Source organism: Hemitrygon akajei, chromosome 7 (assembly GCF_048418815.1).
Source record: "Hemitrygon akajei chromosome 7, sHemAka1.3, whole genome shotgun sequence".
In the NCBI taxonomy this organism is placed as follows: Eukaryota; Metazoa; Chordata; class Chondrichthyes; order Myliobatiformes; family Dasyatidae; genus Hemitrygon; species Hemitrygon akajei.
In genome coordinates this window covers 46,821,510-47,974,942 of record NC_133130.1, presented here as the reverse complement: position 1 = coordinate 47,974,942, position 1,153,433 = coordinate 46,821,510, and the positions used below count along the sequence as shown (strand labels likewise).

The 1,153,433-nt window shown below is 40.2% G+C and overlaps 11 protein-coding genes and 4 long non-coding RNA genes across 47 annotated transcripts; 5 read left to right on the top strand and 10 right to left on the bottom strand.

Annotated features, from left to right (window-relative positions):
• Positions 1-160,744: 160,744 nt before the first annotated feature.
• On the bottom strand, positions 160,745-171,304 carry LOC140729989 (uncharacterized). Its single transcript, XR_012099460.1, has 2 exons — positions 171,176-171,304; positions 160,745-161,015 (listed from the first exon to the last, which is right to left on the bottom strand). It is a non-coding gene; the product is annotated as an uncharacterized lncRNA (long non-coding RNA).
• A 138,718-nt stretch (positions 171,305-310,022) lies between these two features.
• LOC140730425 (calcium/manganese antiporter SLC30A10-like) lies at positions 310,023-338,757 on the bottom strand. The gene is made up of 4 exons (XM_073050803.1): positions 338,418-338,757; positions 337,706-337,780; positions 331,528-331,767; positions 310,023-317,016 (listed from the first exon to the last, which is right to left on the bottom strand). Exons 1-4 carry the CDS (start codon positions 338,725-338,727, stop codon positions 316,523-316,525), a joined length of 1,119 nt encoding a protein of 372 aa, XP_072906904.1. The 5' UTR covers positions 338,728-338,757; the 3' UTR covers positions 310,023-316,522.
• Positions 338,758-351,189: 12,432 nt separating this feature from the next.
• eprs1 (glutamyl-prolyl-tRNA synthetase 1) lies at positions 351,190-406,246 on the bottom strand. Of its 2 annotated transcripts, XM_073050796.1 has the most exons (33): positions 406,095-406,246; positions 402,578-402,662; positions 398,975-399,074; positions 393,263-393,419; positions 392,648-392,787; positions 389,703-389,797; positions 386,187-386,313; positions 385,370-385,562; positions 383,916-384,087; positions 378,186-378,419; positions 377,927-378,011; positions 377,731-377,790; positions 377,381-377,401; positions 376,242-376,352; positions 375,656-375,792; positions 375,361-375,568; positions 374,017-374,129; positions 373,218-373,332; positions 370,140-370,508; positions 369,075-369,305; positions 367,879-368,129; positions 365,785-365,836; positions 364,373-364,582; positions 363,966-364,038; positions 362,947-363,026; positions 359,964-360,065; positions 359,199-359,354; positions 358,392-358,589; positions 357,037-357,210; positions 354,690-354,850; positions 352,816-352,894; positions 352,358-352,422; positions 351,190-351,555 (listed from the first exon to the last, which is right to left on the bottom strand). In XM_073050796.1, the coding sequence occupies exons 1-33, from the start codon at positions 406,135-406,137 to the stop codon at positions 351,405-351,407; spliced, it is 4,548 nt and encodes a 1,515-aa protein (XP_072906897.1). In that variant the 5' UTR covers positions 406,138-406,246; the 3' UTR covers positions 351,190-351,404. The 2 variants fall into 2 exon arrangements, with proteins under 2 accessions (XP_072906897.1, XP_072906898.1); XM_073050797.1 differs by lacking the exon at positions 377,381-377,401 and having other exon boundaries at positions 406,095-406,245.
• Positions 406,247-406,255: 9 nt separating this feature from the next.
• LOC140730423 (uncharacterized) lies at positions 406,256-432,224 on the top strand. Of its 6 annotated transcripts, XR_012099597.1 has the most exons (4): positions 406,274-406,385; positions 424,547-424,619; positions 427,334-427,579; positions 431,222-432,224. XR_012099597.1 is itself a non-coding variant. In XM_073050800.1 (3 exons), exons 1-3 carry the CDS (start codon positions 427,079-427,081, stop codon positions 431,378-431,380), a joined length of 747 nt encoding a protein of 248 aa, XP_072906901.1. In that variant the 5' UTR covers positions 426,438-427,078; the 3' UTR covers positions 431,381-432,224. The 6 variants fall into 6 exon arrangements, 3 of the variants coding, with proteins under 3 accessions (XP_072906901.1, XP_072906902.1, XP_072906899.1); XR_012099598.1 differs by lacking the exon at positions 424,547-424,619 and having other exon boundaries at positions 406,256-406,385; XM_073050800.1 differs by lacking the exons at positions 406,274-406,385; positions 424,547-424,619 and adding an exon at positions 430,837-430,923 and having other exon boundaries at positions 426,438-427,579.
• On the bottom strand, positions 416,266-449,193 carry bpnt1 (bisphosphate nucleotidase 1). Its single transcript, XM_073050802.1, has 8 exons — positions 448,980-449,193; positions 439,164-439,268; positions 438,658-438,765; positions 437,396-437,444; positions 436,775-436,866; positions 435,857-436,054; positions 423,005-423,110; positions 416,266-419,666 (listed from the first exon to the last, which is right to left on the bottom strand). Exons 1-8 carry the CDS (start codon positions 449,097-449,099, stop codon positions 419,518-419,520), a joined length of 927 nt encoding a protein of 308 aa, XP_072906903.1. The 5' UTR covers positions 449,100-449,193; the 3' UTR covers positions 416,266-419,517.
• A 1,215-nt stretch (positions 449,194-450,408) lies between these two features.
• Positions 450,409-554,224, top strand: iars2 (isoleucyl-tRNA synthetase 2, mitochondrial). Its single transcript, XM_073050795.1, has 23 exons — positions 450,409-450,716; positions 451,489-451,608; positions 452,021-452,180; positions 454,209-454,357; positions 454,438-454,487; positions 454,565-454,674; positions 455,647-455,737; positions 456,340-456,455; positions 456,806-456,975; positions 460,360-460,450; positions 462,470-462,621; positions 469,712-469,872; positions 481,688-481,790; positions 499,639-499,732; positions 521,443-521,551; positions 524,543-524,645; positions 539,736-539,861; positions 545,843-545,974; positions 547,642-547,748; positions 549,809-549,954; positions 550,085-550,275; positions 551,184-551,328; positions 553,137-554,224. The coding sequence occupies exons 1-23, from the start codon at positions 450,498-450,500 to the stop codon at positions 553,286-553,288; spliced, it is 2,997 nt and encodes a 998-aa protein (XP_072906896.1). The 5' UTR covers positions 450,409-450,497; the 3' UTR covers positions 553,289-554,224.
• LOC140729988 (uncharacterized) lies at positions 477,560-480,453 on the bottom strand. Its single transcript, XR_012099459.1, has 2 exons — positions 480,190-480,453; positions 477,560-478,055 (listed from the first exon to the last, which is right to left on the bottom strand). It is a non-coding gene; the product is annotated as an uncharacterized lncRNA (long non-coding RNA).
• A 408-nt stretch (positions 554,225-554,632) lies between the features above and the next one.
• Positions 554,633-643,325, bottom strand: rab3gap2 (RAB3 GTPase activating protein subunit 2 (non-catalytic)). 2 transcript variants are annotated; one of them, XM_073050794.1, is made up of 35 exons: positions 643,126-643,325; positions 621,881-621,945; positions 619,954-620,077; positions 618,641-618,722; positions 617,235-617,282; positions 612,969-613,044; positions 610,763-610,864; positions 608,552-608,651; positions 606,008-606,106; positions 604,936-605,084; positions 604,392-604,471; positions 603,386-603,475; positions 593,672-593,811; positions 592,835-593,051; positions 590,566-590,709; positions 589,927-590,009; positions 588,932-588,996; positions 588,765-588,855; positions 584,548-584,675; positions 584,057-584,270; positions 582,277-582,374; positions 579,492-579,597; positions 578,564-578,724; positions 575,526-575,733; positions 571,625-571,798; positions 571,286-571,392; positions 569,125-569,191; positions 565,453-565,523; positions 563,182-563,217; positions 560,905-560,979; positions 560,249-560,467; positions 559,835-559,924; positions 559,109-559,318; positions 555,769-555,927; positions 554,633-555,484 (listed from the first exon to the last, which is right to left on the bottom strand). In XM_073050794.1, the coding sequence occupies exons 1-35, from the start codon at positions 643,220-643,222 to the stop codon at positions 555,335-555,337; spliced, it is 4,125 nt and encodes a 1,374-aa protein (XP_072906895.1). In that variant the 5' UTR covers positions 643,223-643,325; the 3' UTR covers positions 554,633-555,334. The 2 variants fall into 2 exon arrangements, with proteins under 2 accessions (XP_072906895.1, XP_072906894.1); XM_073050793.1 differs by lacking the exons at positions 621,881-621,945; positions 643,126-643,325 and having other exon boundaries at positions 619,958-620,077.
• A 2,131-nt stretch (positions 643,326-645,456) lies between these two features.
• LOC140730418 (uncharacterized) lies at positions 645,457-741,839 on the bottom strand. The gene is made up of 3 exons (XR_012099595.1): positions 741,694-741,839; positions 671,513-671,598; positions 645,457-645,944 (listed from the first exon to the last, which is right to left on the bottom strand). It is a non-coding gene; the product is annotated as an uncharacterized lncRNA (long non-coding RNA).
• A 59-nt stretch (positions 741,840-741,898) lies between these two features.
• Positions 741,899-921,966, top strand: mark1 (MAP/microtubule affinity-regulating kinase 1). Of its 15 annotated transcripts, none has more exons than XM_073050777.1 (19): positions 741,902-742,322; positions 743,365-743,568; positions 744,382-744,435; positions 765,846-765,872; positions 872,995-873,043; positions 880,652-880,717; positions 883,855-883,925; positions 890,472-890,528; positions 890,670-890,906; positions 896,643-896,762; positions 896,908-897,007; positions 897,291-897,403; positions 900,251-900,425; positions 902,551-902,732; positions 903,811-903,941; positions 907,626-907,802; positions 909,181-909,441; positions 916,695-916,739; positions 920,279-921,966. In XM_073050777.1, the coding sequence occupies exons 1-19, from the start codon at positions 742,272-742,274 to the stop codon at positions 920,631-920,633; spliced, it is 2,475 nt and encodes an 824-aa protein (XP_072906878.1). In that variant the 5' UTR covers positions 741,902-742,271; the 3' UTR covers positions 920,634-921,966. The 15 variants fall into 15 exon arrangements, with proteins under 15 accessions (XP_072906883.1, XP_072906878.1, XP_072906881.1 ...); XM_073050780.1 differs by having other exon boundaries at positions 741,903-742,322; positions 907,656-907,802; XM_073050781.1 differs by having other exon boundaries at positions 741,904-742,322; positions 903,844-903,941.
• Positions 921,967-924,310: 2,344 nt separating this feature from the next.
• mrpl57 (mitochondrial ribosomal protein L57) lies at positions 924,311-928,612 on the top strand. Of its 2 annotated transcripts, none has more exons than XM_073050773.1 (3): positions 924,311-924,380; positions 926,599-926,684; positions 928,066-928,612. In XM_073050773.1, the coding sequence occupies exon 3, from the start codon at positions 928,082-928,084 to the stop codon at positions 928,391-928,393; it is 312 nt and encodes a 103-aa protein (XP_072906874.1). In that variant the 5' UTR covers positions 924,311-924,380; positions 926,599-926,684; positions 928,066-928,081; the 3' UTR covers positions 928,394-928,612. The 2 variants fall into 2 exon arrangements, with proteins under 2 accessions (XP_072906874.1, XP_072906875.1); XM_073050774.1 differs by lacking the exon at positions 924,311-924,380 and adding an exon at positions 924,413-924,617.
• A 139-nt stretch (positions 928,613-928,751) lies between these two features.
• Positions 928,752-956,435, bottom strand: LOC140730414 (creatine kinase M-type-like). Of its 3 annotated transcripts, none has more exons than XM_073050770.1 (9): positions 956,270-956,435; positions 955,901-955,947; positions 953,284-953,476; positions 952,706-952,860; positions 945,209-945,341; positions 936,933-937,104; positions 932,114-932,237; positions 930,318-930,507; positions 928,752-929,134 (listed from the first exon to the last, which is right to left on the bottom strand). In XM_073050770.1, the coding sequence occupies exons 1-9, from the start codon at positions 956,283-956,285 to the stop codon at positions 928,956-928,958; spliced, it is 1,209 nt and encodes a 402-aa protein (XP_072906871.1). In that variant the 5' UTR covers positions 956,286-956,435; the 3' UTR covers positions 928,752-928,955. The 3 variants fall into 3 exon arrangements, with proteins under 3 accessions (XP_072906871.1, XP_072906872.1, XP_072906873.1); XM_073050771.1 differs by having other exon boundaries at positions 955,829-955,947; positions 956,270-956,369; XM_073050772.1 differs by lacking the exons at positions 955,901-955,947; positions 956,270-956,435 and adding an exon at positions 955,760-955,778.
• A 450-nt stretch (positions 956,436-956,885) lies between these two features.
• On the top strand, positions 956,886-961,226 carry LOC140730416 (uncharacterized). Its single transcript, XR_012099594.1, has 2 exons — positions 956,886-957,127; positions 961,024-961,226. It is a non-coding gene; the product is annotated as an uncharacterized lncRNA (long non-coding RNA).
• Positions 959,785-1,002,113, bottom strand: LOC140730413 (TNF receptor-associated factor 5-like). 4 transcript variants are annotated; one of them, XM_073050768.1, is made up of 12 exons: positions 1,001,921-1,002,113; positions 988,190-988,442; positions 985,981-986,038; positions 980,158-980,259; positions 979,048-979,209; positions 977,218-977,295; positions 974,457-974,531; positions 974,281-974,373; positions 972,418-972,462; positions 972,169-972,309; positions 961,835-962,003; positions 959,785-960,541 (listed from the first exon to the last, which is right to left on the bottom strand). In XM_073050768.1, exons 1-12 carry the CDS (start codon positions 1,001,934-1,001,936, stop codon positions 959,961-959,963), a joined length of 1,773 nt encoding a protein of 590 aa, XP_072906869.1. In that variant the 5' UTR covers positions 1,001,937-1,002,113; the 3' UTR covers positions 959,785-959,960. The 4 variants fall into 4 exon arrangements, with proteins under 4 accessions (XP_072906869.1, XP_072906870.1, XP_072906866.1 ...); XM_073050769.1 differs by lacking the exon at positions 1,001,921-1,002,113 and adding an exon at positions 1,001,675-1,001,887; XM_073050765.1 differs by lacking the exon at positions 1,001,921-1,002,113 and adding an exon at positions 1,000,733-1,000,881.
• Positions 1,002,114-1,013,602: 11,489 nt separating this feature from the next.
• On the bottom strand, positions 1,013,603-1,084,685 carry LOC140730411 (REST corepressor 3-like). 6 transcript variants are annotated; one of them, XM_073050759.1, is made up of 12 exons: positions 1,084,441-1,084,684; positions 1,084,222-1,084,278; positions 1,078,263-1,078,340; positions 1,071,940-1,071,992; positions 1,067,256-1,067,417; positions 1,066,019-1,066,143; positions 1,058,897-1,058,975; positions 1,051,957-1,052,175; positions 1,042,516-1,042,593; positions 1,031,406-1,031,463; positions 1,029,487-1,029,728; positions 1,013,603-1,015,669 (listed from the first exon to the last, which is right to left on the bottom strand). In XM_073050759.1, exons 1-12 carry the CDS (start codon positions 1,084,568-1,084,570, stop codon positions 1,015,352-1,015,354), a joined length of 1,599 nt encoding a protein of 532 aa, XP_072906860.1. In that variant the 5' UTR covers positions 1,084,571-1,084,684; the 3' UTR covers positions 1,013,603-1,015,351. The 6 variants fall into 6 exon arrangements, with proteins under 6 accessions (XP_072906860.1, XP_072906862.1, XP_072906861.1 ...); XM_073050761.1 differs by having other exon boundaries at positions 1,052,011-1,052,175; XM_073050760.1 differs by having other exon boundaries at positions 1,084,444-1,084,684.
• Between the last annotated feature and the right edge of the window lie 68,748 nt (positions 1,084,686-1,153,433).

Genomic DNA, 1,153,433 nt, shown 5'->3' with positions numbered 1-1,153,433 from the left:
TAGGAGCAGAAATAGACCATTTGCCCCATCAAGTCTGCTCTGCCATTTCATCATGGTAGATCCACCTTTCCTTTCAAATGAGCCTTTAGGCAATTCTACAAAAGGTCTCCCAAGTCCCTTGGTGCCTCAGTGTTTGTCTTTTCTCTCCATTTATAAAGTAGTCAGTCCTTTTATTTCTTCCACCAAAGTGCATGAGGATGCATTCTTGACACTGACTTCCATCTGCCATTTCTTTGCCCATGCCCCTAACCTCTTTAAGTCCTTCTGTAGCCTTTCTATTTCCTCAAAACTACTTGTCCCTCCACCATTCTTCATATATCTGCTAACTTTGTAACAAAGTCATCAATTCCATCATCCAAATCATTGATCTAATGTAAAAGTAATTGGTCCCAGCACAGATCACTGTGGAGCACCACTAGTCATGGGCAGCCAGCCAAAAAGGCTCACTTTATTCCAACTCCTTGCCTCCTGCCAATCAACCATTGCTTTATATGCTAGAATCTTTCCTTTAATACCATGGGCTTGTAGTTTGTTTAGCAGCCTCATGTGTGGCACCTAGAGAAAGGCCTTCTGAAAATCCAAGTACTCAATATCAATTTTCCTTTGTCTATCATGCTTGTTGTTTCTTCAAGGAATTCTAACACCCTTGTCAGGCAAGATTTTCCCTTGAGGAAACCATGCTTACTATGACCTAGTTTATCATGTGTCTCCAAGCACCCTGAAGCCTGATCGTTAATAATCAACTCCAACAGCTTCCCAACCACTGAGATCAGACTAACTGGCCTATAGTTTCCTTTCTTCTGCCTCTCTCCCTCTTGAAGCGTGCAGTGACATTTGCAATTTTCCAGTCTTCTGGAACCATTCCAGAATTTAGTAATTCTTGAAAGATCATTACTAATGCCTCCATGATCTCTTCGGCCACCTCTTTCAGAAGCCTAGTGTGTACACCATCTGGTCCAGGTGACCTATCTACCTTCAGACCTTTCAGTTTCCCAAGAATCTTCTCTCTAGTATTGGAACTTCACACACTTCATGACCCCTGATACCTGGAACGTCCACCATACTGCTAGTGTCTTCTACAGTGAAGACTGATGCAAAATACTTAGTTTGTCCACCATTTCCTTGTCTCCCATTACTCTCCAGCATTGTTTTCCAATGGTCTGATATCCACTCAGATGTCCACGTGTGGCCAAGTGGTTATGGCATCAGTCTAGTAATCTGAAGGTCGCTAGTTCGAGCCTTAGCTAAGGCAGTGTGTTGTGTCCTTGAGCAAGGCACTTAACCACAAATTGCTCTGCGACGACACCGGTGCCAAGCTGTATGGGTCCTAATGCACCTCCCTTGGACAACATTGGTGGCATGGAGAGGGGAGACTTGCAGCATGGGCAACTGCAGGTCTTCCATACAACCCTGCCTAGGCCTCAGTCATCATCGAAAATCGATGGACAGCGGAAGAGAGAGAAGATATTGTGCCTCTGTAATTCCCTTGCTCCACTGATACGTCTTCTCACATTTCAGGGTGAATTTGATCATATTATGATCACTTGACCCTCAGGGTTCTTTTGCCTTAAGCACTCTAATCAATTACAGTTCATTACACAACACCCAATCCAGAATAGCAAGGAAACTACTTCTGACTTTGCACACCTATCTAATTTGATTTGCACACCTATCTTATTTGGTTATTACTGCTACATTTCAAGTCAAGTCAAGTCAAGTCAAATTTAAAGGTGAAGATGAAAAAAATTCCAAATTGAAATGTCTGAAATTTACATAGATAGAATAAAACAGTGGGAAGTTAATCCATGTCAACATAGTAGCAGATTTGGGAGAGTGGTCATTCCACCTGTCCCAGCAGCATTCCAATAATCACACCCAGCTTCCACTGTACTCCATCGAGACAGGGGAAGTGAAACTAAAATACTTTCAGCTGGTCTCTAAAAAGCCATCTCATAGGCACCCTAGAAATTCCCCCTCCTGTAACCCAGCACCAACCTGATTTTCCCAATCTACCTGCATATTGAAGTTCCCCATGATTATTGTAACATTGCCCTTTTGGCATGTATTTTATATCTTCCATTGTAATTTGTTGACCACATCCTTACTTCTGTTTGGGAGTTGTATACTACGCCCATCAGCGTCTTTTAGCCCTTGCAGTTCCTTAGCTCTATCCACAGTAACCCTATCTACACTATGTCACCTCTTTCTAATGACTTAGAACATAGAACATAGAACATTACAGCACAGAAACAGGCCTTTTGGCCCTTCTTGGCTGTGCTGAACCACTTTTCTGCCTAGTCCCACTGACCTGCACCTGGACCATATCCCTCCATACACCTCTCATCCATGTACCTGTCCAAGTTTTTCTTAAATGTTAGAAGTGAGCCCGCATTTACCACTTCAACTGGCAGCTCATTCCACACTCCCACCACTATCTGTGTGAAGAAGCCCCCCCTAATGTTCCCTTTAAACTTTTCCCCCTTCACCCTTAACTCATGTCCTCTGGTTTTTTTTTCTCCCCTAGCCTCAGTGTAAAAAGCCTGCTTGAATTCACTCTATCTATACCCATCATAATTTTATATACCTCTGTCAAATCTCCCCTCACTTTTCTAAGCTCCAGGGAATAAAGTCCTAACCTATTCAACCTTTCTCTGTAACTCAGTTTCTCAAGTCCCGGCAACATCCTTGTAAACCTTCTCTGCACTCTTTCAGCCTTATTAATACCCTTCTTGTAATTCGGTGACAAAAACTGCAAACAATACTCCAAATTTGACCTCATTTTTTAAATGCCTTATACAACCTCACCATAACAGTCCAACTCTTATACTCAATACTTTGATTTATAAAGGCCAATGTACCAAAAGCTCTCTTTACGACCCTATCTACCTATGATGCCACTTTTAGGGAATTTTGTATTTGTATTCCCAGATCCCTCTGTTCTACTGCACTCCTTCTACCATTTACCTTGTATGTTCTACCTTGGTTTTTCCAAAGTACAATACCTCACACTTGTCTGTATTAAACTCCATCTGTCATTTTTCAGCCCATTTTTCCAGCTGGTCAAAATCCCTCTGCAAGCTTTGAAAACCTTCCTCACTGTCCACGACACCTCCAATCTTTGTATCATCAGCAAATTTGCTGATCCAATTTACCACATTATCATTCAGATCATTGATATAGATGACAAATAACAATGGACCCAGCACTGATCCCTGTGGTACACCACTAGTCACAGGCCTCCACTCAGAGAAGCAATCGTCCACTACCACTCTCTGACTTGTCCCATTGAGCCAATTTACTACCTCACCATGTATACCTAGCGACTGAATCTTCCTGACTAACCTCCCATGCAGGACCTTGTCAAAGGCCTTACTGAAGTCCACGTAGACAACATCCACTGCCTTCCCTGCATCCACTTTCCTGGTAACCTCCTCGAAAAACTCTAATAGATTTGTTAAACATGACCTACCACGCACAAAGCCAATGTTAACTCTCCCTAATAAGTCCCTGTTTATCCAAATACTTGTAGATCCTATCTCTTAGTACTCCTTCCAATAATTTACCTACTACCAATGTCAAACTTACTGGCCTATAATTTTCCGGATTACTTTTAGAGCCTTTTTTAAACAACGGAACAACACGAGCTATCCTCCAATCCTCTGGCACCTCACCCATAGATACCGACATTTTAAATATATCTGTCAGGGCCCCTGCAATTTCAACACTAGTCTCCTTCAAGGTCTGAGGGAATACCCTGTCAGGTCCTGGGGATTTATCTCCTCTGATTTGCCTCAAGATAGCAAGTACCTCCTCCTCTTCAATTTGTATAGGTTCCATGACCTCACTACTTGTTTGCCTTATTTCCATTGACTCCATGCCAGTTTCCTTAGTAAGTACAGACACAAAAAAAACATGTAAGATCTCCCCCATTTCTTTTGGTTCCATACATAGCCGACCACTCTAATCTTCAAGAGGACCAATTTTATCCCTTACCATCTTTTTGCTCTTAATATACCTGTAGAAGCTCTTTGGATTATCCTTCACCTTGACTGCCAAAGCAACCTTATGTCTTCTGTTAGCAAGGGAAACTATGACTTGATTTCATTTATCACCTACAGAGCAACACTGCCCCCTCTGCCTTCCTGCCTATCCTTTCAATACAATCTGTATCCTTGGATGTTAAGCTCCCAGTTATAATCATTCAGCCATGATTCAGTGATGCCTAAAACATCATACCTGCTGATCTGCAACTGTGCTGCAAGCTCATCTACCTTATTCTGTATACTGCACACATTCGAATACAACATCTTCAGTCTTGTATTCACCCTTTTCAATTTTGTCCACCTTTTACATTGCAACATATCCTATTGACTGCAATTTTGCCCCATCAACAGCCTCTCCTCGCTACACATTGCTCTGTTTCTAAACTAGCTATCACATCTTCAGCACTATTATCCACCTTTCTGTCGATATTTGTTGTATTGAAATACAGGCAGCTCAGGACACTAGTCGCACCATGGTCAACCTTTTGATTCCTGACCTTGTCTGAAGTCTTATCAACATCTGCCTCCACAACCTCTCCACTAATTGTTCTGGCACTCTGGTTCCCATCCCCTGCATTTCTGGTGTAAACCCCACCATGCAGCATTAACAAACCTTTCCCCTTAGATATTAAGATGCAAACCATTTCTTCTGTATAGGTCCCACCTTCCCTGAAAGAGAGACCAATGATCCAAATACCTTATGCCTCCCTCCTACACCAACTCCTTAGCCACGCATTAAACTGCATAATTTTTTCTAGTTCTGGCCTCTATTAAGTGTTTGGAATTGTTTTAGGTTTGGTTGGGAAAAATTAATTAAGAACATTGAGAGAAGATAAGCAGATTTTTTTTATGAACAGCTCCAATAGCAGAAGTGTGGCATCTGCTGGTTTAGTGTGCATTTGCAGTCCCAACTACAATTGAAATAGTTTCCCTTGCCACAGAATGCTCTACCACAACTTTTGAACTGATGAGGAACAAGTTTGGCCTTGCACAACATCATAGCCAAATAGAAACCTGCTGGAGTGAGATTGTCAATCTGACATCCAGGCACATCAGGGCATAAGGAAGGAAACATTGGCCGTTGAATAAAGCTTTGTAAAAGGTGTGTGATAACTCAGTTCTGTGCCAGTCTGCTTTGCCAAGTATCTGGGCAATCCATTGGATGAGGAACAAAAGCAGCCTTATTTTGGAGTTCTATTCTTAGCACTATTTATTTCTTTCCCTCAAAGCATAAATTCCATCATGAAGCAGAGCCATGAGAAAAGAAAAGAACCGACCTACAGTAAGAACCTTGCCCTCACTTCCATTTGCTTAAATTCCCTTAAAGTAACAGGCCGAATTTTAAATAAAGAGTTTTTTTCAGTCGGTAATAATCCTTCGTGAAAAAGTTAACAGGCATCCTGTGTAAAGCTTCGATGTATGTAAATCCTTTTTGTATTTTTGTAGGTATGTTTTGTGAATTAAATCTAAATACTTTCAAAATTTACTTAATGTGGAATGCTGAGCATTGAAGGTAATAAATTTATATGTATCACATTCAAAACCCAGCATGAATCTGACACCAGAAATTCAAGATAACTCAATATAACAGATCACCAATGGTCTTGACGACAGCACCAGAGAATCTGAGAGGAGAAGAGTGTAAAATTTTTGTAAGGGAACTGATCTGAGGATTGATTTAGCATATGTATACCTTACGGCTATGTTATTAAATCTAAGCATGAAATGCAAATACTTAACACTGTGGGATAGTAAAACATGGAATTAGTTAAACCACCATAGAATAGATGGAAGTGATTATTAAGATACGAGTATAGAAATTTGATCACTTGAAATGGACGTGCAAGTTCCCAGTACCGAGAGCATAAATTTCATGCCAGATTGTGTTCCTCCTTGGGCAAATGGACAGAGACTGAGAAGTAAAGGCTTTTGAAAATATTTAATTTGGAGGATCATAAATAACTATCACCTCTCCCAGCCTATGATATGATTTGTGATACACTCTCCCAACAACTCATTGTGTTAACATATGGAAGAACTCTAACCATGTTGTTCAAAGGCCTTGTTTTTGATGTATAGTTTAATTGCTATGTCTGTGCACAGAAGTGGTGTACCAATGATATGGGTAGCCAGGGAGGTCATCGCATGGCTTCGGGGCTGAAAAGAACAGTCACAGCTGAGAGGAGAGGGAGGAGGAGATATGTGCAGAATGCTGCTCAGGAGCACTTCCTCAATTCTTAATAGAGAAGTAATTTATCTCTTCACCATAGTGACTATCAAATCACTTCAACTAAAAGCCAAACCTCAGACCACGTCATAAATACCAATGTTCTTAATTTTTCCACCACAGCATCAGTCCAGGCTCCAGGATGTGAGTTCAGAAATCTCTCTCGGTTTTCCACCGACAGCAATAAGATGGTGATGACTGTTAGTTTCATGCTGTCACCCCTTTCAGGACTGTGCCACGTGACTAGCTGCTGTCCAGGCTGCAGCAGTGTTTTGCAGGTTCTGGAAGTTGTCAGTGAGTAACTCTCGAATAAACTACCCACACCTACACTCCTCATGTGTTATGTGAATAAATCTGCGCATTCTGCAACACCCTCTAATGGAGGGTAAGAACTCACCAAGCACTTTTTTTTAAAATTCAAGATGACCCACGTTTTCTATGCCAAGAGTGTCAGACCAAAACAAAATAAGATTAATTTATCCATGAGAGATTGGTCTGTTTCTCTCGACACTGATCCTGTCTTCTCCGTTCACTATTTCTGGAGGCTTCTGTTTTGCAACAGATTACAGGCTGGTCACTAGGTGATAAAAAACAACAACTATTCTCTTCAAAATTAGCTCATTTACTCCATTCAATACTTTTGCATTAGAACTGGCCTACAGTAAAAGCTGTGGCACCATAAAAAACCACCATTGTGCAGACGTCAAGTCACCGCTCCTATTGTCTGTATCTTTCAAGGGAAGCTGTTCAACACAGAGCCGGAGAGGAAAGATCAGGAGTTAATCAGTAAACAGAATGGGCAGCATTTGCAGCTGCTGTCTCATAGCTCCAGTAACCGGGGTTCAACCCCGACCTCTCTGTGGTATTTGACCACAAGTACTTCTCCCAAGTGCACTGCTTCCCACCCACAGGAGATACATTCCAGGTTGCTGTGGGAGCAAGGTAAGAGATAGCCAGAGCCCTGACAGACATTTTTGTTCCATTATTCAAGTAATTTACACATTTGGTAAATTAACCCAAGTGTGTAGATCAGTGGGAGAATATAGAGAAGTGAGGAGAATGAAATCAGATTAGCATAGATGAGTGCTTGATAGTTAGCATGGACTTGGTGGGTCAAAAGGCATGCATTAATCTTGTACGTTTCCATCTTTCTCTACGTCTCTGATAAATTGAATCCAGCCCTTTCCTAACAGTTTTCATGATCTGTTTCAGGCAAATTTTCTGCCCATTTCAAATATGATCCTCATTGCAGAAGGGATATAGTCAAGTGAATGAAGGAGTTCCCTGAACAGATGTTGCTGGTTGCATTCTGAGAATACACCAGAGGGTCATACACAGAAGGGAAACGAAGCCTGTTAGTTCATAAATATATGAACAAGGCTTCATCATGAGAAAAGGAAACACATAGCAGATATAGGTAGCTGTGTTCGGGGGAGTCTCTTCAGGAATAGGAGGGCAAAATGGGGCCATGAAATATCTTTGGCCAAGTAAGATTAAGAAGGTTCCAAAAACGTTCTGCAAGTATATCTGGAGCAAAAGGGGAGCCAGGGGTAAAAGCCCTAAATGAATACTTTCACATCTGTATTCACTAAGAACGTGGAAGATATTCAATCTAGGGAGGGGTACATGGATCATCTGGAGCCAGTTAGTATTAAGGGGGAAAAGGTGTTAGATGTCATGGAATGCATAATGGTTGATAAATGCCCAGGGCCAAAGGAGATGCATTCCAGGTTGCTGTGGGAGCAAGGTAAGAGATAGCTGGAGCACTGACAGACATTTTTGTTCCGTTATTCAAGAAGGGAACCAGGGATAATCCTGGAAACTATAGTCCAGTGAGTCTCACATCAGTGGTAGGGAAGTTACTGGAGAGATTTCTTAGGGATTTAGAAAACCATGGTCTATTTAAGGAAAGCCAACAAGGCCTTATGCGAGGCGAGTCATGTCTTACTAATTTGATTGAGTTTTCTGACAAGGTGATGAGCGTAGAGCTGTGGACGCTGTCTACAAGAATTTTAGTAAAGTATTTGACAAGATGTCTCATGGGAGGCTCATCCAGAAGATTAAGGTGCATGGATACATGGTGAATTGGCCATTTGGACTCTAAACTGGCTTTCCCTGAGAAGTTAGAGAGTAGTGTTGGAAGGGCCTTATTCTAGCTGGATGTCTGTGATTGTTGGTGTTGTGCAGGGCTCTGTACTGGGACCTCTGCTGTTTGTGATACAGATAAATGATTGGGTGAAAAGGTAAACAACACACACAAAATGCTGGTGGATGAAGGGTCTCGGCCCAAAACGTTGACAGTGCTTCTCCTTATAGATGCTGCCTGGCCTGCTGTGTTCCACCAGCATTTTGTGTGTGTTGTTTGAATTTCCAGCATCTGCAGATTTCCTCGTGTTTGGGGTGAAAAGGTAGGTGGGTGAGTTAGTGAGTTTGCAAATGATACAAAGATTGGTGGTGTTGGGGATAGCAAAGAATAGCGTGAGATATAGATCAGCTGCAGATGTGGGAAGAGAAATGAAAGATGGAGTTTAACCCAGCCAAATATGAAGTGCTGCACCTTGGTAGGTCAAAGGCAAAGAGACAGCGCATTGTTAAAGGCAAGGTCCTTAACTGTGCTGATGAGCAGAGGAATCTTGAGGTCCAAGTTCATAGCTTCCTGAAAGTGGCTGCACAGATTAATAGGGTGTTTAAGAAGGCGCATTGTATGCTTGCCTTTTTTAGTTGAGCCACTGAGTTCAAAAGTCAGGACATTACGTTGCAGATTTATAAAACTCCAGTTAGGCCACATCTAGAGTACCTGAAGACATTACTGGTCGCCCCATTATAGGAAAGATTTTAAAGCCTTGGAGTGGTGCAGAGGATCAGAGGGTGCCTGGATTGGGGGGCATGTGCTACAATGAAAGGTCAGACAAAGTTAGGTTGCTTTCTCTGGAGCAGCAGAGTCTGAGGAGAGATCTGAAAGAGGTTTATACATTATGAGAGGCTTAGATAAGGTGGACAGACAGTATCGTTTTCCTCGGGTTGAAATGTCTAATACCAGAGGTCATGCATTCAAGGTGAGAGGGATTAATTTTAAAGGAGATGAAAGGGGTAGGTTTTTTTTACACAGAAAGTGGCGGTGCCTGGAATGTTCTGCACAGGGACGTGGAAGAGGCAGATACATTAGGAACCTTCAAGAGATATTTAGACAAGCACCTAATCTGTGCAAATGGGTTTAATGTAGATGGGCAAAAAGGTCAGCAAGGACATGGAGGAATAGACCTACTTCTGTGCTGTAAAACTCCATACCAATTAGGAACAGAAGTGACTTGGCCCCTCAAGCCTGCTCACCAGTCCATGATTGTGATTGAAGCGATTGTACCCTCAACTCCGCATTCCCACCTACCCCTGGTAACCTTTCATTCCCTTATCCACCTTTACCTGCTTTGAAAATATTCAAAGATTCCATGTCCAGCAATGTTTGAGGAAGAGTTTCACATTCGCATTACCCCCTGAGAGCACATATTACCCGTTTCTAAACACTGACTGCAAATTCAACTTTTCCACAAAAGGAAATATCCACTACACATCCCTGAGCCATCAGTATCATACATTGTCTCAATCCAGCCGGCTCTCGCTCTTCTAACCTGTCCAACCTTCCTGCAGAGTAGAATCCAGGCTCAGTAGAGGTGAAGACTGGGGCCTCTTTTTTTTTATTGGCTGAAACATTTTTCTTCCACTTTCACCTTAAAAATAGAATGGATAGGCAGCATTGTGAACTACTCCTTGAACCTGCTAAAAGTTCCTACTGCACTGGAGTCATTGAGGGACATGGTCATTATATTTCACCAGGGTCCAGATGAGAGGTATTTTAAAGATGGTATTAACAGCCATACCTTGTCACCATCACAAAGCGGTGTTAAATAACAGAGTGGACATTCAGCCTGATCTCAAGATACAGGAAGTTTAGTCACATACATGTGGGTAAACATTTTACAGGCTTTTCCATTTTCTTACAAGTTTATACAGAAAATACAGCTACATACTCTGAAAGAGGGTTGATGCCAAGGGGAGATGGAACAACCAACCTTGGGTATATTTATCACTGGGATTGTCCATGCCACTACTGCTTCAGAGGGTAAGAGATTTTTCAAATGGTCGGTTGCTTTTCGCTGATTTCACATGTGAAAGTGTTGAGTTTTTTTTACCCCATTTCCTGCATCCTTTATCCTGTATCCTGTCCTGCCCTAAAGATCAAACTTCACTCAAATGACCTTTCTGTACTAACCTGGCTACTCTTTGTATCCAAGCTCAGTGAATTCTTTCAGTCTCTGTTCGGATGAACTGACTTGTCATCCTTCATCGCTGAAGTCGACGTGCCATGAGTTAACAAAGGAAAAGATTATTCTTCTGAACCATTGGCGTAAAACTTCCTGGCAACAGCGAGCCACCCTTCCTGCCAGTATCTCACATACCTGGAACAAATATTTCAGAGGCATCCACTGAAGGAGCCAGGCTCCAAGCTTCAGCAAAGCCCCTGAGTACAGAGACCTTCCAAAGAACAGGACCAAGCGCAGTCCAAAAATGCTATGAGAGACAGGATGAACCAGTGGTTAACAAACTGAACATGTCTAAAACTTAGAAACATCAGAAATAGGAGCAGAGCTGGTTTTCCAGCCTCGTTCACCTGTTCCACCGTGCTGTAGGACAAAGGCTAACGTTTTCCCTCATCATCACTTCCCTGTTTTAACCCTGTATCCTTTGATTCTAGATTCTAGAAACCTATCAATCATTCGAATACTTAAAAATTACAAAATGTATTCACACTATTAAAATAAATTATGATATTGATATTTGGAAAATTAAAAAAGAAATCAATTAATCATCTTTAACTAGATTAATTTGAAAACTGTAAATTACCTGAAATGTATCCCCCACAGCCATTGAAATGAATGGGCTTGCTGTTTCGGTGCCAATTCTAACCTGGCACAGGGTCAGTAGGCAGATTCCACAGCATAATTGCTGGAGAATTGCAAGAAGTTGGCATTGTGCCGTTGGACTCCATGAGGATGGAAATGCCACAGAGATCTGCCAGCATTCCTTAGGAAAATCCAGGCTTAACTCTATTTCCTTTGCCAGAGCGTTGCCCCCAAGTACACAGACAGAAAGCAGCAAAACAAATAGAGGATGCTGGGTGCACTCAGCAGATCAAACAGCAAAGCAGATCTTCACCCTGAAATGCTAACTTAAGTTCTGCTTGCACAGATTTCACCTGACATCCCGAGTGCTTCTACCACGTTCTCATTTCATTTCAGATTTGCAGCACCTGCAGCTTTATGACTTTCAAAGCAAATATAGGGACTGGTACAGATCAGTTTGTTGAAGAGGGAAGACAAAGATGCTTTTGGCATTCCTGTTAGAAATTATCAAGGAATGAAAAGTGAAGGTTACCATGTCCACTCAGAAACCAGAAATGATTTGAGGTGAAGAAGAAGGAGGAGGAGCATGATGAGAAGGGTCCAGGTGGGGAGAGAGAATGAGGAAGGAGCTCTACCAGAAACAATACAGGAGAACATCACCGTTGTGATTTTCTGAACCTATAGTGTAAAATTTGCCATAAATACTGTTCTTGATGATCCACCAATCCTAGTCAAAATGAATAAGATGCTTATGAACCTCAAACATAGTTCAAGGAGATAAAGAGATTAGCCTTATTTTTCACATGTACATCAAAACATTGAAACATACAGTGAAATGCATCATTTGCATCAAAGCAAATCAACAAGAATTGTGCTAGGCATCTCGTAAGTATCGCCATATTTCTGGTGCCAGCATAGCATGCCCAGAACTCACTAATTGTAAATGTAGGTCCTTGGAATGTGGGAGAAAACCAGAGGAGCCAGAGGAAATCCACTTGGTCATGGAAGAAGGTACAAATTTCTTAACGGCAGTGTCAGGAATTGAACCCGGATCAGTGATCTTTAGTGCTGTAAAGTGATGTGTCAGTGGCGACGCTACCATGCGTGCCCCAGGGAATCATAACACAACTCAGAGGAAGTCATTTCTAGTCAGCAAATTATTGTAAAAATACATTTGGAGTGCTATAAAAACTCCAAAAAGACACGTATCACTTGCATAGAGCAGAGAAAGGGTTAATTTAATGAATGCTGAATTATAATAAGAAAGATTAAGCTTGTTTTCACTATTGAATATTTTGAGAAATGAAAACTTCAAATGTAGCTGCAGGATCCAAAGATAAAGAAAATTCCAGATGTTAGAGATGTGGAGGAATTTGTTTTTCTGCAACATTTGCTTCTTTTTGATAAGAGGTCAGATGATTATCTGAGACCAGACCAAACTAAAAGACCATAAGGATAGATTTAGGCAGTGGATCTAAAGACACATAAATATGAGAAATAATAGTAGGAGGGGAATATACTGTCCCTCATCTGTTCTCTGCCAATCAAAATGTTCTGCACCAAGCCTGCCAAAATTCCTCAGAATGTAACATTTCTGGGACAATATGCACATTAGTGTGCAGAGAACATTTACAAAGTGTGCAGAGGAGATTTACAAGGATGTTGCCTGAATTGGTGAACATGCCTTATGAGAATAGGTTGAGTGAACTTGGCCTTTTCTCTTTGGAGAGACAGAGGATGAGAGGTGACCTGATAGAGGTGTATAAGATGATGAGAGGCATTGATCATGTGGATAGTCAGAGGCTTTTTCCCAGGGCTGAAATGGCTAGCACAAGAGGGCACAGTTTTAAGATGCTTGGAAGAAGGTACAGAGGAGATGTCAGGGTAGGTTTTTCACGCAGAGAGTGGTGGGTGTCCTGAAATGCGCTGCTGGCAACGGTGGTGGTGGTGGATACAATAGCGTCTTTTAAGAGACTCCTGGATAGATACATGGAGCTTAGAAAAATAGAGGGCTGTGGGTAACCCAAGGTAATTTTTAAAGTAAGTACATGTTTGGCACAGCATTGTGGGCCCAAGGAGTCTGTATTGTGCTGTAGGTTTTCTATTTTTTTCTATTTTTTTTAACATAAATGTATTGTCAGCGTGACAGACATTGGTCAGGATACACATTTCCTGTTGACATTTTTGGACATGTTACCACATAATTTTTTTCTATTTTTCTATTAATCAGTCCATTGAAAAAAATTTGATGGAAGTTAGCTGTCAGATTTTACCTAGTTTAAATCAACCTGCCCAGGAATGTTAAAAGAATTAGGGGTCGTGACACTTGTGAAAAAAAAGGAAAATATTACATATGCCGGACAACTAAAAGCTTGACAGGTGAGAAAACACCAGTTAAGAGGACTTGTTTGTGATCATGAATCCTTCCCCATGATAAGGAGTTATTCATATATGCAAACATCCGTAATATATTCCAGTTCAGATGTTGCATTACCATCAGTTTCTTGTTTGATGGTATGACAGTGAGGTTGTAATTGGTGCATTGGATTGAGTCCTACAGCCTATTCTTTTCCTGCCACTGTACTATTAATAAATGTTGAGAGAGGCTTTGGAATTCTAAACAAGATACCATTGTTCTGGTCAGTTTGGTAAGCATCTAGTAACTGTTTCCAATGCACTAATAAAGATGCTGGTAAGAAATGAGAGTTGAACCTGACCTCACAGATATGCCACAATGCAATGCATGCTTGGTGTGCTGAACTATTTTATGAGCTTATATCGCAATAAGAAATAAATAGAGGCAACAATAAAAGTGCATGGGAAGTGCGTACGGGAAACAGGAATACAAATATTTGAAGAGTGGACTGCAAAAATAGTGATAAGAAAATCCAGTGTTTGTTGGAACTATAGCTGACTTTTATCAACATTGTAACACACTTGGATATATTTGTTGTTAGAGACGTTCCTGTGCTCAATAGCACCACTTTTCAAAGTTCCTCTATGTTACCAGATTTAGGATACAGGACACAGAGATCACAGCTGAGCCTAATAATAAGGCCTTTAACCCATCCCATAGCACAACCACCTCTCAGTTCTTTTTTTAGATATCAGTGCAAAACATATCTTAAAAATCATTGTACAGTTTGTGTGAAATCATCTCAATATCAGTTTATCATTCCAATTTTTCTCCACGAGTAAAATCCAATGCAGCAAAACTTTATAGAAGCTCTAGGATTAACCTGAGGGTGGGAACAAGAGGAATAGAGAAAGAGGAAGCAGTACCTAGAACCACATTTTGGCCAGACATTCGTGTGAAACTCATCAGCCTGTTATTCCAGTCCACAGCGGGTACCATCCAACTGTCCTTTTCATCATTGTAGTCAGCAACAATCTCAGAATATAAGGCCTTGGCAAATTGACGATCCAAGCCACATTTACGTATGCAGCTCTGACTAAAGCTCCCTTGAGCACTCTGACACTGCTTTGCTTCCAAATGTCTTCATCTGCCATGGTGCCCCTACACGGTGCTCTCAAGACACCTGACAAGAGGTTAACGACTCAGGTGAGGTGCAGGTGGACCATCTTAAGTAGCTTTAGACCAATAGAGTTCAATTTTGCAACATCTCACTTGGGGTGCTGCCTGTCTGACTGAACATTGGCAAGCCTGGCTGAAATTGGAGAGTAAATCCCATTTGATTGAAGCCACAACCTCTTAGGGGTAACGTTCAATACATTGATTGATGTGTGGTTGCTGAGTTTCTAGGACACCCACCAAGACCCTCTGACGAAACAAGGGACTGCAACCATTGGAAATTTTAGCAACAAGCAACCTGCTGGAGGAACTCAGCAGGTCAAGCAGCGTCTGTGAGAAGAAAGGTTCTGGAACCATGGTGGCAGCGGCTTGAGATTGCAATGCAACACAGGGGCATGGAGGAGGGATGAGATTCTTAACCCTAAGCTGCCAAAAGGAGTCGCAAGATCACAAGAACACAAGACAAAGGAGCAGAAGTAGGCCATTCGGCCCATCGAGTTTGCTCCGCCACTCCACCATGAGCTAAACTATTCTCCCGTCTAGTTCCAATTTCCGGCTTTTTCCCCATATCCCTTGATACCCTGACTAATTAGATACCTGTCAATCTCCTCCTTAAAAACCCTCAATGATTGGGCCTCCACAGCTGTATGTGGCAACGAATTCCATAAATCCACAACCCTCTGGCTAAAAAAATTTCTCCTCATCTCTGTTTTAAATGGGCACCCTCTAATTCTAAGACTGTGACCTCTTGTCCTGGACTCACCCACCAAGGGAAACAGCCTTTCCACATCTACTCTGTCCAACCCTTTCAACATTCGACATGTTTCTATGAGATCCCCTCTCATTCTTCTATACTCTAATGAATACAATCCAAGAGCCGACAAACGGTCCTCATATGTTCCCTGCATTCCAGGAATCATCCTCGTGAATCTTCTCTGAACTTTCTCCAACATCAGCACATCCTTTCTAAGATAGGGGGCTCAATCAGCACATGATAGTTGGAAAGAATGGGTTCTAGCTCCATGAGTCCCTTTCAAAGACAGAGAAAACTCCCTGAATTGTCACATGTGTTCTTTGGCAGCTCTGCCAATACACCAAGCATGCAGTCTTCGACTTTAGGTTGCCGTTTTAATACCCTTATCAATTTCATCTGCAGCCCTGCTCAGGTACAACCTACCTCTCCAGAGCAGAGAGTTTTTCCCATCAATTACTATCAGCTGTCTGAATCCACTATCCTACCAGTCACTGAATTATACATATCAATGCATCAATGCATCTATTTGAGCTGGTATCAGATTGACTGATGAGATATATACTGTGTAATCTTATTTTTGTTTGGTTGCCAATAGATTGAGTTGTTGGTGAGGGAAATAAAGAGGATTAGGTGGCTTCCAGTGAAAGAAGAGAGGGATGCAGATAGCCCAAGTAAGAAAAATAGGCAAACATCACATGGAGCTGTTAAATCACTTGAGTACCAACACTGAGCACCCTACAAACCCTAGCACTAGCACCAATAATTCTTCCCCACATTCTCCTCACCGATAACTGCTGTTGGCACTCTGCAGTCTTGCATACACGTTCAGGTGCAGGAGGATTTCATGTCCAATTATTTACTTACTGTTCATTACACCGCTGGCATTTAGGACAACAATGAAGTTCTTCTATCCTTGTTTTCTCTATTGTGTCGCAGGTATAGTTCAGGGTCCTCAGTCACACACAGATGTAGAAGGATTCCTCGTTGCTCTTTCTGTAACAATTTTTTGACCAGCCAGGTTTGTTAAACCTGGTGGACTGGTGGACCACTTTTAGTCTGGCCTCTACCTTTGAAATGCTTGGCATGGGCGACCCTATCAAAAGACAAAGCAGAAGGCCCTGACACCAGCCAACATAGCCCTCTGTGTCACTGAGGTACACAAGCCTCCAAACCACATAAATGTTGTGGTCCTCTTAGAGGTTCATGGACAATGTTGTATCCAAAGGATAGCACCATTCACAGTGTTGATTTCACTCAGTACCACTCCCACAAATTGCAGTGATGACCAAATAATCAGCACTAGTAGGGAGATACCTTACTTAGATGTTTGGGAGCACTACAGTTGTGTCAATCAATCTCTGACGACAGGCTACTGCAACCAGAGTCCAGATTTTAAAGGATTTTGTTTAATGTTTTAGAGCAATGCGTTCAATAAAAAGATTGAGAATTCACATTCTTTCTGACACAACTCATCTAGTCTTACTCTAAATTGGGATTTCATCTGAATAGTCAATCAGGATACCACCTACCTGCAAGTTAACCTTCATTTGCTCTTTTTTTATTAGTTGCGCATGAGACTACTGACTTGATTCTATAGCCATGGTTTGAGTATGCTTGTAAAATCCATATCAGAGAATGCAGGCTCTGATGTTGAAGACTATTAATGGTTCATATTCATCCCCACTCCTTCACCAGTGACAGGGGATCTAGAATCACCCAGATGCATGTTTTGTAATGAAATCCCTATGCCACTTGACTGGATTTTATCCAGGTCTCTCTGCCAGACTATTACCATTCTCATTGGAAATGCATATCTCTAAATTACTTCTAAAGTATCCTTGGTGAATAGGCAAAAAAGAGATCTAGTACAGTGGATGTTCATGAGATTTTTGCTCAGTACGTATAGTATGTGGGATGTTAGATGTGGGAATCCTGGGAATCTTCCAGTCTCCCAGATGGCTACATCTGCAACAGGTGCACCGAGATGCAGCTCCTGAGAGGCCGTGTTAGGGATCTGGAGCTGCAACTTGATGACCTACAGCTTATCAGTGGAGGTGAGAAGGAGATAGATAGGAGCTATAGGGAGTTAGTCATCCCAAGGGTGCAGGAGTTAGACAAGTGGGTGACTGTCAGGGAAGGAAAGGGAAAAGCTCAGGTAGTACAGAGCAGCCCTGTGGCCAACCCCCTTAGTAATCGTTACCTTGTTTAGGATGCTGTTGGGGGGGGCGGGTGGCCTGATAGTGGACGACCACAGTGATCAGGTCTCTGGCACTGAGCCTGGCTCCATGGTGCAAAAGGGAGAGAAGAAGATGAGGAATGCAGTAGTCATAGGGGATTCCATAGTGAGGAGAACAGACAGGAGGCTCTGTCAGCCTGATAGAGATACCTACATGGTGTGTTGCCTCCCAGGTGCCAGGGTACAGGATGTGGTGCAGAGTATTCAGAAGGGAGAGGGTGAACAGCCAGAAGTCTTTGTAATGTTGGTACCAATGACATAGGTAGAAAAAGGGAGGAGGTTCTGAAGAGAGAATTCAGGGAGTTGGGTAGGAAGCTGAAAAGCAGGACCTCCAGGGTAGTCATCTCAGAATTGGTGCTTGTGCCATGTGCTAACGAGTGCAAGAATAGCACGATCAGGCATATTAATGCGTGGCTGAGAGACTGGTGTAGAGGACAGGGCTTCGGGTTCCTGGATCATTGGAGCCTCTTCTGGGGGCGGTATGGCATGTACAAAAAGGATGGGTTACACCTGAACCCAAAGGGATCCAATATCCTAGCGGGCAGGATTACAAAAGCTATTAGGGAGGGCTTAAACTAATTTGGCAGGGGGATGGGAACTGGAGAGTGATAGGGCTGAGGAAGGGGAAAACAGAAATAAATCAAAGATAGCGTGCAACAGAGGTGATAGAAAGGAGAGACAGGAGATGAGGCATGATCACAACCAGTGGGATGATTTACAACAGAAAGCAATAATTACTGAAAGTGTTATATTTGAATGCACGCAGCATAAGATATAAAATGGACGATCGGGAAATTCAGCTACAGATTGGCAAGTATGATGATGCGGCCAGCTCTGAAACTTGGCTAAAGGATGGCTGCCATTGAGAGCTGAATGTCTGAGGATATACGGTGTATCAGAAAGATAAGTTAGTAGGCAGAGGAGATGGTGTGGCCGTGTGTATAAGAAATAATATTAAATCATTAGAAGGGGATGACATAGGATCGGAAGGTGCAGAGTCTCTATGGGTTGAGCTAAGAAATGGCAAGGGTAAAAGGACCCTAATGGCAGTTGTATACAGGCCTCCAAACAGCAGCCGGGATGTGGATTACAAATTACAGCAGGAGATAGAAAAGCATGTTAAGAAAGGCAATGTCATGATAATCGTTGGGGATTTCAACATGAAAGTGGATTGGGAAAACCAGGCCAGTACTGGACCTCAAGAGAGAGAACTTGTAAAATGTCTAAGAGATGGCTTTTTAGAACAGCTTGTTGTTGAGCCCACCAGGGGATCGGCTGTGCTGGATTGGGTGGTGTGCAATGATCCGGAGGTGATGAAAGCTTAAGGTTAAGGAACCCTTAGGGAACAGTGATCACAATATGATCAAGTTCACTTTGAAATTTGAGGAGAAACTAAGTTTCAATGTGCTGGTATTTCAGTGGAATAAAGGAAATTACAATGGCATGAGAGGGAAAATGGCCAAAGTTGATTGGAAAGAGGCACTAGCAGGAAGGACAGCAGAGCAGCAATGGCTGGAGTTTCTGCGAAAAATGAGGGAAGTGCATTCCAAATAAGAAGTTTTCAAATGGAAGAAGGACACTACCATAGCTGACAAGTGAAGTCAAAGTAAAAGCAAAAGAGAGGGCATACAAGGAAGCCAAAGCTAGTGGGAAGATAGAGGATTGGGAAGCTTTTAAAAACTTTCAGAAGGAAACTAAAAAGGTCATTAGGAAGGAAAAGATGAATTATGAAAGGAAGCTGGTGACTAATATCAAAGAAGATACTAAAAGCCTTTTTAAGTATATAAATTGTAAAAGAGAGTTAAGGGTAGATATAGGACCAATACAAAATGATACTAGAGATATTATAATGAGAGATACAGAGATGGAAGAGGAACTGAATGCATATTTTGCATTAGTCTTCACAGTGGAAGACATCTGCAGTATCCCGGACATTCAAGCGTGTCGGGGGAAGTGAAGTAGGTGCAGTGAAAATTACGACTGAGAAGATGCTCAGGAAGTTTAATGGTCTGAGGGTAGATAAATCTCCTGGACCTGATGGAATGCATCCTTGGGTTCTGAAGGAAGTAGATGGAGAGATTGCGGAGGCATTAACAATGATCTTTCAAGAATCGATAGATTCTTGCATTGTACCGGATAACTGGAAAATTGCAAATGTTACTCCACTATTTAAGAAGGGTGGGAGACAGCAGAAAGGAAACTATAGACCTGTTAGCCTGACATCAGCGGATGGGAAGTTGTTGGAATCGATTATTAGGGATGAGATTACGGAGTACCTGGACGCACATGACAAGATAGGCCAAAGCCAGCATGGTTTCCTGAAAGGAAAATCCTGCCTGCCTAACCTACTGCAATTTTTTGAGGAAATTACGAGCAGGGTAAACAAAAGAGATGCAGTAGATATGCTGTATTTGGTTTTCAGAAGGCCTTTGACAAGGTGCCACACATGAGGCTGCTTAGCAAGATAAGAGCCCATGGAATTACAGGGAAGTTACTAGCGTAGGTGGAGCATTGGCTGATCAGCAGAAAACAGAGAGTGAGAACAAAGGGATCCTATTCTGGCTGGCTGCCGGTTATCAGCCGAGTTCCACAAGGGTCAATGTTGGGACCACTGCTTTTTACGACATATGTCAATGATTTGGACTATGGGCAATGGATTTGTGGCTAAATTTGCAGATAATACAAAGATAGGTGAAGGAGCAGGTAGTGATACTTCAGAGAGCCTGCAGAGAGACTTAGATAATTTAGGGGAATGGGCAAAGAAGTGGCAAGTGAAATACAATGTTGGAAAGTGTATGATCATGCACTTCGGTGGAAGAAAAAAATGGACAGACTATTATTTAGATGGGGAGAGAATTCAAAATGCAGAGATGCAAAGGGACTTGGGAGTCCTTGTGCAGGATTCCCTAAAGGTTAACCTCCAGGTTGAGTCATATTTATGCAGATAATCCTAAACTAGTCAGTGGATGAGGCAGTATTTAATGCTTTGCAGAAGGTTTTCATTCTTTTATCTTAGGTGGCAGGAATACACCTCTACCAAATGAGGTACGAGGCAATCCTTCCCTCCACTAGCATGCAGGTCACCCTTGGGCAACGTGTAGCACCTGCTTAGAACCCCGATCAGGGTCACGTGAAGCCATGGGAGGAGGTGGTAGATGGTCGTATGAGCAGCTGGTGCATATCACAAGTCCTGGTTATGCAACCATTGATGCCAGGCAGACAACCTCTGAAGAGTATTGATAATGGCTGGGGTCACCCATCTTGTAAAGACACTGCCCAGAGGAAAGCAAAGGCGAATCACTTCTGTAGAAAAATTTGCCAAGAAGAAACATGGTCATGAGACCATGATCTCATGACATGACATGGCAGATAATGATGATGACGATCTTTTATCTATTATCTATTTATCTTTTATCTATTTAAAAAAAACAGGAGAATGCAAAATGAAAGCTATCAAAGCAAAATGCAAGATATTATGAGGTGGGTAGATACAAAGGAGGGAATAGAATTAGCTCTGGGAGAGTTTGAAACAATAGAAGTTTAGGTACAATATCTACTGATATCTACTATAAGCCTACAGACTCTCACAGCTACCTGGATTATTCCTCTTCCCACCCTGTCTCTTGCAAAAATGCTATCCCCTTCTCACAATTCCTCCGTCTCCACCGCATCTGCTCTCAAGATGAGGCTTTTCATTCCAGGACGAAGGAGATGTCTTCCTTTTAAAAACAAAGGGGCTTCCCTTCTTCCACCATCAACTCTGCTCTCAAACGCGTCTCTCCCATTTCCCGCACATCTGCCCTCACCCCATCCGCCCGCCACCCCACTCAGGATAGGGTTCCCCTTGTGCTCACCTACCACCCCACCAGCCTCCAGGTCCAACGTATAATTCTCCGTAACTTCCGCCACCTCCAACAGGATCCCACTACAAAGCACATCTTTCCCTCCCCCCCTTTCTGCTTTCCGCAGGGATCACTCCCTACGCAGCTCCCTTGTCCACTCTTCCCCCCCCATCCCTTCCCACTGATTTCCCTCCTGGCACTTATCCTTGTAAACGGAACAAGTGCTACACCTGCCCTTACACTTCCTCCCTCACCACCATTCAAGGCCCCAGACAGTCCTTCCAGGTGAGGCGTCACTTCACCTGTGAGTCGGCTGGTGTGATATACTGCGTCCGGTGCTCCCAGTGTGGCCTTTTATATATTGGTGAGACCTGACGCAGACTGGGAGACTGTTTCGCTGAACACCTACCCTCGGTCCACCAGAGAAAGCAGGATCTCCCAGAGGCCACACATTTTAATTCCACGTCCCATTCCCATTCTGATATATCTATCCATGGCCTCCTCTACTGTCAAAATGAATCCACACTCAGGTTGAAGGAACAACACCTTATATACTGGCTGGGTAGCCTCCAACCTGATGGCATGAACATTGACTTGTGTAACTTCCGTTAATGCCCCTCCTCCCCGTCTTACCCCATCCCTGACATATTTAGTGGTTTGTTTTTTTCTCTCTCTCTCTCTGCCCATCACTCTGCCTGTTCTCTATCTCCCTCTGGTGCACCCCTCCCCCTTTCTTTCTCCCGAAGCCTCCCGTTCCATGATCCTTTCCCTTCTCCAGCTTTGTATCACTTTCGCCAATCACCTTTCCAGCTCTTAGCTTCACCCCACCCCCTCCAGTCTTCTCCTATCATTTCCCATTTTCCCCTCCCCCCACTACTTTCAAATCTCTTAATATCTTTCTCTTCAGTTAGTCCTGACGAAGGGTCTCGGCCAGAAACCTCGACAGTGCTTCTCCCTATAGCTGCTGCCTGGCCTGCTGTGTTCCACCAGCATTTTGTGTGTGTTGTTTAGGTACAATGTCAAGGTTATATAAAGAACTAAATAAAAACAAACTGAATTTTGGAAAATTACTTTGAAGTATTAGTCTATATTATTTTATAATGCTCTTATCAGACAAAACATAGAACATTGTGTAAAATACTGATCACCACAATTTAAATGATATTTCAAGTTACTGTTCTCCAGTTTAAACTTGAAGCTTTTGATTCAATATTAGTGTTGCTATGAGAACATTTGAGAGCATTGTGTGTTTTCATGAAAGTTTGTATTGAAATGACAAAAAAGTGTTCCTTTATGAAAATTTGTTCTGAAATGACAAGATTGGAACCATTTAAATAACAAATCCCACATAAAATGTGATTATGCACATGCTTTGAAGCATCTTGCCATTTCCCATTGAAGTTTCACCCTTCCGGATATGGGACCTAACACATCCTGTCATGATTCACACTGAAGAGGATGTGATTACATGTTTTTTTTTGCTCATGATAACGGCATTAAAATAACCAATCCCTATTTACTGCTTACCAGCTGAAAGTGGAGCAAAAAATTGCCTTACAATTTTCATTATTGACTCACAGTTCAATACTGAATAGATCACATTGGCAGTAGAAAGCTATGCATGATCAAAAATATCCATCCAAAGTATCGTGTTTGTGATTAAATTCCTCCTGACATTTTTATTTATAAGAACTTCAGTGCCAACAGTCCTCAGCGCAGATTAATGCTCCTGTTAATTGATAAATGCACTTCATAGGTCCCACAATTTGTGAGTATAATGCTGTCACTGATCCCTAGGACTTGCGTCTGCCGTCTGCCATGAGGATTATTCTACGCACTGTATTCCACTGGATTGATTCCCCTGGGTTGATTTGTTGTGACAGACTGTCTACTTTAGTGCTCGTGGAGCTGGGTCAGTAGGATACAGTGAAGTTGAAGAGCCAGTGAACCTGACGTAGATTGAGGTGGCAGGTCTGTTGTATGGATAGAAGATTCTGGTGGTCAGTCCAGATCAGGAGAGGCTCAGTGTTTCACATTGTTAATGACTCCATTCCTCTGAAGCCCACTTAAAGGCAAGTAGATTCCCGTCTCCTGGTTCACTGTGTAGAGTGAAACTTGTGCAAGAAGGCGGCACAAGGGTGTGTCTTCCCATCCGGTCCTGACTGGGGGAGGGTCCCCCAGTGCCCATGTCAGATGTGGCCCCTTCTACCACAAAAGGTCCAGAGGGTTCGGATGGCAGAGACTAGGACTGGTGGTGTGAGTATCTCTTAAGCTCCTCAGAAGTGTGGCCCACAGCAACAGACCAGGATTTCCGTGAGGTAGATGACTTGGTGAGAGAAGTGAGAGAATGGTGATTTGTCTGTAGCTTCTGATGAAATGGCAGTAGAAGCTGAAGACCAAGAAGCTGTTTGAGGGAGCACAGTCGGGGTAATTCAACAATGGTGCATGCTTTCCCTGGGTCTATGGTTATACCTTGGGTAGAAGGGACATAACCCAGGAAGGAAATGACTGGCATTTCTCCAACTTGCAGTGCAGTTGGTTTCCGAGGAGACTGGAAGGTCTGAAAGGACATGACAGACGTGTTGTTGGAGGTCCTTGGGTCAGAGGTAGATGAACACATACCTGTGTAGCATTTCTCGGAGATCTCGTTACTGAAGGCTTATAAAACGGCTGGACTGTTGGAAAATCTGAAAGGTATCACCAAGTATTTGTAGTGGACAGTTAGTGTTACGAACACCATCTTCTACTGTTTCCCCTGGCAGATGCAGATCAGATTGCACATACTCCATTGATCCAGGTTGGTGAAGATCTAGGCCCTGCAGAGTGTTTTAAATGTGTTACCCAGCAAGAAGAGAGACCAGCAGTTCTTAATGGAGAGTTCACGGTAGTCAATGCAAAGACAAAGACCCCCATCTGGGGCCTGACTGGAGGCTGCGATGGTCAAATAAAGCTGTGCTGAGCTGCTTCAGTGATGTAGTCATTCATTGGATATGTCTCAAGAGGGTACAGGGAGAACAGAAGTCCTCAGGGAGGCCTAGCACCTGGGTGGAGGTTATGTCCAGCAGGAGGTCAATTGTGCAGTTGTGTGGTCTGAAGACAGTGGCTAAGTTCTGGTATTCGTGTGGGGGTTGGGTGAAGCCAAGGATTTCCTCCATCTCCACGGTTTTACGGGGTGCAGTCGAATGCGGTTGGAGGCAGGTGGTTCAATAGGTGGGTCCTCAACTCAGCAGTGAACCGGATGACCAGGTGAAGTGACGGTCTTCAGTGGAGAGCCAAGGGTAATCCAAGATGAGAAGAGTGTTGGAAAGAGTGTTGGACAAGTCAAATCAGGTGGAATTGGATGAACTCGTGGTGTTCTCAGATGCTCATGTGCATGCTCTGACCATCCCAGACCCCAAGGGATGCCCATCAATGGCCATGATACAGAAGCAGTGAGATATAGGCCTGGTAGGGAGTCCAAGATGAACACACAGAGTCTGGTCTAGAAGGTTGCCTACTGCATTGGAATCTACTTCGTGTGTGTGAAGTTGTCAGGGTGTGGAAGAGGACAGAGAGTGAGTTAGGCTATGGTGCTGGAGTAAGGAACCAGGGGCATCTTATCAGATAGAAGGCCCCTCATCTCTACCTGGTGGTGTTGATTTCCAAGACGCAGGGGGCATTTGATATACCAGTAATCGGTCAAGTGCACAAGTTATTACTCCACTGACGCTCGTGCTCTTTGGAGATGGTGGGGAAGGGGGTGTTAAGGGAGCTCTCCCTAACTGCAAGGCATATGGGTGTTAATAATGAGGGCCTTGCAGCATATCAAGAGAGAGATGATGAAGGTGATTTGGGCTCAATCCATAGAATACAGAGATGGCTGGAGCTTTGAAGGCCAGGAGCAAATGGCTGAGACTGGCTGGTTCAATGGGTAAGCAGGAGCTGTTGATGAGAGCCAGGTTGAAATAGGCTGTAAGTGATGCATTAGAAATAGGCAGCAAGTAACTCGTATTAGCTGGATGGAGACTGGGAGGAGCCTGCATGTGCAGGCCTGACATCACGGGTCTGTGTGTTCATGCAAGAGTAGCCAACAGCAACATAATGTTGTCTTGACCAAAGACATAAGCAACTCAAAGGAAGCATTGCACCTAATTTTAGGATGGGATTAAGTTTCAAGTTTAATAAGTAACTGGACATAATAGACTTATTCCAAGCAATCAATCAGAAGCACATAGCTTTGGGAAATAAAACCAATCAAGGCACCTGTGTTGAATGCTTTACTGCACACCATAAAGGTAATATTATGGCAGGGACAAAAATGGGCCAATTATTCAACAATGCACAATGGAGAAATGGAAGGAGCATGGCTTTCCTTGTTAAAAATAAGTAGAATTCCAGCTGAACTTGGTGTCCCAAAAGCTTGAAAAGCATCATCAATGAAATGCACAAGTTCTAATTGGATGAACACACACAAAATGCTAGAGGAATTCATGCAAGAATAGCCAACAGCAACATCAGAGAAATTCTAACTGGATGAAGGGTTGCACATTCACTCAATGCAATCAACTAGCCCATGCAATATCAGTAAGACCTGAAAGCACATCTATAGCACATTAGATGTGCTCTTTACCTCAAGTAAGCTGCTAAATAGAGTTCTAAAACAGAGGTGAAAAACTTTCCAAGTAAGAGGGAATGCGTGAAATCACTATTAATTCAAATTACATTCTGTGATGGCTTAATATTCCTTAGAATGACAATGTGGTGGCTACGAACGGGAAGTCAACTCATCTTTAATCAGATGTGATGAAAAGCACAGAAAAAAGTTGAAAGTTAATAAAAGATAGTTCTAGTAGATATGAAAAATTACAAGTAGGTATAAAGACACTAAAGTTAGAACTTGTAAAACAAAATCTAGTAGGGTCTAATGTAGAACAGAGCGACTACATCGAATGATATTTAAATTGCACAGAACAGTAAGTGGATCACCAGCTGTTCTTAGCTTAGGTATTCATCTGATTTACTTCCAATGATTTTCTACATCCATGAAACCCTGAAAGCTGAAACTTCAATCAGCAGGGAGAAATAATCAAAGGAACCATAGCTTTCCCTGACCTGAGACTTTAACACACACTTCTCCAGCATACGTAAAATAATGAATATAAGGTGATGACATGGAAAATAGAAATTCTGCCAGCAAACAAAGGAGCTGGTAAAAGAAGTAAGATACAGCCACAATCATTTGCTGCCTTATGTATCTAAAACACAGAATAACTGCATTTCAAGAGAAGTTTGAAGATGTCAGGTAAAAGTACCCTTTACTTGTAGAACATGGGATTAGTTTGCACTTTCTTATGAGTAGTAAAGTCTCTGAATAATGGCATCCAGCATCGTCTGGATAGGGAGACTGATGCACCATCAATAACTCACTCTGAGACGTAAAGGCGAGGTATCGGCTTTTATTGACTGGAAGAAGGAACAAGCAGTGATTGACCACCATATTACATCCCGGAGACAGAGAGGCCGGGCTCAGACCTCCATCACCTTTATACAGGGGTATGTGGGAGGAGCCACAGGAGCAGTCAGCAGGGGGCGTGTCCCGACAGGTATATGTAGTTCACCACAGAGACACACTTTAATGGAGACCCGCTGACATTAAAGATCTCATTGGCGTTTCCAGCAATCCATACAAGCTATCACAAGTGCAGCAATCCCAGGCGATGGACGTGCTCAATAATGCTGAGGAGGGTGTTGAATAGTGCACAGTAGCGGGATTGTTGTGCATACTTGGGCTTCAACAAAGGCCTTTCTGTACTTATCCCTGAGGGAAACCATACACCTGACTAATGGCCAAACAGACATCATAGTTGCAGGGACCATAACTTTCAATTTTATGAAAACCTAGCACGTACATTTGATTTCCTGATTCTGTTATCTCCCTCTGGTGAAATGCCAATGCCCAAAAGCTTTGTTAACTCTCCCCATCTGTTCGGTCTTTTGTCAACCCATCATTCAGACATGTTTGTTCAGTTTTAGCCTCAATATTAATCATTTCAGAGAGTTAAAACTGGGGAAATTAAGCCCGAGTTGAGTTTATTGACATCCTTAAACTTGTCAGATTTAACTATTAAAATTGATGAAAGCATTGGGGGAAATTGTATTTAGTCTCTGCTCTATGTCCATCTTTCGATGTAAGAGCTCTCTCGGCTAACATCCTCCATTAGCCACAATGTCACTGAAGTACCACTGGTGAGTGAAGGCTGATTATCCTTCAGGATTTTTATAGTGCTTTCTGAAGTTACTGTTCCAATTGCCTATAAATCCATCACTTGACACTCGTGCTCAAATCGAGAATAATGAACTAAAGAATTACAGAACTTGCAAAAACAATTCCCTGAATTTCAAGATGATTAGGAGACAATTATGCAGACAGCAAATACTTTCAGAAAGTAAGCGATAGAAGAAATTAATATTAATTAATTAATGTCCAAGGTCTAAATTTGCACAAGTTTGAGGATCCCTCTTTACAGTTTTTATAAACTGAGCAGTTATCATACTTATATTTTATGAACAGAGGTAGTGAAATTAACTGAATAGTTGTTTCAAGAAATCATATAATCTCACTGGATGGCATGTTTGTCTGTGAAACAGTGTCTTGATAATTGATTTTTGCTAAAGTTCATTTCTACAGCTAAAACAGAATCTAAATATTTAACTCAAGTTGTAATCTAGATGCATATCATGAAGAAAGTGCTTTGGCAGACACACATGCAGTAAACAATCCTAGGATTTAAATGCTCATGGTTTTCAGAATAATTTTGAAATGTATAGTTTGCAATGTTCTCAATTATGGTTTAAACTAGGCTGTGCGTCATCGACATCAGTCAGTATTTCTAAAGTGATTTCAAAGCTGCTTCATCTTACTGTGGTATTTACCATGTAAACAAAAGAATACCAAGGGGAACGCTTTTGTAGAAATATATTTTCACCATTATTTAACCCTGCACAAGATTAATTACTCGCAACCTTTGCATAATGTTTTAAATTATGAGTGTACAGACACAAAACTGTTCACTCAAGTCAATGTCAAGATAGCATTTCAACAAGATTCTATTATTTCTACTTCAGCTACTCCCTAGCTGCTCACATTTTAAAACAAGTATGATGTTTGAGATTTCATTACACAGCTGGTTGCTAGTATGCCAGTGTTCTGACATCATTGATCTTCGACTGTACAATGGACAAATATAGAAACAATTGCAACCTTTTCAGTAGTAATGCAATATTTAATGCTATTAAATATAATAAAGACCATCCATCTACCGAAATGCTTTCAGGAATGCCTTTAGTTGAATGTAGTTAGTGAGAAGGTAGTTGGGAAAAAAAAAATGACTTCAAGTATTTAATACACAAACTCAACCTTCATCAGCACCTTCACTTGATGTAGATGGTAATTGTGTGAGGTCTAATGGATAGAAAGGCTTTTAATATTCTTTCATTGATGTGCCATTTAAAAAACTTTCCAGGAATACTCTGGCTTCTGCCAGCCAGTGGTGTGGTGGCATCCGGACTGGACTTCGAGCTGAGTGGTCCTGGGTACAAATTCAGCTGGCACCTTGCATGCTTTCCATCCGACTGGGTTGAGAGTTAATAAGGCACGTAAGGCTTACATAACATAAAAATGTTGTAATTGTCATGGAGAATCAAAGGCAGTTGGACTTCTTTTCTCAAGAAAGGAGTTTAAGATTGTGAGAGGATTTTGCAGGGTACATACAGAAAGTCCTAGACAAGTTTCAACCTATAAAAGAATTTGACCTAGTAGGGCCAATGAAAAATTCTGGAGAAACTTCTTAAACCCGAGAGTGGTTGGAGCATGGAATCTGTTGCCATGAGACAAAGATAATAGATGAACGCAAGTGGAAGTAGATGAGGGATGAGAATAAAAGATATGTTGATACAGTTAGATGATGTGAGGGAGAGCACTCAGTAAATTACTCACTCACGTGCATTCACTCACACACAAACATTGCCTTGTCATTCTGCTGTCGTTGCGGTGAGTACATTATTCAATGTCTTCTCCAGTGTATTCTCATCATTAACCCAGTGTTTTCATAGAAACATAGAAAATAGGTGCAGGAGTAGGCCATTCGGCCCTTCGAGCCTGCACCGCCATTCAGTATGATCATGGCTGATCATCCAACTCAGAACCCTGTACCTGCTTTCTCTCTATACCCCCTGATCCCTTTAGCTACAAGGGCCATATCTAACTTCCTCTTAAATATAGCCAATGAACTGGCCTCAACTGTTTCCTGTGGCAGAGAATTCCACAGATTCACCACTCTCTGTGTGAAGAAGTTTTTCCTCATCTCGGTCCTAAAAGGCTTCCCCTTTATCCTTAAATTGTGACCCCTCGTTCTGGACTTCCCCAACATCGGAAACAATCTTCCTGCATCTAGCCTGTCCAATCCCTTTAGAATTTTATACGTTTCAATAAGATCCCCCCTCAATCTTCTAAATTGCAGTGAGTATAAGCCTAGTCGATCCAGTCTTTCTTCATATGAAAGTCCTGCCATCCCAGGATTGCCTCTACATTGCTACATACATTCATACATACATACATACAGAATTGGACACTTAATTGGAAGTGTATGATTGTGTTAAGCACTTTGCTGCTTCATACTGTTGTTTCCCAGCAGTCACATGGCCTCCACTGGGTCCTAAACTGAGCGGATGCACTCAGGTTGCTTTTATTGTGCCTTTCCTGCCGTACACAGAGAGGTGGGGATGTGTAAATGTGCATATATTGTTTGTTTACTGTATTTAAGTTAGATACTTCTGCTTAATTTGTAATATGATTGTAACTACATTGTGGAGTGCATCATGTTCTAATTCATGTGTAGTCTTAAGCTAACTTTGTTGGTAATTTAAAATGGTACGTCCTAGTGCCTAATGAAAAAGGAGCACGTCACCCCCAGTTTCAGAAGGGATAGAGGCTCCCAGGAGTTTACACTGGTCAAGAATAAGTTCGAAGTTATTATTGTGCTTTCTTGTAGATATTATTTTGTAGATATTGGCATTTTTCTTTTCACTAATTTTTGTAATTTTGATTTATGTAACACCTGTGTAGTGCTTGTCTTATCTCGTGTGCCTGGTCACCACACGCTTTATGAGAAAAATCAACTTACGTAGTTCTACACCAGATGCTAGTGGGCCATCAGAAGCTCTAGGTACCCAAAGGAGGCAGATATAAGTGAAAACCAGATTCCTTTTTAGAGATTCATTAGAATAACCTTTATTACTCCAATTTCACTAACTAATTAGATCTAGTATTAGTCCCTACTTAAAAATTTTCATTTTTATTTATCCATAATTAGTTAGGAAACTTATTGAATTCCTATCTCCAAGTATTATGGTTAACCTCAGTTTCAGTTTCAGGTCAGTAGGTCTACAAATTCAAATTCAACCCCCCCAAAAAAAAATATACACACAGATTAACTCCTTTCTCAACGAATTCTTCAACATCACAACTTTTAAACAAAGTAAATCTCATTCAGTGATTTATCAAAGTCCTTGCAAAAATAATCAGTTCTTTCAGAAAATTAAATTCAGGTCCTCCGAATAAGAAATAATTTCATACCTCCAACTGTATTAAATCCTGTACATCCTGAAGCATTCCATTCCTGCACTGGGTCTTCAATCTTGGGTGGCTCACCATCTTGGTTCTTGGTTCAATAGATGAAATGGTGTATCATCACGAAAAGTCAATTCACAATACGTACTCAAAAAAAACCTGATCTGTATACAACAGGATTACAGTTCATAAGTTCTTATGCGCATTGTATTTTCTATTTCATAATAATTTGATATCACACTATTGTTTCCAAACATTTCTCAGTTACAACACTACTGAACATATTTCACACACAGATTACACACTCGGAACAGTAAAAGAGCTTTAACTCACCAAATCCCTTAGTATGATTGAACAGAACTAATTCCTGGTTACACAGTCGAGATCTTGGACACTACTCTCTGCCAATATCATCTCATTATAGCTAGTGCTCATTATAGCCACAGCTTCAATAAATCTTATATCGATATTATCTCTCCTCCAGAGGTTTCACCTTGAGGATTTTCAGTAAGTAGGGTAAAGATACTAACTACAAATTCCACTTTTAACAGTTTTTATCTTTCGTTAGTTTATATTTTGCTGCATTTCTGTCACTTGTCCATGCCTGTAGATAGATGGATAGATAGATACTTTATTCATCCCCATGGGGAAATTCAACATTTTTTCCAATGTCCCATACACTTGTTGTAGCAAAACTAATTACATACAATACTTAACTCAGTAAAAATATGATATGCATCTAAATCACTCTCTCCAAAAGCATTAATAATAGCTTTTAAAAAGTTCTTAAGTAGTTTACTTAAATACATTAAATACAATCAACCCCGGCACTTAACATATCTTAATCCTGGTGGTTGAATTGTAAAGCCTAATGGCATTGGGGAGTATTGACCTCTTCATCCTGTCTGAGGAGCATTGCATCGATAGCCACACCTCTTCTCACACAGTTTTTTTTTCAAGTTCTCTTTTTTTAATTTAGTAAATCTCATTTTCATGCCTCCACAGGAGAAGCTTTCTAACTTTACATCTTTGAGTTTAATTAACCTGGTGATGCACCATCAATAACTCACTCTGAGACGTAAGAAGCGAGGTATCGGCTTTTATTGACTGGAAGAATGAACAACACTACATCCTGGGGAATGAGGCTGGGCAACAGGCCTCAGTCGCCTTTATACAGGGGTCTGTGGGAGGAGCCATAGGAGCAGTCAGCAGGGGTCTGTGGGAGGAGCCACAGGAGCAGTCCAGACAGGTATATGTAGTTCACCACACCTGGGTTTACATTCATCTAATGAACACTCTTGCACTAAGAAACTCCAGCCATTTTTTTTGGTCATCACTCACAGATCTAACAGATGAAGCAGTGAGAGGAGACTCATGTCAGTATAAATCCTGTACCAGGCCAATGAATCAAGTGATACTTAAGGATAGAAATCATATTATGAATAATTTTACTCTGATATCAAGAATTTGATTAACATTTTGTTTTATTCTGTCTGGTATTTCTTTTACATCTTTTTCAAACATTCAACTTCTGAATATTTCATAACAACATTCTCTTGGTCCACTCATTTCTGCTAAGGAGTTCCATAACAGCAACTTCGTGGGAACTGAGAGCATAGATCAATCAAAGACCAGCCATGTTAGAAGCAAGAGAAAAGAAAAGTATATTCCAATGAAGAACTTAGTCTGTGAATAAACTTCTACCCTTTGGGAGTTTTTCCAGTTTTGTAATGCTGACAAATATTATCCAAATACCAGGTAAAAATTTGCCTTATTGTTCATTTCAAAATGCCAGATAAACACATTGTGCCAATTTCCTCAGACTGCTCGGTGTGTACTGATGCTATTTTAGCCCTGATGACTTTCAGCCTTCGTCAGCATTTCTTGAGACAAGTATTAGAGCATGTATAATACCTGTTAAAGGATGCTCAACAGCACCAGTCATTGCTGGGAGAAAGAAACGGCTCATCTTTTGAGGGATTGACAAGACAATTTATGGTTTGAGGAAAACTGAGATGTATGTTCCTTACTGGGGAGTATTTCTTCAGATTCCATGGTCCTATTGTGAACTGATCGTGATTGTGAACTGAAGACGAGTTAGTCCACGTCCACTGTCTATAAGGTAACCAGTACAAACTGGAAGTCCTTGTGAGCTGACACAGAGATCAACATGTCTACCAGATGAGTGACAGGTCTTTGGTTTCTGACTTCCAGTACATGAGATTTAGATCCAAAGATGGATCTAAATTAATTTATTCAAGCTTTATGCTGTTCCATTGAATAAGTGTGAGATTCAATGGTTTATGCTCAAGTCAGAAGGTTAATCTGATACAGAAAGAGACCATTCAATCCATCAGATCCATGATCAGTCACTGTAGTGTTACGTACCCTGTAACTGGGTCACTTACCAGCAAAGATAGGGAGGTCCGTTGAAGTCTGATGGTACTATTTTTAACAGTATTTATTGATAAAAATACACAAAAATAATATCTATGCAAACATACAGATAATATACGTCGTCAATACTAAATCTAAAAGTGCAGGTATAATAATAATCAATAAGAAATAGCTCTATTGTTGTCTAGGGGATAATGTATTGTCTGATGGAAATATAAAAGTCACTTTAGTTCATTCAGGCTGCAGCTTTTTGGTTGGAGTCAAGAGAGACAGATTTTTGAACTTGTCAGCGTTTCCTTTTTATGATGTCGATCCTTTGAAATTTCGTTGGTGGTGATCTCTTCTTCAGCTAAGCCATCTTCCGTGGTAAGGCCCCAATCCCAGGCAACGGGAAAAGACACATGTGGGCCCTCCACTGGCTGTCGCTATTAAACGCTGTCACGGGATTTCTAGCGTTTCTCCTGGTGCGTCTGAAGGGTTTGTTCCCCAGACCCTCTTTTATCCTTACTCACGGGGTCTCAGATGTCTATCAGGTTGGGATGAGGCCATCCCTCAACCAGCCCCCTCAGAGTTGTTCCCTGAGGGCTTCACTGAATAGTACAGTACTCAATACACAAGTCTGTCTCCAAGAGACAATGGCCATTATCCGTGGCTTTGTCTCGCTGAGGGCAGGACACACATTCCAAGCCCATGAGGATTCTCTCTCATTTCCTGGGTCTCCAGACCTGAATTAATAGCGATCTGGCGATTCTCAAAAAGGAGGGGGCTACTTTGTACCCTTCGGCCCCTCAGAGTTGTGGCACAGTCGTAACAGTAGCAATCTAGTAAGTCCCATTCCACTGCTCTATCATTGTAGCCCTGATCTTTCCTTCACAACTCAATCCTCATTGATCTTCTCCCCCAGCAGTAGTTCTTTCTCACAAACTCCTGTATCTCTTGCTCAAAACTTTAAATTAATATTCTCAAGTACTTGAATTATCAATTAATTGGAACAGCTTTAATTTGCACATCATAACTAATCCTGTCATAATATTTTTCCCCTTTCTCAAAACTCTCCTCATTTTCCTTTGCTCAAAGGAAAACAGTTGCAGCTTCTACAAAATTCTAAAATCCTTTAAACTTTTGGTAAAGTTCTGTGCCATTTCAAATCAGCTTAAGGGCCAACATGAATATGAAATATGAAAGCAAGCGATATGGGTTACACCATTCTATCCTCCTTGGTTCAGTGCCTTCCCACTCACACTTCTAATGTTCTCGATCTCCTCACTAACTTTCAATTCTCTGGACCTGACCACCTCATTTTCACCCTGGAGGTCCAGTTCCTATATACTTCTATCACCTATCAAGAAGGACTTAAAGCTCTCTACTTCTTTTTCAATAAAAGAACCAACCAGTTCCTCTCCAGCACTAGCCTCCTCTGTCTGGCAGACCTGGTCCACACCCTCAACAATTTCTCCTTTGGCTCCTCCCACTTTCTCTAGACTTGAGGGGTAGCCCTTGACACCCACATGGGCCCCAGCTATGCCTGCCTTTTCACTGGCTTCATGGAGCAGTCCATGTTCCAAGCTTCCCCAGTAAAGCTCCCCAACTCTTCCTTCGCTACATTGAAGGCTGCATCGCTGCTGCTTCACGCACCCATGCCGAGCTCGTCAATTTCATCAACTTTGCCTCTAACTTCCACCCTGCCCTTAAATTCACTGGGTTCATTTCTGACATCTCTCTCTCCTCTCTCAATGTCTCTGTCTCCATCTCTGGAGACAAGTTGTTGTCTGACCTAGCTTAAAAACCTACCAATTCCCATGGTTATCTTGACTATACCTCTTCCCACCCTGTCTCCTGTAAAATTGCCATTCCCTTTTCTCAGCTCCTTTGCGTCCACCACATCTGTTCCTAGGATAAGGCTTTCCTTTCCAGGGTATCAGATATGTTCTCTTTCTTCAAAGAACAGGGTTTCCCTTCCTCCATCACTGATGCTGCCCTCACCCACACATCCTCTCTTTCTCAGACATCTACACTCACCCCATCTTCCTGCTGTCTTATCAGTGGTAAAGTTCCTCTTGTCCCCATGAGCTTTCACATACCACACAGCATTCTCCACCTTCTCCAAAGGGATCCTACCACCAAACACATCTTTACTTCCCCCCCACCCCCACTCTCCATTTTCAGTAGGGATTCCCTGGACTATTCATCCCTCTCCACAAATCTCCCTCCCAGCATTTATCCCAGCAAGTGGCCAAAGTGCTACACTTGACTATTCACCTCCTCCCTCACCTCCATTCAAAGGTTCATTTAATATCAGAGAATGTTTACAGTATGTAACCTGAAACTCGTACTTTTCACAGCCATCTACAAAACAAGAGCCCCATAGGATGAATGCTAGAAATGTTGAAGCCCCTCACACCCCCATTTTCACAAGAGCATTGAACCCCACCAACACCATTCATGCCAACAGAAGCACTGAGCTCCCCCATCCACCCCCATGAAAGCAACAGCAAAAGCCCCCCCCCCCCAAAGAGACCGTGATCTCGAGTCCATCAAAACTACAGTCCACCAGCCAGCACATGGTTATCTCAGACAGGCTCTCTCTCTCCATTGAGGGAGAGAGGGGTTGCTCCTGTAACAACAAGAGCGAGACCAGCCACACACTGTTCCGATGTTACAGCCTTCCACATCACTTCTCCAACAACAACAACCCCCCCCCCCCCATGTCTTGAGGACCAACAGGCTCTCACTTCCAATAAATAGAGGGGGGGGATATCACTCGAGTAGAGGGGCATCCCTCTGACAGCAACTGGCAATTAGCAAACACACCGCTTGCTGACTCAGTATTCCAGCCTCGATGTTTAAGTCTCCCACAACATTTCATTCGGCGAAGTTGACGAGGAACTGGGTCATCCAAGGGGCTGTTCCTTGATCTCTGACCTCCCAGTCCTGAGAGCACATGTCTTTCAGGCTGTTCCCAAAGTTAACAAAGTACTAGGCCGCACAGTTGATCAGAAAACCCACTGCTTGCGAAGAACCATAGTTTGCACTACAGATCACAGAACCCTAACCACCTTGAAAAGGAAAGAAAGACATAAGAAAAGAAACATAAGCTGTTTCATGGAGGAACTGGAAGAAGTTGCCTGGGCCTACAAAATCCACTGGCACCGTATTTCCTCGCTCCTCCCACAATGAGGAGGCCCAAACAGTCCTTCCAGGTGAGGCAACACTTCACCTGAATATCTGCTGGGGTCATGTATTGTATCCAGTGCTTCCAATAGGGCCTCCACTATATCGGTGAGACCAGTTGTAAATTGGAGGTCCGCTTAATTAAGCCCCACCACTCTATCCGCCAAAAGTGGAAATTGCTGGTGGCACAATATTTTAAATCTAATTCCCATCCCTATTCTGAAATGTTGGTCCATGACGTTCTCTTGTGCTATGATGAGGCCTCCCTCAGGGTGGAGGAGCGATACCTCATATTCTGTTTCAGTATCCTCCAACCTGATGGTATGAATATCGATTTCTCCTTCCGGTAAAAAGTTTTTACTGGGATCTCCTCTTCTTCTTTTCCCCACGCTGGCTTCTTACCTCTTCTCACCTGCCTATTACCTCCCCCTAGTGTCACTCCTCCTTCTCTTTCTCCTATGGTCCACTCTCCTCTCCCATCAAATTTCTTCTTCTCCAGCTCTTTATGTTTCCCAGCCACATTGCTTCACCTATCTCCTTTTAGATATCCTTCTTCCCCTGCCACACCTTTTCTTTTCTGGTATCTGTCCCCTTCCTTTCCAGTTTTGAAGAAGGGCCTTGGTCCAAAACTTCAACTGTTTGTTTATTTCCATAGATGTTGCCTGACCTGCTGAGTTCCTCCTGCATTTTGTGTGTGTGTTGATATGGGTGTGGTGAACTACATATACCTGTCTGGACACGCCCCCTGCTGACTGCCCCTGTGGCTCCTCCCACAGACCCCGGTATAAAGGCGATTGAGGCCTGAGCCCGGCCCTCATTCTCCAGGATGTAGTATGGTGGTCAACTACTGCTTGTTCTTTCTTCCAGTCAATAAAAGCCGATATCTCGCCTTTACGTCTCAGAGAGAGTTATTGATGGTGCATCAATGGGTGATGTCAATCTCCTGGAACATATTTTATTATTTGTTAATTTATTTTGTGGTCATTTTACTTTATGTTTTGTGTGTGTGATATATGCACTGTGGTCTGGATGAATGTTGTTTCATTTGCATATGGTTGAATGACAATAAACTTGAATTTTAGATCCCTTGTTTGAAAAGGCACCATCGCAAAATCAGGTGGAAAACAAGTTTAACATGCAGGAGAAGAGAGCTGGCAAGATTGTTTATCAGGATTCATATTCGCAGCTTGTTCTTTGCATCTCACATATATACATTACTCAAAACACATTTGTTAAATTCAATGCACCATTTTGAATATTACCAGATCACTTCTTCCCAGGTCAATTCCTTCTGGAGGAGCCTACCTAGATAAAGTGAGTCACTTGTTGGCAAGTCTTTGGTTTTCAAGTGGCACCAAATTCTATCATGAAGGAGATCTATCGTCCAAAACGACCTTTCAGCTGGATGCAAAACTATAACTTTAGGGCATAATTTCAACCCTGTTTTGGGCCTCTCACATGTAGTCACCTCACCCATGCCCATGGCAGCACTGAAAGAGACCATCCTACTGGAGTAATGTTCCTTACTCATCCCTCACTTGGCGGACATTCTTTAGATTAAATCTCTGGTAAACCTCCTCATTCAAAGTTCAAAGTACATTTATTATCGAAGTATATATTAGGTATATAACCCTGAAATTAATCTTCCCATCAACCATTCAGAGAAAAACATCAGACCACCCCCTTGTGTGGAGTATGTCGCCCTCAATCGTGTTGTTCACTAACACCACCTTCTTCCACGTATGAATTCCAAACGAATGCATGAAATGCCTGAGTGATGAAAAAAGAAATGATCTTCAAAATAAGATCAAGTTACAAAACACAAAATATGCTAATACAGTAAGAAGGATCTGAAACATTGAAAGGGCAACAAAAGATAAGCTGTGAACACAGTAGTTTCAAAGAGGCAGCCAATTATTAACTATAGCTAACAATACACAAACACCACCACTTGAAATTTATCCAGTCTACAAATTCCTCCCCGCTTTCCTCTATTCCTCAATCTGACCTTTTAGCTCTTCTTACCTGCTATTACTTTCCCCTGGGTCCCCTCCTCCTTCCCTTTCTCTTATTGTCCACTCTTCTCACATATCAGATTCCTTCCTCTCCAGCCCTTGACCTTTTCCAACAACCTGGCTTCACCTATCACCTTCCAGCTAGCCTCCTTCCCCTCCCCCAACTTTTTATTTTGGCATCTTCCCCCTTCCTTCTCAGTCCTGAAGAAGGGTCTGAGAAGTGGACTATCTATTTACTTCTATAGATGCTGCCTGATCTGCTGAGTTCCTCCAGCTTTGTGTAATGCTTTGGATTTCCAGCATCTGCAGACTGTCTCGTATTTATGACTTGAACAGAATCAGAATCAGGCTTATTATCACTGGCATGTGACATGAAATTTGTTAACTTAACAGCAGCAGTTCAATGCAATACATCATAATCATTACCAGGTACGTACATACAAATAGACATGAACATCCAATGGCTTGAACACATACATACAGGAATAAGGGCAGGACTTAGCCTCTCAGCCCTTCACAGCTGTTCCACTGCTGAGTAAAATAATGGCTGATTCAACAGTAATTCAGCTCCCCATTTCTATTGACGCATGGTAACCTTTAACCCACTTGCTTATCAAGAGTTTGCCTTAAAATTGTTCAAAAATCTTGCTTCAACTAACTTTTGAGAAAACGAGTTCCAATTATTCACCATTATTGGAGAGAAAAAAATTGGCAAATCTCGCTCTCATATTCAAACAATTACCTCTATTCTAGATTCATCTACAAAAGAAAACATCCTTTCCACATCCTCCCTGTCAAGCCCTTCCTGTTCAATCCAGTTCCCTCTTACTATTCTAAACTCCAGCAAATATAAGCAGAACCTGTACAACATATCCCCACAAGACAGCCTGTCTATTCCAGATTTTAGCCTAGTAAAACTTTTCTGTACTGTTTCATACATATTTTTATCCATGCTAACTTTAAACTCACAGCTGCATAACCATCAGACATCTGAAATGGTATGAGATGATACAAGAAGCTGATGCAACTGGAGCAACCCACTGTATCAAAAGGCCTGTCGGCTGGAGATTGGGAACATTTTAAAACACGGCAGAGGTGGTTCAAGGATTTGCAAAAGGAAAGCAACGTGGGGGTAGACTGGCAAGAAACATAAAAGTGGATTGTAGACCTTTTTTCAAAGAGTGGTTGCAAGACACGCCTTCAAATAGTTTGTGTGCAACGTTTCTAGGGTTCTATGTATCATCAGGGCAAATTGTGAGAACTGGGCTATCTACAGAATTACACAGCTCACATTATAGTTTAAATGTGATATGGTAACTCTGAAGTGGAAATATTTATCTTTAAAGCTTAGATGACAAACTTTTATTCTGTTGTCCACGAGAAGTGTGCACCAAATCCCTCAAACAACTGTCAAAGCTGAAATTTTCACTCAATAAATGGGGAAGGGAATAAAGTCACATACTTGAGGTAAGGATTGAGCCTTTGAAGTTGGTACGAATCACGTAATCCACAGAATCCAGGTCAGATCCTGACCCGGATCTGGGCCGTACCTTCCAAATATCCGGACCTGACTTGCACTACCTTACTTTCCCTTTTCTATTTTCTAATTATGATTTATAATTTAAATTTTTATTATATTTACTTCGATTTGTACTTCAGGGAGTGTAAAGCACAGAATCAAATATCGCTGTGATAATTGTATGCTCTAGTATCAATTGTTTGGTGACAATAAAGTAAAGTATTCATTACTGACAGTGGGTGCCCCAAAAGAGATCCTGTTCCATTTTCCAGACTTCTAAACATCACCTAGATTGATGGAAATCTAGCAAAAAAATGTAAAAATGGAACAATGAACACAATTCCAATTAAAAACCATAGGACATCCTCTTTTGGCTAAAGAATTGTTATTTAGATTATATTTTATATTGAACAATAAAATATTTCAAGAATAAGGGGGAAAACTTGTTACTTGTTACTTGTTAATTGAATCAGCCTTGATTCAATTTCTTCTAATTTATTTTTATTTGAATATTTACATAAATATTTATATAGCAGACTTAAAAGTTCATAGATATAAACAACATCAAATTGAGAGCCAATGGTGATATTGGGAATGATGACAAAAATACTTAATTAGAGGGAACTTGTCAGGAGGGAAATTTGGCTCAGATGACACTCAAGATGGTGGCATGATGCAGCAACTTGCAGCAGCCACTCCGGAGCTGATATCTGTATTTGTTAAGCAGGGTGCCATGCTCAATCCTAATCTGATGAAAAACGGACGTGGGAGCACGGAGGAACATCTGGAAATCCCCAGGAAGGCCCTCTTCGTTGCTGCTGCTGCTGTGAGGTCCAGGTCTCTGTTGAGAAGAACAGGCCCCCAGTCCTCGGGGTCGCGTTGCCGGTGGCTGTTGGCGGGGGCGTCTTAATGCGCTCGGCAGAGGAAGGTGCTTGGAGAAGCTGTGCCAGAGGGGATGGTCGGAGGCTCGGAGGTTTGACGGACTCGGAGTCTGCAGCGGTCGGAGCGCTTTCACTGTCTGCTGCGTCTGCGAGGCTGGGTTCAGCGGTGCCATGGAAGTCCATAGCGGGGGTATTCCCCTCTGCCGCCGGCATGGAATGATGAGTCTATTGGGACCCTGAGGACTTGTGGAAACTGTGTGGTGGTTTCTTTCGAGCTTATAGTCTTTTAACATCTCTGGACTATTTTTACTGTGTCCATGGTCTGTTTTTTTTAATCAATTATGCTATTGTTTGCACTGTTGTAACTATGTGGTTTTGTGCAGGTCTTGTAGCTTTAGTTTTTGGTCTTGTTTTGTCTGGTGGCTTTGGAGCTCCTTTTCGGGAAACACGCTAAGATGGGAGTGCGATATTAATACGCAGCAGCCTCTCTGGACTCTGGATTGGGGATTGCCAAACGTTATGTGGATTTTCTGGTGTAGTCTGTTTTGTCATATGCTTTTGTGATATAATTCTGGAGGAACTTTGTCTCATTTTTTAACTGCCTTGCATTTGTGGTTTCTAAATGACAATAAACTGAATCTGAATCTGAATCACAGAACACAAAGCTGAATGTATAGCTGCAAATAGTGGAGCAATGTGTTGGGGAGTTGGGAAGAGATGATTCCACAAGAGGCCAGATTCAGTGAAGTGAGAGTTTAGATAAATTTGTAGGTCTCAGTCCTTTCGGGTTAAGGATAACTTGCTTCAAATCCAATTCTAACCAATGAGTTCAACATGGAACATGCGGATTCGACCACACAAGACACCTGATGGAATAGGCAGGAGAGTACTTTGTGAGGAACTACACACCTTCCACCATTTACTTTGGGCTTTTGTGTATTCCAGCCACATGGACCGGGGATCCCTGCAGCAACTTGAGTGCTTCTTTGCTACTTTGAGCTGTCATAGGTCAGAGATTCCCAGGAATCAGTGCAGGCATCCCATATTTTCAAGGAAGTTTGGAGCAAACCCTTGAGCCTTTTTCCCTCTAAACTCTGAGTGTAACTCAGTTTAGAGTGCAGTGTCTGTTTTAGGGAAACGACTTCTCGGCATCCTTCTTGTCAATTCCCTTCAGAATTGTAATATATTTAAATAAGATCACATCTTATTCTTCTAAGCACAAATGAGTAAAGGTCTACTCAATCTTTGTACATCCAAAAATCACTTCATCCCAAGGGAATCATGCTATTGAATGTTCTCTGCATGACCTCCTTAAATATGGAAACCAAAACTGTATGAAGTACTCCAGGTGCAATTTCACCAATGCCCTGTAAAATTTATCCAATGCTTTGAGAACCTTGCTGTGAATAGAAGTGCATCCCTATCCTTCAATGACATGGAGTTCCTGAACTAAGCGACCTTTATTGCTTGGAATGGGGTTTCAATACACAGTATTCTGTCTCAGAATCAACAACTGAATCATTTCTGATACTGACATTGAAGTAGTTAACTCGGGAGGGTTCATTCACTGGAATAGAATTATAGTATTTAAAAAGGCATTTGGAGTGGTGCTTGGATAGGAAAGGTAAATGTCGGCAAATGGTATAAACATTGATAGGCTTCGTGGACACCATGGATCATCATCGCATTCTCCTTCACACCTGTGTACTGGAAGGGACATTAAACAATCTTGAATGGATGAGTTGGGATGAAAAGGCTCACTTCTGTGCTGTAAAATTCTCTGATGCCATGATTCAATACGGAGCTGAAGTAAGATATAAACCCTAACCATGGAGGAAGAAAGCTGAGAGGTGATCGGCTTGGGGCTGTAAAGAATGCCACAGTTTTGAGCAGACTTGTAGCAAGGATATAGTTAGCCATTGAGGTGATCAGCATGAGGCCCACATTAAATCCAAGATATGAGAGAAGATCAAGTGTAGTCAAGTGGAACACAGGATTCTGATTCATACTGCTCCTGCATTAATACTTAAGAAAGAGCCATGAATCTAGTACTTGGATAATATATAGGTACCCTAAGTAATCTGGTGGCTAGCACATTTTCTATGCTTCAAAATGCACTGGTCACCAGATTATGCTCCACTTATGTCTTATGAGATCTCTATCAGCAAGTCTAATTGTTCAACATCAGGTTAGTTCATGACACAACTTGGTAGTGGCAAACTCTCAGACTTAAGATATTTCGACTGCTTAATAGAATGACCCGTACCACCACTCCCAAGTTAATGACTAATGCACAGCACAAACTACTATCAGAGAGATGTGGCAGACTTGTGGAAGAGGAAACTGCATAAATATGAGAAATATGGGTCAAATGATAGTTTATGGAGACATATTTCAACTGTTTATCAGCATGCTAGTTAGTCCCGAGTGTTTGTGGAGGGGTATACCTGACATCCATCACTAAAATAATGCAAGCTACAGGACACTACCAGTTACCAGAACAAATCTTGTTTTAAAAGTGTAGCCTTAAATCTGTTTGGTTAGTACAAGTCCGTCACAAATCATTTAACTTGTGACTGATGAATAATGTACATGACATAGTAATGGTTGTAAACATTTCATATATTCATAATTACACTATGCAGTCAACTATATCTTGACTTGTATATTTTTATATTTGTTAAGTATGACCTGCTAATTGTGTATGCTTTTCTACCAGCATGCACTAGAAATGATTGATGAGGGGTTGTTACTATAATCTCAACACTCCAGGAACACTTGATTTGCCTGTCAGCAGAAGATCACATGCCAACTAAATGACTACAACATAACAAAGTTTGTCTTATATAACTTTGCCCTTCCACTGTAAACTGCTACCATGCTCATTGTTGGTTTGATTGAAGATAGGTTTTTGTTTGATTGAAGGATATTCAGAACATTGATGGAGCATATATTTACTTTATGAACAGGCATTTTAAATTAACATCAATTTGCTTTTGTGACAGAGAAGCATGGATAGTGAAAGCTTGAAACAGCAACACTCAATCGAAATTATGTATACGAACCTTCCACAGTAGAGTGTCTGCTAAGCTTGTGGAGTTAGTAACATCCCTGACTTGTTTTTAGATGTTAAATTTTTTTAAATTTGCATGTTAAAAAACCAAGTTTAAAATTTAATTATAATTCTGTCAACATTTATTATGCAGAAGTTACTACGTCAAAACACTCAAGGCTATTGCACATCTCTTTGCCTGATCTCTTGTTAGCAGCCATTTCTCTCCCTCACAAGAGGTCTGAAGAATATGAAGCAGTTGAAAATTCATCTCGTGCATTCAAAGCTCTTGGTGATAGAAGATAATAAAGTCATAGATTCATAGAACAGTACAGCACAGAAATAAGTCCTTCATCCCATCTAGTTCTTGCCAAATTATTATTCTGCCTATTCCCATTAACCCATCAAGCTGCACTAGACCATAGCCCTCCATACGCACACCGCCTCCCGTCCATGTTGTTGAAATCAAAGCCTCACCCACCATTTCTGCGGGCAGCTCGTTCCACACTCTCACTACTCTTTGAGTGAAGAAGTCCCTTCTCGTGTTCTTAAAAATTTCACCTAAAGATCTCATGGAGTAAGTGGATATGTAAATAAACAAATGGAAGGAAAGGAAGCTGTTGATTGCTGGAGCCTTCTAAGTAAACTATTTAACCGAGGGATGTTTCCTACATATTTATGTAATTACATCACTTTTACTAACTTGATACAAACTTCAAAGTTCAGTAACTCGGAGATTCATTTACTTGTGGCCATATTCAGCAAATCTAAAGAATAGTGACTATTACAGGACTGTTAAAACCACAGTGTATTCTTGTGTGTAATTGAAGAATTAGTTAAGCCAATCACATCGATCATGTCTCTAGTGCTGTCTATATGGAGTTTGCATGATTTTTCTGCGATTACATTGATTTCCACTGGCTACACTATGGTTTTCTCTCATGTCCCAAGATATGAGAGTCAGAAGGTTAATTGGCACTATTGAACAATGACCAATGTATCTCATGAAAAAAGAAGTGTCAGGTGAGGAACATATCTTTTTTAAAATTTGGTAGGTATTGAGTTTGAAAGCTGAAAATTATTCATCAATTGCACTCCATTCCAATGCAATGAATTTCAACATCCAGAGAAGCATCACAAAACTCCTAAATGCCCAAGGACATAGAATGAACCTTAGTACAAATAAAGAAGCCTGTTAGCTTATCCAACTCATTGCTCAGCAAATTACTTTCCCCAAAATACTTCTAATTGTCTTTTCAAATGAAACTGTCCCATATACTTTTTAGAATGAAGCAGTTCCTAATATCAGACTTGAACTTGCCTTTCACCAGTTTGCACCTATTCCCCTGGACTCAGTATTAACCCTGAAACAGTGATCAGAATTAATTGTTCCATTACATTTAGCTTTTTTCCCCTGAACACAACATGAGGTTATTAAATCTGTTCTTAAATCTTTCCTAACGTAGGAAAACATTTTAACCAAATCACAACTCATTTTGGGTAGTGCAGCAATGGGCTGGATTGGCACCAAGGAAGTTTGGGACATCATGAAGTTCCACAAGGCACTATAGAAATATACCTATTTCTTTTGGCTCCTGTAATGCCTATTGTTTCATAAAGAGTTTTACGACGTGTCGAGACCAGTTCAGGGAGTTGTACAGAAAATAAAGTAGGCCCAGGTTTTCTGTGATAACTGCAAACTGACTCTTTGGTTATTGAACAATAGAACAAAGCTAGTCTGTCACTATTTATGCTTGACTCATTTTATTACTTGTTACCCATACTTTCCTGTTCCATTTAACAGCCGGAAGGTCCCAAATGTTTTTGCCGCTCTATGGAAGCAAACTAATGAGGCTCACACACTCTCCAATCTCTCACCACACACTCTGTTCCCTATTTTTGTCAACAGGAGGTCATTCAGTTTAAATAGGGAGAATTGACCAATGGATTTGATTCATGATTTTCTTTGCCGTGAACAAAGCATTTTAACCTAACCAGCAACCACTGATTTAAAGGTGAAGAAAACTTTAGGAGACAGCACTGTGAAGTACTTTAATGATCATTGGTTGTGCCCTTCATTTGAGCAGCCTGCCAACACTCTGTCAATCTATATTAGCTACATCTGCCAGATAGCTGAGGCCATCTGGTGTCAGTACAACCATAGATTTCCTCATTCATTTTTTAAAAAATAGCCTGTCATTACAATTGATTTGCTTTCAGTCATATTATGAGTCATTTTACTTTTATTCCATCAGCTTTTCTAAAGTGACTGAGTGGTTGCACACTGGCTTTAGGGACAGATCTGGGAGTGCTGGCGTAACCAGCGAAGCAGTTCAACGCAGACCTTGGGGTGAGGGGAGGGGGCGTAATGTCAGAAGTGTCATCTCTCGGATCAGCTCTTAGACTGAGTCCATTGCCTAGAAACCGAACCAACTCATGCAATGCTTTGTCAGCTACACTGTTCAAACTTAATAAGAAAATAAAGCAGAATTAAAAATTGGAAGCTTCATGTGAGCTGCTCAGTTTACAATTTCCCCTCTAAGTTATCTCTTAGGCTCTCATGTTAGCATGCTAACATGTATGGTATCCAGCTTCCACAGAAATATGTATTCTGTTGTTTATAGAACACGAGGGAAGAGGGCCTTCACGTCATCTCTAGGGCTTGCTTGAGTAGAAACTAAGGGAGACCCAGCTGATCTACTCACAGTCCAACATTACATAGCACTATCTTACTTAGTTATTATGTTACTTTCCCCCAAGCCTTACGTACCTCTAGCTATCTCTAGTCCTTTGCCCAAAGCCCTGACCACCCATCTGCTATTCATACTCCGACAAGTTCCCAGTTACCGATCTGCCAGTGTAGCCTTATTCTCCACAAATCCCCATTACCACCTGAATGGTGCCATCCTCCAATACCAACCTCAGTCCAACAGCCAACAGCCACACCACTTCACCTCTCCATCTACCCACTGCATCCTTCTGGAACCCCTAGCCATCAATCCTTGCCCAAGACATTGCCCATTAACCTGAGTTCTGGATGCATTTTCAGACCTCCAAGCCTGCCCACAATTCCAAGGTCAAACTCGCTGCCACTCCTCTGACCCTGTGCAGCCTAAACTGACTTGATTTTGTCCGCATACTCCACAGCGGCACCTCTTTCATTATGGAATGGCTTTCAATGTGCTTTTGACTCATATGATACCAGCATCTGGCACGAAAACAAACTCAGCCAGCAGTCTGTCATTATACCTGCTCAAGCACCAACCAATTTCATCTGTTCTTGAGAAGAGGTAGATATATAAGATCCCATAGCATTAGCACAATTGATAATGTCCTAGAGCCCAGACTAACATTTACAACAGATTATCTGATCATTAGTTACAGTGTGACATGAGAATTAATTGAAATGATTCCCATCGCTGTAACAACAAATTTAAAATGCATTAGGATCATGTCAAGTCATGAAAAGTACTACATAATACAAGTTATTTCATTCCTTTGCTGAAAACATTGATTTTTTTTGTTGAAGGATGGTTCCATGATTGGTTAATTGGGCATTTTTCATTTTTCAGGATTGAAGAAGGTTTGACAACTGTAAAGGAAAATGCAGTCAGTTTTCTTTCTCTTCATATCTCAAAATATACGCTCTGGGTTCCGCTTAGTAAAGATGACATCCCCCAAAGTAACACCTAACATCGCCAATATGACAAACTGAATAAACAGTCCTACTACTGAAAATGCTTGAGGAAAAATGAATATAATGAATGTTCAGGAGTTGATTGTTTCACTTAGAAATACTTTAATTTTTATAGGCAAATAAAAAATGAAAAGTTACATAGCATTTCCTTGTCTAAGTATGACAATAAAGCTAGTGACTAGCATGATATTCAGTTACTGATATGGTCCAGTTTTATTATACAATTTGGAAATGCCAGGAAGTAATTACTGCCACTGTGTGTAGATTATAATTGATTGATTGAGTTTGTGGTTGCATAACTACTGTTCAGTGCTGCTTATCTGTAATTGCACAGTAATCAAAACCACACTTTGCTATTAACTTCCAGTACGATGTCATACAAACTTTACTAAAACTTAAAAATGACTGCATCTCAACTCTCTTCACTCAGAGCATTACTCATTCATTGTCATTTCGCATTCTTGTAAAAGAAACTGTGAAGAAACTATATAAAAATGTGCGAGGAGTGAAATTCTGCTTTGACAGAAATCATGAAGGGATCTGTTTTTCTACATAATTTTCCACTAATTAAATTGCACACTTGGAAAGCACATGGTTCCACGTTACACATTCTTGTATAGGTAATGAAGGAAAACATTTTCTCAGTTTTCACTGAAAGCTAGATTTAGCAGCTTTGGCAAAACAATGGAGCAATTTTTACCCTAACTGTTAAACTCTTTACTAGAGATATTAGGGATTTCTGAGGCATTATTAGAAGGCAATAGATGCATTATTCATCAAGTTCTCTTTATGCTAGTTGATTTCAATATGACCATTTCCCTTACACATTTTTTCAGCCTACACATTTCTTAACTTGTTTGCACTAACAAAGAATAATTTATAGATCTGGATAAAACTGGCTTCATGTCATCTATCTTTACAAAAATTGGATTTAACAGAATCAGACATACAAAGCTATAGCTGCTGGATTCAAACTGAACATATAAATGTAGCTTGATAGATAATACACCAATTGATCATTAATGCCTCTCTAATCCGTAATATTTAAAATAAACTGTTGAATCGTTGGGATAAAACTGCTCTTCTATTTTGGCAAAACTGCTCAAGTCCACCATTTTAATGAAAATACTTTCCTTCATCACAAATAGCATGGAAGAAACTCTGATGCAGTCTATTCAGATTTTAGTTTCTCACCACCTTATTTGAGAGAAAATGGCCAATTTTCAATCAAGAGTTCTTTTGGCGAAGAATGAAAACATACAGTACACAAAATGGAATCTGTGCAATTACAGAGTCTGTTTATAAATTTGGATTGAATGGAAAAATTTGGTCCTCACAGTTGATTACCAGAATTTGTGTTGCCTGAAGGCACTAATGTAGAAGCCTGCAGTTTAGCGCTGTGTGTTTTTTAAAACAATATTGAAGTGTAATGAGATAGTTTTGCACTTCAATGTTGTTAAAAAAAGGAAGAACTACAGGAATTCCTTCTTTCTATTGGCTTTGTCCTAAAAAGCGATTATTCTCACCAAGCAAAGGTTATCTGTATTTTGTTACTAAGAAAGTCGCACAATGTTGTCATTAAAGTGCAAGAGGGTGGGGAGGGAATGGATTAGGCCTTTAGCCTGTTGCGTAACACCTCAGTTGATTTTGAGGCTGTCAACAGAACAGATGTTATGCATTTCGATAGTCAAGTATGCACCAGCCAGTCCACCTCTCACAAGGGTGAACTTGGGAACTCAGCAACAATCCTGATGAGGCTCTTGGCTGGAAGGTGGGGGAGCGAGGTCAGAGCCCGATCGGGCCATGGCATGGGATCGTAAGGTGATGGCTTGTGCTAGATGGCAGCAGTTTGGGACATTGAAGATCATTTCAGGGTATGAAAGACCCTAGGATATTGACAGGAAAATCAGAAAATACTGGAAAAACTCAACTAGTCCGGTTACATCTGTACAGTGAGAACCAAAGTTATTGTTCAAGTTGATGGAAATACTTCTGTCAAGGTAGCCAGAATGAAAATTGGCTCAGAAAATTTGAAATGTACACTAAAAATATCCACTACTGAAACTGTTACTGCCCTAATCATTGCAAAAAAGATAGCTATAAAGCATAGCTTTCATTAAAATGTTTTCTTCCTGAAGCACTTTAGACAAAGCTGGTCAATCATAGGCACTCACTAAATTAGGGGCACATCTAAAATATCAGCCAATGTATCAAGCCCCAACAGTTCAGTGAAGACAGATACGTGAATGGATGTTGGGGAACATTGTGTAAAGAAGGAGGGCTGTATAGGGCAGGGTAGTCTTTGGCATTCTTACAAAGAGACCACGGGAAAAGGAATATCAACCTTTGGTAGAAGGAATAAAGGTTTTCTAACTGGGGACAAAACTCAGAAATCAGAAGTGCAAAGGACTTCAGAGTCCTTGTGCAGGATTCCCTAAATGTTAACTTGCAGGCTGAGTCGGTTATAAGGAAGGCAAGTGCAATGTTAGCATTCATTTTCAAGGGACTAGAATTTAAGAGCAAGTATGTAATACAGAGGCTTTATAAGGCATCAGTCAGACTGTACTTGGAGTACTGTGAGCAGGTTTGGGCTCCTCATCTAAGAAAAGGTGTGCTGGCATTGGAGAGGGTTCAGACAATGTTTACAAGAATGTTTCCAGGAATGAAAGGGTATGAGGAGCATTTGAAGGCACTGAGCCTGTACTCAGTGGAGTTAGGAGAATAAGGGGAGATCTCATTGAAAGCTATTGAATATTGAAAGTCCTAGATAGAGTGGATGTGGAGAAGATGTTTCCAATAGAAAGGAAGTCCAGGACCAGAGGGCACAGCTCAGAATAAAGAGATCCCTTTAGTACAGAGATGAAGAGGAATTTCTTTAGTCACTTTTTAGAGTTTACTTATGGTGGTGAATCTTTGAAATTCATTGTCACAGGTGGCTGTGGAGAGTAAGTCACTGGGTATATTTAAAGCAGAGGTTGCATTGGCTCTTGATTAGTAAGGGTATCAAAGATTATGGGGAGGAGTCAGGAGAATAGGGTTGAAAGGGATAATTACAACCATTGTTGGTAGAATCTCAGGTGGTGATGAGAGGGCGTACAGGAATGAGATATGCCAACCAGTGGGGTGGTGCCGCAGCAACAACCTGGCACTCGACGTCAGCAAGACAAAAGAGCTGATTGTGGACTTTAGGAAGGATAAGACAAAGGAACACATACCAATCCTCATAGAGGGATCAGAAGTGGAGAGAGTGAGCAGTTTCAAGTTCCTGGGTGTCAAGATCCCTGAGGATCTAACCGGGTCCAAACACATCAATGTAGTTATAAAGAAGGCAATACTTCATGAGAAGTTTGAAGAGATTTGGCATGTCAACAAATATACTCAGATGTACCGTGGAGAGCATTCTGACAGGCTGCATCACTGTCCTGGTATGGGGGGGGGGAGGGGCTACTACACAGGACTGAAAGAAGTTGCAGAAGGTTGTAAATCTAGTCAGCTCCATCTTGGGTACTAGCCTACAAAGTACTCAAGACCTCATTAGGGAGCGATGTCTCAGAAAGGCAGCGTCCATTATTAAGGACCTCCAGCACCCAGAGCATGCTCTTTTCTCGTTGTTACCATCGGGTAGGAGGTCCAGAAGCCTGAAGGTACATACTCAGCAATTCAGAAACAGCTTCTTCCCCTCTGCCATCCAATTCCTAAATGGACATTGAATCCTTGGACACTACCTCACTTTTTTAATATAGTGTTTCTGTTTTTTGCACATTTTTTATCTATTCAATATACGTACACTGTAATTGACTTATTTATTATTATTATTATTACTATTATTTTTTTCTCTTCTATATTACGTATTGCATTGAGCTGTTTCTGCTAAGTTAACAAATCTCATGTCACATGCCAGTGATAATAAACCTGATTCTGATAAATCAGGCATAATGGAATAGCAGGGTACACTTGATGGGTCAAACGGCCTAATTATGCTCCTATGTCTTACAGTCTTATGGTGTGTTGGAAAATAAACTTTGCTCAAGAATTCACATTGCTTTTCAGCTTTCCTAATGCCCATGCAAATCAATATTTTTCAGATCCCTGCATTTGCCCCTGGTAAGTCGATGAATTGGTCACAAACTACATCTAATTGAAGGCCTTTGGCACCTTAATGTGGTTATATTTCAAAGAAGATTTAAACTTTTTAATGGAGAACAAGGGAAAATCTTTTGATAACTGTAAAGGTCAATGGCTAGGACAGTAACAGTTCCATAATAGACATTCTCAGTCTAACTTTCATTGATAACACTGGACAACAAATTTTTTCATGTGTTGCTTCCTCAACTTTTTTTTTGTTTATATTAGGCCACTTGAAGCTAAACACAAATATAAGTTCAGACTACTTGTATCATGTAGGAATTTGGATAAACACAAAATTAACTTTTATTTATTGAAAATAATTCATTTAATTGGATAACGTTGCTGACACTTTGCAAAAGCTCAACTGAGCTAAAAATGCCTTTCTTTTTATTCGGTGTCCGAGGCTTCTCTCTTGAGTGGCCAACAATGATTAGCCAACGATGATGGATTCCAGTTGCTGTGATACTGTTTCTCCATGACCACAATATCTTGGTAAAACCCTTCACCATGCTCGTCACTGACGGTGCCAAGATTTGTAGGGAAGAAGTCAAATTGGAATGCCAAAAATGAATCTTTAGTAACATGTTGCACTTCATGGTTTTGTATGCTTGAAGCATGTTGTCAACAAGCTGTATGGAGTTCAGTGTTCTGTAGTTGCCAAGAAAATTTTCCACAACATCTCTGCATGCCTTCCATGCCATTTTCCCTGGTCCCATTAGAAGCTCTTCAAATTGCCTGTCATTGATGACCTGTTTGATTTGTGGACGAACAAAAATGTTCCTTAATCTTGGCAATCTTCCTTAATAAAGTTACTCTGACTTAAATTATGAATTGAAATAACAAATACAGGCAATTTTTTTAATGGTGCAAGATAGGGAAATTTCATGATTAGCAGCCCAAAATCCATAATATACACCCAGAAGTATTCAGGAAGCCAAATCTTTGTTTTCCAGTGTAATTTAGGTAATAGGAATATACTTACCTTTAACAGAATTAGAGCTTGGAAATATCACTCCCCCAGTATCACCAAATTTACATGGGCTGCTGTCATTCATGAATAAACAAGTGATTTGCTGATACGCAAGATGTTGCCATGCAACTTAACAAGTCTGCAGATATTGTACAATTATGTGCTGCAGTCTGCAGGAAGCCTGATGCATTCAGATTCAGCATGCTCTATTTCATTTATTGAAATTAAACAAAAACTTCTGCTTAAAGGGCAGCACATCCTAATGTACTGGAAGACAAGCCATTTAATTTGCTCCATATACAATATTTACTTAACTCTGTAACTATTTACATCTCACTGACAGGAACGGGGGTGGATTATCCTATTTGCTCCCTAAACATATTGGTCCATAATTTCCTAATAAATTCTTGTCCTTGAGGAACTGCCACAATCCTCTTCCTGATTGTCAGGAAACTAAAGACTTCTTCTTCATCATATGTTCAGAAGGGTCGCTAAACCTCCTGAGAGGAGCTCACCAGTAGTTTCTCAACTGCATTCTGGAACTGGGTCCTTTGTAGAGTCCGGCAAGGAGAAACACCTTTCTACAGTTCCCCAGTGACTAAGCAGGGAATTCTTCTTATTAAACCTGAGGAGGTTTGCTAGCGCTTTCAAGTGTTTTAATACATTAGCTTTTATTCTTCTTTTCAATAGTTTATTTACTGTTATGATAATTTTTTTGTTAGACAGTGACTGTTGTTGATGCTGGTGGGTGTTTTAACCAACCACTCCTGTGCATAGGTCTCAATCAGGAGCCCTCATTTAATACTGTTTGACTGAAAAGCCCCAGGCTACTCAGAGCCTCATTAACAACATAGGAAGTGACTTCATTCAGGTAGCTCCCACGAGACAACCTACTCCAGATAAGTGGGAACATAGCAAGGAAAAGAATAGCAAATATCATCTGCCAGCTGTTACCAGAAATTCCAAGCCAATACTTTGTAAAGTAAATGGCATTTGACATTCTAGCATTTTCGAATAATTCTTTTTTAATATCATTTTGTTGTTGGCTGCATTACTTTGTAAAGTAAATGGCATTTGACATTCTAGCATTTTCAAATAATTATTTTTCAATATCATTTTGTTGTTGGCTGCATATAGCTGCTTATCTTTAAAGGTAAGCAATTAGTAGATGTGAATAGAGAGAAATGTTTCAAACACACTGGTGACTGTAGTTCTGGACAGAAAACAGTCAGTACGGTTGTCATTTACAATACAGCAGATACAATGGACATTGAGATGAATGGTCAATGAAAGTATTGCTGCCTGGTTTTGGTTAAGTAGTGTCAGGTTGGCTGAGTGTGACAGAGCCATAGAGCTATAGTACCAAAACAGGACCTTCAGCCCACCACATGCATGCCCACCTTTTTGTCATCTATGCTGATCCCAATTGCCCACTTCTACCCGTTGCTCATTCACGTGCCTTTCTAAATGATTCTAGACGTGATGATAGTGTCTGATTTTGTCACCTCCTCCACAGCAAGTTCCAGAGATCAGCCAAACTATATTTAAAAAATCTTTCCTCTCAAATTACCTTTAAAATTCCTTCCTCGCACCTTAAATCTACCCATGTTTTTGATACCGTAAAATGGATAAAAGCTTCCATATTCCCTCATTATGTCTCTTATAATTAAATACCATGATCAGGTTACTCATCGCTCCAGGAAAAATAAACCTGTCTAATCTTTCCCTATTACAAAAGTCCTCCAATCCAAGCAACATCCTAGTCAATCCCGTCTGCATCACACCCAGTGAAACCATTTCTTTCCTGTAGTGTGGTGACAAATGCACGCAATACTCTGCGTCCTAGGTTTTAGATTCTATGCCCCAACATACGAAGGTGAGCCTGTTATATGCCTTTTTTACCACCCCAAATCTTGCCATTTTTAGAAAACAATAAACTTGAATCCCAAATTTCCTTTGATTGTCAGCATTCCTTAGAAACCTGCCATTTAGTGTACATGTCCTAACCCCATTAGACTGTCCAAAATATAGCTTCTTGCACTTGATGGGATTAAATTGCAAGTGCCAATGCTCTACCATTTTTCCTTCTGACAGAATCTCTCATGGAGGTCAATCCAGAAGATTAAGATGGATGGGATCTGCAGTGAACTGGCTGTTTGGATTCACATAGAAGGTGATGGTTGAAGTGATTTATTTGAGCTGGAGGTCTGTATTTAGTGGAGTTCTGCAGGGATCTGTGCTGGGACCTCTACTGTTGGTGATGGAAATAAATGAACTGGAGGAAAATGTAGATAAGTGGATTAGTAAATCTGCAGATTATACCATGATTGGTGGAGTTGTGGATAGTATGGAAGACTGGCAAATGTACAATGTAGATCATTTGTAGATATGGACTTAGAAACAACAAATGGAGTTTTACCCAGATTAAGTGTGAGCTGTTGTACCTCAGTAAGAAAAATGCAATGTCCTTAACAGCATTGCTGAGCAGGGAGATCTTGGGATCCAAGTTCATAGTTCCTTGAAAGTGACTACTCAGGTCGATAAGGTGGTTACAAAGGTTTATAGAATGCTTGCTTTTATTATTCAAGTCATTGAGTTCAAAAGTCAGGAAGTTATATTGCAACTTTATAAAACTCTGGTTAGGTCACATCTGGATGAAGTATCGCATACAGTTCTGGTCACCACACTATAGGAAGGATGTTGAGGCTTTAGAGAGGGTGAAGAAGAAGTTTAGCAGGATGCTGTCTGGTTTAAAGGGCATGCACTGTCATGAGAGGCTGGATAGATGAGTTGTTTCACTACAGTATCCGAAGCTGAGGGGAGATGTGATCATCTACAAGATTATGAGAGGCATAGATAGAGTAGACAGGGAGTATCTGTTTCCCAAGTTTGAGATGTCTAATACCAGAGGGTGTGCATTCAATGTGAGAGGGGGTAGGTTCAAAGGGGATGTGGAGGATAAGTTTTTTACTCAGAGAGTCATGGATGCTTAGTGGTAGAGGCAAATGCATTAGAGGCTTTTAAGAGATGTTTGGATAAGCGTGTGGATATAAGGAAGATGGAGGGATATGGACATTGTGTACTTAGAAGGGATTAGTGTCTGGGTGTTTTTGGTTCAGCACAACATTGAGAGCTGGATGGCCTACTCCTATGCTGTGCTCTTCTATGCTCTAAGTTCTACGTTCTATATCTCCTTATCACTATCCACAGTGCCACCAACTTACATAATACCTGCAAAGTTACCAATTAGATTTAAATCCAAATAACAAGGGTCCCGGCACTGATCCCTACAGTGTATTGCTGGTCACAGATTTCCACTCAGAAAAGCATACTTCCTCCACTGCCCTGTGCCTCCTAAGTTGGGATACAATTAGCCTGCTCACTTTGAATCGCATGTTCCTTACACGTCTGATCCAACCTACCATATGGGAGCTTTTCAAATGCCTTATTACAGCCTTATTACAAATGCCTTACAATGTCTACTACACTGCCTTCATCAGCCTCATTAGTTACATCCTCAGAACTTAATCAAATAAGTAAGGCAGGATTTCCCCTGCATAAAGCCACACTGACTATCCCTAGCAACACACACAAAATGCTGCAGGAACTCAGCAGATCGGGCAGCATCAATGGAAATGGTTTTGGACCAAGATGCTTCCTGAGGACTGAGAAGGAAGGGAGGAGGTGCCAGAATGAAAAGGTGGAGGGAAGGGAAAAAGGCTAGCAGGAAGGTGATAGGTGACACCAGCTGGGCTAGATAGTTAAGGGCTGGAGAAGAAGGAATCTGATAAGAGAAGATTCCTGATCTGCCCAAACTTTCCAAATGTACATATCTTACTCTTTAAGATCTTTTTAAACGATTTCCCTACTACTGTCCTAAAAATCACTGGCTTGTAGTTAACTGGTCTACCCTCACTCACGTTCTTGAGTTCTGTGGCTCATCGCTGGTCCCTAACAAAGATACAAATCACAGCAAAATTATAGTGCCAAGGAGTTCCCCAGTCCCTCTCCCCCCATCACCAACACTTTCACCATCTGCCCGATTTTGTTTCCTAAGATAATCAAGACCATAAGAAGACTATAAGACATACTGGCACAATTAAGTCATTTAGCCCATCAACTCTGCTCTACTCAATCATGGCTGATTTATTCCACCTCTCAACCTCATTCTCCTGCCTTCTCCCTGTAAGCTTTGACATCCTTACTATCAAGAAACTATTAAGCAAACACGAGGAAATTTGCAGATGCTGGAAATTCAAACAACACACACAAAATGCTGGTGGAATACAGCAGGCCAGGCAGCATCTATAGGGAGAAGCACTGACGACGTTTTGGGCCGAGACCCTTTGTCAGGACTAACTGAAAGGAAAGATACTTAAGAGATCTGAAAGTAGGAGGGGGAGGGGAAAATGTGAAATGATAGGAGAAGACTGGAGGGGGTGGGGTGAACCTGAGAGCTGGAAAGGTGATCAGCAAAAGGGATACAGAGCTGGAGAAGGGAAAGGATCATGGGACGGGAGGCCTAGGGAGAAAGAAAGAGGGAGGGGAGCACCAGAAGGAGATAGAGAACAGGCAGAGTGATGGGCAGAAAGAGAGAAAAGAAGGAGGGGGGAAAAACTAAATATGTCAGGGATGGGGTAAGAAGGGGAGAAGGGGCATTAATGGAAGTTAGAGAAGTCAAAGTTCATGCCATCAGGTTGGAGGCTACCCAGCCAATATATCAGGTGTTGTTCCTCCAACCTGAGTGTGGCTTCAGCTTGATAGTAGAGGAGGCCATGGATAAACATATCAGAGTGGGAATGGGACGTGGAATTAAAATGTGTGGCTACTGGGAGATCCTGTTTTCTCTGGCGGACAGAGCGTAGGTGTTCAGCGAAACGGTCTCCAGTCTGTGTCGGGTCTCACCAATATATAAAAGTCCACACTGGGAGCACCGGACGCAGTATACCACACCAGCCAACTCACAGGTGAAGTGTCACCTCACCTGGAAGGACTGTCTGGGGCCCTGAATGGTGGTGAGGGAGGAAGTGTAAGGGCAGGTGTAGCACTTGTTCCACTTTCAAGGATAAGTGCCAGGAGGGAGATCGGTGGGAAGGGATGGGAGGGACGAGTGGACAAGGGAGTCGCGTAGGGAGAGATCCCTGCGGAAAGCAGTAAGGGGGGAGAGGGAAAGATGTGCTTGGTGGTGGGATCCCGTTGGAGGTGGCAGAAGTTACGGAGAATTATACGTTGGACCTGGAGGCTGGTGGTGTGGTTGGTGAGGACAAGGGGAACCCTATCCCAAGTGAGGTGGTGGGCAAGAAACTATTAACTCTGCTTTAAGTATACCTAGTGACTTGACCTCCACAGCCATGTGGCAATGAGTTCACAGAAATTCCTCATCATCTTTGTTCTAAGGACGTGCCTTATATTCTGAGGGTGTGACCTGTGCTCCAAGACTCTTCCACTATTTGAAACATCCTCTCCATATCCAGACCTTCCAATATACAGTTGGTTTCAATGAGATTCCATCTCATTCTTCTAAACTCCAAAAAGTAGAGGCCCAGAGCCATCAAACTCTCAAGTACTTCCCACATCTCCAGTCCAACGTATTGTTGCAAAAACTTTCTTGACATACTTTGCATTTTGAGCTCCTTGCATTAAAACAATCCTAGTCAATAGTGGGAACGTTAAACCTTATATAACTTTATGAAACCTATTATAGCCTTACTGCTCTTTCACCTTTCTGTGATTTGTTACATTATCTTTTAAACAGATTCTGTTTTTACACCCAGTACTGTGGGAAACCTGTCCAGTCAGGGGTCCCACAAGGAAATCTTTCCCTGCACTGCTGTTCTATTCCCAGCCCCACATTATTAGTGAGTTATAAAAGTGAGAAGAAGAAGCAGCAAGCAATGGCAAAGGGAAGTAATTCTATTTTTCAAGGGTTGAACATCTCTGTTCACAATTTATTTTAATGGCTTATATTAAGGTGTAGACCTTGGAATCTAAATATTCCAAGAATTCTAAATATGCATTCAGCATCAAATTAATGCCTATTTGTAAAAACTATGGAACAAACCATAAAGCAACAAATCATAAGATGACATTCTATTAGCAAATGTGCAGAAAAACTGCAAGGATACGTAAAATAGACTTTATTGATGTTTCTGGCAAAGTCCTTGTTACATCTGAGTCTTTCTCTACGCTTCATCTTTTCTCAGTTGGCTTCTAAGCTTTGATGATGGTAAATGAGAGGTATTACATTTCCATAAGAGAAATAAGGAGAATCAAAATAGCTTGGAAATTAAATAGGGATCATTAAAAAAAAATCAGGAATGTCAGACTCAATCCCACAACTAAGCCAGCAACCTCTAAGTTTTCAAATGGCAGGGAATTGGAAGGCAATTCACTTCAAGAAGAGAATGGGTAATGATATCTTTTTCAAACGCTTGGGTGCCTCCAATTTAATTAACAATTTATTTATAAGATCTGAGGGTTGGCTATTGACTGAAAGTGTTTCAAACGGCTCCTGCCATTAAAATCACAAGGACCTGTGGGAAATCCATATATCCAGGGCTCTCATGTGAAAATCCTTTCTTACACTGCCACTCTTTTCACAGCTTCAAGTTACCTTTGTGCTATTAAAGTTAGAAGAGGTAGAATACAGGTACAATAAAGGAAAAGAGCAAAGTTAATGGAAGGAGGAATCAAAGAGAAAGCAGGAAACTTCAAGAAAATGGTTATATTTCTATTTTCTTTAACCAGGTCATGGGCTAAAGCCTTCACGTTCAAATGGAAGCAGTACAGAGTTAGGGAACTCCCTGGTTAAAGCAAAGCACTAATTTTAGCCTGGGCCAAGGTAAGAATACTTTTTCAAATTAATTAAACATGACTCATCTGATAGCATCTTCAAGCCATGGACAATCCACAGCTACTTATGCATTGATTCTTCAATCCTTTGAAGTCAATTAGACAAGTCAAATAATACATAGCAGATCAATTAATGTTTGTTTACCATCATCATCAAACATTAAACTCTGTTCAAGCTTAATCTATTTCTCAGAATCCTCTATAAGCTACTGTGTCCACACTTAAGATGGCACAGTAGCATGGTAGTACAACACTTTACAGTATAGGTGACCTGAGTTCAATTCCCGCCGCTGCCTGTAAAGAGTCTGTAGGTTCTCCCCATGACCATGTGGGTTTCCTCCAGGTGCTCCAGTTTCCTCCCACAGTCCAAAGACCAACCGGTTGATAGGTTAATTGGTCATTGTAAATTAGGCTAGGATTAAATCAGGGGATTCCTGGGCAGCATGCCTTGAAGGGCCAGAAGGGCCTATTCTGCACTGTATCGCAATAAATCAATAAATAAATAAACTTATATCTGATATATACTGTAGATATATATGAATATGCAAATACAAATTTGGTTATATTTATGACTGTCAATCTCCAAAATTATTCGTGCTTTCCTTCAGGCACAGTATTAACTGCAAGTGTCATCTAGCATAGTATCAACCTTTATCAATAAACTCAAGGACAAATAGGTAGATGTCCTTAATGATATCATACAAAGTCTTTATTATGTGCAATATGTCTTTCTCTGCTTTAATCCTTTTGCTCAGGTGCCTGATGTGATGTGTAATTTTATATGACCTAATGTTCTGTCTCTTTGAAGGAGGCTCGGGGGAGGTTACATCAGGGAATTCTTGGTTTCGGAAATGAGTAGTTAGCATGAGATCATGAACACTCAACCAGGTTCTGGTTCATGTTCAGAATTCTAATTATGGCTTTGAAAAAGTGACATAATCATGAGTAAAAACAGTGATTATCAATCATTAAAACACACAGAAATCTTTATGTAGTACCAAAAAATCAGAAGTAAGGTTTCAGTGCAAATTTGATACTTAGTTTATCAGATAAAAGAGTACATAATTTCTGCCTTGTATCACTACTTTACAAAAGGATAAAACTGATAATTATGAACTGTCCAAAATTTGAAGGTCATATTAGTCAAATCCTCTGTAGAAATGACAGTTTGATTTTAAGATGAATGTTACTGAAATATGCCTGGCTCAGAAGAATAAACAGCAACTTGTTTGTGATCCACCACAACTGGATGACTCTAACGTTGAATTTTGACTTTCAATACTGTATCAATTTTTTAGCCCTTTTCCAAGTTGTTATTTATTAGTAGGACTTCTTTTCCACGTACAGATGAACATTGAATCTCCAAGTATCTGGATAAATATGCTAGTTCATTGAGTGAAGGATAGGAAATAAACTGATTGTCAAAAGTATATGTTTGTTTAAACATGTCTATACACTGCAGATTTCGGGTGGTAGAGTGCAGCTACATCTTTACAAAAAGAGATGTAAGGTTTTCCTTTCCGCTCCTGTCATCGTGTGTCTATGAGAAGAGCATTTAGAACAGTATATTGTGAAGATAAGACTCTAATAGTACATGTAAGGTAAAGACCATAAGATATAGGAAAAGAATTAGGCCATTTGGCCCATCACATCTGCTCCACCATTTCATCATGGCTGATCCAATTTTCCTCCCAGCCCCAATCTCCTGCCCCTTCTCCCCATATCCCTTCAGGCCATAACCAATCAAGAATCTGTCAAAATCTGCCTCAAATATACATAAAGACTTGGCCGCCACAGCTGCCTATGACAAGGAATTCCACAGAATCACCACTCTCTGGCAAAAGAAATTCCTACTCATTTCTGTTCTCTGTTTTAGACTTTCCCACTATAGGAAACATCCTCTCCACATCCACTCTATCGAGGCCTTTCACCATTTGATAGGTTTCAATGAGGTCACTCCTCGTTCTTCTGAATTCTAGTGAATACAGGCCCAGAGCCATCAAATGCTCCTCATGTGACAAGACATTTAATCCTAGTATCATTTTATGAACTTCCTTTGAATCCTCTCAGTTTCAGCACATCCCTCCGAAGATAAGGGGCCCAAAACTGTGCACAGTACTCCAAGTGATGCCTCACCAGTGCTTCACAAAGTTTCAATATTACATCCTTGCTTTTATATTCTAGTCCTCTCGAAATGAAGGCTAACATTGTATTTGCCTTCCTCACACAGACTCAATTTGCAAATTAATCTTTAGGGATTCCTGCACAAGGACCCATGTGTCCCCTTGCACCTCAGTTTTTTTAAATTTTCGTTCCATTTAGAAAATGGTCAACACTTCCATTTCTTCCACCAAAGTGAATGACCATACACTTCCCAAAACTGCATTCCATCTGCTGTCTCTTTCTGTCTAAGTCCTTCTGCAGCCTCTCTACTACCTGTCCCTCCACCTATCTTCATATCATCTGCAATTTTTGCAACAAAGCCATGAATCCTATCATCCAAATCATTGACATATAATGTAACACAGACCCCTGTGGAACACCACTTGTCACTGGCAGCCAGCCAGAAAAGTCACCCTTTCTTCCCACTCTGCCTCCTGCCAATATCCATTGCTTTATCCATGCTAGAATCTTTCTTATAAAACCATGGGCTCATAACATGTTAAGCAGCCTCTTATGTGGCACCTTGTCAAAGGCCTTCTGAAAATCCTTGTACAAATAGCAAACGATTCTCCTTTGTCTATCCTACTAGTTATTCCTTCAAAGAATTCCAACAGATTTGACAGGCAAGATTTTCCCTTGAGGAAACCATGCTGACTATGGCCAATATTATCATGAACATTCAAGTACCCTGAGACCTCATCCTCAATAATCGACTCCAACATCTTCCACTGTGGTCAGACTATAACTGGCCTTTAGTTTCCTTTCTTCTGCCCCTCTCTCTTCTTGAAGAGTGGAGTGCCATATGCAATGTTCCTGTTTTCCATAACCATTCCAGAATTTAGTGATTCTTGAAAGATCATTACAAATGTCTCCACAATCTCTTCAGCCACCTCATTTAGAATTCTGGTGTGTACACCATCTGGTCAAGGTGACCTATCTTCCTTCAGCCACTTCAGCTTGCCAAGAACGTTCTCTCTAGTTATGGTAAGTTCACACACATCATGACCCCTGACACCTGGATCTGCCACCACACTGCTAGTGTCTTCTGCAGTGATGACTGGTGCAAAATACTCATTCAGTTCGTCTGCCATTTTGTTGTCAACATTACTACCTCTCCAGCATCGTTTTCCAGCGGTCCGATATCCACTCTTACCTCTCTTTTACACTTTATGTATCTGAAGAAACTTTTGGTATCCTCTTTAATATTATTGGCTAGCTTACTTTCACATTCCATCCTTACCTTCTTAATGACTTTTTAGCTGCCTTCTGTTGTTTTTTTAAAAGCTTTCAATTCTCTAACTTTCCAGCAATTTTTGCGCAATTATATGCCCTCTCTTAGGCTTTTATGTTGGCTTTGACTTCTTGTTAGCCACAGTTGTGTCATCTTTCCTTTAGGATACTTCTTCCTTACTGGGATGTATATATCCTGTGTCTTCCAAATTATTTCCGGATATTCCACCCATTGCTGCTCTGCCGTCATCCCTGCCAGTGTTCTTTTCCAATCAATTCTGACCAACTCCTCCCTCATGCCTCTGTAATTCCCTTTATGTAATTCCCTTGATGTAATACTGATACATCTGACTTTAGCTTCTCTTTCTCTAATTTATGATCACTTAGTATGATCACTTGCCCCTTAGGGTTATTTTACCTTAAGGTCTCTAATCAATTCTGGTTCATTGCACAACACCCAATCCAGACTAGCTGATTCTATAGTGGGTTCAACTACAAGTTGCTCTAAAAAACCATCTCATAGGTACTTTAGAAATTATCCCTCCTGTAATCCAGTACCAACCTGACATTCACAATCTTCCTGCATATTAAGGTCCCCCCACGATGATTGTAACATTGCCTTTTTGGCTTGCATTTTTTAACTCTGGTTGTAATTTGTAGGCCACGTCTTTATTACTGTTTGGGGGTCTGTATACAACACCCATCAGGGTCTTTTTACCCTTGCAGTTCCTTAGCTCTATCCACAATGATTCAACACCTTCTGACTCTATGTCACCTCTTTCTAATGAATTGATTTAATTTTTTACTAACAGAACAACACTGCCCCTTTGCCTTCCCACCTGTCTTTCCAATACAATGTGTATCTTTGGACATTAAGCTCTCAGCTATAACCTTTCAGCCATGATCAGTGACGCCTGCTGACCTGCAACTGTGCTGCGTGCATCTACCTTATTCCATATACTACGCACATTCAAATACAACATCTTCAGTCTTCTATTCATCCTTTTTGATTTTGTCCACCTTTTACTTTGTAACTCATCCTGTTATCTGCAATCTAGTCCTATCAACAGTCTCTCCTCACTGCACATTGCCGCTGTTTTTCAAACAGTACCTCATCTTCAGCAGGGTTATCCACCTTTCCTACGATACTTCTTGCATTGAAGTATCTGCAGCTCAGGACACTAGTTACATAGATAGATAGATAGATAGATAGATAGATAGATAGATAGATAGATAGATAGATAGATAGATAGATAGATAGATAGATACTTTATTCATCCCCATGGGGAAATTCAACTTTTTTCCAATGTCCCATACACTTGTTGTAGCAAAACTAATTACATACAATATTTAACTCAGTAAAAATATGATATGCATCTAAATCACTATCTCAAAAAGCATTAATAATAGCTTTTAAAAAGTTCTTAAGTCCTGGCGGTAGAATTGTAAAGCCTAATGGCATTGGGGAGTATTGACCTCTTCATCCTGTCTGAGGAGCATTGCATCGATAGTAACCTGTCGCTGAAACTGCTTCTCTGTCTCTGGATGGTGCTATGTAGAGGATGTTCAGAGTTATCCATAATTGACCGTAGCCTACTCAGCGCCCTTCACTCAGCTACCGATGCTAAACTCTCCAGTACTTTGCCCACGACAGAGCCCGCCTTCCTTACCAGCTTATTAAGACGTGAGGCGTCCCTCTTCTTAATGCTTCCTCCCCAACACGCCACCACAAAGAAGAGGGCGCTCTCCACAACTGACCTATAGAACATCTTCAGCATCTCACTACAGACATTGAATGACGCTCAACATACATCATGCTCAACCTTTTGATTCCTAACTTTTTCTGAGGTGCTACCAACATTTGCTTCCGCAACCTCTTCACTAACTTTTCTGGCACTCTGATTCCCTTCCCCCTGCTACTCCAGTTTAAACCCCACCTTGCAGCATTAACAACTTTTCCTGCTAGGATATTACCCCTTTACATCCCTTCTGTACATGTCCCACCCTTCCTGAAAGAGCCATAATGATCCAAAAATGATCCCTCCCTCCTACACCAACTCCTTAACCATGTATTAAACTGTATACTCTTTCTAGTTTGGGCCTCACTAGCATGTGGCACAGGTAGCAATCACTGGAGGTCCTGCCCTTTAACTTAGCACCTAACTCCCTATGCAGAACCTCGTCACTCATCCTACCCATGTCATTCGTACCACGACTTCAGGCTGTTCACCCTCCCAATTAAGAATGCTGAGGACTCGATCAGAGATATCATAGACCCTGCCTCCTGGGAAGCAATATTCCATCCGGGAATCTCATTCTTAGCCACAGAACCTCCTGTCCATACTCCTAACTAATCAATCCCCTATCACCAACTGTGTGACGTAAACTGCCACCCATAACCTATATCCACTCTAATCACAGATCCTACCCCAACTTTACTTATTACACTCACAGGTCGTGTCCCAAACCTAACTAACAATACCCCTCCACAATGGGGCTTGAGCTTACCTGGACCACTGCTGCAGAGACAGCTCTTTCCTCATATTCCCTCAATGGTTGAGCTGTGTGGGACTAGTATCTTTATGACTCAATTTTTAACAACCTCTGCTATTCAGAATTTGTACCTAACTTCCTAAACCACTGCACTTAGGGCCTCACACACATACCCAACCTACCACACGCAGTATACTTAGGAATTGGAGTTGCAGGTGAGATGCAGTATCTCAGCTGCGACATCTATGAGTTTGAATCAGGATGGACTACTGGGGAATTAGAATCAGAATCAGGTTTACTGTCAATGACATAAATTATGAAATGGCAGTAGTACAGGCCAGGTGTAGCAAATTATTATAATTACAATAATAAAAATAACTAAGTAGTGAAAAGAAAGAAGAGTAGCGAGTTTATATTCATGGGTACACTGTCTTGCTACTCCTTTTTTGTGCTCACTCCTAGGAATTTGAAGTTCTCCATCCTCTCAATCTCAGTACCATTCACATAGACAGGTGTATCTGCACTATCCTGCTTCCTGATATCAATGACTACATCTTGCAACACACACAAAATCCGAGGGAACTCAGCAAGTCAGGCAGCATCTACGGAAATGAATAAACTGTTGACATTTCTGGCTGAAACTCTTCTCTACTGACTATCTTTTGTTTGGCTGATATCGAGGGAAAGCTTGCTGTGATGAAACCACAGCTCTCTATCTCTTGTCTCTACTCTGACTCATTGCTTTATGAGATTCAGTCCACGACGGTGGTATCGTCAGTAAACGTGTAGTGAAGTTAGAGCAAAATCTGGCCACACAGTCATGAGGTAATAGGGAGTCGAGTAGGGGACTGAGGACATAGACTTGGGGGTGCCAATGCTGAGAATAATCATGTTAGAGGTTTTGTCTGTCCTTATTAATTTCATTCTGTTGTCAGGAAGGGAAAGGTCCAGCTGCAAAGAGAGGTGCTGAGTCCCAGGCCTAGGTGTTTGGAGATGAGTTTGCATGGAATTATATTCTTAAAAGTGGAGATGTAGTCAATCAACAATATTCTAGCACAGGGGCCTTCACTGTCCAGATGCTCCAGAGACGAGTGTAGGGCCAAGGAGATGGTGTTCTCCGTACAACAGTTCTGGTGCAGGACGAATTGCAGTGGGTCAAGGTAACTAACCTGAAAGTGTTTGATGGCACATTTAAAAAGCAATATTGTTTTTTCCTTCATTTTGCCGAATACATGGTTGAGAGAGAGTGTTGATGGCCCTGTGAAACTTTATAAGGGCAGAACTGGTATCAGATCAACATTGCACGCCAATTGATTGGCATCATGATTTAGTTATTGACAATAGGAAACAGATTTATATCCTTACTAATATGGTAGAATGCATGATTCATGCCATTAAATTGCATGCATGAAGAACAAATATTGTGACTACAGATTTTAACAAAATGTCAAAACTGGGTCCCAAAACTGATCTTAAAGGTGTTCCTTTTCAGTATTGTTTCTGCAAATGCATCCCATGAAATGCATTTCATTTCCGTCACTAACATTAATCCTTGTTCAGTGCAAAAGGGTGTTAGATCATGACTAAAGCAAATGCAAGTATGCAGCCAGCATTTCATTTCAACGTCTGTGGTAAACTTTCAATTGAATTCTGTTAATTCCTGTAGAAGACGATGCAAATGTTTGAATGTTGTCCGTTTATTTTCTTATACTAAGAATTGAGCTTATATGATTAATTATCCTTATTCAATATGTGTTGAATAACATTAAACCAAGGTGGTCTAGGATTAGTTGGTATATTGTGATTATTCATTTCAAAACAACGATGACATCACAGAAGTTCAAATTACTAATAATGAGCCTATTCCCATCACCTTTTATTTTTAGTTCTTGGGTTTTAATTGATTGGTGTTCTGCTTCACTAATCTGTGATATAATAGAATAAATTACTAATGAGAAAATCATTCATCCCAAGAGATGAAATTAAGCATATGTATTAACCTAACAACAACACACACAAAATGCTGGTGGAACACAGCAGACAAGGCAGCATCTATAGGGAGAAGCGCTGTCGACGTTTCGGGCCGAGAGGAGGGGTATTGTTAGTTAGTTAGTTCATCCTGATGAAGGGTCTCGGCCCGAAACGTTGACAGCGCTTCTCCCTATAGATGCTGCCTGGCCTGCTGTGTTCCACCAGCGTTATGTGTGTGTTGGTGTTTGAATTTCCAGCATCTGCAGATTTCCTCGTGTTTGATATGTATTAACCTATTAAGTTATGCTGATAAATTTATTCACTGGGGCTTCAAATCAATGCATTGACTCCTCTGCCTCATACTTATTTAATTCATATAGTTCACCAAAATGGTATAGCTCACTGTAGCTTTCATGTCTGTTTCCTACAGTTAATCAATACTTTCTTATTGACTTTCAGATCAATAAAGTGTGAGTATAAAAAGAGTTAGTATTAGTTTATTAGTATAGAAAGAGTTCAAAATGAGAAATTAGATCCAAGAATAATGCATTTGTACAGATTAAACAGGAAAATAAAGGTAAAGGAAGAGCATGAATAGAAAATAGAACTATATTAACTTAACAATTGAGCAAATGGAATGAAAGTACTTATTTTATTGTTTGGCCGATACATTATCTAGTTTTCTAATAGAAGTAGAAAATTTGTTCCAATTACAAAGTCGTGAATGGTGGAACTCAGCAGCTAAATGCCTCTGTTTTTTTCTGGTTTTATAACAATGCTGTGTCTCTTTGATGTTAAATGTGTTGTCATTCCATTGTTTTGGGGTGTCCATTCCTCCTTATCACAGTTGTCAACTTCAAACAAAATCACAATATAGTTTGGCAATTACTTTATTTTTGTGCCATTTAGATAATTGAGAATAAGACATAATTATGAAGAATTTATGAGTCTGCGTCAGATTTTCTAAAAGATGGTTAAATGTGATATTTTAACAGAAGTTAGAAGGCAAACAATGATTTGTTGTATGTGCTCAGCTATAACATACTTGCTGCAGTGAAATGATTGTAGTATTTCTGGGGCACTGACTGATGAAATGACACTTCAGTTTTCAATCTTAAACTAAAACAAAATTCCCACGGTTCTGCAGCATCAAATTGAACACTGAACTTTCATGAGTAGCTCGAATGCAGATGATGTATCAGTAATGATGACCCTTAAAAAGTGTGGGACCTGGAGTTCCGAACACTTTGCACCAGAATTGCAAGTGTGGTAATGTGAAGTGGATTATATCACAGAATTGGTACAATTTGGTTTCAAAACAGTATCTAACCTAATTCCCCAGCATTTCATGCTGAACCTGCATGTTAATATTCAGTGTATCATTTGCACAGTCATCAAGGTCTCTCTGTGAACACCAGCACCTCTCAATCACTCACTAGTTTAAAAAAAATACACTTTTCCATTTTTCTACCTAAGAGAATGACTTCACATTTTTCACATTCTTTTTGCATTCCCCCTCCCCCTCCTAATTTCAAATCTCTATCTTTCCTTTCAGTTAGTCCTGACAAAGGGTCTCGGCCCGAAACGTCTGTGGTGAACTACATATACCTGTCTGGACTGCTCCTGTGGCTCCTCCCACAGACCCCTGCTGACTGCTCCTGTGGCTCCTCCCACAGACCCCTGTATAAAGGTGATTGAGGCCTGATGCCCGGCCTCATTCTCCAGGATGTAGTGTTGTTCATTCTTCCAGTTAATAAAAGCCGATATCTCGCTTCTTACGTCTCAGAGTGAGTTACTGATGGTGCATCAACGTCGACAGCACTTCTCCCTATAGATGCTGCCTGACCTGCTGCGTTCCACCAGCATTTTGTGTGTGTTGCTCACATTTTTCACATACGAGTTACGAACGTCCGACTTGCGAACAACTCGTACTTACGAACCGACGAAGGGGAACGCTGTCCGCCATTTCAAGTCGGATTGCGACACTATCCGCCATTTTAAGTCAGATCATGACTCTGTCCGCCATTTTAAGTCAATGCCGTTAACACTGTTTTGAGTGTGTAACTTTGTATTTGGCTTAAATTTTTCTTAGCAAGATTCATCTGACCCTGCCCTCCCCTTTTCTGGTTGGCTGGTGGTGCAATGAGATCAGCGCCGGGCTCAAGAATGGAGGTTCCCGATTTCGATCCAGTGACAGATCACTGCCGATTGTGCTGTGTCGGGCCGGGTTGATGTCGAGCTCGCAACTTGACCTCGTAAAAAAAACACTGCCACCTCCAGTTTAAATTCCCATCCTGAATATTGTGGAGGATCAAATACCCAAACCTAGCGCAGCCCCCACTTGTCCCATTTAACCTGCCTCAGTGCGGAGAACTTTAGGACCTGGGGAATTCAGTGTGGTGGTCCTTAGGACCCAGCATAGCTCAGGAGCTGGCAAAGCTCGGGACCTGCCGCCTGCAATGTTTCTGTTCTGTTGATGGTAAGTGATTGTGATTAAAAATAAAGTGGAAATAATAAAGCGTTTGGAAAGAGGTGAAACGTCATTGGTCATTGGAAAAGTGTTAGGCTACAGTCGCTCAACGATCAGAACAATTTCAAAGGATAAAGGATAAAGTGAGAATAATGGAGCATGTGAAAGGCCCTGCCCTGATGAAAGCTACAATTATTACTAAGCAACGCAGTGGTTTAATTATTGGAATACATACATTTCTTAAGTGTTTTATATGCCTAGAAAGGTAAAATATATACTATATACTAAGACAAACGTTTGACTAACTGACGCTAAATAATACAGGATGTACTTTTTCCGACTTACGTACAAATCCGACTTAAAGACGGATTCAGGAACAGAACTCATTCGTAACCCGGGGACTGCCTATATGTTCCACCTGCTAAGCTATCCCTTCAATAATGGTTACATGACAAAGCAATTTGAAGTTACATAATAGCCAGTGACATTTTTTTCAGGATGGAAATGCCTAATATGAGAGGGCATTACTTTAAGGTGGTTGGAGGGAAGTATAAAAGGGAAAATAGAGGGAGCACAATGTGCCTGCCTTTCCCATAGTAACCCAATAATTCCTGCAATCATGCTTTTTGGACGGCAGGAAAGAGGAGAGATGGGTGGCCACTAAATATATTCTGTTCACCTACCATTAGAAGCTTATTTATTTATTTTTATTCGTTTACGGGATGTGGGCGTCGCCAGCTAAGCCAGCATTTATTGCCCATCCCTAGTTGCCCTTGAGAAGTGGTGATGAGCTGCCTTCTTCAACCACTGCAGTCCCTGAGGTGTAGGTACACCTACAGTGCTGTTAGGGAGGGAATTCCATGATTCTGACCCTGCAAAAATGAAGGAACAGTGATATGTTTCCAAGTCAGGATGGTGAGTTGTGGTGTTCCCAGGTATCTGCTGTTCTCACCCTTCTAGATGGTAGTGGTCGTGGGTCTGGGAGGTGCTGCCTTAGGAAATTTGGTGTGTTGTTGCAGTGCATCTTGTAGATAGTACACACTGCTGCAACTGTTTGTTGATGGTGGAGGGATTGGATGCTTGTGGAAGGGGTACCCATCAAGTGGGCTGCCTTGTACTGGATGGTGTCAAGCTTCTTGAGTGTTGATGGAGCTGCACTCATCCAGGTGAGTGGCGAGTATTCCATTACACTCCTGACCTGAGCCTTGTAGATGGTGGACAGGCTTTGGGGAGACAGGAGGTGAGTTACACACCACAGGATTCCTAGCCTTTGACCTGCTCTGGTAGCCATGGTGTTATTATGACTAGACCAGTTCAGTTTCCTGTCAATGGTAACCTCCAGGATGTTGATAGTAGGAGATTCAGTGACGGTGTTGCCACAGAATGGCATCATTATTAAGCATGTGAAACTGGCAGTGTTTTAGCAGGAAAGGGCTCTACTCTCCTCATTCTGCACAGCTCCTAACATAAAGGGTGGATTTAATAAGTAAAACTTGTGAATGAATCAAGTTCTAAGAGCTGTGATATCCATTCTCATCAGATCTATAATGTGAAAAAAACAAATCAATTCATTAAATTCCCAAAAACAAAGGTAGTAAATTTCAGTACACTTTTCTTGCTGCCACCTTTGCCTTTAATAAATTTCCATAGAAAAAGTATGGAGCATATCTGTCCTGAAATGTAGGTTTAACCTTATAAACATTTATAAGGTTCATTTTGTTAATATTCTTCCAATACAGAACATCTATGGAACATTACTTTGGCAAACTATTAGTCATCATTTTGGACATTGCCAAAGCCTCTGGCAGAATCTGAGTGTACATTTCTAAGTATCCTTCCACCAATATTCTATTCATAACAGCTAAGTTCCTCTAAGATCATTTGTAAGGGCTGCAGTTGACAAACTATTCCCTGCCTTGTTTTTCCATGAAGTCAGTATTTCCCCCCAAAATAGTCTGTTTTCTTTACTCCTGTCACTGTTGTCTTCACTCGTCATTCAACCATGTCAACTCATTTGCTGATTACTTCCGTTCTATATAAAATACATATAATCTCATTCATCCTACATTCCCACCCACAATGCATACACAAGCCAGTCTACTTGTAATGTAATGATTGATTATTACATCTTGAATTTCACCATACTCTTCACTGAGGCAGTAAAAGCTTTGATTTATTTCATCCGCTACAAAGAAGTGACAATTCTTCCCAATGTCGCATAAAATGGTGGTATAATGTGTGGCCAGTTCACTCCAATAGTTTACAACCCACCAAATAAAAATAAAATTACCACAATTAATTCATTTCTCAAATGTAACCAACTGTTAAAATTGCTGATCTCTAATATTTCATCATTTGGTAATTTTGAGCTGACTGTTGATCTTAAATGATCTCACATTATTTTCCCTCATTTTTTATAAACCTCAATTCCACCCACAATTGTAATACCGGTGCCAATAACTGCAGGAGCCCATTATCACTTCCCTTATGTTTTTGGACTGCACACAAAAGGAACGTATTGTTGAGAAACTGCATAACTTTTTTCTGTATGTCCCTCTCCCTCTCTGCAAAAATCATTCTCTCTCCCTATCTCCAGCAAAACCACTGTGCTCTCTAAATATTTGTATTACATAATGTTCCCCAATAAACTGTAACAGTCACAAATGTGATGATTCATCTTCAAATTGATCTGCTCAAATACTGTATATATCTGATCAAAGTGTAGAAAGAAGAGAAAATTGAATTATTATTGTCCAGCTGGAGCTGCATCAAGATCAAGATTTGTGACTTTGATTTTGTGTTTTCATTCTCTCTGTGATCAAATCTACCACACTAATTTGTATTCAGTTAATTTATTTACAGGAATACAGGCCACCTCATTCCAAAGATGGAAATCCAGTGGTTGTACTTAACTCATTCATAGTTTGACTTGTTCAGTAACAAATCACGAATGGTCCATAATCACACATTCATATTTTTGCATAGTAGGGGAATTAAGGATTAAGGGGAAAAGGCAGGTAGGTGGAGATGAGTCCATGGCCAGATCAAGCCATGATCTTATTCAATGGTGAAGCAGGCTCGACAGACCAGATGGCCTACTCCTGCTCCTAATTCTTATTAATGACCAATTAACCTGTCAACCAGTATGTCTTTGAACTATGGGAAGAAACCAGAGCACACTAGAGGAATCCTGCATGGTCACGGGGGGAACATGCAAACTCCTGACAGGAAACAGTGGGAATTGACCCCAGGTCACCTTTACAGTACAAGCAACCTGAGCAATTGACAGAGTCTCATCAGTCATTCAATTCTTTAATTATAGAACAGGACTGAGTCATGCCGTTTCATGATAAAGCCATTTAGAACAACAGTCTAGCCCTGTTCATGTGCCCTTTGCAGCCTGATTCCCCTCTGAAAACTGCCCCATCAGACTTCTACCTTACTACTCCACAACGTATTAACCATCCATTCAATGAGTAGTTCGATAGAGCACTACAGTAATATCAATGCAGTGGGTTGACCAGACTGATCCTGGAATGTTGTATTTCTGCTATGAAGGTGTAAAGGTACTCATACTGAAACTTACAAATTGTTGCAGTTTAGAAAAAGGAGTGAAGTTTCCCTCGATTAGGGTATATCGAGCTAGATGACACACGCTCTAAATAAGGGGACAGTCATTAAGGTATAGGGTATAAGAATATTACTTCAGCAAAAGGAAGGTAAATTATTGAAACTCTCACCGTTCAACCCCATGCACCTGCCCTCTCACCATATCTCTTGATGCCATGACCAATCAGGGATCTATCAACTTCTGCTTTGAATATACCCACGGACTTGGCCCCCACCGCAGTCTGTGGCAGAGCGTTCCACAGATTCACTGCACTTTGGCTGAAAAAAAATGCCTCCTTATTTCTGTTCTAAAAAGGTCGCCCTCTAGTTTTGGATACCCCCACCATCCTCTCCACATCCACTTTATCTAGTCCTTTCAACATTCAATAGGTTTCAATGAGATCCCCCCCCCCCGCCGCATTCTTCTAAATTCCAGTGATTACGGGCCCAAAGCCACCAAACCCTCCTCATACGTTAACCCCTTCATTCACGGAATCATCCTTGTGAGCCTCCTCTAGATTCTCTCCAATGACAATGCCTCCTTTCTGAGATAAGGGACTCAAAACTGTTGACAATACTCCAAGTGCAGCCTGACTAGTGACTTATAAAGCTTCAGCATTACCTCTTTATTCTTATATTCTATTCCCCTTGAAATAAATGCCAGTCATAAACTTACTAAATAACTTTAAAGGCATGCTGGACAAAAAAAACTATTTCTTCTATTTCTCATGTCATTACATATCATTACTGACTAGTTCTCTGGAAAATGATTCTCTATGCAGTCCCTTGGAGCTGCTCTCCACTATTCCATGCAGTCCATCATGGGAATTCAATCCTGGCATTTCAAGATATTGCATGTTCAAAATCAGTACATCACAAAACGCTATTGCTATATTTCACGTCTATGTTGTTTCTTCTCAAAAAGCATGCATGAATACATTTCTATAGATCTTTACAGAGATAATCAAACATGTCAAACACTATGTATCAGAACTGAGATCATCACTGGAGCTTCAGAGCACTTTATCTTGAAAATAGAACAAATCATTCTTCAAAAAGACATGTAATCTAATTTATCTTTATTTAATAAAGAGACAATCATTATGATTTCTGCTCTCTGTATTTATGATGTTTTCAGAGAATTCTGCCTGAACGTTCTCTGAAATTTGAATCCTTGTGCAACCCTGGATTTCAGTATGGCTCTCAGGGGGATTGTGGGATGTGTTTTACATTATTATAATAAATTCCAATTTTGCCAAAGTTCATGAAATGAAAACAGAAGTAATTTGAAAATTATATTTATGAAAATATCAAAGGCTTATAAGAATCTGGTATAAGAATCATTATTTCAAACAAAACACAGAATCTAGCTTGACAACTTCACTCTGCATACATACGTTCAAGTGCGCATTCAAAACGATGTCTTGAGACCAAGCTTTGCCGAGCTAAATTTACAGTTAGAGCTCAAGTTTGATTGATTTATGAGTTTCAGGATTAAGAATAAGCCCAGTTCAAACACTCCAACCTGCACACAAAAGAGAAGAAAACCTTCATTCCAAGAGTGAGGTCCTAAAGGCTTTAAGTCTGTCCAAGAGGTTCATCACTTTTGCTGGTCTCGTTGTTATTTAGTTCACATTGGCTTCACAGCTGAAAGTCGCAGTCTTCTCTAGTTGTATTTGCATTATGTGGCCATGGTTTCTTACTCAAGGCTAAGCACTGACATGTTCACATGGCTTTGGTTTTCTTAAGCAACTGCTTTGCAAGAATATTACTTGCAAACCTACAATAATAATGGACCACTTTTGTAATGCACAGTAATATAATCATTGTAGTATTTATAGAAATGAGTATTGGTTACATCAGTAATTATGAGCAACTGCTTCTTAAATAAAGATTTACATTACTTTTGTTTTTTATTAACTTTGGTTCACTTGTCATTGTTTATACACATTGGTGGAATGTAATTTAGAAAGTAGAGCTGTATACTCAGGAATTCTTCATACCATTTAAAGGCTGTAAATTGTTTCTTCTTTCTCCTCCATACACTGTAGAAAATGTTTGTTTCTTTCTTAGTATAGATTTTTTTTCTGTATTTGCTCATTTGCCAGATGTGGATGCCACTATCAAAGCTGACATTGATTCTCCTTCAACTGATGGGCAGCTTGGAGGTATATGTGCTTCTCATTCCTGAACTGTTTTACTGTGATGTCTAGCAGGACTAATTTAAAAATTCATTCATTATTTAGGAAACAACATATTATCCACTGTCTGCAAAGATTGCCCCATGTGTTCATCTTTATTTCATATCAAAGTTTGAAAATAGATGTCAATGAGCAGTTTCACCTGGTAGGTGAGATTAAGAACCGTACCTGGTTTCCTTTCAGGATTCCCAGCAGTGTTTACTCTCTGTGCAAACATCCAATCACTACAGCTTGATACTTCATATTTAATGCTTAATGATGTTCTAGATTATAACTATTACTCGGCATAATGTCTGTGATCAGATGTTGCTTGCATATAGTTGAGCACAACTCCATCAGCTTATAGGCTGTGGATTGATACAGAGAGTCAAAGAATACCCATGTTCATAAGAGTGCCACCTGTATCACCTTACCTTCCAAAGGTATAATAATGAAGATGTTGTCCCTTATAAACATAACTTGTTACAAGGAGGCATGCCAGATTACTTGATTGGGAAACATTTCCTGAGTTGTTTTGGATGGATCTCATAGCATGCCTTCTCTAGGAAAAAGCCATCTGTGTTCCAGATGTTATTTGCAGATGATACATTTTTATGACAGACAAGAATGTTCAGTGACATTGTACAATCCTGCTTGGAGATATTCAGCTGCAAGTGGAATGATAGTGATAGAGATGGACGTTAAAAAGCCTCAGGTGATTTATTTGATGCCCTGCCACAAGCTACTCCTCTTCAGCACCCCCAAAGAAAAACACATTACTAGTGCTTTGCAAGGAGCCAGTTACAGCCAAAAATAATGGACAAAATGGGCTACCCAGAAAATTCAACTTATGCAGGAAGCTAAAGACAGCATGGTACCACTGATAAAGAATACTGTCTCCTTTTAAGAATCTACTTGAGCTGATCAGGTCCCAACATCCATCTTGAATTTTTTTCTAATGTATCTTCTCAAGCTGCTCCACAGCCTTACCTGAAGGAATGAGATCCATCTAGGGCTTTTTAGCAATTTACTTACATACTTAAATGATATGTCACACACTACAAACTCAGTATTTTTCCCTTCCGAATAGAAAGTGTCCCTGGTACGGCAGCTGGATTCTGTTTCTATGCCAATGAAGTTGCTCGCTGCAAGAGGAGCCTCACAAAATCACATTTATTCTTCTTGGTTTCACCTTATGTAGATAAGTCCTCATTCCCTGTGGCCTAAGTTTGCAATCACATCCAAAACGAAGCCTGAGCATAGTCAGCAAGCGTGTTTTATTGTTTAATTGGTTAGCAGTGATTTAACAGATCATAACTTGATCTTGACTGGGTAAGCATTTGAGTGGACCTGACAGTGCTGCTGGACAGTCTCATCAGATGGTAAATGGATGTCAATAGTAAGCATGAGAAGTTGCAGATCATCCTTACTGTTAGTGTAGGAGAGCAAATAGCAGACAGTTTTTGGCTAGGCATAGTTGTCATGTTACTTGGATGCATGTAAATGCAATCTCTTTCAATTTGCTTTATTGTTACAAGAAGCTGTGGAAAATTTTTCCAGACTTCTTTATGAACTGGCTGCTAGTTTCTGTCCGTCTGTGTTTTGTTTCTCCACAGTGCAGGTTTTCAGTTGGATCAATTGTCCAAATGGTTGGATTAGGTTGGTGATCTTTCCCAGGTGTTCTGTTTGCATGCCAATAGGTCTGTTCTATATTGATTAGCAAGTTCAATGTTCCATATTGTGTAAATTACCAACCTCATTTAAACTGCCATGCAGAAAATTGTAACTGAGCTAAAGCTTCCCACAAGCAATTGCTATATACTTTGGCAGAAGCAGAAGAGATCCCTTAGCTGTTATCTTGGTTGCAAATACTTCATGTGGGTGGATGGTATTTGAACTGAAAATGTTAAAGGAATTTAAGATCCTCACAAGAAGAGTGGAAAGAAAAAGAATATCATTCACACAATACTGCTTTTATACTTAAATTTTGTTTCTAAAAATACCAAAGGTACTGGGAATTAGTTCATACTTAGCAGCCATTAGCTATTAATCTGGGACTGTTACATTATGCACTTGCAGATTATGTTATTTATGGAATAATTTATCGAAATTGACAAATAGCCATTCTCAATCTGGCCCCCTAAAGGGAAAGCATCCCTTTTGTATGTTCCATTCAAAAATAGAGTGTCAAAAGAGAAATGAAGCATGCGTTGGATAATACCTGGGGAAGCTCCTGCTAGTCTTGCTGTTTTTGTAAGTTAACCTTCACAGATGTAAGTATTTATGTTTAAAATTAAGGTATTCTTGCCAATATAATAAATTAAATAAATGGCTTTCATAACAATGTTGGGAAATAGCAAGTCTTGATATGAGGTATTTTAATCCCTGGCCTGTTTTGTGAATTAAGAATAAAAGACTTAACAGAAGAAATATGGTATTTGGTCTTGTTTTAAGAAGTACATGGGAATCCCGTAGGAGAGAGCAAACCTTGGCTATATTTTGTGTGGTAAAATTCCACTATAAAGCCATCCATGGCTGGAAATCCCATCACCTGCGAGCCCCATAGTTGGCAGTGCATAGGTTCCCTGCTGTACTGTTGTAAACACTGATCAGTGTAACAGATCCCTCCAGGTCATGCTGCCAAGAGTTAGTCTTTTGCTCTTTATTTAATTCCAATAGCCATAGCAAGAAATGGCACTCTTAAATTTAGCAGATCACTATAGAAAGAGCATGCACAGAAATAAGGGCTGCAATGTTTAATCTATCATTCCAAGTTATTTGCTTGTTTTTAATTAGTAATGATAATTTGCTGACATTTTCACAATGTTATGCCTTCATTATAATGATTTATCACTTCAGGCATGAAATACGGGAATAGGACAACCTCTTACAGGAAATATTGTCCTCTTGACAGATGGCTCTAGATCTACTAAAGAGATTGAGAACTTCCAAGCACAATCACTAACAGTATCAAAAAACATTTTAAAGATCATTAGAGAACAATGTGAAGATTGACATTTCATGTATGATTTCAGTTACCACTTGGAAAATGAGGGAATTGATAATTGCTATTAGGGCGGAGCATCAAGATCTGAAGGATGGAGCAGCCAGGGATAGGCACAGAAGGTCAAATGAACCAGATGGCCTACTACTATTCACATATCTTCCAGCTCTTGCCTTAATGCAACCTTTTGGCAGTTACTGAGTGTTCAGAAAATATTTTGCTATTAAATTACCATTACTGTTATTAACTATTATTGAGCAAAAATATTCCAGTACCAAAGGGAAGACAAAAACCTCATCTTTAGTTGGATTCTGTACTCTCATGTTCAACTTATAACATAGATGTGCTGTAAAAAGTTATACACGATTCATAAAGAGCAGGCAGGATATGCGTCCGTCTGCAACTCAAATTCAGCTATGAGCTAAGGGTGCAAAAACTGTATCCTTAAGCCAGAAAACCAGCAGTATTCGAATGTGCTTCCAATGACTCTATAGATAGTGTGAACGCTCGTAGTCTTTTTCCCAGGAAATGGGAAGCTAAAAACTTGAAGGTGTAAGTTTGAGGTAACGTGAAAAATTTAAAATAGGCCTGTGGGGCAACAAGGACATGTACAGAAGGAGTCTAAAGGGATATGGGCCAAATGCAGGCAAATGGAACCAGCTTGGTGGGCACCACGGATGGTATCATTGAGTTGGGTCAAAAAGCCCATTTCAATGCTTCATTACTCTATGATGTTACTCAGCGACAATGTAAAATATACAGTATATGTTAGAGAGCTAAAGAGATACGGCAGATGAACCATATGTGGAAACCTTATGAGCGGCATTGCTCCTTACAGGAAGAGGATGGACGAGGTGAGAGGGTGCGCTGAAGCAGAAGATCTCCTGATCCAACATCAGGCAGGCAGAACCCCAGCATGTTAAGTTCAGGATCTAGGCTGTGTACCACATCCTGCCTAGTCCAGCAAACCTTTTTGCTTGAGGCACTATCAAGTCCTCTCTGCCCTGGCAGGACCCTGGAACACAGCCTCAACAGTTTCCCAAAAGCCCTGGGAGAAGGCCACTACTACTGGTGCCACAAGCAGGTGCTAAAGGCAGTGACATAAAATACTTCCTTGGCCATTAACAACAGTAAGCATCTCTGCCAACATAGAAAGCCCATAGCCTTTGTCAAGGCTGAAGACCAACAACAACCTTGGCCTAAATCACCAGAAGGCTTGCTCACTACGGCATCTGACTGGCAACTAAAAGTTGATTTTTGCAAGCAATTAAAGCTCCCTGACTTCATCATATCATCATCATTGAGGCCTGAAACGGTTATTTTGTTTGAAACCTTGAAGCAGATGGTCATAGTAGAACTGGCAATGCCTTGGGAAGACTGGATTGAGAAGACATTTGAGCATCAGAAAACCAAATACCAGGAGCTGATAGAGCAGTGCCAGAGACGGGGGTGGAGGGCACATTGCTAGCCTATAGCGGTGGGGTGTAGAGGCTCACTCTGCAGAACTTACTCTCTCCTCGGCATGAGGGCTGCAAAGAAAAGAGCCATTAGGACCATCACAGAGCCTCCAGATGGCTATGGATCAAGAGATGTGACCCATGGACCAATGCTGCTGGGATGCAAGCCAGGATCTGATCATCCCTGGCTGCATCACCTGGGTAAGGGTACCTGATGTTAACAGACCCGAAACACCCAGTGACCCCGGTTACATCCTAGGATGCATCTCAGCCTCAAACATCTATCTGCACTCCTGTCAGCTTTACCAATTCTATCCCAATAGTTACATCTTAATCTGGCCGCAGTAGTAATGAAAATTGTGATTTATAAACTTGTCTCACTGAAGTTATAGCCTCAGAGGGGTTGTTCCAGCACCTCAGATTTGTGTCTCTTTGCAGGCAAGGGCTGATGCTCAACACAACCTTCTGATTCCCAAACTTTTGCCATTTAGCAATACATAATTGTTCAAAATGCGTGACTTTGAATTGGCTTTCACAGCTCCTTCAATGATATCCTTTGGCTGTAGTGATTAGCCTTGTCTATAGTGATTGAGTTTGTTAAAGTTGTTACATCCGGGGGTGGTACAGGGGTAAGGCCCCATTACCTATTATTGCCCCCAATGGTGTGCATCTTCAAATAGCTCTGACAATGAAGTCCAGCTCCTGGTTGTCATGTGTGGTTTAATTACTAAGCCCAGCTTCTTTGTTTTAGACATGATATAATGGGAGGGATTAAAGGGAAAGGGGTGGCATTACTAGTCAGGGAGAATGTCATGGCAGTACTCAGTAGGATAGACTGAAGAGCTCATCAAGTGAGGCTTTATAGGTAGAACTGAAGAATCAGACTACCCAACAGTCCGTGGGATTTAGAGGAGCAAATTAGTTGAGAAATCGCAGACTGGTGCACAAAACATAAGGTTGTAATAGCAGATTATTGCAGCTTTCCACATATTGACTGGGACTTCAATATTGCAAAAGGACTGGATGGAAAAGAGTTTGTCAAACGTGTTCAGAAAAGCTTCCTTAATTAGTACATGGAAGTTTCAACTCGCGAGAGTGCGATAGTAGGTCTGCTATTAGGGAATGAGACGGGCAGGTGGCAGACGTTTATGTAGGGAAATACTTTGCATCTAATGACCATAATACAATTAGTTTCCAAGTGATTATAGAAGAGTTTAGGTCTGGTCTTTGAATTGAGATTCTAAGTTGGAGTAAGGCTGATTTGATAGTATCAGAAAGGAACCGGAAAGTGTGATTGGGACAGACTGTTTTCTAGCAAAGATGAACATGGTAAATGGGAGGCCTTCTAAAGTGAAAATTTGAGAGTACGGAGTTTGTATGTTCCTGTCAAAAATAAATGTAACATTAACAGGATTATGAAACCTTGGTTTTTGAGAGATATTGAGGCTCTGGTTAAGAAAAAGAAGGAAGTTCTTGGCAGGTATAGGCAGACAATGACAAATGAGGTACTTGAGGAGTGTAAGAAATATAAGAGGACACTTAAGAAAGGAATCAGGAGGGCTAAAAGAAGATATGAGTTTGCTCTAGCAGACAAGGTGAAGGAGAATCCTTAGGGCTTCTAGTGATATATTAAGTTCAAAAGGATTGCAAGGGACAAAATTGGTCCTCTGGAAGATCAGAGTGGTCATGTAGGTGTGGTGCCAAAAGAGATATGGGAGATCTTAAATGGATTCTTTTTGCATCAGTGTTTACAGGGAGATGGTCACGGTGTCTACAGATGTGAAGAAATGCAGCAGCAAGGTCATGGACTTTACAGAAGAGTAGATGCTTGCTGTCTTGAGGCAGATTAGCTGGATAAATCCCCAGGGCCTGACTAGGTGTTCTCTTGAACCCTGTGGGAGGCTAGTGCAGAAACCGCAGAGACCCCAGCAGAGATATTTAAAATGTCCTTAGCAACAGACGAGATGCCAGAGGATTGAGGGATAGCAAATGATGTTCCGTTGTTCAAGGAAAGCTCTAGAAATAAGCCAGGAAATTATAAGTCGGTGAGCCCGACATCAGTAGAAGGCAAGTTATTGGCAGGTATTCTAAGGGACTGGATATATAAGTATTTGGATAAACAGCAACTGATTAGGGATAGTCAATATGGCTTTGTGTGTGGTATATGTCTAATTAATCTTATAGAGTTTTCCAAAGTTCAATGTAAATTTATTGTCAAAGTACATATATGTCACCATATACAACCCTAAGATTTATTTACTTGTGTGCAGACTCAGTAAATCCAAGAACCATAACAGAATCAATGATAGACTGCACACAACAGGATGGACAAAGAAGCCAATGTTCAAAAGGCAACACACTGTACAAAGAGAACATAATAAATAAATAAATAGACAGACAAATAAACAAGAAATAAATATTGAGAACATGAGGTGAAGAGTCCTCGAAAGTGAGTCATAGGTTGTGGGAACAGCTGTATCCACTACTTTTTGTGGCATTTTCTATTCAAGGGCATTGATGTCTCTATACCAGGCTGTGATGCAGCCAGTCAATATGCCCTCCACTGTACATCTATAGAAGTTTGTCGAAGTATTAGATCTCATGCCGAATCTTCGCAAACTTTTAAAGAAGTAGAGGCACTGCCGTGCTTTCATCATATTTGCACTTAAATGCTGGACCCAGGTTAGCCCTCTGAGATGATAACACTGAGGAATTTAAAATTGCTGAGCCTCTTCAACTCTGATCCTCTGATGGGGACGGGCTCATGGATCTCTGGTTTCCTCCTCGTGAAGGCAATACATCAGCTATTTGGTCTTGCTGACATTGAGTAAGAGGTTGTGGCTGTGGCACCACTCTCACAGATTTTCATTCTCCCTCCTATACATTGATTCATCACCAACTTTTATTTGGGCAACAGCAAAGAGGAGGAAGATCTGTGTCTAATGCTAGAATCCGATTGGATGTAGAGGAAATTATGGAGAACGATGTACTTACTGCATGTGAAGGTTGATGGGATGGAGGGTGAATAGATGGAGTACCCTCTCCAAGGTCTGCCTGAGGTGAAAGGGAGGGGGTGCAGATTAAAAAAACAAAAACAAGTGAGAATTGACTGAGCATCTTGTCAACCATGATACTGAACAAAGCCTTGGTTAAGAATAAAGGGATTCATTTTAAAAGCACTGATGTAGAATATCTTGAAACCAGAAGTGGAATGATGAAGACAGAGAAACTAGAAGTTATGGAGACCTTGCAGAATGCAGGATAGGATGAAATGTAGTTGAGTTAGCTGTGGGAGTGTATGGGTTGTATCAGAGTTTGATCAGTGAACGGTCCCCTGAGATGGAGTTAGAGATGTCAAAAAAGGGAATGGAAGAGATAAGGTTGAACCCAGTGAAAATGAGAATCAAGTGAAAACTGGTGGCAAAGGATTCGGAGGAGGTGAAATTAGAGCAGGTATAGCAAAAAAAAAATCAAGATAGTCATGTCACAGTTAGCAATAAACAGATCTTGAAAAGTTAAGAGGGCAGAGGGAGAGATCCAGGAGAGATGGATCAGGAATTCTGAAAATCAGAGAAAGATTCGACTGTCTGGGGTAAAGTATTTTAAACAAAGAAACAAAAAACATCATGCCAGAATTCGCTAAGTTGGAAATATAAAAGCCTCTAAGGACAGATCATTAAAGGTCAGCGAGGGAAAGATCACAAGAGATAGTAAAAACATACCAAGGGTTAAAACTTGAGGGGGTGATGGGATAAGAGCTAATTTATTTTTTCCCAGTCGTTGTTTTGTCATGGTTACAAACCAATAATGAACAGCTGATTCTATCATCCTTTAGTGTGGTAAAAATGTTTTTACTCCCCTTTGATCTGGCAGATTCAATTTATTACTGGTTGCTTTTATTAAAATGTTACAGCATATTATATTCAATTGCAATCTTCCTGCAAAATGCAATCCACGTGTCTCTTGTTGTAAAATCCCTGTCAAATACCAGCTACCCTTTGCATTAAAGGCATATGAATATTGTCAACATGTACAAGTTGTCCAAGTTTCATTTTCCTCAGAAATAGAGAACATGTATAAAAACTTGGAAATTAATTACAGGAGAAAATCAGATCTTCCCCAAACTGGTTACTTATGAATATGATTAGATCATTTTATGCAACACTGCACAAGCACAAGAGGCCTCCTTAAAGGGAGGGTAGAAGGTAGAATTGTCAGGGGCGATAGCTGACAGCCAGCTTGGGATGCCTTTCAGCACTTCCCATGTGCTGCTCTCTGAGTCACCCGGCCACAGGCTACAGCCACCCACTTACAATAAATGTTTGTCTCAAGATGATGTGGGTAGGATAAAATGCACACATAATAATACAGATGAAATGTAATAAAAAATGCAAAAGCCCAGATTTTTTTGGTTAGTGGTGAATGAGCAGTGCTCACCTTTCACTCTCTTTTTTTCCCCCACAAGCTCTGGGCTTTGGAATTGTTACTTGTGGCAATTAGAGAACCAAAGCTTTAGGTCATTCTCTCATGTGAGTCTGGAACCTTCTATAGCTGAACAACACAAGCAATGGTGAATTAACTTGACCAAAGGAGATCGAAGAATTCTTACTAAGACACAAAGAGTGAAATTTGACCTACACAAGGCATGAAAGGGCAACAGCGGGCATTATTTTCTATAAAGTAGTTGATACTTTAAGGTTGGTGGAATTGTGAATCATGTGAGAGGTTGTCATAGGTTACAACAGGACATTGACAGGATGCAGAGCTAAGCCTAAGAAGTGGCAGGTGGGGTTCAACCTGGAAAAGTTTGAAGTGAATCACTTTGGAAGGTCGAATATGAAGGCAGAATATAGGTTTAATTGCAAGATTCTTAGCAGTGTGGAGGAGCATAAGGTTCTTTGGATCCACGTCCATGGATCCCTCAAAGTTTCCACACAAGTTTCAAAGCCACAAGGTAATATTGCAACTCTACAAAATCCTTGTTAGACCACACTTAGAATATTGTATTGGCTCTGGTTATGGGAAGGATGTGGAAGCCTTAGAGAGGGTACAGAGGAAATCTACCTGGATACTGCCTGGATTAGGGAGCATGCCTTATGAGGACAGCTTGAGAGAACTAGGGCTATTCTCCCTGAAGTGAAGGACGATGAGAGGTGACAATAGAGGTATACAGACATCCCACCTCTCCCAGAAGTTCAGGAGTCTCCCGCATATTGATAGCAGCTCCCTGATGCCCACAAATTATATACAATATCTCGGAAATCAATTTTTTTGAGAGCAAGAGAGAGCGAGAGAGTGCACACGTCATGGCAGAGTGTTCCAAAAAAAGAAAATATAAAACGTACTTCACCCCAGACTACACTAAAGCGTACCCCTGCCTAATAGGGGTCAAAAATAATGACAGTGTTGCTCGCTGCACTGTTTGCAACAGTGACTTTTCTATTGCCCATGGTGGGTTAAATGACTGTTGAGGTGAGTTTAACAGGTGTCATTCATTCATTAGCATAGCTAACATTATTTAAACTAGCTGGCTAGCTGCTAAGGAGCTTCTCTATTGTAGACATCCCACCTCTCTCAGAAGTTCTGGGAGCCTCCCACAAATTGATGGTGCTACCTCCCTGAAATGAGTTTTTGCAGGGTGGGAGGTCTGGGTATACAAGATGGTAAGAGGTATAGACAGAGTGGATAGACAGAGACTTTCATACAGGACTAACACAAGGGGATATAATTTGAAGATCACTGGAGGAAAGAATAGGGGGAATGTCAGAGGCATGTTTTTACACAGAAAGTGGTAAGTGCGTGGAATGCGCTGCCAGGGCTAATGGTTGAGGCAGACTCATTACGGACATTTAAGAGGCTCAAGATGAAAGAAAAATGGAGGCCCATATAGGAGGGAATGATTAGATTGATCTTAGAGTAGGTTAAAAGGTCGGCTCAACATCATGGCTCAAAGGCCCTGTACTGTGCTGTTATGTTCTATGTTCTTTTCCCTGCCTGTTAATGTGCCTGTCTAAATGCCTCTTACACATTGCTATTGTAACAAAAGTGAGCTTCTCCTTTTTATTTATTTGTTTATGGGATGTGGGCATCGTCAGCTAAGCCAGCATTTATTGCCCATCCCCTAGTTGTCCTTGAGAAGGTAGTGATGAACTGTCTTCTTGAACTGGTGCAGTCTCTGAGGCGTAGGTACACCCACAGTGCTGTTGGGGAGGGAATTCCATGATTTTGACCCAGTGACAATGAAGGAACAGCGATATGTTTCCAAATCAAGATGATGAGGGACTTGGAGAGGGATTTCCAAGTTGTGGTGTTCCCAGGTATCTGCTGTTCTCATCCTTCTAGATGGAAGTGGTCATGGGTCTGGAAGGTGCTGCCATACGAACTTCGGTGTGTTGTTGCAGTGCATCTTGTAGATGGTGCATCTTGCACTGCTGCAACTATTCGTCGATGGTGTGTGGAGTATTATGTGGGAAAATATGGTGTTCATTTTGTAATGAATAGCAAGAGAATATTCATTAACTGGAGAGAAAATGCAAGAGGATTTGTGGGTTCTTGTGCACCAAGTACAGAAATCTAGCTTACTAGTGCAGTAGGTAACTGGTTAAACTAACAGAATGTTATTCCTTATTTCAGGGGGATTGAAGTATAAAAACAGAGAAGTCACTGCAACTATTGGAGACACTAATCAGTCCAAATCCCAAGTACCTTGAACAATTTTGGTTCCCTAACTTAACTAAAGATATTAATTCACTGCAGGAAGTTCAGGGAAGATCCAGGGTACAGTTAAACAAGTTGAAACTCTAAGAGTGAGAGGCATCTGATTGAAACATGTAAGAATGTTAACTGGACTTAATGCTAAGGGGCTACTTCCTAATTTGGAAGTGTCCAAACCAGGAGGACATGGTCTTAGGATAAGGAGGCATGCATTAAAGACTGAAATGAGAAAGATTTTCTTCTGTCCATGAGTTATAAGTCTTTGAATCACCAAACCAAAGCGGGCTGCAGAAATGCGGTCCTCGAGTATTCTGAGATAGACAGATTGACCAGTAAGGGAATCAAGCATTCTGGGGGAAAAGGCAAATGAACTCGAATGTCTGCTCAGCCATGATCCTATTAAATGATGGCGCAGGCTTGAAGGGCTGAATGGCCAGTGCCTGATCTACTTATATCATTGCATACTCTCATCTACATGATGAAAATAGAATCATGAGTACTTGTTTACTGCTCTGCAATCTTTTATTTAACATATAGAGAAGTAGACCTAGCTGTCTCCGAGCTGTGGAGCAGTGTTATGTGAATCTGTGGAGAATCTAATGGGCAAAGTGCATATATTTATGTCCAGGACTGACTTGATAGGGGGAATGCAAACAGAAGATGCTTTAGTGTGAATTCCTGAGGTTAAGCAAACATGTAGTGATGAAGACATCTGACAACAATTCTTATATCAAGAATTTGCTGGAGGAACCCTGAATCAGGACCCAAAATGTTTGCAATTCCTTTCCCCTTCCCCCCACTGATGCCGCTCGATCTGCTCCAAACTCCAGCAGCTCCGGTCTCTTGTGTCAGCACTTCTTAGATCTTCATCCTGAGCTGACCTTCATCTTTTTCAAATCCTGACCTTTGTCCAAAGAGGCTGTGTTACTCCTGCCCCATGTCTCCCATCTGTGCTGCTGTGCCATGATCTGGAGAGTGCAGCAGGACATCCCCAATGCCATTGCAGCTGACTGGTACAAATTGAAGGGCACCACAAGATAGACGGAGGTACCTAAAGTATATTTTAAGAATGTTCCTGTAGATGGGTGGCTTTACTTAAGCACACTGCTGAGCCGTACTGGTTGGTTTCCTCCCTGGGACTGTCAGCAATGTTTTCAGTGGGTTGCCATAGTCACCAAGTAGACAGACCTTAAGATACTGAGAAGTAAATAAATAGATTGGTGAGGGTGGATGAATCATGGCAGCTGGCAAGGAGGTTCATGCACTTAGGAAGAACAATCTCCTTATGGTTATAAACCACCTGGAGTGGAAGTCGCTGTGACTAATGGGCATTGCTGGGTGGTCTGGAAGTGCCTGGAGAATGGCAATCTATTACACCTTCCCTAAGCCAGCCAGAGCTGCCACCCTGGGCACATGCTCCCTCGCATCAATGGCATAGTTGATGTAATTTAAGCAAAGCGTAAGCCAACTGGCTGATGCATCAACGTGTGGCCAAACACGTATCTACACCTTCTTCTTCAGCTGCTCCTTGGCACTGAGGATAATTTGATTCCATTCCGATTCCATGGATTATAACATGGCTGGCAAGTCTAGAGCAGACTCTGTGGGGCAGTAAGTGCTAGGTAAGGCAGGATGGGGATGGTGGGTGAGCTGGTGCTCTTCTTCCCTTGTTCACATACCCTAATGCTCCTGGCAAGTGTATGGAGTTCTCAGTGCTCCTCCTCCATTTTGAGAGGTCATGGGAGGGTTCTCTGTAAGTCTGTGATACTTTTTCAGATTTTCAAGGAGTCTGTGGTAACCGCTTGCAGCAATGGGGCTTACAATACCCTTGGTTCCAAGAAGTAGTTAATGTTAGGCATGCAAGTGGCATCCCTGCTTATTAGGCCTTCTTAATGTAATTACGGCCTCAGTGCCAGAAATATTGGTCAGCTTGGAAGAGATGGTCTCCAGTGGATGGTCCAGGTGTGGGTCGATGGGACTCAGCAGAAAAACAGTTCAGTACACACTAGACAGACCATGTGGCTATTTTTGTGCTGTCTTGCCCTATGATTCTATGACAAGATTCAAGAAAAGAGACTGAGGCGCAGAAGGTGAGAGCAGTGATCTTACTTGTCAGAAAGTATATGCAGGGTTGGACCTCCCTGGTGACTCCTCCTCTCTTTTGATGCCGAAGTTAGGCGATTAGCATCTTGTTATTGTTGCTGAGGTTGTTGTAATTGTCCATAGTACTACATAGCACTGGTGGCTATATGACTGCTCTGAGTTGCTGAGTGCAGGCCCAAAGCTTTAAAAATGAATACAACATTTGTTAACACAGTACAAATTTTATAATGCTTTTCCCAGACCTTCCTACACAGAAAAACAACACTCCTTTGAAAAGTTCTTTCCATTCTCAAAAACTGCTGCCCAGAGCTAATTTCCTTTCAGCAGATTTAACATCCTCAATTGTGACAGAGTCACATTTGACAGCAATTAATATTTTAGATATAAAAATATATTTCTTTAGTGCTGAATAGCTCGGGTAGCAAGTTTTCGAAATACCTTTCTTCGAAATCTATGTCTTTTGATATCAGTAAAAGGTGTTGGAGTAAAAATTAGATAGTGAAGGATTGCTACTCACATCAGCATGCAACCAATGTGGAATGGAAGTCATATGAAGCTTTTGGAATGTCAGAGCTCATTACAAGTTAGGAACTGCAACATTTGTTTTACAAATCAACAATGGCTGGATTTCATATTATCATACTTCAAATACTTCAGGTTCATTGATCTTTATGATGGCAAAAGTTGTAACAGATGTGCCATTAATTATTGATTGCTTTGAGACGAATGATTCATATTCCATGTTAGCTGTGACTTCTTACCATTATTTTGTCTTATTTTTATGGGTCACCACTCGGGAAGACACCAATTTATCCGTTGGCAGCTTTTCAGTTTTAAATTAGCTGTTCCCCCAATTTTCTTGTAGCTATTGCTCTCACGCTAAAACTGAGACTGATAAATTCTGTAAAACAAGCAACAGATTGACTGAGTTCATAAATCCCAACGTCTTTGATACTAGCAAGTCCACCATTCAACCTTGAAACTCAGTATAAAGCACATTAAACTAACTTCAGTATCTGACTGTACCCTACCTTCATTTAACTGTTGTGAACAGTTATAGACATATTCCTAGATAAAGTTATGTCCAATTACCTTGTTACTAATATACAGTTATTTATTTTCATGTACTTTACATCTAAGCTCTGTGCTTTCCTTGGACCTGGTGCCAGTTTCTAGTTGACCATAAGGTTTTGTTGAGTTGCTGGGAACAAGAAGAATTAACAGGAAGATACACATACTCATATCTGTTTTTCTGGTACCTCCAACTCAGTTATCAGGGCATGTGAGCATAGCAGTGCCAGCAACTCATTTGGAGATTTCAGTAATGTTGGTATATGAAGCTTTATTGAATTGTTTTATGTTGCAATATTTGTTTGCAGTTCTCACAGGATATCAGAGTAAGTTCTGCAATTAAGGTTGCTATTATACACAAAAGAATACATTAAGCTACATTGGAAACAGAAAGATGCATGAGATGGTCATTTCTGGCGTAGATGTTGTGAAATCAGTAAATCTGTGATTCTAAGGATGAATCAGAATTTACAGATGTCTACGGAAGAAAAATTACTTCCACAAGAGACTTCAAGGAAGTCACAGGAGCCTTTTAAAAAGTATAACGTAAAGGACTATTTCATATGGTAAGAACAGTAAAATTTTCAGACTTTAATCTTTATTATTTGTCAATAAATCTCTGGTGAATTCCAATGAATCACATCTCCAGATATGCTTCATACAAGCCTGTTCTCTCATAATGCTCCAGAGTTGTTTCTTTAACATAATCAACTTCATAATTGAATTATGCATGGTATTTGGTACATTACTGGACTATGCTAGATTATTTGCTACAATTTATTCTTCTGTTGCTCTTAAGGATCTCCCTGGTGTTGTCTCTGAACGCTCACTGACTAGCATCTTGATTCCCACTTCAATTCCCTCTTAGCTGCTGTGTCTTTTGTTGTCACAAATTTATCTCCTCAGAGCCTCCATATCTGGATCATCTCCAAGCCTTTCATCTTGACTACATGTAGTTATTTGAATATTTTATTGATTTTTTTACCAACTTAACTACAATCTATAGTGAAGGTTGATGCATTTGCAATTTATTTTTAGTAAGGGAATATCCCAATTTTATCAACAAAAAGTTACTGAAGTACAACCAAGATTCTTTTTTTAAAAGATCCAAGCCATAAATATAAATATAGGGCAACTAAAATGACAGCCAATTTCTCCTGTTTTTTTTCCAGTTTTGAGATCTTGTGCAGGGAATTTGAATCTTAATCGCAAAACTGCCTCAAAATTGCTCATAATTAGACAGATTAAGAGAAGAATGAGAAAATGCCAAATGAAATACAATGTTGGAAAATGCATGGTCATGCACTTTGGTAGTAGAAATAAATGTGTGGACTATTTCTAAACGGGGAGAAAATCCAGCAACCTGAGCTGCAGGGGGACTTGGGAGTCCTTGTGCAGAACACCCTGAAGGTTAACTTGCAGGTAGAGTTGGTGGTGAGGAAGGCAAATGCCATGTTAGCATTCATTTCAAGAGGCCTAGAATACAAGAGCAAGGATGTGATGCTTAGGCTTTATAAGGCACTGGTGAGGCCTCGCCTTGAGTATTGTGAACAGCTTTGGACCCCTCATCTTAGAAAAGTTCTGCTGGCGTTGGAGAGGGTCCAGAGGAGGTTCACAAGGATGATTCCAGGAATGAAAGGGTTATCATGCGAGAAACGTTTGATGGCTCTGGGTCTGTACTCGCTGGAATTCAAAAGGATGAGGGGGGACCTCATTGAAACGTTTTGAATGTTGAAAGGCTTAGACAGAGTAGATGTGGAAAGGTTTTTCCCATGGAGGGAGAGTCTAGGGGAGTCTGTTGCCTTTCAAAACAGAGATGTGGAGAAATTTCTTTAGCCATTAGAATTTGTGGAATTTGTTGCGACATGCAGATATGGAGGCCAGGTCATTGGGTGTATTTAAGGCAGAGATTGATAGGTTCTTGATTGAACATGGCATCAAAGGTTACAGGGAGAAGGCCGGGAACTGGGGTTGAGGAGGAGATAGAGAAAAAGGATCGGCCATGATTGAATGGCGGAGCAGACTCGATGGACCAGATGGCCTAATTCTGCTCCTATGTCTTATGGTCAATAATTAATCCTAACTAACTGATTTCCTCACTTAAAATTTTTTTAAAAATGCAAATGAGATCTAAAATATAAACTGAAAATGCTGGAAGTGTTCAGGATGCATCCATGGGAAGAAAAATGGAGTTCAAATGTTTCACGTGGGAGACTCTTTGTCAGAACTGGAAAGGAAAAAAAAAGAAGCTCCTTTGCTCCAATGGTAAGACTTTTCATACAGATGTAGCTGAAATGCCTTCCTTCTTTCTGAACCATAGCTTTCCCTGTGCCTTTGTTAACAAAGCTTTTGACCACATCTGACCCAGTTCCCTTGCATTTGCTCTCAACGCCTCTCCTCCAGGACAGGACAAGAAGAGAGTTCCCTGGTCCTCACCCTCCACCACACCAGTCCCTGCATTCAACAGACATTCTCTGCAATTTCTGTCATTTTCAGAGACTTCTCCAGATTCCACTGAAGGGTTTCAACCTAAAACATTGACTGTACTCTTTTCCTAGATGCTACCTGGCCCGCTGAGTTCTTCCAGTATTTTGTATGTGTTGCTCAGATTTCCAGTGTCTGCAGATTTTCTCTTGTTTGAGACACTTCATCTCTGTTGATTGCCATCCCACTCCTCTTCTAACTTATCATTTTGTGGCCTCCTGTACTGTTACAAAGATGTCTAACGCAAGTTTGAGGAACAACACCTTATCTTCTGTTTCGCCACATTCCAGCTTGCTGGACCTAGTTTTAAATTACACAGTTTCTGGTAACTTGATTTCTCTGAATATATTGGTTATCCATCTATGATACTGGTTCAGCTTGCTTGTTTTTTTTAAATTTCTCTTTTATTTTACACCTTTTTAATGTTGGGAGTGGAGAACATGTCCAGTTTAGCCTGTTGAGCACGTCTTCCTGCTCTGCTTTTCACAACCTGGGCATTACAAATACCTACAGTACATCAGGATTCTGTTTGCCTACTATAGCTCAGCATTTAACACCATCATTTCTGCAGTCTTGATAAGCTACAGAATCTGGGTCTCTGTACCTTCCTCTGCAATTGGATCCTCAACTTTCTAACTGGAAGACCACAATCTGTACAGATTGGTAATAACATCTCCTCCTCGCTGACAATCAACACTGATGCACCTCAGGGATGTGTACCTAGCCCACTGCTCTACTGTCTCTATACCCATAATTGTGTGGCTAGGCATAGCTAAAATTCTATCTGTATATTTGCTGATGATACAACCATTGTTGGCAGAATCTCAGATGGAGACAAGAGGGCGTACGGGAGTGAGATATGCAAACTAGCGGAGTGGTGCCGCAGCAACAACCTGGCAGTAAGATGAAAGAGCTGATTGTGGAGTTCAGGAAGGGTAAGATGAAGGAGCACATACCAATCCTCAGCGGGATCAGAAGCGGTGAGAGTGAGTAATGTCAGGTTCCTGGTGTCAAGATCTCCGAGGGTCTAAACTGGTCCCAACATATTGATGCAGCTATAAGGAAGGCAAGACAGTGGCTATACTTCATTGGGAGTTTGAGGAGATTGGTTGGTCACCTAAAACACTCAAAAACTTCTGTAGATGTACCATGGAGAGCATTCCAACTGGCTGCATCACTGTCTGGTATGGGGGTGGGGAGTGTTGCTACTGCATAGGATCAAAAGTACTGAAAGTTGTAAAATGAGTCAGCTCCATCTTTGGTACAAGTCTTCATAGCATCTTCAAGGAGCGGAGTCTCAGAAAGGTGATGTCGGTCATTAAGGACTTCATCTCCCAGAACATGCCTTCTTTTTGTTGTTACTGTCAGGAAGGAGGTACAGAAGTCTGAAGGCATGCACTCGGAAATTCAGAAACAGGTTCTTCCTCTCTGCCATCAGATTCCTAAATGGACATTGAACCTATGAACACTACCTCACTTATATTATTTCTGTTTTTGTACTATTTTTAATTAAACTATTTCATACATATATATATTTATTTTAATTTATTTACTTTGTTTCTATATTTATCATTTATTGCATTGTACTGCTGCCACGTAGTTAACAAATTTCACGACATATGCCAGTGATATTAAACCTAATTCTGATTCTGATTCTGTCTTTAATCCATGAACCTCCTTCTATGTTCTCACTCTCTGACAGGTCTCATTCACTCATTGGACAGATAAATGTTTTCAGTTTATCCCCACTGTCAGGCTGTTTAACCCTCTCCGAGAGATCACTCTCCTCCAACTTCCCAGCATACTTCGTCTCCTTCCCAGGTCTGACAACCTGAAGGGTTAACTCGGTCTTAACTCTGTGTTAACTCCCTCACAGATGCCATCTGCCTTGCAGAAGATTTCTAGCATTTTCTGTTTTAATCTTAATTTCCCTACATGCTGATCAGGACAATTAATAGAATATTTCACAATAAAAAGAACATTGGCATGTATTCTAAACTAAAATTTTATTCTTAGTCACCAGCAATAAACACACACTCAGTGGCTGCTTTATTAGGTACAGGAAAAGGACCCCGTATGACCTTCTGGTGTTGTAATCCCTCCACTTCAATGTTCAACATTCAGAGATGCTCTCATCTGAGTTACTGTCACCTTCCTGACAGGCCATTTTCATCTGACCTCTCTCATTAACAAGGTGTTTTCACTTAGATCATCTTTCTTCCTCATTTGGTCTGAGCAACAACTGAACTTCTTGACCATGTCTGCATGCTGTTATGCATCGAGTTGCTTCCACATGACTGGTTGATGAGATATTTGCATTAATGAGCCAAGGTGCTGGTGTGTCAAGTGGCCACTGAGCGTGTGTGCTGCCAGGTGCTCTGACGCAGCTTCTGTAAAGTTCTGAAGCCAAATGCGAAGAAGTGGATACGGCAGTGGCTGCTGTGCATGCATTATCTGTCGACACATTTCTCTCCAGTTATCAGCAATCACACCGTCCAAAAACAACATTTTGCAGAAATAACAACAATGACAGAGAGTATAGGGTGGTTCAAGTTTTTCCTATTCAAAAGTCTGCATTTGTTTCAAAAGTTGTAATAATTTATCTTTGTATTCTGCACATGTGCACCAAGTCGAAGGGATTAATTTATCAATGAAAACTTTTCTTTGATGTATAAGATTTACTTCTTGTTAAGTTTCATACTGCCTTAAAACGACACTGAAGATGTTTAATTTGGAATTAATAGTTAGGCATAGCAAACTAATTTGTGGTCTATTGGGTCAGCCCAGATGCAACATTGTGCGGTCTCTGCTCAAGCATATCAAGGCTGATGTGCTTAGATCTACCTGTGACCATAAGCAGAGCAGTGAGAACTAAACAGACTCTCACTGGAAAAGAGAGCTTCTCACCCACCCAAGCCCTTTCCAGGGAATATTAATATTTTGCAATAAAAATGATTTGATTAAATTTATGTTTTTGCCTGTACATTTGATGACTTTTTAATCCTGTCATGGGCTGTAGTAGATGCTAAAAATGTATACACCCTCGGTGTTTGCTGTAAGTCAGTGCAAATATATGGGCTACACTTTGCAAGCTTATTCGATTGACATCCCACCTAAGGCAGCATTATTACCGTGTAAATGTCCCCACCCTCCAGAGCTGCAGTTGATGAACCATTACATATTTCAAACATCCTTCAATGGCTGTCTTATTTGCCTCCCTGGAAGCAATTATACATAAGGTGCTATTTGAAAATTTAAGGTACAAATTCTCCACCCATTTCTCACAGACACTGAGCAGCTTCAGTCAATGCACACTGGTGGCTTCTTAAAGAACGGCTCTAGAATTCTGCAACTTATTGTGCAGACAGGAAGAACAGAAATAGAATTTCTCCTGAAGGAACACCAGCTCACTGCCATTTGGCTCTGTTAAATTTTCTGCACTGCTTCAGTGGAAACACCATGTCATGTAACCAAGGCCCAGATTTCAAACTCACTCTTACCTTTTGCTGAGAGCGGGTGTGTGTTGTACAGCACTGGTCAGTAAATCTAACCAATCAGTTCTGAGTAATTTACAGGAGCAGCAGTTCAGACTAGCAACATAGAACATAGAAGGGTACAGGCTTTTTGGCCCACAATGTGCTGAACTTTTAACGTATGCTAAGATCACGCTTACACTTCTCCCCTATATAGCCCTCCATTTTTCTTTCATCCATGTTCCTAAGAGTCTTTTAAATGCCTGTAATGTATTTGCCACTATCACGACCCCTGGCAGTGCATTCCACGCAACTACAACTCATGGTGAAAAAACCTACCTCTAACATGCCCCACATACTTCCCTCCAATCACCTTAAAATTATGCCCTCTCATATTAGCCAGTTCTCCCCCCCCCCCCACAGGAAAAAGTCTCTAGGCATTTCCTCTACCTGTGCCTCTTATCATCTTGTACACATCTATCATGTCACCTCTCACCTTTCTTCGCTCCAAATAAATTTAAGCCATTTAAGACATGCCCTCTAGTCCAGGCAGCATCCTGGTAAATCCCCTCTGCACCCTCTCTAAAGATTCCACATCCTTCATACAATGAGATGGCCAGAAATGAACATAATATTCCCAACGTGATCTAACTAGAGTTTTTAAATCAGTCTCGACTAATGAAGGGCAACACTCCCATGGCTTTCTTAACCACCCAATGTATTGGTGGAAGTAACAGTGGATTGATGTAAAAGGTACCTGATGAATCTTCTGCAGAGGAAGTAATGAACACAACTACTGGACACCAGCACATTAGAGCTGTCTTTACCCTCGAATGCACCTTGTGCAGACTTCCATGGATAAACTCAGGTCAGTGCTGAAATTACAACTTTGACTTTTGAACATCTCTGATGCCCAAATGCTTTCTAAATCCCTAGTATTAAAAAATCAGGGAAGACCATCCCTGTGCACAGTGAAGTAAGTATTCTCTCCCGGTGAGAACGTGTGCTATTAATCTGAGCTTAATGTTAATTTGGCTCAGTATCAACTGTTAGTAAATGTAGATGCCTCAGTAATGCATTGTTTAGAATTTCTTAACTAGTTTAATCATTTTATGGAACAAGATGCTTCTCAAGTTCTTCTGAACAGCAGGTGTCTCCTTCCTGTCCAGATGGTTTTTTGACAGGCAGTTTATCTTTTCAACTTCAGCATATCAAATTGCACCACTGTTAATTCCTACAGGTGCCGGGAGGGCTATATTAATGCTGATAAGTATGTCAACACTTATCATATTTCAACATGGGCTCAGAAAAATAATATGGATGAAATGAGAAGCAAAATCTGTTCTGCTATTAATGATCTACTTCTGCAATGCCAGCAGGTGGAACATAAGATGAAGGTACTTTGTTCTGTATAAATGATGTATTTTTATGTTCACTGTCTTTCAAAAGCACTGCAGGCTATATTTAAAATATAACCCATCTTATTAGGTTGTGGTGTGGAAATGGTCGTTGGGAATGGATGGGAGCTGAATTAATGGGCTATATCATCCACAAAGTACTGCTGGAAATCAACCATTAAAAGTAGATAATGCTGCAAATGCTCAGCAGACTAAACAGCATCTGTAGCGAGAGAAAGGAATTGACTTCTCATCAGAACTGAGGGCAGTTTACATAAACTTGAAGCATTAACACTATTCTATCTCCATGGATGTTGATTGATCTTTGAGATCATTTTTATATGTTCTGTTTATATTTTAGCTTATAATATAGACTGTTCTTCCATTATAAGTCCACACCAGCAAGTGGCAATCTTCCAAAACTGAACAGATTGCGATTAACTATTAAAATCATCACTGAAATGTTCAACTATTTATTCTTGTTACATATCTATATTATCAACTGCATAGGATTCATTCCAGTATACATATACTTCTTTAAAAAGCATGGATAAAAGGACAGTTGCTCTCTCTGTAGTTAGTGTTGGTAGATAAAATAGCTGAAGGTAAATGACATCATTTGGACATCTGTTTCTGATGTAGATACAATTCAGCCATAGAGAGATGCAGCCCAAGGAAAGGTCTGTTAGATATCGAAGTATACACCAAACATCTAGAACCCAATTTCACTAATCTGACTTTTTCTCTCCTCATGAACCCTTCCAGATTCTCCCACTCAACTACACACTAGGAGCCAGTTAACCAACTAACCTGCATGGGAGATGGGAAGAAGCCAGAGCGTATGGAGAAAATCCACACAGTCACATGGAGAGCTGATTAACTCCACACAGTCAGCTCCAGGGTTTCGAATGGAGACCAGTTTGCTGGCATTGGGAGGCAGTGACTATTCTGTGGGTCATCAATTCCATATGATTCTGCATCCAAAAGCTTAAATGAATAACAGCTGCATTTGTGTCTTAATATTAATTTAATGGTGGTACTCTCACCTTTAAACCGGATGATTAGTTTTCAAGGTCATTCCAGACTCTGGTCTCTAATCCTAAGTGATACTGCATTGCCAGAATGTGGCACAATCAGGCCTGTACAACTCACATCAGAATATCCCAAAGTCATGAATAAATTCACTTCTTGCCATTACATTTTGAATCCAAAACCTCTGGAAAAATACTGAGGAATGTAACATGATCACAATTATTCATCCTGCAAAGAACAGAATGCAAAATGTAAAACAACAATTCTGATGCAATAATGGAGCGTGGTTACGAGATAAATATTTGGTCTGTTTATTAAAGTATAAAATATTATTTGTGTGAATATTCTATCCAAATTTAAATATACATGAAGTCATATTCATTCTTACATTTTCTCTGCAACTTTACTCAGTCCAAAGGATCAATTTGTGTTGTGCTTAATATCCTCTTCACTGGCCTTCAATGCTGCCATCTTCCTGAACAAATAAACTTTTTATACCCGAACACGTTAGTGAGTGCATTCAAGCATAGATTCAAACAAATTCCTAGATCCTTGGATGATACATAAGTTATTCCCAAATTACTTATCCTTGGTCAAATGGTGAATGCTTCATAAGGACTGCAAATCCTAATTCTATTCTTAATTACATGTTGACATGCCCTCAGTGGTTAACAGGGATGATGTGTGGTTTGTTATACTATTCAGCACATATAGTCTGCTCAGATCGTGCGGACGTCTTCCATGGAGGGTCATGCTCTTCCATGGATTACACTTCTCTTCTATGGTGATCATTCCCTCATCTCTCTGGGTTGTGCTTTCATTTAAGTTTAGTGGTGTGTACTTCTGATCAGAGTTGCATGGAATGCCGAATCCTTTTCTTGTTGGTGAAACTATATCCTTAGAAGTTTGGGTAAATTTGTTATGTCTGTTATTCCTCTTCTTCCTTCTGACCTAGGTAATGTTAATCTAAGTGCATTCGAGTATGAATAGTGCTTTCTAAAATTTATCATTTCAATTCTTACTTTTCTTTGTAAGTTTTCCAGATCGGTTTCAGACCAAGATAGAATAATATGGGTATGGCAAAAGTGTTTATTGCCTTTGTTATATTTTTACTATTGAGTTCTGTTTGGCAGATTTTCTTAGGCCTTGAAGTAAATTCTGTCAAAAGTTTTCCCTTTATTACAGTATGATCTATTTTCTTTGCCTAACTGAATTTTGCATTCACACATGACTCTGGAGAAATGGTTTCCATCAGGGAAGGCCCTCTTAACTTACATAAACTCTCTCTGTCTCGCTCTCTCTCACTCTCTCTGCCTTTAGGACTTTCTCAGAAGCTGACAGTGGAGACCCAACCAAGGAGATATGATATTGTTCACAAGTTCTGTTGGTCACCAAAGTGCAATATCTTCTCTCCTTGACTTCAGATTCAGATCCAGATTATTGTCATTGAGAAACCACAAACGCAATGCAGTTAAAAAATGAGACAATGTTCCTCCAGAATGATATCACAAAAGCAAATGACAAAACAGGCTACACCAGAAAATCCACATAACGTTTGGCAATCCCCAATCCAGTGTCCGGAGAGGCTGCTGCGTATTAATATCGCGCTACCGTCTTAGCACGTTCCCCGGAAAGGAGCTCCAAATACACCAGATAGACAAGACCAAAAACTAAAGCTACAAGACCTGCACGAAACCACATAGTTACAACATATAGTTACAACAGTGCAAACAATAGCATAATTGATTAAAAAAAACAGACCATGGGCACAGTAAAATAGTCCAAAGATGTTAAAGGACTATAAGTTCAAAAGAAATCACCACACAGTTTCCACAAGTCCCCAGGGTCCCGACAGACTTGCCATCCCACGCCGGCAGCAGAAGGGAATACCCCCGCTATGGACTTCCACGGCGCCGCCCGACTCAGCCTCGCAGACGCAGCACACATTGAAAGCAACCTGACTGCAGCGGACTCCGAGTCCGTCGAACCTCCGAACCGATGACCATCCCCTCTGGCACAGTTTCTCCGAGCACCATCCTCTGCCGAGCATATTAAGACACCCCCGCCAACGGCCATCGGCAACGCGACCCCGAGGACTGGGGGCCTGTTCTTCCCAGCAGAGTCCCGGACCTCACAGCAGCAGCAGCAACGAAGAAGGTCTTCCTGGAGATGTTCCCAATGTTCCTCTGTGCTCCCACGTCTGTTTTCAATCAATTATGATTGCGCACTGTGGTGAACTACATATATCTGTCTGGACACGCCCCCTGCTGACTGCTCCTGTGACCCCTCCCACTGACCATGGCTCCTCCCACAGACCCCGGTATAAAGGCGATTGAGGTCTGAGCCTGGCCCTCAGTCTCCAGGATGTAGTATGGTGGTCAACTACTGCTTGTTCTTTCTTCCAGTCAATAAAAGCCGATATCTCGCCTCACGTCTCAGAGAGTTATTGATGGTGTGTCACGCACGGCACCCCACTTCAGAAATAACAGATAATCAGCTCCGGAGAGGCCGCTGCAAGTTGCGTCATGCCGCCATCTTGGAAAAAAAAGTGAGGAAGGATCTTATTGTTCCAAATGCTTCCACAACAGAAAACAATCCTTTTATCTCACGACTCCTGTAATGGTCTCACCAGCTGTGTGTCAGTGAGAGGTCTGAAGTTGGAATGGGTGTGTGTATGTGTGTGTGTGTGTGTGTGTGTGTGTGTGTGTGTGTGTGTGTGTGTGTGTGTGTGTGTGTGTGTGTGTGTGTGTGTGTGTGTGGCCCTGCTGCCCCCATCGCTCTGTGCACAAATCAGCAAACACGCCACAGATAGTCAATTGTACTTTATTTTTAAGTCTCAGTGGACCATTGAAACAATATTGCAGGTAACAGATGTTGTGACCACTCTCTCAGAGCCTGCTCTCAATGGCCTCCAGTCCAGCCCGGGCCCGATCAGCAGCCAGACAGAACACCAGCACCCATCAATGGCCTGAACCCTCCCCCATCCAGTCCCACTGTGACAGCCACTGGTTGGCTGAGAGCTGATGTCATTGTTTTGGATGGGCAGTTCTGATTGGACTGGAACTCTGGAGGCAGCGGTGATTAGATGAAACATCAGTTCCTAGTGATTTGTGGGTGGGACAGTGGGAGAACGGAAGCATCAGCAGAGATTGGGGAAAATACTACAGATGTGACCTCAGTGTGAAGATGTGTTGTGGACACTCTTCCTTTAGGGGCCACACCTCAGTTCTTTCCCCCTCTCCCCCTGCTCCTGTGCTGGGGGAACTGAGAACACACTCCAGAACTCAACTCGGTGACACCCAAAGGCAACATAGAAGGAGGGACAAAGAGAGCCATCGCTCTCCACAACACCCAAGGTGGGTGGAGAACGCTGCATCACCTGATGAACGAAGGGAGCAACAAGCAAAGGAGCAGCTTACAAGGGAGCTGATCTTCACTCTAGGCATTCTCCACACACTGCTGGTGACTAAACAGATAGTCCACAGGGTGAGGAGGGAGGAGGGACCTGGCTGGGAAAAGTGTCTTGGACAGACTTGGTCAAACCGAGCAGTCTCCATGAACATCATGTGGTCAGAATTCCTGAATCTGATGGGTGTTCCATCTTAAAACAGTCAGAGCATCAGTCAGAAGCAGAAGGTCCAGGTTCACAGGCTGACTGTTCAGCTCCTGTTTGGGTCTGGTGTTAGCATTCCGGAATAACCCTCACTTTGATCAATTTGTCCCAGGAAGCGGAATCTGATCCCTCACGGGATCTGCCTTCCTCACCCTGAGGTCCAGTTGGACAATGTCCAGCATGTGTGGAGTACGTTGGTACGAAGAGATTCCCTACAGAAGGTAGGCTTGTCTTCAAACGTCAGGTAACTTGGCATTTTCCTGGAGTTCCTGAGCCACTCCGGCAGTAGTGAAACACAAGGGAGTATGAGGGCAGTCAGTGAGACCAGGAAAGGCTTAACCAGGACCACCATCTGCTGGAGCCTTCTGTAATTTCTTGGAAATCAGGCAACCCTGAGTTGGAAAAGGACCACAGACTGTGGAGCCTCCGCCCCATCCGCCCAAGGCCTGAGTAGGATGGTTAGAATGGTGATTGTCTGGGATGCAAGCAGCTCGCTCAGCCTGGTAACCCCTCCTGAGTCCAGAGGGGATCTGGACTGCCTCCGTGTGGATCATCCACTCATGAGGGTGGAGCTCAGAGCAGCTGAGGGAGCCAGCTGTTTGATTGTCCGAGCCAGCAGATGTAACCATAAATGTCACCCCATCACTCAGACACCAATCGGAAGCAGTGTGTTGCTGAAACAGAGGGACAGAAAGAAACAGAGTGGTCCAAGTCAATCTACAGATCCCAGACTCTGGACATACTGTCTGTCCGGAGACACACTGACCACCCGGCCCCGAGTCTGGAACTGGACAATGTCCACTGTACCCTTCACTCTCTGAGTCTGTGGAAATGCCCGGTGAACACATCCACGTTCAGTGGCCCAGAGCCCACTGGTCCTGAATAAGGTCCCCAACCAGGCGCTGAAGCATCGGAAGGGTCTGAGGGCTGGGCATCGGGACCCTGATTCATTCAGATGCTGCAACACAGGAGATCTGTGGACAAATTCCTGGATGGTTGGAGACCATGACATCACCTGCTGGGGTGTCCACCAGCAGAGGGACCCACGGGGCCAAACCATCCTACATTGTGAGGGGGTTGAGGGTCCTTACTCCCTCAGACCTGCTGGACCCAAGCACTGGACAGAGACACACCTAGTGTTTCCCCCTGGGACCACTGACAGTGGCATAAAGGGCCAATTGAGACCCCCCCCCCCACAGCCCAAGCCACCCACAACATGGGCGCCCCTGAGTCGGGTGGTGGCCCCAAAAGAGCTGGTGTCGACTGGAGGCCAAAGTCCCGGAGCTGGGTAAGTGCCACCAGAGAGCATAAAGTGTACACCGTGTGAGGACACACCAACAGTAGATGTTGGTGCTCGGGAGAACCAGCCTGATTCTGGCACCAGTGGGCAAAGACTCCTCCAAGCCAGACAAGGACCCCTTCCTCTCTTCTGGGAGGTCTCGGTATCAGTGTGTACTGGGGTTTACCCAAGGGTGGGGCTGGTTGGTGTGTGGCCTTAACCTGCTACTCCCTCTCTCCACCATTGGGTGAAGAGGATGTGCTGGAGTTTTTGGAAAGCATCAAGTGGATAAGTCACTGGAACGGATGGGATGTACCCCAGGCTATCATGGGAAGCGAGGGAGGAGATTGCTGAGCCTCTGGCAATGATCTTTGTATCATCAATGAGGATAGGAGAGGTTCGGGAGGATTGAAGGGTTGCGGATGTTTTCCCCTTATTCAAGAAAGGGAGTAGAGACAGCCCAGGAAGTTGTAGGCCAGTGAGTCTTACTTCAGTGGTTGGTAAGTTGACGGAGAAGATCCTGAGAGGCAGGATTTATGAACATTTGGAGAGGCAAAATATGAGAGGCAAAATATTCAGCATGGCTTTGTCAAAGGCAGGTCATGCATTATGAACCTGACTGAAATTTTTGAGGATGTGACTAAACACATTGATGAAGGTAGAGCCGTATATGTAGTGTATATGGATTTTAGCAAGGCATTTGATAAGGTACCCCATGCAAAACTTATTGAGAAAGTAAGGAAGCATGGGATCCAAGGGGAAATTGCTTTGTGGATCCAGAACTGGCTTGTCCACAGAAGGCAAAGAATGGTTGTAGACGGGTCATATTCGGCATGGAAGTCGGTCACCAGTGGAGTGCCTCAGGGATCTGTTCTGGGACCCCCTACTCGTCGTGATGTTTATAAATAACCTGGATGAGGAAGTGGAGGGATGAGTTAGTAAATTTGCTGATGACACAAAGGCTGAGGGTGTTGTGGAAAGTGTGGAGGGCTGTCAGAAGTTACAATGGGACATTGTTAGGATGCAAAACTGGGCTGAGAAGTGGCAGATGGAGTTCAACCCAGATAAGTGCATGATGGTTCATTTTGGTAGGTCAATTATGATGGCAGAATATAGCATTAATGGTAAGACTCCTGGCAGTGTGCAGGATCAGAGGGATCTTGGGGTCTGAGTCCATAGGACACTCAAATCTGCTATACAGGTTAACTCTGTGGATAAGAAGGTATATGGTGCATTGGCTTTCATCAATCGTGTGACTGAGTTTAAGAGCCGAGAGATAATGTTGCAGCTATATAGGACCCTGGTCAGACCCCACTTGGTGTACTGTGCTCAGTTCTGGTCGCCTCACTACAGGAAGGACATGGAAACCATAGAAAGGGTACAGAGGAGATTTACAAGGATGTCGCCTGGATTGGGGAGCATGCTTTACGAGAATAGGTTGAGTGAACTCAGCCTTTTCTCCTTGGAGCAACGGAAGATGAGAGGTGACCTGATAGAGGTACACGAGATAATGAGAGGTATTGATTGTGTGGATAGTCAGAGGCTTTTCCCCAGGGCTGGAATGGCTAGCACGAGAGGGCATAGTTTTAAGGTGCTTGGAAGTAGGTACAGAGGAGATGTAGGGTAAGTTTTTTACTCAGAGATTGGTGAGTGCACGGAACGGGCTGCCGGCGGCGATGGTGAAGGTGGAACCAATAGGGGTTTTTAAGAGACTCCTAGATGGCTACATGGAGCTTAGAAAAATAGAGGGCCATGGGTAAAGCCTAGGTAGCTCTAAGGTAGGGACATGTTTGGCACAGCTTTGTGGGCCAAAGGGCCTGTATTGTGCTGTAGGTTTTCTATGTTTCTATGTTTCTATAATCCTCACATTCTTAGCCCCACCAACCCTTTAGCTTCTGATTTGTTAAGTGGAAGGTCTATATCCACAGCTAATCTTTTAACAGATTTTTGGCCAAACAATCAAACCACTCATTCCCCTCAACACCTCTATGTGCTGGGACCCATAAGAAGAGGACATTTAAACCAATACTTTGAATATGAAATAACGTTTGAAGAGCTTCCAGCAGTAAATCAGACCTACTGCTAGAATGGCCTGTTATAAGACTCATCAAAACCGCAAAACAATTTGAACAAATTACAACTTTGCAGGGACAAATTTCCTTCATCGACTGTAAGCCCAAAATGAAGGTAACCACTTCTGTGGTATATACTGATAGATGGTTAGTAAGATGTGTGTTTATTGTTACCTGTAATTCAGCACAGAAACACCCACACCAACATTCCCTGTTAAAATATATTTTGATCCATCAGTAAAAATAGTTAACATATCGCAATAATTTTCCTTAACATATTGATGAACCAGCATTCCCTCAGGCACATCAGGATCCTTTAGACTTCATTAAATCATGTAATCTAAAATTAACTAAAGTAGTTGGAAAAAACCAAGGTGGGGTTACCGAGAAAGCTACAGTGGGAGAAGTTGCCTAATCCAGCAAATCCACATTCCTAGCGTGTTAAGAACCCAACCACCCAAAACTAAAAACACTCTTCTTGTGATGTTTCCAAGTCTTCCAACACACTTTTAACAGGGTGATCATTTCTCTGCCCCCTCAAATTAATCCAATATGTTAACAACAACTTCATCCTCCGCAACTGTAAGGGTAATTGTCCCCTTTCAACCAGTAAACTAAAACAGCTGACTTTACTGCACCACAACACAGACTTAAAGCCTGTGTTTGTATCATATCCAAACAGCTTACATTTGAAGATGAAGCTGATCCATAAGCCACACAGCCATAATCAAGTACAGATCTAATTAAACAAATATAAATGGTCGACAGAGATTTTTGTATAGAAGCCCAAGAATACCCATACAGACATCTAAGGATATTTAATGCCCCTTTACATTTGTCAAATATTTTAGTGATATGGTGCTTCCACATCAGTTTATTATCTTGCTGCAGTTTTGGAAATAATGGGCCATAATTTGGACAAAGGCGTCTACATCAGGATTCATTCAGATGGAAAATTGTTCAACCTGTCCAGACTCAAAGACTCACCAAATCAAGAGAGATAGGTGTCAGAGAGCTTCTGTATGCAGATGACTCAGCCCTGGTTGCTACTGATGTTAACATGATTCAAGAAATTGTCGACTGCTTCTCGTTTGCTGCCACTCTTTTTAGCCTAACAATCAATGTCTCCAAAACCGAACTTCTGTACCAGCCTCCTCTGTGTAGTCCAGTGAGACCCAACCACCAGTCATATCGGTCAATGGGGTAGCGCTGAACTGTTCTGACTCTTTCCCATACTTAGGAAGCGCTGTGACCAACACCAACTCATCAGATCTGGAAGTTGAGAGGAGAATTCAATCAGCTACAACAGTCTTTGGTGCTTTGCAGAAGCGACTTTGGTCGCGCCATGACATTAAAATGGCAACCAAGGTCAAAGTGTATAACACAGCTGTTTTACCATCTCTGCTTTATTCAACTGAAATGATGATATTGTATCGGAAGCACATCAAGAAATTGACCAAGACACAACTCAGGTATTTACGCCAAATATTATACATCAAGTGGCAAGAGAGGGTACCAGATGAGGAGATGCTCAAAAGTGCTGGGACAGTCAGCGCAGAATCACTCATCACAGCTTCTCAGCTGCGTTGAACTGGTCATGTCACAAGAATGAGCAATGATCATATACCCAAAGCTATTTTCTATGGTGAGCTACATGAAGGGAAGAGGAAGCATGGTGGTCAGAAGCTGCGCTACAAAGATGTGCTCAAGCACCATTTGAAGAACACTGACATGAATGTCAACACCTGGGAGAAAGATGCTTTGGACAGAAGAAGTTGGTGCTACGTTGTCAAGAAGTCAATCCCAACTATCAAGGAGAAAAGGCAGAAGAAATATGAAGCAGGTCATGAACGCAGACATTCGGTGCTAGACCACTCAAATCACAATGCAACCGATGTGGGAGACAGTGCTGATCCAATGCTGGTCTTGTGGCCCATAAACGTGCCTGCAGAGACTGAACTCTCAGCACAGTCAACATCGAAATCGATGGACAGCCGAAGAGAGAGAGAGAGATTATCCATCCATATGTCAAGAAATCTTAGCACTGACACTTCTTCAGAGTTTTGACCATATAATTTCTAATCAGTGCAGGTCTATTGATCCTCTTTGTAAAATACATAACTTGTGTTTTAGCTACTGAAAGTTTAAATCCCCCTCTATTTGCCCACTGTTTGACCTTATTAATCGCTAATTACAACCTATATATAGTTAAATTGAAATTTCTACCTTTAATCTATGAAGCTCCATCATCTGCATGCAGAGATTTACCCACCTCAATACCTATCTCAGAGAAAATATCATTAATCATAATATTATGCATTAAAGGGCTACAGATACTGCCTTGTGGGGTCCCATTTGCTATCTCATAGCAGCCCGAATATACCTTCCCCACTCTTACCTGCATTAACTATCCAAATAAAAAAAGTCAGAAAATATTATATAGCCTTTCTCTCACTCTTAAATTCCATAATTTAATCAAAAGACCTTCCCTCTATAACATATGCTTTTTCAATGTTAAAAAATACTGCTATGACAACTTCTTCATTTACCTGTGCTTTCCTAACATCATCTTCCAAGCATAAAACTGAATCCAATGTCATTCTATCCTTCTGAAATCCGCTCTGATAAAATGCTATATCACTTTTTTTTCCAAAATATAATTCAACCACTCTATTATCAAACATTCATAAGTTTACACAAATGGGATGATAACGATACTGGTTTATAACTAGGATCCGATGGGGGTTTCCCAGGTTTTAGAACAGGCGCCACTACTGCCATTTTCCATGAGGAGGGAAGATGGCCTAAACTCCAAATAAGATTCAAAACATTTAATATTATCTCGAGAGTTGTCAGCCATATGTTTAAGCATACAAGAACATATATCATTCTTTTGTAGCACTGTCTGACCTGTACGATTAATTGCTTTCTTAAACTCACACAAAGAAAACTCTACATTACTAATACTATCACTGCTACAGCTGGCTTCCAGCTCGTCAGGGTATTCCCTACAATGTTTAGCCTCTTCCTTTAAATTATCTTGATAATGAATTGCAGCAAATGACCGAGCCATTAACTTTGCCTTCTCTATTTCAGTAACAGTCGTATTACCTCCTTCAATCAATACAGGAATGTAATTAGCCCTTTGAATACCATTACCCCCCCCCCCCCCACTGATTTTCTTAATCATTCCCCAAATATCTCCAAGTTTAATATCCCTTAATTTAATACTACCACAACATGAGCTCCGGTAAACCTTTTTCGCAACCTTCACCACTTTCCTCAATACAGCTTCTGCTCTTCTATACTTTATAAGGTCACTTGGAAAGCAATACTTCTTAACTTTCCTAAAAACCTTATTTCGCTCCCTAATTGCCTCTTCACACCCCTCAGTGCAACACGGTACAACCGTTCTCCTATTAACGTCCTTTTTAATAGAAATCACTTCCACCGCAGTTTGATGAATAATGTGACATAACATTTCATTACGGAAATCCATATCATCCTCAACATCCAGCCCTGACAGACATTCATCACATAAAACCTTAAACTTCTCCCAATTTGCTTTACCAAAATTCCACTTCCTAAAAGCGGCCTCCTGTCCGCTATATAAATCCAAAGCCAAGCTTATAAACATAGGAAAATGATCACTCCCCAATGTTTCATCTCCCATGACATCCCACTCACTCACTCCAGCCAGAATGTTCAAAACTAAAATCTACAGCAGTTTCAGAACTACTATGAACATTGAATCTTATACCCCTCCCATCATTAAGACACACAAGATGGGAAATATCTAAAAATTCTTCTACAATTAAACCATTACCATCATTCCACGAACAACCCCAGAGTGAACTATGTGTGTTAAAATCATCACACCACATAACCCTTAGTGAGCAAGAGCTACATACACTTTCCAACAAATCAATCAACAGCTTTCCACAAGGGTTGTAAAAAATTACCACTTTACTACCATTACCTGTTGAATCAAATATTTCTCCTACTAGGGCCTCATACAGTTCACTTACATCCACAACTCTATGTCCTATCCCTTTTCTTTGTAATAACACACACAATAAATATAACTACATAGGAAAGCTTATATACTATCCATAGATTGATCCCAGATTTATAAAGTGACACAATGCTGTACATAAGGTGACTTTCGGGAAATAATAAAGTAGTGGTGGAGCTTGTGGGGCCTTACTACTTGGGGAAAATAATTATTTTTGAGTCTGGCCTTCCTGGCGTGGATGCTACATAGCTTGCCTTCTGAGGGGAGTGGGACAAGCAGTCTATAACAGGGTGGTGGGATCCTTCATGATGTCACTGGCCCTTTTCTGGCACCTTTCTCAATGTATGACATACAAACAAGCTGGATGAATTCAGCAGGTCAGGCAGCATCCGCTGAAAGGAGCAGTCAACGTTTCGGGCCGAGACCCTTCATCAGGACTAAAGAAGGAGGGGTCAGGGGCCCTATAAAGAAGGTGGGGAGAGGGTGAAAAACCAATCAGAGGAAAGATCAAGGGGTGGGGGAGGGAAAGCAGGGAGGGGATAGGCAGGAGAGGTGAAGAAGGAATCTAAGGGGAAAGCACTATGGGTAGTAGAGGAAGGCAGAATCACGAGAGAGGTGATAGGCAGCTAGAAGAGGAGACAGAGTGAAGGTGGGATGGGGGAAGGGAGAGGGAGTGAATTACTGGAAGTTGGAGAATTCGATGTTCATACCAAGGGGCTGGAGACTACCCAGATGGTATAGGAGATGTTGTTCCTCCAACCGAAGTTTGGCCTCATCATGGCAGTAGAGAAGGCCATGTATGGACATATCCGAATGGGAACGTGAAGGAGAGTTGAAGTGGGTGGCAACCGGGAGATCCTGTCTGTTGTGGCGGTCGGAGCGTAGGTGCTCGACGAAGCGGTCTCCCAATCTGCGTCAGGTCTCGCCGATGTAGAGGAGGCCACAACGGGAGCACTGGATGCAATAGATTACCCCAACAGACTCACAAGCGAAGTGTTGCCTCACCTGGAAGGACAGTTTGGGGCCCTGAATGGTGGTAAGAGAGGAGGTGTAGGGACAGGTGTAGCACTTACGTTTGCAGGGAAAGGTACCAGGTGGGAGATCTGTGGGGAGGGACGTGTGGACCAGGCAGTCGCGGAGGGAACGATCCCTGAGAAAAGCAGATAGGGGTAGAGAGGGAAAGATGTGCTTAGTGGTGGGGTCCTGTTGAAGGTGGCGGAAGTTGCAGAGGATAATATGCTGGATCTGGAGGCTGGTCATCTATTGCATCCGGTGCTCCTGGTGCGGCCTCCTCTACATCGGAGAGACCTGACGCAGATTGGGGGACCGCTTCGTCGAGCACCTACACTCCGTCCGCCACAACAGACAGGATCTCCTGGTTGCCACTCACTTCAACTCTCCTTCACATTCCCATTCGGATATGTCCATACATGGCCTCCTCTACTGCCATGATGAGGCCAAACTTCGGTTGGAGGAACAACACCTCATATACCGTCTGGGTAGTCTCCAGTCCCTTGGTATGAACATCGAATTCTCCAACTTCCGATAATTCACTCCCTCTCCCTTCCCCCATCCCACTTTCACTCTGTCTCCTCTTCTAGCTGCCTATCACCTCTCTCCTGACTCTGCCTTCTTCTACTACCCATGGTGCTTTCCCCTTAGATTCCTTCTTCACCTCTCCTGCCTATCCCCTCCCTGCTTTCCTTCCCCCACCCCTTGATCTTTCCTCTGATTGGTTTTTCACCTGGCACATTCCATCCTCCCCCCACCTTCTTTATAGGGCCCCTGCCCCCTCCTTCTTTAGTCCTGATGAAGGGTCTCGGCCCAAAACGTTGATTGCTCCTTTCAACGGATACTGCCCGACCTGCTGAGTTCATCCAGCTTGTTTGTACGTCCTGATTTGACCACAGCATCTGCAGAGTACTTTGTGTTTATTTCTCAACGTATGTCCTTGATGGTGGCTGGGTGGTGCCTGTGATGCATCAGGCAGTTTTGACTACCACTGTAGAGCCTTCCAGTCCATCACCGGGCAGTTTCCGTATCAAACAGTGAATCAGCTGGTTAGGATGCTCTCTACTGTGCATCTGTACAATGGCATGAGTGAAAATGCCATTTGCAGGGAGTTCTTGTGAACACTGACCCACTACTAAAGTCCTCTGGAAAACACAGTGATGTTGCCGATGACCTTCTGCAAACTCGGCCTTTCTCCCTGTTGACTCCTTGAATACATTCTCACAGAATCTTCCTGTGACCAATATCTGACACCTGGCAACCTGCCTCAGACACTCCCACTATCCCAGGGTGGGAATTGTAGCAAGGCAAGGAGTAGCATAATGCCTAGGTTAGATAGATGCTATGCAGTCTGCCTAAACAAGGAAGATCTTTGAAGAAAGGTCTTTGTAGAGCACATCAGGGGATGGAGCCATTTGGCATAATGGGAAACAATGAAGATGTAATTGAAAGATGCAAGACACACACCCCAACTAAAGCATAATATTTTACTAATGTCATAGTATTGTCAGTTGTTAGCTTGTAAATTCTATTGACACTTAGTACCTTGATTGTGAATGGTGATTACAAGTAAAAAGCTTGAACTTTCACAGTTTACCATATGATCAATATCCATAACTTCTCATCAATTCTGTATAAAATTGGCATTTGTCTGTTTTGACTTCAGAAAATTTTGGTGATGGGGCTACGCACAAGAAACTAAAGTGTGTTTGAGGAACAAGTGAGAGTTTTTAAGAGTCCAATTAATCAGTGATGACACCACTAAGCTTGGAAATGCTGTACCGCATCTGGTGATCGATTGCAAACTTTGTCCTTTCCATCGGCACTACCTCTAAAGAATGTCCCATTCCTGGGGACGTGCTGGGAACACTATTACTCTTGGGTGAAGGTACATATGAATCTGTCTCTCCTGTTCCAACAGGGGTTCCTTAAAGTTGTAATAGCTGGGGACAGTAGTGGAGATAAGCTCCTACTACTTGTGAAGTGCTCCCAATGGCATGCGTCTCAAAGAGTCTCTGACAACCAAGTTCACCTCCTGGCCTTCATTTGTGGTTTAGCCACTGAGCACAGCTGTGGCATGTGGCCAAGTGGTTAAGGCGTTGGACTAGCAATCTAAAGGTCGTGAGTTCAAGCCCCAGCCGAGGCAATGTGTTGTGTCCTTGAGCAAGGCACTTAACCACATATTGCTCCAGTCCACCCAGCTGAAAATGGGTACCAGCAAAATGCTAGGGGCTAACCTCGTGTCCTATCAAGGGGGGAAGTCTCAAACTCTCAGAGTACGAGATGCTCCATGGAAACCGGAATAAGCACCAGCCTGATGAGCCTAGATGGCTCAGGACAGACTTTAACTAACTAACACTAAGCACAGCGGTCCTGTTTCTACTGACAGGAGAAGGAGCAAAGGTGGGTTACTGGCACCTTAAAATGCTCACCAGCCGTAGTTGGCAGCTCATCTCGGAGAAGGATAACTCTGATTTTAATACTCCGCTGGCAACTCCTGCAACACCACTAGTGCCGAACTGTAGTAGTCTCTGCATTCCTTTGGATTCATCAGCTGTGTGGGGTGGGGAGTGGGGTGGGGGTGGTGCTCTTCATATCATCCTTACCTGTCTTGTCTATCACGTAGACAGCTGGGACACAACATCCATGGTAGACCCTGACCAAGGGAGGGTCTCACAAAAATGTTAAAAGAAAAACATTCTTGCAAGCAACCTGTCCTCATAGTAACTGGAATGGAAACAGAGTTCAGTTAGAATATCTGAAATTGATCAATGCATTCGATTGAGTGAATTACTGTTTATACTCCAATTGAAACTGATTTTCCTGAGCATCTAAGACTACACAACTTCACACTTATCAAAGGAGATCAATTGTCCCAGCTCCAGTAAATGTTTTTCATGCTGAAATCATTTATCTGCTTTCATTACTGTGTGAGATGATTTTCTCATCAATTTCCATGATCAATTTATCATTGTACCTGTAAATCAACGTTTGTTTCATAAATTCATTTCTACATAAAATATTTCCAGACACAAAAACATTGCATTTGCAAGAAATGGAACATAACTCCTGTATACAGTGCCAATAAAAGTGCAGGTTGTTATAGCTGAGGGTGCTAATGAGGACAAGCTCCCACTACCTATTAACGCTCCCAATGGTGTGCATCTCAACTAGCCTCTGACAAGTTCAGCTCCTGGCCTTTACTTGTGGCTCAGCCACTAAGTGCTGTGGAACTGATTTTACTGACAGGGAAAGGGGCAAAGGCAGGATTCTGATGCCTTAAAACCAGTCACTTTGGGAAGAAGGCTCATCAGCTGTGACTGGCTGCTCATCTAGGAGAAGGAAGTCACTGATCACAAACCTCCGCTGCCACGCAGCTGTACCCATTCGTGAGTACGGATTCGGGAGAAAACCCTGAGGAAAAATCCGGAGCTGGAGTTCCTGAGGTAGTCCCACATTGAGTTCAACACTAATTGGCAAATCCTGTGACGCTGCTATACTAAACTTTATTGGTCTCTGCCATTCTTTTGGGTTCATCAGCTACATGGAGGTGGAAACCTGCTGAATGGGCAGCAACTTCCTCTCCTTATTGTTTTGCCCTGGCTCGCGTATCAACTTCAACAGCTAGGTCACAACATCCACAGTCAACCTGGAGCAACTGAGGCGCCATGGGATGTAACTTCCATGATCCATTATAACCGCATGTCCAGTCAAAGAATTTACACACAGTCTTTTGCAGATCTATTATTTTAAGTAAAACATCAGAAGTAAAGCAATGGAAGTAAAATGAATGATGAATGTGACTGCAGGATCATTATATTTGTAAATGAGGAAAAACTAATCATTTTATCCAAATCAGCTCCTGAATGATAATCATATCTCTTAACGGGATTAGAAAAAAAATGGTAGCAACTGTTGTTCCCTCTCATCGTTTTTGATTTATTCATTCATCTTTGAAGAACAAAGAAAGGATCAGGACTTGACCAAACAGCTGACCCTTCAGTCTTTGCTGCTTCTCCACATGAAGGTAAACTCAGCTAGCAAAATAACCAGTCTGGAATCTTCCGTGATATCTACTGAAATGGTGCAAAATATCTCAACTGAAAATATTTTGCCTATTTCAACGTAGGCCAATTAACTTTGTTCTATTGTCTACACAGTTTGCCAGCACACATGAGACTGTCTTGTGAACGCATCTGTTTCCAAACTATACACCTTAGGACTTTGGATGGAGTATATTTTTTATGTCCAAAAACATGACACAAACATAACACTGTAGAGTTTTCTTGAAAGCTTTCATATATAACCATTAGAAGCTAAGCCTGACACCTTTTGACACCACTATAGTTGCCAATTTCTGCAGATGTCACTCGCTGTTCTCCATTTAGAGAGAAATGGTGACTATTTGATTCTGAAATTTCAAAATAACAGAAATATGAAGCGAATTTCAGCTTGACATTCAGAAAACCTTGTTTTTTTGGTTTTCAAATCAATGTCGAAGAGATAGCCAACATAAGAAACTAACTTGCCCCTATCGATTGCAAACACATACGTTTATTCACCTTCTCATCTTGTCTACCAATTTCTTCAGAAACACTTCTAATCATCACTGGAGTACAATCATTTTATAGATCTAACTACATTTTTTTCACAACTTCTGAACCATCAGTTCCTGCTCTTGGTCACCTTCCGGATTAACAGTATATTCCCAATGTTTTTATTATCCGAGTATTCAATATAGTCCTGTAATGGAAGGAGAGTACCCAGCTGAACTAACATGGAAGAAGCTGTTACCAAGCATCCTAGGGTTTTTGTCAGCTGAAGATCTTCCCATCCTGGGGGTCCAACTGCATAAATGTATGGGTACAGAGAATTTAGTAGATCCTAGGACAACCTCCCAGTTCGAAATTGCCTTAACTCAGAGACATAGCAAGAAAAGTGGGCAGGTGCACAACAGTGACTCTCCAAGTGCTGCAACACAGACACAATGCTGGAGGAACTCAGCAGGCCAGGCAGCATCAATGGAAAAGAGTAGACAGTCGACCCTTCATCAGTACTCTTGTCCATAGATGCTGCCTGGCCTGCTGAGTTCCTCCAGTATTTTGTGTGTGTGCTGCTTGGATTTCCAGCATCTGAAGATTTTCTCATCTCAGTTGTTTGTTTATATTCACTGTAGCCAAATGACATAGGTAACCCTCAACAGCAACTCCCACAGCCAACACAGAACAAGACTTTACCAGCACAAGCATAGGTTGGCCAGGATCGGTAAACTGTTGAGGTTTAGTCATCTGAAGCAAAAGCAGAGAGCAGTTACACGTACTTTGATGAACGTGACAGGTCACACAGTGGCACAGATATGAAGAAGAGGTACAGGTTGTCCACTTACGTCATTAAACGCAGCAACTTCCACTATTTCAATTATCCGAGACTATGAAGAAAGGCTTGCTGGAAGAAAGCAACCAAGCTGTGGAGAGCTCCAGTGTTGTACAACATGCTTGGGACAGGCCAGAACAAGCACCGATAATGGAAGTCCTCTGAACAAATTTGACCAATGGCAGGATTATGCTGCCTGGTTTGCCATTTGTCAAATCATTAACAGAAAATGTTGCAAACACTCACCAAGTCAAGCAGCACCTGTGGAAAGAGAAACTGAGTTAATATTTCAGGTCAAACAGCTTTCATTTTAGACATTAAAGTTCTGATGAAGGATCTTAAACCTGAGATGTTAGCTCTGTTTCTCTTTTCATAAAAACTGTCTGACTACACTACTGGTTGTTCCCAGCATTTTTTGATTTTATGTAAGGTTTTCAGAACCTACAATACTGTGCAAATGTATTAGGCCCTATAGCTATAAATATCTGCCTAGACATCTGCACAGTACAATGAGATTTCTTTGATTTCCAAGGATTTCAGTCCTGATATTCAAAACCTATTAAAAACAAAATGCAAGGTTAAAAACAATAAGATGACATTTAGAAGTCTTGAATAACTGAAGTCATCCCTCCAAACACAAAGAATTTATAACAGTAACAGCTTACTCTTACCTTCGATTCTTGCAACTATAATAAAGTCCATCCAAGTGAAATGCTTCACTGATCCTGCAGCAGGTTGAACCAGGCACAGGACTGTGAGGAGATACCCCAGCAAACAAAATACTGGGAACTTCCAATAAACTCACAGTTTACATTTGGAGCTTGGGGTCCAGTGGTGGGCTGCTGCCTGAAAAGCTGACAGAGGAGCTTGGTCAGCAGCACCTCTGCACTCACTTTGCAAAATCTGATCAACGTCTGACAGCCCCTTGTTTTCCCCTCCATGTTCATTGTCGGTCAATGTTGCTAGTCATTAGGCACTGAGTATCAGTGCAGAGCTATGATTAACGTGGGAACAGAAGCTGTCTCTTGAACAAACAGCAACTCTTTTACATTACAGTTCATTAATACAGAAGTTTTAGCTCATTAGACCATCAGAACATCACTTAAGCATAGAGTTTTGAACTTTGGTTGTGAACTGCTGGCATATGGTCCAATTTATTTGAGAACCATTAAAGTCAAATTTGAGTTGGATGAATCAAACCGCATTCTGACATGATAAAGAGTGGATGCTTCCAACGGAAGGGAAAGATTATAGGCCACAAATTAAATTCCAAACCATGAACTGGTTCAACATAAAATTAAAAATAATTTCTCCCAAAACTGAAATGCAATGACAGTGGCTTCCAAGCTGCTTCATATCACTCTGGAAATTCACTTTCAGGCATGAGGCAGACTGAGCCCATCACTCTCTGCATCAGGGACACAAAGAATAACATTATTCCTATGTAAAACTCCTTGTGAGGTATTTAAGGGAAACCTAAGCTTCCTTTCTCAGATCCCTTAAAGCCTTTACATTGATCTACTGTTTTCCCCAGTTATTCATCCAAGCCCTGAACCCTCAGCCCACTGACTCTCCCAGTCCTGCTCCTGAACGCAATCTCCACCTCCATTACCACATCACATATTCTGCTCCTCAGTCCTGCTGAGGGTCCCTCACCCTCACTACAATACCAGTGCAGATCCATCATGTGGTTCCTTCCTACATAATCAAAGATGCCCAGTAATTCAAAATTAAACTGCAGATACTAGAAATCAGAAACAAAAAGGGAAAAGAGCCCTGGAAATAATCAACAGGGCTGGTTCATTGCTGTGAAATATTCACTTGGTTTCTCCCCCCACAGCTGCTTCCTATCTCACTGTGTTTTCTTACTTTCTGATTTTATTCCAAAATTGCTTTGATCCGCTCCACTTCCACTTTTATTTCAAAATGCTGAACTCTGCTGCAGTCCGAGCATCACCCCATCCACTAAACCCACCCACAGAGCCAGCCCAGTAGGACCTTTCCCAACAGAGCCCCAAACCCTATCTCAGAAAATAATACCAAGTGGCACATTTTCACGCTTCGGACTTCTGAGACAATAAAGGTCATTGCTGGCCAAAGCCTGAAGTGATTGGGATTACCGTTACAAGGATAAATACGAAAGCTGGTACTGTTCTATTTCAGGAAAAGAAAGCTTAGAGGTGAGGGACCCAGACAAAGTAGATAATGAGAGACTGGTCCTTCTGTAGGATGTTTAAAAATCGGAGAATTAAGAATGATATAGCACAGCAGAGTTCCAGATATCAATCACTCTCTGCATTAAAAATATGTCCTCAAATCCTCTTCTTACCTTAAACCTATATCGTCCTGTTAATGATCCCTTTTTAAAGGGGAAAAAGACTCTGACCATCTCTCCTGTCTACGCTTCTAATTTTACATATCTCTATCAGGACAACCCTCAGCTTCCTTTATTCCAGGGAAAGCAAACCCAGCCTAACCAGTCTCTCCCCATAACTAAAGCCCTCCAATCTAGGCAACATCCTGGTGAATCTTGTTCCTACAGTGTGACAACCAGAAATGCATGCAATAATCCAAAGTACCATCTAATGGGTTTTATAAGGTTGTAACATTATGCCCAATTTTAATATTCTATGTTCCGACCTATAAAAGCAAGCTTAGAGTCATAGAGAAGTAAATGGTGGGAAAAAAAATTGTAGAGAAAGACTGGTAGGTAGAACTTGGGACTTGCTGTGAATCACACATGGTAGGTAGACTGACTTCTAACCAATATAGGAGCCCATGATTCTCTACCTGTTTACATTCTGGTGCTCAATGTCCAATGCTCTATCCATGAATGTACAGTAGAATTTTTAGGCAAAGAAACTCCCTTCTGAATCTCTTCTCTGGAAGGTATATTTTTCTCAGTCAAAAAGCTTAAAAAAGTTCACTTTGAAACCAATCACATTTTTTTAAGAAAAGGTTACAATTAGAGTCAACCTTAAACGAATATAAGATGTTAAATAGGGATTTCCAAGTTGAATAAAAGTGGATGACCTAGCAAAGAAGATAAAAGTCACAAAAAAAGGATCATGAAACATTCATACTTTCTCATTACTTATGGTTAAACTTCAAAGAAGATCCATCTGGAAAGGAAATGGAGCAAAATTAAGAGCTTGGGGACATAATTTACTGTACATGGGATAAGCAGAGTTACGAGCCATAATTTGAAATAATACAAGACTTCTTGAAAAAATTATGATTAGTTCCAGTATTCCTCAAATGAAAAAGGATCAAAATGATTATAGTTAAAGATGCCCATAACAGCAAATATTTGTTAGGATTTTTTGGCAAGCTGACACGTCCCTATTGCACTATTCTGGGGACTGTGTTTGAATTGTTGGAAAATAACAAACACTAGACAATATAACTCTTGATTTTTAACCAAATAATTAAGTACTACCATCACCAAGTGAGATCTTCCCATTTGTTAATGTTACGCCTGTGCCCCCTCCTTTTTGAGAATCGCAAGATCGCTATTAATTCAGGTTAGGAGACCCAGGAAATGAGAGAGAGACGTTTGGAATGTCCTGGCCCCTCAGCGATACAAAGCCAAGGGAAACGGCCATTGTCTCTTGGAGACGGTATTGTGTATTGAGTACTGTGCTTCGTGGAAGCCCTCAGGCAACGTGGGCTGGTTGGGGGATGGCATCATTCCACCCTAATTGACATCTGAGACCCCGTGAGTGGGGATAAAAGAGGGTCTGGGGAACGGCCCCTTTAGACACACCAGAAGAAACGCTAGAAATCTCGTAATAGCGTAATAGCGACAGCCGGGGGAAAGCCCACGTGCGTCCTTTTCCATTTGCCTCGGAATTGGTGGGCCTTACCACAGAAGAACGGCTTTAGCTAAAACAAAGGAGAAATCAGCCCCAACGACTCTCGAAGGATTGACATCATAAAAGGAATGGGCAAGTTTTAAACTCTCTCTCTTGACTCCAACCAAAGGCTGCAGCCTGCATGAACTTGAGTGACTTTTATATTTCCATCGGACAATACATTATCCCCTAGACAACGATAGAGCTATTTCTTATTATTATTATTCTTATTGATTTCTTATTAATTATCCGCGCTTTTAGATTTAGTATTGACGATGTATACTATCTGTATGTTTGCTTTGCTATTATTTTTGTGTATTTTTATCAATAAATACTGTTAAAAATAGTACCATCAGACTTCAACGGACCTCTCTATCTTTGCTGGTAAGTGACCCAGTTACAGGGTATGTAACAATTGGGGTTCTCGTCTCGGGATTTGACACCAAATTGGGAGGCCAGTGAATCGGGCTTGTAAGTCCAAACTTGGATCTGGTTACACGGGTAGCCAGATGGGAAACCAGCAAAATGGACGTGGGTGAATTTATAGAAAACCCGACTCTGGAGGCGCTAGAGGCGGCCACCAAATCGGACTTGATAAATTTGGTGAAGGGATTAAACCTCGCAGAGGTGAGGTTGTCAATGAAAAAGCGGGAGGTGCGAAGGGCAATAACTCAGTATTATATTGGGAAGAATGTGTTTGCAACTGAGGTATTGGAAAATATCCCTGAAAAGGTACCAGCCAATGGGATGGCTCAGTTAGAGTTGGAGAAATTAAGGTTGGAACATGAAATTAAATTAAAGCAGCTGGAAGCAACTGAAAAAGAGAGAGCAAGAGCCGAGAAGCAACGGGAGCATGAGCTCCAGCTAAAGGAGTTAGAGCAGGACCGGGCTGAGAAACAAAGGGAGCATGAAATTCAGTTAAAACAGCTGAAAGTAGCTGAAAAAGAGAGGGAGAGAGCTGAGAAAGAAAAGGAAAGAGTCGAGAAGGAGAGGGAGGCAGAGAAACAGAGGAAACATGACTTGGAGATGGAGAAGTTAAGGCAAGAGCGAAGAGATCAAGGTTCAGACCGAGAGGAGCGGTTTAATGTCAGTCGGGAGTTGAGGTTAGTACCTCCGTTCGAGGAGACGGATGTTGATAGTTATTTCTTGCTTTTTGCGAAGGTGGCAGTGAATTAGAAGTGGCCCAAAGAGCAGTGGGTGGCGCTGTTACAAAGTGTGTTAAAAGGGAAGGCACAACGAGCATATGCGGCGTTGTCCATGGAGGAGGGAGAAGCGGAGAATTATGCCGAAGTAAAGGAGGCCATTCTCCGGACTTACGAATTGGTACCTGAGGCGTATAGACAAAAGTTCAGAAATTTAAAGAAAGGGTGGAATCAGACGTATACCGAGTTTGCCTATGGGAAGGGTGTGCTCTTGGATCGTTGGTGTGCAGCAGAAATAGTGGAAGAGGATTTTTGGCGTCTCAGGGAGTTAATTCTGATTGAGGAATTTAAAGGTTGTGTTTCGGAGGATATCCGGATGTATTTGAATGAGAAGCCGAATAAGTCCATCTCCGAATTTGCTAGGTTCGCGGATGAATATGCCCTAACCCACAAGACAAAGTTTTCCTCGAATAAAAGTTACCAGAGAGACCGAGGGAGCGATAGAGAAAGCCCGCCAGCCGAGGCAGAGGTCCCGCCGGGAGCTAGTGGTAAGATTGGGGAGGAGAGGCAAGATGGCAGGAGAGTTCCCGGCTTGACCTGTTTTAATTGTGGAAAGGGGGATATATTGCATCTAGGTGCTTTGCTCCGAGGAAGGAGACAGGAAAAGGGAAAGCAGCAGCCCCTATCGGATGTGCCATGGTAATCAGTAAATCGACAAGAGAGCCCCAGGTAGACAGGGTACGAGAAGGGTCTGAGACTTGTATGTCAAACGGAACCGTGTCTGTGAGAGAGGGAGACCCACCAGTTCCCGTGCGAATCTGGAGAGACACGGGGGCAGAACTGTCATTAATTAGCAGTAAGGTACTGGATTTTGGTCGCAAGATGGGAATGGTAGCTGTGAAAGGAATAGGAAAAGGGACGGAAATGGTTCCCTTGCATAGGATCATTATGAATTGTGAGCTAGTCTCTGGACCAGTTGAAATGGGGGTGCGATCAGAATTCCTGAGAACTGACGCGGACGTCCTTCTTGGTAACGATTTAGCCGGTGGTAAGGTTTGGTCAGCAATGAAGCTGACGAGACAGCCGGTGGAGGCTCCACCCCTAGATTCCAAGATCTATCCCGCATGCGCGATTACTCGCAGCATGTCGAGAAAGGCAGCTGAGAACGAGAGCAGTTTAAATCCGGCCAGTATCGAGTTGGCCGAGACGTTTTTACCGACCCTGTACCATGAGGGTTTAGAGGGTGGTAAAACTAAGAGTAGTAAAGTGAAAGAGAGTAAGGGAGGGGAGGTAGACCTCTAAAGCGAGGAGAAAAGTTCTAGAGGCACGAAATAAAGATGAGAAACAGATAAAGCTGTTAAAAGGTCCAGGGTTGGACATGGATGATCTGTCTGGTTTGGCAGAACTGTTTGAAGAAGTGGAAAATTCTAAAGGTGTCCCCAATAATGAAATGAGGGCAGTCCTAGATGAAAAAGGTGCCCTTACCTTGAAGAAGTCTGCTGGGTTGGCAGATGAGGTTGTTTCAGCCCGCGGGGTTGAGTTTACTCCGGAAGGGAGTTGCCCAGAGAGTAGCAGGGAGGATCAGGGGAATTTAGAATTTGGACCAGGTATGGGTATTGAAAGCCTGGAAGAGGCAAATGTCCCATTTGAGTGTGTCCCAGATGTGGATGCACGTGGTACTGAACCTACTAATGGAGCTCAGAAAAAGTCTGAGTTATTTGATTCAGTTGAAAAGGAATGCAATCCTTGTGGGTCAGATGGACTTAGTTCAGTGAAAAAAGGGTTAACCTTGGTAATAGTGGGAAGTGAGAGTTCCCAGGTGTTTGTGCTCGAAGGTGTGGTAAAAGTTAATGCGGAGATCAAAGGTGGTGGGGTGAATATTATTATTGAAGGAAAAGGGAACTGTGTAGTTCTCAAATTGAATGAAGAAAATTTAAAGGCTGGACTGATATCAGAAGCAGCAACCAGGCTACAGGGACAATGGCTCGATACCACAAAGCCTGTGAATCAATTACAGGTTGAGTTGGAAGGTAAAGGGGCCCCACACGCTATTGTTATTCCAGAGTGTGGTGTAAAAAGGCAGAATTTGAAATGCTGTTTGAACAAAGAGTTTAAACTGAAAACTAATAGCCTCAAGGGTCCTGAAGAGAAAACTAGCAACTTGCGTAAAATTAAAGAATTGGGTGGAAATTCAGGAAATGGTCTAAGTCTGGAACACATTGTTGATAAAATAACTCCTATGAAAGGAGCGGACGAAAGCCTATTTCGCCAGGGTGCACAAGCTCCCCACGTGGGAATTAACCGGAAAAGAGGTGAGAGTTAATGGGAACGCCATTTTTAAATAGCAGAAGCTGGTTTTAAGGGATTTCGACAAAGCACGTGAATAATAAAGACAACCCCCATGGAAGCTTGCCTGTTAAGTTTGAAAGTAACATAAAGATTAGTATTTGCATCAACTTTTGTAGTATACATGTAAGCTAAGATCACAACTCTTTAGTTTTTGTTTGCTAAAGAAAATAAGAAATAAAAATAGGTGGTTATAAAATTGGAGTCTGATGCTACAAGACTTTAGTAAGGTACAAGATGTTGAGATATTAAAGGAAGTGACAATATAATAGATGCTGAATTGAATGTATAACCATATTACTCTGTAGAGAAAAAAAAACACTTTTGTATTGTGTTAGATTCTAAAATCCTGTAAGACTCTGTATTACTTCGTTTTTTTGCGATGGGGGTGTTACGCCTGTGCCCCCTCCTTTTTGAGAATCGCAAGATCGCTATTAAGTCAGGTCAGGAGACCCAGGAAATGAGAGAGAGACGTTTGGAATGTCCTGGCCCCTCAGCGATACAAAGCCAAGGGAAACGGCCATTGTCTCTTGGAGACGGAATTGTGTATTGAGTACTGTGCTTCGTGGAAGCCCTCAGGCAACGTGGGCTGGTTGGGGGATGGCATCATTCCACCCTAATTGACATCTGAGACCCCGTGAGTGGGGATAAAAGAGGGTCTGGGGAACGGCCCCTTTAGACACACCAGAAGAAACGCTAGAAATCTCGTAATAGCGTAATAGCGACAGCCGGGGGAAAGCCCACGTGCGTCCTTTTCCATTTGCCTCAGAATTGGTGGGCCTTACCACGGAAAAACGGCTTTAGCTAAAACAAAGGAGAAATCAGCCCCAACGACTCTCGAAGGATTGACATCATAAAAGGAATGGGCAAGTTTTAAACTCTCTCTCTTGACTCCAACCAAAGGCTGCAGCCTGCATGAACTTGAGTGACTTTTATATTTCCATCGGACAATACATTATCCCCTAGACAATGACAGAGCTATTTCTTATTGATTATTATTATACCCTCACTTTTAGATTTAGTATTGTTGACGTATATTATCTGTATGGTTGCATTGATAGTATTTTTGTGTATTTTTATCAATAAATACTGTTAAAAATAGTACCATCAGACTTCAACGGACCTCTCTATCTTTTCTGGTAAGTGACCCAGTTATGGGGTACGTAACACTAAATAGTCTGTTTGTTTCTGTTCTGGATCTAGGAACCCCCTCCTAATGACAGAACATCTAATAAATTATTACTCATTGCTTAATATCTTGATTGAGACTGGACATCTAAAATGCAATATTTTACAAATTGATTGCTGGTCATTTTCTTCAGTATTCCTTCTAAATTCTGGTAAGATAGCAGCATGCTCAGTCACAACAGCCTCTCAGGGTCCAGCAAATGGTGCAAATGTTTTTCTTGTGACTAAATTACTCATTGGTAATATAAAATACAATATCTGGTTCTTTGGTTCATTGGCAAGACCAACGGCAGAGAGCGGTGTGGACTCGATTGTTTTAGTGGACCAGGACTTCATGCCATGACATCGCCTGCTACAGTCAGCAGGAGAGGAGGTGCCAGAGGCGATGTGAGAGAGAACAGAGACATGGTGGGTGCACTGGAAATACCATCCATTTTGTACCCTCCCATCGGTGTTACCCAGCACGAGACAAGCTGTTTTGCCTTTATATACTAAATTAGCATGAGATGAGCAACTGCTAAATATTTGTTCTTGCAGAAATGTGGCTCCCGGACAATATCACATACACCATCGATCTCTCTTGTCCCTCATGTCCCTCAGGGACTTGTGCTAATATTGTTTTTTTGTTGCTGTATGTGAGATCGTAACTATGTGTGCTGAGTGTGGCTCTATGCACTGTTTTTTGCAACCTGTTCCTGGAGAAAAACTGTTTTGTTTAGCTATATAAATATATATTTGGTCTTATGGCCTTACAGGGTTGAATGGCAATTAAACCTGAAATTGAAGTTGAATTGATTCCACTCCACTTCCACACATTTTGGGGTAGGCGATGAGGCCGATGTAGATAGACAGACAGAAAAGTGGAGCAGCAAGTGCTTGACTGGAGCTGGAAAGTGGGCAGGTTGGGAGATGATGAGCTCCTTCTGCTCTTCACCCTCACAACACTCCCTCTCCTTGGATTGACTTCTGATACAGGTCATGTCTGCCTCCAGACAGATAGAATCTGAAGAGTAGCTTTCTGACCACTGGGAGGAGAAAGCTGAGGAGGACTCTGGTAATGATTTGTGCAGTCGCACACGGTAGGAAGTTATCGTTGTCGTTTTTGTCTCTTTCCTTGAAATAGGACACACTTGCGGTATTTCTGAGCTCTTCAGGAATGTCCTGCCCTTTCCCAGAAGTGGGAAACAAGGCTTCAAATTTATGACTGATAGTCCTCTCCTCCAAGTTTTCGAATTTCATCAGTGATGACATTTGGTCCAGATTTTCCAATTGGCTTTTTGTTAGCTTTTTTTGTTTCTTATCAGCCAGGGATGGGACAAATTGTCTGTGGAATGAAATTCAGATGTCAAGGATAAAATCACAGTTGAAGAGTGTTTCAACATCCTCCTTGCAATGCTGTCTGCAGTTCTGAACTTTTTAAGCTCATCTCAGTGGAGTGGGCCCTTTAATGTTTCGGCCTTGCATGGATTCGACCACACTGAAGGTCCACACACATTTTTGATAACAGGGAATTGCTGGACATCCTGTGATATTTCCATCCACCGTCTAATCTATTACGTGATTTCTGTAGAGCTGTTTTCCCTCAAGCTTCCAATCCAACCACACTTAAGTCTGCAGTTAATTATCTCCTGAATTTCCTGCTCATTCTTATCAAACTAAACCAGGTGCTTTTTGGCAATGAAGCACACAGTCTCTTCGAATACTATGCTTATGTTGGATTTTGAGGGCACTCTTTTGTTGTGTATTTTGAAGCTACATTGAAGCTATGGGTCCAAGAGCAAGGAATCACCTGATGTTTGGACAATTTAAACTCCGGGCCAGTTGGATTGAAAAGGCCAGATGTCAGGACCAGAGGTGAGGGTCAGGCCGGTTCTGCTCGCTGCTCAACACCGTTTACTGCACTCCGCTCTTCACTTCACTGAGGCTGTGGGCCTGCTCTGACTGCACCAGGCTCCACACGTTTACTCCACTATGTGATGCACTGAGGCTGAGGCTGTGGGCCTGCTCCAGGCTTCATGTCTGAGGACTCTCTTCCATTCTAACTGCCATTTCTTTATTTTTTTTTCTCTGCACAGTTTGTTCTTTTCTCCCTCTCTCTCTCTCTCTCTGCACATTTGGTGTTTCTTTAAATGATTTTTTTTTCAGTTTCTTGTTTTGTGGTTGCCTGTGAGGAGACAAATCTCAAGGTTGTATAATGTATACATACTTCAATAATAAATGTACTTTGAACTTTGAGCAGCCTGCAAGTTTCATGTTTCCAATGCCAATAGAGCTTGCCTTCAACTTACCGAACTTCCTACTCCGTACGTGATCACAGGGAGAATATATGACCTCTTTACAGACAGCAGTGGGAATTGAACTCTGACCGCTGTCACTAGGAAGCGGTACACTACCACACCACACTAGATTATCCCGTGGAAGTAGCTCTCTGTCACTGGTCACTATTCATTAAGGGCCTGTCTTCACTGCTCAGTTGTGCATAGATCATAAAATATTCTAGTCTCACCCAACTTGAGGGAAAACAACTTCATGCAGGCATATGTACACAGGTATTTAAATTTGATCACTTTTATTGAGAGAGGAATGGGCCATGGTAAAAGTAAATTTCTCTACACAAATGTGGATTCACAAGCACTTTTCATATTTTAATGACTTTATGGGATGTTGCTCCTGCACTCACAACCAACCAGCCCCTTCCAGCTTCATCCTTGTTTCCAACATAATGGCAAAAATATAATAATAGTAACTTCTGCAACCCAAACCCATAAATAGCCCCTATTTTATCAGGCATTGTCAAATCCAAACACAACTCCAAGTTCTATCAAGGTCAATAATTCTGCAAATTTGCTCATAATTGTGGCAGTCCCAGAGTTGTTTGCCACTCTTCCTTGGCAGTGCTGAATTCTAGTTCCCTTGGAGCTTAGCTGCAGTACAATAGTACAGTCCCAGATCCAAGGAAGGAAGATTCAATCCTGATATCAGGTGTGGTGTGAGGACTTTGTACTCTCAGTCCATTAATAAAAGGGTACTCTAGTTTTCTCCCACATTGCAATGACATGCTGGTGGATTAATTACTACTCTAAATTACCCTTTGCATAGGTTAATGGCAAAAAAGAATGAAAGGGGAGGTGATGAGTACATGAGAGAAAATATTGCAGGATGAAAGGGAAATGAGGAGAGGGAACATGGAATTAACGGAAATGCTTCCCTGGGAGCTGGCATTGCCCCAGTGGATTGTACTAGCTCCTTCTGTGCTGCTATAAGTATTGACCATAGGAAATTCAAGCAAAAAGTCAGTGTCTGTTAGATCTACTTTCACTTGATTGGAAAAAGAATGCTGCAAATGAAAAACTAAGCAATAGGATACATTTTAATGAAATGACTAAACAATAATTTCAATTGTTTTTAACTGTTCTTAATGATATTTTGTTTTTTTTTGTTTTTTAAAAAAAAATGTATTAGCTTTTCAAAACATTTTACAAAATTAAAAACCGCAAATCCCAATGAGGAGCATTAATACAGTGCAAGATTAAGCATACAATAACAATATGCTACAAAGGAAGAGAATTTAACAAAAAAGGACCTAAATTAAAGACAAGTGAGCTTAGTGTCCTCCCCAAACCCCACAACACAAGAAAAAAACAACAACAACTCCAGACCAACCACCACACAATATAAAGAGTATAAGTCCAGACAGTCAAACTCCCAGACTGTGAATACACTTAGCAACAGAGGATAATAATGCCCTCTACCAGAAAAAAAAGGGAGTTGAAAGCAAGGAACCGAAAAGAAGAGAAAAAAAAAGAAAAAAAAACCCTAGTCAGGAGGAAGGTTATGAAAGTACTCGATAAAAGGTCCCCAGACCTTATGGAACTTTAGATCCGAATTAAGAACTGAATAATGAATTTTTTCGAGGTCCAAGCAGGCCATAATGTCGTTAAGCCATTGCGCATGAGTGGGCGGGGCAACATCTTTCCATCTAAGGAGGATCAAGCGTCTCGCCAGGAGAGAGGCAAAGGATAGTATTCGGCATTTGGTCGGACCCAGACATAAATCTGTCTCGCCCCAAAAACCGAACAGAGTAATTAAGGGGTTAGGTTCTAGGTGCTGATTCAGAATACCCGATAATGTAGTGAAGACATCTTTCCAGAATTTCTCCAAGCTAGGACAGAACCAGTACATATGGATGAGAGAGGCCACGCCCCTCTTGCATTTATCACAGAGCGGACTAATGCCAGGGTAGAATCGAGATAGTTTAGATTTAGACATATGGGCTCTATGAACAATCTTAAACTGTAAAAGGCAATGGCAAGCACAAAGGGAGGTTGAGTTAACCGATTTGAGAACTGAGTCCCAGCTCTCCTCGGATAAGGAGATATTTAAATCCTGCTCCCAGGCCATTTTAATTTTATCCACAGGGGCCCGTCGTAAGGCTGCTAGTTTATCTCGAATAATTGATATTAAACCTTTACCTAGTGGATTAATGGAAAGAAATAGGTCCATAGCATTTTTCGCAGGCATTTCAGGAAAGTTAGGAATTAAAGGAGCAGTAAAGTGTCAGATTTGGAGATATCTGAAAAAGTGAGCGTTAGGCAGGTTGAACTTAACAGAGAGCTGCTGAAAAGAAGCGAAGCGATTATCAATGAAGAGATCTTCAAAATGTCTAATGCCCTTCCTGTACCAAACATTGAATGCTGAATCGTACGTAGTAGGTAAAAAAAGGTGATTATGTGCGACAGGGCTAGAAACAGAAAACCCCTGGAAACCATAGCATTTCCTGAACTGAGCCCATATACGCAATGTGTGTCTAACCAGAGGACTAGCTATTGATCTGGGCAGACTGCTAGGGAGTGCAGAGCCAAGAAGTGCAGATATAGATAATTCTTTAGTGGAGCTCAACTCCATTGCCACCCAGTTAGGGCACTCGGGTTGACCGTGGAAGAAAGACCAGAAGGCTGCACAACGTATATTAGCTGCCCAGTAATATAAGCGAAAGTTAGGTAAAGCCATGCCACCCTCTTTTTTAGATTTTTGGAGGTGGATTTTATTAATTCTAGAGCGCTTATTCTGCCACAGATATGACAAAATAATAGAGTCTAAGGAATCAAAAAAAGATTTAGGAATAAAAATTGGGATAGATTGAAATAAGTATAAAAATTTGGGAAGAACATACATTTTAACAACATTAATACGACCTACCAAGGACATAGATAGAGGTGACCATTGTACCAGACTCTGTTTTATAGCATATGAAAGATTGACAAAGTTTTCACGAAAGAGATCTTTAAACTTCCTTGTGACTGTAATTCCAAGATAAGTAAATTGATTATGGACTACTTTAAAAGGGAGATCACGAAATATTAGTTCTTGTGCTTCTTTATTAATTGGGAAAAGTTCACTGTTATGTAAGTTGAGTTTATAGCCAGAGATCTGGCTAAACTGGTCAAGAAGTGAAAACATTAGAGGTAAGGATGTAGACGGATTTGAGAGAAAGAGTAATAAGTCAATGATATTTTGTTTTAATGAATCATTTAAAAAATATCCTTTTGTTGTTTTTCCTGTTGTTAAATATCAGAGTCTTTCAAAAGTATTAAAATTCTTTGCTCAGCTTATTAGCCAGCGAAGGCCAGAAATATGACCTGGCTATTTCAAAAGCAAGTCCCACTTGGTGCATCATTTACATTATTGGACCCTTCATTTTATAAAGACTTGCCACTAAGAATCTGGGGACTATCATTCAGCAAGTTCAAGATGCTTGTTAGATACTTGTTAGGTAAGAGGCTCCTCTTACAGAATGGCGTCCTTTTAGAACGGAGATAAGGAGGTATTTCTTAAGCCAGAGAGTGATGAATCTGTGGAATCATTGTCACAGGCAGCTGTGGAGGCCAAGTCTTTATGTATATTTAAGACAAAGGTTGATAGATTCTTGATTGATCAGGGCATGAACGGATACGGAGAGAAGTAAGGAGATTGGGGCTGAGAGGAAAATTGGATCAGCCATGTTGAATTATTGGAGCAGACTTGATGGGCCAACTGGCCTAATCCTGCTCCTACATCTTATGGCCTTTTGGTCTTTTAGTGGTGTATTGCCTACTGAAAACTCTAGGTCAGTAGCTTGGGTTTGAATCTTTTGCAAGGCTGCTGTAAAATGTACAGTATACTCTCGGTAATAAGTATTAGTTACAGTAAGCATTACTGGGCTTTTACTGTGTTCTATATTATGATGATTCAGACAGCACAGCACCGACTGTGCCTTCATCCTAATAGCCTGACCTTTCCCAATAATGGGAGGTCATTCCTTATCATGCTCAAGTGTTCCTGCAGCATAGAGCACACGATGTACTGATGCTGAGAGGAACATGCAAAGGAAGAAAAGCAGATACTGAAAAAACAAGGAGTACAACAGCAAGGATGAAATAAAGTTTTGAGGACTGATTGTGAAAGAGAGAGGCTGGGTGGTCCTAAAGCCACTCAGGCAAAACAAGATTCACACTTCTGGTCCTTTACTGATATTCAAATCTCAAAGTTCAAATTTCTCACAGGCATTCACAGTAAAACAGAGAACTACACTCGGTGGCCACTTTATTAAGTACCTCCTATACCAAATAAAGTGGCCACTGAGTGTATGTTCATGATCTCCTGCTGCTGTAGCCCATCCACTTCAAGGTTTGACATGCTGTGCCTTCAGAGATGCTCTTCTGCACACCACTGTTGTAACATGTGCTTATCTGAATTACTGTCACCTTCCTGACAGCTTGAACCAGTTGGGCCATTTTTCTCTGACCTCTCTCATTAACAGGGCACTTTCACCCACAGGACTGCCTCTCACTGGATGTTATTTGCTACTCACACCAATCCCTATAAACTCAAGAAACTATTGTGCATGAAAATCCCAGGAGTTCGGCAGATTCTGTGATACTCAAACCACCCCATCTGGCACCAACAATATGGTCAAAATCACTTAGATTACACTTTTCCCCATTCTGATCTTTGGTTTAAACAACTAAACCTTTTGACTTTTTCTGCATGTCTTCATTCATTGAGTTGCTGCAACATGATTTGCGGATTAGATACAGGTTTGCCCCGCTATTTCCCCCGCTATTCGAAGGTAGAGCGTTCCTATGAAACGGTTCATAAGCCGGAATATCGTAAACTGAAGAAGCAATTGCCATTTATTTATATGGGAAAAATTCGTGAGCGTTCGCAGACCCAAAAGATAACCTACCAAATCATCCCAAATAACGCATAAAACCTAAAATAACAGTAACATATAGTAAAAGCAGGAATGATCTGATAAATACACAGCTTATATAAAGTAGGAATACTTTCCTGCAATTATTGCAGCACTGTCCACCACAGCGAAAATATCATGTAAGCGCTTTCAGCAGCACTCACGGCAAAAACACACTGCGTAAAGCGCTCCCGGCAGAAACACACGGCGCAAGCACTCCCGGCAGAAGCACTCTTTCCAGTAACCTTTAAGCTATGAAGCTACCGAATAACACATACAAATACACAGCCTGTATAAAGTAGAAATAATGTATGTACAGTGTAGTTTCACTTACCGGAATCAAGAAGAGAGCAAGAACACTGATGATGGTATGTTAGGCTGAGTCGTCGGAGATCGGGGTGGTGGGAGGTAGAAGAGACTGGGGTGTCATCTCATCATTGTCTGTTTCCATCAGGACAGGCAGGTCACCTTCTTCTTTGTCTGCCTGCCTCAATGTCGAAGGTTGAGTTTCGTCGTCTGCTGTGGCTGATGTGGAAGGCTTGAAAAACAACAGTATGCTTGACTGCTTAGCCTCACGCATCTTTCTATCATACAGTTCTTTGTAAGCACTCAAACCATCCTGCAAATATGTCCTAAACCTACATACCCTTTCAAAATTAAAGTCATACTTTTCTGCAATCATTGCAGCATTGTCAATCGCAGTGAAAATCTCACGCAATTGCTTCACGTTCAGTTGCTGGACGACTTCACTTTTGGGCCATTCGCTACTGCATTTGGCTTCAATTGTTATCCTTTCCTCTTCGTCAGCTCTTCATCTCTCAGTTCTTGGTCACAGGATGCCAAAACCTCTTCAATACCATCTTCGTCAACTTCCACAAACCCTTAGCCAAACTCATTATGTCCTTACTTTGTTAATCATGATTGAAGCTCTTAATTGTGTCTAGTTTTACACTAACTGTAACACCCTTACGCACTCTTTTAGGCTTTTCCAATACCTTAGAACTCATCTTGCTAATGGATGCACAAAATAAATCGACATAAAGCACAGATGCTCACAGGCACGTGTTTAAGCAACGCTGGCTAGAATGCAGTTCCGGGGGAAGAACTTGGCCGCTCGGCGCGCGCTGCCTTTTTTCATAACAGTGAAAACACCTTCTGCGAAAACAGGTAACTAATGTAGGTCTTTCGTATCAGCAAGTTGATGTAAAGCAAACGTTCGAAAAATGGGGAACACCTGTATTAACGAGCAGATGTATAGGTGTACTTAAAAAGTGGTAACTGAGTGCGCAGTAGAATCAAGAAAAATTACACACAAAGACCAATAAACAACCAATCTGTAAAAGAAGAAAAGCTGTGCAATAGTACTGAGATGAATTGTAGAGTCCTTGAAAGTGTTATATAAGTTGTGGAGTAAGTTCAGAGTTGGGTGAGTGAAGTTATCCACTCGTAGAAATTGTGAGGTAGTGTTCATGGGTTTATTGTCTGTTCTGAAATCTGATGACAAAGGGAAAGAGACTTTTCTTCACATATTGAGTGTATGTCAGGCTCCTGTACCTCCTCCCTGGTAGTGAGAAGTGGGCATGCCCTTGGTGATGGGTGTCTTTAATGATAGATACCGCCTTTTGGAGTCATCACCTTTGAAAGATGTCCTCGATGGTGGGAAAGCTAATAGCCATGATGTATCCAGCTGAGTTTACAATCCTTTGCATCTTTTTTTTATGATCCTGTGCACTGGCCCTGTGTACATCCCCATTGTCCATACAGCTTGAAGTGTATAGCTCAAGCTACATGTACAAAGACGCCTCAATTGAACAACAAGCCACTTTTTAAGGTTAGCAATGTTAGTCAAGTGCAGCCAATAAAAGCATTGGTGTAAAAACAAACCCTTCAGTGCATTATTCAAGTGTTGTGCTATTCTCTGCTCTTGGAAAACTACAGAATATAGCATATATTTTTGTACATAGTAATCTCAGTAATCTACAAAGTAAAATATGATTAGTTTGCAAATAACTTGATTGAATATGGACACATATCTATATTCTTAAAGTAAAAATATCAACAAGTTCTGATAAGAAATGCTTAAGAGCCATAATTTTGTTGAATGTGATAATAAAGAACTGTTGACTAACCTTGATTCAGAAAATACAAGGAAATTAAATTAAATTAAGTAAACATATCTAGAATTGTGAATAGCATTCTCAGTACTACAAGTAAAAAACCTTAACTATTCAAAGGCAGAATCAGCGGAGAAAGAAGTAGATTTAATATTTCTGGTTGACTAACTCCCAATAAAGCCATTGATTTGAGACATCAATTCCCTCTCCATGATTGCTGCCTGATTTGCTGAGTATTTCTAGCAAATTGTATTTTTTTATTTCAGACATTAAATTGGACCAGTGTTCAAAAAAGCAAAGCAGTTCTCCTTCCAATACAATAAGCATAAAATAAAATGAATGAATCTTCTGGCTTGTTCATTACTGCTCATGCATACACATGTAAAGATATACTTTCTCCAAACTTGTAGGAACAGGTTTTTAATTGCAATGTTACTGTAAAATCTTTATGTTTAGATGTCATTGCTAGACCACACCAGTCAATTTGCTCACCACACTGAAGTACATGCATCTGTACTTAGGCATAATACACACATCTGGAACTTTTATTTATGGTACACTGGAGCAGATGTTCCAGTTAGTCTGGATGACTAAAAGCAAAGAAGACAGCAAGTGACAGGTGACGATAGAGTGGGTTAACATGTGCATCTGGATATTTCCATCTGTTTAAGCATTAGCATTTTGAATGAAAGAGGTAACACTAAGAGTACCAGGAGTTAATGTTTAAATTTTAAGCATTAAATAATGGATATATGCACTTAACTTGAAATCACACACAAATGCAATTCTTCACAATTATTTTATACTTTCTGAACAAAGAAACCTAGAATCAATGTGAAAATGGAAGCTACTGTTAGCAAAATCTGTATCAGTGTGCATTTAGAATGTTTAATTCTAAAATTGAAATCCTACCTAGAACCATAGAATATTACAACACAGAAACAGGCCTTTTGACCTTTCTTAGCTGTGCTGAACCATTTTTCTGCCTAGTCCCACTGACCTGCACCTGGACCATATCCTTCCATACCCCTCTCATCCATGTATCTGTCCAAGTTTTTCTTAAATGTTAAAAGTGAGCCTATATTTACCACTTCATCTGATAGCTCATTCCACACTCCTACCACTCTCTGTGTGAAGAAGCCCCCCCCCCATGTTCCCTTTAAACTTTCCCCCCCTTCACCCTTAACCCATGTCCTCTGGTTTATTTCTCCCCTAGCCTCAGATGAAAAAGCCTGCTTGCATTCACTCTATCTATACCCATCATAATTTTATATACCTCTGTCAAATCTCCCCTCACTTTTCTAAGCTCCAGGGAATAAAGTCCTAACCTATTCAACCTATCTCTGTAACTCAGGTTCTCAAGTCCTGGCAACATCCTTGTAAACCTTCTCTGCACTCTTTCAGCCTTATTGATATCCTTCCTGTAATTTGTTGACCAAAACTGCACACAATACTCCAAATTCGGCCTCACCAATGCCTTATACAACAAATAGTCAATAGTCAATACTTATAGTTACATATCTGACAGCTATCCAGCTCCACTCATTTGATCTTGTTGAATATGTCCATTATTTATGCAAACAAGTGGTTATCTAATTCTTATTTATCAAATACTTTGCCCCTTTAAATCTGTTTTCTCTGTGCACACTGTTTGCCTACATACATCATGCATGGCTTCTTATATTCTAAGTTATGGAACTGTCCTTGATACAATGTTTGATGATATTAATCATCTGGGTGCTTAGTAAAATACTTGGCCATTATCTTGGTTTATAACGAATAATCATACAATCACAAACATAATGTCAAAATAACCTGCATAACAAGAACATTTTTCATGCAGCTGGTACTGCTGTTATATAATCCACAAATGATTAAATACACATGAAGAATGAAGTGTCAAATATTTATTTAAAATGTATGATAGGGTATCCCTGATGATTATTCCATAGAAGATTTCCCCAGGTGACCTAGACCTCCTTACTTCTTAGCAGGCTGCCACTAAAGGTAAATATGTACATCAGGAGTGAAGTGAAAATGAACAGAAGTTGGGCACACGGTGACTGAAGAGGTCTGAATGTTGCCTAATGAAAGAGGTTATTGGTTTTCAAAATACACCCATCATTTCTGTCAGAAAATAGCCGAACAAAAAATGTCTTTCAGAACTTTTTAATGTCAAAAATATCATTGAAGAGAATTATGCAAAGATATCAATTACCAAATATTCTTACAGGCTAAATAAAAAGATTATATCCTTTATTATTATCATTATTATTATAATGATTCTGAAAGAGCCAGGCAAAAATAGCATGTTGTTCTTTTTCATGCTGGCTGAAGTACACAGTAAATGAAAAGGTCAGCAAGTGTCCAACTTCTACAAAATGCATTCATTAACACTGATGTTGTTTATATTGGCTGTAAATTTAAATATTATAAGCTGAGTCACCACCAGAAGGTTTGCTTTACTCACTTAAAATTCAGATTTAGAAGAAGTCATCAAATGAATCATTTGTGAGGGCCAACACAAACATTACGAATTGAACAATGAATAACTGACAAATTAAAATTTTAATTAACTCATTTAAGTTTCACCATTATTTGTTTTAAATATATACTTATTTTTCAGCCGATAAGTAGACAGATTTGTGATAGAGTATTTTTTCATTATAGTTGGGAGTTATCAGCAAACATAGGTTTGAGAAGCAGAATTGTGCCAGGTTTGAAAGAACTTGCCACAGCATTTGTAGTCTAGTACTGCTCTCTTATGGAAAACTAGATATCATAACAACACCTAACTTAATTTATGTGTGTGAAGGTTTCTTCATCACAAAAGAGTTCAGTAGCTTTTAAATAAATACAAATGTTTTACTTTCATTTCTGGATTTTTCAGTAAAAATTAATTTACTCTTGTTTTTTTTCATTGAAATGGAAATGGTTCAAGAACTGCTAGTAAGGAGGAATTTCAAAGTTCAAAGTAGGATTTATTATCAGAGGCCATACATAACACCACATGCAACCCTGGCATTCTTCTTCTGTGGGCATACTATAGAACAGCAAAAGTAAACTAAATATCAGGAGCTATAAACTGTAAACAAACTGTGCAAAAGCAGATATAAATATATAGCAATAAATAATGAGCGTGAAATAACAATATAACAGGGTCTTTAAATAAGTCCTTAAATGAATGTAGCTATCCCCTTTTGTCCAAGAGCCTGATGGTTGAGCGGTAGTAACTCTTGAACCTGGTGGTGCGAGTCCTGAGGCACTTGTACCTTCTACCTGATGGCAGCTGCGAGAAAAGAAAACAGCCTGGGTGGTGAGGGTTTTTGATGATGGATGCTGCTTTTCTACAGCAATGTTTTATGTAGATGTTCTCAATGGTTGGGAGGGCTTTACCCTTGGTTAACTAGGCCAAATCTACTACTTTTTGTAGGATTCTCCACTCAAAGGCATTGGTGTTCCCATACCAAGCTGTAATACAGCCAGTCAGCACATGTTCTATCACATATCTATAGCAGTTTGCCAAGGTCTTTGATGACATGCCAACCCCCCGCAAACTCCTGAGGAAGTAGAGGTGCTGTTGTGCTTTCTTTGCAATAATATTTGTATTACGGGTTCAGGACAGGTCCTCTGAGATAGTGACAACCAGGAATTTAAAGTTACTGACCCTTTCCGCCTCTGATCCGCTGGTGATTACTGGGTTATGGACCTCTGGTTTCCCTCTCCTGAAATCCACAATTAGTTCCTTGGTCTTATTGACACTGAGTGAGAGGTTGTTGTTATTACAACACTCAGCCAAGTCTTCAATCTCCTTCCTGTATGCTGATTCATCACCCCCTTTGATACAGCCCACAACAGTGATGACGTCAGCAAACTTGTATATGGTGTTGGAGCTGTACTTAACCACACAGTCATAGGTGTAAAGCAAGTACAACAGGGGGCTAAGTACACATCCCTGTGGTTCTCCTGTGCTGATGGAGATTGTGGAGGAGATGTTTTTGCTAATCTGAACTGACTGGGTTCAACAAGTGAGGGAATCCAGGATCCAACTGCACAAGGGGATATTGAGGCCCAGGTCTTGGAGTTTACTGATTAGTTTTGAGGGGGATGATGGTGTTAAATGCCAAGCTGGAATTAATAAAGATCACCCTGTTGTATGCATCCACATCCTTGCTGACCAGATTTTCCAGGCTTGTGTGAAAAGCCAATGAGATAGTATCTGTTGTAGACCTGTTGCTTCAATAGGCAAATTGGAGTCTCCATTCAGACAGGAGTTGATAGCCTTCAACATCAGCCTCGCAAAACACTTCATCACTGTGAATGTAAGTGCCACTGAGTGATAGTCGTTGGGGCAGGTCACAACGATCTTCTTGGTACAATTGAAGTCTGCTTGAAGCAGGTGGGTACCACACACTGCCAAAGTGCGAAGTTGAAGATATCTGTGAACACACAAGGCAGTTGGTCAGCAAATGTCTTCAGTATTCAGCCAGATACTCCATCTGGACAAGATGCTTTCCTTGGATTCGTTCTCTTGAAGGCAGCCTGCACGTCATCTTCAGATACTGAGACCAAACAATCCTCAGGAGACATGGGGGTGGACAATGGTACCTCCCTGATCTGGTTGTCGAAATGAGCATAGAAAACATTGAGCTCATCTGGAAGTGAAGCTCTGTTGTCCTCTATGTCACAAGATTTAACTTTGTAGGAGGTTCTGGCATTCAAACCCTGCCACAGCTGTCAAGCATCCCTCATTGATTTCAGTCTAGTCCAAAATCTCCATTTCGCCTGAGAGATGGCTTTCTGGAGATTATACCTGCACCTCTTATAGCTTTCTTGATCTCCAGACTTGAATGCTTCTGATCTGGCTCTCAGCGGGTTCCAGATTTCATTGTCCATCTAGGGATTCTAATTGGGAAAAACCCTGAATGATTTTGTGGGGCCACACTCATCCACAGATGTCTTTGTAAAGTCTGTAATGACCCTGGTGTAGTCATTCAGGTCCTCAGATGAGTTCTGGAACATGGCCCAGTCCATTGACTCAAGACAATCCTCCTAACTGTTCCTCAGGCTCCTGCGACCACCTCTTGGTTGTCTTGATCTCTGAAGCCTTGATCTTTAAATTCTGTCTGTCTGCAGGTAGTAGGAGTATACAGCCAAATGATCTGACTTACCAGATAGCATTCTTATGCTATCTGGCCTTTTTATGACTCCAGCTCATCAGCAGTGTGGATGAAATTTAACTGCCCAGTACTGAGGGATAATTAATCAGCCATGATGGAATTGCAGAGCAGACTCAATGAGTCAAATAGTCTAATTCTGCTCCTATGTCTTATGGTCTTAGGCAATGACACCACAAGTCAATCATTTGTATCAAACATGAGCAATACTGATGGACTGATGATCTTGCAAGAATATTCATACATCCTCATAAGGTACTCATTACTGGAGGATTTTTCCATTTAATCTATATTATTCTGGAATTCAAAGTTCAAAGTTCTAATTAAATTTATTATCAAAGTACATGCATCTCACTATACATAACCCTATTTAATTTCTTACGTGTATACTCAATAAATCTGTAATAGAATAATCACCATAACAGCTTTATGTAAATGAGCTCAGTGGTGGAGAGGGCTTTATCCATAATGGATGGGCTGTATCCACTACATTTTGTAGGCTTTTCTGTTCAATAGCATTGGTGTTTCCATACCAGCCTCTGATTCAACCAGTCAGTATACCTTCCACTGTACATCTATAGATCTTCGTCAAAGTTTTAGATGTCAGGCCGAATCTTCACAAATGCCTAAGAAAGTAGAGGCACTGCCATGCTTTCTTCATAATTTCACTTATGTCCTGGGCCAATGACAGGTCTTCCAAAATAATAACACCAAGGAATTTAAAGATGCTCCACCTCTGATTCCCCGACAAGGACTAGCTCATGGATCTCCACTTTCCTTCTCCTGAAATCAATAGTCAGCTCCTTGGTCTTGCTGACATTGAGTAAGAGGTTATTGTTATGGCACCACTCAGCCAGATTTTCAATCTCCATTCAATATGCTGATTCATCATCACTTTTAATTCAGCCTATGACAGGGGTGTCAGTAAACTTGAATAGGGCATTGGAGCTGTCATAAATGTAAAGCAAGTAGAACAGGGGCAAAGCACACAGCCCCGTGATGCACCTGGACAGGTGGATCGGGAGCTCTCATACATGATCCGAACCGCAGTTCCTCAGCAGGACAGGCAGCATCTATGGAAAAGAGTGAACAGTCGAAAAGAGTGATAGGTGAAACTGGGAGAGGTTCCCCCCCCCCCCCCCGACACTATTCCCATTCCCATTTCCATCTCCTTACCTTCCCATCACCTCCCTCTGGAGCTCTTCCTCCTTTTGGATCATTTGGCTGTACTCCTGCTACCTGCATACAGACAGGGCCTAAAAAGCAAGGCTCCAGAGGTCAAGACAGCTAAGAGGTGGTCGTGAATTGAGTCAGCAGACTGTGCCAAGGTGAAGCATTCATCTGAAGATCTGAATGATTACACCAGAATTGTAACAGACTTTATTATAACAGCTGTAGATGACTGTGTCCCCACAAAATCTTTTAGGATTTACCTCAATCAGAAGCCCTGGATTAACCATGAAATTCGGAGTTTGCTGAGGACCACATCAGGGGCATTCAAGTTTAAAGATCAAGAATACTACAAGAGGTGTAGATATGATCTCTGGAAAGCCATCTCACTGGCAATGTAGAGATTCCAGACTAGACTGGAACCAACAAGGGATGCTCGACAGCTGAAGAAGGGTTTGAATGCCATAACCTTCTAGAGAGTTCTAATCTAGCGACCTTTGTGGACAGCAGACCTTCACTTCCGGGTGAGCTCAATGTCTTCTATACTTATTTTGACTACCAGTACAGGGAGGAACCGTCACACACTCCCTTGTCTCCTGACGATCCTTTGGTCTTAGTATCTGAAGATGTCGTGCGGGCTACCTTCAAGAGAGTGAATCCAAGGGAAGTGTCCGGTCTGGACAGAGTACCTGGCCGAGTACTGAAGACCTGTGCTGACCAACTGACTAGTGCGTTCATGGATATCTTCAGCCTCTCACACCGGCAGTGCATGGTACCCACCTGCTTCGAGCAGGCTGCAATCGTACTGGTGCTCAGGAAGAGCATGGTGACCTGTCTCAGTGACTATTGCCCAGCTGCACTTACATCCACAGTGATGAAGTGTTTTGAGAGGCTGTTGAGAAGCATATTGGCTCCTGTCTGAGTGGTGATTTTGATCCACTCCAATTCACTGCTGAAGCATCAGGTCCACAGCAGGTGCCATCTCATTGGCTCTTCACACAACACTGGAACAGCTGGAGAGCAAAGATGCATACATCAGGATCCACTTTATCCACTACAACTCAGCAATTAATACCATCATCCCCTCAAAACTAGTCAGTGAACTCCAAGACCTAACCCCAATACCCCCTTGTGCAATGAGATCCTGGATTTCCTCACTTGCAGACCCCAGTCAGTTCGGATTCACAAAAACATCCCCACCACAATCTCTGTCAGCACAGGTGCACTACAGGAATGTGTACATAGCCCCCCCCCCCACTCTACTCAGTTTACACACATGACTGTGTGGCTATGTACAGGTCCAACACCATACACAAGTTTGCTGATGATACCACTGTTGTGTGCCGTATCAAAGATGGTGATGAGTCAGCATACAGGAGGGAGACTGAAAATTTGGCTGAGTGGTGTAATAACTACCTTTCACTGAATGTCAGCTGGACCAAGGTTCTGATTGTACACTTGAGGAGAGGGAAACCAAAGGTCTCATCAGAGGATCAGAGGTGAAGAGGGTCAGTAATTTTAAATTCCTTGGAGTTACTATCTCAGAGGACCTGTCCTAGACACGTCATTGCAAAGAAAGCACAACAGTGCCTCTACTTCCTTAGGAGTCTGCAGAGATTCGGCACGTTATCAAAAACCTTGACAGACTTCTATAGATGAGTGGTGGGAAGTGTACTGACTGGCTGTAATATGGCCTGGTATGGGAGCACCAGTGCCTTTGAGCAGAACATCCTACACAAGGATTCAGCCCAGTACATTAAGGGTAAAACCCTCCCAACCTTTGAGCACATCTACATAAAACATTGTCGTAGAAAAGCAGCAACCACCCAGGCCATGCTCTTTTGCTCACTGCTGCCATCAGGTAGAAGATACAAATGCCTCAGGACTCACACCACCAGATTCAAGAACGGTTACTACCCCTCAACCATCAGACTCTTGAACAAGATGGGATAACTACATTCTATTTCTGGTGTTCCCAATCTGATGGTCTCACTTTAAGGACTCTTCATATTGTTATTTCATGCTCTCGTTATTTATTGTTATTTATTTATATTCATTTGCACGGTTTGTTGTTCATTGATCCTGTTTACAGTTACTGTTCTATAGATTTGCTAAGTAGACCTGCAGGGAAAAGACTCTCAGGGTTGTATGTCGAGACATGTATGTACTCGGATAATAAATTTTACTTTGTACCATGTACTTTGTAAGGTGTTGTTGCCAGTCCGAATTGACTGGGATCTGCAAGTGAAGAAATCGAGAATCCAATTGCACAAGGAGGTACTGAGACCAAGGACTTGGAGCTTAGAAACATAGAAACACAGAAAACCTACAGCACAACACAGGCCCTTCAGCCCACAATGCTGTGCCGAACATGTACTTACTTTAGAAATTACCTTGGGTTACCCATAGCCCTCTATTTATCTAAGCTCCATGTACCCATCCAGGAATCTCTTGAAAGACCCTATCATATCCACCTCCACCACCATCACCAGCAGCCCATTCCACGCTCTCACCACTCTCTGGGTAAAAATCTTACCCCTGACATCTTCTCTGGACTGATTTCCAAGCACCTTAAAACTGTGCCCTCTCATGTTAGCCATTTCAGCCCTGGGAAAAAGCCTCTGACTATCCACATGATCAATGCCTCTCATCATCTTATACACCTCTACCAGGTCACCTCTCATCCTTCGTCGCTCCAAGGAGAAAAGGCCGAGTTCACTCAACCTATTCTCGTAAGGCATGCTCACCAATTCAGGCAACGTCCTTGTAAATCTCTTCTGCACCCTTTCTATGGCTTCCACATCCTTCCTGTAGTGAGGTGACCAGAACTGAGCACAGTACACCAAGTGGGGTCTGACCAGGTGTAACATTGTAGCTTAACATTATCTCTCGGCTCTTAAACTCATTCCTACGGTTGATGAAAGCCAATGCACTATATGCCTTCTTAAACACAGAGTCAATTTGCACAGCAGCTTTGAGTGTCCTATGGACTCGGACCCCAAGATCCCTCTGATCCTCCACACTGCCAAGCATCTTACCATTAATACTATATTCTGCCATCATATTTGACCTACCAAAATGAACCACCTCACACTTCCCTGGGTTAAACTTCATCTGCCATTTCTCAGCCCAGTTTTGCATTCTATTGAAGTGCCGCTGTAACCTCTGACAGCCCTCCACACTACCCACAACACCCCCCAACCTTTGTGTCATCAGCAAATTTACTAACCCATCCCTCCACTTCCTCATCCAGGTCATTTATAAAAATCACAAAGAGAAAGGGTCCCAGAACAGATCCCTAAGGCGCTCCACTGGTGACTGACCTCCATGCAGAATATGACCCGCCTACAACCACTCTTTGCCTTGTGTGGGCAAGCCAGTTCTAGACCCACAAAGCAATGTCCCTTTGGATCCCATGCCTCCTTCCTTTCTCAATAAGCCTTGCATGGTGTACCTTATCAAATGCCTTGCTGAAATCCATATACACTACAACTACTACTCTGCCTTCATCAATGTGTTTAGTCACATGCTCAAAAAATTCAATCAGGCTCGTAAAGCATGACCTGCCTTGACAAAGCCATGCTGACTATTCCTAATCATATTATGCCTCTCCAAATGTTCATAAATCCTGCTTCTCAGGATCTTCTCCATCAACTTACCAATCACTGAAGTAAGACTCACTGGTCTATAATTTCCTGGGATATCTCTACTCCCTTTCTTGAATAATGGAACAACATCTGCAACCCTCCAATCCTCCAGAACCTCTCCCATCCCCATTGATGAAGCAAAGATCATCGCTAGAGACTCAGCAATCTCCTCCCTCACTTCCCTCAGTAGCCTGGGGTACATCTCATCTGGTCCCAGAGACTTATCCAATTTGATGCTTTCCAAAAGATCCAGCACATCTTCTTTCTTAATGTCTATATGTTCAAGCTTTTCATCCACTGAAGTCATCCCTACAATCACCAAGATCCTTTTCCATAGTGAATACTGAAGCAAAGTATTCATTAAATACCTCTGTTCTCTCCTCCAGTTCCATACAGCTTATTGATTAGTTTTGAGAGGATGATTGTATTAAATGCTCAGCATAGTTAATAAAGAGCATCCTGATGTATGCATCTTTGCTGTCCAGATGTTCCAGAACTGAGTGAAGACCCAATGAAATGGCATTTGCTGTGGACCTGTTGTACTGGTAGGCAAATTGGAATGGATCAAATTCGCTTCTCAGTCAGGAGTTGATCTGTCTCCTCACCAACCCCTCAAAGCACTTCATCACTATGGATGTAAGTGCTGCTGGACAATAGTCATTGAGGTAGGTTACCACTTTCTTCTTAGGCACCAGTATAATTGAAGCTAGTGGGTACTTCAGATTGCCAAAGGAAGAAGTTAAAGATATCAGTGAATGCTCCAGCCAGTTGATCAGCAGAGGTCTTTAGTACTTGGACAGGGACCCCGTCTGGGCCTAATGCTTTTCATGGATTCACCCACCTAAAGGCTTCTCATACGTTGGTTCAAACTAAAAGTAAGTTTCTATTTTATTTTTGCATGTGTGAAATAAATAACTCACTTCGCTGTTTTCTGCACCCTGGCATTATGTATGTGTTAATATCTATTACTTGAAGGTTTGGCAGCATCAGAACCGTTAGAAAGAACAGAGTTTTCAGTTTAGTTTTGTAGTCTGGAATAAGAATTACAGAGACTTACACACATAACACACGGGCTTCGGCGGAACCGGGCGAGGCGAGGAAGACCGGAGCTGCAGAGCTCACACAGCTAGTTGCTTGGTAAGTAGTCCTGCTTCCTTTTACACTTATAACTTTAAAAGTATTGTTAAATAGTGTGATAGTTAGCTGTATTGGGGCAAAGGGTTCTTGCATAACTAATACTAGTACATTAAATTAACTATATAGCATGGAGCAGGTGATGTGTTACTGCTGCGAGATGTGGGAACCGGTGGACCCCATTGAGGGACACGGCGACTACATTTGCAGCAAGTGTTTGTTGCTCGAGGAACTCCAGCTTCATATTGATGAGCTGCAGTCTGAGCTTCAGACACTGCGACGCATCAGGGAGGGGGAGAGTTACCTCGACTCTGTGTACCAGGAGATAGCCACACCTAATAGATTAACTAATGTAGATTGCAGTCAAGCACAGGATGGTGTGGCTATGAGTGAGGCAAGTAGGGGAATCCAGGAGGTAGGGCTGGAGGAGATGCAGGCCTTGCTCTTGTCCAACAGATTCAAGGCTTTAACTCCCTGTGAGGGCAGGAGTGGGGACTGTGGGGAGGATGAGCAACCTGCCCATAGCACCATGGAGTGGGGGGCCATTCCAGAGGGGGGAGTCAATAGAAATGTTGTAGTAATAGGGGACAGTATCGTCAGGGGGATAGATAGGGTTCTCTGCAACCGAGAGCGAGAGTCCCGAAGGCTATGTTGCCTGCCTGGTGCCAGAGTTAAGGACATCTCTTCTGGGCTGGAGAGAAACTTGCAGTGGGAGGGGGAGGATCCAGTTGTCTTAGTACACGTCGGTACTAATGACATAGATAGGACAAGGAAGAAGGTTCTGTTACATGAATATGAGCAGCTAGGGGTCAAATTAAAAAACAGAACCTCAAGGGTAATAATCTCTGGATTATTACCTGAGCCACGAGCAAATTTGGCTAGGTTAAATAAAATTAGGGAGTTAAACGCGTGGCTCAAAGACTGGTGTGGGAGAAGTGAGTTTTGCTTCTTGGGACACTGGCACCAGTACTGGGACAGGAGAGAACTGTTCCGGAGGGACGGGCTTCACCTGAACCGGGCTGGGGTTAGTGTCCTGGCGAATCATATAACTAGGGCTGCAGAGAGGTCTTTAAACTAACTAGTGGGGGGGAGGATTCTAGAGAGCAAATAATTAGAAAGACAATGGAGAAGGTAATGGATGTAGGTAAAAGTGGAGGAATAAAAAGACAGAGTGTGTCAGGAGGGGAAAGAATGTACGGAGATAAGCGTAAAGTTGTACAAAAGGAAAAGGTAGGAAATAGGTGTCAAACATATTTGAAAGTCCTTTATTTGAATGCACGTAGTATTAGGAATAAAATTGATGAGTTGACGGTACAAATAATTATGTATGGTTATGATATTGTGGCAATTACGGAAACATGGCTGCAGGGTGACCAGGACTGGGAATTAAACATACAAGGGTATTCGACAATTAGGAGAGACAGGCAAGAAGGAAAAGGAGGTGGGGTGGCTATGTTAATAAAGCAAGAAATCACTGCAATAAAGCAAAATGATATTGGCTCAAAGGATCAGGATAACGAAACAATTTGGGTAGAAATAAGAAATAGTAAAGGGAAAAAAGCAGTGGTGGGAGTAGTCTATAGGCCTCCAAACAGCTGTAACTCAGTTGGTCGGAGCATAAATCAGGAAATAGTTGGGGCTTGTAATAAGGGATTATGGGGGATTTTAACTTTCATATTGACTGGACTAATCAAGTCGGACACGGCAGCCTTGAAGAAGAGTTTATTGAGTGTATTCGGGATGGGTTCATTGAACAATACGTTACTGAGCCGACAAGGGGGCAAGCAGTCTTAGATCTGGTCCTGTGTAATGAGACAGGACTAATAAAAAATGTCCTAGTAAAGGATCCCCTTGGAATGAGTGACCATAACATGGTCAAATTCCATATTCAATTAGAGGATGAGAGGGTTGGATCTCAAACAAGCGTACTGAGCTTAAATAAAGAAGACTATGATGGTATGAGAGCGGAATTGCTTAAGATGGATTGGGAAAATAGATTAAAGGGTAGATCGGTACTTGATCAGTGGTGTATATTTAAGGAGTTATTTTACAACTATCAAGAAAAATATATTCCACTGAAGAAAAAAGGGTGTAAAAGAAAAAATAGTTATCCGTGGCTAAGTAAAGAAATAAAGCAAAGTATACAACTAAAAAGAAAATTATATAAGGTAGCTAAATCTAGTGGGAAGATTGAAGATCAAGAAGCTTTTAAAGATCAGCAGCAAATAACAAAAAGATTGATTAAGAAGGGGAAGATAGATTATGAAAGTAAATTGGCGAAAAACATAAAAGCAGATAGTAAGAGTTTTTATAGTTACATAAAAAGAAAAAGGGTGGCTAAAGTAAATGTTGGTCCCCTAGAAGATGAGACCGGGAAATTAATGGTAGGGGACATGGAGATGGCGGAAACGCTGAACAAATATTTTGTATCAGTTTTTACAGTAGAGGACACTCAAAATATCCCAACACTGGATAAACAGGGGGCTCTAGGGGGAGAGAAGCTAACTACGATTCAAATCACCAAGGAAATGGTACTTGATAAATTAATGGGACTGAAGGTGGATAAATCCCCTGGACCGGATGGCTTGCATCCTAGGGTCTTAAGGGAAGTGGCGGTCGGGATTGTGGATGCATTAGTGATAATTTTTCAAAACTCGCTGGACTCGGCAATGGTCCCGGCAGATTGGAAAAATGCTAATGTAACTCCTTTATTTAAAAAGGGCAATAGACAGAAGGCTGGGAATTATAGGCCAGTTAGCCTGACATGTGTGGTTGGCAAAATGTTGGAATCGATAATTAAGGAAACAGTAACAGGGCATTTGGATAAACATAGCTTAATAGGACAAAGTCAGCATGGCTTTACAAAAGGGAAGTCATGTTTGACAAATTTGTTGGAGTTCTTTGAGGACATAACATATAGGGTAGATAAAGGGGAACCAGTGGATGTGGTGTATTTGGACTTCCAAAAGGCATTTGACAAGGTGCCACACCAAAGATTATTAATTAAAGTAAAAAATCATGGGATTGGGGATAATATTCTGGCATGGGTGGAGGATTGGCTTTCTAACAGAAAACAGAGAGTTGGGATAAATGGTTTATTCTCAGACTGGCAGTTGGTGACTAGTGGTGTTCCCGCAGGGGTCGGTGTTGGGACCCCAACTCTTTACAATCTATATTAATGATTTGGAGAAAGGGACTAAGTGCAACGTATCGAAGTTTGCTGATGACACAAAGATGGGAGGGAGTGTAATGAGTGCGGAGGACATTGAAACCCTGCAGGGGGACATAGATAGGCTGAGTGATTGGGCAGACATTTGGCAGATGAAATATAATACTGACAAGTGTGAGGTCTTGCACTTTGGCAGGAAAAATAATAGAGCAAGTTATTATCTAAATGGAGAGAAACTGGAAAGTGCTTCTGTGCAAAGGGATCTGGGGGTCCTGGTGCAGGAAACACAAAAAGTTAGTATGCAAGTGCAGCAGGTGGTCAAGAAGGCCAATGGAATGCTGGCTTTTATTGCTAGGGGGATGGAGTATAAGAACAGGGAGGTCTTACTGCAGTTGTACCGGGTATTGGTGAGACCACACCTGGAGTACTGCGTGCAGTTCTGGTGTCCATATTTAAGAAAGGACATACTGGCTCTCGAGGCAGTGCAGAGAAAGTTCACTAGGTTAATTCCAGGGATGGGTGGGTTGATGTATGATGAGAGGTTGAGTAGATTGGGACTCTACTCATTGGAGTTCCGAAGAATGAGAGGCGATCTTATTGAAACATATAAGATTGTGAAGGGGCTTGATCGGGTGGATGCGGGGAGAATGTTCCCAATGATGGGTGAAACTAGGACTAGGGGGCATAATCTTAAAATAAGGGGATGCCGTTCCAGGACTGAGATGCGGAGAAATTTCTTCACTCAGAGGGTGGTGGGGCTGTGGAATTTACTGCCCCAGAGAGCTGTGGAAGCTACTACACTCAATAAATTCAAAACGGAGATAGACATTTTCCTGGATAAAAATGGCATTAGGGGATACGGTGAGCGAGCAGGTAAGTGGACATGAGGCTAAGTTTAGATCAGCCATGTGATCTCCTGGACCAGTTTTCGATAGCCTGGATGGGTCGGAGAGGAATTTTCCAGATTTTTTCTCCTCAATTGGCAACTCGGTTTTTTTTCCCCGGGTGATCACATGGGTTTGGACGGGATGAATAATAAAATAAAATGGGCGGCATGGTGCCCTGTTGGTTGGCACTGTTGCCTTGTGGGATTCGGTGAAAACTAGAGTTAAGATTGGATCAGCCAAGATCTTGTTGAATGGCGGAGCAGGCTTGAGGGGCCGATTGGCCTACTCCTGCTCCTAACTCTTATGTTCTATGTTCTTATAACCCTTGCACTTACAATATTCAACGAATCACACTCGAGTAGCTGAAATTATACAATATATGTTACCCATGCAACCGATTTGCTCAAATTTCACTTTATAAAGTAGCAACAAATCATAGCAGAGATGGCTGAGTCAGTGCCAATGAATAAAATAGAAAGTGGAAATGAAAACCACCAACCACAAGGTTGAAAACAACTAATGCAAACAGCTACTAATAAAAAATAACAAAAAGGGGAACCAATTAATCACTTCAGATCCACTTGGAAATGCTTTTATTTACCATCCTTCATTCATGTCTTCTTAACAGACTAGAACTTCTAGCATACTAGGAATATCAAAAATACGCAGACTTGTGACTGAATATACATTCATGACTGTGTGATGTCTTTAAATACTTCTAAATAGCAGGGTTCTCAAGTTGTCAGGAATGATGTGGTGAGCCTAGTTGGCAATCTACATCTCTCAAGATGAAACTTTGTGCAAAGTCTATGACCGGAGGGCACAGCCTCAAAATATAAGGGTGTCCCTTTAGAATGGAGATGAGGACAAATTTCTTTAGCCTGAGAGTGGTGAATCTGTGAAATTCAGTGCCACAGATGGTTTTGGAGACAAAGCCATAGGATATACTTCAATTAAAGGTTGATAAGTTATTGGTTAGTAAGGGCACAAGGGTTACGGAGAGAAGGCAGCAGAATGGGTTTGAGAGGAAAAGATACCAAGAATGCAAAGCTAATTTTTGACATACAGTACTGTATATACCCAATGGACCAAAACTGAGCTGACTGAGAACTGGCAGTTCCATATGCTGAGGTCCAAGCCAAACATCACTCAGTGAGTCCCTCTGCAGCTAGACTCATCAATTAACTGAGTGGCAAAGCACAAGCATAATGGAAGGTGGGGTGGGGGGGCAGCAGCACTTCAAATCTGGTTCCTCAGCTTTAGTCCAGGACTGGCTAGCATACAGACAGTGATCCTTTACATTGGAAAAGGTTTCTGGCTCTTTGTAAAAATGTGAAGTGCAGGAAAGGGAAATGAATAAGGAAAATGCTGGAAATACTGAGCAGATCAAGCAGCATCTGGGGAAAGTCTTAATAAGGTGCTTTAGTCACTTAACTTTATCATAAAGCTTTGAAACATTTGCTAGTAGTTGAAGATATCTCTGATAAACAAACTGCTGGAGGAGCTCAGCAGGCCAAGCAGCATCTATGGAAAAGAGTAAATATTCAACATCTCAGGCCAAGATCCTTCATCAGTCCTGATGAAGGGTCTCAGCCCGAAATGTCAACCATTTACTATTTTCTGTAGATGCACCCTAGCCTTCCGAGTTCCTCCAACATTTTGAGTGTGTTGCTTGGAGTTCCAGCATTTGCAGATTTTCTCTTGCTTCTAATTAGAATTGTTCAGAATCAGACATATGTCGTGAAATTTGTTAAATTTGCAGCAGAAGTACAATGCAATACATGATAAATACAGAAAAAAATCTGAACTACAATAAGTATGGATATGTATATTAAATAGTTAAGTTAAAATAAGCAGTCAAAAACGGAAATAACAAAAAAAGTAGTGAGGTAGTGTTCATGGGTTCAATGTCCCTTTAGAAATCGGATGGCAGAGAGGAAGAAGTTGTTCCTGATTCACTGAGTGTTTGCCTTCGGGCTTCTGTACCTCCTTCCTGATAACCATGAGAAGAGGGTCCCTTTATTAATAACTTGTATTTAATTACTTAAAGCTATCTGAATGATTTTTAACTGTTGCTTCAAAACAATTCATAGGCTTTGATAGAATGGAACTGATAAAGGCTACCAAAGCGGTCTGGGGCTTCAAGTTAGACCACCAGAGGACTAATAACTGTTCATGAAGCAAAAAGCAGAATGCTGGAAGAATTCAGTTTAAGCAGCATTATTGGAGGGAAAAGCTATAGTATAACTCATGGCCTCTTCCACTCATGTCTTCTTGGGTGCAAGGGCCAGATCAACCAACTCCTCACATGCAGAGTTGGGGAGTGGACACATGGAAAATGAGGTAGACATTCAGCCACCTACTGCACAGTCCAGCCCAAGAACTCCTCGAATGAAAACTCAGTTTCCATTTCACTAAGGTTTCAGCAACAAAACCTGAGATGATAGGTTTAATATTGTTTGTCCAAGTAATCTAGAGTAAAATCACAGTAGAGGGGTCAGAATTTGATCCAACTAGGTATCTTAGTCGGGCAAGGTATGAAGAGGGAGATGTATGAAAACGTTTAGATGTGGCATTATTTCACTATTCAGATGCTTTTGCCTTTTTAACACAAAATCACGAAAGTGGTGACCTGTGTCCAGCCTGTCACTGAGAAAATGTATTCAGCTGCAAGTGCAAGAACATAAGAAATATCAACTGGTGAAACCATATGAAACCTCATATTCACTGAGATCATGACTGAACTTTAACGTTACCTCCACCTTTCCTCCCTGTCCCCTGATCATCTGGTTCTCTTAATATGCAGAAGAATAATTCTGTCCCTGATTGCATTTGATGACGGAGCATTCATTGGATTAGAGAATTCCAGAGATTCAGATTCCTAGAATCACAGAATCTGTGCACCTTGTTCTCTTTGGACTCCCAGAAATAACTCTCAACTGGCTAGCTTCAGCAGCTGTGCTTTTTTGTCCTCCCCTTGTCACGAGCACAATTGCCACTGGTTTCACTTGCATTGGGGATGAGGAGTAGCAAACATATGAATAACACAGGTTGTACTGTTCCTGCTGAGAGATCTGAGTTAAAGAAACATTAATGCAGTAGTCGCAACAAGTACTTCTGATCAGCCCTTCTGGGTGCTGAGAAACCCAATGTCCTTGCTTGCCATGACCTCCTCTACCAGTAAGGGAAAACTCGGGGAGAAGCACCTTGACGGATTTTTGGGATTGCTCCCCTTACAGCAGCTGACGGAGAAATGTACTGAAGCAGATACACTTGATATGTAATTTAAAAATTAAATTAAACATTATTTCTGAAGTAAGGCAAAAATGTTTCACAGAAAGAAATAAACATGTAGGAAAAATGTTAAGGGTTGACCTTAACACCATTAGTTGGGAGGCTGCACAGATGGAATCAGAGGTGTCGCTCCTCCTACATGAGAGTGGTCTCATCACAACAGTAGCGGAGTCTCCAATCTGATGGCATGAACATTAATTTCTCTAACTGCCAGTAGTTTTTCATCTTTTGCCTTCCCCCTTCTTCCATTCCCCACATTGGTTCCCCTCTTACCTCTTATATTTTCCTCATCTACCTACCGCCTCCCCCAGTGCCCTTTCTCCTTCCCTGTCTCCCATGGTCCACTTTCCTATCGGATTTCTTCTTTTCAGCTTCTTACCTTTTCTACCTATCCCCTCCCAGCTTCTCACTTCACCACCCTCCACCACCCACCTACCTCCCCCCCTCACCTGGCTTCAACTATAACCTTCCACTCGCATTCTTTCCTCATCCCCAATCTTCTTATTATGGCTTCTTCCCCCTTCCTTTCCAGTCCCGATGAAGGTTTGCGGCCCAAAACATCAATTGTTTATTTCTTTCCATAGATGCTGCCTGACCTGCTAAGTTCCTCCAGCATTTTGTATGTGTTACCTTGGATTTCCAGCATCTGCAGTCTCTTGTGTTTATTAACCTCATTTTCAAACACTTGGAGGTTCTGTTCAATCCATTAGTTGTATAAAATTTGAAGAAATGGATTAAAATGTGGGTGTATCGCACAATCCACAGGTGTGGCACAGATGGTTGGCCAAATGAAGGAGGAGCAAAATACCTCAGAAAATTTCTAAAGTATAGGGTGCAATCACTTGGAAGATTTTACTAATAAACTTTGCAACAGTAAATCATCCATTGATATTCTTAGAAGAGATAATCTTAAAAATTCACATAAACATGACCTTACCATAGTGAATGGCATTCGTTCTAAAGCATAGTTATTAGTCCACTGGGACTGCAGCCTCCCATTTTATGGATTTCAAACCACTGCTAAAAGTCCTGTGGTCTGTTTGGAATTACTGCTGTGTTACCAGCATGGATGTTCTTCATATAGTATTTGGAAGAACTTCAATAAGTTGTTCAAAGGTGTTCCATAACCAACAGGGAGTCACTGGAGAAACTGCAGACCCCACTCTGAAAGAAATATGTCATCCATTTACTTTTTTGATTAAAGTAACTTTCCCATTTACCTGTTAACCCAAATAAAAGGCAAAAAAAAAACTGCAGATGCTGGAAATCTGTAATAAAAACAGAAAGTGCTTGGAACATTCAGCAAGTCAAGGAGCATCTGGAGAGAGGGAGCGATAGATAGAAAGAGAGAGAGAGACAGAGAGGCAGAAAAATTGAATTAACTATTCAGATCAGCTATCTTTCAACAAAACCGAATGATCATTAATAAAAGGCAATTGGCAGAAAATATTAAATTTATTTCTCTGACCACTGAGATGCTGTGTATCCCCAGCATTTTTACTGTAATTATGAACTCAGATCAATTGCAAATTTCTGTGTATAGCTCCAACAATTGATGAACACTCTATTAAGAGCAGAAGTGGTTTACGACAACATCCTGCCTAAATCCTGCTTTTGAAGCCTAGACATGCTGCATCGGTGCCACAGATCTGCTGAGTCTGCAGCCCACTAAAGATGCTGGTTCTGCAATAGTTCTACATCACATGCTGCTGGGAATCGACATAGGCTTTCAGAGGCTGTGTTTGGATTTTAAATAATTCCACTTTGAAAAGAATGATCCGATACAACAAAATGAAGAACAGGCGGTGCAGATATTAAATTGCTAATTAGCCATTGCTAATATTAAATATCATCAGATTGTTAACTTAAAAAGCTGCTTCCCATGCTAACGATCCTTGCCCTAGTGTTAGGGTACCTCCTGTCTGATGGTAGGAGGTCAAAGTGAGTATTAGATAGATGGGAGAGATTATTGACAATACTAAGGGTCCTGCATACAGAGTGCTCCTGATAAATATCTTGGATGGGTGGAGGAAAGACCCTGATGATCCTCTCAGTAGTGCTTGCAATCCTTTGGAGTGTCTTGCAATCAGATGCTTTGCAATTCCCGCACCAGATGATAATGCATCTTATCAGGACAGTCTCAATGGTGCTCCTGTAAAAATTGGTTAGAATTGGAAAGGGAGGAACTTGCTCGTGTCAATCTCCTCAGGAAGTGAAGAAGCTGCTGTGCTTTCTTGGCCATGGAGGTGGTGTTGAGGGACCAGATGAAATTGTCTGTCATGTGCACTCCAAGAAACTTGATGTTTTTAACTCTCTCATGAAGGAGCCTTTTGATTTGCAGTGAGGTGTGGTCAGCCTGAACCCTCCTAAAGTCCACAATCATCTCTTTAGTCTTGTCCACGTTGAGACTCAAGTTGTTATGTTTGCTCTGGACTGGAACACAAGACATGCTCAAAGTGGAATATATTGTTCCTTTAAAAAGCTTATCTGACAGGCAATTTGGGAAAAATGAATGTTGAAAAGTAGTAGAAACATGAATGGCCAGTTTACTTTCCTCCAGCTATTCTGTGCGCACTTTTTTTCTTTTCCTTTGCTTCCACCCTCTTACTCTTATCCTTTTGTTCTCGCTCTTCTTCCTTGTTACTTTTCATTGGTACAGCTGCAAACCCATTACATTTCTAACTTTATCTGCTTCACTGATTGAAATATAAGTGTAAGTGTCTTCGTCTCAATATTCCACCAGGACCTTTGATCCCAGCATGTGGCATTGTGCGCAAGTCATCCCAACAGCTGGCAACACTCTCAGACTGGCTTTGACAGCCAGTGATCCCTGAACCCCAGCTCACAAAGACATCTTTCTGCTTGCTGCTAAGCTACGTAAGTCAATGATAACAACTGAGGTAAGCTAAATATTTCAAGTAATGAAAATCTGTTAAGAAGCTAATCTCGTTTACTATGTATGCTACATAGTTGTTGTGGCATGTGTCATAAGACCATAAGTCATTCATTATACTTAGTACCTCCTGTACCTAATACAGTGGCCTCTGAGTGTATGTTCGTAGTCTTTTGCTGTTGTAGCCCAACCACTTCAAGGTTCAATATATTGTGCATTCCAAGATGATCTTCTGCACACCACTGTTGTAAGGCATTGTTATTTGAGTTACAGTCACCTTCCTTTATGGCACCAACAGCCACTCTACAGGCAAAGTCACTTGGATCACATTTCTTCCCAATTCTGACGTTTGGCCTGAATACCAACTGAACCTCATGACCATGTCTGCATGTTTTTATGCATTGAATTGTTGCCACACGATTGGCTGATAAGGAAGTTTCTTTAACAAATGAGGTGTACATGTGTCCTAATAAAGTAGCCACTGGGTGTAGGAGCAAAATTAGGCCATTTTCCCCATCAAGTCTGCTCTGCCAATCCATCATGGCTGATTTATTATCCCTCTCAACCCCATTCTCCTGTCAGCATTTGAACTATGCTCAGTCACATAGTCCTGAGCATAGAAAGAGCAGAGCAGTGAGCTAAACACACATCCATGAGGTGTGCCTGTGTTGGTTATCAGCAAGAAGGAGATGTTATTTCTGATTCATACTGACTAATGGTCTCCTGACAACACTGTTGTTGGCAGAATCACAAGTGTTAAAAAGAAAGCATACAGGAGCAAGATAGATCAGCTAATTGAATGGTTTCACAACAACCTTACACTTAGTGTTAGCAAGACCATGGAATTGATTGTGGACTTCAAGAAATAAAGTTAGAAGAACACACACCAGTCCTCATTAAGGGGTCAGTAATGGAAAGAGTGAGCAGTTTCAAGCTACTTGACCACCAACATCCCTGAGGATGTCCCTGGGCCCAACGCATCAATGCAATCATGGAGAAGACATGCCAGTGGATATACTTCATTAGAAGTTTGAGGAGCTTGGGTATATAACCAATGATCTGGGCAAATTTCTACAGATGTACCATGGACAGCAGTCTGAATAGTTGCATCACACCAGATTTGGAAGCTCCAATGAACAGGATCAAAAGAGGTTGCAGAGGGTTGCTGACTCAGCCAGACCCATCATGGGAACAGCCCTCTGCACCACTGAGGATATCCTCAAGAAGGCGGCATCCATCATTAAGGATCCTCACCATCCTTGGACATGCCCTCTTCTCATTATTATCATTGGAAAGGAGGATCAGAAGCATGAAGACCCACACTCAACGTTTTAAGAGCAGCTTCTACCCCCTCCACCATCAAATTTCACAGTAAATTTATTATCAAAGTACATATATGTGACCATATACAACCCTAGGTTTCATTTTCTTGTGGGCATTGACAGTAAATACAAGAAACACAATAGAATCAAAGAGAGACCATGCATAATCAATGTGTAGAATACAATAAAGTGTGTAAATAAAAAAAGAAATAAAGAAATAATAAATAAATACATGTTGTTGTTGTTCGTCCTTCGGAGTTGAAGACGACACGACTTCTGTTCGGTGGAGGGTTTGTGACTGTGGGTCCGGAGGTGACTGGTGAGGCCAATCCAGGCCCTGAAAGCTCGCCCACATGTGGGACACATGAGGGTAGGTGCTGCAGTGGAAGTGGAGGTAGCTCGAGCCTTGCGTGCGGCGCGTTTCCTCTGAGCCTCTGTGGTGCATCTGATTTCTGCTGCATACGCTCCTTTAGTGGCTCTGCTCCACCAGGTTGGGCGGTCCAGAGCAAGCGATTCCCAGCTACTGGGATTGATGTTGAGGTCTTTGAGGGACACTTTGAGGCAGTCTTTGAAACATTTCTTCTGCCCTCCAACTGAGCACTTGCCCTGGCTCAGCTCTCCATACAGCAGCTGTTTTGGTAGTCGACTGTCAGACATCCTGACGACATGGCCAGCCCATCTGGCTTGGGCTTTCTGTAGGAGGGTGTAGATGCTGTGGGTGCTAGCCCGCTCCAGGACCTCCATGTCTGGGACTTTGTCCTGCTATCGTACGTGGAGAAGTCTGCGGAGGCAGCTCAAGTGGAAGTGGTTGAGCTGTTAAGCGTGTCTGCTGTAGTCAGTCCAGGTCTCGCTGGCATAGAGGAGGGTGGTGAGAACCACTGCTCAGTAGACCTTCAGCTTGGTGGTAAGGCTGAGTCCTCTCTGCTCCCATACATATAAAAGCAATAAATACTGAGAAGATGAGATGAAGAGCACTTGAGAGTGAGTCCATAGGTTGTGAGAATAGGTCAGTGATGGGATGAGTGAAGTTATCCCCTCTGTTTCAAGAGTCTGATGGTTGAGGGGTAATAGCTATTCCTAAAACTGGTGGTGTGGGTCCTGAGGCTTCTGTATCTCCCTGGATGGTGGGAGTCCTTGATGATGGATGCTTCTGTCCTGCGACAGTGCTCTGGGTAGATGTGCTCAGTAGTGGGGAGGGCTTTACCCGTTTTAGACTGGGCCATATCTACGACTTTTTGTAAGCTCTTCCATTCAAGGAAATTGATGTTTCATACCAGGCCATGATGCAACCGGTTGATGTACTCTCCACTACATACCTGTGGAAGTTTGTCAAAGTTTTAGTGACATGCTGAATCTTTGCAAACTGCTAAGAAAGTAAAGGCACTGCCGTGCTTCCTTTGTAATGCCATTTATGTGCTAGAAGATTTCTAAATGCTCTAAATTTCTAAATACTTGTTATTCCTCTTTTGCACTATGTGTTTCTATATTTATTGTACCTTGTAGTAAGCTTTATGTCTTGCCACAAAACAAATTTCAACCAACAACAAATGGGTGCCATGGGACCATAGCAGTTAGAGCGACACATTTACAGCTCTGTGCGTTCTGGAACTTGGAGTTCAATTCCCTAATGAGTCTCTGTACATCCTCCCCGTGGAATGTATGTGTTTTCCCCAATTTCCTCTCACAGTCCAAAGCCTGACAGGGTAGGCTAATTACTTGTTATAAATTGTCCCGTGATTAGTTTAGGGCAAATCAGGGTTGTAAAAGGGCCTCCTCCACACTGTTTTGCTAAATAAATAAATAAATTCCATGACCTATTTCAGTGATAATAAATTTGATTTTGATTCTGATTCTGTGAGAGAATCCACATTAAAGTTAATGGAACTGAATTTCATAAGCAGGAAACAACACACATCTGCTTAACATACACAAACCACGAGGAACTCAGCAGGCCAGGCAGCATCAACGGAAAAAAGTACAGTCAACATTTTGGGCTGAAGCCCTTCAGCAGGACTGGAGAAAAAAAGCTGAGGAGTAGATTTAAAAGGTAAGGGGCAGGGAGAGAGAACCACCAGGTGATAGGTTAAATCTGGAGGGGGAGGGATGAAGTAAAGAGCTGGGAAGTTGATTGGTGAAAGAGACAGAAGACCATGGAAGTGAGAAAAAAGGGAAGGAGCATCAGAGGGAGGCGATGGACAGGCAAGGAGATGAGGTGAGAGAGCAAAAAGGGGAAGGGAAATATAGAAGGAGGGATGGGAAATGTAGAAGGGAGATGGGGGAGGGGGAGGGGAAAGAAGCATTACCAGAAGCTTGAGAAATCGACGTTCATGCCATCAGGTTGGAGGCTACCCAAACGGAATACAATATGTTGTTCCTCCAACCAAAGTGTGACCTCATCACAACAGTGGAGGAGGCCATGGATAGATGTATCGGAATGGGAATGGGAAGTGGAATTAAAATGGGTGGCCACTGGGAGATCCTGTTTGTTCTGGCAGATGGAGTGTAGATGCTCGGCATAGCAGTCTTTCAATCTACATCAGTCTCACCGACGTACAGGAGGCTACACCGGGGGCACCAAGCACCTTCAAACACACATCTGCTGTTATATTCTATGTTTACATCCAGTGATCAAAGGTGGTATCGTATCCTATGGAGTAGTATTACTAAACCTATTTTAAAATAGTGGTTTTATCTTAGCTGGAGAATTATATCATTTTTGACCATCATACTTGAGAAAGATTTCAAGGAACAATATAATCTGTAGATGCCAGAAATCTTCAGCCACACACATCGAATGTTGGATGAACTCAGCAAGCCTAGTGGCATCTATGGGAAAAAGCAACAGTTGACATTTTGGGCCAAGGCTCTTCATCAGGACTTCATTGGGAGCCCTGATGAAGGGTTTCAACCCGAAATGTCGACTGTTTACTCTTTTCCATAGATGCTGCCTGGCCTGCTGAGTTCATCCAGAACTTTATATGTGTTGCTAAAGATTTTAAGAGTTTGTTTATGGTACAGAAATGATTGTACTGAATGAGCTCAGATGATGAATGTAGTTTAATGATGCTCGGATTGCTCACTCAGAATAGTATTAAAGAATATTTGACAGATGGGTTTAAATCATAAAACAGAAAATGCTGAAAACAGTCAACAGGTCAAATAGCATCTGATGAAAGAGAAACAGAGTTAACATTTTAGGTCAAAGATCCTCCACCAGAATCTTATTTTTCAGATATCCAGCATCTATAGATTTTTTAATCTTTACGATCATAAGTAATTTGGATTGAATAAGGATTAACCATCTGCAATGCAAGAGGCTTGGTATCCAGAGTTCTAGCTGATTGTTGAAAGAGCCAGTGGCCAATATTTTTATTCGATGCAGCAGTTCACAGGTAGCAATGATCAGGAAGAAAAGTGGAGTAGGGTTGAGATCATTCATGTTCTTACTGAATGGTAGAGCACATGTGACCTACCCCCACTACATCCTTATGTTCTTCTTTGATATGACCTAAAATGCACATTCTAAGAACCAGATTCCCAAGAAACTTTATAAAAGACGTGATAAATTCTTAAATGTAAACATTTGAACATATTGCCAAAGAGCAGGAAAACAGAAATAATTAGTTATCTTTTTCAATCATTAGCACATTCACGCTAATTCAGATATAGATTTCCCATCCAATATTGTATATTTTGCACAATCAATAACAGATCTAATTATTGCCTTGATTAATATCTACCCTGTTGTGCACATATTTTGCTACTGAATTTATATTTGCAAAGTATTGTTTATGAATTAAGTGTCTTTTGTTAATTCCTTCAGAATGCACCTGCAGCTTCAATCTTAAAGTGCCAAACACAAAGTTTACCCTTCGCACAACTTAGAACTGGTCAGAGTGTGAATCAGGCACCTCTTTGGGCTGAATGCCTTAGCTTAATATTGGGTGTGTGAGGAGGAAGTGATTGGAAATGAGTGTTGTCCCTCTTAATTACAAATTGTTTTGTGAACTTTGAAGTATCTGCTTGCCAAATTATTGCATGAATGAGCGAATAATTTTCTTGACATCTCTTTGTTCCTTGTCTTAACTGAGATGTTAACACAAACATTATCCTTCAAACACACTGAACATCTGCTCAGTAATACCAGAGTCATTTACAAAGCTTTAATGAATACTTCTGAGCTCTAATTGGAGATTGGAAAGCTCGGGAAGACTCTCTGGAGGCTCATACCACATAATGGTTTGTTATCTGAGTGCAATCGCTTGTCGAACTTGGCAATGATGTACAGTTCCATAGATGTCAGATGATCTATGAAGAATGAGATCTCTTTGTGAGATCACTCAGTGAGTACTAGTAGTGATCTCTGATATGCTGCCAACATCTGGACAAGATGAAGCACTATTGCATTCAATCTGTGAGAACAAACAAAAATCAAACAAAAGTTCAATTCTGAATTCTGTGGCAGTAAAATACAGCTCCAAAGGTTATATTCAAGATAACATGTTCAAATAGGAAATTCTTGTACAAACAAGGGTTAAAAGAAGTAAATACATGAATTTCAGTTCTTATGCTGCAATGTAATAAACACCAGTGTCCCTCTTTGGGTTTGCAACCAGAAATTTGAAGTCGCTTGACACAGCACACAGAACTATCACTTCCACTACATGTAATTGCTAGATGACCTCATTTGCAGCTGTGTGGCTCTGTCCATCATCACCATATTTGTTTTTAATGTTTCAAATATGTGTTGGCTACAATCAAATGTAATGCTTTCAAAACAAGCATCTGTTTTGATGAAAACTATTGCTGCTTCAAAAGACTTACTGGTTTAATTTAAAATGCTCTTATTTTAAAGCATACCTTGGCATAACATTACAGTGCAGGAAAATAGTGTATTTTTAACAGACAGTTAAATTTTATAGCCCTTCATTTTAATCTTCCTAATGACACAGCTTAAGTATAGCATAGTAAAGCATTTCAATCATCACAGAACTCTGCAGTAAACAGTAAATGAAATCTACAGTATCCCAGTAAGGCAAAGATCAGAGTGATGAAATTCTGTTCTGGGTTTGACCGTGAGTCATGTCCCCAGTTAATTTTAGCTAGGAAAGTTGCAATCCTTGGTGAGAAAGAGCATACAGTAAATAGAAATGTTTGAGAAGCTTTTCCTTCATTATCTTCACTAGTTTGCCAGTTTTGTATTGATAACAATTAAAAATGCATCATTGAGCATGGTACTGGTGCAGAAGGCAAGAGGAAACCATAAGATCCTTATCCATATTCTATTTAACTGTATACTTGCAGGCACTTTTTTAACTGATCAAATTTCACCAACAGCAATATATTTAGACTGAGACCTAGACCAAGGCCTATATGGTACAGCAATTCTATTGCGTGCAAGACGTTTGGCATGGCTGACTGGGCCTTTCACACCTTCCTTTACAAACTGCACCGAAAGTAAGGCAGGTGTGCCTGGTCCTTTGTCGAGAAGGGTGAGCATTAGCAGAGGAAGATCTCATAGATGGTCGGCTGGAATTGAATGTGGGCTGAGTCCTTTGGAATTGAGAAGAGGGGAATGTATGGATTAAACAGTGGAAGCATTGAGAGTGACAGTAATCTAGGAGGAGCTGGGCAGGGAAAAAATGGTCAAAGAGATACAGTGGTGGGAGACCGAACCTGAAAGGATGTAGGTAACTATTTTAAAATTACTTGCCTGAGTTCAGTTTGGATCTGCTCAGGAAGGCCTCCTGTAAACTAGTCTGCAGCAAAGATTTGCTGTTAAAGGTTATTTGTCGTCAGAGCACGTAACAGCTGACGTATCTCAGAACAAAGTTTATTATTTTGTTCTAGCAACACTTTAAAGGTAGGTTGCATGAAGAACATTGTCAATAAGTGCACTTCTGAGATGGAAAACCCATCATCAGCTCTAATGCAATTGGTTATAAGTAGTTTCCAATGAAATTTCCACTCTGTCATGATCTGACCTAGAAACAATTGGGACCATATACCACTTGAGTGAATAATATCCATATCACCTGGCCTCCAGGTCCAGTCTCTGTTCTGTGGCAATGTGGCTGATGACAGTGGCAGAAGACTTCCATCATCTCAGTGTTCTGGGATGGCAAAGAGAGAAACAATCCTCCTCTTGTAGCCATTACTCAGTGATAGCTGAGAATGGGGTCAGGCTAGAATGCAATTCCCCACAATCTGACAGCAGCTGCTAGGAAGTCTTCTTCAATAAGATTAACAATTGATTGATAAATACTTTTTAGGGTTACCTCAAACAGTCTAACGGGTGGCGGGGGGGGGGGGGTCATCGCTTCCCCAGCTATAGGCTATCTCATTATAGAGCCTAATGGTCGAGGGTAAGAATGACCTCATATAGCACTCTATGGAGTGGCAGAGTTGTCTGGTGAGATGCCAGAAGAAGGAAGAGCCTGTGAAATGAAATGCTGATGAGGACCCAGTGTCTCTAGAACAGCAGTGAACATACAGTGGTACGTTACCTTATATATTGCTTTTACTGATCTTACTGTTCTGACTGCTACATCTGCAAGAAGTTCACCTGAATCCAATTGCTTATAGTCTTCATTTGGGAACTGGAGCTGGAGCTGGATAACATTCAGCTCATACTAGAAAATGAGGAGGTGATGGATAGGATCTACAGGGAGGTAGTCACCCTTAAGTTGCAGGAAGCAGGTAGCTGGGTGACTGTCAGGCAAGGGAAAGGGAATAGCCAGATAGTGCAGTGTATCTTTGTGGCCATTCCCCTCAATAACACTTTGGATACTGTTGGGGGGAGGGGGTAGGAAGGACAACCTACCAGGTGAAAGCCACAGTGACCAAATCTCCTTCGCTGAGTCTAGCTCTGTACATCAGCAGGGAAGAGGAGAAAAGGAGGCCTGTAGCATTAGGAGGCACAGACAGAATGGACAGCTAGAGAATTTCTCCCAGAGTGGAAATGGCTAACATGAGGGGAGGTAAATTTAACGTGATTGGAGGAAAGTCTGGGGGGTGGGGGGTGAGTCAGAGGTAAATTATATGCACAGAGAGTGATAGGTGTGTGGAATGCACTGCCAGAGGTAGCGGTAGAGACAGACACATTAGGAACACTTAAGATGCTTTGAGACAGGTAAATGGATGAAAGAAAAATGGAGGGCAATGTGGGAGGGAAAAGTTAGATTGAACTTAGAGCAGGTTAAAAGGTTGGCACAACACCGTGGGCCTAATGGCCTTTGCTAGGCTGTACTGTTCTGTGTTCTGTGTTTTATGTTAAGTGAGATAAAATCATTAACATGGTAGAAATTAAAATGACAACAGAATGCAACGTTAAAGCTTCAGAGAATGTACAGTAGAGATTCACAATAGAATGCATGATCATGTTGAAGTGGATTGTGATGTCGAGAGTCCATTTTATTGCACTAGGGAACTATTCAATAGTCTTAAAACAGTGGGGTAGAAGCATTTCTTAAGCCTGCTGCTGTGTGTTTTCAGGCTTTTGTATCCTGTGCCCGAGAGTAGGGGGAAGAGAGAATTCTGGGGTGAGTAAGATCTTTGATTAAGCTGGCTGCTTTCCTGAGGTAGCAAGAAGAGACAGGGTCCATGGAAGGGCAAATTTGAAATTTGAAATATGGGCAAGAGAGAGTTAAGACAATATGAAGTAATAAGAAAATATAAGGAATCCAATACCAGACTACATACTTAAGAAACACTACAGGATTCCCTTATGAGAAGCTGAATCATTCTAAATAAGATGTGTACTATTGCATTTTTCATTAAATGCCTTTTAAATCTAGATTTGTATTTACTTCTGTTTCAAAATATCTAAGCTATCCCATTTAGCAATCAAGGCTAGTTTAGAGAAACACACAAGTAAAAACAGATGTTAAGAACATGCAAAGTAAATAACATGGAAAGCAACACTAAACTATAACATCATCTGGGGGTACATTTCAAGCTGATTAAAGATAACACTGGAAGGAGCTTACAAAGCTGCATTGAAAGCAGTTTGCCTCAATGGAAACAGAATCCCAGAATTGGGCAGCTTGGAATGGAAAAATACTTGGTGGAGTCTGTGAAGGAATTACAAGTTTTAATTTACAAGAATCTCTTAGTGTCATGCCAGATAAAAGAACTCATTTCAAGCAGTTTGCAAACTACTTCAAAGGTTTAGGAATCTGAATCCACCTTCGATGGCTCCCCAGCCTTCTAGTAAGTTTAAACATAGAATACGATCAGACAGACCAGCAGGGGGCTATTCAGCCCATCATATTTGTGCCAATATTGCCAAAGAAAATGCAATTAATTCTGCATGCCTGCTCTTACCCCTTGAGCCGATAGAATCAGTTTGGCCTTCACTGACACTAATTTGTCATGGAATTCCAAGTTTCCTTTTATCACATCTTTAATTTATTGTTGTGCAAGCTTTAATCTATCTATACTTTTATTGCCTGATTGCTTTAAATACAGACTGCTAAGGCTCATCTGTGAGAAACAGAACCTCTTTGAACTAAGGAATTTTTAAAGCAATAAGTTCAAAGAAATGATATCTGCTTCTTCCATTGAATCCACCAACCTCATCCTGTTTCCACCTGAACCCTCCTAACACTTTTAAAGGATCCATCCATAGTTTATTGAAACTTTCCTGGACAATCTAGTTCACTTTTTCACCAATTCCTTTCCCTGAATCTGCACTGTCCAGGACACTAATATTCCTTTCAGGTGAAGCAGAATTTTCTTTCTTTTCCTTCAATTTTATGTACTTCTTTACAATGTGGTCTCCTCAACACTGAGTCAGCACTTCAAAGTTCAAGGTAAATTTATTATCAAAGTACATGAATAAATGTAGGCAACCGTCAATCCTGGGGATCATGGGTTTACACCTCTGGTGGACTGTGTCCTCTCCAGGTTGCAAGCCTAGACGGGAAGATTTGAAGAACTGGCTATTGCCCATGCAGTGGGTTCCCCCTCTCCATGCCACTGATGTAGTCCAAGGGAAGGGCAAGCACCGATACAGCTTGGCACCGGTGTCATTGCAGAGATTCCCAGAGTGAAGTTGTAAACAAAATCAAACAGCCTTAGGGACCCAGCTCCTGATTTCTTCCTTGGGGTTTACTCCCGAAGCTTTTCCCATGGGTGGGTATGGCCGCAAGGCTGCAGAGGTTCCAAATCAGAGTTTTCCATCCCGCCCGAAGCAACTGGTTTTGAAGCATCGGTTGTCTGCCTTTGCCCCTTCTCTTGTAAGTAGAAACAGTTCCACCAGGCCTAGTAGCTAATCCATACGTGAAGACCAAGAGTTGGACTTGGTTGTCAGAGGCTGTTAGAGTTGCATGCCATTTGGAGCACTTTATAGGTAGTGTGAGCTGATTCCCACTACCAGCCCCAGCTATGACAACCTTAGGATTCAAAGTATATAAAGTTCACCATATACAACCCTGAGATTCAGTATATCCAAGAACCATAATGGAATCAGTGAAAGACCACACCCAACAGCGAAGACAAACGATCCATGTGCAAAAGACAACAAACTGTGCAAGCACAAAAGAGAAAATAAAATAATAATAATAATAACTACTTAAGCAATAAGTATTGAGAACATGAGATGAAAAGTCCTTGAAAGTGAGTCCTTTGGCTGTGGGAACAGTTGAGTGAAGTTATCCCCACCGATTCAAGACTCTGATGGCTGAGGGGTAATGACTGTTCCTGAACCAGGTGATGTGGGTCTTGAGGCTCCTGTACCTTCTTCCTGATGGCTGCAGGAAGAAGAGAGCATGACCTGTGTGGAAGAGGTCATTGATGATGGATGCAGCTTTCCTGCGACAGCACTCGAGGTAGATGTGCTCAATGGAGAGGAGAATTTTACCTGTGATGGACTGGGCCATATCCACTATTTTTTGTAGGATTTTCCATTCAAGGGGAATTGGTGTTTCTATACCAGGCTGTGATGCAGCCAGTCAATACACTCTTCACTACACGTCTATAGAAATCTGTCAAAGTTTTAGATGTCATGCCGAATCCTCACAAACATCTAAGGAAGTAGAGGTACTGCCCTGCTTTCTTCATAATTTCACTTTGAATTGATCCTCTGAAATGATAACTCCAGGGAATTTAAAGTTGAGGACCCTCTCCACCTTTGATTCCCTGATGAGGACTGGCTCGTGAACCTCTGGTTTCCTTGTCCTGAAGTCAATAATCAACTCCTTGGTCTTGCTGACTTTGAGTGAGAGGTTGTATTTGTGGGTCCACTCTGCCAGATTTTCAATCTCCCTCCTATATGTTAATTCATCCCCACCTCTGATTCAGCCAATGACAGTGGTGCCATCAGCAAACTTAAATTTGCCATTGGAGCTGTTCTCAGCCTCACAGTCACAAGTATAACGCAAGTAGAGCAGAAAGCTAAATACACAGCTTTGTGGTGCATCTGTGCTAATAGAGATTGTGAAGAGATATTTTTGCTAATCGGAACTGACGGGGGTCTGCAAGTGTGGAAATCAAGGATCCAATTGCACAAGTAGGTATTGAGGCCAAGGTCTTGAAGCTTATTGATTAGTTTTGAGGCTATGACAGTATTGAATGCTGAGCTGTAATCAATAAAGAGCATGCTGATGTAAGCATCTTTGCTGTCCAGATGTTGCAGGGTTGAGTGAAATACTAATGAAATGACATCTGCTGTGGGTCTGTTGTGCCAGGTGACAAATTGAAGCAGATCCAAGTCACTTCACAGACAGGATTTGATGTTTCATCAACAACTTCTCAAAACATTTTATCACTGGATGTAAGTGCTAGTGAATGATAGTCATTGAGCAGTTTACCATGTTCTTCTTTGCCACCAGTGCCACTGAAGCCTGCTTGAAACAGGAGAGTATCTCAGATTGCCAAAGTGAGAGGTTAAATACATCGGTGATCACTCCAGCCAGTTGATAGCACAGGTCTTTAGTACTCAGCCAGGTACCCCATCTGGGCTGGATGCTTCCCATGGGTTCACCTTCCTGAAGAATGCTCTCACACCAGCCTTGGACATGGAAATCACAGGGTCCTTGGGACTGTGGGACTTCATGAAGGTTTTCACTGTACCTCACTAAGTGTAACAAGAATAATAAGTGAATTCCAATTCCAACCACTTCCAGTTCTAATGAAAGATTAGCAGCCTGAAAAGTCAACTGTTTCTCTCTCCACATGGTGCCTGACTTGTAGAGCTTCCATTTTATAGTAACATTGAATTGAATTGAAGGTTCCACCTTTTAGTAACATTCAAATCAATGTTGAGATAAGTGGATAATTAATCAAACAAAAAAACAAGAAATAAGAGTATGCACTTCCAAAAGTTATTGTAAAAGCACATCACTTCCAATTGCTGAGAATGCTATGTATAGTAGTAAAAGTCTAAAGAAATGGCAGTATCAGATGCTACAGTGTCCTAGAATTTCAAGAGACACAAACATATATTCCCTTTTGCAACCTTGGAAGGCAGTATAGCTGAGAAGTCCTTGACTTAGACCTCAATACTCAACAGTAAAAACTACAATGGTAGAGTATGAGGCAATATTATTTCATCACTTTCTTGAGCTTCAAATTTGTCCTGACACTTAGAGAACTTTGGAACCAGAATCACTCCATAGTCAGCCAAGAAACTTTGTTTCTTCATCAAGTACAATGGATGAAAATAGCTTAAAAGTAGAATAAGATGAAAAATTTTGAAAATATACTAGTATTGGATCAACACGTGAAACTGGAAACAAATGTACATAGATATTAGGATGATTACATTCACTTATATGTTGTATAAGGACTGAATTTCACCACGGGTTGCTCTGTCTTGATCTTGATGAAATATTGAAAGCTCCAGCTAGAGTGGGCATGGAAAAGATGTTTCATTCAGGGGGGAGAGTAAGACCAAAGGGCACAGTCTCAGAATACACGTACATCATTTTCTTCTCCTTTTTCTTGGCTTTTCTCTCTGGATCTTCAATCCTTACTTCTCTCCTGGTCCCAGATTCTTTCTCTCTCTTTAAACTGCTCTCTAATTTTCTTCTCCCTAGTTTGTCCATTTTGATCTTGGGAAGGTGCATTTAGTTCAATGGAGTTTTCTCTTTCTAGTCCTTCTGTTTCTCCCTTTGTGATCTGATCTCTCTTGGTTTCCTCATCCACAACATCATCTGACAAATCCTCTGTTTTTGTATCTCCATTTATTCCTTTCTTTATGGCCTTCCAGCTGGGCTTTGGTCTTTCCATCTACTTTCACAAGCAGCTTTCTGTCTCCCAATTGAAACTCACACAATAGCAGAGCAGTTTTGGGCCCCATATCTAACAGGGGGTCCAAAGGGCGTTTTACAAGAATGATCCCAGGAATGAAAGAGTTAATGTGTGAAGAGCGTTTGAAGGCTCTGGGCCTGTACTCACTGAGGTTTAGAAGAATGAGGGGGGATATCTTTGAAACCTACCAAATATTGGAAGGGATAGATAGAATCAATGTGCAGCGGATGTTTTCAATAGAGAGAGAATCTAGGACCAGAAGACATAGTCTCAGAATAGGACATCCCTTTAGAAAAGAGATGAGGAGGAATTTCTTTAGCCAGTGGGTTGTAAATCTGTGGAATTCATTGCCACAGACAGTTGTGGAGGCCAAGCCATTGGATATATTTAAATAGGTTCTTAATTAGTAAGAGTGTCAAAGGTTATAGGGAGAATGCTGGAGTTTGGGGTGAGAGGGAAAATAAATCGGCTATGATCAAAAGATGAAGCAGGCTTGATGGGCTAAACAGCCTAACCTTGGTCCTATGTCTTTTGTCTTATGGTTTCCAAGGAATGTAACATCATAGATAGATAATTTATTGATCCAAAGGAAATTACAGTGTCGCAGTAGCATTACAATTGCACAGATATACCAATATTTGAAGAGAAGGAGAATAGAATTAAAAAAATAAGCTACCTTAAGCTGACTAACAGTAGGGGGTCATCACTTCCCCAGCTACAGATTGACTCATTATAGAGCCTAAAGGCCAAGGGTAAGAATGACCTCATATAGTGCTCTTTGAAGAAGTGCAGTAGTCTCAGTCAAGTACAAAATTTAAAGTTCAAAGTAAATTTATTATCAAAGTGGGTATGTGGTAATTTTCTTGCAAGCATTTACAAGCAAAAAAGAAATACAACAGAATTTCATGAAAATCTATACATAATCAGGCAAAGACTGACAAACAACTAAAGAAGACAAACTACAAATTTTAAAAAAAAATAAGCCTGAGAACAAAAGTTGTAAGGAGTCCTTGAAAGTGGGCTTGTAGATTATAGAATCCAATCTGAGTAGTGGGTATTGGTGTTTCTATAGAAGGCCTCGACATATCCAGTTAAGATACTCTCCACTGTGCATGTACAGAAGGTTGTCAAAGATTTTGATGACACGCCAAATCTGCACAAACTTCTAAGAGAGTATAAGTGCTGTTGTGACCTTGTGATGGTACATATGCTGTTCCCAGGATAGATCCTCTGACATCCTCATAACATGGGAGACTACTCTGGGTCTTAGGGCTGTGAGGGAAAGCCAAACCACCCAGGAAAAACAAACTGGGAAAATGTGCAAACTCCACACAGTCAGCACAAGGATTGGGATCAAATGTGGGTTGCTGGCTCTGTGCCAAACAGTGCCATCACCATCTTGTTCATTATGTACCAACCCAAACATGATTGTTATACCTGTGGCTCCAAAGCACAACTGCTCTAGTGCAAGACAACGGCTATAATTCATCAGGAAATTGAGGAGGTTTGTCACCTAAAACACTCAAAAGCTTGTGCAGATGTACCATGGAGAGCATTCTGACTGGCTGCATCACCGTCTGGTATGTGTGTGTGTGTGGGGGGGGGGGGGGGGGGGAGGTGTTGCCACTGCACAGGATCAAAAGAACCCACAGAAGTTTGTAAAATTAGTCAGCTCCTATGGGAACTAGCCACTGCAGTATCCAAGACATCTTCAAGGAATAGTGCCCCAGAAAGGTGGCATCCATTATTTAGGAGCCCCATCACCCAGGACATGCTCTCTTCTCATTGTTACCATGAGGAAGGAGGTACAGAAGCCTGAAGGCACACACTCGGCAATTCAGGAACAGCTTCTTCCCCTCTGCTATCCTATTTCTAAATGGATAGTAATCCATGAATACTACCTCACACTTTTATTATTTCTGTTTTTGCACTATTAATTTTAATTTAACTATTTCACATACATACAGTATATACTTACTGGAGGCCAGCTCATTGGGTGTGCTTAGGTTCTTGATTAGTCAGGGTGAAAGGTTACAGGGATCAGACAGGAAAATGTGACTGAGAGGGAAAGGGGATCAGCCATGTTGAAATGATGGAGCAAACTCGCAGGAATAAATGGCCCAATTCTGCTTCTATATCTTATGATCTTAGAGTCTAAATACAGATGTACTATAAATACTTCCAACTAGCATTAGCCAGCCTGCTGCCATCAAACAGAGCATTAATGTTGCTTGAATATAGAGACTGTTCAAGTTTGCAGACAACACCAAGTTGTTATGTTGCCCAGATAGATAACAATATGACTGGATTAATCACTTACCATAATCCTCCTGTCCATTTTTGGGAGTAGGCTTCCCCAACCCCATCACATTCCCTGTAATTAAAACTAACACAACACATAAGGAAAAGTGTTATGTTTGTGGAAGCCGGGTGGCCACGAATGACACACATGAAAGACAGAGAGGTGAGGAACAAATGTGCAGCTGTTTATTTTACTTGTAAGTCGTCTACCCAGAATGCCCTCTCACATTACATTTGGCACATAACGCGCAGAGAAGCTTGACAGCAGCCCATAAGGGTCAAAATATACATGGATACATAACATATCCCTCCCCCCCATTTTAAAGGTTTCACTCCTTCCCACTCACAGACCTGCTGCTGAACTATTAACATTTAATCAAATTCTAAAAACAGCAAAAAAATCATGTATTTTCTAAACTAGGGCAAGAGGGTAGACTGCCTGTAGTCCCAATGGAAGTTCATTTCTCTATCCATTAATCTCCACTGAAATATATACTACTCCCCTCATTGGAACAACCTCACCATTGTAAGTCTTTAAAATCAATTTTGCCCCTTCTGAGGTGAGATAAGTCCATAAGACCATGAGATATAGGAGCAGATTGAGGCCATTTGACCCATCAAACCCACTCAGCCTTTTTCATCATGGATGATCCATTTTCCTCCCAGCCCCAGTCTCCTGTCTTCTTCCCATATCTCTTCATGCCCTGACAAATCAAGAATCTATTAACCTCTACTTTAAATATACTCAATGATTTGGCCTCCACAGCCACCTCTGCCAACAAAATCCACAAATTCACCACTATCTGGCTAAAGAACTTCTGCCTCATCTCCGTTCTAAATGGATGTCCCTCTGTCCTGAGGTCGTATCCTCTGGTCTTAGACTCCCTCACCATAGAAGCCATCCTCTCTGCATCCACTCTGTCGAGGCCTTTCAGCATTCAATAGGTGTCAATGTAATCCCCTCCTCATTCTTCTGTATTCCAGTGAGTACAAGCCCAAAGTATTCAAACGCTCCTCACATGATAAGCCTTTCAATTCTGGAATCATTTTCATGAACCTCCTCAGTATTCTCCATCTTGATAACATGTTTCTTTTTGTTTTTCAAAAAGTATTTTTTCTTTATTACAGTGTTTTTGATTGACTGTATCTTTTTGTTTTTACAGGCGTATTCAGTATGTTCTTTTTTTGCCACAGCATTTAATTCTTTTGCCAAATGCCCAGTTTTGCCACATTGTGACACTGATTGCCAAAAGATGTCTTATTCGTAAAATCAGTAGAAACTTTATGAACTTGGGAAGATACTTTTAATAGGTGTGCTTCTTTAGCTGTCATCTCCACAGATGAACTAATCTCAATTGCCTTCTGTATTGTTAGTCTGTTTTCCGTCAGCAAACATTTCTGAATTGCCTCACTATGCAGACCACGTATGAGTTTATCATGTAGCACGTCATTCAACAACTGCCCAAAATCAATGTTCAGACAATTACTTCATCACTGCCACAAACTGTGCCATAGACTAACCTTCCTCTTGATTCATTTTATGAAATCTAAACCTCTCAGCAATAATCAAAGATTCAGATGATTAGTGGTCCTTTAAAACTTTAAATACATCCTTGTAAAACTTAATGCCAGGCTTAGCAGGTTGCACTAGACTGCACAATAAATTAAACATTTTTGCACCTATGACAGTTGGGAAAACGAATGTCATCTGAAATTTGATTTGCCGTCTTTCAGTATGTGAACTCCATTGCTCTGTTGTTTCATCATACAGCCCCATACTTACAAACATTTTCACCATTTTCAATCACAATCACATTCCAGAAAAGTTAACTCATCCAGCTCTCCTTCCATCTCTTATTTGTTTGTGTCCCATACTCATTCTCACCCCTTGAATTCTTCACTACCACACTTCCTGCAGCCGTTTTCTTTTTGCTCACCCACATAGCACATTGACTTTTCTTGCCGAAGGGAATAAAGCAATAAATATTGTGTAAGGACTTGTCATCTCGTCGCCACTGGGAAGTCAGTGGCCGTGAATAGTACACACAAGAAATGGAAAGGTGAGGAACAAAAGAGAATACCAATCTCAGAATGCTGTTTATTGACTATAGCTCAGCATTCAACATCATTGATCCTACAGTCCTGAATGAAAAACTAAAGAACCTGGGCCTCTGTACCTCCCTCTGCAATTGGATCCTCGACTTCCTCATTGGAAGACCACAGTCTGTGTGAATTGCAAATGACATCTCCACCTTGCTGACAATCAACAGGCACACCACAGGGATGTGTGCTTAGCCCACTGCTCTCCTCTTTCTATAACCATGGCTATGTGACTAGGCATAGCTCAAATGCCACCTATAACGTTGCTGATGACACCACCTTTGTTGGCAGAATCTCAGATGGGGATAAGAGGGCGTACAGGAGTGAAATATACAGGCTGGTTTTGTGGTGTTGTATCAACAACCTTGCACTCAATGTTAAGGAAGAGCAATGAGCTGATTGTAGACTTCAGTAAGAGTAGAATGAGGGAACACAAACCAATCCTATTTCACTAGGAGTTTGAGGAGATTTGGTTTGTCACCTAAAACACTCAGAAACTTGTACAGATTTACCATGGAGAGCATTCTGACTGGCTGCACCACCGTCTAGTTTGGGGAGTGTGGAGAGTGAGCTACTGCACAAGATTGGAATAAGTTGCATAAAGTTGTAAAATTAGTCGGTCCATCATGGATACTAGCCAAGATATCTTCAAGAAGCGGCGTCTCTGGAAGGCAGCATCTATTATTAAAGACCCCCACTACCCAGGATATGCCCTCTTCTCATTATTACTGTCAGGAAGGAGGTAAAGAAGCCTAAAGGCACACACTCAGCAATTCAGGAACAGCTTCTTCCCCTCTGCCATCTGATTTCTAACCCATAAACACAATCTCACTACTTTATTTTTTTAATTTATTTATGTTTTATTATGTTTTTGCACTACTTATTTTAAATTAACAATTAATATACATATATATGCTTACTGTAATTCAGATTTATTTCTATAATTATCATGAATTGTTAAATCTTGCATAAAAACTTGCAAAGTTAACAAATTTCACAATATGTGTCATTGATATTAAACCTGATTCTGATTCCTAAATGTGCAGCTGTTTGTTTTGTTTGTAAGAATGCCCTGTCACATTACATAGAATATTGGAAGCCGTGACAGCAACCTGTAAGGGTCAAGATATACATGAATACATAACAGAAAGCTTAGTTAGGCCTCTTTAAACCAGTGAGTGGAAGTTAATAAGTATCCGCCAGTAATTGAGAAGAAAATACACAACAGGTTTGATAACACATGATACAAAACAGACAGACATTTCAGTGTTATCAAAACTCAGCACTCCCTTTTCTATTCTGTATCATGACAAATCTGCTGCGTACTTCAATCACTTTCTGCTTTTAATCTTAGTAAATGTTTACTCAGATTTGTTTAATTGTCATTCAACCATATACATGCATACAGCTGCATGAAACAGAGCTCCTCCAAGGCTTCTAAGGTGCAAAACACAGTACGTATAGCCACACACAGCACATAACATATAATACATATAGTTATATCAAATACAGTCACAAAAAACATAATGTTAGCCCATGTCCCTGAGTGACATGGCCTGAAGAATGATGGTGCTCCACCAGCAACTTGCTAGTGGGGTAGACGGTAGAGCTGCAGTATTTGGTGTTCTTAATACCCAGCACTGTCTTGCAATCATAAGATAGATAGAAAGGGCAAACAATAGCACCATTGGTTGGAACCGGAGAGGCCGTTGTGACCAAGTGCACCGCCATCTTACCAGAAGGGAGGAAGCTGGTTCACTGATTCTTTTCCCATGGCAGTATAGGTAGCCACCACTGCACAATGCGATGCCACTTCCAGTTTTGGTCTTTGTTGCTGCAAAATACTGCTAGCCGGTGTTCTCCCACGGTGTGGATTCTTGCGTTGTTTCGGGAGTGGTTCCACTTACTGCATTTTGAACCCCTGCTGTATTTCCAATGATATTGTCCGGCTTCTCATCAGTTCTCTTTGCACCATGTGGTCGAAACTTTCCTTTTCTTGAATTCTGCCTGGGACACTGAAATTTTCTAAAATCAAACATCAAAAGTGAGGGGGAGACAGGAAAAAAGAACAACACTCTTGCTAACTGGTGTCACAACTTCCTGTATCCTGAATGGTTATAGCAAGTGGTTCATAAAATAGCGTTCAAAGAATCGAGAAGAACAATCTGCAACCTGATTCATTACTGTATACTATTAAAGTAAGCAGTTTTCAGCCCAGAGCTAAACCAAGATTAGATAAAACTTAAAAACTGTATGAGCAAGGACTTGAATCGCCAAGGCAGAGGAGATTGTGAACCAAATCCTAGTAAATAGTATTAATATAGATAGTTATTTATGGCCAGCATGGATCTGGTGGGATGAAGGGCTTTTTATTTGATTGTATAACATTATTCACTGTGAAGGTTCTCAGTCATCCAGGTCATTGTATATCAAGCAGTAGTAAATCAAGGCAACTGGACTTGCGGTGTTGAATTGAATGCATTTCACCACTCATCTGAGGGGCTTCTTTAGAAATAATCCATGGGTAGTTCTCCAGTTTATAAACTCTGTGAGTTGTTTAAAAACATAGTGATCACATGAGGGTTGTTAAGAGTCATAGAGGCAATGAAAGGATCATTAGTCTTAACTTTGCATGAATGGAGGTGTGAACTGTTGTGGAGACACTGGAGTAGAGATGTTAGGACTGCATTGTAAGTAGATGATAGGTGGTGTCGTACCCCACACCCTCTATTCAGGGATGGGTTTTCCAGTTTGACAAAGATGGCTTCTTTAACCCCTGTGCCCACCAACATGACACCTAAAGACAAGGAGCGCAAGTATTTGAGAGAAGCCTTGAAAGCTTGTGGCTACCCAGACTGGGCCTTCATCAAGATGGCAACAAAAAACCAGCAGGGACACCAGCCCAGCAGACAGTAAAGCAGACGAAGAAACATAGTTATTCTGTATGTAACTGGAGTTTCAGAGAAACAGAGAAGGATTTTCAACAAACGCCAAAGAAATCAGTGCAGGGTCCCCCTGTGGCCATTCCCCTCAGCAACAGGTATACCCCTTTGGATACTGATGAGGGGGATTACCTATCTGGACAAGGCTGCAGCAGCCAGACCAATAGCACTGTGGTCAGCTCTGAGCATCAGACGGGAAGGGTGAAGTCAGGTGGAGCAACAGGGAACTCAATAGTTTGGGGGACAGATAGGAGATACTGCAGCACAAAAGAGATGCCAGAATAGTGTGTTGCCTCCCAGGTGCAAGGATCCAGGATGTATCTGAGTGTTTGCAGAAAATTCTTGAAGGGGAGGGTAAGCAGCCAGAATTTTGTATGTTTTTGCTTGGATTTCCAGCATCTACAGATTTTCTCTTGTTTGTGAGAGAGGTAGAGGCCCTGCACAGTAAGTTTAGGGAGTTAGGAAGGATACTGAAGAGCACGACCTCCGAGGTGGTAATCTCCAGATAACTCCCTGTGCCACAAGGTAGGGAAGGTCGGAACAAGAAGATGGTGCAAATGAATGAGTGGCTAAGGACCGCACTTGGATTACTGTGTTCAGTTCTGATCACCTCACTACAGGAAGGATGTGGATACTATAGAGAGAGGGCAGAGGAGATTTACAAGGATGTTGTCTGGATTGGAGAGTGTACCTTATGAGAATGGGTTGAATGAACTTGGCCTTTTCTCCTTGGAGCAACGGAGGACCTAATAGAGGTATATAAGATAAAGAGAGGCATGGATCATGTGGATAGCCAGAGGCTTTTTACCAGGGCTGAAATGGCTAACACAAGGGGGCATAGGTTTAAGGTGCTTGGAAGTAGGTATAGGGGGATGTCAGAGGTAGGCTTTTCACACACAGAGAGTGGTGGGTGCATGGAATGGGCTGCTGGCGACGGTGGTGGAGGTGGATACGATAGGGTCTTTTAAGAGACTCCTGGACAGGTACACGGAGCTCAGAAAAATAGAGGGCCATGTGGTAGGGAAATTCTTGGCTGTTTCTAGAGTAGGTTACATGGTCGACGCAGCATTGTAGGCCGAAGGGCCTGTAGTGCGCTGTAGATTTCTACATTTCTATGTTTCAAATCCCTGTGTTTTTTTAAACCTACAGACACACTCAGTCAGAAACTCACCACCCCAAGGATCCTGCACCCACAAATGAACAACAATACAGCATTGTATATCAGGACCAGAATCTGATTTATTATCACAGGCATGTGTTGTGAAATTTGTTAACTTAGCAGCAGCAGTTCAATGCAATACATAACATAGAAGAGAAAAAGTTGAAAAATAAATAAATAAACCAATTACAGTACAGTATATGTATACCCAGTAGGTTAAAAATCGTGCAAAAACAGAAATAATACATATTTTAAAAAGTGAGGCAGTGTTCATGGGTTCAACATCCATTTAGGAATCGGATGGCAGAGGGGAAGAAGCTGTTCCTGAATCACTGAGTGTGTGCCTTCGGGCTTCTGTACCTCCTACCTGATGGTAACAGTGAGATAAGAGCATGTCCTAGGTGCTGGGGGTCCTTAATAATGGACGCTGCCCTTCTGAGACACCGCTCCCTGAAGATGTCCTGGGTACTTTGTAGGCTAGTGCCCAAGATGGAGCCGACTGAATTTACCCTCTGCAGCTTCTTTCGGTCCTGTGCAGTACCCACCCCACCCCCCCATACCAGAGTGTGACGCAGCCTGTCAGAATACTCTCCACCATACACCATAGAAGCTTTTGGGTGTTTTTGTTGACATACCAAATCTCTTCAAACTCCTAATGAAGTATAGTCATTGTCTTGCCTTCTTTATAACTACATTGATAATGTTGGGACCAGGTTAGATCCTCAGAGAACTTGACACCCAGGAACTGCTCACTTTCTCCACTTCTGATCCCTCTATGAGGATTGGTATGTGTTGCTTCATCTTACCCTTCCTGAAATCCACAATCAGCTCTTTCGTCTTACTGACATTATAGATGCTATCCAATGAAATGAGAACTGTACAGATCTGTATATCAGTGAAACAAAAAACCACTTCACAAACAGATGGCCCAACATAGGAGGGCTAACAGCTCAGGTCAAGATTCTGCTGTATATCTACACCTAAACGACAAGGGACACTCCTTTGATGATAACAATTTGCACATTTTGGACAGGGAGGACAGGTAGTTTGAAAGAGGGGTTAAAGAAGCCATCTTTGTCAAACTGGAAAACCCTTCCCTGAACAGAGGGGGTGGGGTATAACACCACCTATCAGCTACTTACAATGCAGTCCTAACATCTCTACTCCCCCATCCCCACAATAGTTCACACCTCCATTCATGCAAAGATAAGACTAATGACTTTCTCATTACCTCTATGACTCTTAACAATCCTCATGAGATTGCTATTCCTTTAAACAACTCACAGAGTTTATAAACTAGAAAACTGCCCACCATAGATGAGAATGGAAGAAGTCTCTCAGATGAGTGGTGAACTGTCTTCTAGACAACATAGCAAGTCCAGTTGCCCTTATTTACTACTTGTTGATAATAGTTGATACAGGTTACTATCGATGCAATGCTCCTCAGACAGGATGAAGAGATCAATACTCCCCAATGCCATTCGGCTTTACAATTCAACTGCCAGGGGCAAGATATGTTAAAGTGCTGGGCTTAGGACTGAGCTTAAGTTACCATTCAATGTATTTTAGTAAACTATTTAAGAACTTTTTAAAAGCTATTTATTAATGTTTTTTGAGAGGGTGATTTTAGATGCATATCATATTTATACTGAGTTAAGTATTGTATGTAATTAGTTTTGCTACAATAAGTGTATGGGACACTGGAAAAAATGTTGAATTTCCCCATGGGAATGAATAAAGTATCTATCTATCTATCTATCTATCTATCTATCACTATTATATCATAAAAATAATGATGGTGATCATGGATCCAAATGCTGCAGGGACACCAAGTTATTAGAAGGTAGGTAAGACTGAGTGGCTTGATTTACTGTCCTTCCCCCACCTCTCATTCTTCACGTCCTCAGTCCATCTTGTGACTGAGGCAGGCTCCTTAGTAAGTGGGTACCTTCAATACTACTCTTTGCTGTCACAAAAGCATAGATTCCACAAAGTTCTTTCCTGGGATGATTTAATATTCCTGTATACCATCGTTATTTATCTTTATCTACATCCTTGAGGAGGCCAGCCCCGACTGGGAGCTCATCAGCAATAGCAACATAAATTTGAGTAGATTAGGGTCTCGGGATCCTGCAGAGAATGACTTGCCTTCTGACATCACAAAGTCTTTCCACCATCCATAAGGTACAGGTTGGGAGTTTACTGGAGGAATGCTAAACCAACAACGTTCAAGAAGCCAAACACTATCTAAGTCGATGTAGCTCAATTGATTGCCACCCCAAGTTTTCATTCCCTCCACACATGGCCTATTGGCAGTGTGTTCCATCTAAAAAGTGCCCTGCAGTTACTCATCAAGACATCACTCTTAAACCAGTTTTTCACTTCTATTTTGCTCTTTGATTTTGCAAACAATGACTGGTCTCACAGCTGCATTTCCTTCTGTTCAATAAATGAATTTCATTTATAATCTTGGTCCTTTCCTACCCTTCTTGATAGACTCAGGATACTCAGGACGTTATAGTTATCATCCAAATGCCAGCACCTGAATCCAAATCCATTCTTGGGTCTTAGCAAGGTAATTTTGGTGTGCAGATGGCAATGGAAAATGTGACTGTCATTGCATCTGATTTTCCAGTGCACAATCCAAGGATCAGAACTGTGATTCCAGTTTCCTATGTGGAGATGAATAGGAGAAGAGTCCATTCTTAGCACTTGCATTGGGAATCCAGTGAACTGTTTTCCATTTGAAGAGAAAGATTCACTGTTTCCATCCCCTTGAGCAAATGATAGATGCAATGCAATCTGGCAAGAATTCACAAGTCCCTTTCACTCAACTTGTTTTAACCATTGGACTTTGGATCAAAATCAGGAATCTTTTTAGCTTTTTCATTATATAATGCTTCTGAGATTTGCGATTTTCTAATTCATTTTTTTCAACCCACAGCAATTTTATTTGATTTAACCCTTGTTCTTGTTAATAACAGGGCACATGACTTAGGGGAGGGGCATTTTAAAATCATGACTAAATAATTTAAAACCAACCACACACCATGTTGGATTCTAACAGGCATCTCTAGGTCTGCCAGCAAGCTTGACTTTCCAGGCAGGACATCATACTGTTGGTGATTGAAATTTGGGGTCTTTTGAAATCACTACAATATGGTTGATTTAACAACAGTGAACAGCCTTAATGCTGTATTCAAGGTTGGTATTGTGAACAGTCCTTGCTAAAGAAATCCAATGCCAAAAAATAAACAAGATATAAGAATATGCAAAATGTTTTTTTCCATGTAGGCCAAAAGGAGGGCCATATAAACATATGAATTAGAAGAGGAGTAGGCCACTCTTTCCCCTCAAACCATTCAATACGATTGTACATAGCTGACCTGATTTTAAACTCAGTTCTGCATTCATGCTTTCCTGCTTTCACCACCCCCTCCCCCTTATCAAAATGCACTTAGCTTTAATTTCAAATTATTCCAAGAATTTGCTTCCACCAACCTTGAAGGAAGAGTTCCAAAGATTCATAACACTCTGAAAGAAAAGTAATTTCTTAAATAGGTGCCCACAAGGAAGAAGCAAGTAATAACTGTAAAGTGGAGAGAGGCAGACTGAAGGCTGGAAGGGTAAGGGATTTCCTGGGGTCAAGGTTGGCTGTCGTCTAAGAAAATCTTCCATCCTGGAAAAACTTCCCTTGTTCAAAGGAAAGGAAACCATTTGGGGTGGATAATAAAATATTACTAAAGCTAAGCAGACATTTAACATGTTGAGAAAGAATGTCCATTTGTAAGAGGATTCTGATCACGGGAAGAAAGCAAGTAAGAGTTGACCTCGGGAGCTGACAGGAAAGGGAAAAGTATCACCGAGATCCACGTCTGTGGGAATTCATCTGATCAATGAACAACAATGCTATTGGGAAGGGGGTGATTAGATAACTTCAGGCACAATTTACTGATTAATACCAAGAATATTCTAAATAACAATCAATATTGCAGGAGTGGTTAAATTTATTACTTGTTCTCAGCCAGTTTCTAGCAAATAACAGTAATCCCAATGAGCTGCTGTCAATTGTGGCTACAATCATCATTCTCCCTGACTTTACAAGAAGTAGTGTGTTTCAGAGAATGTGCAAGTGGCTCTAGAAGAGAACCTTGGCTGTATGTTTAAGGAATTAAATAGCTAAAGAATAAATGTGAAAACAAACATGAGCTTCAGAAGTCACACCAACATGGGTAGCTGTACTTTCCTATTTCATCAGTAGGAAAAAATATGCTACAAGCAAAAAATAATGTCACTCCCACTGCTGCCCTGCACAAGGAACAGTTCTTAAGGTTGAAAGATGCCAATTAAGAATGTTTTTTTTATAAGTCAGATGTTTTAAATTAATAAGAATGGAAGATTCCAGGTGAAGATTCTAAAGAAAGTGTTGAGAAATGCCAACATTTTTGTATCATGCTGGATTGAAGTGATTATAACCTTCCAGGGAGCATCCATGGAATGTCCTTGATGTGGTTAAAAAATAGTCAAGAGTGCCAGAATCTTCTCTTTGATTCTGCAGGATCAGCTGGCAACAGAATGCACATCAACTGCTTACATAGAACAAAAAGGCATGAACTCAAACCAACAAATGAAAAATATACGTACTTTACTTTATAAAATACAAAAGCCCAAATCTGTTTTCCAGTGCGGTCTGCCACCTAGCTCCATACAAAATTGGTATTTTATCAACATCAGATTATTTTTGATGGCATTCGTTGATACTAAAGTCACGGACAGTACTTCATTAAGCACAGTGGGAACTATTGTTCCCATTCTGCAGTGTTTGGGCAAGCCATTTCTATGAATAATTAATTCTGAAATGCTGTTAAAGTACCTGAATGTCTTAGGTTTTGGCAAAATCCTTATCTGTAAATAATAGTTTGAAGATAAATCAAATGCCCTCATTTATTTAAGTGATACGAGGGATGATTGATAAGTTCGTGGCCTAAGGTAGAAGGAGTCAATTTTAGAAAACCTAGCACCTTTATTTTTCCTACATTTACACACTGTCCAGTGGTCGTGGAGCATACGGATCCCTTCTTTGTAGGAGTTGATGTCTTGGACCTCCAGAAGTGGTCCACAGCAGGGGTGATTGATAAGTTTGTGTCCTAAGGTAAAAGGAGATGAGTTATTAACTTCAAACCTTCTGCATTTTCACTCAAAGATTTGAACTGCATGTGCATGTAACGAGAGCTGCGTAACTCATCTCCTTCTACCTTAGGCCATGAACTTATCAATCACCCCTGCTGTGGACCACCTGGAGGTCCAAGACGCTCTCATTACTTGCACGTGCAGTTCAACTATTTGAGAGATAATGTAGAAATTTTGAAGTTAATAACTCATCTCCTTCTACCTTAGGCCACGAACTTAACAATCATCCCTCGTATAACCTTTTCTCACTCATAGTCATTAACAATAATTATTAATTAGCAGTTTCTTCATTGGAAGAACTTTCATTTAAAACGTAGAACATAGAAAATTTCTCTCATTAATAGTAGCTTGAAAGCATAATTGCAATTCCAATATTTTAATATTCTAGGCCACAATAAATGTTTAAAGGCATGAATGGTTGACACTATAATGCAGCTGCTGCTGCCAAGTTTCTGAACAAAAGTTGCACAAGTCTTGGTTACTGCAGCTTGGAGCAGAGGTACATATGTAGCTGGGAACACTGAAAGGTGCATGCCGAACTGGGATTGTTGCCATTAGCAACCCAACCTGGCTTTCTGCTTAGCATTGCCACACCAGTCTGGAGGGATTCTCAGGTTGTGAGGAGAGCTTGGGGATGTGGAGTGTTGATGGAATAATATGGTGAGGTGCAGGCCAGGCAGAGAAGGTGAGAAGTATAAAGCATTTCAACGTGAGGTTTAGTTTCTCAAATGTAACAGAGAGCCCCCAAAACAGCAGAAATATTGCCACTTAAAAATCAATTTCAAAAGTATCAAACACCCTGGAAAGATGGCTCTTCACAGACAGTGACTCCAGAGATTCTAACAATTTCAAAAGATAGAAGGTAAAAGATTAGCTTTATATGTCACACGTATATCAAACATCCAGTGAAATGCATTGTTTGCATCAAATCAAATCAACAAGGGGCAGCCTGCAAGTGTTAACACACCTCCAGTGCCAATATTGTATGCTCACAACTTGTTAATTCTAACCAGATGTCTTTAGAATATGAGAGGAAATCAGAGCTCCTGGAGGAAACCTACATGGAGAGAACATACAAACGATTTACAGACAGCAGTGGAAATCAACCCCCGATCAGTGATCACTGGTGCTGTGGAGTGAAGAATTGCCACAGAGTGTCCACTGTGGTCATACTGTCATAAACTCTACCATTATTGGCACCAGTGAAGAGGCTTCCCTGCCAGGAAACACAAGGACTTACTGTACACAGTGAAAATATCAGATCAAGGATCCAGGAACAAATTCACGCAAACTTATTGAATTAGAAAATCCACCACACCGCAAGTGAAAAGCAGCAGCTCTACAGAGGCGTGAGGGCCAAGGGCAACAACAAGTCTGCAGAAAGATGATTGCCGTAAAGATTCAGAAAATCTAACAATTCACTGATAACTGAGACCTGTACAGATTCTTCAGCAAGGCCATTAGCCTCCAAGTATGAAGTAAACTTATCAAGGACAGAGGCAATCAGCAGCAGCTATTTAACAGAATACTTCAGAGAATTCCTCCACTGTGATTCTGACATTGATTCCTTTCCACAGCAATCTATCTTTGCCAGCCTTAGCCATATGACAGCTGAAGAACTGCAATGTCTCAGGAGAAGGTGATGTCCCTATTGAAATTCCAAAGCCTGGTGGAGAGGAATTGAAGTAACAAGGCTATATTTTATCTCTCACATCAAGGGAGAGGAGAATATTCCACTGGACCTCAAAGGCATCAAAATGATAGCCATCCTCAAGGAAGGAAACAGGAAAAATCTGACTATAATAATTATCTGCTGTCTGGTGCAGGGAAAGGTATTTTAAGATTTTCCAAAACCAACTCCAAAGCTCAAAGTTAAGAGGCCAAGTAGCTTCTCACTGAATTGTAGTGTGGATTCCCCCCATCTTAAGGCAGAGTAGAAAGCACCTTCATGATGCAAAATTCCAAGGAGGGTGCAGGTAATAGTATTAACCAATGCCTGCCTATTGTTGACATTGCAAAACCTCATATTGGGCTTAAACCTCAAGAACTATTGGCAACAGTGATTCATACTTTCCTGTGTGCTGTGGCAGATACCTCAAAGCACTGGAGATACACCACCAATACTGCTTATCTAATGGGCCAGAAACCTCATCATTGAAGCTTTGACAGCTTTCTTGGGCAGGCCATTTCAATTCCAAACCACATTCCTGCAACACAGTCTTTTTCAAGCTCATTCACACAAGCTGTTACCAGGTGGACATGATTGCAAACATAAAGGAGCTGGCTGTGGATTACAAGAGGAATGGAGACAGGCTAGCCCGTGTTAACATCAATGGATCTGGGGTTGAGAGGGTGAACAGCTTTAAGTTCCTCAGCATACACATCACCGAGGATCTACGTGGTCTGTGCACACCAGTTGTATGTTGAAAAGGGCACAACAGCGCCTCTTTTACCTCAGACAGTTGAGGAAGTTTGGTATGGGTCCCCAAATCCTGAGGACTTTCTACAGGGGCACAATTGAGAGCATCCTGATTGGCTGCATCACTACCTGGTATGGGAACCGTACTTCCCTCAATTGCAGGACTCTGCAGAGAGTGGTGCGGACAGCCCAGCGCATCTGTAGATGTGAACTTCCCACTATTCAGGACATTTACAAAGACAGGTGTGTAAAAAAAAGGCCCAAAGGATCATTGGGGACCCAAGTCACCCCAACAACAAACTGTTCCAGCTGCTACCATCTGGGAAACGGTACCGCAGCATAAAAGCCAGGACCAACGGGCTCAGGGACAGCTTCTTCCACCAGGCCATCAGACCATTTAATCCATTTAATACAATACAATTGTATTTCTAAACTATATTGACTGTCCTGTTGTACATACTATTTATTATAAATTACTATGATTGCACATTGCACATACAGATGGAGACGTAACGTAAAGATTTTTACTCCTCATGTATGTGAAGGATGTAGGTAATAAAGCCAATTCATTTCAATTTAGAGATGTTTTCAAAGCCAGGAAGTCTCATTAGAGGTGAATTGCATAATTTGCTTTGAAGAAGAGTTATTTAAAAAATCTAAATGTGGTTCTGAACATGAAAGCATAGGTCACTTCTAAATGAATATTTTGAAGTTATAACGTTGATGTTGCTGTATCACAAGTTGGAATTATGCATATTTACCTTAAATGGCTCTGAGTAAGTGCAAAATATGAACATATTGGGTATTTTTTGTCTTATAGTATTGCAGAGCATAGGTAAAGTTTTAAGTAAAGAGTGGGCACGGTTTCACAAACAGTGCTGTTAATCGTGGTAGAGATTGTACTCCCTATGGGTTGCAACTGTGATGTCATAGAGAAGCTTGTGTTGTACAAATGAAACTGAGTGAAATATTAGCTGGAGTCCAGCATTCACAATCAGGTAATGTGTGAAGGAAAGGACAAGGTGCCGGTCAATAGCTATCTGACACCAAAACCCCAATACCAAAGCAAGCAGATGAAGCAATCTCCCATCACACAGCCAAAGTGACAGCTCCAAAAGGAGAGTGAATCTCTGTTTTGTCTTTGTACATATTTTCCATTGGATTCCAATGCACCTTCTAGCATGTATGCTTTATGGTACGCAGTAGATTCCTGGTGTGAATACTTCTTCCATGTTTCCCGACCTTCCCCTACAAAGTTCCTGAAGAAATAGACAAGCAGCAACAGGGTTTGGTCAGGAGATACTGGGGTGTTTTGTTAAAAATCACACATAGAATGATCGCCTTACACTAGGGTTTGAGACAAAAGTTACAGATCTCTTCAGCTCCGCTCACACAGGGAAGGAGGTAGAAAAGGTAGCCAAAACAGTCTTCCTCATTCATCCTTGGCTGTTCAAATGCTTCTGGCAAAATATCTGCCAAGCAGTGGTCTAAAACGTAGATCAACTTCAGAATCCGCAGTCAATCTGTAGGACTTGGTTCTTCACTAATTTTTAATCGAAGATCTGGTTCAGTGAAGACTGTGCAATGCTCCAGATGACACTAGAAATATGGAATGTAATTACATCTGCAGAATCTCTTGGGTTTATGGAATGTAATTATCTTACATTAAAAGAATATATTGCCTATTTATCTTTAAAGTGCAAAGGATTGAGCTTAGATCTGGCAAAATATTTTTTAAAATACTCGGAATTACACGTGATGGGTCAACTCCAAGCATCTGCACATCAAGCAAGGCTGAATTTGCTGAGCTGGTAACCAGTAAATTCTAAAGCAGGAATTCTGTTTACACAAATAAACCAGGCTTCCACTATATTCCTGGAAATATTGTGACAGTTCCAAAAACAGATTTAAGTCTCAGAATCCCTCTCATTTCATATATTACTGTTGTTCTTATTGGATAAATGCAGTAAAGTCTCATTTATCCAGCTTTTATACTTCTATAATTCCCATTCATTGAGCAAACATTTCCAAGAATTTGATTTAGATCTGCTGTAGTTTATATTAATACAGTTTATTTATAAATCATTATTTAAAAGATGACATATAATTCATCAATTTATGCAGATATTAATGTGTGATGTGCAGTGATGATTTTGTTGAACAAATCTCCATTGCCCATGGATGCCAGATGACTGAGTGTGTATTGTACTTGGTTTGACCATGAATAAAATATTCCAACCAGTCTTAAATTTATTCATCCATTTCCTGATATACAGTATCCTCTCCAGAAAAGATTGAGAGCGAGTCAATAGAAGCCACAGCTATCCTTTTCTGCTCCACCGTCACCTCCACATCTCCCAAACCCCAACCCCACCCCCCAACTTCATCTGCCTCCTCTCTTTGCTTGCGGTTGAATGCAAGAAAACATAGAAAGGAAGTGGGAAAGGGAATAATCAACTGGGAATGACAGTGAATAATTCTGGCACAAAGCTGGAATCTAAGGATGCCTTGGGATCTGCATCAGGGCAGAATTCACATGGATAATATTAACACACAGGAAATAAAAAAAGTACAGTTCTCAATGTGTATTGAGGACAAAATGACAAAGATCAGCGTCAGCTCAAATGCGCAAGAAGAGCGATAATACTGGATAATTTAAACAATCCCAAGAAAGACACAAGCAAGAGTAATAATCCTGGTTGAAGTGCAGGATGCTTTTCATAAGGTATGCAGTATTGCTCCCTGGATCAGAATACAATGAGAAAACAATCATTGTTTGATTTACAGTTGGGAAATGAAGCAGAACAAATAACTGACGCAACAGCAGGAAAGAATGTGGAAAATTAATCCATGACATAGTTAGGCCTAATTCAAAAATAAGAAAAGACAATGAAGAATCAAAGATAATGGTCACTGCATGAGAAAAAGCCATATTCAGCAAAATAAGGTATTGTGTTCAGTGTTACCGGTTTTCAGAGCAGTTTAATGGGTCAGCTGAGGAAAATCTTTAAAACTGATGTAGACTAGGTAAAATATAAATACTTTCTAATTAATCATTTAGGTTCCATGAATCAATAAACATGTAAAACTAAACTAAATGTTACATAGCAAAATTTGGGTTTGCAAAACTTAAAATAAGCCATCAAGAATAAAGACAAAAGAAGAATGACAACAGAAAACAAGAACATTAGAGGAAAGGGGAAATCAGTTACATAAATATGTATTTTTGATGAGTCACGGATTGGCAGAATAGCCACGAGGGGTCAAATTACTGTTTCCATCATTGTTTCTGATCCTATTGCAGGAATCACTCATGGGTGAAGCAAGTAATTTAACTGGAAGATTAAGATATGTCAAAAGTAATGGACCAGATCATATTGATTTTAGTCAGCACATCTGGCTTTCTACTCTATGGCAGGACTCACCACCAGGTCCAGCTAAATTTCCTGAAGAGAAAAATACATCTCGTATCTGTTTATGGTAGATATCCATGATATGCAATGTTCATTTTTAAGGTAATTGAAGCTAATAGGTTTGGAATTCTTGTCAATAAATGTTAATATCTTTAATTTAGTCACATAGGGTAAAGGTGTTTTGAGATGCCTTTTTGTTTTTATTACTTAAATATACTTGAGTGTTGATAAAATACCTCTCATCAACAAAGACAGTTAAAGATTGCAGAAAAGGCATTTCAATGAAGTGAGTTAACAAAATGCCAGAAAAGTCTAGGGGCATGGCTGAGGTACACTTGCCACTCATGGACAGATATGTCATGGGAAGCACCAAGGCTACCCCTCCTCCAGGATATGAGGAGCAATACAGTTGCAAAAGCTTTGCATGGCCATGGGTTTGGTGAACACAATGAGACCAAGGCAAGGACCAGCTCATCAAAATCCTACCCATTAATTAGATACATACATTGCTTCTACAACCTATTGCAAAAAATGCAAATATCATTGCCCTAAAGATGTCATACTTCCAAATTGAAATTGATTTCTTCTCACAGGGTGACCATCACATCGGAGTAAGTTCACTCTGCTCTGCCTACATCTTCCCTGAGGTGGGAAGCACAGGACCTCAGCCGCAATCTCATCACAATGTATCCCTCAAATTTGCTGCACAAGTTGCTAGGATAGTTAAGAGGCTATATGGCATGTTATTCTTCATTAATCAGAGGATTGAATCCAAATGCCCCAAGGTAACGTTGCAGCTCGATAAACCTCTGGTTACACCACACTTGGAGCATTGTATTCTGTACTGGTTGTCTCAATGTCAATGTGGAAACTTTAGAAAGAATGCAGAGGAGATTTGCAAGGATGCTGTCTGGATTAGAGAGCATGTCTTATGTGAAAAGGTTGAGCCTGCTAGGGTTTTTCTCTTTAGAATGAAAGGGGATGAGAGTTCACGATGGAGGCGTAGATGGTAAGAGGTCTAGATAAGGTGGACAGCCAGTGCCGTTATCCCAGGTGGGCAATGGTTAATACAAGAGGGCTTATTTTGAAGGTGATTGGAGGAAAGCAGAGGGAAGATGTCAGAAGCAGGTTTTTTACAGAGTGTAGTAAGTGGATGGAACACACTGCTAGGGGTGGTGGCAGTGGCAGATACATTAGCAACACTTAAGAGACACTTAGAGAGGCATAAAGAAAAATAGGAACAAGAGAAAAATTGAGGTCTATGTGGAGGGAAGGAATAGAAAGACCTTGGAGTAGAAGTTAAAAGTTTGGCACATCATCCTGGGATGAAGGTCCAATACTATTGACCCAGCCAGTCACCCTCTACCATCACTCTTCTCCACCTTGCGGAATTAGTCCTCACCCTTAACAATTTCTCCTTTGGCTCCTCCCACTTCCTCCAAACTAAAGGTGTAGCCATGGGCACCCGCATGGGTCCTAGCCATGCCTGCTTTTTTGTCGGCCATGTGGAGCAATCTATGTTCCAACCCTACACCGGTATCTGTCTTCCTCTTTTCTTACATTATATTGACAACTGCATTGGCACTGCTTCCTGCACGCATGCTGAGCTCGTCAACTTCATTAACTTCACCTCCAACTTTCACCCCGCCCTCAAATTCACCTGGTCTATTTCCGACACCTCCCTTCCCTTTCTAGATCTTTCTGTTTCTAACTCTGGAGACAACCTATCCACCGACATCTACTACAAACCTACTAACTCCCACAGCTACCTAGACTATTCCTCCTCCCACCCTGTCTCCTGCAAAAATGCTATCCCCTTCTCACAATTCCTCCGTCTCCGCTGCACCTGCTCTCAGGATGAGGCCTTTCATTCTAGGACAAAGGAGATGTCTTCCTTTTTTAAAGAAAGGGGCTTCCCTTCATCCACTATCAACTCTGCCCTCCATCGCGTCTCCCATATTTCACATACCTCTGCCCTCACCCCATCCCCCTGCCAGCCCACCAGGGATAGAGTCCCCTTGGTCCTCATCTATCACCCTACCAGCCTACAGATCCAACGTATAATCCTCCGTAACTTCCGCCACCTCCTACGGGATCCCACCACCAGCCATATCTTCCCCTCCCCCCCCCCCACTCTCGGCTTTCCGCAGGGATCGCTCCCTACGCGATTCCCTTGTCCATTCATCCCCCCCATCCCTCCCCACCGACCTCCCTCCAGGCACTTATCCCTGCAAACGGAAGAAGTGCTACACCTGCCCCCACACTTCTTCCCTCACCACCATCCCAGGCCCCAGACAGTCCTTTCAGGTGAGGCACCACTTCACCTGCGAGTCAACTGGGGTGATATACTGTATCTGGTGCTCCTGATGTGGCCATTTATACATTGGGGAGACCCGCCGCAGACTGGGAGACCGTTTCGCCAAACACCGGCGCTCAGTCCTCCAGCAGTGGCGGGATCTCTCTGTAGCCACACACTTCAATTCCACAGACCACTCCCACTCCAATATGTCTGTCCATGGCCTCCTCTACCGTCAAGATGAGGCCACACGCAGGTCGATGGAGCAATACCTTATCTCCCGCCTAGGTAGCCTCCTACCTGCCTGCATGAACATTCAACTCACAGACCTCCGTTGATACCCCTGCCCCCCCCCCCTTACCCCATCTCTATCTATGATTTTAGACTGGTTCTCTTTCTCTCTCTTCCCCCCCCCCACTATAATCTCCCCCCAGCCCTACCTTTCTTTCTCTTTTATTTCCCATAATTCTCCAACTTCCCCCTAGCCCATTTCCCTCCAGCCTATTACTTCCCAGCTCTCTACTTCCTCCCTCCCCCCACTTCTTATCCCCCCTCGACCATCCCATGTTACTTCACTCCTGATGAAGGGTTTCGGCCTGAAACGTCGTCACTACCTCCTCCCATAGCTGCCGTCTGGCCTGCTAAGTTCTGCCAGCATTTTGTGTTTTTATTTATTGTCCAATGCTATTTTATGTTTTATGGTCTATGCTTTAGGTTATAAGCTATTCATACATTGATATTTGACTATTTGTTTTACTATTTGCCTGGTTGGTGAAGGACAAACCAGTGTTTAGCTCACCATCCCATGGTTTGCTCATTTCAGCTCTGAGCTGAGTCAGCAGCTGTGGTCCACAATTATCGACACTCACCTAAGCACTGAGCTGGTTTCATAACTGCATGATCATTTTTTGGGACTCTGCGGCTAATGCTCGTGTGTTATTTGTTTACTTTTTCATTGTTTGCACTTTACAATTTTGTGACGAAAACGTGCAAGAGTCATTTTATGCGCTTAACAAAAGCCACAGGCCTTTACTTCCTTTATGAACAAAACAAAAACAGTCATCATATACTGACGTCAGTACATCAGGCACCAACTCAATGACGGTGATTGTGACTTATGTAGGACAGTTTCTAGTGTGAACAATATGTGTTATCTGTCACCCATTACATTACTCTTCACAGACTCCCCACTCAAGGATTCACCGAAACCAGCATTGCGAGTCTGTCTGGAGCCCCCACAGCTCGAATCCTGTGTGCCCTGGTTGGAGAAATGGCAGGTGCCTCTGGTATGCCCAGGGGAGCGCTGTTTCATACATCATCTTGTTGTGATGCAGGGATATGACAGTGGAACCATCCAGGCCTTGGTGGGTTGGTTTAAAATGATCTAAAGAAATGCATTCAAATACTTCCTATCTACAATAAAAGCCTTTTTGTCTCATTCCAAAACACAAAATGGACGATTGTAAGGGAGCTTAAGGGGGTGTTGATGTGCATCATGATGAACAAATGAGGTAGAACGTAGGTCAACTGGAACCCAAGAGTGCTGTATGCCATGATGGGAGGTAAAAGAATGGAGTTTACTGAGGAGGGCAGAACGCTGCTGAGCTGCCCACCAGGTGGTTGTAGCATCAGGAATAAAATCTCCTGGCACCTGTAGCTGCTGTCGGTACACCAGCTCAGCTGGGGAGGACTGCAGGTCCTTTTTTAGAGTCATTCTGAACCCCAGCAGGAGATGATCATGCCAATATTCATCCGCCACAGAGGCCCTCAGAGCAGCCTTTGAGGACCAATGAAACCACTCACACAGGCAACTAGACTGCAGGTGATAGTTCATGGTGTGATGCAGTTCAGCACCAAGAATCTGGGCCATTGCAGCCAATGTGAAATGGGGACCACGGTCAGGAGGAACATCAGATGGGGTGCTAAGCCCAGTGACCAGGTGTTAATGACCACCCGAGCCGTCCTTAACACTAGAGGAATGACCTCTGGTCACCTGGTGGTAAGGAGATCTGTGAAATCGTGGGAGGGTGGAAGAGGACCAACCAGGCCAATATTGACATGGTCAGATTGTCGCTCAGGGTCGTCGAAAGATGCCAATGGTGCCTGAATGTGACGGTTAATTTTTGCCCACTGACTCAGAACACTGGCTGTACTCCAGTCTTGCACATCCTTCCTAAAGCTGCACCACACTAATTTTAAAGCAACCATTTCCGATGCAGCCTTCCGGCCCAAAAGCAAGGGGTTGTTGATGGAGTTAAAATCAGTACGCCTCCAGTTTGCTGATACCAGAGGACGAGGGTGACCAGTTCAGACACCACACAAGAAAGTAACTCCCATGTCCCCAAACTTAACGTCAGTCAACCGCAGGCCTGTAACTGCTGTTCTGTAAGCCTGGACCTCTGGGTTGGTAAATTGTTTAACTGCCATGCTGGCATAGTCAACCCTGATGTGTATGGCATCGAAGGCAGGCCACAAGAGGCAATCAGCCACAGCATTACTTTTCCCTTCTACTCTACGTTCTGTCTATCAGTTGTGAATTCTGAAATATAGGCTTGGTGACCAAGTGTTTGACACTTTGACCATCACATGCATAAGGGGTTTGTGGTCAGCAAACGCTATCAAGTGCCAGCCCTCCTATAGAAACTGAAAATGGCGGACAGCCCGGTGAAGCTCACAGTCAACAGCACTCACAGCGTAGTCTAAGGTGTCAGTAGTGATGGCTATAGGTGCATTGGGGAGCAGGTGCGCTGTTAATGCTCTGGTCACATCACTGACCACTCAAACATGTAACTAGGGGCACTGCCTTTATCAGCAGCAAGTTCAGCAGCTCCCAGAATGAAATGGTGATAAAAATTCACTCTGCCCAAAATCTCTTGCAGTGCTTTGGTACAATGGAGCAATGAAAAGTCTATAATAGTGGTGACTTTTGACAGCAGGGATGTTGCACCTTCTGCAGAGATGCAGTGGCCAAAACAGTTAATAGTAGACAATCCAAACTGGCATTGAACAGGTTAATAAATTAGCCCATCTTGGCTCAAGTGCTTGAAAAGTGTTTGGAGATGTGATTAATGTTCTGTTTTGGATGTGGTAGCAACATGTATGTCAAGATCAGAATCAGGTTTATTATCACTGGCACGTGTCGTGAAATTTGTTAACTTAGCAGCAGTTCAATGCAATACATAATAAAGAAAAATAATAAATAACTATATTAATTACAGTATACATATATTGAATAGACTAAAAATCATACAAAAAAACAGAAATAATATATATTTTAAAAAGTGAAGTAGTGTTCATGGGTTCAATGTCCATTTAGGAATTGGCTGGCAGTAGGGAAGAAGCTGTTCCTGAATCGCTGAATGTTGCCTTCAGGCTTCTGCACCTCCTTCCTGACAGTAACAATAAGAAGAGGGCATATCCTGGGTGCTGGAGGTCCTTAATAATGGATGCTGCCTTCCAGAGACACCACTTCTTGAATATGTCCTGGGTACTTTGTAGGCTAGTACCCAAGATGGAGCCAACTAAGTTTACAACTGTCTGCAGCTTCTTTCGGTCCTGTGCAGTAGCCCCCCCCCCTCCCCCCCCCCCATACCAGGCAGTGATGCAGCCTGTCAGAATGCTCAGCTAAACAAAAAGAAAATCAATAGAAAGTCTGTTTTGCAATTTTTCAGCCCAAACAGCATGCACAGAAAATTGAACAGGCCAAACGGGGTTATGACAGCAGTTTTGGGAATGTCAATGAGTACAGGCACCTGATGGTAACCACTGACTAAGTCGACTTTAGAAAGTATTATCTTTCCGGATAAACATGCCAAAAAGTCTTGAATGTGTGGGACCAGGTAATGATCCACTTGGTGACTTCATTAAGGCAGCAGGATTCGGCACACGGACAGCAATCACAATCGGGCTTTGGAGTCCTGTGGAGGGATGAAATCCAAGGGCTATTCCATCTGCGTACAATGTTAAACATGTCTATGTTATCAAACTCGGCCTTCGCGCTGAGCCCACTCCTTGCGCACAAGTGTGGACCAGTCAGCCAGTTGTGGAAGTGTGGTGCTCAACCCCATGTTTTGTGACTAGCAGAAAACGTGGGCTTGGAGAAGTTTAGAAATTCACCTAGCAGCGAATAAATTCGCATGCGGTGGTGCATGCACTGGACAAAGTGGATGTGAGAAACTTATTGGGGGTACAAGGTAATGACCCAAAGTCCTTTACATCCACAAGGCGGCAGTTCATAAGATCTGCTTACAAATGAAATCTGTACCAAGCAGAAGTCTAGCAACATTAGCCAAGACGAAGTCCTACATGTAACCTCATCCACTGAGTCAGAACATCAAGCGCATTTCCCTTAAGTTTGAATCCTGCTGCTTTTGGCAGCCTCCAGTGAGGGTCCATTGCTCTCTGCATTATACTCAATGGGTGATGCTGGCAGCGCACCCACTTGAGTGCCCATGTCACACAGGAAGAGTCACCCTGAAAGGGTATCTGTAATGAACAATAGATGACCCTGGCAGATGTATCCCATAGTATTCACAGACCTCTAATGTCCCAATGCACTGGCACTGTTGAAAGGTTGGCAATTCTTGGCGTTTATGCCAAAGTGTGTGCGGTAAAAACATAGACTCAGCTTTGCCGGGGTCAGAGCCATGGACGTGAGTCTGCTGGAGACTCTGCTGACAGGACTTAGGAGGCAGAGAAAGGAGGAGGAATGATGCACCTCTGTGTGGCTGAGTGTAGACTATTGGCCTTTTTAGCAAGCTGCCTATAGTACTTCATGAGTGTATTAGTATCAGGCATTTGTTGTATGAAGAGTTCTTTAAAATTAAACAAGGATGGTGATTGGGCAGGAGAGTTAGCCCGTGGTCCATTAGTTCTGAAGGTCTAGTGTCGCCAAGGCTGGGCAAGGAGAACAACAGTATGACACACTCAGCCTCAGACAGTCCATAAGTCTGTAATAAGTGAGTTGTCAGAGAGTAAGTGGCTCTTCTGTAGACTCACCACTCTGGCTGCAGTGGAACTACTTAGCGATGTTATGATGTACTAAAATTTAGTATTGTCTGTGGTGATTTCTTGCAGAGTGAACTGAGCTTCCATCTGTGCAAGCCATGTGGTTGCCTACTACTCCCCAAACTCAGGCAGCTTCAAAGCCACTGTGTTGGCTGACATGTCTTTGAGTAACTCTGGAATTGCCCAAGAGTGTCAGGGTCACCAATGTAGGGTTTTGTGAATAAAACATGCAAGAGCCGTTTTACGTGCTTAACAAAAGCCACAACTCTTCACTTCCATTATGAACAAACCAAAGATAGTCGCCTTACTCTGATGTTGCTATGTCAGATACCGTATCTTAAAGTGAACACAACAACTCAGTGATGGTGTTTGTGAATTATGTAGAATAGTTCCTATTAAGATATGGCACCCATGATATTACCCTGCAGCACGATTTGTTCTTTTTTTTGCACATTGGATGTTTGATGGTCTTTGATGTGTGGGTTTTTTTTTTAATAGGTTCAATTGTGTTTCTTTGTTTTGTGGCTGCCTGCAAGGAGATGAATCTCAAGGTTGTATATGGTATACTGTACGTACTTTGTTAATAAATGGACTTTGAGCTTTAAACTTTGACAACAGCAAAATGAATAAATGCCTGGTAATAATTATTTAGCTAAGAAACTATATAGTGTATGAAAAAAATAAAGTTGGTTAGAAGTTGTTCTGTCCGTTCCACAGCAAGACCTAACTGGATGTGGGCCAGGAAGATCCTAAAGCTAAAAGTCGCAGGATCTTTTACTCCCTCAGTTTCCTTCGTTTAGATTATGGATTCTAAACTTTTGTTTCTCTAGAAGATTCTGTAAGGTACCTCCGCTTCTTTTTAAGCATCACATTATTTGTCTTAATTTGGGTGAATTCATCTAACTAACTTGTCGGGGCGGATTGTAAATTATCCAAAGATGTAACATATATTTAGGGTGAAAGAAGTTATGTGTGTTCAGATTCTGGGCTGTTACGCTATTAAGACCTAGGTCATCCTTTGAGCTGGATGAGATCTGAGGGGAGTGATCAAAGTGTTAGTGCTTTCTTGACAGGCCCTAAGAAACATGAGCTGAGGGATTCTCATATTCTTGTTGGCGTAAATCCATACCACAAGACATAGATTGTCCCTGCATGTAATTGGCCATACTTAAAACAAATGGTTAGAATTTTTTTCTGTTAGCCCTTCATTAGAGAAATGAAGGCAGTTTTATTCTGGTTTGTGCTTTGAGGCAATCCAGGTAAATCTTATGATTGTCCCCAAACAATCAATGTGCAAGATTCAAAGATGTCAGTAAAGTGTGAATACAGGTCTTTACAACCGATAAAATGCATTTGAAAGACTTTTTTTAATTTCTGAACCTCACTGATGAAAAACATCAACTCTAGAATGTTTATGCACTGGAAATGAAAGTGGATCAAAATACAGATTTTTTTTAATGTGTAGACATCAAAATGTTATGTGAGGCTAGGAAAGGATTTTTATGGTTATAGAGATCAAATCAGATTTCCCACCTCCAAATGTATTATATAAACTAACATTTAATCTCCACATCTGGTTAGAAGAATGTGTTTGCTACATGCAGTTGATGATCTATTGTCTGCTTGCTGGAATGACATTTTTTTCCATTCGAAAATCTTCCTGTGATGAGGAAAAGACAATTCTTTTCCAGCAGTAGATATAGGAAAGAGGGCTTTCATTGTGTTAACTCATCGTTATCTATTCCATTTCTATCAGTTCACCAATGCCAACAATGGCAAGTAGCTCGGATGTGTTGGCAGTTCGTGACATATAAAACAAATAAGAATTAACTATGCACAAAGGTGATATAAGTACATCAGCATTTAAACAATCCATCAAAATAGAATTTTTACAATGTTAGCTGTTTTTTTGCATTGTGTGCAAGCACCACTGAATGCTTTTAAACAAAATATGAAACATGCTGGAAAATGGCTGGATTGGTACTTGGAATAACTGAGCAATTCTATAATAGTTTACTGGCATTTAGAGTGATTCAGTTTTGATATTAAAAAGATGCCAATTATTCCTGTAATTTGGCCAGTTCCATAGATTAAGGGAAATAAAAGTTGAATCTTGGCTGCTAATACATTTATGAATCACATACAGACTCAGAACAAAATAATTTACATTTAACAGAGAAGGCTCCCAAGGAAAAGTAAAACTTTCAAAAGTTGAAGACGTAGGACCTGGATGAGCTTCATAAACATAACTACAGCTCTAAATAAAATGCTTTCTGTTCTAAGATATGTAAATTATGGGGAAAGAGTGTTTGTCAACAGATTTTGATTTCATTGATTACAATATCAGCATAATGTGACACAGGACTGGGTAGTTAGGGACAGACTGATTCTATTAATTAAAACTGTAAAAGAAATGCTCACGTTTGAATTGAGCCAATGTTAATTTGTCCTCTTCACATGAAAATGAGAGGAAACTGAGATTTTAAACTAACATTTCCTCAGAACACCGCTTTCTTCTACTAATATAATGGTGATAATTTGCTGATAACAATACTTTGAAGTCCTTGGAATACAGCCAGGACATACTGGAATTATTCAACTGAGAATATCTGTTTTATATTACAAACGTATATTGAAACCATACATGTGAGCTTAAACCATCTTCTCTCTTCAAAGCATTTACAGTAGTATTGATTGATCGCAAGCCCTTTGTGCTGGCTCCATAATGTAAAGAGCAAAATAAATCTAAATGCTGTATACTTCAATTTGTACTTTAGTGTTATGTTTTCAATTCAAAATGCATTTGATATTTTCCATACAAATGGAACAAAATAAACACTCTGATAAAGGGTTCTGTCTAAAACATTAACCTGGTGTTCACTTTCAGAACCCAAATGATCAACTGTGTATTTCAGACTTGTTTTTATTTCATTCTTTGAGTAATGAGTCCTTATGTAAATCTGTTTTAGTTGTGGGCTAATTTATTTCAGCATTTTCTTTGATCAAACTTTCACTTTGGATACATGAAACCTTATTTAGATTAGATTAGTAATGTATGCATTATTATTAGATTATTTGACTTTTATACATTATTTGACTTTTAGCCCCACAGTTATATTTGATAATTGGTCAGTGGGAGTTCTACAGAGGCACAGAATTTATTGCAAGATGCCAGGGTGATTAAGCCAAGGCCCGACCTAGTTACTCAGGCAGACTACCTATCTTGAAATCGCACCTTGCTACTCAAGGAAGCTACTCAAATTGCTGATTGAATCATTTACGAATTTTCCCAACTTCTGAAAAGTTTGTTGATCATTTACTTCTTTGATGTTTGTTAGTACAACATAGATTACAACTAATTCATATGCACATTAATCACTTCCAGGCATATCTCAAATTCATGTTCAAATTTATTGTCAGTTAATCAGACTCATGTAAATGAAATAACGTTCCTCTGAATCAAGGAGCACAACGCAGTACATATGACTCACACACATAACACACTACACTTAAAGTAATAATGCCACCAGTAAATTAACAAATATTAAGATACATTTCAAGTCAAGTTTATTCATTTTATACATGAAAATGGCATATACAATCATATAATATATATAGCAGTGAGACAATACTTCCCCGAACCAGGGAGTAAAGCACAGTAGTACACATAATACACAACTTATGAAGGTAAGGAGAAAATTTACAGATGAATCACACATAAATAACAAACTAAAGTGCATAAATTAAATCCTGTAAGGTATGGAACAAGTTAACCAGTGACGCTTCGAATATGATGCAGCAGAGAGTTCAGAAGCCTAATGGCCTGAGGGAAGAAACTGTTTCCCATCCTGACTAGTCTTGTTTTTAAGTTTTGGAGTCTCCTGCCTGATAGTAGAGTGTCAAAGAGGATGCCGGATGGACGGGTGGGATCCTTATTAGCACTAAAGGCTCTGCATATACAGTGTTCCTGATAAATGTCCCCAGCAGATGGTAAGGAGACCCCATGTTCTCACAGTCTTTCGTAGGGACTTCCAGTCTGATGCTCAGCTGCTCCCATACTAGATGGAGTTGCAACTTGTCAGGATGTTTTCAATGGTCCTCTGTATCCTGTAAAATGCAGTTAAGGGAGTGGGGAGAATTGTTTGCCTCTAACTTCTTAGGAAGCAGAAGTGTTGGTGTGCATTCTTATTCAGGGTGGTAATATTAAGGGATCAGGCACAGTCATCTGTGCTGTGAACTCCTAGGAACTTGGTGTGACACAAGTTAAAAAGTAAACAGTATAATGCTACAGGTACTTCATATGTGATGAGACCTGGGTGGTGGCAGGGAAATCAGTAGTCTTACCACCTAGGAGATTAAGCTGTTTTCTTTCCATCCTAACAGTTCTTATCCTAATGCTACGGTACCTTCTACCTGATGGTAGGGGATCAAGGAGGTTGTTGGATGGATAGACAGATTATTGACAATGCTAAGGGCTCTGCGTGAGCACTGGTCCTGATAAATATCTCTGATGGATGGAAGAGAGACCCTGATGATCCTCTCAGCAGTTCTCACAATCCTTTGTAGGGCGTTGCAGTTAGACATCTTCCAATTCCCATACCAGACAGTGATGCCGTTGGTCAGGACAGTCTCAATGGTGTTCCTGTCGAAATTGGTTGCAACAGGGATGTGTATGGGGAAAGGAGCCTCATTCACCTCAGTCTCCTCGGGAAGTGGAGATGCCACTGTGCATTCTTGACCAAAGACGTGGTGTTGAGGGAGCAGGAGAGATAGATCATTATATGTCCTCCCAGAACCTTGGAGCCCCTAACTCTCCCCAAGGAAGAGCCGTGTATGTGCTTTGAGGAGTGGTCAGCCTGCACATTCCTGAAGTCCACAATCAGCTCTTTGGTCCTGCCTACACTGAGTGGTTGTGCTCACACCATTCCACCAGCTGCTCTACCTTCTCTTTGTACACTGTCTTGTTGTTGTTCATGAGGCCAATCAACTTGATGATTAGCTTTGAATAGGATCTAGCAATGCAATCATGCATCAGCAGTGTGAACAAGAGGGGGCTGAGCACACAGCTCTGGTGTGCACTGGTGCTCAGCATGATTGAGCTGGAGATGTTTTTGTCAACATGGACTGACTGTGGCCTTTCTGTCAAGAAGTCCAGGATCCAGTTACAGGGAGAGGTGTTAAGTCCCAGTGAACAAAGCAGCTGAGCAAGAGAACAAGACAGAGTGGAGTGCAGAGGCTATGGCATCATCAGTGGACCAATTTGAGCAATAAGCGAACTGGAAAGGGTCCAATGTAGCAGGGAGACAGGATTTAGTGTGATCCATAACCAGCCACTCAAAGCAAAATAATAAAATACTGAATAAATGCAAATCTTTATTCAATTCTCAAATTAGCTCAGTGTTACTTAGTTGGGGTTGGCTATATATTAGTATGAGGCACAAAGAGTTCTGCTAGCATCTTTGCTACCATCAAGGAGGAGGTACAGGAGCCTGAAGGTTCACACTCAATAAAAGCTTCTTGCCCTCTACCATCAGATTTCTGAATGGACATCAAACAATGCTCAATACTTTTTTTTGCTTTTTGCACTACTTATTTAATTTAACTTTTTAAGTGTATACACTTAAAAATCATACTGCATGTATGATTCTGGTTCTGCTGCACATCAGAAGACTGATTTTTTTTAACTCAAAAGTAAATATCACCCAGTTAATTGAAATGAATATTTTAGCTAATGTTCAATATCCATTATATAATAATTTGTGTTTTAATGATTCAAGCAGTATAATACTGCAGATTGGAATCTTAGATTATTAGAACCCATGAACATTAATAAATAAAGGTACAGTATACGACTAGTAAGTGAGCATGTTGTTGTTGAGTGCCATCGAGTCGTCAACTCATAGCGACCCTATGTGATGGTGTCCTTATGGATAGTGAAGTTGTCCATAGGGTTTTCATGGCAAGACAGGGAAGCAGATTGCCAGACCGTTCTTCCCACAAATGCTGCTTCTGCTGCTCAGGTTGGGACCCGGCCGGATTCAAACTCAGAACCATCTGCCTGTAAGTCCAGTGTTGATGTCACTACACCACTGGCCAACGGGAGTTTACAGGAGCATACAGAGTTTAAATCACCACCATCCCAGAAACTAAAGGCTTGTCGGTCCAAGCATTTATCTCAATCACTCTGAATGTAAATTTTTCTATAACATTATATGACCACAAGACAATGAGTAGAGTTAAGCCATTTGCCCATCAAATCTGCTCCACTATTTACGTTTGTAATCATTCTTTATCCCTCTCAACCCCATTCTCCTGTTTTCTCCACATTACTCTTACTAATCATTAAATAGTGCTAACAAATTCCAATAGATGGTCAGCAAGAAACAATGAGTCACAAGAGTCTAGAAAATCTATTATCCTTCTCATCCCACATCATATACTCCCTTTCTCAAGATCGTTCACTCAACGGTATCAGCTACCATTTAAGCTCACATGGAAATTCAGTTCCTGTGAGTCAAAGGAAATGAATGATAAGCAGTGAGTATAGCCACCATCTACACAGTAGGAATTTCCTTGCTTGTATAACAATGTCTATAGCTTCTTGCTTCCAGTGAGGAGTTAAGTTTCAAAGTTCAAAATAATATATTTTGAAAGTATGTATTTGTCACCATATACAACATTGAGATTCATTTTCTTAAAGGCATATACAATAATACAAAGAAACAAAATTGATAATAATAAAATATCGAGAACATGAGATGAAGAGTCCTTGTAAATGAGTCCACAGGTTGTGGGAACAGTTCAGTGTTGGGATGAATGAAGTTACCCCATCTGGTTTAAGAGCCTGATGGTTGAGGGGTAATAACTGTTCCTGGTGGTGTGGGTCCTAAGTCTCCTGTACCTGATGGCAGCAGCAAGAAGAGAACATGACCTGGATGGTGGGGGTCCCTGATGATGGATGCAGCTTTGCTGCCACGGTGCTTCATGTAGATGTGCTCAGTGGTGGGGAGGGCTTTAGCCATGATGGACTGGACCATATCCACTACATTTTGTAGGCTTTTCTATTCAAGGACATTGGTGCTTCCATACAAGGCCATGTTACAACTAGTCAATATACTCTCCACTGCCCATTGATAGAAGTTTGCCGAAGTTTTAGATGACATGCTAAATCTTTGCAAACTTCTAAAAAGTAGAGGCACTGCCAAGCTTTCTTTGTAATGTCAGTGACGTGCTGGACCCAGGACTGATACTCTGAAGTGATAACACCAAGGAATTTAAAGTTGCTTACCTTCTCCATTTTTGATTCTCTGATGAGGACTAGCTCACGGACCTTCTGCTACCTGCTCCTGTAGTCAACAATCAGCTCTTTTTAATTTCCTTCCTATATGCTGTTTCATCACCACCTCTGAATCAGCCAATGACAATGGTGTTGTCAACAAACTTAAATATGACATTGGAGCTGTGCTTAGCACTTTCCCACTCAGTCATCATAATCAAGTGAGTATAGCAGGGGGCGAAGCACACAGCCTTTAGGTGCGCTTGTGCTTTTGGAAATTGTGGAGGAGATACTGTTGCAAATCTGAACTGGCTGGGGTCTGCAAGAGACAAAATCGAAGTTCCAGATGGATAAGGTGGCACTGAGGCCAAAGTCTTGGAGCTCATTGATTATAGAAACATAGAAAAACCTACAGCACATTACAGGACCTTTGGCCCACAAAGCTGTGATGAACATGTCCTTACGTCAGAAATTACCTGGGGTTACCCATAGCCCTCTATTTTTCTAAGCTCAATGTACCTATCCAGGTGTCTCTTAAAAGACCCTATTGTATCCACCTTCACCACCATCGCCAGCAGCCCATTCCACGCATTCACCACTCTCTGAGTAAAAAACTTACCCCTGACATCTCCTCTGTACATACTTCCAAGCACCTTAAATCTATGTTCTCTTGTGCTAGCCATTTCAGCCCTGGGAAAAAGCCTCTGACTATCCACACGATCAATGCTTCTCATCATCTTATACACCTCTATCAGGTCACTTCTCAACCTCCATTGCTCCAATGAAAAAAGGCTGAGTTCACTCAAACTATTCCCATAAGGCATGCTCCCCAATCCAGACAACATCCTTGTAAATCTCTTCTGCACCCTTTCTATGGTTTCCACATCCTTCCTGTAGTGAGGCGACTAGAACTGAGCACAGTACTCCAAGTGGGGTCTGACCAGGGTCCTATATAGCTGCAACATTACCTCTCAGCTCCTAAATACAATCTCATGATTGATGAAGGCCAATGCACCGTATGTTTTGTTAACCACAGAGTCAACCTGCGCAGCAGCTTTGAGTGTCCTGTGGACTCGGACCCCAAGGTCCCTCTGATCCTCCACACTGCCAAAAGTCTTACCATTAATACTATATTCTGTCATCATATTTGACCTACCAAAATGAACCACCTCACACTTATCTGGGTTGAATACCATCTGTCACTTCTCAGCCCAGTTTTGTATCCTATCAATGTCCCGCTGTAATCTCTGACAGCCCTCCACACTATCCACAACACATCCAACCTTTGTGTCATCAGCAAACTTCCTAACCCATCCCTCCACTTCCTCATCCAGATCATTTATAAAAATCATGAAGAGTAAGTGTCCCAGAACAGACCCCTGAGTGACACCTCTGGTCACCGATCTCCATGAAGAATATGACCCGTCTACAACCACTCTTTGTCTTCTGTGGGCAAGCCAGTTCTGGATCCACAAATCAACATCCCCTTGGATCCCATGCCTCCTTACTTTCTCAATAAACCTTGCATGGGGTACCTCGTCAAATGCCTTGCTGAAATCCATCTACACAACATCTACTGCTCTACCTTCATCAATGTGTTTAGTCATATGCTCAAAAACTTCATTCAGGTTCATAAGGCATGACCTGCCTTTCACAAAGCCATGCTGACTATTCCTAATCATATTATGCCTCTCCAAATGTTCATAAATCCTGCCTCTCCATTAACTTACCAATCACAGAAGTAAGACTCACTGATCTATAATTTCCTGAGCTATCTCTACTCCCTTTCTTGAATAAGGGAACACATTCACAATCCTTCAATCCTCTGGAACCTCTCCCGTCCCTATTGATGATTCAAAGATCATTGCCAGAGGCTCAGCAATCTCTTCCCTCGCCTCCCACAGTAGCCTGGGGTACATCTCGTCTGGTTCTGGTGACTTATCCAACTTGATGTATTCAAAAAGCTCCAGCACATCCTCTTTCTTAATATACACATGCTCAAGTTTTCAGTCCACTGTAAGTCATCCCTACAATTGCCAAGATCCTTTTCTGTAGTGAATACTGAAGCAAAGTACTCATTAAGTACCTCTGCTATCTTGTCGGGTTCCATTCACACTTTTCCACTGTCACACTTGATTGGTCCTATTCTCTCACATCTTATCCTCGTGCTCTTCACATACTTGTAGAATGCCTTGGGGTTTTCCTTACTCCTGCTTGCCAAGACCTTCTCATGGCCCCTTCTGGCTCTCCTAATTTCATTCTTAAGCTCCTTCCTGCTAGTCTTACAATCTTCTAGATCTCTATCATTATGTAGTTTTTTGAACCTTTCATAAGCTCTTCTTTTCTTCTTGACTAGATTTACAACAGCCTTTGTACACCATGGTTCCAGTATCTTAACATCCTTTCCCTGTCTCATTGGAATGTACCTATGCAGAACTCCATGCAAATATCCCCTGAACATTTTTAACATTTCTTCCGTACATTTCCCTGAGAACATCTGTTCCCAATTTATGCTTCCAAGTTCCTGCCTGACAAGCGCCATATTTCCCCTTACTCCAATTAAACATTTTCCTAATTTTTCTGTTCCTATCCCTCTCCAATGCTATGGTAAAGGAGATAGAATTGTGATCACTGCCTCCAAAATGCTCTCCCACTGGGAGACCTGACACCTGACCAGGTTCATTTCCCAATACCAGATCAAGTACAGCCTCTCCTCTTGTAGGCTTACCTACATATTGTGTCAAGAAACTTTCTTGAACACACCTAACAAACTCCACCCCAACTAAACTCCTCGCTCTAGGAACATGCCAATCGATATTTGGGAAATTGAAATCTCCCACCACGACAACCCTGTTATTATTACACCTTTCCAGAATCTGTCTGTCATGATCCGGTCCGTGAAATCTGCTTTCCAGTTCACAGTCCGGTCTGTGGACTCTGGACTCCGGGTCTTCCAGCTGTCCCTTGTTTCAGTTGGGCTTAATCATAGGCACCTGATTCTCATCTTGGGGCTGGGAATATAAGTGGCCCTGGGATTGTGTCTGGTGGCTGGTTTGTCTTGTCAGTATCCCCTTCGATCAACCTGCTGGTGGAAGGCTAGAGCAGCCATTTGTGATCTCTAGGCCTGGTTGGAGCCTTGTCTCTAGTTGGAGCAGTCATCGTGGTATGGATTTGGTCGTTTCCGGGGCCCGCTGAGTGGCTGTCTGCCACTCCGAGCTAGATATGGATTCAGCTGTTTCCATTACCAGCCAAGGTTGCTGTCCACCCCGAAACTCAGAGCCACCCCAGATTGAGCTCCCTTCCTGTCCTCGCCTCCATGGGGTAAGTCGGGCTGTCCTTGCCACTACCCTGCGGTTGGATCTGTCCCTTCCCATCCTCACCTCTGTTGGGTAAGTCAGGCCATCTTTGCCGTTGCCCTGAGGCTGGGCTGTTCCCTTCCCCTCTCCATTTGAACCCCTGACAGTCTCCTCAGCAGTTTACCAGTCATCCTGGTCCCGCATCCTAGTAAGCATCCTGGCCCAGCGTCCCGGGAAGGGGCCTGGCCCTACGTCCTAGAAAGGGTCCCGGCCCTGTGTTCCAAGAAGAAGTACCTCATCCTGCCCAGGAAAGCCTCAAAGAATCCAAGCCTCGTTCAGTCCTGTAGCTACGTCACGTCTTCGCCTAGTTCTGGAGTCCGAGTCAAGACCCAGGTTCTGGGTCCTTGCCCAGTTTCTGGCTCGGTGTCCCTACCCTAACCTCCAAGAACCCTAGCCTCGTCATGTACTCACCTACTTCCAGGGTCCAAGCCCGAGTCAAGGCCCAGGTTCTAGGTCCTTGTCCAGTCTCTGTCTCAGAGTCCAAGCCCAGGCTCCTAGTTCCCAATCCCTTTTCCTGGTCCTGCTTTCCTAACCAAAGTCCTAGCCCAAGTCAGTGTTCCTGTTCCAGCTCCTAGTCTGTGTCCAGTCCCATCACTAACTCTAGTCCAGTCCAGTTCCCAGTACTTCAGTGCCTGTGTCTTGCATTTGATTCTCCCTTCAACGCCCCCATATGACACTGTCTCCCTATCTGTTCCTCGATCCCTATTACTATTGGGTGGTCTATAAAAAAATACCTAGTAGAGTTATTGACCCCTTCCTGTTCCTAACTTCCACCCACGGAGGCTCCATAGTCAATTCCTCCATGACTTCCACCTTTTGTGCAGTCATGACACTATCTCTGATCAACAGTCCCACGCCCCCACCTCTTTTGCCTCCCTCCCTGTCCTTTCTGAAACATCTGAAGCCTGGCACTCGAAGTAACTATTCCTGCCCCTGAGCCATCCAAGTCTCTGTAATTGCCACAATATCATAGCTCCAAGTACTGATCCACATTCTCTCATCTGCTTTGTTCATAATACTTCTTGCATTAAAATAGACACATCTCAAACCATCAGTCTGAGCCGTCCCTTCTCTATCACCTGCCTTTCCTCCCTCTCGCACTTTCTCCAAGCTTTCTCTATTTGTGAGCCAACCTCCTCTTCCTCCGTCTCTTCAGTTTGCTTCCCACCCCCTAGCATTCCTTGTTTATACTCTTCCCAATAGCCTTCGCGAACCTCCCCGCCAGGATATTGGTCCCCCTCAGATTGAAGTGCAACCTGTCCTTTTTGCACAGATCACACCTGCCCCAAAAGAGGTCCCAATGATCCGGAAATCTGAATCCCTGCCCCCTGCTCTAATCCCTCGGCTAAGTATTTATCTTCCGCCTCATTCTATTCCTATACTCACTGTTATGTGGCACAGGCAGTATACCCGAGATGACTACATTTGTGGTCCTGCTTCTCAACTTCCTTCCTAACTCCCTATAGTCTGTTTTCAGGACTTCCTCCCTTTTCCTGCCTATGTCGTTGCTACCAATATGTACCATGACCTCTGGCTGTTCTCCTTCCCACTTCAGGATATCGTGGACGCAATCAGAATCATCCTAGACCCTGGCACCTGGGAGGCAAACTACCATCCGTGCTTCTTTCCTGCATCCATAGAATCACCTGTCTGACCCCCTAACTATAGAGTCCCCTATCACTGCTGCCATCCTCTTCCCTTCCCTACCCTTCTGAGCCATAGGGCTAAACTCCGTGCCAGAGGCGCGGCCACTGTTGCTTCCCCCAGGTAGGTCACACCCCCCAACAGTACTCAAATAGGAGTACTTATTGTCAAGTGGTACAGCACAGGGGTGCTCTCTAGCCTCTGACTCCTGCCCCTCCATCTTTTAGTTTTGAGAGGATGATAATTTTGAATACTGAACTGTAGTCATTGAAGAGCATTCTGATGTACAGACCTTCACTGTCCAGATAGATGTTAAAGGGTTGAGTAAAGAGCCAATGAAATGGCCTGTTGTGACGATAGGCATATTGAAGTGAATCCAAGTTGTTCCTCAGGAGGAGTTGATATGCTTCATCACCAACATTTCAAAAACTTCATTGCAATGGGTGTAAGTGCTACTGGATGATAGTCATTGAGACAGGTTACTATGTTCTTCTGAGGCACCAGCATGATTGAATCCTGCTTGAAGCAGGTGAGTACTTCAGACTGCTGAAGTGAATGTTCTGTATGTATTTATTTCAAGTATTATTATTTAGTGCATATTGTGGAAAAAGTTATAAGCACACACACACACATATTTAACTAGGTTTCACAGTACTGTAAATTATGTCTTTCCATTTACCAAATAACACTTAATACTACTGGGTTAATTCAAAACGAAGTGCCCTTGTTTCTGTTTCATAAGCACCTTCCTATTTAAATCAATAAACGGTATCATGCAAAAACCTTAGGCACCCTGGCTATGTAATCTATGTGCCTAAAACTACTGTATACACATATTTCTTGAAATGTATAGCTTTTTTAGGTATTGTACTGTATTGCTGCAGCAAAAGAACAAATGCTAGTGATATTAAACTTGATTCTGATTCAGTCATGTTAAGTGATCAGTACAGAACCAAGCTTTCATCAGTTGTATACAACTACTTGGGAGCAACTGGAATACAAAATATTCTTGTATTTCAAAAGCTCAGTGAGTAATGTAACACCTGGTCAAGCATTGAGCTGCAAAGCATTGGCTGACCTATTGGGACAGAATTTCAGCTGCTAAAAGAGGCCAGGGAAGAATGCAGCAGTATTTTGTTGTCTGTATTCTTTGTATGTTTTCACCTGTCTAGAATACCTGGATGATTACTCTGTACTGTTACTGCTTAGTATTACACTGGACAACAAAGATTTTGCTTCCTGAATACCTTTAGGTGTATCTTATGTATTTTCAGCTACTGATCATGAAAATCACCATGAAATTCCCCTATCACGCACCATGTTTTAAAAATAAACTTATGTTTATTATTTCAATTCATAATTCAAGTCAATTAAAATGTTGCCTACAATGTAAGCTGGAAAGTTTCCTATCTTGTCCAGGCATTCTCAGACGGCACGGCTGCTGCATGGCCGGACAGGATTTAGTAATAATTATTGGGTTCAAGACTGTAAGGGTGGAATTTGCTATTACCAGGCACAAAAAATTCCTTGAAGAGTTTTGATATTTGAGACAGATACTTCCCAGAATAACTGATGACAAGATTAAGGAAAGCATTTTTGTTGGTCCACAAATCAAACAGGTCATCAATGACAGACAATTTCAAGAATTTCTAGTGGGACCGGCGAAAATCACATGGAAGGCATTCAAGGAAGTTGTTGAAATTTTTCTCGGCGTCTACAGAGCACCGAACTACATGCAGCTGGTTGAAAGCATGCTTCAAGCATATAAAACCATGATATGCAACATGTCACAGAAGATTCATTTTCTGTATTCCCATTTAGACTTCCTCCATGCAAATCTTGGTGCTGTTAATGACAAACATGGTGAAAGTTTTCACCAGGAGAATGTGGTCATGGAGAAAAGATACCCGGGCTACTGGAATCCATCAATGCTGGTGAATTATTGTTGGACACTTAAGTGAGAAGTCTCAGACACTGAGTACAAATGAAAAACATTAACAAACTATTTTTAACTTAGTTGTACTATTGCAAAGCATCAGCACCATTATGCAATTAAGTGCATTATATTCAATAAAAGTTAATTTGTTGTTTCTCCAAATTCCTACGTGATACAAGTAGTCTCAAATTATATTTGTGTTCATCTTCAAGCAGTCTATCATAAACAAAAAATTCTGAGGAAGCAACATTTTTGGAAAAAATTTGTTGTCAAATGAAATTATTACAGCAGCCACAGGACCCACACTACCAGGTTCAGAAGCAGCTATTACCCCTCAATCATCAGGCTTTTGAATCATTGGGGATAACTTTATTCTGAATATTTACATAAATATTGCTGTGTGGCCCTAATTGTTTACTGCTATTGCACAGTGACTTCAAGATGATACCAGTTGTAGATGTAACTATTAGGACAATATGTAACTTGTTCATGTTCCATAATCTTTCACTTTCCTCTTTTAATTCAGCGTATTTCTGGTGTTTTTCACTTACTGATTTCCGTATGTTATGTGTGTTTGGAATGGCTATATCTACTAAGAAAGTTGGTCTTGTTTATCCTGTAATAATATATCCAGACAGTTATTACGGATTGTCCTATCTATAATAGATTGGTCATCGTATAATATGTAGGGCTCTGACTAAATCTGGATCAGGGTTGTACTTTTAGTAAAGTATGGTGTTTTTATGAGTTTGTATTTTAAAGTAAGATTTTGGTGAATGATGTTTGCCACTTGATTGAGCCTGTGTAAGCAACCAGATTGAGTTAGACTGCTCCAGGATTCTGTAATGTGTTGGATTGTTCGTGGCTACTCTTGGCATTTTCTGTATTCATTGTCTTGAATTAGTTTGTTTTTTATTATTATGCATTTTTTTGTGTTAACCACTTGGTCTTGTATTGCCAAAGGGATACCCTCACCCCCACCTCCACTCCCATTTCTGGGCAGAGGTCTTCAACTCTGATCGAGGCATTCGACAATTCCTTGTTGACATCTAGTCTGTTCAGATCATGGGAATGTTGTCAGTGGAGGGTCATGCTCTTCCCTTGGTTAACTTTTTTTTCTATTGTGATAATTTCTTTATTTTTCTGGGTTGTGCTTTCATTTAAGTTTAGTGGTAGGTACTACTTATTAGACTTGCTTATGCTCGCGTGGAGAGCTGTATCTTTTTTTTGTTGAAGAAAATGTATACTTAGAAGTTTTATGCGATAGTTGTGTAAATTCTTTGCTGTTATTCCTCTTCCTCGTTTCCTAGGTAATGTTATTCCTAGGTAATGTGCATTCGAGTGTACATTGTGTTTTCTAACAGTTGTCATTTCAGTTCTTATTTTTCTCTGTATATTTTCCAGATTGGTTTCAAATCAGAATATTATGCCAAAAGAATATATTAATATGGGTATAGCAAAAGTGTTTATTGCCTTTGTTATATTTTTACTATTAAGTACTGTTTGGTAGATGTTTTTAAGTCTTGAAGTAAATTCTGTGGAAAGTTTTCCCTTTAGCGAACAGCGATCTATTTTCTTTGTTTGTTGATATCCCAAATATTCACGTTTCGTTTTCATCCATCAGCTGTATTGTGTCCTGCTGCTCTGCTTTGTATTCCATCAGATCTACTGCACCTTTCTTTATGTTTGATGTTCTGCACTTCTCTAGTTCAAAGTTCTTGTTTATTTCTTTCAAAAGTTGTTCTACTACTTGAATTAATTGCTTTACTTTTACTGATGGAAGTGCGTGTAATTTCAAATTATCCACGTAGAGAAGGTGGGTCAATGTATAACTTGTTTTGTTGTCTCTTATTTGATACCCTATTTTTATCCAGTTCAGTAAATTGGAGAGTGGTTTTAAAGCTAGACAAAACCGCAGTGGGTTTAGAGAGTCGCCTTGAAAAATGCCTTGATTTATTTTGCTAATGGTGGTTGTTCCTTTCTGATTGTTAATAGAAATAGTGATTATAATACACCAATGCTTCATCAGATATTGAAAGAATTTTGCAAGGATTGGGTGTAGTTTATATACATTGAAAACTTTGAATAAGCATGAGTGTGGGACAGAATCAAACGCGTCCAGATGAAGTCATGTAAGTTTTTTTATATCAAAAATTATGAATATTATCACTGACAGTAGAATGTCTAAGGGATGACTTTTTAGAACAGCTTGATGTTGAGCCCATTAGTGGATCGGCTGTGCTGGATTGAGTGTTGTGCAATGATCTGGAGGTGATAAGAGAGCTTAAGGTTAAGAAACCCACAGGGAACAGTGATCACAATATGATTGAGTTTACATTGAAATTTAAGAGGAAAAAAATAAAATCCAATGTGTCAGTATTTCAGTAGAATAAAGGACATTACAATGGCATGAGAGGGGAACTGGCCGAAGTTGACTGGAAAGGGGCATTTGCAGGAAGGACAGCAGAGCAGCAATAGCTGGAGTTTCTGCAAAAAATGAGGGAAGTGCAAGACAGATATATTCCAAATAAGAAGACATTTTAAAAAGTAAGAGGCACACTGCCGTAGCCGACAAGTGAAGTCAGAGCCAAAGTAAAAGCAAAAGAGAGGGCATGTAAAGAAGCCAGAGCTATTGGGAAAATAGAGGATTAGGAAGCTTTTAAAAACTTTCAGAAGGAAAAGATGAATAATGAAAGGAAGCTGGTGGCCAATATCAAAGAAGATACTAAAAGCTTCTTTAACTATATAAAGGGTAAAAGGGAGTCAAGGGTAGATATAGGACCAATAAAAAAAATGATACTGGAGATTTTGTTATTAGAGATGACAGAGGAACTGAATGCGCATTTTGCATCAGTCTTCACAGTGGAAGACATCTGCTGTATACTGGATGTTCAAGAATGTCAGGGAAGTGAAGTTTGTGCAGTGAAAATTATGACTGAGAAGGTGCTTAATGGTCTGAGGGTGAATAAATCTCCTGAATCTGATGGAATGCACCCTTGGGTTCTGAAGGAAGTAGATGGAGAGATTGCAGAGGCATTAGCAGTGATCTTTCAAGAATCAATAGATTCTGGCATTGTACCAGATGACTGGAAAATTGCAAATGTTACTCTGCTATTTAAGAAGGGTGGGAGACAGCAGAAAGGGAACTATAGACCTGTTAGCCTGACATCAGTGGTTGGGAAGTTGATAGAATCGATTGTTAGGGATGAGATTATGGAGTACCTGGAGGCACATGGCAAGATTGGCCAAAGACAGCATAGTTTCCTGAAAGGAAAATCCTGCCTGACAAACCTACTGCAATTCTTTGAGGAAATTACGAGCAGGGTAGACAAAGGAGATGCAGTAGATATGGTATACTTGGATTTTCAGAAGGTCTTTGACAAGGTGCCGCACATGAGGCTGCTTAGCAAGATAAGAGCCCATGGAATTACAGAGGAGTTACTAGCATGGATGGAGCATTGGCTGATCAGCAGAAAACAGAGTGGGAATAAAGGGATCCTACTCTGGCTGGCTGCCAGTTACCAGTGAAGTTCCACAGAGGTCGGTGTCGGGACCAATACTTTTAATGATATATATCAATGATTTGGACTATGGTATTAATGGATTTGTGGCTAAATTTGCCAATGGTACAAAACAGGTGGAGGAACGGGTAGTGTTGAGGAAACAGAGAGCCTACAGAGAGACTTAGATAGTTTAGGGAAATGGGCAGTGAAGTGGCAAATGAAATACAATGTTGGAAAGTGTATGGTCATGCACTTTGGTGGAAGAAATAAACAGGCAGAGTATTATTTAGATGGGGAGAGAATTCAAAATGCAGAGATGCAAAGGGACTTGGGAGTCCTTGTTCAAGATACCCTAAAGGTTAACCTCCAGGTTGAGTCAGTTGTGAAGAAAGCGAATGCAATGTTGGCATTCATTTCTCAAGGTATAGACTATAAGAGCAGGGATGTGATGTTGAGGCTCTATAAGGCACTCGTGAGACCACAAGTGGAGTATTGTGTGCAATTTTGGGCTCCTTATTTTAGAAAGGATATACTGACATTGGAGAGGGTTCAGAGAAGATTCACAAGAATGATTCCAGGAATGAAAGGGTTACTGTATGCGGAACATCTGGCAGCTCTTGGGCTGTATTCCCTGGAGTTCAGGAGAATGAGGGGGGATTTCATAGAAACATTCCTAATGTTAAAAGGCCTGAACGGATTAGATTTGGCAAAGTTATTTCCCATGGTAGGGGATTCTAGGACAAGAGGGCACTGCTTCAGGATTGAAGAACGTCCTTTTAGAACTGAGATACAGAGAAATTACTTTAGTCAGAGGGTGGTACATCTGGGAATTTGTTGCCATGAGCGGCTGTGGAGGCCAAGTCATTGGGTGCATTTAAGGCAGAGATAGATAAGGTTCTTGATTAGCCAGGGCATCAAAGGGTATGGGGTGAAAGCAGGGGAATGGGGATGACTGGGAGAATTGGATCAGCCCATGATTGAATGTCGGAGCAGACTCAAAGGGCCGAATGGCCTACTTCTGCTCCTATATCTTAGGGTCTTATGGTCAGTACTTTTCCAGTGTGGGTATTTTTTATAACTGCTTTCAGAATACCCATTGTAACTTCAGGTATTTACATTTCTTCAACTATGTGAGTGCATTCACTTTCCTTCCCAATCTAGCCTGTTTCTTAATTGGGTGTTACCCTGTTTGACCAGATATTAGATGGAAAGTTCATTTTCTCTGTATTTGTTGATAATTCTGTGCTAGCGGTGGTGACATTTTGGTGCATCAAATTGATTATTATTTTTATTATGTTTTTTCTTTCTTTTGTACTTGCAAAGTTTGTTGTCCTTTGCACCCTGGTTGTCTGCCTTGTTGGTTCGATTGTTCATTGATTCTATTATAATATATTGGATTCATAGAATATGCCCACAAGAAAATGAATCTCAGGGTTATATATGGCGACATGTGTGTACTTTTGATAATAAATCATTTTGTATTTTGAAAAGCAGGACTTTGAAGGCAGTCATTTTTGGATTAGGCCTCCAGCTGTGAGAAAATGGCGTAGCCTGGATGGGGGGAGAGGGGTATCTTGAGGCAGCAACTCCAGTAGGTAGCATGGTGGTGATCAATATTGGATTCAACAATGACTCATTTTCTCAGCCTGTATCAGAACCTGCCAGTTCCACTGTAACGTAGTTTACCTCAATACTAACTCTCTCCACAGACTGCATATTCCCACAGCCATTTCCACCATTCCCCTTTGATCTCTGTAAATTGGTAGGTTTCATTGAAAGTCCTTTTGACCACTGGTAGGGAGTCTCAGTTCAGATCTCTCGACTGGGTAGTAGGTATGTTCAGCATAGAAGTCACCTCAGAGGAAAAAGTGCAGCGGGGGGGGGGAAAGAAGAAAACAAGTTCCCTTGCACACAAAGTATCTGCTGCCTGGACAATTTAATCAGAATCAGGTTTATTATCCCTGACATATGATCCCCACAAGTGGCAAATACAGTTCTGAGCAATAGTCTTAGTCTCATATTATATAGCTAAGGTGCCCAAGACTATTGAACAAAAACTGCATTTGTCAGCATGGCCGGAGAGTGAGTTTGTAAATCCGGTGGGAGCAAAGGATGTTGGGAATGGCTAGGGCGGAGCTCCGTGGGAGGGGTGTGAGACGGGTGACAGAGAGGGGGGTGGGTGGCACAGGTGCAGACATATCCAGCCCTGAGACACCAGGCAAGACTATTTGATTCCAAGTAATTCATTTATTGATCATTACAAAATGTCTCTCTGGTGCTTCCCACTCCCTCCCCTCTCCCTTCCCCTTTTCCCAAACATGATTCCCCTCTCCCTGTCCGCTTCCCACTCTCAGTCCACAATAGAATCCCATATCAGAATCAGATGTATCATCACTCAAAAACATCATGAAATTCAGCTTCTTAGTAGCAGTATAGTGCATAACATAAAATTACTACAGCACTGTGCAAAAGTCTTAGGCACTCTAGCTATAGCTTAAGACTGTTGCACAGTACTGTATGTAGTGAAATATGTTGTTTTGTGATGGCAGGCGTAAAAATTACTATAAGCTTCAATTATAAATAGTGCAAAAAAAAGGGAATAGGGAGGTGTGTTCATGGATTCATTGTCCATTCAGAAATCAGATGGTGGAGGGAAGAAGTTATCCCTGAAACATTGAGTGTGTCTTCAGGCTCCTGCACCTCCATCCTGGTGGTAGTAATGGGAAGAGGACATCTCTTGGGTGTTAGGGTGCTTAATGATGGATGCTGGCTTCCTGAGGTACTACCTCATGAAGATGTCCTTGTTGGTGTTTTCATAATGTTAACTTCCTAGTCCCAGTAACAGTCTCCAAACATTCAGTTGAATTGTATCGTGCTGCTCTGTTCTGTATTCTACTAGCTCTAGTACACCTTTCTTTATGTTTAAAGTTCTGCACATCTAGTCCAAAGTTCATGTTTATATCTTTCAAAAATAATTCTATTATTTGAATTTATTGCTTTAGTTTTTAATTCATTGCTTTAAAATCATCCATGTATAGAAGATGTGTCAAGGTATAATTCATTTGATTGTTTCTGATTTGAAACACAATTTTTGTCCGATTCAGTAAATTAGAGCATGAGTTTAAAGCTAGACAAAACCACAGTGGGCTTAGAGAGTCACCCTGGAAAATGCCTCTGTTTATTTTGATAATGATGGTTCTTTATTGGTTGTTAGCAGATGGGGTAATTACAGTATGCCGATGCTTCATCAGTGGTTGAAGGAATTTGACAAGTACAAGGTGTAGTTTATACATATTGAGAATTTCTATTAACCGTGAGTGTGAGGCAGAATCAAATGCTTTTTGGTAGTCAATATATCGACATGAAAGATTCCTGCTTTCCCACTGAGCTGGGTTTAAAATTACAAAATCTATTATTGTTTGTGCTTCACATCTTTTCATACCCTTACTACATCCTTTTAGCTCTTCTGTAAGAATATTGTGGTTATCTAAGTCACAATTTTATGTATAACTTGTAAGCAAATAATAGGACAAAACTTTAATGGATTATTTGTGATATTTCTTTACCTTCTGTCAAAAATGTGGGCACATTTTCAGGATTTTCAAGAAAATTGTAGATATGTATTAATAGGTACAGATGAAGGCATGTAAATTTGTTATACCAATGATTATGAATATTATCACTGACAGTGTTCTTCCAGTGTGGGTACTTTTTATAACCACTTTCAGCATATCCATTGTAACTTCAGGTATTTGCATTTCTTCAATTGTGTGTGTGTTCTTTATCCTTCCTAATCCAGCTTGCTTCTTGATTATACGTCACCCTGTAAACCAGATATTAGAGCAAAAGTTCATTATCTCTGCTTGTTGGTAATGCTGTGTTAGGGTTGCTGACATTTTGGCACATTGAGTTTTGTTTCCATGTCCTGTACAAAGCTCTTTCATTGTTTCTGAACTGATCATTCTGTGCATATCGTGTATCTAATTAGTATAACTTTGTATGCACCAAGCTTTAGTTCTGGTGTATCAATACTATAATGCTTTTGTTAGGTTGATCGTATCTCGTATGGACCTTATATTTCCTTAGCTCTTCTCTTAACTTTCTGCTAGAGTTATCCATTTTATGTTCCATTGGGCAGGCTACTTCTGCTCTAATTTCCTTCTGTTGTTCAGACCTCTTCTGTCCATCCTAGTCACAGTATTGTATTTTAGTGCAAACACCGCTCCCTATAAACTCATGTTGTAGCTTTATAAAACTCTAGTAGGCCACATCTGCACTATTGCATACAGTTCTGGTCACACCATTATGAGAAGGCTTTGGAGAGGGTGCAGAGGTTTACCAGGATGCTGCCTGATTTAGAGGGTGTGTGCTATAATGAGAGGTTGGATAACCTTGGTTTGTTTTCTCTGGAGTGGCAGAGGCTGAGGGGAGATCTGAAAGAGTTTTATAAGAGGCCTAGGGTAGACAGAAAGCATCTTTTTGCTAGGGTTAAAACCAGAGGGTAAGCATTTAAGCAGAGATGGGATCATTTTGAAGGAGATGTGAGGGGCAAGTTTTTTACTCAGAGTGATGGGTGCCTGGAATGTGCTGCCTGGGGTGGTGGTAGAGGCAGAAGCATTAGCGACTTCTAAAAGACATTCAGATAGGCATGTCAATGTGAGAAAAATTAAGCAATTTGGACATTGTTGGCAGAAGAGATTAGCTGGCCAGTTGATGACTCATTTATTTGGTTTGGCACATCATTGTGGGTCGAAGAGCCTTGTTGCTGTGCTTCATTGCTCTACAGTCTAAACTTCTGTTACTTAGAGACACAAGAAATGGCAGATGCCAGAACAGACAATCTGCTGTAGGACCATCCAACTGTCATGGTCAGGGAAAGGGCTGATCACTGGAAAAGAGTCAGAGGAAGTGAAATAGGAAGTTCAGGGAAAGAGGAAGCATCAATGGGAAGGGGAAAGGTGAGAGGTGAAGGGCAAGAGTCAGGGGTAGGAGGGAAGATCAAAGAGGAAAAGGGGGGTAGGGAAAGTGGAAGGGGAAAGGATCATGAGTGATTACTGGGGAAGAGGAAGCATCAAGGGAAAGGGGAAGAGTGAGAGTTGGTGACTGGAGAAGGGGAAGAGTCAGAGGGTAGGAAGTGGAAGATTAGGTGAAGGGAGAAGGGTCGGGGGTTGTGACTGGGGACAGAGATGAGGGAGATTCACCACCCTGAGAGCTGTGAACTCTTGGAGAAAACCCTGAACCATCAGAGAATAATGTGTTTAGGCTGCTGGATAGAAGACCAAGGATAAAGATGAAGTGATGTAATAGCATTGAACAAATAATTATATAGTGGTGTTAAAACAGAAATTTTGTATCTTGGCGATTCACAACAACACAATATAATAAAACTGAATATTTCATTAACTTGTCTGACATTTCCAGAAAGCTGTTCACGTGTCCACAAAGCTCACAGTTGCCTCTTGCAGATTTGACAGGATGACGTTCATTGGAAGGTAACGAATAAGAGGGATCAATCCTCAAGCACAGTCTGCCGTCATTACCATTGTGACTACACTGGAATGCAGTCAGCAGCTTCACCACATGCCCGTTCACCTACATGTGCAAGGACCTATCAAATTTCAGTGGAGTAAAAACGATAAATGCAGGCAGTTCAGAATGAAACTTCCGGTGCCTTTGGTGTAAAGTTCATGGAAGTGGCCAATGCATTAATAATAAGGAATTTATTGCCACAGACAACAACTCAGCCCCTACAGTTGTACATAAATATAGCTTAAATAAGGCTCTTTTCCTTCGGAAGTGAGGGAATTGGCTGAACTAAGGAGCTAATTCCTGGACTAAAGTTGGAGATGTGGATTATTAGAAGAGAGCTAAGTCAACCTGTCTTGCTCTTTTACCTAGTCTTCAGTTCTGTCAATTACTTACTGCTCAGCATCTCACTGCTTGGAAGTTCATCCCTGGCTGGTAGCCCTAAATAATCCTATATAGTCACATCAGTATATTCTATTCTGCATCTGAAATCCAATGCATTCAAATGGAGAGACCTTCACAAGCAGTGTACAAAACACAAGCACAATTATATACTACATTTAATGTTGCCCAACAATGACCAACTTCTGATAACACAGTCCTATGAGAATAACTTAAAGAAGCATATTTGAAAGTTCTGTTTGCCAAATCAGGCTTGGCAGTACATTCTCAGGCTTAGTTACTTCCTAACCAGTCTCCAAGATGAGGAATAAGTCATTGTCATCAACTTCTGTGAAACTTTATCTCAGCAGAAATCAAAGTCTCCAAAAGGGGAAAAAAGGTTCATGTGACAAGTAGGAAAAATGTTATGCAACCCTTACTTTTTGATAATTACTCCAATAAATAGAGCTGGATATAACTTGATAAAAACCATAGGCAACAGCATGCACCAGAAGTAACTTTAGTATATTTTAAATATCAGCCACATCAAAAAACTAAACAGCATGAATTGGATTAAATTTACATTTTTAGGGGAAAATTTACATTTGGCACCATTTAGATTTTGACTTTGGGTTTGGCACCATAACAATCTCTTGGCAGTGGAGAAGGAGATAGGAGACTGTGAGTCTGCCTCCATCTTTTCAATTAATTATCTGACTTTTAAGAGTTTAAGCAATGCAAAGCTGAAGGAGCATTTCACGAAATTTCAGTTCAGAATGCATCGAAAACAATCTCAATGAAATTATCACAAGATATTTGTTTTGATTATGGAAACTACTTGTAAATCCAGAACTGTTAAGTAACACAGCCCCTTTAACTGTCATCAGTAAAAGCAGGCCTCCATTGTAATTTCCTTGGCTGGGATGAAACATATGGACCCAGGAGTGGAGGGCAGCAGAAGGGAACAATTTCCCAGGCAGCTGTGTTACCTAGCTCAATCTTAATTTAGTCTGGCAAGCACATCAGGCAAAAGGCACATTTTGGGTTCTGTCATTTCAGTTTGCCTGGGTGTGTCACAACAAATGATGTTCAGCTGAACAAGTTTTTTGTTCCATCATGTGGTTAAAACATTTTGGCATCTTTCCAGTCCACTGGGACACTAACAGCAGCTGCTCTTTTCTTGCATTTCCCACTCTGACCTTGACTTTTCTCTTTCAGTCCAGGGAGTGACTGTATTTCATGCCTCTACTGCAACCTATGGGACTGGGTGGTGTGGCAAAGCGGATTTGGGTGTTTCTTCTTCAGTAAAACAGCTGCTTCTTTTTCTGCTTCATGTCTCACAATACTTCAGAGTACTTTCATTTTTGAATTCTAGATTTTTGTGCATTATCAGAACAGATTTCAATTACTTGTCTTGCTGCTACTCTCTCTAGTAGCATGGAACCAGCTTTCACTGACACACCTCCTCACACTGATATTACTAAGTAGAAATGAGATGAGGTATGTTAAGTAATGGTAGCTTGATTGCAATTTACTAAAGATTCTGGGTAAAATTTGCCAGATGTTTACAAAAAAAATTGCTATTGCTAAAAATATATGCAAGCTTTCCTGAATGATAAGTCAGCCAGTAGGGAAGAAGCTGCACGGATCCCAGCAGATCATAAGACACTGGAGCATAATTGGGCCATTCGGTGGAGTCTGCTCCACCATTCCATCATGGCTGATTTATTATTGCTCTCAACCCTTTGCTCCTGCCTTCTCTCCGTAACCTTTGATACCCTGACTAATCAAGAACCTATGAACCTTCACTTTAAATATAACAGAAGACTTGGACTCCACAGCCATCTATGACAATGAATTCCACAGATTCACTACCCTCTGACTAAAGAAATTCCTCCTCACCCTTGTTCTAAATGGATGGTCCTCTATTCTGTGGCTGTGCCCTCTGGTCCTAGACTTCCCCACTATAGGAAAATCCTCTCTACATCCACTCTATCCAGGCCTTCAATATCCAATAAGTTTCAATGAAATCCCCCTCATTCTTCTAAACTCCAGTGAGTACAGGTCCAGAGTGATCAAATGGTCCTCATATATTAACTCTTTCATTCCCAGAATCATTCTTGTGAACATCCTCTGGACTCTCTCCAATGCCAGCACATCATTTCTATGTCAAGGAGTCCAAAACTGCTCACAATACTCCGTGTGGTCTGACCAATGCCTTGTAATCCATCAGTATTACATCCTTGCTCTTATGTTCAAGTCCTCTCAAAATGAATGCTAACATTGCATTTCCCTTTCTTACCACTGACTCAACCTGCAAGTTCACCTTTAGGGAACCTGTATGAGGACTTCCAAGTCCCTTTGCACTTCTAATCTTTGAATTTTCTCCCTGTACTCCTTCCACTCCAGATCAGGTTTTTTATCACTAGCTTACATTGTGAAATTTGTTCTGTGGCAACAGCACATTGCAATACATAATAATAAAAGAATTATAAATTACAATAAGAAATATATAGATATATATAATAAAATAGTAGAAATTAAATAGTAGCGCAAAAAGACAACAAAAAGTTGTTCACAGGCACATTGTCCATACAGAAATCTGATGGCAGACGGGAAGAAGCTGTTCCTGAAACATTTGAGTGTTTGTCTTTAGGCTCCTGTACCTCCTCCTTCATGGTAACATGTCCTGGATAATGGGCATCCTTAATAATTGTTGCCACATTTTTATGACGACGCCTTTTGAAGGTGTCCTCGATGCTGGGGAGGCTAATGCCTGTGACAGAGCTGGTTGAGTTTACAACTTTCTGCAGCTTTTTCCAACCCTGTGCGGTGGCCCCTCCACACCCAAGGGTTATACAACCAGTTAGGATGCACTCCATGGTACATCAGCAGAAACTTGCGAGAGTATTTGGTGACACACAAAGTCTTCTCAAACTCCTAATGAAATATAGCCACTGTTGTGCTTGCTATGTCATTGGATCAGTATGTTGGGGCCAGGATAGATCTTCAGGTATGTTGTCACTCAGGAACTTCAAACTGCTCACTCTTTCCACTGCTGATCCCTCAATGAGGACTGGTGTGTGTCCCCTCGACTTCCCTTTCCTGAAGTCCACATTAAATTCATTGGTCTTACTGATGTTGAATTCAAGGTTGTCGTTGCAACACCATTCAACCAGATAATTGAGAATTCATTCCTGAGACATATTCTCATTCGCTTCCACGTCACCATCTGAAATCCTACCAGTAATAGGTGTGTCATTGGCAAATTATAGATGCCATTTAAGCTGTGCCTAGTTACACAGTCGTGGGTGTAGAAAGAGTAGAGCAGTGGGTTAAGTATACACCCTTGAGATGCACTGATGTTGACTGTCAGTGAGGAGGAGATGCTATTTCTGATCCACACTGATTGTGGTCTCCCAGTGAGGAAGTCAAGGATCCAGTTGCAGAAGGTAAGTTTATATAGCCTGTTGATTAAAATTGAGGGTATGATGGTGCTGAACACTGACATGTATTCAATAAACCACAGCCTGATGTAGGTATTGCTATTGCCCAGGTGGTCCAGGGCTGAGTGAAGATCCAGTGAGATTGAACCCACTGTGGTCCTAGTGTGGCAATAGACAAATTGTAATGGGTCCAGGTCCTTGCTTAGGAAGAGTTGATTCTAGGTAAGAACAACCTCTCAAAACACTTCATCACAGTAGACGTGATAGTTCTGAGGCAGCTCACCCTGTTATCCTTGGGCACTGGTATAATTGTCACCCTTTTGAAGCAGGTGGGTACCTCTGACTGCAGCAGTGAGAGATTGAAGATGTCCTTCTACACTCCTGTCATTTGGTTGGCCCAGGTTTTCAGAGCCCTATCAGGTACACTATCAGGGCCTGATGCCTTGCAGGGTTTTCCCTCTTGCAAGATATTCTGACGTCAGCTTCTGCGACAGAGATCACGGGGTCATCAGATGCTGCAGAGATGCACATACTTGTAATTTTATTCTCATTTTCAAGGTGTGAATAAAAGATATTGAGTTAATCTTGGAGTGAAGCAACACAGCCATTCATGATGTTAAGTTTTACTTTGTAGGAGGTAATGACCTGTAAACCCTGCCAGAGCTGACGTGCATCCAATTCCATCTCTAGCCTCAAGCAGAACTGTTTATTCGCTCTTAAGATAGCCTTCCCTAGGCTGTACCTGGACTTCTTGTATAGTTCATGGTCACCAGTATTCATTGCCACAGATCTTGAATGCCACAGTGAATTTGTGGGTTGTTCCTTGCTGGTGTGCTACAAAATCACTGCACTTGGAGTTAGAGCCGTGCTGGTTAGAATGAATGATTCGGAGAGGAGAAGGTCAGGCCGAGGAGATCCGGTGCCAGTCCAACGAACTTGGGTGCAAGGGTGGTTCATTCTAAGTGCCAAGCCAATTTAGAGAGGTCAAGAACAGCTTCATCAGCAGCAAAATCGAGGCGCAAAGCGAATCACTGTGTGGTGTGTTCTCGGCCCAGAGTGATTTGCCACATTGGGGTCCAGGTCCAATTGCGAGCAACAGCATCCCAACCCAGATTGAGTCCTTAGATCCTAATCTAAGGCACATTCTATTGTTTGTACAATTTAAATGCTAGTCCAGGTAGACAGGAAACGTAGGATGTTGAGAATTGGGTGAGGTTGGATTGCTCTGGGCAAAGAGCTGATTTGGAGAGATGAAGAATGGTTTCTTCAGCAGTGAAATCTAGGCCTGGAGCAATTTGCTGCAGCAGAGCCCGAGTCCTAATGCGAGGTACAGCCTGGTGTTCGGATGATTTGAACACCAGCTCAGGCAGACTGGGGGCTCCTCTCTCTAAGACTGTCAGACTGCCCCTGGCTGCTGTTCTGCATGTCTGCGAACTTTGCAGCGATTTGTCCCACTAATATGATGAACTAAAAACCGTGGCTTTGAGCCTTCTCTGGGCTCCTCCAGGGACTGGGATCTAAAGACTCAATTTGGAAGCTGTTGTTCCTCGCTTCTATCGTTTACATGATTTGTGTTTTTTTCCTCTGTGCTTTGGGAGTCGTTCTTTACTTTTTTGATTGGGTTCTTTCGAGTTTCTTGCTTTGCAACTGCCTGTAAGCAAACAAATCTCAAGGTTGTATAATTTATACATTCTTTGATAATAGATGTAGTTTGAATATTTGAATCTCCTGGTTCATCCACAGCTTTTGGTTTGGGTATGTCCGATATGTTCTCAAAGCCACACACTCATCCACACAGGTCTTGATGAAGTAAGTGACAACTGTGGCGGATTAATTCAGATTCAAAGCTGAATCCTTGAATATTGTCCAGTCCACCACCTCAAAGCAATCCTGTAGGCACTCCTCAGTCTCCCTCGACCACACCTTCTTGGTACTCACCACTGGTGCTGCAGTCTTTAGTCTCTGCCTGTATGCAGGGAGAAGTACAGCCAGTGATCGGACTTTCCAAAGTGTGAGCGTCCAAGTCACAGTAAGCGTACATGGTAGTGAGATAACAGTGGTCAAGTGTGTTGGTGGTAGTTGTTCAGAGATCTCGTCAAGCTTGTCTAGTTGAAATACTGCCCCGTAATGATAGGGAAGGTATCCAGGTGCACTGTGCAAGGTGCTCAGCTCCTCCAGCGCCTGCCTGACCATGATCTGAGGTAGAGTGCACACTGGTACCTGGCAGAAAACCTACTCAGCAGATAAAATGGCTGAAACTTGACCACTAGATGTTCCAGGTCGGGTGGGCAATATTGAAACAGAACCACCACATCTGTCCACCATGATGAATTAATCAAAAATCATCTTTGCCTAAAATGGTGAAGTCATCGGGCTGCAGCAACGTGTCCAAAATGGTGGAGGTTAGACAGGTTTCTGTGAAGCAATATACACAGCAGTCCCTGATGTACCTCTAGTACAGCAATCTTGCTCTGAGGTCTCCAATTTTATTTTCCACAGACTACACATTCACCAGCAGGATTGTTGGGAGTGGGGGTCTAAAACCTCTGAATTTGAATTGTACCTGCATACCAGCACATCTTCCCTGCTTCCACTTTCTTAAAGGGGAACTGTACTTGCAACCCAAGTCTGCTGTCCATGGTCCTCTGATTTTGAGTATTAATAGATTTTTTTAATATGCCTTAAAAAGATGTGGCTTACTAATGTACCCATGATTGTGACAATGGATTTCAGCTGTAATAGTCCTAAAGAGGAACATTTGATTATTCCCATTGGAGCTGCACTACTAATCAGTACCATCCTAACTTCCCTGTGCTGTATTCCATCTGCTACCTCTTTGCTCATTCTCCCAATCTAAGTCCTTCTGCAGACTCCCTACTTCCTCAACACTAACTGCCCCTCCACCTATCTTCTTGTCTGCAAACTTGGCACAAAGCCATCAATTCTGTCATTCAAATCATTAACACATAAGGTGATAAGGAATGATCCCAGTACCAATCTCTGCAGAACACCATTAGCCACTGGCAGCCGACCAGAATAGGCATCAATTATTCCTACTCTTTGCCTCCTGCCAGTCTGCCAGTCTTCTAACCATACTAGTATATTTCCTGTAATACCATGGGCTCTCAACTTGTTCAGCAGCTTCATGTACAGCACCTTTTCAAAGGTTTTCTAAAAATCCAAGTAAACAATGTCCACTTACTCTCCTTTGTTTATCTTGCATGTTATTTCCTCAAAGAATTCCAACAGACTTGTCAGACAAAATTTCCCATTAAGGAAACCATGCTGACTTTGGCCTTTTATATCACATGCCTCCAAGTACATCGATATCTCATCCTTCATCACAGACTCTAATGTCTTCCCAACCACTGGGGTCAGGCTAATTATTCTATAATTTCTTTTCTGCCTCCCTCCAGTCTTAAAGAGTGGAGTGACACTTGCAATTTTCCAGACCTCTGATACCATTCCAGAATTTAAGAGCTGTAATTATGTTCAAAGTTCAAAGTAAATTATTTATCAAAGTACATATAATTCACCGTATACTGAGATTCTTTTTTTTTGCAAGTATACTCAATAAATCCATTATAGAATAATAACCATAACAGAATCAATGAAAGACCGCAACAACTAGGACTTTCAACCAATGTGCACACGACAACAAACTATACAAATACAATAAGAAAGAAATAATTATAATAAATAACTAAGTAATAACTATCAGGAATTTGAGATGAAGCATCCTTGAAAGTGAGTCCATAGGTTGTGAGAACATTTCAATGATGGGAAAAGTGAAGTTAAGTGGAGTTATTTCATTTGGTTCATAAGCTTGCTGGTTGAGGAGTGACAACTGTTCTGGAACCTGGTGGTGTGAAATCAGAAGCTCCATTACTTTCTTTCTGATGGCAGCAGCAAGAAGAGAGCATGTCCTGGGTGGTGGGGGACCCTGGTGATGGGTGCTGCTTTTCTGTAGTTAAGTTTTGTGTAGATTTGCTTGATGGTGGGGAGGGCTTTACCCATGATGATTGGACCATATCCATTACTCTTTGTAGGATTTTCCATTCAAAAGCATTGGTGTTTCCATATTGGACTCTGATGCTGCCTGTCAATATACTCCCACTGCACATCTATAGAAGTTTGTCGAAGTTTCAGATGTCATGCTGAAACTTCACAAACTCCTAAGGACATGGAGCGCAGCTGTCCTTTCTTCGCAGTTGCGCTTACATGCTGAGCCCAGAATAGGTCCTCAGAATTTAAAGTTGTTAACCTTCTCCACCTCCGATCCTCTGATGAGGACTGGGTCACAGACCTCTGATGTCCTACTCCTGAAGTCAATAATCAGCTCTTTGCTCTTGATGACATTGAGTAAGAGGCTCGTAGTTCAAAGTAACTTTATTATCAAAGAACATATATGTCATCATATACAACCCTGAAATTCATTTTCTTGTGTTCAAACTCAATAAATCTAAAGAATAATAACTATATTGTAATCAATGAAAGACCACCCAACTAGGGCATTCAACCAGAGTGCAGAAGACAACAAACTGTGCAAATGCAAAAATAAAAACAGTAATATAAATAAATAAGCAATAAATATTGAGAGCTTGAGATGAAGAGTCCTTGAAAGTGAGTCCAATATTTGTGGGAACTTTACAATGATGGGGCAAGTGAAGCTGAGAGAAATTGTTGTTGTGGCACCACTCAGCCAGGTTTTCAATCTCCTGATTCATCACCACCTTTATGCTGGCCTACAACAGTGGCCTACAACAAACTTGAATATGGCATTGGAGCTGTGCTTAGCCACACAGTCATAAGTGTATGCATCTTTGCTGTCCAGATGTTCCAGAACTGAGTGAAGAGCCAATGAGATGGCATCTGCTGTGGACCTGGTGTTCCGGTAGGCAACTTGAAGAGGATCCAATTTGCTTCTCAAGCAGTAGTTGATTTGTTTCATCATCAGCCTCTCAAAACGTAAGGACAGGCAGCAGCCACTTTGCCACAATTACCCTCAACACTCCTCAGCCTCCGAATGTACTCCTTGTACACTCATTGAAGGAACATATGAGTTCTGATGGAGGGTCTCGGCCCAAAACATTGATTGTTACTCTTTTTTATAGATGCTGCCTGACTTGCTGAGTTCTTCCGGCATTTTGACGTGTGTTGCTTTGGATTTCCAGCATCTGCAGATCTTCTCTTAATTGCCTTATACACTCATGACTGCCAGGACAGATTGTGCACTAAATCTATCTTCAAGAGTGGAGATGACATCACCATAGTGGGCCAAATCTCAAATAATGAAGAGTTAGAATACAGGAAGCAGATAGACAGCCTAGTAGTATGTTGTCATGGCAACACCCTTTTCCTGAAAGCCAGCAAAACAAAATAGCTGGTCATTAACTTCAGCAATAAGAGTGGTTCATTTGCTCCTATTTACATCAACAGTACTAAGGTTGAGAGGGTTGAAAGGTTAAAATTCCTAGGAATGTATATCAGCTATAGCTTGTCATGATCCAACAATGCGACTGCCATGACCAAGATAGTGCACTAGTGCCCTTACTTCCTCAAGAGGTTAAAGAAATTTGTTATGTTTCCCTTGACCCTTACTAATTTTTACTGATGCACCATTGAAATCATCCTATTCAGATACATCATAACATGGCACGCAACTACTCCGCCTGAGATGCACAAAGATACAGAGAATTGTGGACAGAGTTCGGCACATCAAAGAAACCAACTCTGTGGACCCTGTCTACGTTTATCGCTGCTTCGCTAAAGCAGCCAGCACAATCAAAGATCCCACCCACCCTGGATATTCTCTCGTTTCCATCCTCGCATCAGGTAGAAGATACAAATGCCTAAAAGCACGTACCAATAGACTCCAGGGCAGCTCGATTTCGCTGCTTTATATATGATATGAAGATTGGTGGAGTGGCAGGTAATGTTGAGGAAACGGGTAGGCTGCAGAAGGATTTAATGCTGGATCTGCCCTGGCAGTCATGAGTGTACAAGGCAATCAAGAGAAGATCTGCAGATGCTGGAAATCCAAAGCACACAAAATGCTGGAAGAACTCAGCAAGTCAGGCAGCATCTATAAAAAAGAGTAACAATCAATGTTTTGGGCCGAGACCCTCCATCAGAACTCATATGCTCCTTCAATGAGTGTACAAGGAGTACATTCGGGGGCTGAGGACCCAGCCTTGTGGGGCACCAGTGTTGTGGGTAATTGTGGCAAAGGGGCTGCCGCCTGTCCTTACTGTGATCCATTGGTTAGAAGGTCAAGAATCCAGTTGAAAACTGATGCGTTGAGTCCCAAGTCTAGGAGTTTGAAGATGAGTTTGCTTGGAATTATAGTACTGAAAGTACTGAAGGCAGAACTGTAGTCAATATAATAATGGTCTGACATGAGTTTCTTTACTATCCAAATAATCCAAAGAGGAGTGGAGGTCTAGGGAGATGGTGTCCACCATAGAAATTAAATTGTTGTGGGTCAAGGCTGTCTGGAAGGCTGGAGATGATGTGTGCCATGATGAGCTTCTTGAAGCACTTCATGATGGTGGATGTCAAAATCTGTGATCCCTTAAAAAACATAGAGTCCAGAAGCAGTGCTCAAACTTCTCTAAGTTTAAGTGGAGATTCTTCCCATTAAGCAGGTGCTAGGCCAAATTCTTGCAGAAATAATCAGCTGTTCATTTGAATGTAAAGGTTGTAAAGGGGAGAGTCCAGTGGATAATTAACATCATTTGAATCAAACTTATTTTAATTGTTTTTAAACATTTTTTTTTAATTTCGTAGTTAACTAAAGCAAAATTAATTGTTTGTAAGTTTTAGAGGGTCTCTAAATATCAATGAATGTTCAGGTATATTCCAATCATAAACAAGAGAAAATCTGCAGATACTGGAAATCCAAGCTTCACATACAAAATGCTAGAAGAACTCCACAGGCCAGGCAGTATCTATGGAAAAGACCCTTCATCAGGACTGGAAATAAAAGATGAGAATTCAGAGGTAGAAACGTTGACTGTACTCTTTTCCATAGATGCTGCCTGGCATGCTGAGTTCCTCCAACATTTTGTGTGTGTTGTTCAGAAATATTCCTATTCTTTGATTTCCTTGACAGCTGGCCAAGCTAGGTGCTTGCCCTTGCCAGATTTCACAGTACTTTTTCAGCTGTTTCATGCCAGGGCTCACAGGGCCCTCCCAGCATTGATAGGCAGAAGGCCCTGCTGCAACTTGGGACTTCATCAGTAAAGGTCGGTTCAGCTCTTGCAAGGAAATCTCTATCAGAAGATCCACAACGTTCAACTCCATGTCTTTTTCCCTTGCATCATTGACAAGTAATATTAAATATATCATGTAAACGCAAGTTGTCATTTCAACCTTTTCATAATTATGCAAAGATCAATCTGTGCTAAATAAAATAAGCAAGGCACATGTATGCATCCATGTGCTGTAAAATTAAACAACAATGATTCATATCACATGCCACCAAGTGTTCGCTTGATCTGCCTTCAAAGAGATTACGAAAGCACATATGTGGATAGTAGATATTTTTAGCTTAGATCAGAGAAGGATAATATTGTTATACTATTTTTATGATTAGATATTAGAATTATATAGACACACCCTGGGAAACAAGATGTGGAGATTGCTATGGTGTGACTAGTATCACAGTCACCTAGAGATGTTCTCAGTCAAGATATAAAACTTGTCACAGCATGCTGTTAGGAACATTAGAAAAAGCTTTAGACTGCATCTGGCTGCATTATATCTGACTGGGAATTGTTTTATGTTGATGCTGGAGATCAGAAATTGGAAGAGTTCCATTGCTTGGCAGTAGCAAACTGGTTATTGAACAAAACAGACTATTTCTGTTTGCCACTCTGGGGCATCCTACCCTTTGGGCATGTGGACAATAGTAGTAAGAACATCTATCCGTAACAATTTGGGTATCAGGAAAAGGCCAAAGCATCTCTGTTCAAGACCATAGAAATTCTTTCATATGAACATTTGGTAGGTGGTGCCGATATTAAACCTATAAATTAAAAGCATTGGAGGGGTGTGTAGTAATTGTTTTATTTTCCCTCAAATACCCTTGTTTTGAAAATTAGTATCTATGTTTAATAAGTTTGTCCTAAAGATTTTGACAGCATATTTGAGATTACTAACAGCATCAATTTTGGCAATAACTCGAAGAGCTTGTGTTTGTAAGTAGATCAATCAACAAAACCAATCTGCAGGTAATAGAGCATGAGATTTTGTTCCTAATGTGGTGATTAGGGTCAATACTTACATAGACACATTTGGATATATGCAAGTCTTCAGGGGTTGGATGTTTTCTTGAACAATGAGGTTCAATGTATACAGATCTTCTGGAGCCACTTGGAATGACATGCAAGCACTCGTTCTATTCCATGGAACTGGGAACAGACACTCAAAAAGATCTCAGGGAACCAGCCTCTTCTATACTTGTTGTTCTGATTTTGAATATACAGTTAAGTTTAGTAAGGCTCCAGTGTGCTGATAACAAAAGAAAAAGCTGCCTTTAAAAGATTGAGAAGGAAGAATAAATCAGCCATGATCAAATAGCAGAGCAGACTCAATGGACTGAATGGCCTAAATCTTCTCCTACTTCTGGCCCTATGGTCTCACGTGCATTGGACAGCCTCATGCATAATCAGAGCTGCCTTGTTTCAGCTTATGTCCAGATCAATTGGACACTGTCATTCTGATCATTGGTGATGAAGACTAAACAATATGCTTCTGCTCAATGTTGGTCTTGCTTAAGTGGGTCTAACTTCTGTACGTTTGAGTGTTTTTGCACTCTAGTTAATATTTTCAGTAATGGTAAGCTTGTGTTGTAATCTGACATAGAAGCAAAGCTTTCAGCCTGAAGTCAAAGTAAGCATCAGTGCTTTTTGCAATGCAAGTCAAAATGGCCACAACTGGTATTCCAGCTTCCTTTAGTGGCATATTCCAGTCATATAGAAAGGGTGGAGTGATTTTTCATCGCATGTGACATCTCAGCAGGGATGAAGAAGTTTATTTTGTCTTCATCTCTAGGTATACACATTGATGGAAACCTTACTTTCTTCGATGAAATGGTTGGTTATAGTGGATGAACTGTAGTTACATAACCCACCCCAGTCACATTATTCAACTTCACAAGAATAATATCAGCAATCAGTATCTAAGTAAAACTCTTGCAAAATCTGTCAGAAATGTGCGATGATTGTTGGACACTTGAGTATAATACAACTTTGGGGGAGATGCTGTGGGATCTCATGTTTGGTGGAATCCAAAACATGGAAACTTAAAGGAGGATACTTGGTGAAAAGAAACTGAATCTTAGTCAGGCATTTAATATTGCCCAGGCAATGAAGGCAGCAGTCAGGCAAGCTCTGTATTTGCAGTATCACCCAATGAAGGCCGAGTGTTAACAAGTTGGGGCCTAGCTCTGTGGTATGTTCAGGAAGAGGGAAGAACTGCCTGAAGGGTACATGTTATTGTTGTGGTAACACACAACATCTGGCTACTAAGTGCAGATGCAAAGAATCTGTTTTCCATAATTGTGTATCAAGGGACATCTGTCAACAGTTTGTTTGAATGCTTACCAGACCATAGCAAGTTCCAGCAACCAAGCAAAGCTAAGTCTATTGGGAAGAAGAGTAAATGATATTGTATGCATGAACAGAGTAAAGAATCTGGTGACTTAAATGAATGGTATAGACAGTTCAAGTGAAGTTAGAACTTTACTGAATCTTTCATGGTACTTATGCTACAATATCAAAAATGTGTGTGCAGAAATTGATATAGTATTAGCCAAATGGTACTGTGCTCAATCAATCCAGTGCCATTCCTTATCCTCACAGAGAGGAAAAGTTTAAGACGAAAGGATACCTGGGGTGGGTGTAAGAAGTTGTGTAAGTGAAGCAAAGTTCCTTCTTCTGATTGTTCTGGAATTGCAATCCTGTATAGATTAGATTTAATTATCAAAGGTGTGAACGAGGATCAATCAAGCACATGAGCTAACTGCCCATATATGCCCAGTTTAGATTTTACAAGAAATTGGTCAAACCATACTTGGAGTATTGTGAGCAGTTTGGACCTCTTATCTAAGAAAAGATATGCTGGCATTGGTGAAGGTCCAGAGAAGGTTCTCGAGAATGATCCTGGGATTGAAAGGGTTAATGTATGAGGAGCATTTGATGGCACTGATCATGTGCTCGCTGGAGTTTAGGAATCTTATTGAAACTATCTAATATTGAAAGGCCAATATAGAGTGGACATGGAGAGAATGTTTCCTATAGTGGGGGAGTCTAGGAGCAGAGGGCACAGCCTCAGAATAGAAGGACATCCCTTCAGAGCAGCGATGAGGAGGAATTTCTTTAGCTAGAGAGGCTGAATCTGTGGAATTCATTGTTACGCACAGTTGTGGATGCTAAGTCATTTGTTATATTTAAAGTGGAGTTTGACAGGTTCTTGATTATTAAGGGTGTCAAGGGTTACGGTGAGAAAGCATAGAATTGTGTTGAGAGGGATAATAAGTCAATCATGATGTAATACCAGAGCAGACCCAAGAGTACAAAGTACAAAGTAAATTTTTATTATTGAAGAACATATACATACAGTATGTTACCATATACAACCCTGAGATTCATTTTCTTGTGTGCATACTCAATAAATCAATAGAATATCCTGCAGGATATTCTGCAGTGATATCCAAGATATCCTGCAGTGGGAGGGAGAACAGCCAGAGGTCATTGTAAATATTGGTACCAATGACATAGGTAGGAAATGGGAAGTGGTCCAGATAAAAGACTTTAAGGAGTTAGGAAGGAAGTTGAGAAGCAGGACCACAAAGGTAGTAATCTCAGGATTACTGCCTGTGCCAAGCAAGTGAGTAGAGGAATTGAATGAGGTGGAGGATAAATGCGTGGCTGAGGGATTCAGGAGGCAGGGATTCAGATTTCTGGATCATTGGGACCTCTTCTGGGGCAGGTGTTACCCGTCCAAAAGGACGGGTCGCACTTGAATCCCAGGGGGACCAATATCCTGGCAGAGAGGTTTGCTAACACTACTAAAGAGAGTTTAAACTAGAATTGTTGGGGACTGGGGAAGAGGCAGTTGGCTCACAAACAGAGAAAGCTTGGAGACAGTGAGTGAGGGAGGATAGGCAGGTGAAAGAGAATGGACACATTTAGATGGACAGTTTGAGATGTGTCTATTTTAACGCAAGGAGTATAGTGAACAAAGCAGATGGGCTTAGAGCAGGCATGGGCAAACTATGGCCCGGGGGCCATATGCGGCCCGTTAAGCTTTTTAATCCGGCCCACAGAACTTGATGAAATTATATTAATAAACCTTGTTAACGTTTTTTTCCCCGCAATTCTGGCGTTTTCGCCACAACAAAACTAAATCCAGACTTTGATGCGCTGGCTAAAAAGGGAGACCAACAACACTGTTCCCACTGAAATTAAAAATAAGTTTCTTCGTTGTGTTATGTAAAAAATGCATTTGAAAATATTTTTTTCAATAAGCCTTACATGTTACATGTCATTTCTGTTAAGTGATGGACATGAGTAGTGCGTAGGTGCACGTACGTTCTCAAAATAAAAAATGCGCTCCAGATCAAATAACGCGCTCCGCATACTGGCGCGCTGTCACTGTTCTGTCCTTGTGCTGGTCGTTGTTGAGTTTTGGCACAGGGGACAATTGAATAAGAAGGAGCAGGACAAGTAGACCTGCATCTCCTACCGTTTTTGAAATAAAGACAGTCAGGAGGAGAGTGATGATGATAATATCTTGAAGGATAACAATTTTCAGTGCTTTAAAATAATAACTGTTACTATTTAAAAAAGCTGTATTTTATTCATTTAATTTTCAGTGTTTTAAAAGTCATTTCAATAAATAGCTAAATACCATGGGACTTCAAAGACAGGTATTTTGTTGTAATGCATTTGTTCATTTTCAATTGAAATTAAAGCACATGTTTTCTACATATCCCATGATATTTTATTTTCTCTTATGAGGTGTATTACCAAAACACTCCGTCCATCTGCTCCTGGTCCGGCCCCCCTGTCAAATTTTAGAACCCTTTGTGGCCCGTAAGTCAAAAAGTTTGCCCACCCCTGGCTTAGAGTGTGGACCACTACATGGAGCTATGATGTGGTGGCCATTACAGAGACTTGGATGGCTCAGGGAGAGGAATGGTTACTTCAAGTGCTGGGTTTTAGATGTTACAGAAAGGACAGGGAGGGAGGCAAACGAGGTGGGGGCGTGGCACTGTAGATCAGAGATAGTGTCATGGCTGCAGAAAAGGTGGATGTCATGGAGGGATTGTCTCAGGTGGTGTGAGCACCAAGACCCTTGTACCTTCTTCCTGATGGCAGCTGCAAGAAAAGAGCGTGCCCTGGCTGGTTAGGTCCCTGATGTTGGATGCTGCTTTCCTGCGACGGCATTTCATGTAGATGTGCTCCATTGTGTCCTTCCATGAACACCATACCTGATCAGTACTTTTCTTATAGTGGACACATGGACAGAGACTGTACAAGCTCTTGTAGCGATGTACTACATACAGAGCCAGAAACAACGACACACAGTCGGTAAGTCGTTTTGAGACTAGTTTATTCAAACTTCGCGGCGCTGGTTTTTAATCCCTAGTTCCTGCCCTCTCCGGGCAGAAATGACATCAGAGGTGCATTACCAAAGTCTCTCCCCGCGCGCGGGCTATTTGTGAGCTGGTTCGCCTGTACAGGACGTGGGTCGCCACACTCTAAAGATTTCTACAGGTCTTATGTTGATACACTTAAGTTCTTTTCACCTCCTTCAGCTTCGCACATTGTGCTCTTGGTGAGATCTTTGCAGGACGCCCACTCCTAGGAAGAGCAATAACAGTACTGAATTTCCTCCATTTGTACACAATTCCTCTTTGTAGAAGGCATTACCCTAGAGGTCCACATGTTTTTTTGAACCTAGACTGTAATTATTTAAATGGTGTACTGAGTATTGATGGGAAGAAGTACAATTGTTTGTGTGTTATTCATTTAGACAGATAGTGTTTGACTATTGTTGCAGGGGCATATCTATGGAAAATAGCACCTATGGCAAGCACTGAAATTGCACCCCTGTCCAAACACCTGACACCCATCTTTTAGATAACTTTACCATAATATCAGCTCAAAAATACAAGTCAAGCTCGTTAATCTTTTAATTAACTAATCATGGCACTACATGAAAATTTTAACTGCACCTTCCTTGCTTTCACTGATGCAAATTGGTCTATGATGTGATCAAAGTCAGTTTTTTCAGTTCTCTTTCTACACTCAGCAGAGCAAGATCACAGAGTCTGCCTTGACCCATGGAGGCTCTCAAATATGAAAGTATTAGTTTTATCTTGCTGAATGATCTCTCACAGCTGGCGATGGAAACTGCGATGGTTAGCATTATCTGAATAGCAATGCGAAGATTGGGGAAGACGCTCTCATCTCCATACTGAACAATAAATTCAAGAAGCTCTTCAGGTCTTGATATTTTCATGTTGACCCACCTTGATAGCAACATTTTGCAATCCAAAATTTCTTCATATAGCTACTGTCCATCAACATCAGAGCTGTACAATTCACTCAAATTTTTGCGCTTCTTTGGGTCACTGCTGTCGGCACCGTAACACAGTCCCTCGACATCGAGAAGGAACCCAAACTTGGTGTCAGTGTCATGCAAACGTGTGAACCTTTTGTCCATTTCTCTGTGAAGACGGTCAAGTGTTCCCTTCATGGCTCTTTCCATTTCCTCCTTAGCTGTTAACCCAGCGTCTCTCGTGTTCTCATCAGCCATTCATTTCTTTCGTCTCTGATGTCTTTCAACTTCAATATTCCATTCTTGACAGAGACTGACTCCTTCTTCGAGTGACTCACTAACCAACACTTCTCTTTCATCATGAAAATCATCTCAGAGGGCTTTCAAATCCAGGGCAGCATCATGGAAGTTCATGCTAGGATCCTACAGCCTCTTTTGAATACTGTCACCCACCAAGATGAGTGAGTGATTGTCGCAAAACACAAACACTGCCAGGTTGTTTTTCTCACTTAATCTTTGATGAACAGCACTTCTGTGTCCAGTCATCACAGCAGTGTTGTCATAGCACAGTGACCAACAATCTTGTAGCTCCATTTCATCCTTCTCTAGCTTTTTCAAGATGTCTTCACCCAAGCTCTCAGCATCCTTCTGGCTTATCTGAATAAAACCAAGGAAGGACTCTCTAACACGGACTGTTTTCCTCTCAAAATCAACTTCCACATACCTCACTACTTCTGACATCTGTTCACGGTGTGACTGATCAGGAGTCAAGTCGAACATGAGATCATAGTACTTGGCTTTACGAATGTTTCTCAGTAAACTCTGGCGAACCATGGATGCCATCATGTGGATGAATTTGTTCTGGACACGCGATGAAAGATAAGACGTGGATCCAGGATGACTTTCCAAATGAGTAAGGTGTTCTTTTATGACAGGGTCAAAGATGGTCAGTATTTTCAGTAAGCCAAGGAAATTTCCCATGCTGGAGTCATCGTCTAGCTGAAGTGACTCCCTATGTCCTCGCAAAGCCAAGTTCTGAGTCGTAAGGAATTTTATGCAATGAAGGATTTTCATCAGGATATCACGCCACTTCTGCTTTTCCTTCTCAATCTGTGACTGAAAACCTTCTCAATCCGTGTCAATAACTCCTCTGTTTCCAGCTAAATTTCTTTCCATTTCTTTCCACTGTGTGAAGCATTCCCGATGATTCTTGGCATTTTCTTGAACACTAATCCTTTCAGGTGCTTTCCACTGGTTGAATCCACTTTCCTGCTCCAATGAGGATTGATGGTCTGACCAGGAATAGAGAAGACAACAGATACAAAATGCAGACTTTTTAGAAGGGGAATAGACCAGCCATGCGCGAGTCACTTCCTCGCCACAACCATTTACCAATTTCGGCTTGAACCAAGTTTTGTTCATTGAGCGGTTATTTGTTGGTAGGAAAGGCCCCTCACTGTTCTGGAAATACTTCAAACCCAGCTTTATTATTTCTGTTCTCAATGCATCAGGCAGAATTGCTTTTCCAGTATCCTTGTCGAACTTCAGAAGTCTAATGTCATGCTGTTCAATCACTTCTGGAATGACAGTTTGAGGCTCTTTGACACCATCCAGTTCACTAGGTTCAGTGTCATCAGGTTCAATCTCATCAGGTAAAATCTCGTCAATGAACTCAACATCACCACCACCATCACCATTTTCCCCTCCTGCCATGTCCACATTCTCTGTGGCAGCCTCACTCTTAATCTCGTCATACTCGGATTTATCTGACCTGACTTCCTCCTCGGCTTGTGTCACATTTGTACTTGATCCACCTTCAGATTCTAACAAGCTTGTAGCAGGTGCAGGCAACTCCACGGAACATGCCGAACTACTTGTTCCGGGCCTTTCAAAGAAGGGCTTGAAGAACTTGCTCAATTTCTTGGCTTCCTCCGCCTCCAACTTCCGTCTCTTCCATCCTTCAGCTCCACTTTCCTTCTTCGTTTCATGATCTTCTTACACAATGCCCTGAAAATAGGCCATCCTAGTGCTTCTCACCCATGATAATCAAAGACAGTTCATACATCTGAAGAAAATTCTTTTTTCACTCTCCAAGGATGGCTTGTCGGACTTTAATAGAAACTGCTCAGTGGCATTCCGAGTAATTAATGCAGAAAACCAGGTAATTGCAAAGGGTTCACAAACTTTTTCCTTCAACTGTATATGCTGATTCATCACCACCTTTGATTCAGCCTACGATGGTGTTGTCATCAAGAAACTTGAAAAAGGCATTGGAGCTGTGCTTAGCCACACAATCATAAGTGTAAAGCAAGTAGAGCAGGGGACTAAGCACACAGCCTTGTAGTGTGCCTGTGCTGATGGAGATCACAGTGGAGATGTTGCCAATCCAAACTGACTGGGAGCTGGAAGTGAGGAAATCCAGGATCCAATTGCACATGGAGATATTGAGGCCAAGGTCTTGAAGCTTATTGAATAATTTTGACAAGATGATTGTATTGAATGCCAAGCTGTAGCCGATAAAGAACATCTGGAAGAATACATCTTTGCTTTCTAGAAGTTTCAGGTTTGAGTAAAGTGCCAATGAGGTGACATCTGCTGTGAACTTCCTGTGCCAGTAGGCAAATTGGAGTGGATCCAAGTCACTGCTCAGTCAGGAGCTAATATATTCCATCTCCAACCTCCCCAAGCACTTCAGTTCGTGATGGTTCTTCCACATTTTGATGGTCAAAGCAAGCTTAGAAGACATTGAGCTCATCTGGAAGGAAAGCCTTGCTGTCTCCTATGACATTTAATTTAACTTTATAGGAGGTGATAGTATTCAAGCCTTGCCACAACTGTGGAACATTCTTCGTTGATTCAAGTTTGGTCCAGAATTGCCACTTTGCCCAGAGATGGCTTCCCAGAGATTGTACCTGGACCTCTTGTAACTTTCTTGGTCACCAGACTTGAATGCCTTTGAGAACTAGCTCTCAGCAGATTTCAGATCTCATGGTTCATCCAGGGTTTCTGACTGGGGAAGACTCTGTATGATTTTGTGGGGATGCACTCATCTACAGCTGTTTTAATAAAGCCTGTTACAACATGGTGTATTCATCTGAATCCCTAGATGAGTCTTTGGACATGGCCCAGTCCACTGACTTGAAGCAATCCTGTATCCTCCGGTAACCACCTCCTCGTTGTTCTAATCTCAGGAGGTTTTCTCTTTAGCCTCTGCCTGCATGTAGGTTGGAGAAGGACAACCAAGTGATCAGATATCCTGGCCAGAGCAATCAAATGCTCCTCATACATTAACCCTTTCATTCCTGGGATCATTCTCATGAACCTCCTCTGGACCCTTTCTTTTCCTTGATAAGGATCCTTAAACTATTCATAATACTCCAAGTGCAGTCTGACCAATGCCTTATAAAGACTCAGCATTACATCCTTGCTTTTGTAATCTATTCCTATCAAAATGAATGTTAACATTTCATTTCCCTTTTTTTTTTTTTACCACCAACTCAACCTGAAAGTTAAACTTTAGGGAATCCTGCATGTGGACTCCCAGTTCCATCTGTACCTCTGACTTTTGAATTTTCACGCCATTTTGAAAATAGTCTATGCCTTTATTTCGTGTGCTGAGTGCATCACCATGCACATCCCTACATTATATTCCATCTGCCACCTCTTTGTCCATTCCCGCATTCTGTCTAAATCCTTCAGCAGACACCCTGCTTTCTCAACACTATCTGCTATTCCACCTATCTTCATATTGGCCACAACGCCATCAATTCCTTCATCCAAATCATTGACATACAAAGTGAAAAGAAGCAGTACCAATACCGATGCCTGTAGCACACCACTGGTCACTGGCAGCTAACCAGTAAAAGGCCCCCTTTATTCCCACTCTTGGCTTCCTGCCAGTCAGCCAATCTTCTATCCATGCTAGTACCTTTCCTGTAATTATTATCTTGTCAAGCAGCCCCATGCATGGCAATTTGTCAAAGGCCTTCTGAAAATCCAAATAAACATCTACTATTTCTCTTTTGACTATCTTGCTTGTTATTTCCTCAAAGAATTCCAACAGATATGTCAGAAAAGATTTCCGCTTTAGAAACCATGCTGATTTTAGCTTATTTTATCATCTGCCTCTAAGCACCCAGACACCTCATCCTTAACAATAGTCTCCAACATCTTTCCAACCACTGAAGTCAGGCTAACTGGCCTATAATTTCTGTTTTTCTGCCATCCTCCCTTCTTGAAAAGTGGAGTATCATTTGCATTTTTCCTGCCCTCTCATACCATTCCAGAATCTACTGATTCTTGAAAGATCATTACTAATACCTCCACAATTTCTTCAGCTACATCCTTCAGAACCCTGGGATATAGTCCATCTAGTCCTGTTGACTTAATTACCATCATGCTTTTCAGCTCCCAAGCACCTTCTCCTTAGTAAAAGCAACAATACTCAATTCTGCCCCCTAACACTATCTCATTTCTGCATTCTGCTATGGTCTTCCACAGTGAAGACTGATGCAAAATACGTATTAATTTCCTCCACCATTTCTTTGTCCCCCATCACTACTTCTACAGCATTATTTTTCAGCGGTCCAATATCCACTCTTGCTTCTCATTTACTCTTTATATATCTAAAAAAACTTTTTGTATCCTCTTTGATATTATTGGCTCCATATTTCATCTTTTCTCTCTTTAGGCCATTTTGGTTGCATTCAGTTGATTTTTGAAAGCTTTCTAATCCTCTACATTCCAACTAATCTTTACTATATTATATAGCCTCTCTTTTGCCTTTATGCTGTCTTTGACTTCTCTTGTTCACCACAGTTGCCTCATCCTCCCTTTAGAATACATCTTCATCTTTGGGGTGTATCTTTCTGCGCCTTCCGAATTTCCCCATGAACAGCTATTGCTGCTCTGCCATCATCCCTGCTATTGTCCCCTTCCAGTCAACTTTGGCCAGCTCCTTTCTCATGCCTATGTAATTCCTTTTTCTCCATGGTAATACTAATATATTTGTTTTTATCTTCTCCTTCTCAAACTGCAGGGTGAATTATGATCATTGCCTCTTGATGGTTTCTTTACCTTAAGCTTCCTAATCAAATCTGTGTCATTACATAATACCCAATCCAGAATGCCGTTCCTCTACTGGGCTCACTCACAAGCTGCTCTAAAAAGCCGTCTCATAGTCATTCTATAAATTCCCTTTCTTGGGATTTAATACCACCTGGATATTTTCCAATCTACCTACATATTGAAACCTCCCATGAGAATTGCAACATTTCCCTTTTTCTAACTCCCATTGTAATTTGTAGACCACATATTGACTACTGTTCAGAGGCCTGTATATAACACCCATCGTGGTCTTTTTACCCTTGCAGTTTCTTCACTTGCCCCTCAAGGATACTATATATTTCAATCCAATGTCACCTCTTTCCAAGGATTGGTTTTATTTTTTTTGTCAATAGAACCACCCCAACCTCTCTGCCTACCTCCCTGTCCTTTCAATACATTGTGTATCCTTGGATGTTAAGCTCCCAACTATGATCTTCTTTCAGCCACGACTCAGAGGTGCCCACAGGTTCATACCTGCCAATCTCTGTGTGCCACAACGTCATCTACCTTATTCTATATGCTTTATACTATGTGCTTTCAATTATAACACCTTCAGTCCTGTATTCATCACCCATTTTGATTTTGGCCCCCATTCTGACAATCCTAGTCCTGATGTTCCTGTACCACCTCCTTGATGGTAGTGGGTCAAAGAGATTATGGGGAGGGGTGGTAGGGATCCTCAACAATGCTTCAGACCCTTCATATACGACACACCTTGTGACATTTGTAAATTTCACAAATGGGGAGGGAGACCTGTGAGATCCCCTCAGCAGTTTTTGCTGTCCTCTCTAGAGTCTTGCAGCCTCCGTACCACACAATGGGGCAACCAGACAGGACACTCTCGATGGTGCTCCTGTAGAAAGTTGTTCAAATGGGGGCAGGGGCCTTGCACACCTCAATCTCCTCAAAAAGTGTAGTTGTGGCTGTGCCACCTTGACTAGTGAGGAGGTGTTGTTCACACCAAGGAACTTAGTGTTCTTCACTCCCTCCACAGATCCACTGATGTGCAATAGAGAGTGGTCAACCTGTGCTTTCCCAAAGTCCACAATGATCTCTTTTGTCTTGTCCACCACTTCACAAGCTTCTCTACCTCCTCTCTGCATACTGACTCGTCACTGTTGTCAATAAGGCCAACCACTGCAGTATCATCAGTGAACTTGATGATGCCGTTTGAGCTGGACCTGGCAGTGCAGTCGTGAGCCAGCAGCATTACGTACCCCGTAACGGGTTAGAAAGAACCAGCAGAAATGGACACACCTGGAGTCTGAGCCTTCCATTATAAACTCTATTTTATTAGTACCTACGTGATGCAGTGATATAAAACAAGATCAGGTAAACAGGTTAGCAGAGTATATGCATATATAAGTGAGTAAATAAAGTTCCCAAGCTTCTCCCAGCTCAGGTGATAAATGATACTGTCTTACGGTGGTATGTTAAGTAATCAGTTCAGTTCTGCAATTTGATTTAAGTAGAGTTGGAGAGAGAGAGATGTTTTGTCTTCCCAGTGCCAATGCCGTTGATCTTCCACGTTGTCCTCCTCGTCCTTAAACTTATCAAAGTCACTGACTTGCGACCACAAAAAGAGGAATGCCGGTTTCACATGGTACCACTATCAACCCAGGCAAGGGTTAAACACACTGATGGCTCCCCACCAGTCACCACTTTGTCCACACTGTGAGCAAAAACCCCACCCTTGTCATGGACACACAAAGCTCAACCAGTGTCTTCCTTGGTGTCTGGCGTGTCTAGTGTGTCTGATTATAAATCCAACTGACCTTGTGTGTGTATATATATCACAAGTGCAGAACACGAGCTGTCCATCCTATAGCTCCGCCTTTCAGTTTCCATGACAACTCAGACTTTCTCTCTCTCTATTGCTGAAATAGCACACGCTGTTCGCTCCCTCTCTCTCTTTTTAAAGGAACAGTCCACTTTAGAATAATCCTTCAGATCTCGTCACAAGCATGAACAACAGCAGACTGAACATGCAGCCCTTGGGGGCACCAGTGTGATGCAGCTTGAGATGTTGCTGCCATCTTGGGTTGTCTGGGGTCTTTCTGTCATGAAGTCCAAGATCCAGTTACAGAGAAAGGTGCTGAATCCCAACAAGGACAATTTACCCTCCAGCCTCTGAGGGTAAATTGCTAAGCAACCAGCTGAAGTTGATGAACAACAACTTGGCATTGTTTTCTAGATGGGATAGGACGGAGTGGAGGGCCAAGGCTATGGCATCATATCAGTGCACTGATTTGAGTGGTAGGCAGACTAGAAAGGATCTAACTCAGCTAGAAAGTGAGATTTTATAAGATCCATTACCAGCCACTCAAAGCACTTCATGATTGTTGAAGTCAGTGCCACTGCAGTAATTGTTTAGCTCGTTAACTTTGCTCTCTTGGGCACCAGATTGATGGTGGCTTCCTTGAAGTCTGCAGGAACAGAGGATTGTTGCAAAGTGATATTAAAGATGTCTGTTAAGATTTCTGTTAGCTGGGCCACGCAGTCCCTCAACACCTGACCAGGTATGTTATCTGGCCCTGCAGCTTTGCATGGATTTACCCTTGACCAAGGTCCTCTTCACCTCGGCTGTGACCAGAGAGGGTGCCTGTTCCTCTAGAGGAGAGGGGGGTTTCCTCGATGTCACATCGTTCAATATGTTAAATCATGCACAGAAGGCATTTGCCCTATCAGGAAGGGAGGTGTCACTACCATTGACGCACAGGGTGGGTTGTAATCTGTTATGGTTTATATACCTTGCCACAGTGTTACACACCCCTGGTGTCACAAAGGTGTCTGTGTGTGTACTCATGCACTCTGGTTTGACTCGCTTAGCTGGTGGTCTGTATGCAGTGATTCTCAAAATGGATATGCAGTGTGAGTATCCGAGATGAGGGCTCCACTTAAATTGGTCTAATATATTCCATTTTCTGGTAGCAACTTTGACAAGCTGGTAGAACTTTAGCAGGGATGTTTTTAAGTTGGCATGATTGAAGTCACAAGAAATAATGAAGACACCATCAGGGTGAGTGGCTTCGAGGTGTCATCGAACTCCTGCAGCACTTCCCCAGCAGTAACAGAGTGGGAGGAGGGATGTGAACAGCAATAATCACAATGTGAGTGAACTCTCTCAGTGAGTAGAATGGCCTGCACTTCACCATTAAAAACTTTATCTGCAGTGAGCAGTGGGTTGTTTTTATGGAGGCATTCACATACCAGATCTTATTTACAGACACACAGACCTTCTCCATGGGTCTTACTGGACGTCACAACTTTTCTGTCCTCCTGAAAGGACATTAGGTCTTCTAGCTGGATGGCTGAGTCTGGAGTGGTGTCCTGGACCATTTTCTACATTTCAGGAAATTCTCCTGCCTTTGTCTTTTAAACAGTTTCTCTCCCAGTCTAAGTCTTAAAACATTTCTGCAATTTATCTACAATATCACACTTTTATCACTTCTTGGTATTTGTACCCTATATAATATACACAGAGCATCTAACATTTACTGCAGCTTAATTCTATTAGATTCTGTCTTTGACCCACATCCACGTCCTTAACAGTCCAATAATGAAGGAGTCACTGACATCCTTTAGTGCTCCACATCGCACAAGCTAACCTATTCATGAACAGCGGCCGACTGTCACAGAAAGTACATTGAATAGGAAATCAAGGATGGAGATCTTGCATAACCAAATGTCTAATTTTGACCTCTATTAGCCTCTGTCCTGAATGTAGTATTTTAGCACTGGACTGGCTAAGGAATTTGATGGTATCATCTTTAATAAATTTCTAACAGATGTCGTGTGACATTGTTGATGGCAAGTGTGAAGTTATTTGTTACAAGGGGACTACCGATGTCTGGAAGAGAAAGAGCATGGAACAATTCCAATTACTAGCATTTCTACCTCGTGAAGAAAGTGTTATTTCAAAAGTTCTTCAAAAATAATTAGTTTTTTTTCTTGGCCCACATTTATGTGTATACAATCATTATTCAGCACATCTGCTATTACCATGTAGCTCACAAAAAAGGGAAGTACTCCTTGGGGGCAATGAAGATCAGAGCTGGAATGTGCCATGTGGAAACTATATGCTAATGTAGCTGAGTATAAGAAAATGTTTTAAAAGCAGCAAATTTAAGCATTTCAGACAGGAATGAGAGGATATTTGATATAAATAGCATGTGAGTAGTCTGATAATTATATCTTATAAGAGCCAATAATAGTACTTACAGGAAGAACATGCTACAAAAGACCATAAGGTATAGAGCAGTATTAGGCCATTTGGCCCATAGAGTCTGTTCACCATTTCATCATGGCTGATCCAATCTTCCTCTCAGCCCCGTCTCCTGCCTTCTCTCCATATCCCTACATGCCCTGACCAATCAAGAGTCTATCAACCACTGCCTTAAATATACATGAAGACTTGGTCTCCAAGGCTACTTGTGGCAAAGAATTCCACAGATTCACCACTCTCTGGCTCAAGAAATTCCTCATCTCAAGTCAAGTCAATTTTATTGTCATTTTGACCATAACTGCTGGTACAGTACATAGTAAAAATGAGACAACATTTTTCAGGACCATGGTGTTACATGACACAGTACAAAAACTAGACTGAACTTCGTAAAAAAACAACACAGAGAAAAAAAAACACAACTACTACACTAGACTACAGACCTACCCAGGACTGCATAAAGTGCACAAAACAGTGCAAGCATTACAATAAATAATAAACACGACAGTAGGGCAAGGTGTCAGTCCAAGCTCTGGGTATTGAGGAGTCTGATGACTTGGGGGAAGAAACTGTTACATAGTCTAGTCGTGAGAGCCCAAATGCTTTGGTGCCTTTTCCCAGATGGCAGGAGGGAGAAGAGTTTGTATGAGGGGTGCGTGGGGTCCTTCATAATGCTGTTTGCTTTGCAGATGCAGCATGTAATGTAAATGTCCGTGATAGTGGGAAGAGAGACCCCGATGATCTTCTCAGCTGACCTCACTATCCTCTGCAGGGTCTTGCGATCCAAGATGATGCAATTTCCGAACCAGGCAGTGATGCAGCTGCTCAGGATATTCTCAATATCCTGAGAGTAGAATGTAGAATGTGATGAGGATGGGGGGTGGGAGATGAACTTTCCTCAGCCTTCGCAGAAAGTAGAAACGCTGCTGGGCTTTCTTTGCCATGGAGCTGGTGTTGAGGGACCAGCTGAGATTCTCCACCAGGTGAACACCAAGAAATTTGGTGCTCTTAACAATCTCTACCGAGGAGCCGTCGATGTTCAGCGGGGAGTGGTCACTCCATTCTTAAAGGAAGCCTCTCTATTCTGAGGCTGCGTCCTCTTATCTTAGAATCTCCCACTATAGGGAACATCCTCTCCACATCCATTCTATCAAGGCCATTTAATTCATTCAATAGGTTTCAATTAGGTCATCCCTCATTCTTCTGAGTTCCAGTGAATACAGGCCCAGATCCATCAGACACTCTTCATTTGACAAGCCATTCAATCCTGGAATAATTTTTGTGAACCTCTCCTGAACCCTCTCCAGTTTCAGCACTTCATTTCTAAGATACAGGGCCCAAACCTGCTCACAATACTCCAAGTGAGGCCTCACCAGTGCTTTATAAAGTTTCAAAATTACATCTTTGCTTTTCTATTCTAGTCCTCTTGAAATGAATGCTAACATTCCATTTGCCTTCCTCATCACAGACCCAACCTGCAAATTAACCTTGACGGAATCCTGCACAAGGAGTCCCTTCTGAATTGTTTCCTGAAGTCCCAGCCATTGTTACACTGCCATCATCCCTGCCAGTGTTCTTTTCCAATCAGTTCTGGTCAGCTCCTCTCTCATGCCTCTGTAATTCCTTTCACTCCACTGTAATACTGATATATCTGACTTTAGCTTCTCCTACTCAAATTTCAGGGTGAATTCAATCATATTATGATCACTGGCCCCTTATGGTTCTTTTACCTTAAGCTCTCTAATCAATCTGGTTCATTGCACTACACCAAATCCAAAATAGCTGATTCACTAATGGTTTCAAACGTGAACTACTCTAAGAAGCCATCTTATAGGTACTCTAGAAAATCCCCCTCCTGTAATCCAACATCAGCCTAATTTTCCCAAACTAACTGCATATTGAAATTCCCATGACTATTATGACACTGCCTTTTTGGCACGTATTTTCTGTCTCCTGTTGTAATTTGTAGGCCACATCCTTACTACTGTTTGGGGGTCTGTACACAGCTCCCAGCAGGGTCTTTTTACCCTTACAGTTCCTTAGCTCTATCCACAATGATCCAACACTTTCCAACCTTATGTAAGGGAATTAAATTCAACAGCCTCTCACCCATTACAATGTTTACTAAACAAATTCAATAATAAGGGATATAGCCAATGACATATAGGACCTGTGGTTCCAGAAGCCAGGAAACCAAAGCTTCCTAAGAACCTAAAAGAGAAATGTATCTGAACTTATGGTTTGAAGAGGTGGGATCTATGTTTCTGTGCTGTGATGAGAGAGTAGCTTGTTTTGGGCAAGAAGATTTGTTGAATATTTTGATGAGCTCAAGACCCTGTTTTATATATATAAAACAAATAAACTATTACACCATTTACCAGCTCTAACTGAAACAAATAACTTGAGTGTTAGCATATCGAACACTCAGAAGTGCATGATACTGAATCCTATTTAGTCACAGTTAGATCATTAGGTGACTGATAATAGTAACTAAGGATATGGCTTCATTTTAGAAACTAGTATTTCCCTAATAAAGTAGACATATTTCTACTTTTTTTGTTTCCAGGCAGAAATCCTTACCTGGAATACTCCTGGATCTGAATTTTGGCCAGCCAATGGCACTGGTGTAATGGGTGATTCACATTATGTTTCAGGTAGATTCTCATCAACAACAATGTTTATGATTGTGAGAAATTGCCTTCCGGAGCAATGGAAGGATCGGTGATAGCTAACTAATTAGCATCTGACAGGTTAATTTGGAACTTGAGTTCCTCCAGCATGTTGTGTGTGTTGCTTGGATTTCTGGCATCTGCAGACTTTCGCTTGTATTTAATTTGGAACTTATCCAATTTGAATTGTCCATTGGGGCAGAGGCAGAAAGAGTCAGTTCTGCCAATGAACCCCAACAACACTAAATAGAAACAAGCTGAAAAAAAGTCTAGGTAAATTAGTAAATCTGAATTGAATTTGCTTCCATGCAGACAGGAAGAAACAAGAATTCTCTTGGACCTCCCTTGCGCAGGCCTATCTTTCTGCTCCTGGTTTACAAACCTGCAACCTTAGCTCTATAAAAGCTATTCATTTGCATGTGAAACCACGGCCCTGCCCATCAAGCAGTTCCTGTCAGGTTTAAACCTGAAAAACATGACGAAGAAGGCTTCTACTTCACAGTTGTGCTCATTTCCCGAATTAAAATTTTAGGCAAAGAGTGCTATAAACCCCACTTAAACAGGAGCTGGATAAAACAAGCCGAAGAAAAATACCACTCCAGGTGAAATGTTTTGACCTGAAAATGATGACTGTCAATTTCCCTCCACAGATGCTGCCTGACCTGTGGAGTTCTTCTGCCATCTTGTTGCTCCCATTTCCAGCATCAACAGTCCCTTGTGTCTCTAAGAAGAATACTTGAATTCAATTGCATGTTGACATTTAGTTGCAAATATAGGTACTCTATATGTCCAATGGAAAACTGCTATCTTGGATTGAGGATTAGGATCTCTTGAAATAAAAACATAATTTGAATCAAGCAGAAGTTCTAAAGCTTGACAACTAATAGCATGCAGCTTTTGGAATGACATCTGCTTATCTGGAACATAGAAGGAATGTTTTTCCTAAAAAAAATCTTTGGCAAATTAAGTAAACTTCAATGGTTAAACCACATTGCTCTTATGTTTTAGAAATATGTAGTCACACAGATGGCTAACGTCTTTAAACACGGCAATGTATGTGTGGGTTCTTATTCTAATTGTATGTGGTGCCAGAATAATGAATCACTGGGAGATAAGGAGATCACCAAAAGCAAACGCATCTTGTTTATTTTTTCCCTAACTCTACTAAACATGTGAACTTACAACAAAGTTACAATAATTGCCTTTTTAATAATCACATATTTAACCTGTCTACAGTTTTTCAGTATTTTATTTGACATTATTAAAATGATTTTTAGTCGGTATTATATCTACTTCTTGACTTGGAAAATGTATTAATTCAATAGAGTCTTGTACCGTTTCTTGCACTGTGTCCACTGAACTAGCTAGTGAAGGCACTAACAACTACATAACTCGTCGTCATTCTCTCGATGCTGTTGCAGGAAATAAGTGATAATCATGTTTACTTTTAATTCCATCTGTTTTCACAAGACATCTCTTTCTACTGCATACTTGAATTAACACTTAAGCATCCCATTTCTGAACATAGGCTTTGCTAAGTGATGTTAATACACAAACTCTATCAGTTTGTTTAAAGAACCTCCCCATGCCTTGAGTCACAATTCATCATTGCCCTGTCTGTTTCTTCCTCATTCTAGCACCGTGGCTCATTTGGTCAAATTGCCCTCGACCAAATACATTTACATAATTTGAAAAGCAAACATGAGGAAATCTACAGATGCTGGAAATTCAAACAACAACGCACACAAAATGCTGGTAGAACACAGCAGGCCAGGCAGCATCTATAGGGAGAAGCTTCGTCAGAAGTCCTGATGAAGGGTCTCAGCCCGAAACGTCGACAGCGCTTCTCCCTATAGATGCTGCCTGGCCTGCTGTGTTCTGCCAGCATTTTGTGCGCATTGTTGTTTACATAATTTGAAATAAGTGTTTATAAGAGAAACCATAATTTTATGTTCTAAATTAGCAGATGTTATACTAAAGCTCATAGTTGTACCTTGCATCCATCCTATGCAAGATTCCCCTGGTCACATGTACCATTTGCAGTGTCTTACTTTGAGGGTGAAGTGATCAGCTGCTTCACAGGAAAAAGACAAATTCAGAAAGTAACCCCACACAGAGAGCAGTGCTTTGGAGTGAAGAAAAACAGACTGTGTGCTCAGAGAAGCAAATTTGCCTTTGACAAACTATGAGGGGCAACATGAAAGTAAGGTAACTAGACAGCACCTGGCATTCATACATCAGGTCTAGAATCCCTATCCTGACATCTTGATGACTTCCAGAGTTGTACCATCAGCAAGCACCCTCTTCAGATTTTGAGTGCAAGCATCACCATGCACCACTCATGATGCTAGACTGGCATTTCAGGGATGGAACTGACCTCCAAGTCAGAGATGCTGCATTTTAAATGAGACAAAATTATCTTCTTCTGATTATAAAAGTTCCCACAACACTATATGAAAGAGTGCAGAAATACTTCTTCATTGTCATCGATAACATAAAGTACGCAAGCAACACCAACAGAAACAATTTACCAGTAATACATCACCGGCACAGCAACTTGGGCTCTCCTAGGTTTGCTAAAATGTTATTTAAAAGTTCAATGGTAGCATGCTGAATTTCTCAATCAGAAAATTCTCAGCTCAAGCTTTATTCCAAAGATCTGAGTATATAATCCAAATTAACACACCAGGGTATGTTTGGAACTGTCAAGGATAAGAAATATGGGACATCTTGATTTTTCTTTCTCAATTAGTTATGGATATATTAAAGCACTTCAGAAACCTCACTACTTTTTATTTCTATTTTTGCACTACGTATTTAATTTAGCTATCTAATATATTATATATATATATATATATATTTACTGAAATTCACGTTTTTTCTCTATTGTACTGCTACCGTGCCAACAAATTTCGTGGCATATGCCAGTAATATTAAATCTGATTCTTATTCTAATTTTGATTCAGAAAACAGTGTGATTCATTTTCAAAAGTCCGAACCAATACTTATCCCTTAATCCCTCAATAGATTTTCCAGTAATTATTTTGCTAGCTTACTGTTTTGTACAACTTGGTTGCCATGTCCCTCCACATGGCAAAGTTGGCAATACTGTCGTTCAGGAATGTTTCTTTGGTTTTGAAATATAAAGGAAGGTTACGGAAGACATTGCATATAAAAGAATCATATTTGTCTTTTTCTGAAATGAATGTAATGTGTTTTATTATATTAAAAGATGTAGACATAGAGTTGTGGAGCACAGAAACATGGAGTAATAAAATGAGTGCATTGTGCAGTAGTGAAACAGGCCCTTTAGCCTATCGTGTCTATGGTGATCATTGTACTCGTCTGTAGTATTCCTATTTATTCAGATTTAGCCCATTGTCTTTTTTCCCAGTGCCATTCACATGCTTGTCTAGATGCTTCCTAACTGAAATGAGATTATCTGCTTCCACTGCCTCTTCAGTCAGCATGTTTCAGATTTCAGCCATTACTTGTGTAAAAAATCAGTCGGCCTCAGATCCCCTCTAAACCTCCAACTTCTCACCATATACCTATGGCCTTTTGACATCCCCAACAAGAGTAAAAAGATCCTTATCACATACCCTATCTAAATCACTTATAATTTTGTTTACTTCCCTGGGGTTACCTTTCAGCCTCCTCTGGGGAAAACAAACTCAATCTATTCATTCTTCATACCAAAAAAGTTCTAATTAAGACAATATCCTAATGAATCACCCCTGTGACTCCTCCAGTGTATTCAAATCCTTCCTCTAATGAGGTGACCAGAAATGCAAACAATACTCCACACACAGCCTAACCAGTATAAGTACCATAAACAATTGTTGATGATGTTGGATCTGCATAATTATATTGTCCATTCAGCTGAAATGTGCTGAGTTTGGCTTGCTGAAAAAAACTTCCTCCCCTGCACTTGTCCTTGCCTGTATTAACATTGTATACAAGCAAGGGTCCAAGTGCTCCAGACTTTCTCATTCTGAAACGTGATGGCAACTAGGCCTCAGATGGTGTAGAGAACAGATCCTGCTTCTAGGAGCCTAGGCAGCTCTTGACAGATGGGTGGGGAAGAGTCAACACCTACTCACTTACAAATCACTCCAGCTGAATGCTGATGAAGGAGCAGCTTGATCGTTTTAGATAAGGCTTAGTATAAAACTAAAAAGGGAAAAAGAAAGTTTATAACATCAAACATCCAAAATATTCAATGCATAGGTTGGGAGGTTGCGTAAGATCATGTCTGAACTCACAACCTGAAAATAAGAGCCTTTATGTTCAGAGACATTTAAGATTATTAAAACTGCATTAAATATTTAAAGTTGATTAAATATAAATTTTATCAAACATATTAAAATGAATAAAGTAACGTAAAATAAGAAAAAAGATCATGAAAATCTCTTCCCAATTTACAGATCAGCAAACCAAATTTAGATGAATGTGATTCCAATCCTACACCAGGTCTGGCTAGCACAGGATCCCAGAAGAAGATAGACAGACTGATAGATAGATACAGTAGATAGATAGATGAATAAATGAGCAGCAGCAAGTGGCTGCATTAGGTGCATTAGGCTCCCTGGTGCATTAGGCACTTAGAGTGACCCCTTCTGTTTCATAACTGAATGGAATCATCTAATTACTTATCTTAAAATTCAACTCATTCAGCTTTTAATCTCTTCTCAAATGTTCCTGGTTTTGGGGATTTGTTGGAATTGAAACTCATATGAAGATCTAATCTCCTTGTCTGTAATCCAATGATCATTTTTGAAATAGCTGCCACTGCCATTGACACGCCATTTACTTGCATCAAAGGTGCTTTAGTGGCTTTTTGTTTATAAAGGAAAATATATGGGAGGTAAAATGACCAACAAAAAAGTCCATTACTAACGCAAACACGAGGAAATCCACAGATGCTGGAAATTCAAGCAACACACACAAAATGCTGGTGGAACGCAGCAGGCCAGGCAGCATCTATAGGAAGAAGTACAGTCGACATTTCAGGCTGAAACCCTTCATCAGGACTAACTGAAAGGAAAGATAGTAAGAGATATGAAAGTAGGAGGGGAACGGGGAAATCCGAAATGATAGGAGAAGACAGGAGGGGGTGGGGTGAAGCTAAGAGCTGGAAAGTTGTTTGGCAAAAGGGATACACAGCTGGAGAAGGGAAAGGATCATGGGACAGGAGGCCTAGGGCGAAAGAAAGGGGGAGGGAAGCAACAGAGGGAGATGGAGAACAGGCAAGGAGTGATTGTGAGAGGGGCAGATAGAGGGGAAAAAAGGAGAGAAAAAACAAAAAAGGGGGGACAGAGAGAGATAAATAAATAGATAGATAAGGGATTTGGTAAGAAGGGGAGGAGGGGCATTAACGGAAGTTAGAGAAGTCAATGTTCATGCCATCAGGTTGGAGGCTACCCAGCCGGTATATAAGGTGTTGTTCCTCCAACCTGAGTGTGGCTTCATCTTGACAGTAGAGGAGACCATGGATAGACATATCAGAATGGGAATGGGACGTGGAATTAAAATGTGTGGCCACTGGGAGATCCTGCTTTCTCTGGTGGACAGAGTGTAGGTGTTCAGCGAAATGGTCTCCCAGTCTGCGTCGGGTCTCACCAATATATAAAAGGCCACACCGGGAGCACCAGACGCAGTATACCACACCAGCCGTCTCACAGGTGAAGTGTCGCCTCACCTGGGAGGACTGTCTGGGGCCCTGAATGGTGGTGAGGGAGGAAGTGTAAGGGCAGGTGTAGCACTTGTTCCGCTTGCAAGGATAAGTGCCAGGAGGGAGATCGGTGGGAAGGGATGGGGGGGATGAATGGACAAGGGAGTCGTGTAGGGAGCAATCCCTGTGGAAAGCAGAAAGAGGGGGGGAGGGAAAGATGTGCTTGGTAGTGGGATCCCGTTGGAGGTGGCGGAAGTTACAGAGAATGAAACATTGGACCCGATGACTGGTGGGGTGGTAGGTGAGGCAAGGGGGGAACCTTATCCAAGTGGGGTGGTGGGCAGATGGGGTGAGGGCAGATGTGTGTGAAATGGGAGAGATGCATTTGAGAGCAGAGTTGATGGTGGAAGAAGGGAAGCCCCTTCCTTTAAAAACAGAAGACATCTCCATCCTGGAATGAAAAGCCTCATCCTGAGGGCAGATGCGGCAGAGATGGAGGAAATGCAAGAAGGAGATGGTATCTTTAGGTCCATTCCTAACCTTTTTTAACCTTTGGTCTAATACAACCCTTTTACTTTTGGTAATAATTAGTAACATGTTGAAAGTATGGACATTGTTCAATCCTTATGTTTTTGTACTTATTAAACTTAACTTCAATGTCAAAGCAGTAATAGTGATTGCCTTTTGTTGACAATAAACAGATAGACTGAACCTCAGTTGCCTGTTCTAAATAATTGGCAAAAATAATTATGTCAAATTGTACATGAATCAGTTCTGCCACTATATTCATCAATGTTTTCTATAAGTCTGACTATAAATAATGGTTAATGTGACACAGTTGTATTACTAAATGTTAAGCATCAAAAACCTCCTTTCCAAATATCTCATTGAAAATGTGTTGGCTTGTGCTGTCTTCAAGAGTGTATAATGTCAGTTTTAAGTACGTACACTCCAAGAAATATTCCACATCAACATATTTAACTTTTCAGATGTCACTTATCATTTTATCAGCTATGTGCTTAGTTGAAAATAATTCCTCTTTGCAGCATTGGACAATTGTTCCTATGGTGGTATACTAAATATTACCTATTAGCTTCTGTTATGATACTAATGCATTGAGTCATAGAATTCCATCTTGCCAATGAAGTGAATTCTTAAATTCACCCAAATTATAGAAAGAGCTGAAAGTATTGCCTTGAAATGGAAGAAGATTATGTTGATGGAAAAGTTAACACCAATTATTTGTACTCAGCCAATTATGCCATGTAAATCTCCATGAAGAAGCTGTTCATCTGCTATAGATAAGGCTTGGTAGACAACAAAAAGAATAAGTTTTAAAATTAACAAGATCTACATGGTTTAGTTATCCAATAAAATAATTACCAGAGTAACACACACAAAGTGGTTGACAAAGGAAGTCAGAGATTGCATAGCATTAGAAAAAAGGAAGTATGACAGAGCTAAGGTGAGTGGGAGGACAGATGATTGGGAAGTTTTTAAGGAACAACAGAACTTAACTAAAAAGGCAATAAGGGGAGAAAAAATGAGGTATGAACGCAAGCTAGCCAGGAATATAAAGGAAGATAGCAAAAGCTTTTTTAGGTATGTGAAGAGAAAGAAGATAGTTAAGAACAATGTTGGGCCCTTGAAGAATGAATTGGGTGAAATTGTTATGGGAAACAGAGAAATGGCAGAAATTTAATGAGTACATTAGATCTGTTTTCACTAAGGAAGACACAAGCAATCTCCCAGATGTATGGATGGGCCAAGGACATAGGGTAACAGAAGAAATGAAACAGATTGACATTAGGAAGGAAACGGTGATGAGAAGACTGATGGGACTGAAGGCTGACAAATCCCCAGGTCCGGATGGTCTGCATCCTAGGGTACTAAAGGAGGTGGCCCTGGAAATTGCGGATGCATTGGTAATCATTTTCCAATGTTCCTTAGATTCAGGATCAGTTCCTGAAGATTGGAGAATGGCTAATGTTATCCCACTTTTTAAGAAAGGAGGGAGGGAGAAAACAGAGAACTATCAACCTGTCAGCCTGACATCGGTGATGGGGAAGATGCTAGAGTCCATTATTAAAGATGAAATAGTGGCATATCTAGATAGCAGTGATAGGACTGTGCCGAGCCAGCATGGATTTACCAAGGGTAAATCATGCTTGACTAATCTGATGGAGTTTTTCGAGGATGTAACCAGGAAGTTAGACAGGGGAGATCCAGTGGATGTAGTGTACCTCGATTTTCAGAAGGCATTTGATAAGGTCCCACATAAGAGATTGGTGGGTAAAATCAAAGCTCAGGGCATCGGGGGGAAGACATTGACATGGATAGAAAACTGGTTGGCAGATAGAAAGCAAAGGGTAGCGGTGAATGGGTGTTTCTCGGAATGGCAGGTGGTGACTAGTGGGGTGCCACAGGGCTCTGTATTGGGACCACAGCTGTTTACAATTTACGTCAACGATTTAGATGAAGGCATTGAGAATAACATCAGCAAATTTGCTGATGATACTAAGCTGGGTGGCAGTGTGACATGTGATGAGGATGTTAGGAAAATTCAGAGTGACTTGGATAGGCTGGGTGAGTGGGCAGATACTTGGCAGATGACGTTTAATGTGAATAAGTGTGAGGTTATCCACTTTGGGAGTAAGAACAGGAAGGCAGATTATTATCTGAATGGTGTAGAGTTAGGTTAGGGAGAAATACAAAGAGATCTAGGAGTCCTTGTTCATCAGTCACTGAAGGTGAATGAGCAAGTGCAGCAGGCAGTGAAGAAGGCTAATGGAATGTTGGCCTTTATTACAAAGGGAATTGAGTACAAGAGCAAGGAAATCCTCTTGCATTTGTACAGAGCCCTGGTGAGACCACATCTGGAGTATTGTGTACAGTTTTGGTCTCCAGGGTTAAGGAAGGACATCCTGGCTGTAGAGGAAGTGCAGTGTAGATTCACGAGGTTAATTCCTGGGATGTCTGGGCTGTCTTACACAGAGAGGTTAGAGAGACTAGGCTTGTACACACTGGAATTAAGGAGATTGAGAGGGGATCTGATTGCAACATATAAGATTATTGAGGGATTGGACAAGATAGAGGCAGGAAATATGTTCCAGATGCTGGGAGAGTCCAGTACCAGAGGGCATGGTTTGAGAATAAGGGGTAGGTCATTTAGGACAGAGTTAAGGAAAAACGTCTTCTCCCAGAGAGTTGTGGGGGTCTGGAATGCACTGCCTCGGAAGGTAGTGGAGGCCAATTCTCTGGATGCTTTCAAGAAGGAGCTAGATAGGTATCTTATGGATAGGGGAATCAAGGGATATGGGGACAAGGCAAGAACCGGGTATTGATAGTAGATGATCAGCCATGATCTCAAAATGGTGGTGCAGGCTCGAAGGGCCGAATGGTCTACTTCTGCACCTATTGTCTATTGTCTAAAATGCTGGAGGACATTAGCAGGTCAAGCAGCATCTATGGAGTCCTGATGAAGGATCATGGCCTGAAACATTGATTGTATATCGATTTCCATAGATGCTGCCTAACCTGCTGAGTTCATCAATCATTTTGTGTATGTTACTCTGGATTTCCAGCATCTGCAGAATCTCTTCTATTTAAAATATTTGCCAGAAACATATTCAACTTGGGCCATACCTGATTTAGTAAAACACTACCAAAATACATAACTCAAATATTTACAATATCATAGATTTATACAATCATGGCAAAATTGCTTTCTACTCCTTATAGTTCCAAAGAGAAACAATAAGAAATATTACATTTAACTTTCAATTATCTATGACTGGAAATTTCAAATCTGTATCATTAAGTTACGTGAATAATTGCTGCTGTTCCTTGAAGATAAAGGGAAGAGCTTCATTCTGACAACAGCCCACATATATTCAGGTTGACATTGACAAAGTTACTTAGAATCTCCTTTAATTTCAACATTTGAAACTGCTCCCATTCAATACAGTGTCATTTATCAACAGCCTATTCCATAAGATTGAAAGGTACTACTATCTTGTGGATTGATGAAACATTTCATCTTTAAACAAGTGTGGCTAGACTGAGCTGATATTTGGTATTCTCTGCCACCATGTGGTTCATACAAGAAACGGCAGAATAAAATCAGTAAACGAAGCTGAAAAGAATTCAAAATTAAAACCAAAAATCAAAGTCACAAGTTTTTTTTTTCTGTAGGTTAAGTTGTTTTCAACAGAATCTTTTGCAATCGAGAAACCTCTGGAGCACATTCACAAGTAAGCAGTTTAGTTCCCACAGTTAACATCTGCTAGATGGCAATAAAATTGCAACGACAGAGGAAATAAAATGAGATTTTGGCTATAGCACTGACCTTTCACCTTTTCACCTACTTAAGCTGACACTGCAACTCCCAAAGAAAGATGATACAATTCATCTCTACAGGGCCACAAAATTCCTAATGCAATCTCCCAACTAACCACCACACCCCTTCCTCCCCTCAAACAAACCTCCACACACACACACTCACACATTTATTGCCATGAAAACCAAACAAGCTTTTTGCAGCCTAGTAGTTTATTCCACATGTTGATCTCCTTTATTTGCAGATACATCTTCCAAACTCGAATCACATGGCCGTTTTCCCAGGAAAGGAAAACCAAAAACTAGAAGGCACAAGCTTAAGATGAGAGGAGAAAGATTTAAAAGGGAACCAAGGGGTAACTTCTTCATGCAGAGCATGGTGTATGTATGGAATGAGAGGAAATGGTTGTAGTGAGGTACAATAATAATATTTAAAAGTCATTTGGATAAGTACATGGGTAGGAGGTGGTTAGAGGGAAATGGGCGTATTGCAGATGAATGGGGCTAGCTTGGTGGGCACCATGCTTAGCTTGGATAATCTGAGTTGAAGGGCTTATTTCCATGCTGTATTACTCTATGATTCTACTTGGCTTTTTATCTTTCAGATCCTCTACAGTTTAATGTAAGCAGATATGTCCTAGGTTATCCTTCTCAAAGAGGTTCTTTCAACCTTGAATGTCAGAGGAACTGAATGAATAGGAAGGGTCCTGATGAAGGGTCTCAGCCCGAAACGTTGACTGTTTTCTCTTTTCCATGAATGTTGCCTGGCCTGCTGAGTTCCTCCAGCATTTTGTGTATGTTGCTTTGGATTTCCAACATCTGCAGATTTCCTCTTGTCTGTGAGGCACTTAAAATTAGTTTGGTTTCTTGCCCATCCTGGAATCCCCAGGAAAGAACCAAAGCAACACACACAGAACACGAGAGGAACTCAACAGGTCAGGCAGCATCTGTGGAAATGAATAAACTGTTGATGTTTTGGGCCTAGACTCTTCCTCAGGACTGAGAAGGAAGGGGGAAGATGCCAGAATAAAAAGGTGAAGGGGGGGGGGGGGAGGCTAGCTAGAAGGTGATAAGTGAATACGTATACGATGCTGGAAGAACTCAGCAGGTCAGGCAGCATCCGTGAGAAAAGAGTAGCCAACGTTTCGGGCCGAGACCCTTCATCAGGAATGGGGGGGGGGGGGAAGAGAGGGCCGAAGCTCAGTAATAGAGATAGGGGAGGGGGAAGGGCTAGAGGCGCCAGGTGGAGAACCAATCAGAGGAAGGATAAAGGGGGGAGGGGATAAGCATGAAAAAACTGTAGAGATAAAGGAGCAGAAAGTTGAAAGGGGAGAGGGGCAGAGAGAGACCTAGGATAGGGTTAGGGCGAGGGGGAGGGTATTACCGGAAACTGGAGAATTCAATGTTCATACCACCAGGCTGGAGGCTACCCAGATGGTAGATGAGGTGTTGCTCCTCCAAACTGAGTTTGGCCTCATCATGGCAGTAGAGGAGGCCATGTATGGACATATCTAGATGGGAATGAGAGGCAGAGTTGAAGTGGGTGGCAACCAGGAGGTCCTGTCTGTTGTGACGGACGGAGCGTAGGTGCTCAACGAAGCGGTCCCCCAATCTGCGTCGGGTCTCGCCGATGTAGAGGAGGCCGCACCGGGAGCACCGGATGCAGTAGACAACTCCAGCAGACTCGCAAGTGAAGTGTTGCCTCACCTGCTAGGACTGTCTGGGGCCCGGAATGGTGGTAAGGGGGGAGGTGTGGGGACAGGTGTAGCATTTGCACTTACAGGGTTAATTGCCAGGTGGGAGTTCTGTGGGGAGGGACATGTGGACCAGGTAGTCGCGGAGGGAACTATCCCTGCGAAAAGCTGAGAGGCGTAGGAGGGAAAGATGTGCTGGGTGGTGGGGTCCTGTTGAAGGTGGCGGAAGTTGCGAAGGATAATGTGTTGGATCTGGAGGCTGGTGGGGCGGTAGGTGAGGACAAGGGGAACCCTGTCCCTGTTGTGGTGACGGGAGGATGGGTTAAGGGCTGAAGTGCGGGAGGTGGAGGAGATGTGGGTGAGGGCATCTTTGATGATGCCAGAAGGGAAACCACGATCCTGAAAGAAAGAGGACATTTGAGAAGTCCTGGAACGGAAACCTCATCCTGGGAGCAGATGCGGCGGAGACAGAGGAACTGGGAATAGGGAATGGCATTTTTGCATTGGGCAGGGTGGGAAGAGGTATAGTCAGGATAAGCTCCTTTATCTCTACAGTTCTTTCATGCTTATCTCCTCCCCCCTTTATCCTTCCTCTGATTGGTTCTCCACCTGGCGCCTCAAGCCCTTCCCCCTCCCCTATCTCTATTACTGGGCTTCGGCCCTCTCTTCCCCTCACATTCCTGATGAAGGGTCTCGGCCCGAAACGTTGGCTACTCTTGTCTCATGGATGCTGCCTGACCTGCTGAGTTCTTCCAGCATCGTATATGTATTCTTTGATCCACAGCATCTGCAGTTGTATTTTTGTGAGGTGTTAAGTGAAGCCAGTTGTGTGGGAAAGGTCAAGGGCTGGAGAAGAGAGTGGCCCATAGGAGAAAGGGAAGGGTGGGGGGACCCAGGGGGAAGTGATAGGTAGCTGAGAAGGTCAGAGTGGGGAATAGAGAAGAATAAATTGCAAATTTACTAAGTAGACAACAGTGAACATGTTCAGAGCTGATAGGTCTTTTGCATAACCGTTACCAGGTCCCCATGCCATGATTTTGACTGCTGTTTTTACTAGCCAGCCTAAGCAAGGCGTGGCTATAAGTTTCCCGTAAACCCATAAAAGTTTCAGGAAATTTATTTTTGATACAATTAAGATTTGCCTTTCCTTATGTAGTCAAGGTGGGCTGGTGTATTCCTCAGTTCTCATAAGGAACTCTCGGGCACCTAAGAGACCAGAAGGTCCTCCAGTCTAACTGTGGAATTGTTTTGTATTCCGATGTTGCCACAAGAACTGACAGAGGTCTGTTCCCTATTGGTTTCACAGCTGAAGGGGACTGGAAAGTATCTGGTAATAACTGAATGTGGCATAGCCCTTAAAATTCACACCAGTCTTGAATAGGTGTGCCTCAAGTTCAGTTTTCTTTCTTGAGTAGACAAATTTTCATGAATCTGAATGGGATTTAATCTGCCATTGCTCTGCCACTTCTGTATTTTCTTCAAATTATTCTGTAATTTCTGATTCCTTATCCAAGTCTATTCTCCCTCCTACAATGGTTTCATTTGCAAACCTGACCATGCTGATCATGTCTCTGAATCCAATCCACTTATGTAAACTAAAGAAACAGTACTGAGCCCCTAAGCATCCCACTCAGTACTTGCTCCATCCTGTAACTAGGTAAGAGAATTTCCATCGTGGGGAGTTCCCTAATCTCCAGCCCTAACTTTAGCAGAAGATTGGCAGTAACTCCAGAAGCTCCCTGGGGTTTTTGATGATCTTCCACTGAAGTTACGGAGAGAGTTTGAGAAAACTCTTGCAGATGTTCCAGCTATAATCCTCTCGTGAGCTCAGTGCTTCATTCCACCAGCCAACCCACCGTAACTCCACCTAAATCCCTTATATTTCTCTTTATAACTATTTTAACTCTGAATGCGTTTATACATAGACATGTCAGTTTGGACTTTGCTCTGTTACCCTATCCCAAATGGGACAGGTTATAGGCACAATCAAATGGGTAAATCAGATAGATAGACCTATAATCACCTTCCTATTCCAAACTACTTTCCTCCTGGTCTGGTGCTGACTAGACCCACCCTACTAGCCTAAAGTAGGCCAAGTAAAACCATCCTTTCCCTCCATCCAACAGGCATCAACATACAACCATCAAGTTCCTGAACAGGCATGGATGACTTCAATCACCATTACTGACGAAGGGTCTCAGCCCGAAACGTCGACAGTGCTTCTCCTTATAGTTGCTGCCTGGCCTGCTGTGTTCCACCAGCATTTTGTGTGTGTTGTACCATTACTCTAAGCTGATTTACTTACAAACTCACTTTCAAAGACTCTTTACAACTAATATTCTTGGTATATATTTATTAGTTGCATAGTTTGTCTTCCTTTGCACATTATCAGTCTTTGCTTATGTATAATTTTTCATTAATTCTATTGTATTTCCTTTTTTCTATAAATACCTGCAAGAAAATGGATCTCAAGATAGTATATGGCACATATATATATTCTGTATGTATTTGATAATAAATTTATATTGAACTTTAAATTTACTTTGGATCTCAATGTTCTGAAGGTAGATATGGCTTCTCGCAGGAACAATGCTGCTGTTCTTCAACATCTTCAGAAAGGAAGATGCCAAAGGACATCAGCATTGTTCTTCTTCATCATCTGAACCTCATCGTGCTGCTGCTGTAACATCCTTCATCTCTGCATCTTAGAGAAATAGCAACTTGCGGGATACAGTTGAATCTCAGTATGGCAGTCTACGCCAGCAGGAGCCCTTTTCAAATATAAAGTGAGGAAGTGGCCTTGGTAGTAACATCTCTCCAGTGAGGACAAAGCTGAGGCAAACCTCAGCCAGAAACAATCTGTCATTTTATTTTTGGTGAAGTTCCTTCAGCATTTGAAGTGTCACTAAAAATGTTCTCTTTAGGTTGGTCAGTTACCTCTTCTTTAACTTTTATGGATTTAAAGACTTTTATATACCAAAATAATTGCACCAATACCTGCTTCAGGTGAAGGACCAGGCATCCAAAGCCACCTGTTCCAAAATGGTTGTCACCAACCTTGATCAGATCAGGACATCCTAGCTCAGTTTAGGAGAAAGACATGTTTGAATTTCTCCAGCCCAAACCCACCTGCAGCACCAATAAGGTTTAATATTTTAATATTAATGGCAGAGTGAGTTCAGCATCATTATACAAAAGAAGTGCATTTCTCCAATAAAAAAGTTGCACTCTGAAGTAACAAGAACAAGGCTTAGTTCTTGAATTTCCTTAATAAAGATCAGATATAATTTTTTAAATCCATTCTTTTGTGAAACATTAAGATTAAATTGAGTACCATGTCATTATGGAGCAAGCATGGACTTCATTAAGCATAGATCCAACTTCACACAATATCTGCTTCTTGGTGATAATCCTTTGAGGCAAATAAATTCCAGTAGTCCCTTGTTCATGCAATAACCATTTTAAAAGGACTCAATCATCTGGCAGTGTGTCTTGCAAGATACTTTATTGGTTTTTTGAAAAAAGGAATGTGCAAAAATATAATCTACGACATGCTTAAAGCATTGCATCATTGTTTGCTTCTGCAGCTAAATCATTTTCTGAAACTCAGTGCACAATAACAGCTGGAGTGCCATGTGAGTTGATATTACTGTGACTACAGTGCCCCCTGCAGGACTGACAGCCCAATCAACACTGTGAACTGAATGTTCACAGAACGTGAAAACACATCCACATTTATCACAACATCCTAATGAAGTCTGCAGCCATCAAGCTGTTCGTGAAATACAGACATTACATTAAAGTAGAGAAGGCTGATAAAAAATTTATGCACTGAAAGCTCCCACGAACAACAATGTGATAATAGCCTTGTAAAACCATTCATGGACTCAAGTTCAAGATCAAGTTTACTGCCATAGGCATACTATATGCATGTATTTCGTGGCATGTAAGCAGTGTATACACGTCATGAAAGTTAGTATATTAAGCAGCAGCTGCATAGATTATGACAATTCAATGGTTCCACAATTTCAGAGAATGTATACAGTATACAACCTGAAACTCTTACTCTTCACAGACATCCACAAAACTGAAGAAAATCCCAAAGAATAAATTACAGGAAAATGTTAGAACCCCAAAGCACCCCTCCCACAGACAAGCAGCAGTAATGCATAAATCCTCCTCCTTCTCCCTCCCCTCACTTGTTCCAGCAGGAATTATCAGACCCCCCCCCCACTACCACCCACTAAACAAGAAATAGCAAAGCCCCCAATCTAGGTCCATCAAACACAAACATCCATAACCCAGCACCCCACCATTCCACAGGCTCTTTCTCACTGACGAGAGAGAGGGGTGTCACCCCAGCAAGAGGGGGGAACCAAAAGTTCACTGTTTCAGTGGTACAATCTGCAGCACCACAAACATAAGGTAATCTAAACTTAAGTTGACATAAATGCTACACAACTTACACGTGCGTATATGCATGAACTAAATGCAAAACAAATCATGGTTTTGAAGCGGAGTATCATCCAGTGCAGGGCCACGTTGTGCATTTAGACAAATATCTGCCCCAAGGTGCTTAAGTTGCTGCTTAGGACAGAAATATTAATCATGTTTACAGGGAGAATTCCCCAGCTCTTCTTTAATTTAGTGTGACTGGAATATTTGCATACATTTAACAGCAGACAAGGCCTCATTTTAACATGTTACCCTCAGTAGTGAATTGAACTCAGGTTGCAAACTCAGTGAGGTGGGACTTGAACTAGCAAATCTTAGTTCAGCTGCAGGAATATCACCTATCACAAAGTATGTCAAATGAAAACTTAGCTTAACTACCTAAAGATTGGAGCACGCTAGCAGTCCTCTTTATTATATCTTTCATAAATATTGCATTCCAGTAAAATTGCTTTTATTTGGATCAGCCTTTGCTCCACAGCTTCATGTTCATGCCGATCATTTCCCTACATCAGCAGAAATCCTTATATTTCCTATTTGTCCATGAAGGTAGAGGATACAGAGTAACTATTGTTAATTTAATTGATTCTGTAAAATGAAAGGGTTACTGTGTTGTGTGAAATTATGGAGCATATTCCATAGCTCTATAATGACATCTCATTTCACAGCAGGCACTTTTCTAGGTTTTACCACCTTTACCTTTATTTCTGTGTAATATTTCACAACATACACCACATGAAACACTCTATGACCCAGAGCTCATTTTCTGCAATGATGAAATTAGTTATAAAAACTCATGGGCATATTTCTTCCACTCTAGTTGCTGAATGGAAGAGCTACCAACATCCCCAGGTGCCCACCTGGCTGTTTCTAATTACACCAGTATCATTACGTGCACCATTGGCAGCCAACAGCTACACAGGGACGTTTGCCTGAAGCTTGCAAACTGCTGGTTCTGTTTCCGTTCTTGGATGGTTGTTTACACCTCAAACAGTGCCTCCAGCTTTTCCTTTTTTTGTTACCACATTCTGGGACCACCATTCAGGAAATGTTACTGAGTTAAATTGTAGTCAAAATGTTTCCTGCTCAAAAGCCTTCCAGGACACTTTTGATGTCCTGTTGCAGTTTATGCTGTACCTCCCCTGCTAATTGTGATGCACTAATATAAGTGAGTGTGCCAAGGTGACATTTCTAACTTACATGATCAGGAAATACCACTGAGGTTTTGCCCTATTGGCAATGAACCCTCCCCCTCCTCTATTCTTCTATCCCCTGCTCTGGCCCCTTGCCTCTTCTCACCTGCCTATCACTTTCTCCTGGGGCCCTTCCTCCTTCCCCTTCTCCTATAGTCCATTTTCATCTCTTATCGGATTCCTTCTTCTCCGGCCCTTTATCTTTCCTGGCTTCACTCATCACCTTCTAGCTATCCTCCTTCCCCTCCCCTCACCTTTTTATTCTGGTGTCTTCCTTTCCAGTCCTGAAGACGGTCCTCAGCCCGAAACGTTGACTGTTTGTTCATCTCCATGGTTGCTGCCTGACCTGCTGAGTTCCTCCACCGTTCTGTGTGTGTGTTGCTTCAGATTTCCAGCATCTGCAGACCTTCTTGTGTTTATAATTATACTTCCCATTCCACCAATGATCAGTAGCAAATAGGATGGCAACTATTTGAGGCCTAGTGAGACTTTACCACAGTTAACAGGAAGGTTTCTTAAATCAATATGTGGACTGTCCAACAAAAAAGGAGGGGTTGTACTGGACCTGGTGTTGGGTAATGAGCCTGGCCGGGTGACTGACCTTTCGGTGGGTGAGCAGTTAGAGAACAGTGATCACAACTCCTTAACTGTCAGGGTAGCTACAGATAAGGATAGATATGCTTCTTGCAGAAGAGTTTTAAATTGGAGTAGGGCAAATTATGAGGGCATTGGGCAGGAACTACCAAGTGTTAATTAGGAACACCTTTTCTCCAGCAAGTTCAAAAATCAATTGCACATAGTGTTTAAAGATCAATTGCACATAATGCAGGAAAGATGTGTTCCTATTAGAAGAAAGGATGGGGATGGAAAGATAGAAGAACCTTGGATGTCCAGAGAGGTGAAGAATTTAGTCAAGAAAAAAAAAGGAAAAGTATGTAAAGCTTCGGAAGTTAGGACCAATGGAGCACATGGAGTATAAAGAAGTCAGAAAAGAAGTAAAGAAGGGAATTAGGAAAGCCAGGAGGGGCCATGAAAAGTCCTTGGCAAGTAGAATCCTGAGGCATTCTATACGTACACCAAGAGCAAAAGGATAACGAGGGGGAGGGTGGGACCACTCAAGGATAAACGGTGGGGGGTGGGGGATCATTTGCTTAGATGCAGAGAATGTCAGTGAGATACATAATGAGTGCTTTGCTTCAGTATTTACTAAGGTAAAGGATATGGAGGACCAGGAGATCAGTGCTGAGTGTATAATAAGTTAGGGTGTTTAGAGGTCAAGGAGGCGGAAGTGTTGGGCCTCCTAATAATTATTAAAGTGTCCCCAGGGCCTGTTGAGATTTACACCAGGTTACTGAAGGATGCATGAAACAAGATTGTTGGCCAGTATTTTCGTGTCCTCTCTAGCCATGTCAGAGGTCCTGGAGGTCCAGCAAGGGGTTAATGTCGTACTTCTATTTAAGAAGGGAACTAGGGAAAATCCTGGGAACTAAAGACAGGTGAGTCTCACGACAGTTGTAAGGAAACTGCTGGAGAAAATTCTTAGGGATAAGATATATGAACGTTTGGAAACCCATAGCCTAATTAGGGAAAGCCAGTATGGTTTTGTGTGTGGCAGGTCGTGTCTTACCAACCTGATTGAGTTATTTGACAAGGTGGCGAGAGAGCTCGATGAGTGTAGGGCAGTGGATGATGTCTATTTGGATTTTAGTAAGGCTCTTGACAAAGTTCCTCATGGGAGGCTAATGCAGGAGATTACGATGTATGGGGTCTGTGGCAAATTGGCTGTTTGGATACCGAACTGGCTAGCACACAGAAGACAGAGGGAAGTGGTTGAAGGGACTTATTCGAGCTGGATGTCTGTAAATAGTGATGTTCCACAGGGATCTGTGCTGGAACCTCAGCTATTTGTGATGTGCACAAATGACCTGGATGAAAATGTAGATGGATGGGTTAGTAAGTTTGTAGATGATACCAAGATTGGTGGAGCTGTGGATAGTGTAGAAGACTGGCAAAGAATACAGCGCAGTATAGATCAGTTGCAGGTATGGGCTGAGAAATGGCAGATGGAGCTTAACCCAGATAAATGTAAAATGTTGCACCTCAGTAGGGCAAATGCAAGGAGACCTTGTCCTTAACAGTGTTGCTGAGCAGGGAGATCTTGGGATCTAAGTTCATAGCTCCTTGAAAGAGGCTACTCAGGTCGATAAGTGGTTAAGAAGGTTTATGGAGTGCTTGCTTTTATTGAGTTCAAAAGTCAAGAGGTTATGTTGCAACTTTATACAACTCTGGTGAGGCCTCATCTGGAGTATTGCATATAGTCTGGTCGCCCCACAATAAGAAGGGTGTTGAGGCTTTAGAGAGGGTTTAGAAGGGGTTTACCAGGATGCTCCCTGGTTTAAAGAGCATGTGCTATCATGAGAGGCTAGATAAACTTGGATTGTTTTCTCAGGAGTGGCAGGCGCTGAGGGGAGATCTGATAGAGGTTATGAGAGTCATAGAGTAAACAGAGATTATCTGATTTTCAGGGCTCATATGTCTAATACCAGAGGGCATGCATTGAAGGTGAGGAGGGGTAGGTTTTTAAGAGACATTTGGATAAGCACATGGATGTAAGGAAGATGGAGGGATATGGGCATTGTGTAGGTAAGGGGCATTAGTGTTTGGGTGTTCTTGATTTGCTTTTTAGCTGGTTGGGCACAACATCGTGGACTGAATGGCCTGTTCCTGAGCTCTACTGTTCTGTGTTCTATGTTTTATTCTTTAAAATTCTTAAGTCTTATATAGCTAGAGAGCTTAAGGCTTCTTTTGCACTGTTCCGTATTTGGCAGCACGGAAAGGAGAGCAAGTTTATAAGTCAGGCAGGAGCTACGGATGTTGGGAATGGTGAGGGTGGAGCACTGCTGGAAGGGTGGGGCACAGGTGGCAGAGAAGAAGTTCCAGGAATGGGGGTGGCACAGGCACAGATATAGTTAGCCCTGAGACACTAGGCAAGGTCATTTGATTTCAAACATCTGATCATTACAGAATGCTCTCTAGTGCATCGTGTCTCCTTCCCACTCCCTGCCCCTTTTCCCAACCATGAATCCCCTCTCCCTGCCCCCTTCCCACTCTCATTCCATCACAGAGACCCTTATCAGAATCAAGTTTATATGTGCCTAAGACTTCTGCACAGTACTATTCGCTTCAATATTCTCTGTTCTCTTCACTGTTACTGACCAATTTGTTTTATGTTCACAAGTTGCAATTAGTTGTTTTGAAAACTGTCTGTCTCCATAGATAAAAAAAAAGTTGATTTGTGTTCTAAAAGCCTGAAAAACTGACATTGATCATAAACTGATAGCATGGGTTGAGGAGAGAGCTGGGCTATGAAGGGTCAGTGACAAACATGAGAAGGAAATGATGGAATAATTTGCACAAAAACCAAACGTAGTGATTGTATAACGGGCCAATTCTCACTCTCCATTTGTCTACATATATTTCAACAGATTTCACTGTCTTCTTGACTAAGTTCAAGTTTCTCAACATCATGCTTAATGAACCAAATTATACCAAAGCAAGACTAAATGTTCTTTGATGTCGTCTGATTAACTAAGGGATCTCTGTAGTGAGCCTTGTAGATCAAGAACCTTTCAGCTCTGATTATCTGGTCCGGGCTAATGGGATATGGACAGTTACAACCTTTGATCAGAGAGGAGAAATAAATACTCATTAATACACACAAAATGCTGAGGGAACTCAGCAAGTCAGGCAGCATCTATGGAGGGGAATAAACAGTCAAAATGTCAGCCTGGAGACCCTTCGTCAGGAAGGATCTCAGACCAAAATATTGACTGTTTATTCCCCTCCATGGATGCTGCTTAACTTGCTGAGTTTCTCCAGCATTTTGTGTGTGTTTCTCCAGATTTCCAGCATCTACAGAATCTCTTGTTTTTCTGAAAGAAATACTCAACCAAATTACCACTTAGGCCCTAACTATTGCACGCTGTTGTAAGGTACAAACACAAGATTTTAATTGCTGCAATGCCTCTTAAGTCCATCCAAAACACCCATGTCCCTCAGTGGAATAGATTAGTGTAAACACTGCCTTGACACACACATGCATAATGGCGTTTAGATATGTTGTTGAACAGAATCCAGCATCCATGGAACTATCTCTAGGCAAGAGTCAACACCTTCAAGAAACAGCTTTCAGTACGCCAAAATACACTTATCTGGTGACTAAACTGCACAGCTGCAAGGAAGGATCTAAGACTGTAATTATTCAGAAAACCTTGAAAGGGCAAAGTAAACCAATGGTGTGTTATAGAACTAATAGAACTTTTCAACACATTGAGTCTGATATTAGCTGTATGCCTCGCATATATATGACTTTAGATATTCACATATTCAAACCCCTTGAGTTTGCGACTATAACCTAAATGCCAAAACATAGGAAAGGGAAAAGAGCGCTGAGCTTAGTTTAAATAAATGGGTAATAAAACCTTATTATTGATGATATTATATCAGGGAACCACAGTTAGTAGTTTCCTCAAACAAGACTGGATTTTTCAGATAGAACAAATATGTTTCAATTAAGGAAAACAGTTAGCTCCAGTCAGAAACATGCTGACAACAAAGAATTGCATTCCTCAAAGTAGATGGGGACAGCTGTTGTGAGAAACTTGCAGTAACTAAATCTCAGTTTCCTTGTAAAATGCTGCTGTTGATGCTAAGATTCTTCAGCCAAAAAATAAAATACCATTATAACTAAAGAGATTATGTATTGACAGGATAAACCATGTGATCAGAATTAGTTATTTACAACAGCAGCAGTATTTTCATTGTGGAAATGAGTGTGCTGGAAATATCCAACATCCAACTTAAATTCTTTTGCAAGCACCCTCCTACAGTTGTTCTTACTGTTCCTACCGAATTTGTAATCTGGAAAAAGGAGAGCAAGCAAAAGTTTTGACATAACAGTTGCTCCTAAATTACTCCTTCATTCCCCAAAACGTCAGGAGGATTCTGAGGCAATAAAATGGCTGGAACTGTAATAATAGTTTCGACTTATTTATGGGCTTACCTTTGTTACCAAGTCCCAAGCCAGAATCTTTAGCTGCTTGCCAAGATATCCATAATATTAAGGAAACTAGCCATATTAGAGTTAAGGTAAAGTATGAGCGAAGGGCAGTATTTCTATATCTGCAGAAAATGTCTTGTTTGTTTAGCTTCAACCAAGCTTCTTTGCCCCCAAATTGGAAATGATTATGTCCATGCTCAAATAAATGCAATATCTTCAAATGTGAGAATGGGTAATGTGTGTAATTCATATTGAATCTGCCCTTTAACCCTCATAGTGCAGAAGTTTACACAATGCTTCCTGCTTCTGTACTGCTTGAAAGCAGGAGGAGTAAACAAGCCTAAAGAGCTGTAAATAATTTGATTCATTCAATGTGTAAAACTGGAGCCTCTGTTTATGAACAGTGCCACACTGTCTGCAGCATCAGGAACCCATTAAGAACACACAAAAAAAACACAGGCAACTTGCAATTCTCTGGCATGTCTTGAGTGCAAGGAGGCATCTCTGAGGACATTCCATCGAGAAAGAAATCTCAGATGAGATGGGGAAGTGGGTAGGTTGAAGCTGGAGGGCTGAAGGCAGAGTTAAATTGAAAAGATTTATGTAGGCTTTTCAGAGCAAGGAAATTTGTGGCTACAATAGCGTTCTCCAGGGAACAGAAGTAAAATAGCGAATCATTCTACAACAGGATGCAGCAAAGCAAGGAGACAGATAAGTTACCACCAAATCGGGATTCCAAGCTCAGCTGACCGGGGTACAAAGTAATTCTTAGATGAGCATGACACTGAAGATGGGAAACTAATGTCCCCTCTAGCTGTGGCTCCTACAACCACTGTTCCATAAAAAGGATATGATCATTCAGGACAGAGAAGTTTATTTTCTCAGAAGACAATGAATCTTAAGAATTCTCATTACAAGAGGGTTGACAAAGCTCACTCATAGGTATATTCAAGTCAGTGATCAACAGATTTTCTAGAAATTAAAAGAATCAAGAGATATGAAGTTAATGCAAGAGGAGCTGAGGTAAAGAATCTACAATGGCCTTTTTGATTGGTGGACCATATACTAGAGATATATGGCCTATTCCTTATGTTCTTACAGATCCACGAACTATATACAATGGAAATATGGGACATTTTGTAAACCAGTAGTTGGAAGATTCAATACTGGATTCGTTCTAATTTATGATAAATAAGATAGATAGGTGTCAAATACAAGAGGGCCTAGGTGTAATGTGAGATGAAGGAGCTTTAAAAGCGAGCTGAGAGATGTGTCACCATCCCAACAAACCAACCAATAAAATTCTCCCTTATAATTTCAGAATAAAAATTCACCCTACAGACTGAGGACTTAATCCCATAACTTCTGTCAGTGCTGATGCAATAGCATAAATGATATAGTTCATGAGAGAATAATCATCTGCAATGACAACTCACCTTAGCCCTAAAGCAACCCAGCAAGAGCTAGCTCTGCAACAAATGAAAATCAGCAGAATATCAACCTGAAATGTGAAATCTATTTCTCTACTCAGAGACGCAGGCTGATCTGTTGAGGGTTTCCATCATTTTCTGTGTGTTTTTTAATACAGTTCGGTGGTACCTTGATGTTGGAAAGCCATTAAAGGGAAAGACAACACTGAAAAGGTAAAAGGTAATAAAGATCAATCAATGTAGCGTAGTAACCCAAGCAACATACCCAAAATGCTGGTGGAACACAGCAGGCCAGGCAGCATCGAAAGGAAGAAGTACAGTCAACGTTTCGGGCCGAGACCCTTCATCAGGACTCCTGACAAAGGGTTTCGGCCCGAAACGTGGACTGTACTTCTTCCTATAGATGCTGCCTGGCCTGCTGTGTTCCACCAGCATTTTGTGTGTGTTGCTTGAATTTCCAGCATGTGCACATTTCCTCGTGTGGTGCAGTAACCCACCAGGCCTGTTGATCCCAAATGGTGGCCCATTCAATTCAAGTTTAATTTACCCATACATGAATACCCATGAAAGCAGCAAACAAGACAGTGTTACTCTGGGGCCAAGGTGCAAACCACAGTACCAGCAGTCACACAACACATACAAGACAAGCCCATAAAGGTACATCCACGCAAAAAAAAATAGTCGTGATTGGAGCAATGAATGTCACAGAAACATGCTGTTGACCGGAATACAGCTCGTCTTCTGCCAATTGAAAACTGAGGAGCAGCACCATCTCGAGCCTGGACACCGCGCCATGCTGCGTACCAGCTCCAATGCCTCTCTGCTGGTGGCTGTAAGCAGGCGACACCACATCGTGAGGCCCAGTCCTCACTCAAACAAGATAGCAAGCGCACGTAAGATATCAGCAAGATGCAATCACACAAAATAAAAATGACATAGTCCAGACGCTGAGTCTGTGCATGCTGCAGAAATCTGCAGTCAACCACAATGCAGCTTGTCTTTAGCCGAGCGAACACGGGGGGGGTGGGGGGTAACACCAACTCCAGCCTGGATGCTGCACCACAACGCCCCCAATAGAACACACCAGCTCCGAAGCCTTACCTGAAGCAACTTCTAGCCACTATTCCCTCCATTATACAATGGCCAGTCCCTGGCATGAAAAAGGCATACTTGTGCTCCGAAAATGGATTGCCTGCTGAAGTAATGCAGTGTTATCACTCTTCTCTAGTTATATACCGCTAGCAACATGATCCGTGGGAAGATCAATTGTCTGGTATTCAGATCAATTCTGCCCAGAGGAAGACTGCAATACATCTGAGAGAAATGCTCCTCTAGTTACTGCTTGTTCTTTTCTAGAGAAATCAGCCTGGATTTTTTTTGAGAATAGTTGCTATTTTTTCTGTTTCCACTGCACTTTAAATAAACTGTTTTCTTAATATATTGATGTTGTTTGCGGCGCAGAAAGACTGTTGTGAGTCACTCATCTTGCCCTGCTTCTAAGTTATTGCAGTGTTGTCAATAAATACGCTGTTATTTTATATTAAATTGCAGCAACTATAAATGGAGCAGTAGAGCACTAAACTAACAATCCCTGAAAGGCCCCAAGGAGAATGTTGTTTCACATACATTATAATGAAGCAGGATAAGGACTACATGCAATTATGTAAGGAAACAGGAATTTGCACATAGCCTTAGTATGTGGCTATTTGCATGAAACGATGCTCTTGTGTATTCTGTGCAAAAGTGCCTTTCAGATAATCAGGTGCAAAGTGGCGATTGGAGAGGGGAGCTGGTAACTTTACAAACTTGACTTCCTGGCCACTCCACCCCCACTCCCAGTCCTCTCAAAACATTGGAAAATTGAGCCTCATGGCTTAAATATTACATGTGATATTCAGCAAAGTTATCCTTTATAGAAATTTTTCCGATATTAAAGAGACAAATAGGATAGGACACAATTTTAGAATCATTTGCCAGTATAAATAAATTCTTTTTTAAAATTTATTTTGAATCATGTGTGCGGCTCCTGTTACAAAGAAGGCTGAAGGACTGCAAATAATGATCAAATTTGCAGTGGCTACAAAATAATCGCATCTTAAAGACAGGTTTTCAAACCTAATGAATAGCAATCCGACTTTCAATCTTCATTCACTTCAATGGCAGCTCTTCATTTTAGCTCATTCTTGGTTGATTTGTTTTTAAATTCATCAGTATTCATGGGATATTGAATCATTTGCTAACACCATAGCTTAAGCAAGTTTTTTGTCCTCTCCTATCAGATTCCTTCTTCTTCAGCCCTTTACCATTTCCACCTATCACCTCTCCAAGTTTCTAATCTCATCCCCCATCTCCCAACCACCCACGTTCCCCCTCACTTGGTATCACCTATCCCCTGCAAACTAGCACTCCTTCCCCTCCCCCGGCTTCTTCCATCTTCCTTTCCAGTTCTAATGAAGAGTCTCAGGCTGAAACAATGACTCCATATTCATCTCCATATATGCTGCCTGATCTGCTGCATTCCTCCAGCATTTTATAGAACATAGAAAAGTACAGCAGCCCACAATATAGTACTGAACCAGCTAAAAAGCAAATCAAAAACAACCAAACATTAATCCCTCCTATTTACACCATGAATTTTATTTGAGGAAGCTAAAGGGTCAGTGAGAGTTCTGAAGAGCAAACCAAGCACTCTAATGGATTATTCCCCATTTTTCATAAAGTGGATCTCAATATGGAAGTGCTTTCAAACAAAACATAACTTCTGAATTATATTCAATTGCACTTTAGAGGCATATTGCTAGTTTGCAAAAGACCATAATTGTTAACAGAAACATCCATTTCATTCCTGGCTGTCAATATGTAAAATTTCAGCCTTATATTATAATTTTGCTTTATTAGTGGTAATATATCATTTGAAAGCACAGAAACTGCCACATTTTTTTAAAAGCTGGAAATATTTATACTTGCACTTTCAAAATGAGTAATCTCTCTTTCTGAATCCACCCATGTGTTGTTGATAAGGTCATACGTAAAATGTTGGTTAATAAGGAAATGGGAGAAATACAGTATATTGACATAATTGGCAATTGGTTGACTAAACAAAAAGCAATGAATGGGACTAAATGATTATCTCCCAGGTGATAGGCTATGATTGGTGGGGTACCACAGGGAGTAGTATCATGGAGTCCTGATGAAGGAGCTCAGCCTGAAATGTCAACTTTGTATTCCTCGCCATAGGTGCTGCCTGACCTGCCGTGTTCCTCCAGCAGCTTTTGTGTGTTACAGTGAGTAGTACGTGGGCCCAGCTATTAATGACTTATGAGAGAACAAATGTCATATCTCCAAGCGTGCTGATGATACAGAACTGGGCATGGTTATGTGTAGGAAACAGGACCCAAATGAGGATTCAAGGAAATATAAACATGTTATGTGAATGGGTAAAAACTTGGCACAAGAAATACAATCTGAAAAAAATATTTAAGGTCATCCAATCGTGTTATAAAAAGAGAAAAGTAAGATTTCTTTAATGGTGGTAAACTGGGAAATGCTGATGTTCAATCGAGCAGGATATGCTTGCAAGCTGATGTATTAAGCACTTAGGAAGGCAAAGTTTGTGACAAGAGGGTTTGAGTACAGGAAGAAAGATGTTATATCGCAAATGTATAAGTACTGCATAAACCCTGTAGTGTCTTAAAAATAGATATATACTTGCCGGAGAGTGAGTGCAGTGAAGATGCTCTATGTTTGCTGAAAAGAGATTGAGAAGGCTAGATTAGTATTCTCTGGTGTTGAAGAAAGTAAGTGGTTTGTTGAAATATATATAATGCTAATGGGTTAGGTGCAGACAATGTTTGGGAAGTCTAGAACTAGATGGCATGGTCTCAGAATGAGGGCTCAGCCATTTAGGACAGAGGTGAGGAGAAATTTCTTCTCTCAAAGGGTGGAAAACCTTGGAAATTCTTTACCCCTGAAACGTATAAAGGCTCAGTTGCTAAGCTTATTCAAGACAGAGATTGATATGTTAGTTTTATTGACTACTGTATATTACAGAATCGTGTAGACTAACAGAAAAAAGAATCAAATGGGAATTGATAAGTATGCATGAGGAAGGGCAAGTAGCAGAAGGTATTAGGGAGAGCAGAAATTGGACTGCTTTCCTAGGGATGGCATTGGTCCAAGTGGCTGAATAGTCTCCTGTGCCGCTATAAATTTAAAATAACATAGATATGGTGATAGAGGAAATCAAAGGATATGAGATGATGCAAGAAAGTAGTACTGAGGTAGATTTTGTTGAATGCTGGAGCAGATGTCCCTTGCCTGCTCCTATTTCTTATACTTTTAAGCTGCAATTCTTCTAGTGAATGCATTCCCACACGGCTGTTTGTAGGGGGTTCAAGCACTTAGGCCCAGTGGCAATGAAAGAACAGCAATCTATTTCCAAATCAGGATAGTGAACGCATTGCAAAGCAACCTTTAGCTTCTTGCCTCGTGAAACAGTATTGGGCCCAAATTTTACTGCTTTTCCTCTGTCCACCTCACTCAGAGCACATTTTTATGTGTCTTGCCCTTCAAAATTTAAAAAAAATCACTTTGATGCAATTTCTTTTCATTCAGTACAGTTCTCAAGCCCTCCCTGTCCTTTCCTCCAGTACTTTGTTTCTTGCTCATTTTGTTCTCAGTTTCAGTCTCATTGTCAGATCCCCTGCCTTTTATTTTGTTTTTGTCCTTATATTTGCTTCTCCCTCGCAATCTTTCCATTCTATCCCCTGCCGTCTATAAGTTCCAGAATAACCACATGGAATCCCACAATTAATTTTGCTCTCTGAAAAATCCACTGCTCGTGTAATGAATGCTAGTTAATTGGTTGTTATTCTCACTTTCTATTATAAGACTCTTCCTCCAACTGTCCTTCTACCCTTTCCTACTCTTGGGCTCCTGCACGTCAGCAGTGAACAACATCTGAACCGCAGTCGTGTGAGGCACTGTTGAATGGATCATTAGAAATGGGCCAAGATTCATTTGAAATCAACTGGTGCAAAGAAAAATTGTGAGGTCACAGCAGTGGCATGTATGTAAGAAGTCTTATTCACAATGTTACCATGCTGCATTCATGCTCCAGCAGATTTGAATTCCTGCCCGGTTCACCTTTGACTTTTATTCTTTTCCAGAACTGGATAATTAACTTAGCCCCACTCAAGCCTGATCTGGCCCTGCACCAAACTGTGTGCATTCTATGCTCTAATTACAGACATTCAGCAATACAGGGTCTCATAAATGATGGGTATTGTACTTAACAGAAACCTACTATTTGTCAGAAATGTAAGGAGCAACAACTAGTTGGTGATTGAATGTAAAGGCCTCAGGCCAAGGTATGCCAACCAACCACAGAAGCTTTATATATCAAGAGGCTCGAGACAAAGATTAGATTATCATTCTGCTGCCATGTGTTTTATATATATAAAATATTCATAGGTCTCTGCTTTGCTGTTCAGTCGAACTTCTGCATAATGTCATCACCTTCATTGGTAGCAACAGATTACTTTGCTTCATGGCTCCAAGTGGTGCACCGATTAAATTATAACCTTGAAATCAATTTGAACCTTTTCCACTATTTTACCCATTCTGAAGCACAACTGATTAAATAATAATTGTAGTAACTTTATTTATGTAGCATCTTTTATACATTAAAATGCAGGCTCAAAGATCGTTACATAGATTGTAAAGATAAATCAATATAGACATAAAAATACAAGACAAAATTAAAAAATCATAAGACGAACATTATATAGAATAAAATGTAATTGAATATACCAAATTATATAACTGTAATCAACATCAACAGGTATTAAGTAATCCTATAAGTAGGCCAAATTAAAATAGTAGATTTTTAGAAGTGTTTTAAAAAGTTCCACAGTACCAGCCTAGCGTAATTCAGTCAATAGAGTATTCCAGATGTTTGGTGCATAAGAGCAAAAGGCCACATCATTGGTTCTTACATTTGTATCTTTGAGAAGGTGTGATGTTAATACAATTTTATGATTTATAACATTTCATTTGGAAGAAATGAAGGTGTGCTCTGATTCCTTGACCTCTAAGTGGAAGTTGTCAGACTAGTCACACAAAATGAAGCAAAGTGTTGTGGATTCTGAAATAAAAAAAGAAAGCTCTGAAAATACTCAAGTATCTTCCGTGGGAATATTAACCAAAGTGGTCTGTCATAACAAAGGGTCTTCAAACAGATAAATATTATGTGGAGATTTGTGGCAAATATGAATATATGATATATATGTACAGTATTGAAATACATCTTATGGAAATGTTTGCTTGATGATGAACTTCAATAAAAAATAAATTACAAAAAAAAATCCTTTTTCTCTTCCTGCAGTGAAAATTGATCATGTAAAGATGGTGTGTTGGTGTACAGACCTGAATCTTACAACCTTATTATTCACCCTCCTTGGTGGGTTATCATTAAAGTAAGATTGATGTACCCTGAGAGTGAATACCATTGTGGAGTGCTAAATTTGAAATTCATCAAGCAAATAGAGTTCTCTGTCCTAAAAATAACACGGAAGATGTTGGAAAGTTAGCATCTGTTAGTTTCTCTAACTTTCAATAACTTCTCTCCCCTCCCTCCTCTTTTCCCCCCAGACTTTTACCACTTCCACCAATCCTGTCCCAGCTGCTTCATCCCCCCCCCCCCCCCCACTTCCACCCACCTTCCTCTCGCCTGATCGCACCTATCATCTGAAGCTTGTACTCCTTCCCCTCTCCCACCTTCTTATTCTGGCTTCTGCTCCCTGCCTTTCCAGACCTGGTGAAGGGTCTCAGCCCAAAACATTGATTGTTTATTCCCCTCCATAGATGCTGCCTGACCTGCTGAGTTCATTCAGCATTTTGTGTGTGTTACTCAAGGTTTTCAGTATCTGCAGAATTGTTTGTGTTTGTGAAAATAAAACAGTTAACATTTTAGGTCTGATAACCTTCCTGCTGCCTAACCTGTTGAATTTTTACAGTATATTTCCCAGTCTTTTTGTCATTCATTCATTAACCCTGTCCTGCTTCCTAGGTTTTGAAGCTAATGAGATTCCATCAATCCTTTTATTTAATTCATTAGGTGGGGAATGGCATCAGAGGTAATATCACTGTTTGGAAAGTACCTTACAGCTCCAGTAACCTGCATTTGATCCTGAAATCCAGTGTGCTCTTTCTAGAGTTTGCCCACTTTCTCCTCTGACTGTGTGAACTTCAGTTTCCTTCCACAGTCCAAGTTTATGTTGGATAGAAATTAATCAGCTACTGTAGGCTATCCCTACTGTGTGCAGATGGTAGAAATTTGGGGAGACTTGTTTGGGGGGAGAATGGGTTACAAGGAAATAAATAAGGGAATTAAATCGATGTGAAATCTTTGAGAGCTGACATAAACTCATTGGGTTGAATGGCTCAATTCAAATAATTGGGTTCAATTAAGCTGTTGCTTTCTCCATGGTGACAGATATAATAGTTATACTGGCGGACATGAAATATAGTCAGCGCAGGGAAATAGGTCCTTTGTCCCACTCATCCCAAGGTGTCTTCATAAGCTAGTCCTCACTTCTCTGCATTGGGCCTGTTTCCTCTAAAAGCTTTCAGTTTAAATGTTGTAACTTTATCTGCCTCTACTGTTTCCTCTGCAGTCCATACCATATATGATGTCATTATGACTTTTTGCTAACTCAATATAAATTCATAACTCAATGAAAATATTACTTTTCATTTATCAGCTTAAGTATGGATTTTGGCCAGATTCCACTCCAGGCTGCCTTGCCCAACTTAATTGATAAATACAAGCACATTGTTGCTACAAACCAGCAGCTGTGCTTCCAAATGGACCATTAGACATTAGACAAGTACAGTGTGTTACCTGCAAGTTTACTGATTTCCTGGATTTTGACTGCCTTGAATCATTACAGATGCTTTCTGCAAAGATTACTTTTACTAGTAATTAAACATTATTTTGAGGCAATTGTAACATGATTGACCAATGTGTATAAAGTAAAACTGAGGCATTCAACAAATTAACATGAACATGACAGGAATAGAGTCTGACAAGCACTGCAAAATAGAAAGGAATGAAGCATTAACATCTGAGAAACTGCAAATATTCGACATTTTACAAAACTGTTCACCTCTTTCACAACTTTCTGCTACTAATCACAAGCCAAGCTATTAACATATACCAAAACCTAGTATTTATTTTAACTTTTATTTTGCCAGCATCCCACTCAGAATCATTGACAAATAAATTTGATCGGACAGTAAAATTACATCAGCTGAAGGTGGGTGAGACATCAGATAACGTTTCATAATCAAATTGACGTTTGTCATTTTATCTTAGAAGGTACTAATAACTTAGTAAATTGGTTTATTAACATCACATGCACTAAGGTACAGTGAAAAACTTGTATATCATTCATATAGATCAAATGATTACAACTGTACATTGAGGTAGTACAAGATTAAACAATAACAGAGTGCAGAATAAAGTGTTGTGGTTATAGTCAACATGGCTTTGTGAAGGGAAGATCGTGCCTCATGAGCCTGATTGAGTTTTTTGAAGAGGTAACAAAAGAAATTGATGAGGGTAGGGCAGTAGATGTGGTCTACGTGGACTTTAGCAAAGCATTTGACAAGGTTCCTCATGAGGGACTCATCCAGAAAGTCATGAGTCATGGGATAAGTGGAACCTTGGCTGTTTGGATAAAACATTGGCTTAAAGGAAGAAAGCAGAGGGTAGTTGTGGAAGGAAAGTATTCTGCCTGGAGGTCGGTGACTAGTGGAGTGCCGCAGGGATCTATCCTGGGATCCCTGCTCTTTGTGATTCTTATAAATGACCTGGATGTAGAGGCGGAAGCATGAGTGAGTAAGTTTGTGGATGACACGAAGATTGGAGGAGTTGTAGATGGAGCTGTAGGTTGTCGAAGGTTACAAGAGGATATAGACAGGCTGCAGAGTTGGGCAGAAAAATGGCAAATGGAATTCAATCCGGACAAGTGTGAGGTGATGCATTTTGGAAGGACAAACCAGAAGACTGAGTACAGGATTAATGGTCAGTTATTTAATGTGGATGAAAAAAGGGACCTTGGGGTTCAAATCCATACATCCCTCAAGGTTGCTGCACAGGTTGATAGGGTAGTTAAGAAGGCCTATGGGATGCTAGGCTTCATTAACAGGGGGATTGAGTTCAAGAGTAGAGAGGTCATGTTGCAACTCTACAAATCTCCGGTGAGACCGCACTTAGAGTATTGTGTTCAGTTCTGGTCACCTCATTATAGGAAGGATGTGGAAGCTATGGAGAGGGTGCAGTGGAGATTTACCAGGATGTTGCCTGGTTTGGAGAACAAGTCATATGAAGCAAGGTTAGCAGAGCTGGGACTTTTCTCCTTGGAGAATAGAAGAATGAGTGGGGACTTGATAGAGGTCTACAAGATTATGAGAAGCATAGATAGGGTGGATAGTCAGTACCTGTTTCCCAGGGCACCAGTAGCAAACACCAGAGGGCATATGTACAAAATTAAGGGAGGGAAGTTTAGGGGAGACATCAGGGGTAAGTTTGTTTGTTTTTTTTTGTTTTTTTTTATAAACACAAAAGGTTGTGAGTGCCTGGAATGACTTGCCAGGGATGGTGGTGGAGGCTAAAACAGGGGTATTTAAGAGCCTCTTGGACAGGCACATGGATGAAAGAAAAATGGAGGGTTATGGGGTAGTGTGGGGTTAGTACTTTTTTTAAAGGATTATATGGGTCGGCACAACATGGAGGGCTGAAGGGCCTGTACTGTGCTGTAGTGTTCTATGGTTCTATGGCTACATAAAAGTGCATGTCAGAGCCACCAGGCTGTAAACATTGAGGCACAGTGTCTTGTTTCTCTTAGGAACCAAGATGATAGTGGTCATCTTAAAAAATGATGGGAACCTCAGATTGAAGCAAGGAGAGGTTAAAAATATCTGTAAATACTCCCGCCTGCTGGTCGGTGCAGGATCTAAAGGCATGGTCAGGGATACCATGGTGGCCAGGTACTTTCTGCAAACTCGTTCTCTGTGACCAATCTCACATCAGAATGGTGACTGGGGGCTTCCGGTGCATTGGAGGCCCTCAGAATGGATGATGAAATTCCATCTCCCTTCTATTCAAAGGTCAGTGATGTTGCCTGACTTCACTTTGTAGCCCAGAAAAGCATGCAAACAGCTGGTCTGGGACTCAGTTTTGGACTGGTGTTATCTTTTGGAACCGGTGATAGCTTTACATAGGTTGTATTTCAGTTTCCTGCATAGGTCAGGGTCACCTGACTTGAACACTTCTAGAATTCAGTAGGTAGTGGATCTCCCAGATCACACACATGGTTTCCAGTTTGGGAACACTCAGATTGTTGTCTTTGGTAAACAATCGTCAACACATTTGCTGATAAAGTCTGTGAGAATATACACTGGTGCATCTTTTTAGAAGTAGCACATATACACACAGCTAAGAGCATTCCACACTTCAATTATATCTGAGAGCAGAAATTATTAATGCCTATTCATTTAGGTGCCTCTAATTTGGAACTATATCTGAAAGAAATCACTATCAACAGTTTATGCATTCATGGATTCCTAATGCTTGATAAAATATTCAACAATCTTGAAAGATAGGGGCGAATTTCTGTTAATTTTAATAGGAAATTCTGACCAATGTGCATCCAAATTACTGCTATGTCTTTCCATTTGTTTTTGTTTCCCTTATTCCATCAACCCTTGTATAAGTTCTTATCAATGCATCACAGAATTGCAGCCAGGTCCTCGTTCCTTTCCTTAACTTTTCATGTAATTTAATATTTACTAACTCACTGTGATGTGGGGGAAATTAGAACAGGAATGGCCTCATAAGACTTTTAACATTTTTCTGACTTTCAATGAGGTCCGATATCAAGGATATAACTTCAAATGTAGATCTTTTTTCTCTTATGACCTAACACCTTGGATCATCAAAGAAGACATATGAACAATTAACCTGGTATCAATTGCTGTTCCCAAACTTCTACCCCTGCCTTAAATGGTTTTTTAACGAGGTTTAAGTCTCCACTGCTTAGTCCAGGACTCCAAACCCTTATAACCTCTCACAGACTTATTCATCAATCTTTATTAGTATTCATTAGGTTGTTTTTATTTGGTAGAATAACACTTGGACAGGCTACACGAAAAACTTAATGCTTAATTTGAATCTTTATGGAGCACACAGAGATGCAAAGCAGGCATGTGATGGGGAAAGTAGACAACCAATATGTAACAGCTTCAGAAAACAAAATTACAAAGTTTCAATTGTGATATATATAAAAAGTAAACAATATAACACTATTGATGCGTCATAAGTGGTAAGACCCTGGGTGGTAGTAGGGAGTTCAGTAATCTCTCGGCCTGATGTTTCCCACTCCAACAGTCCTTGTTCTCATGCTGCGGTAGCTCCAGCCTGATGGTAGGAGGTCAAAGAGATTATTGGACGGATGGGAGGGATCATTGACAATGCTAAGGACCTGCATATGCTGCACTCCTGATAAATATCTCTGATGGATGGAAGAGAGACCCTGATAATCCTCTCAGCAGTCCTCACAATCCTTTGTAGGGACTTGCAGTCAGATGCCTTGCAGACTATTTTGATGCTTTTGTCTTTTTTCCCCCCAAATGTAAATAAAAGCTAATTTTTTCCAAAACGCCCTGGATCCAGCTGGATTTTTGGGTTTACCCCGGTACAACTGTCCAGAGATTCTCACTCAATCAGTCACACAGACCTCTGCAGAGAGGCAGGATCTGTGTGACCAGCATCTGAATGAATATGGTGCCCTCTACAAAGACTCTTTGGCATCCATTAGCAGCCTCAGAAACAGTTAGCTGTTTAATAGTCAGACTGAAGAATCCTCACACTGCAGCTCAGGAAGAAAAAACCAGGCAATATTTTAAAAATGTACAAATTATTCCCCATAAAGTGAAAAATATTGCCATCCACATGGCATTCAGCATCTAAATGAGTAAAATATGATTGGTTAGATAGTCTAAGTCTGTGGGCACAAGTAACCATGTGTCGCACATTTTCAGACTACAGGTCTACAGACACCCTACAGAGCCCAGGATCATAAAGTTGGTGGCCAAGTAGCCAAGCAAGTTTGAGGTGTGCTCGTTAGGGAGGGCCACTTGGGCTTTTGAGGAACAGTACGGAATACTGAGAAGGAAGAACACAAGGTGATGGTGGTGTGGTGGGTAGGAGGTGTAGTATCAGGTTTGGGAGGTCAGCTTTGAGTGACAGTAGTTGAGGGGGTCGACATCAGGAGCAGGAAACTGGAACATGGTTATGATAGTCATGGGGGAGGTTGTAAGGATGTATAGAGACCTGGATTAGATGCACGTTTCGATAGGTTTGAGAGATGGGTTGTGGATGGATAAAAGGTTCAAAGGGAAAACCACAGGGCTTGGGGAAGGGGTGGGTGATGGGAATAACAAACTGAAATCTGGGGTCAGACTGGAGTTCAGAAGTGGGGGGAAAGGGACTGTGATTGGGTGGGTAGGGGTACTACTGTGGGGTATGAGTAATTTATCTCCCTGGCAAGTGCCAGAATCTGGCTATGTGTTGTCAAGGCCATACCCTCCTGGTAGTGGCCAGGAAGTTGGGATATTGTTCCCCCCAATTCAACAAGGCTTAGGTTTGCCCTTGAACTTCACTGCCATGCCAATGGATAATTAGTTCCCACCAAATTAGTTAATCTAGTGTTAGGTTTAATTTGGCAAACACTCCCCAGGTGCAGCCTTAGCAACTATCTGAACACACACACTACAAATTGAGGTCAGTTTTACCAAGAAATACTGGTGAACACTGATAGTACTGATATTTCCAAAATTTACGGTAGTCAACAAATAAAGAAAAGAAAATGTTAATTTAGTACTGATTGCCAGGATATTACTTTAACCCAAAATGCTTAGTCAATGAACTCCAGGCAAATTGCAGAAAATTGTCTACCAGAGTAAATTCCTTTCAATATCCGTAGTTTATTATATTCTTCATGCCATATGCAAGTGAGGAAATTCCTTGAGGTCATGCTCCCAACAAACTCATTAGCTGTAACCATGAGATGGGAATAACATTGAGCTATAGTAGCTGTTTTGCCAAACCTATTAGTTTTCTCGGTGATGAGAATGGAGCCTCACTTCATATGTTCCATTTGTTCATTGACATCTACTTCTAGCCACAATCCATGATTTCCTTCCCAAAAGAATTCATAGCCTTCCATTAGAGCACAGTTATAACACACTTGCAGGTCAATGCAAAATAATCACATATGTTCATCAATGCACAAGTGACCACTTTGCTCATTTGCCAGGATGGGAGTCTACCCTGAGCAGAGTTTCACATGAGGTACAGTTTGCACTCGCTGCAGTTTCTAACCACAGAAGGAACAGGAGAATATTTTATACTGTGAGTATCTATTTGATACATTGGACTGCTTGCAAAATTTACAAATGTATTTTTCTATCATTTTTAAAATATAGAATGGCTCTACTAAATTAATATGATTCTTCCAGAGAATGGTATAGTTGTGGGTGAGTCCAGATTGCTGTTCAAACGAATTGAGATCACTCCATTGGTTTAATAGGAATGGTCTCCTGTGCTATGTATCTTTAAGAACTATGGTTGAAGCATAATCACTGCTAATAATCAGCAGTACTTCAGTAAATAATCGTGATTCCATCAGGACACGAATAAGACAGAAATGTGACTTTTGCAGGTATAAAGCCCAGTTCAGGCTGCACAATAGCTCTCAATATATATTTACAAAAAGTAATGTGAAATTGTTCTGAGTTCCATTTAGTCTATCCTGTCCCTTAAATTAGTTTAATTGCTAATTTTCTACTTAGCTGGTAATACTTAACATCTGTTATTCATTTATAGAGCAAAACACAGCTGAGCATAATAATGCTTGGTATAGATTTCTTTAAGGAACCCATATCCCATTGAATGAGGATTTACACAGGCACTGTTGAAATGATTCTGCTATGCAGAACAAACCTCATTTTTGTCAGCTCTCTCATTTCCTTAAGACCCTGTCTTTTCTGCTGAAATGAAGTTCCAGGATGTCTGCAGACGCAGGTTTTGTTCCAAAGAAGCCATTATCCTTAGGTCAGCAGATGACCAATGTAGAAAATCAGTTCCTCATTTCAGAAGTTTGATTAAAAAACTACAAAGAAATCTAAACAGGTAGCAGTCCCTGAAGGACATAATTATAAAGTGATTGAAGTATACAATATACTTGTAATATGGAACTTGTTATATTTTGAGGAAGTGTACATCTATAATGTTACTCAAATATTAATGAAATATTAAATACACTACATCTCCTAAGACTGAAGAACTTTCTGTCTATATTTGTGTCTTTGTTTATAAATCATCTTGTGGTCTCAAACACAACAGTAGGCCTATCTGACAATTTTAGCACATGGAAAAAGACAATTGTAGTAAAAATGAGCTAAGAACTTCACCAGAAATTTTTAGTTTTATTTAGTGTTATTACATGCTTGACACAAAAATAAATTGAGAAAAATTATGGTCAGTCATGAATACAAAAAAATCCAGTCCTTAGGCAGGGTGTTCCACTATAACACAGGCAAATTTTGGGGGGTAATTTGTGTGCAGAAGTCCTTCTGGGGGCTTCCTTTTCATTTTCACCAATACCAGATTGTCTTCTGGAAACTGCATTTGTGTGCAATGAGTAGCAGGTAAAACATTTAAACTTTAAACCAGTTGCTAATTCTTCAATATGCTCTCCATAACTCCATTGAAAGTCAGAATGAGAGCTACTATTGTCTACTATTGTGGAAAGCTACCTGTCCTGGAAAAACATCTAAGGTCAAGATAGTACCATTATGATTGATAGAATTCCTGTACCAGTGTGGAAGAAAATGTAGATATCATATTTGTTCCAGTATTTGAGGAGTGGACTATTCATCCTACTCAATCCAAACATGTATCATGTTGCAAACACGAGGAAATCTGCAGATGCTGGAAATTCAAACAACAACACACACAAAATGCTGGTGGAACACAGCAGGCCAGGCAGCATCTCTAGGGAGAAACGCTGTCGACGTTTCGGGCCAAGACCCTTTGTCGGGACTAACCAAAAGGAAAGAGTGGCTGACAGGCAGGAGGCAGTGAGTGGGAATAAAAGAGGCCTTTCGGTTAGTCCTGACGAAGGGTCTCGGCCCGAAACGTCTACAGTGCTTCTCCCTATAGATGCTGCCTGGCCTGCTGTGTTCCACCAGCATTTTGTGTGTGTTGTTAAATGTATCATGTTACTATGTATGTTTGATTGGCAACTTTGCTGAGTTAAGAATCATTATTGCAATTTTTGCATATTTTTAAGAATTCCTCAATATGAAGCTGGAACTCTTCAGGTGAAGATTAATAAGCAGCTGTTATTTATTTGATCCACTTTATCCTGCAATTTGGTGTAGCAGATGTGACTGTTTATATTATATATACTCAGGTTGGAGGAACAACACCTTATATACCGGCTGGGTAGCCTCCAACCTGATGGCATGAACATTGATTTCTCTAACTTCCGTTAACACCCCTCCTCCCCTTCTTAGTTTTTTTGTTATTTTTCCCCCTCCCTTTTTTTTCTTTCTCTCTCTCTCTGCCCATCACTCTGCCTGTTCTCCATCTCCCTCTGGTGCTCCCCTCCCCCTTTCTTACTCCCTAGGCCTCCCGTCCCATGATCCTTTCCCTTCTCTAGCTCTGTATCCTTTTTGCCAATCACCTTTACAGCTCGTAGCTTCATCCCACCCCCTCCGGTCTTCTCCTATCAATTTGGCATTTTCCCCTCCCCCTCCTACTTTCAAATCTCTTAGTACCTTTCCTTTCAGTTAGTCCTGACAAAGGGTCTCGGCCTGAAACGTCGACAGTGCTTCTCCTTATAGATGCTGCCTGGCCTGCTGCGTTCCACCAGCATTTTGTGTGTGTTGCTTGTTTATATTTTTATATATTTTAAACTGCATATCTATAATATGTCATATACTATATTAATTTACCCTTCAACATTCAATAAATCAATATTTTGTTTTATAACCTAAATCCACTGCCTCTTCACAATTTAAAAAGTAGGGCAAAACACCACAATATCAAGCATTATGTTCATTCCCTGAGCTCACTTCAAATTACTGTATGCTTCATTTGTTTTTTTTCCAATGATAGATAGATAGATAGATAGATACTTTATTCATCCCCATGGGGAAATTCAGCATTTTTTCCAATGTCCCATACACTTATTGTAGCAAAACTAATTACATACAATACTTAACTCTTAACTCAGTAAAAATATGATATGCATCTAAAATCACCCTCTCAAAATGCATTAATAATAGCTTTTAAAAAGTTCTTAAGTAGTTTACTTAAATACATTGAGTCCTAACCCCGGCACTTTAACATATCTTACTCCTGGCGGTTGAATTGTAAAGCCGAATGGCATTGGGGAGTATTGATCTCTTCATCCTGTCTGAGGAGCATTGCATCGATAGTAACCTGTCGCTGAAACTGCTTCTCTGTCTCTGGATGGTGCTATGTAGAGGATGTTCAGGGTTTTCCATAATTGACCGTAGCCTACTCAGCGCCCTTCGCTCTGCTACCGATGTTATACTCTCCAGTACTTTGCCCACGACAGAGCCCGCCTTCCTTACCAGCTTATTAAGACGTGAGGTGTCCCTCTTCTTAATGCTGCCTCCCCAACACGCCACCACAAAGAAGAGGGCACTCTCCACAACTGACCTATAGAACATCTTCAGCATCTCACTACAAACATTGAATGACGCCAACCTTCTAAGGAAGTACATTCGACTCTGTGCCTTCCTGCACAAGGCATCTGTGTTGGAAGTCCAGTCTAGCTTCTCGTCTAACTGTACTCCCAGATACTTGTAGGTCTTAACCTGCTCCACACATTCTCCATTAATGATCACTGGCTCCATATGAGGCCTAGATCTCCTAAAGTCCACCACCATCTCCTTGGTCTTGGTGATATTGAGACGCAGGTAGTTTGAGTTGCACCATATCACAAGGACCTGTATCAGTTTCCTATACTCTTCCTCCTGTCCATTCCTGACATACCCCACTATGGCCGTGTCATCAGTGAACTTCTGCACATGGCAGGACTCCATGTCATGCACATGTCACTGATTGGGTGTAGATACTCTGCTAGAGTCTCTGATCAAGATATTTAAACCTGTGGACTGAACTAGTACATGGGATAAAATTGCAAAAACTCTATAGTTGTCACTATGAGTGCATTAGCCTGCCGATAAATATATGGAAATTTTGGACTATTGATCTGGAAGGAAGAGTTTGAATCCAACCTTTACAGCTGATGAATTTAATGTAACTAATTTTGGAATTGAAGGTCAGTATCAGTAACTGTGACCAGGAAATATGAGATTGCATTAAAACCCTGTTTCCCCAATAACCTGTAGAGAAGGAAATCTACCATCTTTACTCAGACTGGCCTGCATGTGACCCTAGGCACAAAAATGTGATTGACTTACATGCCTCTATAATGGTCTACGGGAAATAAAAGCAAGCCAGGCCAGAAATATTTACATCCAGTGAACAATTAAATGAACAAAAAGATTAAAACAACCATGGATCACCTTTAATGTCTGATTGCAATTGCAATGCTCAGATTGAGCTGAAGGGGTTCTCCTTCATTTGAAGATATCCTACCTAGGGTAATGTTGATTGTCAAGTGGTCAGCAGGCTCTGTATTCAGGTTAAGACAAGACGTACAAAAAAGCTGGATGAACTCAGCAGGTCAGGGAGCATCCGTTGAAAGGAGCAGTCAACGTTTCGGGTCGAGACCCTTTGTCAGGACTAAAGAAGGAGGGGGCAGGGGCCCTATAAAGAAGGTGGGGAGAGGGTGGAAAACCAATCAGAGGAAAGATCAAGGGTGGGGGAGGGGAAGCAGGGAGGGGATAGGCAGGAGAGGTGAAGAAGGAATCCAAGGGGAAACCACTATGGGTAGCTGAAGAAGGCAGAGTCATGAGAGGTGATAGGCAGCTAGAAGAGGAGACAGAATGAAGGTGAGATGGGGGAAGGGAGAGAGAGGGAATTACCGGAAGTTGGAGAATTCGATGTTCATACCAGGGGGCTGGAGACTACCCAGACGGTATATGAGATGTTGTTCCTCCAACCGAAGTTTGGCCTCATCATGGCAGTAGAGGAGGCCATGTATGGACATATCCGAATGGAAATGTGAAGGAGAGTTGAAGTGAGTGGCAACCGGGAGATCCTGTCTGTTGTGGCGGACGGAGCATAGGTGCTTGACGAAGCGGTCCCCCAATCTGCGTCAGGTCTCTCCGATGTAGAGGAGGCCACACCGGGAGCACCAGATGCAATAGATTACCCCAACAGACTCACAAGTGAAGTGTTGCCTCACCTGGAAGGAGTGTCTGGGGCCCTGAATGGCCCACGCTGCCAGTTGCAGCGGAGATGGAGGAACTGGGAATAGGGAATAGAATTTTTGCATTTGGCAGGGTGGGAAGAGGTATAATCAAGGTAGTTATGGGAGTCAGTGGGTTTATAGAAGATGTCTGTGGACAGTCTATCTCCAGAGATGCAGATCTGCTCCAAGGATGAGGCTTTCCGTTCCAGGACATCCCAAATATCCTCTTTCTTTATGAATCGTGGTTTCCCTTCTGCCGTCATCAATGATGCCCTCACCCGCATCTCCTCCATTTCCTGCACTTCAGCACTCACCCCATCCTCCCGTCACCACAACAGGGACTATGCTCCCCTTGTCCTCACCTATCACCCCACCAGCCTCCGGATCCAGCATATTATCCTCCGCAACTTCCGCCACCTTCAACAGGACCCCACCACTAAGGACATCTTTCCCTCTCTACCCCTCTCTGCTTTTTGCAGGGATCGTTCCCTCTGCGACTCCCTGGTCCGCACATCCCTCCCCACAGATCTCCCACTTGACACTTGACCCTGCAAGCATAAGTGCTACAACTGTCCCTACACCTCATCTCTTACCACCATTCAGGGCCCCAAACAGTCCTTCCAGGTGAGGCAACACTTCACTTGTGAGTCTGTTGGGGTAATCTATTGCACCCGGTGCTCCCAGTGCAGCCTCCTGTACATCGGCGAGACCTGACGCAGATTGGGGGACCGCTTCGTCGAACACCTACGCTCCGTCCGCCACAACAGACAGGATCTCCCGGTTGCCACTTACTTCAACTCTCCTTCACATTCCCATTCGGATATGTCCATACATGGCCTCCTCTACTGCCATGATGAGGCCAAACTTCGGTTGGAGGAGCAACACCTCATATACCGTCTGGGTAGTCTCCAGTCCCTTGGTATAAACATTGAATTCTCCAATTTCCAGTAATTCCCTCTCTCTCCCTTCCCCCATCTCACCTTCACTCTGTCTCCTCTTCTAGCTGCCTATCACCTCTCATGACTCTGCCTTCTTCTACTACCCATAGTGTTTTCCCCTTAGATTCCTTCTTCACCTCTCCTGTCTATCCCCTCCCTGCTTCCCCTCCCCCACCCCTTGATCTTTCCTCTGATTGTTTTTCTACCCTCCCCCCCCTTCTTTATAGGGCCCCTGCCCCCTCTTCTTTAGTCCTGACGAAGGGTCTCGACCCAAAACATTGACTGCTCCTTTCAACGGATGCTGCCCGACCTGCTGAGTTCATCCAGTTTTTTTGTACGTCTTGATTTGACCACAGCATCTGCAGAGTACTTTGTGTTCTGTATTCAGGTTGTTTTTCACATCAGCTACAGACCAGAGGATATTCTGAATCAGATTCAGGATTATTATCACAGTCTTATTTGACGTGAACTATGGTGCTTTGCACAGCGCCAAGGCACAAAATTACTACAGATTTTAATTTAAGTAGTTCATAAAAGGAATAATGAGATGGCATTCATGGACTGTTCAAATATCAGATGACAGAGATGTTCTTGAATCACTAAGTCTTCAGGTTCCTATACCTCCTCCTGGATGGTAATAACGAGAAGAGGATACTTCCCAGATGGTTAAGGTGCTTAATAATGGATAGCACCTTCATGAGGTATTGCCTCTTAAAGATGAACTCAATGGTGGGGGTAGCTGTGACTTTGGTGGAACTGACTGAGTCTGCAACCTTCTGCAGCCTTTTGCGATCTGTGCATTGGAACCTCCATACCTGACTGTAATGCAACCAATCAGAAAGCTCTCCACGCACTTCTATAGACATTTGTGAGATTCTTTGGTGACATTGTCAATTTCCTCAAACTCCTAATGAACTAGAATTTATGATCAGTAATCCAAATATCCCAGTGATATTGAATACTGTCATTGGAAACCGTAGAATACCTGTTCTGTATTTAATATTTCAGTGATATTTGAGCAATATTGTAAATATATTATTTGATTAAGCATTCTTTGTTGTTTAAATAATTCATTATATTTATATATACAAAGTACATGTATAGCATACATCATCACGCCACCACGTCATATGCATGCTCCTCACTAAAAGTAAAAACAAAGTTAGACTCCCTTGTTTTCCTTTCAATTAGTTTTTATGTTTTGAAGTTACAAAATATAACAATACCATAATTACACAATTGTTGTGCCACCTTGAATCTTTTTTGGTGAATGTCAGAAAACAGCAATTAGAAAGAGTATTAAAATCTATTAAAATGACTTAATACATCTAATATGTAATCATAAAATGTATATTAAAAATTAAAGATAAAGCTCATTAAACACTCAGAAAAACTAAAATTATTTTATTTACCTTTTCTAATATCTAACCGACTGGGTTGGAGATTCCCATTGAAATAAATGTGTTCACTATGCTAGGTCTCACTGGCATAGAATAATGCTGGGGAATCCCAGCACATCTAGATCCAAATGTTGGATTTTGTGTAAAATCATGCAGTGGGGAGGATTAAAAGATGTCCCGCCATCTATCATTCAGCATGCTTCTGACATTTTCTGGGTTCATGCATATACAGGGCTTACTTATCTAGGAGTAACGGGGTGATGGTGGTTCCCCTCAATTGTTGGTCACAGCTAGTTTGATTAGGCTCATCCTGCCTGTTGTTTATGTTTCCCACAATTATAAGCTACATTACAGGAAGGACATAGTAGCACAAAAAATGAAGTTATATATTCATAATGATTAACTGCAGATTTTTTTCCTTCTAAATATGTAGTAACCAGAAAAGAATTTCTAGTCAATAAAGGTCATGCTTGAATGTTCAACGTGCTCATTGGACCTTCCTGTGTGTGCTATAAACATGTTAACACCTGCAGAATAACTGCACACAGAGGAATGTTTTGTGAGTGGGTGATGCATTTGTATGTGAACTTTGCTGAACTGGAATTTTTACCATATGTTGTTATGGACCATTAATACCCTTGTACACATTAAGGATTTGGAGGCACTGACAGACCCTGCCAGAATATTAATCTAAACATATAGAGGATGAGATTCAGCAGAATTCCTGCCAACTTTAAGAAATAGTAAACATGCTATTTCCCACATTTTGCAGAGGTTGTTTAAATCCAAGTCTTCCCAGATATTTAATTCCTACAAAGAAGGGTGTAATGCTATTTCAAGCACCCTTGTGCTTCCCTACTGTGCAGGGACTTTCAAAGCAAAATAGCATTCTGCTGACTACTTTCTTGACAAGCACTTTCTTTCTTCTTTGGTCGTTTCTTCTTAACACACAACTAACTACTGATTCAATTTCTTCAAATAGAATTTAACATGACCCCTTCCATTTCTGAATAGTCTGTTCTCCTTTGATCACTTTCAGTTATTTTTCTACCTTTTTTTGCACAAGCAAATTCTCTGTACTCAGAGAGTTTATCTTTTGTAAGCCACAACACACAACTGTTCCATTCCTGGGGCTACATATTGGGAAAAGATAGGATTGTCAATTGGGACTTTGTATTGACTATTTAGGCTTTTTTCAACAAAACCTGTAAATAATCTGAAAGCTGGATTATTAGCTATGCTCTTTCTCTCTTCTTCCTCCTATTGCGCAGAAGATACAAAAAAATTGAAAATACATACCACTAGGTTCAAGGACAGCTGCTATCCCACTATTATAAAACATTGAATGGTTCCTAGTACAATAAGATGGACCCTTGACCTCACAGTCCACCTTGTTATTGCCTTGCACTTCATTGTTTCCCTATACTGCACTTTCTCTACAACTGTAACACCTGTTATTGTTTTCCTTTGTACTGCGTCAAATGATTATTGTAATGAAATTATCTGTATCTATGGCATCCATACTATACTTTGGCACATGTGACAATAATAAACCAAATTTATCAAATGTAATTAGCAGATCACGGATGTCCTAGCTGCAAAAATGTCCTCTGAACAAACGGGTAAATCAGTGAGTGGGTATTTTCCATGAAATCTATAACCAAGTTCAATAGACACTTCAAGTGGAGGAATTCAGATGGTCAGGCAGCATTTATATAGAAAATATAAGCATTTTAGATTGTGCCCTTTCATCTGGACTAGGACCTAGATGCAGCCTGACGTGCTGAATTCCTCCAGCATTTTGTGTGTTGCTCCAGATTCTAGCATCTGCATTCTCTTGCATCTCCAGTTTGCCAAGGACTTATCTGGAAGTTGCATTTAATAGGGATTAACTAGTCTCACATATCTGCACGTCGCCCTGGTCTCCCTGTTCATTGTTGGACAACGATATTTCTTCTATTCTTTAGGGACAACTATTCATTGCAGATGTGAGAAGAATACATGTTTAATCATTCTTTCATAGCGTGGAAGCAATTAGCCTTTTGCCTCTGACAATTGTGTCACATTGAATGCCCAGATAATTTTTTGGGTGAAAATATGATTTTACAACATAGAGGCATAGAACACTACAGCACGGAAAGCGGTCCTTTGCCCCATCTAGTTTATGTCAAGCCGTTAATCTGCCCATTGACCTGCACGTGGACATAGCCCTCCATACCCCTTCTATCCTAGTACCTATCCAAACTTCTCTCAACTGTTGAGATTGAACCCACACCCACTACTTGCACTGGCAGCTTGATTCACACTCTCACCACCCACTGAGTGAAAATGTTCCCCCTCATGTACCCCTTAAACATTTCTTTCACCCTTAATGCATGACCTTTAGTTGTAGTCTCATCCAAACTCAGTGAAAAAAGCCTGACATTTACCCTATCAATACCCCTCATAGTTTTGTATATTTCTATCAAATCTCTATTCAATCTTCTACGTGCTAGGGAATAAAACTCTAATCTAAACAACCTTTCCCTATAACTCAGGTGCCCAAGTTCTAGCAACATCCTTGTGAATGTACCCTGCTCTCATACTATCTTATTTACATCTTCCATGTGGGTAAGTGACCAAAACTGGACACAATGCTCCAAAAGTGGACACAGTACTCCAAAGTTGGTCACAATATTCTAAGCCACTGCAAGAGTAAAAAGACCCTTATGGGAGTTATAAATAGACCCCCAAACAGTAGTAAAGATGTGGTCTACAAATTACAATGGGAAATAAAAAATGCTTGTCAAAAAGGCAATGTTATGATAGTCATGGGGGATTTCAATACACAGGGAGACTGGAAAAATTGGGTTGGTGCTGGATTCCAAGGGGGGGGGGGGGGATTTCTAGAATGCCTATGAGATGGCTTTTTAGAGTAGCTTGTATTTGAGCCCAGTAGGGGATCAGCTACTCTGGATTGGATTTTGTGCAATGAACTGGAATTGATTAGAGAGCTTAAGGTAAAGGTACCCTTAGGGGACAGTGAATATAATATAATAGAATTCACCCTGCGATTTGAGAAAGGAGAATCTAAAATCAGATGTATCAGTATTACAGTGGAGTAAAGGGAATTACAGAGGCTTGAGAGAGGAGCTGGCCAGAACTGATTGCAAAAGGACACTGACAGGGATGACAGCATAGCAGCAATGGCTGGAACTTCTGGGAACAATTTGGAAGGTGCAGGATATATACATATGAAAGAGGAAGAAATATTCTGAAGCCAAGATGACACATCCCTGGCTGACAAGAGAAGTCAAGGCCATCAGAAAAGCCAAAGAGAAGGCATACAGTAGAGCAAAAATTAGTGGGAAGTTAGAGGATTGGGAAGCTTTTAAAATCCAATGGAAGGCATCTACAAAAGTCATAAAGAAGGAAAGGATGGAATATGAAGGTAAGCTAGCCAATAATATTAAAGAGCATACCAAAAGTTTCTTCAGATATATAAAGTCTAAAAAAGAGACGATAGTAGAATTTGGACTGCTGCAAAAGTGATGCTCGAGAGGTAGCAATGGGGGGACAAAGACATGGTGGATGCACGGAATAAGTATTTTGCATCAGTCTTCACTGTGGAAGACACTAGCAGTACACCGAAAGTTCCGAAATGTCAGGGGTCAGAAGTGTGTGAAGTTACCATTAGTAGGGAGAAGGTTCTTGGTAAACTGAAAGGTCTGAAGGTAGATACATCACCTGGACAAGATTGTGTACACCCCAGGATCCTGAAAGAGGTGGATGAAGAGATTGTGGAGGCATTAGAAATGATCTTTCAAGAATCCATTTATTCTGGCATGTTCAGGAGGAATGGAAAATTGTAAATGTCACTCCACTCTTCAAGAGGGAGAGAGGCAGAAGAAAGGAAATTATTGGCCAATTAGTCTGACCTCCGTGGTGGGATCATGCTGGAGTCAATTGTTGAGGATGTGATATATGTCAATGATTTGGATGACAGAATTGATAAAAAGGTAGATGGAAAATCAGGTAGACTTGGAGAGGGAAGGAGAACAGGAAAAGAAGTGGTTGATAGAATACAATGTCAGGAAGTGTATGGTCATGTACTTTGGTAGAAGAAATAAAAACATGGACTATTTCTATATGAAGAGATAATTCAAAAATATGAGGGGCAAAGGGACTTGTAAGTCCTCATACAGGATCCCCTAAAGGTTCAATTGCAGTTTGAATCACTGGTGAGAAAGGCAAATGCGATGTTAGTATTCGTTTTGAGAAGACCAGAATATAAAAGCAAGGATGTAATGTTGAGGCTTTATAAGGCACTGGTGAGGCCTCACGGAGTATTGTGAGCAGTTTTGGACCACTTATGCTTGAAAGGATGTGCTGACATTGGAGATGGTTCAAAGAAGCTTCACAAAAACGATTCCAGGATTGAAAGGCTAGTCCTATGAGGAGTGTTTGATGGCTGTGGGTCTCTACTCACTAATTCCGAAGAATGTTGAAAGGCCTCAAGAGAATGGATGTGGAGAGGATCCTGTGGTGTAGGATTCTAAGACTGGAGTAGGCAGCCTCTGAATAGAGGGGCAACCTTTTAGAACAGAGATGAGGAGGAATTTCTTTAGCCAGAGAGTAGTGAATCTGTGCATTTCATTGCCACAGGTGGTTGTGGAGGCCAAGCAATTGGGTATGTTTAAGGCAGTGGCTGATAGATTCCCGGTTAGTCAATGTATGAAGGGATACGGGGAGAAGACAGGAGATTAGGGCTAAGAGGGAAACTGGATCAGACATGATGAAATAGTGGAGTAGACTCGACGGGCTGAGTGGAAACTGATGGGCTGATTGGAGGATACTCCAATCCTCCGGCACCTCACCCTCGGGATTGGGGATCATAAAATGTATATTAAAAATTAAAGATAAAGCTCATCATTGGCCCTGGGGATTCATCCACCTTAATTTGCCTCAAGAAAGCAAACATCTTCTCTGTAATCTGTATAGGGTTCATGATATCGTTGCTGCTTTGTCTCACATCTATAGTCTCTGTGACCAGCTCCAGAGTAAATACAGATGAAAAAGTCCATTAAAGATCTCCCCTATCTCTTTCAGCTTCACGCATAGATTACCATCTGATCTTCCAGAGGACCGATTCTGTCCCTTGCTATGTTTTTGCTCTTAATGTATCTGTAAAAGCCATTTAGGATTCTCCTTCCCCTTTTTTGTTAGAGCAACCTCATGTCTTCTTTTAGCCCTCTTGATTTCTTTGTTGTGTTCTTTTTAATTTCTTATCCTCCTCAATGACTTCATTTGTTCCTACCTGCCTATACCTGCTATGCACTTCCTTCTTTTTCTTAACCAGGGCATCAATATCTCCCAAAAACCAAGGTTCCCTAAACCTGTTATCCCTGCCTTTTATTCTGACGGACATACAAACTCTGTACTCTCAAAATTTCACTTTTGGAGTCCTCCTACTTACCAAGTACACCCTTATCAGAAAACAGCCTGTCCCAATCCACGCTTACCAGATCCTTTCTGATAACATCAAAATTGGCCTTCCTCCAGTTTAGAATCTCAACCTGCTGACCAGACCTATCCTTTTCCATAATTACCTTGGCATTATGATCACTAAATGCAAGATGTTCCCAACACAAACTTGTCACCTCCCCTGTCTCATTCCCTAATAGGAGATCTATTATCACATTCTCTCCAGGTGGGACTTGTATGCATTGATTAAGGAAACTTTCTTGAATACATCTGGATCTATCACTGTGGACCTTGGCACCATGTTCCAGCCTGTATCTGACCTGTCCGTTTCAGCCCATATTGTCAGCACAGTTGCACCATATTGTCCAGTTCCCTTATATACCAAGCCTTCGGATTTACACTGCTTCCCATGGGATATGAGCAAGTATCACTTACGCTTTCCTCTGCTAATCAGAAACACTTGGCTAATGTGTTCAGGAAAAGTCACAATTGCCTTGAAAAGGTATTGATGGAGCTACAACAAGTTGGTATAATTTCATGGGTCGAAGTGGAAGAAAGAGTAAGCATTAAGTAGTGAGAGATTCAAATATATTTGAGGACATAAATTTGAAAACGAGATATTATACACGTGCTCTTAACATAAAGCATTTGAACTTAGTATGCAAGTACAGCAAACAATTTGGAAAGCGGGCAACATGTTAGTTTGATTCCAAGAAGACTTGCGTACAAGAGTAGAAACAATTTGTTCCAGTTAAGTGGGGATAGCAAGACTGCATTGAATATTTTTTGCAGGTTTGGTCTCTGTTTCTATGGGAGGATATTCTTATAATGGAGAATGTGCAGAAAAGGTTCACCAGACTGACTGATGGAACAGTGGAATTGTCATAGGAGGAGAGATGAAGCATAATAGTCTTGATGATAGTCTTGAGCTCAAAAGTATGAGGTAAGATCATACAAAATGTACAAAATTCTTACAGTAAATGTGGAATTGATTTTTCCCTTGACTAGATTTGAGTGCCATAGATTCTCAGTGTGCCACAGAAAAGGGCCATTCAGGACAGACATAAGAAACTTCATCATCCATAAGGTAATTACCTTCTTTCATTCACTGTCCTGGATGGGAGTTGAAGCTCATTTTCCAAGTATAATTTTAGATATTGTGGAAATCAGTGGATCTGGGGCCAATGCAGAAAAGTGTGTCTGAATTAAAATATTTTTCATGGCCTTATTAAATAGCAGAGTAGGTTCAATGAATAGTCTACTCCTGATTTGATTTGTTCTGTTCTGATGGAAAACAAAATAAAAACAAGAATGGCAAGACAGGAAAGCAAAAAACAAAGTTGCTACAATCAACCAAGGAATGTATCCGTAATAGATGAGAGCAAGAGTGACGTGCATGTCTATGCTCATAATCAGGAAAGAAGAATAAATACGGTTCCTTCGTAAACTCAGTGATGATCACGTTGAATCTGGAAATGATTTATTTGTGACAGGGGGCCTCAGTGGAAAAGATGGACAAAGAAAAAATTATAAAAGCTGCTAATGCTGGAAGTCTAAAAGGGAAAACAGAAAATTCTGAGGTCTGGTGACATCTGCAAAAAGAGAAACAAAATTCCCATTACAGGTTGGAAATAGGACTGGGAAGCAGATAAATTGCAGAGAAAATAAGCAGGAATAATGGATAGGGGAAGATCTTAACACCATAAGATATAGGAGCAGAATTAGGCCATTTGGCCCATCGTTTGGTCTGCCATTTCATTAAGGCTGATCTAATTTTCCTTTCAGCCCCAATTTCCTGCCTTCTCCCTGTATCCCTTCATGCCCTGACCAATCAAGAATCTATCAACCTCTACCTTAAATATACATAAAGACTTTGCCCCCACAGCTGCTTGTGGCAAAGAGTTGCACAAGTTCACCACTCTTGGCAAAAGAAATCCCTCCTCATCTCCGTTCTAAAAAGGCACCCCTCTATTCTGAGGCTATGTCCTTTGGTCTTAGACTCTCCCATCATAGAAAACATCCTCTCCACATCCACTCTATGAAGGCCTTTAACCAATCAGTAGGTTTCAATGAGTTCACCCCTCATTCTTCTGAACTCTAGTGAATATAGGTCCAGAGCCATCAGACACTCTTCATATGACAAGCCATTCAATCCTGGAATCATTTCCATGAACTTCCTTTGAACCCTCTCCAGTTTCAGCACATCCTATTGAAGATAAAGGGCCCAAAACAGCTCGAAGTACTCCAAGTGAGGCCTCACCAGTGCTTTGTAAGGCCTCAACATTACATCTTTTCTTTTAAATTCTAGTCCTCTTGAAATGAACACTAACGTTGCATTTGCCTTCCTCATCACAGACTCGACCTGCAAATTGACCTTCAGGGAATCCTGCACAAGGACTCCCAAGTCCCCTTGCACCTCAGTTTTTTTGTATTTTCTCTCCATTTAGAAAATAGTCAACCCTTTCATTTCTTCTACCAAAGTGCATGACCATACACATTCCAACACTGTGTTCCATCTGCCATTTCTTTGCCAATTCTCCTAATCTGTCCAAGTCCTTCTGTAGCCTCTCTACTTCCTCAGAACAACCTGCCCCTCCACTTACCTTTATATCATCTGCAAACATTTCAACAAAGCCATCAATTCTATCATCCAAATCATTGACATATAACACAGAACAAATCAGTCTCAACACAGACGGCTGCGGAACACCATTGGTCACTGGTAGCCTTCCAGAACAGGCTTCCCTTATTCCCATTCTTTGTTTCCTGCCAATCAGCCACTACCTTATCCATGCTAGATTCCTTCCTGCAATACCATGTACTCATAGCTTGTTAAGCAGCCTCATGTGTGCCACCTTGTCAAAGGCCTTCTATTACTAGAGATTGAGAAGAAATGGCGATGGACAAAGCAGTGTGAGGTGGCTTTCCAACAGGCAGAGGAAATAGTGACGTCACCTACTGTACTCACATGTTATGATCCACATCATCCTATGAAGCCTGCCTGTGATTCCTTGTCTTATGGTACATGTCCAGTCATGTCACAAGTTATGAGTGATGGAAGTGAAAATCCCATAGCTTTTATATCATGTTTCCTTATTGCTGCAGAGAAAATGTATACCCAGATTGGCAGAGAGGCCTTGAGTCTGGTGTGGGGTGTAATATGTTTCAACCACTACTTGTATGGGAGAGATTTTGCCCTCATTACTGAGTATCAACCACTGGTGTCCATTTTCAATCCCCAGAAGAGTGTTCCACAACAGCAGCTGCATGAATGCTGAGATGGGCTCTGTTTCTAGGAGGACACAATAACAGGATTGAGTCATGAGGACAACTAATCATGGAAATGCTGGTGGATTGTCCTGTTCACCCTTGGAAAAGTCAATACCTGAAAATTTTTACAAAAGAGGACACTCCTGTTGACGTATTCTCCCTAATGTAAGTGGAAAGTCTCCCCTTTACAGCGGAGATGATCCAAAGGGAAATCTGAAAAGACCCCACACTGTCTCGGGTCTATATGGTGATCCAAACTGGCTGGAATATGCTGCAGGAATTCCAGATTCCCCTATTTTTACCAATGCCAGTATGAACTTGCCCTTGAAAGGGATTACGTAATGTGGGATTGAGGGTTGTTGTACTATCCAAACTGAGAGTTAATGTGTTGATGGAGCTACGTGCCGGTCATCTAGATATGGTTGAAATGAAAGCATTGGCTCAAAGCTTTGTCTGGTGTTCTGTGACAGATCAGCAGATAGAGTAGCTTGCCTGGCACTGTTTGGGATGCCAACACATCCAGGAGATGCCAGAGCAGCACCTCTCCGTCCCTTGGAATTGCTTGCATTTGCCTTGGCAGAGGAGTCATGTGGATTCACGGTCACCAGTTTCATGGTAGTGGAGCCTGCAGCTACAATGTGGCCAGAAGTGTTCTCAACAGCCTCCACTACAGCCTCGCACACTGTTCACGCATTGAGAAGCCTCTTCTCAAGAATCAGTGTTCCTGATAACTTAGTCCGTGAAAATGGACCAAGTTCGTGATGGAACAGTTTTAGTCATTCCTGAAAATGAATGGAATAAGACATGTTTCATCTGCCCCACACCACCCAGCTACAAATGGCTTGGTGGAAAGGTTTGTCCAAGTCTAATGAATGCACTGTGAGCAAAGTCTGCAGAACACACTACACTGACACTGAATCAGAAGCTTGCCAATTTCCTCCTTGCATACCACAGTGCAAACACTTCACAACCAATAACCATCTCCCAGGTCCTAGGTCATCGCTTGCACTCTCGCTCAGATCTCCTCAAACCCAATCTCAGGAGGAGTATGCAGGACAAGTGGCTGAGACAAATTGTGGGCTCCTTAAACAAGGAGGTTTGATGCTTCACTCCTGGACAAGCAGCCCTGATAAGGGACTACAGAGGTGATCAAAAGTGGGTACTTGGAAAGATTAAGGACAGAACTGAGCCATACTCATACACAGTGGAGATTGCACATTGATCGGTTGAGGATGGCAGAGTCAGAAGAAAAAGTGTCCCGGGCTGTCAGAACCACTTCCTGCAGTCCAAGAGTCAACTCCTACAACCACCACAAAGGAAGCCACAGAACTTGAGATTGTTTCATTACCATTGCAGAATGACTCCCCTAGTCAGGAAACACATTACCACACAAGATTAAGAAGTCCTCCAGAGTGATTAAGTCTTTAGGCCTGAATAGGACAATTTAAAATTTACTGTGCTGTGGATGTCTATATTGTAGTTGTATTAAAAAGGAAATGAGAAACTAAATAGACAATTATCCAGGCTCGTGTTTTTCTTTTAATTAGTTTCTGGAGTTAAAAAACAACACTTTACACAGATACTGCTTTGTTTTTATTCATAAAATATAGAAGGCAGGTTCATCAATACATTGAACCATAAATAAGATCTCTTAATAATAAGAAATCATACAGAGTGAAGTAGAAAGATACTGGGAACTAGGTACACCAACACCTGTACAGAGACAGGCAAGATACAACTGCTACAACTAAAGTGAATGGACATAAATAGCTGGAACAACAAGAGCTTTAACAGCAGAGAAGTAATGCCAGAAAGCTAACGATTCCAGAGCCATTCTAGGTGTAATGAATACTATCCACCATCAGATGGCGATCTTCTCTATCCCACAGAATAAACGGAACTAACTTTTAAGTAACACAAGTACTACCGGTAGTTGAAAATATTTGGAATCAGATACAGTGGCAAAACAAATGACAACAAATGTTGTGAATCTTGCAAAAGCCATCAATGCCCATCAGATTGCTGCAGTCCTTCTGAGGCAGTGCTTTTTTCCGTAGGACTTGCACTCAACCACAGGGGATGAAATACAATGTTGGAAAATGCATGGTCTTGCACTTTGGCAGTAGAAATAAATGTGTGGAATATTTTCTAAATGGGAGGAAAATCCAGGAATCTGAGATGCAGAGGGACTTGGGAGTCCTTGTGCAGAACACCCTGAAGGTTAACTTGCAGGTTGAGTCGGTGGTGAGGAAGACAAATGCCATGTTAGCATTCGTTTCAAGAGATCTAGAATACAAGAGCAAAGCTATGTTGCTGAGGATTCACTTTGAGTATTGTGAACAGATTTGGGCCCCTCATCTTAGAAAAGATGTGCTGGCATTGGAGAAGATCCAGAGGAGGTTCACAAGGATGATTCCAGGAATGAAAGGGTTATCATATGAAAAATGTTTGATGGCTCTGGGTCTGTACTCACGGGAAATCAGAAGGATAAGGGGGGATCTCATTGAAACCTTTCGAATGTTGAAGGGTCTAGTCAGAGTAGATGTGGAAAGGACATTTCCCATCATGGGAGAGTCTAGGATAAGAGGACACAGCCTCAGAAGAGAGGGGCGCCCTTTCAAAACAGAGATGTGGAGAAATTTCTTCAGCCAAAGGATGGTGAATTTGTGGAATTTATTGCCACATGCAGCTATGGAGGCCCCGTCGTTGGATGTATTTAAGGCAGAGATTGATAGGTTCTTGATAAGGACGGGAACTGGGGTTGAGGAGCAGGAAAAAAAAGGAATCAGCCATGATTGAATGGAAGAGCAGACTCGATGGGCCAGATTGCCTAATTCTGCTCCTTTGTCTTCTGGTCTTATGGAATATATATTTTCAAGACACAACAGCACGAGATTTAGAAATACAACATTGCAAACATATACCAACTCATTAAAACAGCAGGCAATAATAAATACATTACATCTCAATAAAATCTTTATGACTTTCAAAAGAATAGACAAGATCATTATAGTTTGGGGGAAGATCTGCAAATCTTGAGTATGCCCATGCAAACCTCTAAAGTATATCTCATAATAACCTTACTGAACATTTTTAAGTGTGACTCTGTTCCCTTAAGCCTCAACATTCCACACCACAAGCCTCCAGAAGATGCTCTATATTTTCTGGCCAAGAAAAATCTCCAACCGTGCCCTACTCCTTCAGTGTCATCAAGAGGACATGGCCACAATTACCATGAGAAAACATTGGAGATAGATTGGACACATGATGAGAATAGAGGCCAACTCCACAATCATTAGACCCCTGAAGGATACATGAAATGCAGGAGACCAAAAACGACTTAGTGCCAAACCAGAGAGGCAGAAATGAAGTCCCTAAACCACACCTGAGGCACAATAGAGAAAATGGCTAAGGACAGACAGAGATGGAGGACCTTCATTGCTGCCGTAAATGCCAATGGCATGACAGTAAATAACTATGGAGGAGGGCAGAATTCCAGTATGGTCAGCAGTTCTGTAGGGATCTATTGCCCATCCACCCACTTACAGGTTTTTAAATCTACATACAGCAGTGTGGAAGTCAGAAACACTCGAGGTCAGATGTTGGTACATCTGATCACCCTTACTGCTGCCGGACTGTTTGAGTCCAGTGACAGTTCTGGGTCATACAGAGATAAAGAGCTGTATGCACTTTATACTTGGCCCCTGCCCCCTCCTTCTTCAGTCCTGACGAAGGGTCTCGGCACGAAACATTGACTGCTTGTTTCAACGGATGCTGCCCGACCTGCTGAGTTCATCCAGCTTGTTTATACGTGTTGATTATACTTGGCCTTTCTGCTCCTGGAAAAGGTGTTCCTCTTATATAGACATCCCTATCTTAGACAGCAAAACCTTGGTGGAGAAGACATGATAATTGTGCTCAGATTAATCTTGTTTGAGAAAGAAATTTCCCTTAAAGCTTCTTCAACACAGTTTATTTTATGAAACAATTGCTAAGAGAAAGGTTTTAATGGACACTGGATAAACATTTGATCAGTCTTTCATCAATGTAAACCTTTTAAAAGAACTGCCAACAGATTTTAACTACAGTAAATGCACTCAACACTGAAGCAATATTCCCACACTTTCCAATTACTTGGCCATACACTATGTGATTCATACATGACATTTATATAGAATGTCAGAGGGCTACAGCCATTCAAAACTTCAGCCATATACAATAACATTTCAATAAATCTTCATCCAATGGTTAGTAAATCCAAATAGTTCATCATTTGGCTCATATAGTGATGTGCATTGTGTTCCCCTTCCACACTTTGGTCTTGTGTCCTGCACTTCCTTTCAGCTCACCAGGGTCCTGGTTTACACACGCCAATTCATCAGGATACTGCTCTTTAAGCTTCAAGCCCAATACTAAATTTATTATAACATTGTAATGTCAAAAAATGGTTAATTGAAAATGTATTAGACTATTAATAGAATTTCATAATATATATTTCATAACATATCAAAATGTAACCCTCAGGCTCAGCCAGCCCGTGTTCATCTAGGGGAAGACAACTTCTAGCACTGAGAAATCTTGTTTGTGTGGATGCTGCATGATGTGTTGCTCATGTAATATGCTGTAGGGTTTCACTGATAATGTAATGGTTCCTCTGTAGCAGCAATGTTCAGGTTATGACTAGAGATAAAGGGGTTTGGAATGCTGTTGTTCTTTCGTGTGAGTCTGGAAGAGAGATTTTTGCGGCCTTTTGCCAGGGAGAAATGAGGAGAGAAGACACAAATGGAGAGAGTTGGTAGACTGCCAGATGAGGTGGAATTGGAGCAAAGGTCCGAAGGGCAGAGACGATCGGAGGTCGATGGTGGACAATTGACTTATCAGTGAACTCCAACATTGCGCAATAGACTGTTTGATAAGATTGGGCTGTTTTTCTTCTTCTTCATTTTCTTTACTAACCATTAGTGGAGAGGGGAGACTTGCAGCTTGGGCAACTGCTGGTCTTCCATTAAAAAAAAACCTTGCCCAGGCTTGCGCCCTGGAAACTTTCCAAGGCACAAATCCATGGTCTATGAAGACTAACGGAGGCCTACACTACACTAACCATATAGTCAAAGTAAGAATTATAAAGCTTAATTGTTTAATCGCATATTGTGTACTGTTCGTTATTTCATGGTACTGATTTGTAACACTGGACACACTGCACAGCATCCACCCAAACGAGGTTTCTTATGTTTGGCCAGGCCAGGGGCTATCACTCCCTACATTAGCCAAAGCGAGAGTTACAATTGTGGGGGCTACGTTCGGGATTGCTTCCATTGGATGCTGTATGATTACCCTGAGTAATGAACCAGTGGGACAGATATTTGTACTCTGGATGAACTGCTAATTCCACTGTTAAGTACTGTTGAAATTGCGATTGTGGGCGCAGCTCTTGTTTTAATGCAGACCAGCGCTGAGGTAGCGGTAGCTGGGGGTGGAGATTTCAAAGACACAGTTCTAATTTCTGAGTGAGGGGAAAGAGTGGTCTGATTTGGAATGTCTGATTAGTCCACGTCCCCCGGCGAAGAGTGAGAATTCTGAGTTAGTATCCGCCCTTACTTCTCTGGCGAATAAATGGAAAAATCAGATTCAGTCCCAGTTATGGCAGGCTCTGCCTATTCTCTGGAATTAATGCCCACACTTGAGGGGAACGAGGAGTATGAGACGTGGGCAGAGCGGACCTCTCAGTTGTTAGATGAGTGGCAGTGCTCTGATGATGAAAAGCGACAGAGGTTGGTTGAAAATTTGAATGGGTGGACTGCTGACATTGTGAGAACTGTCAGGCTGCAATCTCCTGTAGCGACAGCTGTCAATTATCTGTAAGCACTAGACAATGCTTTTGGCCCAACTGGAAGCCCAATGGTGCTCACGGAGGGCTTTCAGAACATGCGTCAGGAGAAGGGGGAGAAGCTTTCTGCTTACGGTTTTTCGGCTAGAGAGGAAGGTAAATTGCTTGTGGTGCAGAGGGGTCATCCAAGTGGCTGAGGTGGATCAGTTAAGAATGGACAAGATAGCCAGGGGCACCCAGTCACATGACCTGATTGCTTGGGGTCTCTAATAGTCCAGTCCTTGGTAGCAGTTCCCTGCGGTGAAGTGACCACAGATAGCCTGCCCCGGGGGAGCGGTAGAGGAGATTGTGGAAGAGTTGAGAATGGAGATATGTCGGCTGTTATCACCCCATATGATGGAGCTGATGGGGGAGGCAGATTCCCCAAGGGGACGAACAGTGCAGAGGGGCTGCTGGCAGCCGATGTCACGCCAGAAGGAGAGTGAGCCCCCGGGTACCTAAGCAGAGAGAGTCGTTGGGAAAAACTAGAGGAGACCCAGTAAGGGAACGGCCTGGTGTCTCTGGGGGAAACACTTTCCCAGCAATGTACCAAGGAACTCCCGAAAATGAAAGGCCCAATTCCTGAAGGCTCAGTGGGTCCATGCTCCAGTGTGTCACTACAAACAGAGGGCTCCGAGTTGCAGGTGGGCACGAGTGATAGATCGGGGGAGGCCTCGCCAGGTAGATCGGAAGTATCCTCAGTAGTGTCAGAACCTGAAGAGTTAGGTGATGGGGTGCGGCGGTCTCAGAGAATTAGGAGACCACCAGATAGGTTGGCCTACGTAGCACCAGGGGAACAGAGTGTAACCCCTACTGTGTTGGGGAGCTATGTCACTGCCTTTTACACCTGGATTGGGCTTTGTTTTGCAGGAAGGGTTGGCAAATTATCTCAAAGTCATGAGAACATGACTAAATTTGGTGGGGGAAGAGTGTAACATGCTGTAGGGTTTCACTGATAATGTAATGGCTTCCCTGTAGCAGCAATGTTTGGGTTATGACTAGAGATAACGGGGTTTGGAATGCTGTTGTTCTTTCTTGTGAATCTGGAAGAGAGATTTTTGCGGTCTTTTGCTGGGGTGAGATGAGGAGAGAAGACACAAATGGAGAGAGTTGGTAGACCGCTGGATGGGGTGGACTTGGAGCAAGGGTCCGAGGGCCAGTGACAATCGGAGGAGGTCGATGGTGGACAATCAGCTTATCTGTGAGCTCCAACATTGTGCAATAGACTGTTTCATAAGATTGGGCCGTTTTGTTTTCATTTTCTTTACTAACATATAGTCAAAGTAAAAATTATAAAGCTTAATCATTTAATCTGCGATAGCCGCTAGCCAAAACGAGAGTTACACCCGGTTACAAATCCGCACCACAAAATATCAGACAGTACACCATAGGCAATTAAATTATTGAACTTTATAAATCTTAATCTGGATAGAGGGTTAGTAAAGAAAATGAAAAGTAAAAGGGTCCATTTTAAGGAAAATGTATATTGTGCATTGTTGGAGCTCACTGTTTGTTCATTTGTTCCCGTAGCTGGCCCTCGGACCCTCACTCCTCGGTCCACTCCATCCGGTGGTCTTCCGACTCTCCATCTGCATCCTCTCTCTCCATCACTCCCCAACGAAAGACTGTGAAAAAATCGGCTTCCAGACTCACAAGCAAGAACAGCATTTCCTCATTGGCTAACCGCTGCATGCCAAAGCCCCGTTATCTCTAGCAATAAGCCAAGCATTGCTGCTACAGAGAAACCATTTCCTTAGCATTACATTGAAGCCATTACATTAGCCTTACTAGTGAAACCTTACAGCGCATATCATCCAATAGACCAGAAAATGCGAGTCTAGTAAGATCTCCAAGTGGGCTGGATTATTAGTTTTACTGAAGGTGGAGAAAGTTGGCCACTTGAAATTGTTCATTCATTACAAACTCCTGGGGGCTTCAATGCCATTTGGAAGGTCAACACTGTCTCAAGCTTATATTGACCAAAAATGAAGTGATATAGGAAAATGAAGACTGCCAAGTCAGGGAGGGAGTGGAATGGAGAATTAAATCATGAGTAACTATAAGGTCAGTATTACCCTTATTGCCCAAAATACTACTGTTATTCTCCAAAGCTGTTGTCCAACTGCAGTTGAAAAAGGGGATGAAAGGAGAATTAAGTATCTTTTCTTCCAAGGAGAAATAGGAGTCTAGAATTCCTGCCTGAAAAAGATGGAGGCAGAAACCCACACATGTCAAAGTCATCCAAAACAGGGAAATAATTATGCGGCACAATTATTTGACTAATGTTGAATGACATGCTAAAAAATTTGCTCCCTGTCCATCTTTGCAGGAAATAGAACTACCACTCCTCATTCCCATGTTCTTCTCTGTAACCCCTTCCCATCTTGCATTCACATAGGCATTGTTAAATTGTTTCGGCAAGAAGATTGTATCCAACAAACCCATTTGTTTTAGTTTTTATTGTATAAAGAACTCTACATACTGCAGCAGGTAGTTTTATTCTTCAAATGAGAGCAACATTTCGAATAAGTACACTACATTTGTAAATATTCATAAATTTCCAGTAGCACAAACTCATACAAGGCTCCACTGTATTTGAAAGTAATTTTACAGTAGCAAGCAATTAAGGCATATTGCTACCATTGGTAATTATAGACCACTTTCATTGAATACAGCACAGTATCATACATTATATATATATGCAAACAAATTGAGTTTTCAGTTTCAGCTTGAAGGAAAAAGAAGCTCCTCCTGGTCTCATCACATGCTAAAACAAGGTATTTGCTGCACACCAGGTCCATTCCAGGTGATAATGATCTATTTGTAATAGTGATAGGCTTCTAATTCCAGCATTAGACCCAATGTATTTTATCTAATATTTTTGGTAGGTTTACTGGCTCAATTTAAGAAATGAGTTACTTATTATAAGCATTTGATCCTCAATGCCATATGATTGATTACAATGATCATATCATCACTCATCTCTTGCTAACTCATCATTCTCTTGCACTTTGCTTGAAGCATGAAGTTGTTAAAAAGCAATGTGACACTTCCATATTTCAGAGATGGTTTGTGTGCTTCATACAACATTTCATTGCCCATTGCTAAATCTGGAAAGCCCCATACAACTGGAGAAGAACTGATTCTGCCAGCATCAAGGGGAGTTCTGAGTATGGTTTTGCATAAGTCAACAGACCAAATAATTAAAGCAATTCTGCTTAGCGGCAACTCTATTAAAAAACGAATAGACAAAATTTCTGAGAATATGCAAGACACATTATGCAACATATTTAGGACAACAGAATTTCTCTGCAGTTGAATGAGTCAGTTTTTCCAGGCAACAAATTTTTTCTTCTCAGTTATGTTTGCTTCATATAAGATGAAAGCATGGCTTAAAGGTTGCTTTTTTGCAAGGAGACTAGAAACAGTTAAAAAGGAGGAAATCAATATTTTGAATTGTTGAACAATTTTTCAAAAAGAACATTCTGCTCACCAACATTCTTGCTTGTGCCTCAGATGGAGAGCCATCAATGACACCACTGTGGGGCTGTTATTTCATTTGGAGAAAAAAAACAGTAGCTAACATATTTACCACTCACTGTGCAATTCACAGACAGCATCTTGTCACAAAAAGGAAACCCAAGTGAACAGCTGCAGAAATCATTAAATACTGTTATCATAGCAGTAAATAAGATCAGGTCTGATGCTCTCAGTTCTCAACTATTCGTGAGTTTTGTACTGAGAATCATGAAGAGATTGAACACTTGCTGTTGTACACAGAAGTCAGATGGCTTTCAAAAGGAAACTGCCTGAGTTGCTTTTATGCACTTGTTGAAACTGTGATAAAGTTCTTTGAAGACCCAAATGCTTCATTCAACAATCAACTCAAGAATATTAGGCATGACATTGCTTACTTGCCAGAAGTATTTGCAAAATTTAATGAAAATAATCTTCAATTGTAAGGAAATTATATGGATCTTACAAAAGTCAAATCAATCAACTCCACATTTCTGTCCAAGTTAACCCTATTTAAGTGCAATAGTTGGACTACTAATGTGTACTCTAAAATTTCTGTTGAAAACTGCTTTAACTGGATTTAAATTTTTAAAAATAATTTATTTCTACCTTTAAATAGATTTGAATAATTTTTCCTGTCCATAGCCCTGCCATTTCTTAAGCATTGAAACTGAGCTCACATTCTCCATTTATGCTAGCAGCTCCTTCCACACTCTCACAACCCTCCGAGTGAAGACGTTTCCCCCTCGGCTTAAACTTTTCACTGTTCACACCTAACCCATAAACTCTGGTTGTACTCCCACCCATTCTCAGTGCAAAGAGCCTGCTTGCTTTTAGCCTATCTATACCTCTCATAATTGTGTATACCTCTATCAACTCTCCCCTCAATCTTCTATGTTCAAGAACAAAGTCCAAATGTATTCAATCTTTCCTTATAACTCAGGTCTTCCAATCCTGGCAGCATTCTTGTAAATTTCTCTGTACTCTTTCAATGTTATTTACATCTTTCCTGTAGGTAGGTGACAACAACTGCACACTATACTCTAAATTAGGCCTCAACAATGTCTTATACAAATTCAACATAACATCCCATTTCCTATACTTAATACTTTGATTTATGAAAGCCAATATGCCAAAAACTTTCTTTACGACCCTATCTACCTGTGTCACCTCTTTCAATGAATTATGGACCTGTATTCCCAGATCCCTTTGATCCACTGCACTCCTCCGTGCTCTGCCATTCACCGTGTAACACCTACCCTGGCTGGTCATACCAAAATGAAACACCTCTCACTTATCTGCATTAAATTATATCTGCCATTTCTCAGCCTGTTTTTCCAGCTGGTCCAGATCCTGTTGCAAGCTCCGATCATCTTCCTTGCTGTCCACTTCACCTCTAATCTTGGTGTCATCCACAAATTTGCTGATCCAGTTAACCAGATAATCATCCAGATAATTGATATAGATGACAAACAACAGACCAGCACCATTCCCTGCATCACACCACTATCATAGGCCTACAGTCAGAGAGGCAACCATCTACTACCACTGTCTTCTCTGCCAAAGCCAATGTCTAATCCAATTTACTACACCATTTTGAATACCAAGCAAATGAACCTTTTTGACTTAGCTTCCATGTGGGACATTGTCTACATGGACTTTAGTGAGGCATTTGACAATGTCCAGTCATTGTAGACAATTTCCACTGCCTTGCCTTCATAAACTTTGCTGGAAGCTTCCTCAAAAACCTCTGAGATTGTTTAGACATGACCTACCACGCACAAAGCTATGCTGAGCTAATAAGGTCTGGGAATCACTCAACAAATTAAAATTTAAAGTTTATCTTGCATAAATAATATTCTAAATTTAGAGCTGTAGGGGTCATAACCTTGTTATAAGTGGGGCTATTAATAGGAAATAATCACATTGCCAAATAATCCATACCAAATTTCATGGTTATGCTAATTAATAGTTGCAGAAGTCAAATATTTCCTCTGTGATTACAGCTCATTTCTGAATAGGATAATGACCTAATGTTACTATTTACCAAAGTATCTTTTCCCTGAATATGCATAAATACATTTACAATATCCATGTTTGATCCAAACTCAGATTTAAATCATTGAAATGCCTTCACACATCCAAATTCCTTTAACTACATATTTTAAAATGATAAAGCAAGAATTCCTTTAAACTCATCAACCCAGTTGTACAAAAGTATAGTTCATACAAGTTACTGTCTCTCTGCAACAGGACATCAGCTCTTGTAACCCTGGTGTTTTAGACTACCTAATGTTTATGACCCTTCTGTGTGGAGACCCTTCTGCATTAGTGTATACTATTATATGGTGCAATGCTTTGTGACTGTGGCTTCAGGTACGCTAGACCGTGAGATTAACACTGTAAAGGCCTTAAAAACATTGACTACCCAGGAAGCCATTCTCTTCTTGCTCCAGTGAGGAAACCAGTATAATTCCACACTCACCTTAGTGTGCCAATCAACAATTATAGATTTCACGTGAGTATATTTCACTTTCCGAATGACAGCAAGAGCATCACATTATTATCTTCAAAACAAGAGGTTTAATTCCTAAAAGTTACAATAAAAATTTGGGTCTTTTTCTTCCTTGAATATGTCCAACTATATAACAGCCTATCAGATTTAGTATCTTACAATGATGGTTCATGCTAGCATTTTTAACAGCCAGTCAGTACCCGGAGAAAATGATGTAAGCACTCAGTGCTGAGTTCTCACTGGCTGCAAGTCTCATCAATCCTAACCTTTATTCAAGTTTTCTGAATAGGTATTAGTTTTGAAATAATACCACTTTGATAAAACTGTTTAAAAAGTTAATCCAGCACTCAAAAAATCTGCTTAAATGCTATTGGTTTAGTAAGATATTTTAGACTATATTCCATATTTAACAAGTATCTTACACTTTATGAAGCCATTATTACAACTGCAGTACTTCAAATATTCATTGAATTCACCTGCTCCACCAGGTATTTCAAATCTATTTTTGAAATTGCTTCCATAATAAACAATAGATTATCATTTATTTGACAAAATCATGTTTTTAATTTTCTGATCAATGAAATTAGCATTTGTTCTTCAAATCACAGTCTTAACTCAAACAAGTATAAACTAATATTACAAATGCAACCTGTTAAATAGAAGTTCCCAATATATTAGCTTAATTAAAAGATTTCGCAAATGTTTTGTTAAAATCAGTGTTTTTTAAAATCCAGGTTCTAATTTGACTCACAAAAGCTATTCACCCTTCCATCCAATTTATTCACCGATTTATCCTTGACACAAACATCATTAGTTCAATTGAAGCATGTACATTTTCCTCAGAGCAATAAAATCCAATTTTAAACTATTCTAACTTTCCAGCCTAATATAATTGAATGTTTTGTTCTTAGAAGGCAAAGAGAACCAAGACACTCAAGACTTGTTTTCAAGTAGAATCCCTCAACTACTTTCCTTATCCATTGTTTTATATGAATCATTAATCAATACTATATCATTTATATAGACAAAAATCCACGATCTTCAGTACTTACATAAGATATCCATAAATTAATACAACAAGATATGAAACAGAACATACCCCTGCTTCACCCCTCTTCTAATTAGAGTAGGTTTAGTAAACTCCAATCTGCTGTGGTCAAAGTACATGCCACCAACTAAACCAATAAATGGATCATTAATTATCTGACAACATTCATTTCTCACTTTATACTCAATGAAGTCAAAGGCATTGACCAAGTCTACAAAAAGCACAGTTAAATTCCCTTTTCCTTTAACATCAACTTACTTAATATCAGAATATTTTCATCCTATCCAGGAACCTCAGCTGAAACCACTTCTAGATGCTGAGTTAAAGAGACAGATCAGCCAACCTTTCATCTATTTAAGAAAAAAAAGTAAAATTTGACCAATTGTAATTGGTAACTAATTATTAATACTCTAGAGTTTTGCAATGCCATGCATATAAGAAAATGTCTGATTGACCTTAACCTAATCAAGCACTTCCCTCCATTCCATCTACTTTAAAAGGAAACTGAATCTAAATGTATGCATCAAGATTTATAACCCCAACTGATTCAAGCCTGTCAAGAGTATCTTTCTTAAAACAATCAAACAGTGCTTGTCAATAGCTTGCCTAAAACAAAGACTGAATTTATTCACATCTATCATTTATATACTCTCTACTAGAATTGCATTCATATAAATCTGCAATTAGCCATATGTACAAGGAAGAGGCCTCCAGAAACTAACATACTGGAGTTATTTTCTGTTTCTGGAAACATCTATCCCCTGTAACTCACCATAAATTGGCACTGCCATCCACATAGACCACCTCCTGTTGAACCATAACCAAATGTCAAGGATGTTTGAAAGCCGTCAGGAAGACTGATCTACAAAACACTTCTAAAATATCTACCTCACACAGAAGATCAGCAGCGTTAATTAGGAAAGCAAGTTTCTTGCAGAAACTAATTCTAGATGAATTCCAAGGAAGTTACATCCCAGAGCAATCTAGACTCTACAAGGATGTACTGACGGATAAGCACAATGGCCTATTCTCGTCAAAGATGACCTCTTCATTTATAGGTGAATGCATAATTTGACCTGTTCCCCTCACATTGACAACATTCCAGCACCACTAAAATTACTTCTCCATCAGAATAGGTGGAATTTTGATCTGTTATGAATACAGAGAATATAGCTGACATTCTACCTTTATTCTAGGAAATCAGTAGGTAATGATATGATTATACATCATGTTTACTCATATCACCCGGTTACAACCATAATCTAATAACTGAAATATATATTCAAATGAAAATTACAACACATAATTGTAATTCTTAAGATTGAGAACAATTCAGACAAAGGCATTTGAATTAGTAGCAAGTAGAAAAAAAATACCTGCTCAACAATTATGTTGAGCAGCAGTTAGTTTGATCACTCCAATAACTGTTGATTACACAACCTGGAAAATTTCTGAGCATTTTTTCTCAGTTTTCAAACCAGTTATCCATTGCAGTAAATCTGATGCAACTGCCTTGGCTGGACATTTCATTTCAACTAAAATCAGGTATAGCTAAAGATTTCATTCAGATTTAGTATGTAAAGATTGTAAGAGGTAATAACATAGCTTATCATCCTTCACAAATTTCACAGTCACTTAGTCCTAACATTAAAGGTATGTAAATAACTTCACTTTCCATTAACTCAGTTTTATCTGCAAGCTTATTTCCGACTGGAAGTTGAACCTTAGCTCAACAAACTTCAAACCTTACTAGTCTGTGCTCTTCTTTGGCACATTAATTTTTTTTTTTTTTTTTTTTTTAAATACCTACCCTAGATTCAACTTTAATTTGAAATTTGACTGTATTGTCAAATGAAATACACTCGCTACATTGAAGAACTCTGCAAATGTAGTAGTCCATTTGTGTCTTCCTTTTCTTCACTTACTTCTCCCTGTATTCCCAAATTGCGAGATGAAATACTGGAAGTTTCTTCAATGCTATTTTCCTCTACCCTATTTCTCCTGCGGCCATTACAGGAGGCTTCTGGAGGATTGTTACTCATCTCTATGTAACCCTGTACATCAACATCATAATGTTTTTGTGGAATGCAGCACAGATGATTCTCACATTCTGTTAACATACAGGGGAAGTTGCATATCAAGTCAGAATCGTTTACTCCTTCAGAAAATTCTACCTGAATGGTTACAGAGTGAACTCCTGCATTGTGGAAGATTTCACGGATTTGTAACCCTGCTGTTTTGTATGTAGAAGGATCCAGGCATTTCACATGAAGTGAAGCGATATTCTTCCCTCCAGCAAGTTCCCAGATATGGAGTTCGTGAATCCCGTATACTCCATCAACTTTGCGCAACTTCTCATCTGCAGAGCATAGGAAAGAGAACTGGAGATTTTAATCAATAAATAAAAATACTGTGTAATTTCAGTTTACCAGAGCTTAACATTTGACTGTCTTCCAGTAAACAAGATCAGTCTGACTATTCACTATATTGGTAGAAACCTGGATATTAAATAGAGAGAGAGAAACACACCAATTTAAATACTCAAACACCTCCACTGGGGGTGTTACCAAGTCTCAAACATTTTGCTTAAAAGACCATCTCAGTTAGAGAGGAGTAAAACTGATTAAGCATATTCAGCTGCGTCATTCTGAAGGGACAATATCAATTAAAACTAGAAACAGCTCAAACTGTTGTAAACCTCTGTAACTACGGTATACAGTGAGGAACAGCAAGAGAGAAACCTGAAACAAGTACAGTATGTAAGAGCTTCCTCAATGGATATGTATTATGAAAATATCATCTGTAACTGTGTGTAGATGCATGCTTTCAGCCGGTTATCAAAGTTTCATCATATACAAGAACCAAGATTTAAATCAGAACCTTTTCATACTTACTCTCTAGAAAAGAAATATCAAACAGTATTCACTTCAATTAAACCAATTTAAAACTACATCAATTATATTCTCCAGCCACATTTCACATGTTAACTGTACAACTTAAATGCAGAGGCACTGAATCTTTTTTGTAACCCATTAATCTCTTTTAGCAAAAGTATTGGTGTAATGTTCAGATCTATTAGCCAAGAATTAATTTGTTTTGCTCTCTTTTCTGCTTTTGTAGATTCAGACTCTTATTCAGCTCTAGTTCCACAACACTTCCCCAATGACAAAATGACAGTGATTGTCAATAGGCTTTTCTATCATAGATTTTTTTTTAAAGCCTACTGACAATGATGCAGATTTTTTCATAGTTCTACTTACAACCACTTCTATTTACATGCAAATATATTAATTCTAGTGGCATCTAAAGAGGAGCCCAAATAACCCAAGCAGAAGAGTAAAAATAGTGATCAGGCCTTCTTGATGGCAAACATTAAAAGAATCAATGGAACTTTAAGAATTTCAACCTCATTCCTTTGGGAATTCTGTTTAATACTTAAGCCTACACCAACATATTTTCATTAACAAGCAGCTGTTCCTCAGCCTTCACCCAATTTCTTAACATTCTAAGTTATTGACACAGTGAATCTTAAAATGCAGTTTTTTATGTGTGACTTTATCAAATATTTTCTGGAATTTGAATACACATCATATGGCTTCAGAATCTATTTGAGATATATTAAAATTTTGCATCACATGTACCCACTGTACAATGCATCGCATGTGACAACTTAGCCGTTGATTAGGAATAATGTAGGCTTTTTGATATATTTTAGTATTCATGTATAATACACTGAACCAGGGTTTCCTAATCCGGGTTCCGTGAGAGATTGCTAGGGGTTCTGTGAGGGATCAGGATGAAAATAAACATTGTTTTTTGAACTCATGCTCACCATGGTGGGCAGTGACCGAACAGCCCCGTTAGCAATCTCAGCCCAGTATGGCAGTGCGCAGTGTTTATTTGGTTGAGTCCATTCTCAATCTTTGACACAAAACAGGGGAAGCAGTTGATAATTGGTGAGCGCTATACTGCATGGAGGGTAGGACAGTAGGCTGATAATTGGTGAGTGCTGTATTACACAGAGGGGAGGACAGTAGGCTGATAATTGGTGAGTGCTACATTACACAGAGGGGAGGACAGTAGGCTGATAATTGGTTAGTGCTGTATTACACAGAGGGGAGGACAGTAGGCTGATAATTGGTGAGTGCTACATTACACAGAGGGGAAGACAGTAGGCTGATAATTGGTGAGTGCTGTATTACACAGAGGGGAAGACAGTAGGCTGATAATTGGTGAGTGCTGTATTACACAGAGGGGAGGACAGTAGGCTGATAATTGGTGAGTGCTACATTACACAGAGGGGAGGACAGTAGGCTGATAATTGGTGAGTGCTGTATTACACAGAGGGGAAGACAGTAGGCTGATAATTGGTGAGTGCTGTATTACACAGAGGGGAAGACAGTAGGCTGATAATTGGTGAGTGCTGTATTACACAGAGGGGAAGACAGTAGGCTGATAATTGGTGAGTGCTGTATTACACAGAGGGGAAGACAGTAGGCTGATAATTGGTGAGTGCTGTATTACACAGAGGGGAAGACAGTAGGCTGATAATTGGTGAGTGCTACATTACACAGAGGGGAAGACAGTAGGCTGATAATTGGTGAGTGCTGTATTACACAGAGGGGAAGACAGTAGGCTGATAATTGGTGAGTGCTGTATTACACAGAGGGGAGGACAGTAGGCTGATAATTGGTGAGTGCTGTATTACACAGAGGGGAAGACAGTAGGCTGATAATTGGTGAGTGCTGTATTACACAGAGGGGAAGACAGTAGGCTGATAATTGGTGAGTGCTACATTACACAGAGGGGAAGACAGTAGGCTGATAATTGGTGAGTGCTGTATTACACAGAGGGGAAGACAGTAGGCTGATAATTGGTGAGTGCTGTATTACACAGAGGGGAGGACAGTAGGCTGATAATTGGTGAGTGCTACATTACACAGAGGGGAGGACAGTAGGCTGATAATTGGTGAGTGCTACATTACACGGAGGGGAAGACAGTAGGCTGATAATTGGTGAGTGCTGTATTACACAGAGCGGAGGACAGTAGGCTGATAATTGGTGAGTGCTACATTACACAGAGGGGAGGTCAGTAGGCTGATAATTGGTGAGTGCTACATTACACAGAGGGGAGGACAGTAGGCAGATAACTGGTGAGTGCTACATTACACAGAGGGGAGGACAGTAGGCTGATAATTGGTGAGTGCTGTATTACACAGAGGGGAGGACAGTAAGCTGATAATTGGTGAGTGCTGTATTACACAGAGGGGAGGACAGTAGGCTGATAATTGGTGAGTGCTGTATTACACAGAGGGGAGGACAGTAGGCTGATAATTGGTGAGTGCTGTATTACACAGAGGGGAAGACAGTAGGCTGATAATTGGTGAGTGCTACATTACACGGAGGGGAAGACAGTAGGCTGATAATTGGTGAGTGCTACATTACACGGAGGGGAAGACAGTAGGCTGATAATTGGTGAGTGCTACATTACACGGAGGGGAAGACAGTAGGCTGATAATTGGTGAGTGCTACATTACACAGAGGGGAAGACAGTAGGCTGATAATTGGTGAGTGCTGTATTAAACAGAGGGGAGGACAGTAGGCTGATAATTGGTGAGTGATGTATTAAACAGAGGGGAGGACAGTAGGCTGATAATTGGTGAGTGATGTATTAAACAGAGGGGAGGACAGTAGGCTGATAATTGGTGAGTGCTGTATTACACAGAGGGGAAGACAATGGGCTGATAATTGGTGAGTGCTGTATTACAGAGGGGAGGACAGTAGGCTGATAATTGGTGAGTGCGGTATTACACAGAGGGGAGGACAGTAGGCTGATAATTGGTGAGTGCTGTATTACACAGAGGGGAGGACAGTAGGGTGATAATTGGTGAGTGCTGTATTACACAGAGGGGAGGACAGTAGGCTGATAATTGGTGAGTGCTGTATTACACAGAGGGGAGAACAGTAGGCTGATAATTGGTGAGTGCTGTATTACACAGAGGGGAGGACAGTAGGCTGATAATTGGTGAGTGCTGTATTACACAGAGGGGAGAACAGTAGGCTGATAATTGGTTAGTGCTGTATTAAACAGAGGGGAGGACAGTAGGCTGATAATTGGTGTGTGATGTATTAAACAGAGGGGAGGACAGTAGGCTGATAATTGGTGAGTGCTGTATTACACAGAGGGGAAGACAATGGGCTGATAATTGGTGAGTGCTGTATTACAGAGGGGAGGACAGTAGGCTGATAATTGGTGAGTGCGGTATTACACAGAGGGGAGGACAGTAGGCTGATAATTGGTGAGTGCTGTATTACACAGAGGGGAGGACAGTAGGGTGATAATTGGTGAGTGCTGTATTACACAGAGGGGAGGACAGTAGGCTGATAATTGGTGAGTGCTGTATTACACAGAGGGGAGAACAGTAGGCTGATAATTGGTGAGTGCTGTATTACACAGAGGGGAGGACAGTAGGCTGATAATTGGTGAGTGCTGTATTACACAGAGGGGAGAACAGTAGGCTGATAATTGGTTAGTGCTGTATTACACAGAGGGGAAGACAGTGGGCTGATAATTGGTGAGTGCTGTATTACACATAGGGGAGGACAGTAGGCTGATAATTGGTGAGTGCTACATTACACAGAGGGGAGGACAGTAGGCTGATAATTGGTTAGTGCTGTATTACACAGAGGGGAAGACAGTGGGCTGATAATTGGTGAGTGCTGTATTACAGAGGGGAGGACAGTAGGCTGATAATTGGTGAGTGCTGTATTACACAGAGGGGAAGACAGTAGGCTGATAATTGGTTAGTGCTGTATTACACAGAGGGGAGGACAGTAGGCTGATAATTGGTTAGTGCTACATTACACAGAGGGGAGGACAGTAGGCTGATAATTGGTGAGTGCTACATTACACAGAGGGGAGGACAGTAGGCTGATAATTGGTGAGTGCTACATTACACAGAGGGGAGGACAGTAGGCTGATAATTGGTTAGTGCTGTATTACACAGAGGGGAAGACAGTGGGCTGATAATTGGTGAGTGCTGTATTACACAGAGGGGAGGACAGTAGGCTGATAATTGGTGAGTGCTGTATTACACAGAGGGGAAGACAGTAGGCTGATAATTGGTGAGTGCTGTATTACACAGAGGGGAGGACAGTGGGCTGATAATTGGTGAATGCTGTATTACACAGAGGGGAGGACAGTGGGCTGATAATTGGTGAGTGCTGTATTACACATAGGGGAGGACAGTAGGCTAATAATTGGTGAGTGCTACATTACACAGAGGGGAGGACAGTAGGCTGATAATTGGTTAGTGCTGTATTACACAGAGGGGAAGACAGTGGGCTGATAATTGGTGAGTGCTGTATTACACAGAGGGGAGGACAGTAGGCTGATAATTGGTGAGTGCTGTATTACACAGAGGGGAGGACAGTAGGCTGATAATTGGTTAGTGCTGTATTACACAGAGGGGAAGACAGTGGGCTGATAATTGGTGAGTGCTGTATTACACATAGGGGAGGACAGTAGGCTGATAATTGGTGAGTGCTACATTACAGAGGGGAGGACAGTAGGCTGATAATTGGTGAGTGCTACATTACACGGAGGGGAAGACAGTAGGCTGATAATTGGTGAGTGCTGTATTACACAGAGGGGAGGACAGCAGGCTGATAATTGGTTAGTGCTACATTACACAGAGGGGAGGACAGTAGGCTGATAATTGGTGAGTGCTGTATTACACATAGGGGAGGACAGTAGGCTGATAATTGGTGAGTGCTACATTACACAGAGGGGAGGACAGTAGGCTGATAATTGGTGAGTGCTGTATTACACAGAGGGGAGGACAGTAGGCTGATAATTGGTTAGTGCTACATTACACAGAGGGGAGGACAGTAGGCTGATAATTGGTGAGTGCTGTATTACACATAGGGGAGGACAGTAGGCTGATAATTGGTGAGTGCTACATTACACAGAGGGGAGGACAGTAGGCTGATAATTGGTGAGTGCTACATTACACAGAGGGGAGGACAGTAGGCTGATAATTGGTTAGTGCTGTATTACACAGAGGGGAAGACAGTGGGCTGATAATTGGTGAATGCTGTATTACACAGAGGGGAGGACAGTAGGCTGATAATTGGTGAGTGCTACATTACACAGAGGGGAAGACAGTAGGCTGATAATTGGTGAGTGCTACATTACACAGAGGGGAGGACAGTAGGCTGATAATTGGTTAGTGCTGTATTACACAGAGGGGAAGACAGTGGGCTGATAATTGGTGAATGCTGTATTACACAGAGGGGAGGACAGTAGGCTGATAATTGGTGAGTGCTGTATTAAACAGAGGGGAGGACAGTAGGCTGATAATTGGTTAGTGCTGTATTACACAGAGGGGAGGACAGTAGGCTGATAATTGGTGAGTGCTACATTACACAGAGGGGAGGACAGTAGGCTGATAATTGGTGAGTGCTGTATTACACAGAGGGGAGGACAGTAGGCTGATAATTGGTGAGTGCTGTATTACACAGAGGGGAGGACAGTAGGCTGATAATTGGTGAGTGCTGTATTACACAGAGGGGAGGACAGCAGGCTGATAATTGGTGAGTGCTACATTACACAGAGGGGAGGACAGTAGGCTGATAATTGGTGAGTGCTACATTACACAGAGGGGAGGACAGTAGGCTGATAATTGGTGAGTGCTGTATTACACAGAGGGGAAGACAGTAGGCTGATAATTGGTTAGTGCTGTATTACACAGAGGGGAGGACAGTAGGCTGATAATTGGTGAGTGCTACATTACACAGAGGGGAGGACAGTAGGCTGATAATTGGTGAGTGCTGTATTACACAGAGGGGAGGACAGTAGGCTGATAATTGGTGAGTGCTGTATTACACAGAGGGGAGGACAGCAGGCTGATAATTGGTGAGTGCTACATTACACAGAGGGGAGGACAGTAGGCTGATAATTGGTGAGTGCTGTATTACACAGAGGGGAAGACAGTAGGCTGATAATTGGTTAGTGCTGTATTACACAGAGGGGAGGACAGTAGGCTGATAATTGGTGAGTGCTGTATTACACAGAGGGGAGGACAGTAGGCTGATAATTGGTGAGTGCTGTATTACACAGAGGGGAGGACAGTAGGCTGATAATTGGTGAGTGCTACATTACACAGAGGGGAGGTCATTAGACTGATAATTGGTGAGTGCTACATTACACAGAGGGGAGGACAGTAGGCTGATAATTGGTGAGTACTGTATTACACGGAGGGGAGGACAGTAGTCTGATAATTGGTGAGTGCTGTATTACACAGAGGGGAGGACAGTAGGCTGATAATTGGTGAGTGCTACATTACACGGAGGGGAGGACAGTAGTCTGATAATTGGTGAGTGCTGTATTACATAGAGGGGAGGACAGTAGAACACAAGAAATAGGAGCAGGAGTAGGCCATCTGGCCCATTGAGCCTGCCTCGCCATTCAATAAGATCTTGGCTGATCTGTCTGTAAACTCAGCTCCATCTACCTGCCTTTTCCCCATAACCTTTAATTCCCTTACTATGTAAAAACCTATCTAACTGTATCTTAAATATATTTAGTGAAGAAGCCTCAACTACTTCCCTGGGCAGAGAATTCCGCAGAGTCACCACACTCTGGAAAAACAGTTTCTCCTCATCTCCGTCCTAAATCTTTTCCCCTGAATCTTGAGGCAATGTCCCCTAGTTCTAGTCTCACCTACCAATGGAAACAACTTTTCTACTTCTATCTTACCTATCCCTTTCAAAATTTTATATGTTTCTATAAGATCCCCTGTCATTCTTCTGAATTCCAGAGAGTATAGTCCCAGGGGACTCAATCTCTCCTCATTGGTTAACCCCTTCATCTCTGGAATCAACCTGGTGAATCTCCTCTGCACTGCGTTCAAAGCCACTATATCCTTTCTCAAGTATGGAGACCAGAACTGTACACATACTCCAGGGGCGGCCTCACCAGTACCCTGTATAGCTGCAGCATGACCTCCCTGCTCTTGAATTCAACCCCTCTAGCAATGAAGGCCAACATTCCATTTGGCTTCTTAATAACCTGTTGTACTTGCAAGCCAACTTTTTGTGATTCCTGAACAAGCACTCCCAAGTCCCTCTGCACAACAGCATGCTGCAATCTTTCACCATTTACATAATAATCTGCTCTTCTATTATTCCTTCCAAGTGGATGATCTCACATTTACGAACATTGTATTCCATTTGCCAGACCATGGCCCACTCACTTAACCTATCTATATCCTTCTGCAGACTCTCCACATCCTTGGTATAATTTGCTTTTCCACTCAGTTTAGTGTCATCAGCAAATTTTGCTATGCCACACTCAGTCCCCTCTTCCAAATTATCAATGTAAATGATAAACAGCTGCAGGCCCAGCACCAACCCCTGCAGCACCCCACTCACCACTGACTGCCAACTGGGGAAACATCCATTTATACCAACTCTCTGCCTTCTATTGGTTAACCAATCCACTATCCATGCCAATACACTTCCTCCAACTCCATGCATCTGTATCTTATTTATAAGCCTCTTGTGTGGCACCTTATTGAACACCTTCTGGAAATCCAAGTATACAACATCCACCTGTTCCCCTCTATCCACTGCACCCATTATGTCCTAAAAGAACTCCTCAAAGACCTGCCCTTTCTGAATCCACACTGTGTCTGTCCATTGGAACCACTCCTTTCTCAATGTTTCGTTATTTCTTCCTTAATGACAGCTTCAAGCATTTTATTGGTAAGTGCTGTATTGTACGGAAGGGAGGACAGTAGGCTAATAATTGGTGAGTGCTGTATTGCGTGGAGGGGAGTACAGTAGGCTGATAATTGGTGAGTGCTGTAATGCACAAAGAGGAGAACACTAGACTGATAATTGGTGAGCACTGTATTGCATGGAGGGGAAGACAGTAGGCTGTTGTGGAGTGTGAAGTGTGTTTCACGAGCATTGAAAGGACTCACACAACTCGAGCTATGACGTCAGCCTCTCCCTCCCAAATTACATCCACCAACTTCCCCTTACACGCCGCTGACTGAGCTATGGAAGCGAACAAACTAACAGTGTAGTAGAAAATTGGAGGGAAGTTTTCATTCTAACGACAGTTCAGTGTGGCGATTTTTGAAGAGGAAGTGTGAGATAGAAGAGCAGGATTCTGGACCGAGGCCCGCGAACAATGATGAAGAATTACAATCTTCTGAGTCACCTCACTGTACTAGTGAAACAACGGGCAGCTAAAAAGTCCGTCTTATTTTTACAAAACCATAAAAGTTTATTTACACAACAAATACACAAAGTACAAACGTTAAGTCTTTACAAGACCGTGAATAAATTCAAATTAAAATATGATTACTACTGTCTATAAAACAGTCGAATCCCTGGGGGACCCAGTGCTCTCAGAAATCTCCCGCTGTACACATTGTGACCGCAAGCTCCCTCTCCAAAGACAGCCGGCCACAAATGCATCCTCGGAAGAGGGGCAGGCCTTTGGCCCTGGCAGAGGCCTCGACTTTCCGCTGCCTAGTCCCATGAATTGTCATCTTGGCCAGGCTCAGGAGCAAACCGACCAGGAGATCCTCTTCACGATCCACCAACTTCTGAACTGAGTGCCCGTATATGAGGATCGCAGGGCTAAAGTGTAACCAGAACCTGAGCACCAGCCCCTTTAGATACTCAAACAGGGGCAGCAACCTCTCACACTCCAGATAAGCGTGGTGCACTGACTCCTCCCAGCCACAGAATAGAGAGGTGGACGGGGTGACAGTGAACTTGTTTAAAGACCTATTGAATGGCACTGCCCTTTGTAACTCCTTCCAGCCAGGTCCCCAATGTACAGGGGAAGGACCTCTGCATAAACAGGTTTCCACCGGCGATCTCCTCCACTTGCAGATGATCAAACAGATCGCCAAGGTGAGTCTGGCCAGTAGACAAAGGCAAGGAAGTGAAAGATGTGCAGGAGCAGCCCATAGAAGAAACGTTTTGGAGCATCACAGAACGGCACGGTGGGCAGGCGGCTGACGTTATGTGGGACCCTCTCCCACGTGGTATCCCGCAACCCAGTTCCGACAAGCCCTTCTGGCCCATCACTTCCCTGAGCTCCACTGACCACCACTGTGACAGGATGAGGACCAGTCTCCCTCTCAGCTAGAGCACCGCCACGCACAGGTGCAGGAGACTAGACCCCATACCCTCAACAGCTTTGGCAAGGAGGCAGTTCTCTTAAAGCAGTGCGGCTGACGCTGTCCACTGGAAGCCGCGTGCCCTCCTGCAGGCAGCGTCCCTGGCGGAGAACGTGAGTCTCCAGCGCATGCAATCTCCGTAGGGTGGTTGCTATATAGGTAACTCTGTAGTGTCCTGAGGTGGAGAGCCGCCAGCTGGGTCCACACACACACCGGTGACTGACCGCCTTCCGTGATCAGAAGACTCAGGACCACAGCAGAGACCCACTGCCTCCTGTTGAGTCAGAAGAAGTCCAACAGCCTCTTCTGGATCCTGGAGACAAAAGCAGTGAGCGGGACTAAAGTAATCAGCCAGTACCATCTCTTTACAATGATGTTTTACATAGACTGGTGACCGAGTTGTCCTATTCCACTGTGCCTAGTCTGTGGCAATGGCTCCAGCAAAACTGAAAAGACACTGAACTACAAATCACAGCCATATGACCTGTAAAAATGCTGATTAATTTAAACAACAATTGGAATCTCAAAGCAAACAGATTAATGCTTTTAAAAATAAAGTCACAATCATTAAAAGGGTTCAGGGAGCAGGTTATTTAGTAGCTTTCAGACCAGTCCACTTAAGAATGTTTAAAAAACTGTATGAAACCTGGACAAAGAGCACACCAATCTCCTGCTACGTACAGAAATCCGGTGGCTTAGCAGAGGAAGAATTCTTAACAGGATGTTTGAGCTGAAAGGTGAATTGCAGGAGTATCTTGAGAAAATAGTAGGCCAGATTTTGCTAAGTGCTTTGAAGACAAAGAATGGCTGCAGAAACTAACCTACTTAATGGACATTTTTCATCGTATGAACCTGTTGAACAAGTCTTTGCAATGCGCTGGAGAAATGTTTTGTCTTCAAATAACAAGATTCTTGAATTTGAAAGGAAACAGAAACTTTGGTAAAATCATGCTGCAAAAGGAAATGTTAAAAAGTTTCCTCTGCTGCTTGGGCTTGAGAGTGAGGAAGGATATTAGAAAGCCTCAAGTCTTATTGAAACCCACCTGGAAGAACAGCAGAACAAAAGAGAAGAATATTTTTCATCCCTTTCAAAACAAGTGTATGACTGGGAGAGGGACCTTTTCCCTGAATCTTCTGCTCAGCCTGAGAACTTGACTTTGAGGGAAGAGGAAGAACTTTGCACTCAAGATGAGATTTACTGACCTGCCCCTGCACAAGTTCTTGATTTCTGTGAGAGAAGATTATCCTGCTAATCATAGGAAAGCAATAATCATTTTGTTGCAGTTTTCAACTTCCTACATGTGTGAACAAGTTTTTTCTTGTTTAACAAGCATCAAGAACAAGGGTAGAAATGGTCTCATTTCAGTTGATATTGAAATCCATATGTGCTTAGGTCAAGTTTGACCCAGAATTGGGTAATTTATTATGTTTGCCTTGTGAGTTTTTAAAATGTATGAAAAAGAAAGAGTAAGTTCAAGAAAGGCAAGCTAAGCTTAACTAAAAACACAAAATGCTGGCAGAACTCAGCAGGCCAGACAGCATCTATGGGAGGAGGTAGTGACGACGTTTCGGGCCGAAACCCTTCATCAGGAGTGAAGTAACATGGGATGGTCGAGGGGGGATAAGAAGTGGGGGGAGGGATGAAGTAGAGAGCTGGGAAGTGATAGGCTGGAGGGAAATGGGCTAGGGGGAAGGTGGAGAATTATGGGAAATAAAAGAGAAAGAGAGGTAGGGCTGAGGGGAGATTATAGTGAGGGGGGAAAAAGAGAGAGAAAGAGAACCAGACTAAAATAATAGATAGGGATGGGGGTAAGAGGGGGGCAGGGGTATCAACAGAGGTCTGTGAGTTGAATGTTCATGCAGGTCGATGGAGCAATACCTTATCTCCCGCCTAGGTAGCCTCCTACCTGCCGGCATGAACATTCAACTCACAGATCTCTGTTGATACCTCTGCCCCCCCTCCTTACCCCCATCCCTATCTATTATTTTAGTCTGGTTCTCTTTCTCTCTCTTTTCCCCCCTCACTATAATCTCCCCTCCCCAGCCCTACCTTTCTTTCTCTTTTATTTCCCATAATTGTCCACCTTCCCCCTAGCCCATTTCCCTCCAGCCTATCACTTCCCAGCTCTCTACTTTATCCCTCCCCCCACTTCTTATCCCCCCTCAACCATCCCATGTTACTTCACTCCTGATGAAGGGTTTCGGCCCGAAACGTCGTCACTACCTCCTCCCATAGATGCTGTCTGGCCTGCTGAGTTCTGCCAGCATTTTGTGTTTTTATTTATTTCCAGCATCTGCAGATTCACTGGTGTTGCCCCTAAGCTTAACTATGTTTTTTCCAAGAAAATTTGGCTAAAAATTCATCCTCTACTCAAAAGACCATTGACAATTATTTTTGGATTATTATATCTACAACTTATTGATCATGCTGATGTACTGAGAGCTTTAGAGATAATAATTTGTACACAGGCGTTCCCTGAGACTGAAAATTATTTCAAGGGTTCCTCCAGGGCAAAAAAGTTGAGAAAGGCTGCATTAAACCTTAATTATAAAAATATTTGAGTGAATATTAAAAATGATCTCTGAAGACTGATGGTATAGGAAATCCATATAGTTATGATGGTTGTCTGTAAGTAATTAAGTGGAAATGAAAATATCAGGTTTCCTCAAAAAGTATGCCTCAATGAAGGAGTTAATGTACTGCACCCGATATATTTATGAGCTAAATCATTGCATCAAATATTGCCTCATTTATATCTGATTGCAAAACTGTCACAGTTTAAGAAGATTCAATTTGCACTAGATGTGGACCTCACATCTGAAAATACTCACATCAAATAAGATAAATAACTCAACACCTTTAACAGAATGTGCCTCAAAAGCACTTAGTATGTTATTTCAATTACATAACATGCAAGAAAATCTATCTTTCACCTTAATATATGGTTGGAGACTCCACTAATCAGACAATTTTCCAAGGTCTACTGTTCATTGTGCTGCTGCTTTCAGTAATAAGCAAAATTTACCCACAGAGCTTCATCTACATAACTGTTTCAAAGTGAATACAATAGAATTCCAATGTCTCAATATTTGCATTGATATATTAATCAGGTTACTGCTCAGAACCATTCAAGCTGGTCCTCTCTCTGTGGGTTTACCATACCCATCTCATTATTCACGGCAACATCCTCAGGTACAGCCACAACATGCAACTATGCACCTAGACCAATCTCCATCATCTAACCAACATCCCAGTCAGGCCACTATCCAACAACAGAAAGGGAAGGCACAGGGAGAACCTGGTGGGTGAGGTTCAGAGTGGGGAGGAAGAGGATGTAGTCTGAGGAAAAGAGTATTTAAAGATAAAAACCAGAAACTTATCTCAAATGTTACAGTTTACCAATTGGCCATGATTCCTGCCTTCTTCTACACTTCTGAGACAAAAATAGACACTCAAAGCACCAAACAACACACACAAAATGCTGTTGGAACACAGCAGGCCAGGCAGCATCTATAAGGAGAAGCACTGTCGACGTTTCGGGCCGAGACCCTTCGTCAGGACCGAGTCCTGAAACGTCAACAGTGCTTCTCCTTATAGATGCTGCCTGGCCTGCTGTGTTCCACCAGCATTTTGCGTGTGTTGTTTGAATTTCCAGCACCTGCAGATTTCCTCATGTTTGCTCTCAAAGCACCAGAGAGGCATCACCAAGCAGCCTTTGCAAAGTCATCCAAATCCACTATGTTTCAATATCAGCGTCCTCTCTCAGGCCAACGATCTTGGTATTGAGATCTAATTACACTCAATCAACTGCACTGGCAGTCCATGTACATCACTAACATCACAGTCTGGAAACAAACATAATCCTGAGCTCCATCACAGCGATAGGTAGATAGAGACAGCAACTTAAGTTAGTTTTCCAAAGGCTCCTTGTAAAAGTGCAATGTCCTGATGACTTATGAGAAGATCTGCCTTAAAACTGCTCAAAATGCAGGTAGTACATTCAGTATGATGTTAAGAAACTTGCATCAATTAGTAGAATGTTTACAGAACACCAACACACACAATACATCATCTCCCAGTCTACCTGTACATCTGCCCCAACAAGCACCTCCTACCCCACCTACAGCAGAGTGTGGAGTATGAAACACGTCATCCTTGATCCTAAAAGGAAGGATATATACAGAGACAATATAATACTAATTGATCTAGTTGTTATGCTGGTCATGAATAACCAGACATATCCTGATTCTCTTAAATGTTTTCTGAACCAAAGGACATTACAGCAATTTGAAATCAACTAAAGCTATGCTCCTGTAATTCTGTACTTAATTGCAATATATCACAGCAACCATCCAAGGCTACATTAATTTCATGTGCACAGAACTAGAAGAAAGAAGTTGTGCCATGTGCATAATCTCATCTTCCTTTTCATTTAATCATAGCTAGAAACAGGAGAATCAAATAATTTTCAACCAATGTTGCAGTTTATTGAGAATATTATCATAACATCTTCTTGAATTAGCACAACCAATTTTAACCCCATAAATATTGTACAAAATATTCAATCATAGCATTTAAAAATGACTTCCGATAATATCTTTGTCAGGAAATTCTTTTCCAGTCCATGAGATATATTAACTAATCTTACATAGTAAGCAATATCTTACCTATATCACGTAGCTCGATCCCTCTGGGCACCATCTGGAGCAAAATTACAGCTGTTTCTTTTACAAGTGGTAAGACATATGATATAATGATTATGACCATAATGATTGTCAAGCTGGGATCGACGTAGCATTTCCAATTACAGGGTTCATCTTTATCAAGAGGAAGCACATAAAATATTGTGGCAGTGACTACCACCACAACAGATCCCAATGCATCACCCATTACCTGCAGAAAGATACCTGGAAAATAAATTTATGTATTAACTCTTATGAGCATAAAATAAATCAGCTTCCAATGCTAATCAGTGATTTCTGTACATCTATGATGACTAACATTCTTTAAAAATAGCCTGAAATGCTTTCACATAATTGTATTACAGAAGAAAAATTCAATTATATGACTATTAAATTCATTATACTTTGTTCCTCTAGTTCTCCAGATCATCAATTAATCGTCAAATTTCATTTAAATGCACTCAAATGCTTCAAGTGAAATATTTCATTTTATAATTTATTCATACATCATATTTTTAAATCAACATTTAAATCCATATTTAAACTGATATCCTCTAGTCTGATTGCACATCTTTGCTTGAAATTTAGTCTTTGCTTGAAGCATAGTACTGTGTAAAAGTCTTAGGCACATATATATATATAGCTAGGGTGCCCAAGACATTTACACAGTGCAGTAGTAATTTTATGTATTTAATGCTGCCACAAAAAAAAACAGATTTCATGACATATGTAAGTGATAATAAACCTGATTCTGATATGGTTCTCTATTGTGGACTATGAGTGTGAAATGGGCAGGGAGAGGAGAATCCTTGTTGGGAAAGGGGAAGGGAGTGTGGAGGGAGCAGGAATCAACAGAGAGACATTCTGTAATGATCGATAAACCAATTGTTTGGAATCAAATAACCTTATCTAGTGTCTCAGAGTTGGGTGTGTCTGCACCCGCACCCCCCCTCCTCCCGCCGCAGCACGCCTTCTCTGCCACCTGCCCCACACCCCTCTGGTGGCACTCCACCTTCGCCATTCCCAACATCCTTTACTCCCACCATGTTTACAAACTCACTCTCCGTTCCAAGTTGACAAATACAATGCTGTGCAAGTCTTTGCCACCCTAGCTTTCCACCTGTGCCTAAGACTTTTGCACAGTACTATAACCATGAATCCACATCCCACTGGAAAAAGAGCTCAGATACTGATGTTCAATGTTATACAGAATGTTCGATCCATTTCCATACTTATTGCTCTTCCCTGTGCTCTCACCTATCCCTATTTTAAAATTAACATCTCTGTGCTATCTGTGAGTTACTGGAATGAAGAATCAACTATTGCTTCAATCAATGTGAGTTCAACAGAGGGTTTTGGTTATGAGTTAAACTTCACAGCGGTCCCCAACCTGGGTTCCACAAATCCCTCAGTTAATGGTCGGGGTCCATGGCATTAAGAAGTTGGGAACCCCTAGCTTAAAAAATTGGAAATAGCTTTTAATTTTCTGGTGATTTAACTATGGCCATGCAGGTGGTTAAATTGACAGACTAGCAGCCGGAGTTCTGAAACATGTTTTCAAATCTCACCAGCATAGATGAATATGGGCCACCTGGATGTGATACTGGAGATTAACTATGCTTGTAAAATCACATTTCAGTGAGGGGCGAATGAATTATCGGGAGCTTGAAATATTTGCAGAAAATTCATTAACACTTAATGTCCATGTGGAATGGAAAATGGTATGTAATCCGTATGAAAGTACGATTATACACCAATACGCTCTGGTTGAAGCACGTTAAATCTTACAGTAAGTGCAATGATATAAAACACAAGCACAGCCAGTACTTACGAAAAACAGTTCAAAGTTTAGAAGGAAAAACTGTGATAATGGTTTTTTTTTGAAAGCTCAATAACCTTACTCTCACAGTAACAGCTAAGCAGAATGTGGTTCAGCTGCATTTTTGGATTCCTTTAGACATAGTTTTGTAATAGATGTGTAACTTTGAGTGCAAGCCGAGCATTACTTAACTCATTACAGATAATGCATTGTTACTTCATGGGGTGTGTATAGATATTCTGTGATGGCTTTTCACAAGGTTCCCCATAAGACATCAGTGTACCAAATGAAAGGACATGGGATTAGATAATGACCTGAATAGGAAGCTGGTAGGCAGACAAGAAACAAGAAAACAGGAATAAAGAGGCCTTAGTACACATGGAAGGCAGTGACAAGTGGGATGCAGCAGAAATCAGTGCTTGCATCTCAATTATTCACAACATACAGTGTGCATGAAAGATGTAACTGAGAAAAATTAGTGTAATATTACTGGTTTGCAAATCACATAAGCCTGTATGAGTTCGTGAAAAGTAGAGAAACTTCTGTGTGACTTGGACAGGTTGAGTGAGTGGGCAAATGCATGGCTGATAAACATGAAGTTATTCACATTGATGACAACATTTGGAAAGTGTTTTATTTTCAGATGATTTGGGGAAAGGGATGAAGCATCAAAAACTGGGTATACTGCACTTGTGTACCAGTACCGGAAAGTAAGCTTGCAGCTGCAGCAGACAGTTAAGAAGGCAAGTGGTATGTTGGCCTTCACTGCAAGCGAATTGGAGTACAGAAATGCTTGCTGCAATTGTACAGAGCCTTGGTAAGACCACACCCTGAGTATTAAGACCAGAGATGTAGGAGCAGAATAAGGCCATTTGGCCCATCAAGTCTGCTCCACCATTCCATCATGGCTGATTTAATATCCCTCTCAAACCCCTTCTCCTGCCTTCTCCCCATCACATTTGATGCCCTGACTAATCAAGATTCTATCAACTACCACTTCAAATATACTCAATGACTTGCCCTCCACTGCTGGACATGGCAATGAATTCCACAGATTCACCACCCTTTGGCTAAAGAAATTCCTCCTCATCTCTGTCCCTATATTCTAAGGCTGTGCTCTGGTGGGACTCACCCACTACAGGAAACATCCTCTCCACATCCACTCAATCTAGGCTTTTCAATATTCAATAGGTTTCAATGAAATGCCCTCTTAGAGGGTATATAATCGATATATAAAATTATGAAGGGTACAGATACAGTGGGCTGCTGGAAACCTTCCCCCATATCAGAGGTAGATAAAACAAGAGGACATAGATTTAGAGTAAGGGTGAAGACATGTACAGGAGATACAAGAGGGATCTTCTTCACCCAGAGGATGTTAAGTACCTGGAATGGACTGCCTGAAAGGGCTGTTAAAATTGGGTCACTGAGAACATTGGGTCACTAGTCTAGATGAACACCAAAATCACCAGGATGTAGAAGGCTATGGAGAAAGTGCTGGGAGATGGGACCAAACTAGAAGAGCGTCCATTAGTCAGCATGGACTTGTTGAGACAAATGCTGGTTGTCCAATTCTATGGCTCAATTCATTAACCCCACTTAAAACGAGGAAAAGAGAAAGGATTACTCTATTGGACCAATGATTTTTGATTAATCTTATGAAAATCATCAACATGAAAAATCAGTGCTATCTGGCCTGTTGAGTATTTCCAGCTTTTGCTGTCTCTGTATCAGATCTGCAACTTTTTCGGGGTTTTTTTGCTAAATTTGAGGCTTTTATTTCAATAGTGGTCATTTAAATAACTTCATTCCATCAAAGCCTAAAACTCCAGTTTAAACCATTTTTATAGTTATCATTGGCTTTCAACTCTAGTAGTTTTTAAACGGTGAAAGATGTCATGTTCCACATATCTAATATGGGTTGATCACACCTTCTCCAAAATGCATGGTGCCAGAAGTGTTCTTGATTTCAGATTTTTTCAGAATTTGGAATATTTGCATCTATATAATGAGATACCTTGGGGATGGGACCAAAGTCTAAACACAAAATCCATTTATATTACCTATACAGCTTATATCTATATAGCCTGAAGGTAGTTTTATATATTATTAATAATATCGGGCATGAAACAATAATGTGTACATTGAATCATCAGAAAGGTAAGCTATCACTACATCAGCCACCCAGGTGGACAGTCAGTGGCTTTTTGGCATCACCATCATTCCTGACTCTGAATTTATGTGCTACCGGTAAGTAGTCTTTGTCTTTCACTTGTTCACCACACACATGTACCGAATCAGCCATTCATTGACAAACTTATCAATGAATTTTTCTACTTCTTCATGACTAGCAGACACTTCGTCACCACAAATTTTTTTAAATGTAATGCCGCGCCTTTTCTTAAATTTCTGCAACCAGCCTGCTGAATGTTCATGATAATCTTCAGTTAACAGTTCATTGTGATAGATCTTTGCTTGTTTCATGATAAGCACTACATTAAGCGGTATTTGTTCACTCTGACGCTGACAAATCCACTCTTTCAATACACAATCGAGATCTTTAATTTTCATTTGATGCAGTGGTTTTCTATTTTTCATTAACTTCTGTTCATAACATGTATGAGGGCACTTCTCTGAACTGTCTGTATTGCTTAGAGATCACCTGGGAACCTTTCCAGCACCTTGTGGAATTTTCCATTTGTCATATGTCAGTCCTCAAAAAAACAATCCGATTTTGGAGGTTTCCTAATTTTGGAATTTCAGGTAAGGTTGGGACCTGAATTAAATATTTGAAAAATTACCTGAGAAATCAACAAATTGTTCATAATTCATTAAATGTCCAATAAAGATTGCAGTGGAAGGATTACCTGTAAAGTGGATATCTAAACATGAATGTAGATTCTTGTGTTTATTTAAACTGCGGATCGATAAACACTTGGAATAAAGAAACATAATGTCTTGTTAGACACACTTTGCGAATATGGGCTCAGTTTAGGAAATTTTATGGTTTTTATGGTTTTTCCCTTTCTAGTCCTATCTTACATAATCACCTTTTTTTACCTACTCTGTATGATTCAACATTCTATGATTGGTATAGGAAGGGCATTAGACATTTTGAAGATCTTTTTATCAATAATCGCTTTGCATCTTTTCAACAGCTCTCTGCTAAGTTCAATCTGCCTAATGCCCATTTTTTTTAGATATCTCCAAATTAGACACTTTATTAATCCTTTAATTCCTAACTTCCCTGAAATGCCCGAGAAAAATGTTATGGATTTATTTCTTTCTATTAATCCACTGGGTAAAGGTTTAATATCATTTATCCGTGATAAATTAGCACTCTTACGGTGTGCCCCTATGGATAAAATTAGAATGGCTTGGGAGCATGATTTAAATATCTCTTTATCTGATGAGATTTGGGACTCGATTCTCAAATTGGTTAATTCAACCTCTCTTTGTGCTCGCCATTGCCTTTTACAGTTTAAGATTGTTCATAGAGCCCATATGTCTAAATCTAAATTATCTCGATTTTACCCTAATATCAGTCCTCTTTGTGATAAATGCAAGAGGGGCGAGGCTTCTCTTATTCATATGTATTGGTCCTGTCCTGGCTTAGAGAAATTTTGGAAAGACGTTTTTATAACTTTATCCTGTATTCTGAATCACCACTTAGAACCTAACCCTTTAACTGCTCTGTTTGGTTTTTTGGGTGAGACAGATATACGTTTGAGTTCGACTAAGTGTCGAATATTATCTTTTGCTTCTCTCCTGGCTAAACGTTTAATCCTCCTTAGATGGAGAGATGTTGCCCCACCCACGCATGCTCAATGGCTTAATGATATTATGTCCTGTTTAGACCTTGAAAAAATTCATTATTCAATTCTTAATTTGGATATAAAGTTTCATAAGGTCTGGGGACCTTTTATTGAGTACTTTTCATAACCTTCCTCTTAATTAAGGTTTTTTTTCAGTCCCTTACTTTCAGCTCTTTTTTTGTTAGTAGGCATTATTATCTTCTGTTTTCAAGTGTATTTACAGTTTTGGGGGTTTGAATGTCCTGATTTATATTCTCTATATTGTGTTGTGGTTGGTCTGGAGTTTTCTTTTTGTTGTGGGGCTTGGGGAGGATATTTACTTTACATGACTTCAATTTGGGTGCTTTCTCAATTATCTTTTTTGTATTATATTATTATTGTATATTTATTTTTGCACTGTATTAATTTTTTTATTTTGGTTTGGGGTTTTTTTCTTATCTGTAGTGTTGTAGAAATGCATTAAAAAAATTTAAAAAAAGAAACATAATGATATATCATCACGGCGACTATGACAAGATAACTGTATTACCTCGGACATTTAAAGCCGCAGCATTTGTTGACCCTTTGTTCTCTATTTGTTCTCGCGTGCCATTTGCCAATCTACCTGCAATCAAAAAAAGATAAATCGATGAATGCATTCCATTTTAGGAAATGATGTGAAACTACGGATTGACCGCCATCACGTCAGTGGGCACTATACACACAAAATAAAACAAAAAGGCACGAACACCACAGTCATATTCTAACAACTCATTAAGAAATGCAAACCTTCTATTCGTTGCCGATATACAATATACAAATTGTGTTACAAACGCCGGGTATTAATTATTTTAATACTGTTACTAACCTCGGATTACTAGAGTTCTGTTTAAACTCGAATTTATGTTTAAAGTAACTTACTTTTTTATTAATTTCCTACTTCCCTTCTAATATTTGTATATTTGTAATTCTATTGTGATACTGTAATTTCCTTTGGGATCAATAAAGTATCTACCTTTCTATCTATCCTATACTGTGAATGATTGGTTCCACCCTAATGGACTTCATGTTGACAAAGCATGGCCAACACCGGGGCTAAGTCGAAGCCTAAGTGGACTGAAAATTCAAATATTACAGCCTTTGTTATTATAATTATTACACTAGTTAGGTTATGTTCCATTCGTATTAACAAACGCGGGCGTGAGGCGCAGTTTGTTTATTTGCTGGCTGTCTGGAGCACTCCTCCAGGCAGCCGCATTCACCTGTTTGAGTGCTTATCCTTCCTCTGAAGCAACTGTTTTGGAAGAGAATCAGACCGACGACGTTCACGGCCAGCCCGAGAGCCCCGACGACCAGCACCAAGCCGACATCCTCTATCCTGTGCGGATGGACGAGGCGGATGATCGCCTCGATGAAGACGGTGAAAGTCAATGCTGAGAGGAAGACGGCGTTGGCCAGAGCTCCCACCACCTCTGCCCGCACAAAGCCGTACGTGTTGCTGTGGCGCCTCCTGATTTTCGATACGTTGGCCGCGGTCAACCCGACGCCCAGGGAGATCATGTCAGACAACATGTTGAAGGAGTCCGAGACCAGAGCGATGGAATCGCCTATGTATCCTACCAAAAGCTCCACCACGAAGAAGCCGCTTGTTATCACCAGCATGAAAATCATGCGGCAGTTCTTGACCATGGTGGTGATGGTAAGTGGAGGCGAGAGGCTAATATGCCGTCTTTTGCAGCCCAAACGAGCTCAGATCTGTACGGTAAGTCCAGTGTAACTCAGTTATTGATGTGTTTGTATCAATTTAGGATTTTGCATTGTGTTACGTAAACCCCGTAACCAGGTAACTTACCAGCAAAGATAGATGGATCAGCTGAGTCGGATGCTACTATTTTCAAACGTTTTATTCAACAAGGGCACAAACGTATGGTTAATACAAAACATTCAAATCGTCAAAACTCAATCTAAAACACCGGTGTAACCATAATCAATCAGAAATAAGCTCTACAGTTGTCTAGGGGGGTAATACTGAGTCCAACGGAAGTCTTAAGAGTCACTCAGAAGTTTGCAGGCTTTTTCCTTTACAATTTAGAAAAGATGCACACTTGCCCGTCGTCTTGGCAGAGCAAATCCTTGGAATCAGGGGAGCAGACTTCCCCGTTGTTATTTTAAAAGCAGTCTTTCGTTGGTTTTAGCCACAGATTCAAAGTCGGAATCTAGCGCACGTAGCTTCCTTCAAAATGGCGTCCCGCTCCCACGGGAATCGATCTCGTGTCTGCTGGGTGCATCTGAGGGTCCTCCCCTCAGACCCGCCTTTATACTTCTTCACGGGATCGCAGGTATCAATCAAGTTGCAGGTAATGCGATCTTTCTCTTAACCAGCCCACTTTGCCCGAGGGCTTTTCACGTGGTTTCCATGAGACGATAATCGAAGTCACCGTTAGTCTGCTTCTTGAGAGAACGTGGTCTTTCGCACGTCTCTCTCTCTTTTGGGTCAGCTGACCCCCCCTTAACTAGAGTTCTTGCGATTTTCACAAAGGAGGGGGCCAACGGCATAACACCTCCCCCCATAATGGGTTTTAACCAGCGGTTAAAAACAGGTTGACACCGGATTTTTTTTTCTCTTTCTTTTTGAATCTACATACTACACAAGCTTTTCTCTTCACAGAGTACTACTGTTATACATTCAAGTCAGTATCTAAACAGGTAACAAGTACAGTGCCCCTTTTCTTTAATACCTTACCCTACCGTGCCATACATCGTATACTTAATTCAACACCTGGATAAACAATCCGCTAGCACATTATCACTCCCCTTTATGTGCTGGATCTTAATATCAAATTCTTGTAGCATCAGACTCCAGCTTAATAACCTTCTGTTTTTGTTTTTCATATTGTTCAAGAATACCAGCGGGTTGTGATCGGTATAGACCACTAGGGGTCTTTGCGCCGGACAAATGTACACTTCGAAATGTTGTATCGCTAACACAAGCGCTAACAATTCCTTTTCCACGGTAGAGTAATTCCTCTGGTGTCTATTGAACTTCCGAGAGAAATATGCTACCGGGTGCTCCACTCCATCCCCCGCTTGCTGCAATAGGACTGCTCCTGCCGCCTCATCGCTGGCGTCCGTGGCCAAGGAGAAGGGGGTTAACAGATCGGGCGCTTTTAACACCGGGTCATGGCACAGTACGGCTTTTAACTTTTCAAAGGCATTCTGACAAGAATGACCCCACTCAAATTTTTCCTCCTTCTGCAGTAATTTTGTAAGGGGGAGCGCAATGTCCGCAAAATTTTTACAGAATTTCCGATAGTATCCCACCATGCCCAGAAACCTCCTCAGGGCCCTTTTGTTGGAGGGTACCGGGACCTCGGAAATAGCCCGGACCTTCGCCTGCACAGGGGCCAACTGCCCGTCTCCCACCACATACCCCAGATAGGTGATCGTGGCATGACCAAACTCACTCTTGGCGAGGTTTACAGTAAGGTGGGCTGCCGACATTCGGGTAAACAAACTTTCTACAGCCCCCAGATGCTCCTCCCAGGTGTCATTCCAAACTACCACATCGTCAAGATAAGCCTTGGTGTGGGTTAACCCCTTTATCACAGCGTCTATCATCCGCTGAAATGTCCCTGGGGCATTTTTCATCCCAAACGGCATAACGTTGTACTCGTACAACCCAGACGGGGTGACAAAGGCTGAAATCTCTCGAGCCCGGTCCGTTAAAGGAACGCACCAGTACCCCTTTAGCAAGTCAATTTTTGTGATGTACCTTGCCTTCCCCAGTTGATCAATGCAATCATCCACCCGGGGAAGAGGGTAAGCATCGGTCTGGGTAACCGCGTTGACCTTCCGATAATCGGTACAGAATCGTATGGTCCCGTCCGGCTTTGGGACAACCACGCAGATGAGGATTCGCGGATTATCCCAGCAGCTAGCATATGTTCAATCTCCTTCTCTACCAGCTGGCTTTTCTCAGGATTCATCCGATAAGGGGCTTGTTTAATAGGTTGGGTTGAGGTAGCTATCACATCATGTTGTGTCCCATTACACCTTCGGGGAACATCTGGGCATAAGTCTGCATGCCGGTTAACGAGCTGTATTACCTGCTCCCGCTGTTCAGGCTTTAAGTGGCCAACTTTACCCGCAAGATTCGCCAATACGACAGAGTTCTCTAATCTGGTAGGGACTATACCTATCTTGTCGAACCGTTCTGGTTCCTCCTTACCGTCCCCCCCAACTTCATCGGCTTTCATAGCCGCGCCAACAACCGGGGGGGGGGGTGGGTTCGTGATACCCTTTTATCATGTTCACGTGAACTAACTGGGTCGGCTTTCGTCGGTCGGGGGTTTCGATCACGTAATTCAGCGAGTCTATTTTCTTACGCACTGTATATGGTCCTTGAAACCTCGCCCCCAGGGGGTGAGTAGCTACCGGGAATAGGACCAGGACCCGGTTGCCCACGTGAAACTCTCGTTCTCTCGCTCTCTGGTTATACCACTGACCCATTTTTTCCTGAGAGGCTTTAAGGTTTTCGTTTGCCAAGGCGCATACTTGACGCAGTCTTTCCCGGAATTTCAGCACATAGTCGACCACACTGACTTGGGCGGTCGGGTTAGACCATTTTTCTTTCAGTAGGGTTAGGGGTCCCCTGGGCCTGTGACCGAAAACCAGCTCGAACGGACTGAACCCCAGGGAGCACTGGACTGTATCCCTTACGGCAAATAACAAAAGGGGTAAAGCCTCATCCCAGTCTCGAACGTTCTCCTGGCAATAAGCTTTAAGCATGGTCTTTAGGGTAGCGTGGAACCTTTCCAACGCTCCCTGTGACTCCGGGTGGTACGCAGAGGCCATAATCTGCCTCACCCCGAGCTGGGTCATCATCTGCCGAAATGCGTTCGACGTGAATGTACTTCCCTGGTCTGATTGTATCTCCTTGGGTAGCCCCACGGTGGTAAAGAATTTGATAAGGGCCTTCACCACCGCAGAGGTCCTAATACTACCCAGAGGCACGGCCTCGGGAAATCGTGTAGCGGCACACATCAGGGTCATGATATACTGCCGCCCACTCGCAGTTTTAGGTAAGGGTCCCACAAAATCCACAATGACTCGGGAGAAAGGCTCCTCACATGCGGGAATAGGTCGGAGGGGGGCCTTAGGGATAACTTGATTCGGCTTACCCACCACCTGGCAGGTATGACATCTTTTACAATACTCAGTAACATCTTTCCTCAGATTGGGCCAATAGAATTCCCTCTGAACCCGCTCCACGGTCTTCTTTATTCCTAAATGCCCGCCTAAAGGTCCCTTATGGGCTAAGTCAAGAATGTCGTTCCGATATACTTTCGGGACTACTATCTGATGTAGCACCGCCCAGTCCTCATCGGCCTGCACCGCAGGGGGTCTCCACTTCCTCATCAACACCCCCTCCTGGAGATAATAACCCTCTGGCTCTGCCTCCAGTTCAGTCTCGGAGAGAACCGACTCTCTCAAGGCTACCAGCTCCTCGTCACCATTCTGTTCCCGTACAAACTCTCTTCTGGCTAAGGACCGGTCTACCTCCTCCCTATTTCCCACTCGTTCCTCCCTACTCTCCGTTTTCCCTTCCTCGGACTCTCGTTGGTACAGAGTCGGTAAAAAAGTTTCGGCCAAATCAAAACTGGCCAGATTCCACCCGCTCTCGGTCTCAGCAGCCCTTTTCGACATGCTGCGAGTGACCGCACATGCGGGATAGAATTTTTTTTCTGAGGGAGGGTCTTCAACTCTCACGGGCTGGGTGGTCAGCTTCACGGCGGCACCCATCTTCCCACCCGCTAGGTCGTTACCCAGAAGGACGTCCACTCCTTCTCCTGGCAATTCCGGCAGGACCCCCAGATCTACTGGTCCCGACACCAACTCACAATCTAGAAAGACCCTATGCAAAGGCACGACCTCGGTTCGGTTCCCGATACCTCTAAGGGCTACCTCCCCCGTGCGAGGGCCGAATTTTAACACATTACGGCTAATTAACGATAGTTCCGCCCCCGTGTCTCTCCAAATTCGTACGGGAATTGGGGGATCCCCTTCCTTCAAAGCCACGGTTCCTTCGGACCTAAATGTCTCCCGCCCCTCCTGTATTCCATCTGTCTGGGGCCTGCTTGTCGATTTTCGGATCGACGCAACACAGCCTATGGAAATAGCTGCTTTCCCTCGTTCCGACTCCTTCCTCGGAGCAGTGCATTTTTGATGCAATATGTCCCACCTTTCCACAATTAAAACAGTTGAAACCAGGAGATCTCCAGGTTTCCTGTCTGTTATCCTCACTTTTTGTGCTAGCTCCCGGTGGAGTTTCTCCCTTAGCCGGCGGACTGTCCCTACCATTCCGACGGTCTCTCGGGTAACTTTTTGGCGAGGAAAACTTTGTCTTGTGGGTTAGGGCATATTCATCTGCGAGCCTAGCCATCTCCGAGATGGACTGATTCGTCCTCTCATTTAAATACATTCGGATCTCTTCCGGAACGCAACTTTTAAATTCCTCAATCAAAACTAGCTCCCTGAGACGCCCATAGTTCTCGGCCACCTTTTCAGCTGTGCACCAACGGTCCAAGAGCACACCTTTCTCATGGGCTAGCTCGGTATACGTTTGATTCCACCCTCTTTTTAAATTTCGGAACCTTTGTCTATACGCCTCAGGTACTAACTCGTAACCTCGGAGAATGGCCTCCTTTACTTGATCATAATTCCCGTCCCTTTCTGTGGGCAGCGCGGCATATACCCGCTGTGCTTTTCCTCGTAACACACTTTGTAACAACGCCACCCATTGCTCTCTGGGCCACTGCTGATTCTCTGCCACCTTTTCAAAGAGCAAGAAATAACTATCAATATCCGTCTCCTCGAACGGGGGGACCAACCTCAACGCCCGACTAATATCAAACCCCTCCTCTCTCTCTCCCCCTTGAGTTCTTCGCTCTTGTTTTCGCCTGTCCAGCTCCAATTCATAGTTCCTTTGTTTCTCTCTCTCTTCTGCTTCTAGCTGCTTTAGTTTGAACACCTGCTCTCTTTCCCTCTCGGCTCTCTCGGCTTCTCTCTCGGCTTCTCTTTCCCTCTCGGCTCTCTCTCGGCTTCTCTTGCCCTCTCGGCTCTCTCGGCTTCTCTCTCGGCTCTCTCGGCTTCTCTCTCTGCAGCCTTCTGAGCTGCTTCTATTTCTAGCTGCTTTATTTTAAACTCATATTCCAGCCTTGCTTTCTCCAACTCTGCCTGATTTGTCCCACTCACTAATCTCCTTTCGGGAATATTTTCCAAATCCTCAGCTGTAAACACCTTCTTCCCAACGTAATGCTGTTGTATGACCCTTCGCACTTCCTGCTTTTTCATTGCTGGCTTCACCGCTGTGAGGTCTAAGGCCTGCGCCAAACTTACTAAGTCTGATTTTGTAGCTTTCCATAGCGCCCCTACCGTCGGGTTTCCCATAAATTCCTGCACATCCATCTTTGCTGGTTTCTCGTCTGACTACCTGCGTAACCAGATTTAAGTTTGGACTTACAGCCCGATTCACTGACCCTCCCGTTTGGTTTTAAATCCCGGACGAGCCCCCACTTGTTACGTAAACCCCGTAACCAGGTAACTTACCAGCAAAGATAGATGGATCAGCTGAGTCGGATGCTACTATTTTCAAACGTTTTATTCAACAAGGGCACAAATGTATGGTTAATACAAAACATTCAAATCGTCAAAACTCAATCTAAAACACCGGTGTAACCATAATCAATCAGAAATAAGCTCTACAGTTGTCTAGGGGGGTAATACTGAGTCCAACGGAAGTCTTAAGAGTCACTCAGAAGTTTGCAGGCTTTTTCCTTTACAATTTAGAAAAGATGCACACTTGCCCGTCGTCTTGGCAGAGCAAATCCTTGGAATCAGGGGAGCAGACTTCCCCGTTGTTATTTTAAAAGCAGTCTTTCGTTGGTTTTAGCCACAGATTCAAAGTCGGAATCTAGCGCACGTAGCTTCCTTCAAAATGGCGTCCCGCTCCCACGGGAATCGATCTCGTGTCTGCTGGGTGCATCTGAGGGTCCTCCCCTCAGACCCGCCTTTATACTTCTTCACGGGATCGCAGGTATCAATCAAGTTGCAGGTAATGCGATCTTTCTCTTAACCAGCCCACTTTGCCCGAGGGCTTTTCACGTGGTTTCCATGAGACGATAATCGAAGTCACCGTTAGTCTGCTTCTTGAGAGAACGTGGTCTTCCGCACGTCTCTCTTTTGGGTCAGCTGACCCCCCCTTAACTAGAGTTCTTGCGATTTTCACAAAGGAGGGGGCCAACGGCATAACAATTGTTACACCCTGCACAGATCCATCATGCGTTGGATGTCAAACCTGGTTGAAATTGAGAGGGGAGGGGTGGGAAGAAGGTGGGGAAATCTACCTGAAACAGCATTTCTCAAAACCAAAACACGCCTTTAAAAACTCGCCGTGTGGGCGTGGGTGTGTTTGTAATAGGAATGTTGTTTGTCCAGTGGTTGTTCCACTTTCGCTCCAAACCTTTTCCTTTGCAAGACATTTTTATAAGCTCTGCCGTAATATTAACTCACTTGCCTCAAAAATGAATTTTGTTTGATAATATTTGGTGATGAAATGTTTTGCTACATCGGTCGTGGTTGATCGTTACATTATTCCAAGGAAAGCAAATATTTCATCAACCAAATTTCGTGCAGATTCCCTGAATGAAATAACATGAGCTGGATTAACAACTATGGTCCAGTAACAGTATCGATCACTGGAAATTGCAGTGCGATGGTCGGAATATTAAATGGATTATTGACCTAACAAGACAAAGATCGATACAAAGGCAAACAGAGAATTCTAATGCACAGTATTTTAAGTGTAAAGTTAATTCTCTTCCTCTTTCCACAGATGCTGCCTGACCTGAGTGTTCCAAACTCCGAAACACCGGTTTACCCTTTTGAAATAATGATATCAGACACTTCCCTGGAATATCCAGACTGTATGGGGGGGGGGGGGGGGTGGTAGTATCCATTGAAGTTTAGCAGAATGAAAGGCAAATTGATTGAAACAGTTTAGATTATGAGCGCTGTTGGTAGAATAGAGATGTTTCTTCTTGTGCAACAATGTAGAACTATGGGTCACTGTTAAAACTTTATGGCGTCACCCTTCAAGACAAATGAATAAGGTGAAAATTTCCATTCCAGAGGGTCATGACTTTCAAACTCACTTCCTCAAAGGGCAGCGCAAGTAGTGTTGGAAGACTCTTCTAGTGGAAGATATTATGGATAAACAAGAGTTAAATGTTATGGAAATAGGTGGGGATATAGAGCTGAAGTTACAGCCAGATCAGTAATGTTGTTAATGTATGGTGGAACAGGTTTGAGGGGCTGAGCAGACTATGCTGGTCTCTAACATATTCTTATGTACACTAGAAATTCTGCAGATGCTGGAAATCCAGAACAACACATACAAAATGCTGGAGGAACTCAGCAGGTCAGGCAGCATCTATGGAAATGAATAATAAGTTGATGCTGTGGGCTGCAATTCTAATTCTACATATTCTCAAGTAGGTATGTGCCTTTCCCAATGTCAAAATCAGTGGCAGCAATTTTAAATAGGTTTGAATACTTTAACGATGGGTGCCATTGGCTTCCCTCCTGCGACTTCTGTGTTGCTTTGCTGCATTAGAAACTTGTGTGTGAATTTTATTTATCTGATGACAATATTTAAAGAAATATTGAATAGGAACAGAACAATGGAAGTAGGTTAAGAACAAAGAAATGGCAAAAAAAAACACAAGTCTACAATACAAACTTTGAAAAGTATCCAAAAACTTTTAAAAGTTAACCAGATTACTTAAATGATATTTTAATGTTAGAACTTAAAATATCTTACTGAGACCTAGAAGAGGAGCATCTGTGAATCACTTGAAAAGCTGCTAGCTTTCCTACTGTGAGGCCCAACAGTTGAATAAAAGGGAGGCAAGATTTAGCAGGTGGCAACTTTGAGAAGGGCAGCCTTGAGATGGAAGTACTGCTAAGGTCAAACCAGGCTTTGGTGAGGAAGGCAAGATATCTTTATTCTTTTCCTTCTTATTAATTCTGCTAGTTGGTAAAATGGGCCATGATGGTAGTGAGTGGGGTGGTATTCACCTCTTTATGAGATGTGGGAGATCAGAGAGTTGAAGTGTCCCTGTTGAAGATACAGTAAGTGTGCTCAACTAAAAACTCTTCTCAGACTGCATGAATCAGTTGAAGGAACATTCAGACTCATTGAGAAACAAACAGGAGGCAGTTAACATTATAGACAAGAGATTCAGGTCACACCAAAGGTTCAGTCAGATAAACGACTGCCAGGAGGACAGTGTTCTCCTGTGGCTGTTCCCTACTCAAGTATGCCACACTATTTTGGATACTGTTAGTGGGGTGGAGGTGGGGAGAGAAGAAGAGCCTCATTGGAGAAAATGACACCAGCTCTGTCGTACTGCAATGTCCCACACATGCAATAGTAATAGGGGCACAGATAATGAGGGACAGGGATAGGGAGACATTTAGTCAGGGGCACAAATAGGCATTTCAGTGGCACAAGCGAGTCTCCATGGTGGTATGTTCCTCACTGCTGCCAGCCCTACACGGGCACAGAATATTCTGAAAGGTAAGAGAGGTCTTTGTCCATATTGGCACCAAGGAGATAGGCAGGAAGATAGATGATGTCCTGCAAAGAAAACCTGGCATTTAAGCATAACGTTAAAAAGCAGGACGACTAGTGGGTGCAATCTCAGGATCATTTCCTGTTCTTCCATGTGCTAGTAAGGCAAGAAAATTGGAAGATAGTACAGTTAACTAAGTGTCTAAGCAGCTGGTACAGGAGGCAGAACCTCAGGAAGAACTCTCTTCCAAGGCAGGTGGAACCTATACAAGGAGAACAGTTGTACCCAACCTCGAGCGGCACCAATATCTTCAGAATCAGAATCATCATCACTGACTTGTATATTATGAATTGTTATGTTTTTTGGTAGCAGTACTGTTCAAAGACATTATAGTTATATACAAATAGTGCAACTAAAAACAAATTAACTGTTCAGCAATCTGATGACAGAGGGATGAACCTGTTCCTAAATTACTGAGAATGGGTCTTCAGGGTCCTGTACCTTACCCCCAATAACAGCAATGAAAAGAGGACAAGTCCCAGATAGCAAAGGTCCTTAGTGTTGATGTTGCCTTGAGTCCACTTAGGTTGCTAATGAGGGTTTAAAAAAGTTTGGCAAGGAAGCAGGAACTCAGCAATTGGAGGGATTAATGGGAAAGTAGGTCAAACAAGTCTGAAAGGAAGGACATGTAGGACCAAGTAAATGGGGCAATGGGCTTGTGTATTTATTTCAGTGCTAACAGTATTATGGTTAAGGCATATGAACACAGGGCCTGAATTAGTATATTGTTGGAGCTATTACAGAGACTTGGCTAAGGGCAGGAGTGGCAGATCAGCATTCAGGATTCAACCATTTCAGATGCAATACAGAGGGATGTAAAAGAGTTGGGCGAGTGGGTGACCAGGGATAACATTACAGCAGCAAAGACCTGGAGGTGTTGTGCTGTGAAGCAATATGGAAGCTCAAGATGCAATCACTATGATGGGGTTATACTGTAGGCCTCCCAGTAACCACTGTGAGACAGAGGAAGATATAATATGAAGGCAGGTTATGGAAATATGAAAAAGCAACAAGTTTGATGGGTGACGTTAACTCCCCCAAAACTGACTAGGACTCCCTTAGTGGTAGAGCCTTATATAGGGCAGAATTTGTTAGGTGCATCCAGGAGGGTTTCCTGACACATTACATGGGCAGTCCAACTAGGGAAAGGGGCATACAAGACCTCATATTGGGAAATGACCCTGGCCAGGTGATTGGAGCTTTGGTGGAAGGAAGCATATGGGAGTCTTAGAAATTTGAAAACAGACAGAGCCTTAAAGAACCACGAGAGAACAGAGCAGGGATTCAGAAGAGATTTCTAAATCCCTTCGATTTCTAAATGGACATTGAACCCATGAACACTACTATTTTATTTCTGGTTTTTTGCACTACTTATTTTAACCAATAGACATATAAACTTCATGAAACTCAGTTTTTTTCCTATATTTATCATGCATTTCATTGTACTGCTGCCATTAAGTTAACAAATTTCACAACATATGCCAATGATATTAAAACTGATTCTGAATAAAGTAACATGAAATGTTCTTAGCAAGTAGGATTAAAGAGAATCCCTCGCCATTTTATACATACACGAGGGCAAGTAGGGAGAGGGCAAGACCACTCAAGGATCAAGGAGTGAAATTATGCCTGGAGTCAGAGGAAGTAGGCAGATACTAAATTGTACATTGCTTCAACATTCAACAGGAAGGTCATCAACGATAATAAGATCAGGAAGGAGTATGCTGATATTCTATGGCATGCTGATATCATGGAATTGTGGCTCTTGTAGGCCAGTCTGGTGGATAAGTCCCCAAAATGGGATGGAATCTATCTCAGATTATTGAGAGGGCAAAAGAGAAGATTAGGAGGGCCTTGACGGAGACCTTGGTCCCCACTTTAGCCACAGACTAGATAAAATTCTGAACTGCACCCTAAAAGATTTGAACATGTCCTTCCTTATGTACAGTGACAGAAACTGCACACCCTATTCTAGACATTACCTCACCAAATTCTTAATATTCCTTTTCAATCCCTTTGGTTTCCTAATTGCACATTACACCTTTATGTTGAGAACTCTGTAATCAAACACATAATTAAAAAGATTCATATTTTAAAGTTTTGTTATTCTTCCAATAATGATCCTGACACTGTACTCAACCGGCCAACTTTTTTAAAAATCAATTAAAAATGTTTCCATTTGAAGATTTATTACATATTCCACAACCATACATTGTTTTGAAATGATCTCTAGGGTGGCATTTAAGACAAAGTTTCTCACTGTCTTGGTAAACCAATTAATTAATTTTCTATTGCTAATATTGTCCTTTCATCTGAATGATTGATTAAGATAACTGCAAGTCCCACTACTAATCCTTGTGATACCCATCTGTAACCACCAGCCAACCTAAAAATGACTTAGTCCTAGTCTTCTACTCTTTAACTTATTTCCCACTTAATTTATTATCCTAATTGATTTAACTCTTGCACGTTATCAAATACCACATCCACTAGTTGTATTTTTTTTCTACCCTGCAGGTTACACTCTTAGTTCTGATCGAGAAAGATGGTGAGGTGAAGTTTGATAACAATTTGCACATAGAGAGCGATGCCACATTGGCACATGTTCTTGAACATCGTCATATGGCTGAGAAATATTGGGGGCCAAAGACAGTCAGAAGTTCAGACAATAAAGTAATACAGAAGTGACAAGGACATGAAATCAGACTATTTTCAGGCTACATCTGAACTTAAGAGCATTCTCATTTAACTCAACAATGGTGGAGAATGGGTGTTGGTGTGAATATCATTGAGGAGCAGATAAAATAATTTATTTTTGTTCTCACAGAATGGGATTTTGCTGAGGCTTTATTTAGCTACATTTGAGGATACTTGAGAAAAGATGAGTACAAATTTGGAGCAAATAACAGATTCAATGACTGGTCAGAAGGATGGGAAATGAGAATGTCAATTGTCAAGTGTCTGAGTACTTTAGCATTGTTCCTTATTTGAGGGGAGAAATACCAACAGAAGATTTGATAAATATATGGATGGTAATCAAGGAGAAAGATCTGTTCACAATATCAATTTTCAATCAGGAGGGAAAATGGTTCATTTACATGATCACAAGGAGGTGAGTCACTTGCAACATTTTTAAAGATCTGAATATTGAAAACAAGTGGAAGGTAATAATGTCTTTTGTGTTAAGATTGCTACAAAAGATGTGTTGGCAACCTTTAGAAATGTTTATACATTTTAATTAGCTTTTTGGTAAGATATAGTTTGGAATTTTGCTTTTTATTGACCCACAAGTATTAAAACCAATAAATTATGCCATTCAAACCAAAAAAGAACAAAGAAATATATTCATTAAATGTTTATTAATGTTAAGTAGGGTACCTGTTCAAGATTTATTTTTGACATTTAATAGGCTCTAAGGGTTTTGTATTTGTTAATCATAGTTGATTTCTTATAACTAGGTAAAAATACACAAAAAGATGAAAGTAACTCATTCATTACTCTTATAAAAACATTTACAGACAAAGACATGATTTTTCCCCACAGTTCATATCTTCATTAGTAACTGCGACCAAAAAGTACATAATGTTGAGCAAGCTCCTTCCCACTGATGCATTTGGTTCCAGGTTTTAATTCACGAAGAGGTTTGAAAGGGATACACAGACTCTTGGCTCCCATGGATGGTGCTCCAGGTTCAATATCCTGATCCCTGAAGCATAGAAGTAAGAACATTATTGTTATTCAAAAATGGCATAGTTGCTTAAACTTGCATGTGAAAGAATAAATTACCGGTAGCTATTATTGTACACAATTGATATTTGTAAATAAAAAGTGGCAAAATATTTTAAAGAACGTGCAAAATGCAAGAACAATCTTGCATTAAGGACCCTCACCATCTGGGGGCATGCACTCTCTTGTTACGACCATCAGGAAGGAGGTACAGGAACCTGAAAACCCACAGTCATTTAAATACAGCTTCTTCCCCCTTATGAACACCACCTCATTATTTCTTTGTTTTTGTACTATTTATTAATTTTGTAATTTAGTTATTTTATGTTTCTTTCACTTTACTGCTGCCACAAATTTCACAACATAGTGATTATAAACCCAATTCTGATAGTATTTTACACAATGTCCAAAAGTACATAACAGCCACTGAAATACATTTAACAAGTTTATTCACTGTTGTATTAAATGATGGTATGACAGCCCAATTGATTGCAGCAATAAGTAGAAAGCACATTGTTCTTTTTGATAATATTAATTGAGATATTAGCTATGGCTCCTGTAGGATCAGTTCACTCTTTTCAAAATGTCACAAAATGTTTTCTCTTCACCCAGGGCAGTAGATAGCTTTAACAGTTGCTTAATATAAACCCACTTTTATATATTAAAAAAATGTATCCAAGAATCAATTCTAGATAATTTTTATGTTGAAATTTTAACCATGGTGCAAATACATTAGACAGCAACACTACATAAACATTTAACAACACATTGTTTGTAATTACCTAGTTGTTGTTTTCTTGATCCAATCTTCACAGTCTATGCTTCCACAAAAAGGAATCTGCACAATCTGAAATGTGAGACAGTAATGTAAAATTTTATTACTACAATCAGTGATAATCCTTCAAATGGAAAACTACTTCAGGTTTTGATAAAAACAAATACCAAGTTTCTTCTGAACTCTGCCATTAACCAACATGACAATTCAGTTTCTTTGTATTATATTTCACTCCACTTACACATTGGCTTGCAAATGCTAATGCCAAACTGTAGCGACAAAGCTAAAAGACTTGCATTTCAGAAGACTGTATGGAGACTCTGCTAATACAAGATCTGACAGAAAAAAAAGGCAGGGCTAGGAATTACTCGAGATTTGCTTGCATTCCAGTATAAACCCACATCAGGTACAAACCAACTGTACTAACTATCAGGAAAAGCAGGCAGTAATAAAGCGAGATCATACCTTTCCTGAATCTAACTCTTGCTGAAATTGTTCCATTGTGTCAGCCAAAACCATATGGTCCTTTAGATCCCGAGCAGCCCTTATAATAATACAAATGAAATACAAAATGGTCAGTAAAGATTACAAAATATACCTAAGTAGGCTTTTATCTCCTCAAGTCCACAGCACCTGTTATGCCTAGCTTATCCCACTTATGCATAGGATCTTAACTGTGAAGAAGCACAACAGCTTATGCATAGGATCTTAACTGTGAAGAAGCACAACAGCTTATAGTATAGTAAGAACTTTGGAAGTGATTCAGTGATCTCAGCCATTCAAAGTAACAGTAGAAATAATCAACAATACATGGACTTTTCCATGTATTGGAGAACACAGTATAGCACAATTTTATTAAAACAGGCAATGCCAATCAAATCTATGTCTCCCAATTCTTTAATTGAGTTAACACTGATTTTTCAGGTGCCTAGAGAAATAAAAAACAAGAAATTACAACTAAAAAGTTAGAAAGCCCAATCTTTTCTTTTGAAAAGTATTTTTATAATTTGTCAGCATTTGTTGTCTAGTCCCTATAGCTTGAGAAGGTGGTGTTGGGGTACTATGTTGAACAACTTAAAAGGTGTTCCCTCAATGCTAATGGGTTACAAACTTCAGGATTTAGACTCGGCTACGTTATGAAAGCCTTTCATGGAAGATACATTCCTTTAATGGCTGTGAATTCCCTAAATCCTGAACGTCTTTGACTCTCCACTGATTCCCACAGATTACTTCAGCAGCAGAGTTTTTAAACAGCTGAATGGGACATTTATTTATCCAGAATCCTCTCCAGATGGAAAGAACCAACCCTGGCTATTAAGGGGGCATTTAATATTTTACTATTAGGAGATGGCTTGGGTGGAGATGAGCTGGGTTTTTCATTCAAAAATGTCAGACTTCTAAAACTAAGGGAGAAACACTCCCAGGAATTGTCCAAGTTGAGATATTAACTGATGACTTCATTAGCATAACAGAAACCTTAAGTCTCATTGGGAGTTGATGACAGTGGGAAAGGGATACTTGATTGGTGGATTTTGACTGCAGATTTGCAAAACTACAACATTTTATTGCATTTCCAAGGTACATCTTGGAGAGGGATCACAAGGTAGTGATGTGCCCTTTCACGAGTTCCCATTGTCTTTCTTGGTGGTAGAGGTGATGTTCAAAATAGCATGGGCAATTAATCACTTTGGATTTTGTAGATTAGTATATACTGTGGCCACTGTGCAGCAGTGGTAATGGGGGAGTAGGGTCTGGAGGGCTGAGTGATCTTTCCTTGCTCTAAAGGTCTGTCCTCATGGCATTTAAAAAGCAAGGAATTATATTTTCCAAATCATGGATCATCTTACTTAGGCAGGAATCCGAAATGGTAATGCACTGTGCTCTACTCTTGTTTTACACCTTCTACAGATGTCTGAGAAAGAGCTTACCTTAATAAAAATGGCCCAATAGCTGGCAAGGTATCGCAAATAATTCACATTTGTACAATGTAATACTTATGGGACTACTACTTTTTGAGTTGCCGCGAGGCCAAGTGGTTAAGGCGTTCGTCTAGTTACCTGAAGGTTGCTAGTTCGAGCCTTGGCCGAGGCTTGTGTGTGTGTCCTTGAGCAAGGCACTTAACCACACATTGCTCTGCAACACCAGTGCCAAGCTGTACGGCCCCTCGCTTGGACAACATTGGTAGCGTGGAGAGGGGAGACTTGCAGCTTGGGCAACCGCCGGTCTTTCATAAAAAAAACCTTGCCCAGGCTTGCGTTCTGGAAACTTTCCAAGGTGCAAATCCATAGTTTATCAAGACTAACGGGGGCCTACTACAACTACTTTCTGCTCATTTGTACCTGTTATAAAGATTGGTTTGGATTTCCTCCAATAGATTCTTCAGCTTTTTCTCAGCAGCAGCCTCTGGAATTGTAAGTTTGTCAGCAGTGTCTCTTCTGACGGCTACAAATTGCTGTTTTTTCATATCTCGTGGTCCAACCTCTAGCCTGATGGGTACACCCTAAAATTAGAAAGGAGAACATCTTAGTACACCTCCCCTCTAAATATACTTCTTCTGAGCTACTCTTACTTCCTTAGAAAGTTGCACGTCATCTAAGCCTTTGATAAACTTCTACAGATGTGGGGTGGAGAGAATGTTGCCTTGTATCTCAGCCTAGTATTGAAACACCAATGCCCTTGATCACAAGATCCTTCAAAAAGTAGTGGATATAGCCCAGTCCTTCATGGGTAAAGCCCTCTTTACCTTTGAGAACTGGAGTGCTATAGCAGGAAAGCAGCATTTATCATCAATGACACCCACCATCCTGGCCATGATGATGTCAGGAAGGTGGTACAAGAGACTCAGGACTCATACCAGCTGGTTCAGTAAGCCATTATCCTCAGTCATCTGGCGCTTGAACCAGAGGGGATAACTTCACTTGTCCTATCACTGAACTGTTCGTCCAACCTATGGACTCACTTTCAAGGACTCTTCATATCATGTTCTCGATAATTATTTCTTATTAATTATTATATTTTGTATTTGCAGTTTGTCGTCTTTTATATACTAGTTGTTTCTCCATCCTGTTGGGTATGGTTTTACATTGATTATATTGTGTTTCTTGGATTTACTGTATATGCCTGCAGAAAAATGTATCAGGGTTGTATGTGGTGACATACATTTACTTTGATAATAAATTTACTTTGAACTTGTTGAAAATAGCACCATTTTATAGTACTGAAATACACAGATGTTGGGTTAGCTGTGCAATAGTTGCTTATGAAGCAATAAACTGGATAGAAGTATCAGGGGTGATAACTAAATGGAGAATGTCCATAGTGCTTGCAATGTGTTGATTAAACCATCATCGAATAAAAATAAAACTTTTGAGCTCTAATTGTATTTACTGGAACATAAAAGCAAAATGATTCAGATGCCCTAAATTTTAAACAAAAATGGAACTGCCGGAAACAAAGACAGTACCTATAGAGTTAAAATAAAGAGTCAGGATGATTAATATACTATGATGTATCATAGTATACTATGCATAATACACTATGAACTCTGTTTGGTGGAAATTTCCAATTCTGACTAGTTGCATTTGATAACATTCTTATTTTAGAATGGTTGAACTGGCCATTTAAATCCATTTTGCAAGAAGATTAAAGCAGCATAAAAGTTTATTGACTTATTTCACTAAATAGATTTACTAGTCACACTTTTTGAGGAAAGAGCTGACTATTCCTGCATGTAGCAAAGGTTTGAAGTTCAGATTAAAGAATGCATTCTCTTACAAGCACATGTGCAAGAGAACCATTAAGGAGATGAGAGAGAACAAATTATTACACCAGCCATCCTTCATAGGAACAACTTGATCACCAAACCCATCTTTTGATTAGCATAGCTTTACATTGCTTTGACTTCTTGCTATTTAACTGCCCAAGGCTAACTGGCTGACAAAAGACTGAGTGGCTATGTAATGTAAACTATTAAACTCAACACTATTTAAAAACAATTAACAGTAAAATAATTGAAAAACACTACAGTTAATTATTAAATTCTATCAATTCCAAATATGTATTCTAAAATCACTTCTTCCCCTCAGCCACTGTACCTTCACTGAAATTGATGGTGTCATGGCTCCAGCAGGCAGATTGAAAACTGTGGGATGTTGACATCTCTGATAGATTCCAAACACAATCCAACTTCATAGCACAACCAAAATGAGAGAGTAACGACTTTCACTCAGTTCTGGATTCTCCCACTTAGGCTTCACAGCCTATACAAGTGGTTCAATTTGCCATTCAGACTATTCCCCCAAAAAGTGTCCACAATTTATCCTACTGCAAAAACTTTTAGTTTACATAAAATTGTGTTCAGTTTCCAGTTTGACAATTGATTTTCATGTTTTATTTGCAACAGTTAACTTTTTTTTTTACACTGGAGTTTCTAGAATTACAGCAGCTTTGAAAAAGTTCTCTTTGACTTAAAAATGTCACGTCCTCAAAACCTATAATTTATAGAGCTGAATTCAGAGTGCACTTAAGAAACAAAGCCAAAAAGTCTTTGGCAACATATAAAAAATGCCAGAGGAAATCAGCAGGCCAGATAACATCAATGGAAAAGAATAAACAGTCAATGTTTCCGGCCAACACCCTTCATCAGGTGAATCTTTCTTGTATTCAAATTTAAACACATTTACTTACTTTCAACTCCCAATGGTTGAACTTCCAGCCAGGCGAATAATTATCCCTCAAGTCAGTTCGAGCACGGATTCCAGCATTAATCAGGAGATCAAGATAATGATTACACTTCTTTAATAATGACTCCCTGTCCTCTTCTGAAAGAGTATTTGTGATTCCACAAGGTATTATTATAATCTACAATCAAAAAATTAATAGTGAAATAAAATCGATGCATGCTCATTGATTTGTGAACTTTGTGCTCATTAAGTTAAAGATACTGGCATGGTGAAATGGGCTAGTTTCTCACCTAGTCTCGTAAAATAACAGCTTTAGACAGGAGAGAATGTTTCACCTATTATTTCTCACCTTCATAAATAGATCATTCTTTTTAAGTAACCGATTCTCAGCTAGGCTCATTAAGCCAAAAGTAGATTTTCCTTATAAAGACATGACTAACTTGCATTTATTCAGTGCAAGATAATAATTGTTTTGTTAATTGTAGGTAAAATGGAAATTCAGATAAATTTACATTTTGCTAAAGTAGATGTGAATATAATATCTATTAGTTACTACTAAAATTGATACCCTAACATTTCAGAAACTGTGGTACAATGGAAAACATCATCTTGCATGTTATCCATACAGATCATATCAGTGTATTGAGGTACAATAACAATGCAGAATAAAGTGTTACAATTACAGAAAAAGTGCAATGCAGGATGACAGTAAGCTGAAACATCATGTGAGACTTCTGAGCAGCCTGTTACTACCGATGACATATTATTTATGACAGTGCCAGTAGTAGTGTATGTTGTATATTTAACTATGTCATGTTGCCAAAAAGTACATATTTGTGCATCTACAGATTAGTTTTTTTTTTAAAAATCGGTTAATATTATTTTATGTGCTGTATATGATGTTTGTATGGTGTATTGCACCTTGGTAAACAAGGAAGATTGTACGTACAGTTGAATGACAATAAAGTTGAACAAGCTAGATTATGAAGTCAAGAATCCATCTACTGAATAGTCCCTTAGTATGATAACAGTGGGATAGAAACTGCCTTGAGCCTGGTAGTCTGTGCCTTCAGGTTTTTGCATCTTCTGCCCTTTCGGAGTAGGGAGCAAAGAGAATGCCCAGGATAGGCAGAGTCTTTGATTATGTTGGCTGGTTTACCAAAGCAATCAGAAGTGTAGACAAAACATAAAACAATATTCTGTGTGCATTTCTCTAGGAAATCTGCTGTCCTAATGTACATAAAATTTAAATGGTGATTATTGCATTAATAATTCTACAATTCCAGACACTCTCTTCCCACAAGTTCCTTATATAGTTCTGAAGTCTATTCCTCACCTAGCACATCACTAAGCACATACCTGCACACAAGCAACTCTCGGAGGCAGTATCAATCCTTGGTTATCACCGTGAACCATGGTCATGACCCCAATTGTCCGGGTTGTAATTCCCCAGGAGTTTTGATATGCAAATTGTTTCTCCCCAGGTTTCTTTGGATCCTCAAATACAATCTCAAACATCTTTGAAAAATTCTGTCCCAAGTGATGTGATGTAGCACCCTACAATTTTAAAGCCATACATTAATTTTTCAAGAGAAATTTAGTTCATACATACTATAGATAAGAATCAAACTATTTCATTCTGTACTCTTTTAGACCAACAGTGAAAAACTATATATAAAAAAGATATGACTGATCCAAAATCATAAAGAAACTTAACTACAGTATACTCTCAGTCATTCAGTATCCATGGTGATTAGCTGGTTGCTGGTTACATGAGGATTGCTTAAAGAGAAACATCACAGTACATCACGCACATTAGTATTCTATGCATAAATCGTTCAATAAGTTGCTAAATATGTATATGTCATCAGCTTACCTTAAATTACAATGTTACACACTGCAATTCCATTATTTTACAAAGTAGTAATAATATAAAATACAGCAAAAATCAAATGATTGATAGCACTTATCACATGGTGTCAAAACTTCATAGGATATTGCAGCTAACCAACTGACAAATGCACGATCCCTTTGTATAAAGATAAATAAACTAAAACTGTCTTTGCAACTTAATTTGCATAACACTTGATTAAAAAAAAAGAATGTTGCCAGTTGCCTGAGAATTCTGGATGCACAAATACTGGTTAGATTACCATACACACATACCTGGATGGCTCTTCCACTGGCTGATACAAAAGCTTCCACTGTAGTTGTGTAGTCACCACCTGCAAACTTCTCTTTTTCAGTTTTTCTTCCTTTCACTACAGGAATTGCAAGCAATTCCTCATACACTCGTGCATAGAGTTCCAGAATTTGCAAAACCTACACAAAAATATCGGTCAAAAATATAAAATCTTCAACAACCACCAGTTGATAATACAGGAATGCTCAGTAACTTGCAAATCAGTTAGCACTTGAAAAGAAAGAAAGGTTGTCTTTTCGGCTTTCACCCTTCTTATCTGGGAATGTCTTTTCAGTGACTATAAAGTTTCAAAAATGTTTACTATATTCCAGTGCATTATTTTTCCCAATTAACTAAGTGCAGAAATGCTAAAAGAAAAACAAAAAATAAATCTGGAGCAGGGAAATTAACAAGTTTAAATGACTACTAATTGCCAGTATGATGGACAATTGGCAAGTAGTCAATATTCAGATCCCTCCACTGGCACGCTGAAACTGAAATTTCAGTAGTAACTAAATTTGCTTTCTCTGAAACATCATGGACCAAGTAACATCCCAAAGCTTTAATACAGTAGATACTAATGTGTTACCACAAAGCCACTGTCCAGGTAATGAATCGTAGGACAACAATTTAATACCAATAAGTGCTCAACTGTTATAACAAAAATGTTTTCATATTCAACATGGGTGAAAGTTATTCAAAATAATGTTGCTTGGGAATTATGAACTCCAACCCTCTCAATGCTTTACCTCTTCTGCAGCCTCCTCACGAGTAGCAAAAGCTGTATGGCCTTCCTGCCATAAGAACTCACGAGTGCGAAGAAATGGCTGTGGGTGTTTAAATTCCCAGCGCTGTAGAGAAGGTGTAATCACACAATTAGCCGCTCTGATCAATAATCAAGTTTAGAAAAATCAAAGGCTATTGCAGAATATAGCAAAATACACTGAGAAAATAGAGAAGCAGAAGGCATCTTTAACATAAGTGCTAATGTATCGAGGTAGAGGAGTTGAAGATTGGAATGTAGGAGTAGGGACAAAGGCACTGGGGGCTTTGCCATCAAAGGTGGGAAATGAAAGAGCCAAGTCACAAATCAGAAAAATGAATATACATGGATGCCATAAAACTGGAGGTAACACAACAAAACTGCCATAAGGTTGCAAGAATTTGGATTCAACATATAAATTCATCATACAAAAGGTCATGAAGCAAATGACTGGATTTAGTTATCAGTAATTTGTTTTCCTAATATTCAGAAGTATTTACAAAGAAAGTAACAGATGCTGGGCCAAGTTTTGAAAACCCTCATTCCATCATTCAAATTTGACTGGGTTTGAGGAATTATTATACTTTATTTATACCTTCTTCTTTCAACATCTGACACACATTACAGGGGTCAGTCAGTCCCTCAAGCCTCTTTCACCATTCCATAAGATCATGGTTATTCTTGGCCTTAATGCTAACTTTTCTACATTCTCTCAAAATCCCTCATTCCCCTTGAAATTTAAATATCTGCTTTGAATATATTATCACTCTAGTCTTACAGCTCTCAGAGATGATGAACTTCAAGGTATTCTAATCCTCTTCCTCGTCATCTAAAATGGGAGTACATTATTCTGAAATTGTGTCCCCTACATCCAGATGCCTCTACTAAAGGAAACATGTGACCAAAATCTTAGTCAAAGAGGCAACAATTGCCTTAAAGGAGAATGGGTAAAGAGGTCATACAATCCACAGCTTAAGACAAGAAAAAAAGGATTGTCTACCATTTATGAATAACTAAATTTATAGATGATCAAAAATACATAACTGGAGTAGAGCTTAGAATTCTGTAAATGTGGCAGAGTAAAGGAACCTTCATTGACAATATTGATACGGGTATCCCTCGCTTTTTGAAAGTTCGCTTTACGCCACTTCGCTTTTACAAAAGACCTATATTAGTACCGGTTTTCGTGAACTGAAAGAAATCCGAAGAGGATTTCCGCTTTTACGAAAAAGGCAAAAAGCAAAAACAGCGTTCAGTGTTTGTTTTGCAGTGAGCCATTAGAGGCAGCGCACACCCTGAGCAAAGCATGGTGTTCCGTTATCTTATATTTAAGGAGACATCAGTCAGTCTTTTTAATAAACTGAAACAGACAGCACTGGACGATGGTGATGAAAGTGTTGCAAAAGTGGGATTTAAAGGTGGTCATGGGTGGCTTGATCGGTTTTTGAGGTGAGGGCAGCTTCATAGCTGAAAGGTTACTGGAGAGAGTGCTTCGGCTGATACAGAAGCTGCCGAAAGGTTCCCAGAAGAACTGAAGAAAATAATTACAGAAGGTGGTTATTCGTATAAGCATATGTTTAACTGTGACGAAACTGCAATTTACCGATTCTGGTAAGTGAAACTACACTGTACATCATACATTATTTCTACTTTATATAGGCTGTGTATTTATCTTATCATTCCTGCTTTTACTATATATTAGTGTTATTTTAGGTTTTATGTGTTATTTGGTATGATATGGTAGGTTATTTTTTGGGTCTGGGAACGCTCTAAAATTTTTCCTACATAAATTAATGGTGATTGCTTCTTCGCTTTACGCCATTTCAGTTTACAAAAGGTTTCAAAGGAACACTCTACTTTTGAATAGCGGGGGAAACCTGTAATTATTAGGAGAAATGTCAAAATCACTTTAAATAGGAACCAATGCAGTCAGACAACAGAAATCACATTTATGGTGACAGGAACGCATTAGAAAAGCCAAATTTTGAGATAGCAAAGAAATGTTGTTTCAGCAATAGGCAAGTTGATTCGGGGGCTGGAATGGAAATTAGTTTATTTTTGAGAGGTAACAAAATTAATTACTCTGCAGTTTTCCTACTTGGTGAAAGTAGATTATCTTTTGTTTTTTTCTTCCTTTTATAGGCAAGAAACGACTTTCTGAGTATATCAATGGTGCCACGCACAACTCCACTGGATTATCCAGCGAGTCTGAATGATTTTATGTATTTAATACTGATGAAGGACCATGCAAGGTAAGCAAATTCCTAAAATCAGTTAAGTGCTCTTAATGTGCCAACTTCAGCAAAAACTGAACACAAGGTACTAACTCAAAGATAAACATAAATTTTTTCCACTGAGGCTAGGGGAGAAAAAAATCTAGAGGACATGGGTTAAGGGTGAAAAGTTTAAAGGGAACATTGGGGGGGGGGCTTCTTCACAGAGAGTGGTGGGAGTGTCGAATGAGCTGCCAGATGAAGTGGTAAATGTGGGCTCACTTTTAACATTTAAGAAAAACTTGGGACAGATACATGGATGAGAGGTGTATGGAGGGATATGGTCCAGGTGCAGGACAGTGGGACTAGGCAGAAAAATGTTTCTGCATAGACAAGAAGGGCCAAAAGGCCTGTTTCTGTGCTGTAATGTTCTATAGTTCTATGAATAGCTAAAGCTTTAAAAAAAAAATCAGAATAGCTTTTAAACATTAGGAGTAAAAATAAGAAACCCTCAAATGATCTACACAGATGGGAGCATCATAGGCCCATATATTGTGTGGAGTAAGGAAGGAAACTTATCAAAAGGACATGTCAATAGTAGAGTCAAGTAAGATTAAACCAAGTTCCTAAAAGTGAAAATTGATAACAAGAAAAGCATTCTGAAGGGCCATAACAGCTTTGTGCAATCAAACTTGACATGAAATACAAACAGATTAATATATATTAATGCAGACAAACTTTGCCTTCAATACCTACCACTACGTTGCACCATTGATTGAGCTTGATTGGTAAATCACGATGTGATTGAACCCATTTGGCATAGGCTGGGTACATAACTAGCAAAGTGAACATGAGAAAATTTAGCTTGCATCATTGACATTATTAGTTTCTCTTCAGAGAATAATCACTTTCAAATATTTGCTATGTCAAACAGCCAAGATCCATCTATCTTCAAAATATCCTGTCTGACCAGATAATCCTTCCTAGCATTTTTTTTTAATTACTGATGTCACTATGGCAAGTATAAGAGGTTCTGTTCAAAGAATTAGAGCTCTTTATGAGAGCAAAAATAATTATAATGTACTATAGATGCACCAGAATTCTGAGTGGGTTTCATAAAGGCATTTAAAAAAAACATCATTTTCACTATTTTGGAGAATGCAATTAGAAGTAGAAGTTAGAGAACTTTACTAGAAGAAAAGGGAAGAAGTTGGCAGATATTATTTAATAATGTAACTAGCTTTCAGAGTGAGGGAATGTCCTATTTGACACAGTGCATTTATTTTTTTATAAAAATCATATCTGAAAAAAGGATACTTTAAAAAGGAATTCTAATTTAATTGGAAGGTCGGTCCAGAGCCAACAATATTCTGTAAAACTGAATTGTATCTGCAATCATCAGGAAACAGGTTGTGAATTCAATCACACTATTATATCCTGAGCTTTGAGTAAAGTCTGAAAAGAACTCCAAATCTGCCAATTCAGGTGAATGCTAGAGAACTTGGCATCATTTTCTGTAAGGTAAAGGATTCTACTAACGTACAGTTTAACACTTCATCGTCAACTGTTAAGATCAAAGTCAAAATAATAGGTCATTTATCTTTTTTGTGCGCTTAAGCTGGTTACTATATTTATCAACAGTTGCACAATTAGTTGTTAATCACCAAGATGCCTTGAGGGCATTACGATATACACTACTCATATTCATGACCTTCCTTGTTATCAAAGTATATTAAGCTAAAGGCTATAAAAGACTTGATTAAGTTATTTCATACCAGTTTCACTTGTTGGACGAACAGCAATTGGCTCTGCCAGCTCTGTTTTTCCTGATCTTGTCACCCAAGCTACCTAATTTTGAAATAAATTAATGATTACTTCAAGAAGCAAAACATTCTTTATCATCATGTGTTTTAAATGAACATATCAGTGACAGGTCAAGTGAATCAAAACCTAGACTGATATTACTGTCAACAGATTCAAGGCTGATATACAAGTCTTTATACCCTTAAATTAATTAATGACATGAAGTTCCGGGGGAAATTCAGTATTTACACAGGTATATCCAGATTCCAAATTTTAGCTCATGTCCAAATTATGGAATTTACACTAACTATATTATGGAATCACACATCTCTAAACACTACTAGAGTTCTGATGGACTTTCAAGTATATTTGTTCTTACCTCAGGGGCAAAGTCTGCGATGTGAGATTTCTCCTTCTCAAGGGCTGCCTGAGATACAAACATGGGAAAGTAGCAGTTTTCCACACCCAGTTTCTTAATCTCACGGTCAAAGAAATCTTTGATGGTTTCCCAGACAGCATATGACCATGGACGGAGAACATAGCAGCCACTAACATCATAATATTCGATCAATTCTGATTTTGTAATGACCTGAATACAGAAAGAGACCCTTTGAGAAGACAAAAAAAACTTCCTTTCAACAAATAAGACCATAAGATATAGGAGCAGAATTAGGCCATTTGGCCCATCAAGTCTGCTCCACCATTTAATCATGGCTGATTGATCCAATTTTCTTCTCAGCCCCAGTTCCTGCCTTCTCCCCATATCCCTTCACATCCTGACCAATCAAGAATCTATCATAAACTCTACCTTAAATATACATAAAATTTTGCTTCCAAAGCTGACCGTGGCAAAGAATTGCTGCACATAACGGCTGTTCACTCAAAAGGCAACAGTAATCTGGCAATACAGATGGTATTATTATTTTTCTAGTTCAAAGAAGTTTATATCCCATGCTTTATTATTATATTTTGATTCTTCATTTGTATGCAGGCTGGAGTTAGACTCTGTGGCAATAACATATTGATAACCAACATAAACATTATACCCATGATTTCTCCATTTATTTCTGGTTTACTGGTGTGTGTGAAATCAATGTTGTACAAGTTAAAACTAATTTCAATGTTTTTAGCTATTTAAACAACTTAGGATTTAAAAGTTTAAAGTTGGATTTAAATAACAGCTTAATTAAAAAATGAAACATCATTTTATTAAAAAACAAACTGAAATCTTCTATAAGGGAACTATAGTAAAAACATTTTTCTCTCTGCAATGATTAAACATTGTGTGCAGTAAAAAGACATTGACTACTATAGTTGAGTTATATTGTTAAAAATGTAACTTCACAACAGGTGATTTCAAAGAATCAAAAATAGACTAAGAAACATCATGGCAGTTGCTAACAGTGAGGACTATCATTCAGGTAGACCAAAAAGCAAATTTACCCAAATGAAATTACTGCTCAGAGGAATTCACTACTGCACATCTCAAAGCAGTTTTACTAATTATACTGAAAAGCCTTGAAATACTAGTTCACTCAACTTAAAATGAGTTTTTAAAAATAGTCCGGTTATGCTAGGTCAGAACAAAGTCTGAAGTTGAAATACCATTTAAAAGAATGATACCGAATGCAAGTAATTTTCCTTGCTCAGTGACGCCACTAAAAATGGCAAGCGACTGAAAAATGCAAATAAACATTTCCCAATTCTTTGAGAACTAGATGCAGGAATAAACATTGGATTCAGTTTAGAACATGTTACTGTGCTCAAAAAGAAAAGTTAACATAGACTTACTTGTGAATACCATTCTGCCAGATTCTCTTCCTTTTTCGCTTCTAGGCCCAATCTATAAAGAGGAACCAAGAAACAAATAATTAACAATTGACTAACTCCAACCTTCATGCTTTAAACTCTTGCAGATTCAAAATGGTGCTTTTTTAAAAAAAAAGGTTCTCATGCACATTTTTTAAAAAATGTTGCTAAAACTTCAAGGCTACAAGACAAAGCTAAATGCCACTAGTTACAAAGTCAGTTATGTGCCATGTAAACAGGTCCATCAAGCCACCTCATCTATACCAAACAGGATGCCTACATGAGCTGGCCCCCATTGTCTGCATTTGGCACATATACCTGTAATATCCAATATTTCTGTGTCAACATCTTTAAAGTGTTATAATTGTACCTGTCTCTACCACTTCCTCTGACAGCACATTCCACATTCACACCACCTTCTGCATGAAGTTCCCTTTTACATTTTCCCGTCTCATCGTAAGTCTGTACTCTCTAGTTTTAGAGTCACTTACCTTGGGGGGAAAAACTGCAACATTCACCTTACCCATACCCCTCATAATTTTGCTTAATCTGTAAGGTTACTCCTCAACTTCCTACACTGCAGGGGGAAAGAAATAGCTCTAGCTGATCCAGCCTCTCCTTATACTCAAGCCTTCCAATCCCAGTAGCATCCTTGTGAATCTTTTGTGCACACTTCCCAGTTGAATGAGTTCTTTCCTATAGCTAAATGACCAGAACTGACATCCTAACTCATGTACTCAGCATCCTGACTGAGGAAGGCAAGTATGACCAACACTTTTTCCATTATCCCATCTAACTTCTGTATATCGTCACTTTCAGGGAGCCATGTACTTATATCAACAGGTCTCCATTCTACAACACTCTCCAAGACCCTGTCATTTACTGTGCAAGTCCTAGATTAACTTTCCAAAATGCAGAAGTTCACATTTGTCTGTGTTAAATTCCATCTGCCATTCCTTGGCCTACTTTCCCAGTTGATCTAGATCTTGCTGCAAACTTAATTAATTTTCTAACTGTAAGATAGTCCACTATACCATCTGCAAAATTACTAACCACACTCAAGACACTCTCATCCATATTGTTAATATAGATGACAGTGTTTTTATATAAATATATGGACCAAATTAAATTATGGGAGATTTTTTCTGTGATCACAGGGATTTCAATAATGCACTGGGTTTGTGTGTAATAATGTCCTTTTTAGTTCTAAAACGTAGTCATAATCACAAAGTGCCATTTCTTCTATTTTTACAAATTCTACATAGCATCCTTGGGAGGCACTCAATTTTAGTTTGAGGAACAATGCAACATAGAAGGATGGTGTTGAACTGACTCTAACCGTGTCTACTCCTTTAATTATTTAGACAGTCGTATTCCATTTGGAGATTTCCGAGAGCTGTACAAATTCTTGGCAGCAATAAATATATAATCTCAATGTTACACAGTCTACAGAGAGTTTAGCACAGGACACATGAGGTAAAAAGGACACTGATGCACAGAAGGTGTTCTCAGATGCGAGTATGGTTGCACGAATTAATTAATTTAGCACATGGCCCATTCTACTCCCAACTTCCACTGACATCTGGTTGCAACATTTTTAGCAGATATCCCTCACTTTCACGAAGACCAAAAGAATGTCAAGTACAATATTTATGAAAGATTATAGCTATAGTAAATTATTTCAAATCTATCACAATATCTTAAGTTCCCAGTTCCTGCTGTTGTCCAAGCAATAGAGTGTAGTTTAAAGATACACACAGGTGTAGCCATGCAAGTATAATACTTTTGACATTATTTGGGCATTTAACAAGACTGACATCTAATAAAAGGAAAATATTTTAAAACCCACTCAAATATAAACTGATTGCAGGGCTGTACTCCTGACCATATTTGTACTCTGAGGGTGAAGGGGTGTCTGCGAGTTTGGGGTATTTTCAGATTGGAGCCAAATGGGAGCACGAATTATCTAATTTTGGTAACAGCTTCGACCCTGCTTCCAACTAAAGATCTGTCAAGCAAGTTTCTACTATTTGGAGCAGAATTTAAGTGAATTTGTCTTGAGTAATTTGTACTTACCGAGTCTGCTTCTTTGGCCCTTGACCTTCACCTGCACCTCCACTGTTTGATCCTTGCTCCTGCTCTTTTATGTTTTTCTTGTGTTCCTCTGATTTTTCAGATTTATTCTGTTTCTCAGATTTGTTTTGTTTTTCTTTTTTATTTTTGTTCCTCTCATCACCTCCAGCAGTTGGCTTATACTCCACTCCAGTTATGGCTTTATACTGGCTCTTCAAATCAAGGAGCAAGGCAACAGCAGCATCTATCATCTCCTGGAAAGTAAAATTACAAACAGAGAAAAACTTGTATGTAGAACCAAATTAGAAAATCACCAAATAGCAAAACAAGTAATAAATTTTCTGTTACAGTAACTACAATGTACTCTAAAGTTATGGCACTCAAAAGGGGAAATCATTCAGGAATGATTTAGCCTACCTAGGAAAATTGGGAGTTTGGCCTCAATATTGGGCAATCAATATTAGATACAAGGTAAAATTCTATGCAAGTTACTTGTTCAGTCGTTTTGACTGAGATTGTTACCAATTTATCAGTGCTTTGCTCCAATTCACTAGGAACCTGGCTGGTGAAGTATAGAGTCATAGAACACTGCGGCACAGAAATAGGCCCTTCTCATTGCTGCCATCAGAAAAAAGGCACAGGAGCCTCAGCACTCTCACAACCAGCTTCAAGAACAGTCATTACTCCTCAGCCAACAGGCTCTTGAACCAAAAGGGTTAATTTCACTCAACTTCACTTGCCCCATCATTGAAAAGTTCCCACAAATTATGGACATTTTCAAGGACTCTTCATCTCATGTTCTCAATATTTATTGCTTATTTACTTATTATTATTCCTTTCTTTTTGTATTTGCACAGTTTGTTGTCTTTTGCACAGTGGTTGAATGCCCAAGTTAGTGTGCTCTATCATTGATTTTATTATGGTTATTATTTAATTGTGGATTTATTGAGTTTGCACTCAAGAAAATGAATCTTAGGGTAGTATATGGCAACATATATGCACTTTGATAATAAAGTTACTTTGAAATAACATAATTTATATAACTTTCATAAATTCTTTCAGCCTAAATTATTCCAAATCTGTTTGAGCAGACAGGTAAGATGTAATCTTGAAAAAAAAATAGCCACCTTTCACTCCTTTATATAAACATGGCAAGGACACCATATGGATTCAATAACTGAAGAATTTCATGACATTACCTTAGATGCCTTCTCTGCTTTAAGTTTGCGTACAACTTCTCCTTGTTCAGCCACCTTGCTGTACAGTGCTTTTTCATCAAGTCCAGATGCTTCTATAGAGCAGTTCACAACTGGAGTTACTGCTTCTACCTTCGGAGCAGGTAGCTTCCCTGGTTTGTACTCCTCACCAGTCTTCTCTTTAAACTCTGCTTTTAAAGCTAGAAGCATTTTCACTGCTTCATCCACATGACTCTGAATCAAGAAGTAACAATTAAACAAAAACAAGCCAAGCCTGAGGCAAAATATTTAATTATTCAAGTATTTCAACATGCATTTCAGACTTCTCGATTATGAGAATAGCATGCTGAATGAAATAAGCAGAAATGTAGTTTGATCATGCTAGAAAATACCCACATCATCACTTATTATAAATCACCCTATTCTTACATCAATTAAGTTATTAACATTTTGGGATTTTATTAGCTCAAAATTTAGAAATTCAGTGAGCGTTTCATTTGAGATATCAACATAAGATTTAAGTAGAAACACGCACAACATGTTGGAGGAACCCAGCAGGCCAAGCAGCATCTACGGTAAAAGAGTCCTGTTTAAGGGTTTCGGCCCGAAACGGTGACAATCCTCTTTTCTGTAGATGCTGCCTGGCCTACTGAGCTCCTCCAGCATTTTGTGTGTGTTGCTCGGATTTCCAACATCTGCAAATTTTCTCAAACAAGTAGAAATTTGGTTTCATCTGAAATAACAGCAGAAAATGCTGGAAAACTCAAGAAGTTAGGTATCATCTATGGAAAGAGAAATGGTCAAGGTTTCAACTCACAGACACATAATCAGAACTGTTATTTTCTATTATTCTAGATTTCCAGCATCTACAGTGCATTTGACATTTTTCATCTGCTGTACTTACATTTATCTGTATTTTGGCATGATTAGAAACCAGTTAAGTAACAAAAGTTCACTCAAAACTAATTAAAAATCTGCATTCTTTTGTTACTGAAAAGTTAATTATGTTTCCATATGCTAATGTGGAGGAAAAGACACATCTTGGAAGATTTTAAGAGGGAAAAATACCTTGGGTGCTTTCTCTGCTTTGAGTTTTCGAACAATCTCGCCTTGTTGAAACACCTTGTCAAAAAGAATGCTGCTATTATTTGTGTCCACAGTCTTAGATTCAGAGAGAGAGCTATCAACTGATGCCGGTGGCTTTCCAGGCTTGTATTCAGTACCACTCCTTTTCTTATATTCAGCTTTCAAAGTTACTAGTCCTTTAACTGCTACATCCACCTCTTCTTTGGATGCTTTCTTTGCCTTCAGTCCACGCACCACCTCACCTTGTTGAGCTACTTTGTTGTAAAGTGCAATAAGGTCCACTGCATCATTTGTTGAAGCAGATGAAACGTCATGAGATGACTCATTTGTAGCTACAGACTCAGTTTTAACCTAAAATATTGAAAATGTTTAAAAATCAGTTAAACTGATCCTTTGATTTAATTACTTTACTATTTTTTGACATGTATTACCTGTTAAAAAGAAAACAAACTCAAAGGGCTCTCATGCAATGATTTTGATTTTTTCTTCTCATCATCTACTGGAAAATTAAACCGTACTTATAGTCTGCAATTGCGGCACATATGTATGTCAGTAAACATAATGGCCCAGTCAATTTTGAGCAATTAATGCCTTGCATGAAAACTATTCCCACTTAACTCTCACAATTCTCCCAAAGAGAACTTTCTAATAGACACAAACTGGTCTGAGGAAAACAGCATCACAGGGAATGATGACGGGGTGGGCAGAAGCTCACACACAACAACTGAAAATATTATCAGTGGCCTCGGCCACACCATCCGAGTTGGACAACTGTCAACACTTGACAGTTCACACTTCTGACATTCTGAAACAGTCAAAACACATTTATGGATTTTTTTAAAAATTTGATATTATTAAAAAAGTACATTTAAAGACAAGAACCAGAACTAAAATAAACTGAGACACAAGCTGCTGAACAAATAATCCATTATATTTTGGTGATTACGCTTTTTAATTTTCTAACCCTCACCAAACTCTGTAACTGAGTATAGCAAGAATAAATGCTGGTAAACATCTGTACATTCATATACACTTGCACAGAAATCCTAAATTTGATAGGACCAAGTGGAAAAATACCAATATTTCCAACAACTTCCCACACAATGTAGACTGGTATCTTGAAGATGAACTACCAACTTGGAAGGCAAGCAAACCAAAAGAAAATGGATTACAGAACAGTAACTGAGATACACAAAGTGGTTTTCATTATCTGAATTCCATACTTCTGACCATCTGTAACAGACAGAGGAAAGCATCAATAGCATACCCACCAATTCCTCCAAATTAATTATCAGGATGATGTGAGTATTCCTCTCTAGGCCAACATCTTGAGCATCAGTCAGCTCTAATGGACAGACAGTGCATAGTCTCCCAAGACAGATCTCCTTTAACAACCTCTGTCACAGCGAAAGATATGTAGCATTGAAAATGGAGTCTGGGATTGCTCGATGCATGACACAAAGTGGTGAATAGTATTAAGAACCTCAAACCAGTAGCAGGAAGCTCACAAAAACCTAGCATAAATGGTAAAAGGTGCACATTCCTCAATCTACCCACCTACCCATTATGCACTTCCTGCCACAATTGGCAGGGCTTCCTCAAACAGTTTAGAACCCACAGAGCTAGAGTGGGAACAGTGATCTTTAACCCTAAATAGTGGGCAAGACGGATGAGCTAATAGTGTTTAAAAACACTTCTGTTGAGAAACCTCAGAAGTAAGACATAATAAATGTACGCAAGTACAAAAATAGTCCTTCGTTGAAATGCCATTGCTTTGTCAACTTACCTCCACGGATTACAAAGGAAATAAAACCCACAGGTTTTTATATTTTCTGGATTTTACAACAAGCTATGAATAAACTACACCAATCACAACTGAATTTCAATTGATGTGCACTTCCATTCCTAAACGCCCTTGAAAATGGTAAAGAACTGCCTCTTGAACGACTGCAGTCCTTGAAGTGCAGATGTTGAAGGAACTTAAAGGATCTTGGTGAACAGTTGCAGTGCTTCCTGCAGATGGTGCAAACTGCTGCTACCATGCATTAGTGGTTGAATCAATGGTTGTGGATTTGGGTGCCTATGAAGTTGGTTGTAATGTCCTATATGGTATTCTTAAGTGTTGGTGAAGCTTCGCTGATCTAGACAATTAGAGAGTATTCCTTCACACTGCTGACTTAAGCCTTGTAAAGGTTTTGGGGGAGTTAGGAAGTAAGTTATTCACCTCAGGATTCCAAGCATCTGATCTCATCTTGTAGCCACATTGTGTATATGGCTACTCCAGTTTCTGGTTAATAGTAACCCCCAGAGTATTGTTAGTGAAAGACTCAGAATAATAACACTGGTTGGTATCAATGGGTGTTTCTGTCTTGTTAGAGACAGACACTTGTGTGGCATTAATATTACTTGCTATCTATCAACATATGCCTGCCCATGTTCTGGGTCTTGTTGCACTTAAATGTAAACTGCTTAAACAGGACTCCTTGATGCCATTCTTGATCAAATGCTGCCTTGATATCAACAGCAGTTACTCATGTTTCACCTCTGGAGTTCAGATGTTTTGCTCATGTTTGGACGACAGCTGTAACGAGGTCAGGAACGGAGTGACTGGCAGAATCCAAACTTGAATTTTTGTGAGCAGGTGAATCATAATCATATCAAGATTGTTAGACATTATAAGCATCTGTTCTATCATCCTGCTGATAATCAAGAATAGACTAATGGAATGGTAACTGGCCACATTGGATTTGTTTTGCTTATGAACAGGACATAAATGAGCAATTTTCCATGTTCAGTGTAAGTATTATAGCTGCATCAGAACAACCTAGGTGTAGCAAGTTCTGAAATACAAACCTTCCACCCTCTTACCAGAATGCCGTTGGGATCCATATCCTTTGCTGCAATCCTATGTGTTTCCTGATATCAGATGGAACAAATCAAATTGCCTAAAGACTAGCAACTATCAAAAGATTTCTATTGATTGATAAATTTCCCTATTAGAATATTGCTTGGGATTAAAAATAAAGTTACGAGTCTACATTTTTGAATAGCTTTTCTTACCACTTTAGCTACGTCAAGTTTGCTCTTCTCCTTGGAACCGGAGGTAGGCATTTCCTTGGTATGACCATCAGGAATGTAAATCAGAACACAAGGAGATTCTTTGCAACTGTATGGGCTATATCAAAAACAGAAAATCATATGACTGACATCAATCAAATTACAAACAGCTTTTTAATTTCTTTTATGATGTTATGGAGCTATTTAAATATGGAACCTATATTATGCAATGCAGCTTTCATATCTATGTTGCTCCAGAGTGTAGAAATCAAATTAATGCCACACACAGCTCTAAAAATATTGTTAAATATCATAATCAATTTCAATAAATGACTTACCGTATTTAGAAATGTTTATGCCATAAATGAAAAAAAAAGTGGTCGACCAGCACCACAAAGACAGCATAGTTAATGGTCAATACACTTATCACCATTAGGCTAAAATTTAACACATCTCTTACCATACGACCATTAAACCAGAAACATTAATCATTTATTTATTTATTTCGAGATACAACATGGAACAGGCCCTACCAGTTCAGCAATCCAACAGCCTAATCCTAGGACAATTTACAATGACCAATTAACCTATTAACCAGTTGGTTAATGCGGGAGGAAACTGGAACACTTAGAGGTAATCTATGCATTCACAAGGAGAGCATATAAACTCCTTCCAGATTACATCGGAATTGAACTCTGAACTTTGACATCCCAAGCTGTAACTGTGTTGCTCTAACCATTATGCTCATTCTTTAGTTAGATATTCTTCCTGTATAACAAGTCAAATTATCATAACTACTTACCTAACTGGTTCATACGGCAGATCACAGATAAAAAAGCCTCTTCTTTGTAGCTGAATGATATCTCCTTTCTTCAGATCTCTCAGACAGGGATCACCCAACATTAGTTCCTCTTTCTAAGGGAAAAAACCTCTTCAATTCCTTCATTCAAACAATTTCTAATGTTAAACTACAATACAAAGCCCCAAAATCTGAAACTGCCCAAAAAAGCTCACTCAAACAAGATGCTTCATCAATTATGCTTGGATAATTTGCACCTGAGCAGTCATGAGTACATTAAATTCATATGCATTACTCAAGATCAGACATAAGCTGCCTATTGCATCTGGGTGATTGATGCAATAACTCATTGTCAACTAAAGTTGACAAAGGAAATTTGCATACTGGGAACAATTTCCCAAAATGACAGAGTATCATTCAAAATGTATTGATTACAAGTAGAACAAATGAAAAGTAAAGCATCTGAATAAACAAGAAAATTAGTAACATATTTAAGGGAAATTCTGCATAAGATACTGTGCCATTGCTGCTAAAAGCTAATTTTCATAGCATTAACGGCCTCTATATGTACAGTTGAATAACACACTTGAACACGAATTGGAACTGTCACTTTCCATTCTGTCACTATTTATCTCCTGCAAAGTTTCACTATGATTGTTTGCCAACACTGAAGCGTGTGAAAGCGCAGAAAATAATTAAAGATTTATACTTCTTTCTATTTAATTTCTATGGTACCAATGAACAAGGCTAATTATTAGTTGGAAATCATATTCAAGATTATATAGTATTAATTGTGAAAAGAGCACAAATTCCATTAGGGATTAAAAATAAAATCATCAAAATTACAGAATCAGAGTTGTACGTTGCCCCACCATGTTCCTGCACACAATTATGCCTTTTTATACTGATCCCATTAATTCCATTCCTCTCCATGCCTTGTTAATTCAAGTACCTTTCCAGATGCTCCTTAAAGGTTGAAAATATACCTGACTCCACCACCTCCTCTGGTAGCTCACTCCAGATCCCCTTTGAACCTCCTCCCTCTCACCTTGAACTTTTGCCCTATACTTTAGAGCTATGTACTCTATTCATGCCTCACATAATTAAATTTACATCTAACATGTGAACCTCCCATGCTCCTAGTCTATTCAATCTCTCCTTATAACTCAAGCCCTTCCATTCTGAAAACATTCTTGTGAATCTTTCCTCAGCCCTTTCTTGCTTCATCATCTTTCCTGACAACAGAAAACAGGACACAATACTCCAAGTGCGCCCAAACATTTTGTAGTAAGCAACTAATATGACTAAAATTCTATCTAGCAACTAACATGCACTACAAATCATTACCTTGCTGTTTCGGTTAACATAATCCTTGAAATCTTCATCCTTGCTGATGACGGGTTTAGATATTAGATGATCATAGTAGATACATACTGTGGGAATCAATGGAGCTTGTGAAGTCTCAGCTAACCATGTAATCTTCGTTGTTTTCTTATAATCTTTGTTGTCTAGATTTAACTTTGCTTCAAGTGATTCAACTTTTCCCCTGGAATCTCTAAAATAAAATGTTTTATTAAATCTGATATATAAAGAACCAAATGTCATGTTCTTATGAATAAAGCAGCAAACTTGTGTCTCTTACCTGTTAATTTTAGTGATGTTAATGTTACCCCAATTGATGAAAGTAACCATTTCTCCCTCTGTGAACGTTTCTGCATCTGCTCCCTCAATTAATACCTTCGATCCATACCATACAGGTTTCAGCCCGATATCTGGGTTCTGACAGAAAGAGCAAGAATCAAAGATAAAAGTACAACTCAGTAAAGGGCTTTTTTAAAATTAAAAAAATCCAGTAAGTTTGTGATACCATTACTGGTGTAAGCCATTCAATCCAGATTTATCTCATTAATCACAGCCATTGTAATGAGGCTTGAAAGCATTTTCAGAATTTAATTTACCTCATTTAATAGCTTTTAAAAATCTCCAATGGAAGAGCCATTTTAAATCTTTTTAAAAATATTCAACTCGGAATGGGACATCTGAGGGGAGAAGCTTCCTCAGAAACATCTTTGAAGGCCTTACTATCACCCAGACCAGAGCACTGGAATGCACACCTGATGCACTAGCAAGGTAGGCTATCCACATCAGGTTATGTAAGACTCGGGAAATCTCTGTCAAGAGGATTTTTCTTACTTTATCTTTACCTATTTATTTTTAAGGTCTATTACCTTGGGGTGCTTGGCCACATCCTTCATTTCTTCCTTGGCCCCTGGAACACTCACAGGCACCACCTCATCCTGCAATAATGCTGTGTAACGAGGTGCTACTGGATCGATAACCTGAAAAACAGATGTACTCATTATATCTACCCAGCCCAAAATTATGTTTGGTCTTCAATTGCATGCAAGTTGCAAAATAAGAATACATGGAATTGTTTACCTTGATGCATAAAGAGAGCTTTTAAGAGTTTCTTGTTCCTTATACATTTAAAATGGTATTTCTAGGCAGCTAGTTACAGTGCATATGTGAATTTTAACTGCCCAAATCATTTATAAATAAAAATTGGCCTTAATATTATTTTGATTTTCAGTTAAGTGCAACAACATAAACAATCCCCAATATGAGCTAAAATAAAATAAAAAGCGATCCCTTTAGGTATGAAGACAGGAGAAAATGAATATTAAAAAGGCAGGAAGAATGAATCTGAAGTACAAGCAAATGGGTATATTAGCAAGACATTACCGTAGTTCAACACATCAAATTCAAATGGTTTAGATCAAGACTTTGGCCAAGTAACCAAAGTCACAGAATGGTGTTTCTGCACTTAGTCACACAAGGATTGTACATTAGACATTATCTGTTTCAAATTTGAGATATTTAATAAACCATATTGTACATGGTACAGTGTTTTTACTGTGTATGTGCAACAACAAAGTTTTGTTTTAAAGCTACAACTACTGTATATTGATTTTTTTTTCACTTTAAAATTACAAGAACTTGCAATGGTTAGCTAAACACAATAAATATGCCTCTTCCTAGAATTAGTTACCAGATTTGTGATGGAGAAATACAATTTAAAAATCAGGCTCCAGTCATGAAATAACACTTGAATTTTTGTAAAAATGCAAAATTTGTTTACATAAGATATAGCAAAAAATTACTTCCATTTTTATTATACACAATCCCATTTTTAATAACTATTTTGCTACCAAAACGTGCAGAAAACCATATCAGAAGAAAAAAAGTGATCACAATAGTTCAAAAAGTGGTCAAGCTTGCACTCACTTTGAACTTTAAAGCACTCTTGCCATGCTTTTCAAGCTGTGTAGTAAACCTAACACTAATTAGAGCAGAAAATAAGTAATACCTTGTTACAGTTAGTTTGCAGCTTGAAAGCAGAAAATGCAATGCACAGATTGTGTTTAATTCACAGTAAATTTGCACATTTTGGGTTACAGAATAGAGAATTTTTCTCTTTTCATAATCTTAGTCCAGCACGTAAGTAAACAATTGCACCAAAATTAAGATTTTTTATTACTTTTTCAGGCAACAGAGAAAACAGTTGTCATCGAGTAACCATTCAAAAGAACATTCCATTTTCCTCACAAAAGCTGTAAATTCACACAAAGCATACAGAACTTCTAACAAAAAGTATATGCAAAACCAAATGTTACTCAGCAAGGTGTAAAAGAAGCTTCCATCAAGTCATATATTTACCTTTTTGTTGAAGGACCAGATTTTGTCCCACTCCATATTTACAACAGATCTGGAGCCACCCTGCATCAGAAAATTTAACATGTTTAGATCTTTGTATAGGGAAACATTAGCACAAGTTTTTACTCTAAATCACTGGAAACAATGCAAATAGTAAAGTATCATGAATCTATGCAGGAAAGCACTCATTTCAACTCACTTGAGCAGCAATAAACTGTTTCAATCCTTCAACAGTCATTCCTCTCCGCAGGACCCCACGCACAGTTGGAAAGCGAGGATCATCCCTAAAATCAAATATAGAAATTTTGAATGAGAAATGGTATTCCAAGAATCCATTATAATAAAAAAACTGAGAACATTTCAAACAATTTAAAATAAAATACCATCAAAAAAGACATCTATAAATTATTATTGTTCAGCTTAAGCACTAGTTAAGCATAATTTTAACATAACCGTACCATCCATCTACCAATCCCTCGTTGACAAACCACGTAAGCTTCCTCTTGGACAGAACAGTGTTATTTAGGTTAAGACGGCTGTACTCCCATACGTAAGGCCTTCGAATTTCCAGAGCATCTATTATCCAGTAATATTGCTCATCCCGGTCATGATACTCAGTTGTCCTTAATGCATGTGTGACATCTTCAATGCTGTCTACTATTGGGCACGCAAAGTCATATGTTGGGTAGACTCTGCAAGAGGGGAAAAACGGAAATTCAAACATGACCATTGACCTGTAGCAATATTTCACTACACATCTCAATTAGTTACATCACTGTTAAAATGCAACATTTTTCAAGTATACAATTCTAACAATGACCTTTTGATCATTTACATTATCATGTCTACCAATCCAAAAGCTTCCAAACTGTTCACCAAATGTTCCTTAAGAAATACTTCCTAGTTATTTGTCTTACTGTTCAAGTTTATTTATTTAAAGATACAATGTAGAACAGGCCCTTGTGGTCCAACAAGTCACGATGCCCAGCAACCCACCTTTTTAACACTAGCCTACTCACAGGTAAACTTACAACGGCCAATTAACTTACAAACCAATACTTCTTTAGACTGTGGGAGACTGGAGTACCCGGAGGAAACTCACATGGTCACAGGGAGAACGTACTAACTCCTTACAAACAGTGCCAGAATTGAACTCCAGATTCTGATACTAAGCTGTAATAATGTCATGCTACCCACTACACTAACACATCTACAAGTGATTTCAGGGTTGTCAAATATTTATCTCTACAACATAATTTCAGAATAATGAGTTATATCTTATTATATTGCTTGTCTTTTCACCTTACCTTCAACAAAATTAACCATTCCTTTACAGCCCTCCACATCCCATTTTATGCCTTCCAGCATAGAAAAGAATAGATGCAAACTAATCAGGCCACAGTAAAAGTCCATCAACAATCTAGTTTCTACATATTACCCTGTTGTTTTTCAAATTACAAGTCAACTAACATCATTAATCTTCATGTGGACGGTGTGCTCTATTTCATTTCCATTTCTACTTACTGAATTAATTTTCCTGCCATAGTATCGCTAATTCAGCTAAATTTCTGATTAATCATAATAATCAAACAATAGGAGAACACAGAGGGTCCGAAAAGGGGTGAAAAAGAGGTTCACCAGGATGTTGCCAAGATTGGAATGCATTAGTTGTAAGGTGAGGCTGGACAAACATGGTTTTCACTGGAGCGTTGGAGTTGAGGGGTGACTTGATAGAAGTATAGAAAATTATGAGGGGCATAGAATGGCTAGACAGTTACATTCTTATTCCCAGGGTGGAAACGCCAAATACTGCATTACATAGGTTGAAAGGTGAGAGGGGAAGAGGTTGAAAAAGATGTGCAAGTCAAGGTCTTTGATTAAACAGCGTGATATGTGTCTGGAAAGTGTTCCGGGGAGATAGTAGAAGCAGATATGACAGCAACATTTAATTGGCATTTAGACAAGACACATGTACAGGCTGGGCATAGAGGGATATAGACATTGTCCAGGCAGATAGGATTAGTTAGATTGGCAATATGGCCTGTGCAGATCTGTTTCATGTTCATGATATTGACAGTGAGTGATTCAGTGACACTAATGCCACTGAATATAAATAGTAAATGGTCAGACTCCCTCTCGTTGGCCAAGATCACTGACTGACACAATGTTACTTGCCAGCTATCAAGCCAAGCCTGAATGCTACATTGGATTTGTTACATACAAGCATAGACTACTCCACTTCCCGAGGAGATGCAAAAAGTATGAGGTAATCTTATTGAAAATTACAACATTGAGGGAGCACCACAGTGCAGTTTATTTTATTTTTATTTATTGGCATAGATTAGGCCTTCCAGCCCATCGAGCCACACCGCCCAGCAAGCCCCCAATCACAGGACAACTGGTACATCTTTGGAATGTGGGAGGAAAGCAGAGCACCTAAAGGAAACCCAAGTAGTCACAGGGAGAATGTATTGAGATATTTCTAGTGGGGGAATTTTGAATAATGGGACATAGTTACAAGAGATGGCCATTTAAAACTAAGGTGCAGTGGAATTACTTCTCGCAGATGAATGGTGAATCTCTGAAATTCTCTATTCTAGAGGGCTGTGGAGGCTAGATCAACAGGGAATTGAGGGCTATTGGAACTGGCACAGGAAGATGAGGCCTGTGAAAGTGTAATATAGAAAGGTTCCATTTCCATGGGAAAAAAATCTTGGGTGAAATATTCTATAAAGAAAAAAGAAATGATAATGATGAGAATGAAAAAAGAAAGCAAATACAAATAACTATTTTGAAAAATTACATTATTAAAGCACCTCCAGGATTCTTTCACATAAAGAATGCCCTGCTAAAGTAGTATCATGGAAAGCAGTAGTTAGATTTCTGACTTCCGTTACAACTGCTTGACAGAATAAAGGGTGATTTTAAAAATAATTTTATTTAGAGATACCACACAACAACAGGCACTTCTAGCCCAACTAGACTGTGCCATCCAATTACACCACGTGACCAAGTAACCTACTAACCCATAGGTCTTTAGAATATGGAAGAAAACCTGAGCACCTATAGGAAACCCATGTGGTCACAGGGAAAATACACAAACTCTTTGCAGACAGCAGTAGAACTGAATCAGTAGTAGCATTACGCTAACTGCTATGTTACCACCATGAGGCCCTCTGCTGGTCACCGTTGGCCATGGATGTTGCATCCTAGTGTCTACATGATACACAAGCCAGTAATATGATATGGAGAGAAAGCTGCTGCCCATGTAGCAGGCTCCCTCTCTCCATGCAGTACATGAATCCAAAGAAATGACAGAGCCCAATACAGTTTGGCACTAGCAGTTGCAGGAGTTTAAGCTCAACATAGGACTGCCTCAAGGACTCCAGCTCCAGACTTTTTACTCAGGGTTTACTCCCAAAGCCTTCTCCATGAGTAGGGTGTAGCTGCAAGGCAGCAGCGGTTTGAGATCAGTTTTCTTGCTCCTAGATGAGCCGCCATTTATGGGTGATGAGTCCCACCTGCCAAAGCAACTGATTTTAAGGCGCCAGTAATTCACCTTTGCACCTTCTCCTGACAGTAGAAACAGTTTTGCCGGGCTTGATAGCTCAGCCACATGTGAAAGCCAGGAGCTGGACCTGGTTATAAGAGGATTATTTGAGATGCACGCAATTGAAAGCATTTAATAGGTAGTCAGAGCTTTTCCCCACTACCACCCAACTATAACAACCTTAAGGAACCATGCTGCCAAAATGCAGATGCATTCCTTCATCAGAATATCACCCTGGCAAATAACAAACCGATAATGCAGGGCCAGAATTTATCACAAAATGTTTAACAGCCATATTCACTGTGCATTGAAAGTTGTAGTAAGCTGCATAATAGAGTATCTGGGAACTAAACAAAATCAAGTAATAGTCTGTTGCTTTATTGCTTAGATTGAGTTATTATTCAATGCCAGTGCAGAATTTGAATCAAAGGTGAAAGCTTGAATAGCAAATTCAGTATCAAATCAGTCAGAATATTTTAAGAAAATGGAGAAGGGAATGAAAACATAGATTAAGTGACTGGTCAGCAAAAAAAATTAATGAGTGAGAAATTGCTGCTAGCTACACAAATGGACTTGTTTATTTTTATAGATCAGATGTCCACTTGCTAGCAACTGCTATCCCAGTCCAAAATCAAGGGGACCGGGCACATTAGATTTTATTGTGTGGCATATTGGAGAACCAGATAAAATCCAGAACAAACAGCTGAAAGAGAAAATGACAGTGAGCAAAGCCACACTCCTACATTTTGCCAAGTTACCCAACAACAATCCATCAGTTCCTGCAAAAGTCCCCTAGCAACCATTTTCTTAGAACACAAGAGTAGGGCTAGGAATTGGCCATCCAGCCCCATTTAGCAAGAAAATGACACATCCAATCTCAGCTTCAACTCCAGTTTTCTGCCCACTGTTCTCAATCTGTATCATCTAAAACCTCTTGAATTAATCAAGCTTAATTTTCACATAGCTTCACTCCCTTGAATCCCAAAAAAGTGCAAAACCACCAATATCCTACAGAGCTACAAGACTGTTCAACGTTTGTACTCTATCCCCTTTTGCAAGTAAGGCCAGTGCTCCATTTGCCTTTTTCATTACATGTACAACCTACTTTCAAGGACTCTATAAATCAGGTTCTCAGTATTTCTTTTTATTTGCACAGTTTAATTTCTTCTGTACATTGGCCGTTAGTCTTTGTAGTCTTCCATAAATTTTATTGTGTTATGATACCAGCCCCTCCTTTATGAGAATCGCAAGAGTCCTAGTGAAGGGGAGGGGTCAATGACCCAAGAGAGAGAGAGACATGCTGAATACCACGTACCACCGGGATGCAGAATAAGGCGACCTTGACTATTGTCTCATGAAGACCACATGTAAAGCCCTCGGGCAAAGTGGGCTGGTTGAGAGAGAGATTGACACCTGCGATCCCGTGAGGAAGTATAAAGGAGGGTCTGGGGGGGACGACCCCTTTAGACACACCAAGGAGACACGATAGCGATCCCGTCGTAGTGGGAAGCCATTTTGAAGGAAGCCACGTGCGTTGGATTCCGAATCGGGAGTCTGTGGCTGGAATCACGGAAAATCGCTTTTAACTAACAACAGGAAAGCCTGCTCCCCTGATTCCACGGCTTTGCTTCGTAAGGACCCGGGCAAGTGTTCCTTTTCTCACCAATCTCTCTCTCTCTCTCCAACACGGGAAACCCAGCGGTTCCCAAAAGGCTGAAGCCTGCCGACTTTTGAATGACTGTTATATTTCCATCGGACAATCGTTTAACCCCTAGACAACGATAGAGCTTATTTCTTATTGATTATTACTATACCTGCGCTTTAGATTGAGTATTGACGACGTATGTTATCTGAATGTTTGTATTAACCTTACTTTTGTGCCCCTTTATAAATAAAAACGTTTGAAAATGGTACCATCAGACTTCAGCGGACCTCTCTATCTTTGCTGGTAAGTGATCCAGTTACGGGATACGTAACAATTGTATTAATTTTTTCCTATAAATTTCTGCAAAAGAGTAAGTATATGGTAACATATACATTATTTTGGTAATAAATTACTTTAAATCAATGTACAAGTTAGATTCCTTAGAACAGCAGCCGCCTTTAGTCATTCTGTATTTAAATAATATTCTGTGTTTTACTTCTTCCTACAAAAGTATATTCCTTGAACATTGATCATTCAGTTAACACAACTATAATCCCTTTGGAGGCTTGGCATCCTCCTCACAAGTTATTTCCCAATGTCACTGTACCATCAGCAAATTTCTAACTTTAACACCAAAAGCACAAGATTGCTGAGTAATGAGCTAGAGTAATGAGCGTGTATGAAGCAGAATTTTATTAATTTATGTCTCTGTGGTGGATGGAATGGATACCAGAATGAGAATACTATGACTTAAGTATATTGTTTTTTTTCCAGGATGTGGTGTCCCTAGTCAGACTAGCATATTCTATACAGCATTGCCCATGAAAAAATGACACTGAGCCACCTATTGCGACCACAATATTAATTCTTTCAAAGTCTGGGACCAAAGTTGCTATATGATTTTTTTTATATAGATACAAGAATTAAGACAAAATGAATTTCCACATTCTGGTGTTTTCTATGCAAAACCTAAGTGTGGCTTATATACCGCACCTGTATTTGAGCCCTGTTCGAGGATGTGGCGCAGTTTTGCATCGGTAGATTGTGGGGTCCCTGAGGCAACCATTGTTGGAGGTCATGTCAATCTTTGCTCGTAAACAGCAGGTTTGTCCATATTCTGTTCCATTCTTCATCTCTTCCCACATTTGAATATTCTGTTCCACAGCTGCACAAATTAAGTAGGAAGCAATGCAAGAATCAAGATCTATTCGAGCTTAATTTAATGAACCCCTCACCAAATAAATGATAGTGAATTTTTCCCCCAATTATCACCATTGCCTAGAGATCCAGAGTGTTTTTTTATTTTGGTTGTGTCACATTAATGCAAGATAGTGCAATACAAAGCACAATAGCACATTTAGAATACCACATCTGCAGAGGACTGGTATTCTACTCCGAAGTTACATCACCAAGCATCACTTAGCAAGCACTTCTACTCAGCAAATGCATTTTGCTCTCCAAGATCTTGTGCTTCTGAAGTTATAATTAGGACATACACCATAGCTTCGCCCATTGGATCTCTTTCAAAAAATTCATCCAGATAGTCAGATCCCTACAATACTTACTTCTCCAGTTCTTACCTAATTGCCTATTACACACTACATGATTCAGCACCCACTATTTCATTAGATAGTTTGCTACAAATTATAACTGTGCATTGTGTTATGGCATTTTTCTTCATGCCACTTTTTTTGTCTCCATTCACTTTATGGTATGACTTATAAGGGCAATAGCCATTCATGGTTATCATCTTTGAGGAAGTCAAGCAGATTGACACAACACATTTTTCACTGCAGTCAAGTAGACTAGTAGGTCCCTTTGTCAAGGAGGGAGAATATATTTCAGCAAGAATCATTATTTTTAAAGTAAAGAACAAACAACCAAACAACACACACAAAATGCTGGTGGAACACAGCAGGCCAGGCAACATCTATAAGGAGAAGCACTGTCGACGTTTCGGACCGAGACCCTTCATCAGGACTAACTGAAAGGAAAGATAGTAAGAGATTTGAAAGTAGTGGGGGGAGAGGGAATTGCAAAATGATAGAAGACCGGAGGGGGTGGGATGAAGCTAAGAGCTGGAAAGGTGATTGGTGAAAGTGATACTGAGCTGGAGAAGGGAAAGGATCATGGGACGGGAGGCCTCAGGAGAAAGAAGTGGTGGGGGGGGGGGGGGGGGGAGAGCACCAGAGGGAGATGGAGAACAGGCAAACAACTAAATATGTCAGGGATGGGGTAAGAAGGGGAGGAGGCGTATTAACAGAAGTTAGAGAAGTCAATGTTCACGCCATCAGGTTGGAGGCTGCCTGGCCTGCTGTGTTCCACCAGCATTTTGTGTGTGTGTTGCTTGAATTCCAGCATCTGCAGATTTCCTCGTGTTTGCTCTTTAAAAAAACAACCAATAAGGATTTGATGATCCCCGGTTTGATAGCATGCAGAATACTTACAATTAGCTCTGTTTTTAGACTCAATTCTTTGCTCACGCTCTTGTTTCATTTGTTCTCCAGGAGTGTCATCTGCATAAGCTTTTCCATCTCTAATCATTTTCTCTGCATACTGCATTATAATGGCAAAATGGTCTGAGGTGTAGGTGAATCGGTCAGGTTTTATCTGTAGCATTGAAACATCTTCCAAGATAACCTAAAAAAACAAATTAATATACAAACAAATTAACTAGTCAAAATGCAAGGTAACAATCCTCATTTAATTCCACATTACAGGTTTCTATTAAAAACTCAATAATTCAAATGTCCAGAAACATTTGTTGAAGTAACTTGCTCCTAGTTTTAGATCTACATGATGCAAAATCACGATGGAACAAAGCAACATTGAAACGGATAAATTGAAGTACTTTAGGAACTCAAAATCTGTTTTGTATTCAATACTACTGTGTTCAGTGGAACACACGTACCTGTGGGTTCTTACTCTTGTGAGATCAAGAAAATGAAGCTACTGTAGTGAAAGAATTTATAATTTCAATATGATTTTCACAGATTTTTTTTTAGCTGTTATCCAGTTTACTTCAGATTTCAATTTGATGTGGGAATAAATGTAGCTCAGATAATGACAACCGTTGTGTTGGTTAAAAACCTAAGATTTGGCAACAGTACAGTCCTTAAGTACTGATTTTTTTTGCTTTAGATAAAACTATGCATTAATTAAAAGTATTTACTTCTATAATCAAATGACTATTTGAAATCAGGTGAATGGTGACTGGCTCTAACATTGCCAATATTTATTTAATAAATCCATTTTAGTAACAACCTTCTCGAAGTCTTCCTTCTCTTTTTCAGGATTGGTGTCATCAAATCTCATGATGAGCTTCCCTTTAAAGCTGACTTGATAATGCTGATTCAGGAGTGCAGCTTTCGCGTGACCGATATGTAAATAACTGCACTTGGCAAAGGAAATGAAAGTGTAACAATGAAAAAGCACATATCAGTAAAAGTAATGCTTACTTCAAACATCCTGTTTTTTTTTACAAATTCAAATTCAAAAACATTTTGCAGAATTAGAAGATAGCAATTACTGTCGGCCCTCCTTATCCGCGAGTTCCGCATGCGCAAATTCAACCAACTGCGAATCGAGAAAACCCAGAAGTGCTCTTCCAGCACTCATTTTTCCAGCATGTACAGACTTTTTTTCTTGTCATTATTACCTAAACATTGCAGTATACCAACTATTTACATAGCATTTACATTGTATTAGGTATATAAGTAATGTAGAGATGATTTAAAGTATACGGGAGGATGTGTGTAGGTTATCGTGGATCGGGATCGAAAAAAATCTTAAGTTCTCTTACTAAGTAAGTTGGAACAGGTACATCCGGTATTATTTAGCGTCAGTTAAATGTTTGTCTTAGTATATAGTATATATTTTACCTTTCTATGCATATAAAATGCTTAAGAACGTATGTTTCAGCGCCGGGCTCGGGAACAGAGGTTCCCGAGTTTGATCCAGTGACAGACCGCTCCCCAGTGCGCTCTCCATCCGTGCCTGGTTGATAGGGAGGATCAAAAACCCAAAACCCCAAAACCCAATAATGAAACCACTGTGTTGCTTAGTAATAATTGTAGCTTTCATCAGGGCACAGCCTTTCTCACTTCATCCTTTAAAATTGTTCCGATCATTGACCGATATAGCCTAACGCTTTTCCAATGACTGATGGCGTTTCACCTCTTTCCGATTGCTTTATTATTTCCACTTTATTTTCAACTGTGATCATGATTATTTTCGTGAACAGAAACACTGCGGATTCAGAGCTCTGCCGCTGGGTCCTAACGTCCACCGCATTGAGACAGGTTGAATAAGGGACTTGAGGGGGACGTCACGTGATGACGTAGGATTGAGACGTGGAAATCCAGCTCTCCCATAAAAAACTAGTAAAATAATGTTTAAGTGAAGAAAAGTTAGTAAATACTTTTTTAAAATTACTTATAAACTACTCAGGATTAAGATATGTCTCCTAAACAGAAGCAGAAGAAAACTACTACTTTGAAGACAACACAAGTTGGAAAAGAATCAAGGCCGGCAGCCATGAAAGAGCCTCGGGCTCAAGTGCAAATTATCTCCGGCGATACAGAACAGGAAACTGCAGCAACATCAACCGTTTCCAAAAAAAAGAGCAACAGGAATTGCGCACGTGTGAAGGAAGGGGCATGCGCAAACACGAGCAACCCAAACTACAAATCCCAGCTATGATCGGAACTGAAAGTGAAAGTGAATGAGGTGGAATCAGATTCTCTGGATAAATCAGACGAAGATGAAGAGACAAACAAAGAAGAGCAACAGGAAGAGGCTGGAGGTGATATTGGAGACATTAAAAAATCTTTGGTGCAAATAATGCATGAATTAAAAGCATTAAAGGTAATAAAAAAAGATATTAAAAATATGAAGATTATGTTTGATAAAATGATGAAAAGACAGGACAAAATGGACAAGAAAATTAAAAACTTGGAAGAAATAACGGGAGACACCATTGATAAGAGTGAATAAAATGGAAGATAGTATTTCTGCCTGGACATCAGAAAGAAAACGGTTGTTGGAAAAAGTGGATGTACTTGAAAATTTTAACAGATGAAATAATATTAAGATTGTTGGACTTAAAGAAAGTATACAGGGAGAGGATCCAATAATTTTTTTTCAAAAATGGATTCCGGAAATTTTGGAAATGGAAGAAGGAACCCAGTTAATTGAAATTGAAAGGGCTCACAGAGCCTTAAGATCAAGACCTCAAGTTGATCAAAACCCACGATCAATCTTGATAAAATGCTTAAGATATCAAGATAAAGAAAAGATCCTGAAGACGGCTGCCCAACGTGCCAGAAAGAGAAATGGGCCATTGATGATAGAAGGGAAAACAGTTCTTTTCTATCCTGATATAAGTTATGACCTTTTGAAGAGAAAGAAGGAATTTAACCCAGCGAAAAAAGTTTTATGGGAAAAGGGTTATAAATTTATATTGCGCCACCTGGCAACCCTGATAATTTTTTTGGATGACGTGAAAATATCTTTTTTCTGATTATCGGGATGCGGAAGAATTCGCACAAGAACTCCCAAATATTCGCTAACCACAGCCAAAGATTTAAAAGTGAAACGGATTAAAGATGAAGACAGGGACAGTGAATGGAGTTCATGGATGTTTAAGGACAGAAGAATATTTAAATATATTCTTAATTATATGATACAGAGGGAGAAAGGTAAAAATTTGAGAAATATTAATCAAGAATAGTGATATTATTTTTTCTTCTCTTATATATACTTTTTTATGTTACGGGGGAGCTGGGGGAACTTCGGATCGATTGCCACGGGATTCACGTGTGTAATCATGGTGATTACCATGACCCGTACAACGGAGGGGGGTAATGTTGTGTTTTTTCTTTATTCAGAACATTAGTAGGGGGGTATTTTGTTTTTTTCTCTTCATAATCTATTTTTCTTTAATCTTTCTTTCTTTGCCTGGACAAACGGGGGGGGGGGGGGGGGGAGACACATAGCAACACGGAGAATTTTTAAAAGATTCCCCAAGGTACTACGAAAGTTGAAAAGATAGGTATTACTATAGACTGGAGCAACCCTGTTAAAAATAATGACTAATTTACTGAATTTTTTAAGTTTTAATGTTAATGGGCTTAATGGACCAGTGAAAAGAAAAAGAATTTTAACATACATTAAGAAAATGAAAATAGATATAGCTTTTAGCTGCATTCCATTTGAAAATATTACTTATAATTTAAGAGATAAATGCGAAATATTTCTGAAAATTTGGCACCCTTATTTACAAAAGATAGGATTAAATATATAGGTGCTCCGAAGATAAAATTATTGGTTATTTGGGGAAATAAATAAATATATATATTAAAGCTATTATGAACTCCGTGGAGCATGTAGGGATCTTCCGATATCCAGGCATTCTTTCTTTCTTTTTTTTTCTCTTTTTTTCCTCTTTCTACAGGGATATGTTAGCGGGGAGGGGTTAAGGGGAGGGGGGGGAAGGGTTGATAATTTTTTTTCCTTCTGTAACCATTTGAAAATTTAATTTTAAAAAATTTTATTAAAAAAAAGGGACTTGAGCATCTACGTTTTTTGGTATCCGTGAGGGGTCCCAGAGCCAATCCCTTGCGGATAAGGAGGGCCAACTGTATTAAAATAAAAAATGACAACTACTAATATTTACAGTATTCAACTCCAATAACTAGAGTCCAATCCATCAATACAAACTGATTTAAAGCTATTAATGTACCAATAATTTACAGCAAGGATCTGTGATTCAGAACTCACCCACTGGCTTCAGGAGGAAACCTTACTACTACTTTCCCAACTTCAGCACCAGGCAGTTCGACAAATTTTCCACGATCCTGTTTCTTCTCATTGGCCTGCAAAAGTTTTGAAGCACAGAAGGATAAAACACAGGTGTTAGTTATATAGACTTCAACAGAGCATTTGCTAAAACCCTCATGATAGCTTAAGATGAAATTCACAGATCTTGGCTTTTAGGCCTTCACTGATTAACAACTGTTGACAAATCAGAAGAGAGAACAAATTCGGCATTTAACTCATGCCCAGCAGGAAAATGATGTAGTGGAGAAATCAGCTTTTCAATACTTAAAAGTTGCTGTTTAACTGTATTTGGGATTCCCAAAAACAAAAAAGGACTCTGGAAATCCAAAGCAACACACACAAATTGCTGGAGGAACTCAGCAGGGCAGACAGCATTTATGGAAAAGAGTAAACAGTCAACGAAGGGTCTCAGCCTGAAAAGTCGAGTATCTGGGATTGATCAGTTAGGAGACGGGCAGCTTTGACTGGTTGCAGTTAAAAAGCTACATTGTGATCACAGCTGAATTGATAATGCACTGGTGTCTGAGAATGAGTTTCTGTTTGCTAATGATCATTTAAGTTGTGGATGCAATGTAATTTGCATTATACTCAATAGCTTAAGGATATTCAAGTGCAAGTCTTTGAGTTGTACTGTAGCAATAGTAGTTAGCGTAATGTTATTACAGCACCAGCATTCAGGGTTCAATTCCCATCGCCGTCTATAAGGAGTTTGTAGTTTTCCCCATGACCATGTGGATTTCCTCAGGGTGCTCCAGTTTCCTTCTACATTCGAAGGACATACGTACTGATTATGGTTAATAAGTTGTGGATATACTATGCTGGCCCCAGAAGCACGACAACATTTGCAGGCTGCCTCTCAGCACATTCACTGACTGTTATGGAGTATCATTGACACAAATGCCGCATTCCACTGTATGTTTCAATGGGCATGTGACAAATAAATCTAATCTTTAGATATAGGTGATATACAATATTCATAGATGGTTACTTGTAATTTCCTTAAGACCATAAGACTTAGGAGCAGAATTATGCTGCTTGGCCCATCAACTCTGTTCCACCATTCAATCATGGCTGGTCCTTTTATCCCCTCCTCAGCCCCACTCCCCAGCCTTCTCCCCTTAATCTTTGATGCCATGTCCAATCAAGAACCTATCAAGCTCTAGCTTAAACACACCCAAAGACTTGGCCTCCACAGCTGCCTGTGGTAATACATTTCACAAATTCACCACCCGCTGACTGAAGAAATTTCTCTGCATCTCTATTTTAAATGGATGCCCCTCTATCCTGAGGTTCTGCCCTTTTGTTCTAGACTCTCCCACCATGGGAAACATCCTTTCCACATCTACTCTGCCTAAGCCTTTCAACATTCAAAAGGTTTCAATGAGATCGTCCCTCATTTTTCTAAATTCCAGTGAGTACTTGCTGAATTTCTTGTCGATTTAAGAGGGAACGTTTATGGGATCTACAATTCCATACAACTTGTAATTAATACAATGACTGTAAGTAAAGCAATATTTTGCCCTCAGTCTTTACCTTGAGCTGTCTACTCCACATATCCAAATCCAAAATCCTATTGCACTTAGCAGCAGTCAAGATAGTGTGACTTACAAGGCCCTTATGCATGATCAAAACAGCTTTTCATCCAGAAGACTGAAGTTCAAAGGGATTCAAGTGATACCACTGCTAATGGGTAACTGACTGCAGCTTTCAAATTATTAAAGAGCAACCAATAATTATTAAATAAACACATTAATTCCATTGATTATTTCAAGAATGAACTTAGGAAGGAACTAAACACATAGAATGAGAGCGATGTTAAACTTTCTTCTTAGTATGCAAACTGTTGTTAATTTAAAATCTCTCAATCTTTTTTAAACACTACAGGACTATCAGTCCAGTGTACGCAATCTCTTCCCACACAAGTCCACTATTCCAAGAATTAATCTGGTGAAAGCAGTCAAGTCCTTTTATGAAATACGATGCAATTAAAACTTAACTTAAAAATGTGGAATTCCTCAGACAGAAAAGCAGTAAATGATTTTGTTTTACGAGACAAATTTAGTTTAGAAATTGGCTGAGCAAGATGTCCAAAGGCTAATTCTTCAGTGGTTTAATTAATTCAAAAACACAGCAGCACCAAAAGGACAAGTACCAAATTAGCAAAATGACATCTGTGATTGGGTTCCCTTGCCCCTACATAACTCAGTGGCACCTAACCAAGATAGAAGCAGATTTCCCTTTAACATGCTCTTCAAGAGTCATTTATATGGAGATTTGGGACAACAATGTTGATTATTGAATTGTCTATTGTACACTGCAAAGGGCTTCTCATTCTACATTTTTGATATTGAGAATTCATCATGATTTGTTGCTTGTAAAAACATGCCATGTACAGGACAATGAACCATTATCATCATCACCCAACCACTCCCCAACAGCAGCACTAAGTAATGCCAGAACACACCATCTACAAAATACACTGGATTTTACCAAACAAGGCAATTCAAAATGAATTCAAATCTGCTTACATGCACATGGTAGCACCCTGCTACATCAATCACCATTCTGATTTGGAAATAAGTCAATGTTGTTTAATTTGTGTAGGGTCCACATTCTGGAACTTCCTATCCTAACACTACCACAGGATTATTCTTTATCAGAAGGTTGGTTCAGATCGAACCAAGGGATGGCCACTGAATAACCATATATTGTTGCATTTATTCAGCTAAATTGGCAATAATTAATCCTTAAGACAGAGCTGTATGATACTAGATATATCATAATTGTGACATCCATAGTGACAGATTTACAAAATTTTTATGTCAACTCTTATACGATGATACTGAACCATTAATCTATGAGGTTTTAGAAAACTGTATATTTACCGCATTATTCTGTGGTGTTACTACAGCCCATTTTTTATCCACAGACTGAAATGCTTTCTGGGAGCCAAGGAAATTATACCACCGTTTAACATGAGCTGGTGTCTTGTTCTGGCTTAGCAGTTTCTGATAAAGGTTACTGCCTGTTAATAAAAATATAGTCTTAATAATCCAATTATACAATTGACTATCATTTAAACAATTGCCATTGAGCAATTTATTCTCACAATGATTCTTCATTTACTTACTACTGTACAATTTACCAATGATAAAATATCTCTCAAACAACTTAAAAAATCATTCTTGCTAAATTAGCATCCTTTGAGAAACAGTACTTATTAATTTACTATCTGTATTCTAGAAATTCAATCACAGATTGAAAAAAATACAACATCAATATTTGATATTCAATATCATTGACCAAACCCCTTACCAGACTTGTAAACCACTTTCTCCACTTGTTTCTAGATTTAAGAAACCACAGGTCCAGGTCTGTTTAATGTCTCTTCCCCTTACAGGTATATTCAAGTGGATATTTATAGGCACACACAAATTTATATTTGCAATTTCAAAACAACACAAGTATAAATGCTGAATTTATGTAATTCTCTTGCTAACCTTTCAAGGCTGCCCATACACATAGATCAGCTATGGTCAACTGATGTCCAACCAGGTAGGTCCTGAGAGAGAGTGCTCTATCAAGATCTTGTATTGCAGCAGGAAACAATGCAGAGCTCACAAGTCTTGTGCTGCTGAACTCCAACCAGTGATCAACCTGCAAGCAAACAGATTATTGCTGGCATGAGTTTTTAAATTCACATTTATTATCAAAGAATGTATAAACTATATACCTTGAAATATGGCTGCTTAAAGGCAGCCACAAAGCAAGAAATTCAAATAAACCAATAAAAAAACACTGTACAGAGAAAGCGAGAGGGGGAAAATAAAACACATCATGCAAGCAGTAGAATCAAGCCAACAGCATTCCAAACTAGACTGAGTCCCAGATCCACTCCCGGAGCAGCTGGAGTTGGCCCAAAGCTAAGACTTAGTCCCCAGTTTTCACACCAGTGGGGCAGAAATGTACAGCAGCATATCTTCAATTTACAATGAAGTATCTGGATATGATCAAATTTTCTTAATAAAAATTATAAGATTAAAAAAAGTCTTACTTGTCACAAATGCCTCCTTGAAATCAATGAAATTTTCAAAGCAATTTAATCACAATGCATTGTTGGAATTTAGCTCAGTAAAATGTTTTTACATTTAACATGTCCACAATGTTTTCACAAAATTTATTGAGTGACATCAATGTGTGTGGGCCTATTTGTTTTAGCATTAGAAATTATAACACATGCAATGCCTGTTTCCACAAATATATTGTTCTAATTTTACAAAGAACACTTGCTGGTCACATCCCTCAACTTCACGGACCAAAGTCAATAACGAGGTCTGACATTTTGTGAGGACTTGGGCATCAATATTTATTGCCCCTCCCTCAAAGGCTTTGAGAAGGTGGGATAAGCTACCTTATCAAAGTGTCGTTCTTCTGGTGAGTGTTGAGAACTTCAAGATTTAGACCTAGTGATGATGATGATGATGACGACACCAATACACTTCCAAATCAGAAATCTGTAAAATTTCACTGAACTTGTGACAAAATTTTTTAAGTATAAAACTTACAGAGTGAAACTGCCAATTTTTTTTTAAACCTACTCTGCAACTCTACTAAATCCATTTTACAATGTTAAATTCCAAAGACTATACAATTATAGTTGGACAGTCTCTTCGGGCATCATTCTTATAAAACCATTATTTTCTTAAGCAGTACATCACTCCTAAAATCAAATGCCCAGAATTGCTTTCAGCTGTGTAATCAAACTAGGGCTTTATTTGAAGGGAATCACCAATAATGCCTTCTGTTTCCATGCTGACATTACCATGCCTAGTTTCTGCTCAAGGGCCTAGCATTGACCCTATCCTGTTCTCTTCTACCTGGTCGTTCTCAGCAAAACAAAACAAAACCAAAAAAAAAAAATCACATTCCATATGAAAGTGACAAGCTATACTGCCAAACAACCCCTGATTAACCCTAGCCTAATCACTGACCAATTAACCTACTAACCGGGATATCTTTGAACTGCAGGAGGAAACTGAAGCACCAGAGAAAACACATGCATTCCAAGGGGAAGGCGTACAGAGACTCCTTACAGAGAATGTCTCAATTGAATTCCGATGCCCTGAGCTGTAATAGCATCATTCTACCGTGGCTACCAAAGGTCTTGACACAAAATGTCAACTGCTCATTTACCTCCAATGATACTGCCTGACCTGCTGAATTCATCCAGCATTTCATGAATTTCTCCAGATTTCCAGCATCTACAGTATTCCGTACCTGCCTCACCACTCTCTTATCTTTGTATGTTCTTTAACGTGAAAAAACTATCAGTTCAGTACTCATTGCTGGACAAGCAAACTTCATCTGACTGGGAAGAGTGAAGTCTAAGTCATGTGGCAACTTCAATTCCATCCTCATTCCTGTCAGACAAATCACACAAACATGCACACTTGATGCCTTCTGACCTCAGTTCTATCATGAGAGCATGTCATTCCATCTCTGCAACATTGTCTGATTCTGCACAGTGCCAATTCATCAGTTGTGAAATACATATCCATGCCTTCCTAACTTCCTCAAGGTTTGATCATTTATTGATGACTTCCTCTTATGTTCTAATCCATATATGTCAAACTCAAGGCCCGCGGGCCAAATCCGGCCTGCGGTGGAATTACCTTTGGCCCGCGAGATAATATCTAATTACTATTAAAGCTGGCCCCAGTAATCGAAGCCCTACGGCATATGATATGGCTAATGCTGAGTTTACTCAGGTACCAGGTTTTTAGGGTTTTTAGTGTTTATTCGGCAGTCTTGCTCGGCAGTCTTCTTCATAAGAAACGGAATTTGTAAAGTGAAACACTTTGTAGTTATAGCAGAGACTGAGACACATGAGAGCAGGCTGAAAAAAGAGGCAACGAAAGCTGCGTTCGCACGCGTCCGACTGATCCGGCCCGCATGAAGCTGCATTTTGCTCAATCCGGCCCGTGACCTAAAATTAGTTTGACACCCCTGTTCTAATCTATAAGAATTTTGGATGATCCTATGACCTAACTTGCACAATTCCATTAACTCACTATAATTTTGCACTGTCGCACACAAAGTTCTGATACAGGTGTGGAAATTCTTATCCTCCACAATTTCATCCATGCCTCAGTAACGCTTTCAGCCTCAATCTGCCAAACAAACCTTTTCATCATTAATAAATGTATCTGTTCCAGTACCACTGGCAGATTTTCCTTTAACCTTCAAGTTCCCAAGCCCTGGCATTCCCTCTGAAAAACCTTCAGGTTCCTAAGCTTCTGGAATTCCAGGGCTTAGGAACTTGAAGGTTAAAGGAAAGTCTGCCAGTGGTGCTAGAACAGATACTTTATAAAACTCTAAAAGGCTGGAAGCCTCTCACAAACCAAATGTTAGTCACTTATCTTAACTAATTCACAAAATTTTTCACATTTCCAAGCGCAATATAAAATCCCCGACATCACAATATAGCTGTAGTGCAACTCTATCTACTTGCATTATAATCAACTGCATAAAAAGCTAGCATTCCATTAGATTCGATCTTTTTCTTCCACCTATGCATACCATTTTATTTACTTAGGAAGATGATCCTCAAGTCTTTAGAAATTTAGTCATTTGTGACGTTCACTATATGCATTCCATTTCATGACTTTTTTGTTCAAATTGGGAAAAATTCACATTGAAATCCATTAGACATATCTAGATGCATCTCAACTATTAATACACATCACATGCTTCAAATAACATTGCATATAGATCTTATCTGTCGTTTTGCCACTGACAAAAATGGTTGCCTGGCTTTCTATGCCATCAGCTAAGCAATTTATAAATAGTGAACAGCTGTAGCCCATACATAGATCTTTACAGCATACTACTACGAATATAGTAGTAGTCCAGTACTAATATCTGACTCACTGTGTCTGTGGCTTTGACAAACAGTTTTTAAGTTAATAATTTGCCTTGAGTTCCATTACACTCAACTTCAGCAAAATTAAGGACATTATCAGTTGCTTCTAATACTCATCTATAAGCACTTCAATCATTTTTTTCATTAAAATAAGTACTTTATTAAAGTCAATCAGGTTTAGCAAACGTGGCATCCTTATGATCAACTGAAAATTTAACAAAGAAGAACTATTTACTGATGTTAGTTTAACTACTAATTCTTTGACTCCCATCTGTCATTTCTTACAAACAGAATTTTTTTTTTTAAATACAGAGAACTTCAACAGGTTTTAATTTAGGGCTTCAAAGTTCACACTAAATTCCTGTAAAACCATGGTTGATAAAAACATCTGGTTTTGTATTTTAATAGACTAGTTAATTTTGTCAAATTCATGTTCCTTCAATTCATTGTTGATTTTCTGGAGGTCTGGGATGCCTTTCTCTATTGTAAATCATTCAAATTGTTTGCTATTTTCTTTAAATTTATCATGTTAGTGACACCTGCTTTTTGAAGCAAGTCTCATTGCACACTTTTTATACTTTAAATTATCATCCTTAGCTGTTTCTGATTCCTTCTAAATTCATGCTAATGTTTGAATTTATACATGGTTGTTCTCGACCACTGTTTTTGGGGCATTTAGAACTCCTGTCCTTTGGACAGCAAGAAAAGCAGCATCAGTAGAGAGGGGAAAAACAATTACCGGTAAATGTTTCAGACCAATAACCTTACATTAGCTTATATGAAAGGACCCACCCAAAATATTAAATCCATTCCACCCTCAAGTAACATCAAATGACTTGCTGAATCTCTCCAGCACTTTCAGTTTCAATTTCCAAAATCCATGGTATTTTGCTTTTACATTCACTTTCCCATAACAATTTAAGAAAGAAAGCAGAAAATTATAGTCTTAAACTGGCATCATTGCAATACATACTTTGCACACCTAACTTTCTAATTTAACATACCATCTCTACTGCAAGTTTATTACAATGCTAAGTAGCATAGCAAAATTATTTCCATCTGTCCCAACTGGCATAGGTTGTAGTAAACCAGAGAAGTGGACGTGGCAGTGAGGCCTTGCTTTCACAGTACATCTCATATGCTTTCCAGATTCACTGGCAACTGTAAATAAAATAGTCTCTTTCTGGGATTAATTACCAATTTATATGGGTAGGTTAATACCTTTAATGTAATAAAAATCAAAGCAAAGAATGCCTGAATACAATAGAAACCTGAAAAACCTGTTCTGTATTTCACCAGGTCAATCAAAACTTCAATCTAAAGAATATTTTTAAAAAGTGCAATGCTTGTAACTTTTCAAGACACAATGGCCAGAAAAAAATTAAATTAAGCCTGTGGAGAATACATATCCAATCATTTTTTCCTTAAATTAATGACACAAGAGGTACTGCAGATGCTGAAAATTTAGAGCAATACACACAGTGTGCTGGAGGTGCTCAGCTCACCAGGCAGCATCTATGCAAAAGAGTAAACAGTCAACGTTTCAGGCCAAGACCCTTGATCGGGACTGGAAAGAAAGAAGTCACCTTGTACTTCTTCCTCACCCCCCTCCACCCCACCACTTCTTACTCTGACTTCTCCTCTTATTTGGAAAGATCGGAAGAAGTGGGGACAATAACAAAGTTTAAAAGATGTTTGGATTGGTATATGGATAGGAAAGTTTAAAAGGATAAGGGCAAACAAAGGCAAATAAGATAACTTAATTAGGCCACGTGGTCAGCATGGATGAGTTGGGTTATCTTGTTCAGTTCCATGACTTTATGATACAAGCTTCTTAGCGGAGGGACCACGTAACTTAACAAGCGGAACACTAGCCAATAATAAACAGCAATAATGAAAGACTGGAAGATCACAGAAAATTTCTAAAATTTATTAACTAAAGTATTTAAAGAAAATGTGAAAAAACAAAAGTGAAAAATTTCCTTGCACCTCAAATGGGTAAATTATAAGATATATACTGCTTATGTGTTCATGTGAAAACACTGCCAACAATTATCCAAAAACATTACTTGCTACACTTTAAGAGAATGTCATCCCCAATCTAAATATTATTAATAAATTCACAAATGATTGAGAAAATGCTTTTTATGTGTGCAGTCCGCACTCAAAAGTCTTCCAGGTTGACAAAATGACCAGGGTGCTTTAATGCTGCTCTGATTGTATACAGATGACATCCATCCAAGGTGTCCAATTAATCATTGCGTTGCCAACCTAAAAGTCAACTTTTTACCTCAGCATGTTCCAGCAGATTGAAACCATAGAGCTTGCTGTCGGTAGCAACTCGAGCCAGATAGCGAACAATGGAAATCACATCATTAAAAGTGACATTTCTGTAATATTAAAAATAGAATACATCACAGTGGCAACACTAATTAATATTACTCAGCAACTGCTCTAAATAAAAATTTTTTAATATTTTATCTTTAAAAATATTTTCTTAAAGTATATGTGACCTCTGATTTGGGATCAATTGAGTATAACAGATTTCAAATGTTGGGACTGAATGAAAAGGTGATAGTGCAGAATGCCATATACTATGAATGGTACATGTAATATTTGTTGAGTCAAACACAGAATAGTATAGCACAAGTACAGGTCCTTCAGCCCACTAGTTATGCTGAACTAATTAAATGTCTATTAAAATAAACCCAGCTGCAAACACAATGTTCATATCCTTCCATTCCCTGCATATCCTTGTGTTTATCCAAGAGTCTCTAAAATACTTCTATCATATCTACCTTTAATGCCACCACCCCTTGTAGCACATCCCCATTCCCTGTGTAAAAAACAACTCGCCCTATATATCTTTCAACTTATCCCCTCTTACTTTAAATGCATGTCCTCTACAATTAGTCTTTGACCCTAGGATAAAAATACTGGCTGTCTACTCTACCTATGCCTCTCAGAATCTAATAAACCTCTATTGGCTCTACTCTCAGCTAAGTTTGTCCGACCTCTCCTTATAGCACATGCCCTCTAATCCAGGGAGCATTCTGGTAAGACTCTTCTGCACCCTCTCCAAAGCCTCTAAATCCTTACTATAACAGGACAAACAGTAATTGATGTAATACTCCGGACGCTGCCTTAGAAGGGTTTAATAAAACTGCAACATAACTTCCCGACTCTTGAAATTAATAACTCAACTACTTTTTTTAAACAATATTTTCATTGAATTTTACATATATTTCACATATACAAATAAACAATAATTAAACTAAATAGTGAAACATATCCTCATGTTTTTTACTATCAAAGAAAAAGAGATAGAACATTTCACATACTTCACATATTTAATAAAGAAATAAAATAAGAACACATCAGGAAAAAAACCATAGAAGTACTCAACAACACACAGCTATTTCAAAATGACTGTGCACCTTGATGTCCAAAAAACTCCAATAAATGTTTCCACACATTAAACAGGTTTTCACGCTGTTTAATGGAGCAGAAAACAAACTCCCGATCTTGAAATTTCAGAAACTGAATGAGAACTGCTCTGCTCTGGTTTGGTTTCAACTGTGCTAAAGTTCGGCAAACTCTTTCTAGGATGAAGGATCTGTCGGTGTCCAGCTCCAGCCAGTGCAGTAGCATGTTTTGTATGAATTCCAGCAGTGATCAGTTTCCTTCAGCGCCCTCCCGGAGGCCGAACAACTGCAATTTTTTCTTTGACTCCGATTCTCCAGGTCCTCAGTCTTGGATTCCAGGTAGGCAATTCATTTCATGGCACTGGTTAGTTTCAGCCTTGTTCTTTTCCATGTGCTCCTCTGCCGCCATTATTCAGTTTTCAGCCTCTACCATCCGTGCAGTATTAGAAGAAACATTTCGCTTCACCTCCGACATATTGTTTTCCAAGACAACGACAGAGCTGGCCATCTTACCCAGGCAGTCATCTATACAGTCCAGTTTGGATCCAAACTCAGAGCAAAGTAATTTTAATTCATCTAGCACCACCGTTAGCTCTGCCATGTTGCTAGAAACTTCCTCATCTTGCTTTGTCTTTTTTTTAATTAAATTTTAGAAATTACAAAGAATAAATGTGATATAAAATAGTAAGAAAAATAATATTAACCCCCCCTCCCCCCCTTAACTCTTATCTAAAGAAATAAAAAAAAAGGAAAGAAGAGAAAGATTGCCTGGATATCGGAGGATCCCCACATGCTCCATGCTCATCTTGCTTTGTCGATGAAATGTTGATTTTCAATTTTTTGGAGCCGCGTTTTCAGGTGAAGATATCACAGTCTTTGATTGTAGTCATTTTTGACATAGCCCGAGTTCAGTTGGTATTGGTAACTCAGGGTTTTAAAGTTGTTTAGTGCAAGGTTGTACTGAGCCTCCACGTTAAGCTGCCATCTTGGTTCATGGCTCCATATTGCCCCCAAAAACTCGACTACTTAAAACTTTTTTCAGAACCCCAAGATCCCTCTGCACATCAACACTTGAGGATTTTGCCATTAACAGTGTATTGTCTCTTTACATAGAATTTCTTAAAATGCAACACTTCACACCTGCCATTTCCCTGCCTATATCTGTGAGTAATCTATATCCTGCTGTATCCTTTTACTATCTTCTACACTATCCACACCACCATTTCCAAACTTACTAACCCATCCAACTGCATAATCAGAGGTCATTTATAGAAATCAAAAAATACGAATCCAAAATTTTAAATCTCTTATAGGAAGTTACAAACAAAAATGCTCAAGTTTGTCTTTTGCAACTTGGCTTGTCACACTTGAGAATCATATCCCATTAGTTTACATGTACCTCAAAGTGCACAGTATATACCAACAGATGTTGATATTCAGACTGAGAGTTACCAACTAGATACATTTCCAATACTTAATGCCCTCAAAATGCAAAATTTAAACAGGACAAAAACCAAGAAACACAGTAAATTAAAAACAAAAGAATCCAGTTTATTTTGAAGAGGACCAGTCAAGCATTCACTATCTTGTTTTTGAAAATAAAACTTCATTTCAGTCCTCAGTGCCTATGCTCTAACTTTATGTACTCAAACAAAAGATTATAATGAAATTATACAAACCAAACGATGATTGCTGAAGTACATAAAGGATCTTATCAATGCCTAACGATTCACTGCTTTATAGAAGCAATAGTGGAAGGAATACAAGAAGCAGATCAGTAGTTTGGATGGGTGAAAGAACAGTCAAGGATATAAATTTGAAAAGAATTTTTTGTAGGAGTTTAAGTACAGAATCAATGAGCTAAAATGTGTTTGGCACAGTTTAAAAGTAGTAGCTATGAGGGAAAGGAAGAGATTGGATTTATGGAATATGTATGCTGATTGAGATTACTATGAAAACAGTCTAGTGCTTGTCTGCACATCTGAAAAGGTGTGTCAATAAATAGAATAGAAAATGTTGTCATTTAACCATCAACAGCTCATTTGTACATACCACAATCCTATTACTACTACATGTGATTCAGCCACCAAGTTCCTATTTCACAGAAATGCTAATAATTCGGTGACAAGATAGCCAAAATGTTGCTTGCTCATAGAATATTTAAATAGAATTTCAAGCTGAAGTCAATACATAATAAAAATAATCCTGAGTGACGACTTAATAATTAAAACCATTAAAAATAAGCCATTGTTATATTCCTCCTAGCATTATTTTTAATTTCCAAGTAGCAGCAACAAAGGCTAAAGAATACATTTCCTTCATCTTTCTATACACATTAATATTTTATTAATTCAGCAAGAGGAAGACATTATCTATAATATTCAGAGGATGATTTATTGTTTTTAAAAAATCTTTGAAGTTGAAAGAGGGTGCAATAATTCCAAGTATCCACTTAAAACAATACTTACTCAGAAACTCGCAGAGTGTTCTCCTTACCCTCTTCAACCAAAACGTTGACATAATCTTTGGTGTGCTCAACAGTTAGCAATACACCTGCAAAAGGGAACAATTTCATTCCACAGATTTCTAGTTTGAAATCACAAATCCAATTTAAGTGAACAATGATTTTATAATATGTGAAATGGTCTCAATGTTCAGAATAATATCCCAGACAATAATATTTACAAAACACACCTAATCTTTGCAGTGCATAGCTACCAACAGTATGAACTGTCATTAAGAAAATTACAAAAACTCTAACATTAATAGTCCAGTCCTCAAAATCAATCCTCCTAGTAAATGTCAACAGTCATGATTCGAATGCTAAAGTTAAAGTTGCATCAAACATTTGCAATTACTAATTCTCACATCCCCTTACTTGTGAAGATACTTTTGGCACCATTTGGTTAGTTCCTTCCCTAAAACCTACTGCAATGAATTGTCAACTCCACCAGATTTGATTTTTTTCCTTTTAAATTTACAATTTTTTTTGCTGTACATAAAGCTTGCAGAGTTCAGAGTTGCTAAGGCGGTTTGGTTGAGCAAAGGCTTCAACAACAGTTTTGAAAGCAAATCTGCATTAACCTTGCAAAGTACTAATCAATTCTCACTTAAAACATGCTGGTTCTGTTGCTAACGAAGAAAGTGCTACATTACTGTATTCAATTTTAATACTTATCAAAAAGTGATGAGGAAAACTGATTTTCTGTTCTGGGAGGTTAAGAATAGCAAGAAAAATGGGGTTTGAAAGATTAACTTATTTAAGTTGTCCATCAAACAAAATACATAAAACATTAAATACAAGTTTATTTTCATTTCCAATTTCATTTTTTGAAAACCACATAATCAATAACTACTTCAGTAACCACCAGAGTTCTAATGGCTTGAATAATTGCTGCATTGCAGATTGGAAGATTGGATGCAAGGTGAAAAGCCATCCAAAGTAAAACAAGAGCAACTGACATTTTCACCCAATCATCAATGCTAAACAGCACCACCAGGTGTGTTGAATGGAGACTACATTTTTCTTGCACTTACCTTGCACCAACTTTTTACTGGATAGGAGCACATCAGAAGCACCCCACCTTGCAATCTTATCTGCACTGCAGCAATTCTACTCATCAGAACAGTAAGACTTGCTGCTCCCATAATCAATGCTCTTATCATTTTAAGATCAATTGTAACTGTAACACAGGTTTGAAAACATTTTCTTTACCTTATTGTTTAAGAGCCAATCTAACTAGATTATAGTTTGTATGCACAAGAGACAGTGGTGAGCATCCTGCTTTGGTATCCACCAGATAGAGAAGCTTTTGGCCAATACAGTTTTGCTTATTTTCCTTTCAGCAACGGAAATGCTATAACGCAGAGGGGATGGATATCGCTCACCAAACTTCAAAAAAATCCAACTATTAATCTTAAATTATAAAATTGCTCAAGGGTTTTAAGCACACCCAAACAAACCCAATTAGTGCACGCATGGTGTTTTAAATTACAGTGATTATGTAGTACAAGGTAAATGCCACATAAAATCGTTGGAGCAGCACAACAGTGCAGCTGTTGGTGTTGCTGCTATATGGTTCCAATGGCGTAGGTGCAATCTTCACCCTGGATGCTGGACAACAGTCTGTACATTTTCCCTTTCCCTCAGATCCCAAAGATATATTGGTAGGTAATTTAGCCACCATAAATTGACCCTAATGGGCAGGAGAATTGGGAGGGATGGGAGTTATTGACCATGTGAGGGATGCAGTTGATGTAACAGTCAGAGGAACAAAGAGCAAGGCACACAATGTTTTTTACTAAAATTATTATCAACTAAACTCTAAGTAACAAGACATATCAGATATGGACACAACCAGTTAAAAGAATCAACACTTAAAATATGTAAATATTGTAGCTCACTTTTAAAATCTGAGATCTCAATTTCACAGAAGGTTTAAAGATCTAACTATTGACATCATTAGCCCTCCTTAAATAATTACCACATATTTAACACTTCTCTTCTTTGGTGCATTAAACACAATGACAACCCAAGGTATCAGAAGTCAGTTTGAATCTCACTGGTCAATTTATTTGGCTTATCAACTATCATGGAGTTGTTTCAAGAACAGAGCTTCAATATTTCATATTTCCCGAATTATAAGATAACAAGAAATATGTGCCAGTATTCTTTCAAGAATCAAGTTTATCACGTGCACATCGAAGCATGCAATGAAATGCGTCCTTTACATTAACAACTGACACACCCAAAGGTGTGTTAGGATCAACCTGCAAGTGTCGCCACTCATTTAATATATCAATATATGATACTGTTACATATACTTATATTCTATTGTATAGCAAAGACTAATTGGATCATCCAAGACACTCTCCAATAAGTGTGCTTCAACTGAAATGTGATAAATCAGGCAAAAGTAGCCGATTTCAAGAGGACGGTAGTGATTGTGCTACAAAATACAAATTAATAAAACCTGTCAGCATTCTAATTCAAGATTGCATGGTAGTAATGAAAAATACATTAAGTAGACATATTGTTTGGTTAATTTCTTGACTCTCATAATATATCCCATAGTCCTAACTAAATAGAATCTACTTCGATACAAAAAAGTGAAGGTTCAGAAAGCCTTTATCATCCTCTACAGAGTATTTATTTGACCAGATTCAGGTTTAATGAAGTGTTTTTAAGTTTATGCTTTGGGGTACAGTACAAGATGCTAGGTTGCAACATTAACTGCAGGCAAATCAGAAACATCTGATTTGGCTGCAGATCCATCTGTCAAGGTATGCAAGAAAACCCTTGTCACTATCCTTCAGTAGTGCAGGACTTATTTGTCCGAAGTATCCTTTCTTCCCCTCCCTCTGCAGATGAAAACCACTGAACTAATTTTTCTCAATATACCACTATCATCTTGAAATGAAAAATATTAAATGGGCATGAACGTGTCAGCATCATAATAGTGTTTCAGAATAGAATTTATAATTATAAACAGCTCCTGTGCCATAAGTGTATTTTAAATCGCCAGAACCACACCCATTTATTGTCCAATTAAAATTGGTCAGCCGATCATGTCGCTGGTCCTTCAATTTCTCTCAAACGTAATTCACTCTCCAACTTAAATTTTATACCTACTGCAAAGAATCTAAAGACAGACAGGAAATTAAAACCTTAAAGGAATTTAAGTAGCTTTAAAATCATAACAAATGCAATATTTTAAAGAAAAAAATATTGATGTTACGCCTGCATCCCTTTTTTAACTTTGTATTTTAGGCAATTGTTAGAAAATAAATATTAAGGGGGAATAAACAGCTGGGTGATTCAGCTCCACGCTGTCCCATCCTACACACTCTGAAGTGCAGAGTCCCTCGTCCTGTCAAGTCTGCATGCCTGGAGGAACGCACATGATGCAATACCGTGTGCTGTGCAGGAGGCTCCGGCAGGTCTCTCGCTCTCAGCCCGCCCGCGGTCCGGCGCTTTACACTCACCTAACGGAGGGCTGGACACGTCCACGGATAGACTCAAAGCCATCTGCTGTGCCGTTGATCACCTCAGCGACAGCCGTCACCGCTCTCCGACTGCTTCACTCTGAAGTCGCTCCCGCGATGAAGTGAAACTGACGAGTTCCGGGCGCTACAGGGTCATTCTTCCCCCATGACTGCTTCTTCCGGAAACCTTTCCCTCAGACTCTGCCCAGTCATCGCTGGGGGTTAATTACCTTTGTCTGCAACATTTCATCTCATCTGAAACGACGAAATTAAAAGGCACACGGATTAACAGTGAGGAACTGCTTACAACGAACTTTTTGTATTTTTGATGTATAATTGTCATAACAATGTTTTGCAGTCTGCCACGTATTAGACAATTTCTACAAACTGAAAAGACCAGGCTGGGAGGTGGAGAGGATAGGGGAAGAGTTGGCATCGACTGAAATGTTGAAGTGTTATAATGTTTAAAGAGCACGTACTTTACAGAAGCACGTGAACAAGTAAACTTCTAAATTTGAAGCATAGACTCAGAGATGGGCCCTTTGGTCTGCCGCCACTTTGCCGAGCAGCATACTTAACTGTATTAATCCTACATAGATAGATAGATAGATAGATAGATACTTTATTCATCCCCATGGGGAAATTCAACATTTTTTCCAATGTCCCATACACTTGTTGTAGCAAAAACTCATTACATACAATACTTAACTCAGTAATAATATGATATGCATCTAAATCACTAACTCAAAAAGCATTAATAATAGCTTTAAAAAAAAAAGTTCTTAAGTCCTGGCAGTTGAATTGTAAAGCCTAATGGCATTGGGGAGTATTGACCTCTTCATCCTGTCTGAGGAGCATTGCATCGACAGTAACCTGTCGCTGAAACTGCTTCTCTGTCTCTGGAGCATGACTGATTTAGTTCCATTACCCTCCCTCTGTCTTGCACATTCAAGTACCTGATGCTTCTTAAATATTGTTACTGTTCTTGCCTTCACCCACCTTCTTTGATTCAAGATACCAACTACTCTTGTGTGAATATCTTTACTCCTCAGATCCCTATCAAACGTCCTCCCTCATCATAAACTAGACACCCTTACCATGAGAAACACACTTATTTATGTCTCATAAGTTTATATATCTCCATCGTGACGCCTCTCAGCACCCTTTGCTCCAAGGAAAACAGACCCAACCAATCCGTTCTCTCATAACTCAAGCTCTTTAATCACAAAGTGCACTGCAGATGCTGTGGTCAAATCAACATGTACAAACAAGCTGGATTAACTCAGCAGCTCGCGCAGCATCCGTTGAAACGAGCAGTCAACGTTTCAGCCCGACCTGCTGAGTTCATCCAGCTTGTTTGTACGTGTTAATTAATCCAGACAACATCTTTGTCCTGCTGAAGCGTTTCAGCCCGAAAAGTCTTTTCCAAAGATGCTGCCTGGCCTGCTGAGTTCCTCCATCATTTTGTGTGTGTTGCTTGGATTTCTAGCACCTGGAGATTTTCTCTTGTTTGCAACATCTTTGTTAAACTTTTCTGCACTTTCTCTTGCTTGGCACGGCACATAATGATGGCTCCTCTTGCTTAATCACATCTTTGCTGCAGTATAACGACCAGAACTGCATTTAAAGTTCAAAGTGAAATTTATTATCAAGAGTACAAACATGTCACCACATACAACCCTGAGATTCTTCTTCCTGCAGTCATACTTGGCAAATCTATAGAAAAATAACTAATCAGGATCAATGAACAACAAATTCTGCAAATGTAAATATAGATAAATTAGCAATAAATAACAAGAGCATGAAATAATGAGATGACGAGTCCTTAAAGTGAGACCTTCAGTTGTGGGAATGTCAGAAATAGAATGATCCTAGTTATCCCTTTTTGTTCAAGAGCCTGATGGTTGAGGGGTAATAACTGGTCTTGAACCTGCTGGTGTAAGTCCTGAGCCTTGTGTAACTTCTATCTGATGGCAGCTCTGAGAAAAGAGCATGGCTTGGCTGGCAGTCTCCCAGATATCCCTCATCTGACACCCAGAGCAGAAAACTGGCCCTGCAGTCATACCCGCTATTCTTAAATTAGAGGAAAAAAGAGAGATGAAAGTAACTTACCTCCTTATCTCGCCTAGGCCCCTCCTTGCCGAAGCCCCAATGTGCCAAAGCCCTACTACTCTGACTCACGCTACTCCGACAACTGCTCCACTAAGCAGTGTCTCCCTTTTAGCCCACAACCTTCTCAGCAGCCTTGCGCAATGATCAGCATCTGCGTCTGTGTATTTCTCCCAATCAAATCTCCTGCTGAAAGAAACTCCTGGCTTTTTAAATCTTCTCAGGCTTTGCGCAATGACGAGCCATCTGCGCAATTCTCCCAATCAAAGTAGCGAATGGTCAGAGCAAAGCATAATGTGTTGTAAGGCTGTTTCATCATATGATATTTGAGCATAATTGCTTGGAACACTTAATTACTTCCCTGAAAGTGGCTGCACAGGTGGATGAGCTGGTGAAGAAAGCATATGCCATGCTTAATTTCATGGATCAGGGCACAGAATATCAGAGTTGGGACACAATGTTACAACTTTGCAGAACACTGGTTAATCAGTTCTTGGAGTATAATGCATTTTCTAGTGCTCACATTATAGGAAGAATGTGATTGCAATAGAGAGGGTACAGAGGAGATTCTCCAGTTTGTTGCTTGGATTGAAGGACTAGTTATGGGGAGAGATTGGATAGGCTGGCTTAGAGTCATGGAGTCATAGAGAAGTACAGCACAGAAACAGGCCCTTTGGCCCATATAGTCCATGCCAAAACCATTTAGACCGCTTACTCCCATTGACCTTCACCAGGACCATACACTCGTGCTAGAAAGTTTGTGAACCCTGTAGAATTTTCTCTATTTCTGTATAAATATGACCTAAAATGTGATCAGATCTTCATGTAAGTCCTAAAACTAGATAAAGAGAATGCAATTAAATAAATAACACAAAAACATTATACTTGTTCATTTATTTATTGAGAAAATGATCCAATATTACTTGTATTTGTTGGGAAAAGTACGTGAACCTTTGCTTTCAGTAACTGGTGTGACCCCCTTGTACAGCAATAACTTCAATAAATATTTCTGGTAACTGTTGAACAGTCCTGCATATCGGTTTGGAGGAATTTTAGGTCGTGCCTCCTTATAAAACTGCTTCAACAGTGGGATGTTGGTGGGCTTCCTTGCATGAACAGCTTGCTTCAGGTCCTTATGCAAAATTTCTATAGGATTATGGTTAGGACTTTGACACTGTCTTTCAAAACACAAATTTTCTTCATTTTAAATCTTTCAGTTGTTTCACTTGTCTTTCAGATCATTGTCTTGTATTATCCAACTTCATTTAAGCTTCAGGTGACAAACTGCTACCCTGACATCCTCTTGTAAAATGTCTTGTTACAATTTTGAATTCATTGTCCCCTCAATGAGTACAAGCTGAGGCAGTAAAGCAGCCCCAAACCATGATGCTCCTTCCACCATGCTTCACAGTTGGGATGAGGTTTTGGTGTTGGTGTGCAGTGCCCCTTTTCCTCCAAACAGAACATTATGCATTTCTGCCAAGAAGTTCAACTTTTGTCTCATCTATCCACAGAACATTGTTCCAGAAGCATTGTAGAACATCCAGGTGGTCTTTTGCAAACTTGAGATTTGCAGCAATTTTTTTTAGGGGAGCAGTCGTTTCCTCTGTGCTGTCCTTCAATGAACACCATTCTTGTTTGGTGTTTTTCTTATAGTGGACACATGAACAGAGACTTTAGCAAGATTTAGAGATTTCTGCCAGTCTTTTGCTGTTACCCTTAGGTTCTTCACCTCCTTCAGCATTGCATGTTGTGCTCTTGGTGTACTCTTTGCAGGATGCCCACTCCTAGGGAGAGTAGCAACAGTACTGAGTTTCCTCCATTTGTAGACAACTTCCCTTACTGTGTACTGATGAACACTCAAGTCTTTAGAAATTATTTTGTAGCCTTTTCCAGCTTCATGTAGCTGTACAGTTCATCTAAGGTCCTCTGAAAGTTGTTTTGATCAAGGCATGGTGCACATAAACAGATCTTACTTGACAAGAGCAGGCCCTGTCAGTAACCTGACTTGTGTGTCCTTCTTTATAGGACAGGGCACCTCTGCAACCCATGCCTCCAATCTCATTTCATTGATTGGAACACCTGACTCCAAGTAGCTTTTGTAGAAGGCATTGCCCCAGAGGTTCACATACATTTTCCAACAAATTCTTTTAATATTGGATCATTTTTCTCATATAGTGATTTTTGTATTTTTTATTTAATTGGGTTCTCTTTATCCTGTTTTAGGACTTGCGTGAAGATCTGATCACATTTGGGGTCATATTTATGCAGAAACAGAAAATTCTACAGTGTTCACTAACTTTCTAGCACCACTGTACGTGCAAATTTATGTACTAAGACTTGGAAGAAAGTCAATGCCTCTGGTCACCCAGTGCAAAACAAACTATAGTCAATTCTTATTGGTTTATATATATCCAGTACCTGGAGACAGTGACACCAAGTCCTAGTACATAAATCCAAAATCTGTCTTTTTCCAAATACCAATTTATACATATCCATTTCTGAAGCCTTTTGTAGACATACAGCATCAGAGTTCTACAATACAGAATTGGACCCCTCACTCCATGCCAACTTTTTCCCTAGCAGCACCTGTCCTATTTATCTTGCCTATTTGTGTCTTTCTAAATGCTTCTTAAATATAATAATAGTAACCAATATATAATAATAACCTCCTCCCTAGCAGCATGTTCCAGTTATCAACCATACTCTTGTATATAAATCTTCCTAAAATCTCCTCTCACCTTAAACTATACCCTCTTGTTTCTGACACCCCTAACACAGCTAAAAACATTTTGATCAATTAGTGTAACTATGTCTCTCGTAAACATATATTTCTATCAGGTCACACTTCAGCCTCCTCTTTCAGTCCAAGGAAAGTAAACCTTTATAAATCAATGTATTGAGTACAGGAGATGAGAAGTTATGTTGATTTTGTATAAGATGTTGGTGAGGTCTAATTTGGAGTATTGCATACAGTTTTGGTCACCTACCTACTGGTAAGATGTAAACAAGAAAGAGTACAATGAAAATTTACAAGGAGTCTGAAGGGCCTGAGTAATGAGGAAAGATTGATTAGGTTCTGACTGTATTCTTTAGAATATAGAAGATTGAGAGGAGATTTGATAAAGCTATACAATATTATGAGGGGTGCAGATAGGGTAAATGTAAGCAGACTCCACTTAGAATGGATGGGACTACAACCCGAGGTTATGGGTTAAGGGTGAAAGGTGACAAGTTTAAGGGGAACTTGAGGGGAAACTCCTTCACTTAGAGAGTTGTGAGAGTGTGGAATGAGCTGTCAGCACAACAAGTGAATCTGAGCTTAATTTCAACTTTTCAAAGAAGTTTGGATATGTACATGGATAGTAGGGGTATGGAGAGCTACAATTGTGGTAGAAAGTTTGTAATCCTGTAGAATGTTCTCTATTTCTGCATATATATGACCTAAAATGTGATCAGATCTTCATATGTCCTAAAACTAGATAAAGAGAATAAAATTAAATAAATAACACAGGAACATTATACTTGTTCATATATTTATTGAGAAAAATGATTTAATATTACATGCATTTGTTGGGAAAAGCATGTGAACCTCTGGGGTAATGCTTCTACAAAGGCTGGAGTTATGTGGTCCAATCAGTGAGATGAGATTGGACGTGTGGGTTGTAGAGGTTCACAGCCCAATAAAAAAGACACACCATGTCAGGTTACTGACAGAGCCTGCTCTTCTCAAGAAAGGTCTGTTTATGTGTACCTTGCCTCAAACAAAACAACTTTCAGAGGAACTTTGGAAAAGGCTACAAAAGCATTTCTAAAGACCCGAGTGTTCATCAGTCCACAGGAAGAAAAGTTGTCTACAGATGGAGGAATCTCAGTACTGTTGTTACTCTCCCTAGGAGTGAACATCGTGCAAAGATCACACCAAGAACACAACATGCAATGCTGAAGTAGGTGAAAAAGAACCCAAGAGTAACAGCAAAAGACGTGCAGAAAATTCTAGAACTTGCTGAAGTCTCTGCTCATGCTATTCTCAAACTTAAAGGAACTTACTTGCTGTGACATTTTAGTTTGAGGTATTCTGTGTTGATACACATTTGGCGACTGATCAAAACCTCTCAAGGTGATTATATAAGGGGACCTGCGCCAGAACCTAGAAGACACTGTTGTGACTGCTTCTGGGCATGCAGACACTTGAGACAGTTTGCCTTCTCTCCAGGAAATAAAATATAAATAGCTATCACTGTGACACATGCATTTCTTTTTGCAGGAAAGACAAATTGCAGGCACAAAGAATTGGATTTCCATTATAATGCCATTGATGAAGAAGCAACAACAAAGCTCATCATTTTATAGAATGCTGCATGAATTGCACAGTTAATATGTGAGAATTACCAGTCTTGTCTGGTACTTCATTATAATCAGCTTTTCTGAGGGATTGTTTTTCAGAGGTGAAACACTGGTAGAATCAAAATCAATTGGAAAGGAAATGTTAAAATGTACTTACTCATCCCTTCATGGACAATAGGATATTTGAGGCTTATGAAACCCCATAATAGTCTCTTGAAATGAATGCAGACCTGAAAAGCCTCATGTGAAAATCTGATGTGTGTACATCTATGAAGGCAAGTCAACAGAAAATGTGATGTAGCAATGAAAAATCGTAATCAACAGTAGTAATTAAAAGCATATCATTGTCAAGTGAGAATATTGACTATGGTTACTTGAGGAAAGATCCACTGGCTTTGGAGACAGAGCAGAGGAGATTCTAGTCTGATTCTTGAGATGAGGGCAGATTGAGTCACCGGTGAGGAGAGATTGAGTTGTTTGGGACTATGCTCACTGAAATTCAAAAGAATAAGAGAGTATCTTATAGACACACACAAACAATTATGAAAGAGATTGATTAGAGGCAGGGAAGTTCTTTCCTCTGGTATCTGAGACTGGAACTTGGGGACGTAGCCTCAAGATTCAGGAATATAGATTTAGGACAGAGATGAGGAAAAATGCTTTTCTCAGAGAGCAGTGAATCTGGGGAATTCTCTGCCTAGGGAAGCAGTAAAGGCTACCTTATTAAATAGATTTAGGACACAGTTAAGATAGATTTTTGCATAGCAGGGGAATTAATAGTTATGACGAAAAGGCAGGTAGGTGAAGCTGAGTCCACAGCCAGATCGGCCATTATCTTATTGACTGGTAGAGCAGATTCAACAGACTTGATGGGCAACTCCTGCTTCTATTTTATATGTTCTTATATTCACTGGACATGAATATTTAAAAATGATGACATGTCAGCTTAGTGAATCTACACACAGGACTAACTGTTTGCATGCAATAGACAGAGCCAAGCAATTTCACAACCAACTGATCACATCAATGTTCTACACTTCATCCTACCTACCTTGAATTGTGAGGGATAATTGATTTGGACAAAAGTAGCAAAGGATTAGTAACTGAACCCTGCGAAGTAAAACCCAAAAATTTGAAAACTTGTGTAAATAAAGGAGACTCTGATGACTATATCAATGTAAGTTGTGCTAATGAATTTAAGGTAACCACTAATATATTTGTGAAGTATAATAGAAAGGTTTAAGTTTTTAGAAAATGATTCAGAAACTCAAAGTTATAAGAAAATTATCAAATTACATATATGTCACCATATGCAACCTTGAGATTCATTTTCTTGTGGCATTCACTGTAAATACAAAGAAACACAACATAATCAAATGTAAAACCACAAACAAGACAAACAACCAATGTGCAAATACAAAAAGAGAAACTTAACAAAATAATAATAATAAATAAATAAACAATGAATATTGAGAATGTAGGAGCCATGCATCTGCTCTCTATCTATTCTGTGTTGCATGTTTATGAAGTTAGTCAGTCACGTGGGTGGAAGCTGATAAAAGCAAAGGGAATAAGTTATGTATTCGTACTTTGTTCTGTGCAGTTTGGTTCTGGGGTATCATATCTTTTGTTGACCGCTTAGTTACATCACTTCAAGATTCTATGTTTTGCTAGTTGCTAATAAAGGGTCTTTATTAAATAGTCAACTTTGTGGACTATCATTACTAGAGTGCTTAGAGGGTGCATCATGCAAGGATAGCAACCTATGCTAGATCACCAGCAGCTGCAATTGGTTTGTTAGAATGGGCAACTACAAAGAACATCAGACAAAAGAGTCCTTGAAAGTGAGACCATAGGTTATGGGAACAGTTCAGTGTTTAAGTGAGTGAAGTTATCACCTCTGGTTCAAGAGCCTGATGGTTTAGGAATAATAACTGTTCTTGAGCCTGCTGGTTTGAGTGTTGAGGCTCCTGTACCTCCTTCATGATGGCAGCAGCAAGAGAGCATGGCCTAGATGGTGGGGATCATTGATGATGGATTCTGCTTTCCAGTGAGAGCTCCTAGTAAATGTACTCAGTGGTGGGAGGGTTTTTACCTGTGATTTTTGATTTTTAAAGGAACATTCACCTAATCTTATTGATATGGAAGAGTAAGGAAAAAGGAAAATAAAAGCTGAAAATTGAGCCACTTAAGAAAATGCTTTTAGTAGAATTATTGGCTTTCAGGGTGCTATGGAAGTTGCAGTAGCCTATGGCAGGCGTGGTCAAATGAAACTTATCTGCTTACTGCAGATAATGGGTTGACTGCGGCAGTGTGTGCTCAAGCCAGACAAGTGAAGCCTTCATAGGCTACATCCACACTAGACCGGATAATTTTGAAAACGCCGGTTTCGTGTAAAAACAATAGCCGGCCAGACTATGCGTTTAAAAAAATATCTCTGTCTACATTGAAACGGAGATTTCCGCGAATCTTCTCCTACTGCACATGCGCAGGACACATCTACCAAAAACAAGTGACGTTTGGTGTTGAATCTCGCTGTGAAAGACGGTGTGTGTTTGTTCAGTTACAGACTAGAAAAACTTAAATGACGGGCAGCTGTTGGCTCTCATGCAGGAAGATTTAAAAGTAAAAAAAACATACTGAAGTGTATGGAGGCAATCGACAGGGAGTTCACGGACTGTATGATCCGGCTGACGACGAACATTGAAAAACTGACTCTGTTGCATTAATAAAGCACCTTGTTAAATGTATAAAACATGTCTGCATCAGTATTATCTTGTATTTCCATACAATGTTACATTAGGCTGTTACACATCTATTGTCAGAGAAGTACTTGCATAAATAGGTAAACCACCTTCATACAAGCAAGGACAGAAAACAGGGCGAAGTGAGTACAGTATACTTATTTATTCAGTAAGCTATAGGTCAAAGTATGTGATGAGTATATTTCTAACTCTTCTGGCTTCAGTCTGGTTGCCGTCTGTTCTGAAATTGTTAGGTTGTGTTCAAGAAAACAATGAAATGGTGCGCTGCCGTCTGATAGTGTTTTCAGATTTCTCCGGTTACCACGTCCACACTGATCTGCCGAATCGGCGTTTTCAAAAATACCCACCCTAGAAAGCATTTTTGAAAAGCTCCAGTTTCAAGGGACGAAAACGACATTTTAGTGTGGATGGAGGGTAAAAACGAAGAGAAAAAGCTTCGGTTACGGATTTATCCGATGTAGTGTGGACGTTGCCATAGTGAGCCTTTTTCAGAAGGGTCTTCCTGAAACATATAAACTTTTTACACAAAAGGGGTGCCGGGGATACACAAGATGAGTATAATGGAAGGGTGTGAAACAGACTCAATAAATAGGGCTCTATTATCTTTACTATCTTCAAAATATCATCAGCTGTCCGCTTGAAGTTTTGATTGACTTTAACACCTCTTTTGTGCATGGCGATTAATCTTGCGAGTAAGGAATTCAAACTCGCAAGATCAATGATCAATATCCGTAACTGATAAGCCAATCCTGAATAGAGATAGCAGTTTTCTGTTCAGACTTCAGAACAGTATGGGTGACGGGGCTGGGCCATATCCACAACTTTTTGTAGGCTATTCCGTTTCCATACCAGGCTGTGATGCAACCAGCCACTGTGCTGTGCACCATACATCTATTGAAGTTTTCAAAGTTAGTCAAACTAGTAAAATAACAGCTGACATCCAACCAGGATTTATTGTAAGGCAATCTTTATTAGACCTAAAGAAATTCATCATCCTAGTTAAACAAAGGTAGGATATATAATTTTTCAAAATTGCATAAAATTATTCCATACATGTACATCCAAGTGTCTGGTTGAAGAAATATGAAACAAACAAGAAGCCACTATTCCATTATGGGACCATACAAAACGTAACAGTACATAAGGCAAATCAGTTCACTATTTCTGCTTGTTGATAGAACCTAGCCTTTCCTTTGAGTGACCACAATCTGAATGACCTAGAGAGCTATATTGGCTGGAGTCAGGACTTTATACTTTGGCTCTTGGTAGGGTCACCCACGCCAAACAGGTAAAAGGGTAGAACCCACACTAAGATTGGTCCACTGGTCCTCCAGGCTCAGGGGTTCAGTTCAGCATTAACAACCCTGACTGGTCAAACAAAACGTTATGGAAACAGTCATGAAGAATCCTTCTACATCTGTATGTGACAGTATTCCCGAGTCTCCAGCCGGAACTTGCGTAACTGACAGTAGCAAAAACTGAGCTATTGACATGATGAAGGCAGCCCTGAAACCGCCAGAGATGGAGGACCTTCATTGTTGTCCTAAACGCCAGCAGCGTAACGAGCAGTAGGTAGGTGATAAACGGTGAAAAAGGCTTTGTACGGATTTAGAACAATTGGCTGTTGAAAAATCAATGCCCCCACATAACAGTCAGATAGCAACTCTGAAATCAGTTTCCTTACAAAATGAAAAGAATAATTCCCAGACTGTACTATTTGCAAAAGTACAAAGTGGAGAATATTCTGTTTTTTTATATTATGGGATTAGGGCCATTTTAACAGAATCCGGAACACGGCTTGAATAATAGTCAAAATTCCTCAATGTTGCAAGGACTCCTGCTGTATTTGCATGCTTCACGTCTTTATGATATTGGAAAGAATTCCCATGAATGTCTGTCATTTTACCTAAAGAGCACAAAGGCATACAATAAAAAAGGAGGCAAAAAAAAGCTCAAATTTATTTTCTTTAAGAAATTAAATGTTGCAGGGATTTCAATGGCTTATACAGGCAATATGTTGATATTCAAATCTTTAATGGATGCAAAATCATAACAGTTGAGTTTTAAGTACTGCTTACAGTGTATACAACATTCCTTCTGGCTATTAAATTATACTTGCTTTTCAAAAATAGTCCCAAGGAAACGCCTTTGCAGAGTTGATTTTACACTGCCATTTATCGCACAGAAGTGGCATGAAAGGAAACTTAAAATGCTATTTTCTAGAGCCTTGGCATGGGTAAATTCTGAAGTGAAAACATCAATTACATCACTTAGTAGTGGAATTGAATCCACAGCAACAGTAGATAACTGCACCTGAAAAACTAGGATCATTTTGACTTTCCAACTACAACATTTCAATCAATTTGCACACATTCAAATGTTGAAACAGTGTTAAGAGAATTTATTTTTGAACTGCTTTCTTGTTCATATAGCATACCAGTTTCCTCAATAATACAAGGATGTTGAGACCATGACTTTGGAAAGAGTCACTTAGTATTAAATCAGGTTAATCAAATATGCCCAGAAATTATATGAAGTATTTTTACGTAAACATGGTTGAGAATAATAATACAAACTAAAGGTCAGATTTCTCAGTTTTCCCTTCTTATCAAAATGAAACGTTCAGATCTTCATACAAAATTAAGGAAATTATCTACACGTCATTTATTTTTTTTAAAAGGAAGTCACCTGATCTTATTGATACGGAAGAGTAAGGAAAAAGGAAAATAAAAGCTGAGAATTGAGCCTCTTAAGAAAATGTTTTTAGTAGAATTATTGGCTTTAGAGTGCTGTGGAAGTTGCAGTAAGACAACTTGTGTCCTGTGGCAGGCGTCGTCAAATGAAACTTATCTGCTTACTGATAATTAGGCTGGGTTGACTGCGGCAGTGTGTGTTCAAGCCAGACAAGTGAGGCCTTCATAGTGAGCCTTTTTCAGAAGGGTCTTCCTGAAACATATAAACTTTTTACACAAAAGGGGTGCCGGGGATATACAAGATGAGAATAATGGAAGGGTGTGAAACAGACTCAATAAATAGGGCTCTATTATCTTTACTATCTTCAAAATATCATCAGCTGTCCACTTGAAGTTTTGATTGACTTTAACACCTCTTTTGTGCATGGTGATTAATCTTGCGAGTAAGGAATTCAAAGTCGCAAGATCAATGATCAATATCCGTAACTGATAAGCCAATCCTGAATAGAGATAGCAGTTTTCTGTTCAGACTTCAGAACAGTATGGGTGACAGGGCTGGGCCATATCCACAACTTTCTGTAGGCTATTCTGTTTCCATACCAGGCTGTGATGCAACCAGCCACTGTGCTCTGCACCATACATCTATTGAAGTTTTCAAAGTTAGTCAAACTAGTAAAATAACAGCTGACATCCAACCAGGATTTATTGTAAGGCAATCTTTATTAGACCTAAAGAAATTCATCATCCTAGTTAAACAAAGGTAGGATATATAATTTTTCAAAATTGCATAAAATTATTCCATACATGTACATCCAAGTGTCTGTTTGAAGAAATATGAAACAAACAAGAAGCCACTATTCCATTATGGGACCATACAAAACGTAACAGTACATAAGGCAAATCGGTTCACTATTTCTGCTTGTTGATAGAACCTAGCCTTTCCTTTGAGGGACCACAATCTGAATGACCTAGAGAGCTATATTGGCTGGAGTCAGGACTTTATACTTTGGCTCTTGGTAGGGTCACCCACGCCAAACAGGTAAAAGAGTAGAACCCAGACTAAGAGTGGTCCACTGGTCATCCAGGCTCAGGGGTTCAGTTCAGCATTAACAACCCTGACTGGTCAAACAAAACTGTTATGGAAACAGTAATGAAGAATCCTTCTACATCTGTATGTGACAGTATTCCTGAGTCTCCAGCCGGAACTTGCGTAACTGACAGTAGCAAAAACAGAGCTATTGATATGATGAAGGCAGCCCTGAAACCGCCAGAGATGGAGGACCTTCATTGTTGTCCTAAACGCCAGCAGCGTAACGAGCAGTAGGTAGGTGATAAACGGTGAAAAAGGCTTTGTACAGATTTAGAACAATTGGCTGTTGAAAAATCAATGCCCCCACATAACAGTCAGATAGCAACTCTGAAATCAGTTTCCTTACAAAATGAAAAGAATAATTCCCAGACTGTACTATTTGCAAAAGTACAAAGTGGAGAATATTCTGTTTTTTTATATTATGGGATTAGGGCCATTTTAACAGAATCCGGAACACGGCTTGAATAATAGTCAAAATTCCTCAATGTTGCAAGGACTCCTGCTGTATTTGCATGCTTCACGTCTTTATGATATTGGAAAGAATTCCCATGAATGTCTGTCATTTTACCTAAAGAGCACAAAGGCATACAATAAAAAAGGAGGCAAAATAAAGCTCAAATTTATTTTCTTTAAGAAATTAAATGTTATATTGTAGTTTTTTTATTAACAAGTTGTCTTCGTTTTTCTTCTGTCATATATCTTTGAGATTCTTTTTCTAACTTTATAATATCTTTTTCCAATTGATCTATTTCTGCTGCGTATTCCTTTTTAATTTTAGATGTATAACTTATAATCTGACCCCTTAAATGTGCTTTCATCGCTTCCCATAATACAATTTTATCCTCAACTGAATGTAGATTTGTATCCAAAAAAAATTGGATTTATTTTTTCATAAAATCACAAAAATCTTGACGTTTTAATAGAGTTGAATTAAATCTCCATCTATAAATTGATTCCTCCTTATCCATCATTATCATTGTCATTATCAAGGGGGAATGATCTGACAATATTCTTGCTTTATATTCCACACTTTTCACTCTATCTTGAGTATTTTTGATAATTAAAAAAAATCAATCCTTGAGTAAGTTTTATGTCTGTTTGAATAAAATGAATAATCTCTTTCTCTTGGATTAATTCTTCTCCATATATCAATACACTTCAGACATATCGTACAGAGAAAGTAATTATGAGAACTAAACAGAAATGTTATGAATTAGGTGAAAGATCACATAAAATTCTTGCTTGGCAGTTGAAAACAGAACAGGTTTCTAAAACAATAAATGCAATTAGAACAAGTGTAAATAAGGTTACTTATAAGCCTTTAGAAATTAATGAAACTTTTAAAAAATTTTATACTGAACTATATCAATCAGAATCACAAAATAAGATTGCTGAGATAGATAAATTTTTATCACAAGTAACCCTTCCAAAATTAAATTTGGAAGAACAGAAAGGATTAGATATGCCTTTTACATTAAAAGAGGTTGAAGAAGCTTTAGGATCACTTCAGAGTAATAAATCCCCAGGAGAAGATGGTTTTCCTCCTGAGTTTTATAAAAAATTTAAAGATTTATTAATTCCTCCTTTTATGGAATTAATATACCAAGTGGAAAGAATGCATAAACTTCCACAATCTTTTTTAACAGCGATCATAACTGTATTGCCAAAAAAAGATAGAGACCCTTTAAAACCAACATCATATAGGCCTATTTCTTTGTTGAACACAGATTATAAAATAATAGCAAAAATTTTATCTAATAGAATATCTAAATATTTACCAAAATTAATACATATGGATCAAGAAATTAAATGTTGCAGGGATTTCAATGGCTTATACAGGCAATATGTTGATATTCAAATCTTTAATGGATGCAAAATCATAACAGTTGAGTTTTAAGTACTGCTTACAGTGTATACAACATTCCTTCTGGCTATTAAATTATACTTGCTTTTCAAAAATAGTCCCAAGGAAACGCCTTTGCAGAGTTGATTTTACACTGCCATTTATCGCACAGAAGTGGCATGAAAGGAAACTTAAAATGCTATTTTCTAGAGCCTTGGCATGGGTAAATTCTGAAGTGAAAACATCAATTACATCACTTAGTAGTGGAATTGAATCCACAGCAACAGTAGATAACTGCACCTGAAAAACTAGGATCATTTTGACTTTCCAACTACAACATTTCAATCAATTTGCACACATTCAAATGTTGAAACAGTGTTAAGAGAATTTATTTTTGAACTGCTTTCTTGTTCATATAGCATACCAGTTTCCTCAATAATACAAGGATGTTGAGACCATGACTTTGGAAAGAGTCACTTAGTATTAAATCAGGTTAATCAAATATGCCCAGAAATTATATGAAGTATTTTTACGTAAACATGGTTGAGAATAATAATACAAACTAAAGGTCAGATTTCTCAGTTTTCCCTTCTTATCAAAATGAAACGTTCAGATCTTCATACAAAATTAAGGAAATTATCTACACGTCATTTATTTTTTTTAAAAGGAAGTCACCTGATCTTATTGATACGGAAGAGTAAGGAAAAAGGAAAATAAAAGCTGAGAATTGAGCCTCTTAAGAAAATGTTTTTAGTAGAATTATTGGCTTTAGAGTGCTGTGGAAGTTGCAGTAAGACAACTTGTGTCCTGTGGCAGGCGTCGTCAAATGAAACTTATCTGCTTACTGATAATTAGGCTGGGTTGACTGCGGCAGTGTGTGTTCAAGCCAGACAAGTGAGGCCTTCATAGTGAGCCTTTTTCAGAAGGGTCTTCCTGAAACATATAAACTTTTTACACAAAAGGGGTGCCGGGGATATACAAGATGAGAATAATGGAAGGGTGTGAAACAGACTCAATAAATAGGGCTCTATTATCTTTACTATCTTCAAAATATCATCAGCTGTCCACTTGAAGTTTTGATTGACTTTAACACCTCTTTTGTGCATGGCGATTAATCTTGCGAGTAAGGAATTCAAACTCGCAAGATCAATGATCAATATCCGTAACTGATAAGCTAATCCTGAATAGAAATAACACACAAAATGCTGGTGGAACACAGCAGGCCAGGCAGCATCTATAAGGAGAAGCACTGTCGACATTTCGGGCTGAGACCCTTCGTCAGGACTCATGGAATTTCTATTCCTGAATAGAAATAGCAGTTTTCTGTTCAGATTTCAGAACAGTATGGGTGACAGGGGCTCTGCTGTTCTCCTTGTGCACAAGAAAAATAAAATGAATGCTTGAGTTGTAACAACGCATGTGTTCCGGGCCCAATTATTTAATTTTATATTGCTATCGGTGACGACAGTTACTTCAAAAGTGATACAATACAAAGTGTTAGTGTGACTGAGAATTACATCAGTAAAGAGAAGTCCAGAACAAGATTATAGAATAACATAATAATTTACATCATTGAGCTGAACTGCAAGTTAGAAATATTCATATACCCAGGAAGAGGAGTATTGGGGAGGGCTTGGCAGTGTTGCATCTGCAGAGTTTACTCCTTGTGTCAATTATGCAAGATCAGTGTTATGATGATTCATACACATGAAAGAGGAGATCCTGGTGAGATTCACCAAGGCTGTCCAGAACTGGTGGGAGGAAGAAGCAGTTTGCCATTATTTTGAAACAGTGCTAATTATATGGATTAAGAGAGTATTGTTTTCAACAATGCTAACTTGCAAGAAGGCAAAAGACCCACCAACCATGTTTGGAAGGACTTTTGGGTAGTTAGTGGGATGGAGAAAATCATTATAACTCACTTTAGGCTCAACAAACATTGACTTTTTTGGAAATTATCAAGAGATTTGGCAGAGTCATATTGTTTGCATTCACTCTAAAATAAATCAAAGATATTTGATTCTGAGATTGGTTCCAATGAACCAATTCATAGATCTACCTACCTGAAACAGCATGAAGGATAGCCTCAGGGGCACAAGTGTCCCATTTCTTACAGCCTGGACTTGCAAATATGTAAGCTGAAGCCTTTCCTTCTATAAGTTGTAAAACCTGCATGAATAAAGTAAATTATGGGTTAATAAAGGCACAATATAGAAATGTGAAAACAGATTTGTCAACCAAGTGCGGCAATGGAACTCAGAGATTCAGGAGGTATCCAATGGACATTTTAGGTACAACATGTTTAACACAGAACCTATCAACCTCAGCTTTAAATACAGCAAATGACTTGGTCTCCACAGCGGTCTGTAGCAATGAATTTCACAGATTCACCAGCCTCTGGCTAAAGAAACTCCTCCTTATTTCTGATCTAAAGGGACGTCCTTGTATTCCGAGAATGTGGCCTCTGATCCTAGACTCTCCCACTACCAAAAACATTCTCTCCATGTCCACTCTATGTAGGCCTTTCAATACTCGATAAGTTTCAATGAGACCCCCCTCCCACCAATTCTTTGAAACTCCAACGAGTACAGGCCCAGAGCCATTAAAACTCCTTGTAAGTTAACTCTTTCATTTCAAGATCGTTCTTGTGTACCTCCTCTGGCACCTCTCCAAAGCCAGCAAATGCTTTCTTAGATAAGCACCCAAAATTACTCACAATACTCCAGTGCAGTCTAACCAATGCTTTACAAAACCTCATCTTTGTTTTTATATTCTAGTCCTGTCGAAATGAATGTTAGCATTGCATTTGCCTTCCTTACCACTGACTAAACCTGCAAGTTAACCTTTATGAGCTGTGCATGAGGACCCCCAAGTCCCCTTGCACCTCTGATATTTGAATTTTCTCCCCTTTTTCAAAATGGTCAATACCTTTATTCCTTCTAGCAAAGTGCATTATCTACACTTCCCTACACTATATTCCATTCCCACTTCTCTGCCCATTCTCCTAATCTAAGTCCTACAGCAGACTCCCTGCTTCCTCAATACTACCTGCCCCTCCACCTATATTTGATCTTCTGCAAACCTGGCAACAAAGCCATCAATTCTGTTATCCAAATCATTAACACGTAATGAGAAAAGAAGCAGTCCATCTGATTATATAAAGCCGAGAACGGGCAATGAGGGTATCCGCAGCACAAGCTAACAACACGAGACAAGGTAGGATACAGGATTATAAACTAAGCTCAGTACAGAACAATCACAAAAATAGTGAGAAAAAGTGGGAATTTGTATCAAATACTAAACATTGAATAAGAATGCATCTTATTCAATACACAATTAATCTAGCAACCGTCAAAAGAGACATAAAGATGTATACATGTAGAAGGTGACCTATGATTGTAAATAATGTTAGCAAAAGGTGTTTGCAAAGAGGAAAACCAAGAGATCAGAATCAGGTTTATTATCCCCACCATGTGACGTGAAATTTGTTAACTTAGCAGCAGAGTTCAATGCAATACATAATATAGAAAAGTAAATACAAGATAAAATAATAATAATAATAATAATAATAATAATAATAATAATAATAAGTAAATCAATTACAGATGGTTTGTTGCCTCCCGGGTGCCAGGGTCAGGGATGTCTCTGATCGGGTGTATAGCATTCTGAAGTGGGAGGGTGAGTATTGAGAAATATACCTAACATAACCACTATATATACCTGAAACATAACCATTATATATACCTGAACTATAATCACTATGTATTAGCTATTTACTATACTATGTAATCACTTCTAGGTACCGAATATTAATATGTATTATTTTACTAGGCACATTTTGTTATGTGTTGTTTTCACTAGATACTTTGTACTCTCTTAGCTGCATATTATGGCACTTACAGTACACCTGCTTGTTTTGCAACACTATTAGCTGCGATGTATCCCATGTATTACACTCAGCCTTTGTTTAGTACGAGATAACGGTGGCGGACAGGATGCCGCGAGCAGGAATGTACTGTGAGGGAGGTTGTCTGAAAAACATAATCTTGGCCACGAATAAGGCCCCAATGCGAACGGGTGAAAAACAATGGTGACGTACCACGGGCTAGGCAAGAGCGATTAATTAATTCATATATAGATGATATGCAACTAAAAATTGATTGGGTATGCTAATAAAACCGAAATGTAACTGAGATAAGAAATTACTATAAAGAATGCTGTACACCGGAGCTCGGGGGGCTTTCGGTGACAAGTTCATTGATTGCCTCAGCCTTTGTTTGCAAATAAAGGTTTAATTTTCTTGAAGAATTGTCTGTGCCTCCAAGTCATTTCAAGTAACCACGACAAAATTGGCGACCGCGAGCAGGGTCGGAAAGAGACCCGCGGAAAAGATTCGGCGGGTTGAGGCCGCTTCCCGGTCTCTCGGGAGCCCTTACAGAGCTAACAGAATTACGGGTACACCCAGAAAAAGATAAGCGCTTTTTGCGATAATTTGGATTAAAATTCTGTTGGTTTTGGGGGTCTCGGGGACTCAGAAGTGTGTAGCAACTGCCGAAGGGTCTCTCCGATCCAAAGAATCTGGCAGAATTGAGGGTTTGACAGGAGGCTCAGAGGATTGATCGAGAACACTGCAGTGGGGGTAAGTACGAATAGGGCAACAAGAAATTGAGTGAAGAAAATTCCACGTGATGTTGGTAAATCCCTGTGGATACCACTTCGCACAGAGCAAAGGGCTGAACGGGCAGGGTAAGGAAAAATAGAATAGAATTAGAGTAGAAAATCCTCGTGGATACCGCCTTAAGAGATAAGGGTCTGAACAGACGAGGTGCAAAGAGCAAGTTCTGTGGGTACCGCTCTGAATAGAGGTCTGCACGGGCAGAACAGAATAGACTAGGCATAGAATTAGAGTAAATAATATTATCCAGTAAACAAACTGTGAATCTCTGAAATACCTTAAAAAGAGAGAATAACATGACAGGTGAAGGAACGGCAGTAGAGATTCTGAGCATAAAATTCCCGTTAATTAAATATGAGATCACAAAAACTTCAGAAAAATGGGAAAAAAGAACCAAAAACCTGGTCACAAAGTGGCCAAGAGAAGGAACGTTTGATGTAAGTATGTGCAAAGAAATGGAGGCACTAATTTAAAAATTACAAACCAAAAGATAAATCAAAGAAAAGAGGGCAAAAAAGAGAACGAAAAATGGAAGTGCTAAAACTCTTCAGAACGGAGGAAGGCTGAGGAGGACAGGTAGAATATTGATTACAAACGAGGAAGACACTAAGGTGCTGGAGAAACAGCCTGTTAGAGAGAGAGAGGAAGGTACAGTGAGAAGCTGGCTTCAGCTCCGTACCCGGATGCGAAAGAAACAGAAAAACCCCCTCCCTATAATGAGGAAGGAACCCCTAGGCAGTGCCCCCTGCTGACGGGAACAGTCATGCAGGGAGAAGTCCAAGTTTGGGATAATGAGGAAAAAAACAATACGAGAAGGAAAAAAGCGGTGATATAGAACGAGATAGAGGGAGAAAAGATAAAGATAGAACAGGAAAGAAGGGAGATGGAAAGAGAAGTGGAAAGGCTACAGCAGCTGAGAGAGAAGAGGGATTATGAGGAGTATCGGTTATACTGTAGAGACAGACAGACTAGAAGAACAGGAATCATCTAGACAGCAAGAATGGAGTGAGTTGAGAGGAAGTTGGAGGAAGGTAGGAGACGAGAGTTTGAAGGAAATACGAGAGAGGACGGAGAAGCAGATATTGGAGATGGAAGAGGGGACTAGAGTGGAGAAGGAGCAAGGAAGAAGGTATACCCCAGGGAGGTATGAGTGGCAGCCAGTAGTACTAGGGCCAGCAATAGATAAAGAACCAAGTGAGGAAGGAAGCTTGATTACATGGAACAGGGAGAAGGAGATGCTGCCACTGCTGGTAAAGGGATCAGGACAAGTACAGTATATCCCTTGGGGATCCCAGGACCTGGAAGGGCTGAAAAATACTCTGCCTAGTCTGCACGAGGGGGCAGGAAAGTGGATTAGAGCCTTTGAGGAGGAAACAACGGGACGATTGTTGGCTATGGGAGATTTGAAGGCACTGCTGATAAGATTGCCTGAAAACTTGGAACTTCCAAGTTGAAAGAACTGATGGAGATGGCTGGCTTACAGAATGTGGACAGTCCACAGACTGATGGGGCCAATTTTGATCCAGTGAGACAGAGGGTATGGCAGGCCCTCAGGAAGCTTTATCCACCCAGAGTAGACCCCAAAGCCTTAAAGAGGGAACTACTGGGAGACACTGAAAACCCAGCAGCCTATGTAGAAAACCAGTTGAAAAAGTGGAGACTGGAGACTGAGCAAGAGGTGGAAAATAACTTGTTTCTGAACTCACTGTTCCGACAGAGCATTTTGGATGCAATGCCTCCGCAGGTCAAGTCTAAATTGGAGGAAGTGGTTGGGCTGTCATCACTGACCCCACAAGCATTCAGTGATCACGTAGTCCACGCAGTGGAGAAATATCGGAGAGACAAACGAAAGCTGGCTGAGCAGCAAGAAGAGGTGCTGCGAAAGCTATTGCAAATGCAGCTCGAAGAACTGAAAAAGAAGGACAAAGACAAAAGCAAAAAGATGCTGCCAGCCATCACTAGTGTGAGTACAGCCATTACACCATTAGATGGAGGAACCGGTCATTCTGTCAGTCAAGGGCCAGAAAACCCCATGCCAATAATGAATGTCTCTGGCGGAACATTTCCGCAGATGCCCTATTGGGGACAGAGTAGAGTTAAGCAACAGCCCAGACAGAACTGGAACTCCCAAGGAGGGGGACAGAGGAGTTATGGGCAAAGAGGATTAGAGAGGAGACGGGGGAAAGAGAGGCAGAAAGATTGTGCTGGGGATGCAACCAGCCTGGACACACGAAGAAAGAAAGACTGCCCATTTAAACCATGGCCTGTCTCGTATCAGCAGGAGCCGATGGCAAGGGAGCCACAGTTTGGCCACATGCCGGCTCCTGGGGGTCCGAGCGGACCTGTAAACCCCTATGCAAGGTATTAGGGGTGCCCCGAGAACTCGAGTGGGAAGGGACATTACCCAATGATAACGAGGGAGGCAGAGGAGGAACCTATGGTTCAGGTTATGTTAGAAGGGCAACTGACACCAATGACGATAGATACTGGAGCTACGTACACTTGCGTACAGCCACAGTATGCCCTTCACCTTCCCATGTCAGGAAAGTTTATTAAGACGGTAGGGTTCTCGGGGAAAACACAGTTGACACAGTGCACGGCTCCAGTGCATTTGAAAATGGGAAATAAAGGAATTGTCTTACCAGTACTAGTATCTAAAGGAACTCTGATTAATTTGTTAGGCAGAGATGCTTTATTAAAACTGGAATTAAAATTAGAATGCACCAGAAATGGGTTAAGTGTGGAAAGAGTAGGGGCTCAATTGATAGTGCGAAAAGATAAAAGAGCCAATGTTTTTTGGATAGGGGACATAGAAGACCAGATCTGGGATACCTGGGAAAAGTGGAAACAGGGCGTGCAGGCCATATTACCTGAGGCTGTAGCGCCCAAATCTGAATTACATTGCACTGTAATTTTCGATGAGACTCAGAATAAGGAGGTAGAGAGGAGATGGAACATGAGGACAGATATTCGACAACACCTAAAAGGGGAAGCCATAGTAATTGGGAAGCAGGGGGCAGCCCTGCAAGTCAGGTGGAATACCTTCTTGAAAGAATGGTACAGGATACCGGAAGCTGTACCCCACGTAACCTTGCTGGAAAATGAGGGATACCAGTCTAAAGACCTAGGATCCCTGGTAAAGCAGGTAAGCACCGTAACGGTTTGGAGAAAGGTTATGCCTGAGGTATGGATATCTGGAGACAACAACTACATTAAGATAGGGGTAAACATAGATGTGACAGGAACTATGAAGGAAGTTGAAGTAACTCCTCAGCCACACATGCCATTGTTGGGGCAGGCAAGGGGTTGGCAGAAAAATAAAATATTGGACAAGTTGCCATCTATTCTGTGGTCGCAACATGACACGGACATGCGGAAAATAGAAACAGCCAGTCCGGTGGATGTAAGGTTAAAGAAAGGAGCAGTTCCACCTAGGAGACCACAATATCCCTTAAGACCGGAAGCAGAGGAAGGTATAGCGCCGACAATACAGGGACTGTTAGCGGCAGGAGTGCTTAAGAGAGTAAACAGCCCCTGCAATACTCCGCTGTTGCCTGTCCCAAAAGCGGACGGGTCTAAATGGAGACTGGTGCATGACTTACAAGCAGTGAATGAGGTAGTGGAGGATTTGGCAGCAGTGGTCCCGAATCCACACACACTGCTGACTAATATCCCGCCAGAAGCAAGCTACTTTTCAGTAATTGATTTGTGTTCGGCTTTCTTCAGCATTCCCCTAGCCGAACAGTGTCAGTATTTGTTTGCATTTACATACAGAGGCAACCAGTACACCTACACTAGAATGCCACAAGGATTTAAGCATTCACCACGTTTTTAATAAAGTATTGAAGGAAGATTTGGATGGCATTTCGCTGGAAAGTACACTGATACAGTATGTGGTTGATTTGTTGATTTGCTCTGAAAGTGAAGAGCAGTGTGAACGGGATACTGTGATACTTTTAGAGAAACTGGCGTATGGAGGACATAAAGTATCTAAGAAAAAGCTGCAATTTTGTAAGCAGCAGGTGGAATATTTAGGAAGGATGGTATCTGAAGGCGTAAAGGCAGTAGCGCTGAGTCAGATTGAGGCGATAACGAAGGCTCCAAAGCCCCAAACAGTAGGGCAGATGATGACGTTTTTGGGAATGACAGGATATAGCTCAGACTGGATAGGAGAATATGCTGAGATTGTGGCACCTTTGAGAAAGATAATGAAAGAAGCAGGACATACAAATTTGAAGGACGGCTTACAGTGGAATGGAGAGGTGGAGATAGCTTTCATTACTATTAAGCAGGAATTGCAGTCAGCACCAGCATTAGCTTTGCCTGACTACGAGAAGGTTTTTCATTTGTATGTATCCAACCGACAGGAGGGTTATGTCACAGCGGTTCTAACACAAGAGACAGGCACAGGAAAAGCAAAGCAGCCAGGAAAGCGTCTGGGTGTACATCAGTTATTATTGCACCCCAGGTAAGCCTAGAGCTGGAACCCATGATAGAGGACCTGGTTGAAATGCAAGGTAGGGCAACGTTGGCAGAACAGACAATGTGGAGGCGACGGGGGGCCAAGCAGAACTTAGAAGGCCTGTGGAGCACAGAGGATGGTTTGTGGGTAGCTCCTACTCCTTTGTTGACTATCCTAATTTCAGAAGCACATGGAGTGGACCTTTGTGCAAGGGGGGAAGTAATAAGGAAAATAAAAAAGGATGGATTCTGATCGCCTTACTTCGGTAGACTATATTTTAGCACAGTATGAGGTTTGTGCACAGAATAATGTTCGAAGGGGGATTGCAACCCCAATAGGTCACATACCTGTGCCTGAAGGACCATTTCGACATCTGGTGATCGACTACGTAGATATGATAAAGACGGTAAGAGGGAAAAGATACATTCTGGTGGTAATTGACAGGTTCAGCAGATGGGTCGAGGCAATACCCTCGAAGGATCAAGGGGCAGGAACAGTGGTAAAGTTCCTGACAAATGAAGTGATCCCAAGGTTTGGAATACCTTCGGAGATTAGCTCGGACAATGGTTCGGCCTTCATCCAAAGGGTGGTCAAATTGGTATTACAAGTACTGAGAATAAAACAAAGGTTTGGATGTGTGTACCACCCACAGTGACATGCCTGACACTGCATGAGATGCTCACTGGGAAGCTATCATACCTGTGATAGGGGTAAGCAAAAATGTTGAATGGATAAATTATATATACTACAATCAACAGAGGTTCATCAACTACACTGACGATGCGCTGGAGGCCTTAGGGCAACAGCTGGATGCAACTAGCAGGATGGCGTGGCAAAACAGACAGGTACTGGATTGGCTTTTGGCAGAAAAAGGGTGTGTGTGTGTGATGTTTGGAGATCAATGCTGCACTTTCATACCGAACAATACTAGCCCAGAAGGGTCTTTCACCAGAGCAATGAATAAATTAAAGGATCTGCGGAAGGAGGTCAAACAGAATGCAGGATTTGGGCATCAGTGGTTTGACTGGTTAGAAAGCAAACTAGGGGGATGGGGTGCTTGGCTGATTAAATTGGCAATGACTGCAGGCATTGTGCTGATAAGTTGTGCATTTATTCTGTGCTGTTTTTTTTCCATGTCTCAAGACTTTGATAATGCGTGCGACAGCAAAACAATTCCCGATGCTCCTGGAAATTGTTGAATCTGACCCTAGACAAGGAGAAAAGCCGATGATGTACTGTTACAGTCTGCACGATGCATCAAGCGGACTGGAAGGTGTTAATAATGTGGACACTAGTCTGTAAGGGTGTCTGAGTCTTTTTTCCTGTCTCAGCTACGGAGGGACAGGTTTTTGGCTCAACAGCCTAGGGTAACAGAGAGAGATCATTTTGAGCTCCGAGTATGGAAATTGTAGTTGACCCAAATTTGGGATTAAAATGCTGGACTTTATTTTGGCTTTGGTGCACGGCCTCTTGAGTGTTCTCTTTCTGTGTGAGACCCTGTGGGTCTCAAAGGGGGGATTATATTGAGAAATATACCTAACATAACCACTATATATACCTGAAACATAACCATTATATATACCTGAACTATAATCACTATGTATTAGCTATTTACTATACTATGTAATCACTTCTAGGTACCGAATATTAATATGTATTATTTTACTAGGCACATTTTGTTATGTGTTGTTTTCACTAGATACTTTGTACTCTCTTAGCTGCATATTATGGCACTTACAGTACACCTGTTTGTTTTGCAACACTATTAGCTGCGATGTATCCCATGTATTACACTCAGCCTTTGTTTAGTACGAGATAACGGTGGCGGACAGGATGCTGCGAGCAGGAATGTACTGTGAGGGAGGTTGTCTGAAAAACATAATCTTGGCCACGAATAAAGCCCCAATGTGAACGGGTGAAAAACAATGGTGACGTACCGCAGGCTAGGCAAGAGCGATTAATTAATTCATATATAGATGATATGCAACTAAAAATTGATTGGGTATGCTAATAAAACCGAAATGTAACTGAGATAAGAAATTACTATAAAGAATGCTGTACACCGGAGCTCGGGGGGCTTTCGGTGACAAGTTCATTGATTGCCTCAGCCTTTGTTTGCAAATAAAGGTTTAATTTTCTTGAAGAATTGTCTGTGCCTCCAAGTCATTTCAAGTAACCACGACATGAGCAGCCAGATGTCATGGTACACATCAGTACCAATGATGTAGGAAGAAAGAGTGAGGAGGTCCTGAAGATTGAGTATAGAGAGCTTGGTAGGAAGTTAAAAAGCAGGACCTCGAGGGTGGTAATCTCAGGATTGCTACCTCTGCCACGTGCCAGTGAGGGCAAGAATAGGATGCACTGGAGGATGAACACATGGCTGAGGAACTGGTGCAGGGGGCAGGGTTTCAGATTTCAGGATCATTGGGACCTCTTCTGGGGCAGGTGGGACCTGTACAAGAGAGACGGGTTACACCTGAACTACAAGGGGATCAATATCCTTGTAGGGAGGTTTGTTAGTGCTATTGGCTGGGGGGTTAAACTGGATTTGCATGGGGATGGGAACCAGAGTGCCAGAGCAGATAGTGGAGTGGGGGTGAAAATAAATGATGTTAAAGGTTCATGCAAAGTCACAAATAGAAGAGTTCTGTGTGGTGGTAATAATCTTCTGAGGTGTGTCTATTTCAATGCAAGGAGTATTGTGGGGAAGGCTGACGAGCTGAGGGTGTAGATTGACACGTGTAATTATGGCATTGTAGCCATTAGTGAAACTTGGCTACAGGAGGGGTAGGACTGGCAGCATAATGTTCCAGGTTTCCAATGTTTTAGACGTGATAGAGGCAGAGGGATGAAGGGTGGGGGGTGGCATTGCTAGTCAGGAAAAATGTTACAGCAGTGCTCAGGCAGGACAGATTAGAGGGCTTGTCTACCGAGGCCATATGGGTGGAGCTGAGAAACAGGAAAGGTATGACCACATTAATGGGGTTGTATTATAGACTACCCAATAGTCAACGAGAATTGGAGGAGCAAATCTGCAGAGAGATAGAAGACAACTGCAGGAAACATAAAGTTGTGATGGTAGGGAATTTTAATTTTCCACATATTGATTGGGACTCCCATACTGTTAAAGGTCTAGATGGGTTAGAGTTTGTAAAATGTGTTCAGGAAGTTTTCTAAATCAATATATAGAGGTACTGACTAGAGAGGATGCAATATTTGATCTCCTATTAGGAAATAAGTTAGGACAGGTGACGGAAGTGCGTTCAGGGGAACACTTTAGTTCCAGTGATCATAACACTATTAGTTTCAACTTGATCATGGATAAAGATAGATCTGGTCCTCGGGCTGAGGTTCTAAGCTGGAAAAGAAACAAATTTGAAGAAACAAGAAAGGATCTAAAAAGTGTGGATTGGGACAGGTTGTTCTCTGGCAAGGATGTGATTGGTAAGTGGGAGGCCTTCAAAGTAGAAATTTTGAGAGTGCAGAGTTTGTACATTCCTGTCAGGATTAAAGGCAAAGTGAATAAGGAACCTTGGTCCTCTAGAGATATTGAAACTCTGATAAAGAAGAAGAGTGAGATGTATGACATGTATAAAAAACAGAGAGCAAATAAGGTGCTTGAGGAGTATAAAAAGTGCAAAAAAATAATTAAGAAAGAAATCAGGAGGGCTAAAAGACATGAGGTTGAAGTCAAGGTGAGCTTCTACAGGTATATTAAAAGCAAAAGGATAGTAAGGGATAAAATTGGTCCTCTTGAAGATCAGAGTGGTCGCCTATGTATGGAACCAAAAGAAATGGGGGAGATCTTAAATGGGTTTTTTGCATTTGTATTTACTAAGGAAACTGGCACGGAGTCAATGGAAACAAGGCAAACAAGTAGTGAGGTCATGGAACCTATACAGATTGAAGAGGAGGAGGTGCTTGCTATCTTGAGGCAAATCAGAGCAGATAAATACGCAGGACCTGACAGGGTATTCCCTCGGACCTTGAGGGAGACTAGCGTTGAAATTGCAGGGGCCCTGGAAGATATATTTAAAATGTCGGTATCTATGGGTGAGGTGCCGGAGGATTGGAGAATAGCTCAAGTTGTTCCGTTGTTTAAAAAAGGCTCTAAAAGTGATCTGGGAAATTATAGGCTGGTAAATTTAATGTCCGGAGTAGGTAAATTATTGGAAGGAGTACTAAGAGATAGGATCTACAAGTATTGGATAGACAGGGAATTATTAGGGAGAGTCAACAAGGCTTTGTGTGTGGTAGGTCATGTTTAACAAATCTATTAAGAGTTTTTTGAGGTTACCAGGAAAGTGGATGAAGGGAAGGCAGTGGATGTCGTCTACATGGACTTCAGTAAGGCCTTTGACAAGGTCCCGCATGGGAGGTTAGTTAGGAAGATTCAGTCACTAGGTATACAAGGTGAGGTAGTAAATTGGATTAGACATTGGCTCAATAGAAGTCAGAGAGAGGTAGTGGAGGATTGCTTCTCTGAGTGGAGGCCTGTGACTAGTGGTGTGCCACAGGGATCAGTGCTGGGTCCATTATTATTTGTCATCTATATCAATGATCTGAATGATGTGGTAAATTGGATCAGCAAATTTGCTGATGATACGAAGACTGTAGGTGTCGTGGACAGTGAGGAAGGTTTTCAAAGCTTGCAGAGGGATTTGGACCAGCTGGAAAAATGGGCTGAAAAATGGCAGATGGTGAGGCCAAATTTGGAGTATTGTGTGCAGTTTTGGTCACTGAATTACAGGAAGGATATTAATAAGGTTGAAAGAGTGCAGAGAAGGTTTACAAGGATGTTGCCGGGACTTGAGAAACTGAGTTACAGAGAAAGGTTGAATAGGTTAGGACTTTATTCCCTGGAGCATAGAAAAATGAGGGGAGATTTAATAGAGGTATATAAAATTATGATGGGTATAGACAGAGTGAATGCAAGCAGGCTTTTTCCACTAATGCTAGGGGAGAAAAAAAACTGGAGGACATGGGTTAAAGATGAAGGGGGAGAAGTTTAAAGGGAACATTAGTGAGGGGTTTCTTCACACAGAGAGTGGTGGGAGTGTGGAATGAGCTGCCAGATGAAGTAGTAAATACCGGCTCACTTTTAACATTTAAGAATAACTTGGACAGGTACATGGATGAGAGGGGTATGGAGGGATATGGTCCTGGTACAGGTCAGTGGGACTAGGCAGAAAAATGGTTTGGCACAGCCAAGAAGGGCCAAAAGGCCTGTTTCTGTGCTGTAATGTTCGATGGTTCTATGGGAAGTAGCTGTTCCTGAATAGCTGAGGGTGTGCCTTCAGGCTTCAGTACCTCCCACCTGATGGTAACAGTGAGAAAAGGGCATGCCCTGGGTGCTGGAGGTCAATAATGGGCGCTGCCTTTGAGACACCGTTCCTTCAAGATGTACTGGGTACTTTGTAGTCTGGTACCCAAGATGGAGCCAACTAAATTTACAACCCTCTGCAGCTTCTTTCGGTCCTGGGCAATAGCCCCCACCCCATACCAGACGGTGATAGGATACCCTAAAAGGTTTGGTAAAAGGAAATGAAATGCTCTCTAACTTCCCCACAAAACTAAAGTTTTGCATCTTGGTGCCATCCTTATACATCTCTTCTGCAATCTTAAAGTCATTGAGTAATATAGCACTCCAAGGCCTTGAGAAAACATGAAGTTGGATACACAGAATCGAATATCAGAACACTAAAACAAGCTTTAAAATAGCTTTAAAAATAAATAAAGTTTTCAAAATCACCTCTTCAAATCCTATTCAGCACATACCTTGTTGCCTGCTCCTCCAACTCTTACTACTTCATCAACATTCATTGCACTAATACAGTCATTTACTAGCTTGTTGCTGTGGGAACGGGAGGTAGTAATAATATGTTTCCCTTCTGGTATTTCTTTCATCTCAATTCCAAAGACTCCAAGGTTCAAAACACCCCAAATCGTTCGACCAATCACAGCATTACCTCCAGCCTGAAGAAATATAAATGTCTATGAAATTTTTGACACAAATACATGCTCACAACTTTTACTGCAATATGGTACAACTTAAAAACTAGATTTTTCATAAAGTTGTTTCTCTTTTGAATTGCCTTTCATTTCTAAGAAAAAGTCAAATTTGATCCTGGAAAATTTTAAACTTAACAAATTGGGAGCCAATGATTTTTGTTGGACAAAAATGTCACTTGTAAGGATGCAATATTGCGAAGGGTATTCTGGTGATGCCATATCTCATCCTACATTTTGAGTTTCTACCGGTGAATAGAACCTGCTTCAAAACATTCCAAGGCTATTAATTTCTTTACATTAATTTCAATTCTTGAAATTTACAGTTTTTGAGCTAAGAGCCCTGATTGATTACATTTAAAAAAGCAATAAGTGCTCACAGTACACCGATCAGGCAGCAGCTAATAAATTATAACAAAGATTTGTATCATCTGAGAACCTTGGACTCCATCCACCCTATCACAGGCATTCCTTTTTACTCATCATCCCTTCGCCCTTTCTGCAAGTTACAATAACTTTTCCAGTTCTCATCAGGGGTCATTGTTCTGGAATAAAACTTTCTTTTCACAGATATTGCCTGACTTGTAAATGATTTCCAGACATTGATTTTACTTAAGAATTCCATAATCCAATTTTTCACAGATCTTTGCTGTTTCATTATCTATTTTTTGAAAATATAAATCATACCTGATAGTTGTAATATGGCTGATTGATCACGCCAGCTATTGCTTTACCTCCACAAGCAATTCCAATCAGGACAGTCACATGATCCAAGAAGCCTAAAGATAAAAATATTAAAAATACCCTAAGCATATAATTAGCCTCAGATCTAGCCACCAGATGAAAGGCAGAAACACCGTGTAATATTAGCCCAAACTCAGTCACTTTCCCTCTGGCTCAATATAGTTGATTTTCTTTTATGTTTAGAACAAAAATCTCCATACCTCGAAAATAAAACCTCAAACTGTGGTTAACACAATTTTTGAAAAACAGCTTTTGTTGGATGCAAGCAAGAAACATTGTGAACAGCAAAATTTCCAACCTGTTTGCATTCCCAATCTGGAAAACACTGGTATGCATGTTCAACAGTATAAGCAACATTGTGGGGCTTCTTAGCACCTAATATCAAATATTTCCTTCAGTGTATTGTCCGGAGAGTAATTTATCTAGAAGTTTATTGATTTGACCATCCACTTTACATCAGTAAAAGTCTCCCAACTTCTCTAAATGCTCTACTTTTCTCATCTTTTGGTTCAACAAATATAAAACATCTCTTTCAAATCTCTGATACTAAATTAAGCACCTTACCTTCTGTGAATTCCTTTGTACCATCAAGAGGATCGACCCAAACCACTATCTGAAATTTATTAGATTATATGTCATTTTCCTAAATGTATGATGCAGCCTAAAAATTTTGCTATTATAGTTGTATTTCCATTTTTAACATGTAATTGTTTCCTTCAATATTATCTTCAGTTATGTTTCAGAGTTACATGGAGTACTATATGCAGTTCTGGACACTAGACCTTAAGAAGGATGCAGTACCATGTATATTTAACAGAATGAAGTCTAGATCCCAATAGTTAAAGCTGGGATCACATTCCATTGAATTTAGATGACTGAGTAGTGATTCATTTTGGGTAACTGTTAGATGGAAACTATTTCTGCTACTTGGAAATTAATAGATTAAATGCAATTGCCTTAAGAAACTGAATTTAAGAATGCAGTTAGAGGCTTATCTGTATTCATCTGATAGCAATAGAGGCAGGGTATTTTCAACTACTTAATTCAGGTACTTATAGATTTTTGTCAATCAAAGTCTTTAAAAATTACAGGGAAAAGACAAGTGCATCAGTTACATAGTTGATCACCCATCTCACTGAACAGCAGAACAGGCTCAAGAAGCTTCTTTTCAGGTGTCCTATATTTTCTCTTGATGTAAAATAAGACTGTTGATCTCAGTTAGTCTTTGCTAGTTCCCAGAGCAATCACAGTAATATCATTCTCCTATAGCCCATTTCTTAACACATGTCTATTAGCACCCTTAATTTCCCACCAGTCACCCAAACTAAGAGTAATTTACAATCACCGATTAACCTAACACCCAATGAAAATTCAGAAAGGCGCAAATTCTACACAGATAGCACTGCACTACCCACGGTATCAATATAACATTGTTTTCTTTCAGCTAGACCATGCAATGGGAAAGGGATGAAAAGAAACAAGTAAAACCAGACAAATTCACTCTAAAACCAGAAATTCTAACATTGAAGTTGCTCATTAATCAAATTGCCAAACACAGAGGCAAAATTCCACAATTACTCTGCAGCTTTATGTGTGAGAAGAATGTATAAAATAGGACTGGAAATTGCCAGTTCCTGTAAATTCTTGCTCTGTCTTAGCACTTCGCTCAAACTAGGTTCACCAGTTATAGTTAGGAATTAAAAGAAAACCACAAAAGGAAAATTAAGCAACAAGTTTAAGTATGAAACCCAAGTAGTTCTTTGAAACTTAAGAAAATATTTTTCTTCATCTTGTAGATTAAGCATTCCTAATCCAATTAATCTCACATCTTCTTCCTTGAGATGACTGAACTGAGCTGGACAGGAGTACTTCAACACTTCCTCAGATTGACCACTTTCAATTAAATCTTCATCAATTTCTTGGGAAGGCAAATCCTAAAAACAAAAATGCTGCAATTATAAATGTCCTTACTTCCCCATCACCACATATTCTTTATAAAATGGTGCAGTGATTATGTTTCTTGAGGAGTAAATAATCCAGAGGCTTATTGGTCAAAATTTTCAACACAGTAATCGATTGTTCAAAATTTTCAACACAGTTTACAATAAAAACCTGTGTACAATACAATTCCACTACCAATCTTGTACGTAGATATGAATTGGGCGTTAACCTAAAAGAAATCAAGTGAATGAGGAATAATATACAAGCTGTTTTCTGATAAACAAAAATTCTCACAATATTGTTTCAAATATGGAACTGGAAACTCTGGAGATAGAAATTTACAGAACATTCACATGGAAATATAAATTTAATAGAGTGCTAACGCCCTTACCTCCTCCCCAATTATAGTTAGTTTGGGGAATTTACGTGCCAGTGATGAACAGATGCTTTGTTGCACCAGCAGGTCAGCTTTCGTTTGTAAGTCATTGGCTCCAGTCTACATATATTGTAAATATAAACAAAGTAAACTATTGATCCATGTTTGTTCTTCTTTGGAACAAAGACAAAGAATACCACAAAATATACTGTACACTATATTTTACACAGACTGAAATAACTGGATCACCCAGTTCCACGAGACTTGCTAATTAATATTCTAACACAGATGATATTGCTCTGCACACCACCAGTTTCTACAATTCTTATTTGCATTTGGCTCTACAAATAGAACAGCAGTTGTACATGTTCTGAAAATTTATGCCTGTCACGTAACTGAAAAGTTGAAATATCAGCTCAATTGTACAAACGTTTGTATGAAAAGATAAGAACATATGCAATTTCTAATTCAAGCAACAAATTTATATACACAGTCCTGATGCAATGTATGAAGAATTACAAAATTTTACATTTACATCACAAATGTGGCAATGGCATGCAGTGTTACACAGCAGTTAAGATCACAAGAAACTGAACTGAAAAGTATCTTAAAAATAATTAACAGTTGAGGCTTAGTTTAGTGAGTCTTCACTGAACTGTACCTTATACTACAGAATGGTGAGATACTCAACTTAGTTATTTATTGCTTTTAACATGGGCAAATTAAAACAATTGAAATCAATGTGTTAAATTATTAATTACTAGGCATCCTAAAAATCACCCTTGCACCCCAGAGTAACCTACAGGGCAAAGGCACCAATCTGTGCAACTTCTGCTTTAATAAGTCACACCAGCTAGAATTACACAGGTTTGGCACTTGGCTGGCTGCAACGTATCCATCAAAGTAACAGCTCTGATGTTAAAATATATTATCAACACAATGCAGAAAGGCTAGGTTTCTTGTGTTTAATTTTTTTATGTAGCACTGAATACCATTTTAATATTGAATACCATAGGGTGGCATAGGAGCATAGTGATTAGCACAACGCTTTACAGTACCAGTGACCCGGATTCAATTCCCACCGCTGTCTGTAGGAGCTTATACATTCTTCCTGTGACCATGTGTGGTTTCCTTCCACAGTCCAAAGATGTACCAGTTGGTAGGTTAATTGATCCTGTGATTAGGCTGTATCTCAATCTCAATAAATAAATACTGTAGACCATTGCTTTATTTCTGACACATAGCGGTAAATGGGTTTATTATTGTCACAGGTACTGAGGTGCAGTGAAAAGCTTATCTTATCAGGCATTACACGGTGCATTGAAACAGTACAAGGTAAAACAATAAAAGAATACGAAATAAAGGGTAAGAGCTACAGAGAAAATGCAAGACAGGCAGACAATATGGTGTAAAGTCACAGTGACGTAGACTAGGAAGTCGAGAGTCCATCTTATTTTACTAGTGATCCATTAAATAGTCTTTTATCAACAGGTTAGAAGCTGTTCTTGAGCCTTGTGGTAGGTGTTTTCAGGCTTTTGTATCTCCTGCACAATGGACAGATGAGAAGAGAGAATGTCAGCAGTGGGCAGGGGCTTTCAAAATGCTGGTTGCTTTACTGAGGCAGCAAGAAGTGTAGACAGAGCCCATGAAGAGGAGGCTGGTTTCCATGATGTACTGAGCTGTGTCCTGCAGTCACAGTGCATTTACACTCTTTTTTCATCATTTTACAACCAATGAAGTATATTTGAAGCATAGTTACTGTTCTAATGTGGAACATAGTAGCACACTTGCACAATGTACTAATGACCATATATAGGTAGTCCCCGAGTTACGAACGTCCGACTTACAGACAACTTGTACTTACGAACCGAGGAAGGAGAACGCCGTCCACCATTTTAAGTCAAGTCAACTTTTATTGTCATTTCGACCATAACTGCTGGTACAGTGCATAGTAAAAATGAGACGACATTTTTCAGGACCATGGGTGTTACATGACACAGTACAAAAAACTAGACTGAACTATGTAATAAAAAAAAACACAGAGAAAGCTACACTAGACTACAGACCTACACTGGACTGCATAAACTGCACAAAAACATTGCAGGTAGACCCATTGTCTCAGCTTGCTCCTGCCCCACCGAACACATTTCTGCATAGCTTGACACTGTTTTATTCCCCCCCCCCCGTTCAATCCCTTCCCACCTATGTTCGTGACACTTCTCACACTTTGAATTTTTTCAATGATTTTAAGTTTCCTGGCCCCCACCGCCTTATTTTCACCATGGACGTCCAGTCCCTATATACCTCCATCCCCCACCCGGACGGTCTCAAAGCTCTCCACTTCTTTTTGGATTCCAGACCTAACCAATTCCCCTCTACCACCACTCTCCTCCGTTTAGCAGAATTAGTTCTTACTCTCAATAATTTCTCCTTTGGCTCCTCCCACTTCCTCCAAACCAAGGGTGTAGCCATGGGCACCCGTATGGGTCCCAGCTATGCCTGCCTTTTTGTTGGCTTTGTGGAACAGTCCATGTTCCAAGCCTATATGGGTATCTGTCCCCTCTTCTCCTTCGCTACATCGACGACTACATTGGCGCTGCCTCCTGCACACATACTGAGCTCGTTGACTTCATTAACTTTGCCTACAACTTTCACCCTGCCCTCAAATTTACCTGGTCCATTTCCAACACCTCCCTCCCCTTTCTTGATCTTTCTGTCTCCATCTCTGGAGATGGCTTATCTACTGATATCTACTATAAGCCTACAGACTCTCACAGCTACCCGGACTATTCCTCTTCCCACCCTGCCTCTTGCAAAAATGCTATCCCCTTCTCACAATTCCTCCTTCTCTGCCGCATCAGGATGAGGCTTTTCATTCCAGGACAAAGGAGATGTCTTCCTTTTTTAAACAAATGGGCTTCCCTTCTTCCACCATCAACTCTGCTCTCAAACAGACAGTCAGACAGACATACTTTATTGATCCCGAGGGAAATTGGAAAAACGCATCTCTCCCATTTCCTGCACATCTGCCCTCACCCCATCCTCCCACCACCACACTCGGGATAGGGTTCCCCTTGTCCTCACCTACCACCCCACCCAGCCTCCGGGTCCAACGTATAATTCTCCGTAACTTCCGCCACCTCCAACGGGATCCCACTACCAAGCACATCTTTCCCTCCCCCCCTTCTGCTTTCCGCAGGGATCGCTCTCTACGTGACTCCCTTGTCCATTCGTCCCCCCCATCCCTTCCCACTGATCTCCCTCCTGGCACTTATCCTTGTAAGCGGAACCTGCCTTTACACTTCCTCCCTCACCACCATTCAGAGCCCCAGACAGTCCTTCCAGGTGAGGCCACACTTCACCTGTGAGTCGGCTGGTATGGTATACTGTGTCTGGTGCTCCCGGTGTGACCTTTTATATATTGGTGAGACCCGACGCAGACTGGGAGACCGTTTCACAGAACACCTACGCTCTGTCCACCAGAGAAAGCAGGATCTCCCAGTGGCCACACATTTTAATTCAACGTCCCATTCCCATTCTGATATGTCTATCCATGGCCTCATCTACTGTCAAGATGAAGCCACACTCAGGTTGGAGGAACAACACCTTATATACTGTCTGGGTAGCCTCCAATCTGATGGCATGAACATTGACCTCTAACTTCTGTTAATGCCCCTTCTTCCCTTCTTACCCCATCCCTGATTTATTTATTTTCCCCTCTCCCCTTTTTGTTCTCTCTCTGCCCATCACTCTGCCTGTTTTCCATCTCCCTCTGGTGCTCTCCTCCCCCTTTCTTTCTCCCTCGGCCTCCCGTCCCATGATCCGTTCCCTTCTCCAGCTCTGTATCCCTTTTGCCAATCACCTTTCCAGCTCTTAGCTTCACCCCAACCCCTCCAGTCTTTTCCTATCATTTCGCATTCCCCCCACCCCTCCTACTTTCAAATCTCTTACTATCCTTCTTTTCAGTTAATCCTGACGAAGGGTCTCGGCCCAAAACGTCGACAGTGCTTCTTCCTATAGATGCTGCCTGGCCTGTTGTGTTCCACCAGCATTTTATGTGTGTTGCTTGAATTTTCAGCATCTGCAGATTTCCTCGTGTTTGCAACAAAAAAGGCCCATTAGTCTTAAACATCAAATGTGCACTTGAACTTGTTTGTCACTCACGCACTGGACCGTCAGTCTGTGTGACAGCACACACCCATCTTCCAAATGTTGTTCGAAATTCATCTCAAACAAACAGGTCTCCCACGGGATTACTGGTCCTTCCTCCTTGAAGCCATTCATCTGCACAAAACACCTTGTGCAACAGGGACAGCATCCTCAGCTATCCTCTTGCCTTATCCAAGCTCCCACCAAAAAAACTCAACCCAGAGCTCTCCAGAACCTTCTCCCAATTCCACCATCCTGACTGGTTGACAGCACATTCGCAAGTTGAACAACAAAGCTTCAATCTCAACCGAAACAGGTTTAAAGCAGAACAGACTGCTCTTGTAGAACTGCTAAAATGAAATACCTACAGCAAAGCAGTAAAAACCCTAACCAGTGTCTTACATGAGCTTTTGGTGTCTATGAACTATATGTTAGTAAGACTTTATTGATGCCAGACCAAGCCACTGAAATGTAACTGATTGGAATTTGTGTACAGTTGTAAGAAAAAGTCTGTGAACCCTCTGCAATTACCTGGCTTTCTGCATTAATTACTCATAAAATATGGTCTGATCTTCACCTAAGTCACAATAATACACAAACATAATCTGCCTAAACTAATAACACACAAACAATTGTACTTCTCGTCAATACTGAGTACAACATTTAGACAATCAAAGTTTAGGTTCAAAAAAATAGGTGAACCTCTGGGGCAATGCCTTCTACAAAAGCTATTTGAAGTCAGGTGTTCCAATCAATGAGAGAGATGAGATTCAACGTGTGGGTTGTAGAGGTGCCCTACCCAATAGAAAAAGACACACATAGTCAGGTTACTGACAGAGCCTGCTCTTCTCAAGAAAGATCTGTTTGTGTGCAGCCTGACTCGATCAAAACAACTTTCAGAGGTCCTTAGAAAGATTATAGAGATGCATGAAGCTGGAAAAGGCTACAAGAGCATTTCTAAAGACTGGAGTGTTCATCAGTCCACAGTAAGAGGAATTGTCTACAAGTGGAGGAATCTCAGTACTTTTGCTACTCTCCCAAGGAGAGGGCATTCTGCAAAGATCACACCAAGATCACAACGTACAATGCTGAAGGAGATGAAAAAGAACCCAAGGGTATCAGCAAAAGGTCTACAGAAATTGCTAGAACTTGCTAAAGTCTATGTTCATGTGTTCACTATAAGAAAAACACTGAAAAAGAATGGTGCTCATGGAAGGACACCATGGAGGAACACATTGCTCTCCAAAAAAAACATTGCTGCACATCTCAAGTTTGCAAAAGACCACCTGGATGTTCCACAACACTTCTGGGACAATGTTCCGTGGACAGATGAGAGGGAAAAGGGCACTGCACACCAACACCAAAACCTCATCTTAACTGTGAAGCATGGTGGATGGAGCACCATGGTTTGGGGCTGCTTTGCTGCCTCAGGGCCTGGAAACTTGCTGTTGTTGAGGGAACAATAAATTCAAAATTGTATCAAGACAGTTTACAGGAGAATGACAGGTTCGCGGTCCATCACCTGAAGCTTAATAGAAGTAGGATGATGCAACAAGACAATGATCCGAAACACAAGAGTAAATCAACAACAGAATGATTTAAAAATAAGAAAATCTGTGTTTTGGAGTGGCCAAGTCATAGTCCAGATCTTAACCCAATGAGATGCTGTGACATGACCTGAAGAAGCCTGTTCATGTAAGGTATCCCGGAAATACTGATGAACTGAAACAATTTTGTTTGGAGGAATGGTCTAAAATTCCTCCTCGCTGTTGTACAAGTCTGATCAGCAGCTACAGGAAACGTTTGGTGGAGGTTATTGCTGCTCCATGAGGTTCTACCAGTTATTAAGTACAAGGGTTCACATACTTTTTCCAACCTAGACAGTGAATGATTAAACACTGTGTTTTTAGTTTAGGCGGATTGTGTTTGTCTATTATTGTGACTTAGATGAAGATCAGACTACATTTTATGAGTAACTAATGCAGAAAACCAGGTAATTGCAAAAGGTTCACAAACTTTTTCTTGCATCTGTACATACTAATGGTATTGCCATAAGTTTGAACTACTCAAGGTAATGCATGTGAAACCCATTTATCACTAAAAACTACATACTACTGCAATTGATGCAGAGCATGACAAGTTGCAAATCAAATATTTGTATATAATCAGAATAATAAAAGAGCACAACAAGTTTGGGCTATCAAATCAAAAAGTGATTCTGTTGATTAACAACCTGGAAATAATCTGCAACATCAGGCCACCCATGTTAGACTATTGTTTTTTGACTGCAGTTCTGCCTTTAATAATAACAGCAAGAAAACTCATCTCCGAACTCCTAGACCTGGAACTCAGACCCTCCCTTTGCAAGTGGATCCTTCACTTCCTGACCAACAGACTGAAATCAGTGATGATAGATGGCAACAACCTCCACCACAATTTTCTCAACACTGGTGCCCCATGTCCGCAGCCCTGTTACTTTACTTCCTATACACTCATAACTGTGTGATCATGTTCTGCTCTAACTCCACATACAGGAAGGAGGTAGAGAGCCTAGTGATGTGATATCATGAAAACAATGTTTCCCTCAATGTCAGCAAAACAAAAGAACTGGTCGATGACTTCAGGATGGGGTGAGAAAGGGAGGTGTTACGTACCCCGTAACTGGGTGTCTGACCAGCAGAGAAAGAAGAATCTGTTGGAGTCTGGTGGTACTATATTCAATAGTATTTATTAGTAAAATAAGCAAAACATACCAATAATGCAAATATACATATAACACAAGTTAGCAGTAATAAACCTAAAAGTGTGGGAATAATAATAAGCAATAATAAACAAGCTCTATCGATGTCTAGGGGTAAATGAATTGTCATAGAATATAAAGTTCAGTTCAGTTCATGAGTGCTGAGGTAGTTATGCTTGTTGAGTTGTAATCGTTGGAGAGAGAGAGAGAGAGAGAGAGAGAGAGTGAGAGATTAAGCAGTTGCAGTCAGCAAACCTTCCTGTTGCCTTTTAGATTCCGTTGCACCGTTGTTGTGGTGGTCATTCAGCTATGACCCCTCCGTCCTTCTGCTAGACCGTTCTTCTGTGGTGGACTCGTCATTCTGGCATGAGTGAACACACACACAAGTCCCCACCGGCCCTGCTGTAACACTGTGAGTTTTACTGACCGATCTCCTGGTTCGGTCTCCGAAGCCCCCACCTTTCTTGTGGGTTACAACACTCAATCAGTGTCTACTGGTGTGTCTGAAGGGTGTCTCTCCAGACCTGTCTTTTTATCCCTTCCAACGGGGTCTCAGCTATCCATCAATTCTGAATGCCTGTGTCCATCAAATCATGCCACTCCTACAGTCCACTGAGGAATGTTAACGAGCAAACTATTGTCCTTGCAGCGAAACAGTAAATAATTCAAAAGGAGTCACAATACAGTTAATCAGCAATCTCCCTCTCCCTCTTATCTGTCGCAGATGTTCTTTCCTGTTTTACATCTCTCTTTCTCATGGTCAGCATAGCAACAGTAATAGTTCGTGGTTCTCGGGGGGGGGGGGGTTAACTCTGTACCCCATTGTCCATCAGGTCTGTTCATCACTCACAACAGAGGGAAAATGCACATTCTCCTGTTCATATCAACACTGTTGACATCCAGAGGGTTGAGAGCTTTAAGTTCCTAGGAGTGAACGTCACCAACAGCCTGTCCTGATCCAAACATGTAGGTGCCATGGCCAGCACCTCTACTTCCTCAGGAGTTTAAAGAAATTTGGCACATCCCCTTTGACTCTCACCACATTTTAAATCCATGAACCATAGAACACAAACAAGCAGATGCTGGAAATCCAAGCAAGACACACAAAACACTGGAGGAACTCAGCAGGCCAGGCAGCATTTAGGAAAAGAGTACAGTTGACGTTTCAGGCCGAAACCCTTTGGCAGGACTGCATCATAGAACACATCCCATCCTGATACATCATGACACAGTATGGCAGCTGCTCTACCTGGGACCAAAAGAGACTGCAGAGTTGTGAACACAGCTCAGCACATCATGAAAACCAGCTCCTTCTCCATGGCCTCTACACTTCTTATTGCCTCCAATATAAAGATCACAAGACATAGGAGCAGAAATAGGCCATTTGCCCATTGAGTCTGCTCTGCCATAGCTGATCCTTTTTCCCCTCCTCAACCCCATTCCCTGACCTTCACCCCATAACCTTTGATGCCGTGTCCAATCAAGAACTTACCTATCTTTGCCTTAAATACACTCAATGACCTGGCCTCCACAGCTGCTTGTGGTAACAAATTCCAAAAATTCACCACCCTCTGGCTGAAGAAATTTCTCCATATCTCTGTTTTAAATGGACGCCCCTCTGTCCTGAGGTTGTGCCCTCTTGTACTAGACCCCACCATGGGAAACATCCTTTCTATGTCTACTTTGTCTATGCCTTTCAACATTTGAAAGGTTTCAATGAGATCTCCCCTCATCCTTCTAAATTCCAGCAAGTACAGGCCCAGAGCCATCAAACAATGTTCCTCATATGATAACCGTTTCATTCCTGGAAGCATCCTTGTGAACTGCCACTGGATCCTCTCCAATACCAGCACATCTTTTCTTAGATGAGGAGCCCAAAACTATTCACAATACTCAAGGTGAGGCCTCACCAGTGGCTTATAAAGCCTCAGTATCACATCTTGAAATGAATGCTACCTCTATGGGGTTCTGCACAAGCACTCCCAAGTCCCTCTGCATCTGAGATTTTTGGGTTTTCTCCCCGTTTAGAAAATAGTCTGCTCATTTACTTATTCGTATCATCTGCAAACTAGGCAACAAAGCCATCTAACGTATTCCATCGTCATTCTAAATCATTGATATAGAGCATAAAAAGAAATGGTCCCAACACTTACCCCTACAGAACACCAGGTGTCACTAGAAGCCAACCAGAAAAGGATCTTTCTATTCCCACTCGCTGCCTCCTACCAATCAACCAATGCTCCAACCATCTTAGTAACCATGTAATAAAGCAGCCAACCCGGACCACCCCCGATATCCTCTCTTCTTCTCCCTTGCACCAGGCAGAAGATACAGAAGTTTGAAAGCAGATACCAGCAGGCTCAAGGACAGCTTCCATCTCACTGCTATAAGACTGTTTAAAGTTTCCCTTCTACAATAAAATGGGTGTCTTTACCTCACAATCTATTTCCTTATGGCCTTAAACCATACTCTTAGCCAGCACTACACTTACTCTGTAACTGTAACCCTTTATTCCGCATTCTGTTACTGTTTTATCTTGTACTACCCGAATGCGCTGTAGTAAAGATCTATATGGACGGCATGCAAGTTTTTTTCACTGTGCCTCAGCACATGGGACAATAATAAACCATTTACAACGTTTATAATATTAACGTTAAAATGCCACAAAACATTTCAACTGGTACGAAGGAAGACTGCAGATGCGGGAATCTAGAACAAAACTGCGGAAGAACTCAATAGATCAAGCATCATCTGTACAAGTCGCAGTGTAATAGTTCAGATACGTATTGCTCAATTCTTCCGATGGATTTCTCAATCGGGGGCAGTTGTCCAAAACAGCAGCCAGCCACTGGATATTCTCCGCGATCAGCTCGGGATACCAGGGCAAAGTCTCCGAGCAGCGCTCGCTTCGGAGGCTCGGCCCGCCTCTGCCAAGCACTCACCTTTTCCACTATGTTCAGATCCCCTCTGGTCAGCACTCGGTGGATGATAGTCTGCGCCTTCTCGGCGATTGCGAAGGACGAAGCCAGCAGCCTCATTAAAAACGCCGGGTTCGTCGACATTGTCAACGAAAAGCAGAAAAGTGGGGCTCCTGGACTCGCCGAACAGTCACCTCCTGCTCGGGGAACTCCGGAGCACGCATGCGTTCCCAGCCTACTTACTTTGATCGACAGATTAGCTGCCACTGGTGATCTGCTGTACATTTAATGACTAAATCACCGCCCCCGGCAACTAAACTTGAAATCTGACAATGTACTTCAGCTGATCCAAATACCACAACTTGCTTTTTAATTGAAAATGACTGTGCGGAAGCTACGTGACTTCTAAATGAAAAAAAATTATAAATAAGTTTAAAGTTCTAAGTAAAAATTATTATTTAAGGTACACGTATATCGCCCGATAGGACCTTCTCCTGCGGCCGTACTCAGGCAATCTATAGAATAGTAACTATAACAGAATCAATTCAAGGTCAACTAAAGTGCGGAAGAAAACAAACTGCGCAAATACAAATACAAATAAATAGCAAAAAATAACGAGCGCAATAAATAGCAAGATAAAGAGTCCTTAAAGTGAGGTAATTGGTTGTGGGAACATCTCAGTGGATGGACAAGTGAAGATCATTTCAATCTATTGATAAGGACCCTCACAATTCAGAGCATGCCCTCTTCTCATTACTACCATCAGAGGTAAAGATGCCTGAAGATCCACGCTCAAGATTTTAGGAACAGCTTCTTTCCGCCCACCATCAGATTTCTGAACGGCCCATGAACCCATGAAAACTACGTTATTCTTCTTTTGCACTATTTACTTATTTTTGTAACATGGCAATTTTTATGTCTTGCACTACATCACTGCAGCAAGACAAATTTTATGGCATATGTCAGTGATATAAAACTTGATTCTAATAGGGATTCTATTTTATAAGGCATTGATGAAATTACATCTGGAGTATCGATATAAACAGCTATTTCTTATGTTGGATAAATTCAGAAATTCAGGAGGGCGGACGCCAATGCTTAAGATTCCAGAGCAATGCATTTTTAAGAGCACCGGGGATATCAATGGAAGATGGAACATATTCTGCAGCTGGGGCATTGCTCATTGCTATATTTACAAGTTCAGCAACACACGTAAAGCTGAAGGAATTCAGAAACAACAAAAAGCTGAAGGGTCAGGTAGAATCTATGGAGGGGAATGGACAAGTCTAACTTTTCGGGTCGATGGCCTTCATCTGAATTGTGCCTCCATTAACAAATTCAGTTTGCTTTGGAAGTATCTTTGCATAGTCCACTTTCTCTTGCTGAGATGTGAATGGCAAGTCCAAAGCTGTTACGGTTTTGAAATCCGAGTTTGAGCCTGCACGGCCGCCGTGGCGCAGTCGGTACTACCCAGAGTTCCCGGTAGCGGAAGGCAGGTGGAGTTACCCTGCTCGGGACCCTGGCTGACAGCCGGGCAGAACCATGTTCTCAATGCTGAGGTACCGCTGCAGCCACGCAATGCTGGCGGGCAAATTGCGGGCCGCTGCCGCCGCCCGGTGCAGGGTACGGGTCTCCAGCAGGAGTTTGCAGGAGGACCAGAGGCAGAACAAGTTCAGGGAGACGGTGCTGCTGCCTCGCACCGACTTCCCCATGAGACTGAGCGGGAGAGAGCTACCGGCGAAGGAGCTGCAGATCCAGCGGGTACTGTCGTGATGCAAAATGAAATAGTGACAGCACATTCCTCCTCCTGCTCTTCCACGCCTCTGTCTCCTTATTTTCTTATTTCCCGCACAGATCTACTGACAGTTACTACCTTGGTCCTTCCCATTTGTCTCCCTCCCTCCCTGCTCTGCTCTCTCCCTGCCCCTCCTCCGTCCAATCTGCTCGATCCCTTAGCAGATCTGTCAAGACAGCAGATCAAACTTTCTACATCTCATATGTGTTGGGCATGATGTTCAGGCTGGTCTCATACTTGCGGATGCTATTTCAGGGCTGGGTTGTCAAGGACAAGTAATAGGGGTTGAGGGTAGATGTGCTATACTGTCATACATTCAGGGGGAAATTGAGACATTGGTAACTTTGTTATCTGTAGATTTGAATCAAATTAGAGGCTGCTAAGATGTTTGAATACTGTGATGAATTGGCATATTTAATTGTAGAGGAGTACATGTAGGAGAAGTACTAATTGGGAAATAGAAAGAGGTATTTACAAGGGATAGGTTATTATTTTAAGGGCTTACCTTATATTTATGTGATATTTCAGTTTCTCTTGCCCTCTAACCCACATGAGATGAAGAAAGTATCTAATCTTGACACTTGTTTTCTATTATATGCTGCCTCTTTAGATGATTGCATGGTTTTAATCATTGTAGAAATCCTTCCCTTCATTTTGAACCATTCAGTTTTCAGTGTAGTAAGTTGACAAGAACCAATAAGGTATTGACATTTTAATGCATTTATTGAATTTTTACAGGAATGTGGGTTTTCAGAGCTATATGCTTGGCAAAGAAATAGAAAAGGAAAGGATTTTTGTGTCCATGATGGACCACCTTATGCTAATGGTGATCCTCATGTTGGTCATGCCTTAAATAAAGTAAGTTCCTGTTTTCTGAAGCTGCCTTTATATATTTTACACAATATTTTGAGCAAATGGATACTTTTAGTGACGCACAAGCTAGATTAAACTGAACTGAATATTCCTTAAATATAGTTGGGTGATTTGTGGCTTGGTGTTTTGTATTCTGTGTTTTTTGCTGTTTGCGCATTTTGTTCTTGTGCCTTTGATGTTTTTCTTTTTAAATGGGTTCCATCTTTTTTTCGTTGTTTTGTGGCTGTCTGTGGGAAGAGGAATATCAGGACTGTATACTGCACACATACTGGATAATAAATGTACTTTGAATCCTTATTGAGCTTGATAGTGTGAACTTTCAAGTAAACCATTTTGAAAACGAAGCAAAGCTGTTTCATTGAATTTTTGACCTGTTACTTTATTTCCCAAACTACAGATACTAAAGGATATCACTAATAGATTTCATATGATGAGAGGTTATAAAGTTCATTTTGTACCAGGATGGGATTGTCACGGGTTACCTATTGAGCTCAAAGCGTTGGCCGAATGTGGTGAACAAGTCAAAGCACTCTCTCCTATTGAGATCAGACAAAAAGGTAATTTGTTTAAAGATATGATAACTTTAAGTCACTGGAGACTTTTCTCCATGTTCCTTTGTGCCCTTGTGAGTTTGAAAGGAATTTCAGAACAGTGAATGTAAAAAGAGTGCAGGAACTGGGCCCTAGTGAGTTTGCTTCCAGCACTAATTTTTAAGCTCACCTAGGCTCTGGTTATTGTGGTTCTTTGAAATCCACTTAGGCACCAGTTCCCCCCACACTCTTTAAACCTGCCTGCCTCACTGAAACATTCATGTCATCTTTTAAACACATTGACTTAAAATCTGTTTAGGCATTAATAGGAGCTGCATCCAGTAGTCTGAGAAATTTGTCAGTCTCAGCTCCCCCAAAGCCCTGAACGTGTCAGATTACAGAGTTTCACTGTATAATGTAAAACTACCTTCTATCTGTATTTAGTTTGGAGATTTTTGAATTTGTTCCCTATAAATTTGTGACCATTCAAATCACTGCAAGTATGTTTGTTTAAAGGAAGTCATTGTTACTTTTGGCATGAAGTTCAAAGAATTTTTTTTTTTAAAACACAACTTTGATATGTATTGTTTAATGTTATTTTCCTTCTCAAGGCACAGATTCCTTTCTGTCATTGTTTAATTAGTGAGAGCAGGCTATTCTAATATTTTGTACTTGTGTGAAAGTTGACTGTTCATGTTGTCTGCGTAAGTCATCCTTTATGGCATTGAGAATCAGGACCACTGTTTTTCTCAAGGATGCACACAAATGTAGTTTCAGCGGTATTTTGATTCTGATTAGTAGTGTTCCTTAATTATTATTCTCTAAGGTTGATAAATAGCCTAGATTTGTGATGGACCCATTTTGCTGATTTGCATTACATAAATATTGTTGAACTGCAGGGAAGACCAAAAACAAATAAACCCTTTTTGAGCTTCCAGACGGGTAGAGGTATCAATTATAACCCAACGTTTTGATGAAAAACTCTGCCACCTTCATCAGGGATGATGATACAGGGAAGACCATTTGTATAAATCAATATGGTAGAATATGCCTGTTGTGCATTGCTGAAATGTGGAAGACATGCTTGGACTAGGAAGGAATATAATGTTCTTTCAGCCAACTTTTATGAGGGCAAACTGATAGCAGTTTCTTTTTGAAGGAAAAGCTCATGACTGACCTTCTACTTCAATATTATTTTGCATCCTTTTCCCTTATGTTGATTATTTAGATAATTAGAAATCGATACTTAAATTTTTATGTAATCTTTCACGGTATTTTTGAATAGAGAATTCAACAACTTCACCAACCTCTGAATGAAGTATAGCAGTTAGCACAACGGTGCAATTCTTTATAGTGCCAGCTGTAAGATTGGGGTTCGATACCTGCCGTTGTCAATAAGGAGTATGTATATTCTCCCCATGACCAAGTGGGTTTCCTCCAGGTGCTCCAGTTTCCTCCCATATCCAAAGATGGACAGTTAGGATTACTGAGTTGGGGCATGCTCTGTGGGTGCTGGAATCGTGATGATACTTATTGGCTGCCCAGCACAATCCTCACTGATTTTATTTGACGCATCAATGCATTTCTCTGTATGTTTTGATGTACATGTGTCAAATTTTTAAAGATAATTGCATATTATGCTCACTATAGCAAATAAGTTTTCCAGATGAAGGGACCAAAACTACACAATGTTCCAGGTGCATTTGTACCATGGCTGTATATAAGTTTCAGTAGGACTCTTGTACTCAAGTACTCCACCAACTAGTCATTTGTCATTATAATTATTTTTAGCATCGGAAAGTTAGATTTTAGTAACTTGTAAAGAAGACACCCCAATCCCTTTAAACTTCAACATTTTTCAGTCTCTCACCATTTTAGAAAATGCCCAGCTTTGCTTCCTTTTTTCCCCCCTGAAGTGAACAACATCATTGTGCACTTTTGAACCTGTACAGAGAAGTCCATGCTCTCTCCACCTTGCCTATATCACTGTTTGCACATGTTCTTGCATTTACTCCTTGCTCCTCAGAAAATCTTCATACAAATTTTATCTTGCAGCCAGAGAATTTGCAGAAAGAACAATTGAACGCCAACGTGCAGCATTCATCCGATGGGGTGTGATGGCAGATTGGGACAATTGTTATTACACTTTTGACAAGCAATATGAAGCCAAGCAATTAGAAGTTTTCCACCAAATGTTTGACAAGGTATTACTGTTCTTGGTTGTTTCAAATATTGCCCAATGTTTGATAAAATTCACAAGATTTATTTTGCTTCTTTTCTTAAGGGCTTTGTTTATCAAGACTATAAACCTGTATTCTGGTCACCTTCCACAAGGTTTGTAACTTATTTCTTTGGAATTCACTTTGAAATTGAAGTAATGAGTTAATGAAATTTGTCATTTATCTGTGCAGGACAGCTTTGGCAGAAGCTGAGCTTGAATACAATCAACAGCATGTTAGCCGATCGGTGTATGTCAAGTTTCCTCTCTTAAACACTCCTTCCAAATTGACTTCTGCAACAGGTACGAAATGTGTTAGAGGACTAAAGTTTTAATTTTAAACTTTGATTTAGGTTCAGCATGGTGGTGTGACTTTATGAAACACCACGGTGTTAACTCTTGATGGAGAAAAAAGTAGCTGGAAGGGAGGGTCACTGTTGCATAACAGCATTTGTAGGGTGTGTAATAAAATGTTCAGTGTTAACTAATGCAAGTAATATCAGGCTACCAATGATATATTGGTATTAGCATATTATAGGTAGCTTGTTTGTATTTGCTTTGAAGAACAGGAGCTTGTTAAATTACTGAACACAAGAACGTGGGCTTGATAAGTCATTGAGTAGCTGAAAATAATTGGCAAGCACATCTCCAAAGACCAACTAGTTATACAAATTTGATGGACGTACTTGGGAACCAGGTTTATTATCGCTGTCTTATATGATATGAAATTTGTTGTTTTGCAATAGCATAGTGCAAAGACATAAAGTACTATAAATTACAAAATAATACTGCAAAAATAGGAGTTATGAGATAGTATGTTCATAGACTGTTCAGCAATCTAATGGCAAAAAGAAGCTGATACTCACCACTTTATACTTTATTTAATAAATGTTTGAATAAGGAGGATGAGTAGTGGTTACCAGATTTTTAGAAAGTATACCTTCACTTTCTGTATGCAAGCTGAGTGCGAATCACCATCTCAAGTGTTCGCTTAATTTTCATAGATACTATTTGTTTTATTTACTAACATGGAAAGGTACAGAGATTCCTGTTTGTGCCTTCTTCCGCATTCAATATCTTCTTAAAAATTGCATTGTTTTGGGCACAGTACTGATTATGTATATTTTTCTGATACTAGATTATCAGCAGGAGGGGGAATAAAACCTACTCATTAGTATGCTGCATCCTATAACAAGAATTTCAGGTGATTTTTAAAATCACCTGCTGTTGATTTGCCTTTCACTGTTCAGGCTGAGCAGTTATTCTTTCTTTCAGAGAATGTATCCTCTGTTTCTGCACTGATATGGACAACCCAACCTTGGACCATACCAGCCAACCAGGCAGTTTGTTATATGCCAAATGCCCAGTAAGTCCCAATATTTATGAATCATCAGATGAATATGATAAACTTCCTTAAAATGGATGCAGCTAAGTCTTGCAGTGAAGTGGACAGTTGCCTTTATTTCTCTCATCCAGCCTGAAACCTTCTGTAATATATTTTGAATTTCTAACAACCTCATTTTCTAATAGAGATCAACAATTTGACTTTACAGTCTTTGTGGGCAAAGATCTAAAGGAGATGCAAAATCAAGAATAAAGTAAAATTTTAATAACTGAAATATTGACATGTACCACAGTAAAGATATTGCATTGATGTTGTTGTGTTCTCTTCTATAACCTTGAAAATAACATAATTGAGTTATTCAGATCACTACAGTTAAATATTTTATTCTAAATTGACTTTTATTAATAACCTTTTGTAAATCCTGTATCTAACCATTCAACATTCAACCTGCTGAATGCTTTCTCTGCTCTATTTTTGTTCTGTATTTCTAATTACAAGTTTATTAGAGCGATTGGAATAACTCTTATTTAGTTTTGTTAAATTTAAGATTTGGTTTATATTACAAAAGCTATATTGATTTGTAATATTTGCAATTAGAACTTTACTATTTTTTTGGTATGCAGGTACTCTCTAGTGAAGTGCTTAAACACAGAGGAGCTCTACCTTCTGGGTACAGAATGTATAGACTCTGTGGCAGCTACTCTGGGAACACAGTTTGAAATTGTTCAGATGGTCAAAGGTAAAAGATTTTAAAGTAATTATTCCTGTATTTCTTTGTCACTAAAGATTGTACTACTTCCGTAATATATGCGTTAAAATTGTTCCATGTCCCTTTCATTTCTTTCCCTATTCCTGGTCTGCAGGTGGGAATGCTGCATTTATAAATTCAGTGATCTTACAAATGTAAACTTGGGTAGAAAATTTTAAGTATATGAGATTTTCCCTTTCTTGGCTAAGCAGAGGCGAATTGAACTGTCCGTATTGTTATTTAATGCGACACTAATTAAGTTGCCGGAATAGTTTCATATTAGGATATATGTGAGAGGTATCTAACATTTTCTTGTAATCCTATAATTTTTCCAAATTTAGGTTCTGATTTAGCGGATGGAGTATGTAGCCACCCCACAATTCCAGGAAGACAGTCTCGACTTTTGCCTGCTAACCATGTGACAATGCAGAAAGGCACAGGATTGGTTCATACAGCTCCAGCTCATGGAATGGAAGATTATAGTGTGGCTTCGCAACATGAACTCTCTGTTGTAGGTTACAGATAAAATACATTCACTATTAAAAGAGCCAATAATGTTGGCACAGCCATAACAGTATTACTCAAATGCCTTCTTCAGTGATCTATTTCAATATTTAGTCAATGAAGACAGGATTGTGAGAAATGTGATTCTGCTCCAAGATTGAGGGTTGGGAAAAGGGTGCTATTGGCACAATAATGGGGAGAGAAAGGATGTGCATTTCTTTCACACTTTTCAAAACCATGGGTTGTTCTCAAGTGCTTACAACTAGCAGTATTCCTTTAATATGCTAAAACATGATGTCACTTTGCTTATGACAATGTCCCATAATCATGCTGTATGGGTCAGATTATTTTCTTTATTCAGTGCTGTTCAATGTAGTGTAATTGAACTTTTTATGTCCCATTAATAGGGCAGATAGGGCTTCAGTTAAATGTCTCTGGAAGATGGTAGTTCCAATAATCCAGTTCTGGTGTGGAGTCTCACACAAGCCCTTTGTGCTCAAACCATTGCTTGTTTCATTTTTGGTTCAGTTAAGACCATATGACATAGAAGCAGAATTAGGCCATTTGGCCCATCGAGTTGCTCTTCCATTCATTCATGGCTGATCTCTTTTTTTCCCTCAGCTCAGCCCCACTCTCCAGCCTTTTCCCCGTAACTTTTGATGCCGTGTCCAAATCAAAAATCAGGCTCTGCTTAAAGTACACCCAAAGACCTGGTCTTCACAGCTGTCTGTGGTAATAAATTCCACAAGTTCACCACCCTCTGGCTAAAGAAATTTCTCCGCATCTCTGTTTTAAATGGATGCCCCCTCTATCCTGAGGCTATGTCCTCTTGTCCTAGACTCTCCCACCATGGAAAATATCCTTTCCACATCTACCATGTCTAGGCCTTTCAACATTCGAAAGGTTTCAATGATCCCTCCTCATCCTTCTAAATTCCAGTGAGTTCAGAACCAGAGCTATCAAATGTTCCTTGTAAGATAACCCTTTCATTCCTGGAATCGTCCTTGTGAATCTCCTCTGAAATCTCTCCAAAGCCAGTGCATCTTTTCTTAGATGACAAGCCCAGAACTGTTTACAATACTCAGGGTGAGGCCTCACCAGTGCCTAAAGCCTGCAATTGTACTAGAGACCCCTTGAAAAGAATGCTAACATTGCATCTGCCTTCCTCACCACCGACTCTATCTGCAAGATTGTTCTGCACAAGGACTCTCAAGTCTCTTTGCATCTCAGATTTTTGGATTTTCTCCCCATTTAGAAAATATTCTGCACATTTATTTCTGCTACCAAAATGCATGACTTTGCATTTTCCAAGCATTGTATTTCATTTGCTATTTTCTTGCCCATTCTCCTATACAGCATAAAAAGAAGTGGTCCCAACACCAACTGCTGGGGAACACCACTAGTCACTGGCAGCCAGCAGAAAAGGATCATTTTATTCCCACTTGCTGTCTCCTACGAAACAGCCAATGCTCTAACTATGCTAGTAACTTTCCTGTAATACCATGGGCTCTTAACTTGGTAAGCGGCCTTGTGTGGCACCTTGTCAAAGGCCTTCTGAAAGTCCAAATATACAACATCTACTGCGTCCTCTTTATTCTACTTGTTATCTCCTCAAAATATTCCCACAGGTTCGTTTGGCGAGATTTTCCCTTAAGGAAACCACGCTGACTTTGTCATATCTTGTCCTGTGTCACCAAGTACTCCATAACCTCATCCTGAACAGTTGACTCCAACATCTTTCCAGCCACTGAGGTCAGGCTAACTGGTCTATAATTTCCTTTCTGCTGACTTTCTCCTTTCTTAAAGAGTGGAGTCACATTTGCAATTTTCCAGTCCTCTGGTGCCATGCCCAAGTCCAATAATTTTTGAATAATCATTACTAATGCCTCCAGAATCTCTACCGCTAGCTCTTTCAGAACCCTATGGTGCAGTTTATCTATCCTGGGTGACTTATGTATCCTTGGGTCTTTCAGCTTTTTGAGCACCTTCTCCCTTGTAATAGTAATTGCACTCGCTTCTCTTCCCTCACATTCTTCAACATCTGGCACACTGCTAGTGCATTCTACAGTGAAGACTGATGCAAAATACTCCTTTAGATTATCTGCCATCTGCTTGTTCCCCATCATTATTTCTCCAGCCTCATTTTCTAGTGGTCCTATATCCACTCTCATCTCTTCTATTTTTTACATACATGAAAAAGCATTTACAACTTTGATGTTGTATGCTAGCTTGCTTTCATGTATCATCTTTTCCCTCCTAATGACTCTTAGTTGCTTTCTGTAGGTTTTTAGAAGCTTCCCAATCGTCTGTCTTCCCACTAATTTTTACTTTGTTTTATGCCTTCTCTTTTGTTTCTACATTAGCTTTGATTTTCCTTGTCAGCCACAGTCGTACTATTTTGCAGTTTGAGTATTTCTTTGCTTTTCAATACCTCTATTCTGCACCTTCCTCATTTCCCCCCCCCCCCCCCGAACTCGTGTCATTGCTGCTCTGCTGCCATTCTTGCCAGCATCTACTTCCAGTTTGCTTTGGCCAACTCCTCTCTCATACCACTGTAATTTCCTTTACTCCACTGAAATACTGCAAAGTCAGTCTTTACTTTCTCCCTATCAAATTTCAAGTTGAACTCAATAATATTGTGTTCACTGCTTCCTAAGGGTTCCTTAACCTTAAGCTCCCTAATCACCTTTGGTTCATAACATAATACCCTTTGCCTTAAGATTCAGGGGAGAAGATTTAGGACGGAGATGAGGAGAAACTTTTTCCCAAAGAGTGATGAATCTGTGGAATTCTCTGCCCAGGGAAGCAGTTGAGGCTTCTTCACTAAATACATTTAAGAAACAGTTAGATAAGTTTTTACAGAGTAAGGGAATTAAGGGTTATGGAGAAAAGGCTAGTAGATGGAGCTGAGTTTATGGACAGATCAGCCATGATCTTATTGAATGGCGGGGCAGGCTCGATGGGCCGGATGGCCTACTCCTGCTCCTATTTGTTATGTTCTTACCCAATCTAGTATAGCTGATCCCCCAGTAGCCTCAACAACAAACTGCTTTAAATTAAGAGACCGAAGTCGTGAGCAATCTGTGTCAGCTTTAGATAGAAGCTGGGGATGTGAATGAGATCCACTGCGAGGGAAAAGAGCAAACAAAAGATTATAATAAGTAAAAACAGGGATACTTTTCTGAGTAATTCACACCTGCTCCACCATTCAACAAGTTATTATTGATCATTTGTCTCAGTAGCATGCTCCTCTACATAATCTGTTTCCTTATCCCTAAATACTCAAAAATCTATTTGTTCATTGATCAAGGTTATTTCCATTGAAGGCAATTTTAGCTGCTCTTGTGTTGGATCTCAAATGTTTTCATTAATATAATGTTCACTATTTTAGGGCAGTTTAGTGGATGAAGATGGTATTTTCACTGATGCAGCTGGATCAGAACTTCAGAATAAATTTGTCCTTAAAGAAGGAAATGAAACAGGTTCGCATTACTTTTTTTGTAGAATGCTTAAGGAATGTAATTTAGTTACTTTAAAACTTTGTTTTTCAGTAATTTAGAGATATAAATGTGAGCTATACTAATATGGAAGGTTCCAGATATTCATCATTATTATGTTGCCTTAGCTTAATTTGGTTAAAATGGTGGATATGAAGGTAGACTGATGCCAATGAGGACTTGGTGCCTTTTATTTCATTACAGTAAATGGGCTAAGGTTTGTGGTTTTCCTGGCAATGCAGGAGCTAATGTTAAATGCTAAGAAACAACTTGAGTAAAGAAAGAATATAAATAAATCCAGGCAGGTAGATTTGCTGAGTAGTAACTCAGGCACAGGGTAACAGTGGTGTTTTATCATTCCCCCGACTTTTAAAATATCATCAACTAGTTTGCTGATTCTTCTTTGAAGACTTGTGTTGAACTGGTAGCCAGTTGGGTGAAATCTGGAACTTGCATGATGACAATTTCAAATAGTAACTAGCTAGAACAAGATATCATGATAATTTGGGGAAGAGGGAATGCAGAATAAATTTTAAAAAACAACAAAGGCTCTACTTTTTATTTTATAAATAATTTTCATTTAAAATGTTGCTGTTTCACATTGCTCAGCATTGTTTGACTGTGTGCTGTCTCCAGCTTGAAAAGGGCAGAAAACACAAAGTATTTCCAATGATAATGATAATTGATGGGTGAGCAAAACCTTTTCGGAACATTAGTTGTTTTTTTTTTTGTCTAACATGTAAAGAAAAGCCCAGCTTGTGCCTTTGTTCCCCTGTGAGGAATAGAGCTTACAAGTTGTCATTGTAAAGAAATATGTAGATTAATACAAGTCTTTTCTGTTTACAAACATGAAAAAATCTGCAGGTGCTGGAAATCCGAAGCAACACACACAAAATGCTGGAGGACCTCAGCGGGTCAGGCAGCATCAATGGAAAAGAGTAGACAGTCAATGCTTCTGGCTGAGACCCTTATTCAGGAGTTTTCTATTTGCTTCCATCTCAGTTCTCTGTGACCTGAGGTGACTGGAGGTTACCGTAGGACTCATACTAAAAATTACCAGGTGATGTGTGATGTAACTGGGTTGGTGGGAAGATAATTTAGGAGGTGCTGTGTTTCTTTTGCTTTATTGTGCACCCAGTACATATACTTGAGGTTCTTGATACTGTGCTGTTTATCCCACGGCTACATGGAATCGTTAGAGGCCAGGGAATCTTAGGAGTAAGTGTGGATATACCAAGGAGGCTTTGAAAATAACCTTGAAATCTTTGCTGGTGCAGGGTTTCGACCTGAAACATCCAGTTCCTTTCATTCAACAGCTGCTGCTTGACTCACTGAGATCCTCTAGCAGATTCTTGTTGCTCTTTGAATCCTTTCCTCTCTCTACCTGTTAATCTCTCCCTGTAACACAGCTCAGAATAGAGTGCAAGTTTTGGGAATCTGGTGTTAGATAAAGTAAATAATGTGGCCTGTCAATTGGAGCTGACTGAATGTAATTGAAGTCTTGATCTTCATTTGGCTAGAGTGTGTTGCTACACAGGTGAATTTTGTCACTGATGTCTAACTTTGAAGAGTAGTGGTTTCTGAAATGTGGCAAGTGGTTTACATTGTCCAGTGCCTCATCAAGGATCTTTATTGTTGGAAGATTATGTTGTTTACTAGAGTGAAGTTGGGAGAATAATAAGTAAATATTGTCTAAGGCATTGATAGGTTAATTGGCGACTGTAAATTGCCTGTGGTTGTAGTAAATGAATGGTTGGAGGGGTGGTGAGTGGCAGTTGATCAGAATATTGGAGAATAAAAAGGTTAATGTAGGTTCAGTGTAAAGAGTTGGCAGATTGAACAATCTGATTCTCTGCCATCTCTCTATGACTAGTAATAAATTCACATCAACAACCGGAGTGGTTATTATCAATATAATAGAAACATGCTACTTTAAATTTGCTGCACAGATGGGTTTCAATGTGGATAAATTTTTATGGATTTAATTTCTGAATTTTATTACAGTTATCCGAATGTTGCAGGGATCAAAAATGTTATTAAAGGAGGAAGATGTACAACACAGTTACCCATATGACTGGCGGACAAAGAAGCCAGTAATTATCCGTTCCAGTAAACAATGGTTCATAGATACCGGAAGAATTAAGGACCGAGCCCAGGTAATATGATCATATTGAAATTGAATTATTAAAATTATCAAAATTTGCAGAGGTGTGGATTGTACCTGTATTTTTAATATGTAGCTTGTATTATGGTGGTTATGTTTCTTTTCTGCAATGACAGCATATAACCATATAACAATCACAGCACGGAAACAGGCCATCTTGGCCCTTCTAGTCCATGCCGAACGCTTATTCTCACCTAGTCCCACCAACCTGCACTCAGCCCATAACCTGCCATTCCTTTCCTATCCATATACCTATCCAATTTTACTTTAAATGACAATATCGAACCTGCCTCTACTACTTCTACTGGAAGCTTGTTCCACACAGCTACCACTTTCTGAGTAAAGAAGTTCCCCCTCGTGTTACCCCTAAACTTTTGCCCCTTTGTTTGTTTGTGTGGTTTTTTTTACGTAGTTCAGTCTAGTTTTTGTACTGTGTCATGCAACACCATGGTCCTGAAAAACGTTGTCTCATTTTTACTGTGCACTGTACCAGCAGTTATGGTCGAAATGACAATAAAAGTGACTTGACTTGACTTAATTCTCAACTCATGTCCTCTTATTTGAATCTCCCCAACTCTCAATGGAAAAAGCCTATCCACGTCAACTCTATCTATCCCCCTCATAATTTTAAATACCTCTATCAAGTCCCCCCTCAACCTTCTACGCTTCAAAGAATAAAGACCTAACTTGCTCAACCTTTCTCTGTAACTTAGGTGCTGAAACCCAGGTAACATTTTAGTAAATCTCCTCTGTACTCTCTCTGTTTTGTTGACATCTTTCCTATAATTCGGTGACCAGAACTGTACACAATACTCCAAATTTGGCCTCACCAATGCCTTGTATAATTTTAACATTACATCCCAACTCCTATACTCAATGCTCTGATTTATAAAGGCCAGCATACCAAAAGCTTTCTTCACCACCCTATCCACATGAGATTCCACCTTCAGGGAACTATGCACCATTATTCCTAGATCACTCTGTTCTACTGCATTCCTCAATGCCCTACCATTTACCATGTATGTCCTATTTTGATTATTCCTACCAAAATATAGCACCTCACACTTACCAGCATTAAACTCCATCTGCCCTCTTTCGGCCCACTCTTCTAACTGACCTAAATCTCTCTGCAAGCTTTGAAAACCTACTTCATTATCCACAACTCAACCTAGTTGACACTCTTTATCTAAGTTTGCATGAGCTATTCAACGTTGTTTTAAAAATTGCTTTCTAAAGGAGAAATAATCCAGACGTGATAAGCTTTGATGTTTACATTAAATGTAAAGAAAGAACTTTTTGTTTAGCTGTCAGTGAGAGTTACACAGAGAAGAAACCAATAACAATATTTACAATGGAAACCAGTTACAGTTCAATAACTAAATGTAAGCTGTAGTCCAAATGGATTTGCATTTGTGCACTTCAGATGTTGGCGAATATATATCATGTAGACCTATTAAATTTATATTAAAAATTAGGGAAAAATGGGAAAAATGCCAAAGAAACAAATGGGCAACCATGAAGATATTGTATTTTGATGAGGTAGGATTTTTAAAAAGCTGCTTGTTTTCAAGACAAACGACTAAGGACAGTATAATTCTTTGATGTTTTATGCATCCTTAAGTCATTTTCCATGTGTGCTTAAAACTTGTAAAATAATTGAATTTGAAATTTCTAACATTTCTGTTACAATAGGATATCAATTTTTAGTTGAAAGAAGCAGAATATTTTCTGTCAAATTTCTCAAAAGCAGAGGTGGAGTTGTGTGCCTCATGATCAACTCCTCTTGGTGCACAAATAAATCAGTGTCATCCCAATTCTGCTCACTAGACCTGGAATATCTTGCAATTTAAGTGCCATACATTTTACCTGCCGCAGGTGATTTCAACGATCATTTTGGTAGCAGTGTACATTCCTCCTCAGGCCAATGTCAAACAGGCTCTAGATGATTTGAGCAATGGGATCAACATGCACGAAACAGCATTTTACAGTCATTTTAGGGGATTTTAACCAGGCCAGCTTGAAAGATTCACTAAATAATTACCAACAACAAATCACTTCTAACACCAGAGGAAACAATACACTGCCATGCTATTCCACACCTTCACTTCGAAAAGTCTGATCACCTGACTATACTTCTACTCCCTGACTATAGGCATTGACTGAAAACTGCAGCACCAGTACTGAGAACCAGGAAGGTAAGGACAAGGGAAGCACAGGAGTGCTTACAGGACTGCTTTGAATCGGTGAATTGGACTGTATTTAGGGATTCATCTTCCAATCTGGACAAGTGTGCCACAGTTGTTACTGACTTCATTGAAACCCGTGTGTATGTGTGTGTGCCTACGAAAACTTGCTGTACAGTTTCAAACCAAAAGTTGTCGATGAAGCAGGAGTTTGTTGTCTGCTGAGGACGAGATCTGTGGCATTTAAGTCTGGTGACCCAAATCTGTACAAGAAAACCTACGGAGGGTTATTTCAAGAGCAAAGAAATAATTCCAAGCGTGGCTGGAGGCGACATCCGATGCACATTGACTCTGGGAGAGTTTGCAGGACATTACTTCCTACAAAGCGAAACCCAGTAGCATGAATGGCAGCAATGCTTCGATACCAGATGAGCTTTACGCCTTTTATGCCCGATTTGGAAGGGAGAATATGATTATACAGTCGACCCTCCTTTTCCGAGAGTTCCGCATGCGCAAATTCAACCAACCGCGAATCGAGAAAACCCGGAAGTACTCTTTGAGCACTTCTTGTTCGAGCATGTACAGACTTTTTTTTCTTGTCATTATCCCTAAACAATGCGGTATAACAACTGTTTTACATAGCATTTACATTGTATTAGGTATTATAAGTAATCTGGAGATAATTTAAAGTATATGGGAGGATGTGCATGGGTTATTGTGGATCGGGATTGAAAAAAATCAGAAGTTCTCTTACTAAGTAAGTCGGAACAGGTACATCTGGTATTATTTAGTGTCAGTTAGTCAAACATTTGTCAGTATATAGTATATATTTTACTTTTCTGTGCATATAAAACGCTTAAGAAAGTATGTTTCAGCGCCGGGCTCAGGAACGGAAGTTCCCAAGTGTGAGCCAGTGACAGACCACTTTCAAGTGCGCTCTCCATTTGTGCCGGGTTGATGTGGAGGATCAAAATCCCAAAATCCAATAACTAAACCACTGCGTTGCTTAGTAATAATCGTAGCTTTCATTGGGGTAGGGCCTTTCTCTCTTTATCCTTTAAAATTGTTCCGATCGTTGACCGACGTAGCCTAACACTTTTACAATGACTGATGGTGTCTCACCTCTTTCCGATTGCTTTATTATTTCCACTTTATTTTTAATCGTGATCGTGATTATATTCGTGAACAGAAACACTGCAGATTCAGAGCACCACATTGAAGCAGGTTAAATAAGGTCTGGGGTTCCGCTGGGTCCTAAAGTCCACCGCATTGAAACAGGTTGAGTAAAGGACTTGAGCATCCATGTTTTTTGGTATCCGCGAGGGGTCCCGGAACCAATCCTTTGCAGATAAGGAGGGCCAACTGTAGCTGTGAAGATCCCTGTTGCTCCCGGTGACCCAATGTCCATTATTAAAGACCCACATCACCCAGGACATGCCCACTTCCGGTTGTTACTGTCAGGGAAGAAGTACAGAAGCCTGAAGGCACACACCCAGCAAATCAGGAATAGCTTCTTCCTCTCTGCCATATGATTCCTAAATGGACATTGAATCCATGGAGACTATCTCACTCTTTCATATATATAATTTCTGTTTTGCACTATTTTAATCTATTTACTATACATATATACTGAACTGTAAATTATTTCTTACTATAGTATCATGTATTACATTGTACTATTGCTGCTGAGTTAACAAATTTCACGACACATGTCAGTAATAATAAACCTAATTCTGATTCTAATCTGTTACTGGAGCTGGCTAACAGGCGGAGAAGTCTCACCATTGCAGTTCTTTGGTTTGCCACTAGAGTGTGCCATTCTTGTATCACATTTCCAGTCCAATGGTTGCTCCGGGGTTGGAGAAGGAGAAAGATACAGTCTATTTTAACTAGTGCCCCTTGCCAGTGCAATTACTCCAAAGCTGGTGCTGCCCCACATCAATATCTGGACACTGGGCAACAAACCAAACTACTCAATGGTTTTGAAAGTAAAGCAAAACCAGTGTCTGATATGCACTTTGATGCCCTAGTAAATGTTGATGTTCTTGCAGGTTTCACTTGTTCTATCCATTACCCTCCTGGTTTATACTTACTCAGTCTTTCCCTTCCTCCTCTAGCACCTTACCTTGCCCCTATCTTACGATATAGTTTTTTTTTACTAGCATTGCATGCATATTTGCTCAGTTTCTCTTCCTTGGTTTCTTTCATAGACAAAACAAACTTCCAGTCAACAGAACATTTTAAAATACCAAATTAGAACAGGAGTTAAAATACCCTTAACTTCTAAATGTGCCTGGCAATTGTACTTGCAGTATATTGTTCAAATAGTGCAATCCACCTCGCATCAGTATTTTGAAACTTCAGTAAAATTCCTTCTATCAACAAACTTGGTAACTACAAAGCTGTATATGAAGTTTGGTAAAACAGAATAGATGAAAAAACATAGTTGATATTTGGAAAAAATTTTGAGGTAATGTCAAAATTCGCTAAATTAGTTTAATGTTGCCGCCCTTGTAAAACAATATATCATGTTGCTATTGTTAAAATATAAGTAAGTTCAAGATATTTTTGTAGAAAGAACCATGAGTGACTGATTCTAATTCTGTAATCTGTTTTGGTGACATTGGTCTCAATATATAGGAATTACTTCTGTTTAAGTAAGGTGGATGGATTCTGCACCTTGGTGGACTGGATTTTCAATTGATGAAGAAATATTGCAGCTGTACCAATATATTTTGATGGGGTCTTGTTCAAATCTGGTATCTGATCTATCGTGGCACGAACTGCATGTTGTATGTAATAAATGAAAATGAAGCAAGAAGCATTGAGCTACTTGAACCACTGAGAATTCCTCAATAAGGAAAATGAGGCACTCTTCTTAATGTTGTGTTGGGCCTCATTGTAAAAGAAATGTTGGTTAAAGTAGGAGTGAGATGGAGAAGTAAGGTGGCAGGCAATGTGAAGCTCATGATCATCTTTGCAAACTTTGTGAGTGTTTCATAAAGCAGTCACTTAATGAGCATTTGGTTTATCCAATGTAAGAGACCATGTTGTGAGCACAAATGTAGCATAGCATACAAGTGAATTGCAGCTTCACCTGGAATGTCACTTTGGGCTCCTGGATGGTGGGAGGGGAAGAAAGGAAAGGGCAAGTGTTGCTTTGCCTGTGGTTGTAAGGGAGAGTGGCTAAGTAAGAAAGAAGTTGGTGGGAACTGAGGAGTGAGGCAGCAAGTCACAAAAAAATGCTGAAAGGGGAAGAGAGGAGAAGGCATGTCCGGTGGTGGAGTCTCTTTGACGGTGGTAGAAATTGCAGTGAGTGATCTACTGTATTGAATATGAAGACTAGGGGAATTCCATCTTTGTTTTGTCCCAGAGATGAGGGGTTGAGAGTGGCAATGTGTGAAATGGTCAATAGTTTTGTTAAAAATAATAGACTGGATGCCATGTTCCCTCACCACATTCTACAGAGGATGTATTGAGAGCATCCTGAGCAGCTGCATCACTGCCTGGTTCAGAAACTGCACCGTCTCGGATCGCAAGACTTTGCAGCAGATAGTGAGGTAGGCTGAGAAGATCATTGGGCTCCCTCTTCCCGCCATTACAGACATCTACACCACACGCTGCACCCGCAAAGCTAGCAGCATTGTGAAGGACCCTATGCACCCGTCATACAAACTCTTCTCCCTCCTGCCCTCCTGCCATCTGGCAAAAGGTACGAAGCATTCGGGCTCTCGGGACCAGACTGTGCGACATCTTTTCCCCCCAAGCCATCAGACTCCTCAGTACCCAGAGTCTAGACTGACATCTGCATCATTTATTATTATATTGAGATTTGTCCTCTACTGTGCCTGTTGTCTTGTTTATTATTTATTTATTTATTAATTATTGTACTGCTCTGCACTGTTTCGTGCTCTTTATGTAGTCCTGTGTAGGTCTGTAGTCTAGTGTAGTTTTTGTATTGTTTTACATAGTCTAGTGTAGCCTTGAGTTGTCTCACATAGTCTAGTGTAGTTTTGTGTTGTTTCATGTAGCACCATGGTCATGGAGGAACGTTGTTTCATTTTTACTGTGTATTGTACCAGCAGTTTATGGTCGAAATGATAATAAAAAGCGACTTGACTTGACTTAACAAGTAAGATGATACTTCAGAAGCATCTGTGCAGAAAGTTTCATCATCAAAGCAAATACGACCAAGACAGTGGAAATGGGATAATGGAATAGATTTCTTCTAAGAGGCAGGGCCAGGACAGTGCTGGTTGTGGGCCCTGGATGCTTTCCTCATCTGTTATAAGAACATGCGAAATTTAATGACAAAGATATTTAAATCATATAAAATGCTAGACGTAAAAAACACAATTTGTATACCTTAATGCCTCAAGAAAATGTATTTTGTACATGATTTTACTATTCTTAAGATATCAGATTCAAGTTAAAAAAAATAACTTTGCTCTTTCCTCTAAATTAGCAGACTGAGAATCCATTTTGAAATGTATTTGGACTGAAGTCTATCTGTGGGATTAGAGAGCCAGATCGCTCAGCATAATTGTTTAGAAATCCGTGTGAAATCAGGCCCCACTGTTTCACCCAAAGTGGAATCCAGTGACAGCGGAGTGACCAATGCACTAGCAGCTGTCATTCAGAACATTCTAGATTAGCAGTGCCAAGACTTACATCTGGGAGTTCCTTGCATGGAAGCAGTCCTTTAGAACCACCCATCATGGTAGCATGATGTGGGTCGATAAGCGCTGTTATTGGCCTCAGCCCGATGTGTATTTTTCTGCTAACTGGAGTGTGTGTGTGTGTGTGTGTGTGTTTTTAAAAGAAATATTGTTTGAACACTGGACAGTGGCTAGAGTTGAGATCTGTATGAAAAATCTATCTCTCACTGTTTTGTTTTAGGAGTTACTGAAGAAGGTTGAAATGCTTCCACGATCAGCTATGAATAGCATGCTTGCCATGTTGGATAGGCGAACCTATTGGTGCATTTCAAGGCAGAGGTGCTGGGGCGTTCCCATTCCAGTTTTCTACCACAAAGAAACTGCAGAACCACTCATTAACAAGTAAGGTGCTTTGAATATGTTGCAATATCTTTCTATATTTGTTTTCAATGACTCACCAAATCAAGAACATCTTTTATTTGCCTAACTTGTCAATTAAGCATTCATTGACCTTTCCATAGTCCTGACCAGAATGGTACCAGATGTATTTCCACATCATTCTATGCACCAAGTGGAACATTTTACAAATTCACAAAGGATGACCAAAAAATTACGAAGAAAGTTAAGTATGAGAGTAAACTAGCAAATAGTCTAAAAAAGATGAGTAAGAGCTACTGCAGGTACATAAAGAGGACGTGTGCAGCTAAAGTAGGCATTGATCTTTTAGAGGATGAGATGGGGAATTAATATTGGTTAAGTTTCCTAAATTCTAAATGACTTTTTGAATTTGTCTTTACACCAAAAGATACCAAAATGTCCCAATAATCTCAAATTATAAGAAGTTACAGGAAAGGAAGAGTTTAAAAGAAACAATACCACAAAAAGGAAAAAATATTCTGGAAACTAATGGACAGAATGGTTGACAAGTTGTTGGACCTAATGACCTGCATCCAAAATTTTTTACATAAACGGATGCTTTGTTTACAGTTACCTGTGCAATGCAAACATCCCCAAAGGTGGGAGACAGAAAACTTGAAGTACACATCACTCTGTCTAACATGTATCATTGGGGAAAGTGTGTGTTTAAGATAAGGGCAGAATATCTACAGAATCTTAAGATAACCAAGCTGATTCAACATATAATTTTGAAAGGAAAACCAAATTTACAGATTTTCCTGGAGTACATGACAAACATGGGCAGAAAAAGGGGCCAGTAGATTTAATGTATTTAGATTTCCAGAGGCATTCCATAAGGTGCCATATAAAAGGTGACTACATAACTTAAAAGTTCATGAGATAAGGTATAATAGCAGAATTGATAGGGGAATGGTAAATGATTAGAAAACAATTGGGTGAAGAGGGTCACTTTCAGATTGGTGATCGGTAAATAGCGGGTTGTCACAGGGATCAGCGTTCATCCAATCACTTCTCATGCAAAAACTGAAACCTATTGCTCCATTGCAGAACCAAATCAAGGAACTGCTCTAAAGTTTCTTCTGGTTTACAGTGGCAAGGTTTTTATGAATGTGTTGGCAAGGCCAGCATTTATTGCCCTTCTCGACCTCCATTCCCAGACCAATATAGCCTATCTGCTCCCAACTTGGCACTCACTGTAACTGCCTGACTTGTCTACGCCCTACCAGCACTCTAATTCTCTCCTTCCTGAAGCAACAGCTCCTTCCCATATTGCTATTATATATTCACCTGCTTTTTCCCATGTGTCTTTCCTCCTCCTCACTTGTGATCCCTCTCTCCTCACAACCCCATTTATTGTGTACCATTGATTTGGGAATATGCTGCAAGGTAAATGTGAAATTATTTGGCCAATTTCAAATAGATCCCAGTTCATTATACATTACTGAGCTCCTTCTAACTACAAAAATATAAGGGACGTTGGTGTGATAAAATAGGAAAGTAAACAGTGATAAAGTTGAGGGTACTGCCCAAGCAATTGAACTTTCTTTGTGAAGGGTGTATTATGACAATACTTGTGTAATTAAGAATAGTACAGGGCTCTGTTCTAACACCAAGAATACGTCAAAATGTATATTTGCCTACATGATGCTTGTTCTGACTCAAATATCATTTAGCGGGTGGCATGCCGTGGTACGTTGTGACATAAAACAAATCTTAACTGCCAAGTATTATCTCTATGTTATCAAGGTTTCTAAAAGGTAGTCTTTCAGTATCTTGTAGCCTTACCTAGATTTAGATTTTTACTATTGCAGCCAAATTTTTGCAACAGTAGTGGCGTCCCTGCCCTCGCAGGACTTTGAACATTGGTAGATGCTATCAGACTTTTGTTATGACTAATATTCTACAATGCTTTGTAAAAGGGTGGAGCTAGTTCAGCTTGACAAAATTATGGTACTAATTTTCTAAGACTCCCAAAAATGCCTAAAATGCTTTGAGTGAAAGAACAGCTTTGTAAGTGCTGTTAAACTATATTTTTGTGTAAGTGTTGTGCTGTGGAATGTGCATTGTTTATTTGTTATTACTGTATATATAATTGTTAATAATATTACTTAGTTTTCATTGACATGACAGATTCGGGTTTTGTCACAGTATTGCATTTACAACACAGCACTGGTCATTCTGCACTTTCAGTCCATTTTAGTATCTACCTCCCCAATCAAGTTTACTGTTCTGTTCTCAATAGAACAGAAGTAGATCGAGAACTGCAACATGCAGTACCAACCACTTCAAACACTCAGGGGAATGGGTGTAACCACCTATTAACTTCCTATTCTTTTTCCTCTAACTAAATTCGAATTCTGCTTTCAGTCCTTTTAATCTTAAAATAAGTGCATATGATATCATGTCAAAGCTCCTGTTCCTTCTGTTAAATACCCCAACATACTGAGTTTTTTCAGAGTATGAAGGTTTGGTTAGTTTTACAAGCTAAACAAGGAACTGTGTGTCATTCTTAGTTAAGTACATTGGAAATAGAGTGAAAGGACATGGAGAGGATGTTTCCAATGGTCGGAGAGTTTAGGGCCAGAAGGCACAGGCTCAGAATAAAAGGCGTCCCTTTAAAACAAAGATTAGGAGGAATTTCTTTAGCCAGAGGTGGTGAACCTGTAGAATTCATTGCCACAGATGATTGTAAAGACTAAGTCATTGGGTACATTTAAAGAGGAGGTGGTTAAGTTCTTAATTAGTAGGGATATCAAAGGTTACAGGGACAAAGCATGTGAGTGGGGTTGCGAGGGAAGTTAATTCAGATATGATCAAATGGCAGAGCAGACTAGATGGGCTGAATGGTATAATTCTGCTCCTATGTCCTATGATCTAATGAAAATTCCCTGCCATAAGCATTAAAAAATTAACCCATAGTTTCTACATCATTTCAAACCTCTGTATACAAAAGCATGGTGGTATATTGACCAAATCTATAACCCAATGGCACACATTCACATTCAACATATGTTTCAAATCAGAGAGAAACTGATTGTGAAAAGCAGTTTGGGAGTTTGTGGGCAGTGTGTTCAAACATACTGTATGACTTTGCAACACTTATGTATGATGCTGAGTTAAATTTGAGCATTTAACCCTATAATTTATTAATTCAATTGAAAATACTGTGACCATATGCTGCTCCACATTAGACATCATCACTAACCCCTCATCATTGTACCTTTGCACCACAATGCATTGCTCCTTTATGCATTCTTCCCTCTGCCAAAGGGAACAGAAGTTAAATCCCCCACATTCTTCTGTTAGTTTTATTCTTCTGTACCTTTTTTCCTTCACAAATCATCTTTAAATGCTAACGAGAAAATCTACAGATGCTAGAAATCCAAGCAACACACACAAAATGCTGAAGGAACTCAGCAGGCTAGGCAGCATCAATGGAAAAGAGTACAATTGATGTTTTGGGCCAAGACCTTTCATTAGGACCAAAGAAAGAAAGATGAGGAGTCAGAGTTAGAAGATGGGGGAGGGGAGGAAGAAACACAAGGTGAGAGGTGAAACTGGGAGGTGGGGTGAATTAAAGGGCTGAGAAGTTGATTGGTGAAAAAGATACAGGGCTGGTGAAAGAGGAATCTGTCAGGAGAAGACAAAAGGCCATAGAAGAAAGAAAAGGGGGAGGAACACCAGAGGGAGGTGATAGGCAGGTAAAGAGATAAAATGAGACAGCGAATGGGAATGGTGAAGTAGGGGGAGGGATTACCGGAAGTTTGAGAAATTGGTGTTCATGCCATCAGGTTGGAGGTACCCAGACGGAATATAAGATGTTGCTCCTCCAACTTGAATGTGGCCTCATCACGATAGTAGAAGAGGCCATGAATGACATGGAATTAAAATGGATGGCCACTAGAATATCCTGCTTTTTCTTGCGGACAGAGTGAAGGTGCTCAGCGAAGCAGTCTCTCAATCTGTGTCGGGTCTCAACAATATACAGGACTTTCTCTAAGTCACTTTCTGCTTGTAAATTACGATATAGATATATGCATCTGATAGAGTTTTGCAAATATATGCTAAGAACTTACAAAATGGATTGCCACTTACTTTCTGCATTTGGAATTTTCTCTCTCATAATTATCAAAACGTAATTGGGTAGAAATCTATTTCAATCTTTTGACAGTTCATAGAGACACAGCATGAAGCAGCATCTCCAGTCTACCATGTCCACATCAAGTGCAAATCCCATTCTCTCTCATTTTCATCAGCTTCAAACTCCCCTCTTTTATTCTCAACCTCCCCTTTCCCATGCCTTCCACCAATTGAATGGAATTTGCAATTGCAGTTTAACCTGCAAATCAGTACATGTTTGGCATTTGAGTGGTGACTGAGTATGTGTGGGAATCACATATGATCAGAGGAAAAATTTGCAAACTCCAAACAGCAGTCGAGGTCAGAATCTTGCCTAGTTTTTGAAGCTGCAAGACAGCTTTAAATCTTTATTTTTATATGACGTTAACAAAATTGTACATGTTCTCCAAAGTGCATTTCACCAAAGTTTGATTAGAAAATTAACATAATTTTTTTGTTTTTTAATTCAAAAATGTTTTTAATTCTGAAGTCTAGATTGGTGATACAAGCTGTGAACTGTTGGCTTCCCAGCACTGATCTTGTGCAATCCCATTTTCCACCTTTGGTCACACTGAATAATTACTCTTCTCCTGCCTGCTTTGTCTTGCAGCCATTTTGTGATCCATTTTGTTCCCTGACATCACAGGGTGCAACCTTACTTACTACGTGGCATCCCAAATACAAAATCTTACCACAGTCACTTCCTCTGAGTTATGTCATTATTTGTGACAGCAGTTATTTAACTGATCGGTTGATATTTGCTAAGTGCTTGATTTCCTTTAACATTTGGCACCAGTTATACATCATACATTTTCTACATAATGTATACATTGAATATATAGAATGTGTGGGTGCTTGAGCCCAACTAATCCTTGGTGGAATTTATTCTCCACTCAAACGACCCTCTACCTTTTCACTTCTGAGACCAATGCTTTCTTATTGTGGCACTGAAAGAGGCTTTACAGCCTATTAGCTCCATGTTTACTTGCAGCATCAGTCTCATTTCTCTATAGCCTTTGCAAATTATTCTCTCCCTTGTGTCCATCAATTCACCTTGGTTCTTCTGCTACTGGTAATTTATAGCAGTTAATCTACAGGTGCACCTTTGGGATGTGAGGGGAAAATGGCGCACCAAACACAACCCCACATGGTTAAGGGAAGAATGCACAAACCCATATTGACAACTGTGATAAGGTTTGGATCAGTAATTGTAGTCCACAGTGAACCAGCTTGTCATTTGCCTCAACCACATTCTGTATGGTATTGAGTTCCACTTTACCATTCTTTACCTAAGGAAGATTCTTTTGAATTCTCCATTGGGTTTTTTGGTGACTTGTGATGATAGTATCATGTCCAAAAGTGAAAATAATCTTTTTTCATACCCTTTCTCAAAACACTTCGAACTCCTTTCCTCCAGAGTGAAAAAAATTAGTCTGTGTGTTTTTCCTGATTCAGAAATTCTTGCTTTTCTAGTAATACTTCTGTTAATCTCAATGCCATGCACAGCCCCATTTCCTTCTGACAAACGTACTTTACATTTTTATCCCTGAAAGCAAAAGCAAGCAAGCTTTTTGTATAGTTCTAGTGTCTGATACAATCTTGTGTGATTGTTGTATTAGTGCTGTATTCCTCCACAGCCCCCCTTAGACTTGCACTTTTCAAGTACTAAGATTCATGCTTTCTACTTATACAATATAACAGTATTGTACAATAATCACAGGTGTTGTTTCATTTTCAAGTTATTTCTCTATTTGGCAAGTCTATTAATGTCCTCTGGTAATTTGTTGTAATTCTCTTCAGTATAGATGCCAATTAGACCATAAGACAGGAGCAGAATTAGGCAATCGAGTCTGCTCTGCCATTCAATCACGGCCGTTCCTTTTTTTTATCTTCTCCTCAATCTCAGTTCCTGGTCTTCACCCCGTAACCTTTGATGCCATATCCAATCAAGAATCTATCAATCTCTGCCTTAAATACACCCAACAACCTGGCCTCCACAGCTGCATGTGGCAACAAATTCCACAAATTCACAACCCTTTGGCTAAAGAAATTTCTCTGCATTTCTGTTTTGAAAGGGCACTCCTTTATCCTGAGGCTTTGCCCTCTTGTCCTAGACTCTCCCGGCATGGGAAACATCCTTTCCATATCTACTCTGTCTAGGCCTTTCAAAATTCAATGAGATCCCCCCTTATTCTTCTAAATTCCAGCGAGTACAGACCCAGAGCCATCAAACGTTACTCATATGATAACCCTTCCTATCCCAGAATCATCCTTATGAACCTCCTGTGGACACTCTCCAATGCCAGCACATCTTTTTTAAGATGAGAGGCCCAGAACCATTCACTGTACTCAAGATGACTCCTCATCAGTGCCTTATAAAGCCTCAGCATCACATCCTTGCTCTTGTATTCTAGACCTCTTGAAATGAATGCTAACATGGCATTTGCCTTCCTCACCACCGACTCTACCTGCAAGTTAACCTTCAGGGTGTTCTGCACAAGGACTCCCAAGTCCCCCTGCAGCTCAGGTTGCTGGATTTTCTCCCCGTTTATTAATAGTCCACACATTTATTTCTACTACCAAAGTGCATGACCATGCATTTTCCAACATTGCATTTCACTTGGCACTTTCTTTCCCATTCTCCTAATCTGTCCAAGTCCTATTACCCCACATCACCAAAAATAAATTGTTACCCAGTGAACGTTAAAGTTGACTTAGACTCTGGAATCAGAAATACATTAATTATATTTCTGAGCAGAGCTGCTCTAACTACTGATCTTGTGGAGCACCACTAACTGCCGCCTGCTGTGAATACAGACCCTGTATTCCTTCACTCGAGTTCCTGACTTGTTCTGCTATTTCTCCCCTGACTCTACATTTGTTCATGTTTCAGGAAATGTAGATAAAACATACGAGCAATTTGTCAGATTGTCTGATTATTTAATATTTCTCTTAACTTAAATGTTATGATATTTCTTATCTAACTTCCAAGTGTGTCTATCATATATTTTCCCTGGTTCATGTAGGAACAATTACTTTATCTCTTGCATTACAAACACTGACTGCTTTTTATTCTTTGCTTGTCTCTTTCCTTGCACGTAAAATTTTCTTTATATTTATCCATGCTGTCCGTGTTTTATTTGTTACTACAATTTAACAGAATGTAGATTTCCAGCAGTCTTTATTAAATATTTCTCTACATCTTTTTCAAAATTATTAGTTATTTCCTTGGGTATTCTCAGGTTCTCAAAATGAATTTTCTCCAATTCATTATCCTGTACTTTGTCAAACTTAGCTGTGTTACTGTTATCTTAAGTGTGTAGTTAATGGGTCAGAACACACTGAAACTGATGTATGCTTCAAGGCCCAGCAAATTCCCTACCCATTGCCTCAGTGTGGATCATTCTGTATTGCCAACAACCTGAAGCTGAACTTTGCATTTTCAGGCTGGCAAAGATACTCGCTTTGTTCCACGTCACTTGGAATTGTGATATTCGGCCAGTTTAGGCTTTTGCAAGTTTTGTTAATGTCGAGTACAGTTTGCAATAACAAGTTGTAAGGTATATAAAATGTTTTATTTCCTAAAATGCAGGAAAAACAAGCTTGTTTTAACTATTACAGTAGAATTATTTCAGACCTTTTATACATGTAACATATTTTAGAAAATGCAAGCCTTAATACACTGTCTTGACTGAGTTGAACTTCGTTATAATGATGGACAAAATAGTGGCCTATAGAACTGACAGGCAAATTTGTAATTGCACTGGCTGTCAATTCATAGGTCATAGTCTTGCACACCTTTACCTCATGGAAAGCCACTGGGAAAGTTGTTTTGTAGAAATGATTTCAATAGAGAAAGGATCCTTGATCTGTAAGTGCCCATCGAAAGTAACAGTGACTCCACTGGAAGCCAGTGCCATCCAAATGGAGTTGCTGTTACACCTGATGAGCACTGCTGTTCTCTTCTGTTTCTGATTTGTTCATGTTCATCATGTACCAATCTTCCACAACTGCAACAGCATAGCTTCTTTTTTGTCTTTGATACTGATCTGTGATGGGAAAAAGTAGTACCAATAGTTAAAAATTAATATACATTATGATACACACTTGTGAGGTGCTTGTAGGACCTTAAATGATTTGGGTAAATTGGGGGAATCAAAGTTTTTTTTAAAAAAGTCTAAAATCAGTCTGAAACAAGAAAAACTTGCAGCAAGTCCTTGTTGGAGAAGGTAAATCCTAAATATTGCATTAAGTTATACAAATTATTGCACAATAAATGGAGCAAATTATAGAAGCATGCAGCAAGGGTGCCATGGTAGCATAGCAGATGGTATGATATTATTATAGCTTGGGCAACGGAGTTCAGAATTCAGTCCGGGTGTCCTCTGTACGGAGTTTCTATACATCTTCCCCATGGAATGCGTGGGCTTTCTCCTGGTCCTTCATTTTCCTTTATGTGGTATGACAGTGGCAATCTTGAGAATTGGTGTTTTGAAAATTTTCCATATGGAATTGAGATTTGTTTTGTAAAATGTAGCTACAGGCCAGAGTCGAAACAAAAATTTTCAAGGGAGCCTCATTTTCTGTTCTAGTCTTTAAGCAAACTGAAAACTAATTGTAATGTTAAGCTAAATACAAAGTCTTGCTTCCGAAAATGTTTGGGGAGCTTGATTTTTAAGCAATATATTCCTCTGAAATTGTTGATTTATTTTTCAAAATGTAAGAGCTTGTTTAGAATAAGAGTGTATATTGGGATTTTTCATCATGGTGGATCAAAAGTATTATTGAATTAAAATCCATATTAACTGGTGTTATATTTTTTGCCCTGCGGACTGAAACTGAAACTACTAAAATCCAAAAAAACTATTTTGCGTAAGTTAACCCTTTTAGCAGTTTAAACATACCAAGTTAGATTATAAACTAATATAAATACTCGTGCACTCTTACAAGCCTTTCAGAAGTTTATTAACACATCCACCTTGTGGTTATGGATAGTTATAGGAGAAATATTCTTAGAATCAAAGAAGTTTTGAAGAAATTTCTTATATTGTACAATTAATAGTACCTTAAAACTGATTTATAGATAGTGTAACATAGAGTAACAGGGCATTATGGGAATTAACTCTGCACTCTTCACAAATTTAAAAAGACAAAAGTACTATTAAATTCCATGGTAATTCACATTTAAAATACAAACAATATACAAATGCAACAAGATTAGTTACTTGAAATTTCATTGTTTCCTGGGAGGTTATTGGCTATTTTAGAAGGGTAAATTTGGTTACCTGCTAACAAAGGTGCAGAGTATCGTTCATGTTCTCAGCCTGATTCTACTCTTGTCCTGTCGTTAAGAAAGCTGTAAATTGTTCACCTTCAACTTCCATCTGTAAGTAATCAATCTAATGCTACTCTGTCTCTGATAATGCTAGAAGATAAGCATTCTACACAGTCAATATCAGCTTGTACACTTATTGGTTGGTGTCATGGTAGCTGCATTACCTCATTCCCCTTTGCTGTTGGAGCTAAGTAAAATGGCACACAATACCAGAACTCCTCCTAGATATAGCCTCTAAATTCCAGGCCAAGTTTTACAAACAATTGGTTTAATTATATTAGACCACTGAATTTGTTAACAATTATTTCACTAAAATGCCAAGTTAGATAGTCTTCTGACTGCCAACAGGCTACTTGGGCCTGTTTTTCGCTGATATTAACAATGTTATATTTTTAACACAGTCATTCTATGCTTAATCTTTTTATTTCATTCTAGAGTAACTTTTCTCAGCATTCAAAGTTTCAGAAAAGTATAACCCACCTCTGTCTTCAAACTCAAATTTGAAAGTAAAGTGCTCTTAAGTTTATCACAATTTGAAGAATGAGGAAATGAGGTCTTAAGCTTTAAAAGGTTTTATCTGTCTTTCAAATGGGATTTGTCAGCATAGTTATATCATTTGTTCAATTGAACATTTACAAAATTATAGTTTAGTATGAAAGAGCACTATTATTTATAAACTTACTGAAATGTCCCAATGAATGAAAAAGTAGTTTGATACTATTTAATTTACAAATATATTCTTAGGCTTGGTTCAAACTCTCACTGACACCAATTTCTTTGGTTTTAAAGAAAAAGAATAAATTTATTTCACAAACTTTGCTTTAGGATATAAAATCTGTTATTCTTACCTGGTATAGTTTTACTTGACTGCCATTAGTCATTGTGTTGTAGACTTACGGCCTTTTCTGAAGTGATCTTGCAAGCTATAGCAAATCATTCAGATTTGCTAGTTAGATGATGAATGCCAGGTTTACTGGTGATGTTCTTGTAGCAGGATGAGAGAAGAAACTCCTCATCTGTGTTTCCCCTTAGCTTCAGGCATTGTTCAGGAATCTGTACCAAATGAAAAGTGACAAAAAGAAATTTCCCTTTTCCCTTTTTTAAACATAGCACTATGAACCTTTGGCCAATGTGGAAGTTAATAAATGTGAGTTAATGATTATCCATGCTGCAAATATTTAATAACTTTGCACACCCAATGTAACTAGCAGGATTTCAAATATTTTGATGGAAATTATTTGAATGCATATTTGACTTATTTTCATTTTGGTTACTTGATCATAAATTTTACAGTATGAAAGGATCTTAAAGGAGTTTTATTCATACTTCTAATTGGAAATTCATAATAAATCTGACTGCAGGTTAAAATACGGTATCTAACAAAATTGTCATTTCTCAAAGTACCTATCATATCTAATGAATGGAAGATGAGAACTTTAATGGAAATACTTATTGGAGAAGAGATGCAATGATGATCATTGAGTGAATGAAAATAAGCTGTTTCAAAAATATATTAAATTATTACTCCAAAGCTATGTTATTGATGTTCACAGGTTGATTATTTTCTCAAAATGGCAAACACAGTCTGTGATGTTGACATGAGATACAGATGCTCTTAGAAATTTTCTTGCTTGGAGTGATTGGCTTTTAGTTGTTATGGAAACACACAATTCGATCAAATTTGTTGAGAGACTGTTAATGCCTTGTCATGTATGAAGTTATGGCAGTCTGTTATTGGACAGTCATAAAATTGGCAAAGAGAAAAGGGAAATTTTATGCAAAAGGCTTGCAAAGGTAGAGCTGTATATGACCAACTGAGATGTAATTCTCTTTCCCTTTTGATTTCTTTCTGAGTTTTTTTCAGTTGTAGAGTTCATCATTATTTGTATTCTATCAATTAAAATTTATTTGGTATTATTGAAATCAGAAATTAAAGAAACAGTTGAAATATTATTACTTTAACAAATAACAGCATGTGTTTTGTGATTAAGGTTGCTTATTTATCATAATATGACCATTTATCATTTGCAATTGATCGTATATTATCAGAGTAATTAATCACTGGAGTTTAATCAGTCATTGCCTAATTTATACAATATATAAAAATTCTGTTGTATTGTGGAATTACATAGCAGTCATTTGACCTGATGGCCTAATTTTGCATCCTCTCCAACATCTTACTCTCCACACTAACTAAAGAGAGCACAGAGCCTTGCTTAAAGATGGAATAAATACAGAAATATTTTTAAGAATTGAGCTTGAAAGTGTACTGTATTTTTTAAATTAGCCTGTTGTTTATTATTAATGTTGTTAACAGACTACTCAGATGTAACTGCTCCCATACAGATATACAAGGGATCACCTCGTCAAACTGGTAAAAGAACATGGTACAGACTGTTGGTGGACTCTTCCTTTGGATCAACTCTTGACAAAGGAAATTTTAAAAAAGGTATTTTTGTTTGAAGTTCATAATCTCAGTCATGTTGCAAGAGAATGTGTGAGGCTTCAAACCTATATACAGCCTATTCAATAAAAATTCCTTGCATTGTATTTGTAAATCATTCAAAGTTTAAGAAATCTCTCTAAACTTAAAGGAGTACTAGATATGGTGCATTAATTTTGCTTATTTTACAGTCCCCTAACACGAGTACATAAAATCTGTTCAATCTAAAATAATTTATACAAAGTGTTCAAAAATATAGGTAGGTTTTAAGAAGTAGCAAATTTCCTGGAAATAAATTGATTTGGGATAAATTCATTGGAAAATGATACATTACATTAGATTAACGATATCTGAAGCAGGATGAGGAATGTAACCCTCGAGTCAGTTGTACAGGTCATTGAGATGACACCTAATTCTCTAACTATACCCCATAATCTCACCCAGTACCCATATTCTGTGATATTCACTTAGGTAGAGAATTCCTCTGATTTATTTCAGTCCTTAATTACTGACATTTTGGTCTGAAACTTGTAGACTCTACATCAAATCTCTGCATTCAGAGGAAGTAGCATTTAAGAGTATTCTGTATTGAAATGAGGTGTCTCGTTTATCTAAACTCTATTGAGTATTGACGACTTCTGTCTGTTTCCCCATTTGTAAGAAAACTCTCATGCTGCAGTATCCCCAGCAATAATATATCTAGGAAGGAACATGGTAAAAATACCTTGCCAAAGGTCTGCAGTTAGTCTTCCCTTATTCTTCATTGCTGTTACTGTAAGGCTCAATGCACTTTTTCCTTGCTGTATGTTTACACTGCATTTTGCAACTAGTAATCCTGGACTCCAGAGTACTACAGATTCTACTGGTTTCTCACCATTTAAAATGATCAGCTTTTTGTTTTTCAGTAATACTCACTGTTATCCTTTGCCTGCATACTCACACACTTATGTATATCTTACATCTATCTCTCTTTCTGATTTATCTTTGTGTCATAAACAAACCTGAATGTATTAAACTTTACCTTTTAATCAAAGACATTACTATATTGTAAAAAAAACTCAAGTTCCAGAACTAAAGATGGAAAAGTGGAAAGGCCACTTATTTTTGGCGTTTCTGCTCTTAGTTAAGTGTTTTGTTTTTAATTCCAAAGTAGCAGTTTCTGTTTGTGTTATGGCCCAGTGTATTTTTTGATAGGGTGAACTGAGTTTGTTTTTTTCTTCTTCATTGTTCCACTTTGATTTCATACCTGTACATGGTTGTCATGCCTTTCCATTTTAATTTAATGTAATACTGAGGACAGTCAACATTAATGCATTATCCAGATGAATAAGTATATTATAGCAGCTCTGCTTCAGATCTGTAAGTTCTGTCTGCCCTCCCTGATGTTTTGGGCTTTATTTCACAGGTCCCACAATCTTCCTTGCAAATTTCCCATCACCTATGATTTCCATGCTTTTTCTCTGTCATAGTATAACAGCTGCAAGCAAGTGCACTGCTTAACTTTACCAAAAGTTCAGACGTGACAAGTTGAGCATGATTGGACTTTATTAAGTCCTTTTCTTGCCCGTAACCTGTCTTTCAAAAGCATTTTCTTTGGCAAACCTATATATTTACTTATGACAACAATAAACCTAAATGTTATGTTTGTTAACCATCAAGCATTTTTTGTGCTTGTAGATTTGCTATTTGACACTAATTTGAGGATGAATCAACGACTCCTAGTTGACCTAGCAAGAGACACCTTATTTGCAGAACCCTGCCCCACCTTACTCAGCAAATGTAGTTTTTATGATAGCCATTTAAAATTTTATTATTAATAATTAATAGTAGCAACTCCGCCTGAACTGAGAAATTCAATCCTAACTAAACTGGGGTGGCATGGTTGCACAACATTTTACAGCACCAGCAACCCAGATTCAATTCCCGCTGCTGTCCGTAGGAGTTTGTACGTTTCTCCCGTGACTGCGTGTTTTTCCTCTGGATGCTCTGGTTTCCTCCCATAGTCCAAAGACATGCCAGTTGGTGGATGAATTGGTCATTGTTAACTGTCCGGTGATTAGGCTAGGGTTAAATCCATTTGACCTATTCAACAGTCTTTGTACTCTGTGCCAGTTCTCAGTGGACCTGCTCAAGCCCATTTACAAATGTCACAATGATTGCCTGGAAGGAAGAGTAATCCACAGCTCATTAATAACTATCTAATTCAATCATTCTCCCTGCATATTCTACCTTTATGTTTCAAGTACAGAGAATGCTTATCTAAAATTATTTACTATGCTGCTTTCATGTTGCCAACCAAGCCAATCTGTCTCTTCCCTTTTCTTCCTTTCTCATGCATCCTTTTGATCCTCCTGCACCACACTATCCCTGCTTTGTCTAGATTGCCTTATCATCTCCATTCTGTGCCTTCAACCTGCTGCTGCTGCTACTACTTAGATCTGTGCTCATCACTTCTGCTACTTGATTTTAATTGAATCATTCTAATTGAGTTTTTACTGCAACCTTGGCATGAAATTGCCCTGAACTGGCCAATAATGGCATTTTGTCATTGAAAATGGCAGGTTCTCCTTCTTTAATCTGTGTGTTCTTTGAGTATGTTTCTGCCATTTAGCATTACTAATGTCCACTTTGTTGATAATGCGCAGGTACAGCTGGAGCATGTGTAATACTTTGCTGGAATCCCTTAAGGATCACAGAAAAAGAAACATAGAAAGCCTACAGCACAATACTGGCCCTTTGGCCCACAATGCTGTGCTGAACATGTACTTACTTTACCTAGGGTTGCCCATAGCCCTCTATTTTTCTAAGCTCCATGTACCTACCCAGGAGTTTCTTAAAAGACCCTATCGTATCCGCCTCCATCACTGTCGCCGACAGCCCATCCCATGCACTCACCACTCTCTGTGTAAAACAAAAACTTAGGACTTGGAATCAAGTTAGGACTCCATCACTTAATCTCCAGGAGCCATTGGTACATCTTCCACAAATGTGTAATCAGCTCAACATTTTGCTCTGCTGTTTCGCTATTGGCACAATTCTTAGTAAGCTTAATTTTAAATTAGGTTCCCTGTGTAGAATTACATCATGAGTACTGACCTCATTCCACTACTTACTAACTGTCTCATGATAAATCACTCAGTATGTATACTGTACAGTCTTTAACTGTACTTTTAAAAAAAGGTATCAGATGTATTTAATATTGATTCATTGACAAATGGGCCTGGTGGGGAGCATTTTGTCTGTGATGGACTGAGCTATGTCCACAACTTTTTGTAGGATTTTCCATTCAAAGGCATTGGTGTTTCCATACCAGGCTCTGATACGGCCAGTCAATGTACCCTCCACTACACATCTACGTAAGTTGTCAAATTTTTTGATGTCATACCATATCTCTGCAAACTCCTGAGGAAGTAGATTCAGAACAAGAAGGCAGCGGGAGAGCACCTGAGGATTTCCAGCGGGAAGACATTTTGAGTTCTCGGGGGAAGAGAGAGGCCAGACTGCGCAGGTGTGTGACGTCTGCCTGTTGAGCACGAACAGTTTAAAAAGAAGGCATCCATATCCAGCGGGCAGCGGAGTGAGAGGCAGCAGAGTAAAAGGGCTTTGGCTCCACGGGCTTCGGCAGTAACGGGATGAGGTGAGGCAGTTGTTGATTGCAAAAGGAGGTAGTATGTGTGTGAGGCCAGTTTTCTGTGGTCGGTGTCAGATCTGGGAGGTCCTGGAGTCTCCCGGCGTCCCAGACGGCCACATCTGCACCCGGTGCATCGAGATGCAACTCCTAAGGGACCGTGTTAGGGAACTGGAGCTGCAGCTCGATGACCTACGTCTGGTCAGGGAGAGTGAGGCGGTGATAGAGAGGAGTTACAGACAGGTGGTCACTCCGGGGCCACGGGGACAGAGAAATGGGTCACAGTCATGAGCGGGAAGGGGAAGAGTCAGGTACTAGAGAGTACCCCTGTGGCTGTACCCCTTGACAATAAGTACTCCTGTTTGAGTACTGTTGGGGGGGACAGCCTACATCAGGAAAGCGACAGTGGCCATGCCTCTGGCACAGAGTCTGGCCCTGTGGCTCAGAAGGGTAGGGAAAAGAAGAGGAAGGCAGTAGTGATAGGGGACTCTTTAGTCAGGGGTTCAGACAGGCGATTCTGTGGACGTAGGAAAGAAACTTGGATGGTAGTTTGCCTCCCAGGTGCCAGGGTCCGGGATGTTCCTGATCGCATCCAAGATATCCTGCGGTGGGAGGGAGAACAGCCAGAGGTCGTGGTACATATTGGTACCAATGACATAGGTAGGAAAAGGGAAGAGGTCCTGAAAGAAGACTACAGGGAGTTAGGAAGGAAGTTGAAAAGCAGGACCTGAAAGGTAGTAATCTCGAGATTACGGCCTGTGCCACGCGACAGTGAGAATAGGAATAGAATGAGGTGGAGGGTAAATGCGTGGCTGAGAAATTGGAGCAGGGGGCAGGGATTCAGATTTCTGGATCATTGGGACCTCTTTTGGGGTGGGTGTGACCTGTTCAAAAAGGACGGGTTGCACTTGAATCCCAGGGGGACCAATATCCTGGCGGGCAGGTTTGATAGAGCTGTTGGGGAGGGTTTAAACTAGTTTGGCAGGGGGGTGGGAATCAGAATGTGAGTGCAGGGATTAAGGTAGAAGGACAAGAGCATGATGCTAAGAGATCTGAGGAAGGACAGGCAGGGGACAGAACATAATTGTAGCCAGTTAAAGGGGTTGAAATGTGTCTATTTGAATGCTAGGAGTATTAGGAACAAGGAGGATGAACTTAGAGCATGGATTAGTACATGGAACTACGATGTTGTGGCCATTACTGAAACTTGGTTGGAGGAAGGGCAGGATTGGATGATGCAGGTCCCGGGGTTCAGGTGTTTTAAAAGGAATAGGATGGGAGGTAGAAAAGGGGGGGGGAATGGCATTGCTGGTCAGGGATAGTATCATGGCTATAGAAAGGGAGGACGCTGCAGAAGGAGTGTCCACGGAATCAGTCTGGGTGGAAGTCAGAAATAGGAAGGGATCAATCACTGTGCTGGGAGTAGTCTATAGGACCCCAAATAGCCCTTGGGACACCGAGGAGCAGATAAGCAGGCAGATTTTGGAATGGTGGAGGAAATACAGGGTAGTAGTTATGGGAGATTTCAACTTCCCTCATATTGACTGGCACCTCCTGAGTGCAAGGGGGATAGATGGGGCTGAATTTGTCAGGTGTGTTCAAGAGGGATTCCTGACACAGTATGTGGACCGGCCAACGAGAGGAGAGGCTATACTGGATCTGGTTCTGGGTAATGAACCTGGTCAGGTGACAGACCTCTTGGTGGGGGAGCATGTGGTAAACTATGTATACCTGTCTGAACACACCCCTCTGCTGACTGCTCCTGTGGCTCCTCCCACAGACCCCTGTATAAAGGCGATTGGAGGCACTGCTTCTCCCTCAGTCTCCAAGATGTCATGGTCCCTTTTTATGCTAATAAAAGCCTATCATTCACCTCCCGTCTCCAAGAGTTATTAATGGTGCATCAGAGCATTTTGGTGAGAGTGACCACAACTCCTTAGCTTCAGCATTGCTATGAAAAAGGATAAAATCAGACAAAATGGTAAAGTGCTTAACTGGGGAAGGGCTATCTTTGAAGGGATGAGGCAGGAACTAGCGAGAGTAAGTTGGAAACAGATGTTCAAAGGGGTAAGCACAGAATTAATGTGGGTGAAGTTTAGGGACCACTTGAGCTGGGTTCAGGATAGGTTTGTCCCACTGAGGCAAGGAAAAAATGGTAGGAAAAGGGAACCGTGGCTGACGAAACATGTAAGGCAACTCGTCAAGAGGAAAAGGGAAGCATATGTTAGATATAAGAAGCAGGAAGTAGGAGGGGCTTGTGATAAATATAGGGTAGCCAGGAAGGAGCTAAAGAAAGGACTTAGGAGAGCTCGAAGGGGGCATGAGAAGGCCTTGGCATGTAAGATTAAGGAGAAGCCCAAGGCGTTCTATGCGTATGTGAAGAATAGGAGGATGACGAGAATGAAGGTGGGACCGCTAAAGGATAAAGAGGGCAACATGTGCCTGGAAGCGGAGGAGGTTGGGGAGGTCCTAAATGAATACTTTGCTTCAGTATTCTCAAGTGAAAAGGATCTTGATCAGGATGAGGTCGAAGTAGAGCGGGCCTGTGTGCTGGACAATGTGGAGATTAAGGAAGAAGAAGTGCTGGATCTTCTTAAAAACATTAAGATTGATAAATCCCCAGGGCCAGATATGATACACCCCAGGTTGTTGTGGGAATTGAGAGAAGAGATCGCAAGAGTATTAGCGAGGACCTTTGAATCCTCTTTGGCTGCAGGGGAAGTGCCGGAGGACTGGAGAACGGCAAATGTAGTTCCCTTGTTTAAAAAAGGTAATAGGGAGAAACCTGGGAACTGTAGACCGGTGAGTCTTAAGTCGGTGGTATGCAAACTACTGGAAAGGATTCTTAAGGATAGGATCTACAAGCATTTGGAGTACAGTCTACTCATGGATAGTCATCATGGCTTTGTGAAGGGAAGATTATGCCTCACGAGCCTGATTGAGTTTTTTGAAGAGGTAACAAAAGAAATTGATGAGGGTAGGGCAGTGGATGTGGTCTACATGGACTTTAGCAAACCATTTGATAAGGTCCCTCATGAGAGACTCATCCAGAAAGTCATGAGGCATGGGATAAGTGGAACCTTGGCTGTTTGGATAAAAAATTGGCTTAAAGGAAGAAAGCAGAGGGTAGTTGTGGAAGGAAAGTATTCTGCCTGGAGTTTGGTGACTAGTGGAGTCCCACAAGGATCTATCCTGGGACCCCCTGCTCTTAGTGATTTTTATAAATGACCTGGATGAAGAGGCGGAAGGATGGATGAGTAAGTTTGCGGATGACACGAAGATTGGAGGAGTTGTGGAACGAGCTGTAGGTTGTCGAAGGTTACAAGAGGATATAGACAGGATGCAGAGTTGGGCAGAAAAATTGCAGATGGAGTTCAATCTGGACAAGTGTGAGGTGATGCATTTTGGAAGGACAAACCAGAAGACTAAGTACAGGATTAATGGTCAGTTACTTAAGAGTGTGGATGAACGAAGGGACCTTGGGGTTCAAATCCATACATCTCTCAAGGTTGCTGCGCAGGTTGGCAGGGTAGTTAAGAAGGTCTATGGGATGCTAGGCTTCATAAACGGGGATTGAATTCAAGGGTAGAGAAGTCCCATGTTGCCACTCTACAAATCTCTGGTGAGACCGCACTTAGAGTATTGTGTTCAATTCTGGTCACCTCATTATAGGAAGAATGTGGGAGCTATGGAGAGGGTGCAGAGGAGGTTTACCAGGATGTTGCTTGGTTTGGAGAACAAGTCATATGAAGCAAGGTTAGCAGAGCTGAGACTTTTCTCTTTGGAGTGTAGAAGAATGAGAGGGGACTTGATAGAGGTCTACAAGATTATGAGAGGCATAGATAGGGTGGATAGTCAGTACCTGTTTCCCAGGGCACCAATAGCAAACATCAGAGGGCGTATGTACAAAATTAAGGGAGGGAAGTTTAGGGGAGACATCAAGGGTAAGTTTTTTACACAGAGGGTTGTGAGTGCCTGGAATAACTTGCCAGGGATGGTGGTAGAGGCTAAAACATTAGGGGTATTTAAGAGCCTTTTGGACAGGCACATGGATGAAAGAAAAATGGAGGGTTATGGGGTAGTGTGGGTTTGGTACTTTTTTTTAAGGATTATATGGGTTGGCACAACATGGAGGGCTGAAGGGCCTGTACTGTGCTGTAGTGTTCTATGGTTCTAGAGGTGATGCCGTGCTTTCTTTGCAATTGCACTTACTTGCTGGGTCCGGGACAGGTCTTCTGAAATAGTAACACCCAGGAGTTTAAAGTTGCTAACCCCCTGCACCTCTGATCCTCCGATGAGGACTGGGTAATGGACATCTGGTTTTCCTCTTCTGATGTCTTTAATCAGTTCCTTGGTCTTGCTGACATTGTGAGAGGTTATTGTTCAGATTTTCAGTCTCTCTCCTATATGCTGATTCATCACCTTTGATTTTGCCCACGATAGTGTTGTCATCAGCAAACTTGAATATGGCATTGGAGCTGTGCTTAGCCACACATTCACTAATGTGAAGCGAGTTGAGCAGGGAGCTAAGCATACAGTCCTGTGGTACACCAGTGCTGATGGAGATCATAGAGGAAATGTTGCCAATCTGAACTAACTGGGGTGTGCAAGTGAGGAAATCCAGGATCCAATTGCATGGGTATTGAGGCCAAGGTCTTGGAGCTTATTGATTAGCTTTGAGGGGATGATGGTATTGAATGCTGAGTTGTAGTCTATAAATAGCATCCTGATGCATCTTTGCTGTCCAGATTTTCCAAGATTGAGTGAAGAGCCAGTGAAATGACCTCTATTGTGGACTTGTTGCTCCAGGAGACAAATTGGAGTGATCCAAGTTGCCTCATGAACAAGAGCTGATATTGTACGTTTTTGCAAATAAAACGAAGCGAGGCGTTCACAAACAAGAGAAAATCTGCAGTTGCTAGAAATCTGAGCAACACACGCAAAGTGCTGAAGAAACTCAGCAGGCCAGGCAGCATCTAAGAAAAGAGTGCAGTCAACATCTCGGGCCGGAACGTCAACTGTACTCTTTTCCTAGATACTGCCTGGCCTGCTGAGTTCCTCAAGCTTTTTGTGTATGAGGGGTTTTATGTTTAATGAAACCTGTAACACATTTTATTGAACTCCAAAACCTAAACACAAAAGTGCGCTAAAAATCCGTACATAACAATGTCGTCACGTCAGACCAGCTTCTTAAAGCGAAACCCCAACTCAATGTTACTACTACTACATCGACTCAGGCCTAGCAGGTTCAGGTTTAACCCTCTTATCTATGATAAAAGTCATTTCTTCTCATTCCAAAATGTGAAACAGGCCATTGTAAGAGGGCCTAAGGGGATGTTGGTTGTGCATCATGGCAGACTAAAACAAACAAGGCAGACTGTAGATCACCGGGAACCCAAGAGTGCTGTACACATGATGGGAGTCGGAATAGGTGAAAAGGAATTGAATTTACTGAGGAGGGTGGAATGCTGTTGAGAGGCTGACCAGGCAGTCGTGGTGGCAGGAATGAAATCACATGGCACTTGTAACGATTGCTCATGTACCACCTCCGCAGCGGATGACTGCAGGTCCTCTCTTGGAGCAGTTTTGATCTATAGCAGAACCCATGGGAGACAATCCTGTCAACACTCAATTGTCAGGGAAGGCCTCAGAGCAACCTTTAAGGAGCAGTGAAACTGCTTCCATAGGCCTTTGGACTGCAGGTGATAAGCTGTGGTGTGATGTATACTAACACCAAAGTTCTGGGCCTTCGCAGCCCAGGGGTCTGAAATGAATTGGGGACCACAATCAGGGGAATTATCGGATGGGGAGCCAAACCGAACAACTCGGGTACCGATGAACGCCCAAGCCATGTCTGCGGCCGTCGTCGATGCTAGAGGGACGACCTTTCGCCACTTGGTGGTACAGTCCACCATGGTAAGAAGCTGCCCAGGGTGGGGGTGGAGAAAAGGACCAATGAAGTCCACATTGACATGGTCAAACTGTCACTCAGGGACCTCAAAAGGTGCCATTGACACCTGAACAATTTTTGCCTATTGGCACTCCACACAAGCTGCAGACCAATCACGCACGTCCTTTCTGAGGCTGTGCCAAACAAAACTCAGTGAAACCAGTTTGTATGCATCCTCCCAGCCCAGATGTGAGAGGTGTGTGAGGAGTTGAAAACAATCCATCTTCATTTTGCAGGCATGATGGGGAAAGGACAACCTGTTGAGATATTGCACCGGACAGAAATGCCAGCTTTCTTGAACTTAATGTCAGCCCATCGCAGGCCCACGACTGCTGTTTGGGAAGGCTGGACCTCTGGGTCAGTAACTTGGTCGCTGCCTTGCCAGCATAGTCAAGCCCTAGGTATACAGCTTCAACAGCTGGCCAAGAGAGGCCATCGACTAAGGCATTATTCTTCCCCTTGAGATGTTGTATATCCTAGAATATGTATGCCAGGCAGTGTTGCTGCTGTGCAGACCAAGGGTCTGATGTTTTGGCCATCGTGTGCACATGGAGGTTTGTGGTCAATGAACGCTGAGAAATGACAACTTTAGAAGAAAACAAAAATGGCGGACAGTCAGAGAGAGACTGAGAAGCTCATGGTCAAATGTGCTGTACTTTCAGGGGGACGGAACTGCTGACTGAAAAAAAGCAAGTGGCTGCCACACGCCTCCTACCGACTGTTCGTGCACAGCACCCACAGCATTGTTTGTGGCATCAGTATTAACGGCTGTGGGTGCATTGGGGAGCAGGTGTGTCAGTATGGTCTCGTTAGAGCTCCTTTGGCATCATCAAATGCCCTGGTCATGTCTGCTGACCAGTCAAGCACTTGATACGGGGTATTGCCTTCAAGCGCACCACTCAGGGAGAGCAGCAGCTCGCGGAATGAAGCGGTGATAGAAATTTGCCATACCTAAAAACTTCTGTGGTTTTTTTGTAGTACGGAGCGATGGGAAATCCACGGTTGCAGCTACTTTTCATGGGAGTGGTTTTGCACCTTCTGCAGAGATGCGATTGTCGAAAAAAATCAATGGTTGACAATGCAAACTAGCATTTAGCAGGGTTAATAATCAACCTGTGTTGGCTTAAGTGCTCAGAGTGTGCCTAGGTGAGATGCGTGTTCCAATTTGGACGCACTGATGGCAAGTATGTCATCCAGCTGAACAAAAAGAAAATCTAAGTCTTTGAATACAGAGTTTATCAGCTGTTGGAAAGTCTGTGCTGCATTTTTCAGTCTAAATGGCATGTGCAGAAATTCAAAAGCCAAACAGGGTTATTATAGCTGTTTTGCAAACATCCTCCAAGCACATTGGCACCTAATGGTAGCCCCTAACTCAGGCATGGGCCAACTACGGCCCGCGGGCCATATGCGGCCCGTTAAGCTTTTTAATCCGGCCCGCAGAACTTGATGAAATTATATTAATAAACCTTGTTAACACCTCAGATCCATCCTGAGAATCGCCACAACAAAACTAAATCCAGACTTTGATGCGCTGGCTAAAAAGGGAGACCAACAACACTGTTCCCACTGAAATTAAAAATAAGTTTCTTCGTTGTGTTATGTAAAAAATGCATTTGAAAATATTTTTTTCAATAAGCCTTACATGTTACATGTCATTTCTGTTAAGTGATGGACATGAGTAGTGCGTAGGTGCACGTACGTTCTCAAAATAAAAAATGCGCTCCAGATCAAATAACGCGCTCCGCATACTGGCGCGCTGTCACTGTTCTGTCAGTGACACTGGTCGTTGTTGAGTTTTGGCACAGGGGACAATTGAATAAGAAGGAGCAGGACAAGTAGACCTGCATTTCCTACCGTTTTTGAAATAAAGACAGTCAGGAGGAGAGTGATGATGATAATATCTTGAAGGATAACAGAATTTTCAGTGCTTTAAAATAATAACTGTTACTATTAAAAAAAGCTGTATTTTATTCATTTAATTTTCAGTGTTTTAAAAGTCATTTCAATAAATAGCTAAATACCATGGGACTTCAAAGAAATATTTTGTTGTAATGCATTTGTTCATTTTCAATTGAAATTAAAGCACATGTTTTCTACATATCCCATGATATTTTATTTTCTCTTATGAGGTGTATTACCAAAATACTCCGTCCATCTGCTCCTGGTCCGGCCCCCCTGTCAAATTTTAGAACCCTTTGTGGCCCACAAGTCAAAAAGTTTGCCCACCCCTGCCCTAACTAGATTGAATTTGGAAAAAATTAACTTTCCAGCTAAACATGCTGAAAGGTCAAGCATGTGTGGGACAGGGAAATGATCGGGGGATGGTGGCCTCATTAAGGCATCGGTAATCACCACATGGGCAGCAGCCACCATCTGACTTGGAGAACATATGGAGGGGCAACGCCCAGTCGAGGTCTTTCCATATTGGCAACCTCTGCCTTCATGGTTGCCAGCTTTTCTTGGTCTAGTCTATGCATACAGGCATAGACTGGCAGGCCAGTTGTGGGAATGTGGTGCTCGACTCCACGTTTTGACACTGTAGTGGAGTATGGTGTGGTATGGTCTGGGAGTTCCCCCAGCAGTCGAGTAAACTCACAAACAGTGGTGCATGTGCTTGAAGTTACTGAGGAAGCTGGGTAACAACCCAAAGTCCTTGACATCCACAAGCTGGCAGTTCTTAAGATAGACTAACAGTCCTTGGGCACACAGGAAATCCACACCGATGAGAGGTCTAGTCACTTTAATCAAGATGAAATCCTATGTGTAACATCACCCACTGAAGTAGAGTGTCTCCCATAAGTTTGGATCTTGCTACTGTTGGTGGTCTCCAGTGAGGTTTCGTTGCTCTTTGCCTTCTCATCAATAGGCAATGCTGGCAACACACTCACTTGAGCACCTGTGTCACATAAGATACATCACCCTAAAAGGGTGTCCATATTGAAGAGTAGATGACCCTGGCATCTGAAACCCACGGTGTTCCCAGACCTCTGCTGTCCCGATGAGCTGGCACTGTCGAAGCTGCAAGGCATTTGGCACTTCCTAACATTTGTACCAAAGCAAGCATGGTAAAAACACAGGCCCAGTGTAATCTGTTTCACAGCCACGTGCATCTTTATGTTGGGGGCCTTGCTGACCGGCTTATTGAGATAGAGAATTAAGGAAGAACGATACATTGCTACCCAGCTGAGTGTAGAATATCAGCCATTTTAGCAAGCATCCTATAGTCCACCATGGGCTGCGAACTTGATCAGACTTTTGCTGTATGATGTTTTCTTTAAAAATAAAACAAGGTTGGTGATTTCCCAGCGTGTGGTCCATTAGCTCTGAGGCTTAGCATTACCGAGACTGGGTAAGAAGAGCGACTGTTTGGTGCACTTGTACTCCGATATTCCAGAAGACTGTAAAAGGTGAGTTTTCAGTGATTGGTATTTATCACGTTCAGGCGGGTGTTCAAGCAAACTCAACACTCTCGCCACAGTGGTATTCCTGTGCAACAATACCACGTAGTAGAATTTGGTGTCATTGGCAATGATTTCTAGCAGAGCAAACTGGGCCTTAGCTTGTACAAGCTGAGCGACGGCATTTTGCTCCCAAAGCTGGCAGTTTCAAAGCGACTGTGTTGGCCGATGTGTTCAATAACTCGAATCGTCCTAGAGCATCGTGATCACCACTGTAGGTTTTCACAAATAAAATGAAACAAGGCGTTTTATATTTAATGAAACCCATAACACATTTTATTGAACTCCAAAACCGATGTACACAAGAGTGCTAAAAATCCTTATGTAACAATGTCATCACATCAGACCAGCCTCTTTAAGCAAAACCCAATTCAATGTCAGTGATTGTAAATGATGTGCATTTCTCCCAATTATGTTACCCTACAATATGTTTATCACCAACCTCTCAAAACACTTCACTGTGGTTGCAAGTCCAGCTGGGCGATAGTCATCAAGGCAGGTCACCCATGCTCTTCTTAGGCACCAATATAATTGAAGACTGCTTGAAGCTCATTCCTGTATAGGGTGGCAAGAATTTGACAAAAATTATGACCAGATCAGCCATAATATTTTCAATTGGGAAAAAGGATAACAAGGTCATATGACACACTATTTTTATTTCTTAAATTTTTATCTAAAGCTGACATTCTGATCCTACAACCTGTTCATTGATATCGATGTTATTTCCATGTGCTAAAGTCCAGCTGCAAATAAAACTCTCATCCCTGCCCTTGCTATGTGCAGACTTGAAAAGTCTGATGTTCTCCAGGGTCTTCCAAGTCTCCAAGAACCTGTCATCTGCACATTACCTCCCTCACACCAGGTACTACTTGCCGATCTGATGAAGGGTCTCGGCCCAAAACATCAACTCTTTATTTCTTTCCAAAGATGCTTCTTGACCTGCTGAGTTGCTCCAGCATTTTATGAGTATTACTCTGGATTAACAGCATCTGCCGAATCTCTTGCGGTAACTGTTTGCCCATTGCTGCTTTCTTCTGGATCCAAGTTAGATGTCATCAAATTTTAAAACTTCCATTGCCTTCCCATTCCCCAGCTCTCGAATATCAGTCCCTTTTTATTGTTATTGTTAATACCAATGCCACCATCTAATCTGGAATTCACCCCTTTCAGATCATGCTTAATATTTACTCATCCTATTAGGATGTTGTCCAATTTCCCTAAAATTTTTTAGTATTCATGTCATTTTGATTATGTTCTTCTGATGTTTTGTTCTGCTGAAGATGCCATGTCAATAAAAGTTATGCAGTTACTTTAGTTACAGTAAGATTAGTATGGAGTGATTTTTCCTTTTTAGAGACTTTACCTTGTCAATGATTGGTTTTAAATAGTACAAAAATTTTGTACTAATTTGATAATCAGGCTTTAAGCAACAAGTATTCTACCTTGTAAAGTAAATCTATTGCCAAATTCCTGAGGTCTCTGTTGGTCAGGGTAGACCATGGATGTTACATCCTAGTTGTCTAGATTTGCAAGCTAGAGTAGTACAATATGGAGAGCAAGCTGTTGCAAGATCCCCCTTTGATGAACCCAACGGAATGGAAGAGCCCAATACAGTTTGGCACCAGCATCGTTGCAGGAGTTGCCAGTTAATTTTGAACTCAATGTAGGACTGCCTTAGGGATTCAAGCTTCGGATCTTTTCCCTCAGCATTTACACCCGTAGCCTCACCCCGTGAGTGGGTATATCCACAAGGCAGCAGAGGTTTGAGATCAGAGTTTTCCCTCTAGATGAGCTGCCAACCATGGCTGATGAGTCCCACCTGCCCAAAGTGACTGGCTTTAAGGTGCCAGTAACCCACCTTTGCACCTTCTCCTGACAGTAGAAAAGGTTCCATCAGGCTTAGTAGATAAGCCACAAATGAAGCTAGGGCCTGGATTTGGTTGTCAGTGGCAGAGACCATTGGGAGCATTTAATAGGTAGTGGCAACTTACCCCCATTACCGCCCCCAGGTATAACAAACTTGGGGAACTGCCAAACCCCATGTCATTCAAAACCTTACTAAAATAAACGATGTAACTACAGCCTTGCAGATGTAGCATTCAAATAACCCAAGCGATTTCCCACATTCACCCTATTCATGAAAATTACTGAAAAAAATTACAAGCCAGGAGGTTATTCAACTCATTATATTTGTGCCATTTGAAGAATTAACCAATTCCCATGTTGTAATGCTACCTTTGTAGCCCTGCAGGGTGTGGATTTTTTGTTAATGTGTTGAGTTTTTCATCCTTTACAAATCTCCATTTTACTTTTAAGAATAAAAAAAAAGTCACTTGTTTGCCAATTATTTGTGCTTCTGTTTTGGTTACATCCTCTAATGTGTACCTGGATCTTTTAAGACTCGTACGTGAACGTGCTAGGATGGTAATGTTTCAAATCAGTTGGAAGAGATAACTGTGATCTCATTTAAGCTTTAACAATCACTCAATGTATTTATTTCTTGGCTCTCCTCTCAACCTTGGTTCATGCTTCCTCCATTTTTGTTCAGGTAAAATAGTTCTGCAAGGAATACATTCACAATATTTGTGGTATTGAATAGAATAATATTTATTCTACTCCTTGAGTTTCATTGTTGTAGTGAGTATGAATGCATATGTGAGAATTTTAATCTTCTTGAACTAACCCATCAAAATCATTTACTTAAAAAAAGTCAAGATTAATAAAACTGAGAGTCAGCTCCTTTATGATTACTAAAACATATGCCTACTTTGTTCTGTACCTTTGTACTGGGAGTGTAATGCTGAAACTGCAGAAATAAACGTGGCTCCATTTGAACTTTTATGGCTGAATAAAATCATTCACAGACCATGTTATTTGTCTTCTGAGGAGGAAGTGGTTCAATAAAAATTTTCACCTACTTCAAAAGTGCACAGAAATTTCTTGTAGATAATATCTTTCGCATTTTCTATTTTCATGGAATTATTTGAACAATGACGTTTATTTTCAGAATACAGCTTCTAACTTCTACAATTTCGAATAACATGTTACTATCTTTGTTGCTTTACATGCTTGTAGCAGTTGGTTTTTCAAAATGGTTTAAAAGAGAATGAAAACACAGATTTAATATACCTTACTTGGTCATCTGCTGTAGCACTGAACCTTAGAAGATAGGATGATGCATAATGTCACACTACTGGGTTCAAGAATAGTCAGTCTCCTGAAGTGGTGTGGATAATTTGACTCACCACAACTCTGAACTGATTCCACAACTTACACTCTCACTTTCAAGGATTCTACAAGTCATGTTCTTGTATTATTTTTTAATTATATGCACTATTTGTCTTCTTTTGCACATTGGTTTTTTTCCAGTCTTTGCTGATGTATAGTGCTTTTTAATATAAATTCTATTGTATTTCTTATTTTCCTTTAAATGCCTGCAAGAAAATGAATCTCAAAGTAGTATATGGTAACCTATGTGTATTTCGATAATAAATTTACTTTAACTTGGACTTTATTCTTTAACTGAAGAGGAATTAAAACATGAAATAAGTTGGAATTTTAAAGCCATGCTTTCTTTTATTATTTAATAATTGGAAGTGGTACACATTCTCCTTCGATAGTATTGAGGTTGAGAGAACTGAGAGCTTCATGTTCCTAGGAGTGAATGTTACCATTTGCTCATCCTAAGCCAACTATATAGAACCACATCTAAGTAAGCCTACCAATTTCTCTACTTCCTTAGGAGGCTAAAGAAATTAGGCACGTCCCCATTGACCATTAACAACTTTTATCAATGCAGCATAGAAAGTGTCCTATCTAGATGCATCTCAGCTAGGTATGGCAGCTGCTCTGCATGTGATTGCGAGAAACTGCAGAGAGTTATGGACACAGCTCAACACATCTCAGAAACCAGCCTCCCCTCCATGGACTCTATACTCAGTAAAGGAACCAGCATAATCAAAGACTCCATCTATCCCAAACATTCCATCTTCTTGAAAGCACATGCCACCAGGTTCAAGGACAGCTTCTAACTCACTGTTATAAGGCTATTAAATGGTTCCCTAGTACAATTAGATAAACTGTTGACCTCACATGTTCCTCGTGATGATCTTGCACCTTATTGTTTACCTGCACTGCACTTTCTCTGTTGCTGTTAAATTGTATTATTTCTCTGTTATTGCTTTACCTTGTTCTACCTCAATGAATTGTGTAATGATTTGATCTGAGTGAACAGTATGCGAGACAATACAAGCTTTTCATTGTATCTTGGTACATGTGACAATAATAAACTTATTCCAGCAGTTTAACTTTTGTACTTAAATATAATTTTTGTGATAGTTTGGAATAAGATGATAGGAAAAATGGCTGGATCATTGGATCTTACTTTTTGTTTTAACTGTGTCAGCAACAGTGATACCTGTCACTACAGCTGCCTCTCAACTCCAAGGACCCAATTTAGTATCTTGCTTGCTATCTGTAGTTTGCATGTTCTTCCTATGACAATGCGAGTTTCTGGCTGTTTCTCCAGTTTCCTTCCACATTCATGTTCACTGTCTAGTGTTAATTACTTCAGGTATTAGAACCAAAGGGGAGTTGAAGGGTATCAGAGAGGAATAGCAGTATGAATATGGGTATGAGGTTACAGGCATGCAATTAAATCAGTAGAAAGTTAATGAGATTGGGGATTCCTCTGCCAAGAGCCCACATGGACCTCTTGTATCACAATAAATTTCAGCTAAATAATCATGTAATGGGTTTAAATACAGTACAAATGTTTTTTTTTGGTTAAATTATTTTGCCATGCTTTTGTTTCTGCAGAGTGGAGGCTCTGATGTGTCAAACTATATCAAGGGAGAAGATATCCTGGATATTTGGTTTGATAGTGGCATCTCATGGGCGAATGTGTTGGAAGGTTAGAAGTTAAATATTAATGGAAGTTACATATTTTAAATGATTTATCTATTACAACATATAGCTGTTGTATATCATTGTTGAATATCATTGAACAAGTTGGGAATTTTGTGGTTTTGAATAACTGACTTCATTTTCACTAAAAATTAGTACTAAAAACTGGAAAGGAATAAATTGTTGTTCTGGAAATCTGAAATAATATCAAATTTACCCTTTATCTCTGTCTATAACTCCACAGGTACTTAACTGATCTAAGTATTTTCAGCATTTTCAATTTTTATGTCATCTCTCAGTGGCAAGTTGTCTACTAATAGTAGAGTTGGTGAAACCGTTCCATTGTATGTGAATAATTAAGCTATGTGCGGAATTACTCAAAAGTTGTAAAACTTTGAAAAACATGGTCTACTTTTCCTGACTTATTTGAAGAGTTTACAAATCCTATGGATAAAGGAAATCAAGTAGATGTACAATACCTAGATTTCCAAAAAACATTTGGTAAGATGCCACATTAAGTGTTATTGTGAAAAATAAGAATGATCTAATGAATTGATTACAAAATTGCTCAAAAGGTGGAGGTCAGGTAGTCAGTCGTTATTTTTTGAATTGTGACCAATGATGTGCTACAGGGATCATTACTGGAACCTCTGTTATTTTGTTGGATATATTAATGATTTTGGTGAGAATCTAGGTGTTGATGATACCAAACTGGTGTTACAATGGACAATGAGGTAAGTTACCTAAGGTTACAACACGATATTGATCAACTGGGAAAATTGGCAAATTTAATATTGTATGTCAAATTTAATATTGGTTTGAAGTGATACATTTAAGTAGTTAAATCTGGACAGTATGGTATATAATAAAACTGAGCATTTGTAAGGCATTGATCAGACCACATTTGGAGTGTGGAGAGATTTTTGGGCCCCATATTTTAGAAAGGATGTGGCTGCATTGGAAAGATCCAGAGGAGGCTTACAAGAATGATACCGGGAATGAAAGGATTAACAAATGAGTGTTTGATGGCTCTTGGCCTATACTCACTGGAGTTTAAAAGAGTCAGGTATCAGAATAGGGGTTGTGGGGAGGGGTGTGAAAATCTTAGTGACATTACTGATAATATAAAGGCCTAGAGAGTAGGTGTGGAGAGGGCATTTTCCTTCACGGGAGAGTGCTGGACAACCTCAGAATTTGGTTTTATTTTTGATTTGAGTAGCTGTATTTTTAATTCTTGAACAAACATCATTTCTGTTGAAGCTTTAGTGATTTAGATATTCTGCAAGCTCACTCGATTCTGCAATATTAGTGTTGTCTGTATTCCTAATCAGGGAAGCTTTGCTCTGTCCTGTGAGGAAATAAAACCACTTGCAGAAAGGTTCAAATAAAACAAAGGATGATGAGTTCTCTCAAGGTATGCGTCCTGAGGGCTGGTCTATAACAAGCGCGATGTTGTGATAGATATGCCTGATCATACTACAACAGGAAGATTTTTACACATTCCAGAATATGCTGGAGTTTGTTCCTTTCAAGCTGGATATTTCATCTTCCATCTAAAACTAAACATGTTAAAAAATTATGGATTTTAATTTTATAGTAGATTATAAATCTGTTAAAACTGCATAAGTCATTTATTGCCAGTTTCTTTAGCAATAAAAACTTTAAGCTATGGTGAATATTAATACATTACAATTTTCAATGGGAATTGTAATTTAAACTAATTTGCAAGGGGGATGGGACCCGGAGCGATAGAGCAGTGAAAGAAGTGCTTGGAGTAAAGCCAGATCTAACGGAAAGAGAAGCAGAATAAAGGGTGTAAAGGTAGTAAGGTAAAAGGGCTAAAGTGTGTGTACTTCAATTCAAGAAGCATCAGGAACAAAGGTGATGAACTGAGAGCTTGGATACATACATGGAATTATGATGTAGTGGCCATTACAGAGACTTGGCTGGCACCAGGGGAGGAATGGATTCTCAATATTCCTGGGTTTCAGTGCTTTGAAAGGGATAGAGAGGGGGGAAAGGGGAGGAGGGGTGGCATTACTGGTCAGGGGTACAATTACAGCTACAAAAAGGGTGGGTAATGTAGCAGGATCCTCTTTTGAGTCAGTATGGGTGGAAGTCAGGAACAGGAAGGGAGCAGTTACTCTACTGGGGGTATTCTGTAGGCCCCCTGGTAGCAACAGAGATACGAAGGAGCAGATTGGGAGGCAGATTTTGGAAAGGTGCAAAAATAACAGGGTTGTTATCATGGGTGACTTTAACTTCCCTAATATTGATTGGCACTTGATTAGTTCCAATGGTTTAGATGGGGCAGAGTTTGTTAAGTGCGTCCAGGATGGATTACTGTCACAGTATGTTGACAGGCCAACTAGGGGGAATGCCATACTAGATCTAGTATTAGGTAACGAACCAGGTCAGGTCACAGATCTGTCAGTGGGTGAGCATCTGGGGGACAGTGACCACCGCTCCCTGGCCTTTAGCATTATTATGGAGAAGGATAGAATCAGAGAGGACAGGAAAATTTTTAATTGGGGAAGGGCAAATTATGAGGCTATAAGGCTAGAACTTGCGTGTATGGATTGGGATGATGTTTTTGCAGGGAAGTGTACTATGGACATGTGGTCGATGTTTAGGGATCTCTTGCAGGATGTTAGAGATAAATTTGTCCTGGTGAGGATGATAAAGAATGGTAGGGTGAAGGAACCATGGGTGACAAATGAGGTGGAAAATCTAGTCAGGTGGAAGAAGGCAGCATACATGAGGTTTAGGAAGCAAGGATTAGATGGGTCTATTGAGGAATATAGGGTAACAAGAAAGGAGCTTAAGAAGGGGCTGAGAAGAGCAAGAAGGGGGCATGAGAAGGCCTTGGCGAGTAGGGTAAAGGAAAACCCCAAGGCATTCTTCAATTATGTGAAGAACAAAAGGATGACAGGAGTGAAGGTAGGACCGATTAGAGATAATAGTGGGAAGATGTGCCTGGAGGGTGTGGAAGTGAGCGAGGTCCTCAATGGATACTTCTCTTCGGTATTCACCAATGAGAGGGAACTTGATGATGCTGAGGACAATATGAGTTAGGTTGATGTTCTGGAGAGTGTTGATATGAAGGGAGAGGAGGTGTTGGAGTTGTTAAAATACATTAGGATGGATAAGCCCTCGGGGCCTGACTGAATATTCCCCAGGTTGCTCCACGAGGCGAGGGAAGAGATTGCTGAGCCTCTGGCTAGGTTCTTTATGTCCTGGTTGTCCACGGGAATGGTACCGGAGGATTAGAGGGAGGCAAATGTTGTCCCCTTGTTCAAAAAAGGTAGTAGGGATAGTCCGGGTAATTATAGACCAGTGAGCCTTACGTCTGTGGTGGGAAAGCTACTGGAAAAGATTCTTAGAGATAGGATCTATGGGCATTTAAAGAATCATGGTCTGATCAGGGCCAGTCAGCATGGCTTTGTGAAGGGCAGTTCATGTCTAACAAGCCTGATAGAGTTCTTTGAGGAGGTGACCAGGCATATAGATGAGGGTAGTGCAGTGGATGCGATCTACATGGATTTTAGTAAGGCATTTGACAAGGTTCCACACAGTAGGCTTATTCAGAAAGTCAGAAGGCGTGGGATCCAGGGAAGTTTGGCCAGGTGGATTCAGAATTGGCTTGCCTGCAGAAGGCAGAGGGTCGTGGTGGAGGGAGTACATTCAGATTGGAGGGTTGTGACTAGTGGTGTCCCACAAGGATCTGTTCTGGGACTTCTACTTTTCGTTATTTTTATTAACAACTTGGATATAAGGGTAGAAGGGTGGGTTGGCAAGTTTGCAGACGACACAAAGGTTGGTGGTGTTGTAGATGGTGTAGAGGGTTGTCGAAGATTGCAGAGAGACATTGATAGGATGCAGAAGTGGGCTGAGAAGTGGCAGATGGAGTTCAACCCGGAGAAGTGTGAGGTGGTACACTTTGGAAGGACAAACTCCAAGGCAGTGTACAAGGTAAACGGCAGGATACTTGGTAGTGTGGAGAAGCAGAGGGATCTGGGGGTACATGTCCACAGATCCCTGAAAGGTGCCTCACAGGTAGATAGGGTAGTTAAGAAAGCTTATGGGGTGTTAGCTTTCATAAGTCGAGGGATAGAGTTCAAGAGACGCAATGTAATGATGCAGCTCTATAAAACTCTGGTTAGGCCACACTTGGAGTACTGTGTCCAGTTCTGGTCGCCTCACTATAGGAAGGATGTGGAAGCATTGGAAAGGGTACAGAGGAGATTTACCCAGATGTTGCCTGGTTTAGAGAGTATGGATTATGATAAGAGATTAAGGGAGCTAGGGCTTTACTCTTTGGAGAGAAGGAGGATGAGAGGAGACATGATAGAGGTGTACAAGATATTAAGAGGAATAGACAGAGTGGACAGCCAGCACCTCTTCCCCCGGGCACCATTGCTCAGTACAAGAGCACATGGCTTTAAGTTAAGGGGAAGGAAGTTCAAGGGGGATATTAGAGGAAGGTTTTTCACTCAGAGTGGTTGGTGCATGGAATGCATTGCCTGAGTCAGTGGTGGAGGCAGATACACTAGTGAAGTTTAAGAGACTACTAGACAGGTATATGGAGGAATTAAGGTGGGGGGTTATATGGGAGGCAGGGTTTGAGGGTCGGCACAACATTGTGGGCCGAAGGCCCTGTAATGTGCTGTACTATTCTATGTTCTGTGAATTGTATTAGTTCTACTTGGCAAGTTTTTAGCAATATAACATATTTCATAGAAAAAGTATTAAACGTGTTTCGTACATGTTATTTTCAGTTAAATATTGCTGATACAATTGGCAATGTGACTTAAGGAGAAGAAAATAAACTTGTATTAAATGGGTTTTTAAACAGTCACATTAAAGTAGTATCTCAAATTGAGACTGGGGATTCTTAGATTTGATTTGTAGGTATGTGACAAGGACACAAAGCCTGTTATTTGAATAAATAATAGCAACTGCCGAAATGCTTAACAATTAGTTCAATAGCAACAATACAGCAGATGCAAGTCCAGATTATTTACTTTTGGGCATGCTGCTGAGAAAAGAATATTTTCCAGACCGCAAGATAGCTCCATTCCTTTCAGGATTAGACGAGAATTATTTGCATTGAACCAATCCATGCAGTAGGCAGGTGCAGCCTCAGTTGAACATCTGAGTTCATTGAAAGAACTGCTGAAGGTTCAATCAAGATTATTTGCCTGAATAAAGAATCTACAATGTATTAACTAGGAGACAAGAATTAAAGCATTCCCCTAATAGCTATTATTATCGTATTTAGGTATGTGGGCATCACTGGCATTTAATTGTCCATTCCTCTGCTGTTGCAAAACAATGATTCACTATTTTAAATCATTGCAGTCTTCTGGTAAAGCTAATCCTGCAATATTATTGGTTGGGGAGTTTTATGTTTTGATGTAATGATAAAAGATTAATCTCCTAGGAAGGATGCTATATGTCTTGGAGGGAATAACAAAGAAATTTGATCCCATGTCATTGTAGGAATCATTGGGAAAGAATTATGATCAGGTTTAATAGTATTAGCATATGTCATGAAATTTGTTTTGCTGCAGCAGTACATTGCAATACTTAATACAGGTTGAGTACCCCTTCTCTGAAATTCCAAAATCTGAAAACCTCCGAAATCTGATTTTATTGTGAGTGCTGACGTAATGTCGCAAATGGAAAATTCCACAAGACACTGGGAAGATTCCCATGGACCAGCTGGAAAAATGAGCTGATAAATGCCAGATAGAATTTAATGCAGACAAGGTGTTGCACTTCAGGAGGACCAGCCAGGGTAGGTCCTACACAGTGAATTGTAGGGCACTGAAGAGTGAGGTAGACCAAAGGGGTCTGGAAGTACATGTCCATAAATCTTTGAAAGTGCACTTTTGGCACATTGGCCTTCAAAAATCAAAGTATTGAGTACAGGAGATGGGATGTTAAGTTGAAGTTAACACATTGGTGAAGCCTAACTTGGAGTATTGTGTGCAGTTTTGGTCGCCTACCTACAGAAAAGATGTAAATAAGGTCAAAAAAATACAGAGAAAATTTACAAGGATGTTGCTGGTTCTGGAGGACCTGAGTTATATGGAAAGATTGGATAGGTTAGGATTTTATTCCTTGGAACATAAAAGATTGAGTGGAGACTTGATAGAGATATTCAAAAATTATGAGGGGTATAGATCGGGTAAATGCAAGCAGGCTTTTTCCACTGAGGTTTTGTGGGACTACAACTTTAGGTCATGGATTAAGGGTGAAAGGTGAAAACTTTAAGGGGAACATGAGGTGAAACTTCTTCATTCAGAGACTCATGAGAGTGTGGATTGAGCTGCCAGTGTAAGTGGTACATGTGAGCTCTATTTCAATGTTTAAGAGAAGTTTGGATAGATATGTGGATGGTTGGAGTAAGGAAGGCTATGGTCCCAGTGCAGGTCGATGATCATAGGCAGTTTAAATAGCTCAGCATGTACTAGATGGGCCAAAGGGCATGTTTCTATATTGTACTTTTCTATTACTCTAAATAACCAGTGCAAAAAAAGAACAAAGAATGCTCAGCTGTAAACAGTAAGCAGCAGTCTAACGTAGGTATTACGGTTATCCAGGTGATCCAAGACTGAGTGGAGAGCCAGTGAGATCGTATCTGCTGTAGATTGATTGCAGCAATAAGCAAATTGCAGGGGTCCAGGTCCTTGCTTAAGCAGGAGTTGATTCTGGCCATGACGAACCTCAACAGTAGATATGAGTGCAACTGGACGATAGATGTTGAGGTGGCTCAACCTGCTGTTCATGGACCCTGGTGTGACTGTCACCTTTTTGATGCAGGTAGGAATCTCTGAATGTAGCAGTGAGCTCTCCCTATGTGCTTTTCCCTGCAGCCATAGAAGATGTAGCACCTCTCCCTACACCTTTCTCAGCACTATCCAGGGACCTGAACCGCCCTTCAGTGTGAGGCAGAGATTCATATGCATCTCCTCCAACATTGTCTACTGCATTTGATGCTCTTGATGTTTCCTCCGCTTTGGTAAGACCAAGTGCAGACTAGACGACCGCTTTGACAAATACCTGCTCTCTGTCCACAATAACATGAACACTTCTTCAAGAATCCTTCAGTTAACTTGTTCCTTCTCTGTCCCTTTGCCTTTTCTTCTGACTACTCAGAACATAGAACAGTACAGCACACGAGTAGCCTTTTATGCCAAAATTTCTTCTGCTTGTACATGATCTGCATTCCTCCATTCCCTGCATATCCATGTGTCTTAACAGATTTTTAAACACCTTTATTATATCTGCTTCCACCAAGACCCCCGGCAGCCCATTCCAGGTACATCATGTTTTTTTAAAACAAAATTTACACAGCTCCTTTAAACTTTCTGCATCTCACCTTAAATGCATGTCCTCTAATACCCTGGGGAGATAAGTTTTTATGCCTTTTCAAAATCATATAAAATTTTCTCCAATCTCCCCTTAGTCTCTGATGCTCTAGGGAAAACAACCCAGGTTTGTCCAGCTTCTCCTTTCAGATCATGCCCTTGAGGCAGCTTCGTGATAGACCTCTTCTGCACCCTTTCCAAAGACTCCACATCCTTCCTGTCATGGGGAGACCAGAATTGCACACTATACTCCAGTGCAGCCCTACAAAGGTCTATATGGTTCATTCTTATACACTGCCAATGTCCATCCACTGCTCAAGCCTTATCGCCAGTTTCTTTCCTCTTCATCTGCTCGCCCCATTTCCCTTATCTAGTTCCATGTTCCACCTTCCATTCCTATCAAACTGCATCACTTGTAGCCCTTTGATGTTCTACGTATCTCATCCCAGCTTCTTGTCACCATTTTCATTCTTCCTTCCACCATCTGCCAATCAATACATCCCAACTGGATTTCCCTATCTTTTGCCCCACTCCTTCTCCTCCCCTCTACTCTGTTCGGTCAAGGTGAGGGGTTTCAACCCATTGAGTTCCTTGAGTAGTTTGTTTTTGCTCCAGACAAGAACAACTGCAGTCTTTTGTATCCCCTATGTGACTGCACTGAAAATTTCTCCTTACATCAAAGCAAATAATTTAGTAAGTTATCATTTTGGCTATTACCTTACTCAACAAAAAGTGAGTAACTTTATAAGAAATCTATATAAAACCTGCTTTGGGAAATCAAGGAAATGTATGGGGTTCCTCAGTGAAAGCAACAATAGGCAGTTAGGGAAGATGCTAAGTTGGCCTTCATTGTTAGAGGTTTTGCATACAGGATTGTGTGTGTTAGGATACAGTTATACAGGGCCTCAGTGAGAATGAATCTCAAATGCAGAGTGAAGTCCTTTATTACATTAAGGAAGGCTATACCTGCTATATAGTGAGTGCAGCAAAGATTTACCAGTGATTCCTGGATAGCAGAACTATCTTTTGCAAAAAGGTTAGTCAGCTAGGTCTGTACTCACCAGTTTAGATGTATGAAAGACTATCGTATGGAAAAGTGAAAATTCTGATTAGATATAACAGCAGGATACAATTGGTTGTTTCCCTGGTGGGTCAAAACTGAGAAGTTCACATCTCGGGATACTGTGTCAAGTATATAGAACTTGATATAAATATAAGTATATAGAAAGGAGGCAAAAGGTAGTGAACTTGTGGAATCCTTTACCGTGGAAAGCAATGGAGACCAAGATGCTGAAAATATTTAAGAAAGAAGGAGACACAATAAAATATCAAGTAGAATGACAAAGAAGCAGAATATAGTATTATTTAAAACATAGAGCAGTACAGCACTGTATGGCCCAAGATGTTGTGCCAACCTATTCCAAGATCAAGCTAACCCTTCCATCCTATGTAGTCCTCAGTTTTTCTTTCATCTATATGCCTATCTAAGTGTCTCTTAAAAATGTCTCTAATGTATCTTGCCTTTACCACTAGCCCCAGCATGCACTTCCCACTCTCTGTCTGTCACATTCAACCCTATACTTTCCTCCAATCACCTTAAAAGTATGTCAACTCATATTAGCCATTGCCACCCTAGGAATAAGGCAGTCTGTATGTCTCATATGATCTTATACACCTCTATCAAGTCTCCTCATCCTTTTTTCCTAAGAGAAAAGCCCTAGCTTGCTCAATCTTACTTCACAAGACATGTTTTCTAATCCAGGCAGCAGCCTTGTAAACGTGTGTACTCTCTAAAGCTTCTATATCCTTTAAATAATGAAGCAACAAGAATGGAGCACAATGCTAACCAGAGTTTCATAGAGCTGCAACATTACTTCATGGCTCTTGAACTCAATCCCCCGACTAATGAAGGCCAACTTGCCATACACCCTATCAACTTGTATGGAAACTTTGAAGAATCTTTTACCCCAAGATCCCTGTGTTCCTCTACACTACTAAGAATCATGCCATTAACTTTGGACTTTGTTATCAAGTTTGATCTTCCAAAGTGTATGACTTCACACTTCTCTGGATTGAACTCCATCTGCCACATCTTAGCTCAGAATCCTATCAATGTTCCACTGTTGGCTATGACAACCTCCTACATGTCCACAACACCATCAATCTTAGTGTCACCTTGTGACAAAAAATTTGCCATGATCATATTGAATGGTGGAGCAAACTCACAGACTGACACTACTTTCTACATTTTTGTGTTAATAACAAGTGTTTTATAATTCAGAGTTCAGTTCTCTCATACATCTTCTTATGTCAATGCAACATAGCACAATCAAAGTCCTTAAACTACCCATTGGATATAGCATCAATATTAGATTTGTATATTCTGACCTGGAAATATCCCTCAAAAACAATTGATTTCTGCATTTACTGCACATAGATTTCAGGGATTAAATGGACAGGCTGTTTTAAAAACAGTACAACTTTCACATTCTGTTTGAAAAATTCCAGTTGTTAGCTAAACAATTTTTGCCCAATTTAAGAGCTAAAGGGCTGAAATACTCAAAAATTTATTCCAAAAGAAAGCTAAGGTTTGTCTTTTACAGAATTTTTTATGAACTTCATTCCAAACAGAGTATTGCATGTTAGTAGCAAATTGTTTAGCTTTAAGATATAATAATCTATTTCAACAGCACCATATTTGATAATATTTAACAGATGTGTTAGCTTATTTTTTAAGTGAGCATATCTTTAGAATTGTGTTTGCCAGTCAAAGTGCAAACATAAAGCAAAGGTTGATTTTATTACTTTACATCTTGCAGTAAATTATCTATTCTTACAGAATTACAGTTAGATTGGGGCGATTCATTGAAAGGTATGATGAGGTTAAGTAGTGACTAACATATTAGGAACTGCAACAGTTTGCCGTCCTTTCTGGCACAAAACAACTCAAAGTGGCTGACAAAAGGATAGTATTGATTCCAAGGAGAAGTCATATAATGAAGCAAGACTTGAGAACTGACGGCAACCTAGAGTAATATTGGACCAAGATAGATAAAGAAAGCATAAGCAGTACAAGAGTAAACCTGAAAGGAAGATCAAACCAGATGATAAAGAGTTTTCAATAAATATATAACAAGAGAAGGATTAAGGAAGACAAATGTAATCTTTCACCATCTGAAACTGGAGAATTCATAATGATAAACAAAAAGTTGTTAGAGCAATTAAACAAATACTTGGTTTTGCCTTTATGGACACAGATAACTTCCCAGACAAGTTAGGAAAGCAAGAGTAATCAAATGAAGAAATTTAGAGGCCTGAGTTAGAGTGAGGGGTTCAGCAGACTAGGACTTCATTACTTGGAGTATAGAATAATGAAAAGTGACCTTTTAGGGGTGTAGAAAATCATGAGGGTCAAAGATAGGGTGAATGCAAAGTCTTTTTCCCCAGGCAAAAGGAATCAAAAAACCCTGAAGCATAGATTTAAAAAGAGGTTGTCCCAGAGGAGCATCTTCTTCAAGCAGAGGGTGATGCTTTCATGAATGAGCTGCCAGAGAAAGAAGTTCAGACAGTACAATAATGGAATTTAAAAAACATTTGGATAAGTACATGGGTAGAGGTTGTTCACAGGGACACGGGCAAAATGTTAGCAAATCAAATTATGTTAGGTGGGCACCTTGGTTGGCATGGTTGAGTTAGCCTGGAAGGCCTGTTTCCATGATGTGTTACTCTATGTCTCTAAGTAAATAAACAGTAGCGGAAAGATTAATGGGATTAAGAGAAATATATCCTCTGGACCTGATGATCTGCATTCTAGAGGGCTGAAAAGGATTGGTTGTCATCTTCCAAAATTTCTGTGGTTTATAAGACTGTTCCCGTATATTGGAGGGATGGCAAGTAAAACCCCACTGATTAGTAAAGGAAGAAAACACAGGGAGCTATAAACCTGTTAGCCTAACATTAGTTGTCGGGAAACGCTTTATTGTTAAGGAGATTGACAGAATAAGGCACTTGGGAAATATTGAGGTGACTAGACAAAGTACAGATTTATAAAAGGTAAATTGTGTTTGACAAGTCAAACCAGCTAGATCTTTCTGAGAATGAAACTGGTAGAATAGAAAAAGGGGATTTGGAATGTTTGGATTTTCAAAAGACCTTTGATAAAGACCCATTTTAAAGATTAATGTGTAGAATTGAAGCATGTGGGGGTAATAGATTGAAAAAGAAAACAGTGGGAATAAATGAGACTTTTTCAGGAAGGCAGTGACTACTGGGTACTGCAGACATTAGTGCATGTACCTCAGCTACTCACAATATATATAAATGATATGGATGAGAGAACCAAATAAGTCACTAAATATCTACATGACACAAAATTGTGTAGGGTTGTGAGGAGGATGCCAAGATACTTAAAGGTGATTTATGTAAGTTGAGTGATCAGGCATATTCTAAACAGGTTGTATAATGTGCATATACTGTACGTAGGAAATAGCAGGAAAAAACAGAAAATACAAATTATTTAGAAGATTGGTGCAACCTGCTGTTAAGAAAGCAGATAATATGTTGACCTTTATTGCAAGAGGTTTTGAATGCAAGGTTATGATGTCTTATACACTTTTACATGGTCTTGGTGAGATCACTCCTGAAGTGTGGCATGCAATTTTGGTCTCCGTACTTAATAAGAAAGAAAATACTTGTGCATAGAGTTCGTGCATCACCAGAGTAATTCCTGGGATGGAAGGACCCATGAGGAGAGAATGGGTTGTCTAGGTCTGTGTTCTCCAGTATTTAAGAAATTGTGAGCAGATCTCAATTAAATGAACAAAATTCCAAGAATGATGGACACGTTGAATGTAAGGAGGATGTTACCCCTGGCTGAGGTGCCTGGAACCAGGGATCATAGTGTTAACAGTACTGACCTATATAACGCAGCTCCACTATCATTCTATCCCATCCCTCATACACAGCCCATAACACTCCATTTTTTTTCTTTCATCCTATCTGTGAATCTCTTACATATCCTTATTGCATCAGCCTCTACCACCATCTTTTTCAGTGTGCTTTAGTCTTAGTGGACTGAGGAGACTGAGACAGTGGACTGAGATGAGGAGACAGTTCTTCACCTGAAGGGTGCTTAGCCTATGGAATTTTCTACCACTCGTCAGCAGACTAATTTATTGATTATATTTATAAAGGTAGATCAACTCTAGTCAGAAAAGGAATATGGAGGAAGAACAAGAACATGTAGGAAATGACCTTTCCATTTATTTTATTTTCATTTCACTAAATTTGCCCGTTTTTGTTATTGGTTTGTCATTTAGCTCTCCAAACCAATGCTACAATGCAGCAACATAGAAATTGATCTGTGACCTGTGACAAAAATCTGTCAGTATAAAATTTGAAGTTAGTCATTGACATGGCCATTAACTGTCTGAAGAGAATTCTAAATTCTGTCAACCTTTTACAAATAAAATAGTTAAGCTGCAAATTTCCAGGAAGCATAACCCCAATTTGTGCAATCTCTCGTAGTAATTTAGTCCTTATCATTCTGATAAGACTCCCTTGAGTTCCATTTATCCTTCCTTGATGTGGTATCCAAACACTGAGATTTGATCAGGGGGTCTGGAAGGTTATGAAAATAATTTATGCATTGTTTAGACTTCTTGAAAATCAAGTTTTAATATTTCAAAATATTGTTTCTTAATCATTTTAGATTGAAATTGGCCGACTGTTTAGGAGGAATAATCACCAATTACTGGTATAATTCCAAAGGTTAAAGCTGTAATATTTTATCAGCTTTACTGTTAGAGTTTGCTTACTCATTAAAGTAAATATATCCTTATCATACAATTGTTCATTTTCAGGAAGATGACATCTATTTATATGGCCCCCTAAACTTTTAGGACTTTGGAAGTAATCCTTGTTATCTCATTGTAGAAAAGCATTATTCCATCAAACCTTAATTTTTATCAGCAACTCCCTCTCATAATTGCCAGGTCATGTCTGCATCATTTGTGAGATTGTGGTGCCAAAAAACATGAAAGGAAAAACACATGATTTTTGTGGACAATCCATATTGCTGCTTATAAGCGTTGTTCTCCTAAAGATTTTCCTTTTCAATATTAAATTTGACAGATTTTACTTTTTTGTTTAGATTGATTTGTTTAACCTTGATTTCAAGGATCATTGAGAAAATCCTTTCTCAAGAGATGCTGACTAAGTTGTATGAAAATTACTTGTTTTCTTGTTAAAGTTCATGGACTGCTAGTAACCTTAGTAAATACATTTTTTAATAATTCACAATTTCTCCTTCAAGCATTCTATTCTACTTGAAGCTTAATTCACCAATCTCCTTATCTTAGTACTGCACTATCATTCAGAATTTTCAATGCATTGCACTTAGTGTGCTCATATCCTCACCTACCTTGTCCCAGCAGTTTCCAGCAGGCATTTTTCCTTTTTGTTTTTAACAGATTACTTTGATTTTGCTTTTTAAACATCTTTCATTTCATTTGCATAGCCCTTTGTGACATGTTTGATTATATTTGTTCTGAAACACGTTGGTGACTTTATCACCCATGCCATTGAATTATTTTCCTTATTCACACTTGATTTATCTTTTTCCTTTCTTTTGCTCTTTTTCTCACGCTCTCAACCTTGGGTCTAAACTAGCTGTTTTCCCCTGTGTCTCTCTTTTCTTCCAGTCCAATCTCACTCTTTTCCCCTCCTATCACTCAAACCGGGCCACTGATGATGCTATTGTTTTGGTCCTCCGCTCTGTCCTGTCCTACCCAGAAAATTAAGCTTCATGTGCTAGGACTTCATCAACTTCAAAGTTTTAAGATGATCATCCTGTGGAGGCTGGTAGGTAAACTGTTCTTGTTGGTACTCAAGATCCCAGACAGTCTGAGTTGGCAACAACATCTCCAGCTCCATCACGCTGAGCACTGGTGTCCCCCAGGGCTGTGTGTTCTGCCGGCTGCTGTTCATGGTGCTGATTTACAACTGCACTGCTAGATCCAGCTCAAACTGCACCATTAACTTCACTGATAATAGAACAGAGGTTAGCTTTATTGACAACAAAGATAAGTCAACATCAGAGAGGCTTGTCAAATGGTGTGAGAACAACAACCTGAGTCTTAATGTGGACAAGACAGAAGAGATAATTGTGAACTTCAGGAAGGCACGGGTCAACCACTCTCCATTGCACATTACTGTCTCTGCCGGGACGAAAATAAAGTGCACAGAGTTCCTAGGTGTGCACATAATGGATGATCTAACGTGGGCCCACTACACCACCTCATTAGTCAAGAAGGCAGAGCAGTGTCTGCACTTTCTGAGGAGACTAAGATGTGCAAGGCTCCCTGTCCTCATTCTAACAGCATTCTACAGGAGCACCATTAAGTGCATCCTGTCCGGCTGCGTCATTGTGTGGTAGGGAAGCATCAGGGCAAAACCCTACGAGGATCTCCATAGTCTCCCTGCTCCTATTTGCTGTGAGCATTGTATATGAAAGGTCTGAAGCATTGGTGAGGATTCGTACCACCCCTCCCATAATCTCTTTGACACACTATCATCAAGAAGGTACAGGAACATCACTAGGACTACCAGACTGGTTAACAGCTTCTTTCCTCAGGCTGTGAGAGTAATGAATGACTCTTACCACAACTGAGGTCTCATTCCTTGGACAATGAGCTGTTTATTCTACTGTTCACTGTTTCCCTGTGTTGCATACTTCACATGCGTTTAAATTGTATTTTATTAATTTATTTGTGGTGATATATTGTTTTATATGCTGTGTGTGATATTTGTATTGTGGGTGTATCAAGGTCCAGAAGAAAGTTGTTTCATTTGGTTGTACATTCAGATGATAATAAACTTGAACTCGCTTTATACCAGATAAATTGCCACTGTTTAGTATTTGTGAAGTACTAATTGATTTTTTTTTTAGAAGCTTGTTCTACATATTTTCATTTATGTTTAGTTTTTGAGCACTTCAGTATCAATCGTAACCATTTGTCTTATACTGGTCAGCCACTGCCCTCTGGATGGTTCGTGGCTAGCATCTTTCAGTTGAGTTCTGACGTGAAATCGACATAAATCATTAAAGAATTTTCTATTCAGAGTAACACTCACTTCAATTTGTGAGACACTTTGTGTAATTCATGATCATGCCATAAAATACAAGGTTTGTGTGTACCTACGGCAGGCATTTAAAATGAAAAGCATGTTGTCTATACTGCCACCTGCTGATTCATCTCCTTTAACCACCAAACAATCTGTCAACTTGTTGCATCCTTTGTTTCTGTTTTGAAGCTTTCTTCATTCCCTCTTGTAGGATGTTATGGAATTATTTCACTATTGTGTTATCTTGGAGTTTATAATATAGTGCACTCACATTGACAGTGATGAAATGCTTTGAAAGGTTGGTCATAACTAGACTGAACTCCTGCCTCAGGAAGGATCTGGACCCATTGCAATTTGTGTATCACCACAATAGGTCAATGGCAGATGCAATCTCAATGGCTCTCTACGTGGCTTTAGACCACCTAGACAACACAAACACCTATGTCAGGATGCTGTTCATCGACTACAGCTCAACTTTTAATACCGTCATTCCCACAATCCCGATTGAGAAGTTGCAGAACTGAGCCTCTGTACCTCCCTCTACCATTGGATCCTTGACTTTCTAACTGGAAGACCACAATTTGTGCAGAGTGGTGACAACATATCCTCCTCGCTGATGATCAACACTGGCACGCCTCAGCGGTGTGTGCTTAGCCCGCTGCTCTACTCTCTATATATCCATGACTGTGTGGGTAGGCATAACTCAAATACCATTTATAAATTTGTTGATGATACAGCCATTGTTGGTAGAATCTCAGGTGGTGACGAGAAGGCGTACAGGAGTGAGATATGCCAACTAGTGGAGTAGTGCTGCAGCAACAACCTGGCACTCAATGCCAGTAAGATGAAAGAGCTAATTCTCTCAATGCCAGTAAGATGAAAGAGCTGATTCTCTCAATGCCAGTAAGATGAAAGAGATGGACTTCCAGAAGGGTAAGACGAAGGAACACATACCAATCCTCATAGAGTGATCAGAAGTGGAGAAAGTGAGCAGCTTCATGTTCCTGGGTGTCAAGTTCTCTGATGATCTAACCTGGTCCCAACTTATCAATGTATTTATAAAGAAAGCAGGACAGTGGCTATACTTTGTTAGGAGTTTGCAGAGATTTGGCATGTCAACAAATACACTCAAAAGCTTCTATAGTTGCACTGTGGAGAGCATTCTGACAGGCTGCATCACTGTCTGGTATGGAGGGGCTACTGCACAGGACCGAAAGAAGCTGCAGAAGGTTGTAAATCTAGTCAGCTCCATCTTGGGCACCAGCCTACAAAGTACCCAAGACATCTTTAGGGAGCGGTGTCTCAGAAAGGCAGCGTCCGTTATTTAGGACCTCCAGCACTTTGGGCATGCCCTTTTCTTACTGTTACCATCAGGTAGGAGGTACAGAAGCCTGAAGGCACACACTCAGCAATTCAGGAACAGCTTCTTTCTCTCCACCATCTGATTCCTAAATGGACATTGAATCTTTGGACACTACCTCACTTTTTTTTTAGTATACAGTATTTTCTGTTTTTGCATGTTTTTAAATCTATTCAATATATATAATTGATTTACTCTTTTGTTTATTATTTTTTTATTTTATTTATTATTTTTTTTCTCCGCTAGATTATGTATTGCATTGAACTGATGCTGCTAAATTAACAAATTTCATGTCACATGCTGGGGATAATAAACATTCTGATTCTTATAGCACAAACACGAGGAAATCTGCAGATGCTGGAAATTCAAACAGCAACACACACAAAATGCTGGTGGAACACAGCAGGCCAGGCAGCATCGTGTTCCACCAGCATTTTGTGTCTGATTCTTATTCATGTTTTAAGTGGCAATTCACAAATGGGAAATGATTAGATACCAGGTATGTCTTCTTAAACAAAACGAGGGAGAATATATCCTACATATTTGCTGTTTGCCATCTAGATATTCAGTGCCATTGATTGAGGCTTAGGAATTGGAGATTTGCACTTCATTTTGGTCAATACTGCCAAGAGTCTGAGGCTGTACCTCAAAGAATAGAATATGTTGAAATCTCAGTGTCATGGGATATCAGCTTGTATATTGTTGCAACAATATAATCCTTTTGAGGTAGTTTTCAGTATGCAGTGTTTTGAGAGTTTCAGTCCTCAGTTTTGTGTTTCATCATTGACGCTGGGTGGGGTTCCTTGGACAGCTCTTTTCAAACCTTGACATCTTCCAGCAGAAAGACAAGGGCAGCAAAAGCATGGAAACTCTACTTCCACGAAACTGCCCTCTAAAGCACACGCCGACCTGACTTTGAAATATATTGTTATTACTTCACTATTGCTGGGTCAAAGTCCCACAGAGCTCTGCCTAATGTAGAGAGTATACCCACACTTCAAGGAATGCAGGTGCAGAAAAGACATCTCAAGGGCATTTAGGGATAAGCTATTAAATCCTGGCTTGGCCCACATCCCTTGAATTAATCATCGTTAAAAATAGGTCGGACCTTGTAACTTTTCTATCACAAAGTGTGTACTTTCACCAGTAATTCATTTTCCACCTCAGCCAAAGTTATTTCTTCATCATTTGTTAATTTAACCTTTTCAAAGATTACCATTCAGCCTCTACCTTGACCTGACCCTGATCAAGACCTGTGTGGTTTAGTGTGTGTCTTCAAAAACACACTTTACATATCCCTACCAAGAGCCATGGATGAACTGAGAGATGTAGTCTGCTGAGGGTTAGATCTGTGGCATTCAAGACCGGTGGTCCAGAGCTTTACAAGAAATCCAAGTAGGACCTGCAGAAGGCTATTTTAAGATTGAAAAAGCAATTCTGATTGAAGTGAGAGATGGAATTGAATGCATATCGGTTCTGGTAGTCTTTGCAAGTCATTACTTCGTAGAAAACAAATCCTAACATTATTAATGACTGTGATGCTTCAGTCTCAGATGAGCTTAATGCATTTTATGCACACTTTGAAAGGGGGAATAAAATTACTCCTGTGTGAATCCTGCAGCATCTGGTAATCCGGTAATCTGTCTCAGAGGCCTATGGCAAAATTGCTTTCATAAGGGTGAACTCTCATAAGGCATCAGGACCTGGTGGTCTACCTGGTAGGGCATTAAAAACTTGTGCCAACCAACTGGCTGGAGTGTTCAAGGACATCTTCAATCTCTCACTGCTACATTGTAGGTTCCCACCCACTTCAGAAGGGCGACAATCATACCAATGTCCAAGAAGAGCTGGGTGAGCTGCCTCAACAACTATTGCCCAGATGCACTCACATCTATGGTGATGAAGTGCTTTGAGAACTTGATCATGCTCAGAATTAACTCCTGCCTAAGCAAGAACATGGACCCATTGCACACAATTGACACAATAAGTCTATCGTTGATGCAATTTCACTGGTTCTCTACTTAGCCTTGGATCACCTGCACAATAGTAACACGTATGTCAAGTTGTTCATTGATTACAGCTCAGCATTCAACACAATCATCTCCTCCGTACTAATCAATAAGCTCCAACACCAGGGCCCCTGAACTCCCCTCTGCAAGTGGATCCTTGACTTCCTCATCTGGAGACCACGGTCAGTGCAGATCGGAAATAACATATCATTTTCACTGACAGTCAACAGTGGTGCACCTTAAGGATACATGCTTGGCCCACTGCTGTACTCTATACCCATGATGGTGCGTTGAGCCAAGGCTCAAACACTATAAATTTGCTGATGACACAACTAATGTTCACAGAATTTCAGATAGTGTTGAGGAACCATAAACTGACTGGAGGGAGTTAGATCACTTGTTTGAGTGGTGTTGAAACAACAATCTTGCACTCAGTGTTATTAAGACCAAGGAATTGCTTGTGGACTTCATCAAGGGGAAATCGAGGGAGCATATGCCAATCCTTATTGAGGGATCAACAGTGGAAAGGGTGAGCAGTTTGAAGTTCCTGGGTATCAACATCTCTGAAGGTCTATCCTGGGCCCAACATATTGATGCTATTACAAAGAAGGCATACAATTGAGGAGACTTGGTATGTCAGCAAATACTCTCTTAAATTTCTATAGATGTACCGTGAAGAGCATTCTAACTGATTGCATCACCATCTGGTATGGAAGAAGTTTCAGAAAGTTGGAAACTATGCCAGCTTCGTCATGGGAATTAGCCCTCCCCAGCATCAAGGACATCTTCAAAAGACAATGCCTCAAAAGGTGGCGTCCGTTATTAAGGGTCCCTATCACCCAGAACATGCCCTCTTCTCACTGAAACCATCAAGGAGGTGGTACAGGAGCCTGAAGACACACACTTTGGGAACTGTTTCTTCCCCACTACTATCAGATTTCTGAATGGACAACAAACCCATGTACACTACCTCGCCTTTTCTCTTTTTCAACTCTCTTTTTGTGCCACTTATATAATTTAATTATTCTGATTACACAGCACAAGAACACACCCTTTGACCCACAATGTCTGTGCCGTACTTCTCCATTTCCTGAATATTCATGTGTCCCCCAAGAAGCCTCTTGAATGGCACTATCATACCTTTTTCCACCACCACCCCTGGCAGCCCTGCCACTCTCTGTAACTAAAACATCCTCCTCTCACCTTAAATCTATGCCATTTAGTATTTGACATATCTATCCTGGGAAATGCATTCTAGCTGTGTACCCTATCTATGCCTCCCATAATTTTATAAATGACTATTAACTGTCCTCTCAGTCTCCCAACTCTCCAAAGAAAACATCCCAAGTGTTCTAATACCTTCTAATCCAGGCAACATTCTGTTAAGTCTCTTGTACACCCTCTTCAAAGTTTTTATACCCTTCCTACAATGTGGTGACTGGAACTGCACACAATACTCCAAGTGCAGCCTAACTGAAGCTGATAAAACTGCATCATGACTTCTTGACTTTTGGACTTTATGTGGTCTGTTTTGGGTCCTGCCATTAATTGCATACATTTGACCTCCAAAAATGCAACATTACTCATTTACCCAGACTGAACTCCATGTGTCATCTCTGTCTGTAACTAACCTATCTATATCCTGCTGAACCCTTTGGCAGCCTTCTTCACTGTTTGCAACTCCACCAATTTTTGCATCTCCTGCAGACTTACTAACCAGCCATCTACATTTTTCTCCAAGTCAACAGAGGTCCCAACACCAATCCCTGTGAACACTAGTCACAAATCTCCTTTCAGAGTAAGTCCCTTGAACTACTATGCTCAGCTCTTCAAGAACCCAATACCATCTCCTTGATGTCAAAATGCCCTAGAATATTAGAAGACACCAAGCCAGTCACACTGTCCTCCATATCCTTCACATTAATGAATATTCTATGCTCCCTAATTACCCTCTTATTTTTATTGTATATGGAAAATGCTTGGCATTCTCCTTAATCATACTTGCTGCAGACATTTCATGTCCTCTTTTGGCCCTCCTAATTCCTTGCTTTACTTATGTTTTCTTTCTTTTGGACTAAATTTACAATCTCCTGTCATCCAAGGTTCCCTTACCTTACCATCTTTGTCCTTCCTTCTTACCTTCTGGAACATGCCTACCCTGAATTCTAGCCAGTTTCTCTTTAAATGACTGCTATTTGTCAAATGTGGACTCTCCACATGTTGAATTTTAAATAGCAACTGCTCACAATTTACTCTCCCAGGCTCCTACCTAATAGTGCTGTAATTTTCCCTGCCGCAATTTAATACTTTCCTCCTAGATCCAGACTTTTTATTCATAACTATCTTCAGCTTCAGCTCAGCTCCTTCAAAACCTTGCTCCTTTTCTCCTATTCCTTCAGTGTCACAGGGCCCCAGTGCTTTAGATTTGAACCCTGTGTTTAAATTACAGTAAGTTTTCTTTCGTCATCAATTGCAGCTTTCTTCAGCTCAGAAAGAACTGAAGCCAGGTTTCTGGCAGCAGGTGCACCAACATCACTCTCACATATGCATTCTTACTTTCTCTTCATAGCTCTTAGCTCAGAGCCTCGCTTTATTCCAGTACTACACCTCAAACGCATGTTATGACCAAACATCCTGGGCAAATGCTTTGACCCTATTGATTTTAATCTGATTATGCTTCTTCGAAAATCTTTGGAAGAGAAGAAGAAAACACTGAAAAGTAAAATGTGAAAAAGGTGCTATGTGGTTAAAATCGTAACTTTATATTTCTAAAATGTCTGTATTTTCATATATATATGTAAAAAGCAAGGTTTATGTGTATCTTCTTAACATCTCCTTTTCTTTCTAGATGTAGATAATGTTGCCGATGTGTACCTTGAGGGAAAGGATCAGCTGGGGGGCTGGTTTCAGTCATCTCTGCTTACCAGTGTGGTAGTGCAAAAGCAGGTTCCATTTAGGTAAGTATTTCACAGCTTTCAATAGTCAGTAACAGAAAATTGATTACAACCCCCTTACCGAGATCGTGTATAAACTTTGCTCATTAGCTAACTCTGCCAATGCCCATCGAGTTGGCCTAGCTTGAAGGATTTTCACCTCATTCCTCAAAAGCTCTACGTCTGTGGCATCAGGGGTCACTTTAGCAGCAGAGGCTGCTACTGAAGACACTACTCGGCATTTTGGAAATGCTCCGCTTCTAAGTCATGTTTTCCTCTCTAATTTCTGGGTAACTTGGTAAAATGGAGGAGGGCGCATCTTGTGGGTCATTCGAATACGTAGAGCAATCATGTCATGTGACAGCGTGCCCTTCACAACTTGCTCCACCCTCAAGCAATTTCTCTCAGACAGTGGAATGCCCCCCTTTGTGGCACAAACAGTGCAGTAGTTTCTCCAACCTGGAGGCAGGCAGCTTCTCTCCTTGCTCTTGGAATGTGTGCCTAAACTTCATCATAAGATTGGCTGAACTTTCAGTAGTGCCAAAAGCATCTTTCAGAGCTTGCACATAATTAGCTAACGTGGTTAATGGATTTTCTGCCTTTAGAAACCTCACTATACCAGCCACTAGACTCTTTAAACTCTCTACTGGTCTCTGTCTTTTCATATTATCTGAGCACTACCATTCATTCCAGTGACTGAGATGTCTGCTCAGCTCAAGCCACATATTCTTCTTTTCCATCAGGTGTGGGCTTTAACTACAGAGAACATTATCAGTCTACGATAACTTTGGCTCTCTGCAGGTACACTTTGGCATTTATCAGCCAGTGATGTAATAGCCGAAACCAGCTCAGAACTTAAATCAAACAACTGAAGGACTTACTAGACTTCTCACATCAGACAACTCTTTTCCATCACTTCACAAAAACAAGAAGAACTTGGCTTTAAAGTCTTCACCCTCAGCTACATTTCTCCCTTCTCTAGAGATATGAACTGGCCATGGTCCTGCCTCTCCAGGTGCCCCCTATCCTATCGGGCAGCACGACTTCATTCACATCACTGGTGGTCTGTACTAACATGACATCCGTACCAGCTAATTGCGCAAAACACCATTTAATCAGTATTACTTTCCCCACACTTTTACAGAATTCAGCGCTCTTAGTAGCAGTTTGTTGGGAATTCAGACATACACCCCGCTCACAACACAAGCATTACATGTGACTACCCTCTTCATATTGCACCAGACCTTATTCCTCACGGCCTCTATAATTATGTACCTTAATTACAACACACCTCATTTTCCACAAACGCTAGTTTAAACCCTGGCTTAACACACAAATAAACTGCTTAATCAATCCTTATATAGCATCCAAACTCCGGACAAGCACCCCACAAAGTAACCCCCTTACCAGGCTCAGTAGCTAACTCTACTAACAGCCACATGACTCAGCGGTAAGAAGGGCACCTTCCACACATCTGGGGTCACACATCTGAGGTTGGTATGATTTGAGTTTAACCAAGCAGGAAAGTTAAGATGTTCCAATTAAGGAACGTTGATTGTAACGGATGCGTGTAAATATTGTCCCATGCAAAGTTATCATTCGCCAGAAAATTAACAGATCATATAATATTACAAAGAAAATGTATATTTACTAATAGTTCAACAAAGGAAACAAAAAAATAAAAGGGACTATTACAGTTAAACCAGTCCAATGTACACATAAACGTTGGAGCTCATTTCTGGAGTAGACAGGTGTATCCTCTACTCACACGCTGAACCCATGTTCTACGTGAAAGACACCAGCCACCATTCGAACTTCCCTCAAAGACCATCTCGAACATGGCACTTCCTCCTTCGAACCATTCATCTGCACAAAGCACTTCTTAAAACAGGGTCTCTCCTTCGAATGTTGTTCATTCGGCATCTTCCCTTGTGCCCCACTCTGCAGCACCTGCCCAGCTCTCTCGAATGTTCCATGGCATCCCACTGGGCAGAAAGTTACAACACATTACCAAGCCAACCTCGGTTGGCTAACCCAACATTCCTAATTTGGACAACATGGCTCCTTAATCTTTAGCCAAAGCTAAAACACATTACCAGCAGGGCACACTGCTTTTGCAGAAAACAGCTAAAATAAAAATACCTCACAGCATAGCAGTAGAAATCTTAACCAGGGCATTAAATTATGCTTTAAGGTGAAATGTTTTATATTTTACCTGTTCTCTGACACAGCAGACCTTGAATTTTCAGATTACTTTGGCAATTTTATGTTATGCCAAACCTAAGTAAGGTCACACCATGAGTTATAGAAATAAGATGTGCAAAACACTGCAGATGCTGGAATCTGAACTAACAACGAAAATATTTTGGAAATACCCAGCAGGTCAGATAGCATCTCAGATATAGTTAATGTTTCAGGATGTTGTTACTGGAGAGTTAATGGTTAACTCTTTCTTTCCATAGCTGCTGCTTGACCTGCTGAGTATTTTCAATAATTTTCTGCTTTTAGTTTAGAAATAAAGCAGTTCCTTTGATGCTCTGTAGACCCTACGGCAGATGATGATGGTTGCCTTCCAGCTGGTTGTCTATTGCTTACCTAAAGGTGCCCCAGTAGAGTAAATGCTTGTGCTTTTTTGAAAATAATGTTCTCATATTCCATTAACCTAGCTTTGTTAGTACTTTCTATTGCTGAGTATTTGAATCTGTACTACTATTTTAGAACAAAGCAAGCCATTAAGTTTGATCAGCTGTGACAGAACTTCAAAATGAATCACTGGCATTTTTATTAGATCTACCAAAATGCAATTCCTTTGGTTTTCTGGTGAAATTATCCTGTTCCTATACCACTTGCTTTTCAGGCAGTGAAAGCTAACAAGCTTGTTCCAGGCTATTTACTCTTTATTCCACCGTCCAGGTTAAATTCTTCTGTTGCCTACAGATTTAAATAATTTCTATGTTCTTGGTTACAAATTTTGGAAGAAATATTAAGGAAAAGTTATTAATTTTTTGTTGTTAGAAAACTAATTATCCATGGATTTACCCTCAATGAAACCGGTGAGAAGATGTCTAAATCATTGGGAAATGTGGTGGATCCTGACGTTGTTATTAATGGAGGCCAGGTAAGGTAATCTTTTGTCACTTGTAGAAAAAAAAAACTTTTTAAAGACTTATTGATACCATGTGCAATTCATTCATAAATCTAATAGGATGAAAAATATTTAAATGTTTTTAGCATGACTGCAGTGGATTTTATACTTGAATGTTATAACCATCCTGCTTACTTGAGCTAGACATGATGATGCATTGATGGTGTCTTTCTTCAGTGTTAAGGTAGTGTAGGACATAGAACTGGAGAAAATCTGCAGATGCTGGAAATCTAAGCAACACACACAAAATGCAGGAGGAACTCAGCAGGCCAGGCAGCATCTATGCAAAAAAGTGCAGTTGACATTTTGGGCTGAGATCCTTCAGTAAGATTGGAGAAAAAAATGATAAGATTTAAAAGGTGGGAGGGGGAGAGATTGAGACAGGGGAGGGAGGTATCAGAAATGGACCAGGTAAATGTGAGGGCAGGGTGGAAGTTGGAAGCAAAGTTGATCAAGTCAACAAGCTCAGTATGGGTGCAGGAAGCAACACCAACGCAGTCGTTGTGGTAGTGTAGGAAAAGTGGGGGGCGGACATCAGGGTAGGCTTGAAACCTGGATTGTTTCACATAGTCAACACAATGGCAGGCATTGCCGGGGCCCATGTGAGTACCTATGGCTACACCTTTGAAGGAAGTGGGAGGAGCCAAAGGAGAAATTATTAAGAGTGAGGACAAGTTCCACTAGGTGGAGGAGAGTGGTGGTGGAGGGGAACTGGTTGTGTCTGGTGTCCAGAAAGAAACTGAGACCTTCACGGTGAGGGATAGAGGTGTATAGAGACTGGACATCAATAGTGAAAATAAGGTAATGGGAGCCAGGGAACTTGAAATCCTTGAAAAGATCCAGAGGATGTGAGGTGTCACGGATGTAGGTAGGAAGGGACTGAACTGGGGGATAAAACAGAATCGAGGTATGCAGATATGATTTTAGTGGTGCAGGAACAAGCTGGAACAATGTGTCTACCTGGACAAGCTGGTATGTGGGTCTTGTGTAGGAGGTAGAAACCAAAGTTGCGGGGTGCGGGAGCTATGAGGTTCATGGCAGTGGATGGGAGATCCCCAGAGCTATTAATGTCAATGATGCTCTGCACCCATGTAGAGCTTGTCAACTTCATCAACTTTGCCGCCAACTTCCACCCTCCCCTTAAATTTACCTGGTAAATTTGCAGCACCTCCCTCCCCTTCCTCAGTGTCAGTATCTCTACCCATAGACTCTCACAGCTACCTAGACTATACCTCTTTCCACTCTGTTACTTATAAAAATGCAATCCCCTTCTCTCAATTTCTCCATCTCCACTGCATCTGTTCTCAGTATGAGACTATTCATTCCAGAATGAAGGAAAATTTCTCAAAGAAAAAATTCTTTTTCAAAGAAAGGGGCTTCCCATCCTCCTTCCAGGTGAGGTGACACTTCACCTGTGAATCTGTTGGGGTCATACACTATGTCTTGTACTCCCGGTGTGACCTTCTGTATATCGGTGAGACCCAGCGTAGATTGGGAGACCGCTTCACTGCATGCCTCCGTCCGCCAGAAGAAGCGGGACCTCTCAGTGGCCACCCATTTTAATTCCACTTCCCATTCTCATTCCAATATGTCAATCCATCACCTTCTCTCCTGTTGCAATGAGGCCACGCTCAGGTTGGAGGAACAAAACCTCATATTCCATCTGGGCAGCCTCCAACCTGCTGGCATGAACATTGATTTCTCGAACTTCTGGCTATGGTCCTCCCTTTCACCATTCCCCATCCCCTTTTCCCTCTCTCACTTATCTCCTTGCCTGCCCATCACCTCCCCCCCTTTTCTTTCTTCCATGGTCTTCTGACCTCTCCTATCAGACTCCCCCTTCTCCAGCCTTGTATTCCTTTCATCAACCAACTTCCCACTTCTTTACTTCATCCTTCCCCCTCCCGGTTTCACCTATCACTTTGTGTTTCTCTCTCCCCTTCCCCCACATTGTAAATCTACTCCTCATCTTTTTCTCTCCTGGCCTGCTGAGTTCCTCCAGCAATCATTGTATGTGTGTTGGTAGTACAACACAGGAACATGAATTTGTCTACAGTGGTGTCAGTTTCAAGTAATCCCACCTGCTCACACATAATCTATATCCCTCCATTTTCTGTGTGTTCAAGTACTACTGTGTAACCAAAAACTGGTTGCCCAGTAAATCTCCTTTAAACCTTTCCCTCTTAACAATAGGCTGTGCCTTCTATTATTTCGTATATCCACTCTGGGTAAAAGACTCAAATCTTGTGCACTTCTGTCAATTTGTGCCTCAACCTCTGATGTTCCAGAGAGAAGAAAAAAACAAATTGTTAAAACTTTTCATTATAGCTAATTCTAACCCAGGCAACATCCTGGTGAACCTCTTCTACATCCTCTCCAGAGCCTCCATATCCTTCATGTAATTCAGCGGCCAGAACTGCACACAATACTCCAAATATACCAAACCAAAATTTTACATCACTACATTGTGACTTATCAAAGTACATATGTGTCAACATAGATAACCTAGAGATTTGTTTTCTTGCGGGCATTCTCAGTAAATCCAAGAACTATAATAGAATCAATCGAAGACTGCACCCAAAAGGATAGACAAACAACCAATGTGCAAAAAACAACAAAATGCAAGTACAAAAGAAAAAATAATAAATCAATAAACAATATATGTCGAGAACATGAGATGAAGAGTCCTTGAAAATGAGTCTATAGATTGGGAGCAGTACAGTGATGGGGCAAGTGAAGTTATCCCCACTGGCTCAGGATCTTGATGACTGAGGGGTAATAACTGTTCTGGCACCTGGTGGTCAGAATCCTGAGGGTCCTGTACCACATTCCTGATGGCAGCAGCGAGCAGAGGGCTGGATGGAGGGAGTCTCTAATGATGGATGCTGCTTTCCTGTAACAGTGCTATGTACAGATGTGCTCAGTGATGGGGAGGGCTTTACCCATGATGGACTGGGCCATATCCACTACTTTTTGTAGGTTTTTCCATTCAAGGGTATTTCCATATCAGGCTGTGATGCAACACGTCAATATACTCTCCACCATATGTCTATAGGAATTTGTCAAAGTTTTAGAAGGGTGCTAACTTCTATGGAAGTAGAACTGCTGTGGTGCTTTCTTCGTAATTGCACTTGTATGCTGGGCCCAGGACAGATCCTCGGAAATGATAACATTTAGCAATTTAAGGTTGCTGACCCTCTCTACCTCTGATCCTCCAGTTTTTTCCTCAGTGGTTTGATCAAGGCACGAATGCGCAAGCGCGTGGATGTCAGCGAGTTATACTGGAGGGAAGGATTTAAAAGAAGACAGCTTTGTAGAGCAGACATCAGAGGAGTGGGTGACGGAGTAGAGGGAGACAGAGTAGGAGGGCTCTGGCGATAACGGGTCGAGGCAAGGTAAGCTACTTGTGAGGAATAGAAAGTATGTCTGTGAGGCTGTTGTTCTGTACTGGGTGTCAGATGTGGGATGTCTGAGAGACTCCCAGTCTCCCGGACAGCCACATCTGTGCCAGGTGCATCGAGCTGCAGCTCCTTAGAGACTGGGTTAGAGAACTGGTGATGCAGCTCGATGACCTTTGTCTGGTCAGGGAAAGTGAGGAGGTGATACAGAGGAGCTATAGGCAAGTAGTCACACCGAGGCCTCGGGAGATAGATAAGTGGGTAACAGTCAGGAGAGGGAAAGGCAAGAGTCAGATACCAGAGAATACCCCTGTGGTTGTCCCCCTTAACAATTACTCCTGTATGAGTACTGTTGGGGACGGCCTGCCTGGGGGAAGCAGCAGGGGCTGTGCTTCTGAATAAGAGTCTGGCTTAGAAGGTAGGGAAAGGAAGAGGATGGCAGCAGTGATAGGGGACTCTATAGTTAGGGGGTCAGACAGGTGATTCTGTGGATGCAAGAAAGAAAGACGGATAGTAGTTTGCCTCCCAGGTGCCAGGATCCGGGATCTTTCTGATTGCGTCCACGATATCCTGAAGTGGGAAGGAGAACAGCCAGAGGTCGAGGTACATATTGGTACCAACGACATAGGTAAGAAAAGGGAGGAGGTCCTGGAAACAGACTACAGGGAGTTAGGAAGGAAGTTGAGAAGCAGGACCACAAAGGTAGTCATCTCGGGATTACTGCTTGTGCCACGCAACAGTGAGAATAGGAATAGAATGAGATGTAGGATAAATACGTGGCTGAGGGATTGGAGCAGGGGGCAGGGATTCAGATTTCTGGATCATTTGGACCTCTTTTGGGGCAGGTGTGACCTGTACAAAAAGAATGGGTTGTGCTTGAATCCCAGGGGGGCCAATATCCTGGCAGGGAGGTTTGCTAAGGCTGTTGGGGAGAGTTTAAACTAGAATTGCTGGGGAGTGGGAACTGAACTGAAGCAACGGAGGAAGGGGTGGTTGGCTCACAAATGAAGAAAACTTGTAGGTAGTGTGAGAGGGAGGATAGGCAGGTGACAGAGAAGGGATGTGCTCAGACTGATGGTTTGAGATGTATCTATTTTAATGCAAAGGGTATTATGAACAAAGCAGATAAGCTTAGAGCATGGATCAGTACTTGGAGCTATGATGTTGCGGCCATTACAGAGACTTGGATGGTTCAGGGGCCGGAATGGTACGCAGATTGCCAGGCTTCAGATGTTTCAGAAAGGACAGGGAGGGAGGCAAAAGAGGTGAGGCGTGGCATTGTTGATAAGAGATAGTGTCACGGCTGTAGAAAAGGAGGAAGTAATGGAGGGATTGTCGAACTGAGTCTCTGTGAGTAGAAGTTTAGAACAGGAAGGGGTCAATAAATCTACTGGGTGTTTTTATAGCCTACCCAATTGTAACAGACATCAAGGAGCAGATAGGGAGACAGATTCTGGAAAGGTAATAATAAGAGGATCGTGGTGGTGGGAGATTTTAATTTCCCAAATATGGATTGGCATCTTCTTAGAGCAAGGAGTTTGTTAGATGTGTTTAGGAAGGTTTCCTGACACAATGTGTAGATAAGCCTATAAGAAGAGAGGCTGCACTTGATCTGGTATTGGAAAATCAACCTGGTTAGGTGTCAGATCTCTCAGTGGGAGAGCATTTTGGAGATAGTGATCATAATTCTACCTCCTTTACCACATAACATTGGAGAGGGATAGGAACAGACAAGTTAGGAAAGTGTTTAATTGGAGTAAGGGGAATTATGAGGCTATCAGGCAGGAACTTGGAAGTATAAATTGGGAACAGATGTTCTCAGGGAAAAGAACGGCAGAAATGCGGCAAATGTTCAGGGAATATTTGCATGGAGTTCTGCATAGGTACGATCCAATGAGACAGGGTAAGGATGTTAAGGTACTGGAACCATGGTGTACAAAGGCAGCTGAAAATCTAGTCAAGAAGAAAAGAAAAGCTTATGAAGGGTTCAAAAAAACTAGGTGATGATAGAGATCTAGAAGATTATAAGGCTAGCAGGAAGGAGTTTAAGAATGAAATTAGGAGAGCCAGAAGGGGCCATGAGAAGGCCTTGGCAAGCAGGATTAAGGAAAACCCCAAGGCATTCTACAGATATGTGAAGAGCGAGAGGATAAGATGTGAGAGAATAGGACCAGTCAAGTGTGATAGTGGAAAAGTGTGTATGGAACTGGAGGAGATAGCGAAGATACTTAATGAATACTTTGCTTCAATATTCACTATGGAAAAGGACCTTGGTGATTGTAGGGATGACTTACAGTGGACTGAAAAGCTTGAGCATATAGATATTAAGAAAGAGGATGTGCTGGAGCTTTTGGAAAGCATCGTTGGATATGTATACTCCAGGCTACTGTGGGAGGCGAGAGAGGTGATTTCTGATAGATAGATATATAGATAGATAGATACTTTATTCATCCCCATGGGGAAATTCAACTTTTTTTCCAATGTCCCATACACTTGTTGTAGCAAAACTAATTACATACAATACTTAACTCAGTAAAAAATATGATATGCATCTAAATCACTATCTCAAAAAGCATTACTAATAGCTTTTAAAAAGTTCTTAAGTCCTGGCGGTAGAATTGTAAAGCCTAATGGCATTGGGGAGTATTGACCTCTTCATCCTGTCTGAGGAGCATTGCATCGATAGTAACCTGTCGCTGAAACTGCTTCTCTGTCTCTGGATGGTGCTATGTAGAGGATGTTCAGAGTTATCCATAATTGACCGTAGCCTACTCAGCGCTGACAATCCTCTGACAATGATCTTTGCATCATCAATGGGACGGGAGAGGTTCCGTAGGAGTGGAGGGGAAGGGAGTAGAGATAGCCCAGGAAATTATAGATCAGTGAGTATTACTTCAGTGGTTGGTAAGTTGATGGAGGAGATCTTGAGAGGCAGGAATTATGAGCATTTGGAGAGGCATAATAGTCAGCATGGCTTTGTCAAAGGCAGGTCGTGCCTTACAAGCCTTATTAAATTTTCTGACGATGTGACTGAACACATTGATGAAGGTAGCGTCATAGATGTAGTGTATATGGATTTCAGCAAGGCATTTGGTAAGGTACCCCCTGCAAGTCTTATTGAGAAAGTAAGGAGGCATGGGATCCAAGGGGACCTTGCTTTGTGCATCCAGAATTGGCTTGCCCACAGAAGGCAAAGAGTGGTTGTAGATGGATCATATTCTGCATGGAGGTCAGTGACCAGTGGTGTGCCTCAAGGATCTGTTCTGGGACACTTACTCTGTGATTTTTATAAATGATCTGGATGAGGAAGAGGGAGGGATGGGTTGTAGTCAATTTGCTGATGACAAAGGTTGGGTGTGTTGTGGTTAGTGTGGAGGGCTGTCAGAGGGGCATCACTAGAATGCAAAACTAGGCTGAAAAGTGGCAGATGGAGTTCAACCCAGGTAAGAGTGAGCATTGGTGGGTCAAATACGATGGCAGAATATAGTATTAATGGTAAGACTCTTGGCAGTGTGGAGGTTCAGAGGGATCTTGGAGTCCGAGTCCATAGGACACTCAAAGCTACTTCTCAGGTTGACTGTGTGGTTAAGAAGGCACACAGTGCATTGGCCTTCATCACCTGTAGGATTGAGTTTAAGAGCCGAGAAGTAATGTTACAGCTTTATAGGACCCTGGTAAGACCCTACTTGGAGTTGTTACGTATCCCGTAACTGGATCACTTACCAGCAAAGATAGAGAGGTCCGCTGAAGTCTGATGGTACCATTTTTAAACGTTTTTATTTATAAAGGGGCACAAAAGGAAGGTTAATACAAACATTTTGATAACATACGTCGTCAATACTCAATCTAAAGTGCAGGTATAGTAATGATCAATCAGAAATAAGCTCTATCGTTGTCTAGGGGATAATATCTTGTCCATTTGGAAATATAACAGTCATTCAAAAGTCGGCAGGCTTCAGCCTTTTGGGAACCGCTGGGTTTCCCGTGTTGGAGAGAGAGAGAGAGATTGGTGAGAAAAGGAACACTTGCCCGGGTCCTTACGAAGCAAAACCGTGGAATCAGGGGAGCCGGCTTTCCTGTTGTTAGTTAAAAGCGATTTTCCGTGATTCCAGCCACAGACTCCCGATTCGGAATCTAACGCACGTGGCTTCCTTCAAAATGGCTTTCCGCTACGACGGGATCACTATCGTGTCTCCTTGGTGCGTCTGGAGGGGTCGTCCCCCCCCCCCCCATACCCTCCTTTATACTTCCTCACGGGATCGCAGGTGTCAATCTCTCTCTCAACCAGCCCACTTTGCCCGAGGGCTTTACACATGGTCTTCATGAGACAATAGTCAAGGTCGCTTTATTCTGCATCCCGGTGGAACGCGGTATTCAGCACGTCTCTCTCTCTCTTGGGTCATTGACCCCCCCCTTCACTAGGGCTCTTGCGATTCTCACAAAGGAGGGGGCTGGTATCATAACACCTCCCCTCTTAAACGTTTTTTTACCAGCGGTTAAAAACAGTGGTATAGAGTCTTACAGGATTTTTGAATCTACCGCAATACACAAGCTTTTCTTTTCACAGAGTACTACTGTTATACATTCAAGTCAGTATCTAAACAGTTAACGATTACAGTGTCCCTTTCTTTAATATCTTAACATTGTGTACCGTACTAAAAATCTTGTAGCATCAGACTTCAATTCAATAACCACCTATTTTATTTTTTTTTCTTCAGCAACAAAACTAAGGAGGTGTGATCTTAGCTTAGGTGCATCTACAAAAGTTTATGCGAATACTAATCATTTCGGTCGTTTCACTTCACCGACAGGTCTCCAAAGGGGCTGTCTTTATTATTCACAGGCTTTGGTGCAACCCCGTACAACCTGCTTTGCTGTTTTAAAAAAATGGCATCCGCATTAACCGTCGCCTCTTTTTCGGTGAGTCCCCCCGTGGGGAACTTGAGTAATTTGGCGTGGTGAACTCCCGCCCATCTCGTTCATCGGGGTCATCTTATCAACACCACTTAGACCATTTCCACCCAATTCTGTAATTTTACCCAGGCGGCTAGCCCTTTCGTCAGGACCATGCAGGCTAATGGGTTTCCGTTCGAACCTTTCCCTCAGGCCGCATTTAAATTTCGGCTTTTTCACAGCGCTCTCTTGAATAACAACAGCGTGTGGGGCACCTTTACATTCCAAATCAACCTGTAATCGATGCGCAGGCACCGTGTTCCCAAGCCCTCGTTTCTGTAGCTTGGTTGCTTCTTCTGACACCAATCTAAACTTTAAATTTTCTTCATTCGATTTGGGAACTACAAACTTCCCGTTCCCTTCAATAACAATGTTTATTCCCCCTTGGTCGAGTTCCACTTTAAGATTCACCACCCCTTCGTGTAACAACACCTGGGAACCCTCCCTTCCCCCAATTACCAGGGTTAACCCTGTCTTCACTGAACCCAGTCCATCTGACCCACAGGGACTGCATTCCTTTTCAACTGAATCAAATACCTCAGACTTCTTCTGAGCTCCATTACTAGGTTCAGTACCACGTGCATCCACATCTTGGACACACTCAAACGGGACATCTGCCTCTTCCAGGCTTTCAATACCCATACCCTTTTCAAATTCTAAATTCCCCTGATCCTCCCAGTTCCTCTCTGGGCAACTCCTTTCCGGAGTAAACTCAACCCCACGGGCTGAAACAACCTCGTCTGCAAGGTAATGGCATCCTTTTCATCTAGGACTGCCTTCATCTCATTATCGGGAACACCTTGACAACTCTCAACTTCTTCAAACAGGGCTGCCACCCCCGACAGATTATCCATGTCCAACTCTGGACCTTTTAACAGCTTTTTCCGTTTCCCATCTTTATTTCCTACCTCTAGGACCTTTCTGTTCGCTAAGGGAAGATCTCGCTCCTCTCCCTTAACCCCTTTCACTTTACTACTCTTCGGTTTACCACCCTCAGAACCCTCGTGGTACAGGGTCGGTAGGACCATCTTAGCCAAATCAATACTGGCCAGATTTAAACTGCTCGCTTTGTCAGCTGCCTTTCTCGACAAGCTGTGAATTCTCGCGCCTGTGGTACAGACTGGAGATGCGAGGGGCGAGGCTGCAATCCTCACAGGCTGTTTGAGCCATGTCCAAACCTGCCCCCCGGCTAAATCATTTCCGAGGAGGACGTCCGCGTCAGTTCTCGGGAATTCTGATGGCACCCCTATTTCGACTGGTCCAGATACCAGCTCACAATCCATAATTACCTGATGTAGGTGCACCATTTCTATTCTTGTACCTATCCCCTTCACAGCGACCATTCCCCTTCTCTGACCGAAATCTAGTATCTCACGGCGGATCAACGACAGCTCCGCCCCGGTGTCTCGCCAGATTCGGATGGGAATGGGTGGGTCTCCCCCCTTCACGGACACGGTTCCGGGTGACAGCCAGGTCTCTGACCCTTCTCGTACTCTGTCTACCCGGGGCTCTCTCGTCGATTTACTGATTACCACGGCACATCCGATAGGGACCGCTGCTCTCCCTTTTTCTGGCTCCTTTCTCGGAGCAAAGCACCTAGAGGCAATATGTCCTCCCTTCCCACAATTAAAACAGGTCAAGCCCGGAAATCTCGGGCCACCTGGCCTTTCCCCCTCAACCTTACCACTAGCTCCCGGCGGGACCTCTGCCTCAACCGGCGGACCTTCCCTCCCGTTCCGACGGTCTCTTGGGTAACCTTTTGGCGAGGAAATCTTTATCCTGTGGGTTAGGGCATATTCATCTGCGAACCTAGCAATTTCTGAGATGGACTTATTCGCCTTCTCATTCAAATACATCCGGATCTCCTCCGGAACACACCCTTTTAATTCCTCAATCAGAAATAACTCCCTGATACGTCCATAATCCCCGTCCACCTGTTCCGCGGTGCACCAACGGTCCAAGAGCACACCCTTTTCATAGGCTAGCTCGGTATACGTTTGATTCCACCCTTTCCGTAAATTTCTGAACCTTTGTCTATATGCTTCAGGTACTAGCTCGTAACTCCGGAGAATGGCCTCTTTTACTTTGGCATAATTCTCCGCTTCCCCTTCCTCGACGGCCAAGGCCGCATATGCTCGTTGTGCCTTCCCCTTTAACACACTTTGTAACAACGCCACCCACTGCTCTTTGGGCCACTTTTGATTTACTGCCACCTTTTCAAAAAGCAAGAAATAACTATCAACATCCGACTCTTCGAATGGAGGTACTACCCTCAACTCCCGACTAACATTAAACCTCTCCTTTCGTTCTAACCCTAGATCTCTTCGCTCTTTCTTTAACTTCTCCATCTCCAAGTCATGTTTCCTCTGTTCTCGTCTCTCCTCATACTCTCTTTGCTTTTCGGCTCATTCCCTCTCGTTCTCGGCTCGTTCCCTCTCGTTCTCGGTTCGTTCCCTCTCGTTCTCGGCTACTTCTAGTTCTTTTAGCTGAATTTCATGCTGTCTTTGCTTTTCAGCTTGGTCCCGCTCTTTTTCCACCTCTAACTCCTTTAGTTGGATCTCCTGGTCCCTTTCTTTCTCTCTCTCAGCCGCTTCCAGCTGCTTCATTTTAAATTCATGTTGCTCCCTTTCTTTCTCAGCCCTTTCCTTTAGTTGGAGCTCCTGGTCCCTTTCTTTCTCTCTCTCAGCCGCTTCCAGCTGCTTCATTTTAAATTCATGTTCCAACCTTAATTTCTCCAACTCTAGCTGATCCATTCCACTCGCTGGTACTTTTTCAGGGATATTTTCCAAGGCCTCGGCTTCGAACATTTTCTTCCCAATGTAATACCGAGTTATGGCCCCTCGCACCCCCCGCTTTTTCATGGACGACCTCACTTCTGTGAGGTCCAATCCCTTCACCAAATTTAACAAGTCTGATTTGGTGGCCGCCTCTAGCGCCTCCACAGTCGGGTTTTTCATAAATTCATCCACGTCCATCTTTGCTGGTTTCCCGTCTGGCTACCCGCATACCAGATCCAATTTATTTAATTTATTTATTTTTTTGACTTACAAACCCAATTCACTGCCCTCCCAATTAGGTTTCAAATCTTGAGACGAGGCACCCACATTGTTACATATCCCGTAACTGGATCACTTACCAGCAAAGATAGAGAGGTCCGCTGAAGTCTGATAGTACCATTTTTAAACATTTTTATTTATAAAGGGGCACAAAAGGAAGGTTAATACAAACATTTTGATAACATACGTCGTCAATACTCAATCTAAAGCACAGGTATAGTAATGATCAATCAGAAATAAGCTCTATCGTTGTCTAGGGGATAATATCTTGTCCATTTGGAAATATAACAGTCATTCAAAAGTCGGCAGGCTTCAGCCTTTTGAGAACCGCTGGGTTTCCTGTGTTGGAGAGAGAGAGAGAGAGATTGGTGAGAAAAGGAACACTTGCCCGGGTCCTTACGAAGCAAAACCGTGGAATCAGGGGAGCCGGCTTTCCTGTTGTTAGTTAAAAGCGATTTTCCGTGATTCCAGCCACAGACTCCCGATTCGGAATCTAACGCACGTGGCTTCCTTCAAAATAGCTTCCCGCTACGACAGGATCGCTATCGTGTCTCCTTGGTGCGTCTGGAGGGGTCGTCCCCCCCCCCCCAGACCCTCCTTTATACTTCCTCACGGGATCGCAGGTGTCAGTCTCTCTCTCAACCAGCCCACTTTGCCTGAGGGCTTTACACGTGGTCCTCATGAGACAATAGTCAAGGTCGCTTTATTCTGCATCCCGGTGGAACGCGGTATTCAGCACGTCTCTCTCTCTCTTGGGTCATTGACCCCCCCCCCCTTCACTAGGGCTCTTGCGATTCTCACAAAGGAGGGGGCTGGTATCATAACAGAGTACTATGCTCTGTTCTGGTCACCTCACTACAGGAAGGATGTGGAAACTATAGAAAGGGTGCACAGGAGATTTACAAGGATGTGGCCTGGATTGGGGAACATTCCCAATGAGAATAGGTTGAGTGCCTTTTCTTCTTGGAGCGATGGAGGATGAGAGGTGACCTGATGGAGGTGTATAAGATGATGAGAGGCATTGATCATGTGGATAGTCAGAGCCTTTTTCCCAGAGCTGAAATGGCTAACACGAGAGGGCCCAGTTCTAAGGTGCTTGGAAGTAGGTACAGAGGAGCTGTCACGGACAAGTTTTTACGCAGAGGGTGCTGAGTGTGTGGAATGGGCTGCCAGCAACAGTGGTGGAAGCAGATTCGATAGGGACTTTTAAGAGGCTCCTGGATAGGTACATGGAGCTTAGAACAATAGAGGGCTATAGGTAACCCTAGATAATTTCTAAAGTAAGTACATGTTCCGCACAGCATCGTGGGCTGAAGGGCCTGTATTGTGCTGTAGGTTTTCTATGTTTCTATATTTCTTGCTAGAACCTTATTGATCCTTACTTCAACCTTATTGAAAGTAGGGTGGACCACTGGCAGTTGGAACTTCATCCCAACAAATATAAAGTAATGCACTTTGAGAAGTCAAATATAGTTTGACCATCTTGGGATTGGAGAATGGCAAATGTAGTTCCCTTGTTTAAAAAAGGTAATAGGAAGAATCCTGGGAGCTATAGACTGGTGAGTCTTAAGTCGGTGGTCTGCAGACTATTGGAAAAGATTCTTAAGCATAGGATGTACGAGCATTTGGAGAAGTACAGTCTACTCAAGGATAGTCAATGTGGCTTTGTGAAGGGAAGGTTGTGCCTCACGAGCCCAATTGAGTTTTTTGAAGAGGTGACAAAAGAAATTGATGACGATAGGGCAGTAGATGTGGTCTACATGGATTTTAGCAAGGCATTTGACAAGGTCCCTCATGAGAGATTCATCCAGAAAGTCATGAGGCATGGGATCAGTGGAACCTTGGCTGTTTGGATAAAAAAATTGGCTTACAGGAAGAAAGCAGAGTGTAGTAGTAGAAGGAAAGTATTCTGCCTGGAGGCCGGTGTCTAGTGGAATACCGCAAGGATCTATCCTGGGACCCTTGCTCTTAGTGATTTTTATAAATGACCTGGATGAAGAGGCGATGAAGATGGGTGAGTAAGTTTGCGGATGACACGAAGATTGGAGGAGTTGTGGATGGAGCTGTACGTTGTCGAAGGTTACAAGAGGATATAGACAGGATGCAGAGTTGGGCAGAAAAGTGGCAGATGGAGTTTAATCCGGATAAGTGTGAGGTGATGCATTTTGGAAGGATAAACCAGAAGGCTGAGTACAGGGTTAATGGTCAGTTACTTAAGAGTGTGGATGAACAGAGGGACCTTGGGGTTCAAATCCATACATCCCTCAAGGTTGCTGTACAGGTTGATAGGATAGTTAAGAAGGCCTATGGGATGCTAGGCTTCATTAATAGGGGGATTGAGTTCAAGAGTAGAGAGGTCATGTTCCAACTTACAAATCTCTGGTGAGACCACACTTATAGAGTATTGTGTTCGGTTCTGGTCACCTCATTATAGGAAGGATGTGGAAGCTATGGAGAGGGTGCAGTGGAGATTTACCAGGATGTTGCCTGGATTGGAGAACAAGTCATATGAAGCAAGGTTAGCAGAGCTGGGACTTTTCTCTTTGGAGCGTAGAAGGATGAGAGGGGACTTGATAGAGGTCTACAAGATTATGAGAGGCATAGATAGGGTGGACTGCCAGCGCCTGTTTCCCAGGGCACGAATAGCAAACACCAGAGGGCATATATACACAGTTAAGGGAGGGAAGTTTAGGGGAGACATCAGGGGTAAGTTTTTTCCACAGAGGGTTGTGGGTGCCTGGAATGACTTGCCAGGGATGGTGTGGAGGCTAAAACATTAGGGGTATTTAAGAGCCTCTTGGACAGGCACATGGATGAAAGAAAAATAGAGGGTTACGGGGTAGTGTGGGTTCAGTTCTTTTTTTTAAGGAATATATGGGTTGGCATAACATCGAGGGCTGAAGGGCTTGTACTGTGCTGTAGTATTCTAGTGTTCATCTACAAATTCAAATTTATTGTCATCTGACTCTGTGTGTGTGTGTGTGTGTGTGTGTATATGCATAAATATACACACAAAGAATCAGACAGAAAATTGTTACAGTGAACAGCTTGCTATGCTAGTGACAGTACCTCGGTAGGGTATTCATTAGTCTCACAGCCTGAGGGAAGAAGCTGTTGTCCAGTGTGGCAATCCTAGTCCTGATGTTCCTGTACCTCCTTCCTGATGGTAGAGGGTCTGGTAGGAATCCTCAACAATGCTTCAGGCCCTTGGAGTGTTGGTATACAACACTCCCAGTAAATGTCATAAATAGGAAGGGATTGACATTGGTGATCTTCTCAGCTGTTTTTACTAGTGGTTGATTTCAGTCATCATATTTAAGAGACATTTAGATAGGCCTTTACATTAAAAAGGCATAGCAGAATACAGATCTAATGCAGGCAAATGGGATTAATGAAGATGGACAGAAATGTAAGTATGGGCATAGTGGGTCATAGCACCAGTTTCTGTGCTGTATGGCTCTGATTATTTAAAACTCTTGCAAATCATGAAATAGAAGCATTGTGAACAGTAATTACAGATTATTGATACATTTTGTAAGCTTTGTCTTGTGCTACAAACTGCTACATCTTCATGGTATTTTACAGCTGAAACATACTAGGCTCCTAAGGTTCAGAAGCATTAACAGTACTTAGTTAAGATGTTCATTTTATTATAGGATCTAACCCAAGACCCACCCTATGGAGCAGATATACTTCGCTGGTGGGTGGCAGAATCCAACGTCTTTACAGAGGTGTTAATCGGACAGAATGTATTGCAAGCAGCGAGGGATGATGTATTTAAGGTGAGAATCACAAAAAATGAACTTGCATTATCGTTTACTGTTAATTATATGAACAGCCAGTGGCCATTTTGTTAGGTACACCTGCTTGTTAATGCAAATATCTAATCAGCCATTCATGTGGCAGCAAGTCAGTGCATAAAAGCATATAGACATAGTTAAAAGGTTTAATTGTTGTTCAGACCAAACATCAGAATGGGAAAAAAACGTGATCAAAGTGACTGATAGTTGTTGCCAGACAGAATGGTTTGAGTATCTCAGAAACTGCTGATTACCGATTTTCATGCATAACAGTTGATAGAGAATGGTGTGAAAATCAGTGCATGGCAGTTCTGTGAATGAAAACGTCTTGTTAATGAGAGAGGTCAGAGGAGAATGACCAGTCTGGTTCAAGCTGATAGAAAGGTGACAGTAACTCAACCACGCGTTACAACAACGTACAGAAGAGCATCTGAACACCCATGTCAAACGTTGAAGTGAATGGGCTGCAGCAGCAAAAGACCACAAGCATATTTGGTACTTTCTGTATCTATTAAGTGGCCACTGGGTGTATATAACTCTCAGTGGTAAATATAGGTCTGTTCCATTAACACTGTATTGCTTGATTTTGTAGGGAATCCTTTGTATTCAGCTGTTTCAATTCTATAGCAGACCATAACATTTTTAGCTTACTCTTTGATCGGTGCATTACCAGTTATGTGCAGTTAAGGTTTTGCTCTGCGTGATTTTCAATTGATATAGGGGGCCTTTGCAAAATTGTAAAACTGGACTGGCTGCAGATTGAACAAGAACAGAATGCTGAAAAATCATAACATATTGCCAGCATCTTGTTTTGGGACAATGTCCCTTCATCAGAAATGGAAGAATGAGAATATAACCATGCTTTAAATTACAGAAGCTAGGGAACAGATGGAATGTCTGAGAGTCTGCTGACTAATGTTGTCAATGTTACAATTAAAAATGACAATTGGTACAGAGACAATTTGAAATATAATTAATTGAAACAGAAGGGTGCATGTGTGTTATAAAGTGGGGTTTTCTTCTGAAATTGTTAAACTTAGTAGAGTAAAAACTGATAATCCAGAAAATGTGAGGCTTCGTTGGTACTGGATTTAGCAGATTTTCCAGACTGTTGGATTTTATTCCCTTAACTAGCTGAATAAAATTCAATTCACTTTTTTTAAAAAGATGTTACACAGAAGTAAGTTGTATTTCCACTGAGCCATCTGATCTTAAAGGGAACACTGGAAACAAGGCCCCAGTGTGCTTAAAAGGGCCATGGTAACAGGGCTGCAATGAGCCAGATAGAGAACATATAACAAGAACAGTACAACTCAGAACATACTATTCAACCCTTGGTGTCTGCGCTGATCTTGATGCCAAACTATCTGCTTCCACCACTGCCCATTGCAGTGAGTTCCAGCACTCACCACTCTGTAAATACCATCAGCCCACATTTCCATATCCTGTTGAACTCTTTGATGACCTTTCTCAGTAACCACAATTCCATTGATTTTGTTGTCAAGATGTAATGTTGAGGCTTTATAAAGCACTGGTGAGGCCTCATGTGGTGTACTGTGAGCAGTTTTGGGCCCCTTATCTAAAAAATGATATGCAGATGTTGGAGAGGGTTCAAAGGAGGTTCACGAAAGTGATTCCAGGTTTGAAAGGCTTATCATAAGAGGAGTGTTTGATGGCCCTGGTCCTGTACTCAATCGAATTCAGAAGAAGGAGGATGGGACCTCATTGAAATCTATCGAATGTTGAAAGGCCTTGATAGAGTGGATGTGGGGAGGATGTTTCCTATGGTGAGGGAGTCTAAGACAGGAGGGTACAACCTCCAAATAGAGGGATGCCCAATAGAATGGAGACGAGAAGGAATTTTTTTTAGCCAGAGAGTAGTGATGCTGTGTAAATTTGTTGCCATAGGCAGCTGCGGAGGCTGTCATTGGCAGAGGTTGGTAGATTCTTAATTAGTAAGGGCATGAATGGATATGGGGAAAAGGCAGGAGATTGCCACTGAGAGGGAAATGGATCAGCCATGATGTAATTGTAGAGCTGACTTGATGGGCCAAATGGCCTAATTATGCTCCTGTATCTTATGGTCTGCAAACTTGCTAATCAGCCCACTTACATTTTAAGACTTAATAGGCCAAATAGCCTAATTCTTGTCTTGTGTCTTATGGTCTTATATGGTCTAAGTGTTGACTGTTTCTCTCTTTAAAGATAATGCAGACTATTTCTTGCATTTTGTGCTTTTTATTTTAAATTTCTATCATCTACATTTTTTCTTTTCAAAATAAGTTAGCATTTTGGCTCTGTTTGCCAGTCTGTCCCAAAACACTGTATCTGCTCTTTAATATGCTTCTTGAAATTCTGGCAATTCCTTCTACTGTGGAAGAAAGGCATCCTTGATATTCTAAATGTTTGAGAATAATTGTTCAACTATTTCATATTGATTTGAACTGATTGACTAGCATGCTAGGAAAGACAGCTTATCTAGGCCTGATCTAAAATTTGCATTTTACCTGTTATTTCCTTGGATTTATGCATTCCAAAGCACATCACAGTGAACAATTTACCTTTGGAGTAATAGAAGAAAACCAAAATATCCTAAATAAAACTGCAAACATAAGAAATCATCAGCAGGTTATGTATTTTCAGACAGCAAAATAGAGTTAATGCTTCAAGTCAATGTTCCCTCAATGGATTATGGGTCACAGAAACATAGGAAAACCTACAGCATAATACAGGCCCTTCGGCCCACAAGGTTGTGCCAAACATGTCCCTGCCCTAGAAATTACTAGGCTTACCTATAGCCCTCTATTTTTCTAAGCTCCATATACCTATCCAAAAGTCTATTAAAAGACCCTATCATATCCACCTCCACCACCATCACCAGCAGCCCATTCCACACATTCACCACTCTCTGATTAAAAAAAACTTACCCGACATCTCCTCTGCACCTTAAACCTCTGTCCTCTTGTGGCAACCATTGCAGCCCTGGGGAAAAAGCCTCTGACTATCCACATGATCAATGCCTCTCATCATCTTGTACACCTCTATCAGGTCACCTCTCATCCTCCTTCACTCCAAGGAGAAAAGGCCAAGCTCACTCGACCTATCCTCATAAGACATGCTCCCCAATCCAGGCAGCATCCTTGTAAATCTCCTCTGCACCCTTTCTATGTCTTCCACATCCTTCCTGTAGTGAGGCGACCAAAACTGAGCACAGTACTGCAAGTGGGGTCTGACCAGAGTTCTATATAGCTGCAACATTACCTCTCGACTCCTAAATTCAATTCCACGATTGATGAAGGCCAATATGCCTTCTTAACCACAAAGTCAACCTGCGCAGCTGCTTTGAGCATCCTATGGACTTGAACCCCAAGATCCCTCTGATCCTCCACACTGCCAAGAGTCTTACCATTAATACTATATTCTGCCATCATATTTGACCTACCAGAATGAACCACTTCACACTTATCTGGGTTGAACTCCCATCTGCTACTTCTCAGCCTAGTTTTGTATCCTATCAATGTCCCGCTGTAACCTCTGACAGCTCTCCACACTATCCATGACACCTCCAACCTCTCTGTCATCAGCAAACTTACTAACCATCCCTCCAATTCCTCATCCAGATCATTTATAAAAGTCACGAAGAGTAAGGGTCCCAGAAGAGATCCCTGAGGCACTGACCGAACTCCATGCAAAATATGACCTGCCCACAACCACTCTTTGCCTTCTGTGGGCAAGTCAGTTCTGGATCCACAAAGCAAGGTCCTCTTGGATCCCATGCCTCCTTACTTTCTCAATAAGCCTTGCATGGGGTACCTTACAAATGCCTTGCTGAAATCCATATTCACTACATCTACTGCTCTTCTTTCATCAATATGTTTAGTCACATCCTCAAAAAATTCAGTCAGACTCGTAAGGCATGACCTGCCCTTGACAAAGCTGTGTTGACTATTCCTAATCATATTATACCTGTCCAAATGTTCATAATTCCTGCCTCTCAGGATCTTCTCCATCAACTTACCAACCTCTGAGGTAAGACTCACTGATCTATAATTTGCTGGTCTATCTCTACTCCCTTTCTTGAATAAAGGAACAACATTTGCAACCCTCCAATCCTCTGGAACCTCTCCTGTCCTTATTGATGATACAAGATCATCGCCAGAGGCTCAGCAATCTCCTCCCTCGCCTGGGGTACATCTCATCCGGGCCTCGCGGCTTATCCAACTTGATGTTTTCCAAAAGCTCTATCACATCCTCTTTCTTAATATCTACATGCTCAAGCTTTTCAATCTGCTGCAATTCATCACTATTATCACCAAGAGCCTTTTCCATAGTGAATACTGAAGCAAAGTATTCATTAAGTACCTCTGCTGTTTCCTCTGGTTCCATACACACTTTCCCACTGTCACATCTGTAAGTCCTATTCTTTCACTTCTTATCCTCCTGCTCTTCACATACTTGTAGAATGCCTTGGGCTTTTCCTTAATTCTGCCTGCCAAGGCCTTCTCATGGCCCCTTCTGGCTCTCCTAATTTCCTTCTTAAGCTCCTTCCTAGTAGCCTTATAATCTTCTAGATCTCTAACATCACTTGGCTCTCTGAACCTTTTGAAAGCTTCTTGACCAGATTTATGACAGCCTTTGTACACTACAGTTCCTGCACCCTACCATAACTTCCCTGTCTCATTGGAACGTACCTATGCAGAACTTCACACAAATATTCCCTGAATATTTGCCACATTTCTTCTGTACATTTCCTTGAGAACATGTTTCCAATTTAAGCTTCCAGTTTCCTGCTTGTTAGCCTCATAATTCCCCTTACTCCATTTAAATGCTTTCCTAACTTGTCTGTTCCTATCTCTCTCCAATGCTATGGTAAAGGAGATAGAATTATGCTCACTATCTCCAAAATGCTCTCCCACTGAGAGATCTGCTACCTGACCAGGTTCATTTCCCAACATCAAACCAAGTACAGCCTCTCCTCTTATAGGCTTATCTACATATTGTGTCAAGAAACCTTCCTGAACACACCTAACAAACTCCACCTATCTAAACCCCTTGTTCTAGGGAGATGCCAATCAATATTTGGGAAATAAAAATCTCCCATCGCGACAACTCTGTTATTATTACACCTTTCCAGGATCTGTTTCCCTATCTGCTCCTCAATATCCCTGTTACTATTGGGCGGCCTATAAAAAACACCCACTAAAGTTATTGACCCCTTCCTGTTCCTAATCTCCACCCACAGACTCCTAGACAATCCCTCCATGACATCCACCTCTTCTGCAGCCGTGACACTATCTCTGATCAACAGTGCCACGCCCCATCTCTTTTGCCTCCCTCCTTGTCTTTTCTGAAACATCTAAAACCCAGCACTTGAAGTAACCATTCCTGTCCCTGAGCCATCCAAGTCTCTGTGATGGCCACCACATCATATCTCCAAGTACTGATCCACGCTCTAAGCTCATCCGCTTTGTTCACAACACTTCTTGCATTAAAATAGACACATCTCAAACCTTCGGTCTGAGCAAGTCCCTTCTCTATCACCTGCCTATCCTCCCGCACACGCAATCTCCTATCTTTCTTTATTTGAGAGCCAGACGCATCTTCCCTGCAAAGATCTGCAGAGTATTTCCAGCATTTTCTAATTCTACTCACCTTTGGCATTATTTACTTAAGTGATTTTTTTCGCAAATTAAACAGATTTTATTGAATACAAATGCATTAGCACTAAAAACAAATGAATATGTTTAGTTTCACAATGTTTGGGGAGGCTGGTAAACAAATCTTGGAAACCCCATTTGAGCCACCGCTGAATTACTTTTGCATTCTGATGCATTAATTGGAAATTGTATCAATGAACTGCTTCATGTACAAGGTGAACCAGAAAGTCATTGTTCCTTGTTGTAATTTTGAAGTTGCAATGATTTTGAATGTCCCTACTATAATTATCTGTTCTGTTCCTTCAGTTGCGAAACACATTACGATTTATGCTGGGGAATCTTTATAATTTCAATTCTGAGGTTGATGGAGTTTCAAATGAACAAATGCTCTTAGTGGATCAGTATATGCTTCATCTCCTTCAAGATTATGGCATCAAGGTAAAGGCATTAGAAATATTTACCTGTATTAAATAATTAGTTAACAATTTTCACACCTTAGCTTCTTTAACATAAAATACCTTTTGTGGAAATTTTTTAACAATTTATTTTGTTTGTCTCTAAAACAGCAGGAAACCATTACAAATCATTGTGATAATATTCATAAAGTAAATGGCTGTAGTTTAATGATATGGAAATTAGATAGATAGATAGAATGTAAACCTTCATAAAACATCTGTTTGGGAACAGATTAAACCTGTTGGTGTCAGGTACTGATTATGTGTGAATCATTGATTTAATTTTCAACAACCTGACTGAACAGCGTTATAGAATTTGTGATTGTAGCAGCAAGCTCACTCGGCAATTAGCTTGAAATACAGTACATGTGTTTCATGTGCGCCAATACCATGTGCAAATCAACTTTTCTTTCTCAATTCATGTGCTTGACAGAAAACATTTGGATTGCATTCTAATTAAGCAATGTGAATTAAAGTTATAGAAGCTTTAATAAGTGAACATGCAAGGAATGGAGGAATGTGGATCAGGTGCATATGAGTATGAATATGTAATGTAAAATTCCTAAGCATATGGAAATTGGAATGTAAATATATTGTTTGGGAACAGATTAAACCTGTGGTTCTCAGGTACTGATTATGTGTGAATCATTAAAACTCCTCTAAGCTTAGGAACTGTCAGGTCACTCATCTGAGTGCTGCTAGTACCATGTAACCCAGTACTACCTGTCACATGGTCGGCGACTAAACCGTCTCCCCCACCAGGCTTGTCTGGAGAGGAGGGTGGCTAGACACCCTGCAGGACGAAAAACAAGACCTGTCAAAGGACGGATGAATCCTCTCGTAGGGTCAACGGCCATCTAGCAAACACGTGCCATGAAGCGCGGAAAGGGCATCCCTTGCATCAAAGCTTGGTCTGGCCATTCACTGCAACAGAACTTCCCCAGCCATCTTGGACCCCACCGTGCCGCTGGATCCGGGAGGGGATGTCGAGAGGGTGGGTCTGGACCTGTGCAACCCCCTACTCACCTAAAATCCATTCACACGCACGCTGTTCCTTTCTGAGTGGGGTATTAACCCCACTAACTGACTGAAAGGAACCATCATCATCCTATGGGATGGATACCCAGAGAGAGGAGAGAGAAGCATAAGTACTTAAACTGAATTCTACCACTGACAGCTAATGATAGCTCTGGTCAGATTAAGTTCTAGCTTTTACTATTATTATTTAGACCATAGCATAGCACAGAATAGACTCTTCAGCCAACAACGTCTGTACTAAACATGACATGAAATTGAACTAATCCCATTTGCCTACACCTGAGCCGTATTTCTCCATTCCTTGCATGTTCACATGTCTGTCTAAATGCCTCTTAAATGTCATTACTATATTGTCTTCCAGTACTCATGCACCCTCCCCAAATTCCCTGGCATCGCACTCCAGACATCGAACATTCTCTGTAAAAGATAAAAACCATGCCTCACTCACCTCCTTAACAATCTCTCTCATTTTAAAGATATGCCCTCTGGTATTTAATATTTGAAATATGAAAGGTATTACTAAAAGATTCTGATTCAAAATCTGATTTCCACTTAGCTGAAATCAGCGTATTTTGCAATAGTTTTGACTATGATTTTAATCATTGTTTTTAGGTTACGGAGGCTTACACGGAGTATGATTTTGGAAAAGTTATTCGCCTTATGCTAGCATTTATTAACAGAGAACTTTCAAACTTCTACTTCAGTATCATCAAAGATCGGTGTGTATAATATTTGCCATGGATTACATGCATTCTGTTTGTCAATCTGTCCTAAAATCATTATTCAGCAGATATTTCAAACTGTCTTCAACTCAGATTGAACAATGAAAGCAAACTAAGAGTGATAATTTCAATTCAACAAATGCTGAACTTCAGATAAAACTCTTTATAGTGATGGACTATACCATAAATATTCATTCCCCATCATATTCTCTTCATAACAATTAGGAGTGGATTCTATAATGTTTCAAAGTCAATGATCAATATATCTCTTATCAATCAGTGATGATGTGTGACTTTTTCTCTAACCTTCATTAATGGTGAAATTGCAGATAACAGAGGTCCTATTCAGTTGCTGCAGTTTATCCCATATACCAGCCTGCAACCACTAGTAGATAATGAGTCTGATGTCAGTGCCACCAGTCATGCTGCTAGTGCTTCTTGTTGAATGGAATTGAATTGACTTTATTACGTACATCCTTCATAAATGTGAGGAGTAAAAACCCTTAGGTTACATCTAAGATGTGCAATTTATAATAAATAGTATATACAACAGGACAGTCAATATAACATAGAAATACAGTTGTGTCAGCATGAATTAAGCAGTCTGATGGCCTGTTGGAAGAAGCTGTCCCAGAGCCTGTTGGTCCTGGCTTTTATGCTGCGGTACAGTTTCCCAGATGATAGCAGCTGGAACAGTTTGTAGTTGGAGTGATTCGGGTCCCCAGTGATCCTTCCTGGGCCCTTTCTATACACCTGTCTTTGTAAGTGTCCTGAATAGTGGGAAGCTCACATCTACAGATGCACTGGGCTGTCCGCAAAACTCTCCGCAGAGTCCTGAGATTGAAGGAAGTACAGTTCCCATACCAGACAGTGATGCAGCCAATCAGGATGCTCTCAATTGTGCCCCTGTAGAAAGTTCTTAGTATTTGGGGGAACTTAAAGCTGTTCACCCTCTCAACCCCAGATCCATTGATGTCAATAGTGGTTAGCCTGTCTCCATTCCTCCTGTTGTCCACAACCAGTTCCTTTGTTTTTGTGACATTGAGGGAGAGGTTGTTTCCTTGTCTTCACTGTGTCAGGGTAAGGACTTCTTCTCTGTAGGCTGACTCATTATTTTTTAGATTAGACCAACCTGTATCATGTTGTCAGCAAATTTAATTAGCAGGTTGGAGCTGTGGGTGGCGACACAGTCATGTGTATACAGAGTAAAGAAGGGGGCTTAGCACACAGTCCTGAGTTTCAGAGGGGCAGAGATGAGGGAGCCTATTCTTACCACCTACCGGTGATCTGACAGGAAGTCCAGCTACACATGGCAGGGTGAAGGCAGAGGTCTCTGAGCTTCTTGTCACGCCTGGAGGTAATTATGGTGTTGAATGCTGAACTGTAGTCCAAGAACAGCATCCTCACATAAGCATCCTTATTCTCCAGATGTGTAAAGGATGGTGTGTAGAGCTGTGGTTATTGTGATCTGTCGATTGGTTGTGTCAGTAGGCGAATTGTAGGGGGTCCAGTGTGGGTGGTAGCATGCTGTAGATGTAGTCCTTGACCAGCCTCTCGAAGCATTTGCTTATTATTGAGGTGAGTGCAACAGGATGCCAGTCTATTAGACGCGTTACTTTGGTCCTTTTAGGTACTGGAACAATGGTGGATGTTTTAAAGCAATAGGGCACTCTTCACTGGCAGAGGGAGAGATTAAAAATGTTTGATCTCTCTCTTGACTTGAACCTTTAAGTAACAATGGTATGAGCTACTTAGTGTGCATACTCAGCTTCCATATGGGTTTTATATCTAAATTCTGCTGATCTCTGGAACATTGATTATGGAACATCTGTGCAGTGCAGATTTGCTGAAAGTTAGGAGAGGTGGCTGAGCGTTCCCTTGTTCAGATGTGTGATTCGGTTTCCTGTTTGTCTTCCCCTGAGCCTTGTATCATAACACTAACCTGTCACAGGCTGGCATTAGCTACTTCATTAATAGGGATATTGAGTGAAGCTGAAAATAAATTTTCTAGATCATCTGGAGTTATTTGTTCAAGTATAGTCTCATTAAAATTGCAGATTGTACTGTGAAGATGAAAAGCATCCCAAGCGTCGATCATGTCAGACAGTATTAAGTGAAGCTTTAGATGTAATCACTCGTTCTGTAGCCCCAATTCTGCCTCACCTTGCAGAGGAAATATTCCAGCATCAATCAAACACAAAAGGTAAGCATTTTCATTACTGTTGTTGAAATCAATTTTGTTTTGCAATTAGTATTTTTGTATGATTTTGGTTATTGCTGATATTCTGAATACTTACCAAAAGTGAGATTAATATATTTTTGGTTATCTTTAGAGCCTTTGAGTGTGTTTCGCACTGGGTGGATAAAGACCAGTTCTGTTTGGAAGAAGCCCGGTATAGTGGAGGCTATTGAAGGTGCTTGTGCAATGAGAGAGAGCTTCTTGAGCTCTATACCTGGCAAAAATACATTAGAGTATGATGTAACCATCGTCATCGAGCCCAGTTTACTGCTAGAGTTGATGGAGGTAATTCCATCCTAATTTTGAAACCCTTGTAGTAATAGTATATATTTTTAAAACTTTTTAATTAAAACAAGAATAGAAATTAAATGTTATTGTGATCTATATTGTTATGAAACAACATTATGAATTGGCTGTCATTTATTGATATGGTGCTCATGATGAATATATGAGGGGTGATTGATAAGTTTGTGGCCTAAGGTAGGAGATGAGCTATTAACTTCAAACTTTCTGCAATTTCAGTCAAAGGTTTGAACTGCACGTGCATATAACGAGAACTGTATAACTCACCTCCTTCTACCTTAGGCCACGAACTTATCAATCACCCCTGCTGTGGACCACCTGAAGGTCCAAGACGCTCTCATTACTTGTACGTGCAGTTCAACTCTTTGAGTGATAATGCAGAAAGTTTGAAGTTAATAACTCATCTTCGTCTACCTTAGGCCACAAACTTATCAATCACTCCTGCTGTGGACCACTTCTACAAAGAGATCCATATGCTCCGTGACTGCCGGACATGTAGGAGGGGACTATGTTGAAATATAAATGTGCTAGCTTTTCTAAAATTGACTCCTTCCACCTTAGGCCACGAACGTATCAATCATCTCTCATATGTACAAGTGACAGACAGAGAAAGAGCCTAGCCATTCTAACTTGTACCATCAACACACAACTACAGTGCCTTTGGATAGATTTTCAGTACCATCTAGAACGTTCTTAACATTCAAATAGTTGGACTGAATCTGTTGAATTGGGGGTTAGTGGAGTTGGAGGTATAGTGTATTGTTACAAAGGAAGTAGCAATAAATGTTATGTTGGAGTACAGCTCATTATTTCACAGATCAAGCCTAGATTTTGATCCTAGTTTCCCTCATAAGAGAGCTCCTGTTTGAGTATTTATTTCTTGTCTTCAGCAATTACAGAGTGAGAAAACATCCAGTACTTCAGAACTGAATGAATTAATGATGGCATCAAGCACAACATTACTTACAAGTATTCCTCGTGACTTGCCTTCAGCAAAGGATCTGATTGAAGGAAAATTTGTGATCAATTTGGAAGGTAAAGCAGTTTGATACTATAAGCGTTTTCAATAAGGCATTATTTCTGAAGCTTAAGTTTTACTTGTGAAATTACATTTGAAAATTATTAGAATGAATAACTGAGATTATTAGATGAGTTTAACATCAAATATAGTGGTGAAGCCAATGTATAAATCAAAATAAGTTGCAATTTTCTCTTCTAAGACGTTTTTCATGTTTTAGCTAATTCATACATTGGAACAAGCACCAGAAATAGTAGTTGAGACATGCACATCAGGAATATTTAAAAGCCATCTAGATAAATATGTCCATGGATAGGAAAGGTTTAGAGGGCTGTACCAAACACTGATAGATGGGATTTAGCTTGCTGGGCAACACAGTTGGCATGGAGAACTTGAGTTAAGGGGCCTGTTTCCATATTATATGACTATGATCTTACTTTGAAAATGCTATTCACAATATATTATTCTCACAAGGTACTTTAATCTGCTTCAATATTAGTTAATTTACAATCATAAGTCCATAAGACATAGGAGCAGAATTAGGCCATACAGCCTACTGAGTCTACTCCACCAATCCGTCATAGCTGACTTATTATCCCTCTCAACCTCATTCACCTGTCTTCTTTCTGTAACCCTGGACACACTTACTAATCAAGAATCTATCTACCTCCTTTTTAAATGTACCCAATAACTTGGCCTGCACAGCCATCTGTGGCATTGAAATCTACAGATTCACCACTGTCTGACAAGAGAAATTTTTCTTCAGCTCTGTTCTAAAGGGATGTCCTTGTATTCTGAGGTTGTGTCCCTTAGTGCTAGTCTCCCCGACTATAGGAAACATCCTCTCCATGTCTACTCTATCTAGGCCTTTCAGTATTCAAAGGTTTCAATGAAATTTCCCATCCTCTTTCTTCTAAACTCCATCAAGTACAGACCCAGAGCCATCAAATGCTCATCACAGGCATAGAACTGGTTCTGAGTTCCGAATTTCATCAGTTTTTTTCCACTTTCTTTGAATATGTTGAGGGCGAAGTAGTTAAGGAGTTACGACTATGTCAACAGCTTACTGAGACTTGCATTTAAACTTACATTAGCCTATAATATTGAAATTATTACAATGCTTACTTAAACAAAACTAGCTCAGATTTTATTGGGCTAACACTTGTGGTGGTAAGTTTTTTTAAAAAAACAAGATTTCACTACTGATTTTCATTTACAACTTTAACAAATACTGGGAACTTAGTTTTTAATAAAAGAAAACTGAATGCAAGACCATATAAATTACAATTTTCATTGAGAAGGATAAAGTACTGCATTACCATTAACATAGCCTTAAAAGAATCAGTCTTTAGGATTGATTGTGAAATATTTTATGTTGAATAATTCCTGTTTTACTAACTGCATAGTATTGTATATTATGTTATTAGTCATGAACTCGAAGTACAATGCCTGGAAAATTGTATCAATAAGAGGAAAGAAAATCTTCATTGAATAAATATCTTTGAAATTCAAAAGTATGTTTAAATTTTGTATGTAATTTAAAACTTGATGTACAAAACAAAGGAATTAAACTAGTTATCAAACTATATTTAGCCTGTTGTCCAGCACAGTAATGTTAACTTGGGCTAAAAAGCTTTGTGTGTCAAATCGATAAAATGAGTTGTTGAAATGACAAAATTAATGGCATTTAAAGGCAGAGGGGGTGGACATGTCTGCTCAAATGTTTTAGCATTATTTTTCTCCTCCCACAGGAGGAACAGCACTGAAAGAAAGGAATGTTTCCAGTTTACATTGAAAATTTGATTAATTATTAATTGCTTGACAGGTGGCGCTATTATTGAGGAATCACCGTATGTTGTCATTGTTCAGCCTGCTGCCAAACAGAGATGTCCTCGTTGTAAAAAATACACATCAGATTCTGCACTGACTCCTTGCCCACGTTGTTTGGAAGTCATTGCGGGGAAGTGGAGCACGTAATTTGTATTCCATGAGAGGACAATTTATAAACATTGGAAGGAATGTGGACTTGTGGGTAATATGCAAAGCTTTTATTCAGAGGAAATCTACATTTTCACATCTACTGCCTCATTCCCTACTCTCCAATATTTAAAGATCCTATAAATAACTCTTCATTTATGGAGTCTGAATTCAAAGGACTTATTAAAAATCATTGTACTCTACGTATTTCTTCTGGTCAGCTCTTGAGCTGATGGACAGTAGAAAGATATTCTGTCAGATGTTTACGTAATATGTCAGTTAATTTGGGACAGAGTTCACAAAATTAAGCAAACTTCAATACGTCTGCTGTTGTGCACTGTGAAGATTGATCCATGTGAGTGGCTGATCAAATATCTCTAGTTTCGATTGTAATATCAAATGAGGTTAAAGTTTATATATTTTTGCTTTTTTAATAACATGTTCAAAGCATACATGTTATATGGCAGATGCCTGGATTACAAAAACAAAACACATGGTGACCTATAATTAAAAGTTAATACAGTTCCACTAATGTTTCTATTATATTTGTCATGCTGCAGTTTGAAGAATTGAGTTTAAATTAAAAGTAACTTTTTTGGATGAAAGAAACAATGACTTTTTTGAAAGCAATTATTGGTTAAACAGTAATTTTAATAAGCTGACTGGTAGCAAGTTTAATGTTTTAGTTTAGCACTGACCCAAAAACAATATACAGGCTGTAACCCAAGTTTATCAGTCATTTAGCAGGCCAAGCAGCGTTGAAGGAAAAGAGTACAGTCAATGTTTCAGGCCAAGACCCTTCAACAGGACTTGCCTCCTTGCCTGCCCATTGCCTCCAGCTGGTGCTCCTCCCCCTTTTTCTTTGCGAAGAAAAAGCATTTCAGGATGTATATTGTATACATTTCTCTGATATTAAATGTACCTTTGAAACTTTGACTAGGATTCCGCAGTACATTTGTCAATTAAGCAAAGAGCAGCTACTTTTAAAGGCTTAGGTATTGAATCTTCGCCAAAAGACAGATGAAGATGATATTCATAACATGATTATCACACTAGCTAGTGTCTTTAATTTTCAGACTGAAATATAAACTCTAAAGGAGAATTGTAGAGAAATATGTTACATTATCAGTAATCAAAGTATAGTGAGAGTCTTACCATTGTATTCAATAGGTTCAGCTAACCAGCTTGTTCAGGTAGTTAAATACTGCAAATATTTAAAATTCTTAGATAATGCAAAATAATTTTTTGCAGATGTAAATCAACTGGTTACATCAAATTTACCCTCTATAGTCATTTCTCTACAATTTTTAAACCAGCAAATTAGTATCGTATAGGCACAGCAACTTAGTTTTGGTACAAGTTTTTATTTAGAGGAATTATTTACAATCAGAGGTGGTGTCTACTGCTTAGTGTGGAAATATTTAACCACCCCTTAGTTATTATCCACATAGAAAGATACTGGTTTAGGGGAAAACTTGAAAGAATAGAAACATTTATCTTTTACATTAACAAAATAAACTACAATTTTGCCTTTATTTTAGTGACATACGGCATCATTAAATAAGTCATTACTATTCTTGGTGTGGTTCAGGTTAGTTAGTGCCTCAGAAAATTTGCAAAATGCTTGTATGTCCATCTTCAACAGTGAGGATTTAAAACCATAGATTTATGCTTGGTATAAATATCCAAAGATCACTTGCTATGCATTTCATTCACGACATTATACCTTAAGGTATAAACTTCCTTTAAGCTGCCACCTATTTTACATAGTTAAAGCAACACAGAGAATATTGCATCTTCTGAGACCAATACCATTTTAACAATAAATGAAAAAGCTGAAACAAAGCTTACTAGTGTGCAGCCTTGAACATGCATAGGTATTTGGGTACTAGAATAAGAATTTACAGATGGGTACTAAAAGTGTTAAATGTGAAACAGTCAGTAACATGATTATCTGTAACAAAATGACAAATATACATCAATGATCCAAACTTTTCCCAGCTGGTCAAATCTGGAAACCATCAACCACCTTAAATAAGACTCTTGTCACAATGATGAAATGGCATCAACCGCTTCTAACAGGTGCAGCACCAGGCTGTATTGCCCGTGGTTTTCAGGTAAGAGTTCTATCACCTTCCTCACCAATTGAGCTGTTGCTGCAATTGGCACATCTTTGTTTTCAAGATCCTGAGGATTCTGGAAGTCATACATAATGTGATTAATAAAAAGTAATAAATTCTTCTTTATTACATTGAAAGAGAAATGTTATTCTTCCCCAAACTAAGGGCAACACATTGAGAATATATTGAACAATATTTCAATGCAATCATAATTTCTTAAAACAGAAAAATGCATTATACATAAATTGTGTATGCCAAAATCAGATTAGTGATTTTTTGAAATAATTTTCATAAAAGAATTGGAATGCATGTTTTAACTCTTTTGTCATTTATTAGATGGAATATGTTACCTATACTTACCATTGCCTTAAGCCAAGTGCACAACATTGGAGGGAGTCTGGCCAGCAGTTCCATTCCCTCCTTGGTTTGAGTATGAAGTAAAGCATATGCAAGCCTCTGTCCAGTAAGCACAAGCAACTGGGATGCCAAGACCTCTTGATCATGAACTTGGAGAATTGCCTGAGCAGATGACAAAGAAAAAGTCAGTTCAAAAGACAGATTTATTCCATTCACTAACAAACTTTTAAAGCTTCAATCATACAACATTCATGGAAAATAGCCATTTCCCCAAATGTTCATCATTATATTTAAAAGCTTAATTACATCCTAATGCAAATTTTGGTTTTGTTCATTGCAATGGATGTAATATAGGCAACACAAATGCTCCAAGCTAACCCCTATATTAATCAACCAGAAACCAACCACCATATAAGACATTTAACTTCCCAGTCACTAACCTTTCCTGCACAAAGTTAATCACAAGGGATGATTATGCACTACATGTTCCCTTGAGATCACATAAGTAGTAATGCATTTTCCTTCCCCAGCCACAATTCTAGTCAGCCTTATGTACACTCAAAAGCCTGGTCCTCCATTATTGGGTTAGAGAATTTAATTAGTTATCCACAGCGTGTAACATTTCCTATAAAGTAAAACTGTAGATGCTGGAATTAATCCGCCATTCAAAATGTAAACCAGTTGCTTAATTCCAAAAGATCCCTGACCAAAACATTAACTGTGTTCTCTTTCCACAAATGCCAAATTCTCCCAACATTTTTGTCATTGTTAAATGTTTCCATTTCTGTTTTAAATAATCAAATCCTGATTCCCGTGCCTTTAAGATTTATAACACAAATGTTCAAATCATGAATTTGTTCCAGTGAAGGAGCACACCTAAACACCTGAGGCCAGATACCAGCCACATGCAAAGTCCTACCTGGTAGTAAATGCCGGGGTACAGATAATGGGAAAGTTAAGTGTCACTGCCTCAGATGATGGACATAGAAAACCTACAGCACAATACAGGCCCTTCGGCCCATGAAGCTATGCCGAACATGTCCCTATCTTAGAACTACCTTTACCTATAGCCCTCTATTTTTCTAAGCTCCATGTAGCCATCCACCACCGCCGCCGGCAGCCCATTCTCTTTACCACACTCTGCATAAAAAAAACCTACCCTGACATCTCCTCTGTACCTACTTCCAAGCACCTTAAAACTGTGCTCTCTTGTGCTAGCCATTTCAGCCCTGGGGAAAAGCCTCTGACTATCCACACGATCAATGCCTCTCATTAATGCACTATGCATTACCTGTATCATCAATGCACTACCTGTATGTACAATTTATATTTTCATTTATATTTATCATTATTATTGTTATGAGCAGAGAGACAACATCTGCCGGAAGTAAATTCCTTGTATGTGCATAGGTACTTGGCGATTAAAGTCTGATTCTGATTCTGATTATCTTGTATACCCCTATCAGGTCACCTCTCATCCTCTGTTGCTCCAAGGAGAAAAGTCCGAGTTCGCTCAACCTATTCTCATAAGGCATGCTCCCCAATCCAGGCAACATCCTTGTAAATCTCCTCTGCACCCTTTCTATAGTTTCCATGTCCTTCCTGTAGTGTGGCGACCAGAACTGAGCACAGTACTCCAAGTGGGGTTTAACCAGGGTCCTATATAGCTGCAACATTACCTCTCGGCTCCTAAACTCAATCCCACAATTGTTGAAGGTCAATGCACCATATGCCTTCTTAACCACAGAGTCAACCTGCATAGCAGCTTTGAGTGTCCTATGTATTCAGACCCCAAGATCCCTCTGATCCTCCATACTGCCAAGAGTCTTACCATTAATGCAATATTCTGCCATCATATTTGACACTTCAGATTTCCTAGCTATAACTTTCACTATTGCTAAACCTTAACATGCTGGTTGTGATATGTTTCAGTGTTCATGCATGCAACTTATACACAGTAGATTGTTCATAAAGAATATTAAACAATCATATGCCACTTAATTTTAATGCATGCCAAGGCCTCAATGACTAATACATCATTCATTTAAAACAAAAACTTAACAACAATGTTGAGTTGTAGTCTGTTCAGAAAAGGAGAGAAACCACTAGTCCCAAAAGTGTGGGCAACCTATGGTAGACGTAGCAGCTAGAAAAAAAGTAACCTGTCAACACTTACCTTGTCACTTCTAGAACCTCGTATGTCTTGATTTAACTAGATTACTTGTCATTCTTTTAAGCCCAAAAAGCAGAATCATTTTTAATCTCTGCCTACTGGAAAACTACAAACCAGGTGAATCTATTCTACTTTGTTTTCATCTGTGTCACCTTGTGTAATTGTATCAAGATTTTGTTATCCTTATTCACTAATTTCTTTGCAATAGAGGTGAATTGCTTCTTTGCTTGGTGTATCTATACATTGTTTTTGTACTTCAAGAACTAGTATAGTATTATCTTTCAGTATACCCACTTTAGCTAATTTCTCATCATTCCCCCCCCCCCCATCAGTCCTGTCAAAATGACTGACCTGACATTTTAAAAGCCTATTGTCTTTGCCAATTGAAACATATTTGAGTATAGCCATTTGATTTTCCTTGTGTAGAAATGGCAGTTTGAATTTAATGCATTTGCCTATTGTACAATATAGCCGGATAGTTGGGGAAAAACTGGCAAAACAGCAGGCTTTGCTGGCAACGGTCAAATAGACCCACTAGAATGAGTAATGATGCTAAATATCACAAAAGTCAGTAAAAACAAACAACATCTTCACCAAGAGGGGCTTAAAATTTCATACTTCTTCCTGGAACATTTAGATCAGGTCCAAGAGAATTAAAATTGAGAAGTTAGAAACAGCTATATCAGAGGTTTCAACAAGGAGAAACCGCCATCTCTTCATAAACACAACAAGGAGAAATCTCACAGTACTGTTTCAGATTACCTGGCTCACTGCCACCAAGTCATATGATTGAAAGTCCAAAGCTATATTTCTGAACTAGAGAACAACTTAGGCTGAAATGTACATGCACCGTTACGTGGCACCTTCAGAGCCAATCTTTCAGATTAGTGATTAAACTTTTTTTTGTTTTACAAAGGTGTTACAGTAAAGGAAATAATATTGGCTGTAGTAAGCTCTAGGTTAAGTAAGGAGTCAATTTGGGCTCTGTCTAAAGGAAGGCAAAGGTAGAGACTCATAGTGGTTTAAGAAATTGCAAGGCATTTCTGGTGGTGTGGTAAATTCGGGAAAATGGGATTAGTATAGATAGGCGAAAGGAAAACTATTACTATGCTCTATGACTCTGGATACTGTATTTCTTTACTTATCCATTTGAAATAATAACATTCTTACCTCTTCACCAATGTGGTCAATTCCATGACTGTATAGTTCACACACATGATGTCGTCGAATAACATCTTCATTTACTTGGAGGTTCTGAGACAGCTCTACTGCCACCGAGGGCCAGTCTTGCTCTTCATAAGATTGATGTTCAGCAGCATTCACAGTCCTTTGAGGTTTCACTAGTTCTTGGACTGCAGCACTGACTAATTTTATTAAGAACTGGAATACAATGAATACAGGTTACTGCATGGGAAAGTCACTAGATCTGGTGAAATGTTGGAAAAATTGATTTTTTTTTCAAAAATTGTGATAATTCAACATTTTACGTGTTGGAAGAGAGGCAACAGTTCTGGAACATTTGAAAGCATAACAGCTGATGAATAAAGCTGTATCTTTTGGAAAATGTGGTCTTTTCAGAATACTCTATGGCAAAAGAGTAAATCAGATTTGTGCTATGGATTCCGTCTGCTTAATTTAACTTGAGAGAGATTTGTATTTGAACTCTGATCCCCAAAATAAATTTGTTCCCAAGAAACTGCAGAATGAAATATTTTAATTCACCATCTTGTAGAATGTACATGCAACAGTTGTACAATCATGTCTTACAATATTTTAATAGTAGTTTCCAATACTTTTACACTAGAGTGTTACTGCAATATTTCTACCAACAGATGCAATTTATCAATTTCTAATGAACACAAGATTAATGAGCCATTTCTGCAAAGATCTTACTACCTGTTGCCTGAGGGAGATGATGTTAGGGTCCATATCACCACTTGGCAACAATTGAATTGAAGTCAACTCCTTGAAAAATGCATTTTTGCCCTAAAGATAAATACAGAACAATATAGTTGAGATATTCGTTGTCCACACAGTTAGATGCAATATTCCACTTACACTTCAAAATGATGCACAAAATAAAAATTAGATTATAAATTAAGGCAACAACTTACAAATTTCATAATTGTCTTAGATAACATGAATTTAGTACAATAGTTGCCTGACCATGGGGAAAAAATAAAAGTATTAGATGTACTAATGTAATTTCTGGAGTGTAGACTTTAAAATATTGTTTTAAATGCATACCGAGTAATAGTATTTACGTTTATAAACAATAAACAAGAAATCATTACCTGGCAAGTATCATACCTTACTATCAAATAGACTAAATATTTTGACAGATTTTATTCCAAAAAGCATTATTCCATGCATAACAACAATCAGAATGTAGTGGTGTTCAGCTAATGGATAATGAACATGTCTTTGTTCTAGAGCCAGATCCACAATTGATGTTGGACCCTCTATAGCTGACCAGGTGTCTTCTATCTCCAGAATTGGCTCCTTCATCTCATCACTTCTAATTTCAGCCTAAAACAAATTTCCAAAAGTACAACATGAGGCGTGCATAATTTTATACCACTTATATAAATTATACAGAACAGGCCGCTCATTCCAGCAGGTCTCTTTATCACTTTTAATCTCTTCAACTTTCATGTCATTCTCATCAGTCCCTCAATTACAGGTAATATTTAGAAAACCACAATCCCCAGTACAATAACTCTTTTTAATTGATATTCTGATACTATTAAGTTATCTTAGCTCAAATTCATCAATAAATTGCAAGAATCTGGTCGTCTAAATACCAAGAATGCAAGGAAGATGATTTTGAGGTACTTTTATTTCTTGGATGACTAAAGAGTAAAAGGAAGGTTTTTTTCTGATTCTACAATAGTTTATCTGTATATTGAAAAGCACTATGCCTTAAACGATAAAGTTGTTTAAAATACATTAACCTGTTGCATTACCTCCATTAAAGTTTGAATCAGCAGTGAACAAGAACCAAGGAAAGAAGTCATGGCCGTGTCACTCATGCCCACATCCTTAACAGAGAAGAAGCTTATGATTATAAAAAGTACAAGCATAGAAAAAAAAATAGATCAACTTGGGGCTCATTGTTGCTATCACCCTTTAACCCAATTGAAAAATCAAATGGATGCATCACCTGCCTTCAAGCTTCTGCTGGTAGCTTTAGAAAGATTGTCAAGTGCACTAAGCACTCATTGAGAGAAAGTGGCTGCATTTCCTGCCACTTCCTCAATATATAAAATTGAATTGTGAAGAACTGAGAAAGCTAAAAACACCATCTCACTGGAACTGGATACAGGAGCAAAGTTATTCCAAACCTCATCACCATGAGTTGCTTCCCCCTCCTAGGCATACGTCTTGTGCATTTCCAAAAATAAAATGAGCGCCTGCCACAGAGTTACATGTGTAACCATGGGAATACTTAAGAGATCAAGGTCTGTTAACATTCAGGATGTTTTAACGGTGGTCTGATATTAAAATTACCATTAAAAATTGGAATTAAACCAGAGTTGAGGAGAACTCCTCCACATAATTAGTGACTGATAAACATAAAATAAAAACAAAACAAGGGAATGATCAAGATTGAGACTGGCCTTTGAAACACAAACACGAAATCTGCAGATGCTGGAAATTCAAGCAACACACACAAAATGCTGGTAGAACGCAGCATCTATAGGAAGAAGTACAGTCAACGTTTTGGGTCGAGACCCTTCGTCAGGACTAACTGAAAGAAAAGATAGTAAGAGATATGAAAGTGGGAGGGGGAGGGGGAAATCCGAATGATAGGAAACAGGAGGGGGAGGGATAAAGAGCTGGAAAGTTGATTGGCAAGAGGGATACACAGCTGGAGAAGGGAAGACAGATCATAGGTGCTCTGTCCACCAGAGAAAGCAGGACCTCCCAGTAGCCACACATTTTAATTCCACGTCCCATTCCCATTCTGATACGTCTATCCATGGCCTCCCTCTACTGTCAAGATGAAGCCACACTCAGGTTGGAGGAACAACACCTGATATTCTGCCTGGGTAGCCTCCAACCTGATGGCATGGACATTTTGATTTCTCTAACTTCCATTAATGTCCCTCCTCCTCTTCTTACCCCATCCCTTAGTTGTTTATTTATTTATTCCTCTCTCTCTCTCTCTCTCTTCCCCCCCCCTTTCTCTTTCTGCCCCTCTCACAATCACTCCTTCCCTGTTCTCCATCTCCCTCTGGTGCTTCCCTCCCTCTTTCTTTCTCCCTAGGCCTCCCGTCTCATGATCCTTTCCCTTCTCCAGCTGTGTATCCCTTTTGCCAATCAAATTTCCAGCTCTTAGCTTTATCCCTCCCCTTCCCGTCTTCTCCTATCATTTTGGATTTCCCCCTCCCCCTCCACTTTCAAATCTCTTACTATCTCTTCTTTCAGTTAGTCTTGACGAAGGGTCTCGGCCGGAAACGTCGACAGTGCTTCTTCCTATAGATGCTGCCTGGCCTGCTGCGTTCCACCAGCATTTTGTGTGTGTTGCCTGGCCTTTGAAATTTGTGTTTCTTTCAAGCAGAGGGATAGGATCAAATTGAAGAGATTTGGGGGGAAAAAAGAGAACTAGAATGTCTCCAAATTAACTAGTTAAGCCTTGGGTTCAGACTGACTCTACAAAAGTTGACAATATTCACTGATATTCAGCACTTAGCGCTAGCTTTGAAATGGAAAACCTGGAAATGACAAATCCTCATAAGTAGTCACAGTAGGTGATCTGGAATATCAGTCAGGGGTTTTGTTCCAGCTATTAAACTAAACACAGGCAAAGCAATAATAGGACCGATAGCAAAGTGCAGTTCTTCAAACAAAGAATATATCTGGATAATAATTTTTAATTATTAAACATCTACAAAGCAAGCTTAATAAATGTACTTATAGAACACAAAGCAACTCATACATGTTCAAACACAATGATATATAACTGTGCAGTAATTTATGTATACCACATCAAGGATTCAACCATGAAAATACAGTTTGTAGGCTTCAGTCAAATTTTAAGATGGGGTCTGCAATGGCATACTACATATGATATTTCACAGTGAACTGAACTCTGATACTACAGTTCACCTTGGACCCTCTTCAAATACAAGGGAATTTCCCCATTTTTCAGTTCAAGTAACAAGAAAAGGAAATGCAAAGGAAACCAATAAAGATTAGCTGGGCCAAATAGCATACCAAAATCTTAATCCAATACTCACTCTTCTGCAGAGTCTGTCTTTTGGTGCCTTCCCAACCTAGCAAAAAGAACAATTAATTTTAGTACACTCCTTCATGATTAAGTTGACGAGAAATTACATTTAGCCAGCCTTGAGATTAAGGTATTTCTTTGTAATGCCAGAAGAAGTAGGAAGGTGTTGCAGCAATTGAAGATTTTAATAGTAACAATAAATCTTTCAATTCCTTAGATAAAACAAACTCACATGCATCAGTTAACCTTTGCACATGTTGATTTGATTTCAGTACATGTAAACTCAGTCAGCTCATCATGGGCACTAACCTCCCCAGCATCAAGGACACCATCAAAAGACAATGTCTTAAAAAAGTAGCATCCATCTCCAAGGACCCCCAACACCCAGTGCATGCCCTCCTTTCTTTACTATCATCAAGAAGGTACAGGACCCTGAAGACACACACTCTACATTTCAGGAACAGCTTCTTCCCCTCCATCATCAAATTTCTGAATGGACAGTGAATACATGTAAACTACTTCACTATTTTTTCTGTTTTTTACACTACTTATTTAATTTTTAATATAGACATTTTAATTTATAGTTTAATTTTACAACATATGACAATGATATTAAACCTGATTCTGAACTTCTACATCAATTAAAAATCAATACCTGAATGTTTAAACACGTTTTGTTTTTACTTTGCTCCATGGCAAAGGACATGGTAAATCTGCGAATTTACTTATATTATGCATAAAGAGCAGTTTGCAAAAAAAGTAATAATAATTTAAAAGCATCCTATCACTGAAACAGGAGGATGTTCCAATTTGACACAGGCTGCACAGACCCAATATCCCTTGTTTCTGGATTACAATCCAAACCACTGTTGGCATTGTTATTGTTGAAGGGAATACTGTGAACAATCTGAAGTCAATACATCGTTAGTCTCCTTACTAAGTGCTAGTTACTCTAATTTTGAAATAAGCATGTCCATGTACATAACAATAAACAGTGAAACATATTTCCACAGATCACCAAGGTCAACAACATAAAGATATCTTTATGCCAACAACAGAAATCAAATTTTCAACTTCTTTGGGAGTTATTACTGCTCTTCCAAAGCATTTCCAATTTTCTAATTTATAATCACACTGATATTTTCTAAAATGCAAGGGAACAACAGTTTCTGGTATCCATCTGACATGTTTTCTTCATAGATCAGAAAACAGAATAAAAGTTGGGGCATTATATTGTAACTTTACAAACCAATGGGTAGACTGCAGTTGGTTAACATAGTTAGAAAGGATGTAATTATGTTAGAAAGAGTGCAAAGGACTTTTACCAGGATGCTGCCTAGACTGGAGGATTTCAGCTGTTGAGGGGGGTGGGGGTGCAGATTGGATAGTTTGGGTTTCTTTTTCCTGGAAGGAAGGAGGTCAAGAGTGTTCTGATAAAGATAATTAAGAGGAATAGAGAGGGTAAATAGAATCTTATTCCCCCATGGTTGACATATCAAAAAAAAGAGAGGCTAGTTTTCAGCTGAGTGTAGGAAGTTTTAAAGGGGATTTAAGAGGATTGTTTTTATTTAAGGAAACAAAGTGGCTAATATCTGGAAATCACTGGCAAAAGAGCTGGTAGATTCAGATACAATTACTGTATTTAAGAGACATTTATAATAGGTAAGGCCTAAAAAGATTTGTACAGCATGTGGACAAACGGGATTAAGGTAGATGGGCAAAAAGCTCAACATGGACACATTGTGCCAAAGGACCCATTTCTGTACTGTACAGTTCCGGGGTTCTATTTACAAGTCCACAAAATAAGCTTGAGATTTGAACATTATCTGTTTCAGCAGATTGTTTGGTGCTTTAGGCTAACATGGTAACACTGCCACTTTTCCTTTTTTATTTTTGTGTTCTATGCAGTTCTTTAGATTCACTTTTATTTCACTTACCCCTAATGCACAACTAGTATTCCAAGGTGAGATATTAAACATCCTATTTAAATATAAACATCTACAAAAATCTTTCACAAACAAACGAAACTCTGTATATCCTGGAAATCCAGAGTAACACGCACAAAATGCTGGAGGTTTTAAAGGCAGCATCTATGGAGAAGAATACGGAGTTGATGTTTTGTACTGAGACCTTTCATCAGAACAGAATTTTTCTGTTTGTCTTGGGATGCCATTCCTGCAATAAATTTTAGAACCAGCAGGAGCATTGTATAGAATAGGCATTAATCAATTTGTATCTTGAACATAAGGGCAATTATTTTACAAGCTGGCCCAGCTTTTACCTTATCCATTAGGTAAGCAGCAGCTGACAGCCTCTTTACAATAAAAGTATTCCACATCATTACAGCAATACCTGCAAAGAGGAGAGTACAAATGCTTTGATCTCATCCAAAGAATACATGAACATTATGCAAATTAGAAAACCAAAATATTTTAGATTTTATGCCAAAAGCTTGAAATTCTATATTTAGAACTGAAACTACTGCAAAGTTACAATTCAAATCCAATACACAGGCACATGAATGTGACAGTGGAACTGCAAACTCTGTGCCAGAATAGAACTATTCTCTAAGTTTTCCATGTTTTGTTATGGTTCAGTAACTATTCTTGCAATTTAATAATTTATATTTCTTACAGAATATAAGGAATATTCCATATTGCATAATAATAAGGAATAATTAAGGAATAATTTTACCCCAGTATGATTACAGTCCAAATCATTTCAGAAATTCCAGTGGGTCCATCTTTTTGGTTCCTGAACCTACTTTAGTCTCCAATCTGTCACTCAGATTTAAATACACCTATGAAATATTTTACTGTATGAGCCTTGCCCTGATCTGAGCAGATAACACCAGCCTTCCAAATCAATGTAATCCTCCAGCCAATATAGATTGTTACTCACATTTAATGGAGACAGAAACTACCAGTATTCAAAAGTTACCAATAAAAAAAAACAAAATAATTATATATTTGCATTGCCATTGGAACTATTCCAATTGCTGGTGAGGCCTCAGGGTACTTGGAAGCACATGATAAAATTGGCTGTAGTCAGCATGACTTTTCTCAAAGGAAAACCTTGCCGGAGAAATCTGTTGGAATTGTTTAAAGAAATAACAAGCAGGATAGACAAAGGAGAATTGGTTTGTGTTGTGCACTTGGATTTTCAGAAGGCCAATGACAAATGCCACATGAGGCTGCTTAACAAGCAATAAACCCATGGTATTACAGGAACGATTCTAGCATGGATAAAGCAAGCATTGGCTGATTGGCAGGAGGCAGAGTGGGAATAAAGGCAGCCTTTTCTGGTTGGCTGACAGTGACTAGTGTGTTCCACAGGGGTCTATGTTGGGACTGATTCTTTTTACGTTATATGTCAATGATTTGGATGATGGAATTGATGGCTTTGTTGTAAAGTTTACAGACGATAAACTTGCCCCTCGGTGGAGGGGCGAGCAGATAGTTTTGAGGAAGTAGAGAGGCTACAGGAGGACCTAGACAAATGAGAATGGGCAAAGAAATGCCAGATGGAATACAATGTTGGGAAGTGTACAGTCATACACTTTGGTAGAAGAAATGAAAGGGTTGACTACCTTCTAAGTGGAGAGAAAATGTTAAAAAATCATATGCAAAGGGTCTTCGGAGACTTTGTGCAGGATTCTCTAAAGGTTAATTTGCAGGTTGAGTCTGGTGAGGAAGGCAAATGCAATGTTAGCATTTATTTCAAGAGGACTAGAATATAAAAGCAAAGATGGAATGCTGAGACTTTATAAAGCACCGGTGAGTCCTCACCTGGAGTACTCTGAACAGTTTGGACCCCTTAGAAAGGATGTGCTGAAACTGGAGAGGGTTCAAATGAGGTTCACGAAAATGATTCCAGGATTGAATGCTTGTCATATGAAAAACATCTGATGGCTCTGGGTCTGTATTCATTAGAATTCAAAAGAATGCGGGGTGACCTCATTGAAACCTATCAAATGCTGAAAAACCTTGATGGAGTAGATATGAAGAGGACGTTTCCTATGGTGGGAGAGTCTAAAACCAGAAGACACAGCCTCAGAATAGATGGACATCCTTTTAGAGTGTAATGTTAAAATTGTACAAGGCATTGGTAAGGCCAAATTTGGAGTATTGTGTACAGTTCTGGTCACCAAATTATAGGAAAGATGTCAACAAAATGGAGATAGTTACAGAGAAGATTTACTAGAATGTTACCTGGGTTTCAGCACCTAAGTTACAGAGAAAAGTTGAACAAGTTAGGTCTTTATTCTTTGGAGCATAGAAGGTTGAGGGGGACTTGATAGAGGTATTTAAAATTATGAGGGGGATAGATAGAGTTGACGTGGATAGGCTTTTTCCATCGAGAGTAGTGGAGATTCAAACAAGAGGACATGAGTTGAGAGTTAGGGGGCAAAAGTTTATGGGTAACACAAGGGGGAATTTCTTTACTCAGAGAGTGGTAGCTGTGTGGAACGAGCTTCCAGTAGAAGTGGTAGGAGGCAGGTTCGGCATTGTCATTTAAATTAAAATTGGATAGGTATATGGACAGAAAGGAATGGAGGGTTATGGGCTGAGTGCAGGTCAGTGGGACTAGGTGAGAGTAAGCATTCGGCACGGACTAGAAGGGCCGAGATGGCCTGTTTCCGTGCTGTAATTGTTATATGGTTATATGGAGATGAGGAGGAATTTCTTTAACCAGAGAGTGGTGAATTTGTGAAATTCTTTGCCATAGGTAGCTGTGGAGGCCAAGTGTTTATGAATATTTAAGACAGAGTTTGTTAGATTGTTGATAACAGATAATGGACTGTTCAGCAACAGTCTGCTGCCCCAATTAAGCAATATAGTGTCCCAAATAAAGAAAGGGAATCCCAGCTATTTTCTTGATTAGTTTTTGCTCTTTTGCTCCAATTAACCAGAATCCACTGTATATACTTTTATCACCTTCGTATTTATTTATAACTTATCTCCTTCATAATTTGCTACTACACAAGATGTGTACAAAAATTTTACCATTTCATTGCAAGTGGTTTAAAATGCTGCAGAAATCAAGTACAGGATTCTGTAACCTCTATATTACATTCTGTCATCAGGAAATTTCCTGCAATCAAATCCTAAAGGCAGGACTGGACTCAAAGTGTCGACTGTCTCTTTGCCTCCACAGAAGCTGACTGACCCATTGAGTTTCTTTAGCAGCTTGTTATTTGCAACACTTCTAAGGAACTTGGAGAAATGAGACTGACAATGGAATGAAAAGCTCCTTATTATGCAAGGCCATGCTTCAATTCACAGGAAGCAGGAAAATGAATTTCTCTGCTTGAATAAATATTTCAATGCAAACATCAGAGGGTATATGTACAAAATTAAGGGAGGTAAGTTTAGGGGAGACATCAGGGGTAAGTGTTTTTTTACACAGAGGATTGTGAGTGCCTGGAATGACTTGCCAGGGATGGTGGTGGAGGCTAAAACATTAGGGGTATTTAAGAGCCGCTTGGACAGGCACATGGATGAAAGAAAAATAGAGGGTTATGGGGTTGTGTGGGTTTAGTACTTCTTTTTAAGGATTATATGGGTCAGCACAACATGGAGGGCTGAAGGGCCTGTACTGTTCTATGGTTCTAATGATGCCCAAATAACAACCAAATCAGGATATTAATTGCATAACTAATTTAGCCATCCATTCCCAGATCAGATAAACCAGATAAGATCACTCTCCTCTACTGAAGCCACTCATTGCCCCATAGTCATCATGAAGAGTAATAATGGCCCGTGTTTGTCTTCTCTGATTAATTTTAGTCTCCCAATTCCCTGACAGTTTTGAGCTCTGAAAGACCTCTTTAATGAAGTATAGGAGTCCTTGTAAAGACTGAACTCAACTCTTTTCCAAGCCTTAGCTAAGTACTTAAATTATACATGCAGAATTTGTGGGGTGTTTTTGTGGTAACATGACATGTACTAACCCCGCTGAACATGACCGTTGGCAATGCATTTCAAATGATCCACAGATCTGCTCAAAAATCGGCCTTCCTAGAAATGAAGAGAAAGCAGAAACTGAAACCATAGCTCTCATCTGACTTTAAAACCACAAGAGCCATTATGAAATATTCAAGTACTAATTTCATTAGATTATCAAAATATAAATGCTAAGCAAAGTATAAATGCTGAGTATTTAAAGCCCTCAAATTACAATATTAAACTCTAGTATACTTTCAAAACCACATATTAAAGGACAAGAGTTGAACAAAATTAACAGAATTGATCAAAATCAATGTGCACTTATTTTCTTTAATGAAAAAAAATCACAAATCATTTCATATCACACTGAACCACAGGTAAAGGTGCAAGGAGTAGAATCAATAGTTTAATGAGTGAATGTTTCAAAGTAGGAGGGATTTATGGAAATATTCCAATTCTTAGCGTACACTTAAGTTAATGACACAGCAAAGAAGAGGACTCAGAATGACAATAATTGCACAAGAAATTACAGCTAAAGGAATGTGAACATCCAAGTTTTCTGATAGAACAAAGATTTGGAGAGCAGGTATTGTTAAGGTTAACTAGGACTCAGAGTACGGCATAAGAACATTGATGATTGGTTGGCAGGACAAGATAAAAGCAAAGTTTTATATGAATTGGTGATGAACCATCATGGAATGTGGAAGGCTGGCTAAGATTTGGCGACGCAGATGTATAAACGTATGACTTCCAGGATGGAAGCAAGTAGCCTTGGTGATAAATGAAAATGGGTTTTGAGGTTCCGCTCAAAGGAGGGAACAGATTTTAAATAATTTAGTTAAACTAAAGGGCAGCCAAAAAGAGAAATGGAATTTATCTTTTTCTTTGAGCAAGGGTAATGGTAATGGTGTTCCTATTGTCTAAAGAAAAGAAATAACTTTCATGAGTGAAACTCATAATTACTTTCAGTGTTTTGCTCATGGAAAGGCCCTACATGGTCATGCAGAAAGACTATTAGTAAGTCCAACACCGAAGTTGTGACTGGAATTCACTGAGGTTCCAAAACAATCAATACATCAGATAGATTACTTATTCTGCATTTTCAGCCTGCAAAATTGTTCTTATATAATCAGCTAGAACTCTAGAACTTGTGTTTACAGGAAGTACATGGAGGCTTTGGAGAGGGTGCAGGACAGGTTTACCAGGATGTTGCCAGGACTAGAATGTATTAATAATAAGAGGATGGACAGACAGATTGTTTTCTCTGGAGCATCAGACGCAAGAGGGGAGACCTGATACAAGTATGTAGGATTATGAGAGGCATAAATTAGATAGATAGCCAGAGTCCTCTCCCCCACCCCCAGTGGATATTGCCAAATACTACAGGGTATTAAAAGGTTTTTAAAGGTTTACAGGGCATGATCTTTTTGTTTTACAAAGAGAATGTCAGGGAAGTGGTAGAAGTAGATATTATTATAATGTTAAAGAAGCATTTAGACAGGCAGAAAACAGGAGGAGATAGGTCATGTGGGATTAGTTAAAAGTGGCAATATCAGCACAGTCATTTAGGGCCAAAAGGCTCATTCCGGTGTTCTAGCACTATGTAATTAAATTTAAACATTGAATCAATCAATGACCATTGGATTCATTAAAAATGTATAACTCCAATCCAGTTAACGTGGTAAAAAAAATAAAATGACATCAGTACAGGATACTTATGTGTAATTCTTAAGATTTTATTTAGAGATGCAGCACGGAACAGATATTTCCGGCTTAACCAGCCGTACTGCCCAGCAACCCACCTATTTAACAATTTACAATGACCAAGTAACCTACTAACTGCTACATCTTTAATCTGTGGGAGGAAACCAGAGCACCCAGAGAATGTACAAACCCTTTACAGATGGCGCAAGAATTGAATCCCAAATGCCAGAATGCCCCGAGCTGGAAAAGCATCACACCAACCACATACTGCGGTAATGTATCTTAGAAAATTCATCCATATAAAAGAACATTAATCCTAGTTGTCAATAAAATTACAAACTAAACTGGGAATTTATGAACACTTAGTTTTAACTATTAGCTTTCAGGCAGTTAATAATTTCAGTGAAGTGTAGAAGTTACTTTTAAAATTAAATCTAAAGAGTTTTTATTTATTCTAGTTACCTCTGGATCTTTGTTCCATTGCACTACATATTCCCAACAGCAATGTGCATGAAGAACATCAGCTTCTAGACTGTATGGAAATCGCTCATAGGTCAACTGGAGAAACTCTGAAAGAATAGAAAACATTAAATGAGACCATCCGTAACTGTACAAATATCCACCTCCATTTCCATCAGCACAACTCCATCTCTTCCATATATCAGAACCACACCATAAACCAAACCCCAGAATGGAACCAAACATGCAGATCAAAATGCACAGGTATGCTAATCTCCAGAACCCACATGCCTAGACTTTTTACTGGGAAAAAGTGAAGTATTATCTTCAGGCTCCTCTTACCTAATATCTGTTCCAAGCCGAGCTCTCTGCATTTCTCATAGAAGAGAATGTTGTGTTCTTCTTCCATTGGCTCTTCGGCACTTCCCAATCTTCTGGACTGATGCGCCTGTTTCAGAATACTTGGAGTAAGATCCAGTTTGAATATCCATTTTGCCACACCGTCAGCAACAACCCCTGGGGTATACGTACAGATACAGATAATTAAGTACAGTAGGTTATAGAACATTAAGTTAAGCATAAACACAAGAAATTCTGCAAATGCTGGAAATCCAAAGCAGCACATACAAAATGCTGGAGGAACTCAGCAGCTCAGACAGCATCAGTCCTGAAGAAGGGTCTCGCCCAAAACGTCATTCCCATGGATGCTGTCTGACTAGCATTTTGTGTGTGTCACATTAAGTTAAAGCCTATTTCACAAACAACGCACTTGTTAATTCTGGCCTGAGATGACATGCAGAGCAATAACAGTAGATTAGAAGGGCAAATATGCAGTTAGGGTATGTGGGAAATTTAATAGGGCAATTACAACAAGGATTTCAATACATGCACGTTAACTAAGATAAAGATATCGCAAAAGGAATGTATCTTTAGTAGTATGTTGAGTTGGCTATATATTCAAGGACATTTTATTTTTAGAAATAGCATTTGGCAAGCTCTAAAGGAGAAGAGTCATTCATAATCAGGTTTAGGGATAACTGCTGGAATAAATGGTCATTTGGATGGTGATAATAATTCAGCTATATCTAGCATAATTACTAAAATAGACTCAGCGAGCTAGGCCCTTTCTCTCTAGTGTGAAAGATGAGAGGTCACTTGATCGGAGGCATACAAGGTAATAAGAGGCACAGATCGAGTGGATAGCCAAAGACACTTTTCCCAGGGCAGAAATGGCTAATGCAAGGGTGCATAATATTAAGGTGATTATAGGAAAGTATGCGGAGAGTGTCAGAGACAAGTTCATCTACACAGATAGTGGTGAATGCATGAAATGCACTGCCAAGGGTGATGGTAGAGGCAGATACATTAGGGGCACTTAAGAAACTTTTAGATAGACGTATCAATGATCGAAAAATGGAGGGCTCTGCAGTTGGGGAACTGATCCTAGAGTAGAGTAAAAGGCTTGCAAGGCATTGTCAGCCAAAGGGCCTGTACTGTCCTATAATGTTCTATGATTTATGTAGAAATACAGGAAAAAAAGAATTAAAATTCTAAATTTAGGCAAGGTCAAACTCAATTTGGTTGAGATGTAATGTAACAAAATTAGACAGGAAATGGCTGCATGAAGTGAAATTAGTACACAGCAGTGGAATGTATTAAAACAGGGGCTCTCAACTTTTAATATGCCATGGACTCTGTGTTTGGAAATACAAGACATGAGTATAGCTCTAAATTAATATCTTGTATTTGATTTCACAAAAGATATTTTTGTTACAGAGGAATAGTGTGAACTATTAAAAATGATATTAAGAAATTTTGCATCTTTACAATAGGATGAATTGCCAGCTTCAGGTAGAATGATTCTCAACTTTTGAAATGGTGGCAAAAAATTGCAGCAGCTCTCTCATATTCTTATCCTCTTTGCCTACAGGCATGAACGACAAGGGGATTATCAGCTACAATTGTTTAAAATTATATCTGTTAACCTATATTCATAATATACTAATTATCTGCAAAAGCCTCTCATGTACAGTATAAATATTAGGGTTCAGTGGGTCTGGATGAAGTCATTTATATCTATTTAATCTGTCAGTGGGTTTGGAGTATTTTGTGGAGGTGATAGTAGTGGTGCACCTGCAATGCTCTGAGGAGTCCATCACAGGTAACTCATGTTTTATAGTTTCATAGGATTGGGTCACTCCTGCACAGTACACAGTACATGTGGCTTTGCACTGGGAATTTGATGTCTTGGTCTTCAAATATTCTTTATATGACCAACTGCTGCCATGGCATACTTAGGTGATGGCAAATTTCATCACCAGTGACATCTTCTTCGAGATGTGCTCCAATATATGGGAAAAGGACTCACCTGTTCCAGGATCTCATTATTGATCTATATTGTTGGAGGACATTGCTGCACAGTGGAAACAGCTTGGTTGAGAACTTCAATTTCGCTAATAAAAACATAGAAAACCTACATCCCTTCGGCCCACAATGCTATGCCGAGAATGTACTTACTTTAGAAATTATCTCAGGTTACCCATAGCCCTCTATTTTTCTAAGCTCCATGTACCTATCCAGGAGTCACTTAAAAGACCCAATTGCATCCGCCTGCACCACAGTCACCATTCCACACACTCACCACTCCCTGTGTAAAAAAACTTTCTCATGTTAGCCATTTCAGCCCAGGGAAAAAAGCTTCTGACTATCCACACGATCAATGCCTCTCATCATCTTATACACCTCTATCGGGTCTCCTCTTATCTTCCATCGCTCCAAGGAGAAAAGGCCAAGTTCACTCAACCTATTCTCATAAGGCACACTCTCCAATTCAGGCAACATCCTTGTAAATCTCCTCTATACCCTTTGTATAGTTTCCACATCCTTCCTGTAGTGAGGCGACCAGAACTGAGCACAGTACTCCAAGTGGGGTCTGACCAGAGTCCTATATAGCTATAACATTACTTCTCAGTTCTTGAACTCAATCTCACAGTTGATGAAGGCCAATGCACCATATGCCTTCTTAACCAGAGTCAACCTGCGCAGCTGTTTTGAGTGTCCTATGGACACGCGCCCCAAGATCCCTCTGATCCTCCACACTGCCAAGAGTTTTACCATTAATACCATATTCTGCCATCATATTTGACCTACCAGAATGTTTAATGCATGGCTCTTTTTCCTCATATGCAACAGGAAATGAATCAACAACGTGGACCTTTGCCTTCCAGCATGCACACCCACAAATATTTCAGCACAACCACTCAATGCCAGAAGTTAATGTCAATTGAATTTGACCTGCAGTTCAGCAGAAACTTTGCAGTACTGCAGTGAGAAAGACTGAGGAAGATAAAACTCCAATGATGTGGCTTAACAGTTTTCAATTGACTAGTGGTCTTTTGATTCCTTGTTGATAAATAATTTTCTGATAAACTGGGTTAACAAAATAAAATGACGAACCTCATGCTTGCATTTCAGTTTAAAATGTGCTAAGTAGAATTTCCTCGGAGTATCATATTTTTTGAACTGACACCCAGAGAACTGAAAATCTTCAGTCAATGAGTGCACTCAAGGAAGAGGTAAATAGATTATTATGCACTACAGAAATAAAATAATTTGGCGAGAGAACTAGAAATTGTAGAAGTTTAACCGTTATTTTCCTATTTAAGAGTGGAGCGGGCATTATGCACTATATGACCAGTTCTTGCTCCTGTAAGAATAAATTAGTTTAAGAAAATAATTGTTATAAATATTTGATTTTGTTTGGGAAAAAAACATTAGAGTAATGAGGTAACAAACATAATTACAATACTGACAATCCAAATTGGCAGGAAAGTACAGTAACAAAAAAAGCCAAACTGTATCAAGGCACACTAATTGAAAAATATGCCAAGAAAACAAATAACAACTGGAATTTTTGCAGCAGTGTAGAATGGTTCAGAGAACATACATACACAAAAATCCAACCGGACTTGAAAGGACTAAGGAAGGAAATGGGAGAATATTTCCATGATCTATGCTCTTAGAGACAATCCTACGAGTTTGCTTCAGCTTAGTGGTATTATTACAGTACCTGAACCACCATCATCATGCACTAACTTTTATTCTTCTGCTTCTCAAAACAATCCAATAAACAATTCGGGCAGTATTGCCATTGCCAGAATAAGGTGCTCCCACAACCTTGGGAAGATTTGTGGATCCTCACAGAAAAAGTTTTACAAACACATGCAAATAAAAAGACTCTTACCTCGACCACCCTCCAATAGTTTTTTAACAGAAAAACAGGGAAGTAGTTCAGAATGACAGCAGGGTGGTTTATTCCCTTTGCTCAGCAAAAGTGTTTGGAGAACCAGGCAATCCTCAAGCTGTCTCAGCAGTGTATTCCAGTGTTCCATATCAAGAGACAATGCTTCCCAAGAATCAGTCATTCCATCTGAACCTTCAATTTCTTTCAGCTAAAAAACCAAGAAATACAAAGTCTCATCTAGATTAGCATAAAACAGGAAAAGAAAACAAATAACCAACTACCTTCAAGAAAGGGGGAAAGAAGAATGACTGCAGCCCACTGAACGTGCCCAATTTAATGAGAAGTATCAACTGCCCCTTCCCTAAAATCCAATATTCATGCATCCAGCTGTTCATGTTTTGGAGGTAATTTTCTTAACTTATCCCACCGCTCTTATACCCACCCCTCCTGCAACACTCTTCTTCCTTTAGATGCAGACTTAAATATATATGATTAAATTTTTCTTCATTTGATCTCTACTAAATCCAGATTCCTGACTGGACCATATCTAATGTAATTTGTCCAGGAGATGCGATTTGTTTCTATCTTTAATGACAATGAGCTAAATTTTAAAATCAGAAGTGAATGTAATTCCCACATTTAATATACCGAGGAATTCTGCGGATTAACCAGAGGGCACCAAAAGGATTATGTGCTTAAACATTAGTACAAAGTTGCCAAGAGAAGTGTGAAACTGGAAGATCGGGAAAACTTCAAAAAGCAACGAAGAACCACTGAGCGAACAATAAAGAAAGGATAGATAGATAGATAGATAGATACTTTATTCATCCCCATGGGGAAATTCAACATTTTTTCCAATGTCCCATACACTTGTTGTAGCAAAACTAATTACATACAATACTTAACTCAGTAAAAATATGATATGCATCTAAATCACTCTCTCAAAAAGCATTAATAATAGCTTTAAAAAGTTCTTAAGTAGTTTACTTAAATACATTAAATACAATCAACCCCGGCACTTTAACATATCTTACTCCTGGCGGTTGAATTGTAAAGCCTAATAGCATTGGGGAGTATTGACCTCTTCATCCTGTCTGAGGAGCATTGCATCGATAGCAATTACTTACGAAAATAAACTAGTACAAAATATAAAACTGATAGTAGAAGTATTTATAATTATATAAAGCGGAAAAGGGTGGCTAAAGTTACCATAGGTCCCTTGGAGGATGAGAAGGGGGAATTGATATTGGATAATGAAGAAATGGGAGAGGCTTTGAATGACTATTTTGTGTCAGTCTTCATGGTGGAGGACAATGTCTAACATATCAAAAAGAGATGTTATGGATGCAATGGGAGGCGAGGACCCCGACACAATAGCTATCACTAAAGAGGTAGTGCTGAGCAAACTTGTGGGCCTGAAGATAGATAAATCACCTGGTCCTGATTGAATGCATCCCAGGGTACTGAAAGAAACAGCAGAAGTTATAGTAGAGGCTTTGGTGATAATTTACCAAAATTCTCCGGACTCTGGGCAGTTCCCGGCAGATTGGAAGATGTGTCACACCACCGTTCAAAAAAGGATGTTGGCAAAAGGCAGCTAACTATAGGCCAGTTAGTTTAACATCTGTAATTGGGAAAATGCTTGAAGCTATCACTAAAGAAGAAAGAGCAAGGCATCTGGAAAGAAATGGATCCATCAGGCAGATGCAGCATAGATTCAGCAAAGGCAGGTCCTGCTTGTCAAATCTTACTGGAGCTCTTTGAGGATATAACGTGCGCAGTGGATAGAGGGGAACAGATGGATGTTATTTACTTGGGTTTCCAGAAGGTGCTGCATAAAAGACTAATCCATAAGATAAGGATGCATAGAGTTGGGGGTGATGTATTAGCATGGACAGAGGATTGGTTAACTCATAGAAAGCAGAGAGTTGGCATACATGGGGTTCTGGTTAGCAATCACTGGTGAGCGGTGAGCTGCAGAGGTCAGAGCTGGCCCTGCAACTGTTCAGAATATACATCAATGATCTGGAAGAGGGGACAGAGTATTGTGTATCTCTGTTTGCTGATGAAACTAAATTGAGTGAAAAAGCAAATTGTGCAGAAGATATGGAGAGTCTGCAGAGAGATCTAGATAGTTTGAGTGAGTGGGCAGGGGTCTGGCAAATAGAGTACGATGTTGGTAAATGCAAGCTCATCTCTTTGGAAGATAAAATGAAAGAGCAGATTATGATTTAATTGCAGCATCCTGCTGTTCAGATGGATTGGGGAGTGCTTGTGCACGAATCACAGAAGGTTGGTTTGCAGGTGCCACCAGCTATCAAGAAAGCAAATGGAATGTTGGCTTTCATTGCTAGAGGGGCTGAATTTAAGAGAAGGAGATTATGCTATAGCTGTACAGGGTACTGGTGAGGCTGCACCTGGAGCAGTGTGTGCAGTTTTGGTCTCCTTACTTGAGGAAGAATATACTGGCTTTGGCGGCAATGCAGAGGAGTTTCACCAGGTTGATTCCAGAGATGAAGGGGTTAGACTATAAGGAGAGATTGGGTCACCTGGGACTGTACATGCTGGAATTCAGAAGAATGAGAGGAGATCCTATAGAAACATATAAAATCATGAAAGGGATTGATAAGATAAAAGGCAGAAAAGTTGTTTCCACTGGTAAGTGCATATAGAAAGAGGGGACATAGCCTCAAGATTCAGGGCAGAAGATTTAGGACGGAGATGAAGAGAAACTGCTTTTACCAGAGTGCTGAATCAGTGGAATTCTCTGCCCAATGAAGCAGTGGAGGCGACCTCAGTAAATATATTTAAGACCAGGTTGGATAGATTTTTGCATAGTAAGGGAATTAAGGGTTCTGGGGAAAAGGCAGGTAGGTAGAGATGAGTCCATGGCCAGATCAGACATGATCTTACTGAATGGCAGAGCAGGCTCGATGGGCCAGATGGCCGACTCTTGCTCCTATTTCTTATGTTTTTACGCTAGTACAATCAATATGTATCTGTGTGGATCTATTAAAGTGGTGAGCAATATTACTCACATCTTTCTCAGCCAGACTGTTTGTTACACTTATAGATACACTTCTTCCAACAAGTGCAGCTAATAATGCAGCGCCAATGTTTTCTGCTTGCGCACATGCAGTACGCATTTGCTGCCACCAAGGTGATACCGACTGAAGATCCCATGAAATATCAATAGCACCTGTAGGAAAACAAGAATTTCAAATTGGATTAAATGACACTTACAGCTTAGCAATAAGGATGCATTGCCAGGAATGAACATACTAACAGAAACAGCACCTAAAGGGGTCAGTATAATATTAGAAATAGAGAGATACATTCCCCACTATGCCAGGAATCGGGTATGATTTTCAGTCCTCACTATTAGTCAGGACCTGATATGAATACTGCAATGAACTACCCAAGATTCTCAACTTATCATGATGATAATTAAATTAACACATATTTTAAAAATCTGTTTTTGTGTTATTTGGCAAAATTTATCACTGGATCATTGACTCTGCCCCTTTGCTGTATCATATGATCACCTGGGTTGTGCAAGTGAAGCCTATGCAAGATTAAAGAAAAGAGTCTTTGAAGACTGTGACCTACAGGTCCAAACAAAACTTTTGGTCTGTAGAGAAGCTGTCCTTCCCACGTGACTGTATGGAACTGAATTATGGACCACCTAGAGCAGACACCTGAAAGCCCTGAAACAATACCACCAAAGAACCTTACAAAGAAGACTTTGAGGATCAGATAGAAGGACAGATGCACTAGCACCAGTGTACTAGACGAGGCCAATATGAATGGTACCTCCACCACAATAAAGCAACATCAAATCCGATGGTCATGTCATTCAGATGCTACATGATAGGTTCTTCACCAGAATCAATAACTTTGACATTATAATCCACAATGATATCACAAATAACCAATACAGCAACTCCCTATTTCCAGGCACTTCACCTTTCATTTTGATTAAGTGTGATAGCGTAATATGGAGGTAGCTAATTGATTCCTGGTTCTTGAGGATTTCCTTCTCCCTGAAGAGCCACATAGAAAGAAGCAGAGACTAGACAGAGAATAAAGAAAAAGAATAATTAAAACTGTTTTCTTGCCAAATTCAATACATGCATTAAAATGTTAAATATATGTAATAAATCTTGAAATTTCATTATATTCCAATATCAGCAAACAAATCACATTGTAACCAGTGAAGTAAATGTCAAAGAAGATATTTATTAATTTGAAATTATTAAGTGGAAAAAAATTAGGCTATTAAAATAAAGGCATTGAACAACTCATGTCAGACACATATCAATCCATTCAAAATGGTCAAGACCTGAAGTGTAATTGACACAAGGCATCTTTATTAACAGACTTCCCATCACCAAACATGACAGAATGCATGCCTTTCAATCATTATATTGATTCCTTTAAACAGCACTAAGTAAGTTTATTTTGGTTCTATAAATATTCAATTTTAACAATAGTGCAATGATGCTTGAGTGATAGAACTCTGTGTCCAGTACAATGTTTCACAACTTTTGAACATTAGTGAATTCTAAACAGTCACTATCCAGACATGGGCAGCACAGTGTTACAGCTAGGAGAGCTGCTGCCTCAGAGTGCCAAAGACCCAGGTTAGAGAGTCATTGAGAGATACAGCATAGAAACAGGTCCTTTAGCTCAACAGACACACAAGTAATCACAGGGAGAAAATGCAAACTCCACACAGACAACATCTAAGATCAGGATTGAACCTGAGTATGCAAGGAGACCATGTTCTTGTACATCTCAGAAAGCCATTATGCAGATGAAACAAGCAATCAGAAACGTAAGAGGCATGTTGGCCTTTACTATGAGTGGCTTTGAATGCAGCAAGATGTCTTAATGCAATTATGTAGGTTTGAGTGAAAGTACACTTTCTGGTATATACTTAAATTATATTCACGTCATAGAGGGAGTACACTGAACTAGTTCCAAACACAGCAGTTTGCCTAATGATGAGAGATTGCTAAGATCTGGTCTATATGATCATGAAAGGAGTTTTCACTGAAACTTACAAAATTCTTAAATTCTAAAGGGTTGACAGGAGGATAAATGACTTCTCTGGCTGAGGAGTCTAGAACCAAGTGTAACAATTGAAAGTAAGGAGTAGGGTATTTAAGCCCAAAATTAGAAGAATTTTCTATATACAGAGGGTGCCGAATCTCCAAAGTCAGCAGAGGCTAGATCATTCTGGTTGTTCAAAACTGATCATTAGCTTTCTGAATTTTGAGGGAACCTAGGGATGGAGCAGAGAAAAGTATTGAAGTAGAAGATTGACCATGGTCTTAATGAATAGCAGGTTAGAATCAATAGCCACTTTGGTCTACTGCTTCAATTTCTTTTATGCATTTGATGTTTCCTTAATGGTTCCCTCACTATGAACATTAACTCTTCAACTGAAGTTTCACTGTTAAGGTGTGGACAGCAATTTCCCTTGCATGTAAATACAGGTTATGAAGCTGGATTAATATCCTGCAACTTTACTTGATGATGCTTGTATTTTATGTTAACTCTGATTGGTTGTTTCCCTTTGGAAACTGTATAGACTACCTGATCTCAATTGTTTTGTTGTTTTGTGTGGCACTCGCACATTCACCTCACAGATGCAAGGGATTCTTCAGGGTCCTCTTGGTTTCTCTCACAATTCCATAGATGTACAAGTTGATAGGTTAACTGCCCACTATAAATAGTCTCTAGAGTGTAGTTAAATAGTAAAATCTGGAAGTAGATGATGAGTAGATGTTACCAGAATTAAGCATGGTATTAATGTAGGATTAGTACAAAAAGGTGGTTGACTGGCAGTGTGGACTCAGTATGCCAATTTCTTTATGCTTTATGCTGAATTTCCCTATGACTCTATGACAAGACCCACAATATTGCTGTGAAAAATATACAAACAATTCATCACTTCAAAATAATTGCTCTGTTTACTTCATAATTTTTAGTATAAAGCAACTGATTCTTTTAGATGCATGCCTCCAAATTACAGTTTTTACTTGCTGTAACAAAGAGTGGACCACTCTCCATGCATTGGAACAGACTGTGTTAAAATTTCCAAATACAATGCACCCACCATTTTCATTTGCAAAATTAATTACTGGAACATTTTTCAGGAATGCACCCCTTTCCCTAAACAAGGAACTGTTGTACAAGTACCTTCATACTTGAACTAAAAGGGTGGAGGCAAATAAATCTAAATGTATACCAATTGAAGTAAAACTGTTTATTTCTAATATGTGATCGGTATGTAGCCATATCAGATCTATTTAGCTCAGGGGTGTCAAACTCATTTTGGGTCACGGGCCGGATTGAGCAAAATGCAGCTTCATGCGGGCCGGATCAGTCGGACGCGTGCGAACGCAGCTTTTGTTGCCTCCGTTTTTTCAGCCTGCTCTCATGTGTCTCAGTCTCTGCTATAACTACAAAGTGTTTCACTTTACAAATTCCATTTCTTATGAAGAAGACTGCCGAGCAAGACTGCCGAATAAACACTAAAAACCCTGAAAACCTGGTACCTGAATAAACTCAGCATTAGCCATATCATACGCCATAGGCGCTTCGATTACTGGGGCCAGCTTTAATAGTAATTAGATATTATCTCGCGGGCCAAAGATAATTCCACCGCGGGCCGGATTTGGCCCGTGGGCCTTGAGTTTGACATATATGATTTAGCTTATGCAACTATGAATTAAAAGCATACCAAAAGTTGCTGAGGCCTCGCTCCTGCAGATTCCAGCAAACGGCACATTTCCTCCACAGAACTTTTCCCACATATACATTTCCAGAAAAAGAAATTGCCTACAATAACGCAGGAAATGCAAAACAGCTTTTAAGTATCTTTTCATTCTGTTGAACTTTATATTTTTAGCTATTCATCACAGACATCCATTCATAATAAGCTAACAGCAATAAAAAAACGTCATCATGTGCTGAATATAATAGAAAAATATCTTTTCCCATAATGCATCTAAATATACTACTGTCATGACCTCAGCCCCCTCCTTCAAGAGAATCGCAAGATCGCTATTAATTCGGGTCTTGGACCCTGGAAATGAGAGACAATGCCCCGGAGTTGACCATTGTTCTTAGAGGCACCTGTGTGAATTGCAACTCAATAGTACGTGCCAGCTATCAGGGACATGGACACCCTCGGGCAACGTGGTGTGGGGATGGCCTCACCCTACCTTGATTGACATTTACAAATCTGCCAGCCATGATAAAAAGGAGACTGCTGGAGGCGGTACTCCAGCGACGCACTAGACGGACACCATCGCTCATTCCTCTCGTAATAACGGGAAGCTGCTCGGAAGCCACGTGTGATTCGGATCCCCTAGCTAGGGAATCGAGTGGCTAATAACCCCGAAAAGGAGTTCGGACTGACAACGAGGAACTCCCGTTCTCGATCTCACGCTTTGAGTCCAGAAGGCTGGCAAGTTTATTTTCTCTCTCCAACCCGTGAACACGCAGCGGTCCCTCAAGCGGCAAAAAGCCTCCATGAACTGGCGAGACTTTTATATTTCAATTGGACAAATCGTTTAACCCCTAGACAACGATAGAGCTCATTTTTGATTGATTATTACTACACCTGTGCTTTAGATTGAGTTTTGACAATGTATATGATCTGAATGTTTTGTATTAACCATACGTTTGTGCCCCTTTATAAATAAAACGTTTGAAAATAGTAGCACCAGGCTTCAGGGACCTATCTATCTTTGCTGGTAAGTCACCCGGTTACTGGGGAACGTAACACTACAAAAGCAAATGCCAGCTAAACTTTGTGGGCATTTAAATCAGCTGCTGAGATGATGACAATAGGTAATGCAGTCAGAGCCAGTTTCTAACTTAACTGCAAAGTTGTTCAATATCTAAATAATCATTACTTTGTGATTCATTAAATATATTTGTCAAGATTCATATTTAAAATTTGAAAAATTGGCATTTTCTTGTTTTAGAATGACATTGTGGCCTTTTCTCTTCAAAGATATTGACAAACAATATTTTAAGAGAGAAAAAGCTCATTTCAGGTCTATCCAGCTTGGGGATTTATATTAATTGAAATCTAAAAGAGAACAGAAAGACAGTAAATCATGCAGTTGTGAAACTGGCCCTTCAGCCATGTCTGCGCCAGCAATCAAGTACTTATCCATACCAAGCCCATTTGGTTTATACGTTCTGTGCCATGGCATTTTGAAAAATCATCCATTATCTCCCATCAGGTAGCATGATGTAAATTGTTTGAGTATTACACATTATAATGGCTTTGTTGCCAGCCACTTGTTAGGATTTACATAAAACCTTGCTGCATCTAACACAATACATTGCAGCAAACAGACTAAAAGCAAAGCTTTTATATGCAGTAGAAAATATTCAATGATTAATGTATGTTGTGGCAAGCCACTCGCCAGAAACATTTTCTGCGTAGCTGAATACCAGAAAAAATTACATTTGTATGACACTAGAATCAACTTTACAATACATACCCAAAGCAACATATTCTTCTTCACCTACTTTCTTCACATTAACTGTATCTTTTTCATATTCAAGATATTCCAAGAACATCTGGATTGGAAGATTATAGTTTTCATCTTCCTCAAATTGAACTGTATTTTTGGTATTTCCTTGTCTATAATTATCCAGAAGTGTTTGAATTTTTTCACATTCCCTTTCTTCTAGTCTTAGCAAAGAAGCCAATTCCTTTGCAATAAAGAAAAAATGCATGTAACAAATAGATGCAAAAAAACTATGTACAAGCTTAGTTTATCAAGAGAGTTCCAATGATGAGATTTTTTAATAATAAAGGCAAATATCCACAAGGAAAAATACATTGTGGCAAGATATATTAGAATGAAGGTTAAAATGAGGGTAGAACAGCTTGTTTTAAATTAACCACAGAAAAACTAATGACATTTTAAAAATAAATTTCCCATTGTCTGTTCATATTTAAATACTGAAAGCAAAAATAATGTCTTACATTGCTGATTGTAGCACCATTCTGCTCCACATTTTCAAAGTTGAGTTTGCTTACACATGTATAAAGGTGAAGCAATTTCAGCTGGCTGAGGCAAAACTGCAACAATCCTTCATCAACGCTTTCAGGGTCTAACAGAAGCACAAGAGGGAAGTTCAATTCAATACAACAACCAGCTACAAAGACAAATATTTTGCTGGCAATTTTACTCTCCTTTTGTTCTAATAAAAAATGCAAATGAATATCTATGGTTCTATTTCCTAACCAGAATCCAACAACCTCTGTTGCAAGAGCATTAGGTACAATCATTATCAGGCTTTGATTCAATTTGCTCCCCAAAATCAACTTACTTTCCATTTTCACCTTCCCTGCACCAAGGCCTGAACACCACTTATCAGTTATTGAATGATTATAGCTTTATAATAAAGTGTATTCACAAAGATAAAATGTTTTAAAATATCAACACAGGAATGTACAGAAAACAAGACTAGAACTGAAAGTGAAATACTAAATGGAGGTTCAAATGCAAATGACATAAAATTAAGAGTCTGAGAAGGGTTTTACAGCTGGGGACGAGACAGATAAACAATAGCTCGGGTATGGATTACAGGCAAGTACAGCTGATAAAGGCACTGGCACTGCTGCTGAATGAGAATCAAACACCCGGAAGATGTACTACTAGATAGAGAATGCTGGGATTCCAAGTTTAGTAAATATATCAAAAAGCCATTATAGAACATAGGTTAGTAGAACAGATAAAGGCATTTTGGCACAGCATGTTGTATCAAATTGATCGAAGTGTTGAATATAGCTATACAAAACTTCAGTTAGACTGCACTTATAGTATAGTATTCAATTTTAGTTCATAAGACCATAAGACATAGGAGCAGAATTAGGCCATCTGGCCCATCGAGTCTGCTCCGCCATTCAATCGTGGTTGATTCATTTCCTCTCTCCTCCTCAACCCCAGTTCCCGGCCTTCTCCACAGCTGCATGTGGCAACAAATTCCACAAACTCACCACCCTTTGGCTAAAGAAATTTCTCTGCATCTCTGTTTTGAAAGGGTGCCCCTCTATCCTGAGGCAGTGCCCTCTTGTCCTAGACTCTCCCATCATGGGAAACATCTTTTCCACAGCTACTCTGTCTAGGCCTTTCAACATTCGAAAGATTTCAATGAGATCCCTGCTCATCCATCTGAATTCCAGCGAGTGCAGACCCATCAAATGTTCCTTGTATGATAACCCTTTCATTCCTGGAATCATCTTTGTGAACCTCTTCTGGACCAGGACATCTTTTCGAAGACGAGAGGCCCAAAACTGTTCACAATACTCAAGGTGAGGGCCACTAGTGCCTTATAAAGCCTCAGCATCACATCTTTGCTCTTGTATTCTAGACCTATTCAAATGAACGCTAACATGGCATTTGCCTTCCTCACCACCGACTTTGAAGTTATCTCCTCTGGTTCAGGAGCTTGATGGTTCAGGGGTAAAAACTGTTCATGAACCTGGTGGTGTGAGTCCTGAGGTTCCTGTACTTTCTCCCTGACGACAGCAACAAGAAGAAATCATGAGGTCTCTGATGACGGATGCTGGTTTCCTACAACAGCATTCCATGTAGATGTACTCAATGATGGGGAGGGCTGTACCCGTAATGATGCTGTATCCACTACTTTTGCAGGATTATCTGTTCAAGCACCTTGGTGTTTCATACCAGGCTAATATGCAGCCTATCAATATACTCTCCACCACACTTCTATAGAAGTTAGAGACGTCATGCTGAATCTTCACAAACTCTTAAAGTAGTAGAGGTGGTGCCATGCTTTCCTTGTAATTGCACTTGCGTGCTAGGCCCAGAATAGGATCTCTGAAATGATAACACCAAGGAATTTAAAGTTGTTGACCCTCTCCACTTCTGATCGCCTGATGAGGACTGGCTCATAGATCTTCAGTTTCCTCCTCTTGAACTCAATAATCAGCTCCTTTGTCTTCATACTGAGTAAGAGGTTGTTGTTGTGGCACCACTCAGCCAGATTTCCAATCTCCTTTTGATTCAGCCTACAACAGTGGTGTTGTCAGCAAACTTAAATACAGCTTTGGAATTGTGCTTAGCCACACAGTCGTAAATGTACAGCAAGTAGAGCAGGGGGCTAAGCACACTGCCTTGTGGTGCATCTGCACTGATCGGAAATGTGGAGGAGAAGCTGTTGCCAATTCGAAATTACTGGGGTCTCCAAACGAGGAAATCGAGGATCCAAACACACAAGGAGGTATTGAGACAAATGTCTTAAACCCTATTGATGAGTTTTGAGGAGATGATGGTATTGAATGCTGAGTTGTTGTTGATAAGGAGGCATAATGGTGTCTGCATCTTTGCTGTCCTTAAGTTCCAAGGTTGAGTGATGAGCCAATGAAATGGCATTATGTTGTGGACCATTTGTGCCAGTAGGCAAATTGGAGCAGATCCAACTCCCTCCTCACGCAAGAGCTGATGTTTCATCACCAACCTCTCAAAACTTTTCATCACTGTGGATATAGGTGCTACTGCATGATAGTCATTGAGACAGATTACCATGATCTTCTTAACCATCAGTATAATTCAAGCCTGCTTAAAGCAGGTGGGTACCTCAGACTACTGAAGCTAGACGTTAAAGATCTCAATGAACACTCCAGCCAGTTGATCAGCACAGGTCTTCAGTACTCAGAGAAGCACCCTATTTGGGCCGGATGCTTTCTGCGGGTTCCCCCACCTGAAGGATGCTGTCACGACAGCCTCGGAGACTGAAATCACAAGATCAGTAGGGTCTGTGGGAGTCTGTGATGGTTCCTATTTGTTTTGATAGTCAAAGTGAGCATTGAGCTCATCTGGAAGCGAAGCCTTGTTGTCACCTATGTTGCTTAATTTTACTTTATAAGAGGAGATAGCATTCAAGTTCTGCCACACATGTCAAGCATCCTTCATTGATTCAAGTTTAGTCTGGAATTGCCAATTCTCCCATGAGATGGCTTTCCAGAGATCATACTTGGACCTCTTGTAACTTTCTTGGTCGCCAAACTTGAATGCCTCTTATCTGGCCCTCAGATTGGGAATCTCATGGCTCATCCAGGGCTTCTGGATGATTCTGTGAGGATTTTGTGTCTATTCTTATAAAGTACATGACAACCATGGTACATTCATTCAGACTTCTCCAACCACCACAAATGAAAAACCTGTTTTAGTTCTTTCTCCATAAGATTTGAGAACAAAATCAAGCCATTTAGCTCAATGACTGCTTCACCATTCAAACATGGCTGATTTTTTTCCAACCCCACTTAAATCCATTGAGAAAATTTAAATCCATTTACTTAACCAATAAGTGACGTTGAAAGAAAAATCTATGAAGAAATTCATTTAGCAGACAATTAAATATATCAAACATCAATGAAACTTTATGTTTGCTTTATGGGAGACTAATAACTGTACACTTCATGGCCACTTTATTAGCTATCTCCTGTACCTAATAAATAGCCTCTGAATGTATGTTTGTGGTCTTCTGCTGTCCCAGGCCATCCACTTCAAGGTGCAATGTGTTGTGCATTCAGAGATGCTCTTCTGCATACCACTACTGTAATGCGTAATTACTCCAGTCAGCTTGAACCAGTCTGGTCATTCCCCTCTGACCTCTCTCATTAACAAGCCGTTTTCATCCACAAACTGCCGCTCACTGGATTTTTTTTTGAGCAGCATTCTCTGTAAACTCTAGAGACATGCACAAAAATCCTGGGAGATCAGCAGTTTTTGAGATGCCCAAACTAACTCTCTGACACTGACAATTATTCCACGGTCAAAGCCACTTACATGACATTTCTTCTTCATTCTGATGTTTGGTCTAAACAACAGCTGAACCTCTGGACTATGTCTGCATGCTTTATGCATTGAAGTTGCTGCCATATGATTGTCTGATTATATATTTCCATTAATGACCAGGTATAAGAAAGTGGCCTCTGAGTGTATTTACAACGGAGGAGGTCAAGTCTAGGGAAGAGAGTAGACAGTGCAAGCTGCTAATGAACTCAATGTTCACAGCATAAAAGAAACAAAATATGATTGGAAATGCAACTTGTTCAATAATAATAAGGCCAATAGTCAAGAAAGATGCACTTCAATATTCTCTAGTACTTCTGCAAAACAGAGAATATGCTAAGTCTATTTACTTAACACACTTATTCAAATTTGTACTGACCTTGGCTCATTAAGTTGTCCAAAAGAGCCTGGATTAAATTTGTTAAGCAAGATAATGGGATATTTTTACTTGCTAGTAGTCTTTCTAAAGCCTGTGTTTGAAAAAAAATTATTACAACCAGAATAAAAAAAGTTAACAGAATTATTTTTATACTGCAGTTTAATTACCTGCTTTTTCATGGTAGGATATTTAATATCAAGAAGCTGTGTCTTTATCTCTGCTTCCAAATTTTCTGGCAACATAGAATACCAGATTGTAAAACAAATGAAAATTATCATACAAATACACACAGAAATAAATATAGCTGTTAATTTGTGCCTTTTTTCTGCCAACATTTAACCATTAACAGTTCAAAAGTACATATTATGTTAGTATTAGGAATACACAGAAAAATAGTAATATTGTGTGTTTTCAGTGACCAACATGTCAAGAAATTACAGAGCTGTAGATACATCTCAGCCTCCCCACATGGACTCTGTGCACAATTTCCACTGTCTCAGTAAAGCAGCCAATGTAATCAATGTAATCTCTCCCGTCACCCATTGGGCACAAGACACAAAAGTTTGAAAGCTCTAACCACCAAAACAGGCTGTCAGTGGCAAGCTTCTATCCCACCGTTATAAGACTAATGAAGAGTCCCTAGAATGGACTCTTGATCTCACAATCTACCACATTATGGCTTTGCACCTTTATTGTCTCCCTGCACAGCACTTTCTTGGTATTCTGCTGCTGTTATTATAACACTGCATTCCGCATTCTGTTATTGTTTTCCCTTTTACTTCCTCAACACATTGATGCAATGTGATCTTAATAGGTGACATGCAAAATAAAGTTTCTTCTTTTCTCTAGGTACATGCGAACTAATAAACCAATTTATAAATGCAGTAAACCCAGCAAATTGTTCAGTTGCTCTATTGATTTAAAGCATCAATTAATAAGATACTTTTTAAGCTAAAATACATGGATTAATATTCCTGTCATTTTGCAAACGCAAGGACTAAAGCATCTTTATGCTTATGTTCATATCTGTTGTTCTGGAATTTCAGTCTGATAACAGCCTTGGAAGAGCAATGTATTAGTTGTAGTAAACAAATCATTATGTTACTGTGGTTATTGTGAATAGCTATTCTTCACATTGAAAAAAGAAAGATATGATACCCACCAGGATTAGATATTTTGGTCTTCAACAAAGCAGTTAACCGCTTCAATAAATGCATATCTTTTGCTCTTTCACTTTTCTTATCACTAAAGAAAAAAATAGTGCATCAATAGCGTTTTCATTTTTTAAACTTAAGACTCTTAATCCACTAAAAACAAACAGCCTATCTGCATATTGGTACTAATACTGAGATCAATACTGAAACAACTTTAACTTGTTCTGTTCTAAATTGCATGGCTAACCTTCTAGATAGCCAAACATATCAACTATGAATATTCAACACTTGTTATTAGTGGAAAGGCAGCTGGTACAGATTTGCTGGACACTAATTAGGTAAAGGCAATAGCCTGGGGTTTTCTTTCTTCAAAAAAAAACCAAGAAAAGGTCTTTATGATAAAGAGGGGGTTGAAGGTTGTAGGCAAAGAAAAGTTTTTCCCCACTTGGCGTTCAAAACCTGCAGCTATAAACACAAAATAGAAGTGGCTCATGACTTGCCACTTTTAAGTTACCACTGCTGATCTTTTGAAATGTAGATTCCACTTATGTGCTCAATAGTTCCATGCAATTCACCGATGGTATTAGGTCAAGTGCTGCAGTGAAATACTGAAATGATTAATTATTATCTTTCTGAAAAAAAAGTACCTAAGAGCAAGATGGAAGGGAACACTGATGGTTTTCACATTACCATCTACAGGATCAATCAGACAAATCTGGTAGGTTTGTGGCTGCCAACCCTGGCTGGTAACATTGTTCAGTCCCATTATCTTGTATCCAGGATATAACAACCTATAAATAAGGAACATTATTGAGAATCTCAAGAATTATATAGCATCCAGAATACCATTCAGGTTTTTTTATATACAGAATCAAATGATCCACATTTTTCAACAAATGATTTTTCCAGCACTGTACACTTCTGCATTCTTTTATAAACAATAAAATATTCAATTGGAAGCAATTTTTGATATTAATATTCCATGTGAATTTCAAAGTTTGCACATTAAGTATTTGCAATAAATCATCTGGTGTTTTTTTTTAAACAGAATTCAAACCTGAGTTATCATGAATGAATTACATTCAGCTCTTTGTGTCGACTTGATCATTCAACAAGATCATAGCTGATCTTTTGCCTTAGTGTTAATTTTCTTCACCTTATCTCTTAATTCCCAAAATTTACCAACATCTATAGAACCAACATGAATATACATAGTAAAAGAGCTTCCACAATTCTCAAGTAAAGAATTTCAAAAATGCATTATCCTCTTGCTGAAGAAATTCCTTCTGATCATTGAAGAAAAAGAGGTGAGTATAGAAATGTTTAAAATTATGAGGGGTATAATAACGGCCTTTTCCCTTAGGTAGGAGAGACCAGTCAACCTCATCTCTCTCCATTCAACACTTGCCACCCCAGAAGTCAGTCTAGTCAACCTTCACCTTTTTCCTGTCACTAGTGTAACAAACAGAACAACCAGACTAACCTGCGCACAATATTGTCTCACCATTCCCCTATATGATTGGACCAATACATTTCCATTCTATTCAGTTCCTCTTGTACTGAAAGTCAACAGATCAGTTGCTTTCCTTACTACTTGCTGTACCTCCACATTAATTTTGTGAGTTGCTTACAGCAGCCAAGCTATTTTCTAAACAGCAACAGCTCTAATTCCATTTCCCATGGATTAGAAAATATTCCACTTTCTTATTAGTTCTATGGAAGTAGATGGCCTCTTATTTTTCCACATTATGTTCTTATATATATCCCCTGAAGCCATTCTCCACCCACCTCAAAACCCCACTGCCACCTGGGTATTGTATTGTAAACACACTTGGATCTATTACGTCAGTTCAGTTAGATCAACAATAGAGACTGAACAACTGGGTCCTAGCACTGTCCCATTGCACCCCTCCAGTCACGCACTATGTAATCCTCAATCCACCAGTATATCGTCACCAAATGTTTAATCAATAATGTCTTGTATGGCATCAACTGAAGACCTTCTACAAGCATAAAATTCACATTAATTGATTCATGTCTATTCTGCTGTTCAATATAAATTTCCCTTTTAGAAATCCTTGTTGAGGATGCATCATGCTCTTATTTTTCAAGTGCCTTTTTACCATTTCATTAATGTTAAGTGACATTATAATTTGACAAGTGCATTTGTACGTCAGTTAAAATAACAATTTTCAAGAAAATTAAGTTAATTTGATTGGGTAGAATAGCCTGCAGTAATCTTATTTGACTCTCAAGATATTTCACCAACAGCATAATGAGCTTTCAACAAAGTATAAATCTAGTAAAGGTTTCAAAACTATAAAAAGTGTACCCTTGATCTATTCCCTTTGTACAAGGCAATTTTAATGGATCAAATTGGGTTAATTTACAAAACATAGCACTGAATGCAAAATGAGCATTAGGGTAGCCAAGCTGCTTCATACAGGAGGAACATATCATCTATAAAGGCCTAAACTACCTCAGCAAAGTTGGCAGGTAGAGAGCCACATGGCAAAATGGAATAATTATCTGCAACTCTGGCAAGATTTTGATTTATAAAGACCTTTTTGACCAGCCTACCACTTGAGGTTAAGCATGACATAGCACAATCTACAAATGCAGAAATTGTCACAAAAAAAGTTTTGTTGGCGAGAAGTGAATGATGATGACTTGAAAAAGTTAGGCTTTCAACATGCAAGGTTAAAAAATTACAGCTGTTCAGAGTAATTTGTTACTCAAACATAATTTAAATAATTATACATGTATTCTTCTTTCCTTTTAAAATAGAATTACATTCAAGAAACCTTAACTTTAAGATGTAAAATGAGGGCTCTTCTTCCTTCCATAGTGGATTCAAACACAGCAAGCTCTTAACATAAAATACAGTGACTTAAGATAATATTCCACTTTACACACCTGCAGTGTTTTCCTACATTAAATGCTCCAACTCTCGGACCTTGCTGGGTACTCCATATTTCTAAGATTCCTCTCCTTGGAGCGTAGATAACCAGGAATTGAGCCACTCGCCTTAGACCTGTAGGACTGCTGAAGGGAGACACATTGCTTTTCTCAATCTCTCTTTCATGAAGGTCTTCTACCACCTGGATCCAGCCTACCTCTGCATCACGATATCCTAGGAAACAAATTAGATTTAAAGGAGAGATAGCAACTACAATTATCCCTGTGAGAAACCCAAGAGAGATTTTAGCACAAAGGTAAGAAAATCTGCAGATGCTGGAAATCCAAGTAACACACATGAAATGCTGGAGGAACTGAGCAGGCCAAGCAACTGTTTACTCTTTTCCATAGATGTGGCCTGGCCTGCTGAGTTCCTCCAGCATTTTGTGTGCGTTGCTAAGAGAGATTTTGTTCATTTTGACAAAATATATGATGGAATGGTGGAACAAATTCAATGGGCTGAATGGCCCAATTCTGCTCCTATGTCTTACGGTCTAATACAAAGAAAGGCTTAGCAACTTTGCTTCAGTTACAATTAACGTATTATATCAGATGCTGAAAAATATAATTTTTTTATACTACTTATTCACGGCATCTCAAACTTGTGCATATGATTACTCATATGTAATCCAGATTACTCAGAATTGCTAAGGCTCCTAATTAATTACAAAATTATGTCCTTTAATAATTAAAACATTTGGTATTGGACATAGTAAATAAAATAACATAAAAAATTAAAGTAGCAAAGCATTTGGTATATTTGTTACATTGGTTACAGATAAATACCATCCTCACCTTTCCACATACGTATTGCCACTCCTCTTACTACATCCAGTAAAGTGACACGGCCAAAATCATCTGTTACAGCTGCCAGAGTGTTACAAGGCGATAAACAAATATGTTCACCACGGCGACGGGAATCTGGAATCCCAAACCTATAAAATGACAAGAGAACTAATATATAAAATGTCATTCCTATGAGCTTGAACAGTGACACAAGAGCTATTATGATTAATACCAAATTCAAGTTAGCTTAAGAGCTAACCAAACTAGATGGCAATCCAGACAGATGATGGCAAGAGTACTGCAAGGCACTAGAGGACTCATTACAAACTTGTGGATAGTGTACAAGAGCTGGAAGAGCATCGTTTGATTCAACAATCAAAGCTACAAAGGAATTTTTTTTTTAAAAAACAAGATTTTCTGCTAAGAAATTAAGTCTCCAAAAAGCTACTTTAAGCATGTACAGAACAGCTTATAGGCAGAAATAAACACAGAATGGAAATTCATATATTTAGTCCAACTCCTCTTGCTCCTTTACAAATATTTCCGGGATTTTGAACCCACAACTATTTCCAAGGGAACATCATTTCCAAGTTAGAAGAAAATTGTAGGTGGTCATTCTATGTTCTCTGTTCTGCTGTCCTTGTCATTTTAGGTTGCACTGGATTAAGAGTTGCTGCAATGCATTCAATGCAATTATATTGTGCAGATAATGGAGAGAATTAACATTTCGGCTGGTGGATGAGATGCCTATCAAAATAACTTTTTCCTTTTGGTTTTGAACTGCTGATTTTTGTAGACTAATCATCTAAACAATATAGATAAATCAATCACAGTCCCATTTTGTATCTTGTAGGTAGCCTAACTGTTTTTGAGTCGATAAGGTTATTTGCTGCAGATTATTCACTGTAGCTTTGACCTGCACCTAAAGCCAAGCTTACGTAGATGTTCCAATTAAATTTTAATTCATTGCTGACTTCTAAATGTTGCTCATGAAAAAGATTCTATAGTACTAAAGCCACTTAATATCAAGGAAAGATGGTTAGGTTTGTTTTGAAAACTAGCTGCCATTGTGATGCAATCTGATAAAAAGTGAACACTAAGTATCAGTGAATATCCCCACATTTGACCAAAGGGAAGGCAACTAATGAATCAGCCAAGGATGATTGCCTCAAGGAAGTTCAACAATGTGCTAGGACTTGGATATCTAAGCAACAATCACAACCTCCTTCCCTTCTGCTAGGTTTGACTCCAACTAAAGGAATGTTCACCTTGAATCTACTTGATGTCATATTCAAAAGCTGTCTTTACGTCATAGCAGTCACTCTCGATTCACCTTTTATAGTCAGCAACTTTAGCAATAATCCAACCAAGCAATCTCGATTTAGGAGAACCAGGATTAACCTAAACCTCCCACTAACAAGTGCCACTTGAAAGCTTATTTGACAACATCTGGGACTGGTTGACAAAAAGTCTGACAAGTTAGTTGATGGATAAGATTGTTAGGATATAACTATATCCGCGAAACAGTACTCTCAAAACTGGTAATTCTCATGTGATACCAAGGAGAATTTGCAGCGTAATCTAGGCTGGGGACAATATTTTCCATGTCTGAAGGAAACCTCAAAAACCTTTCTGAGTCTATCCTGAAGGAGACAGGGTAGGAGGTTGATATGGAGCACAGTTCTGATGTGGCCTTGGTTGGCCTACAAAATAAATGTACAGTAATTCAATGTAATAGAGCAGCTCTCAGCTAAATACACTTCACAGCCTTTTACATACTTCCAAACTGTAGGGACTGTTGTAATAAATATAGCTGCCAATACAAGTGTAATTGTTTACATATTGCAAATATAATTTTTGGTGGTGTGACTCAAGCGGTAAATGTTGCTCTGGGCACAAGAAATTATGGAAGATTTATACCAGAAAACTGTACAAATTTCCTTTTTCAACTCTCAAGAAAGAAACAAAAAAAATTTTAAGTGCTAAGAGTGATAAAACAAGAGAAATTACTTCCATCACAAAACGTAGATGTCAAAAATTATCCCTTGAGCGAAAATAGAATGCAACATCTAATAATTTTGTTAATATACAATGGCAGAGTGAGAAGTTTTCAGTACACAGTAGTTGCACAGATCTTTGTATATTTAGTGCTGGCTTAATAAAATGCTTAAGTTAAGCTGTTAGAACCTATGATTTCCAAAGCAGCACACATCTGGAACCCACAAGTCACATAAATAAATAATAAAATAAGCTCTTAAACAACTTTTTCTCCCCAGGATACAAAAAATGCCTTTAGCTACCAAATACGACTAATCATTGTGCAATCCTTATAACTTGCAAAACCACACTACGAGATGAAGTAACAGAGGGTGGATGAGGACAAAGCAACAAATATTTTGTATCAACTTATACAGGATAAATTTTTAATCACACAGTTAAGAAACTAATCCACATGTACTCTTCAGTATTAGTTCACTATCCAGATCAACAGAACACTGTAAATAGACTAAAAAAAAGTGATAAAAAATTTTCAATGATGTTAGATTTCCTTGTAGTTCCAGAATTATTAACATGTAGCCAAAGAGGTTCAATGTTTGTGGGCAGCTCTTAAAGTACCTATCATAATAAAGCACCATTCTGAAGGCAAGACAGTGTTCACAGGGAATTTTGACAGGTTAGTGAAGAGCGGTGTTCTCAAGTAACATGTTCTTTGTGTGTGACAGCTACAAAGATTCTTGAAGGTTATAGCCTGACACTCCTGAAGGGTGTTTCTAGGAAGATATCTGCAAGGGCATGAGTGGAGTCAATGAATGATTGCCCTTCAGAGAAACCTGCACTGGATTCAAACATTCATGTTATAGGGGATCTGCTTCGTTTATTTGGGACACTGTGGTGCGTAACTGGGGGAGGAGATTGGTGCTGAATGGTTTAACTAGCATTGGATACATGTACTTGTGTGGCCATCAGACCCTACACCTTGCTTAGAGCAAACGATTCTTAAGTAGCGCAGTTGCATGCACTTGTGTCCAAAAAGCAATGATTTTTGTCACTGATAATTGTTGAGAAACAAGCAATAAGACAATTCAGAACTGTTTTGCTCACTGTGGTTTCAAGCATTCATACTTAAGAGTTGCCAGAAACATACGGGGTGAAATGAAAGGAATTCACTACTTTAGTAAGTTAGGAACTACGAAGATTTTGAAGGTAGCTGCAATCATCTTGAATGTTACAATGAAAATGAAGACTTGGAGAATGCAATCATCGATAGCATTGTATGAAGGCAAAATAAGTGTCTGTGCTGATTCTGTTCATTTGGAGTCAATCAAAAGAACGTGCCAGCGTGCAGGTATACTGGATGAATTCCTCCATTGATAACAATTAGGAACTAATACACAGTTTTATAATACTTTTCAAATCTTTTTATTAATTTTAAGAAAAACATAAGTAAAATATAAGTACAAAACGTTTGAGAGTACACAATTAATAGATTAATTAACAATCAGATATGTATTAATCAATATATAAAGTCTCCCAAACTCATAGTATTAATGTAAAGGAATTAAGAAAAAAAAGAAAAAGGAGAAAAAGAAACCCCCCCCAAAAAAAGACTAAAAGAATTTAAAAAAAACAACTAATAATAAAAAAAACTAAACTAACATGGGCAATTGCATAATGTTAAATACATACAGTAGTGCCGATGACTCCGAACCTCCATCCACACAATTCATGATAGTAACAATAAGGTTCTGGATCAGACCATTTAATTCATATGAAAATGTTGAATAAATGGTCTCCAAGTTTCCTCAAATTTAACTGAAGAATCAAAAACCACACTTCTAATTTTTTCTAAACTCAAACAGGAAATAGTTTGAGAAAACCACTGAAATACAGTTGGAGGGTTAATTTCTTTTCAATTCAGTAAAATAGATCTTCTAGCCATTAGTGTAACAAATGCAATCATTCGTTGGGATGAAGCGGATAAACGCTTATTATCTATCATTGGTAGACCAAAAATTGCGGTAAAAGGATGTGGTTGGAGATTAATATTTAAAACTCTTGAAATAATATTAAAAATATCTTTCCAATAGTTTTGTAAACAAGGACAAGACCAAAACATATGAGTCAATGAAGCAACATCAGAATGACATCTATCACAGGTTGGATTAACGTAAGAATAAAATCGAGCAAGTTTATCTTTAGACATGTGAGCTCTATGTACAACCTTAAATTGTATTAGAGCATGTTTAGCACAGATAGAGGATGAGTTTACCAATGATAAAAAATTTTCCCATTGCTCAGTACATATAGGGTAATGCAATTCTTCCTGCCATTCCTTCTTAATTTTTTCTGATATATCTGGCTGTACATTCATAATCATATTATAAATGATAGCTACTAAACCCTTTTGACAAGGATTGAGAGCTAAAATTCTTTCTGTAATGTCCAATGGACATTCTTTCGTAAAAGACTTTAGTTCATTATATAGAAAATTTCTAACTTGTAAATATCTAAAAAAAATGGGTTTTAGATAAATTATATTTATTAGATAACTGTTCAAAGGACATAATGTTATCATCCAAAAACAGATCACGAAAACATGTTATACCTTTTGTTTTCCATAAAAGAAAAGCTTGATCTATAGATGATGGTCTGAAGAAGTAGTTAGATATTATAGGACTTAACAGCATAAACTTATTCAAGCCAAAAAATTTACGAAATTGAAACCAGATTCGTAATGTATACTTGACTATGGGATTAGTTATCTGTTTATTTATTTTGAGTAACGAAAAAGGAAGTGAAGATCCTAAGATTGAAATCAATGAGAAATCTTGCACAGATTTACATTCCAAATTCACCCATTGTGGGCCAGCAACTGTAGTCGATTCTTGTGTCCAAAATATCAAATACCGTATATTAACTGCCCAATAATAAAATCTTAAATTTGGTAAAGCCAAGCCGCCCTCCTTCTTAGGCTTCTGTAAATATTTTTTACCTAGCCTAGGATTTTTGTTCTGCCACAAATACGAAGATATTTTAGAATCAACCATATCAAAAAAAGATTTGGGAATAAAAATTGGTAATGCTTGAAACAGATATAGAAATTTAGGTAGTATCATCATCTTAATGGCATTAACTCTGCCTACCAAAGACAAAGATAATGGAGACCACCTATTAGCAAGTTGCTTAATTTGGTCTATTAAAGGTAAAAAATTAGTTTTAAATAAATCTTTATGTTTTTTAGTAATTTTAATACCTAAATAAGTAAAATAATCTGTAACAATTCTACATGGTACATGATTATAAATTGAAGTATGCATAGTTAATGGAAAAAGTTCACTCTTATTAAAATTCAATTTATATCCAGAAAAATTACTAAATTGAGCAAGCAAAGAAGAAATAGCAGGAATAGATCTTTCAGGGTCAGATATATATAATAACAAATCATCTGCATATAATGATAGCTAATACATCGTCTCCCCACGGGTAATACCTAAAATATTGGGTGATTCACGAATGGCTATAGCCAAGGGTTCTAAAACAATGTCAAATAATAAAGGGCTTAAAGGACAACCTTGCCTTGTACCCCGAAATAACTGAAAAAAAGGGGATCTTTGATTATTGGTGAAGACCGAAGCTAAAGGTTTCTGATATATCAATTTAATCCATGATATAAATTTTGAGCTAAAATTAAAATGTTGCAATGTATTAAATAAATATGACCATTCGACTCTATCAAATGCTTTTTCGGCATCTAAAGAGATGAGACATTCTGGGCTTTTAGATGAAGAGGTATAAACAATATTAATTAATTTTCTAATATTAAAGGATGAATAGCGATTTTTAATAAATCCAGTCTGATCCTCAGAAATAATCCGAGGCAATATATTTTCTAATCTAATAGTCAAAATTTTACTAAAAATCTTAAAATCCGTATTCAGCAAAGATATAGGCCGATAGGATGCACATTCAGTAGGGTCTTTATCTTTTTTAAGAATTAAAGAAATAGAAGCTTCATAAAAAGATTGTGGTAGTTTACCTATACTTAATGCATCTTTAAAAATTTTACAAAGCCAAGGAGAAAGTCTGGAAAAAAAGGATTTAAAAAATTCTGCAGAAAAACCATCTGGACCCGAAGCTTTACCCGAGTTCATTGAAAAAATAGCCTTTTCTATTTCAGACTCCGTAATAGGTGTATCCAAAAATAGACTATCCTCAACAGTTACTTTTGGAATATTCAATTTCCTTAAGAATTCATTCATTATAGAAGAGTCCTTAGTACATTCTGATTGATATAAGGAATTATAAAAATCTTGAAAGGCTTTATTTATCTCTTTATGATCAATCGTCAAAGTACCATCTTGTTTGCGAATCCTAGTAATCTGTCGCTTATCCGAAGCAATTTTCAATTGGTTAGCTAGTAGTTTACCAGACTTATCTCCATATGTATAGAATTGAGCTTTCGATTTAATTAACTGACTTTCAATCGAAGAGGTTAATAATAAACTATGCTCCATTTGAAGTTCCACTCTTTCTTTATAAAGTTCTTTACTAGGGGTCAATGAATAGATCTTGTCAATTGCCTTGATTTTATCAACTAATGTTAATATTTTAGAATTAGTTCGTTTCCTAACTCCAGCAGAATATGAAATAATCTGTCCACGAATATATGCCTTAAAAGTATCCCACAAAATTCCACTAGAGATCTCTGCTGTAGAATTTATTGAGAAAAACAAATCAATTTGTTGTTTAATAAAGTTGACAAAGTCAGAATCCTGCAGTAAACCAGGATTAAACCTCCAACCTTTAGTACTAATATATGAATCCGTCACCTTAATAGATAACTTCAAAGGTGCATGATCAGATATAGTAATAGTCATATTTACAATCCATAACATCTGTAAGTAAATGCTGATCAATGAAAAAGTAATCAATTCTTGAGTAATTATGATACACATGGGAAAAGTATGAGAACTCTGTCATTAGGGTGTAAAAAACGCAAAATTTCACAAATAGCTGAATCAATCATAAAAGAATTAATAAGAGAAGCCGATTTATTCGGAAAAGTTTGAATGGGCTTGGATCTATCCATCAAAGGGTTTAGACAACAATTAAAATCCCCGCCCATTATCAATCTATATTGATTCAGATTGGGAAAGGATGTAAATAAGCATTTAAAAAATTCAGGACAGTCAGTATTTGGAGCATAAACATTAACTAAAACAACTTTTTGATTAAAAAGTAAACCAGTAATAAGCAAAAATCTACCTTGCGGATCTGAAATTGTTTCATGATGTATAAAAGCAGTTGATGAGTCTATAAAAATAGAAACACCTCTCACTTTAGCTTGCGAATTTGAGTGATACTGTTGTCCCTTCCAAAACCTAAACAACCGCTGACTATCCACCTTCCTTACATGAGTCTCTTGTACAAAAATAACATTAGCATTCATTCTATGGAATACTTTGAATATTTTTTTCCGTTTGATCGGATGATTTAAACCATTAGTATTCCAAGAAACAAAGTTAATAGTCTTATCCATATTGACAATATATATTACAGTTGACACATAAGTTTGAAAGAAAAGTGAACTCATGAACCCGGAAGAAGGAAGTAAGTTCAAAGGGAAACCGGAAGTCACAGCACTGCAGCCATTTTTGTAGTTTCATATAAGCCCATGAAATAAAACTAAGCAAAAAGCAAGCAAAAAAAAGAGAAAAAAGAAAAATCCCCCTCCCACCACCCTCAAAACCCCAGGAAAAAAGCCAAAAAGAGGCAAGCAAGCGATCTAATACTAAAATTACCCCCTTGTCTCAAGACGGCAACTCGAACGTAGCAAAGTTAAAAAAATACAAACAACCCTAGTTTTATAATACTGTAGTAGTATTGATAATGTTCTAATTTGTTCTGTCTATCATTTAAATACATAATCTGTTACTCAGTTAAACAATAGTTTATCTTTTTCATATCTTTTAACTATTTTCATGAAACTTTGGCCTATTGGGGCAGCTGCTTAAATGAACCAAAATGTACTGGTCCTGATGTGTCCCAATTAACAAGAATTAACAGGAAAATATTGATTGTTACACTGCTGCTTACACAAGTTTGGGGAGTTTACACTAAAGACAAAAAAAAAGAATTACAGGTAAAATAAAATTCCTGCTGACAGTACTAGAGACAGATATCATAATAAATGGCAAGATAGCTAAAAACATCTCAAAAATAAACCTACTGCAGGAAGTCAACAGCTGATACACTATCTGTGAAGGGAAATGGACAGTTCAGATCTGGATAACCGCTTTCCTCTATTGTAACAAGTCTATGGAGAGAGGGAGAGACAGGGCTACTTGTGCACAAATATTTGATGGTAAAAAAGTAAATTAATGTGGATTCAGGTCCTAGTGGAGAAAAATGCCGGGAGGGAGGGAGGGATGGAGGGATGGAGGGATGGAGGGAGGGATGGAGGGATGGATGGATAGATGGATAGATGGATAGATGGATAGATGGATAGATGGATAGATGGATAGATGGATAGATGGATAGATGGATAGATGGATAGATGGATAGATGGATAGATGGATAGATGGATAGATGGATAGATGGATAGATGGATAGATACTTTATTCATCCCCATGGGGAAATTCAACTTTTTTCCAATGTCCCATACACTTGTTGTAGCATAACTAATTACATACAATACTTAACTCAGTAAAAAAATATTATATGCATCTAAATCACTATCTCAAAAAGCATTAATAATAGCTTTTAAAAAGTTCTTAAGTCCTGGCGGTAGAATTGTAAAGCCTAATGGCATTGGGGAGTATTGACCTCTTCATCCTGTCTGAGGAGCATTGCATCGATAGTAACCTGTCGCTGAAACTGCTTCTCTGTCTCTGGATGGTGCTATGTAGAGGATGTTCAGAGTTATCCATAATTGACCGTAGCCTACTCAGCGCCCTTCGCTCAGCTACTGATGTTAAACTCTCCAGTACTTTGCCCACGACAGAGCCCGCCTTCCTTACCAGCTTATTAAGACTTGAGGCGTCCCTCTTCTTAATGCTTCCTCCCCAACATGCCACCACAAAGAAGAGGGCGCTCTCCACAACTGACCTATAGAACATCTTCAGCATCTCACTACAGACATTGAATGACGCCAAAAGATACCTCAGTTCTTTTGAGTATTTAGCCCAATTCTAGGCATAATATTTTACAAAGGATATGAAACAACTGAATTAGATGCAGAAAAGATATGGGTGAATAGTTTGAGGGATTAGGAATTGTCATTACTAACGTTTGTACATGCGTAAGTTGAAGCAGTGGTTACTTTTCTGGAAGACTCTAAAGGAAATTCAATCAGGCGAAGAGATCCATTAACTGCAGGGATGATAACCATACTATTTAATATTAATGACAAACAATATGAGTGAAAAAATGTAAATGCCAGACAACATCTGTTATGTATTAACAGGTTCTCAGACACAACTTCAATTTCAGTCATAAGACAAAAATGCTCTGCAAGAAATAAACTGCAAAGTAGGGTTGTAAAACCAGTGACCAAAACAGTCTCTAACTTTCTTGAAAAAAAATTCTAATAACAGTACTGAAAAAAATATCAGAAAACTACGGCTGCTGTGATTATGAAATCCTTGACAGACATTACGTGAAAAATAATGTTGCATTTCCTCAATGTTTTTCAAACAGTTGTTAACTATTTGGTTAACCCACCTTACAGGAAGAGGGGTTGCGGGTTCAACCTTTGGCTTCTGTTTTTGCACCGCTTCTTCATCATGTTTGTTTTTCCAGCCAAGCCACCCACTGGAAAAGGTAGCAAAAGTTTCATGTAACTGTCAGTAAAATAAGCTCTCAACAGGTTGGAAGACGCCAACCAAGCATTTATTCTAAACACCACTTCTGCACTATTTATAAAGTTACTGCAGGAATACAATAAATGACTGCAAGGGTGATACCATTAGGACAGCAGAATGGCACAGATAACCTCTCAGCACCAGAGATACTGGTTCATTCCTGGCTTCATGTACTGTCTGCGGGGAGTGTACACATTCTTTCTGTGACCCCAAGGGTTTCCTCCAGGTTCTGCAGTTTCCTCCAACATCACAAGAACATACAAGTTTGTTGATTAATTCGCCATTGTATAGTATATTGTCTCTAAAGTGTAGGTGAGTGGTAACATCTGAGGGGACTTAATTTAGAATTAATGCAGAATTAGTATAACCGGCTGCCTGCTGGTTGGCGTGGACAAGGTAAGTTGAAGTGGTCACTTCTAAACTCCATGAATCAATGACTAAGACCCCAAACGAAGGTCAGAATTTGCTCAGAAGCATCCAACAGGCAACGATCTAGAATCTACTGGTATTACTTGAGAATGCAAATTTTATCTTGAATAAACTCATCTTCTCTAGATGATACAGTAATAAAATGCACCTTCATGATTAGTCTTGAAATGCAAAGCAATATTCAAAAGATATTTAAAATCTCTATCTGTAAGTGATAAAATAATCTTTCTACACATGTATTTCTGGTGATAATATCCAGAAGACAAGCCAGAAAACAGTCAAAAATCTCCAAGGGCTTGAAAACACATAGTTGTAGGAACTGTCAAATCTAACCTATGCTATTCCACATATAAACAAACAGACTATCAGACTATATATGAAATTCAAGTGACAGCTACAACAACACTCAAACAGCAACAAAAAGATTGCTCTCTTACCTAGCTGCATTAAATAAAGCTGATGTGAGTTTGCTGGCAACTGCTAAAGCAACGTGTGATAGCAAAGGCTGAGTGCTACCCTGTAACCCAATAAACAACATATCAGAAAGATCACAACAAGAGAAAATCCGCAGACGCTGGAAATCCAAGCAACACACACAAAATGCTGGAGGAACTCAGCAAGCTGGGCAGCATCTGTGAAATAGAGTACTGTTTTTGTTTCTGGCCAAGACCCTTCAGCAGGACAGTAGGGTCCTGCTGATGGGTCAGCCTGAAATGTCAACTGTACTCTTTTACACAGATGTTGTCTAGCCTGCTGAATTCCTCCAGCATTTTATGTGTGTTGCTATATCAGAAAGATCCTTTAAGATGGTCGACCTCTGAATTATAATTGCTTTCCAGCATAGATGTATTTACAAATAAATATTTTACTTCTAAGTTTAAAGTATTTATATGAAACACTTGTTCAATTAACTCATTACTTATGATACACAAAATGTATGAAAAGTAATTTAAATGAATACAAAGTCATAAATACTCATACCTCCAAAGCATAGAAAAACCCTGTGAATGGACCAGAGCCAACTGTTACATATGATGACATGGCTGGTGGGCTGCTCTTTACAGTGGCATTTACTCCACCTAAAATAGAGGCAGTCTTCAACTGATCAAATGGACACAGTGTCATGATTCCTGGTACAAAAGAGAAAGAAAATTATGACCCAAATGAAAATATGTTCCATACTGCAAATACCTGCTTCAAAACAAAAAGAGCAGCGTGGAATACTTTATTATTCTAAGCAACATACTGTACATTATTGTGAATATTCATCGAAGTATTGAAAGAAAATGAGAGCACATCATGTAAATCAAGTTCAAAATAATGTTCCTCTAGAGTGGTATGTTTACAATGTTGAAAGTAAGTATACATTTATAAATGCTTCAGCACAGTACTGAAAACAATTGAAACCCCTTCACTCAAAGTCCATTCATTTTATGATGGCAGATTTGACAGTTAAATCATGCACAAACATTTTACCCTTCAACCCTTCTGCTTCTAATAATCATAATTCCTTTAAGACGCTCCTTCAAACTTGTGGGTAGACCAAGCTTTTAGGGAAGTAATATTCTGCCTCAAGCAACAAATTGAAAATATTGTTACAAAATTATCTCGGGAGGTTTTGTTATGTTAAAGGTTTTAAATGAAAAGAAACTGCCACTATAACTAACCTAGCCAATAACTGTAAAATACTGATTTCCCCATCTCTACATATTGGAGCATAAACCCTACTGAAAATATCAAAGTTAATTGCAAAACAAACCTATAAACTGGGGGGGTGAAAAGTAACCATATAACAATTACAGCACAGAAACAAGCCATCTCGGCCCTTCTAGTCCATGCCGAACGCTTACTCTCACCTAGTCCCACCGACCTGCACTCAGCCCATAACCCTCCATTCCTTTCCTATCTATATATACCTATCCAATTTTTCTTTAAATGACAATATCGAACCTGCCTCTACCACTTCTACTGGAAGCTCGTTCCACAGAAATAAAATATTTTTAATGTCATTCTTCTGCAAATTTCCTCTAATGTGAAAAAATGTTTATATTACCTACGCTTATATGGTCCACAATCATTTCAATGTCCTGTAAACCCCATTTTTTGTATGTTAAAGGTGGAGGTTGCACAGTTTCAGCACCCGAAGCTGCAGCTGTATGGAAAAAAAATGCATAGCAGCAAAAAAGTTAGCAAATCATGTTGTTTGTGAGAAACACACTAAAATTATCCATTTTGCACACTTTAACCCTACAAAGTTCACATGTTAGGAGAATGGTATATAATACAAGTAAAAAATTTGCTGAACATGCCAAAATTAACACTAGATTACAAACAAACTGAGAAATATGATAATGCAAGGAGCACAAAGTTAGTAAGTTTTAACTGTCTGATGCATTGCTTTCAAATACATTTCCCAGAATGCCACTGTTACTGACAATACTTGTTTTTACTGGCTTATTACCCTCAAGGTGATGATGGAGGTAGTCACCATAATAATGCAGACTAGCAGGTTCTAAGATTTTGACCCAGCAACAATGAAGAAAACATCAACATAATTTCTAAGCTTGGAAGGGACCCTGTAAGTAATAATATTCCCATGCACATACTCCCCTTGTCCTTCAAGGGAAATGCTGTCAAAGTAACCTAAATGTAATGCATATTCAGATGACATATGCAATCACGGTCTTGGAAAACATCAAGGTTAAGCACAGTGACTGGAGAGCCAATCAAATAGACTGCTGGTGTGAAGCTTCTTTGAGTGGTTAGACCTGCGCTCATCAAGGCAAGTGGCGACTATTCCATCACAGGCAATTTGAAGTAATTGACAAGAGACTCAGCTCCAGCAACCCATATTTCATCCCAACCTCGAGGGCAATCTGTGTGGAGTTTGTACATTCTTCTGTGACTACAAGCATTTCATCTGGGCATTCCCATTTCCTTGCATATTTCAAAAGTATGCTGGTTATCACCAGTGTACATATGTGATGACAATCAAGAAGGAGTAAATGAACTCATGAGAGAGACTAAGTTACAAGAAAATAAATGAAACAGGAGATCAAACTGAGAGCTTGCAGAGACTCAAAGGCCAAATAGCCACATTCTATGTCAAATAGAAATATGAGAAAACACACACCCAACTTGTACCTTATCAGTTATGGAATGGCTTTGAGGTTCAGAATGTGATCCTACCCAATATTTTATTTGCTCTTGTAGCAAACATGTTTGCATTGCACTCCCAATCTCTACCAGGAAAGATAATGATAGATTTGGCAACAGTAACTCAATTAAATATCAATGTGGTTTAGGCTTTCTTGTTGGAGATGGTTCAAAGTTGGCATTTTTGCAAATGCTACCTGCCGCTTACAGTCCCCATTGAAATATTATCTGGTTCTTGCTACGTACAACAATTGTCTGCTTCATTCCTTGAGGAGTTGCGAATGGAACTGAACTTTGGCATTGATCTTCAAACATCACCATTTTAACTTGTGGTTTAAGGAATGTCACTGATAAAGCAGCTATGACTGGATCTGCTTGCAATGCTGTTTGTCCTATAGTACTGGTCTGGATTACAAGGAATTAATTTTGGTCAATGAAGTAACCATGGGTAAGGCCAAGACCAGATCACCCATAATCTTAATGTATGGTGCAGCACACTCCAGAGACTCAAACAGGAGGAAATCTGCAGATGCTGGAAATTCAAGCAACACACTCAAAATGCTGATGGAACGCAGCAGGCCAGGAGGCATCTATAGGAAGAAGACCCTTCTTGACAAAGGGTCTCGGCCCAAAACGTCAACTGTACTTCTTCCTATAGATACTACCTGGCCTGCTGCATTCCACCAGCATTTTGTGTGTGTCACTCCAGAGACTGTAGTCCTTCTCTTAATTGTTAGGTTTTGATGTTACAAAAGGTGTTGAACGATTTTGAGCTAAACATGAATAGAGCTTCTCTTCTTACAATGGCTAAGTACTTACTCTATACACAAGTACCCCTCCCCACCATGAAGCAGCGTAATGTTACTGCTAAACATGCTAACTAGCAGTAATCTTGACCTTTGTGGTTACACCATGAAGGCACACTGTCATGCTCATTACAATAAAGCATTCAACAATCCTTCAGTTACAAAACTGAAATAAAAGTGTTTTCTTTGTGATGAAGTAAATGCATAACAATTTTAAAAATGAGTCATAATCCTGCCAGAATAATTGTTCTGTTACATTGTCACACAATGTTACATTTTCAGCACACTGTCAAAAAGATTTGTAATCCATACATCATTTCTATTTTTGTGTATTTCATACACTTAGTATTCAAATTAATATTTATACAAAATGTTTTTATAGATTGTAGGTTCAAATTAACTACGAATACAAAAATCATTATTGTAGAGTTAGAGAAACTTGCAAATCAAGTTTTTGCAGAAGCATACTAATGGGACATTAATCAAAAGACCTTGAGTATAACAACTCAAAAACTTCAATTATGCCAAGAATATAAACATAATATGAACCTTTCAGACATAACCCAGAAGTTAACTTAAAAATCTTACTGTAGATACAATTCTACTGGTTAAAATATTTTATAAATAAAAATTACCTCGTGCTACTTGGTTTCGACAAGCACGAAGTGACTGAAAGAGGCTGAATCCATCTATTGTCACAAGAGCAAATGGATATAAAATGCTCAGTTCTTCATGCTTCATGGAGGGTGGGATGGAGGAAGGGAGAAGAGGTGGGAAGGGAGGAAATGGAAAATATAATTCTAGTTAGGTGTCAAGCCACGTTACTGTTATCTAGAACATGCTTATAATAAACAGCAGTTTAAAAAAAAACTCCTCAAATTTGAGAACTTACAAACAGCAGTTCCAAATCCACTCTCTCACTGAGATGGCAAATCAAAGCTGATCACTTTTATTCTAATCATTTTTAAACAACAAGGTAAAATACCTTTGCAGTCAATGGTCACCTTTTGCAAAAAAAAAGTTGCTGAAAAACTGTTTGCATTTTCCCACTGGAAATATTCACGCAAGAATGTATAAAGCCACTCCAAAACAAATAAGCAGATATGCTCTGTACAAAGAATCACTGTGCTCCTTCTTTAATAGTGATTAATATGCTTTTCAAACATTTTTACTGCAGACGGACAGCACAAAAGTTCATTATTTTCTCCCCACAAGCCAGTTTATTTGAAGTAGATGGATATGAGCAAACACAGCAAGCTGAAATAAAATATGTTTTCAATAGTTATACAAATATGGTATCGGTCACTTCCAAGCAATGCAATCTTGTTTTGAAGAAAATGAATCAACCATGGATATTTACTTAAAATTTTCACTAAACTTAGTCTGTTTCTCTCATGCCCAGTGGCTAGATTATTTAATATTTTGTACCAGGAATATTTCCTATATGTTATTGAATGTAATAGTAGGCACAAAGCATCAAGACTTTTTTTATTTAAAAAAAATACAAAACATACATTGATTAAAGAAAATAATCTACTATTACAGTAGAAATCTGATGGTTATTAATATGTAAACTGTACCTGCATAAATTTGTTAGTGCCACAACAGTTCAACAGCAGATGTAATTCTTTCTACACTGGATCACATTCAGGCTACTGCTTATTAACTAAAGTCTTACGTACAACACAATCATCACATCCCAATTCATCATCAAGCTAAAAGACATGGGTCTCTGTCCCTCACTCTGCAACTGGATACGTGATTTCCTCATCCGAAGGAATTTCTCCTCACTGACCATCAACACAGGTGCACCTCAAGGCTGTGTGCTTAGCCTCCTCATCTATTCTTTATTCAAACATGGCCGAATAGCTAAGCACAAATTCAATACCAACTTCAAATATGTCAATGACATTACTGTCGTTGGATGAATCACAGCTGGCAATGAGTCAGTATACCAGAGTAAGATAGGACACACAGTTGAGTAGTGCCATAACAACCACTCACTCAACATCAACAAACTAAAGAGCTGACTTGCTATCAGGAAGAAAAGAACAGTGAACGCATCAGTCTATATTGAGGAAACTGGAAGTTTAAATTCTTGGAGGCTGACATTGCTGGTGACTTGTCCTGAGCCCAGCATTTTTACTTTCTTAGGAGGTTCAGCTTGTCACAGACACTAAATTTCTACAGATGTACTGCTGGAAGTCTCCTAACTGGTTGCATCATGGTCTGGCACGGCATTTTGAAAGCAAGGATCACAGTGAGCTCAAAGAGTAGTGGACTCTGTCCATTATAGGAACATCCCTTTCCACCATCGGTGGTATCTACAGGAGATACTGGCTCAAGAAAGTAATATTCATTGCAAAAGATACCATATAGCTGATGCTATCCTTTCATAGCTACCGTTGAGAAAGAAGTACAGAATTCTTAAGTCCCACACCATCAGCTTCAAAAACAGCTACTTGAACCAAATGGCAAAGCCCTAATCACTACAGTTTAGCACCACTCTGGCCACTTTCATCATCTTGCACTAAAATGGGCTTTTTTTGCTCTAATCAGGTTCCGTTTTATAAAAATTGTGTATAATTTATGTATAATGCTTGTGCATACATGTACTTATACATATAATAATACACTCTACTTCAACATACTTAAAATACTTACTAAGTGCAAACCAAGTAATTTGAACATTTTTTTCAAAACTTATATTTAAATACTAGGATAGGTGCACCACACCAGGTATCCAAAGAAAAATTACTAAAAAGACAATCATCTATATTCAATAATGTGCATGAATGCTTAATACTCAGAGCATCTTACGTCATCTAACAATGCTTGTTACTTACCTGCTCTGTGACACCAGGATGCCTAGGTATCTCGTAAGTTCGACATTTCAATTGCAAAACTGGGTCTTCATTTAAAAGTTGTGCTAAAAGAAGAACTCCATTCTGTAAAAAAAAACAGAAAATTTTATAACAACATTTAAATTGAATGTTTTAGAAAGCACTAAGCTGTAATACATTTCATTAATCTTAACACATGCTTAGCAGGATTATGTAGAAGGTTCCTTTCAAACTCCTGGGTGTCAATATCTTTGAGGACCTAACCTGGACACAGCATATTGATGCAGCTATAAAGAAGGAAAGACAGTGGCTATATTTCAATAGGTGTTTGCAGGTACTGCAAGTTATTAGAAAAAGCCAAGAGTAATAGCATTAATTTCAAGACAAGTTAAATACTAAACTGGAAGACAACTGACAACATATCTGAAGTGCTAAACATGGAACTGGTCTCCTTAACTAAAAAAGGAGGTGCATTAATTTCTAAAGAGATAACATATTAAGTAATAGAACACTTTTCAAATAAAAAATTGATTTCTTGGTAGATATACAGCCCAGTCCATGATTAAACAAAGATAACAAACAGGTGCTAATGATCAACAACATAATGAGTTGAATGAACTTAACTGATTAACTGAAACAGAAACTGGTGTAGAAGGAATCAAACTGGGTGAAGGACAACCAAACTAAGAGGTAAGGGTGTGGCACATTTGACAGTTTAACCTTCAAATCATCAATTCTAACACTGTGGCAAAGGTGAGCCGAGCAACAAGACACAAGGTGGTCATCCTGCATCAGCAAGGTCACTCCCAGGCAGAAATTTTGTGGCAGACAGGAGTTTTAAGATGTGCTGACCAAGCTCTTCTGAAGAAGCAAAGAAATGGGTTGCGGACCAGAAACACAGTGGTCAGCCAAGGAAACTGAGTACAGCAGACAAGAGATATATCAAATTGACGTCCCTTCTAAATTGGAAGAAGTCCAGCACTGCTATCAGCTCTGAACTCACAGAAAATCACTTAAACCCAAGTACACCACTCTACAGTCTGGAGTTTTGTAAGAAGTGCTCTTCATGGAAGAGTTGCTGCCAAAAAGCCATTCCTCCAAAGTAGAAACAAAGCCAAGAGACTCATCTAAGCACAAAAACACAAGGACTAGGGTGCTGAACATTGGCAGCAAATGTTCTGACAGACAAGTCAAAATGAGAAATTTCTGGCTCAAACAGGATGCAGTTTGTAGAGCACTACATGGATGAGTGTCCACAGCCAACAGTGAAGTGTGGCAGAGGTTCCTTGCCGGGTTGGGGCTGCATTTCTACAAATGGAGATGATGATCCGGTCAGAATTAATGGAATCCTCAATGCTGAGAAGTACAAGCAGATTCCCATCCACCATGCAATACCATCAGGAAGGTGCTTGATCAGTCCCAATTTCATTCTGCAGGACACATCACCCCAAACACATGACCAAGGTCATAAAAAACTATCTTCAGTAAAACGAAGAACAAGAAGTTCTGCAACAGATGGTATGGTCTCCACAAAGCCCTGATCTCCACATCATTGAGGCTGTCTGGGATTACCTGGAGAGACAGAAGCAAGTAGGACAGCCAAGGTCTGCAGAAGAACTGCAGCAAGTACTCCAAGATGCTTAGAACTACCACCAGCTGATTTTCTTATAAAACTCTATGACATACCTAAGATAACTGATGCAGTTTTAAAGGCCATACCCAATATTAATTTGATTTAGTTTTTTTTTTACAGTTTGCTGCTCTTTATAATTTAAGATTTAGAAACTTTTCATTTAACTATTTTTGAAAGTATCTTTGTTTTACAGAATTTGTTTTTACATATGTACGTCTGACTCAAACATACTAAGCTTCAATATTCTATGACTGACCTTCCCACTTTGTCGGGCTTTCAATATCTTGCGCATTTTTGGATCACAAATGAATCAGCCCAGAATAAATACAGCCTTTTGGGATTTTTTTGTTATTATAATATGAAGCTCAGTCATGCAACAGGTAAATCAGTATCATATTCACAAAGTTATATTATCTTTGAGATAAGTATAAAAGCAACACAGTATATGTAAGTCACAGTCAAGCCATGTCATTCTACACAACATGATTGAAAATTTCCTTTAAGTATTTAATCAGAATAATTATTTTTATGTTAATATTAAAATTCCTTCTCAAATTGAACATATGACTTCATTACCTCAGTATAAAATCGTACATATCCCGAGGTAAAACCAACAATTATACACGTCCAGTCTGGTCGTCCTGTGGAACTTCTATCAATTGTAAAAGAGATTATCATTAAATTTAGCATTTTCAGAATTAAATCTTAAACTGCACTGCAACAAGGTTTTATCAAAACCAATGATAATGTTCTAGGCCACATTCTCTCTCTACATGTACCTTTGGCAATTCTGTTTCTTTAACTCTCAAAATTATCATGTAAATTTAGCACAATAATTTTGTATGATAGTTCTGAACAGCAAGAATGTAACATTATCACAGACTCTTACAAATGAGAGTTAATGCCCAGCTGTTTTCTACAGCAGAGATAGTAAAGATTTTGGGTAACAATTAAGTAGAGAGAAGAATCATATCAATTATTTTAGCCAATATCTCTAAACATAATTAAAAGAGACATGATTAGCAAAATACAGCAACCTACTTTCCACTCTGCGCTGAGCTTTAATAGCACTGAGTTAGTTGAGTTACTTTGCATACTAGGCAATTTATTGATCAAAGGGATTTAGTGAAATCACAATCAATCTCTCACTCACTCACACACGAAAGGCAACTGACTCACAGGTAGCTCATCTGTCATTTGGCAGATATCCACTAACTATCCATTTGGAGGCACCATTTTATTAATCTATCCACTGAGCATCTTGTACTGCTTTAAATATATACAAGAGAAAATCTACAGATGCGGTATTAAAGTAATACACGCAAAATGCCTGAGGAACTCAGTAGGCCAGGTAGCATCTATGGAAAAGAATAATTTCAACATTTCGGTTCTAGACCCTTCATCCGGGCACTCAGCCCAAAACGTTGACTGATTACTCTTTTCTGTAGATGCTGCCTGGCCTGCTGAGTTCCTCCAGCATTTTGTGTGTATTGCTGCTTTATATATAACCAGGACCCAGGAAATAAGGCTTGACCTGACAATTAATCAACATGGCTAAAACATATTCTCAGATTATTATCACACTCAGCTGAAAGTTGTCCTCCAAGTTTCAAATAACTCAATAACATTAAAATACAAACAAAAAGCATTCTTCAGTTATTTAGGATGCAGTAGGATTGCACAAAATACTATACAAATGCAGATCTTTCTTCAACAATATAGTTAAGTCCCAAGCTCAAGCATGACAACTGGTGCAGAAATATTTAGACTTGCTTATATGTTGTTGCAAAATTATTTTATTGTTGTCTGTTTCTTTCTACTCAGGGGAGTGACAGTGGGGGCTGGGGGTGGGGAGGGAAGTAGGCAGCTGTTCATTATTCTGCTATAAGCATTTACGATTGTAAAGTGGCATAAAGTAAACATGGTTAATTTTGTAAAAACTCCCATTATTTTGAGAAATTTTGATTATATGTCTTATTTTCCTAATGGGAATATTGTGAGCATGGAACGTTTAGACTTTCAAAGGGTTTATTTAACAAGGTTTCTACATGGTAAAAAAATAAAAAACACAAAATGCTGGCAGAACTCAGCAGGCCAGACAGCATTTATGGGAGGAGGTAATAACGATGTTTCGGGCCAAAACCCTTCATCAGGAGTGAAGTAACATAGGATGGTCGAGGGGGGATAAGAAGTGGGGGGAGGGATAAAGTAGAGCCAAGAGTTTCAGGGCCAAAGAAATAGTAGGTTTGGAGCAGAGAGAGAGGCTCTCGCTGAACTCCCGTCGGAGAGAAGATCTGAACTTCTTCAGTATAGGCGTTACTGGAAGAGGCTTCGCAGAAGTGAATTCAAAGGCATGGTGGTTTGATGAATTAATATATGGCAGCAGGAACAAAAAAAAGACTTCCTCCTTAAAGAAAGGAAAAACAATTAAAACCATCACCTTGATATTTAACATCATTACGGTTACTGAATTTGCTATCAATATACTAGGGTTAATACTGGCCAAAAACTTCAGCCAAATAAAAGTGTTTATAGGAGCTGGTCAGAAGACAAGTATTTTGCAGCTGGAGACTCACCACTGGCCGAGGTGACAATCTAGCCATACTCAAGTAAGTTGATATACTCCAGGATAATGTATCCGGCTGACACCTGCATGTATTTATTCCCTCCACCACCAGTGTATCATCATTGCATTGCGTACCACATTCAAGATGCACTGTGGCAACTTACTAAAGGTTCTTCAGCTATTTGATGCCACACTTGGCTTCTGTGAGCCTTTGGGCATGGTGGTGGTTTAAGAAAAATCACAAAATTCAGCTCTTCAGTGCATGTTTGGTCATTAGATGTGAAGAAAGTTAACAGAAAAATAAAATGTCTAACGGAACCCAGAGAGTGCCTGGGAAAACAGGTAACCAGAGATTGAGAACACTTCACGGCATTGTTAAATGCCCCATTCCACCACTTAGATAGTGATTACCAGCACAATTCAGATTAGGTACATTCTCCTCTATTGGACAAGCACTTAGAGCAGTTTCCCGAAGGTTATGAGGCGGTTATATTGAACAACAGGTTTAGAAGCACAGGAGCTCAAGACTTCTGCCAGGGTATTTGACTCTATAAACCTCTGGCAAATCCACTGCTCTCAAATTTAATTTAGTAACACCTGTAACTAATTGAATTGGCTGAAGATGGGCTTCTGAGAAGGTGGGGGATGTACAAGGTTAATTATTCACTTGGCAGTTCTGCCAGAAGTAGTTGCAAAAGCTTTAGTTTTGACTAACTTCAAAGCAAATATTTTGTTATTCTGAGCTTCAATACGGGAGGTTTGTGGTTCTCTCTCTGGATTGGAGAGTGTGCTTTATGAGAAAAGGTTGAGTGAACTTGGCTTTTCTCCTTGGAGCAATGGAGGATTAGGTGTATAAAATGATGAGAGGCATCGACCTTGTGGATAGCCAGAGGCTTTTCTGCAGGACTGAAATGGATAACATGAGGGGCCATAGTTTTGGATAGGTACAGAGGGGATGTCAAGGGTAAGTTTTTCACACAGAGAGTGGTGGGTGCATGGAATGCACTGCCGATGACAGTGATGGAAGCGGATACAATAGGGTCTTTTAAGAGACTCGTAGACAGGTACATGGAGCTTAGAAAAATAGAGGGCTATCCACTGGGGAAATTCTGGGCAGTTTCTAGAGTAGGTTATATGGTCGGCACAACAATGTGGGCTAAAAGGCCTATAATGTGTTGTAGATTTCTATATCAATGTTCTAATTGTTAATTTCCTGCATCAGTCACTTGTGGATATAGTAAAGTTTTTAATTAATGCAGTAGAATTCATTATCTGTTTAATACATGCTGCTTGAACCTGTATTTTCACTTTAATTCTCAACACTTCTTCAGTTGTTTGGTATCTCATTGTTGAATATAACCTGGTCCTTTGCACTCTTAACCCTGTCACAGAGTTAAGGTAGAATCTACGGATTTCAAGAATGAAATTGGGCTCTAATTCTTGATCCTCTCCATCTTGCACAGTGAATTCCCTTCCTATTATCACGAAACAGTTCAAGGAATGTTACAGTTCATAAAGTTTGTTTGTTTATCTATTTCATCTTATCATTACTTTCTCTGTTTAAATAGGAACGAACAATAGAAGTTGATTATGTGCAGTATCACAAGATGAGGCCAAAACCACCTTTAATAAAACGACACCAAAAAACATCAAGGAGAGCCCAAAGACGTGTACTCAACTCAATAGTACTCAAATATATATTCCGCTCATTTAATTCAGCAAGAGCCAAATTCGAAACAGAAATAGTGCAGTGTGCAGAACTAAACAAATATTACTAGTTAGCAGAGCCAATAGTAAAATCATAATATGGATTTGGTGCTTGAAAATAATTATTGCTGAACCAATAAGGTAGATCAATTTCAAAAGATCACATGTTAACAAGAAAACTTATCTACTAAAAATGACAGAGGACAACTAGAATTATGGACAAGTTTTATTAAAAGGATGCTGAATAGAAAAAATCCACTTAGTTTGTGTACATGGCATTTTTGGACCATTAATACTGTCATTAAGTGTAGCATATTTTGAGAATAAAATGTGCCAACATATGTTTTCCAATGCCAGATATAACACCTCAATATTTTTAAGTCAATCATAACAAATCACAGGAAATAAACAGGATTTTAAGTTTTAAATAACAAACCAAAAGATAACAATGACTTTAAATATTTGTTGTACAGAACTACTATTAGCAAACTTTGCCTGCAACTCAGTGAGCATTGGTATTGCCAATATTTATTGATTTGCACAGAGATCTTCAAAGCAAAAATACTTACCTCTTCTGACTTGCTAACGGTATGCAAATTGCACTACTGACACATTCACTAGAAAAAAAAGGAAATCATATCAGATGTCTAATACCCGTAGCATTTCATTCATCACAAGGAATTCAACGGGTAAAGTTATGGCTCAGCGAAGTTAGCCAACCAAAGTTTTGTGTTTATAAAACCAAACTTGGCATTTTATATTAAAAAAAACCCACAAATTTAGAATACTGAAAACTGTCCCACTGTAACCCCACTTCATCAGTAGGCAATTAAGAACAGTTCAAGAAAAATGCAACATCAAAAATAGCTAACAGCTCAACTAGAGCCCAGTTCAAAAATTACAAATTACATGAAATTAACAGGTTATTGCAATATATCTGTACATCTTTAACAACTTATCCATTTACTAAGACTCATAAAATTCAGACTCTCAACAGATACTAGCCAGGTTTGACTGGGAAACTGCTGACATGCCACATTCCTATTAACATTAGTTTCCCCTATATAACTAACAGGTCCTTAGGAATTTCTACAACAATATAGAAATCCCAAAGTTTTGTCAACAGTTCATAGCATATTTCATGACTGAACGCTGATAATAGACTTGTCATTGAAACTAATGAAAAAGCACAATATCAGTGAGATTCCCTACTAGGGCAGTGAGAACCTGTTTGAATATCTGAAAATTTGTGACAGGGACCCAAGCACAGGGTTGTGGATGATCCGAGTATTTACAATTTCCATGAGCCATTCTGTTTACATGGCTGATTATAGCACTCCAATCCCCGCTCCCAGGCACTTGATCCTATCCTAAAGACTTGTGAAAAAATTTTACTGATGAAAAATCCCAATATTAGTCAACTACTTCAAACAAAATAGGTAATGTGAATTTTTCTATTATTTTTCTCAAATTATAGTACTACACATTCCCCCAAACCCTAACTTTCCATAATTTAAAGTTACTTTGGAAGAAACTAGAAAAGTCCTTGAGTTTAAAAATAACATTTTTTATTACAAGTACAAAGAGTGTTTGTATTTAAATTGAGTATACACTATGATGATGTTTGATAAAGCATGACAAAATTTATGCTATCATTCCTATTATCCAGTAAATCATTCAATGTGTTGTATGATTACCTTACAGAAAGCTACACCTTTAGCTAACTTAAGATCCACAAAGTATTAAACTGCAATTAGTAATCTTTTTTAAGACATATCAAAAGTGTTTCCTCCACTTTCTAAGCTGCTGGCTTTCCATAACTCTATCTCTAGCCTAATACAAATGCTAAAACCAGCATCTGTATATTTTTTAATTTTACAACATCCATACAGCTTTTGCAAATGATTGTTTTAACTCAACATGGTCATTAAAAATACAAAAGTTAAATCCAGAATTCTTGTCAATGAACACTCACCCTTCTTCAACATTCAAGGAACCACTCCAGGTAACACAATATTGCATTTCATTTTTACCTTTTTCATTATTCTTCCATTTTGCTAAAAGACAAATATTTTAAAAAGTGAACATTCAAATTTGAAATTATTTTATTTCATGAAACTTTAAAGTTTTAAATTTACAAGCAGAACTTTCACTAATATAATATTTATATCATTTTTAAACAAGTTTGAGTTACACAAAAATTGGTAGAGCTGCAGATAGTAAGGAAGGTTGTCAAAAGATACAACAGGATATAGATCAGGAGGCACAAATTTAGACAGAGAAACATCAGATGGAGCTTAATCTGGTCAAGTGTAACATGCTACACTCTGGGAGGTCAAATACAAGGTGAAAGTATACAGTTAATGACATGACCATTGATGCATCTTGGTCCAAAGCTCTCTGAAACTGGCAACACAAGGAGATAGAATGATAAAGGCTGCATTTGGCTTCTACTGATTGAAACAATGAGTGCAAGCGTCAATAAGTCATGTTGCAGAAATATAAAACCAGTTAGGTCACATTTGAAGGGTGTAGTTCTAGTTGCCCCTTCAGAAGAATGCGGACACTTTAGAAAAGGTTCAGAAGAGGTTTATCAGGATGCTATCTTGGATAGAGGATATTTGCTATGAGACCTTGGGCAAACTTGGCTTGTTTTCTCTGGACCTGATAGACATTTATAATATTGAGTGGCAAAGATATAGTAGACAATTAGAATCCTTGTCCCAGTGTAGAAATGTCAAATACCACAGGACACAGATTCAAGGTGAGGGGGAACAAAGTTAAAGGAGATGTGCAGAAATAGTATTTTTTATATATAAATGCACACAGAGTTTAGGTGCCTGGAATGCACTAACAGACATGGTCATGGAAGCAGATAACTTTTCGATAGACACAACTGTAGGCAGACTGGATTTGTTTAGTTTGGCATCATGTTTGGCAGAGCTATTGTGGGCTGAAGGGCCTGTTTCTGTGCTGTACTGTTCTATGTACTAAAGCAAAAAAATGATGATAATATTCAGGTCAGACACCACCTGAGTAACATTTGAGGTTCAGGACCTTGTATTAAAATTGAAAAGATAAAAATGCAAATAGTTAAGCTAGCACAGAGCTAGAAAACAACAAAACGATTATTCTGATAGCCTCTAAAGATACTGAGAAACAATATTTCTAGGTGTATATTATTCCATAATTCCAATATCTACAAATTTCTTCTTAGTAACAATGAAAACTGTATGTGTATTTTTAAACCTAGACTTGATCACATTTCACAGAAGGAATATCACTTACGCACTAGGAATACAGCTTTCTGATCCCTTGCCATCACCATTAGGTCATTTGTCGGTGACAATGATATCACACAGTCTTGTAACCATGATACAGCTGGTGCCTTACTTGGAGAGTTATCTTCCTTCTAAAACAAATTTTAAAATGAGAGGTAAATCAATTGATAGCAATCTAATGGGATGGGGGGTGGAGAAGGTGGGAAAAATACTAAATAGTTTTAAGATAGCTGTTCTTGATAGTTTCAAATGATTATTGACACATCCAAACAACAGGAAATTAGTTAAACCAGATGAGCAACAATACCTTAGGCAAACACAATGGCCAAGGTATCAGAAAATTAAATTCTTAAAGCAAGAATAGGATTGTAAATAGATTGTACACAAATGTAAATCACATTTTCAACTATGCATTGAAAATAGATCAAATAATAATGTGGGTTTACTAGGTTTAATGTGGGTTCAATAAATGTTAGAAATTCAGGATATTGTTATTCATACATTTGTTTATAGATCTAACCATAAAAGAGAACCAATATAATCAAGAAACATATTTGTATGGGCAAGTAGTGCAAATCCATGCATTACAAACAATCGTCAGTCTTATGAATTTAACAGGGAAGATACTTTACAAAGTAAAACTTTAAGTCAACAATTAAACCCAATTGTAATATTTCAACTTTAAGTGAACTTAGACTGAATACTCAGACACATTAAATACTCAGACAAAGCTTTGCTTGCACTGATAGCTAAACTTCAAACTATCATGCAAGTACAGCAAAATATTCAATGGAGAGCTTCTTAAACCCATTTAAAAAAGGAACTTGAGCACAAACAATGTCATATTTTCTTAATCTTTTCTTGCAAACATAACAGCATAGCAAATCTGCTATTTTTCAAATTCCATTTAAACTAATTTTCATTGTCAGGTAGCAACTGTGTAGGTGAATAAGTTGACATTTCTGGCCGAGACCCATCATCAGGTTTGGAAAGGAGGTCAGAATAAGAAGATGGAGAGAGGGGAACCTGTAAAAGCTGGTTGATGTTTGGCAAGACCAATTAAGCAATGTCAGCCATCTACAACGGGTTCCTACCCCTAACCACATCTTTCCTACTCCTCCTCCCTCACTCTGCTTTCCGTAGGGATCACTCTCTATGTGACTTCCTTCTCCAGTTGTCCCTCCCAGCAGTTGATCATCAAGTACCCTTAAAAAAACAGAAGCCAAAGGGCATCAAGGAGCAAATATGACAAAAGTATACCTTTTGTGAGGACAAGTTATCTACAGATTTTGTCTACACCAATAGATCAAATGTGGACAAAGCATAACACAACTTCCATCCAGGAAAAAAAATCCTGCTTGGTTATGTGTCTATGTCTATTATTTATAAAGAAACTGTACAACCTAGGTCTTTGCAGAACACATCCTTGTTGGACTTTGTAAATAAATAGCTCACATCAGATCTATTACCATTAATAACCACCAAATGACTGATGTGTATATAAGATTCTTCACTTAAGCAATGTCCAATAAAGAGAAATAATCAAACACAGGATTTCCTCTTGGATGAAAGTTGTGGTTTATATTTGTTTATTCATATATTTATAATGAATTCTTTACTTTCCCTAGTTGAATACTTGTATGCTTCTGCTAAATTATTTTATCTGTTCTTTGGTCTGGGTTGTGAATGCTTTATGCCACTTTCTTATATCCTTCATTTATCTTTTCTCATTGGACCTGTGCAACTCTCTTTCTGTTCTGTCAAATCATTCTACCCTTCCTTCTATTAATCAATAGCCAAGATAGTATAAACAAATGATCTACCTATTATTACAAATTTAGTTTTGTTGTAGCATATCCCAAACACATTTTATCTCAGGTCAATTCATTTTTATGATCTCACTGAAAAATCAACAACTGATAATTATGTCTTACAGTTTCTTTCATTTCACCATCATCCCAAGCTCCCCAGTCTTCATCTTCCCAGCTTTGTTCTTTATCTATACAAAAAAAAAGTAAAATCATAGTTAAAATTTCAACCGAAACAAATTGGTTTAAACACTGCATATTACAAATAAAGTGCATTCCAGTTAATTGGACTATTGAATAATCAGTGTATCTGCTTATTTTGGACAACTATTAAATAACAAAAACTAATTGAGAAAATAGTTTTTGTTTTCTCAAAGGATTCCTTTGAGAAAAGGATTCCCTTCATTTATTTGGGATACTATGCCACTTAATTGGGGCAGGAGACTGTTGCCGAACAGTTTTTAACTCACATCAGTCATGTACAATTGTATGCCATTAGACACTACACGGTGCTTATAACAGTTTTTAAAACAGTGTCAGTTGCACGCATTTGTGTTCTAAAAGCAGTGATTTTTGTCACTGATAGTTGGTGAGAAATAAGCAGTAAGACAATACAAAACTCTTTTGCTCAGTGTGGTTTCAAACATTCAGGCTTGGAGATACCAGAAATGGCCAAGAGTGATAAAGAAAAGATTTCACTACTTCACAAACAAGAGAAAATCTGCAGATACAGGCAATAAAACCAGACCTGATGAAGGGTCTTGGCCCAAAGCATCCACTGTTTGCTCCTTTCCATAGATGCTGCCTGGCCTGCTGAGTTCCTCCAGCATTTCGGTACTTCAACAAGTTAATTACTAGAAAGGTTTTGCAGGTATCAACAATTATCATGAATGATACAATTAAAATGAAGATTTGGAGGATGCACTTGTCACTTGCATTGTGTGAAGGCAGTCCATTATTTACACTAGGTGCCTGTACTAATTTTGTTCATTTACAGTCAATCAAAAGAAAATGGCAGCGTACACCAAATTCCTCCATCAATAACTATTAATAAACTGTTTTATAGTACCATAGTAGTACTGCTGGAGTTCCAATTTGTTTGTTTTTCATTTAAATACATTAAATACATTACTCAGTTAAATGGTAGTTTGTCTATTTCTTAAATACTGCTTTAACTATTTCAGTTAATTGGGCAGCTGCTTAATTGTATCAAAATGTATTGGTCTCGATGTGTCCCAACTAACTGCAATCCATTTTGCTATGCTTTAAAAATTAAGTACATACTTTAAAAGTAGTAACAATGAAATAAAGCTTGAAATTGCAATGGTCCAGCACTTTCAAGCCCAGAGTCAAAGCTCTGCACAAAACGTAATCATATCAAGATGTTTTGATAAATCCTAATAAATTTGTAATGTACATATTAATTGGTTAATATATGAGTGAGACTATTTTTATAAATAGAAGCATAGAAAACCCACACACAACCTACACAGAGCTCCATGTACCTGTCCAGGAGTCTCTTAAAAGACCCTATCATATCCGTCTCCACCTCTGTTGCCGGCAGCCCATTCCACGCACTCACCACACTCTGGGTAAAAAACATACCCTGACATCTCCTCTATACCTACTTCTAAGCACCTTAAAACTGTGCTCTTTCATGCTAGCCTCTGACTATCCACACAATCAATGCTTCTCATCAACTTATACACCTTCATAGGACCCTCTGATCCTCCACACTGTCAAGAGTCTTACCATTAATACTATATTCTGCCATCATATTTGACCTACCAAAATGAACCACCTCACACTTATCTTGGTTGAACTCCATCTGCCACTTCTCAGCCCAGTTTTGCATCCTATCAATGTCCCACTGTAACCTCTGACAGCCCTCCACACTATCTACAACACCCCCAACTTTTGTGTCATCAGCAAATTTACTAACACATCCCTCCACTTCCACATCCAGATCATTTATAAAAATCACAAAGAGTAGGGGTCCCAGAACAGATCCCTGAGGCACACCACTGGTGACCGACCTCCATGCAGAAGATGACCCATCTACAACCACTCTTTGCCTTCTGTGGACAAGCCAGTTCTGGATCCACAAAGCAATGTCTCCTTGGATCCCATGCCTCCTTACTTTCTCAATAAGCCTTGCATGGGGTACCTTATCAAATGCCTTGCTGAAATCCATATACACTACATCTACTGCTCTACCTTCAACAATGTGTTTAGTCACATCCTCAAAAAATTCAATCAGGCTCGTAAGGCATGACCTGCCTTTGACAAAGCCATGCTGACTATTCCTAATTATATTATGCCTCTCCAAATATTCATAAATCCTGCCTTTCAGGATCTTCTCCATCAACTTACCAACCACTGAAGACTCACTGGTCTATAATTTCCTGGGCTATCTCTACTCCTTTTCTTGAATAATGGAACAACATCTGCAACCCTCCAGAACCTCTCCTGTCCCAATTGATTATGCAAACATCGTTGCCAGAGGCCCAGCAATCTCCTTCCTCACCTCCCACAGTAGCCTGGGGTACACCTCATCTGGTCCCAGTGACTAATCCAACTTGATGCTTTCCAAAAACTCCAGCACATCCTCTTTAATATCTACATGGTCAAGCTTTTCAGTCCTCTGTAAGTCACCCCTACAATCACCAAGATCCTTTTCCGTAGTGAATACTGAAGCGAAGTATTCATTAAGTACCTCTGCTATCTCCTCTGGTTCCATACACACTTTTCCACTGACACACTTGATTGGTCCTATTCTCTCACACCTTATCCTCTTGCTCTTCACATACTTGTAAAATGCCTTGGGGTTTTCCTTAATCCTGTCTGCCAAGGCCTTCTCATGGCCCCTTCTAGCTCTCCTAATTTCATTCTTAAACTCCTTCCTGCTAGCCTTATAATTTTCTAGATCTCTATCATTACCTAGTTTTTTTGAACCTATCGTACCATCCTTTCCCTGTCTCACTGGAACGCACCTATGCGGAACTCCACACAAATATGCCCTGAACATTTGCCACATTTCTTCTGTATATTTCCCTGAGAACATCTGTTCCCAATTTATGCTTCCAAGTTCCTGCCTGATAGCCTCATATTTCCCCTTACCCCAATTAAACGTTTTCCTAACTTGTCTGTTCCTATCTCTCTCCAAAGCTATGGTAAAGGAGACAGAGTTGTGATCATTATTTCCAAAATACTCTCCCACTGAGAGATCTGACACCTGACCAGGTTCATTTCCCAATACCAGATCAAGTACAGCCTCTCCTCTTGTAGACTTACCTACATATTGTGTCAAGAAACCTTCCTGAGCACAACTAACAAACTCCATCTAAACTCCTCGCTCTAGGGACATGCCAATTGATATTTGGGAAATCAAAATATCCCACCACGACAACCTTGTTATTATTACACCTTTCCACAATCTGTCTTCCTGTCCACTCCTCAATGTCCCTGTTACAACTGGGTGATCTATAAAAAACACCGAGTAGAGTTATTGACCCCTTCCTGTTTGTAACTTCCACCCACAGAGACTCCGTAGACAATCCCTCCATGTCTTCCTCCTTTTCTGCAGTCATGACACTATCTCTGATCAGCAGTGTCATGCCCTCACCTCTTTTGCCTCCTTCCCTGTCATTTCTGAAACATCTAAAGCCTGGCACTCAAAATAACTATTCCTGCCCCTGAGCCATCCAAGTCTCTGTAATGGGCACAACATCATAGCTCCAAGTACTGATCCATGCTCTAAACTCATCCGCTTTGTTCATTATACTCCTTGCATTAAAATAGACATCTCAAACCATCGGTCTGAGTACGTCCCTTTTTTATCACCTACCGATTCTCTCTCTCACACTGTCTCCAAGCTTTCTCTATTTGTGAGCCAACCACCTCTTCCTCCATCTTTTCAGTTTGGTTCCCACACACCCACCCCCCCAGCAATCCTCATTTAAACTCTCCCCAATAGCTTTAGCAAACCTCCCCACCAGGATATTGCTCTCCCTGGGATTTACAGGTCATTCCTGCCCCAAAAGAGGTCTCAATGTTCCAGAAATCTGAATCCCTGCCCCCTGCTCCAATCCCTCAGCCATGCATTTACCCTCCACCACACTTTATTTCTATACTCACTGTCACATGGCACAGGCAGTAATCCCGAGATTACCACTCTTGTGGTCCTGCTTCTCAGCTTCCTTCCTAACACCCTGTAGTCTGCTTTCAGGACCTCCTCCCTTTTCCTGCCTATGACGTTGGTACCAATACCTACCACAACCCCGGCTGTTCTCCTTCCCACTTCAGGATACCATGACGCACCTGGGAGGCAAACTGCCATCCATGCTTCTTTCCTGCATCCACAGAATCACCTGTCTGATGCCCTAACTATAGAGTCCCCTATCACTGCTGCCATCCTCTTCCTTTCCCTACACTTCTGAGGCACACGGCCAGACTCTGTGCCCGATCAAACCACTGAAGAAATAACCGTCTCCTTTTAAACTCTTCTTGCTGTTCTCACTGGCTGACAACTACGTGCTTGCTCGTTCATGCCCCGATCAAACCGCTTTAGAAATAAACTGCTATCGACCTTAGATTCACATGAGCAAGTTGTTCTTCAAAAATAGAGATTTTAGATTGCATTGGATTCAGGTATGTGGGGATCAACAGTAAAAATAACACCAAGTTTGAAGACAAGCCATGATATTAAGTGGCAGAACAGTTCTGAAGGACGACATGCTCAATTTCTGATACTTTGTACGTTATCTAGTTGACTCTTTAGAGAAACCTAGGCCCTTGTATCTAACATCCAAATCTTAGACTTAGCAGCAAAATCTTTACCTCTTTAGACTTGGGTTAATGGATGTTTAACCATAATATGTGCACTGGTGGTGTGAGCATCACTCAAAGATGCACTAATAATCATGCCTAGAAATTGAACACTGCTTATTTGAACATGTTTAAACAGTGACAGAAGGTAGGTCAGAGAAACTTCTATTCAAGGCTCACTATTGTGGAATTCAATAATGCATAAGCCCCAACATATTGAAAAGAAAGGAAACTCAAATTTAAACATAAAACAGCTTGAGGAACTCAGTGGGTTAGGCAGCATCTCCAGAGACAAAGGCATAGTCAACATCTTATACTGAGACCCTGCCTCAAGCACCTATCCCTTTGTCTCCACAGATACTGCCTAAACCACTGAGTTCCTAAAGCATTCTGTTTTGCTCCAGAAGCTGGAAATAAAATATTACAATCCAAAAACAAATGCCAATCATGCTCAGCAAGTCATAAGGCACTGTTCCTTGAATGAGCTGTTACATTGAAACAATGCAAGAAGCCAAAGACAAGCAAGCATGGGAGTGGAATGAAGAATATGTTCCCCTTTCAGCATTAAACAGAGGTTTTCTGCAAAGTGGTTACCTAGCCAGCACTTTAAGCAGAGAAGGCAGTATCTGCATAAACTGGATATATTGCAAACAGATTGCTGCCTCATCCAAAGAAGCACTTGATTTTCTGGATAGTGGGAGGGATACAATAAGGGAGAGAGGTTGAATGGGAAATTGCAAAGAGGAGTTGGATGTCTTGGAGGGAATGGTGCCATAGGAATAGTAAAAGAGGGAAGAGGAAATATATGCCTGGCAGAGATATCAGTTTGAAAGCTTAGGAAGACTTCAGGAGGGCACAGAGCGACCACTCCCTGCTGAACATCAACGGCTCCTTGGTAGAGATCGTTAAGAGCACCAAATTTCTTGGTGTTCACCTGGTGGAGAATCTCACCTGGTCCCTCAACACCAGCTCCATAGCAAAGAAAGCCCAACAGCATCTCTACTTTCTGCGAAGGCTGAGGAAAGTTCATCTCCCACCCCCCCCATCCTCATCACATTCTACAGGGGTTGTATTGAGAGCATCCTGAGCAGCTGCATCACTGCCTGGTTCAGAAATTGCACCATCTCGGATTGCAAGACCCTGCAGCAGATAGTGAGGTCAGCTGAGAAGATCATCAGGGTTTCTCTTCCCGCCATGATGGACATTTACACTACACGCTGCATCCACAAAGCAAACAGCATTATGAAGGACCCCACGCACCCCTCATACAAACTCTTCTCCCTCCTGCCGTCTGGGAAAAGGCACCGAAGCATTAGGGCTCTCACGACTAGACTATGTAACAGTTTCTTCCCCCAAGCTATCAGACTCCTCAATACGCAGAGCCTGGACTGACACCTTACTGCCCTATTGTCCTGTTTATTATTTATTGTAATGCCTGCACTGTTTTGTGCACTTTATGCAGTCCTGGATAGGTCTATAGTCTAGTGCAGTTGTTTTTTTTTCTCTGTGTTGTTTTTTATGTAGTTCAGTCTAGTTTTTCTACTGTGTCATGTAACACCATGATCCTGAAAAACGTCTCATTTTTACTATGTACTGTAGAGGCAGTTATGGTTGAAATGACAATAAAAGTGACTTGACTTGACTTGACTTATCCAAGATGGCGGCACGACGCAACTTGCAGTGGCCACTCCGGAGCTGATTATCTGTTATTTGTGAAGTGGGGTGCCATGCACAATCATAATCGATTGAAAACGGACGTGGGAGCACAGAGGAACATCTGGAAATCTCCAGGAAGACCTTCTTCGTTGCTGCTGCTGCTGTGAGGTCCGGGACTCTGCTGGGAAGAACAGGCCCCCAGTCCTCGGGGTCGCGTTGCCGATGGCCGTTGGCAGAGCCGTCTTAATACGCTCGGCAGAGGATGGTGCTCGGAGAAGCTGTGCCAGAGAGGATGGTCGTCAACTCGGAGGTTCGACGGACTCGGAGTCCGCTGCGGTCAGGTTACTCTCAGTGTGTTCTGCATCTGCGAGGCTGAGTCGGACGGCAACGTCGAAGTCCATAGCAGGGGTATTCCCTTCTGCCTCCAGCGTGGGATGGCGAGTCTGTCAGGCCCCTGGGGACTTGTGGAAACTGTGTGGTGACTTCTTTTGAACTTGTAGTCCTTTAACATCTTTGGACTATTTTTACTGTGCCCATAGTGTGTTTTTTTTTAATCAATTATGCTATTGTTTGCATTGTTGTAACTATATGTTGTAACTATGTGGTTTTGTGCAGGTCTTGTAGCTTTAGTTTTTGGTCTTGTTTGTCTGGTGTATTTGGAGCTCCTTTCCGGGGAATGCGCTAAGACGGTAGCGCGATATTAATACGCAGCAGCCTCTCCGGACTCTGGATTGAGGATTGCCAAACATTATGTGGATTTTCTGGTGTAGCTTGTTTTGTCATATGCTTTTGTGATATCATTCCGGATGAACGTTGTCTCATTTTTTAACTGCATTGCATTTGTGGTTTCTAAATGACAATAAACTGAATCTGAAAGGATCATCATTATATGTAAAATGTCAACAGGGTTGAGGGAGGAGTGAGGTAAATTAAAGCAAAAATGGAACAGGCATAGATGTGAAGAAGATACCTCAGAAGGACTTGTATGGACAGTATACCAGAGAAACAGCTAAGTAAAATTGGATCCTTACAGGAACCAGGCTGGGGAGGACATGTAGTGAAGATAGCTGTGTGGTGAATGTCCCTTGCGAACCTATCCCCTGAAATAGGGATAGAGAAGTTGAGAAAGATTAGGGAAAATGAAGAAATGGACCTTATGAAAACAAAATAAGGATGGAAATTGACAGCAAAGAAGAATCTTGAGCTCTATGCATCATCGATGACTAGAATCAAAATAATAGGACGGTATCCAAGTGAGATTCGAACAAAGGTTTTTGTTTCCTCAAAAGAAGCAGGCATTTCTTGACCCCATTCAGGTCTTCAAAGCTATACACGGGTTTGATAAATGAATTAATTTTAAGAATTTATTCACTGTGAGTATGTCTTAAGCCAGCTGAAGGAGGGAAGGAATGGAGGTAATGGGTGAGCCTGGTGGAATTGAGGTGTAGAGCAATTTAGATATTAATGCTAAAAATGTACAAGGAAGGGGAATGAGAAAACTTTCAAACTGATAGAGGCAGCAGAGATACTACGGATGCAAGTGAGAAGGCAATGAACAAGCATAGATTGAATCATGAAAGAAGAACTAAGTTCAATATGAAAAGAACATGTAGAAGTGACGGGTTTTCTACAACAGTCCCGCTTGTGGATCATGGGAAGCAGTTAGGATTGGGTTAGGCATGGTTGGGAGTCTATGAGGCAGTAGGGAGACGACATCCAGTGAAAGAGACCATTTGGGAGACAATGGTCTGATACTCAGCTGGGGAGTTATGACCCAAAGATAGATAAGGAATATCATAAACCTGATCTTTAGCCTCTTTGAAGTAGAGGTCAGTTTACCAAATGACAAAATTATCACTTTCATCTTGGATTCATGTCAAATTCCGTGTTGTTCCTTAACGAGCAGAACTTAAGATAGTGGTAGGTTCTTTCTCAACCTGCCCAAAAGCAGACATTTTCCTTACTAGTTTGAGAGAATGGCAGCATGAAAAAAAATCTCTGCACAAGTTTAAGCATTGGAACCAGAGCTGACATATAAAGTCAACATGTTAATTGTCTGAATTACAGGCTACCTCCTTATACCTCTACAAGGTCAGAAAATAATATTTGACTCTGCAATTGCAAACACATTTCAAAAAGAAATTAACTTAGCAATTCAGAGATCAAATGTAAGGTGATTCCAATCATCTAACCAATAATTACGGCCTTCTGAGAAAGCTCAATATAGTCAGAGTGATTCAACATAAAACAGGCCCTTTGGCACAGTTGGTCCTGGCTGACTACAGCATCCTCCCTGCTAGTCCCAGCTGTGTGCATTCACACAATATAGATATGCAAATGCCTCTCAAAATGTTGCATTTGGCCTGGCCTCAATCACTTCCTCTGGCAGCTCATTCCAGGTACTCACTACTCTCTGTGTAAAGTTACCTCTCAGGTCTCTTAAATCTCCCCCTTCTTACCTGTGCTCTCTAGTTTTGGAATCCCTGCCCCTGGGGAAATGACCATCACTGTCAACCTCAACCCATATTCCTCATGGTTTTATATACTTCGCGGAGGCTACCTCTCATTCTTCTATGCTCCAAGGAATAAGATCCACAAGACCAACCTCTCGCTTTAACTCTGGCCCTCCACTCCAGGAAGCATCCTTGTACCCTCTCCAGCTCAAAATGACTTTTTTATAACAATAGAACCAAAACTATACACAATTTTCCAAATGTACTCTCATCAATGACTTGGATAACTGCAAAATATGTTCCTACTCCTAAATCCAACACCCTAATTTTAAGGTCAGTATGCTAAATGCCTTTTTCACTGTATAGCTATGTTCAGCAAACTATGCACTCGTGTAACAAAGGGACTGAGGAGTACAACACTTGTCAGTGCCCTGCTATTCATTGTACCCTGGTTTGAATGTCCAAAATCCATCAACTCACGCTTATTTAAATTGAAATTCATTTTCCTTAAACCAGTTTGTGAGAAAGGCCAGGCTCGAGATGACAGAGCAGATACAGCAGCAATTATCCAACAAGCACTGGCACCCACTATAGTCTGCACAGTGTGTATATCCTTGTCATCTCTCATTCACATAATGGCATAATCTTATGACGTTGATGGTTGGATCAGGGATGTTGTAACGATGCTAGCTTGGGTATTTACGACACAAACAGAAGTCCTCTTTGGTCTCCTCCAGTTAGCCCTTCCAGCTAAAGGTACATCCACAGACTTGAAAATGGAATTACTTTATTATTATTATTATTACACATACCAAGACAGAGTGAAAAGCTTGTCTTGCATACTGATCACACAGATCCAAATCATTACACAGTGCATTGAGGCAAAACAAGGTAAAACAATAACAGAATACAGAAAAAGTATAACAGCCACACAGAAAGAGCAGTGTACATAAATAATAAGGTACAAGATTAATTCAAGGTGCACTGTAAGGTCAAGAGTCTATTTTATCGTGCTAGGGAACTCTTCAATAGTGTTAAAGTGTTGTAGATGCTGTCCCATGATGCATCAATAAAAACTGGCAAGAGTTGACAGGGACATGTCAAATTTCTTTAGCCTCCTGAGGAATAAAAGGTGTGGATGAGCTTTCTTGGCAATGCCATCTACATGGCTGGATCAGGATAGGCCATCAGTAATGTTTATTCCCAGGAACATGAAGTTCTCAACCATTGTCTGCTCAGTCCCCTACTCTACTCACTTTACACTTATGACTGTGTGGCTAAACATAGCTTCAATGTCACATTTATGTTTGCTGATGATACCACTGTCATTGGATGAAACGAAGGTGGTGATGTATCAGCATTTAGGAGGGAGAATGAAAATAAGGCTGTGGTGTCATAACAACAACCCTTTACTCAATGTTAGCAGGACCAAGGAGCTGATTATACTTCAAGTAAAATTTATTATCAAAGTACATACATGTCACCACGGACAACCCCGAGATTCTTTTTCTGCGGACATACTCAACAAATCTATAGACAGTAACTGTAAACAAGATCTGTAACATCAGAAACTGTAAACAAACTGCAAATAGATAATAAATAAATAGTAATAAATAACAAGCATGAAATATAAAGATAAAAGAGTCCTTAAATTAGTGTAGTTTTCCACTTTTGTTCAAGAGCCTGATGATTGAGGGGTAGTAGCTGCTCTTGAACCTGGTGGTACAACTCCTGAAGTACTTGTACCTCCTATCTGATGCCAGTAGCAAAAGAGCATGGCCTGAGTGGTGAGGATCTGCGATGATGGATGCTGATTTTCTATAGCAACATTTCGTGTAGATACACTCAATGGTTGGGGGTTTTTTACCCATGATGTACTGGGCCTAATCCACTACTTTTTGTGAGACTTTCCTCTCAAAGGTATTGGTGTTCCCATACCAGGCAGTAATGGATATCCAAAGTCATGGATATAATTGTTGTTTCTTTTTTTTTATACAATATTGGCACAATTTTGGTATCTTCTGCACTCTGGTTGAACACCTTAGTTGGGTGCTCATTGGTTCTATTATGATTATTATTCTATAGATTTATTGACAAAATGAATTTCAGGGTTGTATATGGTGACATACATGTACTTTGATAATAAATTTACTTTGAACTATGAACAGCACCGTTGATGTCAACAGCAGCATTGCTCACCTCATTCCTCAGCTCTCTAAATCAAAGATTAGCCCTTTTATTTTTATTTTACTTGCTCCCATAAAACCATGTTACTATCCTCTTCCTGTACTTCAACTCATCATTTGAAATATAACTTCCTACAGTAGTGTTATCTGCAAAATTACAAATGGAGTGAGAGCAGAGTCTGACCACACAGTCATGAGTGCACAGTAAGTGTTGAGGACACAACCATATGGAACACCAGTGTTTGGAAGAATTGTGGCAGAGGTGTTGCTGCCTACCCTTACCGATTGTGGTCTGTTGATCAGAAAGTTGAGGATCCAGTTGCAGAGGGAGGTGTTAATTCCCAGGTTCCGGAGTTTAGAGATGAGTTTGCTTGGGATTATACTATTGAAGGTAGGGTAGTAGTCAATAAACAATAGTTTATTTTAACAATAAACAAGTGTCATTACTGTCCAGATGCTTCAGAGGTGAGAGTGTAGGGGCAGGGAGATAATGTTCTCCACAGACCTGTTTCACAAGTAGGCAAATTGCAGTGGATCGAGGCTGCCTGGAAGGCTGGAGTTAATACATATCATGATTAGCCTCCTAAAGCACTCCACAACTATGAATGTCACAGCCCGAGGTGGAAGTCGTTAAGGCATGTTATCTTCTTTTTCAGTACTGGGATGATAGTAGTCTGCTTAAAGCATGTCGGAACCACAGATTGAAGCAGGGAGAGTTTAAAATGTCTGCAAATACTCCCACCTTCCGAGCTGCCCACTGCTAAGGATAGGGTCAGAGATACCATCTGGGTCAGATGCTTTCCATATGTTCATCCTCTGGATAATTGATCTTAAGTCCACAACTGTTACTCTGTGTTCAGGCTTTGGTGGGGGGGGGGGGGGGGGGGAGAGAGTGAGATACCAATTCCTTTCTTCTTTAAACTGGCCATTGTCTCTAATTCTATTGAGTAATACATAGAAACATAGAAAATAGGTGCAGGAGTAGGCCATTCGGCCCTTCGAGCCTGCGCCGCCATTCAGTATGATCATGGCTGAGTATCCAACTCAGAACCCTGTACCTGCTTTCTCTCCATACCCCCAATCCCTTTAGTCACAAGGGCCATATCTAACTTCCTCTTAAATATAGCCAATGAACCGGCCTCAACTGTTTCCTGTGGCAGAGAATTCCACAGAGTCACCACTCTCCATGTGAAGAAGTTTTTCCTCATCTCGGTCCTAAAAGGCTTCCCCTTTATCCTTAAACTGTGACCCCTCATTCTGGACTTCCCCAACATCGGAAACAATCTTCCTGCATCTAGCCTGTCCAATCCCTTTAGAATTTTATACGTTTCAATAAGATCCCCCCTCAATCTTCTAAATTCCAGTGAGTATAAGCCTAGTCGATCCAGTCTTTCTTCATATGAAAGTCCTGCCATCCCAGGAATCAATCTGGTGAATCTTCTTTGTACTCCCTCTATGGCAAGAATGTCTTTCCTCAAATTAGGGGACCAAAACTGCACACAATACTCTAGGTGCGGTCTCACCAAGGCCTTGTACAACTGCAGTAGAACCTCCCTGCTCCTGTACTCAAATCCTTTTGCTATGAATGCCAACATACCATTTGCCTTTTTCACCGCCTGCTGTACCTGCATGCCCACCTTCAATGACTGGTGTACAATGACACCCAGGTCGCGTTGCATCTCCCCTTTTCCTAATCTGCCAGCGTTCAGATAATAACCTGTTTTCCTGTTCTTGCAACCAAAGTGGATAACCTCACATTTATCCACATTAAATTGCATCTGCCATGAATTTGCCCACTCACCTAACCTATCCAAATCACCCTGCATCCTCTTAGCATCCTCCTCACAGCTAACACCGCCGCCCAGCTTCGTGTCATCTGCAAACTTGGAGATGCTGCATTTAATTCCCTCGTCCAAATCATTAATATATATTGTAAACAACTGGGGTCCCAGCACTGAGCCTTGCGGTACCCCACTAGTCACCTGTTCTATCCTTCAATTTAGCTCAAGCCCTTTAGGCTCTTTCCAGTCTCTTACTTTCAATCCTAGTCCCATCCCAAACCCCTGCCCATCTGTACTCTAAGCACCCTTCTCCCCATCTTTGCTCCAAACTTCCACTCACTCTGCTCTGCACATTTTAAAGCCAGTCCTCTCAAATCCTGCCTCTGCCCTTCTTCACTCATTCATGTGGTAACAAATCAAATACTATTTGACTAAATTACTACAGGTAAGCAATGTTTGGGAAATCTGAATTTTTCCCCCAAAGATGAAACTCAGCAAGTTAAATAATAAGATAAAAAGTAACAATAGTATATAATGACCAACACACACAAATTGCTGGAGGAACTCAGCAGGCCAAGCAGCATCTATGGGAAAAAAGTATAGTTGATGTTTCGGGCCGAAGCCCTTCGGCAGGACTGGAGAGAAAAAGCTGAGGAGTAGATTTGAAAGGTGGGGGGAAGGGGAGAGAGAAACACCAGGCGATAGGTGAAACTTGGAGGGGGAAGGATGAAGCAAAGAGCTAGGAAGTTGATTAGTGAAAAAGACAGAAGGCCGTGGAAGAAAGAAAAAAGGCGGGGGAGATAGGTAGGCAAGGAGATAACATGAGAGAGGGACAAGGGGATGGGAAGCGGAGAAGTAGGAGGCGAGGAAGGCATTACGGGAAGTTTGGGAAATTGATGTTTATGCCATCCAGTTGGAGGCTACCCAAACGGAATATAAAGTGTTGTTCCTCCAACCTAAGTGTGGCCTTATCCTAGCAGTGGAGGAGGCCATGGAAGAACATAATGGAATGGGAATGGGAAGTGGAATTAAAATGTGCGGCCACTGGGATATCCCGCTTGTTCTGGCGGACGGAGTGTAGATACTTGGTGAAGCAGTCTCCCGATCAACGTTGGGTCTCACCAATATACAAGAAGCCACACCAGGAGCACCGAGCACAGATTATGACCCCAACAGACTCACAGGTGAAGTGTCACCTCACCTGGAAGGACTGTTTGGGGCCCTAAATGGTAATGAGGGAGGAGGTGTAGGGGCAGGTGCAGCACTTGTTCCACTTACAAGGATAAGTGCTGGGAGGGAAATCAGTGGGGAGGAACGAATGGACAAGAGAGTTGAGTAGGGAGCGATCCCTGTGGAAAGCAGGAACTGGGGGGAGGGAAAGATGTGTTTGGGGGTTGATCCTGTTGAAGATGGCAGAAGTTTCAGAGAATTATGTGCTGGATGCGGGGGCTGGTGGGGTGGTAGGTGAGAACAAGAGGAACCCTAACCCTCATAGTGTGGTGGCAGGATGGGGTAAGAGCAGATGTGCGTGAAACAGAAGAGATGCAGTTGAGGGCAGTATTGATGGTGGAAGGATGGAAGCACCTTTCTTTGAAAAAAGAGGACATCTCCTTCGTTCTAGAATGAAAAGCGTCATCATCAGATCAGATGCGGCAGAGATAGAAGAATTGAGAGAAGTAGCACAGTGGGATGAGGTATAGTCTAGGTAGCTGTGAGAGTCTGTTGGTTTATAAAAGACATCAGTGGATAAGTTGTCTCCAGAGATAGAGACAGATCGGTAAAGGGAAGGGAAGTGTTGGAAATGGACTAGGTGAATTTGAGGGCAAGGTGGAGGTTGGAGGCAAAGTGGATGAAATCAACGAGTTCAGCATGGGTGCAGGAAGCAGCACCAATGCAATCATTGATGTAGCATAGGAAAAGTGCGGGATGGTCACCAGCATCAGTGTAGACTTGGAACATAGACTGTTCCACATAGCCAACAAACAGGCAGTCATAGCTGGGACCAATGCGAGTGCCCATGTTTGAAGTGGGAGGACCCAAAGGACAAATTATTTAGAGCAAGGACAAGTTTTGCTAGGCAGAGGAGAGTGGTGGTGGAGGGGAACTGGTTGGGTCTGGTGTCCAGAAAGAAACTGAGGCCTCCCTGGAGGGGGATGGAGGTGTACAGGGCCTGGGTATCCATAGTAAAAATAAGATGATGGGGGCCAGGGAACCTGAAATCCTTGAAAAGATCAAGAGCATGTGAGGGTCACTGATGTAGGTTGGAAGGGACTGAACTGGGGGGATAAAACAGAGTTGAGGTATGCAGATATGAGTTTAGTGTGGCAGGAACAAGCTGAGACAATGGGTCTACCTGGACAAGCTGGTTTGTGGATTTTCGGTAGGAGGTAGAAACTGGAGTTAAGGGGTACGGGAATGATGAGGCTGGTGGCAGTGGATGGGAGATCCCCAGACTCAATAAGTTTGACAATGGTGTGGGAGACAATGGCCTAGTGTTTCTTAGTGGGATCCTGTTCGAGGGGTAAGTAAGAGGATGTGTCTGAGAGTTGGCGCCGGGCCTCAGCAAAGTAGAGGTCAGGTCAGTATATAATGAGGCACCACACAGTTTGGTTATTACAGAACAAGGTTGCATGAAATCAGGGCAATATGTCAATATGGATAGAGGAACTGTTAAATATCAGAAAATTGTACGAATATCTGTTACAGGTTGTCCCTCAGCTTATTATCTATATAATTGACTTCACCCAAAGACTCTTAAATAATGGAAGATTACACACTAGGGTTAAGTACAAAGGGAAATATTGGTATCACTATTTGCATAAAGTTAACGTGTATACAATGAAGCAATTTGAAAGGCAAGTGCCAATTAATCTTTACTGTAAGGGAACTGAAGCACAAGTGTAATGGCTACTCACAGATTTGGTGAATCCATGCTTTACCATATTTTTTTTCATCTCTGAATCCAAAGAAAGATTCAGGATTCAAAGAAACTGTCCAGGCTCAAGAACAGCCTGTATCCTATCGTTATAACACAGTTGAATGATTCTCTAGTACAATAAGATTGACTCTTGACCTCACAATCAACCTCATTTTGGCCTTGTATCTTATTGTATACAATTACAGAGTCTTGATAACTGTAACACTATCCCACACGGGTTTTACGTTGTGCAACTTTAATGCACTGTTGTAATATAATTGTAAATGTAATGAGCTATGGATGGTCTGCAAGATAAGCTTTTCCATTGTACCTCAATATTGACAATAATAAACTAATTTACCAATTAAGAAATGTTTTGTGGAATGTGCAGCACAATTTACTTGATTTTTGAGATGAAAAGTTGCTTTATTCCGAGAAATTAAAACTGGCTGACAATCAATGGAATTTGGAAGAACGAGGGTGATCCTAACACATACAAGATGCTTAGAAGGTCTTAGGATTGATATCAAGAATCTGTTTTCTCCAACTAGAAAACCAGGAGGCATCGTCTTGCAACACTCACACAATAATATATTTCTGTTCACCTTGGTCCAAAATAGCCAACTTACACCATGGAATTTTGCCCTAAGGGGCAAACTCTTACTCTTTTTTGATAAGTAGTTGACTCCTTAGGACTGAGATTAAGATTTTTTTTAAATGAATCTTTGGAAGAACTGCAAATGCCAAATTATTTAGTTAGATTAATCTAGTAAATACTGGAATCTAGCAAGAAACTGGAGTAGGTAGAGGGTCGGTCTTGAAAAGCTGGAGCAGCTTTTGAGGATCTGTATGACCTTGTCCTGCATTCTTAACATGTACCTTAGACTTACAACTTGAAGCACCTTGCTCCATTAACATGTCAATATTTAATTTATATATACAAGAATCTAAATACAATGCCTTGTAAAGTATTCAGCCCTCAACCACTTGTTCACATAAATGAGTATTCAAACCAGGGATTTTGATCAACTTAACTGAGAATTTTAATTTGTGAATCACATGCTCCTTTTTTCATGGTAGCTCCTAAAACAGGGAAAATTGAAAAGCATGAAAACTTAAAACTTCAAACACTAAAATGTCAGTAGTTCAAAAGGATTCACCCCCACCCCTTTGCTCAGTACTTAGTCAAACCACCTCTCACAGCTATTTCAGCCTGTAGTCCTTTTGGAAAAGTCTTTATTGGTTTCGTACAACACAATGGAATAAGATTTGCCCATTCCACCTTGCAAAATTGCTCAAGCTGTGTCAGGACAGTTGGGGAGCGGAGGTGGGAGCAATCTTGAGGTCTTGCCAGAAACATCCAATCGGGTTAAGGTTAAAACTTGAATTGGGCCATTCAAGGACATCAATTTTCTTCATCTGAATTCACTCCATGTTTGCTCTGGCAGAGGCTAGCAGGATCTCTGTGTATCTAGCAGCACTCACCAGCCCATCAATCCTGACCAGATTTCCAGTCACTGCTGCTGAAAAGCATCCCCAGAGTATGATGCCACCTCCACCGTACTTTATACTAGGGACGGTGTTACCTGGCTGATGCATAGTATTAGACTTACACCACATGTGCCACTTAGTGTTGAGGCTAAAAAGTTCCACTTTAGTCTCATCCGACCACAAAACCTTCTTCCATATCTTACCTTTGAAGTGACACTTTGCAAAGTCTTTACAGGCAAGATTATGCATTTTTAAAGCCAGGGCTTCTTCCTTTGCCACTCTTCAATAATTACCCATTTTTGAGCAAGGCCTTAGAGATTGTGGAGCCATGAACTTCATCTCCAGTTGCAGCCACTGACTTCTGCTCTCACCCAGAGTGACTGTTGGCGTCACAGTAGACTCTCTGACAAGTGCCATTCTTCTCCTGCGACTAAGTTTAGAGGGCAGCCTGACCTTGTGTCAGTGTGACCAGGCAGTGTGTCTGTGGTTTCATATTTTTTCCACTTTTTCACAACAGACTGCACTGAACTCCTAAGTATGTTCAGTGCCTTTCAGATGGTCTTGCACCCTCCTCAGATTTGTTCTTCTCTATTATCATTTCCCTGACTTGTCTTGAATGCTCTTTTGTCCTCATTTTGCTTTGGTCTAGATTCACGGAGAGAGGGGGTATTTATTCTTATGAATTCATTAAAAACAGTTGATCCTCCGATTTAACAAATTACATGAGCTGGTAAGGTAATATACAGTATTGCACCTGAAGGAAGTTAGCGTAGTAAATATAGAGGGGATGAATCCTTTTTCTGCCCCACTCGCTAATCTCTTTTCGGGGATATTTTCCACATCCTCAGCTGCAAACACCTTCTTCCCAATGTAATACTGATTTATGGCCCTTCGCACTTCCTGCTTTTTCATTGATGACCTCACCTCTGCGAGGTCTAACCCCTTTGCCAGATTTACCAAGTCTGATTTGGTAGTCGTGCCTAGCGCCTCTACAGTCGGGTTTCTCATAAATTCACCCACATCCATCTTTGCTGGTTTCCTGTCTGGCTACCTGTGTAACCAGATTTAAGTTTGGTCTTACAGCCCGATCCACTGACCCTCCCCTTTTGTTTCAAACCCGGGACGAACACCCCACTTGTTACGTTCCCCAGTAACCGGGTGACTTACCAGCAAAGATAGATAGGTCCGCTGAAGCCTGGTGCTACTATTTCCAAACGTTTTTATTTATAAAGGGGCACAAACATATGGTTACTACAAAACATTCAGATCATATACATCGTCAAAACTCAATCTAAAGCAAAGGTGTAGTAATAATCAATCAAAAATGAGCTCTATCGTTGTCTAGGGGATACTGAGTCCAATTGGGTATAAGAGTCACTCAAAGTCTGCAGGCTTCCCCGTTTCGGGAACCGCTGACATTTCACATGTTGGATAGAGAGAGAAGGAACACTTGCCCGTCGTCTTTGCGAAGCAAATCCCTGTTGTTAGTTAAAACGGTTTGTCCTTTGGTTCCAGCCACAGACTCCCGATCCGGAATCTAACGCACATGGCTTCCTTCAAAATGGCTTCCCGCTCCGACGGGAAGCACTATCGTGTCTTCTTCGTGTGTCTCCTTGGTGCGTCTGAGGCCCCGCCTCGGCAGCCCACCTTTTATCTGGACTGGCAGGGTTGTCGATGTCCATCAGGGTCGGGGGGGCGAGGCAATCTTTCCCCCATCACCCATCTCACCTTGCCCTGAGGGTCTGTACGTAGGCCAGTTCCTTATTCCACAAAGGTGTCTCCCAAGACAATGGCTATGTCCAAGGCTTTTGTCTTGTTGAGCGACCAGCCCACATTCCAAACCGTAAGGCTCTCTCTCTCTCTCTCTCTTGCAATTCTCACAAAGGAGGGGGCTGAGGTCATAACATTAGTAAATTGTTGACAGGTTTTGGAATTTTTCTTTTAATTTGGCATAATGCACAATGTTTTGTAAATTAGATCAAAACTCATATTTCAATACATTTTAAATTTGAAAAATTAGAGAGTAAAATGTGAAAATAGTTATGGGGGCTGAATACTGTTTCAAGGCACTGTAAATATAGGGGCAACAGACATGCTTTAGATACTCCCTCTAAAGAAAATTTGATAAGCTTTTGCCAACATTCCACAATGCAATTATTTACTGTAGTAAATGAATTTTTTTTTGCAATTTTTACCCAAAATTAAAGGGTTAGATCACACTGCATTCATTTTAAGTTTTTACTTTTCATGTACTAAATATCAAACCATTTCCATCATTGTTCATTTAAGATCAACAACCAGCACTGCCGGTGCATACTAATTTCAAGGTAATTTCCTGTATGATAAACAAATACAGTACTTAGTAAATAATTATTCAGTTGTTTGCACTGCAACAACTGTCCACCAAGAGCTGTTAGCCAACCTCATAACTCACATTGCATTGCTGGCCCAAAGAACCTACAGCAACATTGAGCTCCAGGGGCCAGCTGTATCTCCTGACTCTCTTGTTGGCAGATTGCCTCTACTACTGACAATCAAAGTAGCATCAACAAGTCTGCACCCAGGGTTGGCCAAATACAGCAGTATCTTGTGCCAGGATCATCACATCTGGCAGAGCGAATGATGGGCCAAGTAGCCGAATTCTGCTACTATGTCATCCACCCCGCCACTCTCACCCACTCTGATCTCCAAGTTTTTTTTTTTGCAGACTCCAATTGTGGGCTAAATGTCAGATGAGGCAACACCATCCTGGAGAGTGACTGAACCCACTGGGGCAAGTGAGGATGTAAACTAAGTAGAACAAATGCATTCAGGGTACATGTTCACAGTAAAGGAAACACAAATCAATCCTCATAGAGATCAAAAGAGGAGAGAGTAAGCAATTTCAAGTTCCTGGGTGTCAAAATCTCTTGAGGACCTAACCTGGAGGCAACATATTGATGCAGCTATAAAGAATGCAAGACAGTGGCTATATTTCATTAGGAGTTTGAGGAGATTTGGTTTGTCAACTAAAACACTAGAAAACTTCTACCGTGGAGAGCATTCTGGCTGGCTGCACCACTGTCTGGTATGGGAGAGGGGGTGGGAGGGCTACTGCACGAGATCGAAGTAAGTTGCAAAAACTTGTAAAATTAGTCAGCTCCATCATGGGTACCAGCCTCAGGAGTATCCAAGACATCTGCAAGGAGCAGTGCTTTAGGAAGGCAGCGTCCATCATTAAGGATCCCCACCACCCAGGACATACCCTCTTCAGACTATTACTGTCAGGAAGGAGGTTACAGAAGCCTGAAGACACATACTCAACGATTCAGGAACAGTTTCTTCCCCTCTGCCATCCGATTTCTAAACGGACATTGAACCCATGAACACTACCTCACTACTTTTTTTTTAATTTCTGATTCTGCACTACTTATTTTAACTTATATATTTAACAGACATACATAAACTTAATGTGATTCGGGTTTGTTCTCTATACTTATTTGTCATGTATATATTGCTTTCGCTGAGTTAAGAAGTTTCACGGCATATGGCGGCGATATTAAACCCGATTCTGAATGAGCAGACGTAGAATGGTCTGTAGAAGTAATCCAAATGTAGAAGTAAACCTGATCAAAAACAAGGCCCAAAGGTTTTGATTTCACCATAAACTGCATGATTACATCACAAGATGTTTGAGCTCTCCCTCTTCCCCATCTCCAGTTTCTCCAATGGGAAATAAAACCTTTATTGGCAACCTTTAATGTAAGAATAGAGATCCCAAAGCCCTTGCATACAGCAAACCCCAACAAACAGCAATGTGGAAATAATCAACAGCCAGGAAATGTCAGCAAGTGTTTGGGGGCCTTTCACACGAGCAGCTCTGTGAAATGACGCTTCTGACAGGCGGCGCTCACTGGGTAATGGAGTGCCAGCAAAGGAAAGGAGCTCAAGTCGTAACTGGGGCGTGAACCCTCAGTCTGCCAACCCAGGGGGAAGATGCCAGCTCAGTTCTGTCTCGCAGGCTATAAACCCCTTTCCCATACGCCGAGCCCGGGCCCCCGATCACCAAGCCGTCACCTACCGCCGGCCTTCGCCTCCTCCTTCTGTTGCGGGAAAAGGAAATTGTGGATGACCCTGAGATCCTGGAAGGAGCAGAAATGCAGCAGGCTGCAGGACATGGCGGTGGCGGCAGCAGTGCCACGGTCGACTCTCTGTTCTTTGCCTCCTCCCCCGGGCTCTGTTGTGGCCGCAGCAACGCTCCCAGTAAACGTTAATACGCATGCGCTGCTCGGCCAACTACGCAGGCGCGCTCGGTTTAGGGTTTCTCTCCTAAACTGTCCCTGGTTTTCCACAGTCCGACATCCAATAGTTCCTCAATCCTTATGATTCATTTACTTGGAAAGTGTTTGTCGGCACGAAATGTCAAATGTTTATAAATTTCCATAGATTCTGCCTCACCTGCTGCGTTCCTCCAGCATTTTGTGTGTGTTGCTCTGGATTTACAGCATCTGCTCGTGTTCCTAAAAAAAAATCCTGATCGTCCAACATCTGGTCCCTAGACCACATTTGGACTAACGGTTAAACCAGATGCGGGACTCTTTCAAATGCACGACGTTTTAGGTAATTGAATGTACGTCATTTTCAGATATCCTGTGAATGAGTGAAAGCGTGGAAACATGCTGCGTATTCCAGTTTAGCAAAACTGAACAACCATTAACAGAAGATTTAACAGAGTCTACATTTTATAATTAAAATGCCTTCGAATGAACACTTAATGCTTTTGTTATGGAGTTTTAGAACTTGCAAATTTCTGTCGTGTGTTAAAGATTTTATAAGTAGAATGCACCATTTGATTTTAGAATAAAACATGGACCTCGTTACACAAATCAGTGCAGCTCAGGTACAGTCATTATGGTTCATCATGTCTGCGTCGATCTTGATGTCAACCTAAACTAAATCCTCCTGCCTATATGGTTCACATCACTCCATTCCTCCATGTAGAGTGTCGATCTAAATGTGTCCGGGGGTCCGTTATTTTAGACGTGACATTGCGGGCGGAGGGAAGGTAATTAAAGGAGGATGTTATGTTTTGTAACTTCAGAATATAACCGAAAGAAAAACACAGGAGCCGGGATACGTTTCCTCTACGTAGATTTTCTTTAGTGAGGCGTTCACATATAACATAATGGTGTAATGACGTATGCTACATGTACATCATACTGTACATGAAACCCGTAATGAATTATGTAAACAATCAAAATGCTTAATCAAGCAGTATATTTACAATTTTGCTCAAGTACTACTGAAATATTAAATACACTAAATTCCTCCCTGCTTAGCTATAAACTCCAGCTCAATATAGAATGCATCTCAAATATGTAACATATTGCTCCATATATATATATCCACAACATGGGAAATATTAAGTTGTCCCATTAAGACCTAAAGATTTAAATACCGTGGTGGATTTCTTAATCTAGTGGGATAATGTCTTTCCTGACGGGGGAGGGGGGGGGGAGGTGTCATTCTGCCAGGGCAATGCAGGTCATTCCCAGGGCTGGAGATGAGAGGCACTGCTCTTGGCATCTTCTGGACATTGCCATTCTGAACAGTACGTGGCAAAATTTCCAGTTTGCTGATTGATCCCAGGGCACCAGAAATAGCTTCGAACCAATGCTTTCATTTCGACCATGCCTTGTTGACATAGCTCCTCCAAGACTTTAGCTCTCAGCTTCAGGTACAACAACTTTCAATACCCACATAAGGCAACCCCCATCAGAGCCAAGTTCATCCCGGCGCTGGTAAAAGTGAGGGAACTGGAATTTCTGCTACACATTCTGGGTGGCCATGTAGCCCTGAGCGAGTGTGGAGCCTTCCCTGGTTTGTCTTTGAATCACCTCTGCCAGAATAGAGAATTTCAATTTGCATTAGGGAAAATACATCAAGAGAAGTAACCTCTTTTGTAAAGTTTTCTGATATTTCCTTTTCCAAGGGTAAACAGGACAATCAATTAGCATTTCCATGATTAGATGTCCTCTTGAATTTAATCTTGTAACTGTGCCCTCCAAGAATCAGAGCCCATCTCTGCATTCAAACTGCTGCTGTTAGTGGAACACCTTTCTAGGACTGCAAAGGGACACCAGAGGTTGATGATCAGTAATGAGGGTAAACTCTTTCCCATACAAATAGTTGAAACACTTTACACCCCAAACCAGACTTACTCTGTCAATCTGGGTGAATTTTATATCTGCAGTTTCCAAATATCTGCAGTGGCAATTTCCAAATTTCCAAAAAGGAGGACATTGCATACGTAGTCATAGGTTACCATATATATATATATACAGTGTGTTTCAAAAAAAAATTTTAATAAAATTTAAACCGTATTGCAAAAACAACAAATGCAAACAGATGATTACTTTAGATATTTTATTAAATGAAAATTCTAACATGATACTTTCTTGCCTATATAAATCCAGCATAAACCTAGCTATTTTATTATTAATCAGTGATTTCCTGCCAGAGCCCTTTTTCCTATTCCAATGATTCATCATTCTGCATATTACATACATGCATTCATACAGTATAAATAAAGAACTGAAAGAAATGAATATTCATTTTTACTCCTGCTGAAGCAGACATGCTAACCAAATTAACTTACTTCACAAACTAAAGGAAGTATCCTACCATGGACTGCCAGGTATGGATGTCCATATTTTGTATTTCTGCCCTTTACTTGCCATCTCCAGGAGTTTTCTGTTGGTCAGAAGGTTTTTATACATGGCTGGGCACTCTTCTGAGAAGTTGTTACATATTTAGAGCTCTACTTCGACTAAGTCCACTTGCAGACGGTTTCTCCAAGCTGAAGTCATCATTGAAAAAACTTGTTCTGTGTGAGCATTGCTGCATGGAATAGAGAAGATACAAGCTCTCACCTTCAGGTTTGTAAAAGAGACCTCAGATTTACTGAACAGCTTGAGATAACGTTCTTCATTATGGCTATCTACCATCTCAGGAGTATTGATAATTGCCTCCACAACCCCATACTCTTCATATCATTCATCCATATCAATATCTTGAAGGTTACAAGCCTTGACTGCGTCACAGAATTCTCCAAAAGGTATGGCACTCATTAGGCTCAATTTTGACGCTTTGTTATGAAAGCTGATTTCAGAGAAGTCATAACTGTCACTTAAGTACTTTCTGACTCTTTCATAGAAAACAATGAAGTCTGCTTTACATTTCTTAGACACATCAGGGGTAAGCTGGCTAAGCTTGGTGTTCACTGCAAAGCCAAAAAAATAACAGTCCTTTACTCTTCTCTCAAGTTTGCTTTTCAGTTCAGCCATTAGCTTAAATACTGAAATTATGCTGAATGACTTGGCTTCTAGTGCTTCAATAGTGTCTGAGAACAATTTAAGAGTATAACTGAGGAAGAAGAAATAGATCTCTGACGATTCACAGGCATTTCCTTCATCTCCAAAGCACCTTGGGGCACTCCTCCTCACCTAGACTCTGAAAACACACTTTTTGTTCAGGAGCTTGAAGATTCGTACGGCCAGATTTGGGAATGGCTTCTTTCCAACTGTGATAAGACTGCTGAACAGATCCTGACCCGGATCTGGGCCATACCTTCCAAATATCCGGACCTGTCTCTGGGATTTTTTTTTTGCGCTACCTTACTTTCCCTTTTCTATTTTCTAATTATGATTTATAACTCAAATTTTTAGTATATTTACTTCGATTTGTACTCCAGGGAGCGCGAAGCGCAGTATCAAATATCACTTTGATGATTGTACGCTCTAGTATCAATTGTTTGGTGACAATAAAGTGAAGTAAAAATAACTTTTTAGGACTTCCCAGCACTGAAGTATTCTGTCAATAGATGGCAAAAGGGAGAGCCATCTAGTCACAACATGCCGTAGCAGATTACAATTATCAACATCCACAAATTCACAGAATTCCTTTAGCTGTGCTGTTCTTTAAGCTGAGATGCTGAAATGGTTGTACACTTTGAGCACAATATTTTCAACATCAATTTCCAGTTTTCCTGAAGCAAATCTTGTTGCATTGTGCAAAATATGGGCCAGACAATTTGCAGCAATCATGTTCTTCTGAGCCACTCTCAGTTTTTTATAAACACTATTGTGTTTATATAGCTTACACTTCCGTTGTCAGCAGTGTATGCAGACACTTTACTCAGATCCAGACCTGACATCTCTAGTTTAACCAGTAGCTGATTTGTTATGTCCTCTGATGATTCGTTGTTATCACTGTAAAAGTCAAGTAACACATGGTGCACTCCCTTCTCAAAATGAAAGTATCTCACAAGTATTGGGAAACATGGTGTTGCACCTTTATAAGAAGCATTAGTTGCTACTGAAAAGGGCAAGCCATGTTCTTTGATATACTCCACATGCTTTTATACAGAATACGGTGCTAGAATATTTTCACACAGAGCTTTTGCTTTAGTTTTCCCACATGTTACACCTTTCACTATTAATGAGTCGCTGTATATTTCTTTGTCAACTTTTACTCCACAATCAACACTTCTGTATGACTGATGATGCTTCACAGTATGATACACTTTACACAGTTCTGCAGCCAAGATTTTGTCATCTTGAGTTGATCGAGCTGGGGAGAAAAATGATAACAATGATGACATACCAGCAGTACGAGTGTTAACTTTATGTTTATCTGTAGTAGCGTGTCATTCAGCTGCACTTTTCCCCTTAATCTCCACATCACAATGGCATAGTGTACAAAAAACATGAAAGTCATCTTTTCTGCTTTTAGCAATAAATCCAAATTCTTTGGCCCATTCATGGTTAAATATAGGCTTTCTTTTTGGCATTTTCTTAGGGGCTTGAAACAAGATCAAAAAAGTCAACCACTCTCCACTGCGGTGGCGGCCTTGGGCAGACTGACCCTCTCGGACGCGCTGACCTGACTCGGACACTGCGTCAGCAGCAGTGATGACAATAGCAACTACATATAATAAAAATACCTTAACAGTTGTTATAGCTTTCAGTTCCCACTGTTCTAAGTATATCTGAGGTAATTTATCTAAGTTTTTTAGTCAGACTCAAAAAAGGAGGACAAATTAACATCTGGCTCGAGGTGGCGCTGGACAGAGGACAGAGTGTTCAAAAGCCGGACTGTCCGGCCCCCCAGCAGAGGTAAGTGAATGTGCAGCAAAGGCTATAGGGAGGAGTTCATTTTCAACACTCATGTGACATTACTGCATCTACATTTACCATGTGTGAGCACAGCATCTGATGTCACCACTGACAGATGGCAGATGCAATCTTAATGGCTCTCCATATGGCTTTAGACCACCTGGACAACACAAACACCTACGTCAGGATGCTGTTCATCAACTACAGCTCAGCATTTAATATCATCACTCCCACAATCCCGATTGAGAAGTTACAGAACCTGGGTCTCTGTATCTGCCTCTGCAATTGGATCCTCAACTTCCTTACCAGAAGGCCACAATCTGTGTGGATTGGTGATAATATCTCCTCCTCACTGACAACCAACACTGGTGGGGTGTGTGCTAAGCCCACTGTTCTACTCCTTATATACCCATGACTGTGTGGCTAGGCATAACTCAAATACCATCTATAAATTTGCTGATGATACAACCATTGTTGGTAGAATCTCAGGTGGTGACAAGAGGGCTTACAGGAGTGAGATATGCCAACTAGTGGAATGGTGCCGCAGCAACAACCCAGCACTCATCATGTTATGAAGATGAAAGAGCTGATTGTGGCTTTCCAGAATGGTAAGATGAAGGAACACATGCCAATCTTCATAGAGGGATCAGAAGTGGTGAATGTGAGCAGTGTCAAGTTCCTGGGTGTCAAGATGTCTGAGGATCTAACCTGGTCCCAACGTGTTAAAGAAGGCAAGACAGCAGCTATACTTTATTAGGAGTTTGAAGAGATTTGTATGTCAACAAATACACTCAAAAACTTCTATAGATGTCTCGTGGAGAGCATTCTGACAGGCTGCATCACTGTCTGGTATGGAGGGGCTACTGCACAGGACCGAAATAAGCTGCAGAGGGTTGTAAATTTAGTCAGCTCCATCTTGGGCACTAGCCTACAAAGTACCCAGGACATCTTCAAGGAGCTGTGTCTCAGAAAGGCAGCGTCCATTATTAAGGACCTCCAGCACCCAGGGCATGCCCTTTTCTCATTGTTACCATCAGGTAGGAGGTACAGAAGCCTGAAGGCACACACTCAGTGATTCAGGGACAGCTTCTTCCCCTCTGCCATCCAATTCCTAAATGGACATTGAACCCTTGGACACTACCTCACTTCTTTCTAATATATTTATTTCTCTTTTTTGCATGATTTTTAATCTATTCAATACACATATACTGTATAAAGTATATTGAATAAGATTTACTTATTTATATATATTTTTTTCTTCTATATTATGTATTGCATTGAACTGCTACTACTAAGTTAACAAATTCACGTAATATGCCGGTGATAATAAACCTGATTCTGATTTGGATTCTAATTCTGATTTCCTTTGCCTTTTAGAAAGCTACCTCACTCTGCTTTGTCCACTGCTATTTCTTCTCAATCTGTAGTGAGTTCAAGGGTGGAGCACAGTAGCCAGGATTGGAAGGAACTTGTTATAGTAATAGACAAATCCTAAAAAGGACCACAACTGTGACACATTCTTTGGGCTTGGGACATCCACCAGTGCTTGAATTTGCTCAGCACATTTGTGTGAACCTTGTGCATCAACGGTGTGACCACTGTATGTGATGTTTGGTTTAAAGAATTCGCAGGTTTTACATTGTGCTCCGAGAACATAATTTTCCAATCTTTTATCACTGTCTTCAGATTTTGGAGATGTTCCTTGTGATCCTGACTAGAAACAATGATGTCATCCAGGTAATACTGGGTGCCTGAGCAGCCTTGCAGCACCTGTTCCATCACTTTCTGCCAGTGTGCAGGTGCAGATGCTACTTCAAAAGTCATTTGTGAGTGTTTATTGTGAGAAATACTTTGGAATTTTCTTCCATCTCCTTCTCTAGGTAGGCCTCAGCTAAGTTCACCTTGCTGAAGTATTTCCTTCCAGAAACTTTAGTAAAGGTATCTACTATTCTAGGCATAGGTATTGATCTACTTTTAGTCCTGGGTTTACGGTGACCTTAAAATCACCACAGATCCTGACAGACCTAATCTTCTTGGCTACTGGAACCACTGGCATTGTCCAATCAAGCTGGAAAAAACTTTGTTCAGCCTCCATATGATCTAGTTCACTGGCTGCTTTATCGCAGATGGTGTAAGGAACTGGACAGGCTTTGATATTACTATTGGCTCAATGTATAACCTGTTCATGTTCTAAAGTCTTTCACGTTCTGCTTTTAATTCAGCATGTTTCTGGTGTCTTTCACTTATTGATTTCTGGAAGTTTTGTGTGTTTGGAATGGCTATATCTATTAAGTAAGTTGTTCTTGCTTGTTTGTCCTGTATTATTATATGCAGACGGATATTATGGATTGTCCCATCTGTAATTACTGATCAGTCATAATGTAATTTGTGGTATTCTGACTCTAAAACTAGATCAGGCTTGTGTTAAACTGCTACAGGATCCTGTAATGTCTTTGATTGTTTCTGGTTTTCTTTGGCATTTTCTACATTTATCATCTTGAATTTGTTGATCTTTTATTATGTATTTTTGATTTTTTTTTGTGTCAACCATTTGGCCCTGTATTGCCACAGGGAACCCTTCTGTTTCTGGAATGATGTCTCCCACTCTGAGCGAGGCATTCATTGCTTCCTTGTCAACATCTAGTCGGTTCAGATTGCAGGGATATCTTCCATGGAGGTTCATGCTCATCCATTGGTTAACTTTTTCTTCAATAGTGATCATTTCTTCATTTTTCCTGGGCCATGCACTCATTTAAGTTTATTGCTATTTACAGTATTTACATCTGCATTTGCAGTTTGTTTACATTTTATTGTATCTGATGTTTACAGTTTACAGCTTCTGTTCTATAGATTTGCCAAGTATACCCATGGAAAAAGAATCTCAGGGTTGTACGTGCTGACGTGTATGTACTCTGATAATAAATGTATGTACTTTGAACTTTGGTGTATACTTTTTATCAGAATTGGTTATGCTCACGTGGAGTGCTGAAACCTGTTTTTGTTTATGAAAGTACATCCTCAGAAGTTTTATCTGACTGTTGTGTAGATTTTTACTGCCTGTTATTCCTCTTACCCCTTCTGTCCTAAGTAGTATTAATCCAAGCACGTTGAAGCGTACATAATGTTTTCTAAAATTTGTCATTTCAGTTCTTACTTTTCTTTGTAAATTTTCCAGATCGGTTTTGGACCAAGATATTATGCCAAAAGAGTATGTTTATATAGGCATAGTGTGTTTATTGAATTTGCTATATTTATTATTACTATTATTATCTTTACCTGGTACTCGCTGTTGATGAGCCCATGGCTATACAGATTGCTTGATAATTTAATTCCACATCCCATTCCCATTCTGATATGTCTATCCATGGCCTCCTCTACTGTCAAGATGAAGCCACACTCAGGTTGGAGGAACAACACCTTATATACCGGCTGGGTAGCCTCCAACCTGATGGCATGAACATTGACTTCTCTAACTATCGTTAATGCCCCTCCTCCCCTTCTTACCCCATCCCATATATATTTAGCTTCCCCCCCCTCCTTTTTTTTCTCTCTTTCTGCCCATCACTCTGCCTGTTCTCCATCTCCCTCTGGTGCTCCCCTCCCCCTTTCTTTCTCCCTAGGCCTCCCGTCCCATGATCCTATCCCTTCTCTAGCTCTGTATCCCTTTTGCCAATCACCTTTCCGGCTCTCAGCTTCACCCCACCCCCTCCAGTCTTCTCCTATCATTTCGCATTTTCCCCTCCCCCTACTATTTTCAAATCTCTTACTATCTTTCCTTTCAGTTAGTCCTGACGAAGGGTCTCGGCCTGAAACGTCGACAGTGCTTCTCCCTATAGATGCTGCCTGACCTGCTGTGTTCCACCAGCATTTTGTGTGTGTTGCTTGATAATTTCATCAGTTTTCTGCCTTTTTTAAAAACTCGGCTATCTCTCTCCCTTCCAAAGAAACACGTGCACGCTTTTTTAAACTTGAACACCTTGAACACGGCAGGATATGTTTTGTCTACTTAGATTTTCTTTTGTGAGGCACTCACATTTGACATATGCCATTCATGTGCTTTTTTAAATATAACCCATAATAAATTATGTTAATAAAGAATGCTTAATCAAACAATATATTGACAATATCTCTCAAATATTACTGAAATATTAAATACACTACAGGGGATGGGGCAGCATTAGTAGTCAGAGTATGTGTCAGGGCAATGTTCAGTCAGGACAGACTGGAGAGCCTGTCTAGCAAGGCTTTATGGACAGAACTAAGGAATAAGAAAGGTATGACCATGTTAATGGGATTATCTCATAAACCACCCAACAGTCCATGGGATTAAACACAGTACACTTCTAGAGAGATTGCAGACTGTTGAAGGAAACATAAGAGTGTGATAATAGGTGATTTTAGCTTTGCTCATATTGACTGGGAATCCCATACTATAAAAGGAATGAATGGGAAAGAGCTTGTCAAATGTGTTCAGGAAAATTTCCTTAATCAGTGCATACTGTAGATGTCCCAGTGAGAGAAAGTGCAATACTAGATCTCCAACTAGTGATCATAATGCCATTAGTTTCAAGGTAATTATGGAAAAGGATAGATCTGGTTCTCGGGTTGAGATTTCTAATTGTAGAAAGGCCAATTTTGATGGTATCAGAAAGGATCTGGCAATTGGGACAGATTGTTTGCTGGCAAAGGTGTACTTGGTAAGTGAGAGACCTTCAAAAATGTAATTTTAAGAGTACGGAGTCTGTACATTCTTATCAGAATGAAAGGCAAGGATAATAGGTTTAAGGAACCTTGTTTTTTGAGAGATCTTACATGGGTGGATAGATAGATACATAGAACATAGAAACATAGAAAAACCTACAGCACAATACAGGTCCTTTGACCCACAAAGCTGTGCCGAACATGTCCTTACCTTAGAAATTACCTAGGGTTACTCATAGCCCTCAATACTTTAATCAATACTTTATTGATCCCAAAGGAAATTACAGTGTGACAGTAGTATTACAAGTGCACAGATATACAAATATTAGAAGAGAAGAAAGAAAGAATAAAAATAAGCTACCTTAAAAATAAGATATTGAGGTCTTGGTTAAGAACATGAAGGAGGTGCATGGCAGGCAGGAACAAATGAGGTACTTGAGGAGTATAAAAAATGCAAGAGAACACTTATGAAGGAAGCCAGGTAGGCAAAAAGAAGGCATGAGGTTGCCCTTGCAGAGAATGTAAAGAAGAATCCTTGGGGCTTCCACAGATATATTAATAGCAAAAGGATAGCAAGGGATAAAGTTGGTCCTCTGGAGGATTAGAATGGTAATCAATGTGTGGAGCCGAAAGAGATGGGGGAGATATTAAGTGAATTTTTTTGCATCTATATTTACTCAGGAAATAGACATATAGTCTTTAGAAGTGAGGCAAGGCATCAGTAAGTTCATGGGTTGGAGCTGTGTTTGTAGATTCACACATTTCCTTCTTGGAGAAGTTCCTCGCTCCATCTAGATCTCGTAGGAATGTGGTGCAATTTCCTCTTACACATATCCTTGCATGGACCATGTGCCAGAAATTTGGATTCGCACTTGATCTTCAGGCTTCAGGACTGGTAGGCTTTTTGCAGTTGTGTCATGATACTGTTTCTGTTTCTCCTTCCCTTTTACTTTAGCCAATTTGACCTTTTGTGCTCTTAGGGGTCAACAAGTTTTCATGCACTTGGAAGGTTAGTGCATTAGCATTTGGGTGGTAAAAGGGCATTCTGCAGTGGCACACTTCTGTAAATCATCAGACTTTAGTGGAAATCTTCTCGTCCATCTTGCACTTTCTTCACATGACCCTTCACTACGTTGACTGAACTCTCTGCCAGGCTGTTGGATTTTGGGTGATGGGGGGGGCTTGAAGTTATATGTTGAAACCCCCAGTCATTGGCAAAGGACTCAAATTCACTGCTCGAAAATTGTGGACCATTGTCTGATACACTTCATATGGAACTGCCTGCCTTGCAAGCACAGTTTTCAAGAAGGTGATGACTGCTTTGCTGGATGTTGATTGCAATGTTGCAACCGCTGGGTAATTGGAAAAGTAGTCTGATACAACAATGTGACTGTTCCCATTACATTCAAACAAATCTTCTCCAACTCTGAAGTATGCCCTGCCTGGTTCTGCTTGCTTCTTTGGTCTGTAGGTAAGACAGATCTCACATGAAGGAATGGTCTGGCTGATGTCTTGGTTCATTTTTGCCCAGTACATTACTTCACAAACATTTTGTTTACATTTTTCCTCACCAAGTACAGTATCTCCTGGAGCATTTCCTTGCATTGTGTTCACTGGAATCATAAACCTGTTCCCTTTGAAGACAACTTCCACCACTGATTGTTCAGCTCTGCATGCCCAATAATCCCAAATACACACTGGACAGTCATTCTTAGTTACTGGCCATCCTTTCTATATTGTCTCTTTGAGTACTTTCATTGTTTCATCTGTTCCTGCTGCTGTCCTAGTCTTCTCTGTCCTGTTGGAAGATACTGGAAGGGAGGTGACAATCATGGGAACATGGGCCTGTATATCTACATGAATTTCTTGGTCACTCTTTTCTTTCTTGTTGATTGCTTGAGACAGTGCATCAACTGCAAATATATATTTTCCTGTTGAGTAGATCATCTTCACATCATATTTCTGCAGCCTTATCAACATGTGCTGTATCCTCATGGGACAGTCAGTGATTTGGACGTAATTGAGACCAGTGGTTTATGGTCTGTCTCCACCTCAAAGGCTTGTTCATAGATATACTGATGGAACCTTTCACATGCATATGGACTGGCAAAAAGCTCTTTCTCTATCTGTGCATAGGTGGCTTCAGCACTTGTTAAATCTTCTGAGTCACAGGCCACAAGTTGCCATGTGTCATCACGGTCTGCAGTAGTACTGCTCCAAGGCATACCAGAGTGCATCAGCCTAGTAAACCTCTCCAGATAATAAAACTTCAGCAGGGCCTCCTCACAAGTTAGGATTCTTTTCAGCCTCTGGAAACACTCCTCTTCTTGTGGGACCAAAGCCACTCATTTCGCTGACGCAGCAGATAGTCGAGGGATAAGCAGCCAGATAAGCCACCGTCCCTAGGAAACATCTCACCTCTTCTTTGATTTGGGGCCTCACCATGTTCTTGAGTCAGGTTTCACTCCATCTGTTCCATCTTCCATTTCTCTGATCTGTGTGTAATTTAACAACCAGCCCTGGATCACAAGTGACTTCATCTTCTGGACCCACCTGCACTGAGGGACCTTGTCAAATGATTTACTAAATTCCTGTATCCACTGCCCTACCCTCCTCAATCATCTTCATCACTTCCTCAAACAATTTTATCATATTTCTAAGACAGGACCTTTTCTACATAAAGCCATGCTGATTATCCCCAGTAAGTAACTGATTTTCCAAATACAAGTAATCCTGTCGCTAAAAATCTTCTCCATTAATTTCCCTAACACTGATGTAAAGCTCGTTGATCTATAATGTCCTAGATCATCCCTGTGGCCCTTCTTGAACAAAGGAACAACATCAGTTATTTTCCATTCCGCTGGCACTTCACTTGCAGGCGCGAGCTCGAGCTCAAAGCCCCAGCGCATCGAGGCGAAGGAACTTTGAGACATGGCGCAAGCCGATGTTCGACTCAGTTTCAATTTGGACTATGATCTGTGGACTTTTTCAGACTTATAATTTTTATATTCTGTGTTTTCACCCGTTCTGGTTTGTTTCCTCTTGGTATGGAGGGAGGGGGGTTTGGGTGTTGATGTTCTTGTGTTTTCTGCAGGACGGGGTGGTTTGGGAGGGTCAGTGTTCTCATTATGTTTTATATGTGGGGGGTTAGGGTCGATGTTATGTTGCATTTTGTTCAGGGGAGGGGAGTTTGGAGGTCGGTGATCCTACTGTATTTTATTAGTTTTTTGTGCAGGGGGATTTCAGGGGTTAATGATCATGTTGCCATTCTTTTTTTGTGCTGGGGAAGTTTGCTGTTTTCACTTTGTACTCACTTCCATGTTTTTTCTATGTTTCGTGGCTATCTGGAGAAGACAAATCTCAGAGTTGCATATTGCATACATACTTTGATAATCAATTAACCTTTGAACATATTGAAGATACAAAGGTCTCTATCAATCCACCAACAATCTCCTCCCTTGCTTCCCTCAGTGTCCTGCAATAGATCCATCTTACCCTTGGGATACATCCATTTTAATGTTTTTCAAATCACTTTATCTTGACCATGAATGTACACAAAATTCCCTAAACTCTTGTATCACATCTATCCATGTCTTCCAGAAAAACATTGAAATGTTTTCTGTTTAATAATTATTTCTGAAAATATTATATGTAAATATAGCATTACTATAGGCAAGTATAAAAATCATTTCCTGCAGGTACAATTTCCCAAACAGCAGTGAGACAAATTACATAATAATTTTCAAAGTACTGGCTGTACACAGAAAGCCAGCCTAATACAAAAAGTCTTAATCTCCAAGTAGAGCACTGGAATCTATAACAGTGCTGAACCATCTCTGATGAAATTCCAATTTAAGTAAATAACTCACCCATTCTCCAGTCACTATCTCAGGAAGTACACAACATAATTATAAACTCTTTAGTGTTTAAAAATATCTTTTCTGCTCTGTATGTTACAATCTCTCATAGTTAGCCTTTACTCTCAATGTTTTGAATTCCTCGGTTATGCAAAATAGTTTGGTTGAACTTGCCCTGTAATCTCCTTTGTCTGAATTAAAACAACCTTATTTTTTCAAGGCATTCTTTGTATTTGCATTTCGTATTATTATGCAGCCTATAAGTAAATCAGTGCAGCTTTCCCTCTTTGCCACTTCAATAAAATTTTGTACTGTTGCACCATTGATGCTCAACTTTAATATTCCATAGCTCTTCATAAAGTTCCGTGCTTCTTATTGATAGCCTTATTTAAAACATTGCCTGCTCTGTTTTGTATTTCCAACTATTCTGTTTTTACTTCAGACTTCTCACAGCTTGTGCCTTGGGAACCAAAATCAATCAATTCCTCCACAATCCCAAACTTCCCATTCTTAATAATTACCTATATTTCCTGCTCACTTTGAGTTCCAATTTAACTGTCATATCAATAGTTTAGTTGAGTTTGCTTCAGTCCTCATAATCAACGATACCTCATACTTCGTGCAAATTTGTCATCACCAATTCATTAATAGTGGATAAAAGGTGCATTGCTCTCCGGTGTAATAAGTAATATTCAACTACGTACCATGTACTAATCAAGACCTGTAAGCTACTTTTGAAACCAGTGCAAAAATACTCTGTTTCTGCTTAACAGGTTCTGATATTATTGTTTTATGTCACAATCTAACCAGCTTTGTTTGCTAGCCTTAGAGCCACTCTGTAGCTACTGCACAGAAAAAAATACGTACTAGTCCTGGAAAAGGTACAAGGACATAGATTAATTAAGAATAAGCAAAGTTATTCAAATCATATTAATTTACCCCTTAAAAGAAAGAAACACACACACACACACACACACACACACACACACACACACACACACACACACACACACACACACACACACACACACACACACACACACACACACACACACACACACACACACACACACACACACACACACACACACACAAAAAAATGGCATCCCTATCCCTAAATCAGATTGGATTCAACTGGCCATAATACTCCAAGTGATGTCCAGCAACAGAACAGAGTGACTCATGCACCAGGAGATGTCACTCAACTCACTCGTGACTCTCACTAAGCCTGTATAAATCTGGGACCGGCCTATCATGAAACAACAGATTATCAGCCACAGCACATATGATGTGGTGTATTTGTTTCTCAAATGATTCTAGGATTCTTGTCTCCATGACATCAGTTTCCCGAAATTTATTCTAAGTTAATATCTTTACTCATATTTTTAATTTTAACTTGAATGTTGCAGATTAGCATTTCTATACAGCTGACCATAAGATTCCTCTGGTCTTTGCTTGTCACTCATCCTTGTATCTCGGAGCTACCATGTCTGCTCAGTGATCAGAACTTATTTCTGTCCTTTAACACAATAAACAGACACTAATAACAATGACACTTATTCAACATCATGCAGTTCACTGACGCCAGCTCCGTTTAGAGTGGATATCTCTTTCTGTTTATGTACTAAAACATCAACATTTTTTTTCAAAACAAATTGGCAAAATCAGCTTAGATATTGAAGTGACTTGTAAAGGAAAGTCGTTCCCTTCTGAATTCACAGTGTCCTTTGTTTACTAGGATAATGTTAAAGGCCAGGTCATTATATCTATTCCTCATAATCAATCTTATTACTTTATAGGGACTGGAAGTAAAATCGGATCTGCTTCATTATTCTCTTTGAATCTGGGCCTCACATGGGGGCTGTTTTGAATTGAGTGTGAGCTCTCCAGCATCCACTAACTTGATTCAAATTTCTGGTGCAAACAACTTCCTGAATACAATAAAGTAAAAGAGAAAATTTTGGAAATACTGTGGAGATCAGGCCACATCTGTGGGAAGAAAAATAGAGTAAATGGTACAGACTTTTCGTCAGAACCAGGAAAAGAAACAGAAAGGAAGCAGCAAACTATCTGCTGGAGGAGCTCAGCAGGTTGAGCAGCATCTGTGAGGAGATGTTTCAGGTTGAAAGCCTGCATCAGGACCAGATCCACTGCTCCACATTCTGGCATTTAGTCTCCTGTGTCTCCAGCAGGCAAAAGAAGCTTGTTAAGTTGCAAGGAAGATGAAGGTGATTAGCTGTGTTTGTCATGTGTACATTGAAATATTGAAATGCAGCATTTGTGTCAAATCAAATCAAATCAATGAGGATTGTGCTAGGAACAGCAGACAAACGTCGTCATCCTTCCGGCATCAACATAGCAAGCTCACGGGAGGGTCTCTGGGGCTGATTTTGGGGGTAAGTTGTAAATAAAGTCAATGTGAATGGGAGCATCTGGAGCAGGGGTCCCCAAACTAGGGTCTATGGATACACTAGGGGTCCATAACATAAGAAAAGTTTGGGGACCACTTATTTAGAAAGTATAACATGATCAAAAGAACATAGACTAATGACTGTGGATGGTGTGAAATACAGAGCATAAAGAAAAGCCCAGCGGTTCACACTATGTATATTCTCAACACCCAGAGAGGAAAAAAAAACAGAAAAGCTGAGCCAGTATAGTGGATGGACAATGATACAGACAGGAATCAAGCTGCCTGAAATTATAGAATTCAATATTAAGTCTACGAATGCTGCAAACAGAAGATGCTTTTCTGTTCCTCAGCCTTGCATTGGGCCTTGTTGTAAAAGACAGATTGGTCAGAGTGAGAGTGGGATGATGAATTAAAGTGGAAGGGAACAGGAAACTCAGAGTCACTCTTGTGGACTAAACATCGGTGCTTCATGAAGCAGTCACTCAATCTGCATTTGGCTTCACACTGTGAACACCAGATGCAGTGCACTAGAGTGGAGTAAGTGTAAGTGAATTTGCTGCTTCACCAGGCAGACAGTTTGGATCTTTGGGTGGAGGGAGGGGAAGATATGAATGGGAAAGTCTTGCATGCCTGTAGTTCCAAGGGAAAGTGCATTAAGGAGGGTCATTGATGGGAATGGAAGAGTGGACTAGAGAGTGCTCGTGAAAAGTTGAAGGGGGAGGAGAGGAGAAGGCGTGTTGGGTAGTGGAATCTCTTTGGAGGTTGAGATATAGGTCCATTGAATGTGGATGCTATTGAGGTGGAAGCTGAGGACAGGGGAACTTCATCTTTGGTCTGTCCTAGAGGAGATGGACTGAGAGCAGGGTCATGTGAAAAAGATCAAATGTAGTCATGGGATTTGCTAACAGTGGTAGAGAGGTAGCCACAGTTCAGGAAGGAGGAAGACGTTTCAAATGTACCAATGTAGAAAGTCTCATCATCAGAGCAAATATGATAGAGATGAAGGAACAGGGAGAAGGGAGTAGAATACTTATAGGAGGCAGGATTGGATGAAGATTAACCGAAGTAGCTGTGAGAGCAAATAGACATAATGATGCTATTATCTAGCCTATCTCCCGAGATGGAGACAAAGAGATCCAAAAAAGAGCCAAAGATTGACCATATAATAGGATTACAATACTGAAAAATAAATTGGGTATTTACGCCTGCAGCTATTCAGACAGTAACTCCGTATTTTCATTTCTGACTGATGTAAAGCTAATAGACATCAGGTACATCTCACAACACGTCCCTGTAACAAGCCAGTTGATAGTACTATATGATCAAACCCATTACTTTATTTCTCACTAGCTAAACCTTGCTGAGTATTTCCAGCATTTTTGTTCGTATTTTAACCTCCCTGCACATGCAGTGTTTTTGCCTTCTGTGTGTAATTGCTCAGGTTCTGCATCCTTTTAGAGAAGAGATGTTTATCTTAAATATTGTATCTGCTTTTTCTCCACGGATGAAAGACAGGAGAGATAAAGGTTAACTTTATAAGACCATAAGACATAGCAGCAGAATTAGGCCATTTGGCCCATCGAGTCTGCTCCGCCATTTAATCATGGCTGATCCTTTTCTCCCCTCCACAGACCTACTCTCCCGCCTTCTCCCCACAACCTTTGATGTCATGGCCAGTCAAGAACCTTAAATACACCCAACGACCTGGCCTCCACAGCTGCCTGTGTTAACAAATTCCACAAATTCACTACCCTCTAGCTAAAGGGATTTCTCCACATCTTATTTTAAATGGACACCCCTCTATCCTGAGGCTGTGCCCTCTTGCCCCAGACTCCCCCACCATGGGAAACATCATTTCCACCTACTCTGTCTAGACCTTTCAAAGTTCGAAAAGTCTCAATGGGATTCATCCTTCTAAATTCCAGCAAGTACAGGCCCAGGACTATCAAACGTTCCTCATATGAAAAACACTTTAATTCCTGGAATCATCCTTGTGAATCTCCTCTGAACCCTCTCCAATGCCAGCAAATCTTTTCTTAGATAAGGAGCCCGAAACTGTTCACAATACTCAAGGTGAGGCCTCACCAGTGCCTTATAAAGCCTCAGCATCGCATCCCTGCTCTTGGATTCTAGACCTCTTGAAATGAATGCTAAGATTGCCTTTGCCTTCCTCTCCACCGACTCAGCCAGCAAGCTAACCTATAGGTTGTTCTGTACAAGGACGCTCAAGTCCCTTTGCATCTCAGAATTTCGGATTTACTCTCTGTTTAGAAAAATTTGTACATTTATTTCTTCTACCTAAGTGCATGACCATGGATTTTCCAACATTGTATTTCATTTGCCCCTTTCTTGCCCATTCTCCTAATCTGTCCAAGTCCTTTTGCAGCCTTCCTAATTCCCCAACACTACCTGCTCCTCCACCAATCTTTGTATCAGCTGCAAATTTGGCAACAAAGCCGTCTATTCCATCATCTATACCATTGATATACAGCATAAAAAGAAGCGGTCCCAACACCAACTCCTGCAGAACACCGCTAGTCACTGGCAGCCAACCAGAAAAGGATCCTTTAATTCCCCCTCGCTGCCTCCTTCCAATTAGCCAATGCTCTAACCATGCTAGTAATCCTCCTTTAATACCATGGTCTCTTAACTTGTTAAGCAGCTTCACGTGTGGCACCTTGTCAAAGGCCTTCTGAAAATCCAAATACACAATATCCACTGCATCCGCTTTATCTATCCTACTTATAATCTCCTCAAAGAATACCAACAGGTTCATCAGGCAAGATTTTCCCTTAAAGAAACCATGCTGACTTTGTCCTATCTTGCCCTGTGCCATCAAGTGCTCCATAACCTCATCCTTAACAATTGACTCTAATATCTTCCCAACCATTGAAGCCAGGCTAACTAGTCTATAATTTCCTTTCTGCTGCCTCTCTCCTTTCTTAAAGAGTGGACTGACATTTGTAATTTTCCAGTCTTCCGGAAATGTGTCAGTGTCCAATGATTCTTGAAAGATCATTACTAATTCCTCCACAATCTCTACTGCTACCTCTTTTAGAACCCTAGGGTGCAGTTCATCTGGTCCAGGTGACTTATGCACCTTTAAACTTTCCAGCTTTTTGAGCACCTTCTCCCTTGTAATAGTAACTGCACCCACTTCTTTTACCTCACACCCTTCAATATCTGACACACTGCTAGTGTCTCCCCACAGTGAAGACTGATGCAAAATACTCATTTAGTTCATCTGCCATCTCCTTGTCCCCTGTTATTATTTCTCCGGACTCATTTTCTAATGGTCCTACATCCACTTTCATCTCTCGTTTATTTTGTATATACCTGAAAAAGCTTGTTCTATCCACCTTGATATTGTTTGTTAGCTAGCTTTCATATTTCATCTTTTCCCTCCTAATGATTGTTCTAGTTGCTTTCTGTAGGTTTATAAAAGTTCCCAGTCCTCTATCTTCCCTCTAATTTCTGCCTTGTTGTATGCCCTGTCTTTTGCTTTTATATTAGCTTTGATTGCCCTTGTCAGCCACGGTTGGACTATTTTACCATTTAAGTATTACTTCGTTTCTGGAATACATCTGTCCTGCACCTTCCTCACTTTTCTCAGAAACTCACACCATTGCTGCTCTGCTGCCATCCCAGCTGGTATCTGCTTCCAATTTACTTGGGCCAGCTCCTCTCTCATAAAACTGTAATTTCCTTTACTCCACTGAAATACTGCTATGTCAGACTCTACTTTCTCCCTGTCAAATTTCAAGTTCAACTCAATCATATTGTGATCACTGCTTCCTAAGGGCTCATTTACCTTAAGCTCCCTAATTGATTATATAACACCCAGTGTAGCTGATCTCTTCAATGGCAAGCTGGTCTAAAAAGAAATCTCATAGGCATTCAATAAATTCATTCTCTTGAGATCCATTACCATCAGGGTCCTTTTACATTTGCAGTTTCTTAACTCAAGCCACAAAGATTCAACATCTTCCAATCCTATGCCACATCTATCTAATGTCTTTTTCTATTCTTTGTCAGCAGGGCCACACCACCCCTTCCACCTACCTTCCTATCCCTCCAATACAATGTGTAGCCTTGGACATTCAGCTCCCAACTACAACCATCCTTCAGCCACGATTCACTGATGGCTACAACATCATACCTGGCAATCTGTAAAAGTGCAACAAGATCATTCACCTGTACTCCATGCATTGAGTTATAACACTTTGAGTACTGTAATTGCTATCCTTTTTGATTCTGTATCCCTAATGCACTGATACTCACCCTACTGGCTGCAATTTTGTCCTACCATCTGCCTGCCCTTCCTGACAGTTTGACTGCATGCTCTTTGCATTTTTACCATCCATCCTATCTTGAGTCCATTCACTCAGGTTCCCACCACACTGTCAGATTTGTTTAAACCCTCCTCAACAGCTCTCACAAATCTGCCCATGATAATATTGGCCACCCTCGGATTCAGGTGCAACCTACCCTTCTTGTACAGGTCATACCTCCCCCAGAAGAGATCTCAATGATCCAAGAACCAGAAATCCTTCCCCCTGCACCAGATTCTCAGACACACATTTATCTGTCAAATCATCCTGTTTCTACCCTCACTGGTGCGTGGCACAGAAAGCAATCCAAATTTACTACCCTGGAGGCCCTGCTTCTCAGCATTTCTGCCCAGCTCTCCAAATTCCCTCTTCAGACCTCTTTGTTTTTCCTTCCTATGTGATTGGTACCAATATGTACCTAAACATCTGGCTGCTCCCCCAACCTCTCCAAAATGCTGTGGACACAAACCAAGATGTCCCTGACCCTGGCACCTGGGAGGTAACATACCATCCGCATGTCCCGTTCATGTCCACAGAATCTCCTGTCTGTTCCCCTGACTATTGAGTCCCCTATCACTACTGCTCCCCTCTTCTCCCTCTTTCCCTTCTGCACCCCGGACCCATGCTCAGTGCCAGTAACCTGGTCTCCATGGCATTCCCCTGAGAGATCACCCCCACAACAGTATCCAAAATGGTATGTTTATTATTGAAGGGGAATGGCCACAGAGGTGCTCTGCACTAACTGCCTATTCACGTTCCCATTCCTTCTCCTGACAGTCTCCCAGCTACCCGCCTCCAGCAACCTACTTGTCACACGTACATGAAACATACTGTGAAATGCATCTTCTGTATCAAACAAAGTGGGCCAGTGAAGGAGTGGAGATTTGAGGCTTTGAGTCAAGAGATTCTGGCAGTTTTGGCAGTTGGACTGTGCAATCAAGATTTGAATAGCTCAGACTCAGCAGAAAGCAACTGATTGGGCAATCGAGGTCAGGTGACCAAGCAGTTTGAAAAGCTCAAACAAATAGATAGAGGGGTAGCTCAAGCGGAGTGGCCTGTGGAAAGCGGCCAGTGAGTGAGTGGGCCAGTGAAGGAGTGGAGATTTGAGGCTTTGACTCGAGAGGCTTTGACGAGAAGAGGCGGCGGACGAGCTTCATTCCAAGTGAGGTAAGGCTGGGTAAGTTCCTTTCAAAGGAGAAAGTTTCAAAAGTTGAGGCAAGTATTGGGTAGGTCATGGCAGCTGAGATTGGCCCTGTGGTTTGTTCATCCTGCAGCATGTGGGAAATCAGGGATACTTCCAGTGTCCCTGACGACTATGTGTGCAGGAAGTGTGTCCAGCAGCTTCTGGCAGACCGCATTGAGCGTCTGGAGCTGCGATTGGATTCATACTGGAGCATCCGCGATGCTGAGAAAGTCGTGAATAGCGCGTTTAGTGAGTTGGCCACACTGCAGGTAAAGGCTACATAGGCAGAAAGGGAAGGGGTGGCCACTAGACAGCATAGCAGTAGGCAGGTAGTGCAGGAGTCCCCTGAGGTCATCTCCCTCCTAAACAGATATAATGTTTTGGATACTGTTGGGGGAGATGTCTCATCAGGGGAAGGCAGCAGCAGCCGAGTTCATTGCACCATGGGTGGCTCTGCGGCACAGGAGGGAAGGAAAAGGAGTGGGAGAGCTATAGTGATAGGGGATTCGATTGTAAGGGGAATAGATAGGCGTTTCTGCTGCCGCAAACGAGACTCCAGGATGGTATGTTGCCTCCCTGGTGCAAGGGTCAAGGATGTCTCTGAGCGGCTGCAGGACATTCTGGAATGGGAGGGTGAACAGCCATTGGTCATGGTGCAAATAGGTACCAACGATATAAGTAAAAAACGGGATGAGGTCCTACAAGGTGAATTTAGGGAGTTAGGAGATAAACTAAAAAGTAGGACCACAAAGGTAATAATCTCTGGATTACTACCAGTGCCACGTGCTAGTCAGAGTAGAAATAGGAAGATATTTCAGATGAATACGTGGCTTGAAAAATGGTGCAAGAGGGAGGGATTCAAATTTCTGGGGCATTGGAACCAGTTCTGGGGGAGGTGGGACCGATATAAACAGGGCGGTCTGCACCTGGGCTGGACTGGAACCAATGTCCTAGGGGGAGTGTTTGCCACTGCTGTTCAGGAGGCTTTAAACTAATATCGCAGGGGGATGGGAACAAGTGCAGAGAGACAGAGGGGTGTAAAATGAGGGTAGAAGCAAAAAGTAGTAAGGTGAAAAGTAAAAGTGGCAGGCAGGCAAATCCAGGGCAAAAAGCAAAAAGAGCCACTTTTCAACATAATTGTATAAGGGCTAAGAGTGTTGTAAAAACAAGCCTGAAAGCTTTGTGTGTCAATGTGAGGAGCATTCGTAACAAGGTGGATGAATTGAATGTGCAGATAGTTATTAATGAATATGATATAGTTGGGATCACAGAGACATGGCTCCAGGGTGACCAAGGATGGGAGCTCAACATCCAGGGATATTCAATATTCAGGAGGGATAGACAGGAAAGGAAATGAGGTGGGGAAGAAAAGTAAAGAAAAGGAAATTAGAAATGCGTGCAATAAAGGAACAGTAGTTATAAAGGGTGACTTCAATCTACATATAGATTGGGTGAACCAAATTGGTAAGGGTGCTGAGGAAGAGGATTTCTTGGAATGTATGCGGGATGGTTTTCTGAACCAACATGTCGAGGAACCAACTAGAGAGCAGGCCATTCTAGATTGGGTATTGAGCAATGAGGAAGGGTCAGTTAGCAATCTTGTCGTGCGAGGCCCCTTGGGTAAGAGTGACCATAATATGGTGGAATTCTTCATTAAGATGGAGAGTGACATAGTTAATTCAGAAACAAAGGTTCTGAACTTAAAGAAGGGTAACTTTGAAGGTATGATAGATAGATAGATAGATACTTTATTCATCCCCATGGGGAAATTCAACTTTCTTCCAATGTCCCATACACTTGTTGTAGCAAAACTAATTACATACAATACTTAACTCAGTAAAAAATATGATATGCATCTAAATCACTATCTCAAAAAGCATTAATAATAGCTTTTAAAAAGTTCTTAAGTCCTGGCGGTAGAATTGTAAAGCCTAATGGCATTGGGGAGTATTGACCTCTTCATCCTGTCTGAGGAGCATTGCATCGATAGTAACCTGTCGCTGAAACTGCTTCTCTGTCTCTGGATGGTGCTATGTAGAGGATGTTCAGAGTTATCCATAATTGACCGTAGCCTACTCAGCGCCCTTCGCTCAGCTACCAATGTTAAACTCTCCAGTACTTTGCCCACGAACAGAGCCCGCCTTCCTTACCAGCTTATTAAGACGTGAGGCGTCCCTCTTCTTAATGCTTCCTCCCCAACACGCCACCACAAAGAAGAGGGCGCTCTCCACAACTGACCTATAGAACATCTTCAGCATCTCACTACAGACATTGAATGACGCCAACTTTCTTAGGAAGTACAGTCGACTCTGTGCCTTCCTGCACAAGGCATCTGTGTTGGCAGTCCAGTCTAGCTTCTCATCTAACTGTACTCCCAGATATGAGACATGAATTAGCTAAGATAGACTGGCAAATGATACTTCAAGGGTTGACGGTGGATATGCAATGGCAAGCATTTAAAGATCGCATGGATGAACTACAACAATTGTTCATCACAGTTTGGCAAAATAATAAACCAGGGAAGGTAGTGCACCCCTGGCTGACAAGGGTAATTAGGGATAGTATCAAGTCCAAAGAAGAAACATATAAATTAGCAAAAAAAAGTGGCACACCTGAGGACTGGGAGAAATTCAGAGACCAGCAGAGGAGGACAAAGGGCTTAATTAGGAAAGGGAAAAAAGATTATGAGAGAAAGCTGGCAGGGAACATAAAAACTGACTGTAAAAGCTTTTATAGATACGTGAAAAGAAAAAGATTGGTCAAGACAAATGTAGGTCCTTTACAGTCAGAAACAGATGAATTGATCATAGGGAATAAAGACATGGCAGACCAATTGAATAACTACTTTGGTTCTGTCTTCACTAAGGAGGACATAAATAATATTTCGGAAATAGTAAGGGACCGAGGGTCGAGTGAGATGGAGGAACTGAGGGAAATACATGTTAGTAGGGAAGTGGTGTTAGGTAAATTGAAGGGATTAAAGGCAAATAAATCCCCAGGGCCAGATGGTCTGCATCCCAGAGTGCTTAAGGAAGTAGCCCAAGAAATAGTGAATGCATTAGTGATAATTTTTCAAAACTCCTAGATTCTGGATTAGTTCCTGAGGATTGGAGGGTGGCTAATGTAACCCCACTTTTTAAAAAAGGAGGGAGAGAGAAACCAGGGAATTATAGACCGGTTAGTCTGACATCGGTGGTGGGGAAAATGCTAGAGTCGGTTATCAAAAATGTGATAACAGCACATTTGGAAAGAGGTGAAATCATTGGACAAAATCAGCATGGATTTGTGAAAGGAAAATCATGTCTGACGAATCTTATAGAATATTTTGAAGATGTAACTAGTAGAGTAGATAGGGGAGAGCCAGTGGATGTGGTATATTTAGATTTTCAAAAGGCTTTTGACAAGGTCCCACACAGGAGATTAGTGTGCAAACTTAAAGCACACGGTATTGGGGGTATGGTATTGATGTGGATAGAGAATTGGTTGGCAGACAGGAAGCAAAGAGTGGGAGTAAACGGGACCTTTTCAGAAAGGCAGGCAGTGACTAGGGGGGTACCGCAAGGCTCAGTGCTGGGACCCCAGCTGTTTACAATATATATTAATGATTTAGACGAGGGAATTAAATGCAGCATCTCCAAGTTTGCAGATGACACGAAGCTGGGCGGCGGTGTTAGCTGTGAGGAGGATGCTAAGAGAATGCAGAGTGACTTGGATAGGTTAGGTGAGTGGGCAAATTCATGGCAGATGCAATTTAATGTGGATAAATGTGAGGTTATCCACTTTGGTTGCAAGAACAGGAAAACAGATTATTACCTGAACGGTGGCAGATTAGGAAAAGGGGAGATGCAACGAGACCTGGGTGTCATTGTACACCAGTCATTGAAGGTGGGCATGCAGGTACAGCAGGCAGTGAAAAAGGCAAATGGTATGTTGGCATTCACAGCAAAAGGATTTGAGTACAGGAGCAGGGAGGTGCTACTGCAGTTGTACAAGGCCTTGGTGAGACCGCACCTAGAATATTGTGTGCAGTTTTGGTCCCTTAATCTGAGGAAAGACATTCTTGCCATAGAGGGAGTACAGAGAAGATTCACCAGATTGATTCCTGGGATGGCAAGACTTTCATATGAAGAAAGACTGGATCGACTAGGCTTATACTCACTGGAATTTAGAAGATTGAGGGGAGATCTTATTGAAACGTATAAAATTCTAAAGGGATTGGACAGGCTAGATGCAGGAAGATTGTTTCCGATGTTGGGGAAGTCCAGAATGAGGGGTCACAGTTTAAGGATAAAGGGGAAGCCTTTTAGGACCGAGATGAGGAAAAACATCTTCATACAGAGAGTGCTGAATCTGTGGAATTCTCTGCCACAGGAAACAGTTGAGGCCGGTTCATTGGCTTTATTTAAGAGGAAGTTAGATATGGCCCTTGTGGCTAAAGGGATCGGGGATATGGAGAGAAAGCAGGTACAGGGTTCTGAGTTGGATGATCGGCCATGATCATACTGAATGGCGGTGCAGGCTTGAAGAGCCGAATGGCCTACTCCTGCACCTATTTTCTATGTTTCTATGTTTCTAAACCAATCAACAAGATCTGAGCTGGGCAGCTCATGAGTCTTGGCACGCTTCCAGTGCCAACACAGTATGCCCACAGCTTGCTCACTCTAACCATAGGTCTTTAGAATGCGTAAGGAACTGAAGTACCTGGAGCAAACCCACACAGTCTCGGGAAGAGTGAACAAACTCCTCACAGACAGCAGCGGGAATCAAACCCCCCTCAGAGATCACAGTAAAGCAATGCGCCAACCACTCTGCTACCACGCCGCCCACGCTGTGTGACCTGCACAATAGTTCTGATGTTTTATATTTTTTGTTTCAGATTTCCAGCACCTGCAGATTTTTGCTTCAGCCAGCTGTAACTTGGCTGCAAATTGCTTTACTTATGAATTGAATTGTTAAACACATGAAAGAATTAAAACAGTACAATCAGTAAAATAAAGTAAATCTGCATCCCTACGCGACTCCCTTGTCCGTTCACCCCCCCATCCCTTCCCACCGATCTCCCTCCTGACACTTATCCTTGTAAGCGGAACAAGTGCTACACCTGCCCTTACACTTCCTCCCTCACCACCATTCAGGGCCCCAGACAGTCCTTCCAGGTGAAGCGACACTTCACCTGTGAGTCGGCTGGTGTGGTATACTGTGTCCGGTGCTCCCGGTGTGGCCTTTTATATATTGGTGAGACCAGACGCAGACTGGGAGACCGTTTCGCTGAACAACTACGCTCTGTCCACCAGAGAAAGCAAGATCTCCCAGCGGCCACACATTTTAATTCCATGTCCCATTCCCATTCTGATATGTCTATCCATGGCCTCCTCTACTGTCAAGATGAAGCCACACTCCGGTCAGAGGAACAACACCTTATGTACCGGCTGGGTAGCCTCCAACCTGATGGCATGAACATTGACTTCTCTAACTTCTGTTAATGCCCCTCCTCCCCTTCTTACCCATCCCTGATATATTTAGCTTTTTCCCCCTCCTCCTTTTCTTTCTCTCTTTCTGCCCTGTTCTCCATCTCCCTCTAGTGCTCCCTTCCCCCTTTCTTTCTTCTGAGGCCTCCCGTCCATGATCTTTTCCCTTCTCCAGCTCTGTATCACTTTCGCCAATCACCTTTCCAGCTCTTAGCTTCATCCCACCCCCTCTGGTCTTTTCCTATCATTTCGCATTTCCCCCTCCCCCCACTACTTTCAAATCTCTTACTATCTTTCCTTTCAGTTAGTCCTGATGAAGGGTCTCAGCCCGAAACGTCGACATTGCTTCTCCCTATAGATGCTGCCTGGCCTGCTGCATTCCACCAGCATTTTGTGTGTGTTGCTTAAATCTGCATCCCTCTTCTTTTCTGTCTTTTCACCTTCCCTTTTTCAAACAGTTGCTGCAATAACAAATCTTGCTAGGGGTGTCAGTGGTTCTGATCAAGCTTTGAAACTTTAGGAAATGAGAGGTTTCTATGAACAGCTGAAAGTAGAAGTGCAGTGCTTCAGGTCACCTGTCACTGCACCATTTCACTGGCCTCCACAAGGCGTCAGCAGAGTCCATTCTTACTGGGGTAACCCAGCAGTGTCTCACACCCACTAGCAGTCCCTTAGCCAGCAGTGTGTAGGATCCAAGACTGTCAGTTTAATGGTGATGTCAGCCTGCAGATTTGGTTAACAATTAGGCATTCAATCTACTTTTAGGAATTATTTTACAGTAGTTTAACACATTTAATTACTCCTGTTTTTCATTTAAATAAGCCAATCTAACAAGGAATCAAAACCTATCTGAAAAGGAAGGAAGAAAAGTTAGAAACTAAAGGGGACAATTATTTATTTACTGAATGTGCTAATGTAATTCTTTGATATGTTAAATGGTTGAATGACAAGTACAGCAACCTTCAATCAAGCTGCCTCTTGTTGGAGCAATATACTGCAGGTGCTAAAGTGTCCGAACTACTCTTCAGGTCAGACAGTATATGTGGAGGAACAACAGAGACAATGTTTCAGATCAACATCTCGGCGCTAGAACTGGAACAATGAGAAAAGCAGCATAATCTAAATTGAAGGGAGCAGCCTTTGGTGTGACCTGCTGAACACTACTAACATTTTGTTTTAAGTCATAGCTGGTGGAGAACATCACTTTTCTCAACATGTATCACACTTTATAAATCTTATTCTTTTTACATAAGTGACTTAAGTTGTGACAATGTGAAAACTGTGGATTTCACCACATCAAGGGTTCTGTCACAATGGGGCGATCTTCTAATTCACTCACTTCTGGGTTCTGTGGCTTCCTGCTTTCATCATTCCTGAGGCTTGTCATTCCCACTTCCCAATCCAAGATTGCAGACCCACCTGTTTCTGCAGCAAAACAAAGCAATCACATAAATGGAGATGAAAATGAAGAGTGGTGCACTAGTAATGTATACTGAAAATGAGACAGTAACTCAGGTAAAACTCTACATAGGTTTGATGGAATGGCAGTATTTAATAGTTTTAAGTTTAGTAAGTGGTTTGGTAATTGAAACTGTTTTCCTATTGTCGTGGTTTCTCGTGCCCCACAAATGACCAGGAAACGCAGAAGATTCTTCAAGAAGTATTAAACTTTAATTTGCAAATCAAAGCTGAGACAGTCATTGAGCTAGTCGCTGATTGCCCACCGATCCTTGGACACAGCATTGTTTATAGCAACCTCCTGGTTTAGTTGCATTAGCATATGCAATCAGTCTATAGTTGCGTATCACAGCCACTATTGTTTCTACCCATTGACTTAATCATGTTCTAATCTACATCTCTTAGCTACCTCTCATTAACACACCGTTGTCTTCTACATTCTTAAGATTTCATTCTCCTACAGAATTGGATACATGCATAGCAAATAGCAAGTTTCAAAACTGACTACATAGTTTTGGTTACACAGCAAAATTTCAACTTTTATACTCCAATACTATCCTCAGAAAAGAATGTACTGACTGACATTTGTAAATTACCTCAATAAATAAAAATAAATATTACTTTTTCACAATTGTCCACAATACAGCCACAACACTTAAAATTCTTCCCACAACTTAGGTATGGCCTTATTTGTATATTTGGAACATTTATTAAATTTAAAGATAAATTGCATTTTGTTAGTTTTATTATTATTCAATGCTTTACTCACAAGTTTACTTCTCTTATTAAGTAGTGCACAGTGATGGCTGATTTCGCTCTCTATCCCATTTTTTGTCTTTACCCTGTAACCTTTACTAACCAAGAAACTTTCAACTTCCCTTTTTTAAATGTGCAAAAAGACTTGGCCTCCTCTGCCATCTGTGGCAATGAATTCCACAGATTCATCTCTCTCTGGCTAAACAAATTTGTCCTGTTCTCCTCACCTCTGACGTAAAAGGATGGCCTCTATTCTGAGGTTGTGTCCTCTGGTCAAATAGCATAAGCCAAATTTAAAGAGCAGGCCGAGGGGTAATTCGGTAAAAAATCACTTTAAAAATTCCTAACCTGTAAATATCTGAAAAAATGTGTATTAGAGATATCATATTTATCCATTAACTGTGAAAAAGACATTAAACAGTCTTGTAAAAACAAATCTAAAAAAGTTATAATTCCCTTAATTTTCCATGTTAAAAAAGCCTTATCCAAAGTTGATGGTTTAAAAAAGAAATTAGAATAAATATTACTAGAAAGTAGAAAATCATTTAATTCAAAAAATCTACGAAATTGAAACCAAATTTTTTAAGTATGTTTAACAATAGGGTTGATAGCTTGTCTACCTATTCTGGAGAGTGAAAACGGAAGGGGAGCTCCTAATAAAGAAGCTAGCGAAAACCCCATTACTGAATTTTCCTCCAGCTGTAACCATGAAGGGCGATCTTGGTCATTTATGTCATAAATCCAAAAAGTAATATAACGAATATTAATTGCCCAATAATAAAATCTAAAGTTTGGTAAAGCCAGTCCTCCATCTTTTTTTGATTTTTGCAATAAAAGTTTATTCACTCTAGAGCTTTTATTATTCCAAACGTAAGACAAAATCAGAGAATCTATTTTATCAAAAAATGTTTTTGGAACAAAAGAGGGAACTGCTAGAAATATATATAAAAATTTTGGTAGAATAACCATTTTTATAGCATTTATTCGACCTATCAATGACATCAACATAGGTGACCATTTAGAAAGCGCCTGTTGAGTATATTCAACTAAAGGGGAGAAATTATACCTATATAGGTCTTTAAAATTTCTATAACATTTCTATAATGTCACCATTTGTTCTCCTGATTCCAAGAAATAAAAGACCTGGATTAGCTAACCTCTGGCAACATCTTCATCTTAGGCTACGTCCACACTACACCAGATAAATCCGTAACCGAAGCTTTTTCTCTTCATTTTACCCTCCGCCCACACTAAAACGGCGATTTCATCCCCTGAAACCGGAGCTTTTCAGAAACGCTTTCCAGGGTGGGTATTTTTGAAAACGCTGCTCGGGCAGATCAGTGTGGACGGGGTAACCAGAGAAATCTGAAAATGCTATCAGACGGCAGCACGCTATTTCATTTTTTCTTGAACGCAACCTAACAATTTCAGAACAGACGACAACAAGACTGAAGCCAGAAGAATTAGAAATGTACTCACCAAATACTTTGACCCATAACTTACTGAATAAGTAAGTATACTCACTTTGCCCTATTTTCTGTCTTTGCTTGTATGAAGGTGGTTTACCTATTTATGCAAGTACTTCTCTGACAATAGATGTGTAACAGCCTAATGTAACATTGTATGGAAATACAAGATAATACTGATGCAGACATTAAAACATTTATACATTTAACAAGGTGCTTTATTAATGCAACAGAGTTAGTCAGTTTTTCAATGTTCATCGTCAGCCGGGTCGATCTGTCCGTGAACTCCCTGTCGGTTGCCTCCGTATACTCTTTTTTAAAAATTTTACTTTTAAGTTCTCCTGCACAAGACTCAACAGCTGTCCTTCGTTTTAAGTTTTTCTAGTTTGTAACTACACAAATGTGCACTTTTACGGCGAGATTCAACACCCAACATATTGCTTGTTTTTGGTAGATGTGTCCTGCGCATGCGCAGTAGGAGGAGATTCACCGAAATCTCCGTTTCAATGTGGACAGAGATATTTTCAAAAAAACGCATAGTGTGGACACCTATCATTTTTACGCGAAACCAGTGTTTTCAAAATTATCCGATCTAGTGTGGATGTAGCCTTAGAATCACAGGGTAAAGAACTCTGGAGTCTCAAGCCTTGGCAGCTGAAGACACAAACATTAACATCGGAGGCACAAAATTCAGGAATGAGCAAAATTGCTGAATTAGTGCATCCAAATGTTTGGAGGGTGGTAGGCCTGGAAGTGATTACAGAGATTGGAGAGGATGAAAGCACTGAGAGACTTTGAAACATAGGTGAGAACAATGGGATAACAGCACTTGTGCTTTCTTTGGATTTCTGAAAATCATTTTATCTTCATAAGAGATTTCTGCACAAAGGATGTTCTAATTATATTGTATAATGTTTCTGACAACACAGATGGCAATAGTGCATCCTAATTTGGACCAAAATTGGAGAATTGCATTTCTGACTTTTTAACTTACAAAATGCTTTCAATAGTATTCTGATTTTTTTCAGCTTAAAAATGTGCCTATGGAGAGTTGCCAAACTTAGGAAAGAAGAAATAAACAGCATTTCTAAATTTGCAGTTAAAAATCACAGAATGATGAACTAAGCTACCTTATTTTTCAATTCAAAGAATGAATGTAGAAAAAAATATTTGATGACTGCAAATTGAATGAATATCAAAAGATACTTATGGATGTGATATGTTATTCTTAATTCATCCACTCAGACACCTCAACACACCTCCGGAACCCACATCTATCTGGCTATTAAATACCATTCCAGGAATCTTGGCCTCAAGCACTCTGCACAAATCGGCATGATCCTGAGATCAGCCTTTAAGTCACCTATTAGTTGGAACACAGTGACAGGAAAAGGCAATGCTGTCCTTAAAGACTCTCGATCATCCAGTTAGAACACAGTTGATCTGTATCTAAGCTCCAAATCATCTGATATCTGGAACTAACATGAATCTAATGACATCCCTTTGTACTTGTGCCTCTTTATCCCACTTCTATAATTTAATTTCAAACAGTATTTTGATTTAGTATTTTCTACATCAGTTACTGCAGCAGAAATTTATGCATACAAATAACTATGCATGTTTTACTTGCATCTGAAATTCTGTTCCATTCAAATCATTAGAACTAAATTTTGGAAATGCAAGTGAACTAAAAAATAGGAGCAGGTGTAGACCATACAGCCTTTCCTGCTTGTGTGATACTCAATAAGACCATGGCTAAACCAGTCTTGGCTTCAATTCACTTTCTAGCCTGTTCATCATCAATCTCAAAAAAATGTCTTCTTCAGCCATGAATATATTCAATGATTTAGCTTGCACAATGCCAAAGGTGAAATTCTGTGAGAGAAAACCTTCAGCCTGTCTTAAACAGATGGCCCCCTTATTCTGAAACTATGCCCCTTGGTTCTGATTTCTCCAAAACATCCCATTTTTATTCCCAATTATATTCTGTATTTGCATGCTATATGTATGCATCTCATTTATGTTGACACCCAAAGCTCCCTGTACCACAGTTTCCTGATTTCCTGTAATCCCCTCTATTTAATTCTTCTTTTCAATCTTCCTACCAAAGGGAATGATTTTGTTTCCACATGTTACACCTACATGTTATCATCCGGTGATTTAAGAACAAAGTCCCCTCCACCCGTCCCCCACTCACATCCCTTTCCAGATTCTTTATGTCCTCACAATTCAGTAATGCATGGAGCCCCAGGCAATGAGCGATGTCTTAAAAGAATATTTTTCATCTGTATTTACTGTGAAGAAGGTCATGGAAGCTAGGGAGTTAAAAGATACGAATATTACTGTCCAGAAGCATATTAATATGATGAAACTAAAGGTATTGCTGGCCTTGAGATGCATAAATAAAGACGGATAAATCCCTGGGGTATGACCAATTGTGTCAAATGGCTGATGTTGTGGGAAGCAAGGAAGAAATTACTGGTGTGTGTAAATCAAGGAGCTTAGAGGGAAAGGGTTTAAAAGGGGCTTGAGGGCCATCTTTTTCATGCAAAAGGTAGTGGGTTATGGAATGAACAGCCAGAGGCCAGTATAATTACAATGTTTAAAAAACACTAGGACATGTTCCATTGATACAAAAGATGTAGAGGGATATGGGACAAATGCAGGCAAATGGATTTAGCTCATGAAGGCAATTTGTCTATCGCCACATAGAAACATAGAAAACTTACGGCACAATACAGGCCCTTCAGCCCGCAATGCTGTGCCAAACATGTACTTACTTTAGAAATTACCTAGGGTTACCCATAGCCCCCTATTTTTCTAAGCTCCATGTACCTATCCAGGAGCCTCTTAAAAGACCCTATCATATCCACCTCCACCACTGTCATCAGCAGCCCATTCCATGCACTCACCACACTCTGCGTTAAAAACTTACCCCTGACATCTGCTCTGTATCTACTTCCAAGCATCTTAAAACTGTGTCCTCTTGTGCTAGCCACTTCAGCCCTGTGAAAAAAGCCTCTGACTATCCACACGATCAATTCCTCTCATCATCTTATACACCTCCATCAGGTCACCTCTCATCCTCCGTCACTCCAAGAAGAAAAGGCCACTAGAGGTCTGCAGCAGATGCAATCTCACCGGCTCTCCACTCTGCCTTGGATCATCTGGGCAATAGCAATACCTACGTCAGGCTGCTCTTTATTGATTACAGCTCAGTGTGCAGCACTACCATACCCTCAGTACTAATCAACAGCCTCCAAAACCTGCACCTCTGTACCACAGTCAGTGCAGATTGGAAATATAATCTCCTGTTTGCTGACAACCAACACTGGAACAGGTCAAGGATGAGTGCTTGCCCGCTGCTCTACACTACACCCATGACTGTGTGGCTAACCACAGCTCAAACACCATTTATAAGTTTGCCAATGACACATCTATTTTTGGCAGAATTTCAGGTGGTGATAAAAGGTGTACAGGAGTGAGATACCTCAGCTATTTAAGTGGTGTTGCAACAACCTTTCACACAATGCCAGTAAGACCAAGGAATTGATTGTGGACTTCAGCAAAGAGGAAATCGAGGGAACACATATTAGCCTTCATCAAGGGATCAGCAGTGGAAAGGGTGAGCAGTTTCTAGCTCCTGGGTGTCAACATCTTTGAGGATTTATCCTGGCCCAACATACTGATGCAGTTACAAAGAAGGCAAGACAGCAACAATACTCTCAGAAAAGATTCTAGCGAATTTCTACAGATGTACCATGGAGAACATTCTAACTAGTTGTATAACCGTTGGATACACATCAGTGACGGTCTGGGGCCTCTGCACAGGATCAGAAAAAGCTGCAGAAAGTTGCAAACTCAACCAGCTCCATCATGGGCACTAGCCTCCACAGCAACCAGGGTGATGTACCATCAATAACTCTTGGTTACGTGAGTTAAGGTAGGCTTTTATTGGCTGGAAGAAAGCACAAGCAGCAAGCGACCACCACACAACATCCTGGAGACTGAGGGAGGAGCAGTGCCTCCAATCGCCTTTATACAGGGGTCTGTGGGAGGAGCCACAGGAGCAGTCAGCTGGGGGGGCGTGCCCAGACAGGTATATGTAGTTCACCACACAGGGCATCTTCAAAAAGCCATGCCTCAAAAAGGCAGCATCCATCATTAAGGACCCCCATCACCCAGGACGTGCCCTCTTCTCATTGCTACCATCAAGGAGGAGGTACAAGAGCCTAAAGACACACACGCTGTTTCAAGAACAGCTTCTTCCCGATCACCATCAGATTTTCTGAATGGACAATGAACTCATTTACACTATCTCACTATTATTTTTCTCTTTATTTTACACCTCTTATTTAATTTAATATATATATTTCTATTTGTAATTTATAGATTTTTATGATGTATTGCACTGTACTGCTGAAGCAAAAGATCAAATTTCATGACATAAATTATACCAAAGGTATTAAACCTGATTCTGATTCCCTCCATTCTTAAAGAGTAGAGCAACGTTAGGGACATTCTAATTCTGATTTGCCTTGGCCACATTGGAGAATTCAGCCAAATGGCCTGTTTCCATGTTGTAAAACCCTCTGATTCTGTGACAATTGGCTTTTCCATCATCAATTTGACTCAGTCCTTTCATCTAAGTCAAGATTACAAATAGTTGAGGCCTCAGCACTCATGCCTGTAGCATTCTACTTGTTAAAGCTTGCCAACTTGAAAAGTGATTCATTAATCTCAGCTCTCCATTTGTTATTAGTCTGCCCAATCCTTATCTACCTGGAGCAATGAGCCCGAGCTTGAGTAGTAACTTTTTACACAGCTCTGAATAAAACATGTTTCAAATCCAAGTACATGACATGTACCAGTTTCATTTTATCCATCCTGCTCATTACAGACTCAAAGAACTCCAATAAATTTGACAAGTACCATTTCTCTTTCGTAAACCCTTATTGATTCTATTTGATTGAAATCATGATTTTTGAAAAGCATTGCCACTATTTCTGAATGATGGATTCCAGCATTTCTCCAACAACAGAGGCCTAGCTAAATGGCCTAAAATTAACTACTTTATGTGTCTCTCATTTTGTAAATCAGTGTGTTACATTTGTAGGGTACAAAAAGTATAAACTATAAAATGCATCTACAGCTACTTGGGGTTGATAATTCCAATGATTCACAGTCCTCTGAATGAATAATATTTTTCCTATCTCAATAGCTGATCCTTTCACATGAAGCCTTGACTTCAGTTCAAGATTTTAGCCATTAAAAAAAAAACAGCCTCTCTGCATCTACCCTGTCAATATCTCTCCAACGTCCAGGATGATCTTTCTACTTTTTATCACATGCAGGAATGATGAAAACACATGAAAGCTGCTTGAAGAGGAATGGGACTCAACAGTGAACAATTCAGATTCCTGATGGGCAGGTCTTATGCTGGAAATGGATAGAAAATACCTCAAAGCAACAAAAACATGTTGTCTTCTATGCATGAGGAATTGAGCCTGATTTCTAGGCATGGAAATATCAAAAAAAAAATTATCAATGGTATTATTCCCAAACAAGAGAAAATCTGCAGGTGCTGGAAATCCAAGCAACACACACACATGGTTGAGTTTCACCAGTATCTTGTTTGTGTTGCTATGATATTTTTAAAGGGTTGAGTGGCTCAAAGATTTTGTCATCTATTCAAGCTTCTACAATATGTTCTCATCGTTGCCTTTTGAGAAACATACAAAATACACAAGGTTAGGTTGTGGGGGCTGTGAAGGGGAAGCAGGGAAATTCCAGGGAGTTAATGAATGAGAAAGGACATATGGACAGAATATAATGAAGAGAAATTGATGTCACTGTAGCAGGAACACAAAATATGTTATTTTTTAAATCATTGAAAGGTTGGGGGTGTTGTTAATCAAGAGAACCTCAGAGAATTTCACACATATCAATGAAAGTTAACATATAGGTAAAATAAATAATTTGGAAGGAAAATTTCCAGAATTTAATGTGTGATTTGTTAGCTTTAAGAGTAGTACATTTATGTCAGTTTAGACTTTCCACTTAACATCCAGGATCCATAGAAATTTAGCCACTGAACTATATTTAGTGACAAGTGTTGATGAACAAGGAATTTTTTAGCTGCGGTTTGCAATGTGAGACCATTGCTAGATTGATCCAATCGTATTTTCTATTATGTACTTGAAGGGGGAAGAAAATTCAATAGTGTACTCCAATGCCAGTAATGCAGTAGAAATTTCTGAGATTGTAATAACTGAGAAAGGTTACTCAAGATTTCTTTACTATTTACATTTCCCTTGTCTTTTCAATTCGTTAAAATACTGATAATGTATCCTTACAATTTATTTTTGCAATTAAAGTGTTGGTTATTCTCAAGTTTTTGGTGTTCCTTTGTTTGGGGGGGGGGAGATTATATTAAGTCAAAAGATTTTGTGCCATTTGTACAAAGTAGTTCTATGAATATTTCAGATGCATCAGCATTATTGCGTTAATCTTGAAATCATGTAAAATACTAGAAATTTTCACAAAACATGATGCATTCAGAATCAGAATCAGCTTTAATATAACTGGTATATGTCACAAAATTTGTTGTTTTCCAGCAGCAGTACATTGCAGTACATAATAATAAAAACTATAATTTACAGTAAGTATACAGTACAGTATATAAAAATTAAATTAAGTTAGTAGTGCAGAAAGAGAGGGGGGAAAAGACTGAGGTAGTGATCATGGTAGTGTTAATTGTCCATTCAGAAATCTAATGGCAAGGAAGAATCTGTTCCTGAAATATTGATGGTAGCAATGACAGAAGAGCATCTCCTGGGTGATGGATCCATCATCCTTAATGATGGATGCCCCGTTTTTGAAGTGAGCCCTTTTGAAAGTGTTCTCAGTGTTAGTGCCCATGAGGGAGCAGGCTGTTCACTGCCTTTTGCAGCTTTTTCTGATCCTGTTCTGTGGCTTCTCCACGTCAGAAGGTGATGCAACCAGTTAGAATGCTCCCCATGGTACATCTGTAGAAATTTGCAAGTGTCTTTGGTGACATATAAATTCTCCACAAACTCCTAATGAAATATAGTCAGTCATGCTTTCTTTGTAATTGCATCAATATGTTGAGCCCAGGATAGATCCTCAGAGATGTTGACACCCAGGAGCTTGAAACTGCTCACCCTTTCCATTTCTGATCCCTCAATAAGGGCAGGTGTGTGTTCCCTCAATTTCCCCTTCCTGAAGTCCACAATCAATTGGTTGAGTGCAAGGTTGTTGTAACACCACTCAATCGGCTGATCTATCTCACTCCTGTACGCCTCCTGGTCTCCATCTGAAATTCCGCCAGCAATAGTTGTGTTGTCAGCAAATTCATAGATGGTGTTTGTGTGCCTAGACACACCATTGCAGGTGGGGAGAGAGTACAGCAGTGCGCTAAGCTCAACTCCTTGAGGTGCGCCAATGTTGGTTGTCAGTGAGGAGGAGATGTTACTTCTGATCCGCACTGACTGTGGTCTCCCAGTGAGAAAGACAGGGATCCAGTTGCAGAAGGAGGCACAGAGGCCCAGGTTTTGCAGCTTGTTGATTAGAACTGAGGGTACGATTGTGCTGAACACTCAGCTGCAGTCATTTTTCGTTTCTGTAATATTTGCTGCATGTAAATGTTTTGCTGCAAATGTAAAATCCATTCAACAACATTTATTATAACATTGGTCCAAATCATGCTATGCTGTTACTTGTACCACAGTGACATATTCCAGACAAAACTAGTCTTTAATGGAAATTTGGTATTGCTATACCGTCACTATCGAATGGCAAACGGAATAAAAGAAATCAACTGTTGTACAAAAGTATCATGTTTAACAAATTCATTAGAGCTGTTTGAGGGCATGATAAACAAGAGTGCAACCAGTAGATTGAGTAGTTTTGGAATTCCAGAAGACATTTAATAATGTGCCACATGAAAGCATACTGCACAAGATAAGAGTGCATGGGAGTGCGGGTAACATTTTCACATGGATAAGAAATTGTGTAACTGTCAGAAAACAAAAAGTTAAATTGGCAGTCAATTACTAATGGGACACCACAGATATCAGTATTTAGCCTCAACTATTCTCAATCAATATTAATGACATAAAGGTCCAAGTGTTCTGTAACCAAACTGTTCGAAGAAGACGTGGAGGTGAATTCACTGAAAATATTCAAGGTGGGGATTCTGAAACATTTAGAAGGCAATCAAAGGGTATGTGGAGACAGCAGGAAAGTGGTTTTGAGGCAAAGCTTGGATCAGCCATAATCTTATTGTACAGGGAGCAGACTTGTGGGAGCAATTAATCTGTTCTCACTCCTGCTTCTTGTTTCTCATTGCTAAAAAATAGCTGTGGAGGTTAAGTCATTGGGTATATTTAAAACAGAGGTTGATAGGTTTGTGATTAGTAAGGGCATCAAAGGTTACAGGGAGAAGTTGGGAGAATGGGGTTGAGAGGGAAAATAAATCTGCCACGACTGAATGGAGGATTAGGTTCGATGGGCCAAATGGGCTAATTCTCTCCCTACGTCTTACAGTCTGATGTTCTAACTTTACTCAGAAAGAGGCCACTTGACTCATTGCATCCAGGCTGGTCAAAACAGGAGTTACTCTGATTAATCACACCTTACAGCTCTTGGCCCAAAGCCTTATATAATCTGCCAAAGTACATCAACTCAAAATTACTTGCATTACTTGTATATGTTATTTTAATTAGTAGAACTCATTTGTATCTGATGAAATTGCTTTTTGCTGTTTGCGCAATTTATTCTTTTTTTGCGCATTGAGTGTCTGATATTTTCTTGAACGGTTTCCATATTGTTTCTTTGTTTCATGGCTGCCCATGGAAGGACAAATCCCAGAGTTGTATTTTATATACAAATTTTGTAATAAATATACTTTGAATCTTTGAAGATTTCTGCAGATTCCCTTGTAATTTTAACTAGTTTTTTTTCATATTTTTCAGTTCAGATGAAAGGTTTCACAACTGGAACATTAGCGGTACCTCTTTCCACAGAATCTGTCTGACCTGCTGAATACTTCCAGCTTTTTCTGCTAAACTATAGTTACATTGATGCTAGAAGCTTTTGACAAGTAGCAGCAGCTGTGAAACACACTGGCTCAGTTTTAATGCTTCTTAAGGAGAATAAGCAGTCACAAGCATTCCTTTAAGCAAAGCGACCGTGCTTTCATCATGTTCCAGCTATGTGGCAGACACTTAACCCACCAAAATGCCTCAATTCTAATGTCTAGGAATGGTCCTTCAAGGTGCTTTGTTTCAGCAGCTCATTGTGTCCAAAGTGCTGAGTAGGTTGCCATTTAATTTGAAAAATATTCTGCTTGATTTAAGATTTGACAGAATTGTATTTGAGACACAAAATTAAATATGACAGAGTGGGGTGGAATACAGCCTTAAATCATCCATTTAGGACATCTTCATTTCTATCCATGTGCACGGAGGATTTTGACTTAGTCTGTATGTAAAATTTCCTTCTAATCTAATTAATGGGTCATGCACAATTGCTCCAGAGATATGAGGGTACATCTCCAATCCCTGATGATGATGGCACAAGCAGAACAGGCACTCAGTGGTTGTAAAGTCTACCGAAGTGGCTTTTAACTAAATCAGAGCCATTTCTAAATCCATCAGGACTTTGAGGCAAACACTTTCATTCAGCCTGCTATCGTCTTGCTAAAAGCATGTCTGGTTTTATTTAATTATGAGCTGAAGTGAAACCAAACATAATTTTCTGTCTATTTTGGCTGGAATTGGAGTGCTCACTTTCTGCATCTGTAATTAATTTTAGAGAAGCTTAATTTGACAATGGAGTGCTCAAATGATCTGTGTCTTGTTAACTTTGCATTATTCTTCTCCATTTACGTACGTAATTAGTTTTTTGGACAGTTTTATTAAATATAGTTTTCTGAAAAAAACTATGGTGATTTATTTTTCTTTCTCTAAATAAAATGCTTTTGTGGAATTAAACTATCTAAACGTTCTTTAGATTCATCAAAAACACAAAGAAAATCAAAAACAAAAGTAATGCACAAAGACAATCAGGAACAATAATTTTCATTTTGGAATATTAACATTGGTGGGACTTTGACATTTGAAAAAATGGTTGCCAATTTACATCAGATTATGGAGTCTCTACAATTATACTTTTAGGATAACTGTAAAGTCCCTGAGGATATGCTAAGGTTATAAAAAAATAAGATAAATTCTTTCTTGCTAATTATACAGTTGATATCCAAATATACATTTTCTCACTTTCATAACTTTTTATAAAATTACATTACCAAGTAGTGGAAGCACTAACACAAGGCTCAGTATGTGGCTCTTTACCCTAGCTGAGATGTTTAGAACCGAGAATCACAGAATCAGAATAAACCATCAACTGTTTCAGACTAAATTGAAGAGAAATTTCTTAACTCAGAACGGATGAATGAATGATTTGGAATTCTCTACCTAGAAGACCACGAAGACTTAGCTTGACTGAAAAACACAGATCAATGAACTCTTGGATACTAAAGAAATCAAGGAATAATAAGGATTGTGCAGGAAAAAGAAGCTGAGCTGGAACATAAGCTGTGCTGCTGATCAGGATAAAGTGGGCTTAAGGGGCCAGATAGATAAGAACATAAGAAATAGGTGCTTTAGTAGGCTAACTGGCTTGTCGAGCCTGCTCAACCATTCAATAAGATTATTGTTGGTTGGCCATAAATCAGCCCCACTTACTTGCATTTTTCCCATAAACCTTAATTTCCCTGCTATCCAAAATCCTAGTTAAGTGTGTCTTAAATATATTTAATGAGGTAGCCTCTACTGATTCCAATGACAGGGAATTCCACAGATTCACGACTCTCTGGGAAAAGCAGTTTCTCCTCTTCTCTGTTCTAAATCTATTGCCTTGAATCTTGAGGCTATGTCCCCTATTTCTAGTCTCACTGAACAGTGGAAACAACTTTCCTGCCTCTATCTTACCTATCCCTTTCATAATTTTATATTTCAATAAAAACCCCTCTTATTCTTCTGAACTCCAGTGAATATAGTCCCACGAGACTCAAAATCTCTCCTCATCTCTCCTCAGCTTCAAAATCAACCTCATGAACATCCTCTGCGGGCCCAGCACTGATCCCTGTGGCACTCTACTCACCATAAACTGCCAACCTGAGAAACACCCATTTATCCTAACTTACTGCACTCTATTTATTAACCAATCCTCTATCCATGTGAATACATCACTCCAACTCTAAGTATCCTTATCTTATGGATAAGTCTTTAATGTGGCACATTATCAAAAGCCTTCTGGAAATCCAAGTATACAACATCCACTTGCTCACTTCTACCACTGTGCTCAGAGACCTGCCCTTCATGAATCCATTCTGTGTGTGCTTGATGGACTTCTATCCAGATGACTCTTCCTTAATGATAGCTTCAAGCATTTTCCTGGCCATTGACATTAAGCTAATTGGCCTATAGTTACCTGCCTTTTGCTTACGTCCATTTTAAACATTGGTGTGGCATTTACTGTCTTCCAATACACCAGGACATGCCCAGATTTCAGTGAATTTTGGTAAACGATTACAAATATGCCTGCTATAACTTCTGCCATTTCTTTCAGTAACCTGGACCAGGGGATTTGTCTACCTTTAAGCCCACTAGTTTGCTCATTATCACCTCTTTAAATGACAATAATTATAATGAAGACCTCATCACTTATCACATCCACAAAATCTCCCTTTGGCATGTTAAATGTAAATTTACATAAGACTGAAGACTGATATAAAATTGTCATTCAAGGCATCAACCATTTGCACGTTACCCAATATTAAATCCCTCTTTTCATTTTACAAGAGGCCTACAGTACATTCACTTCAGCCACACTTTTCTGCTTTATATAATTATAAAAGCATTTATTATGTTTTATACTTTGTGCCAGTTTACTTTCATCATCTATCTTCCCTTTACTTATTGTTTGATTTATGGTTCTTTGTTGGTTTTCAAAATTTTCCCAATCACGTTTCCCACTGCTCCTGGCAACATTATATGCATTAGCTTTTATTTCCTTAGTTACCCAAGGCTGGTTCTCCCCACACTTACTGTCCTTACTTCTAACTGGAATATACTTCTGTTCAACACTGTGAAAAACACTTTGAAAGTCTTCCATAGTTCCTCAACTGTCCCATGATATAGCCTGTATTCGCAGTCTACTCTAGCCAATTCCTCCTTTATCCCATTGTAGTCTCCCTTGTTTGGTCATAATACGCTGGTTTTAGAATGAACTATTGCACCTCCATTTTTATGAGAGATTTAACCAACCAAATAGTGGAAGTTCCCACATGCTTCAAAAAGAAAATAATTATATCAGTGTCTTGCATTACCAAATGCAAGACAGCATTTTCCTTTGTAGGTTCTAACATGCTACTCAAGAAAGCTATCACAGATGCAAGGACAGGTTGCACTTGAATCCCAGGGGGATCAATATCCTGCCGGGGAGGTTTGCTAAGGCTACTGGGGAGAGTTTAAACTAGAATTGTTGGGGACTGGGAACTGAAGGGAAGAGACTGGGTAAGAGGCGGTTGGCTCACAAATAGACAAAGCTTGTAGGCAGTGCGAGAGGGAGGATAGGCAGGTGATAGAGAAGGGATGCGCTCAGACCGAAGGTTTGAGATGTGTCTATTTTAACGCAAGGACTGTTGTGAACAAAGCCGATGAGCTTAGAGCGTGGATCAGTCCTTGGAGCTATGATGTGGTGGCCATTACAGAGATTTGGATGGCTCAGGGACAGGAATGGTTACTTCAAGTGCCGGGTTTTAGATGTTTCAGAAAGGACAGAGAGGGAGGCAAAAGAGGTGGGGGCATGGCACTGTTGATCAGAGATAGTGTCATGGCTGCAGAAAAGGTGGACGCCATGGAGGGATTGTCTACGGAGTCTCTGTGGGTGGAGGTTAGGAACAGGAAGGGGTCAATAACTCTACTGGGTGTTCTTTATAGGCCGCCCAATAGTAACAGGGATATCGAGGAGTAAATAGGAAAACAGATCCTGGAAAGGTGTAATAATAACAGAGTTGTCGTGATGGGAGATTTTCATTTCCCAAATATTGATTGGCATCTCCCTAGAGCAAAGGGTTTAGATGGGGTGGAGTTTGTTAGGTGTGTTCAGGAAGGTTTCTTGACACAATATGTAGATAAGCCTGCAAGAGGCTGTACTTGATTTGGTATTGGGAAATGAACATGGTCAGGTGTCTGGTCTCTCAATGGGAGAGCTTTTTGGAGATAGTGATCATAATTCTATCTCCTTTACAATAGCATTGGAGAGAGATAGGAACAGACAAGTTAGAAAAACGTTTAATTGGAGTAAGGGGAATTATGAGGCTATCAGGCAGGAAATTGGAAGCTTAAATTGGGAACAGATGTTTTCAGGGAAAAGGAATAAATGTGGCAAATGTTCAGGGGATATTTGTGTGGAGTTCTGCATAGGTACGTTCCAATGAGTCAGGGAAGTTATGGTAGGGTACAGGAATTGTTGATGGTTTCTGTAACAAAAGCAAACCTGGAGGCGTAGGCTTTTGGATGAACTGAAAGCCGCCGGCCAAACATGGGAGACTGCAAAAACATCTACTAGAGATCGCAGGAAGTGGAGGACTTTTGTTGAGGCCCTATGTTCCATAAGGAGCGGAAAAGATTAAAGCATAGGAATTGTGGTGTGTACAAAGGCTGTAATAAATCTCGTCAAGAAGAAACGAAAAGCTTACAGAAGGTTCAGAGAGCTAGGTAATGTTAGAGATCTAGAAGATTATAAGGCTAACAGGAAGGTGCTTAAGCAGGAAATTAGGAGAGCCAGAAGGGGCCATGAGAAGGCCTTAGTGGGCAGGATTAAGGAAAATCCCAAAGCATTCTATAAGTATGTAAAGAGCAAGAGGATAAGACGTGAAAGAATAGGACCTATCAAGTGTGACAGTGGGAAAGTGTGTATGAAACCAGAGGAAATAGCAGAAGTACTTAATGAATAGTTTACTTCAGTATTTACTATGGAAATGGATCTTGGTGATTGTAGTGATGACTTGAAACAGACTGAAAAGCTTCAGCATGTAGATATTAAGAAAGAGGATGTGCTGGAGCTTTTGAAAAGCGTCAAGTTGGATAAGTCGCCAGGACCGGACGAGATGTACCCCAGGCGACTGTGGGAGGTGAGAGAGAAGATTGCTGAGCCTCTGGCGATGATCTTTGCATCATCAATGGGGATGGGAGAGGTTCCGGAGGATTGGAGGTTTACGAATGTTGTTCTCTTATTCAAGAAAGGGAGTAAAGATAGCCCAGGAAATTATAGACCAGTGATTCTTACCTTAGTGGTTGGTAAGTTGATGGAGAAGATCCTGAGAGGCAGGATTTATGAACATTTGGAGAGGTAGAATATGATTAGGAATAGTCAGCATGGCTTTGTCAAGGGCAGATTGTGCCTTATGAGCCTGATAGAAATTTTTGAGGATGTGACTAAACACATTGATGAAGGAAGAGCACGTCCATGTCACTGCAATTTTATTATTCAGTGGCCTATTGGCAACAGCCGTCAGTGATTTTTTTCCCTCCTTCCTACATTGTCTAGTATATTTATGTAATGGTTACTAAATCATATCACTTTGTACTAATTAATGCCACATGTCCACTGATCTCGTTTTGAATAATACAGGTATTCAGATAAATTGCTCCTGCACGTATTGATCCTTAGAATACAGGAATCTGTGTATCTTTTGCATTTGACTTTTCTGCATTCCATACTAACTTTTCCACTTTTCTCACTTCAGCTTTGGTCTCCGCATTGCTTTGCTCTGTCTTTCTGCCTGGATTCATGTTCTCTTGCCATACAAGTTTAAACCCTCCCCAAAAGCACTTGCAAACAATCCATCTGGTACATTGATCCAGGACCTGCCCAGGTGCAGATTGCACAGTGTGTGCTGGCCCCACTTCCTCTCGAACCGGTTCCAATGCTCCAGGAATTTGAAATCCTCCCTCCTGCATCAAGGCTCAAGCCACATATTCATTCTAACTATTATGCTATTCCTACGCTGGCTAGCACATGGCACAGCCAGCAAGCCTCAGATTATTACCCTTCAGGGTCCTTGATTTTAATTTATCTCCTAGCTCCATAAATTCGGCCTGCAGGACCTCATTCTACCTTTCCCTATATTAGTGGCAACTACTCAACAGCTGGCTGTTCACCCTCCCCTTCCAGTAGGCCCTGCAGGTACTCTGAGACATCCCTGACCTTTGCACCTGGGAGGCAACACACCAACTGGGAGCCCCGTTTGCAGCCACAGGAGTTCCTGTCTATTCCTTTTATCATGGATCCCCCAACCATGACAGCTCTGCCAGTTTTCTTGCTGCCCTCCTGTGCAGCAGAGCCACTTATGGTGCCATGATCTTGGCTATGATTGCCATCTCCCCCAACAGTATCCGGATGTGTTATCCACAACGTTCTCAGCATTACGGATGATCCAGAGTGAATCCATGCACAGCTCCAGGGCTGTCAGGAATTACTGTTGGTCATATTTCCTGCACACATGGTTTCCACAGAGCACAGAAGGAACATGACACAAGGCTGAGCTCACCTGCCATAACTAAAAAAACTCTGAGAGATAAGAAAGTGACAAAAAAGATAGGAATCTACCCTCACCTTACCTCAGTGTTGCTCGCTCTTCTTGTTGAAGTCTGATATCGCCTACTGGATCTCCTAAATGTTATGATTTATATGTTATGGTCTTCACGCTCATTCTCAGTGTAATTTCATAAGATATTTGAGTAACAAGCACCTGGTTGAGTATTGAGTCAGACTGAGTAGGAGCAAATGGCAATCGAGGCTGTGGATATTTTTGTCAGAGAAGTCACCCCTGACCTAAGATTCTGGCCTTAAGAGACTTCATTGTAAATCAAGTTAACGATCTGATAGAATTTTGCTAAAATGTTTGATCAATCATACATTTTGTGCAATGACCTAAAAGATAATATTACTTCCATTGAGAAAGGCTGTTGCCCATTCCTGTAAAAGCCCTAAGAGTGACATCTTGTAAGATACAAGAAGGAAATCAGAAGGTTATTTCACCATGTAACCTCTGGGACATTGCACATCTTTTAATTTTCACAATTATTTTTAAAAAATAGACCATATAACAGTTACAGCACGGAAACAGGCCATCTCATCCCTTCTAGTCCGTGCCGATGCTTACACTCACCGAGTCCCACTGGTCCGCACTCAGCCCATAACCCTCCATTCATTTCATATCCATATACCTATCCAATTTTACTTTAAATGGCAATACCGAACCTGCCTCTACCACTTCTACTGGAAGCTCGTTCCACACAGCTACCACTCTCTGAGTAAAGAAATTCCCCCTCATGATACCTTTAAACTTTTGCCCCCTAACTCTCAAATCATGTCCTCTTGTTTGAATCTTCCCTTCTCTCAATGGAAAAAGCCTATCCACGTCAAATCTATCTATCCCCCTTATAATTTTAAATACCTCTATCAAGTCCCCCTTCAACCTTCTACGCTCCAAAGAATAAAGACTTAACTTGTTCAACATTTCCCTGTAACTTAGGTGCTGAAACCCAGGTAACATTCTAGTAAATCTTCTCTGTACTCTCTCTATTTTGTTGATATCTTTCCTATAATTTGGTGACCAGAACTGTACACAATACTCCAAATTCGGCCTTACCAATGCCTTGTACAATTATAACATTACATCCCAACTCCTATACTCAATGCTCTGATTTATAAAGGCCAACATACCAAAAGCTTTCTTCACCACCCTATCCACATGAGATTCCATCTTCAGGGAACTAAGCACCATTATTCCGAGATCACTCTGTTCTACTGCATTCTTCAATGCCCTACCATTTACCATGTATGTCCTATTTGGATTATTCCTACCAAAATGTAGCACCTCACACTTATCAGCATTAAACTCCATCTGCCATCATTCAGCCCACTCTTCTAACTGACCTAAATCTCTCTGCAAGCTTTGAAAACCTACTTCATTATCCACAACACCTCCTACCTTAGTATCATCTGCATACTTACTAATCCAATTTACCACCTCATCATCCAGATCATTAATGTATATGACAAACAACACTGGACCCAATACAGATCCCTGAGACACACCACTAGTCACCGGCCTCCAACCTGACAAACAGTTATCCACCACTACTCTCCGGCATCTCCCATCTAGCCACTGTTGAATCCATTTTACTACTTCAATATTAATACCAAACAATTGAACCTTTCTAACTAACCTTCTGTGCGGAACCTTGTCAAAGGCCTTACTGAAGTCCATATAGACAACATCCACTGCTTTACCCTCGTCAACTTTCCTCGTAACCTCTTCAAAAAAATTCAATAAGATTTGTCAAACATGACCTTCCACACACAAATCCATGCTGACTATTCCTAATCAGACCCTGTCTATCCAGATAATTATATATACCATCTCTAAGAATACTTTCCATTAATTTACCCACCATTTACGTCAAACTGACAGGCCTATAATTGCTAGGTTTACTCTTAGAACCCTTTTTAAACAATGGAACCACATGAGCAATACACCAATCCTCTGGCACCATCCCCGTTTCTAATGACATTTGAAATATTTCTGTCAGAGCCCCTGCTATTTCTACACCAACTTCCCTCAAGGTCCTAGGAAATATCCTGTCAGGACCCGGAAATTTATCCACTTTTATATTCCTTAAAAGCACCAGTACTTCCTCCTCTTTAATTGTCATAGTTTCCATTACTTCCCAACTTGTTCCCCTTACCTTACACAATTCAATATCCTTCTCCTTAGTGAATACCGAAGAAAAGAAATTGTTCAAAATCTCCCCCATCTCTTTCGGTTCCACACATAGCTGTCCACTCTGATTCTCTAAAGGGCCAATTTTATCCCTCACTATCCTTTTGCTATTAATATAACTGTAGAAACCCTTCAGATTTATTTTCATCTTACTTGCCAAAGCAACCTTGTATCTTCTTTTAGCTTTTCTAATTTCTTTCTTAAGATTCTTTTTACATTCTTTATATTCCTCGAGCACCTCATTTACTCCATGCTGCCTATATTTATTGTAGATCTCCCTCTTTTTCCGAACCAAGTTTCCAATACCATGGTTGAAAACCATGGCGCTCTCAAACTTTTAACCTTTCCTTTCAACCTAACAGGAACATAAAGATTCTGTACCCTCAAAATTTCACCTTTAAATGACCTCCATTTCTGTATTACATCCTTCCCATAAAACAAATTGTCCCAATCCACTCCTTCTAAATCCTTTCGCATCTCCTCAAAGTTAGCCTTTCTCCAATCAAAAATCTCAACCCTGGGTCCAGTCCTATCCTTCTCCATAATTATATTGAAACTAATGGTATTGTGATCACTGGACCCGAAGTGCTCCCCAACACATAGGTCCGTCACCTGACCTATCTCATTCCCTAACAGGAGATCCAACACTGCCCCTTCTCTAGTCGGTACCTCTATGTATTGCTGCAAAAAACTATCCCGCACACATTTTACAAACTCCAAACCATCCAGCCCTTTTATAGAATGGGCTTCCCAGTCTATGTGTGGAAAATTAAAATCTCCCACAATCACAACCGTGTGCTTACTACAAATATCTGCTATCTCCTTACAAATTTGCTCCTCCAATTCTCGCTCCCCATTAGGTGGTCTATAATACACCCCTATAAGTGTTATTACACCTTTTCCATTCCTCAATTCCACCCAAATAGTCTCCCAAGGTGAGCCCTCTAATCTATCCTGCCAGAGCACCGCTGTAGTATTTTCTCGGACAAGCAATGGACAAGACCATAAGACCGTAAGACATAGGAGCAGAATTAAACCATCCGGTCCACTGAGTCTGCTCTGCTATTTCACCATGGCTGATCCATTTCCCCTCAACCTCATTCTCCTGCCTCCTCCCTCTAATCCTTCATGCCCTGACTAATCAAGAACCTATCAACCTCTGACTTAAATACATCCAGTGACCTGGCTCCACAACCGCCTGAGGCAATGAATTTCACAGTTTCACCACCCTCTGGCTAAAGAAATTCCTCCTCATCTCCATTCTAAATGGATGTCTCTCCATTCTGAGGCTGTATCTACTGGTCCTAGACTCTCCCACCAGAGGAAACATCTTCTCCATACCCAGTCTATCTACTTTCAACATTTGATAGGTTTCAATGATATCCCCTCTCATTCTTTTAAATTTCTGCAAATACAGGCCCAGAGCCTTCAATTACTCCTTGTACTTTAACACTTTCATTCCCAGGATCATTCTCATGAACCTCTTCTGAATCTCTCCAATGTCAGCACATCCTTTTTAAATAAGAGGCCCAAAACTGCTCGCAATACTCCAAGTGCGGCCTCACCAGTGCCATATAAAGCCTCAGTATTACATCCTTGCTTTTATATTCTAATCCTCTTGAAAGGAATGCCAATACTGCAATTGCCTTCCTCACCACTGACTCAACCTGCAAACTAACCTTTAGGGAATTCTGCACAATGACTCCCAACTCCCTTTGCACCTCAGGTTTTTAAATTTTCTCCCCGTTTAGAAACTAATTTGTGCTTTTATTCCTTCTACAGAAGTACATGACGATACACTTCTCATCACTGTATTCTAACTGCCACTTCTTTGCCCATTCTCCACATTTGTCTCAGTCTTTTTTCAATCTCCCTGCTTCCCCTGCACAACCTGCCAAGTTTGCGGATGATACAGAGCCACCGATTCCAACATCCAAGTCATTGACATACAACGTAAAAAGAAGCAGCCCCAACCCAGACTGCTGCAGAACTCCACCAGTTATAAAAGTTGTACAGCACAGAAGCAGCCTCTTGGGTCCATGCTGACCTTTCTGCCCCTCTATACTAACCCATTTGCCCATATTAGGACTGCATCATTCTATGCCTTGCCTACTTATGTCCCTGCCTAATTTCCTCTTAAATGTAAGGACTGTATCTGACTCTACTGCCAGATCTGGCAGTGTATTCCAAAATAAACACAAACTCCTTTTAAAACTCCTTCCTCTCATCTTAAACCTATGCTTTACAACATAAAATACAGGCACAGAACAGTACCACACAGGAATAGACCATTGGGTCCACTTTGTTGTGCTGAGCTAATTAAATTAGTAATCAAATGTCGAACTAAACTAATTCCTTCTGTCTACATAATGCTCCTATCCTTTCATTTCCTGCACATCCTTGTGTCTATCTATGTAAGTGCCTTTTCAATGCCTCTATCATATCTGCCTCCAGCACTCCCACATTCCAGGCATCCACCACTCTTTGTGTAATAAACTTGCCTCACACATTTCCTTTGAACTTAACCCCCTCTCACCTTAAATGCATGTCCTTTGTTCAGAAGTTCAAAGTAAGTTTGTTATCACAGTACATACTGTTTGTCACCATATACAACACTGAGATTCCCTTTCTTGGGGGCATACTCAATATTAGACATTAGATTTTGTTATGAGGTGTATGGGGCTCTGGATAAAGGTAGTACTTTTGATGACTGGCAGCTGTACTCTACCTAGCAGGGTGAACAGGCATCCCTGGTCCTCATCCTTCTCCTAAATCTTTCACTTCTGCCTCCAAGTGGCACAGCCCGGTACACCACTTCAGCTGGCGAAGGACCTCATTGATGAAGTCAACGGTCAGGGCTGATGAGTTCCCCTAAGAACTACAATGGCCATTGTTCGAGACCAGGGCAAGCCACCGAGTTGGAGGACATCGGCTGTGGTTGGGCCTGGAGAGGGATGGGCACCACCAGGCCTCTCCAGCCCAAGACACGCAAAAGCTTTCCTCTGACTGATAGTCAGGTTGTGGGATTCGAACTGAATTATTAGATATTTCAACACTGGAAAATAGATTAATGCTGTCTATTCTATTTAAGTATCTAGTCATCGTCGAAAAACTGGACTCTGACAACATACACTCATTTTTCATTTCCACCTTATTTACTTGTGCTCAAAAACAGTTCATCCCCGTCACCAAACTGTTCTGAAATGACAGCTCAGAATTGACAATTTTTATATATGTGTATATTGACCCGATCAGAGACCTTGTGCGTTTTCTAACTCCTTACCTGCATATGTAAGTACCAATCATAATACACTTTTCAGGAGTTAATAACTGATAAACCCTACCTGTTAAATTAGTCAGACAATTGTCCAATAGCTAGAGTGTGCCTTTCAATCTTTCACTTGCATCCTTGCCTTGACATGCCTCATGTCCTTGGGTCCCATGCTGTACAAGGAACAGCTTGGCTATCAAGGCCCCTGCTCATCATGGGTGACTGCACACTGCTGGCATACTATCTTGGTTAGCACACTACCTTAACCCTCACCTTGCTGCGACTTCCAGGCTCTGTTCATCTCTGAGGAAGATGTATCACAAATAGCACAGATCCCTATGGAACATGACTAGTCACAGATGTCTAGCCAGAATAAGTGCCATCGACTACAACACTCTGTCATCTATGGGCAATCCAATTCTGAAATCAAATGGCCAATTCACCATGGATCCCATGCACCTTAATCTTCTCGATGAGCCTCCAAGGGAGGCTTTGCCAAATTCTTTAGTACAATCCACGTTGGCAACATCCTACCTTCATCAATCACCTTCATAACCTCCTCAAAAAACTCATTCAAGTTTGCAAGACTTGTCCCAGACAAAGCCATGTTGATTGTCCTTAATAAGGTTATGGGTTTCTAAATCCTCATAAATCCTACCCCTAAGAATCTCCTCCAGGAATATCCTCACCTCTACGTGAGATTCACAGGTTTATAGTTCCCAGTATTATCCCTACTTCCCTTCTTGAATAATGGAACAACAGTCCTCCAGGGGCTCGCATGATGCACAGGAGATTTACAAGGATGTTACTAGGACCTGATGGATTGAGTTATGGAGATAGATTGAGCAGGCTGGGATATTTTCAATGGCGTGTCAGAGAAGAAGAAGTGATTTTACAGAGATGTATAAAAGTAATGAGGGGCATAGGTATGATGAATGCACAGTCTTTTTTTTCCCTTGGTTGGGAAATCAAGAGCACAGGTTTATGGTGAGAGGAGAAAAACTTTAATAGGAACCTCGGGGCAATTTGTTTCATCCTGAGAGTGCTCAGTACATGGAACCAGCTGCCTGAGAAAAGGGCTGAGTCAGGCATATTTACAACATTTTAAAGGTACTTGGACAGATACACAGATAGGAAAGTTTTAGAGGGGCACGGGCTAAATGTGGTCAAATGGGACTATTTTAGATGCAAATATCAATTAGTATGAATCAATTAGTCCAAAAGGCATGTTTCTGTGCTGTGTGATTCTACAACTCCATGTTGAAAGAGCAATTCTGCACCAAGGCTCCCTTTGCCTTTTTTATTTCCCACAGTCTATGGTCACACCCACTGTTATTCCTGGCAATTCAGACTCCACTGTATACCCTTTGATGTCAGGTAGTTTGGAAGCACTTAGTGCAAACCTGACTCACGGTAAATTCCCCTTCAGGTGAGCAATTGAAATAAACAGACCTAGTTGTGTCATACAGATCATGTTGGCTTTAAGCAAATGATAATCATTAGCTGAACTGTTGCATTGAAACAGACATTCCTACTTTTCACAATAGATTTTTATTTTGCTTTCCTTTACCTGGCACACGCAGTAACAGCGCACTGATCGTAAAGTACAGTATCTTCTATGTCTGATAACTACATTGTAATTCCACAGTTAGCCTTTTGGCTCTGGCTAATTAGATAGATAGATAGATAGATAGATAGATAGATAGATAGATACTTTATTCATCCCCATGGGGAAATTCAACTTTTTTCCAATGTCCCATACACTTGTTGTAGCAAAACTAATTACATACAATACTTAACTCAGTAAAAAAAATATGATATGCATCTAAATCACTATCTCAAAAAGCATTAATAATAGCTTTTAAAAAGTTCTTAAGTCCTGGCGGTAGAATTGTAAAGCCTAATGGCATTGGGGAGTATTGACCTCTTCATCCTGTCTGAGGAGCATTGCATCGATAGTAACCTGTCGCTGAAACTGCTTCTCTGTCTCTGGATGGTGCTATGTAGAGGATGTTCAGAGTTATCCATAATTGACCGTAGCCTACTCAGCGCCCTTCGCTCAGCTACCGATGTTAAACTCTCCAGTACTTTGCCCACGACAGAGCCTGCCTTCCTTACCAGCTTATTAAGACGTGAGGCGTCCCTCTTCTTAATGCTTCCTCCCCAACACGCCACCACAAAGAAGAGGGCGCTCTCCACAACTGACCTATAGAACATCTTCAGCATCTCACTACAGACATTGAATGACGCCAACCTTCTTAGGAAGTACAGTCGACTCTGTGCCTTCCTGCACAAGGCAACTGTGTTGGCAGTCCAGTCTAGCTTCTCGTCTAACTGTACTCCCAGATACTTGTAGGTCTTAACCTGCTCCACACATTCTCCATTAATGATCACTGGCTCCATATGAGGCCTAGATCTCCTAAAGTCCACCACCATCTCCTTGGTCTTGGTGATATTGAGACGCAGGTAGTTTGAGTTGCACCATATCACAAAGTCCTGTATCAGTTTCCTATACTCCTCCTCCTGTCCATTCCTGACACACCCCACTATGGCCGTGTCATCAGCGAACTTTTGCACATGGCAGGACTCCAAGTTATATTGGAAGTCTGATGTGTACAGGGTGAACAGGACCGGAGAGAGTACGGTTCCCTGCGGCGCCCCTGTGCTGCTTACCACCGTGTCAGACCTACAGTCTCCCAACCGCACATACTGAGGTCTATCTGTCAAGTAGTCCACTATCCAATCCACCATGTGAGAGTCTACTCCCATCTCCGTTAGTTTGTGCCTTAAGATCTTGGGCTGGATGGTGTTAAAGGCACTAGAGAAGTCAAGGAATGTAATCCTCACAGCACAACTGACCCCATCTAGGTGAGAGAGTGATTTGTGCAGCAAATACGTGATAGCATCCTCCACTCCCACCTTCTCCTTATACGCAAACTGAAGAGGATCCTGGGCATGCCTGGTTTGTGGCCTCAGATTCTGTATTATCAGCCACTCCATGGTCTTCATCACGTGCGACGTCAAGGCAACAGGTCTGAAGTCATTCAACTCCTTTGGTTGTGGTTTCTTCGGTACCGGGACAATACAGGATGTTTTCCACTGTCTGGGTACTCTTCTCTGCTCCAGGCTCATGTTGAAGATGCGCTGTAGTGGTTCCAGCTGGTTCTGTACCAGCTCAGTCGCACAGGCCCTCAGTAATCGTGGGGAAACTCCATCCGGTCCAGCCGCCTTGCTGGTACAGATCTTCCTCAGTTGACCTTCCACCTGTGCAGCCGTAATCCTGGGCGTGGGCAAGGTCTCCTGTGAGTGGCTATTTTCCTGTGAGGGAAGTAAGCCTGGTGTGGATTTCTGCGGTGAGGATGAGATTGAGCTGTCGAACCTGTTGAAGAAGTTGTTCAGCTGGTTCGCTTTCTCCACATCTCCACTTATGTTCGCCCCCCGCTTTGCACCGCATCCGGTGATGATCTTCATCCCATCCCACACCTCCTTCATGCTTTTTTTCTGCAGCTTTTGTTCTAGCTTCCTCCTATACTGCTCCTTTGCCCCCCTTATCTGTACTCTGAGTTCCTTCTGAACTCTTTTAAGCTCCAACCGATCACCATCTTTAAAGGCCCTCTTCTTCTGGTTTAGGAGGCCTTTGATGTGACTAGTGATCCAGGGCTTATTATTGGGATAGCAGCGAACAGTTCTAACAGGGACAACTGCATCCACACAAAAGTTAATATAGTCCGTTGTGCATTCAGTGACAACGTGGTTTAATCAAAAGCTATAAAGCACAGGAAAAATCATGTTCTATTCTTGGATTCGTCTAGATTAGCTGATATTACTGAGCATTTTAGTTGGCATCAGTATCACAAATGCAGGGACAGGTAATAATTTTGTATTCTACTTCAAATCACTACGAATTAACTACCACCGCAAAGCATGTGTTTGAGTGGAAAACAGGGGCAGCTGTGATGTCCAATTAATCCAATGGTCGTAGATAAAGTGAAGAGGGAGATACTGGGAGTACTCAGGAGACCAGGCTACATGAGCGGAGAAAGAAAGAAATTTAACTCTTCAGACTGATATCAGCTGGGATCTACCTCAGAAATGAGAACGCCACCGACTTAACCATTGCTAACAGTGATGCCTTACAAAAACATTATGGAGAAAATGAATGGAATGTCAATAGATATTTTGCTCTATGTTGCAAAGGCGTTGAAGAAAAACGACCAATATAAATCCTTTAAAATCCAGTAAAAAATGGATACGGTATTACGGAATTGAATAAGATTTTGGTGAGAACGCACCGAGAATATTGCATACAGACTTGTTACACTTCCAAGAAAAAATGCATTTGCCATGAAAGGAGTGCAGCAAAAATTCACTCAGCAAGTTTCATGCCTGGCAGATTAGCTATATGACTAGAGAGTGAATAGGTGAGAATTGCATTCTCTAGAATTAAAAAAAAGATCTGATTAACCTGTACAAAATTCAAAAGCAGAATCAGAATCAGGTTCATTATTACTGACATATGTCATGAAATTTGCCATTTTCTGGCAGCAGTACAGCACAAGATCTAAACATTACTAAAGTTACAATAAGTAAATAAACAAATAAACTGACAAACATGCACATAAATAAATAAATAGTGTGAAAGAAGAATAGTGAAGGAGTGTTCATGGACCATTGAGCAATCTGTTGACAGAGATGTTCTTGGTGTTAACTTCTACTTTACAAAAAGACCACTCGACAACTTGATGGCCAAAAGAGCATCTTTATCTGGGACGGCAAATGATATTTACAATACAGAGGCTTCCAGGTACCTCGTGCGGCCTGGGCGGAGGAACTATATACAATGCATACTGGGAGTAAAAAGAGCGGAAGTAAAGTCCCCGCCAACCCTGGATCCCGCCTCTTCCTACCAACAGCTTCCCGATTAGTATTAACTTACTTTTAATAATACTCACTTCTCCCCATTTAAAATCCAACATTCCCCAAATATAGAAGAACTGGGAAATAAAAACAGTGGTATCGTTAGCAACAGGTTACCAATACAAAAACACCTTAAAAAAACATGGCAAATTCAACATTCAATCTAGCAACAAAAGAAACCATCCAATCAAAGATTCAGTCTGTCAGGAGGTTTGCGGGGGCGCTGCGATCTACGCACTATCCCCGGTGACCCGGCACGCACCGTTGGTGAGGATGTTTTGGGTGGATCTAGTGTTCGGGTCACGAGAGGGGTCTGTGTGTCTGCGTGAGAATGTCCATCCTCTTCAGGGGACTCTGCCCCCTCTGCCAGTGTGTCTCCCTCTAGCAAAGTCACTGGTGGACTTGCTTCCCCAGTAGTCTGTCTCACCATTGGAAACTCCATGGAACTGTCTACCTCTGAGCCGGAATCATGACGCAGGCGCACTTGGTCCTGATGTCTGCGGAAAACACGCCCATCAGTCAGCTTAACAACATAGGAGTCTGGTCCACTCTGCTTAAGGATAACACCAGGTAACCATTGCTGATTGTTTCTCACATAGACATTGTCATCTGGTTTTAACTGTTTCTCTCGCACATGTTGATCATGTCCCTCCTTCTGCTTTTCCTGCTTTCTCTCCACTTTTGCCTTCATGTCCGGGCGCAGCAGGTCCAGTCTTGACTTGGGCCTACGCCCCATCAGCATCACTGCTGGAGTGCATGCAGTCATAGTCTGTTGAGTGAGGCAGTATTTAAACAGGAAACATGAAAGCCGGGTACTAAGAGAGTCCCCTGTCATCCGCTTCAGGCCTTCCTTCACTGTCTGAACAGCCCGCTCAGCCAAACCATTTGAGGCTGGGTGGAAAGGGGCTGTCCGAATGTGACAAATGCCATTCTGCCGCATGAACTCACCAAACAGCTCACTGGTGAATGTCGGGCCATTATCAGTGTCCAGAGTGTCAGGCAACCCGTGGACTGCAAACACTTGCCTGAGTTTGTCTATGGTTGAGGGAGCTGTGATGTTGCTCATGATGTGAGCTTCGATCCATTTGGAATGCGCATCTACCATTACAAGAAACATCTGTCCCATAAAGGGGCCAGCAAAGTCCAAATGTAGCCTAGACCAGGGGTGGTCTGGCCACTCCCATGGGTGCAAAGGAGCTGGTGGTGGTATGTTCTGATTGGTTTGACATTGCGTGCATGATTTTACCTTGTTCTCCAGATCCTGGTCCATTCTTGGCCACCAGACATAGGATCATGCAAGGCTTTTCATTCCAGACACCCCTGGGTGAGTCTCATGAATTTCCTCCACAATCTGTGAATGGCCAGGGAGAGGCACAATGACCCTTGCCCCCCCCCCCCCCCAGAAAATGCAGCCATCCTGCAGACTCAGTTCGGCATAAGGTCTCAATTCCTCTCCTTCCGCAACTCTGGGCCAACCTTGTAAAAGGAAAGTCTTGACTTGAGAAGGGATTGGGTCCCTCTCTGTCCATTGCTTGATCTGGGTTGCCTCTACAGGTGTCTCAGACAGTCTCTCCAATGAAAGCACAATCTCTGGAGGCACATTTGTAGTAACAGGCATCTCAGGTAAAGGGAGTCGACTCAGCACATCGGCGTTTGCATTATCCCCACTCGCTCTGTACACTATAGTATACTGGTAGGCTGACAATGTGAGAGCCCAACGGTGTATCCTGGCTGAGGCTAGCAGTGGGATGCATCTGGTCTCCCTAAAAAGGCTCATCAGTGGTTTATGGTCCGTATAAATTGTGAATGCACATCCATAGAGGTACTGATGAAAACGTTTGACCACAAAAACAATGGCCAGACCTTCCTTGCCTAGCTGTGAATATCCCTTCTCAGCAGTCGTCAGGGTACGTGAAGCAAAACCAATAGGCTTCTCTGAACGGTCCTCCATTACATGTGGGAGAACTGCCCCGACTCCATAGGGCGAAGCGTCGCATGAAAGGGTGATCTCCTTGTCTGGGTCATAGTGAACGAGCAGCTTCGCTGAGTGGAGGAGTTCTTTCACTTCCTTGAAAGCTTCTCCTTCCTCCTTCCTGGGTCTCTTCCTCCTGCTCTTCACCCCACCGCCACTTAGTGTCATTGTGAAGCAGCCTATACAGTGGGGCCAAAACCTTTGAGAGGTCCGGAAGAAACTTGCCACAATAATTCACCATGCCCAAAAATTATCTGAGTTCAATGACGCTTTTGGGGCTTGGGGCCTTCTTGATAGCTCCCATTTTGTCCTCCACTGGGCAAAGCCCCTCAGCTGTAATCTTGTGTCCCAGGTAGGTCACACTCGGAGCCAGGAACACACATTTTCCACGTTTCAACCGCAGCCCTGCATCTGAGAGTCTCTTCAGCACCTGTTCTAAATTAGCCAGATGCTCCCCCTCCATGGCTCCCGTGATCAAAATATCATCAAGATACACTGCTATGTGCAGAATCCCCTGCAGCAAAGAGTCCATTGTCCTTTGGAAAATGGCGGGGCTAGACACCACTCCAGACACCAGGTGACTGTATTTGAATAACCCCTTGTGCGTATTGATGGTGACGTACTCCTTTGAATCCTCGTCGAGCAGCAGCTGTTGGTAGGCATGGCTCATGTCCAGCTTTGTCAACAGCTTACCTCCTGACAGGCTCACAAACAGGTCATCCACCTGTGGCAATGGGTACTCCTCCAGCTTAGAGACCTGATTCACTGTAAGCTTGTAGTCCCCACATATCCTCACCATTTTATCCGCCTTCAAAACTGGAACAATAGGAGCTGCCCACCTTGAAAACTGGACGGGCTCAATGATGCCCAGCCCCTGTAAACGTTCCAGCTCTGCCTCGACTTTGCCTTTCATGGCAAAGGGCACTGACCTGGGCTTAAAACACACTCAGGGGAATAGAGCACTTCTCAGCCTCCTCAGTAATTCCATTAGCACAGAAAAAGTGGCTCAACCTTTCCTCGTACTCCGGCCAGTCCTCGGTCCGCTCCTCGAACTCACTGATATTTCCGAACATAGCCATCCGAACACGAGGCTCCCCATCCGCTCACACCTCCTGTTCGAAATGGGGCCGACCCATCCACAAATCCGGTTTACCTCGTCGCCAAAAATATGTGGTAACTTCTACTTTACAAATAGACCACTCGACAATTTGATGGCCAAAAGAGCATCTTTATCTGGGACGGCAAATGATATTTACAATACAGAGGCTTCCAGGTACCTCGTGCGGCATGGGTGGAGGAACTATATACAATGCATACTGGGAGTAAAAAGAGCGGAAGTAAAGACCCTGCCAACCCCGGATCCCGCCTCTTGTTACCAACAGCTCCCCGATTAGTATTAACTTACTTTTAATATACTCACATTACAACATTCTTTAGTTGGATGTTTGGCTATTGTCACATGTGAAGAGCTCGCCGTGCATATTATTCATACAGATCAAATCATTACACAGTTCATTGGGGTAGAACAAGGTAAAACAATAACAGAATGCAGAATAATATCAGAATGCCCTCCACTGTACATCTGTAGAAATCTGCAAGAATTTTTAGTGATATGCCAAATCTCCTCAATCTCCTAATGAAATAAAGCCACTAGTGTACCTTCTTCGTGATTGAATCAAAGTGTTGGGCCCAATGTAGATCCTCGAAGCTGTTGACACCCAGGGACTTAAAGCTCACCCTTTCCACCACAATGTCATCACAATGCTCAATAAAGACTGGTGTGTATTCTCCCAACTTCACCCTTCCTGAAGTCCACATTCAATTCCTTGGTCTTGCTGACTTTGAGGGCAAGCTTGTTGTGACACCACTCAGCCATCTAATCTATTTCACTCTTGTACAGTTCCTTGCTGATATCTGAGATTCCGCCAACAACACTGGTGCCATCGGTGAATGTACAGATAGTGTTTGAGATGTGCCTAGAATTCAGTCATGAATTTAGAGAATAGTGTGCTAAGCAAGTATAATTTGCATGTTTTGTACTGCACTGCTGCTACAAAATAGCAGATTTCATGACATAAACCTGTCAGTGACAATAAACTTGCTTCTGAGTCTAATTTGTAAAGTAATTGAAAATAGCTTTTGGGTAGATGAGCAGTTGTACTAATGAACAGGGGAACAGGCTTGGAGGGTCAGATGGCCTACTCCTGTTCCAATTCCATACACTTGTTTACATTTAATGAATTGTTGCCTGAAGATTTCCATAACCAATTCAACCATCTTTTCCATTTCATATGAAAATCCCATAATATTCCTTTCTGTTCTTCCCATGAAAGGCAGACTCAGTTTTGATTATAGAGCTGAAAAGTCTGAATAATATTCATGGCAAGTACAACACCTAAGTAAGGAAATTATGCAACAATTATGGAAAACTCTGAACATCCTCTACATAGCACCATCCTGAGACAGAGAAGCAGTTTCAGCGACAGGTTACTATCGATGCAATGCTCCTCAGACAGGATGAAGAGGTCAATACTCCCCAATGCCATTAGGCTTTACAATTCAACCGCCAGGACTTAAGAACTTTTTAAAAGCTATTATTAATGTTTTTTGAGATAGTGATTTAGATGCATATCATATTTTTTACTGAGTTAAGTATTGTATGTAATTAGTTTTGCTACAACAAGTGTATGGGACATTGGAAAAAAAGTTGAATTTCCCCATGGGGATGAATAAAGTATCTATCTATCTATCTATCTATCTATTTGATGTGGCGTATCATTAAGTTGTACACTGATCAAATGTGGATTTAATAAACTTGTTGTCCTTCCTGTGAAGTTCAAAAAATGTTAACCTGCAATCAGGAGAGGTAAGTGTAAAATCTACAGCCATGAATCTAATTGAGTGAATCTTTGAACTATAAGATAAAATTAGCATAGTACAAGAAGCCCATTCAACCTCTGGTTTCTGCTTTAATTCTTTTGTAAAGCAAACACTGAGTTGCACTTTAAATTCTGCCCCCATTTTACTACTTCAAATAACTAATCATCTGAAATGTACAGTGGAATTTGTTTATACCATCTGTTACGAACCCCGTAACTGGGTCACTTACCAGCAAAGATAGAGAGGTCCGTTGAAGTCTGATGATACTATTTTTAACAGTATATATTAGTAAAAATACACAAAAATAATATCAATGCAAATATACAGATAATATACGTCATCAATACTAAATCTAAAAGTGCGGGTATAATAATAATCAATAAGAAATAAGCTCTATCGTTGTCTAGGGGATAATGTATTGTCCGATGGAAATATAAAGTTCACTCAGTTCATGCAGGCTGCAGCCTTTGGGGACCACTGGGTTGCAATGGTTGGAGAGAGAGAGAGATTTGGGAGAAAAACTTGCCGATTTTCCTTTTATGATTTCAATCCGTCGGGAGTCCCGTTGGTGTGGCCGTTCACTTGTGGCCTCTCCTTTAGCTAAAGCCGTTCTTCCGTGAGGAGCCCGCCACCCTGGCAAGGGAAGACTCACACGAGCCCCCCACCGGCTGTCGCTATTAAACGCTGTCACGGGATTTCTAGCGTTTCTCCTGGTGCGTCTAAAGGGGTTGTTCCCCAGACCCTCTTTTATCCTTACTCACGGGGTCTCAGATGTCAGTCAGGTTGGGATGATGCAATCCCTCAACCAGCCCACTCTGGTCGTCCCCTGAGGGGCTTCAATGAATAGTACAGTACTCAATACACAATTCCGTCTCCAAGAAACAATAGCCGTTATCAGTGGTTTTGTTTTGCTGAGGCCAGGACACATTCCAAACCTTGTGGATTCTGCGTGTCTCTCTCTCATTTCCTGGGTCCCAGACCCGAATTAATAGCGATCTTGCGATTCTCAAAAAGGAGGGGGCGACTTTGTACCCTTCGCCCCCTCAGAGTTGCTGCACATTCATAACACATCTTAGCAGACAACATGTTCCATATCATAACCAGTCCCAAAAGCATAAAAAATCTTATATTGCCATTGCATTAAATATGTACCCTTTGGTTTTTCATCTTTCAGGCACTGTAAGCAGTTCGCTTAAATTAATTCATCTAAAAATTGAGGACTACCTTGCTCTCACCTTCTCATTTATAGGTAGAACAGAAGCCAAGAAAGCAAAACCAGAGAAAATAAATTGCACAGCATTGTCAAATCAAGAAAGAAATACATTTTATAGATGCTCCAAAGCTAGAAAATTTTTCTGAGCAGTTTTATATTTTCTGGATTATGAACCTGCCCTTTTATTATAAAATTTGGAGTTTCAAAATTTACTTAAAAGTTACAAAAATATTTTGAAATGTTTTCCTTGATATACAGTAATTTCAGAATCAGAATCAGGTTTAATATCTCTGGCATATGTCATGAAATTTGTTAACCTTGCAGAAGCAGTCTAATGCAATACATAATACTAGAAAAAATCTGTAAATTATAGTAAGTATATATATAGATATATAATATTAAGTACTATATATGTGTATATATTAGTTAAATTAAATAAGTAGTGCAAGAATAGAAATAAAAAAGCAGTGAGGTAGTGTTCAGTGCCCATTCAGAAATCAGATGGCAGTAGTTGAGGGGCTGGAGGTGAAAGAAGCTGTTTCAGAATCACTAAGTGTGTGCCTTCAGGCTTCTGTACCTCTTTTCTGTTGGTAGCAAAGAGAAAAGAATATGTCCTGGGTGATGGGTGTCCTTAATGATGGATGCCATCTTTTTGAGGCATCACTCCTTGAAGATGTCCTGGATGCTACGGAGGCTAGTGCTATGACAGAACTGACTAAGTTTACAACTCTCTACAGCTTACTTTGATCCTGTGTGGTAGGACCCCACCATACCAGACAGGGATGCAGCCAGTTAGAATGTTCTCCATGGTACATCTGTAGAGATTTGTGAGTCTCCTCATGCTCCTAATGAAGCATTGCCACTGCCCTGTCTACATCGCTACGATTCTCAGAGATATTAACACTCAGGAACTTGAAATTGCTCACTCTTTCCACTTCTGATCCCTCTATGAGGACTGGTGTGTGCTCCCTCGTCTCAGCTTTTCTGAAGACCACAATCAGCTCTTTGCTGAGTGCAAAGCTGTTGCTGCAACACCACTCAATTAGTTGGTATACATCCTCTTGTCATCAACTGAAATTCTGCCAACAATGGTTGTATCATCAATAAATTCATTTATTAATGTTTCCAACAAAACATCAGATGCCAAAATGGTGAATACTTTAACTTTCTTCCTCTTTTTTGTAAAGCATATGTGAAGGTGCAGTGCACGATGGTAGACAGCAGTATCAAACACAGGATTCAGAATGACTGGGAATCCGAGGAAACACAGCAGTACCCGTTTAAGCGTGGATCACAACTTTTTGCTTATACATAAACGATGTGAATGGAAGAACAGACAGTTTTGTGGCCAAGTTTGCAGATGATACCCAAGATAGTGGATGGACAGATAATGTCACAGAGGCAGGGAGTCTGCAGAAGGATTTGGACAGGTTGCGAGAGTAGGCTAATAAGTGGCAGATGGGAAGTGTTCAGGTTCTGCACTTTGGTAGGAAGAACAATAAGGTGTTGACTATTGTCTAAATAGGGAGAAAGTTCAGAGATCAAAGTTGCAAAGCAACTTGGGAATCCTAGTTCAGGATTCCCTCAATATTAATTTACAGATTGAGTTGGTAGTAAGGAAGGAAATACAGTGTCAGCATTCATTTTGAGAGAACTCGAATATAAAAACAATGATGTATTGCTGAGGCTTCACAATGCATTGGTCAAACCGCATGCAGAATATTCTGAGCAATTTTATCTAAGGAAGAATATACTGGCCCTGGAGTAGGTCCAGAGGAGGTTCACATGAATGATCCCAGGAATCATGAGGAGTGTTTGATGGCTCTGGGCCTGGGCCTGATGGAGTTCAGAAGAATGAATGGGGATCTCATTGAAACTTTCTGGATACTGAATGGCTTGATAAAGTGGATGTGGAGATGGTGTTTGTGTTAGAAGGGGAGTCTAGGACTTGAGGGCACAGCCTCAGATTAAAGGAATGTTCCTTTAAAATCAAGATGGGAAGGAATTTCTTCAGCCAGAGGTTGATGAATCCATTGAATTTGTTATCACGTAGGGCATTAGAGGTCAAGTTATTGGACATATTTAAGGTAGATGTTTATAAGTTCTTGATGGTAAAGGGGTTAAGAGTTATGGGTATAAGGCAGGAGAAAGGCGGTGAAAAAGAAATCGGCCGTGATTGAATGGTAGAGCAGTGTTAGGCCAAACAGCCTAATTCTACTCTTGAATCATGGACTTATGGGAAATTACATTAACCTGATAATTAATGAGAATACAAATTTGCAGATGATGGAAATCTGAAATAAAATAGAAAATACTGTAAATACTCAGACAGATTAGTTAGCATCTATTAAAAGAGAAACAGAGTCAACATTTCCAGTAGCGTAAAATATGTTTTGTTGTGACATTCAAACAGGCTTGAATACAAAATCCAGCAAATGTGGATAAATGCAGCTGTTTGGAAATGATTGTAATAACAGCATTGTTAATATCATAGCATTAAATTGCTGGAGTTCATCAGTGGAATAATTTAATATGAGTTATGAATAATAAAGTAAATTTGTGTAGCTCTTGGAGAGGTTTGCACTTTATTGTATTAACATTCTTAGAAAGGCAATGCTTGAAATTGTATGGTAGGGTTGAACTTTCATTTACAACATACAGCAATCAAAAAGAAAATAATTTATATAAAATCTTACACAAAGGAAATCACAAAGAACTTTACAGCCAATAATATGTTTGAAACAGCCACTGGCATAAAATAGGAGACACCACAAATTGTGTACAGCAGGCTTTCACAGACATAAACTAAAAGATAACTTAAAAATATGGCTCATTAAATGCATTAGGCACAATTTATAATTAATAGTTTATGGATATGAAAGCTTTTGTGGAAGATATATCTACTTTGGTACAGTTTGATTAAAATGATCAAAATAAATTTTCATGAAGAAATTGTATTTTTATCTGGAGTATTTGGTTGCCCTCCAAGATACACAATTTTAAGTGCCTGTAAACGGCTTTAAAATCATACAGAGTTATTTGTTCATTATATTGGAAGGCAAAAGTAATTTCTGTCACGTTATAAAGCAAATACTTGGATTTTTGGTCAGTGGTGAAAAGTCTGATCTCACTGATCTCAACGAAATGGCCTCACAAAGTGTTTACAGATTCTGTGGCATGGATTTCTCCTTTTCTGATGCTAATGCCCAGTAGATACCTTCAGTAGTGAGCACTTAGTTTGAAGAATCCTGACATGCTACAATCCAGGAAATTAAAAAGACCATTTATGACTTTTGGCGAGGGTTGCATACCATCACTGATTTCAAAGCCAAATGTTGTGGTGCTGCCAACATCGTGGCCTCACTCCCAGATGAGCTCAATCGCTTTTACGCTCGGTTTGATGTTGCTAACTCTGAGCCACCGCTAAACAACCTGCAACCTGGTCATCTCCGAGGCTGAGGTACAGAAATGTTTCCAACGAGTGGACAGCCGCAAGGCTGCGGGACCAGACGGCATCCCAGGCCGGGTACTCAGGATGTGCGCAGCACAACTGGCAGGTGTGTTTACAGACATTTTTAATTTCTCCCTCTCCCAGTGTCGAGAAATTTGAAGCCCTCCTGCTTCAAATTATCCACCATTGTCCCTGTACCTAAAAAGACCAAGGTAACATACCTGAACAACTGGTGTCCTGTCGCACTCACCTCAATAATGAGCAAATAATTTGACAGGCTGGTCAAGGATCACATCTGCAGCTTGCTACCACTCAAAATGGACCCTCTACAATTCGCCTACTGACAAAACTGATCAACAGACGACGCAATAGTCACAGCTCTACACACCGTCTTTACACATCTGGAGAAGAAGAATGCTTATATGAGAATGCTGTTCTTGGACTACAGTTCAGCATTCAACACCATAATTCCATCTAGATAAGCCAGGAAGCTCAGAGACCTTGGCTTTGACCCTGCCTTCTGCAGCTGGATCCTGGACTTTCTGTCAGGTCGCCGGTAGGTGGTAAGAGTGAGCTCCCTCACCTCCAACCCTCTGAGTCTCAACACAGGAGCCCCTCAGGGCTGTGTACTAAGTCCCCTCCTTTACTCCCTTTATTCCCATGACTGTGTCACCAACAACAGCTCTAATCTGCTAATTAAATTTGCCAATAACACTATATTGATTGGCCTTATCTCAAATAATAACGAGGTGGCCTACAGGGAAGAAGTCATCTCTCTGACACAGTGGTGTCAAGAAAACAACCTCTCCCTCAATGTCACAAAAACAAAGGAGCTGGTTGTGGATTACAGGAGGAATGGAGACAGGCTAACCCCTATTGACATCAATGGATCTGAGGTTGAGAGGGTAAACAGCTTTAAGTTCCTCAGCATCTACATCACCAATGACCTCACGTGGTCTGCACACAACAGCTATGTGGTGAAAAAGGCACAACAGTGTCTTTTTCACCTCAGACAGTTGAGGAAGCTTGCTATGGGCCACCAAGTCCTAAGAACTTTCTACAGGGGCACAATTGAGAGGATCCTGACTGGCTGCTTCACTGCCTGGTATGGGACTGTACTTCTCTTAATCGCAGGATTCTGCAGAGTGGTGAGGACAGCCCAGAGCATCTGTATTTGTGAACTTCCCATGATTCAGGACATTTGCAAAGACAGGTGTGTAAAAAGGGCCTGAAGGATTATTGGGGACCTGAGTCACCTCAATCACAATCTATTCCAGCTACTACCATCTGGAAAACGGTACCGCAGCATAAAAGCCAGGACCAACAGGATCTGGGACAGCTTCTTCCACCAGGCCATCAGACTGATTAACTCACACTGACTTGAGTGTATTTCTATGTTACATTGACTGTTCTATTTATTATAAATTACTATGATTGCACATTGCACATTTAGACGGAGACGTAACGTAAAGATTTTTACTCCTCATGTATATGAAGGATGTAAGAAATAAAGTCAATTCAATTTCATTCAATTCAAATCAATTCAATATTACCACATTAAAACACTTTTACAAAGATATGAGAAGAACTGAGATACACATATAGATAAACATAGAAGTTGAAAGGTCATAACTAAACTTTTAAAACTATTGTACTATTTTAAAATTATTGGATTTATGAAATAATTATTCTGCAAAGTTCAATAATGTACTTAAAATAGGTTATTTGGAACCAGATGATCTACTCACTTGTACTTATGATACAAAACATTCAATTATTATATCTTCAATCAATTAATATTTTCAATGGTTTTTGCATGATGTTGAAGTTCACAACAATCCTACCTAGATTGTACTACTACAGATTATATTAAAGCAGAAATGCAGTATCACTGTCCGCAGCTTCTTTCTCTCCGTGTCTACTTGCACATGAAACTACTAGTTGCCATCAGTTTCATGGAGTGGAAGGAAATTAATGGAAGGCTTTTTAAAGAATAATGAAACATACCGACTGATAAACACAAGAGATTCTGCAGATGCAGCAAATGCAGAGCAACACACACACACAAAATGCTGGAGGAACTCAGCAGGTCAGGCAGCATCTATGGAGGGGAATAAACAGTCGATGTTTCAGGCCAAGACCCTTCATCAGGACTGGAAAAGAAGGGGAAAGAAGCCAGAATAAGTTTGGGGGGGGGGGGGGGTGGTAGTGGAAGCAGAATCCAAGCTGCAGGTGATAGATGCAACCAGGTGAGGGGGGAGGTGGGTGGGTGAAGAAGAGGGATGAAGTAAGAAGCTGGGAAGTGATAGGTGGAAGAGGTAAAGGGCTAAAGAAGTAAGAATCTGATAGGGGAGGACAGTTGATCATGGAAGGGACACCAGAGGGAGGTGATGGACGGGTGAGAAAAGAAGGGGTAAGAGAGGAGCCAGAATGGTGAATGAAAATAGAGAGCTATGGTGGGGGGGGGGGGGGGGGAGAGAAATTGGTAGATGTTAGAGAAATTGATGTTCATGCCATCAGGTTGGGCACTACCTACTGAATACATTCCTACTGATGACCTTGTACATAAGAAATAATTGCAATTTTAATTGCTACATCAAAAACACAATATTAGTGCTAAAATACTCTGGTGATTTTATTGTTTGGGCGTGTGACCAGTTGTGTGGGTAAAACTGACTTCAAGTGCAAAGTTCAACCTCTTGCTTAGGTGGCCACCTGCTTCAAACAGGCTTCAATCATACTGGTACCTAAAACGAATGTGGTAACCTACCTAAGTGACTGTCATCCAGTAGCACTTACATCCACTGTGATGAAGTGCTTTGCGAGGTTTGTCATGAAGCCTATCAATTCCTGCCTGAGGAGTGGCCCATTCCCCTCTCCAATTTGCCTACCATTACAATAGCATGTGCCATTTCATTGGCTCTACATTCAGCTCTGGATCATCTGGACAAGAATGATGCATACATCAGAATAATCCTCATTGACTACAGTTCAGTGTTCAACACCATCATCCTGTCAAAACTAATTACTAAGCTCCAAGACAATCTCAAAACGGCATATAGGAGAGAAATTGAAGATCTGGTTGAATGATGCCACAATAACAATCTCTCATTCTGCATCAGAAAGGCCAAAGTGCTGACTATCAACTACAGGAGGAAGTAGCCAATGGTCCATGAGCCAATCTTTACCAGGGGATCAGAGCTGGAGAGTCAGTAACATTAAATTCCTTGGTGTTATCATATCAGAAGATCTGTCCTGGGACCAGCATACAAGTGTCATCATAAAGAAAGCCTGACAGCATCTCTACTTTCTTCAAAGTCTGCGTAGATTCAGCATATCATCTAAAACTTTTACAAACAACTATAGATGCTCAGTGGAGAGTATCCTGAATGTATGCATCATGGCCTGGTATGGAAACAGCAATGCACAGCAGTAGAAAAGTCTTCAGAAAGTGGGCCATCACAGGCAATGCCCTCCCCACTATTGAGTACATGTACAAGGAGCACTTCGCAGGAAAACAGCATCCTTCACAAAGGAACTCCACCATTCAGACCATGTCCTATTCTCACTGCCGCCATCAGGAAGAAGGTACAGGAGCTTCAGGACTCACACCACCTGGTTCAGGAACAGTTATTACCCCTCAACCATCAGGTTCTTGAACAAGAGGAGGTACCTTCCCTCGACCCATCAATGTACTGTACACATAACATATGGACTCACCCTCAAGGACTCTTCATCTCATGTTCACAATATTTATCGCTTATTTATTTTTTCTTCTTTTCTTTCTTTTTGTATTAACACAGATTTTTTTTGAACATTGGTTGTTGTCCATCCTGTTGGTGGTTCTACTGTGCCTCTTGTATTTACTGTGATTGCCTACAAGGAAATGAATCTCAGGGTTGTATATGGTTATGTATAGGTACTTTGATAATAAAGTTACCATGCACTTTGAACTTTTGAATGCTAAACAAGAAAGCTAAACAAGGACCTCCACCATCCAGGCCACACTCTTCTCACACTACTCTCATGGAACATGAGGTACAGGAGTCTTAGCTCCCACATTCCCAGGTTCAGGAACAATTATTATCCTACAACCATCAAGCCGCTGAACTAGCGTGGATAACTTAACTCACTTCAACTCTGAGCTGATGTCATTAACTGCGGATTAATTTTCAAGGACTCTACTACTCATGTCCTTAATATTTTTTTATTTGCACTATTTGTCTTCTTTTGCACATTGTTTGTCAGTCCTAGCTTATGTATGATTTTCATAAATTCGATTACATTTCTTTATATTCCTGTAAATGCTGGCAAGAAAATGAATCTCAAGGTGGTATATGGAGACATGTACATAGTTTGACTTTGAAAGTTCTTCAGAACGACACAAAAGATTGCAGACATTCAAACCCTAATGAGTGAATTTAGATTACAGTAGACTTTTGACTAATCAGCCAATTTCAAGAAAATTGTCCTGTAAAAATAAACACAACTTGGCAGAAGGCCTGCAAACTGACTTTGAAGGTGTTTAAAAGATAAATATTTGTCAGACCACTGGGAAAATCATTGGTTCTTTTGTGCATTTTGCCTGTGAACCAACAGGGCTCGTGGGAATTTAATGTCTCATCTGAAGTGGAAGGGGCCTCGGACAGTGGAGTGTTGAAGTGGCAATCCTGAAGCTTTCTCGCTCTTTTTGGCAGTTTTCTAAAGCAGAAGCAAGAGTGCTACCACATAACTGGAGATGATACTTCTTTTCAAGTTCAAGTTTAATTGTCATTCAGCCATGCACATGAATGCAGGCCAAACAAAATAGCATTCCTCCAGGGCCGAGGTGTAAAGCACAGTACCAACAGTCACGCAAAGCACACAGTACATGTAACACACATGAAAGCAGAAACACATACAGACACAAAAAATAATGTAGCTCCAGCAACACACACAAAATGCGGGAGGAATTCAGCAGGTCAGGCAGCAGCTATGGAAATGAATAAGCAGTCAGTATTTTGAGCTGACACCCTTCTGCAGGACTGAAGGTACACAGTATATGAAGGAATATAGCCCAAGTCTCAGAGTGTCATGCCTATAGATTGCTGGTACACGGGATATTGTCCTGGAGCAACATTTCTGCAAGAACAAGCACTCAGCAATTCCTCATCACACACCAATGCAGCCGCAGACGAATGCCATGCAGCTTGTCTTCCACCCAGCAACCACTGGAGGGCAGCACCAACAGGAAGGGCCAGCATGAACCAATCACAGACTCCAAGATGTCTGCCATGCCTCTGCTTTCTCCCAGATTGCCTCCAGAGCCTCCTCCCAGAGTGGCTGCAACAGACGACCCCTGTGGCATGAGGGTCTGGTCTGTGCAACAACCGAGGCCACGCAACTACCCCACCAACGAACCAATGAATCGGACTTGCCATATTCTATATTACCAATGTCCAGCACGGTTTTGCAATCACAAGAAAAACGTCCAAGGCAATCATTTGCTCCATCTGTTGGACCGTGCACCTGCTTCACAGAATGGTACGCAACAAGTCCAGCTCCATCGCTATCCAGCAACTCACTCCTGATGTAGACCTGCAGCACTTGATGTTCTTAATATCCAGTGCTGTCTTTCAATCTTAAAAAAGATGTAAAGGCAAATCATTACACATTTGTTTGGACCCAGAGAGGTCACTGTGACCAAGCACGCAGCCATCTTACCCAAAGACCTTTCCTTTCTCCTACTTATTATAAGGTTAAAATTAACATGTTTTGGATACAAATATGAGAGGCATGATTGATAAGTTTGCTGATGACACAAAAACTGAACATGGAACAGAGATTGTAAAACATTATAATATATTACAGGCACTTCGGTCTACGATGTTGTGCCAACCTTTCAACTTTCTCTAAGATCAACTGCCGTGTAATTTACACAGAGGAAAGTCTTAGGTTGCACAATAATATTGATTAACTTATAAGCTGGCTGGAACTGTGGCACATTGAATAAACCCCAATACATGTGTGCTGATGCATACGAGGAAGTTTCAAAAGGTTAGAACAATGAATGGTGGGAATACCGAAGGACAGAGGGACTTGTGTGTACAGAATCAGAATCAGGTTTAATATCACCAGCGTATGTTGTGAAATTTGTTAACTTTACAGCAGCAGTACAATGCAGTACATGGTACATATCGAAAAAGAACTGAATTAAAGTAAGTACACACGTCTATTAAATAGTTCAGTTAAAATGAGTGGTGCAAAAACAGAAATAATTTTTGAAAAGTGATGAGGTAGTGTTCATGGTTTCAATGTCCATTTAGAAATCGGATGGCAAAGGAGAAAAAGCTATTCCTGAATCGCTCCGTGTGTACCTTTAAGCTTCTGTCCCTCCTTCCTGACAGTAACAATGAGAAGAGGGCATGTCCTGCGTGCGGGAGTCCTCAATGATGGACGCTGCCTTCCTGAGGCATCACTCCTTGAAAATGTCTTGGATTCTGCAGAGGCTAGCAGCCATGATGAAGCAGACTAATTTTACAAGTTTCTGCAATGTACTTCGATCCTGTGCAGTAGCAGCCCCCACCCCACGCCGTCTACAATCAGACAGTGATGCAGCCAGTCAGAATGCTCTCCACGGTACATCTGTAGAAGTTTCAAGTGTTTCAGGAGACAAATCAAATCTTCTCAAACGGCGAATGAAATATAGCCGCTGTCTTGCCTTCTTTATAGCTGCAGCAATATGTTGCGACCAGGCGAGGTCCTCAGAGATATTGACACCCAGGAACTTGAAATTGCTCACTCACTCCACATCTGACTCTATGAGGATTAGTTTGTGCTCTCTCATTCTACCCTTTCTGAAGAACCCAATGAGCTCTTTGGTCTTATTGAGTGCAAGGTTGTTGCTATGACACCATTCAACTAGCTAGTATATCTTGCTCCAGTACGCCCTCTGAGATTCTGCCAACAATAGTTGTATAATAAGCAAATTTATAGATGCATTTGCACTATACATAGCCACAGTCATGGGTGTAGAGAGAGTAGAGCAGTAGGCTAAGCATACACCCCTGAGGTGTGCCAGTGTCGCTTGTCAGTGAGGTGGAGATGGTTATTTCCAGTCTGCACTGGTTGTGATCTTCTGGTTAGGAAGTCGAGGATCCATTGCAGAGGGTGGTACAGAGGACCAGATTCTGTAGCTTTTTGATCAAAACTGTAGGAGTGATGGTGTTAAATGCTGAGCTACAGCCAAATACCAGCATCCTGACATAGGTAGTTAGATTGTCCAGATCATCAAGGCCACGTGGGGAGCCACTGAAATTGCATCTGTCATAGACCTATTGAGGTGATTGGCAAATTGCAGTGGGTCCAGATCCTTACTGAGACAGGAGTTGATTCTACCCATGAAAAACCTCTCAAAGTATTTCATCAGCGTAGACGTGAGTGCTGCTGGGTGATAGTCATTCAGGCAGCTTGTACCGTTCTTCCTGAGCACTGGTATAATTGTTGCCCTTTTGAAGCAAGTGTGAACTTCTGACCATAACAATGAGAGATTGAAAATGTCTTTGAATATCCCTGCTAGTTGGTCGGCACAAGTTTACAGAGCCTTACCAAGTACTCCATCTGGAATCTGAAGCTGAGAATTAAAATGCTGGAGGAACTCAGCAAGTCAGGCAGCATCTATGGAAATGACTAACAGTCGACATTTCGTGCCGAACTCCTTCATCAGGACTGGTATGGAACGGTGTAACCAGAGGATGGTTTGGACCCAAATGTTGGAGTATCTGGAGCAAGGATCGAAATGTGGTATCAAACTGGATCGAGAACTGAGCACAAAACAAATGCTAGACAATATCACCAGTCGGGCTTCTGATAGAGCTCTAAGGCTCCGTTTGGGTGCTCTTTAATTACTCAATTCTTGGCACCCCAAACATGATTGCCAATTTGCAGGATGGTGTTGAACCCTTAAAGGGGCCACGCCAGCTCTCCATGCTCCGGAGAGTTACAGCATCTAAACCCCGGACGCTGGCAAGATTTGGTGCATCTCGTAACAAAAGGGGAAGCTTGACTTTTATTCATTTCCATAGATGCTGCCTGACCTGCTGAGTTCCTCCAGCAACTTGTGTGTGTGTTGCTCTGGATTTCCAGCATTTGCAGAATCTCTTGTAGTTTCAGGAGAACTGGGAATTAATATCTTTATCTGCATTGCTGTGAAAAGGGGTTAGACTGGATAGAAGATGTAGAACACAATTAGGATGAGGAATGATAATGGTGGCAAGTACTGTTTGGATTGTTTGTATTTCTTCAGAGGTATGAATTTCCTAACAAAACAGGCAGAATAAAAGGACAGAACTGCTTTTACATTCAAATAAAATTAGGGATTTTACAATCATATTTAAATTAGATATTCTCATTACAATTACTACAATATGATAACTCACACATTTCTGATTAAAAATAATAATTGAATATTACTTTTTTAATATTACAGGAGTGATGTTAAGCTGAAAATAAGTAGCTCCATTCTCTGACTTCCTCTGTGTACTTTATGTTCTGGCTGTCAGTAGCTGCTACTCCAGTAGAGCTGAGCATAACTTCCTAATTGGTATATCGGAACAGGAGTGCTACAATAAACCATTGTTCTCCTTCTTATATAAGACGTATGCTAAATCATTTTACATCACAGAACACTCATGTCACCAAGATGATATACTCATGAACTCAATTAAATTGTCAGATTAATTGTCGGAAAACTTTCCTGGGAAATTCCTGAAAAGAAACTGATCAAGATGTACACAGATTTAGATTTACCTTGCTCACACAAGAGTATTGCAGCTCCTAATCAACAAACCCGTCATTTAGAAGAGTTTTAAGCTAATACTGACGTAATTGATAGTTTTCTGCAGTTGACACATTACTAGAATGCTCACAGATATCCATTACAGGACTATAAGTCTTAATTATTTATTTTTGTTTTCTTCTAACTGGAAATTAGTGTCCCTTCATTCTTCACCAAAACATAAAACGTCATAAAAGAAATTCCAAGTGAAACCCACGCAGCTTACAGCTACCCACAAAGAAATGCACTTGCTTTTTATGTTTGTAAGCCAACACTCAAAACCATCAGTTAGTTTATCCACAAAACCCTCCGGCACTTCCATTACAAAAGCGTGCTGCTTGCTTCAGTTTTTATTTCCTTTAGAAACATAATCTCTTTCGTTGTATAGTTCAGTTCTCAATTCACTTACAGCCTCTGTGGTTTTGAAGAATTATCACTATTGTTCCTTCAGCTGTGGGGACTTTTATAGCAAATATTTTCCTCACATTTTGGGAATTATCAAGTTTTGATGCTGCAGCATTATAATGTGCAGATTACCATTAATACAGAAAATGCTTTAATTTACAACAGTGACATTTGGATAGACATCCCAAGGTAGCAATGACGATACTTAGCACTTATGTACGTAGGAAGTATTTTAACATGTTTCACAGGAAAGTAACAAAATAAAAACAGGCATTAAACCAAAACCAAGGATATGAGGAGAAATGACATAAGCTCAGCAAAAAAAACTTTTTTCAAAGGAGCTGGAGATAATCCAACACACTTTTCCAAGATAAACACAGAGAAATAGGTTTCACACCAAAGAAAGTCATAGGTTTTAAAGATGCTTTCAAAGGAGAAAGGAAATTTAGAGACAGAACAATTCAGAAGGGTGTTCCAGAGTTTAGAGCTTCCATTACTGAAGACACTCCTGACAATGGTAAGTGAGAGTCACAAAAGGTACTTTGCTTGCTAATAAAATGGTGGACTGTAATATATGTTGCAAACATAGAAAGGATCAAGCCTATGGATGCATGTGAACACAAGGATGAGAATCTTAAATCTGATCTGATGGAGAGTCTGTCTATCTCTATGTATGCGAGTGACAGATGAGCAAGATTTGATAATGCTCTGGACAGAAAGATGACAATGTGACCATGGCATCACTAAAATAGTTGAACATGTAGGTAACAACAGCTTCAAGGTTTCACCATGGTTGATACACAGCCTACAACAGTAATAATACAATTGAAAAATTTTGCTATGTTTGGAATGGTGAGAAAATAGATTTGAAAATGTGGAGATAAAGAAATTCCCAAAGATGCAAACAATTTCATTTAACACACAGAAAGTACTGGAGGGACCTATCTGGCCTGGCAGAAACTATGGAAATAAATAGGTAGTTGATGTCTTGAGCTGGTCTTGAACCGAGACCCTTCGTCAGTCCTGAGATACTGCCTGACTTACTGAGTTCCTCCCATGTTTTGTGTGTGTTGCTCCTGATTTCCAGCATCTGTAAAATCACTTGTATTTATTTAATTGCATGAAGTTTTAGTGAACAACTCACCAAGTTATACTAATTGTATAGATTAGTGTAGATGTAATAGTGGCCAGAGGACCTAGGGTAACGGAGGAACTGAAGGAAATTCACATTAGGCAGAAAATGGTGTTGGGTACACTGATAGGACTGAAGGCTGATAAATCCCCAGGGCCTGGTGGTCTGCATACCAGGGAACTTAAGGAGGTGGCTCTAGAAATTGTAGATGCATTGGTAATCATTTTCCAATGTTCTATAGATTCAGGATCAGTTACTGAGGGTTGGAGGGTAACTAATGTTATCCCACTTTTTAAGAAAGGAGGGAGAGAGAACACAGGGAATTATAGACCAGTTAGCCTGACATCAGTGGTGGGGAAGACGCTGGAGTCAATTATGAAAGATGAAATAGCGGCACATTTGGATAGCAGTAACAGGATCGGTCCGAGTCAGCATGGATTTACGAAGGTGAAATCATGCTTGACTAATCTTCTGGAATTTTTTGAGGATGTAACTATGAAAATGGACAAGGGAGAGCCAGTGGATGTAGTGTACCTGGACTTTCAGAAAGCCTTTGATAAAGTCCCACACAGGAGATTAGTGGGCAAAATTAGAGCACCTAGTATTGGGGATAGGGTACTGACATGGATAGAAAATTGGTTGACAGACTGGAAACAAAGAGTAGGCATTAATGGGTCCTTTTCAGAATGGCAGGCAGTGACTAGTGGGGTACTGCAAAACTTGGTGCAAGGCAGCTATTCACAATAATGATTAATGATTTAGATGAAGGGATTAAAAGTAACATTAGCAAATTTGCCAATGACACAAAGCTAGGTGGCAGTGTGAACTATGAGGAGGATGTTAGGAGAATGCAAGGTGTCTTGGACAAATTGGGTGAGTGGGCAGATGCAGTTTAATGTGGATAAATGTGAGTTTATCCACTTTGGTGGCAAGAACAGGAAGGCATAATACTATCTGAATGATGTCAAATTAGGAAAAGGGGAAGGAGATCTAGGTGTCCTTGTTCATCAGTCACTGAAAGTAAGCATGCAGGTACAGCAGGCAGTGAAGAAAGCTGATGGCATGTTGGCCTTCATAACAAGGGGAGTTGAGTATAGGAGCAAAGAGGTCCTTCTGCAGTTGTACAAAGCCCTGGTGAGACCACACCTGGAGTATTGTGTTCAGTTTTGGTCTCCAAATTTGAGGAAGGACATTCTTGCTATTGAGGGAGTGCAGCGTAGGTTCACCAGATTGATTCCCAGGATCGCGGGGACTGTCATATGTTGAAAGATTGGAGCGACTGGGCTTGTATACACTGGAATTTAGGATGAGAGGGGATCTGATTGAAACATATAAGATTATTAAGGGATTGGACACGCTAGAGGCAGGAAACATGTTCCCGATGTTGGTGGAGTCCAGAACCAGAGGCCACAGTTTAAGAATAAGGCATAGGCCATTTAGAATGGAGTTGAGGAAAAACTTACTCACCCAGAGAGTTGTGGATCTATGGAATGCTCTGCCTCAGAAGGCAGTGGAGGCCAATTCTCTGGATGCTTTCAAGAAAGAGTTAGATCGAACTCTTAAAGTCAAGGGATATGGGGAGAAGGCAGGAACAGGGTACTGATTGTGGATGATCAGCCATAATCACATTGAATGGCAGTGCTGGCTCGAAGGGCCGAATGGCCTACTCCTGCACCTATTGTCTACTGTCTACTGTCTATAATTATGTTCTGGTTTTCAGAGACTATTTTAGCTGATAGTTTCGGTAGAACTAATATTTTTCCTACATCAGACCACTGTTAAAGAGATCCAACATAATTTTAACACCCACTGCATTATAATTTTCAAAACTAAATATGTAAAATCTAAAACCAGCTAATAAGAAAACTTAGCATCTGTCACATTTACAATTAATTTGAGCCAATATTTTCCTTTTATTGTTTTATGTGCCTCTATTGGATTAAGAGCTTCTGTGCAATTAAACATTTTGTCATTGAGAACTGTCAAAAAGTATATTTTAGGATGTGACATTTAAAAAAGATTGAAGTATGTAACATGGTAGGTACATGAGTGGGAAAAGATAACGTTGGAGTATAGCAAAGAAATTTTGATCTGAATCACTTGCCCAAATGCACAATATAGTGACCACTTCATGTTGTGTTCGGCTTCTGAAATTCACTTCTCTTGTTAGCAATGGAACCAAACTTAGAAAGCAAGTAACACCGTCATTTCTGCATTGCACATTTAGTACTTGTGATCAGGGAGAAATTTCTATAGTTTTTTAAAGCTCTCTACCACTGGAGTTTTCCTCACATCATTTCAGGGTTTATTGTAGCTTAATTGATAAAGTTTTGGACATTTGATCAAGAGTCCATGGAATGGGCATGTTGTGCTTTTGAAAGCAGGCATTCCACCTGCACTATTTTATGGCTGTAACATTTATGCAAACACTGGAATAATTCAAGCCTTGATGTTTTTTTATCTGCACTGTCTTTGAAAAATAGTATTTATTCTACCGCAGGACAGGGATCCAAACATTGGTGTGTTTGAGATGTGTAGCACCACACTGATCAAAGTTGTGGTTTAATTCAGCACAACTGTACTGGGTTGGGCAGTTAGAATGGATGCAGGATATTTGCATTCCAAAGACTCTATTAGTCACAACAGTAAGACCAACGTATTGAAGACTGAAATGGAGGCAGAGAAACCTTGTCAGGAGCAATTGAAAGCACTATGACATCAACAGTACAAGCTGGTGTATGGTTACAACAGAGATAATTACATGCTTTACAATCTGCACAATTTCAGTTTATGATTTCAAGTATTGCAGAAGTAGAAATAAAAGAGAATAAGCATAAATTTTGGACTCTCAACACACATCTGAGCCACCAGTGTGATGTGTAGAGTTAGGGAGTTGGATCATCCTTGCACAGAAGGAGAACTAGGGGCGAAGTTGTTGTCAACAGCTCATTCCATAACAGAGGTTTCATTGATGAGACCATTCAACATCCCAAGGTAAACATGACAAGATGGGCCTCTGCATTCTCTTGTTCAGCAATTCTGAGTGTTCATATGAACTAGAACAAGAAGTGGATATGTAGGTGTGAAAATTCAAAGTCCCAAAAAGATGGGACCACACAGGCAAACCTCAAATCTGAATTAAAATACAAGCTCAAATACAGTAGCCCTTTCTCTTATTCTTTTGAAACAAATTAATTTACTGTTCATGTCATATGGTGCTGTAACACTAAACAATATGGGAAAGGATCATGGTATATTAAGAATCACCATTATTTAAAATAAAACACCAAGGTCTGACACCAGAATAATCTCTCCTCACCTCACTGCCACTATTGTGAAGGATCATTCCCTTTGTGACTCCCTCATTTGCTTTCTGTCTTTCTCAATGACTTCCTTTCTACAGCACTTCCTAAATAACTGTAGGAGATGCGGCCCCTGTCCTCTCATCTCTTCCTTTCCCACAATCTGGGGATTTAAACAATCCACTTGTGCTTTATCTAACCTAGTGTATTGCATTTACTGTTCACAATATGATCTCCCAACAGTGCAGAAACCAAAAGCACACTGAAAAATCACTTCACGGAACAGTTGTATTCAATTGCACCAATGACCCTGATTCTTTAAATGTCCATCCAATTCCCTTTGACATGTCATTCTTAAGCCTCTTGCATGGTAATAACCAGACCCAGCAGAACCATGACATCTGCCATCTGATTTTCCAAAGTCAATAATGTCTGGTACCATGCTTTCTTTCTCCATTGGTTTCAGAAGTGGTCTGTCTGCTGCACATCTATAATGTTGGCTCAACTGGCTCTCTCTCTCTCCAGTGCCTGGCCTACTGGGCAATTCCTACAGCTCAGCTTTTCACCACTTTTATGTTCATTTGGTCACGTTCTCAATCATTAACAGCTCTCAGTAATTGATAAGTCAAGTGAATCTAAATTCAAGTCAATTCAATTCAAGTTTAATTGTCATTTAACCATATACGAAGACAGCCACATGAGACAGTGTTACTGTGAGGTCAAGGTGTAAAGATACATTACCAACAGTCACACGCAATAAACACACACAAGATCACAATCACGTAATAAGACTCCCGAGGCCTGCCTTCATCCCCACCCCAATATTGCCCATCATCATCATCATAATGTGCCATGATCTATGAGGTATGTGATCATGGTCTTTCCATGACCATGACTGTTCTTGACAAATACCACTACAGAAGTGGTTTGCCATTGCCTTCCTCGGGGCAGTGTTTTTACAAGAGGGGTGATCCTTCAGCAATGGTCTGCCTGGCATCATTGGTTGCATGATCAGGACTGGTGATACAACCAACCCGTAGCTGCTCCCATGGCTTCATGTGACCCTACGCAGGTACTACACCTTGCCCAAGGGAGACCTGCAGGCAAGTGGAAGGAAGGAATGCCTTACACCTCCTTTGGGAGAGATGTACCTCTACCCTGCTGGCCAAAATACTTCCCAAATGGATAATATTGCCATTGTTCTATCTATACTCTTCCATTCTCTCAGCAAATTAAAATTAACCCTTTCTTTCTCTCTTTCCTGGCAGAAGGAACTTTGACCTGAAATGCCTGCCCTGTTTCTCTTTCCACAAATGCTGGCAGACCCAATGAGTGCTTCCAGCATTTTTTGCTTTTAGCTCAGATTTCTAGAACCTGCAGGGTTTTGTTAGACCATAAGTTCATAAGACGTAGGAGCAGAATTATGCCATTTGACCCATCATGTCTGCTCTGCCATTCAATTTTTCCCGTCCTCAGCCCCACTCACTGGCCTTCTCCCCATAACCTTTGATGTTGTGTCCAATCAAAATCTTATCAAGCTCTGTCTTAAACACACCCAGCAACCTGGCCTCCACAGCTCTCTGTGGTAACAAATTCCACAAATTCACCACCCCTGGCGAAAGAAATTTCTCCACACCTCTGTTTTAAATGGACACCCCTATATCCTGGAGCTGTGACTTCTTGTCCTAGACTCCCCCACCATCGGAGACATCCTTTCCACATCTATTCTGTTTAGGCCTTTAAATATACAAAAATTTTCAATGAGATCTCCCCTCATCCTTCTAAATTCCAGCGAGTACAGACCCAGAGCCATCAAATGTTCCTCGTATGATAACATTTTCATTCCCGGAATCATCCTTGTGAACCTCCTCTGAACCCTCTCCAATGCCGGCACATTCTTTCTTACATGAGGAACCCAAAACTGTTCACAATACACAAGGTGAGGTCTCACCAGTGCCTTATAGTGCCTCAGTATCACATCCCTGCTCCTGTATTCAAGACTTCTTGAAATGAATGCTAACATGGCATTTGCCTTCCTCACCACCGACTCTACCTGCAAGTTAACCTTTAGGGCATCCTGCGCAAGGACTCCCAGGTCCCTTTGTAACTCAGATTTTTGCATTTTCTCCCCATTTAGAAAACAGTCTGCATATTTACTTCTACTACCAAAGGGCAAGGCCATCCATTTTCCAACATTGTATTTCATTTACCACTTTCTTGCCTATTCTCTTGATCTGCCTAAGCCTTTCTGCAGCCTACCTGTTTCCTCATTACTATCTGCTCCTCTGCTAATCTTCATATCATCTGCAAACTTGGCAACAAAGCCATCTATTCCATCATCTAAATCATTGATATACAGCATAAAAAGCAGTCCCAACACCGACCCCTGCGGAACACAATGAGTCATTGGCAGCTAACCAGAAAAGGATCCTTTTATTCCCACTCACTGCCTCCTACCAATCAGCCAATGCTCTCACCATGCCAGTAATATTCCTGTAATAACATGAGCTCTTAACTTGGTAAGCAGTCCTCATGTGTGGCACCTTGTCCAAGGCTTTCTGAAAGTCCAAATATGCAACATCCACTGCATCCCCTTTATCTATCCTAGTTATAATCTCCTCAAAGAATTTCAACAGGTTCTTCAGGCAAGATTTTCCCTTACAGAAACCAGGCTGACTTTGTCTTATCTTGTCCTGTGTCAACAAAAACTCCAATACCTCATCCTTAACAATTGACTGCATCTTTCCAACCACTGAGGTCAGGCTAACCAGTCTATAATTTCCTTTCTGCTGCCTTTCTTCTTTATTAAAGGGTGGAGTGATATTTGCAATTTACCAGTCTTCTGGCACCATGCGAGAGTCCAATGATTCTTAAAAGATCATTACTAATGCCTCTACAATCTCTACCGCTACCTCATTCAGAAAACTAGGGTGCAGTTCATCTGGTCTGGATGACTTATAAGCTCAGGTCTTTCAGCTTTTTGAACACCTTCACCCCTTGTAATAGTAACTGCACTCACTTCTCTTACCTCACACCCTTCAATATCTGGCACACTGCTAGTGTCTTCCACAGTGAAGACTGATGTAAAATACTCATTTAGTTCATCTGCCATCTCCTTGTCCCTGGTTATTATTTCTCCAGCCTCGTTTTCTAGTGGTCCTCTATCCACTCTCATCTCTCTTTTATTTTTTACATACTTGAAAAAGCTTTTACTATCCACTTTGATATTGTCTGCTAGCTTGCTTTCATATTTCATCCTTTCCCTCCTGAAGCTTCTGTGGTGCTTTCTGTAAGTTTTTGAAAGCTTCCCAATCCTCTATCTTCCCACTAAATTTTGCTTTGGTGTATACCCTCCCTTTTGTTTTTATATTAGTTTTGATTTCTCCTGTCAGCCAAGGCTCTATTATTTTGCCATTTGAGTATTTCTTTGTTTTTGGAATGCATCTATCCTGCACCTCCCTCATTTCCCCCAGAAACAACGCCATTGCTGCTCTGCTGTCATCCCTGCCAGCAGCTCCTTCTGATTTACTTTGAAAAATCCTCTCTCATACCACTGTAATTTCCTTTACTCCACTGAAATACTACATCAGACTTTGCTTTCTCCATATCAAATTTCAAGTTGAACTCAATCATATTGTGATCACTGCTTCCTAAGGGCTTGTTTACCTTAAGCTCCCTCATCACCTCTGGTTCATTACATAACACCCAATCCAGTATAGCTGATGCTCTAGTAGGCTCAATGGCAAACTGCTCTTAAAAGCTATCTCTTAGGCATTCAACAAACTCACTCTCTTGAGATCCATTTCCAACCTGATTTTCCCAATCGACCTGCATTTTGAAATCTCCCATGATTATCATTACCCTTTTGACCCGCCTTTTCTATTTCCCATTGTAATCTGTGGTCCACATCCCAGCCACTGTTGGGAGGCCTGTACGTAACTGCCACAAGGGTCCTTTTACCCTTGCAGTTTCTTAACTCAAACCGCAAGGAGTCAACATCTTCCGATCATATGTCATATCTTTCTACTGATTTAATGCCATTCTTTACCAGCAGAGCCATGCCACCCCCTCTGCTGAACTTCCTATCCCTCTGATACAACATGTAACCTTGGATATTTAGCTCTCAGCTACAATTATCCTTCAGCCATGATTCAGTGATGGCCACAACATCATACCTGACAATCTGTAATAGTGCAACATAATTCTGCATCCCCAAAGCCCTGCTGGCTGCAATTTTGTCCTATTATCTGCTTGTCCTTCCTAACAGTCTGACTTAGCATGCTAGCTTAGCATTTTTACCATCCGTCATATCCTGAGTCCCTGCACTCTGGTTCCCACACCCCCCCCCCCCCCCCCACCCTCCGCCAAATTAGTTTAAACCCTCCCAAACAGCTCTAACAAACCTGCTCACAAGAATATTCAATGCCTTTGGGTTCAGGTGCAACCCGTAACTCTTGTACAGGTCATACCTCCCCAAATGAAATCCCAATTATCCAAGAATCTGAAGCCCTGCCCCTGCATCAGCTTCTCAGCCTTGCATTTATCTGCCAAATCATCCTGTTTCTACCCTCACTGGCACGTGGCACAGGCGGCAATCAAGAAATTATGACCCTGTCCAGAAATTACTACCCTTTTAATTTGAATTTATTTATTGAACCTTTACAGATCTGCTACAATTCATTCATACAGCTCTTGGAAAATTATTCAGTTTGCAATAATTTTAGTCTGTCAACAGCAGATTATTTTCAACATACCAACATACTAAAATGTGAACATTAAAAAACAATCCTATTAGTATTCATATATTTTTCATGAACCAATAGGACCTGAAAACAATTTGTTTGATTGGCAGCTGCAAAGTGAAATAAATAAATAAAAGTCTTTCAATCACACCAGAATCAGGTTTATTATCACTGATTTATATGTTGTGAAATCTGGTTTTTTTTTGGCAGCAGTACAGTGCAAGACATAAAGTTACTATAAATTTAAAAATAAATAGAGTGCAAAAAAATGAATACTGAGGTAGTGTTAATGGGTTCATGGACCATTCGGAAATCTGATGGCAAAGGGATGATGAAAGAAGCTAAACTACTGAATGTGTGTCTTCATAGAACATTGAACAATACTGCACAGGGACTGGCTCTTCAGCCCACAGCGTTGTGCCAAACCAATGGCTAACTAATCTCTTCTGCCTACACAGTGCCCTTAACCTTCCATTTTCCTCACATTCAAGTGTCTCTTAAAAGTCCCTAATATTTTTTTTGGCCTCCACCGCCACCACTACCTCAGGCAGTGAATTCCAGGCACCCACCACTCTCTGCATAAAATACCTCTGCCCCTCACATCTTCTTTGAAATTACTCCCTCTCACCTTACCTCCATGTCCTTATGATTGTATTAGACATTTCAACACTGGGGATAAAGGTACACTCTGTCTACTCTATCTATGCCTCTCATAATCTTATAAACCTCTGTTGGATCTCCCCTCAGCCTCCACCACTCCTCTTGTGCCTGCTAATCCAGGCAAAATCCTGGTAAACCTCTTCTGCACCCTCTCCAAAGTCTCAACCTCCTTCCTATAATGGAGCAGCCAGAACTGTATGTGATACTCCGGGTGCAGCCCAACTCGTGTTCTACAAAGCTGCAGTATCTCTTGAAGATCACCTTGATGGTGGGGAGATTTGCACCCGTGATGGAACTGGTTGAGTCCGCACCAGCAAACCGTTATAAAACAACACAGCTAACTTTTTCTCAATGTTTCACAATTGTCACCAATTACAATGAGAGAGAGACTTAGGAGAAGGTTAAGAAAAGAGATATCGTTTTACAAATGTGGACTTTACTTGTGTTTAAAAGGTAAAACAAGCCTTGATGCACCATCAATAACTCACTCTGAGACGTAAAAGCGAGGTATCGGCTTTTATTGACTGGAAGAAGGAACAAGCAGTGAGTGACCGCCACACTACATCCTGGAGACAGAGAGGCCGGGCTCAGACCTCCATCACCTTTATACAGGGGTCTGTGAGAGGAGCCACAGGAGCAGTCATCAGGGGGCGTGTCCAGACAGGTATATGTAGTTCACCACAAGCCTAAATAGACATTTCTGAATTGAGATTTTGTGTGGATTAACCTAGTTTGATAAGCAAGTCAACATTTAGTCAGGCATTTTTAAGAATTCAACTTCAATGAGTTTTAAATGATTGCTCTTCAGCAGCAGATTATTTTTAAAACAATGATTTCCTTACTTGTTCTGATCATAATTTCCCTGAGATCTATTTTAAAATTCATCACTCTAACATAAAAGCACTGACCATTTTGTATTTAATTTAGGGAATATTTTAATTTTTAAAAGTGTTCAGATTTGTACATGACTTATCATCTGGCATAACCTGTTCTTTTTTTCTCCAATAATATTTCTACTTACTTTGAAATCAGGCCTGTGTTAAATTCTGTTCATGTATAAGTTCTTCACAATCAGGTATCATATCCCAAAATAATTTTTGATAAATTTATTTCCCTTTATTTCCTCTCCCACCCCAAACCACTTTGTCTTAAAACACAGACTTTGGTTAAACCACAGTGCTTTTGGTGCCAGGCCACCATTTTAACATTGCCATAACAGACTAAATTCCCATGGCAGGCATCACAAGAAGAAGCTAGACTCACTTTCCAGCAAGGGTCATTGGATGATTCGATGCACAGTCTAATTCTTCTTCTCGACTTTCTTGACCGCTGAGTTTAGCCAATAGTTTAATACAAATGAGATCAGTTAAAATGTATGCAAATTTAGGACTGAAAATGTGATTTTTCTTGTCAGAGCATCAATGGTTGCAAATATAATTAGGAACATGGGCACCTGGAACATACCATCATTTAGTCCAAAACTTGAAAGCACGTATTAACAAATGGTAACAATGAGAAATTTTGCAGCTCCTGGAAATCCAAAGCATCACACACAAAATGCTCAAGGAACTGAGCAGGTCGGGCAGCATCCATGGAAACAAGCAACAGACAATGCTTCAGGACAAGACACTTCTTCAAGACTGGAAAGAAAGGAGGAAGACACCAGATTATAAAGGTGAGGGGAGGGGAAGGGGGAATAGCTCGAAGGAAATAGATGAAGCCTATCAATGGATGGGAAATGTAAAGGGCTGGAGATGATGAAATCTGATAAGAGAGGAGAAAGGGAAGGAGGATGGGCACCAGGGGGAGGTGATTGACTGGTAGAGAAAGAGGTAAGAGACCTGAGTGGGGAATAGAAGAGGAGGGGAGGGGGAGGGATTTTTTTTACAAGAAGGAGAAAATGATATTCATGCCATCAGGTTGGAGGCTGCCCAGACGGAATATAAGGGGTTGCTCCTCTATGCCGAGGGTGGCCGCATCGTGGCAGAAATGGCCATGGACTGACATGTCCAAGGATGTGCTTTGGGCAGCCTACATTGTACATAATTTACTAATCCTAATCTGTCTGTTGCTGGAATGTGATCATGGAGAGAAGTATAAACTCATTATAGACAGCACCGGCAATTGAACCCCATAAGCTCAAAGAGGGTTATGGATTCAAATTTATTTTCAAAGGTGGGATTCTATCTCAAATACAAATATAATTTTATTTGAAACTTTATTTAGTGCATTGTCTAGCGGTTTTAAATCATCATTAAATCCTTGGATAGTTTGTTATTGTCAGCTGTGCCATTACTTCAGAAATAAGAAAAAATGAGGAGTAAATGGCTTAAGAGATGCTAAAGTAAACAGCAGGGTTATTTTGATAATCCAATCATTCTTCCATATTCAACTCCATGAATGCCAACAGCAGGGTAACCAACTCACTTCCTTACTGCCAGTTTCTACCAGAACAATATGTATAATTATACCATATCATACCAAAACAGCAAAGGCACTTATGGATGTACAATTTAAAATCATCATCATATCTATAGATATGACATGGTATAATTAGATATGATGATGACTTAAAATTGTACATTCATAAGTGCCTTTGCTGTTTTGTTTTGTTGCTGTGATGCATCTGAAGACCTATTATAACTTCCAAAATTTTATGTTAAGCAGATATACCATATAAATTGCAGCTTTAAGAAAACCTCAGCAGGGAATTCACATATTCACTGCTTGTATTTCTGATCGCCTACTGTCTTCCATTGTAATGAAATATTATTATGCTGGCTTACTCCTGAGACACTATCTGCCACTGATGAACAATGGGAAGCTTCAAATTTTAATGGTCCTATTACTTGTCATTTGGCTACCAATTAATACTGCTATCAGATGTTCAAAACATAAGTGGACATTTTTGTTCAACTCATTAACTAAAACTTTATCTAACCCACTCTATACATTTTAAACAGATTGGGGACAGCAGATTTGAAACCACATGATCTCCAATCCTTACTTTCTTCACCACAGTTCCTCTGCCAGAAACAGGCAATGTTTGCAGTTGAATCTGAATTTCAATGAGTGATACAGTGCTAAAGACCAAGAAACTGTTAGTGAGACTGTTTTACAATGATTATTAAGTGCAAGTAACCATGTGGATGCAGAATTCAAGCTTATGATGTAAATTCCAAGATGGCTTTCCTCTTTAGAGCAAAGAAGGATGAGAGGTGATTTGAGAGAGGTGTATAAGATAATGAAATACAGTGGACAGCCAACACCTTATACACAGAGTGGCAATGAGCAATACAGTACTAGAGGGTGTTACTGGGTAGCCAGTAAGATTACTCCTCACAGGATCTATACTATTCCTGAACTCTCTGCAGTTCCTCTTCAAAGCTTTGTTCAACAAAGAAGATTACAAATATCTTGGCACCTTGTAAAATGTTGGATCATTATGTTAAAAATTTGTTGCCTGCAAGAATTCTTCAATGCCTTTGACCATCTCACCTGCGGGATGCTCAGGATCCCTGTGAACTTGTATGACAGCAACTGCATAAAAAAAAGAGAAAGTCAGGTTTCAGCAGTCACTAAAATTTCTGGGGCAACACATGCAAAATGCTGGAGGAACTCAGCAGGCCAGGCAGCCTCTATGGAAAAGAGTAAACAGTCAATGTTTCGGGCCGAGACCCTTCTGCTGGACAGTCTACCACAAATCTCTGCTTTACTAAAATCTCTGGGATTTTCTTTTATCAGACTCAGAAGTCAGTGTTATCACTCAACTAGTGACTTAGCGGCAAGTTCAGAGTAACATATACATGTTGCTGTGGGTCTAAAACTACAGGAAGACTAAAATAGAGAAAGTTGACAGTGAACTGGCTCAATTTCTATACTAATCTGACTCCTTCACAATCACTACAACCAACTATTTATTCCTGATGTATTTTACTCAGATTTAAATGCACAAATTGGTATAGCCGTGTGTTTTATTAGCCCAGACCTCTGGGTGATTAACCTAGTAACATAAATAGAGATGGTTTACTCCTGCTCATTATAACTAGTGCTCATCTAATGAAACACATTTGCAGAAGCCGTACTTCAAAAGCACGCTTTTCTGACCAGTGAATATAATGCATTCTTGAAAAAGCTTGCTTATCCAGCGAACACTAAAGAATCCAAAAATAATTGTAAAGGAAATAAGAATTTTTTAGAAAATACACAGTGGTTTACCAAAACAAGGGAAAGCACATCATCACCAAGTAGAGTTTGGAACATATACAATGCTGGAAACAAGTGCAATATTACACTTGCCTAGACAGATTTCAGCAGATTTTCCTCAAAACATTAATTAGCCATACTAATTCATATCAAATGAATGTTTATATTTGAAAATAGTATAACATGATATTAAGTTACTTATAACAATTGTTCTGTTATAGAAGACACCTACCATTGAACCTTCTGCCAGTTGGGGCATCTGACCATTGGCAAATCTCATATTAAGAATCTCATGTTATTATTGCAGATCATAAAATCTGTGCATTTAGAATTGTGTTATTTTGCAGGTATTTTTTCATTCTTGCGTCTGATGCCAGATTCAATGACCAAATGCATATTCTATTTAATTTCAGATATATGTGGTATTAATTAGAAATTTCATTTTCTCCAATATTTACAATAATTGTACATACAGAGTATAAAATTAAACAACTAATTACAGAAAATATAAAATGCAGAAATTTTAATGTGTGTACACCTTTGTATTATAAAGTCCTAATGCCAGAATTTTCTGTCACTAATATATACACAGAAAACCACTGTTGACGGAAGGTAAATCATATTGCCTGACTGAAGATAAAATTAATTGAAAACTTGGATTTACTGCTCAAAGTGTAGGCAATGTAGCACTGCACCATTAACAACTGTCCTGAAGAATCACTTCCACTTGTTGGGACTGCAATGAAGATCAGAAACATGTACTTCATCCTAGGAGATTCACTGTAGAGGCTGTTGAGTCCAACTGCAAAGGAACTTACTGCTTTTTTTTGGTTTGTTTCCATTCACAGGACCATCACTTACCAGATTTTTGCAATTGCTCATGAGTGCATAAATTTGAACTGTAACTATAGAGGTGTTGAAAAATATTTAGATCATTACAGCACAGTACATGCCTTCAGCCCATGATGTTGTGCTGACTCTTAAGCCTACTCTACGATCAATCTAACCCTTCCCTCCTACATAGCCCTCCAATATTTTAACATCAATGTGCATATCTAAGTGCTCCTTAAATGCACCTGCGTCCACCACCATCCCGGGCAAGACGTTCCACGCATCCAACATGTTGTGTAAAAAACCTGACATCCCCCCGAAACTTTCCTCAAATCACCTTGAAGTTTTGTCTCCTTGTATTAGCCATTTCCACACTGGAAAAAAATCTCTGACTATCTACTCAACCTATGCCCCGTACACCTCTATCAAGTCAACTCTCACCCAGAAAAGCCCTAACTCGCTCAACCTATCCTCATAAGACATGCTCCCCAATCCAGGCAGCATTCTGGTAAATCTACTCTGCACCCTCTCTAAAGCTTCTACATCTTTCCTATGATGAAGTGACACAATATTCCAATTGTAGGTCTAACCAGGGTTTTATGGAGCTGCAACATTACCTCAAGGCTCTTGATCACAATTTCCTGACTACTGAAGGCCATCACACCATATGCCTTCTTAACAATCCTCTCAACTTCAGGGATCTAGGGATGTGAACCCCAAGATCCCTGTCCTCCACAAGGTTAAGAATTCTGCCATTAACTGTCTTACTTTATGTTATTTGGTTAATCATCCAGAGATCTGGACTAATAAAAAACAGGACTTATTCTGCCTTCAGATTCAACTTTCACACTTTTTGGGTAAATGTATTTAGAATCTAGGCACTTATTGAAAGATAATGTTATTATATACAGTGATTTCCAGTAAGTTGAGACACATTTTGGCGCAATTGAGCAGCTGTCACAATTAACCAAGGTTTCATGGAAATAGTTAAAAGGGTATAAAAAAGACAAACTACCATTTAACTGAGTAACAAATTATGTATTTAAATGAAATACAGAACAAATTAGAACACTATTAATACTACTGGCAGTTGTCCACAGTATCAGATGATGACAGGAAACGTGCAGGAGAGCTTTTAAAGTGGAAACCCCATTGCACTGGGGTAGTTACACTCTCTCAATCTTGGAAATCCACTTTAAGCGTAATCAATAGTTGTCACAACTGGGTCTTCCTTGGTTGCAGTGTTTGACCATGATTTCTTTTGTGCCTCATCATCCCCTTCACTCCTCATAGACTGTTGCAAAACCGCCTTCCTAGCTGTTGCATCTCACTGTAAATCTCATCCACTCAGTCTGCCAGAGCTGGCTTTGCATGCTAAGGCAGGCGTATCCTCATCTCATTGGGGTACAAGACCTGCCGGCTACCCTCATCTGCTTTAGCTTGCCGGTTGAAGAGTTGTGCTGGGGTGTGGCTGCTGTTGCATGCAAACAGCAACTTGGAGGTGAGAGCCAAGTGTCCAGTGGAGACTAAAGGTAACATTTAAGATGATTGTCAATGCCTTCAAATCCTTTGTTGTTCCTAACTTGTTGAAGTAGCAAAATTATTTCCTTTTCACTTCTGGATGTTTCTGGCATCTCCAAGCCTGAATGCTTGAAGCTACAGTGAGTAAAACATTTCTGAATTGTCTTACTGCTAATACCACTGGCAAAAATCACTGCTTTTTGAACACCAACACATGCAACATGCTATTTAAGAATTGTTCGTTCTAAGCACGGTATAAATGGCTGCACAAGTACACGTGACTGACACTAGTTAGAAACTGTTTGCCTCAGTCTCCTGTCCCAAATAAACAAAGGGAATCAAAGCTATCTTCTTCATTAGTTTGTGTTCTTTAAGAGTTGTCCCAAATAAGTGGTTGCCCCAATTAACTGGAATTCGCTATATTTAAAAAACGTACCTTCAATTTTATGACATTGTAAAATATAGAATAATTATGTAATCGAAATATTAAGTCTTCAGACATTAACCCAGTCCAACCAGGAGGAAGAAGTTTATTACCACCTATATGAGGTTCTTAATCCTTCAGCTGAGTTTCTGACTTGTTTGACTTGTAAAATATTCTCCATAACATAGTCAAATTTGCACAGTCTAGAGACTGATTAAATCAAGCAACAAATCTTTTTTAGATAAGGAACATCTTTGATTTTCTTTAATACATTGCTCTATTTTTTAAAATGCAAAAACGATACTTTGTAACATCTGAAATGCCTTGACATTGTGATTAACTTTGCTTCAATCATCAAAAGATTAAAGAATCTATGCTTTAAAATGAATTCATTGCTTCATTAAGCTAAAGTTAAAAGCTTCTGAATATTACCCGGATACAATAGGGTCTTTTAAGAGCTTCTTGGATAGGTACATGGAGCTTAGGAAAATAGAGGATAATGCGCTCGGGAAATTCTAGGCATTCTCTAGAGTAGGTTAAATGGTTGGCACAACATTGTGGGCCGAAGGGCCTGTAATGTACTGTAGATTTCTAGGTTCTATGTATTTATGCATGTTGAGTCAAGGCCATTAGATTTAGGGAGAAAAAAAACTGTCAAAAAATAAAACGACAAGAGGTGATTACAGAATTGTGTGTCACAACTGATAAGATTATGAGACTTAAGCAAAAAGGCATATTAAGTTAATGGTAAGAAAATGCATCAGACAATAATGAACACATTTTTTTGTCAAGAATTACTTCGTGAAACTTCAGTAAGAATATTTCAGAAGTACTAGGTGAAGGTAACTGTGAAGTCATCTTTTTTATATCATTAATCATCTCAAATGTAAGCCAAGTTATTACAAGATAGAATAGCCTGGCAAAGTATAGGCACTTTGGCACACAATGTTGTGCAAAAGTGCCTATAACCTACTCTTAGATTCGTCTAACCCAGGGGTGTCAAACTCATTTTAGGTCACGGGCCGGATTGAGCAAAATGCAGCTTCATGCGGGCCGGATCAGTTGGACGCATGCGAACGCAGCTTTCGTTGCCTCCGTTTTTTCAGCCTGCTCTCATGTGTCTCAGTCTCTGCTATAACTACAAAGTGTTTCACTTTACAAATTCCGTTTCTTATGAAGAAGACGGCCGAGCAAGACTGCCGAATAAACACTAAAAACCCTGAAAACCTGGTACCTGAATAAACACAGCATTAGCCATATCATACGCCATAGGCGCTTCGATTACTGGGACCAGCTTTAATAGTAATTAGATATTATCTCGCGGGCTAAAGATAATTCCACCGCGGGCCGGATTTGGCCCGCGGGCCTTGAGTTTGACATATATGGTCTAACCCTTCACTCTCACGCAGCCGTCCAAGAGTCTCTTAAATGCCCCTAATGACTCTGCCTCTACCACTGACCACACAGCTAACACTTACTGTTTAAAAAACCTTCCTCTGGTATACTCCTTATACTATTATACTGCCTTGCTACTGAATAACATTTATAACTTCAAAAGCAATAATGTCTATCGGCTTACCATTAACTGTAAATTCTTTTCTAAGACTGAATATTTTACGCTTATAGTGATTAATTTTCATAACAAGGCAAGTCGCTTAATTATTAACTTTTTTCCTGGAAATTCCTTCAAGTTGACAAGGGAATTTGTATATATCAGGTCTTATTTATTTATTTATTGCACTGTCACTCATGGCTTTGACCATTAACAATTCAGTTCAAGATTCAAGATCATTTAATGTCATTTCCTATAAACAAGTTTGAGGAAAACAAAATTATTGTTACTCTGGATCCAATGCAGCACAAAAGAATCTCAAAAAATAAAGAACACAATAATAAACACACAATAAATAGAAATAACTACATAAGATAGCTTATATAGAGATTAATTTTATGTACATTAAAGTAAACACTAGGCAGTACATTATGTGACTGATGGGAAATACGTACTAAAGTGCTTGCAGTCTTAGTGGGTGGTACTGTTGATCAGCTTTACTGCTTGGGGAAAGTAATTGATTTTTGGACTGGTGGTCCTGGTGTAGATGCTATATAGCCTCCTCCCTGATGGGAATGGGACAAACAGCCCATGAGCAGGGTGGATGGGAACCTTCAGGATGTCACTGACCTTTTTCCCAGCACTTTTCTGTATATGTGTGCTTGATGGTGGGTAGGCTGGTGGAAGTGATGTATTGGGCAGATTTAACTACCCATCGTAGAGCATTCCTGTCTGATAGAGTGCCGCTTTTGTACCAAGCAGTGATGCAGCTTGTCCGGATGCTCTCCACTGTGCACCTATAGAATGACGTGAGAATGGATGTGCAAGGTCCAGCTATTTCAGCCTTCTCAGAAAGTAGAGGCATTGGTGAGCTTTGACTGTGTAGGATGTATTCTGTGACTATGAGAGGTTGTGCGTGCTGTGGACTCCCAAACGTTTGAAACTGCTTGCAGTTTCCTCTGCTGTGCAGCCAATGTAAAGATGGGGGGTGTGGATGGTGTGAGTTCTCCTGAAGTCGATACCATTTACTTGGAACAAAGTAAACAGTTGACGTTTCAGGCCCAGACCCTTCATCAGGACTGATGAAGTGTCCTGATGAAGGCTCTTGGTCTGAAATGTTGACTGTTTACTCTTTTCCATAGTTGCTGCCCGACCTACTGAGTTCCTCCAGCATTTTGTGTGTGTTGCTTTGGATTTCCAGCATCTCCAGAGTTTTGTGCTTGTAACCATTTCCTTTCTCTTGTTGACATTGAGGAAGAGGTTATTTGCCTGGCACCAGGCCTTGAGCTCTTCCTCTTCCTCTTTGTAGGCCGTCTCCTCGTTGTTGGTGATGAGCCCCACCACTGTTGTGTCATCAGAGAACTTGATGATGTGATTGCTTGGGTGCTTCTCCCTGCGGTCATGTATGAGCAGAATGCACATCAATGTGCTCAGCACACAATGGTAGGGAGAACCCATGTTGAGCATGAAGGGGAGGGAGGAGTATTTGTGCTTCTGGCCGTCTGAGGTCTGTTTGTCCAGAAGTCCAATGCCCATTTGAACAGTGGTGTATTTAAACTGAGGATTAGGAGATTGTTCGCCACTGAAATCCAGAAACTGCGTTCTGACAAAACTGTCCTTGTTCTCTAGATGTGTCAGGGCCAGGTGAATGACAGTTCTAAATGTAGTGTAGTGCAGGCTCAAAAAAAAACCAATCAGTGTTCTTAACACAGCCCCTTCTCCCCACTCCACCCATCACAGCCAGCACCACTCCTGCCACTGGCTACAACTTGTATTTTTGTAAGCTAGGCAAATAAGCCATTATAATGCCATTTAGGCAATGGCTGTCCTTCACCAGTCCCATCCCCCTTTCCCTCTCTCACCTTATCCCCTTGCCAGCCCATTGCCACTCTCTGGTGCTCCCCCCACCCTTTTCTTTCTTCCATGGACTTCTGTATTCTCCTATTAGATTCCCCCTTCTCCAGCCCTGTATCTCTTTCACCAATCAACTTCCCAGCTCTTTACTTCACCCCCTCCCAGTTTCACCTATAACCTTGTGTTTCTTCCTCCTCTCCCCACCTTTTAACTTTGCTCCTCATCATTTTTCCTCCAGTCCTGCTGAAGGGTCTCCACCTGAAAGGTCGACTTTTCCACAGATGCTGCCTGGCCTGCTGAGTTCCTCCAGCATTATGTGTGTGTTGCTTGGACTTCTGCAGATTTTCTTTTGCTTGTAAGCCATTATAAGCTGTGTAAACTTTATTCTGATTGTGGGCCATTTCAGTAAATATAATTTCATAACTCACACCAATTCTTGATTTAAAATATACTGCAGGCGCAATTAATGCAACTCAATGAATATTGTTCTTTTTCATGGAATGCACCTTGCATGCTATTAGTTTAATAAAGTTGAAAACCTTTACTGCCTCAATAGATTTCTAATACTTTTTTTTTTAACTGATCAAAGTATATGAGTGACTTCTAAAGACACATCATGATTTCTGAATTCACAATCCATAGGGATAATGTTTTCCACATAAATACAATCCTTTAAAAAAAAACCTTCTAAATTTCCAAACATTATTTGTTGGCTTAACTTTGCAAATATGACCTCTTCGCCATGAATTGTGTACAAAGTAGAAAATATGAGGCTTATATGTGAATTGACTACACTTGACCAACCCTCTGGGAGGTCAATAGCATATAGTACAATTGCAGTTTTGCCAAAGAGTTCAAAGTTGGTGGAAGATAGTGTATTCTCAGACAATTTGTGACTTGGTTAATACATTATGATAGAAGTAAAAACATCATGTCTCAACATTCATCCTCTCAATTCTTCTAAAGAAAAATAGATTGCTTCATAAACACATAAAGCCTAACTTATACAGATAGGGATCACCGCTACTTTTGGTTATATCAAGTCTTTGATTGTGCAACAAATACCCAAGTAATATAAACAACTTGAGACATATAAAAACATTCCAAAGTAAAACAAAGTAAATCAATGGAAAGGTTGATTGTAACTGTTGCAGCAGGATTGCTAATTTTAATAGGCAGTGGCCATACTCCCCAAGATAGATTTACTCTTTGAAGATCTCCTTGTTGAATTAAATCTCAATGTTATAATGATCAAAGAATTTGTACAACTTGTTTAACAGCCTTAGTAATTATGGCAAGAGATTGTGATCATCTGCAAAACACATATTGAGCATTTTAGATTTGTACTTTGCTGTCTTCAATAAATTGTCCTTATTTTTTAATATATTTGGTGTATTGCACAGAATGAGGCCACTGTGTCCACTGAGTTACGTTGTTACTTTGAAAGAAAAGGGCCATTAGTTGCACTGGGGCCATGATCCTGCAAAATTCTCCTTAAGTACATTAAAAAAATACCAAATTATCTTGCTGAACAATTGCCACCAGCCTTATGTCTTCCAAACTGTAACCAATTACTACATACAAAAAGATCTAGTTATTGATGTTTGCCTATTTCAACATTTCCTGCAACTACCAAGCTGCCTTCCACTGAAATCAGTACCATTCCAAAGTATGAAAAATACTCATAATTTGAACACATCAGTTAAATCTTTCAACAGAAACAATCTTGCTATGAACCAACTTGATAAAGCTGCTCTACATTCTTTAAAGTATAACAACCATGAATAAATACAACATGCAAGCTGTGTGCGGGTATAATCACTTTGTGCCATTATTTATAACTTTTTCTTAATATTCCTTATTTACAGTTTTTTGTGCTAATTTGAATTTAGGAATAGCCAGATCTCAATGGCCATTAAGTCTAAATAAAATCGGCCGATTTTGTCTTCTTCCCCACTCCACCCAACCCCCATGCTTCACATCACACTTCGCTGCATTAAATTTCTTCTGTCACCTGTCTGTCCATTTCACTCGTCTGACAATGTTTCCCCGAGGTCTGATCATAATCTCCTTGCGGGTTACTATCCCCAGGATTAGACGTTGAATAATAACCACGAATATTAAAAAACAATTAAGTAATCGTATTCAATGTTCGTGGTCACAAAATATACATTTCAGTGTTGCCATTTCACGTAGGACTTTCTAGGAATCTCGACTTTTGACGGAAATCCTTTCAATCTCGAGCAGAGGTTGAGAATTGCGTAATCATGCGTCCTTAAATTTATGCCCCGTCCTACGTGTGACCCATGTGGATTTGTGAAACGACTATTTGCATGTAAAGTTTTAAATTCACTTGGTATTTTGCAATGAAGCGGATTTGCTGAACACCAAAATCTTAGTAACAAATTAACAATGACTCACACTGGTCATTGGTAAAATTCACGGATTTCTTTCAGATTTACTGTATCCCAATGGAATGCAATGATGGATGTTAAGGGTCATTTCATAAGTGACCTTCTTTAACTCGCTGTATGAATAAATTTATGCACATAATCATCTCACCAGGAGAAAATAGGAAATAGCCTGAAAACATTTTCTATCCGTTGTTTTTGCACCTTTATACCAATTGTCTGGAATAAAAGCAATTTAGATCCTTAATCTCTTTGGAACAAAACAAAAAATGTTTAGAACACTTTATTTTGTGCACGTGTCGATTTTTATTAATATCTGCCCAGATTGTAAAAAAGCACTAAAATAATAGCTAGTGATAATCTAACACATATCAGATTACATCTTCATTTTTTTTCGTACCGGTTTTCATTTGAAGGAATGCAGATTGGTCACTTCTTGGGCCCCCTTCGCTGAAAGTCCATGGAAAAAGAGAGTATAAAAGAGTATGCCTGCGGTGCAAATGGAAGGGTTTCCTACTGTAGCCGGCTGCCGCTGGGATTGCTCTCTCGTTGTATGCACTGGCTCTCCAGAGTGCATGTAGGCTCGCAAACTCCCTCTCAGTCCTTCCTGGCTGTCGGTGGTGACAAGTACACCCGAGTTTCAACGGCTTCTGTCTCATCCCCTCCCCCTTCCCCAGACTCATCTTCCTTCCTTCTCTTCCATCCCTCCTCTTTCTCTGTCTCTCCAGTTTCAATTCATACTGATTTCTCCTCTATCCGTCTAGCCTCCCCTCCCCACCTTCCTCACTAACCAATAGATGCCCGGCCAGTAATGGAGGATTTCCTACCCGACATGTAAGCGAACGTTCCCTTCAGCCGGCGGATCCTTCCTTCGTTTGAAAAGACAAAACAAAAACAGCAACAACAAAACAAACAAGGGGAAAAAAGGCTGAAGAAGGACAGGGGAAGATTCGGCCTCTGCACTCAGTGGAAGCCAAAATGTCGACTAGAACGCCATTGCCCACAGTGAATGAGCGAGACACAGAAAATGTGAGTGAAATTATGTTTCTTTTTAAAAAACGATGCTACTTTTAAGGCGACTGGGTCAGCCGAGAGCTTGAGAGCCGCTGTCCGAATGTGCAGGGGTATTTGTGGCTGTGAGGGATGCGGCGGCGGCGGCGCGGGGGATTCTCAGAGATGGATCCAGCAAAAGAAAAAAAATCCCAGAGAGAGAGAGAGCAGCGGACAGAGGCTCTGACTCGCCCGCTTCGTCAGGCACACAGGCCTCTCTCCCCGGCTTTGCTAGCAGAAGCGTTTTATTATTTCCCGTGGAGTGATTCTTTCATTCAGACTAAATTTAAAAACCTGCCTGCCATTTGCGTGGTGTGCTCACTCACAACCATCCCTCGTACCCTTACAATCCTGAAATATCCTTTTAAGGCTGTCTTTGACTATGGGGTGCAGCCCAATGACAAGGACCACAAAAGAGCTCCGACCCGGTTTCGTGTCGCTCAATGCAGACTTCGGACTGACGCAGTATCTTTCAGTTTGATATATTATTGTGGGAGTTTTCAATATGCAGATTACAATCGGCATTACTGCTAATGTTTATTTCATAATTCGTTCAGTTACTCCTGGCATATTTCAAGGAGGAATATAGGTTGGTGACTATTCAAAACTGACGACTCACTGGGAAGGTTAAGGGTCAGGTGGACTACACACCAGCCTAACCCAAGTCCAAAATATTGTTGGTCTATTTTATCACTAATCGGCTAATCTTCAGTGTGTGTATGTTGCTCCCCTCCCCAAATGGGTACTTTTTAAAAAACAATGATTCATTTTGTCAGTGATGAGTTGCATTGTGCCATTCTTAATCATTTATGCTTTGGTGGAATGAACCAATAATGCTGAAGTCATCCAAGTCCTCGTTGTTGCAGCAGAATTGCTGAGCATTAATGTGACAGTTATGTGGATTATTATGAAAAATACTGGTATGGTAAATCTAAGTTGTTGCAAGCAATTAAAATGTGCATTTAAACCATACACCTGATTAACATGAAATGATTAAAATAATATGTATCTACTTTTCCAGCACACTTCCCTTGATGGATATGGCGAATCACAAAGCCAGCCCTCCAAGTCGAGTAGCAGGCAAAATCTGCCACGATGTAGGAACTCAGTGGCATCTACGACCGAAGAGCAACCCCACGTTGGAAATTATAGGCTGCTAAAGACTATCGGCAAGGGAAACTTTGCAAAAGTAAAATTAGCACGACATGTTCCAACTGGAAGGGAAGTGAGTTTTATTTTGTTTATTTCAGCTCTATCAGAATCTCATATCCATTACTGTTCTATTGCAACTATTTTGTCATTTCTTAATCTTGTATACGCGTATTTCACTAACAGACTTTTAGAAGTTTTAATAATCTTATTTGAGTTCCTCTGCATATCATTTGTTGTTTCTATTGACCTGCAAAGGCTGAGGCATTCATGCTGATAGTTTCGGCATGCCAATGGCAGAGTGAAGCAGGCTTGTGGTCCACATTGATAATATGTAGGCCGAAGAAGTTCAAATGTCGCTGTTCTGTTCCTTATCTCTGGTATCTTTTGGTGGATGCAGCAAGATTTTCTGAGATACTTCTGAAGTGACATCAGAATCGTTGTTGGTGTTCTAAGATATTTAAGATGTAAAGAGGAATGCTACTAATGAAACTATAGATTTGCTTCCTATTATCTTCATTTTAGCCATATTTTTGTCAATTAGAAGCAAAACTATTTCTGATTTTAAAGATTCTGTCTGTTGAAGATTAACATAGGATAATTTAAGAGAAAATGATTTGTTTTATTTTCAATGAAAGGAAAATGTTTAAGTCTCATCTTCTAAATAAATTCCTGGACCAAACCTTACAGGTGCTTTTCGCAAAATGCTTGGTTTTTTTTGAATGGGGCATATTTGAATGTCAGATGATTCTGAAACTTAAACCAGTGGCTAAGAATAAAATGAATACTAATGCTATTCATCTAAGAGTACATGCATTTTAGCTAAAAAATTTTAAATGTAAAATAATGAAATAATCATTCTGTTAATTACTGTCAAAATCTTTTTCAGGTTGCTGTTAAAATAATTGACAAAACTCAGCTCAATCCTACCAGTCTACAAAAGGTAAGGCTTTCTTTAATCATAAGTTCATTTTCACTGCTGCTTTCATGGAGACAAGCAGAGAAAATATAAGTAATTTTTGTTTTGTGTTTGCATATACTTTATTGACAAAGGGAAATATAACTTTGTGAAATTGGAAATTGTGTCAACTTAGGCTTCAAGTAATGTCTTATTAAGCAAGTAGCAGCTGGATACAAACAGAAAATTTGTTTCACATGCCTGTATTGTTTGCAGAGGATGGGTGGTTACAGTTACAAACCATTCAACTGGGGGGGGGGGGGGGTGAATATTATTGTATAGAAGAATGTTATTATTTTGCAATTACTCCAATCATTATGTGAAGAATATTGTTTAAATCCCATAGTGGATTATCAACTCAAGAGCATGATTGCAACTCTTCATTTGTGTGTACATTAGCATTTACTGGACATGAGATATAAATCTACTTTGGCATATCTATGAAAATACTTTTTTTTAAGAGGTTATAAGAGAAGGCACCTCAGAGTGCTGGAATTTTATTTACTGAAGATGCCTGTTTTGTGTTAGAGTAGTATGTTGTGAAAATTAAGTTGCAAATTTAATTATCTAAGGGATCCAGAATAGCTTGTTCACGTGATTCTATTTTGTCAATAGAAATCTGTTGCAGAATTATAGAAGCATATTTTTTGTTGGTAAGACCCGTGTTAATCATTGCTGTATATATCTTGAGAGGTGTTAAACTGCTTTTGAGATTGGTTCATTCATATAGTGGGAAGGGAACATACAAAAGCTAGATCTGCGGAATATTGGTTTTGTGAGAACAGTTAAGCACAAGATATTAGTAAAAAATTTCTATATGGTGCTAAAAAGAACACTACTTATGCAAAATTTTGTGCTTTTTGAGGTGAAGTGCTAAGTATACCATATATCTTCACAGAATGTTGATTGATATTGTGTACCGATTAACTTTGATCAAGGTATTAATATGTAAGCAAGTTATGAGGTTTGGCAATAGTTTATAAAGAGTCTACCATGAAATATTGATATAATGTTATGTCTGTAAATTACTCATTATGTGCATTTCAGTATTTTCTTTTTCAACTTTCGGAAAGTCAGTTTCACAATATAGATGCTACAAGGGCAACGCTTTCCTGAATTCTTCAGCTTGTGACTCAAAAGTAAGGGACTAAGATTGTGTGAAGTACAAATGTAAGCTCATGACATCTGCACTTAAGTTGTGCTGCAGGCTCAATATTTTTTTTAAAATATTTTGTTTTTGTGTATTTGCAGTTTGACAAATTGCTTGAAACAAAGTTGCATAATGTTTCGGGTGTCTCTGTATGCTGTAAATTAATAGCGTGTAATGGTCATAATCTATATTCTTGTGTTGTTTTGAATTACTCATATTTTGAATATCATAAATATCTTGTGCAATAAACATTGATGAATATAATATGCAAAATCTACCACTGTAGCCTCTCAGAAACTACTTGAGTATTAGTGTTGGGAAGACTATGGTCATGCACTTTGGTAAAATGAATAAAGTTGTAGACTATTTTCTAAATGAGAAAGAATTCAGAAATTGCAAGTGCAAAGGGACTTGGGATTGCTCATACAGGATTCCCTAAAGATTAACTTGCAGCTTGAGTCAGTGATAAGACTACATAATGTTAGCATTCATTTCAAGAGGGCTGGAAAAATAAATGCAAGGATGTAATGTTAAAGCTGTATAAGACATTAGTCAGGCCGCACATTGAATATTGTGAACAGTTTTTGGTCCCTTATTTGAGAAAGGATGTGCTACCATTGGAGATGGTCCAGATAAGGTTATTGAGAATAATCCTGGGAATAAAAAGGTTAATGTATAAGGAGCTTTTGGCTCTGGGCCTGTACTTACTGGAGTTTAGAAGAATGAGGGGGATCTCATTGAAACATATTGAAAGGCCTAGATAGAATGGATGTGGAGAAGCTATTTCCAATGGTATGGGAGTCTAGGACCAGAGGGCTCAGCTCAGATTAAAGTGATGTCCTTTTAGTACAGAGATGAGGAGGAATTTCTTCAGCCAGAGGGTGGTGAATCTATGGAATTGATTGCCACAGATGGCTGTGGAGGACAAGTCAGTGGGTATATTAAAAGTGGAGGTTGATAGGTTTGTGATTAGTAAGGGTGTCAAAGGTTACAGGGAGAAGGCAGGGACATGGGGTTGAGAGGAAAATTAAATCAGCCATGATTAAAAAGCAGAGCAGACTTGATGGCTGAATAGCATAATTCTGCTCCTATGCCTTATGGTCTTGTGGTTTAGTGACAGTGATGAAGTTCTTAATTGTATGAAGTTATGGGGAAGCGGAATGATAAGTGGGTTCAACTGTCTGAACCCAGAGCTTCCTTGTGTAAGTGGTATGAAAATGCATGCAAAAAAGATCAATTAATTTAGCGATGTTTAATTTGACTGCAGGATTGTTATATTTATTTTCTTGTTAGAATCCCTTTTTATGAGGTTAAGTCAAAAAACTGTAACTGTCCTTGTGAGACATATCTACTGCTCTCATGAACATCAAAAATGGAATTTTCTACTAGTCACCTGACTCTTTTGCATTGTGGCTGTTGGGAAAGCTGAGGAATCTTTTTTTTTGTATTGAGTGTTACTACAGCAAATATTGTTCCTTCACGTAGAGATTCTGCAAGAAAGAAGTAATATTAAGAGAACTGATGGATACTTAATCTGAGCTGCATCTCAAGCAATGCAGCACGAAATAGAAGACCGTGTATATATAATGGTGCACCTCAGGGGGTCAGCATCGGGACTGATGCTTTTTACAATTTTGTCAATGATTTGGATAATGGAATTGATGGTATTGTGGCAAAGCATCCCATTTAGGTAGTGCTGAGGAAGCAAAGCCCATTGCAGCAGGACTTGGACAAATTGGAAGAATGGGCAAAAAATAGTGCCAGATGGAATACAATGTTCAGAAATTTATGATAATGCAGTTTGGTAAAAGGAACAATATTGTGGACTATTATTTAGATGGGGAGAAGGTTCAAACATCAGAGGTGCAGAGGGACTTGGGAGTCATCATGCAAGGCTCCCAGAAGGTTAATTTACAGGTTGAGTCTGTGATAAAGAAGGCAAATGCAATGTTGGCATTTATTTCAAGGGGAATAGAAGATAAAAGCAAGGAGATAATGCTGAGGCTTTTAAAGAGACTAGTCAGGCCAGATTTGGAGTATTGTCAACAGTTTTGGGCCCCGTATCTCAGAAAGGATGTGTTGTCATTGGGGAGAATCTAGAGAAGTTTCATAAGGATGATTCCGAGAATGAAAGGGTTAACATATGAGGAGCATTCGGCAGCTTTGGGCCTGTACTCACTGGAATTTAGAAGAATGTGGGGGGATCTCATTGAAACCTACCAGATATTGAATGGACTAGATGGGGTGGATGTGGAGAGGATGTTTCCAATGGTGGGTGGCACAGCCTCAATAAGGATAACCCTTTAGAACAGAGTTGGGGAGGAATTATTTTAGCCGGAGAGTAGTAAACCTGTGGAATGCTCTGCCACAGATAGCGTGAAGGCCAAGTCCATGGGTCTGTTTTAAGGTGTGTTATGCCGTTGGCCCCCTCCTTTGTGAAAATCGCAAGAACTCTAGTTAAGGGGGGTCAACTGACCCAAGAGAGAGAGACGTGCGAAAGACCACGTTCTTCCAAGAAGCAGAATAAAAGTGACTTTGACTATTGTCTCATGGAGACCACCTGAAAAGCCCTCGGGCAAAGTGGGCTGGTTGAGAGAGAAATCGCATTACCTGCAACTTGATTGACACCTGCGATCCCGTGAAGAAATATAAAGGCGGGTCTGAGGGGAGGACCCTCAGACGCACCAAGGAGACACCAAGGAAGCATGATACCGATTCCCGTGGGAGCGGGAAGCCATTTTTTTTAGGAGGCCACGTGCGTCAGATTCCGGATCGGGAATCTGTGGCTGAAGCCAAAGGAAAATCGCTTTTAGCTAACAACTGATTCCAGGGAATTGTTTCGCAAAGACAACGGGCAAGTGTTCTTTCTCTCACCAGTCCTCTCTCTCTCCAACACGTGAAATGCCAGCGGTTCCCAAACGGAAAAGACTGCAGATTTCTAAGTGACTTTAATATTCAATTGGACTCAGTATTACCCCTAGACAACTATAGAGCTTATTTCTGATTAATTATTATTACACCGGTGTTTTAGATTGAGTATTGACGACGTATATGATCTGAATGTTTGTATTAACCTTACGTTTGTGCCCCTTTTTGAATAAAACGTTTGAAAATAGTAGCATCAGACTCAGCTGATCCATCTATCTTTGCTGGTAAGTTACCTGGTTACGGGGTTTTCGTAACAGGTGGAAGTTGATGGTTTCCTGATCAGTCAGGACATTAAAGGATATGACGAGAAGACAAGTGCATGGGGTTGATTGGGATTGTGGATCAGCTATGATGGAATGGTGGAGCAGACTTGATGAACTGAATGGCCTAATTCTACTCCTGTGTCTTGTGGTCCTTATCTGCCCAGAAGCAATGCCCAACTGTACACAGATGTACTCAACTACAGTGCAATATCTGGTTTATGCAATAATTTCCTTTGCAAAAGCAGCAATTTCTCAATGCTGGCATAAAGCTTGACAATGAAAGCTCAGATTGCTCAGATAAGCTCAAGTTGCCGCAATGATGGCTTCAGATGGTTGTTACCGTGAGGTGAAAACAGAATGTGTTGGAAACTCAGGAGATCAAGTAGTATCTGTGAAGCAGAAACAGATTTAACATATCAGGCTGAGGATCTTTCATCAGAATTGGGAAGGAGGGAAAACAAATTAATATCTAACATACGTTGGCTTTCATGGGTCTGGAACAGTGTTGAAGGAGCTTGTCGGGTTGAGAAGTTGTTCTCCCAGTTGGGAACAAGTATTGCTGAAGTGATGCTTTGGGGCAGTGGCTGTGGCTATGTGGAACTTGATCCTACCTCAGAGCAGCATTCAGTTTGCCACTCCAGCTTCTCCACCAGTGATTCTGCTGGGTCATGGATGGCAGTTTCTTGTGCTCAGTCAGCAGGGGCAATGGCAGGGTCATTGAGTTGCTTGTGTTGATCTTCAGAAGCACCCTTCTCTTTCAGCTGGGGCTTCAGGAGAATTGCAGCTAAGGATCATTTTGAAGCAAAAACACACCAGACCAGTGAACTGTACAAGGTTGATCAGCTTGTGGTTGTAATCAGTGTGACATAATCTCAGTTATAACTTTGGTTTGGAGTATTTCTATTTTGTTCGCTTTACTTTTGCATGTTGTCTTACCAGGCAGCTGATGGCTAGGGTTGGAAAACTCAGCGGTTTAGATCGAAGAAAAGATTGGCTTGCTTTCACAGATGGTGTTTGACCTGCTAAGCTCTCTTCCACCATTTTCTGTTTTTTATTTCCTCTTTCCAGCATACACAATTTTTATTTTTGTTTATTTGCTTACCTGAGATTGTACTAACCAGTTATACACTCCAGTTAGTTTGTCACAGACAACCCAGGAAGAAAGTGTTTCATCTAAGCAGTTTTCCATTCTCTTCCAATTTCCTCCTCCACTTCATTCTCTTGATTGCATAGCAGATTTGCATGGCCGGACTGCACAAGTTGCGCAACAGCCAATAGAGGATCTCAAATCTCACTGCCACCTTATTAGGTACTGCATGGCAACTCCAGATCAGACCAGGCAGTGGAAATGTTGTTTCTATGAGGTTTAATTTGTCACATTGTGAAATTGAGCTCAGTGTATGCGTTCCAGAATCATGTGATTGGGTTATGCATTTGAAATAAAGGTCCTGCTGCCGATGGATAGCCCTTGCCGTCCAGGACTGAACCCTTCACATTCGATCACGACTTGCACAAAGCTCAAGCAGCAGAATTACCACGTGTCATCTATAAAGCAATATGTATGCTTCAGTAACACATACAAAATGCTGAAAAAACTCAGCAGGTCAGACACCATCTATGGAAATTAATAAACAGTCGACCTTTTGGGCCAAGGCCCTTCTCAGTAGCATCTGGTACTAAAGAAAGTTTGCAATCCTCGGGGAAAAAATGTTACCTCTACGTGGCAGGAGGAAAAGAAATGCTATCTCTTTCCTGAGTAAAGCGTATTACAGACTGGAAGCTCATACTGAATTGGAGGCACCTTAGTGCCTTTTGATGTTATCCTGCAGTGCCACAAGTTCCATTTAACAATTGTGACATGTTGTGGCTTGGTGTTTTTTTTTTTGTTTTTTTTTACTGAGTGCAATTATTATCTTGTCTAGTAGCTGGCACACTTGCCAGAGACAGCAGTTTTGACCCCAGGAAGTGTCCGGGTATACAGCAGGCAATCCAGGTATCCAGAGCCTGCATCTTCCAGGTATGTTGGAGAGTTCATAAACACCTGGTTTTTAATGGTCTCTTGACTGCTTGCTTTCTCCTTACTTTAGTCTTCCAGTGACCTGCCGTGCTTAGTTTACTAATTCTCTCAGTCATGATGGAAATGCTATATTTACATTTATGTTTGATAACTGCTTGTGCAGAAACCTTGAAAGCAAAAAAAAAGCTATTGGCATTTGTCACGTTGCATTAAAGCATCTCAATATACAAAATATTTATGGAATTGCAGCAACAGCCAAAATCACCCAGCAATTGCCCATTGCTATTAATAACATCTTCTAAATAGTTTTGTTGCAGAAAGGAATTGGTGAGATAGAGTGTTAGCAATGGGGTTCCTTCCCATATTTAGCATATGTAGCTGTGTTTGAAGAAAGGGTGTGATTCAACATTGATCTCCATGATGGCAACACTGGCATCAAATCAAGTATATATGCTAATAAATCTTATAATCTGCACACTTCTGATAAATATTATGGGAGCACTTATTAATGGTTTCAGTGTAACAACTTCCAGTATAATTCACAGCAGAGCTGAATTGTGCAAGTATGCACTAGACCGGATTTTGGTATTCACACAATGGCTATAGTGACCTTCACTGTACTTGGATCCTTGGCTCCTAAGTGGAGCACAGGCAATTGATAACCACCAATCTCCATCGTCCTCTGAAGTTGATGCTGTGGTTAAAGTTCATCAACACTTCTGCAGTCCAATGCATCCACTGTACAGAGGATTAGTCTGTACAGCTTCACCAGAGCCCTGTTGGCTGGCCTTACCAGTTTCTACCTCTCACGATGGGGACATAGAGTTGGACTTTGAGAGGTGAACTTAACAACATTTGTCTCTCATTTCTACAATATTTATAGCTTAAGCAATTTATTGTAATTTTTTGTTATACTATGGCTCTAAAGGAAATCTGCATCCTGAATATGTCTTCATCTGTTTGTACCCAATTATTTCAGTGAATAAAATTTGTGATCCAAATGAAAGCTAATAAATGATATCTAGTCCTGAAGTAAAATTGGGAGTAGTTTGTTCAGATGCAAGAGAAATTATAAGAAGTTTTAAAGGAAAATTATGTTAATGAACATACTATGTTAACTCAATCTATTTCAGACATTGCTATAATTATTTATTTTTTTATAGGCTCCTTTCTCATAGTGTTGAATTTGTAAAGTATTTTAGTACAATAAATTTAATTTATAATTTTCTTAAACTGCTATTCATAAGGCATTTTGAAATCCGTCAACAGAGTGTCTTATGTTTGTGCTATGTATGCAGTCCTTAGTCTAAACACAGGTAGTGCAGTGGATATGGGGGGAGCAAAAGGAGTTTCTAAACTGTGTAACTGGTTTATTCACAATTGGTTTATTATTACTGATATATGTTGTGAAATTTGCTTTGTGGCAGCAATACAGTGCAATACATAAATGATAGGTTACTAAGAAATTTGAAAATAGTGTAAAATGAGCAAAATAGCAAGAAGATTTTCATAGACTGCTCAGAAATCTGTCGGATTGATAGAAGTTGTTATTAAAACAATGAGTGTGTGCCTACAGAATCACAATCAGGTTTTTTGTTATTGCCATGTGTTGTGAAATTTGTTTTGCTGCAGCAGTACAATACATAAAATTAATGTTACTGTAAGAAATATTTAAAAATGGTGTAAAAGGACAGTAAAATGGTAAGATAGTGTTCATGGACTGTTCTGAAATCTGACTGGGAGGGGAAGAAGCTGTTCCTAAAACGTTGAGTGTGTGTCTTCATGCTCCTGTGCCTCCTCCCTGATGGTAGTAATGAGAAAAGGGCATGTCCTGGATTGTGAGGGTCTTTCAAGGGTGTGCCACCTTAAGGCCCACCTTTTGAAGATGTCCTCAGTAGTGGGGAGGCTAGTGTCCATGAATGGAGCTGGTTGAGTCTACAGCCCTCTGCAGTTTTTTTTTCATCCAGTGCATTGTAGCCCATGCCAGACAGTGATTCAACCAGTTAGAATGCTCTCCACTGTACATTTGTACACTCTAACTGCACTGTGTATGTGCACAAACGTCATATATACATGATGCAGTTGCAAATCCTATAATAGTTCTATGTTTCATTAAGCAGCATAGTGGTTAGCACAATGCTTTACAGTACAGGTGATCGGGGTAGAATTCCCACCACTGCCTGTAAGGAGTTTGTACATTTTCCACTCGTGACTGTGTGGGTTTCCTCCCGGTGCTTCAGTTTCCTTCTACAGCCAAAGACCTTCTTGTTGGTAGGTTAATTAGTCGTCATAAATTGTCCCATGATCAGGCTAGGATTAAATTGGGGGATTGCTGGGCAGTGTGGCTCGGAGGGTCAGAAGGGCCTATTTTGCACTGTATCTCAATAATTAATATTTAAAAATCTTATGACACAGACTGTGTTTTGAATAGAATGTGTCCTTTTGCTTGCTGATGTTTCAGTAGCAAATCCTGTGCCCATAGAGTGGTTTCTGAATAATCATTTAATTAAAATATGCTGGGCAACTTTTTTTTTAAACTTCTTGAAAAAAGTAGATGGGTGGGTTAGTAATTTTGCAGGTGATATACAGATTGATGGTGGTGTGGATAGTAAAGAAGATTTCCAAAGGGAACAATGGGTTATAGATTGGTTACAGATATGGGCAGAAAAATGGCAGATGAAGTTTAATCCAGCCAAATCTTAAGTGTTACACTTTGGGATATTCAAAGTAAATAGTACACTATTAATGGCAAGACCTTTTACAGTGTTGGTATACGGAGATATCTTGGGGTCCAAGTCCATAGATGCCTGAAAATGGCTTCACAGGTTGAATGCATGCTTGCCATTATTAGTTGAGACACTAATTATAAAAATCAGGAAGTTACTGTATGTTGCAGATTTATAAAATTCCAATTGAGTACATCTACATCTGGAGTACTGTATTGCATTTAATTCTGGTCACCCCATTAAAAGAAGAATGTGGAGACTTTGGATGTGGTGCAGGAGAGTTTTACCTGGATGCTGCCTTGATTAAAGAGAATGTTACTATAAGGAGAGGTTGCACAATCTAGGGTATTTTCTCTGGATTGGAAAGGGCTGATGGGAGATCTGATGGAAGTTTACAAGATTATGGAAGGCATAGGATTCAGCTGGTAACTTTATCTTGGGATTGAAATGTCTAATACTGGAGGGTATGCATTTAAGGTGAGAAGGTGCAAGTTCAAAGAGGTATGACAAGTTTTTAAACACAGAGCTGCTAGTTTGGAAGTTTATGTTGTGTGGGCTCTGGGGAGATGGTGAATTGGATTTGTAATTGTTTCAGTGGTAGGAAATGGAGGGTGATGTGTGAGGGTTGTTTCTGAAATTGGAGGTCTGTGTTTAGTAGCTTGCCACAGCAGTTGGCTTTGGGACCTTTGTTATTTGTAATTTATGCAAATGATTTGGATGTGAATGTTTGGCATGGTTAGTAAATCTGTTGTTGATACTAAAGCAGGTGATGTAGATAACGTGGAAGGTTATAAAATGTGTGTCTCTATATGTATATCTATATCTAGATTGGGTAGGTACTGAGGATTAGCAAATGTCTTTCTATCCAGACAAATGTGGGGTATTGCAGTTTGGGAAATCCCATCAGGGAGGATTTGTACAGTGAAAGGTACTGACCTGAGGAGTGCTATGGAATAGAGGGATCTGAGTGTAGATGCACAGTTCACTGAAAGCAGTGCCATAAGCAGTTACAGTGATGAAGAAGGTGTTGGCACACTGGTCTTCATCATTCAGAACATTGAGTACAGAAATTGGGAAGTTATGATGCACAAGATATTGGTGAAGCCACACTTGGAGTATTGTGTACAGTTTTAGTTACACTATGATAGAAAAGATGTTACTAAATTAGAAAAAGGGTGCAGAAAAGATTGACCAGGACATGGCCTGGACTTGCAGGGCTTGAGTGACAAATAGAGGTTGTGTAAACTAAGACTTTGTTTGGTGGACTGTAGGAGATTCAGGGGTTATGTTATTGGTGTATTATTTATTTAGATATACTGAAGAGTAATACGCCCTTCTGGCCCAATGAGCCAGTCCTGCCCAATTACACCCATGTGAGCAATTACACCTATTGACCCATACATCTTTGGAATGTGAAAAGAAACCGAAGCACCCAGAGAAAACACACACAGTCACAAGAGAAAATCCTCACGGGCAGTGTTGGAATTGAACCTGGGACACGGGCACTGTAATAGTGTTACGTCAACCTCTATGCTATTGTGGAACCCCCATAGTTGTAAACATAATGAGGGATATGAGATCATGAGGAGCCTGTTCCTGTTCTTTTCCTGTTGATGAGCAAGAATGTGTAAGTTTAAAATGAGAGGTGAGACATTTAGACAATAGACAATTGGTGCAGAAGTAGACCATTTGGCCCTTTGAGCCTGCACCGCTGATCATCTACTATCAATACCCGGTTCCTGCCTTGTCCCCATATCCCTTGATTCCCCTATCCATAAGATACCTATCTAGCTCCTTCTTGAAAGCATCCAGAGAATTGGCCTCCACTACCTTCCGAGGCAGTGCATTCCAGACCCCCACAACTCTCTGGGAGAAGAAGTTTTTCCTTAACTCTGTCCTAAATGACCTACCCCTTATTCTCAAACCATGCCCTCTGGTACTGGACTCTCCCAGCATCTGGAACATATTTCCTGCCTCTATCTTGTCCAATCCCTTAATAATCTTATATGTTTCAATCAGATCCCCTCTCAATCTCCTTAATTCCAGCATGTACAAGCCCAGTCTCTCTAACCTCTCTGCGTAAGACAGTCCAGACATCCCAGGAATTAACCTCGAGATTCTACGCTGCACTTCCTCTACAGCCAGGATGTCCTTCCTTAACCCTGGAGACCAAAACTGTACACAATACTCCAGGTGTGGTCTCACCAGGGCTCTGTACAAATGCAAGAGGATTTCCTTGCTCTTGTACTCCATTCCCTTTGTAATAAAGGCCAACATTCCATTAGCCTTCTTCACTGCCTGCTGCACTTGCTCATTCACCTTCAGTGACTGATGAACAAGGACTCCTAGATCTCTTTGTATTTCTCCCTTACCTAACTCTACACCGTTCAGATAATAATCTGCCTTCCTGTTCTTACTCCCAAAGTGGATAACCTCACACTTATTCACATTAAATGTCATCTGCCAAGTATCTGCCCACTCACCCAGCCTATCCAAGTCACCCTGAATTCTCCTAACATCCTCATCCCATGTCACACTGCCACCCAGCTTAGTATCATCAGCAAATTTGCTGATGTTATTTTCAATGCCTTCATCCAAATCATTGACGTAAATTGTAAACAGCTGTGGTCCCAATACCGAGCCCTGTGGCACCCCACTAGTCACCACCTGCCATTCCGAGAAATACCCATTCACCGCTACCCTTTGCTTTTTATCTGCCAACCAGTTTTCTATCCATGTCAATGCCTTCCCCCCTGAGCTTTGATTTTACCCACCAATCTCCTATGTGGGACCTTATCAAATGCCTTCTGAAAATCGAGGTACACTACATCCACTGGATCTCCCCCGTCTAACTTCCTGGTTACATCCTCGAAAAACTCCAACAGATTAGTCAAGCGTGATTTACCCTTGGTAAATCCATGCTGGCTCGGCCCAATCCTATCACTGCTATCTAGATATGCCACTATTTCATCCTTAATAATGGACTCTAGCATCTTTCCCACCACCGATGTCAGGCTGACAGGACGATAGTTCTCTGTTTTCTCCCTCCCTCCTTTCTTAAAAAGTGGGATAACATTAGCCATTCTCCAATCCTCAGGAACTGATCCTGAATCTAAGTAACATTGGAAAATGATTACCAATGCATCCGCAATTTCCAGGGCCACCTCCTTTAGTACCCTAGGATGCAGACCATCTGGACCTGGGGATTTGTCAGCCTTCAGTCCCATCAGTCTTCTCATCACCGTTTCCTTTCGAATGTCAATCTGTTTCATTTCCCCTGTTACCCTATCTGGGAGATCCATACATCTGGGAGATTGCTTGTGTCTTCCTTAGTGAAAACAGATCTAAAGTACTCATTAAATTCTTCTGCCATTTCTCAGTTTCCCATAACAATTTCACCCAATTCATTCTTCAAGGGCCCAACATTGTTCTTAACTATCTTCTTTCTCTTCACATACCTAAAAAAGCTTTTGCTATCTTCCTTTATATTCCTGGCTAGCTTGCGTTCGTACCTCATTTTTTCTCCCCGTATTGTCTTTTTAGTTAAGTTCTGTTGTTCCTTAAAAACTTCCCAATCATCCGTCCTCCCACTCACCTTAGCTCTGTCATACTTCCTTTTTTTTTAATGCTATGCAATCTCTGACTTCCTTTGTCAACCACTGTGGCCCCTTTTCCCCCCTTTGAATCCTTCCTTCTCTGGGGGATGAACTGATTTTGCACCTTGTGCATTATTCCCAAGAATACCTGCCATTGCTGTTCCACTGTCTTTTCTGCTAGGATATCCATCCAGTCAACTTTGGCCAGCTCCTCCCTCATGGCTCCATAGTTTCCCCTGTTCATCTGCAACACTGACACCTCCGAGCTGCCCTTATCCTTCTCAAATTGCAGATAAAAGCTTATCATATTATGATCACTACCTCCTAATGGCTCCTTTACTGCGAGATCGCTTATCAAATCCTGTTCATTACATAACACTAAATCCAGAATAGTCTTGTCCCTGGTCGGCTCTCGTACAAGCTGTTCCAAGAATGCATCTACACTCTACAAACTCCCTATCCTGTGGTCCAGCACCAACCTGATTCTCCCAGTTCACCTGCATGTTGAAATCCCTCATGACTACTGCGACATTACCTTTGCCACATGCCAATGTTAACTCCCTATTCAACTTGCACCCAATATCCATGCTACTGTTTGGTGGCCTGTAGACAACACCCATTTGGATCCTTTTGCCCTTACTGTTCCTCAGTTCTATCCACACAGACTCTACTTCTCCTGACCCTATGTCCCCCCTTGCAAAGGACTGAATCTCATTCCTCACCAACAGGGCCACCCCACCCCCTCTGCACACATTTCTGTCCCTACGATAGCACGTATACCCTTGTACATTCATTTCCCAGGTCTGATCTCCCTGCAGCCATGTCTCCGTTATCCCAACAACATCATAGTTACCCATTCACACCTGGGCTTCAAGCTCATCTGCCTTATTTCTGACACTTCGTGCATTCAGATATAGAATTTTTAGCCCATTTCTCCTCTCTCTGTTTGAATCGCTGCCTATTGTGCTTAACCCAGCTCCCCGAACTCCCATCGGGCTATACGCCCCTAGAATTTTGTTGTCCTTCTTAAATTTACTTATTCTTTCAACACATTTAACTCCATGATCCGTCAGACCATCCCTCTGTACATGTGTCCTCCTTATCACTTGTTTTAAGAGGGACATCAGCAACAGGTTCTTCACAGAAAGGGTAGTGCAGATTTGGAGTGAGCTGCCTGAAATAGCGGTTGAGGCATGTACTTCAGGAGCAATTAAAATTCATCTGCGTAAATAACATGGATGGAAAGGGTTTAGAGCAAAATGAGTCGAATGCAGGTAGATGGCACAAGCTCAGTGGACAAGTTGCACCAAAGAGTCTGTTCCCAGGCTATATGACTCCATGACCTCATCAGAAAATTGACGTTGCCAGGTTCCTCAGTAACTGCTTTGAGTCAGGGTGGAGCTTTTAACTAATGTAAGAGGCAGTTAAAACTTTTTAGTTGAGGCATGCTTTCATAAGCTCTGCATCCATTGTGTAAAAGTCTTAGCACCCTAGGGTTTTTGTAATATAAATTTTGTTTTAGATGTTTATTTTTGTCTTCTGCAATAGTGTGTCATTAGAAAAGAGCAAATTTTAGATTTCCAAATGTTCATTTCCCAAAATATTAAATGTTACAGAGGAAGTCTTGTACTTCATTAAAGAATGAAACATTTTAAGTATTAACGATTTTCCAAATTGAAATGTGATTACTTTGTAGGTATATAGCCCAGTGCATGATTAAACAAAGATAACAAATGGGTGCTAATGATCAATGACATAATGTTGTGAATGAACTAAGCTGATTGTGTGAGGTACCTACCTGCTTCAAGCAGGCTTCAATTATACTGGCGCCCAAGAAAAACATGGTGGCCTTCCTTAATGACAATTGCCCAGTTGCGCTTACATCCACAGTGATTACGTGTTTTGAGAGACTGGTGATGAAACCTGAGAGGCGACTTGGATCCACTCCAATTTGCCAACTGGAACGACAGGTCCACAGCAGATGCCAGCTTCTTGGCTCTTCACAAGCCCTGGAACATCTGGACAGCTAAGACGCATACATCAGGATGTTCATCATGTGTTACAGATCAGATTTTAATACCATCATCCCCTCAAAACTAATCAGGAAACTCTTGAGACCTGGGCCTCAATATCCCCTTGTGCAATTAGGTCCTGGATTTCCTCACTTGTCAACCCCAGCCAGATCGGATTGGCAAATACATCTCCATGATCTCTTTCAACAAGGTGTACCACAAGGCTGTATGCTTAGCCCCCTGCTGTATTCATTTTACACATGTGACCATGTGGCAAGTACAGCTCCAACACCATGTTCAAGTTTGCTGATGACACCACTGTTATAGGCCGTATCAAAGGTGGTGATGATTCAGCATACAAGAGGCAAATTTTGGCTGAGTGATGCCATAACAATAACCTCTCATTCAATGTCAGCAGGACAAAGAATCTGATTCTAGACTTGAGAGGAAAACTAAAGGTCCATGAGACAGTCCTCATCGGAGGATCAGAGGTGGAGAAGGTCAGTAACTTTTAAGTTCCTGTGTGTTACTATTTCAGAGGACCTATCCTGGACCCAGCATGTAAAATTATTGGCTAAAAAGGCATGACAATGCCTCTACTTAGGAGTTCGCAGAGATTCGGGATGACATCAAAAAATTTAACAAACTTCTATAGGTGTGTAGTGGGGATTATGTTGACTGGCTGCATCATGGCCAGGTATAGGAACACCAAAGTCTTTGAATAGAAATTTCTACAAAAGGTAATGAATTTGACCTAGTCCATCATAGCTAAAGCCTTCCAAATATTGAGCTCATCTACGTGAAACATTGTCATAAGAAAGCAGTATCCATTATCAAAGATCATCACAACCAGGCCATACCCTTTTCTCAGTGCAGCCATCAGGTAGAAGGTACAAGAGCCTCAGGACTCGCACCACCAGATTCAAGTACAGTTACTGTTCAGGATACTCAACCATCAGGTTCTTGAACAAAAGGGAATAACTCCACTCACCTACCCATCTATTGCGACATTCTCACAGCCAATGATTTGACTGTAAGTATTCTTTATCTTGTTATTTCATGCTCTCATTATTTATTGCTATTTATTTATATTTGCACTTGCACTGTTTGTTGTCTTCTGCACTCTGGTTGATCTTTTATTGAATCTTGTAGTAGTTATTACTCTATAGGTTTGCTGAGTATGCCTGCAGGGAAAAGAATCTCATGGTGTATTTGGTGACATGTATGTACTCTGATAATATTTGAACTTTGAACTGAAATGCGTGTAGAAGGAATCAAGCTGGACGAAGGACAACCAAATTAAAGGTGTGGCAGACATGACAGTTTAATCTCACACCAGGACTGGAGTGAGCATAGCAACAAGACACAAGGTGGTCATCTTACATCAGCAAGGTTTTATCCCATGCAGAAATTTTGCAGCAGTCAGGAGTTTTAAGATGTTCTGACCAAGCTTTTCTGAAGAAGATCAAAGAAATGGGCAAGACTGAGGATCAGAAACACAGTGGTCAGCCATGGAAATTGAGTGTAGCTGACAAGAGATGCCTCAAACTGACATCCCTTCTAAATGTAAAAAAGTCCAGCACTGCTATCATCTCTGAACTCTCAAAAACCACTGGAACCCAAGTACACTGTTCAACAGTACAGAGAAGTCTTGTCGGAAGTGGTCTTCATGGAAGAGTTGCTGCCAAAAAGCTATTCCTCTGAAGTGGAAGCGAAGCAAAGAGACTCTGCTAAGTACAAAAACTTAAGGACTGGGTTGCTGAACAAGGGCAACAAGTGTTCTGGACTAGTGAGTCAAATTTTGAAATTTCTGGCTCAAACAGGATGCAGTTTGTCCACAGAAGAGCTGGAGAGCACTACATGGATGGATGGGTGTCTGTTGCCAACAGTGAAGTACGGCAGAGATTCTCTACATGGTTGGGGCTGCATTTCTGCAAATGCATTTGGTCATCTGGTCAGAATTAATGGAATCTTCAATGCTGAGAAGTATAAGCAGATTCTCATCCATCACACCATCGGGGAGCCATTTGATCAGTCCCAACTTCATTCTACGGTAGGACAATGATCCCAAACACTCATAAAGAACTATCTTCAGCAAAACAAAGAACAAGGAGTTCTGCAACAGATGGTATGGTCTCCACAGAGCCCTGATCTCAACATAATTGAAGCTGTCTGGATTTACCTGGAGAGACAGAAGCAAGTGAGACGATGTCTGCAGAACTGTGGCAAGTTCTCTAAGATGCTAGGAACAACTTACCAGCTGATATTCTTATAAAACTGCACGGCAGTGTTCCTGAGAAAATTGATGAAGTTTTAAAGGCAAAGGGTGGTCACACCAAATATTAATTTGATTTAATATTTTTCTTGTTTCCTGCTAATTTTATGATGTATAGAAACTTCATTACAGTATTTTACAATTAGTTTAGCTGCTTACTTGACTGTCCCTTGCGTTTCTGGATTTCAAATGAGATCAGTCAGAGTTTAATTGGTATGTGTTGGGGGAAGTTCACAGGTTGCCAGGTGGTTGTAATTTTATAGCCCCAGGTTAGAAACAAAACCGCATATACTTTGTTTTAATTGGCATATAACATTTTATAATTGTGGTAAATGTATACAAGAATCGTACATTTAAGAACTTGGTAGAGATTAGTGCATTTTGTTTTAGAAAGGAGTTCTTGTATTTGATTGTCCATTGTGTAAGTCCCAATCAATTTTTAAGAAAAAAATGCTTGGAATACAAAAAAAAGTTTGGGGGAGGAGAAAGCTTCTGACATGAGGAAATTGACTTCTTTTGAGCATTTCTTCTCATTTTGCCAAAGAATACCATATTTTCTTGTCAATTTTCTTATTTTTCTGTACTTGAAAATACATTTAAGATGGCTTTAATAATCAATTGATTTTGTACAATATGGTGTAGAATTCCAGTGTACAAACAAAATATATATATATATTTTCTTGATTGCTTAGAAATCTGGTGTTTTGTGGTTTTAAGTACATGCTTTTTTTCCTTCTGTCCATCCTGGCCTGTAAATTCCTGGGCAGTCAATTATTCATAATAACAAATCATAGTAATGAAAGCTTTCTGGTGTTTTTCAAATGTGTAAGAGTACATTGTTTAAAGGAAATGCCTTGTGTTGGTGAATCCAAAAGCAATGTAGGTATTGTGGGGCAACGGTGTTAATTGCAAGTAGCAAAAATCTGACATTTTACCTATAGCTGGAAATATAGGAAAGGTTGACAGACAATTCTTGTTTACTGCTTCTTCCAATGCCATTCATTTGATGTGACTGCAGATATGATTTCAGCTGACATCTTGTGTATGAATGCAAAGAACATCTCTGATCATTGTTACATACTTGCATGATGACTTGTTGTTTTCTTCCCCCATTCCCCTGCACAATCTGCAGAGGGGGATTAAGCAGAAGCAAATTTACGCAGAATCTTGAAAAAACTGTAGCGGTGCATTTACCATTACAATATGTTGGGCATTTATCTTCTGAGCTAACTAGAAGAGGTGTTGTGCTGCTTCAAAACCATGATTGTGCCTTGCCTTGCTATTGGCAAATACATGGATTTGGGTCATAGTTTGTACAACTTGGAATATCAAATCCAAGATGAGTTCTTGTTTTCATGTTTATTTTGAAGTTACTGATAAGTTAGATTTCATCTTCTATCAAAGGAGATCCTGTTAAATATTGCAGGCAACAACATTCTCATCTAACATCAACATAGATAGATGCATAGTGATAAACCTTCAGCCCACTGTTCAATGCTACTTGTATCAGATGATTCAAGTACCAGTTGCAACTTTGTATTTAGTCTATTTGCATGTTTCCATGTTGGTTTTCATGCTTGTATGTGTATTTTTCTAAAATAAAAGGATCAAATGATAATAGGGATACTAGATCTAAACCTAATCCAAGGGCACCTGAAAAAAGACAATGTGAATGAGAGTAGTTGTGCAAGAAAGGGGAAATGAGGCAGACAGCTGTCAGGGAATTGCAATAAAATGAGGATAAAAGAGTAAATATTATGAAGGACATTTATATCAACAATGCTGCTCCTTCCACTGTTTGGACATTGAAGATACAAGAAAATTGGCCTCGTTGGGAGGTCTAGTTCAGAATTTTCTTGAGGTTAACATGAAGTTGAGTTGGCAGTAAGGAAGGCAAGTATATCGTTAGTATTTATTTCAAGAGGACTAGAATATAAAATTAAGGACGTACTGTTTAGGCTTTATAAGGCATCAGTCAGACTGCATTTGGAATATTGTGAGCAATTTTGGGCCTTGTATCTAAGGAAAGGTGTGCTGGCCCTGGAAAGGTTGAGTTTCTTCAGCTGGAGGTGGTAAATCTGTGGAATTTGTTGCCACAGCAGGTTTTGGATGCCCCACCAAGTGAACGTATTTAAGACCGGGAATGATACGTTCTTGATTAGGAATAAGAGTAGACTTAGTAGGCTGACTGTCTTAATTCTACTGGTATATCTTGGCCATCATATTCTTGAGTAGGCTTTGGTCCATTTGTTTCATTTGAAGGAAGGAAAAATAAACTGGAGGTAAGAATTGTAATGTTCAAGAGGTGTTTTGGTAGGAAGCTGGATGAGAGGAGTATGGAGAGCTGTGGTCCAATTGCAGGTCAATGGGACTAGGTCGAAGACCTTCCATCATTAAGGGCCACCATCACCCAGGTTATGCCCTCCTATTGCTGCCATCAGGAAGGAGATACAGGAACCTGAAAGCACACACCCAGCCTGGAGACACCAGGGAAGGTCATCTGATTCCAAACAATTGGTTTATTGACCATTACAGACAGTCTCTCTAGTGTTTTTTCACTCCCTCCTCTCGCCATCTTTTCCCCAACTATGATTCCCCCCCCCACCTGCCCTCTTCCTATTCTCAGTCCACAATAGAGACCCGTATCAGAATCATGTTTATCATCACTCACATTTGTTTTGATTTTTTTCTTGTGTGGCAACAGTACAGTGCAATGCATAAATTAGTACAGTGCTCTACAAATATCTTGGGCACCCTTGTATGTAGAAGACTTTTGCAGTGTAATGTACATAATGTAACTTGTAGATATTATGTATTGCAATGTACTGCTGCTACTAAACAACAAATTTCACAACATATGCCAGTGATATTAAACCTGATTCTGACTAGGCTAGAATGAATTAGATGGGCTGAAGGGCCTGTTTCTGCACTATAGTGCTCTGTGACTATGACCCTATCGAAGGCACCACTGCAGATTTAAAGGTAGCTTTAGCAAGTTAAATTTGATTTTAAATTGAACCAGTTTCTGCTGAAATGTGGAATTGCTATGTTTAAGTTAGTGCATATTGAAGGACATGGGACTATTTACCAGAACCTCATCGATTGTTGATGGAATTACCATACTGTTGTTTCATCATGGCTGTGAGGCGTGATTTTTATTTGGCTGTCAGTTCATGATAGTAAAATGAGAAGTTTAGTTTAAAAGATTGAAGAATGAACAAGTTGATTCTGAGGCCACATAGGGTATTGTAGCAGTTCCATTGTCTATCAAGTGTAATGATTATGGACTGATTTATAGATGTATTGTTTTAGGAGGATTTGGGCAGTTAATTTTTGTCACAGTTAACCACAGTTCAACAGATGTTTCTATAGAACACTGATAAGACTTGATTCTATACAGCATTAACTTGATTTTGTATGTACTTTTGTGTAATGCTATTTGATCAAGGAATGATGTCTCATCTGATTAGCTGTCTAAGTTGCAATAATTATTTACATTTGTAATGTAGAGCTTTCTAATAATAAAATTTAAAAATGAGGAGATTTATTAATATTTTTGTGTGACTGTATTTTACTGATACTTTATGTGCTTACTATTTTATGTGCCTTGTGCTGTGCATGCCTGTTGGTATTGTGTTTTGCTCCTTGGCCCCGGGGTAACACTCTTTTGTTTGGCTGTATTTGTATATGAATGAGTGGCTATTAAACTTGAACTCTCCTACTTAAGCTTCAGGAGAGGAAAATCCAAGCAAATAAAAATGAAGAAATATTAAGATGCTAATTCAGTAGGACATAGTTCTCAAAGAAGGCTTTAATGACATCCCATTGGGCAGCTCAAGCTCTATCCATTTAAAATTCCCGGGCTGCTAGTCCCGGGAATCTTAGTTAAACCTTTATTTAATGCTGGAGGAGGAGAGCGAAAATCTTTTTGTCCTAATGCTTCTAACAAATTTTCTTGATACAAATTTACCTTTACAAAATCTTGACCCCCCCCAAATCAAAAACATGCAATACTCTTTTCTGAAAACTGATGATTTTAAGCTATTGAGAAAGAGACTGCGAGCACTTAAAAGGAAAATGGACTGCTCAACCTAAAAAAAAATTCAGTTCAGCTTGTTTTGTGGTATTTGTCTCGCAGGAATATTTTGGTACTGAGGTTCAGTTTTTGGGAATGATTGCCCTAATGAGGTGCAAGTGAGCAACTAATACTCCTGCCTTCAATAAAGCTGTGGGTAATCTCTGGAGTAACTCCATATAAATATTTTCCACTTATCATCTAATAGCTTTTGGATAGCAAAATTCTGTTAGTCTGTCAACAATTGTATGTGGAAAGGGGTCCCAATTTCTGCTATCCTTTTGTGTGTGAAAAGTGTTTTGAAATGTCATTCTTTAAGAGGCGTTGCATTAATTTTGAATTATGTTTCCTAGATCAAGCTTTCCAAACGATTTAACAAGGTAACCATTTTAATATCTGAATTTTTTTTCAATCGTATCATGTTCAAATGAACACCATTATAACATTCTAAACTACAGAGAATTAACTCCTTGTTGTTATAACTGCTTCTAACTTGGGAGTCCAGATATCACTTTGGTAATCAAAATGGTGTGGCTTCCAATATCTGTTTGTTCTTTCGAAGTTCTGGGCTCAGAACTAATCACAGTATCACAGGTATGCTCTAACCCAGGGGTTCTCAACCTTTTTTTATATATCATGGACCCCTACCATTAACTGAGGAGTCCATAGACCTTTTGTTGGGACCCCCTAGTCTAACTTATTATAGTTTTCTATAATTATGTGGCATAATTCCATCTATTTGCGTTGTGTTTTGTAACTTCAAAACATTAATTCAAAGAAAAACACAGGAGTCCAAAAATATGAGTGTAATTCGAGTTTACTTTAAACGGGGCACATGTGTATCAGGTGGTAGCGTGATGATGCATGCAATGAACACTTTTACATATAACCTGTAGTTATTTAAACAAGAATGCTTAATCAATTTATATATTATACACACACATGTAAGATTACCGTTATTTCCGGACTACAGAGCGCACCTGATTAAAAGCCGCAGGCTCTAATTTTAGAAATAAAATCAATTTTTTAATTGTAAAGGCCGCACCGGATTTTAGGCCGCACCGCTACTTTTAAATATACATACGTATCGGTAACACAAATTACGTTGCATATACTTTTTTACTGAACAGCACGAACAACATTCCAATATCTCCTAGCGACTGGTAAAAATATATATACTGCAGCCTACCAGGAAAAGTTATTGATTGACTTTAACTTAAAAGCAGCGTTTTCGCTCGGGTCTAATCGGGTCTGACGCGCTTGCGCAACGCGATCGGGTCTAATCGGGTCTGACGCGCTTGCGCAACGCGATCGGGTCTAATCGGGTCTGACGCGCTTGCGTAACGCGATCGGGTCTAATCGGGTCTGACGCGCTTGCGTACGCGATCGGGTCTAATCGGGTCTGACGCGCTCGGGTCTTGCTTTTCTTCGAGTATTTTCCATGTTGATGAGGGTGAGTACAAATGACTGATTTACAATAATTTAATTGTGAAAGTGCGCTTGATTTATCGTACAATTTCATTGGACCTCTGTGAACTACTCATCAATTTTATTGGTCTACTGTTACGAGGCAAAATGTTTACGAGGCGGCATGAAAAAAAACCATGTATTAGCCGCTCTGGATTATAGGCCGCAGAGTTCAAAGCTGTTCAAAATGTGGGAAAAAAGTAGCGGCTTATAATCCGGAATCTACGGTACTTGAAATACTAAATATACAACACCCCTCCCTGCTTAGCTATAAACTCCAACTCAATACAAGATGCTTTGGCCAAGCTGGTTTCTATTTGGATGCTGCATCTTTATTCACGCTCACTTTCATTTCTGACTGCAACTCATTTGCATCTCTGTCTGCGGTTTCCATTAATGTAACGATTTACATTGCTCATTTGAATGTAAGCTGTGCTTCAGTTAGGAGCCAATTTTAGCACTTTCTTTTAAGACTCTGTATATTGTTAAGCCCATTATTGAACTGATAATGCTGTGACAATCTCTTAATTTCAGCCACATATACCGAAACAGGCTGCCGTTCTGTTTGATTCTGCTTATGAAGCCTAAAGTGCTCTGAGTCAACAGTGGCTTTGGTTCTAAGTGTTCTTGTGTCACTTTGACAAAAGCAGCAAAGTTCACTTCTGTAGGTTTGGCTGGAGCAGTCAAGCTTCAAAGCAAACTGCATGCCTTTAACCCTAATGCACTTAACAAAATTTGCACTCCCTTCTCATTGATTATTGCTTCAAAATACTGTTCCAATAGTTCTGTATACATGAGCCAACTATCCGTTGCATAATCAAACTCGTCAATTTTTCCGATGCGACCAGCCATTTCTGATTTTATTTGTATTACCCGGTACTCACAGTTTAAACTCTGAATACCTCTGTTTACTGCCTTAACAAAAAACTCAATCATGTCTTCCCATCTGAAGAGCATGTTGACGGCTGCAGTACCCTTTTACTCGCTGATGATCCTGCTGCGTTTTGTTTTATTTTGAGCATCTCGCTCCATTTAACAGGTCAGTAGCCGTCTCGGATTCATTTTAAAATACCTCGTCACCAGTGTTATGTAACTTCAAAACATTACACTAATTCAAAGAAACTCATGAGAGTGAAAATGCAGGTGTAATCAAGTTTACTTTAAGCAAGGCAAAGAACCCTCGGTGAGAATGGGATGGAGAATTGAAATGACAATTAACTGGATGCTCAGGGTCACCCTATCAGTCACCGATCTGCATTTGATTTTATCATTATGTTGGACACCACATAGTCAGCATCTGGCAGAAAAGTCTGTGTTCCTACATAGTGATAAAGGAAGGGGTGGTGGGGAGCTGGGGGAGGGTGCAGTTGGAAGGAATGTATTGCCTATTCTGTTATTTGAATGGGAACATGCCCTGAGACAGGATGTGGTTGTTGATGAAGATGGAAGGCAAGGACAGGGGCCAAAGATATTGTTAATTAGTAGTATGATTTTAATTTTGCAGTTATTGACTTGCCAGTTTTAAAGAAGATTACTGACGAACAACTGTATTTCCAGGCATCTAGCAATGCTGAATAGTCCAGAATGTTGAATGTATGGGACCCACTATTTTATTGTTACCGGTGGATCAGAGAACTAAAAACATTTAAAATAGGGATGCCAAACCTTTTTTATGCTATGGGCCAGTTCTATTAAGCAAGGAGCCTGTGGACCCTTGGTTGGGAACACTTGATTTAAAATCCAGTCGCTTGTTTAGTGTGAAGTTAAACATGGAATGGGCTTCTATTACTACTTTCTTTCAGCAGAAAGTGGAGATCAAAGAAAAACAATAACACTTGAAACAATTCTCATGTTAAATGTAAAGTAAGATCTGTTTCAGGATTTGCTTCTGTCAGATATCACAGAATTTTGAATACAAGTAAAAAGCTGAGAAATGTTGCTTGCTTAACATTCTTAGTGCTTAATACCTACTCACCTATTTTCACCAGCGAAACAATGAATACGTATGTTGTTCCTAAAGGCTCTTATGTCTACTGTTATTTAATAAATCTCTTTATTTCTTGTATTCCTTTGGTATCCATATACAAGCCTTTGTCAGAACTAGGCAGAAGAAAAAAAAGCTTGTAAATTGCAGGGAGAGTGAGGGGGTCTGATGTCCCTAAGTGAAAACCATGGCAATAAGCTGTAAACACGTTTATTTGGTCAATGAGGAAAAGGGGAGCAGTTGGAGGGTAAGAACATAGACAAAAGACTGTAGGAGTTATGAAATGCAGAGCAGCAAGACATGTCAGGCTGGGCATGTCCTCCACTTCCAGAGAAGAAAAAGAAGGAATTAAAAACAAGTAAGCTGAACCAATATTACACATGGGTGACTGATAGACACAGAGAAATCAAGTTATTTGAAGTTCTCTTAGATAGGCACATGGATGGAAGAAAACTGGAGGACTATTTGGGAGGGAAGTGTTAGATAGATCTTGTAGGTTAAAAGGTTGGCCTGGAGAAGATTCTAAGGAGGGTCACAAAAATGACTTCAGGATTAAATGGCTTGAAATATGAAGAGCGTTTGATGGCTCTAGGCCTATATTCACTATAATTCAGAAGGATGAATGGTGACATCATAGAAATTTATCAAATAGTAAAAGGCCTTCATAGAGTAGAAGTGCGGGGGATGTTTCCAGTGGTAGGAGTGTCCAAGACCAGAACACACAGCCTCATAATGGAATGGAGCCGTATTGAATTCTGAATGCAGTGCGCTGGATTGGAAGTGCAAGTGCATCATTGCTTCAACTGGGCAGACTGTTTGGGTTCCTGTTTGATGGTTTAAAAAAAAAATAGGTGAAAGGATAAGTTTTGGATGTCTGAGGTTGCAAGGGGAAATGCCAGAAGAAGGAGGATGTTTTGTGGTAGTGGATTAGTGAGTTGTGAAGGGGACAGTTTCATCAAAAATGCTGAAAAGGAGGGAGAGGGGAAGCTGACAAGGGACTTGGGTTTCAAACCTTTACTTTGCTTCTCTTCCTAAAGTGGCTTACATTGCCAAGCATTTCCAACTTTTTCTACTTTTATTTTAGATTTCCAACATATGCAGGCTATGAGTGTATTGAAATAAATAACTCTCTGAGCAAATGAATTCCAGATAATATGGATAGGTGGGAATGGATCATGGGATTATAAAGACAGACAATTAGAAGTGTAATGTAACTTTTACTAAATAGAGCTGTGCTTAAGTTGGCACTACATTGCCATCTTTAAGCAAATAAAAATTTCCTCATTGCAGTTAATTTCTTCAGCTATCTTTTAAATTTAATTTGCTCTAGTTGTAGAAGAATGGTTAATTTCTTCATAATGGTTATTGTTTCATCTGCTAAAGAATTGGGTCCTTCATGTCCACCCATTTAGACGCACAATGGCTGGTCCCCTTTCCTGATAGGATCCCCAGATCTATATAAACCAAGCTGAGGAACGAGTCATACACTGCCTATCTGAGTCATTACATTTCGAACTATGTTGACTTCCGTGAGTTAAGCTCCCAGAATTTAAATTTAAAAGGTTTCAACCAATTATATCATCATAAGGCAAAACCCTCATTGGCAAGAATCAGTTGATCACCAGAGGAGATTAATTATTGGTTGCCAGTTCAGAAGCTGACAACATGGTAGACAGAGCAATTGTAGAAGGCAATTGTATTCCTAATTCTTGTATCCAGAAAATATTATAGCTTTAAATTAATGCAGCTTTACTGAAGAAATATAATTATATTCAATGTTTTCAATAACATAATATTTTTTAAATTAAAGAATTAAGAGTTGCATTTCTTTATTTTGTGTATAAAATTCTCAAAACTAAGAACAATCCATGATGGTGCAAATAAAATTGTCTTTGTTCAATGTAGTCCCTCTGAGATTTTCTTTTAAAGTAGTCGAAACATAAGGTTTAAAAAAAACACGCATAATCTGGGATTTTTTTTTAAATTTCGGGGCTGCTCAATGAACCTCACGAAAGAAAGGGTGGAGCTCTTAGTAGAACATAGCTATTCATTGTAGAGGAAACAGTGACTCAGACCTGGTGGAGAAATGCTGCAAAGCTGCTTGACCTTGGATTAACCCACAGCCTCACTGTGTTGCGTTTTCAGCCGGGGCCAGCAATGTTAAATCTTGACTCAGCAGATTGGTTGCATGTGAATGTGAGAAAGTAGTTTTTCTTGAGCTGGTCTGCTCCCAATCTGATTCTTTTGGTGTTTCTCTCTCAGCCATAACCATGAGTCAACCAGTTGGCTGCTCAGTTACTGTTAGTGCCCCTTGTATTTTTGTGTGTTCGTGTGCATTCGGCATCATGCTGTCTATATTGCAACTTGCTCAAATCTCCCCTGCCAGAAGACATTGATGTAAGGAATATGTTGTGGATGGAAACGATATTTTAATGAGTTAACCTCCTTTTAGCAGTGAAGTGCTGAATATAAAGGAGTGGGAGATAAAATTGTAAGAGGTTTAGCATCTTTTAAACATTGTCTGACTTGGATAAAGTGTATTCCAAGCTATTGGGTAGTGGATGAAGCAGCAGAAATGCTGACTCTGATTTTGCAATCAACTCTGGCAAAGAGGATTCAATACCGTTATTTAAAAAACAAAGTAGGGTGCAGCAAATTATCACTAATCAATCTCTTACTGCAGGCTGGGAATTATTAGGAACCCTTCGAGGGGTGTAATCATCATTTTGGAAAGTACAAGTTATCAGTGGGCTGTTAAGGTGGTAGAAACTCTTCATATTTGAGAAGTACTGGAATAAAGGCTGCAGGCCAAGAGTTGGGAAGGGGGGTAGTCTGGCTGCTTTGGACTGACATGGACTCTGCAGTTTTTATGATACCATACACTATATGATAGATTTTTGTATAATTCAGTAACACTGGTGTCTAAAATAAATTGTACTTCATTTTCCCAACACAAAACATATCCTACCTAGGAGCTTAAAATGTATAGCCAAAAGCAGTTGATTAATTGTGTGGAAATTGTATGTATAAAATGCAATAGTATTTTGATTTACTTTGTGCTGTGAAGAAGATTTTGTACCATTAATAATAGCTGAATTCTTTAGCATTCTGCAATTGAATGATTATGGCAAGATCACTGATAGAGAATTCTAGTCATCACAGTTAGCCACATTTGTTATTGACCATATTTATCATATGAGCGAGCAGTAAGACAAAGCAATCTCTTGTTCTGCAATATAAAAGGTATGAAGTGTCTGATATAAATTGTTCAGTTATAACTAACAGTAATTACTTGACTGCTTTTTCAAAAAAAGCTTGTAAAGATAAAGGTCAGAGACACAGCTTTCTGAAAAGATGTGTTCAGTAAAGGCTTGGTTTTAGCTTTTGGCTTTCATAGTTTACTCCATTTTTCAGCTTGCCTCCAAGTATTTTAATTGTAGTTTTAATATTGATTTTTACTTCCAATTGCTGTCTTTAATGTTTTAATTTTTCCCTACATTTTGTTCATGATGGATATTGTAAATGTATCTACAGAACTAGGTTGAAATTGGATTCTTGAAAAATTGAAAGAGTAATTTTTAAAACTATTTACTAATTATCCAAGCTGTTGTTCTACTTTTTTGTTTTATCATTTTCAATTAAACTGATATTGCAATGTAGTTATGACTGGCTCTTTTTTTTTGTGGTTGAAGGCAGCTACAAAATACCAGTATCCCATGATATCAGAGGTACAACCAGCTAGTTAGTTGTTCAGACGCTTAGCAGTGTTAAATTGTTTTCATGTTCTCTCAAATGATGTATTTATCATCTTGCATCCACTTGTGACGCACATTTGACTTGATGGCTTTAAGTATGTATGCTGAGGTGTACATGAACTAGAGCATAGATTTGCTATAATTTATATGTAATTGTGTGGCAAAATGGTAGTAAACTTTGCTGTTGCTAAGTCAAATAATAGTTGAAATATTCTCATCAAAGGGATAAATGGGCTACTTCCTTCCATTTTTATTTCAGGTTGGTGCAGTCAAGCTTAAACACTGTATTTTAATTGAGAACTTTTCTGGATGTAAAATGCTTATTGCACTGTTTAAATAACTTTATCCAGAAATATATATGTTAAGTTTTTTTTTGGCTAAATTGATTTCAAATGAGTTAGTTCTTCATTTCAGTACAGGTATCATAATACAAGGTTGTAAAAAAAAAAGTCATTTTTCTAAATATAAAGCAGCCATTGCCAAAATGTTTTATTTAGTATTTGGAGATGGTGTGTGGAATTCATGTGCACTTTATTTATTGAATAGTGTATATTATCACAGTTTATTTGTTTACTACAATAGAGTTCTCCAGCATTATAGATCCTGATACATTTATATCGTCCTACCTGGTTATCCAAAATACAGTGTTTTTAAAATGTAATGTTACCTCTCTTAAGCTACATCTTGAGGTTCTCAGTTCAGGTTCTAAGTGAAACTAGTGGAGAGATAAACACATTCCACTTGCAAATTAATCATAAAAGATAATTCCTTCAGACATAAATCATCGGGGAAATGCTGTATCTGTTGGAATGATAGTAAGCTACCTATTGGTGTAATTTCTGTTTATGGCACATTGTTGCAGAATTGCATAAAACATGTCACTCTGTTTGAAAAGTTCAAAGGATACGGCATGTTATAAAATGCAAATATTTTTATGATGTCTGTCAGTAATGCTATGCTGATGATGTGACAGATTATAGTAAGCAAAACTTGCAGGAACACTATTACACACCCTTTTACTTCACATGGCAATTGTTCAGATACTTAAGAGACAAAGAATTGTGTGTTTTTTTTACAGTCCTAAGTATTTTTCTCCTTTCTCTTAAGTGGTCTTTGATTGTGAGTTATTATTGCTACCTGTATGCACACTCCTTTCAATTGTATGTCTACCTCTTACACCACATGTGGTGTAAAGCATCTGGATTGCAGGCTGTTGCTCTGACCATGCACGCGATGGGGGAAAAAAGCTGATGGAAACAGCATAGTTTGAGAAATTAATGTCATGGAGCAGAAATACCTTTGTCACCATGGACTTTGCTGAAGGAGAATCAAGAGGAGAGGCAATTTCCCTTCTGAAATAATTATCTGATTTTTATAAAGTCATAAACTGGATTATTGTGCAAAGTTGAAGATGAGTAGACCTGGAACAGTGGCCATTCAGAGTATAAGGTTCATTAGCAAGATCAAATAAAAATAAGGCAGGCAAGTTGAGTGGCCTTTGTTGGAGTGGGGGCACTGTTAGATTGGGTAGGCTTTTGGCTTTGGCTCAACAGGCTTGGGTGACGCAAGTACCTGATAAGTATTGTCTTGCTCCTTATCTGTAAGTGTATAGTTCGGCAGAAAGAATAGCTCCAGGTACTGTGTTCTGTTTTTGGTGTGAGATGTGGGAACTTCCAGCCTCCCTGATAACCATATCTGTACTAGGTGCACCAAGCTGCAACTCCTCAGAACATGTTAAGGAACTTGATGACCTTCGGCTCATAAGGGAAACTGAGGAGATTGTCAATGGGAGCAATGAGGTCGTTGCCCTTAGATTGCAGGAGGTGACTGAATGGGTGACAGTCAGTGGAGGGAATGGAAATAGCAGCTGGTACAGCATTCTTTTGTGGTTGTTCCCCTCAATAACAAGTACGTAGATTGTTTTGGATACTGTTTGGGGTGGGGAGCGGTGTGGATGACCTACTGGGGGTGGGGGGGGGGGGGGGAGTCGCAGCAACTTGGTCTCTGGCACAGAGTCTGAAGCTGTGGCTCAGAAGTGATGGGTACAGAGGAAGAATGCAATGATGATAGGAGTTTCCAGAGTTCGAGGAGTAGATAGGAGAGACTGTGGATGTGGTAGAGAGACCCAAATGATATTTTTGCCTTCCAGGTGCCAGGGTAAGGGATGACTTAGATCATGTCCTCAACATTCTAAAGGGGAGGTTGAACATCCAGTTATCTTGATACATTTTGGTACCAATGACATAGGAATCTAAAAAGGGAATTTAGAGAGCTAGATAGAAAACTGGAAAAACAGGATTGCTGTCTGGGCAACACACCAGTGGGGGCAAAAATAGGATAATTTGGCAGATGAATGCGTAGCTGAGGAACTAGGGCAGAGTTTCAGATTGATGCTGGATCCCAAGAGAGAACTTGTGGCATGCCTTCAAGATGGCTTTTGGAGCAGTTTGTGGTTGAGCCCACTAGGGGATCGGCAATTCTGAATTTAGTGTTGTGTAACGAAACAGGTATGATTAGGAAGCTTAAGGTAAAGGAACACTTGTGAATCAATGATCATAATATGATAGAATTCACCCTGCAATATGAGAGACAGAAAAAGGCAGATGTATCAGTGTTAGAGTTGTGTAAAGGGAATTGCAGGGCCAGGAGGGAGCTGGCCAAAGGAGACACCGGCAGGGATAATTGTGGAGCAGCAATGGCTGGAATTTCTCAGATCAATTTGGAAGGTGCAGGATAGATACATCCCAAAGAAGAGGAAATATTCTAAAGGCATGATAATACAACCATGGCTGTCAAACGAAGTCAAAGCCAACATAAAACCAAAAGAGAAGGCATATAAAATTAGTCGGAAGTTAGAGGATTGGGAAATTTTTAAAAAAAAAAACAAAGTAACTAAGAGAACTATGGGTGGGGTAATGAAATGTAAGCTAGCCAATAATCTAAAAGAATACCAATTATTTTTCAGATACATAAAGAATTAAAAAAAGAGGTGAGAGTAGATATTGAACTACTGGAAAATGATGCTGGAGAGATAGTAACGGGGGACAAGGAAATTGGTGGATGAAATGAATAAGTATTTTGCATGAATCTTCACTATGGAAGACGGCAGTAGTGTGCAGGAAGTTTGAGTGTGTCAAGGGGCAGAAGGGAGTGAAGTTGCTGTTACTAGGGCGATGGTGCTTCAGAAACTGAAAGGTCTGAAGGTAGATAAGTCACCTGGACCTGAGGATTACACCCCATGGTTCTAAAAGAGGTAGCTGAAGAGATTGTGGAGGCATCAGGAATGAGCTTTCAAGAATCACTAGATCCTGGCATGGTTCCAGAGGACTGGAAAATTGCAAATTTCTCTTCAAGGGAGGGAGGCAGAAGAAAGGAAACTATAGGACAGTTAGCCAGCCTTCAGTGATTGGGGAACTGTTCGAGATGATTGTTTAGAATGAGATTTCAGGGTACTTGGAGGCACATTACAAAATAGGCCAAAGTCAGCATAGTTTCCGTAAGGTATAATCTTGCCTGAAAAATGTGTTGGAGTTCTTTGAAGAAATAATGGGCAGGATAGACAAAGGAGAATCAGATGTTGTGTTTCAGAAGTGTCGCCTCACCTTGACAAACAGTTATTTCACCTGTGAGTCTGTTGGGATCATCCAGTGCTCCTAGTGTGGCCTCTTGTATATTGGTGAGAGCCGACATAGATTGGGAGATTGCCTCGCTGAACACCTACACTCCGTCTGCCAGAAAAGCAAGATCTCCCATTGACCACCCATTTTAGTTCTACTTACCATTCCCATTCCAACATGTCTATCCAAGCCCCCCTCTACTGTTGCAATGAGGCCATACTTGGGTTGGAGGAACAACCACTTGGATTCCATCTGGGTAGACTCCAACTTGATGGCATATATGTCGATTTCTCAAACTTCTGGTAATGACACTCACCCCCTTCTCCAGTCCCCTTCCTCTTTTCCCTCTCTCACCATATCTTCTTGCCTGCCCACTGCCTCCCTCTGGTGCTTCTCCCCCTTTTTGCTTTCTTCCATGGCCTTCTGTTCTCTCTTGTTAGATTTCCCCCTTCTCCAGCCCTGTATCTTTCACCAATCAACTTCCTAGCTCTTTACTTCACCTCTCCCAGGTTCACCTATCACCTTATGTTTCTTCCTCCCCTCCCCCACCTTCTAACGCTGACTCCACATTTTTTTCCCCTCCAGTCCTGCTGAAGGGCTTCGGCCCAAAATGTCGACTGTTTACTCTTTTCCATTGATGCTGCCTGGCCTGCTGAGTTCCTCCAGCATTTTTTTGTGTGCTGCTTTGTTGTAATATTATGGTTCCATGAGGCCTCACATGGAGTATTGTGAGCAGTTTTGGGCTCCTTATCTAAGAAAGGATATGCTGGCTTTGGAGAGGATTCAGAGAAGGATTACGAGAATGATTCCAGCAAAGAGAGGGTTACGCATGAGCAGAGTTTGAAGGCTCTCGACCTGTACTCGCTAGAATGTAGAAGAATGGGGGGGGGGGGGGGGAATCTCATTGCAACTTATTGAATATTGAAAGGCCTTGATAGAGTAGATGTAAAGAGGATGTTTTGTTTGGTGGGGGAGTCGAGGACCAGAGGGCACAGCCTCAGAATAGAGGACTGTCCATTTAGAACAGAGATAAGGAGATACTTTTTTTTAGTCAGAAAATGGTGAATCTGTGGAATTTGTTGTCACAGGCGGCTGTGGAGGCCAGTTTACTAGGTGTATTTAAGGCAGAGGTTGATGTATTCCTGCCTGCCCTGAACATTCAAGAATCTAGGGAGAAGGAGGAAAATGGGGTTGAGAGGGAAATGAATCAGACATGATGAAATAGTTAAGCAATCTCAGTGGGCCAAATTGTGTAATTCTGCTCATATGTCTTGTGGTCTTAAGCTGATCAGCTGCTTTTCAGTAAAATTTGTTGCTGAAAAGTGTTCCCCCCCAAATGGTTCTGCAATAGTAACCTTTTTACTGGGTAGTGAAGTAGTGACAGTGATTATTGTCATAAGATCCTCTTCTGACCCAGTGAATGCTGTTCTCACTTGCCTGATTTGATTGCGTTTCAAAAGCTGCCTAATGAAATCAGCGCAATGTGGTTATTCAAGGGAGAATTCGTATCTCCTTTTCTTAAGGAGATATCCCATTCTTTTCTGAGCCTGTACCACAAAAAAACAGATGATACTTAATGCAAATAACATGTGAGACATTTCAATTGTTGACTCCCCATTCTTAACCTGGGGGGAAAAAATCCAAAAATAAGGGACATTGTTACTATTTGGATATTTAATTAACTGTTAAGACTGTAATGGAAACGCTTGTAAAGGACTGAGAGTCATTGAATGGTTTTTTGTACATAATTTTATTTTTGAATAAAGTATATTTTTAATTTAAAAAAAAATTAACTGTACAAGTCATATCAGCACAGTCTTTCACCGGGTAATTACTGACAGATGTGAAGTTTTTGTTACGTGAGCACGCTAAGAGATGTATTGAGTCTGACCTTCATTTGAATGGATGAGTTCAGACCTTTTTGTGTAATTATTTCTTAATCTTGCTAATCTTACATTTTCATTGTTTTTCATTTATTGAATTTCCATCCTGTAAAGGAGCAGAGACTGTACAACTTTTGGTTCTTTTGTTGAACACTGACCACTTAAACCTGGCTTTATCCTTACTTTTTTTCATTGAGGAGCGAAGGCAAATGGCCAAGCCCTAGACTGTAGAACTCAGTGGGGTGGGAAACAGTAACAGAAGTAAATCAAAATAGTGATTTGGTGAAGTCAAACTTGGGTTTCACAAGTTTTGAAACAAGAGTGCAATTGTAAAGGAAAAGTCATGGGAGGAGCTGGTGAGGCAGACAGAATTTATCAGTGATCCTGGCAACCAGTGCAGGACATTGGAGCTCATTGCGGGTTCTTGTTGCCTAAGAGATGGCAGTAATACTACTGCATGTTATCCAATAAAATCTGCCGCCTTTGTCTTGAAGAATGTGGCCCACTTTTCAAGGGGGAATGATGGCCTACTTCTCGGTTACATTGTTTAGGCAAAGGAATCCCAAAGCAATCTGGATCGTTACAGTAAAAGAAATTGCTATGAATGTGTCTTTGAGAAACCCTGCAAAGTGTATAATTCTAGAGCTGGTAGTTGGATGCCTTTGTGTCCTTCCATGGAATGTGCTCACAGCAACATTAATAAAAATAAAATAATTTTGGGGAAGTGGTGCTTTCTGGAGCAGTTCTCTGTAATTTTGCAAACAAACTATAGTAAAGTTGATGATCTGCTCTGTGATTGTTCAGAATTGCAGATGGTTTAGTACCTGCTTCATAGGGTATTGAAGTCATCACATCCCGCAACACATCACGGCCCTGGGTCTTTGTGCTCCCCTCACCACACCTGACCTTGGGGTTTACATGCTCCTCTCAAAGGACACCTCTTTAAACTCCTCTTCCTGTAAGATGGCAGGGCACTTGGACGCACCGCGCTCTCTAGGTCCAAACAAAAGTGTGATTGTTTGTCCTTTATGTCCTTTTGATGATTGCAAGGCACTGCTGGTTATCAAGAACATCAAGTACTGCAGGTCTACCTCACTAGCGAGCTGCTTGTCTGTGGTGGAGCTGGACTTGTTCCACACTGTATTGCAGCCTGCTTCAGCCACCCAGGGAAGAAAGCATCACTGGCAGTGCTCGGAGGACAGTGCAGGAGATAGTCTTGAACTTTTATTTTGTTGTTGTGATTGCAGCACCCTATTGGACAATAGTAATGTAGAACACTGCAAGACAGATTCACATGTCCATGGTCGAGACCGAAGATGGGGGAGCTGTGTGGCTTCAGTTGTGGTGTGGACCAGGCCTTCAGTCATGCCTCAGGGTTGCTGTTGTGGCCACTGAGGAAGGAGTTACCAGAGATGGATCAGTGCCACTGGATTCCCCGGTGGTCTGGGGGCTCACCCCTCTCTCCCATCGGTGCCGCTCTCCAGTGTTCACTCAGTGGAAGATGAGCTGTATTGCCTTGGCCTGCTGCTGCTGCTGCACTGTGTGTGGTGAGGAATTGCTGCAGCCTGTTCTTCCAGAAACCTTGTGCTAGATGAACATCCATATACCATATATATATACAGGCCGTGGCACTCGGAGTTGGGCTGTACTTCTTTTAAAAAAAAATGTAAACATGTTTTCTGCTACCTTAATAATATGTGATGTGTGTGACTGTTCTGTGTTTTGCACCTTGGCCCCAGAGGAACGCTACTTTGTTTGGCACTATTCATCTGTATGGTTGAATGACAGTTAAATTTGAATTTGAACTTGGTCTGGTTTTATTTCCCACATTGGCTTGAAACTCACGGGGGACCTGTTTCCACATGCGGTTGTAATGCTCTGGGTTCTCTTTCCCACACTAAGCATGCTAGCTTCTCTGGAAAATTTATTTAAACTATAGTGTACGTTCTGTTTTTTAAAAAGAAAAAGTGTGTTTGTAATAGTAATTGGAATTAAAACCAAAATTACAGAAAATCTGGCAGGCCAGAACCTCCAATCTCCCAAGCACTTGCTTTATTGCAGTTGGTAAAATTAAATGATCAATTGCTAATTTTTATTTTTAATGGTGTAATTTATTTTTGAGATAGTTACACCAAAAGTTGTAAACTTGCATTAAATATTTCTTTTATCCAAAAAAATTTGTATTTATTTGTGTGTGAAAATAATATAAATATATAACATGTATATAAATCATACAGCTTGGATAGAGTCCTGCAACAAAACCTCAGGTAGAAAAGTATTTTTTTCCCTAGGTATCAGCAATAAATTATGTATACAATAAAAATGCAAAGCCATTAGTCATAGAACACTACAGCACAGAAACAGGAACTTTGGCCCATCTAGTCTATGCAAACCATTAATTTGCCTACTCCTTTGACCTGCGCCCACACCTTAGTCTTCCATAAATCTTCCATCTGTGTACTTGTCTAAACTTCACTCAAATGTTGAAGTTGATCCTGCATCCACCATGTCCACTATCAGATTATTTCACTCATGTTCTTCATAAACATTTCACCTTTCACCTTTAACCCATGACCTCTAGTTCTAGTCTCACCCAGTGTCAGTGGGAGGGGACTGCCTCCATTTACCCTGTCTATACCCCTCATAATTTTCTGTATCTCTGTCAAATCTCCCCTTATTTCCATCAAATCTCCCCTCATCTCCAAGGAGATAAAGTCCTAACCTATTCAACCTTTGAACACAGCCTATAACTCAGATCCTCAAGTCCAGGGCAACATCCTTTTAAATTTTCTCTGTGATCTTTCAAACTAATTGATACCTTTCCTGAAGGTAGGTGACTAGAACTGCACACAATACTCCAAATTGGGCCCCACTAACGTCTTGTACAACTTCAACATTACATCCCAACTCTATACCCATCACTTTGATTTATGAAGGCCAATGTGGCCAAGGCCCTCTTTATGACCCTATCTACCCATGATGCTGCTTTCAAGGAATCTGTATTTCTGGATCCCTCTTGTACTGCACTTCTCAGTGCTCTCCCACTCACTGTGTAAGACCTACTCTGAGTTGTACTCCCAACACCTCACACTTGTCTGCAATAAATTCCATCTGCCATTTTTTCAGGTAGTCCAGGTCTTACTGCAAGTATTGATGGCCTTCCTCACTTAAGTGCCTTTGTAATGCATTAATAAACAGATTGATCTTCTTGCCCATTAATGGATGTGAAGATCAATCTGTTTATTAATGCATTATAAAGTTTTTTTTCCAATTAGGACTATATTTTCCCATTAAAGATTGGAAAGGTGTCTGTGTTTTAATACAACTCTGCAGATTTTGGTAGTGATAGTTTGGAAGGAATAGTACATCTTGATTATTCAGTTTTGCAGAGCACATTACTGAATTGGGTCAAGATGTATTACATCAATGTGAAGGAAAATGCTGGAGCACGTGCATCTTTTTCCATTAACTAGTAGGCTGAATATCGATGCAACTTGGATAGATTAACAGTGATGGAGAAATTTCCACTGGTCATGTACTTTGGAAAGGAGGAACACAAGTCCCAGTTGTTGAGAGTGGCAATCACTTTGTTTGTTTTAAAAACTCTTGGTTGTTTTGCCATTTCAAATATTTGGACCTGTGATCTTTTTGAAAGACTTTGCTTGATTGGTGACATGACACCTGATATTTCAGTGATCCTGATAACCTAAAACTCATATATTGAACTATTGCCTCTATTTGGAATGTCCAGTTGACATAGGTAAGAGCAAATAAAGAAAGAAAATGAAGCTCCTGCTTAAAATGACCTGCTACATGCTTGCTGGTAGTTGCGCTGGTTTTCAAAATTAGCTTAATCAAAAACCAAGTTTGTGATCGGGATTCAAGTATTCACACGGATAACAAAAGTTGTTTTTTGGAAAACTGCAGAGGTTAAAACATTCTGATATTCAGTAGATTTTGTTTCTTTTATTTTATTGAGATCCACCCGGAATAGACCCTTCCAGTCCATTGAGCCATGCCGCCCAGCAGACCCACAATTTAATCCTAGCCTAATCACAGGAAAATTTCAATGACCAATTATCATACCAACTGGTATTTCTTTGGACTGTGGGAGGAAACTGGAGAAAATCCTCGTGGTCGGGGGAGAACATACAAACTCTTTACCAGCAGTGGAGGGAATTGAACACGAGTCATTGGTACTGTAAAGCATTGTGCTAACAACTACACTATCATGATGCCCGATGTTTCTGATTTCTCCTAAAGTCACTTAATAGTCAAAGGAAAAAATGAAACTATTTTTATGACAGTTTATTATGTGATTGAAAGTCCCCAAATTATATGGTGGGGAGTTGTGTGGTGGATATGAAGGATTTTATACTTTGTAAGTCAAATGACCATACTGGTGATGGCAGAGAATGTGGAGATTAAAATTCAAGACTGAAACTGAGTTTGTGCCCAGATTAAGCAGGATGCTGCTTGGAGTTGGCAGCGAAGGGGTTGGGGATGGTGGGAAACACAGTTTCTAAAGTGTGTCTGAAATAGTGGATGATGTTCAGTTAAAGAAATTTCCATCTCACTGTACCACACAAGGTAGATAGTGGGTTATGGATTTGGAAAAATTGAGTGGAGAGATGGGCCAGTCACCATTAATAATTGCTGTTTAAGCTTAATTTCCATGTGTTCTGTTGCCAAATGGGAAAAAAGAATCAGCTTTATTATCACTGACATATGTCATGAAATATGTTGTTTTATGGCAGTACTACAAGGCAAGACAATAAAAATTACTATGAGTTACAATAAATGGGTCAAAAGAGGAATAAAAAGATGGTGAGAATGGGTTCATGGACCATTCAGTAATCTGATGGCAGAGGGGAAGAAGCCCTTCCTAAAACAATGAGGTCAAAAAGGTCTTGAGGCTTCATACTTCTTCCCTGATGGTAGTAATGAGAAGAAGATGTATTGTGGATGGTGAGCATCTTTAATAATGGATGCTGCCTCCTGATGACATTGCCTTTCACAGATTTCTTCAATGGTGAGGAGGCCTGTGCCCATGATGAAACTGACTGAATCCAGAGCCCTCTGCAGCCCCTTTTGATTCTGTGCATCAGATCTACACCAGGAGGTGATGCCAGCAGATAGAATGCTCTCTATTGTACATCTGTAGGAATTTACTAGAGCCTTTGGTGACAGAAATTTCCTCAAACTGCTAATGATGTTAAGCCACTGGTGTGCCAACTTCATGATTGCATCAATATGTTGGGCCCAGGTTATATTATCTGAGAAGCTAATGTCCAAGAGCCTGAAGCTGTTTATCATGCAGAAATAAAGATGGATCACAGGAACAAAGTGGGGAAATTCTGCTGAAGATCCAGACCGGGGAAGAGGGTCTTCTTCTAGAATTTCGCTGATATAATTCAAATACAAAAGTTCTGAATAAAGTTTTTGGCAAGAATTGGATATGAGGATTGCTAAATGCTGCAGAACAAATGACCCTGGACCTGATTTGCAGTGAAATGATGTTTATTAATAATACAAGAGATTATGAAAGGTATTAACTTTATAAGGTACAATCAGTAAGTATAGATGAAAACTAGGAATATTTACTAGGTTTATCAATCTTTGAACAACGTCTTACATGAGCTAACTATTTTATTAATAACATTTTATTTTCCCCTGGTAAACAATCACTGCAAACAGTAGCCTGTAACTTTTTTCGGAGTTGAGCTGTTGAATTGCCTGTACAACCTGGCATTTTTTGGATTGTGAGTAGAAGTTTTGAAGGTGGAGGATAGTTGCAGCATTCTGTGTACAAGCCAAATTGAAATGGCAGTGCCTGGGTCCAGGCCCAAAAGCAGGGAATAAGCCAATGCTTGGCCATTGCTGAAGAGGACTTGAAGACAATTGGATATGACAGAACTGAGTTGAGACGGGGACTAGTGAGAAAAGACCCAATGTTTAATTGATTTAAGCATCCGCTGGGACGATTCGAGGCAGTGGGGCCCAGGCCAGAGAGTATATTGAAGCAGCCAGACCCTGATCTGAGAGCAAGGAATGACCCGATGTTTGGAAGATTTAAGTGCCAGGCCAGATTGAAAAGGTCTGGGCTGGAGGCAAGGGACGAGCTGGCTCAGATTGGCACTTCACAAGGTTTACTTGTCTCTGCGCTGAACTGAGGCTGTGACCTGCTCCTGAATCAGCTGCAGTTTCTTAACTCTACCCACAAGGATTCTACATCTTCCGATCCTATGCCACCTACTTTTAAGGACTTGATTTCATTCTTTACTAATGGAACTGCAGCTTCCCTCTGCTGACCTGCTGTCCTTTTGATATAATGTATGTCCTTGAATATTCACCTTCCAACTATGATCTTCTTTCAGCCATGACTAGTTGATGCCCACAACGTCATACCTGCCAATCAGGACCAGCAGCTTGAATTTCTTTCATTTTAGAGGTTAAAGGTCACAATCAGTGAAATTCAATTGAGCTGGTAGACTAATAATGAAGAAATGTCTTCCCTGATGACAGAAATCAAGATAATTGACTGTACTTAAATCCCAATAAAGGAACTTATGATGACGATAGATTTTGTTTTTTTTTAAAGTGATGCACTCTCCAACTTTTGTGACTGCTGAGTCAAGTGAAATTTCAGGATTGAGATCAATCACAGCAGACGTGGAACTCAGTAAGTGTAGTGAGATAATGATTAGCCACAATGAAATTGAATGCAGAGCTGATTCAGGAAACTGAAATCATTACTCGGTACCAATATAAAATTTATTAATTCTATCCAATAACCAAGTAGAAATTTGTCCTTGGTCGCAATTGTTGAATGTGTGATTGTTAGTAAATGCCCATCAGGGCTTGCTTTTCAAGAGTATGTAGCTACATCACATTCAGGTTACCATGGTGTAACAGGAATTTCTAGTCCAGATGATTTGAGTGCTGAAGGATTGGATAGGGGTAGGGTATCGAATGGAGCTCTTCCCTTCCCAGTGTTCAACAGGAGGAAATTATGGTTCACAGACTGTTGGCTTCAAAAATATTGACATCATAAAGACAAAGGAGACACTGGAGAGTTACAGCTCAGTATCTTGCATGCTTACGGTGATACATCTTTGATAATGCAACTTTTATATAAAAAAAATAATAATTCTGGTTTGCTGCCAGCATTTTGTATGTGTTGCTCAGATTCCCAGCATCTGCAGATTTTCTCTTGTTCATGACTGGAAAAAATTCTGCACCTTTTATGCATCTGATTTGTTGTATTGTAAGTGCACCATTTAATTTATGTAACATTGCATTTCATCAAAAGAAATGTAAATTATGTTAAATTATTTAACAGAATGTAAGTTTTATTTTTGTCAATTTCTTGGAAAACCCTAAAACATTTGGTTTGTTCAAAGCAAAATGCTGGAGGAACTCGGCAGGCCAAACAGCAGCTATGGGGAAAAAAGCACAGTCGACGTTTTGGGCCAAAACCCAAGCATTTTGTGTGTGTTGCTCGGATTTCCAGTATCTGCAGATTTTCTCTTGTTTGTGATATTGGTAATGAAACCTGCTACGTAGTTTATTTTAAGGTTTGAGGGGAAAATGCAAAAAGACCATGTGGAAAACTATTGAAGAAAAGCAAGAGTGCAGTATTTCCTTTCAGAGTACTTGAAGCAGAGTACATTTTATATCTCATTGTACATTATAATAAAGAATAACATTTTTTATAGTGATTGTTTTGCTCTTTTAATTTTCATATACTTTTTAAAAAATCACTTTTTAACCTTAAACAGAAAATGGTATCTGACAACATTGATTCCATTATATAAGTTTAGTGAATTTGGCAGTTACAAGTTCAACTCGTATTTCTCTTAGTCGGCAGTAGTTGTGAAATACAAATTGGTTTGTGGAAGCCACCTTGGAAGCAAGTTTCTTAACATTCTTTTAAACTTCAATAAGTACTAAATAATTTAACCTGCAGCTGAAAATTGGATTTGGAATTGTCACTTCAAATTTCAAAGTTTCTTGCTTGTATAAATTTCATCAAAGCTCAGAGTTAGATGTACAATACCATAAGACTTGGGAACAGAAATACTTCATTCAACCCATTGAGTCTGGTACACAATTTGTTCATGGCTGATTTATTATCCCTCTCAACCCCATTCTTCTGCATTCTCCCTGTAATCTTTGACATTCTTACTAATCAAGAAACTATCAACTTCTTTAATTATACCCAATGGTATAATTTGGTCTCCATAGCCATCTGCTGCAATGAATTCCATAAATTCACTTCCCTCTGGCTAAAGAAATTTCCCTCTATCTCTGCTCTAAGTGAACACCCCTCTACTCTGACATTATGCCGTCTGGTCCTAGACTCCCCCACTAAAGGAAACCTACTCTCTGTTTCCACTCTATCTAGTCATTTCAATATTGATTGATTTCAAAGAGGTCCTCTCTCATTCTTCTAAACTACTGTGAGTAAAGGCCCAGTGCCATTAAATGCTCCTCTTGTATTAATCCTTCGTTTCATAGGATGATTCTCATTAACCCCATTTGGAGTACTGTGTCAGTTCTGGTTACCTCACTACAGGAAGGATGTGGAAACCGTAGAAAGGGTGCAGAGGAGATTTACAAGGATGTTGTCTGGATTGGGGTGCATGCCTTATGAGAATAAGCCTTTATTCTCATAATAAGAATAAGTGAACTCAGCCTTTTCTCCTTGGAGCGACAGAGGATGAGAGATGACCTGATAGAGGTGTATAAGATAATGAGAGGCATTGATTGTGTGGATAGTCAGAGACTTTTTCACAGGGCTGAAATGGTTGCCACAAGAGGACACAGGTTTAAGGTGCTTGGAAGCAGGTACAGAGGAGATGTCAGGGGTAAGTTTTAATGTAGAGAGTGGTGAGTGCATGGAATGGGCTGCTGGCGACGGTGGTGGAGGCAGATATGACGGTCTTTTAAAAGAGACTTTTGGATAGGTACATGGAGCTTAGAAAAATAGAGGGCTATGGGTAAGCCCAATAATTTCTAAGGTAGGGACATGTTCAACACGACTTTGTGGACCGAAGGGCCTGTATTGTGCTGTAGGTTTTCTATGTTTCTAATGTTCTCTGAACCTACCAATGCCAGCACTTCCTTTCTTTGATAAGGGATCCAAAGCTGCTCACAATATTTCAAGTGCAGTCTGACCACAATTATAAGCATTAACAATGAGGAACTGATGCCTTTTTAACCAACTTTGCAGACAATTTGAAGACAGGTGGAGAGGCAAGGACCGTTGAGGAAGTGGGAGTCTGCAGAAGGACTTGGAGAGATTAGGAGAATGAGCAAAGAAGTAGCAGATGTAATACAGTGCAGGGAAGTGAATGATAATAATCTTTGGGAGAAGGAATAAAGGCATAGAGTATTTTCTAAACAGGGAGCGACTTAAGAAATCGAGATTCAAAGGGACTTGCGAATCTTCGTGTAGGATTCCCTGAAGATTAACTTTCAGGCTGAGTTGGTAGTAAGGGAAGGCAAATGTTAGCATTCGTTTCCAGAGGACTCTAATATAAAAACAAGGATGTAATGCTGAGGCTCTATAAGGCATTGGTCAGACTGCATTACCAGTTTTATGAGCAGTTTTGGGCTACATAACTCAATTTCACAACACGTGCCGGTGATAATAAACCTGATTCTGCTTCGGAGTGGGTCCAGAGAAGTTCATTAGAATGATTCACGAAATGAAAGAATTGAAGTTTTTGAGACGTGTTTGTTGGCTCTGTGCCTCTACTTGCTGGAGTTCTAAAGAACAAGGAGGGATCATTCTTCTCTCTGGAAGACACTAGCTGTATGGTAGAAGTTCCAGGCGTCAGGGGACACGAAGTGTGTGAAGTTATTACCAGAGAGAACGTTCTTGTGGAAAATGAAAGGTCTAAAGGTAGACAATCCCTGGACTAGATGGTGTACACCCTAGAGTTCTGAAAGAGGTGGCTGAAGAGATCGTGGATCGTAATGTTCTTTCAAGAATCAGTAGATTGTGGAACGGTTCCAGAAGCCTGGTAAATTGTAAATGTCACTCTAAGAAGGGAGAGAGGTAGCAGAAAGGAAACTATATGCTAATTAGTTCAAATTCAGTGAATGGGAAGATGTTGGAGTTGATTATTAAGGTCACTGGGTGCTTGTAGGCACTTGATAAAATAGGCTGTAGTCAGTATGATTTCCTCGAGGGGAAACTCTTGCCTGATAAATCTGCTGGAATTCCTTGAAGAGATAACAAACAAGATAGACAAAGGAGGATCAGTTGTTGTTGTGTATTTGGATTTTCAGAAGGCCTTTGACAAGGTGCAACACATGAGGCTGCTTAACAATCTATGAACCCCGTGGTATTACGGGCAAGATTCTAGCATAGATAAAGCAGTAGCTAATCAGTAGGCAGCAAAAAGTGAGTATAAAGGGATCGTTTTCTGGCTACCTGTATCCCAGTGTTCCATAGGGGTCTGTGAAGGGACCAGTTCTTTTCGTGTTATATGTCAATGATTTGGATATTTAAATTGATAGCTTTGTTGCAAAGTTTACAGACGATTTGAAGATATGCAGACAATTTCAAGAGGACTAGAATATAAGAGTAAGGATGCAGTGTTGAAACTTTATAAAGTACTGGTGAGGCCTCACTTGGAGTATTGTGAGTGGTTTTGGACCCCTTAGAAAGGATGTGCCGAAACTGGAGAGTTTTCAAAGGAGGTTCATGAAAATGATTCTAGGATTGAGTGGCTTTTCATATGAAGAGTGTTTGATGGCTCTAGGCTTGTATTCACTAGAATTCAGAACAATGCAGGGTGAGCTCTTTGAAACCTATCAAATGGTTAAAAAGCTTTGATAGAGTGGATATAAAGAGGATGTTTTCTATGGTGGGAGAGTCTATGACACCAGAGGGCACAGCCTCAGAATAGAGGGGTGTTCTTTTTAGAATGGAGATGAGGAAGAATTTCTGTAGCCAGAGTGTGGTGAATCTGTGGAACTCTTTGCCACGGGCCATAGCTTTACGTATATTGGAGGCAGATGTTGATAGATCCTTGATTGGTCAGGACATGAAGTGATACCGGAAGACAGCAGGAGATTGGGGCTGAGAGGAAAACTGGATCAGCCATGATGAAATGGCAGAACAGACACAATGGGCTAAGTGGCCTAATTTTCCTATATCTTATAGTCTTGTGATCATATCTCATGAAACGTATTGAATATTGAAAGGCCTAGGTAGAGTGGATGTGGAGAGGATATTTTGTATGGCAGGAGATTCTCAGACCAGAGGGCACGGTCTCAGAATAAAGGATGTCCTGTCCTTTTATAGTAGTGATGAGGAGCAATTTCTTTAGCTCGAGCATGGTGAATCTACGGAATTCATTGCCATAAGACCCTTGTGGAAGCCAAGACATTGGGCGTATTTAAAGCAGATGTCAGTAGGTTTTTGATTTATCAGGGTGTCAAATGTTAAGGGGAAAAATAAATCAGTCATAACCAAATAGGTTGACATAATTCTGCTCCTGCAATTTATCTTTCTAGGTAGCAATTCCATGTTTTCGTACTTTTTACAAATTGGAAGAATGGTACTAGCTCACATTGCTGCCATAGAAAGTGGTTCTGCACTTAAAATAGAGTTCCAAAATTCTGTAATTCATGTCAGAGTTGTATGTAATTCAACAAACTGCTGCACCCTATTTCCACTGAACTGCAGAAGGATCTATTTGCTCACCAAACAGCACAGGATATCATGATGGACGGCATGTGTGGGCTATTATTATCCCATTTGCTCATCCTGACCTAGAGCAAAGCAGTGGCTCGCTGGATAAAAGTCTGGGTTAATTATTTAAAGAAGCAGCACTCTAAAATATTGAGCTGCATTATTCCCTTAACAAAATACAAATGTGACCAAAACTGGCTTACTGTACATCCCAATATTTTTCAATTTTACCTCTTGTGCCACTATCCATGACCCACCATCTTAAATAGTTTTAATATACATTTTTGAGCATCATTAATGTTGATCCAGTTTAAAAATTGACTCAAAATACAAATTTAGCCCACAGTGCTTTAATTTTGGTAATGTTTATCAAAGTACGTGGCTTCTGTACCTTAGTCATCAGTGAGCAGACAGAAGTAAGCAAAGAAAATTTTGATCTGTCCACTACAGGTAACTGGAAATTCATTAACCATCATTGAATAATGCAAATATCATCTGAAAGTTTACTTCAAAAGAAGAGAAAAACATAACAAATCGTGTGGCTTTGACAGTAGGAAGATATTTCGAGCATAGAATAGAGAAAATAACAGTACAGGCCCTTCAGCCCATGATGCTCTGCTGACCTTATAACCTACTCTAAGATCAATCTAACCCTCCCTACGTGGCTTTTGTTTTCCTATCATCCATATCTATTTGATGAATGTGTGCCTGCAGTTTCTCTCTAGCTGTATGTAGAAAGTGTTTTGGGAAGCTGCAGAATGTCACTTCTCAAAGCCAACAAATGTCCAGAACAGACATCTCTGTAATTAATGAATATTGGTGCAGATTATGTTAGTAAGGCAGTTTACTGGAAGTATTGAGAAGGAGTCATTACATGTGAGCTTCTGTGTCGAACTTGTGTGTTCCTTACAACATACTTGATGCCATCCTGCCCTTTTCTTTTCCAGTTCCATTGTCCCTTGCATTGTGTTTTGACTTTCCTTTATTTGTCGTGAATACATGTAGGTACTGTTGTGTCAAGAAAAGGCTGTGGAAGTAGGGAAACTGTTTGTTTGCTTTCATTATTTTCACTAGGCTGCTTTTCCCTGCAAAGCATTTTCAGTAAGAAGGCCAGGATGACATAAGCCACAGATGCTGTTTGTTTCTCTGGTGCAAGGCACTGTAGTAAAACACTAGGCTAAGAATGAATTTTACTCTCCATGTTACCACCAAGCCTTAACCTATTTCACAGTATGATGTTGGGGGCCACACAGTGACAGACAAAAATATGTCTCCAAGCAAATGATTTATTTATTTGGTTCAGCATGAAAGGTTATCAGAAAAATATTCCTGTTGTGTGACAGGCAAAACTCATAAGATTTGCGTGACAATTGAAAGATCCAAGACTTTGAAGGATGAAGAAGGCAAGTTTATTCCAGGTCCTTCAATTATTTGCTTCAAAAATACAATAAGCTTGAAACATAATTATTTTGATATATTGAGGAATTTTGAAAGAAAATGCCCTATAAACTTGATTTTTGAAATAAAATTTGTATTTATTTAATATGTGGCATAATTTTCTTTACAAATTCTTTTGAAAATGCTGTTTTTAGTGTTTTATTTAGAATATGATAACATTGGTTTCTTTCAAAGATAAATTTTCAGAGCTAATGATCTGCAACTCATGCTCCAGTTACTGGATACTCAGCAAACAAGCTGATGATGGTACAAGTTGAACTCTATTTTTAGCAGTCTCAAATGACTGGATGCCAGATTATTTCCTACCAATCCATATGCTATACACAGTTATTAAATGAATATGTAAGTCTGGCTTAGGCAAGTGCTGGAGAAGGGAGAGACAGAATACAGTTAAATGAACAGATGTAGGGATTGCCAAATTTTGGAAATGAATTAAGTATTTCATAAAATGTAATGCAATAACTTTGCATCAATATCTACATAATATATATTAACTGCAGATTGTTACCAAATGTTTTATTTGTATGTTTCAAGGTGTTTTATCTCAAAAATGCTTTTGTCATCTTAGCTGCAGAACATAATCTAAATTGTCATTACTGTGATTAGATCTAAAATAATCTTGATTTGGTAAATAGAAATTTTAAATCTCTAGATGTCTTCAGTAAGATTATGGCAAACCAAATAACCATTGTGATTCAAGGATTTAAAATAGTTTTGCAGGGAGCTGGGAACTGGAGCACAAGGTTAGTAAGGCAAGGATTAGACCAGAAGGAAGATGTCAGGGAAAGTGTGGAAAGGCAAAATCGAAATAGTAGGTGTGATGGGTTGGATGGTTTGAAGTGTGTATATTTTAATGCTGGGAGTATTATAGGTAAGGGTGATTAACTTAGAGCATTAATCAGTACATGGAACTATGATGTTGTAGCCTTTACTGAAACTTGGTTGAGAGGGGCAGGAATGGGTAAATGTGCCAGGTTTTTGAAGTTTTAGAGAAGACGGAGAAGGAGGTAAATTACTCATCAGGGACAATAGCACAGTTGCACTCAGTGGAGACATAATGGAGGGTGAGACAGAGTGCATTTTCGGTGGAACTCAGTAATAGGAAGGGTGCAGTCACATTGATGGGATTGTGCTACAGGCCCTCTAATAGCCACCAGGGCATTGAGGAATGGATATGTAATTAGATTAAGGAAATGTGTTTTTTTTTAAAAAAGTTGTTGTCATGTCAAAAGTTGTTCAACTTCCCTGATACAAACTGGGACAATCTTAGTGTCACACACACACACACACACACACACACACACACACACACACACACACACACACACACACACACACACACACACACACACACACACACACACACACACACACACACACACACACACACACACACACACACACACACACACACACACTGCCTTGAGAGTCACCCTAATTTTACTTGCCAGTGACTTTTCATGCCCCTCCTGGATTTCTTTATTCCCTTCTTTAGTTCCTTTCTAGCCTCTTTATACCCCTCACGAGCTTCGTTTGATCCCAACTTCCGAAGCTTTACATATTTTTCCTTTTTCTTCTTGAAGAAATCCATCATCTCTCTGGACATCCAAGGTTCTCTTAATATTCCATCCCCATCCTTCTTTCTAACAGGAACATATCTTTCTTGCACTCTGTACAATCTATCTTTAAATAGCCTCCAACTTGTCAGAGAAAAGTTGTTCCTGATTAACACTTCATAGCTCCTGCCTAATGCCCTCATAATTTGCCCTACTCCAACTTAAAACTCTCCCGCAAGAAGCATACCTATCCTTAGCTTTAGCTATTCTGAAAGTTACAGAGTTGTGGTCTCTGTTCCCCAACTGCTCATCTACTGAAAGGTCAGTCACCCGGCTTGGCTCATTACCCAACACCAGGTCCAGTACGGCACTTCCTCTTGTTGGACTGTTGACATATTGATTTAAGAAGCTTTCTTGGATACAGTTAAACAAGAGAAAATCTACAGATGCTGGAATCTGAGCAACACATACAAAATGTTGGAAGAACTCAGCAGGCCAGGCAGCATCTATGGAAAAAAAGTACAGTCGGTGTTTTGGGCTGAAACCCTTCAGCAGGAATGTTGACTGTACTTTTTTCCCCCACGGATGCTGCCTGGCCTGCTGAGTTCCTTGAGCATTTTGAATACAGTTAAATTCTGTACACACACACACAAGAGGATAACAAGGGAAAGGTGGGACCATTCGAGGATAAAGAGGGAACATTTGCTTAGATGCAGAGAATGTGAGTGAGGTACTTAATGAGTGCTTTGCTTCAGTATTTACAAAGGACAAGGATATGGAGGACTGGGGATCAGTGCTGAATGTATAAATAAGTTAGGGCATTTAGAGGTCAAGGAGGAAGAAATGTTGGGCCTCCTAACAAGTATTAATTTATTAACTATTTATTCATTAAGTTTTATTTGTTTGTTTATTTATTGCTAACTATTAAGTATTAATTTATAAGTATTAACAGGACCTGTTGGGATTTACCCTAAGTTATTGTAGGAAGCAAGAGATGAGATTGCTGGGCCCTCGACCAGTATCTTCATGTCCTCTCTAGCCACAGGTGAGGTCCTGGAGGATTGGTGAGTGGCTAATGTTGTACATCTATTTAAGAAGTGAACAAGGGACAATCCTGGGAACTACAGACCAGTGAGTCTCACATCATTTGTAGGAAAGCTGCTGGAGAAAATTCTTGGGGATACTGTAATATATATGAGCACTTGAAAACTTGTGGCCTAATTGGGGAGAGCCAGCATGGCAGGTCATGCCTTACCTATTTGATTGAGATTTTTGACAAGATGATGAGAGATTGATGAGGGTAGGGCAATAGATGTTTACTTAGATTTTAGGTAAGGCATTTGACGAAGTCCCTCACAGGAGGCAAATCCCAAAGATGAAGATGCTGTGGTGAATTGGCTGTTTGGGTTCAGGAGTGGCTTGCACACAGAAGACAGGGTAATGCTTGAAGGGTCTTATTCGAGCTGAAGGTCTGTAATTAGCAGAGTTCTGCAGGAATCTGTACTAAAATCTCTGCTATTTGTGATATATAAGTGACCTGGGTGAAAATGTAAATAGGTGGGTTAGTAAATTTTTGGATGATACCAAGATTTGTGGAGTTGTAGATAGTGCAGAAGACTGGCAAAGAATAAAGCACGATATTGATCATTGCAGATTTGGGTTGAGAAATGGCAGGTGGAGTTTAACCCATATAAATGTGAGGTGTTGCACTTCAGTAGGGCAAATGTTAAGGACAATATCCTTAACAGTGTGGCTGAGCAGAGAGATCTTGAGATCCAAGTTCATAACACCTTGAAAGTGGCTACACAGGTCGATAAGGCGGCTAAAGCTTATGGAATGCTTGCTTCTATTGGTCAAGGCATTGAATTCAAAAGTCAGGAGGTTATGTTGGAACTCTGTAAAACACTGGTTAGGCCACGTCTGGAGTTTTGTGTACAGTTCTGGTTGCCCCACTATAGGAAGGATGTTGAGGCTTTGGAGAGAGTGCAGAAGAGGTTTGCTAGATGCTCCCTGTTTTAGAGGGCCTGTGCTGTCATGAGAGGCTGGATAAACTTGGGTTGCTTTCACTGGATTGCCGGAGGTTGGGAGGAGATCTGATAGAGGTTTACACGATTATGAGAGGCATAGAGTGGACAGAGAGTATCGGTTTCCCTGGGTCGTCGTTTCTAATACGAGAGGCTATGCATTGAAAGTGATCGAATTGGTTTAGAGATGGGTGTGAGGGGCAAGTTTTTTTTTTCCTTGGAGTCATGGATGCTTGGAATGTGCTTGGTAAGGTGGTACAGGTAAATACATTAGAGGCTTTTAAGAGATGTTTGAATAGGCATATGGATGTAAGGAAGATGGAGAGATATGGTTATTGTGCAGATTGGAGGGATTAGTGTTAGTGATTTGCTTTTTAGCTGGTTCAGCTTAATATTTGTGGGCTGAATGGCCTGTTTCTGTGCTGTACTGCTATGTTCTATTCTTGTCTATTATATATATAAAAGTCATTTCTCCATCTTTTTTTTAAACATGAGCATTTTTTATGATTCTTGAATACAAGTATGAAGTGGCAATGTCATGCTTCACTGACTGTCACTGTATCTATTTATGATTAGTATATGTCCTTGAGCATATGGTTCTTGCAGATCATTGAAAAGATGAACACCAAAATTAAGTTTAAAAATGACAGTTAGCAACATATATGCCTGAAAACATGCTGAGACTTCTCAACGTTTTGTATATTTGCAGGAAAAATGGTCCTACAGAGAGATACATTTCAGTAGAGCTTGATGCTGAGTAATTGTTTGGATTAGATGGAAAAGTTGAAGGCGTGGATGTTGGAGGACACTGGGGATTGCTTTTCTATGTTAAAAGCTTTCAGTGTAGGATTTAACACTTCAAACATATGGAAGAAAGCCTTAAATTGAAGTTCCATGATTGATTCAGCGAACGTGGACAGAAAATTGTAACTCTTCCACATGATTAGTGACAGTTTAGTCACGGAAAGAGCCGAGAGCTTTTGAGGTTGGCACGTTATAAATTGTAAACTTAGCCAGCTCCATCTTGGGTGCAAGCTTCCCCAGCATTGTGGGTGCCTTCGAGAGGAGACACCTCAAAAACAAGTGGCATCCATCCTTAAGGACCCCATCACCCAACCCAGGACGTGCCCACTTCTTATTGCTACCCTCAGTGAGGAGGTACATGAACCTGAAGAGAGACGCTCAACATTTCAGCAACAGCTTCTTGGCCACCATCAGATTTCTAAATGGACAACGAATGCATGAACTCTCTTTTTTATTTAATTTATAGTTTTTATTACTGTGTATTACAATGTTTGGCTGCTGCAAACCAATAAATATCATGACGTGTGCCGGTGATATTAAACCTGGTCCTGAGAGCAGTAACTACACTACATATAATTGCCAGATGAGCATAAAAGTATACAGGCAATTCCCAGGTTATAACAGCACTCTATTCCTGAGAATTGTTCATAACATGGAGCATTTGTAGGTTAGAAATGAACAGAAACAAAGTGTGGGCTAGGATCACAGAAGGAGCTATGACAGAGGAGTAAGCACGTGCAGGAAGAGCAGCTGCCAGCTGGCCTCACTGACTCAGTGAGTTAATTTGATGCAAGTCTTCTTAGCTCAATCCAGCCCTTCATTGGTGTGGAAATGAGGAGAGGGGTGGCATAAGAAAATATACCCGACAGCAGCCAAATCCATCTCCAGCATCCCACTGTATTCTCAAACGCTTGTTTGTGTATTGGGCGTTTGTAAGCCATTAAGGGTCTGCAGAAGCATAACAGCACTAATGAGGCAAATTGGTCCATGATGGCTGCACCAGATATTTGTAGACAAATCCATTCAGTCCCATTTTCCTGCTTTTCTCTGTGGTTCATATCTAAGTTTATTGCACAGTTTTATGAACAAAATAGCTATAATTGTATCCAGGCAGTTATAGTAATATGTTGCTGTTTTAGAAAAGAGAATTGATTGCTCATGCAATCATTGTCCAATAATACTCCTCACTAAGAAAAACACTTTAATATTACACACAAAATCTGGAAAAATTGTTGTTACTTCAATTGCAGTTATTATAAACCCAGCCTCTCACAAATGACAATAAAGAATGAAAGGAGAAATGTCCTTTACTGAGATAATTGAAAAACTTTAAAATACCTTGCCCTAGAGGGCTGTGAATGCTGTTGAGCCCATTCAAGTTGGAGGTAGATAGATTTTTATTCATGAAGAAAATCAAGGGATATGTGGCTCTAGGATAATCTCCATCATAAGACGGAAGAGCCATATGACTAACCCCTGCATTTATTTCTTGTGCTCTGTTACTCCCAGCAGAATATAGATGCTTCATTGTCAATAGATTGAATTGTGATTAATTGGGACAACTACATTTTGCCCCAATCAGGCAGCTGCCCCAATTGGCCAAAGTTTCTTGGACGTAGTTAACTGAGTGACAAATTATGTATTTAAAAGAAATGCACAACAAATTAGAAATCTACTAACACTACTACAGTACTGTAAAACTATTAGCTCCTAATAGATATTGATGGAGGAATTCATCAAGTGTAAATTGCCTTGTTTTGCTTGACTGTAAATGAACAAAATCAAAACAGGCACCTCATGCAGATAATAGACTACCTTCAGACAGCACTTTTGACTGCTGTATCCTCCAAAACTTCACTTTGATTGTAACATTCAAGAAGTTTGTCAATACCTCTCAATTCTTCATAGTTTCTAACTTGTTGAAGTAGTGAAATCATTTCCTTTTCACTCCTGGCTGCTTCTGGCATCTCCAAGTCTGAATACTTGAAATTGCAGTGAGCAAAACAGTTCTGAATTGTCTTAATGCTTATCTCTCGCCAACGGTAAGTGATTAAAAATCACTGCTGTTCAAACACGAGTGCACACAACTGGCACTATCTTAAAAACTGTTTACTCTAAGCATGTGTTGCAGCTATATAGGACCCTGGTCAGACCCCACTTGGAGTACTGTGCTCAGTTCTGGTCGCCTCACTACAGGAAGGATGTGGAAATCATAGAAAGGGTGCAGAGGAGATTTACAAGGATGTTGCCTGGATTGGGGAGCATGCCTTATGAGAATAGGTTGAGTGAACTCGGCTTTTTTTCTTTGGAGTGATGGAGGATGAGGGGTGACCTGATAGAGGTGTATAAAGTGATGAGAGGCATTGATTGTGTGGATATTCAGAGGCTTTTTCCCAGGGCTGAAGTGGCTAGCATGAGAGGGCACAGTTTTAAGGTGCTTGGAAGCAGGTATAGAGGAGATGTCAGGGATAAGTTTCTTTTACGCAAAGAGTGGTGAGCGCGTGGAATGGGCTGCCAGTGACAGTAGTGGAGGTGGATGCGATAGGGTCTTTTAAGAAACTCCTGGACAGGTACATGGAGCTTAGAAAAATAGAGAGCTATGAGTAACCTTAGATCATTTCTAAAGTAAATTCATGTTTGGCACAGCATTGTGGGCCGAAGGGCCTGTATTGTGCTGTAGGTTTTCTATGGTTCTATGTTGTAGTGTTTAACTGGCACACTAGCACACACAACTGACACTAGTTAGAAACTGTTCAGCCACAATCTGCTGTCCCAATTAACTGGCAGAGTGTCCCAAATAATAGAAGGGAATCCCAGTTATTTTTTTTCCAATGACTTTTTCTTATTTAAGAGTTGTCCCAAATAAGCAGCTGCTCAGATTAACTGATGGCACAATCAACTGTAATCTATTGTATTACAAAATTACAAATAATTTAAATTACAGTGCTGAATACCCTCATTTTGCTATTAATATCCCTAATGGTTCTCAAAAGGAGTGTATTAGATTAGTTGTACCCTATTTATGACAAGTTAATAGTTACTTCTGTATTGAACTTTAAAATGATAAAAATATTTGAATTTGTGCAGAGGAAAGAAATATTTCTTGGTTTGATGTTGTGGTGTTCACCAAGCTTGGTAATTAGCTTGCAGACATTTCATCACCAGTTGAGGTGTCATCTTCAGCCTGCAGTTTTTGGTGTTTAGCTCTAGGTGTACTCGGGTTTACGAAGGTTCCCGTTCGCTTGCCTAGGTCATGATTGGCAACCCCTTCAGTTGATCTTTGAATTTTATTGGCTTGCGTTTCTTTGGCTCTTTTGAAGATTCTGGCACAGGTAAACCTGAAGCAGGTACGAGAATTTTTAGAAGCATGGTTCTTTTCTAACTCCATAAACAAACAACGAAATAGACACCCTCTCCAAACCCCTAAGAGCCAAAGAAACACCCAGTGAGAAACACCAACAACTGCACACTGAGGATATCACCTAAACTGGTGATGAAATGCCTGCAAACCACAACGTCAAACACCTCAACCCGCACTACCAATATTCACCACAATCCAGAATATTTCTTGCTGCATTTTTTTGGACTTTGATACCTTTTGTAAATAGATTGCCCAATTAAATAGATTTTTTCAATTGCATTCAGTGTAAAAACGCTTTTTGAGAAAAATGTATATTTGTGCATGCATTTTGTCAGCATAGCAGCACATATGGAGGAATGCATTGATTAACCAGAGGTTTTAAGTGACATAACTGGAGTTGAGCTCTTAAAAGCAGTAGAAAGCAATGAGACACTGTGCTAGTGAATTCAGCTTGTGTTGATGTGTAAAAGTGGATCACAGTGCAAAGTATTTCTGTTGTTGCCTATTTCTTTGTTTGCAAGATGATTTAAAACCTAATTCACTGACACAATTGGCTGTTCGCTTCACCCTGTTACAATTTTTTATCAGTTGAGCTTGTCAGCTTATGAAGTGAAGAGTTAAAGTTAAGTGCTTCAGTGGCTTTAATGCTAGAAAATAGGCTGACTCAAGTGAAGAGCATAAGTTCTTTACTAAATAAATGAAGAATTTATGAAGGGACCACATCCTTGTTGCGGTTTATTTCTAGACTGGCAAACTGGTTCTGACCATTTCTTTTCTGAGCTATTTGCTCAACAAACGTTATATGAGCCACACTTAAAGATTATAGAACGAGACTAACAGTTCTTTTATATTGAACAATGGCTAATAATATAAAATGAAACAGAAAAGAAAAGCAACCAAAATTATCACTTCGGAGTCACAAGTGATCTTGAATTTGGAGCATAGAATCTGGAGGAATGCAGCAAGTCAGGGAAATGGCTAGTGAATTTTTTGGAGGTCTCTAGCATAATCTAGATTGCAGCCTGGCCTTTAGCCATCACAATGCTTGGATTAACTAACAGTTCTTCCGACTGTTGCCCTTGTGGTCTTCCGGTGGCTGAGCTAAGATGTTGTACAGTGTTAACCTGCGGTTGTACCCTATGTTAACTCGATATCTGCTTCTGACCCATAAATCTTTTAAGGAGGCTTTCCTGAGATGGCACCTGCTCCTCTGCCGTGGGACATCCTCCTCCTCCTCCTCCCTCATGTGTGTGACTTCATGCGATTCATGTGTGTGACTTCCTTCACAGCTGAGAAAATTCTCTCCATCTACGCATGGTGAAACTGTGAAAGTGCTACTGTGATAGTGCTCTTCTCTTCAATGGTCTCTCTCCATTTGTCTTTTAGCATTGTTTTGCACTTAATTTCCCTGTTACATGAACAACAGCTGAATGATCTATGAGTTGAGTAGGTGAATATTTGTGTTGAAGCAGTCTTTGAGATTCTATCATGGGGTACTTTTATCAGTTCCATCTAGCTGAGTGTAATATTTACAAGTATGGGTGTTGACATCTTTCTAGTCTGCTGCTGTAATGTAATAGACATGCCTCTCTCAAATCTTTGAGTTCACTGCCTTCACAAAGTACCCCCTAGCTGGCATCTGTGTCTTCTTTTGTATATCCATAGCAAGTGATTCATTGCTCTCAATTTCACTGCCTTCTGATTGATGGGTTGCTTTGAGAACATAATGAATGTACAGATATTTTTAAATAAAACTACGTTGAGTCTCATTAAACTAGGTTGAGCTCAGTGGCAGCAACTATATTAAGTTAAAGTATGTTTCTGAATATGATCCTGTATGGCTTATTTTCATTTTGTGAATCTAAAGGCCATCTTCATGTTGCACTGTTTATAGAACTAATTTTCCAGTTCATATCGCACACACCTTTTCATATGCAAGCCAGTTCTTTTTCTAACCACGTGCCACCATCCTAAGTATTTGCAACATCTAAGCAAACTTTATTACACTTTCTGTCTTGCCTGTTGTCTCATACTTTACCAGATAAGCTTTCGCCATGTAGGCCATCCAAGGATTTGAGCTAGGTAGTGGAGAAGTCACAGCTTTCTATGCCTGTATGTTTTTACAGATTCAGCTGCATCACGTGTACAGTGTACAGCACCTGTCACTCAGGAAGCGTCCCCAGGAATGAGAAAACTAATGGAATCAGACCCAGATGGGGTCGTTTATATCAATTATAGAGAGAGCTAAGTTGCTGATAGTGCTGTTGTATCAGGAACCTGTGCAGGCAGAAGGATGATGGACAGCAGAGGAAGTGGAGAGAGCTGTGCTGATCACCTGGCTCGAGTGTTCATCGATATCTTTAACCTCTCACTTCAGCAATCTGAGGTACCCACTTGTTTCAAGCAGCTTTCAGTTATACTGGCCCCAAAGAAGGTGGTGGGGCACTGCTTCAGTGGCTATTGGCCAGTTGCAATTCCATCTGTGATGAAGTTCTTTGAGAGGTCAGTGGCGAAACATATCAACTCCTGCCTGAGAAGTGACATGGAACCACTCCAATTTGTCTGCTGTCATGACAGGTCAGTGGCAGATGTCATCTCAGTGGCTCTTCGCTCAGTTCTGGAACATCTGGACAGCAAAGGTGCATACTGCGGGATGCTTTTCATCGACTACAGCTCAGCATTCAATACTGTCAATCCCTCAAAGCTAATCAATAAGCTTCAAGTCTAGGCCTCAATACTCCTTGAACACTACCTCACTTTTTAAAATGTGTATTTCTGGTTTTTTTGCACAATTGTAATCTATTCAATATTCGTATACTGATTGATTGATTTATTTTTTCTCTGCTAGATTATGTTTTGCATTGAACTGCTGCTGCTAAGTTAACAAATTTCATGCCACATGCCGGTGATAATAAGCCTGAATCTGATTCCTTGTGTAACTGGATCTATTTCCTTACTTGCAGTCAGTTCCTCCACAATCTCCCTTAGCGGAAGTATACCACAAGGCTGTATGCTTAACCCCTGCTCTCCTTGCTTTGTTCTTCTGCCTGTGAGGCTAAGCACAGCTGTAATGCCATATTTAAGTTTACTGATGATTTCACCCCTGAGCCCAACGTCAGCCCTCAAGGAAAACACTTCTACACCTTGCTGAGCAATGATTCACAGCTGGAACAGCACCACTGGAGGGCAGGGGCTCATTCCTGGCAGAACAGTACATGGATTGAGAGGGACTGTGACTTAAAGACCCAAGGGCACTGTAACACATCTGTGAGATACAGTGTCGTAGCTGTTCCACCAGGCCAATCTCCTGGATTTCACAATCAATCGAATCTCCGAGTATGTTCTAAAAGTCTTGAGACTTACCTACGAAGAGTAATTAACTCCATTAGGCCATCTTCCATGGTCTTCTGTCCTCTTGTATCAGATTCCCCCTCTCCAGCCCTTTATCTCTTTCACCAATCTCTTTACCTCAACCTTCCCCTCTATTTTACCTATCATTTTGCGTTTCACTGTCCCCTCCCCCACCTTCTTACTTTGACTTCTCATCTTTTTTTCCCAGTCCTGATGAAGTGTCTCAGCCCAAAACATCAACTGTTTACTCTTTTCCATAAATGCTGCCTGGCCTGCTGATTTGCAGCTTTTGCAGATATTTTCTTGTTAGTAACTCCCTTAGATACATTTTCCCTGCTTCTGTTTGTAAATATAAATGCTAACAGTCAACTGCCTAATTTCAAGGTGGTTTTCTGTCTGCTTTTAATGAATGAGTCTGTTGAATTCCTGGGACTCTTCTGAAGTTTCATGGTGTAGTACAGTTCTTTTACATATGACCAGATAGGTGCGAGAACAAATACTAATTTCATGTCATTTTACAACATTAACTGTCTAAGTTTCTTTGCATGCTTAAGGCCTTGCCTAAATTGTGATATTCCGGAAACTGTCGACTCAGGGGTTTCTGACCTACCTTTTTGCCACTTCCAAGGCTTCCCATCCCCCACCCCCACCCCACTTGGGCATTCCAGGTCCAGGACTCAATTGTTTCTCCAACAGATTCCCCACACCAATCCAGTCATGCATCTCGGATTTGAGAATGAGAATTGGTGCAGCAAGGAATGTGCACGCAATGAAAAATAGTTTGTACGGTAACACAGCCCATAGTTGCACTTAATTGTCATGATTTAAAAGCATTAAAAGAAAATGCTGTTTGCTAGCTCCAGTTGTTTTCCTCTCAGAAACCAATACGCCTACTGAATTTTACAGATTATGACAATTAATAAAATTCATTAAACTAACTGGCATAGTATACATTCCAGGACCTCCAGACTCAAAAACAGTTACTTTCCCCAAGAGGTGAGGCTGATCAGTACCTCCACTCAGGAACCCACCTCTCACCAGTACTAATTAATCATTTTCTGTCAGTCCCTCCTGTACCTAGCATCACTTTACGTACATATAATCAATCTATGTATAATAAGCTATCTTGTGTATTTACAGCATATTTCTTGTGCTTTTTATTATTACGTTCTTTATCATAGTATGTTTTATATATGCTGCATCGGATTTGGAGTAACAATTATTTTGTTCCTTTACACTAGTATACTAGAAATGACATTAAAACAATCTTGAATTTTGAAACGTTATCTGCCTGATAATGTTTCTCTGTTCACAGACATGCCATTATCTCCAGCATTAGTTTATTTATTATGAATTAATATTACTTCACAATTTCATATCGCTTGAGCATACAACTGGTTGTTTACTGTCCCAATATAACTGTTATACATTGGTCTCTTCTAGCTGTATCCCTTCTGAATCTATACGATTTTGGAATATTCCTAAACTACTCTTTTAATGTGCAAAATGGGAGGGATTACTCTTCCTTATTGCTTGCTGTTGCCATAGGCAACAATTATCCAATCATCAGCCCTTCCAGAGCAATAGTTTTGATGGGGGTTTAGGATACTATCACTTTCCTTTGCTTTCTGTCAAAAGGGATGGGATAGAACTTGGGACTTTATATAGTACCAGAGCAGGGGGTGACATGTGGAGCTTCTTGCACTGCCAGAAAATTATTATATGTGCTATTCATTGTTCCTTCATAATCCCTAGAGGCCAAGCTGCTTTTTAAGGCAATTAGACAAAATAAGTAAAATCTGAGTTGTGGTACAAAATGAGATTTTTCTGAAATTTTTCCTAAAATGAAACATTGGCAGAACTGTTGGTATGTGAACATTTAGGGGGGGAGAAAAAGTACATCAATTACAAGCAGTGGATGTTGAGGCAAGTACATCAACAACATTTAAAAGTTGCTTGTGCAGTCATGTGAATAGGAAAGGTTATAGAAACATGGGCCAAATGTGGACAAATGGGGCTAGATGAAAACCTTATGGTCAACTGGCCCTCTCCTTCAACAACTTTTCCTTCAGCTCCTCTCACTTTCTACAGGCTTGAGGGGTGCCCATGTGCCCCAGCTATGCTTGTCTTTTATGTTGGCTACATGGAACAGTCCATGCTCCAACTCTTCCTCCACTACATTGATGACTGCTTCATGCACCCATCAATTTTGAGCTGATCAATTTAATCAACTTTGCCTCCAACCTCTACCCTGCCCCTAAATTCATTTGGTCCATTTCTGATACCTCACAACCCTTTCTCAATCTCTCTGTCTCCATCTCTGGAGACAAACCGTCAGCTAACATCTTTTATAAACCTACTGATTTCCACACTATCTTTACTGTACCTATTACCACCCTGTCTCCAGTAAAAATAAAAAAAAAATAAAAAAAAAAAATTTAAAAAAATGGTATTCCCCTTTCTCAGTTCCTTCGCCTCTGCTGAATTTATTCCTTGGATGTGGCTTTCCTTTCCAGGACCTCAGATGTATCCTCCTCGTCCAAAGAATGGGGTTTTCTCTTCCTCCACCATTGATGCTGCTCTCACCTGCATCTCCTCCTTTTCCCAAACATCTACACACACCCCATCTTCCCACCATCTTAACAGTGCTACAGTTCCTCTGTCCTTACTTGCCACTCCATGAGCCTTCACATCCAACACATCATTCTTCGTAACTTCCACTAGCTCCATATTTTCCTCCCCAGTCTATCTGCATTCCATGGGGATTGCTCCCTCCGTGATTCCCTTGTCCATTTGTCCCTCCTGGGACTTATCCCTAAAAGTGGCCAAAGTGCTACACCTGCCCATTCACTTCCTCCCTCACCTCCATGCTATCCTCCATCCCTTCCTCCATGTTTTTATACTGGTGTCACTCCCCTTCCTTTCCAGTCCAGAAGAAGGGTCTCTGCCTGAAAGGTCGACTGTTTGTTTCCATGAATGCTGCCTGACCTGCTGATTTCCTCCAGCATTTTGTGTGTTTTGCTTTGGATTTCCAGAATCTGCAGTATTTAGTTGAGAATCTTGCTTGGCATGGACCAGTTGTTTCAAACTGTCTGTTTCTGTGCTGTGTGATTTGATTGACACTATGACTTGGTATTTGTCTGGTTGTTGTCTCTCAATCTGCAAACAACTTCTCTTTATAGGTAATACTCTTTGAATATACAGCTACTATTTTACCTGAATCAAACTTGTCTGATTGATTCTGGGATAATTGCAGTAGTTGTTACAGATCATGATTTTGCTGAATGGTTTAGTAGGTCTGAGGGGGCTAAAGTGGTCTATTCCTTTCCTAAATGAACATAAATGGACAATGAATTTTGCTTGGTAAAGAAGCAAAATAAAAATGTACCCCATTTGGTATTTCAGAGTAATTAACCACAGGAATTCAGATAATAAAAAGCACTCTTGGTGGTTTAATGGTTGGCTGTGATTGGAAGGAAGCAATGTAGCTTTATTTTCTCATAGTATCCTGAGCTTACATTGATACTCCAAGTGATCTGCTGTGCTAATTGCCTCTCTCCTCATGATTTGTGAAAGCCTATATTTTAGGGATTCAGATGAGTTGCTCCAAAATAATGCTAAAAGTTCATCCTCAGTCTGGTTATATAACATGTAGTGAACACTCATGGAACAAGGTTTTAGTTCAATCTGAAACAAGGCAACAATCAAATTATTTTCTGTTTAATGTGTTATACATTCTAAACTATTGTACTGTGTGGATTGGATAAGTTAATAAAGATTAATGGAAACTAGTATCAACTTTAAAAATGCTGAGACAGAATATAGTAAACATTGGAAAAGATTGTACATTATAATTTGCAATCTGGAGCTAGATTTGTGCTGTGAATTTGTAAATAACAAAAACTGATTTGAACCAACTTGGAATAATGACACACATTATATAGAATGCATGAAAGTTCTGGGAAAGTTGCTCATGGTGCGCTTTACTTTGCCTGAATGTGGTCAGTGATTGAGTACACTTCCTCATACAGCTTCAACACACAGATGGAATCACAGTGGAGTGTATTTTAAAGCTAAGGTAACTTGTACTTAGTAAATCTCGAGTAGTAGTGATGATGGATTTGGGAAAGGCATCTAAAAAGCAGATTACTTGTCACTGTCAGCAAGGAATGCCCTATTTGTAAGTTTAAAAATAGCCCAAACCAAATGAACAAAAAAAAACTTTCATTTGTTGTATCCTGAGGAGAGGCTCCATCCCAGTGGTGTGGGTAGTTATGATGAGATCAGACTGAAATTAGTGGTATGATATACAAAAAGCCGTAAATGGCATCACACTAAAAATACATGGATGCTAATTGATAATGATTGCACATTTTAAGTATTCATTTAAAAAAGTTTTTTTTAATTGTTAGAATAGAGGAGCATCCCATGTTTTCTGATGGTGTTTCACTACAAGTCTCCTTTTTGCAAGAAATTCATTTAAAGTTTTTTTTTTCCTCCATCTTAGATTCCACCACGGGAACCTCAGCAACTACAGCCTACGCTTGCATGGTGCACTTCAACAGACTAAAATCTCCCAACATACTTCACAGCACAACTGTTCAGTCAAATTTGATAGTGAGCCATAATAGGAGACCCTAAGACAGATGCAGGGTCAAAAAGGCAACATTTTATTGTAAGGATTTTAAAGGGGGAGGGAAAGCCAATAAGGTTTGAAAAAGAAATTCTAATGCCTATGGCCTACTCAGCTGAAAGGAGAGCCACAACTTTGAATCAATTATAGTTTAGAGTATACAAGGACTAGATTAGTGGTGGGGGGCAATCATGGAGATTTCAAATAAAAATAATCTTAGAATTTAGGGAAGTTTACAGATAATCTTAGAGCTAGGGAAATTAACAGATCAAGGGTAAAGTGAAGCTTTGGAGGGATTTAAAAAGATAGTTATTAAATTGAAGTCAAAACTATACAAAGTCTTGCTCTCCCTGCTACACCACCTAAGCATTATTCCAAGTAGAACTTAGCTGGTTAACTGACAGTGGGATGCCACAGTCATGTCAGATCCTGATGTCATGTCTAATCCAGATGGCTCTTTTTTTAAGCTCCCTTTTCCATGTTCTGACTTTTGGGATTTCTTTTTTAAATCTAACATTGCTAATTGCTTGCTGACAAAAGGAAAAAGTTCCCATAAATATCACTCTGGAGAATTGCATTCATTTCTGGTCATCGTATTACAGGAAAGATGTGGAGGGTTTGGAAGGGGTTTACCAGGGCGCTGCCTGAATTATAGGGCATGTGCTATATGAGGAGAGGTTGGACACACATGAATTGTTTCTTCTGGAGGGGTAGAGGCTAAGAGGAGACCTGAGAGTTCGTGAGATTGAAAGTGCTGGTATGGACAGCCAGTATCTTTTTCTCAGGGTTGAAATGTCTAATACCAGAGGACATGCATTTAAGACAAGACAAAGCAAGTTCGAGGATATGTGCAGAGGAAGTTATTTTTACGGAGTAGTGGGTGCCAGGAATGTATTGCCAGCAGTGGTGGTGGTGGAAACAAATATGATAAAAGCATCTAAGAAGCTCCTTGATAGCCATTCTTTAATTTTCTGGTACTACTCCTGTGGCCAGTGAGGACACAAAGATCACTACCAACAATGCAGTCATCTCTTCCTTCTCTTCTTCTTGTAACCTGTGGTATATCCCGTCCAGCATCAGGGACGTATCTGTCCCAATATTTTTCAGAGGTTCCAGCACTTCCTCTTTCTTAACCTCAGCATGCTCTAGTACAGTAACCTGTTTTACATTTAAACTCGCATTTGTAAAGATCTGTCTCCTATTGAATACTGAAACAAAGTATTCACCTATTCAGCAAGGGCCGCTTCATGTCCCTTATAGCTCTCTTAAGTCCCTTCTTAACCTCCTTCCTGGCTACCTTTATAACTCTGAACAGCCCAGTCTGAACTTTCCTTCCTAAACCGTAAGTATGCTTTTTCCTTCTTGACTACATGTTCTACCTCTCCTGTCAGCCAAGATTCCTTTACCCTATCATTTCCTTGCCTCAAAGAGGAGTGTATCAATGGGAAGATATAAAGAACTTGCATGTACAACTGATCTTAATACCTGGAAGAAAGCAGTGAACTAGAAGTGTCAGTTAAACTTGCTTTCAATTTATTCCATCCTACCATGTCTTGAAAATTAAGTCGGATTCTCTTTTGAAGTTGGTAATTTAGTTCTGAGAGAATGACATTTATTTTAACTCTGTACAGTGAATCTTTGAAATTCTCTGCCCGAGAGGGCTGTTGGCACTGAATTATTAAATATATTCAAAAGTGAAATTGAAGGAAATCGATGTATATATGGCGATAAGACATGAAGTGGCCAAGGCATCAGGTTAACCATGACATTGAATGGTGCAGCAGGCTCAAGTAGCCATAAAGGAGCAACACCTGCCCTGTCTCTTGTGTTCCTATTTTTTTAAAGGTAATCATTATTTACATTTTCCCTGCAGATTTATACCGGTAATTGCATTTTACCATAAGGCTCTGGATTGTCCATTTTGTGCTTGGGCAGTTCGGCCTCTGGGCCTGCTTCAAGATCAATCTAACCCTTCCCTCCCACATAACCCATCCATTTCTCATTCATCCACATGCCTATCTAAGAGTATCTTAAATGACCCTCATGTATCTGTCTCGACCACCAACCCATGCTCTAAGTTCATCACACTTGCTCCTAATACTATTTGCATTCAAGTAGACACTTTTCAACCCTTCTAACTGACTGCATTTATCCCCAATTCACTGTGTATCCTTCCTGTGTATTCTCTACACACTGCATCTTCCTTTACACCAACTGCTTCATCATCTGATACATCATTCTGGTTCCCACCTCCCTGCCAACCAAGGTTAAATTCTCCCCAACAGCTCGAACAAATCTGCCATCAGGAGCATTTTTCCCCTTTGAGTTGAGATGTAACCCATCTCTTTTGTACAGGTTGTATCTTCCCTTGAAGAGGTCACAATGATCCACAAATTTGAAACCCTACCCCCTGCACCAACTCTGTCTACTGCCATATCAATCTGTTCCTATCCTCACTGGTGTGTGCACAGGAAACAATCCTAAGATTACTACCCTTGAGGTCATGCTTTTTAGCTCTTCTAGACTGCATCTCTTTTCTTGGCTCTATTGTTGGTACCAGTGTGAATGCTGTGGATTTGATTAGTTCTCAGAGGTTTCAGACTGAATGAGTTACTGGAAGGAATGGGGTTTCTGTATCCATCTGGAACTAGCATTTGGGTGTGTTGGGAGGTTCAAATGTTCATTTATTATGAAAGAAAGCATGTCGTATACACCTCTAAGATTTGTTTTCTCCATCTAGCCACCAAACAAAAATAAACATGGAATTGTTCGAAGAAAAACATCAAACAGCAGCACCATACAAAAAACTTGCAAATCACCCTAAATTTAAATCACAATGACAAATGTATCAAATCCCACCTAGAAAAACAAATCCATGAACTGCGAGAACATCAGACCCCAATCCCCTGCACAAAAAAAACCTTACAAATCGCGCCAAATTTATATTGCTCAGGTGACAGCCAGAAAGAATGGGCAAAAACACAGAATTCAATAGACATAGAACTGAAAAAAAAGGTCCAGTCCATAAATCGCAGAACTTCATAATATACTCCAGTGTTTTCAGGGGAGACCACTTGAACAGAGAGGGTAAGCAGTGAAGGAGATGTGTGGCCACACAGACTCCTTATCCGGTAACAGCGAGTGATAGGCCATCACCCATAGGCAACTGATCTGTCACAGGACAGTGAGAGGCAGGTAATCGGGGCTGAGTACTCACTTGCCTTCCACATTTGCCTCGATGCTTCAGTCTTTCTTGATGCTTCACTTGGCAAAATGGAGTTGATTGTGGGCTTGCACCCTGTCTCTAAGCTTTGCTCCGAGGCCCATGCTCGACTCCCGGCATGTTCTCTGAGACAGCATGGTGACCACTCCGTCGATCTCCAAACTGTAAATTGCAGTCACTAACAGTCCAAAAACACATTTAAGATGAAGAGAAGACATACACTTAGTGAAATAGTCTCGTGGACTATCTGAAAGACGTCAGCTGAGGAAATGTTGGCGAGCGCCATCTGGACTGGAGTATCAAGATGGGAGGCTTGCTCAAGTGTAATTTAGATGTTGTAAGTTTTTAAAAAGTTCTGCATATTATTAAATTGTGCACATGAGCTGCATTAAATCCAAGCTTTGCTAGTTTTTGATGTTGATTTCATGACACATTCGAAGGGTTATCTTACTTCCACATAGAATTTTACAGCTGCTTTGCAATTGTCCCAAAGTAACCATAAGTGGATCATTTCATCCTGCTTTTTTAAAAAATAGCTCTTTTTAAAAAAAAAAAGTAGGATATTGGTCAAGTGGTCTGCCAAATGTTACGGTAAGTTTTCACTACAGACATTCTTACTTCCCGTGGCAAAGATCCCTGTAATTTCCAAAATAAAAATGTAATTTGTTGAAAATAATAACTTAAGTGGTAAGAAAATGTTTTATTCAGATGTAATAATTTCATTCACTGGAATGACTGCCCATATTTTGAAGACAGTAAATTAGTATTAATTTTATCAATTAAATCCTACATACATTTGTTGCTGGCAGTAATCTATGATGACATTTCTGGCAGTATTTACGTTTGATGAAAAACAGACTTTGGGGGTGTATGGCTCTAAAGGTAGTTTGAACAGTGTTCATGAATGCTGAGTGGCCTGAAGTCGGCAACAAACTCAATGCTGAACTCAATGGAGAGTTTGGCTGGCTCAGCAGAGAACTGGGAGAAGCGCATGTTACCGTTTCATCTTTGGAGTAAATTATGGACACCTATTGGGTCAGATTAATCAAGCCCTAGATCAAACCTTATCAATCTGATAAAACTGAATGTCCCCTCCATTTCTATCAGTCATACAGTAAAGCTCTGGTAACGTGCTATCTTGATTATTTGAAAATCTTTATGCTTTAGCATCTGGTTCACTGGGTAATGTTTCCCATGCTCCCTTTAAATTCCCTGGGCCTCATTCCATGCTGCTTATAAACTCATTGGAGTTGTTTTCTGCAGAACTTATAAACACACTGGGGCACTCTATCCAGCTTCCCTTAAACTCATCAGGGCCTATTCCCACACTCCTTACAAACTCAATGGGGCTTTGTATACAATGCTCCTTATAAGTTCCCAAGGACCCTTTACCATGCTGCTTTCAATTCAACAGAGTAATTCTGCCATACTCCTTTTAAACACAGTGGGTCCTTGTTTGCCAAACTACCTTTAAACATGACAGTTTGTGTTTCCTGTCTTCCCTTTAAACTCATGGATATTTGTTTTGTTTAAACTAATCTGGTTCACTGAAAAATTATTGTACGAGTATGTAATGTCAAGTCAAAAGTAAGTTCAAAGTGTGTTCATAGAAGTAATATCTAATAGTCTGACAAACCCAGCAGTAAGCCCACCAAGTTCCAGTAGGTGGCATATTATTGTACTTTTATTATATTTAGCAGCAGGTAAACAGAGAAAGGAAGATTATACTAATTTAAGTTGAAGCTGCTTCTATAAACATGTCTCCTCAAATCTGCTGCACCATTTGACAAGAATGCAGTTCATTTTAATGTTTCTGTTCTGTCCCCATATCCCTTAACTTTTCTTTGGAATTCGAATTAAGTTTATTATCACAATGTTGTATGATATGAAATTTGTTGTTTTGTGGCAGCAGTACAGTGCAAAGTCATAAAATCACTATAAACTGCAAAAATAATGTAAAATTAAAGAAATACTGAGTGGTGTTTGTGGCTTCACTGGACCATTCAGAAATCTGATGGAGGAGGGAAAGACATTGTTCCTGAATTGTTGAATGTGGATCTTCAAACTCCTGTACCTCACCCCTGAGAGTAGTAACAAGAAGGTATATCCCTGATGATAAGGGTACTTAAAAATGGATGCCACCTTTTGGAGGCTCTGCTTCTTGAAGATCATCCTTGATGATATGGAGGGCTGTGCCGCCAATGAACTGGCTGATTCTGCAATGCTCTGCAAGCTGCTGTGGTCCTGTGCATAGGGGTCTGCATACCAGGCTGTGATGCAACTATTCTCCTCCATACATCTATAAAAATTTGCCAATCTTTGGTGACATGCCAGATCTTCTCAAGTTCCTAACAAAATAGAGCCACTTTGTCAATGTATCAACGTTTTGGATTCATGACAGATCTTTGGAGATGTTGAAACTCAGGAACTTGAAGCTGCTCACCCTGCCCATCAATGACTCCTTCAATGAGGACTGGTGTGTGCTCTTCCTACTTCCCCTTCCTGAAATCTAGAATCAATTCCTTCGTCTTGCTTAGGTTGAGTGCAAGACTGTTGTTGCGACACCACTCAACCAATCTATCTCACGCCTGAATGCTTCCAGATTACCATCTGAGATTTTACAACAGTGGTGTCATCTGCAAGTCTATAAGTGGTGTTTAAGCTGTACTTAGCTCCACAGTTATGCGTGTCAATAGAGCAGAGCATTGGGCTAAGCATTCACCCTTGAGGTGTGCCTGTGTTGATTGTCAGTGAAGAGGAGGTGTACATCCAAATGTGTATGGATTAGTAGGTTTTGGGCATGCTTTCCTGCTGCCGGCAGCATGATGGTACTGCCGCTGCTCCCAGCACATTCTCCGTGTTGGGTGTTGACGCAAACAAAGCACTTTGCAGTTATGTTTTGATGTCTTGATATACATGTGACAAATAAAGCAACTATGAGGATCCTTATCTTTAGATGTTATGACCAATCTGCACTGACTGAGGTTTCCCAGTGAGGAAGTCGAGGATTCAGTTGCAGGGGGTGTTACAGAGTCCCAGGTTTAGAAGCTTGGTGATTAATATGGAGAGGTGACGGTATTGAACATTTATCAGACTTGCCCTTGAGAATGTTTGATGACTTAATTCCCAGATCCTTTAAGGAAATACAGAAGGAACTGCAGAAGTTTCCTCAAATGTCAGACACAAATGCTTAACCCAATATTATGAGATAATTTCTCCTTGTATTGAAGCTCCTCAACAAGGGGAAGCAGCATCATGACATTTACCCTGTCAGTTTCTTAGTTGCATCTATTCTATTAAATTCCAGAAAATAAGTCTCTGCCTATTGTGGAAGAGTGCAAGAAGCGATGATTTTCTTTTCAATGTACTATGGAACTGCTGAAACCTTCATTTGTACTGTTGCTCACCCCTCCAAAGCATTCCTGGCTGCTTCCTTTGAACCTTTCATAAGCCTGATGGAATTTAAATCTCGTCAGCCCAATTTCTGATTTTTGCCTCTTAACTTTGAGATTCCGTCCATAAACCTTCTTGGTGTCAAAATATCTCTTTCCTACTTTTAAGGCAATTCCTTAAGCTGCATCATTAATATCTCCTTATGTGTACCACTACCAAATTCTGTTTGATAATGACAGCATGAAATGCTTGGGATGTTTAAAATTCATTACATTGCTAAATAATGATAACTTTGTTGACAAAGTGATAGATTGTCACCCGAAGAATGTTTTTTGGGAAGTCCATGATGGATAACTCTTTTGCGTGACTCAGGCACTTTTGAGCTAGTTCTACAGCACACTAAATGGGTGGATCAATATACAATTTCACTTTGAAAATGTTGCCAATCCTTTTCCAACTTAATTTGAGGAAGCAAAGGAAGTACAAGGATTGAGTCTGCTTAGTGCCTCAGACTTGGCAGAGCAAACACACTCAAGGGTAAAGTAATCCTTTAGCGTCATTGAATAAAACTCTCAGGATAAATACATAGCCAAGTACAGCAAACACAATGATTAAAATCACCCCACAGGATCAACAGTCATATTCAAAGAGAAATTATAAGGAGGGTCTAAATATTTCAAAGGTTATTGGGACAAAGACAATGCTGCCAATGTTAAAATATTTGGAATACTGTAAAAGTGGTACTTGTTATCAGACACTAAACGAGGCCCATAAACTTAGTAAAAGAAATGTGCAAATTTATAAATGACAAGAACACCATTTGGCCCAATTTTTAAAAATTCAAATAGCAACTTGGTTATGAATGGAAGAAACAGTAATTAATGGTTTCTAAACAAATGGAGAATAATTACAGCAGCATGCAATGAAGATGTCCCAGTTATTTATCATTCAGAACATGAAATTCCATATTTTTCTAACCAAGAACACCATTTTCACCTGGGTTATTTCACTATGACTTTGTATAAACATCTGCATAATGCCACATGATAATTGGAATTTAAATGATAATGAGAATTTAAATTATCTCACAGTTACTCTTTAATTTCTAGATTTTGTCATTTTGGATTCTAGTGCAGTGTTATTATGTGGAGAAATATGTTTAGTTGAAGATTCAGTTCTGATAGCCAAATTTCTGCAATATCAGGATATTTATAGGTAAGGCACACTGAATATTGTATTACAACTAGATGCCAGAGAGAGAGAGAGCGAGAGAGGAAAGCGAAAGGCATGTCAGAGTTTGAGTTAATACTGTAGGCTTCATCTACTCTCCCCCCCCCCCCCCCGTAAAATTCTTTGCACATCACTATTGAAAATGGACTTTTAGTTTGCACATTGTAATTATAATCCTTCTAGAAGTTACACCCTGACAAAGCTTCCTAAATGCTTAGGTCATCATCTTTGAGGAGAATTCCTCTCAGGGTTCACTAGTATCTTCATAAGAAGCGAATGGAGAGAGACCAAATGGTAAAGAAATGAATGGAATGATAGATTTCATCATTTAGGACTGGTTGTTTAATTTTCAGTCTGGTTTTCTTTTATGTTTTTCCCTTTTAAATTAAAAAAAAAGTATAGTAAGATTTTTTTTAAAAATTATGATTAAAATATGATTGTGATTACAAACAAGATCAGAAAAAACATATCTGAGCATAACCTTGGTACCATGAACTATAGATTTAATTCCAGAGATTAATAATTCTCATGATCTCATTTCCTTGAATAACAAATTGGCCAGTTTTAATATGAAAGTACCTTCTGATTAAATCATTATTATGAAAAATATATGAACACAGAATGTCTCGGTAGCAGATTCATTATAATAAAATATGCAGTGGGAATCAAGCTGTCCATTTTAGATGAACAGATATCAAGTAGGCAAGAACAAGGTAATAGAGTGAAGAAGCAAAGCTTTTAATAGTAGGAACTTGCGTCTTACATTAATTTTAGAATTATGTCCCATTCTCTTGATCATACATATGAAGGTGCCCTAAATCTAATAACAGATGCTGCCAAATAGAAACATAATGAAGATTTAAAGTAATTAGTCTATATATTGCTGCGATCTAGAAATTTGCAATTTGTTGAAATCATATAAAAGAGATGATTATCAAGCTTTTATTTCACGTGCTTCTGTTTCAATATATTGTTATGAAAGCAGTAATTGTTCTGATATTATGGAATAAACATAAATTGGCAAATTTGTCCTCTGGTATAAATGAACCAGTACACAGACCAATTCTCAACATTTCTGATTTAAAGATATTTTACTTGAAATTTAAGGAAGATGAGAAAAAAAATTAAAGTTTTCAAAACAGAGGGTGGTGTGAGTGTGGAACGAGCTGCTAGCAGAAGTGGTGGATCCAAGCTCAATGAAAACATTTAAGAGATGCTTGGATAAGTACATGGATGGGAGAGGTATGGAGGGCTATGGGCCAGGTGCAGGTCGATAAGACTAGGCAGAATAACACTGAGGCAAGGACTAGATTGGCCAAAGGCCTGTGTCAGTGCTGTAGTGTTCTATGATCCATGATTTCTTAAATTATTGCTTCAAAATCTCCGTGCTAAAAACTTCTGGGCATTAAACTGCATTGTTTTTTTGATCTGTTTGGAGGTTAAGCAGAGTTTATTCCAATGTACTAATATATAAATACTGCTTAAGATGCTCCATTTCATAAAAAAGGTGGTAGAAATCTGGATCACTTTCTCAAATAGCTGCAGATGTGAAACATCAGAGTTTTTAAGGTTGTGGCAGATAGATTTTTGTAAGATCATCACAAGCACAAGATCATAAAGCTGGACTGCAATAACATAACTTAATTGAATGGTACAATACGCTCAAAGGGCTGGGAAGTTAACTACTTGTCCTGTGCACTGCAATATCATGGGTCAGTACATTCGAATTGCTATTGGATAAAGACCATGTAGAATGGAGATAATGTGCTGGGATGTTGGAAATTACAGTTGAGCCATTTAAAATCAATCTGATCTTGAGGCTGAGCAGACAGCTGGAGGAGTGTCAGGAAAGCACCAATGTTCTTAGTGTAGTGCGTTGATGCCAATTAACTCAACTGGAGGCCTATGACTATTTCAATGCCTCATTTCAAGGGTGTTTACTGCAGGGGTACTTGAAGAAAAGGCAATAAATTTGGGGATAGGAAGCAGAGAAACTGACACCGCTTAACCCAGTCAGACCAAACCAGTGAAATTAAGCACTTTATTCATGGCAAGAAACCTTCTAATAAAGCAAATCCAATTGGCCACGTGGGCAGTGATGGCACTGGCCTCAGCTGTCACCCCAATGTTAAAAAGATTTCATTCTCTTGGCCATTTCCTAGCTTCCTCTTCATTTTGTTTTGTCCTATGAGTGTTAGCTGATTATTCATCTTGAAAAAGTAGCAGCTATTAAAGTAACCAATGTGGGGAACAAATACAGGACCTGCTCAAATGATTACCCATTTCCCAAATTACACTGCAAGTAGCCACAGCTGCAAATCTGAGAACAGAGATTCTCAATTCTTTTGGCATAGCACCCTATTCTAACCTGCTCATCTTTAAAATACAGATGTGAGCCTTTTTTTCATTCAGAAATGTGCAGTCTATTCTCACGTGCAGCTTTATTCTCCTCCACCCTTTGCTGCTGATTAGCTACCATGTAAAGGCCCTTAATTCATACCTAACTTGCTTCTAAAAAGCCCTTCTTGCCAACGACTGAGTAAGAAGTTCCAGGAGAGTGAATACTATTACTGGACCAGGCTCCCAGAAGCAATAAGAACCAACTCCCAGGATGTGGAATCTGAAATCCATTTTTTAAAAAAGTTTCAAAAATAATTCTCATAGTTCTATGTTGGGTTCAATTACTTCGCTATTACCTGTGTCAACAACAGTGATATGATGATATGTAAATTTCATGCTGACTTTTCCCCAGTGCTATACAAGCAACTTCACTGCTATTGCACCACTGGTCTCATTTGAATATATTCTCATCTAATATGTTAATTCAAGCCTCCATAATCAGAATAGCAAAAGAGCAGTGTACAAAGGCATTTAATGGGATTGATACCTGAACCCTGCTTTGGTGGCAGTAAAAAAAAACTTGAAGATCCATGCAAATTGAGTGTGGTGATTATGCACAATTAGAATATTTATTGACCAGTTCCAAACTGAGGTAAAGTGGAAGAACACAGTAAAAACCATCAGAAAGAAAATTGTAATTTAAATCCTGCAGGATATAACATGGGAAAAATATTGCTGCAACAAAGTTATTCCCATTATAATAGTTATATTCCTGTTAAAGTGGTAATATATTTCAAGGTATTTGCCTGTTTGGTGCAGTGCCATAAACAGCTTGTGAGAGTAGATTGAGGTATATTTTGAGGAGCATCTACAAGAATAACATTTAGGGCTTTGTGGTGGCTTGAACTGGAAAAGAACAGATACCTCAGGATAATGAAGGAAAAGAGAGAAAACTGTAGTAGTATGAGCAAATTGATGTGTTACTTGATAGAAACAAAGTAAGACAGAGGCTGTGGTTAAGAGGGCTTTACACAAATATCAATATTCAAAGCAGAGTTTTGAATTATTTGAAATTATGGAATAATCATGTAGCCATATTAGACATCACAAAATCCATTGGAACAGTCAGAACTAGTGGTAACAAATGTAAAGGAAGAGCTTTTTGTTGGTGGAAAAACAGGGTGATGTTACTGTAGTGAAATTCATAAGTCCTAGTATATTCTGTAGATTTGAATTTGGAAGATTTTTCTCATTCTGTAGGATACAATGAGAGCATTTAGCCCATCAATCCATGTCAGCAGTCAGAATAATTCCATCGATCTGATTATACCACCTATTCAATCTTGCTTATCTTTCACCCAAGCCTAATGCGCCCTGTGTGAAGCTTGTTTTCCCTGAGACTGCGTGGATTTCTTCCAGGTGTTCCAGTTTCATCCCATATCCCAAATGTGTTCCAGTCATCCATTATCCTCCTTGGTAATTAGCTTTATTTCTCACACGTACGTCAAAATGTGTTGTTTGCGTCAAATCAAATCAGATCAGAGGATCATGCTGGGCAAAGTGTCGCCACACTTCCATGTCCACAACTCACTAATCTTAACTGTATGTCTTTGGAATGTGGGAGCAAACTGAAGCACCCTGAGGAAGTTCACAAAGTCACAGGGAGAACGTACTAATGCCTTATGGTTGGCAAATCCTTAGACATACAATTTTGATTAATTTAATTGAAATTGCTTTTGAAAAACGGCCGTTAAAAATCTTTGAATGGCGGGGAAAATGAGCTCAAATTGCATTGGCTACTTAATCTTCTACTTTGATTAACAATTGAACTGGGATTGTGAACCTGTATTCAATATTTACTATAGAATGCTAATATGGTAAATCTGTTGCCCACCCCAGGTATCTTGTTAATAGCAGCTGATTTGCAGCATTTTAGTGTAAATAATATTTTGTGCATTTAAATATGCATTTATTTAAATCTTTTTTTATTTATAGCAAATCTTTCACAGTTTGCGCACATTCGAATTTTACTATTACTCACCATGTAAATAACAGTTTGAAGTGATGGAGTTTTTTTTTCTTAAAAAAAAATCAATCCTAATGTTACTAAGCAGCTCTAGTTTGAGTATGTGAAACAGGTAACTCTCCTTCGAGACGATAGACCATTCTATATGTTTCCTCAAATTCCTGACTTGCTCAGATGATACTTGCTTCCAAGTGCTTCATTTATTTTGGTTGGTGGCCAACATTTTGCTGTGGAGCTACTTTTAGACAAAGCTAGGTTGAGACAGTCTAGCGTTATCTATAGCGGAGAGGAGGTGGAACTTTCCAACCAATGGAAGGAACTCAGACTAACTTTGCATCAATGTGAGCTTGATGCTATAGTTCACACAAAATGCTGGTGGAACACAGTTGATTTTTTTAAAAAAAGTAACCAGAAATACTGAATTGAGAAGTTCTCCAATGCAATTACTGGATACCTTTATGAAATGCAAGCCTTAGTATAATCTGTAGTGCTGAATTGGGTTTTTTGTGTATGTGTGTATGTATATCAGAATCAGATTTAATATCACTGGCACATGTTGTGAAATTTGTTGTTTTCTGGCAGCAGTACATTGCAATACATTAAAACTAAATCACAAAATATATATTTTAAAATTCAATAAGTACAGAAAGGGGGAAAGTATTTGCAGTGCAATAAAAACTATAAATTACTGAGATAGTGTTCGTGGGTTCATTGTCCATTTGGAAATATGATGGTGGTAAGAAAGAAGCTGTTCATGAAACATTGAATGAGTGCCTTCAGCCTCCTATACCACATCCTTGATGGCAGCAATGACAAGAGGGCATGTCCTGGGTGATGGGGACCCTTAATGATGGATGCAGCCCTTTTTTTGGGAGACATTGCCTTTTGAAGGTATCCTGGATGCTGGGGAGGGCAGTGCCCATGATGGAGTTGACCGAGTTCACAACTTGCTGCAGCTTTTTTCAATCCTGTGGAGTGGCCCCTCCATACCAGATGGTGATAGAACCAGTTAGAATGTTCTCCATAGTATGTCATTGGAAATGTGTGAGTGTCATTGGTGACATACCAATTCTCTTCAAACTCCACATGAAATATTAGCCACTGTTATGCCTTCTTCAATTGTATGTTGGGCCCAGGTTAGATCTTCTGAGATGCTGACACATAGGAACTTGAAACTGCTCACCCTTCCCAATTCTGATCCCTCAACGAGGACTGGTGTGTATTCCCTGGACTTCCCCTTCCTGAAGTCGACAGTCAATTCCTTGTTCTTACTAATGTTGAGTTCAAGGTTACTGCTGTGACACCACCCAACCAGCTGATCAATCTCTCTCCTCTACGCCTCCTCATCACCATTTGAAATTCTGCCAACAATAGTGATATCATAAGCAAATTTATTTATGGCCTTTCAGCTGAGCCTAGCCACACAATTGTGGGTGTAGAGAGAGCAGAGTAGTGGGCGAAGGACACGTCCTTAAGGAAATAAGCATAAAATCAATACAGTACAAGGGGTGATTGGTAAGTTTATGGTCTAAGGTAGAAGGATTCAATTTTAGAAAGCCTAGCACATTTATTTTTCAACATAGTCTCCTCCTACATTTATACACTTAGTCCAGCGATCGTGGAGCATATGGACCTTGGACCTCCAGAAAGTGGGTGATTGATAAGTTCGTGGCCTAAGGTAGAAGGAGATGAGTTATACAGCACTCGTTACATGTACATGCAGTTCAACTCTTTGAGTGATTATGCAGAAAGTTTGAAGTTAATAACTCATGTTAATAACTCAGCGAGGTGATTGATAAGTTTGTGGCCTAAGGTAGAAGGAGATGAGTTTATTAACTTCAAACTTTCTGCATAATCACTCAAAGAGTTGACCCTGCATGTGCATAATGAGAGCTGTATAACTCATCTCCTTCTACCTTAGGCCATGAATTTATCAATCACCCATGCTGTGGACACTTTCTGGAGGTCCAAGATCCGTATGCTCCACCACCGCTGGACTAAATGTGTAAATGTAGGAGGGGACTATGTTGAAAAATAAATGTGCTAGGCTTTCTAAAATTGACTCATTCTACCTTAGGACACAAACTTATCGATCACCCCTCGTACTATGTCAGAACATGCCGTATCCCCAGCAACAAATATATTGATTCTGTGCCTGGGTGGAACACTTGTTTATTAAATCAAATGTTTGAATATTAGTTTCATAATTTTTGTAACAGGGGTTTATCCAGAAATAATTAATTTTTAGGTTAATTTTGAAGATTTTTTAAAGAGATCAGCAATATGTTCATTATCTGGGAAGGTTTTATTGAATGAAGTTGGGGGATAGAATATGACAAGTAAGGTTTCCCCATTTTTATGAATGGTGGTTTGGGCTCACATTTATGATGCGTAGAGCACGGTGACAAGATGTTCCTTTGCAATCTTCTGAGCAAGGCTCAGAAACAGAATAAACAGCAAGGTCAAAACTAGGGAGTGGGAAATAGAAGTTCTTTTCTGTTCCTTTGGGCAATCAAAACCAGTCCAGAAGATCTCACTGATCTGGTAGACAGACAGACAGACAAACTTTATTGATCCCGAGGGAAATTGGGTTTTGTTACAGCCATACCAACCAAGAATAGTGAAGAAATATAGCAATATAAAACCATAAATAATTAAATAATTATAAGTTAATCATGCCAAGTGGAAATAAGTCCAGGACCAGCCTATTGGCTCAGGGTGTCTGACACTCCGAGGGAGGAGTTGTAAAGTTTGATGGCCACAGGTAGGAATGACTTCCTATGACACTCAGTGTTACATCTCGGTGGAATGAGTCTCTGGCTGAACGTACTCCTGTGCCTAACCAGTACATTATGGAGTGGATGGGAGTCATTGTCCAAGATGGCATGCAACTTGGACAACATCCTCTTTTCAGACACCGCCGTCAGAGAGTTCAGTTCCACCCCCACAACATCACTAGCCTTATGAATGAATTTGTTGATTCTGTTGGTGTCTGCTACCCTCAGCCTGCTGCCCCAGCGCACAACAGCAAACATGATAGCACTGGCCACCACAGCCTCGTAGAACATCCTCAGCATCGTCCGGCAGATATTAAAGGACCTCAGTCTCCTCAGGAAATAGAGACGGCTCTGACCCTTCTTGTAGACAGCCTCAGTGTTCTTTGACCAGTCCAGTTTATTGTCTATTTGTATCCCCAGATATTTGTAATCCTCCACCATGTCCACACTGACCCCTTGAATGGAAACAGAGGTCACCGGTGCCTTAGCCCTCCTCAGGTCCATCACCAGCTCCTTAGTCTTTTTCACATTAAGCTGCAGATGATTCTGCTCACACCATGTGACAAAGTTTCCCACCGTAGCCCTGTACTCAGCCTCATCTCCCTTTCTGATGCATCCAACTATGGCAGAGTCATCAGAAAACTTCTGAAGATGGCAAGACTCTGTGTTGTAGTTGAAGTCCGAGGTGTAGATGGTGAAGAGAAAGGGAGACAGGACAGTCCCCTGTGGAGTCCCAGTGCTGCTGACCACTCTGTCTGACACACAGTGTTGCAAGTGCACGTACTGTGGTCTGCCAGTCAGGTAATCAATAATCCATGACACCAGGGAAGCATCCACCTACATCACTGTCAGCTTCTCACCCAGCAGAGCAGGGCGGATGGTGTTGAACGCACTGGAGAAGTCAAAAAACATGACCCTCACAGTGCTCGCCGGCTTTTCCAGGTGGGCGTAGACACGGTTCAGCAGGTAGACGATGGCATCATCAACTCCTAGTCGGGGCTGGTAGGTGAACTGGAGGGGGTCTAAGTGTGGCCTAACCATAGGCCAGAGCTGCTTTAGAACAAGTCTCTCCAGGGTCTTCATGATGTGGGAGGTCAATGCCACCAGTCTGTAGTCATTGGAGCCACTGGGGCACGGCGTCTTCGATACAGGAACGAGGCAGGACGTCTTCCACAGCACAGGAACCCTCTGGAGACTCAGGCTCAGGTTGAAGACATGGTGAAGTACTCCACATAGCTGGGGGGGCACAAGCTTTGAGCACCCTGGGGCTGACACCATCCGGGCCTGCAGCCTTGCTTGGATGGAGACGTTTCAGCTGTCTTCTCACCTGTTCAGCTGTGAACCCCACTGTGGTGGTTTCAGTTGAGGGAGGGGTGTAGTCACGAGAGCTGTGACTGTGAGGAGGGGTAGGAGGGGAGAGCGGAGTATGTGTTGGTTGGGGACCGACAACAGATGAATCATGTGGGGGATGGGCAGGGGCCACAGTGTCAAATCTATTGAAGAACAGGTTAAGTTCATTGGCCCTGTCCACACTGCCTTCATCTCCTCTGTTGCTGGTTTGCCGGAACCCAGTGATGATCCTCATCCCAATCCAGACCTCTCTCATGTTGTTCTGCTGGAGTTTCCACTCAAGTTTCCTCCTATACCTGTCTTTAGCCTCCCTGATCTTGGCTTTCAGGTCCCTCTGTATTGTCCTCAGCACCTCCCTATTTCCATCTCTAAACACCCTCTTTTTAACGTTCAGGATGTCCTTAATGTCCTTTGTTACCCATGGCTTGTTACTTGAATAACAAAGGACAGTTCTTGCTGGAACATTGTAGTCCACACAGAAGTTGATGTAACCAGTGATGCATTCTGTGAGCCCATCAATGTCCTCTCCATGTGGCTCACAAAGGGCCTGCCAGTCTGTCACCTCAAAACAATCCTGGAGTGCCTCATAAGCCTCCCCCGACCATTTCCTCACTGACCTCGAGGTTGCAGGTTTACTCTTCACCAGAGGCACATAGCAGGGTTTGAGATGCACCAGGTTGTGATCTGACCTTCCCGGTGGGGGGAGGGGAGAGGAGCTGTAAGCATCTTTAACATTAGCCTACATCAGTATGCTACGTTAGTATAAACTGTTTCACTGCTTGCCATGGCATCTTGTGGTACCCCAGCTAAAAGTTGGTCCATATCTTGTTTTTAAGGCAGGCAGATAGTCAGCATTACAAAAGACATGTGGATAATGCATCTGAGAAACCCAATGTAAAAAAAAAATAAACCAGAGCAACTCCTACAAAATGCTGAAGGAACTTGGCAGGTCAGGCGGCAACCATGGAGAGGAATTAGGAGATGATATTTTGGGCTGTATCCCTTCATCAAGATGCCAGCATTTCCAACATCTGCAGAATCTTGTGTGTATAAGAAGTAAGCTGACTAACATCTAGACTGTTATTGCACTTTTGGTGATTTAAATGCCGGAGCTTGGTCCACTTCAGCTTGCCAACACTATTTGAGAAAGATCTTACAAAGCAGTAAAAATTACTCTTGGTTAGCAACAACTACTGTTATTGAAACCTGTATTACATTATGCACAAATTCTCAAGAGCTTTGATAATTAAGTTGTTTGTAATGATTCCTTTTCAGTTGTAAGATCTGAAGAATTTTACACTAGCTCTTTCATTTGGAACTATAATATATGCTTTTTCAGACAGCTCCCATGTCGTGCTTTTGAATAATGTTGATCTATGATCAACGAATTTTCCAAAGTGGTAGTAATAGTTCTGGACAATGACCCTTCATCAGAACTCCAATTGTTTTAACCCGTGGTGATGAGCCTGATTCTTTCCCACTGATACTGACTAACCTGCTGAGTACTTCCAGCATTCCCTGCTTTGTTTGCTGATTTGTGCCTTGGATCATTTATTATAGGAATGGAAATTGGCCATTTAGTCCCTCAGTCCTGTCCTAGTATTCATTTTGACTGTGGCTGACCTTTAACTCAGTTTGGATCATTCATTTTTATTCCAGTTTGAACCCAGCATTTAATACGTCTTCAAACTTTATATTCCAGATTTCAGCTGCCTTTTGTGTGAAAGTCTGAGCTCTGTAGCAGAAGTTTTGGAGACATAATTACTGATCTGTCTGCAGTCCTTTTACTTGTTATGCCAATTTAGGAATTTTAAACAAAGAATTTGTGAAGTAACTGAACAAGAGATCTAATTTCAATACCATTCCTTGGCACGGGATTCCCTTAGAGGAAACAGCCTCTGCACATAGTTTTTATTAATTTTAAATACGATGTCCCTTTTAAACCCACTGAAGTACAAACTAAGTTTGTTTTAATTTCTTTATTGTCTAATATTTTTAACTGGTATAATTGTAGCAAATATGAACTATTTCTTCTGCTAGGCCAGAAAGTGCATGGTTTAGTCCCCAAAGCTGATGCAGCTTTCCAGAGGGATTCTCAGCAAAGCTCTGTACAACTGAAGTACAATATCCTTTTTTTTTGAATTACAGTCATCTCTAAGTAGCAACAGTTCATTGATCCACTAACTTTGAAATTTTGATAGTTGGGTGTCTAAATATCTGCTCAACAATTCTTAACTCTCTGTAAGTTAGGAAACATCCTAGCTTGCCTTTGTAATCAATCACCACTCAAACAATTGATGGTGCCGCACATGAGGCTGCTAAACAAGATACGAGCCCATGGCATTACGGGAAAGTTACGTACGTGGATACAGCATTGGTTGATTGGCAGGAAACAGAGAGTGGGAATAAAGGGATCCCATTCTGGTTGGCTGCCGGATACCAGTGGTGTTCCACAGGGGTCCGTGTTGGGGCTGCTTCTTTTTATGTTGTATATCAACAATTTGGATTATGGAATAGGTGGCTTTGTGGCTAAGTTTGCTGATGATACAAAGATAGGTGGAGGTGCTGAGGAAACAGAGAGTTTGCAGAGAGACTTGGATAGATTGGAGGAATGGGCAAAGAAGTAGCAAATGAATTACAATGTCGTAAAGTGTATGGTCATGCACTTTGGTAGAAGAAATAAACGGGCAGACTATTATTTAAATGGGGAGAGAATTCGAAGTTCTGAGATGCAACGGACTTGGGAGTCCTCGTGCAGGATACCCTTAAGGTTAACCTCCAGGTTGAGTCGGTGGTGAAGAAGGCGAATGCAATGTTGGCATTCATTTCTAGAGGAATAGAGTATAGGAGCAGGAATGTGATGTTGAGGCTCTATAAGGCACTGGTAAGACTCACTTGGAATACTGTGTGCAGTTTTGGGCTCCTTATTTAAGAAAGGATGTGCTGACATTGGAGAGGGTTCAGAGAAGATTCACTGGAATGATTCTGGGAATGAGAGAGTTAACATGTGAGGAACATTTGACCACTCTTGGACTGTACTCCTTGGAGTTTAGAAGAATGAGGGGGAACCTCATAGAAACATTTCGAATGTTGAAAGGCATGGACAGAGTAGCTGTGGTAAAGTTGTTTTCCATGGTGGGGGAGTCTAGTACAAGAGGACATGACTTGAGGATTGCAGGGTGCCCATTCAGAACAGAGATGCGAAAAAATTTTTAGCCAGAGGGTGGTGAATCTGTGGAATTTGTTGCCACAGGCAGCAGTGGAGCCCAAGTCATTGGGTGTATTTAAGGCAGAGATTGATAGGTATCTGAGTAGTCAGGGCATCAAAGGTTATGGTGAGAAGGCGGGGGAATGGGACTAAAGGAGAGATTGGATCAGCTCATGATGAAATGGTGGAGCAGACTCAATGGTCTGAATGGCCGACTTCTGCTCCTTTGTCTTATGGTCTTATGGTCAATCCATGATGCCAAATAATTTTACAAAGTTGGGTTCACAACTCTGTTGACTCAGAAGGAATTGGATTGTACTTTTTTGATGCCCGAAAACTTCATGATGGACATCTACGCTGATTTGTAGAACATGACACTGAAAAGATCTTTCTGGCAGTCAGACTCCAGCATAACATCAGTAAGCAGAGGACAGGGACAAGCTGGCGGGGAAAGGTTCTTCAGTTTAGTGCATTTCTGTGTCTTCTCCAGGATCAGCCATTTTCCCAGAGTCAACTGCCAAGCTAGCCCCACAGTGTTGGTACTTCCTAAATGTCATTGAGCCACATGTAAAATTATTTTCTTAAAATCACGTACTTCAAAAAGTACTTTTTGGGCAGTTTGTGTATAGGCATTGAAGCAGTCTCCAGAGAGTTGTATAAATTTCATTGTGAAGTATCCTGATATAAACAGATATCCCTTGAATTTTGAGCAAAGCAAGTGTGGCACACCGTGTTTCTAGTTCTTCTGACATTCATATTGAACAAATGTGGAACTTTGGGCTCTGATTTCAGGTTTAAACCCTAAGAATCAGGTTTATTATCACCGGCACGTGATGTGAAAAGTGTTAACTTAGAAACAGCAGTTCAATGCAATACATAATATGGAAGAAAAAAAACCAAAGTAAGATAATAATAATAAATAAGTAAATCAATCACAGTATACGTATATTGAATAGATTAAAAATTGTGCAAAAAAACAGAAATACTTTTTTTTTTAAAAAGTGAAGTAGTGTCCAAAGATTCAATGTCCATTTAAGAATCAGATGGCAGAGGGGAAGAAGCTGTTCCTCAGTTACTGAGTGTGTGCCTTCAGGCTTCTGTACCTCCTACCTGGTGGTAACAGTGAGAAAAGGGCATGCCCTGAGTGCTGGGGATCCTTAATAGTGGATGCTGCCTTTCTGAGATACCTCTCCTTGAAGATGTCCTGGGTACTTTGTAGGCTAATACCCAAGATGGAGCTAACTAAATTTACAACCCTCCGCAGCTTCTTTCAAACCTGTGCAGAAACCTCCCTCCCTCTCTCTCTCTCCCCCCCCCCCCCCCCCCCCCATACCAGACAGTGATGCATCCTGTCAGAATGCTCTCCGTGGTACATCTATAGAAGTTTTTGAGTGTATTTGTTGACATACCAAATCTCTTCGAACTCCTAATGAAGTATGGTCGTTGTCTTGCCTTCTTTATAACTGCATTGATATATTGGGACCAGGTTAGATCCTCAGAGATCTTGACATCTAAGAACTTGAAACTGTTCACTCTCTCCACTTCTGATCCCTCTATGAGGATTGGTATGTGTTCCTTCGTCTTGCCCTTCTGGAAGTCCACAATCAGCTCTTTTGTCTTACTGACATTGAGTGCCAAGCAGCACCACTCCACTAGTTGGCATATCTCACTCCTGTATACCCTCTCATCCCAACTGAGGTTCTACCAACAATGGTTGTATCATCAGCAAATTTATAGATAGTATTTGAGCTATGCCTAGCCACACAATCATGGGTATAGAGAGAGTGGAGCAATGGGCTAAGCACACACCCCTGTAGTGCACCAGTGTTGATCGTCAGCGAGGAGGAGATGTTATCACCAATCCGCACAGATTGTGGTCTTCTGGTTAGGAAGTTGAGGATCCAATTGCAGAGGGAGGTACAGAGGCCCAGGATCTGAAACCTCTCAATCAGGATTGTGGGAATGATGGTATCAAATGCTGAGCTATAGTCGATATGGACTGAAACTTGTATTACACATTGAGTAATGTCACCACTACAAGTACGACTAATGATCAGATACATAAATGTGTACTATACTCGTGACGGAAAGTGCCCATTTTAATTACTGATTTGTGTGATTTCACCCTGAAGTATCAGTACCTCAGTTTACTCCAGGTAAAATTTGGATAATTGTCACTACCTTGTTCATGTTATCTGTTCTTTTCCTCACTGTGCTAATTAAATGTACATTTTCACCTCCCAAATCCTAAATTATCTAATTCTGTTCCCAATGTCCTATTTACACTTTCTTAAATGACAAATGGAATAATTTGTTTTTACTGGATCTGCTATATCATAACATTGAGAGGTATGTTAATGCAAGCTGGTGATTTGTTCTCTTTAAACAACCAGTAACTAACAATTGTATGATTGTGTGTTTATTTAATTTGCTGTCCAAGCGTAACTGCACCAAATACGGTTGGGGTGGCACGTGTGCTCTAGTTAACTGGTGCTGCTGTTGGTTTCACTTTGTTACTTAAAATCCTTTTCAGCTATTCTGCAGGGAATTACAGAAAACAGTTCATTCAATGAGGTTGTGTGCTTATGATTCTTGTCCAATGTTAGTGTGAAATAAATAATGAGTAGTAAATAAAATGATGAGTTGTCTGATCTGCATAAAAAGCCGGATTAAAAATTCAAATTAGACGATGCAGTTTACATTTTAAAGCTCTTTGTAGCCAGGCTCAAGCTTGTTTTATTCCTGTCCTGATTTGTTCTTTAAAAAGATTTGATCTAGTTCACTTGTGAATTATTTAAACTGAGTATTCTATTGATCAATGCAGACATCTTTGTACATGCTGCAGAATATGGGAACATTCACACTGAATAATTGCTCTCAGATAGTGTGATATTTTGCTACTTGAATTCTGTAAACTATTTCATGAGCAGAGGAGTTTAGTTGGTGACTGGACAAGATAAAATGCACATTGCTATTCTAGAAGAGATGGCCTTTGTTAATTCCATATCAATTGTTCAGTGCTTCACTTTCACCTGTTACATTTTAAATACGTACACTAAATTATATCTTTTTTGTATTAGAACAGGATTTAAAAAAATACTTATAATGTCATTAAGTATCCCATGAAGATTCAAAGTAGTATAATCATATGAAAGTGACAATGGGGTCACTTGAAGAGAAATTAAGTTAGATGGCCTGGCCAAAAGTTTGGCCAAGGAGAGTTTAAAACCTAGCAGCAGAAGAGGAGAGGGGGCAAATAAAGTTTTAACAAGGAATACTATTAGCAATACTAAGTAGTTCAATGCAAGACCACTGATGATGAAGCAATGAAGTAGGAGGGCACAACTGGAATGTACTTATTTTAGGACCTGCAAAGTTTACAGGTAGGGAGGCAATGAACAAACTTGAAAACAAGGATCAAAGCTATAAAATTGACACATTGTCATCGAAAATCCATCAGGAAATTAAACACTTTTCAGTAAACTACAGGATGAGAATCTGGGTTAGGAAATCGTGTGATGCCATGCATACAAGCTTGTACCTTCAGCTTTTGTGGCAGCTGAATCCTGTCTTCTCCTATGCTCACACAAGAATAAATATCACATTGCACTTGATGTTTTCTGGTGTAAATAGAACTATCAATTGAATGCAGTCTCAATACAATCCATTCAGTCACTGGTTTTGAGTGAGTTGTTGAGAGTTACTGAGTAACCGGAACATCTTAAATTGGTAAATTGGTTTATTATTGTCATAGAAAACATTGGAGCAGTTAGATCATATACCAAGCTTTGGTGTAAAGCAATAAAAGAATGCAGACTATAGTGCTACAGTTACAAATAAACTCAGAGCAGGTAAACAATAAGGTGCATGTTGAGGGAGGTTTTGAGGTCAAGAGTCCATTCAATAGTCTTGTAACAGCAGGATAAAGATTGTTCTTGAGTATGGTGTCATGTGCTTTCAAGCTTTTGTATCTTCTGCCTGATGGAAGGAGAGAGAAGAGAGAATGTCTAGGTGGGGAGGGGGAGTGTGAGGGTTCCCTTGGCTGCTTTAGCAAGGCGATGAGAAGTATAAATAGAATCCATGGAGGGGAGGCTGGCTTACATGATGTATTATTGAATTGTGTCCATAACTTCCTGCAGTCTAAGGCAGAGCATTTACCTGACCAAGTCACGATACCTCCTGTGGGAAAAAATACTGGTGAGGATCAATGGGGACAGGCCAGATTTCTTGAGCTTCCCGAGGAAGGAAGGTGCTAGTGTGCTTTGTTAGCCATGGCGTCTACGTGGTTGAACCAGCATAGACAGTTCGTGATATCACAGCTAGGTACTTGAAGCGCTCGAGCATCTCGAAGCTGTGGTGATTTTGCAGTGTCTTATTTTCTCAATAATAGTATTCAGTGCTTTTTGGTATTAGCGATGGTTGTAATTCACTGTCATCAACACAGTTCTTGAAAGAGGAAGATAACAATTGGATCAACCAGCTGTATTTTGACATTTTTATTGGATCTTGATTGTATGTACTTACTAGTCTCAGCTATCAAAGCCTTTCTGTAGATTTTGAGAATACTTTTTTATCTCTTTATAATTTCTGAGGTCAACAAAAAAAAGATTAAATCAGATTTCATGGATGATTACCTGTACTATTAGAAATTAAGAAAATTTATACTGCTATCTCATTCAAGGAAACAAATTTAAATTCAAATTATTATTTTTATATCATCCTGATTCTGGATATTTTAATACAGTAATGTTTAAAAGCTTATGCATTCAAACTGCTGAATTTTGTATACGTAATCTCTATTCCCATTCTACTCAATACAATTTATCCTTTGGCAGCTGATAAGGATGATCTCCAAGGTAACCATTAGCGTGACTTCATGACTGCCTGCCAATCTGATTTCCGTTGGTCGAGCCACACTAAATTGGCTTCTGTTGCACACATGCAGCAGCAGAATTCCTCATTTGAATGTAGTGTTCTGCTTTGGAGCTTAATTAAATCAATTGCACATGAACTAGAATAGTGAGAATTAGTGGACAGCTCTTGAAATCAGACCTTATTTGTCACAGGGTAACTTTATTTATTTCCAAAGATGGACAATTCATCCAAAAATGAAAACATGTTTTATTTAGATGATAGTAAATTTTTTTGTGTAAATGATCGTTCATTTTTGCCTGATGAATCCTGTGACAACATAATGTGGCAGGCTGTCAACCAGCTGTCAAAGCCATTACAGCTGGAAATTTCTTTTTAAAAACTGCAAACATCCATATAATATGAGATGATCTGATTTCAACACTATTATCTTATACAGCTCTGTGTTTAGCCAAACATTATTATCTTTTTGTATATTTTCCATAACTGGGCATTTTCCAACATTAGAGTAATAAAGCCATAAAATATAGGAGCAGAATTAGGCCATTCAGCTCTTCAAGTTTGCCCCATTCAATTATGGCTCATATATAATCCCTTTTCAAAACCATTTTCCTGCTTTCTTTTCATAACCTTTGGTACCGTTCCTAATCAAGAACCTATCAACTTCTGCTTTAAATATACCAAATAACTTGGTCTCCACAGCTGTATGTGGCAATGAATCCCAAGGATTCACCATCCTCCGGCTAAAGAAATTGTTCCTCATCTCTGTTCTAAAGTGACGTCCTTCTATTCTGAGACTATGCCCTCTAGTTCAAGTCAGTCTCATTACTGGAAACCTCCTCTGCACTTCTATTCTATCTAGGCCTTTCAATATTTTGCAGATTTAAATTAAATTCCCCCTCATTCTTCTTAGTTCCAGCAAGTACAGACCCAGAGCCATCATACGCTCCTCTTACATAAACTTTTCATTCATAGGGTCATTCTCATAAACTTCTCTCCAATGCCAGTGCATCCATATGAAGCCCAAACTGCTCACAATGCTCCAAATGTAGTCCGACCAATGCCTTTTCAAGCTTCATAATTATATCCTTGCTTTTATACTCTTGCTATCTTTGCATTTGCCTTCCTTATTACTGACTTAACCTACAAGTTAAGCTTTAGGAAATCCTGCACTAGTTCACCCAAGTCCCTTTGCACATCCAATCTCTGAATTGGCTCCCCATTTAGAAAATAGTTAATGCCTTTATTCCATCTGTCAACATACATGACCGTACACTTTCCTACACTGTATTCCGTCTGCCACATCTTTGCACATTTTCCTAATCTGTCCAAGTCCTCCTGCAGACTCCCTGCCTCCTCAACACTACCTGCCCTTCCACCAATTATTGTATTTCCTGCAAATGTGGCTAAATAGCCATCAATTCTATCATCCATATCATTAACATACTGTTTAACATGAAAAGTAATGGACCCAACACTGAGCCCTATGGAACATTACTAGTCATAGATAGACAACCAGAAATTTAGTTAGGCCCATTACTCCTACTGGAGCCTAGACCACAAAAAGTAGCTCATCAGAATCCACTGTCCTGGGCTATTCTTTGAAATTGACCCCAAGTATGGCTCATCTTCTTGGTGTCCGCTTCTAGGTTGCATTACCAGGCATCTTTGGCCAGCTTCCACTTTCCCTGGGAAATCCACATTAGCGCTTGCCTGGTACTTGGCTTATGCAGTGTGTGTCCTTTCTATGCACATCTTCTTTTCCTTAATTCTTGTCCAATTGCTCCTGGATGATAGGAGATCGATTGGCCCTGTGGCTTGCAGCTTTCACCACACAATTCTATATGTCTTTTAGGTTAAGATCCTTGCTCTCCCAGGAAAGAGGTATTTTATTTATTTTCTGTTGGCATAACGGGATGAGTTAACTTAGTCCATGCACACTCTCCTCCTTTCTGAAGCCACTGAAGCCTCTTTTCCCAACCACTGAAGCAAGGCTAACTGGCTTTAATTTCCCATCTTTTGCTTCCCTCCTTTCTTAAAGAGTGGAGTAATATTTGTAATTTTTCAGTCCTCCTGAACCAGTCCAGAATGTATCGATTCTTTGAAGAATCACTATTTTGCTACAGCCTCATAATCTCTTCAGCGACATCTTTCAGGACCTTGAGACTTGGTCCAGGTGTCTTATCTACTTTGTGACATTTCAGGTTTCTCCTTGGTCGTATCGAAGACACAGGCCTCCTCCCTCTGACACTATCTCAAATCTCTGGCATGCTACTGGTGTCTTCCACAGTGAAGACTGAAGCAATTTGCAATTTTTAGTCCCGCGTTACTAACTCTGCAGCATTATTTTCTAGTGGTCTAATATCCATTCTTTCATCTATTTTGCTCCTTGTGTATCTGAGGTTAATTTCATCATATTGTGATCACTGGCTCCTAAGTGTTCCTTTACCTTCATCTCCTTAATCAAACTGGTTCATTGCAAAACACCCAATCCAGAGTTGCCTTTTCCCTAGTGAGCTCGAACACAAGCTGCTCTAAAAAGCCATCATGTAGGCACTCTACAATTTCCTTCTCTTAAATTCCTTCTCAATCTGATTTTCCCATCTATTGGCACATTGAAAAACCCAACGACCATTGTAATATTGCCCATTTTACATGCTTTTTTAATTTCTTATATCCTGGCTACTTTTGGGAGGCCTGTATATAACTCCCATCAGGGTCTTTTTTTCAGATTCAGATGCAATTTATTGTCATTTAGAAACCACAACTGCAATGCAGTTTAAAAAATGAGACAACGTTCCTCCAGAATGATTTCACAAAAGCACATGACAAAACAGACTACACCAGAAAATCCACATAATGTTTGGCAATCCCCATTCCAGAGTCCGGAGAGGCTGCTGCATATTCATATCGCGCTACCGTCTTAGTGCGTTCCCTGGAAAGGAGCTCCAAACTCACCAGACAAAACAAGACCAAAAACTAAAACTACAAGACCTGCACAAAACCACATAGTTACAACATATAGTTACAACAGTGCAAACAATAGCATAATTGACCACGGGCACAGTAAAAATAGTCCAAAGATGTTAAAAGACTGTAAGTTTGAAAGAAACCACCACACAGTTTCCATAAGTTCTCAGGGTCCCGATAGACTCGTCATCTCACGCCGGTGGCAGAAGGGAATATACCCGCTATGGACTTCCACGGCGCCGCCGGACTCAGCCTCGCAGACGCAGCACACAATGAAAGCTCCGTCGAACCCAGCCTCGCAGACACAGCACACAGTGAAAGCGCTCCGACTGCAGCGGACTCCGAGTCCATCGAACCTCTGAGCCTCCGACCATCCCCTCCGGCACAGCTTCTCCGAGCTTCTTCCGAGTGTATTAAGACGCCCCCGCCAACAGCCACCGGCAACGCAACCCCGAGGACTGGGGGCCTGTTCTTCTCAGCAGAGATCCGGACCTCACAGCAGCAGCAGCAACAAAGAAGGCCTTCCTGGAGATTTCCAGATGTTCCTCCGTGCTCCCACGTCCGTTTTTCATCAGATTAGGATTGCACAAGTCACCCCGTTTAACAAATAAAACAAATAACATATCAGCTCTGGAGTGGCTGCTGCAAACTGCGTCGTGCCGCCATCTTTCCCCTTGTAGTTTCTAAACTCTACCCACATGGATTCTATATCTTCACATGTTAAGTCCCTTCTTTCTAAGGATTTGATTTCATTTTTTACCAAAGCAACCCCACCCCATCTGCCCATCCATTTGTCCTTTCGAAACAATGTGTACCCTTGGATATTTAGCTCCTAGCTGCGATCTTTTTTTCAGCCACGACTCAGTGATGCCCACAATGTCTAACTGTGTTACAAGACCATCTACCTTATTATGTATACTGCATGCATTCAAATATAAAGCCTTCATTCCTGTATTCAGCACCCTTTTCAATTTTGTCTCCAGCTTGCCTCAAGTTAAATGCATATCCATTTCAAAACATTTTGTTTTATTCTTTATTTGGGAGATCACTGTAACCTCTCCTGCACGCTCCTTCCCTTTTACCCATGTTTTTCTCAAACCAATATTGTGTAGGGTTCTGAAGTACTATGCCATCATGAAGAGAGAACTAGAAGTTAATTTTTTAATTTCTGGTTGTCCAATCAAGAATTATATGTAATTTTTGTACCCACTTTCAAAATTCAACTTCATTAGCGCGATACTGTCCTAGTCAGGTGGTTTTGATGAGTGTAATTGATAGAATTGATGTGGAACATCAAGAGTCATGAATTATGAAGCTGGGTTTAGCAGAATTCTGTCGCTTATGATGGATCTTGAAGCCCAAATTTAGAAACCCAACTGTTTCTTAGATGTACAACATTTTGTCTTTAGAGCTGTGACAAGGACTACCTTTCTGCATTGGGTAGTGCTGGAATTGCAAAATCTTGATCAGTAATAACCATTTAAATGTATAGGTTACAGTGATCATAATAATCTGAAACGGTGCTTCTGTGGTTTATGTTGGCAACCTATTTGGATCTACCCCCCCACCATCTGCCTGTCTAAATTTGGCTTGTAAAATGCTGCAAAATTGTTACAGGAAAAGATTATTTCAGTCATATGACAAGCAGACTGATTATCACAGAGAAGCAGGAAATGGTGCTGGTGCAAAGTTATCTTGCCAGAAGTGAATCACCGAGGCAACTCATGATTGATGAGAAAGAGATACTTTGAAGAATATCTTAATGATCCTCCGATGGTAAATGATCTTGCTGCTGTTAAAATTAAATACTCCTTCCCATGTTCAAAATGGCCATATGAGCTGGTAGCTCACAAAGAACTTGCATTCTCCCCCTTTTCCTTTTATCTGTTTTCCCAGCATTCCCATCAACTCCTCCCCAGGTTCCACCACACACCAACAGAATAGGTGCATTTTATTATGCACCCCTTTGGGAAAAGGGTGAAACCAGAGTGCCAGAGAAAACCTGCACAATCATGAGGAGAATGTACGATCTGTACACAGACAGCATCAAAGGTCAGGGTTAATCCAGGGTTATTGGATTTGTTGGTCAACAGCTGGACTGCAGTGCTCCTCATAAGACCACAAGATATAGGTGCAGAATTAGCCCATTTGGCCCATCGAGCCATTTCATCATCGTTAATCCATTTCCCTCTCAGCCCAATCTCCTGCCCCTTAATCCCATCATGCCCTGACTAATCAAGAACCTATCAACCTCTGCATTAAGTGTACCCAATGACTTGACCTCCACATCTGCTTGTACCGAAGTGCATGACCATACACATCCCAACACTGTATTCCATCTGCCTCTTCTTTGCCCATTCTCCTAATCTTTCTAAGTTCTGTAGCCTCTGCTTCCTCAAAACTACCTGCACCCCCACCTATTTTTGCATCATTCGCAAACTCAGCTACAAAGCTTCTAACTCTGTTATCCAAATCATTGACATACAACTTAAAAAGAAGCGGTCCCAACACAGAACGCTGTGGAACACCACTAGTCACTACAGCAATGATATCTTAAATGATTAATAGCAAAGCAATTCTAGTAGAAAATCATATTGCAATAAATGCGCTCCAGTGTCCCAAGATGCCTTTCTATTTGTAGTATCTTACATTTGGTGTTTGGATACATGCATGCTGCGTGAGAATATCTAATTATTTACTATGATGCAATTCAATTTGAGTCATAGAACAGTAAAAGCACAGAAATGGGCCCTTCGGCCCAAATAATTTATGTCAAACTATTAATCTATCTCATTCCATTGACCTTCACCCAGACCATTATCCTCCACACTCCTCCCATCCATGTACCCATCCAAATTTCTACTAAATGTTGTAATTGAACCCATATCCATCACTTCCGCTCAGCTCGTGCCACACTCTCACCAGCCTCTGAGTAAAGAAGTTCTCTATCATGTTCCCCTTAAACATTTCACCTTTCACTCTTAGTCCATGATCTCTAGTTCCAGTCTCATCCAACCTTAGTGGTTTAAAAAAACCTGCTTGCATTTACCTTATCTGACCCCTTATCATTTTGTATACTTAAATCAATCACCCCTCATTCTCCTATGCTCCAGGAAATAAAGGCCTAACCTATTCAACCTTTCCCTGTAACTCAGGTCCTCAAGTCCTGGCAAATCCTTGTACATTTTCTCTGCACTCTTTCAATCTTATTGACATCTTTCCTGTAGGTTGATGACCATAGCTGTACACAAATTAGGTCTCAACGATGTTATACAACTTCAACATAATATCCCAACTTCTTTGCTCAGTACTTTGATTTGTGAAGGCCAATGAGCCATATGCTCTCTTTATGACCTTATCTACCTGGCAGCACCGCTTTCAAGGAATTATAGATCTGTATTGCCAAATCCCTCTGCTCTACCACACCCCTCACTGTGTAAGTCCTACCCTAATTTGTACTCCCAAAGTGCAAAACCTCACTCTTGTCTGCATTTCTCCAGCTGATCCAGATAGCCTTCCTCACTGTCAACTACATTCCCAATATTGATGTCTATAAACATCTACAAATCAGTAAATATTAATAAGAATGCAAGAGTGGATATTTTATAGCCACATAAATGGCGGAGGCAAGAGACAAGTTACAAAAGTGATTATTGCTCAGTAAGACTGCAAAGTGAATAAAAAGGCTGAGTCAGGGAGGACTAAATCGGAAAACTCCGGTAAAATGCGAGTGGAAACCACAATTCAGGACTTAACATTTCTGAGCAAAGTTCAAAGTAAGTTTATTATCAAACTACATATACAACCCTGAGATTCATTTTCTTGTGGGCATACTCAATAAATCTATAATAGAATAATAACCATAACAGAATCAATGGAAGACCACTTAGACATTTGACCAACCGTAAAATACAAGCTAAATGCTATCCGAATAGCTTTGATCTGGTCTATTTGTAAAAGATATACAAGACCATAAGACATTGAGCAGAATTAGGCTTCACTATTCCATCATGGCTGATTTATTATCCCCCTCAACCCCATTCTCCTGCCTTCTCCATGTAATATTTGATGCCCTTACGAATTAAGAGCCTATCAACCTCCACTTTAAATATACCTAATGATTTGGCCTCCACAGCCTTCTGTGGTAATGAGTTCCACAGATTCACAGGCCTCCGGCTAAAGAAGTTCTTTCTTATCTCTGTTCTAAAGAGACAACATTCTATTCTGATGCTGTGCCTCTGGTCCCAGACTCCTCCACTATAGAAAACTTGCTCTCCACATCACTCTATCTAGGCCTTTCAGTATTCGATAGGTTTCAATGAGATCCGCCCGCCCCCCACCCCATTCTCCTAAACTGCAATGAGTACAGGTCCAGATCCACCAAAAACTCCTCATCCATTAACCCTTTTATTCCCAAAATTGTTCTCGAGAGCCACCTCCGGACCTTCCCTAATGCCACCGTATCCTTTCTTAGATAAGGGGCCCAAAGCTGTTCATGATACTCCGTGTGCAACTAATGAAGCATCACATTTCATAGTATATTTCTACTCCTCATGAAATGAATGCTAACTTTGCATTTACCTTCCTTACCATCAATTCAACCTGCAGTTAACCTTTAGGGAACTCTGCACAAGGACTCCCAAGTCCCTTTGCACCTCTGATTTTTTTTTAAATTTTCTCCCCATTTAGAAAATAATCTACAGGTTTATTCCTTCTACCACAGCGTACGACCATACACTTCCCGACACGGTATTACATCTGCCACTTCGTTTCCCATTCTCCTAGCCTGTCCAAGTTCTTCTGCAGACTCTCTGCTTCCTTTACACTATCTGCTCCCCCCCCCACCCCCAACTATCTTTGAATCATCTGTAAACTTGGCCACAAAGCCATTAACCCATCATCCAAATCATTGACACGCTATGTAAAAAAGAAGTGGTCCCAAAACCAGCCATGTGGAACACCACCTGTCACTGTCAGCCCTCTTTTTCCCCATTCTTTGCCTCCTGCCAGTCATCCAATCTTCTATCCATGTTAGTATATTTCCTGTAATACCATGGAATCTTATCTTGTTTAGCAGTTTCATGTGGCATCTTGTCAAAGACCTCCTGAATGTATATCGGATGTGATAGAATGTGTTTCTTCCACTGCATATGAGATCCTGGTTCACAAATTCTTTACAATAGACTTCATTTTAGGTACTCCTGATACAATTTCTCAGATGGAAGCCCCCCTAAATGTATTTGGATGGAGTATTACTCAAGTGCTGGTGGCCCATGGATTGCTACAGATCAAGGGCTTTGTGATGACTGCCAGGACATAGGATGTCAGTTCATTTCATTTTTAATGTCTTTGCTTCCTCATTTTGACAATGTGATGTCAGTGAGGAAATTTTACGTTGCCTCTTGGTGAGGAATTGCTTTTGAACACTTCTGTCAAATGTAGTTTTCTGGGCGCCCTTTGTCTCAACTTTCTTATCCTTCTACCAGTAGCTGATCATTTTCTAAGTCACCTTTGCTCACTTACCCAGTCAAACTAAACTTCAAGTGGAATGTGTGCTTTATCACCAGTTTTTGCAAGGAACTAGTTTACTTTGAGACCTTAAAGTAAGTTTAAATTCCTTCAGCATCTGACCCAATGCTCTAGTTAGTGTTCAGATATTTTGTGTGACACATCTGCACCATCGTACAAATTACTACATTAAATCAGACATCAGCTGGGCTGCATATAGTTGATGATCTTTTCAAATAGTCCTTTCATGATGCTGAGCTTATGTTTAGTAGTAGGGGAGATTAACAGTCGACCTTCACTAATCCGACTACTTGTAATCTGGTTCCTTCGAGAATCCAGCACTGATTTCAAATATTCTGCGCAACTGTAATTTCAAATTTCTACTTGCTACTCATTTAATATTTCTGTTTCATTATTATCTAACTTGTACTGATTTACATGACATTTTAAAGGTATGATGAGGCGATTAGCTTATTGCTTAATGTGATCCTTCTGTAATTCGGCATTTTCACTAACCCAGCAATCCGCAGGTCCCAGTGCTGCCGGATTAGTGAAAGTCGACCTGTACCTAGATTGAGTTCCAAAACAGCAGTATTATTGTCAATCATGTCAATCACCATTGTGTGCTCTGTTCTGTGATAATTTGCTTACCCTGCAGTGATCTTCAGCTATGTTTGTGCAAACAAACACCCTCGACAATATGGCCTCTGGCACTAATATGTTGGATGCCATTTTGGAATTTGTTGAACTAAGTGGCCAGTTTTATACTTTGCTTCCTGATTAATGAAATATTTTTGCATAATAGTAGAATGGCAAACCTGTAAATCATCATAATGCTGAATAATCAGCATTATTCATCAGTTCCCAAGAAATTGACTTGTGTTGTTTATACTAAGCTATTTGTTTTAATGTTAATAGTAATTTGAGTAATCTTTATATTACAAATTTCCATTTGGCGATCCTATTAATATACAGGTTGAATACAATATAACAGGATACTTTAAAAGCTAGGCTTATTACAATTGAGGTCTTCTTGTTTTCAAATGCAATCTGAATGATTAGAACAGTAGTATATAACTACAGTAACTTAGTTCAGACATGATGGCTTGAAGACACACATCTAATATTTGAACAAATATTTAATGATGTGAATGTTTCATAACTTTTAATGGCAGTGTTGCATATAATCAGACAGTAGTGATATTCTTAGCCTTTGTATAGATGTCAAAGAGAAAGTATATCTTCATTTTGGCTAAATTTATGGCTTTACCTCAAAAATAGGTTTGAATTGTAACACTTGTAAATGGGGAATAATTTAATTTAAAACAAACTCTGTCTACAGTCAAGGCAACCCTTCTGTGGTTGGAGCAGGTGAGTTCAACTGATTTTTTTTAATCCATTGAGGTTCAAGGATGAAAGCTTGCTCTGTTTGCTGGTTCATATTGGGAATGAAATTAGTTCGGATAACTCAATAGACTTGTGCCAACTGGATGGAATTACTTGCAGTTTGACATCAGTTAGCGAGTTCATTCAGATTGGATGAATATATTAAAATGGGGTCTTGCCGAATTCTTTGACGAAACGTGCATTTGAACGTAAGGTGTAGGAGCAGAGTTAGGCCTGCTCCGCCATTTCATCATGGCTGATCCAATTTTGCTCTCAGCCTCAATCTCCTGCCTTCTACCTGTATCCCTTCATGCCCTGACCTTAAACCAGGACACTTAAACTGATCATTCTTGATATGATTCATGTCATTGAAAATCTTAAGAATAAATGACCACAATACAAGCAAACACCAACCATCTTATTCTTTGGATTTTCAGCCCCCTGCACTATTTTCTTAAAGTAAAACATAAGAACACACACACACACCCCCCCTCCCCCCATTGGTTGATGATTTCCATTAGGTTCATTTCAATGCAGTTGGTGTCCACAGGTTGTGGTTTTACTGCGTGCTTTGGGAAATCACTGAACTGATGGTAGTCCAGAAAGAGTTGAATCTCTGAAAGATGTGCATAGATTTGATTTGAATTTTGTTTCTGTATTACTCATTGACCCCTTCACTTCCAGGTGCTAAGTCTGGTAGGACCACAAGCACGACTATGCCTCTTGCTTCCACTTCCCCAACTACCTCATTCCCACTTCTTCCCTGTGCCCATGCTTGGCTCCTCCTTCCTATACTCTTCATTCCCCCTCTCCCCCAATTTTTATTCATTTTCCTCCCACAGCCTGAGTTCACTTCCAAATCTGCTCTTCAGTCCACCTGTCCTTTCTCAACTGCATGGTCATGTATATCCAGTAGTTAATCAAAGTGAAAATGTGATACCATTGCTGAACTAGTAATGAATGCTGTGATCTAGTTGCCGCCTATGCTAAGTCACCAATTTCTGAATGGTATTTTAAATGAAAGAATATTGCTTATAAATTATGAATTACAATACAAAGATGGCTCAAATTGCTTTACAGCAAATGAAGTACCACTTGAAGTAAAGCCATAGATGTAGTGCAGGGAATTGAAGGCCTTCAAGGCCTCCAATCAGCACTGAGATGAATACTGGTTTTGTTTTTGTGATGCGGACGAGGGATAATATTCCACTGTATTATGCACTGCCTTTCCCTTCTATGAGACAGGTGTCTGAGATGAAAGAAGGAGCCACTGTAAGGTGCAGTTAACCTTATATGCTCATGTTTCTGTCCTGGATTTAAATCAATACCCTGTGAAGAAACTGATGGAAAGGCAAGAAAACTTTCTACATGGAAACATAGAAAACCTACAGGCCTTTCAGCCCATAAAGTTGCACTGAACTTGTCCCTACCTTAGAAATTACTAGGGTTACCCATAGCCCTCTATTTTTCTAAGCTCCATGTACCTATCCAGAAGTCTCTTAAAAGACCCTATCGTATGCACCTCTACCACCATTGCCGGCAGCCCATTCCACGCACTCAGCACTCTGAGTAAAAAACTTACCCCTGACATCTCCTCTGTACCTACCCCCCAGCACCTTAAACCTATGTCCTCTTGTGGCAACCATTTCAGCCCTGGGAAAAAGCCTCTGATTATCCACACGATCAATGCCTCTCATCATCTTATACAGGCCACCTCTCATCCTCCATTGCTCCAAGGAGAAAAGGCCGAGTTCACTCAACCTGTTTTCATAAGGCATGCTCCCCAATCCAGGCAACATCCTTGCAAATCTCCTTTGCACGTTTTCTATGGTTTCCACATCCTTCCTGTAGTGTTAATTTCTGTTGATCATAGTTAACAAGTGAATATTTGATTAGAGATAACCAATTACAAGTTTCATAGATCAGCTGATATTTGCCACCTTCAAGTATGCCTGTGAGGCCACGTTTCAATTTGTGTTCCTTTAGCAAGACATCATGCTATGCATGTATACAGAATAGATATCTTTAAAACCCACTCAGTTAAATTCAGTAACACTGATCATAGAGATTTGGAAAATTAATTGACCAAATATGGAAAGACATCTTACTATTTTCTCACAGTTTTCCATTGAGCATTATTTTTCTCCTATTTTGTGAAATTGAACACAAAATGTCTTATAGGGTTACCATCATTAGTTTATTGCTCATTGATCAAAAAACACTTGAATTTTTAATGTGAGCAGCTGCACTGTATATAAGTTTTTAATATTATTCGATATGTTTAACTATTTGCTCTGCTGTGGAGTCCAATATTTTAATATGAATGTCAGCCAAATAAGTCTAATTCCTAACTATTTTGTAATCTTCTGGTGGTGGTTAATGAGCTGTGAAAAGCTCCACTGTCCCTTTCTTCCAAACAAATTTGATTAACTATTCTTGGAAATATTCCAGTCCATTCTTTTGTCTTACAAATTGTCAGACATGGCAAGATTAATAACAATTTCATTATGATTCCAAATTGTTACCAGTTACAAAGAATTCATTGTTCTACAAATACCAGAGGGTACATTGGCATCACTTTGTTGTTGCACTTCTTATTCCATTTTTGTCAAGTTTAGAACTTCTTTACCCTCTTTTCCTCCCTTTCTTCTGTCACAATTCCTTGTCAACTGAAATGTCATTTATAGGAAGTTTAAACTCCACTTTAGAGATTTCAGTATATAATCCAACCTTATGTGGACATTGAAAATTTCTGGATGTTGTTCAAGAATAGGGAAAATCTAGCAATGTTTTTATCAAAATTTATCTAGGAGCAAACCTCAGAAAAACAACTGCATTGGTCATTTTGGTATTGCTGTGAGAAATTTAGCTGACTCATTTCCTATTTTACATAGGTTGCCTTAGGTCAACCAAATAAATTTCATAAACTTTAAAGGATGTTGATGATGTCAGGGATTATTTCTTAATGTATGATCTTTAGTTGATGCCATTTTTTCCCCAATCAGTATCTTAATTGAAATCTCAAAGACTCATCACTTTTGGGCCTGCCTTTAATGTTCTTATTGATGTGGTGGTTGGAGTCATTGATATAAGTAGTCTAGTTGTCTTAAAGGAGTATATCTACAATGTACAATATTTCATTGTTCAATAGTGCATGAAGAGTATATCACACAGCACCATTGTTTGTGTTCAAAGTTAATAAAGCAAACAGCTACACAATAGGAATTGATTGGGGCCATCATCACTTGTGGTCTGAAACTAGATAATTTGGCTCTCATTGCACTACTCTACCAGCAAATCCATCTAGTTTTAAAAATGTTCACTTTGCAGGCAGCCTTTCACTATGTTTTTAAAAAATCAAGTTTTAAAATTGACATAAAAGGTGAAACGGAAACCTTTAGTAAGAGGAATCAAAGATGGATTATTAGCTAAATGAAGAGAGACAGGAAGTGAGAGATTCAGAGGGATCTGGGCATTCTAGAACATTAATCCTAAAGTTAGCAGGTAGGACCAACAAGTAGTTAAATAGGCAAACTACATTATTACAGTTGGATAGGATGTTGTTGAGGCCACATTTGAAATGCTATGCACAATTTTAGACCCTTTACCCAAAAAAAGGATATAGTACATAGGCGGCAAACTGGTGACTCATTCGGTTAGTTCCAGGGGTGAGAGTTGGTGTTGGCATTCCTTGGGAGGTTACAGAATTGAGAGGTGCCTTTATTCAAAGGTCCTTCCCCACTCAATGTATTTGGTGGATTTTGAGAGACAGCACTGGCTGTATCTTTCCATTGTATTGATGTGCCAACTCTAAGTAGTCCAGGTCTCAGAAGCATGTAGGATGGCAAGAATCATTGGACCAATGAGGTCATGAAATCTGTGTCAGAGCTGAGGTCTTCATCTTTAAATACGCTTTCCCTCAGTTGAACAAACATTGTGCTGGTGTATGGAAGGTGATGGTGTTTTGTGTTTACCAGTTTATGAGTCATGGTCCACATTTTCAAAGTCTCACAATGCTTTTTTTTAATTGACTAAGGGCATTGGAGCCAACTTGATTAAAACCTCCTTGTTTTAAGTATATTAAACATGTTGACCCATTCTCTCATATGCTTAGATAAAACAATTTTGCCTTTGAGTTTGGGCTGGGGGGGGGGGGGGACACATAAATGCAAGCATCATCTTCACAATGTCGCTCATGTTCTGATGTTTAGATATAGTTCCTGTGTGTTGAATAGTTTCCCATTAATTTTGAAGATTAGTTCTAATTTCATGAAAAGTGTTTTGGAGATAAGAATCAACATTGTGGCAGGAAAGTCTGAAGAAACTGTAAAGGCGATGATATAATGTTGTTGATGTTTGTCTTCAGTGAGATTGATCTGTTACTGATCCATTTGTTAGCTTGGGTATAGTTCAGTCACATAGTATTGTTACGAATGTGCCACAACTCTGAGGGGCCGAAGGGTACAAAGTAGCCCCCTCCTTTTTGAGAATCGCAAGATCACTATTAATTCAGGTCTGGGGACCCAGGAAATGAGAGAGAGAATCCTCAAGGGTTTGGAATGTGTGTCCTGCACTCAGCAAGACAAAGCCACGGATACCGGCCATTGTCTCTTGGAGACGGAATTGTGTATTGAGTACTGTACTATTCATTGAAGCCCTCAGGGAATGACGAGAGTGGGCTGGTTGAGGGATTGCATCATCCCAACCTGATTGACATCTGAGACCCCGTGAGTAAGGATAAAAGAGGGTCTGGGGAACAACCCCTTTAGACGCACCAGGAGAAATGCTAGAAATCCCGTGACAGCGTTTAATAGCGACAGCCGGTGGGGGGCCCGCATGCGTCCTTTTCCATTTGCCTAGGAATTGGCGGGCCTTACCATGGAAGACGGTTTAGCTAAAGAAGAGACCACCACCAATGAAATTTCGAAGGATCGACATCATAAAAAGGAAAAGCTGGCAAGTTTCTAAAATCTGTCTCTCTCCAACCAAAAAGCTGCAGCCTGAATGAACTAAAGTGACTTTTATATTTCCATCAGACAATACATTATCCCCTAGACAACGATAGAGCTTATTTCTTATTGATTATTATTATACCCGCACTTTTAGAGTTAGTATTGACAACGTATATTATCTGTATGTTTGCATTGATATTTTTGTGTATTTTTACCAATAAATACTGTTAAAAATAGTACCATCAGACTTCAACGGACCTCTCTATCTTTGCTGGTAAGTGACCCAGTTACGGGGTTCGTAACAGTATTAACATCCTTCTCCATGCTCCTGTCTCCTTTAGTAATATCATTCTCGACTTGGCAGCCCTGTCTTTTTCCCTTGTTTGGTCCCTATTAAAATTGAATTAATTCAGACTCTGGCTATGTCCTAATTTGGACTAAGTCTGGTTTGCACACCAGCCCATTGGTGTTGACCTCCACTGGCTTAATGTTAAGCTTGGTGTCTTTGTCTTCAAATTGCTTCATGTCCTTACCCCTGCAACCCCTGCTCATCTCCCACATCACTGTAATCACCAGTTCTGCATCCTTTATGACATCTACAATCTTAAAATTCGGGACTAGAGAGTACCTATGATAACAATCTTTCCACTACTGACAGCTTACCTCCAGTTGACAAGACTATAAACTTTGAATCTATTTGCTTCTCTGTTTCTCTTACTTAGTATGATGTTCTTCAAAACTTATGTTCACACAAGTATCATCCTGCATGGTAGATTTTGTTTACGTTCCACCCCCATTCTAACAACTTTCTACATGAACACCGTCAAGAGTGTCCTCTTTGGCTGCATCATTGTGTGGTATGGAAGCTCAGAATCAGGTTTATTATCACCGCATGTGTCGTGAAATTTGTTAACTTAGCAGCTGCGATTCAATGCAAGACATAATATAGAAGAAAAATCTCCTACCTGATGGTAACAGTGAGAAAAGGGCATGCCCTGGGTGCTGGAGGTCCTTTAATAATGGACGCTGCCTTTCTGAGACACCGCTCCTTAAAGATGTCCTGGGTACTTTGTAGGCTAGTACCCAAGATGGAGCTGACTAGGTTTACAACCTTCTGCAGCTGTATTCGGTCCTGTGCCATAGCCTCCATACCAGACAGTGATGCAGCCTGTCAGAATGCTCCCCACAGTACATCTATAGAAGTTTTTGAGTGTATTTGTTGACATACCAAATCTCTTCAAACTCTCAATGAAGTACAGTCACTGTCTTGCCTTCTTTATAACTGCATTGATATGTTGGGACCAGGTTAGGTCCTCAGAGATCTTGACACCCAGGAACTTGAAACTCTCTCCATTTCTGATCCCTCTGAGGATTGGTATGTGTTCCTTCGACTTGCCCTTCCTGAAGGCCACAATCAGCTCTTTCATCTTACTGACGTTGAGTGCCAAGTTGTTGCTGCGGCGCCATTCCACTGGTTGGCATATCTCACTCCTGTACACCCTCTCATCACCACCTGAGATTCTACCAACAATGGTTGTATCATCAGCAAACTTGTAGATGGTATTTGAGTTATGCCTAGCCACACAGTCATGGGTATATAGAGAGTAGAGCAGTGGGCTAAGCACACACCCTGAGGTGCACCAGTGTTGAGCTTCAGTGAGGAGGAAATATTATCACCAATCCGCACAGATTGTGGTCTTCTGGTTAGGAAGTCGAGGATCCATTTGCAGAGGGAGGTACAGAGGCCCAGGTTCTGTAACTTTTCAATCAGGATTGCGGGAATGATAGTATTAAATGCTGAGCTATAGTCAACAAACAGCATCCTGATATGGGAGTTTGTGCTGTACATGTGGTCTAAAGCTGTGCGAAGAGCTATGGAAATTGCATCTGCCGTTGACCTATTGTAGCAATAGGTAAATTGCAATGGGTCCAGATCCTTACTGACGCAGGAGTTCAGTCTGGTCATGATGTACTTCTCAAAGCATTTCATCAGTGTAGATGTGAGTGCTATCAGGCGATATTCATTAAGGCAGCTCATGTTATTCTTCTTAGGCACTGGTATAATTGTTGCCTTTATGCCCATAGTAGTGAGAGGTTGAAAATGCAAGGCATTGGACTGCAAGACCCTATAGAAAATAATAACAGCTGCCAAGAGGATCACTGGGGCCTTCCTCCCCCCTCTTTTTGTGACATTTACCTGAAGCGTTGTATAGAAAAAGTCCAAAGCATTGTTGAGGATTTCTGCTACCCATCCCATAATCTATATGACCCATTACTGTCAGGAAGGAGGAACAGGAGCATCAGGACCAGGACAGCCAAAATGGGTAACATCACCTTCTCATCAGACTGTGAAGCTAATTAATACCATCCTACCACCGAGGTCTCGTCACTAGGGTAGTGAGCTGTTTACTGTGCTTCACACTACAACTACTTTGAATTATCTTTTATTAACTTGTGGTAGTATTTTGTTACATGTGATGTGTATGATACATGCTTTGTAGGCGCAGCATGGTCTGTAGGAACATTATTTTGTTTGTTGTTTATATGTATAGTCAGATGTCTATGAACTAGAATGTAATATCCAGTCTGTGGAATGCCCTGTTGGTGTTGCTGAACACAAATGTGATGCTCTTCTCTCTAACTTATTTATGCAAATTATCATGTCATCTTCACTGTATTCTTTGAGATTCTCTATGTCTTCTGTGTGATTCTCTTATTCTGGAGAACTATATATGATTTTATATACTCTCTAATTTCCTTTGTAAGTCAAAAGATTTTTAAGTCTAAGCCCCACTAGATGCTTTTAGATAAATTTTTGAGTAGTACCTGATTTCTGCATTGTATTAGTGCATGCTGGCGCTATGCATCATTCTTACCTGTTTGCTTGCAAGTTCTATCATCCATCAATACTAGAAGATGATCATCTGGCCATCTATCCTGCTGTTTGTGGAAATTTGCTTTGTACAAGGTGAATGCAACTTTTGATTGTAAAACTGCTGTGATTGCATCTCAGAAGTAACCCATTGGATATAGAGCACTTTGAAATGTGAAAAAATATATATTTACTTTTCCATTCCTCCCATTGTCCCTGTTTCCTTCCCATGCTGCCCTTTGCTTTTCGTTTCATTTCCTTCCTTCCAAAAACAAATGTTATTTGCACTGACTGCTGCTTGTGTCCAAATGTCCACAATACAATTCTCAATTCATATCATTCAATATTTCCTCATATATTCTGTTTGTTTTTTAAGTTTCTTTTAAATGGCAATATAGAAAGTATTTACAAATATCCTACCATCACTTTGTAAACAAAGTCAACATTGAAATACAAAACTATCTTTCCCTGGCAAAATTTGGAGAAGCTTACCTTAAGAAATGCATTATATAGAAAGTCCTAACTTAATTGCAATTTTGCAAAAATTGGAGATTCCATAATGTTAATGTCTCCACTGTATTGGCTGACCCACTTCCATTTCCTCTCATGCTTCCAAGTGTCTGATCTTACCCAGAGTCTGACATTTGTTATCCAATCCCCAACCAAAACATGCATTTTTCTGCAGCAGAAATGTCTGTCTATACCAAATCACTCATATCCCTGAACTAGAGCACTGAACTGCAGTGTACTGTAAATGCTAATTACAAATATAACACATTCCACACATGAGCTAAAGTCAAAATTTGAATGTTCTAGAAGTTGATCTGTCCTCACCCATCCCAAATGAAAATGCATATTGACTATTGTATGCTACTTCAATAAGTAAAACTAAATAACGTTTCCAGTTTTTCTCTGCCTTGACAGCAGCTTTTTTTGATCTTCATTCTACGATTTATTTAGAACCTTAAACACTTAATTAGAAACATAGAAAACCTACAGCACAATACAGGCCCTTCAGCCCACAATGCTGTGCTCAACATGTACTTACTTTAGAAATTACCTAGGGTTACCCATAACCCTCTATTTTTCTAAGCTCCACGTACCTATCCAATACCCTATTGTATCGACTCCACCACCATCGCTGGCAGCCCATTCCATGAACTCACCACTCTCTGTGTTTTTTTAAAAAAAAACTTACCCATGACATCTCCTCTGTACCTACTTCCAAACACCTTAAAACTGTACCCTCTCGTGTTAGCCATTACAGCCTTGGAAGAAAAAGCTTTTGACTATCCACAGGATCAATGCCTCTCATCATCTTGTACACCTCTATTAGGTTGCCTCTTATTCTCCATTGCTCAAAGAAGAAAAGGCCAAGTTCACTCAACCTATTCTCATAAGGCATGCTCTGCAATCCAGGTGATATATTTGTAAATTTCCTCTGCACCCTTTCTATAGTTTCCACATCCTTCCTATAGTGAGGTGACCAGAACTGAGCACATACTCCAAGTGGGGTCGACCAGGGTCCTATATAGCTGCAACATTACCTCTTGACTCTTGAACTCAGTCCCATGGTTGATGAAAGCCAATGCAGCATATGCCACCTTAACCACAGAGTTAACCTGCGCAGCAGCTTTGAGTGTCTTATGGACTCGCACCCCAAGATCCTTCTGATCCTCCACAGAGCCAACAGTCTTACCAATAATACGATATTCTGCCAATATCTTTGACCTACCAAAATGATCTGCGATTTCTCAGCCCAGTTTTGTATTCGATCAATGTCCCGCTGTTACCTCTGACAGCCCTCCACACTATCCACAACACCTCCAACCTTTGTGTCATCAGCAAATTTACTAACCCATCCCTCCAGTTCCTCATCCAGGTCATTTATAAAAATCACGAAGAGAAGGAGTCCCAGAGCAGAGCCCTGAGGCACACCACTGGTCACCGACCTCCATGCAGAATATGACCCATCTACAACTACTCTTTACCTTCTGTGGGCAAGCCAATTCTGAATACACAAAGCAAGATCCCCTTGGATCCTGTGCCTCTTTACTTTCTCAATAAGTCTTGCATGGGGTACCTTATCAAGTACCTTGCTGAAATCCATATACACTAATCTATGGCTCTACCTTCATCAAAATCTTTAGTCACATCCTCAAAAAATTCAATCAGGCTCGTAAGGCATGATCTGCCTTTGACAAAGCCATGCTGACTATTCCTAATCATAATATGCCTCTCCAAATGTTCATAAATGCTGCCTCTCAGGATCTTCTCCATCAGCTTACCAACCACTGAAGTAAGACTCACACAGAAGTAAGTTGTTGGGCTTATAGACCCTTTGGCACACTTTAATTGCTAAAATGTAAAATATAAATAAATACTGAATCTTATAAAACACAGATTTATATTGACTGTTAAATATTTACTTTGAGATGTTCTTCAGAATTCCAGTGTTACAAAATTATTCACTGCCCCTTTAAGCAAATAAATTTGTAAAGTTGTATTGCTGGAATTCTATTTAACTCTGAAACCTGGCAACTGAAAACTTAAACATTCATGGAAAGTTAACCATAACTGGAAGATTACTGTCTGTTTAAAGACAAATTTCATGAATGATTACGTATTCACATTGGGCCCAAGTTACCCACAATGATCCTTTGGCTTAAAGATTTTCCCTTTTATATAATAAATTTCATTTCTCTGTCAGCTGTGGTGGATGTGTGTCATTCAGCAGCAGTGCATCACTAAACAGGATGAGCAGCCAGTCATGTTGAAGAAATCATACAAATTGCAAATTATGATGTTTTAAAAAAAATTTCAGAGATTCAAATAAGATAAAGCATGAGATTAAGAACATAAAATATTAAATTAAATTTAAAAAATTTGGAGTCTTACTAAATATTCTGTAAATATTAACAGAAATCTGATGGCAGAGGGGAAGAAACTATTCCTGAATTGAATGTGTGCCGTCAGGTTTCTGTATCTCCTCCCTGATTGTAGCAATGAGAAGAGGGCATATCCTGGATGCTGGTGGTCCTCAGTGATTGATACAGCCTTTCTGAGGCATCGCTCCATGAAGATGGCCTGGATGCTAGGGAGCTGACTGAGTTCACAACTCTCTGCGGCTTATTTTGATCCTGTGCAGTGCCTCTCCCCCGTACTAACTGATATAGCCAGTTGAAATGCTCTCCACGGTGCATCTGTAGAAATCTGCAAAAATTTGTACCTGTATCACAGTGGCAGCCAGTTAGAATGGTCTCCCACAGTACATCTGTAGAAATCTCCACTGTGATGTAGCTACAAATTTTGATTGCTTTTGTTTATTTAAAAAATCCTCAAAATCCGGACTTTTGGAACATTAGTTCCAATTTCACAGAGTTGTGTTGTTCATATAGTTTACTGTTCAACAATATAGTTCTGAATCATGCATATTTTCTGTTCATTAAATCATGAAAGAATAAGCAACCAGTTCTGGACAGACCCTTTCTAAGAGATTTAATTTGAAGACTCTGTAGAAAGAGTTATATGGAAACTTGAGTAATATGGCAGTAATTTTTATAAACTAGTTGAACAACTTAGATAGATAGATAGATAGATACTTTATTCATCCCCATGGGGAAATTCAACTTTTTTCCAATGTCCCATACACTTGTTGTAGCAAAACTAATTACATACAATACTTAACTCAGTAAAAAATATGATATGCATCTAAATCACTATCTCAAAAAGCATTAATAATAGCTTTTAAAAAGTTCTTAAGTCCTGGCGGTTGAATTGTAAAGCCTAATGGCATTGGGGAGTATTGACCTCTTCATCCTGTCTGAGGAGCATTGCATCGATAGTAACCTGTCGCTGAAACTGCTTCTCTGTCTCTGGATGGTGCTATGTAGAGGATGTTCAGAGTTTTCCATAATTGACCGTAGCCTACTCAGCGCCCTTCGCTCAGCTACCAATGTTAAACTCTCCAGTACTTTGCCCACGACAGAGCCCGCCTTCCTTACCAGCTTATTAAGACGTGAGGCGTCCCTCTTCTTAATGCTTCCTCCCCAACACGCCACCACAAAGAAGAGGGCGCTCTCCACAACTGACCTATAGAACATCTTCAGCATCTCACTACAGACATTGAATGACGCCAACCTTCTAAGGAAGTACAGTCGACTCTGTGCCTTCCTGCACAAGGCATCTGTGTTGGCAGTCCAGTCTAGCTTCTCATCTAACTGTACTCCCAGATACTTGTAGGTCTTAACCTGCTCCACACATTCTCCATTAATGATCACTGGCTCCATATGAGGCCTAGATCTCCTAAAGTCCACCACCATCTCCTTGGTCTTGGTGATATTGAGACGCAGGTAGTTTGAGTTGCACCATATCACAAAGTCCTGTATCAGTTTCCTATACTCCTCCTCCTGTCCATTCCTGACACACCCCACTATGGCCGTGTCATCAGCGAACTTCTGCACATGGCAGGACTCCGAGTTATATTGGAAGTCTGATGTGTACAGGGTGAACAGGACCGTAGAGAGTACGGTTCCCTGCGGCGCTCCTGTGCTGCTGACCACCGTGTCAGACCTACAGTCTCCCAACCGCACATACTGAGGTCTATCTGTCAAGTAGTCCACTATCCAATCCACCATGTGAGAGTCTACTCCCATCTCCGTTAGTTTGTGCCTTAAGATCTTGGGCTGGATGGTGTTAAAGGCACTAGAGAAGTCAAGGAATGTAATCCTCACAGCACAACTGACCCCATCTAGGTGAGAGAGTGATTTGTGCAGCAAATACGTGATAGCATCCTCCACTCCCACCTTCTCCTTATACGCAAACTGAAGAGGATCCTGGGCGTGCCTGGTTTGTGGCCTCAGATTCTGTATTATCAGCCGCTCCATGGTCTTCATCACGTGCGACGTCAAGGCAACAGGTCTGAAGTCATTCAACTCCTTTGGTTGTGGTTTCTTCGGTACCGGGACAATACAGGATGTTTTCCACTGTCTGGGTACTCTTCTCTGCTCCAGGCTCATGTTGAAGATGCGCTGTAGTGGTTCTCTTTCTCAAATTAGTCCAAAGCATTCATGTGGAATTACATAAAATGTGAAATTTAGAAGCAAATTAAATTGTCCAAATCAGTGTTCATACATCATAAACAATATCTCCTTACCCCTCTCTATCTCACTCCATCAGCATAATGTATTTTTTTCACTTTTGTGTGTTTGTGTCTTCCGTTAAAATGCCATTCATTTCAACTGCTGCTTGTGGTGTCACAGTCTTTGGGTAAAGTAGTTATTCATCATGGATATGGATATATATATATAGCCTAAGTACCACATGCGGTATAGCCGATGGTGGGTGGGGGGGAACTTGAAGGAAGAAAAATTACACCTTTGTTTGAACCCAGAGTGGCTGCTGAATCCGGATTTCTCCCTTTCTATCTCTGACTTCCACCTAGACTGACTCAGTAGATGATCCTTTTGTGACGTCCTCCCTTTCTGCAGCTGTGATACTATCCCTGATGAGCAATGCCACTCCTGACATTTTTTTTTACCTCCCTCTCGGTCCCTTTTTGAAATATCTAAACCATGGAATATCTCACAGCCTTTCCTGCCTTTGTAACAGCCACATCTCTGTAATGGTCACGATGTTCCATGTACTCATCTATGCTCTAAGTTTATCACTCTTGTTCCTGACACTTCTTGCATTGATTTAAAATAGGCACACTTCAACCCATCCAACTGACTCCAGTTATACACTATCCACTATCTATCCTTCCTGATACACTATCCACGGTCTATCCTTCCTCATGGTCTCATACACTCTGCATCTACCTTTACTTCATCCTCTGACCTATCACTCTGGTTCTCTTCCTGCTTGACAAATTATATTTTGGCCCTTTGTTTTTTTTCTCTGTATTTCTATCTGAAGTGGTAACTTATTTATTACTTAGGCCTTTGAATCCTTGCAAATGAAGAGAGATGGTATTTCTAAACTCTCTTTGAAGTTCTTGAATGTTATTTTTTTCATGCACTTCCCAACTGCATGGACCCTTACAAAACTGCAACTCTATTTGTGAATGCATTAATTTAGGTTTACACCCTCATTATAGTTTTTGAAACAGCCTGTCTGAATATTCCATGTAACTTTGAATGTGATAATGCATCGTTCTTCATTTTCCTTGACATATCTGAACCTGTTGCTATTCAGTTCATTAAAATTAAAATGAAAGTGGAATCTAATCTTTTCAAGTTCATCACCACTGACACCCAATTCTTTAAACCAACTTTCACTCTAATCTCCTAAACTCACCAAATCCTGGCAACCATGTCCCTATTTCTAATTTGGAGGTACAACATGGTAACAGGACCTTACAGCACAATGACCCCATCCCACACAGTTACACCCATGTGGCCAATTAACAGACTAACCCGTATGTCTTTGGGATGTGGGAGGAAACCCACACGGTCACTGGTGCTATAAAGCAATGTTCTCACCGCTATGCTACCATGCTGCCCGATCAGTCAAGCCCTGTGGAAGGTGCAAGGGTTCAACAGGTTTGAGGGGCCCAGTGGCCTTTTACTGTACCTGGGAAAGTTGTTGTATTGGGCACTGACAAAATAACAGTAAAACCAGAAAATACTGAACTATACTGTAGACTGGAAAATAGCTAGGAGAGATTTCATCAGGTGATTATTGATTTTTTTTTCTCTCTCCAGAGATGCTGCCTGACCGAGTTTTTCAGTATTCAGTTTTATTGAAGATTTTCAGCATTTGTAGTTTATTCTGTTGTGATTTGATTCCAATATTCTGCTCCATGCTGTCTCAGGGACAATACTTTTATGCTCCTCATTGAATGAACATAATCAAATATTATTTTTCCTCTCCCTGTGATAAAGTTGTGAGCTGTTTGAACAACTCTGAAAACAGGCTCTTGAAATGGAATTTTGTCTATATATTTATTTGTGTTAAAGTGATTTAATTTTTGTACACCTTTCTTATCACCAAGATCATGCATGTTTGCCACATTCATAATTGGTTCAGAATTTGACTGTTGATTGGAATTAATTCAACTGAGGCTTTGTTCTTGAAAACCATGATAAGAAAATGCTGGAAATGAAACACTATACTAATTTCTCTGAATTTTAAGTTACACTATTTAGGCTTTTGTTTAACTCGAGCAGTTAAATGGAAAATTATTTCATATCTGGAGACCGTTGGGCCTCCAGGCAATTGTGTATCGCATCTTCATTCCGTCCTCAGATCAGAAATGGGAATGCTCTGGGATTGTGTAATGTTCCATCCTGTCCACATCTTCTCAGCAAGCAAAGCACATTGGCTGGAATGTTGCAAATACCTTCTTTACCATGAGAGTGTCAGGAAAAAAGGCCTCCAAGAGGTGAGACTAGCCATCTATCTGAAATTCAGTGATGTCGCTGTCATTTACTCTCAATGTCAAAAATTCTAGTGCAGTGAGGGTCATTATTGAACTCAAATACTGTCTTTTAAAGTGCAGATCAATTGTTTGTGATTTTGCAGCCATTGATTCACTTCTTAGCAGCCCAAAGTCTTTGTACTATCTCAAGGCATAAGACCGGAGTGGGATAGACTAATGTTCACTGGCCTGGATGAGAACAGCTCTAACATCCTGGATGTAAACCATAGATTGGGTTAGTAAATTTGCAGATGATGCAAAGATACAAAGATAGACTCTTCATCTCTCAATCTACCATCATCTTGTACTTGTTTACCTGCTCTGCACTTTCTCTGTATCTGTAGTACTTTATTTGGCATTCTGTTTTTGTTTTACTTTGTTCTACCTCAGTGCACTGTGTAATAATTTGATCAGTATGAGCTGTATGTAAGATGAGTGTTTCACTCTATCAGAATCAGACTTGGGTTTAATATCACTAGCATATGTCATGCAATTTGTTGTCTTTGCGGCAGCTGTACAATGCAATACATAGTAAAGGAAAAAAGTCATGATTTGCAGTAAATATATAATAGTTAAATTAAATAAGTAGTGCAAAAGTAAAAATGAAAAAGTAGTGAGGTAGTGTTCATGGGTTGAATGTCCATTCAGAAATCAGAGAGCAGAAGGGAAGAAGCTGTTCTTGAATTGCTGAGGCTTCTGAGCCTCCTTCCTCATTGTAGCAAAGAAACCAAGGCATGTCGCAGGAGATGGAGTCTCCATACACATGACAACAATAAATCAATTCCAGTTCCAAGATTGGTGATGTTATGGATGATATAGAAGATTCACAAAGGATACAGCAGGAATATAGATCAGTTGCAGATATAGGTGGGGAAATGATAGAAGAATTCAGGAGATCAAATATAAATAGGCAGTAAGTACTCTGTTAATGGCAGGATTTTTAACAATGTTGATGTGCAAAGGGATCTTGGGGTCCAACTTCTTGAAAACAGCAACAAAGGTTGACAAGTGATAAAGAAGGTGGCATGCTTGTTTTTATTAGTGAAGAAATTCAGTTCAAGACTTAGAAAGATGTGTTGCAGCATTATAAAAATCTACTTGGGCTGCATCTGGAGTATTGCATTGATTCGGGTAGCTCCATTATAGGAAGGATATCAAGGCTTTGGAGATGGTGCAGAGGAGATTTCCAGGATACTGCCTGGATAGAGGGCATGTGCTATAAGGAGAGGTTTGACAAACTTGGGTTGTTTTCTTTGGAGTGAAGTTGACTGATGGGAGCTCTAATAGAGGGTTATAAGATTATGAGCGGCATAGATAAACAGCTGGTATCACTTTCCCAGGGTTGAAATGTCAAATACCAGAGAGCATGAATTTATGGTGAGAGGGAGCAAGGTCAAAAGAGATGTGTGGGCCAAGCTTTTTACACAGAGTGGTGGGTGCCTGGAGTGTCTAGTCTGGGGTGGTGGTAAAGGCAGATACGATAGAGATATTCAAGTAGATAGGGGTATGAATGTCTAGGAAATGGAAGGCTATGGACATAGTGTCCATAGAAGGGATTAGTTTGGTTAGGCATTCAATAACTTATTAGTTCAACAGGACATCATGGGCCAAAGGGCCTCTTCCTGTGCTGTACTGATCTATGTTGCCTCTTCCTTCATTGGTGCTAAGTCTCAGCAATCATGCCTCAATAATATTGTATCTACAACCAAGGGATTGTAGCAGTTCAAGAAGGCAGTTCACTCCCACTTTGTCAAGGACAGTTTAAAAATGGACAATAAATATTGGCCTGGAAAGCAACACCCAGATCATGCAATTGCAGTTTTCTTTTTGTGCTGATATACGAGCACATGTAATCTCCTTCTTTCAAACAAAACTCCTAAAAGTAATTGTCTGAATAAAGCCTAGAAATTTTTCATTATATATTGAAACTGTTATCCAAATATTGTTGAAGGGTAAAGAGAAACAACTGGTCTGAGTGAATGTTATTGAAGCATCTTGATATATGCCTTTACAAACCAGATCAACATGAAAATCAGTTAAAGGAAGCATCAGGGACTGAAAAGATCAGCCAATGGTTCATTATATTTATATTTGAAAATCAGAATTTTTATTGCAATATTTTGTTCAGACTAGTACTTCAGGATTTAAAATTTCAGTAGAAGTATTTCACTTTTTCTGTACACATTGATGAAAAACATTTATCTTTTAGTTTCCTTCTCCTTAATTGGGAGATTTTTTCCAACTCCCCGTTCAGGTTTGTTTCCACACATCATCTTTGTATTATAAACATTCTCCAATGATGGCCTTTCCTTGACTTTTGTAGATAGCAATAACATTGATAAGTTAGGGCATCACTGCTTGTGAGTGTTGATATTTTGAGTTTGTGGTCTCTGAGACTGGATTAAGCTGGCTGTGGAAATGTGTAACTTGTGCGTTTGCTACTGAGAGTTACAGATCTATGTTTCATCAAGAGTGTAATCCAGATTATTGCAGACTCTAAGTGATCTTTAAACCCATTGATTTAAATTGTGCCTGTTATAAGGTTGCCAAAAATAGATATTGTTTGTGTAATTGCACCACTCTGATAACAGTGATAAGTATTGGATATCACATCACAGCTATGGACCATCAGAGGAGGTTACAGACTACGTAAGTACTGGTAAATAGGATTAGTATAGATTGAGACATGGTGCCCTGCATAGATGTGGTAGGCCAAAGGGCCTGTTTCTATGCTGTCTGGCCATAAGGCAGGAAAAGAAGTGGCAAATATATATATAGAAAAATGAAAATAGTATTTTAGGAAGTTGATAAACATTTTTAAAAGAATGCTAATAATTGTGATTGAAAGCCTGGACTAGAACCATCAATTTCCAGTGGCAACAATTCTCTCAATTAAAAGCAGTGTTTTAAATCCTAAACTGCATTTAGCAATATTACTTCCAATGAATGAAAGGGAGATGCAGCTGATAACACATTCAGTCTGTTGATCTGACCACAGCACACTTTTTTGTTTCAGAAGTGAACTAATATCCAGTTACAGAAGTTGACTTAAATAAAGCTGGCTTGCAATATTTTTTTCCACTTAGTCTCATTTCTCTGATACCAATAATAATCCTGCATACATGGAATGACATTGCTGATTCATACAAAGCTTCATCATATCTGGTCAAACAGTGATGTGAAGATAATTAAAATGTTATACAGTGGATTCTGGTTAATTGAGACACATAAGGACTAGTACGTTTTGGCCCAATTAAGCAGCTGCCCCAATTAGCCAAAGTTTCATGGAAATAGTTAAAAAGTATAAAAAAGACAAGCTACCATGTAACTGAGTAACAAATTATATTTTTAAATTAAATACAGAACATATCAGAATCTTGCCAATACTATTACAGTACTATAAAACTACCTATTTGTTCCTAATAGTTATTGATGGAGGAATTTATCCAGTATACACTGTTACGTTCTTTTGATTGTAAAAGAACAAGGTCAGCACAGACATGTATACAGATAATGGGCTGACTTCATACAATGCTTTTGAAGATTGCATCTTCCAAATCTTCATTTTCTTTGTAACATTCAAGATAGTTGTCGATACCTTCAAATTCTGTGTAGTTAATACTCTGAAAACTTCCCATAACCAGAAAGCTGTAAAGGCTGTACAAATTTGTCAACATTTCGGGTTATCTCTGTAAATGTTTCTGTTTTGTGACTCCTTTTAGATATAGTGCCTTCTGTCCGACAGTATTTGAGTGGATTTTCTTGTTTGTAAGTTTATAGTTAAATATTTGTTGCTGCTTATGTGTGATTCCCTGGCTTTGTTGTATATGTTTAGTGTTTCTGTTTTTGTTTGTGTTCAATAAAAATAATAAGTTTTAAAAAATCTTTAGATGTGAAAAAAATCTGTTTAGACCCTAACATGTTGAAATAGTGAAATAATTTCATTTATACTCACAACCAGTTTTGGCATCCCCAAGCCTGAATGCTTGAAAATGCAGTGAGCAAAACAGTTCTGAATTGTCTTACTGCTTACTTCCCGTAAACTATTCATGACAAACATCACTGCTATTTGAACACAAACACATGCAACTGATGCTATTTAAGACCTCACTCTTGGCACAGTGTAGTGTCCGATGGCTTCGCAAGTGCAAACAACTGCTGGTATAGTGTCCCAAATAAATCAAGGAAATCCCAGCTGTTTTCTTGATTTTTTTTTGTTCTATAAGAGTTGTCCCAATTTAGTGGCTGTCACAATTAACTGTATGCCCAATTAACCGGATTCCACGGTATATCAGCTCTTCTAGCAATCCAACATGAACAACTGTCTTACCTTTTCTTGTATACATGCCATAAGGTACTTAACAGTCCCACGAAAGTACAATTGTGTATTGTTGGCTCATTATGTCCGTAATGTATATTTCCATTATCGGCAGTAAAGCCATTATTGCAGCAATCTCCATTGATCTACACTTGGAGCCTGGAAGCAGCACTTCCTAAATGTTTAAAATAGAAGCAGAACTTGTATACCATTCTACAGTACAAATAACTTGTATAAAGCCAAAAAAAAATCCTCAAAGCAAACAATTTTATAGCAAATATTAGGATCATGTTTTCATGAGCAGCAAATTCACTTTCATATTCAGTATCAAAAAACCAAAACCATTATCAAAAACTTGAGGGTCACTAAGACTGTCTTTTGAAAATCCATTTATAACTCCACTTGAAAGAAACAATCGCATGTGACTTCACTCCAGAGAATACTCCAAGATAATTGAGATGAATGCAGCTGCCACTGATCGATTAAAGGTAAAGCAGAATACTGTCCTGTCTCTCAATAGAGTGTTATAACTTGTGCAACTGCAGGTCTAATTATTCCTGCATCCCCTTGTTGGTCCAGTAAATCGAAAAAAAGTCCGTCCTTTGTTGCTCTTCCTTTGCTATGTGTCGTGATCCAGTTAACAAAACTGTAAAATTGGTGATGTCTGCAAACTCTCAGCTCTTGTGTGCATAGCTGGTCGTGCTTGACATTCTTATCAGTCACCTGAAACCATCAAGTTCACGTTTATTATCATTTCAACTGTATGCATTGTATACTTCCAAATTAAACAATGTTCCGCCAGACCAAAGTGCACAATACAGTACATATAACTCACACACAACACACAAATTAATGTTACCACAAATAATAAGGCTCATTTGCGGCATGTTTAATAAGTAAACAGTACAATGCTACTGGCACTTCATACATGATGAGAAGTGGGTAGAGGCAGTAGTCTCACGGCCTGGGAGAAGAAGCTGTTCCCCGTCCTGATGCTCCGGTACCTCATGTCTGTTAGTAAGGAGTCAAGAAGCCTATTGAACAGATGGAAGGGATAATTGACAGTGCAAAAGGCCCTGTGTGTGCAGTACTCCTGACAAATATCTCAGATGAGTGGAAGAGAGACTCTGATGATCCTCTCAGCAGCTCTCAATGCTTACCTGACCCCCTGTTGTTAAATCCTAACTTCAGCCAAAAGAAGTAAAAAAGCAAACTGTTTTACAAGCTTTCGGGGTTTTGATTATGAAAAGAATGCTACAACTGTAGATGTAGAAGTTTGCATAGAAGATTCCAGAGGTTTTGGATGCAACGACCAAGCTGAACTAGGGGAAATAATGCATGGCATACGCATGACCCTCAGTGAATTTCAGTTCAGTTTTGTTTATTAAAGAGAGGGTGGTGTCTTAATTCTCCACAAGTCCAAACTCAGTTATCCTGTTACCATAAAAATGCTGACTGATTTGCAGAATGTTTTATTTCTTAAACCAATGCACACAGAATTTAAATTTGTTACAATAATTATGATAAACAGTTCCTCAAAAACGGGGATAATTCAGGAACTCTAAATGTTAGAAATGAATCAGGTTTATTATCACTGATGTATGTTGTGAAACTTGTTGCTTTGCAAAGCAGTGCAGTGCAAGACATAAAAAAATTATTGTAAGTTACAGAAATAAATGAATAGTGCAAAAGAGGAATAGCAAGGTAGTGTTTGTAGGTTTATGGACCATTCAGAAGACTAATGGCAGAGGGGAAGAAGCTGTTCCTAAAGTATTCAGTGAGGGTCCTCAGACTCCTTTACCTCCCCCCAATGGTAGTAGCTTGAAGAGGGCATATCCCAGATGGTGAGTGTCCTTAATAGCACCTCAAAGACACCAGCCCTTGAACGTGTCCTCAGTAGGGAGGGTTGTACCTGTGATGGAGCAGCTGAGTCAGCACCCCTCTGCAGCCTCTTTTGATCCTGTGTATTGGGACTCCTACTCAACCAGCTGATCTACTTCACTCCTGTATGCCTCTTCATTGCCACTGAGGAATGATGCACTGTACTGAAAGCTGTACTCCAGATGTGATCTCATCAATGCTTATACCGAGGCTGCAGAGATTAGGACAACAGAAAGGTGGTCGCAGGAGGCAGAGGAGAGGCTACGGGATTGCTTCGAGTCAGTGGACTGGGCCATGTTTGAGGACTCATCTGTGTATCAGAATGAATATAGCATGATTGTCTCAGACATTATAAAACCAGTCGTAGACAAGTGTGTCCCCACAAAATCATTCAGCAGCTTCCCCAACCAGAAGCCCTGGATGAACAATCTACTGAGGGTCAGAACAGAGGCATTCAAGTCTGGTGACCAAAAAAGTTACAAAAGTTCAATCTCTGGAAAGCCATCTCACGAGCAAAGTGGCAATTCCAGATAAAGTGTGAATGAAGAATACTCGACAGTTGTTGTAAGGCTTGAATACTATCACCTCTTACAACGTGAAATCAAGCAATGTAGTTGACAACAGGGCTTCGCTTCCAGATGAGCTCCGTGCTTTCTGTGCTCTCTTTGATCATTGAAACATGGAAGGACCATCACAAACTGCCACAGCCCTGAATGATCCTGCAATTTCAGTCTCTGAGGCTGACGTGACTTCTTCTTTCAGGAGGGTGAACCAGATGGGGTACCTGGCCAAGTACAAAAGACTTGTGTTGATCAACTCGCTGGAGTGTTCGCTGAGATCTTTAACCTCTTGTTTCAGCTTTCTAAGATGCCCACTTGCTCCAAGCAGGCTTCAGTTATACCATTGCTTAAGAACATGGTAACCTGCCTCACTGACTATCGTCCAGTAGCACTTACATCCATAGTGATGAAGTGTTTTGAGAGGTTGTTGATGAAACAACAAGGTTGTTGAGGTTGGGACATTGGAAAAAAGTTGAATTTCCCCATGGGGATGAATAAAGTATCTCTCTCTCTCTCTCTCTCTCTCTCTCTCTCTCTCTCTCTCTCTCTCTCTCTCTCTCTCTCTCTCTCTCTCTCTCTCTCTCTCTCTCTCTCTCCCTCCCTCCCTCCCTCCCTCGAGAAACTACTTGGATCCACTCCAGTTTCCCTATTGAAGCCACAGATCCACAGTAGATGCCATCTCATTGGCTCCTTACTCAACCCTGGAATGCTAGGACAGCAAAGATACATACATTAGGATGCTCCTTATTGACTACAGCTCAGCATTCAATACCATCACCCCGAAAAAATAATCAATAAGCTTCAGGACCTTGAGCACAATACCTCGTGCAATTCGATCCTCAAATTCCTCACTTGCAGACCCCAGTCAGATCGAATTGGCAACTTTTCCTCCACAATTTCCATCAGCACAAGTGCTGCACAAGGCTGTGTTCTTAGCCCTCTGCTCTACTCGCTTTACATTTATGACTGTGTGGCTAAGCATAGATTAATATCATGTTTACGTTTGCTGACAACACCACTATCTTAATGAATCAGCATATAGGAGGAAGATTGAAAATCGGGCTGAGTGGTGTCACAACAACAACCTCTCATTCAATGTCAGCAAGACCAAGGAGCTGATTATTGACTTCAGGAGGAAGAGTCTAGAGGTCCATGAGCCAGTCCTCTTCACAGGATCAAAGCTAGAGGGGGTTAGCAATTTTAAATTCCTTGGTGTTTTTGTTTCGGATATCTGTCCTGAGCCAAGCACGTAAGTGCAATGACAAAGAAAGCACAGCAGCACCTCTACTTCCTTAGGAGTTTGCAAAGATTCAGCATGACTTCTAAAACTTTGCAAATAGTTGTGTAGTGGAGAGTATACTGATTGGCTGCATCACAGCCTGGTGTAGAAACACCAATACACTTGAATGGAAAATTCTATGAAAGCAGTGGATACGGCCCGGTCCATTACAGGTAAAGCCCTTCCCTCCACTGAGCACATCTACACAAAGTGGTGTTGAAGGAAAGCAGAATCTATCATCGGGGCCCCCTACCACCAAGGTCATGCTCTCTTCTTGCGGCTGCCATCAAGAAGGTGGTACAGGAACCTCAGGATTCACGCTACCATTCAATAAGATCATGACTGATTTCGCCATGGACTCATCTCCACCTACCTGCCTTTTCCCCATAACCCTTAATTCCCCTACCATACAAAAATCTGTCTAATCTTATCTTAAATATATTTACTGAGGTAGCCTCCACTGCTTCATTGGGCAGAGAATTTCACAGATTCACCACTCTCTGGGAAAAGCAGTTCCTCCTCATCTCCATCCTAAATCTACTCCCCTGAATCTTGAGGCTATGTCCCCAAGTTCTAGTCTCACTACTAGTGGAAACAACTTTCCTGCCTCTATCTTATCTATCCCTTTCATAATTCTATGTTTCTATAAGCTCTCCTTTCATTCTTCTGAATTCCAGTACGTACATTTCTAGGCAATACTCAACCTCTCCTCATAGTCTTACCCCCTCATCTCTAACATCAACCTGGTGAACCTCCTCTGCACTGCCTCCAAAACCAGCATATTCTTCCTCAAGTAAGGAGACCAGAACTGAATGCAGTACTCCAGGTGTGGCCTCACTATTACCCTGTATAGTTGTAGCATAATCTCCCTACTCTTAATTTCAATCCCTCTAGCAATGAAGGCCAACATTCTATTTGCCTTCTTGAAAGCCTGTTGTACCTGCAAACCAACCTTGTGTGATTCATGCAAAGGCACTCCCGAGTCCCTCTGCACAGAAGCATACTGCAATTTTTTTTTTACCAGTTTTTCCTTCCAGAGTGGATCAGTTCCTCGGTCTTATTGACATTGAGTGAGAGGTTGTTGTTGTTACACCACTCAGCTAAGTTTTCAATCTCCCTCCTGTATGTTGATTCATCTCCCCCTTTGATACAGCCCACAACAGTGGTTTCATCAGCACACTTGTATAGTGTTGGAGATGTACTTAGCCACACAATCATAGGTGTAAAGCGAGTAGAGCTGGGAGTTAAGTACACATACCTGCAGTATTCCTGTGCTGATGGAGATTGTGGAGGAGACATTTTTGCCAATCTGAGCTGACTGGATTCTATAAGTGAAATGCTGGATCCAATTTCACAAGGGGGTATTGAGGCCTAGGTCTTGAAGCTTACTGATTAGTTTTGAGGGGATGGTGGTGTTAAATGCCCAGCCGTAATTAATAAAAAAGCATCCTGCTGTATGCGGCTTTGCTGTCCAGATGTTCCAGGGTTGTGCGAAGAGCCATCTGCTGTAGACCTGTTGTTTGTAGATGAATTGGAGTGGATCCAAGTCACAATTGAGACAGGAGCTGATGTGCTTCAACACCAGCCTCTCAAAATACTTCAACACTATTATTATGGTTATTGAAGTGATTGAAGATGCCCTGAAGAAGAATGCTTGCATTGAGTATGCTACTGTAGGGTGGCATGGTAGTGCAGTGGTTAGCATAATGCTCTAAAGGGAATAAAGGTTCAGTTCTCACCGCTGCTTGTAAAGAGTTTGTACATTCTCCCTGTGACCACATGTGTTTCCTCTGTGCTTTGGTTAATCGGTCATTGTAAATCATCTCATGATTAGGCTAGGATTAAATCGGGTTGCTGAGCAGCATGGCTTAAAGTGCTAAAAGGGCCAACTCCATGCTGTGTAAGTAAATTTTTAAAAATGAATTTCAGAATTGTATGTGGTGACACATCTGCGCTTTGGTTGTAAATTTACTTTGAGCTTTTGAACTTTGAACTTAATAATATTAGCATAACCTCACGATAAGGGATGAAGTGGTACGGGGAGAAGGTGGGAGATTGGAGCTGAAGGAAATGGATCAGGCATGATGAAATGGCGGAGCAGACTTGATAGGCCAAATGGCCTAGTTCTGCTCCTATATCATGGTCTTGTGGTCTAATAAACAATAGCACTGTTAATTTTCTTAATAACTTGCTGTACTTTTTATGAATTGTGAAGTAGAGCACAAGAATCCTTCTACTTCTCAGAGCTTTGCACCCTCACACCAATTAGATAACTTTTTCATATTTCCTGCCAAAATATTTTCCACATATTCCCACATTATACTTCATTACCGAATCTTTACCCTCTCACATAGCCCATCTGTGTTCCTTTGTAGCCTCCTTGTGTGCTTGTCGCAACTTACTTTCATTAGCAAGTACAACAACCATACTGTCAGTAACTTAAGAAGAAGGTTGATTGATCTTTTTAGCCTAGACATTTATGTCTAGAGATTTATCTAACCTAGAGTTAGATATGGCCCTTGTGGCTAAAGGGATCAGGGGGTATGGAGAGAAAGCAGGTACATGGTTCTGAGTTGGATGATCAGCCATGATCATACTGAATGGTGGTGCAGGCTCGAAGGGCCGAATGGCCTACTCCTGCACCTATTTTCTATGTTTCTATGTGAACTAAACTGATGTACAATATTGCTTGTGATTACACAAAAGCAGTGACAACCTTTGATTGAATGTTTCTATGCATATTGCCATGCATAGGAATAAATCCCATTGTGCAATGTCACCTATAACGATAAGAATTTTTGTTGCTGTCAGTAAGCCCATTTTGAAATAGTAGTAATGTATTGTTGACAGTTTATTCAATCTAAGTATTGATTAATTTGATATACCAGTTTTCTTCTTGGTAGCTCTAAATATTTCAAAATAAGTTAATAGTGTTATAGACTGGCTACATGAAAAGGAACTCCTTTGCGGCAATTTTTCAACCAGTTGGGCTGATTCCAGGCTCTAAATTCATGGCAACAGCCCATATTGGCAAAGATAATAAAATTATTCTAACTTCAACAGATGTTCTAATGTGCAGGAAAACCAGAGAATACAGCTAAGTAGAAAAGTAATCAAGGTAACTTTGTAAAATGGCAAATATTTGAAATAAAGGAGTTATTAGAATCACCTTTAAAGTATTTTCTTACTACATAGTAAAAGCTACTCTACCTATCTGGTTTATGACAGCTCTCAGCAATTCTGAAAAATCAGGTTCTCCCACTTGGATAACCTTTATTATATTTATGTGTTTACCAGTTCTCCGTGAATCTCCTGTGACTCTCCTAAATTAGGGGCAATTTACAGTTGCCAATTTGCCGACCAACCAACACATCTTTGGCATGTGGGGCTAAATCAGAGTTAACCAATGTGGTTACCAGGAGAACATGCAAATTCCAGACTGTACCAGAGATTGGGAATGAATCTGGATGGATGAAAGCCTCTGTACTGCCCCTTGTCTGTTATTTTTCTTTCTTCATATAGGAGAGGATACCAACCATACCTTTAGTATCTTAGAAAAAAGCTTTGTTGATCTTTGAAACCTAGAGGTTTACCTTAACTGTTTGCATAGTTACAATAACAAAATAGTTATCCAGATTTTGCAGGAATGAAACTTAAATGTTCATCATGTTGACAGTTGCCCACAGACATCTTGTGAGTATTTGAGAGCAGCAGCTTGCTGTATTTATCCAACTGGACCTTTTCCAGCGCAATGTCCACTAGACAGAGTCTGCTCTGTGCACCAGAATGACACCTCGTCCAGTATACTGTGACATACAAGCCCAGTAATTGGACCAGGTAGTGCCTGTTTTTCAGCATTGGTTGCACAATGTAATTTTTGCCCAGAATGGCAAATATTTACAGGTGAAATCAAATTGGACAGGCTCTTCTGTACACAATGCACGTTGGTATGGTTGACTTCTTCCTAATGCCAGCTGCAAACCTAGAGATGTTGTTATTCATCAAGCATGCATTTTTGCCTCTACCAATATGAAGTGGAGCATTTTCACCATCATTTCTCTCTTGAGCTGCTTCTTGCCTGGGTGATTCAGTTGTGATCTTTCTGGCAGAACCATGTTACCAGAGGTGTCCTGCTGACCACTTTGAGTGAGTCATAGATCATGAGGCAGTTCATGACTATCGGGGAAGTCCCAATGCAGAGCGCTAGGAACATTGCATCCCTACAAACATGGGTGTGCAGATTTCACTATTGTGTGTTACATTGCATTGCAAGCAGCAAGAGCATCGGGGGCCTGAGGCCGTGGAGAAGAACCAACAAAACCAGTCATCCTCTCTACATTGTAATCATCACCATCAAATTATGGAGGAAAAAATGGGGTGTTTATATCTTCTTGAGCTATCACATGAGGAGTGGAATTTCTTTTCATGTTACTCTGTCATGTGGGGATTCTCAGTCTCGTTGACTTTAGTTATTTATTGTTGAGAAATGACATACAAATTGGTTAATGGGTTCATTATTGTCACGTACTGAGACACTGAAAATTTTTTGTAATGCATGCCATCCATGGTGATCATTTCGTAACAGCAGTGCATTTAGGTAGTGCAAAAGAATGCAATAACAGAACACGGAGTAATAAAGTGTTACAGTAACAAAGTACAGTATTGGCAGATAGAGGCCATCGTAGAACATAGAACAATAAAGCACATTACAGGCTCTTCGGCCCACAATGTTGTGCCGACCCTCAATCCCTGCCTCCCATTTAACCCCCCACCTTAAATTCCTCCATATACCTGTCTAGTAGTCTCTTAAACTTCACTAGTGTATCTGCCTCCTCCACTGACTCAGGCAGTGCATTCCACACACCAACCACTCTCTGAGTGAAATACCTTCCTCTAATATCCCCCTTGAACTTCCCTCCCCTTACCTTAAAGCCATGTCCTCTTGTACTGAGCAGTGGTGCCCTGAGGAAGAGGCGCTGGCTGTCCACTCTGTCTATTCCTCTTAATATCTTGTATACCTCTATCATGTCTTCTCTCATCCTCCTTCTCTCCAAAGAGTAAAGCCCTAGCTCCCTTAATCTCTGATCATAATCTATACTCTCTAAACCAGGCAGCATCCTGGTAAATCTCCTCTGTACCCTTTCCAATGCTTCCACATCCTTCCTAGAGTGAGGTGACCAGAACTGGACACAGTACTCCAAGTGTGGCCTAACTAGAGTTTTATAGAGCTGCATCATTACATCGCGTCTCTTAAACTCTATCCCTCGACTTATGAAAGCTAACACCCCATAAGCTTTCTTAACTACCCTATCTACCTGTGAGGCAGCTTTCAGGGATCTGTGGACATGTATCCCCAGATCCTTCTGCTCCTCCACACTACCTAGTATCCTGCCATTTACTTTGTACTCTGCCTTGGAGTTTGTCCTTCCAAAGTGTACCACCTCACACTTCTCCGGGTTGAACTCCATCTGCCACTTCTCAGCCCACTTCTGCATCCTATCAATGTCTCTCTGCAATCTTCGACAATCCTCTACACTATCTACAACACCACCAACCTTTGTGTCGTCTGCAAACTTGCCAACCCACCCTTCTACCCCCATATCCAGGTCATTAATAAAAATCACAAAAAGTAGAGGTCCCAGAACAGATCCTTGTGAGACACCACTAGTCACAACCCTCCAATCTGAATGTACTCCCTTCACCACGACCCTCTGCTTTCTGCAGGCAAGCCAATTCTGAATCCACCTGGCCAAACTTCCCTGGATCCCATGCCTTCTGACTTTCTGAATAAGCCTACCGTGTGGAACCTTGTCAAATGCCTTACTAAAATCCATGTAGATAACATCCACTGCACTACCCTCATCTATATGCCTGGTCACCTCCTCAAAGAACTCTATCAGGCTTGTTAGGCACGATCTGTCCTTCACAAAGCCATGCTGACTGTCCCTAATCAGACCATGATTCTCTAAATGCCCATAGATCCTATCTCTAAGAATCTTTTCCAACAGCTTTCCCACCACAGACATAAGGCTCACTGGTCTATAATTACCCGGACTATCCCTACTACCTTTTTTGAACAAGGGGACAACATTTGCCCGGTACCATTCCTGTGGACAACGAGGACTTAAAAATCCTAGCCAGAGGCTCAGCAATCTCTTCCCTGGCCTCGTAGAGCAGCCTGGGGAATATTCCGTCAGGCCCCGGGGACTTAGACGTCCTAATGTATTTTAACCACTCCAACACCTTCTCTCCCTTAATATCAACATGCTCCAGAACATCAACCTCACTCATATTGTCCTCACCGTCATCAAGTTCCCTCTCAGTGGTGAATACCGAAGAGAAGTATTCATTGAGGACCTCGCTCACTTCCACAGCCTCCAGGCACATCTTCCCACTTTTATCTCTAATCGGTCCTACCTTCACTCCTGTCATCCTTTTGATCTTCACGTAATTGAAGAATCCCTTGGGGTTTTTCTTTACCCTACTCGCCAAGGCCTTCTCATGCCCCCTTCTTGCTCTTCTCAGTCCCTTCTTAAGTTCCTTTCTTGCTACCCTATATTCCTCAATAAACCCATCTGATCCTTGCTTCCTAAACCTCATGTATGCTGCCTTCTTCCATCTGACTAGATTTTCCACTTCACTTGTCACCCATGGTTCCTTCACCCTACCATTCTTTATCTTCCTTCTTTCTTTATCTTTCAATCTTAGAATTGAAATATAAATAATAGAATGATTATAATAAAGTAATGAATTGATCTGCAGAGATCAGCATGCATTGAGTTGGACTGTAATTTCTGCATGTTTGATTGTAAATGCACAAGTGTGCATTCACTGTCACATTTACTCCATGATAATGGTGAGTTCTGACCTCAATGTTTTATGAATTGATTTTATTACAACTGAAGTGCAAGCTAGACTAGAGAACCAAAAAAATAAAGTTTGGCAGGAGATTTTGTGGGAGTAACTGACCATAGCAATCTGCTGAATCCCTATAAATTTGATGCTCATTCACCTCTTACTATCTGTAGTCTCTTTTATCTCCATTTATTCTCCATTGCAGAGTCTGTCTATGGCATGCAGCTGTTGACAAAGTTTTTCTCCTCCCTTTGGAAGGAGTTTTGTAGGGCATTCTTCCTCTCTTCCTGCCAACTCCCCACACAACAGATGCTGTTGGACACATGAATTCCTCCTGCATGTTACTTGTTGCTCCAGATTCCAGGACCTGCAGTCTCTTGTACCTCCAAAGCTGTTTTGTAGTGGTTTCCTATGCAGCCAAGATTTTTTATGGAAGACTGTTCTGAGATCTCTTCTAACTCTTTAAGTGTCTATAATGGAAAAATGGCATTATCCTAAGAGAAGTATGGTGAACTCCTGCAATTTCAGCTAACTGTTATGACCTATGTAAAAATGAAACTAACTGGACATCATCTTGATGCTTTGCAAGATGTCAATTTGTACAAGGTTACTGGTATGCTGTCTCACAGAATAGATAATGTATTTAAAAGTAGTTCATTCAACAAGAAACATATGATGATATTTCTGAGAAATCCAATATGACGTGAAATTAAAAAGATGAAATAAAAAGTTGATAACACATAGAAAAAGGAAATAGAAATTGGGTTGACTTAATTCACTTCAGATGCAATCAGATTACAAATAATCATCGAATAGCAATAACATTTAGATTCCCGATTCATTTGACAAATGTTAAATGTTTGGGTAGATATTGTGTTCAGTAACAAAGAAGCAGGTTAACCATGTCACCTAAAGCTGATCTATTTTAGGATTAAGCAGGTATGGCAAGGATTTTTTTCTTGATCTTTAAGTTGCATGTAGTTTCCAGGTGCTGCAGTTCAATTTGTGTTCGTGAATACCTTCAGTCAAGCATAAAAGTTAGGAGGCAAATTATATGAGATCTGCAGAGATTCTTATTGCTTGGCTGCCAATTATAATACAGTTCATGCCCCGAGTTTCAGATAATCTCCAAATACCAATTACAATACTACTTTGCAGTTGCACTTCAGTGTTAAAGTACTTTTGCATGCAACTGTATCACGGAAGGTCCTCCCTCGGGCTGGATTCAAAAACAAGGTTGCAAAGGTGAAAGAGCTTGTGTATTAGTACACTGAATAGTTCTGTTCTGCATTATGTTTCTTTTGACACTAATCCCAGTCTTCTGTTGAAGATCAAAAATAGATGCTCCTTGTATTGCACTCTATTGCACAGATGGCTTCATGATGAGTTTCAGAAGTTTATACTAAAATGGAGAACTGTCTGTAGTGTTATTTTTAAAAGAAAATGCACATTTCTAACATTATTTTTTAATTTTAATAGCTCTTTCGAGAAGTAAGAATTATGAAGATTTTGAATCATCCCAATATAGGTAAGGTTTAATTTTACTCATTTTGGAATACATACTTATCATAACTTATTAACTTTAATCAGTAATTGTATTCTTCCATGAGATCATCGTTTTTTAAATTCTACAGGTCTATTCACCATCTTTCTCCATTCAAAATATGATAAATATTTGTAAGAGGTGCTCTGTATTTTATCAGCTTTTTCTTACAAAATTTTTGCTCACTTTATAATATCTGCCTATTCCGAATCCAGTGTCTCAGGTTGGGTTTTGTTTCATTGGCTGTGGCAATTCATTATTGGAGACCCTGAGGAGTGAGAGGTGTGCATAACCAAAAAGCCTGACTCTGAATTCCATTTTCCTGCTTTTGGCCCTTATCCCTCTAAAATTTGCCTATCCATATGGCTGTCCAGATGATTTATTTTTAAAACATTGTAATTGTACCTTTCAACTTGTTATATATACACACCACCCTCTATATGGTAAAACTTACCCTTAGGCTCCTTCAGCTGTTTCCTTTCCTATCCCTACTCTACTGTGGAGAAAGGATTGAGATTATCCTCCCTATCTCATAATTTAAAAAAATTACTTTAATCCGTAGCTAAAATCCAAAGTCACTGTGTCATTTTTTAAATGATGGAGATCTCTGACAAGTGTAGCTGAATTTTGAGCACTAGGTGCTAAGGTCCCCATTCAGCACTGCTAGCTGAAATTAGAGTAGTGTAGAAATTGGATATGATCTATCTGCCTATATATCTTTGTATTGTGCAGCTTTCTTTGTCAGGCAAGAGTTAACTAAATTGTCAGCATCACACAATATGTGAATTAGTTTTCTGACATAGAAAAGTCTCTCATGAAAAGGCTGAAGATGGTGCACATCAAACTAGTGGGGAGGCTCCACCATTATATTTGCAAACTTAGTTTTATAAGACCATAAGATATAGGAGCAGAAGTAGGCAATTCGGCCCATCGAGTCTGCATCACCATTTAGTCCCGTGGCCTTCACCCATACCCTTTGATGCTCTGGTTAATCAAGAACCTATCTATCACTGCCTTAAATACACCTAACGACTTGGCCTCCACAGCTGCTTGTGGCAACAAATTCCACAGATTTACCACCCTCTGACTAAAGTAATTTCTCTGCAACTCTGTTGTAAATGTTTGTTCTTCAATCCTGAAGCCGTGCTTTCTTGTCCTATAATCCCCTACCATGGGAAAAAACTTTGTCATATCTAATTTATTCAGGCCTTTTAACATTCAGAATGTTTCTATGAGATCTCCCTTCATTCTCCAGAACTCCAAGGAATACAGCCCAAGAGCTGCCAGACGTTTCTCATATGGTAACCCTTTCATTCCTGGAATCATTCTCGTGAATCTACTCTGAACCCTTTACAATGTCAGTATATCCTTTCTAAAATAAGGAGCCCAAAACTGCACGCAATACTCCAAGTGTGGTCTCACGAGTGCCTTATAGAGCCCCAACATCACATCCCTGCTCTTATATTCTACACCTGTAGAAATGAATGCCAACATTGCATTCGCCTTCTTCACAAACTACTCAACCTGGAGGTTAACCTTTAGGGTATCATGCACAAGGACTCCCAAGTCCCTTTTCATCTCTGCATTTTGAATTCTCTCCCCATCTAAATAATAATCTGCGCATTTATTTCTTCCACCGAAGTGCATGACCATACACTTACCAACATTGTATTTCATTTGCCACTTCTTTGCCCATTCCACTAAACTATCTCTCAGCAGGCTCTCTGTTTCCTCAACACTACCCACTTCTCCACCTATCTTTGTATCATTGGCAAATTTAGCCACAAATCCATTAATCCTATAGTCCAAATCATTGACATACATCATAAAAAGCAGCAGTCCCAACACCGCCCCCTGTGGAACTCCACTGGTAACCGGAAGCCAGCCAGAATAGGATCCCTTTATTCCCACTCTGTTTTCTGCCGACCAACCAATGCTCCACCCATGCTAGTAACTTCCCTGTAATTCCATGGGCTCTTACCTTGCTAAGCAGCCTCATGTGCAGCACCTTGTCAAAGGCCTTCTGAAAATCCAAGTATACCACATCTACTGCATCTCCTTTGTCTACCCTGCTTGTAATTTCCTCAAAGAATTGCAGTAGGTTTGTCAGGTTTTCTATTGTGTTTGACTTTGGCTAATAAAGATAGCAAATCTTATGAGTTGTATGGTAAGATGTTTCTCTGACATGAGTTTCCAATGTTCAATCTTGAATTTATGGTTTTTGTTTTTCTGATTTGACACCTCACACACCTCTCCCAAATCTATTTCTTATTGCATTCTTTTTAACTCAGTACTTCTTTTAGAAAAATAAGACTAGTGTAATAGATTGAATCCCAGGACTTTTAAAAGTACTTGTGCCTACTTAGAATAGTTATTGCAATGTGTTTCTTAAAATAATTCTTAGAAAATTAATATACATACGAGTTTCATTGAGCATTAAACCTTCCTGTCTCAGGACGTAACAGGGAACTTGTATGGCAACCAGACATTTTCATTAGAGTTTTATTAAACATAGGAGATTTTGGAGATGCTGAAAACCCGGAGCAAGAAAACAAAATGCTGGAGGAACTCAGCATATCAGGCAGCATCTATGGAGAAGAATAGACAGTCGATGTTTCAGGCTGAGACCCTTCATCAGGACTGGACAGAAAGGGGGAAGAAACCAGAAAAAGAATATTAGAGGAGGGAAAGTAGTACAAACTGGCAGGTGAGAGGTGAAGTCAGGTGAGGAGGAAGGTGGGTGCCTAGTGGAGGGGGGGGGGAAATGAGGTAAAGAAGCTGGGAGGAGACAGGTCAAAGAGAGAGAGGGCTGAAGAAGAAGGAATCTAATAAGAGGGGGACAATGGACCATAGAACACCGGGAAGGAGGGAGGTGATGGCAGGGGAGGATAAGTGAGGGGATGAGAGGATAACCAGTGGAGAGGAAGGAGTACCAGCTGGCAAGTGATGGATGAAACCAGAAGGGGGGGAGGTAGGAGAGTGAGGGTGGGGGATGAATTGAGAAGCTGGGAGGTGATGGGTAGAAGAGGCAAAGGGCTGTAGACAAAGTAGTCTGATAAGAGAGGAGATTGGACCGTGGGAGAAAGGGAAGGAAGAGGGGCCCCAGATGGATTGATGTGCAAGAGAAGAGATAAGAGGGGAGCCAGAATGGGGAATGGAAAAAGAGAAGGGGGAAGGCATAAAATTACCAGATGTTAGAGTAATAGATGTTCATGCAGTAGGGTTGGAGGCCACATCGACGGAATATAATGTGCTGCTCCTCCAACGTGAGAGTGTCTCAACATGACAGTAGAAAAGGACATGGACTGATATGTCAGAATTGGAATGAGTAGACTTAAAATGTATGGCCACCAGGAAAACTTGCCCTTTGTGGTGGACAAAGCGAAGGTGCTCAACGAAGAGGTTCCCAAATCTTTGTTGGATCTTGCCAATGCAGAGTAGGTTACACCAGGAGCACCAGATACAATAGACAACCCTGATACACTCATAGGGGAAGTGTCGCCTCACCTGGAAGGACTGTTTGAGGCCCTGAATAGTTGTGAGAGAAGAGATGTAGGGGCATTTGCCACACTTGTCCTGCTTGCAAGGGTAAATGTCAGGAGGGAGATCAGTGGGAAGTGATGAGTGGACAAGGGAGTCACATATATAGAGAAAGTGGAGAGTGGGAGGAGGGAAAGATGAGTTTAGTGGGAGGATCCTGTTAAAAATGGCATATGTTGCAGAGAATATGTTGGATGTGGAGGCTCATGGGGAGGCAGGTAAGAACAAGCTAAACTCTATCCCAGTTATTGTGACAGAAAGATGGAGTGCGAGAGGATGTCCAATTAATGGAGGAGATGCGGGTGAGGGCCACAACAATGGTTGTGGAAGGAAGATCCTATTCTTTGAAGAAGGGGGACCTCTCAGATTTTTTGGAATGGATAACAGGAACTGAGAAAAGGGGTAGCAATTTTACAACTTACAGAGTGGGAGAAGGTATACTCAAAATAGTTGTGAGAATCAGTAGGTTTATAAAAAGATATCAGTAGACAAGCTGCACCCAGAGGTGGAGACTGAGAAATCAAGAAAGGTCCAATATGGACCATGTAAATTTGAGGGAAGGGTGGAAGTTGAAGGCAAAGTTGATAAGCTCAACAAGGGTCCAGAGTTGAGGAATGTTACTCTATGTGTAATTTATTGGGTATTTCTAGGTTATCTTTGCAGCCTGCATCCTTTTGTTATAGCAGAAACAACTGAACTATTTAAGTACACGTTTTCTTTTACTATTCCACCCACAAAAGCTACAGAAGCAGGGAAAATATAATGGTATACATTCTCCAATTCTCAGTAACAGTCACCAAACCAAGATTATCCATATGTTAATCACGTGGATCATGCTAAGAAAGACCAAATAACTCAGCTCCAGCTATATCTGTAGGGAAGTGAGAAGTAAAGATGCAATGCACGTGGGAATGGCATATGCTTCACCCAAGTTCACAGAAGGACAACCATGTGTGTCAATTTCCTCACAGATTTCTCAACATTCAGCAGCATTAAAAAGATTATTTTTAGAGTATCATGGCAAAACTACCTTTAATCTTAGCTTTGGTTTTATCAAGGTCTCCTGGGAAATGCTAGCACTCTTGTATCCAATGTTATTCCTCTTAGTTTAAAAACTTCTCTTGGGAAGTAGCTCTAAAGCCTTTGTTACAGCTTCAAATACATTCATATCAGTAATTTGAGGACATCATACTTTTAAAGTCTTCTTTGACCAAAACCCACCTCCATGATTGAAAGTAGTAGCCTGTAGAATGTATATCACATGCTTTCTTTCACCAAGATTGTTGCATCAGGGTGTATTGATGAAAGTATTTTTATTGTTTTTTTCCTAACAAATTGATTACAGGCATAAATTATGGGGTTTGACTTGTTATAACAATTCATTGGAATAGCAACCACTCTCCACTGAAAGGTGATGAAAGTGATTACAGTGGATTCAGTGAACTATGTGATTCTTGTGGAATTTTCACTCTTTAACAGTTAATCATCAATAAACAGTCAGTACCTGACTTTCCAGTTCATTGAGACAACAAAAGAAAGTTCTGTATGTGATAACATAAGAATTGGGATCTGGAGTCAGCCCCTAGCCATTTTCACTATTCAATAACATACCTGATGTTTTAACTCAACACCATTTTCAGCCCTGTCACTAGATCTCCTAATGCCCCCAATATCTAGAAATCCAAATTTGAACACAACCAGTGCTCTGTGCAGACCTCTCAGTACTGCTTGAAAAGGTGGTGGAGGCAGGTATTTTCACAACATTTTAAAACGATTTGAATTATCCTTTGAATTGCCAAGGCACAGAAGATTATAAAATATTTGAGTGCTGCTGAATGTGATTTAATATAGATGGGCACTTGATGATTGGTATGGGCAAGGTAGGCTGAAATACCTATTTTTGTGCTGTGTGGTTCTAAGACTTTGATTCTGATTCAGACTTGGAAATATTACATTTAGTCCTCTAAACAAATTTTGTTGATATAGGTTATTAATAGCTGGACCACAAAGAGCTAGTCACAGCCTCTCAAAGCGAGAGAGGTCTGTTTATTTCAACTCTTTAGTTTCTGTCTGTTAACAAACTCTTAGTCTATTTGTGTATAGTATATTAACTTGAATTCCAAGTGCTCTGTGTTTATTCAGCAAATTCCTATGCTGTACATTATATAAAGCCTTCTACCAATCCAACCTCTCAAATGGTGAAAGGCCTTGAAGGCATGAGGCACAGAGGATGTTTCCTATGGTGGGAGAGTCTCAAGACTAGAGGGACACAGCCTCAGAATAGAGAAGCGTCCTTGTAGAATCGAGCTAAGGAATTTTCTTTATCAAGAGAGTGGTGAATCTGTGGAATTCTTTGCCACAGGTGGCTGTGGAGGCCAAGTCTTTTTGCATATTTAAGGTGGAGGTTGATAGATTCTTGATTGGTCAAGGCATGAGGGATATGGGAAGAAGACAGGAGATTGGGGCTGAGAAGAAACTTGGCTCAGCCATGATAAAATTGAGTAGACTTGATGGGCCAAATGGCCTAATTCTCTTATATCTTATGGTCAAATGCACTACACTCACTAGTTCCCTGCTCATCTACTCTTCTAGACGTATTCTCAAAGTACTCCAGATGATTCATTAAACATAGTTTCTCTTTCATAAGTCCAGTACAACACTTCTCAGTCATTATTTTCTATCTGTGTTGAGCTTTGTCTGGTAACTGATCAGCAGTTCCCTATTATATCTCTCCCTCCTTTCTTTAATAATAGGGCATATTTGCTTCCCTCCAAACTGCAGAATATTCCAGAATCTTACAGAATTTTGGAAGATGGTAACCAGAGTAAACATTATCTCCATAACCAGAGCACAGGTTTATCTCCGTGACCAGCTCAGAGATAACTCTGAAATGCTAATAATCAAGTCCTTGGAATTTATCAGGTTTTTAGGCTTATTGCCTTCTCTGATGAAATTGATGAATAAATCTGTCATGTCAATTGAAAAAAAAATCTTTTAAAGAGAGTACAACAGGATCCGTCTCAATTATGATAGCTATCTTGCTACCCCAAGCAGGTAGAGAAATGAAGAATTACTAATTGCCATGCACTTGAAGACATTCAATTTCTGAGGGGATAACAGCCATTGTTTAAATAATTAATTTAGCAATTTCAGGGGAGGATAAGAGGACATAGGACTGACTGAGAGTAGAAGATGGATATATTTGAAATAGATGGGTGCTGACTATCTGAAAAGTGCAATGATGTTCACAGCATCTGCAGTTTTTATTTCAGCTTCTTCAGTTCATATCCCATAAATCAGAATCTTTGCATTCTTTCTCTCCTATTTTCTTCCATCCCCCAATATTCAAAGCTCCTGGAAGAAGTGTGCCTGGGAATACAAGCCTTTATAGCCATTCCTCAATTGGTATCACAACGAACATTTGTCATTCAATCTGTCTTGATCTCCAGCCAACCACGAACATTCCTTTTTCTGTTCAACTTAAAACATTTCCCATTCTCTTCAACTTAAAGCATTTTCTATTTCTAACTTTTCCACATTGTGCATGTTCTGGTGATAGATTTCCAACCTTAAACAAAATTCTGTTTCTCTTTCCACTGTATATTTTCATTATTTAAATGTATGTTTTGTGGAGCGTGCTAGTGGATTCAAATACATACTGTGCATAGATATTGAAGCAAATTTATTTTTCAAATACGAAACCTTCAAAAAAATACATATCTGTGACCACTGAAACTCGGTCAGAGTGACGCAGACGTTTGTCATTAACATTGCAATATCATGATGAAATTCAAATATCTTTGAAATACAAAAATGGGGAAAAGTTAAACGCCCATCTACATCCAGCTTAAATGCTTAAATCTTTCAAATGTAGTATTGAATTCAAACATAAGGATTTTTTTTACTACGTAGTTACTTTGCTTTTAGAGTTTATGCTTTTTAACTGTTATGGTACTGCTGCTGACAGTATCAGAATAATTTATTTCCATGGTGATTACTTTTTCAATAATTATTTCATTACTGTTGTTTATAAACAATCTTCTCCTCTTCCAGTGAAATTATTTGAAGTAATTGAAACTGAGAAGACGCTGTATTTAATTATGGAGTATGCAAGTGGGGGTAAGTTTAGGCTTTGGCTGTTTCTTGTAATATGTGGTTTCCACAAGGAGAAGATCTCACTGAAATAATGTTGGATTTGTATCACTCACTTTATTCAAGTAGTTCTGTTAAATGTACTTTTAAAATCAAAAGAAATATTTTTTCAGCATCGTTGGTTATCTTTTCCGAACTTTATCCCTTTTTGGATATTTCAAAATTAAGTTTTTGGTATAATCTCCTTTTGATTTCTGTAAGAAACCTGTTTCTGAATAACCTGGTTCCAATTTAGCTCTTAGGGCACCTGAAAGTACAGTTTGATACCAATATCAGCAATCTTTCCAGTATGGTGTGCTTAGTTATGGATCTGTTGAGGAATGATAAGTTTAGAAAATTAGTAACACACACAATTGGATTTCTAGCATCTGCAGATTTTCTCTTGTTTGTGATTAGAAAATTAGTAAACAGTTTATCATTATTGCTTTGTATTGGGGGGGGGGGGGGAAACTGTTATGCTCCTAGTGGTCCCTTGGAAATTAATTCCCTTTATTGTTTGCGCATTAACTTTATTTAATAAACACAAGAGATTCTGCAGATGCTGGAAATCCAAGCAACATACAAAATGCTGGAGGAACTCAACAGGTCGGGCAGCATCTATAGGAATGAATAAACTGTTGACATTTCGGGCTGAGATCCTTGAACAGTACTGGAAAGAAAGGGAGAAAGATGGCAACAGAAGGAGGTGTGGGGTGGAGAAGGAGGACAAGCTAGAAGGTGATAGTTGAACCCAGGTGGGTGGGGGAGGGGAGTTTGAAGTTAGGTGCTGTAGGTAAAGGGCTGGTGAAGAAGAAATATGCTGGGAGAGGAGAGTGGACCATAGTAGAAAGGGAAGGAGGAGGGGTATCAGGGAGAGGTGATAGGCAGGTGAGGAGAAGCAGTAAGAGGTGAGAGAGGGGAATTAAAGAAGAAAGGGGGAGGGGAAATAATTACCAGAAGTTGGGGGGAAAATCGATGTTTGTGCAGTCAGGTTGGTGAATACCTAGATGAAATATCAGTCGTTGCTCCTCCAACCTGAGTGGCCTCATCATGGCAGAAGAGGAGAGCATGGGCCAATATGTCAAAATGGGAATGGGGATAGGAATTAAAATGGTTAGCCACCAGGAAATCCAGGTGGAACAGAGGTGCTCAATAAAGGGGTCCCCTGATCTACGTCGGGTCTCACCAATGTAGAGGAAGCCACATTGGGAGCACCAGATGAGTAAATGACCCTAACAGATTCGCAGGTATTATGTTGCCTCAACTGTAAGGGCAGTTTGAGGTCCTGAATGGAGGTGAATGGGCAGGTGTAGTACTTCTGCACTTAAATGCCCGGAGGGAGATTAGTGCAGCAGCAAGGATGTACAAGGGAATCATGAAGGGAATAATCCCTATGGGAGTTGGAGGGGGAGGTGGGGAGTGGTAAAGATGTAGAGTCCTGTTGAAGATTGCACCAATGACGACGGATTATATGTTTGGTGTAGAATCTTATGCAGTGACAGGTGAAGACAAGTGCACCTCTAAGCACCTTAAGTGCACCTTAAGACAGCGCAAAGATGGGGCAAAGGCAGATGACTGGGAAATGGAGGAGATGCGGTTTCCTTAAAGATTCAACTTTATTTAATCTTCACATTTTGGTGTATCTTATACTTGTGCTTTTTCTGTTGAGAGTTAAAAGTTAAAGAATTTTGTTCTCATAATCCTCAGCAAATAATAACTAAATGATGACAAATCAATTTGGGTCAAATTATCTTTAAGTAACAAACATGGGCACATACAGTTGTTCCTCTTTTGTATACAAAGTTTCTTATCCATTAACAAAACTAAATCCATTAAATTCTTCTAGCAGTTTCCTTTTGATCTCTGCCTCAGAAAATGGTAGGGTAAAATCATGTTTAAATAATGTGACAGTAAAACTTCTAATGCCAGCAAAATGTTCTTTGCATCAACTTTTATCTAAAAATATCTACAAGAAAAATGCATTGGAATGCAGTAATGTTACACCAGATACACCAGACTGCCACAACATATATTGTTTTTCAAGCTTTGTCCCATTTAAAGATAAATCTGCCACTTTTTACTCTTTGAAATTCAACTCCTGCTGTGAACCTCTGTATCACTGAATCTCCATAAAACTTCCATTCAGCTTTGTCATCAATCTGGAAGGCACACAGTTTAAACAGGAAACTTGTAAGACTTTTTTACCTTGAATTACTTTGGTCTCTTCTAATTTACTTTTTTTTTGCATGAGCACAGACTATTCAAGGAATTTGAGAAGATAATCTGCATTTAGTTGTAAATGGAGTGTAAATCTGAAGTGACTTTTTTTTGCATATATTAGTGGGAGGGGCTGTGCCGTTTGTTAATTTTGATCACTTCATAGTTGAACAGTACATAGAGTAGCACAACCAATAAAAAGCATTAAAACCAGTTTTCCTCAAATTGTCACTTTAAATATTTGAAGAAAAGTTCTGTGATGCTGACTTTCATATTTGACCTGTAATTTGTTTTTTGATGACTGTCACTTATCATTTTATTTCATGGAATTAAAAATAAATTGCCTAGCCTATTTTTTGTAGTATTGCTAACTGTTGCATATATTTTGCCTACAGCTATAGTAACTGAGTGGTGCACCTGCTGTTGATTGTTTCTTAATTGTCCATGTATTATTTTAATTAATGTAAATGGATTTGTGTTGTATTCCTCAGCTGTTTATCTGTTGATTTGGTGCTAAGTCAATTCAGTGGCTGTCTTCTAGTCAAGGATCTCCAGCAACCTTTAAAGTGTTTTATTTTCACTCTTAAATGGAAGTGAGACTGTCCTTCCTTTGTACATTTAACTTAGTGTTGGTAATTCTAAGGTCCAACAAACATGGACTGTGATAAAGCTAGCCAAAAAGTCTTTTGTGGTTGAAATTTGTCCTTGGTCGCTGAATAATGGATCCAAATTTTGGGAAGTTGTAGCTGCATGTGTAATGCAAGCAATGAAGGATATATTTCTACCCCTTTGCTTTTCAGAGTTCATTTGTATAGAGCCCTGAAAAGTGAACATGTTTGGGAAGAAGTGTAATATTAGACTGTGCATTCAGTAAACATGCTTTCTCCTTTTACATCCTTGCAATGTAGGAGAAGTTTTTGATTACTTAGTTGCACATGGAAGAATGAAAGAAAAAGAAGCAAGGGCAAAGTTTAGACAGGTGAGTTGGGTGTAATTACATAAGAATTTAGGTTTAATTCTTATGACATTAACTGTGAATTGTTAAAGATTGTTTTGTATAAGCTCGCAAACTAAACTGCCAGGTTTCAAAGTGTGATTTAAAGAAGATATGGTACACTGGAACACCAAATCTTGCTCTTTGGGAGGATAAGCGAGGGTCAGACTTAAACAGTGAGCAATAGAGCACTGAGGAGTACAGTAGAACAGAGGGAATATAGATCCGTAATTCCTTGAAATTGACATTGAAGGTTGATAAAGAGGGCTTTTGACATATTGGCCTTCATAAGTCAATGTACTGAGAACAGAAGTTGGAATGCTATGTTTCAAGTTGTATAAGACTCTGGCGAGTCCCAATTTGGAGTATTGTGTGCAGTTCTGGTCACCTACTGACAGGAAAGATGTGCAGAGAAAATTTACAAGAATTAACAAGAATTTCATTCACTATGTTCCTGAGAAATGTACTATTAAGCAAGATGTCAGTGTTACCAATAGTGCAGTGATCTCTGTTGTTATTTCCTCCTCTTCAAAGACTTACTATATCTTGAAAATGCCATCCACAGAAATGTGGAGTATCTCTATGTATGCATAATACCACCGCAGCCCTAACTTTCTTACTATCTCCGATGCCTTGTCAGACTGTTTACTACCCAGTCTGTGAGATCAACAAATTGAATATGGAAATACAAAAAATCATTGTCTTCAGCCTTTGCCACCAATTAATTTTATGTGGGCCAGTGAATCAACAAAATATTTTATTTATATCGGAAGATAATGATGAAATTGTAAGAGAGATTGGGTCAGCAGTAACTGGAAGACTGGGTGTTCTGTTATTAAAAAGTGGATTGAAATTTTGGGGAAAGATGAAAGCTACAAGTATAATATTCACTGAAACAATAAAGGTTTAAGCTTAATAGGGTTAGTAGAAATTTAGACCCAAAGGTCAATAGGAATTATCTTCAATTGTTTTTACTAAAATTGTTATAGATTCATTATGCTACATTTAGATGAACAGATAATTTAAAGAATGTAACTATACATTACACATAAAAACAGAAAAAAACTTATTTTACAAAACTATTATAATGTTTCAGCTTAGCATTTGGGAGCACTATAGTCTTAAATTGTAGATCAAAGTATCTAATTTTGCTGATACTTCAGAAACAAAATGTACGTGCACAGCATTGTTTAAATGTAAATGGGAGGAGGAGGAGGACTTCTCCAGCTTTAAGACAGCCTATTCAGGTTTTATCATCCCCTGTTATGTCATTTACAATACTTCCTGAACGTTTGTGAAAGCGGGTGTTAGTAAAGTAGAGGAATATTGCTTCATCATTAAAATTAGAATAAATTAACTGATCATTTATTTTCATTTTTGACATCTGTGTATCAATTTATATGTGCTTTATCTTAAAACAAAATGGCCAAACATAATTCATCGACTATGAAGCATTTACATTAGAGGACACCTCACACAAAGTATTTCAGCAGAGTTGCATATTTAATATTTACTCAGGGATCTTTTGCAAAAAAAACCTATGAAATATGTCATATCTATAAAATAACTAAAATATTATCCTTCCCTCAGATGATCATGGTTGATCATCCAAATTCAGTTCCTTTTTTCCAGCTTTCTTCCTGTTTTCTATGATAATTCTACCCTGAGAAAAACAAATAACTCATCCTTGTATATTTTTAATGATTTGGCTTCAACTGCTTTTTGGGAAAATAAAATTCTGCTTATCTTACTTCTAAATTGCTTATAATTTATCCTCAGATTGCATCTTCTGGTCTTGGTCTGCTTGGATTTTGGTTAGTTTTTAAAAGATTCCCATTCATCCTTCATAACTCAACAGAATATGAGGCTAATTGGCACAATTTCTCCTCATATATCTGTCCTGCATCTCAAGAATCTGCTGATCCTTCACTGAGCTCCCTCCATAGAAGGAATATTCTTATTCTGGTCTTGGGCACTTTTGTTGTGGGGGAAAATTTCTTATTATTCATGCTGCTCATAATTTTGTACACCTCAGTCAGGCCCCCCTCACACCTTCTGCTCAAAGGAATATAAACTTAGCTTATCCAGTAAATAAAACATTACAGCCCAAACAGAATCTCCTCTGTACTCTCTCTACTGCTATCATGTCCTTCATACAGTGTGCTGACCAAAACTGCATCCAGTATTCCATTTATGGCCTAATCAATACTTTATAGATTTGGACCAAGACGTCTCTGCACTTGTGCACTATGCCCATCATTCCATAGACCTTTTTCACCAACCTACCTATCTGTACTGCCACCTTCAGGATTCCTTAGGCTTTTGCATCATGATCCTGCTGTTCCTCAATTGCCCCTATCATTCATTATATATGAGTAGTACTTCAAAATGCATCATTGCAGATATGTAAAAAAAATACATCTGGCAAAAACCTACCAACCCATATCTTTGACATCCTTACTAATCAAGAACCTATCAACCTTCGATTTAAATATATCCAATGACTTGGCTTCCGTAGCCATCTATGGCAATGAATTCCACAGATTCACCACAGTCTGGTTAAAGAAGTTACTCCATATCTTTGCTCTAAAGGGAGACCCTTCTGTTCTGAGACTGTGGTCTCAGATGCTATACCCTCTCACAATATGGAAACATCCTTTTCATGTCCACTCTATCCAGGACTTTCAATATTCAGTGGGTATCAGTGAGACTCCCCCCCCCCCCCCCCATTTTCTAAACTACAGCAAATACAGGCCCAGAGCCACCGAATTCTCTTCATATATAACATGCTTTCATTACTGGGATCACTCTTATAAACCTCTTGACCCTCTCTAATGCCAACAAATCCTTCCTTAGATATAGGGTCCAGATGTGGTGTGCCCAACATCTTTTCAAACCTAATATCACTTTGCAGATGTGACAGACCATAAGACATAGGAGCAGAATTAGACCACTCAGCCCATTGATTCTCTCTGCCGTTCTATCATGACTGATATATTATCCCTGTGAACCCCATTCTCCTGCCTTTTCCCCGTAATCTTTGATGCCCTGACTGATCAAGAATCTGTCAACCTCTTCTTTAAATATACTCATTGACTTGCCCTCCGCAGCCATCTGTGGCAGTGAACCCCACAGATTCACCATCCTCTGGCTAAAGAAATTCCTCATCTCTGTTCTAAATGGACATCCCCCTACTCTGACACTGCCCTCTGGTCTAAGACTCACCACTATAGGAAGCATCCTCTCCATATCCACTCTGTCTAGATCTTTCAATATTTGATAGGTTTCAATGAGATTTCCCCTGCCACCCTTCTAAATGCCAGGGAGTACAAGCCCAGAGTCATCAAATGCTCCTCATACGTTAACCCTTTCATTTTCAGAATCATTCTTGTAAACCTCCTCTGGACTCTCTCCAATTTCAGCACATCACATCTTTCCTTTGATAAGGAGCCTAAAACTGCTTATAATTCTCCACGTGCAGTCTGACCAAAGCCTCATAAAGCCCCATTCTATCCTTATTCTTATATTCTAGTGCTCTTGAAATGAGAGTTAGCATTTCATTTGTCTTACTTACCACCAACTCAACCTGCAAGTTAACTTTTAGGGAATCCTGCATGAGAATTCCCAGGACCCTTTGAGCCTTTGAATTTTGAATTTTTGCCCCGTTTAGAAAATAGTCCATGCCTTTATTTCTTCTACAAAAGTACATGACCATATAGTTTCCTACACTATCTTCCATTGCCACTTTTTTGCCCATTGTTCCAATTTGTCCGAGTCCTTTTGCAGACTTTCTGCTTCCTCAACAGTACCTTCCCCTCCAACTATGTTTGATGGCTTTGTGGCAAGTTTGTTGATAATACAGTGATGTCATCCCAATTGTTAGCATGAAAAGAACTGGTGCTCATACCAACCCCTATGAAACACTACTTGTCACCAGCAGCCAACCAGAATATGCCCCTTTTATTCCAACACTTCATCTCCTGTGCCAATCAGCCAATCTTCTATCCATGCTGTTATCTCTCCTGTAATGCCATGGGCTCATATTTTGTTAAGCAGCCTCATGTGCAGCACCTTGTCAAAGGCCTTCTGAAAATCCAGATAAACCACATCCACCGACTCTCCTTTGTCTATTCTGCCTGTTGTTTTCTCAAAGAATTCCAACAGAATTATCAGGAAAGATTTCCCCTGAAGGAAATCATGCTGACTTTGGCTACTTTACATGTTCCTCTAAGTACCCCGAAACATTCGTAATAATGGACACTAACATCTTCCAAGCTACTGAAGTCAGGCTAACTGGCCTATAATTTCCTTTCTTCTGCCTCCCTCTCTTCGAGGGGTAGAGTGACATTTGAAATTTTCTAGTATTCCAGAATCCAGTGATTCTTGTAAGATTATTACTAATGTCTCCACAATCTCTTAACTACCTCCTTATAGGCAAGTTTGCTAGAGCTGAGGTGTAGTTCATTTGAACTACAGATGATTTATTTAACCAGGTGTTTCAGCTTCCCAAGTATCTTCTCCTTTGCAACTACACTCATTCTGGCCCCCCCTCCCCCGACACTCTTGAATGGCTGGCTTACTATTAGTGTTTCCACAGTGAAGATTGATGCAAAGTGCTCTAAATTTTTCCGCCATTTCTTTGTCAACCATTGCTACCTCTCCAGCAGTCCAATATCCACACTCTCCTCTCTCTTCGCATTATATATCTGAAGATACTTCAGGTAACCTCTTTGATATTCTTGGCTAGCTTACCTTCATATTTTTTTTTCTTTTGTTATGGTTGTTTTTAGTTGTCTTCTGTTGGTTTATAAAAGCTTCTGAATTCTCACTAATGTTGGCTGTATTATATTCTCTTTTGCTTTTATGCAGTCCTTGGCTTCCCTTCTCAGCCACAGTTGCCTCATCCTCCCTTTAGAATGCTTCTTCATCTTTGGGATGTCTCTTTCCTATGCCTTCGAAATTGCTCTCAGAAACTCCAACCATTGCTGTTCTGTCGTCACTCGGCTAGTAAACCCTTCCAATCAACTTTAGCCATCTCCTCTCTCTGGCCTCTGTAATTCCATTTACTTCATTGTAATATAATACTGATACATCTGACTTTATCTTCTTCTTCTCAAGATGCAGGGTTATGATCACTGCTTCCCAAGGGCTCCTTTACCTCAAGCTCACAAATCAAATCTGATTCATTGCACAATACCCAATCCAGAATAGCCTTTCCCCTAGTGGGCTTAACCATAAACTGCTCTAAAGAGCCATCTCATAGGCATTCTACTAATTCCCTCTTTTAGGATCCAGCACAACCCGATTCCCCCCCCCCCCCCAATCTACCTACATATTGAAATACCTACGACTATCATAATATTGCCCCTATTACGTGCTATTTCTATTTCCCATTGAAAGTTATATCCCACATCCTGGGGACTGTTCGGGGGCCTGTAAATAAATCCCATCAGGGTCTTTTTACCTTTGCAACTTTTTAACTTTACCCGTGGGGATTCTACATCCTCCAATCCTGTGTCACCTCTTTCTAAGGATTTGATTTTTTTTTTACCAACAGAACCAACCCACCTGCCTGCCTGCCTGTCCTTACAATGTAATGTGTATCCTTGGATGTTAAGATTCCAACTATGATTTTAGTTCAGCCACGTCTCAGAGATACCTACAAAGTCATACCTACCAATCTCTAACTACACTACAAGATTATCTGCCTTATTCCATATATTGCATGCATTCAAATATAATAGCTTCAGTCCTGTATTCATCATCCTTTTCAATTTTTGTTCCCATTTTACCTCATCCCACTGACTGCAATTTTGCCCTATCATCTGCCTGTTCATCCTCAGTCTTAAAACACACTGCATTGACTTGCATACCAACTGCCCCATCCTCAGCCCTATTACTCCAGTTCCCATCACCCTGCCAACTTAGTTTCTACCCTCCCCAACAGCTCTAGCAAACTTGTCTTTAAGGATATTGGTCCATCTCAGGTTCAGGAGTAACCTATCCCTTTTGTACAGTTCGCACCTTTCCCAGAAGAGATCCCAATGATCCATAAATCTAAAGCCATGCCCCTGCTGCACTTCCTCAGCCCACTCATTCATCTGTACCATCATCCTTTTCCTGTCCTGACTAGCATGTTTTAATTCATTGACTCAAATGCTAATCAGGAATGCAATTTTGCTCAGTTTTTAGATGTTGGCTCATATTCTAAACCTGAAACATGAAATTAAAACATTCTTAAAAAGAGCTAAGAACTGAAGAGTAGTTTAGTCAAGTGCCCCTTACAAATGAATTGTATAATCCTCTTTACTGTACATAAACATGTCCATTCTCTTTTACATCTCCTTTCAGTCATTTTTTCTCAGCATTGTCTTTTTATCTTGAAAATGAACTTGTGTCAGTGTTATGAGTTAATCAGACATGTCACTAAATTTGATATTTGCGGTAATGTATAACTGCTATCTCAATGAAATAACAGTGTAGCATATATATGTTGGAAATATTTCTGAATTGTTCTGATGTTTGTTTCAGATTGTTTCGTCGGTAGAATACTGTCATCAGAAGTGTATTGTACATAGAGATCTCAAGGTACCTAAAACTAAAAAGAATTTTGTGATTCTGTTTTTTGTATTTGCAACTGCCTCAGTGTAAGGTTTTGTTCATCCATCAGTTATTTGGTAATTTGTAAATATTGACAAAAGTAAACATTTGATGTTTCCTTTTTTTCAGGCAGAAAATTTGCTGCTTGATGCAGATATGAATATAAAAATTGCAGATTTTGGCTTTAGTAATGAATTTACAATTGGTAGCAAATTAGATACATTTTGTGGAAGTCCACCATATGCAGCACCTGAGCTTTTTCAAGGAAAAAAATATGATGGCCCAGAGGTGGATGTTTGGAGTCTCGGCGTCATCCTTTACACATTAGTTAGTGGATCTTTGCCTTTTGATGGGCAAAATTTAAAGGTAATCTTTCTATAAAAATTATCTTTGCCTTTTACACAATTGTATACAATCTACAATATAGATGATCTTTTTTAATTCAATCCAGATATGCAGCCCAATCAGCCATACTTGTATTTATGCTCCATTTGAGCTCCCATTCTTCCTCTTCTTACTTTATTTGGATAGCCACCGCCTTTCTTCCTGCACATGCTTGTCCAGGTTCCTCTTAAATCACCACAGATATTTTCATTGTTCTTGTAACTCTTTAGGTAAAATTTATTTGAATTGGTTATTTAATTTCTTGATAAGTGATGTCCTATCATTTTGCTGTAGTTCTCAAGTGGACTCACCATGTCTGTTGTTGGCACTTCAAACAAGCTTATGAGGTTATTTTTTAATGGTGAAGCATCACATTTCGTAGCAAGATTAGCTTGTCTTTAAATTCTACTGCCAAAATTTTTCCTTGAGGTGCTTTTCTTTAGTGGTTTGGCAATGATCTTTGTTCTTCAGATGCTTGCTGAGTAGAATATAATGAAAAAGAGGCATTGGCTTTGGATACAATAGTGTTAAAATTTATTGATTTGGCACTCATTTGAATTGGCAACAAAGTAGAAAGTTTTCTCCAGATTTTTTTTCAAAGTACGGCAACCACAAATTTGTTTCACAGAAGTGATTGACCTTGAAGTTAAAGCACATTACCAAGCCCCACGTCACTCACTGCTCCATATAAGAGAAAGTTCAAAATGTAATGTTGAGAACTGAGTCTCCTGCTTGCAAAATCACTGCTTCAAGGGGATGTAAATGATGTGCTGTGGATAGGTGTTACATTTCTTCATTTAATAAAATCAGGCACTTCAAGTACCTTTGGAAGTCTGATTTCCATTTAATATTATCATACAAATTACCAAGATTTAGAAAATCTAGCAGTTAAAATGGAGAGGAAACTGTTGGCTCAATGGCATATGTGTCTTGGGTATTGAGCAGGAGTAGGAATGCTCCATACCCCCTGAAGGAAGACTTATGACAACCAGCAGCTGATCACACCACCGTTCACTCCCTCCTTCCCTTGGATGTCACTGTATTATAAACTTGTCTCTTTCCTGTGCATGGAGCCCTGATCAACTAGTTTCATTCAATCCAGTGATCAGTGATCCCAAACTCCCACTTTCTCAATTCTGGCTCATTGAACAGTGCCCCTGCCGCTGCCCAGTTCTTTAGTCCCACTGCACCCAAACTCTGAACTCTTGTTCCTTTCTCTCAAACCATAATCCTTTTCTATCTTCCAAAGTGGTCTTTCTTTCTTGTCTGAACCCCTATCCTAACCCCTATCTCTAGCACTCCACACTCCCACAATCAGCTCTTCCTATGACCTTTCTAAGATTTAGCTAAATCAGAACCCTAGTGTACAAGGTTAGGAACTAGATATTCTAACATTCTTATCATCTGAATAAGATAGATAGATAGATACTTTATTCATCCCCATGGGGAAATTCAACATTTTTTCCAATGTCCCATACACTTGTTGTAGCAATAAAGGTAGAGTTGTAGCATTGTTTTTAATGGACATTTATGAAGAAAGATCTTCTGTAATCATTCTGAAAGTGCTTAAATCCATTATTAAAGTGGTAACCAGATACATTGAAATTCATTTTCAACTAGTGAGCACAGATTAACAGCAAGTAAATCATTTTGTGAAATCTAAACCTATAACCTTATAGCTGGTGATGTAAATGGAAGGAAAAGTAGTAGACGTGGTCTACTTGGATTGTAGGTGTTCAATAAAATGTGTCATGAAAGGTTAATTCTGAATATGAGGTTGCAGCATTTAGGATAATAGGTTAACATGCATGGAGGTTTCTTTAAAGGACAGAAATCAGAATAGAAATAAATACTATTGTATATATTGACTGGCTTAAGAGAAACCCAGATTTTTAGAAGTGCCAAGTAACTATTAATATTGGTGTGAAGAGGGACTGGAGTGAGATTTTACATGTGACACGAAACCAACTTACTGACGTGGAAGTAATTAGGCAGGCAGGTGGTTTATTAGCCTTTGTTGCCAGTTTACAAGTATAAGGAAGCCTTTTTTATGTTTTTGTGTTCTATTTCTTATGTTCTACATTGTCCACTTCTTTTATGAAAGCACACCTGGAATAAGGTGTCCAGTTTCAGCACTGATATGTAAGAAAGAATATAAGACCGTAAGACACAGGAGTAGAATTAGACCATCTGGCCCATCGAATCTGCTCTGCCATTCAAACATGGCTGATCCTTTTTTTTTCTCTTCTCTTCATCCACAATTCCCAGCCTTCTCCCCCCCCCCCCCCCCCAAACCTTTGATGCCATGTCCAACCTATCAATCTCTGCCTTAAATACATCCAACGACCTGGCCTCCATAGCTGCATGCAGCAGCAAATTTCACAAATTCATCACCCTTTGGCTAAAGAAATTTCTCTGCATCTCTGTTTAGAAAGGGCACACCTCTAGCCTAAGGCTGTGCCCTTTTGTCCTAGACTCTCCCATCATGGGAAATTACCTTTCCACATCTACTCTGTTTAGGCCCATCAACATTTGAAAGGTTTCAATGAGATCCCCCCCTCATCTTTCTGAATTCCAGCAAGTACAGACCCAGAGCCATCAAATGTTCCTGATATGATAACCCTTTCATTCCTGGAATCATCCTTGTGAGCCTCTTCTGTACCCTCTCCAATGCCAGTACATCTTTTCTAAGATGAGGGGCCCAAAACTGTTCACAATACGCAAGGTGAGGCCTCACCAGTGCCTTATAAAGCCTCGACATTACATCCTTGCTCTTGTATTCTAGACCTCTTGAAGTGAATGCGAACATGGCATTTGCCTTCCTCACTATTGATTCAACCTGCAATGAGGACTCTCAAGTCCCTTTGCATCTCAGATTCCTGGATTTTCTCTCCATTTAGAAACTAATCTACTCATTTACTTCTACCACCAAAGTGCATGACATTGCATTTTCATCATTGTATTTCATTTGACACTTTCTTGCCCATTCTCCAAATCTGCCTAAGTCCTTTGCAGCCTACCCACTTCCTCAACACTACATGCCCCTCCACCAATCTTCATATATATCTGCTGAACCAACCCCTGAGGAACACCACTAGTCACTGGCAGCCAACCAGAAAAAGGATCATTTTATTCCCACTCGCTGCCTCCTACCAATCAGCCAATGCTCTAACCATGTTAGCAACTTTCCTGTAATACCGTGGGCTCTTAATTTGCTAGGTAGCCTCACGTGTGGCACTTTGTCAAAGGCCTTCTGGAAGTCCAAATATACAACACCCACTGCATCCCCTTTATCTATCCTATTTGTAATCTCCTCAAAGAATTCCAACAGGTTCGTCAGGCAGGATTTTCCCTGAAGGAAACCATGCTGACTTTGTACTATCTTGTCCTGTGTCACCAAGTACTCCATCAACTCATCCTCAACAATTGACTCTTAACATCTTCCCAGCCACTGAGGTCAGGCTAACTGGTCTATAATTTCATTTCTGCTGCCTTCCTCCTTTCTTAAAGAGTGGTGTAACATTTACAACTTTCCAGTCCTCTGGCACCATGCCGGAGTCCAATGGTTTTTGAAAGATCATTTCTAATCCTACCTCTTTCAGAACCCTAGGGTGATTTATGTACCTTTAGGTATTTCTGGTTTTTGAGCACCTTCTCTCGTGTAATAGTAACTGCACCCACTTCTGCTCCTTCACACTCCACAACATCAGGCATGCTGCTGGTGTCTTCCACAGTGAAGACTGGTGCAAAATACCCACTCTCATTCCACTGTAATTTTCATTACTCCAATGAAATACAGCTACATCAGACTTTACTTCCTCCCTATCAAATTTCAAGTTGAACACAATCATCTTGTGATCACTGGTTCCTAAGGGTTCTTTTACCTTAAGCTCCCCAATCACCTCTGGTTCATTACATAACACCCAAACCAGTATAGCTGATCCCCTAGTAGGCTCAACAACAAACTGCTCCAAAGCTATCTCTTAGGCATTCAACAAACTCACTCTCTTGAGATCCATTTCCATATCCATATCCAATGGATATCCCAATGGATTGGGAGATCCATTTTCCCAATCGACCTGCATGTTAAAATCTCTGATGACTACCATAACATTGCCCTTTTAACTTGCCTTTTCTATTTCCTATTGTAACCTGTGGTCCACCTCCCAGCCACTGTTGGGAGGCTTGGAAATAACTACCATCAACATACTTTTACCCTTGCAATTTCTTAACTCAGCCCGCAAGGATTCAACATCTTTCAATCATGTGTCACATCTTTCTACTGATTTGATGTCATTCTTTACCACTAGAGCCACACCACCCTCTCTGCCTTCCTTCCTATCCCTCTGATATAATGTGTAACCTTAGACCTTCAGCTCCCACTACAACCATCCTTCAGCCACGATTCAGTTATGGCCACAACATCATACCTGACAATCTGCAATATTGCAACAAGATCATCCACCTTCTTTCTTATACTACATGCATTTAGATACAACACCTTGAGTACCATATTTGCTATCCTTTCTGACTGCATCCCTAATAATTTGATTCTCAGCCTGTTGGCTGCAACTAAGTTCCATCACCTGTCTGCCCTTCCTGGCAGTCTGACTGCATGCTGTCTTTACTTTTTTACCATCTGTCCTTTTCATTCTGGTTCTCACCCCTCACCAAGTTAGTTTAAACCCTCCCCAACAGCTCTAACAAACCTGCCCCCAAGAATATTGGTCCCTCTCGAGTTCAGGAGCAACCCATCACTTTTGAACAGGTCATACCTCCCCCAGAAGAGATCCCAATGATCCAAGAACCTGAAGCCCTGTCCTGTGCAGCAGCTTCTCAGCCACACATTTATCTGCCAAATCATCCTATTTCTACCCAGTGGCAGTGGCAATAAAATGAAGATTCAGAAGGGCTGAAATTTATTCACTTCAGTTCAGAAGAATGAGGGGTAATCAAATTAAAGGATAACATTGTGAGACTCAACAAGGTTATGAATCAAGAGTCTAAGAATAAAGAAGCATTGTCTCAGTATGACAAGTTGGCCATTTAGAACCAAGATAAAGAGAAATTTCTTCATTCAGAAAGTTGTGAATATTTTAAATTCTCCACCCCAAGAGCCTTGAATACTTGGCTATTGAATGCATTCTCAACAGTCAATTAATTTTTAGACATGAACAAAAAATCGAGGAGTAGTGTGATTAAGTAAGGTATTGAAGCTTGAGGACCAGCCATGATATTGAATACAAAGCTCTGTATGGCCTGCAGTGCACTCCAACTTCCTGAACCAGTTCCCATCCAGGTCAGTCCACCCTTTTCCAGTTTTCAACTGGCTTTCCCATCTCGCCTTTTCCTAAGGAATTCTCATTTATAATTCTCATCTTCTGTTGTGTGAAGAAGGCCAAATGAGCAGTGGAGCTTGGATAAGTGAAAGCCTGTGTATTTGGCAGACCATTTTTGACCTTGTGCCTCAGTGGATGATAAACAGGTTATCGACCAAAGTTTCGGGATTTAATACACTCTCATTCCCCCCCCCCCCCCCCAAAAAAAACCTAAAATCAGAAAAGAATGCACAAGAGGATGTCTATGTTTTATCTTAGTCTCGTTGCCTTAAATTTGAAGGATTCTTGAACCAAACATTTGAGAGTCTTGATTCTGTCTTGAGGTGAAGTATAGGTGTCATGATTTCTTCTATTCTTCTATTTCTGTCCCTCTAACCAGGAATTAAGGGAAAGAGTGTTGCGAGGAAAATATCGTATTCCTTTCTACATGTCAACTGACTGTGAAAACTTGCTCAAAAAACTCCTGGTATTAAATCCTGCCAAACGAGGCAGTTTGGAAGTAAGTGAGATATTTTGAAACCTGTATTTTGTTAATGCCCTATATTGTATATCATTTCCTAGTTTTCCAGACTCTATCATTATTTATGTCATATTTGAAACTTTGCAACAGCAAAATTATTTAAATTGTTGACTGTTTTAAACAGCAAATTATGAAGGATAGATGGATGAACGTTGGTTTTGAGGAGGAGGAATTAAAACCATACAGTGAACCAGAACCTGACTACAGTGATCCCAAACGAATAGGTACGTCTTTTAATTTTGCATGAATGGTGGGTCTTGATTTGTTGATCCACTGAAATACATGGCAATTATATAAATATCACATGTGGCTTATTATAAATACATTAAGGATAAGGGAAAAAGTCTTATTATTTATTGGGTTTTGTGTTTTTTGAATTTTCCTTTTGCTAAAACCGAGCTCAGGCAATTAATTTGCTGCAGCATTGTGGTTATGAGGAGAATATTTCATTGAATGTATTTATTCAGACAACATTTTTTTACATTGTAATTCTTGCTTTGTTTACAGAAACGATGATCACTATGGGTTTTCCAAGAGAAGACATTACTCAATCCCTTGTGGGACAGAAGTATGATGAAGTCATGGCCTGCTATCTATTATTAGGCAGGAAACCTCCAGAGGTAAGCTTCATAATAATCTATTCAGAAACCAGAAGCAGTTCATCCGTATGAAAATACTGATAGTTTCTCCATAGCTGCCCTTGACAGAAGAACAGATTTCCCTATTGAAATGGCTACTGCATTGTTTTATCCCCAATGCATCTTTATCTTAATCAATATCTCAACTCTACACCAGACTATTCAACCTCTCTTGCAAAGCAATTGTTTTTCTTCATGCCCCACTTGCTCTATGCATATCAAAATTAGGCAAAATTGGGCTGAGAAAATCATGCTTCATCCTAAGAGGATAGGAAAAGGAGTTCAGATTTGTTCCACCATTCAATAAGATCATGCATTGTCATTGTATTCTTGGTTAATAATTACCTTCCAATCTTGGATTTGAAATTAACATTTGTCCTAGGGCCAATTGATATTTGAGAGCAAGAGCATATAAAAATGTCTCCCAACTTAACTCTTGAAAGACCTAGCTCTTTTTTTTAAACTCTGTGCTCTAGGTATGGACTCTCAATCATAAGACTTTATGATTCCTTGAAACTTTTCATGAGATCACAGTTTAATTTTGCACCTAATTAATTTTCTTTAATCCACAAATCCAGATGCCATTCTGATAAATCTGATAAGTTCTTTGTGGTCAAAATACCCTCCCTTCAGTATAATGCTTCCCAAAGATATGATATTGCCTCCACCAACTTTTATTCTAATCTTTTATATTCAAAGGCCAACATTCCATACACTCTTTAGACTATTTTATGTACAGTACCTCTCAAGATTTTTTAGTAAGATTTATTGGGAGTTTAGGAGAGAAAATCAGAAAAAAATCAGGGGTGCAAAAATTGTCCATGAAATGACCTTGGCAACAAATCCATCCTGATTTGTCTAAATAATCCATTACCCTCCAAGTTTCTGGTGATCTTGTCCCCAATGCCTCTGATTTCACACCATCAAAGTTCAATCGTTGCCCCTATTGTTTCTGGGTTTATCCTTATTCACCTTTTTTGACCAAGCGAGTACATTTCCAGCCTTTTGACACTAATCCTGTATGAAAAGAACAAAGAAACATTTTAGTTAGTATTCCTGTAGTGTCCTCCTATATTTGCCACAAAATTCCACTCCTTCCTGGTGATATGCCTATTTAAAATTTTCTAATTCTTCCTTGCTTCTAGTTTTTTAATTATTCAGTATCTCAAACATCATTTACTTCACTATTAATTTGGAAGGCCAATGCAAAGTACCATCTTGACACTACCCTTGACATCCATGTGCAGATTTTCAGTTTTGTTCTTATAGGCCTAATTCCTCCATTTTGTTATTTGTATACCTACAGAACACATCTGACTACCCAATTGGCCTAACAATATTTTTGTAGGTAGTGTTTTTGTTTGCTATTTCGTAAGAGGTGGAATTTTAACTTGTAGGCACAGAGACAGCTGGAACATTGCTTTATTGTAAGGGGTATAGAGTACAACTCCAGATGAATGCACAACAGCTGGAGATGCTCAGCTGGTCAGGAAGCATTTCTGATAAAAGAAAGAGAGCTATCATTTTGGTTGTTGATCCTGCAATCAGAACTGGAGAGAGAAATAATTAAAACAAGTTCTAAGCAGAAAGCAGGGAAGGTAGAGAGAACAGAAGGAAGGTCTGTAATGGGTAGAGACAAGGTAAGAATAATGCAAGTGACTAATATTTTAGTGATTAAAAGACGGTAGTAGTGTATGAATGGATAAGGTATAAATAGGAGACGAATGAAAAAATACTGCAGATGCTAGAAATCTGAAACAAGAGCAAAAGAAAAACTACTCCAAACTCCATGGTCTTACTAATAAATTGAGAAAATCTAAGGCAAAATCACAGACTGAGGACTGGCAGAATGGTCAATTCTGAAACAGTTAGAAAGAAAGAAAGAGTGAGTTACTTAGAGCCAGAGAGTTTCAATATTGAGTCCAGAAGATCGCAATGCGCCGACAGAGAAGATGAGAGGCTGCAGTTCCTCCGATTACATTGGGGCCTTATTGTAACAAACTGGTCAGAATGCGGGTGAGGTGTGGGGAGGGGGCATTAGGAAACTCGGGGTCATCTTGTGGACTGAAATCAGCTGCTCTTCAAAGTGTACACCCAAACTGTTTGTTTTCTCCATTGTAGATGTGACTCCATTGGAATGAAATCTCAAACAGCTGGAGAGCGACAGAGCAAACTAAACAATCAGTATTAAAAGTGTGCAATATAAGATTGAAAAGCTAATTTAACTGAATTTAGGTGTTGAGTCTATCAGATTATAATGCTCAGTGGGATGATATAGAGCTGTTCCTAATGCTTTATGTTATTTGTTTGAATAGTATAGGAGGTAGTTGGACTAGGATAAAGAATCAACATGATACTTCAACGTAGTACAAACTGTTTTGGACATAAATGATCATATAACATTTTTTTGAGGAAATGCAGGAGAATTCTTTGAATATAATCACTATTTGTTGTTCTAAGACATTTTTTAAAAATTGGGTATTTATCTCATTTGTTTTGTGTAACCTTAATTTGCACAAAATGTTCTGCAGATTTCCCCCCCATAAGTTCCGAGAGGACTTTTAGAGCAAATTTTCATTTAGGAAAGTTCAACAATCCACACAATACGGAAATTACTGACACATCTTTGTCAGGTATAGGCAGGTGTTACAAGTACTGTGAAAAGTCAATTACAATATATTTTCATCATCTTGTGTGATACATTGGTTCAGAACACTGGAAACAGTGAAAATGTGGTGGGAAAGAATTTTTTCTTGATACAGTAAAAACAGATAAAGATATAATGTTTCAAAAAAATAATTTTAATAACTTTCCTTTTCAAACTTCCAGTTTGAAGGCAGTGAATCTGTATCCAGCAGTAACCTGTGTCAAAGGTCTCGACCCAATAGCGATCTCAACAACAGCTCTACACAGTCCCCTGCACATTCGAAGGTCCAGCGCAGTATATCAGCGAATCAGAAACAGCGGCGGTTTAGTGATCATGGTGGGGATGACATTCAAACATGTAAAGTAACATGGCACATTTGAATTTTGAGTGTGCAGTGCCTTAGTGTGCTATTCTGGACTACCAAATCTTCTTAAAATTTAATTCAATCCAATTGTTTGTTTCAGAGTATATTTGGACTAAGTTCATTGTTTCTGTCTATGCATGCATTTTTCAGTGAAAATTTGATATTCAGTGTCTTCCCAAAATAATTCCTTATCAGTCTTATCAGTCAGATGGATTCTGTCTGTCCCTGCTGGATTGCAAATGTGGACCTTCTAATTTTAATTGAATCACTCTAGCCTGATAAAAAAACCTAATTAATGATTACTGTCTGTGCAGTATTAATTTTTGGAGAATAGTATTGTTATTTCAGCAGGTTTATTAACCTGTATCACTAGCAGATAAAAACCTGAATTGGTTCAAATGTTGGATTTCCATTCAACCTCTCAGTCATGCCTGGTAACACATCTGAATTTTATTCTTGTAAAGCAAATTTGTAGAGTGGTTTTAAAAACAATAGCATTCTCTCTTCCTTTATTGGTAGACATTTACTTTATATTTTCATATATTAGTGTTAGTTGGGAAGGCCCTTTTAATCATTTAATAATTTAAATCAAGTAAGCTAATTTGAAATGTTATTACATTAATTGTCATTGGACAGATAAAGTAGAAAACATACAGCAGTATAAAAATTCTCATAAGCACTTGTATTACTTCAGTGAATTTAGTTTTATATAAATGTTAACTTGGGTGTTAGTTATTGTAGGATAAAAGAATTTTTAAAATAAGGTTTTCAAGTTAAACTAAAAATAGAAATCTGAAAATACAGCAGAAACCATTCAGCATCTATTGGAGATTATGGTGAAATGAACCATTCAATCAATAGCCTGAATATTTATTTTCCCCAGGTGCTGTCTGGTGTGCTGTTGTGCATTCCTATTTGGGTAGTTTTACCTAAGTTTGCAGCAGTTATTTATTCTTTGTATGCTTTGTTTTAAATGTAGCTGAAGATTTTGTAATTTGAAAATTATAAGCATTTTTAGGTGCTGGAGATGATCATTATATTATTTCAGGAGGAATTTATAACTTCCTAATTCAAGAAAATCTTTTCCACAATTTTCCATTAATTTAGAAAAACAAATTATCAAATGGCTACTTAATCTAATTAACAAGAAGTATGTAGTTACTGGAAGATATTTTTATTGTTAAATTTCCTGTTATTTTTAATTACTAAAAACTAGTCCTGGTTATATCATGTCCATCATCCTTCTGAGTGGAAAGTTCTATCTGAAATATTGCATTGGCAAATAGGGTATTCTGATTTATAAAGAGCTTTTATATTTCATGATTTTTAATCAAACTAGTATATTTTGGTAGAAATTAAGTCTAAGTCAATCCAGCACCTAATTAAGTGCCGTGTGTGTGTGTTTTGTTTCTTTAATAACAATGAATAGGAAGCTAAGTAAATGAACATAAATAAATAAGCAAAAAAAAATCTGACCTTGAAAACATGAAATTATAAAATCATCTGTTGGCACTGGAGAGCAGTTAAGCAGCTGTTGGGTGAAAGATTACATAATAACTCCAGTGAAAGCTTATTGTTTGTGTTGTATTTTTCTTCATTGGTCTTCGGCTTCCTGTGTGTTTCTGATAACTCTCAAATGACTGGATCCCATTTTAATATTGAGAAACATAAATCTTCTGACTTGTGTAATTCATACACAAAGCATCAGCTGACAATAACAACGTGACTTAGCTTTATCAGAAGAGAAATTCTACAGGGATAATTGAGTAATTAATTTTAGTTAATTATAATAGATTGACGCTCATAAAGGTACCAAAATAAAATGCTATAATCACAGTATGGCTGTTCAATGCTTTTATCAGCCCATCATCTTTTTTTTATGGTAACTTTCTTAGTTGAAGTTAGAAAGAGAAATCATGTGAAATTGGTTCTTGTAATGTTTACCTTTCACTGCTTTACTGCTCCCTTCATTTTTATGCTCTTGTATGCCATTACATGTCCAGCCATAATGGATTTCATGTGCCTTAAAATACATCCAGCCTAAAAGAAAATGCTTGCAATTTTGCACAAGTGCAGCTAAACTGATCTCTTGCCATGCTGTCCTTTTGTTTTTTACAGCTGGTCCATCAATCCCACCTGCTGTGTCATACACCAAGCGAACTCAAGCGAACAGTGTAGAAAGTGAGCAGAAGGAAGAGTGGGACAAGGACCTGGCTCGCACCGCTGTGGGTTCCAAAGCGGATGTCCCTGCAAGCCCACTTGCAGGTCTTGAAAGGAAGAAATCTATGACTGGTCCAAGTGTAAGCAGCAATTATATTTGACAAAGTTGCATTTTGATTTAAACACACAAGATTCTGTGGATGCTGGGAAATCTTGAGCAATGTACACAAAATTCTGGATGGAACTCAGCAGATCAGGTAGCGTGCATGGAGGGAAATAAACAATCGATATTTCAGTCTGAGACCCTCTATCAGGACTGAAAAGGAAGGACTGCTTCTTGCTTCATCCCCCCCCCCCCCTCCCCACACCACCATGACACCTTCCACCTTACCTCGACTCACCTTGTATTGCTTCACCTCCTTCCACCTTATTCTAGCTTCTTCCTCCTTCCTTTCCACTCCTGATAAAGGGTCTTGGTCAGAAATGTCAACTGTTTACTTTTTTCCATAAATACTGCCTGACCTGCTGAGTTCATCCAGCATTTTGTGCGTGTTACGTATTTAATTTGATTTTTCCTATCCCTCAAGCTCTGTATTGGTATGGAATGGACACAAAATTCCTCTTTTACTCTTGTTCATTGTGTGCTTACAGTAGGGATGCTATCCATCAAGAGAAATCCTGGGACTATTATGTTACGCGGTACTCTCTGTTCCTCTCATCTTAATCGGAAAAGAGGATGCTGATGGTCATAGTTGATATTCAATCCTCAGATAACAAACCTTAGCCTCTACAGTTCCGGACCATTTACCATATCATTCTGAAGCAAAACTCAAGTGCAGACTGAAAGTAATAAATGTGCACATGGGATATTTTCTTGCCTTAAACCAGTTCATTCTTTTCACTGGTATATCTAACTGTAATCTTCCAGTCTTATAGTTAAAAACTCAGTGATGAAGGGAAAAGCTTTTAAAAAGTTCTAATATTAGCAGTAACACAACTAATTGGTGAATGTAATGTGGAATTAATTCTGAATTTTATAAGAATTAAAGAAATGAAACAAACTTGGCAATTATAAAAAAAACTCTAAAGTTTGTCTGTTACAATGGTTGTATTAAATGTTTATAAGTATTTTAGTTGCAATAAATTTGAAATAATATTTCTAATATTTGAAATTATAAGAACAAGAATCTAAAACTTCATGTATTTTCCCAAAAATAGACCTATCTGAAGGTAATTTCTTTCTTGTATCAGAACAACATGGTTCCAGGTATGACAAGAAGAAACACTTATGTTTGCGAGCGATCCACTGGAGATCGGTATTCTGCGGTGCAGAATGGAAAAGACAGCAGGTGAGGATCCAGAAGTCATAATATAACAATATTGTAAAATGGCTTAGTGATTTTTCATATTTGCTGAATTAAGTGGCATTATGACTATATGTTTGCAATAAGTTATTACAGATTTAAGATCATCATTTTTTTATAAATACAGTGCTGTGACTAAATACCAGCAATATTTGTTCCATGAAATTGATCACATTCTCATTTTTTGTTGCTAAATGCTTAAATGTTACCTGTGTAAATTCCATACTTTAATTTGGTTTTAATGTTATTCTAAATTTTCCTACGTTTGGCTGTGAAACCCCCTCACTGGGGTTGTACGCAAACTTGGCTTGTTAGAAGGCCACCTTTCTTAAACAGTATATATCTAGGGTCAGTATAATTTGGGTTCAACCAAACAGGAAAGTTTGGATGTTTCAATTATCAGTTGGCAAGAAATAATAGATTGTACACTGCATACAATTATGAAGAAAGTGTATTTATTAATTTCAGCTTTATCTAACAGTTATTAAGAGGGGTGGGAAGGAAAAACTAAAAGGGTCCATTACAGTTAACCAGTCTAAATGTGCACATGCCATTGGAGTTCACATTGTCCAAAAGCTAGGTTTTGACCATAACTCATGGCACTGAATTCTCATCACCAATCACCAGTAGAACTTTCCATCTAGGATTCATTCATCTCACAAAGCACCTCTTTCAATCAAATCCTACAGCCATCTCTCCCAGTCATTTCTTCTCCACATCTCCTGCCAAAAGACCACGAACCCCCCAAAGTCCATCAGAAATCTCTCTCCGCTCAGCGCTTACTGAACTTTCTCCCAATTCCATCATCCTGATTGGCTGATACAACATTCCTAAATTGAACATCATTGCCCTTTATCTTTAGCCAAAACCAAAACATTCTACCAGCAGGACACACTCCTTTTACAGAAAGCTATACGTAGCAGTGAAAACCTTAGCCAGGGCATTATAGCTGCTTATGCAAAGGCATTCAAGTAGCATCATCTTCAACATGCATATTTATTGAGATATATAATGAGAATAAGATTCAAATCATTTAATTACCACAAGATGAAGCAGAAATTTAATTTGTGCATTTATAATGGCATGGTACAATGCAAACTGTCTGGTGTGGTGATGGTGATACTGATAGGATAAGAAGATTAAAGTTCACTTTGTTGAGTTATAATTGTTTAATGTGAATGAAATGCACAGCTAACAGACTTCAAATTGGAACATGTCATTGCAAATATAACCAGTTACGTGCAATAGTAAATGATGTGGACTAATGTGCTTAGACCATTTGAAATGCCATATGACTCACAGAAAGAGAAGGCTGCAGTTGAACAGGTAAATGATAATTAATTCAGGACAATCAGCACATGAAAAAGCATTTTTTAAATGAGAGCATAATTGTATCCATAAAAGAAATATGGTGGATGTTCTGTTTGTAGATTCTCTATGGACATTCAATGTAGTGTTACATAGCATGCTTGCCGATAAAGTTATGTAAATGTAGGATTACAGTAAAGAAATTGTTCAAAGGAGAGTAAATGAGAACTGCTGAAAGAATGTGTCCTGTATGTAAGTAGTCAGGCTGCTGGCAATCCATGGTAGAACTATGGGTCTTCTATTATTATTAACTTCAGTATAGAGTGCTCAGTTTCAAAACGTAGCACAAGAAAAGTTGAGATAACCTGAGAGAGTAGTAGTTTGGACAGGAAGCTCTCCAATGAAGTATTGTTATTAAGGTGTGAGGGTGGTGGTCAGAAGCTGGGATGGGTAGGTGGAAGAGGTAAAGGGCTGAAGTAGAAGGAATCTAACAGGAAAGGACAGTGGACCATGGAAGAAAAAGAGAGGGGAACCAGAGGGAGGTATTGGGCAGGTGAGAAGATAAAGAGTGAGTGGGTAATCAAAATGGGGAATGAAAATACAGGAGGGAGGGTGGTCAAACTGCCCTGTGTAAGTGCTTTATGACTGTGAAAACTAATCCAACGTTGAGATGTAGAGTAATGGAGGTTAAGTAAATGTACCTGTTCAGAAACAGTTTCCACTTCATGGAACACCATCTTTTACACTTTTTTTTTAGAGCACGGTAGGTAATGATTAGAAACAAAGTTAACTTAAGGATTTATATACATATAAAGTAAAATTTATTATCAGAGTACTTGCATGTCACCATGTACAACCCTGAGATTCTTCCTCGGTGGGCATACTTAGCAAATCTGCAGAACAGTAACTGTAAACAGGATCTATGGACAACAGACTGTGCAAATGCAAATATAAATAAACAGTAATAAACGAGGAGCATGAAATGACAAGTTAAACAGTCCTTAAAGTGAGACCATGGGTTGTGGGAACACCAGAAGTGGAATGAGTGTAGTTATCTACTTTTGTTTAAGAGCCTAATGGTTGAGGGGTATTAACTGTTCTTGAACCTGGTGGTGTAAGTCTTGAGGCAGTTGTAACTTCTGCCTGAGGGCAACAATGAGCAAAAGAGCATGGCCTGGGTGGTGAGGATCCTTGTTGATGGATGCTGCTTTTCTATAGCAATGTTACATGTAGATGTGCTCAATGGTTAGGAGGGTTTTATCCATGATGTACTAGGCTGAATCACCTACTTTTGGTAGGATTCTCCACTCAAAGGCATTGGTGTTCCCATACCAGGCCATAATGCAGCCAGTCAGCACACTTTCCACCACGCATCTATAGAAGCTTGACAGGGTTTTAAATGACATGCTGAATCTCCACAGACTCCTAAAGAAGTAGAGGCACTGTCATGCTCATATTTATATGATGAGTCTAGGACAGGTCCTCTGAGATAGTGACATCCAGGAATTTAAAGTTACTGACCCTCTCCACCTCCAATGATTACTGGCTCATGGACATCTGGATTCCCTCTCCTGAAGTCTACAATCAGTTCCTTGGTCTCATTGACACTGAGTGAGAGGTTGATGTTATTACACCACTCAGCCAAGTTTTCAATCTCCCTCCTGTATGCTAATTCATCACTACCTTTAATACAGCCCACAACAGTGGTATCAACAAAAGATGTTGGAAGTGGTGAGGGTGAAGGGCTGGAGGAGGGGCAGGTAGCAGAGAAGGAGTACGAGGGACAACGGTGGCACAGGTCCAGATACACCCAGACCTGAAGCACCAGACAAGGTCATTTGATTGGAAACAATTGTTTTATTTATCATTACAGAATGTCTCTCTGGTGCTTCCTGCTTCCTCTCCTTTCCTCTTTTCCCAACCATGATTCCCCTCTCCCTGTCCACTTCCCACTCTCAGTCCACAAAATAGAACCAAATCTGAATTGGGTTTATCATCACTCACGTATACCATAAATTTGTTTGTTTTTATGTGGCAGGGGCAGCAATACAGTGCAGTACATAAAATTACTACAGTACTGTGCAAAAGTCTTAGGTGCCCCAACTATATTTGCTTAAGACTTTTGTATGGTACTGTAGATAAAATTTAAATGTCAGTCTCACATTGTAGTATATAGCTGTAGATTGTTGAACAAATGAAGCTTGGAGAACCTTTCTGGCTAGCATTGTAGGATCAACATTGGGACCATGAGTAAATCGTACATCATGGTTGTATGAGGAGCCCTAATAAAAAAATAATTTTTTCACCCTAGTTTTTCTGTTACATTTTGGTTTCTATCTTTCTTTTGCCTTAACCCATAAGCCTAACTGAAATGTCTGCTTGTGCAAGCAGTACTTCCACATCCATCGCAAGTCCTGCAGGATCTTCTGGAGTACCTTCAGCACGCCCTCGACACCAGAAATCAATGTCAGCTTCTGGTCATCCAATCAAGGTCACTCTGCCTTCCATAGATGATGGCAGTGAAGGTTACCGATCCAGGTAAGTATTTACAAAATTCCAAACATAGAAAGCTTCAGCAAAGTGAGAGACTGACTCAAGAAATGTGCAGCACTTTTGAATCTGATTTTAGAAATCCTACCTGAGAATTATCATTCTTTTCTAGATGCAATGGAATCTGCAAGTGTTTTGATACATTGATATGAGTGCTATGAGATCTATAGCCTCCATAGTCTTTCTTTTATTCCTAATTGAAGTTTCACATGGAACTAAAAACACAGGACTAAAAGAATCTCCCCTTGTAGCAGAATTCAGAATTAAATCTAAATTCATGCTCATATTCTGACTACTTTTGAGAAAAGAGATTATGAATTAGAGATTTTCTTTTGGAAAATTAATAGTTTAATATAGTTTCTCCTTTGTAGCATCTTCATTCAGGTATCCTCCAACATCTAAATTATTGCTATAACTATTCTTATGTTCATTACAGTTTAAGCAGAATTGTAAACAAAAACAGAAGTAGGTCTGGCATATTCTGTGGAGAGAGAAAATTAGTTAATATTTCAAGTTCATGATATTTTCAACATAGCAAAATACTTGTATATATTACCAAACTGTAAATGAATGGGAAAAAAATGATTGAGGTCAAGCATTTATTCCCTAGTTAGTTTCCAGGTTGTCCTAGTATAGGTGAATCTTAACTTCACTGGGACTTTAAATGTGGAAAAAAATTAGATAATTAGTTTAATAATAGTTCTTTATGGACCAATTAGCCACCCATCAGATTTCATTGTAAAGATAAATTGTCTATTTGATCAAATTTGTGCCACGTTTTTTAAAATCCAAACCCCATTTTCTAGTCCTGAGGAAGGGTCTCGGCCCGAAACGTCGACAGTGCTTCTCCTTATAGGTGCTGCCTGGCCTGCTGTGTTCCACCAGCATTTTGTGTGTGTTGTTCCCATTTTTTAGGCTTGCCATTTAAAAGTGTGGAGAAAATATGTTGGACAATTGAACATCTTTTATCAAACGGACAGCCTGTGTATTAGCATATTAGAGGATCTGTCCTGGGACCAGCGTGTGAATGCCTTTTCAGAGAAGGTGCAGCAGTAGTTCTACTTTCTTAGAAGTTTGTGGAGATTTGACTTGTCATCTAAAATGTTGACAAACTTCTATAGATGAACTCGTGTTCAGGTACTATGTATTATTTTATATTTGCACAGGATTTCTTGCACATTGGTTTCCTGGCAGTTTTTGTTTGTGTGTAGCTTCTTATTGATTCTATTGTATTTCTTTGTTCTACTGTGAATGCCACAAGAAAAACAATCTCAGGGTAGTATGTGGTGACATTTACATAGTTCGATAATAAATTTACTTTGAATTTCGGATTACAAGTGCGCTCATATTTTCTTTCCTAATTTAGCTCTGCAGCTCAAAGGGTACCTGCTGCTTCCCCTTCTGCACATAGTATTAGCACTGCAACTCCAGATCGAACCCGCTTCCCCCGAGGTAGCTCTAGCCGAAGCACTTTTCATGGGGGACAGCTGCGGGAACGCCACACTGCCACGTACAATGGACCACCAGCTTCACCAACATTGTCACATGACACTGGTGCCCTTTCACAAGCTCGAAGAGGAACTTCAACTGGTATCATAAGCAAGATCACATCCAAATTTGCCCGCAGGTAGGTTTTTAATTATTCCTAAACTTTAATAATCCGTTTATGTTCTGAAATATGTGCAACAAAATTGTAACAACCATCCAAGCACCACCCTCCCCAGCTCACTTGGATGAAGGCACCATATTCTAGCAGCAGATTTACTGTTTTGATTTTTGACTGTTAGTATTTATAGTAGTTTAGAGGTTCCTTTAAATTTACCTTAAGATAACAGTTGTTCATCAATGATTCTACAATAGGTTTTCTTAACATATAGTTCAATCCATTTCTAATAAAGACCAGCAAGAATGTGATTCACGTTGGTTTCAAGAAGCAGGAGGTGTTGGGTCTCTTGAAGACCATTAAGGTGGTACAGTCCTCAGTGCTTACCCAGGTTATTGAAAGGGGAGATTGCTTCAGCTTTGACACAGATCTTTGTATGCTCCTCCACGACAGAAGAGGCTCCAGAGGACTTGAGAATGTTGTTCCCTTGCTGAAGAAGGACAAAAGGGACATGCAGGAAATTATAGGCCAGCTTACCTTATGCCAGTGGCAGGAAAATTATTGGAGAAGTTTTGATCTACTCACATCTAAGCACAACATTACTGTGAGGGATCATTTTTTATGAATTTCATTGGCTTTTTTTTTGAGGTCATGAAGATGATTGAGGATAGGGCAATGGATACTGTATACGAAGATACAAGGTTGCTTTGGCAAATAAGGTGAAAATAAATCCAGAGGCTTTCTATAGTTATATTAATAGCAAAAGGATAGTGAGGGATAAAATTAGTCCCTTAGAGAATCACAGTTGACAGCTATGTGTGGAGCCAAAAGAGATGGGGGAGATTTTGAACAATTTCTTTTCTTCGGTATTCACTAAGGAGAAGGATATTGAATTGTGTAAGGTCAGGGAAACAAGTAGGGAAGTTATGGAAACTATGACGATTAAAGAGGAGGAAGTACTGGTGCTTTTAAGGAATATAAAAGTGGATAAATCTCTGGGTCCTGACAGGATATTCCCTAGGACCTTGAGGGAGGTTAGTGTAGAAATAGCAGGGGCTCTGACAGAAATATTTCAAATGTCATTAGAAACGGGGATGGTGCCAGAGGATTGGCGTATTGCTCATGTTGTTCCATTGTTTAAAAAGGGTTCTAAGAGCAAACCTAGCAATTATAAGCCTGTCAGTTTGACGGCAGTGGTGGATAAATTAATGGAAAGTATTCTTAGAGATGGTATATATAATTATCTGGATAGACAGGGTCTGATTAGGAACAGTCAACATGGATTTGTGCGTGGAAGGTCATGTTTGACAAATCTTATTGTAGTTTTTGAAGAGGTTATGAGGAAAGTTGACAAGGGTAAAGCAGTGGATGTTGTCTATATGGACTTCAGCAAGGCCTTTGACAAGGTTCCGCGTGGAAGGTTAGTTAGGAAGGTTCAATCGTTAGGTACCGGTATTAATATTGAAGTAGTAAAATGGATTCAACAGTGGCTGGATGGGAGATGCCAGAGAGTAGTGGTGGATAACTGTTTGTCAGGTTGGAGGTCAGTGACTAGTTGTGTGCCTCAGGGATCTGTACTGGGTCCAATGTTGTTTGTCATATACATTAATGATCTGGATGATGGAGTGGTAAATTGGATTAATAAGTATGCAGATGATACTAAGATAGGTGGCATTGTGGATAATGAAGTAGGTTTTCAAAGCTTGCAGAGAGATTTAGGCCAGTTAGAAGAGTGGGCTGAAAGATGGCAGATGGAGTTTAATGCTGATAAGTGTGAGGTGCTACATTTTGGTAGGAATAATCCAAATAGGACATACATGGTAAATGGTAGGGTGTTGAAGAATGCAGGAGAACAGAGTGATCTGGGAATAATGTGCAAAGTTCCCTGAAGGTGGAATCTCATGTGGATAGGGATGGTGAAGAAAGCTTTTGATATGCTGGCCTTTATAGATCAGAGCATTGAGTATAGGAGTTGGAATGTAATGTAAAAATTGTACAAGGCATTGGTAAGGCCGAATTTGGAGTATTGTGTCCAGTTCTGGTCACCGAATTACAGGAAAGATGTCAACAAAATAGAGAGAGTAGAGAAGATTTACTAGAATGTTACCTGGGTTTCAGCACCTAAGTTACACAGAAAGGTTGAACAAGTTAGGTCTTTATTCTTTGGAGCATAAAAGGTTGAGGGGGACTTGATAGAGGTACTTAAAATTATGAGGGGGATAGATAGAGTTGACGTGGATAGGCTTTTTTCATTGAGAGTAGTAGAGATTCAAACAAGAGGACGTGAGTTGAGAGTTAGGGGGCAAAAGTTTAGGGGTAACACAAGGGGGAATTTCTTTACTCAGAGAGTGGTAGCTGTGTGGAACGAGCTTCCAGTAGAAGTGGTAGAGGCAGGTTCGGCATTGTCATTTAAATTAAAATTGGATAGATATATGGACAGGAAAGGAATGGAGGGTTATGGGCTGAGTGCAGGTCAGTAGGACTAGGTGAGGGTAAGCGTTCGGCATGGACTAGAAGGGCCGAGACGGCCTGTTTCTGTGCTGTAATTGTTATATGGTTATACAAGAACTTCAGTTAAGATGAAGATGATGGATGAGGGAAGGACAGTGGATGTTGTACACATGGAATTTAGTAAAGCATTTGAAACATTCCTAATGATAGCCCTCATCTAAAAGATTAAGGAACATGGAATCCATGGTGATTTGGTACATTGGTCACAAGAGGTACTGCTGATTCTGGAAATCTAAAACAATACACACAATGTGCTGGAGGAGCTCAGCAGTTCTGACAGCATCTATGGATAGGAATAAACAGTCGACACTTCAGGCTGTGACCTGATGAAGGGTTAGGGTTTTCCTAGATAAAAAAGTAAATTGTATTAACAATGCAGAAGAGTTGTATATTTTGATAGATGAGGCATAAATTGTGATTCATTGTTAGTTTATTTAACGTATTTCCTGCAAGCATTACCATTGCATTATATGTAGGGTAATTAGCTTTATGTGACAGAATTAGGTTAAGGAAGCACAGTAAATACTGAAATATCCTTGTTCCCTCTTCTGTCCCAATTACTGTTAAACTCTTCCTCATTGCTTTGGATTTTTAACATTGCTGATGAGGCCATTCATTGTATAATTTGCATTAATTGTGATTCAAACGCTGAACTGCTTTCTTTAGCACAATATCATCATACAATTAAACTGTTTCCTTTTGCAGTATGGTTTGTTTTTAAGCAGAAAGAAGAGGCACTCTGCCCCAAGAATGCCTCTCAGGTATTATGTAAGAACAATTAATGTGTATTCCTCTCTTGTTTTGCTTTGTTTAGGAAGGTGTATCAGCAAGCTGTATTCTTGCATTCTGCAATGCTTGAGGGAGGGAAATTTCAAGGAATAACCTCACAATTTTGTGTCAGTCACTGATTTTTAAACAATTTTTAAGTAATGTACAACTGCAATAGTTAGTATAATGCTTTACAGTGCCAGCCTGACCCCTAACACAGCTTGATGCCATTTTGTCCAAATGTATGCATATCCCAGTGTCCTGAATTATCTTTAGAAATATGTCTGTAATGTTCTAAGATCTTCAATGTGTGTGGAAACAATTAGAACTTTCACTTAATGTTTATTGCAACAATTAAAATCTGGACTATGGCATTCCTTTGGAGTGCTCATTTCAGGAGGTGCAGCTTGAATGTACAATGATGCACCATAGAACAGAGTGCTGACAAATTACTGCAGAGTCATAAATGGTACAGAAAGTCAGTCAACCCACATTTTTTTAACTATTCCTTTTGCTTCGTTAATCCAGAACTTCCTGCAGTTTTAGTATCTTGCCAAACAGCTGTATTATCCTCTACTTCAAAATAATTTCTTGTCAACCTAGCAGTCAGTTGTAGGTATTTATTGATTCTCTGATGACTCCTTGAAGTGAGGTAATAGTCTTTTGTTCTTTCCACCAAACCTCTTAAAATCCCTTGTTAAAAAGTATCATGGTCATTTGTATTCCCATTGATTATGCAGCGATTTTGATTTACATATAGTAGTTAAAAGGATGAAGTGCATTGCTGCAACAGTAATTAGTGTGAATAAAAAAGAAAGTTATATATAAAAAACAATTGAAGAAAAGAAGGTTTAAAATTTCAGATGGGAGTTGATCCTTTTTCATCTCTTTAGTACTTCAAAACAGGTTTTTTAAAAAAAATGCTAGAAAGTTATTTCCAGATCTTCACATAAGGAGTAATCTGAACGTATTGAAGGAAGTTTGGCTTAATAGCATGTGGTAACACAAAGTGCTAAATAGTTCTTTCTAGTGGCATGCCTACATGTGCCATGAAGTATGCCAGTTTATAAGAAGCCATAATTAATTTGCTTAAATTACAATATTGTGTATTTATCACATAGTGCCTATAAAAAATATTCATCCCCTTTGAAAGTTTTCATGTCTTGTTGTTTTTATAGCATTGAATCACAGGATTTTAACTTTTTTGATACTGATCAACAGAAATGATTCTTTCGTGTCAAACTGAAGACAAATTTCTACAAATAATTATTTGTAGAATAATTATTTCTACAAATCAATTATTCTACAAAATAATTGATTGCATAATTACTCATCACCTTCAAGACAGTATTCAATAGATGTACCTTCAGCAGCAATTATAGCCTTGAGTCTGTGTGGATAAGTCTCTGTCAGCTTTGCACATCTGGATGCTGTAATTTTCCCCATTCTTCTTTACAAAACTGCACAAGCTCTGTCAGATTGCATGGGGATCATAAGTGAACAGCCCTTTTGAAGTCCAGTCACACATTCTCAATTAGATTGAGGTCTGGACTCTAACTTGGCCATTCCAGGACATTGTTGTTTTTAAGCCATTCCTATATAGCTTTGGATTTATGCTTGGTGTCATTGTCTTGCTGGAAAACATTTCTTCTCCCAAGTCGCAGTTCTCTTGCAGACTACGTTAGAGTTCGTCCCGGATTTCCCTGTATTTTTCTGCATCCATTTTGCCCTCTACCTTCTCAAACCTTCTGGGGCCTGCTTCAGTGAAGCATCCCAGAGCATAATGCAGCCACTACCAGGTTTCATGGTAGGGATGGTGTGCTTTTGATGATGTGGAGTGTCCTTCTGCCAAATAGTTTTTAGTCTGATGGTTAAAAAGCTCAACTTAGGTTCTATAGTCTGATGAAACCATCTTCCAGCTGACTTCAGAGTCTGCCTCGTGCCTTCTGGCAAATTTCAGCCAAGATTTCATGTGGGTTTTTTTCAACAGTAGCTTTCTTTTTGCCACTGTCCCATAAAGCTGTGACTGGCGAAGCACCCGGGCAACAGTTGTTGTATGCGCAGTCTGTCCCATCTCAGCCACTGAAGCTTGTAACTCCTCCAGGGTTGTCATAGGTCTCTTGGTGGCCTCCCCCATTAGTCCCCTTCTTGCATGGTTACTCAGTTTTTGAGGATGGCTTGCTTGAGGGAGATTTACAGCTGTGCCATATTCTTTCCATTTCTTGATGATTGACTTAACTGTACTCCAAGGGATATTCAGTAACTTGGAAATTTTCTTGTATTCCTCTCCTGACTTGTACAATAACTTTTTTGCAGGGTTACTTGGAGTGTTCTTTTGTCTTCATGATGTAGTTTTTACCAGGATACTGACTCACCAGCAGACAGACCTTCCAGACACAGGTGTATTTTCACTGCAATCAATTGAAACACCCTGACTGCACACAGGTGATCTCCTTTTAACTGGCGGTCTGCAGCTCTTAGGCTGTATTCCCCGGAGTTCAGGAGAATGAGAGGGGAATCTCATAGAAACATTCCAAATGTTAAAAGGCCTGAACAGATTAGATATGGCGAAGTTATTTCCCATGGTAGGGGCGTCTAGGACAAGAGGGCACGACTTCAGGATTGAAGGACATCCATTTAGAACAGAGATGTAGAGAAATTACTTTAGTCAGAGGGTGGTAAATCTGTGGAATTTGTTGCCATGAATGGCTGTGGAGGCCAAGTCATTGGGTGCACTTAAGGCAGAGGTAAATAGGTTCTTGATTAGCCAGGGCATCAGAGGGTTATGGGGAGAAGGCAGAGGAGTGAGGATGAGTGGAAGAATTGGATCAGCCCATGATTGAATGGCGGAGCAGACTCGATGGGCCAAATGGCCTACCTCTGCTCCTGTATCTTATGGTCTCAACTAATTACGTGACTTCTAAAAACTATTGGCTGCACCAGTGGTGATTTGATGTGTCATATTAAAGGGGGAGAATACTTATGCAATCGATTATTTTGTGTTTTATATTTATAATTAATTTAGATCACTTTGCAGAATTCAGTTTTCACTTTGACATGAAGGAATCTCTTTCTGTTGCTCAGTGTCAAAAAAAAGCCAAATTAAATCTGCTGTGATTCAATGTCATAAAACAGTAGAACATGAAAACTTCCAAGGGGACTGAATACTTTTTATAAGTATTGTGCAACATGTATCAATTCCAAAACAAACTTAATAGTGGAAGAAATGTAAAAGTTGAGAATGAAGAAAATGAACCGAAGAATGATAGTTGTGAATTTTTAACATTGGAAGTCAGGGTTCTAACTCAGTTAAACAACTACCTTTGCTCAAACTGAGTTCCTGTTTTTTTTTGTCTTGTAGATGGAAAAGATGCAAAGCATAAATTTAACTTGTGTAACTTTAAGTTCATTTTGTGGGAAATGGAGGAGGAGGAGGAGAGCAAATCTGTGTTTTTAGTGTCTGCAACAGGGGTGATATTCTTTGAGCAAATTCAAGTTTATCTTGACACTCACTACAATACAACAAACTGCTTGATACAGTAGATGTTATAGTAAGTTTCGCCAGCAGATGTGTTGTTTCATTCTATTTATAATGGGTTATGCTTTCCAGGGTTATAAAATGTTTTAGTTTGTTACATTGATTTTAAGCCACAAAAATGGTGTTTAGCTACCTAGTCAAATAACTGTATTGATGCTAAATAGGAATACTGAAGATTCATTTTTGGATGCAGATGGATTTCTTCCCTCCACTTGCTTTTAACCTGCTTGCACAACAATGGTCCAGACCTTGAAGTCCTAAATGAAGAATATAACAGTTGACCATGTTCAGGAAGTATTAAATTTTGACTTGTTTGTTTTTGTGTAGTTTTTTAAAAACCCATGGTGTTGATTTGCTGTCATGTATTTGGGATCTGGATTCACAACTTCATTTTCAGACCTCTAATATGTTATCTTGTTTCCTCTATTTGCACTGAACCTTAATTCTGATTGCTTTTGAGGGGCCCGAGTGAAGTTGAAGGCAGTGGCAGAGCTGACACTGCAAGGTGAGGTGCCACTGCTATTATTGTCATGTGTCATGATTATTCTGGTTGCTGAAATTGTGTTGGTGAAGGTCACCATTTTTTTTTTAGCAAGAATATGGTATACGTTTTAGTGCATTTCTTTTCTCTGGAAAGGGAAGGGCATTCATTAATGTGCAATAAAAAGACAACAAAGCATCAAAAAGTTTGAAGTAAACATTTTCTGACATAGATGACACAGATTTTAAAGATAAACACACATTTCTTGAACATATCAATAATAAACATGTTGTTTGATAGTTGTCCTTCCCCAAACTGAAGTTTGTTGTGAAGCATTAAATGGAAACTGCGCTTTCTAACTAAATGATACCCTATATTTTGAATAAAATAGTGGGCCACTTGTTAAAATTGTTAATACTATTCCAACAAGCTGAAGATAAATTGTATATTTTGGGGACTGCAACGGTTGGCGTTTTTGCTAGCCATTTTGTCATTCCTTCATTATGAACATCAACTTCCATATTTGTGGCACACTTAACACTACTAAATATCCCCTAGAACTTCACAGGATAATTAAGAAACTAAATTTGACACGGTGCTATGTTAAAGATGTTAGGAAAGGGCCAGATGAATTGTGAAAACGTAGGCTTTTATAATGCATTGTAAAATAGGAAAACAGGGAAGGAAATTCCAGAGAATTTTGGCCGTTGAAAGCAAAGCCACCAGGTGAAGTGATGGAAGTGCAGGAGGGCAGAAATGAGGGAGCCAAATTTTGCTGTAACAGCACTGGAAGAGCTGGCAGTAATAAAGAGGAAAAGGGCATTGAAAAAAATGTTGAGGATTTAAACTCAACTCGTACCCAAGGTAGAGTGCAAGTCAGCACATTATAAACTATAACGAGTCTGGGTAAGATGCTGCCTGATCTCCTGAGTTCCTCCAGCATTCTAGCTGTGGTTGAATGGGATCTGATGTGTTAATACACAAGGGAAATAATTAGATGATTCAAACTCATTGAGGGTATGTGAGGTTAGCCACTATTCTGTTAGAATAGTCAGATAAGGAAGTTTTAAAGGCATAGATGAGGGTTCTGCAGCAGATGAGCAGAGGCAAAGTTGGATTCGATCAAAAGGGTAACACTAAGTGGTCTTAGTGTTGGCATGGATTTGTGACCAGAGTTGGAGCAATGAAATTGGTGTCTGTAGCTTTAAACTCTCCCAGTAGTTGAAATAAATTTCTGCTTGTCAGACTGTATTTTGAGAAGTCAGTAACTTCAGAGATGTTGCAGTGATCAGGATAAATGGCACTAAGGTGTTGCTTTATGTCTTTGGAAGACTATAGAAACAGGATTTTTAAATGTTGTTGCAAAGGAGCAGCATATAAGTTATTGCTGGTGAGGGGTGGGAGACAGTCATGTAGAGATCATTAAGAACACCAATGGCTGAAGAATGGAAGTATAACAAAAGGCATTTTTTCTTTATCTCTACTGCATAAAGAGAAGCAGCAGCACAACTCACAAGGGTATTCTTGACTGAAATGTGAATCAATACTAAAGGCTCCTTCAGAATATGAGACCGTTTACAGGAATAACCATGGTATATACAGTATTGTCATCTCTGGTTTCATAAATTCAATGTCATAGGTTGAATTTTAGCCAAGCATTATCTCATAAATTTATAATATCAAGTGAAATGCAGTAGAACATTTTTTTTATTTTGACCTCATATTCCAGACCCCTCATCCTAATAGCATTTTATCTCTGGCCCAAGAGAAACTTCAGTATTGCTAGTGTAGTTAAAACGTTAATGACCTTCATCAGCAATGAGACTGTTTCTGGTCCTTCCACATTTGCAATAATTGCTTAGATTACAGTTCACATTCAAGATTTCTCTTTCCTGACTGGAGGATTTTGATTAGTGATTCACTTATTGTTGGAAGGGAGTACAAGAATATTTGGTAATCACAATATAAAATCCGTCATCCATACTAGATAACAGAAGGATGGCTTATAAGATCAAATTTGTGTTGTTCCACAAGATTTTTGTAGATTGTTTTAGTTCTATTTATATGCAAAAAAAATATGCTGGGAAATTGGCACTGTTTATGACACCTGCTTTATGGGTTCTTGAATATGCAATAATTTTGCAGAGGTACTGTATGCCAATTTACCATAAATTGCCAAACATTTTTGGTGAACTCCCAGTGATTTGAGCAAAGGGAAACACCTGCATGCTCATCTGAAGAGTTTCCAGTGAAGTTTGAGTCACTGATTTAAAATTAATCTGGTTGTAACACAGCACTGATAATTTGTGTCAAAAAGGCCTAATTACTTGAGTTACAACCCTGACATGTCAGCTAACATGGAAAATCCATAAAGGGTCCAATAAAACTGTGGAATCTCATTTTTTTTAAAAAAAAAATTCAACCAATATTATGTCAAACTTGTTACCTACACTACTGTTGCCGTTAGGATCCATCTTCTCAAGAAAAAGCTCTTTCCACTATAAAATGAACATTGAATGGATGTTGGGATATGGTATAAGAAATATATGAAATATGAAAGTAATTATAGCATACTTTGAAAGGTGAAACTTGAGTTCCCAAAGTTACAAGTGTTTACAGTAACTGGCTGTAAACTAACTGATTTATGTTGTAAACTAACTGATAGAGATTGATAGATAAGTATAGTCTAATGTCATTGTAAAGGGCAATTGTGCAGCTGGGAAGAGCCAAACGAATGGACCTTGGACCTTTTCACTCTTGCACGAATATTATCATGATAGAAGTCCCGATTGTAATAATGAAGCTGTTAAAATACTTAATGGTTTGGAATATTTATATATTTCCCAAATTGTTATGGGTATAATGGATAAATGATTGGAAAACGAAAGGGTCTAATTTTGGGATTTTCATGTATCATGTACAGTATGTTAACTATTCCAAAGACAGAAACTGTTAAAATTATCCTTAGGACAACAAATAATATTTTAAAGTTAATTTGAGAGATGATTGGTGTTTTGCATAAAAAGCATTAATGGAACTAATTGCTTTTATTAATTGTTCTCCAGTGTCTGTAGTACCTGGAGTTCTAAATTAATTTGTATCATGTTCTCCCACAGAAGTCTAGCTTTGTCTTTATAAACCTTCCTCAGGACAAAGGACAATAGTAGTAATACAGTAGTTCAAAATGTAATGATTTTAACACCAATAACTCAAATATGAAATAAAAAATATTATTTAAATGTAGCACCATTTAATATTTGCATATAAGCCATAATATCCTTACAATGAAATGAGCAGAAAAGTACTAAAGCTGGCCAAATAACCTCTGTATAGTGTTTTAGCTGAGCTTTCTTCAAAGTAACTCTTACTGCTTCAGCTGCAAATTGCAAAACTGTTTTATCCTACATCGTAGTTACTAAATACATGTTACTCATACCAGAGTAGCTTGTGAGAGTTGCAGTGTTTTTTTAGATTATCTTCATATGGTGATATGAAATATGATAAAAGCAGGCCAAGAATCTATATCCATTATGTCTGTACAACTGATATGTCTCTACTTTTAGGAGTATGTCAGGAGAACCAAAGGACAAAGAAAGAGATGACAGCAAAGATGCAAAACCAAGGTCTTTGAGGTTCACATGGAGCATGAAGACAACTAGTTCAATGGATCCCAATGATATGATGCGAGAGATTCGAAAGGTGCTGGATGCTAATAACTGTGACTATGAGCAACGAGAAAGGTTCCTTTTGTTCTGTGTTCATGGCGATGCTCGACAGGACAACTTGGTTCAATGGGAAATGGAGGTCTGCAAGTTGCCACGTTTGTCTCTAAATGGTGTTCGTTTTAAGCGAATATCAGGAACGTCTATAGCATTCAAGAACATTGCATCCAAAATTGCTAATGAGCTGAAGTTGTGAAGAAAAACTGTAATATGAGATCAGGGAAGTTTCTTGTATGATATACAGTTCACTCATGAATGTACTGGTATTATTGCTAATGTGCGTGAGTTTTGCCACCAATCCCACTTCCTCCCTCATACCAATAAACGGTTAGAAATTTCCGTCGCAATAAGGTTATATATATTGTGATTATAAATTGTAAAACCTGGATCCGTATGGCTTATTGTGAATTAGCTTTAACGAATTGTGATCTTATTTCCACATGTACAGGTAAGTATATTGAGCATTGTCACAGCTTATGTTCATATAGTTGTACAATAAAAAGTAATACCTAACATCTACAGGTACTGTATAGTTGTGTCCTGATTTATGTACAGAAATGCTCATTTTAATGTTTCATGTGTTTTTGAGCTTGAAATTCTTTAGCACTAACTACATTTTGGGTGTTAGATAAATAAAAGTTTGTGATTTCATATTACTGAAATTTGATCTCCCCTTTCCACTCCACCACAAAACTGAAGCCATTATGATCTTTTGTTATCTGGATGCCCAATATGATTCCCTCCATATTATGATATCGTCATTAATAGCACAAAACAGCTTTGGAAAAGTTGCTCAGGAAATATCATTCACCTTTCAGGATGATGGTCCTCATCATTTTGTTTGTGCTCTGTGAGATTACAAATACACACCATTCACATTTTCAAATCGTGTATAATATAGTAAAGCTCACATGTTAAATGGTATGATTTCCTACCCTAACTGTAATCTCTTGTACTGAATAGTTTACCAGATTTCCTGTATTTATTCCAGGACAGTATACCGGTAATGTGCATTGTAATTATTAGGCTTTCACAAATTAAAGGATTTTTTTCCTTTATTACTAGTGATGTACAATGTAAAACCACTAGTAATGGTACATTTAATACATGTTTTGTACCAAATTAACCATGTAGGTTAATTGTGCAATTGTATTTTATGTTGTAATTATTGTAATATTAGCATTTGACCCTGTCTGCACTCGTGACAATTTGGAAAAGTAATCGAACCCTGTCAATATACATGTTGTGATCAGATATGCACTCTGATTATCAGAAGGTAAACTAAGTCTGTGATTGCCTAAACATTCAGCAATCTTAGGTTGAAGCTTTGGATTGTAAATACTCTGTAATGTAGCTTATTTCCAGTGGCGGTCGTGTTTCAGAATGATGTTGAACTTGCTGTCTTAGAAGATGCTTGGACAGTCATACTTGCCCCTCCCCTTTATGTTAAATGAGAGGAGCTCAGTGCAAGGTACATGGATACATTTTCACTGGTGCAAGATATTAAAACAAATTTGAAATGACTGGAACATGGTGTAAGTTTTATTTCATTTTAACCTTTTCATAGGATTGTTTTCTTCAGATCATTGGATGTCAAGGTAGAAGAGCATTCATTCTTTTATTTACATTCTCTATTAATTTGTTTATACCAGATTACATTCCTTACATTATGTAAAAATGGCATATTTAAGAAAGTAACCTTATAAAGAAACTTGAATATTACATTAGTAATGGACAGTATTGTCCAAGTAGAGAAGAAAGCAACAGTCCATCCTTTGTACAATGTGGCGAATGGGACCAAATTTTTGTACATTATAGTTTTGCGGCTTACATTATCATAAAATAAACTTGTTTATATGGCAACTAAATAGAACAAATAAATATTATTCAATATTTTGCTTTTAATCAAGAATGCTGTCTGTAATATGGCATTTTGTCATAATTATTTATTATACAACAATCTTAATTTTAAAAATCTCATTTGCTTTGAATATTTATTGATGTGTGAAATCACTAAATTAAAAGTCACTGTTAATTTTAGATTTAGATCTATTAGTCAAAGAAAATTTCAAAAAAAACAGAATACTAGAAATACTTAGCAGGCCAATGTACCATAAGCGAAGAGGAACAGAGAGCTAATTTTTTCAGGCGACAGCATTGCAGTGGAACTGGGTTCAGAGAGGTAACTAAATGATAATGCTAAATCATTTTCTCACCCAATGATGAGTATTTCCATCATTTCCTATTTCATTTTCCAGCATTTGCAGTATTTTGCTTTTAATAGAAATTGCTTTCTGGAATTGTCCAAAGCTAAACCAGATTTTTCTCAACCTTGGTATCCTTGAACTGAGCCTCCATTTCTCTTTAAATAATGTCATCAATACTGCCTCTTTCTTGTTCTGTAATGTTGTCATCTGTCCTTTATCCCAAGGCATTGTTTCTGAGCTGTTCATGTTTTCAAACGTTGATGTATAACTGTGCCAAGGTGGGATTTTGTTCTTACCTTTAAACTGTAGTTACAATTTGTAAACTACTTAGGTTGAGATTTAAACTAATTAAACTGATTTTTAAACTAATTAGGACTGTATCCATAACATCCTAAATGGTACAGTACACAAAATGGTGCATCTGTGGAAATAAATAAACTGTTGCCATTTTGGACTGAGACCCTTCTACAGTACAGTATGTACTAATTCATCAACTGAACATCTGGATCAAAATTTGGCTCATATTTATAGAATTAAAATATCCTTTGCCTATCTTCAAACATTTCTCTTGATAAGTTAATATTAAGGTGCCATGGGAATTAGCTAGAATGGAGAATGTATTTTATGTCAGAAGAGTTTTTCCTGAGGACTTCAAACAAAATGTATTGAGGAAATGAAGCCAAGTAGCAGAGACAAATACTAACTCGGTGGCGAGATCTGGATTTATGTGAGTAGAGCTGGTTGGTTTTGAGTAGATAATATTGAACAAGTGTGGGGCAAACAGAGAAAGTTACTGAACAGGCAAGTGCAACACAGTGGAAATGGCTGTTGTTGCTAATGTACAATTGCAGAAATGTAGGCTGGATCCCGATGTTCTCCACATGACGCATTGGTTCCTTCAAAGAGATGCTGGTCGGTATGTTCATTGGTTGCCAGTAGATACGTGGCGAAAAATTGGATGGGGGGGGCGGGGTATGTCTGGCGGACTTGATGGGGATGTGAGAGGAAACGTGGGGTTAATTAGAGCGGAGCTTGATGGTCAGCGCAGGTGTTGCGAACTATAAGAGCTAAGGGGTTGCAGTGTGACATTCTAACTTTAGATGGTAGTGGAATTGGTTTTGTGTAAACAGTAAGTCATAAATAACTAGTGGATGAAAGAATAAGTTCTCAGTGGCTTGACCTAAAGCAAATACAGTGTCAGGAAGAGAGGATGGTGGTGGGATTGTTTGCGGCTTGATACTGGATGGGTGCGTGGAATGCCACGGTCGGCTGGTGGATGATCAAGGTGACAACGGAAACGAAACAGGGCGACGGGCAGTGAGACACATGATGGTTTGTGGCGTTGTGCAGTCGGTTGGGATGGGTGGGGTGCTTAAATGGGACTACGAGGTGGTCGAAGAGGATGCGGGTGCTGGGGGGAGGTGGGCGGACCCGAAACCAGTTGGAAGACGACCCATCTGGGGTTCTGACGATGTGTTGCAGAATCGCGTTAGATCTTTGACGGTACAGGGAAGGTGCCGCTCTGCTACCGCCGTGATCCGCCACCCTCTTCCCTTTCACCATCCCCTTGTCACCTGTGGCAAACCACCTAGCAGGCGTGCCACCCACCAATTGCAGCGCCTATTACTACGGGAACTGAAAGCAACCAATAATATCTGCGCACTTTGTGGAAGTTTGAGCCAATCAAGCTCGAGCTTATGAAGCGGTGGCGCCCGGCTCGCAGTCGCCCGTTGGAGGTGAGTACGGGTTTTGACTTCCTGCATGTGCAGTTTCTGCTGTAGCTGTTCTGAGGAAACCGGACGGTGCTGCAAACGCAGTGCAGTTCTGGTGACACCTTTGGGAGAATAAGCCCTTCGGTTTCCTCAGTTCTGAATTGCTTATGGTATCGGTAGAAAACGAGGAAGGTGCTGCTGGGCCAAGTAGTCAGTCTGTGTACGACTGCTGGGGTATCGTAGCGCAGGTTCATTCGATTGGTTAGTAGGATGCTGGGCCAATTCAGAATTAGTTTTTTTTATCGCTGTATTATATGTCGTGAAATTTGTTTTGCGGCAGCAGTATAGTGCAAAAACATAACATCTTCGACCAACTAGCTCGTACTGTGTTATACTGTTCTGTGCACTCCCTGTTGGTAGAAACACCAGTCCTGAAGAAGTCTTGGACCAAAACGTCATCTGTTTATTCCCCTCTAAGTATGCTGCCTGACTTGCTGAGTTTCTCCAGTATTTTGAGTGTTGATCTCTCACTCCTGTATAACAGCTCCTTGCCATCTGAAATTTCACCAACAGTGGTGTCATCTGCAAATTTATAAATTGCGTTTAAGTTATGCATAACCACACAGCCCTGACTGTAGAGAGAGTAGAACAGTGGCCTAATGACGTCTCCTCCTTTCTGACAAACAATATATCCTTGAGGTAAGAAAGGGTTTTATTTCCTGAATCCCACAGGTTAACATAAGATTTGCTTGAAGTCTTCAGGCTATTCATAAGTATTCACAGTGTGTCTGTTCATTCAGACTTGGACCTGGTGACATAGCAAGACTGTTCAGAAGTGAAGGTAGGAAACAATTCCAAAACTGAGCCACTTTTTACAAGTGGAACTACCTTTCATAAATGACAGTTGGTTCCAGGACAATTACAACTATTACCTCAAATGGTTAATAAATCTATTAAATGATGTGGAGAAGCTGCAGCAGTGTATGAAGACTTTTGTAGAGAGTGATGACCCTCTTCCCCCAGTAGAATTGGAATATTTTGATATCAAAAGTCAAAGTAAATTTATTACCAAAGTACATGTATGTCATTACGTTCATTTCTGGCAGGCACACTCAATAAGTCCAAGAGCTGTAATAGAATCAATGGAAGACTGCACCCAACAGGGTAGACAAACAACCAGTGTGCAAATACAAAAGAAAGAAAAGTAATAATAATAAATATCGAGAGCATGAGATGAAGACGCTTGATAGTTTTTAGGAACATTCCAATGATGGGCCAAAGGAAGTTATCCCCACTATTTCAAGAGCCTGATGGCTGAGGGGTACTAACTGTTATTGAACCTGGTGGTGTGAGTCCTGAGATTCCTGTACCACCTTCCTGATGGCAGCGTCAAGCAGAGTGCATGACCTGGGTGGTGGGGGTCCCTGGCAATGAATGCTGCTTTACTGCAACAGTGCTTCACGTAGATGTGCTCAGTGGTGGGGAGGGTTTAATCCGTGATGGACTGGGCTGTATCAACTACTTTTTGTAGGATTTTCCATTCAAGCACATTGGTGTTTACATATCAGGCTGTAATGCAACTCATCAATATACTCTCCACTACACATCTATAGAAGTTTTTAAGTTTTAGATGTCATGCCAAATCTTCGCAAACTTCTAAGTGGAGACTCAGCTATGCTTTTCTCGTAATGCACTTGCACGCTGAGTCCAGGACAGATCCTCTGAAATGCTAGTACCAAGGGATTTAAAGTTGCTGACTCCCCTCCACCTCTGATCACCCGAGGAGGACTGGCTCATGGACCTCCATGTTCTCTACGGTTCTGTTCGGAACCTTAACAACTCGTGCATGTTAGAAGAAGGCATACACAGTTGTCTTCTATTGGAGCATTTAATATTGTATTTAACTTCTAATATTTTATTTGAATGAAATGTTATGTGGATGTTAATCATTCTCAACTGAAGTATCTGAACAGCATACAGTACTGTATATGAGAAACTTGATGTCATCTTTTGAGATGCAGCATCCCAAAGAAAATCAAATGCCCATAAAAGAATTTCTCTTGGGGCAGGTGTCTGTTTATTAAGGACTGAAGGGGCTGTGCTTATACAATGTATGTCACTTGAGTATGATGTTGAAAAGTTAGCAGAAACTGAAGAGATATGTAGAGCGTTTAAGAAGTTGCTGATGAGAATAATGCACCTCAAGGAATCTCATTGGTGTCTTCCGTTAACTTTGTTTCAGTGATGTGCAACAGAAGCAGCTTGCGTATTAAGCTGTGAGAGATATGAGACCAATTTAAGAAGCAAAATCATCTTTACAGAGAAAAGGTGAGAATGGGCAGTAGGTTGCAGAGATGGATCTTCTTTGAAAATGTTCATAATGAATGGGGTGTATGTGGACAGTAAATATGGAGAACCACTGATTTATAATATGCTTCTAACAACTGTTCATAAAGTTAGATGCAAGATGTCAGTTGCTTTGAAATTTACAGCTCCAGGTAGGCTTTGTTCCAGTATAAAGCTTTTATCAGCATAGTTTTCTATTTCCACAAAGAAAGGTTTAAAGATTTAGTTTTGTCACCTGTACATCAAAACATATAGTGAAAAACTTTAAGGTAAAGTTGTCACTTTGCCTAAACAAGTAAGACAGTGCGAGAATTGTGCTGGCAGCAGCTTGTAAGTGTTGCCGTGCTTCTGGCACTAACGTAGCTCACCGACACTCCTGATTCCTAACCGTAGTCTTCAGAATGTGGGAAGAAACTGGAGCACCTGGAGGAAGCTCACTCGGACATGGGTATACCATAGAAGTTCCTTATAGACATCAGTGAGAATGGAACAGCAATTGGTGATGTCCAGTGCTGTAAAGTGTTGCACTAATTACTTTGTGACCGTGGCCACCTTAAGCCTGCAGCTGTAGGTTACAACTTTAGGTTATATTCCCAAAATACAAAATCAAATGCTGTACATCAAAGGGTCCTGACTAAGTGTCTTGACCCAAAACATGGACTGTACTTCTTCCTATAGATGCTGCCTGGCCTGCTGCTTTCCACCAGCATTTTGGATTTCCAGCATCTGCAGATTTTCTCTTGTTTGCGTCTGTTACATCAAAGGCTTTTCTAACTTTTTTTTTGTTTCTTGTAGCAAGAAAACTCTTGAATAAATAGGACTTACTTTCTTGCTTAGTTACTTTGAACTTTGCAGAGTTTATAATTCTGCACCTTTCCATAACACTCTAAAATAAATAACAACTTTCTTCAGTTGAATGGAGATGGGTAACTATGAAGGTTCTGGTTTAGTGCCCTGCTTGCCACAAAATAGAAAGACTAATATTAGCAAGGGCTATGTTTTTGACAGACCTAGTATATCGTCTCAGCCAAATACAAAAGTTCCCAGTTTATTCGGAAATTGTCATATTCATAGAATCATGAAAATATACCAAGTCTTGAAACAGATCAACTTGTTCCTGGCAATATACAAATGTCTGGCCATATTTCTCTACATAGAAATGGCAATATTTCATAGTAATTAATTGGCTGCAAAACATCTGGAAAATCTTAAAGTACAAGAAGAGCTTAGGGTCACCTGCTGAACTTCAGCTGTTCACCAGTTGTTTGCATTGATTTTTTGTTATTTGAGATTCCGCTTGTATTAGAATATTTAATGTTTAGAGATCACATTCCGATTATTGTTGTTTACTGTTTCTTTTAAGGTAAAGTTGTAGCAAAATGTTTCTTACAGCATTTTTGCTTCGAAAAGGAATACCAGGCAAACAATGGATAGGGAAATACAGACGTCCGAGAAAGATTACGTGGCAAATGAAGCGCAATGTACTTCAGAGGTTGGAGATTGAAAAGGAGACAGAATACTGGCTCAGCCGTCCTTGGATGACAAAGGAACAAGAAAAAGGTCATGCAAAGCAACGCAGAGCTGAGCAGTGGGAAGCTTTCAAGACTGCCAGAGCTGCAACTTTCCCTGCAGCAAAGTACATTGAAGATCATCTAAACCACTTAAATACAACCAAAAAATGGGGAATCTGAAGCCATTTTTTTTTAAACATAATGCAGAAAGATTTTTTTAAGATGCTTTCTGATAATTGTAAACTCCATGGGTTTTGTGATCTCTAAAGTGCATGAAATGGCCTGTCATGTTCAGAATAAGTTTATGATCGTTATCAAGGATATTGTACTTGTATTCCACTGGTCCTGATGAAATAGTATCTGTTAAGAAACATGAAAATTAAATATTCCCAACCTTAACTACATTGTTTTTTTTTTAATTATTGCTCTGGGTTTCTGCCTTAGATAATTAGAAAACCTACCATCACTGATAGTGTTGATATAAACAAAAGGTGAATATAGAATTATCTTTTGTAATATAAAAACACACGTATGCATGGAATTATGAACTGGTGTTTTATTTCAAGCATATATAAAATAGTGACAGAAATGCAACTGGAAAATTTAAGTTTTCTTTTTAAGTATTGTGTAATGCTGTGTTTAGTCTACAAATATTTTATCTTTAGTGTCTCATAACATGAAATGTTTCACATCACATCTTTGAAGAAAATTTCATCTCACTAAATTTACTGAATATGTACATTTATTTCTGAGCAGGAATAAGTTCATGAATAGATTTTCCTTGTTCAATATGTTTATCCATGTTTATCAGCAGTTTAATGCCATCGACAACAAGCTGCAAAAGTTGAACTTCAGAGAAACCTATTCGATCTGCGTTAGAGATATCACAGACTTCACTTTCAGTGGAAACAAGGGCAGCACCTAGAAAAGTAATAATAAATATACCCAGAGTTTCATCAATTACAAGTAACTTGTTACAGTAAACAGGTTAATGAATTAATTGAATATGATGTAGAAGTAACAGGTAAGAGAATTTTTTTTTTTAATACTGGGCTGAAATATTGAATACTTGGCAGGATGGCAAAGAAGCCAAAGTAAATTCTTCGGAAATCTATGCAAATTGGAAGCAAATAAACATATTTGATGATCTTAATGATTTAACAGATTAGGCAGAACCTCAAAAAAGCAGTTCTCATTGAGATAATTAGTAAAAGGAAAAAAATTATACAATCTACTATGTCAGAGGCTGCAGGGAAGGTGTGAGGATGAATTGGATTCAACAGGTAGGGCATGTTATTTTTTTCTGGGGCTGTGGCAATTGAGGGAGAGGTGGAAGTCTGATGAGAGGTTCAAAGTGTTGTGGAAGGGACGGTGCAGGACTAATAAGACAGAATCGAAGAACAATACTGAACTACAAAATCAAAATGCCGTGGATGCTAGAAAGCTAAGATATAAACTGAAGTTGCTGGAAACAGTTAAGAGAAGTAACTTCAGTGAAAATGAAGCAGAGTTGACATTCCAAATTGATGATTGAAATATAAATTATGCTTCTCTCTGCACAGGCGCTCTTTTGTTGTGCACTCTCTACATTGACTTTTATTTATTCTGTTATTGAATGGCAAAAGTCATGAGTGATGATCTGATAGGAGTGGAAAATTCAATACTAACGAAAATGAAATGTATTAAAGTATACGATATCTAAAAGTAAGGTGTTTAAAAGCACTCCAGTCTGAAGTGAACAAATTATAACAATAGAGGTACATGTTAATTTTGAATGGAGAATTAAAGTTCAATAGATTCAGCATGGTGCAAATGTATGGATAGGCATAGTGCAATATATTAGTGTAGAGTCATAAATATATTGCCAACAAATGGAATATATACTGATCAATAAAGATGGGAAATGGGAGAACTTTTAAGAAATGGATTTTTCCTGCTGTAAGGTAAGGGTCAGTATATTATGACGTAAACTTGGTTTAATAAATCCAGATTGTTAATAACAGTTCAACAATGCTTTCCAACTTGGTGCTACTCACCATTTGTTTAAATTCAAGTACGGTAGTTAATGAATTAGTAATTTAATAAGGAATTTTAAATTTCGTACCAATGAAGTTTTTTTCCAGACGTAGTCGCTGCAAGATCTCATCAAACTTCTCATGCTTACTGATGTACTTCAGCCTAATGTGCACACTTGCCTGCATGCCTGTTCCAAGTTCAGAAGGGCAAGTCAACACGTAACCTAGGTTATCCTTCCAGATGAAGGTGTGCTTTTTCTGATGGTATATTTCTTCAAGCTAGATAAACAATTGGTTATATCTCAGTCTTCTGAAAATGTATGATGTTATGGTAGTCATCAGCAAATATTCTTTAGTCTGGCTCCATTAACAAAATAATATCGAAGTCCAATACCAAGTGTTCATTTTTATTGGTTTGTTGAGATGTTATTTTTTTTCTTTTTCCTTCGCTTCCTGATCTGATTGTCTTCCAGGGTTCACTGTTTTTCCAGCCAGTAGAGGAAATAAGAGTCGGGCTTGGGAATACCAGGTCTCTGCTTGTGGAATGGTATTTGAAATTTATGATCTAAAGAAGTGAAGTAATGAACTGTATTTGCATTTTACTTCCTAATTTTACTTATATTTCCTTTATTTAAGATTCTCCAGTGGTGTATATATTTTAAGATATAATGTAGCAAAGCTTTTGGCTACAATCTAGGCAGAACCTACAAAGTTATGCAATACCTAGTGTTAGCACTATCTAATGAAATTTCTCTTCCAGAGTTTAAATTTGTGACAATCTTCAGACATTTCTGCCAAAATAAGTTCATTTGTATTTTGGTTCTTGACAACACACACGCACACCAAGCCAGCCAATCAGATCCTCGTGCCTTCTCTGCCATTCAAAAACACGAGTGGTCTTTAACCTCAGTGCTTCTTTCCCGGGATAACCCTACATCTCCCCTCAATATCTTTAATGACTAAGGTAGGCACAACATCATGGGCTGAAGAGCCCATATTGAGCTGTACTGTTCTATGTTCGACCAGCCTTCAGCAATGCAATCTGCTGGAGAAATTCAGGGGCAGAATCTGTAGGAGGTAAGGAATTGTAGAGTTCTGTAAAACTTTGACAACTTCTTTTTCCCCATTGATGCTACTCCATCAAGTTCCTCCAGCAGATGGTTGCTCCAGATTCCGGTGTCTGCAGTGGAACCTTACCTATTTTCTAAGCGTACTGTTGCCAGTTATAATTTTTCAACTCAATTGACATCAGCATAACTTGTAATCCATTTCATCTCTCCCTGTTTTATATTTGCTCCCTACAATCACTGTTTGAGAATCAAAAGATTTTTGGAAGTCAAAATGTGTACCCATCATCTCTATAGCTTTTCATTTTAAACCTTGGAATGCAGATCATCAGAATCTGGGTTTTTAGTGGTTTTCAATGTTGTTAGCTTACTCCACACCTTACTTTTACTGTGGTTTCTTTCAGCTTCATTCTAGGCTTGTTTTCTGTGTTTCCCCAGAGCTTTACTTTGTTTCCTCAATGCAAATAAAATATTTAATTTCTTTGCCAATGCTCATGCAGTCAATTAGGGACCTAAATTAACAAATGATTTATTTTCTTAATTATGTCAGTAGAAACTTTTGGGGTCCTAACTAAGTTAGTCTTGCATTCTCCTTTCCCTTTCCTTATCAATTTCTTGGTTGGTGAATTCTAAAATGTTTCCAATCTGCAGCCTTATTCCTCTCTTTGCAATATTACAAATATTTTCACTTGGTAGCCAGACCTCAATTTCTATGCCTTAAAAGGAATATATTGTTCTAAGCTGTTTTCATTGTTTAAATGCAGTACAGCAGTGATTAACACCTAGAGTTAATATTTAAAAATGGAGGTTTTACTTACCTTTTTAAGACCCAAACAATACTGTACAAAAGCTTGTTTCAGATTCCCTCCCTGTTGCATAGAACTAATACGAAGGTGGTCTTCTTTATTGACCCAAACAATAAAATTTTTCATATCATTGTGCCTGTAAAATGCAAATTTATCATTTGTATCTTTGAAGTCAAATGGGATTCTATCTGATTAATCAAAGGTTTTTTTTATGTCAAAAAATTGGTCCTCATAGGAGACTCCGTATCTCCTCATCTCTACTCATGCAAAACTATTGGTTCATCTAACATTTTTCTACTAAAATGGTTCACATCACTGGAATAAGTTGTTCTGTGATTCAGGAGGAAAGGGGGAAGAAGAGGCACAGTGTGGTGATAGGGGATTCATTAGAGGGATGGACATGAGGTTCTGTGTGCGAGAACTAGATTCCTGGATGATAAGTTTCCTCCCAGGTGCCAGGGTCCGGGATATCTTGGATAGAGTCCTCAGTATTCTTAAGTGGGAGGGTGCACAGGCAGAAGTCATGGTCCATGCAGGTACCAATAACATTGGTAGGATGAGTGACGAGGTTTTGCAAAAAGGTGCTAAATTAAAGGGCAGGACCTCCAGGGTTCTAATTTCAGGATTGCTAGCAGTGCCACATGCTAGTGAGGCCAGAACTAGGAAGATTATACAGTTTAATACATGACTGAGAAGTTGGTGTAAGAGAGAGGGCTAAAGATATTTGGATCATTGGGCTCTCTTCCAGGGAAGGGGAGACCTGTACAGAAGGGATGGCTTGCACCTAAACTGGAAGGGAACTAATATCCTAGTGGGAAGGTTTGTTAACGACACGCAGTGAGGTTTAAACTAGAGTTGCTGGGGGATGGGAACCAGAGTGCCAGTACATTTAGTGGAGAGATTGTGGAGTCAGATAAAACCTCAGACAAATTTAGGAATCAAAAGGTTGAGCATGGTGCGACTAGTGTCTTGAGCTGCCTGTGTTTCAATACAGGTATTGTAAGAAAGGTGGAGAATCGTGCTTAAGATGAGTTGGCTGATTTACAAACAAAGGCAATGTGTAGTGAAGAGTCGCTGTTGCTAGGGCAAAATTGCAGTCAACAGGATGAATTGCAACGTAAAAGGTAGACAAAATTGAAAAAGGTGAATACAGGTTTGTTGTATTTGAATGTGTGCAGTATACAGAATAAGATGAACTTGCAGCACAGTTGCAGATTGGCAGGTGTGAAGTAGACATAACTGAATTGTGGCTGAGAGATGCTTACATGTTTAATGTCCAAGCGTACACATTGTATTTCAAGGACAGGCAGGAAGACAGAGGGGGTAGTGTTGCTATGATGGTTAAAAAATGAAATCAAATCCTTAGAAAGATATGACAAAGGGTTGGAAGGTGTTGAATCATTGTGGATAGAGCTAAGGAACTGCAAGAGTAAAAAGACCCTGATGGAAGTTGTACACAGTCCCCCAAACAGTAGTAAGGATGTGGCCTACAAATTACAACAGGAGATAGAAAATGTGGGCCAATAGGGCAAAATTACAATAGCCACGCAGGTAGATTGGGAAAATCAGGTTGGTGCTGGATTCCAGGAGGGGGAATTTCTAAAATGCCTATGTGGTTGAGCCCACTAGATGATCAGTTATTCTGGATTGGGTGTTGTGCAATGAACCTGAATTGATTAGAGTCCTTAAGTTAAAGAAGCCTTAGGGGCAAGTGATGATAATATGAAATCACCTTGAAATTTGAGAATAAGAAACTGAAGTCAGATATATCAGTATTACAGTGGAATAAAGGGAATTACAGAGGCACAAGATAGGATCTGGCCAAAATTGATTGGAAAAGAACACTGGCAGGGATGACAATAAAGCAGCAATGGCTGAAATTTCTGGCAGCAATTTGGAAGGTACTGAATATATGGATCCCAAAGAGGAATTAGTATTCTAAAGGAAAGGTGACACAACAGTGGCTAACAAAGGAAGTCAAAGTAAAAGCTGAAGAGAGGGCATATAATAGAGCAAAAGTTAATGGGAAGCTAAAGGATTGGAAAGCTTTTAAAAGCCAACAGAAGCAAGTTTAAAAAGTTAAAGGTGGAATACAAAAATAAGCTAGCCAACAATATTAAAGAGGATACCAGAAGTTACTTGAGGCCTAAAGGTAAATAAGTCACCTGGACCAGATAGTGTACACCCCAGAGTTCTGAAAGAAGTTGCTGAAGAGATTGTGGAGGCATTTAGTAATGATCTTTCTAGAATCACAATTCTGGAATGGTTGCAGAAGACTTGGAAAATTGCAAATGTCACTCCACTCTTCAGAACGGGAGAGGCAAAAGAAAGGAAATTATAGGCCAGTTAGTCTGACCTCTTTGGCAAGATGTTGGAGTCTCAGGGTACATGGAGAGCATGATAAAACAGGCCATTGTCAGCATGGCTTTCTCAAGGGAAAGTCTTGCCTGACAAATCTGTTGGAATTCTTTGAAGAAATAACAAGCATTGATAAAGGTAGAGTAGTAGATGTAGTGTATATGGATTTCAGCAAGTCATTTGATAAGGTACCCTATGCAAGGCTTATTGAGAAAGTAAGGAGGCATGGGATCTGAGGGGACTTTGCTTTGTGGATACAGAATTGGCTTGCCCATAGTGGTTGTAGATGGGTCATATTCTGCAAGGAGGTCAGTCACCAGTGGTGTGCCTCAGGGATCTGTTCTGGGTCCCCTACTCTTGATTTTTATAAATGATCTGGATGAGGAAGTGGAGGGATGGGTTAGTAAATTTGCTGATGACGCAAAGGTTGGGGGTGTTGTGGATAGTATGGAGGGCTGTCAGAGGTTACAGCGGGACATTGATAGGATGCAAAACTGGGCTGAGAAGTGGCAGACGGAGTTCAACCCAGGTAAGTGTAAGGTGGTTCATTTTGGTAGGTTAAATATGATGGCAGAATATAGTATTAATGGCAAGATTCTTGGCAGTGTGGAGGATCAGAGGGATCTTGGGGTCCGAGTCCATAGGACACTCAAAGCTGCTGCACAGGTTGACTCTGTGGTTAAGAAGGCATACAGTGCATTGGCCTTCATCAATCGTGGGAAGAGCTGAGAGGTAATGTTGCAGCTATATAGGACCCTGGTCAGACCCCACTTGGAGGACTATGCTCAGTTCTCGTTTCCTCACTACGGGAAGGACGTGGAAACCATAGGGTGCAGAGGAGATTTACAAGGATGTTGCCTGGATTGGGGAACATGCCTTATGAGAATAGGTTGAGTGAATTCTACCTTTTCTCCTTGGAGTGACGGAGGATGAGAGGTGACCTGATTGAAGTGTATAAGATGATGAGAGTCATTGTTCATATGGATAGTCAGAGGCTTTTTCCCAGCACTGAAATGGCTAGCACCAGAGGACACAGTTTTAAGGTGCTTGGAAGTAGGTTCGGAGGAGAAGTCAGGGGTAAGTTTTTTTTTACTCAGAGTTGTGAGTGCATGGAATGGGCTGCCAGCGACGATGGTGGAGGCGGATACGATGGGGTTTTTTAAGAGATTCCTGGATAGGTACATGGAGCTTAGAAAAAGAGGGCAATAGGTAACCCTAGGTAATAAGACATGTTCAGCACAGCTTTGTGGGCCAAAGGGCCTGTATTGTGCTGTAGGTTTTCTGTTTCTATAATAGACAAAGTGGATGTTGTGTGCTTGGATGTTCAGAAGGACTGTGACAAGGTGCCATATATAAGATTGCTTAAGCTATGAGCCTAGTATTACAGGAAAGATTCTAGCATGGATAAAGCAGCAGCTGGTTAGCTGGAGGCAAGGAGTGGGAATAATGGGAGTCTTTTCTGTGGAATTCTTTTCCCCGGGCAACTATGGAGGCCAAGTCTTTTTTTTATATATATATATTCTTGATTGGACAGGGCATGAAGGGATATGGGGAGATTGGGGGCCCAAGAGGAAAATTGGCTTAGTCGTGATGAAATGGCAGATCAGACTTGATACGCCAAATGGCTTAATGCCACTCCTATGTCTTATGCTCTTAAACATAATTTGGTTCTTAATTGGATGGATAATAGTGTGAGTAGTTTAGAATGTAAGCGACGGTCTTGAGAAGCCACAGAAGCCAACAACTCAATACTTTGTCAAGTATAATAGCATCATTGTTAATCTATTATCCGCAGCTACCAATCATAATACTAATTACATCGCATACTTATGTTTTTAATAAAATTAATGTTATTATCACAGTAACATTCAACTTTTCTCAGTTTTAAAACTGTACCAATAAAATAATTTGATTCAAGAAAAATCAGAAATTCTTTAAGTATTGTGAAAGCAATAACTATAAAGTTTTGAACATTGCATGTTGGAGAAAATATAAGGAATTATAACAATTTAACACACCCTACTCACACAAATTTATATTTATTTACCCCAAAAAGAGCCAAGCTACTAAGCTATTCTGCGTTTTCTGTTTCTCCTGGGTTTCCTAGTGACAATGGTCAAGCTGTTTGCTGGGCAAACTACCCATTGGATTTCTCCAAGCTGTACTGTTAGTTGATTATAGTCTAATGCTAAACCTCCTTTTGATCCTTTTGTTCCCCGTATTCCATTAAGTTGCCACAAGGTCACTAAATCAATTGTTCTCCTTCCCAGCCTTTAATACTCTATTCCAAGTTGCTCACCAGGTTGAAAAGCTGTAAGTATATTTAAAATAGATGTGAAATGTCAATGTGTAAGAGGAATTCAATAAATGGCTCAAAAACATGGGGAAACTTATTCAGAAGTGTCATTGTTTATCAATCCATTGAGATCACTGACTATTTAGCAAACATGCGGGATTTAAAAAGTACACCTACCAGACTCCCCGTGCATCTGGCCAATCTCTGGCCATTCCAGATGAAAGCATCTTTGGAGTAACAATATAATCAGTAAGAATTCCAGCATCAGTCAGACTCCGACGGTCTTCCTCACTCAAGTTCTTCAATGAGTGATAAGTGCCCTTAAATTCATCATTCAGTCCATTGAGGGCTACGGATGATAGATTTGATCAAAGTTGATGGAAAGAGACATAGTCAGGATAGTTTCAATTGTAAAAGCAGATTTTTTAAAATGCTTTTATATTCCACTCAGTACTCAGTCCCTGACTTTCTGTCACACAAATTGATGAATTATGCAGGAAATGATAAAGATTAACAATGTGGTGGCAGTTAGGAAGAAAATTTTAAACCGCAGCAAGATACAGAGTCTGGTCAGCAGGGCAGATAAAGGGCAAATAAAATTTAATCCATTCACTTGGAGATGTTCAACAAGGCAATGGAATATATGATGAAAGTCCTGACATTGTATTCTATGAAGAAACAAGGAGAAAGTATACATCCAAAATACTGGAGGAACTCAGCAGGCTAGGCAGCATCTATGGAAAAGGGTACAGTCGATGTTTTGGGCCAAAGCCCTTCAGCAGGACTGAGTGGGTTTCCAGCATCTGCAGATTTTCTCTTGTTTGTGAAAATGTACATCCATAGATCTTGAAAGGTCAATAAGGAGATGTAAAAACAAATGGGATGATTTCTTTTATTGGCCATGACAGAATTTATGAGCAGGAAGGGTTTGCAAAAACTATACATTGCTAGTTAGGCCACAACTTCAGCATGAACACAGCTTTGACCACATTACAGGGAAGATATGATTACACTAGAGAAGGCATAGAAGTGATTTATGAGGACATTAAACTGCCTGACAAATAGTAGCAATGGGTAAATATTAAATAAACTAGGGTTATTTTCTTTAGAAGAAGAGACAAAGACAAATCTTAATCAAGTTAAGGAAAGGACCTGCATAGAGTAAATTGGAAGAACTCATCTCCCTTACTGGGGTTAAAATTGGGCAACAAAGATTTAAAGTGATTTGCAGAAGTATTAGGATTTGATTAACGTGGATAGGGCCAAACATGGGCAAGTAGGACTAGTTGGATGGGAATCTTGGTCAGCATGAACCAAGAGGCCTGCTTCCACACTGTATGACAAGACAAGGTAAGAGAGAAATTATTACACCCTGTGCATAGGAGACTGGGGTTCACTGCCTGAAAGGGTGGCAGAAACAGTAAACCTCATCACATTTAAAAATAACTTGTACATGTACTTGAAGAGCTGTGGCCTGAATAGCCACAGACTAAATGTTAAAAGGATTAGTTCAATGCTGTTTTTTTTTTGACCAACGTGGATACGAGTCTTCCTTCTATGTTGTAAATTTGCCATGGTCCAGTAAAGTTATAAATCAATCATTTAATTACATTCTAAACAGAGAAACATCTGGTATTTTCTATGGACTGACACCTTTAAACTCAAATGACACAATAATTTCATTTCTGAATAAAATAATTTGAAATACTCTCATGAAACAGCTAATACATTCTCTATTCCACACCCTCAGGTCAACCCCATATACATCTGTAGAATTAACCTAGACCATGTTGTAGCTGCTTTCCAGTCCCATGTTCATTGATTGTAGTTCAAGATCAAAGGAACTGCTGGCGGACATTCACTTAATTCAGGCTCTGCCCTCAGGCTGGTATCTACTTAGTAGCAACAGCAAAGATAAGAGTGTAATGTACAAACTGTAGAAGGGGAACGCTCCCCACTGCTATTCAGCTGTCAGGGATGTGCTGGACTCTGCAGGAAACTGGCAACTTCCCAGCTTCTTCCCTTTCTAATAAATGCATTTCAAAGTCTCCTAAAGTAAGTCACAAAGAAACCACAGGGACTTGAACAAAAATATCAATGCTCATAGGGAAGTCAAGCCATTCAGTTGAAATGCAAATTCTTTTACACTTCGGCAAAATGTAAGAATCTAAAACAAAAACTGTTAATTATAAATATAAAACTACAAAGGACAGTACTCTGGGGAAAAGTAGTGAAACAGACAAAATTGTTAGGTGACAGCCAAGTAGCTTTTTAGCCAGTAGGCAATGTGAAGACACCATATTGGGAATTCAGGTTTAAACTGTCAAATATTGGAAACAGTTGCATTAAAAAAGGCTGCATGGCAGTCTGCACATTTTTAAATATTCAGAGCAACAATAGACATGATTAGCAGTAATAAATATCTATAAACTTAAAAGCAATCATTGATAGATTAGTCAAATGGTCAAATTCATCACTTGGATAGAATGGTGGTCAGTTGCCAACTTTTAAGATCGACCACCTTATTCTGACTTCCAATAAAAATAGTTTGCTCCTCAGTCATAATATTGTATAGAAAGATTATGTCTGGAAAATTTGAGCAGAGCATAGAATGAACTGAAATGGGAACAGTGCAAGGTAGAAACAGAAAGAAACTAATACTACTAACTAACTGGGTAATCTGAATAGCCTCCAACTTAATGGTATGAATATTGATTTCTCCCTCCCCTCTTCTTCTATTTCTCACTCTGGCCTCTTACCTCTTCTCACCTGCCTATCACCTCCACCTGGATCCCCTTCTCCTATAGTCCACTCTCCTCAGTTTCCTTCCTCTCCAGCCCTTAACCTTTCCCACCCAACACACACTAAATGCTGGAGGAACTCAGCAGGCCAGGCCACATCTATGGAAAAGACTAAACAATCAACATTTTGGACCAAGTCCCTTCATCAGGAACTCTGCAGGTCAGGCAACATCTGTGGAAATTACAGTTGACATTTCAGTGATGAAGTGTTTCAGCTCGAAACATCAGCTGTTTACTGATGAAGGATCTCAGCCCAAAACATCAACTGTTATTCATTTCCATGGATGCTGCCTGACCTGCTGAGTTACTCCAGCATTTTGATTTGGATTTCCAGTATCTGCAGACTTTGTAGTGTTTATGATTTACTACTGCAGACTTTCTAGTGTTTATGATTTACTACTAACAATAATTTAGTCAAAAAGGTAACCTGAAAACAGAATGGAGAATATACAAATTTTAGCAAGAGTGGAGAGAGCAGTTTTGGGCTCTTTTCTATTAGAAGGATGTTGACATAATAAAAACAGTACACCACAGAATAAAAAGGATGCTCTCTGATATGAGTAAATGCAAGCATAAAACTTGTAAAATTGAAGCACTCATTATTCAACGGGAGAGAATAAACAGAAGAATTTAAAAATATGCTTCAGAGGAAATGGGCTAGAATAGATGGAGCAAATGGCTAAAAGGTTTGGAATGAGAACATAGATATAATATTACATCTATGAGATCTAGAACAATAACAGGAGAACTGTGCTTTTGCACACACATTTGCAAGGCCATTTTGAGGCTCCTGATTGAATCAGAAACCACATAGCAATATATTTGATAGTAAAGAGTGCAAATAGATACAGGAAGAATATGGGTATGTGGAATTAGGATTACGACTTGTGAGAAGGTTGAATATAAACATGGACTGTTCAGATCAGTAGGCTGAATCCACGTTCTATTTGTAATATACTTAATTGTATTAATGAACACCAAATGAAAAGAGGAATCACTGGTAGATGAAGTAACGGGAAAAAGTAAAAGAGACAACACACAGGGCAAGACTTCTGAATGCATAAAATGCATGAGGTTTGATGAGACGGATTGCCTGGAGACTAACTGTTACTTTAGATAATACTAATACAGTGAAATATTCTATTATTAAAAAAGATAGGATGTGCTAGTGAAAGGATCAATGATCAAAAACTGGACTTGTTTTGATGTGATATAAATTTTTTTGAACAGTGCATGGCTTGATGAAAATCAGCGAGTGCAGGAAAGTCCTTTTCTGGCCAAAAATAAAATGATCTAGTGCTTTCCCGGCGTATTTGACAAATAAACTCTTCTCAGGTTTCCAGCTTGGTATAGGTATCAATTATAACACGTTTCGATGACAAACTCTACCATTTTCATCAGGGATGATACCTGGGCATGTCTAAGTCCGGTGGTATTTATACCCCTATAGTCCAGCCCTCTGATTGGATAGTCCTCATCCAATCCGTTTTCTGCTCTCTCACCTTGTTTACAATCAGATTCCAGTTTTTAGAGTGAAATCTTAATCTTTGTTAAAATGGTTGCCCTCCCCCCCCCCACCCCATTCCTGGACATTCTAATACAACGGTAACTGGACGGTAGCTTTATGCATGACATCTATCAAAACCCACTCACACGGATGTACCTTAACAGTAAAAGCCACCATCATGCCTCCTAATGTACAGTGGTTTGTTCTACTTCGATTAACCGTGCAAAAGCTATTTCAGACCCGGAGAATCTCCCTGAGGAAATAAGACAATTATGCACAACGTTCCTGCAGAATGGCTACAAGGTGAATGAAATCAAACGGGCTCTAAAAGGCCAACAGGTAAACCAGGAAACCTAACAACGAGGAGGAGCCATCACTACCTCCCCTCTTCCCTATGTTTCCATAGTTTCTGGAAGGATCACCAGGATCCTGAAAAAAATACCAGATTAATACTATTCACAAACCTGTAAAAAAAAACTCAAATCACAGCTTATGCAGATCAAAGATGACCTGGGACTCTGGTCAGCTGGCATTTACCGGATTCCCTGTGAATGTGGAGCAGCGTACATTGGCCAGATGGGATGCACGGTGGAAACCTGCATTAAGGAGCAGAGGAAGTGTATCCGTTTGGGTTACCCTGAGAAATCGGTGGTAGAAGAACATTGCATTCGCACTGGCCATAGGATTGACTTTGACAGCACAAAACTACTGTGTCACGCCAAAGGCTTTTTACCAGGTGCTCCACCTGGTAAAGGAAATTATTGAAATGAAGCTAGAGGTAAAGAATTTCAACAAAGACGAAGGTCTTGCTCTAAGTAAGAGCTGGAATTTGATTATACATCACAATTTAGAACATAGAACACATTACAGGCCATTCAGCCCAAAATGGTGTGCTGACCTATTAACTTACTCTAAGATCAGTCTTGCCCTTCCATCACACATAGGCACATTGATGGAGGGCTATCCAAGTGTCTCATTAATGACCTTAATGTATCTGCCTCTACCACTACACCGCAGCATATTTCATGCACTCACCACCCTACATGCAAAGAAATTTACCTCTGGCATACCCCCTATACTTCATTCTCATTAAAATTATGCCCTCTCATATTAGCCATTTCTGCCCTGGGAAAAACATTAGATAGATAGATAGATACTTTATTCATCCCCATGGGGAAATTCTAGTTGTCCATTCAATCTGTCCCTCTTATCAGCTTGTACACCTCTATCAAATAATCTCATCCTCTGCTCTAAAGACAAAAATCCTACTGTAGTGTCAAAATGAATCCAAACTCAGGTTGGAGGAGGAACAACATCTTAGATACCGGCTGGGTAGCCTCCAACCTGATGGCATGAACATTGACTTCTCTAACTTCCGTTAATGCCCCTCTTCCCCTTCTTACCCCATCCCTGACATATTTAGTTGTTTCCCTGTTCTCCATCTCCCTCTGGTGCTACCCCCCTCCCCCTTTCTTTCTCCCAAGGCCTCCCATCCCATGAACCTTTCCCTTCTCCAGCTCTGTATCACTTTCGCCAATCACTTTTCCAGCTCTTAGCTTCATCCCACCCCTTCTGGTCTTCTCCTATCATTTCACATTTCCCCCTCCCCCCACTACTTTCAAATCTCTTACTATCTTTCCTTTCAGTTAGTCCTGACGAAGGGTCTCGGCCCTAAACGTTGACAGTGCTTCTCCTTATAGATGCTGCCTGGCCTGCTGTGTTCCACCAGCATTTTGTGTGTGTTGTTTGAATTTCCAACATCTGCAGATTTCCTCATGTTTGCTCTTTCTGCAGCCTCTCTACTTCCTCAAAACTACCTGCCCCTCCACCTATTTTCATATCATCTGCAAACTTTTCACCAAAGCTATCAATTCTATCATCCAATCATTGACATATAACTTATAAAGAATCAGTCCCAACACAGACCCCTGTGGAATACCATTAGTCACTGGCAGCCAGCCAGAAAAGTCTCCCTTTATCCCCTCTCTTTTCCTCCTGCCAGTCAGCCACTGTTTTATCCATGCTGGAATATTTCCTATAATACCATGCTCTGGTAGTTTTAGTCTTGTTAGGCTGCCTCACGTATGGCACCTTGTCAAAGACCTTCTAAAATTCCAAGTACACGACATCCACTGATTCTTCTTTGTCTATCCTGCTGTTACTTCTTCAAAGAATTCCAACAGATTTGTCAGGCAAGGTTTTCCGTTGAGGAAATCACGCTGACTACAGCCTATTTTATCCTGTGCCTCCAAGTACCCTGAGACTTCATCCTTAATAATTGACTCCATCATCTTCACTGAGGTCAGACTAACTGGCCTATAGTTTCCTTTCTTCTGCCTCTCTCCCTTCCTGAAGAGTGAATAACTAAGATATGACCTACTTAAACATTTTCATCCATTTGACAGAGGAAGCTTAAGATATATAAATATAATTACTATAAGTAAAAATACAAATGCCTTCTAACACCTAGTCCTCAGTGTATCCAAAAGAATTTCACAATCATTGTGTTAGTTGTTTTGAAACATAATCTTTATTCTATGTGGGTAAACACAGTAGCTAAATAGCATGCAGCTAATTCATGCAAGCATCTGGTCATACTGAAAACTAATAATTCTCTGCCATCTAATTGGATAGAAACTTTATTTAACTACAGAATGCCATAACAAGATGTGAACACAACACCAGGAATTAACTGCTTTTGGCAAAGTCTTCACTATAAGTAAATATAATTTCTGCAGATAAAGTCTCAAATAAAACAACTAAAAAGCATGAATTCATACAATTTAAAAATATAGGTTGAATAAATTTTGGCATCATTTGCATTTAAATGGATTTCATTTACTAACAATCTATTTTAATATGATACATTACTTTCACGAGGGAAATAATTGCCAGATAAATCCAACAGATTATGCTAAAGCAGTTTCTCTTATTATGATGGGTTGAATGAGAACTCCAGCTCCAGCCACCATTGTAGCTTCCTCAGTGTCAACAAGACAAAGGAGATGGATATCAACTTCAGGAAAACTCAAGTCACCCACACACCCTTTACACTGGAGGCAAGTTGGTGGAAACTGCGAGCAGTTTTAGACTCCTGGGAGTGCACATCACACACAGCCTCTCATGGTTCCACAACACATCCTACACAGTCAGGAAAGCTATACTTTCTGAGGGGACTGAAGAGAGCTGGACTATGCACATCTATATTCACTCATGTCATTCTACAATAGAGAGCATCCTGACAAGCTGCATCACTGCTTGGTACAGAAACTGCACTGCAAGTAAATACTGGCCAGTGTATCGCAAGCACTGGCCTACCCACCATCAAGGCTATATACTGTATACAGAAAAGGGCCAGTGACATCATGAAGGATGTTATCCAACCTACTCATAGACTGTTTGCCCCACACCCATTAGGGAGGAGGGTATGTAGCATCCACATCAGCACCACCGGACTCAAAGGCAGTTACTTTCCCCAAGCAGTAAGGCTGATCAACATTTCCACCCAATAACTCCACCACTACTTTATTATTTCCTGTCACCTTATGCCTAGTGTCACTTTACAGACATACAATCAATGTATACAAGATATCTTATGTATTTATATTTACTGTGTTTTTTAATTGTTATTACTGAGTGTAATACTGAGAGTGTAATATTCAGACAGAACTTATTTGAAAATTGCGTTGTGACCTGCTAAGAGATTTTCTGTTCTGCTAAATTAGAGTAAAATGTAGACAATTTCTTAACTTCAAAAGTCAGTGATTATCTATATTCTTGCTTATAATGGTCCACCACTATCTTAGATTGTATGGTTACATGGGAACAAGTTAAACAATGATAGAGAATATTTCAGCAGCTTCCAACTACCTTTCAAATGACAACAGATAAAAATAGCACAGAAATACTCAAGTTATTTTAAGCTGACAGATCAACAAAGAACGTTTGCCCTTTCAGTTGGTTTGACTTGTATTAACAGCTGTAATGTTTTCCCCCAAATGCCCACCAGATGGTGATGGAATTCTTTCCATAAGTACAATAATTTAGATTTTTTAACTCCAGGAAGTATAAAAGATGGAATAAAGGGATTTTAAAGCTTTTTTACAATTAGAACTGTGTCCAGCTATAAACAGAAATAAAATCACCTGCAATTGCAAGCTTTTCCAGTGCACGTCTCTCCCCGCGGCTGCAGTGGGGTGGGAAACTGAAGTCGTCCACATTGCGTCCTGTGCTCACTCGGCACGCCAGCACATATTGTCCATCTAGATCATCTCCACCCTGCCAGGGAGAAAAGCGAGTTCGGTGCAGTAATCGTATTAACGAAATACTTAAAGGGTGCAGTAATTCAAATGCGCCTGAAACATATACAAAGTCGCGCCACGCTGCTGCATTGGGTATACACGTTTATCCCGGTGCTACTAATGCGAGATATTGCAGCACCAACGCCGTGCAAGGACTTGCACGCTTCGATCACACTAGAGTGGAATGAGTCCTGAAGACTCATTGAAGCTATTCAGCATTAATTGACAACGAGCCTGTCCTTCTTAAAGGGGAGACGAGCACCAAATCGGACCTCCTCGCGTTATTTTGATGCTGGCAGTTTGCTGGGAAAATAAAGGATGCCTACAAAAAAGAACATAAACATACTCCATTAACTCCCTTCTGCAAAACAAACAGAAAGGTGGTCAGAGAAATCAAAGATGCCGGTGATGTCCCAGAAGAGTTATGACTTCTTCCATCTGATTAGGAATAAATGCCACCTGCTAAAGGCTCCACTGCCACAATCACTTCCACTTCAACATTACACGTACAGTACTGAACATCGCACAACTTACACACCCTTTCAGCTGGTCAAACCTGTAAATTTATCACACACACACACACAATCTTTCCTGCATTGGCGCAGCCTCCTGCACGCATGCTGAGCTCGTTGACTTCATTAACTTTGCCTCCAACTTTCACCCTGCCCTCAAATTTACCTGGTCTATTTCTGACACCTCCCTCCCCTTTCTTGATCTTTCTGTCTCCATCTCTGGAGACGGCCTATCTACTGATATCTACTATAAGCCTACAGACTCTCACAGCTACCTGGACTATTCCTCTTCCCACCCTGTCTCTTGCAAAAATGCTATCCCTTTCTCACAATTCCTCCGTCTCCACCGCACCTGCTCTCAGGATGAGGCTTTTCATTCCAGGACGAAGGAGAAGTCCTCCTTTTTTAAACAAAGGGGCTTCCCTTCTTCCACCATTAACTCTGCTCTCAAATGCATCTCTCCCATTTCCCGCACATCTGCCCTCACCCCATCCACCCGCCACCCCACTCGGGATAGGGTTCCCCTTGTCCTCACCTACCACCCCACCAGCCTCCGGATCCAACGTATAATTCTCCGTAACTTCCACCACCTCCAACGGGATCCCACTGCCAAGCACAACTTTCCCTCCCCACCTTTCTGCTTTCCACAGGGATCGCTTCCTACGCGACTCCCTTGTCCACTCATTCCCCCCCCCCCATCCCTTCCCACCGATCTCCCTCCTGGCACTTATCCTTGTAAACGGAACAAGTGCTACACCTGCCCTTACACTTCCTCCCTCACCACCATTCAGGGCCCCAGACAGTCCTTCCAGGTGAGGCGACACTTCACCTGTGAGTCGACTGGTGTGATATACTGCGTCTGGTGCTCCCGGTGTGGCCTTTTATATATTGGTGAGACCAGACACAGACTGGGAGACCATTTCACTGAACAACTACGCTCGGTCCGCCAGAGAAAGCAGGATCTCCCACTGGCCACACATTGTAATTCCACGTCCCATTCCCATTCTGATATGTCTATCCATGGCCTCCTCTACTGTCAAGATGAAGCCACACTCAAGTTGGAGGAACAACACCTTATATACCGGCTGGGTAGCCTCCAACCTGATGGCATGAACAATGACTTCTCTAACTTCCGTTAATGCCCCTCCTCCCCTTCTTACCCCATCCTTGATATATTTAGTATTTTCCCCCTCCTTTTTTTTCTTTCTGCCCATCACTCTGCCTGTTCTCCATCTCCCTCTGGTGCTCCCCTCCCCCTTTCTTTCTCCATAGGCCTCCCATCCCATGATCCTTTCCCTTCTCTAGCTCTGTATCCCTTTTGCCAATCACCTTTCTGGCTCTCAGCTTCACCCCACCCCTTCCGGTCTTCTCCTATCATTTCGCATTTTCCCCTCCCCCTCCTACTTTCAAATCTCTTACTATCTTTCAGTTAGTCCTGACGAAGGGTCTTGGCCGGAAACGTCAACATTGCTTCTCCCTATAGATGCTGCCTGGCCTGCTGCGTTCCACCAGCATTTTCTGTGTGTTGCAGCAATCTTTCCTCTCTTACAGAAAACTACATACAGTAGCAGCTGATCTAGGTTTACAGGTTGAGCTGTCTGGAGCACACACAGGGTTCTGGTATTCATGATTTGTCCACTACAGAGTCTGTGGCTCATTGAAGAACAGTTAACATAAAGAGTGTAATGTGCTTCCATCAACTTTTCTCCACATTTACATTCTTCTCTTCTCATGATCTTCTGCCCTTCTCTACTGCCTCTGCCCATCAACGTGAACATATCTTGTTGCCTTTCCTCATGTCAGAAATTTCAGGCAAAACCATCAGCTACAGCCCAGCAATGGAGCTGTCCCATTCCAAGGGGGAGGAAAAGGACGATACATCGGTCAATCTGACACTGCTATCCACCATCTCAGCTACCAGGCATTACAGATGTTAGTGAGTAGTTTAGCAGTAGGGTTTATGTCCAGAAAGCATGAAAACACTGCAGCCAGGCCCAGCGAACGGTCAGCTCCCCAGAGGTGTGATCATCCACCTCTGCATGACTCAGATGTTAATTACAGTGAAGGAGCCTATGGAAGACCACTCATGAAATTGCTCAAGGAGCTAACCTCCAGCATTGTCCAGCCTGCAAGAGGGGATTTTTGACAAAGTCCCAGATCAAAGATTAGTGTGCACATGGGCATAATCTACCAGCATGGACAGGGAATTGGTCAGCAGAGAGGAAACAGAGTAGGAATATGTGGGTCTTTCTCAGCGTGAAAAAGTGATTAATGAGGCACCACAGAAATGAATGCTTGTGTCCCAGCTAATCACATTGGTGATTTGTATGAAGGAATTAAATGTAATATTTCTATGTTTGACAATGACATGAAATCCAGTGGAACTGCAAATTGTAAGGAGCATGCAAAAAGGTTTGAAGGTGCTGCAGGCAAGTTAAGTGACTGGGAAAGTATACGGAATCAACGGCAATGAAGTAAAACCGAGAGAATCAGGAAAACATCTACTATGGTACAAAATCAGAAAGTCTGGGAAATAAGGCACCGTAGTGTGCTTCTACATCGGTCACTGAAAGCAAACTTGCAGATCCAGTGAGTAGTTAAGAAGCCAAACGGTACTTTGACCTTCATTGCAAAAGAGGGATCTGGTGAGATCACACCTTGTTTGCTGTTTTCAGCAACACACACAAAATGCAGGAGGGACTCAGCAAGTCAGCAGCATCTATGGAGGGAAATAAACAGATGAGGTAAAGGGCTGAAGAAGAAATCTGACAGGAGAGGACAGTGGACCATGGAAGAAAGGGAGGAGGAAGGAAACCAGAGGGAGGCGATGGGCAGGTGAGAAGAGAAGGGGCAAGAGGGGAAACAGAGGAGGGAATGGGAAAAGAGAGAAGGGGGAGTGAAGGGGGAAATTACTGGAAGTTGGAGAAATTAATGATCTTGCCATCAGGTAGAAGGCTACCAAGACAAAGTACAAGGTGTTGCTCCTCCAACCTGAGTTTGGCCTTATTGTGTTGGTGGGGGCAATGGACAGATTTCCAGTATCTGCAGAATCACTTATATTTTTGAGTGTTGTCTACTGCTTTAGTCTCCTTACCCAGGAAAGAATATATTTGCCAAAGAGGGATAAGAGTTAATGATTGTCAGTCTGATTCCTAGGCTGTTGGAATGGCGGAAATGTTGTCTGAGGTGGTTAGTTGGTCTGAGTTACTAGAGTTTAGAAGAAGGGAACTGCGCTGAATCATAAAAATTGACTGTTCTAGATTGATTCAATGTGGAGAAAATGCTCCCCCCAGCTACAGTGGGGGTAGAGGTGAAGATAGCGATGCTTGAATGAGTGGTCTCTTGAACTGGAATGCATAGAGTTGGGGTGATGTATTAGCATGGATAGAGGACTGGTTAACTAATAGAAAGCAGTGAGTTGGCACACATGGGTATTATTCTAGTTGGCAATCAGTGTGCGGTGTGCCACAGGGGTCGGTGCTGGGCCTACAACTGTTCATGATATACATTAACGACCTGGAAGAGGGGACCAAGTGTAATGTATCTAAGTTTTCTGATAACACTAAATTGAGTGGAAAAGCAAATTGTATAGAAGATATGGAGAGTCTGTAGAGAGATGCAGGTAGGTTAAGTGAGTGGGCAAGGGTCTGGCAGATGGAATACAATGTTGGTAAATGTGAGGTCATCCACTTTGGAAGGAAAAATGAAAGAGCAGACTATTATTTAAATGGTAAAAAATTGCAGCATGCTGCTGTGCAGGGGGATTTGGGAGTGCTTGTGCATGAATCACAAAAGGTTAGTTTGCAGGTGCAGCAGGCTATCAAGAAGGCAAATGGAATGTTGGCCTTCATTGCTAGAGGGATTGAATTTAAGAGCAGGGAGATTATGCTGCAACTGTACAGGGTACTGTTGAGGCCGTGTCTGGAGTACTGAGTGCAGTTTTGGTCTCCTTACTTGAGGAAGGATATATTGGCTTTGGAGGTAGTGCGGAGGAGGTTCACCAGGTTGATTCCAGAGGTGAGGAGGTTAGACTATGAGGAGAGATTGAGTCGCCTGGGACTGTGCTTGTTGGGATTCAGAAGAATGAGAGGAGATCATATAGAAACATATAAAATTATGAAAAGTATAGATAAGATAGAGGCAGGAAGGTTGTTTGCGCTGGTAGGTGAGACTAGAACTAAGGGACATAGCCTCAAGATTCGGGGAAGTGGATTTTGGATGGAGATGAGGAGGAATTGCTTTTCCCTGAGTGTGGTGAATCTGTGGAATTCTCTGCCCAGTGAAGCAAATATATTTAAGACAAGGTTGGATAGATTTTTGCATTGTAGGGGAGTTAAGGGTTATGGGGAAAAGGCAGGTAGGTGGAGATGAGTCCATGGCCAGATCAGCCATGATCTTACTGAATGGCAGAGCAAGCTCAAGGGGCCAGATGGCCAACTCCTGCTCCCATTTCTTTTGTTCTTATGGTTTGAGTGGTTCCCTTGCAGGTATGGGGTCAGGCATTTCAGTGTGATATGTGAAGAGAACCTATGGAATTCTCTACCTCAGAAGGCAATAGGTGGACTGATTTCAGAATTAGAATCAGGTTTAATATCGCCAGCATATGTCGTGAAATTTGTTAACTTTGCAGCAGCAGTACAATGCAATGCATGATAATATAGAAAAAACTATGAATTATAGTTTTATATTTGTGTGTGTGTATCAAATAGTTAAATTAAATAGGTAATGCAAAAAAAAATAAAAAAAGCAGTGAGGTAGTGTTTATGGTTTCAATGTCTGTTAAGAAATCGGATGGCAAAGGGAAAGAAGCTGTTCCTGAATCATTGAGTGTGCGTCTTCAGGCTTCTGTACCTCCTTCTCAATGGTAGCAATGAGGAGAGGGCATGTCCTAGGTGGTGGGGGTCCTTAATGATGGACGCTGCCTTCCTAAGGCACCGCTCCTTGAAGATGTCTTGGATACTACAGAGGGCTAGTGCCCCTGATGGAGCTAACTAATTTTACCAGTTTCTGCAACTTCCTTCAATCTTGTGCAATAGTCCCTCCCCAATATCAGATGGTGATGCAGCCAGTCAGAATGCTCTCCACAGTACATTTGCAGTAGTTTTCGATTATTTTAGTCAACAAATCAAATCTCCTCCAACTCCAAATGAAAGATAGCCACAGTCTTGACTTCTTTATAGCTGCATCAATATGTTGCGTACAGTTTAGGTCCTCAGAGATATTGACACCCAGGAACTTGAAATCACTCAGTCTCTCCACTTTTAATCCTTCTATGAGGTTTGGTTTGTGTTCCCTTATCCTACCATTTTGGAAGTCCACAATCAGCTCTTTGGTCTTACTGACATTAAGTGCAAGGTTGTTGCTGAAATATCACTCAACTAGCTGGTATATCTCGCTCCTGTACACCCTCTCATCTCCATCTGTGATTCTGCCAACAATGATTGTATCATCAGCAAATTTATAAATGGCATTTGCGCTGTGCCTGGCCACGCAATCATGGGTGTAGAGAGAGTAGAGCTAAGCACACATCCCTGTGGTGCGTCAGTGTTGATTGTCAGTGAGGTGGAGATGTTATTACCAATCCACCTAGATATGTCTTCCAGTTAGGAAGTCCAGGATCCAGTTGCAGAAAGAGGTTCTGTAGCTTATTGATCAGGACTGTAGGAATGATGGTGTTTCATGCTGAGCTATGGTCAATAAACATCATGCTGACATAGGTATTTCTATGGTCCAGGTGAACCAAGGCCATGTGGAAAGCCAATGAGATCGCACGTACCGTAGACCTATTGTGTTGATAGGCACATTGCAGTGGGTCCAGGTCCTTGCCGAGGCAGGAGTTCATTCCAGCCATGATCAACCTCTCAAAGCACTTCATCATTATAGAAGTGAGTGCTACTGGGTGATAGTCGTTAAGGCAGCTCATACTGCTCTTCTTGGGCACTGGTATAACTGTAGCCCTTTTGAAGCAGGTGGGAACTTCTGACTGTAGCAGTGAGAGATTGAAAATGTCTTTGAACACTCCCACCAGTTGTTTGGCGCTAGCTTTCAGAGCCTTAACAGGTACTTCATCAGGGTCTGCTGCCTTGCGGGGGTTCACCCTCCTGAAAAAACAGCCTGATGTTGGCCTCTGAGACAAAAATCACAGGGTTACTAGCTGGTACAGGAATCCTCATAGCTGTAGGTTAATTCTCCCTTTCAAAGCGAGAATAAAAGGCTTTGCAAGGAGATGTCATCTTCATGGACATTTAGAGGTAAATATTAAATAGTAGCCTTGCCTGTGTGGCCCACATTATGTGAACAATAGAAGTTTTGTGGTGCATTTCATTCAACAAGATACTTCACATGTGGTGGTCAAATGTAGGAAGTGGACTGGGTGAGGTGATAAAGATGTTAGAAAAAAACTTTTTAGGAGGTTGTGGAAGATGAGAGGAATTATAGGATAAAGGTTTTAGGGAGGAACATTGCAGATTAACTCTTATATAAGTATAATAGCTATCTAATAGAAGTGGGATTGAGAGTCAAAGGGAAAAGTAGCAGCTGAGATGAAGGATCCATTGTTGATTCGATCTCTGCTAATTGGGCAGCGGGCAGTGTTGGGGATAGGTCAATAAAGGGAGAGACGGGTCACTGTTTGCTAAAGCAGGAGGCGCGTATCTTGTGAGCTGGGGGTTAGTAATTTGAAAAATCATAAGTAGTTATGATCAGTAAAAGACTAAAAGGTGCAGAATTAGCCTGCTTAATGGTCTGAATAACATATTTACATTTTATATACAATTGTCATCTAATGAAAGATCGTGCACAAGTATCACAGTTAGTTTTAAAAAGCTACCTTTAAGTTTTCTGGATTCATGTCACTCTTATGCTTTTCGGATATCTTGTAACCACTGTGATAAAGTTCAATGAGAGGATCAAAGAACTGCATGAAGACAGTATATGATTCAGCATCTCCAGCCACACACCCTGTTGTCCTCACACAGGAATTCTCTATAAACAAAATACCAGTGTCAACTAAATACTTATAATACTGCAGATAACACACTTGTGTTCTTTTTTAATATTAAAAGATTGACATCATTGAAATATTATTTGGTAAAATAGTCCGAACGCAATAACACTTCGCACAATATTAGTCCTGAAAGGATCATTTATTCCATATAACTCCTGAAAATTTGCAGGTCTATACTCAAACATTACATGAACAAAAATCAAGGAATACATTGTCAGTATAGGCAACTACTAAATACTGATGACTGATGTAAGGCAAAGCATTGAAACTGGTCTTTAAAATCTCAATAGAATCACAAATAGAGAGTTTACAAATTATTCAGTTATGAAAATAAAGTGCATAGCAATATTATTTTACTGAATGAAACTCTAAGTAATTATTCATATAAAAATGTCTCTTACCAGGATTATCTACACCAGGTTGGATTACATCATCTAGTGTGAAGCCACTTTGAGTTGCTCGGTTCCTCAATCTCTTGTACATTTGGATTGTAAGAACATTTGCCATACAGGTCTGATTTTTGCAGAAGTTTGGAAATTCTTCTTCAGCTGACAATTTTTTAATATTAATTTCAATATCGCGTGGAGTTAATTTCTAAAATTATGAACAGCCATATTAGCACAAGGACACTTGAACGGGCAAAGCATAGAAGGATATGATCCGAATGCAGGTAGATGGACAAAAAGGGACAGCATCAATGCTGAGGGCTGAAGGGCCTATATCTGAGCTGTGCAATTTCATGACCACTACAGTACCTTTGATACCCAGGGCAGGCCCTTTTCTCACTGTTACCATCAGGAAGGAGGTACAGAAGCCTGAAGACACACACTCAGCGATTCAGGAACAGCTTCTTCTCCTCTGCCATTCCATTCCTAAATGGACATTGAACCCTTGGACACTACCTTACTTCTTTTAAAAATACAGTATTTCGGTTTTTTGCGTGTTTTTAATCTATTCAATATATATATAGTAATTGATTTACTTGTGTATTTATTATTATTATTATTATTTTTCTCTTCTAGATGATGTATTGCATTGAACTACTGCTGCTAAGTTAACAATTTTCACGTCACATGCCGGTGATAATAAACCTGATTCTGATTCTTAATATAAAAATATATTTTAAATGCTAAAGGATGGAAGGCGGAGCTCTCTCCCTTCAATGACCCAACCCCAACTCCGCCTGCCCCAATTGTCACAGAACCAATGAACCGTGAATACTCTATCATCTCAGCTGATACTTTTCCCTATGGATTTTAATCCCACTTCTATCAGATAGTTATTATATTTTTAAGAGATAATGTACAATATTTCACTCTTGTCCCAGAGCTTAAATAACTTTGCAGGCTACCCAATTCAGGCCACACAGTAATATCCTTACCCTATGAATAAATAGAAATTCAGATTTAATTAACATGTGTATATTGAAAGATATAGTGAAATGTATCATTTGAATTAAAAACCAACACATCTAAGGATGCGATGATGACAGCATGTATTTGAAACCTATAAATATATAAAATACTTTGCCTTTCTGTGCAATGGCCTTCTTGAGAAATATCTTGTCTTGTGTTATCAGGAATTGTTGCTGTTTCCTCATCTTCAACAGTATTGATAGGATTGATTTAAATGACTTGAAGTGCGGGATATCAATCAATCGCATAGAATGCAAGGTAGCACCTATTGACTCTCTTACTAGGCATATTGAATGTCTTTCTGCACATAATTAAAGTGTAAGGCTAATAAAAATAAACATTTGATTGATGAATTTTGTATGATGGGAACATCTTCAAAGCTATTTTAACATGGGGAATTTCTCAAGAAGCCCTTGCTCACAAACACAGATTATTGATGCTGTTTTGACTCATAGAAAATACATTCTTTATACTTATTCATACAACATCAATACCTAAGCCAACATTTATAGCTCAACTCTAACTGTAAATTGAGTGCTTTGCTAAACCATTTCAAAGGGCAGTTAACAGTAACCTAACTGTTCTTAAATCAGAGTTACATATAGGCGAAAATGTGTGAGAACAGTAATGGATATTAGTGAAGATGATGCATTTTTATGAGTTTTGCAGTTATGTTATAATTATTGATGCTAGCTTTATATTCCAGGTTTATTTAAGCATAGTTCAAATCAGATCTATGGTTCAATATTACTGTATTGCAAAACAATCAAAAATGCATTCTTATTACAATCAACATGACACCCAGCAGTGTGAGGGTGCTTAGTTGTTCTAACTTCAATAATGGGAACTTAAAGAATATCCGGAGTGGTTATGATCTAGAATTCACTGCACGTCATAGTAATGGTAGATCGGTGCCTTTGAAAAGAGAATTGAACGGGGCACTTGAGAATGATTAACTTATGGTTATGGAGAGACAGTCAGGCATGTGAATTGTGGGATTGGTTTGCTTGGACTCGATGGGTCAAATAGCTTCCTGTACCATAAAAATTCTGTAACGCCCAGACCGTCGGCGATCTAAGCGCTGATTATGGAATTTGCTGACATTGGACATAAGACGTCGCACAAAGCGCTGGAGGAGCTCAGCCGGTCAGGCAGCCAGTGGACAGCTGACTTTCTGGACTGAAAAGCAGAGGGGAGATAGCTAGACTAAAGAGGTGGAGGGACTAAAAGAGGAATCAGCGAGAACCTTGAAAATGTATAAATGACTGTGATTACATGACAATGTTATGTGTTGTGATTCGTTCCACTTAAACAGCCACTGCCGATGTTATCGAATCTACACTGACCATCCTATCTTAAACAGATTCTCTCTAAAGTCAGAAATGATCATCATTCAGACGGCGTGTCCGCGCTGCTCATCTATGAAGATCTGAAACATATGGCAAGTTGTTTAAAAACAAACCAAATAATCAAGCAATTCTTGCCGATGGCAACCGCACGTATGCTTCACAAGTAAATACGTGGAACGCACAGTTGTAATTTCCCCTTGTTTGTCTACAGAATAGGTGAAGAACGTTGGTCTTGTTTATTTCAGAACACAAACCTCCAAAATGTGGTTGTACTTGAGACTGAGTGGCAACTCGATCGGAGCTGTTGGAAACAACAAATAAACTTCAAACTTCAGTCCAACGCTTCATGCAAAAAAAAAAACATTTTTAAAGAGGGATTATACATGATCGATCTCTACACAGTTTCAAACTCATTGCATCCTGCCACTGCCACTAGAACAACTTCAATGGATCTTGTCCACTTCACTCCAGCAATTCCCTTGACCCCGCGGAGCCTGCCAATTATTGTGTCGTTAATACTATATTTCATTGGTTTGCTTTTCAGGAGTTTAAAGGTCTTGACGATCTCACATTTCAATTTGCTTTCGTAACAATTGCGATCAAATACTGTAAGCAAGACTCACGTTTTAGTTTCCACATGGTTACGGCACACGGGTTATGCTTGCTGGTTAAAATAGACGAACCTCCGTCGAGTCCTCGCAAAGTCGTTGTGCACTGTTCTGGGAGTCAGCCCAGATCGCTTTGGTTTCACTGAAAACGTGACCTCGATTGTTGGAGGTTTGGATTCTTTGTGATATGGTGACATGCGCCCAGCTCCCACCGAGCGTACGGTAGCGAGGAATTTTAACTCTTTCCTGATGGAAGTTTCCAAACTGGGAATCCAGCACGGAGAAAGGCTTATGTCAACAGGTTATTTTTGTTTTGATTTGTGTTTAGGAAGAAGGCTGCTGTTCAAAGGAATCTATTTTGCGTCTAAATGCCCGCCAGTGCATCCAGAATTGCAGTTGTGATCCTCCTGTTAAATGACAGTCATTGGACCCCAATCAAATAATGATAGATGGATGATCCTTTAAATGCTTGTCGTCAGACACCCTGTGGGATAGTGATCGCGGGATATTTTAGGTTATATAGCAGCTCCTGGACGGCTATAATTGCCAGAGGACAGCAGGTGACGTTCCGGGTATGTATGCAATTCTTAGGCTGGTTCTCTGCGAGGAATGCGATGGCAATGTTTGCTGTGCCCAAGACACCAGCTGCAACTAGATGTAAAGGCAGACTGCAGACTGTCTGACTTTATTGGTTATCGCTTGGGCTTAAGGAAGGAGACAGGTGACAAAGGCCGAAGACCACAGTGACCTTGAATGTGTCATTTGTGAAGTATTGCTACTGGTCTTTTGCTGCAGGAGCTGATATGATCCTTGACCCAGTGCCCTTAGGAAAATGAGACCAACAATTGCACTGCTCCATTAACAACTACATCGGTATGTCCTTGCCTTGAATACTGTTGATAGATGAGATTTCTCTGAACATATCCACTTCTATTTAGGTTCTCTCCAACTGCAGCTGTTGTTGCTTCCTTTTGTTTTCTGTCCCCTCCGCCCCCCCCCCCCAGACTGGAATTCACAAGAGTAATGGAATATAATTGAATTACTCACTAATGAATATACTTGATGTTCAATCATCATAATGTTCCACAGCAGAGACAAGTCCTATGAAGGAGTTTAGGCCCAATGCATAACACCTAATATTTTCAAATGCGTTGCCTGGAAACATCACAAATCACTTCTATTTCTCTTGATCACATGTGCAGGAACTAGAATTCATGAAGACAGAACATTTAGACTACCGCTGGCAAAATAGTGAGATTGCAGGAGAGAATTGTAGCTGTTTGCAGCGACATATCAGGAGAGAATTGGATATGGGCAGACTTTATAAGCTACATACCTGAGTATTGGAATATCATTACAAGATTTGGTCTTTGGCTCTGCAACCACCAATTTACTTGAGATCACATTTGAGAAATGAAGTATGATTGTGGTGACCAAATTCTTATGATAATATACCAATGCTTTTCATAATCACAAGAAAGTCTGGAGATGCTAGAAATCCAAAGCAACACACACAAAATGCTGAAGGGACTCAGCAGGTCAGGCAGCATCTACAGTCAACATTTCCGGACCAGGCCCTTTTTTAGGACTGAGAAGGAAGGGGGAAGATGCAAGAGTAAAAAGGAAGGGAGGGGAAGGGATGGAGGCTAGCTGGAAAGTGATAGATGAAGGCAGGTGGGTGGGAAAGTTAAAGGGCTTGTGAGGAAGGAATCTAATAGGAGTGGAGAGTGGACCATAGGAGAAAGGGAAGGGGGTGGGGGACCCAGGAATAGGCAAGTGAGAAGAGGTAAAAGGCCAATGCTTTTGTTGCCCTGCACTAGACCCTTTTAACTTTTCGAACAAATGCATGTTATATTTTAAAGTCTTCTTTTTCCCTTTAGATGCAGGGACTGCCAATATTTTAGTCCACTCTTAAGAATGTTTTTATTTTTATTAACAATGCTAATTCACTTGGAGTTAGTGTCCCAAGGAGAGAGAATCAAAACTTTTTCCTTAAACCTCTTTGCTTAGGAATTGTTGTCCACATCTCCATAAGGTTCTTCTTGTCTTCAACACAGCAAGGTAACCTCCAACAACACTGATGGTTTTGTCTTTAACTGAGAAATTTATTGAACGTGTTTACAGTGTTGGTCCTTTCCATACCTTGTGGCACATCAGATGGTGACCTTGCAGTTTCTTTAGCATTTTTGTCTGTTTTTATCATGAGGCTGAGTTGCTAGCTCAACACTCTACACAGTACAGGTGAAAAGCATTCAAGGGGCTGGCCAGATTCGAACCTGGGACCACTCACCTCGAAGTCCAATGCAAATGCTGCTACACCACCAGCTGCTTAGATGTTTACAATAGAAAAGCCAAAAAAATGCATAAGCTGGAAATTTGAACTAAGAATGAAAATTGCTGGAAATACTCAGCCTGTCAGGTAGCATCTATAAAGAGACAATGCTGCCATGTTTACAAAAAATTTACATATTTGTTAAATGTGCAAAGTCCTGACAATAGATTTTTTTTAAAATATGTGAAGTTCTTATTTTATGATAAGTCTATTCTCAGGAATTGTATTCCAATTTAGATCTGTCAAAGTCTGACTTTCACTAAGATTTAAACAATGCAGACTATTTAAATACCATGTAAGAAGTTACCTGGACTTTATAGATTTCAATAACTACCAGCTATTTCCAAAAGGTGCTGTCATTCATAACCAAAACTATTTGTATTTCAATTGCATCACTTGTCTTTTTCCCTTACACTACACATACTAACTAATGTTGGAACAGAACTTCAAAAATAGATATTTTTTAATTCCTTGTATATTTCGATTGACATAAATGAAACATCTCTAAGTTAATATGGCTGTGTTTTCTTAACATAGGTAATTTTTAAAATTTATGGTATACAGATTTATTAGTATCAGAATCTATGTCAAATTGCATGTGGTTTACACAGGAAGAGGCACTATGCAAAAAGACCCAAAATAGCATTGGACCAGATTGTAATAGTTGATCAAACTTGGCACCGTAACCAGGTGGAATTTGAGTTGCTTGTCCAATTGATAATAATCTTCAAACACCTTGGGTGAGAGTTGAGCAGAGAAGATCAGCAGATGTGGGTAACTGAGTGTAGGCCACTAGGTGTTATAAATAGTAAACTACATTATAGCCTCCAGTGGAACCTTGATGATCTGCTGGTTAACCTGCTTGTAAACCAAGTAATGATAATGATAAACCAAGCATTGGGCCCCATTGTTCTGCAGGCAAATTCCACAATGAATCTGGAACATCTATAGAATGCTTGTGCCATAATAGAAGTCAGGCCTACGATGGTTCCAAGCAGCCACCAGGTTGAAGTAAGGCCATTCAGTATTTGGACACCCATTTTGTTTATCCTCCATGACTTTTATGGCCACAATGTGCGACTATCAATATTGAATTTCTATGTCTGTGTGTCTTAAGTGGTATTTGTCTGATTAGATTTAACAATAATCACACCAGATGAACAATGCAAATAATCAGCATTCATACAAAATCTTCATATACATAAGAGATCTGCATTTAATAGAAAAATAAAAATATTCACAATAATTACAAATTATATTAGTTTTATGGCACCTGAATATTTAATAAAATATAGTAACATAATGCTCAATGTTGAAGAATAGATTTTCAATATGACTCCATTTGCTTTTTGAAAAAGTATTTCAGAAGTTCTTCTATTGATCTTCAAGATCGGTTAAATCCACACTGACCTTGATGAATAATGTGTCATCTTTTATAAATGTTCCTGTTTTCCCACCTTCAAGTACTGCATGAGACACAAATCGAGGACATCCAGATGCTATATTCATTTCTGAAACGGGTCTTTTAAAGCTGGTGCTGTTGGCGTCGGCCTTAAAGAGGTCCACTATGTGATGTTTTTTCGGGCTCTGGTCAAGCAGTGTGAGAGTCACCTTCTGTTTAAATGGCCACGTTAACAGAGAGTCAAACTCACCTTTCATAACAACAAAAAACAATGATAAATGAGTTCCTTTGCCTGCTCCATCTCCATTTAAATATGCCCGAGCACACAGTCTGTATCCACAGCGGCTTGTGTAAAAGGGCTGGCTGAAAAGAGAAACAGCCATTCCCTCTGCTGCTTCCTGCTTTCTCCTTCTGTAGTTGGAGATCTTCCAAATCAGTTTGCCATTATAGCCAGTTGCTTCTAAAACTCGAAATCTTTCATTTGTCTCTTCCAGTAGCTTCTTATGAGCACTTAACAATGATTCATGTTGCTTCAGGCATGGCTCAAAAGACACTAAAGTAGAAATAATATACACAATGTAATTAGTTCATGACTCATGGTTATCAAAATATTGTTAAATATAACAATATTACTTCAGATATTATGAACCATGTTTTTGAGAATTACTTCCACTGCATTTCCAACTTCAAAAGCAGAACAAACTGGGTGACGCGATCGACCAATTCAGTTCCTCTGACGCATACAAAATTGCAAACACTTGGTAGTGTTGCATTATAGAGCTGGCCAAAGTGAGAGACAGGGGAAGTTGGATTGGGCAACTGAGTCACCAGATGCTAGAGAGTGAGAGTGTTCAAAGCAAATAACATTGATAGGATTAGCTGTACAGTTTCAATCCTTTATAACATTAATACAATAATGAGTTCATATTAATAAATTTTGATGTGTTTCTTCTGGGTAAGTACAGTCTTGAAATGGACATGTCATACATAAACATTTATATATAATCAAACTAATAAGCTGTCTGTCATCCCTAGGGCCATGATGAATTTCAGTTCCTTCTAAATCAAGTCCCTTCCTCGGGTGGGGAAATCCAGAACTACACAGCACAATCCTAAAAATAGGAGCTGGACATTTTGGAAGAAAATTAGATTGAAGAATCTTTTTTGCACAGAAGATACAAGGACTTTTCTCCCCTAAAAACTGTTGATGTTGAAACAATTAAAATCTTCAAGATTTATTGATTCAGTCTGACAATTTTTTGTTGGGTAAAGTGAAAGAGTGTGCAGTTCAACAGTCAGTGAATCAAGAATCTGAGGCCCCTCAAGATCTATACTGCGCAGTGTCAGAATTCACATCACCATAAAACTTTCTGACCTATGTATTAATTGAATCCACTAAATTTGCTACATTTGATACCCACTTTAAGTACACATTGTTACACTAGGAAATTCTTCAGCATCTATTATTGTGAGATCTTAATGTTAAAAAGAATTCATATCCCGCTGAACTGGTTCTAAATCATAAATATTATAAAGAAAGATGCCTGCACAATTAGCATTTTCTCTCAAAGAATGTATTTTGTGCTATTCGGAGTTAACCATTGAACTGACATGTTGTATTAAATATGTTTCTAATACATTTATGGTTTTACTGAATGTACCAATACTAAATAAGTTTAATTCCCAACCCTAACATCATTTTGGGCAGATTTTAGGCAGTTTACATTTGGCTTGTAAATTGACAAAAATCTTAACAAATTCACACAAAATGTACATGAACATTAAATAAAAGATGAACAAGTTATATTATTTAAGGAAATAATCAGATTGTGAGTAGAGTACAGACCCAATGATGCAATGTTATTTTCAGCACATTCCACTTTTTCCTTCAATACATGAATGACTTCCTTCAATGCTGCTACTTCATTATTTCTTTCTTGATCTAATCTTCTGCAAAATTGTTGTGACTGTTGCTCAATAGTTATTATTTTGTCAGCATGACCAGCCAGAATTTTCTGTTTAATGGAAATTGTACAATAATAGTTAATACAAATCAAAGGTAAAGAATGGTTAACTCTTTCATTATTTAAACAGCACTATGTTTAAGACATTAACAACCTAATTTGCAGCTGAAGAATTCTTGAAGACTATCAAGATATTGATTTTGTACATTTTATAAAAGAAATAAATAGGTGTGGAATAACAGTAAATATTCAGTACATGGTGGATTGTTCTGTTTATGACACAAGTGTCCAGTTAAATATTGTTTTGATTAAAGACCTTAAAATTGATTTTCATCTTAAAGTATGTGCATAGGAATAATTTCATTTAACACTGAGCAACACACACAAAATGCTGGAGGAACTCAGCAAGCCAGGCAGCATCTATGGAGGGAAATAAACAGCTGACAATCTGTATTGAGACTTTTCATCAGGACCGTTTTATCCAGCTCTATTTTGTAATTTTTTCCCTCTTAGGTCTAGATGGGTTAGAGTTTGTGAAATGTGTTCAGTTTTCTAAATCAATATATAGATGTACCAACTAGGGAGGATGCAATATTAGATCTCCTATTAGGAAATGAGTTAGGACAGGTGACAGAAGTGTGTGTAGGGGAACACTTTGGTTCCAGTGATCATAACGTCATTAGTTTCAACTTGATCATGGATAAAGATAGATCTGGTCCTCGGGTTGAAGTTCTAAACTGGAAAAAGGCCAAATTTGAAGAAATGAGAAAGGATCTAAAAAGCGTAGATTGGGACAGGTTGTTCTCTGGCAAGGATGTGATTGGGAAGTGGGAGGCCTTCAAAGGAGAAATTTTGAGAGTGCAGAGTTTGTATGTTCCTGTCAGGGTTAAAGGCAAAATGAATAAGAATAAGGAACCTTGGTTCTTGAGGGATATGTACAGGCAACAGGGAGGAAATAAGATGCTTGAAGAGTATAAAAAGAGTAAGAAAATACTTAAGAAAGAAATCAGGATGGCTAAAAGAAGACATGAGGTTGCTTTGGCAGTCAGGGTGAAGGATAATCCTAAGAGCTTCTAAAGGTATGTTAAGAGCAAAAGGATAGTAAGGGATAAAATTGGTCCTCTTGAAGATCAGAGTGGTCGGCTATGTATGGAACCAAAAGAAATGGGAGAGATATTAAATCAGTTTTTTGCATCTACTAAGAAAACTGGAATGGAGTCTATGGAAACAAGGCAAACAAGTAGGGAGGTCATGGAACATACAGATTAAAGAGGAGGTGGTGCTTGCTGCCTTGAGGCAAATCAGAGTAGATAAATCCCCAGGACCTGACAGGGTATTCCCTCAGACCCTGAGGGAGACTAGTGTTGAAATTGCAGGGGTCCTGGCAGAAATATTTAAAATGTCGATATCCACGGGTCAGGTGCTGGAAGATTGGAGGATAGGTCATGTAGTTCCGTTGTTTAAAAAAGGCTCAAAAAGTAAGCCGGGAAATTATAGGCCAGTAAGTTTGACATCGGTAGTAGGTAAATTATTGTAAGGAATACTAAGAGATAGGATCTACAAGTATTTGGATAGACAGGGACTTATTAGAAACAGTCATCATGGCTTTGTGCATGGTAGGTCATGTTTAACCAATCTATTAGAGTTTTTCGAGGAAGTTACCAGGAAAGTGGAGGTTGTATACATGGACTTCAGTAAGGCCTTTGACAAGGTCCCGCATGGGAGGTTAGTTAGGAAGATGCAGTCGCTAGGTATACATGGAGCGGTAGTAAATTGGATTAGACATTGGCTCAATGGAAGAAGCCAGAGAGTGGTAGTGGAGGATTGCTACTCCGAGTGGAGGCCTGTGACTAGTGGTGTGCCACAGGGATCAGTGCTGGGTCCATTGTTATTTGTCATCTATATCAAGGATTTGGATGATAATGTGGCAAATTGGATCAGCAAATTTGCTGATGATACAAAGATTGGAGGTGTAGTGGACAGTGAGGAAGGTTTTCAAAGCTTGCAGAGGGATTTGGACCAGTTGGAGGAATGGGCAGAAAAATGGCAGATGGAGTTTAATATGGACAAGTGTGAGGTATTGCACTTCAGAAGGCCGAACCAAGGTAGAACATACAAGGTAAATGGTAGGACACTGAGGAGTGCAGTAGAACAGAGGGATCTGGGAGTACAGATACATAATTCCCTAAAAGTGGCATCACAAGTAGATAGGGTTATAAAGAAAGCTTTTGGTACATTGGCCTTTATAAATCAAAGTATTGAGTATAAGAGTTAGAGTGTAATGGTGAGGTTGTATAAGACATTGGTGAGACTGAATTTGGAGTATTGTGTACAGTTTTGGTCACCTAATTACAGGAAGGATATTAATAAGGTTGAAAGAGTGCGGAGAAGGTTTACAAGGATGTTGCCGGGACTTGAGAAACTGAGTTACAGAGAAAGGTTGAATAGTTTAGGACTTTATTCCCTGGAGCGTACAAGAATGAGGGGAGATTTGATAGAGGTGTATAAAATTATGATGGGTATAGATAGAGTGAATGCAAGCAGGCTTTTTCCACTGTGGCCAGGGGAGAAAAAAACCAGAGTTCATGGGTTAAGGGTGAAGGGGGAAAAGTTTAAAGGGAACATTGGGGGGGCTTCTTCATGCAGAAAGTGGTGGGAGTGTGGAATGAGCTGCCAGATGAAGTGGTGAATGTGGACTCACCTTTGACATTTAAGAAAAACTTGGACAGGTACATGGATGAGAGGGGTTTGGAGGGATATGGTCTAGGTGCAGGTCAGTGGGACTAGGCAGAAAAATGGTTCGGCACAGCCAAGAAGGGCCAAAAGGCCTGTTTCTGTGCTGTACTGTTCGATGGTTCTAGGTGTCAATAAAGTCTAAGCCATATGTACTTAAAATCAAATGGTCTTGATGTGGCTACTCTAATTAAATGCTCGCACTTGTATGGTGATATGTCTCATCACACCTTCTCAAGCATAATGAATTAGAGATTTAGAATAAATGGGTTACATATTTTAATCCCCTAGCAGATTTTAAAAAAGTCAAACTTAGGCTCCCCTGTGCTGTGCCTCATGTAGTGCATAGCCTCACTTCTCAACCCAAATTGAGTAAAATAATTAAAGAAATAATGTTTTATGTATGAATAGAATAAACTTCAGAATCTTCTGATTCACAGCAAACATATTTTGCTTCGTATTGTTTGAGATATGGAGCAGACTGTCAGCCAGGGGAGTTTCCAGCTTTTGTTGTTTTACCATTCCTACAATGGACTAAATATAGATTTTCTACATCTTTGCTATTTCTAAGATTACTAAGAAGAGTAAACAACATGCAAAGGAAGATGATTGAAATGTCAAGCTCAGTTATTGTAATTTGACTCATATTACCTTTGGTATTGCTATGGAGATAAATGAGATGTTAACTTCTCAAAATTTTAAAAATATAAACATGAAATTAAAATAGGAAAATATATGGCTGCTGAGATTTTAAGCATGCTTTCCTTATTTTCTAAGCTGTTTTGTTGAAGAGTGGATGCTGACAGTGAAGTCTTCAGAAAATAGTTTCTATTGGTACCAGTAAATTGTCCACACAGAACAGGTTAAAGCATATATGTCAAACTCAAGGCCCGCGGGCCAAATCTGGCCCGCGGTGGAATTATCTTTGGCCCGCGAGATAATATCTAATTACTATTAAAGCTGGCCCCAGTAATCGAAGCGTCTATGGCATATGATATGGCTAATGCTGAGTTTATTCAGGTACCAGGTTTTCAGGGTTTTTAGTGTTTATTCGGCAGTCTTCTTCATAAGAAACGGAATTTGTAAAGTGAAACACTTTGTAGTTATAGCAGAGACTGAGACACATGAGAGCAGGCTGAAAAAACGGAGGCAACGAAAGCTGTGTTCGCACGTGTCCGACTGATCCGGCCCGCATGAAGCTGCATTTTGCTCAATCCGGCCCGTGACCTAAAATGAGTTTGACACCCCTGGGTTAAAGTATCTGCAGGGTGCACACTCTGAGATGCCACCACCTTTACCCCACAGAGCTGAGGCTTAACCATTAGAGAATACCATGACTCCCGCGATTATTTAGTGTAGCATTCGCCAGTCACCTGGAGATAGTGTGACCATTGATCTGTGGTAGAAATGTTTCTGCTCGTTTGTGCCCGAGATGTTCATCATGCTGCAGATGAAAGATGCAGACCTAGATTGATCCCAGATCCAAATATTAGACATTTAACCTCAGCTGAAACGTGAGGGAAAGACAGTTGCCTGCAGTAATGAGGCTGTCCACAGGATTTCCTCTGCCCCAAGGACTAGGCTGAGCAAGTCAAAATTAGCAGTTACAAAAATAAGGAAACTGGTTTCAAATAAAACTACTTTTATTCTTGCACAGATTAAGGTGTTTTTTTTTTTGTTAAACTGCACTCTTGTCATTGACACAACTCATACCCGTCCTCTGGAGCAGCCACAAAGTGAGGTGCTTAACGAACACCAATGCAACATGAGCACACAGCCCAGTGAGGGTGAGCAGTTAGGGCAGTGGAAAATCAGCTGATATGAAGTCCTGTCCCAAAATGAAGGCTTTCACATTTGGCAAAAGCTGTCATTGTCGTTATAATGCGCAGTGAGTGCGCAGGAGCAGAGTGCTGGGCTTTGGCGCAAGAGGACTTCGGTAAGAAGAAATCAGTGAGCCTGAGTACGTGCTTTTCATTTATTCTGACTAATCTGGGATCAGGTAATGGGGTAGACGGTTAGAGCAGTGGTGTGCTCCGTATGCAGTATGTGGGAGGTCAGGGTCAACACAGTTGTTCCTGATGACCACACCTGCAATAGGTGCATCCAGCTGCAGCTCCTATCAGACCGAGTTAGGGAATTGGAGCAGGAGCTGGATGAACTTCGGATCATTCGGGAGGCAGAGGCAGAGATAGATAAGAGTTATCGAGAGGCAGTCACACCGAAAAGACAGGAGGTAGGCAAATGGGTGACAGTCAAGAGAGGCAGGGGGACCAGACAGAGAGAGAAGAGCACCCCTGTGGCCGTTCCCATCAACAATAAGTATACCGTTTTGGATACTGTTGGTGGGGATGACCTACCAGGAACAAGCTGCAGTGGTCCTGTCTCTGGCACTGAGGTTGGACCCGCGACTAGGAAGGGGAGGAGGGAAGAGAAGAGAGCGGTAGTGATAGGGGATTCTATAGTCAGGGGGGCGGACAGGAGATTTTGTGGGGAAGATCGGGAGTCTCGGATGGTATGTTGCTTCCCTGGTGCCGGGGTCCGAGACATCAGGTGCAGGTTACTCTTGAGAGGGAGGGCAAGAATCCAGATGTTGTGGTCCATGTAGGGACCAATGACATGGGTAGGATGAGTGAGGGGGTCCTGCGTAGGGAGTTCAGGGAGTTAGGTGCGAAGCTGAAGAGCAGGACCTCCAGGGTAACAATCTCAGGATTCCTACCTGTGCCACGTGCGAGTGAGGCAAGGAACAGGAGGATTATAAAGATTAATACATGGCTGAGAGGATGGTGCAGGAGGGAGGGCTTCAGGTTTGTAGATAATTGGGCCTTGTTCCAGGGAAGGTGGGATCTGTTCCGAAGGGACGGTTTACACCTGAACTGGAGAGGTACTAACATTCTTGCAGGGGAGTTTGCTAGAGCTTCTTGAGGGGGGTTTAAACTAAATTTTCAGGGGGCAGGGATCCAGAATGTGAGAGAGGATAGCGAGAGGAAGAATAAAGGACAGGTGGGGACTACACGGCTCTGGAATATTAAGTGTGTAGTAGAGGAAGGTGGGGCGGAACAAGTGATAAGGAGGACTTGTGTACAGAGGGATGGTCTGACGGAACATGGAGTTAAATGTGTTGAAAGAATAAGTAAATGTAGGAAGGACAACAAAATACTAGGGGCATATAGCCCGATGGGAGTTCGGGGAGCTGGGTTAAGCACAATAGGCAGCGATTCAAACAGAGAGAGGAGAAATGGGTTAAAAATTGTATATCTGAATGCACGAAGTGTCAGGAATAAGGCGGATGAGCTTGAAGCCCAGGTGCGAATGGGTAACTATGATGTTGTTGGGATAACGGAGACATGGCTGCAGGGAGATCAGACCTGGGAAATGAATGTACAAGGGTATATGTGCTATCGTAGGGACAGAAATGTGGGCAGAGGGGGTGGGGTGGCCCTGTTGGTGAGGAATGAGATTCAGTCCTTTGCAAGGGGGGACATAGGGTCAGGAGAAGTAGAGTCTGTGTGGATAGAACTGAGGAACAGTAAGGGCAAAAGGACCTAAATGGGTGTTGTCTACAGGCCACCAAACAGTAGCTTGGATATTGGGTGCAAGTTGAATAGGGAGTTAACATTGGCATGTGGCAAAGGTAATGTCACAGTAGTTATGGGGGATTTCAACATGCAGGTGAACTGGGAGAATCAGGTTGGTGCTGGACCACAGGATCGGGAGTTTGTAGAGTGCCTACGGGATGCATTCTTGGAACAACTTGTACGAGAGCCGACCAGGGACAAGACTATTCTGGATTTAGTGTTATGTAATGAACAGGATTTGATAAGCGATCTCGCAGTAAAGGAGCCATTAGGAGGTAGTGATCACAATATGATAAGCTTTTATCTGCAATTTGAGAAGGATAAGGGCAGCTCGGAGGTGTCAGTGTTGCAGATGAACAGGGGAAACTATGGAGCCATGAGGGAGGAGCTGGCCAAAGTTGACTGGACGGATAGCCTAGCAGAAAAGACAGTGGTACAGCAATGGCAGGTATTCTTGGGAATAATGCACAAGGTGCAAAATCAGTTCATCCCCCAGAGAAGGAAGGATTCAAAGGGGGGAAAGGGGCCTCAGTGGTTGACAAAGGAAGTCAGAGACTGCATAGCATTAAAAAAAAGGAAATATGACAGAGCTAAGGTGAGTGGGAGGACAGATGATTGGGAAGTCTTTAAGGAACAACAGAACTTAACTAAAAAGACAATATGGGGAGAAAAAATGAGGTACGAACGCAAGCTAGCCAGGAATATAAAGGAAGATAGCAAAAGCTTTTTTAGGTATGTGAAAAGAAAGAAGATAGTTAAGAACAATGTTGGGCCCTTGAAGAATGAATTGGGTGAAATTGTTATGGGAAACAGAGAAATGGCAGAAGAATTTAATGAGTACTTTAGATCTGTTTTCACTAAGGAAGACACAAGCAATCTCCCAGATGTATGGATGGGCCAAGGATATAGGGTAACAGAGGAAATGAAACAGATTGACATTCGGAAGGAAACGGTGATGAGAAGACTGATGGGACTGAAGGCTGACAAATCCCCAGGTCCAGATGGTCTACACCCTAGGGTACTAAAGGAGGTGGCCCTGGAAATTGCAGATGCATTGGTAATCATTTTCCAATGTTCCTTAGATTCAGGATCAGTTCCTGAGGATTGGAGAATGGCTAATGTTATCCCACTTTTTAAGAAAGGAGGGAGGGAGAAAACAGAGAACTATCGTCCTGTCAGCCTGACATCGGTGGTGGGAAAGATGCTAGAGTCCATTATTAAGGATGAAATAGTGGCATATCTAGATAGCAGTGATAGGATTGGGCCGAGCCAGCATGGATTTACCAAGGGTAAATCATGCTTGACTAATCTGTTGGAGTTTTTCGAGGATGTAACCAGGAAGTTAGACGGGGGAGATCCAGTGGATGTAGTGTACCTCGATTTTCAGAAGGCATTTGATAAGGTCCCACATAGAAGATTGGTGGGTAAAATCAAAGCTCAGGGCATCGGGGGGAAGGCATTGACATGGATAGAAAACTGGTTGGCAGATAGAAAACAAAGGGTAGCGGTGAATGGGTGTTTCTCGGAATGGCAGGTGGTGACTAGTGGGGTGCCACAGGGCTCGGTATTGGGACCACAGCTGTTTACCATTTACGTTAACGATTTGGATGAAGGCATAGAAAATAACATCAGCAAATCTGCTGATGATACTAAGCTGGGTGGCAGTGTGGCATGTGATGAGGATGTTAGGAGAATTCAGGGTGACTTGGATAGGCTGAGTGAGTGGGCAGATACTTGGCAGATGGCGTTTAATGTGAATAAGTGTGAGGTTATCCACTTTGGGAGTAAGAACAGGAAAGCAGATTATTATCTGAACGGTATAGAGTTGGGTAAGGGAGTAATACAAAGAGATCTAGGAGTCCTTGTTCATCAGTCACTGAAGGTGAATGAGCAAGTGCAGCAGGCAGTGAAGAAGGCTAATGGAATGTTGGCCTTTATTACAAAAGGAATTGAGTACAAGAGCAAGGAAATCCTCTTGCATTTGTACAGAGCCCTGGTGAGACCACACCTGGAGTATTGTGTACAGTTTTGGTCTCCAGGTTTAAGGAAGGACATCCTGGCTGTAGAGGAAGTGCAGCGTAGATTCACGAGGTTAATTCCTGGGATGTCTGGACTGTCTTACGCAGAGAGGTTAGAGAGACTGGGCTTGTACACGCTGGAATTAAGGAGATTGAGAGGGGATCTGATTGAAACATATAAGATTATTAAGGGATTGGACAAGATAGAGGCAGGAAATATGTTCCAGATGCTGGGAGAGTCCAGTACCAGAGGGCATGGTTTGAGAATAAGGGGTAGGTCATTTAGGACAGAGTTAAGGAAAAACTTCTTCTCCCAGAGAGTTGTGGGAGTCTGAAATGCACTGCCTCGGAAGGTAGTGAAGGTCAATTCTCTGGATGCTTTCAAGAAGGAGCTAGATAGGGGAATCAAGGGATATGGGGACAAGGCAGGAACCGGGTATTGATAGGAATTGATCAGCCATGATCTCAAAATGGTGGTGCAGGCTCGAAGGGCCGAATGGTCTACTTCTGCACCTATTGTCTATAATTACTGGATGATTCACATTGGGGAAGCGTGAAGAAATTACATAGTCATCTACTTTCAATCATGGGACATTCTTAGATACAGTCATACAGAAACAGGCCCTTCAGTCCAATCATCCATGCTGACCAAGATCCCTTATCTACACAAATCCAAGTTTTCTGCAATTGGCCCATACCTCCCTAACCCCTTGTTTTCCATGAACTTGCCCAAATGTCTTATCTGTTTCCACCACTTCTTCTGACCACCAGATCTATTTTATATCTTTCCTTCCTCATTTTAAGCCTATCCTTCTAGTTTGAAACACTACGCAACAATGATCTGAGGCAAATATTAAATATGTGCTCAGAAGCATAATTGAAAACTGCAACGGATTTAACCTGGTTTTGGAACCAGGAAATGAAATGAGCTGTATATTTTATTTATTTAAACCTTCTTGCTGTTCAATAAAATGCACAAAATGCAACTGGTAATATAATTTACTTTGATAGTGTTGTCAGAACTCAGTCCTCTTCAAAACACAGATTCCTTTGTTATTCGAGCATAAACAAGCTAGTTACCCAGGTACAAAGGTTAGAGGTTTAGAGACACAGCGCAGTAACAGGCCTGTGTGGCCTAATGAGCCTGCACCCCCACTATTTCACTGTGACCAATTAACCTACCAACCGATACGTATTTCGAATATGGGTGGAGACTGACTCCCCAGTTCTCGGATGACTAAAAGCAACAACTCACATGGTGATGATTATACATTAAGCATAGCATAATCTCCTCGTCATAGTGTCATTCAACATAGAAACAGCCCCTTCGGCCCAACTCGACCATAGAGACCAAGATGCCTACCAAAACTAGTCCCATTTGCCCACATAAGCCAGTCCTGATGAAGGGTCTCAGCCCGAAACGTCAACTGTTATGGGCTGAGACCCATCACCACCGTCTGACGGGCTGAGATTCCACCCCCCGAGCACTCCACGTGCTGCATGCCGGTTCTGTTGAGCAAGGTGGATGGGAACAAACTGCACTGACTCATACAGTGGGGGAGACAGAGAACAGCCACACAGGGGTGAAGTTACCGTACGAACAACAGCTTGCCCATCCTCCGAGCGCTCTCCGTGTTGGGAGGTCGGAGGACCAGGAGGAAACAGACTAGATCTCAAAGGAGGCATGGCAAGAAACCAACAATTCCAGAAGCCACCCTCAAGTGACATTTATCCTCCAATTCTAAGGTTACAGGTATAAAGGAATATAGAAAAACTTTTAACTAGTACCATTTAATAAAGTATTACACCTATTGTACATAATACATTTATAGTATACACCAACATATCAGTTATTTATAAAAATATAAAACATGCACAGTAATTTTGTACCTGTGTTCTTACAACTTCGTCATCATTTTTAGAAATCAGCTCACTTAATTGTGCGACCTTACTGTCAAGTTTGTTGATTTGTTCTTCCAACTGACTGATAATGTGGTTTCTGTCACATAACGTTTTTTGTAGATCCAGTATCTATGAAGGGGAAAAAAAAATGAAACATAGCTAGGGAGATGGGCTGAGCAATGGCAAATGGTTTTCAACTTACATGTGTGGTGACATTCAAACCAGGACAGGACCTACGTAGTGAATGACAGGGCACCGATGAGTGTTGTGGAACAGAGGGATCTAGGAGAACAAGCGCACAGTTTGCTGAAAGTGGACACACAAGTAGACGGCGGCGGGGAGTGAAAATGTCATTTAACATGCTGGCTTTCATCATTCAAGGCATTTTAGGAGTAGGGACGTAATGTTGCAGTTATACTAGTAGTTGTTGAGACTGCACTTGGGAGTATTGTGTACTGTTTTGGTCACCCTATTACCAGAAATTCATTGTCAAGCTGGAGAGGGTGTGGAAGACGTTTATGAGGATGCTGCCTAGACTAGAGGGCTTGTAGGGAGAAGAGGCCACAACGGATCTCAATCATAAAAGGTATGGATCAGATGGCGAGTCGTAGTCTTTTCCCAGGGTTGGAGAGTTCAAAACTAGAGGGTACGCATACAAGATAAGAGAAGAGAAATTTAAGAGACCTGAGAGCAAACTGCTCTACACAGGTAATGAGATGCCAGAGGAAGTGGTTGAGGCAACATTTAAGAGGCATTTGGGCAGGTACGTGGAGAGAAATTGCTTGCAGGGTTATGGGCCAAACATGGGCAACTGAGACTAACAGGGAGGATGTTATGGTCAGCATGGACGAGTTGGGCCAAAGAGCTTGTTTACTACTCTATGACTGTAACAGGAATTGCCAAATTTGAAAAGTGTTTATCAATAATTAATACTTATTAATTTTAAAAAACAGTATTATTAGAACCAAATCTACATAAAGAAGTTACTTCTCAGAACTCTTAAACCTCCCTCTTATCTTTTATCGGTGCCCTTTAGTTTTGGACTCCGCAACCCTGGGGAAAAGCCCGTGTCCGTCCACTGTATGCATACCCATGTCAACTTACAAATTTCTGTGAGGTCACCTTTCATTCTCCTGCAATCCAGGGAAGTAAAGATACAGTGTGGCAAACCTCTCCCTATAAAACAGGCTCTCTAATCCAGGCAGCATCCTTGCAAATCTCTTCTGCACCCTCTCCAGCTTGACAATGTCTTTCCTTTAGAGTGTAATACTCCAATGTGGCCTCACCATAAACCTAAGCAACTCGTGCTCCTATTACTAAACTCAATGATGAAGGCCAACTTGTATCAATGAAGGTATACCATCTTAAATTTTTTTTAAAAAGTTACATTGAGGGAAAATGAGCTACCACATTTACCTTCACAACCACAAAACCAAACAACTTAGAGCTTTGAATATTATGAGTATCTGATGGCATGGAATGTGCTGTGCAGGTGCTCTTTCCTCCTGATAAACCTTGTGAAAATTGATTTCTCATAGTCCATCAAAAGTTTTACAATGAGATTTATGTCAAGCACCATTATGTTGGTAAATGATTATTGGTATTAGTTCCTGCTGTATGCTCTAAAAGCCCTCGGAAAGGGGGCTATTGCAGAAACGACTAGAATGGGGTTTGAAATGCTGAGAAGATCCTGGGTCAGATAGCACCAGACTATCAAAAAGCAGTGAGAAAGGTCTTACTGGGAATGTAGGGGCGACTCCAGGGACCTGACAGAAGAGGATTCATTAGATAAGGACGGTGTCAGAAATTAAGTGTAGTGGAAGAAATCTTGTTTTCAGAGACACCAGATAGACAGCAGTGAGCAATAAATTAATACTAATGAGAGTTGCCCTCAGAGGGAGTAATTCTAGAGATTTGTGAATGACAAAGAGTCATGGGGCTAAGGAGCTGTAAGTGGAGATGTCTGAGAATGGGTAACTCAAGATCTTGAAGTATCGAGGAGGAATTTAGGATCAAGTTGAGGGTAGAGAATGGCATTTTTGGAGTCACTGGTATCTGGTAGCATTGATGTGAAACAAAATGTCTTTCAAATTGTATTACCTGTCCTTCCAACTTATTATTGTTTCTAACAACAAGCAATAGATGTTCATTTAAGCAAGAGTGTTCATGCTCCACAATCTTCCTCCGTTTTTCCTGTAGAAATAACGCCAAAATTACATATGGTTTTATGATCTTTGACGAATACTTTTCATTTGAACATCAATTTTCCTTCTTACCCTGGCATGGCAACCATACTTTTTGTAGCTACATTCCACTTCACTTTCCGGACAGATGGTCAGGTGTGTATCAAGCTATACAAAAACATGAACATATTGAAACACCAGTGTATGCAAATTGCTAGAGTTATCTATATATGTTATAAGGGAACTTTTCTGTAAGGAACACCTGGGCAGGTGCGGGCACAACCCGTAGGGAGCAAGGGGTGGGACGGGTCGGAGTCCTCAGGGCGGGCCGCATGGATCCCGGGCAGGGCCGCCTCCCAGGCGGAAACACGGAGGCCGGGGCAAGGCGCTAACACCTGGGCAGGTGCGGGGCATAACCCATCTGAGGTGAAGGGTAGAAAGGGAACGGAGTCCCTCCACCGGGTAACGGCAGACGGCCTAGCTTCCCCCGACGGAGGCAAGGGAACAGAAGGGAGCTGGGTCCACGGTGAGCAGCAGGACTACTGTGATACACCAGTAAATTGGGAAAGGCAACCGACAGCGTGACAGCGCGGGCAAGGCGAATAAGGTGGAACAGCGGGACCAGCGCACACAAGAGAAGCAGGGGAACAAGACCAACCAGACAGAACAGATACAGAGCAGGCCGGCAACCAGGATAGAACAGGATTCCGAGCAGGCCGGCAACCAGGGCAGAACAGGATTCCGAGCAGGCCGGCAACCAGAGCAGAGCAGGATCTGGAGCGGGCAAAACAGGTAGATAGCAGGATTTAGAGCCGGCGGACCGGGTACAGAGCAGGGTTCAGAGCCGGCGGACCGGGTACAGAGCAGGATTCAGAGCCGGCGGACCGGGTACAGAGCAGGATTCAGAGCCGGCGGACCGGGTACAGAGCAGGATTCAGAGCCGGCGGACCGGGTACAGAGCAGGATTCAGAGCCGGCGGACCGGGTACAGAGCAGGATTCAGAGCCGGCGGACCGGGTACAGAGCAGGATTCAGAGCCGGCGGACCGGGTACAGAGCAGGATTCAGAGCCGGCGGACCGGGCACACGGCAGGATTCAGAGCCGGCGGACCGGGTACAGAGCGGGGTTCAGAGCCGGCGGACCGGGCATAGAGCGGGATTCAGAGCCGGCGGACCGGGCACAGAGCGGGATTCAGAGCCGGCGGACCGGGCACAGAGCGGGATTCAGAGCCGGCGGACCGGGCACAGAGCGGGATTCAGAGCCGGCGGACCGGGCACAGAGCGGGATTCAGAGCCGGCGGACCGGGCACAGAGCAGGGTTCAGAGCCGGCGGACCGGGCACAGAGCAGGATTCAGAGCCGGCGGACCGGGCACAGAGCAGGGTTCAGAGCCGGCGGACCGGGCACAGAGCGGGATTCAGAGCCGGCGAACCGGGCACAGAGCAGGATTCAGAGCCGGCGGACCGGGCACAGAGCAGGATTCAGAGCCGGCGAACCGGGCACAGAGCAGGTTTCAGAGCCGGCGGACCGGGCACAGAGCAGGATTCAGAGCCGGCGGACCGGGCACAGAGCAGGATTCAGAGCCGGCGGACCGGGCACAGAGCAGGATTCAGAGCCGGCGGACCGGGCACAGAGCAGGATTCAGAGCCGGCGGACCGGGCACAGAGCGGGATTCAGAGCCGGCGGACCGGGCACAGAGCGGGATTCAGAGCCGGCGGACCGGGCACAGAGCGGGATTCAGAGCCGGCGGACCGGGCACAGAGCGGGATTCAGAGCCGGCGGACCGGGCACAGAGCGGGATTCAGAGCCGGCGGACCGGGCACAGAGCGGGATTCAGAGCCGGCGGACCGGGCACAGAGCGGGATTCAGAGCCGGCGGACCGGGCACAGAGCAGGATTCAGAGCCGGCGGACCGGGCACAGAGCAGGATTCAGAGCCGGCGGACCGGGCACAGAGCAGGATTCAGAGCCGGCGGACCGGGCACAGAGCAGGATTCAGAGCCGGCGGACCGGGCACAGAGCAGGATTCAGAGCCGGCGGACCGGGCACAGAGCGGGATTCAGAGCCGGCGGACCGGGCACAGAGCGGGATTCAGAGCCGGCGGACCAGGTACAGAGCGGGTTAAACCGGCTTCGGAGCAGGACGACCCCCCCAACTAGGCTCAGTCCCCGAGCCCCTTATAAACACCTGCCCCCTAATAGGCGATAGGTGTACCTCCTTAAGCCAAGATGATCCAATGGCTCCGGGTGACAGGAGGGCTGGCTGCAAAGCCCGGAGTCCAGAGTCCGCGGACCGGAGCAAGACACGAAAGGTGGGCTCCGGACCAGACCCTAACACATTCTTCTTACAAACAACTTTTGAAGAGACCTTCTTGTTCAGTTAGAGAGCCTAAGTTATTGAACTAATTACTCTTGTGCTCTAAGATCCATCAAGATATTCATCTTTACCTGATTGCAATTCCTGCAAAATATCTTGACAGGGAATCATTTAGTCAAAAGTCTGTTAATTCTATTATGTCATCAGTCTGCATGGACAGAATCCATTCTTCTATACCACCGTTTGCCTCAACCACTTAGCAAACTAACTTCGTCTAGATCAGTGGCTCTCAACCTTTTTTATACAATGGACCAATACTATTATATACCCATGGACCGCAGATTGGGAACCCCTGTGCTAGACTATCAATATTTGAAGATTAGTTTCAAACCATAACTGTTAATAAAGGACTTTCTACATTTCTACAGCGATAAACATCATATCACAAACTTTTATCTTTAATCTATTTATTAGTTGCCTTTTAATGTTTTACATTTTTAAATGGTGTTAGGAGATTTCCGTAGTATTTAAAATATTGCTCACCTCACTTCTTATAAAACTTTCACCACAATTGTTTGTGCAATTAATTGGATACTTCGGACATGTGACGACTTCATGTTCCTTAAACAGAAAAGCATCAATCTGAGCCAATCATGTGCTATTCATATTAAATAATCTTACTTTAAAATGGAGCTCGCCATGTGATTAACTTCAACGTTAGGCCTCACACTTACAAAACGATCAGCATTCAATATGACGTCAGCATGTCCTCCCATATCTGAGCACTGAGTTCCCTGTCCCAGTACACTTCCCTCTGTACTAACCACATTATGATAGTAAGTTATGATAGTGTAAGGTTGGATTTCTAATTTATACCATTTTACCTTAATCGCAAGGTGTAATTGCCTTTGGAGCCCTGTGGGAAGGAGGGAAAACTATCTGGCGTTCTTTGTTTGTTTTATCCAGCAACACTACCAAAAAGATATACAGCGGATTCAGGTTAATTGGGTCTTTGGTTAAATCAGGGCAGCTGCTTATTTGGGCCAACACTTAAAGAACAAAAATTAATCAAGAAAATAACTGGGATTCTTTTCGTTTATATGGGACATAAAATTGCTTAAGTGGGGCAGCAGACTGTTGCCGAACAGTTTCTAACTAATGCCAGTCATCTGCACTTTTGTGGCCATTGGACACAACACTGCGCTTAGAGTGAACAGTTTTAGATCATGACAATTTGTTTTCAAAGATCAGTGATTATTGTCACGAATAGATGACGAGAAATAAGCAGCAACACAATTCAGAACTGTTATGCTCACTGCGGTTTCAAGTATTGAGATTTGGAGATGCCAGAAAATGAAACGATTTCACTACTTCGACAGTTTAGGAACAACAAATTATTTATAAATATCAACAAACAAACATCTTGAAAGCTACAATGAAAATGAAGATTTGGAGGATGCAGTCATTGAAAGGATTGCACAAGGCAGTACGTTTTCTACACCTAGGTGTCTACACTGATTTTGTTCATTTACAATTAAAAGAATGCAGAGCACACGGCATCAATTCCTCCAACAATAACCATTAAGAGCTAATATAGTTTTACAGTACTGTAGTTCTGTTAGTAGTGTTCTAATTTGTTCTGTTTTTTATTTAAATACATAATTTGTTACTCAGTTTGTCTTTTTTATACTTAACTATTTCCATGAAACTTTGGTTAATTGGGGCAGCCACTTTATTAGGTCAAAATGTACTGGTCCCGACATGGCTCAATTAACTAGAATCCACTGTATTTATCCTCAGGGAGGAGAACTCCCCCAATGCTTGCCATCTAAAAGAGGTTTTGTCTGTATAAACTACTTCCCATACCTTTAAAACATTCCAACCTGCTTTACAATTATTTATGACTTTCCTTTGAAGTGGTTACTGTGGCTCTATGGATAAATCCATCTATAATTGAGGGATGTGCATTGATCGAAGTAGAGTATTAATGTCCCCCTTTTTTCTTCTGCCTTGGATCTTTCATGTCAACCCAAGAGGAAAATTTGCCTTGGTTGTAAAGTCTTTTGAGAAAGCAACTATACCTCTCTTTCAATGGAGCACGGTGGCTCAGTCATGGTTATTTTCAGTCTTGGAGCAAGTCCTTCTGAACCTCCTGATTCAGAGTTAAATCACTGACTCAAGGCTCACACAGGGAGAATAGTCACTCAGAGAAGTATTGGGGCAGGAAGAGGAAATGAATATCAAGCCAAATAAATGGAGAGATAAGCACATAGCTGCATATTTGATCTTTTATCGCACAAAATTATGAAGTACCAATGTACCACCCCTCTCCCCCACAAAAGAAAAAGATTATTTTTTTGAATGGAACATTACCTTAATGTTTTTAAAAACTAAAGTCACTTTACAATATTGACAGGCTTCTTCCCTATATTCACACACTGTTTGCAAATGATCAATTAAATCTTTTCTTCGCAAGGTAGCATCGCAACCATTGACGCATGTTACCGTTTCAAACTGACATTTTTTAAGGTGATCCTAAAATGAGAAAATAGCTTGTAAGCATGTCATGGAATTTTGATCTGCTACATAATCTACATTAAATGAAATGAAGTTATCATTGTAGAAAAGTTTTATCCTTTTTAATTTCACCATCAAATACTCCAAAGACACAAAGACTAAGAAATATGTTATACATTCTTTCTTCTGCTTCAGTAGCATGCCTTAGCCTGACTTTAAACCATTAAATTTAAGATAGGTCTCCAGTTAGCAAACAGAGTTGATGGTATTCCAATTTTATACTGTGGGGCATCCAATCATAGGGGAACAAGTGGGTTTGCAATGGTAAGGGTACCTGTGTAACAGAAGAGGAAACACAACATGTCCTCCTAATCCTTAATCAGTGTTGATGGTTTTACTTCACAGAATAAGCCAATTCCAACAGCTGTCAGCTGCCGGTATACTAAGTCTTGGGAAAGCCAGCTGATTGTCATTAAAATTAGTAAAACAATTAAAATCAAGGCAGGCCTCATTATGATATACAATTACAGACCCTCTTTCTATGATTGGCTGCCCACCTTTCAGACTGCTTGATTAAAGTGGAAATGAGTGCCTTTGAAGAGAGGTTCATACCCACTCCAAAATGTTAAGCATTTTAATCATTGAAAGGACTGCAAACCACTTACATTTTCCATGTTTAAAATTTAGCCTACAGCCTCTCAAATTCCTTTTCCAGTAAACAATTTCAACTGTTTGAATGTAATAAAATTTTCAAATTTTTAGCAGATCATGATATCATCTAGGAATACAGAAGTATAATCATCATATTTGTTAATGAATGCCTTCCATTTGAGAGGAGAGATACGAGTATGATATGTAGATTTTGAAGTGGTTTTGAAACAAATGGCAGAATCTTATTGCTGTCTCCAAACATGGATAATCTGCAGATAGTTGTGAAAATTATGAAAGTACTTCCACAGAACTTACCCCTAAACGTCCAAAAGATACAGTTACACTGCAGTCTGGTGCATTTTTACAGTATACCATCAAATTCCACACTTCCCTCTTGCAGCAGTTATCTTTAAATATCTTTAAAAAAACATTTATTAAATTTAGCTGGAAATACTCAAATTTACTGTTATAGAATTAATCAAAAGCAAATAGTCTATGTAATTCCATCTAAATATCAATTTCCTATTGCAGATACAGGTCATTCTGAATAAAGCATTTCACTTGTTCTTAGCTAATCTTTTAATGCTGTATACTGTACAATGCTATATATGTTACCAGCGTATATCTCCAAGATTCAAACAGCAAAACATTTAAGAAACTTCACAAAGGACATCCCTTCCCCATTCAAAAGAGATTTCATTTGAAAGCAGTTACTAACTCATAGATGGCCAAATTATGTAAGGTAAGGGGAGGGGGGAAACATCTATTCCTCAGCACAAGTAGCTATTTTCATTTGCAGATGTAACTATAATAGAATTCAAAATAATTCACTTGATGTGATGCAATTGAAGATTATTGAGGGACAAATTGAGAATCTGTTAATGCTGGAGGATTTTCTCTGAGAACAGATGAGAAACATCAGAAGTTAATAAAGAACAGTGGCCTTATTCTAACTTATCGTTAAGCAGTGCCATGTTCAATGCATTTGATAATCTAAGAATGCAATGTTGGATGTATATTGCAAATATGGAGCATATGATATAGGAGCAGAATAAGGCCATTTGGCTCATTGAGTCTGGTCTGCAATTTCATCATGGCTGATCCATATTCCCTCTTAGCCGTAACCTCCTGCCTTCTCCCCATATGCCTTTGTGCCCTGACTAATTAAGAATCTATCAACCTCTGCCTTAAATATACCCAATGACTTAGCCTCCACGGCTGCCCAGGGCAATGAATTCCACAGATTCACCACTCTCTGGCTAAAGAAATTCCTCCTCACTTCTGTTCTAAAAGGACGCCCCCTATTCTGAGGCTGTGTCCTCTAGTCTTAGACTCCCCCACCATAGAAAAAATCCTCTTCACATCCATTTTATTGAGGCCTTTCAACATTTGACAAGATCCCCCCACCCCCATTCTTCTGAACTCCAGTGAGTATAGGCCCAGAGCCATCAAACACTACTCATATAAGCCTTTCAAACCCGAAATCACTTTTGTGAACCTCATATGAACCCTCTCCAGTTTCAGCACATCCTTTCTTAGATAAAGGGCCCAGAACTGCTCACAATACTCCAGGTGAGGCCTTGCTTGTGCCTTATAAAGCCTCAGTATTACAGCCTTGCTTTTATACTCTAGCCTTCTTGAAATGAATGCTAACATTGCATTTGCCTTCCTCACCACTGACACCATCCGCAAACTAACATTGGGGGAATCCTGCATGAGGACTCCCAAGTTCCTTTGCAAATCAGAGTTTTGAATTTTCTCTCCATTTAGAAAATATTCTACACTTTTATTTCTTCCTCCAAAGCATATGACCATACACCTCCTGACATTGTATTCCATCTGCCACATTTTTGCCCATTCTCTTAATCTGTCCAAATCCTTCTATAGCCTCTCTGCTTCCTCAACAATACCTGCTCCTCCATCTACCTTCACATCGTCCACAAACGTGGCCAAAAAACAATTCAAACATCCAGATCACTGACGTATGACATAAAAAGCAGTCCCAACACAGACTCCTGTGGAACACCACTAGTCACTGGCAGCCAACCAGAAAAGGATCCCTTTATTCATATTCTTTCAGCTCATCAATTAAGATATGCCTTAAAGCCAAACTTTTTAACAAACTTTTAGTTACCCATCTTCCTTCTTTGGTTTGACTTCTGCTATGTTTTGAGGAAAGAGAAGCAGAATAAAGGGAGTAAAGGTAGTAAGGTAGAAGGGCTAAAGTGCGTGTACTTCAATGCAAGAAGCATCAGGAACAAAGGTGATGAACTGAGAGCTTGGATACATACATGGAATTATGATGTAGTGGCCATTACTGAGACTTGGCTGGCACCAGGGCAAGAATGGATTCTCAATATTCCTGGGTTTCAGTGCTTTAAAAGGGATAGAGGGGGGGAGAAAAGGGGAGGAGGGGTGGCATTACTGGTCAGGGATACCATTACAGCTACAGAAAGGATGGGTAATGTAGCAGGATCCTCTTTTGAGTCAGTATGGGTGGAAGTCAGGAACAGGAAGGGAGCAGTTACTCTACTGGGAATATTCTATAGGCCCCCTGGTAGCAGCAGAGATACCGAAGAGCAGATTGGGAGGCAGATTTTGGAAACTGCAAAAATAACAGGGTTGTTATCATGGGTGACTTTAACTTCCCTAATATTGATTGGCACTTGATTAGTTCCAAGGGTTTAGATGGGGCAGAATTTGTTAAGTGTGTCCAGGATGGATTCCTGTCACAGTACATTGACAGGTCGACTAGGGGGAATGCCATACTAGATCTAGTATTAGGTAACGAACCGGGTCAGGTCACAGATCTGTCAGTGGGTGAGCATCTGGGGGACAGTGATCACCGCTCCCTGGCCTTTAGCATTATCATGCAAAAGGATAGAATCAGAGAGGACAGGAAAATTTTTAATTGGGGAAGGGCAAATTATGAGGCTATAAGGCTAGAACTTGCGGGTGTGAATTGGGATGATGTTTTTGCAGGGAAATGTACTATGGACATGTGGTCGATGTTTAGGGATATCTTGCAGGATGTTAGGGATAAATTTGTCCCGGTGAGGAAGATAAAGAATGGTAGGGTGAAGGAACCATGGGTGACAAGTGAGGTGGATAATCTAGTCAGGCGGAAGAAGGCAGCATACATGAGGTTTAGGAAGCAAGATGGGTCTATTGAGGAATATAGGGTAGCAAGAAAGGAGCTTAAGAAGGGGCTGAGGAGAGCAAGAAGGGAGCATGAGAAGGCCTTGGAGAGTAGGGTAAAGGAAAACCTCAAGGCATTCTTTAATCATGTGAATGACGAAAGGATGACAGGAGTGAAGGTAGGACCGATTAGAGATAAAGGTGGGAAGATGTTCCTGGAGGCTGTGGAAGTGAGCGAGGTCCTCAATGAATACTTCTCTTCGGTATTCACCATTGAGAGGGACCTTGAAGACGGTGAGGACATTATCAGTGAGGTTGATGTTCTGGAGCATATTGTTATTAAGGGAGAGGAGGTGTTGGAGTTGTTAAAATACATTAGGACAGATAAGTTCCCGGGGCCTGATGGAATATTCCCCAGGCTGCTTCAAGGGGCGAGGGAAGAGATTGCTGAGCCTCTGGCTAGGATCTTTATGTCCTTGTTGTCCACGGGAATGGTACCGGAAGATTGGAGGGAGGCGAATGTTGTCCCCTTGTTCAAAAAAGGTAGTAGAGATAGTTCGGGTAATTATAGACCAGTGAGCCTTACGTCTGTGATGGGAAAGCTGTTGAAAAAGATTCTTAGAGATAGAATCTGTAGGCATTTAGAGAATCATGGTCTGATCAGGGACAGTCAGCATGGCTTTGTGAAGGGCGGAATGTGTCTGACAAGCCTGATAGAGTTCTTTGAGGAGGTGACCAGGCATATAGATAAGGGTAGAGCAGTGGATGTGATCTACATGGATTTTAGTAAGGCATTTGACAAGGTTCCACATGGCAGGCTTATTCAGAAAGTTAAAAGGCATGGGATCCAGGGAAGTTTGGCCAGGTGGATTCCAAATTGGCAGAAAGCAGAGGGTCGTGGTGGAGTGAGTATATTCGGATTGGAGGGTTGTGACTAGTGGTGCCCCACAAGGATCGGTTCTGGACCTCTACTTTTCGTGATTTTTATTAATGACCTGGATGTGGGGATAGAAGGATGGGTTGGCAAGTTTGCAGACAACACAAAGGTTGGTGGTGTTGTGGATAGTGTAGCGAATTGTTGAAGATTGCAGAGAGACATTGATAGGATGCAGAAGTGGGCTGAGAAGTGGCAGATGGAGTTCAACCCGGAGAAGTGTGAGGTGGTACACTTTGGAAGGATAAACTCCAAGGCAGTGTACAAAGTAAATGGCAGGATACTTGGGAGTGTGGAGGAGCAGAGGGATCTGGGGGTACATGTCCACAGATCCCTGAAAGTTGCCTCACAGGTAGATAGGGTAGTTAAGAAAGCTTATGGGGTGTTAGCTTTCATAAGTCGAGGGATAGAGTTTAAGAGTCGCAAGGTAATGATGCAGCTCTATAAAACTCTGGTTAGGCCACACTTGGAGTACTGTGTCCAGTTCTGGTCGCCTCACTATAGGAAGGATGTGGAAGCATTGGAAAGGGTTCAGAGGAGATTTACCAGGATGCTGCCTGGTTTAGAGAGTATGCAGTATGATCAGAAATTAAGGGAGCTAGGGCTTTACTCTTTGCAGAGAAGAAGGATGAGAGGAGATATGATAGAGGTATACAAGATATTAAGTGGAATAGATAGAGTGGATAGCCAGCGCCTCTTCCCCAGGGCATCACTGCTCAATACAACAGCACATGGCTTTAAGGTAGGGGTTGGGAAGTTCAATGGGGATATTAGAGGAAAGTTTTTCACTCAGAGAGTGGTTGGTGCGTGGAATGCATTGCCTGCGTCAGTGGTGGAGGCAGATTCACTAGTGAAATTTAAGAGATTACTAGACAGGCATATGGAGGAATCTAAGGTGGAGGTGGGGTTATATTTGAGGCAGGGTTTAAGGGTCATCACAACATTGTGGGCCGAAGGGCCTGTACTGTGCTGTACTATTCTATGTTCTATGTTCCTTCTGCCTTTGGGATGCTCTTTAGTCTACTTTTCTATTCATTGGAAGATATATTGCAGTTGCATATAATATGGACAGTGTAACATGTGAGCAGTATAATATGGGCAAGTTACGCGCATATCATCTTATCTCTTGAAAACACTAACTGATTACAGATGTGACATTTCCCCAACTGAATCCATACCCATATTTAGGAATCATGTCTCACAAATATTGAAAGGGTGTGGAAGGGATGCACCAGAATGTTGCCTGGATTGGAAACCATATCTTATGTAGAAAGGTTGAGTGAGCTTGGGCTTTTCCTTTTGGAGCAAAGGAGGATGAGGAGTGACTTGATAGAGGTGTGCATGATTATAAGAGGCACAGAGTGGAGAGCCAGTGCCATTTTCTCCCCAGGAACACAATGGCTAATACCAGAAGATATCCTTTTAAGGTAAGCGGAGAAAAGATTAGGGGAGACACCCTAAGTGGGAATACACTGCCAGGGATGAGAGAGTTACATTAAGGGTATTTAATACGCTTAACCACATGGATGAAAGAAAAATTGAGGGGTGTGGGCTATGTAGGAGGGAGGGTTTAATTTGATCATGGGGTTGGTTCATATCGTTCAGCACAACATCTTGGTTCCTTATTGTGTTACTGTACTCTTTAATGTTTCACGTTCCCTCCTACCCTTTACAACAGTAACTACTTCCGGTCAATACAACAGAGTTCAGGGACCCGTTACCACTAACCCAAAGTGTGACCTTCCGTTCTTAGGCATGGTATATTAGTGTGAGGACACAAAGAGCAGCCAACATCTGCAAAATTATTTCACTGAACTAGCATTTTTCTAAATGACACATACATTTCTCAAAACTGAGTGAACTTATTCTTTCAACAAACAAGAAATGTTTTATTCAATTTTGCAGTACTTCATTGTGAGGAACAAATCTTGAAAATGTACAGCTTTGAATGTGGATTCTTTCAAGAGTATTATTTTTAAGATTATCACCTTATTTCCCCAATCAGAAGAATTTCACGGCTCTGATTAACTTTGTTTTCCCATAAAATGTTTATAACTTTATCTTACCAAATTTGGATGAATCTCTTCATGACCAATAGGACAAAAGCCAATAGGGTTTGACTCTCTAGGAAGCATTTTAAAAACAAAAGAACTAATTAGGTAATAAAATACACAGAATCAATTGTCCACAAGATCAAAAACTTTCCTTGTATAACTTCATGCTATGCATGGTTTTACTGTTTATACCTCCACAAAATGATCGTATATAATCAATTCTATGATTTTAAACCACCATAATTAATTAATAGTATAGAACAGGCGTTCCCAACCTTCTTTATGCTATGAACCAATACCATTAATCAAGGGGTCCATTGACTCCAGATTGAGAAACCCTGGTATAGAATTATGCACCATACTGTCCCACCATTGAGCAGATCTACGTGAAATGTTGTCACAGGAAAGCAAAATCCATCGTGGGAACCCCCCCCCCCCCCCCACCCAGAATATGCTCTCTTCTCGCTGCTGCCATCGGAAAGGTGGTACAGGAGCCTCAGGACTTATACCAGAAGGTTCAGTAACAGTTATTACCCCTCAAACATCAGCATTTGAGCCAGTGGAGATAAGTTCGCTTGCACCATCACTGAACTTCTCCTAAAACCTATAGACTCACTTTCAAGGACTCTTCATCACATGTTCTCAATGGTTGCTGCTTGCTTGTTTGTTTGTTTATTCATTCATTTGTACAGTTTGTTGTCTTTTGCATACTGGTTGAAGAGCCCAAGCCAGTGTGGTCTTTCATTGATCCTACCATGGTTATTATTCTATTATGGATTTATTCCCGCAAGAAAATGAATCTCCGGGTTTTATATGGTGGCACATATGTACTTTGATAATAAATTTATTTTGAATTAATATTTAATAATCCTATAACATTTAAAACAAAATCAGAGTTTTTGGATGTATTCAACTATTTTGGCTACAACTTGTCATCACCGAATGAGCCATCTGTCACCAAGAAAAGGGGAAAAACAAATGTCTCTGTTCCTGTATGTGATGAAAGAGTAAAGGCATTTACTCTTAAATTCTGGAATTAAATACACCAAAATTATATAGTACCTAAGAGCAAAGAGCAGATTTCTAATAGAGTAACTTTTAAAAAATGTATTTACAGGATAAGGCACAGCTGAGCATTTTTGTCCAGTTTTACTTTGAATGGTAATTATAGTCAAAGAGTCATACACTACAAAATCAGGCACTTCAGCTCACTGAAACCATGGCCATGTTTTTGCCTGTCTTAACACCATATTCTTCTCTACCTTGCTCTACAAGTGCCTGCCTTATTGCCTCTTAGACACAACTGCATTTGATTCCGCCTCCACCTCTGGCTGCGTACTGTACTCCTCCAGGTGAAAATAATGCTCAGTGTTATTGAGTGGGCGGTGGATTTCAGGACTTAAGTGATGATGAAGAGACAGCAATGTAATTCCAAGCCAAATGCGATGCAGCATAAAGCAGGCTACAGTCAGCCTGTGCCCATATACTTCTTGATTATGACATTCTTGGCTAGGGTAAGTGAACTCAGTTTAGTGTTTGTGAGTAGCATTTCATAAATGTCACAGATTGCAGCCACCATAGTTCAGAAGTGGGGAGAGAAAGGTTTTGGTTTGGATAGGGTGCAAATGAAATGGACCGCTTTGTCCTGAACTTTCTGCATTATTGCCAGAGTTAAACTCACCAAGGCAAATGAAATAAAACAGCTATAAAAACTGAAAATATTGTAAACACACAGCTAGCTCTATTGATTATTTCCAGCAGTTTCTATTTTTATTTGAGACCGTCAACTTCTCTGTCTTGTTGATTTTCAGTACCCCACCATATTTCTGAAGTGCATTGTAGAAAGGCTTGCGAGGTCAGGAGATCAGCATCACTGTGGGATATTCAGCCTCTGAACTGCTCCTGAAGTCACAATATTTATTGACAGGTCCAGTAAAGTTGTTTGAACCCCTCCCCTCAGGTGATTGTTAGAGGTCAACATTATGTCAAGGATAAATGACTGGACCCTCTCCTATTGAAGATGATCACTAACTAGCACTTGTGCAGTGGAAATACCAACCTACTAACTTGTACATGAATTTTACTCAGTGATGGTGCACTACTTCGTTTTTGAGGGGATTGTGAAAAGAATGGAATATTATGCATTCATCAGCAAATTGCAGCACCGATGTGGAAATTCAGATAAGTGGAAATGGATATCAATGATGATGTTAATACTTACATTAAATCTGCAATACAGTTTTCACAAAATCGATGCCCACATCCAGTCTGGTAAGGATTACATAGAACAAAGGAGCAAGTGACACATTTGTACCGATCTTCTAGTGGTTCCACAAATTGAAGATTTAATCCATCCTGATGAGGGTCAAACCCTAAAGACAGTGATGTGTTGGAACTATCTTGACGAATAAACACACTTGATCTGACACCAGGAATTTCTTTGGAGGCCATCAGTGTTCTGTTGCTCAACAAACCTAAAGAGTGTTTAAAAGATTATTAATAGAATGTAAATACAATCTAAAATTGATTCAATAACTGTTAAAGTTTTGTTGTCAGGAACGTCTTGCAAGGAAATCTCACAATTCCCAAGAATTAAAAGTTACACATTATGGAAGTCAATTTAACATGATTCTATGGAGGAGCCTCCATTCATACATACATCATTAAACTGTAAGTAGTATCAATCCATTTCAAATATGGTATTTACATAACATTGGGACAAAACTCCTAAAAGGGCTAAATGGTTTAATTTATGCAATAGGTAATATGTTCAACAAGTTTCTTCCAATGCCCTAACAAGTTCTGTACACACACTGGAAAACTCCTTCATGAAAGCCATTTAGAACAGTTTGATTCATCTCAATGAAGGTATAAATTGATCTATTATAATAGTTTTTCTTGTTCCTGGGTTAGGGAAGTGTGAAGTTCCCAGTGTGTTAGACTTCAGCTGAAAATTTCCTTCGAGCTCCTCCCCTCTCTACATCAGTAACCTCACTCATTAACTGAAGTTTGTTTCAACTGAACAATGCCTGTCCATCATCTTAAAAACCATATCCAGCATCTCTCCCAGTCTTTACAATTTAAAATAAATTTAATTCCGCCATTCACAACAAACAAACTTTCAGGTTGCCAACCACTCCAAGAATATTCTCTGCACATAGTCTTTCAAAAAAGTTTCCAACTAAACCCTCTGGCACTAATTGTAACAGTTTTGTAAAGATCCAGAGGTTATTTACAGCACTCTTTCACCTTGTCTAGTCCCTAAAACGACATCCGCCAGTAACTCTACCCAGAAATCTGAAAGGCTGAATAAGTATTATTAGTTCAAGTGAGGAGAGGAGCACAAGTACATTTTCATTTAATGGTAACTATCATTGCATTATTAGAACTTTTCCATTTTCTTGATTTCAAAACTCTCACACAAAATAGCAAGTGGCCTACCTAGGATTTTATTTACTTAAAATGCTTCTTCTTGATTCTGTTGAGATCAAAAATCACTTCTTCTTGGATCATCAATGTTGTTTCATGTCACTTAGGAAATTCAACTGGGCTCTTCTGGACGTCAGTCACACTGCACCCTGCTGTATTAGTCACATCAGGAATACATGGGATGAATGGTCCTTCTGATCTGCTGCAAGGGAACTAGGACCTTATTGTCCTGGGGGCACCCTGGGCAATATAGAGCAAGAAGCCTGCCAAATAGGTTAATTACCAACTTTCATCCATCAGAACTAGTTTAGATGGTAATTGTGGTCAGCATGGAATAGTTGTTCTGAAGAGCCTGTTTCTATTTCTCTAACTCTAGGCCTACTTCTACAGAGCAGCCTCCTTACCTTCTGCCTCCCTCTCCCGAATTACCACCTGTTCTTTTCACTCCCAATTCCACGATTCAGCAACCACACAAATTTCAGACCCTAATCATCACCAACCACATAGTCTCCCTCTACCACCATCAATCCTAATCTCTGCAACAGGAATACCAATTTCTCATCTGTTCCATCACTCCCCCACAATCCCACATACAAAATGTCAAACCCAATCCCAATCTCCACATTTCATTCAAACTGTATGTCTCCATTATACCGCCCACTCCCAAACACAACAAGGACCCAAATCAACTTATACAAATCTGAAATGAAATACAACTACTCAGCACAAACTAATGCTCCCAGTCAGTGATCTCGCAAATACAGATGTTTCCCCAACTTGCTGGATATTTTCAGCTTCCATTACAGACCTCGGCCCCATCCTCCAAAAGATGCACTGTGCAGCCTATTTTTGATGCTGAAATATGCAGCATTCTATCAGTTGGCCTTGGGTGTGTGAAGATTTCAGAATTACCAGTGAATGAAACAGTCCTCATCACCTTGCTGCTGGGCTCATGTAGCATACTAGTATTTAAGAGAGCCAGAAAGAAACAGTGGAATAAATATTGAAGCAGTAAAATGGATTCAACAGTGGCTGGATGGGAGATGCCAGAGAGTAGTGGTGGATAACTGTCAGGATGAGGCCGGTGACTAGTGAAGTGCCTCAGGGATCTGTACTGGGTCCAACGTTGTTTGTCATATACATTAATGATCTGGATGATGGGGTGGTAAATTGGATTAGTAAGTATGCAGATGATACTAAGATAGGTGGCGTTGTGGATAATGAAGTAGGTTTTCAAAGCTGGCAGAGAGATTTAGGCCAGTTAGAAGAGTGGGCTGAAAGATGGCAGATGGAGTTTAATGCTGATAAGTGTGAGGTGCTACATTTTGGTAGGACTAATCAAAATAGGACATACATGGTAAATGGTAGGGCATTGAAGAATGCAGTGGAACAGAGTGATCTAGTAATAATGGTGCATAGTTCCCTGAAGGTGGAATCTCATGTGGATAGGGTGGTGAAGAAAGCTTTTGGTATGCTGGCCTTTATAAATCAGAGCATTGAGTATAGGAGTTGGGATGTAATGTTAAAATTGTACAAGGCATTGGTAAGGCCGAATTTGGAGTATTGTGTACAGTTCTGGTCACCGAATTACAGGAAAGATGTCAACAAAATAGAGAGAGTACAGAAAAGATTTACTAGAATGTTACCTGGGTTTCAGCACCTAAGTTACAGAGAAAGGTTGAACAAGTTAGGTCTTAATTCTTTGGAGCGTAGAAGGTTGAGGGGGGACTTGATTGAGGTATTTAAAATTATGAGGGGGATAGATAGAGTTGACGTGGATAGGTTTTTTCCATTGAGAGTAGGGGAGAATCAAACAAGAGGACATGAGTTAAGAGTTAGGGGGCAAAAGTTTAGGGGTAACATGAGGGGGAATTTCTTTACTCAGAAAGTGGTAGCTGTGTGGAACGAGCTTCCAGTAGAAGTGGTAGAGGCAGATTCGATATTGTCATTTAAATTAAAATTGGATAGGTATATGGACAGGAAAGGAATGGAGGGTTATGGGCTGAGTGCAGGTCGGTGGGACTAGGTGAGGGTAAGCGTTCGGCATGGACTAGAAGGGCCGAGATTGCCTGTTTCCGTGCTGTAATTGTTATATGTTTATACAAGAACTTCAGTTAAGATGAAGATGATAGATGAGGGAAGGACAGTGGATGTTGTACACATGGAATTTAGTAAAGCATTTGAAACATTCCTAATGTTAGGGGTAATACAAGGGGGAACTGCTTTACTCAGAGAGTAAAGAAGTTTAAATTTAATTTTTTTTCTTTTCTGTGCTTCTGTTTTACATTTTTGTATTAAAGCCAACTTGGTATTCCCCTTTTTTAGTACCACTTAAAGCAGGGTTTCCCAACCTTGTTTACGCCATGGACCAATACCATTAAGCAAGGGGTCCCTGTGTCCTGCATTGGGAATCCCTGACTTGAAGGGAAAATGACAGACAAGTTAAATTATGAATTGTGTATTTCAGCATTTAGGAATCTATTTCAGTATCCCCTTGCACTTACTGGTACACTCCACAATAAACACAAATTAACCATCCCTTTCCTTCAATTTAAACCTATGGTACCCACCTGTACTTTGCTATAACCTCTATTGTACACAGTTATTTCCTCGGCCATTCTATGTATCAAGAATATAAAATTAGCACATTTGGTAAGAACTAAAATACAAAAATGAGGTAAAAACATAGCAGGTATGTTGGTATTTCTAAAGAACAAAATAGTAGAAGTAACTTTGGGAGAGAAACTTTCATGAACTCACTTTTATGCTAAAATCAGACATTGTTTATGACCATGGGGTTAAGCCAAAGATCAGATGTGGTCTCAGCATAGCCCATCTGGTTTAGGGAGATGGAACTACCGCTATAACATTATCATTAGCTATCGACATACATAGTAACGAATTAAGTAGTTGTATTTAATTTTCCCCCCATCTCTGATGGTTGGCAATTGTCCACCATATGGCTATTGGGATGCTGCAATGGACTTCGATACCATTAGGTTAGCTTTGACTTGTACCATTCCTAATAACCACCCAGTGACTCACTAGTAGAAGAAATATGTGTATGTGTGTATGTGTGTGTGTGGGGGTGGGGAAGAGGGTGATTTGGCATTAACAACAGTTGCTTCTGTGATGAAACGTTTTCTTTGCGGTTCATCATTAAAACTTCAGTTTCTTCATTATGAATTTTAAGTTCAGTGGACGGGGTGGCCCGTAAATCCAGACAGAGATAAATCGATGTGTCCTGGGACATTCTGTATATTACCATAACCCGCTGAACGTCCATTACCTATTTGCCTAAAACCGTACCCAAGTCCCGGCCTCCCTTCTCCCACCCAGGTTTACGAGGCAGATCACGACGGGATTATGCGGTTAACCTTTTCAAATAGTTTTCACTGAAAGAATTGTGCCCGAAACCAGTGTAATACTGCAAAAACTACTTTAAAAAGATACCAATCTGCAGATCTTTAAAAGAAAAAGTGACGGCTGTTCACATTTCCTCTAAGTATTTTTCCTTAATATCATTTCCAATAATTAATAATTTATTTTTTCCCTAAATAAACGCCTAAGTCCCGAAAACCACAATTTTAAGACTTTAACTCGGGAAAAAACGCTTCCTTGTTTCTACCCTCCACCCCACTATGGAAAGATGTGTTTATTTTGAAAGTCAACATGTACTGCAATTGGCCAAAGCCCACGTGAGGGCTGGGTAGGAAGCGCGTACACACTCGCCAGCAGTCGGGGGCCGACTGCATGAAATGATCGGAAATCCCCGTGCTCTCCGCCCAATCCCTGGAAGCCGCAGCGTCACCACATCCGCAGCACCATCAGCAAAAAACTCAATCCAAGCAGCGACGAGTTCGGTCGCAGCATGAAGGCCACCTATCAAACTCTGCTACAGTTCAGATAGCTGGAAAACCCAATTCACCTAGTTGTCAACGCCAGCCAAAACAGCAGGAAGGAGTCAAGAACACTTCACGCTCACAGCGTTTATATTACAGAGGTTGCAGATTATTATTGGCTACTACTTGGAACATAGCAGGTTTCAACCAGACTGAAAATAAAAACAAAAATACAGGTTTATCTAAATTCCCGTAATTCAATAAAGTGTTCTTCAGAAACACTGGAAGATATTCCAGAGCATTTTCTTGAATAGGATATTTACTGAGAAAAGTTGTCACCGTTAAATTGTATGTGGCATTCACAACGCTCAAGTTATCCATGACTCCTGTTTAGGTAGTTTGTGTAGAGTACTGATGATGAAAATGGCAAGCTGTTGTTGCCGTAACAAGCAGTGATCAATTCTGAAAGAGTAAGAGCGAGCTTTTCTGCACAGAAATGAACTTGCGAAGTAATACTGGGACTAACGATTCCAGTAAAAAGCATGATAAAACAATTAATATTCGCTCTCTTTTTACTCAGCAAACCTCATAGTAATTACCAAATTGCAGTGCAATGTGGAATCTATAATTACGGTATTGCCGTTCGGATTTAATCCCTTCTCCAAAGTATACGGCGCTCTTTGCAACTTCCTCCAGTGGAGTGGGGGGGGGGGGGGAGAGGGGTGGATCATTTGAATTTATGGTATTGGCCAGTTGCAGAGAGAGTGTGTGTGAGAGAGAGTTCATCAGAAATATTCCAAATCTGGATATTAAAATGTAAACATCTATTTTACAGAAGTTAATGATTTTTGTTTCTTCCTTAATATTGCCAAATTCTAGTTTTCTAGTGTTTCAGAAATATAATTTTCCTTCTAGTTTACTGTGTATGAGAATTCTACTGATACCAGCATTAAATGTCGGAAACTTGGAAATTCTCACCCGAGCAACAATTAAATCTGAGTGGGGAATGTGACAGGTCAATTCTGAGCATTATTGCTTTGCAACTGATTGCAATTCTTCTGCCTTATTCTGACACCATCTACTGCTGCATGGTCATAAAGAGATTATGCTACTAGCACCATCAAGTCTTACTCATTTACTTGCCATTCGTTTGCCTGGAATAATAGATTGTGCCATGATAAAATCCAGAGTTGTGGGTACATCATTTTTAAAATTTCTATTTTGATAATTTATCAGCAAAACAAATTAATATTGATAATAAATAGGTATAAATATATGTATTTAGATTATAATTTTAAATCTTAAATCTTATATCTTGATGAATTACAGTATTATTGTAAAACCTGTGAACATTGTGTTCAACTTCCTGTGGGTTTATAAGCAAACAACTTTATTTTAAAGCTAATAGTGCTATAGCAGAGTTGCAAACATCCCAACTCCAGGCTTATAGACTGCAAGAAATACAGAAACTCTGCTGAGTTCCTCCAGCATTTTGCGTGTGCTGCTTGGGTTTTCAGCATCTCCAGTTTTTCTCTTGTTTGTCAAGGATGAGACCTCCTTTTCCCAAAAAATATTGAAGGCTTACTGAAGGGTAGTTTTGTCTACTTAAGTCATGGGTTACATTGTTTTATGTTAGGGTGAAGTTACAAACATGTACAGTATCATAATTTGTCTCATAACCTAACGTACATACATTTCAGAAATAAAGCAGCTTTTTTTTCTACATTTGAGTCTTGCAATTTTGATGCTATCTTTCTAAAATATCCCATTAAGTTATTTTTGAAATATATTTGGTTAGGGACAGAGAGAGTTATTTGAATATGTAAATGCTGCTGAGTCATCTTGATAAAGAATGCATTGTGTGAATTGTGCATAAACAAGATGGGTTGCATATGATAGGCGCATTTGCAGAGGTTGTTTGGGGGTGGTGCAAGACCAAATCACATTTCTCATGCACCACAGGAGCACTCCAACTCATAAGGGATGCATAAAATAATTCAATAAGCAGTTTTAGCTACCTTGATCAGTTTTCTGTCGCCTATGGAATTGAATAAAGCCTCTGTGGTGCCAGCTCCAACTAATCTCTATATTAAATTTGCAAAATCCATACTAATTCCTGGCATGAAATTAAGTTAACTTTTGCTGGTATTAGCAAATGAGTAAGGCTACCAATCTTTATCTTGCCTCACTAACACCAGATGAAGGAAAAGCAAACAAATTCAGTTAAATCCAAAGTTAAACTTTCAAGTCTTGGATTGCCTTCAATGTAACAAAATCAAAAGTGCCACATCAGGAATGCAATCAGACAAAATTTGACACTTTTTAAAGTTAGATTGATGCATCCACTTGGTTGCCACACTTTAGGAAATACGTGATTTACCAGAATGATTCCAGTGCTCATCCAGCTGAGCATGAAGAAGCTGGAGTTGTTCTTAGAGCCAAGGAGTTGCTGGGAAATTTGATAGCAGTATATGATATTACAATAGGTTTATACCACGGATCAAAAGCTGTTCCAATTAAGTTGCTGGCATAAGTACTAGAGGCAATATATTTTAGGTCTGAAGGGAAAGGATGTTGAGTAGTGTTCTTAATCAATGAAAATATCACAGTATAGTGCAGATATAGTGGATACTAATGTAAAATCAATCTGGGTGGAAATACTGAGTAACTGGGGAAAGGATACATGGATGGGAGTAATCCACAGGCGTCCAAATTGTGGTTTATCAATAGGCCAAAGCATAAATGGGGAACTATCAAGTACATGCATGAAGGGAACTAGAGAGACCTTAGTCTACATCCAGTGGCCATCTTATTAGGTACATGAATGTACCTAATAAAGTGGCCACATGGGTGGAACCCAGTATGTTTTCTTCCACTGCTGTGGCCCATCCACTTCAAGGTTCAAGGTGTGTGTGTGTTCAGAGATACTCTTCTGCACACCACTTTTGTAACTCATGATTATCTTAGTTACTGTTGCCTTCTTCTCAGCTTGAACCAATCTGGCCATTCTCCTCTAAACTCTATTAATAACAAGCCATTTTCACCCAGAGAATCGCTGTTCATTATTTTTTGGGGTGTTTTTTTTTGCACCATTCTCTGTAAACTCAAGAGAAACTTACTATTCTCCGTTTTACCACCCTCTAACCCCTCTTGGTATAGGGCTGGTAAAAACATCTCAGCTAAATCAACGCTGGACTCATTTAAACTGGCGCCTGTCTCTGCTGCTTTTCTGGCCATGCTTCGAGTTACTGCGTAGGCGGGATTAACTTCAGAAACTATGGGCGGGTCCTCAGTCCTGGTAGGCTTGCTAGTCAGCTTCACTGCTGGGTACATATCCCCACCTGCTAGGTCGTTCCCGAGCAAGACATCTACTTCCAGAAATCAGCAGTTTCTGAGATACTCAAACCACCCCATCTAGCACCAACAATCATTCCATGGTCAATCATTTCTTCCCCATTCTGATGTTTATTCTGAACAACAACTGAACCTCTTGATCGTGTCTGCATGCTTTTATTCATGGAGTTGCTGCCACATGATTGGCTGATATTTGCGTTAATAAGCAGACACACCGGTGTATCTAATAAAGAAGCCACTGAGTGTATATATTGACTGATCAATCCAAATTGGGAAGAGTATCACATAAGAAGAAATTCTTGAGAGCGAGGAACATTTTAGAAATGGGCAGCAAAGGACTAAAAATTCAGAAGGAGGATACTAGTTTTTAGAGAAAAAACTTCTTCCCCCTTCCATTCCAGTCCTGATGAAGGGTCTTGGCCCAAACCATCAATTCCTCCCCATGGATGCTGCCTGACCTGCCGAGTTCCTCCAGCATTTTGCATACGTTAGTGAGAATGGTCAGAGTGAACTCAATCAATTATTTTAAAAGGGAATTGAAAAGACAGGAAATAAACATGTGGGGAAGTGGGACTGACTGGATTGCTCTGGAGTTGGCATGCACTATGTGTCAAGTGGCTTCCTTCTATGCTGCCTTGATGCTATCACATATGAAACAACAGCTGGCAAAGAAGGAGTGGGTGTTGGCAAATAATTCATAACAATTCACTGAGCAAAGTCAGTTAAGTCAGAAAACAGACTAAAGAGGACATAAAACTACAGCAACTTATCCAGATAATAGCAGAGTAGCATCTTATAAAAATGCAGTAAATGATTGATGGTTTATGATGAATTATGTGCAGATCAAACAACCTCAGTCACTTACTAAAGCGTCATCACTAGGTTTGACTAATGGGAGACTTGTCCAATTATCTTCACCCTGGCCAGCTCAAGAGCAACCAATAATTTAAGAAACACCTGAAGGATAGAGGGAGGTTAAGGAGGGCATATCAGGATTTAAGCCCTAGAAACTGATGGCTAAGGATCAATGAATGAACAGTTTATGTCACAGCAAAATGTCACAGAATTTTTGTAAGTTTTCAGAACTGGAGGAAGCTGCAGAGATAAGAACAGGTGAGTCGGAGCAGGATCTGAAAGCAATGATGAGAAATTTAAATTTGTTTAATAGGCAAACTAAAACTCATCACTGATTGCAAGGTGATTGAGAAGTTTATCAAAAAATTCAAAAGACAATAGAGACAAAAATCTACCTTGTTATGACCTTGCACCTTATTGTCTACCTGCAATGCACTTTCTCTATAACTGTATCAGTTTATTCTGTAATCTTTTATTGTAAACTGTTGTACTGAATGGTCTGTACGGATGAAAAACAAGTTTTTCACTGTACCTCATTATGTGTGAGAATAGTAAACCTTTTTACCAATACTGGGCAAATTCTATTGTGTTATTATGAATTGATAGAGCTGAATATCCATTTTTCTTATTTTTAATAATTTTATTTCTTCTTATTTTTGATTGCAATGAATTTCAAATTAGAAGTAAAACTGATTCCTTAATAAACTATGACGACAAAAAGTTGGTTTTCCCATTAAAAGGGTGAAGATGTGACTGGGTACCCCAATCACTTTGGCATGTACATTCCCATAGTGTTGATTAATATATTAAAGGGAATTAACAACTGAAGTGGCAATTGGACTCCTTAACATCTATGTACTGTAAGCATGGACATTTCATGAAAGATTAAGAGTAACCCCCATTTGTAACAACTAGACTTGGGTCGGCCTGATAGGAAATTCCCTCTCCTTCACTTGGTCAGCTAAACCAGTAGACATTAGAGAAACTGCCAGAAACAGTATTTTATTTGAACATGGAAGTACAGGAAATGGAGTTCTCTTCCCAAATTAGCATTGTGACTCTACTGGCCTTCACTCACACTTCCTTGATTATCTCCTTTCCTTAATGTGCAGCCAGCAATCTACCTGTAAACTGATGATGCAATAGGTACAAGGACACAAGTTTGAGTTAATCCCTGAATTTACACACAAGCCAATTCCTAGGCCATTGCTTATTCAATGAAGATTGACTCACTGTGATATGATTTTGCTGTTTTAAATGTTTCACATGGTTTTTACTGTTTATAACTGGTAGGATTGGAAGATCTAATTCCAGATAATATTTGAGAATAGGTTTGTACACAACACTCTTAGATGATAACAAACTAAACATCAAATCTTTTTTCTTATAAACACGAGAAAGTCTGCAGATGCTGGAAATTCAAAGCAACACACACAAAATGCTGGAGGAACTTTAGCAGGCTGGGCAGCATCTATGGAAAAGAATAAACAGTCAAAGTTTCAGGCCAGGAACCTTCTTCAGTCCAGAAGAGGGGTCTCAGCCTGAAAAGTTGACTGAATACTCTTTTCCATTGATCCATAACTGGTTTTGTTCCCAGCACTACCCCTGAAAGCAAGTTCCAGGCACCAGCACTCCCTGGTTGGGGGAAAAAACTTACCCCACCCAACTGCTTTAAACATTCTAGATCTCACCAGAACACTGTCCACTAGTATTCCTGAGAATAATGCTATCCATGCATTTCATACTGTATTAACCTTTTACCACATCTGCCCTCAGCTCCAGTGCTCCAGAGAAAACGTTTCAAGTTAGTTCAATCTTTCCTTATAGTTAATACTCTCTGATCCAGTCAGCAACTGAGTGAACTTCTGCACCTTCTCCAAAGCCACAATGTCCTTCCTATAGTCACGCAATGACAGATGATCACCTGACTCAAAATGTGACCTCACCAAAGTTTTCTACAGCTGCAATATGACTTCTTGACACTTGTACCTAACACCCTCACAGATGAAAGCATTTTTTCTTTATCACTCTAATTGTGTGGCCTCTTTTACAGACTGCAAAATCCTTCTGAAAATTATTGCTCCTAAGGGTCCTGGAACTTGCTTTCAGGGGTAGTGCTGGGACAAAACCAATTATGGCATATGAGAAGCATTTAGACAAGCACATGAGCATGCAAGGAATGGAGGGATATGGGTCATATGTAGTTGGATAAGTTTAGTTTTAATTTTACTTGATGGGCAGCATAGACATCGTGGGGCATCCTGTTCCTGTGCTGTACCTTTATATTATATTGAAGAATTGAGCATGTGAGGGTAAATTCTGGAAAAAAGTAAACATACCAGGATTAAACTCTATCTGACAATTCTTTGCTCACATTTCCAACTATCTGAATATCCCACTGACATCTTGGACAGCCTTCCTCACTATACACAACTCTACCAATTTTTGTGCCAACCACTAACTTACTAATCAGTCCATTTCAAGCTCTGATCCATGAGGAACGCCACCTCCAATCAGAATGACATCCCTCCATCATGGCTCTCTGTCTTGTGAAGCCAAGCAATTGTGAACTCACTACCAAGTCGCCAATGATAGAGCATGCATCTTAATCTTCCAGATCAGGTCTAGCAACAAATAATGCCCATTGGTAACGAATTATATCAGCTGTGCAGACTAACTGGACTAGCAGATCCCATGATCTTGCTGAATAATTCACATTCAACAACGAACCTTGGGAGTAACAGTAAATTTTCCTGTGACCTAGTCTGCTCGCTACTTCAGTTCACATCTTAACCGGTAGCTAATACAGGTTGAGCACCCTTATCCGAAATGCCTGGGGCCCCGAAGTGTTTTAGATTTTTGATTTTAAAATATACAATGAGATAGCTTAGGACGGCCATCCTTTCCAACTGTCAATTTATGTGCTGCTGGTAAGCAGTCTTTGCCTCACATCTGTTCATCACTAACAGTAAAAATATTTCATGTCATTAATATAATGAATATATAACGTATGAAGGGTAAAAAAAAGGCAGAACGGCGGCATCGGGAGAATACCTGAATCAGCTGTTAAACTACACTAAACAGCAACAGACTTTCAGTCTTCACCTACCATGATGCCGTGTTCTGATTAAAATGTTACAGTATGTTTTATGTAAGGTATAAAACAATTAGCTTTGTTGACTTTTTCTGGCGCAAGAATTGCGCGATCAGCAAACGCTTTAAAAATTTGATGCTGTGCCATTTCTTAAATTTCTGCAACAAGCCTGCTGAATATTCACAATTACCTTCATTTGTCAGTTCATTTTGATAGATCTTTGCTTGTTTCATGGTCAGCATACCGTTAAGCGGCATATGCTCACTCCGACGCTGACGCTATTCATTAAGATCTTCCTTTTTCGTTTTATGCAGCGTTTTTCTAATTGTCACCAGCTTCTGTTCATTACACACGAGGTTACTTTTCAGACCTGTCTGTCGCCTGGGAACCTTCCCAGCGCCTTGTGGAATTTTCCATTTATGACGCCATGCCAGCGCTCAAAAAAATCAGATGTCGGAGGTTTTTGGATTTTGGAATTTCGGACGGGGGGCGGGGTACTCAACCCGTATTATAGTGGGAAATAAACGGGCAAGCCCAATATACAAATGGACACCACCAATTGCAATCTCTAGATTTCTGATAAACATATTTCAATATAGTTTCCCTTCACTTAAAGCATTTTGGTAGACTCAAGTTATACAGTAAAAATGAATGTGTTAATTGTGATATCTGGAAATAGCATCGGTACTGTGATTACCAGTGTATAAGGAATTTTCTAGTGCCAATCACCAACTTCAAGGTTAATGTAAATGGTGAGGGGGGGTCAGCCAGTTCCACTAAACGGAAAAAATGATGGCTCTGTCCGAGGTCAAAGTATAAGCCAATTTGCACAGAGCATTTCTATAATGAAAAAAATTCACAATAAACATAGCATTGCTCGGAGAGTGCTGATCCGCGCCATTTTAAAGGCGAATGAGATCCCCGAGAGCTGAGCTGTCCCCGAATTCCACTCCAGCAGTTTAAGAGCTACAATGTGTAATAATTGTTCCATGTCTGGAACTAATAGGTTTCTCCTGAAATTCGCCAGTGAAGTCGGGATGATGTTGTTCACATCAAGATCAGATCGCCAGCATTCAGCAGCAATCCACTTCTCACTATGATCCAATGGGTCCCGGACCCGAGTCCCTCTTACCTTACGCATGCGGTCGAAACGGGCTCGGGCTGAACTCAGTACGCCGCCCAGCACTCCGAAGGCACGATCACACATTGTTTCAGGAAGTATCACATCCTCTTAACATTTAAAACGAAACTGACTGTAAAAGGAGAGACACGACCACGGTCTACCTCTAGATTTTGAGTTGGCTTTTTTTACTTTCGCCTTTTAACTGTACATAAAGCCACAGTATTACCATCTGTCAATAAATCATATTTGCATTACCGTCAAATGTTGCCATTATGGATCTTGACGCCGCATATTCAAATGAGCCACTATAAGCGTGTCTTGTTAATATTCCTTCCCTCTGTTAGGAGAGGCTCACAAAGCAAGGCCACTAATGAAGAACACAAATGTAATCTGAATTAGGTGGTTTCCACTATTAATTTGCATGTGCATTTATAATAGAACCAAAGACTAAGAGCTGCTTCCGTTGTCCAATCACAAAGTCACTCCGCCCGAAGGAGGTTCTTGCAGATACTTATTTATATGGAGAACATAAAATACCACAGGAAACCAGTAACTATTTGCGTTTACAGAGCACTTAATGTGGAAAATTAAATCCAAACGTACTTCATGGGATCATGGTAGAAATAATGGACACCCGCCCAGCCAAAGAAGGAAAGATTAAAAAGTATCAATAGCTTGATTGGAGAGGTGGATCTCATGGAGGCTCCTTAGGAGAGAGACGATTTGCATGTAGAGTAGGAGTTTTAAAATGTGGGGAATGGGTAGCTGAAGTTTCAGAATGAATTAATTTATATAAATTACATTGCTGAAGGAATTGGCTGCAACACTTTTAACTTGTAAATGCACCTTATGCTGAATGTCAGTCTTATGGAATATATGTTATTATTTGTGTTATGTTGGTTTATGTGTTGTGTGTGAGTTATATATACCGTGTTGTGTGCCTTCATCTGGAGGGACATTGTTCTGTTTGGCTGTATACATGTATATAGCTAGCTGGTAGTGTGGCATCTTCACCTGACTTCAAGGCGAATGGTGCCAGGTTCAAATCCAGCCAGCTCCCTGCACGTTTTCCATCCGTTTTGGGTTGACTGTTGAGCTAGTGACTCGGCCTCGTAAAAACAGACAAAAATGCCAAAGAACCAACAAGGTTGCCTGCCTGACACACCTCAAGATGTGGTAAGGAACGACGACAACAATTGTGTATCAGGTGGAATGACAATAAATTTGAAGTTGAACCTGAACAACATTTGCTCGATGGCATGTTTGTAATAGTCTCGTTGCTGGAAATTTGAAACAAAATCATAAAGTTTTGGAAACACTCAGCAGGTCAGAAAAAAGAATGACGTTCGACCTTTAATATTAACTTCTTTTCTATTTCCATCTGGTTCCAGCATTTTTTGTTTTTGATTATCACAGTGAGGAGTTCTGTGTGAAGCTTCCTTTTTCCTTCTGTCATGTTCCTGGTATTCGCCTTTCAATTTTATTCCAGTTCAGCTCATCTGATTTTTGTTATTTTGTTCCTTTATTTGAAATAGAAGTGACTACGCGGGCAGAGCGATTTTTATACTTCCTGGTCCCACTTTACTGAGAGCAACTACTGCAGAAAACACAGTGAGGATAGGGTGCTGAGACAAGGTTATTGTAAAGCATGAACAGAATGAACAAGGCGTGCCACTGGTGTAGAGGGCCATAATATAATGGGAAGCAAGAGGAAAAGTGTAAGTTTATGCAATCATGCACCTGCATCTCAGTCCTCGGCAATCCTGTGTGGAAGCAAAACAAAGGTAGGAAGGTGATCAGGAGAAGGAATATATTGTGACTATGAGGTCTAGGAAGTGACTGTGTGAGACAACAGGCAGCATTGAGGACACAGAAGAGAAATGTAGGAATGCGGTTAATGCACTATCACTGTTAACTGCATTCATTACATTCATTGGTATTGTTGCTTGCAAGGCAAACAAATAACATGTAGATTTTATCATTTTCTGAGAAAAGAATAGAACTTTATTGTCATTGCTCAAGACAATGAGATTATAGTGCTACTCTAGTCCATGCAAAAGATATTTGTAATGCATACAGTATAGCTTAAATTTTTAAAAAATCCCATATTTACTTGTAATATGTGACTTTGATAGTCCATAAAACTCAAAGGCCATTTGTAAGCTAGAGAGTAGCACAACAGTCCTTGGGAAGAAGCTGTTTTTCAGTCTAAGGTATTTCTGTATCTACTACCACATGGCAGGAGATTGTGTCTGGGATGCAATGGGTCTTTAATGATGTTCTGAGCAAGCATTAGACATTGAGAGTTGTAGATAGTCTCCAAAGTTCGGTAGTAGAGTCCCAGTGATTTGTTGAGCCACCCTAATCACCCGTTGGAGTGCTTTGTGAACTGACTTGCTGCAGTTAGAGTACCATACTATCATTTTGTATGTAAGTATATTCTCCATCAAACATCGATAAAAGTTGGCCAGCAATTTCTGGGGCAGATTAACTCTCCTTAAGCACTTCAGGTAGTATAGTTGACGTTGTGCCTTCCCTACTATCGAGGTTGTGTTGACGGACCGAGAGAGCTCTTTGGTGATGTTCATACCCAAAATCTGAAACTGGAGACCCTCTCTGCTACTTCACCATTTATAATAGTAGGGCTTGTTTGGGACCTCTTGCCTTCCTGAAGTCAATTATTATTTCTTTTGTCTTCTTGACATTGAGTGATAGATTGTGGTTCCTGCACCAATCAGACAGTTTCAGCACAAACAAGGGAAAATCTGCAGATGCTGGAAATCCAAGCAACACACGCAAGATGCTGGAGGAACTCAGCAGGCCAGGCAGCATCTGTGCAATAGAGTAGTCGACATTTTAGGCCGAGACCCTTCAGCAGGACTGCTGAGTTCCTCCAGCATTTTGTGGGATAGTTTCAGCACTTCCTCACTACGTGCAGATTCATTATTGTTTGTGATCCCAGTTGTGCCATCTGCAAATTTGATGAATGAGTTTGTAGCATGAGCAGGAATGCAATTACAGGCAGAGGGAGTAGAGAAGTGGGCTCAGTACACATCCCTGCAGGGCACTGGTCAGAGTTATGGGGATTGATGTGTTTCACATTCTGGGTACAATTAGTGAGGAAGGCTAAGATCCAATTACAGGTTGATATGCTAAGACCTAGATTGTGGAGCTTGACAGTCAGCTTGTTCGGTAGTATGATGTTGAATGCCGAGCTGCAATCAATGAAAAGCATCTGTGCGTAGGATCTCAACCAATGGTAGATCTATATATTAAAGATCATACCACCTCATACTCTACTCTTAAAGGTACATTAATGCCATGGAGCATATCAGATATTGGCAAGCTATTAACATTTGTTAAAAAGCATAGACGACAAAGATCTTCAACATGCCACTGAAAAAGCCAGAATCTCTTTGTTGAGATAAACTTGAAGAATTAACTCTTCTTTCTCCATAGGTGCTGCCCGAACTGTTGAATATTCCCAACTTTCTGTTTTCAATTGTCTGTAGTTTTATTTTGCTTTTTCAGGAGCTTTGCTGAGAGTGAGTCACACCTGAATTATTAAACTTTTTGAACCAATCATTAATAGGGAATAACAGCAATGATTGTGATAATAAGCAATCATTAATAAGAAGATTGGCATCTGTAGTTGTTATTTGTATGGATAAAGAACCCAAGTGATAAGAAGACTTACTGACTGGGAGACCTCAGTCAGTCCGGATCAGGAGCAGCATCTCCAACACCATCATACTGAGCATGGGGACCCCAGGGCTGTGTGCTCAGTCCACTGCTGTTCACTCTGCTGACCCACGACTGTGCTGCAAAACACAACTTGAACCACATCATCAAGTTCGCCGATGACATGACCGTGGTGGGTCTCATCAGTAAGAACGACGTGTCAGCCTAAAGAGAGGAGGTGCAGCAGCTAACGGACTGGTGCAGACAACCTGTCTCTGAATGTGAACAAAACAAAAGAGATGCTTGTTGACTTCAGGAGGGCATGGAGCAACCACTCCCCGCTGAACATCGACGGCTCCTCGGTAAAGATTGTTAAGAGCACCAAATTTCTTGGTGTTCACCTGACGGAGAATCTCACCTGGTCCTTCAACACCAGCTCCATAGCAAAGAAAGCCCAGCAGCATCTCTACTTTCTGCAAAGGCTGAGGAAAGTCTATCTCCCATCCCCCATCCTCATCACATTCTACAGGGGTTGTATTGAGAGTATCCTGAGCAGCTGCATCACTGCCTGGTTCAGAAATTGCACCATCTCGGATTGCAAGATGCTGCAGCGGATAGTGAGGTCAGCTGAGAAGATCATCGGGGTCTCTCTTCCTGCCATTATGGACTTTACACTACACGCTGCATCCGCAAAGCAAACAACATTATGAAGGACTCCACGCAAACTCATCTCCCTCCTGCCATTTGGGAAAAGGCACCGAAGCATTCGGGCTCTCACGGCCAGACTATGTAACAGTTTCTTCCCCCAAGCTATCAGACTCCTCAATACCCAGAGCCTGGATCAACACCTTACTGCCCTATTGTCTTGTTATTATTTATTGTAATGCCTGCACTGTTTTGTGCACTTTATGCAGTCCTGGGTAGGTCTGTGGTCTAGTGTATTTTTTTTCCATTTTTTACGTAGTTCAGTCTAGTTTTTGTACTGTGTCATGTAACACCATGGTCCTGAAAAATGTCTCATTTTTACTATGTACTGTACATAGCAGTTGTGGTCGAAATGACAATAAAAGTGACTTGACTTGACAAGCTGCAGAGGGTTGTAAATTTAGTCAGCTCCATCTTCGATACTAGCCTACAAAGTACCCAGGACATCTTCAGGGAGCGGTGTCTCAGAACGACAGCATCCATTATTAAGGACATCTAGCACCCAGGGCATGCCCTTTTCTCACTGTTACCATCAGGTAGGAGATACAGAAGCCTGAAGGCACACACTCAGTGATTCAGGAACAGCTTTTTCCCCTCTGCCATCCGATTCCTAAATGGACATTGAACCCTTAGACACTACCTCACTTTTTTTAAATATACGGTATTTCTGTTTCTTGCACGTTTTTTAAAAATCTACTCAATATATATATACTGTAATTGATTTATTATAGTTTGGAGGAACTCAGTTTGTTGTATTTGTGTAAATAGTAAATAGTATGAAAGCCACGTGTGAGGAGCATTATTTCCATCTGTAATATCTCTATTTTTTTTCCCTTTCAAGGTTTTTTGAAGACCCTGACCTGGAGTTACATGCTGACTACAGTTCTTTGCGGAAATGGGTCCCGCTCTCGGGGTTCCATAACTTGCTGCTGTTTGGCATGCCAAAGGCTCAGCATAAGACTCCAGCTCGAATTCAGAAGCCTAGGATCTCATGGTTCTGGAAATGGGCAGATCGAGGGTCGGTGTCACAACAGGAGACCTGTGTGTCATCGGGGGAGCTGGGATATCTGCGGCTGTGTGCCTGGTGACCCGGGATCTTTGCAATCTTCAGGCACAGAGCTCAAAAAAAGCGACATAACAGACATTTGACATCGTAAATCAGTGAGTTGTTTGTTATGTCTCTCCGCTCACTGGGAAAATGGAGACACCACTTTCTTCCTGATGATGAATGGCTAAGGCACATATACAACACTTATATTTAGAAGTGTGGAAATTTACAGTGGAAAGGCTCCATATTTGGAGATTAAGGCTTAGTAGAAAGGTGACGATGAAAATTAAAGATCACTATCAGCTGTGAACTTTTAAAACACTTAGTTGTCTTAAGACAATTGGACTCAGAACTGGCAGCTCAGGGAACATGTGTGTTTGAAGGCTGAGCCAGCATTTAATTGCCCATATCTAGCTGCTCTTGAGATAGTGGTAATGAACTGCTTTCTTGAACTGTGGGGATACCCTGAATGTTGTTGGGAAAAGAGTTCCAGGATTTTGCCCCAAGTCAGGATGGTGATTGACGTGGAGGGTAATTGAATGGTATTTCCCACACTTTCGCTGCCCTTGTCCTAGCTATAGAGGTTTGGGAAGTTTTGTCCAAGGAGTCTTGCTGAGTTGCTGCAGTGCATCATGCAGCTCTACTGTGTGCTGGTGGTGGAGTGAATGAATGTTGTCAATGGGGTTCCTGTCAAGTGGGCTGCTATGTATTTATGATATTGAGCTTCTTTAGAGTAGCTCAAATCTCATCCAGGCAAGCACAGATTATTCCATCATACTCTCGATTCCATTCTTGGCTTTGGGGAATTAAGAGGTGAGTTACTGGTCACAGAACTCTTGAGTTTACAAATTACAACAGGAGACAGAAAATATATGACCAAAGGGCAATGTTGCGATGGTCTTGGGGGATTTCAATATGCAGGTAGATCTGAAAAAACAGGTTGGTGCAGGATCCCAAGAGGGGGAGTTTCTAGAATGCCTATGAGATGGCTTTTTAGAGCAGCTAGGGGATCAGCTATTCTGAATTGATTATTGTGCAATGAACCAGAATTGATTAGAGAGCTTAAGGTAAAGGAATCCTGAGGAGCAGGTGATCATAATATGATAGAATTAACTTTGCAGTTTGAGAAAAAGCTGAAGTCAGATGTATCAGTATAACAGTGCAGCAAAAGGAGTTCAAAGGTTTAAAGGTTCATTGTTTTGTCAAAGTATGCATGTACAATACCACTCTGATATTCGTCTTCTCCAGATAGTCATGAAATACAGAAAAAACACAGGGGTTGTTGAAAGACATCAGGCCCCCCTTATGAAAAAAAGAAACAAAACTCACAAAATCTAGACCATCCACCCCCCCCACAAAAAAATAATAGTTCGCCTACATGGAAAACAGCAGCTAAAACATCAAACCACAAACCCCCAACCCACTTCCTTAGAAAAAAAGTTTAAATATCAAACCCAAATCCTCTCCCTCTCAAAAAAAGAACTGTGATAATAGCATCAAACCCCCTAACTCCTCTCTCACACGTAATCTAACAGACCACTCACACAGAAAAACACCAACAAGAACATCAGACCCCAAACCCCCAACCCATCTCTCGCACAAAACGTAACATATCACCCATCTGCCTGTTGGCAATAAGAAAGAAAGCACAGAAAACTGAAGGTGACCAATATAAACTACAGTCCAATAATTATATAGATCTCAGTATTTGGAAAACTTCCTCTCAACAACATTGAAGAGAGCCGCCACACAAACACAGACTTTCTGTGAAGAGTGACCGCCACGCCAGGTGCAAACAACGCTGACCCGGCTGCCGACCGACATCAACCCTGATGACTCGATGAGCCAAATGGACTAAATCTGTTCCTATATCTTATGGCTTTATAACATACTGAACTAGTAACTAAATGTCTGCATACACAATGTCAATATCCCTCTATCCTCTGCATGTTCAGGTACTTATCTGAAGGTCTCCATGAATCTGCCTCCACCAGAACTCCTGGCAGCACATTCTAGGCACCCCCAACTCTCTGTGTTTTCAAAGCAAAATGAGTCCCATACATTTCCTTTGAACTTTCACCCTATCATCTTAAATGCACGTCTTACCCTCTCATCTAAAATGCATGATCTCTATTTCAACCCTGGGGTAAAAAGATACCAGTTTTCTACTCTTGTCTATTTCTTTTCTCATAATCTTATAAACTTCTGTCCTCTCTCCCTCCCTCTCACCCTCTGCTGCATCAGAAAAGCCACCCCAAGTTTGTCCAACCTCTTCTTACAGCACATACCCTCTAATTCAGGCTGCATTTTCTGTACCCTCTTCCAAATCTTCCCCTCTCTTGTCGGCCTGAGTTTAGTCCTTTAATCTTAGCTGTGACCATCTGTGTTGTTTTATTTTAAAGCCAACTACTTTAACTTTGTCACCAGTGATTTAATGCTCTAGGAGTTCAGTGTTACTCCAGTGTAATAAAAGATCCCAAGTGCCTCATAAGAGCATTTGACATGGAGCCAGAAAAAAGGGACTCTGGGCTAATGATTATATATGCTTGGTGAAAGAAGTAGGTTTTAATCAGCGGTTTAGCACTAGTAATGGAGAGGTTAGGTGAAGGAATTTTAGATTTGAGGGCCTTGCAGCTGAATTTCAAGTATTTCTGCGCAAAATTTATAGTATTCAGAGTTAAACGAAATCACCAAAATGATAAAATACTGCAGATATAGGTAAGCTCTGAAGATAAGGACTCTTAACAAGCTATTTGTACTTGCCCAGAGTGCACAGGGAGCAGTAGTCCAACCCAGCCTCCATCTACACTCCTATAAGGTTGTCCTTAACTAAACTTTGCCACAAGCTGCAGCAACAACTGCAAACTTAGAGCAGAATAAAGATTACCTTGGTGGTGAATGTCAAAGTGACTGCCGCAGAGTTGAGACAACACTTTTACTGCATAGGGTAGTCAGGAACAAGGCAAATGTGACATGAACCTCTTTTGAGCATAGTTTTAAGGTTTCTTTGTATTAAGACACCTATATTAAAAAACAGGAAAATATCTTATGTTCTGTCTGGGTAGTTTACAATGGTATGAACATTGAATTTTCCAGCTTCATATAATCCACATGCCTATGCTCTTTTCTCTCTTCATCTGTGAGCCAGCCACCTTACCTTGCCCTTCCCCCCACAACTATTTTCATCTAACAATCATCTCATCTGGCCCTCACCCATCTCTTATCTGGTTTCTCCTATCACAGCTCATTAGTTTCCAGCATTTGCAACCTCTTACTTCCAGTTATCAACCTGCAGCCTCCCTCTCCCTACTGGTTCTGACACCCCCCCCCCCCATACTTTTTCTATCTTTCCTTATCTGTCTCTACCTGTCACCCTTCAACTACTGTTTGCTGGCTCCATCTGTTCATAAACTCCCACTTCACCAGTTTGCACCTATCACGTGCCAACCCCTTCTTCATCCATCTCTTCCACCTCTGTTCTATCTCCCTTCTACACTTTGTCCTGATGCAGTCTTGACAATCCTGTTGACTCCACAGAAGTTGTTTGACACTGCTTCCTCCAGCAGTTTCTTTATTTTCCCTTCAGAATACACCATTTTTGCCTCCACCTTTCATGCTCTTTTGCTAAGATGGCAAGCCACAATCCAAGATGCCCATGTTTGTTTGCGCAAACTGTTTCAGGTGCACCGGAAAATCATGCTGTATTCCAAAACTGAAAGGATTTCCACTCTCTGAACCTCCGAATGGTGTGTGACCAAAGTAATGTGATCAGTATTTCATGTTAATTAATGCCTAGTAGCAGTCTGCCTTTATCAATTACAACTGAGACACTACAGCACGCTGAAGGAACTCTATTCAGCAACAAGAGATATCTGCTGCCAAATTAGTTGATGATTGCACTGCATATAGTGAATCAGTTTTTCTCCTGTGCCAGCCACTTAGGAAGAACTTAATGACACACAGCAGAGGAAATGTTAAGGTTTATGGTGACCTGCTTTAATAGTGAAATATTGTCATTGTGAGAGTGCATCTACAGTGTTCAAATGAGGACAAGAAAGAGAATTAGAGATAATCTGGACAGCCATAATCTTCCTATGTCTGTGATTAACTCCACTAGTTTAGAATCATTCTGATGCACTTCATGTGTTTAAGAGATTTTCTACAGAGGGTCAGGACACTAGTTAAGGTAGAGTGTGAAATTATTTTAAGATGAGGGATAGTGGCAAGTTGGATATTAGGATTTCAAAGATGATTTTGAGACATTGGATTTGGGAGACGTGTTGATCAAAGTTAAAGAGGACATCTTTTATACCAAGGCAATTTACTTAAAAGAAAATCTCTTTCACTGACTCCTAGTCCTAGATTCTCTCATCCAAAACACCTTTGTTACAACAAAGTCTTACCTCTGCTATGTGGACTTGAATTCCCACAATTGAAAACCAGCTAAGATACATCCAGAGGCTTTTTGTGTTGTCCGATGTCCCTGCAGGTTCACGATACCTACTTGGTGTTTACAGTGAGAGAAGATCGAAAGAAAATTGCTGACTTCACAAGCATTGTAGTAGTCTTTAATTTTCTTAGCAGAACTATATTCATAATTTACTTTCTTGGCACGGTCACTTCAAAATGCATTCACTGCCATCTATTCAATCTGCCTTTTTACTTTACAGGTCCCCATTGTTCCCTTGTATTAAGAATCTCAGTTTAGCTCCATTCATAAACTTTTCAGTCTTTTGATTGTAGTACATGGAAAATTTGATGGAATATTCTGATAAAAGGTAATCAGAATAAAATGCTGAGTCTCTCTGCACTGCCTTACATAAGTTCATATTCTAACCAGTCTTGAATGTTTTACCAAGATTCTATTACCGCATTTATAAGCTCTCTTTAAGATCTTTAGTTTTGATTTTTAATACCCCAACTCCCAACACTATCAAACCCTTCTCGTCATAATGCACATTATCAGTTCATTTCTTGCATTCCCAGAGAAAATAGCCTTTCCCAACAGATACAAACTGTCAGTTTGGGTCTGTTTCTTATAGAGGTGATGATCTCAACCATGTGCTTGCATGTTTTGGTCCATAATTGCAATTTTTTAAAATGTCATTAATATTTTCCTAAGAAAATTGTCGTTTCTCTAAATGCATTTTCATGCAACTTTAATAACTTAAAATCACTAGTTGCAGGTTCTTGAAGCCTTTTGTGTCAGATTTGTAAGAATGGCAATTAAGTAGTTATAACACAAGAAATTCTGCAGATGCTTTAAGTCCAGATCAACACACCTTTTGGGATGAGATTCATCATCAAAACTGGAAAGGAATGGGGTAGAAGAGAGAATAAGTAGTCCCAACATTTTAAGACCCAGAAATGCATAAATTTTGGATGTGTTCAGATTGTAACTATTGTAAGCTCTCAGCAATTTGAGCAGCAGTTATGTGCAGAATTTCACATTGATGGCCCACTTAAAAGAAAATTATAAGCAAGAAAGTAGATTTTTTAAACTTCCTCGCTTATACCTTTGTGTTAGTACAAGAGCAAGGTGAAGGATCATGAGGAATAGATCGGCACAGAACCTGATGTGCTGAATAGGTACAATTTGAGTACTCATTTGGAATTCCAAAATCCCTTTTTGAGTACTGACATTATCACAAATGGAAAATTCAACAAGGCACTGCATAGGTTCCCAGGCTACGTGCAGGCCTCTGCACACCAGAGATAGTTTTGATAAGTGACCTCACATATGTAATGAACAGAAGTTAATGAAAAATAGAAAAACACTGCATAAAGTGAAAAATGAAGATCTCCATATTGTACTGTATTGAAAGAATGAATTTGTAAGCATTGGAGTAAACATATGCTGCTTAATGGTACGCTGGGTATGAAACAAGCAAAGACCTATTACAATGAACTGAAAATCAAAGGTAATTTATAAATATCAGCAAGATAAAGTGTCTGCTGAGCACAAAGCAGCAGAGAAATTCAGATAGTTGGAAGAAAATTTAACACCAGAACAAGTCTATACTGATTGTTTTTATACCTTACATAAAACCCCCAAAAAGTAAATTACAAATACCGTACAATGTAACCTTTTAATCAAAACACAGCATTGTACGTGGAAACTGAAAACCTGTTGTTTACTGTTGTTCAGTAGCTGATTCAGATATTCTCCTGACGTTGCAGTGCTATTTTTGTTACCCTGCACACATTAAATTAATAGTATATAATAATTTTTACTGTTAAGTTTAGATGTGTGATGAACAGTATAAAACAAAGACTGCTTACTGGCAGCACATAAATTCAGAGTTGTTAATGATGCCTATCCCAAGCTATCTCATTATATATTCCAAAATCCCAAACACTTGTGGCCCCAAACATTTCAGATAAGCAGTACTCAACCAGTACATATTACATGAAGAATCTAGACCAAAATGGCCCGTTTAAAAAGTTTTCCAATCCATGTTCAAAATTGGCTAGTCTTAAAAGGAAAACTGCAGAAATTAAAATGTTTTTCTCAGCAATATTTAATAAGCTGCTATCAACAGAATTACAGTTTTGTCACACTCCAGGAAGAGCCCTTTAATAACAGCATTTTTATTGTCACACCATTGGAACAAATCTTCATAAAATACAAAAAAAAAAGCATTTCCAGATAGAGGTTTATTACAGCAAAGAAGCTAGTGCACAATTTATTACACTAAAAATACTACTTGAAATGCATGCAAAATGTACTGACTAAACAGATAAATAAGGAAGCTCTGACTGTACATGCACAAATAGTACAAATCCTTTAAACTGAAAGCTAAAACTAAATTAAAACAAACCCATGTCAATATATACAGTAAACTAAAGAACGTTGAGGTTTTATAGGTTCTTTGTGCTATCTTCTAAATCAAATTACAGTATAATTTTATTTTAGTATTTTCAAACATCTTACACTGAAAAATAAACAAGTGTTAATGCATATTAATAGTCTCAAGCCATTTTTAATAAAAAGTAACTATTTGGAAAAACTGCCCCATACCCTCCCCTCATTTATTTCCCTGCAAGACTCAATCTACATTTGAGTCTCCTTCAGTTGGGAATGCATGATCTTCTTAGTTATGATCATCACCTTCAGCAGGCATACAGAGGCACATTTTTATTAGGGTAAGGCAATTGTGCCTAGGCTTTCTTGGCAATCTTCCCTTCTGAAGTATCCTGCTGTAGTCTATGGTTCAGCCTAACAGCCAGATTAATAACTGGCAAAGTTCAAAGATGTATCACAGCATCTCTTGACACTCTTGTAACTCAGATACACGATCTATTGGCTTGGCATAGCTGTTCGAGGACTTATTATCAAAATCAATGATGATAGATTAATTTGATAACATGATGAATTCCATTACTGATTCTTTTGTCAGTGTGAATTGGATTCACTACATGTATTGTGTTAGTTTTAGTTAAAAATTAATTAAAAATATGAATTTAAAATATTTGTATGCTACAAAGAATGCAGTAAATGCTGCAGTTCAGTACCTAATAAGCTTATAAATCGATATTTTTTAAAAATAGGAGAAACGGCAAAAATATTAATGAGATGAAACACAGCTAATTTTATTGGAATTCAAATTATGTAAGTTTTCTGGAGTTATCTTAAAGCAAGTGCACCTCTTTGGTATCAAAACCAAATTAATAATTTTACAAAGTTCAGTTTAAATCATGATTAATTTCAATCTAATCAGATGGTGTTCGAACAAAATTAAGGACACTTCCTTCGGTCTAAGGTTTTGATTAATATAACCAGGAGTTTAATGCTGTTGAATTCAAAAAACTTTAACCATAAAAAAATACAATGTCAAAAGATTGCATTTTGTACAATACAATCTTAAAGGGTTCATGATGTTTTCACCTTCATTAAATGAACACTATTTTCAAAGATAATAAATTAATATAGGGCAAAAGAAAACAAATGCCTTGATGCATCAAATTCCATAAATAACTGTCCTAGAAACATTTTTGTAAGTTCTTCAAACCTACTGGCCTTTTTTTTCTTTTACAAAATGCTATGTACACATATATAATAAACAAACTAATTTAAATGTTTGTGTTGTTAACAGTTCAATTCATCAAAATGAAGAACTTGGGAAATGTAGAGGACACTGAGAAACAATTAGATAGTGTTAAATATTCTTCTTGGGTGATGAATTTGGGATTATGTGAAGCATCTTGAGTTAAACCAAGCCACACAAGCAATTATTTTTTTAAAAATCAGGTCAATGCAAGGATGAAGATTGTGATTCAGATTGAATTCCAATCAGTGATGGAGGTTGCTGTAGTACTGGCCTAGGATTCAAACGGGGTGGAATAGGGTTATTTGGGCGAATTAATGGTGGTGGAGGCTGGTTAAGGGTTGGTCTTGGCTGTAGAAAACGAGTTTGTTGCTGGAGTGGAGGTGGTTGACGATGAAGAGCAGGAGCTGCAGGAAGTACTGGTCGAAGCAGTGGAGGTGGCTGATTTAATGTAGCCACACATGTAACAGCTACGGTAACAGGTGTTGGAGGTGCTGGAGCAGAGACAGGAGGTGATGGGATCTGCAAAAGAAAGGTTAATTATTTGTATCTCACAGCAAAGCATCGCCATTTCAGTCAGTTTCAAATTTAGCACTATTTCAACAAGGCACTGTGCAAAAGCATTGTGTAAAGCAAAGATGCTTTAAAAATAATTTTAAAAGTTTGTAAATATCAAAAAAATATAAAGAGCAGTAAACAATAAAAACTAAATCAACTCAATATTTGGTGTGACCTTTAAAACTACATCAATTCTCTTAGGTACACTGTCATGCAGTTTTATAAGGAAGTTAGCTGGTAGGTTGTTCCAAGCATCTTGGAGAACTTGCCACAATTCTTCTGTAGACTTGTGCTGTCTTGCTTGCTTCTGTCTCTCCAGGTAATCCCAGAGAGCCTCGATGATGTTGAGATCAGGGCTCTGTGGAGACCATACCGTCTGTTGCAGAACTTCTTATTTTCCATTTCACTAAAGAGAGTTCCTTTTAACCTTAGCTGTGTGGGGTCATTTAACTACATTTTACTGGTGCACCACTGAAAGCATCCTGACAAGCTGCATCTCCATCTGGTATGGGAGCTACCGAGCATTGAACTAGAAGTCCCTACAAGGACTGTGAGAACAGCTGAGAGTATCTTTGATTAGGAATAGTCAGCGTGGCTTTGTCAAAGGCAGGTCATGCCTTCGAACTTAATTGACTTTTTTGAGGATGTGACCAAACACGTTGATGAAGGTAGAGCAGTAGATGTAGTGTATATGGATTTCAGCAAGGCATTTGATAAGGTACCTCATGCAAGGCTTATTGAGAAAGTAAAGAGGCTTGGGATCTAGGGGACATTGTGTTGTGGATCCAGAACTAGCTTGCCCACAAAGGCAAAGAGTGGTTGTAGATGGGTCATATTCTGCATGGAGGTCGGTGACCAGTGGTGTACCTCAGGGATCTGTTCTGGGAACCCTACTCTTTGTGATTTTTATAAATGACCTGGATGAGAAAGTGGAGGGATGGGTTAGTAAACTTACTGATAATGCAAAGGTTGGGGATGTTGGGTATAGTGTGGAGGGCTGTCAGAGGTTACAGTGGGATATTGATAGGATGCAAAACTGGGCAGAAGTGGCAGAAGGGGTTCAACCCAGTTAAGTGTGAGGTGGTTCATTTTGGTAGGTCAAATATGATGGCAGAATGTAGTATTAACGGTAAGACTCTTGGCACCGTGGAGGATCAGAGGGTCCGAGTCCACAGGACCCTCAAAGCTGCTGCGCAGGTTCACTCTGTGGTTAAGGCAGCATATGGTGCATTGGGCTTCATCAATCATGGGATTGAGTTTAGGAGCCCAGAGGTAATGTTGCAGCTATATAGGACCCTGGTCAGACCCCACTTGGAGTACTGTGCTCAGTTCTAATCACCTCACTACAGGAAGGATGTGGAAACTATAGAAAGGGTGTAGAGGAGATTTACAAGGATGTTACCTGGATTGGGGAGCATGCCTTATGAGAAAAGGTTGAGAGCACACGGGCCTTTTCTCCTTGGAGCAACTGAGGATGAGAGGTGACCTGATAGAGGTGTACAAGACGATGAGAGACATTGATCGTGTGGATAGTCAGAGGCCTATTCCCAGGGCTGAAATGTCCATCACAAGAGGGCACAGTTTTAAGGTGCTTGGAAGTAGGTACAGAGGATGACAGGGGTAAGTTAGTTTGTTTTTTTAAAAACGCAGAGAGTGGTGAGTGCGTGGAATGGGCGGCCGGTGATGGTGGTGGAGGCAGATACGATAGGGTCTTTTAAGAGACTCCTGGATAGGTACATGGAGCTTAGAAAAATAGAGGGCTATGGGTAACCCTAGATAATTTCTAAGGTAAGGACATGTTTGGCACAGCTTTGTGGGCCAATGGACCTGTATTGTGCTGTAGATTTTCTATGTTTCTATTATAGGAGTCCCTACCATCTGTGCACACAGGGCGCTTAGTATTATTAAGTACCCTTCCATCCAGCATACTTTTTCACTTTCTACCATCAACAGGTGACTATGATGCACAAAACAAGAATGGTCAGGACGGGAAACAGTTTCTTCCCTCAGGCCATTACACTTCAGAAGTCCCTGCCACATCGCCTTCGGAGTGTCACGGTTAATCTGTTCCGTACCTTACTATATTTAATTTATGCACTTTAGTTTGTTATTTATAAGTGATTCATCTGTATATTTTATCCTTGCCTTCATAAGTTATCGTGTTACATATACTACTGTGCTTTACACCCTGGTTTGGAGAAATGCCTCGTTTCTATATGGTTATATATGTTACATACATGTGTATAGTTAAATGGCAATAAACTTGACTTGTCCTGCTGCAGAATGAAGTTGGGGCCGATCAGACACATCTCTAATAGTATTGCGTGATGGATGAAAATCTGTGTGTACTTCTCAGCACTGAGGTTTCCATTAATTCTGACCGGATTATCAACTCCATTTGCAGAAATGCAGCCACAGACTTGTAGGGAACCTCCACCGTGCTTTACTGTTGAATGCAGATACTCATCCATGTAGTGCTCTCCAGCTTCTCCACAGACAAGCTGCCAAAGATTTCAAATCTTGACTCATCAGCCCAGAGCACTCGCTGCCATTGTTCAGAACCCCAGTCCGTGTTTATTATCCACCGGTGAGTTTTCTTGCCTTTGTTTCCACTTCAAAGGAATAGCTCTTTGGCAACTCTTCCATGAAAACCACTTCTATCAAGACTCCCCTGGACTGTACAGGAGTGTACTTGGTTTCCAGTGGTTTTTGAGAGTTCAGAGCTGATAGGAGTGTTAGACTTCCTCCAATTTAAAAGGGATGCCAGTTTGACGTGGCTCTCATCTGCTACACTCAGCTTCTGTTGCCAGACACTGTGTTTCTGGTCTTCAACATTGACTGTTTCTTTGTCCTTCTTCAGAAGTGCTTGGTGAGCACATCTTAAAACTCATGTCTGCCGCAAAATTTCTGCTTGGGAGTGATCTTGTTGTGCACGATGACCACCTTATTTTTCTGGTTGCTATGCTCACTTTGCATTGGTGTAAGAATGAATGATTTAGAGGTTAAACTGTCCCATCTTCCACACCCACAACTTTATATACCATTGATCATTGTTTGTAATCTTTGTTTAGTCATGCACTGGGTTATATACTGACAAAGTAATCAAGTTTTTTAAACATTTGAAAAGTGGTCTATTACTTAAAACAAACAAGAGAAAAACTGCAGATGCTGGAAATCCAAGCAACACATACAAAATGCTAGAGAAACTCAGCAGACCAGGCAGCATCTATGGAAAACAGTACAGTTGATGGTTCAGGCCAAGACCCTTCATCTGGAGGAATAAAAAAAGGATGAGGAGTAGAGTTAAAAGGTGGGGGGAGGGGAGGGAGAAACACAAGGTGATAGGTGTAACTGGGAGGGGAGGGGTGAATAAAGAGCTGGGTAGTTGATTTGTGAAAGATACAGGGCTAGAGAAGGGGGAATCTAATAGGAGAGGGCAGAGGGCAGAAAGAAAAGGGGGAAGGAGCACTAGTGATGGGCAGGCTAGGAGATAAGGTGGGAAAGGAAAAAGGAGATGGGGAATAGTAGAGGGGGAGGGGGCATGAGCGGAAGTTCCTCCAACCCAAATGTGGTCTCCTCGTGACAGTAGCGAATTCTACTTCCCATTCCTATTCTGACATGTTTATCTATAGCCTCCTCACCTGTTGTGATGAGGCCACATTCAGGTTGGAGAAACAACACCTTATATTCTGAATGGGTTGCCTCCAGCCTGATGGCATGAACATCGATTTCTCAAAAACTTCTGGTAGTGGCCCACCACCCCTCCTTCACCATTCCCCAATCCCTTTTCCCCTCTCTCACCTTATCTCCTTGCCTGCCTAGCTCTGATGCTCCTCCCCCCTTTTCTTTCTTCCAGGGCCTTCTGTCCACAAGACCAGAAGACAAAGGAGCAGAATTAGGCTATTTGGTCCATCGAGCCTGCTCCGCCATTCAATCATGACTGATCCTTTTCTCCCCTGCTCAACTCCATTCTCTGGCCTTCGTTCCGTAACCTTTGATGCCATGTCCAATCAAGAACCTATCAATCTCTGCCTTAAATACACCCAAGGACCTGGCAGTTACCACAACTGTCTGTGGTAACAAATAGCACAAATTCACCACCCTCTGGCTAAAGAAATTTCTCTGCATCTCTATTTTAAATGGATGCTCCTCTATCCTGAGGCTGTACCCTCTTGCCCTAGACCTCCTCACCATGGAAACGTCATTTCCATATCTACTCTGTCTAGGCCTTTCAACATTTGAAAGATTTCAATGAGATTCCCTCCCACCATCGTTCTGAACTCCAGCGAGTACAGACCCAGAGCCATCAAACATTACTCATATGATAACCCTTTCATTCCCAGAATCATCCTTGCGAACTGCCTCTGGACCTTCTTCAATGCCAGCATGTCTTTTCTTAGATGAGGAGTGCAAAACAGTTCACAACACTCAAGGTGCAGCTTCAACAGTGCTTTAGAAACCCTCAGCATCACATCCCTGCTCTTGTATTCAAGACCTCTTGAAATGAGTGCTAACATGGCATTTACCTTCCTCACCACTGACTCAACCTCAAGTTCCGCACAAGGACTCCCAAGTCCCTTTGCACCTCAGATTTTTGGATTTTCTCCCCGTTTAGAAAATAGTCAGCACATTTATTTCTACTAGCAAAATGCATGACCATGCATTTTCCAACATTGTATTTCATTTACCACTTACTTGCCCATTCTCCTAATCTGTCCTGCAGCCTACTCGTTTCCTCAATACTATCTGCCCCTCCACCAATCTTCGTATTATTAGCAAACTTGGCAACAAAGCCATCTCTTCCATCATCTAAATCATTGAAATACTGCATAAAAAGAACCGGTCCCAACACCGATCCCTGTGAAACACCACTATTCCCCACTCACTGCCTCCTACCAATCAGCCAATACTCTAACAATGTTAGTAACTTTCCTGTAATACCACAAGCTCTTAACTTGGTAAGCAGCCTCATGTATGGCACCTAATCAAATGCCTTCTGAAAGTCCAAATATACTACATCCACTGCATCCCCTTCATATATCCTACTTGTAATCTCCTCAAAGAATTCCCACAGTTTTGTCGGACAAAATATTCCCTTAAGGAAACCATGCCAGAATCCAATAAATTTTGAAAGATCATTGATAATGCCTCCACAATCTGTACCACTACCTTTTTCAGAACCCTAGGGTGCCGTTCATCTGGTGCAGGTGACTTATGTACGCTTAGGTCTTTCAGCTTTTTGAGCACCTTCTCCCTTGTAATAGTAACTGCACTCACATCTCCTCCTTCACACACATCTGGCACAGTGAAGACTGATGCAAAATACTCATTTAGTTCATCTGCCATCCCCTTGTCCCGCTGTTATTATTTCTCCAGCCTCATTTTCTAGCAATCCTGTATCAACTCTCATCTTATTTTTTTTTACATACTTGAAAAAGCTTCTACTATCCTCTTTGATATTATTTGCTAGCTTGCTTTCACATTTCATCTTTTCTCTTCTAATGATTCTTTTAGTTGCTCTCTGTAGGTTTTTAAAAGCTTCCCAATCCTCTATCTTCCCACTAATTTTTGCTTTGCTCTACGCCATCTTGTTTTCTCATTAGCTTTGACTTCCTTTGTCAGCCATAGTTGTACAGGCAGTCCCCGGGTTACGTACGAGTTCCGTTCCTGAGTCCGTCTTTAAGTCGAATTTGTACACAAGTCAGAACAAGTACATCCGGTATTATTTAGCGTCAGTTAGTCAAATGTTTGTCTTAGTATATATTTTACCTTTCTATGCATATAAAACACTTAAGAAACGTATTTACTCCAATAATTAAACCACTGCGTTGCTTAGTAATAATTGTAGCTTTCATCGGGGCAGAGCCTTTCAAATGCTTCATTATTCTCACTTTATCCGTTATCCTTTAAAATTGTTCCAATCGTTGACCCACTGTAGCCTAACGCTTTTCCAATGACCAACGGCGTTTCACCTCTTTCCAAATGCTTTATTATTTCCACTTTATTTTCAATCGCAATCGCTCCCCGTCAATGGAACAGAAACACTGCCGCCGCCGGCTCCTGAGGTCCACTGGGTCCTAAGGACCACTGTATTGAGACAGGCTAAATGGGACAAGTGGGGGCTGTGCTGGGTTTGGGTATTTGATCATCCACAATATTCCGCGGGGGAATTTAAACTGGAGGTGGCAGTGTTTTTTTAACGAGGTCGAGTTGCGACATCAACCCAGCACAGATGGTACGGAGACACTAGATCGACATCAATCCGGGACAGGAACGGTCTATCACTGGATTGAACTCGGGAAACTCCATTCTCCAGCCCGGCGCTGATCTCACTGCACCACCAGTCGACCGGAATGGGGGGGGCGGGGTCAGGGTGAATCTTACTAAGAAAAATTTAAGCCAAATACAAAGTTAAACACTCAACACAGTGTCAACAGCAATGACTTAAAATGGCAGACGGCGTTGCGATCCGACTTAAAATGGCAGACGGCGTTCTCCTTCCTCGGTTCGTAAGTCGGACGTTAATAACTCGGGGACTACCTGTACTATTTTGCCATTTAAGTATTTCTTTGTTTTTGGAATACATCTGTCCTGCATTTTTCCCAGAAACTCATGCCATTGCTGCTCTGTTGTCATCCCTGCCAGCAGCTCCTTCTGATTTACTTTTGCCAACTCCTCTCTCATACCACTGTAATTTCCTTTACTCCATCAAAATGTTGCTCCATCAGACTTTACTTTCTCCCCATCAAATTCAAGTTGAAATCAATCATTTTGAGATCAGTGGCTACTAAGGGCTCTTTAACCTCAAGCTCCCCTATCAACTCCAGTTCATTACATAACAGCCAATCCAGCATAGCTGATCCCCTAGAAGGCTTAACGACAAACTGCTCTAAAAAGCCATGTCATAGGTATTTAACAAACTCAAGTCTCTTGAGACCCATTACCAACCTGATTTTCCCTAATCAACGTGCATGTTAAAATCTCCCATGACTATCATAACATTGCCCTTTTGACATGCCTGTTCCATTTCCTGTTGTAATCTGTGGTCCACATCCCAGCTACTGTTGAGAGGCCTGTATATAACTGCCATCAGGGTCCTTTTACCCTTGCCGTTTCTCAACTCAACCCACAAGGATTCAACATCTTTCAATCCTATGTCACATCTTCCTAATGATTTGATGCAATTCTTTACCAGCAGAGCCACACCACACCCTCTGCCTACCTTCCTATCCCTCCAATACAACATGTAAGCTTGGGACTTCCAGCTCCCAACTACACCTGTTATGGTCCGGTCCGGAGCCCGCTTTCCGGGTCTTGATCCGGTCTGCGGACTCCGGGTCTTGGAGCCGTCCCTCCTTTCACCCTTAAGCCCAAATAGGATCATCTTGGCTTAAGGAGGTGCACCTGAGACCTATTGGCTTGCAGGTGGATATAAGGGGGGTTGTCCTGCTCTGAAACTGTTTTGTCCTGTACCTGCTGTTCTGTCTGGTTTGCCTTGTTCGTGTCGATGTGCTGTTCGCCTGGCTATCCTGTTTTGACCCTGGCTTGGAGTACCCACTGTTAATCATCTAGTTCTGTAAGTCTGTTCTTGTAGTCACCCTGGACCGAGCTCCCTTCTGATCCCTTGCCTCTGTCGGGTAAGCAGGCTGGACTGCTGTTGCCCAGCGGGGGGACTCTGACCCTTTCCTACCCATCTCTTCTGACGGGTGGTGCCCTGCAACCTGCCCAGGTGCTCCACATCTTGCCCAGGCCCCCGTGTTCCTGCCTGGGAGGTGGCCCTGCCCAGGAGCTATGTGGCCTGCCCTGAGGACTCTGACCCTTTCCTACCCCTCACTTGTGATGGGTTGTGCCCTGCATCCTGCCCAGGCCCCTATGTTTCTGCCTGGGAGGCTGGGCCTTGCCCAGAAGTAATGCGGCCCGCCCAGGGGGCTATCCTCCCAGCATTCCTTGTCCCATAGACCCATCCTTTAGCCTAGCCAGGGTCCTGCCTTCGCCATGAACTCCAGGGTCCTACCTTCGCCATGAACTCTCTGAACCCCAGGATCACCGTTGCATGCCACAGTCTCCCCATCTTGTTCTATCCTTTAGTTGTTCCTGTCCTGCCCCTAGTACTTCAGTGCCTGTGTCCTGCATTTGGGTCCAGTCTCCACATCCCCCTTGTGACAACACTATCTTTTAGCCATGATTCAGTGATGGCCACATCATACCTGACAATCTGTAATAGTGCAACAAGATCATCTACCTTGTTTCTGATACCATGAGCATTGAGATATATCACTTTGAGTGTTGTATTTGCTACCCTTTTTGGCTTTGCATCGCTAAAGCACTGATACTCACCGTGCTGGCTGCAATTCTGTTCTATCATCTGTCTGCTCTTCCTGACAGTCTGACTGCATGCTATCTTTGCTTTTTTACCATCTGTCCTATCCCAAGTCCCTTCATTCTGGTTCACCCCCCCCCCCCGGTCAAATTAGCTTAAACCTCCCCAACAGTTCTAACAAACCTGCTCGGATATCGGAGGATCCCCACATGCTCCATGGAGTTCAAAATAATTTTGATATTTATTTTCACTTTCCCCAATTACTATAATTTTATCTTCAAAGGACCTATGTATCTAATCCTATCTTTTGTAAGTATGGTGACCAAATTTTCAAAAATATCTCATATTCATTTCTTAAATTATACGTAATTTTTTCAAGTGGAATACAACTATGTATTTCATTATTCCAACGATCCATAGTTAAAATTTAAATCAGATTTCCAAGTAACTGCGATAACTTTTTTGGCTACTGCCAAAGCAATTTTAATAAATTTTTTCTGATACTTATTCAATTTAAATTTTGTTATTGTCCCTTCAATGTCTCCTAATAAAAATAATAATGGACTATGTGGAAGTTGTACTCCAATAATTTGTTCCAATAAAAGTCTTAAATTAATCCAAAATGGTTGAATTTTAGAACAAGACCACTTAGAATGTAAAAAAAAAGTACCAATTTCTTGTTTACATCGAAAACATTGGTCAGACATATTTGAATTTAATCTATTTATTTTCTGTGGTGTTATATATAATTGATGTAAAAAATTATATTGTATTAATCTAAGTCGAACATTTATTGTATTTCTCATACTATCAGAACATAATCTTGACCAATTTTTTTCCATCAATTTTAACATTCAGATCAGATTCCCATTTTTGTCTTGATTTATGAATTCCTAATTTAATTGTCTGCTTTTGAATCAAATTATACATACAAGATGTAAATTTTTTAATTTTTCCTTTAGATAAGGGTTAAAGGGAGGGGGAGGGTTAATATCATTTTTCTTACTATTTTATTACCACATTTATTCTTTGTAATTTCTAAAATTCAATAAATAAATAATATTTTTTAAAAAAACCTGCCCACGAGAATATTGGTCCCCCTTTGGTTCAGGTGCAACCTGTCCCTTTTGTACAGGTCATACCTCCCCCAGAAGAGATCCTAACGATCCAAGAACCTGAAGCCCCGCCCCCTGCACCAGTTTCAAAGCCACACATTTATCTGCCAAATCATCCTGTTTCTATCATCACTAGCACATGGCATGGGTAGCAATCCAGATATTATTATCCTGGAGATCCTGTCTTCTCCCATTAGATTCCTTTCTCCAGCACTGTGTCTCTCACTAATCAACTTCCCAGCTCTTTGCTTCACCCCTCCCACTCCCGGTTTCTATACACATAACATTTTCTATGACATCTGATTTTTTTTTTCTGTAAAATGAATGTTTGTAAATTTAATTTGCTCTTTTCTACTGACACGCTAATACATCTAAAACAAAATTTATATAAAAAACCTACGGTACCCAAGACTTCAGCACAGTACTGTATATTAAGTAGTTCCAGTGCTTCATCATAATTAAACTATAAGAAACTCATATTCCATCTTTACTGGTTCTAAAATATAATGAAGCATGGTGACACAGTTATATTTAAGGAGGCAGAGGAAAGAAAAGTGAAAAGAACATAATAAGTTCCACGCACAAAAAGGAGTCAAAGTTTGATGAAATTACAGTTCTTTGTACGATTATTACTGACATTGCTTATTATTATTTACAAACAGCTGCATCACTGGCAAGGCTAACTACTGTCTTTCTAAAGCCATTTTCTAAATGTTGCAATGTGCATTGCCTGCTATTTGTGTACAATTCATTTTAGAGTTTTTTTTATTCTTTCAAGCAAATGTGGACTTTAAATTGAGCAGTATTTAATTACCCTTGAAAAGGTGGCATAGAGCTGTCCTCTTGAACTGTTGCAGACCTTGAGGAGTGGGTATAACCATAATACTGTTAAGGATTTAGCATGTTCCCATCGGCCCTTACCAAATTTTATCAATGTACCATTAAAGCATCCTATCTGAATGCACAACAGTTTGGTATGGCAACTGCTCTACCTATGACCACAAGAAATTGTACACATGTGGATAGAGATTGGTAAAAGTTGCCAGCAAAATAAAAGACACCAGCTCTCCCATTGGGCAGCAGGTACAAAATCCTGAAAGGACGTATCACCAGGCTCAAGGACAGTTTCTATCCCACTGATACAAGACTATTGAATGGTATGATAAGTTGGGACTTCTGACCTCACAATCTACATCATTATGATTTGAGCTTTGGTGTTTACCTGCACTGCAGTTTCTCTTCTTCAATGTTACTGTTTTACCTTATTCTACTAGAAATGATTTGATTAGTATGAACAGTATGCAATACAAGCTTTTCACTGCATCTTAGTAAATATGACAATATTAGTTCCAAGAAAGGTGTTCCAAAATATCCACAAGGTAACAGTGAAGGAACAGTGATGTATTTCCAAGTCAGGATGGTGAATGGCTTGAAGAGCAACTCCAAAATGGTTGGTGGTGTTGCCATGCTTTTGCTGCCCTTGTCTTTCTAATTGATGGAGGTCATGGGTTTGGAAGATGCTGTCCAAGGAGCTAACACTTCAAAAACCCAAAGCTAAAAGTTTAACAGATTTTCCTGCGCACACACACACACTAACTGCTTCATTAACTGAGGAAATGCACATGGTGAAGAATATAGGCTATTATTTATGACACAAAGAGTACACTGGTGAAGAGGCTGTAGAAGCAAGAACCATGGCCATCACCCTGAAGTAGTTCTGTAATGTCCTGTGACTATGACAATTATCTTCCAAAGAACAACCATTGTGCTAGCTATGCCTTCAGACAGAAAGGAGTTTTTCCCCATGATTCTCTTAAACTTCAATTTTACCAAGCCTCATTAACACTGTGCATGATCAAAATTCTGCCTGGGTAACTGTAAAAGCCAAGGCACTCCCACCCTACCTTTAAAGGGTTAGGGTCATACGGTCTTCTGTTTGGGATCCCTGTTTTAAAAGCTTAGTCTCTGAGTTTAAGCACTGGTACAAAAGTTTTGAGAATCCTAGGGCTTTTTATACATTATATACCAGTTCCCAAAGGAAACATTCCAACAGTTTTGTATTGGGGGAGGGGGAATGAAAATGTACTAGCCTATGGACTGCAAAACAGTTTCTGAGGGATTAGTTTTAAATGTAGAAACTTTCCCTATAACAATGAATACCTTATTGAGACTCCAATTTACTAGTCTTCCAGCTTGTAGCAATAAGGGCCTACATTAGAAATCTCTGAAGATGGGCTTTGTTTTCATAGTTCGAGGCTAATCCAACTGGATACCTCATTAACCACATGGGTAGCAACAGTCAGGAACTAGGCAAGGCAGGAAGAGTCACAGAACTTTACAGCACAGAAACCAGTCTTTTGGCACAGACTAGATGGACCAAACCATTAATCCATCTAGTCCCACTGACCTGAATTCTGACCATAGCATTCTGTACCCCACTCATCCATGTATCTATCCAAATTACTCTTAAATGTTGAAATCAACTCTAGCATTCACCACTTGTGCTGACAGCTTGTTCCATATCTCACCACCCTCTGAGTAGAGAATTTCCCCTTCATGTTTCCCTTAAACATTTCACTTTTCACCATCAAACCATGACCTCTAGTTGTAGTCTCACCCAACCTCAGTGAATTAAGCCTGCTTACATTTACCCTATCTGTACCCCTCATTATTTTGTATACCTCTATCAAATCTCACCTCAATCTTATTTCTATGGAATAAAATCCTAACCTATTCAACCTTTCCCTGTAACTCAAGTCCCAACAACATCCTTGTAAATTTTCTCTGCACACTTTCAATCTTATTTACATCTTTCCTATAGAGGTTGGTGATCAAAACTGCACACAATACTCCAAATTAAGCCTCATCAACATCTTGCACAATTTCAACATAACATCCCAACTCCTGATTTCCAAAGGCCAGTGTGGCAAAAGCTTTCTTTACACCTATTTGTGACACCACTTTCAAGGAATTACAGATCTGTATTCCCAGATCCTTCTGTTCTACTACACTCCACAGTGCCCTACCGCTCATCATGCAAGACTCCCAATATTTCTTGCCCTGAGAGTTCAAACAGACTGAGCTCATCTCGACTTCCTCAGAACAACCAGCCTTTCTCTCACAAGGCCCTCAGATAAGTAATGGTAATAAAACAAGTTTGAATCTAAGCAGCCCTTCAGTGATTATACTGAAAACTACCATCAGTATGTAATGTGCATTTCAAACACTACAGCAGTCATGCAAGTAATGAGATACAGGTATAGCTTCTAATCAGATTACTTTAACCTCTTCTTCAGCAAAGAAGGACTAAATTGTGACCACTAATCTTCAAGATAAAAGACAAACAATAAAAACAGTTATATTATTTCCCTCTCTTTTAAAAGGCTCAATTATTTATTTCTCTATATTGATCAATAATGTCATTAACCTTTCAGTATCATAAAGATATATATAAAATAGTGTTTGTCTGGGATTGATGAAAATTTGGTGTTGGAAAATATAGAAACTCTTGGATATATTTGAAAGTTAAGTGGTCACTTTATTAGGTACTTCCTCTACCTAATAACGAGGCCACTGAGAGTACGTTTGTGGTCGTATGCTGCTGTAGCCCATCCACTTCAAGATCCGACATATTGTGCATTCAGAGATGCTGTTCTGCACACCATTGTTGAAAAGCATGGTTATTCCTGTCATCTTGAACCAGTCTGGCCATATTCCTATGACCATTCTCACTAACAAGGCATTTCAGCCACAGAACTCCCTCTCTCTGGATTTTTTTTTGTTTTTGCACCAAACTCTGTAAACTCTAGAGACTGTTGTGCATGTAAATCCCAAGAGATCAGCAGTTTCTGAGATACTCAAATCACTGTCTGGCACCAACAATAATTCCACAATAAAAGTCAGTCATTTCTTCCCTATTCTGATATTTGGTTTGAACAACAACTGAATGTCTTAATGATGTCTGCATGCTTTTATGCACCGAGCTGTTACCACGTGATTGGTGATTTGATATTTTCATGAGCAGGTATACCTAATAAAAGTGGGCAATGAGTGTATTTTAACATATCCGTGTGATTTATTTTATAAAATTCTGTGCACAAAACTTCTATTTTTTTGTTTACTTTCTTTACATTGGGTGTTAATTTTAGGCTATTAGATTATTAGATTTACCCTGTGTGGATGATTTATATAAATTCTAGTCTTCAAAAATCATTGATTATTTTTTTGTGACTATTCCAAAGCAAGCATCAGTGCCAAAAGGATCTTGCCAGATGAACATATTTAATTTGTTTCTAAGTTCTAAGAAAAACAGTTGATAAAAAGGTAAAGATGTTAAAGAACACTACCTCTTCTTCTACATCTGGACTTTTAGATGTAAGAGAATTCAAAGCAGGCTTTCTTTCCTCCCCTGGTGTGGTTGAAACTCCATTCGATTCTTGCGTTCCTTGCTCCGCTTCCCATTCCTGCAAGACTTCTTCAAGATTAAAACGACGTCTGTAGTTAACAAAAAAATTCTTCACTTGGCCGACGGTTTTGTTTCCAATTACATCTGCGATAGCTTGGAAATCCTTTCCATATTTGCGGACACCTGCAAGTCACACAATGTAAACTCTTCTCCCAATTGTTAAGCATTAAAAGGGGAAATTATTGTTAAAAATCACAACATTAATCTCAGAAATTATAGAATTAAAATTAAATAACATCATTAGCATGTGTAAATTATGTAGAAAATTGTTAATATATTTATAATCTTGAGAATTTTTTAGAATACTAAAGTCCCGGCATTAATGAAACTGAAAGAGTAAGAGTCCGTCCACTCCAAGCTAAGAGACTATCACTAAGTAATTCAACCTATTATAGTTAAGATCATTATAATGCTGATTATGATTATGAGGTCAAATGCAAAAATGGTAAATGAAAAATAGCTTGTGACTTCTTAGTTAATTAAACCCAATATTAAAAATATCCATGTTTTGCAACTTTTTTTTAAAACAAAGGAACAATGCAATGGACACTAGACTTAATTGGAGGATAGTTACAGAACAAAACTGGAAAATACTTCCAATTTTGCAGCAAGGATAGAACTTGAACTGTCTCAGCTCAATTGGAAGTAGTTACAGTAACCAATCCCCATCCTTTGCACCCATTTCAATAACTGGTCAACTAATTCCAAATGCTATAGGATAGATAACACAGGAAACAGAAAAGTATCACAGCTGTGAAGAAACAAAAATGGTTTAACTGTGTTGGAGCTCAAACATGTGTGAACACAGATGTGGTCTTGAAATGTCTCATATCATAGTCTGATTCTGACTGCATCAGTCATCTGCAAATTAATATTATATGGCATTAAGAAACATAAAATAAATTCTAAACCGTAAATTGTCCCTTGTCTATTGGTGAGTGATAAAATCTAGAGTAAGGTGATAGAAATCTGGGGAGAATAGCTGCAAAAAAATCTAGTGGAAAATAGGAATCCTCTGAGAGACAGCATGGACCTACTAAGTCTAAACTGCCTCCTTCAATGTTGTAAGCATGAATAAAATAGAGCAAATTCAAATGATACCTGCTCCCTTCTAGCTCAAATTTGAAGCCAACATTGGTTCTCCAGACCAGATTCATTTTACTTAAGATTTTAATGTCACGATAAGATCTTTGTGTGTGCTTTACAGTCTGTACATCTAACATACTGCTGCTTTTAAATACCAGTACAGTTTGTGACCTTGTGGGTGTGTTAGGGATGAAGGTAAGTACTTAATTCTAAATGTATGCATAAGTTCTTCTACCTTTTATTCAGCTCTGCATATTCAATTATTTTTTGTTTAACACAAGTGACCAGACAACTTTATACCCAAACATCTAATTAATGTGTATTCATGTTTGCCAAAAAGGCAGATGTAAATAAACTGATCCCATGATATTTTTATGATTTAAAAGTCAGCATAAATTCATCTGTTAAAACATTCACTAGTAAATTATGCTGCATCTTTCAACACAAAATTGTATAGTCCAATCCTTGTACTTGTCATTTTAACCTCAGATATTAAAAATACCAGTAACAATAAAAAACAAAAAATAAATATATAGAAAAAATACCTAATTTTTCTCAATAATGCTGTTGGCCAAGTGGCAGGGTATAAAAAAGGTTTGAGCGTTCTGTAAAGTCGAGGGACCTTGGGAATTTTTTGATTGACTCAAAAATATTTATAAACTATAAATATCTATAAATCCCAGCTTCAGATTTAGGCCTTCAGATGAAGCCCACCTTGAACTGCAAGCAGCTGCTCCTCCGTTGTCCAGCGTGCATTGATTTTCTGAGTTGACTAAACAAAATTGAAAAATATACGTCAGTTGTACATCATTATTGACAATTTCAGAAAACTTCTAATACTTTTAGTACAAAATCTGGTGCAGACAGTGTGCCAATTATGAATTACAAGGGCATCTGAAATGGATCCAAATGAATAATGATTTTTCCAGAGCTACATTTTAAGAAAGCACTGATTTTTTTAAAAACAAATTTCCTTCTGGAAATTATCTAGAATTTAGTAACATAAACAGAATAAAACATTAATGTCACCAACAGTAACATAATACTCAAATCAGTTACTTGAAAATCTAGACAGAATTGGTAGAGGAATACTGTTTCAGCAGAGTGACCAATAAAAGGCAGATGAAGATGATTTGCTGAAGAGCCAAAAATGATATGAAGAAAATCCTCTTCTTTTTGCTGGATGGAAAACGTGCAGAGGAGATTTACAAGGATGTTGCCTGGATTGGAGCACGTGCCTTATGAGAACCGGTTGAGTGAACTTGGCCTTTTCTTCTTGGAGCGACAGTGGAGGAGAGGTGACTTGATAGAGGTGTACAAGATGATGTAAGGCATTGATCGTGTGGATAGCCAGAGGCTTTTTCCCAGGGCTGAAATGGCTAATGCAAGGGGGCATAGTTTTAAGGTGCTTGGAAATAGGTACAGAGCTGATATCAAGGGTAAGTTTTTCCAGGGAGTGGTGGGTGCGTGGAATGTACTGCCAACGGCAGTGGTGAAAAAGGATACAATAGAGTCTTTTAAGAGACTCTTGGATAGGTACATGGAGATTAGAAAAATAGAAGGCTATGCAGTAGGATAATTTCAGGCAGGTTTCTAGAGGAGGTAACACGGACGACACAACATTGTCCGCTGAAGGGCCCGTAATGTGCTGTAGGTTTCTATGTTCTAATTTGGAATATGCAGCCAGGAGAAACAGAATGATCAGATTCTATCCTAGCACTCAAAAGGAAACTGGATAAGTCACAGTAAAGCGTCCTTTGATCCATCAAGTTCATGCTGAACTGTTGTTCTGCCTTATTCCACCAACCCTAAACCTGGACCTTAGCCTTCGATACCTCTCCCATCCATATACTTACCTAAATTTCTCTTAAATGTTGCAAATGAACCTGCACCCACCATTTCTGCTGGAAACTCGTTTCACACTTGTACCACTCAGAGTGAAAAAAGTGCCTCTCAGATTCTCCTAAGTATTTCACCTTTCACTCTCCTAGAGCTCCAGTCTCAAGTCTAGTCTGCCATGTTTTAGCCCATTTTTCCCAGTTGGTTAATATCCTACTGCAAGCTTTTGATACTTTTCCTCACTGTAAACTACACCCCCAAATTGGTGTCATCTGCAAATTTGATGATCCAATTTACCATCCAAATTGTTAACATAAGAACAGATCAATCATTGTGGCACACAACTAGTCATAGTCATCTAGTAGGAGAGGTAGCCATCTGAATCAGAATCAGATTTATTATCACTGACATGTGACTTGAAATTTGTTAACTTAGCAGCAGCAGTTCAATACAATACATAATCTAGCACAGAGAAAAATAATGTAATAATAAACAAGTAAATCAATTGAATATATTGAATAGATTTTAAAAAGTGTAAAAACAGAAATACTGTATATTTAAAAAAATGAGGTAGTGTCCAAAGATTCAATGTCCATTTAGGAATTGGATGGTAGAGGGGAAGAAGCTATTCCTGAATCGCTGAGTGTGTGGCTTCAGCTCCTGTACCTCCTACCTGATAGTAACAGTGAGAAAAGGGCATGCCCTGGGTGCTGGAGGTCCTTAATAACGAACACTTCCTAACACCACACCCTGAAGATGTCCTGGGTACTTTGTAGGCTAGTACCCAAAATGGAGTTGACTAGATTTACAACCTTCTGCAGCTTCTTTCGGTCCTGTGCAGTATCCCCTCCATACCAGACAGTGATGCCACCTGTCAGAATGCACTCCACGGTACAACTACAGAAGTTTTTGAGTGTATTTGTTGACATGCCAAATCTCTTCAAATTCCTAATAAAGTATGGCCACTGTCTTGCCTTCTTTATAATTACAGTGATATGTTGGGACCAGGTTAGATCCTCAGAGATCTTGACACCCAGGAACTTGAAGCTGTTCACTCTCTCCACTTCTGATCCCTCAATGAGGATTGGTATGTGTTCCTTTGTCTTACCATTCCTGAAGTCCACACGAATGCCAGGTTGTTGCTGTGGCACCAGTCCACTAGTTGGCATATCTCACTCCTGTACGCCCTCTCATCACCACCTGAGATTCTACCAGCAATGGTTGTATCATCAAATTTATAGATGGTATTTGAGCTATGCCTAGCCACACAGTCATGTGTATATAGAAAGTAGAGCAGTGAGCTAAGCACACTCCCCTGAGGTGCGCCAGTGTTGACTGTCAGCGAGGAGGATTTGTTATCACCAATCTGCACAGATTGTGGTCTTCCAGTTCAGAAGTCAAGGACACAATTGCAGAGGGAGGTACAGAGGCCCAGATTCTGCAACTTCTCAATCAGGATTGTGGGAATGATGGTATTAAATGCTGAGCTATAGTCGATGAACAGCATCCTGACATAGGTGTCTGTGTTGTCCAGGTGGTCCAAAGCCATGTGGAGAGCCATTGAGATTGCGTCTGCTGTTGACCTATTCTGGCAATAAGCAAATTGCAATGGGTCCAGGTCCTTGCTGAGGCAGGAGTTCAGTCTAGTCAGGACCAATCTCTCAAAGCATTTCATCACTGTCGATGTGAGTGCTGCCGGGTGATAGTCATTAAGGCAGCCCACATTATCTGCTACCTTTCCCTGGCTTCACCTGTTAAGCCAATGTTCAATCAAATTTACTACTTCATCCTGAATGCCAAACAACTGAACCTTCTTGAACCTCCCATGCAGGACTTTGTCTACATTGATTTAGCAAGATCTTTGACAATGATCAGTGCCATTCCTTTATCAACTTTTCTGGTATCCACTTGAAAAAGACTAAAAGATTACCATGCATTTCATAACCTTCCTCTTGACTAGGGTTTTTTTTTCTTTTCGGTCCCTTGCTTTCAGCTCCCTTTTTTTTTCTGGTAGTAGGCATTATTATCCTCTGTTGCTAAGTGTATTCACAGTCTGGGAGTTTGACTGTCCGGACTTATACTCTTTATACTGTGTGGTGGTTGGTCTGGAGTTGTTTTTTTCTTGTGTTGTGGGGCTTGGGGAGGATGCTAAGCTCACTTGTCTTTAATTTAGGTGCTTTTTTTGTTAAATTCTCTTCCTTTGTAGCATATTGTTATTGTATGCTTAATCTTGCACTGTATTAATGCTCCTCATTGGGATTTGGGGTTTTTAATTTTGTAAAATGTTTTGAAAAACTAATTAAAAAATTAAAAAAAAAGTTACCATGCACAAAGCCATGATGACTAACCCTAATCACGCCCCGTTTATCCAAATACTTACATATCCAGTCTCCTGGAATCCCTTTCAACAATTTACCCACTGCTGGCATCAGGCCCACCGACCTATAATTTCCTGGCTTACTTTTACAGCCCATCTTGGACAACTGAATATTAGCTATCCTCCAGTCTTCAGGCACCTTACCCATGGCTAAGGACATTTTAAATACTTCTGCCAGGGTCCCTGCTATTTCTGCAATAGCCCTCACCCACCCCCACAAGGACTTGTCAGGCCCTAGGGACTGATCCACCCTAATGTGCCTCAAGCCAGCAAGCAACTCCTCTTCTGTAATCACGACCTCACTACTATTTTTGCCTCAGTTCTATAGACTCTGTGTCCATCTCCCACGTAAATAAAGATGTAAAATATCTTTTTTTAACAACACTGATCTTCAAGTGGACCACATTAGAATCTCAACCTGAGGACCAGTTCTATCCTTCTCCATAATTATCTTGAAACAAATGGAATAATGATCACTAGATTCAAAGTGCTCCCCTCCACACACTTCTATTACCTACCCTAACTTGTTCCCTAATAGGAGATACAGTATTGCACTCTCTCTAGTTGGGTCCTGTATCTCTCAACAAATCTGCTCCTCTAAATCCCACTGACTATTGGATATTAGTCTATAATATAATCCCTTTAACATGGTCACCCCTTTCTTATTCCTCATTCCACCCATAAAGTCTCAGTAGACAAGCCCTCCAGTCTGTCCTATCTAAGCATGACCTTTACATTTTCCCTGACGAGTAATGCTACCCCTCCCCCTTTATCATGTCTAAAACAATGGAACCCTGGAACATTGAGATGCTAGTCTTGCCCCTCCTGCAGCCAAGTCTCACTAATTACTACAATATCTTAATCCACATGCTGCTCCACCAAGCTTACCTGCCTTACTTACAATATTCTTTGCATTGTAATAATTGCACCTCAGAACACGAGTCCCACCATGCTCGATACTTTGGTTCCTGCCTTTCTCTGAATGCTTAACATCTACTTTCTCCACAAACACTCCACGAGATGCCTTGGTACTCTGGTTCCCATTCCCCTGCAACGCCAGTTGAAACGCTCCGAAGCAGTATTTGAAAGGAAAAGATTTGCAGGCTTGCGAGAAGCAGTACAGGCTAGATTTCTCTTGAAGAAACTAAATGGACTCCTGTGCTGTAAACATTTGAAGATTTTCAGGCTGGTCTAGTGAATTTGTTGGCTAATAGCAATTCCTACCATTTTGATACTGGTATTCTTGGCACTAAATACCAATTCTTGTGGCTATACTATCCTTCAAGGAATAGCACCTCAACAGTACCAATATTATATGCCACATAATAAGTAAATTAATATCTTACTGCATGCAGGCAAATTTTCCAAGGTCAGAACCTTCAGTAACACAACTGTATATCATTAACTAATATTTTCAGCTGATTTTATTATTATAGACTATCATTGATAAACCAGTCGAAGATGTCTCCGCTGAATACACTATTTTGTGGTTTGAATAATTGACTTACAAAAATCATAATCATTTTTTGTGGAAGACAATGTTTCAGCCACTGGGATTTCCCCTTTGATTCCCCACAATTCCAATTTTATCAAGGCTACTTGGCATCTCAATTTATTAAATGCTACCTTGATGTCAAGGGAAATCAATTTCATCTCACCTCTGGAATTTAACCTATACTTCACCTTTAGAACCCGGTGTTCATTTCTGAAATCAAAAATGAGGAGGTCTGGAGCTTGTGCCTTCTGATCTATCCCTAGGGTTTTAGCTCATCCCACTGATTTCGATGCAACTTGCTCTCTTTGCTGTTATATTAAATGTATAAAGAATATACTCTGTGTTGATGAACTTCAGGTGATCACCCATTCAGCACTTCTGGTGGAAGCTGTTTCCATAAAATTGTGTAAAACTCCAGTACCAAGAACTCTATCCAGTTTTAAATTATATCATATTTAATACAACAGAATGACTAGCTGAACAATTTTAGAAGGCAGTTAAAGTCAACTGCACTGTTGTAGGCCTAGAGGCACCCACTGGCTGGACTGAGTAATGGCAGCAAATTTTCTTCACTAACATGTGTTAGTGAATTAGATGAATGTTACACAATAATCCACTCATTCCATGTTCACTGTAATTGAGGTTAGTGTTTTGTTTTTAAGTTCTAGATTATATGATTAATTAAATGACAAGAGCTGAACAAGTTTTACAGTATATCATAACCATATCATTACTACATTAATCTAACCAACAGAACACAATAATGCAAATAACATTCTGTCATTGCAATATTCCTACTGGTTCAACACTTGCATACAGGGCTTTCTGCCCTTCCAATTTTGCCCTCTAATCCTGACAAAATAAACCTCAAATAAATTAGAAGTTTTTGAACATTTCAAAAGTTGCAACACTTGGACCTGCAACTTGAAATGTTAAGCTGCATTAAGAATCTGCATTTCACCTGCAATTAACCATTTTAGTTTTATTTAGGCCCGTTGTGAAATCTGCAGCCAGAACTGTTAAATTCTAACTCACGTTAAAATGCAAAACAATAAATTCAAATAGATTGAATTTATCTTAGATCATAATATACAAGAGCAGAATTAGGCCATTTACCCCTTGAGTCTGCACCGACATTCCAACATGGCCGATTAATTTTTCCTCTCAATCACAATCTCCTGCCGTCTCTCCATCGCCCTTCATGCCCTGACTGAGTTAAACCTTTGCCTTAAATATACCCAAAGACTTGGCCTCCACAGCTGTCTGTGGGTTGAAGAAATTTCCCCCTCATCTTCTTCCTAAAAGGACGCTGCTCTATTCTGAGGGTGTGTCCTCTGGTCTTAAACTCTCCCACCAGAGAAAAAATCCTCTCCACATCCACTCTTACCAAGGCCTTTCAGCATTTGACAGGTTTCAATTAGGTCACCGGTCATTCTTCTGATCTCTAGAGATTACAGGCCCAGAACTATCAAAGGCTCTTCATATGACAAGCATTTAATAATGAAATTGTTTTTGTGAAACTCCTTTGAACCCTCTCCAGTGTCAACACATCCTTTTTAAGATAAAAGGGCCCAAAACTGCTCACAATATTCCAAGTGAAGCCTTATCAGTGCTTTATAAAGCTTCAGCATTACATCCTTGCTTTTATATTCTAGTTCTCTCGATATTATGCTTTAATATCGCATTTGCCTTCCTCATTATAGCCTTAACCTGCAAATTAGCCTTTAGGGAATCCTGCACAAGGACTTTCAAGATCCTTTTTCGCCTCCGATTTTTCTATTTTCTCCCCATTTACAGAATAGTCTACACTTTCAGTTCTTCTACCAAAGTCTATGGCCATACACTTCCTTATACTGCATTCCATCTGCCACTTCTTTGCCCATTCTCCTAATCTAAGTCCTTTTGTAATCTCTCTACTTTCTCAAAACTACCTACCTGCCCCTCCACCTATCTGTGTATTGTCCGTCATCCAAGTCAATGACATATAACGTAAAACGAAGCAGTCCCAACACAGACCCCTGTGGAACATCACTAGACACCGGCAACCAAACAGAAAAGACTCCCTTTATTCCCAATCTTTGCCTCCTGGCAATCAGACACTGCTTTATCCATATTAGTATCTATCCTGTAATACCACGGGCTCTTAACTTGTTAAGCAGACTCATATGTGGCACCTTGTCAAAGACCTTCTGCAAATCCAAGTACAGTCAGCCTTCCTTATCCACGAATTCCACATGCGCGAATCACGAAAACCCACAAGTGCTCCTCCAGCACTTGTTATTTGAGCATGTACAGACTTTTTTTCTTGTCATTATTCCCTAAACAATGCAGTATAACAATTATTTTACATAGCATTTACATTGTATTAGGTATTATAAGTAATCTAGAGATGATTTAAAGTATATGGGAGGATGTGTGTAGGTTATCGTGGATCGGGATTAAAAAAAAAATCGGAAGTTATCTTACTAAATAAGTCGGAACAGGTATATCCGGTATTATTTAGTGTCAGTTAGTCAAACGTTTGTCTTCGTATATAGTATATATTTTACCTTTCTATGCATATAAAACACTTAAGAACGTATGTTTCAGCGCTGGGCTCAGGAATGCAAGTTCGCGAGTTCGATCTAGTGACAGATCACTATGGAGTGCGCTCTCCACCGTGCTGGGTTGATGTGGCGGATCAAAAACCCAAAAATTAAACCACTGCGTTGTTTGGTAATAATTGTAGCTTTCATCGGGGCACAGCCTTTCTCACTTTATCCTTTAAAATTGTTCCGATTGTTGACTGGAGGTACTACTAATTATGATGGATTAGTCCCCCAAAAGGGAAATAAAATTACTTCTAGCAGAACATCCGACTAAAATTACGAATTGTATTATAATATTTCCAAATCTGAAGATCTCCTGTTGTTCTTGTTATGCTGTAAGTAATGGTAATTAAGATCAATTTAGTATGGCAGATATTACCAAATTAATATTTCTGATATCTTTGAGGAGGAAAATAACATTGCAGGGAGATCTAAAAAAATGATGGAACTGGACCTTTATATGCAGTTTTAACAAAATAAGCTATTAATCAAGCTCCAAACTAATGAGGATAAAAGAACGAGAAATTAACAAATGATAAATTTAGATTTTTGTGAAAAGAATTGTTATTAGAAGGGGCAGGGGTGACCATTTGGAAAACATAATGCAATATCTAATTTACATATATTAAATTAAAAACCAAATCAAATTGATTACAACAACACACACAAAATGCTGTTAGAACACAGCAGGCCAGGCAGCATCTATAGGGAGAAGCGCTGTCGACGTTTCGGGCCGAGACCCTTCATCAGGACTAACCGAAAGGAAAGATAGTAAGAGATTTGAAAGTAGTGGGGGGAGGGGGAAATGCAAAATGATAGGAGAAGACCGGAGGGGGTGGGATGAAGCTAAGAGCTGGAAAGGTGATTGGCGAAAGTGATACAGAGCTGGAGAAGGGAAAGGATCATGGGACGGGAGGCCTCAGGAGAAAGGGGGGGGGGGGGGGGGAAGCACCAGAGGGAGATGGAGAACAGGCAAACAACTAAATATATCAGGGATGGGGTAAGAAGGGGAAGAGGGGCATTAACGGAAGTTAGAGAAGTCAATGTTCATGCCATCAGGTTGGAGGCTACCCAGCCGGTATACAAGGTGTTGTTCCTCCAACCTGAGTGTGGCTTCATCTTGACAGTAGGGGAGGCCATGGATAGACATATCAGAATGGGAATGGGACGTGGAATTAAAATGTGTGGCCACTGGGAGATCCTGCTTTCTCTGGTGGACCGAGCGTAGGTGTTCAGCAAAACGGTCTCCCAGTCTGCGTCGGGTCTCACCAATATATAAAAGGCCACACCGGGAGCACCAGACGCAGTATACCACACCAGCCGACTCACAGGTGAAGTGTCACCTCACCTGGAAGGACTGTCTGGGGCCCTGAATGGTGGTGAGGGAGGAAGTGTAAGGGTAGGTGTAGCACTTGTTCCGTTTACAAGGATAAGTGCCAGGAGGGAGATCGGTGGGAAGGGATGGGGGGGGGGGGGGGGGGGACGAGTGGACAAGGGAGTCGCATAGGGAGCAATCCCTGCGAAAAGCAGAAAGTGGGGGGGGGGGGGGAGGGAAAAATGTGTTTGGTAGTGGGATCCCATTGGAGGTGGCGGAAGTTACGGAGAATTATATGTTGGACCTGGAGGCTGGTGAGGTGGTAGGTAAGGACAAGGGGAACCCTATCCCGAGTGGGGTGGCGGGTGGATGGGGTGAGGGCAGATGTGCGGGAAATGGGAGAGATGCGTTTGAGAGCAGAGTTAATGGTGGACGAAGGGAAGCCCCTTTGTTTAAAAAAGGAAGACATCTCCTTCGTCCTGGAATGAAAAGTCTTATCCTGAGAGCAGATGCGGCGGAGACAGAGGAATTGTGAGAAGGGGATAGCCTTTTTGCAAGAGACAGGGTGGGAAGAGGAATAGTCCAGGTAGCTGTGAGAGTCTGTAGGCTTATAGTAGATATCAGTAGATAGGCCGTCTCCAGAGATCAAATTGATTAAATTTATTTTGCAAATAATACCTATTTTAAAAAATGGGAAGCAGTTCAGAAATTACACAAAGGGTTTGTACAAAGTAAGTGGGCAAAACAATGGAAAATGAGACTCAAGAGAATTAATTGCTTACTGGGAAAAAAATGGAGAAAACAAATCCTCTCAAAAACTCTGCTTGAAATGTGTAATGTTAAAAATGAAAAGAAAGACTAGAGCCTTAATGGATCCATTCACACCCAATTTTCATGTGCAGTTGCATAAAGTTGTTTTTACCCAAGTGAGGTAAAATCAATTATCATTTCCAGCCACGATCTCAGCTGTTGAGAACTTTGCTTGGACACTTCCATGCTAAAGTCTCCTTAATATTGCTGACATTTTCTCAGTGGTTGTCGCATGCCTAATGACTTCACCCACTCCGTACTGCACAATTCCTCTTTTGCCAGTACAACTGAAACTTTTGTATGTAACACAATCTTCTGTTCATTGTCAAGATGATGATCAGTTTCCCATTTGCACTGTGTCTTTTTCACAGCATCTGCCAGCTTCAGTTTTTAAAGCTCAAGTCAAGGGAAATCTTGATCTTGATTTCTTATACAATTCATATTAAAGCTACACTTGTGATTTCGATCAATTTGATCATCCCACTTCTTGCAGTGACGTGAGGCATTCATATCATGGGACTTGATTAGGCAGACACACATACCACTGTTGCCTCCTTGCAAGTGTCATTTCTCCCTTTCATCAAAACCCTTTTATGCAGATTTTCCTATGGCTATAATGTAGACAGCTCCTTTACTGATTGGCACCTTCTCAGTGACCAGTGTAGCAGTGACTTAGCAGCTTCCAACAGTATCCGCGTTGATGAACCTAGAAGTAGATTCTGTAAGTGTACCACCATTGCGAACATATTTTTGGTCAATGCCACACATAGTACATGCTTATCTCATGCAAAGATGGATGAAATGCAATTTTCCAGGAACAAGATTTGAAGCAGACCTGGCATCCAATATGTTCTAGAGAAGTAAATCATCAAGCTACCAAAAAGCTGATCTATATTACCAAAACAATGAAATGTCAGATTTAACCACGAAAACAATACACAAGCCTACAAATAATAAAAAAACCCATAAAATCTTGCAGTCTAGTGTTGCATGGAGCACCTAAATCAGTCTCTTCTGATGTCACTGTATCTGATTTGCATATGCCACTTCATGCAAGTTCTTGGGTATTTTTTAAGCACCAAATGCAATTTGTGTGCATTTCATATGTAGTTCTACCCAACAAATGATGAAACCCACCTACAGTGAAAATGTGGTAAATTCGTATACAAATTCTCGTTCTCACCTTCCACCTCTTGCTCCTTCCTAGTAGACATTTTTAAACAGGACACACAGTGTCCATGTCAAAATTTAGTAAAAATGTTAATACACAAAGGAAATACCACATACATTAACTGTGTATCCATTCATTTTCATAATACATAAAACTGTAAAATGTAAAACCCTAGACGTAACAAGACAAACAAGATTGTTTGTGAAATTTTAAGCATCGTATCATTTACCTCAGGTGGTTTGAATTCTTCTATACCTCCTTCTAATTTCAGCTTCAATGCACTGTTAACTTGCTTGGCATTTTGTACCTGAGAACCATTTCAAAATTAGACTTTTAGTTGTCTTTCATAAATAAACTCATTAAAAAATTATGGTAGCATAATTTTCTCTAGGTTATTGAAATCAATGTAGGCCATTCTTAAAATGTAGCTATAATAATGATTTTAATTTTCAAAGCCAAGATGTCAAGAGTATATACATAGTTGCATGAAGTTGAAAAAAGGTTTTACTTTTGAAGACATCCAAACTCAGAAATGGCTGCAAGAAGGATGTGAGGGAGAATAGGGAACTGAGGCGACAACACACATTCCATTTATGTTCAGAGAAATCTCCCATTGTAAATAAATTTATTTATTATAATTAAGATAATATATGAATACTAGGGCATTCATTGTATCTTAGCAATGTGCATCAAATCATCATGAACAAACTAAATTACAATAATTTGAATGAACTTATGTCAAACCATATTTAGTTATTAAAAGGCATGGTGACATTTGGTTAAGTGCGATGATACTCGGGACACAGTAACAAATATTTTTGTGTTAAATATCATCATACCTATAAGTCTAGTTAAGCCCTAGCTGGGATATTACAGTGAATTCTAGTAGGAAATATGCAGAGGCTGAACAAACTGGGTTGTTTTTTTTGCAGCGAAAGAGGTTGAGGGCAGATCTAACAGTTTATTAGATTATGTAAGACATCGGTGGACTGCTGATAACTTTCTCAGGATTCAACTGTCTAAGACTAGAAGACATGCATTTGAAGTGATAGGGGAGGAATTCTACAGAGATATGGGCAAGTCTTTATTTTAAAAGAGTGGGTTCCTGGAAAGTACTGCTAGGGGTAGTAGTGGAGGCAAATACAATAGAGGCATTTAGGAGGCTTTTAAATAGGTTCATTAATTTTCAGAGAATGTAAGGATATGGATTTGTGTATATCCATATACACAAAGGGCCGGTTCCTGTGTTGTACTGTTCTACGAATCAATCACTACCGTAATTTTAAGCAAAGTATTTTCCCCAATAAAAAGAATTTCAAAACTGTATAAATTCATCATCTTTCTTTAAAATGTTGTTTTCATGCTTCGCCACTTCTGCGGAGTTTACTTCAGTGAAAAAGTAGGCACTTTTACAAGAAGTCCAAAGCTTTCTGCTTTTGCCTACCAACCCATGCTTTCACCCCCATTCATTTTCCAAAGGGAAATGCTCAATCACTGATAACTTAACTATAGAGACAGTACTAATCTTGCTGTGTGCTCAAATTCTAACTTATGTAGTATGTTGGCATCAAAGAACCTTCAGCAGATTTTAAAAGAGCCAAGTTTAAATCTGAGAAGATCAAAGGTTACCTGCCAATTTACCCACCCCCACTTCAGAAAGGACTGATTAGCCAAGAATTCTTTTGGTATTCATAAATCAACAAATGTCATCAATACACACAATATTCATGAATTTAGTCCATCAATCTATCCATCTGATAATTATTTGCCAGAGGTGTCTGGAGGATGTGAAAGCCAACCATTTTAATTTATATCCCCATTCCGGCATTTTGGTCAATGATGTGTCATGATGTGGCCACTCTCAGGGTGGAAGAGAAACACTCCATATTCCATCAAGGTAGCTTCTAAATGATGGCATGACATCTATTTCTCCTGATATTCCCCCTCCCCCCTTCTTCTATTCCCCACTCTGGCCTCTTACCTCTTCTCCACACCTGCCTATCACCTTCCCCTGATGCCCCTCCTTCTTTCCCCTTCTCCCTTGGTGCACTCTCCTCTCCTATCAGATACCACTTCTCCAGCCCTTTACCTTTCCCCCCCACCTGTCTTCACCTATCACTTTCTAGCTCATCCTCCTTCCCCTCCCCCCACCTTTTTTTTATTCTGGTGTCTTCCCCCATCTTTTCCAGTCCTGAAGGAGAGTCTCAGCTTGAAACGTCGACCGTTGATTCATTTCCTTAAATGCTGGATGAAAATGTAGATGGATGGGTTAGTAAGTTTGCAGTTTCCTGCTCTATCCCCTATACCCATATGACTAACTAAGCACAGTTCCAATGACATACAAATTCTCCAATGACACCACTGTTGTTGGATGAATCATAGGTGGCAATGAGTCAGCCACCATATAGGAGTGCAATAGGCCAACTGGTTGAGAGGTGCCGCAATTTAACAACCTCTTTCTCAATGTCAGTAAAACTAAAAAAACTGATTCAGGAAGGGGAAGGAGAACAAACATATGCCAGTCTACAGTGGTGGATCAGCAGTGCAGACGGTCATCAGCTTTAAATTCCTGGGCATTAACATATTGCATGAACTATGCTGGACCAGCACATAGATGTAATCTTATGGAAGGCCTTTACTTTGTTAGAATGTTAAATTTAGCATGCCACCAAACTAGGTACTGATGCAAGTATCCAGACTGGTCGAATCATAGTCTGTTACAGCAATTTAAATATGCCCGAATGTAAGAAATTCCAGAGAAATTTCATGACATATGCTGGTGATATTAAATCTGATTCTGATTAGTATATTCAGCCCAATACATCACTGGCACATCCCACCCCATCATCAAAAGTAGGGGCTTCTTGATGACAGATGTTACTTTCTTGCACTGCCTCAAGGTGACAACATCTATCATCCAAACTTCCCACCATCCTGGCCAAGTCACCTTCTTTCAGCTACCTTTATGCAAGAAATACAGATGCTTGAAGTTCCACACCACTGGATTCAAGAAAGGTTACTTCACTTCATCCATTCCGTCCTTGAACTGACCTGCACAACCATAATCACTACCTTAGAATATGCACTGCAATAGATTTTTCTTTGCTCTAATGGTGTTCTTTCTTGTAAAGTCTGTGTATGCTCATGTATACAACTGACCATGTTTGTTACTCCACTCACAGGTGGACAGCCAAAGTAGTCAGTTGTTCGTTTGACTTGCATTACAGGTAATATTAAGAGATTTAATTCAAAAAGTGAATTTGGAACATTATCATCTAATATAGAATACAGCACAGGAACAGGCTCTTCAGCCCACAATGTTGTGTCGAACCAATTCAATTAGTAATCAACTGGCCTACACAATGTCCATACAGTATCCTTCTATTTTCCTCATATTCCTGTGCCTATCTAAATGTCTCTTAATGCATCTGCCTCTACCACTACCCGAGGCAGTGCATTCTAGGCACCCACCACTCTCTGTAAAAAACTTGCCCCTTACACCTCCTTTGAAATTACCTCCTCTTACCATAAGTGCATGCTCTCTGGTATTAGCCATTACAAACCTGGGGAAAAAGATACTGTCTGCCCACTCTAGCTATGCCTCTCATAGTCTTAGTGACCTCTATCAAACCTCCCCTTAGTCTCCATTGCTCTAGCAAAAACAACTCAAGTTTGCCCAACCTCTCATCATACCACATGCCCTCTAATCCAGGAAGCAACGTGGTAAACCTCTTCTGCTCATCAACACTGTTAAGGGTTTGTCATTAACAATATGCTGTTGCTTTACATTTCGACCTACCAATGTGCAACACTTCATATTTGTCTGTGTTAAACTCCATCTGTCATTTTTCAGTCCATATCTGGAACTGATCTATATCCCTCTGTATTCTTTGTCAGTCTTCTATGCTACCCACAACACTGCTAATCTTTACTAATCCACTCAACTACATTTTCGGCCACCATCTATGGAAATGAATCAACAATTAACGTTTTGGACCGAGACCCTTCATCAGGACCAGAAAGGAAGGGGGAAAGTGAGAGGGGAAGGAGGACAAGCTATAAAGTGATACATGAAGCCAGGTGGGTGGGGGGAAATGAAGTAAGAAACTGGTAGGTGATAATCCGAAAAGGCAAAGGGCTGAAGAAGGAATATGATAAGAGACAAGAGTGGTCCATGGGAGAATGGGAAGAAGGAACACTAGGGGTGATGATAGGAAAGTGAAAAGAAGCAAGAGACTAAAGTAGGGAATGGCCAAAGAAGAAGGGTAAAAAAATTATTACCAGAAGGAGAAGTTGATATTCATACCATCAGTTTGCTTTTCCAACCTGAAGAGTGACCTACCTCATCATGACAAAAGAGGAGGTCATGGACTGAGATGTCAGAATAGTAACGGATATAGGAATTATAATAGTTGACCAATAGGAAATTCCACCTTTTGCAGATGGAGTGGAGGTGCTTGACAAAGCAGTCCTCCAGTTGATGTTGGTCTCAACAATGTAGAAGAGGCCACATTGGGAGCATTGGGGTGGGGGAGGGAGGGGTTGGTAAAGATGTGTTTGGTGACAGGGTCGATTTGAAGATAGTGGAAGTAGCCGAGAAGGATGTGTTAGATGTGGAGGCTCATGAAGTGGTAGGCAAGGACCAAAGGAACTCTGGCCCTGTCAAGGCAGTGGGAATGGGGTGAGCACGGATCTCCAAGAGATGAAGGAGATGAGGCAGAGGGCAACATCAATAATGGAGGAAGGTAAACCCCACTCTTTGAAGGGGCCTGAAAGGTAAAGCCTCATCTTGGAAAAAGATGGGTGGAGACGAAGGATCGGATAATATAATTTTTTTCACAATATAGGGTGAGAAGAGGCAAGGTCAAGATAGCCATGGAAGTAGGTTTATAAAAAGATCTCAGTAGATAGTTCCAGAGATAGAGACAGGCAGAGACACAACGACAGACACGCGAGAGAGAGAGAGAGACAGACAGAGAGGTCAGAGAAGGAACAAGTTAATTTAAGGGCAGGGTGGAAGTTGAGGCAGAGTTGACAAAGTTAATTAATGCAACATGGGTGCATGAAACAGCACCAACGTAGTCATCATCCATCTTAACAGTGAGAGTTCTAGTCCTCACTTAATACCCCATATGTCTCGGCATCCAACATATCATTCTTTGCAACTTCCCTCATTTTCAAAGGGATCCTACCACTAATCACATCTTTACCACCCCACTCGCCGCCGCTGTCCCACCACTTACTGCAGGGATTGCTCTCAATGTGACTCCTTGCCCACTTGTCCCTCCCCACTGATCTCCCCCGGCAGTTATCCCTGCAAGTGACAGAAGTGCTACAACTGCCTATTCACCTCTATTCAGGGCCCCAACTGAACTTCCCAGTCACAGCAGCACTTCCATCTGCAAATTTATTGTGGTTGTCTCCTTTATCTGGTGCTCCTGATATAGCATTCTCTACATTAGTGAGACTGGAAGTCCAGCTTTGTCTAGCACCAACATTCCATCCACAAAAAGCAGAATTTCCCAGTGGCCAATCAGTTAATTCCTATTCCCATTCCTGTTCTGACATGTTGGTCTATGGCACCCCCTTCTGCCACGAGGCCATTCTCAGTTTGGAGGAGCAACACCTCATATTCTGTCTAGCCTCCAACTTGATGGTATGAACATAAATTTCTCCCTCCCATATCCTTCTTCTTCTTCTTCTATTCCCCACTCTGGCTTCTAACCTCTTCTTCTCAGCTGCCTATCACACCCCCTTGAGGCCCTGTCTCCTTTCCTTTCCCCCATGGTCTACTCTCTTCTATCTGATTCGTTCTTCTCCAGCTATATGCCTTTTCCCATTCCACTTCCTATGCTTCTTACTACATTTCCCCCCACCCATCTGGCTTCAACTATCACTTTCTAACTTGTCCTACTTCTCCTCGTCCCACCTTCTTATTCTGGCATCTTCTTCCTTCCTTTCCAGTCCCGATAAAGGGTCTTGGCCCAAAACGTCGACTGTTCATTCATTTGCAAAACTGCCACCTGACCTGCTGAGTTCTTCCAGCATTTTGTGTGTGTTGTTTTGGATTTCCAGCATCTGAAAAATCTCATGCTTAAAGTATTCTGGTTGTACATAAGGAAAAAGCTTTCCTTACATCAAAATTCCACTCTACTTCAACACCAATGAAAATTTTTTGAAGTGGTGTCATTTAACAAATCGACTTCTGTGGCTGCCATTTTATGCACAGATTTCACAAACAGCAAAGAGATAAATCCATTTTGGTGGCACTAAATCTGAAATTGAAGTCTGGTCAACAAATGAGAACTATCTCCAGGATTAGGAGAGGAGTATGGAGTTCAATTCTGACACAGTCCGTAAGGAGCTTGTTTGTCCACCAGGTGCTCGAGTTTCCTCCCACATTCCAAAGACCAGTTTGAAGGTTAATTGATAATTTTAAATTGTCCTGTGATTAGACCAAGGTTAAATAGGTGGGCTGCTGGGTGCTGCAGCTTATTGGTTGGAAGGGCCTATTGCACACTTAATCTCTAAGTAATTAAAATTAACATCTTCAAACACTACCAGGGGATCATTTCATCTGCTTAAAACAGGCAAAATGTCACTGATTTGACATTTCACCTGAAATGGGCAATACTCCACCAATCTAGTTTTTTTTAAAGTCTTGCAGGGTGGATACAGCAGTTGAAATAATGTAATGCACTTTGCCTCCAAATTGTAGTTCCTTTGAAGTCAATTTTGGCAACACAGTACAACATACTGTTGCTAATACAAGTTGAGCACCCCTTATATGAAATCAGAAATGTTTTTGAGCGCTGACATGACCTCACAAATGGAAATTCCACAAGACACTGGAAAAATTCCCAGGCAATGTGCAGGTCTTTGTGCACTACAGGCGTTCTGAGAAGTGACTTGAGATATGGAAAGAACACAATTTAATGAATAGAAAAACATTGCATGAAACAGGAAGATCTCAATCATGTATTGAAAGAGTGGATTTGTCAACTTCAGAGTCAACATATGCTGATCATGAAAGATCTAGCATGATGAACTAAAAAACTAGAAGGTAACTTTATGAATTTTCAGCAGGTTGGTTGCAAAAATTTAAGGCATAGCATTAAATTTTAAAATATCTGATGATAAAGAGTCTACTGATCATGAAGCAGCAGAGACATTTTTTTATGACTTTGCCAAAATCATCAGTGAATGGCTGCATTAGTACATAGTGTTATGAACAAGTGAAAGACAAAGACTACTTACAGGTAGCACATAAATTCAGTCGGAAATGATGGTAATGTCAAACAGTCCACCTGGGTGTCCGAGGTAATGATAGCTTACCTTTCTGATGGCTTAATATACAAACCCCATTTCCAGAAAAGTTGGGATATTTTCCAAAATGCAATAAAAACAAAAATCTGTGATATGTTAATTCACGTGAACCTTTATTTAACTGACAAAAGTACAAAGAAAAGATTTTCAATAGTTTTCCTGACCAACTTAATTGTATTTTGTAAATATACACAAATTTAGAATTTGATGGCTGCAACACACTCAACAAAAGTTGGGACAGAGGCATGTTTACCATTGTGCTACATCACCTTTCCTTTTAATAACACTTTTTAATCATTTTGGAACTGAGGATACTAATTGTAGTAGATTTGCAATTGGAAATTTTGTCCATTCTTGCTTGATATAAGACTTCAGCTGCTCAACAGTCCGTGGTCTCCGTTGTCTGATTCTCCTCTCCATGATGCGCCATACATTTTCAATAGGTGATAGACCTGGACTGGCAGCAGGCCAGTCAAGCACACGCACTCTGTGTCTACAAAGGCACGCTGTTGTAGCCCGTGCAGAATGTGGTCTGGCATTGTCCTGCTGAAATAAGCGTGAACGTCCCGGGAAGAGACGTTGCCTTGATGGCAACATATGTCTCTCTAAAATCCTAATATATGCCTCAGAGTCAATGGTACCTTCACATACATGCAACTCACCCATGCCGTGGGCACTGATGCACCCCCATACCATCACAGATGCTGGCTTTTGCACCTTTCGCTGATAACAATCAGGATGGTTGTTTTCATCTTTGGCACAGAGAACTCGACGCCCGTTTTTTCCGAAAATTAGCTGAAATGTGGACTCATCTGAGCACAGCACACGGTTCCACAGTCTTTCAGTCCATCTGAGATGAGCTCAGGCCCAGAGAACTCGCCGGCATTTCTGCATAGAGTTGATGTATGACTTCCTCCTTGCGTAATACAGTTTCAAGATACATTTCTGGATGCAGCAACGGACTCTGTTAAGTGACAATGGTTTTCCGAATTACTCCCGAGCCCAGGTGGCTATAATTGTCACAGTAGCATGACGGTTTCTTAGGCAGTGCCGCCTGAGGGCTCGAAGATCACGCGCATTCAACAGTGGTTTCCGACCTTGCCCTTTATGCACTGAGATGTCTCTGAACTCTCTGAATCTTTTCACAATATTATGTACTGTAGATTTAGAAAGACCTAAATTCTCTGCAATCTTGCATTGGGAAATGTTCCTTTTGAACTGACTAACAATTCTCTCATGAATTTTGGCACAAAGGGGCGAGCCATGACCCATCCTTGCTTGCAAAGACTGAGCCTTTGATGGACACTACTTTTATACCCAGTCATGATACCTCACCTGCTACCAATTAGCCTGCTTAATGTGGAGTCTTCCAAACCAGTGTTACTTGAATATTCTGTGCAGTTTTCAATCTTATTTTAACTCTGTCCCAACTTTTGTTGAGTGTGTTGCAGCTATCAAATTCTAAATTTGTGTATATTTACAAAATACAATTAAGTTGGTCAGTAAAGAGGAACTTTTACTCTTTATATGGCCCTTGTGGCTAAAGGGATCGGGGGTATGGAGAGAAAGCAGGTACAGGGTTTTGAGTTGGATGATCAGCCATGATCATACTGAATGGTGGTGCAGGCTCGAAGGACCGAATGGCCTACTCCTGCTTCTATTTTCTATGTTTCTATGTAAAACTATTGACAATCTTTTTTTTGTACTTTTGTCAGTTAAATAAAGGTTCACGTGAATTAACATATCACAGATTTTTGTTTTTATTGCATTTTGGAAAATATCCCAACTTTTCTGGAAATGGGGTTTGTACATGTAATTGTTTTGTGGATAGAATTATTAAAAACATTATATAAAACTACCTTCCATATATATGAGTAAGTTATATATGTAATGTAAATGGATTTCATGTTCAGAGATAGGTCCTATCACCAAGGTATCTCATTATATAGATGCAAATACTCCAAAATCTGAAAAAAATCCAAAATATGTCCAGCGGCAAGCATTTTGGATAAGGGAGGCTCAACCTGTATATTGCACATTTAGTGCAAACAGTTAAAAGACAAATTCCTCCCTATGATTTAAATTTGCTACAAATTAGCTAATATTTGGGGATTATTGGATTAAAAAGCAAAGCTTAAGATGCAAAATAAATGAAAACCTGGTTCTAATGATTTAATTTATACTTTTGTTGTGAACTTACACTTGCTAGAGTAATAAGTTTTAGCAGGATCAAGATTGTATTTTTGTTATGAAAATTAATCTGTAATTAAGATTATCCAAAGTATACAAGTATCAAAATTTAGTTCTTTGGAATGTTATAACTACACTACAGGTATCCAAATACCTGGCGTTTCAATGAGATTAGTTCCATATCAAGTTGTCTAAGAATGGTACTTGCTGCATTTGGGCTGCAGGACATGGCTCCAACATCTTCTTGACTAAGATACATTCCTTTTGGTGGTCGACACTTGGATCGTAATGGGTGGTGACGATGCTGCAAACTTGGAAGCTCACGTCTGACCGAGCCAACTCTGCTGACCTGCACAGGTGGATCAGGATTTCCCTAATAATAAAATGCACACAAGATTGCAGGTATATGTTACAAATGAGACAAAGCATATTGGAAGTAGAGTTATATTTAACCATGCTTAAATTTACGTTAACATCTTGTTATCTGAAAATGATAGAGTATAGAATTCCTGCAGATAACAATAAAAGTAGACCCCACTAAGATGCTCTCTTTTGCATCCAATGTAACCCCTATGTACATAGGTTTTAAAAGCAAAAACATACACTAACAAAAACATTAAAATATTTAAATACCTAAACGTAAAGATTTGCCAGCAAACTACTTCAACCCTAACTGCCCCAGACATTCTCTCTTCTCCCACTCCCACTGGGCAGAAGATGCAAAAGCTTGCAAGTATGTACCACCAGGGTCAAGGAGAGCTTCTAATCTACCAATCACTCTTGAATGGATCTTCAGGGTACCTAAGGGCAACTCGAGTAGCAGCAGTACTACATGGATATGATTAAATATTCTTGTTTCAGCCTGACACAGCTAAAAAGCACATCTGCTCCAAGGTCAGTACAGTCAACAACAATGTCTTAATGCATTTAAACAAACTATCGCTGCTTAAAACTGACAGAAACAACAGATTGTGGACAGAAGGGTCCATGTAGGAAATGCGGTTACAGGTTGGGGATACGACTGCATTGAAGGAAACAGGGTTTTAAACTCTCAATACTGACCATCTTGATGGCAAACGTGCAGTCTCTGGTGGATAAAATTGATAATCTCAGAGCTAGGGTGCTGAATCAGAGGGACATTAGGACCGCGCATCCTTTGTTTCATAGAATCCTGGTTAACCCCTTCCGTACTGGGTGCAGCGATTCAGATTGACGGGTTTACTATACATCTTCAGGATAGATCTATAGTGTCTCTCAAAAGCAGAGGTGGAAGAGTATGCTTCATGATCAACTCTTCTTGATGCACAAATATACCAGTGCTGTTCCAATTCTGCTCATCAGACCTGGAATATCTATAGTTAAGTGCCGTGCTTTTTACCTACCACAAGAGATCTCCAGGGTCATTTTGGTAGCAGTATACATTTCACCTCAGGCCAATGTCAATCAGGCTTTAGATGGTCTAAGCAATGGGATCAACATGCACGAAACAATGCACCCTAACACCTTCACCATTGTTTTGGGAGATTTTAACCAGACCAGTTTGAAAAAAATCACTAAGCAATTACCATCAACAGATCACTTGCAAAACCAGAAGAAACAACACCACCATTGCTACACCACCATCAAGAGTGCCTACCGTGCTATTCCACGCCCTCACTTCTGGAAGTCTGATCACCTGGCTGTACTTCTACTCCCGAAGTTTAGGCAGAGACTGAAGACTGAAGCACCAGTAGTGAGGACCAAGAAAGTATGGACAAGGAAGCCCAGGAGCACTTACAGTACTGCTTTGGATCAGTGGACTAGATTGTATTCAGGGATTCACTTTCGAACCTGGATGAGTATGCTGCAGTTGTTACCGACTTCATTAAAACCTGCGTGGATCAGTGTGCGCCTACAAAAACTTACTATACATTCCCAAACCAAAAGCCATGGATGAATCAGCAGGTATGTCACCTGCTGAAGGCTAGATCTGTGGCATTCAAGTCTGACAACCCAGGCCTGTACCAGAAAACCAGGTATGATTTGTGGAGGGCTATTTCAAAGGCAAGGAGACAATTTCAAACGAGGTTGGAGATGACATCGGATGCACAACATCTCTGGCAGGGTTTGCAAGATATTACTTCCTACAAAGCGAAACCGAATAGCATGAATGGCAGCTATACTTCACTACTAAATGAACTTAACACCTTCTATGCCTGCTTTGAAAGGGAGAATACAACTACAGCTGTGAAGATCCCTGCTGCACCTGATGACCCTGTGATCTCTGTCTCAGAGGCCAATGTTAGGCTATTTTTAAAGAGAGTGAACCCTCACAAGGTGGAAGGTCCTAATAAGAGTACCTGGTAAGACTCTGAAAACCTGTGCCAACCAACTGGTGGGAGTATTTAAGGACATTTTCAACCTCTCACTGCTATGGGTGCAAGTTCCCACTTGCTTCAAAAAGGTAACAATTATACCAGTGCCCAAGAAGAATAATGTCAGCTGCTTTACTGACTATCACCCGGTAGCTCTCACATCTAGTAATAAAATACTCTGAGAGGTTGGTCATGACTAGAATGAACTCCTGCCTCAGCAAAGACCTGGACCCACTGCTATTTGCCTATCGCTACAATAGGTCAGCAGCAAATGCAATCTCAGTGGCTCTTCACATGGCTTTAGACCACCTGGACATCACAGACACCTATGTCAGGATGCTGTTCATCAACTATAGCTCAGCATTTAATACTATCAGTCCCACAATCCTGATTGAGAAGTTGTAGAACCTGGGCCTCTGGTACCTCCCTCTGCAATTGGATCCTCGACTTCCTAACCGGAAGACCACAATCTGCGCGGATTGATGATAATATCTCCTCCTCGCTGATGATCAACACTGGTGCACCTCAGGGGAGTGTGCTTAGCCCACTGCTCCACTCTCTCTATACTCATGACTGTGTGGCTAGGCATAGTTCAAATACTATCTATAAATTTGTTGACAATACAACCATTGTTGGTAGGATCTCAGGTGGTGAGGAGAGGGCATACAGGAGTGAGATATGCCACAACTAGTGGAGTGGTGTTGCAGCAACAACCTGGCACATCATCAGTAGGACAGAAGGGCTGATTGTGGACTTCTGAAAGGATAAGACAAAGGAACACGTTCCAATACTTGTGGAGAAAGTGAGCAGTTTCAAGTTCCTGGGTGTCAAGATCTCTGAGGATCTAACCAGGTTCCAACATACTGATGAAGTTATAAAGAAGGCAACGCAGTGGCTATACTTCATTAAGAGTTTGAAGAGATTTGGTATGTCAACATATACACCCAAAAACTTCTATAGATGTACCGTGGAGAACATTCTGACAGGCTTTATCACTGTCTAGTATGGAAAGGCTACTGCACAGGACCGAAAGAAGCTGCAGAAGGTTGTAAATCTAGTCAGCTTCATCTTGGGTACTAGCCTACAAAGTACCCAGGACATCTTCAAGGAACGGTGTCTCAGAAAGGCAGCGTTCATTATTACAGACCTCCAGCATCCAGGGCATACTCTTTTCTTGTTGTTGCCATAGGCTAGGAGGTACAGAAGCCTGAAGGCACACACTCAGCGATTCAGGAACAGCTTCTTCCCCTCTGCCATCCCATTCCTAAATGGACATTGAATCCTTAGACACTACTTCACTCTTTCAATATATAGTATTTCTGGTTTGTGGCACAATTTTTAATCTATTTCATATATGCATATTGTAATTGATTTCAGTAACTTTTACACTTTATTCAGCATTGTTCTCGTTTTACCTTATTCTAACTCAGCGCCCTGTATAATGATTTGATCTGTATAAACAGAGAATACAAGATAAGTTTTTCCACTGTATCTTGGTACATGTGACAATAATAAACTACTAATTCTAACCCATGGCATGGGACTAGGGGACAAATGACTGTATATCCATATACAAGAGGAAATAAATTAATTTGTATACAGCAATTGTGTGCAAATTCCTGGAATCTGCAATTTAAAATGAGTGAATATTTTGAAATGATAAATTTCTTGCTGCGAATATATTCAAAGATCTCACCCATCCTGGACATTCTCTTTTACCCCTTCCCATCGGGAAAAAGGCACGGAAGCATGAAAGCACATAGCACCAGACTCAAGTACGGCTTCTATACTACTATCATAAGACTATTGAATGGTTCCCAAATACAGCAAAATGAACGGTTGACCTCATAATCTACTTCGTTATGATCTCACACCTTACTGTCTACCTGCACTGCAATTTGTACACTTTACACTGCACTGTTATTACCTTACCCTGTACTACCTCAATGTACCGTTGTAATGAACTGATCCGTATGAACAGTACGCAAGCCAAGATTTTCACTGTACCTTGGTACATATGACAATCAATAATACACAATTTACCATTCTTTATATTTCCAAGCAGCAATTAGTTTTGAAATTGCAAGATGCAACATTGTAAGCAAAGACAAGACCACTCTCAGCTAGGACAGCACACAGCAAAGAGACACCTGACGCAAATGGTCTGGAAACTGATGACGCCTTTAAGTAGACAATAATTACTTTGTCAACTTGTACATAAATAGATCTGTTTGAACAAAAATTGTGATGGGGACTAGGGATGAGCACACAGAAAGCAAATCAACGAATATTCAGAGGCATAGTTTATTTAACAATTCAGTTGCTGAATGCATTTGCGCATATGGTGAACAAGACCAAATTTTGATGACATTGCATGAAGAAGATGACAAGGTAACATTATTAAGTACCTCGCTCAAGTTCTGATTCCCCACCACCTTGAAATTAGACTGTATCCATCTTGAATGCACTAAACCATTGTTGCAAGTCCTCTTAGACAATAGACAATAGGTGCAGAAGTAGACCATTCGGCCCTTCGAGCCTGCACAGCCATTTTGAGATCATGGCTGATCATCTACTATTAATACCCGGTTCCTGCTTTGTCCCCATATCCCTTGATTTCCCCCATCCATAAGATACCTATCTAGCTCCTTCTTGAAAGCATCCAGAGAATTGGCCTCCACTGCCTTCCGAGGCAGTGCATTCCAGACCCCCACAACTCTCTGGGAGAAGAAGTTTTTCCTTAACTCTGTCCTAAATGACCTACCCCTTATTCTCAAACCATGCCCTCTGGTACTGGACTCTCCCAGCATCTGGAACATATTTCCTGCCTCTATCTTGTCCAATCCCTTAATAATCTTATATGTTTCAATCAGATCCCCTCTCAATCTCCTTAATTCCAGCGTGTACAAGCCCAGTCTCTCCAACCTCTCTGCGTAACACAGTCCGGACATCCCAGGAATTAACCTTGTGAATCTACGTTGCACTTCCTCTACAGCCAGGATGTCCTTCCTTAACTCTGGAGACCAAAACTGTACATAATACTCCAGATGTGGTCTCACCAGGGCCCTGTACAAATGTAAAAGGATTTCCTTGCTCTTGTACTCAATTCCCTTTGTAATAAAGGCCAACATTCCATTAGCCTTCTTCACTGCCTGCTGCACTTGCTCATTCACCTTCAGTGACTGATGAACAAGGACTCCTAGATCTCTTTGTATTTCTCCCTTATCTAACTTTACACTGTTCAGATAATAATCTGCCTTCCTGTTCTTACTCCCAAAGTGGATAACCTCACACTTATTCACATTAAACGTCATCTGCCAAGTATCTGCCCACTCACCCAGTCTATCCAAGTCACCCTGAATTCTCCTAACATCCTCATCACATGTCACACTGCCACCCAGCTTAGTATCATCAGCAAACTTGCTGATGTTATTCTCAATGCCTTCATCTAAATCGTTGATGTAAATCGTAAACAGCTGTGGTCCCAATACTGAGCCCTGTGGCACCCAGCTAGTCACCACCTGCCATTCCGAGAAACACCCATTCACCGCTACCCTTTGCTTTCTATCTGCCAACCAGTTTTCTATCCATGTCAATGTCTTCCCCCCAATGCCATGAGCTTTGATTTTACCTATGTGGGACCTTATCAAATGCCTTCTGAAAATCGACGTACACTACATCCACTGGATCTCCCTTGTCTAACTTCCTGGTTACATCCTCGAAAAACTCCAATAGATTAGTCAAGCATGATTTACCCTTGGTAAATCCATGCTGGCTCAGCCCAATCTTATCACTGCTATCGAGATATGCCACTATTTCATCTTTAATAATGGACTCTAGCATCTTCCCCACTACTGATGTTAGGCTCTTCAACAAACAAAATTACAAGATTTGTCACAACGCAGTATGAAATAACTTTGGGATGTTTTTCCCCACCAAGAATTAACCACTAATTATGATTGCTGATAGGAACTCACTCAGTTCAATTCCGCACAAACTGCAGGGTAGAGGGAGAGTGACCCCAGAGGGCTAGGAGATCAACCAGTAAGAACCTAACAGGAGACTGTAGTAATCTTTAAGATATCAAATCCCATATACAGAGTCCCACTGCACATGGTGCTTATCTCTTTAAAGATATTTCTGAGTAATTTGCACATCACTGTTTGCCCTGGCACAGAGTAAAATGTACTTCATGTGGAAACCTGAATTCTTTTAAGATGTTGCACCAAGGCATTTGAGTAAGAAAATAGGGATTTATTCCATGTCTTATGCCAGTGCAAGTAGACCTTCAAAATGATCCAAGGGATATTCATTATAATCTAGGTTCCACCAAGTCATTTTTTGTGAACTATATTTTGTTTTCACTACAGCTAGGCAAACAGTACCAACTTGTATCATGTTTAATACTGGTTTCATCACTTTAGACATATACAGAAAAGAAAGTTACTGAATAAGGAATACCATTTCTACTTGCACTGAACAAACTCTAAAATTTTTATACTTGTACACTTAAATTATTTAATGTCATAAGATTAAAAAATACTTTCTGCAGGGAAGCCCTGAGGCTTTATGATATTGACAAACATTATGTATAAGAATATGTGGTCATAGAAGCTCCAGATTTCTGAGTTTCAGCTTTTATCATGTCTCACAACGTCAAGATTGCTTAAAGGCTTTCAATGCCATGCCAATGATGCTGTAGCGAAAGTTCAGTATCGTTATATTCACAAAATTTATTACCTCCTTTTTAGCTTCTTTAGTGGGGTCATAATCACTGTCATTCACGTCATTCGTAGCTCCTTCCTCCATTCCATCATCACTGAAATCAAAGATCTAGTGTAAATATCAGCAACTATATATAGACACACACACACACCAGTTCTAAAGTGTTTCCAGTGGCACAGGTAATCAGTGTTTGACCCTGACTTTGGGTGCTGTCTGCCGAGAGTTTACACATCACCTCTGTAAATGCTCTCACCAGCTTTATCCCAAACACACACAGTTTGGTCGGCTAATTGGCTACTATAGATTACCCTGGTTTTATATGGCTGCAGCTCTGGCAAGAATTGATGGTAATACGGGGAGGATAAAATGGTATTAGTAGAAGTAGGTACTTGATAGTTGCCACAGACTCAGTGGGATTTGAGCCCCATTTCCATGCCAGACAGCTCTATGACAGTTGTTCCAATTGATTATCCAACTTATGAAAGGAATATCAGATATTCCCTGGAGGAAGATTTTAGTAGTATGGACACTGAACAGTTGCTACATTGAGCAATCCATTCTTTCATTGTCCCAGTATACATAGATCAAATAATTAGTACTGCTGGAAGCTCTAATTAGTGAAAAGTTAAAAGTGGTAGGCATTGGCCTGCAGTTCAGGGAAAATAAGTTTTTTTTTCCCCAGTATTTTTAAAGACAGTTCAGTTTTGCCTTGTCATCCATTACATGAAGTTCTGATATTAAAGTATAATTCACAATGTATACCATGTATTACATCTGTGATTATCCTCAATATCTGAGGTGATTGGGGTCGGGGTGGGGGGGGACACAGAGCCCATTCCAAATACAACAACTCTCTACATGAAAGAGACTCTCCCAATCTGGGAAAATGACTGCAAACCATCTACCTTATCTGTGCCCCTTAAAAATTAAATCTCAAAAAGGCCATCTCTCAATCTCCTGCTCCAGGGTAAATAGTTCCAACCTATATAGTTTTGCCATATAACTCAAGCCATGCAAATTTGAAAAGGAGAAGCTGGTATCAGGTGTATCGATATTTCAGTGGAACAAAGGAAATTACAGTGGTATGAGAGAGGAACTGGCCCAAGTTGATTGGAAAAGTAAGCTAGATGGAGGGATGGTAGAGCAGAATTGTATGAAATTCCTACAAGAAATAAAGAAAGTGCAGGAAAAATATATTCCAAGAAAAAAAGAAAATCATGAATGGAAAAATGACACAAATGTAGCTAACTAGAGAAGTTAAGGCTAAAATAAAAGCAAAAGAGACGGCTTACAAGGAAGCAAAAATTAGTGGAAAAAGTCAGGACTGGACGACTTTTAAAAACTTACAGAAGGAAACTAACAAAGTCATTAAGAAAGAAAAGATGAATTATGAAAGGAATTTGTCAATTAACATAAAAAAGGATACTATGAGGTTTTTTTAAATATATGAAGAGTAAAAGAGTGACATGGGTAGATGTAGTACCGATTGAAAATGATGCTGGAGAAATTATAATGGGTAACAAAGAGGTGGCAGAGGAACTAAATGAGTATTTTGCATCAGTCTTCACAGTGGAAGACATTAGCAGCATACCTAATAGTCAGAGGTCTCAGGAAATAGAATTAATTAGTCAAGATTACTAAAGAGAAAGTGCTTGGGAAGCTAAATGGACTAAGGATAGATAAGTCTCCCGCACTGGATGAGGTGCACCCATGGGTTCTGAAGGTGGCGGCTTTGGAGATTGTGGTTGCATTGGAAATGATCTTCCAGGAATTAATAGACTCTGGCGTGGTTCTGGTGCACTGGAAGGTCGCAAATGTAGTTATGCTGTTTAAGAAAGGAAGGAGGCAGCAAAAAGAAAATTACAGACCTATTAGTCTCACATCGGTAGTTAGAAAGTTATTGGAGTCGATCCTCAAGGATGAGGTTATGAAATACCTCGAGGTGCATGTCAAGATTGGCCCAAGCCAGCACGGTTTCATGAAGGGAAGATCCTGCCTCACCAACCTATTGGAATTTTTTGAGGTAATCGCAAATAAGATTGACAAGGGAGAGGCTGTGGATGTTGTGTATTTGGATTTTCAAAAAGCCTTCTAGAAGGTGCCACATAAGAGGCTGCTTAATAAGATGAGAGCCCATGGAATTACAGGAAAGATATTGGAATGGGTGAAGCATTGGCTGAAAGGCAGAAAGCAAAGGGTGGAAATAAAGATATCCTATGCTGGCTGGTTGCCAGTTACTAGTGGTGTTCTGCAGGGGTCAGTGTTGGTGCCGCTTCTTTTTACACTGTATATCGATGATTTAGATTACGGATTAAATGGTTTTGTGGTTAAGTTTGCAGATGACACCAAGATAGGTGGAGGAGCAGGAAGTGTTGAAGAAATGGAAAGGTTGCAGAGAAACTTGGTCAGTTTAGGAGAGTGGACAAAGAAACGGCAGATGAGAAACAATGTTCAGAAATGTACGGTTATACATTTTGGAAGAAGAAATAATTGGGCAGATTATTATTTAGATGGGGAGAAAATTCAAAAATTATAAGTGCAAAGGGACTTGGGGGTCCTCATGCAGGATACCCTAAAGGTTAACCACCAGGTTGGATCGGTAGTGAGGAAAGCGAATGCTATTTTGGTATTCATTTCAAGAGGAATAGTGTACAAAAGTAAGGAGGTGTTGATGAGGCTCTATGGGGCACTGATGAGACCTCATTTGGAATACTGTGTGCAGTTTTGGGCCCCCTATCTCAGAAGGGATGTACTGATGTTGGAAGAGAGTTCAGAGAAGATTTACGAGGATGATTCCTGGAATGCAAGGGTTAACATATGAGGAACGTTTGTCGGCTCTTGGACTGTATTCATTAGAGTATAGAAGAATGAGAGGGGATCTCATAGAAACATTTCAAATGTTGAAAGGGTTGGACAGAGTAGATGTGGAAAGGCTGTTTCCCTTGGTGGGTGAGTCCAGGACAAGAGGCCACAGTCTGAGAATTAGAGGATACTCATTTAGAACAGAGATGAGGAGAAATTTTTTTAGCCAGAGGGTCGTGGATTTATGGAATTCTTTGCCACATACAGCTGTGCAGGCCCGATCATTGAGGATGTTTAAGGAGGAGATAAGTATCTAATTAGTCAGGGTATCAAGGAATATGGGGAAAAAGCCAGAAATTGGAATTAGATGGGAGAACAGTTTAGCTCATGGTGGAGCGAGAATGGCCTACTTCTGCTCCTTTGTCTTGTGATCTTGTGAATCCCATAACATCTTTGTGAATCTTTTCTGCACGCTTTCCAGATTAATGACATCCCTTCTATAGCAGAGCAACCAGAATACCTGCTTTTATTGATATACTATGCCCTAATTCCTGTATTCAATGCCTTGACTAATAATTGCAAGCATACTAAATGCCCTTCGCACCACTGTATCACTAGGGATTGATGCTCTTGCTCTCTTTGTTCGACAATACTCTCTACAACCTTATCACTTTGCCCTGGTTTAAACTGACAAAAATGCAACACTTTACACTTGTCTGAGTTAAGATTAATATGCTAGTCCTTAGCCCAATTCTGTAGTCCAGCTCAATGCTGTTGAAACCTAAACCTTCTTTCGACTACACTAAAAAAAATTCCACAGACATACCAATCACACCACACACATTCCCATCCAAGTTGCTAAGTAGACCCAGCATTGATACCGATGGCACACAACTGGTCTTGGGCATCAAATCTGAAGAACCATCCACTACCTCCCTGTGACTCCTTCCACCAAGCTAATTTTGTATTCAATTAATTAACTCTCCCTGGATCCCATGTGAGCTAACCTTCCAAAATTCCCTACCTTGCAGGATCTTGTCAAAGGCCTCAGTGAAGACCCCACTGACAACTTCTACCTCCCTGTCCTTGTCAAATCCTCTTCATCACCTCTTCGAACAATTCAAATTCCTCAAACAATTGTGATTTTTCACAAAACAAAGCCCCCCGAATTTTTCATGTTTTATTTTTTCACAACATTGAACCACAGTGAATTTAATGTGGCTTTTTTTTGACAATGATCAACAGATAAAGTTCTTTCATGTTAAAGCAAAAGAGATCCCTACAAAGTGATCTAATCTACTGACAAATATAAACCACAAAACAACTGATTGTATTAAGTATTCACCCCCTTTAATATGACACACAAAATCATCACTGGTGCAGCAAATTGGTTTTGGAAGTAATATAATTAGCTAAACGGAGATCACCTATGTGCAGTGAAGGTGCTTCAATTGATAGTAGTAAAAATACACCTGTATCTGGAAGGTCTGACTGCTGGTGAGTCAGTATCCTGGCAAAAACTACACCATGAAAACAAAAGAACACTCCAAGTAATTTACTAAAAAGATTATTGAAAAGCATAAGTCAGGATATAAATACAAGAAAATTTCCAAGTCACTGAATGTCCCTTGGGTGTTACGACAATCATCAAGAAACGAAAACGAAAAGATTTACAGCTGTAAATCTGCCTAGAGCAGGCTATCCTCAAAAACTGAGTGTCCATGCAAGAAAAGAACAAGTGAGGGGAGCTATCAAGAGACCAATGACAACTTTGGAGGAGTTACAAGGTTCAGTGGCTGAAATGGGAGAGACTGCGCATGCAACAACTGTTGAGTACTTATACAATGAATTATTTTTTGTTTAATAATTGTAATAAATTGTTGAGTAATTATACAATCAATTATTTTGTTTAATAATTGTAATAAATTTAGACCAATTTGTAGAAACGTATTTTCACTTTGACAAGACAGAATCTTTACTGTTGATCAGTGTCAAAGAAGCCAAATTAAATCCACTGTGATTCAATACCGTAAAACAATAAAACATGAAAACTTCCAAGGGGGTGAATACTTTTTATAGGCACTGTACTTGTATAATCTCTTAGGATTCTCCTTTAGCTTATCCGCCAAAGCTTTCCCATGTCCTCTTTTCACTCTCGATTTCCCTTCTCAATGCCCTACCATTCACTGAGTAAGACCAACTCTGAGTGACCTCCCAAAATGCAACACCTCACACTTGTGTGCATTGAATTCCATATACTATTGTTCAGCCCATTTTTCCAGCTGGTCCAAATCCTGCTGCAGGCTCTGATAGTCTTCCTCGCTGTCCACTACACCCCAATCTTGGTGACATCAGCAAATATGATGATCCAGTTAACCGCTTTATCATCCAGATCACTGGATCTGGCTGGGACCAACAACAACGGACCCAGGGACAATCTCTGCGGCATATCACTAGTTACAGGCCTCCAGTCACAGTAGCAACCATTTACTACCACCCTCTGGCCTGTCTCACAAAGTCAATATCTAATCTAATTTACTACCTCCTCTTGAATGCCAAGTGACTAAACCTTCCTCACCGACCTCTAGTATGGGACCTTGTCAAATGTCCATGTAGACAACATCCACTACATTGCCTTCATCAACTTTCCTTGAAAAACTCTAAGATTGGTAAGACACAAATTACCATGCGCAAAACCATGCTAATTATTCCTAATCAGACCCTGTCTATCCAAATACTCATACCTGGCCCCTTACAATACCTTCTAATAACTTTCCCACTACTGATGTCAGGCTCACTAGCCTATAATTTTCTGGATTATTCTTAGAATATTCCTCCAAACCTCCAGTACCTCACCCGTCACGAAGGATAATTTAAATATCTCCGCTAGGGTCCCTGCAATTTCTGCACTTGTCTCCCACTGGCTCAGAGGGAATACCTGGTTAGACCCTGGGGTTTTATCCAACCCAATTTTCCTTTACGATAGCAAGCACATCCTTCTCTGTAAGCTGTATAATGTCCATGACATTGCCTCACTTTTATAGACCCTGTGTCCATTTCCTGAGTCAATATAGCTGCAAAAAAATCCATTCTTACCCATCTCTTTAGGATCCTCACATAGATTACCATTCTGATCTTCTAGAGGACCAATTTTGTCCCCTTGGCAACCCCGTTGCTCTGTAGAAGCCTTAGGATTCTCCTTCACCTTGTCTGCTACGGCAACCTCATGCCTTCTTTTAGCTCTCCTGATTTGCATGTTCTTTTTGTACTTCACACACACACCTGAAGTACTTTGTTTGTTCCGACCTGTCTATAAGTGCTATGTCCTTCCTTTTACTTAACCAGGGCCTCAGAATCTCCTGAAAACTGAGGTTCCCTAACCTGTTACCTTTACCTTTCATTCGGACAGAAACTCCCTGAAAAAAAATCTAAGCTGTGATCTCGATAGAGACCACACCTCAGCGCCATCTTAACAAGTAACAAAATAATGCAGGAATGAGTTTTCGAATTTGGTTCCATTTGTGTAGCTTTTATTTCTGCATTGTGGACAAGACTTTATGATTAGCAACACTGAGATGAGAAGAGGAAAGACTGTTGGTAAATGGGAAATTTAGGGTGAATTAGTTCCTTACTTATCACCCAAGTAGAAGGGGCTCTATAGTTCGTCTCCTCCCTCTTTTGTTGCTTGCCATAAAGGTGGCAAGGCTTTCCCTTTTTATAATGATATTCTGCAATGTGCAACAAAACTCTTGAATCTTGATACCCACTGTACCAAACCTTGCAATGCACCCAGGGAACAGTTTGGGCAGACAAGAGTTTTTTCAACATGCTATTAATTTGCACCATCATGTTAGGCAGTAACAACATTTTCCATGTATCCATACTCTTCACAGGTCTATTGGTTGGGCCAGTGTCATCAATTGAAAACTCCTGCAGGCAGATATTAAAGGGATTAAAGGAAAGTTGGTGAGTGGAGAAGAATGAAGCTAAAGTAAAATGATCCATAAATAGCCTTTTCCTGCATTACGCATCAATTACTTTGAAGATGTTGCTTTTGATAACTCTACGAGGGGAAATAAGCTTCAGTGGGCTGCTACAGAACAGAAGTTTCATATCTGATGTCAGAATAGCTGGGAGAACTGCGATCCGAATTCCCAGGGTGAATTTGTCTCTGTGACTTGACCTTACTAAATGCAGCAGGTATGAAAATCCAAGAAGCCAGGTCCTGCTTCTAATGGAAGTTAGTGTGACGTAGCACAAGTGTTAAATAATCATAAATTGTTTCTACAAATAGTACCACGAGTTCCAAAGTAATAATCATCTTTCTGATCTCACCTTTCATCTTGATTGTTTCTATTAGCTAATTTTCGTGCTTGCCGATCCATTAAACTTGTTCGTGATCGAGTCTTTTTCCATGAATAGTAGTACTTCACTAAACTTGCAATTGACTTATCCGGTAACTGAAACATGATACAAGGGGGGGGGGGGGGGAAAAGGTCAAAATCCTAGAAAGTGAACTTGTGTGGCATCACAATGAGAATGGGAAATGGAAAGTCAAGCCAAACCAAAATCATAAAATAATTCCTCAAATCTCTAATAAAAGGATATTTCACTTAGCAGAGGGAGATGGAGAGCAGGCAAGGAGTGATTGTGAAAGGGACAGAGAAAGAGAGAGAGAGGAAAAGAAAAACAAGAGGGAAAAATAATAAATAAATAAGGGATAAGGGGAGGAGGGGCGTTAACGGAAGTTAGAGAAATCAATGTTCACGTCATCTGGTTGGAGGCTACCCAGACGGAATATAAGGTATTGTTCCTCCAACCCGAGTGTGGCTTCATCTTGCCAGTAGAGGAGGCCATAGATAGACATATTAGAATGGAAATGGGACGTGGAATTAAAATGTGTGGCCATTGGGAGATCCTGCTTTCTCTGGTGGACAAAGTGTAGGTCACCTTGTATTCCGTCTGGGTAGCCTCCAACCTGATAGCATGAAAATTGATTTCTCTAACTTCTATTAATGCCCCTCCTCCCCTTCTTATTCCATCCCTTATTTATTTCTCCCTTGTTTTTCTCTCTCCCTGTCCCTCTCACAATCACTCCTTGCCTGTTCTCCATCTTCCTCGGGTGCTCCCCTCCCCCTTTCTCCCTAGGCCTCTCGTCCCATGATCCTTTCTCTTCTCCAGCTCTGTATCCCTTTTGCCAATCAATTTTCCAGCTCTTAGCTTCATCCCTCTCCCTCCTGTCTTCTCCTAATATTTCGTACTCCCCTCCCCCCCCCAAATCTCTTACTATCTCTTCTTTCAGTTAGTCCTGACGAAGGGTCTCGGCCCGAAACGTCCACTGTACTTCTTCCTATAGATGCTGCCTGGCTTGCTGCATTCCACCAGCATCTTGTGTGTGTTGCTTGCCTTTCCAGCATCTGCAGATTTCCTCATGTGTTAAACAGAGTTAGCCTCTCATCACTTATTAATTGAGCATTTTCTACACCATGCAGCACTTTACAGCCCTTTATCACCCCTGTGGAAAGCAGGTTATTAGAAAGTTTAAAAGAAAACTATAAAAAGGTTCAGTTACCATCTGCTGAATTCTGTGAAAGCTCTTTCCATGAAAGCTGAAGGCCTGTTCAAAGAGGACCTTATCTTCTACAGTCCATTCATCTGGAAAAGGGGTGAAGTTAGGCAAGTCCGCCAATGACTTCTCAATGTTGTGTTTGTGCCAGAATAACATTCCCAAAGCCTATGTGAGGTATATGCAAAGTAAAAATATATTAAGAGACGACCTTGAAATTTGTGCATTGTTTGTTAACCCAAATTTAAACAACCTATGGCAAATTGAAAGCTCTAAAGAATCAAGACATTTACTTATTTCAAAGGCTCTCAAAAGGTGTGAATGAGTTACTTTTAATACAGGAATATCACGAAATTCACAAAACTCCAATTTCTCCCAACACAAGAATGCTCCTACTACTACACTATTTTAAACACTTAGGTTACGCAGCCAACAAATCTTGCTTCCTCCACTTTCATTATTTCCCTTTCTCCCAGTGATATTGAACCTCATTATTATACAAATCCCGTGGCTGTAACCCCGTTTAAGAATAAGTTTGGAAAGTACAAGCTGAGTATTTTATGCTCCCCAACACGAGTCTGAGGACCACATTGAAAAAAAATTGAAATTGAATATTAAGCTTTCATTAACATAGCCTTTTCTGTTTAAAAAGAAAAGAGGAGGATGGGACAAGTGGGGTAAGAGATCCAACTATTCTTAGACCATAAAACATGGGACCTGAATCAGGTCATTCAGCCGATCAAGTCTGCTCTGCCATTTGATTATGGCCGATTTATTTTCCCTCTCAACCACATTTTCCTGCCTATTCCACATAATCATTAATGCATTTACTAATCAAGAACCTATTAACACCTACTTTAAATACAAGAGATCTTGCAGATGCAATCCAGAGCAACACTTACTAAATGCTGGTGGAACTCAGCAGGTGAGACAGCATCTATGGAAATAAATTAACAGTCAACATTTCAGGCTGAGACCCTTCAACAGGACTGGTAAGGAAGGGGTAAGAAGCCAGAATAAGAGTGGCGGGGCGGGGGGGGGGGGGTGGAGAAGGAGGAGGACAAGCTAGAAGGTGATTGGTGAAGCCAGGTGTCTGGGGGAGGGCAGATGAAGTTAGAAGCAGAGAGGTGATAAGTGGAAAGAAAAGGCAAAGGGCTACAGAAGGAATCTGACAGGAGAGTAGATCATGGGAGAAAGGGAAGGGGGGTGGACACCAGGGGGGTGTGGAGATAGGCAAACGAGAAGAGATAAGAGGCCAGCGTGGGGAAAAGAAGAGGGGAAGGGGGAGGGGAAAATACCAGAAGTTGGAGAAATTGATGTTCATGCCATCAAGTTAGAAGCTACGTAGACAGAATACGAGGTGTTTCTCCTACAACCTAAGAGTGGCTCCAACATGGCAGAACAGGAGACCATGTACCAACATGTTGGAATGGGAAAGGAAACAGGAACTGAAATGGTTGGTCACTAGGAAGTTCCACTTTTTGCAGATGGAACTGAGGTGCTCAACAAAGCAGTCCACCTATGTAGAGGAGACCGCACTGGGAGCACCAGATACAGTAGACAACACCAACAGATTTGCATCACCTGGAATGACTGCTTGGGGCCCTGAATGGCGGTGAGGGAGGAAGTGAATGAGCAGGTGTAGCATTTCTGCCACTCGCAGGGATAAGTGCCAGGAGGGAGATGAGGACAGAAGGATGAATAGACAACAGAATCACGGAGGGAGTGAAACCTGTGGAAGGCAGAGTAGGGTGGGGGCGGGGAAGCTAAAGATGTGTTTGTTGGTAGGGTCCTGTTGAAGGTGGCAGACCTGCAGCAATGTATTCCACATGTTCACCACCCTTGGTTAAAGAAATTCATCATAATCTGTTTTAAAGGGACATCCTTTTATTCTCGAGATACAAGATGGCCAACAAATTTAAGTAAGGCACAAATTCTTGTCCAATTTTGTCTATAGGGCAGGGGACAGAAACAATTTCACTTCAACCTTCTAAGCCATTCTCACATGATTGTACTTTTATTTATCAGCTGTCACTGTAATCTCAACCAGTAAATCCCTTTCTTCTGCCGACAATACTTAGCTACTGCTTTTAATGCCCAAGTCTCTCAATCCAGCCATAGAGATGAAAAAAAAATTGACGCTGAATTGAACTTCACTTGAACTTCCCCATTTCTTAGTGTGCTTGTCATTTACAGCATCCCTGCAAAATTTAATCACCTGCCATCAGCAACTATTCAATCAGAGGGTACAATTGAGAAGTTAGAATTGTTTATTTCTTGCATCCATCTCACATGAGGGAGTAAAAACCCTTATGTTACATCTCTGTTGCTATGTACAATAAGAAATCCTAATGCGGGAGAATATTGCCCAAACACTACGATTGTATACATAATTGTTTTGTAAACATGCATGTAGAGTCAGATATACAATCAGATCAATGTGTATTGATAAATCTGATGGCCTGGTGAAAACAGCTATGTTGGAGTCTGTTGGTCCTGGCCTTAATGCTGCAATAACATTTGCCAAACAGGAGCAGCTGAAACAGTTTGTGGTTGGTGTGGCTGGAGTCCCTGATGATCCTCTAGGCCCTTTTTTTTAAAAAAACGCAACTGCTACTGTAAATGTCCTGAATAGGGGAAAGTTCACAACCACAGATGCGCTGGGCCGTCTGCACCACTCTCTGCAGTGCCCTACGATTTGAGGCTAGTAACAGTTCCCATACCAGGTGGTGACACAGCCAGTCAGGATGTTCTGGATGGTGCCCCTGTTGAAAGTCATGAGGACTTGGGGACTCATGCCAAGCCTCTTCAGCCATCAGAGGTGAAAGAGGCACTGTTGTGCTTCTTTCACTACACAGCCAGTATGCACAGTTCAGGGTGAGATCCTCGGTGATGTGTATACCGAGGAACTTGAAACCACTCACCCTCTCAACTACAGTCCCATAGATGTCAATAGGGGCTAGTCTGTCTCCATTCCTCCTGTAATCCATGATCAACTCCTTCATTTTATCGACATCGAAAGGTTATTTTCTTGGCCTCACTGTATCAGGGCATTGACTTCTCCTCTGTAGGCTGTCTCATTATTGTTGGAAATAAAACCCATCAGTGTTGTGTCACCTATAACTTGATAAGCAGACTGGAGCTGTGCATGGTAACACAGTCGTGGGTGTATAGGGAGTTGAGGAGGGGGCTCAGGACACAGCTCTGGGAGGTTCTTGTGTTAAGGGTCAGGAGCAGAGGTGAGGGCGCCATTCTAAACTTCTGCCGGTGAACTGACAGGGAAATCCAGGATCTAGCTGCACAAGACGGGGTTCAGGCTGAGGTTTCTGAGCTTCTTGTTGAGCCTGGGGAGATGCATAGTGTAGAATGAACTGTAATCCAAGAACAGAATTCTAATGTTAGCATCCTTCTTCTCCAGGTGAGCGAGGACAGTGGATAACACAAAAATAACTGATTTTGGCTTTATCCAAACATTCAAGCACTCAAGATCACTCTACAGCAAGCAGCAGTGAAAACATCTGCCTTGTAATCCAAGTGATTTGTGTGTAATTTCCGCTCCAGCAGATACCCTGGCCAATTACCTGACTAAATACATCATGTAAGGAAACTAGAGCTTCTCACTCTACATTATGATTTTACTTTTTTTGTGTGTATTTCTCTACGCTCATGGTCTTCTGCACACCACTGTTGTGACTTATTGTCATCTTCTTGTCAGCTTGAACCAGTCTGGTCATTCTCCTCTAAACTCTTGCTAACAAGGCATTCTTGCACACAAAACTGCAGCTCACTGGATCTTTATTTTTAGTTCTATCTCTGTAAACTCTAGAGATTGTTATGTATGAAAATCCCAGATCAGCAGTTTCTGTGCAACTCACACCACCCCATCTGGCACCAACAATCTTTTCATGGTCAAAGTAGCTAGATCACATTTCTTTCCCATTCTAATGTTGGGTCTGAAAACAACTGAATCTCTTGACCATGTCTGCATGACTTCAGTCATTGAAGTTGTTGCCGCGTGACTGGCTGATTATATTACTTTAACAAGCGGGTATACAGCTGTACCTAATAAAGTGGCCACTGAGTGCATATAGTGGATTGAAAATGGGAACATTTATGCACGTGTAACTTTGCAGATATTTACTTCACATTTAATTTCATTACCGAATTATGCAGATCTCCATGTTTTACAGCAATCAGTTTTATTCAAGTTCAGCTTTGCAGAAGTTTATTGATGCAAAATGGAAACACTGTGCTACAGATAAACTTGTTGCATCATATGGGCATAATATAGTAAAACAATTTAATTTTTAAAAGTTCCTTCCGCACCTCATTTGGTGCGTCGGGTGGCAACTCTTTAGCGTCTGTCTGCTTTGCAAGGCCGAATCGTTAGCTCAATGCTCAACACAGCACGGGTGGAATTCGTGTAAGGAGCCGGCAGGATTCAAATCCGGGACCTCTCACCCTGAAGTCTGGTATAGGTGCCACTACACCACCGGCAATATAATTTATAGGTTTTCTCAAATCCCTTTGTGATCCAACAGCAAAACATGGAGAATATTAAAAATAACAAAGATCAAAGTGTGATAAATTTTTATATTCAATGAAAACTACTGGAAAAAGAAAAAAACCAAAAAAAAGACAGATTGTATTCAACTTTCTAAATAAACCACTAGAATAGTTCATTACTAACCTGTTCCACATTGTAGCCATGTTTTTCCTTTGCTACTGCAATATACTCATCCACTATATAAACAAAACAAGAGTAAGTAAAACTCAATGCAATTGCTTTCCCCACCCTCCAATAAAATACAGGCACAGTTCAGGCATTTGTTGGTATTCATTATAATGTCCTGATATGATGATCAATATTGACATTGAACACTTCTACATAAAGCATCCGGAAGTCTTTAAGATAAACAATCTCCATTCAAAATTTCAGCTACTATCAATGGGATCTAATGACAACAGTAGTTAGGATAGGAAAATATTTCTGATGCTATATGTTGTGAGACAATTCTTAGGCAATGAGCTGTGATGACTGAACAAAAAGCACAAATAAATCTCATGAAAATTGAGTTAAGAGACAGTAACACTGCATGGAGACAGGCCTTTCAGCCCAACTCATCTGAGCTGTCCAAGAGTTTCACTTGAACTAGTTCCATTTGCCTGCATTTGGCCCACATCCCTCTAAAGCTCATCCATTTAAAAACCTGTCCAAGTGTCTTTTAAATGTTCTAACTGTACTCTTCTCTACTACTGCATGTGACAGCTCATTTATATATCATCCTCTATGTGAGAAATTGTCCCTCATATCCATTTTAAATCTTTCCCATCTAGTTTTAAGACCCCCATATTCTGGGAGAAAGACTGTATCTACCCATCTTATCTGTGCCTCCTGTGATTTTATAAACCCCTCAGCTTCCTTTGCTCCAGTTAACAGTCCAAACCTCTAAGGCTCTTGGGCTTTCTGAACAGAAAGAATAGTTTATTGACCTCACTGCACAGTAATTTGCTCTAAACAGTATTAACAGTTTAGAATATACAAATTATTTAGATGTGTACTTGAAGAGTGACCAGCAAGTCTACACATGTACTGCTGCAAGGAGTTTTTTTTAAAGCAATATGGACTATTGACATCACAGATTCTTGTATTTATAAGAAGGATGCTGAAAGGAAAACTTTTGAGTTTCAAATTGTCACAAATTGTTTTAGAGTGCAAAACAGGAGAAGGAACAAATGTTTACTGGTTAAGCCTTGTGCAATTGTCAATGTTAATTATGGGCAAGATATACATATTATTTTCAAAGCTGCTTCCTGAGGAACATTTCAAAAACTGGCCTGTACTTCATAACAATGAGGAGGTACTTTGTTGATTTTCTGTCTCACTTGCCATTTGAATCAACAAAGCCACAATATTTGGAATGTGTTGCAAGGGAATGATAATGTTTTTAAATACAAATTTCACTAAGGTTCATTATTACCAACAGAGGATCATTTTCAAAACTCAACAAAATTGCTGGCTGGAACTGTTACTGAAGTGTACACCTCCACAGTTAAGCCTCACATTTGAAATGACCAGAGGAATGTTTACATTGCCATTGTCTGATGTTGTACCCGACTTATTTTTCACAGCAGTACAGGACCTTCCAGCTCAACAAGCTGCGCCACCCAACAACCCACCTATTTAACCCCAGCCTAATCATAGGACAATTTACAATGATCAATTAACATACTAACCAGTACACCTTTGGACTCTGGAAGGAAACCAGAGCACCGAGAGGAAACCCACGTGGTCAAAGGGAGAATGTACAAACTCCTTAAAGACTGCACCAGAATTGATATCAGAACTCCAATACCCCAAATTGTAATAGTGTCCTGCTAAATCTACGCTACCATGGTGCCCACTTGGTTGTGCCGATAGTTGTATACATGCCCATCTGGCTTCATTAATAAACATCTCTTTTTTTCAACGAAAGTCATCCATAATCTTCATCCCTTTCATAAAGTATTAAGAATAGCTTAAAGCTGCAAATTTACAGTTTTCTTACACAAGTCTGATGGTCATGTCAAGAGAAAATCTCAACTTCTCTAATGTGATGGACAATTTCACTTAAAAAGATGCTAACGGATCTGATGTTTATTGGTAACATTTTTTCTTTATGATGCTTAACCTACCCAATGCAATGCCAACAAAATAACCCCACTAGTAATGGATTGCATTATTTAATGGCTCCCACACTCCAAGTTAAATAATAGAATCATAAGAGTATAGATCAAACATTGATTCAGGAAGTTCCCAATGATTCAACCCAATTCCCATGTTCAAGTTAATTTAAGGAATCTTTATGGTATTGTTAATCTAACATCACCTATTCAAAATTGATTTTGCCAAATTATAAAACAGTACATCTTCACACTTCAGGATGCTTCTTATTGACCATAGCTTGGCATTCAACACTGTCAGTAAGCTTCAAGACCCTTGGCCTCAATACCTCCTTGTGCAATTTGATCTTTGATTTCCTCACTTGCAGACCCCAGTAAGTTCAGATTGGCAACAACATCTCCTCCACAATCTCCATCAGCACAGGTGCACCACAAAGCTGGGTGATTAGCTCCTGGCTCTATTTGCTTTACACTTATGACTACACGCTAAGCACAGCTCTAATGCCATATAAAAGTTTGCTGACACCACCATTGTAGTTGGTCACATCAAATGTGGTGACATATCAGCTCAGCTTATAGGGAGAAGATTGAAAATCTAAATAGGTGGAGCCACAACAACAACAACCTCTTATTCAGCAAGACCAAAGAGCTTATTATTGACTTGAGGTGGAGGAAATTGGAGGTCCATGAGCCAGTCCTGACCAGGGATCAGAGATGGAAAGAGTCATTAACTGTAAATTCTGGGTGGTACCATTTCAGAGGACATGTCCTGGGCCCAGCATGCAAATGCAATTACAAGAAAGCATGGCAGTGCCTCTACTTCCTTTAAGTTTGTGAAGATTCAACATGACATCTAAAACTTCTATAGATGCATGGTGGAGTGTACACTGATTGGCTGCATCACAGCCTGGTATGGAAACACCAATGCCCTTGAATGGAAAATTCTACAAAAAGTAGTGGATAGAGCCCAGTCCATCACAGGTAAAGCCTCCCCACCACTGATTTTTTCTATACAGAGCGTTGTCACAGGAAAACAGCATCTATCATCAGGGACCCTCACCAGCCAGGTCATGCACTCTTCTTGCTGTTACCATCAGGAAGAAGGTACAGGACCCTCAGGACTCACACCATCAAGTTCAGAAACTACTCTTCAACCAACAGGCTATTGAATGAGAGGGATAACTTCACTCGCCCCATCAGTAACTGTTCCCACAGTTTCAAGAACACTTCATCTCATGTTCTCGATATTTATTGCTTATTTATTTATTGTGTTTATTATTACTTTTTGTTTCTTTTGTATTTGCAGTTTGTTGTCTTTTGTACACTGCAAGAAAACAAATCTCAGGGTTGTATATGGTGACATACATGTACAGTTCTTTGATAATAAATTTACTTTGAACTTTTTTCAACTCATCATTACCTGCTATCAAGTATCCATAACATTCCACAAAAATAATAATTTGCCATTGTAGCAAAGCAATATTCAAAAAGGATTTATTTTTCTGAATTTCAACTTGGATTATTGCAATCTTACCTTTAACAGACCTAATCAGCATATGAATGAGGAACAGGAGTAAGCCACTCACCATCAAGTCCTTCAAGTTTATTTAATAAGATTATGGTTGATCGGATTATAATCTCAGCTCTGCATTGCTGGTAACCTTTCAACTGCCTAGTTATTATGAATATCTACTTCTGCCTTAAAAATATTTGCTGCAAACATTGTTTGAAGAAAAAAATTCCAAAAGCTCTCAACTGAGAAAAACTTCGCTACATCTACATCTTAAGTGGATGAACCCAACTTTAAAACTGTAACCCCTACTTCTAGATTCTTCCATAACATGTTCTCCACATCCACCTTTTCAAGAACATTCAGCATCCTATATATTTCAGTCAATTTCCTTTCATTCTTCAGTCAAGCCCAGCATGTTCAACTTTTTTTTTTAAAAATAAGACAACCCACCCCATGATAATGTGCATTTACATAGTATCAATAACACAGTTAGCTGTCTAACAACTAACCTTGAACCAAACCCAGGCCACCTAAGAACATTGTCTATTAATGCTTCTGAACATAGCAAAAATTAAGATCACAGCTGGTAACAGAAGTGCATGTTACATCTTAAGAAGAATGCATGTAAAATTTATGTTATAAATGAAAAAAATAAATGACTGGACATATCAACACCCAAGTAAAGATTAGCCTATACAGGGTGTAATGCACTTGTCCTGGTGAAAGAACATTGTATTAATTGAGGGCAACTACACCAGCATAATAAACTAATATCAGTACATAGTGAGGTACAATTTCCCACTGCTTTATTTTCTCCATTCATATATCTATGACTGATGTCATGGCTTCGTGATAAAGCTTTTTTTTGCTCATGCATCACAAGGCCTCAACTTCCCCACAATACATGAAATCAATGTACATGTGATAAATACATGAATCTGAATCTGAACATTCACATTTCTCCTGGCCTCATGGTAAAAAGGTACAGGGCTTCTTCAGGCTGCACACCTAAATGAAGGGCAACTTGTGAGTCTCCTATCTGAGTGAATACCACCCCAACAATGATCAGTAATGCTGAATTCAAGGAGCAGCAAGTTCAGCCTGTGAAGCTTCATCTCCTGCTCTATCTGGCTTCTGTCATCACAGCTCCAGTCATACAGTAGTTAAAAATTACATTTATCACCACATGCAGCAGGTTAAAGTGAGAAGGGCTGTAAAACATTTGAAGTGGTTGGCTTGATTTTATTTGTTGATCTAGTCAACAGATCATTTAAGTCTGAATACTTTCCTTTGTTCTTAGATTTGAGTGACTTCCCTCATGTTTGACTCCAATACATTTAACATCACATTTCGTTTTGTTGCCATTTATTTAAAATGGTATAACACTGACACCTACATTTCCTTTCAATAACCAAAAATGCAATTTCGGTTATTTTAGATTCCTAATTGACTTCATGCAGCCATTGGCCACTAAAGAAGTAAGCAACTGTTTTAGCTGCCGTCCATTATATATCTTGTTTCTCAGAGTTACCTTTCGAATAAACATCTAATATTAAAAAGTAAAAATCAGAATTCCAAAATAAAAACAAAATATTCAGTGTCTCACTGCACCTTGGGAAAGGGAAAGAAGAGTAGCATGTCAGACTGACATCCTTTTATCCAGTTTACACTGTTGCTCTCTCCACAGATGTTATTTGATCAATTATCAGGCATTTCAATGCAACTTATGGAGCTTTTAGAAAGTGGCCATTAAACAGCCACTTAAGTCCACATCACATCTATTGAGGCAAAAGTGTTAAATCCATCAACTTAGTTGTTGATGATTATGAACAAAAAAGCATCAAGGATTCTATTTTGTCTTGTTTAAGAGTAGCAAATACATCACGGAGTTCCTCATTGGTCCATAAGTAACAGATGAAAGTAGAGACATGCAACAATGTAATTTAGCTGTTCCTAGAATATTCAAAAAGTTATTTAGTGCAAAGAGCTCCTCAAGTAAATGTTTAAATATTTCAAAATAGACGATCCACTTTATGTTTTAATCATTAACCTCATGAACTGAATTTAATGCTAAAGGCAAATAGTTATCTGGCTTGGTTAAATGTGGACAAGGGGAAGGCATCATATTCTCCAAAAATTCGTAGTTAATGGCCAATGAGTAGCAAACCTGAAACACTTGTTTTTTTTGGAATTCTAACCTAAAAATGAGAAGTACAATCAAATCTTATAAGATTCCTAACCAACTAGTTTAAATCAACTGAGCAGTACTCAACAATTAAATTTACAACATTAAAAAACCATTATAATATCCTGTACCATGGATATTACAAGTAACACACCCATGAAGTAAAAAGATTCAATTTATTTCTCAAGTTTACTAAATTATACACAAGTTGCAACAAATCTGACCTATTAAAAGGGTCAAGAAAATTTAAATACTTAACAGTGAAAGATAAAGTTATGTTGGTAAGCACAATAACTTAAAAAGAGTAAGACTTCTTTCGTGTTTTTGGTATCCGAATGAAAGATCCAAGGTTTCTTGAAGGGGCCTCTGCACAGAATCTTTCCACAGTACATAAAATGTAAATTTTCTCTTCTTGTGCATTTCCACAGTGCTCACTACAATCTCAAAGGTTGCCATTTAAAAATTCTATTAGTATTGTAGAAACTAAATACTATAGTGTTGACCAATCTCTCTGATCAAGACAATTTTGAAAAAACAATCCCTTTAGATCAATGAAATGTTCATTCCCTGAAAGCAATTATGTAAGAGTAAATTATGACAACAAATGTGATATTAATATACCTTGTTAAAACGTGATAATTGAATTACTTACATTTTACATCTGGAATTATGTGATATGGAGACCAAACTAGCATACCACCAATTTCTTTATCACTGTATTTAGTAGCACCTATTAAAGAAAATTTCAAAATGATTTGCTTAATTAGTTTCAGCTATCATGGTCGTGCCTTGAACACAAAATATCACAACCACTAAATAAACTATCTTTTTTCTAACATGCACTTTCTACTCAGAGGTACAGTAGTTTTTCCCCCCCACATCTGATTGTAGTAACAGTAGTTCTTTTTTTGTTTTTGATTTTGTTGCAATTCCCGATACTCAATTACACAGAAACCATTCACCACCCCACTCCTATTTGTAGCCTCCCGCTCAGTTTCAAGGAGGCTTATTGCAAACTGAGGAACAGCACCTGGACACATTGCAACCTTCTGGACTCAATATTGAATTCAACAGCAATACACAAAAAATACAGGAGCAACTCAGCAGGCCAAATGATGAAAGGTCCTGGCCCAAAATGTTGACAGTTAACTCTTTTCCATAGATTCTGCCTGGCCTGCTAAGTTCCTCCAGCAGTTTGCATATTACTTTGTCTTCCAGCATCTGCAGATTTTCTTGTTTGTTACATTTTTTCTAACTGCATATATTCACTCATTAACCAAATTACCTTCTCCACACGTTAGCCCCATAGTCACCCCAGATCCAGAGACATTCCCACCCCCACACTCTCCCCGCAACATAATGGCCTTGTTTTCTCTCACTCTCAGTTCTGAAAGCATTACAACCTTAAGTATTAACTTGTTTTTTCTCCTACAGATGCAGACTGCCCTGAGTATTTCCAGTAATTTCCCTAATGCATACATCAGAGCACCCAGAGGAAGCTCATGGGTTCATGGGGAGATTGCAAAAACTCCTTACAGACAGAGGCTTGAATTGAACCCTGATCGGTGACACTGTAAAGCGTTGTGCTAGCCGCTGAGGTGAGGAGAAGTTTCATCAGAGGCTGATGAACCTTTGGAATTCTTTACTTCAGAAGACTGGATGCACAGATGTTATGTTCATACAAAACAAGACTATGAAGGAAAAGGAAGAGAGATGATCTTTGTTGCAATCGGAGAAAATGCCATTGCAGAGATTATTAACTAACGTATGCAAAGGCATCTTCTCCGATTATGTCAAAATTAGAGCATCATCACCATAATCACAACAGATGAAATAGATGTTATGGCAGCCTCTAGCCTACTCCAAAATCAATCTAACCCTTCTCTCCCACGTAGCCCTCCATTTTTCTTTAATCTATGTACCCAAGAATCTCACAAATGGCCAAATGTACCTGCCTCTGCACCATCCCAGCAGTGCATTCCACATACCCACCACTCGCAGTATAAAAAAATATTAATTTATTTATTGATACAGCGTGTAATAGGCCCTTTGACCCACAGTGCCAACAACCCCTGCTTTAAACCCAGCCTAAATCACGGGACAATTTACAGTGACCAATTAACCTACTAACTGGTACGTCTTTGGACAGGAGCACCAGGAGAAAATGCATGCATTTCATGGGGAGGACCTTACAGATGACATCAGAAATGAACTCCAAACTTCCAACACCCCAAGCTGTAACAATTTTGTGCCACTGTGGTACCCATTTGACAAATCTAGCTTTGACATCCCACCTATACTTTCTTCCAAATATTTTTGCCTCCTCCTATTAGCCATTTCTACCGTGGAGAAAAAAAAACACTGATTCTACTGTATCAGGCCCTGGTGGAGGACTTTGTCAAATGGTGCAAACTGAATTATCTGCAGCTCAACATGAGTAAGGCAAAGGAGATGCTGATGGACTTTAGGAAGACTAAGCCTGCATTGCTCCCTGTTATAAATGAAGATGAGGGCACAGATGTGGTGAGGACCTACAAGTACTCGGGGATGTACCTGGATGACAGACTTGAGTGGAGCACCAGCACAGAGGCTGTGTACACCTCTATCAAGTCACCAATCATTGGCCCTCATTCCAAACAGAAAAGCCCTAGTTCAACCGGCCTATCCTCACAAGACACCCTCTCTAACCAAGGCAGTATCCTGGTAAATCTCCTATGTACTCTCTCTAAAGCTCCCACATCCTTCCTATAATGAGGTGACCAGAACTCAAGGACAATATTTCAAGTGTGGTATAACCCGAGTTTTACAGAGCTGCAACATTACCTCGTAAAACTCAATTCCCCGACTACTGAAGGCCAACACACTATAAACCTTCTCAACCACCCTATCAACTTGCACTGCAACTTTGAAGGATTTTGGATGTGGACTGCAAAATATTGTTCATCCACACTGTTAAGAATCAACACATTAACCTTGTATTCTGCCTTTAAATTCGACCTTGCAAAGTCAATTACTTCCCTATTTTCGGGATTGAACCTCATCTACCACTTCTCAGCCCTGCTCTGCTTCCTATCAATTACCTACAACAACATTCTACACTATCCACAACACCACCAACCTTCATGTCATCTGCAAACTTACACTCCTCATCCAAGTCATGTATAAAAAATCACAAAGAGCAGGTGTCTCAGAACAGATCTCTGCTGAACACCACCAGTCACTGTCTCCAGGCAGAATATGCACCATCCACTACCACTCTCTGCCTTCTGTGGGTAAGCCAATTCAGAATCCACACAGCCAAGTTTCCCTGGATCCCATGTTTCCTGACTTTTCTGGATAATGTGTTAAATCCGGTTGGTTCACCTACCACCCCACCAGCCTCCGGATCCAACACATTATCCTCCGCAACTTCAGCCACCTTCAACAGGACCCCACCACCCAGCACATCTTTCCCTCCCTACTCCTCTCAGCTTTTCACAGGGATCGTTCCCTCCGCGACTACCTGGTCCACATGTCCCTCCCCACAGAACTCCCACCTGGCACTTAACCCTGTAAGTGCAAATGCTACACCTGTCCCCACACCTCCCCCCATTCCGGGCCCCAGACAGTCCTTCCAGGTGAGGCAACACTTCACCTGCCAGTCTGCTGGAGTTGTCTACTGCATCCGGTGCTCCCGGTGCGGCCTCCTCTACATCGGCGAGACCCGATGCAGACTGGGGGACCGCTTCGTCAAGCACCTCCGCTCCGTCTGTCACAATAGACAGGACCTCCCGGTTGCCACCCACTTCAACTCTGCCTCTCATTCCCATCTAGATATGTCCATACATGGCTTCCTCTACTGCCATGATGAGGCCAAACTCAGTTTGGAGGAGCAACATCTCATCTACCGTCTGGGTAGCCTCCAGCCTGGTGGTATGAATATTGAATTCTCCAATTTCAGGTAATTCCCTCCCCCTTCCCCTATCCCAGGTCCCTCTCTGCCTCTCTCCCCTTTCAACTTTCTGCTCCTTTATCTCTACAGTTCTTTCATGCTTATCCCCCCCCCCCCCCCTTTATCCTTCCTCTGATTGGTTTTCCACCTGGTGCCTCTAGCCCTTCCCCCTCCCCTATCTCTATTACTGGGCTTCAGCCCTCTCTCCCCCCCCCCCCCCCCATTCCTGATGAAGGGTCTCGACCCGAAACGTTGGCTACTCTTTTCTCACGGATGCTGCCTGACCTGCTGAGTTCTTCCAGCGTCGTGTACGTATGCTTTGCCTTCAATTTGTTTTGTTATTTCTTCAAAGTATTTAGTCAAGCTCGTGAGGCTCATCACAAAGGATGTTGACCATCCTGAATTAGACAATGCTTCTCCAATACTCATAAATTCTGTCTCTAAGAATCCTCTCCAATAATTTGCCTACCATTGACACAAGTCTCACTGCTAAATAGTTCTCAGGATTTTCTCTCCAGTTCTGCCCCTCTCTACTTTCAGACATTTCTCTTCTCTAATGAAATTCACCTTGTTCACCAACTTGAAAATACCAAGATCTCATCTTCGTTTCAGATGCTAGACATTCCACCTTAACAATAACAACTGTTCATCTGTTCTACAATGAAGACAAAAAAAAAATCAGACACTGCTATCCATAAATAAAAATACATTTAAATATGGTCAAAGAAATCAGAAGGCATTTATCAAGATGAATGGCAACAGTTTTGATTTATGATTTCTAAGACCAAAACATAATTTTTGTGAGCTCTAGAAATGAAGTATCTGTTATAACGATATATTCACATACTTCAATAGCTTCCTTACAAATATTAGTCCCAAGTTTCACAGTATCTGTGAACAGATAAATAGTTAACATTTCAAGTCTAAAATAAATTCTCAATTTTGTGGGAACCTGGTTTTCTTGAAAGCGAAAAAAACTGCAGATACTGGAAATGAAAGATAAAAACAGAAAATGCTAAATTTTTTCCCCTCAAGTCAAGCAGCATCTGAAAATCAGGGCTCATTACGATGAGCAAGCTGGTGATGAATGTTATGCTTCCATAGGGAACTCATTCTACTGCCAATTCAATTTCAATCTAATTAGCACGTGACATCTGTCTTGACTAATAGGGAAGAGTAATGAGGATTAATCCCAGGAAAGCTGAGGATGAGCTACAAAGTCAAGAGAATTCCTGCTCCTCAGTATGTCCAAAGTACATGAAGACTGATTACTGAAGAATCCAGAGCTGAGCAGGCTCATTCATTCTTGACCAATTCAACAAGGGGCCTAAAACACACCTACATAGAAACTTCTTCAGTAATGCCTGAAAAGCAGTAATATCAATTTTGGATCTACCATCCTTGGTTTGAAGAAAATGTGACATCTTTATATTTGATTTACCTAAAGCACACTACATTATCCAGCACTTTACAAAACACATTCAGGTGACAACATTTCAAAGTGCAGCCAGGCCAACTGAGAAACAGCACCAAGAGAGTACTTCTCTGGCATTTTACATTAACTGGCACATGTCAAGCACAACATATAATAAGAATTCTACAATACTTCACTATTAAAATTATTGCAAACAGCTACCACCATCATGAATGGTTTGCATTTTTAGATAATTTCAATGTAATTTGTATGATTTTATTCTAAACCAGGCAGTACCTTTATGCACTTATCAGCATCTGGAGAAATGACAATGGCAATACAACTCTGACAAACATTAGTTGCTTTGGATCAAACAAACTTAATCAATACTAATACAAACTCGCAATGCAAATTCATACAGTATTAAATATTATATATACAGTATTGACATGTTCTCATAACATTTTGAAATTTTAAAATTCATTTACAAGTCTCAATGTTTTGTCTTATCCTCAATGACTAAAACTGTTTAGCTGGTAAATATATACATTGGTGCCTACAAAACCTTACGGAGTGCAACCACATTTCCTACTTTACAAAGACCACACTTCGGAAATATTTCATTGGCTGTGAAGCTCCCTGGCACGTTCTGAAAGTGACATAAATGGTCGCACACCAAGTGCAAGTCTTTTTGTTTGCATTGTCTCTTTAACCCATCACCAGCTCACAAGCGTGCAGTTTCACCTACTCCGGGTTGCTGGCAGTCGTCTCGGGGGAGGGGCAGGAGAGAGAGTCGCAGCGCGCAAAGCAATTCACAACAATTCTGAACTGCAATTTGCAGTTACCGTAAGTAGTTGGCGACGGACTGAGGAGAGGATCACGCTCACAAACAGGCGGCACTCGGGCAGCATCCCCAGCCGGAGCCTCACTCTCAGGCCGCCACACTGCGCATGTTCCGCCTCGCTCGCCTATTTAAAGAGCTCGTTTCGCACCCCGAAGGCGCTCGGTGCCCTGCGACTCGAACCCCCCGCCCCCTCTCACCAGCCCGGCCGCTCTCAGAGAGTTAACCAGCCAGCCCCAGAGTGGAGAAACTCACTGCCAAGCAACTCCCCTTAACCCCGCCCTCCAGCCCGGGCTGGAGCAGGCACTTGCAGCTGAGTCGAGGCTAATCTGGTCACCCTCACCCCCACTTCCAGAACAATCGGGGCTCACATCAGTTACCCCGCAACGTTAAAATCGTTATTATTGATGAAAACGATTATTTACCAGGGTTAAATTCTGGAATGGATGCCTGATAGTCAGAGCCCACTCGCATTCCGACATCTGCAACAATAACCAAACAAAAAGATAATAAATCACCCGTAAGTATGATCTAAAATAAAACTTGACTAGCGTCGAGTTACCGACATCGACTAAATCGGGGTTTAAAGACTCCAAGGTTTACAAAAGAAGTTTGATATTTTTTCGCATAGCGTTCGAGGCTACCACCGTGCTCGTCGTCACTGCCACTCTCCTCAGAATAATGTCCATTGGAAGAAGCGCCAGCGGGGCTCTTGGTGCCGTTCGATCGTCCTTTGCCCAAGTACTCCGAGCCTTTCTCCATCATTCCAGGCATCTTAGGATGAAAGGATGCAAGGAGGAAAGCGGCGAAAGTTATTAGTGGCTCTGCTCGGCGCTGCTTCCAGCTCACAACAACTAGGAGCAGGCAAGGCAGGCAGCCTCAGCACAGAGAGAAACAGCCGCTATCACTCCGCTGCCCCATACCAACACCAGCCTACCACCGCCCCTCCCATAACCTCACGTTGTCCTAGGGACACAGTTCGGGTCTCCATACCTCTGTAGGAAATTATCTCCCAAGTATTGTGTGGGCGAAGCAGCGTCTTCTTCCTTACTCAGACTTGTGCCTCGGACTCTTTTTATTCTTTGTTCCACCCCTGCGGAAGCAGAGCTGTCACAGCGCCCATCAACGGTGAGATGGCTTTAAAAAAGCACAAAAGATCAAAACTGAGTTTTTTTACACTTGAAAAGAGCGTATACTCTTGTTTACCAAACAATGTCAGTGATATGTGCGCGTGTTTGCTATATCAGCTTGGCTGAACGTACAGCTGTCCATTCTCATACATTGCAACTAAGGCACAAGGTTGGAGCATATATTGTTCAGTATGCGAATTCTGTAAAGCTGGTGGTATATCAGATCGAAATAAATTAAAGGTTTAAAAGTTCGACTGAAAGGCATAGAGGAAAAAACGGAATAATGACTGCATTAAGATTCGGGAAATTCAACTAATTTGAATCCGTTAGGTTGTTTGCGATCAATTGGGATACTGCAAAAATCAATAAAAACAAAACATCTTGAAGGAATTTTTTTCTCTCACTTGTAAATCATTGTTTACAGTGATCATCTATAAGTCATGCATGTAAGACCTTTCTGTCGATATTACGTAAATTATGCAAACCTAACTTCTGATTTAGTAACAAAGGTAGAGTTTACTAGATCGAGTTTTCTAGATACTCAAGTTTACTATTGTCTTAATCCAAGAAAATGCCCGTAGGATAAATATGTAGCGGTTGGGTGAAATAAAACTTTATCAAATTGTTTTTTTAAATCAATTCGGGAAATAGATTACGACTGACAGTTTTACATTGAAACACCAGTTAAAATAAAAGCAAAGTGATCAAATTACCTCAGCTGAGTTCGGGGCATTTATAGTATAGAATAATAGGATGTATAGTGTGGAAATATAAATGTAAGCTAGCCATTAATACAAAAGACGATACCAAAAGTTTTACCAGGTGTATAAAGAGTAAAACAGAAACAAGAGGGGACATTGGACCACTGGAAAATGACGTTGGAGAGTTAGCAGACAAACAGATTGAGCATTTTGCAACAGTCTACACTATGGAAGACACCAGCAGCACGCCAGAAATTTGATTGCTCAGGAGAAGGTGCTTGGGAAACTGAAAGGTTTGAAGGTAGATAAGACAACTGGACCTGATGGACTACACCCCAGGGTTCTGAAAGAGGTAGATGAAGAGACCATGGAGGCATTAGTCATGATATTTCAAGGATTCTGGAAGGTTCCTGAGTACTAGAAAATTGCAAATGTCACTCCATTCTTTAGGAGAGGGAGGCAAAGTACAGAAAACAATAGGCCGGTTAGCCTGACTTTAGTGGTTGAAAAGATGATAGTGTCCATTATTGAGGATGAGCAAAGTTTGAACATTTCCTACATTTGAATGTTGTGTTTTTGATATCTGGTCTTCAGCCATTGGATCAAGGTGGCAAAAGGTTTGGAATTATTCCCTGGCACACTTATTGTTAGAAATTGCTTTCACTCTGCTCTGCAGCTCATATTCTGTTCCAAAGTTGTGATGATTCAAACTTTTTCATTATCCGGCAACTGATTCAAGTTCATGTCAGTCTGATCTGGCTACCCTCATCTGAAGCAAGGAAATGTCACGTCGAACTGGTCTCAGTTTTATCTACCTGGGGATTGGAACAACTGTCCTCTTGCAGTATCCTATCCAAAGGAAACTATTCTCGGTGCGTAAGTGTGTATTAGCCGAGAGGACAATCAAGCTTTCTGGTAAATGCAAAGAAGTATGTTGTAGGACTGGAAGAAGTTACAGTGATAGGGCAGACAATGTGAATTTATTCAAAATCATTACAACATCATTAGAAGTTATATAGGCATGAAACAAAAATATTAATATTTTATCATGTAAGCATAAGCAAATAAGAAATATAAACAAGACTAAGCTATTCAGCCCCAAATGCTAAATGTGTCATTCAATAAAATCATGTCTGACTTTTTATTCTTAATGCCACTTTCCCTTGACTCCCTTAAGATATGAAAATCTTTAAATCTCTGTCTTGAATATACTTAGCAACTGAACCAAACAGGCAACTTCAGAAGTTCCTAAAATTGACTAACCTACGTATAGAGAGATACTTTCTCCGCTTTGTCAGAATGGCTGATCCTTTACTTTGAGATGGTAATCCCAATTTCCATAGAGTCATTCAGTATTGAAGTTAGCCTTTCAGCCCAAATGCCAATTTCAGCCCAAATGTGTTACCCAGCGAGCTAGACCCATCTGCTCATATTGACCAGTAGCCCTCTAAATATTCCCATCCATATAGCTATCTAAATAACTTTTTAAATGTTACTAACGTTCTGCCTCAAGCACTATTTCTTGCAATTCACTTCAAACATGCATCGTCTTTTGCTTGAAGAAGCTACCCTAATGTCCCTTTTATATCTCTCAACTCTGATCTTAAAACTATATTGTTTCTTGCTCCCCTATCCTAGGAAAAAAAAACTATGTGCATTCATTCTATCTATGCCCCTCAAGACCTTATATCACTCGATCAGGTCACCAATCAATTTCCTACATACCACAGAGAATGGTGTAGGCTATGCAATCTCTACTTATAACTCATGCTCCCAAGTCCAGGCAACATCCTGGTAAATCTTTCTGCACTTTTCTCCATGCTTTCTAGTTTGATAATATCTTTCCTATAACATGGTGACCAAAACAAACCAGTACCCCACAGGTTTATTGTGGTGGTGGGTTATGAGGGACAGTATCTACAAACATCTGGAATGACAGGACCTGATTCAAGATGGTCAGCATTGCTTTGTGGATGAAAAGTATTGTTTGAAATATCTCTTACAGTTCTTCAAGAAGGCAAACAAGATGATAGATGAGAGTAGGGCAGCGAACATTGTCAATGACAGGCTAGTCTGGGAAGTTTGATTGCATGGGATCCAGAGGACGATAGCGGATTGGATTTATAAGTAGCTCAGTGGAAGGAAGCAGTGGATGATGGTCAAGGGTTGCTTCATGGACTAGAGGCCTGTGTTTATTAATATACCACAGGGGTTGGTGCTGGGACCTTTGTTGTTTAGTAATTTATACTTAGTGGTCACTTCATTAAGTAGCTTCTATAGCTAATAAAGTGGCCTCTGAGTGTATGCTTGATCTCCTTCTGCAGTAGCCCATCCACTTCAAGATTCAACATTTTGTGCATTCAGAAATGCTCTTCTACACACCACAGTTGTAACTGTCACTTTCCTGTCAGCTTGAACCAGTCAGGCTATTCCTCTCTGACCTCTCTCATTAACGAGACATTTTCACCCACTGAACTGCCACTTGCTGTATGCTTTTTGTTTTGCGCACCATTCTCTGTAAACGCTAGAATAGAGACTGTTGTGTGTGAAAATCCTGGGAATCCAGGTTTTGAGATACTTAAACCACTCTGACTGGCACCAACAATCATAGTCACTTAGGTCACATTTCCTCCCCCTTCTGATGTTTGGTCTGAACAACAACTGAATTTCTTGACCAGGTCTGCATGCTTTAATCCATTGAGTTGCTGCCACACGATTGGCTGATTAGATATTTGGATTAATGAGTAGGTGTACAGGTGCACATAATATAATGGCCACTAATTGTATATAAAGGACTTGGAGACATACAAGGCATACTTAGTAACTTTGCAGATGACATTAAAGCAGGTTGGTGTATTAAATAATTTAGGAGGTTATGAAAAATTATTGGAGAATCTTGATCAGCTATGTATGTAGACTAAGAACTGACAAATGGCCTTCAAATAGTTCCTTCATCTCTGTTGCATTCTTCCCAGGATAATGTTTTCCTTTCCAGGATATCAGTAATGTCCTCCTTCTTCAAAGCACAGGGTTTTCCTTCTTCTGTCATTGATGCTGCCCTTTTTGCATCTCCTCCAGTTCCCGGACATCTCAGTTCACCCCATCTTCATGCTACCTTAACAGTGAGAGAGTTCCTCTCGTCCTCACCCCATGAGCTTCTGCATCCAACACATCATTCTCTGCAACTTCTTTGTGGAATCCTACCACAAAACACATTTTTTCTTGATGAGTTTGATTACAGAACAAGTAATTGGCTCATGTATACAGAGCTATTGGAACAGTATATTGAAGCAAATTAAAAAGCCAGTGAAAAGTGAGTGTCAATTTTGCTAAGTGCATTGGTTTTAAAGGCATACAGCTTACATCAAAGTTTAACTGTTACAACCAAACCATCAGAAATAAGCTTTGCTGCTCTTGTAAAATAACATTTAGAACCAAAGCCATTGTTGATTGCAGAACTCTTTACGTTTCATAAGCAGAATAAAAAAAAAGGGGAGTTAAGTTCAGCGTATGTGGCTGAATTGATGAGATTGTCTGAGCATTGTCATTTCAGTAATGGGCTTAATGATACACTGAGGGATTGTTTAGTTTTGTGGAATCTTGCAAAAAAGCATTCAAAAATAGCTCCTAGCTGAAGTGCATCTTGTATTCAAACGAGCAGTGGAAATCGCTGACTCAATGGAAACCGCAGCCAGGGCTGCACTTGAGTTGCAGTCAGGAATTAAAGTGAGCATGAACAAAATTGCATCGTCTAAACAGGAACAGGCCCGGCCAAACCAATTGTGTAACTGTTGTGGCCAAGGTTCACATACACCAAACAATTGCAGAGTTAAAGGCAAAATTTACAGAGAATGCAATAAAGTAGGGCACATACAAAGAGCATGACAGGCAGACAAATAAGTGGACTGCACAGGAAAGAGGAAAGGCTAAAGGGCCAAGTTGCAGTTTCAAAAAGAGCATAAATCTGCATGTTATTGATAAAAACTCTGATAATAATGGGAGTTAAACTGGACCGGGTACTCTTGAGATTTTCAATTTGGAAACAGGAGGCAAGCAATATGGCTTACCCCTAAAGTGAAAAGCAAATTAATTAAAATGGAACTAAACACTAGTTCAGCTGTTTCGGTCATTCTCCAAAATGAGCTTGAATGACATTTCAAAGTCACCAACCGGAAGCTTGCAGATATCCATCTAAGAACTTATACTGGAGAAAAGATAACTCCTGTGGAAATGACATCTGTAACTGTGAAATACAACAACCAACAAGCCACATTGAGCTTGTTTGTGGTAAAACCAGGAGGACCAGCATTGTGGAGATATGATTGGCTGAGATAACTACAACTTGATTGGAGATCCATCAATAATTGCATACCACATTCCCAACAATGAAGTCAACTGGAAGAGAATTAAGAAAGGTACTGGATGATGCTACAACTGTCTCCATGCCGAACACCATGAACCGTTAACCAACCGAGGACAAACAAGCATTGATGCCAAACTCTGTGCCTTGGTAAGAAAGCATATTGGACCAAGGAAGGACCATGCTGCTCAGAGGAAGCAAGAAAGTAACAAAAAGAGTGGTCCCACTACAACTGTTTTCATAGGCAACATATCTGAGAAAGCTTCTGATACGTTATTCAAGCAATTACTTGCAAAATGAGGCTTGCTTTTAGGTTGGCAAAGAGTTCAAGGACCTTCAGAAAATTTGCAAGCATTTGGCTTTTGTGAATATAAAGAACCAGAATCTACTCTGTGTGCATTAAGGTTATTGCATGAACTACAAGAGGGAAACAAAAAGCCATTTGTAAAAGTAAATGCAACGACTGAAGTCCAGCTGGATGAATGGAGACGCAAAAAATAGAGGATTCATCATAAAATGTTGTGGATGAGGAAACCAAGAAGAAAGATCAGATGATAAAGGGAGCAATAGAAGGATTAATAAGAGAATACTCCAGTGAACTAAATGCACCTTCTCAAGATCAAGATGTACAGACCTGAAGAAGATAAAGAAAGAAAAAGAACAGTGCCACCACTGTCAGAATCACTTCCTACAATCTCCGAGAGTCAGCTCCTGCAACCACCATGGTAGATATCCCAGAACCTGAAACTGTTTCACAGCTACAAGTATCATCTGCGAAGCAGAATGATCCCCCTTATCAGGGAATGACGTTATCTCAAAAAAGTAAGAAATTCTTCACAGCAATTAAATCTTTAAGCCTGAATGGGGCAATTTAAAAAATTTACTGTTTTTTGGGTGTCTGTAAATAGTAGCTGTATTATATAATATACTGTGTATATAAGTTGAGATGCATTCTACATTGAGTTGGAGTTTATAGCTAAGCAGGGAGGAGTATTGTGTATTTAATACTTCAATACAATTTGAGTAATCTTATATATATTTTGGTTGAGTAAGCATTCTTTTCTTGTTTATTTAATAAATTATGGATTATATGTAAAAAATATGTTAATTGCATGCATCATCACGCTACCATGTGATATGTGCACCTTGCTTAAAAGTAAACTCAAACTACACTTGTATTTTCAGACTCTCATGATTCCCATTTGAATTAATTTAATCTTTTGAAGTTAGAAAACGTAACACCCTAGAATTGTATCTCTGTTTCCAACAAAACATAATCAAACATATAAAAAGGTTATCAGGAGTATAGCATTCCTCAGGGGTAGCTCTCTTTCTCCTCCTGTTAAGTCTTTTGCCATTGTATAACATAACCCACAAATTATACTAAGATAGATAGTTTGAATATAAAAATCAAAGATATAAACTATGGTAATATAATACAATCTTTAGCAGTGAACAACAGATTTACAAATTACACGATATAAAATCTTAACAATTACATATATGTGTGTATGTGCATATATATATAACCTATGTCAAAAAGGAAATGTACAACATCAAAATAGTTAAGTAAAAAATGTTTGTCAATTCATCCTTTATAGGAGATTGTGTTTTTAGACCAATTGTTCATGATAGACACATCCCAAACCTCCCCCCACCCCCAAAATGAGGCAAGAAACATGCAGACCTGAATGCAACGTAGTGATCAGGACTAGGAAAAGGAGAGGAGCAAGAGTAACATGATCAGCATAGTCCTTGTTTGTCACTCTTGCAGGGTTGAGGACAAACCAGCAGAATAGGTAAAGAGGCAAGTACAAGGCAGGGGATAGCAAAGCAGCCATACAAGGGATAACCTATGATAGAGCGGCTGAGGTATGAGAGTTAACAGAGTCTTAGTAGTGGAGCTGTTATACAAAAAGCAGAAATTGCCAAACTTCCATCCTTGCAGGCTTCAACATTTCAGCAAAAAGATCCCTACCAAAACAATAATTCTAATGTCTAGGGGAATTGTCCATTGGGAAATTGCAAAAAAAAACTTCAAACCAATTTAAAGTAGCATCAGTCCATCCAGACACTGTATTTGCTGCTGCAGAAACTAAATTTGCAACAGTTGGAAATGTCTTTGCTATTGTTTCAGCTTGAGTGTTAAGACAGTCAGGGGCTTAGTCTGAAACTGAAAAAGAAACTTGTGAAATGAGGTGCCTCACTCATCTGATTGTATCAGTTCAGTGAGTCTCAGAATATATAGAGAAATATTCTATTAATTTGACTGAGTTTCTCCTAGCCATTCTTGACAAATATCAAGTCCTAAAATATTCTTTGTTGCATCCAAAAATTGGACTTGCATTCTGTCTTGAGATTCTGTCATAGATTAACTCATAAAATTGCTCCGAGTCATTTCCTCTGTAAACTAAAAAAAGTGGTGATACTCGGAGAGCAGTACATCTGAACAACTTCTGTCATCAGAAATTTCTACCTTCTGAGTGAACCAAAGGATCTCCTCAGTGCTATTATGAGAGTGAACACTGTCATGGCTGTACGGGCTACTTTATTTATTTTAAATCATGAAAATTGTTTATGGCCAAGTCATGCGATTGAATTCACAGCAATAATTGAAGGTTTGTCTTTGTATGTAACTTTGTCTATCCGGGGAGTGATGTTATCTGTGTAAGTGCAAAATTTAGCATCATCAATTGTTCTCCTGCAGTAAAATTTGTGACTTGTTTCCCTGTTTTCAGCTTGTAGTCAAAGTCTATCTGAAGTATCAATGAATTCACAAAGACACCAATAATTCTGAAATAATTGTCACTAAGGTATTATTCACACCACAGCATAAACTATTGAAGACTGATTAAGGTCAAGTAAGAAATCTGGATAAATACAGTAGTCTATGGAACTAAAATAGCTAAAAAGTTCATTGGATTTATCAATTTCAGTTGAGCAGGGAAGAAAGCATTTTTATTTTATCATACATTCTGCTTCAGGGCATCTTTCTATCTTATCATCTGATGTAAAAACCCAGATCAAGGGCTTTGCTGAACCATTTAGAATATAACACAGAAATTCAGATAATTGTCCTGTTTATTGACACTTAACATTGGATTGGAATAGTGGCCATAATTTAAGAAATGGAAATGTCTACAATCTTTGTAGCAAGTATGTTCATATACTTGCTGGTCATAAAGGGAAAGTGCAGTAAGATAACTATCTAATTGAAAATACTTCATAAAAAATTATCTTTCACAATACTCTAATCTAACAATTTCAATGTCTTGTTCCTTAAGTGGAACCATTCATTGACACTACAGTGCCTATGCTTTTCTTCAAGAGTGGTAGGATCCATGTTAAGGGATTCCTCTATTAACTTACCTTCAATATCTGAACTGGTTTCTTTCAGAATGGTGTGTTATTCATCGTACCAGCAAGTGGTTCTTTGCCTTCCTATGCATCTATGTTTATTTCATCTGCAAGGCTGTCAGAGTCAATGTATAAGTGGACAGGAATAATCACTTTGCCAGAGACAAGATTTAAGAGTTCCAGTGTGGTAGTTAACATATGACCAAGAGGTAAGGGCCATTTATTTGGTGATATTTAAATTAGAGCCATCATTGCTTGCAGATCCACTTAATTCGATATAATTTCTGAGTCAATAAGTTTCAGGGGTATATGAGCCAGATGAGACAATTTCTGTAGTAAATGCGACTTTGTCTCTGAGAAAGCATATGGTAAATATGCAAAACTTTACAATATTAATATAAGCACAAATATTACAACTAAAATACAGCAGAAGCAACATTTCTTCTTGGAGTTTGAGTCTATCTTACTCTAAAAACAACAATGCCTTCTGGATGTATTATCCTTGGGCAATGTACCTATGAATTCTTCCTCATGCAAAAAGGAATTTTTACATGTTTTTAACATGTTTTTAATCTTTTCAATTCCTATGGGATCTGGTGGTTTTTTGATCCCCAGGTTCTTTTAGGAGTCCAAGAATGAGTGAAAATGTATTGCTTCATGATCATTTATTTTAAAATTTGAACAAATGAGCAGGTACAGAGGTTATGAAACTAGAAGAACAGGCAGAGAACAAGAAAAAAAAGGCACCTTTGCAAGGTCTGGCAGTTTTATACTTCAGATAAGGCCACATTTCTGAGAAACAAAGGACCAATTAGAGAAACACAGCCATAGCATATGTGTCATGTTCTAACAATTAGCCAATGAAAAAGGTGATGAAGTTATGTAGCTGCTGTACCACTTCTCCACCAGTAGGTGGAGCCAAACATCACATTGTGAAAAATATATGTGTTTGTTAAAAATGCAAATTGTGTCAGTAAGAATTATGATTTTAGTCTTGCATAAACTCAACTAATATTTTATTAAAACATAAAACACAGATGATTCTAACAATCTCCCCTTTGATTCTAACTCACACATTTAGAATCATTACATCTGTAGATTCAGAGGCAGAAAAAACTTCAACGATCTACATTAAAGAGTAATGAAAAACTATTTCCATTGAATAATATCAAACCACAAGTAAACAGGATTGTGAAGAGAACTTTTGAAACTTTGGCCTTTATAAATAAGGATATTGAGTAAAGGAGTTAGGATGTTATACTGAAATTGTATAAGATGTTAGAGAGTCTGAATTTGGAGTATCATGGCTATTATTCTATTATGGATATATTGAGTATGCCAGCAAGAAAATGAGTCTCATGGAAATATTTGATAAACTTGATAATAAATTTACTTCGAACTTTAAACTTTGAAGCTTGAAAGAGTGTGGTCAGGACTTGAGGACCTGAGTTACGGGATAAACCAGCCACCATGCTGGTTTGCTGGCTCAACATCCGACATCTGACCATTGGTATCCCACATTCGTGTTGTTGAGATAAGTGCCAGGTGCGCCGTTATCATGTGGTAGCATTACAATATACTGTATGCAATTCACATTTTTATATATAATCCACAATGGATTATTTAAATGAAAATGCTTAATAAAACAATATATTTACAGTATTACTGAAATACGACTAAAATATTAAATACACAACTTTCCTCCCTGCTTAACTATAAACACCAACTCAATATAGAATGCATCACAACTTATTAATCATTCTGTATAATACAACTAATCTATAGATATCCACAGCATAGTGCATTTTAAATTGTCCCATTCAACCTTAAAGATTTAATTTTCATGGAGCCTTTCTTACTCTTGTGGGATAATGTTTATCCTAACAAGGGAGACCACTCTGCTCAGCAGTTGAGACTTGTGGCTATGAAACAATTTCAGATTCCAGAACTTCCTTCGATCCTTGTGTAATGCCCTGGCTCGTATTTTTACTGTTATGCTGTATGTATTTCATTTTGGCAGTTCTGTAAGAGCAATCTGTTCTGTTTTCATGCTTGTTTTGGTTACTGTGGAAGATAAGAGATGAGGAGAAATGTGTGCCATCCAGTTAGGATGGTCGGATTAAGGGGAGGTTTCTCTGGCGAGGGACACTAAGGTTTGACTTGGGGTTTTGTTTGTGAGGGGATGAAAAGAGAAGACGCTGGAAAGAATTGTGTTTGTTCAAGATGGATTGCGAGTGTTATGCCTGCAGCCCCCTCCTTTGTGAGAATCGGAAGATCACTATTGGGTTGGGTCAGGGGGCTCAGGAAATGAGAGAGAGACGTGCGGAATGTCTCGTTCCCCGGCGATGTAAAGCTACGGGACATGGCCATTGTCTCTTGGAGACAAATTTGTGGATTGAGATACTATGCTACATGAACGCCCTCAGGCAAAGTGGGCTGGTTGAGGGAGAGATTGCATCACCCCAACCTGATTGACATCTACGACCCTGCGAGTCAGGATAAAAGAGGATCTGTAGGAACAGCCCCTCAGACGCACCAGAAGAAACGCTAGCGATCCCGTAACAGCGGGAAGCCATTTGAAGGAGGCCACGTGCGTTCAGTTCCGTTGCCTGGGACTGGTGGCTGGTACCACGGAAAACGGCTTTTAGCTAACAACAGGGAAACCAACTCCCCCGACTCAAAGGATTGGCGTCATAAAAGACCTGGGCAAGTTTAAACCGTCTCTCTTAAACCCAAAACGCTGCAGCTTGAACAAACTAACAATGACTGTTATATTTCCATCGGACAATACATTATCCCCTAGACAACGATAGAGCTATTTCTTATTGATTATTATTATACCCACGCTTTTAGATTTAATATTGACGACATATATTATCTGTATCTTTGCATTAATCTTATTTTTGTGCCCCTTTATCAATAAATACTTTTAAAAATAGTACCATCAGACTTCAACGGACCTCTCTATCTTTGCTGGTAAGTGACCCAGTTACGGGGTTCGTAACACGAGTGACATTCAGAAGGTGGTGTGTGTTTTCATGTTGACCGAGGGCCCAGCGCATGAGTGACAGAGATCTTCAAGATGAGCTCCAACTTGTGCACATTTGACTGTTTAATTAGAATGGGCCTTTTCCTTTTGTTATTCTTTAGTAACTCTTCAGTTAAGATTCATAAATAATTCCTTTAATCGTATGCAGGGTACTGTCTGCTATTTCGTGGCATTAATTTGTGACAGGGTAGAAAATTACACAGCATCTACACAAACCAGGGTTGGGGTGGGACTCAGCGCGCTTCGGTCTCAAGAGTTTGGTGGGGTTGGAGGTTGTCTTCCCTAGACTTACACAGCCAAGGAAACCAGGGTGTTTTACTTGCTTCTCTCCCAGTACCTGCTTCTTTCTCTCTCATAATCACTCTCTTAATCCTTTTCTTGGTTGCACTCCCATTCCTAATCCTTGGTTCTCTCAAAGTCCCTATCATGATCTCATTCACAGTCCTGATCCCACTCACACTCTTGTCTCCACACTCTTTTTTCTCAATTCTCCTTCTCTCTCATGCCTTTCTCTTTCTCACTCACATTCTTTCTCTATCTTTTCTCTCCTTTCAACTGCTTGTCTTCTTTTTCTCACCTTCCTTTTTCTTTTAGTTTCTTGTGAGTATCTCAGAATTTGCTAATTTCTTGAAAAATTAGGTCTCATTTATTGTCTTCCATTTCTGTAGTGTTTACGTCATTGTCCTCTTCCTTTTCTTTTTTCTTTTTTCTTGGGAAGGTACACTAAGTTCACTGGAGTATTCTTTTATTAATCCTTCTATTGCTCACTTTACGATTTGACCTCTCCTCTTGGTTTCCACATCCACAACATCATCTGACTAATCCCCTGTTTTCATATCTTCATTGACATCCTTCTTTATGGTCTTCCATTCATCCAGTTGCAATATCTGTGATACAATTAAGGTTAATGCAATAACCTTAATGCACACAAAATAGATCCTGGTTCTTTATACTCACAAAAACTGAATGCTTGCAATTTTCCTGAAGCTCCTTGAACTCTCTTCCAGCTTTGAGGCAAGCCAGATTTTACAAGTAACTGCTTGATTAATATATCCAAAGTTTTCTCAGATATGTTGCCTATAAAAACTGTTGTAGTTTGACCACTGCTTTCGTCACTTTCATGATTCCTGTGAGCAGCATGATCCTTCTTTGGTCCAATATGCTTTCCAAACAGAGGCACAGAGCTTGGCATTAACACCTATTTGCCCTCTGTTGGGCATGGTTCATAGTGTACAGCATGGAGACAGTTGTGGCATCATCCAGTACCTTTCTTAATTTGTTTTCAGTTGAACGTGGCATGCAAGTTGTGGATGGATAGCCAATCAAGTTGTAGCTGTCTCAGCCGATTACACCCCCACAATGCTGGTCCTCCAGTTTTTAACACATACAAGCCCTATGTGGCTTGTTGATTTTTGTATTTCATTGTTATGAATGTCATTCCCACAGAAGTTATCTTTTCTCCAGTACACGTTCTTAGTTGGATATCTGCAGGCTTCAGTTGAGTATCTTTGAAATGCCATTCAAACTCATTTTGTGGAATGAATCAAACAGCTGAGCCAGTGTCCAATTCAATTTTAATTAATTTCTGGCATAAGTCATATTGCTTGTCTATTGTTAGTTTTCACATTTTAAATCTCAATGCAACTCAGTCCTGTATCACTCTCATCATTATCAACAACTTTCAGATTAGTGCTCTTTTCAAAACAACAACTTGACTTTTTATCTTTTGCTCTTCCATGTGCATTCCATTTAGTTTTGTCTTCCTGACATACTCTTTGTATGTGTCCTACTTTGTTGCATTTTCTGAAAGTTTCACCTTTAGGCCTACATTGGTCTGGTGTATATGAGCCCATGCTACAACAGTAACACAATCTGTTCATCCAGGCAGATTTCTGTTTAGACTTCACAATTTTGTTCACACTCTCTTTAATTCCTGACTGCAACACAATTGTATCTCTCTCTGCTGATTTCAGCAATACAGCTATGTCATCAGTTGTGCTTCAGTTAGCAGCTGTTTTTGAATACTTTCTTGAAAGATTCCACAAACTAAACGATTTCTCAATGCATCATTAAGCCCATCATTGACCTGAAAATGCTTAGCAATTTCTTCATTTTGGGCACGTTCACTGATGTGGGCTCCCTTCCTTTTGATTCTGCTCATGAAGCCTAGAGTTCTGCAATCAACAATGGCTTCAGTTCCAAAAGCTCCTGCATTACTTTCAGGATATCAGCAAAGCTCATTTCAGCCAGTTTTGTCAGAGCAGTCAAACCTCTAAGCAGACTGTATGCTTTTAAACCCAATGCACTCAGCAAAACTGGCTCTCATTTCTCATTGGCTATTTTGTTTGCTTTGAAGTATTGCTCAATTCATTCAGTATCCAAAATCCAGTTGTCTGTCATGTAATCAAGTGTGTTCATCTTTCCAATGTAGCTAGCCATTTCTGCTCATTTTTCATGATTATTATCACCGGTACTCACTGCTTATGAACCCGTGAATTTGTCTGTTTCCTGCCATTTATGTTAACGCAAAATAACCTCTTCCTGAAGAAGCACGTGCTGCACTGTTTTTTTTTTACTGGTTTGTTTTTCACTGTACTTTTTAAAAAAAACTCATGTCTTGCTGTGCTTGCTTAAAACTCTGACATCTTGCTGCATTTCAACAAGTAGGTAGCCATCTCAAATTCACTTAAACTTCCTCATCACCACTGTTATGTTTTGTAACGCCAAAACTAAACACCTAATTAAAAGAAAAACATGGAGCCTGGAGGTAATGCATGACTAGTTTGATTCTTACTTTAGATGAGGCATGCACTTGTCAAGTGGTAGCTCCGTGACATATCCAATTCATGGGTTTTTAGTTATAAACCATAATGAATTATTTAAATGAACAAGAATGCTTAATCAAACAGTATATTTACAATAATACTCAAATATCCTTCCCCATGGATTGTCACCTTGTCGTGGTGGAGAAGCTTGTGTGGTCCTGAGATCACGAGAGCGATGCCGTCTGGAGCTATGCTCCTGGTAGGGTCACCCACGGCGGTAAGTTCGAAGGTGAGGTCCCTGACGAAGAACAATCCAACCAAGACCTCAACGGGGGAACAGGTGGATGAAGTTACTTCGAACTCAACGGCTGTGAAGGCGGATGAAGGCTGCAACAAATCCATCAGCTCCAATCGTCGTGGTTTCCATGCCATTGGAATCAGTTGGTTGATTTGTGAGGTATCGTGTGCTTCTTGGAGTGCAACATCAGGTACACGTTAAACAAGTACACGAAGAGGCATCTTCGCTCCGTGGAAATGGAATGAAGACCATCATCCTCAACCTCGAAGGATAGCCGCGACGACTCAAATATCACTGAAATAATAAATATGCAAACATAAGACCATATCCCTTCATGCCCTGAACCATCAAGAATCTATCAACCTTTACCTTAAATATACATAAAGACTTGGCATCCACAGCTGCCTGTGTCAACGAATTCCACAGATTCAGCATTCTCTGGCTGAAGAAATTCCTCCTCATCTCCATTCTAAAAGGATGCTCCTCTATATTGAGGTTGTGTCCTCTGGTCTGAGACAATCCCACCACAGGAAATATCCTCTCCATATCCACTCTAACAAGTCCTTTAATTATTTGATAGGTTTTAATTAGATCACCGCTCACTTCTCCTGCCTCATTTTCTCACAGTCCTATATTCACTCTCATCTCTCTTTTATTTGTAACGGACTTGAAAAAGCTTTTGCTATCCACTTTGATATTATTTGCTAGCTTGCTTTCATATTTCATATTTTCCTTTCTAATTTATTTTAGTTGCTCTCTGTAGGTTTTTAAAAACTTCCCAATACTCTATCTTACCACAAATATTTGCCTTGTTTTATGCCCTTTCTTTTGCTTTTACAGTAGCTTTGACTTCCCTTGTCAGCCACGGTTGTACTTTTTTACCATTTGAATATTTCTTTGTTTTTGGAATACACATGTCCTTTCCTCATTTTTCCCAGAAACAACGCCATTGCTGCTCTGCTAACATCCCTGCCAGCAGCTCCTTCCAATTTACTTTGGCCAACTCCTCTCTCATACCACTGTAATTTCCCTTACTCCACTGAAATACTGCTATGCAAGACTTTCCTTTCTCCCTATCAAATTTCAAGTTGAACACAATCGTCTTGTGATCACTGGTTCCTAAGGGTTCTTTTAACTTAAGCTCCCTAATCACCTCCAGTTCATTACATAACACCCAATCCAGTACAGCTGCTCCCTTAGTAGGCTCAACGACAAATTACTCTAAAAAGCTATTTCTTAGGCATTCAACAAAATCACTCTCAAGATCAATTACCAACCTGATTTTCCCAATCGACTTGCATGTTAAAATCTCCCATGACTACCATAACATTGCCCTTTTGACTTGCCTTTTCTATTTTCTGTAACCTGTGGTCCACCTTCCAGTCACTGTTGGGAGGTCTGGATATAACTGCCATCAACGTCCTATTACCTTTGCAGTTTCTTAACTCAACCCACAAGGATTCAACATCTTCTGATCCTATGTCACATCTTCCTGCCAATTTGATACCAGTCGAGCCACCCCACCCCCTCTGCCTACCTTCCTATCGCTCCGATGTAATCATTCAGCTCCCAACTACACCCATCCTTCAGCCACAATTCAGTGATGGCCACAACATCATACCTAGCAATCTGTAATATTGCAATAAGATTATCCACCTTATTTCTTATACTATGTGCACTAAGATACCACACCTTGAGTACCGTATTTACTATCCTTTCTGATTCTGCATCCTTAGTGATATGATACTCAGCCTGTTGGCTGCAACTAAGTTCCATCACCTGCTTGTCCTTTCTGACAATCTGACTTCACGCTATCTTTACGTTTTTACCATCTGTCCTTTCCTGAGTCCCTTCCCTCTGGTTCCCACCTCCTTGCCAAGTTAGTTTAAACCCTCCCCAACAGCTCTAACAAACCTGCCCCCGAGAATATTGGTCCCCCTCGGGCTCAGGTGCAACCCGTCACTTTTGACAGATCATGCCTCCCCCAGAAGAAGCCCCAATGATCCAAAAACCTGAAGCCCTGCCCCCTTCACCAGCTTCTCAGCCATGCATTTATCTGCCAAAACATCCTGTTTCTACCCTCACTGGTGCATGGCACAGGCAGCAACCCAGAAATTACTACCCGGGAGGTCCTGCTTCTCAGCTTTCTACCCAGCTCTCTAAATTCTCTTTTCAGGACCTCTTTGCTTTTCCTTCTTATGTCATTGGTACCAATATGTACCAAGACATCTGGCTGGTCTCCCTCCTTCTCCAAAATGCTGTGGATGTGATCTGAGACATCCCTGACCCTGGCACCTGGGAGGCAACATACCATTCACGTCCACAAAATCTTCTGTCTGTTTCCTTCACTATTGAGTCCCCTATCTCTACTGCTCCCTTCTTCTCTCTCTTCCCCTTCTGCACGATGGACCTATGCCCAATACCCGTAACCTGGTTACCGTGGCATTCCCCTGAGAGGTCATCCCCTACAGAAGTATCCAAAGCAGTATACTTGTTTTTGAGGGGAATGGCCACAAGTGTGCTCTGCTCTAACTGCATATTTCCATTTCTCCTGACAGTCACCCAGCTACTCGCCTCCTGCAACTTTGGGGTGACAACTTCCCTGTAACTTTGATCAATTATCTCCTCACTCTCCTGTACAAGCTAAAGGTCATCCAGTTGCTGCTCCGGATCCCCAACACGGTCTTCAAGGAGCTGTAGCTGGATGCACTTCACGCAGATGTAGTTCCCCGGGAGACTCTGGGACTCTCAAGACTCCAATATCCAGCACGAAGAACACACCACAGCCATTTAACTGGTACAGTAGAGGGGGAAAAAAGATAGAAAGGAAACCTACACAGAAGCTTTATGCCTCTTCCGAGCTGAAGCCTCTTTTGAGCCAAAGCCTGTCACTTCTACTGTCGCCACTGGACTACTGCCGACAGTGGCCACTCTGCTTATCCCTTCTGTAATTTATCTAGTTCATAGAGCTCTGTTGACGCCATTAATAGGTCACATACAATGGACAAACACCCTCGAAGCTCCCTTTTTAAATAACCACAGCCGACCTGCCACAGGTGGACTCTGCACTGGCTGTTTATTTCCCCTCCTCCTCCACTTTACTACAAAGGTTAAGTGTGGAATATACTGTCCCCTGTGATTTAACATTGTCATATTTCAGCAGTTCCCAGACCTGCTTTGCCTTTACACTTCAAATGAAGTGTTCTTCCATATTAATGCTGCAGATGTCCATATTGTTGGTACTGGAACTCAAAGAAATTTTGTCAGTCATTGATGGCCTTAAATGGTAGTTGCAAAGGTAACTCACATTCAGCTAGCACATTGATCATTTATAGTGCATTACCATTAATTCCTCAATTTGTATCTGTTACTTTTTGCAAGGATGCTTTCTTTTTGTGTAGGTTAAGGCAGTGTCATGGTTACTGCCATTCAATCGAACCCTGAGCTGCAATCACACTTACAATATTTGTCAAGCATTCCAGTAGTGATTGGAAAAAGAAAATTGAGTACATATATAACACACAAAGAATGAGGGGCAATTCAGATATGGTTAGTTAGATTTCTGATATAAAATTACAATCATCTTCACTTATTAAAAGTGTCTGTCACCAAAATTAGTGTTTGTAAGTGTTAACTCAGTGGGAAAAATAAAGTTAGGCAACAAAAGTGCTGAGAGAATAGTTTGTGATCTGAATATTATCTTTGTTTCTCTTTTCCACGAATCCAGCCCCAACTGCTGATTGTTTTCAGTAGTTTGTGTTTTTATTTCCAAATTTTTAGCTTCTACAGTTCTTTGATTTCCATTTATTGTGGAGCAATATGTTGATTGCTATTCCTCGTAATAGTTTCTTGCCAAAGCTAACTTCGTGCTGGATCGTAAAATAGTCTTGTAGTTATTAAAACATTTTGACCCCTGGGCTGAGAAGGGAAGAATGTATCACAGTGAAGTGTGAAATATTTCAGTTAAAGATGAAAAGGAAGGAAAAGTAATCTTTTCTCAATGGCCTGTAGTTTGTGGCCTTTTCAACTTTTCATAGTTTTTGTCTGAAATAATAAAGAGATTCTTTGGACATTTTAGAAGGATATAAAGTTACACTGGTTGTAGGAAAGCAATAAATTCTGTGCAAAAGTGTTCTGAGGAAATTTGGCTCGTTTAGCCAAAGAGATGGTGAAAATAGTTGTATATCAAAATTAACAGGACTATTTCAATAAATGTTTAAGTGTATTGTAAGCACCAAAGAGATTGGAGCAATCTGCTGACCAGCTGCTCATTCTTCAATACTCAAAATCATTATTGGTACTCAAAATTACTATTGATAAATGACTAACTCTTTTCACAAGAATTCCTTTAATTATGAACAATATTGTTGACAAGGTCCTTTCACACACTTGTAACAAGGATTTGATATTATTGTGTGAAAGAAACTAAATTTATTATTAAATAAAATGGCATACCAAGTTATAAATACATGTGATAAAACAATATAGTTTAGATCCCATGAAGATCTATGCATGAAAAGGGAAGCTCACTTCCATAAATCTGGCTCTCGTCACAGATGTGAATCGGCTGTTGGATATGAAAAATCTTTTACATACAAAGTTGTAATGGAGCATTTTGGCTCTGAGCATTAATACTTTCTTTTTAATTTAGATGCCTGTCACATTTAATGTAAAACTTTTATTTATTATTCTGCTGGATATGGTTAGAGCTTTGTTTTCTTTATCACACACAGAAAAAGAAACATACATGAGGGCTGAAAATAAACTGCTGGGCACAAATGTTCTTGCAGGTCTTCAGTAAGTACAGTTTCAGGGTAAGTCAATGGCTGTAAAACACTTTGGCTAAAAGACAATGGCTGTTAACCTGCTTAATGGAAAGTACTTATAGACTTGCAAGGCTTTATTCCTTCTTTTCATTATCAAGCAAAAAATTGTTCATCTCTTTCATTTCAAAATACATGTAAATATTGCAAAAATTTATTATGGACAGGTTTGTTATACGCTCTTGAAAATACAGGCTGCAGAGCTGTACACAATCAGAGTGCTACGTACAAGAAGCACAAATGATTCCCAAAGAATTAACTAAAGTCTTTATATTGTGCTTTGAATGCAATTCAGAATCTAAGTCTTGTAATTGAACTTCATCTGTCAATAGATTTTTCTTTCACTTATTTCGCTGCTGTCACCTTTTTCAATTGCACTGTTTTCTCAATTACAAATGTCATATGATTTTCTCAAGATAGGCAATTAAAAGTTTATGGATGAGGATAAAAATTATTTTGCGGGTACTTTAGTTATGTGGCACTTTTCTACACATTTATGTTGTATATATTGGTATTCCACCATGAGGTGCACAAGAAATGGTTTGCAGTGAAATCAACGTAATTACAGGCTGCTACTGGGCAGAGATAAAATAAAATGTAAGCAAGAACACTTGGCAGCAAAAAGCCAAGTTTTCTCTTTCATTGCCCTTGGAGAAGTGCACAATGTTATCAATCCAGGTATTCCTCTGTAGTTCTGATCAACTATCCCTTTTAAAGATCAATATAACTTCAGCTTGGCACATGAATAGGACAAATATTTGTGTTAATTGGGAAGGAAAATGACAAACAAAATTACTTTGGCAGGCATCCTCAGGCAAGAGACCATCTGCTACCTGCTGTGCTACCCACAATGAATTCAAAACAAGCAATGAGCAAGGATCAACTTGTACATTCGGACAATACAGTGTGAATATGTTTAAATTATTCAAGTTATTTGATCTTAACAGATCAAATAAGAGAAGTCCAATCTTATAACCATCGCAAGAAATTAGGTGTTTCACGAGATCATGGGAATCATTCTTTAGAGGTTTACAGAACTATTGAAATAATTCATCTATAAACATATATTGTTATTTTTTGATAGATGCGTTTACTCCCTCAAAGAGGGAGTTTGGTCTTGGAGTAGCAGAAATGTAGTATTGGTGAATGTAGCTAATGAACTCTTAAAATAGACTGAATTCAATGTTCAAAGCAAATTTGTACTCTAATTCCTCTATTATAACATAGTTTGATCATGAAAATAAGTGAAATCGAAACTTGAATATTGATATTAATTTGCTACTATCTGATTTGCTGTTATCTTGGTCTTACTTTGCTGTCTTGTTTGGCTTGTCTTGCCTACCTTAAATGTCCCTATATTTTTCATAGTAAATCATACAACTTATTGTTTCATAACAGCTAGAGTTTTACATGGCTTGATTCATTAAAACTTGTTTTCCATCCAGTCAAAAAATAGATATTGCCTCAGAAACTTACTTGGAAAAAAAATTCAAAGATTAGGAAAACAGACACAGGAAGTCTAAAATCGAGACTCCTCTTATCTCTCAGGAATAAATAAACCCCTTTTCACTACTATGTATATCTAAAGAAAACAGATGCAGTCTAAACTTTAAACCACAAGAGACCCTAATGCAGACAACATGGTCTTTTTGCCTGCTAGCACATCAGGCTTATAAGTCAGGTAGAGCCAAATTAGAATAACAAAGACAGCTTTATTTCCCCATGGGCTTATTGAAAGAATAGACTAAACTAACTCCTAAAGATCTGATATTCATTCCCAAATGGTTACTGGAGAAAGCTGACAAGTGCTAATCAATAGATAGTAAACATTTATAAACTAGACTCTAGGGATCTGAAACCTCCTATACACCACTAGCTGGTATGTAAAATAGTCTCAGCATTTATGCTGTGATTAAGAGGCATGAAACAGTACACTTGAATGCCACCCCCATCATCACACAGTCTTCAACTAGACTAGTTTGAAGAAGCCTCTGCTTTACTACCTGTATGTCACCTGCAACACCTTGGGAACATATTTGACCACTGTTATATGACCAATAAGTGTACCTACTGAGCCATCCCATGCATGCACTCCAGGAAATCTGACCATCTAGCTGTGCCTCTGCTTTCTGTATACAGGCAGTGACTGAAGAGTGAGGCATCAGTACAGAGGACCAAGATGGCGAGGGAGTCGGAGGAGCAAATACAGAATTTCTTTGAATCGGTGGACTGGACAACATGTAGGGACTCATCAACAGATCTGTACAAATATGCTACAGTCTTCACCAGCTTCATGATACAAAGATAGGTGGAGGGGTAGGTAGTGCTGAGGAAGCAATGTGATTACAGCAGAACTTAGACAAAATGGAAGAATGGACAAAATTGTGGCAGACGGAATACAGTGTTGGGAAATGTATGATAATGCATTTTGGTAAAAGGAACAATATTGCGGACTATTATTTAAATGGGGAGAAGGTTCAAACATCAGAGGTGCAGAGGAGGAGTCATCGTGCAAGACCCTCAGAAAGTTAATTTACAGTTAAAGAAGTTGTGATAAAGAAGGCAAATGCAATGTTCGCATTTATTTCAAGGGGAATAGAATATAAAAGCAAGGAGATAATGCTGAGCCTTTATAAGACACTACTCAGGCTGCACTTGGAGTATTGTCAACAGTTTTGGGCCCCATATCTCAGAAAAGATGTGTTGTCATTGGAGAGAGTTGATGGGCTGAATGGCCTAATTCTGCTCCCATGCCTTATGGTTTTCATCAAGTCCTTCCTGTGTGGATGAGAGTGTGTCAGTGAAAATGTATTGGATCCTCCTAACCTTGAAGCCCTGGATGAACCTGAGGTCTAGATCAAGACTCATGGTCCAGAGTTGGACTCCTGACCTCACAATCTACCTCATTATGGCCTTGTACCTTATCGTTACTAGCTCTGCACTTTCTCTGTAACTGTTACACTTTGTTCTTCATTGCTATATTTTTTACCTTGTTACCTTGTTCTGTGTAATGATCTGATTTGCATAACCTTGAGACAAGAGAAGTATTCACTCGATTCGGTACATGTGACAATAATAAATCAATTTCAATTCCAATCTTCCTGAATACTCCAGCCAATTGGTCAGTGCAGGTTTTTAGTACTCGACCAGGTACACAGACTTGTGAGGGCCCAAAATTGATTTATTATTGTCACATGTACCGAATCGAGTGAATACTTCTCTTGTCTCAAGGTTATGCAAATCAGATCATTACACAGAACAAGGTAAAAAACATAGCAGTGAAGAACAAAGTGCAGAGCTAGTAAACAATAAGGTGCAAGGCCATAATGAGGTAGATTGTGAGGTCAAGAGTCCAACTTACTGTACAAGGGAAATATTTATTAGTCTTATAACAGGGGCATAGGAATTGTCGGTGAACCCAGTGGTACATATTGTCAGGCTGTTCTATGTTCCGTCCAATGGAAGATGGGAGAAGAGCGAATGTCCATGGCAGATGGGTTCTCTGATTATGCTGGGAGCTTTACTCAACCTCTCACATATGTGCTTGAAGGTTTCTACCTGCTTCAAGATGATGTCAACTGTAACAGTTTCCAAGAAGAGCAGGGTGACCTGCCTCAGTGAATACTTTCTGGTAGCACTTACATCTATTATAATGAAGTGCTTTGAGAAGTTATTTATGGTTTGAGTCAACTCTTGCCTCAACAAAGACTTGGCTCTCCTTCAATTCATCTAACTACAATGTACAGACGCTATACTGTTTGGTAACCACTCTTTTGACAATCTGAACAGATATGTCAGGATGTTGTTCATTGACTACACCTCAGCGTTCAACACCATTATATCCTCAACATTGTCAAGCTCCAAGATTCGGGCCTTTGTACCTCTCTCTGCATTTGGATCCTTGACTTCCTCACTAGGAGACCATAATGTAAAGGATGGAAACTTCATCTCCTCCTCATAGACCACTAACACAGGCACAGCTCAGGCTGTGTACATAGCCCCTGCTCTACTCTCTATACCTTCAAAGATGTGGCTAAGCGTAGGAACGTCATTGATAAATTTTTTGGCAGAATCATAGGTGGTGATGAGGAGGTGGAGATCATAAGACCATATAACATAGGAGCAGAATTAGGCCATCTGGCCCATCAAGTCTGCTCTACTTTACTGCCAGAGAAGTGAAGTAGATCAGATGGTTGAGTGGTGCCATAACAATAACCTTGTAGCCAAAGTTATCAAGGAGCTGATTGTGGACTTCAAGGGGAAGTCAGGCAAGCTAGCACCAGTCCTTATTGAAGTGTCTGCAGTGGGAAAGAGTGAGCAACTTCAAGCTTTTGGGTGTCAACATCTCAGAAGTTTTTTACGTGGGTCCAACACATAAATACAAACAAAAAGGAAGTATGCAAGTGTCTCTACTATCTTAGAAGTTTAAGAAGAATCAACATGTTATAGAAAACCCTGACAAACTTCTACAAATGTACAGTGTAAAGTTATTCTGGCTGTTTGCACTATCACCTGGGAATGCGAGAGGCTTCAGAGAATGTTGAACTCAGCCAGTTCCATCATGAATACAGACCTCCCTAACACTGAGGACATCTCCTAGCCCAATGTGTCAGGAAAGCAAAATTATTAGGACCCCAACCATCCATATTTTCTACCTCACACTGTATTTCTCCCAACTTGCACTAATACTGTAATGTTATTACTGTTTGTTTTGCTGTGTATGTTGTGCATAATTTTTGTTAATTTAAATGTATTTAATTTAAGCTTGTAATGTTCTGTGCATCTGCTGCAAAAGCCAAATTTTTATGGCATTTATACCCTGGGTTATGACAATAAACTTGAACTTGAATTTGTTTTCCATCTGTTTTTTTCCTCTGATCGGGCCAAGATAACTGATGCCATATGAAACCATCATGACACCTGGCAGGATACTGAAATGTTATCCACCATTCCAATGTCATATTTCAGTTTGCTGACAACACCACTGTTGGCAGAATTAAAGCTGGTGACGAATCAGCATATTGAAGGGAGATTGAAAATCTGGCTAAATGGTGCCACAACAGGAGTTTCTCATTCAATGTCAGCAAAACCAAAGAGCTGATTATTGACCAGAGGAGGAGGAAGCCCAAGGTCTATGAGCCAGTCCTCATCAAAGGTGGAGAAAGCCAGCAACTCCAAATTCATCAGTGTTATCATTTGAGAGGATCTGTACTGGATCCACCATTACAAACAAATTACAGCAGCACTTCTACTTTCTTAGAAGTTTGTGAAGATTGAGCATGTCATCTAAAACTTTGACAAACTTCTATAGATGCACAGTGGGGAGTATCCTGACTGGTTTCATCATGGTCTAATATGGTAAAACCAATACTATTGAAAGAAATTTTGTGATGGTTCTTCCACAGTGTTCTTGGATATTGAGTTCCAGGATGTAAACTCAGAAAAGATGAAAGGTTGGTGACATACATACTTTCAAACTGGAATAGTATGAGACGTGGCGAGGAACCTGCAAGGTGGTTTATTGCCATGTGCCTGGAACCCCCCGTCTTTGGTTCTAGGCAGTGCACAGTGTTGAAGATTCTCTTGGAGAAAAGACAGGGTGACCAAATGCAAATCAATTTGTAGATGGCACACCTAGTCTGCAGATAGTGGAGTGAATTACCAAGTAAGTGGAAGATCATATGAGCTCTTTACCCTGCATACTGTCAAGCTTCTTCATAGTTGTTTGTAATGTACTCATTTGGGCAAATGGGGAGTATTACCGATTTATGTACTACAACAAGTGGAAATGGCTTTGGATGTCTGAAGTTGAACTACTTGTCACTGAATACCCGGTTTTTGACCTGCTCATGTCAATAGTATTCATATCAACAGTGCAGCTTATCTTCTGGTCAAAGAGTACATTGATGGTGGGGCCATTGAGTATCAAGGGTAAATGGTAGCTGGAGAATTTAATTCCCCAGCATTTTTGTAGATCAAATGTTACGTGTACCTACCAGCCCAGACCTGAATGTTGCATGCAAGTAGGGGCTGTTCTACTGCTGAGGCATCGTAAATGGATTTAATATTTGGGCAATCAAGAGAAAACATTCTCAATTCTACTGTTATGATGGAAGGAAAATAATTGATACAACAGCTCCTGCAAATGACCAGGTGCTGTGTCTCGCCTGTGCAGGGTCAACCCATGGAAGGCTGCTTGACCAGACAATATTCCTGGCAGAGTGCTTAGAGGATGTGCAGACGAGCTAGCAGATGTTCTCACTGACATCTTCAACATCTCCCTGAGCAGCACCGTTGTTCCAACATGCTTCAAGGCCGCCACAATCATCCCCAGGCCGAAGAAGTTTTCAGTGTCCTGCCTCAATGTTTCGAGAGGCTCGTCATGAGGCATATCAAAACCCTGCTGCCCCACTCACTGGACCCCCTGCAGTTCGCATACCGTCCCAACTGTTCAACAGATGACGCCATTGCTACCACCCTCCACCTGGCCCTAACCCACCTGGACAAAAAAGACATGTACATTCAAATGCTGTTCATAGACTTCAGTTCAGCATTCAACACAATCATTCCTCAGAAACTGATTGGAAAGCTGAGCCTACTGGGCCTGAACACCTCCCTCTGCAACTAGATCCTAGACTTCCTGACTGGAGACCTCAGTCAGTTCGGTTCGGGAACAGCATCTCCAACACCACCACACTGAACACGGGGGGCCCCCCAGGGCTGTGTGCTCAGTCCGCTGCTGTTCACTCTGCTGACCCACGACTGTGCTGCAACACACAGCTCGAACCACATCATCAAGTTCACCGATGACACAACCGTGGTGGGTCTCATCAGCAAGAACAACAAATCTGCATACAGAGAGGAGGTGCAGTGGCTAACAGACTGGTGCAGAGCCAACAACCTGTCTCTGAATGTGAACAAAACAAAAGAGATGGTTGTTGACTTCAGGAGGGCACGGAGCGATCACTCTCTGCTGAACATTGGCTCCTCGGCACCAAATTTCACAAAGAGCACCAAATTTCTTGGTGTTCACCTGGTGGAGAATCTCACCAGTTCCCTAGCAAAGAATGCAGCGTCTCTACTTTCTGCAAAGGCTGAGGAAAGTCCACCTCCCACCCCCCATCCTCATCACATTCTACAAGGGTTGTATTGAGAGCATTCTGAGCAGCTGCATCACTGCCTGATTCAGAAATTGCACCGTCTTGGATCACAAGACCCTGCAGCGGATAGTGAGGTCAGGTGAGAATATCATCGGGGTCTCTCTTCCCGCCATTACAGACATTTACACCACACATTGCATCCGCAAAGCAAACGGCATTATGAAGGACCCCAGACACCCCTCATACAAACTCTTCTCCCTCCTGCCATCTGGGAAAAGGGACCGAAGCATTCGGGCTCTCATGACCAGACTATGTAACAGTTTCTTCCCCCAAGCCATCAGACTCCTCAATACCCAGAGCCTGGACTGACACCAACCTACTGCCCTCTACTGTGCCTATTGTCTTGTTTATTATTTATTGTAATGCCTGCACTGTTTTGTGCACTTTATGCAGTCCTGGGTAAGTCTGTAGTCTAGTGTAGTTTTTTTCTGTGTTGTTTTTAGGTAGTTCAGTGTAGTTTTTGTACTGTTTTATGTAGCACCATAGTCCTGAAAAACGTCTCGGTTTTACTGTGTACTGTACCAGTGGTTGTGGTTGAAATGACAATAAAAAGTGACTTGACTTGACTTGAAGATGGTTGGTCCAGGGACCACTTTGATTGTTTCCAATTTCCTGCTCTTAGTTGGCTCATCTCCATGCATAATCACTTTGTACCTCCATCCCCGTACCAGGATAGTTTGAGAGCCTTCCTGCAACAAAGCCCCAACCACTTACACATTCACTTGTTTGGGTATACTTTCTCTGTCAACCACTTACTTTCTTCAAGTTGAAGGTGTGACTGTAGGAATTCACATGGACCCCAGCTACCCCCATCTTTTTTGTAGTGTTATGAATGTACCACAGCTTTGAGGGGCCGAAGGGTGCGGGATCAGCCCCCTCCTTCCGGAGAATTGCAAGATCACTATTAATTCGGGTCTTGGACCCAGGAAATGAGAGACAATGCAACGGATTTGACCATTGTTCTTAGAGACACCTGTGTGAATTGCAACTCTATAGTATGTGCCAGCTATCAGGGACATGGACACCCTCGGGCAATGTGGGGTGGGGATTGTATCACCCTACCTTGATTGACACTTACAAATCTGCCAGTCATGATAAAAAGGAGACTGCAGGAGGCAGTACCCCAGCGACGCACCAGAAGGAGAGACCATCGCTCATGGCTCCTGTGAGGACGGGAAGCTGTTCGGGAGCCATGTGTGATTCGGTTCCTCTAGCTTGGGGAACGAGTGGCTGATAACCCTGAAAAAGACTTCGAAATGACAACGGGGAACCCACGTTCCCGATTCAACGAGTTGAGTCCAAAAGGCTGGCAAGTTTATTTTCTCTCTCCAACACGTGAGACCCCAGCGGTCCCCGAAAGGCTAAAAGCCTGCATGAACTTCCGAGACTTTGATATTTCCATCGGACAATAGTTTTACCCCTAGACAAACGATAGAGCTACTTCTTATTGTTGATTATTACTATACCTGCGCTTTAGATTGAGTTTTGACGACGTATATTATCTGAATGTTTGTATTAACCTTACTTTTGTGTCCCTTTATAAATAAAAACGTTTAAAAATAGTACCATCAGACTTCAGCGGACCTCTCTATCTTTGCTGGTAAGTGACCCAGTTACGGGGTTCATAACAGTAGATTGTCTGAAACAGACTGTTTCAGTCTTTCTCAGGTCCCTTTCCTCAACTCTTTTTTTTTGAATTAGTGATAATTGCACTAGCGGTACTTCCTGCATTCAAACACAACTCAAAAAAACATTATTTTTGCTGCCAAATCAACTTTACTTTCACCTTCACACAGCCCATCTCTGATTTTTTTCCTTCATCATCTCAGTTTAGGTGAGCAGAAAGCATCATAATAGCCCACAGACTCCCACAGTTTCCTTGGCTATCCTTCTGCTTACCCTGTGTCTTTTGAAACTCCATTCTATTCTTCTAGTTCCACTGTCTCCATCCCATCTTTTCACACAGCTGCCTTTGAGATGTTTTTCATTTTTCTAAACCTCGACATCCCATCTACTGTTGCCAGCAGAGCATTTTGCTGCATGTCATCTACTTCCTACATCTCTTTTTCATCCCATTTTTTTCTTGAGACAAAGAGAAGGTTCCCCTGCTCTTCAATTTTCACCCCACCAGTTTTCACCTCAGCAGATCTTCTTTGCAATTTCTGTCACCTTCATTGAGATTCCATCATCAGACATATTTTCCTCCTTCTCCCTTTTCAATATCATGAATGATCATTTCCCCTTAATTTCCTCTACAAATGCAGGAAATGCATCACCAGTCCTTCTCTTTCCAGAAAACCAAACAATTCAATGATGCACTTCTCTCAATCTACTGTTCACAATATGGTATGATCTCTTTTACACTGGAGAAACAAAATGCAAATTGGATGGCTCCTTTATGAAGCACCAATGTTCAAGGTTTATATACATTAGAAACAAAATGGTAACTAGGGAGAGGATAGGGCCACTCAAGGACAAAGGAGGGAATTTATCCATTGCACCATAGGAAATGGATCAATTAACAAATGAATACATAACTTTATTAGTATTCATCAAGATGAAGCATATGGAGGATAATGTGATCAGTGATGGGTAATGTTGATATTCTATGACATGTTGGTAGCAAGAAGGAGGAGGTGTTGGCATTCTTGAAGACTAATAAGGTGGATGAGCCTTATGTTAGCTATCTCAGGAAATTGAGAGAGGCAAGAGAGGAAATTGTTTGGGCCTTGACAGAGAACTTTGTATCCTTTTTAGTTACAGGTAAGATCTCAGAGAACTGGAGAAGAGCTATACCTCTATTTAAGAAGGACAAGAAAGGTAAGCCAGGAGATTATAGACCAATGAGCCTTGCATTTGTGGTAGGGAAATTATTGAAGCAGATTCTTAGAATATGATCTACTCACATCAGTAAAAGTGCTCACATCCACTTAATAGGGATAATCAGTATGGTGGGAGAGGTCTTACAAACCTAATTGAGATTTTTGAGGAGGTGATAAAGATAATTGTTGAGTCAGGGCAGAAGATATTATTTACACAGACTCTCTAAAGCATTTAGGCACATAATATCCATGGAGATTTGATAGATTGAATTCAAAACTGGATTGCCTTAGAATATTGAGAGTAGTGGTGGAGAGGTGGTATTCCGAATGGTAGTCTCTCAACAGTGATTTTCCACAAAGATCGTGCTGGGATCTCTATATAAGTGATTTCGATGAAAATACAGGTGGGTTGTTTAGTAAGTTTGGAGACAGCACAAAAACTGTTGGAGTTATAGGTAGTGAGGAAAGTCGTCAATATCCCATACTTGGTCAAGTCCTCGGGATTTATTCATCTTTACACACGTTAAGACTGCCAGCACCTCTTCTTCTGAATGTGGATTTTTTTTACAAGGTAACATTGTTCTCTTCATGAATACCCTAACTTCCATGACCTACTTCACTGTGAGAAATACTCATTTATGATTTCACACTTCTCCTGCAGCTGCACGTATAGATGACTATATTAATCTTTAATGGGATATATTCCCTCCTTAGCTACCCTCTTGGTCTTCATATATTTATTGAACCTCTTAAAATTTCCTTTATATATCTGTCAACTTACCTCATGTCCTCTTTTTGCCCTCCTTGATTTCCTTCTTACGTATGTCCTAGAAGTTTTATGCTACCTGACATATGTCTCCTTGTTTTTCATGATCAGAGCCTTGATATCCTTCATCAACCAGGTTCCTCCCATCTTGGCCACATTTGCTGTACACTCTAACAGGAACATGCTGGGCCTAAATTCCTCCCATCTCACTTTTAAAAGCTTCCTACTTGCTGTATGTCCTTTGACTTGGTTACAGCCTCTTCCAAACAACTTTTACAAGTTTCTATCTTATGACATCAAAATTAGCCATGCTCTAATTTAACTTCAAGTTCAGTTTATTGTCATTCAACCAAACACATGTATGCTGTGAAATGAAACAATGCTCTTCAGCACCAAGGTACACAACAGAGTACACATAACATGCACAAATCACATAAAGTAATATTACCATAAATAAATTAACAAATAATAAGGTGCATTTATGACACGTTAAAAAGTAAACAGTGAAACATAATACACACAAAATGCTGGAGGATCTCAGCAGGCCAGGCAGCATCTATGGAAAAGAGTAAATAGTTGATGTTTTACAGGTCCTGATGAAGGGTCTCAGCCCAAAATATCAACTGTTTTCATAGATGCTGCCTGCCTGCCTGCCTAGTATGTTGCTTTGGATTTCCAGCATCTGCAGAATTTCTTGTATTTGTAACAGTGTACTGTTACTGATGCTTCATATGTGATGAGACCAGGGTGGTGGCAGGGAAATCAGTAGTCTTATGGCCTGAAGGAAAAAGCTGTTTCCTATCCTAACAGTTCTTGTCCTAATGCTACGGTACCACATGCTGATGGAAGGGAGTCAAAAAGATTGTTGGATTAGTGACTATGCTTAGGGCCTTTCATTCACAGTGGTTCTGATAAACATCTCAATAGGTGGAACAGAGACCCCAGTGATCTTCTCAGCAGAACCCACAATCTCTGGTAGGAACCTGTAGTTAGATGCTTTGCAGTTCCATTACCAAAGTTCAAAGTATGTTTATTATCAACATATACAGTATAGAACCCTGAGATTTTATTTTCTTGCAGGCAGGCACAAAACAAAGAAACACCATACAACCCATTCAACGAAAAACCCCACACAAGACCATCAAATGTGTGGAAGAAAACAAATCATGCAAACAACAGAAAGGAAACAAATAACACACAGAACATTAAATGTCAAACCGCAGAATCCTCAAAAGTGAGTCTACAGCAATGAGCCACCAAGGTGAGTGATGTAGCAGGTCAGGACACTCTTGATAGTGCTCCTGTAAACATTGGGTCGGATGAAAAAGTTTGAGCCTCCCTTCCCCCAATCTCCTCAGGAAGTCCTTTCTTGTCCAAAGAAGTGGTTTTGAGGGACCAGGTGAGAACATCTGCTATGTACACTCCTAGAAACTTGGTGCTCCCAACTCTCCATGGAAGAGCCGTGTATGTATGTGTAGTGAGGTGTGCTCAGCCAGCTTCTTGCTAAAGTCCACAATTGTCCGTTTGGTTTTGTCCACATTGAGACTCAAGCTGTTCTGCTTGCACTATTCTACCAGCTACTGTACCTCCTTCCTGCGTGCCATCTTGTCGTCATTGTTGATGAGGCCAACCACTGTTGAGTCATCAGCAAACTTGATGATTTTGTTTGAACTGGATTTTGCAGTGCAGTCCATGTGTCAGCAGCGTGAACAGCAGTGGGCTGAGCATGTATCCCTGGAGAACACCGGTGCCCAGCGTGATGGAGCTAGAGATGTTTCCGCCAACGTGGACTGACCATGAGATTTCTGACAAGAGGTCCAGGATCTAGTTATAGAAAGAAGTGTTGAGACCCATCAAGGACAGTTTACCTGTGATGCACCATCAATAACTCACGCTGAGACTTAGGAAGCGAGATATCGGCTTTTATTGACTGGAAGAATAAACAACACTACATCCTGGGGAAAATGAGGGAGAGCAGCAGCCCACAGTCGCCTTTATACAGGGGTCTGTGGGAGGAGCCACAGGAGCAGTCAGCAGGGTCTGTGGGAGGAGCCACAGGAGCAGTCAGACAGGTATATCTAGTTCACCACAACCTGCCAGCTTCATATTAAGCATTGAGCTGAAATTGATAAACAACATCCTGGCATATAAGGCACCATTTTCCAGTGGTCAGGACAGAGTGCAGTGCAGAGGCTGTGGTATCATCAGTGGACTGATCTGAGTGATAAGTGGACTAGAAAGTGTCCAGTGTAGCAGTAAGGTGAGATTTAATGTGATCCATAACTAGACGCTAAAAGGGTCATTAAATGTTTAAAGATCAGTTGTTGCTTAATTTTACTTTGCTGTTGATATAATTCTATAAGTACAATGGCTGTCATAATCTTTCAAATATCTAAAGAATCAAGTCTTCCAAACTTCGTACACTAATTCAGAAAAATGGTATACAGGTAGTCCCCAGGTTACGAACAAGTTCAGTTCCTGAATCCGTCTTTAAGTCGGATTTGTACGTAACTTGAAACAAGTACATCTGGTATTATTTAGCATCAGTTAGTCAAACGTTTGTCTTAGTATATACATTTGTAGTATATATTTTACCTTTCTATGCATATAAAACACTTAAGAAACATATGTATTCCAATAACTAAACCACTGTGTTGCTTAGTAATAATTGTAGCTTTCATCGGGGCAGGGCCTTTCACATGCTTCATTATTCTCACTTTATCTTTTAAAATTGTTCTGATCGTTGACCGACTGTAGCCTAACGCTTTTCTAATGACTGATGGCGTTTCACCTCTTTCCGATTGCTTTATTATTTCCACTTTATGTTCAATCACGATCACCTTCCGTCAACAGAACAGAAACACTCCGTCGGCTCCCAAGGTCCGCTGGGTCCTAAGGACCACCGCACTGAATTCCCCGGGTCCTAAAGACCACCGCAGTGAGACAGGTTAAATGGGACAAGTGGTGGCAGTGCTGGGTTTGGGTATTTGATCCTCCACAATATTCCGAATGGGAATTTAAACTGGAGGTGGCAGTGTTTTTTTTTACGATGTTGAGTTGTGAGCTCGACATCAACCCAGCACGGATGGTACTGGAGTCACTGGATCGACATCAACCCGGCACGGGAGTGGTCTGTCATTGGATCGAACTCGGGCACCTCTGTTCTCCAGCCCGGTGCTGATCTCACTGCGCCTCCAGCCAACCAAAACGGGGGGGGGGGGGGGGGGGGTGCGGGGTCAGGGTCAATCTTGCTAAGAAAAATTTAAGCCAAATACAAAGTTACACACTCAACACAGTGTTAACGGCAATGACTTAAAATGGCGGACAGTGTCGTGATCTGACTTAAAATGGCGGACAGCGTTCTTCTTCCTTGGTTCGTAAGTACGAGTTGTCCGTAAGTCAGATGTTCATAACTCAGGGACCACCTGTCTACCTGTACACTAATACAGGGGTCACCAACCTTTTTTGCACCTCGGATCGGTTTAATATTGACAATATTCTTGCTGACTGGTGGTGGGGGGGGGGGGGGGGGGGGGGGGGGTGGTGGTGGTGGTGTTAATCACGACCGGAATATAGCAATACTTGAAGGGGGTTCCTTATGTCCAGTCTATTCCACAATTTTGTGTCCATGGCTATCAGCATTTGCTTCTGTCCCGCTTGCTCACGTTTTTTTTTCCGCTCAAAACTCAATGGGTTTGTCTTTAAGTGCAGGGTGCTTTGACTTTTGAGTTTTGAGGACTTCAATGCCTCATTAGATAGCCTCCCGCTCACCCGCCACCAGACGCCTTGACCAGGTGTGGCTGGTCGTGGGTGGGGTGAGAGGACAAGGTAAGGGCTGGAGGTCCCTGTGCTGGGGCCGCGGCAGTCGCAGTCTGAAGAGAGCGAGCGACCGAGAGAGGAGTGAGACAGGACACACACCCGCCCCCCTTGTAAGGATCTATCGGCCGACAGATTTGGCTCGAGGGATGACTTTCAGTAGATCACAGTGAGGTAGCTGCTCTGCTACTTACGAAACAATATTTTAGCACTGGGTTCCCCACGAACATTCGGTGTGCTAAACAGGCTTAGAAGTGACGCCCATCTGTCTGCGCTCTAGACCAGTAGCGACAGCACTTCCCGCTGGCCGCGTGAGGCGGCCGGTTAATCGAGGCCAACCAGTGATCCCTGGTGTGAGGGTATCACTGCATTTAGGCAACTGATGATCTCGCGTGGATAATGACCTCGCGTGCATTCAAGTTCAACAGTGGGCACAACAGGGAATGAGGAAAGGTGCAGCTGACTCATATTGTTTCATATTGCCAAATCATATTGTTTCCTCGTGGCCTGGTAGCACGTGCTTTGCAGTCCGGTACCGGTCCGCAGCCTGGTGGTTGGGGACCACTGCACTAATACACAATCCTGATGAATGGCCTCAGCCGAAACTTTGACTGTACTCTTTTCCATAGATGCTGCCTGACCTGCTGAGTTCCTCCAGAATTTTGTGTGTGTGTTGCTTGGGTTTTCAGCATCTGCAGATTTTCTCTTGTTTGTGATACATTAATTCAGACCAGTTGTTTTAACGGCAGGAAAGCTCTACAAACGCCAATCAAGGACACAGTTAGCAGTTACTTGGACAGTGAGAGCCTTGACCCAAAATGTCGACTAGTTATTTGTTTCCATACCTGACCTGCTGAGTTCCTCCAGCATTTTGTTTGTCTTATTCCGTAAATATGTCCAAGATGGGTAACACTCTCATGCTGAAGTCAAAAGATTATGGATTCAAGCTCAAATCAAGGACAGAGGCACAATGCAAACAGGATGATGTGCCACTGTGGTACTGAGGTCACTGAGGCACCATTGGAGCTGTTATCTTGGAATGAGGGGGAAAACCAAGGCTCTGTCTGCCTTTACAGGTGGTCAAGAATATCTCATGACTTCATTTAATATAGAAGTAAGAAAGATATTCCTGTCCTGAGTAATTTAACTTTAAAACAACATCCCTGGAGAAAATAATAGATTATCTAGCTGGTATCTTAATGATGATGATAGGAACTTGGAAAGTGCCTTTTGTATTTCTTGCATTAAAACAGTAACTTCTCTACAAAAAGTACTTTTTTGGCTGTGAAACTCTTTGGGACATCCTGAGATGATATAAAGCATGATCAAAAGCAGTGTGTTTTCAATCGTTCCAAGCAGTATTTTATAATAATATTTTTCTATATTAAGGAGAGAGAAAGTTTCTTAACTCCTATAATCAATGGGACCTACCATTTATCCTTTGGATATGAGGAAGGACTGATCATCAATTGGTCTTGAGCACCACCTGGTGGATACCTAGAGACACTGTGGGCAGATTGCAAAAAGGTTGCTGCTTCTGTCAATATTGCTTGCATTTGGTACAGCGAGAAACAACTGGACTAGATAGATCTGATAAGTGCTGCAAATTGAAGGGATAGAGAAATGGTGGCTTTTATAGTGGGAGAAATAATGGATGGTGGTTATAGATTTTATTTTAATAAATTTGCACAAATGATCTTACCTAAAGATTTTTTTTGCTCATCAAATAGGAGCTGCACAAGTTGATAGAGTGGTAAAGGAGGCATATGGCATGCTTGCTTTATGAGGTGAAGAATTGAATTTGTGTTGGGAAATTATGCTTGCGGCTTTATAAAATTCTAGTTTGGCTGAATCTGGAGTATTCCATTCAGTTCTTGGTCACCCCATTAAACAAAGGATGTTGAGACCTTGTAGTGTGCAGAAGAGGTTTATCAGGAAGGTTTAGAGAAGACAGACAGTATATTTTCCTCAGCATTGAAATATCTAATAACAAGGGACATATGTTTAAGCTGAAATGGATTAAGTTCAAAGGAGATGTGAAATAAGTGTTTTACACTGAGAGTGCTAGGTGCCTGGAATGCACTGCTTGGGGTTGTGGTAGAGAAAATACAATAGAAGTGTGCAAGAGGCACTTAAATAGGCATATGAATGTGCGAGAAATGGAAGGATATGGACATTATGTAGGCAGAAGGGATTAGTTCGTTTGGGTTACTGTTGTAATTGGTTAAGCACAGCGTGTGGGCTGAAGGGCCTGTTCCTGTTTTGTACTGTTCTATGATGCTCATTTCAATACTTTCTGAACTTTAAATTACTTGCAACTAATAATGTTTGCTGTACTTTTCCGAACAAATTTGAGTATCATGTATTTATATAGAACTTCTAATGTAATGAAATAATTCAAGTGGCTTAATAGAGTATTATCAGAATATGAATTATCTGGAAAAGTGACCAATCTTTGTCAAAGACGTGCGATTTGAGTGAGTGAGTGAGTGAGTGTTTGTGTGTGTTTTTGTTTGTGTGTGTTTTAAAGAAAGGGTCTCCAGAATGTAAGACCTGACCTAATATCATAACCACTAAAGGTGGAGCAATTAAAATCAGAATTTAATGCAGTTAAATTTTAACAATTAAAGTCAGCAATTCAAAACAGAATGCTAGAATTACAAATGTACTAAGAACTTTATTAGCAAATTTTAATGCTCAAAGTATAGAGTTCACAAAAGATTATTAATTTAAACTGTTCCCTGTGTTTCCCTCTATAAATGTTGCCAAACTTGATATTACCTTTAGTTTATAATGCTGGAATTAAATAACATTTGCAAATTTAATGAAATTAAGCTAAGATTTGATCCATCAATTCCAAGTTTAAAATATATAACTTTAAGATAATTTTATGAAAGTAGATGCTATCAAACAAGTTTTCTAGAAAACAGGTATTTATTGAATTTCGTTCATTCAGAAAATGTGAAGATGTTACTAAATGGAAATTCACTTTCCACTTTATAGATTATTTGTAAGAAAAGTTCTTATTAAATTGCCTCACAAATGATTCCTAATCTAAGACCTACAGTATATTAGACAAGGCAGGGAATTTTGAGGTCCTCAAGATAAGACAAAGGTGGAAAGAGGTGGAAAGAGCATGATTTTACTTGAAGCTGAGAGATAATTTCCAAGTAAGCTCCATTGTTGTTGTGTGAACTAATTAAATTAGCAAGTAACTAAACCAATCACTTCTGCTTATGTAATGTCCATAAACCTCTGTTTCCCACACATTCATGCACTTATCTAAAAACTTTTTAAACACCTCCATTGTAGCTGTTTCCATACCAACCCGCAGAAGCGCATTTCAGGCACCCACCATTTTCTGTGTAAAAAAAAACCTTGCCCCCACTTTGCTTTTGAACTTATTCCATTAGACCATAGGACAACAAGACCATAAGACATAGGAGCAGAATTAGGCCATTTGGCCCATCTAGTCTGCTCTGCCATTCCATCATGACTAATTTATTATCCTTCTCAACACCATTTATCTGCCTCTTCCCTATAACCCTTGATGGCCTAACTAATCAAGAACCTATCAACCTCCACTTTAAATATATCCAATGACTTTTGTCACTGTGCAATGATTTCCATATAGCCACCATCTGGCTAAAGACATTCCATTTCATCTCTGTTCTAAATAGATGTCCCTTTATACTGAGGCTGTGCTCTCTGTTGTGTTCTTTATATCCATACGTATCATGGGTTACTAATAAAGAAACATCTTCTGGAAGAAATAGAACTTTTATTTAACAACAACCACAACACGTTTACAATACCATGTTTCTCAATCTTTCTATCATCCCTGCGGATGCTCAGAAGTCTCTCCAATCACGTTCTTACACGGGATATCACCACCTCTTCCTTTCCTTGAAAAGAAAAACAATTAGCAACATTGAACAGAGAAAATGCATAATTTATCATGTCTCTATCAGTCTCTCTGGGGGTTTACAAACACGAGTAGACCTTCTAAGTGGTTCACGCAGTTCTTGTGTTTCATTGTTATTTTCATATTTCGTCTGGTCTGCATCAGTTAACTGAAATTCTGAAGTTGGCTCTTTCTTGAGGTCTTTGCGATTTCTTCTTAACATTGCTCCTTCTTCTGTTTGGGCCATGTATGATCTGGGTTGTATTTCTTCAAGTACTGTAGCTTTCTGTGTCCACGTGTTCATTTTGTCTTGTATCATTACTTCATCTCCTTGGTGTAGTTCAGGTAATGGACGAGAACGTCTGTCAAAATATGTTTTCTGCTTTACTTTGTGTTCATCTTTCCATCTTTTCACTTGTTCACCTCCCTCTGTTCTCAGAAGGCTCTCATCCATTGGCAGATTGGATCTCAAACAGCGTCTCATCAAGAGCTGAGCAGGCAAAAATCCACATTCAAGTGGAGTACTGCGATAGGCTAACAAGGCTTTATAAAAATCACCTCCACGATCTTTTGCTTTATGCATCAGTTTCTTGACAATTCCTTCTGATTTCTCAACTAATCCATTGGACTGAGGGAAAAATGGACTAGATGTTGTATGAACAAAGCCCCATTCCTGAGCAAAATGTCTCATGCACTCACCATTGAATTGTGGACCATTGTCTGTGAAATCTTCATCAGGTACACCATGTCTGGAAAAAACTGATTTCATGCATGTAATTACATTCTCTGCTGTTGTTCTGCTCAGACCACACACTTCAGGATACAATGAGTAGTAATCTGTTATTAATAGATAATATTTGTTGTCAGTTACAAACAGATCAACGCCTACCTTCTGATAAGGTCTCTGAGGACTAGGATGTAGATACAGTGGCTTCTTAGGCTTACTAGGTTGGTACTTAAGGCATATTTGACAAGAAAACACCAATTCTGCAATTTATTTTTTTTGTAATTTATTTTTTTATTGAAGTTCATCATCAAACATTTCCATAAGATGTATTTCAGACATTGTACATATATATCATATAATCATATATATTACAAATCTCCACAAAGTATTTATCTGAGGTACACACTTATAGAAAAGAGTGGAAAGAAAAAACAAGCAAAAGGAAAGAACTATATACAAGTAGGAGTGATCTCTTTTTTTTTACAACAGATTCCTTGATTTGTGAGAATAAAATCAGGCCTATGAGGCATTATGTAGTTAAACCATTTTTCCCAGTATGAATCAAATTGTTCCAAATTGGATAAAATTATCTTATGTTTGATTGGATTTAATAGCCCATTGACATTAAAAGAAATGAATTTTACCTTGTCCTTAGCCGTCTGTATTTATCTGTCAATGTATCATTGAAATTAGAATAAAACTTAATCGATCTACTCCCTGAACAAATAAGAACCAAGAAACGCAAATAATAACAAAAATGGCAATGAACGTGTGATTCCAAGGCTGAGGTCTCTAGTAGATGACCCTGCGTTGAGCTAGAGGAAATGATTCATCCTGGGCCAAAACATCACTTCCCGCCCCCTTCTCTTACATTTTTCAATACCTAGGTGGCCTTCATGAATTTTCCCAAGCATTTCTTTTTGGAGACTTTTAGGAATCGCAATTCTGCTACCTTTGTATAATATCCCATCCACAACAGAAAGTTCTGATCTGTGGTTCCAATATTCTTGTACTTCTGAGGTACAGTCATGCCTATTATCTGACCATCCATCCATCATCACTTGTATTAACTGACAGAGAATTTTGTCCTTCCCTGTCTCAAAACACAGCAGTTCCAACCTTTTGGGAGCAACAGGTACAGTCTCTATGATCATATCAACAAATGCCTGAACATCAACAGTGTTCCCGTGACTGTCTTTTGTTGTTGGATCCACAGCTCTGGAAAGTGTGTCAGTCGTGTACATGAATTTTCCAGGTGTGTAGGACATATTCAATACATATCTTTACAATTTGATCATCATTTGCTGAATCCGCAAAGGACAGTCACTTAAAGGTTTGTGAAACAATGCAATCAACAGCTTATGATCAGTTTCAACATCAATAGATTGCCGTGACACAAACTGCTGAAATCTCTCACAAGCAAACATAATGCTGAGCAATTCTTTTTCAATTTGGGTATACCTTGTTTCTGGATTAGATAATGAATGAGATGCATGTGCCATTCCTATGCCATAAGGTAGCCATTCCTTATCATGTTTCTCGAGTAATATTGCTCCTAAGCCTGCTTGAGATGCATCACATGAGATTTTGATGGGTCTCTCAGTATCATAGAATTTCAACACAAGTTCTTTGGTGAGCACTTCCTTGAGATTTTGCCATGCCTTCTCCAGTTCATGATTCCAGCTCTATTTGTTTTTCTTTTCTGTTAGCTGCCTCAATGGAGAAAGCTGTTCTGAGAGTTTGGGTATGAATTTTCCCATCTAGTTGACGATTCCCATGAACCTTTGAACATCCTTTTTACATTGCGGTCTTGGCATGTTCTCAATAGCAAAATCCTTCAATGGATCAGAACGCACACCCTCATTGCTGATGATATCACCCACAGAGGTAAGTTCAGTCACTCCTAGCTGACATTTGTCTTTATTCAACTTCAGGTTAGCCTTGCGTGTTGCCTCAAAGACTTGTCTGAGTCTGGCATCGTGCTCTTGTTTAGATGATCCCCAAACAACAATATCATCCATGGAAGTATCCACGCCCTCAATGTGTTCATATAACATGTGAATGGTTTATGGTACACTTCAGGAGCTGATGCAATTCCAAACAGAAGCCGAAGAAAACAACATCTGGCAAAAGGAGTGTTAAAGGTACATGACTTTGAACTCAGTTCCTCTAGTTTAAGTTGCCTGAATCCAGAGGATGCATCTAATTTACTAAAGTACTTTGCATTAACAAACTGTGACATAATCCCTTCACGAGTAGGCAATTTGAAATGCTCTCTTTTGATGGCTCAATTCAAGTCTCTTGGATCTAAACAAATCCTCAGTTTTCCATTTTTCTTATCAACAATGACAAGTGAATTGACCCATTCAGTTGGATCATCAATTTTTTTAATGACTCCTAGCCGTTCCATTCTGTCAAGCTCTGTTTTCAGTTGATGACGTAATGCAAAAGGCACTTTTCTACATGGATGTACTATGGGTGGCACTGTGTCAATTTTAATCGTGTGCTCTCCTGGAAGACAACCAAGCCCTTTGAACAAGTCCTCATACTCTTTTATCAGGTCACTGTATTTTGACTCTGTGTCACTGTCCAGGACTAAAATTCTTTTCACCAAATTCAGTCTCTCACAGGCAGATAAACCCAGTATTGACTGTATATTCCTTGGTACCACCACAAATGAAAGTGTGTGTGCAATATTTTTGTGTGATACTTTTGCCGCACATGTTCCTTTAACTGGAATGTCTGCACCTGAAAGCCCAGTCGCTTTTATATTTGTCTGATGTAACTTTGGTCTTGGTTTAATGCATTAAATTCAGATTCTGCAAGAACATTTACTTGTGCTCCAGTATCAAGTTTAACCAGAATATTGTTTTGACTCACTTGCAATGGCATAGTCCAGTCGTTCTTACTTTGTTTTCACAAAGCACGTCTATATAAAACTCTTCAAGTTCATTTTCAAGCACTGCATTTACTTGTTTTATATTCCTTCTACTTCTGCAACAGCATGAAAATTGATCACTCTTACTGCAGTCGTTGCACATTTTCCCATTCGCTGGACACTGTTTTGGCTGATGCTGCCACCCACAGCAATCACATAGCTTTTTTTCTCTCAGATGACGTCTTCCTCTCTGTTGGTTTTGTCATTGTTTTATTATTTTTTCTAATATGTTTGCGCTTCCTCACAGCATCTACATTACAGCTCTCAATGAAAAGTTCTTTAGCCTGTGATGTCACGGTTTCCGAAGCTTTGCAGAGCATCAAAGCTTTTTCCAAGTCTAAGTCTTGTTCTCTTAACAGTCTTTCTCTCTGACCATTATCCAGAATGCCACAAACAATTCTGTCTTTAATGAGGGAGTCTGTCAGTTCTCCAAACTTGCATGTTTTACTCCAATATCTCAACTCAGTAGCATATTGATCAATAGTTTCACCAGCTCTCTGCGTGCATGCAAAAAATCTATACAGCTCATACATCACATTATGCTTTGGTATACAAAATGCTTCAAATTTGCCCATTATGAATTTTAACTTTAAATTATCTCCATTTTCAAAAATAAAATGACTATATACCTCAATTGCGTCATCACCTCAATATCACCAAGACCAAGGAGATGGTGGTGGACTTTAGGAGATCTAGGCCTCATATGGAGCCAGTGATCATTAATGGAGAATGTGTGGAGCAGGTTAAGACCTACAAGTATCTGGGAGTACAGTTAGACGAGAAGCTAGACTGGACTGCCAACACAGATGCCTTGTGCAGGAAGGCACAGAGTCGACTGTACTTCCTTAGAAGGTTGGCATCATTCAATGTCTGTAGTGAGATGCTGAAGATGTTCTATAGGTCAGTTGTGGAGAGCGCCCTCTTCTTTGTGGTGGCGTGTTGGGGAGGAAGCAATAAGAAGAGGGATGCCTCACGTCTTAATAAGCTGGTAAGGAAGGCGGGCTCTGTCGTGGGCAAAGTACTGGAGAGTTTAACATCGGTAGCTGAGTGAAGGGCGCTGAGTAGGCTACAGTCAATTATGGATAACTCTGAACATCCTCTACATAGCACCATCCAGAGACAGAGAAGCAGTTTCAGCGACAGGTTACTATCAATGCAATGCTCCTCAGACAGGATGAAGAGGTCAATACTCCCCAATGCCATTAGGCTTTACAATTCTACCGCCAGGACTTAAGAACTTTTTAAAAGCTATTATTAATGCTTTTTGAGATAGTGATTTAGATGCATATCATATTTTTTTACTGAGTTAAGTATTGTATGTAATTAGTTTTGCTACAACAAGTGTATGGGACATTGGAAAAAAGTTGAATTTCCCCATGGGGATGAATAAAGTATCTATCTATCTATCTATCTATCACCTATTATGTGGAGTAGAAGCGCAGCTTTCGTTTTTTCCAGTTTTCAATCCATATCGATCCCCAATAAATTCAATTCAAAATGTTGCTTAAATTTTCTCCAGTTCTCAGCTATGTTCCCAGACATTTGAAGTGTTGATGGAGGTTGCAAACCTTCCATTTGTAAAACTGTTAGCAAACGCCAAAACAGTATGAACTCTTTTTTCAGAGAATTATCCTCAATTCTCCTGTATTAGGAAACGTATTATTCTTCCAGACCAACTTCTAACACCATGTTGTGTTCTTTATATTCATACATACCGTGGGTTACTAATAAAGAAACATCTTCTGGAAGAAATAAAACTTTTATTTAACAACAACCACAACACGTTTACAATACCATGATTCTTGATCTTTCTATCATTCCTGCACATGCTCAGAACTCTCTCCAATCACATTCTTACATGTCATATCATCACACCCTCTGGTCCTAGACTCCCCAGTATAGAAAATATCCTACCGCATCCACCGTATCCAGGTCTTTCAATATTCAATGGGTTTCAGTAAGATCCCCGGTCACTCTTCTATTGTTCCAGTGAGTACAAGCCCAGAGCCATCAAATGCTCCTCATACATTGACCATTTCATTGATGGGATCATTCTTGCAAACCTGCTCTGGACTCTCTTCAATGCCAGTAGACCTTTGCCCCAAACTGTTCACAATACTCCAAGTGCAGTCTGACAACAGCTTATAAAACCTCAGCATTACATCCTTGCTTTTACATTCAAGTCACCACGAAATGAATGCTAACATTGCATTTGCCTTCCTCACCACCGACTGAACCTGCAAGTTAAACTTTAGGGAACCCTGCAAAAGGATGAGCCAGGCACTTGATGTGAGATATTCCATCTCATCTTAAATGCAAGTCCTTTAGTATTAGACATTTCAACCCTGAACAAAAGATACTGTCTGTCTACTCTATCAATGCCTTTCATGATCTTATAAATCTCTATTATATCTCCCCTCAGCCTCTTCTGCTTCAGAGAAAACTACCTAAGTTCATGCAGTCTTTTCTTATAGCACACAGCCTCTAATCCAGGAAACACCCTGTAAACTTCTCTTGCACCTCCTCCAAAGCCTTAAAGGGACAACCAGAACAGAATGTGGCTAAACTAAAGTTTTATAAAGCTTCAATATGGCTTCCTGACTCTTGCACTCAGTGCTTTGACTAATAAAATCAAGCATGCCATATGCTTTTTTCACCACCTTATTAACCCATGTAGGTACTTTCAAGGAGCTTAAATTTTTACCCTAAGTTCCCAATGTGCATCAACAGTGTTAAGGACCTTGCCATTAACAGTGTACTGTCCCAAATAAACTCTTCTTGAGCTTCAAGCCGGGTACAAGTATTGATTTTAAACATTTTTTAATTAGTTTTTCAAAACATTTTACAAATTAAAAACCCCAAATCCCAATACAGTGCAAAATTACGCATACAATAACAATATGCTACAAAGGAAGAGAATTTAACAAAAAAACACCTAAATTAAAGACAAGTAAGCTTAGTGTCATCCCCAAGCCCCACAACACAAGATAAAAAACAACAACTCCAGACCGACCACAACACAGTATAAAGAGTATAGGTCAGGACAGTCAAACTCCCAGACTGTGAATACACTTAGCAACAGAGGATAATAATGCCTACTACCAGAAAAAAAAAGGGAGCTGAAAGCAAGGGACCGAAAAGAAGAAAAAAAAACCCTAGTCAAGAGGAAGGTTATGAAAGTACTCGATAAAAGGTTCCCAGACCTTATGGAACTTTAGATCCGAATTAAGAACTGAATAATGAATTTTTTCGAGGTCCAAGCAGGCCATAATGTCATTAAGCCATTGCGCATGAGTGGGCAGGGCAACATCTCTCCATCTAAGGAGGATCAAGCGTCTAGCCAGGAGAGAGGCAAAGGATAGTATTCGGCATTAGGTCGGACCCAGACATAAATCTGTCTCGCCCCAAAAACCGAACAGAGCAATTAAGGGGTTTGGTCCTAGGTGCTGATTCAGAATACCCGATAATGTAGTGAAGACATCTTTCCAGAATTTCTCCAAGCTAGGACAGAGCCAGTACATATGGATGAGAGAGGCCATGCCCCTCTTGCATTTATCACAGAGCGGGCTAATGCCAGGGTAGAATCGAGATAGTTTAGATTTAGACATATGGGCTCTGTGAACAATCTTAAACTGTAAAAGGCAATGGCGAGCACAAAGAGAGGTTGAGTTAACCGATTTGAGAACTGAGTCCCAGCTCTCCTCGGATAAGGAGATAATTAAATCCTGCTCCCAGGCCATTTTAATTTTATCCACAGGGGCCCATCGTAAGGCTGCTAGTTTATCTTGGATAATTGATATTAAACCTTTACCTAGTGGATTAATGGAAAGAAATAGGTCCATAGCATTTTTCGCAGGCATTTCAGGGAAGTTAGGAATTAAAGGAGCAATAAAGTGTCGGATTTGGAGATATCTGAAAAAGTGAGCGTTAGGCAGGTTGAACTTAACAGAGAGCTGCTGAAAAGAAGCGAAGCGATTATACAAGTATTGATTTTAACTGACGTTTCAATGACAAACTCTGTTATCTTTATCAGGGCATGTCTAGTCTGGTAGTATTTATACCGCCATCGTCCATTTTTCCTGATTGGTTAGTCCTCTTCCAATCAGATTGCTGCTCTCCCACCTTGCTTGCAATCGAATTCTAGTTCTTACTTAAAGCAACATCTTATTCTTTGTTAAAATTCTTTTCCTCTAGTTTTATTTCAATGGCTTCCTTTACCAGGTGGTCCCAAAACCATTGGCACAACACAGTAGTTTTGTGCCTTTGAAGTCAATCATAAGGCCATTGCGAATGTAATGTTCTGCTTAGATAAATATATTTACGATACAGTTAGATAGATTTTTACATAGTAAGGGAATTAAGGATTATGGGGAAAAAGCAGGTAGATGGAGCTGAGTTTACAGACAGATCAGCCATGATATTATTGAATGACGGGGCAGGTTCAATGGGCCTGATGGCCTATACTTCCTCCTATTTCTTATGTTTTTATATTCTTATTACCACCAATATCTCTAGGTAGCCCAAATGGATACACCTTCAATGTTCCTTGATGTGGTTTCCCACCATTCATCCCATCTGGCCGATATACACTGCTCCGCATTCTCAGGGAATCCTGTAAATGCCAGCTGTCCTGAGTCCCAGGTTACACTGTGATTTGAGCTTCCTTACGAGTTTGCAGATGCCATTAATCCAGTATTTCTTCAGGATCCTGGCAATCCTTCCAGAAACCATGGAAATATTGGGAAGACAGTCAGTAGTGATGGGTTCCTCCTTGTTGTTAGCTTTCCTGGTTTTTCTGTCGGCCCTTATAAGGGCCTGATTGATTTTCTGTGCCACAGCAATGGTGTTTGGGACTGCCTGGGAAAGAAAGCCATTGAAATATAACTAGAGGAAAAGAATTTTAACAAACACAAAGGTTTTGCTCTAAGTAAGAACTGGAATTCGATTGTAAACAATGTGGGGCAGCCTGATTGGATGAGGGCTAACTAATCAGGAGGGATGGAAGACAGAGGTATAAATACCAGCGGACTAGACATGCCCAGGCATCATTCCCGATGAAGATGGCCGAGTTTGTCATTGAAACATTAATTAAAATTGATGTGTGTACCCGGCTGGAAGCCTGAGAAGAGTTTCTTCATCATAAACGCCTGGAAAGCACAAGATCATTTTTCAGTGTGGTGTCCCTATACATTTGATCTGCAAACTTACTAACCCATCTAACTACATTTCCCTCCAAGTCAAGTACAGTATATTTTTCAAAAATTGCAGAAGTCTCACGATGGATCCGTTGAACAAAACTAGTCATGGATCTCCAGCCTGAGTAAATCTCATCGACCACCACCCTCTTGTCTTCTGTTGGCAAGCCTATTTTAAATCCAATGGCTGATTCACTGTGGACCCATGCATCTCAATCTTCTGAATGATCTTCCTGAATTTGCAGTTTAATCCCTTTAGCCACTCCTGAAGTGAGCATTTTAAAATTTCCACAGTTCTCCCCCATGGTACTGCATAAACACAAGAGGTTCTGCAGATGCTGGTGTTACGTTCCCAGTAACCGGGTGACTCACCAGCAAAGATAGAGAGGTCCGCTGAAGTCTGATGGTGCTATTTTCAAACGTTTTTTATTTATAAAGGGGCACAAATGTATGGTTAATACAAAACATTCAGATCATATACATCATCAAAACTCAATCTAAAGCACAGGTATAGTAATAATCAATCAGAAATAAGCTCTATCGTTGTCTAGGGGATAATACTGAGTCCAATGGAATATAAGAGTCACTCAAAATCTGCAGGCTTTCCCGTTTTGGGAACCACTGGCATTTCACATGTTGGAGAGAGAGAGTGGTGAGAAAGAAGGAACACTTGCCCGTCGTCTTTGCAAAGCAGATCCCTGTTGTTAGTTAAAACGGTTTTCCTTTGGTTTCAGCCACAGACTCCCGATCCGGAATCTAACGCACGTGGCTTCCTTCAAAATGGCTTCCCGCTCCGACGGGAAGCGCTATCGTGTCTTCTTCGTGTGTCTCCTTGGTGCATCTGAGGCCCCGCCTCGGCAGCCCACCTTTTATCTGGACTGGCAGGGTTGTAGATGTCAATCAGGGTGGGGGTGAGGCAATCTTTCCCCATCACCCAGCCCACGTTGCCCTGAGGGTTTGCACGTAGTCCAGTCCCTTATTCCACAAAGGTGTCTCCCAAGACAATGGCCATGTCCGTGGCTTTTGTCTGGCTGAGAGGCCAGACCACATTCCAAACTGTAAGGCTTCTCTCTCTCTCTTGCGATTCTCACAAAGGAGGGGCTGGGGTCATATCACTGGAAATCCAGAACAACACTCTCACCGGCCAATTACATCGATATAACCAATTAACCTACTAACCTGTATGCCTTCGGGATGTGGGAGGAGGCTGGAGCACCCAGAGGAGACCCGGGTGGCCATGGGGAGAACGTACGAAAGCATTACAGACAATAATGGGAATTGAATCCAGATCCCTGGTGCTGTAATACCATTATGCAAACCATTGTGCTACAGTGCCACCCAAAATTAGACAGGCAGACTAGTTAACCTGACAGACCTGCTGCTTCTGTAGTCAGCAGGACTTAAATCTGTGCAGGGAAACTCTAATGAAATCCATCACCTTAATCACTCGGCAACGACTATCGCAAAATTTGGGGTGGAAATCCAGATTCCAGGGCGGCTGGTTAGAGGAGTTTGAATTTGAGTTGTAGACCAGTTCCCGAGATCTTAAAGGACAAGGGTAAGGAGATTCAAAACCAGGGGCCAGGGGTTTAATGTGAGAGAGGAAAGATCTAAAAGGGATTTGTGGGGCAATGTTTTCACCCTGAGGTTTGCTGTCAGTGTTGGAATTGGTTAATTATTGACAAGTACCAATAAATAGTGAAAAGCATGTCTTGCGTGCAGTTCTTAGTTTTTCCACTGAGGCTAGGGGAGAAAAAAACCAGAGGACATGGGTTAAGGGTGAAGGGGGAAAAGTTTAAAGGGAACATTAGGGGGGGCTTCTTCACACAGAGAGTGGTGGGAGTGTGGAATGAGCTGCCAGATGAAGTGGTAAATGCAGGCTCACTTTTAACATTTAAGAGATATGGTCCAGGTGCAGGTCAGGGGGACTAGGTAGAAAAATGGTTCGGCACAGCCAGGAAGGGCCAAAAGGCCTGTTTCTGTGCTGTAACGTTCTATGGTTCTAAGGGCCCTATTCAAACGCCTTATTAAAATCCATGTAAACAACATCCACAAGTTCTACATTCATCATTCACCTTTGTCATGCCAGAGAATGCTAAGGCATTCTATGGAGGAACCAGTTATCCTCTTGTTCTTGGTAGAATGCCTTAGTATTCTGCCTAATCCTGCTTGCCAAGCTCCATAGGTCAGAAATATTTAGTATTTTCTCTTAACACAACCAGTTCTATTCCGGCAAACATTTAAGATATTTAGTGGTCTTCTTTATGAGGCAAATATATGCCCAAAGCATAATCCAGCTGAAAGAATTTTGCATGTTTCTGTGGCCATGGTAAAATTCCTGGATGATTTGCTACTCAAGCACAAAAGAGGGAATTTATACCTGGAACTAGAGGAAATGGGCAGTGTGAATACTTCACACTGGTATTCACCAAGGCAAAGGACATGGAAGACAATGAGATCAGGGTACATCTAACAAGGCACCTCATGTTGGCTGATTTTCCAGAGCATCTCGATCTCAAGAAAGGCAGGCTGTTGGGCCTTTCGAAGAACATTAAGAAGGATATTCTCCAGGGCCTGTGAGATCTATCCTAGGCTACTCAGGGAATAAGAAAAGCTATTACTGGGGCCTTAACAGAGATCTTCATACTGTATCTTTTTTTAGCTACAGGTGAGATCACAGTGCCAGGAAAACACCAACTTTGTTCTATTGTTTAAGAAGGGAATATTAAAGGCCAGTGAGATTTACATCAGTGGAATGGAAATTATTAGAGAAGATTCTTAGGGATAGGATCAATTTGGATCTGGCTTGTTAGGTCATACCTTACAAACTTGATTAAGTTTTTGGAGGAGTGACGAAGATGTAGGGCAGTGAATTTTGTCTACATAGACCCTAGTAAAGCAATTGACAAAGTTTCTCATGGTAGGATGATTCAGAAAATTAAGGCACATGTGATCCATGGAGACTTAGCAGATTGGATTAAGAATGAAAGATAAAGGGTAATGACAGAGGGGTATTATTCCAACTGTAGATCTGTGACCAACGGTGCCCCACAAGGATCAGTGCTGGGACTTTTGTTGTCTCCGATATATATAAATGATTTTGACAACAATTGTATGTTCACTTCTTGGTAAGTTTGCAGATGACATCAAAATTGGTGGAGCTGTGCATATTGAAGTTTGTCAAAGGATTCAGTGGGATATGACCAATTGGGAATGTGAGCAGAGAAATGTGAAATGGAATGTTATCTAGACAAGTGTGAGGTGTTGCTTTTTGTGAGGTCAAATACAAAAGGAAAATATACAGTAAATGTCAGGAGCATTGATGTACAGAGAGATCTTGGAGTGCAAGCTTATAACCTCCTGAAAGAGGCAACACTTTAGCCTGAGTGGTAAGGAAGGCAGATGGCATGCTTGTCTTCATTAGGCATTGAGTTCAAGAGCCAAAAAGCTATGTTGCAGCTATATACAACTCTGGTTATGCCACATTTAGAGTTCCATGTAGTTCTGGTTGCAAGAATTACATGGGGACTACGAAGAGGGTGTAAAGGCCATTCACTAGGATGTTCCCTGGTTTAGATATTGTTTAATATAAGGAGAGGTTGGATAAACTTGGTGGCTGAGAGGCGACCTGATAGTGGCATATCAAATTATGAGACGCAGAATTAGAATAGAGTTCCCCCCCCCCCCTCAAGGAGGAAATACCAAATATTAGAGGGTGTGGGTTTAAGGTGAGGGGGAAAACCTTTTAAGGAGATTTGTGAGGTAAGTTTTTAACACAGTGAGTGGATACTTGGAACGTACTGCTTGGGAAATTGGTAGATGCAGATGTGACAGTAGCATTTAACCATGTGCAGGCAGCTGACATTGTTAAATTGGTATTAAGTTCAACAGAGGCATTTTGGGCCAAAGGATGTGTTCCTGTGCTGTTCAGTTCTATGTTTTATGTTCAATGTTCTACTTTTCTCATTGGCACAGCAGCGGCTTTGTTTTGCTCTAATAGCCAGCAGATGGCACATTTTCACAAAGAATCTCAGAAAAATTGCATTGCAATCTGTTACAATTGTAGAAATAGATTCAGAATCCGGTTTATTGTCACCGGCATGCATCTTGAAATTTGTTAACTTAGCAGCAGCAGTTCAATGCAATACATAATACAGAAGAAGAAATAAAAATTATAATAATAAATAAATTAGTAAATTAATTACAGTATATGTATATTGAACAGATAAAAAATAGTGCAAAAAGCAGAAATAATATGTATTAAAGAAGTGAGGTAGTGTCCACTGGTTCAATGTCCATTTAGGAATCGGATGGCAGCTGGGAAATATTAACGATGGCATGCCAATCAAAATCAGGTTTAATATCATTTGCATTAAATTTGTTCAGTTTGTGGCAACAGTACAAAGCAATACATGATAAATATAGACAAAAAACTGTGAATTACAGTAAGTATATATGTTAATATTAAATAAGTAGTGCAAAAACAGAAATAAAAAAAAGTAGTGAGGTGGTGTCCAAGGGTTCAATCAGATGGCAGAGGGGAAGAAGTTGTTCCTGAATCGCTGTGTGTGTGCCTTCGGGCTTCTGTATCTCCTACCTGATGGTAACAGTGAGAAAAGGGCATGCCCTGGGTGCTGGAGGTCCTTAATAATGGATGCTGCCTTTCTGAAACACTGCTCCTTGAAGTTGTCCTGGGTACTTTGTAGGCTAGAGCCCAAGATGGAGCTGACTAATTTTACAACCCTCTGCAGCTTCTTTCAGTCCTGTGCAGTAGCCCCCCCACCCCCACCCTGCCCATACCAGACAAAGATGCAGCCTGTCAGAATGCTCTCCATGGAGTACATCTATAGAAGTTTTTGAGTATTTTTGTTGACATGCCAAATCTCTTCCAACTCCTAATAAAGTACAGCAGCTGTCTTGCCTTCTTTCTCACTGCTTCAATATGTTGGGACCAGGTTAGGTCCTCAGAGAACTTGACATCCAGGAACTTAAAACTGCTCACTCTCTCCACTTCTAATTCCTCTGTGAGGATTTGTATGTGTTCCTTCTTCTTACCCTTCCTGAAGTCCACAATCAGCTCTTTTGTCTTACTGATGTTGAGTGCAAGGTTGTTGCTGTGACATCATTCCACTAGTTGGCATATGTCAGTCCTGTACACCCTCTCGTCTCCATCTGAGATTCTACCAACAATGGCTGTATCATCAGCATATTTATAGATGGTATTTGAGCTATGCCTAGCCACACAGTTATGGGTATAGACAGAGTAGAGCAGTGGGCTTAGCACACATTCCTGAGGTGCACCAGTTTTGAATGTCAGCGAGGAGGATATGTTATTACTAATCCACACAGATTGTGATCTTCCGGGTAGGAAATTGAGGATCCAATTGCAGAGGGAGGTACAGAGGCCCAGATTCTGCAACTTCTCAATCAGCACTGTGGGAATGATGGTATTTAATGCTGAGCTCTAGTCAATTAACAGCATCATGACATAGGTGTTTGTATTCAAAGTACAAAGAACGTTTATTTATCAAAATATGTTTACTATGTACAACCCCGAGATTCATCTTCTTACAGGCAAAGAAACCCAACAGAACCCATTAAAAAAAGAAGACTGTCAAACACTCAATGTGCCGAGAAAAAAAATCATGTAAATAATAAAAGTATTCCTTAAAGTGACATCAGTTACAGTATATTTTTGCATCAATCTGAATATGTGTTCTGGGAAATTTAATAATTCAAATAACCTGGTGTTTGTATTGTTATATGGGATTGTGCAATATTGTAACTGGCTGCTAGACAAATACATTTTATAAGTACGTTGTTGGCTATGACACGAGGAAATCTGCAGGACTGACCAAGGGTCTCGGCCCGAAACGTTGACAGTGCTTCTCCCTATAGATGCTGCCTGGCCTGCTGCGTTCCACCAGCAATTTGTGTGTTGTTGGCTATGATGTGCTTTGAGGTTGTTTTAAGGATTTGATAGGCACCAAATAAATTTAAGTTCTATCACATTTCCTTTCTTTCTATCACAATGAAAGATAATTGATATGCCTTTTAGTTTTCAGATATGAATACATAATTTTATAAGTTTAATTTAGCTTTTTTATTGTTAGCAATGTTGGAAAACTTCACTAAAGTAGGAAGTAAATTGCAATTATCGTCTAGGATTTATGCTATCATCTTTGGATTTTAAGTATAAAACTAAGGAGACTTGTTAGTTTCAATATATAAATGTAGATGCAATGAATCGAATGCACTTGTGCATGTTCATTCGTCCTTCATTCTCAAAGATGATGATGACAACTGAGTTGGTTTGATCTCTATGACTACCATGACTGATCAGGGTAATATGTGATTTAAACTCACTGTAATATACTGAGCATGAAAAGTTATTTTGGGTCTGCTTATACTTTTACTCTGCATCAGCAATTCTCCTTTGTCTATGGACTATAGATTCAGTATGAATGAAGCTAATCCAGATGAATATAGCAAGACCCTCTCAATACTCCAGGTCAATACCGAAACATTTATTTTGGTCTCCCTGAGTAATTTTTCCTTACTTTAGCTTCCTGTGAAAAAGTCTTATTTTGCATTCACTCGTTTTATATCTGGAAGACATGGTCAGGGTAATCTATTCTTTAAACTGTAACACACTGAGCAAGAGACATGGTTTGATTCCTTATCTGTGATATTATCTGTGGACTTTGGGTGTTTGGACTGTCTGTCCATGTTAAACCCTTGGTGACTAGGACCTCTGCATTTTATTTTCATCAGTTTCCTCAGATGCCTCATATGATAGTGGTTTAGTTTTACGACATGGTACTTGTACCTTGTTCAAATGTCACAGGCTTGCATCAGGATTGACAACCAATGGCCATGTGGACATTTAGTTTTGTTTGTAGACTCAAGTCCTACACGTAAGGTCAATGAGCTTTCTATGAGCTATACCTTGAGATGTTGAGCAAATCTTGCTATTGCAAGAATCTAATGTAAATTAGATATTGAATAATGAATTAACAAATTCAAAATAGGTAGCAAAAGAAAGTCTGCTAGGCATTCACATAAGGTTCATTATCATAAACCCTCAGCTCTTACACCAGATGCACAGCAGGATTCTCTGTTTGGGTTCAGGGATTATTCCCTGCATTTAATATTTTACTTCTTAAAATGATTTAACAGTACAAATGATCTACAAATTAACTGAACCTATAAAGGACTTCTCCAAACGCCTCTCTTTGTTTTACTGGTGATGATCTTCAGTTCCTTGTCTCTGTCTTTTGTTAAGTAGACATAGATTGCCTATTGAGTTATATTATCAACCAGTCCAAATTTTTAACTTCCCTAACAGGTCTTTCTCTTTTAGTTTCAGTAAATGTATGTTTAAAAATTTCATTGCTGTTATTGAATTCTCTTCAAAAGACTTCTGAATCATCAGAAAGTAATCATTATATAAACACAATGCAAGTAAATATCTGGAGCAATCTGTAAAACCTTGTTTCTCTACATAATTTCTATATCTTTTCATTTCTTTTCTATCTCTTTTTTCTCTCTAATATAGGTGAAAGAATTTGACAGTAATTACGTTGAATTGAAGGATTTTGCAAGTTCCACTGAGTGAAGTAAACTTTGTGGTAAATCGTGCTGGATTGGACTGTAATATGGAATGATCCAAAGGGAATTAGATGTAGTGGTTCTTCAGGAGGCTGCAGATGCTAAAATCTGGAGGAAAAACAAACTGCTGGTCGGTCAAACAGTGTCTGTGGAGGTGAAGGGATGATCAGTGCTTCTAGCTGAGACCCTACATCAGGACTAGTGGAGATTAATGGAGAGAGAGTTTGTATTGTTGTGCTCATTAAATCAGTACACTTCATTTAGGTGAGTAGCTGCATGTGGGATGCCCCTTCAATGAGGGCTGATGCGTGAATGCTGCAAGTGCTCTCAGCTCAACCAAAGGCAGGAGATGAGAAGGAGCAAATATAAATCCATCTCCAAGTTGTGACAACCGTTTATGTGGAGCCAGGATTTCACCAACACCATTAATCAGCTTAGCGAAGTGTCATACGCAATGGGTGCAGCATCTATGCCATTCTGCCCTGATTCCGATGCGTGTCATTTCTGCCACATGGGTGCTGTTTTGGGCACTCACAACTCTGCAATGCCATGCTTGTGAAGCAACAATATGCCCTGAGCTGCCACCTGGGAGCAGACTTCTGATCAAAGTGTACACAGACATGCATCTTTTGGCACTAAGTTCGGGAGCTAAGGATGCGGTGCATGTGCAACTCTCAGATTAACATGAACAAAGAGATACAGTGCAACATTGCTCTTCTACTTAAGCAGAGAGAAGCCCTGTCTGAACAGGCTGCTTTCCTGCTGGAGAATAGTTAAGGCATGTTTGAGATCATCCTGTAGGAGCAAACACAGGTGCTCTCCACTTGGATGCATCTTTATTGTGTTCAGAGTCCTGTACTCATCGTGCACAGAGCTGCTTCCATGGAGTAGACTGAATTCAGTGAAGATTTTGGGGACTAATACAGTAGTGGAGTGCTTTGGGTGCCATACAAATTTTTTTTTTACCCAGTCGTCTTGGAGATGGCCCATTGTAGTTTGGGACATTGATGATACCTTCAAGTGGGCACTAATTCACCTAGTGCAGCAGCATACAAATACCACATCCAGCATCTGAAACTAATTTAATTGGGAGCAGTCTGAAACTGGCCCAAGAGCTTCTCAGAGATCATCAAGTCCACTGTTAGGAAGAGTCTTTCAGTAGGTAGACTACAACCACACAGGATCACTGTAATGTGGTACTCAGAGCCATAAACCCACATATTGGATGCTAAAATGCAGGGATACCAAGAGGTCTATTTTGTTTTATTTCCACTTTAAAAAAAAATTAAGTTCATCTATTTTTTATTTTACCCAATATCATTTGGGTGGAACTAGAAATTTTGTGGGTGGATTTTGGCATTGTTGCATTGGCTGCCTTCAGAAACTTTAATATAAAAATGAATGCTATGTGCTCCAGGCTATTCCTCATTTGAATGATGCCTTCCCACCGAGGATTTAGCTGACTGGCTGCTGCACTCTTCATTATGAGATCTGGATATTCGTGCCAGCAACTGATTACATCTGAGTGCCAGCTTATTTTCCTCCTCAAGATTTCACCCTTCTCTTTTCGACATTCACTCTGTCATAGTTGCTTCTGAGACAGGGACTCTTATGAAAGGCAGTGTAATATGGAGGAGGTTGCTAGCAGAGACATGAAGTCAGAATCAGAGTCAGATTTAATATCACCGGCGTATATTGTGAAATCTGTTGCCTTTGCAGCACCAGTACAATGCAAAAGATAATAACAGAAAAATGTTAATTACAGTTTATAATAGTTAAATAAAAATTACTGGTGTGAAAATGGAAATAAAAAAGTAGTGAGGTAGTGCTCATGGTTTCAATGTCCATTCAAAAATCAGATGGCAGAGGGGAAGAAGCTGTTCCTGAATCGTTGAATGTGTCTTCAGGCTTCCGTACTTCCTCCATGATGGTAGCAATGAGGATGAGTGTCCTTAATGATGGATACCGCCTTTTTGAGGCATCGCTCCTTGAAGATGTCCTGGATGCTACAGAGGTTCGTACCCATAATGGAGATAACTAAGTTTACAATTCCCTGCAGCTTATGTCAATGCTGTGTAGTATCAACAACACCCCCCCTCCCACCATACCAGATGGCAATGCAGCCATTTAGAATGCACTCCACAGTACATCTGTAGAAAATTACAAGTACTTTTAGTGGCATTCCAAATCTCCTCAAATTCCTGAAGAAATATAGCTCCTGCCATGCCTTCTTAGAAGCTGCATCATTATGTTAGGTCCAGGTTAGATCCTCAGAGATTTTGACACCCAGAAACTTAAAATTGCTCACACTTTCCACTTCTGATCTCTCTATAATGACTGGTATGTGCTCCCTCGTCTTACCCTTCTTGAAGTCCACAATCAGTTTTTTGGTTTTACTGATGCTGAGTGCAAAGTTGTTGCTGTGACCACTCAACTAATGGATATATCTCGCTCTTGTATGCCCTCTTCTCACCATCTGAAATTCTGCCAACAATAGGCGTCAGCAAATTTATAGATGACATTTGAGCTGTGACTAGCCACACTATCATAGGTGTAGAGAGAGTAAATTGCAGTGGGTCCAGGTCCTTGCTGGGACAAGAGTTAATTCTAGCCATAACCAACCTCCCAAAGCACTTCACCACCGTAGATAGGAGCGCTACTGGACGATTGTCATTAAGGCAGTTCACCTTGCTCTTCTTGGGCACTGGTATAATTGTTACCCTTTTGTTTGAAGCAGTTGGGAACTTCCAATCGTAGCAATGAGAGATTTAAAATGTCTTTTGAACACCCCTGCCAGCTGGTTGGCACAGGTTTTCAGAGCCCTACCAAGCACTCCATTAATCTTCTGCAATGTGCCATTTCTGATGTAAATCTCTGTCTTGGGAGGGAATTAAATGAACATGTTCATGTACGAGAGCTGCAAGGTTTTGATGGGTTGTTGAGGGACGAGGTACATGTGGAAAGTCAGCAAATCTTGTAAGTTCCATAATCTGAAACTCTGGCAATCTTGCTGATGGAACTGAATCTCATATTTCCAGATTTGCTGAAGATACAAAACTAGGTAGAATTGTAAGCAGGGATGAAGATGCGAAGAATCTTCAAGTTGATATATACCAGCTGAGTGAGAAGGCAAGTATGAGATAAAGATGTCTTACTGTTATTATATGGTTTTGATGAGATATGTAATCAATATTTGTGTAGTATTTGAGTAATATTGTAAATGTATTGCTTGATGAAGCATTCTTCTGCTTACATAATGCATTATGTGAGAAGTACATGAATATCATACGTCATTACACCACCATGTCAAATGTGAACATCTCACTAATGAAAAGGAAAAGAAAAGCTAAGTAGACACAGATCCTAGATCCTGTGTTTTTCTTTCAATTAGTTTTGGAACCATAACAGTGGCAGTGACAAAGTTTTAAAATGAACCTGAGGTGACCACCTACCCATTGGAGTGCGGGACGGTTTTCTTAGGGAGGATGGAGAGATGTTCGAATTAAACAGACAAAATTAACAAGCAACAAGTATGGCCACGGGTTCATAAACCATGAGTACCGGGTGATAACAATAAATTTTAAAAAGCAACAGAAATGGCTGGCTATATTGGAAAGATAGACACGTTCGGTTGCACAATATGTGGCTACCTTGTTGCAATCCAGTTTTTACTTACGTTTCTTTCAAATCAGGCATTCTTCTGGGAACACGAGTGAATCTGCAGATGCTGGAAATAAATAAAAAACACAAAATGCTGGCAGAACTCAGCAGGCCAGACAGCATCTATGGGAGGAGGTAATAACGACGTTTCGGGCCGAAACCCTTCATCAGGAGTGAAGTAACGTGGGATGGTCGAGGGGGGATAAGAAGTGGGGGGAGGGATCCCCCCTCGACTATCCCACGTTACTTCACTCCTGATGAAGGGTTTCGGCCCGAAACGTCGTTATTACCTCCTCCCATAGATGCTGTCTGGCCTGCTGAGTTCTGCCAGCATTTTGTGTTTTTTCTTCTTCTGGGAATGTAGGATAAGTAAATTTTCCTCACTGTGTTACTCAGTTACACTGATAAGAAATGTTAGCACGTACAATGAAAATTAACTTGGATTCGCTGGGAGAATGAGAAGCAGCAAGTATGCTTAATGAGGAGATTTTCTCAGTTTCTTTTACTGCTGTTTACAAGTTAGTTCAGTCTTACTTTTGAAATGTGTGTCATTGTTGTTAACTCTGTCTACAACCATCAAATCCCTTGTTGTATTGTACATATTAAAACAATGCTGGTGTTCAATAATTAGAGAAAGAGTGAAATAATTTAGAATTGTAAAAGAGTGACCTAGATTCAGTGAATTAAACATCCACAGCTGCATTATTTTTATTGCCCCCTGGGGAAAAAAAGATTTGCATTTGCACGAGAATTCCGCTGTATTCTAACCAAAATTTCATATGCTCCCAAGCTCCCAGAATGTGGCCCTTTAGGGAACTGAAAGGTAGGTGGAACATGTAACTACAATGAAAAAATAGGAGGAGGAAAATACCAAACTTTGTCTCTCTCTGGCATCACAGAATTGGACTAATATAGATACTACGCCAAGCAGACCTTCCCATATACATGTCGCGGTGGCCAAGATTTCTGACATCTAAGTCCTAGTCAATACCTCAGACACATTTGCTGGATGCCCTGCAGAATTATGACTGGATGCTTAATGTAAATCTAATGATGAAATTTGCAAATGCATTTGCAGCTGTAATCTTGATCAATCTAAAATAATATACAGAAAAAATATAAATGGCACAAAAGATATCTGTGTCATAGATTAACGTTTGATGACAGAAATAAGGACAGCATTACTGAGCATAATTAAAACAAGTCCAAGTAATCTTTTCGATGCACTGGCAGCAACATATTGATGGGTATGCTCCATCGCCTGCAGCTGCACCAGAGGCAACTAGTAGTTAAGAAATAGATATAGCGGTTGGCATGTACATTTAAGAATTTACTTGGGGATCCATATAATTACGTATGCACTCATAAATTTACATTTGATTAATTCCTGGTTCATTTTATAAGACATGAGAAGGTAGAAGTGAAATACCCCTCTACCAAACAATAACGTAGATTTTTATTTTGCATGAATTCAACAACGAGTTTGTTCAAGTGACCAGCAAGGTGGTGGAGGGGGGAGGGTGGTATGGTGTGATTGAACACATTGGGCTGCTACAGGTTAATCATTAACACCAGAGTTAACACGTGGCACATGGCAGTCACTGGCTGATATTGCCACAATAGGCAATAAATTGAAAATTTTAGGTCATAAGCTTGAAGTATGGGGAAAAGAGATGGACACCATAAGACACTGGGGCAACTGCTCTTCTTATGCTTCAATGAAATATAAGTAGGAATTATGCAATTAGTAAGTTAGCATTCAGTGGTTTGAGTCTGTAGAACTGAAATCAGCTTTTCAAGAAATATACTGCTGTTTATATTGACTGAACAATGGTAATCTGAATTGCACATTAACTGATTCCATTCCAACTGGAATGGAATTTATAAAACAAATCACATAATGCAGGTTTAGTTCATACTGTGTAACAGATGTTATAGACCTTTAAAACAGCATGGGTTGGCAATATTAGAAGATTTTCCTTTGTTATTGTTTTATTTTGGTGACAAAGAACAGACAGCATGCTTTTCTTTTTCTCTCCTGGTGCCAGATGATTCAAAAATCAAAGTCTCAGAGTTATAATGCAGGCCCATCTCTTCACAATGTGGATATTTGCAGGAGACAGACTGTACAGAAAATGAACTCAGAGTTAATTTGTTGTTTTTTTTATGCCAGTTGATTTTATTTTTGTTCAATGATTAATCAAATGTTTATCGCTGCTCTAATTTTGTCACACAGTTTAAGGAAACAGATTTTTACTTGTTTACACAATTTCATATACTACTGTGACTCTTCAGGGTGAAATGCATTATAGAACTTTTAAAAAGTTCTGGTTAATACATGTAATACATATTGCCCTTAAATTGCAGTTATACACATTGTGTTAGATGATCCAAATGAAAGTTTAAATCAAAATGAAAAAAATTAAAATCTAATTACCAATATTTATTTTAGTTACTACTAGAAAAACAGTGAAAAAGGAATTGGTTTGAAGTTTTAGAAAAAGTATTACATTGACCAGGAATCTTGCATAATGTAACAGCTAAGGGGGAAAAAATTTACCCAAGGTTAACGTTTGTTAAAAGGTGAATTGAAACCACTAATATTAGAACAATCTAAAATCAGTGAGATAATAGGCCTATAAATTTATACCATGATGGTCTGGTTCAGTCAAGCTTGGAAAATTGTGAATGAACTCCTCCTCTCCTCCTCTCCTCCCTCTGGTCCCCCTCATCTTTCCCTTTCTCCCATTATCCACTGTCCTCCCCTATCAGATTCCTTCTTCTTCACCCTTTTATCTTTTCCAACTATCACCTCCCAGCTTTTTACTTCATCCCTTACCTCTGTTCACCCACTTGTTCCCTCACCTTTCTTCACCTATTACCTGCCAGCTTGTACTCCTTCCCCTCCTTCTAACTTTCCAGTCCCGATGAAGGGTCTTGGCCTGAAACATTGACTGTTTATATATCCACAGGTGCTGTCTGATCTGCTGAGTTCCTCCAAAATTTTATGTGTTAGTCTGGATTTGCAGCATCTTCAGAACATCTTGCGTTTAAAAGCTTGAATGGTTTGACTTCATCACTCATTAAGAAAGACACACAAATAGACTGTAGCATTGACATCCCAGAATTGAAGTTATACTCCAAGTGTTAAATTATGAGGAGAGATGATGATTGAAACTGATGTTTTATATTCTGGAATAAAGAAAGTTAAGAGATACAGTAATTAAAATTTTTTAAAATTAACAGATAGGGTAGAAGAACAGAAATCATATAGGTTGGGGAATCTTGGGTTACAAGACACTGTTCAACAAAATTAAAACCTGCTCTTTTCAGGAATGATGTTATTGACAGATGCCTGAAAAGTGTAACTTGCTCTTCTTTTGTATGCCAAATTGATCCTATGTGAGGCACTAGCATCCAATCAAGGAACCGTCAAGGCACAATCAGGGAATTGGTGAAATCCTGGTAACGATATCACTGAGGTGACCTTCAACCTTATTCATTCATTTCAGTGGCTGTCTGGATGTTTTTCAATGATAGTTGCCTGTAGTACCTGTTGCTGCCTTATCTTTCCAATGCTGACTGCTAGGAAGCCAATCAAAGCACACTTTCCAGGCTAGCCTCAGTCTAGTCGCACAACGCCTGCAGAGGAAGTGAGGGAAAGTAGGAAGAGTGGGGATTCACAGCATTCTACAATGTGAATTACAGCTGACAAGCGATGTTATGGCCCATTGATCCCCTTCTGAGGTTTGCACCATCAAGAGACAATGGAAAATACAATTCTGCAATCCCCTAAAATAGGCACATGCATATTGATTAATGCCTTGACATTTGTGAATGGTATTTGAAAAAATGGCAGACATGCTTGATTCAATTTTCTGATGGGTGGGACTTACACCAGAAATTGATGCAATTGCACTAAAACCTGTACCAAGTGGCTTTTATCATGTGTATAAAAATATTATTAATGCATCCAGTTTTTAGGTTTGGGGACTATGGAAATCTTTTTTGCAGATAGCAATTGATGTTAAGTCAATAGTAAATTCAAAATCTGACATTGAAGGATTTTTAATGACCAAAGATATTCAGGTATTTGGAAAAATATGAGTACAGTGGATTCTAGTTAACTGAGACACATTGTGACCAGTACATTTTGGCTCAATTAAATGGCTGCCCCAATTAGCCAAAGTTTGATTGAAATAGTTAAAGAACAACGACCACTTAACTGAGCAACAATAAATATCTTTAAATGAAATACAGAACAAATTAGAACACTACCAATACCTCTACAGTATTATAAAGTTGTGTATTAGTTTCTAATAGTTATCAATAGAGGAATTATTCTGCTGTGTTCTTATGATAAACTGTAAGTGAACTAAATCTGCTCAGACACCTAGTGCAGATAAAGAACTGCCTTCATACAATGCTTTAGATGGCTGCATCCTCCAAATCTTCATTTTCATTGTAACATTCAAGATGATTGTTAGTGCCTTCAAATTCCTCATAGTTCCTAACTTGTTGAAGAAGTGAAATCATTTCACTTTCACTCCTGGAAGTCTCTGGCATTTCAAAGCCTGAATGCTTGAAGCCGCGATAAGCCAAACAGATCTGCTTATTTCTCGTCAACTATCAGTGACAAAAATCTCAGCCTTCTGAGCACAAACACATGCAATTGACACTATTTAAAAACTGATTGCACTCAGCATGATGTAGCGTCTAACAGCCGCACAAATGCATGAGACTGATTTTAGTTAGAAACTGTTCGGCAACAATCTCCTGCTCCAATTAAGCAGCATAGTGTCCCAAATAAACAAAGGGAATTCTGGCTACTTTCTTGATTTAGTTTTTGTTTGTAAGAGTTGTCTAAATCAAATGGCTTCACCTCTTAACTGGTGGCCCAATGAACCAGAATCCACAGTATATAAATATGAGTCATGAACTCATTGAATACTGTAACATTTGCATAGTGCATAGTCTATTCATGTTCCAATATTCCTGTTTCTAATATTAAATTGATAAATTATAGCATTAATAATATGCATGTGTTACAACAGGATATATGATTAATAAAACACAGAATGTGTATTTAGGAAAAAACAAATCTTATCAGAATGCAAGAGCTGGCATTATTAGTAAATTCAAGCACAATGTTCCAGGAAGCAGTTATAATCAGTACATAGTGTACTTCAATAAAGTACACCTAGTGACTCATTACTATTTATTAACTGTTATCATAATATTTTATTTTAAACCCTGCACATTTTGCACAGGACCACAGCTGGCTAACCTAGAATGTTGCTGGGGAGTTGTGGGTTCACAAGACATTTGTAATGAACAGTATTCTGCACTATATTTCATGGCCTTAGAATGTTTCTCAGTAAAAAAGGAGCAAATCTGATTTATGTTGAAACTTAAATTATATTCCCCTCTTCGAGATGGATAGCAGAAGCCTATTAAATCCCTTTCCTTGGATGTGGGACATTATTTATATACGACAGGATCCATGGCACTTCTGTTATCAAAAGTGCTCTTGCCAAAGCTCAGCTTGCAGCAGGCAGGAGTTTGAAAGAGATGCTTCTGAATATTTAAAAAGTGCCTGAAATTAGGTAATAAGACTGTTTTGAAGACTCCTCCAATTTCCCATGATAATTTTGGAAAAGAACATAAAGTCTGATGTGGACTGGGGCAATGTAACACTTTCACAACATGCAGTAAGATAATGATAAGCTCTATTACTGGAAGGCTCCCCAATTCTACCACCACTTAGGTTAAATTATGTAGTTAAATTTGGCCTCTTCTTTCTCATCCAGAATTGCTGAGGGGAATGACGAATTCCTGTAAGCTCACTTCTATTGTGAATACATGAAATATGTGGAAATCTTTAATAATATCATTCTGGAATGACTTGCAGATTGCATGTATAGATGAATATTTTCTGTAAAATTAACAGATTTTAGCAGTGTTTGCTGAAGCAGGAAGCTGATGCTTACCAGGAAAATTTGAAATCAGTTAGTTAATATAATTTTGTGAGAGAGAACAAAATACAAAGAAAAAAGTTAATTGAAGCAATTTGGGATAGTTTGATGTATCAGTTAATGATTGACAAATTGTATTTTAATGTAAATTAATGCAAGGTGATTTATATCTGTTGGAAAGATGTTACCGTTAAACAACATTCAGTGGAAGGTTGGAGTTCCCTTATTTGAAATCAGATGATTAATTATCAATTGATAGTTATCCAAGTCATGTTTCAGACTTGTAATCATAAGTATGTATAAATACTGATAAATTCTTGAAAGTGCTAGATTGAACTGAACTGAACTGAAACTGAACATTCCTGGACTGTTTAATTGACTTTGTGGTTTGATGTTTAATATTCTGTGTTCTTCTTTCTTTTTTACTGTTTGTGTGATTGGTCTTTTTCTTGCATGTTTGGGGGTTTGATGTTTTTCTTTGAACAGTTTCCATAGTTTTCTTTTTTTTCTTGACTGTGGGAAGATGAATCTCAGGGTTGTATACTGTATACATACTTTGATAATAACTGTACTTTGAATCTTTGAAAGTGTGATGTAATCCACAAATGCTTGAAATTGCATAAAATATCAATTATCAAATAATTTTGCTCCCTGTACCTTTGCACTTTCTAAAATATGCTGTTATGTATTGTCATCCAAGGATTTCAAGCACTACCTTTAAAGTATAGTCTTTTATACTTATTGTGTTTTATTCAGACTTTGAGAACAGGATGTGATCTGGCATGCAAAAATTCAATTGTATGATAAGAAAGAAACTTGCATGTTGCTTGCAAAAAAGGTGAAGTAGAAAAACAATTTGTCAATCAAGCTAAAACCAAAATACTCTTTTTATTCTGAGATCAGGAGGATGCAGCTGCAAGCAGCACCACTTCTTTTTTGAAATAGATAACGTAACTACTGGTAGCCTGAATGCTCCCAGTAAAGTACTGCTTGTATGGAGTTATGCATCATTTATTCTCAGTACTTGGGTAAACAATCTCTGTTAATCATTCAGGTGAAGGATAAGAATGGAGAATTATTTTATATATTGCAAATAATTTTGCAAACTCAAAAAATTACAGTTTATATATATTTTACCTTGCTAAACTTCCATTCAATTTATACAAGGTATATTATATAGTCAATAGAAGAACAACATATTTTGAAATATGAAAGAGTGCCATTTTAAAAAAGGCATCAGCAATTTGTAGTTGTTTTCTGGGTGACATGAAGTGTGCATCTTTTATCTTTTTTTATCCTTGATATTTCTCCTAATCTGAGGATTCTGAGATGGGACAGATGGTACTTCACAAGACTGCTGTGTAGCTGGTGATGCTGCACACTCCCATTGTAAATATACTAAGTGTTCATTGCCTTTCTGGATGTTCCTTCTCCATTTTGAGCCGTCATGAATGAGGGATTTCCAGGAGCTGTTGAGGATGTAAGATTTTTTAAAGAAAACTTTAAACATTTTTATTGTACTTCTGGAAATCGCTCAGATTAGCATGTTGACTTTGGAGTCTTGTGCCCGACACGAGGACAATATGGCCATGCCACTGGACTGGTTGAGTGTAAACAAAGACTCAGTGCTGGAAATATTCACCTAGGATTACAGGCTGATGTTGGTTCAACTGTTATATTAATAAATTTTCAGGTTATTGCAGTATCGACATTGGTGATACATTTCCAGTGCCAAAGGTTGTCCATGTCTCTGAAGCAAACAGAAGAACAACAATCACTGTTGCTTAGCAGACAATGAGTTTGGTGCTGGGTTTCAAACCTTTGGGTACATTTTCTACATTAAGTCAAAGGCTGCTTGTACATCAAGGTTGAGCTTAATTTTATTACCAACATCTTTCTTCAGTGAATGATGACATCCAAAATGAGGTCCACATTTTCCATGCATTTGCAATATATCTTGATTGTCACAGAGTGGTGTTGGTGGACACTTTCAGGTGTTTAATGTAAGGCAAGTTTTTTTTCCTTCAGTGAAGGAGTCAATGGTGACTCAATGGAACTCAGTCTCCAAATCTGCACATTTGCAAGTAACACTGTGTACTATAATTCAGTAATTGATTCTAGATTGGAAATGACATAATTGAACATCTATCATTCATCCTACAAATTAATGTCACTCCACTGGGAAGCTTGTTGGAGTTGAGGTGCAATATTTGCATGAAGAACTATTGTTGTAGAAGCATACAGAGCAGAAGCACACCTTCAGCCCATTGTGTTCATACTGATCATGAAATACCCAGTTATACTAATCCCATTTTGTTCTCCCCACATTTCTAGCAAGTACCCTTAGATTCACCACTCAACCAAGCACCAGGGGAAATTTACAGTGGCCAATTCATCTCTCACCCCACTCACCAACGGGATGTGGAAAGAAACAAGTGCACCCAAGGAAGCCCATATGGTCAAAGAGAGAACATTATATATTCCACACAGACAGCATCTGAGATCAGGATTGTACCTAGGATGCTGGTGCTGTGAAGCTGCAGCTCTATTAGCTGCACCACTATTCCATCCCTTGGTGTGATGGCATAGTTTTGCTTAACCGCGGTATGCATTTTGTATTGAGTGTTTGATGATTCATTTTGTTAGGATCACAACTGGCATGCCATCATGAATGCAAAGTTAGAACATAGAGCAGCACAGCACAACATAGGGCCTTCAGCCCATGATGTTGTGCTGACCTTTAAACCTATTCCAGGATCAATCTAACACTTTCCTCCCACATAGCCCTCCATTTTTCTGTCATCCACTGTATGTGCCTATCTAAGTCTCTTAAATGTCTCTAATATAGCTGCCTCTACTATCACCCCGAGCAGTGTGTTCCACACACTTACCACTCTCTATGTAAAAAAACCTACCTCTGACTTCCCCTCTATACTTTCCTCCAATTGCCTTAAAATTATGCCCCTTGTGTTAGCTATTGCTGGCCCTGGAAAAAGCCTGTGGCTGTCCTCTCTTTCTATACATTTTATCATATCTTTTACTCTTTCATTAGTAGTTGCTAATGAAAATACTAATGCGCGTGGAAAGAAACAAAACTCATGTGAATAGGAGTAGGAGTAAGTTACCTGGCTCTTCAAGCTAGTCTCACTATTTAACATGACCAATCTGCACCAGGCCTCAGTTCATTTTCTGTCAATTCCTCATAGCCTTCCATTCTTTGATTTTTCAGTTTATTTATCCCCTCATTAAATGCCTCCTGTGAACTAGTTTTCCCAACTTATGGCATAGAAATTTCAGAGACTCACCATCTTCTGCAACAGGAGTACAGCAGATGATAAAATACACACAGACAAATTGGGATAATTGTATCAATGAAAGACCGTACCCAAAAGGACAGACAAACAACCCATGTGCATAAGGAAACAAACTGTGCAAATACAAAAGAAAAAGAAATAATATATAAATAATTAATAAACATAAAGAACGTGAAATGAAGAGTCCTTGAAGGTGAATCCATAGGTTGTGTGAACAGTTCAGTGGTGGGCGAGTGAAGTTGAATGAAGTTAACCCCTCGGTTCAAGAGCCTGAAGGTTGAGGGGTAATAACTGTTGCTGTACCTGATGGAGTGGGTCATAAGGCTCCTGTACCATTTTCCTGATGGCAACAGTGCCAAGAGAGCATGTCCTGGGTGGTGGGGGTCCATGATGATGGAAGCTGCAATCCTGCTCTCTGTATGGATATACACAATGGTGGGAAGGGCTTTACTCTTGATGGACTGGGCGGTATCCATTACTTTTGTAGGATTTTCCATTTGAGGGCATTGCTGTTTCTATTCCACGCCTTGATACAACCAGTGAATATACTCTCCACCACACATCTATAGAAGTTTGTCAAAGTATTAGAGGTCATTCAAATCTTTGCAAACTTCTAAGAAAATAGAGGAAGTAGAGGTTTTGCCTTAGATAAAATTTGAATGATTACAAATCTGTTCTTAATTATTTTTCTGGGTATCTGCGTATTTTAACATTTCAGAAAATTTGTAAGGATCAACATTTTCACTGACTGAGCTTCCATGTATTGATCTGACAATGAGCTGGTTGAATATGTATTGCTGTAGAGGTCAATGTACTGTATGACTTTCCAGTTTATGTAGCTAAAGTACTGTTATGTATATTAACACAGATTTTAGGCTTGATGCAGAAACAAGAATGCTCCTTTATCTTTACATTAATAATATGTGAAGAAATTTAGCATGTTGTAAAAGAGAGAATTACAATGAAAATTAGCTCTGTTTATAAAGTTCTGTTCATTTGAAAAGTCCTTAAGAAATTTTACATGAATCAAATTTAATAGTAGATTAGAAACAACAATCGAAAGACATTCTAAGAGGAGTGGACTATTTTCATTGTTCAAGAATGCATAATCCAAATGCATATTGTTTGGAGAGTTTGCTTGTTAATGTACAATAAAAACAAAAAAAAAAACCACATTCAGCAAGTTAGGAAGCATCTGCAGAAAGAGAAAGAAATTTAACACCTTTGATCTGAGACATTAACCTTCTCTCTCTTTCTAAGTTTTTC

What these genes read in the sequence shown, in the direction of transcription:
- LOC140730413 (XM_073050765.1), bottom strand. Translation starts at nt 1,000,799, where the DNA reads ATGCCGCTTAACGGTATGCTGACCATGAAACAAGCAAAGATCTATCAA. An exon ending in AACTGTATTGCAGATTTAAT is followed by an intron (nt 986,039 to 988,189) that starts GTAAGTATTAAC and finishes AATGCTTCCTAG; the next exon opens with AGAGTCAAACCCTATTGGCT. An exon ending in TATCTTTTGGACGTTTAGGG is followed by an intron (nt 979,210 to 980,157) that starts GTAAGTTCTGTG and finishes TTCTCATTTTAG; the next exon opens with GATCACCTTAAAAAATGTCA.
- rab3gap2 (XM_073050794.1), bottom strand. Translation starts at nt 643,222, where the DNA reads ATGTCCTGCAGCCTGCTGCATTTCTGCTCCTTCCAGGATCTCAGGGTC. An exon ending in GAAAGCTGTATTCCTAGTGC is followed by an intron (nt 618,723 to 619,953) that starts GTAAGTGATATT and finishes TTTGTCTTTTAG; the next exon opens with CAAAATGGAAGAATAATGAA. An exon ending in CGAGGCCTCAGCAACTTTTG is followed by an intron (nt 579,598 to 582,276) that starts GTATGCTTTTAA and finishes TTCTCTGTCTAG; the next exon opens with TCTCTGCTTCTTTCTATGTG.
- LOC140730425 (XM_073050803.1), bottom strand. Translation starts at nt 338,727, where the DNA reads ATGTTGTCTGACATGATCTCCCTGGGCGTCGGGTTGACCGCGGCCAAC. An exon ending in AAGGATAAGCACTCAAACAG is followed by an intron (nt 337,781 to 338,417) that starts GTGAATGCGGCT and finishes TTTTGATTGCAG; the next exon opens with GTAGATTGGCAAATGGCACG. An exon ending in GATCGAGCTACGTGATATAG is followed by an intron (nt 317,017 to 331,527) that starts GTAAGATATTGC and finishes TATGCTCTGCAG; the next exon opens with ATGAGAAGTTGCGCAAAGTT.
- eprs1 (XM_073050796.1), bottom strand. Translation starts at nt 406,137, where the DNA reads ATGGCTTTGAGTCTATCCGTGGACGTGTCCAGCCCTCCGTTAG. An exon ending in ATGTTAACCGAAACAGCAAG is followed by an intron (nt 374,130 to 375,360) that starts GTAATGATTTGT and finishes TTTTTCCCTTAG; the next exon opens with AAAGAGGAACTAATGTTGGG. An exon ending in ATCAATGGTGCAACGTAGTG is followed by an intron (nt 360,066 to 362,946) that starts GTAGGTATTGAA and finishes CCTTCTCTACAG; the next exon opens with CGCTGGGAATTTAAACACCC.
- mark1 (XM_073050777.1), top strand. Translation starts at nt 742,272, where the DNA reads ATGTCGACTAGAACGCCATTGCCCACAGTGAATGAGCGAGACACAGAA. An exon ending in CAAGGGCAAAGTTTAGACAG is followed by an intron (nt 883,926 to 890,471) that starts GTGAGTTGGGTG and finishes TGTTTGTTTCAG; the next exon opens with ATTGTTTCGTCGGTAGAATA. An exon ending in TTGTACATAGAGATCTCAAG is followed by an intron (nt 890,529 to 890,669) that starts GTACCTAAAACT and finishes CCTTTTTTTCAG; the next exon opens with GCAGAAAATTTGCTGCTTGA.
- iars2 (XM_073050795.1), top strand. Translation starts at nt 450,498, where the DNA reads ATGTTCTCAATGCTGAGGTACCGCTGCAGCCACGCAATGCTGGCGGGC. An exon ending in CAAATTGACTTCTGCAACAG is followed by an intron (nt 454,675 to 455,646) that starts GTACGAAATGTG and finishes TCTTTCTTTCAG; the next exon opens with AGAATGTATCCTCTGTTTCT. An exon ending in CAAAAGCAGGTTCCATTTAG is followed by an intron (nt 521,552 to 524,542) that starts GTAAGTATTTCA and finishes TTTTGTTGTTAG; the next exon opens with AAAACTAATTATCCATGGAT.
- LOC140730414 (XM_073050770.1), bottom strand. An exon ending in ATTGTTTGGGTCTTAAAAAG is followed by an intron (nt 930,508 to 932,113) that starts GTAAGTAAAACC and finishes TTGTTTATCTAG; the next exon opens with CTTGAAGAAATATACCATCA. An exon ending in TCTGGAAAAAAACTTCATTG is followed by an intron (nt 929,135 to 930,317) that starts GTACGAAATTTA and finishes TTACTTTTCTAG; the next exon opens with GTGCTGCCCTTGTTTCCACT.
- LOC140730423 (XM_073050798.1), top strand. Translation starts at nt 427,079, where the DNA reads ATGGAGATGGCTGGCTTACAGAATGTGGACAGTCCACAGACTGATGGG. An exon ending in TGCTGCCAGCCATCACTAGT is followed by an intron (nt 427,580 to 430,836) that starts GTGAGTACAGCC and finishes TACAATCAACAG; the next exon opens with AGGTTCATCAACTACACTGA.
- LOC140730411 (XM_073050759.1), bottom strand. Translation starts at nt 1,084,570, where the DNA reads ATGCCTGGAATGATGGAGAAAGGCTCGGAGTACTTGGGCAAAGGACGA. An exon ending in ATGGCTACAATGTGGAACAG is followed by an intron (nt 1,067,418 to 1,071,939) that starts GTTAGTAATGAA and finishes TACCTCACATAG; the next exon opens with GCTTTGGGAATGTTATTCTG. An exon ending in GCAGCTGCTTGCAGTTCAAG is followed by an intron (nt 1,029,729 to 1,031,405) that starts GTGGGCTTCATC and finishes TGTGACTTGCAG; the next exon opens with GTGTCCGCAAATATGGAAAG.
- bpnt1 (XM_073050802.1), bottom strand. Translation starts at nt 449,099, where the DNA reads ATGTCGACGAACCCGGCGTTTTTAATGAGGCTGCTGGCTTCGTCCTTC. An exon ending in AGCCATATTACAACTATCAG is followed by an intron (nt 436,055 to 436,774) that starts GTATGATTTATA and finishes ATATTTCTTCAG; the next exon opens with GCTGGAGGTAATGCTGTGAT. An exon ending in TATCCTTCATGCTGTTTCAG is followed by an intron (nt 419,667 to 423,004) that starts GTAGGTAGATCT and finishes TGTGCTCTTTAG; the next exon opens with GTAAAATGACAGACATTCAT.
- mrpl57 (XM_073050773.1), top strand. Translation starts at nt 928,082, where the DNA reads ATGTTTCTTACAGCATTTTTGCTTCGAAAAGGAATACCAGGCAAACAA.